The sequence below is a fragment of the Ursus americanus genome, chromosome 20 (genome assembly GCF_024610735.1).
Source record: "Ursus americanus isolate L20-20 chromosome 20, mUrsAme1.1.p, whole genome shotgun sequence".
Classification (NCBI taxonomy): domain Eukaryota; kingdom Metazoa; phylum Chordata; class Mammalia; order Carnivora; family Ursidae; genus Ursus; species Ursus americanus.
This window is the reverse complement of record NC_142146.1, coordinates 14720160-15873592: the sequence shown is the minus strand read 5'-3', so window position 1 is coordinate 15873592 and position 1153433 is coordinate 14720160. Positions and strand designations below refer to the sequence as shown.

General features: G+C 38.2%; 1 protein-coding gene, 1 long non-coding RNA gene and 1 pseudogene across 5 annotated transcripts; 1 reads left to right on the top strand and 2 right to left on the bottom strand.

The window, feature by feature from the left end:
• Positions 1-197272: 197272 nt before the first annotated feature.
• LOC123777678 (uncharacterized) lies at positions 197273-205584 on the bottom strand. Its single transcript, XR_006775706.2, has 3 exons — positions 205267-205584; positions 203833-203938; positions 197273-199829 (listed from the first exon to the last, which is right to left on the bottom strand). It is a non-coding gene; the product is annotated as an uncharacterized LOC123777678 (long non-coding RNA).
• Positions 205585-306314: 100730 nt separating this feature from the next.
• Positions 306315-984967, top strand: RBMS3 (RNA binding motif single stranded interacting protein 3). 4 transcript variants are annotated; one of them, XM_087870144.1, is made up of 15 exons: positions 306315-307148; positions 451725-451894; positions 505098-505156; positions 584152-584243; positions 732345-732502; positions 748681-748760; positions 843324-843430; positions 863023-863069; positions 874904-875000; positions 877230-877280; positions 920257-920367; positions 928225-928272; positions 967103-967183; positions 970213-970340; positions 978400-984967. In XM_087870144.1, the coding sequence occupies exons 1-15, from the start codon at positions 307074-307076 to the stop codon at positions 978404-978406; spliced, it is 1311 nt and encodes a 436-aa protein (XP_087726270.1). In that variant the 5' UTR covers positions 306315-307073; the 3' UTR covers positions 978407-984967. The 4 variants fall into 4 exon arrangements, with proteins under 4 accessions (XP_087726270.1, XP_045630429.1, XP_087726269.1 ...); XM_087870143.1 differs by having other exon boundaries at positions 306316-307148; positions 451722-451894; XM_045774473.2 differs by lacking the exon at positions 978400-984967 and having other exon boundaries at positions 451722-451894; positions 970213-970344.
• Positions 984968-997355: 12388 nt separating this feature from the next.
• On the bottom strand, positions 997356-1023890 carry LOC148108375 (bone morphogenetic protein 15 pseudogene; annotated as a pseudogene).
• Positions 1023891-1153433: the final 129543 nt, after the last annotated feature.

Below are 1153433 nucleotides of genomic sequence, written 5' to 3'. Positions count from 1 at the left end.
TGTTAAGTCCTTTAATCATAAAAAGTTCTTAGCTTTTGTCAAATGTTTTTTTTTCTTCCCCTGCATCTTTTGAGATGATTGTGGTTTCTTTTGCCATTTTTTTTCTGTTTTCATGCTGTATTACATTGATTTTCAGATATTAAACCACCCTTACATTCCTGAGATAAATCCTATTTGGTTGTGGTTTGTAATCCTTTTTATATGTTACTGAATTTGGTTTGAGTATTTTGTTCAAAATTTTTGCATCTATATTTATAACAGATATTAGTATGAAATTTTCCTTTCTTGTGATACTTTTATCTGGCTTAGATGTCAGGATGATATCTTGCCTCGTAGACTAGATTGGGTAATGTTCTTTCCTCTTCTGTTTTTTATAAAAAAATATTTTGTGGAGAATTGGCTTTATTTATTGCTTAAATGTTTAGTAGTATTTACCAGTGAAACAATCTGGAAGGATACCTTCTTGAGTTGAACAGCAGTATAGGCACCTGTGGCTGGATTCTGTCCTATCCCTCTGAAAGATAGAGTGGATTCTATTTCTGTTCCACCAAAGGGACAGAAAACAGGAGCATTTATCTACCCACCAGCTTCCATTCCCCATCAGTCAGTAGTTTCCTTGTAAAGTATTAGCTTCCTTGCACATTTCAGAATTTCCATATGAATGCTAAGTGAGTTCCTATAGATACCCCACACTGCAGAGTCAGAGGAACAGCAGTACATCTGAAGAGAAACACTATAACGTACAACTGCAGGTAGAAGATTCTAGGTAGAAACTTGTGGTAGTATCAGTGGTTGTAGTAAATGGCTTGAGTGAAGATGTGCATTAGGATACAAAAACTATTCAATGTGGTGCATCCATTGGGGCACCTCAGTCTACTTGTGCCCTCCATTATTTTTATTTTTATTTATTTTTTTAATAATATTTATTTTGTTATATTAGTCACCATACAGTACATCCCCAGTTCTTGATGCAATGTTCCATGATTCGTTACTTGCATATAACACCCAGTGCACCATGAAATATGTGCCCTCCTTAATACCCATCACCGGCCTATCCCAATCCCCCACTCCCCTCCCCTCTGAAGCCCTCAGTTTGTTTCCCAGAGTCCACAGTCTCTCATGGTTCATTCCCCCTTCTGTTTACCCCCCCTTCATTCTTCCCTTCCTTCTCCTACCGATCTTCCTATTTGTTATATTCCATAAATGAGTGAAACCATATGATAATTGTCTTCTCTGCTTGACTTATTTCACTTAGCATAATCTCCTCCAGTCCTGTCTATGTTGCTGCAAATGTTGTGTAATCGTTCTTTCTGATGGCTGAGTAATATTCCATTGTATATATGGACCACATCTTCTTAATCCAGACATCTGTTGAACGGCATCTCGGCTTCTTCCACGATTTAGCTATTGTGGACAATGCTGCTATGAACATTGGGATGCATATGGCCCTTCTCTTCCTCCATTATCTTTAATCCTTCACAGAGACTTCAAAGTTTGGTCACCTCCCAAATCTACAAAAGACTTAAATGTAAAGGTTAGTGGAACAAGCTTCAGCTACTGCCTCTGCATCTCATCTCCTTCCTCCATCTCTCATTGTATATTTCCCTCACCTTTATTGAGCACTTCAGCGCAGACAAGGTGTTGGCCTGGTAGAGTAACTTGGAATTTCATCTTTGAGGATGTGAGTCTTCAGATGTTGTACCTTTGTTGACCATGGTTTTCTATAATTCCCCATTTACAGTTATTACTGGAAGCACTAAGAGATGCCCCAGAGAATCCCATAGGTACCATATGTACTCCTTCCAGCCCTTCATTGTATAGTATCAACCATACCTTCTCATGGTAACAGGATCAATTGCAACTACCAATTTAGTAGTTCCTTTCCTTGCTTGATGTTCTCCTGTCACGAGGAGCCCAAAATGGCAAGGTGGTATCCAATCTAGCAGAGCCTTAAGTTTTAGGGACAAGAAGAACAAATTCCCCAAACAAGGAACTAGACATGAAGATCATTGTCTATTTTTACCCTTATTTTTCTAGCCAGTTGGTTCTGGCTTTTAGAGACATTGCACCATGCACACCAACCATTGCGTCAGTTCCAAGTCCCAGAGCACAGTGTCCCAAACCCAAAGGATGTTGCACCTGGAGTGAACCTTATTTGAGACTTCAGTGAGCCATTTCATCATGCCATTAGGCTGATTGCTTCTGAGTAGTGATATGGTGGGACTGTTGGGTCAAGGGATCAAATACCCATAGTTGTACCTTCATAGCCATAAAAAGGGTCCTTTGGTTGATGATGGGTAGGATATGTTTCTCTAAATTAGGTGTTCTGTAAGTCTTTGCAGGGAGATGCTGATGGAGGGACTGTAGGCCAGGGAAGCAATCCCATATCTGTAGTAGGTATCATTTCCAGCAAACAAAACTCCAGGTAGGAGTTGTCTGATAAATTAATCTGCCAGTGAGCGGCTGGCTGCTCTCCTCAGGAGAGAATGCCATAGTTAGAGTTCAGCATCAGACTCTGCTCTTGGCAGGCTGGGCATTTGGCAGTGACCTTGGTAAGAGGTGTCCCATGCTGTTTGGCCCATGTGTAACTTTCATTCTCGTCACCATAGCAACTGTGTAAGGGCCCTTTGTGCAACCTCTGGAGGCAGTGGGTACTTTATAGTGAGCTGTAATATGAAACACAAATAAGAGCATGTTTTGTATCTTCTCTAGTAGGTTCGCCCACATGCCTCTTCTTCACATTTTTTTTTCGTTTTGTTTTTTGTCTCTGACCTTATTCCTTTCAGACAGCTGACCAAGAAGATAAGCCATTCAGCAATGCCCAGAATTTGGGTTATTCTACACTCCAGGACAGGTCATTTCTTCCTCCATACAAAACGAATGACCACATGTTCTGTTCTTACCTTTGTCTGCCAGAAGGATTTCACTTCCCCCCTTTCTTTCCTTGTTTCTTTTTTTTTTTTTTTTAAGATTTTATTTATTTATTTTGAGAGAGAGAGTGAGAGTGAGTGAGCATGAGCAGAGGGAGGGACAGAAGCAGAGAGAGAGAGAGAGAGAGAATTTCAAGCAGACTCTGCAATGAACACAGAGCTGAACACGGGGCTTGATCTCACAACGCAAAATCATGACCCGAGCCAAAATCAAAAGTCAGATGCTTAATCGACTGAGCCACCCAGGCACCTCTCACTTTCCCACTTTCAATCAAGGCCTACAACTGGGACTTCCGTGTGGCATCATTCTCAGCCGACACCAACATGTAGAGTCAATCCATCAGGGAACTAGGCCCTAGGTGTTTTTCTTCTCTGGTAGTTGATCATAGGGTCTGTGTCCCCCTGTAGCTATAAGATATGAGCTGAGAGAGATGCATCAGTATGACCTAACAGTTCTAGGAGTCTGGACCACCTCTTTATGTAAGTTATGTATGCCTTCAAGACCTGCTTGTATCTGGTTCTGGATGTGCTAATTCCATCATATGATGGATTGCAGTTATAGCCACCCAACATTGTGATTTGATGGATCTTATAATATCAGTTCACAATGGGCAGTTCCAGACGTATAATTATTTGGTGTCCTCTGGTCAGGCTCTTAAGATTCCACTAGAGCTCCTTATAACAGTTTTTCAAATAGTAAGTAGTTTTCTCTTACAAAAGGCCTGGCCTGATTCTAGAACCTGAAGGATATGCACTTAACTCTTCTCTTCAGGCTTGTCAGGGAAAGTACTCTGCATTTTTATTCAATAAGAATACCTCTAGTACAGTTAAATCTGTTGGGGCATATGACCTGAGTTGTAGGACAACTTGCAGCACATCCTGGACCTGCTGCAGAATCTTCTCTTGCTCTAACACCATTGAAAAATAGTACCTTTCTGAGTCACTTGAGAGATGGCTCAGAACAATATTCCCAAGTGTGATATACGCTACCTCCAGAGTTCAAATAGACCTACCAAATGCTGTACTGTCTTTTAGAACTGTGGGGTACGAGGTGTCACAACTTGTTCTTTACCTAGGAGAGGATATCCCAACATGCCACAGACTACTAGACATCTATCCTGCTCCTAGGAATACCATGGTCTGTTAGCTGTAGTTACAGATCTTTGTGGGTCAAGATACCCTGGTTGCCACTTTGGCTTTGCTTTTCCTGACAGTAATTTCATCCATCTTGCCTCCATCTGTTAAGTAATGCCACATGGCCTCTGCTCTTGTGCAATCCCCTTGTCCTTATTGAAGCCATAAATCGCAGTTCTGTGTCAGCATCTCCTACTGTTAACTCTGTCTTGCAGAGCATAGCATTAGGGAGCTGTTCTTCTCATTACCAGCAACTTCTGGGTCACCAGCTAACTCTACCCCTGAACTTTTCGAATTTCTGCTTCAATCTTCTACCCAAACCCCTGTAAGCCATTGGCAGCCCAATGCTGGGGATGGTAGCTGCATCCCACTTCTCCAATATACCATCCCGTGTCTTCCTTGGTACTTTGGGGAGGTTTCTGCTTTCAGAAATCTGTAGAATAGAAGCTAGTCAAGCCATCTCCTCTCTGAATTACCCATAATTTCAAGAGGACTCATTTCATATACCTTCTGTCCTTTGGAGCTAAATCTAAGAGAGATGGAAATGATAGTAATTTCTTACTGGTTCTTGCTCTCCTTATTTTTCTGAAATTCCATCTGTCTTCCTCCCTGGCCCAGAGCTTGTTTAGCTCTCATGTCTTTGGGGGGAAGGTGTGTGGAGATATGGCCGTTACTAGTGCTCACTAGTCCTGAGGTCCCTTTTCCTCTTAGGGGTATGAGAAACAGAACTTTGTAGCCCCCATGCAGTCAGGCAGAGCTGTCTGCCTAGTTCTCACCAATGATCTGTGGTCGGGTATGACATATGTCACATTTGAGCAAAGGCGGTTGTATCAGTCAGCATAGGCGGTCATAACAAAATACCACCGACTTCAGTAATAGATGTGTTTTCTCGCTATTGTGATGAAAGGCACTGGCAAGCTTGGTTTCTGGTGAGAGCTCATTTCCTGGCTTGTGCACTGCTACCTGCTTGCTGTGTCCTCATGTGGCCTTTCTCTGTGTGTGCGTGGAAGGAGAGAAAGAGCATGAGCTCTGGTGTCTCTTATTATAAGGGCACCATCTCCATCAGATTAGGATCCTATCCTTATGACCTCATTTATTATTGCTTACTTCCACAAAGGTCCAAATAAAAGGTCTCCAAATGAGGTCCCATTGAGGGTAAGAGCTTCGACATGTGAATTTGGGGGAGACACAGTTCAGCCCATAACAGCAGTGAAAATCTCCTGTGCCATGCTCTAACTTTCTCTTTGCCTGCCTTGGCAACCCTGGAAGCCATGTGTTCTGGATGATATAGTAACAAGATGGAAGTAAACTGAACCTTGATTCAAAACTTAGAAGGGTCCTACTTTGGAAAGCCAATGGAACCACCAATAATTTGAACCTCCATGTATTAAGTCATGGAGATATAGGACTGGTTCATTACCGTAGTGTGACCCATTTTATCCTAATACTGGAGGAATAAAGCCCGTCATATGTATATACTACCTAATTTCTTTTTTTCTCATGACTGGTACAAGATCCTTCAACTCTAGGAAATTTTATGTACAGTTTTCTGTACAGGAATTATCATAGGGAAACAAGATACAACACTTGAAATAACTTTAAAAATTAATAGCTAATCTTTTGTGTATTACTTCCCCCCCCCATCATCAGAAGTTTCCATAAAGATCATCTTGTTGGATCCACAATATCTCTGTCCAAAGGCAGAGATACTCTAAATTTGAAAATATTCTTTTCATGTAAGTTATTATTTTGCCTGTCATTTTGTTTACTGGTGAAAAGCCTTTCTACCATTTGCGTTGAAGAGAACAGTGCCTCTCCGGGAGTGAATGATCGGTTTAAAAATACACCTTTATGTTTAATTTAAAATTAATGTGATGTTCAGATTCATCAAACGGTTCTATCTTTCATTTCTCAAAACATGACATTTTCCAGGCCCGCTCTTGCCTTGGCTCTCAGGTAGCTTCATTTATGTGCTGTGCTTGAGGTACACAGAGCTTTCTCACGGAATGAATCGTGTTGAACAAATAACAAAAAACTTCCTCCCCTAAGCAGCTTGGAGTCTGCAGGTAGGTCCCCTAATCTAGGATGCAGAACACAAGCACTGTGTGTGGGTTAGGGTGGTTGTTTCTGGAAAGATCAGCAGCGAAGGTGCGTTTTTAGCCTAGTGACACACAATTGATGCGATGGTACAATGATTTATCAGGTAAAATGAGACATTTAACAATAAAACAAGCCATTACGAAGCCACTAGTGAGTCATTACAGCAGGCATGTCCGTTTTAAGCATGGCCTCAACCTTGTAGCAGGGAGCGACAAAGAAATGGCTTACCCTTCAGGAGCTCTCGGCATGGCTATGCTATTTTTTACTGCTTTTACGTGGTACCTGAAGGGAACGCAAGAGGACAGAGAAACAAATGCAGTCAGCTTTCCATCGCCACTAGTGACAATACCATCTCCAATTATAGCCTCCAAGAGATCTCTGAAATTGTATTTCTGAAATGGCCATTTATTAAAAGCTTAAGGCTCTTCTGATAAATACACTGGGAAGTTCCGTCATACTCCTCACAGCGCCAAAGGAGACCGCGTTCGTGCTCGGGGTGAGAGCAGGGGTGGTGTGGGCCGATGGGGGAGACGAGGTGCCGCGGAGAGCTGTGATTCAGCGTCGTGAGTAATGAAGTGACAGGCTGGAAGGCAACTTCATTATCTGTGGTGCGGGCGATCCATCCATCTGCAGGAAGTGAAAGGGCATCGAGAAGGCAGGCGGCGCATGATGGGAAAGGAAGTGGCATGCGCTAGTTAAGGGGGTGGTCTTGGGAGTTAGCGACATTTCACTTTGAATCCTGGACTGAGAGATTTGATACAGGTTACGTAACCTCCCGGAGCCTCAATTTCCCCATCAGTTAAATGGGGATAAGAATAGTGCCTAACATAAATACCCTTGTACCTATTGAATAAAATAACTTGGGTGAAATACTGAGCATAGTGCCTGACAAAAATCACAATAAGAACAACCATTCACTTCTGTGGCCACCTGTTAGGTGCTTCATGTATTAAAAATATAAAATCTTCTACTTAGAGCCTAATAAATCCCCACAAGGTCGCACACTCACCTTTGTAGGAGGGAAACCCAAAGGAAAGTGAAGTTCAGTGACTTGCCCAGGGATACACAGGAAGTGAGTGGGATAGTCAGTGCTTTTGGCCACAAAACTGGCCCTCCTAGCACTACGCCACACTGTGGATGGGATGAATAAACATTCAAGACAGCCAAGCAAGATCATTAGCTCAAGAGGGATATTGAAGTACATATCTTCCTTATAATCCATGTGGTACAACTTTAGTGTCTTGGCTGCTTGAAATGATGACAGTCTAGGAGGATGGGTTGAAGGGAATAATCCACAATGGGTGTTCCAATATGGAAGTTTAGGATGCTAAAAATACGTATCATCTTCCTCAAGTATGTTGAGATCAGTGGAGAAAATATATACACACGTTATAACATACGAGGCATTATTATATGGCTAACAATCATTATTTTGTTAGAGACTTTATAGTTTCAACCAGTTTTTTCTAGAATCAGATACTCGAAGCTTCCTTACTCTCCTTCCTTAGTTCCTAGGGTCTGTTTGGTTACCTCAGGGAACTGGAAGGAGTGTTTTCTATGGGGATTTCTTCTAAGTGCAGACAGTCCAAGGTGGTGCTTCAGAGTGTGGAAGGTGGCTGGGGCAGGAGCTCGCCGGTGGACATGATTTCTACTCATGGCTCCACTATTTGTTAGCTGTGTTCACATTCAACAATAATCTCTTCATCAGGTACTGGATCTAGATTTAACTAAGACCTGGTCTTTGCACCAAAGGTAATAGCCTGGTAAAGAAGACCAACTCAGAAGCAAATCTTTCCAAGCGTAGGCATGGGAGAGTATGCGGTCATTTCAGTTTAAAAGGATGAGGTGGATTATCTATCTGGGAAACAATAAAAGGATTTTAATGGCACTCTTCACTTTCATACACATTTTGCAGTGCCTACTATATGTTAGGAACTGTGCAATAGACTAAAGTCTATTGGTGGTGGAAAAAAAACATAAAACCCCCCACAAAGTTAAGGCCTCTCCTGGAGGACTTCACAGAAGAGAATCAGGTATGTATGTAGAAAGGTGAATTGCCATAGAGTGGGTTGGACTCAGTAATAGAACCTTGGACATTAGTATCATGGGTAAGACCATTGTACTAGTGGGGTTCTTGGTGGCAAGGAATAAGAATTATTTGTGGGTATTTTAAGCAGAAAAAGGCTAAAGTTGGTAGCTCAATGAATTGGAAAACCAGGTTGGCAAACAGGCAGAAGTAAATGGAATCTAGATAACCCAATCAAGCCTTACCACTGAATCAGTCCACTGAAGACACTTTGGCTGTCACCACCGTGTCACTGCACCATCCTGAACTGTCACTGCCACTGGCGCTGGATGCTGCTGTGATCCACTCTTGACTCAATGCCTTGGACGTGTGCGTGTTTGATACAATGTAGGTCTCGTGCTTTCTCCACAATCGCAAAGGAAGCTGGGAAAGTGAGTCTTTGGCAGCTTCTGTAGTTGGAGAAATTTCTCTTGCCCTCTAGGTCTGAGAAAGTGAGAAATTCTACAAAGGTAGGAGGGGAGCAGAAGCTGGCCAGCCAAAGACACATGCTGCAAATAATGGAAGGTCATGTTTTCATCCTTGCTATCTTGTGCCTACTGGTAAAAAGCAAGTTGATTTATTATCATTTCATATTTATGGAAAAATATGTGTAAAGCTGCCTTTACATGCTATAGTAATTGACCGAAAGAAAATCCCATGTAGCTATACTTCCATAAGCTATGTGTTTCTTCCTTATTTCTTTTCAAGCCAAGCATAAGATACACACTTGCACAAGCTCCCCAACTAAAAACATGGCTCTGTACCAGACAACTAATAAGCAGGCCCAGGGTTCTTTTGTTCCTTTTTTTTTTTTTTTTTAGAATAATTACTTTTCCTATTTCTTTCTTACCAGTTCAGCCAACGTACTTTATCTCAAGGAAATTACATTTGCTCACGTAGGTGTGTGAATAAGCAGAATGACAAGAGTTTGTTTCTCCTAGAATTAGATGGATATTGCAATTACTTGGGGAAAGAACGTTTCCCTAAATTCAGCTATGAATCCTGTACAGATCAAAACAAAGATCCCTTGAAAGATGGTTCTCTTGACTTAATACGTATTGTATTTTGTGAGCATGTAACAACCTCTTATTATGTGGTAAAATACTCTTTCTGGCATTGAGGAAAACAAACATATTTTGAAGTTCACCAAGATAGGGAGAACAGATAAGCTGAATTTTTTGGTCAAACAAAAGGGGATTAAGAGCTTTTCAAGTATGTGTGATAAAGACTGGAAAGGAAGTGTTCGGGATGTTTTTGTAGCTCAAAAGAGTATTAAACGTCTAGCCTCCATTTAAGATTCTAAGGAGAGTTTTCTTCCCTGTGCTTGTTCTGCCAAGCTCTTGAGAGTGCCTTTTTTTAGGCGGGTGGGGGAGGGATTTCTGCTAACATCTTATGTCTACTGAGACCCAGGTTTTATCTCGTTTTTAGTTTATTTGTTTATTTACCTAATGGTTGGTAATCTTCTTGAGGACAAAGACCGTTCTTTCTAGAATGCTTAACTCTTAACCATGGCTCTTCTGGCATCTAGTTAAGTCAGAAATCAGAACCCCAGAAGGGATGAATGACTTGAACAGAGACAGCTTAAGAGTATTGTAGAATTTAAGTAGATATTTATTTTTTATGCAGAATCATAGTAGGTTTTGAGTCTGTGCTGTAAGCCTGGTAGCATGTTAGGTATTGGTGCTGGATACGACATGTAGCAGCCATGAATCTTCTGTCTTGGAAATTAGAATCCAGAAGAATGTGCTTTCAGGGACAGATCATGTAAAATTATACATGGTTCAAGGGGCAGAGAAGAAGTCCCATAATGCACCTCTGGCCAGATGATTGTGAATAAACTAACTGAGAAAAGGTATTAATGTGTTTTAATGGAGATACTGTTGATATACTTAGATTTAAAAATGTTTCTACAGTTTTTATTTAAAATCTTATCTAGTTAGCAGACAGGGATGGCAACTTCACACTCCTTCCCTCAACATATTTATCTATATATGAAAAATGACATATATTAAATTAGGGATACGGAGGAAAGCCTCAAACTACAGTATACTTGAACAAAGAGTAGTAAATCAAAAAGGTTGAAATGTCTCAAATGGAGAGCATAAATATTAGGAGTTTTCTTGAGGAATAATCAAGGGCTGTTGGAAACAACAGCCAAAGATATAATTATAGGAAACATTCTGGATTGGAAAAGAAAATGGTCCTGAAAATATACATGGAAAAGACTGTTGAAAAACAGAACAGGGGGTTCTAAACACATTGTCTCTTTATTTTATTTTAAATATTTTATTTATTTATTAGGAAGAGAAAGAGACAGATGAACAGGGAGAGGGAGAGAATCTCAAGCAGACTCCCCGCTGAGTGCGAGCCCTGGATCCCACAACCCTGAGATCATGACCTGAGCTGAAACCAAGAGTCAGATGCTGATTGAGCCACCAGGCACCCCTAAACACCCTGTATATTGGCAATATTTTTAAAAAGAAGAAAAATCCTCTAAAAATGTATGGTAAAAAAAATTCCCAATATATCTATGAAAGAAAAGAAATTGAGTGTCATCAGACTTTAATAGGATGTTCCTGAAACCAATGACACAGTATTTACCAATGTTGAAGTAAAAGAATTATAATCCAAGAATTTTATGAAGCCAGTTTATTTTTCATAATGGAATTAATGGAAACTCTATATTATTTCATGAGTAAGTATTCAGAAATTTGCCAACCACATGCAAACCCTTTTGGGGAAAAAACATTAAAAAAATGTTCTTCCTACAAATCAAAATTAAATCCTACAATATAGTATTTAAAAAGTGCTATTCTTGCTAGGACAATTCTATTTTAACATGGGTATAATATGAAATAAGGAAAATGATTAAAATAAATATTCTTCCTATAGCATTTATAATAGTACATCATGGCAAAAGGTTAAATGTTAAACATTAGGAGAATGTTCATATGGTAGAATGTAATGTACAAATAATTTCTATTAATATAAGAAAATCATATGATGCAGTCTTAAGTTGAAAAAAGATATATGTGTGTGTGTGTATACATATATATGGATGTGTGTGCATATAGAAATATATATTTTTTGCTTTCTTATATAATTTTCGTTCAGGAATTTCTACAGAGTATAAATCATTTTTTAAAATTAGAAATAAATGCAAAAATATAAAAATATAACTTTTTATTTTTTTTTAAAGATTTTATTTATTTATTCGACAGAGATAGAGACAGCCAGTGAGAGAGGGAACACAAGCAGGGGGAGTGGGAGAGAAAGAAGCAGGCCGGGATCACGCCCTGAGCTGAAGGCAGACGCTTAACCGCTGTGCCACCCAGGCGCCCCCCAAAATATAACTTTTTAAAAGAAAAAATACTCAAAGTTTTGAAAAAAAAATACTAAGAAGTGTATGTAAGAATTTGTTAAAAATTTACAATTCTGGGGGCGCCTGGGTGGCTCAGTCATTAAACATCTGCCTTTGGCTCAAGTCATGATCCCAGGGTCCTGGGATCGAGCCCCACATCAGGCTCCCTGCTCAGTGGGAAGCCTGCTTCTCCCTCCCCCACTCCCCCTGCTTGTGTTCCCTTTCGCTGTCTCTCTCTCTATCAAATAAATAAATAAAATCTTAAAAAAAAATTTAAAATTCTGTAAGGATTTCAGTCTTGGAAAAAGACTCTTCCCTGGCCTGCTCCTTCCCCTTTCCCAAATCATAATATAGTTGTATTCACATCAAAAGGAGGCAGAATTGGTATTTTGGGAAACACGGTATAATGCTAACAAATGGCATGAATAATACAAAATTTTAATTTATTTTGTGGGGGACTTAAAGAGGAAAATAAATTGTATTTTTTAAAAAGAATCAACATACAAGGTTTTTTTCATTTGTTCCCTTTTTTAGAACCTTCTTGAATTTTATATTTGACCTTTTTGGCAAACTAGGAAGTAGAATAAATGGTAATAAGAATATATTAGAATTGTTATTATTACAAATAACATAAATATAATGTAGTTATATAAAAATAGTATATATTTATAACATTCTATAATGTTATTCCAGAAAAGGAAAGATACCCAGATATTCCAGATAAGGATATTCCAGATATTCCAGAAAAGGAAGGTACCCAGATAAATTATTCTGTGGAGAAAGGGACAAATTTGAAGAGCAGATAAGAGGAAGTAAGCAGGATCCTTGGGGGAAAATATATACTATGTAATTTACAAAAAAAAAAAAAAAAAGGAAAGAGAAATGAGTTATGGATGTGACAGACTGGTAAATTTGACACCAATTTTTGGGTAAAACAGGCAAATCAATAACAAATGACTGGTGAATTCATAGGAAAGGGGCAGCAACTGCTAGATTTCAGATCGTGTTTCAGAAGGGCAGGCACACAAGTTACCCTTGGTTTGTTTTTTAATACATTAATTACTCGACTTCTAAATTGAATGGTATTTGAAAAATATCCAGGTCTTCATTAGTTTGAGCAAGGCATTTGACAGTTTTTACTGATTTCCCGTTGAGAAATCGGAATGCTGTCGGTAAAGAACACGGTCATCAGATTTGAGTCTGAGACGGCTGGCGTGGGAACACCCAGCCTCACTGTTCTGCCCTCGTATCTCTCCCTTTCACAGAGCGGGTCAGCAACTTGGATGTGGACTGAAAAGCTATGCAAATACCTGAAACCTGAAGATCACATAATAAATTTGGAATTCAGGATGATGTAGGCCGGTTGGAACAAATAGCCAAAAGCAACCCAACCTCATTGAACGTGATTAAATTCAAATTCAGTTGTTTAGGTTAGAAAATAAAGAACAGAGAGGGAGAACTATCTGGACTGTTGTTAAACATGAAGAGGTTTTTATACAAACCAAATCTCCTACAAGGGAACAGAATGATGTAGTTATTAAACACTCTAATTTCTTTTCGAATTGTATTAATAGCAGGTTAGTATCAGGTCCAAGGAAGCTGATTGACGTGTCCCAAATTGTGCTTTTCAGTTCACATCAGAGTGTGGTTATCTATTAGGTGCTTCATTGATAAGCCAAGAGGAGAGAGATCAGAGAATTTCCATGAAATTAAAACACAATTTTTAATTTCCATGAAATTAAAAAAACAATAGCTCTCTGACGGTACTGTGGATATTTGGCTTATGGGAGAAAGGTTTTTGGGCCACCCTGATAACAATCTTTGTTTAAAGAGCTTTTATGTAGAAGAGAAAGTAGATTAATTTTGCATTGTTCTAGCAGGTGGTAGAAATAGTTGTAAGGATGTGGAATGCAATTCAGCATGAAGAACTTTTCAAACTATTAGAACCGTGTGAAGTTGGAGTGGAAAACCTCAGGAGGCAATGAGCTCTTGTAATGGTTAGCGTTCAGATGTATAACTGACAGCTCTCCAGGTAAGGATTTTTACATGGAGTGGAAGTTGAATTGAATGGTAGTCTAAAGACTTCAACTCTTAAGGTGGTCCGAGTTTGTCGATTCTGCTTTTAAATCCAAAAGCTAAATTTTAATATCTTGAAAAATCACCCTTGTATTGTAAGATGCCTTTGCAAATATAGTAAATGGAAGCTATTGGGAGGAGAAGAAATGCGTTTAGCTTACTGTTCTTTGATAGAGGTCTTAGCTGAGAAGGACATTATCTGCGACGTATACAGTTGACCCTTGAACAACATGGGTTTGAACTGCATGGGGCCACTTATATGTGAATTTTTAAAATCGGTACGCTACTGTATATGTATGTTCTCTTCCTTATGATTTTCTTAATATGTTTCTCTAGCTTTATTGTAGGAATACAGTATATAATACATGTAACGTAAAAAACGTGTGTTAATCAACTATGTTCTTGCTAAGGTTTCTGGTCCACAATTGGCTATTAATAATTAAGTTTTGGGGGAGTCAGAATTCACGCATTGTAATTTCAACTCCGCAAGAGTCGATGTCCCAAACCCGCCACAGGGTTCAAGGGTCAACTGTACACATATAGGGCTTATCTCTACTTGTGACCTTTGCTTTGTTCTGTCATCCTTCAAACATTTTAATTTTTAACTCCCCTCAGACTTAGCTTTAACAATGCATAAAACCTTTTTAAGTCATTACATTTTAGCATGCTTTTAAATAACTAGAACGAGTTCTGTATCTGAATTAAATTCTAATTCTAGGTGGCACGCAGATTGTGTTCTCGTAAACTTTCACAGCCGAGGCACGTGGGCAATGTTTGGCAAGTTTACACTCGGCACTAGCACTATAATTATGTCCAAGTTTATCAGATATTTACCCTTTGTGAGACGTACTCATAGTCATTAGTGTGTTTTATCTCATTGGATCCTCAGGAAAATTCTGATAGAGAGCATTCTCATTTATGGGTGAGGGGAGTGATGTGTAGAGAGTTTGTTATTTGTCATGGTGATTCAGAGCGCAGATGTTTACCACTGTACCTCGTATCACTATAGAGTAGTGAGTTTTATTTTGAAGACTCAAGAATCCACAGTTCATCCCCCCCAACCACCCAGGAGCAGACACTTCGGTAATTTCCTTTTATAACTTGCTTCTTCTTCTTTTTTTTTTTTTTAAACCAGCTACGCATGAAAAGAAAATCAGGCTTTGTTTTTTTGCGAATTTCTTTTACTCAGCCTATTTACAATTTAACTTTCTAAACTTTCCGGACTACTTCCAAAAGCTAAATTTTTAAAATCATGCACTCAGGTGAGTCGCAATTTGTCATGTTCCCAACCATCATCCTTCCGGTACCCCTAAAATGTCTCTAGGTCTCACCTAAGACAATCTAACTGGGACCACTCTTTGCAGTCCACAAAAGGTAGAGTCCTGACTGTCCCCTTGGAGAATAACCAAAGAAAGAGAAGAGCCGCAGCCTAGTGAACCACAGAGTTAGATAAGAACACATTCAGAGGGATCTACGTGGAGGAGGGATGAATTAATCATTCTGTAGGGGGTCAACTAGCTAATCTGTTGTATTTCCATGGAATGTTGACTACCGTGACTGAGCGTATTATTGAAAGTTTTTTCAATGCAAATAATGTAAAAGGCATTCAGCAGTCAGATTTCCTGCCATTTTATTCATTCCAGCCAGGCAGGATTAGTCATTGATTTCAGCAACAAGGAACTCATACGGTATTGTCACCTGCCGTTGACCGCCTCTCTTGTTCACTGAGCAGGCTCCGGGAGGCAGCAAGGTTACTTAGTGGGATGTATTAATTCAACCAAGTATCTAAACACACAGCCAGGCTTATTGAGATAAGGCTGTGACATTATCTGTAACAATTTTCTTTGCTCTTCTTGTTTCTATGAGTGAATTTGCTTTCCTCATGGAAAAAACCTTTGAGAACCTCTCTCATTGGATACTCTATCGCAAAGGGAATAGAGATGGGTATCTAAACCATTCATTCTTTATTAGTTTGGGGGCTGTAGGAAAAGTACTTTGGGCAGTGAAAGTGTCTTTTTTTCCTGGCTCTTTCTGTCTCTTCCTGGTTTTCGGTCTCTCTCTCTGTCTGTCTCCTTCTGTCCCTTCCTGCCTCCCTTAGACATATGTTCACTCTTAAGGCCATTTGTCAGTTAAAATAGTTTGCTGCAAGGAACTAGCTACTAAAATCACAGAATGGGAAGAGTCCTCTCGCTGCTATAATTCTTCAGGGAGATCGATCATAAAGAAAATATTTTGGTGCATGGGTGCTCCAAATTTTCATTGAGAAGTCTCTAGCTAAAAGTCCCATGCTTATTCAGAGACGCGATTATCTGATTGGATGCAGGGTTTGGCAGAAATCACTTTTCAGCTCAGACATGGGATGGCGACAGAGTCTCATTACGTTAATTTTATTTACAGGGCAGCCCGGTTTCCTGTGCTGTGAGCTGGGTGCTTATTCAGCTGCCTTGGCTTAGGTGGGTTTGCTACACGGCATATTTTTGTTTCCGAACCATTTTGGCCCTGGAAAGATGTCTGGCCTCGTTTCACTTTCATAACTCTGATGAAAGCCACAGAAGTTTCCAGGGAGCCCGAGTAAGCTACTTGTGGGGCCCTTCCTTGAGCCATGTGCATGGCTACTGGAGGGTGGGTTCTAATCAAAAGACCCCCATCTCCTGAGGCTCGTACCTTTGCAGAGGAAAGGAATGTTGTCACTGACTGTGGCATGGACCTCCCTGGGCCACAGCTCTGAGGCAGGACTTAGAGCCCCTAGGGTCCTAGATTTGCCACTTTCCTTCTGGTACGCGTAGACGTAGGCTCTTCTACCCCCACTTGCTCTCCCCCAGGATGCTCTGTGTTAGTACTTATTACAGAGCATGTAGAAAGACTGGAAGAGTCTGGATTTACCTTTGAGGCTGCTACTATTGTTTTTGTTCCATCTGTTCATTCATGTACTAATGTTCCTACACATCACAGGGTACCTACCCCTGCTTTCTTTCGTATATGAACGAGGGGGGGGGAGACCATGATGAGATGCCCATTTCATAAAGAAAGACCAAATGCTTTATGCAGATCACACAGCTGGAATTTAAACCTAAATCTTCTTAACAAGTAATCAGTGAATTTTTTTTTCTCACTCTGGAATGGTCCTAATCAAAATTAATATGTTAATTATTATATTAATCTTCAGAAATTATTAAATTCGTCATAACATTGTATTACATTTGGAAAACAATTATGGATTAGACTGTACTCAGATCACAAAAGATGGTGATGGTTGCTGAGAAATCAAATCATAACTAAATTTAAATTTATATTCAACAAAAATTAAACATCCTTCCAAGTATTTGCAGCAGACAAAATTGTATTTTCCATTGGGTGTGGCTTCACTGAATGGTGCTATAAACGAAAGGGACAGAAGTCTCTTGATACAGGCATGCTGGGCTAACAAAGGTCTTCAGACAGTCCTGTTTCTATGATACAGGATTGGCTGGTCCCAAAAGCTGATATATTTGTACTTTAGGACTCTGAAAAAGCGCTTATTTATACATACGTATATATAGGATTTGAACTACTACTGGACCCCATTGCAAGCTAACTCTGACCAATAAATAGTTCCTGTTGACCAAGCCCATGCTATCTGCGGGTACAATACTCAGTGTTTTGCTTATGTTATTTTGTGATTTACCCTTCACTAAGAGGTAGCAGGCTAGGTATCATTAGACTGATGAAGACTTGGAGGCCCAGAGAGTAAAGCATTTGCTTAGTAACCAAGAAACAGGGGTTGGAAAGCTCAAGTTTGCACCTAAACCACCCGAAGCCACTGCCCCAGGCATGGAGCAAGATCTCCTGCCATTATAAGCTGTCTCCCTTTGTCTTGTTAGCCCAGAGCTACTCGGTACTGCAATAACTAGGAGGTAAGGGAGACCAGAACCTCCTACTCTCATTACCTGCTCCCTCCCCGCAAAAGCAGCAAAATGCAAGTTCCCTTAGACTTGAAATGTCAGGCATTTGTTTGTTTCAGCTCAGGTTTGCTGAAATAGGAACATGCCACAATTACCTCTATGTTTCATACCCGAAGAAAGAAAAAGAAAATAGGAAAAAAAAAAGAGAGAGAGAGAGAGAGAAAGAAAAGCAAGCATTTGCTTTAGTGGGTAGACATATAAAGGCTAAGATGTTTCTCCTCTCCTGCAAGTTCTGGGTAATTGCCTCAATTTTCCTCTTCTTATTTCATGTGCAGACTTGGCCTCATTTTTTTGAGAGCTTTTTCTACCAATAAGGTTCCAATATATTTGAAGTTTTCAATTGTCTCAAGTGGAATGTAATAAGATCTTTTTCTTTAGGGCCTCTCGTAAGTGTATTCTAAAAGCATCATTAAAATATGCATACTTAACTTGGCAGTGTTAGCAAATATTCACATCCCTTCAATGGCGCCAGCTTGGTGGAATGATAGAAACTGGGCAGCAAGCGAGGACGACAATAAACCATTAACACTAAACATCAAGCATGAATGCCATTCTTCTGCCTCTCTTCCACTTCTTAAAAAAATTACGCTAGATTTCGAACTGAACACTTCTCAGGTGTTATTTGAAAAAAATATATATATATAATTATCTTGAGTTTTCTTAGATACTGGAAATTAAGGTTCCATTTTTCTAGATTTTTAAGGTAGACAAATTAAAACAGGATATTTTAGAACCTATTTCTTCATCAGCTGAGATTGTTTTCTGTAACATTTTGTTCAAAAACAATTTCCATAGTAGAATCATCAACCAGAAAATCAGGACTGATACAGAGAAAGCTATAGCCAGATGGGGACCACAGTTGGGTGGCAAAGTGTTTGGAATATAAAGAAGAAATAGTCTGTAAATTTCATAATGGGGAAATTGGATGAGCAGTACAAATTTATGATCTCAACCCTGTGATTGAGCCAAAGGCAACTGTTGGCGCTTGAGTCCCAGTAACTCTTCCTTGTTCTACGAGATTTTCTGACTTCAGGGAAGCCAGCTGGTGGACAGGAAAAGTGATAGTAATAGTCACGGTTCAAATCTGCAACTACGTTCCCCTGACTTCTCATTATTACCTTAATTTACTTCAGATTGAACCTGTAGAAATTTGCTTTTCTGTGGAGATTATTTTGACATCTAGAAAATAATGTAAGCTGTGTCACTACATGTTCTTATCTGCCTGCTGTATTGAAATATTCCACCTACTCTCAGTGCTCATAGATCTTAGCTGATAGAGTTCTAATATATGGCCAAGAAAAGAAGCCTTTACTTATGGGTTAGGAGTAGTTGAAGGACTTTTGGAAAATTAGCAAAAAGTACTACCATGTCTTTTTCTTCTTATTGTTCAAAATGGCCCGAACAAGACAAGGATATGTGATGCAGAAAGATCAGAAGAGTTTGGGTTCTGCCTTCACAGGTAGTGACTGATATTCAGGGAGGCCTGAAGCTCAGTGAGAAGATGATAGTAAAATAACTACTTCCTACCTCCTAAATACAAAATGGAGGCCTGACTCAGAAAAGCAGGTGAAGAAATGGCGGGTCTGCCTTACCCTTTCATTTCTTTGGTATTAGTTGTTTGTTCGTTCATTCATTCAGTCATTCATTCCATCATTCAGTCATCTGACAGTTGAGTACCTATTTTCTGCCAGGCATTGTGCCAATTGCCGGGGATAAAACAATGAACAAGATTGAAATCATTCCATTCTCCATGGGATGAAGTGGAGGTTACGGGTAAGTGGCAGTGCCAAGCCCATGATACAGTCGTGTAGAGTGATGTGGGTGCATTTAGCAGGACATCTAACCCAGACTGTGGAGGGGGAGAGGCAGGGAGTCGTGAGGCTTCCCTGAGCAAGTGAAGTTTCTCCTGAAACCTGAAGAATTGATCAGGAAAAGGAAGACATGCTTCATAAGTGGGATATTGTCTCCCCTCAAACTTTTATCTAAAAGATGAGATACAGGGAGTAGAAGAATGCTAGAATCAACCGTGAGTGCTACCTTGTCTCTACCAGGAGATAAACTGCCACCTCAGGGCATTTGCTTTCATGTTTTTATATTTTGAGACCTATCGGTTGAATTCACAGAATGTGACTGGTATATTTAGAGCTACTTTAATTGTAGCTATTTCTACTTGGGGAGAGTCAACGAATCCATCTTTGTCTGAATTGACTCATTAAGCATTGAACTGACAGTCCTGTGGACAAGGGCTGATGAAACCTTGATCTCTGGTCTTGTGCTTAGGATGGTAAGAATTATTCATTCTAGTCTCTGTGATCATCTTAAAATCACTGAAAAATCAGGTCATCTAAAAGCTTAATGGAATCCCCAGAGAAGAATTTAACCTGTCATTGGTTGACATATTTAAAATATATTTTAGTGTTTAGGCTTAGTTGGGTTGGGAAGTTTAGAGAGAAACATAAATTCTAAAAATGTCTACTATTTCCTATCCTTTTCCTATATTTGAAATAACTAAAAAAAAAAAAAACTCAATAGAAAAATATAGCATACTGGTAAAGAAATCAGCATGAAAAAGCAGATTGTCCTATGTTTTTGAATTTGTAATTCTGTATCACCTGCGAAATTGTGTGAATTGCTGTTTTACATTTGTATTCACTTGTTCAGCTTTCTGTGATGCCATTTCAGGGGCTACATTCAATAATTTTCAGTCTTCTGCCCAAGCAAGCTGAATGACTCACAGCACTTTTGGTGTTGAATTTCACATCAGCTTTTAAGCCACACAAAAGGATAAATAAGTACTTACTGGAATTACTTAATATGAAAAAAATTAATAGATCCATAGCAAAATGCTAGAACTGTTGCTAAATATGTTGTAAATAGTGGCAAATTTTAAAACTATAGCTAAACTTTAACCTGCTATTTTCATAAGAGTTCATTAAAATGCTACCAAATGGTCTCATGGAAAATACATTTGCTTGGGTCCAATTTAATAAACATGTATTAAGTTCCCACAATGAAGAAAGCACTTTACCTTTCAGTGTAACTGTTCCACACTTCTGGATCCACTCTTCAAACATCCAGGTATAAGCACTTCTTCATTCCATTGTAGTATTTTAATTCCTCTGTCAGAAATTTAATTTTTTTAACATTTCCCCCAGTTTTATTATATTCTATCAAAAGAATACAAAGTCATCATGGCAAATTCGGAAAATAAATGATCTGTAGTCCCAAAAATCTAGTTAGATTTTTGAATTTGGATATTAATATATTTATTATATATATATAATTTATATTATATTAATAATATAATATAAATATATAATTAGTAAATATAAGTTTTACTAATCAGCTTTTTCCAGATTAGTAAATAATCTCCGCACCATGAGCATTTTCCATTTCTTACATTTGTTTTTCAGCAATATGATTTTCAGTAGCTGATTAGTGTTCTATGAGAAAATAAAGTTATTTAGATAATCCTATATTGTCGGACATTGTATTAATTAGGGTAGAGACTAAGCAGCTGGAACAAAGAGACCTTTAGTCACTCAAATACAATAGAAGTTTATTTCTCTCTCTTGACAGAGCACAGAGATAAGCAGGTGGCCTGGCTGTGATGAGTGGCTTTGCTCTGTGAGGTCCCCTAGAAATCCAGATTCCTTCTGTATTATTTCTCTTCCATCTTCAAGGGTTTTGCCCTTTTTTTGTGGTTGGAATTATTTCACGAGCACCGTGTCCTTGCCCTTTATGTGAAGGGCAAGTTACTTCCTTATAAAAATGTCATCTGATAAAACCTGGGGAGGAGAGTGGTGGTGTTATTACAAAATGAAGAAGGGGAGAATAGAATGTGGGGAACAATTAATTATATCTGCTATAGGCATCTAGATTTTTCTATTGTAAATATTATATAGAGCTATCTTGTGTATCGGTATTAATGTGTACACTGGTAATTGATTTGAAATAAATATGGAAAAATAGGTAAAAGTATAGTACACTTGTTCAGCTCTTGATCTGTGCTTTCTGATTGCCTCTTGCAAAGATTCCATCTTCGTTATTATCTTTCATTTTAGTTTTTGGCAATTCTTTGGTTTAAAATGGCATTTCAGGGGTGCCTGGGTGGCTCAGTGAGTTAAGCGCCTGCCTTCCGATCAGGTCATGATCCAGGGTCCTGGGATCCAGCCCCATGTTGGGCTCTCTGCTCAGCGGGGGAGTCTGCCTCTCCCTCTCCCTCTCCCTCTCCCTCTGCCTCTGCCTGCCGCTCTACCTGCTTGCCTTCTCTCTGTGTGTCAAATAAATAAATAAAATCTTTAAAAAAATAAAATGGCATTTCGGGGCTACTGGGTGGCTCAGTGGGTTAAGCTTATGCCTTTGACTCAGGTCGTGATCCCAGGGTCCTGGTATAGATCCCTGCATTGGGCTCCTTGTCCTTTGGCCCTCTCCCTGCTCGTGCTCTCTCTTTTGCTCTCTCTCTCTCTCACTCACTTTCTCTCTCAAATAAATAAAATCTTTAAAAAATGGCATTTCATTATGGTGTTCATTTGCATTTATTTCATTACTAGGAGGCTTGTTTTTCAGAATTATTGACCATTTATATGTGTTTTGTGATTTACCTATTGATATCCCTGGCTAATTTATCTTAGAATTTTTTTTTTCTGATTTGTCAAATTCTAGCTGACTTTTGTCATAATATATGTCATATATTTTCCTATTTTATCATTTTTCTTTTAATTGTATTTTTTCTATCTTACAGACTTTTTCATTTTTATGTATTTGGATCTACCCAAATTTTCCATGATATCTTGTTGTTGTTGTTGCTTCTTCTTCTTCTTCTTCTTGTTCTTCTTTTTTTTTTTTTTTTTGTTTTTTGTTTTTTGTTCTGCTTAATAAAGCTTACCCAAAGCCGAATCGGGTATAACAGTTGGCATTTTAAAAATTTGTTATTTTGATTTTTTCTTTATAGTCTTAAATTTCTATGTGGTTGAAAACTAACAAATATTTTTCTTGAACTTTTTTTCTTCACTGAGTTACTCAATAATGTTTTTTACTGGTTGTTGAGTATGTGCCAGGCGCTCTGCTAAATAAGGTACCATAGACCGAAGATAGAGCTTGTGCACTGAGCATAGTACCGATGTTCCTGTTTTTCCTTGAGAGTTTGAAATGCCATTTTTCTGCATATAAATCCTTTTATGTTTTGGATCTCTCTTGGCTTAGATTCTGTTACTTTTTACTACGGTAACAATCCTCATTACATTTAGGGGAAATATGTTCTAATTAATACAAAAAGTCAAGCAAAAGTCAAGACTCAATGAAACAAATCTCACCTAAATTCCTTGTTTGGTGGTAATAATGTTAATCTGAGGGAGCCACTAAGAAAGGAAACGAAACAAAATAAGAAAATGTGTATTATCTTTTTGTGTTAAATACATTTTAATTCTCAATTATTGGGATGGCCATTTTTTATTGAAAGAATCAGGTATAATAATGAAGTCATCAAACTGTCATCAAAATATGATAGGACCCCAGATAACTGGGTATAATAAAAGTGTAATAATAGTTTATGAGCAGAAATTGCAGTAATTGGACAATTGCTGTTACCTAGATATTTTCTTCTGCATTCATCTTTAATCATTTTTGTACTGTGTAAAATTGCTACATGACTAAACTCTGATGCATTATGCATATGGATGATTAAGTATTTGCCCTCATTAATTGGTAACTATCTGTGTTTAATTCTAGTTCCTTATGTAGCTCTTAGAATTCTTTAATGTTCTTAGACTTCTGTATATGCATATTACATAGCCTTCCTATTTACAAATACATACTTGCCCTTTAAGAATTAGTTTGATCCATAATTTTATCATCATAATTATATCTGTTGCCAAGGTATTTGAGTGTTTCTCTGTTATTTGTCCAAGTATTTCAATTTGTTGTCAGATTTCATGTACTATCATCAGTGACTATATTCTGTTATTATACTTACTACATTGCAATCATCTTATTTTCAATCAAAGACTATTTACAAAATTTAAAGTCTCATAAAAATGAACTACCATCAATTACAATTTGAGCTACATATTCTTGGCTGGATAGATACTGTGTGACTCTTTTTACAGCCACATTTGAATCTGCATCTTAGTGATAGATTTTCTGATGATTAATTCTTTGACTTTCAAAATATTAATGATTTAACGGCAAGCAGTTTTTCATGATCTAACGTATATTGGTCATGATCTGAACTATAAACTTATGCACGAAGCTCATTTCTCCGTTTGGTGGTATGTGAATAATGCAGCTGAATCATGTTTATCTTTCACTTTGTGCCCTTTTTGTTCATTTCTTCGGGATTTTGGGGTGATATACCAGGAAATGTTTTCTATTCCTTTGTCAAATTTAAAGCTTTTTTAAAAATAATTTTTTTACTGTGGTTTGTTGTTAGCAATTACAGGTGCCTGTGCCAAAACCAAAGATTCCAGATCATCAAACTAATACAGGTCTCTTTATACAATTTTCTACAAAGTTCCCAAATTACGTCAGCTCATCACAGTAATCCTGTGAAGAAGTGAGAATGTGTAACAAAGTTTTGTACTTTGTGGACACTGAGAGATTCAGAGATGTTAAGTGACAGCCAAATTTACACAGTTGGAAAATGTCAGACACATTCTTGAATTCCAGCCTCTGACCATAAGTTCAGGACTCTTTTCAGTGTATTCTGAAACAAAAACAAAAATGAAAAAAATCAAGAAATCCTTTATAGTAGGATATTGACTGATTTAACCTTACTGAGCATTGTTATTTATCAAAAATATGGACTTGAATTCAGAATATTGCACAAGTGTATAGTTAAAGCATCACGAGGTAAATGAAATCGATTACAGTAAGTACTAAAAATCTGTTCATTTTTTTATTGAACATTGGCTTGCCTTTACGTTCTGTTCTACCCTGCTTTGGAATGTATAATTCTAATCTGTTATAAGGAAAAGAACTTCGTTCATCTTGGTTGCTAATATTAAGCTTTTTAAATTTAAAATGATTACTTTTATCAGTTTAAGATGTGTTGATTATAGGAAATTTTGAACACTTGAAAGAAAATGAATTATAGGTAATTTTAGCATCTAGAGATGACAAATACTGGAGATATCTTTTTTTAACCTGTATGTATACGTATATATGTGTACATATGTCTATACGTGAACACAGGTACGCATACATACATAGAAAGATATACAAACATTTTCTTTCTTAAACAAAATTGAGAGTGTACTCTTGTTAAAAACCAAAATTCAGCCAAATAAATGTGAAGTTTTAATCAGCTTTATGAAATGACTCATGAATCAGGCAGCATCCCATTTAGCAAGTAGAGGGAAGTTCCAAGAAGTTGCACAAAATGGAGGGTTTTTGTAGGAAGGAGGGTGGGGCAAGAAAGTTATAAGCAAAAGAAAAGCAAGGATTATTCCAGACAAGGTGATTTTCCCTTGGAGGGTAGAGCAAGGGGGTCTGAGGCAGATTACGTCATCTTCCTTTGGGGAATGAAGAGGGCTCCCGTGGCAGACTCATTGGCACTCATCAGAAAAATTTCTGACTGACTTACTAAAACTCCATTTCTGGGGGAAGTTGAAATTTCAGTCAGTTTAGGTATTTAGCCCCGGTTTACTGACTCGAGGCCCTAACCAAAGTGATACCATTTTGGGCTTGTGGTTTTCTTTTTAATATTCTTTACTTAGAGTATATTAAGAGTATTGTTAGAATTTCCTACAGTCTTTGGTAACATGATTTTTAAATTTGCATTATATCAATTTATTTATTTATTTATTTTTAAATATTTTATTTATTTATTTGACAGAGATAGAGACAGCCAGCAAAGGAGGGAACACAAGCAGGGGGAGTGGGAGAGGAAGAAGCAGGCTCATAGTAGAGGAGCCTGATGTGGGGCTCGATCCCGTAACGCCGGGATCACGCCCTGAGCCGAAGGCAGACGCTTAACCTCTGTGCCACCCAGGCGCCCCAAAATTTGCATTATATCAATTTAAACAAACGATGTTCCTCCCTCCCTTTACCTCTATTTTCATTGACTTGTTCAGACTGTATTTTTATTACTACTAAATTTTATTATCATACTAATAAAATCTAGTAATTTTACTAATTACTACTATGACAGGAGAGAACAAGTAACAGCTTTTAACAAAAGAAAACTTTAGTTAATAATGTTATCCACTTTGTCTTGTTGAACAAGGTACAGTAGTGATACAAATAATAGAGGTTTTTTTTTTCAAAGATTTTATTTATTTGAGAAAGCAAGAGATAGCACAAGCTGTGGGGAGGTGCAGAGGGAGAGGGAGAAGCAAACTTCCTGTTGAGCGGGGGTTCAGTCCCAGGACCTCGAGGTCATGAGCTGAGCAGAAAGCAGATGCTTCCCTGACTGAGGCACCCAAGTGCCCCAGTAATAGAGCTTTGAAGGCAGCATAAATCAGTATGCGATACGGTGGGGGAGGACCTCAGAAGACATGGATTGCTGAGGGATGAGCATCTGCTAATGAGTAAGACTTGAGGGTCCCGTGCGAAGCTTGAGCCCCGGGCATGCAGTGGAACATCTGTGGGGTTCTGAGGATGTTTCGAGGACTGACTCGATCTTGTGGCTTTTCTGGGAATAAGCACTTTTTGGAGAGCCAAACCCCACGGTCCAAAAGGGTCACTCGTGCTCCATCTGTCACCAGCTCATCCTCATGGTAGATGTAGGTCTATGAGAATTGTTGGCTCACTGACTAGAAGTCTGAGATTAGGAGGTGCCACTTCTCTCTTCTATTTCGGCCATACACACAGTACCTAAGAACTTGTTCTTTGTCAAGGACGTGGCGTTTAATTTAATTGTCTTTCATATTTAGGTTAAAGAAGATGGTGAGAACATTTCCTTTTAGCTCTTAATTCCAAAGACTATCTTTAAATAATAATATGAGTTTGAATCAAGAATAAAAAAAAATATCTATGCCTCTCTTGTAAGGTAGTAAGTTGAGACGGATTTTTTTTTTTTTAATATCTTCCTGGAGGAGAACATAGAAGAGGACAAATTCCCAGTTTTGTTTAGAATTATCTGTGACTTTCAATCTAGATTATAACTATTTATTCATATACTTTCACAAATTATTTGGTATTTGCAAATGTTTCTTTGCCATTTTTTAAACGAATTTTTTCACCTTGGATGGGAGTCCCTTTCATTAATTTCTCAGGTGGGATTTTATATTTCTATTTCTTTTTTTTTAATGATTTTTATTATATATTTCTATTTCTTTATCTAGTCTGATTTTTACTTACTTAAAAGGTCTGCCTTGTATGGGGCACTGGGTGGCTCAGTCGGCTAAGTAAGAGTCTTGGTTCCAGCTCAGGTCATGATCTCAGGGGCCCTGAGATCGAGCCCTGCTTCAGGCTTGTGCTCAGGGGAAGTCTGCTTTAGGATTCTCTCTCTCCCTCTGTCCCTCCACCCTGCTCACTTGTGCTCTCTCTCTCTCTCAAATAAATAAATATTTTAGAACTCTAAATAAAATGTCTGGCTTATAAATAACATCTTTACCTGATGTCCAGGGTTAGGAAATAACATTTCCAGGAAATAACATTTTCCCTGTTTTCAACCTCAGCTATTCATTTCAATAGGAATTAGGGGTAGAGGGGACCTAAAAATATGGATTCCATTTACTATATTGAGCCAGATCACAGAAACATGTCTATGCAACATTTTCTGAGGTGGAGATCTTAATTTATTTAAATATTTATTTCTATTTTTGACATTTAGCTTGTTTCTAAATTTTGCCTTATCAATAATGCTGTAACTAATTTTATATTTATAATTTTACCCACGGATCTCAGAAGTTTTCTCCGTGTTATATCAATTCCTTCTTAACTCTAAAAAAACTCAGTAATACAGTATTTTAAGACAGCTTTTAAAGTGACATAGGACACAGAAAACAGAACCAGTCTGTTAAAAGGGCACTTCCTCCCTGCCCTCTCCTGCCTCTGCATAATTCAAACGGATGACTATGGAGAATATTCACTAAAAGGTGTAAATTTTAGGGAGATGTTTGTATTCCTGTTATGTATGCAGTCTCTATCCTTTTAAACATTTACAACAATTAAATCTTTAGCCTATAAAGGAGACTTAGCGTGAGTTAAATTTACCTGATATTTATCAAATATTTATTATGTACATTAACAATGAACCAGATGGTGGGAGGGCAGGAAATAAAATATGAGACAAGATTCTTGCTTTCACGTACTTACTGGCTTCCTTGGAAAGCAAAGGCATGTTGTTTTCAAACTTAAGAATAAGTGTTGGTTGTCTTAAATAGATAATAAAATCTATTGAGTGTAAGAGTAAGGAGACGTAGGGGCGCCTGGGTGGCTCAGTCAGTTGAGCATCCAACTCTTGATTTCAGCTCGGGTCATGATCTCAGGGTCCTGGGATGGAGCCCCTCATTGGGCTCCGTGCTCAGCAGGGAGTTGGCTTGAGGATTCTCTCTATCCCTTTCCTTCTTGCCCTTTCCCCGGCGCCCTCTCTCTCTCCAATAAATAAATAAATCTTTAAAAAGAAGAGTAAGGAGAAGTATTGGTGGCCAGTTTAAATGACACTGATCAATTCCTGGATGATGCGTTGTAGTCATTGCTATACCAAGAAAATTGATTCCAGAATGGCTTTGTAAAACCTGTTTAATTAATATATTTACGTTTAATTACTTAAGTAATAGCTGCATGTATTTTCACAAATTCAGATAATACAGAAGTATTTAGAATGAAATGGATAGGTCTCCATTTACTCACTTCCCTCCTTAGGAGTACCCACTTTGTATATATTTCAAAACCATATATATACATATGGTTCTTATGGTTCTATTTTGTGTTTTTGAGTTTTATAATTCTGGAAATTGGACCATAGAATATGTATTGTTTTGCAACTTCTTCATTTATTTTTATTATTTTTTATTTAACAATAAATCTAGAGGGTCTTTTCGTGTCAGTATCTATAAGTCTAAGTCAATATTTTATCTGTAATTTACAATTTCATGAGCTAAATAAATGAGTTTTGCTGCAGAAGTTTGTTACTCAGCAGTATATAATCAGACTATCCAATAAGAACTGGAATTTTGCATGGCCCTTAGCCTCAACTTGTCATCTTCAGACTTAATGTCTTACACACACACACACACCACACACCCACGTCACATATATGTTTTCTCCTTGTTTAAGAGTTTTGAATAACCGGATAATAAGACCAGCAGAAGTTAGGATTGGAAGGAAGAATAAATCATTCCTGTTCCACGTGATTCGTTTCCTCAGATGCACTAAAAAAGCATCAGATGAAAGTGAGATTGGGAACCCCCAAACTGTGATCAAGATCTCCTTCTATGCCACAAACTGTGTTTATATGATTCTGTTTGTTCCAGAGACAGGTAGGGAGAAGGACAGTGGGATACACAACACAGAGTCTGAGGAGAATACGTATCCATTTGTAGCACTCTGGCTCTCCTTTCCTTTGTCTACCTTGTAAAAGGAAGTCATGGTTTTTCCCCTCCCAACTTCATCCTTTTTCTCGCTGGTTCTCTCACTTAACCTGCGAAATAACTTGGTTCACTGTGGTCCGTTCCTGCCCAGCCCCACCCCTAATGGAACAGATGAGCCTGGCTGACAAGAGAGTTTTACTGTGACTGCAGCATCAGCTTCTAACTCTTGGAGTGTATTTGCAACCAGATTTCAGTCATGTTTATGAGCTGGAACCTAGTTCCCCCTGAAAAGAGTACCCATAAAAGAGCTGGACATGCCTGGTTACTTAGCGGATACTCAAGGGAGTACTAATTGTGGAGGGTGGTGCACTGATTCAGTAAAGAAGGAGGTTTTCTTACCAAACTTCTGGTGCCCAGAGCTTCCTTTTAAAGCCAGAGATATGCTCCATGGAGAGGCAATGAAGTCATCCCTCAAGGACAGAAATTCCTGCCACACTCCCTTCATTAGCGTGTGATAATCAAAAGAAGTGACCCTGCCTTCCCGGGAACAGCACCATCCAGCCCTTTCACAGAACATGCAGGGAGCACTTACTTGATGAGTTCATGGGCAAATCATCCTTGAGCCATGACTTGAAGAATTTGGCTAGATGAATTTTTTTAATTAATGAATATTCACCTCATTTCTTCAAGGTTTTCAAGAAGAGTGAAATTAAAAAAAAAAAATCTGAGGACTTACATCACTGTGGAGACTTCCAGATACTGGGTGGAGGGCTGGGGAAAACAGAGCCAGTGGTAGCCAGAGATCCAGGGAAGAAATGGGGGGTTCTCTATTCCTTATAATTGCATTGAGGATGGTGGCTCCATCGCTGCAGTGGTGACTCTCCTACTGCTGAATTTCTTTTCCTCCTCCTCTCAAAACTGCTCTCACCTCCACCATAATTCCAGGTTATATTTTTCTCAGAAGTTTTATTTTGCTCTTTGTAGGTTGTGGCACGCCTAAGTACTGGGAGTTAAATGCATGCCACTCTTGGCATATGAAACTAACTCTGGTAAGGGCAGCATTGAGGTGGGAGGGCTGCTCCTTCCCTGGGACCTACCCGGTTTCTGCTGCTTTGTGCAATTGTTCAACAGACCCCACCATCATCGTGGTTGATCCTGATACCGCTCCATTTCGTTGCTACATAGGCCCTTTATAAACAAAGAACAGAAATGGCTGCCAAGCATGGTTGAGAAGTTTGCCAGTCAAGAACAAACCACATCTCTCGTGAGCGTCCAGTGGTGAAAGCGGACGGTAATTCCTCTCAACTAATCATCACGAGAATCAAGGGCTGTACCAAGCGTTAGAAATTCACTGACAGGAAGTTTTAAGTATTCAGAAAGTTACTAGCAGGAAGTTGATCCTTCTCTACGTCTAAATAGGGGACGACTAAGAAATAGGAAAGGTGGTAGAAGAAAAGGACGGAAAAGCAGAAAAAAAAAGATTTCACAGAAGAGCAATCTATTTTATGCACCATTTTGGGAAAGTTTATAAACACAGCAATTTCTCCTTTGGAGTAGAAACTCTTTGCTAATGGTTCCTGAAGCTCTGCATTCATGCATTTAAGTATGTCTGAGACTCAATGATGACATTTTGTTTTTAAGGGAAGGAGGAGACAAACTGTTTATCACCTTAATTCTGAAGAAAATCAGATAAACATTTCTTGAAACAAATTTGGGTTCTTATACTTGAAGAATTGAGTGGAATGATATCTCTTTATCAGTCCCAGCTGCTTACCCCATCTCTTCATGGAATTTACTTGGATTTCTAGTTGTTGACTTAGGTCCCATCTCTAGTTTCTGAGCCAGTCCACTTTGGGGGTTGGAGTGCTACTGTTGGCCCTTCCACTCTGGTGGGAGAGGAGCATTAAGCCCCCTTTTCAAGTGTACTGCTTTGTGAATAAGGGCACCAAGGCAGAATCTCTGAATCCTATGTGTTTCTTGCTGTCCTGCAATATCCCAGTTCTGATCATAGGTTTCTGTAGCACAAAGGTACTATTTTAGCTAGGTTCCATAGAAGTGGCTGCCTTTCCTGTCCCAATCCTGAGTTCCTCTGTAAAGGCTGTGGTCCGTAGAGTCTCCTTATAACTTTAATCTGGCTTTGCTCTTAGGAGAGCCTCTCTCTGGTCAATGTTCTGCACATCGAGAGACCCCCAAATCTCAGCAGCCTGTCTAGACTTCTGAAGTTTGATCATTGCCTCTATTCCTGAGGGTTGAGCCTGGGTTCACGTTCTGGGACCCCTTGTTATATCAGCTTAGGTCACGGGTTGCAAACTCACATGACTTCTGAATGGAAGTGGCTGGGGAAGGATTGATCAGGCTGGAAAATACAGACCTCATTTAAAGGGGGTAGCCACAAGTCATATCCCACCGATCATGGCAATTTCAAGAGAAGAAAGAATCTGAATTCTGGTGTGAAACCTCCTGATTAGAAAATGTTGGCACCAATTCCTTTTTTTTTAAACAACGACATATGAACCAAATAAACTCCATCTGCATCCTGACCTGTGACACAGACCTGTATGTGTGACTTCTGTCTTATACCGTGTTCCTGAAGTGGGCAGTAACTACTGTGTCTGTGCTTTTGTCCAGGTGCCTAGGGCTGCGCTGTCAAGGCTTGGGCATCTCACCGTGTTTTCTAGTCAAGCAGACGCTCCATCTCTAGTACTGCCCTGCTGCTCATGCATTTCCCGTCTTGCTGCGTGATGAGCATAAACATATCCTCATGGAGCTTTTTTTTTTTGGAAATGCAATTTTCTAATCCAAGAAACTATGAAGCAACTCTAGTGTGCTAAGAACTATGAAAATTGTCAAGAATATAAACATCAAATGTTAATAAGACATAGACTTTGTTCTCCAGCAGTATGGAGGACCCAACCTAAGGTGAACCTCCAATGAGGACCATTCTTGTAAAATCCCCTCCCCTTGAGTTCAGGCAGAACCTGTAACTTGCCTCTACCAGTAGAGTATAGCAAAGGTGATGGGATGTCAATTCCTTGATTAGGTTGTGTTATGTGGCAGAGGTGACGGGATGTCATGCCCACGATTACATTTTGTTATATGTAAGAGTCCCTCTTAGCAGACAGGAGCAAGGAAATCTCCTTCTGGTCATGAAGAATCAAATATCCACTTTGTGAACTGCCTATAGGAAGATCATGTGACAGGGAACTGTGGGTAGCCTCCAGAAGAGGGGACCCTAGTCCTATAGCTACAACGAAATGAATTCTTCCAGTGAGTTGAGTGAACTTGAAAGTGGATTTTTCTCTAGTCAAGCCTCCAGAAGAGACAACATTTTGATTACAGCCTGTGAGATCCTGAACAGAGGAACTAGCTAAGCTCTGCCTGGATTCCTGTTTTATGAAAACTGTGAGGTAATACATATGTTCTTTTGAGCTACTAAAATATATGTTGATTTCTCATAAAGCAGTAGAAGTCTAATATAGCAATGTACAGCTTACCATGCAAAACACAATAACCCATTCAACACATAGAACAAGGTGAAGAGACATTTACTTGCTTGAATTCCTTTAGGGAGAAGGCTGTACTTGTTTGGAAGAAAAGATTTGATTGGCTAAGTGCCAAGGCTGCATCTAAGGCTACTGTGCAACCCAAAAGAAGATGGTGGTGTTTGCTTTATCAAGAGAAATGCATATGCCTATGGCTATTCTAAAGCTCATCGAGATTTTGAGTCCTTCTCTTCTGGGCATGTGCTACCATGAGGTTGATACCTCCTCCCCGCTATTCTCTGTATTCCACAGGGAGGCCAGCTCCTGGAATGTGCTTCCTACTAGCTAACACCAGTGGAGAGCACTGGGAGGAAATGGAGAGGGATGAGAGATGTCAAGGACTCACTCACTCCTGGTCCTTCTCTAGCTCCGGTGGCACCTCACACAGCAGCTACATGTCCTCCAGTGCTCCTGCTTCCAAGGGAAGGGCATACTGTGATTTTAGCTTCTGGAGAGTTAATGTGCAATATTGTGGCCACTACCTTGTATAGCTGCATACAGCTATATAAATTTAAATTAATTAAACTTAAAAGCAAAAATTCATTTCTTTAGTTGCACTCACCACCTTTCAAGTGCTAAGTAGCCACTGTTGCTAATGGCTACCATATTGGAAAATGCAGATATAGATAATTTCCACTATCTCAAAAAGTCCTGTTGGACAGTGAGTAGAGTAGTAGAGAGTAATATGGCCCACAAGCTCTGGTAACACCACCTTCTCTTTTTGCCATTCTAGTCTAAGGGTGGGCATGGCAGCTAGATGCTGCTGGTCTCTGGGTTTTCTAACTGTTCTCTAAGTTCATAACACTTCTATTACCTGTATAACCAATTCCCTGAATTGGGTCTCTCTATTGTAAATAACCAAGTTATTTCTTTCCTAATCAGACTTTGATTGAAATACCAGAAGAGGAAAGGATAGGATAGTCCACATTCCTATATTAGCTACCCATTATTATGTAACAAATTGCCCTTAAACAAGCAGCTTAAAATAATGAACATTTATTATATCCCAGTGTCTGTGAGTTAAGAATCTGGGTAGCCGGGTGCTTCTGGCTTAATCTTTCACAAAATTGCAGTCAAAATGTTAGCAGAGCTGAAGTCTCATCTGAAGGCTTAACTGGGGGAGGATTGGCTTCCAGGCTAACTTACGTAGTAATGGCAGGCCTCAGTTCCTTGCTGGCTGCTGGCTGGAACTCCTTGCCACCCGGGCTTCTCCATAGACTGTTGCATGGAATGGCGGTGGGTACTTCTGGAGCAAATGATCAGAGAGAGTATCCAAGATGGAAGATGTCATCTTTTATAACTTAAATTTGGAAGTGGCATACCATCATTTCTGCTGTATTTCACTGACCTCACAGACCAACCCTAGTTCAGTGTAGGAGGAAGTACACAAGATGGGAAAGCCAGGAGATCCTTAGAAGCCATCTTGGAAGCTGCCTACCTCAAGTGCTCCAGAGAGGTTGAGTAGATTCGATGTCTAGGAGTGTTCCTCCTCTCTGTGATTTAAATCGGAAAGGGCAGGTGTCCACACAACAAAGGGTAAAAGAATGTTTTGGCTTAGAGAACTTTGATGGGAAAAGGTCAGCCCCTCAGTGATGCTATGTCAGTTTTGAATTGTATGTGCCATTCACGTGTCACAGGCCAGTGCTCACTGTTTTAATTCAAATCTAGGAAATGATGGAGTATTTTAAAGGTAAGATAGTACTTGCTCTGGACAATGATTTGAAAGCATTTGGTTTACTTAAAATCAAGATTTGGGGCAATGTCATAACATTCAGATGTAATATTTTCTCCAAAAGGACAAAAAAAAAAAAATGCCTGGTTGGAGCAAAACTTACAAGCTTTCAGGTTGGCTGGTTCTGTTTTCACAGGAACCAGGAATCTTGCATGATGGTTTAGCAGAAAGTCTGTAAGCCTCGGGCGGCTCTTGGCTGTGTAGGGGATTTCTACAAGGAAAGATGCAGAGAACAAGATTCTTCATCGGCAGCTGGCAGATGATGGAGTCAGGGCCATTTGGTGGGGTCAGGATGAAAGGAGAGAGTAACTTCATCCTGCGCGTGAGCGTGTGTGTGTGTGTGTGTGTGTGTGTGTGTGTGTGTGTGTGCGCGCGTGTTAACAGCTGAGGCCGCCTGTTGAATGTCCTCTTATTTTTCTCACGTCAGCGAACCCAAGGAGCAGGTGGCACTGAGACCCACATGTTCAGCGGCAGCGACACAGTCCTTGTCACTTCCTGAGGAAAGAGATCCCATCTTATCCCCAGTCACTTGTGTTTACATGTAGCCGAACGCAATCTGCCTGGGAAATGGGCCAGTTAAAAGAAGTGGCCGTTTCAGAAAGATATGTACCTATCTACTCTTCAGGATAGAGGGGGGCAATTTCTAAGAAGCATTTTTCTTTTCCTGAAAAGAGAAAGAGACAAAGGGTAAGAATGAGAACGGGATGGAGGCTGAAGTAAGCCCAGGATGTAAAGTAAAATTTTTTTCCTAATGAACTTCAGTGAATAGTTTCTTTCTTTCTTTCTTTCTTTCTTTCTTTCTTTCTTTCTTTCTTTCTTTCTTTCTTTCTTTCTTTCTTTCTTTCTTTCTTTCTTAATTTAAATTGAAAGGCATTTTCACGTTTGAAAGTTCTAAGCTGTAGAAAATAAACCCTGGACGTAGATTGCCTGGGGTAAGATTTAATTAAACACTATACAGTAAATTAGCATAATTTGATGAGGATCAGCTTTAGTTCCTAGAAACTGCAACAGGCAGAAATTTTAATTTTGTAATATCTTTTAAAATTCCACTGTCTCATCTCCAAAGTGTAGTTTTGGAAAATAAAAACCAAACAAGGTATTACCAAGCAGAAGGCAATTTATTAGGGAGATGTACTGACAGTGGGATACGAGGAGGGTTTTAATGCAGATAGTGACAGTTTCTAAGAGGAATGGTCCTCCATAAAAGAAGATATGTGGAAAAGGGAGTTGAATTCCTCAGCTGGAAGCAAGAGAGGTTATCCAATAGTATCATACCTCCCTGGGCTGTGACAACTAGAATTTCAAGCTAAGGCCTTCTGCCTTCCCTCCTCCCTCCCTCAGTCCCTCTCTCCCTTCCTCCTTTCTTTTTATCATCATCTCTTTCAAAACGGAAAGACTACTATAAGAGGTAAGTTTAAGAAAGAAAGAGGGAGGGAGGGCAGGAAGGAAGAAAGAAAGGAAAGAGAGAGGAAAGAAGGAAGGAAGGAGGGAAGGGAAGGGAGAAAGAAAAGAAAGAGGGAACAAAACACATATTAAAACCAAACCAAACAAAAACCCTTCTGGGAGTACAGCTAAGTTTTTGTTGCTCTTTTGCTCCTGCCTGTAATTCATGCAACGCATGTCCTCAGTCTTACTCAGTAAACACCGTTTGTTTGATGCCTAAGGGACCATCCCTAGGTCAGTCTCAACAAGGTCCATATGCTCACTACAGAAAAAAAGGGAGGGGGGAAGGTTCTGGACAGCTGTGCTCCAGAAAACCCTCTCCCAGGGGAGTTTATAAAGGTGAAATCATTCTAAAGAGGGAGCAATGTGATAGGATTCCTGGAAAGCGAATTCTGGAGAATTATAAGTGGGGCTTTCTGGAAGGTGCATTCGCGGCACCAGGGAGGATGCAGGAAACGTAGAGGGGCCTCCTTAGGTTTGTGTTGAACGAAATTAGGGACAGTGTCTTGCCCCATGTTTGAGTGGTCCATGTGAGTAAAGGTTAGTGGGTCCTCAGGTGTCTTTACTGATCTATAGCAAGTTTTTGAAGTAGAGACTTGTCTTTCCGACTCTGAAGATTAGAGTCCTGAAAACTTCACAGGGAGAAAAGTATGGTTGAGAAACTTTAAGAGGAAGTCAGAATTTTCTTTAAAATATATTGTATTTATTGTAAATGAGTTATACTAGCCATTATCCTCTTCATTTCCATTCTTTAGCTCTTCTTTGCTAAGAAAATGTCATGATCTCCCTGGTTTATGGTTTCAATGTTTATAGGTAGGTGTGCCATGAATGGGGAGCATTGACCATTCAGAGTGGACACTGATCTGAGCTGGTCCAGGTGTTTGTTGCTGGCTCATGGCAATGCCTGTGGTTCCTGGAGTCCCTGAGGTAGGCTTGGGGAGTAGAGCTTGCTGAGGACATCACCTGGTTCACAATCAGTACAGGCTTATTCCCCATATTTTAAGAAAGAGTATGATGGAACTACAGTGTTCCAGGTGACTACTGGTTATGCTTATGGAGTTGCTTTATTTTGTTGCCAGTAGTGAGCACACGTCAAGGTGTTTTCTCCCTTCTGTGTCTAGGGTTTCTCCTAGATAGTCGATGCCTTTGAGATGTTAGAATTTTACAGCACAAAACTTGTCACCTCTGTCTTTCTATGTCCTAACTCTAGCATCTTCCTTGGCTTCTAAAATGCAGAATAACGTGAATGCTCAGATTTGTCCGATGTCAATTTATGCCGTGTAGAGACATCAGCAACTATTACACATACCATTGTTTCCCTCCTCCCAATAGGCACAAAGATTTAGCTTTAAGACATAGATTTCACTTTACCTCATACTGCTTTGTGCAAGAGTCAGTAAGCATCTTAGGGGACTGGCCAAGCAAAGGTTCCAGAAAGATAGGGGGAGTCCAGCTGCTATGGACTTCTCCAGATTTTACAATTAAAATTGAAATAAAATAAAATAAAATAAAAATAAAATACAACAAAACTAAGGAGAAACTGGTTTCATTTTGGCATATGTTATACCCAGTGTTTAAGGTATAAAGTTTTTGGTTTGAATCACATTTAGAGTGAGGAGCTTACAATGATCTTTTCACTAAGTATTGGTCCTTAAAAGTCTTAATCTGGCCCTGATTTAAACTCATCTTCCTCTCTTCTCTCTTTCCAGGTTTTATTGCCAAAATTTCTACCCTGATTCTGCCTTCTGAGTTACCTCCTTCTTCCTCTGTAAACCCTGGTTTCTATTTTTTCTAATTATCCCCAACTGGAGTAATTGGCAAATCACTTATACTGGAACCCAAATTCTTGTGGGCTTGTTGAAAAAGGTTATACAGAAGTAAAACCGCATATACTTGAGTTTTGCATAAGGCGAACTCAAGGCCAGGGAAAGGTTGTGGTTTTGTAGGAAGATCACTCTCACCCTCAAAAAAGCCAAGGGCCTCTTTTCTTTAAAGGAGTCCCCACTTTGTTTATGTGGGAAGTGGTCCAGGGCACAGCGAGTCTCTGGCAGGCCTCTGCTGGCCTTTTGCTTTCTAATTGACTGTCGTAAGCAAAAACAGCCCTCTAGATTCTCCCCGTTGAGGTGCCCTGTGCAACTGTGCTTGTAGGGAAGAGGAGAGGGAGAGGGGAGAGAAGGGGGAATATTCTAAGTCTTTCTTGGTTAACTTTTTAAAATGTGAAGTTTGGGTTCTTACAACAGGGGTCATGACCTCAAATAAACAACAGGGTGCCCGGCAACTCAGGAATATCCACGTAATTTCCCCTAAGTTAGTTTATGAAACAGAAGTACTCTAAAGTCCATCCGTGGGTTGTGACTTCCTGCAGTCCAAACTGTACTGAAGGGGCAGTGGGGGGACCCCTTCCTGTCTGTGGTGTCCCCAGCACCCTATAAATCAGCAGATGGTCTGCAATGTATTTTTGGTCGTAATTCTTCACACTTTCTTTAGGTCCCATGCCCAAATCTAGACTAGCTACTTAAAAGGATACATTCTGGGGTCCTTAAGATGAGAAACTTTACAACAAATAGATTCATTTTAAGAATTGTGTGGTTGTAAAATATATTAGGACTTGAATTGGAGTAGAGTAGAGGTTAAGAGCCCAGACTCTAGCCAGGCTGCCTGGGATTCCTGTTTTACCTCTTACAAGGTGTGTGACTTTAGGCAAGTTTCTTTTTTTTTTTTTTTTTTTAACCTCTCTATTTTCTCTTCTGAAAATGGGGATGATCATAATAGCACTACCTCATGGGTTTTTGTGAGGTTTCGGAGAGGTGATTATCTTAAAACCCTTAGAACAGTGTCTGGCAATAATAAACAATAAATGTAAGCTGTTGTGTTTGTGGTTCTTGATGGTATCACCATTATTATTATTTGAAGTTTTTATTGGTGATAACTTAGGTCAGGTTCTCTAGAAGCAGAGCCTGAGAGAGGGATTCTGGTGCAAGTGTTTATTGAGGGACCACTCTCAGGTGCGGTCTGCAAGGAAGTGAGAAAATTCAGATAGGGCAAGGAAGAATCTAGGCAAGGATGTTGTTTTAGCTGAGGTCTAACCTCAGCCTGATCCCATGGGGAGCTCTGGAGGCTAAATCCACCACCAGCTGTCCTACTCTGAGACCGGGTGACTAGCTTTTATCTCTCCGAAACAGTTGGTCATTGGCTTCAGGCTGTCATCCAGTGGGGACATCCTAACTTCTAGGAATTTCCAGGGGAAGTGGTCCTGGGATCTGGGTGACTTAGCTGGAAATTGTAATTAATTTGGAACCAGCAGCAAGATTCTCTGGGTGCATTTCACTTAGAGAAACATTCCCATTGAAATGGTTGTGTGGATCCAAGACTAGAGCATGACAGTCAGCCAGGAAAAGCAGAAGGGAGAGCCTTTTATACACTTGCTCGGGGCTTCTTGGATGGAGAGCCCGAGCACTCAGTTTGGATTTTCATTAGTATGTAGAGTTCGCAACTTCTTAAGGCTCCTGAACAGCCTCACTGAACTGGGATTGGTAAATAACTTCTAACTGGTGACCCTGGAGTGATTCATTTGCCTGTATCCCCTTGCTTCTTGCTGCTGATGCTCAGAAATCCTGCACAGTGGGTCACTGTAAGGTGCTGTATGCATCATAGCTCTGTGTTTGAGACCTGCTATTTCAGGGCCTAAGGCTGTTTTCTTTTGCTTTGTTTGCTCGCTTTAGGAATAGGAAAAATTGGATAGTGAGGCGATCTGAACCTGCCACGATTCTTAAAGCGATTGGAATATAAAGCATAATTTTCTCTGTCTCCTCCCTCCCTACCGCTGTGGCACCTCCATCCTCCTCTAACTCCTCACGCCATTCATTCAGAGAGACTCTTTCATTTTGCATCACGCTGGGTTAAGTTCTTTTATTATATTCATTCACTGTGCTGCTTGGAATTGAAGTAGAAAAAATGCTTCCCGTGCCCTGTGAATTTTTGACCAAGTTGAGAAAGCCTCTAATTAGTGCCTGAATCTGCAATTAATGTGTGCTTCATGAAAGACAACTTTAACCTTGGATTTGAATCTAGAATTAATGGAAGCTTTTGAGCATATGACTAACTCCTCCTCATCCATGTGTGGCTTGTCCACTTCACAGGCCTGTCGTCCGTCAATATTTAAATCCCAGACACTCCCGTCCATGGTGTCTTAATCACTGCTTCCCACCACCAACTGAGGACTACTCAGTGTGCCGAGTCATTTTACCATAAGGTCAAGCAAAATGTAATAAAGAAGGGAAAGCAGATAAGACAGGAGAAAGAATGCCTCAGTATCTTCCTCAACAAATATAAAGGCAATTTTAAAGATCTTATGTTTTCAAATATCCATGCCATTACTTCTTCCCTTCATTAGTACATGTTTTTAAGAGTTGGTTGTAAATGCTGTACCAGCCTTTGGTGAGTTAACGATTCACCAAATACTGTCAGAGAAACCAAGATTTATTAAAAAAAAAAAATCCATTTGGAAACTGTGTGTGGTTTTTAAAATAATTTTTAATATTAACATATTAGTACGGTACATTTTCACAGTTAATAAACCAATATTTTTACACTGTTATTAACTAGAGTCCATACTTCATTTAGACGTCCTCAATTTTTACCGAATGTCCTGTTTGTCTTTTCCCAGGATCCCGTTCAGAACACCACATTATATTTCGTTGTCATGTGTCCTTAGGCTTTAAGCTGTGGTGGTTTACCAGACGTCCCTTATTTTTGATGGCCTTGACAGTTTCAAGGAGTACTGCTAGAGATTTTGGAGAACGTTCTTCATTGGGATTTTGTCTGATTTTTTTTTCCTGATTACTGAGATGATGGGTTCCTGGGAAGAAGACCACAGAGTATTCTCAGCATATCAGAAGTACATGCTTTACTGATGATGTTAAGCTTGTTCACCTGGCTGAAATAAGTTTCTTCATTATAAAGTTACTCCTCCCTCCCTTTTCCTACCGTACTCTGGAAGAAAATCACTAAGTGTAGCCCGCACCTGGGGCCAGGGGGAAAGGGTGTTAAGCTCCACTACCTTGAAAGGGAGTATCTACATACATTATTTGGGATTCTTCTGCATAGATTTACTTATGCTTCTTTATTTAATCATTTATTTATATCAGTATGGACTCGTGGGTATTTACAAATTGGGCTATAACCCAATACTCTGTTTTTTATTCTGTTACTCCGGTTGTCCCAGCCTTGGCCATTGGGAGAACTTTCACTTGGATCTTGTGCTGCTGTGACATACCCCCATCATTTTGTTTTATGAGCACTTCCTTACTTGCTAACACTATAGGATACTCCAGGTTCATCTAGTATATTCCCTGCCCTAGCCCTAGAATCAGCCATTTCTCCAAGGAGTCCTGATTCCTTGTTTTGGAGAATGGTGTCAGGAACTAAGATCTGGGCACTAGTTGTGCTCACTGCTACTGAATGTCACTGCTTTAAGTCCCACTCAGCAAACAGAACTTGGAAATATACATATGTTTACTAACCTGTGCATACACCATTAAAAACTGTTTTTATATTTATCCGTCTGTATTAAGCTAAACAGGAGTTCATGCTGATGTCTCCACTTCTAATCCAGCATCACAGGATTCATTCTGGCCTCTTCCCCTAGCTTATCTGGAACCTTCCCCCTGTCCACCATCCACTTGTTTGTATGTTTAGCTATAGTATACATGTACGGTGGTTTCAGATTTGGTGACCCCTACTCCTGTGAAAAGAAACTTGATCAACGACAGTACTCTGCCCAGATGCAGTTCCCTTTACCTTTAACCCCACAGCCTCCACTCAGTTCCCAAATCACTTAGGTCTGCACCTGTTTTCCCTTCCCTTCAGTGCAGTTGTCAGATACTTGCCATATAGGTAGATTTTTTTTTTCTTGTTCTCAAGCATTTCTCAGAAACTCAGATTTTTCCTTTTACCTTCCTGTAAAGATCTCAAATAGCTCTGAGAGTTACCCGATGTTATCTGCATAAAATTGAATACAGAAATGGTGCAAGGAAACGAGAAAAACATAAAACAGGAAATGTTAAAGAAAAACAGTTGACTAATAGTGGGAAAAAAATGTCAAATCCCTGGCTTGCATGCCTATAAGTAGCTGTGTCACTTAGCAAGTGACAGAAATCCCATTGGCCATCGTTTTCTTATCTTTACAGTTGGGTCCAGTTCCTCTGGATTGTCATGTGAATTGAACTGGAAAAAGAACATGGGAATAGAAATGTTATAATAGGCTTCAAGTACAATTATTACATGCAAAAAGGTAAATTCAAAACTTCTGGCAAGGAAGAGTCAGGTCAAGGATGGGAGGTTATGACTGTCATAGACCTGGCTTATTTGTGGTTCTCCAAACTTTAAGCCAAAGGATAGACCTGACTCTAGTGACCAGAGTATTTTCTTTTCTCCATGGCTACCTGCATATACACACACATGATTGTGTGTGTATGTATAAACATATTAATATTTATATTTCCAAGTTAACCTAAGGGATCTCTTGAGGGTCTTGTTCTTGTTAGATTTCTTGCTGGTGTCTCTAACAAAAATTTGGAGAGACATTGTAAGTTAGGGTTTTAAGAATTTAAATATTGTGCAAGCCATTCGGACTGCTTTGATTACTTGTGTTCTACTCTTACGTACCTGTATCTACCTTATTCTTGCTCACTTGATGATGGCCTAGATCTCTTTACCATGCCCCTCTTGGCCACATGGAGCTAAAAGCCATAATGGGACTCAAAAATCAGAGAGGCTGGATTCTACATTCTGAGTGTGCCTCTCTTGGACTGGAAAGATAAGTGAACTTGAAGAATTGATTTGCTATTTAGGTGTAGCCAAGTTCAGCCACCTTGGCAGTAAGGCCCAGGACGGAAAGGGGGATGGGCAGGGCCTCTTCTTAAGGCCACATGTGTGCACGGCACATTTTCAGGGATGACATTCATCTTTCAGTGTGAATGGAACCCCCAGAACAGGACAGTGTGGTTTCTCTAGAGATGGGGCCTGTTTTGCTATAGGTAGAGGGAAGAAAACACATTTAAAACCAAAACATACTCACCTATAACCCTTTGACTACCCTGCTTCCTATAATTTGAACATTGATGATTCTGTAGTGTGTTTCACTCTGTTTCATCTAACTTTTTTTTTTTTTCTTTCCGAGTTTGTCCTTCATTTAAGAGAAAACAGTCCATGGATTGGGGGAGTACAGTGGCTCACAAGTAGCTGAGCAGTCTTCCTGAGGGATCTTGGGCCCTGATAAATGAATTAACTTTATTATGGCCTACAGTGTTCTAGGTGCTGCTATCAGCTTTTCACGTATGTTCACTCCTGTAAAACTCAGGACTCCCGTGGGGTGGGTGCTGTTGCTGCTGCTTCTTTGTACCTTTCCCAAGACCCCTTTGGCAGGAATAGTATGGCTGGGACACCAGCTTGTTCTGGAATCTTTGGGCTTAGGCTCTGGAAGTCCATCTAACATTTTTGTCTTTTTTTTTTTTTTTTAACTGTCTTAACAAGGGGCACGTGAACATTTTTGAGAAGGTGCTACTTCTGGTGAATGTGCTACTGCCCACCCCCAAGGGTACTTCTGACTTTTTATCTAAGCCCAAGTCTCTTCATCTATAAAATGAACTGGAGAGGATGAAACCAGATAAGCATTTTTGTGAAGAGCACCTCATTCTCCATTGATGGCCTGTACTGACTTCTTTCCATTCAGTGATATGCGTAAGCTTCCCAAATATAATAGTAAGGCCACAGATTCATCTTACCGACATCTCTCTTGGTTCCTTTCATGTGTTTACCTTTTCTCTGTGCAGTGTTTCATTGTAAATACCTGTTGTACTTTGATAAGTACATTAAAATGAAGGCAATGTTTGTAGCAATTTATTTATACAGCTTTTTACTTTCTTTCATCTCAGTTGAATCCATAAATAACAATGCCTTTTCCTTCAAGCAGTTGACTCTACAAACACTCATATTTAAGAAAACCTGCAACGGAATATGCTATCTTTATGATTTATTAAAAGAAGATAAATGAGGAGTTAAAGAAATACCTTTCAGCTTACTATCATGAACTAAAGAGGGAAAATATGTCATCTGGTATATATGTCAAAAATGCTGGAGAATTATAGTTTTATTACTCAAGATCTATTTCAGACAAATGGGTGGAGACAGATATTCCCTGTACTTTAACTGTGATTTATTTTACAAGTAAAGCACTATCTATGCAGCACACTTTAAAGTTAGAAATTGAATTGGATTGTCAGCTGTGGCCAAGCCAAGCAATTCAACCTGGAAAGTAAAACTTTGAGTTGAAATCTCCAGCTTTTGTTAGGATAGAAAGCTTCTATATTGAGACCTTCCTACTAAAAATAAAGGCAACCCTTAGATTCAGCTGTTTTGCATCCCGGGTTTCCTGGAGTAGACTATCTTAATTCCAGATATTCCCTCCCATTCTTCCTCCGTGTGTGTGTGTGTGTGTGTGTGTGTATGCTTCATGATTAGAATGCATATCCTTATTGGTTCAGCAAATGGAACTACCATATACATTATACAATCAAAATATTTCTACATCTTAGTTCTCTTTCAGAGGCCATGCTGTGAGCAAGATTTATCATTTCATTAGTTTTGAAGCAACAGTTCCTTCACATAACTGCCTTTGATGGAAAATAGCATAGATTTTCCTAAGCTGAGCTCCCAGGACACTTTTTCCCAAAATGTTAATGAGAATTTTATAGAAAATGGATTATGTAACCAGATACATTCAGGGAATATTGGGTTAAACAAAAATTAAACAGTTATTTTTCTGCAGACATTCCCAGAACTATTGCTATGGACTTACACATTGTGAATATCTTTTTTGTTGTTGTTTTTTTGTTTTTTTATTATGTTCTGTCAGCCAACATATAGTACATCATTAGTTTTTGATGTAGTGTTCGCTTCATTAGTTGAGTGTTTCTAAGAGAAAAATATGATTTCAGTGTTTCCAAAATTTTTATGTGGGATTTTTTTTTTAATCCCACAAGAATTCTCTTCATCTAGTTGTCTACTGCTTTATAGCTCAGAAACCCTTGCTTAAAACAATCTATGACTGTCCTTCACAGTTCAGACTTGACTGGGTTCAGTTGGTTGGTTCTTCCTTGGGGTCTCTTGAGCAGTTGTCATCAAACAGAGGCTGGGGTTGGAGTTATCTGAAGATTTCATTAGCCTGGACAATTATATGATTGGCAGTTAATCTGAGAGCTCAGCTGTGACTGTTAATAAGAGTACTTACCTTTGTCCTTTCTCCATGGCTTTGGTTTTTTCATAGGATATCTGTGAGGGGGCATTCCCAGAGGGAGCATCCAAAGAGTGAACATTCCAAGAGACCCAGGGGGAAGCTGCAAGGCTTATAATATTTTAGACCTGGAAGTTCCAGAATATTACCTCTGCCACAGTTTCTTGGTCAAACAAGGCTGAAGACCAACCCAGATTCAAGGAGAAGGAAATTGGACCTAACCTCTTGATGGAGCTGCATGAGCTTAGAAGCAGGGAAGGAATGAATGGTGGCCATTTTAGCAGATTATCCACCAGACTTTTTAATATCTCATGGGGTGTTGACATTCTATAGAACAGTTTGGGTAGTATGAATCAACCTGTGTAGGGTGAGGGTGGTAGGGAAAAAGTCCACTCATCAGAGAAGTATTCTGTCACTGATGGTGTTTTGAATTGCTGGTGTGTGGTGATAATAAAAAGCATACCAAGTTGTAGATAATTGTATTATTATTATTTTAAAAGTCTCTACAGATGGGGTTGCCAGATAAAATATAGGTTGCCCAGTTACATTTGAATTTCAGAGAAACAAATAATATTTTAGTGTAGATGTTTCCCAAATATTGCATGGGATGTACTTATTTTGCCAAAAACTTATTCAAAAAATAAATTAAAAAAGGTCATTCATCTCGAATTCGAATTTAACTGGGTGTCCTATATTTTTATTTGCCAAATCTGGCAACACTATCTACAGATAACATAGGAGGATGTTATCTCCTTTACTGTGAATATTATTGTTGAACTCCTCCTTCTTTCCTCCACCTCCCAAATTATTGCTATACCATTGAGCTTGGAAAAAAAAAATAATGTAATGAAAAGCCTTAGGGTTTTAGAATCGGAGAGATCTGATTTCAGAACCTGGCTCCACCATATACCAGCCTTGTACTTGTAGCTATTTAACCTCAATGAGCCTCAGTTCCATCTATTGGGATCAGTCATAATTACCTGGCAGAATTGCCAGATGCTTAGATAAGATGATGTGTGTACAGCCTGTAACTCTGATTGGGGCATAACAGACATGGGGCCACAAGTATTGCTGTATCCCCCAGATAAAGCAGGAGCAAGAGAGGAATCCCTTATAGTTTGTAGATGGTGTTTATTTGTTGGAGAAAGTCTATAGGTAGGAATCTAAGTGAGGTTTTTACTTGTTTTAGTTCTTGCAAAACTCTAGAGAGTTGCAAGTTTGATTCATACCGTGATGGGGAGGAAAAAAAAATTAAATGATGACACCTCTGCTGTTAACACAAAGATGGGTTCATGAAGTCTATTATGTAATTCTTCGGAATTACCTACTCAATGGTATTTTATTTTGATTTTATTTGCTTGCATATCTACATTTTTATGTAGATTGTTACCTAAAAGCTGTTGTGGTGTAATTGACTATAAGAGTAAATTTCATGGTTGTTATTCAGATTAACCTCACCAAGAAGAATTTGAGGGCAAGTTAAATCTGAATTAGAGCCGTGAAAGCAGTTTTCTCAGACGAAACTTGAACATGCAGGGAAATATTTAGTGGACATACACTCTGCTAAAGACTGTGGCATTCTCTCTGAGGTAGATGTGGTTAGCTCCCATTTTTACAGCTAGAGAAACTGAGGCTCAAATTAGTCTCAAGATTGGTTCACAGTTGCAAAGCTAATAAAGGTCAATACGCCCCTGCCCACCCCCCCACCTGTTGTTACAACCCTCATTCAGGGCCAGTGGCATCCTTGTCACAGAGTGGAACGACATCGCTCAGTGCCGGTATTGGTTGACCTGTCAACAGCATTCCTCAGTGTTAACCATGACTGCCTATTTGAAAGATCCTATTCTGCTCTCAACAATATTAATATCCTAGATCCCTCCTTCTTCTCCAGCCTTTATTTTCCTTGGAAGCTTGTGTTCCTTGATTAGGTAATTAGGGTTTGTGATTCCTCAAGTCCAAGCCTGGGTACCTTCTCTTCCATCTTCTCCCACCTGTACTTCATCACATGCACAACTTCAGTTCGCACCTGCCACAGTTCTCCTGGTCATCTTTCCACTGCCCTCATCAGAATTGCACCTTTAATTTTATTGGCGTATTTATTTTTTCATAGCTTCATATCTGCTTTTATTCACCATGAGATGCTTAGTGCCTTGTACCAAGTATGCATATAATATAGACTTGAAAATTGAAAGAAAGAGAAAGAAAGAAAAAAAGAAAGAACTCAGATCGTATGGCCTAAAACCTCTTTTTTTTCCACTCTCCATTCTTCTCCCAAATGACTTTAAAGATAAAAAAAAAAACAAAAAACTCAAAACTTAATTTTGCACATGCAAAATTGTTGTTGTTTATCTGCAATTCAGATGTAACTGGGCATCCTGTATTTTGCTGTATGTGGCTCTGATTCAGAGAGGTTAAAGAATTTCTCCCAAGTTACACAGCACTCAGAACTGGGTTTGGGACACCACTCTTTCAAAGGTTCGGGCTCTGGCCCCCCCATAGATTTAATCCCAACTCACCTACATGGTCAAACGTCCCCATATGAATGCTGGTTTTCCTTTGCTGGGAGTGAAAAGGCGGTCTCAGGGACTTGGATCACATATGTTGGTTTTACAATTCATTTCTGCCCCTTAAATTTAGCCAGCATTGGAGGTATGCATCTCTACCTCTTTTCCCTTCCATCTTCTACAATGACTCAGCATTTTTCATCACACTTGAAAAAAATTTATTTTCCTTTTCAGTGTATCTAGGAAAAATGGCCCTTTAACAATAAGATATTTCAGTGCACTGAAATTTAATAGAACTCTTAGAGATTCCATATGCCTAAGATTTGGAGTTCTGTGTTGAAATGCCAAAAATATCAGTGAAATCCTATACAGCTAATGGCTTTTTCTAAAATTCCACAAAAGGAGTCCTCTGTTTCCATGTGAGAGTCCACTCACATATGCTGTAGTTGGTGGTGTGGTGAGTGGTACCCTTTTTATTGACTGACAGAATAAATAGAGCATCAAGCCAAAATAACCCACAGCAGATGACTAAGTGCATGTTAAACTTAGCCAAGAGTAAAGGCACTTGTCATTTTAAAACTTTCCTTTTGCTTCCTCTTTTTTTAGGGGTGGTGATGATGGGGGTATGGTAGGGTGGGGTGGATCACCAAAGCAAGCAAGAAGGAAAGGAAAAACAAAGCATACATGAGATACGTCCGGGGGGATCAAACAATATTTCCTTTCTGTTACAGATTTATGGAATTCTTGAGTGATGGAACTGCAAGACCTCTTAGAAACTCATCTTTCTCATTTCACAGATGATAAAGATGAGCTGAGGTGGTGTTTCCATGTAGACTTTGTTAGGCACTCTGTACACGTTGTTCATCCGGTCCTTACAACAGCTTTATGGGTTGGGCCTTCCTATTAGTACTTTCCAGATGAGGAAACAGAGGGCCAAATCCAATTCTTTTTTGTAAGAAGGGGGAACAATATAAAAAGTTTTATAGGCACTCTTCTGTGCCTTAAAGCCGTTCTTGATTGCTTTCCTACCTAACCTCCTCTTCTCGTAAGAATGGGAACTTATGCTGCCTTAGCTGTGTAATCTTAGAGAAGGAGAACATTTGATGAAAACAAAACAAAATGGCTTCAATGTTGGCAGAGTTTGCTTTTCAATTCCACTGAAATTAAAATGGCAGCGGTGACCCTAGTTTTATTACTCTTAAGTAATGTTTAATTAAGGGTTGATTCCATGCGCAGCTGGTTGCATCATATAGATGTGTTCCATGCTCTCTTTTGGTGCTGTTTCCAAGGGTCAGTAAGCGAAGATTTCCTTGTTCAGCAGTACTACTGCAGTGGGGTAAAAGATATCTTGGTTCTTGGTTTTACTTTCTTGGCAAATTACATGTACAGCACCCCACTGAGAGGGCATTTTGCTGTCAGTTGCTAAAAAGAAACATAGGTAAGCATGTGAAACTTGTTTGACATTTATAAGCAACCTGGGCAATTTCAAGAAATGTACTAGATAGTAAATACACCTCCATAAAAGGTGGCTGACTGATGGCTTAGCCAAAATATGATACCTGGTAGTTTATGGCAATTTTCTCTAATAGGAGTAGATATTGAATTTATTGCAAAAGTGCCTCAAGAGTCCCTCTTAATGCTACTAAGGCATTGCCACTTCTTTTTTGTGCAAAGCACACGCTGGAAGAGAAAATACTTGAGGCTATAAAATAAAGACATTGTGTGAGTGCGTGTGTGCACGCATGCCTCTGTGTGTGCGTGCTGCAGGGAGGAGGGCTAAGTTTAGGGTGCTATTGACTTCACAGAGACAGATTGATAGACTGCATTTTATTACTTTGCGGAGATTGCAAAATCATTCCCAATACAGAATTTGTTAATGAAAAGAAAAAGAGAGTGATTTAAAGAAATTTATTTGATTTCAATAAGCAACTCATGGGTAATTCCCTCTACAATATTTTAAACAAATATGCCATTAAAGGCTTGGATCCCATTCTCTGCACAACTTCTTTCATTCCTCTTTCCAAATTAAGTTATAGAATAGCAAAACCCAATCACCTATTTTTAAATTCTCTCAGGCATTTTAACTACAAAGTCAGAACAATTTTCCTTGCTTCTTCAATGGGCTGCTAGCACAATGCGAGGAAAGAGGGTATGCTCTTTTCAATAAACATATGAGAGAAGCAGGATGTTTTAATACTTTCTTGGCTGCCACAAATTAACAGTGTGATCTCTGCAGATAATGTGCCCTCTTGATGTCTAAGTCTTATTATTTATTTATTTATTTTGAGAGAGAGTGAGCAGGTGCATATGCTAGCGGGGGGGGGGGACGGCTGGGGCAGGGGAGACAAAAGGAGAGGGAGAGAGAGAATCTTAAGCAGGCTCCATGCCCAGTGCAGAGCTCAATGCAGGTCTTGCTCTCAGGAACCTGAGATCATGAGCTGAGCTGAAATCAAGAATTAGCTGCTTAACTGACTGATCTACCCCAGAGCCCCTAAGTATTTATTTTTTTAAGTGGAGATTAAAATACCTGTCAAATTTACATCACAGAGTTGAAATAGTGATAAAGTGAGAAAAATAGGGCGCCTGGGTGGCACAGCGGTTAATCGTCTGCCTTCGGCTCAGGGCGTGATCCTGGCGTTACGGGATCGAGTCCCACATCAGGCTCTTCTGCTATGAGCCTGCTTCTTCCTCTCCCACTCCCCCTGCTTGTGTTCCCTCTCTCGCTGGCTGTCTCTCTCTGTCGAATAAATAAATAAAATCTTTAAAAAAAAAAAAAAGTGAGAAAAATAAATATAGTCCTTTCCGATATTGCAAGGCTCTCTGGCCCACTTCTCTCTGATGTGGCATATTTTGCAAAAGGGGCTTTTGTTTCTAAAACTTTTGGGAATTCTATGTGGATGGATGTGGGCAATTGTTGACATGACGTTAAGTTCAGTGAATACCAGGCCTTGCCTTCGTTTTTTGAGTTTCCTACATTTTAGCACATAGAACTGAGAAATAAGATACTAGAGGCGTGCACGTGCGTGCATCTTGGCAGAGGGGAGGTATGATTCAGTGTCTCCCAAAAAACACTCGTAGCTCCAAACAATAGCCCTCTAATAAAGACAGCTTAACTTGAAGAGACAATGAAGAACAAATAATACCTTAGAATATTGTGGATGTCATTCATGTAAGAATATAGTGCTGTAGGCCCACTCATGATTAGTTGAAGATGTTTCAAGTTCTTTTTAAGTTCCCAAAATGAATGGGTTAGAGTTAGGGTGGTGGTGAGGGGCGGGGTGAGTGTAATCACTGATAATAAGAAAACACAGTGGTATCACTTGTCAGGTTGAAAACACTTTTGATTATATGGACGTATGATTTAGCACAATGGTATTTTAGACCTTTGAGCAATACTGTTTTCTACATTTACTTTCTTTCTTCCCGACTGTTGAGGACAAAGTGACTTCATGCTTTATATTTTTTAATTGCTATATTATTCACATGCTATGAAATGGACCCTTTAAGGTATACAATTCAATGAATCTCAGTATATTCACATATTTGTATGACTATCAAGACGACCTAACTTCTTTTCATAATCCCCAAAGAATCCCTAAGCATTGTCAGTCACTGTCATTACTCCTCCCTCTAGTCCTTGGCAACCACTAATATCCTTTTTATCTCTATGGATTTGCCTATTCTGAAAATTTCATGTAGATGGATTGTAAAATATGTGCCCTTTTGTGTCTGGCTTCTTTCAACATGATGTTTTCCAGGTTCATTTAAGTTGTAACATATATCACTATGGCGTTCCGTCTTACGGCTGAATAATATTCTATTACGTGGATATACCACTCTTTGTTTATTCATCAGTGGATGGACATTTAGGTTGTTTTCACTTTGAGGCTGTTATGAATAATGCTGCTGTGGAAACTTATGTACAAGTTTTTGTGTGAACATTTTTAAAATTAATAGACTTTATTTCTTAGAGCAGTTTAAGATTTGCAGAAAAGTTGAGCTAAACGTACAGAGAGTTCCTACATATTCCCTCTCCCCCACCTCCACCACTTAGCACCGCTCACAGTTTTCCTTATTATCACCATTTTACATTGGTATGGTACATTGGTTACAATTGATGAACCAACATTGATGGATTATTTTTTTTAAGATTTTTATTCATTTTTAGAGAGAGAGAGAGAGAAAGCAAGGGGAGAGGCAAGAGGGGAGGAAGAGAGATGAACAACTCCTCATGAGCACAAAGCCCTACAACAGGGCTCGATCCCACAACCCTGAGATCATGACCTGAGCCGAAACCAAGAGTCGGACGCTTAACCAACTGAGCCACCCAGGTGTCCCGATAGATTATTATTATTAACTGTAGTTCCTAATTTATGTTAGGGTTTATTCTTTTTGTTGTACATTCTATAGATTTTGTTAAATGCATAAGGTCATGTATCCTCTTTTACAATATCATACAAAATAATAGTTTACTGCTCTAAAAATCTGTGCTCCATCTCCCTCCCTCCTTCTCCTTCCCCTCTTCATTCTCTTTCTCTCCATTCTGTCCCCTGAACCCCTGGCTGGTCTCTTCATGGTTTTGCCTTCTCTAGAATATCATATAGTTGGAACCATACAGTCCGTAGCATTTTCAGACTGGCTTCTTTCACTTAGCAGTATGCATTTAAGTTTCCTCCATGTCTTTTCATGGTTTGATAGCTCATTTCCTTTTATCACTGAATAATATTTCTTTGTATAGCTGTACCACGGTTTATTCACTTATTGAAGAACATCTTTGTTACTTCCAATTTTTGGCAATTAGGAGTAAGCTGCTATAACCATTCAGGTGTGGGTTTTTATGTAGACTTAGGTTTTCTTTTCTTTTTTTTTTTTTAAAGATTTTATTTATTTATTCGACAGAGATAGAGACAGCCAGTGAGAGAGGGAACACAAGCAGGGGAGTGGGAGAGGAAGAAGCAGGCTCATAGCGGAAGAACCTGATGTGGGGCTCGATCCCACAACGCTGGGATCACGCCCTGAGCCGAAGGCGGACGCTTAACCGCTGTGCCACCCAGGCGCCCCCTAGACTTAGGTTTTCAACTCATTTGGGTAAATACCTAGGAGTGTGATTGCTAGATCATTTAGTAAGACTAGATTTAGCTTTGTAAGAAACTGCCAAATGCTTTTCCAAAGTAGCTGTATCATTTTGTATTCCTGTCAGCAAAGAATGACAGTTCCTGTTGCTATATCCTCACAAGCATTGCTGCCCATCTTTTGATTTTAGCTGTTCTAATAGGTGTGGGGTAGAATCTCATTGATATTTTAGTTTGCAATTCCCTAATGCTGTGTGATGTTGAACTTCTTTCTATACGGTTATTTACCACTTATAAATCTTCTTTGATGGAGTGTCTGTTCAAATCTTTTGCCTAGTTTTTAATTGGTTTGTTTGTTTTCTTATTGTTGAGTTTTAATTGCACGTATGGTTTTAATTTTCTTGGGTACATACCTAGGAATGGAATCCTGGGTCTTAGGGTAACTCTATGTTTAACTTTTTGAGGAACTGCTAAACTGCTTTTCAAAGCAGCAATCCCACTTTAACATTACCACCAGTGTTGTATAAGGATTCCAATTTCCCCACATCATTGACAACACTTGTTATTATTAGTCTTTTTTATTATAGCCATCCAAGTGAGTGTGAAGTAGTATCTTACTGTGGTTTTTATTTGCATGTAGTCAGGTGACGTTTTTCCTTTAAAAAAAAAAAATCTATTCCATCAAGCTGTGCCTTTTAATTAGAATGTTTATTTCATTTACATTTAATGAAATTAATGAGGTAAGTTTTATAGTATCCATTTTGATATTTTACATATGTCTCATGTGTTTCTTGTTATCGCTCTGCAGCTTCTCTTTTAATGTTTTATTGTTAGATTTTTCTAGTGTACCATTTTAATTCCCTTGCCATTTATTTTATGTATTATTTTCTTAATGCTTGTCCTAGAAATTACAATTAGCATATTAATTTACAACAATCTAGTCAGATTAATACAAACTTAAGTTCAGTCATATAAAAATATTTGCTCCCATGTAGCTCCACACACTTTATGGTTCCTGGTGCTCTTACTGTCATACAAATAATATCTTTTTCCATTGTGTAGATTTATAATTATTCTATGCAGTTTTCATTATATAGGGGAAAATATTACAAATAAATACCTTTATAGCATCCTTTATCTGGTAATTACCTTTACTGTTGCTCTTTACTTCTTCATGTGGTCTTAAGTTACCATGTCATGTTCTTTAATTTCACTGAGAAGGACTCCCTTTAGTATTTATTGTGGGGCAGGTCTACTAATGACCAGTTTTCTCTATTTTTGTTTACCTTAGAATGTCTTAATTCCTCCTTTATTTTTGAAGGATAATTTTCTGGATTTAGAATTCTTGGATCTATAGAACTACTGGTTCAATTGTTGGTTGACAGTCTTTCTTTCAGCACTTTGAATAAATCATCTCACTGCCTTATGGACTCCATGATTTTTGAAAGGAAATTAGTTATTAATCTTATTGATAATCTCTTGTATGTGATGAGTTCTCTCTTGCTTTTTCAAGATTTTCTTTTTGTCTTCAGATTTGATAGTTTGATTATGATGTATTGAAAAGTTGCTTGCACTGGCTGAACTCTGAGGTAGGTCAGATGAGTGTGGCTTTCCAGGAAATGGACAGACAGATCAAATAAAGACAATTCTCTGGGATTGGGCTTTGGAGTATCTCCAACTCTGTCCTGTTGCTTCCAGGGGCTGTTAAGACACTAGTTTCACGGGGAATGTAAGGCTTTGTTGTTCAAAGCTATCGTAGAGTTGGGAGAGAGAGATAGAAAGAGACCACGTTAAAATGCTACAGCTTCTCTCTTCCTACTGAGATTCAGCCATTTTTCTTGAATTTATATTCCCTAGATTGTTGCAAGCTTTTTTTTTTTTTTTTTAAGATTTCATTTATTTATTTGACAGAGAGAGAGAGAGCACTAACAGGGGGAGAAGCAGAGGGAGAGGGTGAAGCAATGCAAGGCTCAATGCCAGGACCCTGAGGTCATGACCTGAGCCAAAGGCAGACGCTTAACTGACTGAGCCACCCAGGTGCCCCTGTTGCAAGCTTTTGTTTAATTTCCAGGGTTCTGAAAAAGGTGGTCTTTTTACAGTTTTTATAGAAGAGAGAGTTTTGGGAAATCTTTACTTCTGCATTCCTATCAACATCACCTCCTGATGCTTTAAAGAGGTCTTGCCTATCCTCCTGAAGCTTTTCCAGTTGGGATATTGTCTGAGCAAAAGAAGGGTATTAATCTGGATTATGTAATAGATCAGTTTCCCAAGAAGTAGAGCCTGAGATGAGAATCCCTATGCCAATAATTTATTAAGGAAAGGCTCCTAGGAGAAACCACTACAGAGCAAGTGAAGCAGGCCAGACAAGGGAAGAAAGCCCAAGAAAGAGTGTGATTTTAGACCAAGTTCCAGCCTCAGCCATAACCTGCAGAGGGTCTCTGAAATGTAAGTCATGTCTCATTGTTTGCATCTCCTTGGGACAAGTGAGGTCATTGTTGTGGTCTGAATCGTGTCACCCTGAAAATTTATATGTCGGAAGTCCTAACCTTTACCTCAGAAAGTGACTGTGTTTGGAGATAGTGTCTTTAAAGAGGTAATTAAGTTAAAATGAGGTCATATGGGCAGGTCCTGATCCAATATGACTGGTGTCCTTATAAAATAAGATTAGGACACAGAAACACACCCAGAAAATTATGTGAAGACGCAGGGAGGAGACAAGCCAAGGACATCAGCTTAGAAGGACAAGCCCTATGGACACCTTGATTTTAGACTCTTAGCCTCCAGAATTATGAGAAAATAAATTTTGCTATCGAAGCCATTCAGTCTGTGATACTTTGTTATGACAGCCCTCGCAAACTAAGACAGTAGTTTTCAAACTCCTACACCTGTCAGTCATTTGCCAAATATTGCCTATGGGAACATCAGTTTACAGGCACTACCAGCTCTTTGTACATGTGTACAAAGCAGCTTTATAGTCAGAGGGCAGTCTTTCCAAAGAAAGTTGCAAGAGTTGCCTTTAGAAATAAAAGTACACAGAAGCCAGGAGAAGGAATCACAGCACTGATGAATGGAATCTGAGCAGAACATGGGCAGTGTCTATCACAGGGTTTTGGTTCTAAACAAGAGAAATCAATCCTTAGTGTTTTAAGCCAAAAGTAAGTATAGTATATTAATTAGGCCATAATTTCTAGGAAGCTAGAGAAAGAGGTGCCAGGATCACATAGCAATGACCAGTGTTTCAAATCACCAATCAGAATGGGTCAAGTGGAGATACCATGGTAGACACTTTACTACTGGACATTAGGCACCAGCATAGAATTTCTGTTCACTGCTGTCCCTAGAAACTTAAACCAGAAGGAATTTGGATCAAAGTCTCCTTTGTACCTTCTAATTCAGTGTTTGGCTTTGACAGGCATGCTCTTAGCTCATCTTTGATGAGGCTGTGAAAGTGAGACTTTTATACAAAAAGGTGACCTCTGATTTGAGACCAAGTGAGGAATTTCCCAAACCAGCAAGGGTATCCAAAGCTTCTGGGTCTCCACAAGGTATGATAAATATCCACCAGAGGTTTTTTGGGGAAGAAGAGTTCTTCATCAGAATTTAAAGGAAAGATTCAAGAGGCAGTGTAGATGACTATTAACTTAAGATGATGAGTTAAAACTGATGACCAAGGACCAATAAGTTGTAAATGAAGGAGGTCATCTGCTTTGCTCTTTGCTGTTGCCGTAATGAGCCACTGCAGTTTCCTTTAGCGACCATGCTCCTTTCCATACCTAATTTTTGGGCATACTATCTGATTTTTGTGAGAATTCTTTCAGGTTTGCCTTCTCCTCTCAACTTTCTCGGGATTAAAGCTTCTAGTCCTTCAGTCAATTCTTTGCATACCATCAAAGATAATTTCTATTCTATATTTCTTATGGGAAAGCAGATGTTCTTTTCACCTTTCTCTCTCGCATTGGGCTATTTCTTGGTGCCTTCTTGCTACAAATGTTCTCACCCTTTTTTCCCGTGTAGTGACTATATCACTTTAGAATAGGAAAATATAGAGAATATAAATATTTGTCTGCAAATGTTGGGAGGTTTTATTGAGTTTGTGATTCCTGTCAGCTTCAGGGTAGCAGGCTATTCTCACTCAAATCCATCTATTCTCAATTAAGAACTCCTCCTCGATCAGCCCCTCTCCTTCCCTATCACCATTAAGAGCTCTTTCATACCACACAGCAAGGACATTGTAAATGGAATAGGAGAAATGAGTTCTTGATTCAATATACAATTCCAATTTAAGGGAATTCTCTCCTTAAAGTCTCATGAGACCTTGACATTTTCTATACACAGGAAAAAGTTTTAGGTGGATCTATTGCTTTTGACATTTTGGAATTAATGGAATCTCCCATGTCAATGAATATCACATTTATATAAAACCTACCTATCAAGGGAAAAGGTGAAGGTAAAATTCTGTTTTCCAGTGGTGCTATTTAACCAACAAACATGAAGGATATTTGTTGGCTATAATGGTGCCCACACCTGGAGAAGATGTGGAAAGATATACCAATTAAAGGATATTTGATTCTGTATCTTCATCATATATTCAGGGTTATGTATTCCAGTTCAAGTCTATGTTTATAACACATCCCGGTAAGCTAGAGTTACTTAAGTCTGTAGATGTCAAATGGATCAAGTCAGTAATGTAGACATGAGACCATTGAATAAAAGGAATCAGACACCAAAGGCATGGATCCTGTAATTGGTAGAATATTGAAATGGAGGAGAAGGATGGCCAAGTATGTAGTAGCTGGTAAACATGGTGCCGATGTCTTAGAGAGCTACAGATTGGTTGCTAGGGTAGCTGGGCAATAAGAAACATAGAAGTGAGATACCCAGAGAAAGAGAAAATAAAGCCAGTTATTTAACTCCTTGTTGAGACACTTTATTTGATATCAAAACCCTCATCACATGGAATATTACATGTGAGTGTGTTATAGGACATACAGAGTTCTTAAAGCATAGCTTTATGAATGGTGATATACAGGAAGTTGTTCTCCACATAAGGCAGGATAGGTTAGGCTATGCTATGATAACAAACCCTGAAATATCTGTGGCTTCACATAGTAAAATATGACTGCTCTCCTCAGTAGCTCTTTCAAGTGGTGGCTCAGTGACCTAAAATGTTTCCATATAGAGGCTTTGTCATGGGGCACAAAGGACTTCCAGTATAACCACTGAAGGAGAGGAGAGACTGGGGGAACATGAATCATGCTTTAAAATAATCTTTCTTTCTTCAAGTTACATGTCATGGACCAGAAGTCAGCGAGGTGGTCCCAGCCTAACTAACAGTAGCCAGTAGTCTGCCCATGTGCTCTGGAAGAAGACATGGAGTCATTATCTCTGCCTCAGTTTTTAAGATTGTGAAGGAAAAATGCTGTATTGGCATGTGGTGCATATGTGAAACACCCTGGAAAGGCTTCATTGCCAAAATGAAGAAGAATCTTATTGGTGATGGGAGGCAGATGGTTCAACTTTAAAAATATATTAGCACTCGATGTTCTTAATAGAGTTATGAACTACTTGAATTCATGAACATCTCAGACCTCACATAGAGACGGATACATGAAGAAAAAAAAGAATAATTTGGCCTACACTGTTAAAATCCTCATATTAACAACTAATGCATTTTTGTTATAGAATTTCTATCTACTATTGTTACTAACTTTAAACTCTCTGAGCTGAAGTTTTAGCCTCTCTATGAGGGTTCAACATAGTCTCTAAGGTCACTTCCACTTCTGTCGTTCAGTGATGCCACAGTTTTTCTTTCTTTCTTTCTTTTTTTTTTTTTGACATTTTAAAGGTAAATTTGATATAAACCCTGTAGTTGACAAGAGAATTTTTATTTGGGAAGAAAATTGTTGAGGGTTGAAACAAAAAAATTTTTTTCCAATCTCCTGTGTCTGGATTTTTAAAGATTCCATTTGCCATCTGTTATTTTCTTTACACCAGTGATCATATATACATATTTTTTCCTCTTATTGAAATGCTAACTTGTTTTTTGGAGTGACTTATCAAGAGATGAAATTCACATTCTGAGGGACCTACATACCCTGTTGTCTGTAGTTTTTATTGCTTTTTTCATTTTCTTGCAACACTGTTACTCTTTTGGACTTAAGAGTTTGTAAAATAAAGGCGATGTGTGGATTTTGCGTAAGTATGAATCAAAGGTATTATTCTATGAAATGGGAAGGTGGATATTTACCTGAAGTTTAACCTAGTTAGTGGATATGTGAGCGTTCTCTCTTTCTGTTGTCAGTTCCGTGAACAGACGTTTGTGGTTTCTGAACTAGATTCCACATTTTATTACTTCTGCGACCTCTTAAAAAAAGTAACTTGCCTCTCTGTGCATTAGTTTCGTCATCGGTAACGTGGGATTATTGTAGTATTTATCCGGTAGAGTAGTCATAAAGATCAAAAGAGAAAGTACTTGAGAAGTTCTTAACATAGTAATTCTGGTACACAAAAGTCAGGTATTATTATGATGATAACCATTAATAATGTCATTCGATTCAATTATAAATTAATTGCACAATACTAGCTTAGTTAATATTATTATTTGTTAAACCCAACAGAAACATCTATGTTTTTATGGAGAATATGCCAAATTCTTCCACTGCAGTATAAATCTTAGCCCAAGCTTTCAGGGGTGAGGGTGGAGACTCTTCCTTTTCCTGGCTCTACCCAGAGGGAGAAGTAAGGACACTATTGTTATTCTTTTGCCAGAGCTGGTTATAACGAGATCTCAGTTTAATTGTGTGTGTTGTGTAAGATCTTCCCATCTTATACTGTACCAGACACATAACAAGTATATAATAACTGTATGCTGAATGAACTAGCATGTTTATACCCACTTAGAAAGAAGGAACTTGCTTCTGAAATTATTTTTTCCCTGGTATACAATCATATTACCTGAACACTCATTATGTAAATTTAGAAATTCAGCATTCTTGTAACCATAGCTCATCCATCTAGGAAGCAGACCAATCAACTTCCATGTCAAACACTCCAAGAGAAGCATCATTAAAGAAAAAAAAAAGTGAAAATGATTGACCTCAAGTGAGCAGAAGAAGCCTACCCTCTGGTAGCCTCAGGTACTCCTTGGCTTGTAGACGGCCATCTTTTTCGCTGTGTTTCTTCAGATCGTCTTTTCTCAGTGCCTATCTGTATCTAAATTTCCCCTTTTTATAAGGATACTGTCATGTTGGATTAGGACCTACCTTAATGACCTCATCTCAACTTGATTTTCTCTGTGAAGACCCTATTTCCTAATAAGATCACGTTTTGAAGTGCTGGGGGTTAGGATTTCACCATATCTTTTTTGGGGGAGCATTCACCATTAAATCAAATGTAAGTTTTACGGGTGCTTATTGGATCCGAAGTGGCTTAATCCATATGGAAAGAGTTTGAAAAGCACACAAGATGTTAACACATGCAGGGTGTTATTGTTACGGTATTATTGTTAGAAGGGGGGTAGGCATTTGTTCACAAGTGAACCTGAACACTGAATAGATTATATACTACTTTAATTTAAATAAAATGCACTCAGTAAATGAATCTTTAGTCTTTAGGCTACTATTAAATCTTTGCCTCAGTTTTTCTGCTGAGGAAAAGTTTTGTAATTCTGCTTTCAATAAAGAATAATCAGTCCTGAAAACAGGATTCACTTAGAGTTAATGAAATCTAAATGGAATGAGCTCATTTTGCCACTGTTAAGTTAGGGGTATAACTACATGTTCTGCCCCAGTCCCCACTGTGAGTCATTGTATTATTTTGCCCATCTTCATTAAGAGACGGCCATTCTCTCATAAACTCCAGAAATCAGAAAAATGACAAAAATGAATATCTTTATCTTATTTTGTTATGGTAGTTTTAAATAGAACTTTGGAAAGCCTTGAAGATTATAGTTCTTGATTCTCATTCTGTAACATGGCGAGCATAAGTATTAGATCTGCAAGCATGGTTTTTCCCTAATGAAATCAATGTGGGAGGGGGAGAAGTCTCCAAATGCGAATGAAATCCCCAGCAGTGGTTACAGCTGTGGCTGCATCAGTGGGTGACTTATAATGTTAGAATAAGGCTTAAGAGCTCAGAAAACCCCATTAGAAAGCCCTTTGTGTTTGAATTAACCCACAGGACTGAGACCGTACCTCAGATAACTCATAATTCTTGAATGGTCATCTTGCAGTTAATTTTTCACCACCTTCCTACATCATATCAGTTGAACAATATTTGAAGTATGTGGCACAGAGGCAATGGTCTTTAAGCAGTTCTATGTTGGCCCTTCTTTCCAGTCTCCTGGATGCTAGAACAATTAACAAAATGGCAGCTCTGTAGAATCAGGAAGTGGTTGTATTGGTCTGGCTTATATATTAATATCATCCAAGAGGATATTGAAGCCATTTTCCACTGGGCCACTCTGCACTTGAGGGTCACTCCTACTTCTCTGCTCTCCAAGAATGAATGTAATTTGGCTCAGAGATCAGTAAAAAAGCATCAATTCAATTTCCCCTACCAACATCCTAGTCAGAGCAAGAAGTATGATGTTACTGTACTAATTTGGTGGTGTTGCTTTTTAAAGTAAACTCCTGAGAACTGTATTTTGGAAAGAATGGGAAGAGTCATCGTGGGTGGTCCTTGAGTCTCTGTGCATGGCTTTTTTGTGTTTTCTCTCTGCAAGAGCAGAGAGATTTTAATAGATAATAGGGAATTAAATAGAAACATCATCTAATAAGTATGATGTGTGCTGTCACTGTTAATTCAAACATAATGAACAATGACTGAATAATAATGGCTGCATACAGAGGTCTGCCATATGCTCATTCTGGATGATTGTTGCAGGATGCTTCCTTAAATATGGATGCCATGAGCTAGCCAACAGCACTCCAAATAATCAGATTTTCTGCTGCTCTCAGACTCTCATAGGGATTTTAGCTTTTTCAGTTAGTTGAATCATAAAAATGAAATCAGATCCTAAAGGGTTTTATAGATGGTAGGCAGTGGGAGAAGGAGGGGGGGGGGATGAGGAGAGAGGAAGGGAGGACAACAGAGGGAAGAGAATGAAACCCTAATGCTATTTTTCCCTAGACCAGAAGAAGCATCTTCCGAATTAGAAACAATCTGTTTACCACTCCTTCTTCCCCCCCATCTGAAGATAAATTAACTTCTGCTTTATAGAAAGCTGGCATGCTAATGGTACACAGTATATTTAAATGGACATTTCTTTCTGTATAACATTCTAATGTCTAATTAAAGTCCAAATTACACTGTATTCTGATATGTAAGTAAAGCTAGATTGGTCCTTCTATAGTATTCTGTGAAATTGGTTGATGTAATTAGTCTGAATGAGCAGAATTTGTTCTTATTTGTTCCAAAGGACTAGATGTCTCATCTGGAAGAGGTGGAAGGGAGAGCCCTATTTTGAAGTAGAAAGGACATTAGATTTTGCCAGATTGTATAGTTTGAAGTGCCGACTTCATTACTTAACGGTCTTGAACAAGACCGTGAAGCTCTCAGAAACTTACTTTTACTTCCTCATCGATGTGGTGGGAATGGGTGAGAATTTTATGAGATTATGTAAGCTAAGCACTTTGTGAACTGGAAGATACTGGACCCTGCTTTTCACAGAATGTTGTGTGGACCAAACAGCACTGACATCACCTGGGAGCCCATGAGAAGTACAGAATTTCAGGTCCTACCCCAGAGCAGTACACTGAATTAGAATCTGCACCTCAGTAAGATCCCTGGGTGATTTATATGCACATTATAACTTGAGAACTACTTTGTTGTGCATATATTGAGTGTGTTGTGAAAATTATTATTCCAAAGAAATAAAACTTTGAAAACCTAAACTCTTTGTTGCATATAATCTTATAATCTTTAGAGGGAAGAGATTAAAGATAAACCAGCCTCGTGCAAAGGAAAAGATAGTCTGAGCTAAAAACAGTTTTTGAAAAAATCTAAAAATCTAGGGGTGCCTGGGTGGCTCAGTCGTTAAGCGTCTGCCTTCGGCTCAGGGCATGATCCCGGCATTCTGGGATCGAGCCCCGCATCTGGCTCCTCCGCTGGGAGCCTGCTTCTTCCTCTCCCACTCCCCCTGCTTGTGTTCCCTTTTTTGCTGGCTGTCTCTCTGTCAAATAAAGAAAATCTTAAAAAAAAAAAAATCTAAAAATCTAGAAACAATATGCATATGTCTCTGCAAGGCATGTCCTAGGATCCCATAAACAGTAAGTACATACAGTCCACCTTTTATTTTAATCTTTCTGTAGCATGGGCATCATTGGTTCGTGTGCTGTCTGTGAAACTTCACCACAATCAAATGATTTTTTTATATTGCTATTATGATGGTAAAGAAGGAAATGCATTGATACATTCACAAAAGATTTTCATCCACAAGTATTGCAATATAGTCTTTCATTATACTCAATAACTAGAAGTTTTAAACCTTAATCCTTGCACATTCTGGTAGTTCATGCCTTTTACGGCTCTTTCTCTTCGTTGCAGCAATGATGGCTGCAGCACTGTCTATACTGGTAGGATATGATTGAAGTGTCATGGAAAATTTCAATTCCAAACAGAAATAGACGCCGAAATTTCCATTCCTTTTGCAAATGAGACTGTTGATTCAGAGGAAAGGAAAGAGAATGGGAGGAAATGCTCTTTGATTAAATTTTTTAATCGTGAGACGTTTTGGGAAAATATAACCTGTTTACTTCATGCATCACTTTGATATCTGCTCCCTGTATTTTAGATATCTGTATTTTAGCAGGTTTTGAGAGGTACAGTGAATGTGTAACAACAGCACACAATCTGAGATAAATAAGGTTTGAAAGTAACCTGCTTAACAAAAAAATAGCAGAGCTTGTCATTTTTAATCATTGACTTAGATAAACAATTTTTAAAATCTAAGACTAAAAGTCAAGTGTGATTCACATTCAATTATGTCTATAAAACAGAAAGTGAATTACAGACTTTCCAACTATCACGTTTACTTCCTTATGGGAGAAAAGACACACACACACACACACACACCCAAAACCTTTTGAGATTTGAAATCATTGGTTTGATCAGATCTATGACTAAAAATTTCTGAGTCCTTCTAGAGTTTTGAATACCTGATGTATGACTTTCCATATACAGAATAACTAGTTCCTTCCCTTTATCATTCTTCTTCAAACACTGCTGTGACCAGGGGCCACGGATGCACGTAATGGAACAGTGACTTAAGGATATTGAATTATCTCACAAAACACAAGCAGTCCAAAGGCGGCCAGTTTGGTTGATGCAGTGGCTCAATGATGTCAACAAGGCTCTTTCTAACTCCACTTAGCTGTTCTTAGGAAGTTGATGGTATCTTTTATTAGTCATGAAATATCCATCCCAGTTCTAAGCGTTGTATCTTCACAGTAGCAATCTTAGCTGAAGAAAGTTAGCAGGTTGCAAAAGATCTCACTTCACTATCTCTGCTTTTATCAGGTAGGAATATCTTTAACAGATATAAACATTTCATCGTGCATCATTGTCCCCCTGGTGGTCAGTGGTACTTTTTGCTGCAAGAAAGACAGGAAGGTAATCTGGCTTTTTTTAGTTTCATTAGTAGAAGGCAGTCAAGAGAGAGGAGGTTTGGGAATGGATGGTGGATGGATTGCTGACAATGTCTGTCACTATCTTACAAAGAAATAGAATTGGCTTGTTTCACAGGTTTCCTATGTATTTTCCACATGTCAAACATTAGTGTACATACGGATCATTTAGAAATCTTTCTGAAACACAAGTTATAACACAGTAGGTCCAAGGTGGGGCCTGAGACTTTGCATTCCCAGGTGACGTTAAGGCTGCCGGGCCATGGACCACACTTTGAGTAGCAGAGTTTTGTATTATGTCTGGTCTATCACACCTTTTTCTTCTCCCTAATCTCACCCCTAATTTATTTCTTCTGTCATTTCCTGTGTAACGTTCAGTTTGTTCTTTATGTCTTTTATTTTCTCAGTTGCCCTCACAGGCACTTTTAATGAGATAATGTATAAAGTGTTTAGCACAAAAAAAATGTTCGCTGCAACCCCTTTAACCTTCCCTTCTCTACCCTTGCTTATTTAATTGATGAAAGATTGTTTATCCGCCCCCTCCCCACTTCTTCCTTTTTTAAAATTTAATTTCTGAAGGCAAACTACAAATACCTAAACTAATATATGTAGGTTTAGTGGCAGTGATATTCTTGTATCAAGGAAAGGAAGCTCTCTGTTGTGATTCAAAAACAAATTGTAACATAGAATGATTTGTTAGCCACCTCTAATATTGATGGGAAGGCGAGAATATGTTTACCAAATTGTCACAGAAGTCCCTATTTAGACGGACATCACCTTGTCTAATGAAACTTGTTATCCCTTAATGATAGCATTCACAGGGAATGAAGCACTATTTCTCAGGCAATGCTGTTGTTTTCCAGTTTTGTTTACTTACAGGTTTATAATAGAATGATTTACAACTGTGTTACACTGTCAGTTTGCAGGATTTCAGTTAATTGAAAGTTAAATAGACTGTCATGAACTCACCTAGAAATCATTTGTGCTCATGATTTTATTGGAAAATACATTTTGAACTCTAGTCCATCAGCTTACATATATACTTGCAAATGTGTTATCTTTTCATCGGTAAGAGAAAACTTACATTCTACAAGTTGTACTATCCAATAGAGCTTTCTGTGGCGATAGGAGTGCTCCGTATCTGCACTGTCCAATGTGGTAGCCACCAGCCATGTACGGCTACCGAGCACTTGAAATATGGCTAGTCCAACTGAGGAACTGATTTTTCTATTTTATTTCATTTTCATTAATTTACATTTAAATTTAACTAGCATTTATGACTAGTGGCTGCCATATTGGAGACATCTTCAGAGACACTGAAAGGCTGTTGGTTTTGTTGGTCTGTTTCACCATTGTTAGTGATTAGTTCTAGAGGTTACCACCTCCTTCTTGTATACAAGCATTATCTAAAAGCCCACTTAATTTCTTAGAAATGGAATTGTGCCCTACAAATGGGCTAAACTAATTTTAAATGTATATGTAGTAAGAAAATGTATAATGAATGTTTGGTGTACAAGAGGACACAGATATTGATTAAAGTTTTCTGACAGGAAAAAGCAAAGGAATTGAGATTGTAATAATTATTTGAATAGTAATTCTCCTTTTTGGGTTGAAGACTCATTGACTTTATAGTTTTATGTCCATCTGAGTGAGAATTATTCCCATTTTACTAATACAGTCATCATATAATTATTCACGTCCTTGTCATGGATTATCGACATGACTTTTCATTGCTGTCATTAACTCACTCATTTATTATGCATACTACACCAACTTTCAAAAGGAATTGGAGATGATTCATTCATGTCATCAGTTTGCTTAATCAAGTATTTGTCTGGATATTTATAAAGCTTGAATATGGCTTCTTACACAGTTAAAATGCTCAGCTGTAAAGAATCTCACAGTATTTATATGTTAATATCCCACCTGTCCTCATCTTATTTTTCTTATTCATAGTTTCATTTGATCATATTTTTATACTCAGTTACATTTTGTATCTTGTATGTACCTTAAAAAGCTACCTGAAATTCTTTTGTAATAAGGATGGATAAAAATCCACGGTTAAAAGTAAATATTTAGATGAGTACTCATGATAGCTTATTTGAGGGGCTAGAAATGTATAGATTTATAATCTTCCAGAATGAGTTTTGGAAATATATATCAAAATACTTTTACATAATAATTTACTTTTGAGATTATATAGATGTGTGTGATAATTACTATTATAATCCCCATTTTAAATGAAGAAACTGAGGCACAGAAAGTTAAGAAACTTGCCTAAGTTTGCATAGCTCGTCATTGGCACAAGGGGAATGCAACCTCAGGTTGATCATGCCAGGGTCTTGCCTCTTAACTACTGTATTATTGGAATCAGAATTATTTTTTCCCCCAAGTGGCTCTGTTTTATGGCATTAGATAATTGTAAAAGGACTTGTTACTACTGTTTTCACTTTCTTGTATGTCAAACTAGGCCTTGGGGCAAATGTCATACTGCCCTCCAGAATAGGCCACCTTGTACAGAATCCAGGCCTTTTATGGCCCCATGTTTACATTGAATTAGAATTTTCATTAATTGATAACCTTTAAAGGACAGCATCTCTTTGAGCTAATGCAACCAGGAAATTAATTTCACATGGTTGCAGCACTGTGTCACTGAGGCCATAGAGTCCTAACAAAGGTTAGGAAATGCAAACGGTGACTCTCAGCATGAATTTTCTTGCACAGAAACATGTAAAAATTTAGAGACCCAGTGAAGCACATACTGTTTATTTTTGCTTTAATATATATTCCCCCATGAACAAGCCAGGCGCCGGGAGCATCTGCCTTATTTTACTGTTGTACATTTTTTATTTGACACTTCAATATTGCCTTTGGTATTGTTGTCTAATACACTTCATTATCTTAAAGTGCATTATTTCCTGAGTGTGACAGCATATTTGGCACTGTACAGTGTGTAAGAAGAGAAAGCTTCATTCGGAGTACACGTGGTTGTCATCCTTCAGCTCTGTTTGGGGGTGTGGAGGGCGAACGCCACCGGGCGGGAGGGCACACGCTGGGGCCAGGAACGGAGGCTGAGGGAGCCTACCTGTGTCTTATCTCAGTAACATCTTTACCAATGTTCTCTCTGACCATCTTGGAAGTCTGGTGAAGAAGATTCCCTCCTCCTCTTCATGATTATTTCTACAAGGTAAGAGTAGTCATCAAAAGAGTGGGCTCTCCGCTGACTGCTTTTGTTCAAATTCCAAGTTCTTCATGTATTTATTTATTGTACTTCTGTATTAAGGTACATGTGCGGGAACCGGCTTGTACCAACTTGTAAGAGCTGATATTGCATCTCTCTCCCAAGTTCATTATCAGTGATGTCATGTTGGAGCCTTAAAATTGGACCTGATCTGAATACGCGCACAACAGAAACTAGCAGATTCTACAAACCATGGATTCTTCCTTCTCCTCCCCTCCTCCTCGCTCCCCTCTCCTCTCCTCCCCTCCCCTTGAAGTCCAGCTAGCCAGCCCACTGCAGGATATAATATACATTACCCTGAATTGCAGATGGCGCACTCCTCTTAAATATACAAGTTTTCGACCTTTACTTATGTATGCGGCACTACCCAGATTGAGATAGAGAGTCCTACTCCAAGAATGTTGCCTCGTGCGCTTTCGTGCCAAAACCATTCCCACATAGAAGAATCACTATTTTGACTTCTAGGACCATCAGTCTTTTCTTGAGATATATAAAAGGAATCCTCAGCATGTCCTCTTTTGAATCTGATTTCTTTTTATTCAAGAATACGTCTATGAGAGCCATGCATGTTTCTGCATGTACCTGTGCTTTACTACTACTACTACTACTACTTCTTCTTCTTCTTCTTCTTTTTCTTCTTCTTCTTCTTCTTCTTCTTCTTCTTCTTCTTCTTCTTCTTCTTTTTTTCTTTTTTTTTGGCATAGAGTTGTCTGTTATATGGTAGTCCATAGCTACATGTGGTCATGGGGTAACTGAAGTATGTCTAGTGTAGTTCAAAAAAAATGGATTTTTACTTCAGTTGAGATGCGCTCTACATGTAAAATCCATTTGTGATTTTGAAGGCTTGTAATAAAAAATGCCTCCTAGCTTCTGGTGCTTGTTGGCCATCCTCAGTGTTCCTTGACTTGCAGGGGCATTGCTGTTTTATTTTCCACGTTTAGAATTTCTTTCGGTTTCTTTTTCACAGAGTCCAGCTCTCCAGGGAAATTTTTGACCTTCACATTGATTTTCTTGACAATTAGTTCGCTATTTTGGCATCCGATATGTGCCTTCTGGTGTTCATATCTGTTTCTGTGTCTGTTGTCTTTTTGCTTTTCTCCTGGTCTTATTATTTTAATAGCTGGTAATGGTTTGTTGACTATTTAGCACACATTTGAAATGCCATGGAGGCTCAGCATGCTATTTATCATCCTTTTCCTCAGGTGACACTTTGATGTGGGTGCAGGGATGTCACCTCAGCTAGGGGCTGAACGGGCTCAAAGCTGGGTTGTATGTATATGACTCAGTCTAGCTTTGCTCCACAGCCTCCCATCTTTTAGCCCTTTAGGTTTTTCACCTGAGATCCTGAGATATTAAGGGTCTTTTCCCTTTGGTAATTTGTAAAGTCAATTTTTACCTTTCTAGCATATGGTTATTAATCGATCCTCTGTGCTTTTCAGTTCTTTTCTTCCTTTCTATTTGGTTTCTTGGTGTTTTGTCCAGCACAACTTAAGAATCCATAAATACCTCCAGGGCAAACCTTGTGCTGAGAGTTGGGATCACTTCACCTTAGACTCCTGGCCTCTTAACCTCTTCTAATTTGGCAGCTCCAAATGTCACTTTTGTCTCGGAAGCACCATGAGATTGTCAAAAGCTCTGCTGGTTTCTCTGCCATTTAGTGGCTGACATCTGCCAGCCTTATTAGCTTCTCATTCTGTACCAGGAATTGGCAAATGACCCAGGGGGAAAAACAGTGTGCAGAAAGTTGGGCTCAGCTCAATGATCTTTCTTTCCATTACCTTGGCTTCTGCAGTCCTGGCTTTCCTTGGCAGGTCCTATTACCTTCAAACAGATGTTTTGGTTTGTTATCTGCCTTCCCTAGTTCTCATTGGGAGCTTTGTTCTTCACTCTACTTCATCAAAAGCAGAAGTTGCAAGTTAGCATTTTAAGCAGAACTCAGAGAGACAGTTTTATTAAAATTTAATTTCAATCACAAACTTCATATTCTATTCTTTCCTTCACTGAAACCCCTAAATTATATGCTTTGAAATATAAACAGGAAACTCCCCTCTCTCCCTAGGCCATCAGTCCAACAAAAACTATTAAAAGAGTACACTGTAATGTATAATGGAAACCAGTTTCCGATGCAAGTGTTACTAGAAGCTAACGCTGTGTTCTAGGGTAAGCCATGTCATTTGGCTTGACTCTCTGATGCCTTCTCTCATACACAGGCTTCCCTTTCCACCCGGGCCCACTAACCTGGATTAGGATTTAAAGTTCTGAGCCTGATTAACTCTAACTATTACCTCTAATCTCTGAATTGGCCTAATTCCTTGTCACTGAACTCAACTTTATTGTCTGATCCTACTCTGTTCTCCTCACCCCTCTTTGTCTCTACTTTTGCCATGCTGCCTGGCCAGGTTAGGATATTGTCTTTAACTTATCACAGGGTTCTCCCCATATGGCTCCACTAAGTTGTCTAGTCCAGTCTGGCTTTGACTAGAACTACCTTATTCTGCCATAGCCCAGCTTGAGCTTTTGAGAACTGCATTTCACAGTTTGAAGCTGGTGACATACAAGTTTCAACATGTTGCTAAGTCAGATCCACTGGAGGTGTGGCTACCTTGGTTGCTGAAAGAGGGTTAGAGGAGCTAATGGTCATATGTGACTCAAGTATGAAAGGGGCTGTACGCATTATACTCATGTGAAATTTTGGAGAAGAGATGTTGCCTTTAGATCCCACCTAAGGAAAGGAGGAAGGAAAATTTTGTGTTGCCTATCTATTAGATGCTGCATGTTTCTATATATTTTATCCCACTGCTTTCAGGAAATGGGATATCTAAGGATATTTGATATCATATCAGCAGAAAACCTAATTAACAAATATTCTTCTTGGCTTGGACCTGAAAACAGTTTAATAGCAAATGAATATTTATATTACTATAGTTGATTTACATAAATGCCTGCTGATTTTCACAGTCATGTATAAATGCTTTTTATAACCAAATGTCAAGTTTATTGAGGTATAATTTACATTTAGGATATGCACAGATATTAAGTATGCAGGCTGGTTAATTTTGACAGATGAATACACCCATGTGACCCATTCTCTGTCAAGATGGAAAACATTTACATCACCCCAGAATGTTTCTTTGTGCCCCTTGAGTTAAGTACCCTGCCAAAACAAACACACATCTTATTTCTATCATAATAAGTTAGTTTTGTCTATTCTAGAACTTTATATAAATATAATTGTATAGTATATACTATTTTGTTTCTAGAATCTTTCTCTAATAATAATGTTGAGATCATGTTGTCATAGATACCAGTAGTTTTAATTCTTCATTATTACTAAGTGGTATTCCACAATATGAATATACTGTTAATTGCCTATTCACCTGTTAATGGGTACTCGAGCTTTTCCATATTTGGGTTTTTATGAATAAATCTTTAGTAAAGGTTTCTATATGAGGCTTTTTGTGGACATAGGTTCTCATTTTTCTACGTAGGAGTAAGATCCCTGGGTTGCATTCATATTATAGGAATCCTAGAAGAAGAAGGAGAGAGAAAAGGGGACAGAAAACTTATTTCAAGAAATAATAGCAGAAAACTTCTCTAATCTGGGGAAGGAAGTAGACATCCAGATCCAGGAGGCACAGAGGACTCCCATCAAAATCAACAAAAGCAGGCCAACACCAAGAGATATTGTAATTAAATTATCAAAATATAGTGATAGAGAAAACAAATCTTAAAAGCACTAAGACAAAAGTCCTTAACTTACGAGGGAAAACCCATATGGCTAGCTGGAGACTTCTCAATAGAAACTTGGCATGATATATTCAAAGTACTGATTGGGGAAAATCTGCAGCCAAGAATACTCTATCCAGCAAGGCTATCATTCAGAATAGAAGGAGAGATGGAGTGTCCCAGACCAAACCTAGAGGAGTTCATGGCACTAAACCAGCCCTGCAAGAAATATTAAAGGGGACTCTTTGCAAAGGAGAGACCACAAATGACAAAGACAAAAAAGGACCAGAGGAAATCTCCAGAAACAATGACAAAACAAATAATAAAATGACAGTAAGGACATATATATCAATAATTTCTTTGAATGTGAATGGACTAAATGTACCAGTCAAAATACATAGGGTGTCAAATGGATTAAAAAAATAAGACCCATCTATATACTACCTACAAGAGACTCATTTTAGACCTAAAGATACCTGCAGATTGAAAGTGAGGGGGTGGAGAAACATTTATCACACTAATGGATGTCAAAAGAAAGCCAGAGTAGCAATACTTACATCAGACAAACTAGACTTTAGAACCAAAATTGTAAAAAGGGACAAAGAAGGGCATTATATAATCATAAAGGGGACAATTCAATAAGAAGTTATAAAAGAAGATATGACCATTGTAAATATTTATGCACCCAACATGGGAGCACCCAAATGTATGAATCAATTAAAAACAAGCAAAGGAACTATTTGATAATAACACAATAATAGTAGGAGACTTTAACACCCTACTTACATCAATGGATGGATCATCTAAATAGAAAATCAAAAAGGAAGCAATGGCTTTGAATGACACCCTGGACCAGATGGACTTAACAGATATATTCAGAACATTCCATCCTAAAACAGCAGAATGCACATTCTTTTCAAAGGCACATGGAATCTTCTCCAGAATAGATCACATATTAGCCCACAAAACAGGCCTCAACAAACACAAAAAAGATTGAAGTCATACCATGCACTTTTTCTGAACACAACACTATGAAACTAGAAGTCAACCACAAGAAAAAATCTGGAAAGACCACAAATACATGAGCCGTAAATAACATGCTACTAAACAATGAATGGGTAAAGCAGGAAATCAAAGGAGAAAAAAAAAAATACTTGGAAACAAATGAAAATGAAAACGCAGTGGTCCAAAATCTGTGGGATGCACCAAAAGCTGTCCTAAGAGGGAAGTATACAGCAATACAAGCCTACCTCAAGAAGCAAGAAAAATCTTAAATAAACAACCTATCCTTACTTCCAAAGGAGCTAGGAAAAGGACAACAAATGAAGCCTAAAGCCAGCAGAAGGAAGGAAATACTAAAGATTGGAGCAGAAATAAATGACATAGAAACTAAAAAAAAGCCCAATGGAACAGATCAATGAAACCAGGAGCTGGTTCTTTGAAAAAAAATTAATAAAATTGATAAACCTCTAGCCAGACTTAACAAAAAGAAAAAAGAAAGGACCCAAATAAACACAATTGTAAATGAGAGAGGAGAAATCATAACCAACATCACAGAAATACAATTATAAGATAATATTTTGAAAACTGTACGTATTATATACATCTATAGAAAAGATGTAGATTCAACGTTTTAAGAAATGCCTAAATGAGTAATTCTCTGCTTCCTGATGTCTATTTTATCTACTCTTCATCTAAACTATTATTCATATAGTCCTTGTGAAGTATATCTTTTTATTTCATTTTGAAACCTGTCTGTATCTTTATATTTAAAGGGTGTTCTAATAAACAAGATATATGTGGGTCTTGCTTTATAATCCAATATGTCAGTCTCTGCTTTACTTGGGGTGTTTATTCCACTTTAATTCAATGTAATTATTAATGTTGTGGTTTAAGTCTACCATCTTGGTATCTGAATTACACCTGTCCCATTTGCTTTTTACCACTTTCCTGCTTTTCTGGAATGAATCAAGTAGTTTTTTTGTACTCCATTTCATCTCCTTTATTGATTTTTTTAGTTATGTATCTCTTTTTTTGGGTGGGTATCCTGGAGCGAGTGTCAGCAAACCACATCTTAGAGACCAAATCTGGGATATATTTTTGTAAATAACATTTTAATGGATCACAGTCATGTTCATTCATTTACTTATTATATATGGCTGCTTTTGCAAAAGTAGAATTTAGTAGTTGTAACAGAGATCATATGGCCTGCAAAGACTAAAATATTTACTCTTTGGCCCTTGACCAGTAAAGTTTGCCAATCCCTGGTCTAGAGATGAAAAAGTATGCATCTTGAACTTATCATAGTCTAATTCAGTAAGCATTCTACTACTCCACAAATAATGTAAGAACTTACAATAGTATCTTTCCAATTACCACACTCCTATACTTTGTGTTCTTATTGTCACACATGCTCTATACCCTATAATAATTTTAATAATTTTACTTTATATAGCCCATAGTTGCTGTTGTTTTTTTTAAAGATTTAATCTTATAGTGCAGGTCTGCTGGAGGTGATTTCCTTCAGCATTTGTCTGTTAGACATATATTTCTCCTTCATTTTTTAAAGGTATTATCGATGACATGGGAAAAACTGTTATAAAATATTTAAGTTCGGACTTGGTAGGAAAGATGGTGCTTAAGTAGATGGTTTGCTTTTGTTGGTAAAAGATGACTGGTTTATTTTTTTTATTGAGATATTGTTGACATATTAGTATCAGGTGTACAATATAATGACTTGATATGTGTATATATTATGAAACAATAGCTACAATAAGTTAACATCCATCACCACACATAGTTAGAAATTTTTTTCTTGTGATAAGAACTTTTAAGATCTACTCTCTTAGCAACTTTCAAATATACGACACGGTATTATTAGCTGTAGTTATCATACTGTATATTGTATCCCCAGGACTTATTTATTTTATAACCGAAATTTTGTACCTTTGACCACCTTCACCCATTTTGCCCCTCACCCTCATCTCCCTGCCTATAGCAACTACCCATCTGTTTCCTGTATTTATGAGGGTTTTTTTTTTTTAACTCTACACATAAGTGAGATCATATGGTATTTGTCTTTCTCTGTATGACCTATTTCAGTTAATATATGCCCTTAAGGTCCACCCATGTTGTTGCACACAACAGGATTTCCTTCTTTTTATAGCTAAATAATAATCCATTTTATTTATCCATTCATCCGTTGCTGACAATTAGGTTCCCTGTCTTGGCTATTGTAAATAATGCTATAATGAACATGGGGGTACACATATCTTTTTGAGTTAGCAATTTTGTTTCCATCAGATAAATACTCAGAAATGGACTACTAGAATATATGGTATTTCTATTTTTAATTTTTTGAAGAAACTTTATACCATTTTCCATTTTGGCTGTACCAGTTTCCATTCCTGTCTCCTTCATTTTTGAGATTTTTATTTTTAATTTTTTTAGAAAGAGAGAGAATGAGTATGTGAGTGGGGACAGGGGGGCAGAGGGAGAGGGGGAGAGAGAATCTGAAGCAGGCTTCATGCCCAGTGCAGAGCCCCACATGGGACTTGATCTCACAACCCCGATATCATGACCTGAGCCGAAATCAAGAGTTGGATGCTTAACCAACTGAGCCACCTGGAACCCTGACAGATACTTTCATTGGATAAAGAATTCTGGGCTGACATTTTTTTTTTCTTTCAGTATTTAAAGATGTCTTCTCATTATCTTCTTGCCTCAGTAGTTTCTGATGAGAAATCAGCCATTACTCTTATCGTTGTTGTCTATATTTATTATGTCTTTGCTTCTTTGGCCACTTTCTAGATTTTCCTCAATGTTGACTTTCATCTGAGTTTACTTTCCCTCTGTGTGATTTACTTTGTATTTATTCTGCCTGGGATCACTGAGTTTCTTGTATCTGTGGGGTTTGATATCTTTCATTAGTTTTGGAAAATGCTTCATTATTGTATTTTAAAATATATTTTTTTTGTTTCATTCCTTGCCTTTTCTCCTTCTGAGACTCCAGTTAGACATATGTTAAATTGTTTGATATTGTCTCATAGGTCTCAAATAATCAGTTTTTAGTTTTTACTTTTTTTCTCTTTGTATTTGGCAGTTTCTCTTGGAACAGTTTTCAAATTCACAGATTTTTTTTCCTTCTACGTCTAGTTTGCTGCTAATCCCATCTAAATAATTTTTCAAATTTTGTATATTTTTCATTTCTAATATTTATATTAAGCTCATTTTTATAGTTTTTACCTTTTAATTTTGCCATCTATGCATGCATCTTGTCCTACTTTTTCCCTACATACTTCAACATTTGTATCGTAGTTCTTTTGAAGTTCCTATTTGACAATTCCAGCATCTGAGCTGTTTTCAGTCTGGTTCTATTAAATGTTTTTTCTCTTGTTGATGGTTTACAACTTCTTGCCTTTTCATGACTCTTATAACTGTTACTACATTCTGAATATTGTATATAAAAGTAGAAAAGTAGAAACTGAGGAAAATACTGAAGTTCAGAAAGAGCCCCATGCCCCATCTTCCGTCAAGCTGTGGTGTGTACATGTGCATGTGGGGGTGAGGTGATGGGGTGAGTCTGTTTTGTCATTGTTTGAGCTGCGTCTGGGCTTCGTTATTCACCACAGGTTTGTCTCAGTTCTGTTCTGTCAGAATTTAGCAGGACATGTGTATGTACACGTGTGTGTGTGTGTGTGTGTGTGTGTGTGTGTGTGTGTGTGTCTGTGTGTGAGGGTCTCTCTCACCAATTGTGTCACCCCAAATCCTTAGTAGTATATAGCTAAAACGGAGTGTAGTTGTGGGGTTTTCTTCATTTTCTCTACTACTTTCATATTTCACCAGGCCCCAGTGCATCTTTACTTCAAGGGATTCTCTTTTAGCCTCTTTCGGCAGCAGACAGCCACTGCCTGTTATTTATGGAGGATCCAGTGTCAACATGGAGTGTCTTTAAGTCCTCCTGCATTTGCCCTCATTTCTAAGCAGTCCTAGTGGATTGAAAGGCCTGGAAAGCGGCTCTCGCAGCTCCCCAGTTTCTGTTCTAGTAGTAGACAGCTGTGGCACTCAGTTGTGAGGCTCAGTTTGCCTGGAAGCTTTCCCTCCCTTCTCCTGGGCTGCCCTAAGATTACACTATCATTCTCTCAGTTCTCCTGCCTTGCCCCCAGCCTCTGTCATGAATACTCAGAAAGCCCTACGGGAAAGAATTGGCAGGGCTGTCAAGCCTCCCCTTTCTTCATCTCAGGCTCCCAGGCTAAAGAGTCATGCCAGTTGACAGATAGCCTTTAAATTTGCAGAAAGTTTAGCAGTTTTCTTTTTACCTACACTTAAGATGGCTTCTTCCTTCTTCTACAGCTCAACCATGGAAGAAAGGAGACATGATTCCCTTCTCTTCTGGGAAAGGCTTGTCACGTTTTGAACTTGCTTCAATAGAGTTTTTTTTTTTTTTTTAATCATTATTTGTGACTTCACTTCTTTTATAAGCATTGGGGGGAAAATCATTGTTTTTGTAGATTATCTGCCTCCTTGTTTTGTTAGGGTGGGAGCAAATTCATCTTGTGACTTTCTATTCTTGTCAGACATGGAAGTCCATAACTGCTTTTTAATGTCTATACCTCAGAAGGTCAGAGTAATGAACATAGGAAATGAATTGAAACTGACATTATCATCTTTATTTGGTGATGAGGTGGAATCAGTTCCAAAGGGTAGAAATAGACCAAAATCTGGGTTCCCTTAACCATGTCCTTTTACTTATCTTTACCACTTATGCTCTCTGTAGCCAATTGTAGGACATAGCTCATCTGAAACCTATCACTGTGCAGCCCTGCTGTACAGATTAAAAGTGTGAAATGTGTGACGTAGAGGAGAAGTAGGAACAAAGCTCTCTGATAGAAAAAACTACCATATTCTTGAGAAGATGAGGTCAAGAATATGCTCATAGTACCAGCTCTGGGTATGATTTTGGCTTGTGTTCATGGAGGCCCTTCCATACGCTGTCTGCCTCATCACTGTGGCATTTAGTTGGAACAACTTTACAAAGTAGAATTATGAGTTAGAGCCTCATTGGAACTTAAGCATGTGGTTCTAAGTTTGCCAAAGTTAGCTGTTGAGATCATTAAATTGTATTATTTTTTATAAGGACATCAATTCAATGGTCATGAAAGGAACTTTGTGTTTTCATTGAAAATTGACTGCAGTAATTTGTTTGCACAAAATAATATAGCTCCTCAACACCAGAATATAAATGCTGATATGAATTCCATATAATTTCAGTTTTTCTGCATCTAAATTTAGAATCACATTAAAATAGCAAATCCCTTGAAATACTCGTGTACCGAGCTTCCTGTTGTTTGTTGGACTAGTGACATATTTGTTTAATCAATTATACACACACTATTTTATAGAATTACCTTTGCCTTTAGGCTTGACTTAAAAAGACCTGGGTTGCATTAATTGAGGAATTTAGTTAGGTGCAATAATAGCTCTTGGTTAGTGTAAACCACAAATGATTAGGATTCAGATAGCTGATAAAGTTCTTTATAGTATATCAAAAGTGATATTATTAACAATCAAAACTTTATCCAGATAAGTCCCCATAGCCATGTTAATTAAGGCCATTGGTTGAAGATCTGATGATCCCCTCTATAAGATATGACCGGAACTACGTTTCAGAACAGCAAGTGAAGAATAATCCTTATGGAACTAAAAATGGGTTATGTGGTAGAGAGGTTTTGAAGCTGACTTGAATAGTAAATACCACACCTTGCTTTCCTCGTTCCCATGCTCAGTTTGTGCCTATGGATGGGAGATAGAAGCATAAATGAGTTCTGGGGTTCGGGGTTCAGTCCCTTTTCTTAAGCCCTGTGTGTCTCTCTGCACTGGTTCTTATCTGTCAATGGGAGGTTGGACACCAGAAGAATCAATAATAGATGGATCATAAAAGAGATGTGATAGAACTGAATTTTAAAGGAGTTTTATGGGAAGGGAAGAAATTTATTCAGTCCTAATGAACCATAAAATTACCCAGCCCATCCCTCAAATAAGTAAATCCTAAATAGATCAGCAGTCATCTTGTATTATTTTTGGTGACCTCGTATGACTTAGCAACTCCCGGAAAGGAGAGGACATGAGATTATTTATTTATTTTTTTGAAGATTATGTTTTAATGCTGGGTTTAAATATTAAACTGTAGCTATTTCCAGCCAACAATATAAATCCCATCTTTTTCTCCCAATACTTGATTAACAACTTATACTTTTTAGTAGATGTACCCAAAAATCGATATGTGATACAAATAAAACTAATGGAATTTCCAAGTGTGCAATATTGGTTGAGTCATAATTGCCCATAGTTTTTAGTTATTCTTGGGAGGATGCTGTTACAAGAAGAGCAGATGTGAACTTAATTTTTTTTTTTGAGGTATCTCTATCCTAATTACTTTCCATCTTAACTAAGTGAAAATCACTCATGAAGCTTTTAAAAAATCCCCAAGGCAAGCTTCACCTCAAACTCACATCAGAATCTCTGTTGTGTAACCTCTCCAGGTGATTCCAAAATACAGCCCAAGGTGGGAACAATTGCCCTCTCTTTAATGTCTGTGTCATTGTCTCTGAGTGGTGCTCAAAGTGTGGTCCTGACCAACAGCATCAGCAGCATCTGGGAAGTGGTTAGAACAGCAAATTAGCATAAATGGGCTATATACATATTCAAAGTACAAAATCTGAGACATTTGGCATATCTGCTTCCTCAAGAAATCACCATCACAGTCGAAATAATGAACATACCCATTAACCTCAAAGATTTCCTTGACCCTTTGGTAAACCCTACCTTTCTTCCTCTTCATCTCCTGGCAACCACTGCTCCACTTTCTGCCATGTACATTGTTTTTCATATTCTAGAACTTTATGTAAATGGAATCATATAATATTTACTTTTAAAAACTTAATACTTTTTGAGAAGTTTTAAGTTTAAGAAAAAAATAAGCAAAAGTACAGAGTGTTTCCATATACCCACTCAGCCCCACCCTGCCCCACCCAACTTTCCCTATTTTTGCCGTATTGCATTGGTGTGGCACATCTGTTACAATTAATGAGCCAATATTGAGACATTATTGTTAACAAAAGCCCACAGTTTACATTAGGTTTTACTCTGTGTTGTACATTACATGGATTTTGACAAATGTATAATGACATGTATCCACCATTACAATAGCATACAGAATAATAGTTTTACTGCCTTAAAAATCCCCAGCGCTCCACCTTCCACCCTCCCTCCCTTCCCATGAAAACCACTGATACTTTTACCATCTCCATGGTTTTGCCTTTCCCAGAATGTCATACAGTTGGAATTATACAGTCGGTAGCCTTTTCAGATTGCCTTGTTTCACTTAGCAATATGCACTTAAGGTTCCTCCATGTTTTTTCATGGCTTGATAGCTCACTTCTTTTTATCACTGTGTATGGATGTACCACACAGGTTTATTATTCATTTACCTACTGAAGATCATCTTGATTGCTTCCATGTTTTATTGATTGTGAGTAAAGCTGCTATAAACATTCATGTGCAGGTGTTTGTATGGACATAAGTTTTCAACTTCTTTGAGTAAATGCCAGGGAGCGTGATTGCTAGATCATATGGTTAAGAGTATGTTTAGTTTTGTAAGGAACAGCTAACCTGTCTTCCAAAGTAGCTATACCGTTTTGCTTTCCCACCAGCAATGAATAAAAGTCCCTGTTGCTGCACATCCCCTCCAGTACTTGGTGGTGCTAGTGTTTTGGATTTTGGCCATTCTAATAAGTGTAGAGTAATATCTCATTGTCATTTTAATTTGTGATTCTCTAATGACATATGACATTGAGCATATTTTCATGTGCTTATTTTCCATCTATATCTTCTTTGGTGAACTGTTTGTTCATATCTTTGCCCATTTTTAAAATCGAGTTGTATCATTTCCTTATTGTTGAATTTTAAGATTTTGGTTACAAATTCTTCATCTGAAATGCATTTTGCAAAGATTCTATCCTAGTCTCTGATTTGGCCTAATATACTATTTTTTTTTCAAGATTTTTATTTATTTATTTGACAGAGAGAGAGCACGAGGAGGGGGAGTGGCAGGCAGAGGGAGAGGGAGAAGCAGACCCCCTGCTGAGCAGGGAGCCCAACACCTGGCTCCATCCCAAGACCCTGGGATCATGACCTGAGCCAAAGGCAGACACCCAACCAACTGAGCCACCCAAGCACCTCTTAATGTGCTATTTTTGATTGGCTTTTTTCACTGAGCAATGTTATTCTGAAACTCAACCATGTAGTTGTATGTATCAATAGTTCATTTTTATTGTAGAGTAATATATCCATTGTATGGATATACCATAATTTACTTATCAATGTGTTTGTTAATGGACATTTGGTTGTTTTCAGTTTTGACTGTTACAAATAAAGGTTCTCTAATTTTCATGTACAAATTCTGTATGGACATCTTTGTCATTTTCATCTTTCTTACATAAAGACCTAGGAGGGACGACTGGGTGGCTCAGTCAGTTAAGCATCTGTCTTTGGTTCATGTCATGGACCCAGGGTCCTGGAATGGAGCCCTACACCAGGCTCCCTACTTCTCCCTCTTCCTCAATCCCTCCCCCTGCTTTTGCTCTCTCATTCTCTCTCTCAAATAAATAAATAAAATCTTAAAAAAAAAAAAAGACCTAGGAGCAGGATAGCCATATCATATGGTAGGAACATGTTTACTTTTTTTAAGAAACTACCAACTGTTTTCCTGGGGTGGTTGTATCGTTTTACATTCTTACCAACAGTGTGAGATGTTCCCGTTTCCCCACATCTTCACCAATAGCTGGCATGGTTAGTCCTCTTCTAATAAGTATACAGTACTGCATGGTCTTGAGTACTATGACATGATAATCATGACATCAAGCAGTGAAGTTCAACTTCATTTTTTTTTTCTTCTGCATTTAGAGGAAGAGTAGAAATTGACATGAAAAAGATAAAAACAAGTCTAATTTTTTGTCTTCTGTTTATTTTGAGCTGTAGTTCCTAATTTGCTATCCAGGGACTCCTGGAAGTCCCCTTTCAGGGGTCCACAGGTCAACACTCTGTTTGTGGCAACACCAGATATTTTTGGTGTTATTCACTTTCATTCTCTCACAAGTGTGCAGTGGAGCTTTCTGAGGCTATGTAATGTGTAATGGCAGTGCTCTAGCAGCCAGGAGGATGTGTGCTTGTGCATACTTGTGTTTTAAAAAAATTCTCAGTTTTAATATTGAATATGGTAAATACGGATACACGTGACCCATACGCAACCAATACGCAACAGCTCTTTGGGATCCTCAGTGATTTTTAAAACTGTAAAGTGCTTCTGAGACCCAAGATCTAACTTTAACCAAAGGTAAGAAAGAAAAATGGCGTAATAAAATATGGAGAAAAAAGTATAGGAATTAAGACAAAGGAAGCAGATGTTTTAGAGTGTAAGAAATGGAATACCTTCCAAGTTCAAAGTTTACTGTTTATTCTCCTTCAGCTGGAAAGGGAGAGAGTATAAGCACATCTCCACATCCTGTTGTTGGCCCTAGAGACCTGGCCTTAATTCTGATGTTGGCAAATTCTGGTTTCTATAGTGCTAGATTTGCTGTCTCATTGCTTTATCCCAGGGTCATATTTAACCCACAAGCTCTTTCCACTGTGCCTGGTCAAATGGAGCATTTTTCAAAATTTATGAGAAGCTGCCACTGGTTAACTTGCTTCTAGTGTGAAAATATCACTGCAGGCACAGAGAACAGCTAGGGTTTGGTGCTGAAGCCTCCTCCGTGTCTGAGAGCTCCTGTGGCTGGCTGGGATCCGGCCGCCCTGGGAGAACTTCGATATTGATAGAAGACAGAGCAGTCATGAGTGTTGGAGAGGATGCAGTGGTTTCCCCTTCTCTGTGTCTATTGGTGATACCATTAGTCATTACTTTGTAGATGGTTTAACATGAAGAGAGGGTTCTAGAATAAATAATCCGAAAAATTCACCTTTGTTTAGTATCTTGTATAGTTAAGTGGTTAGGGGATAGTGCCTCGAATTCCTACATCCCCTTTGGCTCTAATACATTCCTCTGCTAAGTTTGTCATATGACACTGAGATCTACAAAGCTATGGGGGGAGCAAATGATTTCAAAATTCTGCTAACAGAAATAATGGTAATGAATTCTTTAAATAATGCTACCTTAATGCTTTTTGTAAGTACCACCCCAGTTACTTCTGCTATTTATAAAATTACTCTTTTAATGTTAAAAGTCTCCCTGGAGCACAAGTGTAAAATATACAATATTTAGGTAAATTAAATTAAGTCATATTCTTTTGAGACCATAATTAATGGTTTCTTATACTTTCTGCAGACCTCTAACTTGCTTTTACTCTAGCAGCTACAATATTCATTCTTCTTCGTATTTATAAATAAAATATATTCTTTTCTCCTAAGGTTAATTTTAGACATTCAAATTAAACAACTTAATGAGGTTTTTAAAAAGTTCTTTCAAAATAAATTAGCCATACATAAAAATATAATTTGCTGTTGTATACATTTCTAGGTGTTTGTTTTGGGTTTTGTCCAATAACGATGTTATTAAACCTCAGTATTTTAGAATGCAAATATATTCCTCAGCTCTAAGGGCAATTATAAGCTTTGAAATTTAAGTGCCTATCTGGACCTTGCCCAAGTGTTCTTCAAAATATAGTAACTAAATACTTACAAATCTACAAATTATTTCAGTTGTATCATAGCATAATTAAAGATTCAGTAGTAAATAAGTCTAAAGGAGAGATACTGGCAACATAATAGGATATTTAAAATTCTGAGAGGTAAGATTCCAGGTGAAAATGTTGGTAGGTACTTTTCATCCCTACTTCCGCTAAGATAAATTAAAATTACTAATACAGAATAGCATACGGAGCCATGTCATTAACCTATGCTGATTGTTCATTAGTCCTCACCAGCAAAACCATGGCATTCTTATTATAAATGCAAGGTCACTGTTTGTTCATGTATATTTTTGAGCTACCTCTATGTACATGATTATGTTATTAAGATAATTATTTTTTCATGTGAGATCACAAGTACAATTGTACAATTGTAGTTTTACAGGAATTTTGAATCTGTGGGGATGTCTTGAAATTTATGCTCTCACACAGATTACTTTTTGAATATTAATATGTGCTTAGATAACTTTCCTATATGAGATTATTTGATTGGCTTCTGGGAGTTAAAAGTATATTTTATTCAGGAAAAATACAAATCTGCTAGTTGTGTGTTCTTATTCTTCCAAAATAAACAAAATTGCTGAATCTCGAAGAATCTGACATTAACATTTTCTAATTTTTTGTAAACTGATAAAGACTAAAAGCAGAAGACAACATCAATATGTAATTAAACCATGCAAATGTGTTATAGTTGGTGTATAGAATAGACTGATAGGAAAAAAAAAATTGAGGGCTACAAAGCAAATTAAAAAGTGAACTAATAGACGAACATGTTAAATTGGGGAACTCCGGAATTGAGGCAAGATCGGCTATGCGTAGGTCTCCTGTATTGTATCTAATTTCATCTTTCTCTTGTAGTCAACAGCCATTCACTGCTCATGTCTTCAGTGTGTACAGATGAATCCCATAGGTTGCTTGATGTCAGAATGTGTCACTTTTATTTTTTAATTTTATTTTACTTAAAGATTTTATTTACTGACCGAGAAAGAGGGAGAGAGAGAGCACGAGCAGGGGGAGCAGCAGGCTGAGGCAGAGGGAGAAGCAGAATCCCCGCTGAGTGGGGAGCCCAATGCGGGGCTCGATCCCAGGACCATGGGATCACGACCCGAGCCGAAGGCAGATGCTGACTGACTGAGCTACCCAGGCGCCCCAAGAATGTGTCAGTTTTAGAAAGCTTTGGTGGGAGGCAAGAGTGGTAATAAGTTTCAGGCAGCTCATGTGAGCAGTTCTGTGAGGATCCGCCCTTCCAGGCCGCATCTGCCTTCCCCTGGCCACCCTAAAAATTCATTACAAAGCCCAGGGCCCACTTGTGTTGGATTAGCTCCATCATTGGAAAGGAGGGATTCCTAAAGAAGGTAGGATTGAGGGTCTACTTTAGGTATTTTGTTGTCTGGATGAGGGACAGTAACAGATGCCTGGGCCTGAGGGAGAATACTGGGGGGAGCTTGTTTTCTTTCACATAGGAGAATGGAGAGCAGGGCACCCAGGCTGCTGAGCAGAGAGCCCTGCCGTCCTCCCTGTGCCTCACTTAATGAGTAAAACACACCGGAGCCTTCAGCATACCAACTGTTACTCAGTCTCCTTTCTCCTTTTCAAGAACGTACTACAGTGGTAGCAATAGAAAAGGTTCACTGAATATTTGTAGAATGGATTTTGAAGAGAAGTTTGAAATGCTGTAATATATACAGAGAAATCATTGATGAACTTGTATGCTTTACCATTAGTTAACAATTTACAAGCCATAATGCTTTAGATTCTGATCATGAGTAACTGGTCACACTGACACAGTTCAGAGCCACTGGGAGAGAACTGAGTACATCAGAAGGTTGCCAGTAACCAGATGGGAATCAAAGTAGAGGATTCAAGGGCAAGCCAGGTGGGGCAAGCAGACCAGGTGTTGGAACCAAGGAAAGGAATTGCAAGAATGAGCCAAAAGCTGTTTTATGCTTGGTTGCCTTGATTTTCTTTCAATTTTCTTCCTGAAGTGGTTTTCCAACTGGGTTCCGAGGGCTTGAAGTTCTAGCCAAAGCTAAGAGGCCAACTCTACGTGTAGATGTAGGAGAATGCCCGAACTGCCTCCTACTGGTTAGTAAGCGCTGCTCGTGCACATTTCTTCCCAAATCTGGGTTCTCTGACCTCGCGTTAGTGGCTTTAAATTGGCCATAGTTGGACTATTCACACCAGAAATCACCAAATGCTTCAAATCTGAGCTATCCCCTCTACTGTCAGTCATTTAGTTGTTAATCATATCCCAGCACACTGCTAGATAAAGTTTTAGGCACCCTATCAATAAAAGATGACATTTAACAGCAAAAGGTGGCAGAAGAGCCTTAGGATGTGAATTACGTATTTTCTTCTTTATTATTACAGTTTTGTAAGTATGTTAATGTCAAATGTCTGTAGTCAGTTTGTTCACATTTAATTAGCAGCCCTAAGAGACGATAAAGCAAGAGAGTTTCTAGGAGCTTATAAACTCAGGATGAATGTTTGTTAGAGAAAAAGACTCACTCTCCCTACTCAAAAGTCAGATTTTTACATATTTTTTTTCCTGTACTGATTTCGTGGGGATTGTCCTTTAGCTCAGGACTTCTCAAACATTATTGTGCATACAGATCGTCTAGGGATCTTGTTGAATGCAGATTCTGATTCTGTTAAGTATGGGATGGGCCTGATATTCTAACAAGCTCTTAGGTGATCGTGTTGGTCTATGGAATATCTTCTGATGAGCAAAGATCTAACTGTTGTGGTGATCAGATAAAAGTAATAAACAAATACCTTTTTAAATAATCTTACTTCTAAGAAAGTAAACTCTGAGTGAGTGGAAAAATTATCTGATCTTTGCATTGAGGGTCTTTGAATTTGGGCTATTGCACTTGTTTTTTTTTTTTTTTTTTTTGGCAGATGTTTGTTGACTTCACACAATACAGTAAAAGACTAAATGAGCTGGAAACATTAGAGATCCCAATTATACAACTCACTGACTACCCATAAGCCTGAACAATGAAAAGCATTCTGCGTGCTTTACTCATTTAACTTCATTTAAACCCTTCTTGGCATCTGAGTTGCATTAATGTGATAACTCTTGTGTAGCAATTAACAAACTGTGGCAATTGTGAACATTTCTGGAGTTTGTCATATTGAATGGAAGTAGGCTCCGGGCATCTAATTCTTAGCTCATTTTCTAGGGCTGATCTGGCTTTATGGTTGATTTATATACTTTTTCCATTTTCCTTTGACACAGGAACCAAACATTGAACAAATGAATTGTGGTTGTATCTTTCCACCAGACATTGTGTTTTGGAACTCATTTCTAATGAATGACTTTCAAGCAGTTTTTTTTTTTTTTTCTTTTCTTTTTTGCTCTCTTCGTTAGGAAACTCATTGAATCTTCAAGAAGACAATCACATTGTACTCACATAAATGCCCATCCAACACTTCCACAAAAGTCACAAAAGCTGAGTGTTCTCCATTGCCCTGAGCCTCATAGTCTCAAACATATTGAAAAGCAAATAGTGATCACGTTCTGCACAATACCGTATCCAGTGCTGACAATGCTGGATATTGTGTCTATTCCAGTGCCTCAGAATTAACTGTGTGGTTGGAAGAAGGCTTGAGATGAGAAAAAAAGCTTCGTTTCCAAGCTTGGACGGAAGAGAGTATATTACCCAGGGGAGGAGCAGATGGTTTTTCAGTGCTGAAATGTAGCATTGTTTTCGTAACAGCCCAACTGGTGTTTGGAAGTCTGATTTAAAGGCACTAACTTACTACCTTCAGGCATTGGAAAATGCTCATAGATTTATTATTTCCTATCTCTAGGAAGGCAGGGAATGGACTTCTTTCCTTCATACAAGTACATATGACAGTGTTCTGCACAGATTAAGGCTATCCTATTACAGAGAACCAACTGTAGGAACATTCTAATTTTCTGGCTGAATACGTTAAGTGAGCCTAGATTATGGATGCAAGAATAATTTCCTTGTAAAGTAACTTGACCTTACATTGCAAATGGGTTGGCTCTGGTGGATTCTCAAATCAAGTATCCTTCTGTTATAGAAAAATAAGAGTTTCTATTCCAAGCTCTGTGATCTGTTTATTCATTCATGGCTGAAATTTTCCTTCTTCCTATCTTACCATTTTTCATCATAATATATTAAAACCATTTAGCATGTTGTAATTTTTTAACATTATTCTTAGTAGGATAAATTCTTAGCCTCCATGTATAATCAGAAGATTCTGAGAAAAATGTACTTTCTAAAGCATAGAAAGTGAGGCAAGCCACATGAGGAAGCCACAAAAATGTTCCTTAAGATGACATAGAAAAAAGAAAAGAAAGAAGGAGATAGAAAGAAAGAGGGAGGGAAGAAACAAATAATGGAGGAGAAAGGAAGAAGAAAAGGAAGGAAGGAAGGAAGGAAGGGAAAATGGAAAGAATAAATGTGTATATTGGGTTACCTATAACGTGAAATGAATTTTTAAAGCTTTCAAGTGATATCTGGATTCCCAAATCCTTTTGTTACATTCAATATTGTCACTTCATTGATAACCTCCCAGAGATGCACTCCATCTTTATTATTTACTAAGTGACCAGCCCCCTATATCAGGCACCATTGTAAGTTGCATATTAATTATCACATTTTTATACTTCAGGTTCAGACTGGTTGGGAGAAAAAAAAAAGTATGTGAAGTTTGTAGAAACTGGGGAAATCAGTTGATTGCAGAGAAATTTCTAAAGATTGTTCAACTCTGAACCAGATTGTCATTCATAGAGCTAGGACATCATTATCCCATGAATCACTCTAAAAGTTCTCATGGTAGGTTCTAGCTCAGCAACTTCTTTTGTAATAACTTTGTGTTTCAAGAATCACCATTGCTACATTAATGGGGGAAAAAAAATCACTGTTCTTAATATAAACACAGATGAAAATAAGCAAACTTTGCCTTGGCATTCAGGAATGTTCCATAGGGAAGTTAATAGTTGGTAGATAATTCACAACAATAGGTAGGGATTTGTAGCTAAGTATAGTTGGAGCACTGACTCTTGGGAACCTGTCTAGGTTGTGGTTTGTGTCTTAAGTGTTAAGTGGCTCTTCCTGACTCCTAGGCTACCAAATAATCTAGCAGGAAGAATTTGTTCATCAGCATAGATGGCTGGTTCTGACACCATTCATTGACTCACTATGGAGAACCCTGATCTTGGATGAGTGCAAATATTGGGTCCTTGTAGCTAGTTTTCTCTGCTTGTCGTAACCTAACACCTGTCACCTGGCTACCAAGATAAGTTTTTCTTTGCTTTCTTTGTAATTTTTACTTTATGTTTTGCCTGTGAGGGAAGCAGTGGTGATAGGATTCCTTTATCATTAAGCTTACTTTAAAAAAAAGACCTTTCTTATCAGGTCTTTCCATTAAGGTAAAAATCTCAATTTCCTCTATTTCCTGGTGACATTTTTGGGTATATGCTGGGGTCATCTCTATTACAAGACTATTCAAGTCACAATTAACTCTTTAAGATTCAAGATTTCTCATATGATTTTTTTCCTGCCTTAATCCTAAAAAAAAAAAAAAAAAGTCAATTTTTAACATTATCCATATCTTCAAAAGAATACAAAGGAGGGTAAATGGCCTTTGTTTCCTTAAGAACAACAACAAAGGTGTCAAGCTTGAGTTCTCAATTCTAATTGAAAAACAATTTTACATTAGCTTGAATCCCTCTGTTGGCTCTGACCAAAGGAACAGGTAACTGTTACTCCCCTGAATCATTCAGGTTTATTCTTCTAGCCAAAGGCACATTAAAAAGAAATCTTTTATTTAAAATAGTTTTAGATATACAGAAAAATTGTAAAGCTTTTCCATGCTCTTCTATAGTCCTGAGACTGAATATTTAATCTTTTAACAAAGTAGACATCATACTGGCAATATATACTGTAAATTTAGTAGAGGCTTTCCTTTTAATTATTTGTTATGATAAATGATTGTACACACAATGAAAAGCTCTAGTGCATTAGGCTGTGATGAGCCCAGTTGGCTCCTATAGTTATTACATAAAAGGCATTGTTAACAGAATGACCTCCAGATATTAAAAAGTTTTTCATTGATTTCATCTAGGAAATTATGAGAATACCTATTTTGAAATAATGTTTTAGTAAGAAATGTTTTATAAATTTCAACCTTTATCATATCATTTTGAAATAGTTGTCATTCAAAAAATAAAATTCTCAAAACTCTTCCCTTGATAGAATGTGATAAAGACATTAGCTTTACAGTGTAAAAAGCAAACTTGACTTTCCATCTGGATTACACAGCTCCTAGTCCTCATGAAATATAACTGTCCACTCTGGAAATAATGTAAGAGGCAGCCAGAGGAGAGTCTGAAAAGTAGAAAGAAGGCAAACATTATGAACTCTAGGGTCAGAAGAATAATATAGCAGCAGGACATTTTCTTGCTGTTCACTCAACAACAGAAGACAACCCAGGTTTTATGTTTTCCCATCCCCAACCTAGCAACAGAAGGTGGTCCAGTGATCTCCGTCCTACTCTGGGTGGCAAAGGAGACTCAACGACAGCACCAGGCAAGCTCAGGGTCTATTGGGAGTCCCTCTGACAATAAACAGTCAGGGGGAAGTACTTTGTTTTCCTACTCGGCCTGAGACTTCCTTCCCCTACCTAGAGACATGGACAGCTGGCTGGTTTCAACAGAGCAGATCCTGCCATGATAAGTGTCCAGCCTAGGAATCCTCTTCTTCTTTTTTTTTTTTTTTAATTTTTTTTTAAAGATTTTATTTGTTTATTTGAAAGAAAGAGAGCAAGAGAGAGAGAGAAAGCAAAAGCAGGGGGGGAGGGGCAGAGGGAGAGGGAGGAACAGGCTCCCTGTTTAGCAAGGAGCCTGATGTGGGGCTCCATCCCAGGACCCTGGGATCGTGACCTGAGTGGAAGGCAGACACTTAACTGACTGAGCCACCAGGTGTCCCCAGGAATCATTTTCTCCATGAGCTGGAAAATGCCTTCCCCAACCTAGAGACACTGGGCAGCCAGGTTGCACTGCTGAGGGACACCTGTTACAACAAGTATCTACCTTGGGAATCATTCTCAGTCCTTTCTGGGATGGAAAATTCCTCCCTGTGCCTAGAGAGATTGGACAGACAGATGACACTGATAGGGATACCACCATGGATGTCCAGCCTAGGATAGGTTCTGTACTCTCTTTTACCACCTATAGGATTTCTATATATAGGTCTGAAGAAGCACCTTTCACCCCTCAGGTTACATCATCGGGGTCACTGAGAGCCCCAGCAGTGTCCAATCAGACTAAAAGAGAATCACAAAGCCTCAGAAGATGATATTGTCATTGGATTCACAGTCCACAAAAATAGGCCTAGACCGATATGCTAATCCTAGAGTGACTGCCTACTAAAATAAAAGATTTAAATAGGACTTAGAATCTGTCTACATTAAAGCAAAAATATTCAGGATATAATAGAAAATAACCTGGCATATAGTGATGTCAACATGAATGAGAAAAGACAAACAATTCATGCAATACCAATATGAATTAGATGTTGTAATTATCTAAGAAGGATTTGAAAGCTGTCATCACAAAAATGTTTCAACCAGGAATTACAAATGTTCTTGAAACAAATAATAGAAAAACAGAAAGAAAAAAAAAAAAGAAAAATTCCACCAAGAAATAGAGGTTGTAAAAAAAATAATGGAATTTAAAGAGCTGAACAAATATAACAGAGATTAAAAACTCAAAACATGGGCTCATTAACAGAGAGGAGATGACAAATGAGTGAGCGACCTTGAGGACAAGTTGATAAAATTTACTCAGTCTGAACAACAGAGAGAACTTGGGCTGGGGAAAAAAAAACGAACAGAGTTTCAGGAAACTGTGGAGTGATTAAAAACAGATTCAGCCTTCATGATGATGTCCCAGAAGGAGAGGAGAAAGAGGGTGATGCTGAAAGAGTATTTGAAGAAATGAGGGCTAAAAACTTTCCATATTTGCACATAAGCATATAGATTCAAGAAGTCAGAGAAATTCATGCCAAGACACATGATTATGAAACTTCTAAATACAAAGAAAAATCTTGAGCTCAGTGGGAAAACAACAACTATTACCTATAGGGAAACGCCAATTCAGACGACAGCAGGGTTTTCATTTGAAACCACGGCGATCAGAAGAACGTGACGCAATGTTTTTCAAGTGCTGAAAGTAATGAACTGTCAACTGAAAATTCTGTAGCCAGTGAAACTATCCTTTGGGAAGAAGTGTAGATAGAGACATTTTAAGATGAATGAAAAGAGGATTTTTCACTAGCAGACCTACCTTTCAAGAATGACAGGGGAGCCTGGGTGGTTCAGTTGGTTAAGCCTCTGACTCTTGATTTTGGCTCAGGTCGTGATTTCAGGTTCCTGGGATCTAGCCCTGCCTCAGGCTCTACCTTCAGCAGGGAGTCTGCTTGAAGATCCTCTTCCTCTCCCTCTGTCCCCCCCACCCAATCGCACATGCTCTCTCTCTAAAATAAATAAATAAATCTTTAAAAAAATGTTGACAGTAGCTTGTGATTTTATATGTATGCATATATGCATGCCTACATGCATGTATGTATGTATGTTCCAAGGAACCACTAAGAAACTGTACAGAGTGATGCATCATCCAACAACACAATGAATGAATGAATGAATGAATGTTCAAGAGGCCCATATGAAGGCAAGCTGACTGCAAAAAACCCCTCCAATCCCAATGTTTATATACTCTATGATTCTATTTATATGACATTCTTGAAATGATAGAGCTATAGAGATGGAAAGCAGATGAATAGTTCCAGAGTTTAGAAATTAGAATATCAGTGTGGAGATTGGGGATGTGGTTATTAAAGGGCAACACAAGGCATCCTTATGGTGATAGGACAGGGATCTCTGTGTTTTATTTGTATAAATGTAAGTAAATTTACAATTACCTCCAAGGTATAAGCTGAATTTATATATATATATATATATATATATATATATATATATATACACACACACACACATATATAAATGTATATATATATATACATGTATGTACATATATACATATATAAATATATACGTATATGTATAAGCTGAATATATATAATTATATATGTGTAAGCTGAATTTATATATATATATATACACATATATAAATGTATATATATATATACATGTATATACATATATACATATATAAATATATACATATATGTATAAGCTGAATATATATAATTATATATGTGTAAGCTGAATTTATATATATATAATAAAATATACACCTAACTCTTGAGAAAATGCTTTATACAGAATCTAATTCTTAAAATAATTCATTGATAGTCTTCAAAATTGTTTTGTTAGAAAACAAGTTTTAATGCACACCATATACATTAAGATGCCATTTATGTCATGTCCAGATACTTTTATGCATTGTTGTGGATAGAGACATGAGTGGTTAAAGTACAGAGACGTATATACTAGTAAGATATGTACCAGTTTTGGTGTATTGCTTACTTTAAGGAAAGGGGGGGATAATTGAAATAGATAGGTATGGTAAAGCCTTAGTTGTATTTGTAATTTTTTTTCCTTCACAAAAAATAAAGCTGAAACAAGAAATACTAAAATAGTATTTGTTAGCTTTCCTACATGTTCCATGTTATATATTTTTCCAGAAGAATTTCAAAATTGAAAATGCTTTCAACAGACACAAATGAATAAATTTGATAAATTATAGTGTTCTTATAATCTTGGTTAGACAGTGTACATAATTGAACCATTTGGGTTTTTAAAAGTGACTTTAGTTTAAAAACAAATTTTATTTTATTTCTACTACATGAAATAATTGCAATGAAAAAGCGTTTCAACTAGAGCTACATGAAGCACCTTGGGGGTATAACGTTTTTTTTCTATACCATAATGGGATTAGATTAGTTAGAACAAAATTAATTCTAAAGAAATGTGACACTAAGGAACTTGAATCAATCCCTCATTTAGCGTACACATTCAGCTTTTAAGCAGGATTTGAGGCAAATTATAAATTGAACAAAACAATCCACAAAACAGTACAATTCAGGATAAAAAGCAAGTAAATGTGTAATGGAAACAAAGAGATTAAGTACAAGAAGCACCACATATCTGAAGAAAGTAATTACTTTTATTGAGTACTGTATTTGAATCTAAGGCCCTAAATGGCTAAGCTAAAAATCTATTAGATTGTATAGTTTTTGTTGCCATATGAGAGTAGATTACTACATTGTTGGGTACAATTTGTCCTTGAAATTTAACTCATTTGGGGTTCAGAGTGTGCAAAGTAGTTGTTCTAGCTCCAAACGTTTCCCTCCTTTTTTTCTTTCCTAAATCATACCTGCTTTGTTCCAGGGGACCAATCCGGTAGGAAAGTCAGTCTTAGCCATTTGGGGGGACTCCCTCCCAGGCTACACACGATCTCACAAGTCTTCTGGCCTCTTGAGTGCTACAAAAGCTGGGAAAGGACGAAGTCTTTTGTCAGTGATGTTTACCAGATTTATCCTGGAAGTCTTGTCTTCTGGAGCTTGGAAGTCCCTGTCACCAGTTTCCTGAGTTCTGCCGCTCCGGCGAGCCCAGAGGTCCTCACACTGCACTCTCCACAGTCTGCAGCTCGGAGTCTGCAGCCATTTCCAGCTTCTCCGTCCTACGTTCAAGGAGACCCTTGTCCCACCTTCCCCAGACTCATGCCCCCGAGCCGAGCTGCTTCACCTGCACCATTCACTGCCTCTCTCTCCACGTCCCCCTCTTCTGCAAGTGGGGCCTCACGCGTGGGCCTTGGTGGGTCTTTCTCTGCTGGAGTGAGAATGGAGAAAGGAAATTCTAGCAACTTTTTCTTTCTTAGTATATTTACATAAAGAATTTTCCAAACCAAAGTTTAAGGGGGCAAAGAAACTATATAATATGGAAGCTGTCTGAAATCCTCCACTAACGCAACTGTTCACGGTTCTATAAAAAGAAGACGGCCCGTTTTGCCGTGATCCGTGGACAAACACATCACAAGCTTAGACCCGGAGCCTAAAATGAAGGATTATTTAAGGGCAGTTGACTGGATTGATTTTTAACTTTCTAGTTTAAAAGAAAAAAAATGTAAAAACAAATCTTTTCCTGTCAACATGTAGGAGGAAAGACAGGCAGGAGAAAGCCATACTCATTAACAAGAGCCTGAGAGACTAAATTAATTTTAATTCCGAAGTGGATATATGAGAGTACTTTATAAGAAAAATGAGGACGTTTGGTATTGACAGGTAGAAAGTGATAAAGAGCAGGCTAAAAGAAGAGAGGGAAGAGGAAAGCTAGGCATAAGATCATAAGTCTGATTTTCCACTTGAGGTAGGGAAAGTAATAAGACTTTCTTGCAATGAGAACATAGACACGACTATCAAAAGCAAGGGTGTTTCTAAGAAGGATTCTTTTGAATGGACTTGGAGACTTCTAGTAAAGTTGTACTTTCCTCTTGGTAGAGACTTACTCCTTTGTTTCAGAAGGCACCTAAGAGAATCTTCATCCAATGAAGGTGTAACTTCACACTAACCAGACAGTTTCATCAAAACTCTTTTTTCGCATGTCCGTATATAGTTAAGCAAAAACAAGTGTTTAAGCAATCATTTGGTGACTGGACTTGTCTACAAAGGGAAAAAAAGAATCAGTTCAGTGCATCTTCTGTTGTCTGTAGCAGGAGTCGCTGTCAGAGAGCCTTTTCTGCCAATGGCCAGTAGGTTAGACTGCAGGCTTTGCTGGCTACAGGGTCTCTGTCACAACGACTATGCCATTGGTAGCACAAAAGCACCCCGAAAAATCCGTAAAGAGAAAGGTGTGGCTGTTTTCCAGTCAAACTTTTTTTTTTTTTTTTAAGATTTCATTTATTTGAGGGAGAGAGAGTCTGAGACAGAGATATTATGAGCAGGGGGGAGAGGCAGAGGGAGAAGCAGACTTCCCGCTGAGCAGGGAGCCTGATGTGGGACTCGATCCCAGGACCCTGTGCTCATGACCTGAGCCGAAGGCAGACCCTTAACCGACTGAGCCACCCGGTGGCCTCCAGTCAAACTATTGACAAAAACAAGCAACTGCTGGATTTGGCCCTTGAACTGTCGTTTGCCAACATCTGGCCTAAAATGTCCTGGAGCCTGGGAGATTGCCTTGATGATTATTGCTCTGGAAACAGTTTACCAGGGATGCTATGAAAAAGACAGAGATTCAGGAGCTCCGGAAGTATACGTTGCTGGTTAATTAACATTCGTGAAAAAGGATATTCGCTGATCTATTTGCCTATATGCCTGTAAACAAGAACAGTTCTTCAGGATTGCAAACGCCTTATCTAGCCCTGTACTTTTAAAAAACTGAAGTGCTTAATGCAATGCACTTTTCCCGTGGTGTACAGACAAGTTTTTGAATTATCTCCACATTAAAAACAACCCCTTCCTCACTTGTTTCTTGTTATTTTCATTTCTCAAATACTAAAATGTGCTTTATTATTTTTCTTCTTCATAAAAAATCTTTTACATTCATTAAAAGACACAATGAAAACTGAATTGGGAAAGAGAGTAGAACTAATCAAGAAGTTCGATGCAGAAGAGGCAGAATGTGGAGCGGCCTGGGGCAAAATTGTAAGCAATATAAAATGTGTATGTGCCCATATGCGTTTATTTAAATAATTTATTAAAACCCTACTGTGTGCTAGATTATGTGATAGCTACTGGAAAGGGCTTATGAAACATTGAAATAAGTCAGGATTCTTTCCTCTGACAGGGAACACAGACACAATTGCATTGCTTGTAGTTGAAACTGATAGGTGTAAAGCAACATTTCAAAGACTTAGTTTCTCTTCATATAAATGCTGGGCATTCAGCTGTTGGCCTAGGGGAGTTTAGACTAAAATAATTTAGCCAAGCCATATTTTTCAGGAAATAGTTGAGACGAGCATCTTTTTTAATTCCAGTGAAACCTGTTGGTGAATATTGCACTAATGTCCCCAAATTCTCCTCCTCATTCTTCTTTCCTACCGTCTTTAATAGCCAATACCATTCTGAATGGTGAATATTCTAGTGAATATTGCACTAACTTTCCCAATTCTTCCCCATTCTTCTCCCCTGCCATCTTTAATAGACAACACCATTCTGAATGGTGACTATTCCAGTGAATATTGCAGTAACTTACCCAAATTCTTCCCCATTCTTCTCCCTCGCCATCTTTAATAGCCAACAGCATTCTGAATGGTGACTATTCTAGTGAATATTGCACTAACTTTCCCAAATTCTTCTCCATTCTTCTCCCCCGCCATCTTTAATAGCCAGCACCATTCTGCTACAGTTCAGCCATACACTCAGTCTTGTTCACACTATATTTTTGGGTTTTTTTTTCCCACTAAAGAGCAGTGGGAATTGAGACCAAAAGAAATTCGTTGGTCTTCCATAGCTCATTAAGTGTTTTTGGTGGGAGAAGTGGAGTAGTCAATTGATTCTATTCAACTTAAATAGACTATTTGGTGATTTTAACAGTATGCAGACTCCAAATTTACCTGTTTTTTACTTTTAAATATTCATCAGGAGTCAGAGAATGGGTATCAGGGAAGGATGATAGCCGCTGGTTGTGGGTTCTTCCTGTACAGCTTTAAAGCAATAAAAACTTCAAACATAAATTTTCTGCTTTTTTCATTATCACAGAATGTGTCAAGCTGATATCCTCACCCCACTTTTGATGTGAGTACCAGAGACGTGGTGCTAGTTAGGGTTGGATAAAAGTGAGTGATATATGTTATAGGTTAAATTGTGTCCCCTAAAAAGATGTGTTGAAGTTCTAACCCCCAGTCCTTCAGAGTGTGGCTTTATTTGGAAACAGGGTCTTTGCAGAGGTGATCAATTTAAAACAAGATCATTAAGGTGGGACCTAAATTGGACTGGTGCCTTTATAAAAAAGGAAATTTGGACAGAGGTAGACCTGCATAGAGGGAAGACTGTGTGAATAGACACAGGGTGAGCGCCATGTGAAGATGGAGACAGAGGTCAGACTGGGATGATAAATCTATAAGCCAAGGAATGCCAGTGGTTGCCAGCAAACCTAGAAGCTACTGGAGGCATGGCACAGATTCTCCCTCTCAACCCTCAGAAGGAGCACTGATCCCTACTAACACCTTGATCTGGGACTTCTAGCCAGCAGAACTGGGTGACAGTAGATTTCTGTTGTTTAAGGCCCTCAATTTGTGGTACCTTGTTACAGCAGCCTCAGGAAACTAATACAACACAGGAGTGTGGAATGAGAGACAGATCAAAGATAATGTATGAGCCAAGGGTATACGTTGTTATATGCCATTCACTACAATTTTTAAAGATTATGATTTTACATTCGGCAGGACCACTGAGGATGTTTCCCCATTTAAAGGGATCACTTAATATGTCGGAGACTTGAAGGAAGGAGTGAATCTTATTTTAGGCTAACATCTGTCCATTTTAGTCCTGGTGGAGATGAACACTATCCCATCTGGTACTTGGTCCTCAATCCCAGCAGACTATTCACAGCACTATACTCTTCTTATTCTAACAAGGCTTGTACAAGGCCAGATCCCTGCCAGCAACTTTCTCTCCCCTCTGGGTTGCAAGGAATAGTTAATATTTTTTCAATCCACTTAGGGTTATGAGCTATTGATTTGGCCTATCCAAAATCCTTCTTTACCTTTTTAAAATATGAAGATGTATGGGCATCATTTGACTGCAAAGGGGCAAATGTTGGTCACGTGGGAGCTCTGGGACACTGTTTCAGGCTGTTGCCTAGGCTCATTACCTGGACATTTTTTCTCTGCCACTTTGTCACAAGGGATGAGACTTTGTGTTTAGGGATAAGACTCTATGGTCTTACTAATTTCTTGGTTTCTTTTTGATTATAGACCTATATGAGTTTCCTAGATTCTTAATACTACCTTCTTGTTCTTGGAATTTGGGTATTTGACCAAGTCAGTGGGGAGGTTTTGCAGGTTTTTAGGGAACAGGCTCTTCTTGAGGATGCATTGACTAGTATCTCACTTTGTAACTTTCCCATTAACTCACTTCCTCAGGTCACTCGAGGGACCTTTGCCCAGATTGTGAGTGAATAATTTTGAACTTCAATGTATTATCTACCAAAACTAATGCATATTTGTCCTGATCAAGTCTATTCAAATGCAAAAGAAAATAATTGGACTTTTTTATTCTTTGCATTGTGCTGTGCATTTTTCCTCTAAGCCACAGGCATAGAACATTAAAGCAATTGTCTGTGTACAGGGAAAGTCACTGGTTAACAGGAAATATGAGCAATGAAGTACTAATATTTTAAGCTTTAGGGAAGGGTTGTCAGAGCAATTTGGACTAATCATCCCACTTAAGGACAACCAAAATGTTAGATAAAATATATTTTAAACATTCTTAAAAGCATTAAAGAATTAAGAATACAGTAAGGACATTTGAGACCAAAATCTTGGAGAGGACAAGAACCCAGGTGGATTAGCTCAACACATAAAGCTGCTTTGGCCTATGGGTTTTTTGTTTTAAATCCAAAAGGACCTGTCAAACTAAACTACTTTGGCAACCTCATGGGGCTAGGAGGGATCAAAAGTAAATGCCAATGGCCCATCAAGGGTAGAGACACCTGTAAAGCCACTTCCACTTCAAGCAGAGACCCCAAAAGCTGTATCCAAGGATCTGGGTAGACTTTGGAAGTAAACTTGCAGCCTGGGTTTACATTATCTAGGTGATCCTGGGAATCTCTGTTGATTAAAGTCGTCCCAGACTAGTGGAGCTCTTAACACCTTGCCAAAGCGAAACGAAATAGAACGTGTTTGGAGGGATTTGTCATCATCTCATGCCTCAAATTATTCCTATGAATAATTTTTACAATAAGATGTCCAAGACACAGTCAAAGGTAATGAGACACTCAAAGGAATAAGACACCATGAATAATAACCAGCAGAAACTGCAGAGAATAGAAAGATTCACAAAGGCTTGAGGTATTTGAGACTGTCAGGCTCAGACTGCTTACTGTGCTCAAAGAACAAAAGCCAAAGTTATAAATAAAACAGGAAATTGGAACTGTAGAAAATAAAGTAGAAGATTTGAATAGGTACCAAATGAAAATTTGAGGTCTGAACAGCACAATAACTAGAATAATTCAGTGTGTATATTACATTAGATAGGACATAGAAGAGAAAAGTAGTGAATGAAAAAAAAATCAGAAAAAGTTAAGCTTTTTTAAGCATAGAAAGACAAATGATAGAAAATATGGACAAGGGCATTAAAAGAATGGTCCGATATGTCATGCTTTTATTTGGAATCCCAGAAAAATGAGTAATGCTCATACAGTGTAGCTATATTATAGGGTCCCAAAATATATTAAATATATTTGACAAAAAAATAAATATAGACAATTTTATAATCATAGTGGGAGATTTTAACTACTTTCAAAAAAATCAATAGAGCTTTAAGTAATGATCAATTGACCTAATGAATATAAAAATAATATTATATCCAAGAAGTGCAGAGTACTCATTCTCTGCACACATGGAACTTTTATGAAAAGTGACCATAAATGGATCAAAAAACAAGTCTTTTCAAATATCAAATTACAACAGTCATTCAGAGTATATTCTCTAATGACAATGACATTTTGCTAGGAATCAATAGCATGGATATTACGAGAAAATCCATGTTTTAAAATTTTTTAAAAGATTCTGTTTGTATTATGACTTTTACATTTTTTTTTCCTTTTCCTTCCCATTCTTTTTTTTTTCCCCAAAAAATTTCTACTTGCCTTTGGGTTTTGTTGATGTTGATAAAAAAGAATGATGCGCCTTTAGCTTACCCTCAAGTTAATCTGGAATCTCAATCATATTTTACATTACTGAATTTCCCTTTTCTCCCCAGAGAATTGCTTTAGAAATACTGTGTCTTCCTCCTTCATTCAGGACTCTATGTTCTCTAAGCCTTTTGCATAGCTGTCATCCTGAGAATTTCCTTGATTGTCCTACTGGGTTAGACCTTTTACTTGGAATTTCTTTTTTAATATACATTTTTAGGATTTCCTTGTTACCCTTGATGTTTCAAGTTAATGAGAATTTTTCCAAGTCTAAGGTATTTTTTTATTATCCTCTTAGCAATTCTTAGACCCTTTAAATCTGAAAATACATTTCCTTCTACACTTCGAAGAAATTTTCTTTGTGATAATTTCATCTTGTTCATGTTTTGTTTTTTTATTCTTACTTGAATAACTTCCTGGTGGTTTAATATTGGGCTCCTGAATATTTGTCCGTATCTCATGTATTTCACCTTCTGAATATGATAGTTATAAGCAGGGGTCCTGGAGCAGACTCTCTATTTGAATAGGATACCTTTTTAATATCTTTTTATCCTTTTTTATCTTTATATCTTTTATACCTTTCTTATAAATTTTTTCAGATTCTATTTAAATTCTAGTTAGTTAACATACAGTGCAATATTGGTTTCAGGAGTAAAAAAATTCAGTGGTTCATCACTGACATATAACACCCAATGCTCCTCATAACAGGTGCCCTCCTTAATACCCATCACCCATCTAGTCCACCCCCATCCACCTCCCTCCATCAACCCTCAGTTTGTTCTCTATCATTAAGAGTCTATACCAAAAAAATCAGTAAACAAATCAATTAAAAAAAAAGAAAGAGTCTGTCTTGCACTGTTGGTGGGAATGCAGGCTGGTGCAGCCACTCTGGAAATCAGTATGGAGGTTCCTCAAAAAGTTAAAAATAGAATTACCCTACAGTCCAGCAATTGCACAAGTAGGTATTTACCCAAAGGATACAAAAATACAGATTTGAAGGGGTACATGCACCCCAGTGTTTATAGCAGCACTATCAGCAATAACCAAACTATGGAAGTAGTCCAAATGTCCATTGACTCATGAATAGATAAAAATGTGGTATTTATATACCTTTTTAATATCTTAAACCTATAGGTAGTTTTTTTCTTATCTGTATATTGAACATAATAGAATCTACCTTTTAGTAACGTAGAGGGTTAAGTGAGTTGATACATGCAGCCTGTTTACAATAATGCCTGGCACATGCAAGCATTTACCAATGTGTCAGCCCTTATTTCTCCCTCTCCCCTTTCTTAGAGGGAGAAAAAGTGTGTGTGCACGAGCAGGGGTGGCGTGGGCAGAGGGAGAGGGAGAGGGAGAGGAAGAGGGAGAATCTTAAGCAGGCTCCACACCCAGCGTGGAGCCTGATATAGGGCTCGATCTCACAACCCTGAAATAATGACCTGAGCTGAAATCAAGAGTTGGACACTTAACCTACTGAGCCACCCAGATGCCCCCCTTATTTCTCCTGTTTATTTTCTGATGTAGCTATTTGATGCTTTATCATTCTGCCATTCTATTCAATGTTTTAAGATTGTTTTTTTAATCCTCGAGAACTCTTTCATGCTCCCTAATTTTTGCTATCTGTTTCCTTGGATGTATGTATAATGTCTTCTCAAATTTCAAGGGGGCATATTGAATCTTTTTTTAAAACTTTTAATTAATTATTTGTTTACTTTGGGGTCAATTTGGTCTTTCTCATTTGTTCTGTTAGATTTTCTCACATCTGATGATTCCTGCTTGCTTTTTCACCTTAAACACAGTGTAGGTGTTGTGGGTTTTCAGTATTGAGTAATTTTGTCCATTTCGCAGTGGGCATCTTCCATGTGTGGGCAGTCTGATGCACAGCGTACATAAGAGGTCAGACTGGAGTTCAGGATAAGCATGATCCAAAAGCCAGAAGAAGAGGGCTTTATTTAAGGTATCAACACCGACCGATAGAAATCACACAATTTATTTAGGGAAGAACCTTCGCCTTTTTCTCCTTGGGTAGTAGAGCCAAGTTACCTACTTTTATGTGTACTGAGGATTAAAGAAGGAGTAACTGGCACCGTTAGTCCATCGTGAGGCTTTTTAAAATTTCTTCTCTTTATTTTCACATTTTACTTTGGTTTTTCTTTTACCTATAAGCTCAAAAGCTTTGGATCTTTGATCAACAGAGTGGCCAATACTGTGACTGCAGAAGTGTTTTTAATTGGAGGGGTTGGCAAACTACAGCCATGGGCCAGGTATCTGTTTTGGTGAAGTTTTACTGGAATACAACGACATTCATCCTTTTAGGTATGGTCGATCGGTGTTTTGAGCTCCAACAGCAGAATTGAGTATTTATGACAGAGAATGTATAGTCCTAACAGCCTAAAATATTTACTTTCTGATCCTTCATAGAGAAGGGTTACCAGCTGGTCCCTACTTTACTGTGTCACGTATTTTGTAATTTTCTGAAGTTTGTTAACATCTCTTGACTAATGGTGATTCCCATTCCATTCTCTTTATATTATACATTTGGTTTTTTTCTTATATATTTATACTTTTATCTCAGTGTATTTCATGAGGAGTGTGAGGTATATGTAGGTCTTCATTCTTCCATCTTGAGCTTGAGGCCTGTTTTCTTTCATTTTAAATTCATGGAGTACACTTTGAGTCCATTATTATATATATTTTTTTAAGATTTTATTTATTTATGTGACAGAGAGACAGCCAGCGAGAGAGGGAACACAGCAGGGGAGAGGGAGAGGAAGAAGCAGGCTCCCAGCCGAGGAGCCCGATGTGGGGCTCGATCCCGGAACGCCAGGATCACGCCCTGAGCCGAAGGCAGACGCTTAACGACTGCGCTACCCAGGCGCCCCTGAGTCCATTATTTTTAATCATTTCTACCTTCTGATTCTATAACTTTTAATTGAATCATATCTTATTTCTCTCTTTTTATTTCTCTGTTATTCTTCAAAGTTTTTGGTCTGATTTTCTCTCTCTCTGCTTTTACTAATACCCTGCTTTTTATCATCATTCTTTTCTTTAGAGCCATGACTTTCCCCAATTACAGATTAATTAATTAGCTTCTGGATTGCTTACATCCATTGTTTTCAGATACTGGCTATTTGAAGCATTCTAACACTTTTGCTATAAAATTTGGAGAAAAGAAATTCAGTCTGCTTGTACCTTTCTATCTGTTTTTACCTTCCGGAGGACATGGAGATTTCATCAAGTAACTTACTGTTTTTAAGATAAGTCATTTAATCCTAATAAATAATCATATAGTTAGCAGTTTAGGAAATAACCTTCTATTGGAACAAAGTCAAATTTGTGAAGTTTTCTTTTTTTGACCAAGTAGTTTTGTATGTATGAGAGTCACATATCAGTTAACTTTGTTCTCATCTCTTATGGAAAAAAATAAAAAATCTCTGTTGGAGCATTCAATGCATTGGCTAAATGAGATTTCAGGATTAGAGGTAGATTTCAGTGTAACTTCTTTGTTCTTCATTACTATCCTTGGATAATTAGGAGCCTTTGTATTCACCACCCTCCTATGGTTGGGGTACAGATGAATGAGACAGGTGTATAAAATATGCGTCTAGGAGAATGTCCTCTGTTAACATAGGCATGTTTTAAGAGAAAGCCTTTGTTCCCTGCTTCATTCAATTTGATTATGTACATGGGAGTGGGGATCCTTTTCTCACTGTTCTTTGGGTCTGTTTGGGGCTCACAATAAATCCACATTTTGTAGAGATTTAGAACTCTTGAATTCACTGGTGCTCCTAGAGCTTTGAGAATAGAACTGTTGCAATTCAGGTGACAAGCTATGAAGAATCCATGATTGACTTGGGTTGCATAAAAACCGGAAACAAGCTTGATATCATGACAGCAATCACTGAAATTTGATCTAAAATTTATAGGAATTAATCATTTCTTATAATAAGCACACACCCACACCAAAAATCGGGCCATCAATTCCTAAGAGAATGAGATGAGAATGAATGAGAAATGGAGAAACTAGTTTACCAGATCTGTCCTTGTTATAATAATTTAGGTTTGAAGTTTTTGCAATGATTGAAGTCCTAAACCATCCCGCTGCTCCTCTTGTAAGATGTACTCAGTGATATATATCTTTCAATCTTAATTTGAATAACCGTAGCTTTCTTTTCACTTGGAAGGATTTCCGTGTGAGTCTGTTCATATACTGTATATGTGGGCAGATATAATTAACTCTAGTGCTGAAAAACTGGAGGTATAAGAAAGTTTTAATCATTCGGTCACCATGTAGATATTTACATAATTTAATCACACAAACTAATTAAATGTCAGGCCATTTATAATACAGAAATCAAGCTATGACCATAGGTCATCAGATGTAGTAATTAGATATGCATGTATAATCGAGTTAGAATCATATTGAGAAAAAAAGCAACATCAAGACAGGTCATTTCTTTGTTCCTAATTACTTTTTTATAGTTTTGAGTTGATTTATTGGCACCATTAGGAGCTGCACAAATGTGTAAGTGTGTGTGTATGTATCTCTGTGTGTGAGTGTTTTTAAATTGGGTTTATTATATGTCAAGTCAGAGTTTTCAAATGGATCTTTTTGATGTTTGTGGAGAGTTAGTTAAAAAATTAATGAGAAGGGTAAACAAATAGCATATTTTAACCCTCTGCTGAGCATACTACTTTTTGATTCTGCTGCAGCTCAAGTGAGTCAGGAAATGTAATTTTCATATGTTGCCCAGAATTGAACAAAAGACAAGAAGGAAGCTTCTCAGCAAATACTAATGCAAAACGTATCCTTTGTTTCATTAGTTTACTTTTTTTTAAGTTAACCTTCAATTAAAAATACATTTGCATCCAATCCTTTTGGGGTCAAGAATAGATGTAAACATAATATTAATCGATAAGCTAATATATTTTTTGTAAGATCAGGCAAAAACAGCATAATACTTTATTAATATTAATCATTTGTTCTAAGCATATATAAGATATAACTAGTGGCAAGTTAATTTTTAGAACCCTTGTAAAATATAAGGAGATGCCACTCTTCTTATTTTTAAATCATACTTCTTTTTGACTTACTGAAGGATTTGCTTTGGTTGAATGTAGAGAATTTTGCTTTTGCTTGTTGTTGTTTAATAATGTGTGTGAATGAAAACAGCCACAGGTAATGGAACTCTCAAGAAAACAGCTGACTTCAATAAGCTGGTCGAGTTCTGTAACAGTAGGAGACCATTATTAAAGTGGTTTTGAGGGACAAGGATGACACCTTCATTTTAAGCTTTCCACATTAAGTAAGAGAGAGTGCCCTTTATCATGGGAGATGGATTTGACTGGCAGGCATTTTATAACCAAACCTACATTATAGCAACGTGCATCGTAAAGATTTTCTAAGCAATTTAGACAGATGATTTTTTTAAAAGCCTGAAAGAAAAGTCAGAGCTGGGTAATGGTTTTGAAAGCAAATATCTGATTTGAATTAATGATTAAAGAACAAAGAAATGGGGGCGCCTGGGTGGCACAGCGGTTAAGCGTCTGCCTTCGGCTCAGGGCGTGATTCCGCCGTTGTGGGATCGAGCCCCACATCAGGCTCCTCTGCTGTGAGCCTGCTTCTTCCTCTCCCACTTCCCCTGCTTGTGTTCCCTCTCTCGCTGGCTGTCTCTATCTCTGTCAAATAAATAAATAAAATCTTTAAAAAAAAAAATAAATAAAGAACAAAGAAATGCTAACATATCTGTAAATTTAGTTCCATAAAAACAGAGCAAGCATCACATATCAGAACTTCAAATAAAATAGAAGCAACCAAGAATAGCAAAGAAGAGTAAAGAAGAAAATTGTGAAGAATAAAGGGCAATGAGTGAATAATCCTAACAAACATTAAAACATACTTTAAAACTATAATATTTAAAATAATTTATACTCATGCATGGATAAATGATGCAGTGTTATGGATGGAATATAATAGAATTTCTAGGAATAGATCCAAGTATTTCTGGGAATTTAGTATACATTAAGGTTGCATTTCAGATCACTGGGAAACAAATTTTTAAATGAATTCTTTTGGTAAAATGTATTAGACACCTGGAGAGAGAATGAAACTGGACATCTATTAAAAACCTTATGCTAAAATAATTTTGGGATCAACATCTTGTGTATAAATTAAACTGTAAAATTCTAGAATAAAAAATATTATTAATGTAGGTGAGATCCTTCTAAGAAAGACACAAAATCAAGGAGCCATAAAACAAAAGAATAAATGTACTAGGATTAATATATATTTATATTTCTATATGAAATTTACATTAATGAATTGTAATGTTTGGTTAGATTCCTTGTCCCTATATCCCTGTCAGCTTTGAAATAGGCATCACGAATGTCATCTTCCTTCTTCAGTCCTGCCTTGGGTTCTGGGACAACTCCTGACTTATTTGAGGCCATATAAGTTATGACTCTACACCTTATGTCCAAGCAAGACTTTTGGTTCTGTATTGAATTCGTTTTCTGGTTCCAGGAAGAGTTGGGCTGTGCAGTTGGTGACCAACACCTGTTCTTTTATAGGTACTTTTTATTTTTTTGTGAAAGAGATGTACCTTGCATGGTGCACTGGGTGTTGTACACAAGTCATGAATCATGGAACTTTACATTAAAAACTAGGGATGTACTGTATGGGGACTAACATAATATAATAAAAAATTATAAAAAAAAAAAAAGAAAGAGATGTGCCTTGAGGTTTCTCTTCTTGTTCAGATTTGAAGAACAGCCACATGTTTCTCTTGCAAAAAATTAGAGATTTTTTTTTTTTTTTTTTGTAAATCAAATCAAATTAGTTAAGGATCCTAAAGGCTAGCAACTGGACAGAAAACAGATAACCACTAGTCATGACCAAAATAGTACTTACAGAGATGCAAAGAAGACATCTTCATTGAGAAAGACCTTGAGAAAACTGTTCTGCCTTTCTGAATCCCGATACGGAGGTGGGACTAGATTCTGTGGGGACTGCAGCTTATACCACTTGTGGGGCCCACTTTCAGAAAAAACATTTTATAATTACATGTACAGGTTAAGTTAAAAAGAGTGAATACCCTAACAAGTGAGGGATCCTAAAGTTGGAGCTTTGTTGCCTTTATGCTAAATTCACCTCCGCTCCTATGATAATTAATATCTGATTCACTGTGTGTCATTCATCTGACACTTAATCATACATGGCCTAATTTTGTTATTTTACTTTCCATGCCTAGAATTTAAATTCCTGAAGAAAGTTTTTCAAAATTCAACTTTTTTCTTTTTTTTTTTTTTTCCCATGCCTTCCCCTTCTCTGTCTCCTGCCCCTTGGTGCTCATCCTGAACCAAATATCTGATGCTTAGAGTGGGTGCTCAATAGCTATTTATGGAATGACTTTTTGAATAAACAGTGGATGATTAACAACTTCCTCTGAAATGGACATTTTTCCTTTGAAATTGGTAAATAAGATGTAACTAGGCTACATGTTTCTGTAGATGTTTTAAACCTAATTGACAAGTTGGACGTTGTTGATTCATCAGGACTGGATGGCTTCAATTCAAGAGTCTGTTAATGTAAAGAATCATTATTAATTTCAAAATGGGTTACTTCTTAATACAATCGACATCTGAAGATCTCCCAGAGAACAACTGAATTGATTCAACAAGCAACCCAACACACAAAAACACTGTCTTCCTCCTCAGTCCAACTAAATGCCAGGTTTATCTCATCACCTCTGTCCGCCCTCACTTTGACAATCACAGTGATTGTGTCATTACTGATGAATTTTCACACCATCCTTTTCATCTCAGATGTAAATGTCAATGTGGGTGCACTTCGCCAGCTTTCTTCATCTGTCCTTGCCTTCTTCCTTATTAAAAAATTACCCATGTGGAAAATTAAAAAGAAAGCAGAACTAACTCTAGAATCACAACCCACAAGCACTGCAATGATTCATAATTTGTATAGTGCACTCTTTATGGACTACAGCATAGATGAAATAGGCTTTTGGTTAAGTGGGATCTCCAATTTAATCCTTCCCTACCACTCAAGAAGTAAGTAAGGGAAAATGACACTGGAACAGCCTTAGATTATTCTTAAATCTTTTTTCAAGAAAATTATTAACAAATGTTCATCTTTTTTTTTTTTCTGATAGCAAAACAAATTGCTTTTAACACTGGGATGCATTCTTTAATGAAATCAGGAAGATACAAACTTAGAATTATGACTTCTATGCCATGAACATGTTGGCAATTACTGTCTTTTTATTATCATCGCCCAGCTAAATTCCATTAGCATTTAAGACAGCACAAATGAAGGGAACCATAATGAGAATGAAAATACTGCAAAGGGGGATAGTGACCTTATGTTGATATACATTCAGTTGTACAATTGAAACAAATATTATCAGCAAGTTTCAAGGGATAACGTTAAGGACCCCAGCTTCTGCTACCCATTTAGAAATAGTGGCCAAATTGATATTCTAAAACTGTTTCATCCAAATAAACCCCGTTTCAGTCCCAAGACTTCATTTGCCATATTTCTGATTAGAGACAAAGTGACTAAATGTTCTTTATTGACCAAGTGATGAATAAAAATTGGCTGTTATATTCCATATCAGTTTGTTTTCTGATTATAAATACGGTTATACATGGCCTGAGATCAAATGAAGATCTAAGTAAAATTTGAGTGAAGAAAAATTAGTCATTAGAGGTAGACCTAAAAGGGAGCCAGAATGAGGTTCATGTAGTGATGAGACCATGAGTTAGAATGGCATTCAGAGCATGGACTGTGAGGCCAGGCTGCCCGGGCATGAGTCCTGAGTCTACCAATCACTTTCTGTGTGACACTGGACAAGTCCCTCAATCTCTATCTCTCTCAGCCTCACTTTCCCTACTATAAAATGACAGCAAGATTGGATTTATCATAAGATTATCTTGTAGACTTACCATGAGGATTAAATGAGTTAATGACTGTACAGTGCTTAGAATAATGCCTGGTATGTAGATAATTTATATAGAAGCTCTTAAAACACTCAGCAATGCCAGAGAAATTGCATTTCTAAGACAATCCCAGGTGATATTGATGCTGGTGGTCTGGGGACCATACTTTGAAACTCACTAGATTAGAGACTAACGACACAATTACAACTGCAATATATGGACCTTATTTGAACCCTAAGCCAACAGTGAAAAACAGTTAGATAATTCAAAACATTCGACTGCTATCTGCTGATATTAAGGAATTATTGTCCTCTTTTTTTGAGGTGTGGTAATTGTATTCTGGCTGTATTTTTATTAAAAGGTATTTACATTTCAGAGATATATAGTAAACCATTACAAATGAAAGAAAAAAAACCCACTATTTTCAGATAAAAGAGATGAGGTGAATTTTAAGCTAGTTCTGAGGCACCATTTTGTTTCCATTTGTGAACTTCATTTCAGACTTCTAGAAAAAAGTGCCAATATGAACAATAGGAAAGAAAGAGAAATTTAATATATCATCGGAATAAGGGGTATGAGTTGAGCAACATATGCTAGATGCCAAACTTGTGATATTCCCATTGTGGTAGCCACCAAGATACATCTGATTAGCTAATGCTCCAGGGTTAGAAAGCTCTTGGATTCTTCTGTAGTTGACATCTGAGACAGCAACACAAATCCCTGGTGTGGGAGTATTTAAATATTCAGAGATGTGGTGCCCTTGAAAGGGCCTCTATTAATCTCCTTTTTCTAATATATAAATGGACTGTGGATATTGCCCTACTACCTTCTCTCTATCTCCACTGAGCTCCAATGCCTTTCAAAATTGGTTATATAATAAAGCTGAACTATCTCAGTGAGTTCACTTGTGCCCAAAGGAAACAAGTCTTAAAAGTCACATAGGCAGATAAGAGAGGGAGAGGAGGCCATGATGGTGGGGAATTTGTCTATTTTCCCATGGGTGTTCTCTGCTAGAACATTCCCTGGCATATACATTAATAGGCTTTCAATATGCTTTGCTTTGTTTTGAATTTGAATAAGTGTATGGAGGAAAGGATGGGTAAATGTTTCAATCAAAAGAAGAATATGTTGTATATTTCCAGATATATATAGACATGAAGACAAAAACTTGGTTTATGGTCCTCGAAATTTTACAGCTAAAAAAATCTAACTATAAAAACTCCAGCATTTCACCACATCTGTATATCAGTTTGCGGAGAATTGATACATTTACTGTGTTGAATCTTCCTGTCCATTAACATGGTGTGACTCTTTAATTACTTAGAGTTTTAAAATTTCTTTCATCAGCATTGTGTAGTTTTTAGTATACAAGCCCTGTACATATTTTGTTAGAATGCTAAGTATTTTTGAGTGATTGTAAGTGATAATATATTTTAAGTCCAATGTCTGTGTGTTCATTGCTAGCATATAGGAATACAATTGATTTGTATGTTTTTCTTATATCCTTGTTAATACACTTGTTAGTTGTAGAAGTTTTTTGTAGATTCCTTGGGATTTTCTATGTAGACAATCATGTTATAGAGAAATGAAGATGGTTTTATTATTTCATTTATTTTTTTGTAAAGATTTATTTATTTGAGAGAGAGAGAGTGAGAGTGAGAGACAGTAAGCAAGTGGGGGGAGGGACAGAGGAAGAGAATCTTCAAGCCGACTCCTGTTGAGCTCGGAGTCCCACACAGGGCTCGATCTCAAGACCCATGAGATCATGACCTGAGCTGAAACCAAGACTTGGAAGCTCAACTGACCGAGCCACCCAGTTGCCCCCTTTTCATTTCTGATCTGTATGCTTTTTATTTCCTTTTTTTGCCTTCTTGCACTGGCTAGAACTTCTAGAACTATGTTGAATAAGAATGATGAAAGTGGATAAGCTTGCCTTATATTTTTCATTGATAATATATTTATTAGCCAAGAACAGAACGTGAAGTTTTCAGTATAGAATTACCCATCCATTAGCCAGCCTTAAATGAAATAAAAATCTAGACATAAAATATAAAGTAATGAAAACATTCTTTAGGTATACAGATAGCTCCAAGTAGTTCCAAGGGTTTTCAAGAGCCATTTGTGGTTCTATGGAGGAGTCTGGATCAACAATCAAATGAAACAAGTCTGCTTTGGGATCATGCTTCTTTGGTAGGAAATCACCAGTGGGAGTTCCCTCCTAAATGCTATATAGAAGATTGCCTTATTTTTGATCTTACAGGGAACTGGATCTCTCACCATTTGAACATAATGTTAGCTGTAGGTTTTTTGTAGATGCTTTTTATCAAGTTAAGGAATTTTCCTTCTACTCTTCTTTTTCTGTGAGTTTTAATCATAAATGTATGTTGAATTTTATCAGAAGCTTTTCCTGCATTGATTGATTTGATCACATGATTTTTCTTTTTTGGCCTATTAATATGGTAGATTATATTGATTTATTTTCAAATATCAAACCAACTGCACATCCCTGGAATAAACCCCTCTTGGTAATGTTGTATAATTCTATTTACACATTGCTGAATTCGATTTGCCAACATCCTGTTCGGGATTTTTGACTCTATATTAGTGAGGGGTATTATTACATCGTTTCTCTTTTTTGTTTTGATTTCGTACTGTCTTTGTCTACTTTTTGTATCGGGGGAATACTAGCTTCATAAAATCAGTTGGGAATTGTTCCCTCCTCTTCTATCTTATGGAAGAGATTGTGAAGAAGTATTGGTTCATTCTTCTTTAAAAGCTTCGTAGAATTCTCCGGTGAAACCACCTGGGCCTCGAGATTTTGGCGAGAAAGAGTTTTTAAATTATTAATTTATTTTCCTTAACCAGATATAGGGTTATCTGAATTGTCTATTTCGTATTTGATAAGTTGTGGTAGTTTGTGTTTTTTGAGGATTTATTTCATGTTACTTAAGGTCTAAAACGTATGTGTGTAAAGTTGTTTGTAGTATTCTCTTACGATCCTTTGATATCTGTAGGATCTGTAGTGATATCCCCTAGTTCATTCCTGATGTTAGCAATTTGTGTCTTTCTCTTTTTTCCTTGTCAGTCTTGCTAGAGATTTGTCAGTTTTATATTATAATTTCAAAGAACCAAGTTTTTGTTTCACTAACTTTGTCTTTTGTTTTGTTTTGTTTTTAATTTAATTCATTTCTGCTCTTAACTTGATGATTTCCTTCCTCTGTCTGTTTTGAATTTATTTTGTCTTCTTTTTTCCAGAGTCTTGAAGTGGGAGCCTCCATTATTGATTTGAGTCACTTCCTCTTTTCTAATATATGATTTTAGTGCTATGAATTTCTTTTTTACCACTACTTCAGCTATATCCTATGAATATTGTTGTCATATTTTCATTTTCATTAAGTTCATTTTTTTTTTTTTTTAATTTCCCTTGAGGCTTGACAGATGCCTTCTTTAGAAGTGTGTTGTTTAGCGTCTAAGTATTTGGAGATTTTCCCTTTACCTTTTTGTTACTGATTTTTAGTTTGACTCAATTGGAGTCAATACTGGGCTCAATACACTGTGTATTATTTCAATTCTTTTAGATTTGATGAGGTTTGTTTTATGTCCTTAGATACAGTCTATCTTGGTATATGTTCCATAGAAACTTGAAAAGCTTCTCCATAAATGTGATTAGATCCTTTTTGTAATGCTGCTTTTGAGTTTTTCTATATTCTTGTTGATTCTCCATCTAGTTGTATCAGTCTCTGAGAGAGCAGTATTGAAGACTCTATGTATCTGGATCTGTCTTTTTGGTTTATCACTTTGTGCTTCACATATCATGTACCTCTATTGTTTGGTGAATACACATTTAGAGTTGCTATGTCTTCTTGATGGATTGATCCTTTTGTAAATTATACAGTGTCATTCTGCATCTCTTGTAATTTTCTTTGCTCTGAAGTCTAATTCATCTGATACTAAAATAGCCATTTTGCTTCCTTTTGATTACTTTTTGCATAATATATGTTTTTTCATCTTTCAACCTTTCTATACTGTTATATTTGAAATGAATTTCTTATAGACAGCCTATAGTGTATAGAATACACTTTGCCAATCTCTCTATTTGGTATACCTAGAGTACTTAGATTAAATGTAATTATAGCTATGTTAGGGCTTACATCTGCCATTTTATTTTATTTTATGTCTTCTGTTTGTTCTCTTTGCTTTTTTATTTCTCAGTTTCTTTTCCCTGCCTTCCTGTGGGCTACTTGAAAACTTTTTGGAATACAATTTTGATTTATCTGTAGTGATTGTGAGTGCATTGTTTTGTATAGCTTTTTCAGTGGTTACTCTGTGTATTACATTATATATACATAATTGGTCTACTGGTATCAATAAATCACTAGCTTGAGTGAATTATAGAAACCTTACCTACCTCTTTTTACATCCCTTTATCCTCCCCAGTTTATCATATAATTTTCCTAAATATTTTCTCTATACATGTAGAGCTACATCACAGAATGTTATAATTTTTGTTTGAACCATCAAATATAATTTACAAAGCTCAAGAGAAGAAATATGTATTTTATTTACTCGAATTTTTACTGTTCCTATTCTTTTATCCTTCTTCAAGTTCCAAGATTCTTTTATTCTTCCTTCTTTCCCCTTTTGTTTAGAGAACTTCTCTTAACCATTCTTTTAGGTTAGGTCTGCTGATTAATTTACATTTGTGAATGTCTTGATTTCCCTTGCATTCCTGAAGGATATTTTCACTGACTGTAGAATTATGGGTTGGCAGTTCTTTTCTTTAAACACTTAAAAAAATATTGTGCACTTCCTTTAGGCCTCCATGGTAACTGATAAGAAATCCACTGTCATTCTAGTTGTTTTCTGTGCTATCAGTAAGGTGTCATTTCTCTCTTGTTTCTTTTAAGATTCCTTTGTTTTCATTTCTCAGAATTTTGACTGTGATTTGTTTTGCCCTGGATTTATCCTGTTTGGGTTTTGCTCATCATCTTGAAGCTACATATTTGTGTTTTTTTATGCCAAATTTGGGAGGTTTCTAGTTGTTATTTTTTTCTACTACTTTTTAAGTTGCATCATTTTTCTCCTCTCCTTTCACGACTCCAATGGCGTGAATGTTAGCTCTTCTTTTTTACAATGCCACATTTCCTTGAGGCTTATTCATTTTGTTTTCCTCTCTATTTTCTCTCAGTATTCAAATTGAGTAATTTCTATTGTTCTATTTTTCAATTCACTGAGTTTTCTCACAGTCTCCTTCCATTCTGTCATTGAGTCTATCCATTGAGATTTTTATTTCAGTTATTGCATGTTTTGAGTCCAATATTTCCATTTGGTTCTTTTTTATATTCTCCATTTCTTAGGTGAGATTTAAAAAGTTTGTTTCAAGTGTGTTCATAATTGTTCATTAGACTCATTTTTATGATGATAGCTTTAAAATTTTTGTCAGCTAATTTAAACATTCCTTTCATCTTAGCATTGGTGTCTACTGATTGTTTTTTCATTTAAGTAGAGGTTTGAAAGGCTTTTGTTATGACAAGTGATTTTTCAGTTGAAACCTGGCCATATCTGTGGTCTTGGCAGTTACAAACACTAAATCTAGTTTCAAATTCTATTAAAGTAATGGGACAAACATTAAAAAAAATCTGTACATATCCAGGGAACAACAGAACATTAGCAATAAACAACCTGGTTTATAAAGCACAAATTGGGCTGGACAGGTTTGGTCACACTTTTCCAATTGAATCACTGACTTAGTGAATGAAGAGAAAGAAGTCGGTATACTCTATTTGGGCCATGAGTTAGGAAAAGACAGATGTGTCTCTCTGTACTTAAAGACCAACCCAAGGAGGAGGAAGTTGAGGAAAACCAGTGAAATCAGCTATGGAAATGATTAATTTGTTACTTGGACACTGAGGGGGAGCCAGAAAGCAAGGAATCAGAACTGTGTGTAACTGGAGTGGTGCAAGGTGATAGGTGTTAACTCTTTAGCTGAATGTTGTCGATGCATTTGCTAGAATTCTAGCTCTGTCCCAGTTTTTACTGAAAACTCAAAGACAAGTATAATAAGCTATCACCTTTGACACACTAAGTGGTCTTGTGGTCTAGCTGTCATCAAATCTAGGTGCCTGTTCCCTATAGCTATGCTGCTGTATCATGGTGGCTGTCATTGTTGTGACCTTCGTCTGTGCCTTTCTGGACTTCAGGACCACTTTCTCACATGCAGAGAACTTGTCTGAGCCAGGGGATTATCTAACCTTCTAATATCACCCAAGCTAAGAATGTTTCCATTGTCCTTTCTTACTCCGTAGAAGTACTGTCTCCTGGAGTTTTGAACTGTGAGGCTATATGCAAGCATGTTGGCAATTTCGTGTACTCCTTTACAGTCCTACGTAGGGGAGACTTCCAGCCCACTGGCATTCCAGATACGCATATGATCGGCACATTCTCTTTCAAGGAATTGACATTCCACTCCCTTTCTAGTTAGCCACTTTCCTACAAGTCAGAATGCTATAGTTAACCATTTTCTTTCACTCAAAAACTTTTGTTGTATGTTTAAAAAAAAAAAAAAAAAGCCAAGGATACCATACCATTTTCTAGAGCAGATTATATCAGAGTAAGATCCATCTTGGAATCCATAAATTCATTGTTGATTAACTATATGCTTTTCCAAAATGACTTTAGTGTTACAGATTTTCCTTCCTATTTTTTTTTCTTCTCAAAATTAACAGTGTGCAACAGATCTTCTCCCTGGTGATGGCTGAGAAGATTACGCTAGGGAAAATAAATTTAAGTTATTACCTGTTCTTCATTGCTATAACCTATCTTTCTCTTTCTGAATCTGATCCTACCTTTCCAACCTTTAGATTCAATTCTTTATCTTCCACATTGGTCTTTGGGCACTGTGTTTTGAATGTTGGCCATCGTTCTTTATTATCTGGTTAGGTTAAGAAACTGAGGCCAAGTTCATGCCATGTTTCTTCCCTTATTGTAGTAAAAGATCTCCTTGTTCACAGATATGGATATGAAAAAGAATATCCTATGACGTTAATAAATGGAGAAAATGAGATTTTTTTTTTTATTTTTCTATTTTCAAGCAGCCTTTCATGAGAGCTAAATGGAAAAGAGAAGGAACTCACAAAGGGACCTATATTTGTTGATTATCAACAGTATACCAAGAACTGTTCTAAGTGCTTTACTGGACATTTTTTCTCTTTCATTTAATCTTTCTAATAAAGCTACAAGATAGTCCCCTTTTATAGATGAGAAAATCAGGTATTAGAGAGTTCAAATTACTAGCCCAAGATCACATAGAAAATGGCACAGAGAGCCCAGTTAAAAACAAGGGCTGCTAATTCTTTAGTGGAAGGCGGGCTCTTGGGCCAAGCTTTGTAGAACTGGTCCAAAAAGCACCTCTGCTTTCCTGCTCAGATCCCTTCATTTATAGGCATCTCCCTCCCAGTATCTTTCATTTCAACGTCCACTTTCCTCCATCTGCCGATGACAGTTTCGATAGCTTTAAAATTTTTATTTAGTTGAAGATAGCACTGAAAAGTGTAAAAATAACTGTATAACTTGATATATTTTCACAAAGTGGACATACGCATATTAGGTCATGCCCCACATCTCGCTCTAGAGTATTATTAGCACCAGAAGCCCCCCCATATCTTCCTCATGCCCCTTTCCTGGAAGTAACCCCAAAGGTGATCACTATCCTGACTTCTAACAACAGAGATTAGTTTTATCTGTTTTTGATATTCAGCTAAATAGAGTCATAGAGAATATAATCCTCTGCGTCTGGCTTTTGTTTTCCATTTTGTTTGTGAAATTCATGCAGGTTTTCCCATTACGCATCAGCCCATTCATTTTCATTACTGTGTGATATTGCATGGTATGCAATGTTTATGTTTTTATTTTAATGGACATTTATTTTTTTCCAGTTGAAGGCTATTACCAACAATGCTGTTCTTAACATTCTTAAATAAGTCACTCTATATTCATACCTATGCATGTCTATTGGCTAAACATCTAGGACTGGAGTTGCTGGGTTATTTGGATGTATGTACTTAGATATGATGAGTTTGCCAAGTAATATTCAAACTCATTTTACACCAGCAGTATGTGAGGATTCCATTTCTTCAGCATCCTTGACAGCACTTGGTATTGTCAGTCTTTTTAATTTTAGCAACTTGGTTTATGTGTCTAAACACATATATCATTGTGGTTGTAATTTGCCTTTTCCTGATGACTCATGGGTTAATCACTTTTTCAAATGTTCATTTAATTGATAGTCTTTTGATCTCACACCTATCACATGGCTAGGAGCTCTGAACTGTCCTTCAGAATATAGGCTTTGCTATTAGCCTTTTGGACCAAAGTACTTCAGGCATGTGAAGGAACTCCTCACATTTATTCCTTCCTCTGGGCTTTTGGTCCCATGCAGTCTACCAGCCCAGAAGAGTCTATGTCAGAGGCACTTTGACAATATTTTTAATTTTTAAACTGTATTTATTTATGTATGTATGTATGTATGTATGTATGTATTTGAGAGGGAGAGATCCCGTGCACACAGATGTGGGGAGGAACAGAGGAGGAGGGAGAGGGAAGGGGAAAGAATCTCAAGCAGCTCCATACTGAGTGCAGAACCCAACATGGGGCTCGATCTCACAACCCTGAGATCATGACCTGAGCTGAAATCAAGAGTTGGATACTTAACTGACTGAGCCACCCAGGTGCCCCTGTCAGAGGCACCTTGACGATAACTTTCTGACCACCAACCCATTCCCCATTTCACTATCTCATAATGGCTGTTCCTTGTCTATTTTGTAAATAAAGATGTGAAATGTACAATATTTCTTGAGCAGACTTAAGTCAAACTTACCATGTTCTGTAATGAGGTCTAGCTCCAAGCAAAGTGCTCCAGTGACTGTTCTCCTTTTCTCTTATTCTTGTTTTGATTTGTGGTCCTTATTATTTGTTCAGGATTGTTCTGCCATCAGACTGCCTCTGAATACACACTTCATTGTGCATCCATCCACACTGAAGTGAGGGAGAATTGGCATTTTGTCCCATAGTGAGTGTGTTTTGAGAAGGATCCACAGTAGTTTTTAAAGTAATACCTACTCAGTAGAAACTGGGCTACAATCTTCACTTCTTTGCAGCCATTAACTTTTAACCCCTCCTACCTTTGTAAAAGGAAAAAGTAAAAGAGCAGCTTTCTTGCCCAAATACATCAGTTTAGGAAAAAAAAAATTAGCCCTGGGTTATGCTTAGTAATTTAACATCAAGCAAAATCATTACTTATATAATCTAAATTATAGCCTTGCTATCATGGGAGGAAATGGATTTAAAAAAGAAAGAAAGAAAGAAAGAAAGAAAGAAAGAAAGAAAGAAAGAAAGAAAGAAAGAAGGAAAGAAAGAAAGAAATTTCCTCCCTTGTGTATAAAAATACTTCTATAGTATGACAACAGATCAGATCAGATGTACAAGCTATTGTGTTTTACTTTGATAAATATAAAAGCATATTTATGTGGTATTAAGGATGTCAAACTTAAAATCAGGTTTTGCCTTCAACATTTGCTGGAATGGTCTTTATCAGTTTAATTCTTTGAGTCTCTGCTACCAGCCAGTGAGAAATACATTTTTCCCCCATATTATTCACTGAACTCTATTGGCATTATTTTTCTTTTAATTTCACTACAAAACCAACCAACCAATCAACTAAATGAACATGCAGAAGAGGACCCTTAGAAGTGTATACAGAGTAACTGAGAGCCTGTAGTTTTGTTTCATCTGGCATAGTAACTGAGGATTTCTCTTTGCTCCCAGTGCTTAATGCAATACAACAGGGGTCCTTATGACTTTGCCAGTGTTTTGGAGACTGACTGATAAGAAGCTTACACTAGGTTATGTTAACAGGATGCAAGAGCTGACTTTTAAAAATTAAAAATCTTAATTGGTTATTTAAGAAATGATTGGTTACTTTCCTTTAAAAATAAACACAACTTAAAAAATTTCTTCAAATTGAAACCTGTTCATATGGTTGGCATATCTTTAGTGCTTCACAAAATATAAAGAGAATTAAGTTAATAGTAGATGCTATTTTAGTCCAGGATGAAGACATTTATTTGGGCATTGATTAACCAATTCATTACTAAATGTTTCATATTCTCATCAAATACAGACCCAGGTCCAGCAGCTCAGAGAAGGACCATTTCTAGAAAACATGTATACTAAAATAATAACTTCAGGGATATAACATTCTACATCTTTGTACTTTAATTTCCTATTCATATAAACATAGGATTTCTAGTAGTTTTCAAATCCTATGTATAACTCATTTCCAAGGCTCCATCTTCTGATCACAGGCCAATCCCTGTTGGCAAATACTAAGTACTGACCACAAAAACATGAAGAAAAAAAAAAAAAAGCTGCACTGCAAAAAGAGGGAATATATACCCTTGTCTCAGACTACATGATACCCAACGCTCTGTTGACTGTTTTCAATCACATATTTCTATTTGGTCCCAGAAAATTAATGGGATATACATTTTCTGGAATGTCTAATTTTTTTTTATGTGATTCCCTGAATTCACTGGCCATTTCCACTGTAACAAACATTCTGTGTAGCAGCGTGATTAAAAGAACTACTTAAAAAACTCAGCCCCATGATCTCCTTTCTTTGTGAATTGGAGTTCCTTTTACATTTGGAGAAGCAGAGAAAAATAAACAAAGATAATCAATCATGGAGGCATTCTGGTCTTTGATTGCAGTGGTCTGCAAAGCCATTTGTATGTCTTCCCTCCTGGGGTTATTGAGCCTTTAGAAACCATGAGCCCATAATTCTCTTATTTTACGTAGGAAGTTGGGTTTCGGGTGCCTGCAGTGACTCATGAGTTGTGCTTATTGATGAAAGTTAAGCATTTATATTTGCCTCTGTCCCTGATTTCCCTTCGCCTTTTTATTATTATTTTGCTTTGTATTTCAGAACTGTATATCATTTGTCACATAAAGGAAAGATTGATGAGCTGAATTTCAAAATTTCTTTGGGATTCGTACATAACATGGTTTCCAAAAATATTTAAACGTGAGATCACCCTCATGCAGTCTCATTGCACACCATCCAAAAATAATAATAAAAAGTCTTATAGTAATCCTAGAATTTATACAGGTAACTATAGGAAATTGGTCATAAAGGTGCAGGGAGCCACACTACCTACTATTGGGGGAGATATTTTAAAAAGGTATATTTTCTTATAGTATGTGCAATATGGATTATGAAGATACCTAATATTGCAAAGGTGATTTATCAGCATCATTGTCATCGTGTATAAGGCGTATGTTGTAGACCTGACAGTCATCCCTCAGATTATGTAAGGATTAGAGTTTTCGGTTTGATTATTCTCAGTTTATTATTTTATTTTTATTTTTATTTATTTATTTTTTAAGATATATTTATTTGAGAGAGAGGGAAAGAGAGAGAGAGAGAGAGAGTGCCAGGGGAGCTGCAGAGGGAGAAGGAGAGAGACAATCCTCAAGCACACTCCTGCAGAGCATGGAGCCCGGTGCGGGATTCGATCCCAGGACCCTGAGATCAGGACCTGAACTGAAATCAAGAGTCGGACGCTCAACCAACTGAGCCACCTGGGTGCCCCTCAGATTGTTATAAGAAATCATCTCATAAGATCTTTGCTTCACAATGTTTTGTTTTCTTTCTGCAAGAAGGTCACATCTCATTAAAGTTGTTTAGAAAGAGTTAGAAATGGGAGCCAAAACATAGGGAAAGTAGTAAAGGAGGATTGCTAATCAATCCAGAGTATAAATCACTGGACAGCAATAGTTCCACGTTATGACTTTCATGGGCCCCTTCATCCGTGAAACCTAAAGATGATGTTTTAGGACTCTGTTGGTGGAAAGACAAATAGACTAATATCGTATGATACAATTTTTTTGTGATCTGAAAGTTGATGTTTTTCTAATTAACAACAACAACAAAAAAAAAGCATTTTTGTAGGTCTCTAAAAAGTATTCTGGACCTTTGGCAATGGTCCTGCTATGCCTGGTAAGGAGACGAGCCCCAGACAGCAAGTCACCCCCTCATTCTCAGCTATTAGAATGTGTTTAGATTATGACACAATTAGACACCATCTTAGATAACACAGGGCAAAGCTCTGGGGGATTGAAATGTAGGGCAGGTGTGTTTCAATACAAAGAGAAAGATGATAGAAAGTGGCTTAGAAAGAGAAGACTTCAGTCTGGGTTCTAGAGATGGGGATGAAAGTGACAGGAGTGGGGGTCCCAAGGATCCAGAGAAATGTTTAAAAATGGAGCAGGTGGCAGGATGAGCAAAACAATGAAACTCAAAATCAAAATCCTGATCCCAGTGATTTCCAAGGTTATCAGCAGGAACATATATGTTGGAAATGACTCCAGTCTTAATAGCCCTTCCGGAAGAAATTGCTTTTATTTGTATAAACTAGAGGATTTGTGATAAAGTGTCTATCCATTTGCTTTTTGCCTTATCTCAATGGAGGAAAATTATCCTCTATGCAATTGCAACACTGAAAGAAAATTACTCTTTTTGCCTTTCTGTATTTTTCCCAGCATACCTTTTAACTAACTTCATAAGCTTTATACTTGCAAGTCTTTTAATTGAAGGAACGTCAAAGCCTCGTGTGTCATTGGAGACTTCAAATCTCCGTGCTCACTTCATCTGTGAAAAGTTAAAAGTCAGCCCTTGTTGAACACTCTTACCTTCATTCCTGCTGAAAATAATGCCAAACATTAGCAGAGTTGAGGCCTGGGGGGAGGGGTATTTTAATTCAGCCTTAAACAGGTTTACCAAGATGCCTTTGAGCACTGTGAAAATTGAGCTGCGATGGATACACGTGTCAACATACAGTCAGAATTATTTTCTCACAGAATGAAAACTTTTTATTCTGAACCCTAGAATAAAAGCACAACTCCCCTCTATGGCAAAACATCCCCCTTTACCTGAAACATTTAAAAAAAATGATTTTAATTGTTTTTCTTTCAATAATTTGGGTCATCACTGACACGATGATAAGATTTCATGTATGCGGGCACCTGGGTGGCTCAGTCGGTTAAGCATCTGCCTTCAGCTCAGGTCATGATCCCAGGGTCCTGGGATCGAGACCTGCATCAGGCTCCCTGCTCAGCAGAAGCAGGGAGCCTGCTTCTCCCTTTGCTCCTCACTCCGCTCATGCTGTCTCTCTCTCTCTCTCTCTCAAATAAATAAATAAAATCTTAAAAAAAAAAAAAAAAGGATTTCATGTTACGGTCACATATGTGGAGGAAAACATATTGGATCTCTTTTTGTGGGTAGTAAGAGACAGTTCAGATAAATTACTTCTGTCTAGACAGACTCCTACCTTATGTTGTGTCATTCATCAGGCAAGGAGAATAGGGAATCAAATGGAGAGGAACGATTGTGATGTTGCTAGCACGTCGACGGCAAGCTGATTTGAATAGTACTGACATGGTGTGTAGCAACTGGACTAACCCTGTAATTTCTTTGCAATCTCAGCGGCTTGTGTTTATATAGCAACAGAAGGACCCTGTAAAATCCAGCTGGTCGTCAGGAGGACCATGAGACACAGGGGTTGATACCCATGCAGTGACTATGTGCAGTGTTCCCCAAACCCTGAAAACAAAGTTTTGTGAACTGCTTTGGGTCAGCTTCTCAGGGGGACACACAAGTCCAGGTAGCAATATCTCCAAGGGAGTTTGCTCTATGGGGAAAGAGGAAAAAAGACAGCATAAAGTTCATGAAGCTGACAGTCTGGGCGCCTGGGTGGCTCAGTCAGTTAAGCGTCTGCCTTCAGCTCAGGTCATGATCCCAGGGTCCTGGGATTGAGTCCCACGTCAGGCTCCCTGCTCAGCAGAGACTCTGCTTCTCCCTCTGCCCCTCACCCCTGCTCATGCTCACTCTCCTTCTCTCAAATAAATAAATAAAATCTTAAAAAAAAAAAAAAAAAGCTGAAAGTCTTTGGATAGTCAACAGTACTTTCAAAAGAAGCAGAAAGGAAAGTTTCATCATGCAAACTTTTTCTCTCATTTTCCCTTCCCATTTGAAGACTTATTTACATGGTCCTCACCCCAATAATCTAAATTACAGAGATGCTTTCCTGCATATTGTCTATGCGGGCATGAAAGCATATAGAAACTTTGATTTTTATTAAGTGCAGATTGCATACAGAGATTTACTTTCCAAATAAACACTAAGTGATTTATGCACTCATAGAATATAAGCTTCTGATGCTGTTTTGTGGAATTCTGAAGGATTTATGACTTTTCCTGCATTTCTCTCTTACCAACTTAGACATACTTCAGGATTTTATCATTCCTTTTGACAAAATACCTTGAGTTGAAGATTGTAGTAAAAAACGCCCCAAATGCCAAATATTGGATAAAATCTGAGGCTGTTCAGATTGCTAAAGAAAATCCCAATTTAGCTACCCTTCTAAAATTAAAAACCAAATCTGCAAAGCCTTATGTTATTTTTACATATTGTGTGTGCAAATAAAATAGACTGTTGGACCATTTTTCATAGTATTTAGCTAAATCACATTTGTTTTCACCAAATGAAGAATAAATCCTTCATTTACTATATCATTTTACTGTTCTCTCCATGACTCTTTTTTCCAAGCAAACAGATTTTGCAATCAGATGCCTACTAGCCGGGTGTTCATGAGCTGTGATGGATTACTTTTAATAGGTGCTATTTTCCTACTTCATTAACTGCTCTTTATCTGGTGGTGTTTCTTTGGGCAAGTTAGAAAAGAAACAATGTTTCAGCCATTTACCCAAATAGGCAATGACATTAAATGTGTTTTTAAAAAGTTGATTATGTACACACAAAGATGTGTTTATTTTGGGACTATGTGTGAATAAAAGCTTGAGAGAGAGAGAGTGTGTGTGTGTGCACGCGTGCGTGCACGCACAAGCACTTTTTCAACTTCAAACTCTCTCTGCTGGCTGACTGCCATCTGCATGCCAGTCTCCATGGCAACTTTCTTAAGGATAAGTAACAGAAATGTGAGGAGGCCGCCTGCCCACAAACAAAGCTGCCACAGCCCTGCCAGAGACCTGACTAGACAGAATCCCAGAGCACTGCACATTCCACGAGAGTTATGCAGGTTACTGCGGCTGGCTCCATTTAAAGGTGCAGCGCCTCCAGTCCCGGGAGGAAAGTTAGAGAATGTCTTCCCACATATTGATTGGAATGTAGATGCACAACCCACATGTCTCGACATTATTTTTTCCTTCCCGTCGCTTTGAATAACTGAAGTATTTTATACCAAGCACTTACTTTTGAGTGATATTTGGAACTTGGCTTCACAGAGACCATTGCCTGATACAGTGTGCTGAAAACCCCACCAGGACACGATTTATGTACCTTTAAATCACTTGCATAACGTGTCAATGAAGTAATGCTTTAAAATGTTGTCCCATCCTGCTCTTGTGAAAATAATATATTTGTTTGCTTTTTTAACAGATTATAATGCATTTATGCAAGTTTTCCCAAGAAATTAATACAATCATTTGTTAAAAGATATTGCTATGTACTGAATGTTTGCATCCTCCCAATATTCATAAATTGAAATCCTGACCTCCCCCCAAAGTAATGGTATTATTAGGAGGGGGGACCTTTGGGACGTCCTTAAGTCAGGAAGGTGAAGCCCTCAGGAATGGGATTGGTGCTCTTGTGGAAGGGGTCCCTGAAATCTTCTTAGCCCCTTCCTCCATGTAAGGACACAGTGAGAAGGTGCTGGCTATGAACCAGGAAGAGAACCCTCATTACAGAACATGATCATTCTGGCACCATGGTCTTAGACCGCAGACCTTTAGAACTGAGAGAAATACATTTTTGTTGCTTATAAGCTATTCCGTGTATGGTATTTTGTTATAGCAGGCCAAACAGATTGAGACAGATGTTTATATAGTGTATATCATTAATTCTCAAGCAGGGACGATTTTTCCCCCCTTAAGACACTTGTCAATATCTGGAAACATTTTTGGTGTAAAATGGGGGCCATACTACTGGCATCTAGTGGGTAGAGCTGGGAATACTTGTAAATATTCTACGATGCCCAGAAGCGCTCCCAAAACAATGTATTACTGGCCCCAAATGTCAATAGTGCCAAAGTTGAGAAAACCCTGTATATATACTTAGATGTAATGAGTGACTGTTGTGTGTTGTGTGCACGTGAATGTGTATGCCTACACACTGATTTTAAGATAAAACGCCTAATGTGTAGCATGTTCAGATAGCAATAAACTATGCTAAGGCACTTTTCGATCTAAGTTGTTGTTGCTCTGTCTGTTCAGAGCGGGAACTAGATCCTAATAACAATGTCAGTCTTAGGTCCACTGTTCAGATTTCTCTATATAATTCGTTTGGCGCTCCTGTAACTGCAATTGTTTTTTTAAGACCACAAAAGAAAAAAATTACCGGGGCCCACCAGACCTACCCTAGGGAGTAAAACTATGTATAGTTTATTTCGTCTCTGAGAATGATTTCTGTGCAGTGAACTATAAATAATGTACAAACTGTTTTGACATTAACTATTAATTCTTTCCCATTAGGAATTAGTAAAATGCTTAGTAAGTATGGCTAAGGGAAATATTATGATCTGCAGCATCCAGATTGCTCATTTCATCACCAAAGTTCCACTAATGCTCTCCTGAATGCTCGTCTTGTTTCTATCCAGTGCTACTCACAGTTTCCCTTATGTCGGGTTTTTTTAACCGACTGTGAAAAATTCTGAGTTTCTAGTTGCACAGATGCAAAGCTCACTTTAATGACAAACCAAGGAAGTTCCGTTGTGTTAAGAGTGCTACTCAGAGTGTGGTTAGTTGGGCTGGTGAAGGACTACAGACATTTGATCATTTGTTTTAAAGATTTTATTTGCTTATTTGAGAAAGAGAGCGAGCGAAAGAGAGCACAACCTGGGGGAGGGATGGAGGGAAAGGGAGGAGCAGACTCCCCACTGAGCAGGGAGCCTGATGGGGGACTCGATCCCAGGACCCTGGGATCATGACCGGAGCTGAAGGCAGATGCTTAACTGACTGAGCCATGCAGGCGCCCATACAACAATTTAGATATAGATATTCAAAGTAATCTTTTAGAAACTTTTATAGCAATTTAATAATGCACATTTCATCCAATAGTTGGTTTTTTTTTTAAATTATGTTCAGTTAGCCACCATGTGGTATGTCATTAGTATTTGATGTAATGTTCAATGATTCATTAGTTGTGTATAACATCTGGTGCTCATTGCAACACGTGTGCTCCTTAATACCTAGCACCTGGCTACCCAATCCCCCCATCCTCCTCCTTTCTGAAACCCTCAGTTTGTTTCCCAGAATCCATAGTCTCTTGTGGTTTGTCTCCCTCTCTGATTTCTTCCCCTTCAGTTTTCCCTCCCTTCCCCTGTGGTCCTCTGTGCTATTCTTTATCTTCCACATATGAGTGAAACCATATGATAATTGTCTTTCTCTGCTTGACCTAGTTCACTTAGCGTAATCCCTTCCAGTTCCATCCATGTCAATACAAATGGTGGATTTTCATCCTTTCTGATGGCTGAGTAATATTCCTTTGTATATATGTACCACATCTTTTCTTATCCATTTATCTGTTGAAGGGCATCTTTGCTCCTTGTACAGTTTGGCTATTGTAGACAATGCTGCTGTGAACATTGGGGTGTGCGTGCCCCTTCTTTTTACTACATCTGTATCTTTGGGGTAAATACCAAGTAGTGCAATTGCTGGGTCACAGGGTAACTCTATTTTTAACTTTTTAGGAACCTCCATACTGTTTTCCAAAGTAGCTGTCCCAGTTTCCATTCCTACCAACAGTGTAAGAGGGTTCCTCTTTCTCCACATCTTCGCCAACGTTTATTGTTTCCTGCCTTGTTAATTTTTGCCATTCTAACTGGTGTAAGGTGGTGTCTCACTGTGGTTTTGATTTGAATTTCCCTGATGGCTCATGATGTTGAACATTTTTTCATGTGTCTGTTAGCCATTTGTATGTCTCCTTTGGAGAACTGTACCAAAAACCATAAGATACCTAGGAATAAACCTAACCAAAGAGGCAAATGATCTGTATTCTAGAAACTACAGAACACTTATGACAAAAATTGAGGAAGACACAAAGAGAAGGAAAAACATCTCACGCTCATGGATTGGAAGAATAAACATTGTTAAAATGTCAATGCTGCCCAGAGCAATCTACATTTTCAATGCCATCCCTGTTGAAATACCATTGGCATTTTTCAAAGAGCTGGAACAAGCAATCCTAAATGTTGTATGGAACCGGAAAAGACCCCGAATTGCCAACAGAATATTGAAAAAGAAAAACAAAGCTAGGGATGTGCCATTACCTGACTTCAAGCTATATTACAAAGCAGGGGTATTGTTGAATTTGTATATTGAGTCATAGGGGTCGCTAACTATGAAGTAATCAGTGGATCAGATGAACTCCCATGGCCAGGTCACACATTGGTCTGTGGCAAATTGGAAATTAAAAACAAAACAAAACAAAACAAAAAAACCCAGCTAAACTCTGATAATGGAAGAAATAACATCACATTCGCTATTTTTTTAAACCTGGAAATGCCTTCTTATTTTATTCGTGCACAGGTTAGTTCTGCTTGTATCTGGGCATGTCTGGTTAAGCTACCCTTGTGTTTTATTGTAACGTTGAGGTTAGTTGGTTACTCTTCCAAGGCAGAATAGTGTTTGCATTTGGTGCAACCTAGAGAGGGTCTTGTCTTGGAGAGAAATAAATGAACATCATGTGTATAATTAAGGTTATATTATGCTGCTATAATCAGCAGCCTCCAGATCTCAGAGGCTTAGCAAAGCTTTATTTCTGGACCGCAGTACCTGCCTATCACGGAAAGCAGGTGCCTCTCATTGTCATCACACAGGAACCCAGGCTGATGAAGCAGCCCCCATGTTTAACTAAGTTCCTGATCCCTATCCAGAGACAAAGGGAGTCTTTGGTTGCTCTTTCACCAGGTATGTAAACGCTATGCCTCGGAATTGACTCACGTGTTACTTCTCTCCCCTACATGGCCAGATCTAGTCCCTTGGTCTCATCCAACTACAAGAGAAAAGGGGTGCAAATCAACATATGCCCAGGAAGTAGGGACCCAGAGAGATTTGGTGAACCCCGTTAAAACAGGCCTTGACACTGGAAACTGCCTCGGCATTACTGTTAAGCATACAGCTTTGCTTGTAACATCCCTGGGTTCCTTTCAGCATGTCCCTTCCACTTTTACTTAGGCATAGGAGGCAGTATAGGGAAGCAAAAATTATTTTCATTTCAGATAGAATCCTAACCCTCAGCGTAGTTGCAGTATAACCACGCATAAACCATTTAATCACTTTGAAATGAAACAATGATGTCCAACCTCAGGGGTTTTGATGAAGATTCAATTGGTAACTTATTAAAATGTCTTGCATATTGCTTATTAAATGCAGGCCAATGACAGTATTTATTGGTAGGCTGTAATAGTTTGCAAAAAAATCTTGTTTTCATCTAGAAAGGTCTAAAGAAAATTGAAATCAATTTAGGTGGAACTCAACTATCAAACTATGAGAGATCCTTCGGCATCTTTACAATACTGACTATTGCCGTTGATCTAGCCAATATATCTTGAATTATTCTGTATGAAATCATGGTGAGAGTGGGAAGATACAAGCGATCAAGTTTTTTCTTTGGGAAGAAATGTTTCTAGTCTTTCATAAATTTCTGTCAAAGCATTTTTGCAGTGCCACTCACGTCTTTATTTTTCTACATTACTGCATAATATAGGTTTTAGGAAATTAAACCTGCGAAGTGATGGATCTTATTTCAAATTCCTGTTCAATTTCAGTTCACTTTCAGGCTAATTACATACATCCACTTTTCTATTTAAGAGTTGATTGTGTAGGTTAATTCTTAAAAAAAACTTTTTTTTCAGTTTTTGTTTTAGTTCCAGTTGGTTAACATACAGTCTTATACCGGCTTCAGGTGTACATTATAGTGACTCAGAAATTCTGTACATCACCCAGTGCTCATCACAAGTGCCCTCCTTAATCCCCATCACCTATTTCTGCCATCTGCCCGCCTACCTCCTCTCTGGTATAGGTTAATTCTTTAAAAACAAGATTATTAAAAAGACTTGAACTAAACCTAATAATGATAATTGATATGCCAGAAGATTATTTCTGCAAATAGCAGACGCTATTGATGATTAGAGCAATTCTACATTTATGACAAGGGAAAAGCCATCTGAGCAGTAGTAAAGCGTCTGTCAGTGACTCATTCCCACTGTAGGGGTTACAGTCAAGCTCATAGCCTTCTTTTCTGGCCCTGACGCCAGCGAATAGTTTGGTCATACCACTGAATCACTCTTGCTCTCGTTCTTTCTGCCACCCCCTTCCCTCCCCCTTGAGATTCTGAACCATGCTATTAGTTGAATGCTTTTGAAAATGGATGTTTTGCAGGTGTGTATTGTTATTGTTTTTTTTCATGAACATTGTGGTGTATTGATGCAAAAATATTTCCTTTTTTTACCCCTTCCTACAACCTGTTTTAAGAGGGCTTTGCCAATGGGATGCCTGGGTGGCTCAGTCGGTTAAGTGTCTGCCTTCGGCCCAGGTCATGATCTTAGGGTCCCGAGATTGAGTCCCCTATCGGGGAGCCTGCTTCTCCCTCTGCCTGCCGCTCCCCCTGCTTGCTCTCTCTCTCTTTCTCTCTTACAAATTAATAAATAAAATCTTTTTTGAAAAAATAAGGCTTTGCTGCCTTCCCTGTAAGGAGTGGAGTATATCCTCTCCCCTTTAGTCTGGGCTGGCTGGGAGACTTGCTTCGGTTAGCAGAAATGATGGTATGTCAGTTCCCAGCCTTGGCCTCAAGAGGCCTTGCATGCTTCTGTTTTTTCTTCTGGAACCTTGCCACTACTATAAGAATAAAGCAGGCTAGCCTGCTGGGGGATGAGATACTGTGTAGAAAAGAGCCAAGTCATCCGCGCCAAGCCCATTCTAGACCAGCCAGAATTCAACGGACCTTCTAGCTGACCAGACCCAAGAGTGAGCCCATCAGAACCTCCAAGATGACCCTTAGACTTATGAGAAATAGTACACAGTGGTATTTAAGTCACCAAGTTTGGGGTGGTTTGTTGATGCTTCAGTTGTATGTGTACCCTAGACGTCTTGAAACTTTCCATGTCCGAGTGAAGGAATGGGGCCATAGTGTGTGTCAGTCTCAGGGAGATTCCTCAACCGAATCCTGTGTCACAGAGGCTCTCCTCCCCAAACGAACGTATTCTGTATTCATCTGGGACTTCTCATTTTGACCACTGTATTAGTTTCCTTTTGCTGGTGTAACAAATTAGCACAAATCTAGTGCCTTAAAACAACACAAATCTACTATCTTATAGTCCTAAAATCACACATTTCTGAAACCCAAATTCAGTTTCTAAAATCATCGAGTCATGGGGTTTTGTTTTGTTTTGTTGCTAAGAGTTCCTTAATATTTTTCTTTCCTCTTAGATTTTACTATAAACAGCAAACACAAACCAGGCCATGTCTTCACCACTTTGTGTGGAAACTTCTGCAGCTAAATTATCACTTAGAAATGATCACTTACAAGTTCTGCTCTCCATTTGCAGGACACATTTCAACTACGTTTCTGCCTCTATATAATGTGAAGCTTCTCTCCTCTGGTTTCTAATAACATATTTCTCATTTCTTTCTGAGCCCTTGCTAACCATGCCTTTAAGTGCACACTTCTATCAACACTATTTTTATGAAGATTTAAATGTTCCTCAAGAAGACATAGGATTTCTCCGCTGTGCTCCCCCTTTATCTGAGTCCTCACTAACAGAGTCATTAATATCCACGTTTCTGCGTACTGTCTGTTTAAGGCTCTTTCTGTCATGGTCATCAACATTTTTCTAGCCTCTGCCCATTGCCCAATTCCCAAGTCACTTCCACATTTTTAGTTCTTTTTCGAGCGGCAGCCCACTTTTGGTACGACGGTCTGTATTTGTTTCTGATTGCTGCTGTAACAAATTCCCACAAATGTAGTGGTTTAAAACAACAGAAGTGTATTAGCTTACATTTCTGGGGGATTGAAGTTGCAAAGTCAAAATGTTGGCAAGGCTCCATTCCTTCTGGAACCTCTTGGGGAGAATCCGTTTCCTTGCCTTTTCCAGCTTCTAGAGGCCACCTACGTTTCTTGATGTGTGACCTCCTCCTCTGTCAGCAAAGCTAGCAGCATAGATGCTTCAAATCTCATTTTCCCCTTCCCTTCTCATCTCCCCTTCTTGTAAAAAAAAATTTTTTTTAAGATTTTATTTATTTATTTGTCAGAGAGAACACAAGCAGGGGGAGCAGCACAGGGAGAGGGAGAAGCGGACTCCCCACTGAGCAAGGAGCCCGATGCGGGACTCGATCCCCGGACCCTGGGATCATGATCTGAGCCGAAGGCAGATGCCCAACTGACTGAGCCACAAAGGCGTCCCTCCACTTCTGCAGTCAGATGTTCTTCTCTGATTCTGACACTCCTGCCTCCCTCTTTTAAGGACACATGTGGTCACATAGACTCTCCTAAATTAAGATAATCTTCCTATCTCAAGATCCTATATTGTATCTGCTAAGTTTCCTTTCCCATTTCAGGTAATATATTCATAAATTTTAAGAATGAGGACATGAACATCTTTTGCGGGGGGGGGGGTGTCATTCTATCTGCCACAACCACCTTTCTAGGTAGTTTTCTTTTAATATTAAAACCCAAGTCTATAACGAATAGTACTCTTTCATGAACATTAGAAATGGGATGTACTGGAACGCCTGGGTGGCTCAGTCGGTTGGGCATCTGCCTTCGGCTCAGGTCATGATCCCAGGTCCTGGGATGGAGTCTTGCATCAGGCTCCCTGCTCAGTGGAGAGTCTGCTTCTCCCTCTTCCTCTGCCTGCTGCTCCCCCTGCTTGTGTGGTTACTCTCTCTCTCTGTCAAATAAGCAAATACAATCTTTAAAAAAATGGGATGTACATATCAAAATTATCTTTCTAAACAAGGAAAGATAAACTCTATCATATCGGAAACTGATATACAAGGAAAAAGTAAAAGAAGTCCCACCCATTTTGTTAAAAAAAATGCCTTTCACATTAAGGAGGGCACATGATATAATGCACACTGGGCATTATGAGACTGATGAATCACTGACCTGTACCTCCGAAACTAATAATACATTATATGTTAATGAATTGAATTTAAATTAAAAAAAATGGAAAAGAAATCCATCCCTTTGAATTCTAAACTACTCCTGAACATTTCATAGTTTAAATGGTTTTAACTAGTGTCACATTTTTACTAGTAAGAAAGATAAGAATACTTCATATTCACACAATTCTGTCAACAATAAATGAAGAACATCTGAATTAGTAGGAAGGTGGAAATGGCTGGTGCCTGTCACTTCTCTGATGCTGGAGGTGACAGTCTGCCTGCAAATCTGCCAACGAAGGCAGGGGAGCAGTCCTTGGCCTCTACTATCCAACAGTCCAGTCAGACTTCCAGTTGAGGGACACTGCATCAAGGCTAAATGAAACCTTTCAAGACCTCTAAGGTTATTTGTCAGTATTTTGGCTTGCGGTATGATCACTGCTCACTTAGCTACCCCATTGCCATTGTTACTGTTGGTTTTCAAATACGCAGCTTCTTTGAACTAGAGCCACAGTATTTGCCACTCTGACCTTCAGCGACATTGAATGCCACGAGCCGATTATGTCCGCAGAGAAGAAAAATTTCCTTTTATATATTTTGTTTACTTGCCATTACCTCCCTGTGACCCTAGCTCTTGCTTTGTGAAACTGCATGAGAAGACAGAAGAAAATTGCACAGAAAAGAGGACTCACCCTCTTCCTCCCGCCATCGTCCCTCCGCCCCCCCCGCCCCGTCCCAGTCCCGCCGTGGTAGTATTGAAATAGTACTTCTCAGTGTCTTCTGTTGCCAAAAATAAAAATATTGTTTTTGTCGCCTCATGCAATTTAAATGTATTACCACCTCTCTCACTGTACTTCTTTGAAGGTCCTTGGATTCTGGGGCAAATAGTGCTCTTTATATAGAAAAAAGATTATTAACTTCCAGTCGAGGACTGTTTGACTTCTGGGTCCAAGGCGCAGGCAGTGAACTCAAATGTAATTCTCCAGCACGGTGTTAGGTTCTCTCCCTTTTCACATTCTGCCCAGCATCCTGTTTGCTTTTTGAAAATTGGTTTTTCACGGTGGAGAACATCATCAAAGTAACTCCAAAATATCTCCAAACTATTTTCTCCATAGAACATTTGGTCAGTTTAGAGCCCAGCTGTTGACAGATGCAAGTTACAAGGGGAAAGTTACCGTTCCGTGATATTTACTCCCTTGCTTTCGCATGTTATGCTCTTGTGACAGTGGAATGCTGTGGACTGACTTTTTAAACTTAGGCTACAAAAAATCCACAATGCTGCACCTGAAAGTTGATTTGATGCTTTGCTGACACATATTATTTCTTCCTTTCCGGAGTTAAATTTCAAACTGCCATCAATCTGCCTCCTCACCCAAAACACTGGGGTCCATCTGGAGTTCCTTTAGATCCTCTGTGTGTGGGTTTCCCCCTCCCACCAAATCAAGGCAAGTTAGCTCATCAGAAACCTTCCCAGTTACCATCTGTCACCTTCCCGCAGATTCTGAGATGCCTACAGAACTCCCGAGTCCTGAAACTAGTCCTGAACAGGATTGCCTCTGAGGCTTTTTTATGCTGAAATCTGTAGTCCTGTCATTAGGTATTTATTTTATTTTCTAGCATTTTGTTGGCATGTATGTGTGTGTATGAGCCTGTGTAGGCATGTATTTTAATACATTCCGTGGTTGACTTTAAATAGGATTTGAATTACAAACTGGGGTATTTTATGGAAGGCAGTATGACTTAGTGGCTAAATATAGAACTATGGGGTCAGAACACGTAGCTGTAAATCATGATTCTCCCAACTAATTTTGCCTTCTTAGACAAGTTACCTGTGCTTTCCAAGGCTCAATTTCTCCTTCTTTAAAATAGTCATCATGATGGAACCTTCTCTATTGGGTTTTTTAAGGAGGAATTAATGAGATCCTTATAAATAAATTATTTAGCATGGTGCGTGGCAGGTGTTAAATGCTTAGTAGATTTCATCTTTTATTCTTTATCTTGATGAAGATGTTAGGCAAATGTTCAGTAAAGTTCCAACTTGAATACAAATGATTATATTGTTTAAAAGGACATTGACATTTATTCACTCAGTATACATTTAACACTCAGTGCATGTCTGGCACTATGGATGTAAATTGGAGGTCCCCGCCTTTCCTATAGGGAGAAAACCATGAGACAAAGGATGATAAGGCAAACAACTGTGGTGGGTATTATGATAGAGATGTGGCCAAGATGATCATGAAAAAAAAAAAAAAAGCCATGCCAACCCTGAGTGACGAAAAGAGGAGATAAGTGGGACATAAGTGGAGTTCTGAATGGTAGACAAGTAGACATTCACCAAGTGAATGGAATTATTCTCGATGCAGAAGTAAGCAGCAGCATGATAGGATCTTTAAAAAAAAATCTAAAGAAGTTAGATTATGTCAAAGGGACTGAACTTAATTTCTGGCATGGATTTATACGACAACAAAACCTGGTTAAAGAAGTAAATAACTCATTGGGGTAGGTGTCAGGCAGCTCTGTACATACCTAGTTTACTTTCTGTCCTTGTGCAAAAGTTAATAAAGTAATAGAGACTACCACTGATTTAACATCTAGCAAGAGCCAAATGCTGAAGTTGGTGACTGTATAAACCACTCTCCTCTCAAAACATATGATATTTTATTGGTTTTTAAGCTAAGTACAGTAAGGCATGCCAGCACTGTAGAAACCCTCCTGTAAAAAAATGTAAGGAATGGTAAATGGAGTTGGAATGCCAAACTGTCTTTACTCTGTCTGGGTTATCTTTATTATGAGGATTAGAGTTGCAGACCTAAGGAATTCCCTCCCTGCTGTTACCACGTCGTTTTTTGATATGATGATATTCAATGGCTTTATGATTCAAAATAAAATTATTAAGAGTCTGTAATTCTCCTGAATGTCAACAATCAAACTTACAACTTGTTGACAGCTGATGGTTTTAAAGTGTAGGGTCATCATGTTAGAAAATTTGAGATTTTTTTTATACCTTCCCCTCCTAGCTGTCCTTCACTCCCTTCCAGGATCCATTAACCTTTAAGAGTTTCTGGACATGGGTGGCTTCCAGAGGAAGTCATGAAAGATTGTCGCCCTTCTATGTGGAGGACTAAGGAGCATTAGAGAGAAGAAACAAGGTAATGGAGGGGCCCCATCCCTCCTTTTTATGCAACACAGTCTCTTGATTGCGAAAAGGCTACACTGGTGAAGTTGTGCTCTTTAATGAGACTGTGGGGTCTGTAGGGAATGTAAAGAGTTCTGCTGACCATGCCTGACCTCTTGTTAGAGTTGCTTCTTTGCGATGTTAAAATGCCTGTCAGGCTTGGAGATGGTTCCTGGATTCCTTCTCTGTAGAAAGGAACGTGTAACTTTGTGAGTATTGACCCTGTAAACAAACACTTGCCTCCAGTGATCCCAGTGGGTTTGCCAGTGCTAAATATCTGTGCCCTGTCTAAAGGGTTTAATTGAGATGAACTGAGCTACTAAATATTTAACCAAATGATGCAGCTACAGATTGGATTGTCTTAACAGGTTGTACCTGCTTTTCCACATCTCTTCGCTTCCTACCACCATATACCCAATACCCCCACAGATCCAACACCTGCCAGTTTGAGTTATTTGAGGGTTTTTCTTCTGAGGTCTGTATTGCCATGTCTCTAAAGCAAAGAACATTTAGGAGATATCATCTAAAGTGGGGTAGGTAACCCCTTGCCAAAGAGATCACGACCAGTTGATTACAACGTCCTTCTCAACTCCTTGCTCTTGACAGACACTAACAGTAAAAGAGAGTTGGCAGGTGAACCTGTTGGTCTCCTATGCCAGTGCCATGTTTTGCATGCTTAAAATAGGGGAATTGAGGGTAATTAGGCAAGAAGGCATATGTTATCTCAGGTGATAGGAAGAAATGTCTAGTGTGCGTGCGTGTGTGTGTGTGTGTGTGTGGCTATTAATATGCATTTGAGGCAGAGAGATATCTGTGGATGATATGCAGGCAAACTCAAATAACCGTGTATATAATATTCATAATCTATAACACGTTGAAGTAATAAATTGGAGAAAATAATGAGTGTGTAATATTTTCCCCATTATCCACATTTATCATTTGTAGCTATGAAACACTTTAAAATTGTCTTTCTTGTAAAGGGAAAGGACCATTTTCTGTCTTCATGGAAAAATTAGCCTGCCAGTACCTGCCCAGGTTTATGGTCAGGAGCTATAACCTTTCTTTATGGGATTTAAACACAGGGAATGGTCCACATTGATTTGGCTGTCACACCAAACCTAAGCAAAATTTTGCACTTTTCATCACTGTACGAGAAACAAAGGGATGAGTTCAGAGGAAAGTCGTTGTGTGCTCCGTAACTGAGTGGAGGCGGATGGTTCTTCCTCGCTTGCCTTTGTGTTTCATCCGATGAGTAGAGTAGACAACTTTTCCATCTCTTCGGGTGATTGCAACTTGCTGAGCATTAAAAAAAATTGTCTCTCCATAGTCCTGGGTCAACTGAGCTTATTTCTGGCAAAGGTTTTCTGTAGTCCCCGTTAGATTTATTTACCAACTACTCACTTTTCAAGCAGGGGATGTACACTCTCCGTCTGAATTTCAAGTTAGTTCAATCACGCTCTATCAGATGAAAAATGGAAAAGACTATTTGGGTTCTTTTTCCTCGTGAGAAGATAATTTTCTTGCTTTGAGAACAGCTCTGTGACATTATTTTAATGCTCCTTTTTTTTAAAAGCATGCAGCGCTTCCAGCAACATCTACTTCCCTCCTTAAATACTTGGTAAATAAAATTGAGAACCATGAAATAGGTTATTCCTATGACAGAGATTTTTTGAGTCTTTTGCTTTCTCTTTTGTTGTTCAAACTGTATCCTGTTTACATATAACATTAAACAAAAGATGATTTTTCCATAATGTTCAGTAGGTAGGTGCCTGAATTTCCATAGCTTTTTGGTCAACTATTCTGGGAGAATAGGTTGTTCTGGGAAAAAAATTTTTATTTTCCAATATCTTGTATTGGGAAGTGATTTTCCATCTGACGAGTTTCATACCCTATGATGAAAATTACAGCCATTTGAGAAACATTTTCTATTGGTTGGCTTCCTAAACATTTTTGGTTCAGTTTATTGTGATTCCATATAAATTCCTAAATATCAGTATTAGCTTAGAAGTTGTGAGGCAATCATTAATATCCCCTTGTCAGATAATGACAGGAAGTTCTGTAGAAAGTCAGTCTGAAAATTATCACATATTCAAATATGTCTTTCTAGCTAATTAAAATACGCTCAGAACAAATTTAAGGTCCCTCCTTACCCCACAATGTCCACAGAGCCAACAGTGGTATTGCTTTCAGAGAGAAAAAGAAGAAAAGGGCATTTGGAAAATTTTTTATTCTTACTCCCTGGCTATGTCTGAAAATTTAGAAGATTGGAAACTAGTGATTGGGAGGAAGACGAGCTGGGTGAAAGAAAAGGAGCTAGAAGCATCTTACAATGTCTCTGAGTGTGAAAACATGGAGCCAACAACAGACCCTGCCACAGGGACTAAAAATTAGCATTTGTGTTAGACAAATGTGGGATATCCTGTTATTTTACATGATGAAAGATTTGCATGTGATCTTTCCCTGTGTTTTCAGTTTTTAATCTAAATATGAGAAGAGGGTTAGCAGCAAGCCACTCTCTCCATGTGCATGTACATTACCTTCTTCTGACTCCTCCCCTCAAATAAATGTGTTTGGGTTGGAAAGCGAAGTTAGTGGTAGCAGTGGCATTGACAATATCCTGGCTGCTAAAATAGCCCCACAGAGAGCATCATGTGGCATATTTTGAAAAAAAAAAAAAAAAAAAAAAGATTTTTATTCTAAGTAAAGTCAAGTGGAATTTTAGAGACTTTGGTGGTGACTATATTCTGGAGCTTGTTTTCTTTCACATTGGAATTACATCTTGCACAGACAGTGCATAAGAAAAAGAAATTAAAGAGAGAAATCTCACACCAATGGATTTCCTCAAGACTTCCATGTTCTGAATGATGCACCATAGTGTGAGGTGAGCCACAGGATTCGTGCCTTTTATCTCACCCCAATTGAACGGGTGATTGACTGAACAAGTCACTGTTACTTTTAATTTTTTGTCCCAAAATATAGAATTTCTATTAGTTAAATGTACATACGATGTTCCACCCATCTCTTTTTAAGTTTGAAATTAATTCATGACACAAATTAATTCATGTCATTAATTCATGACATATAATATTATGTTTTTATTTAGGTAGCAGGAGTAATTTCTGCTAATTACCAATGTGATAGAGACCATGCCATTCAATAATTATTCACATTTCCTGATCCATTTACTTCAGTTTGTATCTGACCTCCCCATCCTTGGGAAGTTTCATCTGCCATTGTCACATTGTCATCCTGTCTCCACTATCTGTAATGAGCCATTAGCTATCTGCCGGCAGCTCAACACTGCTTATAGATTTCCTTCTTTTTTAAGGCTGAATAATAATTGTGTGTGTACCACATTTTCTTATCCATTCATCCATCAACAGACATTTAGATTGTTTCCATATCTTGGCTATTGTGAATAATGCCATAATGAACATCAGAGTATTATTCAGTCGTAAAAAAAAGAAGGAAATCCTGCCATTTCCAACAACATAGATGAACCTGGAGTACATTATGCTAAGTGAATTAAGCCAGATACAGGAAGACAAATATTGCATGATCTCACTTATATGCAAAATCTAAAATAGTCAAACTCATAGAAGCAGAGAGTGGAGTGCTAGTTGCCAGGAGCTAGGGGAAGAGAGAAACGGGGAGATGTTGGTTAAAGGGTATAAAGTTTTAGTTACACGAGATGGATAAGTTCTGGAGATCTAATGTACAACAATGTGCCTATAATTAACGATACTATATAATGTACTTGAAATTTGCTAAAAGACTAGATCTTAAATGCTGATACCACATATAAAACAATAATGACGATGTCAGGTGATATGTTACTTAGTTTAATTATAGTGATTATTTCATAATGTATACATATGTATATCAAAATACTAATTTCCTAACCTTAAATATATACTTTTTTGTCAATCATGCCTCAATCAAAGCTGAGGGAGAAAAAGTTTTCTAAGAAAAAAGTAAGCAAAGACAGCTTACAGAGCCAAAAGGTCCTTGGTGATAAGTAGCTCTGCTAATCAGTAGAGTTTGCTCTTGATTTTGCATATCTTAGCCACATTTTCTAACATTAGAAGAGACGGATAAGGATCCATTCCATAGAGATATATGCAAAACTAAAATTTGAAATACTGATGATAGTTCATATTACATAAAATTGGGTGCTTTAAGATGGTACTCACATGTCATATAGGCTATAAATCTGTTACTGCTAAGGATGCAAATAACATAAATAGAATTAGTAGATTATTAGAGTAATGGCTCCCAATGAATCACTCTTTCCTGTGTGCATACATTTGTGTAGTCAACTCCCACACTGACTCTAAGCTTAGTTTGTGACTTGCTTCGGCCAATTAGTCATTAGCAAATGTGACACAGGCAGAGGGCTCAAACAGACCTGGTACACTGAGACCAACTTCCTTAACACTGCTACCACATGAAGAAGGCTGGACTAAACTGCTGGAGACACATGACCCCAGCTGCCACCACCAACCTCCAGACAACGTAAGATCATTTCCTACCATCCAGCTCTGGTTGAGCTGCCAGTTGAGGACAGCCACATGAATGAACCAAGAGAAGATTAGCAGAACTATCAGCTGAACCAAGCCCAAATTGCTGGTCATGCATTAATAAATGGTAGCTATTTGAAACCACTAAGTTTTGGGATGACTTGTGGCATAATAGTAGATTACTGATCTAATAAATGCACATGGATTTTCTAAAGGTTCTTTCCCTCCTTCTTTCTCTCTTTCCTCTCCCTCTTTTTCTCTCTTTCTCTCTCTCTTCCTTTAAAGGAATCTGACATAGCTGTAAGTTTGAGGGTAGGTCGTCCAGAGCTGGTATAGGAGATTGATGATGTCATCGGGAGGCTTTCTATCTTTAATGCCTTGGCTTGCTGCTCGTGGCAGGATGGCTCCCCTATCTTCAGGCATCAGATCCATGCTTAGGGCAGGAGGAAGGGACAATGGCTTCACTAACTGCTCTCACTCATTAGGAAAGCAGAACTTTCTCCAACATCCCTATCAGAACTATGTGTTTCATTGGACGGGTATGTGTCATCTGGGCACAGATAGTCGCTAGGATGTTTGGGGAAGTGGATATTTAGCTTCTTAAGCCCCATTAATAGATGCAGAGAAATAGGTTTGGGAATGGCTGCTGTGTTAGCCAGCCAACAGAGTCAGATATATTTCCTTTCTCCTCACATTGCTTTTATCTTCCTTAGTATTACATCAAACCCTAGAAAAGGAGCCAGATAAATCTGGTTTGTATCTATTCAACAGTTAAATAATACTTCTTTGAACCTCAATTTCCTTATCTTTAAAATGTGAAACAATGCTGCATACATCAAAAATGTATTTTGAATATTGAATTATAATATGGATAATCATATAGAGATATGCTCATTATAAGTAGGTCTGAAATGTAGGTTAATTTTCTATTGGATGATTTTCTGATTCATAAGGCAATAGGGCTTTGGATGATCAAACAGGTACGTATTGACTTTCATTTCATCTTGCCTTCCTAGTTAATTAGAGTCAAATATCTGATAGGCAAATTTGACTCTAGATCCTGAATTTGTTCTGAGTTTCTGTAAAAAATAGTGTAGAGATGGAAAAAGTGAAAAACGGTTGTTTTATCCCAGTTGGTATGTAAATTTAGTAATTTGAGATAGGCATGAGGAGATAAGAGTTATGGTTATTAACACTTTGGAATGTTAAATTATGAGATAAGACTGTGGACATGACAGAATCAGAAACTCCTCAGATAAACAGCTGTTTTCCCTGGTAAACTTTTTTTCAACATTGCCCACACTTCGGTCAGTTGACATATCTGGACTTCTTTGACATTTGAGATGACCAGTTACCAATAAAATTCCTGAGGATTCAGAAGACAAACAGCCTCCATCTTAATTTGTACCTCAGAGTCTTAGGAATCATGATTATGAAGGGTAAAGGTGTATGAGTCAGGCTTTGCTGTAGTAACAAATAAATACAACTCTTAGTGGCTTAACCCAATACATGTTTTTTTCTTGTTCATATGTAATACTGTGCAGACCCAGTGATTTCCCCAAGTAAGCTTTCTTCCATTTAGTAACCAGCGCTCCAGGCAGCTCCCATTTTGTGGCAGAACCATTTGAACATGTGGCCTTCATCGGCTCAAGTAAATAGGTGATTGGCGATGGGCGAGGCACATCAACTTTAATGGTCTTCACCTGGAAGTGACATTTGTTGCATCTTATCTCCATCAGTTGTCTAGAATTTTCACGTGGCTCAACATACCTGCAAGGGGGACAGAAAATGTAGGAAAGTATGGATCTTTCATGAGCACCAAATTGTCTTTGTCACAGAGGAAAGACTTTCTTAGTATTCATAACTTTGAGGTTTAAACTAAGTGAGATAACATTTGGAAAATGCCCAGTAGAATATCTGGCTCCAGGAGAGCTGAGACCATTATCTGTTTTGTTTACTTCTGTACACCAATCTCTGGGCGGAGTGTTTGGCAAGTAGGAGGGACTATAGAGTGAATGAACAGAAGACTGAATGACTGCATGACTGACTGACTAAATGAAGGAATAAACAGGCAAGTGCTAACTGCATTTCTTTCAACCATATTTTATCTATCAATAATAACATTTGTCGTCATAGATTAGCATAACATACAGCTCGTAGTATATACTCAATAAATATTTGTTGGCATTGAGGTTGATGACAAGGCTAACAGTTAATGGTCTAACTATGATTGCATCGAATGACTGTTTTTTCCTTCTGCAAGGGGGGTTAAATTTTTTAAATAGAATGAGTTGTATCCTCTTCTGGCAGTTTGATTTATGTCTATTTTAGAAGTAAAATCTTGAAAAAACTTGGTTCAACTTTGAAATACCAGAACAAATGTTCACCATGTGCTGCACGAAGTTTAAGGCATTTAATATAACTGTACTGTCCATAGCACATTGCTTTTCTTTCTTAAACAACATAAATTTGCTGAGCTGGGCCTTAGAGAACTATGATTTGTTGACATGATTTCAACATGATCCCAACCTGCATAGTAAGAATGTTTTGATTCCTTTGTCAACTTGGATTCCTTTGCCAAGTTTTGTGGAGCATGCTTTTGGTCTTGGCAATCCCCTGCGTTTTAGCTATTCTATTCCTTCTAAGTTCCAGAGAGAGACATTAATTATTTTTCTCTGTACTCCTGGGAGTCATGCACATGATCTTACCAGATAACAGCAGTAAGGAGATTGTTTTGCTGAGACGTTTTAAGTTGTCTTAACCAGGGATTTCTGCAAGTTGAAGACTGGTCTAAGTGGTTAACACTCAGCTGGTATTTATCAAAGGTTGTGGTTTTACCAATCACAGCAAACAAGTAGACCAAAGTGCTTATTTTGTCCATGAAGACATGAAATATGCCTTTCCGTTTTTATTCACAAAATGTGCTTTCTTGATTGAAACTAGGTGAATGGGGTAACTTGTATTGTTGGCTTTAGGGCGAAAAATATTTGAAACACTGAGAAACATGAATTGGAGAAAATATTAGTATATAAGGATTTGGTACTGATGTCTCTAGCCATCCATGTGGCAAATGAAAAAAATGATGTGGACTGTATAAACAGAAAACTTTCAGTTTGGTTACAAAGTTGTGTGCAAAGTTTGAGTCTTGTTTGTTGGTCTAAAAAGGGCATTCATTCGTTTATACAGTAGTTATATATTAAGTTCAAACTATATGCCAGGCATTGTTCTAGGTGCTGTGGATATAGCAGTGACCAAAATGTTAAAACAAAATAAAACAAACTCTATCTTTTTTTTTTTTTAAGAGAGAAAGAGAAGGGGAGGGAGAGAATAGGGGGGGAGGGTTGGGCAGAGGGAGAGGGAGCGAGAGAATCCCAAGCAGGCTCTGTTCCCAGTGTGGAGCCTGACATGGGGCTTGATGTGGGGCTTAAACTTATGACCCTGAGATCATGACCTGAGCCAAAATCAAGAGTCGGATTCTTAACCTACTGAGCCACCCAGGTACCCCTAAAACAAACTCTCTTGAGGGAGAGTTTAAAGAACTTGCCTGAGGTTACACAGTTCCTAAATGGCAGTGCTGGGATTTGAATTAAGCAGTCTTATAGCCCATGCTATTAACTAGTAAGTTTTGACACCTTCTTGTTTTTTTAAATTACTAGAGTTAAGTTAAATTAATAGATTTAATTTTTGGAGCAGTTTTAGGTTTACAGAGAAAATTGAGTAAAAAGTATAGAGAGTTCCAACATACTCTCCCACCACCTTTGCCAAAAAATGTTTGTTGATTTTTGATGCAGAAAACAATGGAAAATGAATCGAACAGTAGTGCACCTAATGCATGTCCCTCTCCTTTCTCTGTAGTTGCGTTGCAGTAGAGGTAACTGAAAAATGTCCTAGTCCTAAATTATTCATGTATTCTTTCAAGAGATAATTATAGAAACCCTTCCATATATTATGGTGCTCAAATAGAATGGTGAATAGACTGACATGGTCCCTGCCCTTATGGTGTTTATGGTAGAGTGTGAGTCTTGACATAAATAACATCAAAGATGAATCTAGAATTATAAAAGACAGACTTTTTTTTTTTTTTAAAGACAGAGACTTAGAAAATATGGCACACAGTTTTTGATTGGGAATTTATACAAGTCCTGTGTAAGGCTGTAATGTTTAAATGACACCTGAAGGGTGAACCAAAGTTACCCTTGCAGAGAAGAAGAGAGGGTGAGGGAAGGGGATGGAAATACACAGTTACTGAGAAGGCAAAGAATTTGGAGCTTTCAAATATAAAGGAGCTGTGTCAGTAAAGGAAATGGAAAATGACTGGCCAGAGAGATAGGAGAAAAGCCAGGAGACTTTGCTGTCAAAGTAGTCAAGAGAAAGTATGGTTATGTAAGGTCAATGGAGTTTAAGATTAAAACAAAACAAAACAAAAAAACTCCATCAATTGGAGGCTGTTTGTTACCTTCCATTTTTTGAGATCAGCATTAACAAAAGGGTTGTTTTAAATGATTTTTTTTAAATTTCAAGTGCATGTTTTCTTATCAAGAGCAGTATCCTCGGGGTTGAGGTATAGTACTGTCTTTGAAGTAAGTTGCTTAATTAATGGAAGGTGAGAAATTAGTAGTAGTGTGTACAGATAATGCTGATGAGCAGCATGGATAGAGGAAGAGAGAGTGAGAACAGTAGCTGGAAAGGGAGGTGGTGTGGAGGGAGATGGGTTTTTAGTTTGACACTAATTGGAGCGAGTGAAAATGTTGATTTCAGAGAACTAGGAGAGAGGGCAGTGGGGAGGCAGAGGCTGAAAATGCAAGTAGGAGGGGAAAACAGAGGTGGCAGAAAGGTGGAATCTGGGCACCCATAGAGGGATTGGCCTTTGCTAGAGGGAGCCTCACTTCCTTCAAAGTTATCAGAAGGAAAAAGGAAAAGATGAGTAAGGATTTAGTCAATAGATTTGATAGCAATATTTTTTTAAGATTTGATAGCAATATTAATGATATTGAAGAAGCATGAAGTATGGGGCACCTGGGTGGCTCAGTCGTTATGCGTCTGCCTTCGGCCCAGGCTCAGGTCGTGATCCTGTGGCCATGGGGTTGAGCCCCACATCGGGCTTCCTGCTCAGTGGGGAGCCTGTTTCACCCTCTGCCTGCTGCTCCCCCTACTTGTGCTCTCTCCCTCTGTCAAATAAATACATAAAATCTTAAAACAAAACAAAACAAAAAGAAGTATGAAGCAAGAAATTAGTGTGGAATGTACTGTATGGTGACTAACATAATATAATAAAAAATCATTTAAAAAAAGAAGAAATTAGTGTGGAGATGGGGAAGAAGAAAGTTCAGGTATTTGAAGGTAGTGAATAGTGGTTGTGAATTGTGAGAGAGACAGCTTCTTAAAAAATGATGTTAAGAATGCCAAGCAGTACTCAGGAACCATATGATCCTCTCAATTGATGCAGAAAAAGCATTTGACAAAATACAGCATCCTTTCCTGATTAAAACCCTTCAGAGTGAAGGAATAGAGGGCACATTTCTCAATCTCATAAAAGCCATCTATGAAAAGCCTACAGCAAATATTATTCTCAATGGGGAAAAGCTGGAAGCCTTTCCCTTAAGATCAGGAACACGACAAGGATGCCCACTCTCGCCACTATTATTCAACATAGTACTAGAAGTCCTGGCAACAGCAATCAGACGACAAAAAGGGATAAAATGTATCCAAATCGGCAGAGAAGAAGTCAAAATGTCTCTCTTCGCAGATGACATGATACTCTATATGGAAAACCAAAAGAATCCACTCCCAAACTATTAGAAGTTATAGAGCAATTCAGTAATGTGGCGGGATACAAAATCAATGCTCAGAAATCAGTTGCATTTCTATACATGAATAACGAGACTGAAGAAAGAGAAATTAGGGAATCCATCCCATTTACAATAGCACCAAAAACCATACGTTACCTTGGAATTAACTTAACCAGAGACATAAAGGACCTATATTCTAGAAACTATAAATCACTCTTGAAAGACATTGAGGAAGACATAAAAAGATGGAAAAATATTCCATGCTCATGGATCGGAAGAATTACCATAGTTAAAATGTCGATGCTACCCAGAGCAATCTACACTTTCAATGCTATCCTGATCAAAATACCGAGGACATTTTTCAAAGAACTGGAACAAATAATCCTTAAATTGTATGGAAACAGAAAAGGCCCCGAATCTCCAAGGAACTGTTGAAAAGGAAAAACAAAGCTGGGGGCATCACAATGCCGGATTTTGAGCTGTACTACAAAGCTGTGATCACAAAGACAGCATGGTACTGGCACAAAAACAGACACATAGACCAATGGAACAGAATAGAGAACCCAGAAATGGACCCTCGGCTCTTTGGGCAACTAATATTTGATAAAGCAGGAAAAAACATCCGGTGGGAAAAAGACAGTCTCTTCAATAAATGGTGCTAGGAAAATTGGACAGCTACATGCAAAAGAATGAAACTTGACCACTCTCTCACACCATACACAAAAATAAACTCCAAATGGATGAAAGACCTCGATGTGAGACAGGAATCCATCAAAATTCTAGAGGAGAACATAGGCAGCAACCTCTATGACATCGGCCAAAGCAAACTTTTTCATGACACATCCCCAAAGGCAAGAGAAACAAAAGATAAAATGAATTTATGGGACTTCATCAAGATTAAAAGTTTCTGCACAGCCAAGGAAACAGTCAGAAAAACTAAGAGGCAGCCCACGGAATGGGAGAAGATATTTGCAAATGACACTACAGATAAAGGACTGGTATCCAAGATCTACAAAGAACTTCTCAAACTCAATACACGAGAATCAAATAAATCAAAAAATGGGCAGAAGATATGAACAGACACTTTTCCAATGAAGACATACAAATAGCTAACAGACACATGAAAAAATGTTCAAAATCATTAGCCATCAGGGAAATTCAAATCAAAACCACACTGAGATACCACCTTATGCCAGTTAGAATGGCAAAAATAGACAAGGCAAGAAACAACAATTGTTGGAGAGGATGTAGAGAAAGGGGATCCCTCCTACATTGTTGGTGGGAATGCAAGTTGGTACAGCCACTCTGGAAAACAGTGTGGAGGTCCCTTAAAAAGTTAAAAATTGAGCTACCCTATGATCCAGCCATTGTACTACTGGGTGTTTACCCCAAAGATACAGACGTAGTAAAGAGAAGGGCCATATGCACCCCAATGTTCATAGCAGCAATGTCCACAATAGCTAAATCGTGGAAGGAGCCGAGATGCCCTTCAACAGATGACTGGATTAAGAAGTTGTGGTCCATATATACAATGGAATATTACTCAGCTATCAGAAAGAACGAGTTCTCAACATTTGCTGCAACATGGACGGCACTGGAGGAGATAATGCTAAGTGAAATAAGTCAAGCAGAGAAAGACAACTATCATATGATTTCTCTCATCTATGGAACATAAGAACTAGGAAGATCGGTAGGGGAGGAAAGGGATAAAGAAAGGGGGGGTAATCAGAAGGGGGAATGAAGCATGAGAGACTATGGACTATGAGAAACAAACTGAGGGCCTCAGAGGGGAGGGGGGTGGGGGAATGGGATAGACCGGTGATGGGTAGTAAGGAGGGCACGTATTGCATGGTGCACTGGGTGTTATATGCAACTAATGAATCATCGAGCTTTACATCGGAAACCGGGGATGTACTGTATGGTGACTAACATAATATAATAAAAAATCATTAATTTAAAAAAAAAAAAAAAAGAACGCCAAGCAGTGTTGAGTAACCATTTGAACTGGTGACCAAGAATATATCGTGATACCAGCAAGTTAGAATCTAATTTCAGTGGGTCTAGACACAAAATTATAAAGGTTTACATAAACTTCCTCTCTCAAATTACTTGGTCTTAAGACTGATGGAGTGTTTCTACAGACCCCTTCTGTTTGGTATGCCATCTTCTCCATCATTTGACTTCCATTTCCTGGTCCAAGATGGTGTTCCATTACAACCACCAGGGAGAGGAAAAGGGACAAAAAGACTACAGCCATTCCCCCTTAAAGTTTGTTGTTAGAGAGTGGGATGATTGAACTAATGACTTTGAATACCGAGCAGTTTCAAGTGTTGGCAGTCCAGGATTCACTGGAGATAAGGAAGTCAAGGATCAAAGGAGCCATATTAGAGGGTCATGCACACGGACTCTGATATCTAGATGGATGGCAGAATTGGAGGAATAAAGAAAAAGAGAGAACCCAGGACTCAAATCTTTGAGGAATAAAGGAGAAACCATGAAGATAGTAGAAAAGCACAGAGGGATTGGGAGCAATTACAAGTTAATGAATATAACAACCATGTCTGGATTCTAAACTGAGAAAGGATGCAAGTAAAGGTAGGAATGGCCTCATAGTTGGAAAGAAGGATGTGGTATCAATGGATTAGGGATATTGATGAGGTGGGGATACTAGATCAAATGATTTAGAAAATAAATAGGAAAATAAAATGAAAATAGGAAGCTGCCACCGCTTACAAAGAAGCTTAGTTTTTATTGTGAAGAAATGGGATATGATTGTTATCCAACAAGACACCCCAATAATTATTTTCTTATTGTTAGTACAACCTGAGCTTGTAACTTTCAGAATATTTTTCTGAGAAATGAATGTATAACAAAACATTATTTTCAAGATTTTTTTTGTCATCTGTGTTAATAAGTACAGTTGATCCTTGAACAACACAGATTTGAACTGCACTGGTCCACTTATACATTAATTTTTTTTATAACTACAGTACAGTACTGTAAATGTATTTTCTCTTTCTCATAATTTTATTAATCACATTTTCCTTTCTCTAGCTTACTTTATTGTAAGAATACAGTATATAATGCTATATGCACAAAATATGTGTTAATCGACTTTCTGGTCAATGATAGGCTATTAGTAGTTAGGTTTTGGAGAAGTCGAAAGTTAGAGATAAATTTTTGACTTAAGGTAGGAGGTTGGCACTCCTAACCCCTCATTGATTAAGGGTCAGCTGTATTGTTAGCTGCCCAAACATAACAAAATTAAAATTTTTTTTACATCTTTTTGACATATATCCTAATCATGTTATTTTTTATCTTTATGATTTGGAATGTCTAAATTTTATTCTGGATATCCTCACAAATATGGCCTTTATTTTACTTCAGTGCTTTATTTAAATTATGAAATAAGGTATGTCTATAGTATAAAAATATTTCAACAACACAGAAAGTTAAAAAATTAAAAGCCAAAGTTTTCCTTTTTTGACTTTCTGCTTCTAGTGCCACTCCTTAGAGACAATTGTCTTTATTTTAATTTTATTTTTTAATTCAAATATAATTAACATACAGGGCTATATTTGTTTCAGGTGTACAATATAATGATTCAATAATTATATACATTTCTCAGTCAAGGTTACGTGTACCCTTAATCCTCTTTATCTGTTTTACCCATACCCCACCCCCCCAGCCCCCACACCTCCCCTCTGGTAACCGTCAGTTTGTTCTTTGTATTTAAGAGCTGGGTTTTGTTTTGGTTTTTTGGTCTTTTTTTTTTCTTTGTTCATTTGTTTCTTAAATTCCTCGTATGAGTGAAATCATATGGTATTTGTCTTTCTCTGACTGACTTTTTTTCACTAGCATTATACCCTCTGGGTCCAACCATATTGTAAATGGCAAGCTTTAATTTTTTGTTATGGCTGAGTAAACCACATCTTCTTTATCCATTCATCTATTGATGGACACTTACACAGCTTCCATATCTTGGCTATTGTAAAAAATGTTGCAAAACAATTGTCTTTGAATATTTCCAGAACGTTTTTGGTTAATGCGATAATTTAAAATAAATATATCAATTTGTGTTTTTGACCTTTAGTTTTTTTTAATGAAGTATAATTGATATACATTGACTTATCATCTTTATATAGTCTTATGGACTGAATGTGTTTTCCCAAAATTCCTATGTTGAAGGTAGAGGTGGGGCCTTTGGGAAGTAATTTAGTTTAGATGAAGTCGTGAGGGTAGAGTCTCCATGATGGGATTAGTGCCTTGTAGGGAGAGGAAAAGGCGCTAGAGCATCCTCTCTCTGTTATGTGAGAGGCAGCCTTCTGTGAGCCAGGAATAAAGACCAAGGACTAAATCTGCTGGCATCTTGATCTTGAATTTCCCAGCCGCCAGTATGGTGAGAAATTTCTGTTGTTTAATCCACCGGCAGATGATATTTTGCTGTAGCGTCTTGAGCTGATGAAGACATATAGTTTCTGTTGACTTCCTGATAAAAAAAATTAGGAACTTAGCAGTTATAATTCTGATATCCTCCTTTACTTCCTCTACCTCCTGTTTTTATTAACAATACTGTTTTTAAGAATTTCAAGGAACATATTTCACCCTCTATTACTTTATCCTAATCTTTGGACTGTTGTACTAAGTAATATAATTGTGTTTCTCCCTGTCCTTTCTTCTCTCCTCCTCCTCCTCTTCCTACCAATCTTAGCATGTCAAAACCTCATCTTTTATATCTTGTTCTATGATCATAATTAATTGTTCAATGTTTTACCTGTAAGTTGATATTAAACTTTGACAATTTTATAAACAGAATTTATAACATTCTGATTGTATTACTATTTATGCATTTTAGAATCAAAATGGAAAAAAGTTTGATCTCAAAGAGGATTTGTTAAATGTGTATTCTTTATTTTTATGCTCTATTGCTTACTCAAAATCATACTCCATATTTGTTTCCTTCATATATTTTTTAAAGATTTTATGTATCTATTTCAGAGAGAGAATGTGAGTGAGAGAGAGAGCATGAGCAGTGGGGAAGGGCAGAAGAAGAGGGAGAAGCAGGCTCCCCACTGAGCAGGGAGTCCAATGCAGGGCTCTATCCAGGGACCCTAGGATCATGACCTGTGTCAAAGGCAGACACTTAACCACCTGAGCCACGCAGGTGCCCTTGTTTGCTTCATATTTAAAACCTGACTTGCCTTTAAAGGTTATTTGCCTGGTTTCTGATAGTCTTGCTATTACAAATGATGGAGAACACATACCTTCATCTTACTATCACATCCACGGAATGGAGACTCTTCTTGAAGACATTCATTACACATGGCTCCACATACCACCTGACTGCCATTCTTAGATTATTTATTGTTGTTATTTTTCATTTTATTTCTAAAATTGTTCCATTGTTTCTAAGATGCCATGATTTCTCTCTCTTGGATTCCTCTCTCAGCTGGAATGGATTTTCAAGTTTGTTTTTTTTGTTTGTTTGTTTGTTTTGCTTTGTTTTTGTTTTTTGGAAGAGGAGGTGGAAAGTAAATTTTCAGAATTCTTTCATGTCACTCTTAATTGATTCTTATTATTGTTCTCTTTGCTTCCTAACATGAAATGTTGTTGATGAGAAACAATGATGATGCCATTTGGGTTCTTACTCTTTTGCAGATGACATGCTTTTCTTTGGGGGCAGATTTAAGATATTGTGTCAGTGGAGTGCTGAAATATCATCAAAATGTGTATGCCTGGAGCTTTTTCATCAGTTCTGAAGACCCGAGATAAATTTTCTTCTATTTGATTATCTTCTCCCTTCATTGTCCCTGTTCCTTTATCTTTGAATGATTTTTAGATTAGGTTTGGACATTCCGAATCTACCTTCCATGTGTCTTAACATTCCTCTAATATTTTCCATTTAATTTATCCTTCGGACCATGTTCTAGTGATTTTCCTTGAATTTATATTACTTATTATAAATACGTCCTGTCTATGCCCATTCTATTATTTAGTCTCTTTAGTCTACATTTTATTTTGCAATCATTTTATTCCTCTCCAAGATCTCTTTTTTGCCATCTAAGTGATCCTTTTTTTTACAGTTGCTTGTCTTATTATGAATGACTGTTTCAAATTTCTAAGAGGAGAATAAATAGCATTTAAAAAAAAAGTATTACAAAGCACATTATTTCTTCTGGGTCCATGTTTCTATAGTCCACTTTGATCTTTCTCTTTGAAGTTGTGAATTTTCCTCAAATAACAAATAAACCTTGGTCTACTACTCATTTTTACTGATGAAGAGCTACATTGATTGTGTGAAATGTGGCCTGCATTTCTTTAGCAGTTGTGGGCTGTTGTCCCCAAAGACTCACACTCTGAAAGAGAAGACTGATTCTGTGTAAGGATAAGGACCTGTTCCTGTACAGATTTTGCTTTAACGTATGTGGACAGAAAGTGTGTAGACAGACCCAGGGCTACCATTGTCACCAAGCTGAAGTACATTTCATTTTGAGGTTTTATTTGCTAGAATTTGTAGGTGCAGAACGCAGAATCCACTTCAATTACTTTAATCAAGAAGGAATTTATTAAGAGCTATTAAATAACTTGCCTAATTGTTGAGCGAGTTGGAAGATCAGCCTCTAGAAGAAACTACTAGAAACAAACAAACAAACAAAAAACAAGTGTGAGAACCACACTGAAGAACTGGCCTAATTGGGTTCACAGCTGCCACTTGCACCCTAGAGCCCAAGTGGCTGCCCTGTGCCCAACCTGCTTCTTTGTGTGGGTCATGCCCAAATCAGAGTCTTGCATGGACACAACTGATTGGAGAATTAGTCATATATCTACATTCTAGTTGCAATGTAGATTAGAAAATAAAGGCTTTCAAAATTGTATCTCAGGAAGCAATATTCACAATATTGGGGGCCATGAAAAGTAGAGAAGTGCTCTAAAGATTCAGAGCAGTCATAAATGCTCAATATCCCCTACATGGGGAAACGTACTCGAGTTTATTTCCATCTCTTGGTCCAGCTGCCTTTCCTTTTTTACCCCACTGGTCCAACGGCGTTGTACATTTTCTTTTTAAGATGTTATTTATTTGAAAGAAAGCACACACATGAGAGGGTAAGAGGGGCAGAGGGCGAGGGTGAGGGAGAGGGAGAAACAGACTCCTCTCTGAGCAGGGAGCCCAATGTGGGGTTCGATCCCAGGACCCTGAGATCATGACCTAAGCTGAAGGCAGATGCTTAATTGACTGAGCCACCCAGGTGCCCCAGCATTGTACTGGTTTTATACCTCTCTCTAGTCCTAAGTACACACTAATGGACCCTTGACAGATGAACCTTTCTCATCAGAAAGCCCTACTTGAGGCTTAAGATGGGATTCACTATTGCAGCTAACTGAACAGAAGAGGAAATTGAAGGGGCTGACTAGCCCCAGCTGTGCACAGTAAGTCCTGTAATTACCCTAATTCCTGCCCCAAGTTTGCTTGCACTCCCTCCATCTGCTGGGCCTCTGGGGGGCTCCACCAGGAAGCACTGTGCCCACCTCTACTGCAGCCTCTTTTGACTATTTTCTCCCATCTAACTTAGGCATCAGGAAGACCCATCTAACTACGATCTTCCAGGAATTTGTCAAAACTTCTGGTTTGCTGATTGCATGCTTCCTTTTTCTCTATTATGGATGGATTAGTTTTGCACAACTGTACTATCATTTCACTAGGACTTTGGAAGGAATTGGAGATAAATGTGGGGATTGAGACACTATTTTGTTGCAAAGTTTAGTGCATATTTTAGAAAAAGGAAAAAAAATCTCATAGCCAGTCTCCTTCTCTGCCCTCTGCCCCATGTGTCCTGCTAGATTGCCTACCAGCGATTGGTAGACTTTTTCTGTAAGGGCCAGTAGTGAATATTTCAGACATTATTGGTGTATGGTCTATGTTGCAACTTCTCGAATCTGCCATTATAGTGTGACAACAGCCAGAGACAAAACATAAGAAATAGGCACAGTAGTATGCCAACAAAACTTTATTTTCAAAAACAAATGGCAGGCTGGATTTGGCCAACAGACCATAGTTTCCCCATCCCTCTTCCACGTGAAAGGTCCTGAGGGAGACTATACTGACAGTTTCAGCATTAGACAAGAAATGAAGTATTTGAGGATGTTAATTGTTTAAAATCTCAATTTCTCATCATCCGTAGATATTAAAAGTATGTTAACTGGAAAAAAATGTAGGTTTAAGAATATACCATCCTGGGGCTCCTGGGTGGCTCATTTGGTTAAGTGTCTGCCTTCAGCTCAGGTCCTGATCCTGAGGTCCTGGGATGGAGCCCCACCTTGTTGGGCTCTTGGTTCAGCGGAGAGCCTGCTTCTCTTTCTCCTTCTGCCCCTCCCCCTTCGTCCGTGCTCTCTTTCTCTTTCTCTCAAATAAATAAAACCTACAAAAAAAAAAAAAAAGTGCCATCTTGCACACATTTTTTTTTTTTATTATTGTTTGGTTTTTTTCTTTTACTACTGTTTTCTTGTGCCAGTAAATGAAATACTTTCTAGCAGGCTTTTTTGTGACTTTGCTTTTTGCAATAGGAAAGCAGCGTTTAAAAGGCCTTTAAGACATTTCAAAAGATGTCAGAGATAGTTTCGTCAGAAATTAGCATGTTTACATGTAAAGGAGAAAGGTAAAATCCCCTAAATTAGTATTAGGCACCCAGCACTGTAATGTTGCACACGCGTGTGTGCCTGGGAAATTAGCATATGAGGGGACACACGAACCAAACAGGACTCACAATCATTTTCATCTGTGTTTTCCCTTCAACGGGAAACCTATTAAAATGTGGAGGCAAGAGAAGGGCAGAAAAACGGAGAGCAGTTATAATATAAAGTGTTTTGAAGTTTAAATGGATCAGAAAGTTGCTGAAAACCTATCTTCCCCACACTTTGACTAAGGTGGATTTGTGACAGAAGCAGATTATATTTCCCTCTTTCATTTAATCCATGCCATACTTCAACACCAATGAAAATCCCTTTAACTCGGATGTTCAGCTTGACATTTGTATATGCAGACCAGAGGGAGAAAATTCAGCTCTCAGGTTGTCTGGGAAAGAGCAGTGAACCTTCCGGGGGGGGGGGGGGGGGCTTAATCCTCCAAGTGAGGAAAACATTCCTGTTCAGCAGAACTGATTCTCTCGCTTTGTAGGCCGCTTCTACTGCCGTGGAGACCGATGGCGCTCTTTGGGGCCGCTTTTGAATGAGAAGTCTGCACTCATCACTTGCACAGCCGCGCCAGCCCCTTGCTTTCTGGAGGAGCTTTAACCTGCTCCCCTCTCTTGAACATCACTGGCTTCCTAACCAGCGACTCCATTGAACTGGACTTTATCTTTTTTTTTTTTTTTTTTTTTGGATGACTATGTGGCTTGTGCTATTTTCCTTTATAAACATACATCTTGGATTCTTAAACCCTTCTGTTTGTTGTTTCCTTCCTACATCGCTCCTTATCAGAGCATTTAAAATACGTTTCCTCCGCTGCTGTCCTTTAAATATAAGAGGCTTTCGGGACACCTGGGTGGCTCAGCTGGTTAAGCATCTCTCTTTGGCTCAGGTTGTGATCCCAGAGTCCTGGGATCGAGTCCCGCTTCGGGTGACTGGCTCAGTGGGGAGCCTGCTTCTGCCTCTGCCTGTTTCTCCCACTGCCGCCGGCTGCTCCCTCTGCTTATTCTTTCTCTCTCTCTCTCTCTCTCTGACAAATAAATAAATAACATCTAAAAATAACTAACTAAATAAATAAAAGAGGTTTTCCCCAAATTCAGTGCCCACTGAGAGACAGTATTGCATAGTGATTCTGTGCATTGATGTCTGAGAGAGAATGTGTGGCTTCAAATCCCAACTTGGGCGCTTACTAGCTAGGACCTCGGGCCAGTCCCTTAACCCTTCTATGCCTCCATTTTTTCATCTTTACAGTGGGGCTAGTGATAATACTTACCTCACTGGGCTTATAAAACTGTGTAATGCAGGGTTTCTAATAGGATACCATGCATACAACCTAATGGGAATCTTGATAAATCGGATTCAGTCATTTCAGATGGGGGCCAGCTTGAGTTTGTATTTCTGACGAACTCCCAGGTGATACGGATGTTGCTGGTTTGCAGACACATGTGAGAAGTAAGGAGAAGTGCTTAAAACCAAGTCTGGCTAGAAATGTTGACATCATCACCATTGTCTTCCACACCGCGTTCCTCTTTCTTTGAAACATTCTCTCTCTCTCTCTCTCTCTCTCGCTCTCTCTCACTCTTTCCCTCTGTCTCTCTTTTAATCTCGCGCATGTCCTTACCATCATCCTACAAGAATGAAAGTTTTGTAAGTGCAGAGGTTTGACTTGTCTTATTATATCTATGCATGCCGTAAATCTTTGTTGGAAAAAAGGAAACAAAGCAGGGAAGGAAGAAAGGCAGAATAATATTGCGTGAGAACAGCCCAGTGGTAAGCACCAGATCTGACTTCTGTCCAGAAGGCCTCTGCCTCACCCCTGACTCTGGTAGATGCCGCCATCTGGAAGTGCCCCAGGCTTCTCTAATCAGTCCTTATAAAACTTACTGAATATTGGTTCCAGTTTTCCCCTTCCATCCCTCTTTTCTCCAAATCTGTGACTCTTCTATGCTTTCTATTTCTCTTTATGGTACTCCCACATTTTGATTTAGTTCTTTTGTGATTGCCATTTTCTCTAAAAGGAAAGTCCCACGCCCATCTCTACCTGTCCCAGCAGTACATACACTTGATGGCTCATCCCACATCCCACCTCCCTCGAGGAGCTTTCCAGTGTGCCCCAATGGATGTAGATTCCCCAACACCAATGATACTGCAGATGGTACCTTTTCTACGGCCCACATCGACTTGTATAATGGCCCATACATGTTACCCCACTTTAGTCATTTATGATTCTTGACATATCCCTGTACCATCTTTATTATTATCGCCACTCTTAGTTCTCTGAATGTTCTTTTATCATCCAGTTATTGATTCATAAATGAAATATATGCTATTCTCTCTCCGAGGATATTCATGTTTGTGAAGTGTTCTTCTCCATGCATCTCTGTTTTGCCCTGATATTTTTGCTGCGTGTTTTCATTTTTGTTTTGCATATTAGTATATTTTTTTCTAAACTGTCTGACTATCCTTTTCTGTCTGTTCAAACTTAAGGGTATGGTACCAGAGGTGGTTGGAAATTCTTCTATGTAGATGATAATTTCAAATGTCAGTTGGTTGGGCTATTTTATTAGGGAATCCCAAGATTATTACCTTTAGTCCGGTTGGTCAAAATCACCACAGAAGAATTTTCCGGGCTTTGTAATCATTCATATGTAAACTTTTACTTATTCCCTGTGTTTACTAAAGTATGTCTGCTCTTAGCTCTGCCTCACTGCTCATAGACCTATTTATCTTTTCGGACATGAATCCTCCTATCTTTTGCAGAGGTGGGGCCTCAGCAATTGCCTGGCTATGCAAAACGTAAGAAAGAATCTGGACATCAAAGTTCTTCTTGAGCCAAACTAGAATGCAGTCGTCAGCTTTTTTTCCATAGTCACTCCCTCTTCTAGAAGTTTCCATATTACCAACTCCTGACCTGTATGACTTATGCGATGATGAATGAGTTGTTTCTTAGCTTCCTTGGTGCCACCTCCAAACTCAGCTTTCCCAGGGCTGTACACAAGCATTTTCCCTAGTCTTTCTGATTTCAAACCATCAGAGTTACATTGCTATTGCCCCCTCTTCCCTTCCTTTGTCTTTGTAGGTTTGTTCTTTTAAAACATCTATTTACCATCATTCTCCTGGAGTTTTAGGAAGGAGTGCATCTAAGTGAGCTTGTCTGATCCTCTCCTGATGCGTTTTTTTAAAACTTATATTCCTACTTTCACTTTATCTTAAATATTTATGAAATTATGTTTTTTCTGAGCAGTTACATTTTTCTTATGCACTGCAAATAAGCATACGCCATGTTTTTAATTGTCCACACAGTGCCCAAGATTATTTAATGAACTTTTAATTTCAAGCGTAACATATTTTGAGAAGTACCATGCAGTATTACTTGGCATGGAGTTGATACTTCTTAGACATTTGTTGACTTGAAGAATTAACCGTCCCTGGGCATTCTTTAGAATAATTGTTTTTAATAGTGTATTTTATGCAATGTGTTCTTGTGTGAGGGGTGTGTACGTGTGTGTGTGTGTGTGTGTGTGTGTGTGTGTGTGTTTAGCAGCTGATCATTCAGCCACTTAATGGAAGCAACACTGCAGATTGTCTGTGTACCCCCAGGAACAATTCCCCACTGCTGAGTTACCATATCACTCAGCAGGGTTAGGACCCTGGCAGTGGTGTAAGTATTATCATTATTTTCCAGAATATTACCATCTGCTCATTTGATCCATTAACCTCCTATTGTACCTCATAAAAGAAATGTCCAGCTATACAAGTTCTACACTGCAGAACTAAGCAAGGGAAAATATGTTCGATGCACACTTTGCTTTGGGAACAGGGGTCAATGCTTCTCTTGTTTTCTTTCTCTCCCCTAAATAGTTCATTAACTTTCCTGAAGGGAGATTGTAGGTTATCCATATAGATGAAATGACCCTGGTCTAGTTTGTTTATTTACTGCTGGTAACAGGTTAAGGCAAATCAATTAACCTTTAAAATTGTCATTTCTTTGTGTCCACCAAGGGCAGAAGAAATAACTGAGCTCATAGCTGGTTAAATTCATGTAGTTTCTCTCCTCTCCTACAACCACACAAGGTGGCTTTTTTTGGCCAATCATTGTAGTACCTTGAAATGATGTAATTTTTATACTGGTCATATTAATGTTTACATGAGGTTGCAAAGTCTGAAAAGTGATGTGATTTGGTGATTTACCTGAATTATTTATGCAGGTACTTTTCTGTATTTCCCATCATTTAATAGTAATAGTAATACTCTTATATGCTATATTGCAGATATTATTTTGAGAACTATGCATATTAACTCATTTAATCCTCACAAATACCTTTTGAAGTAGATATTATTCCACTGAACTGATAACAAAAGGAGGCACTAGAGAAGTAAATAACTTTCCTAGTCACAGAGCTAGTAAGTAGTAGGGCAAGGGTCTGAAACCATGCCCGTTGTCTCCAGAGCCAGGCTTTCAGCATCACACCCCACCAGATAATTCAGGTCCATCTTAACTACAGTAGTGAATGTCCTTGACTGAAGAGTGAAGGGAAGTATTTTTTTTCCTGACCTGAGGTTATGCTTATGATAAAGATTCTATAAGAGTTACAGGGTCTACAAAAGATATTCATTATAATTTCTTTGCTTTCCAGATTAAATTATGACTTCAGTTAGTTTATTAATTTTAATCTTGTTTAAATCTTAATCTAAAATTAAGATAATGTGAGTTTAGTAGACTTCTAAACTAATAAAGTTACTAAATTAACAAATAAAAATGGAAATGATGTGAATTCTGGACTCTTAAAGTTTTGAAAAATTTAAAAAGCCAAACAAAATAAAAACCTCTTACATATAAAGTGGACCATTATCTTACTTTTAAGGAGATTAAAAATGGAGCTTTGAACTTGATAAAGTATGTTTCCAAAAAAACTTACATCTAACATTAGACCTAATGGTGAGAAACTCAGTGTTTTCCCCCTAAGATCAAATATAAGGCAAGGATATTCTCTCACCTCTCTTTTTCAGCATTGTATTGAAAATTCTAGTTAATACAATAAGACAAGTAAAGAAAATAAAAAGAATATAGATTGAGAAGGAGAAAAAATATCTGTGTTCACAAATGGCACGGTCATCCATATAGAAAATCTGAAAGAACCAGCAACAACAAGAACTGAAGTAATAAGCAATGATAACAGGGTTATAGGATACAGGGTTAATATACAAAAATCAAACACTTTCCTTTATACCATCAATTAATAAGTGAGATTTGAAATTAAAAAAAAAAATTACCATTTACATTAGCACCTTCCAAAGTGAAATACTTAGGTATAAATCTAACAAAATATGTACAAGACCTGTATGAGGGGAACTATAAAACTCTAACCAAAGAAATCGAAGAACTAAATAAATGGAAAGATATTCCAAGTTCATGAGTAGGAAGACTCAATATCGTCACAATGTCAATTTTTCCCAACTTGTCTATGTAGTCAATACAATCTCAATCAAAATCCAGCAAGTTATTTTGTGGATATCGACAAACTGATTCTGAAGTTTGTGTGGAGAAGCAAAAGACCCAGAATAGCCAGCACAATATTGAAGGAAAAAAAAATAACTTTGGAGGACAGGTACTACCCGACTTGAAGACTTACTATGAGGCTGCGGGAATCAAGATAGTGTATTGGCAAACTAAACAAAAATAGATCAGTGGAACAGAATAGAGAGCTCAGAAATAGACTTGCATAAATATAGTCATGTGCATCTTCAACAGAGGAGGAAAGACAATGCAATGGAACAAAGATAGTGTTTTCAATAATTAGTGTTGGAACAACTGGACACTGACATGCAAAAAAAAAAAATTGCACACAGACTCTGTACCCTTCACAAAAATTAGCTCAAAGTGGATCATAGACCTACATGTAAAATGCAAGACTATAAACTTCCTAGAAACAACACAGGAGAAAAACTGAATGACCTTGGTTGTGGCCATGCCTTTTGACGTGCAAAAAGCACTGTCTATGAAATAACTGATAAAGTGAATTTTATTACAATTAAAAACTTAATGCTCTGCAAAAGATTTTGCCAAGAGAATAAGACAAGCCATAGACGGGAGGAAAATATTTGCAAAAAACACATCTGATGAAAGGACTATTATCTAAAATATACAAAAAACTCTTAAAACTAAATAGTAAGAAAAACAACCAATTCTATTAGGCCAAAGACCTTAACAGACACCTCACCAGAGAAGATATACAGATGGCAGATAAGCATTATGAACACATGTTCCACATCATATGTCATCAGGTAAGTGAAAATTAAAATAACAATGAGCTATCACTGCACACCTATTAGAATGGGAAAAATCCAGAATACTGACAACACCAAATGGTAAGGAGGGTGCAGAGCAACAAGCACTCTGATTCTGTGCTGGTGGAAGTCAAAATGGTACAACCACTTTGGAAGACAGTTCCTTATGAAACAAAACAAACTTTTACCATGAATTCAGCAACTGCATTCCTTGATACTTACCTAAGAATTTGTAAGTGAAAACCTGCACATGGGTATTTATAGAAGCTTTATTTATCATTGTCAAAACTGGGAAGCAACGAAGATGTCCTCAGTAGGTGAGTGGATAAATAAGCCGTGGTACATCCAGACGGTGGAATATTATTCAGCACTAAAAAGAAATGAGCTACCAAGTCATGGAAAGACATGGAAGAAATGGAAATGCATATTACTAAATAAAAGAAACTAGTCTGAGAAGACTACCTATTGTATGATTCCAAATATATGACCTTCTGGGAACAGAAAGACTATGGAGACATTAAAAGGATCAGTGGTTGCCAGGGCTGGGGGTAGGCGAGGAATTAATAGGCAGAACACAGAGGATTTTTAAGGCAGTAAAAATACTCTTTATGATACTATAATGATGGACACATGCCATTACATATTTGTCCAAACCCATAGAATGTACAACACCAAGAATGAGCCCTAATGTAAACTATGGACTTCGGGTGATTATGATGTGTTGCTGTGGATCCATCAATTGTAACAAATATACTATACTGGTGGGAGATGTTGATAATGAGGGAGGCTATGCATGCGTAGGGGCCAGGGGTACCTGGGAGATCTCTTACCTGCCTGGCAGTTTTGCTGTGAGCCTAGTACTGGTCTAAAAAAATTAAGTCATGGGGCTCCTGGGTGGCTCAGTCAATTAAACGTCAGACTCTTGGCTTCGGCTCAGGTCATGATCTCAGGGTCATGAGATTGAGCCTTGTGTCAGACTCTGTGCTCAGCTCGGCATCTGCTTGAGATTCTCTCCCTCTCCCTTCCCCCTGGTCGCATGTGCTCTCTTTCTCTCTCTCAAATAAATAAATAAATAATAAAATCTTTAACAATTAAGTGATATAAAAATTGAAAATTTATGTTCAGTGCTTATCATTTAGTTTTACATTGTTAAATTTATTGTCTAAGTGCTTTAAATACATAGTTGTTTCCAAATATATCTACTTAGTTGAAAATGTCACTACAGTAGCCAAAATTGAGAAAGTCACTGACCCTCACTTATACCCCTTTGGGAGGTGAAGGCTTCAGCAGAGAATAAAAAGCAATTAAAAAATAAAAATTGATGCATTTCTTTTCATCAACCTCTACTTCTGTGACAATTTTTTTAATATTATATTTTCTGTAGTTTTGTAAGTTCATTACCACCTTGTTCCAAAAACTGTCCCCATTATCTGAGTTAAATTAGTTCTGTTATTTCATAGCTAGTTGGTGAGGTAATCTTCTTTTTATTCTTGACAAAGGACTGTTTTACATCTTTATTTGGCCTCAGAGCTGAAACTATTCTCATAGAGAATTAAAAATTGGGGTTTGAATAGGAAGCTAAAATGGCTTGATGTATATATTTGAATGATTCAACATAGAAATGTCGAAATAATCTAGTCTGCCAATTTTCTAAAAAAAATCGTAACTTTTAGGCCTATTCAAGAACGAAAGAAATAAGGAAAGATAATATAGGCATTTCCCTTAGAGCCAAATAGTATTATCTTTTTTAAGGAGAGTTCATGTGAAAATTTATGTGAATATAACTTAAACTATTTAAAGAATAGGTGCTAAATATATACACATTACAGGTGACATGGATAAATGCATGCATATGAAAAATCTACATATACATATAAATACATTTAAATATATAGTTAAACATACACATTTATTACTTAGGTCCACATTGTAATAGATTTGACTTTAATAAACCTAGAATATATCTGGTGACTCTGTGTTTCTCTGGCAGTACATCACTGGTCTTTAAGTTATCTCTTTGTCTAGACCTATCTTTTTGATATAATGAAGATCAGATCAGTGTTGAATATGAGACAAATATGCTTAACACTAAAACAACTTATTCTTACACTATTTTAGGTCAAGGATAACCATGAAAGAGGCTGGCTAAAGTATACTAGAAAAACAGTGCCCTCACTGAATCAGTAAATATCTTGGTTTTCCAAGGTGTTAGGAAACTGTCAGTGTCCCCAGAAACTACTCAGGTATTTTCAAACCAAGGAGATTTAATACAGGTAATGGTTCCAAAGGAGGGGGAAGTGCTAAGGAGCAAAGACAGGAAGGGGAAATATCTTGGAGTTTACTTACTAAAGCAACTGCTAAATACCCTTATTTGTGGAAGAGCAAAAGGAAAATGGTGGTCCCTGGAATCTGCAGAGCTGACCAGAGCATCTACTGAGGCCGCCATTGCTAATGTGCAAGCCATTTCTTCTGCCAGTTTGCAGGAAGACTGCACTCCCACTGCATTGCCAGTTTATCTCTCCCCCCCCTCTCTCTCCCCCCCATAATATATATATACTTATATATATATATATATATAATTTATATATATATAATTTATATATATATATTTATATATGTATATATGTATATTTATATATATGTATATATATTATTTATCTCTATATAATCTCTCTCTATATAATATGTTTATATATATAGATATTTATATATAATTTTGTTTCCTAATTGTTTATTGCTGCTATAGAGTTTTGCAAGAAAAGTTGAGTTTTCAGTCTTTTGTTTACTTCTTAAGATAGAGGGGTGATTTCCAGTTTCCTTAAATGTGGAACTGGAAACTGGAAGTCAAAGATGCTCATTTCTCTTTAATTTTTATTATGGAATTTTTATTTTTTTTAAAGATTTTTTCTTTATTTATTTATTCGACAGAGATAGAGACAGCCAGCGAGAGAGGGAACACAAGCAGGGGGAGTGGGAGAGGAAGAAGCAGGCTCCTAGCAGAGGAGCCTGATGTGGGGCTCGATCCCATAACACCGGGATCACACCCTGAGCCGAAGGCAGACGCTTAACCACTGTGCCACCCAGGCGCCCCTGTTATGGAATTTTTAAAAAATTTCAGGATGAAAAAAAATTTTTTTTTCCAGAAAGGAATTTTATTGGTTTCTGTCATTTTCCTGGAAGCACTGACAGTTTCTGGCCAGTTAACCATTATGAACAAGGGTACACTGTTTAGGTTCCAAAGTTTATATAGTATGTCCTATTAGATGTCTCACTGGGAGAAGGCCGTGGATTCTTCTTCTATAGATGCTCAAATTCATAGTATGGAAAAATTCTCATAAGGTACAAATCAACTGCCTAGTTCGGGCTGCTACAACAAGAATACCATAGACTAGATGGCCAAAAGAACAGAACTTCATTTCTCACAGTTCTGGAGGCATGGAAGACCAGGATCAAGATCTGACCAGTCCAGTTCCAGGTGAGGGCCCCCTTTCTGATTGCAGATGGACAACTTCTTGCTATGCCACCAATGGCTAAGAGAGATCATCTCTTTTGGGTTGCTTCTTAGAAGAACACTAATCCCATTCATGAGGGCTTCCCTCTCATACCTAATAACTTCCAAAAGACTCCGTCTCCAAATACCACCTCACTGAGGATTGAGTTTCAATAGATGAGTTCTGGGGGGACACACCCATCAAGTCAGTGGCACCAGATTAAACTTCCCTTCTGGCCTCAGTGTGGTATGACTATATTGGCAGATCTTCAGTGCATTCAAGAACATATTAACTGTATTATTTGTTAGTATTTATTAAATGTATTTAATTGTTTTCACTGGGGTGTGCTTTGTGCCCCAATGTTGGGAGATGGAATGCATAACAGTAAAATAAAATGGTTCATAACAATTGGAGTTAGGAAATAATCTAAATTTCAGCCAACAGTCAATGACACAAATAAATAGGCAAACTCTAAGACATCCATTCTGGCACATAAGATACTCAACAGCTTTTCAAAGAGAATTTATTAGCATCTATGTGTGCTGAAATGGAAAATTATTTTGCATTTTGAGACAAAAGCAGAATAATATGAGTCAGCTAATATACACAGGCACAGATATATACACAATGTAAATACCTTAAATAATTCTGCAAGGATGCATTCAAATGGTTACCAGCAGCTACTTGAAGAGAGGACGGTGAGGTCATTGGTGGAACTGGGAATTAAGAAAGGAATTTTGCTTGTTAATCTATAGCCTTCTGAAATGTTTACATAAAAATATTTACATTTTTAGGAGTAAATGTTCATATATCAAATTTTTAATAAAAATTTCAGAAATCTTGTTAGAAGATAGCCTAATTGCTAATACGTTCTTTATATGAATGAATTTATTCTTCTGAATATAATAGCATTTATTTTGTGACACCTATTGGCATCTTCATGTATTTATTTATTTTAAAGATTTATTTACTAGAGAGCACATGCACATGCAAGTGGGGCAAGGGGCAGAGGGATGGGTGAGAGGGAATCTTAAGCAGTCTCCACATTCAGCACAGAGCAGACCCATGGCTCGGTCTCAGGACCCTGAGATCATGAGCTGAGCTGAAATCAAGAATCAGATGCTGGTCGTGATCCAGTGGTCCTGAGATTGAGTCCCACATCAGGCTCCCTGCTCAGCGGGCAGCCTGCTTCTCCCTCTCCCTCGGCCTGCCGCTCTGCCTACTTGTGCTCGCTCTCTCACTGTCAAATAAAGTCTTTAAAAAAAAAAAAAAAAAAAGAATCAGATGCTAACCGACTGACCCACCCAGACACCCCCAGGTATCTTTATTTATTAATTACAAAGTTTTTGCTGAAGCAAAAAGCTTTTGTTAAAAAAAAAATCTATAAAAATAATTTTATGAGTTAAAAATCAAAAAGTTAAAGGAAACTCTATTAAATCAATAATACTCCTTTGATATATATATGATGTACTCTGTTCTTCACCTTGATTTGGCATTGTTTGAATCATCAGGACATTTTGTGACTTCCATCATTTTAGCTGCTGGAATTTATGTTCTATTAGGGCTAAATCTATTAAATATTATATCCCAGATTTGTTCTTTGAATAAGTTTAAATTAATTTTAATTCAGAGCAGGAGCTTTCTTCTGTAGACACATGCAGGATTTGTTAAAAATAAATTACCAAATAACACATTTCAGAAAAAAGTTTATTTCTGTCACAGTAGTTTGCGATAACGACTTTAGCAGTCTTGAAGATAATTAGTTTTCTCAATTAAATATTTTAGTGATTTTATTTAAGGCAGAAATTGCATCAATAATGATCTGGAGGAGACTAAAATTTTTCTTTAACACCTTCTTTATTTTTCATAACATATTTTTCACTATGAATTATTGGCCTGGAAGATAAATATGAGAAGCTATTTAAGGATTTTTGCTTAATCTGTTGTCATGAGGATCCCATGCTAAAATGAAATATGCATATCAGAATGATAAATCTGTAGCTCCAGTCTTCAGAGAATACATTCAGAATTTTATTGCGTTCATGGTCAGTTTTATTTTCAAATGCAGTAACCACCTTTAATGCCTGGGACAAATATAGTTGAAAACTTTTTCTCACATTATAGCTCTCACATCACCGTGGCCCAGTATAAGGCACGGACTATAGTGGCTTCCTTTAACAACTGGTAATGTGATAAATGACGTTTGAAGCATGTTGAGGTGCTTGGCAGCTGGCAAAGAGGTTTTCAAAGACAGCGTAGCACAAATAAAGTCTTCAATGTCTGAAAGCCAATAGTTGCAAATGCTAGAAGCTAGACTGCTCTATGGCTGGAACCTAGGGTATAAGAAGCAGTAGTCATGTGTGTGTGTATATATACATATGTGTATATATACACACACCTGAAGAAGTAGGCAGGAATGAGGTCACACCATGTAGAACCATTTACACCACTTCATGCTTTACTAGATAGGTCGATAAAGACCAGGAGATGAATGGATGGATGTGGGCACGTAGATGAAAAGATATGACTGTATGTTCTATATTACATAAATAAAATTTTCTGTAGTATTACCAATATTAAGAAAATTTGACATATTTGCATATATTAAAATATATCTTCATTTCCACATGTAATCACATTTATCAACTCCTTTTACTTGTTAGATGCCTTGCATCTACATACTTGAAATCTTGCAAAATACTACAGCATTGTTTGTTGGAGCCAAATCGAAGTTCCACAAAATCCATATCAGTTCAGAAAACACTTGAATGAATTTCTAATGAGGATTTGGGTTATTAATTAGGCACGTTCACTAACATTTATTAAGGAGAACTGATAACAGGGCTCCCAATTTAAATTCATCTTTCTGACCTCATCCTTCATTTATTCTTGCACATACCCATTATGTTCCTGCAAAATTAATATGATGGACTATATCATTAAGTGTTAATTATGTGGCATGTGTTATCAGTGATGTAGAAATTTAAAGGTGGTAGAGATGCCGCCCTTGAGATAGTTTAGAGGTTTTAAACAGGTGAAAACCTCTGTATTCTATGATCTATTTAGTACATATATCAGAATGGTATTGCTAATGGGCAAATAAACTTATTAGAATACTTCTTGCCCATATCTAGTATGTGCCTTGAAATCTAAACACAGAACAAGTCCCTAATGTAAGCTCATTTTGGACAACATACCACCAATCTGTGTATCATTTAAATTGTTCCCAATGGATATTCCTCCTTTTATAAATTCCATATGGTGTTGTTCAGGAACTAGCATTTCTTTGTAGAAAGTTTAACAGGAGGGAAATATCTTTTTCGTAGGAATTTTGAAAAAAAAATGCAGCAAAACCTCTTCTCTACCCTAACGCCCTTGCTTATTCCATTTTTATTGGCTCTTCCCAATTCCACATTTTTCAATGTTTTTATAGGTCAAGGGTGGGGGAGAGAGTATTTCCTTTTTTCCTGGCTTCTATTTTATGTGCCTTTAATAATACACAATTATATTTTGTTCAAGCTAAATATTCTTTATATTGTTAGTATTTACTATTTTGATCCCTTAGAGAGGACACCATCATTGCTCTTTTTGTCCATAATAACAAAGCCTAGAGATCACAGTTTTGCCAACATTTTATGAATTGCCTGGTGCTATGATTGATATGTATTTTAATATATATATTATTATACTGTATATTATCATATATATGTTAATATGTGATTCGTAAGAATGTCAGAGCAGCTTAATTTGGGGATTGCTTTATTTCAGTGATTCTACGGTGCCTGTCTTCACATTCTAACCTTTCTGAAATTGCAATGAGCCTTACAAATCAGGACATCTCACAGTCTCTTCTGGTCAGGCCACCTCTCGGCATAATGGTCATTGCCTGCTCATAAGCAGACTCGGTTGGGACCCACACTGGCATCTCTATACTACTTCAACTCTCAGTGTTTGAGTCCATACACACTGTCTGAGGAGGACTAATTGAGTATTTGGTTTCTGCTTATTACCTTAAAACCTTCTAGTAACAACTTCTGTTAAGATTTGGAAAGAGTCAACACCAAGACTGGCAGACTCGGTGTCAGAAACTTGGACAGGAAGCTCAGAGACCCTAGTGGAACATCCTCTGAAGAAAATCCGCATCAGGAACCCCCTTGTCAGTTTCGGGAATGAAATCTGTACAGAAACATGGGGAGTGACATCTCTGAGTTGAAAAGTGATACAGAATATTCAGACTCGGAATGCGATAGAATATGACGAGTACTTTTTATTTCACTTATATTTTCCTTTTTATGATCGCACAAGAGTGATAGAGTTAAAATTATATGTCTTGGTAAATCTAACAGACCTCTTTCAACAAGTATAAAATAAAGATTCTAAGATAATAAAACCTGTGCTATTTTTAATTGGCAGCTTTTTAATTCTTTCATATAATATATAAAATAATGGTGCATGATGCAATTAATGGCACCTTAGAACTGATGGAAAACTGTAATTGACTTCTTTTCCATAGTAAGTATAGCACATATTATTAAAATTTCGGGTTTTTTTATTAGTTTTTGTGGGGTCATCTCTGTAAAGGTCAGTTCTGGCTGTGTATACTGCCTATTAAGGTATAAAAAATGCAGAACATAGGACTGTATATAAAGCAACATTAAGGCAAAAAATATTTCTTTTTACCTCCCTGAAATTAGCATTTATGTTGGGGGAGGCTGACATTTAATTGCAGGGGAAAACTCGACTAATGCAAAAATCTTCATTTATATAACTTGCATTTTAATCAGAATTGTATTATTTTTGCTAAATACTTATGTTTCATAAAGTCAGAAACCTACCATTGACTATCATATTTGACCTAATATTCTTGTGATCTGCCTTAGCAATTTACAGGAAATTCATGGGTCCTGAGAAAAACAATTTAGTGGAGATCAATAGGTGACATCTAATATCTAAGTCTTATTACCTTAACATTTCATTCCCATAAACCTTTTTGTTATTTAAACCAGCAATGGGTAATAATACTTTTTGATGAAAGCCTTGGGATGATCATTTATTACATGCATTTTAGAATGTATTCCATCAGAATGGAGAAGAGAAAATGTAGGTATTAGGCCCCACTATAATGCCATCTAATGCTTTCTCTGTTTAAAATTACTGATTTTAGCTTACCAGAGTGTCTGTTTTCCTTTCCCTAGCTCGTAAATTCAGCAGCTGACTGAGACCTACCAAATGCAGTTTTTCTTTAAGATATTAGAAATGTGGGAGGGATACTGGCACTGTTTTCATTATCTAGATAATTAGGAAGCACTTTGTACTGACAACTCCTAGCATTTATCTCACCACAGAGTTATTATTTGCATGCAAGCCTACTGACTGACTAAACCTAACCATGCACTTTTAGGCAACAGCGAGCTCTTGTTCCCTCTCTAAATCCATAGTACCTAGCGCCTTATCTCGCTCATGGCTGATTGTAAGTGCGCCATAAAGTATAGTGAATGGAATATCAGTTATATAAGGTTAAGGATCTGATCTGCCGGGGTTTGGTTTGGTTTTGTCCAGTAGGTGCCTAGCAAAAAGATGATTGAACTTTCTCCGAAATTATGAGCAATTTTGAAGCAAATGACAGCAGAGAAGAGAAACAATTTTAGCTGCGTTTGGGCACCTGACCTTTGAGAAACCGCCAAGTCACCCCTCCCTTCCCAGACCTCCCTCCCTTCAAAGCCCTCCTGTCCTGCTTAGCTGCAGACAAGAGCTGGCAGACAGGAAGGAAAGCATGCCTCCCTGACCCTGCTCCCACAGACTCCCAGCCAGCTGCAGGCCTGGGACAATCAGGTTTTCAGGAGGTCTGCCAAGCAGGTTCATTTGACTTAAATGAATATTTATATACATATCATTAAAAAGGCTCTAATTCAATGTTTAATAATATTTTCTCTCTGACCAAGTCCACTCTGAAGTTAGGGTTCCAGATGATGAAATGAAAAATACTTTTTGGGGTTGTTGCTGGGTATGCATATCCTTAAGGCTGACTACACATTTTACAGTTGCTCTTTAGAACCATGTTTCTGCCTCCAGATTAATAGAGCTGAAGTTTTACCTAGAATTATGAGGTCCAGAGCTGAATATAAATTGTGTCTCCACGATATCAATGATATCAGAGACACGGTGCTCTTCACATGAAGCAGGATGTTATTTTATAGAGGGTAAAATTTATTTTTAAAACGTCAGCCCCTGACTCTGCACTCTTGTACTTCGGTAATTTTGTCTCTTTTCGATGTGGTTCCATGACCTACCCCCTGCCTTTTGCACATGTGTTTCTCTCTTCTCAAGCCCTAAGATCTTTCTTTCATCCCGATAGCTCAACAGTGTGAATTTTAAAATGAGTTATATTCCAAAGGTTTTGGGGAGCTGCTTATTTTAAGAAAGAAGGGGCCTGGAAAATTAAGCACTTCCATGGAGCACGGCTGTGTAAAACAAAAGTTGAGGCTTCTAAAACAAATAACTCTTTGCAGTCGTCTCTGGGTGGCAATCTCCTGTCAATAACATGACTCGAGTCAGTTATTCTAACAGATGTTTCTGTAGATTACTGCCAGGGAAAATGCATTCCCTCTTTTCAATGGATACCTCAGATAGCAACATGCATTATGAGAACAGAGTAAACAGGATTTATCTTAAGCAACAATTGAAAAGAGACAGGATTGAAACAAAAGGAGAAAAATGAGAAAAACTCATTGACAGCTAAATTGCTCACTTTCATTATTTCCCTCTCTGTCCCTTTTAAAGGACCGAGAGAACTACAGAAAAACACTCAAATGTGAAATTTAGAAAGTCAAAACTGAAGAGGAGGTTTTCTGAGGTGAGAAAAAGGGCAAGTGGGGGGGAGAGGATGGTAACAGAATGGGACTACAGCAGAATGATGGCAGCCACTGAAATTCAACATGCAGGTGAAGGAAGTAGGGAAGAGTCATTTATATTTTGAACACCTGTTGTACTAGTCAATAAAGTAGATATTTTAACCTAGGTTTAAGTCCCACAACCACTTTATGAACTAGACATTATTATGTTCATTTTTCAAAGTGGGGAAACTTACGCTCAAATAGTTAAGTAGCTCATCCAGGCTGTTACAGTTTGTAAGTAGCAATCGTGAACTGGGAACTCAAGTCTATTACTCCAAACAGAGGACACGACAGAGGGTTAGACCCCAGGTGAAAGAGTTTGCGAGGCTGAAGCATCAAACAAGAAACATAAAGGTAATAATGGTAGAAGTGATGATTATGCACAGAAGTAAGAACTTGGAATAGAGAAGGGATGAACGGAACATGAGCTTGGGTTTGATTCCAAAAATGGCAAGCCAAATAAATGGTTCCTTTTATATACTTCACATTTCAAACGTTTCCCACTATGGTTCTATAGTGGGAAAATCCTGTATTAAATCAAACATTTATCTACTTTCCAACGTGCTGGCTTTGTAAGGCTCATCTGAGTAACCTACTGATTTGAAGGAAGAACTCTAGGGCCCATGAGATGGAGGGCGAGGTGGAACACTCAATTCACGGCTGTTTAGGCATATGGATTCAGTGACCTGTCACCAATCACTTTAGCTCTTGGGACCTCAGATGCCTGGCTTACAGTAGAGACAGTTGGGTGAAATGAAAGTTTCTTTCTCCAGTAGTACTCTGTGGTTCTGTGATCCTTGATCAATGGTATTCAGTTAGAAGCCTTGGATGATTATATCTGTCAGTATGATTTTTTAATTCTTTTCGTTGTTGTTCTTCTCTAACTTACTAAGCTATGAGATTTGTTGCTGGTTTTTGCTTCCTTACAGGCTTTTCTTTTTTAGTTGTTAAACAATAGCTTGTACACAAGCCGTGGATTATTGATTTGTGGCCTTAAATAATATTTAATCTCCATGTGCCTCTGTTTACTCATCTTTGAAGTGGGGGTAATGCAATGATATTATCTACAGCTTAGATTTGATAGGTAATTGGGATAATTTAATAAGGTTCTTACTATACCACTTGTCACATGGTAAATTCTCAATAAATGATAGTTCCTCTTACTTTTCCAAACTAAATATTGATCAATTGCTTTACAGAGCCTGTAGGCTATCTCCCCAGAAATTAAATGGAGCATTACTTGTTTCATTTTCTGGAGAAGCCATACTCCTTTTCATGGCTTCACAAATTGTGGCTCCAGAAATTATGCTTCAAAATATCTCATTTCCTTCATACTAATGCACAAAAACATTTTTATTTTAGTTGTTTTCTGAGTCAGCCATTGACTTAGCAAAGCTAGTGCTAGTTTAACCAAAGATCAATGATTCGTGACTTTTTGATGGACCATAGGTAACATTTTGTAGTTGTTTATCCAAAAGTACACTATCATAATAAAGGTAAATTGACAAAAGCACTAAAGTCACGGTATTAATATCCTTAACTGCTTCACTTTTGCTAACAACCATGGGTCTACTCCTTTGATATATTGTAAACTACATTTTCCCATTGTTGCTTAATATGTTTCATGCACAAATGGTGTCTGTATAAAACAAAGACTGTACTATTTTCAAAAGTAATGGTCATAAGAATCACCCGAGGAGCTTGGTAACAATTATTTTTTTGGCCCCACCCTCAGAAGTTCCGATTCCATGGGTATGTAGTGTAGTTCAACAATCTCATTTTCAAAGAGCGCCCCAGGGTTACCACCAGTCGTACATTGGTTACGATTAATTAGAGACCAATTTAGAACCTTAATTTGGATCTCACACATAGCAGCTCCTCAATAAATTCTCAAATGAATAAATGAATGCAAGAACCAAATAATCAGTGAACATGTGACTGTGTGTCATCTTCTGTGAGTGAATACCATCAATTCATGATCTATAAATGTTCCCTTTTTACTGTTTGTAGATATGGAAGTAGAGATCTATTTGTTTTTAAGGGGCTGTGCTTAGATTCATGGGGCCTATATCAGACATGGTTATTCCTGATTGATTAGACCTGAATTCCTGAGATTTAGGACTTTCTCTTTCCTGTGAACATTAAATCTTTGTATCATCACTATATGCAGCAAAGCAGATATGAAATAATTCCTTTATCATGTAAGAACAATTCTCCCCTCCCATTGTTCCTTCTATCTGGTCTTTTTGCCAGCAATTTTAAAGAATACTAACCACACCTTGATCACCATTCCACACAATTTAATCATCACATTGCATTTTACTAGAGGGAATTTGTAACAAGAAAGTGATGAGTGACACTTGCATTCATTTACGTTATGTATTCCAGGCTCATAAAATTGGCCTTGAGTGATTTAAATATATTGTACTAATTTTGCTATACCTTGGATCAGAAGCTAATAATGAACAGATACATTTGGTGTGAGTCAGTGGGGGCCAGAATTGAGATATTACAACTATATGTTAAAATGTAAGTCATCTGTTGAAAGGACTCAACCTCAAATTATGAAATGTAGAAATTGGTTGAAAATAAAAAGAGGGGGGTGCCTGGGTGGCACAGCGGTTAAGCGTCTGCCTTCGGCTCAGGGCGTGATCCCAGCGTTCTGGGATCGAGCCCCACATCAGGCTCCTCCGCTATGAGCCTGCTTCTTCCTCTCCCACTCCCCCTGCTTGTGTTCCCTCTCTCGCTGGCTGTCTCTATCTCTGCCAAATAAATAAATAAAATCTTAAAAAAAAAAAAAAAAAAAGAAAGAAAAAGAGGACCTGATCACTCCTACTTTATATAAGCAAAAAGTTTTATTTTGAGTTCTATTTTAGAAATTATTTTTCTTCTCAATAATATTTATTTGTTGGAAAATTTGAGGGAAGTTAAAAAAATGCATAACAAAGCAACAACACATTATCCACAATCCCATTGCTTAGCTCTCACAGCAATGGATCTTTTGGTGTAATATCTGGTATTTTCAGAAATTTAAATGTATTTATATCATATGTTTTGTGTCTGCTTTTCCCACTTACTATTCTATTTTTAGCAACTTTTCATTTCCTTAAGAATTATTAGAAAACATTCAAGTTACTGCATGTTACTCTTTCATATAAATGTACCAATCTTTATTTAGCTGCCCCCTATTATTATATATTTAGGTTATTTTCTTATTTTTTTTCCTCATGCAAAGACATATATCCTCATAAATTATCGGATGTGCCTCTGATTATTTAATTAAAACAAGTTCAGGGGTGCGTGGGTGGCTCAGACAGTTAAGCATCGGATTCTTGGTTTCAGCTTAGGTCATGATCTCATGGGTTGTGAGATGAGCCCCACATTGGGCTCTACACTCGGCAGGGAGTATGCTTGAAGATTCCCTCCCTCTGCCTCTCCCCCAACTCACATGTATGTGCTCTTTCTCTCAAATAAATAAGTAAATCTTAAAAAAAAAAAAATTAAAGAAGTGGAATTCCTGGGTCATATTATTTAATTGTTCTGCACAAAACTTTTATCAATTTATATCCTCCCAGTATTGTTTAGAAATACTCATCCTGCCATAGCATCAACTTAGGACAAATTGTATCTTATTGATTCATTTTCCTTCTTTCTTTTTGATTAGTAATAAGGTTGGAATAAATGCAAGCTTTAGTTTCCATATATATATATATATATATATATATATATATATATATATATTTTTTTTTTTTTTTTCATTAGTTGGGAAGGCTGGGGAGAACAAAAATAACTTTAATGGAAAAATCTATCCCAAGTAAGCTTTCCATGGGGTATAAAAATGACTAGATCAACAACAGGGTTACTGAAAAACTTGAGAGGTTCAAATGCAATTGATTACCTTACCCTCATGATATTGACCAGAGAGTACTGAGAAAAACAAACAAATTATGAAGGCAAAAATGAGTCTATCCAGTAAATATCTTAAAAGTTCAATTTATTTGAGATCACCAAAAAGCAGACCATAATGGCTAAGACCTTGGGTTTTAGAATCCTGCAGCTGTGAGTTGAAATCCCAGCTCTGCCATTTAGTTAGCTTCATGGTTTTGATCAAATTATGTTTCTTCACCATAAAGTGAGAATAACAGGGCAATTTCATAGGATTGCAGTGAAAATGAAATAAAATTTAAAAATTCATATCCCAACTCTAAGAAAAGGCACTTAATAAATAGTAGTATGAGGAATAGCAAAAATTGTTACTGATGTGCTATGACTGCTGTTATTCTTATGTAGGGCAGCCTGACATGTGACCTTTGTGAACCTACATGCCAGGGCTGAGAAAGCTCTATGAAGTTATTCCTCTAAAAACACCCCCACTCCCACCCCAACAACTCAGCACCTGCCTTTAGTACCTGAAATCTACCCGAAGACATATGTCCTCTTAACTTAAACATTTTGTATTTTGGAATAGAAAGATCTAGAAAAATCTAGAAAGAAGTATAAACTATTATACTTCTTTGTGAATTAGTCAGTCACATTCTGAGTGGAGATTTTAATAATGAGAAACTTGAGAGCTCTGCATGCCTGAGGGGGGCAGTGGAGAATTATATATTGGGGTATCCCTGGCTCCGAAAAGTGGCAAACCATTGCTAATGTGTAAGAGTAGTTTGGAATGAAACTTATTGTATTAGAATAGAGAATCTGTCAGTTAAGAGCGAAGTACAGTGAATGTATTTAGTAAGTAGTTTACAGAGGAAAATGTACATTGTGTATTCAGTGGGTAGGGATGAAATGTGTTCTTTAAATCACTGATTTTAAAATAGATATTGTGTGAAAACACAAGATAACACAAGCTCCACTGGAGCTCAAGATAATAAATCAGAGGTACTGGTAGCATCTGGACATGTTCAGTTCTTATCATTGGTCGTGGGGCTCCCTCTTGATAATGTTATTTTAATAATAAGAACCACATGGAAACACATATTGGGTGGCTGAGCAACATGTGGTCTGGGAAACACTGAAAGGCAATCGTATTTTAGGCAAAGGGTGAGACCAGCAGTATGCGAATCCAGGTTGTAATGAAATAAATTTTTATGAGACGGCAAGATCCAGAACTTCTTGGGGATGTTGCAGACAAGTTGTCCCCCGCTCCCTTTTTACTGTCAAAGTCAATGAAAATAAGTCAGACGTACTGTGTCTCCACTCTGCTTTACCTGCTCTGCTGGAGGTACTGCTCAGAATCCCTGACGAGGGAGACCCAGAGCTCCTTTTCCTAGTGGGGCTTAAGATATCAGGTTTGTGTTTTTGGCCATGTTGCATCTTGTGTCAATATCTGTTTCCCATTTCCTTGCGACCACCATGGAAGTGGTGACACACCCAATAGGGTTAGGATTTTCAGAAGTGAAGGCCACAGCAAAGATTTCTCCAGAAGGATGGTGGTAACTTTCACTTTGGCCAGCTACCCCTGGAGGGTCCGAGGGTGTCATTTTACTCTCAGGAGTACATTGCTCAACAGTTGCTGAAATTGAACTTAGAAGTTTGCATTTGGTGACTATTCAAATACCTAATTAGACTCACTGCCTGTATTTATAGTAGGAGGTTGAGGAAAATAGAAATAGCAAGTAAGAAATGGTGCTTTGAGGAATCAGGTCACAATTTGATCTTCTGTAAGGCTGATCCTAGTCTAGCTGCTTTCTTTTCCACAATGAATAATTATGACCCAATTAATCCAAATACTGCTATTTAGACTTCTTCCTCCGATGATACATTTTAGAGGTCTAAAACTAAAATCTCAGGATTTGTTCTTAGTAAGAAATCTTAGTCGTTAAACCTAGCTACCTCTTGATTATCCAAGAACTCGTTATTGTACTTTCATAGTGGCTTGGCCCAACCCTCTGTTTTTCCCCAGTCCCTCAGACTGCTTGCCTCAAGCTATTTCATTCTTGATTTGCACTTTCACTAGAAGATGGATCTGTAGAGAAATTGAATTCAAATGATTCATTTTTATTGCTTATAGAGGAGAGTTGATAGGAAGGAAGTTGAAATGACAGAAACGAGATTTTAAATCTCTTCTATAGATTTCATTTATTCTATCCATGTTTATTGATTGTCTACTGTGTAATAGGTACAGCAGGGAACAGAGAGAGCATAAAGCATGGCCCCTGCCCTCCAAGATTTTGAGATTTCAATCTCGGAAAAGAGAAGTGCTGTATACAAATTGTGCTCTCTTAAATCCCTCATTGAGTAAGGCTGGTATAAATAAATACACACACATTTAAAAAGAGCCTCACTGCCAGGAAGTTATGAGTGTTGTACGGAGAGCATAGAAAATAAATGGTGGAAAAATTCAGTTCAGAGAGTGGCAAGTTTAGAGGGTATGTGATCAGGGGAAAATTGACCGAAGAGCTGACATTTGTCATAAGTTAGATTTGTAAGAACATAATACCTGTGGTTATTTCAAATTCTGAAAGTATTATATATTGATTATATAAATTTGGAAAGTACAGAAAAGCGTAAGGAGAAAAAATCAAAATTACTCATAATACTACCACCTAGTGAGATATCCATTGTTGGTTTTTTTTGTATATTGTTGCAAGATTTCTTTCCCCTTTTATGAGTGAGTGTGTTTATATTTGTGTTGTGTTAGTCAAGGTCCTGATGGGAAACAGATGGCATAGTCAAATTATATGGGTGGGTAAACATAGGGGAAGCACAAGGGTGGTGCAGTTACCCGGGGCTAGTAATAGTAAAGGAGCTGTTACTAACCCCAGGCCTGTTAATGAAGGGATAAGGGGAGGCTGTGATTACTGGAACCTGGAAGGAGAGAGTAAAGAAAAACCTACTACCTTGAGAGAAGCACTGTCCTTCTTTGAAGAGACTTAGCCAGCTCAAGTAACTTCACAGGGAGAGAATCAAGAGAATAAATACCCTGATGTCTTTCTCTCCCCCTTGTCTCAGATATTATGCTGGGGCTTCCCATTGGCTGAACCCAACTGAAAGCAGAGATCAAAAGGGCCTACATCCAGTTTTCTGGGGCAGAGAGCAATGTAGAGAGGATCGTGAGTAAATCTGGAAGGGCCAATCAGCATATCTTCTAATATTGGATCAATCTGTACATACTGTTTTATAATCTACACATTGCGATTGTTATTGACATGTACATTAATATGTCATTAAGCACACTCCTATGACATTGAAAATTCAGATGTTTCCAATTATTTCACTGTTAAAATTAATGCAACATATGTGTATGTGTGTGTGTGTGTGTGTGCTTGTTTGTTTATTCATTTAGCTCCATGCCTACCTCTTTATTTTCTTAAGATTAATCCCAAGAAATGGAGTTGATGAGCCAAAGGATATGTTTATGTTCAAGGATCTTGATGTATATTGCAAAGTTTTCTTCCCAAAGACCATAGCAATGTGAAAAAGTTAACCTTTAATGGGTAAGATTTTTTATATATGGAGATGGATATACTGTTCATAGATGGAAAATTTGGAAAGACTTCCCAGTGAGCACTATGAAAAGGAAATGGGACTGAAAAGGCACGTGTTGCATTCAGCAATGGATAACTAATCTAACTTGACCTTAATAGCATTAGTAACAGGGTGTAATTATCCATTCGTACTCATAGTATTGGAAAGCCCCAGTATTAAGATGTATCAGAATGGTTAGAGAAGACAGCCCTGAACGCAGCAGACCTTCAGGAATAACATACTGGATATCTGCAAGTAGGTTTAAGATTGATACTACTAAAATGGGAACAACTTTAAACTCAAAGTACAAAAGAAGATGTACCTAGCAGAACCATGTTCAGTGAGTGCAAGGCAGCTTAGTATAAGAGAAAAAGCCTAGGGGGCCTTTTGACCAATTTTGGTTCAAATTGTGGTTCCACCATTTATGAGCTGTATTACTTTGGACAAGCAACATAGTCCGTTAGTTTGAGGATTAGGGACTTTGTGTTGAAAGTACTTAGCACAGATCTAGTACATGGTAGGAACTTGATAACTGGTCACTGCGAAGGAATGAGTCAAGGAGAATAAATAGCGACTGTGTGTCATACACTGTTTTATTTGATATTGGCCCAATTGGTGGGGGGGAAGGGCAGCACAATGACAAGCCAGTATTTTAGGTGTTGAACAACATTCTTAATATTTACAAATTGGGTAGAGGTATTCAGCTAGAAAAATAAAATAATAGATATTTCTCCTATTTGCCTTTTAGTACTAGGAGAGGAATACCACTCATATGTTAGCAACAAATCTCTAAAATATTCTACTATGCCTTAGTGTGTGTCTTTTGTTGTGCCTGTCCAGATTCCATACACTATTTGGGGGGTAGAATTAGCACAGTTTTCCCCTGAAAACTTCAGTTTTCAGTTTATGAGGTTTACATGGACCTCAAAGAAGGGGACTTGTAATTCAGGCCTACTGTTCAGAGCCCAGGACTACCCTAACCTCAGAGATTAGTTCAGGGGTGCTATGACCCAGGTCAGTCCAATCAGAGCAAAACATGAAATTTTATGGAGCTTTTGCTAAGAATTCACTTTTTTTTTTCCTTTGGATTTAGGCTTATACGGGTAAAATCCTGAAGCTACTGGTAGCTATCTTGCCATTATGAGGTTGCTTGATAGAGAAGCCAATATGGAGATGGGCTTCAGTGAACTGAGTTGAGAGGTGGAGAGAGATAAGCCAGCTTGTGTCACTTCCTTGATACCCTGGATCAAACTGTGCCTGAAGTTAGGACTCCTCTTGGACTCTACTTTTACAAGAGACAATAACTTCTCTTTTCAGTTTCAGTTAGCCTTGGGGTTTTCTGTCATTTGCAACTAAAATAGAGCTGGCTATTACATACACTTGGTTCAGTAGTTTTTTTTTTTTTTTTCATGGACTGTGAGGTCATGGTTAAGATCTTAATTCTTCCCAGTTCTCATGATGGACAAAAAATTAAATTTCATGCTTACCAACAGGGTTTGAGAACTAATAAGCTAAAACATGCTGGAGGTCAACGCAGCACTTCTTTGGCATTGAAAAATAATTTTATATCTTTTATGTAATAGAAACTTTAACCAAAAGTCCTCGTATTGCACTATATACATATATATGTATATATCAAACATGCGAGGAATCTGGTGGAATCTCTCCATTTCATCAAAATAGAATCTTCTGAGAGGAGGAAAACGTACACTTGTTGGGCTCTTTTCTTTTTTTTTTTTTTTTTTTTGGTCTTCAAAGTCAGGATTGTCTGGCTCAGTGTACAATAAATCATTTGTATCTTTCTCTGCAGTCTCCTCATTCAGGATAAAAGCGACACATATAACTGCCAGCCCCAGTCCACTCACTGCAGCCTGATTTCCTCGCTGCTTTCATCTCAGCACTTGCTAATGTCACAAATAGGCAGGCTTTGAAGTCAGAGCGAGGGGACAGGAGCAGCACTACTCCTCCACTGTACAGCAACCAGAAAACATCTTCAGAAACCAGTTTCGGCGTCAGATCCAGCTCGGGAGCTCTTGCTTGAGGCAGTAGGGGTAATCCCTGACGGGCACCACATAAGACCATCTCTTTCCTCTTTCCCTTAGTCCACGTGTGTGGGGGAACCTTGTCCCTGTATATTCTTGGAGCAAAGCCCAAGAGACTCTGGACCCTTGGAGAGGTGATACCCTGTGCTAGGATCATCCGTGCATTCCCTTGGTGTGGCTTTAGGTTATGAAGAGAGGTGAAAACCAAATGGTCCTGAGAATAGAGAAGCATGGATGAAGTCTTAGCTTTGGCTTTCTTCCCCTGTGTTCTTGCTTTTCCATTTATGTCCCACTTTAGACACTGGGGCAGGAGCAGATGTTTGAGTGACTTGTGGATTGGTTGATCTCTGGGAAAAGTGCGTTTTTGTTTGTTTCCTCTGCACTGGGTGCTGGGAAGAAACCCAAAAGCACTGGAGTGGGGGGAGGAGAGGGAAGCAGAGGCCCCAAGGAATGAACTACTATAGGCCATCCCTTTCCTCTCTCCCTCCCATTCTTCCTCCGTGCTTTGAAGGACTTTCCTTCTTGGAGTAGGAGGTATGGAGAATTCCCTCCCGCAAGTGCCACTGTCCGCGCACGCTGAGGACTCCCCTGCGTGACATTTCATCCCGTAGTTCGCGATCTTCCTCCTTTGCTGTCCTGTCGCAGCTGTGTGTTTAAAGTTTCCATCTTCCTCTCTTCTCTGTTTCTCTCAGTCTGCCCTCCTCGTTTTTAAGGAGGCTGCTCAAGCTTACCTCCAAACAGCTTTCTAGAATCCCTTTTCTCTCCCACCCTCTTTCTCCATGTAGTTACTTCTAGCTTCCCTCTTTAGAAGCCTTCATTTTCTGAATGTCTTCTGAGTCCTGGGGCTCCGGGTAGGGCTTGCCCAGGGTGCCCGTAAAGTTTCTTAGGGGAAAAGCCTTGGAAACTTTAATGGGACAGTAACATTCCAAGCTCGGCATGAATGGCTGACAATCCACTGTTTTCCCTGGCATGAGATTTTTCCAGAGTCTGGTCAGTCATGCATGCGTGCCAGAACTTGGGATTTCCATATGTGATATTAAGGCTATGGGCAGTCTGTTTGCCTACACAAGCAAATCTGAACCTTGGTTTCTCATGATCATTGAAAAACAAAAACAAAAACATTTCCATGGCTTTCTCTCTCTCTCTCTTTTTTTTTTTTTTTTTTTTTACTTTTATTCTAATTCATCACTTGGAGTTGTTCACATTTTGGCAAAAAATATCAAGGCATTGTGATGCCTGGGTGGCTCAGTCAGTTAAGCGTCTGTCTTTGGCTCAGGTCATGATCCCAGGGTCCTGGGATTGAGTCCTGTGCGGGGCTCCCTGTTCAGCAGGGAGCGTGCTTCTCCTTCTGCCTGCCATTCCCCCGCTTGTGCGCTCTCTCTAACAAATAGATAAAATCTTTAAAACAAATATCGAGGCACTGATAGTACGATTATTTCACAATAGGTAAGATAGGGGGGCTCCCCAGATTTCCATGCAACATCCCACGTCAAATATAGGCAAATTTGTGTTTTGTTTTAAATGTCCTGTTTTGGGGACGCCTGGGGGCTCTGTCGGTTAAGTGACTGACTCTTGGTTTCCTTCAGGTCATGATCTCAGGATCCTGAGATTGAGCCCTGCATTGGGCTCCACGCTCAACAGGGGGTCTGCTTGGGACTTTCTCTCCCTCTCCCTCTGCCCCTCCCCCCCACCCTCCTCACAGGCACGCGCACTCTCTCTCTCAAATAAATAAATCTTTTAAATGTATGAATGAATGTCCTGTTTTCCACAGCTATACTCTCAGCTGATAAATGACCTAATTTACTGTGGAATGGTCTATGGCTTGATTCTAAAGGCAGGTAACCCTACTCAGCCCTGCCTGCTGCTGGACACTAGCCTTCCTACCCTCATTCAGTTACCCCAGTGCCCATTCTGGAACACAAAATGGCAGGTAAATTCAGCTGCTAGAGTATATGTCAGATATATTTTGACAAATGGAATGAGAATCTGTCTCTCAAGGGTTAGCCAGAGTCCCCCCCCACCCCCCCACCAACACACACACTCCTTCATTCTTTACTCTCTGCCACCAGATTCTTCCTATAGGTTACCACACTGGCCCTGCAATCACCTGAGTTTATGATGAATATTTCTCCATTTGATTTCTAGGTATCCAGAGGTAATAGCGTTTCATCATTCTTTATGCCCTTGCCTCATTTCTAACTTTGCTTTTTGCCTTGCCTTACCCCTTGTTTGGACTCTACTCAATTGCTGTGATTCTAGCTCCCGAGGGACTGTGTCTCCTTTTCAGCCTCATCTGCTTTTTGTGACATTTGAATCTATCAGGATCTACACCAGCAAAACCTTCGAGAAGCCCCTACCACATGCCGCGCTGTCTTCATACTTTAGAGTACGTCATGGGCACAGCACTCGCTCTGAAGCATTAAATTAATTCCTGTTACTTCCAGCGTGTGATTTAGGGTATTTTAGCAGAAGCACCATTATTTTTTTCCTTAAGTCAGTTTACTGCATCTATGGGGAAGCTGGCCAGATGCCCCGTGCTGGGGCTTTGGCTGAGCCCTAACACATGCAACTTATATAAAAGAAGGTGCTCGCCCAGCACTAGACCCACATCTTCACATATCCTGGGGAATATATGTAAATTCCAAAAAGAACCTAGAGCCGCACACTAATGCTGTACTTTTGGCTGTGAATCCTGACCAAGAGTGGCCTGTAAGTCTTGTTAATTTTCTAGCATCTCACCTGACATATGCCATCCATTTTCAAAATAAATACATGAAGAATTACTAAGAATTACTAATACCTCCCCAATAAATACATGATGTTCTCAGTTGCCTGTACATTGTGGTTAGCAAAGATGTTTGACCCAGTGCCCCAAAGACAGGCCTTTAATGGTCACCACTTCCGTTTCAATCTGCAGACAGTAGGGGTAGATAGAAGTACACATCTGAGAGACATCTGATGGTTTTCCTCCGACACCAGACGCTTCGCTGCTGGAACAGGGCCAGATCAGAGCTGTCTGGCTTCTTTGTGAGCCTGCTCCAAACTAACATATTTATTATCAAGGAGGAAAACTTGCCTGATGTTAGATCACTGATGTTTGCCATGCGGTTTTCTTGCCTGAAAGCGATTGACATGATTTCGGTGAGGAAGCTACCTTTTTCAAGGGCAAAGTCCTGAAAATAGCCTTGCAGATTGGAAAAAGTGGCTATGTGCTTGTTACTCTATTTTCACGAGATGAATGATACATCTAAAAAGAGAAATAGTGACAACGTATGAGGGGCCAGTGGTATTTCGTTCAAGGTTGGCACAGTCTTACTGTGTGTTTTCCATTTCTGTGGTTGTAAAGATAGGGATTTATTTATAAATGATTATTTGGCCCAGTGCTTATAAAATGTCTGCATCCTGTTGGTACAACACACAAATCTTTTGTGGTGGCTTTGAGAAAACCCCAGACTTTTCAAGTCTGGGAACAGATGGAACTGTAAACTCAACTGCGTTTCACAACCGGGACATGTGTTACTATCTGCCAGTCTGTTTTCACTTGATGCGAGATGTCTACTCTCTAGTTAGCAGAGTTATTGCACTTCTGTGGGTATCCAGGCTTTTGAAATGGGTGTGCTCTATCTACAGTTAGGGGTTTAGGGAAACTCAGACCGAGTTACGCCCTTTAACAGTTCTTGATAACTCTTAATACCTTTGGAAAGTATAACCATTTAAATATGTTTTACAAAATGGGCTCGGTAGCATTTCGGTCACAAGGTATTAATATTCATAAGTCTACACAAACTTGAGGTCAAATGTTTTGAAAACATCAAGATAACCTAATTCATTTCAGTTTTAAAATTTCCCATTCCCCTATAGCTGGCAAAAATTCACTGAATGAGGACTAGTGGGTTATACATGTGGGGTAATGTAGATTTGTGCCTGTTTCTCGGTCTCAGCTGATTTTCCTGAATTTCGCAGCTTTTGGTTGTGTAGTTATTTATGCTAACATTCACAGAGCAATCTCAGAGCATGGAGTTTAAAATCGCCTCCTATTTAAGGAGAAAAACGAATAGTCTTTCTCTTCCTTTCTCCCTCTCTTCATTTCCCTGTCCCTTTCTCTTTTCCTTTCTTGTCCCCCCCCCCCAATTTTTGTTCTCCTCCCCACTACTCAAGTGACACAGTGATACAAATAAAGGGGCCAAATTTCATGAAGGTAAAGGTTGATTCCACCAAAGAGCCTAAAATTGTTGTGTCTCGGTTTCTCACATGCCGAGTTTGCTACATCAAACCTAAGGTCACCAAGGTTAAATAAAGAGGTAAATGATTTAACTGAAAAATATTTAGCTTAATTAAATGACTCATTGTATGTTTCCTTTGGCTACAACCCTTACAACATGGAAAATGATTGAACTCACCTATATATGATTAACCAAAAATGCTTTTAGGATGTATCTTTTCTATAAGACTATGCTTCTTAACTAGTCTTCAGATATTGACTGGATAAAGAAATCATCCTTAGAGATGGTACTTGGCTTAACAACACCGTAAATAATTATTAACATAAAATAAAATTAGGGCTATTTCTCACTGGGTGTGTCTGAACCCCAGGGAAAATAGTGTTTGAAAGAGTTGCATGTTGGCATAATGTTTTGGTACGTTCAGGGTCTTGATGAGCTTGTTGCACTTCACAGTCTCAAAATTATAATCTCAGAATCAAGCTTCCTAAATTGTTTGTGTCATTATATCTCTGCCTTTCTTTGCATTGCCTGTGGAAGGCCCTGAAACGCAGCTGCGATCTGAAATAGCTTTATTTGTTTGTTTTTTCATTGAATTTGTGGCACTATGAGTTGGGGGACCTAGATAGAATCTTAGCTTTTAGCCCTTGGCCAAATAAATCTTCCTCTTCCTGTAATTTTGTTTCTCAGGAGTTGGACAAACTGGGTGCTTTGTATCTTTTTTGAATAGATCAGGCCACGACAAAACTTGATTGTATAGTCAGTAGCTAATTAGGTATAAAGCTTCGTCTGATAGAAGGTGCTGATTAAGCATAACGTACAAATGTTCATGTTCAGAGATGGCAGACTAAGAGTTAGGTTAGTGAATTGGGTCTTTGGGGCTTCCCCTCTATACTGTATGAAAGGGCCAATGGGGCGCCTGGGTGGCACAGCGGTTAAGTGTCTGCCTTCGGCTCAGGGCATGATCCCGGCCTTGGGGGATCGAGCCCCACATCAGGCTCCTCTGCTATGAGCCTGCTTCCTCCTCTCCCACTCCCCCTGCTTGTGTTCCCTCTTTCGCTGGCTGTCTCTATCTCTGTCAAATAAATAAATAAAATCTTTTCTAAAAAAAGGGGGGGGTCCAATGATTCTCATAGTGCATCACCTGGGAACTTGGTAGAAATGCAAATTGGGGGGCCCTTCCCTGATTGATTTTAATGGGAGAGGATCAGGAGCTTGAGGATGCCTTCATGCGGGTTAGACCTGAGTAACCCATAGCTAGTAAAGCACAGGTAGCCGTGCGTTTCAGCTACTCAGCAGGTTGTCTGGGATTAGCAGAAATCTTAAGTAGTCTCTGTCTCTTGCCTGGTATGGAAGGGCTGTACTCCCGTGTAGCCATCTATTTGTGAAAACCCTATTTTCAAAGAGTCTGTAATGTTTGAAATAATTTACTCAAGATGTTACAGCCCTCTTCATCTGGAAATTTATCCTATGGAATAATTAAGTGAAACTATTCTCTTATCCTATTTTTAGAACATAAAAAATGGGAAATAACAGCTTAATATCCTCTTCCTTTCCTTTGGACATTTGAAAAATGTTTTTTAAAGAGGCTATTTGCCTTTTACACTTCATGCTTCTTCACGTACTCCATTTTTTCTCAGTTTATTCTTTTAGGATCTCTTTTCCAACACGTATAGCTCTATAGGCATTAACCTATTTCTCCAATTGGAGACGTGTTGAAGCAAAGTCTCCCTTTTGCACGGGGATAGAAAATGACAGTCCTTTGGGTACAAAATTAGTTTCTCTTAATCCTCCCCCAAGGTGTACCATTTTGTGCTCCAACTTGTATGGCCCGTAAACCTTGAGGAATTTTATTGTCTTTGAACATTATCCAGCAAATCTCCTCTAATTAATTTAATCCCTACAGACATATGCTTGTTGATCGGTATAAATCAAGGCCAAAAACATCAGTACTGCTTGGAAAGCTCTGCTTCTGGCAAGAAGAATCTTGATCTGAGTTGTTTAGCGCTCATGCAATGAAGTTACTAAGGGAGGTTTTACCCCATCGCACCCCCATTTTATAGGGACAACTGTCAGGCACAGTAATCGTCATGTATGTGCTCATCGCTCTGCCTTCTCCCAACTGATAATGAAAATTATTAATGTTTTTAGATTTACAGAAAGTCTTAGAATACTCAGAAGTCCAAGCATCCAAGAGATCACTTAATATAGCTTATTTACTTAATTTTTACACGTTTTTATCTATTCTTTTAAATAATCTCTACACCAAATGAGGGGCTCAAATTCAGGACCCCGAGATCAAGAGTCGCACGCTCCTCCAACTGAACCAGCCAGGTGTCCCAGGTCAATTTTTCCTAAAGGGTGGCGTGGATGAATGTCTTTTTTGTTTCTTCCAGGACTTGCAAACTTGAAGAACCAATTGTCTCTCTAGGTAACTCAGGTCCACAATGAACAACATACTTTGTCATAAAAGTCTCCTTAATGTGTAAGCTCAGTGCCTTCAACTATAATTGAAAGTTCAGTAATAAATCGCCCCTTGGCTTTCTTCTCTTTTCATTGAATTATCCTGATGTCTTTTTTTTTTCTTTTCAATTTAGTTTCTAGCTTTCTACATTTTCCTTCTTTCTCTCTTTATTCTTTCTAAACTCGGTCATGTAAACCACACTTAGTATTTTAGTAGGATCACGGCAATGCTGACCTGAGTGGATAGATGGATTATTTAATGATTCTTGGATATATTTTTATTCTTATACCCCGGAGTCATACTACAAAATCACAGGCTACTGTGATGCCTTTATTCCTTCTTCACATGCACTTGCATGAAGATTAGATACATAGCATCTCTTTTTCGGACATTTTACATGTTGGTAGACAAACGGAAGACCCATTCTTATGGGTTGTTTTTAACGGTACAGAATTTGAAGTTACAGTGTCAACACATAATGCTTTTCTCAGGCCAGTCATGTCTGAGGTTGAGAAATCTTTTCTTTAAAGGGCCCGATAGTAAAAATTTTAGTCTTTGTGGGCCATAAGGTCTCTGTTACAACTACTCAGCTCTGCTGTTATAGTGGGAAAGTAGCCATAGACAATATATAAGTGAGTGGGCATGGCAGCATTCCAATAAAACTTTAGTATGAACAGCAGTGATATTCGAATTCATGTCATTTTTATGTCACAAAATATTACCATTCTTTTTATTTTTTTTCCCAACATTAAAAAAAAATGTTTACAAAACACATTGTTAGCTTGTGGGCAGTGCAAAAACAGGCAGCAGGCTGAATTTGGTCCTCAAGCTGTGTGTAGTTTGCTGACCCCTGAGAGTTATATGAAAAGTTTTAATGAAGTACCAAAAATATTTATTAAACTGCAATATATCTCTTTGTCCTAGAGTAGTTATTTTGGTCCCTCTCCTATTTGCTGTTGCAATCTTTTATGAATCAGATTAATTTCCACTGTTTGCTCATGTTTTTTTCTGGCCTGAGTTTAATGTTACGACACTACCTTCCTTTTGGGAGGTGTTCAATGTTGAGTGAGGGAATAAATGAATGAATGAATGAATGAATGAGAAGGAAGGTGGGGGGAGAGAAAGAAAGAAAGAAACTTCCTAAAATAGAGACTATTTTGTAATTGGTAAAGAGGAAAAATAAATACAAGTAAGCTGTTTAAAAGAAAGGATCATCTATTTGCCCTCATCTCAGTACTTCTATATTTTGAAGAAAGAAAAAAATATTGAATTGAATATAATTCTGTTGCACACCTCTTTTTCCTTTGGTACTGCCTCAGATTTGTAGGTAAGTTTTAATTTTTTGGCCATATTAGAATACAAACAACTATACTATTAAAAAATATGTGTATATGTGTAAATATGTATATAAGTATATGTGTGTGTGTGTGTGTGTGTATCCAGTATAATGAGGTTATATTCTCTTATGAGCCTGATTCACTCAGTCAATAAGAATCTTATGTTAAATAAAATGAGGTTGTTGGTTCAAATTTACCATGAACCGACTGCTTCAACAGCAACAGACCTAATATCAAAATGTGAACAGCAGCCTTGCAAATGCTGACTCTTAATGAGATCTAGGGAAGAGAACATGGGTGAATCAAAATAAATCTTTCCCTAGGACTGAAAACGTGCCTCGTGGCATATATCCTTGTTTGTGGATAAGTGTTACTGTCATATAAATGAAGGACAGCCCATTTAGAAAAAATACTCATGATTTATTCAGTCTAATATGGGATATAAAATCCATCCTACTCAATAAAAAATCCCCTTTCTTATGAATTAATCTTTTTTGAACCCTGCAAATCTGTATCATCGCACCTGAATATATACTTCACTATGTGTGTAGATATTTATATAAACTTCCCTGGTCTTTTCGACTTTGGAAGAGCAATGCTGTTTTGAAAACCGTGATAACATGTACGTATCCTCGTGCTCTCTGTGGCTTCACTTCCTTTAAATACATACCGAGCAATACATTGGAAATATTTCTTTAAGCAAAAGAGAAAATAGAAAATCCACAAGTTCAGTGATGCCTAGGGTGTTTTGTATTCTCTAGAATGTGACCATTTGGCTCTTAAAGAGTGAGAGAAAAATCCAGCCCATAACCATTAGAAGAACCTAATGAACTGCATTTCCAGGGGCTTGGCTTGGTCCAGTTAAACAGGTAAGCCAGTTAAGACCACTGCCATTGGGAAGAGGCCAGGTCTACCATTCCAGAACTTTTAAAATAGGCTGTTTGGAATTCTAATTACATAAAATATAACCCAAGGGTTTTATAGTGGAAGTAGTTTAGGAAACCCTATGGGATATAGTGTACCACTGGAGATACACAGGGCCCATTAACATATTGAGGGCTCTAGCAGTCCTGCAGGATATAGATGACACTGGTAATATGTTTGCTGGTCCTTTGCTGTCCGCTGTGCTACACTTTATAAAGTATAAGAAGTAGCACTTTGTTGACCTAATATGTTATTTAACCCCGAGACTTTCAGATGTGGAAAATTCCCTGAGAAGATAAGATCAAAGTGAAAGAATTTTTTTACCTTTATAAAATACTCTTTCTCTCCTTAGAGATGAAAAACTATATTATTTCTGATTTTTAGTGATTATGATCTTGTGTATTCTAAACTTGAACTTTTTTTAAGGCTTTTGAGGAACTGGCAGTGGAATGAGAAATAAAATACTCTCGCTCCACATTTTCTGAGAAGTGCCAAAATGTCTCCCTTTAACTGGGTCAGCTCTGAGTCAGGATCGTTAATCCACGGTCTTAGTTACGCAACACCCAATGGGAACTCCAGTTATAGTAAGGGGTGTTGCAGAAATAGTAAAAAGAAAATTAATTTTTGTTTGCTTCCATTTATAAGATGAATGCATGCCACACAGGAAGAAGTGTGTTTTGCAATAATAGGGGATCGCAGCTCTCAAAAGATTATGGATCATGGGAAGCACCGGGTTTCTTAACCTCAGCCCTATTGACATTTTAGGACGGACAGTCCTTTGTTGTGGGGGGCTGTCCTGGCCATAGTAGGGTGTTTAACATCATCCCTGGCTTCAGTCTACTAAATGCCAGCAGCATTTCCCCCCTCCAGGGGTGATAGTCACAGATGTGTCTAGGCATTGCCAAACGTCCTCTTGGAGGCAAAGCCATCCCCGGTTGAGAACCGCTGGCTGGCAGCTCTGCTGTGGGCCCTTCTGTTAGGTTGCTGCCTGGCCGCATTTTTATTTCTACAGGCTTTATGAGCTGGGCCTTAACTCTTCTCAGAGCACCTGATTGATTCATCTGGAAATAAACCCCAAAGATGACTTTTTAGTTATGAGCTTTCTTTCTTTTTTTTTTTTTAAAGATTTTATTTATTTATTTGACAGAGATAGAGACAGCCAGCGAGAGAGGGAACACAAGCAGGGGGAGTGGGAGAGGAAGAAGCAGGCTCATAGTGGAAGAGCCTGATGTGGGGCTCGATCCCAGAACTCCGGGATCACGCCCTGAGCCGAAGGCAGACGCTTAACCGCTGTGCCACCCAGGCGCCCCATAGTTATGAGCTTTCTGCACATGTTATTACTACATTCTTTTAAAAATAAATTCATATTTGGTAGAGACCTTTTTCATTCTTATAAAATCCAACTTATGTATAAGGCCTCAGTTTCTGTAGTTGGGAAGAGCTTGAATAAGAACAACTTAGGTGCCATCACTTCTAATAGAGTAATTCAATTATAGGAAACTGTCTTCTAGAATTTTAGAGGGATAAGACAAATGGGATGAAATATGGAAAGCGTTTTTGAGAAGTGTCTCAATTCTTTGTTTAAATACGTGATTTTTCTAAGTGAGTGTTTATTTGGGTGAAAAGAAACATAAATAGAATTCGCTTTTTTCATAAAGCTAATTCTTGGTCAGACTAAGGAAGACGGGTCTCTAAGCACACAGAGAGCAGTGACAAATAAGATATTTTTAACACTGAACTTTTCACCCCAGATTCTTGGGCCCACATCTTTATTTTTACTGAAAGGGATTCAGATAATTTTAAAAAAATAAAAAATGTGGACTAGCAGGAACAAGTTATAAAGTTAATGTTGTGAATCTCTCAACTTGGAGAGATCACGTGTATATGCCCAAATTGCTTGCAAGGCACTCCTTCAGTGAGATTTTAAAAGGTTTATCAAACTCCTCTTAGATTCATAGCAACATATACAGTATTGAAATGAGCTTTGTTCCTATTTGGACACTTTACTTTCTTCCTCTCCTGGCTATTTCCCCCTTTCAATTTTATCTCTTTTATTCAGGTCAACACACTAAGAGAATGGAACTATTCACAAATAACTGTACTGGGCAAGCACTAATTGTTTTGTTTTGTTTTTCACACAAATGTGTGCTCCTGTACATACAAGATAAAGAAACAGAGAAAGAAGGGAAGGGAGAGAAAAAAGCGTCCTTTAAGGAATTGCTGCAAGTATTTGCAACTGCAAATCTGTCTCACAGTACAACCTTTTTACAGTGCAACCTATTAAAACATAATAAAAAAGAAAAAGAGAGCATGAGGTTTTAATGAGAGAAGTTGCAAGACACTGGAGTCCAGTGCCCTCGACAAAGCCAGACATTGGAATGACGGGCGGTGAGAAGCTCTTGGTTCTTTGTAAGCATGGGTGGTAGCAGCATGGGACCTGTTTCTTCCTCTTGCAGGGGAAGCTGGACAAAACCAAGGTTAGCTGGGCTACGGGTGTGAGCTATCCGCTGTGTGGGCACATGGCACCCATCACTTGGAATTTGATTCCTCTCAAAATCATCAGGACCGGCCCTAAGGATGATACAGTGAAAAGTCACAGGTCTTGTGAAACAGACCCGTATTTTGTCATCCGTTTACTCTGAGACCTTGGGCATCTCTTTTTGTTGACTTGATGTTGTGTAAAATGCTGTGGGAAATATAAGCATGCTGGGTCCCTGTCCTTGAGGAGCTTTAAATCCATTCATCTCTCTGGTATAGAAAGTCAAGGAAGAGTCGTCTTTTCTTGAAAGCTGTGTTCAGGAGACACCAGTGAATATTTATTTCTCTTTGCCTTTAGATCTTTTGGTCGTGCTAATGTTCAGGCGGAGAACAAGGAATGACAAAAAACATTATTTTGATGCATACCTTTAATTCATTTATTTTGTGCACCTGCTTCCTAGTAAGGGAGGAAATTATTAAAGCAGGATTACAATTTATAAACCTTTCCTTCGGTCCCAATATATCATTTTGAAATGATCTGAGAAAACTATGTTCAATATATTGAAATGATCTGTTGCCTATATATTCTGCATATTGGAATCTCTCCTCTTAACTTATCAAGGGCAGAATAGATGTCTTATCCACTTTTGGAACCATCGTGCCCTGACGTATGGTAGGAACTCAGCAAAGACCAAACTGAACCAGGCTTAGAAATGTGATGCGTGGGGTGCCTGGGTGGCACAGCGGTTAAGCGTCTGCCTTCGGCTCAGGGCGTGATCCTGGCGTTATGGGATCGAGCCCCACATCAGGCTCCTCTGCTATGAGCCTGCTTCTTCCTCTCCCACTCCTGCTTGTGTTCCCTCTCTCGCTGGCTGTCTCTATCTCTGTCAAATAAATAAATAAAATCTTTAAAAAAAAATGAAATGTGATGCGTGAGTCTAAGATCAGTGGAATGCATGATATCTGTTTGTGATTAAAGAAAGTGGGGTCAGGTTAAATAAGTTTACTGTTTATAAGAAGTCACATCCCCACTGCCCAAGAGGTGACCAGGGTGGCTCTTGTCAGATTACCTAAGAAGTTCATTTTCTAGAAGTGCAAAGGAACAAATACCATTTTATTCCCTTGAATACTTGTTTTTTTTCTTGTGCCTAGAGAGAATGTGGTTGGCTTGCCCATTCATCTTTCATTCTGGTATGCAAGAAAATATCCATATATAAAGAGAGCCCCAGTGTTCTTATTTATTTATTTATTTATTTATTTATTTATTTATTTATTTATTTATTTCTACCTGATCTTATCTCCAAAGGGATAGTAGTTGGAAAAACTCCAGAAAGAATTATGTACCTAGTCACCATGCTGGCCTGAGTCTGCTGGTCCCCTTGCTTGGTCTTTTCTTAAGAAATCATATTCTGAGCTGGTTTCCAACTCTAGTTGCTAACAACATGTCAGGTAAATAATAAATGAGGCAACATATGCATTTCTTATGTGCCATGGAAGGCTTACTCTGAGTAAATAAGAAAGCATTCAGAGGATAGCGAGAGGTTATGAAGGATTGTTTCCATCAAGTTTTCCAGCCCATCTGGTCTATAACAGATTTCACCCAAGCAATTTCTTTTGTCACCGAGAATTGTTCTTCCCCACCCCCTGTGGGTGGGAGGAATCATGAGAGTAAAATGTGATTTCTACCAGTAGGTTCAGAAAATGCTGACAAATGGCAGGAAATTCAAGGAGACAGGATCAAAAACACTATTACTCAGTAATGGTTGCATTGTAATGCTTAAAAACTTTCTTCCATTTGTGCCTTTTCAGATGAAGCCAACTGTAAAAAATTTCACTTCGCTGAGTACTGACTTTTCTTACATTTTGAATTATCCATTTCACTTCCTTAATAGTATATATGTACACGGCGTGTGTTTAATTAATATATTCAAGTACTAGTGAAGCTACGCATAGCTTAATTTGAATAAAAAATTTAACTTTGTTTATAGCACTGATATCTTTCTAAAGCTGGGGTCAGCAGTTATTTCTGCAAAGGGTCAAATGGGGAATCTTTTTGGCTGTGTGGGCCATACCATCTCTGCTGCAATTACTCCATGATGGTATGAAGACAAACAGACGTGGTGTGTTCTAATAAACCTTTATTTACAAAAACAGATGGCGGGCTGAATGTGGTCCTCAGTCTGGCCCTTTACTGATGCCTCGTCCAACAAAACGCATGGTGGATAATATGGGAAAGAAGCCACCTGTCTATACGGCAGCCAGCCATCTTTGTGTAAACACATTTATAAGAGAGTCCAGCTTAAAGAAATATTTAAATTCCTTGAGCACTAGATCTTTTTTAGTCCCCCAGGCCACATATGAATCAGTTGTCATTACCAAAAAGAAAATAATGTCTTTGTCACCATGAAACACTGCCCTCCCCCCCCTTCACATTACTCCCCTTAGCATATCCCTCTCTTTTACTTAACTGCTTGGTGATAAACCTCACTGGTGAGAAGGGCTGGAGATTTACTGCCAGAATGACTTAGCATCCTCAAGCCCCTCCTGCAGCTCTTGAGAAAGCTTCCAAGCTCAGCTGGCGGCCTGGGCTGGCACTCTGTTACTCTGGGTTACAGTGGGTATCACATTTCTAATGGATTAGCTGACTACTGGGAATGCAGAAGGGTTTTTAAAGTCTCTTAACTTCTAAATGCAGCACATAAATGGAGTTCTATGAATATTTAATTAGAGTGCAAGACCCAAAGTTCTTTGCAATTAGTTTAACTGTTGCTTTCGAGAGAGAGAGAGAGAGAGAGAGAGAGAGAGAGAGAGTATATCCTTTGAGTGTTTTAGGATTCACAGTGCCCTCTTTGTTTTCTTTAATTTGGAACTTTCCATGAGCTGGGGCGTGACCACTTTTATAAGATGTTCAGAATCCTTTCCTTTATTGGGTACATCTAGCGCATGTCTTCTCTCAGCCTTTAGGGAAGAGATGGAGTTTTCAGGTACGATATCTCTTACATCTTCCGTTAGCAGTCTTCACTGGGGATCTCGGTCTGACCCAGGGAGTCAGGCTTGCTCAATGGACTAGCAGTCTCTGCTACAGATTTTACCTGCTTACCTTTCCAACCAAATGAATGGCTTATTAGAAGGACAATCTGGGGGGCGTCTGGGTGGCTCAGTTGGTTAAGCGTCTGCCTTTGGCTCAGGTCATGGTCACAGGGTCCTGGGATTGAGCCCCACATGGGGCTCCCTGCTCAGTGGGGAGTCTCCTTCTCCCTCTCCTTCTATCCCCCAGCTTGTGTTCTCTCTCTCTCTCATTTACTCTCTTTTTCTCAAATAAACAAATAAAATCTTAAAAAAAAAAAAAAAGGACAATCTGGCTTGAAAATCCAGATGACTTCCTTTTGTCCTTTGATATAGAAATAAGAGAACAATGCCCTCATAGGTAGTAGGCTCTCAAAAAAAAAAAAAATGCTTGACCAAATCAACTCCAAGGTTTTAATCCTAGTTCTTTCTTTAACAGTAAATAAGTAACTCTTGGTCTTTCTGAGTGTTTCCTCATTTATGGCACGAGAGATTTTTCTAAGGTGATCTTTGGTCCCTTATGACTCTTAAATTTGATGCCTTTTGGGGCTCAATGCTTTGCTAGGTACTGAAATTCCTACAAATTATTAAAAGTACCTGACCTCTAGGAAGCATACCATTTTTAGGAAGCAACAGGAATACATACAATAGCTAGGAAAAATAAAATCCATCATATAATTAAGAGTGACTAATTTTTTGGGGGGAAGACACAGGTCACTGTGAATGGGGAAAGAACTGATGGAAAAAAGAGAATGTGAAGTTGGTCACTCATAGAGAAATCAGGCTGCTAAAAAAGGAGAAAGGAGATATTTCAGGAGAGTCATTAAGGAAAAGAACTATGCAAAGAACACATGGAAATCAGGAAAAAATATGGTGTGTACTGAGAAAAAAATAGGATTTTGGCAATCCTAAATTTAACCGTTTGGTGACGTTGGCATTGCTATGCCACAGACCAGTTCTTTTCTCCTTTTTTCCCCTCTTTTCTCCTTCCTGCTCTCTCTTCTTCTCTCCTTTCCTTACTTGGAAATGCATATGGTAGAAATATCCTTCAGATGACTGTATTCAGCAAATATTTCTGAGACCTAATAGGTGCACGAACTCAGGCCTTAATCTGTTGCTTGCTTTGACTACTGCAGCAGATTCTTGGCTGGGCTCTCTCAGCTTCGCTTTGCTCCTCTTCCATCCTTCCACTCCACCCAGGCCAGAGAACATTTCCAAAATGCAAGTCCCACCATGTCACAGTTGCTTCCCAGTGTCTGAGGACACAGTGCCCACAATGAAAAGTGGGCCCTTTTCATTAGCATTACCAGCCCTTCAAGCTTGGCTCCAACCACATAGAGCCTCAGGTCCCTATGGCTCCCTCCTCCTTGTGCATCAGGAAAGCCTGGTTTCTCTCAGTTTCCTACACCCCCCTGATTGCTCCCCACACATTCACCCAAGCCTATAGCACCTCCTACTTTATTTCCTACCTTCCCCGACAGAGTTAATTATTCCCAATCTAGGCCACTTTCTCGAACTTGCTTATTCGGTAATATTCTATTCATCACACACTGGTGTTATTTAGTTGCAACAACTAGATGGTAATTCCATAAGAGAGAAGAGTGTGCCTTTTCCTTTTTGAATTTCAGGTGCCCAGTACAAGCTCTGGCACATAGTAGAGGTACAATGAATGTTGCATAAATATCCAGCCTTCCACGTTGAGGTACAAAGATTGAGAAAGAACCTACATTCTTTATAAAGTTTCCTATATTTTCATAAAGCCATTCCTGGTATTGCTGATCTGTCATGCTGGTTGGCTTTCTATCTCATTTCAGTCTCCTTTCAAGCATGTATTTTTCTCTTGTCTATCCACTAATGTCTGTCTAGCTCCATTATTAATCTTATGAATAAATGTTGTAATGTATTCAACATATGATGTCTTAACAATTTTCTGCAATTTGTACCACCACCATCTGCTATCTTATGGTGGTAGATTCTGGAAAATATTGTGGGTTGCCATTTGTGAGAGAGTTTTTACAGATGAAAGCAAAGCTGTACTTCTCTTTCATAATGTACTTGCCACACAAGAGGACAACATAAGATCTTCCATGGCAACATCCGTAGAGAAAGAAATCCTTTTGTGTTGTGGAAGCATCTGTTTCACATTTATCTCTAAATGGTTAGGACATGCATTTCCCAGTATCTTTGTTTGTTTACCACAAATACATCTATTTTTCATAGGACAGTTGAAGATATATTATATATCATATATAGCCAACACTCCCCATATGCTTTAAATATGAATAGATACCAGAAACACTCTGCATCTGTGACATTTCAAGTTGATGACCATTTGCTGCACTTTGATGGGAGTTTGAGATCAATAAAATGCATATTTCACCTCTTTATTATTTTTATTTTAAAGTACTTTATTTCGTTTAACTTTTTATTTTTTTACTTTTAGTTGTTCACGAATTACAACCACTAGATCCTCACACGTACCTTCATCTCCACCTTGGTCCATTCCCCAGACACCACCGGTATCAGTGATCACTTTGGTGTGTATGCTTTCAAGACCTTTTTCTAAGCATTTATGTTGACACAGGTATATACACACACTCATAAGTGTTTTCAATATATATACATATATATGCATATATATGTGTATATATATATAATTTTATAGCTTGCTTTTAACAATTAATATATAAGTAAATACAGATTTATACGATTTCCTTTAGAAGTACTGCATAGTGTTCCATTGTATGTTTAATGGAGACCTAAGAGTGACCAGAACGCCTCTATCTGTGGCTTTGACAAGGTAGACATCTGATATTTCACTTATAAGAAAAACTGACAGTAGGTATTCCTAGGAATGGATTGAGAATTCAGCAATATTATCTAGGGACCCACATTCTTTTTATCTTTCTTAGCCATCCTTGCATGTAGCCTTTTTCCTCATGCTTTTTGTTTACTTCTGCCCTAGGCATCTGTTCATACTGCATTTAAAAGAGTAAGAGTCTTCTTTGCAGAGATGTCTGTTCATGCCTTCTGCCCATTTCTTGATTGGATTATTTGTTCTTTAGGTGTTGAGTTTGATAAGTTCTTTCTAGATTTTGGATTCTAGCCCTTTATCTGATATGTCATTTGCAAATATCTTCTCTCATTCTGTCTGTCCTCTTTTGGTTTTGTTGACTGTTTCCTTTGCTGTGCAAAAGCTTTTTATCTTGATGAAGTCCCAATAGTTCATTTTTGCCTTTGTTTCCCTTGCCTTTGGAGACGTGTCTACCAAGAAGTTGCTGTGGCTGAGGTCGAAGAAGTTAACTGCCTGTGTTCTCCTCAAGGATTTTGATGGATTCCTGTCTCATGTTTAGGTGTTTCATCCATTTTGAGCCTGTTTTTGTGTATGGTGTAAGGAAATGGTCCAGTTTCATTCTTCTGCATGTGGCTGTCCAATTTTCCCAACACCATTTGTTGAAAAGACTTTTTTCCATTGGATATTCTTTCCTGCTTTGTTGAAGATTACATGACTGTAGAGTTGAGGGTCCATTTCTGGGTTCTCTATTCTGTTCCAGCATCAATCATGTTGTTCATACATTTAGATATGGTTTACCTTCTGAATTTTCTGCATTGTACCCATCCCTGAAAATGTCTTTTATTTTGGCTCTATTAGGAGTCTTAGTACTTTGAGGAAGTGATACTTAATGTGTTAAATAGAAGTAAATCCCATTCAGAGTCTTATGTACATTGCATCCTTATAATTTATTATTTCTTTTAAAGTGGCTTACTTCAAACACTTGACAGTTACATTTTTCAGTTTTACATAAAAAAGGTGAACTGGTGTATCAGTGGAAGTCCATATATAAGCTAAGAATTTTTTTTAAATCTACATTAACCAAATATTATTATGTTTACTACTTTTATCTTAGATGTAGCAAGACATTGCTAAACATCTCTTGGGCTCTTAGGTGTGTTGAACTACTTTAGAAATTTTTACAGAAAGCCACTGCTCTTATTTATGGTTCCTTAATGGCTGCAGTTATATGTTCTAGCTTTTTCCGGAGACTACAGAAAATTCTTAAATCTTACAAAAAAAAAAAAAAAAGTAAGAGTCAGAGGACTAGGGCAAAATAGCTTCCCTTTTATCAGGAAGCCCATACCCTCAGCATAGGTCCCACTGCATCTTACTCACCAGCCCTGGGTCACTTCCATACCAGCGGCAAGGGAGGGTGAGAATATGAGTGTCCAGCAAAGGGGAGCCGGTTGGTTATCACAGCTTAGATTCATAATGATCTATCATTCAGACTTCACATATCACTGCAAATAAAGCTGTTCTGGTTATAAGGAAGAAGAAAGGGTTGGCTGATGGATGGGCAGCTAACACAGTCTGCTGTAGAATGTAATTATTTAATTTTCCATGTTCATTAACATTTAGATGATATCTAATCTTTGCCATTAAAAATAGTTCTGCAGTCAGAATTATTGTACATCTTCCTGTTCATTTGTGGGTTTGTTTCTCTCATGGAAATATAATGAAAAGGAATTGATGCCCTAGAATATGAAATATTTTAATTTTAATTTAAACTGCCAAACTGCTCTCTGAAATGGATGTAACATTTTATACTCCTCCCTGCAGTATATGGCAATATCTGCTTCACATACCAAACTAGACTTACTAAGTGCTTGTTCAAGTCCCCTTCTTTGTTCTTAGTGGCTCCCCGTAGTTGAGGGTGGGCTGAGACTCTAAGTGTAGGTATTTTCTTGTTGGTCCAATGTGTAGGAGTCACTCACTAGTTTCTATCAGGGTGAATTGCTCTGTGGGTAGCTGCAGATGTGGTGTTTCCACGGCAGGAGGTGAATTCAAGGTGGTTTCTATGTCACCATCTTAGACCAGAACTCAAAAAGAATTTTCAGAGTCATGGAGGCTGAGCGCTAGCAGGCCACATCTGAGGATTGTTCTTACCTTGGAAGGAGAGAGGACAATTCGTCAAAAAAAAAAAAATTTTTTTTTTTAGGTTTTTCTGTTTACACACAAAATTTTGTTCTTTAGTCCATCAGGTTTTAGGGGTGTCTGTGTATGTTTCAATGGTGAAGTATAATCCTATTTTAATTTTTTTCACCAAAAAGATAGAAAATTGTCTTTATACTCATTATTCAATACTAAATTATTTTCATTAGGATTTGAAAAACCATCTTTGTCAAAATCTCAGTTCTCATGCACACATAGGCTTTTTCAAATTCGTCTGTTCCTATAATCTTTTTTAGCTACTTTTGTACCTATATCACAGAAGTTTTTAAAATTGGTCACCCTTTATACTATCATGTTACATTTGGTAGAAGTGTCCACTCATTGTTTTTTTTTTTCCAATATTCGAATGTTCTTATGTTTTTTTCTCTTCCATATGACTATTATAATCAGTTTGTTAAGATCTGTTGAAAGTAAAGTATCTTAGTTTTATCTTATAAAGTCATTGCATACTTCCTCATGAATTTATTCCTTGGGATTTTCTTACTTTTTTTCTTTTTTTAGTATTGTAAATAGATTCCTTTTCTTATTAAGTTTTCTAATCAGATATGGTCAATATATATGAAAACTATTAATCTATGTAATTTGATTCTGAATCCATCCCCCTTGCTGAAATCTCTCCATATGTCTGTAATTTTATTTATTTATTTATTTATTTATTTATTTATTTATTTATTTATTTATTTATTTTCATATAATCTGTAAATTTAAAGTTAACCCTGATAGAGATAGGCATGTTATCTTGACAGACAGTTACTTATTTTTTTAACATGTGACTTTTATTTTCTTGTCTTAGTGGGTTGGTTAGCATATCCAATTCACTAATGGACAAGTAGCAGAATCCTTATCTAGTTCCTGAAGGAAAAGAGATCATTTCTAATATTTAGCCATAATATATGGCATTTCTTTTAGTTTTCTAGTCGATATCACTGTTAAGTAAAGTATGTTTCCTATGTAATTTGCCGTTTCTCACTGGTAAAAATGCCACATATTTTTCTCATTCAGCTTTTTATGAAATGCTAGTAACAAACAGAATAAAAGACTAATATTCATTGAATTCTTTACGCCAGTAGTGTTCGAGGTGCTTTAAATTATCTCATTCATTTCTCAAACAACCATTTTACTTGTGGAGAAACTGGGGCACAAAATGGGCATATGACTTGCCCAGGGTCACACAGTTGGTAAGCAGCAGTAGATAGATTGTAACAGGTAGATTCAGTTATTCTGAAACCCCTATTTTGTCTTGATGTGTTCAAGATAGAACAGAAAGAATACAGCTGGGTTAATTTGTTAGTATGTAATTTAGTAATTTTGACTTTATGTTTGTGAGTTAGATATGAGCTGCCTATCCAAGCAACCTATGTAATGTTTTGGGTGGTTTTTTTTTTTTCTTCTTCTATCTTTTGTAAGATTATGTATATCTATGAATATAATTATATGTGTATAAGATCGATGATATGTTTATTAAAAGTTTGACAAAACCCACACCTATGTCTATTTGGAACTAATGACACTTTTAAAGGTAGAGATTATGTTCCTTTCATTTTCTTTGTGAGCCAATAATAGTATACATAACATATATATATATTTCTATCTGTTTAATATATTGGCTTAAAGTGAAACATACTTTTTTCTTTTCTTCCTTTTCTTACCTTCCTTTTATCTTCTATTCAAATAATTCTCTGTATCTATAGTTATTTGCCTCCTTTTCCTAAAGATGGCTTCTTTGTGCCTTTTTTTTTTTTTTTTTTTGGTCAAGTTGATTTCTTTCCACCTTCTTTCTTTTTTTGCAAGATTTTAATTTCAAAAGTTTGTTTTTCCTTTTCTATTTTACTGAGCTTTATAGAAACTGACTTTCATTAAGCTTTACTTTTATCGGGTATGTGATTCATAGTTTTTATTTCATTAATTCTTTCATTCTGTTTTATTTAATTTAATTTCCTTGATTTTTGGAGGAGAGTGGTGAGATCTTTTGTGTTAATTTCCATTTTCTTTCCATTGTGGTCTCTGGGAATGATTTATAGGGTGTGTGTGTGTGTGTGTGTGTGTGTGTGTGTGTGGACATAGTCCATTGTAGTCAATTAATTTTATGACTTATAAGAAAATGTATATTCTAGTTTAAGAGTGCAAACTATTATAGATGGTGTGTATATATACGTTTGTTAGTCTAGTTTTTTATTATATTTAAATCGTCTATAGCATTACAATTTTTTTGACCGATTTGATCTGTCCGAGAAAGAAGCAAGTTAAATTTCCTGTGCTAACTGTACATTTGCCTACTTTTCCTTGCATCTTACTTCTTTTTGCTTTTAAAAATTCATTTTAGTTATATTGTTTGCTTCAGGTTTTTAAGGTTTCATCTTTGGGGTGGATTATTCCCTGATATATATGAAATATCTATTTTTCCTCTTTTATTGGTTTTAGCCTTGAATTCCCTATCTGCACTGGTTCCCTGGTTGTATGTTCTTTTTGTTTATGTTTTTTTGTTTTTTAATTTTAAGCACCATTTTAGCTGCTGGCTTTTCAAAAATATTCCCCTTTAAAGAGGATTTTTTTTCCTTTTTTTTAAAACTGTGGCAAAACACATGTAACATTTACCATTTTAACCATCTTTAAGTTCAGTGGTATTAAGTATATTCATATTATTGTGATTAGCTTATTTCTTTTAACATAATATCATCAAGATACATATATGCTGTAGCATATGGCAGACTTCCCTTACTTTTTAAGGCTGAATCATCTTCCATTGTATGTACAAACCACGTTTTGCTTATTCACTTATCTGTCGGTAGACACTTGGGCTGCTTCCACATTTTAGCTATTATGAATCATGCGGCTATGAACATGGATGTGCACGTATTTCTTTGAGACCCTGCTTTCAGTTATTTTGAGTATGTACCTAAATGTGGAATTGCTGGATCATATGGTGATTCTATTTCTAATTTTTTGAGGAACGACCATACTGTTTTTCATAGCACTGTACCATTTTACACTCCCACCAATCGTGTACAAGCCTTTCAATTTTTTTATGTCCTCATTAACACCTGCTATTTTCTGTTCTTTTTTTTTTTTTTTGATAGTAATCATCTTAATGGGTATGAAGTAGTATCTTCTCATAGTTTTGATTTGCATTTCAGTTGGGGGTTCCTTTTCATTCCTGAGATTTCCTAGGAGTCCTTCAGTGAATGCTGCATTTGCTTACTAGCACCTGCTTTAGAGATATAGGCGAGTCTCATTGCTGAGAAGGGTCCACTTCAGCTTATTTCCAAGGAGGGTGGGAGAGGAGGGGGGTGATGCTAAAGGGACAACAGCCAGTCTCCTGGGAAGGGACCCTTCCACTTTTTCTGAGTGTCATTAGACACTAGGTTCTACTTTGCCTTGTTTTGAAGCAAGCATCCATCCTCTTCAGATACAATGTTTATTTCATTCAGTCAATAAATATTCAGTAAGAGCCTGCTATGTTGTAGACACTGTTTTAGGAGGTAGTGATACCACAGTGAACAAAATTGATAAAGTCCATGGCGTCATGGAGACTATAGTCTGGTGAGGGAAGATGGACAATAAATAAAGAAAAAAAAGTAAATATAAAATATGTCTGTTAGAGATCAATGCTTTGGAGAAAATAAAAAGGTAGTATTTGTCCTCCATTTCTATGTAGCAAGTCACCACCAATCTAGCAGCTTGAAATAAGACAAATTCATTTCACAGTGTCCTTTGGTCAGAAGTCTACCATGGCATATCCGGCTTCTCTGCTCAGCCTCTCACGTGGCTGAAATCAAGATGTCTTCCAGGGCTGCTACCACATCTAAGTTGTAGGCTCTTCTTCCACTCCCATTCAGATTATCGAATGAATTCAGCTCCTTCCATTTATAGGACTAAGATCCCTGTTTTAATCTAGTATCTAACAGCAAGCTGTCCTCAGCTCCTAGAAGCCACCTACCATTTCTTGCCAAGTGATCCTCTTCACAACATGGCAGTTGCTTCTTCAAAGATCAGCAGGAGAATTTCTTTGCTGCTGTGAAGCTCTGACTTCCTTTATCTGGGACCTGTAGACCCAGATTTAAAAGACTTATGTGATTAGGTCAAGCCTACACAGTTAATCTTCCTTTGGTAAAATCAACTGTGCCATATAACATAACCTGATCAGAGAAGTAAAATCCATTTTCACAGTCCTAGGGCTATGTAAGGCAAGTAAACCAGGAGGTGGGGATCTTGAAGACCATCTTAGAATTCTGCTTACCACACAGAATAAGGGGATATATGTTGAGGAGTGGGATGAACTTGGTGCCATTTTATTAGGAGAGATGGAGTAGCCTCTCTGCAAGTGGCATTTAAACACAGCTACGGGATTTGGGGGCAGGGGGCAAGAGAGATTTTCCCGAATGAAGGAATAGTAAATGCCAAGTCTCCGGGGAAGGGGTATGCTGAGTGTGTGTTAAGAGACAACAGGGAGGCCAGTAAGGAACAGGGTGATTAAGGGGGGAGAGTGGGAAGGGACATCAGTGGGGGAGGTTCAGGTCCTGGTAGGACCTTAAAAGCCATCATAACAACTGTGGTGATTATTCCAAATTGTTGTTTCTTTGCGTAAAATCATAACTTAAAGTTCTAACTTTGGAAAAAAAAAATGAAGTTGAAATGCATTTAGAAAAACGTGTGAACGCCAAACCTGAGTACTGGTTGATGGATTGGAATGACTGGGCTCACAGCTGTTGGTGGGAGTATAGACGGGATGGGGGTGGGGAATAAGGAAGTTCAAAGTTTTAGAAGTATTGACAAAAAATGCGTATTTTTCTGTGTGAAGGTTGTAGAGGGAATAAAAATGTCTGGACACAGACTCACACACACACACACACACACACACACAAACTGTGATACTCACCTAGTGATATTTTCAGTTAGACTAAAAATACACCGCTTAATGTAAAGACTGTTTCATTGCCACTTACACAAATAAACGTGCATGCCTTGCTTAATCTTAACCATGATTTACTGAATATATAGTCCATAAACTAATATATATTAGTTTATGGACTTGATCCTACAAAGTTGGGACTTCCGATGTGACAGGAAATGTGAGATTAGCTTCTTTAATGGGGCCACATATGTTTCCTTTTACGACTGCCAAACCCAATCTGCTGTATCTACTTAGGCATCCCAAAGACAAAGAAAAAAAGAAAAATCAAATCTTCAAAATCAACACAGCAAATCAAGGCTTCTGCCTGAAAGGGTTACTGAGGTGTAGTGTGCAAGCCATTTTGCAATATTGGCAGTTTCTGACTACGGAGATACAGGTAATCCCCATCCATCTTCCCTACTCACCGCAGCAACTTTAAAAGTAATGCGCTGAATATCCAGGCATTTCTCAGACACTTACCTGGATGTCTCAGGGCTGCTCCACGATCTGACAATTCCTCTTTCTCTTAGAGCTTCTTTCCTGCTAAATCCCCTCCTTGCTGACGGAGACACCATCTGCTCCATGCGCAGTGACTGAGACATCGCTGAAACTCCCCTGTTGGTTTTATTCCAACATCCAAACAATAGCTAATTTATTTCTGAGGCAGCTTACTCCGTTAAAGCTCCTCATTTGAGCTCCCATCTTCCCTCCTGTTGATAGTGTTAATATCTGCAACTCGAGGCGTATATTCTAGAAGCAGCTTTTCATTGACTTGCTTTCCATTGGCCATTAGTGTGCTTGCAGAGTGAATGACCTTCAGGCCAGAGACCTTCCTCATTATGTCAGTAGAAATTATGGAGATTGGGAAGAAGAATGGATCAGTGAGAGGCCAAAAGAACTCTTACAAAATGATGGGTCCTCAACAGGCTTCTCAGTGGCGTCCCTGTTGCATCACAGACGGCAGCTTGTTCCCCGACACAGGAAATCCTCAAAGGGAAACACGACTCTCCAGGGACCTTTCCCATAAATCTGCTTTTATCTCTCACTCTCATTTATTTCAAGTATTTTGTTTGGGGGCGGACCCTTCTGATGACTTCTGCTTCTGAGATTTATCCACCGAGTAGAGGGCAATGTAGCAAAGATGATGAAGAACATGTGTTCTGGGGTTGGAGATATTTATTTTTGAAACTTACTTGCTCCAGCCCCAGGGTCCTCTGTGATGACTTCACACGTTGTGGTGGCGGTGATGAATTACATAATACGCACCAAGAGATGGGCAAGGGTAAGGCTGTTCTGAGTCTCTGTCGTTCGCTCCGTGTGTATGTATGTGGTATATGTATGTGACACACACACACATCAAGTAAACTGTGCTTCTCCGCAAGTTTACTTGACTCTTTCCCTGATGCTGTTCTCAGAGCCTATTCACTGTTCCCTCATTCTTTGGAAGCTACATAGACTACTGGGCACACGCTCACGAGATTATGTCTAAAGGAAGAGAAGAGATGAAGAAAACTGCCATTAGGCACAGCTCTGGGTGAATTATACCTATTTTATAATCACAAAAATATAAACATCTGTGTGCACATATACAGTATATTATGTATAGACACAGGATATGAATTTACATGTTTTCACTTAAACCCTTTAAAGCACATTTCCCATATTTGCCAGTGTTATTTCTAGAGTGAACTGGATTAGTGGCAGCACTGGAGAAAAAGGACAAAGAAATTTAGAAGGGTCTCGTTCTTTGTTTAGGACTGTGGAGTGAGATATGGTCGCCGAACCCTTGTAAAATGATAATTATACTCCATTAGTGATATTCTCTTAAAGAGGAATTTGCTAGTTAGTATTAACTATCCAGCTTTCTCCTTTGTTCCTGCATTAGTCTGCTCAGGCTACCATAACAAAATATCATAGTCTGGGTGACTTAAAACAACAGGAAATTTATTTCCCACAGTGTTGGAGGCTGGGAAGTCCAAGATCAAGGTGCAGGCCAATTCAGTTCCCTGGGGAGGCTTCTCTTTCTGGCTTTCAGATGGTTGCCTTGCTGTGTCCTTATATGGTGGAGAGAGAGAGAGGAAGTAAGCTCCCTAGTGTCTCTTCTTATAAGGCGCTAATACCTTCATGAGGGCCCACCTCTTGACCTCACCTACCTAATTACCTCCCAAGGACCTCATCTCCAAATATGATCACGTTGCGGATTAGGGTTTCAAAATTTCGAATTTTGGGGAGGAAATAATTAAATCCATAGCAGTCTCATACATAAAAATAGACTTTTCATATAGCTGACCCCAGGTCTTTGTTCTTAGCCTTCTGATTCTCTTTATTTATTATTTATTTATTTTTTTACTTGGGTCCTCAGAAACACCGTCTTTTATGCTTCTAGCTACAACTCTCTAACTTTATACTTAGACCTATTCATCTTTGTTTCTGTAGGATATTTCCAACTGGATATTCTGTAGGCATTTGGAAAAAAATACTGATATATTAATTTTTCTATTCAAACACATTTTTCTTCTTCCCTATCAATCTCATCAATACCACTGTTTTATACATTCACCATCTCAGTGAGCTTTTCCTTCCTTGGAATTTCAAGATTGGTTGTTTTCTACCAGCATATAAAGAAATATATAAATTGATTCAATGCCTTTCCTTTTAGTGCTTATTTTCATAGCATTATGCTAGTTGTTGGGGAAAGAACAGAGATTTAAAAAAAAAAAAAGGTAAGAGTCTAGAACAGGGTTCAGCAAACTGTATTAAGCCAACTCTAGCTCCCTGCTTATTTTCGCAAATAAAATTTTATTGTCACTCAGTCATACCCATTTTTTTTTTTTTTTGAAGATTTTATTTATTTGTCAAAGAGAGAGAGAGAAAGAGCACAAGCAGGGGAAGTGGCAGGCAGAGGGAGAAGCAGACTCCCTGCTGAGCAGGAGGCCTGATGCTGGACTCAGTCCCGGGGGTCATGACCTGAGCCAAAGGCAGATGCTTAACTGACTGAGCCACCCAGGTGTCCCAGTCATAATCATTCTTCTGCAGACTGCCTATGGCTTCTTTCACCCTACAATGCCAGAGTTTAATAATTGCTACCAAAATTTTATAGACCACAAAGACTAAAATATTTACTATCTGGCCCTTTACAGAAAAAGTTTGTCAACCCCTGATCTAAAAGACTGTGGAATGTGTGTGTGCACATGTGTGTGTGTGAGATAGTACAAGCTATAAATGTATGCATAAACACATGATCTAACACTTTTAAAGGTTTATTTATTTGGGAGAGAGAGGGAGAGAAAGCAGGGAGAGGGACAGAGCGAGAGCCAGACAGAGAATCTCAAGCAGGCTCCACCCAGGTCAGAACTCGATGTGGGGGACTCAGTCTCCCGACCCTGAGATCCTGACCTGAGCCAAAATCAAGAGTGGGACACTTAGCAGACTGAGCCACCCAGGTGCCCCCTGACACTTTTAAATTTAGATATACCTGTCACAGACACAAACATGATATAAGTTCCAAAATGACATGTGATAATAAAGATGAAGGGACAATTAATATCTGCTAAAGGACTACATTGGGTAAAACTTAACAGACTAGCTGACATTTCGGTAGAACATTTGAAAATAATTTTGATCACCAGAGGTGAGTATGGCTACTTCTTTCAATAAACATTTACTGAGTATCTATTGATACATTCAAGTGCATGGAAAGTTTGCTCAGGGTGACAATCTGTCACTTCTTTGTGCCTTCTACAGGACCTGGCACAGTGCCTTGCACATGTTGACAATAAATACCTGTTACTTAGGTAAGGAAATAGTTGTAACAAATACACCATAACAACCTACAGTATCAATTGTAACAATATTAAGGAGACAGAAGTTCTGGCAGTATTTCTTGGAGAGGATGCATTGGAGGAGTGGTGTAATCAAAGTTATGTGATGGGTAGGGCAGTTCTTGAGTAATGATTACCATTTAAAATAACAAAAACAGGGGCACCTGGGTGTCTCGGTCAGTTAGGTCAGTTAAGCGTCCCACTCTTGATTTTGGCTCAAGTCATGATCTCAGGGTTGCGGGATTGAGCGCCACCTTGGGCTCTGAGCTGGGTGTGGCGCCTGCTTAAGATTCTCTCTCTACCTCTCTCTCTGCCCCTCCCCGCCTTGTGGGCATGTGTGCGTGCGTGCGTGCAAGCTTTCTCTCTCTCAAAAAAAAAAAAAATAATAATAATAACCAAAACCAAAAAATTTAAGATTCAATTGTGACTCTGGCCTTAATTCTCTGACACTTAGTCCAGTTTTGTTTTGTTTTGTTTTGTTTTTTCAATCTGTGATGATTTTTATGGAGTGCGTTGTTTGCTTTAGAATGAAAACTCAGTAAGTGGTACTAATATTAGAATGAGCTTGATGCCAAGGGCAAACTACTCCTGGTACTTTGCCATCCTCTGCAGCATGGAAACAGTAATCTTACAGAAGTTTCCACTAATAAGCCACTCCTTACATCTTTGGCCGATGGGAATTAATTTTTTAGATAGTGGGCCTAATTGAATTAGCTCATCACCTGAAGCTTATACTAATAACCTTGGTGATAGCCTTAAGCTTCCCACCTTCTCAACTCAGTTCATTTGCATGGTTGTAGTTACTGATAGATTTCCAATTCTCCAGCACAGAGCTTTCTGGTGGACTCCAGACCCATGATTCTCTAGATTGTAGACACATAGACATCTCAATTTCAATAGGTTCAAAATCAAGTTTATTATCTTTGAGGATTAGCTGGGACATCACCCTACTTCCTGATGGTGATCACCTTTGTTTCCTCCCTAAATTAACTGACAACTGTGCTATCTATCCCCTGGGAATCACCTGTGATTCTTCACACCCTTCTGCCCATTCCTCATTTCCAAAAGTCCCAATGACAGCCTCTACTAAATGTATCTCAAATCTGTACCTTGATTCAGGTTACTATCGCTTTTATTCTGCACCTGCTGAATGCCCTTCCTAATCAAACCCCACCCTTTGGTCTGACCCTGTCCCCATCCATTTTCCAGGGACTTCCAGACAACAATTTTTGCTCTTAAATGGAAATCCAATCATTCACCCAGCTTAGTTACCCTTTGCCCTTGGGTCAAAACTTAAACTTCTAAAATCCCTCTGGACTTGTGCCCTCCCTAACTCTCCAGGCTCCCCCCCCCCCCCCCGGATTTTCAGTTCCTGGAAACTTTCAGGGGGCACTGCTCTTCCTCCTAACTCTGAACCCACTGAATTTCCCACATGCACCCTGCTCTCTCTTGCCCCCCAACTTTCACATAGTCAGGGCCATTCTTTCAGTACCTTCATCTTCTCTTCATCTGGAACACTCCTGTCTTTTAGATACTATTTTAAAGATCTCTTTATTAGAGAGAGAGTGCAAGCAAGTGTGGGCATGCAGGAGTGGGAGGAGGGGCAGAGGGAGAGAATCTCAAGCAGACTCCCTGCCGAGCACGGAGCCCCACACCCCCACACGGGGCTCCATCTCAGGACCCTGAGATCATGACCTGAGTTGAAGCCAAGAGCCAGACGCTCAATGGACGGAGCCACCTGGGCGCCCCTCTTTCAGATACTATCTTAAGCACTACTTCTTTCAGTTTATACCCAGCAGTATACAACAGTCTCCCTTTCCACTTCCCCCTCTGCTGTGACATTATGGTAGGGCCCCTGCTGTATATTCCCGTTTTACTATGTACTTCCCCATTAAAACAATTATATTGCTATTTATGTGTTTATACAAATGTTTGTCTCCCTTGCTAATTATTCATCTCTATTAATTTCTTTCTTATGGTTGTAGTCCCAGCCTTTACACAATCCTCGGCCCATTGTAGGCCTTCATTAAATAAGTGTTTAATGCGGGAGTGGATGGATGATTCATGTGGAACATCTGCAGGGTGCTAGACATGGTAGAGAGAAGAAGATTGTTAACTCCTGCCCCAGCATCACTCATGGTCTAGCATTGAAATTCCTCTTAAAACAGATGAACTAGCTTACCTCTTGACGTTAAGCTATTAAAAGACTTGTAAGAATCGTTTTCCATTTATCTTATTGTCATTTTTATAGGCTAATTTCATTTTGGGGAATCAGCCCATTCCAGTCTCAGTCACTCTGGGGCTGTGGGACTGTCCCCCAGGGATGTTCTATGTGACTTTAACTTCCAACACACTCAGGCAGAAGCAGTAGTGTGGTTGGGCTCATTGAATGTGCACTGAGCCAGGAATTAGTTGTAAAGTGACTTTTAGTGTGGAAAAGAAAAATAAGTATTAGAATCAATTACTCAGATATAAAGAAATTAGCCTTTGCTAGGTTTTTTTTTTTTTTTTTTTTTTCCAATTTAGGAGGAAAGAGAGTAAAGGAAGGGAGGGAAGGAGGAAAGAAGGGAAAGGGGAAAGGAAAAGGGGGAGAGGGAAGGAGAGAATGCTTTCATAAATTCTAGTCCCTAAACTTATGTGTTTGTATTGTGTTAAAAATAAAAAGTAAGTAGTAGCATTTTAATTTAATAATAATAAGTAGTAACATCTAATGAATATGAGATACTCCGTTGAATGTTTTATTAATGTATTTAATCCCAGTGCCAATCTTATCTATCTTATCTATCTTATGCTTTCCTGAGGTAGGTTCTATTATCAGTCCAGCATTGGTCTCAGCAAACACCTGTCTTCGCTCGTTCAGGCATCTGTTATTACTGAGCTGAGACAATAACCATCTCTTGCTCTCATCCTCTTTTAAGGTGTTACTGTAATAGTGGATTTCCCTCTTTGTGTAACCATTTATTCATTCTTTTACTGTCAGCTGCTATTCCTTCAACTGTGCATTTTTACCAAAACTCTTCCACCTTTGGGAGGCATATTAAGTTCGACCACTCTGCTGGCCTAGGTTGCAGGCAGCGATGCTGGTCCGCCAGCTTGTCTAGCAGCTGTCCACTTCCGTTCAGAGAGGTAAGGAGGCAAAGGCGCAGAACTAGAGGGCTATTGGTCACCACCAGCCAATATGGCTACCTTCACCATTAGCCCCAGGTAAGCCGGGTGGGGGAGAAAGCACATCCTGCTCCATCAGCCTCTGAGAAATTCTGACGTAAGTGTTTAAAAACATAGTAACAGTTGCTTGCTTAGGAACCAATCCTGTCTCCAGCACTTAGAGCTGCAGTCCCAGTCCTGTGACCATTCCGTCAGGTGGGGCGGGGGCCAGGGTGGAAATAAAAGGTGAGGTGATATGGAGAAGAAAGAAGAAAAAGTATAATCATTATACTAGCAATCTTTCGTCTTAGCAAGACCTAGAGAGTCGCACCAGTATCCTAAGGGTATGGGAATTTACCAAAGTTAAAAAGCTAGGAGAGAACAGCGCCTGACTTTGACTTACCTGATTCCTTTCCCGGATAAGTATGTGAGAGCAGCTGAGAGAATGTGAAATTTCCTCTCTATTTACATTCATGCCAGAAGCCCTCTTTCCGACCTCCAAAGTACTCTCAGTCATTCTTATAATTTGTACTTCATAGCAGTTAGAGCTTTTCTTCCTCTAGCTTAACAGGGGTTTACTAGTTATTACCTTGCAGTTCCCAGTGCCTCAGAGAGCATCTGATTAGTCAGGATGAGCTGGTGACTATGTGGTCCCATCAGATAGGGGTGAGTGGAGGAGTCACCTGGTATGACCTGCTGATCTAGAGACAGTCTTCAGTTGGGGCTGGACTCCCACCAGGGTGGCTGGCAAGAGCCCTCAAATGTGTCTGCAGAGCATACAGAATGTTCTATCACATTCCACCCTTTGAAGTTTTGCAGCGAGACAATAACAATAGAATGAGGTGCCAGAAAGCACCACGTTTTAGGATCATTTTATAAAAAGGGCCTCTGATAAACAAAGCAAATCACTCAACTACTTTATATTTACAAGTCGTGAAAGAAGTGATGTTGGAAAAATCAAGACAGTCCCGGGAAGCGACAAGAACAATAACAAAAAGGCCTCATTTTCCTCAGAGAAGCAAATCTGTGGAGACCAAGCAAGAGACTCATCTTTGAGGAATGTTACAAAAGATAATACGTCAGAGAAGAGAAAACTTTTTTTCTGTTCCTCCGGGGGCGATGGGGTGTGAGAAGAACTTAGAAGTCGCTCCCCATTTCCTTGTGCTGCCTCCTTCCTTTTGAGTGTCGTGATTTAGATCCGTTTAAAAGGATTTATTTGAAAGAAGCTTCTTATACCACAGGGGCAGTTTGTCTCTCTCTCCCTCTCTCTCCCAGCCTTTGTAAATGAACAAAGTAACCACTTGTCCCACACAGGGTGCAAAGAGAGGCTTGGTGTGGGTTTTACTGTCCATTCAGCCTCTGTTTTCGGCTGGTTGTAAGTGAAATCTTTAGAAACCTCACAGCGGGAATCCTTTGCTTGGGGCACGGGGTGGGGAGGGAACTTTGAAAAACCTATTGAAACTCTGAGAGCCCTTGGGTAGAAACTGTTCTTTTTAGACTTCCTCAGGGGCAGTACAGGGAAATAAACACACACGGGAAGTCATTTAGCCTCTCTGTGAACTTCGTGTTGACATTTGCTTACTAAAAAGTTCATTGTGGGTCCTTAAGAAATTTATGTATGTGTGTGGGTACATATGTGTGCATGTGTATGTATGCACACATATGTATATGTGGATGCAATTATTTACGAAATCTCCCTTATTACAATGTTGGTAATGTGATACTAAAAATAAAACGAACAGTTGGGAAAAAAGAATAACACAAAAAATATAGGTGTGGATCCCGTTTACAAGACTGTGTTTTAGGAGTCAAAGCTACATATATGTTGTATTTCCAAATTTTTAACAATCTACTGATTGCCATCTCTCACGCGTACTTTGTCATGTTTTCTGCTCACTGGTTGACCCAAAATGTCGTGTAATGTTTGGTTCACGATTTTTATCTTTACTTGATATGCTGCTTGCTTTAGAAGGGAAACAACTTTAAAATCTTCAGTGAAGGATCACCGAATCCCGAGTGTCAGCTGGAAAGCCTGATTTAAAAAGCCAAAAGAGAACAAGAAATAGACTTTACAGGTGAAAATGGGGGTACATGGTCGAAGGGAAAGAATACCAATGTCCCAAAAGCAACCATTCAGTTGTTAGGAAGGGAAATCCACTCAAATGAGTGAAGGCAAATGGGGGAATCACCAGAATGTTTCTCAGGATTCCCATGAAACACATTACAGGCCTTGTGGGAACCAGAAAGCCCTTGGTTTCTCTCTCCATCTGGGTCACGTGGTCTCAACCCTGCTTCTTTCTGCACATCTGTTCCTTTCCCTTTGCACAGTCAGTGGTCATTTAATTGCAATTTCTCCTCAAGATCTCCCAAGCAGGAAAGAAGGATTTAATATCTGGATACAGTAATATCTTATGGACCTCGGGATCAGGAGGACAGCCAAATGTTGCAAGAGACCGGAGCCAAAAACTGTAAAAGTCATCCAGAACTGAAAAGTTCCTTTCATCTCCTTTAAGCAAGAGTCTCTTACCTCTTGTGTCTGTTATTATCCATAGGTTGTTTTTCTCCCCTTCCCCCCTCACCAGCCCTCAGAAAGGCTTTGTTTGTTTCTAGATTCATACCACCAAACCCCGTTTCTACCTTTACATCACTTCCTAGTTCAAGTGCCCAGTGGAGATTTATGAGTCATCGGATGGCAATTCCCTCTTTCCAGGAGAAGTCATATGATTGGCCCAGGGTGGGTGGGGTGACTATCTGGTTCAACCAGATTCAGGCTGGGCCGGAGGGTGGGGGGTGGGGGTCACCTGCAATAACCATGTGTGTATAGGCGTATGCTGTGTTCAGGAGGAGTTGTGGGAAGACTGGCTGGGCTGGTGAACTAGTGAAACAGGTCTACTACAATAATTATTATAGGGCTGTGCACGATTAGTACATATAAGTACATTCTATACATTTCAAAAGTATTTATCATAAAGAATATCAATTCCCCTTAAGGCAACTATAGCAGGATTTTTAGGTTACCATTGGAATGTACTTAAAGAAATTTCAGTTTAAATTTATTGACTGTGTTTCTAGAGTTACCTTGTAGTTTCTTCCCGCTGAGGAGGACATTCACTTATGGAGACTAAGAAACTTTCAAAGGAGGCAGATGTGGGCAGTTTGAGTTGGCTGTTGTGTCATCCCTGATGATTGAACTTGAGTTAACTTCAGAGTATTACCATGTGATAATGACACTAGCAGCAGGGAAAGGTGATATTATTCCATGATAGTGAGTGGTGCTCGTGCCTGCGTCTCACAGCCATTGTGTGCTCTTTCAGATCATTGACTTTCTCTATATGTTTATATCAAGTGTTACCTTTCATGGTTTCTCTCTTAAACTCCACTTTAGAGTGCAGTGTGTAGTTCATTCCTAAGCCTTGGTTTTTGGAGATGACAAGTTGTTAATCGTGTAATCAGCCAGAGTTCTGCATCGTTTGAATCTTCAGTCCTTAGCTCTGTATCTTTACCAGCTGTGTGTCTTCAGGCTAGTTGCCTAAACACTGTAGCCCCTCTTTCTTCAGGCAAATGTGGATAATAACACCTAGGTCATCGAATGTTCTGAGGATTTAGAGAGACAATGTATAAAACACAGATAGCTGCAAGTGTTTGCTAAACGTAGCTGGAGTGCTCACTCTCAGAGACGTGGAGAGGTGGTTTCAGTAGCTGCCGCCAATAACCACATCACATTCTCCCAACCCCATCTCTGGTTCATCTTTGATTTCAACTCCAACCCAACTGCCATGGAGGGTTCTTATCCACTAAGCACTAATGGCATCCTACCTGAGTTTACCCGTGTGTTTTTTAACTCTCTGCCCCAGGTCCTCCTTTGAAGCCAAGAGAGTTTATTCTCCCACGTCCAAACACAGCTTGAAGTGCTGGCGGTGATTATCTCCTTGAGGGCAACCCTTACCCAGTGGGGGACAGAAGCCAGTCCACAAGGGCTCTAACCTCTCATCCTTCCATGGACAATTCTGGGTGGCATTTTGAACACTTCTCAGATGTCTCAGGAGACTTCACTGATTGTTGCTTTCTAGCATAGATCCCAATAGTTTACACTGATAGTTTATCCTCATTTTCTGAGCCAGTCTCACTGTTCCTTTCCTCTTGATTTTTTGTAATTAATCCCCCCTCCCCAAAATAAAACAAAAAACCAAACCAGTCCTTGCCTTAGAATCTGTTTTAGAGAGAATCCAAACTAAAACAGTGTAAGAGTAGGATGGGTTTATGGAGTACCCCATCTGGATTTGAATCCACTCAACTGCTTAGTAGTTCTATATCCTTACATTTTTTAATTATCTCTTTTTTTTTCTGCATCAGTTTCCTTGCCTATAAATGCAGATAATAATAGTAACTACCTTACAGTATTGTTATGAGCAATACATGAGTTATCACGGTGTACATTTAAAATGTTTAGAACAGTGTCTGAGAAGTAGTAAGTTACATGTAAATGCTACCTTTTAGTATCCCCTTGTAGAACACATGCGATTGTGTCTGGAAATCTTAGTGTTATTCCCTTCCTCCCTATTGCATTTTTTTTTTTCTTGTGCAGCTTCCTTCTGCCCCTCCCTTTGTCTTTCTTTTGTTTCTAGTGCTGACTGAGTAGAGCGAACAGCAAGTGTTCCCTGGAGCTTTGTAATTTCTGGAAGCATGTAAGAGGGCCCTTCTTTTGTGCTGTGCTCCATTTTTTCTTGCTCCAACAGCCCTGACCCCTGATCTGTTGGCAGACACCAGATGATGCTGCCAGCTCTTGGTTATTCAGAGGCTCTTTATCCAGACTCTTTGCTCTTCTCTCTGGCTGCGGGCCTTTTGGCCGTTAGATGCTCTCTGGCATTGCTCTCAGAGGGTACACCAAGAAGAGAAAAGATAGCAGAACTCAGACTAGCCAATTACGGGGTCTAGAAAATTAGGACTTTTAGATCATTGGACTTCAGTATTATGAGACATTGCTATCCTCCACATCCATGGAAAATTCAGAATCAGCCTTTTGCAGCCACAGTATATTTCACTTTGATTGAAATATAAGTAAGACATAAAATGCACAGATCTCGAGTGTTCAACTCTGATGAGTTCTGGCAAATGTATGCATTCATGCAATGACCACCCAAAATAAGATGGCTAACATTTCCATTACCCTAGAAAATTACCTCATTCTCCTTTCTAATCAATTCTCCTTCACCCCATCCCTGGCAACCACTTTTGATTTCTATTGTTCTCTGTTTTCCTCACCTTGAATTTAATATAAATGGAATCACACATATCTATTCTTCTATTCGTGGTCTTTTTTTCTTTTTTTTTTTAGGATTTTATTTACATACTTGAGAGAGAGAGGGACAGAGAACATGAGAGGGGGGAGGGTCAGAGGGAGAAGAGCCTGATGTGGGACTCGATCCTGGGACTCCAGGATCATGACCTGAGCCGAAGGCAGCCGCTCAACCAACTGAGCCACTCAGGTGCCCCCTGGTCTTTTTGTAGTTGGCATGATCTTGAGACTCATCCATGTAGTTGTGTAGATCAGAAGTTTGTTCTATTCTATTGCTGAGTAGCATCCCATTATATGAATGCACTTTTTTTTTAACCATTCTCCTCTTGATAGACATTTGAATAAGTTCCAGATTGGGTCTATTATGAATAGGGCTGCTATGCACATTCTTATACAATATTTTTGTGTAAATCTATTTTCTTCTGGGTAAATAGGGATAGAATTGCAGGGTCATAGGTAGAAATAGGCTTAATTTTATAAGAAACCACCAAGTAGAGGCTGTACCCTTACCCTGACAATGTATGAGGGTTCCAGGTCCTCAGTAACCTCACCAACATTTAGCATTGTCAGTGGTTTTAGTTTTAGCCACTTGCCTGGATATAAACTGGTACCTTACTGTAGCTTTATTTGACATTTTCCTGATGACTAGTGATTTTGAGCACCTCTTCACTGTGCTTACTGGCCACCCCAATAGTTTCTTTTGTGCATTGTCCTTTCAAGTCCTTAATAGCAGTGTAGTCAAGCCAATTTGACCAATATTTTTGAGCCCCTTGCTCGCAATCATGCAAAAGGAAAATTCAAGTATCTGAGGTTCATGGCAGATATAAAGAAGTTCAGGAAATGGTGTCTGGGTGGCTCAGTCAGTTGAGCTCAGGTCATTATCTTGGGGTCCTGGGATCAAGCCCCACATTGAGATCCCAGCGGGGAGGCTACCTGTCCCTCTCCCTGTGCCTCTGCCCTTCCACCTGTTTGTCTTCTCACACACACACTCTCTCTCTCAAATAAATAAATAAAAGCTAAAAAAAAGGGGGGAGAAGTTCGGGGAATCGTCCACCTAACATTGACGCTATCAATGCTCTGCCCATACTTTCTTGGCACTTACTTTCTCAGAGCATTTTAACAATCTCATGGGACTCTCTACATGAGAACTTTCTTTTGGCCTATATGTGCGGCAGGCCAGCTATGCCTGTGCCAGGGAATAATGCTCCCAGGAGCAGCCCTCAGCCCGTGATGAATGGGAATCAGAGGTTAAATACCGCAGCTTCCTTGCACTTCCGGTAAGGAAACTATGAAACATGTTCTCCACTGTCTCCCGAAGCCTCCCAATGGAATCGGTTCTCCATAGTAATAACTTATTCAGTGATGCACATGGATTGTCACTTCCTTTCTCTGTCGCATTTCCTAATCTCCTACTGATTTTCTCTAGAATCACTTCCAAAATGAACTACTTATACTCAAGTTCTTGCATTGTGATCTCCTGAAGAAACAGTTGAGACACCTATCCCCAAAGATGTGTGTTGAGACATATGAACTGTTGTGTGACTAATTAGGGAAATTTGATGAATTCTACTGATGAAGTCATGGTATTGATTTTCTGGGTACCACAAAAATGAAAAAGCCAGACGAATATGGCAGAAAATCTGTAATGTCAGTGCCTAGTAGAAGCAAAAGTCCCTTTGGGTGGGTGGCTGAGGGTTGAAATAGGTTTTCCAGAAAAGGGAGAGTCTGGTCGGGTCAAGTGAACTGAGAGCAGGGGAGGACATTCTAGGAAGTAGATAGGTGTGACAGATACAAATCTTGTTCAGAGTAACAATCCATCTGGAGCTTGAGATTATATAGAAAGGAATAAAAAATAAGCCTTGCATTATTGGTTAGTGTAAAATTAGAAAGAATGTTCAATGAGACTAGGAATTTTGGATTTTGTCTCAGAGGGAACGGAGATCCGCTGGATATTTTTCATTAGGGAGTAACACCATAAAAGCAGGTTTCTAGGAAAACTAATCTAATGGCATCATGGAGGGTGAATTAAGGCTTAAGGTAGAAGGTTGTTGATGTAGTTTTAGTGACTTGGAGATAAACTGATAAAATCCTAGAACTGGGTACTCGTAATGGGAATGGAAAGGACAACATCAGTTCAAGACCTACTGAAGAGAGTCAATAGAATTTGGTGGCACTAGATAACAGGTTGGAGGACAAATAAATGAGTCACAAGCATTCTAAAGGGTCAAAGCATTTGGTTTCAAAATAATGCCATAATAACAGAAATAAAGAAATTGTGGGGAGTAACTTTTACAGTAAAACAATACACTCATTTAATTTTATACACAGTTACTTAAACTTTGTTTCCATTTGTGGTGAGTGATATTATACATCCATATCCAGCAGATATTTTAAGATTTGGGACTGGAATTTAGGAGAGTACATACTGTTAAATTACAACTGAGAGTCCTCTTCTTAGAAGTAATACTTAAAGCTTTGACCATGAAGAAGATCACAAAGGAGGAAAGTTAAAAGAATGAATACCACAGAACTGAAAATTAAGCCCTGGCAAAAGACCTCATTTGGGGAGAGCAAATAGAATAGAAAGATAAGGAAGCAGGTGAGACAGGAAGGTACAGTCAGAAAGGTCACAGAGTCAGAGGGAAAGATGATTGCAGTGATAAGGAGATAAACACTTTCAGAGCCTTCCGAGGACAAGGAAGATAAAGACTCCTTGAGCTGGGAAAAAGGCAATACTCGATCTTGACCTCATTAGACTCTCAGCCAGGTCAGAGAGCTGAAATTTACATATAGCAGGAACAATACAAAACAAGCAATCACAGGCTGAAGTGTTTGAGCCACACTGGGAGGGCTGCGTGAGAGGAGGAAGGCAAGAGCAGGAAGCTAGAGGCATTGGGAATGGGGGAATGGGACGAAGTACGAAGTGTAACTCGAATGTGAGTTTTGTAAAGGAGGGACTGAAAAGAATTTGCAGGAGGAAGACCACCATGAGTAAAATCATCAGGGAGAGACTGATGCTCTGTGGAAACGTAATTAAACCAAGAGATGAGGGTATTTACAAACTTATTTGTGCATACACAATTTCCAAGAATTTTAAGGTCCCGGAGCTGATCTAAATGTACAAACAGATAGAGGAACTAACCACATTTAGTCTTGAAGGAGCTACCCATAGACTTTACTGAGCTAGTGAGAGAGTGATTAATGTTAGTGACCATAGATTCAGAGCAGAAAACCAAGATACTTTCAGGGCCAATGGTAGTTTTGTGGGCAGACTCGTTTAGTCTTTGAAGTGATAGTATATATCATACATATAACATGTTTTTTAATATAAATACAGAGCTTCCATACTTAGGACCATGCACAAAAATCCTAATTTTTTTTTTTTTTTTTAGATTTTATTTATTTATTTGAGAGAGGGAGAGAGAGAATAAGCACGAGCAGGGGAGGAGCAGAGGGAGAAGGAGACTCCCCCACCGAGCAGGGAGCCTGATGGGGGGCTGTATCCCAGAACCCCAGGATCATGACCTGAGCCGAAGGCAGACACTTAACTGACTGAGCCACCCAGATGCCCCACAAAAATTCTAATTTTATAGAAGTCCACTCTTGCTTCTCCAACACAGGTTTGTCCTAGGCAGGTATGAAGCAATGTATGCCTTTGCATTGCTAGACCTGCACATCTCACTGAACTATTAAATACTTGGATAGTACACATGGTTAGTTAGGGTGAGGGTGAGAGTGAGACAGATAGTAAAAAAACAAAAAAAACAAAAACAAAAAAACACCAAAAACCCCCCAAACTTGTCTACCTCAACAAGGCTGTGTTCTCTAGTTTGGGGTTTAAATATTTTAAATTGTTTACCAGTGAGCGACTGGTTGAAATTTTCTTTTCCCTTTCCAAATATCTTGAGGCTATTGTGAGAGAAATAGCCCTGCCTAGTACCTTCCAAGGGCTGAGGCCCTTGCTTTCTTTCAGTTACTCCAAGATGCCCAAACTTGTCTTCAGAAAAGTCATTCCTCTAAGTATCTAATGGTATCAAAATCCGGCCTAATGGGAAACACAATCTCAGATAGAAGTTTCTTCCCACTAGGTTTCCTGAATATAATGGCAATGAGATTAGCACATTTTCCCAGTGATTGAGTTGGCATGTGCCCATGGATTTATAAATAGAATTTATTGTGGAAGTTACTGTACTACTTGGGTAAGTAGCTATTGCAATTTGATGATAGAAAGTGTCCTCTGAAAAGAAACTATTATATGCCTTATATGCCGTGGCCATCTGAGGACAAAGAAAGACAGAAGATACAAGTGGGTTTTGTTTTCAGTTCATTCTACCCTATGTACAATTATGAACAACCACGTATATTTAACATTTGGCAAGTTAACAGATATGTTCCTATTTCTCTATTTTTAATGACACTGGTATGGCTGGTTGGGGGTAAATGACGATTTCAAATCCTTCATCACTTTGCTGCCTTTAGGTAGTGGAACGGTGACATGTTGGCATATGTCCAGATTTCTGCTGATGCCTCCCATAGGAGAGCAATAGATTCGTGGAATCTGAAGACCATTTAGAGTCAGGAACTAATCTGTGCTTCAGTCCAGTCCTCGTAAAACTCAGATTTTTGTTTATTGCATTCGGATGAGGCTGACGGTGAATTTCTAGGGTGAGCGCTGTGATGAAAGAACATTTATGTAATCGACAGTATCGCCACTGCTGTCACCACTAAAACATATCTCATTTCTGAAGGATGGAGTTGCATGTTGCAACTGGAAAAAAACCAAAAAACAAAACAAAACAAAGAAACTGTTTTCAGTAAGATCCATTTCAAGGAACCTTTGTGCTTTTTGATCCGGTTAAAATTCTAACAGTGAGAAAATACTTTTATCCTAGGCAGAACAATATTTAATGCCTCCTCTTAAGGAATCAGCCATTTGCCTTCACCAGCTGAGACCTGTGTCACGGTCCTACGAGAGAGCTCCTGCTGCTGTATATAGCTGACTCGGGTTTTACGCAGAGCTGTCTTTACATTGCATTTCTTTCTTCTTGATAGTCTAGCTCCACAGTGAGAGCCTATCAGACTAGTAAGTCACGAGTGACCATGAGCCCTGGCTTCAGCTCTCAGTGGAACAGCAGCCAACCAGCCTGGAACACGTACTCCTTTCCAAGAGCAAGCTTACACTATCAGTCCCATGCCAGCTACACCTACTGTACTGGACATCCTACTGTAAGTACCGCATTTTTCTGTCTTTAGTACATTGGATTCTTTATGCAGGTACATTCTGAACCCAGAGTTGGTATCTCTCAATTCATTGGGCAGTTTTTCCAGTGTCATAACTCTTCTAAGGCGAGAATATGCTGCCGTTGAGTAAAAGAGATGAGCGATAGAGAACATCTTAGGCGCTTAAATGACCTACGCTTGGATGATCTTTGCTGAAAATTGGTGTTTCATTTAAAGATATTTCTGGGTGAAATAGGTTGGTAGAATTTTTGGAATGGTGTTCATGTGGAGGCTGAATGTCTGTATGTCTATGGTTTTGTTTTCTGGCTTCCTTCTGGCTGTTGCTTATGACTTTAGTTGGTTGTTTTTGCACTGGGAGAGAGTGTTTTTCAAAATGGCACGGAGAGGCATTGGCATCTGTATGTCCCCACTGCTGTCAATGGCTTTCTTGATATAGTTTAAACAAATATGAACATACAGGTATACATTCAGCAGTAGGGTATTTGCCGGTTACTACTACAAAGAATCTGAGCTTGTTGGCATAGATGACTCAAAGGGCAAGACAAATAAGTCTTTGGTAGGGAGAAATAAACTCATGGAATTTGAGAACCTTTTAGAATACGGTAACTGTTTCTGCCATTATGGTTTTCTGTGTCTCCATCCAATCCTCATAAACTAAGATTGTTATCGTTAACTATACTTGTACACTTGGAAAAGATTATGATGCATGTTGATTATTAAACCTCTGTTTACTGCTAAAAATTCAGACGTAAGACTCTTGGGTAGTGAGAGACCTTTGAAAGGGAGTCATGCATGCTTCTCATAGTAACTCGTCTAATTGTCAGTAACTATAAATGCGGGTTCTCCAGCCATTCCAAAGGTCCACTGTGGACGTCTGCACCTGAGCTATCCTGTTTGCATTTCAAAGTTATGAAATTATAAAGTGTTCCGAGCTTCTAAATTGAGAGAATGTATCTCAAATATCATGTCATAAAGTCACTTAAAAGAAGAGTCAAGGAATCCACTCAAAATGTAAATTGGCATAACTTTGTTAAAAGGTGCTTTGAAAATAACGATCAAAATGTAAATTGCATATACCTTTGACTCAATAATTAAACTTTTGGCACTTGATTGGACATGTACAAGGATGTATGCGCTAGGACAATGTAGCCACATTTTTGAAATTACTTGGAAAAGGAACCTAAATAGCCCTCATTATTTCAGCAAAAATGTATGAAACATTATTAGACACATATTATTTTTCAGCATCCTTCTAGGCAAAGAAGTCCAGGAGTGAACAAGACTGCATCTTGCTGTCGTGGAGTTTCCATTCTAGGAAACAGAGAAGCTAACAATTACCTAACTAAACATATGAATAAATAAAAATAAGCAAACAAAAAAATATGTAGAGTAGTGTTAGATGATACACAGACTCAAAATAGGTTGAAATGATAAAGAATCACTGAGTGGCTACTTGAGCCGTATAGTCAGCCATGTCCTGAATTGGGAGGACGGGTTTTATCTGAGATCTGAATAAAAAAGAGACATAACAACGTGTGCTTCAAGATGCAGAGCGTTCCAGGTAGAGGAGACAGTGCGAAGGTCCTGAGGTGGGAATGAGCCTGGAGAGGGAAAGCCAGTGTGCCTGGAGCTTAGTGGAAAGACAACAGAGGGAGATAAGGTTAGAAAGAAAGGGAGGGACCAGAATATGTAGCACTTTGTAATCCAGAGTAAGGAGTTTATTTTATTTAAATACAATGGGCTATTGGAGTATTTTAAGCAAGGGAATTTTTTTGACATGATTTAATTGTTTTAGGATTCGCTCAGGCTGCGGGGTGAAAAAATCCTGGTAGAGGAACAAGAAGGAAATCTGGGAGTTAAATTAGGAGATTATTTTGTACACACACACACACACACACACAAATGTACATGCGTGCATATATATATGTGGTTACTTCTGTAGAATGCAACTGAAGTTCTGCAGTAAGAGGAAGATGAACTTTTTCTTGTACATCTTTGATCCATTTGATGTTCAAAATATATGCAACTTGTTTTCATAATAAAAAACAAGTTGCATGTGTTTGGCAATAAAATTTCCTTCAGTAACCAGTTCCATATTTAAAATGTCTCATTATCTTTTCCCTTCAGTCATTATTTGTCAAGCCAGATTATGACAAATTATAATTTAATGAAATATTTCAAATTGTATTCTTATTGGCCTCAAGGTCATGTAAAGGTAGCTGACATTTATTGAGCACTGAATGTTTTCTAAGCTCTGTACTGAGCACCTTTATAGGTATTATATAGGTATATATGTTCAAAATAGCCCTAGGTGGTAGCTACTATTATTATCATCATTTCAAAGATTAGTGAAGTGAAGCTCAGAAAAATTGAGAATCTTGCCCAGAGTTACACAGCTAGGAGTGGGACCTGAGAATCAAACGTTGGCTGTTTAGCCTCCAACCAGTATTCTCATCCACTGTATTATATTGTTCCTCGCCACCGAGTCCCGTGTCTTTATTTACATGCTGAGGACAGTGATTATACCCCTCATAGAACTCTTTGGAATCATTTAGTTTAAACGTACATGTTACTCTTCAGACAAGTACTAGTATGTATAAAACACTCCATTTTAGTTCTGGGGGGGATAAATGAAGAATAAGTGCGGCCCCATCTTGGAAACCTCTGGGATCATTGCAGGATATCTAGCTACTTTTTGTGCTTTAAAATCCAGAAACTGAGAAGCACCTGGGTGGCTCAGTCTGTTAAGCATCTGCCTTTATCTCAGGTCATGATCCTGGAGTCCTGGGATCGAGTCCCATGTCAGGCTCCCTGCTAGACGAGGAGTCTGCTTCTCCCTCTGCCCCTCAAATAAATAAAATCTTAAAAAAAAAAAAAAAAAAGTCCAGAAACTGATACTTTGTTTTTTCATACCACTGTGAGTAAAGTGAGTCAAGTATGGAAAGTAGAAGCAAAAGACTAGAAAATTCTTTTTAAAAAATGGTCGCGCGTCTTGTACTTCTGATTTGAAAGATACTCTAAGGATCGATGTTAAGGCCTACTTGACATTCTTCCGTTGTTCCAACATTTAAAATTTTCTTTCAGATTTTCCTCCCATGCCTGATCAGCTGGCATTAAAGTCTTGACTCCAAGACCAGAGACCATTTAGCTCTTCTACCATCTTGAAAAAGGAGTTGTATCATCTGAAAATGAACCAGAGGTTCTATACAGGGTCACTGAGAGCTGGGTTATATTGACAACATCCAGAAATGTTGACTACCTCATAATTTTTACTTAGGTCCGTATTACAAGCCAAATAACTGGAGAGATATTCTGGGCTCCAAAAAGTGAGAGTAGATTCCGTCGTCATGCAGTGTAAGATCCACCGAGGTTTTGTGGTAACAACCACAGACACATTTCTTGTCCGAATAAATTGCCAGTGATTTTCATGAGTCATATAATTTAGTAGCCTTTAACAGAGCTATAAATGCTCAGGCTGCCTGGTGAAATTCTGGCCCTTTCCTCTGAGTTACTAGTTAGATTGAAGATTTCCAGGACTCTAGCTGATCTCCTGGGGTTAAAGGGTGTCAGCCACTGTGATGTTCGTGTGGTTAGTAGGTGTGACTCAAGTAGCTCCCCTTCTCTTCCATTCCCTTACTGCTGAGGAATCCTGAATCCCTACAAGTGTCTGGTTAGTTAACTTGACATTGGCAGCTTATAGAATTTCAGAATACAGTTCGGCTTCTTCCTGACCAAGCAACAATTTTCTGAGCCCTGTTGTACATCACTGTATTAGTTTCCTAGGGCCGCTGTAACAAATGACCACAAGTTTGGGGGCTTAAAACAATACACAGTTACTCTTTTCCAGTTCTGGAGGTGGGAAGTCTGGAATGGGTTTCGCTGAGCTAAGATCAAGGCGTCGAAGGAGTGTCCGGAGGAGAATCTGTTTCTTGCCTTTTCCAGCTTCTAGAGCTACCTTCCTTGCATACTTTGGCTCATGGGCCCTTTCTTCCTCTTCACGGCCAGCAGCAAAGCATCTTCAACTCTATTTCGGCTCTGTCTTCACGCTGTCTTCTCTGTAGTCACCTCTCTCTCCGCCTTTCTCTTCTCAGCCACACTTGTGGTTACATTTAAGGGTCCATCCACAAAATCCAGGATAATTTCCACATCTGAAGAGCCTTCACTTGATGACATCTGCAAAGTTCCTTTTGCCATGTAAAGTAACACTCACAGTTTCCTGGGATTAGGTTGTGGACATCTGGGTGGATTATTTATTATTCAGCCTACCGCAATCATACTATCCAGTGACTAATGGCTACCTTCTGAGCCATTAGGTAATTATTTAGAGCTTCCTGAAATGGATGAGCCTTCTGACTGAGGGAGATAATGTGAGAGGTGTTCTTTGAGTGATAGAGGACTGAAGTGGGTACCCTATGGCAATTCAGAATTATTCACATTCCCTAACATGTTTGATTTTTCTGAAACCCACTGTTTTTCTACTTCTAAATGAGGTGATAACTATCCCCTTGATGATCACTCCAATACATATGTTAAAAGAAAATGTGAATACAAGGTTATTAAAACTCTACTAATGTTTAATCCGCTGCACTGGTAAATGAAGAAACCATGTCCAAGCATCTAGGATGGTCTTTTTAACGTGGAATATAAAATAGTAAACTGTAATGTTCATAATATTCAAGTAGTGCAGTCATATAGCTGATAATATAAGTAAAATATTGAATATACCATACTTTATTTATTGTCAGGGAAGTTAATGATATATCATGTAAATTTCTTATCTAGTCATATTATTTGTAATACTTTTCATTCATAAAAGCATTCTAATAATTTCCAAGTAGCATATTGGCTGGTGTGCTGGTTTTGATCTTTCATTCGATACCCTTGTCATCATTATTATTAAATGATAATTCTGTTTGCTTCCTGCCTTGATGTGGGGAATTACATCACATTGCCCACAACTTCCTATGGGTTAATAACCATTAAGCGATCACGTTAATCATAAAAGAAGGGGATTCATTGGGCTGCCCTTCGTATTAGCTCTCTACTCTCCCTGCATTTGCTCCTCACTTGCACATTTTTCTTCTCACCTGAAATGATGTTATCATTTGGGTGATACCAGGGAGATGCAGGCGGGGGTAGGGGGGAGTGGGAAAAGATGAAAAGTAGATGGCAATGATCTGATCTTCACTGCTGAGGCCAGAAGCCTGCGTATTGTTTTCTTTTTCTCTGATGAGGAAGCACAGTATTCTCCTGTGGCCCCATTGAGGCTAATCAGGAGACTACTTGTGCCAACCATGAGGCAATGACCAGGTAGAGCCCAGTTACTAATGGAGACAAAGCAGAAAGGGCTGAAGAAAAGAGATAAAGAGCATAACAAAGTAATAGGAGTGTACTCAGAGGTTGTTGCTGACTGGAGGTAGTGGAAACTTCTAGACCCTGTCTCTCTTTCAAGAAAAGTTTGGTGCAAGACAGGGTAGAGACACAGCGCCGTCTTGCTAGAGGACTCTCTGTGTTAGTCCTTGAATAGGTTTCCGGGAGATTCCCTCTCTGAGAACTTGTTTACAAAGAAAGCACAGGGCCAGCTGCCTTCCTTCAGTATTAAGTTGTCAAATAAAACAGAGGTCTGAAAAACCTATCAGAGGGGATGTTATCCCACAATGAAGGCATTTGCTGTCCATGGCCATGACAAGTGTGTATCCACGGCACCCAATAACATTACTATCTGCTTCCTGAACCCAAACCCTACTTCTTCCCACGGAGAAGGGCTGGCATTTCTTTCGGAAGCTTGAGAAGAAGACATTTGAAGAAGTGGCAAGTCTCATTTCTGTGATATAAGGATATTTATGCATCAATGCTACCCACCGACTTTGGAAATAAATAGCAAGTCATCTGTAACAGTTTCCCGAGCTCTGTGTCCGATACCCATTCCACAAGGATGTCTTGGAATCACAGTTTGCCTGCTTGTGGTTTCTGAAACGAAACACAAATGCTGGGATTTGGATTATTGATTATTTTGATTGGTTATTCCAATTATTGTTACTCTATTTACTAACATATATGGTGATGTTTCAATACTTTGACAACTGGTATGGCTGGACGCTAGCTTAATGATAGATCTCTACAAACTTTGGGGGCTTTGGAAAACTTTTCAAGGAGTACTGAAAGTGGGCAGTTCTCAGTGAAATAATGACCAGATCTTCAGCTTCCATGAATTCTCTTTTGTGAACTGATTGGCTGGGTAGCTTACTAGGGTTCTAATAGCTACAGTCACCATATATCCTGATTTTCTCGTTTATGCTTATTTCTTAGAGTAGTTAATAGTGTCCCTTTTTATTATAAAAAAAAATGTTCGGTATTAGAAAATATATGGTCTCCCTCCCACAGCCCCTTACAAAAGAAAGCATATTCCTTGTACATAAGTCTTACTTTGGTCTGTTGCCTCAGGGTGTAAAAACTTCCCAGGGGGGCACCAACAAAGGAGACGCCTCACATAATGATTAATCAAGCCCATAAATCATGAGGCTTCCCGGCTTTCCCAGCTGTACATAGATCTGTGTGCTAAGACAGAAGAGTAGTGTATCCTGGTCTGGAACTTACATCGTTTGCAATTATTTAAACTCATAACCAAATTTTTAGATAACCTAGAAATGGGAAAGAGGGTATGTAATTTTTCAAAATTGTTCTAGGAACATGTGAACAGAGTTTGAAGACCACTACTCGATGGTAATTTTTTCCCAAACTTTTCTTTTTTTTTTTTCATACCGTGGAGTCTGCTTACAGTGAAAGAAGTTGCTCACAGTTCAGAACTCTGGCTGCCCCAATTCTTGCCCAGACTCTCCAAAGGCTGGAGAGAGGATATATCTCTACACATTTTTATCTCTTTCTCATTACATCAGTTCTAAGGCTATCACCTCACTTCATCCCACCACACAAACACACACACACACACACACACACACACACACACACACACACAGACAATCTCTCCTACAAGACTGAATATATAAAGCAGATACTAACATTACCATGATTGAAGTTGGGGTAAGGAACATTATCACTTGGGTTTCTTTTGCTGCAGAAAATATAGTCTCTAACTACTAACAATGGCCTCAAGAAGATAGATGAATATTAAGCGTCTTATACTAAATATAAATATATACATTTATATTTGCCAATATGGCTGCCATAATACCGCCCATTTGATCCATGCTTTTCTGCAGCATGACGTTGCCATTCTTCCACCTTCCTCAGTCTGCCTACCCTTTGTGACTCACTTCGACCCCATACTATCTGGCGGAAGTGGGGAGGCATGACTTCCGGATCAAGGTCAGAAAAGGTCATGCAGCTTCCAAAGGACTCTCTTGAAAAGCTGAGTTTCTTATTGCTTGCTGGGACACTCCCTTTCTGAACCCAGCTGCGGTGTGGTGAGGAAAACCAACCACGTGGAGTGGACAGGCACGCCACTGCTCTGGTCAATAGTTTCAGCTGAGACCAGCTTTCTAGTCTTCTCAGCCCATGTGCCTGATTTGTGAGTGAAGAAGACTCCAGATGACTCCATTGTCTAGCTGCTTGAGTTACTTCAAGGTATTTGTGTCTTCCCTGCTAAAGCCTGGGATACAGGAGGGCAGGAGCAAACTGTTCCCACTGTGTTCTCTCCAAATTCCTGATGCTCAGAACTGTGAGCGTAGGAAATGATTGTGGTGGCAAGTCACTAAACCTGGGATGGTTTCTTACTCAGCAATGGTAACTAGAATATTTCCAAGTTGGGTGCTGCTGTGGATCGGCATTCTCAAGGAGATAGGCTCTTTCCATCTTTCTTCTCTGTAAAGTAGGAAAATGATAAGCTACTTCCTGAGGTCATTGTGAAAAGTGAATGAGATAATACACATAAAGCTGTTTAACACAAGTTTATCCTTTATAAATCACTTAATAGATAGAAGCTATATTAGGAAAGAAATCAATTTTAATTTGGATCATTAAAGAAGGCTTACAGACTTCCAATTTGCACTATTTAGATGGCACCTTTTTTTTTTTAAGACCTTGGGACTCAAGATTCAATTTATTGAGAGCCCCTCAGGTACATGAAGACATTTGTATCTGCCTGGAAATTTCAGCTTTTCTCCATACGGTGCTGTTGACATCCTTTCTTTAGTCGATCAAGACTAGGAAGGCATTCCTAGAGTTGGTCATTTCTAGTGAGGCCTAAGGTCACCATGTTTGTTTCACGTGGTTTTCTCCCCAAAGACAATGTTTTCCATATTAAAATGAGAGTACTCTTCTGCCTCTCTCTTCTCACCTTTATTTTTCTCACATGGTTTGAAGAGCTGGAGTTTCCTCTGGCACATTTCATGCCCTTTGTTTGGTTCCCAGCCACCATGGTCTCCTTTCCTGTTTCCTTCCTTCCTTCCTTCCTTCCTTCCTTCCTTCCTTCCTTCCTCCCTCCCTCCCTCCCTCCCTCCCTCCCTCCCTCTCTCTTTCTTTTTCTTTTTCTTTTTCTTTTTCTTTCTTTCTTTCTTTCTTTCTTTCTTTCTTTCTTTCTTTCTTTCTTTCTTCTTCTTCTTCTTCTTCTTCTTCTTCTTCTTCTTCTTCTTCTTCTTAAAGATTTTATTTATTTATCTGACAGAGAGAGGGAAAGAGCACACAAGTAGGTGGAGGGGCAGAAGGAGAGGGAGAAGCAGGCTCCCCACTGAGCAGGGAGCCCGACACTGGGCTGGATCCCAGGACCCTGGGGTCATGACCTGAGCCGAAGGCAGATGCTTAACCAACTAAGCTACCCAGGCGCTCCCATTTCCTATTTTCTGATAGTCTCTTCTCTCATCTCAGTAATGAATGGTTTGACACTACTTAATTCTGAGTACCCAAAACAGATGTTTTGGGAAATAGATCAGCCATCCATCCAGCTTTGCTCACATCTTCTGTCCTGAAGCTTGGAGGAAGAGGAAGAGAATCTCAAGCAGACTCCCCGCTGAATAAGGAGCCTGACATGGGGCTTGATCTCAGGACCCTGAGATCATAACCTGAGTCAAAACCAAGAGTCAGAGTCTTCACTGATGGAGCCACCCAGGTGCCCCAGGAAGGCAGGTTTTATCAATCAGTTTTATGAAGGAACTTTTGATGGCTGCCTCTTAAGGCCAAGCTTTGCAGGGACTTCAGGCACTGAACTTGAATGACGTCTGTGTACTTGCTAGGCTCACTGGAGGGGCTCTCTGGTCGTTCCTGTGCAAAGACCCGTTAAGGCTGGGTCTTTTCAATTAGAAAATTAGCACACCTTCTTTTGGGATTAACATTCAAACTTTTCAAATAGACATTAAAGTGAAACTTCCAGGGTCCTCCTTTCCTAGCCTCAGAGGATAGTCATTTATCCTTCCAGATGCTTTTTGGTTGTGGATGCCTGTTCTCCTTCAGTAGCTCTTCAAACTTAGATGTGTATTTAAATACAAATAATAGAGAAATACAAAAACATAACAAAATATGCACCTTTAAATCCAACAGGTGGCTTCAGAACAGAACTTTACAGGTACTTTTGCAGCTCCCACATGTCCTTCGAATGTATCTCCTTCCTAATTCCCTGAGAGAACCATAAGCCAGCCTTTCATGTTAAGCATTCCCTTGCCTTTCTTCATAGCTTTACTATATACAGGTATTTAAGCATCATCAACATGAAAAACATACTGAAATCTGTATTTTGTTTTTGTTCAACATGATGTTTCTGAGATGCATCCATGATGTGATTAGCTATAGTTCATCCAGTTTTACTGCTGTCTTATGAAATTGTTTGAATGTACCACAGCTGATTTATCCATTTTAATGCCGCTGACCGTGTGGGCTGTTTCTTGTTTGTGTTACAATGAGCAATGCTGCTGCGTTCCTGACGCCGGGTACCCATGTGGCTTATGCCCAGGAGTGGAATTGCCAGGTGGTGGGGTGTGGTGTATTCACATTGCTTAGGAGATGCCAGACTGTGGCTGTACCACAGCTGACGGGTAAGCGTAGTCTCTCTTAGTTCATCTTCTGTGAAACGCCTGCACCATCTTCTCTTCATTTCTCTGTTATTTGTCTTTTTCCTTCTTATTTGTGAAGTTGCTTTATACAACTGGATAATAATTTTTGACAGCTCTGCGTATAGCAAATATCTTCTCTCGTTTTTTTTTTTTAAGATTTTATTTGTTTATTTGAGAGAGAGAGTGTGTGCACTCTCAGGGGGCAGGGGGAGCAGGGGAGAGGGGCAGAGAGAGAGGGAGAAGCAGACTCCCTACTGAGCAGGGAGGCCGACATGGAACTCGATCCCAGGACCCTGAGATCATGAGCTGAGCCAAAGGCAGACGTTTAACCTACTGAGCCACCCAGGTGCCCCTCAGTTTTATTTCATTTTTTATGATTTCTTTTGATGAACAATAGTCTTTTTTAATTTTTTTAACTTCCAGTATAATTAATATACAGTATTATATTAGTTTGAGGTGTACAATATAGTGGTTCAACAATTCTACACATAATTCAGTGCTCATTACGATAAATCCCCCCCCCCCCCCCGCCCAATCTCCCCTATGGTAACCATTAGTTTGTTCTCTATGTTTGGTGTTCTCTACAGTCTGTTTTTTTGTCTCTTTTTTTCTTCATTTGTTTTGTTTCTTAAATTACACATAGTGAAATCATATAGTATTTGTCTTTCTCTGACTGACTTATTTCACTTAGCGTTATACCTTCTAGGTCCACCCATGTTGCTGCAAAAGGCAAGATTCCATTCTTTTTTATAGCTGAGTAAGATTCCATTGTGTGTGTGTGTGTGTGTGTGTGTGTGTGTGTGTGTGTATACACTACATCTTCTTTATTCATTTATTGATGGACACTTTGGTTGTTTCCATAGTTTGGTTATTGTAAATAATGTTGCAGTAAACATAGGGATACCTATATCTCTTCAAATTAGTGTTTTCATATTTTTTGGTAAATATGCAGTAGTGGAAAATACTGCATCATATGTTAATTCTATTTTTAATTTTTGAGGAACCTCCATACTGTTTTCCACAGTGGCTACACCAGTTTGCATTCCCATCAACAGTGCACAAGGTTTCCTTTTTCTCTACATCCTCGCCAACACTTGTTATTTCTTGTATTTTTGATTTTAGCCATTCTGACAGGTACAAGGTATACCTCTTTGTGGTTTTTATTTGCATTTCCCTGATGATTAGTGATGTTAAGCATCTTTTTATGTTTCTGTTGGCCACCTCTATGTCTTCTTTGGAGAAATGTCTGGATGAATAATATCTTAATTGGGATGTAGCAAAATTAATCAATTTTTTAAATGGGTAATGCTTTTTGTGTATTGAGAAATTCTTTTTTTTACCACAAGGCTGTGGCTTTACCAGAAGGATGATGGCTGTGTCGACTCTCTCTATGCCTCTATTAGACAACCAGAACAAAGAGGACTTTTCTTTTTTCCTTTTTATAAGAAACTTAACCCTCAATAATCCTTTTAAGATTTTCGTATTGGAAATTTGAGGAATGATCAAGAGGGGTTATACATTCAGTGCAGGGTATTGTCATATATCCTACTCTATCTCCTTGTTCCTCTCTTCTTTCTATGTATGACCTATGGAGCCACCAAGAAGTTCTCTGGGAAAGAATAATGCCACATTTACTCAGGTCCCTTTGGGACCTCGGATTCCACCCCAGACAAGTGTATCAAGGAATTTCTTTTGGAAGAAATACAATGTTACTTTGAAAGAATTCAGTCTAGGCCAAAATACGGCTTAACAGAAATGGAAGCCCATTGTGCTCACTCTTCTAGAACTTCCTTTTTTTTCACTTAGCAATGTATCCTGAACATCCTTTCCTTGCTAGAAACATAGAAATCTGTCTTCCTTTTAATTGTTGCATAAAGTATAATAATGTGGCTTTATAATGAAGAATGTAAATCTTTCCTTACTGGGGGCCATTTAGATGGTCTCCAGTTGTTCTTTATTATCACAATGATAAAGTAAATATATGTACAATGTGTATATATATGTGTGTGTGTGTGTGTGTGTGTATGTATATATTTGTGAGATTTTTTTAGTACTATTCAGAGAAACACGATTGCCTTGACAAGTGATATTTTCATTTAAAATTTTTACAGTAGTTGCAAAGTTGCCTTCCTGCCAATGTTGATAAAAATATATTTTACCATCGTCTAGTGTGTATTGGGTACTATCAGTCGATTAGACATTTGTTAACCTGGGTGACAATGGTATGCTATTGTTTTAATTTGTATTTCTCTCATCACTGCAGAAGCCAACAAGCTTTTCAAGTGTTTATCAACCATTTATATTTTTTAAAAGGATTTAGAACCTTCCTGTAATAAACGTAGAATGAAAATAAAAAGCACTGTACCTGAAGAAAGGTTTGCCATTTTATGCACTGCATTTCATCCTAAAAGCAATAGAATTATATTCATTTCACTGCAAATTGGTGTTTTTCTGTCTATTTGTATTTAACCTAAAAAAATCACAAACATAACCATGCTAAAAATGAACAGATTTGTCTGGGTTTGCTGCTTGAAATCTTTTTAGTTTTGGTGTTTTAAAGTCAGAAGAGATTTTCAAAACACTTTCCCCACTGTTCTATTTTCTGATCCATTACATGTTAGACACTTTTAAATCAACAGACGTAAACTAAGCAAAATAAAACACCAGAAAATGCTGATTAGTTTATGACTGTAAAAGCTCTCTTACCAGGTGCCATACATTCAGAATTCTTTTTTTTTTAAAATGCAGATTCTGATTCACCAGGTCTAGAATGCTGGGGTGGGTCTAGGATTCTGCATTTCTTTTTTCTTTTTTTTTTTTTTAAGATTTTATTTATTTATTCATTCGACAGAGATAGAGACAGCCAGTGAGAGAGGGAACACAAGCAGGGGGTGTGGGAGAGGAAGAAGCAGGCTCATAGCGGAAGAGCCTGATGTGGGGCTCGATCCCATAACGCTGGGATCACGCCCTGAGCTGAAGGCAGACGCTTAACCGCTGTGCCACCCAGGCACCCCTACATTCAGAATTCTAATCCCGATTCCATAGCATAAGCTTTTAGTAAAAATATTTTTAGATGTTCGTGACAGAATATAACAAAAGCGTAAGTGAAACCCAGGCAAGTTACGAGTTCAGCATAAGAGGGGACATTGGGGATGGCATGTGGATTCCGTGGATGGCTTGTAGGATTCCATTTCTGACCCTGGCTGATGTGGACACAGGCATTGGCACATACGCTTTATACTTTCTCATGATAAAATTTTCCTTAAAAATTAAAACCTCGGTACTTGCTTTTTCCCAATTCTACAGTGGCATGTAAAAAAGGATGACTGCTCTAAAGCTTCATGATGGCATCTGAGGGGTTCAAATGCCAGGATAGCTGGCAGTAATTTAGCACGGGATTGCAGAGCCAGTTTGCCAGTCGAAATGGCCTGGATGCCTGTACTCAGTCTGCAGGGCCAAACACGCCACTGATAGCAGTGCCTAGAATTGTTTTAATTCATATGGTACCACAAATAATGCAAGTTCTTAAAGGCATCTGCAGAAAAGGCTAAAAAACAGAGATGGTGCATGACTCAACAAATCAAAACCACTTCTTATAAAAAAAACACTCTTTTTTCATGGAACCAACTGTTCTCCTTGATTATTAGTTTGCATGTATGATAGTATAGACCTAAAGCTCACAACTTTCCACTTCTTCTTAAATCGAGATGTTGAGTCCCAAAGGTGGTGTTATCAAGGCCTTAAAGCCCCCAAATTTGGTGTTATCGAGGCCCAAGGGTAAGTGGGATGAACTTCATGTGGTCACATTATTTAGACATCTGGCTCAACTTGAAAGGTAATATATTGGGACGCCTGGGTGGCTCAGTGGTTTAAGCTTCTGCCTCCGGCTGGGGTCATGATCTCGGGGTCCTGGGATTGAGCCCCGCGTCAGGCTCCCTGCTCAGTGAGGAGTCTGCTTCTCCCTCTCCCTCTCCCTCTGTGCTCTCTCTCTCTCAAGTAAATAAATCTTTAAAAAAAAAAAAAAAAGGTAATATGTTGAAAGCTAATAATTGTCAATTTTGGTGTTTAATAATTAAGATGCATAGGGATATTTTGTGAAGCATTCTCTTCAGGATGGGGAACACTGTCTTGTTTAAACAAATATAACTTGTTGACAGAACTTCTTCCTGACAGACGTGCATAAAAAGGTAACCTTGTTGCGGGGGAGGGGTTCCTATTTAAGGGCACACGCTGGGACCTGACATTGGCTTTGCTTTGGCTCTCAGGTGGCAGAGCAGAGGGGTACCCTTAGCAGCACTGCACTGGCGTGGTGTTCAGCATGCTATCAGTGGCGGTTAACATTTATGGCACAATTCATTTAGGGTTTTATGAGTCCTTCATATTCCCTTTATGATCCCAAACAGGATATGTCAGTGCAGAGAATGAGTAACACGGTACACCAAAATCACTTTATTTTCTTTTATATGTTAATATTCACTAAACCCCTAAGCCCAGAGGGTGTCATTTCCCCAACCTCTAACAATGTGTACACCTCAGAGAGCTTCAAGCACCATCTGAATAGAATTGCTTCCTGCAGAGAGTGATTTCTTCTCTGACCCACTTTGAAGGAATATAGTTTAGGGACAGAGACTTGATACAGGATGGGACATAATGCTACCAATTTAATTATTTTGCTTATTTAACCAATACTTATTACGTATTTATTGAGTACCTACTGCCTTAGCTTAGGCAGCTATAATAAAACGCCTAGACTGGTTTAAACAACAGAAATTTATTTATTTCTCAGGCTGGAAGTCTGAGACTGGGGTGCCAGCGTGGTCGGATTCTAGTGAGAGCCCTCCTCCTGGCTTGCAGACAGCCAACTACCGTGTGCTCATATGGCCTTTCCTCAGTGCCTGCTCAGGGAGGGAGAGAGAGAGGCGGGGGAAAGTGACGGACACCTCTTTTCCTCTTTTTATAAGGACACGAATCCCATCATAAGGGTCTAACCTCATGACTTCATTACCTAATTATTTCCCTAACTCCTTATCTCTGAATATCATCACTTTGGGGGCTACGGATTTAACATAAGAATTTTTGAGGGGACACAGACATTCAGCTCATAACACCTACTATGTGTCAGGCAGTTAGCCAGGTCCTGGAGTATGTTTGCTCAGGTATTCATGTGGCTAGTTACTGTAACAAAGAAATACCCAAATCTCATAAACAAGAGAAACTTATTAGTCATGTGAAGAGTTTCCACGCTGATTAGGGTGTTAGTTTCGTTATACTTCCCAACTTTGCAATTCCCTAGAGTCTTGGAGTCATCTCCAGGATGCTCTTGATCCAACCTGCAAAAACAGGAGAGACTCTAGAGAATTGCAATTGGCAAGTCTTTGAAGATCCAGCCTTGAAGGGGCACACATCACTGCCACCATATTCAGCCACGTGGTCATGCTGTTTGCAAGGAATGCTGGGAAATGTGGCCATGTGACTTGGAAAAGAGAAAACATGTTCGGTGAGCATGAAGCCAGTCTCTGCCAAGTGTACTACAGTATTAGGCAAGACAGATGAGGTTGCCACTTGTACGAAGCATCCATTCTGCTATAGAATGATGGACAGTAGGCATGAAAACAGATAGATACCTAAGAATTAGAGATAGTGATGGGTGCGGTAGGGAAAACAGCAAAGGTCAATGTGATTCAGGATGAACAGCAGAGGGAAGGGAGCTCCTCTAAGGAGCAGGATGAGAGAAAGAATCTCTTTTGAGATGAAAGTCCATCTGAGACCTGAATGAAGAAAAAGAGTCAGCTATGCAAAGATCTAGAAAACAAGATGTCCAGAAAGAGGGCAAAAAGCCAGAGTCAGAAAAGAAGCTCAGAAGGAAGATGAGTCTGGGGACAACCTGGGTGGCTCAGTCGGTTAATCATCTGTCTCTGGCTCAGGTCATAATCCCAGGGTCCTGGGATCGAGTCACGTGTGGGCCTCCCTGCTCAGCGGGGAACCTGCTTCTCCCTCTGCCTGCCGCTCCCCCTGCTTGTGCTCTCTCTCTCTGACAAATAAATAAAAATAAAATCTTAAAAAAATATATATATATATATGAGTCTGGCCGAAACTTATTAACTGAGGTTGGGAGTAGGATGGGTGAAGACAAGGGAAACAGGGGAACACTTTGAGTAGATCCTGGAAGTCCTCCCTGATTCAATATACAGAGGTTTGAACTAACCATTTTGGATACATGATCTCATTTAACCTTTTAGCAAATCCGAGAAAGGGATACAGTTGTTCTCCCTAAAAGAAATGAGGAAATGAAGTCTCATGGAGTTCAACTAACTTCTGCAGGGTCATGTAACTATTGAAGAAGAGTCAGATTTACACCTACATCTGACTCCAAATCCATGCTTTTAACCAAGTTCTTAGTTGATACGGAGAACTTACTTTCTACTATGTTCATGAAATGATGCAAAAGGGTGTGCTCTGACATCTTAAAATTTCTGACAACTGGAAACCATTGAGACTGTCCCAAAGCCAATGTGTATTTCACGGAGACGTTTAAATATTTCCCATTTTTTCATGTTTTCTACAATAAACATGCTTTGCTCTTGTATTAAGAATTTGTCGTAGTTATTGTCATTTGTGAAATTATTGTGATATAAGGAAACTTGTGAAAATTAATGCAAATCATTTTCTATAGAAATACTGCTCTCCAGTACTCCACTCTCCTGAAATGTGTGGCAACCTTATTCCAAATTTAACACATGGGGTTATCCAATGCACCCATTGGTAACCAATGCCTTTCTTTCTCCTACCATCTAGATACTGCTGTTTTTAGAGTTTATATTTTTTCAAAGTGCCCCTACCTTCATTCCCATCTCTGCTTTTTTTCTTTTTTTTTTTTTTTTAGCATCTAACTTTCCTTAAGTTTAGCTATGTCGTTTGGAACTTATTCTGAAGCATAGATTAATGGGTGAAATCACTGTCAGTCTGTGTTTCCCTGAAAACCTAGACCACTGGAAATCCTCAACCAAGTAAGGATGAAAGATAGCATAGAATCCTATTCTAACCCTATCATTCAATTTTCCTTTCATTTTCTTTTTTCCTCATGACATCTTTTGTCTGTCTAAAGAGGACAGAGATAAGCTCACTCTTGAACCCTGCAGTATAAAAGTAATTCCACATGGGGCATGTACTATGGGGAAGAGTTGTGCACTGATTTATTTTCCATAAATGATGTGGGATTACCAGAGAACAGGAACCCTGCAGTGTGTTGCTGTGTGTGGAAAATTTCTACTTTGGAAACTTCGTTGGTAAAAATTTTGAAATTGTCATAAGGCGTGTACAACTCAGGATAGAAAGTCTTCCTTTTATTCCTCCTTATTCTACTAATGCATGGAAAATTCAAAAGATTAAGAAAAATGTTTATTTTTTCTTTAAGGATAAGGAAAACTATAATTATTTTCATGGGAGATTAAACAGATATGCATACTCCATATGGCCGAAAGAAGTTGAGTAGTTTTTTAAGAAGAAAACTAAAGGTGTTAAGACCAGGTAATCTCTACTGACACACCACTTTCCCCTGTGTGTTATCCTCCTTTCTTATTATCTCTTGTAAGGTTGACACTATACAACGGGCAGAAAATATAGTGTCAGAAGACCTAAATTTGTGTCTGTACCTTGTCATTTATTTGTTTGCTGACTTTGGGCAAATCATTCATAAATTTTGACTTGGTATCCCTATCTGCAATGTATAATAACGTAGGTAAAATCACTTAATGAATATTTAATATTATATCAGAGGGAAATGTTGATACCATTGGAACTGAATTTTTATGATTCAATCTAGTACTCTATTAAGTTTCTCTCATTCACTTTGTAAAATCCTTTTCTATTCTGAGCTCTCCATTATGCCTGGACCATCCTAGCTTCTAAGCTGTCTCTCATTTTGCTTTATTCAGAGTTTTCCCTGTAATTCTTCTAGAATCAAGGGAGCATCTTACAATGTAGACAGAATCATAGATACATTCATTCATGCATTCTTGTATCATGCAGCTTCTCTCATCCCTCCTTCCTCCATCTCTACCATTACTCTGTTCATCCCCTCTGTTCCCTTCTTCCAGGCAATGCATTCTTATTATTTCACATTTAGCTACGTTATAGCAAGAGCTGAGCTCAACTACTGATGTCTGTTCCGATGAGGAGAATGGAGGACAGGTGTGTGCCTCCCTTTGTTTTAGTCTTAGAGGTTACATTTGGTGATTACCCAAAACCTTATTAAAATAAAAAGTTGAAGAAATGCATTTAAAAAGGAAAATACCCCTCATATCAGAGTGCCATCTAACAGATATTCACATCATGAAGGACAAAGGCCTTAACTTTAATGGTTGGTTCTTTTAACAACTAGTTCAATATCTGTAGACAATAAAAGTAGTGTTGCATTTGGAGGACGCAAAGGGGAAGCTCAGTTTCAACTGCCTTGGATGAATTCGATGTCACGTGTTCTCCTAACAGCCTGCTGTCCATTACAACACCCCTCTGATGCGTCTCCCCGATTTGAGTATCTACCGTACGGGCGGGAACTGCAGGGTCAGTACCGTGAGCCCCGTATCCTCAGCAGCTACACAGAAGGCACTCAATATGCAGCTGCTGCCCGAGTGTTGACTGAAAAACGGAAAGTTCCCTGGGATAGTTTGTGTAACTCTTCATCCGTCAAGATGGGTAAAGAAAGTTCACATCTGCAGACCATAAACAAGATGTGAGAGAGTGTCAGACACTCAACAGAAGCCAACAGTGCATTGAGGAAGGGAATTTAGAAGTGATGTTATTTCAGAAATAAAACTTTATGAATCTTGCATAGAACCGAGTGACAAGCTGGCTTTTCATTTATACAATGGAAATGAATATTAAAGTATTCATAAAGACCAGTAGATAAATATAAAGTTATTCTGATGGAGTGAAGTTTTAAATGCAAAGAATGAGTATTTTATAGACTTATCTCAGCACGTAACAGAGTTTGATGAATACAGTGTAGACCATGGGTATAGAATTCATTTACGTAGAATCTTAGGACACAGCCCACTGAGAATTCTTGAAATACATGTAGCTCATGTTTCATAAAATCTCCAAAAATTTATAATTTCCCTTTGTGTGTATGTCTTTCCATTTTTCTCTTAGTCTATTTATACAAGACAGGCTACTCCTGGTGTTGGGTGTAACTTTGAGAGAAATTTCGTTATTCATTAAATTGTTTAGAGAAATATTTCGATTCTAGGAAGCACTTCCTTCCAGCTAAACCTCATCATCTTTTAAAGTTAGAGAACCATTTCTGCCCTTGCGAAGGCAACAAAACTCCCATTTAAGCTAACACTATAGATTAAAGTATTGATTATAAAAATTCCGGTGAATGTGAAATCTTCAATTTGAGTGCTTATTAATTATAAAGCCAGTCGCTTCGTCTACAAGCTACAGCAAATTAGTTTGAATCCTATTGCATTTGCTTTTCAGAAAATTATCTCTCATTTTTTCCCCTCTATCACAAGTCCAGTACTTCAGAGAAACACAATTTGTGACTTTGTAAGGAAGCTCTCCTTGGATGTCCCGCTATGTGATGGAGTTATAATGAGGGCCTCTTATCACTTCTAGGCATGAACACCTTTGGGTGAGTTCAAGGCCGGCCTCATTCTGAACTCAAAGATAGAAATTGTTTTTGTTATTTGAGCATCGTTCAGATACCCAAACCTATTAGAACAACATTTTACCAGTAACCTGATTAAAAAACAATGATTACATCTTCAGAATACCTTCTGCAATGTTTTGCATATTTTTCTTTAGCTAATATGGTGTTGGACCTTTGAGAGTTCAAGGCAGAATCTGTTGATGTACAAAAAGAGATCCTCCACTTATGCTGAGGTTACATCTCAATGAACACTTTGTAAGTTGAAATATTGTAGTCGAAACCGCATGGAATACATCTAACCTCCCAAACACCGTAGCTTAGCCCAGACTACCTTAAACATGCTCAAAAACACTTGCGTACAGTTGGCCAAAATCATCTCACACAAAGCCTATTTTATAATAAAGTGTTAAATATCTCATGTAATTGATAACAGAAAGTGAAAACCAGAATAACCGTATGAGTACCGAAGGGCTGTCGGTACATCAGGTTTTTACTCCCCTTATGGCACGGCTGACCGGGAGCTATGGCTAATGGTGCTGCCCAGTACCACAAGGGAGAATCCACGGCGTGGCTCCAGCCTGCGAAAGATCCGAATTCAAAATCTGATTTGCGCTTTCTACCAAATGGAATCACGTTTGAACAACATAAAATAAAAAAAAGTCATAAGTTGAACCATCATAAGAGAGGGGCCACCTGTAATGGGAAAGATTGCTAGAGAGAAAGAATTAACAAGAAAAGATGTGACTGAGTAACTCATTTTCTAATATTCCTTTCCAGAATTTATCCTGAACCTTATGGGATGGAGATAAGGAGGTTCCTGAGCTTGGCTCTATTTGAGGAGTTTAACTGATAGTGAATAGATGATATTTCTTTAAGATGAGAATTTTAAGCATTTTTTTGAGAATGTTAAAACAGTCTAGGCGTCTACTTGCCCATGAAATTCACATGATTAAATATAACGAGGATTTTTTCCTCCACAGAGTAAATAACCTCCTTCCCATGTGTATATTGATATAAACTCTCAGTGCATTTGTTTTATGATTTAGCACAGATGGTTTCTCCCTTGTTTGAGGCTGAAAAATGGATTTCCTTTTGGCTTCCCTGGAGTTCTTTTTCTTTGATGGTTAGAGAGTAGGTGTTAGCTTTTTCTAAAAATCACACTTAAAGAAAACTATTGCTATGCCTTTAAATTTTTTTTATTTGTGTATATTTCAAAAAGAAATGCACTATAGTAGTATCTGTTGTTAACACACATTAGAATTTATGTTCTCATGATAAGAACAATTCCCAAAGAACCATAGAAAGCCGGGCAATTTTAAGAAAAATCACATGAAAACCTATTATATTCAAACAGGTGCTTGGCATTTATTGTACTGTTTATTTCACATATTTTGTTAGTGTCAGTATAAGCTTCACAAGCATATTGTTTTATCTGCTTATCATGTTTAGATAGAGATAATAAAATTAATCAAAATAAGTAGGCTATAATCTGAAGATCTTTAGCAATATGGTAAAGATTTAAATAATTCTTTCCCTATTTTATCTAAGCTATTCATAATTGCTAAATATGTTTCTAGGTCAATATCATTTCCTCTGGCATAAATACTTGGTATTTCCTAAACCATTTAAAGTCATTACTTCATAATTATCAAAACAGTACCATGAAGTAGTACACAGTGTTACGTTCTTTACATGTGACAGATAAAAGATACAGGAGGCTGAAGTGGCTGACCTGAGGTGACCCAGGATTTGGGGGAAGGGAATTAAGTAAATATTAGTGCAGTGTGTGTGTGTGTGTGTGTGTGTGTGTGTGTGTGTGGGAACTGTTCTGTCTTCTGAGGTATGCACTTGAGCAGATCGCCTCTTTATTATATTGTATGTTTCCAAATGGGAACATTCTCTCCTTGGACACATTGTGTCTGATGCGAACCTGAGGACACTAGCAGGAGGACAGCTAACATTTACTGAGCCCTAATTATGTTTGGCAGTGAACAAAACTCTTTCAACATTACTTTATTTAATTCTGTTAATTAGCTATGAAACAGAGGCTGTTGTTACCATTTTGTAGAGGAGGAAACTTAGGTTTAAAGACTAGAAACTGAGCCAGTGTCAGGAAAACTGATAGATACTTACAGGCAAGATCAGATGTTAGTGCTTTTCAGAATAGTTTGGCTGAACAGGAAAACCAGAGCAAACGCCATCATTAATCAGGATATTGTAAAAGCCCTGTTCTAATTCTTTAAATTACTGTTGGACAAATATAATTAAGCTTCAAAAGTAACTCATCAGATTAAGATCCTACATTATAATTTAATCCTTTTGGGTTTTGGTATTGCTATAAGCACAGAGCTGTTAAAAAAAAAATGTGGGGCTTCACAAATCAAGCAAATTAGTAGTTCTGATTTGGTAATCGGATATCTACCAAAGTAACAAACAAACAAAAATCTGACTTTTGTATATGGATCGTGGCCTGTCTCATGTTTTCCTGGTGCCAATGGGTTTGCAGATGTCCTCTTACCATGTCACGGGCAAATTTTCCTCCATGCTTCCCCACCTTGTTCCTATCAATCCCTCCTGCCCGTACTCACCACCAGCTTTTGTTCTTCCTTTTTCCGTCTGCTCATTGTCCCTAAAAAGCCTTGCGCATCTTTAACGATTCTAAATGCAACTGATAATGTGATCACAAGGCAGAGTCTATGGAGTCAATAAGAATTTTAAAACCAACTTTAGAAATGCTGTAATTCAGTGGCAGTGGGAAGTGAGGTGTTATAAATGAAAAGATTAAAGCTAAATCAATATATGCTAAATGATCAGATGTCTGTATTCTTCACACAGCTTTGTCCACCTCTTTGTCCTTTGTGTCTGCTTACATCTCCCATACATTTGCTGGGCACACATGTAAGGCTCTCCGCCACCTTCAAATTTTGGAGTTGCAATACCTCTGCTTATTTTATTAAGGAGCAAAACAGCTTTGCAAAGAAATACCGTCCATCAATAGAAACTAATGAGATTTTTCTGTGCATAATACACTGGGGCTTTCTTTTTCCACCATAAGTTGCTCATAAGCCACACATACTGTCCTTTCCAAGTTGAGTTGAATTTTATTTGCATTTACTCTGCCACAGATGAACTCTATCGGATTTTTAAATCAAAGGCCCCAAATGGACTCCCTGTGTAAAGTATATTAAAACTCAAAAAATAAAATGCAATACTTCAAATGAGAATAATGAAAAAAATCATGTTTAATGCATTTGATAATTATTGAATTAACAGTCTCCATTGCTTTTATTTGGAGTTGGCAGGGATAGGGGCACAGCAAGTCAGAAGAAATCCAGCTTCATTCACAGAAGAGCTCCCCGCCCTGGAAATATGTTTTAGTCTTCCTATTGTTTTCTTCCTTGTGAACATTCCCACTACCCACATGTAAAGTAATGGATTAATCTGCGTGTAATTGTACATAATGGTTATAAAGATGGAAACACAAAACATTAACCAAATGCTTATTTGTCCAGATATTCTGATTCCTTGAAAAAGGGTATAGTGTCAGTATTGCTGAGAGATGGTTGTTCTCGCCATCTACCCATCCTCTAAGTGTTTCCCACAAATTTCTCAACTTCCCCACTCTCAGATGACTAGCATATTTTCCTGTATTCTTTTAAGGCAAGATTTCCATTGATCTCAAAATACTGAATAAATAAAGAGAACCTGGAAACTTATGTAGCTGCAAATGTCATGATCTATGTAGGAGATGATATAGTATTGAAATTAAAGATTTCCCGCATTTGGGGTTCTAAGATATTTAACCTGTTCTTATTGATCCATGCAATAAAAGATGCTACTGTTAACTACATAAGTAATAGATATTTTGCATAAATTCTAAGCCCTTCTCATTAAACTGAGCCTGCCTTTTAAGACGTGATTAGCCATTGGCAATTTTGATTGACAGAATGTAGGCAAACTATTATGATTATCCCATAAGAACATGATGGAATAGTTGTAGTTCTTCTGTCTTCCAAATATCATCACTCATCATAGGTGGCTATATCTACCATCTTCTCCTCTTTATTCATGAGTAGAAAAGTGGATAAGAAACCATTACTTTATTTCATTCATTCAAAAAACACTTGCATTCTTTATAAGATATTGGGTTATAGAAATCAATAAAACATAGTCTCCACTACTAGGAATTCGCATTCTAATATCGGAGCAAAGTATATTAAGAAAAAAAATAGCAACATTCAGCACACTATAATAACTAATAGAAAAGAGGTATATGTACATGGTATAATGGAAACTCCAGGGAGAATGTGGTCAACGTTTCTTGGATGGAGCTGGTGGGAAGGGGATGGACATCTCCAAGCAAAGATCTACTTGAACTTGACTCAGTTGCCCAGGTTCAAGCATTGAGAGGACCTAAAGAGTTACCCTAGATGATTTTTTTAACAAATTCCTAATATTCTGTATCCTTACACATTAACTCCCTTCTTGCACTGATTCTGTTTCATCCCACGCCATATTTTTATTTTACTCCATATCATGTTTCGCCATATGGTTTACCTCATAGGAGAACCTCAGCTCCATCATTAACTTCCTAAAAAAAATGTTTAATTGCACTATTTCTCTGACCTTGAGTAAGTTCACTGAGAATTTTGACCCTAGAGAGGGGATAACAGATTTGGCACAGTCTCCCACCATCTTCCTAGCTTGCACCATCTCTCATTCTTTCTTTCTCCCACCTCTGGCTTCAGAGAAATGTCTCTCCTGGCTCTCTTCAGAGTAATCACATTTTTTTTTTTTTTAAATCTGGAAGCAGCCTCCATTCATTCCACCTCAGCAGACTCATGCAACCCAACTGGGCTTGTCAGAAAATGTTCTTAACGAAGGCAGTTCTCCCTCAAGCAGGAATTGTCATACCACATGCTAAGAGAATGGAACATGTAGACACAACGAAAGCTTCACTGAGTTGATGAGAAGTTGGATGCATGAGTGATGACTTTGGGCCATTTCTAAATGAATAAGATTAGGTGCTGCTTATGGAGTGTCAGGTTCTGTTTTAAATGTGTTAAGGATGGTAGCTTATTGCATTTAGCCGCAAATCTGAGTGGTATCCCTAGTACTGTTCGGATTTCACTGAAAGTAGAGATAAAGTGCAGAGAGCTACAGTCCCTTGACCAGAGTTCCACAGGCAGCAAATGGTGAACTAGGACTTAAACCCACAGATTGACTCAAGCCTGTGCTCTTAAAGATTCTACTGTATCGCACAGAAGTGGGCACTGAATGACATGTTGAGTCTGTCAGAGCACTCTAGGTACATGGCATATAAGTTGTAAAGTTATAAGAGACACCCAAAATGATAGCAATTTAAGTGATTTATGAATATATTCCGTCACGTAAGAAGTCTAAGAATAACTCAGAAGTTGACCCATCCCATCTCACAGCCACTGGCTAGAATTTAGTCACATGGCAATACTTTCCTGCAAAAGAGAGACTGAAAAATCAAGTTTTTACACTGATGACCACATACCAATAAAACTCTAATACTGTGTAAAAAGAGAAGATATTAGGGGCAACCAGCAACCTGTGCCAAGTGTAGTAAGTCCTCATATTTATCCTCAAATTCTTTCAAGGTCCATTCCTTCTCTAAATTGTTTTACATGAGGCTGGAGTTACAACAGAACATCGATAGTCGTCAGATGTAACAAGTGCAGTCTTGTTATGCATCTGCCAAACATTAGGGCAGAATCTTTAGCGATGTGTGGGCATCCTTTTTATTGAAAACAATATCGTAAGACGACAGATACACTCACAATGCTTACAAGTCTAACCCCATTCTGTGACAAGGACTAGCCCGTGATTTTGTTCAAGTCAGGAGTAGAAGTGCAGGATGGCAGGTTTTCTGCGGGAGGTAAAACCATAGACCAGAGGCTTGACAACCTGATAAAACTGACAGGAAATCATTGGCCTTTCAAATACTGATGGGGCACTAATAGTTCATCACTTTCCATTGGGTTCTGATCCAAGAGTTAGTAAGTAAATAAATACTCTGAAAAGGGTTAAAAAAATCATCAAGGGTTAAATTTGGCATGGGGGAAGAGGCATCGGCTCGATAAAATTTTAAGTGTGTCACTAATTAAATGATGAACCAAAGCGGTATTGATACTGTGTTTATTTAACCAAGGTCAAATATATTGAGGAGCTGAACATATGACAACAGTGGATTCCTTGATTGCTTCAAAAATAAATATAAGACAGGTGGGTGGTAGTAGATAAGAAAGCATCTTATGATATTATATTCCAGACATTATATTAGGCAATTGGCATACAGTCGTGAACCAAAATAACATCTCTGCCCCTGTGGATCTTACCTTCTGGGTAGGGGAGAAAAAAATACATAAATGTATATATATATATATATATATATATATATATATATATATATATATATATACACACACACACACACACACACACACACATATATAAATCAATAAAATTAAATATGAATACTAAATACTATTTTAAATAAAGGTATTTTTAAAAATAATATCAACAACCAAGAGGTCGTAAAGATTTGTCACATGGTGGTGTTGTGTGCTAAGAAGAAAAATACAGTAGGGTAAGGGTTCCAGAGGAATGACCTGGAATGTTTGGAGTGAAGGGTTAAGAAAGGCCCTCTTGTGTGGGGATTTTTAAGTGGAGACTACACTGGAATGGAAGAGTGGGTCAAGCAGAGGTCACAGCAGGTGCAGTGGCCCTGCTCTGGGAAAGTGCTCAGGTTCTCTGGGAACACTGATGACGGCAGAGTGAGCATGAGGGAGAGGGGTAAGAGCTGAAGTCTGCTGTGTTTCTGGGGAGCAGATCGTATAGAAACCAGCAAGCCAAGGTAAAGATTTTGCATTTTATTTGGGGCAGGGCTGTTGTGGATATCTGTAACTTCCATCTCTAAGAATGAAGCTGGATCGGGGCAATGATGCTACAGGCGACAGCAATCTATTTCCAGTTGCTTTCAGTCTATCATGCTATAAACCAAGCCCAAATTTTCATGCTCGGTTAAACTGTTCATAAGAACTTTCCTTGAAGCTTTCCATCTAGATCGAGGGGCAGGAAGCAATGCACCAGGAGTAGGTGCTGTATGAATTACTTGATCACCCAGCTTGTTTCTTCCTTCAGGACCTGTTCCAAATCCATGTCTGGTTTCCCATTTCCACTTGGTGGACGGCTGATGCACAAGCCCGGCCTTCTGATCTGATAGGTCAGCTATTACAGGGGGCAGCTCTGGATGCCTGGTCCCTTGATGTCTCACAGTCAAGTGTACAATATCTATGAGACCCCACTGGCAATCTGGGAGTTCTTTCTCAGAAAGAGAAGAGTTATCTGTGGAATAGGATAAGCCTTTGCTCTGAAGCCTTAAAGTAAAAGTCCACCCTGTAGCTGTCCTACTGAAGGTCATTAGCAGATCTATGAAACACACATTTTTGCAACAAACACTTTAAATCCCACTGGACCTGCTGGGACATAAATCCCAAATAGCAGAGAAGCTTTCCCTGCGGCTGGATCTGCAACAGAGCTTCCCTTGCTCTGGGCCACCCTCAAAATCAGAGACCTTAAAGTTATCCTCTAAATGGTTGGGGAGCAATACACTGAAATGTGATATGTTTTGCCTAGAAAATGCAGATACCGAAGCAGCATTATGCTTCTGTCTTAATTCCAGGTAGTGCTAATTGCCATACTTCATCTTCCACTTCGGAGGAAGTATCTCAGACCACTGGAGTCCCAGAAAGCTCACAGAGGTAGTGGTCCTGACATTCATTTGTGTTCTTTTGTCTACGCTCTGACCTTATTCATGTGTCTTAGCAAGGCTTCTAAGCTTCATGCTACTTTCTGTTCTCCAGGTCCAGTTGGTACACTGCCATCAGTGTAGTGGACCCGTGAGGTGCCCTATAGACTGTCCGGACAAACTAGGTATGTCCCTATGGACGATGTCGTGACATAGGGAGGCAGAGCTGGCATAGTTCCGATGCAAGACAGTGAAGACATGCTGGGGGCCCTGCCTGTTGGGAACTTAATAACCAGTGTAGGAGTTACCACTTAATCAGGATAACAGTGGTGTTCAAAATCATGAGACTGGATGAGTTCCTGAGCAAGCGAGTGCAGAAAAAGAGAAGAGGTCTGCTGAGTGAATTTAGGGTTGCTCTAATGTTTAGAGGTCTGAGAAATGAGGCTGGACCAGGCAGACCAACCGAGAAGCAACGTCCAAGGAGCTAGGAGGAAAGCCAGGAGAGAATGGTAACCCAGAGTTCAGGTGAAGAAAATGTTATAAAGAAAGGTATTGATAGATACCCATCAATTTTGCCGAAAGGTTGAGGAAAATAAGGCTTGAGAATTGAATGTAGAATTAACAATGTGAGGGTCTTTAGTGACTTGAAAAGAGCAGTTTCAGTGGAGTGGGGAGCAGGGGCCAAAAAGCCTGATTGGAATGGATTCAAGAGGGAATGGAAGAGAGGACTTGAAGAGGGCAAACATAGAAAGATCTTTCAATGGGTGTTTTTGTAAAGATAATGAAAGAAATGAGTGTGAACCGGAGGTAGTTAATACAGCATGCTTGTGTGCTAATGGAGATGATCTAAGAGGAATGGAAACAACACATATGTTTCGGGAAAGAGGGGAAACAATGATGTGAATACAGACAGTGAGTCCCATGTAAGAATTAGAAGACGGTTCTATAGTTAGAATCCAGAGACGATCTGTAGTCAGGGCTCACAGAAGGGAAGGAAGGGGGTAAGAGTTTAGACTCCATGTATTTGGTTATTCTTTGAGAGATGGACTCAAAATGGTTCTCCGTTTTCTCAGCCTTCTTCACATTCATGCATGCGTGCACACACACACATGCAAACACACACGATGCAGACACAAATACATTAGTGCTGAAGCATGGAAAACTTGAAGGCCAGGTGGAAGTGCTCATAAATATTCATTAGAACATCATATTGGTGTTCTCTGGCATTCTGTCCTCAAATATCACTGTTGTTTTAGAACCAAATATTTTTATTGTTAGATTACAAATTATCCCAGGACCAGAGAAGCCTCTGTGCAATTTTAAAATAACGATGTACATTTCCTGATTTAGCAAAACAAATACAAAATCATTGAAAAACAGATGCCTTGGATGGCTTGTAGGGACAACTGCTGTGACATTATCAAGTCAAGAAAAAGAACGTCTTGCTTTTCTATATTAGACTATCAGACATTTTTGACCTGAGTCATATATATAGTTTACCTATATTCTTTTTTTTTTTTAAAGATTTTATTTATTTATTTGACAGAGAGAGACAGCCAGCGAGAGAGGGAACACAAGCAGGGGGAGTGGGAGAGGAAGAAGCAGGCTCCTAGCGGAGGAGCCTGATGTGGGGCTCGATCCCATAAGGCCCGGGATCACGCCCTGAGCTGAAGGCAGACGCTTAACGACTGAGCCACCCAGGTGCCCCAGTTTACCTATATTCTTGACATAAGGGATGAGTGAACCTTTTTTGTAAAGGGACAGATAGTAAATATTTTAGGCTTGTGGGGAGTATGGTCTCTGCCACATTGACTCCATTCTGCTCTTGCAGTGCAAAAACGGCCATGGGTGTGTGTTCCAGTAAAACTTCACTTACAGAAACGGGTGGAAGGCTGTATTCGACCGGCAGTCTGTCGTTTGCCAATCACTGTTTTACATAAATTTGAAAAATAAAAATATATTTATGTGCTGGTGGTTCTTAAATTCAAACCATTCCAATATTCAACAGAAAAGAGCTCCACAACATAGTTTCCTGACATGTTTTGGCATAACGTGTTTAGCCATCAAAGAACCCTACGCAGCCTCATGAATTGTTGGCTTTTTTGTGTATACTTAAGTTGCTTGGCTCATTAAAATAGGGTTAGGAAGAAGGCAGTTCCTTTAAAAAGATATCTCATTATAAAAAGGAGGAGGATTACTCTCCGATTAACTGGGGCATTGAGCTGGGAAAAAATGTCCTGTACTATACATATAAATATTCCCAAGGATTTTTATTTATTTATTTTAAAGTAGAAATAAATACTCCTAAAATGCTTAGTTTCCTTAACCTGGTCAAAATTAAGTATTCTCATATTATAAAATTACATTCCTGTAAATCATACCGTTGTTAACATTCATACTTTTGAGAAGTACATCTCAGCATTGTCTTGGCAGTATTCTAAGGTCTAACCAATGAACATAAATTCATCTTGGCAGGAAGAATTTGACTAATTCCAGAATGTCTCCCTTGTTTATTTATGAATTAGAATGTAAGAGAAATGTCCACTTTCGGTGGATATTAGGTGTTCTTTGCCAGCTGCATCCATTCCTCCCCCCTTCCTCCCACTCCTTAAACACTTTGGACAACCATCCTTCTTTACTTTCACATGGGTAATTCAGGTAGAGCTCATCCCACTCCTTGTTCTCAAGTGTGGCAGGCCATCCAGGTCCGGCCAGTCAGAGCACAGCACACTGCTGTGTCACATCCCACAAACCCAACCGGTCTTTCCTAAGCACAGGACTTTTCAGGACTTTTCCTTGAGCCCTTTGACAAAGAGACATTTCCTTTTGCTCTGGGAAGCTGATAAAGTAGAATGTGTTCCAAGAGACTTGGGCAGACATCTTGCCTTTGTGAGAGCTGAACCTGTCTCAGAGGGAGATGTTTCTGAAGGAAGCAAAGCTCAAAGATCATAAGAGATTGTGATGATTTTGTTTCAACTCCTGTTTGATGTCCAGTCATAAGAGCCAATGATCCCCTTTTGCCCAGCCAGTTGCAGTTACATGGTCTCTTACTAGCAATTTGTTCACTGCTATTTGGACTGGTCATTGTCATGATCACCTCCTCTAATACTTTGATTTCATGCCACAGGAAATCTCTGAGGAGGGCTTTACAATTACTATTTTACAAATGAAGAAACCAAAGTGAAATAATATCGTAGAGCCTCTGTTTCTTTACATATAAAACAAGTTGCCCAGCAGCACCCAGGATTCAAATTTAGGCCTCTAAGCTTTTAAAACTCTAAACATCTATCCTTTCCTCTCTCCCAAAGGGAAGGACAAAGGTCCTTGCTTTTTCCTCCATCTTGTTCAGCCTCTGCCACTCACTGCTTTGCCTTGGAAACCAAATTATTCCCTGGCAGGTTTTAGAATATCAAAGCTATAAGCAACTGTAAGTAATGGAATTGGGCAACCTATACATTATTATATCCTGTATCTGTATCTGCTTTAGAGTTGACCACATCAATGTGCCATTTTCTTGTATGAAGAAGTGAATTCCTGCAGTCACTGGTAAGACAGCATAGCCTGGGGGATAAAAACATATTTTCAGGTTAAGTCTCAGTCAGGCTTCTTAGACTTATATCCCAGCTCTGCTATTTACTAGCTGTGTGACCTTGACAAAGTTATATGCCACTCTGTCTCAGCTTTCTCATCTGTGGAAAAAAAAAAAAAAGATAATATCAGTACCTGTCTCTTAGTTGTTGTGCAAATTAAATATGCTCACATGTGCAAAATGTTTGAAACTGGATCTGGCAGAAGATACTCTCTCAGTCAGTGTTCGCTGTTTCCAGTATAATCGTTGATAACTTTAGTGGAGTCTGCCACTTTCTCTCAGAGGTTTTTGATTTAGGGTCATTTCTGTAACTGCACAATGAGAATATTCTTCAGGGTTTCTCATTCTTTAGCCTATGTGGCCTTGTTAGGTTAGGATCAAGATCTCATCTTACCAAGCAAATGGATCCAGATGGCTCCTTCCTTTCTTCCTCTTTTTTGCCCTTTTGGAAGGGTTGATGGGAGTAGGGTTGGGGGGAATATTTGGATAAGCTGGATTTTTACTATACTAACAAATATTCCTGAAATCTCAGTGGCTTAATGCAAAAAAAGTTTTATTTATTGCTAATCCTACTTTTCTTAATTGGCCGTGAACTCTGTTCTAAATAGTATCTCAGGGAATTAAGCTCATAGAGGTTCTGCCATTGGAACATGTGGCATTGGTGTTCAGGGCAACAGGAGAGAGAGCTCTTGTGATTGTTTTTCTTTCAATATTTCCTTCTTTTCCAAAATTAAACATTTAGAAAATGTTTATAAGTGAAAATAAAATAATCTTGTTTTAAAAAGAAATAAGGCCTAATTAGGGCACCAGCGTAGCTCAGTTGGTTAAGCATCTGCCTTCGGATCAGGTCATGATCCCAGGGTCCTGGGATCGAGCCCCACATGGGGCTCCCTGCTGAGTGGAGAGCCTGCTTCTCCCTCTCCCTCTGCCGCTCCACCTGCTTGTGCTCTCTCTCTCTCTGTCAAATAAAGAAAGAAAGAAGCCTCAATTATAGTAAACTGTGACCCAAACTAACCCAAGCCAAACCAAACCAAAAAAACCAAAACCAAGATCCCTCACAACATCTAAGGAAGAAAGGAAGTTGTTTAACACATGTTAACCTAGAATAAAAATGTTTTCTTTTTTACAATAACTGCAGTCCCTTTATTTCATCATTGGGCAAGACAGTCAAGAAATTTAGTAGCAGTTTTCAAAAACCTTATAGTACTGTAATATTGTAGCTAAAATGTTGAGTTTATTGATGATTTGAATAAACCTAGAGGTGGTAAATTCTCCCTGATCACTAATAGTATATAAACAGATGAAATAATGGTAGTATGCAGTACCAGTAAAACTAAAATTTAGTAGCACAGAAATGCTTGTGAACTTAAGAAATTTTTGAAAATGTCGTTTTACTTATCCAAGGTAGTAAAATGATGCAAAATAATGAGATCTTTAATGCTATTTCATTTTTAATAATGCTTTGTGGCCATTAAGAATTGTTTTTAATTCAGCGATAATCCCTTCCCACATTATTTTCACTAAGTACTTCCTGGCCTGTGGAAGAATACATTATCCTTTACTTACACTCAAATAACTACCATTAATTTTAGTGAGAGTTTCTGCTAAGAGTGGAAAATGAATGGGAAAACAGCTGTGAAGAATGAATAAACTCTTGATCTTTCCCCCTTAAGAATATTAATTGTACAACTGAGCAGATAGTTTATTAATTTTATATCATTTTTAGAATGCCAAAGACATAAGTCTTTGAATTGCTCCTTTCTCTCTCTTTAACTATGACAGAAATGTAGCTGTTGACTAATATTTTTAACTTCAAGTTTAGATGTTGAGGATATTTTTCTTCCTTCCCTTCTTTAACTTCCAATTTTTATTATAATTATTCATGTTCTTAGTTAATCTAATATTTCTAAAAGGAAAATGAGGGAAAACAGCAGTTGCCGGCTCTGCCCTTGCTTTCTGCTTTCAGAAACAACCTCTTGCAAATCTTCCTGTGGTTTCCTTGATTATGTATCTCAACAGCTCTCAATAATGTGTCTGTCCTTCCATTTCTTGATATTTTTGAATTTGGATATTATCTACGATTTTCCCATTATAGACATCGATGCTTCAAGTCTCTTTCTCACATTCCCTTTCATTTCCACGTCATACTTCTCCAATATAGCAATGTGTTAATATTTAGTTAGATGATTATTCAGTGTTCATATTATTGTTAGCACATCTGAGCAACTTTTTGTCCTAAAATTATACCTTCTTTTTTGTATGATTTTTTACGTACACTGAAGTTAATAACAAAGCTCCTGTTGCTGTTTGGGTCATTCTGTTCTGATTTGGATGATTGCTGTCTAGACAAATACAGAGCTTGCTTCCTCTGATCTTGCATACATGTCTTGCGAATCCCCTTCCTCCCTCCTCTGCATTGAGTCCACAGCCTTCTGGTTCCAGTTTTCCTTTCTGTTTGTTTAATCCCTCGTTTTGGTGGTATATATTTTTCCAATAGTTCCCCATAAAGGGCTATGTGAGAGGTTAATCTTGCTTCATTTTTGGTTCACATTTAATTGACAGTTTGCATGAATATAGAATTCTGAGTTGGAAATCATTTTTCTTAGAATGTTGAGTGCCTTTCTCCATTGTCCCTTAGCTTTGGAAGTCAATGTTCAGAAATCAGATGACATCTCATTCCTAATGCTGCAGCCACTTCGGAAATTCTATTATGATGTGGCTTGGTTGGGTGTTTTTCATCCATTTATCTAGGAACTCAGTAAGCTTTTTTTTTTAATTGAGGAAATCATTATTTTCATTCTGGGAAAGTTCTTGAATATATTTTGATACATTTCTCTCGAGGGAGAGCCTTGTAGGCCTTGATAAAGAATTTGATTGTATTTTGGTGGTAGAAAGAAGCTGTCAGAAAAGCCACAGGAAGTGATGTGATAGAGTGAGTACCTAAGTCAAACCCATCATATTAGTAATGTTCTACAGCATATCTGAATATTTTTGGATATTTTTTATTCATAAATTCTTCATAGAAAATCCATAGAGCAACAATTAAAGTTTAATTTTTAAACAGTTATCACAATATCATGGTTCAAAAATCAAAAAAGTATATAAAGGTAGATTGTAATGTCATCCTCATAGCCTTTTCTCCTATTGCCCAATTTCCAACATCCAACATGAGGTGATCATTTTTTGTTATTTGTGCGTACTTACGTCTTTTATGCAAAAATAAGCAAATAAGAATAAATATTCTCTTCTTCCCCTCATTTTTATGCAAACTAGGCATAAAATTTCACCCTTACTTTTAAAAACTTATCTTTAAAATCTTTAGGGGCACCTGGGTGGCTCAGTCAGTTACGCATCTGACTCTTGATCTTGGATCAGGTCATAATCTCAGGGTCCTGGGACTGAGTCCCACATCAGGGTTCACGCTCGGTCAGCATGGTGCCTGCTTGAGGATTCTCTCCCTCTTCCTCTGCCCCTTCCCCAATTCGTGTTTGTTTTTTTCCCCCTCTCCCTCAAATAAATAGATATTTTTTAAAAGTTTTAAAAATAAAATCTTTATATATTATCAGTTAGAGAACTTCTTCCTTCTTTTACATAACTCCATAATATTCCATTTATATAGCATAATCTATTTGCCCAGGCCTCTGTTTGTGGACGTCATATTTGTTTCAGATATTTCCTATGAATAAGGAATAACGTCATACATATGCCCTCTTGAGGTGTGTAGGTGTACCTGTAAGTTGACTGTCCAAGACTGAAATTGTTAGGTCAAACAGTTATGCTTTTGTAATTTAGATGGATGTAGGTTAATATTTTTAATTTGGTCTAATTTTTTTTCTAGAAGGTAACTGACACGGGTTCAAATCCCAGCTTCACCACTGCTACCTGTGTAAAATGAGCAGTCCATCTACCTCACAGTGCCCTAGCTGAAGCTGTTTCCATTCACACAGGGTTAAAATCCAGTATCATCAAATGGATTGAGGTATAGATATTGAAGGTGAAGCCAACTGTTTCAGCAAGTTTGTCTATTAAATGAAAGAGAGAATATAAAGAGTTTGGGATGATGAATGAAGGGAATCTTTCAAAGTGGGAGAGACATGAGCATATTTAAACTTTGATGGATATGATCTGTTGAGAAAAACTAGTTGAACCTACAGGAGACAGGAAACACAGAAGTTACTGGGAAACAAGATGAAGATAGGAATGGAAAAAGAAATAAATGGGTTCACTGGGCTTAAATGACCGGAAGGGCACCCCTCTACAGTAACATGAGGGATCTTGAAGGTCAAAGAAAAGGGAAGCTGTAGCATTTAAGATAGCTGAGGGCCCTTTCCTTTATCACTGACTTTTTCCACTAAAATAGAAGGCAAAATCATCTTCTCAGATAAAGGGGGAAAGGAAGAGTGGGAAGGTTAGAAGTTGGAATTTGAGAAGAGTAGAAAAGGTTGAAGTTATGGTTGTAGGTAATGGGAAATTGAGTTGACCAAAGAAATGGACTATGATTGCCTGCCAATGCTGGGCTTCCATTTGAGTTCAGTCATCATAAATTTATGGTGGAACCCAGCTATCTTTTTGTGGGACTTCAGCTGAGCTGAGCTACTCAGGAGAAGAAAAAAATATATGTATATATACTATATTATATTATTTATATATATTGCAGATATATAAATATATATATATATAATTTTTTCTGGCTTGGTTTTCTAAGTAAACAGCAAGCAAGGGTGGGGGTTGGGGGGTTATGGCTCACCATGCGTATTTTTAAAATAAGGAACTATGAGATAGGGCTGAATAAAAAATGAAGAAAGCAACGGATTGGGAAAAAGTATAGGGTTCGGTAGGATGTCAGTAGTTTAATAAGCAAATAGGAAAGAGAAACAGTAATAGTCATTGTTTTCAGTATTAAGTAAGATAACATATACAGATCATTTAACACCACCCCTAGCACATAGTTAGTGCCCAGTAAATGTTAGCTGCTGTCATCACCGTGAATAGAATTGTGTTCTACATTTATCCAACCTAATGCTTCTCTTTGAGTCCAAAGAGTACACGAATCTTTAAACAGAGAAAGTAGGAGAGAAAGCCTTCAAGCCAGCAGCTTATTTCAAAGGTGTAAAATCAATCCACTTTTTTAATCTGACAAGCCGACGGGGCAGTTCATTTTTGTTTTGCTTATTTCTATTGCAAACACGTTGCACCAGCTTTGAGAGTGATAAAAGTACACGACAAATGAAATTTGACCTGGTCAAATCGAGCATTTCTGTGATAGCTTTCAGAAGCTGCCACAAATTGGATGTCTGATTTAAAGAAGGCATGATTCCCTTCCTCTCACCTCCTCATCTTTGATGAGGTTGGGTTGTGGAATTGGACACAGGAAAGGTGGAGGAGGGGAAACACATCTAGGTCATTTGATGTTGCCAGAACCAGGATATATATTGATCAGTTTTGGTTACTTAATCCTCTTGTAATTCTGTTATTCTAATACAATGAGACTGTGAGTCTCCAAGAGCAAGCTGTTTAGTCAGGGGTTCTCTCTTGTTTACTGAAGAGGAGTTGGAGGGAGTGGGAGAGCAAATATACACAGCTGAATTCAAACAACGAACATAACACAATGGAAATCATCTAATTTATTATCTATATGAATGTGAAAGCATGGAAGAGAACAGAATTTTTAGTAGTCCTGGATGAAAGATTAAAATAATTCAGAGTGATTTGTTGCAAACTCTGCGACAGGTCAGCACATTTGAATCTCATTTGAATTCAACAGCAATCATAAGAAGAGGTGTAAGCAGAATATCTCCAGTTAGCTCTGCGTGCATCTTACTCGCGATGTGAAAAATAACCCTCTTGAGCTGTGCATGGGTACAGACCTTACACTGGACTGCTGTTACATGCACCAGGCTTGCCAGTGGACGGATTTCTCTTCCCTATTGATTCTTTCTTATTTTGTTTGTTTTGTGTTTCTTATTGCCCATCTGCCCCTTTAGAGATCATGGTCTGTGTTTGTTTTGCTCCAGTTCCTAGAATAATCCCTGGATTATATTGTTAGATGGTCAATGAACATTAGTCAAATGAATGAATGAATAACGATGGATTAATGTCTACATGGCACTTTTACCATGTAAATAAAGTCTATTCTTTCAGGAAAACATTTGATTGAAACTATGTGTGAAAATTTAATATTTGTAAATCAATCACCTGCACAGAGGATCTCTTTGAGGAGATCTAGGGGGGAGATCTAAGATGTGTGGTGCAGAGGACGTGAACGGCTTTTGGTTATATAAAATGTCTATATTATGAGCCGGTGCCAATGAACACAGTGGCATATCGTAAAGGAGGTTATGTTTTGCTTGATCAGAGTGTAGGTGACTTTATTGGAAATGCCTTCAAGTAAAAGAATTTGGGAGAAAAAGACTCCAACAGCTGTATAGATAATTTTTCCATTAATTAAATATGAGCTGAGAAAACACCAGAGTTTTTTCTTTAAATATAGAACTTATGGCAAATTGTCATTTTAGTCATCATGGTTACCCAATATTCAAGACTCTCTAAGAGCATTATAAATAGTGTGGCTTAGAAAGAAGAGCCTCTTGATACTTTTCCTTAGAGTTTCCTTTCTTTTTCCAGTGAGTTCTTAATATGTTAAATATTACATCCTGATTTTCTGTTATGAGAAGCAAATATATTCCTGGATCTTAGTTTTTGCTTATTTATGAGTCTAGCATTTAAATTACACGTAGAACGTAGTGTTTTTCTGTATTATTCCTTTGAAAACTCTGAATAATCCATGCTTATAAATGACTTGGAAAATCCAATAAAAATAGGAGAGGATTGCTGGATAATGGTTACCTTTCAAGCAGAGATGAAGCTTTTTGATTACACAGTGTTGCCTTTCTCTATTTAAGAATACTTTGTCCTTTATCCTTGTGCCTCATCTTCTGTTTGCAGTGATCCTGTGTATAATGAGGTCTGGCATGCACGGTGTCAGAGAAGGGTCCAGATAAGGGAAAGAGCAGGATCAGATAGCTCTTGTCTAACACACAGTATTTCTCTCCACTACCCTTATCTTCTATTCTGTACTTCCCTTCCTATACCTTCTCTGGTTTTCAAAACCAATACGTAACTATGTAGCCCTTATACAGCAATAATATATTTTAACAGCAGGATTCTCAGACATTAGTTTATTATCTGTTCATATGTAATCCATGCATTAAAGAGCAGAACAGTTTTCGTTGAATTATCAAAGTACATTTCCAAGATTTAGAATCAGTTGATTTTTAGGGACACTTGCCTTCATTACCTTCTTTTAGTTGGCGCTCAAAGTCTAGCTCTTACTATACTCTACATTGATAGTCCCTTTTTCCTTTTTTCCAAACTCCCTAGCATTTGCTTCCTCAATTTTACTCCTAGAATTGCTCAATTATTCTAATAACAGTACTTTTGTTTTTAGGAAAATAATTTTCCTAGTAGATTTGTCATGTTCCTATGTCGAACACATTCATGGAAAAACTAAGACTTAAAGGTGAATAATCCTTTTCTTTACTAAGGTAATCTACATCCGGGACGACTCATCTTTTTATTGTGCAGTTTTGTGAGTTTTGGCAGATACACACTGTCATGTAATCATCACTACCTCCAAATTCTCCATGTTTCTTTGGGCTCAAACCTTCCTCCCACTTCTAGTCCCTGGCAACAACTGATTATTTCTTTTGTCTCTATGGTTTTGTGTTTTACAGAATATTATATAAGTGAATTCATACAATATGTAGCAATTTAAATCTGACTTTTTTCATTTGCTATAATGTATTTGAAATGTATCCATGTTACTGCAGGTATCAGTACATTTCTTTTTGTGGCTGAGTAATATTCTGTTATATGGAAACAGCACCGTTTCCAAGCAGAGGGGCAATTCGGTTATTGCCAGTTTCTTACAATTATGAATAAGGCTGCCAGAAATATGTTTCTACAGGGTTTTTTTGTTTTTTTTTTTTTTTTTTTAATGTAAACCTACTGTTTTATTTTCCTTGTGTAAATGCCTAGGACTAGGATTGCTGGATTCTATGGTTAACAGTATATTTGACTTTAGGGACACCTGGGTGGTTTAGTGAGTTAAGCGTCTGCCTTCCTCTCAGGTCATGTGTCCGGAATCCTGGGATCAACCTCATCAGGCTCCCTCCCGGCCAGCGGGGAGTCTGCTTCTCCCTCTGCCCCTCCCCGCTGCTCATGCTTTCTCTCTAGCTCTGCTCTCTTTCTCTCTCTCTCAAATAAATAAATAAAATCTTTAAAAAAAAGAGTATATTTGACTTTATAAGAAACTGCCAGTTTTCCATAGTAACTACCATTCTGCGCTGTCACCAGCAATGTGCCCCCATCCTCACCAACAATTGATATTGTTGCCTGTCTTCCTTTCTTCTTTTTTCCTTCCTTCCCTTGCCTTGCCTTCCCTGCCTTCTTTTCCTTTCCTTTCCTTTCCTTTCCTTTCCTTTCCTTTCCTTTCCTTTCCTTTCCTTTCCTTTCCTTTCCTTTCCTTTCCTTTCCTCTCTGACAGATGTGTAATGGGATTATTGGGAGGCTTTTCAAATTACTGTTTCCCTGAAGACTAATGATGTTGAAATGCTATTCATGTGCTTATTTGCCATCCATATATCTTCTTTGATGAAGTGTCCAAATTGTTTTCCTATTATTTATATATTGTGAAATCTTTAGAATTCTGAATGTATTCTGAATGTAAGTCCGTTATTTAACAGATACATAATTTAAGAATATTTTCTCTTAAATAGACAAATGACTTGTCTTTTCATTCTTTTAACCATATTTTCAGAAAGTAGTTCTTAATTTTGGTGAAGATCAATTATGATTTTTTTTTCTTTTATGTGTCACGCTTTTGGTGTTGTATCTCAGAAATTTTGTCACAAGAATTTTCTCCCATGTATTTCTTTTTGTTTTTATTGTTATTTTACTGAGGTATATTTAACGATTAAAAATTGTAAATATTTAAGGTACACAATTTGACCATTTATTATACATACACTAGCTTTGTAGATTTAGGTTTCACATTTACAGTTAATTCTTGTACCGAGTCCAAGATAAAGGTCAAGGTCCATTTTCTGCTTCATTATGTATCATTTGTTGAAAAGACTATTTTTTTCTCCATTTATTTGCCTTTTTACGGTCATCAAAAATCAATTGACCATATATATGTGGGTTTATTTCAGGACTTTTTATTATGCTCTATTATCTATATGCTTTTCCTTTACGTAATACTACATTGTCTTGATTATTGTAACTGTATAGTAAGTCTTAAAATCTGGTAGCATGAGTCATCCAACTTTGTTTTTCTTTTTCAAAATCATTATTTTTTTTTACTTCTTTGCGTTTCCACATACATTTTAGATTCCACTTGTTGATGTCTACTTTAAAATCTGGCTGGAATTTTAATTAAATTTACATTGAACTATAGGTCACTGTGGAATAAAATGTCATCTTTGTAATATTGAGTCTGATAATCAACAGACATTGTCATTCCATTTATTTAGGTTATCTTTGTTTTTTTTTATTAATGTTTTGTAACTTATCATTTTTCTTGTTTCTACATTAAATTTTTAGAATACCAACATCCCAGAGAATATATATGATTTTCTAAGATTAAATAACAGTGGATAATGTGGGTTAGTTTTTTCGAATTCAGTAGATATTGAGCTTTTTGAGGCTACCGATGGTGCTTTCACCCTCTACCCTTTTCTGGTGTTTAATACGTAAAATGTTTCAGTTGTCAGAAAATTCACTGATGGATAGTATTCTCTGATATAGAAAGTGATCTGAATGAATTTCATATCATATTCCAAGTATATAGGAAGTAAGGTGTGAAACCCAGTGGATTCTTCCTCTCAGGCATTTCGTTTGGAAGAATCACAATTAGTCCTTTTATGAAAAAAGAGAAGATTCCATTATATTTCCAAGGAGCATAAGAATATATAAGTGTAAGTATATGGTCATGAATATATAGTCATATCTTCTTTAATAGCCTTTCATGTATTCCAGAGTCATGATTTAGTTATTGACATGTGGATGTTTCAAGGGAGTGCCCTTGAGGTCAAAGAAGTAAACCTTTTTGCTTTCCAAAAATTAATTTTGAAATCCACTATTCTATGCTTACTTTTCCTCATTTTATTTAGCAGTGGATTCAAAACCAGAGAATTTACATTTCTGATTATTGTCATGAAATTCATCTCAAATACCTAATTAAGCATGAGTTTGAAGAGTTACCTGAAAATGATATATTTCATTAAAAATGAATCTGATATGCTTTATTTCAAAAATTCTGAAGCATGCCCAGTGACTCATACAGTTTACTTCTTTCCTCCATCTGAATAGAGATAGTTACCTATTACCTTAACTTACCTTTATCATGCTGCAGCAACAAACCCACACTTTTCATGGCTAAACACTCAAGGCTTGACATGCCTAATCACAGCTCCTATGCAGATTCAAATTCAGGCATTCTTACACTGTTACAGCTTAACAACTGAAATCCTGTAACAAATACTTATCAAGAATCAAGTGAGAAGACATTTCAAATAATCATTGTAATCCTCTTCTACAAAAATTACTCGTGACTATTACCTCTTACCAGATTTCAATTAAAAAAAAAAAAAAGGGAGTTACAGCTAAAACCAATCTGAGACTTTTACAGCTCCCTCATTGCACAGAGGAAGAAATTAAAGCCTGGGTGAAATAACTTGCTCAAAGACCCACAACTAGTTAACAGAATCAAAGCTAAAACTCATGTCTCTTGGTCCAAAGTTCTCTCCCTTAAATAGCCCTTGAAAGTCAGTACATTATATTTGAGAATTAAACCTAATTTCCTGATTGAGAATGAATGATATGCATTATGTAATCCACATATATCAGCAATCTTTTGACTTTTCCTTGCCTACTGCTTCTTGCCAATGGTCCCTCAGTTTAACTGATTCTTTGGGGATTACTGTAAAATTTTGGTATAAAACACAGTTCACCTAGGCCATACTATTGGAATTCTTCAGAAGGGGTTACCAGCATGTCAGTAGGACATGACAGCAAATATGTGAGAAAAATCTTATTTGTTCAGGCACCTGGGTGGCTCAGATGGTTAAGCATCTGCCTTCGACTTGGGTCATGATCCCAGGGTCCTGGGATCGAGACCCACATCAGGCTCCCTGCTCAGCCAGGAGTCTGCTCCTCCCTTTCGCTCTGCCTGCTACTTCCTCTGCTTGTGCTCTCTCTCTGTCAAATAAATAAATAAAATCTTTAAAAAAAATCTTATTTGTTAGATGCCCATTTTGTAGCCTCCTGTAAGCAGTATCATAACATCAGAGATAGTTATTTGGTGGTTATATGTGCAACAGTTTAAATTCTAGTGATTTATATCCTGAGTGTTTTTGACTCCTGGAAGGGTGCCCACAAATCTTATGTATGCTCTTCCTGTACCCTCCACAACAGCCATCACCAAGCTCCTTCCCTTGAAGCACGGATGTCATGAGATTTTAATAGGATTTTTATGGAAAACATGGGTCTGTCATCAATTGAATTTGAAAAAAAATTAGATTAAGTGGAGAACACAGAGAATCTTTACAGAGGGCTTTCTCAGAGCCTTTAATTGTCTAAAGGTTTAGCAGGCTGCAAGCTTAGGAACTCGGGCTGTGGCAGTAACAGAGTGGTTTCTGACGTCATGGTGTTTATACTCTGGTTGGGGGAGACAGACTACAAAAAATAAATTAAGAAGTAAAATATATGTTGACTCAGAAAGGGATAAGTGCTTAGCAAAAAGAAAAGTAGAGTAGGGAAAGGAGATTGGGCAAGAATGGAGGATAGAGGAGGGTAGGTGTTGGCTTATATGCCCTCCGTGAGGATGGGGCTCGTTGAGAATGTGACAACTGATGAGGGTTTGGGGGAGGTCAGGACCATGAGAACAGAGGGGAAGAACATCCTGGGCAGAAACAGCCAGTGCGAAGGCACTGAGCTAGGAGTATGAGGAATATATGAAAAATAACAGGAGGACCTTGTGGCTGAAGGGAGTGTGAAGGTGTCATGAAGAGGGAGTGTGTCAGAGAGAGGTGGTAATGGTCAGAGAGGTCAGTGGTGGGACATTATATGCCATTGGGAGGACTCTTCCTTTACTTTGAATGTAATAGGAAAACAGTAGAGATTTTAGCCAAAAGTTGTTTAACTATTTTAGAAAGACCATTGTGGCTGTTCTTTGGAGAATGGATTTTAGGAAGCAGGGGTAGAAACAGGGAGGCTCTTTGAGGTTCATGTAGCAATCTAGATGGAGAGGAAGTTGGCTCAATCTAAAACAGTAACGGTATAGGTAGTGGCAGGTGGTCAGATATCGGATATTTTTGATGATAGAGGTGACGCGATTTCTTGCTAGATTGGATGTGGTAAGTGGAAGAAATTTTGAAGATCACTTCAAAGTATATGACCCAAGCAGCTGGAAAGATGGAGTCATCATTTACAGTAATGGGGAAGATTAGGCGTAGAGCAAGTTTTGGGGGAAAGGCTAGGAGTTCAGTGTTAGACATGTTAAGTTAGAGATGCCTATTAGACATCTGAGTGGAGTTACCAAAAACACAGGTGGATATGAGAGGTGGTGTGGCTAAGACTGTAAGATCTTAAACCAGCCTGGCTGGGTTCCACGCTCTGACTGGCTTTTTACTTTGACAATGCTACTCACTTTGTGCCTCTACTTCCAGTCCTTAAAATGACGATAATGGTACCTACTTCGTAGGGTTGTTAAAATTATTAGATGAATACACACACACACACACACATATCTCACATACACACACACATAAAACTAAATATATTAATCACTACATACCTTTAGCTGTTATCACCATTATCATTTAAGTCTGGAATTTGGGTGTGGTCTGGGCTGTAGATGAAAAATTTAGAAGTCATCAACTTATAGATGTTCTTTAAAGGCACAGGACCGAGTCCGATCACATGTGGATATAAACATTATGTTAGTGTATTCTTCATTTCCCCCACTTCCTTATCCAGGGTTTTTTCTCTTGAAGTATTTTTCCCATCGAGTGTTTTATGGACAAATGTATTGAAAGGCCCTGAGTGGATGCTTAGTGAAAACTTTTGGATTAAAAAATATTACCTCAAAAATGTTGGGAAAAAATATTGTAATTCTTGGGGAAAAAAAAAAGACCAGAGGTCTTTGTGTCAGGGAGCGAAGGCCGTCGATAGAAATCACGGACTCACAGTAGAAGCTGTACATAGTTGCTCAGTAGATACACCAGTTTTCTCATTATTCCTGTCTGTCACAGATGCATGCAGGATACGAAGCCGCAGTAATACTGTCTCCAACAGATGGGAAACTATGCAAATGAGCTTAGTATTATCAGCAATTACAAGCAGTTCTCTTATTGGTCACTGGCCAGATGCCTCAGTTTTGGGGAGGTAGGGGGCGGTGGGAGAGAATGAAAAGCAGCAGCTCTGTTGTACCATCCAGATAGTGTTCTGAGCCATTCCTTTCCTTATCAAAGTTTTCCCACCAGCCCTTTCTAGAGTCTCCGGAGACTTTCCTGGGCACCAGAAATTCCGTTCTTTATGAATGGCCATATAATTGACCCATGGTGAACAGGTCATAGCTTGAATCGTTTCTCTGGTCTTGATTGATAGATTTGTAGTGGTCCTTTCATGTGCCCACATCTGTTCTTACTTGTGGCCAGATACTAGAATTAACAGAGGGTTGGCTTGAGCTAAAGATTTGGCCACCGACCGTGGCCCAAATTGAAATTGACTGACTCCAGTAAGGCTCCATCAAGCCCCCGTATTCCTGGCAGAATGATGTTCTAACCAGCAGTATGCAGTGCTGGGATAGCAATGATTTTTGAATCCAGGATTTTCCATAAAGACTGGTTATCAAATCGATAAGAGATAATGAACACTACAGTTCTTTCATAGAATGTATACAGACGCAAGTTTTAAGATATTACCAATTTTTCTTCTCTACAAACATTTTACCAAGCTCCTCCTGTACGTTATTTAACTGACTTCTCAGAGAATGCTTGGACATTCTGCTGAGGTTCCCATTTTCCTGATGAGGCAACTGGACACCTCAGAGTTTAACAGCATTTCATAGGGTCAGAGCTGGGCAGAGATATGGGATTGACACACTTCCGTGGCTATCCTACCTCAAAGCCCTTGCTCTTTTTACACTGTTTTTAACAAGCCCTACAACCTGGCATTTCAGGTCAGGGGCCCAAAGATATTAACTCTGTCAAATTAGAACATTTAATTCCTGGTTTTTGATGACCGTTAAGTTACAGACAGAACACGAAGCATCTGTGGACAGCATTCTCCCATCAGATGGCTGTTCCCACCTGGAAGTGACTTGCTGGTGTTTTCCTATATCTGCTATACAACAGTCCTTATTTTTACAAGAATTTGCCGAGGCTTTTTCTTTCTATGTCTGTTCTGTTAGGAAGTCAGTCTGTTCAGTCTGTTTGGCAGATTTTTTGGTGCCTTTCATCACTGAGGGCTTTCTTTGTGAAACAGTATTTGGCTTTGATTCTTATACACACACACACACACACACACACACACACACACATCTGTGCCTATATACAGGTGTGTGTGTGTGTGTGTGTGTGTGTGTGTGTGTGTGTGTGTGTGTGTGTGAAGGCCAAAAAACTTTCCCTTTCCTTCTAGGTTCTTTGGCTGCTCTGCTAATTGAATTGACATAAGGCAGATTCATAGCAGAAAAACAAATTTAATTTCACACATATGGGGGACCCAAAAATATGAGACCCCAGGGCAAGTCAGGCAGTTAGGGCTTATATACCATGAGCTAAGGAATGGGGTAGGGGCGAGCTTCAAAAGCGAGGAGGGTAATTCACAGGACAAGAAGAAGAGCAGGTATTTGGTAACAAGAAGTTGGCCCTCCCATGCAGATAGGTCCTTCAGATAAAAAAGTGATCGCTGGTAATAGCTCTTTTTCTGGTCCAGGCCCCCCATCTAAACTCTTTAAGGGAGTTAAGGGAGAGGCAAAAGTTGTTCCTCAGTCGGCTGGGTCCTGATTGCCTTCAGCTCAAAATAAGCTACGGGCCAAAGTAGCACATTTTGGGGTGGCATCTTCTGCTCCCTTTCATATGTATTTCATTGTATGTAAATATACTCAGGACTTGATATACATATGTACACAACTTCATGAACTCTGAAATGCCTACCCGTATTACCAACTCCCGTACCAAGATATGGAACATTTCCGTCTTCCCAGAGAAGTTGCCAAAGCCCTTTTCTCGTCCAAAACAGACCCCCTCCCATATACACATGCACATTTAGGGGTAACCACGTGCCCTCCTCCTATCCACAGATTAGTTTTCTCTGTTCTTAAACTTCATGGAGTGGAGTCCCAGGGAATGCATTCTTTGGGGTCTCACTTCTTTCATGCAACATGTTTCTGGGCTTCAGCCATGTTCTTTTTTCATTTAGTATTTGTTTTTCATTTTCATACCTTTGCAGTAGTGTTCATTGCCTGGATATCTTCCAAACTGTCTATCTGTTTTCTTCTGTTGACTGATCCTGGGATTAAGGCTTCAAAGAGCGTTCTCACAATCTTTGTATGGATACAGGCGCTTATTTTTTGTTGAGTATGTACCTATGAATGGGGTTGTTGAGTCATGGGGCCAGGCTTCTGTTTTCAAAAAGCAGTTTGGAATGCTGTTCAGAGTGAAGGACGGCAAATCAAATGATTGAAACGAAGGTAAATAGTACTTCTGATTGGAGAAGGAGGAATTGGGGGTGCTCAGCCTGGAAGATTTGGCTAAGAGGTGATTTCCTAATTCTCCTAAAGTATATAAAGGGTAATTTTAAGGAAGAAAGGAACACGCTATCAATTTATACAAAGTACAAGTTGAGAGAAAATGGGATTAAATTTCAACAAAAGAGTGCTTAGGCAGAGTATTATCATAATTAACATAGAAATAGGTTACTGTCCCCGGGGTGTCTTCAAACAGAAGGTTCTCTCCTTGGGTAAAAGGTAGATAAGTATGGAAGCAAACTTTTGTCACTATCTCCAGAGTCCTTCTTTGTCTTGGTTTGTCTTCTGGAAGATGCGATGTTCTTGCTAATATGTCTTCTGTGTAGGGTGACCGCATTTTTATATTGTTGAAGCCAGAATACTTTAGTTCAGGACAAATGCTAACCTAGATGGTATGCAGGACAAAGTCGTAAACCTGGAGGAAAACTGGAGTATATGGTAGCCCAGTTTCTGATCAGCATTTCTGGGGCAAACCAGTGACATCTGGACACATTTGATAGAAGTAAAGCTAGTGCAGAGTTTTGCTTCCAGTACGACAGAGTAACTCATATTAGACCAAGCTTTCTATAGCTACCAGATATAAACTCTGGGCAAAATATAAAGAACAACTCACTGACCCCACTGAACAGAGAGACCAAGGCGGGGAGGTTTTGGAAGGAGTCCAAGAGGACAGGAATGGCTTTGGGTGAATTTTTTATTTTCACGCCTTCAAGTTGGAGCATAAGCTGTAATATGCGCCATGGTGGGTGCCTAACACTCCTCAAATTATCTTTTGTTTCTTTTCGGGACAGGGACTGAAAACCTCCATAGGTTTTTGTGAGAGTGGGACACAGACACCACTTTCAGATGCTCCTGTAATGCTTGCAAACCCAGATCTCAGCCTTTTTTTAATTTGTTTTTTAATCTGGCTACAATAATATAAAAAGTGGACACATATTCCGAGGACTGGGCTGAGCCAGAACCCCTGTCCGCACACATGAGAGCACTGTAAGAATTAGAAAGCACCACCCCTTTTGGAGGAATTCCTGGCAGGCAAACTACAAGACCATGTTCAGGGTCTGCACAGGACAACGTCGGGGGATGCCGTTCTCATGGTAGGCTTTGTGAAGGATACCTTCCAGGGTTGTGCGGGACATCATCTGTTTAGTTTTAAGGCGTTGTCCCCCAGGGGCCCTTGCTCTGAGATGTCACTGCCCCATGCCAGAACGCGTGGCTCTGTGGGCAGAGTGTGACCTGAGCGTCAGCCACAACCTGCCCACGGTGTGGTGGACAATCTACATGGATGTAAGCGACAGCCTTGTGCCAACTTGTTCTTTCTCGACTAAGGAAATTTCCTTTTCAATTTATACCCTTTGCTTCCTTACTTTCAAAAGGCCATGCTTGGACCATTGTTTGTGGTTTCTTCCTGGGGCTTCCTGGACTGGGAGGAAGACTGTCACTCAAAAACTCTCCCTGATATCAAAGATAGTTTTCAAGGGCATAAAATTTGAAGACATATTCCAAAGACTATATATGTCTAGCTTTTTCGTAGTACAGTGTGAAGTCCTGAAACTAATTCTGATGATCCAATTAGCCATCGACATTTCACAAAATGATTTTTACCTAAATTCTGCTTCTGAAAAAAATCCTTCTCTTTTATCTGGAAATGTACCCAATTTTCTTTCTATACGTGTTCTTTGTAAGAATATGTTGAGATTGTCCTGTTGTAATTTCGAGGATAATCATTTTCTTTTTGGTCACAGGAACCCATGGTGGAGGTTCACTTTGGCCAATCTTTTAAGAATATGGTTAAGTTCTGTATGAGTTTTCTATTTGCTTCCATAACAAATGGCCACAAACGTAATAGCTTAAAACAACACACATTTATTATTATCTTACAATTCTGTGAGGTCAGAAGTCTGACAAGCATCTAACCAGGTTAAAATCAATGAATTGCTTCATTCTTTCCTGGAGGCTCCATTTCATCACTTGACTTGTTGGCCGACTTTAGTTCCTTGCAATTGTCCCTCTTTTCTGGTTGACAGTCAGCTGGGACCTGTTTGGCTTCTAGAGACCTTCATGTTCCTTGGCTCTTGCTTCTCTTGCTCCATCTTCAGAGCCAGCAATGCCCAATGGAGTTGTTCTCAATGTTTTTGTCTCTGACTCTTTTATCTTCTTCTTCTTCCACTTTTAAAGGTTCATGTGATTAGATTGGGCCCACCTGGATAATCTAGTAAAATCTCCCGGTCTCCAGGGCTTTAACCTTAATCACATCTGCAAATGTGTTGCCTTTGACATGTAATGCAGTTTATTCACAGGTTCCTAGAGTGAGGATCTGGACATCTTTGGGGGGTCATTCTTCGCCTACCACAACCTTCAGACTTCTGCCCTAATTTCGTTCTTAGATTAATTTATCTAGTAAACATTAAATAAACCCTTAGTTTGCAAGAGAAAGACATAGAGATTAGTGAACTATGACTGTGCTGCCTAAGTACTAATCACTACAGAAATCAGATTCATTTTCACGGATGCACACTGACTTCATTATAAATGACAATTTACCTGGCCAGTTTGGTTAAAAATAGACATAATGATTTTCATTGCCAGATTCCCAATGTCAGGACTTTATGTTGCACATAAAATGTACTCAGCAAATATTGCTGAATTTATAATTAAAAAGAATTGTTAAGCATCTACCAAAATCCTGTTCTAGATGTTTAATAAACACTAGTGAATACAACAACAGAACCCATCCCCTGGGGAGCTTACCTTTTAGTGGGGCATCTAATACTTCAGCACGGCACTTTCATTCTAATGCTGGATGATTAAATAAACACAAATGAATGAGACTGAGTAAATAAATTGGCAACAGATTATCGGAGACTTTGAAGGCCATGTTAGGGTGTCTGAATTTTGTTTCATAGGTATTGCAGAAACAGAAAAGGTTCTTAAGCAGAGGGGATTGGCAAGATCTGTTTTTTAGAAACACCTGATAGTAGAAGTGTTGGAGGTGAAGAATGGCTTGCTAAAGGCTTGAACCAAAACAGAGACAGTTGGAATAGGGAGGAGGGTAAGAGCTCTTGTCAGGCAATATTTGAAAGACTGAAATCTGGGGAAGAGAAAAGGTTAGGAAAACTGGCCTCGCGTATGAGAGGCTGGTAAACACAAAGGACATACATTTATAATCTACTTGAATAAAGGTGTAGTTACTTTCTTTAGACACTTGTTTAATGGGAAACATTTTCTTCCTCTTAACATATTAAAGTGTACATACACAAAGACACCTTAGAGTAAAATACTCTACCTTTCCGTACCATGCTAACATAACTGATAACTGTATTGAACATCTGTCGAACATATAGCATCTATCCTTCAACATTCAAACAGGGAATTTAAACAATTATTCTTTTTGAAAGCAATAGAATTTATGTGCAGAACCATCAGGATGGAAAGCCTGACATGAGAAATTTAGCAGTTGAAATGTAACCAAGAACACATCAGAGGTGACCTACATAAAGCAACTTAGTACGAATGATTCCTCCTTTGGGGAATCTACTTTTGTTCTTTCTTGTTCAACTGGGAAGAAAAAAAAACCCTGTCTGTAAAAATGCTGAGAAAGGAACTAGGATGGAGAATTGTTTTCGAGGGCCTGTTTGCATTGTGTCTGTGAGAATTTCCAATTGGTTAGGTGTTAGAATCAACTCCTGCTCTCTGAATATGCTTTTTTCTTTAATGGCTTTTCAGGGATGGCTTTCTTGGGACTCAGGGGCCAGTGTCCTATGGGTGTGAAACCATTGATCAGGAAATATTCTGCAGTGGAACGGATGTGAAGGCATTTAGAAAGTCCAGTGGAATCATTGAAATAACAACCCGTCTCCAGTTCCTTCCACTGACAGTTCAAAATCTTTTTACACTTGGCACAGAGCACATTGTAAACCGCAAGGTACGAAACAACCCCCTTTGACTTTATATTTGCTGAGATAAATAGACACGCACAGACTTAGACATATCAGTAAAATCCCAATGCGGCACTGTAAGTGGGGACCAAAATCCAAATGCACAAAATATTTCTTCATATTATTGACAGTTTAATGAGATACTTGAGGTAAACTAGCTCAGACAGTTGACTGCGAATTTTAGGGGCTAAGAGTCATATGCCAAATAGTCTTATGTCCAAATTAACATTATTGCAGGATATGAGATTGAAGGGTTTTACTGTTTTCCATATAAAGACACACACACACACACACACACACACACACGTTAAGAAGTAAACATATAGAAAAGCAATCAAATTTTTTGAAAATGAAAGCTGTGTCAGAAAATCTTATGTTCTCTCTTAGATCACAGAGAAACACTCTACCCAGGCCCTTACGCAATGGGCTATTAGAAAAACAGTTCTATGAACTTCCAATCATGGGGATGTGAAATCTTGAGATGGGAAGGGGTTAGTTCAATCCCCTCATTTATAGAGGCATATAGGGTACCTGAGGTTTTTCCACATTCATAGGCTGGATAATTTCAGAATTAGAATCCGAATATCTTTTCTTGAGAGATGTCCACTCAATGTTCTTGTATTTATTTATTTTTATGTTTTCTGTTGGTATTAGTATTTATAAGGGGATAGGGAGAGTGGCATTCAGTAATGGAAAGTTCAGAATGAAGGGAAATTCAGGAAAGCATTCCTTTTTCTCTCAGTCTTTGTCCCTTACTCTCTCCTGCTGTCATTCCTATTATGTCACTCTGGGGAGTTTTATTCAAATGTTCTCCGTACCTGAGTTTTATCCTTCTTGAGTATCAAAACCCCTGGCCTTTTGCTTATCAAATGAGATATTGTGATAACTGGAGAGCCAATATTTTAAAGAATTCGAGATCCTTGGGGGGAAATTCCTGTATTTTAAAATTAAATACTTAATATTTTATAAACATTTCATCAATTCACCAATCTTAATGCTTTAAGGAAGATAAACAGTCAAAATAAGCAAAATCAAAGCACTGTCAAGCAGATAATTTCCTAAAATTGAAAGGTGAAGAAACTTGAAGTATGAGGGTCAATTTTTTTTTCTTTGCCTAAAGCTGGTTATTGTTGCATTAATCATGAGGTCGTAATATTCTTGACGTGTTAGAAAGTGATATGAAAAAAAAAAAACCAAACTGATTGCACCAAATATTTATTCATCTCATTTATTTATTCCAAGGCTTTTGCTTTTACCACTTGCTTAAAAATTTGTTTAAAAGGCATAGTTTCTACAGAAGTGGAGGATGATTGAAGAAATGAAGTGACATGACAAATTGAGGGAACTTTCAGGCTCAACATAATGTGCTGAAAGAAACTCGGTTGAAATATTTCCTGCTATTATTCCCAGATCAAAAAAGATAAGGGCTAAATAGATTATAGGCCACTTAAGGATAGGAGCCATATCTTATTCAATCCCGCTTCCTCTCAGTATTTTTATATTGACCACTCAACAGCTGCTGTTACCCTCCCCTGTAAGTGACCTACAGTTCTGTTGTAGTAATTGCAAAGAATGCGTATCTACTATTCCTGCCAATTTTTCCATTGCCCTCCATCATACGGACCAATTTTCTGTAGACCATATTCACCATAAATCAATCGATATCTTTGGATTTAAGTATACACTACTGAGCCTTTAAATGAGCTTAATAATACCAACCAGCCATCAAAGATTGCTTCCATGAGTTAAAAATTATATGGAAGAATTTCACAGAGAGTACTATGAAAAATTCTTTAAAAGTTAACACTTGTATTGGGGCACCTGGGTGGCTTAGTCAGTTGAGTGTCTGCCTTCAGTTCAGGTCATGATCCCAGGGTCCTGGGACCCAGCAGATATCAGACTCCCTGCTCAGTGGGGAGTCGGCTTCTCCCTCTCCCTTTCCCCCTCCCCCCTACTTGTGCACTCTCTCTCTCTCTCAAATAAATAAATAAAATCTTAAAAAAAAAGGAACACTTGCATTCATTATATAACTTCATTTTAACTTACATTGAGATTTTTTAACCACAGTGTTATATTTCCAGTTCTCACTGGAATTAATTTTTTTCTGTAAGGTATTATAGTTTATGATTTTATTCATTTTTCCCATATTTACTTTTAAGAGTTATTTGTGATTTATTTATGATTTTCCATAAGGTGTTTATTATTTATTTTTATTATCTTTTAATTATTTTTCCATAAGATATGATAGTAGAAAGGAAAAAAGGAAGAAATACCTACTTCTTTTCCTATTTTTCCTTAAAGGATGAGATGAGAACAAAGTGTTTGTGTGTTCTAATTTATTTCTTAATTTGTTTCCATTCCTTTTTATGATTATAATCAAGGAAAAGTATGATGACTAAAAGCATGAAGTATGATTTTTCAAAGTCTGGCTGGGTAGTACATATATTTTAGAGTAACATTGGTATAGACTCAAATGGTAAATTGGCACATCTTAACTTTGAGAATTGAGAATTAATTTTGAGACTTGAATTTGAGAATTTGAACTATTGAAACTCAGAGAACCTTTCTGAGTCTTCATTACATGTATTTTTTCTGAGGACTAATTGTGAGAACAAGTGAAAAAATATCCAGCATATCGTTTGGCATAAATATTCACATATGACTTTTCTTTTATGGATTTGGCTTTTGGCACTTACTGCAAGCAAATGATGGACATTATGCTGGGAGGAACCCACTTTCTGTGATCATTTGAATATAGATCTGCATATTCATACTATGTTCTAACTTTTCTCCAGAGTTATTGATAATAGAAGCTAGCCACGGCTGCTTGTTTAAGATGAGTGACACACATATGATCTTGTTTCACTATTGTTGTTACTAGTTTTGCTCTGTATTTCCAGAGAGCTATCCACCTTCAAGGGAGTGGACATTTTTATGCACATTCCATAAAGTGGCTGCTCTCACATTTTAAATAGCAAAGAGGATCTAATTTCATGAGATGCTTAAGGATTTTAACAGGTAGCAAGGGCTATTAAGATTGTATTGGTTAAAACCAAAAAGACACCATCTTAACCAGGTGATCAAACTTATCAGAGTTGTAATTGGATCCAAGTAATAATATGTGCCTCCTGGCTGATACACGAGGAAGGGCACAATATCATTTCTGTAGTAATGTTACAGGATTTTTTCTCCATCGGTGATTTTTTCTCCATTTGGTCTAAGTATCCATCGGTTTCTTGGTCACACTGCTTTGAAGAATGAAGAGGTAGACCAGACAGAGTGGTGGGCTGCAGAGCAAGGTTTATTGATAGATGACCCTTCCAGGATGGTGTAAAATCCTTTTAAGGGTGATTTCCTCTTCAGGCAGGTGCCCCTCGTCCCTGAGTGCTTGGCCTTCCAACTATCCTTCATCGGTAATCCCACCAAATAAAGTTTGTCTTCAATCTTGAGGAAACAATCAGACCAATTTCCATTGAAGAACATTTTAGCTGGCTGGACTGTTCAAAAAAAGTCAAGATCATGAAACTAAAAAAAAAAAAAAAAATGACCGGGTCTATTTTAGATTAAGGAGACAATAGTCACATGAGGAATGAATGATTCTTTATTGGATACCAGATTTTTTGGGGGGGAGGGGGTGCTATAGGGGCCATAAGAAACAATTTTGTGGGGAACAGTTGGGGAAATATGAAGAGGGCTTGTATGTTAGATAATAGTGTCATATTAAAGTAAAAATTCTTGGGAGTGAAAATAGAACAGCTCTACAGGAGAATGCCCTTGTTCTTTGAAGATATGTGCTGAATAATCAAGAGGGGAAATGTCATGTCTGCTACTTTCTTTTAAATGTTTCAGCAAAACTGTGTGTGTGGGGGGGTGTATAGAGAGAGAAAGTGATGTAAGTAGTTGTAGCAAAATATTGATACCGGTGAATATGGGTAAAGGAACCTGTAGGTGTTTACAGTACTGTCCTTGTAATATTTTCAAAGGCTTGAAAGTTTTCAAAATAAAATGTTGGGGAATGAAACAAATATCAGGTTTATACTTATGTATGAATACTTCTCAAGAGAAGACATTAACTTGAGTAAGATGATAGAAATATGATCAAGAATGATTTTTGGTCTAAGTATCCATCTAGTTGCTCAACCAAAAAAAAATCACAGTTATCCTTCATTCTCCTTTCTTATCCTTACCCTGACGTTCTGTTCATCAGCAATCCCATCCACTCTCCCTTCTGATAGCCATTACACTGCCTCCCTCTCTACTGCTACCACCCTAGCCTGACCTCCACCATCATAGGTGCCCTGGCAGTAGAGGTGACTCATCTGGAAGCTTCCACCCCTGCCATCCCATAATCCACTCCCCAAAAAGCAGTCATAGTAATTTTCTAAAACTGTAAATTAAATCATGCTCCCTAGCCCTGCTTATAACTCTCTGACGGCTTCTAAACCCACTTAGAAAAATAAAATTCAAATTCCTACCTCCATCACCAGCCTTCTATTTCCATCCCTGACCTCTGCTTATTCTCCTGAGCTTTTTCTTTCTTGCCTCTCTGTCGCTCAACTATTCTAAACTCTTTCCTCTCCAAGTTTCTCTGTTTCTACCTGGAGTGCTTTCTCTTCTTTGTGACATAGCTGGATCCTTCTTGTCCTTCACATCTCAGTTCAAATGGCACCTCCCCTGTGAGGCTTTCTGCAACTCTCCAAAGTAAAGTAGTGCTCAGTCTCTCACCCTCATATCATCTAGCCTTCCTTTTCTGCATTTCACTTGTTATCATCTGTTATTTTAGATTTTTGTTTATTGTCCATCTTTTATTTTTTAAGATTTTATTTATTTATTTGACAGAGAGAGTAAGAGAGCACAAACGGGGGATCGGCAGAGGGAGAGGGAGAAGCAGGCTCCCCATTGAGCAGGGAGCCCGATGAGGGGCTCGATCCTAGGACCCTGAGATCATGACCTGAGCCGAAGGCAAGACACTTAACCAACTGAGCCACGCAGGCGCCCCTATTGTCCATCTTGAAACTTACAGAGCTTCAGGGGAACAGACATACTGTTTGCCTTGTTTGCTGCTGTACCTTTACCAACTCAAGTGGCACCTGCTACATTTAGGTACTCTATAAATGTTGAATGAACTAAAGAAAAATTAATAGTCTATAAATTACCATGGAGCTATATCAGGGAGAGGCCAGCCAGAAATACAGAATCCGTGCTAATTATTAAAATAAAAAGGGATTTGTTGCAAGGAATCGTGTACAGGGGTGACAAAAGACCTGTGAAGTCAAAGAGGTCTCGGTGAGATTATTAGCAACCATCACCCCTAGACTGGGGATGAATGCCAAAAGTTATACAGCCAGAGCCCCAGAAAAGTGTCAACCTAAAGAAACTGAAACTACAAAGGAGCTACTTACTGATAGAGAAGCCTCCGAAGACAGAGAAGAAGGAGGGAATAACCTACGTTTTTCTTCTACTCGCTATCTGTCTCTGGCCAGATGGAGCCCAGGCAGAAGCTAGCAGAGCCAGGAACTGGGGAAAACACAGTCTGTGTCCTAGGTCCCCTTTCTCTAATGGGGGTGGGGGTCGGGCAAGGTTGGAGTGAAGGCAAACTGAGCATTGGATGAGATATATAAAAACCTATTCCAAAGCATTTATTCTTTATCAGTGAAGCTCTGGTTATATTTAGGATATCAGGAGCACCTGAGAGGATCCAAAATATCTGGTAACAGAAAAAAAAAAAAGTATTTATTGTGTTTTTTTTCTGGGTGAACAGTTGACCCCTTGTTTTTATTTTTTAGCTATTTCAACTGTCTGGAGGTTAGCAAAAATCGTGGTTACCTTATTATTAAAACATGTAAATAATATATTTTAAATCCTGTGTTTCTTGACTTAGAAGAGACCAAGTAGTGTTCTGGCCCATGTTTTTTTAAATTTTTAAGTGTGATCACTATTAGAAAGTGAAAATCACCAAATTATGCTTCATCATAAATGGCATTGACCCCAATCCACTTGGACTCTGGAATTTATAATTTGCAGAAACAGAAGTCAGCAATTGAAGGAGGCCATGTTGATCCTGTCAGTTCTATGTCCTTGAAGCCACTGGCCCAACTGGGAGATGGTGAAAGGATTCGTGAGCCAGCTTGTGGACCTCCAGCGCCTTCTAGTAGCGTCACCAGTTCTCCTCTTCCCACTCTTCCTCTGCGTGCCTATTTCTCTATTTCTCTCCCTGCTCCCTTCTGATGCCATAGGAATAGAAAGTGCAATATCTCTGTACCTCTTCATGCCATTTTTCTAGAGCCCACCCTAATCCGTCTCTAATATCATACATGAAAGAAAACAGAAAACATCCCAGATAGCAGCTGTCCGGAGGGAAGGTACCCTTCTACAAAATGAAAATAAATGAGTTTATATTTTGGTACCCTGTGATGTTACACAGAACAGGCAGAGATTCTACTTAGGGTTCTAATCCCCCTAAGCTCATTAAGTAAGGGAAGAGGGCAGTTAGAGGAGGCACCGTTAAAAGGGTATATTAATGCACTTTTAAAAGTAATGGGTTGGACATATAAATCATGGGAGGAATGTAGTACAAAATAGTGAATGAAATATTTATACATTCCATTGAAGCTTAGTGTGTGTTCCGGAGGGAGATGTCCTAGAGAGATGGGTCTTCCCCTTTGTTCTGAATCTATTTTTCCAATTGCTCCGACACAGCTGTTGGCTTCACAATCATTCTGAAGTTGATTAGATCAGAGAGCAAAGGCTTGCCTGCCCAGCATGACCAATGACAAACATCAAGGTTGTGGGTATTCCAGACTTGTAGTCTGTATATTGACGTTGTTTTTGGTGTTCTACGGGTCTCCAAGTGGTTCACTAAATGTTCATGCTGCTGTATTTATATATCATTTGTAACTGAAACAGTGCGACATAATGTGCGGTGCATACACTTGCATAAAAATCTACCAATCGAGTTTGAAAATGGCTGTCAGATTTATGGAGCACAACTATAATTACATTCATACAAATGTTCAGCTAAAAGCAGAAATGGAACGTTATTACCTTTGTTTTGCTTGTTTTAATAAAACAAAACACTTGAATTTAACTTTAAGGAAGTAAATTGTTGCCTACTGAGAAATTCTTCTGACTTGCTATTCGAATAATTTTAGTGTTTCTAAAACGTGGTGTAGGTGAGCCTCCATGCAGATTCTGTTCTGTCTGAAGGTCAGAGAGGTTTATAAAAACTGCAAAAAATAAGAAGAGATATTATGCTAAGTGATTTGCAACCACTATTTTATTTAATCTTCACAAAAACTCAAAGAGGGAAGTAGGGTTTTCACTGTCCATTTTATGGATGTGGAGATTGAGGCTTCCAGAAGCCTTCCTAAGATCCGGGCCAGCCTTTAGCACCTGTTCTGATCCCAGGTCCATCTGAGAACAAAGCCACAGGTAGGGTAGCATTTTAGTGAAGTGCTTTCCTTCTTTTTAAAGAGTTCTCCTAAGTCACATTGGTCTCCAGGGTCTCTGACTATGCGCTTGGTCTGGGATGATTTGGGGTCTCTTGGATGGAGAACCATACATCTCTCTTTGCCAACAACATTGCTTCCACTTGCCTTTCTCAAGTCTCATTGCCAGCTTGGCTCCTTGAAAGCTTGATCTTGAGAAAGGTACCCAGTCTCTAAATATGGGATCTAGAGCCAATGTCATTTTAACTATGTCATCAGGATATAGTTCTGTCAGTTGAGTTATTGAGTCATATGATTGTCGAGTTGAACATGACCTTATAGTCCATCTGATGTAACCTCTACTTCTCCAGGTGGTGAGGCTGGCCTCTCGGGAGTGGAGGAATTTGCCTAAGCCAAACAAGTAGGGAGGGACAGTCTGAATGAGAAACCACATACATTCATCCCCAGTCCTGAACTCTTTTAACCGTACGGTATTAGCACACACCATGGTCTTTACCTTGGCAGTAGATGGTTTCCTCTTGATACTATATTATACCATGTTGATACTACACTATAGAAAAAAATATTGAATAGCCAGGATTTAGTACATGATACGATTTTGTTTTTTTAATTTTTACAGAAAAGATCTGGTTTTTCATTTATTATTTTAAAATCCATACTTGAAAATTATTGATCGTCCCTCATCAAAGAGAGAAATAGAAAAGGAAATCATTGTCTTAGAATATCTGACAATAAAGATAAGCTTATAGGAGACCAAGACTACTCTTAAGCTTTTCTTTCTCTACTCTTTCAAATGTTACTTTGTAGGAATTTTGGCTAAGAATCTGGAGGCTAGATCTCGATGCACAGTTCCTTTAAGCTAATATAATTCCAACAGAAAAATGGGAAGTGGGCACTGAGGAGGAGGATATCATATCCTAGATATTGACATTTCAAATAGCAGTATTTTCTTTACAAGTGTAGCTCCTACCCCTTAATGCATTCTGAGAATCCGACATTGGATTTCTTTTATAGCACTGAAAAAAACTCAATTTAGAACCAAAAAAATGATTTCAGAAAACATACCATTCTTTTTTTTTTTTTTTTTTCCCAAGGATGCACCTACACATGTTTTGTAGTTTACGGAAGCATTCTGACTCAATATGATGATACGTGTGCCGGGAGAAATAATCGGACAATTATGTAAATGCCTGAATGTGTGTGGCTGCTGTATTATTTTCAGTTTTGAAAAACTGGCTATTCAAATTGTTTTCTACAAAGGAAAAGGTTGTTTCAGATAAGTGATATGTCTAAAACACTTTTAAAAAATGGTGCTGTTTCTGTGTTTGGAAATACTTAAAGTGGGGTTTGGGGAAAGCGATGAGTATTTCAAGGGACTGAATTTTCAAGAAGGAGCCGGAATACAGAATATCATGCAAACGAAATTCGGTCTTCCAATGCCATTCTCTGGAGATTAGGTTTGGAGAAGAGAATGGAGAGCGAGTGTGTGAAACATTTCCTCCAATTTGTAATATTGAATCAGGCCCACTTTAAACTGTGCTAATTTATTCTTCATTGAACCATGGAGATTAATTAATCCTTTGTTTTGCTGGATTAATGAGTAATCAATATGCCAAAGGGGGGAAAAAAAGAGAATGATTTCTTCTCAAGGAACAAAGCATTCAGGTAGCCAAGTCATTTTATCTTTTGTGTTTACAAAGCACACCACAAGCGAGATAAAATGTGTGGCATTCAAGAAGATTTGAGCTCTTTTTTTTAAACTAAGATATCGTGGGTATTGTGTGTTTCAGATGGATGCAGGCCAGTGGGACACATGCCTTACAATAACCAGTGCATTGTGGGTGTATTTTGGCGGCCTCTGCTCTTCTCAGAAATTTAAGTCCGTTTCTATAGTTCTTTGACACAGTCACAGGACAAGAAGGTCACCTCCCCTAAAGGCCCTTCCTAATCACCTAAACTAAATTTAACCATCCTCTGACACCACCAAATGGTCCCTGTCAATCAACTCACCTCCCTTACTTTCTTCATAGTGCTTATGGCTATCTGGAATTGTCTAGTTCACCTGCCTCTTTCCCTGCTTCTTGCCCATCCCAGTCACTCACACCCAAATATAAAAGTGGGGATTTCATCAGTTCTATTCACCGCTATTTTTTTGAGTCTAGCTGGGAGCCTTACACATGGCCACCAAGCAACAAGTGTTGTTCAACGAATGTGTAAGTCTGCAATGGCACAAACTTGACCTGAAGCAGCTTCTCTGAGAGACACAGAGAAACACAGGGATTGGGGAGGAGAACTTGGAGCTCTAAGTGGCTAAGCACCAAAGTGAGCTGTCCTGAGAACGTCACAATGCCTCAGGAACCTGCACTCTATCTCCAGAATACCATGGGCCTACATTTCCCTGGACCTGGAGGTGCCTTGCTGAAGTTCCACAGAGACCCTGGTCTCTTCTTTGCCTACCTAGTCTAAGCATACTTGGATGGAGTCTAGCGGTGGGACGGCAATATGGTGATATGTGTGGGACGGATGGAGGGTATGTCTAGAAGGGATGCTCCTCTGAATGGTGACAGTCATCCTGGTGTGACTCAGGGTCTGCTGCCACCCTATTCATTCCCATTTGGTAGATTAATAATAGATACCAGAACATACTCTATGGGAATGTGCGTTGTTAATCTTGTAGGGATTCATCTGTAATCAGAAGTTCTGGGATATTCTGTTCTATCATAGTTTAGTTATAAGTTGATAATATCATTAGTATTTATACTTTCAACTTGAAAGGAAGGGATACTAAAATCTGCTAATATATTAATTTTTAGCCTGAGAAGGGACAGGTGTTTTAAAATACATAAATATAATATGAAAGTGGCATGAAGAGTTATCTGAAATTTAGTGACATGTGTACTTTATTTCTAATGTAAAAAATATTTAAGATATATCATCTGTTGGTATCAGAACTGACAAATGATCCTATATATAAAACACATATTTTTCAGGGGCGCCTGGGTGGCTCAGTCATTAAGCGTCTGCCTTCAGCTCGGGGCGTGATCCCGGTGTTCTGGGATCGAGCCCCGCATCAGGCTCCTCCACTAGGAGCCTGCTTCTTCCTCTCCCACTCCCCCTGCTTGTGTTCCCTCTCTCTCTCGCTGGCTGTCTCTCTCTGTCAAATAAATAAATAAAATCTTTAAAAAAACACATATTTTTTCTGAATAACCATGATACTGATCCCTTCAAATAAAATCGAGAATGTTCTTTTCATTTTCCTTTACTTGAGAACATTCTACTTTAGCATGTAAAGTCTTAGGTCCATTTTTAAACATTCATTTGAAATTATTGCATTTTTTACTGAAGCACCACTGTTTATAGGGTTCTTTTGGTGGCAGGCAGCAGAGACTATCTCTGGCTAACAGCAATAAAACCAATTTATTGAAATGATAAGTAGAATGTGAAATCGAAGCCCTCTCAAAGAAGAGCTGAGTTGAGAGGTCAAGGAGCAGAAACTAATGAGGACTCCCTTTAGGGCATCACTGTGATGAGGAAGAAATGCCAACCATTTTCCATCCTGAGGTCACTCAGGACAAACAGTTTTGGGAAATGAGTCTGACTGGTTCAACTGAGTCAGATGCCCAGCCCTCCTACGGGTAGGAGACCAACTTCAATAAAAATTTAGAAATACAGAGGGACTTCCCCCAGGGAAAAATTAGCATGCCACCACCACCACATAAATAAATAAACAGAGAGAGAGAAAGATAGAGAGAGAGAGAGAGAGAGAGAGAGATGGATGCTGGGCAAGCAAAAACACTAATATCCTCTACAGTAAATCAGCTAATCCCCTCAGTTTCCCAGAAAATGTTTTCAGAAGCATGGGAAATAGTCCCTCATACTAATCACATCACCTTGAACAATGATAAAAGAATAAACTCAGATTAAATCTTAGTGTTGATTAGGGTACAATACAGCCAGTCCGTTAAAAAGAATTATTAATTGATGGTGACGCGGTAGGAAAGTGGAAGGAAATTAATATTTGGAGAGAGCCAAGTGTTATGCTAATTGCTTTGCAGGAGCCTCTCATTTAATATTCATGATGATTACAGGAGGAAGGCATTTTAAACTTATCTTGCTGATAGGGAAACTGAGGATCAGAAAGATTAAGCAACTATTTTTCAAGGTCACATACTTAATGGCATACAAATGGAACAATGCGGTACAAGTGTTGTATTACTGTCAATACAATTCCAGAGGAAAACAACATGTAATTGTTAGTCTGCCTGGCTGATGTGACGTCGCCGTTGTCACGGATAATTACTACACAACTCCTCTCTGTTGGACCATCATGTTATCTTGAGACCTAATAAAATATAAGCATCTCTTCTTTTTTGCCAGTATTGTTAGGATTACAAGTATTATCACTGGAGAGTGTTTTTCCTCTTTTTTTTTTTTTTTTTTTGGCTGAGAATCCCAGTTGCCAATTTTTAAAAATTTTAAACCAGCCATATTATTTTTAACCCTTTTATTTTAGGTCAGGTTTCCTAAAAGCAGACCTTGAGGGAGAGATTTGGGTTTAAGTGATTTACTGTGAGAGTGCTTTTCAGGAAACAAATGGGGAAATAAATAAATAAAGGAAGGAAGGAAGGGAGGGAAGCAGAATAGGAAAGGGAAAAGAGTCAAGCAAGGATGTGCTCTCAGGTGAAAACAATCAGCTCTGTCCTGATCTTTGGGGACTCTGGAACCTAAGTTATATTAGAAAATACTTCTCTCTGGAAAGTGGGGACTGTGGGTAATTATCTGGAGGTAGGGCAACTGTGAGCCTCTAGCAGGTGCTATTCACACGCACAGGAGCTGGGGGATGGGTGCGCCAGCTCTATAAAGGGGATCTGTCTACTCTCATGTCATTCGGGGTTGGAAGCATTGCTAGGCACATCCCGGCACCCAAAGGAAGGATATCTTTGCTTCCTTTTCCCTCCCTCCTTGTAAGAAAAGTTCCTGACAGCACTTCTCTAACAGGGAGATACAACTCACAGCTGAGCCTGCTAATTTTTGGCATGAGGGCATGGGTCATTGGATACCTAAGACCATGCTTAGCCATTGGCTGGGCTTGGACCTGCTTTCATAACTGCAATGGCACAGTGGCCTCTCCTAGAGAAGAGGAGGGTAGCATCAATGCCACGCAGCTATGATTCATGGCTATAGTGAGCACACCCGTAATTTAATGATGAAATCTTCTAAGGGGAAAATGGCACCTTTTTTGTTTGTTTTCTTAGCTCACAGATCTAGCTAAATGTTCATATCTTACTTTTATGGTTTAGGTAGATAGATTTTGTTTATGTCTCTATTTCCCTTTGCCTTATCTGCCTCTCTTGAATTGAGTTTTGTGAACTGATACACTTTTGTGGTTTAACAAACAACAGGCTATTTAATAGTATTTTAGTGTGCTAATACTGAGGCATTTCTAAGCATGAGGATTTTTAAGGCGGCATAAATAGGTATTTTCTACTTTAGCCTATCTTACTTCCAAAGGATAGCCAGTTTGCATTTATTTTATTTTGACCAAATAAATCTTTCGGGGCCCCACCCCCATCCTCCCATCCTTTTCTCCTTCCCTAGATCATTGTCTTAGTTTAGACCCTTATCACTTCTTCCCTGGGATATTGTAATGGATTGCTGCATGCTTGTCAAAAGCGTAATAGTGATTTACAGAGAAATCAAAGAATACAAGTCCCTTTAATATAAGGAAAAGATGCAAGATATCAACTGCATGGGAATGGTTTTACGGAGCTGGAGATTCAGAAACGTTCACCCCATTGGAGAGACAAATGTCTTTGTTTCACAGAGGGACGCTGTTGCTGGAAATAGGGCTCAACAGGTGACTGAGAATTTATCCTCATCCTTCTCACATGGAGTTCCGTACTCTCTGACCTATCCTGAGTGATATAGGGGGTCTGGCTATGTGCCTGCTTACCTACTAAGTGCAAGAAATGGAATGACCCCAACACACATCCGAGTGTATGACTCGACTTCATTACAGATCAGTTCCTCTAGAGCCTACATCCTCTCAGCCTCTCAGCCTCCACCGTTTTTGTCACCTTTTCCCTTCCCATCTTCCGAGTCTTCCTTCCTGCAGATTCACTCCATTCCCATACATTCTCCATCATGTAATTGATCACGAACTGCATGGCATTCTATGTGTGTGTATGTATATACGCACACGCACACATTCGTCTTGTGCCCCTTTGCAGCGGATTCCCTGCAGCGCACCCTACTTGCAGACTTGTGAGCACAACATGCTTTCTCAAACCTGTGTTAACACATGGCATTTTCTCTCCGGTTCAGCCTTCCCCGCCTTGTCTACCTGAGCAAATCTCAGCCACTTTCATGTCTTCGTGACATGAACCCAAATCTCACCCTATCAACACAGCTTTCAGTGAATTCCCAGGCAGCACTCTTTCTTCTGTATTTCTATAGCACCTTTCATATATGTGCAGTTACTAATTTGTGATAGTTTATTTACATATCTGTTTCCCCTCTGAGACCCTGAGGGCAGACGTGTAAATCCCCATGTACCGTTCCCCAAGGTTCAACTGGTGGTTGTCATATGATGATGCTGGCCCAACACCTTGTAGAAATCAGTAGAAATACCACACCCAGCCCAAACCTGAGGAAACATACTCTTAGGTAGGGTTTTCTACAAGAAGAACTTGTGATTCTTGTGTAAGTGATTTATTGAAGGAGTGCTCTCATGAAAAAAACTTTGCGTCAGGGAAGCAGAGCAGTGGGGGGAGGGGCAAGGGAGGAGTTAGGCAAGGGTGTGGTTTCACAAGTCCAGCTTAGCTTTATCCCAGGGGAAGCTCTGGAGCAGAAGCATTGCCTGCCTTTAGGCAAAGGAGCTGGGCTTTTTTACCTCTGGTCCTGAGCTACCCCCCACCCAGGGAGGCAGATAATTGTAACCTCCCAATGGGGTGGGTCCTTAAGGCTAAAGGCACGCCTCTGGAAAAGAGAAGGGCCTGGGAACAGGAGCTCAGTGAAACAGTTCCGTAGGGGCCGTATCAGCATCTGCTACACATAGTCAGATAGTTCATATCAAAGAAGGCAGTCGTTCTCATTTGTCGAGAGCTTGCTGCCAAGCCAAGTGCTAAGTACCTCACATGTGTAGGTGTGGGCCCTTCAGTGGTCTGTCCAGGGGTATAGCTAACCAACTTTCAGCCAGGTGTAATATCATACAACAAATCTAGTCAGTGAGCCAGGGAAACTATGTCTGTTCCTATATTTCATTGGGTTCAAGAAGCAGCGATTACAAGACACATCATCATTGTATGTCCTGTTGCTCTAACGAGGAGGGAGAACAAAATGCTTCCTATTACACTAGAAAGCAAAACCCTCATAGCATCCATTATATGACACAACCTGTTCTCCGAGATGTGGGGGAAAAAAAAAGTGTGCAGGGAATTTGCAAATTTATGAATACTGATGTCCAAATGACAAGGAGGAAGAAGTTTATATTTGGAATTTCACAACATTAGGTTATTAATACGTTTAATCTCTTGGAAATTAATTATATAATAGGTTAATTAAAATGATTATTACTAACTTTAAAATAATATAGTACATACAAGCATTTGTAAGAATTATATGTACTTGTAAATTGATCATAGGGATGGACTTTTGGCAGAATCTACAGATACTTTTTGACATCTAATCAAGGACAACTATGAGATGTTCTCATACACCACTATTATGTGTCCTAGGAAAAGATTAATTACATTTATCAATAGTTACTCAATGACTACAATGATTTGCCAGAATGGTATATGTGATATTGGAAATAGTGTTATCACCTGCACAGCTTAAAGCATCAAACTAGTGAGACTATTGATAGTTTCAAAAGATTTTTAAATAAATGGGGCCACACATGCACACTGTTATATGACACACCATCTTTCATCCCTACCCATTGCTTCCCTGGCACCTGCCACATTTCTAGAGGTAAAAAGCCAAGGACAACACCATTAATTCAAGAAAAACAAGATTTTTGGTTGGTGTAATGGCCATTCTATCACAGATTGGTGTTTTTCTAATTTTGCAATATTTGTATGAACATTATAGTATTACTTATAATATTAGTGTGAACAGTATAAATATTAACAATGAAACATTTTTTTAAGTGAACATTCTTTGAGCAGCAGCCAAATGAAATGAAGCAGTCATACTCGTTATGATTTGGTTCAGTTAGTTAATTGAAATATGAGAGATTTCTTTATTTAGTCTGTGTTAAAAAGGGCTTATTGCCTTAGCCAGCTAGTTGCTATTACCAAAATTAAAAACTAAATAAATTATATAAAGCTATCCACAGAGGCTAGGGTAAAAATGACTATCCCTACTGAGGACAGAATGATGTCTTTGGTTGGATTGCCAGATACAAAATAACAGCAAGAGATAAATTATTTTCTGGACCCTTATTAAAGGATTAAAGGTAGGCCCCAAATCTCTGTTGACCAGACTCATTTTCTCCTCTATGGTTGGTGTGTGTTTGCTCCATTCTGAATTGTTTATTCCAGAGGAAATTGCTGCAATATTAAATAAAGCAAAGAGTGGCAAAAGATGAATCTCATTTGTGGTTTTTGTTTGTTGGCCTGATTTTATCCACCACTGTCAGAGCGCCAGCTCTGATATTTCACAAATTATCAAAATTTTCAATGGGTTAATACATTAACTTATTTTAAAAATACTTAAAAGCAGATTGAAAGATAAGTTCAAATTCACTTATAGTCATGAACATTTTTAGAGCTGAAAGTCTGAGTCTCCAGAACGGTTTCTTCCACGTGTGAGCGTAGGAGGACTGGTAACAGAGAAAAAGTTTCATCGTATAGTTTGTCCTTAGATATAAGCTTCAATTTTTCTCCTAAGAAACAATATCTTAAAAGAAAGCCCAAAAGATAACCTTTTAAGAGAATGTGAGAGCATCGCTCTGCTGGACCATTTGACTTGGCCCATGATGGAATCATATCATAGAAAAATGGAATAGCTTCAGATGTTATGAAATTGGGTCATCTCCTACTATCGTGACTGATCAGAAACTACACCGAAAATCAGTGGGAGTGGGGAAAACCCATGGAAATAACTGCAGAGCTTAGACATGTTTTAGTGGGTGTTTGATTCAACAATAGTTTAAACAGATCTCCTTCTTTAGTTGTCTTTCAGTTTGAGTACAGAAGAAATTTATTTTCCAGGCGAAGAACAAGAGAAATGAAATGAGCAGTATTATACATTTTTCTTTTTAGTAATTTTTTTTCTGGTTTTAGAAATAATAGATCATTTACAGAAGAAAATAAAAATCACTTCTAGTTCTACTACCCTGTGATTCATTCATCCAGTAGTAGGTACTGCGTGCCAGCATCATTCTTAGAACCCAGGGGAGAGCCATAACTGCCCTAGACATTTCTACCCTCATGCAGCTGACAGCCTTACAGTGGGAGAGAGACAGTAAAATCAAGTGGGGTCTTCACATTGCACGCTGTGTCAGCAGGCAAGATTTGCATTCTATTTTATGAGTCTTATTCCTCGCAACTGTGCAGCGTGGCCCCAGGAAGGTGAGTTGGGGAATCTTGGTGACCACAGAGGGAAGAAGGGGGTCCTTGGGGGCAGTGGCTGGGCTGCTTGGGAAGGAGGATTTAAAAGACTTGAAGATGGTGTTATTGAAAGGAAGAGTGTTCTAGGCAGCAGGAACAGCCTGTGCAAAGAGAAGAGAATGTTTGGCAAGTCTGAGGACTGGAAAGAAGGCCAGTCTCATCTTACTGGAGTCCGTACAAGGACAATAGCAAGTGAAATCTGTGAAATAATAGAGAGGCTTATGAAATGAGCGTGGTATGTAGCCACTGGAGAGTTGTAAGCAGAGGAATCTGGCTCACAATTTTAAAAGCTTCCTCTAGCTGCTGTGTAGAGAATATACTATGAGAATGGAGGCCAGGAGGCCTATTAGGAGGCTAATGCACTGATCCGGGTGAAAAATGATGGTGCTTCTGACCAGCGTGTTAGCAGTGGTGAACAGTGTTTGGGTTCTGGATATATTTGGAAGGAAGGGCCAATTAAATTTATTTTCCCATAACATAAAATAGAAAGAAGAATAAAAGTATCTTCAGTTTTTTGTTTTTGTTGTTACCATAATGGAGTCTATCTTTCTAGTATCTTTCTAGTTATATGTATAAAATATTTTGAAGTGGTACCAATCCCACCGACTAGTGTGTGCATTTTTTCGCTTAATACAACATGTATCATGACATAAGGATATTCAACATCCTTAAATATTAGTCGAGAATATGACATTTAAAATGAAAGTTGTGTGGCCTTCCACAGATAGAATATATAACCCAATACCTAGAACTGAGAATTGGGTTGGGTGCTATCAGAGATTGGGGGATGCCTGCAGAAGGCTTTCAGAGAAGGGACCTGCTTACGTTTGCTCTGCTTTCATCTTGCCACTGTGGAGCCCCTTTGCCTGGGAGATTTGCTGAAGAGTTTATTCCCCAAGTTTGGTGAGGAAGCCGAGAGTTAGCTGGTCAGAGCTCTGTTTTTTGCCAGCCAAAGGTACCCTTGTTCTGATGTCAAAGGACCCTGGTCCCCCTCCCACACTGACTGGGCTAGGCTCACATAACACAGGCCTAGGCAGGCTGATCATGAAGGTGTTTGCTCTCTCAGTCTTCCCAGAGATGCAGCTAGGGTCCAAACCTGCACTAACTACCACTGCTGTCTCCACACAGACAGGGAGTGTTCAGTGGGTTCTGCTGGAATCTCTTTCATCTTTACCTCGGGTTGTTCTCTCACTTCCCTGTGACTGTGGTGTGGTTGCCTTCCTTACAGTCTGGCATATTTACACCACAATGACCAGAAGTCACACCCGCTGTCTGGTGCATATGTATGGTTCCTAGTGCGTCCTTTTCTGAACTCAATACAGACTTTTTGGTAGTTTCATGTGGGTGATTATGTCCACGGATTCGTATCACCATTTTTCTTGGAAGTCTCTGAAGCAATGTGTGTGTGTGTCTGTCTGTCTGTCTCAACTACAGCTTCAAATGGAAGCTCCAAGTCATATGGTAATTTACTTCTTAAGTTACTGTTGAATAATTATATTACCTTATTTCCTTGTGGCTTTGAGAGATGTTTTTATGACTATTTCTGGCATGCAAAATAAATTTTAATCAGAATTGAAACACATTTTCTTAATTAGATAGTATTGCAAGTTATACAATGTGTCTTACGTTGGGACTTGCCTCTTATTTCATATTAGAAAGACAGATACTGTTCAGATTTCAAGACATATGCAGCTCATCCTGGAAAATGAAGGCCCTGCCTAGAGGAAAGTAGGTGAAAGAAGAAAAATATGACCTTCTTAGATTTACTATGGGCATCAAGGGTTTTGACAAAGAAAGACGCTGACACAGCATTAGGTCCCTCTTGACTTCTGCTGTGATCCAGGTTAAGCAATGTTTAGCAGTGGAATGCCTATGTTTTTAAGGCACTGTTCTAGGCTCAGACGAACCAATAGTGAATAAAACATAAATTCTAGTCTCATGGAATTTATTATCTACTTAGGAGAAAGACAGTAAACATATTCATACTGTGTCAGGGTTGTTAGTGCCAAATGTGTAGAAAGTAGGGTAACAGGATAAAGAATGAAGCGAAGGTATTGTTATATCAGTGGATCAAGGAAAACCTTTTTAATAAGGTGGCGTATGTGCAAGAGAGCTGTAGGAAGCAAGGAATTAAGTCCTGCGGCTATCTAGAGAAAGCTTGTTTCAGGCAGAGGGAGGTCAAGTGCAAAGGCTCTCAGGTGTGAGTATGCTGGCCTCTTGGTGTGGGTGTAACGGTGAGCAGCGGAGCATGATGGGATGAGCAAGGTGGTAGGAGGGTCACGCTGGGTCTTGAATCCTTTCTTGCCTGCAGTGCTACCATTATTACTTTGTTCTTATAGATCTTGAAGATGTTTTATATCTTCTAGAACTCCCTTTTAGAACAGAAATGCCTCCAAGGAGAGCAAGACCTTAAGCTCATTATCAGTGTGATGTTAATTTTTTCAGCTAGCTTTTGGAGATTCATGGATAATCAGCAAAAATTTGATTAAAAAGGAGTGTCTAGGTGGTAAATTGAGGAAGGACAATGTTATCAGAGAAAAGAGTGTGATAATGTAGGTGAGAAGATAACAAAACAAGTTTAATTTATGTTGGAGACCATTGCGTCTTGCCTGCCTGAATTCAATTCCCTTTTAAGTGCCCCTTTCTTCTCAGGAGAACTCCAGGTCTGGTCTACAGTACACACTCTGCTCTCCAGCCATCTGCCACCATTTGCTTGGAGCCAGTAATCTTTCCCCTAAGCTCAGAGGGAGGTGTGTCTTACGTAGTCTGAGCCAATCATTACAGTGCCATCTCCCCCATCAGCGAATATGTTAGGAAATTGCATGTGACGCATTTTGTCCAATGAAACATGAGGAGCGGACGGTGGGGGGCTGGGGCTTCTAGTAAGGTTTCTTACGTTTTTAGAAGGTACTAGAGGAAAAAGAGGCTACTGGAGGATCCACTCTTAGGACACTGCCCATTAATGATCTACACTAAACAAGGATGGCAGAGACGGGTGCTACTGCAAATATGTTTTTCTCCAAGGGCCAAGACAGCATAAGACTTAAGCATGCAAATGGCATTGCCAAGATTGCTGCATAGTACAAATTAGGATTCAAGTCAGCTTGAGTCGTACAGCGGCTTGGGGCCTCTAAGCTAATTTATGGTGACCTGCAGAGGCTAAAATGAGGCAGAATCTGGACTGTCCTACTAATTATGAGACTCTGGGAATGACTCCTGAGTCATTGGTAAGGTAGGATATGTAAAGCTGAAATGTTTAATATGTTAGAATACACATCAAGGCACAATCTTAGTTCTCCTCCTTTTTCTTGGCATAAACATGGCGTATATTCTGTCAGCCTATGATATATATCGGGGTGGAGTTGCTGTATTGCTTATCTGTCCTATGACAGGGAAAGAAAATGACGGGTGGGGGAATAGGAATTCTATATGCTCACATGTGGATAGTCTGCTGGTGTGACTGTCAGCGTGGTGGTGGTGATGTCCTAAGTCATTAGAGTTTGGGTTCCCCCAATTCAGAGACTGAGGCAAGGGGGCAGATAGTCCATTTGAGATGTGATTCCCTGAAGCAGGAGTGAGGGAGTGGGGAGAGGGGAAGGAGAAAAGTCCAATATAATGGTGTGTTATCAAGGTCACTGCTGAAAAGATTGCAGAAAAAGAAAAAAAAGCTAAGATTGGTCAGTGGGGTTCAGTTTTATGGAGGTATCCTGAGAAGGTATGGAAGAATTTCTAGAATGGTCTGCCTGAAGGCTGGGAGGCAGGAGCATTTCTCTACTCGTTCCTCTTCTCCACTGATTTGGTGTTGGCTTGGTGCCATGCTTGCCCAGCGGCCCATCACCTCTGGCAGCCCCTCTGAGAGATGGTATTGGGCATTTGCAAGGTGAGCCTGTGCTTGCACGGAACAGTTCCCTAGAGCTCAGGTGGCCAAAGGGATGTGACTTTGGGCCACCAGCTTTCCTGGGGTTTTTGTCCAGGTATATACCTTAAAAAAATATACCTTGACTTGCAGTCCTTAAATAGCATTTGGGGGCTTAAAGCTTAAGACTCATTAGGTTTGCCCTATGTAGTCTGTATTTTAATTCATTTATTAAGTACCTATTATGTTCTAGGTGCTAGGGAAACAGAAGTGGATAGGATACCTTTTAAGATTCCAGTTTGTTACAGGAGATAAGCTCATTACAATTAAATGTATTACCTACTCAAATGAGATATGCATAGAATGCCTAACATGGTGGTTTTGCGGGAAAGCTGTTTTAATTCCCAATGAAAAAGGACTGTCCTTGGGGAGGTAAGAGTTGGGATGCACACAGACACACACGTATACATACATGTATGAATGTGTGCACATATCCATGTGCCCCCGTGTGTACGTGTATGTGTGTGTAAAATTATTTCTTTCAGAAGAGGAAGGGTTGTCTGCTTCTTGTGAATTATTTATCCTTATTGTCAACATTCAAATCTAGAAGCATTATAAGATTCATGGAGTGCAAAATGATCACACAACAGACTGGTTTTAGTGAAAGTGTATTTTCTTCTCCATTCATATTTATGCATTGGATGCTTTTATATTTTTGGTTTCTTGGAAACTATGTTCATTGAAAAAAAGAAAAAAAAAGCACCCATGAGGCTTATTCCTAGGTTAGAATTTGTATTCGGCCGAAGAAAACCTTTGCACCTGCCACTAAAATGCATCCACTTCTGGGGTGGAATGCACCAGCTGTTCCCCAGCCTCCGACGGCACGCCAGGCAGTTCAGGGCCGAGAATGAGGCATCATATCCCAGGCAGATTAAACTGGTGGGGAAATTTCAAGTCGACAGAATGCAATTACCCAAATTGAAATTAGGCCAGGGGCATATCAGGAGGCCCTTCCCATCTGTTGGGGAAAAGGATCACCAGATACTAACAAGGGCAAGTGGTCAGGATCTTAGTTCGAGGAGTCATTTAAAAGGCAGGCACTTAAAAAATGCTAAAGGAACACTGTACCTGGTATAAAAATCATATCCCTTCACTGGAAAATAAATAACATTAGGCCCTGAGAAGATCAGCCTTTTTCTTCTCCGGGAGGAAAGAAATGTTTATGGATGGGGTGGTTAAGTATTTCTACATCAGCGTCTCTTAGCAAGGACATGGTATAATGGACAATTGGTTATCCTGGATTTGACAAAAAGAGACTTCCCAAACCAAACATATTGAATCTAATACATTTATCCCTGGTCAGAATGGATAGATCCTCCCATTAAGACCTTATGGAATAACACTGTATGATTTTTCTAGGGACCTTGACACAACAGTGTTTCTTTACCAGGAAACTAATTTTTAAAGTTTGCAGCAAAAATATATAAGCTGGATCTGGACGGCAGCCTTTACCGTTGTCTGAACCACGGGATCCACAGGTCCACGTTAACATGGTGGGCCCTGCCTTGTGTCCCTGTCCCTGGTAACGTCTGTACGTTTCTCCCAAGAGGGAGGACAAGACCATCTTAATTTTCAAACCAGTGTGAACCCAGATATTGGCACAAGCTCCCCACCCACTTGTCAGAGAGAGATGGAGAATGGGCATCTGACCTCAGGTCGTGGTTGGGTGGGAGTCCATGCAAGGGACTGTTTGATGCCACGCAGCGGATCCTGACAAGCTCTCAATTCTCCTTCCCACTGAGCGGAGAGGAAGGACATGAGATGAGCTGGTAAGGGCTCTTATTCAGCATTAGTATTATTACTTTTTTTCCCTTTGTTAGAGTGGTTCACTTTTAACTCTCTTTGCTTGCTGAGAGACGACATGCTGGGGAACCTGACGATACGGCCACTGCTGGAGGGGGTAAGGCAAGGTTAACTGCCAAATTGAGCACAGCTGTCATTGTGGGGGGAGGGAGGAAGCTACAGGCAGGTTGTGTACACACTGAGTTACTTGCGGCATCTCTGCTCCCTCTCCCGCCCGTGCGCACACACACACGCACATACCTGTCATTGCAGCAGTTAAGGTAGGCTATCAGGAGTCCAAAAGTCCAGGGACTTCACACTGGTGTCTCCCGCCCTTCAATGCCAGACCTTCCTGGAAGGTCTCCTGAGTTGAACTCGGTGTGACCAATGGCCTGTCCTAGTCATAAGTGACCACTTTTCTTAACTCTGAACAGGTGTAAGCATTTGCTGGTACTTGCTAAATTCTGACCTGAGCTTTACCATTTTTTTTTTTTTAACTAATTGGCCAGAACTGATTTCTTTACTTCTTTTTTTTTCTTTCTTTCTTGATAATTTGTGAGTAACAAAGTTTATCCCTCACAGAGGAAAACAGAGAAGTTACGAGTTAATGTTGATCCAGAGCTCTGCAAATGTTAAAACTTGACATTATTATTTAGAGGTTTAGCTTGTACTAATTACCTCTTAGTTTTACTCGCCCTATATAACAAGCTACCTTCTGCACATTTTATGTGAAAGCCGGTTTTCTGAAAGGATGGAAGTTGTTGGAGCAGGGAACGAAATAGGTGCTGTTTTATTTCCCACTAAATAATTCTCCTCAAGGTGGGTAAACTTTCAGTAGTTAAATTGCTAAAAATGAAGATTCTACGCTACAAGAACAAATCTCCAAGAGACAATTATTTGTCTGTGTTCTTAGCATTTATGAGTCTCAGTAAACCGTCAGTACATTTATGTTCCCCCCATTACCTTCGGTCATAAACTTCCTTAAAGAAAAACGAATAATTATGTTTCCTGACTGCATAATGAGCATAAACATTCAGAAAGCCCCTCGGTGGGGTGGATGGTGCATCTAGACTTCCAGGGATAGAGCTGTTTTCGAGGCACTGGCAAAAATGTCAAGCTAACCGTATGGCTGTAATTTAGTGCCGTTCACAGAGATGTCATCTCTAGAAGGCAAATCATAATTCGTGGGGCTATTTTTGGCGTCAGGGCCTCCCAGCCTGCAGCTGCTGGGAATGGCTGGGAGTCACACAAAGCCCCTGGCTCAAGTGTGTCAAGCTTGTGCTCTTGGCCTGAGCCTCGCCATCCACCCCAGCGGCCAGCCAGGGGATCCCTGTAGCTACAAAGACGCGGTCTCATCTTAGTTCAACAAGTGCATCCTGGCATCATGGAATATCGGAGTCAGGAAGTGACCTCAGATGACCTCATTACAACCTGCATGTTACACATGAGGCTCCGGCTAGGGAAGCAATCTGGCCAGCGTCCGTCTCCAACCAACAAGTCTCACGTCTCCTGGCTTTGCATTTGGTACTCTTCAATATTGTCCTTGGGGTCAGGAAGGTGACATAGGTTAGAGGGTAAGGAATAGACGAAGAAAAGAGAGTGAGTTAGGAAACAAGAAAAGTAAATCTGAGGGAATTACATTTTTCCTTTGTAGTTCGTGTGAGTTTCATTATTCCTTGTATCGCAATCAGAAAACACATCAATGCAACTTCTCCACCACCAGACATGTGCAAATGGAAATGAAAGGAAAGAAGACAATTGTATATTTTCTAGATCAGCACTTTTCAAACTGTCATGAAAGACAGGTTTTTGTTTATTTCTAATTGACCTTAGCTGATATTTCTGTAATGTACGATAGCAACTACTAGAAAGATGAAGTGCAGACTTTCAAAATACAAGTCCAAACTTTTATTTCTTGGAGGCAGGAGACATAAAATTCTTCTGACAAATTACTATAAAGTTGCTAGACACGTATTCTCGATCCCTGTGCACACTGGTCACGGACACAGGAGAACTGCCTTGGTCTCCTTTTCTCTTATATTTTGCGAATTTGTCTGGTTCTCTTACTTTGGAACTTTCTGATATCAGGGATGGAATCTGGGCATCTATTATTCTTGACAGGTACTTTATTGTGTTGAATAACAACTTAAGAAAAAAATTAAATGTTCCCTCATGTAAAAAGAAAAAAAAAAAAACAAGTTTACAGTTATAACAAAACCAGAGATCCTGGAACACTATGGATTCATGTCAGAGACACACTGTGGTACAACTCTCTTAAGAAGAGACTTAATACAGGGACATTTTTGGTTTACCTGCTCTGAGTGTAAAGAGGATTGGAAATATTAAGCGTTGCCAGTTGTCATTAAATTTGAACTTTCTGTATCCTCTGTATCCTCTGAAAGGCTTCTAAACCTTCTCAGTGCATCAATTAGGATCAAGTTAGCTAGCTTTAGGAAATAAAAAATACGTAACACCCAGGTAAATTTAAATCTCAGACAAGCATCGAATACTTTTTGTAAGTATGGACCAAATATTTCATGGGATATGCCATGTGCAATATTTGGGACATAACTTGTATTAAAAATGTATTCATCATTTGTCTGAAGTTCAAGTTTAACTGGGTATCTTGTATTTTATCCAGTGATTCTTCTTTTTTCTTTTTTAAAATTTTTAATTGAAGTGTAGTTGAGATACAATGTTATATTAGTTTCAGGTGTACAGCATAGTGATTCTAGTTAGTAGTAGCCTTTTGGCTTGGGCTTCTACAGATGTTTCTAGATAGAAGAATCAGCACAGCCAATCGAATCTGGCCATATCGACCCGACTTGCTTAGCTCTTGGCAGCTGGAAGCTGAATGGTCAATACAAAGTAATGATATTCCTTTTAGAAAAATGTGTTTCTCATGTGACAAAGCAGCTACTCATCTCTCCCTACTTTGAGGCTTTTAGTTGGTGTTTTCCAAAGCTCTGGTTCACTGTTGGCACAAGTCATGGCAGAAGGTATGCTAGTAAGAAGGCCGCAAGACTCTGCCAGCTACATCAGGACAAAGTTGGCTCAATGGGCTGCAAATAGTGGAATTCTTTGCATGGAAATATACAGGAAGGCATAGTGATAGACGAAAAAAAAAATCCCTGTTCCTACAGCATATTATAAGCAAACTGACATTTACAAATAAACTTATGAGAAACTTAGAAATGCAAAAGCAGAATTAGTGGATGTTAAAAAATGAAGGTTTTGGATACTCATGTAGGTTTACTGGTATGCTTGCAAAGTTATGTCCTTTGCCATTGGTAGCTGTTTTTCTTTAATTAAATGAGGATATTTGGTTTTAGGCCATAAATCAGAGTTTTGACATTTTTTGGATATAGAATGTATGCTCCCAGACTTTTTTTCTTTTTTTAAGATTTTATTTATTTATTTGAGAGAGAATGCACAAGTTGGATGAGGGTCGGAGGGAGAAGCAAACTCCCCGCCAAGCAGGGAGCCCGATGTGGGAGCCCAATGTGGGACTTGATCCCTGGACTTCGGGATCATGACCTGAGCCGAAGGCAGACACTTAATGACTGAGCCACCCAGGCACCATATGCTTCTTGACTTTAAAGAAAGATGAACTTGTCTTAAAGTGATGTCTGTTTCAGGTAAGAAGGAAATGGCTATTTAAAATGCATATGTAATTTATTTTGATGTTGTCATATCTGGGGGTTTAAAAATTTCCTGTCAGCTAAAAACAACAACAACAAAAAACATACTTAGGAATATATTTATCTAAAAATTCTTTCAAAGATAATGTTTATTTTAAATAATGAAATATATACTCATTTTAAGACAAATTGGAAAAATGCCAAAAATTTTTTTTTGGAGGGGGGGGGAAGATGAAGGAAGTAAAGTCACCAATAATACCACCATAGAGGAAACATTTCCACTGTTGTTACCTTAATGTAGTTCTTCTATTCTCTTATCTATGTGTTTTTATTTCATAGTTGAAAACCTATTGTGCATACAAGGTTGTATTCTGATTTTTCCACTAGCTACTGGACTTAAGCATTTCCCATAGGTTAAAATGTTTCCTAAGTATCATTTTCATGGTTGAATCATACTCTATACTGTGATTTATTTAACCAAATTAGAGTTCTCCAATTACTTATTCCTAAATGGCTAGTGATGATCTGTTTTAGATTTTTAGAATGGAAATTACTGGGTGACAAGGATGAAGATTTTTGAGGCTATACTTTTTGTTAAGCTCTATTAAAAAGCGTTATAGACATTTATTAGGAATGTATAAGAGTACCCATATCACTGAACTTCATTGCTACCATTGCTTTCATTTTATTAACCTGTTGTATTTGTCAGGGTTCTCCAGAGAAACATAACCTGTAAGATGTGTCTATATGCAGAGAGAGTTTTAAGGAGTTGGCTCATGTGATTGTGGGGCCTGGCGAATCCCAAAAGTTCACGTCACGTTGTCAAGGCTGGAGACCCAGGAAGAGCTGATGTTGAGTCTAGAGTCTAAAGGCATTCTAGAGACAGAATTTCTTCCTTCTTAAAGGATCTCAGTCTTCATTCTTATAGTGGGTTCACCTCCATTATGGAGAATAATGTGCTTTATTCAGAGTCTATTGATTTAATTGTTAACCACATCGAAAAATACCTCACAGCAATATCTAGACTGGTGTTTGACCAAACAACCGGGCACTATAGCCTAGCCAAGTTGACACATACAATCAACCATCACATCTGTGGTCCAAATAGAGTTTTGCTATTTGATAGAGAGCCATATTCTTTCTTTCCAGTTTTCTGTCTGTTCGGTACCATCTGTTTCTATAAAGACACACTGACTTATTTGGGACTTTTATGTATACTGTGAGTTTTCTGTTGTAAACACAAAGATTATCTGAATCCAATTTTGGAAGAAAACATTTAAGATCTCCATCAAATGATGCTGAGAAAAAATCTGGGTTTGGGCTTTATGCAGACATGAGTTAGGAATATTCCTCTACCATGTTATAACTGGATGAACTTGACTAGGATAGCTAACCCCTTTCCTTCTTAATTTGCTCAACTGTAGTTGAACTTTCCAGGAACTTGTGAGTTTTAACTGAGGAAACATTTATGAACTTCTAGTACAGTGTCTAACATATAGCAGGCCATCTATATTTTAGTTCGTTTTCTCCTTGAGCTTTTTTTCTTTTAAGTATCTTTCTTAACCTAGGACCCACTCCTTATAGTCAGTACAGAAAAACCTTCCCCTCCTCTGAACATTTAGCAATTATACTTACAGCAGTTCTCCTCCCAGAATAATGTACATTTTGAGTATATGCCTCCCTTCTACTTCATGAAGTATTGCATTTTAACCAGTGATAGATAAATGAGATGATTTTAGATTAATATTTTACTCATTTAGCTAACAAGTGTTTATTAAATGTGTATTAAATCCCAAGGACTGTTCTGGGTGCCGGGGATATAACAGTGAAGACGACAGATACAGTCCTTGCCCTTCTGAGCTTAGACATTAGTGGGGGAGATACTCAAAGAAGGAAATTAACAAGTATAAAATCAAACTACGAGTAATGTCTTATTAGGGCAGGCTAAGTGATGCTGTGGTAAGTCACCAAATCTCATTAGCATAATTACAACAGAAGTTTATTTCTTGCTCATGACAAGTCAATGGTTGGTCTAGGTGATTATTCAAGGCCGCTGTTCTAAGCCTTCCAAGATGCTCCCTCCATATAAGCCCACGCTTCCAGCAGGGTAGAGTGGGTTGGTGAATCAGACAGCAAAAATTAAAACCTTGTACATGGGTCACTTCTGCTTCATGTTTTATTGACCATAGCAAGTCACATGGCCATGCCTAATTTCAATGAAGTGGAGAAATGGGAGTCTTGATAATCCTAGTGGTAAAGGGGAAACATATGTGACTACCACAGTATTAAGTACTATGAAAAATGTATGTAAAGAGCAAGAGGATGTTAAGTATTTTTTAAAAAGATAATAAAAGCAAAATAAACATGGGTTTTCATGTATATCATTGCTTAGATTTATAATTATGTATTTCAAAAAAATTGGGCCAACTTAAAGAAAATTATTTAATATCTATTATTAAAATTTGGTATTCAGATAAGAGGAAAGGCATTAGGTCATTTATGAATGACTGATGTTTGATAGATACCGAGATGTCAAGTCTACTTGAGGATAAGGGTGATAATTTTTATATTGGTATTCTTGGTTGTTTAGGCACATAGAAAATGCTCCGTAAAACTTTGTGGAAGTTAATAATGTTCATTGTTTTAAATTATTCTTGCTCCTCTATTTGATTGACTGTCCATTATAATTTTGCTTTGAAGCTTGAAATTTTCTTCCAAGGCCAATTTTTATTGTCTTTATATACATTAAAATTTTACATTTAATTATAGTTCAAATTTGAACCATCACTAGTGGTCTTTTTCTCCTAGTTTGTCTCAGGTATGTTCCTAAATCATGGATAAGTATCCGGTAGGAGAAAAGACATTTGTAACACTATTTTACTGTCAGAGTTTGTGATCTACCATCTTGTCTTTCTTTAAAAACTAATTTTTATCTTTAGTAGCACTTTGGCAACTGCTTTGTTGGAAAGGGATTTCAAAATTTGAATGAAGAGGGCAACAGATACCAAATTGTGGTTTTATTGGTTTGTTTTAATTTATTCAAGGTCATAAATATCTTGAAGATAGAATAGTATACTTGCTTTCAAAGATAGCACAATTCTTCTTATTATTATTCTGCTTCTCTCTCTACTGTTTTTTCTTTTGCTATCAACTACGTCTTTGTCATTTAAAAGATAAATTACCCAAAGAGAGGACCCGGTTATTCTTTGAGTGGATAGGTCAAGAGCGAACAAGAAGAGAATCTCCATCTCTACCCACTGATCCTCATTTCGGTACCATCACTTCTCTATCTCTAGCCTAGTAGCCAAGGACTTGTCTTAAATGAATGCCTCTCTTGTCCTGCTGTGAATCACGGGAATCTGCAAGAGTCCATGCTCCTTGATGCTGCTCAGTTTGCTGCTCTTGGATTTGTACAAAATTTGTTTGTTAGTTGGCAAATGGGACACAGCTGGCTTCTGATTTAGAGAGTGCCTTAAATTAGTTACCTCCTACCTTAACTTGATCATTTAAATGGAAAGCGCTACTGCTCCAACAGAGCAGACACGATATAAAAACCATTTCTGACATGAGTATCTTGCCTCCCCAATTGTGGTGGCTCCTGGTATCTCTGAAGGGAAAAATAAATAAATAAATAAATAAATAAATAAATAAATAAATAAATAAAACACAGGTTTTGTAATTCTCACAAGTGGTAAACTGTCTTTGCATTATTTAAGAAAAGCTTTAAATGTTCAACGAATGTGCTTAGGCTAATGACAGTTGATGCCAAGAATATAGTAATAATCCAATGAAATAGAATAGCATTTTGGAAAGTGGCAATTTGTGTAGAATTGCAGAAAGCATCAACACATGCTGGGACTTTACATATAAGTGAGCTATCGCTTGGGTTGAGGAGTTATTTATTTGGCCTTTCATTTGTAAATAAGACACTGTTCCTTTCCTTCCAAGGAGTAGCTAGGCCAGTCGTTAATAAAAGAATACTGGTATCCTTTGTTCATAGCGGCAAAATTGCCAGAAGCAACAGAAGGTCCTGATCTTATAAGTCTTAGTATTCGGAGGGACCTCAATAAGTCATTCTGGAGGACAGCATTCTGTAGTTGAAGATGACTAGATCTACAATCAAAATATTTGGATAGAGTCCTGGCTGTGCTATTAACTGTCATTAATTTAGCTTTCCTCACCAAATTCCCACTAAGGCTTATGTGATCCGGACCAGGGTACCTCTCCAGTCTCATTTGGTAGTCTTTCCTCTTTGCTTGCTCCATTTCAGCCCCTGTGCCATTTCTTGTACATTTCAAAGTCACGTTCTTGCTGCCAGGCCTTCTTTACTTACTGTTCTCTCTGTCTGGGATGATCTCTCCCCAGATACATTTATTGAGCAGATCCAGTATGTTCCAAGGCATTATAAATGCTTTGCATGTTAGTCTTGGTGAATTCGCATGATGATTGTATGAAGTGGGTAGTGACATTGGATGGATGACAAAAGGAGGCAGAGTGATCTGGCAGAGGCAGAACTGGGACGAAGGCAGTTTGGGTGGCAGCCAAGGCTCTCATAAGAAGTGCTCTCATAGTACACAACACCCAGGGTGTGGTTCCCACCCTTCCTTTAACCTCAGAGCTTTTTCTTGGTGAGCATTTCCTGACTATCCTATTTAAAGTGGAATCTCTGTGACTCTGTTTCTCTTCACTTAGCTTTATATTTCTAAACAGCACTACATATTACCTGATTTATATTGCCTGTTTACTTGCTTATTTCTTTGTTTATCTCCCTCACTAAAATACATATTCAGTGAGGGATGGCCCTTGTTCTGATCTGTGTTATCACTCTATCCCCTGCATCCGGAAATGTTAAATGTAGTGAGAGAAGGATATGAGTTGGGTTAGAATTCTTATTGTATGTAAGATATTTATTCATCAGACATCTACAGAGCACCCATTTTGTGCAAGATTCCATGATAGTTTTTGGAAATATGAAGGTGAATGAGAATGATGGGACCTCCTACTTTCCTGCTTTTGCTGAAGCTTTTAGGGCATCATGGAAGAAACAGACATGTAATTAACAGGCAGTTGCCCAGGATAAGAAATCGATTAGGGCAGATAAAAGGTGCAGCAGGGAAGCGAGGGTTCAGGGAAAGCTACTCCGAGGGGTGATGTCCATGTTGAGAGCCGAAGGGTGGGCTGAATGGGGATGCAAGACCACTCTGGGGCAGAGAAGATGACGCAAGGCTCTGAGGGAGCACATTCTAGTTCAAAAGCAGTTCGCTGTGACTCAGGTATAGACCGTGAGAGGCAGAGCGTACTGAGTGTAGAGGGTGAAGTTGGGTTTCCCAGTGTCTTGAAAACGATTCCAAGAAGTCAGGACTTTACTATCTGAGCAATGAGATGTGACTGAATGATTTTTAAATCAATGTCGTTTTGAGATAGTGTCTGATTGAGTTTATCACCTTCAGCCAGCTAAGTTGGAAGCATTTCCACTTTCTAGATGGGACAAGTGAGGCCCAGAAGAACACATTTCAATGTTGGTGGAGTTGACTTAATTCTCTTAATGACAGTGATATCAGGGCTCCTAACTCATACCTTCCCACCCTCTCTCCTTCTCTCTGGTTGTTATTCTTGTCAAAAGTCAAACATAAAACTATTTACCCACCATCCCTATCTTTCTCCAGGGAACATCCATGCACTCACACAGCTTCCAATAACCAGACCCCTGAGGGGAAGCCAGGGACTTCAGGGGGGGCAGGGCTTGCATGTGGATGAACACCATATTGTGCACTGGGCTGGAATTCTCTGTTCTTCTTCACTAGGAAGCTGGATTTGTACCAGGAACCTCTTATCTGAAAAGGCAACTCTGGGCTGGGGAGAACAGAGCTGGTTTGACAAAGTGGAGAGGCGCTCAATATTGGTCTGCCCACGCTTTGGGCATGCGTGAGCGCTCAGCAAAACACAGCTGGCATGTCTAATTTTAGCCTTGACTGCCTTGAAAAGGGACCCTTAAAGGAAATATATTTTCTCTGAAACAATTTGTATTATAATGTAATAGCTGATAGACATGTCAGAATATTACTTATTATTGGTGGGGAAAAACTCTGCCAAGTAATTATGATTTTTCTTTTTGGTGATGATATCAGTAAAGTGATTAAAGCATCCATGAATCAAAATAATCATAAAGAAATAGACAGTGAGAGAACCGTGATTTTATTTATAAAGACGCCTGTAAAACTAATGGGATTCCTCTTTAGATGCTTACAAAATGGATGTAAGGATAAGAATGATCCTATCTGCTATGGTAAGTTGGTCACTGTGATCTGATGATGCATGGCTTGCTAATAGTAGTCCTGGAGGAGACTCTCAAATTTCTTCAATACTTAGCATCCTCTGTGTCCTCCGAGAAGTATAAGGTTAGTTCCTGAACCAGGTCTTGGATTCATCTGGCTTTCGTATGTTAACAGGTTTTGAAAGCATCCGGGACACACTTTTTCCATTTTAACCAGCAAGGGTTGTCCCTCTGCTTGTATTTTTGTCTCTCTCTTCCTTCCTCCCTTCGTCCTCTCTTCTCTCCCATGGTCTTCTGTGTTTTGTTTAGCAGTGTGGCTTACCTTGCAACTTGGCAAGAAAAAAAAGAAGGCAGCTCTTGTGATGGGGTAGATGGAGGGAAGGATAAGAAATAATCCACCGCCCGCATCTGAGTTCCCCAGGTTCAGTTCCAGCGGCAGCAGCTTTGCTGCAAAAATTGCTTTGCTATTCGAGATAGCCAGCAGAGGGAATCGGAACTTTGCTTGCAGCAGGGGTTGAAGCAGGCTTTTTTTTTTTTTTTTTCTTGGAGGAAATACTGCAGCCTTCTGGACTGCGTACGCTGCTCCCTGGAGAGGCTCTCTCGGTTCCACCCACCGGCTGGAAGGAGGGGAGTGAATGAAAGGACAGGACGAGCCCCGAACACCATGTCACTCTGGGAGGGAGACAGCAGCAACTAAGCTGTGCAAGGTTTTTTTTTTTTTTCTTTTTCTTTTCCCCTTTCTTTTTCTTTCTTTCTTTTTTTTTCCTTTTTTTTTTCTGTTTCTTCTTTCTTTCTCTTTCTTTCTTTCTTCCTTTTTTTTTTTTCCTCCTTTTTCTTTAAGGTGGGGAAAGAGACAAACAGGAGACAGGAAGCTGATCTGCAAGGATTCGGAGTTGTGCTAAAAGGACTTTGATTTTTTTTTTTTTTTTTTCTCTCTCTCTTTACAAACGCTGGCAATTGACATCACTACAGACAGCCTGGTAGAGAACAAACTGCCTCATCCCAAGTGGACCCTAGCAGCTGGGGAAGGAAAGCACGATCTGGGAGACTGTGTTGTTGTTGGTTTTTTTTCCTACCGATACCCCTCCTCTTTTCTTTTTTCTTTTTTTCTTTTTCTTTTCTTTTCTTTTTTTTTCTTTTTTTTTTTTTTCCTTTCTTTTTTGGTATGTTTCTTTTTTAAATTCTTGCCGTGTTGGAACTAGCGAGTGGTGGAAGACGAGGGATCTCTGAAGCCTCATCAGTCATCGGGACTGTCAGGAATAGTGGTTTAAGAGGAAGCTCGGCCTGGGGCACTATACCCTGTCATCCAGTTCCCTGCCTCGGAGATAAAGATTCCAGCTACATGGGCAAACGCCTGGATCAGCCACAAATGTACCCCCAGTACACTTACTACTATCCTCACTATCTCCAAACCAAGGTATGGCTCAACCCACAGTCTGGCAAGCAGTGTGGTATCCTTCTGCACTCGGGATGGGAAACAGACAGGCATGTGAATTATTATTTACCTCCCCTTCCCCATCACCTCTTCCTGGTTCTTTGAAATTAGTAACATACCAATGGAGTTAATGAGGCAGAGGAGACTCTGAGAAGAAAGCAAGCTGGGATTGTGGTTTTCTCTTTTAGGAGAGATAATAGTTTCGCTCGTGTTCCTTTGTTGTTACTTGGCAACATAAAAATGTTCCTGAGGTCCGTAGTAAAGTGCTTTGCAGATGGACAGGGTTGTTAGAAAGGAGATCGTAACAGTGATTATCAGGGACAAGAATACAATTTCAGGGGCTTTTCTGGTGAGCTGCTCTTTGTTTGTGGCTCTAAAAGGTTTTTTCCCACTGGAGAGGACACACCAGGGTGGGAGCGACTCAAACTTTTAATCGCTGACTAGAGAATGAAAGATGGGTGTGGGAAGGTATAGTACAGCTAACTAAAGTCCCTTAGAGTTTGTTTGGGTGTGTTTTTGTGTTTTTTTTTTAATCTGCCTTTCATATTTTATTTTAATTGAGGATGATGGAGACACTAGAGACTGAATTTTAGAGCTTTACAATAGATGTTCTTTACTTTTAAAAGCTCCGTTTTTCTGTGCTGGCTGCCATCGGGAGGCCTGGGTCTTGAAACAGGATGAAATGTAACTGATGATAATTGGGCATGAATTGGTTAAATACTTGAGTCTTTCTGTGTGTGCTCAAATGATCATTACGGGGCCAGTGGCAAGCCCACGTAACTAAGCAGTGGGCAGTGCCAACCATGAACTTTATCCTGCACTTCAGACATGAAAGACTCTCAGGTGTGAAATCACTGCTCCAATTTGTCAATTAAATTGGACTTGATGGGGGGGGGTGTTGGTAGAGTTACCACTTTGAATGCATGGCTTGTATTTCTTTACAGATGATGTTATTTTGTATCACATTAGCCAGACTCCACTGTCTTCTTAATAAATAAATATGCCGAGAGTGAACAAGGCGTGCCTGAGTGATCTGTGCTGTCACAGGACTCGCCGCCGTGATTAGTGTTTGGTAATTCATGCTGTAGTTAGCTCTTATTTATTCTGTCTCATCAAACAATGCCTATTTGTAAACCAGACCAGGCAGCAGACTTTCAGAATTATATTAAAAATTGTTGCTTTTTTTTCCTTTCTTTTTCAATCGCTCTGTGACTCGCCCTGCCCCTGCAAGGTCGACTCACGTTGCTTTTTGCCTTTGTGAGCATTTAGTTTGTGCGGCTGCTTAAGTAGACCAGCCCTCCTGCTCCAGTGCCTGGGGTTTTAACTCTTTGGGGGGATTGGGTCGAGAATGCTGCCTGCCTTCCTCAAGGAAATGGCAAAGCAAGGACAAGTTAAAAAGAGGAAATTTATAGTCATTTCTCATCCCCCAAAGAAACAAAAACAACAAACCCAAGGGTTCCGTGAAAAATATCGGACATTCCAACCCTTTTACTCATTTGGCTAAATTTTTCCAAATGTTTCAAAATTCACGCTTTCTTTTTGGTTCTTGTTTTTTACTATGAAGTGTATTCAGAGAGGAAACTTTACATAAAAATGAATGAAATAATGGAAGAATTGCTTTCCTGCTTGAGATTTCTTTTAATTTATTACTAGCAGGAAATAATGTCGTGCACATTATATTAAGGACAGGATGCTGTATGAGCTACACTGATGGGAAGTGTGTTTGTGTGTGTGTGTGTGTGTGTGAGAGAGAGAGAGAGAGAGAGGGAGAGGGATTGGGGTAAAGAGAGAAAGTGGAGTGGTGAGGGAAAAGAGGAGAGCCTGAAAAATATAGAGGGAATTAAAAAAAATCTGTTTGGGGGTCCTGTGTAGTTTAGTGTTGTGTAGACAGGCAGCATCTGGATCTTGTTACTTTCAAGCTAGTCAAAGCCATCCACTTCTGGAACATTTTTAAAGAAGCTAGACCCATTAGGTGACCTAAGCTGATATTTGGGTAATCAGATCAGGGTGGAAGAGAATATAAGATCAGCTACTTTGGCTATCGTGGTAGTTCATATTGATTATTATGTTGTAAAATTTCGACAGTGCTGTGAAGTTGTCGAATACTGTTACAGTGGCTCTGAAATGACAGACATTAATAAAATTCCTGAAAGCTGAAGATGTGAAAACGTGCCCTGGTTTGAAACCTGGGCACACAGGGAATGGGAAGAAGAAGGGTCAGTCATACTTTAAAATGTACGGACTTTCTGACAGCGTGAATACTATGTAAGAAAGGACCATCATGACCCAGTGTAGCATGAAAACAACTAGGTTATTTCAGTATCATTTTTTTGCTCCTTTTCTGCTTATATCTTAAAATATAATCTATACTAATTTTTAAGGAAATACATGCTGCTCGTGTTTATTTAGTAAGCCTCGGTGGAATTCATAAAATCTACGGTCCTCCTAGCCTTGGCTTATAGTTATAGTCCTTTTTAAACTCATAGCTATTTAAAATGATGCTGATATATAAAGAATACTTATGGTTGATAAAAATAGAGTTCCTGTGGTTGACAATAAAAGTCATATTCTGGGGACATCGTAATTTAAGCTGTCCTGCAAATTCAGGTGTTTTTAACTAATCAACAAAAGCCACTTACTGACATTAGTTTGGGGTGAAAAATCTTTATGGGGTTTTTAAAGAGCTGAGAGGTTTATTATTGTGTACATTCAGAAAGGACAAAATACTGAACCTTCTCTTTCTACCTAAACATGGGTGTTAGATTCAGCTGCCATTTTCTTATGATAAAACAAAATGAAAGTAGGATTTCTAAATAAATGGAAATGTTTCCATTTCCTCAAATGCAATTAAAGTTTTAGAAAAACTTGGGACACTTCCTGCCTTCTCTGCTCCTCTTATTTCCCATTACATGAGAATCAATCCATTAATTTTGTTGCTTAAAAAGAAAAAGAAGTTAGAAATAAGTTATTTATGCTTTTCTCCCTTTGAATCATTTTCTGAATGCTTAAAATAATGTATTAGACAATTGTACCTGTAAGTAAAATGAAAACCCAGCGACCGATGGTAACTATATTGTAGTGTTCTAGTATGCTCCCTCTCCAAAACCCTGCATTAAAATTGTCATTTGTCAGTTTTCGCTCTTGGGCAATTTTTTCCACCTATTAAAAGAAGCATTTTCAAAAAGAAATGTTTGTGATTAAGCAGAAAAGAAGAAATCTTGGTGACATGTTATAATATTTACATGAGAAACATAGCCGGATTAAAAAACTCTTCAATTAAACGAATTTACTATTTGAAGGCCACCCAGAATAATCAGCAAATTTTAGAGAACAGGGACCACAAAAATAGTTATTTTGCTTAATGATAATATCCATAACGATGTTTGATTGAGTCGTAACCTAATATTTCTCAGTAATTTTGTGACAGCCCATTCAACGCAATCAACCTGTTGCTATTGCATTGTGAGACCCAGGGTGAATTTCAATCTGAACTTGAGGTACTTTGTGGAGGAGAGTTTCTTGGAAAAGCAACTGAGTCAAACTAGGAAAGCTAGAAAGAGGAAAATATGGTCATAGCCTGATGGATTGATATTTTGCTGCTGAGAAATAGATACTCTCATATGTGATATTAGGAAAACTTTAGTCTTCCCAAAAAGTTTAAAATTCATCCAAGCACACACAGCAAGCTTGTCCTTTCTTCCGTTTCCTTACCCTGACCAGGTCACGATGTTTCTACCAATCCACGGCGTGGTTTCTACTCATGCTGCTTTCCCATCAGCCTCCTGCTTTCCCTTCTTTGGCCATCCGCTTGCCCTGAAGATCTTGTAGAAAGGGATTCAGACTATGGGACCCAACAGGGTTTTTTTTTTTTTTTTTGGCTGGGGAGACTCAGATTGTGTTCAGAGCCTGGTGTGAAGTTGGGGTCAGGTGTAGGGAGAAATTCATCAACTACACACTGATTTCAGGCTGAGTTTCCAACCATCTGCAGCCTGGACTGCCGCCCATCTCTCAAAGTCTAGCTAGAGCCCAATTGATTGTGCCATAGAAAGAGCAAACACTTGAAACACAAAGGACTAAGGAGTAGGCAGAGGAAGAGAGAGGCTCCTATGGGGCAAAGGATATTCCCAAAGATGTGAATGTACAGATCCTTCAAAAACAAAACAGAACAACCCCTTAACATACTTCTTGCACATGAAAATGTAGAAAATCTTGCAGAGGGAGGGAATGAGTTTAGAGTTTCCTTAGTACTTCCTGCCTCAGATTTGCATTGATAGCCAGAGTTGGTAACTTGCCAGTTTTAAAACAGCCTTGAAAACTCCCAAGTTCTGTTTTCCTTTGAAAGGCTGAAACATACAAAACTGGTTTTCTAAAAATCTTCCAGCAACAGAACTTTTAGGTACAACTTCAACTATTTCTTTCGCTTCAGGGGGGTCATACGATAGCATGAAACCATGATAAATCTTGTTTGTCTCATTTTAGAATGCATACCATTTTAATTGATTTTAAATAAGAGAAATATTGTAACAAGGGGCCACTCTCCCTTTCTAGTGGTTTTGTTTGCTTTACTCCCCCCCAACTATTTGTTATCACTGGGATTGTCTTTTCTATAAAGCAGGCATTGTTTTCACAGCACTAGGTTTAGTGCCTACTTAAAAGGAGAAGATATGTAAAAAGTTCATGGTTTTTTTTTTTTTTTCCTCCCTCCAGAATCATTCCAAATTCAAAGGAAACCTCATGTAAATTTGTTCTCACAGTATCTTTCTAATGCAGTTTCCTTTCGCTTTCTCTCAATTTGGGAAAAGAACAATAGAATTAAAACTTGAAATTATTTCTATGAAGTCATTAAATCTATTCGAGGATTGGAGGTAGGGGTGATTTGCAGGGAGGGAAGCAAAAGAAGAGAAGGAGGATGTAAGTTCATCTCAGGTCCTTCTGGCTCCAGGAATTCTGGAAAGCTTCATTTTTGCACTAATATGATTTTACACAATCCTTTTTGACATTATCAGTCTTTTTGGCAGAGAGAGGGCTCAGTCACAATTATGCTCAGGCCAAATTCTAAGAAAACCAGTCTTTTCCTTTAAAAGAAAATCTTTTTAGTGTCGGACTGCGTATTCAGAGTAAATGGTTGATGTTTATCCAGCATTGGCTTCGAGTACTACATTAAAATTGTGTTTTGTAACAGTCTCATAAGCCACAGCTGTATGTGATTAAATAGTGTAATATCAAAAGCATGTGAGAATAGACTTCTTTATACTATAGCTGTTGCACAGCAAGAGAGCAGATGAAACTGGAGGGAGAGCGAGGGCAACGGGGTATTGATGTAATACCTGCGTTGAGGAAACGCGTTGCTATTTTTTGCAGTAGTGGGAAAGATGCTGAACTATCTTGGACGCGATTGAAAAATATGCTTTCTGAAACTGGGGATGGACATGTAAGACCAATTTTTATTTTAAATATAGAGTGCCATTTAATTAGAAAACACACATTTACGGAAAGGCCCGAAACCAATGCAAATGGAAGGATCATCATGACCCCACGCGGCACATATTCAAGTAAGAAAAGTGAATTTCTCATTTCCGCTTTGAAATCATAACTTTTTTTCTCCTGCTTTTTTTTTTTTTTTTCTACTTTGATCTGTGGAACCCTTGTAAGAAAATCTTCAGGCCATTTATCCCTCAAGAAGAGTGATAGGTCATGAGGATCAGTAACTTAGGGAGAACAAAATAGGTGGTAGTCTGATTCTTTCTGAAGATATCTGAAAATACGATATTTGGTTTTGTATGCCTATTGCGCCTTCATGGCCAGTGTTAAAAAGTACGTAGCTGTACAAAGAGACACAACTTGTGGGTCTATTTCTTTAGCAGGGTGTCGTAGTGAAGAGATTTCTGTTTTTTATGGGATGATTAAGCTACAAAGTTTTTGAAAAAAATACTCATGAAGCCTATAATCTCGAGTTTTCTTGAGATTATGAATCTATAGGATACTAATACTAATACTAATACTAATATGAGATTTATTAGGAAGTCATTGTTTTCAGGGCCTTGAAAAAGCCTAGAGAGGTGGCCATTGGTTTTCAGATTTCAGACACTGAAAAGCAATTTGGAAAAAAAAAAAAAAAAAAGAGGGGTTGACAGAGATAAGTTGGATTCAGTTGGTTTTGTTTTTCATGTTGATATAGGCAGCAAATTTGTTCACTTTTACATGGTTTTCTTCATGTAGATTTATTGGTCAGGAAGTATATGCCATGTGGAATCAGATATCTGGATAAAGTTTTGTAATTCAGAACATCGACGTCTAATAGATAACAAATTTCAAGAATATGGATAATAGGGGCGCCTGGGTGGCACAGTGGTTAAGCGTCTGCCTTCGGCTCAGGGCGTGATCCCGGCGTTATGGGATCGAGCCCCACATCAGGCTCTTCCGCTATGAGCCTGCTTCTTCCTCTCCCACTCCCCCTGCTTGTGTTCCCTGTCTCACTGGCTGTTTCTATCTCTGTCGAATAAATAAATAAAATCTTAAAAAAAAAAAAAAAGAATATGGATGAGTGCTGAGACATGGATTCTGGTTTTGTTTTGTTTTGTTTTGTTTTTTGGAGGGAGGGAATTCTCTGATTTGTGTGTCAATGGATTGATTTCTAGGTCAGGTTCTCTAAGATCTCTTCCAGGCTTTGCCTTTGTGACTCTCACTTTGAGATAAATGAGCCTGCTTTGATGTATTCGTGGGACTGGGAGATGACCTTGGTTTTGTGCCATCGATGAGTTTTTGTTCAGGTCTCCATCGCTTTCTCCAGAGCAGATCAAATGCTGCTTTGCCGACCCTGGTGATTTGATGAATTTAGCTGTCTGCTTCCTTTGCCACATCTAAACCCAGTGCACCAAGAGAAACACATCCATCACCTGGGAGTGGGTGGAGAGCAGTTCCCAGGGGTGGGAAGGAATGACAGGCATCATTTAATCATGGTCATTGCCAGCTTTGTTGTTGTGGTTAAAGTTTTCTCCTTTGGGTAAAATTAGAGCTTATCCAAAGACTTGATGGTGACAGTGTGATGCTTTACTTCTCCTCATTTAACTTCCTCTCTGCAGGTGGTATAAGAACAGAAAGGTTAGGCATATGTTTGGCCTAACCACTGGGGTGATGAAGGCAGAAGGATTGCCTCATTAAGGCCCTGGCAACACTAGTTTGGTGAATGAAACTAGGAGCCAGTGTCAGTATGGGGATGACAATTGATAGATGAAATACTATTTTGACTGGACTTTGCAAATCCTTCGAATCCCTAAATTTCTGAATAGTAGCCTTTAAAACACAGGGAAGGGATACTATAGTAATTATAGTATATGGAATAATAGGAGGAAGACAATAACTTCTCCAGGACACGTAAGCAAGACCATTATCTTTCCCTCTTTTTCTCGCTAGATACCTTTCTTATCCCCCCAAAAGCTCCTGTTAGCTGAATTAATGAAAGTATGTGGAACCTTGAATTTTGTTTTTGTGAATGTTAGCCAGATAAAAAATATAGACTTGACTACATATATAGTCAAGGCAGCCCTGATAATGTCCTGTCCTATGGTGTGGAAAGTAAGAGACAATGGAAGAAAAATAAATCTTCCTATTCTAAATATTGGTAGTAATTGTTTTAGGTACTGATTTTTAATTTGTTTCAGAATTAGCTTTCCTACCATTATGTTGTAGGGTTCAGAAATTGGTATACATCACACTCCATATGCTAGACTCTTTGGTTATTTCATTCTTAACTGAGAGTTTTCAAGCTGAATATGGATCACACGTAGAATTTCAGGAGGATTTTTGAGAAGTCTTCCTATTTTTATCTCGTGTACTGCTGTCTATTTATCTTAGTCTTATTGTTGATTGACGACAATTTAATGAAAATGAAAATGGAAAACAGAATGCTAACTATCTGGGTTTCTGGAACTGGTTAAGATACCTTAAAAGCTTTCCTTACACATGTGAGTCATATTTGAAGCTATTATAGATGTCTGTAAACTCTCATGTTGCCCCTTTTAAAACTTATCACTCACACAAATTGGATGGTGTCACCCTGACTATAACTTATGCTAAGGTAACTTAACACTCAAGCAAATATACTTTTAAGCTCCCAAGTAGTTTCGAGTAGGTGAAGTATTTGAAGGAGTGGGTACAAAGCTTGGAATAAAATTTCAGAGATCGTTTTCTAGTGTATCATACAAAAAAACCATATGACATACTTATGATGTTTAATTTCTCCTAAAGAGATTACACACACACACACACACACACACACACAATTTTTTGTTGTTTGACTTGGTGCTAGCCCCTTAGAGGGTTCTGATAGCTCCTGAATTACCCTTGGTTTTGGCTTTTTCTTGTCCTTTGTTGGCCTCTTCTTGTCCATTGTTGTGCATATCAATTCAGACTGAACCATTAGATGTAAGGATGTTGTGTTTCATTTAAGGCAGGGAATTCTGAAAAAGAATAAAATTCTGATGTTCTTTTTAAAATTCATTCTAAAAAAAATCAACCACTGCTTTAAACTTTATTATTTATCTGTTAGGACAACTAGACTTCATGTTAACAATGGCAAGTTTTCCCTTCATTGCTTATTCTTGTTCTTGTGTTTAACTTTGTTAATAAGCTGGAAAAAGATAAGGAAAAAAAATCAGAGGGCATAGGTCAATGAACATGGAAGAATTTCTCTACAAGTTTAGTGACTTCCTTTAACAATGGGAGAAGTGAAGGGTCATGTTAAAAACCTCCATGTTTTCTGGACAGTCTTGGAAGCCCCCATTCCACAAACTAACAAAGATATTAAAATGCATTCATATTGCACATCAAATTAGAATTTTTTTTGCAATATAATATCTAAAGATCTTTTATAATTTTGCTGCCAAAACTCTTTGAGTGCAAGTAAATTTATTTATCTGTGTCTATGAATTTTGGGCCATCATCTTGCATACGGGGGTGTTCTTGCAACGTGAAAAAATTCTAAGATACAGAATTTCTTGAGGTACAAAGATTACCAAGGGACTAAGTAGAACAATGAATAGAGTCGACAGTGAGTTATGTTTTGTTGATATGCAAACAAATATTTATCACTTTTGGTTTCACTGTTCTCTTTCATTTGGAGAAAATACATTTTTTTCCATCTTGTCAGTGTTTTTGTGGGTCCCTAAAGTGGTCAGAAAGCCTGATAAGCTGGCCATATCTCTACCTATTGTGGCCTTTTGGCATTTAAGATACCTCTGTATTTTAGTAATCCCAAATTTCCGGGGCGGGACACTTGGTGCAACAGCACAGCGTTTTGGAAAATGTCATTAACATTCTTTGGCTAAAATATGTCAAAAGCAGACACATTGGATTGACCTTTGGCAGCAAGAGCAACTGAGAGGTCCAGATCTGGGTGCCAGGCTCACAGAATTTTTTCATTGTGCAATTGGTGGAATTGTTTACCAATTGGAAAGAAAAAAAGAGCTTGAATGTAACAGGTGTTTTCCTGGGCTTCCAGCTTAGGGGTATAGTCGGGAGGCAAGCAATGGCATGATATGTACTTGATGGCATAATCTTTCTAACTTCTTCTGTCTGTAAATTGGGTCATGGGTTTGTTGCATGTATTAAAACTGCCACCTCTTCCTGTTCCTCAGTGTCCATGGTTGTTCACTTAGAATGACTTCTCTTGAATCCATATGCCTCTTAAAGAACACATGTATGTACACGTATGCACACTCTAACCACATCTACCATTACTTGCACAGGTATTGGGCACCCTGAAGATACTGCTTCTCTAGCCCTGAGCCTCGTGTGAGGGCTTCCTTCATATTCATTCTTGTCCCGGTGATACAAGACAATCAAGATCCCAGGCTCAGGCATCATCATTTCCTCCCAACTGAATCTTAAGAAGGAGGTTTTTGTTTTGCATTTTTTTTTTCCTTTCTCCAACTTCACGCATACACTTTACCTAAAAATTCATTCCCTCCCCCAATCTTCCAGGGAGAATTCTCATAATCACCCAATGTTTTGATTCTCTCCCTAATTACTCAATTTTTCTTCCCAGCTCTCTAGCCAGATCTCACTGAATTTCATCAGCAGATTCAATGAATCAGCTTTGATTTATCTCTCTCACACATAACACACTCACACACTTCCGGAAACTTTAAGGATTATTTTAGTGGTTATGATTTTCGCTGAGTCTAAGTGACCAAGGGGAATATGAAGAGGGCAAAGTGGTTTCAAGGTGACATATACCTGTTCTCTCCAGGTCTTTTTTTTTTTTTTTTTTTTCCTGCTAGTTGGTAAAAAAAAGGCAAGTCTCACTGAAATAGGGTAAGTAACAATTTCCCTTTCTTTCAAAAGTGTAGTATTTTCCCATGATCTGAGATATATTGATAATATATCAGGTTAGATACCTATTCTCTTTTCCCTGTTTTTGGTAGCATCTTTTAGAAAAATCTTATTGATCAATTAATTCTAATTTTTTCTCAAATAATTTCATAACAGTTGTTTATACAGCAGAAATTCTAATGATCTTCAAGTTTTTAGTGATGAGGCTGTTGATGGCATGGTAGGAAAAAAAATGGCAATTCTGCAATTGTAATTTAACAAATGATTTATGAGATGCACCAAGAAAGATGAAACAAAGAGAAGAAGAAACAGAAAATAGAAAGGCCAAGATCTTATTCCACTTTTCAGATTTCTGGAATTTGGCCATGTGTTTTCCTTTTCAAAGGCAAACAATAAGAGCTATATAGCAAGGAAAATATAATTTACAAATTGAAGAACCATATTTGGGGAAAACTTTAATGTGAATATGGAACTCGATATGGAGGAGTCATATAGTTGAGGCTTTTGGTGTCTTGTGGAAAAAAAAAATCAATGCTTGTGAGGACAAACTTAGCGCTTTGTTGGGGTTTTTCACGTGTTGAGGCACTTAGTAACCTCTAGCACTTGCTTTATTTGTTCGGACTTCCCATCAGTAGTTCTCAGGGAGAATCTGGATAAAAGCTTTATTGATGCTTTTGATTAGAAACAGGAGTGTTTTTCAGAAAGTCTTTGGAATCAAATTTTAACACATATTTTGGAATTTCTATATATAAAATGTTCATATAAAATCCATAACATGCTTAAAAATATAATCATGAGTGAAGCTATATTGTTCGATGTAGAAAGGATCTGGCTTTGAAAGGGGGAAAGCAACAGCATACCATAATAAAACCAGCAAACTTGTATTGGTATGAGAATTGTATAATGCAAAGTGCCCACCAGAAAGCTGTGCCATTTGGAAGCCATGAATGTGCCTAGGGATCCACAGAGCAGCTGAATTGAGGATGTGTGTGCAATCGTGCTTCCGTGCCCTGAACTCCCAGGACATACGTACGTTAGAGGGTGGGTCCTGGTGAAAAGAGAGTCTGGATTTCAGCATGGTCCTTGAAGAATTTAGGTCAGTAGAGGTCCAAGAAAGGTTAGCTATTATTGTTAGTCATGGTCCATCTTTTCTGCCAAGTTCATCTTCCTCACTTCCCCGTCGTTATTCCATTGAGGATGGCTGTCCGAAGTGACCTTGCATGTACATTAAATCGTTTATGTCTCCCAGCTTTTCCCACGTTGTCCTTCCTGGGGGGACTAATTCTTTTCTTTCTGTACCCCAGCTTCTACTCCACTTGCCCTTGCCTGCACACGCCCCCTGCTCCCATCCTCAAGTTTTCAGCTATGGATTTGCCTTCTTTGCCTCCTTGCTTTTAGGTCCTAAACTTCTGTATCCCCCTTCTTGTTCTCTTAGTTTCCAGCCCCCTCTTATCTTTATTGTTGTTTTCCCCCACTTGTTTCTAAGGTAGAGTGGGATTGGGTTTTGACTTTCTTCTTTTTGTGCTTTGCCATAAATATATTTTTGGCTTTTTGGGCACACCTTTACTCCTCAGCATCATATTTGTGTCCGAATTTGTCTGCGAACCCCTTGTGGACTAGGACCGTGGGGTCTTCATCTATGAGTGTCTTGCAGTATCCAATAGAGGGCCTGATGCAGACTGAGTGAGTAAGAAAGGTTTTCAGAATGCATTAATCTGTGTTGTTCTCTGTCTCATGCATTAGTCCTTTGCTGAAAGCAGTGATCTTTTATTTTATTTATTTCCTTCTTGTGTTTTTACTATATATTTTTTGGAAAGCAGTGATTTTTTTTTTTTTTTGAATCAGATTTGCTTAACGTCTTCATCTCGTGGTGCTTTATGCCAAAGGGCGTTTTGTATGCCAGAAGTAAGTCTTATTAAAGTTATCTTTCTTAATATATGCAGATTGATGCAATCTCTCCCTGCCTCACCTTTCCCCCCGAAACATGGGGGCCGCTGGGCTAGGTGGCCTAGGACTGTTGGCTGGGGTTGGTTTATATCACTATCTAATGGGATACGCTATGATGGCAGAGGTGGGCTAAGTCAGAAACAGCAACAGAAAAAGAACAGAAGAGGAGAAAAAAAAGAAGGAGAGGGGAGGGGAGAGAAGAAAAAGGGGGAAAAAAAGAAACAACCCAGCAAAGCAAAACTACCACAGCCTTGCATTCCAAGATGCTGGCAAGAGCATCAGGATATGTGCCAACTCAGGGAGGGGCAGAGTGGATTTCAAAGCCAGTCTAAGTAGCCAGTATTTGGAACTTGGGGATGAGAGTAAGCAAGTAGGTCAGGACTAAATGGTAGTGATGGTGGTTTGGAGGGAATGAGAGAGGCCATTCCTGAGCAATTGCCAAAAATATCAGCTTGTATATGCGGCTTCCTTTCTTGGGTTGGCAGGGAGTTCGACATATCAGGAGGTGAACTTCGCGTGCGGAGCTGGGAGCCGGGTTGAGCGTTAGTTCCTTCCCTTTGTCTGCTTTGCTCACCAGAGGGTCTTGAGGCTGTTAGCTGTAGAGCATCTACCCGTGCCACGTAATGGTCCACAGCAATACGGACGTGGATTTTTGTTTTTTTTTTTAACTCAAAGTTTGAAAAGACCCCTTTGAAGATCAGGCAAGAATCTTTCTATTTCGGAAAGAGAAGTCTATTCACCTTCCATATACAATTACCTAAGCAGGTATAAAGACATGTCTAAAGTTATGATAGATGGTACAAGATAGGATTCTGATGTAAACTTCAAAGCCTTTCTCACCAAGGAATGTATGAAAACAGTAACCTAGTTGTGGCTAAGGGAAGAAACTGTGTTTTTGGTTTGGACGCCTCTTGATTTTTCCAAGTTGCACTGATTCTCTTGTGTTTGTTCTGCATTTTTTCCCCCTCTATCATGTTCTTTTTTTGCATCAAGGTTCTTATTATACCATTTTCACAAAATATAGTTTCTATATATGTAAGTCCCCAACACTTAGTAAATTTTTCTATCGCAAGGTAATCGTACTCATTGCATCTAGTAAACAATTCAAGACGTATAAAGAATATTAGTAATCTCCTTCAGGATAGCACACCGTTCTGTCAGAACTCTCAGATAGAGCCAATATAAATCATAAAATCATACGTGTCCTTCTCTAGCATTCTTTATGTCTGTGCCAACATACAATCAGATCTATGGTATATGAGATCATACTGTATGGGTTATTTTACTCCTTTTCTCAATGAAAAGCATACTTTGTGACATTTTCACCAAGTCATCAGACACACATCTTTTTTATTTTCAGGATAATTGTTCCTAGTGCATCTGTACCACACATTATGCAGTGATACCCATCGATAGGCATTACTTTCTTTTTGCCACCGTTTTGCCATTATGAATAAAGCTGCAGTTTATGTACAAGGTACTCATTTAAATATAAGATAGAATCAATGATTTTCTGAGCAGGTCTTATTCCCTTTAAACACTTTCTTTAAACACTGAGAAATGCCTTGACGAGTTTCCTCTCACACAAGGATTGACCTCTATGCTTGAATTCCTAAACCCAAGACTCTACATCCTGCAGGATTGGCCTGCCCCTTTGTGTTTTGGTGATAAGGGTTGTGGTCTGCTCCTTTTGGTGAGAAGATGAACTTCCTGGCTGAGGTTTGAGCTCAAAGGGAGCATCTCACATTTGGGGGAAGCAGAAATGTCTTCTTTTCTTTGTGACACCATTACTGGGATCCCAACAGGTGCTTGGGGTCAGCAGTGCTACCATTTCCATGCTAGTCAGCCATCTTATGTGGGCTGCACTGTTTCAGGTTGATTTCCTTTGTCTGCCACCTCATATTCCAAGTGGAAGGAGCAACAGCAGGCAAGGAGAGCTTCCAGCAGCCCAGATCTTCCCAACTGATTGGAATCCCACTGAGGCATTTTTATCCTAGAGCAAATATTTTGTCCCAAGGGTTTGGGCATCAGGATTTTTCTTTTTACATTATTATCTTGGGAATGCTGCAAACTGTATTTTGTGATACCCCTTATCTGTTGGACTTGTTTGGTGTTACTTGACCATAGGGAAAATGTCATGGTATATTCATTGAGCTGGAAAAGTGACTGTGGAAAATATAATGAACCTAGGTGAAATCTGATTTTATTTTATTTTCCCCTGTACTTGTTTTTTACTTCTAATATCAATTTTAATCTAATTTTAATTTTGCCAAAATATGGCAAAATAAAGAATAAAGCAAAAGTTTACCTATAGAAGATATTATGCTGGCTTTATCTAAAACTATTTACTAAAATCTCTCTAGAAGACAGTAGAACATAAAGCTTCAATGATTTGTTCTTCCTTCAAGAAAAGTTAGACCAAGGACACGTATTTCCAATAACACTTAATTTTCTCTCACATACTCACATTTTGCAGAACTAATCACACCTTTCAAAGTTTGATGGTCAAGTTTCATATGCTACTTCGGGAACTTGGGGAGTTTTCCTAAACATGAACCTGCCAGGATGATTTTTTTTTTCTTTTACTCTGATGTATATGAGGTGGGATAGGGAGTTTAGTTCAATATACTAGGGCCAATTTAGCATTTTCCCATTTTACAACTTGAAATCTCACCATTTTTCATCCATGCTTAAAAATCAACAGTGTACCATACTTCATATAGATTTAGTGCAGTAGAAGCATTTTAACAAAGTCTGGAAAAGGAATTTAATAATCAGAAATGACAACAGCACTTCGGTTAGGTGAAAAGACTCAGTGTGCTAAGCATGGTTCTGGAAGGCCCAGTGCTTCTGTTCTAGAACTTGCTTTAACGCCATCTCCGCAGGGTTCCCTTACCTTTTTTCATGTTTCAGTTTCCTGCCATTGCTTCCTGTCACAGGAATAGTTAGTTATTTGATAAGATGTCTTGACGATCAATATAGACTAGTCGTAATGTGTTTCAGTGTTCTGTAAAGAATGCCAATATATTAACATATTACAAAGATGATAAAATATAAATAAGAGCCATGAACTCCAAGAGATTGTTATTAGTGATAATGGTAAGGAGAGGGTGACTGAAAGGCCCAGAATTGACTTGATGCATGAGTATAATGGAGTATGAATCCTTGTGATAGCTCCGATCAATGCTATTCATTGAAACATTTCTTTGCACTTCCATTATGTTCCTCTGGTATCCATCTCTGCAATCAGCTGGATTGCAATCATGTAGAGAGATCCACTTTCAATATTTCTCATACTTCTTACATGAATTTTTCTTTTTTATTGTTATTTTATTTTGGAAAGCAATGCAAGTCTGTCTCCGCGCTCCATAGAAAACTCACCCTGCAGTCTGAGATGAATCTACTGGGAAATTGTCTGGTTTTTACATTGCCGTATTTCACAATACTTGCGCTTTCCTCATTTAAGTTCCCAGGATGCCTTTTGTCCCCTAAAGTAACTAAATTAGAAGAGGGAATGGGGTGTTATTTTCTTACAGCCAACTTATAGAGTGTCAGCTCTTGCTTCCCTAGAGCTAAACCTCATGTTTAAAAATGCTTTCAGTGAGGCCAGCACTGGCTCTGGGTGTGGTATTGGGTTCTAACTAGATAATTTTCAAGACTGTTCATTGGGGGAATGAAAGGATTGAGCTTTGTTTTAGTTTCTCCAGCTGACATTGAGTTTTCAAATATCTTTCAAACTTATTCACATGTAGCATTACTAAACTTTAATCTGACCTCTTTTGTTAATCTTCTTCCAACTATAATGGCTACACTCACCAAGCTCTTCATGCTCAAAAACCCAAGGCCATCTCAAAGGTCTTCAAGCTGTGTGACCCTCAATCCTTGCCTGGCACATAGTAGGTGCTCAGTAAATATCAGTTGACTACATGGGAGTTGCCATACCATATCCTAAACTCTAATAACACTGATAAATGCTCTTTGGACACTTAACCATTTTCCCCCCTCCTTTCTGTATATCCCACTCGCTACCAGAGAAAAGAATCCTTGTCTGTGTCTTCTCTGTGTTGCCTTCTTGTCCTACAACATTGACTTGCACATAGTCAGTGCTAGTCAATATTTACTGAGTAAAGAATGGATGGCCTCACTCTCTAAATGTCCTTTAATTGACTTTATACTGTTCAGGAACGTGTAATGCAACCTCCTCCATCTTTATCTGTGTTTCTCTTCTATTTTTCTTTTTTACTTTTTAATTTCAAAATAATATTTCCCTTTCAATTCCAAAGATACTGACATGAAACTAGGAACAAATATAAAGGTGAAATTCTCCTCAAGGTGTTTGGCATTTTTTTTTTTTTCTGTGAAGTATCGGCTTGCTTCTTACTTATTCATATGGTTACTTTCATGTCAACATTGACTCAACCACAAAACCAGGTGACCGAATACATATCCACCTTCTCCTATACTTTTGTATATTTTTCATCTGAAGGAGTTTTGGAAAAGAGGGAAATATGATTTTTCAGTGTTTGTGCACCTTTGAATTACAATATCTTGCAGTCCAGCACTGTGTTCATTTATTTCATATCCTATAGCTATCAAGAGGGGATTTAGAACTTGGAATTTCAGAATGTGAAATAAAATATATCACTTAGTGCATGTTCCTGGAGTTCTTTCTTAGGTCGGCACTGTATCGGGTGGTTTGGACAAGACAGAAGGGGGTTATGGTGTTATTCTTGCTCTTCAGAAGTTGGTAATTTTAAACAAATTAGACAGGAGTCACAACACACAGAGGGAGTCCTTAAATGCTAAATTGTGTCACATTGACTTGAAGTGAAGAGAAAAGGATGAAGGCTGTTTGGTCAAGAAGAGCCACAGAGGAAGAGAGTGTTGGGTCAGTCTTGAGGTAGGCAAAGGAGTTGGACATTTGGCATAGTGGGTAAAGCTGAGGAAGGATGGGAGGGTATTCCTGCTAGAATAAGACAGAAACCTAACATAGGTGTGCTGTTGGAACTGGGGGGAGACAGGAGAAGAGAAAACAGACTAGCTGTAACAGAAAGTTAGAGAGGGAACAGTTTGGACAGCCAGAGTGTAGCAATTGCTGAACAGCTTTAAGGAGGGCAGGAAAGAAAAAAAAAAAAAAGTGAATAATTATTTAATCTTCATACAGGGAATGGTTTCATAAGCTTTATTCCAAAGGTATAAACCGTAAGTGAAAACGATGATAGATTTAAAATTCTTCATTGTTCTTAGGAAATTCCTGCATGTTGACCACAGAAATATTTATAGATTTTCAACAAGCAAAACCCTACCATAGTGTACAATAACAAGCATATAAAAACTCTTGTAAAAAAAAAAAAGGCTTTCAGCATACTATTGCAAAGGTTTAGCACTTTAGATATAAAATATGCCCCTAATACTTATTCAATAGGAACAAAAAAAGAAAAGGAAAGTACTCCAATAATAAAAGGGACAAAAATGCGTAAGAGAAGAAATAGAAGTGGCTATCAAGCAATCAAAAGCACGTCACTGATGAGCAAAGAAATGATGAGTAAAATTACAGTGAGATATTATTACCAGCTAGGCTTTTTTTTTAAAAAAGTTAAGTATTTCCTAATGACTAGGGTAGACTGAGGTATAGGGAGATAGCCACTCCCACACACTGGTCATAACCAGGGGAATATTAACAGATAAGGAGATTTTAATCCTCAATTTGAAATAATGTATCAAATGCTTTAAATATGTACATGTCCTGTTGTAGAGCAGATCCAGTTCCGGAAATATTGGCTAAGGTTAAAGTACATATGCACAAAGGTGCTTGTTGCTGCACTGCTTTTAACAGAGCAGACTGTAAGCAATGTAAATGTCCATCGGTGGGAGTGCATTCAGTAAGTGATGTTGCATCTTTCAAAAGAACCGCTAGGCAGCCATGGAATCAATAAATAGGGATATATCGACTAGAGGAAATGACATATTATTAGATTTTAAAACAAGGTATGAAACAGTATTGTAATATGGTTCCAAACCTATCTTTGAGATCACGTGTATGCTTATGTCTGTGTTTATTTGTTCCTGGAAAAACAAAGGAAAGGTTTTGTCTGGGTTTTTGGAGTTACAGTCCTTTTTAAATGCTTTTGAATCTGAACTGATGATCATTACAAGTAATTAACATTGGAAATTGTTTCCAAGAAATAATAACAAATTAAGAGGAAGCCAAGCAAACAAGTGGGAATCTTGACGCAGTTATTTGAAAAAAAGCCATTGAAAGCGGCTTAATTGAGAGAGAAGTAACATACAGGAGAAAGGAATGCTTTGAATTGATTACCGGTATTTTGCAAGATGCAGCGGAGCAGGAAGGTTACATTTAGGAAGTTGAGCTAAACCAGAGTAGGCATAGATAGGAAACACAGAACATCAAGGACCAGAGAAAGGCCAGTAAGACTGGAGAAAGATGCCTGAGAATCGTCTGATGGTAAAGATAATGAGCTTGTTTCAACCATGGTAATTTTGAGGTGATAATGGGACACCTACATGAAGATGTGCTTTAGGCAAGGAGACAGAGAACTAAAGCAAGATCTGAATCCAATGGCAAAAAGAGAGATTTAAGTTATCATCTACATGGAGGTGACATTTGGAATGGTAAGTGTGGATGAGGTCACCTAGAGTAAGGACAAGCAGAAGTGTTGGCAGGGTTGGCTGAGAGAGCTATATTCTCCCATCCTATCTGTGCCATGTATTTCTTTACTTATGGTTTAAGATTGTACTCAGTGTAATGTGGGTCTTTCAAACGTCAAGAAAAGAATTAGTTACTAGCAAGAGTATTTGAGTGACAAACCTCAGAGAGGTTAGAGAACTGGGCTTGAAGAAAGTTAACCTATCTTAAAGTCTGAACTTTTCTTTTCCAGGTGCAATTTTATCCTTACATGCAATTGTCCTGTGCTGTGTACTTCCTGTTTTGCCCCAGTGATCCTTTGGTGGACCCGTTTTTGAAGAGTTATATGGTTTTTTTTTTTTTTTAAGATTTTATTTATTTATTTGAGAGAGAGAGAGCACAAGGAGGGGGAGTGGCAGGCAGAGGGAGAAGGAGAAGCAGGCTCCCTGCTGAACAAGGAGCCCAATGCCGGGCTCGATCCCAGGACCCTGGGATCATGATCTGAGCCGAAGGTAGATGCTTAACCAACTGAGCCACCCAGGCTTCCCTGAGGAGTTTTATTTAGAAAGAATGAGGCAGGTGGATATGTTTCATTTGTTTGTGTGCTCGTTTCTGTGATGTCTTTTCTTTTTTTTATTTGTTTGACCAATTGATTATTTTATATGGGATTTCTTTCTTGAGTTGTATTTTAGGTTCTCAACTGGTTCTTGTTAAGGCACTGCTTTATGTTTTGGTTTTTGTCTTTTTGAGGTTCTGACTGAAAAGGTTTGGGGTGGAGCCCAAGAAATAACTCTTATGATTTCCAGAGGGATGCTAGTGCTGCTGCCTGTCTACAAACCACAGATTGAATCACACTGTTCTAGGAAACGTGACTTTGAAGGCCGTTTTCATTTACCATTAGCCTCTTTTCACAAAGACACATCCAACCACATCCCCAAGTACTACTGACACTTAGTGACAGAGGCTTCTTCCGATTATTGCAATCTACTGCATAGCCATTTATTCAGGATTTAATTTGCCTGTAATTTAAATAATTAAAATTGTTTTTGTGGCTTACCCCTCTTGATACAAGCGTGAGACTTTCATGATAGTGTTGTGAAGAGACCTCAAGGGCAGCAGAGTGCCTTGTCCCAGGATCTTGGCAAAAAGAAAAATTTGTTTGCTTTAGGACACTGAGAATTAACTGATTTTAATAGTATGTGCTATGAAACAATATATTCCTGGGTATATAAATATCTAGTTTAATCCGTGATTCCTCAAGTGATCTAAAGAAAGAGTGTGCAGAAAGAAAGAAAGAAAGAAAGAAAGAAAGAAAGAAAGAAAGAAAGAAAAAAAGAAAAAGAGGGAGAGAGAGAGAGAAAGAGTCAGATGTGAGCTGCTGTGTCCAAGGGAGAGGAACTTTGAAGCCTGAAAACCAAACGTTGTTGCCAGTAGAGAAGCCTTCTCTGCTATGTGATTGGGGTGCTTCGTCATGCCTCATACTGGTCTGGGGAATCCTTTTGTCTGTCTGTTTCCCGGTTTTTAAATTGTATTTCATTAGCAAACTTTTTGTGTTTTTATTTCTGTAAAATGTGAATGTGCTAATTATAAGAATATCTGTTGTCTATGGATAGCCTTCTTATTTATACATCAGCCTCATGTGAATTGATTTAGGTTGAGTCTCTCTCCAGGATTCTGATCATCTCACTGTGTGTTGAGAAAGCCCAGTTCTTGAATCTGCAGAGCCAGGGGAACAACCACGGGCCACCATAAATCTGCCACAACCGTCCGATGGTGGGTCCTCTAAACAGCCAACAGTCCTGCCTAAATGGACACTCATCTGCTTTTCTGAGCACCTTAACTGCTGTTCATTTGTTCATTCACTAGGAAACAGAAGTAGAGAATTTTATAAAACTGAAAGGAACTTTGAAGTCATCAGGGCCAGACCTTTCATTGTGAAGTGGAGGCCGTTAACCTTCCATTGGAATCAGACTGTCTCTTGAACCTGGCAATTGACATGATTCAAAAGGCTAGGTTCACTGTTCAGAAATATTTCACAGCCTGGTGGGGTATTTCTCCTTTGTGATCTTAGTCTGAAGTGTGTTGCTTGGCACTGGGTTCAGGTGCTAATGCTAGAGTGAGAATCCATCAAACCTTAACCTCTAGAACCCTTTCTTAGTTCAATTTAAGAAATGTATATCTGCATTATAAAACCTGTCTGTTTTGCTTAACTTTAAAAGTGAACTTCCCTTTCATTGAATTTCTCTTTTTAACCTTTATAGCACAGGATGACACCTTGTGATAAAAACCTCAAAGAATAAATCCTGTTGACATGAATATATTCTTAAGAGCATATCAGAAGGAAAATATGTATCAGAGTCCCAAATAAGGTTGAGTGGATTGTGGACCAATTACACAGGGTCCACACATATGAAAACATTCCTTCTGGGCGCCTGTGTGGCTCAGTCGGTTAGGCATCTGCCTTTGGCTCAGGTCATGATCCCAGGGTCCTGGGATTGAGTTCTGCATCATGCTCCTTACTCCTCAGGGAGTCTGCTTCTCCCTCTCCCTCTGCCTCTCTATCTCCCATGAATAAATAAATAAAATCTTTAAAAAAAAACCTCAAAAAATAACATACATTCAGATATTCATTAATTAAAAAAGGGGAATCTTTTTTTTTCCTTTTCATAAGGAACTCTTAGTATTTGTTTGCTTTTATGTGTTGTCTGATATAATGGGAAAAAGTGATCATGAAAACTTGATTCTAACAATTCACTATCATTTTTGGATTTCAGTTCTTTCTTCTTTAAAAGAGTTGGTTGTAAGGGTTAGGAAAATATATACAATTTGCCCAATATATGGTACTTGGTATATACTTGAGTTTTAGTAGTTATTCTTAAGGAGTATATTGTAAATTAAACTGATATTTAGAATGAGTGGGAAAACTCTAAGCAAAGATGGATTTAAAACAAACCAATGGTTAGAAGAGGGAAGGTGGACGAGGGGATGGGTGAAATGGGTGATGGGGATTAAGGAGTACACTTATCTGGATAGGCACGGAGTTATGTGTTGAATCATTGAATCACTCTATTGTACACTGAAACTAATATAATACTGTATGTTAACTGTACTGGAATTAAAATTTTAAAAAACTTTAAAAAAACTACTGGGAGAATATAACTGGACTCCACGTTTTTTAGCTCTGTCTCTGCCTTCCTCAGCTTTTTGCAGTTGGAGCCTCAGAGATCACAATCCTGCAGATAGAGGCCTACCCCAATCTTGAATAATGAAAGAGGGCTATGACAGCTCGAGCCTCACTACTTGGAAGATCCCAGAAACAAATTACTTACCAAGTACGAGTTGTGGAAATCTCCTCATGAGTACTGGCAATGCCTTGGCACTCCCCACATGGCCCTCTCTATACAGCTATGTTGCTCCCAAGTCTTTGTAGAACTCACCCTTTACCCCGGCTCACTAATGAGTCGGTTACCCTGCCCGACATTACTGGTCTCCGGGTGCTCTCTGCTGTTTCATGGTAAGGTCCTGGATCCCCAGCAATGTTCATATCCATCCTCTTCCTCCTAACTGAAATCTAATCTTTTGCTACAGCCCAGTGACCTGGACCTTCCCTTACCTTGCTCTTCAGATTCCCACATCTGCCTCTTCACTGACTTGCCTGTCTTTTTGTTTTCTCCACCATCCTAATGCACGTCCTCAGCAACTGCTTCTTGACACGTCATCTGAGCTCACCCTTTACAAACTGCCCTGATTACACACCGCCCACCTGGTCCCTGCCCAATGCTATGACCTCATCTCCTACCACTCTCCCTCTCACCTCTCCTATTCCAGCCACAATGGATTCTTTCTGTTGTTACAACTTGCCAAGACCTTGGCAAGAGCTGTTGTCTTTGCCTCGGCACCCCCCCCCCCAATCCTGTCCAATCTTAGCATGAATGGTCTCTTCTTATTTTTCAGATCCCAGCTTAAATATTTTCACTGGCCACTCAGTTTAGAAGCAGCCCCCTGTGAAGCTCCATTGCTTCACCATATTTTAATTCCCTGCAATGCACACAGCTCTTACCATTACTGGACCTTCTTTTGTTTGTTTATTTTCATCTTTGTTTACTCTGCCTTCCCTATTAAAGTGTAACTGTATAATAAAGTGATCTGGTCTATCTTGGTCTCTGCTGTATCCCCAGAGCCCAGAACAATGGTTGGCACACAGTAGGTACTCAATAAATATTTGTTGAGTGAGTGCCAAGCTGCCTCTCAGGATTATTTTTGTCTCTGGCTCTGTTCCCCAGTTCCTATGGCAGATCATATGCCGGGATCATGGTTCCTTTGTGTCGGATAACAATAATATACCATTGCCTCACATACATTGGCCAGCTTCACCCACTTTTCTTAGCCAGGAGGACGTTGGTAATTGCGAGCTGCCATCCTCATAGTTTTACAGGAGGCACTGTCGGTTTAGCTGAGCATGAGATCAAACAGTGTGTTCATAGTTGATCCTTAAAGCTGTTTCTGAATTTCCATTCCACCAAAACTGGATTGATGGTACCTGCAATGAATTACCTATATTCTCTTTAAATAAAGTGGTTTTTCAAAAGAAATTGTTTGGGGAAATGTTTGCTCTTCATTAAAAAACAAAACACAAACATCTGAAGAAATTTATCAAAATAGTAACATGTAGAGATCCAGAGTTTGGGTCCCACTAGAGCTCAGTAGTCAAGAGAGGACAGAAGGAAGCACGAACCTCTGCCAACCAGAGCGCATTCATCAGTTGTTTAAAGACACACAAAGCAGCCATGACACACACATGTGTGCATACTCTCCCATGCCCATCTATCATTTGACACTTATTTCCTGTCTCTTCCCTTAGACCTGCAGAAAGCTGTTTTGAAATTTGCACGGTGTGGGTATGTGATTTTGCCAGTCCGGCATCCATTCTCCCCTGCATTCATAATTGCACTCCAGTGTTCTTATTGGAAAACTAATCTCCTATTGGGTATGGTTTTGGTTCAGTTGCTTATTAAGAAGCAAGTTGCCTGGACACCAGGTAGATTCTTAACCCACTCTAAGAAAAATATATGATCTTTCCTAAGAAGATGGATCGTGATTTATCCATTTAGCATTTTAAAAAGACAGTCTATTAGCTCCTTCAGCTTAGATTCCCAGAGCTTCTCTGGTTCCTACCTTTTCAGATGCTTGTTTTTTCATTTGTCTTGGCTTGTATAGTCAGATGTTTTTGCTTTGGTTAAAAAGATTCAACTACTGTTACTTGCAACTGTGGGACCCTAACTCCTACAGAGTAAGTGTTTTAAAATATTGAGTAATAATAAGACAAAGAATTGATATTTAGTATTATGGGGAAATACAGCAGAAGGTCAGATTTTTCCCTCCCTTCCTTCTTCATTTCTGCCATAATCAGAGCTACGTGGTGGACATGTATAGAGAAGAAAGAAGCATTTGTTACTTCCAGAGAATGTAGAGTTTTCATTCAACTGATCCACTTGAGGCTTTCTACGCTTGACCTTGCTTGTACTGCCCCCTTCGTTTGGACTCTCTCTCAGATCTTCCTGCCCCATCTTCATCTTCCACAACCTACTCACATCCTACTTCCTAGCATTATAGTTTCAAAGATTACATTAATCTCTTTCTCCTGTCCTTTATTGAGTCTTATTCATTTTGTTGCCTGTATAATACATAGTCAAGGGGAAAAGGCAAAAAGCCATATTTTGGTTTAATTTGTTAAATGAAGGGGAAAAAAAGAACCCACACAGAACTATCAGTAAACTCACGAAAAAAGATATATTCACGGTTGCATTTGTAGACCTTGTTTAAAATGCCTGCTAGTTCTGCTGTCTCTCTTTCCATTTCATTCATCAGACAGGCAGCCTTGAAACATCTGCTCCTTTCTATCTTCACTCCCTTACCCTTACCAGATGCCCCCAGCTGCATTAGTATCTTTTCCACAGCTAGTCAGAGAACTAGTCAATGCATCGTGCTTTATCTGAGGAAATCAGAAGGGGAGGATTGGAGGAAGGTCAAGCTCTCTTCAACGTAAATAGTTTTGTATCATGTATAAGCAGTTATTATTATGTTAGTCATATTTTGACTAACTTTATAGCTGGTTTGGCAATGTGATTCTCTATTTATAAAGTAGGTCCTACATGCTTCTCATGCTAGGATGGTAGTGGTCTATATTGGGAGAGGAGTTTTCTGGAGGTCAGGATGGTGCTGGGAACGAGCAGGGAAACCCAAGAGGACTGAGGTGACTCAGTGCATTATTTGTGATTCCTTGGGACTGTGATGTTGTTCGGTGCAAGGTTGAAGCCTGAGCCGGACAGGTAAGAAAACCCATGTAGTGTGCTAAACAAGTGGCTGTCTTTGGTTTAGGGATTTCTGGAGAACAGTGGAGCACGCCATCTATGGGGTAGAAGAATATTATAATCATCTAGGAGTTTCATTCCAGCGTGTGGAGAATAAAAACTTTTATAAATTAATTGCTTATCTGTACTTTCAGGGGGTGTAGAAAAAGAGTATAAATCGCTATTGGTTGATGAACACTTTCGTTATTCGCATAATATATTTACCGTTATCGATTAAATACATTTTGTTAAATGACTAAATCAATAAGTGAATGGATAAGTCATTAAATGCATAAGTAGGTAAATTATGTGAATCAAGAAAATGACAACTCACACTTTGCCTTTGACTGAAATTTCCTCAAAATGTACCAGATCCTTTACTGTTTAAAAAACGTAAGCCTATATGCCAGAAACCCAAGGTTGTGTGTGAAAGCGCGTTTAGAAACCTGTAAAGTCATATAAAACTGTTGTTGTTATTGTCTTTTTTTTTTTTATAGTTATAAGGGATGGTATGTTCTAGCAATTGGAATGAATATTTAAAACTGATAAATGTTTAGTTCAACTCCTCATCGAGTTTTAGCTTGTCATAGAGAATCAGAGAAGTGTTTGAATTCATGGTGCCTTTATTTCACCTGTGATATTAGGGACAATTGCATTTTATACATATGTATTCTGTACTTGCCATGTACCAGGCACTCTGCTAATTTGAAAAGGCTGGCTTACTGGAGGAGACAGAGTTATTTTCACATTGTTTTTCCAGAGTCTATCATGATGTCTGGTACATAGAAAGCACTCAGTCAACACTGAATGATTAACGGAGATGAACTACTAAATTAAGGCATTAGTATACAATTTAGGAAGGGATTTAAGACAGGGACATACATGTCTAGTATGTGATTTAGGATCTATTTTGTCCTCTGGTAGGTACAGCAACCCACCAGCGCCAGAGTTGAGTGCCTTTGTCAGTCTGAAAGTATTGGTGAAAACTTCATGGAGGTCATGTTGTTGGAGCTGTATTTTAAAGAATGTATGGAATTGTTTGGCAGCGTCCAAAGGCATGGTTTGGCCTGAAGTCTGCAGTTGGAAAGTACACGCTAGAGAGAAATAGAGATAGTGGTGGGAAATAGAGAGGGGAAAAAATGGGAAAGAAGGTTTGGTTAGGAATCCAGAACACCTTGAATGGCTTGGGAAGGATGCTGATATGTTTAATGAGAACATGAGTGGTAATTTTTTTTTTTTCCTTGTAGATGATATAATTGGACAATGGTTTTGGACAGCTAACTCTTGTATTGATTAGGATGGAGATACTAAAGGCAGAGCTTGGAGGCAGGAGGTCAGGTTAGAAGTTATAGAAATGACCCAGGTAAGAGATCATGAACTCCTGGCTTTCAGAAGTTGTATTAAAAGTGAAGAGGGAGCTTTAGCAGAAATTGGGTGGTAGTTCAGTGAATGGAGCTAAGGGTTGGAGAGGTTTCAACAGCGAGTCAAATGCCTGAATGACACTGAAGATGAGACGTTCTCACCTGAGAGAGGAAGTGCCAGTCGTGGGAACATGACCATGAGTTATGTTTTTGGACATGCGAATTTGGGAGTGTTTGTGTTGCTCTGTAGCTGCCTAGAAGTCTGTTAGAAGTTTGTATGGAGGATCATAATAAAGATCTAGAATAAAGATTCAGATTTCATGATATCACAAACAAGAAAGACATCAACAACGAACCCTTTTTGGAGGGTTTTGTATTGTGTTGTATTGCCTCATTAAATCCCTGGAACAGCCTATGAGGTAGGCACTGTGGTTATCATTTTGCTGATACTTGGGGGTGATCAGCATAGCTTTTAGAAGAAACGAGATGAAAATGGAAATTGTAGAAATAGAAAAAAAAAATCAAGGACAGAATCCTAGGGAATATTAAGGAGGCAGTCAGTGAAGGAGCAAGAATTGGTCAGAGATATGGAAGAAACAGAAATGAGTATTGTGATAGCAAAGGGAATATGAAATATCATAACGAGAGAAGTGTTTAGTGATTTCATGCATTGGAAAGAGTTTAAGGTATTTGAAGACTGAGGGAAAAAAATGAATTGCTTTTAGTAACTGCAAGTCACTGTTGACCTTCAGGAAAATGGTTTCAGCTGGAGGACAGGTGAAGCAGGCTATGAAAATTTAGTGGGGTGTGAGGAACTGGAAGCATTAGCTCACTCTTTCTAGAAGTTTGAGATTGAAAATTAGGAGATGGGCAGATCCTAATGTGGGATAACATAACTAAGAGAAGGTGTTTTTGAAGTAGGGGGGTCAGGTGTGTCTGTGGTCTTAGTCCAAGGAAAAGATGGCAGTGAAGGATCGGAGTTGTTGGGTAGCGGGCAAGGGAAGCCAAAAAACATATATCCTGGATCCACATGGTGGCTGTTGAACAGATCAGGGGTACAGGTGAGACAGTTGGCCTTAGCAAACCTAATCCATAACCACTTTTTCCTACAAGAAAGGAGGAAAAAAAGGGCAGATGAGGACAAAGATAAATTTTGCATTGGGACGAAGTAGAAATGGATCATGTCTGAAAACTTTAATCTCAATAAAGTAGGTCATCTTCTGTGAGCGAGCCAGGGGGGCCTGGGAGAGGTCAAATCTGGAGAGGCAAAGGCAAATTTTTCTTCCTAGTAGAACTTCATGCTTTATAGTTCCAATGATTAAGGAATTTTGAAACCAAGGAAACTATTACTAAATGCACAGGAAACACATGCAGCAGAATTGGATGCTTTCCACTGAAATTCTCAAATGCCCTTGACCCCAAGATTTTAAGCTTCTTCATTTTTTCTTCAAAAGCTTTGATTTTTAGTGAAATTTTAAAGACAATGGTGAAGAATGAGAGGCCTATAAACTATATATTTGTGTGAACATTCTAACATTAAGATTTATTTGTTTGGTTGGTTTTATGGGAAGATTTTCTCTTCCTGGGAACATGAAACAAAGGAAAGCACAGGAGTCATTCCCAGCCCCACCTTCCCTCACTGTTATTAGGCTAAAGCTGGAAGGAAAAATCACTCAAGATGGACTCCACGGGGTAAATGGATGGAATGAAAACTTGAGGTCGTGGTTGTGTGGCACTATGGGGGCCAGCATCTGCCATACTTATTCACGCTTTTGGCTCTGTGGGTCATGTGTTATTCTGTTTTTCTTATGTAGATTAACTAGTGTTTATCGCCGTTGAGTTTTTGTTGTTAGATAAGAGTACAGCAAAGCAAAACAAAAGACAAAACCTTTCAGTTTGCACTAGGCAACTCCCAGTGAGTCCAAATCTGTGTCTGATGTCATGTATCCAGCCCTGCCACTGTGTTATCACTCCTGAGCGCTGCCTTTTCTGTGGTGCAAGATATAGTCATTCCCTTTCACATCATATCGCTGACTTGTAGGTTAATGGGGCTGCTGGGCATGGTCCTGGTTGATAAACAGAGCTAATAAGCAAAGCTAGACATTATCTTTTATGTGCAAACAGATTCAAGGTGTGTTTGTTAGCTTCTCTTATTATCTCTAGAGATCTGTGGCAGGAGAATATCATTTACCAGTTCTCTAATATGTCTCTTCTCTTAATTGAAATTGAGATATCCGATTAGTCTGGGTTTGAAGAATGTAATAACAGTTTCTGTAGACTGCTTTATGCTCCATAGCCAGGAATCAAGGAAGGAAGGACACAGGACAGAAAAATAGGCTGAGGTCTGATTGTAAGGGGCACCGACTGCCAGACTCATTGGGGAAGAAATACTTGATATTCCAAATGGGTGTCTCCTATCATGATAGAAAAACCACCAAAGGAAGCTGGTTTCGTTCCAGGAGATATGTGAAGCCAGAGAATAAATATGGCATGCGTGCCTGGGGTGGCCATTTAATCCAAATGTTTGGGGAAAGTTTGAGATTTACAGTTGTAGACAATTGGAAACCGCTATAGAGTAATAAGCATGGACACACTGCAATAAAACCTACATTTGGGGAGATTGGCTTGCTGATGGCATATACACTTGGCTAGCAGAAGGCATAAATAGGGGAAATGGGAGGGCTTGAATTGGATGCGAGATTTCTAAAGTTCCAGGATGCACTTGTGCTGAGAGGTATATTTTGAGAAGGGAGGGACTCTCTGATCAAGTCCGTTTGGGAAAAGCTGCATTCTTTATCTACACTGTAGAGAATCCAATGCCCATTGTTAAATATTTAGAGCTTTTAGGAAATCTGAAGGTAGGAAACCTGTTTAAATTTGATGAACCCATCATTTCCCAAACTTTAGGACCACATAGTTTTCTGCAAAATAATATCTCCACTGTTACATTCTTAATTATAAAGCAATTATCAAGAATTTAAAATCCCAAACAGCCGGTTATTATGATTTTTTTTTTCCCTCTCCAGGATTCTATTTCTTTGGTTGAACATTAAATAAAGTGATTAGCTTGGATTTAGGGGCCAGAGGTTTGTTTTGTTTTTTTTTTCCTAGAATATGTGCTCTATTTTTAAACACTTGAACTGCTCTCAGCTTAGCCAGAGGTTCACTGACGTAGACACATTAAATAACCAGGAATGACCAGGGGAAGGCAAATTCAGATTTCAACAATTTGAAAATCTAGAATTGACTAGAGCTTGCCCTCTGTTATAAATTCATCAGTGGAATAGTGGTGATCATAGTAAGTGACCACAAATTTAAATCACCAGGTTTTTTTTCATTTTTTTATCTCTCATTTTCTCTTACTCTCTCTGTCCGCATTTGCGTGTGTCTGTCTTTTCTATCTCTTTCCCTGCGTATCTGCATGTCTCTGTTTCTGTCCCTCTGTCTCTCTCTCTACCCCTTTCTCTCCCTCTTGTCCCTTTTCCCTTCCCTCTCCTTCTTTATCTTTCCCCCAAGCCAGAACATCTACAAACACAGAGTTGAAGTCCCATAAATTCAACGTCCATTTGCTGTGACTCCCTGTATTGACCTTTTGCCGAACTGTTCTTCCCTGGAAACCATGGACACTCCAGATAATCCCCAGATCCCTTGCTTTTGATCTGCTTACTCTCTCCTGGCTCTTGTGGGTTTGGTTCTGCTTTTCCCCTTAACCTCACTCTTCCTTCAGTGCCATTCTCAGCCACCCCGTGCTTTCAGGACGGAGGCATAGGAAGGATGAGAGAATCCGCCCTGGTTCTAAGCCTTTGGCAAATATTCTCTGCATTTCTCAGTGCCGACCTGGAAGGCATTTTCTTACCGTCTGTGGGTCGTATAATTAATTACTTTTTTGAAGGAATGTTCAACATTTCTTATCTCGCTTGTCCTGCACATCATTTTTCAAACCTTGGAATGATGAGCGGGCATTTCAAGTAAGGGTGGTCCCACAAATCAAACACAGTGTGACTTTGGTTTCATTTCTTTGTTGAAACATCTGGTCTTGTTTAGTTCACAACAAGACAGAGGTAGGAAACACGTACAAACGCTCACTGCCCTCGGCCCTGATGTCTTTCTCTTTCTGCCATTGCATGATGAAGCCACCACCTCCAGCAGGGAAATGAAGTTAATTCCACAACAGCTAGATTTGCCAAGACTATTTTCATGTCCATGGCCACGAAAGCTCTGGGTGGCCGGCTTTTCCAAATTCCAGTCTGGGACTCCTGCCTTGAACAAGAAAGGTTGAGGAACAGGTCACTGGCGTGTGGAATGACATGATTTACTTTCAACAGTGTCACGTTAAATGTCATGGCATTAATAAGGATGATCTGAACTACTGCCACCTCTCAAATTTGCTAGCCACATGCAATACTTTTCTCCCCTCAGGAATCCTAAAGCTCCTTCATAGGAATGATATTCTACGGCTTATGGTACATAAACTTCAGGTCGACGATATTTTGCTAAAACGGCATGATGCCCGCTGGAAAAATAGCTTATGCCTTTAGAGCGAGCAGTGTGTCCCAAGCAGGTGATAGATTTAGAGATGGACAGCATGCTTAATGTAAGTCCGCTCTCTTTTGAATGCCAGCCTCACGTTTTGGCCCTGTTCCCTCCCAGAGTTCATTTGTTGACAGCTCCCGGCAAAGGGAAAATTCAGATGAGTAGAGAGTAGTCAGTGCAACCTAAAGGGATTACCCTTGGACAAATATGTGGAAATCGCCTTGCTGTTACTTCTTATTATCTTCTTGCTGCTCGGTCATTGGCAAATTCTCTTCCTTTGGTTTTGTCTACGTTGTTGCGGTGCAACAGTGGCCGTTGTGGTCACAGTAGAGACAGAAGCAGTCCGAGTGATAATAGGCACCATTATATATATGGCCAACTTTATGCCAGACTCTGTTCTACATATTTTACATATTAACTCAGTCCTCATAGTAACTTTGTGGCAAAACCCCATGACCCTGTACCCTACAGATTCAGATATAGTCTAATTGGCAGCTGTCTCCAGGATCCTTGGAATTATCAGCCAGCCAGCTGACTCTGGTCATCTCATTAATCTCACAGTAATCCATTCTCATATCTTATGGGATTGGGTATTTAGATCCTATTTAAAAAGATATGACAAGGGTTTACTATCCTATTAGTATCCTCATTTTACACATGAGGAGATTGAGGTGTACATAGGGTTTAAGTAGCTTTTCCAAGATCACAGAGCCAGAAGGCAGGAGCCTTACAGAGTTAATGGGGCTCTGGAGCCCATGATTTCCAACACTACAGTACAGGATGAGGTTCGTGAAAGGTACTTACAGGAGAAAGTTGTTGTTGCTTAAGAGTCAGGAGAGCAGAGGCCGGACCCTGGTTTAGTTACAGCCGTCTTGTGTTGCAGCCCCGCGTTCTTCTTTCTCCCCGAGCTTCACAGGGGTGGGGGGGTGGGGGGGAACCAGACTTGGTATCTTCAAAGCCTGCCAGGGAGCTGCGTGTCAGGGACCTCAACTTTGAATTCACATCTCAAGCTTTATGTCAAAATGAGTGTTATGAACTGGAGGAATTATTTTAGACCTAACTTCATGTATCAAACATGAATTTTTCTGAATTAGAGCTGCTCTTTCCTAAAGTGCCACTGAAAATAAAAGGCATGTGCTTTGGGTGGTAAAGTGATGCTAGCAGCTAGCATTTGAAATCAGCAAGGAATATGCCAAAAGAGCATTCATTAGATCCTCTATAGCATTTGACTTCGGGGAATCCAGGATTGGGAAAAATTCTGAATGCATGGAATCACAAAGAGAAAGCTTGAATATTTATAGTCTGAAGCTTTTAGGCCAGGGAGCATGACCATTCCTGGTCTAATCATAGCGCTTGCTGGAATCTAACTTGAAATTTGACTTGAGCAAGAAAACATATAAATTAAACTCTGTTGATACTATTGAAAAACAATATGACATTATTTACTGATAACCTTAAAGTGTTCATAAGCTTTCATCTAATTATCCTATATCTAGAGAGGTTTGTGTTCAGAGATGTTCTTCGTGGCGTTGTTGGTCTGTCTGTCTATCTCACTAAAGAGTAATACCCTGGATGAAAAGAAATCAAACAGAAATATATAGAATAAAATGTCACAATGTTCCTCACTCCAAATCTACTACCCAAAGTTCAATCACTCTTTTCTCCCCCAGCTTGTTGAAGTATAATTGACAAAAGTATATATTTGCAGTGTACGAAATGATATTTTAATACATATATACATTATGAAATGATTACCACAATCAAGCTAATTAACATATCCACCACCTCACAAAGTTATAATTGTGTATATGTATGTGTGTGTGTGTGCGTGTGTGTGGTGAGAACACTTTAAGATTTATTCTCAGCAACTTTTAAGTATACAATATAGTATCATTGACTGTTGTCACCGTGCTGTACATGAGATCTCCAGAATTTATCCATCCTGCATAATCAAAACTTTATACTCTTTGACCAATATTCTTATTCCTTCACCCCCTTCCCAGCCTTGGAAACTACCATTCTATTTTTTACTTCTAGGAATTTGACTTTTTCAGATTCCACATAGAGATGAGATCATATAATGATTTATCTTTCAAATAAGTATTTGGCTTATTTCACTTGGCATAATGTCTTCCAGTTTCATCCATGTTGTTGCAAATGACAGAATTCCCTTCTTTTTAAAGTCTGAATAATATTTCAGTGTATATATGTATATATATGTACATATATATAAACACATGTATATACACATATGTATATATACATATACCATATTTTCTTTGTCCATTCATCTGTCTGCGGTCACTTAGACGTATCGTGGCTATTGTGAATAATTCTGCAACGGACATGGGAGTGCACATGGGAGTGGAATGAATAAGTAATGGAAATAAAAGGTACAGCATAGGGAATATAATTGATGATATTGTGATAGTAATGTATGGTAACAGATGATAGCAGCACTTGTGGTGAGCAAAGCATAGCATATATGTATAGAGATCTGAAATCACTATGTTGTACACCTGAAGCTAATGCAACATTATGTGTCAACTATACTCAAATAGAAAAATTTAAGAGGCGCCTGGGTAGCTCAATTGGTTAAGCATCTGCCTTCGGCTCAGGTCATGATCCCCGGGTCCTGGGATCGAGCCCCACATTAGGCTCCCTGCTCAGCGGGGAGTCTGCTTCTTCCTCTCCCTCTGCCATTCCCCCCCCCCCCCGCTTGTGCTCCCTGGCTCCATCTCTCTGTCAAATAAATAAATAAAATCTTTAAAAGAAAAGAAAATAAAATTTTTTTAAAAAATACCAAATTGACTGATTGGTTGATTAGATATATACCCAGAAGTGGGATTGCTGGATCATATGGGAGTTCTACTTCTAATTTTTTGAAGAACCTCTTTATTTTTTCAATAGAGGCTATACTAGTTGCCTTCAATGTACACGAATTCCCTCTTATCCACATCCTCACCAATAGTGGTTATCTTGAGGTGATATCTCACTGTGGTTTTGATTTGCCTTTCTTTGATGATTAATAACGTTGAGTATTTTTTTATATATCTGTTGGTCATATGCATGTCTTCTTCTGATAAATAGCTCTTTAGGTGCTTTGCCTATTTTTTAATAAAGTTACTCACTATTTGAGTTGCTCGAGTTTGTTACATATTTCGGATATTAACCCCTTATCAGATATGTGATTTGCAAACATCTTCTTCCATTCTGTAGGTTGTCTCGTCACTCTGCTGCTTTCTTTGCTGTACAAAAGCTAAAAGTTTGATGCAATCCACTTTTCTACTTTTGGGTTTGTGCATATGCTTTTTGGGATTATAACCCAAAAAAATCTTTCCCAGAACAATGTCAAGAAGTTTTTTTCCCCCTCTGCTTTCTAGTAGTAGCATTATAATTTTCAGATCTTCAATTCAAGTTTTCAATCCATTTTTGATTTGTGTGTCTCTTGTGAGGTGTAAGGGTCTATTTTCCATTTTCCCAGCACCATTTATTGAAGAAACTGTCCTTTCTCCATTGTGTGTTCTTGGCACTTTTTGTCCAAGATCAGTTGACCATATATTGATGAATTTGTTTCTAGGCTTTCAGTTCTGTGCCATCCATCTGTAAGTCTGCTTTTATGACAGAACAATGGTGTTTGGGTTACTATAGCTTTGTAGTATATTTTGAAATCGGTACCGTGATGCCTCCAGCTTTGTTCTTTTCACTCAAGATTGCTTTGGCTATTTTGGGTTGTCTATGGTCAACCATTCTTAACACTTTGTTATATACTTCTAAATTTCCTCATCATATTTCTTTCTCCCTTTCATATGCACACACACATTTAGTTCCACATACATACAAAAATACAATTTTTTACAGATTTTATTTATTTGAGAGAGAACGGGGGAGGGGCAGAGGAGGAGGGAGAGGGACAAGAGGACTCCACGCTGAATGGAGCTCCATATGGGGCTTGATCTCACGAACCTGAGATCATGACTTGAGCTGAAACCAACAGGGTGATGCTTAACTGATTGAGCCACCCAGGTGTCCCCAAAAGTGTGTGCATGTGTGCATGTGTGTGTGTGTATACATATATATATATATATATTATTTTTTTCTTTTTTGAGAGAGAGAGAGAGGGAGAAAGTGAGCAAGGGGTAGGAGGGGCAGAGGGAGCGAGAGAATCCCAAGCAGGCTCCACACCCAGCTCAGAGCCTGACGTGGGGCTCAATCTCAAGACCCTGAGATCATGACCTGAGCCGAAATCAAGAGTTGGACCCTTAACTAACTGAGCCACCCAGATGCCCCAAAAGTATAGTTTTTAAGAAAATTGTGGTAACTTACTTTCTTAGCCAGTAACTCACTTGACTTACTTTCTCTACTGAATTATCAGTATCCTTTTTTTGTTTTTGTTTTTTGTGGATCTACGTAATTATTTTCTCAACTTTATATTAGAATCATGATGTAATGTTAGGCATTAAACTTGGTGAACAAAAAGATTGTTTCCAGTTTTGATTATACAAGCATATTGCAGTGAATAGATGGGTCACTATATTTGCTACCTGTGTAGGAGCATGTCCATGGAATCAAATTTTAGGAGTAGAATTGCTGAGTCAAAGGGACACTTACATTTCTATAGATCAGCATAAATGTACTCCCCTCCCCCCACCTCTGCCATCATCACTGATACATTTCTATCAATTTACTTTCCTACGATGTATGAGGGTCCTTTAGGTTTGTTTTGATGTTCTTTTTTTAGCTTATTGAGCTGAACGCTGTATCTTTTATGTTATTTATGATACATTGATCTTAAACTATAAAGTTTCCTTTGAATACTCTGTTCGCTGCATCTTATAGGTTTTGATATGTACAACCAGGAGTGATATTCATACGGTTTAAGAACTGGTGACCACCCCTCACAATATGTGCCACGACCACTGACTTTTGCCATAAACACCTGGTATGTCTGTGCTGGTGTGAATGAGCTGGATACAGAAATATGACTTCCGTTAGAATTTGCTAGCTGTATCTCTTCATCTAACCAAACTGTACAACCTGATATTTTAACTCTGGCAAATATATCTTGTGTGCGTGTCTTTCACCTGATTCTTTTTAATGAATCTGCTACACGCAGTGATTCTGTTGGTCAGAATCCTCACCCCTAATTCAAGGCTCATCTCAAACGATACCTCCCTGGTAAAGAACGAAGTAATCCTTGTATGCACTGTCCCGTCATTTTGTCTGAACTTGTTATGGTCATTATTATTACCTTCACCAGGGGTCAACTATTCTGTAAAGGACTAGATAAAACTTTGGATTTGATGGATGCCGACTTTCCAGTGCACTCAGCTCTGCCCTTGTAGTGTAAAAGTAGCCATAGATAATACCCAAACAAATGGCCCCAGTTGTATCCTGATAAAATTACATTTATAAAAATAGGTAGCCAGCTTCTGGGCCGTATTTTACTGGCCGCTATATTTTGAACTACACTATTTAATAGTTATTGTGAACTTTAAAATCTATTCTGAACTATCTGCTTCTTGGAAATGAGGCTTGCATAAATGGCTATGTGGCTTAAACTTTAATTCCCATGCACTCGAGACATACATTGAATGAGTGAAAAGTAATACCATTATTACTCACTTGTAGAAATTTTAGTGATCCTAATATGAATAATAAATACTGGGTATATTGTCATACCAAAATAGTCTAAGACTAATTTGGTGTACAGTTTTATACTTTTATTATTCCCTTACTCATGCACCAGATTTAGTTTATTCTTTCACTCTTTTTTCCCCAAAATGTTTTTTAGAGGTAAAAAGGGTTTAGAAGAAACTCAGTCCAATACAAAAAAATCCTAGATCAAAATATGATAGGTCTCAAAGAAAGCCTATCCAGTCCGAGTACTGTGACATTTTATTCTTGTCTAAAAGGTTTATGCGAGTTGCTAATATGTTTTCGGCTTAACAAAACTAAGCTGTGATAGATCTGAACAATGATATATTCAGAAAGCAAGCACAATATGATGAAAGAAATTTGAAATTTTTTTTTTTACCCTTATATTTCATTATGTGCCCCAAATGGGATATTCTTTAGGAGATCTGTAGTAGCGTGATGAGTTTTATTTGGTCTCTTTCTCTGGTTTTAGTCTTTATCTGAACCTGGGCTTTAAATCATCTATAGTGAAAGTCTCACTCAATCTATCCTTAGCGTGACAGACTAAGGAATGTATAATGAATTTGCAACCGCTCAGGAGCCACAGAGGTGAAACATATATAAGCTGTTATTATTTGCAAAGAAAAGAATCAATAAATATCTAAAATACACACACAGATACATGAAAATAAAGGTAACTAGACATGATAATTAAGAAATGTATCAAATTATACAATGTGAAAGGGATTATATATTTGCAGTCTGAAGATTTGAGAAGGAATGCTTCTTCCTACTGACTATAAAAGGTCAAAGAATACAGTGGTGTCACATCACTTAAACTACATAGTTCATCTTCCAGAGGTAGCAGAAGAATGTTTTACTCGCCTTCAGTTTTCTTCTTACAAGACTACACTTGTTCCATCCACTCATGGAAAGAACAGCTTGTCTTATTACCCTCCAGTGGAAATGAGTTATGAGCCTTTTATCTGGAGTTTACAGGGCAGCTTTAACCTCTTTATAGTTGAATTTCAGTGATGAATGCAATATCTACTTTCATCTTAATTTTTTTTTCAAGAATTCCTTTTCCTGTTCTGATTTGTAGGTTCATACAAGATAATAATGGGAGAGATCAAATTACCCCATGTAGGATCCTGTTAAACCCTTTTCTATTGTCCGGCAAGTCTTTGGTATTAATTTCCTGTTTTTTCTTCTGTTCCCGTCAATCCAACTAGAAAAACCAGGCATTTGTGACATTCATAACAATTTGGTATCTTTACTATGTTTCAAAGAAAAGTTTGCATTTTATGCAGTACCCAGCTTAAAATGATCACTCACGGCTTAATTGAGCTAACTTTTCCTTAGGTTTATAAAATAGATGGTCAGGAATCTTGTGAACCAGGAATATAGGAGGTGAGCTCACTTGGGCATCAGTTGCAAGTTGAAATGACCCTGGGTACTGTAAGCATTAGTAATAGAGGGACACATGCTGCATTAAGAAAAGTGGATGGCCTTATGTATCAGCCAGCTGATATCTCAGTTTTTTTAAAGCCCTCAAACTGCAAGGTCCTCATTGTTTTAACTCATCAAATCCAAGAAGTCCTTTCCGTGAAATATGTTGTCCCCTGACACTGATTAACAATTACGTCTGAGTGATTACCTTTGGGTGATCAGAGAGAGTTTGTGATTTGCCCAAAGTCACAACCAGTGTAGGCAATCATGGGATAACTTCTGTCTTTTGGCATTTCATTAATTCATTCACACATTTATCATTTATCGAGTGTGAACTGTGGGCCAGGTAGTGTGCTACGTGCCAGGGATACAAAGTTGAGTGAGACAAGATCCCAAACCTCCAGAGGCTTATAGTAAGTAATAAATATGCAAATCAATGATTACATTACATTTTTATCAGTACTATAATAGAAGCATGAACAGAATGCTGGGAGAGCATAAGGGCATCAAAAATCAGATTCAGGGAAAATCCCCTGGAGAAACCCATATTTAGACTGAATTTTGAAGAACAAGTGGGATTGCTAGTTAAAGAAGCAGTGAGACAGCATTGTAACCTGTAAAAAGTCAAGGAGACATGAACCAGCACCAGGCATTTGAGTCATGACAAATATTACAGCATGGCTTGAAGGGAGCCGGGGGTAGGTGGTAGGTATGGAAGTTAAGGGTAAAGCCAGAGGCCAGATCCCAGAAGGTTGAGAAGCTAAGCTGAGCATGTGACGCCATAATTTGGAACGAAGGGGTGTAGGTTAAGGGAGGATTCACCCTGGCCATCCCTAGCATTCGGGCATCAAGCTGACTCCGTGACACACAGCCGCAAAACTCTTCCCTTGCTCATTGGGGGCATTCAATGGGGTTTGGGAAATGACCTTCAAAGGAAAGGCAGGCCTCTCTCCCTGAATGGAATTCATATACCAACCGCTAAGAGAGTATCTTCTTTGTCTCATTCCAATTGTATTTCCCCTCTGGAGTTCTGGGAACCTGCTTAGCCCTGCTCACTGGTTCTTATGACCAATTTTCCTTCGACTTCTACTAGTTCCAGTGTGTATGGAAAGAGACAGAGATGCTGTCAGGGGGGTAGAGGAGGTGATGACTCGGCCAGTTAATGCCCTCTGCCCATAAAACCCTGTCTGCTTAACCTTCCCACACTAATATTCTGGCAAGCACACGGTAAAAATAAAAATTAAAAAAAAAAAAATCTCTTTTGAGATTCTGGAGTCTCAGATTTCAGGTTTTCAACCTGGTAATGACCGGAACAGTCTTTGAGATTGTACTCAAGTCAGTCAACCTTTCCGAACTTTCTGTCCCTACTATGTAAAAGGAGGCAACCGACTTATTTCATCAAGACCTTTCCTGTAAGTCCACGGATTGTGCTTCCTCATGTGAAACAGCCCGTCGTCTGTCTGGATCACCTTTGCACAAGATGCTGGGTTACTTTTAGATGAGACCACAGTCGACTGGATGGGAAGGGGCAGAGGTTCTACAAAATAGGAAGATTTTATAAATTGAATTCTCTGAGAGGTTCAGAAGGCCTAGTTTTATTTTAACTCTTAAAAACCAAACTCCTTGCAAATGGTCTCAGGGAATTTCATAAAAAAAGTGTTCTCTCCAAAGGTGAAAGGAGCCATTCGTTGTTTAATAAAGTGGATAATCTTCCTTCTTAGAAACATTCTAAGGCGTATAAATGGAAGCATTTATGCTGCCACAGAGAAAAATTTGCAGATAGATCGTGCATCACTTGGAGATGCTTAATCCCTGGAAAAAATAATCAGAGGGAATTTTATTCACTTACAGAGAAATGTTTTTAAAAGAAGCATTTGCAAGCAGGTTGATTTTCTATTTTATGTCAGCTACTTATTAGCAATGTCATGGCTTTGCTATTCAGGCAACTTGGAGTTGTCGGAAATGCGTTGGAGAAAGGATATTGTTTTTAGTTATGAATTAAGAGTTTGAATAAATGCAGGGTTTGTTTGTTTGTTTGTTTTAAATGGAAAGCTACTAAGAGATACTGAAGTGTCAGATTAAAATACCCTTTCACAGGAAGGTGAGGTAAATAGAATGTGGCATTTTGAAAAGAATAGACTTTGAAACCAGAGAGGATAGAATCTGGATCTTGTCTCCAGTGCTTTTTATTTCCAAGATCTTGGGAAAGGCTTTGAGCTTTGTCTTCTGAGCTGCAGTACCCGGAAGTTTTGAGGAATAGATTAAGATTTAAAAGACTCAGCCAAATCAGGTACCAAATGATCTCCTATTCCTGTCATGGGGCAGGAATCTGAAGACAGAATTCCCTAGAGCTTTTCCTTCCTTTACAACCTAAATGGCCTCCAGATACTCCCTTTGCATTAAGCATTTTATTGTACCAGACAAATGTTCCCCAAACTTCTATGATATAGTAGCGTTTTACATTGAAATATATGATCCTAAGAACTTCCTTAGGAATTAAAAATAATTATGTTTACATTATTATCTGGTGTATAATAAAATGAAATAACAAGACAGATTTTTACTGTTTCCCTTTTAACAAATGATAAACCCTGTCATTTCCCTCAAAGTTAAATTTTTGAGAAATGTATATGGAAAAATATAAACATATAATAATAATTCGACCACAGGAAGATTTCGGATTACAGTGTGTTTTGTGTGGCTAAGTTTTGTAATTTTCAGAAGTTGTTTCTAGGTGATGAAATAAGGTCTGGATTTCAGGTTATGAGCTTTCTCTAGCTGTTACACGTTGCTGGTGCGTACAGCTTTTTATCCCTTGTAATTGAAGACCCAAATTGGAAATATCTCAACGTGCATTTTTTTTCTTCTTACAGTTGACTATGAAATTCTAGAGTCATCTTGATGTATTATGTAAGATGAGTGCAAATTTTATTTCAACATCGGTGTTCCATATGCTTCCTGGCTTTTAACTAGCGCTCCATCATGGTACAAATAATCAGTTACATGACTCAAAATGAAAGCCATTTATACATTCATGAAGGTCAAAGCCACCAAGCTGGCTGGATGTGTTCAGCTTAGGGTTATAACCCCTGGAGTCTGTCATTTGTCCCTTCTCTTCTGACTGCTATGCCCCTTTACTTAGTTACGCTTGGTGGTTCTAAGTATTTTCCTTTGAAGGAGAAAAACTGCTTAATACATTGTTTTATTTGCATTTTATTGATGTTTAGAAATTAGACGTTATGAAGGATTCCAATAGTGGCTATAATGACAAGAGTGCCCAGGAACACATGATGAAAAAGTAGAAAAATAATTAACAGTGATATCTCCAGGCACTATGGTGAGAGTTTTCTAGAATTTTCTACAGGATACTCCCTCTGTGAAAAGTTCTTTTCTCTTCTTTTCTGTTTTTCTCCCTTCCTTTCCTTTTTTCCTACCTCTTTAATTTTTTTCGATCAACCAACATTCACTGTATCTGCACCCGGAACCAGACATCATAGAAAGCACTAAGGATACGAGAAGTTAAAAGGTTTCCAATCTAGTGAAAATGTTTTCTACTTCCTTTGCTTTTAATTTACTCAAAAGTTTTTCTTTATTTACATAAAAAAATATATGAATTCTAATTAAGCTATAATCACTTTGGATGCTTTAAAAAGCACTAATATTCTGGAACCTTTATCACCTAATATAAGTCTCCACATATCATAGACATGATTAAAAAGTTCGTTCTTTAACATTCAGATAGATCTGGTGAATAGAAGGAGTTCACGTTATGAATAGAAAATCTTAGTCTTGCTATTCTTAACTACAATTCTCTTAAACTACTTAGTTTAGATCAAGTCAGTTGCCATGCTGATCATTTTTCATCTGTGGAAGACACAATGGCCACACTCCAGCTACCGGTATTTCTATTTTGGGAAATATGTCATGTAAGGAAACCCCACTATATGCAAAGGATTTGTAGATAGCTCCTTGCAGTTAATTTCTGTGAGCATTAGAAGGTACTTAAACCCCAAACCACAGAGAGGGTTTATAAATGATTGCCATAAGCTCTTTAGGTACTTACTTTAATACAGTAGCACCCCTTTGCCATTAAATGAATAGTGTAGAGAATTTGTGGGGATGCTTAGAACTCTGGAACAGCCCATTGTTTGAAGATTATGTTTTTGTCGCTTCTTGCTAGAAGTCATTTATTTGCCTAATAGGTGTTAGTTGAGTGCATACAGTGTGCCAAGAGCTGGGCTTGGCATCGCCACAGAGAACATCATATTCTAGTCTCATCCTTTGGAACTGAGCAAAAGTCGATGCTGTTAATGTCGAGAGCAAGTCAAGAAAGAACGAGGCTCAGACAGAACGTCGTTTATAAAATCTCCGTTTGTGAGGGTGCTGCCCTGATATCCGATGTCCTACATCCATCAGTGATTATCATGAGGATAGAAGTCTTGTTTATATCTAAATTATTTTTTCTAAATAAAAATGGAAATATACTTCAGTCTGTATTTTTCTTTTTTTTTATTATTATTTATTTATTCGACAGAGATAGAGACAGCCAGCGAGAGAGGGAACACAAGCAGGGGGAGTGGGAGAGGAAGAAGCAGGCTCATAGCGGAGGAGCCTGATGTGGGGCTCGATCCCACAACGCCAGGATCACGCCCTGAGCCGAAGGCAGACGCTTAACCGCTGTGCCACCCAGGCGCCCCTCAGTCTGTATTTTTCATACAAAGTTGATTTTTGTAGCAGGAGCACATAACACAATAGAATTTACAATAATTGCAGCATTATCTTCTAATTATCATAGTAAAAAAAAAAATAAAAACAAACCAAAAACCAAAGCTGTACTTTAGCTCATATTTTTCCTTTAATCTTCTGAATTTTGGGACAGAGCAGGGTTGATAACTTTCAACTTGCGACTAGGGTAAGTGGAAGGTGGGGAATGCTAAGATTTCAGTCCTCTAGATTATTTACATTATCCTGATCTCTATGTGACCTAATCGCTTCTTGGCCTTTTGGCAAAGATCAAGTGTAGGGTCTGATCTTTGCACGACCTAAAATGCATGTTTAGCTCCAGTGTGTCATGTAAAATTAACAGTCGAAAGAAACCAAAGTCAGAGGCCATATGTAACATGTCTGTTGTGTTCTTGGCTCCTTTCTTCCTCCTTTCTCTTCTGCAATGTGTGCCCCTTTGTAGGTGGATGAGTTCTAGAAGAATTTTTTAAATCACCTCTATAATGTCTCTTAGTTTCATTCACACCCTTTTTTATCATTTCCTCCATGACTTGCATTTAAGCATAGCAACAATTTCAGGCTAAAAGAAACTTTTTCAGGCATTATGCAGTGGTAGGCATTTTTGGAAAACATTAGCGAAGCCAGTAAAATGGCACACACAGTCAGCTATTACCCTTGTTCAAACAGGGCTCTGAAACGGGGCCGGTTTCCTTGGATTTGCCCACTCCGTGTGGGGATAAATTCACTGCAGGGTAAATCACTAACTTTCACAAGACTCAGAGATTTTAAAAAAAGAAAAAAATTGTTTTTATTTTTAACTCTGGACTTTACTAAGAGGACAAAGAAACTCACCGGAGTGGGGATAACATAGGTTTTACTATGTGGCGGACTTAAATGCACTTCTAAAAGTGAGTCATGAACACTGACTTCAACCTTTCATTTTCCTCAGGAGGGACCCAGTTGGAACCATCAGTCACTGTGGCGGAGCAGGGAAGCACCGCATTTTGATGTGGTCTGGATTCTTCTTTCCTTCTTGGGTCCCTTGTCTGTCCCTTTTCAATTTGCAGGGCTCTTGCGGGCTTCTTATAGTTAAGGCCTTATAACTAGTCGTAGATGATGCATGGTTTTGACTGATAAGGTTTACATTTGCCTCAAGCACCAGGTCTTTAGACGTAGTTGGTTCTTTTTCAAAACGTGTGGCTTCCCTCTGTGGCTCAATAGCTAGATAACCTGGAATGGCCACGTCCTGGGCTCTGTTCAGAGATGTCTGCCTCTATGTGCTGTATTTTTAGCCTCGGAACTTATCTCCCGTGTCGCTGTAGTGGGTAGGATTGTTTGGACAGGAAGAGTCACTTCCTTGTTATGTTCTGCCAGCATTGTAGAGCTCCTGCATTTCCCACGTGCCCTCTCCTGATGCCCCCCACCCCCGCACTACGTTAATCACTTCCCTCATACCATCTCGCAGAGGTCAGGAGCTTTTCCCTCTCTTAATTCTTTTCTCCTCTCCTTTTCCTCATTTCTCATTCCTTCCTTCTTTCCCCCATCCTAGTCTGCCTGCTCCTTCCATTATTTCCTTCTTTTTCTTTCCTTTTTTGGAAAATCTGTTATGTTTCTTCTACTTTCATTTCTTTCCTGTTATGAAAATTGGATCCCAACTTCTGAGGATTCATCCCACACATATAGATTCTTTGCACACAGGTGAAAGGATATGCGCCAGTAATTACGAATTGCAGCATTGCTTGTCATAACAGCAGTTTGTGAACAACTCAAATGTCCATCAGTAGGGACATGTTGAATAAACTATGGCATATCCATATAATGGAACACTACGCAGCTGCAGGCAATAATTGGGAAGCACTCTGTGTATTAATTTGGAAATGTCTCCAAGACATTTTGTTAAGTGGAAAAAAGCAAAGTGCAGAACAATTTGTACTTTATATTTCCTTTTGTGAAAAAAAAAAAAAAGCGGTGTGTGCATGGAGGGTGGGTGAATAAGATTCTATTTTTTTGCTTGTTTATTGTAACTAGCAAACACACTAAGAAATTTGTATAAGAAACCCGGGAAGTTGCTCATGGGTGTCAGGGGACGGGTGGGCTGAGGAATAGTGAGAAGAGATTTCATTACCATACCTTTTTGTATTTATTAAATTTAAGGATATTATTCAAAAAATTAAATATAATAGTATCATGCTCAAAAGTCAAAGTAAGATTCAGGTGAAAGAAAACTACGGACACATTAAATATTAAAAAAAAAAGTACAGGAGCTCCTGGGTGGCTCAGTCGTTAAGCGTCTGCCTTCGGCTCAGGGCATGATCCCAGAGTCCTGAGATCGAGCCCCAAGTCAGCCTCCTCCGCTGGGAGCCTGCTTCTTCCTCTTCCACTCCCCCTGCCTGTGTTCTCTCTCTCGCTGGCTGTCTCTCTCTCTGTCAAGTAAATAAATAAAATCTTAAAAAAAAAAAAAAAGTACAAAGAATTCACACAACTGGGCATATTGGTCCAAACTCATGGGTGTCCTTTTCACATATAAGTTGCTTATGGTTTGAACCATGTAAAATTATCATTTTCATGAACAACAACAACAAAACCCTTGGATAGTCACAATTTCAAAAATTTTAATAGAATGTTTACCTTAATTAAGGCATCAAAACTCCATTACCAGTTTGCCTGAACTCTTATGCCCTTAAAGTATTATTACATTTCTCTTCTGTGCTCTTGAAACCCGTGGAGTCCTCTTTTATTCATTTACCTGGGCCACCTGGGCAGTACGTGAGGTGTGATGATTCTATTCTTGAATTACCTTTCCACCCAAACTTTATTAACTTTGCATGTAGCTGTAGATTAAGCCCTCATAATCTACAACTGGGATTATAGTATTCTTCCGAGAAGGCACTCTGAATTCCAGGCTTTCCTTTTGGGTCTAACGTCCTCATTGACACCAAATTTATCTTTGTACAAGGCAGTTTGGATCATGTTACTCCTGAGTGAATTCATACTGTATTAGCCAGGGTTCTCCGGAGAAGCAGAACCAATTAGCACCAAAGAACTGTTATTCATCACTTTGGAGTGCTTTTTAGAGGGTAAGAGAACGCAGTATCAGTCCCTGCATCTTAGTTGTTGGGTGTTTTCCTTCTTCTTTTATCAATAAATGATTATTCATGACCAAAGAAGAGAAGAAAATGGCATCATTTAGCAGTGTGCTAACTTAGTGGGACCTACTCTGGTTAAGTCTATTATAACATCACTATGTCTTGCTAATGGCCCCATATAGTGCAATGCCCTTCAACTCTTTTCAAAGAGTGCCCCTCCATTCAGACAATGGAGCAGATTCAAATGGTTTAGTCATACTATAAAATCTTCGGCTATCGTCCATTAGATTTAAAAAATGAGCAAATTTTCCATTGAAACCAAGAGTATGTGACAGTGGGCATGACTGAAGGTTGAAATGAAAAGTCTTTAAGAATGATGAAGTGGTGATTATTTGTTAAGAGTGCTTGATCTCTGTTCATCATAAATGTATACAAGATGAAATGAAAAAATAAAGCTTACAAGGTTAAAATACATATAGTTAAAACTATATATAAATATACGTTTATAAATATAAATATATATACATATATAAAATATAATATATAAATATATAACTATATATAAATATATATTGTTTTAACTATATATATGTATATATATAATATTATACAATTCCTTTTAAATTTCACCATTCCCCACCACCCAATTCTTCATCCCAGAATTAGTATTGGTCTGTTGCTTTCCACAAATCACATAACAATAGTTAATGACTTAAGAACTCTGGAATATACCCTTATTTCCCCCAGCCTCTAGGTAAGTTTGTTGGCAACTAATGCCCCATGGCCTAAAAAGTATTCTCTCCTTCCTTTACTATGTTAGCCTCTGTTTATCTTTCTAATCTCAATTCACCACTACCTTCCTCATCATACAAGCCTTCCTTGACCTCCTTGGCTGGGTCAGATCCTCCTGGATAGGTGCTGAAAGCATTGCTTCCTTGTCTCAATTTCAAGTTCACATTTCTTTCCACAATCATTTGATTAGTCTTCATTCCTCACGAATACAAAAGCCCCATCAAGCTGAGGATAATCTTCAACTCACTACTGTATCATTAGTTCCTAATATGGTGTTTTCACATAATAGACACTTAATAAATGTTTTATAAAAATGTAAGACCGTTCAGATCCCCAAATACTCATTTTTGGCTAGAGTTCAGCATTCTGGGTATCTTTATTGAATGTAAATAGGTTATGATTTTATCAGTTTTCTGAAATTAAAATCAGTATTATTACATTATTCTGAAAAGTAAATTATTCAGTGCCAGTATATAGGTAACATAAGCATTTTTGGTTTCTAATTCCACAACATATTATATATGTATTTTTTCCATTTATAATTCAATTAAAATTTCTCCAGGTTTTTGAAGAGAACCCTTTCTGGTTTCAGGACATGGCCATACCCACATTTTCATGAACCATGTACAAGTGTAAGCATATGGGCTTTAAAATGTATATACAATTCTCCAGAGCTTGTGGTATAATTAAAATTTGGAAGGGCAGGTGGTTAAGAGGTCCCAGTAACTTATGGTGTTGCTCTAATATCAGAATCTAAAATTTAAAAATCATGGCAGATTCTAAAGTCAGTATGTGTCCAATGTATATACTGTGAAAGCCATGAATTAGTTCCCCAGCAAGAGGGTTTATTAAAAGACTTAGAATGAAATGAAAAGAAAAAAAAAAAAGAAACCAAAAGAAATAATGTATTAAGAGTTGATTCATAGAATAGCATCATAGGAAACCAGACAAGGGTTAGAGAAATCTCTTATCCTCTGCCCTGCATATGTCCAGAGGCCACTGCACAGTATTGACTAGGCAGATTTATCATTGTCTCAAGTCATTAATTCAAAGAAAATTAAGTGTTTTCAGTGTGCCATTCCTTGAGCAGGCATAATGTCTAATTAACCACAGATCCAGCATCTGACTGATGAACTGGTCTTCTGCTCTCTCATGGAAATTTAAAAATTTTGTTCCCGACCTCAAGAAACCACAATTGGATCTGGAAAATTTGAACCCCTTGTCACATTCACAGGATACTTTAAAAATGTATTCATTCCTCCAAGTTCTAGAACGATTCATCCTACGCACCTATCCTAATCTTTGTGAAATTCACATCATCCCCGATGACGTCTCTAGATGCTAACACTAGAACAGACTAGGCATTTGGTGCTCAAAGTCTCCACACCATAGACCTCAAGCAGTGTTTGAACAAAGCACCAACTCAACGTTTACAACTGTGCTTATTTGGGCCCCGAATACCTGAAGTTCAAGTATACCGCTGTGTGGTATTTTGGTCTCTGTTTCTCCACCGTAAAAATCTGCCTTCCTGGATTCTCATTGTCCTGTTTTCATAGTGGGCGTTTGTTTATAGGTGCCAGTGTGTTTTATAATTCCAGTTATGTTTGTCACTCAATAGTTTCTGCATTCAACCACCCCTGTACTGGATACCCTTTGGAATAAGTAATACTTAATAAGTAATATTTTAAGCTAAACTGCCTTATCTAATTTATGAAATCATTTGGGCTGGAAGAGTCCTGCAGTGAAACACAAAGTGCATCCCCTTTTCTAGAATAGTGGGATGGATTTTTATTGTCTATAAAATCCATTCTGGGTGGGTATCTATTCTCAGCCTTCATTATCTCCAGTGATAGCAATTCCACAGCCTCCCTTGGCAGCCTTCCCTATTGCTGAACTAGCCTTGCTTATTAATCCTATAATAATACCTTATGTTCTCTAAATATTGAAGCAGTGCCTAAGTTCCCCCTGCTAACTCATTCTTCCCTGCCCACCCCGTGAAATGCTTCTAGAGGAGGAATAATTATGTAAGCACACAGCACCAAATGATGTGTTGTGCAGCCTTGTCCTGAGGCATTCCGCAAGGGGCTTGTTAGGATGGACGTTGTCAGTCCATAGAAAATTAAGCTATTAAATCTGCAGCACCGGGGTGGTGATTGGATTGCTTGTGCCACTGGGATGAAATTGCTTTGCAGACATATGAATTTCACAGCCAGTAGTGTTCTTCCCTTCCTACGTGCTCTAATTGTAGCATTACATTAATGCACTGATTTGGGGGCTATCTTGGCATGTTTTTGCTAGTGCGGGGACAAGGGCATTGGCTGGACCCGTCCTAGGAAGGTGTGGTCCAAGAATTGACCCAGAAAAAAACGGGGGTATGGTGATTGGATAAGGAGCATCCTCACCCACTTTTCATCAGTCTGGGGACTACCCGTTGTTGGCACTGTTACCTCCTTGACTTTCTTTGACCATTTCTGAGCTCCCGTTACCCAGCCTCTGGATGCTTTGCTTGTGCAGGCAAAGACCTTGGGACTTGCTTGGGCTGCTGGAGAGCTGAGGTGCCTAAGAGGTCATGTCTTCTCTGGTGTGTATGAATATTCTCTAAAATATGGAAAATTTTCAGTAACAGGAAATAAATATTAAAATATTTTTGTACTAGGAGAACCTTTTTACTCAATGACCGTGTACCTTTTTTTTTTTTTTCTCCATTAGGTTGTTATCCTCTTAAATTAATATATGTGGGAGTGCCTGGGTGGCTGAGTCGTTAAACATCCAGCTCTTAATTTGGGGTTGGGCCATGATCTCAGGGTTGTGGGAGCGAAACCCATCTGGGGCTTGGCGCTCAGCCTGGAGTTTGCTTGAGATTCTCTCTCTCCTTCTCCCTCTGCCACTCCCCTAGCTCGTGTGTGCATGTTCTCTCTCTCTCTCTCTCATTCTCTCTCTCTCTTTCAAAATAAATAAATAAAATCTTTAAAAAAAATTTGTATATGTGTGTGAGAATATAATCTATGTGTATAGTAATATTTGCATATACTACTTTCGTATCTGAGAGAAAAGAAGGAAAACAGTCTTGGCAAACTCCAAAACTGTTACTTAGTGTATCTTTAAATCAGTTGTCTGCCCCTGTCATGGAATGACACTACCTGGTAGATTATTTCCTTTATTCTTATGACCAAAGGTGAGATAGTCAGTGGCCACTGGCATCGAGGACACTCTTAAGGTTTTCTGCCCAATTAGGAAGCAGAGGCAATAGAACACAGTGTCAGCACCTGTAACATTCAGTTCGGGGTAAGGGACTTAGAGCAGTCATGGGGCTCCATAGAAAATATACATTAAAAAAAAATTATGCTACATGCACTCATGCACTCATTCTTCTTTAACTCTAGACCGTATTGGAGAGAGGGCAATCAAAACAAAACAAAACTACTTTCAATCTATTGGAAAATTTAACTCTTAAATTTATAGTGATGCCACACTTAAGGCAATTTAGCAATAGTCCTTGTTCTCTGTTGGCAATTTCCCCTGCAAATGGGATGCGTGAGTCTTGAAATATTCAACAAAGAGTGATGCACGTGACTAAGTCGTGTCTCCATTGCGTAGTTGTCGAGTAGGAACAGAGAGGTGCAGTTGCCTTTGTAATTTCGGTGTAACTAGGCTATGATCTTTGACATAACTGACTGCTCTTCATAGGATAGTCTGACAACCCTATTTAGTTTTCATTTATGTGATGAAAACCACCCCCCATCCGGTGGAGCAAGGAAATATGATAAAAGGGCAGTCAAGAGCTCAGTGCTCCATCAGAAAGACTTGGATTTGTATCTAGCCCCATGACCTAGAGCAAGTTGTACACTTCTGTGTCTTATTTTCCTCATCTGTGCAATGGGACTATATTAGAGAGCTATTGTGAGAATGAAAATAAGAACAGTTATGTCAAAAATGCTGAATACAGTCCCGGACGCCTAGCATGTGCTCCTTCCCGTGTCCTCATTAATAATACTGATAGTAGAGTCCTAGTTGTTGTATATCCTTTTGTGTTTATTAGCATGATTATGATCCAAGCTTTTCACAATTCCTGCTTGCAATGCAAATATAATTCAGTGGTTCTCATTCATTCCATGATTGAAAGTAATGATGTCTTCAAGCCCATGAGAAAATTAGGAGGCTAGTCTGCTTGGAATTATTTTCTATTCCTAATTTTGATTAAATATTTTCTTAAAGTAATCTTTTGCATTATTTAGCAGTTTGTTTCTACCCATGATACAAGAAAGTTTGTAAGGATGCTCAGGTCCCTGTATTTTCAAGAAAGAAAAAGTGGTCTGTTTTTATATCCACTTTAATATTGTTTTGCTGTTGTTGTTTTCTGCAGCTGTGAGGTAGCAGATGATAAATCAAAAACTAATATTTCCAACTATCACAAAAAATAAAAGTCTGTGACAGACCAAATATGGGCTAAATGAGGCTTATGGATGATTTGTTTTAATTAGATATAAGGTAAATGTTCCTGCAATTGTGACTTTTATTAAAATCAGAACATGTGGTTGTTGAAGCTTTCCCGCTTTGCCCTTTTAAAAAATCATTTGAAAATATTTTGGGTCTGCTGTCGCTGAGACAATATGGCTTGGCAGTATATTGGTAACTTAATAAGCTCACCACATTTGTCATGCAGAAACTGTTCTTTATATGCAAAGCTGTCAGACAGATTGAGTATATAATTCTTCTCCGCATGAAATAATATGATAAAACTCCAGTATCAAATTGAATGCTGTACTAGCGTTTGGAATCTTGCATGCATAGGTTGGAATTGTTTTACAATGGAAGTATTGTTTGATGACAAATACTCTTTTTGTAGCATTCATCAGTTACGTTTTAATAGCAAGCATTATCCTCCTGACTGTAGGTCTGCCTTTTCTGCTGTTAACAAACTGGAAAACGAATCTGCTTCTCAGTTGTGTTTGACGTTTTTTTACTGGTTAACTGCTACAATTAGACTTCTTGACCAGTATTGTACATGCTTCCATTCGTCCCACAAAAGCCTAACATCCCTGATTTTGCCAGTGTTGCGATAGTACAGACACTATTTCCCCCCTCCCTGATTTCGACTTAACCTCCAATGATAATGCTAATATGATATTTTAAGACTCAGCTCACCGCCGAGGAGAACCGCATGTGGTATGGACCCATATAATGCTTACTGGCATGAGCAGGGGGAGAATCAGCAGCTACTGTGGACAGAGACCCTGTGGCAAATTCTAGAAGGTCTGGCTTTTGCATTTTGTTCCGTGGTGGACATCCTCAAAAAACTGGCCCACCCATGTCAGTTTCAAGGGGGCTAAAAGGGAAAGAAATCGCTACAAATATGCACACAGCAAATGTGCTTAAAGCAGCTCTTTGCCAAGCAAGTTCCTGTTACAGGGTGGCCCGGAGCCAAAGCTCTTCCAAGCACTCCACTGCTACTTAATGTATTTGGTATGTGGGAGAAACTCGTAACTCTGGGACTGCCCATTCATTGTACAACGTCTGTCACGTCTGAAGTGTGAGCATTCCAAAGCCAAAGCCGCGCAGCCACCCAACTCAGAGCTCCACAGGGAGACGCATTTTCACGGGGAAGAGTTTAAAGGGAGTAAAAAGAGACCAAAAAGTACGTTTGTGACATTTGTGAAGACCTCTCCCCCTCCCTCCTTCCCTTCTCCCCTTCCCCCTCTCTCTTTCTTCCTCCTTCCCCCTCCCTCCTTCCCTTCTCCCCTTCCCCCTCTCTCTTTCTTCCTCCTTCCCCCTCCCTCCTTCCCTTCTCCCCTTCCCCCTCTCTCTTTCTTCCTCTTTCCCCCTCCCTCCTTCCCTTCTCCCCTTCCCCCTCTCTCTTTCTTCCTCCTTCCCCCTCCCTCCTTCCCTTCTCCCCTTCCCCCTCTCTCTTTCTTCCTCCTTCCCCCTCCCTCCTTCCCTTCTCCCCTTCCCCCTCTCTCTTTCTTCCTCCTCCCCCCTCCCTCCTCTCCTTCCTAACCTTCCTTCTCCCCTCTCTTCCTCACCCCCCTATCCCTCCTCCTCCCTCTCCCTACCCTTCTCCCCTCCTTCCTCGCTCCTCCTCTCTCCCTTCCTCCTGGCCTCCTCCTGCCTTCTCTTTGATTTTGTTTTTTATTCTGTTTTATTTTTGAAGGGAGTTCTGTTCTAAATGTATTAAAATTATTATAAAATATTCACGGAGGTTCTTAGACCTGGGCTTGGCTCACCTTGATTTTTCAGCTGATCAGCCTTTCTGGTTTTTCTTAACAAAGGAAAACCAGATCTTTTGCATCCCATAACTTCACAGTGAAGCCTCCATCTGGAATGAATTCGGCGTCTTTAACAAATATGTGTTCTCTATTCAGAAACCATCTAAAAATAGTGCTCAAACAAGTAAGAAAAAATATTTTGACATTTTCTTCATGTTTTGTATGGTAAGCACAGTTCGAAACAGGCTTTCTGTTAATTTTCTCAGGCTTAAGAGTCGATATACTTTTGTGTGCATGTACAGTCTATCCTGCTCAAGGATGCTTTCTGATCCAAAATATAGCACGTACGCTTTTTAGCAAGTCACCACACTTATCAAAAGTCAACCTTCACATAAAACTCTAATACAAGTGTCCAAACGAAATGGGCCACCGTGGTCTGCTGACACATGCCAATACTGAGTTTTCTTAGGTAGTTTTATGTGAAGAAAGGCACAGCCAACCTGTGAGGGTGTGTTCCCAGCCCGAAGGAAAAACCATCCTGGATGGCGGGGACTTTAGTACCAGACCAGAGGACTGCCTTCTAGGAAGGCTGAGCCCGTCTAAGAAACATAACCCTTTTATAATTTATTAATCAACTGCCATGCGTTGGACATCACGGAAGTGACTTTATATAATCTTCCCATTTAATCCTATAAGGAAATTATTAGTCCCTCTACGATGGGGAAACTGGAGCTCAGAAAGTTTAGCAGATTGCCAAAGGTAAGCTCAGATCAGTATTAGCAGGCTGATAAATACTCGCAAAGATATTCAAACCCAGGCCCGACGCTGTCTACTTGGCCTTTGTGTTCATGCTTAGGAGAGGAAAAAGTGGCACGATCATGATCCTTTTGGCCAAATCCAGATTTAAGTAATTAGAAAGAAATTAATATCAGATTCCATGTACCTTCTTCCTTTTCCTAGCCTTCTGACACTATTTCATGTGGTAAAGCATAGCTTTGGAAAAATCTGAAGCTGTGTTTTTGAAAAGTGCTATCATTATAACTTTATCGTAACATGCTTACAATTCTAAAGTTGATGGACATTGACAGAGATGTTTATAACTCAATGAAAACATCACAGTACTAACTTCAAGCAGTCCAGCTTATCGTCCTAGAAATAGCTGATAAAAAAACGTGGAAAAATTTTCCCAGCCGATCAAAACTCTTTTTCCTATTAGAGAAATTGGTCACCGTGTGGCCTGAGTGATCCACAGGCTTAGGAATATGCTAGAGAAAATTATGTTGTAGATTTCTACGTGTTCTGATGTTAGATGTAGCTGCACAGAACCAAGGGCTGACGTAATGGTAAAACCACCTTATAAATCTAAGGCACAAATGCAAAGCAGCCTCACAATACCACTAACCTCTACCAGGGCTTAGTGTTCCTAAGATCATAGTTAAGGGACATATTTTGCTGATCTTTTCTAAATTGCATTTATGGTCAAAATAATATCGGATCATTGTGTTTTAGGAAAGAACTAGCTATTTGAAAAACCAACAAGTCCACTGACTACCTGATGACCTAGGTTAGAATAGTACACATGGAAGGAACTGAAATCTTTTATTTGGCCTCCCCATTTTTGAGATGAGGAAACTGAGTCCCCACACTGTTCGGTAATAGGGCCAAGAGTTAAGGACAGTTAAAGATGGAAGGAGCTGGGAACAAAACCTACCTGCTTTGGTCTGTGCTCTTACCTTCGCTTAGTGTTTGGCCCCCTTTAGGCTTTTTTGAATAAGCTTCACATCTGTTTTGTCTTTGATTTGCAATCTTTTTTATGTGCCAGATAAAATACGGAATATCAATCCAGCATCTTAAATACCATAAGTGGGTCTTAGAATATATTCTATACCTCATCTGCGAATTATATAAAAGCAAATAAAATGTTTCGTACTTTACAGGTTGATGTCAACTGAGGCACACACACAAAAAAAGAGTCACTGTCTTGCTGTCAGCCCAACACTATGTCCTCAGTACACTGCAGAACAAAGTCTCTCCCAGAAAGGTTTAGAGTAGTGGTTCTTAGAGTGTAATACCCAGACCAGTAGGTTCAGCCTTATCTGGGAACTTGTTAGAAAAGCAAATTCTCAGACTCCTCCTTGGACCTACAGAATCAGAAACTCTGTGGGCGGGTCCTGGCAACCTGTGTTTTTAAAGCTCACAAACTAATTCTGATGCACATTAATATTTAAAAGTTGCTGGTCTATTTATGTAGTTTATACTGGTCTGATATACAGCCTTCCTCCCTCCTTCCCTTCCCTCCCTTCCCTCCTTCCTTCCTCCCTTCCTCCTTCCTTCCTCCCTTCCTCCTTCCTTCCTTCCTTCCTTCCTTCCTTCCTTCCTTCCTTCCTTCCTCCCTTCCTCCTTCCTTCCTTCCTTCCTTCCTCCCTCCCTCCCTCCCTCCCTCCCTCCCTCCCTCCCTCCCTCCCTTTCTCCCTCCCTTCCCTCCTTTCTCCCTTCCTCCCTTCCTCCCTCCCTTCCTCCCTTCTTCCTTCCTTCCTTCCTCCCTCCCTTCCTCCCTTCCTCCCTCCCTTCCTCCCTTCTTCCTTCCTTCCTTCCTTCCTTCCTTCCTTCCTCCCTCCCTCCTTCCCTCCCTCCCTCCCTCCCTTCCTCCCTCCCTCCCTCCCTCCCTCCCTGTTACGTTTTGTACCTTAGATTTTTGTTTTTGCAGAGTTAATGCCTTTTAAATATATGGTTATTAAATAACCACTGTATCAGCCCTGAGTCTGCACTTGCAGTGTAGTTCAGAGCCAACTTTGTCACCCCTTTGTGGATCAGTAGACTAGCATCATCAGTTTTGATAAGACTCTCGGAGCGTGTTTTCCTTGCTAATTCCAGACGACTGCCTCCCCTGTTTGTCTCTGCCACACTTATTACTAATTGGCATCTTTGTTGGCACTCCCCACTGAGAGGTCAGCCATTGTAGGCTGGATGGCTCCTTGAGATCCTTTCACTCTCTCTGTTCTCTCCCTCCTCTGGTCCCTCCCAGGCAGGAGTGCGGAAGGGGAGGAGATAGTTGGGGAAGCCTGCTTTCTCTAGACCCCCTACCATAATTCTTCTGGAGATAAGTAGGGAGACATCGTTCCTCAAGCTCTAGACCTAAAGTCCCTTTTCACCAACACTAAATTCACGTCATTATCCTTGTCTGGCTGAAGAAAGACTAAGACAAATGGCATTTGCAAATGGAAAAATCTTGGGGGCAAGGGCTTTGGAGTGGGCCTAATAAGAGACCACTTGTTCTCTCTGTCAGTGTTTCCTATGTGATGTGAGTGCCTGGAAGTGGCTGCAGGTGTGCACAGATGCAGAATTTCTGATCTGAGTTTCTGATCTTCGGTTGTCCAAAAATGGCTGGAGAGCAGTATTTTGCAGAGTCATTAATCATGATTATTAAGCAATGGGAGAGGAGAGAGCTTCATAGCTGTTATTTAACTCCTAGCAGCCCTATGAAGGAGATAGGCCTCAAGTAAACCTTACCTTTTTTTTTTTTAAAGAATAGAGTAGTGGTAGGAAAGTCACATCTTTCTAGTGGGGGTGAGGGTGGGGGCAGTGGTATTAAATAAACAGTTGCCTCCCAACTGCAGTTCCAAGAATTCTAGCAAGAGCCTGTATCTAAAATCATATGTTCTTGACAAATCAGAGATGCCAGAAATTCCTTTTATGGGGGGGGGGGATGAATAAATTAGAGGAGGGCCTGCAGTGAAAATGCCTCGAGAAGAGATGAACTGTTGATTTAGAATCACAAAATAATAGAGAGCTCTGATTTCAGATGATGCTCTGGGAGGGGGTCAGGTTCTGTTGGTTGCAGGGAAGAAGCAAATTAGAGCACCCGAGAAGATGACCACCAAGACAAGAGATGGTGCAGAGAGGCGAGATAGAGCTGGACATAAACATTCTATCTTGCATGTTTTTGCTGAGGACCAGTCTCCTGACAGATTCCTTCTGTCAAAGCAACGTTCCCCAAGGGATGGGTCCGATCCTCGGAGGACCATCAACCACGTATAAGGACAGATTTAACCGAGTTTGTCTGTCTTCTCCTAGGACTGGTCACATAATTTGAAGGTGTAGTGCAAGATGATAATGTGAGGACTCTTGTTCAAAAATTTGAATTTCTAGATGGCAGAAGCGAACAATGAAACCAAAGGTGGCACTGTTCTAACTAAGGAGCCTCATGCCCAAGCCTCAAGCCCATGAAGAGTGTCTTCCCTTCACTAATTTTTTCCAAAATAACCCCCCCCTTTTTTTTGACTGTTGTACTTCACCACTGGAGTGCTGTCTTATGACAGAAGAGATTTTGTTAGAGTCTTTTTTCAAGATCATGTATTAAAATTCTCTCTTGACTTAAAAGGTGATTTTGAGAATGGAGGGAATACCTTCTCTCGTGGCCAAATAATTGAAAGTTGAATGTGTCTCAAAATCTGCCTCTTCCTCATATTCTTCGTAGCATTAATTCCAAGTTTGTGTCAGTGAGAATTGGTAAAATGCCAATTCTTTTCTTCTGCTTGAAAGTCAAGTGTCCTTAGAAGAGAGGAGTACATTTGCCCAAATCCATTGTATCAAAGGCAAAGTCGGTCTTATCACAAAATCTCCTAAAACCCAATCTACTTTTTTGGAGATGGTCAAATATCTCCATTTCCTCAACGTGCTCTGTTTTTTGCTTTGTTTTTTGTTTTGTTTTGTTTTGTTTTTTTGGTTTAACAAGGTAATTGTCTCAGTGTTTTAGTGCCATAATAGAAATAATAGCAAATAAAGTACATTTTGTGTTTTCGACCATCATATATATATTTTAAGAAATAGAATAAGATGAATCCTTTTTGAATAGATAAAAAGCAATCTTTCTTTGATGCTTTTTAATCATACATTTTTTAATTTAATCGTATGCTTCTATGTCTTATTAGTTTGCCACCTATGAGATAGCATTGTCATAAACACCATGCTACCCTTTCATGAATAGGAAGAGCTAACCACTGGCAATAATCCTTTTGGCTCATTAGAGGGAAATAAATAAATAAATAGTGCTTTTATACACAGGCATGTATAAAGTAAATAAGCAGTAAACTATTTCATTTATGATATTTGTAATTAAGTTTAGAGAGCTAGAAAGTTCATAAAAGTGATATTAAGAAATACCAAAGAATCAAAATGTTTCATATGTTCTCTCATTTAGTTTCCAACAGTTCTTTGAAGTAGATATTATTACCCTTTTTACAAAGAAAGAGATTCAAGGAAATTAAGTTATGTTGCCCATTTTCACTCATTGGAGTGTTTGAACACAGGTCTATATCAATTCTAAAATCCGTACTCTTTTCCATACCACTGTGTAGTCTCAAGTACAACATTTTTACTTTTCCTAAGTGTTTCTATTCTATTATCCCTCTTTATCCCCACTCTTTTATATTTAGTAAGCCATGCAATAAACACCCAGTTTGGCCAAGTTCAGGGAAGTGATGTGACTTGCCCAAGCTTGCTCAGTTCTTTAGGAATCTGTCAGAGACTAGAATGTTGCAGAAATGACCCCAGCTCTGTTATGGCCCTAGACCATGCAAGCTCAGCTTGGCTTCCCCTCCTGTTACTACCCTTAACTAACTAGCAGAATACATTCATGTTAAGTAGTTTATAATTCTGTATGGGCCCCTACCTATTTAGTGTGTATAAAATTACTGTTTTCCAACTCCCACCATCTAAAATAATTATTACCCTCAAACAAGGACGTAAACTGTAGCCATTTTCATTCTGAGAATGTAGAACTCAGCTCTACATTTTAGGGACCATGCCAAACACTGCTAATTGGATTTCATTTAATTGGATTAAAACCAAAGAGATGTGTTTGTTGTTGTTGTTGTTGTTTTTCCCTCTTGTCTGTGTAACTTCACCCTTCTTGTTTAATCTTCATGAAACATCATGTATTCGGTAAGATAGCATTTTGGGGACTATAATTGGGGTAGCTGGTGACTCTCAAGAAGTCTGAAAGTAATAACAATTTCTGGTGTAATAGGGAGATACATTCTCACAGTAATAAATTGAGAAGAGACTGTACTGAATTCTGAGTCATTTTTAAGAATGGAGGCTTCAAATGTATACAGAAAATAGATACTTGGTTTCTTCGCCAGCTGACTTAGTGGCTCATCCAAGGGGATTTGAGACTTGGTTCTCTCTACCACTCATAAGTATAATAAGAAGCTGACCATTATAAAATCAACTTTGGAAGAGATTTTCAATGGATGGAAAGTGGTGAATCTTTTGTTGGTGTTACTATGTTTTTAGATGATTTATTTTTGGACTTGAAATATGCAAAAAAATTAATTTCCTTGTGACTTACCCATTGTTGTGTGTTAATCTGTGTTTCTGTCTCATTTCTATTTGAATGTTAGGAATCATTGAAAAAAACAAAGTATCTTTTAAAGTATGTCTTCAAAGATCACAGTAAAATAATTGGCTAACTTAAGATTTATATCACAAAAAATGCAATGGATTGATTAGCTGTATGCCTGGGATATTACCAAGTGTGTGAGGAATCTATTTCCATAGTTGTCAAAAATATGATAACCTTGAACCTTATGTTTTACTCCTATTTTGACCAATTGCATAGGTAAGTGTATGTTAAAATTTGTAAATTGTGATTTAATCAGGCAGTTTTCACACATTGTAGAAATAATTCATGCATTTGTGAAGAGTTGGAGAAGGTTCCCTTAAGCCCCTTTCCGTTGTAAAATTCTAATGTAATAAGCCTAAGTTGTAAGATAAAGAAAGTGTGGAAAAGCCAGCAAAAAGTTTTTTTGGGCTAATTTACTGGTGGAAAAATTGATTTACTGGCTTGTATTAAAGTGGAGACTAAAATTTTAATCAGATGAATGTTATGTTTTGTATGTTTGAACTATTTTACAAGTTGGGCTATTAGGGAAGAATTTCAGTGCAACTGGTTTCTCATGTAGTTGCTATTCAGCAGAAGAACAGTTTCTGAAATGGTGAAAAGTTTGTATCTGTAGATGTAACTAGACTCATTAATATGCTTGCATCCTTTTTTTTATCTGATAAGACAACATGTAACAACAACTTAAGAAAGAATATGCATGGGTCCAATAGAGGTTATGATTTTTGGTCTGGGCGAACTATCTTTTGGAAATGAACATAAAAGATGTGTTTTGAGACTTGTCTCTTAAAATGTAGCCAATTACCTGCAGACACTGTGTTTTCTACTTAAGTTTAGCCATACCAACACTGATAAATGTTGCTAAGTCTAAACAAATTATTTTCATTGACAAAAAAGAACAATGCAATTTAAAATCTTATTTTTTTTTAGTCTGAGTGAGTAATTTGAGGAACTTTTAAAATAAATTTTAATACATGAAAGATTCTTTTACATAGTCTATATTTTATAGTTTCTCTTAAGTGGAGGGCTAATATTTTCCTCTTTTTATGAAAGAGTTTTTCTTTGTACACGATAAAAAAAAAATTGAGAAAAAAATTTTCCCGACTTCAGAGACAGATGCTGATGTTTTCCCTAATGGATTATCACTTAGGTCCTGGTAGGAATGTTGGTAAATTGAAAGCACCAGGGAAGGCTGATTCTAACTCATTGTTCCCCCAAAACACCTCTATTTTTAATGGTTCCTGCACAAAACAAAGAATCAGTTACAATGGTATACATTTAACTTTTCTTTCGCCTTGGATCCCAAGGTCACAGCGGGTAAGTGCCGGAGCCTAGACTGGAGGTGAGACCATCCTTCCCATTCCCTACTTTGCTATAATACCTCGTGGAATGGGCTGCAGGCAAGTCCTTTTGTCTCCAGTATTGTTGTTCTTTACTACAATGATGTGTTTACTCAGAACTGTGCTGCAGCCAAACATGAGCTGTGCGCCCATTTCACAGATAAGGTCATGGAGGAACGTGCAGTTAAGGTACTTGCCTAGGGTCATACAGTGATGGTGGCGAAGCTGGGATTTGAACCCAGGTCTCTGTCCCAAGTCTAATATTGCCAATACTGATCTCAGATGGAAGAAATCACATTTTCTTTCTCCATTCCTCCCTTTCTGTGCCTTTTCCTTCTTTCCTTCCTCTTTCCCTTCTTTCCTTCCTTCCCTCTCTTTTCTTCATTCCTTTCTGTGTCCTTCCATTAAAGCAAAGAAACCAAACGCCCTCGTGTTTGTCAACGGAAGCCTTTTCTTATCATTTTTATCCATCCATTATTTTTGAAGGCGTGCTGGAGACCAGGTACTGGGCTAGGCCCCGTGGAGTGTTAAATAGTTTTGAACACTACCACAGTACGCTTTGGTCTGTAGGGCTTTATCGCACAATAGCAATCTGATTCCTGGAAAATATAAGACACCATCTCCTAAAAACTTACATTTCCCTTAACTAAACAGGGGCAAATTAAAATTGTCCTTGGTTCTGTTTCAGTTTAGCAATTCTGAATCTCCTTTTGGGAATTGCTGGTAGAGAGCAAGTTCCCAATCATAGCTACTATTTTTAGTTTCATAAGGACTATTGTGTCTATAAATGGTATTCCCTTTGTTGAGGCTAATGTCTTAAATGCAGTCCAAAATCAATTAGCTATTATGTGCAACCAGGCTACCCATTAGAAAGGTAACATTTTCCTTTTGTATATGCTGCCAGTATTTGGCACCTAAACCACAGGGTACGGAATTGAGATGGTGATTGTTGCTTTTCTAGAAGTAGCTTAAGCCAACGATTTTCTTGTATGTGTTTCCCGTTCTCTCTTCCCAAAAAGGGTAATTTAAATTTGTCAACATTTAATCACAGAGGAAATATATAAAATAGGTTATTTTGCAATCTCCCCTTAAAGGACTTCTCCAGAAAACACAGACACGCCCGGTGGCTGTCGTCTCTTACCTCCTGGCTTGGCACCTGCAGATTTGTCTGCAGGAGTTTCAACTCCGACAAATCTTCTCTCAAAGGGCAGTACAATTGTTAATTATCAGATGTCGAATTTCAACCATCCTGCAAACACCACTTAGCCAACTGTGATGGCAGCAATATTTGTCTTGTTAAAGACCCTGAAGTTAAATTACTGCTGTACTATTTTCCTTCAAGGCCAACTTGTTAGTTATGGTGGAAGTGAGCTATTGCCCGGGGTCTCCTCATTCATCTGGACTTCCGTTATTATTTTAAATGATCTCATGAACGAAGGGGCTGCAATTTGCATGCTTTGTTCAATGAATTCTACCTGACAGTCCTGTCTATGATTTTCCTTGTAAGAGGAACAGAAAGACAGAGAACGAATAAATTGTCTCTTGAAAACTCACGGTTTTATGTACTTCCATCACAGAAATGGGATGGATTTAAATTTTCTTGAGTGAAATAAGGTTTGGTAACAGGAAGTCTTATATTCTAACATTTTTGAAGGAAGAGGGACATTTTTTTCTCCCCCTCTTTCTTGCTTTTTTTTTTTTTTTTTTTTTTGCTTTCGGTTATGCTTTTACCTAAAACGTTGATTTTTTCTCCTGAAAAGCCCCAGATTGCTTTTATGGGCATTCCTCTGAAAGACATCGAATGCCTCCCTCCATAGGAAGCCCTTTCATAGGACACAGCTCTTTTCATCTGTGTGTTTTACTTGACTTGCATGTGGTTTTCTCATCCAAATGTAAAGTTCTTCATGCTCTAATGCAACTTACTAGAGTCTCCTTGAAAATGCACGTTGTCAGACGTATGTGTGGGTCTGATGTTTTAAGGGACAGGCTGACAGTCGTGGCTAGAGGAGACCATTAAGGAAAGAGGTTTGATTGAAGTCCTGACACAGATGTTGATGGCATAGTTAAAATGATTAATTTGGAGGAAGAAAAGTGTTTCAAACTAATTAGAAAAATGGGTTGCTCATAGCCCCAGACTGTACATCGAGCCAAGGAAAGCCAGCTTTTTGAAACAGAGGCTGGAAAAGTGAAAATATGTTAAAATTATGTCATTCTTTTTTTATCGAAAGGATAGTAACCAGTTAAAAACTATGAGTTACAATTATATTGATGGTTTTTCTGTAGGTCTTTAGGCCTCTTACCTAAGTGCATTTTGCAAATTTGCTGACTGGGATTATGGGTGCGGCCATGTTTAAGAAACAGAAACATGTGCATACCTGGATTTGCCCATTTTAATATAAATGAACTCTCAGTCCAAAGGACCATGTATTTACTTGCTTGCTGCTACTTTAGAGAAACACAACATAAAAACACCAGTAGGAGACCTAGCACATAGTAGGGCTTAGTATTTGTGTGTGTGCTGAAGCGGCCAAATGATGCTTTTGAATATGGCAAGAAGGTAAGACCATGACGCTTTGTTTCCAGTTTATGCTTTGGTTTGGTTGACCGTTTCTGATGTCTTGTGAACTCTAGTGAAGGTAATTAAATCTTGTAGGGTCAGAACATCTGAATTACCTTGGATGGATCAGTTTGAGAATTATTCATGAGCATTGGCAGAGGCATATTTTCAGGTCTTTCTGTATAGACAACTTAGTTAAAATTTTCCCTAGCTTCTAGAAAAGCTAATGTTTGATACTGTAGAGATGGTGCTCTTAGTGCATAAAGAAAATATTTCATAAAAGCATTCCTTTGGCCTGCAAACATAACATCTCAAAAGCTGTTGACTGTAACTTTTTAACTAAGAGTATATGAGAAATAAGTTCTTGCCATATTTCAGGTTTTCCTTCTCCTTGTGTTCTGTAAAGCCTAATGGTGGATTTTCAGTTAATGCCTTCAGCTACACGAAAAAGGAGTTTCACCAAGAATGCTGGGAATGCCTTTGGTGCTCAAAAGGAAATTTGAGGACTCTGGAGGCTGATGAGAGAGATGGAAACTGGGGAAGCCATAAACATCATGCCAATTCCTGCACTTTACTCCATTTTCTTTTAAAAATGAGATCTGAAATTCTTTGAGAATTTTTTCTTTTTTATGAAGCATAAGTTAACTTTCTAGCACTTGCAAGTTTAATAGAAGTTAATGTCCTTCAAGTGACAGATATGGGTATGTAAGTGCACTCATTCTAGGCCTGTAATTTTTAGATTCTTAATAAATAGGTTCCATTTGTTGCATGCAGGATGCAAACTAAAATTGATAGGAGAAAGGGTAGTTTCAGAACCTGTTTGTTTAAATTTAATAGAACTAAACAGACTTGTAATTCTTTTAAATTATAGTCTATTTTGTATATTCTTGATAATTAAAGTTATTATCTATAGGGTGTGTGTGTGTGTGTGTGTGTGTGTGGTGTTTGTGTGTGTGTGTTTGTGATAGGGTAAAAGTGGCCTCTTGGGAAGAATGGCATTTTGACGAATCACAGGAAATAGTAAATTATGTGGATTCCACACAGTTCCCAAGGCTAGGACAAAGATTTTACCTCTGAAATTCATGAACCAAGTCTGAAGGGAGCATGGATGGAATTACAATTCAAATGGTTTACTTTGGGATGAGTACAGGGTGGGAACAGAATTAAATTTTCTGTTTATTTCTCCAAACAAAACCTGTCGTGATAGCCACCACAAGAAGGAGAGAATGCAAACTTTTATGATACGTTCTAGCCATGTGAGGCACGGAAGCGTTTCAGATGATACTGGCCTTAAAAAAGTTTAGGTTAGCGATCATAATAATAACTTATTCAAAACATTTCAGGAAAAAACATAACTGCACTGGATAAAGTTGACTATATACATGCAATGTAATGAAGTAAACAGTTATATGTGAATGTTCCAGATTTATTCATACTTGCAATACACTGAGTCTCTTTTATAAATACAGTTTTTTCCCTCAGTTTTCTTGTTTTCCTCTCATTTGAAGTCTTTTGGTTGCCTTGTCAATTAAGCTAATTAAGGCTGAAACTAATTCCCCAAAGGGAATATTGAACTAAAACATTTCAGGCAAAATCATTTCCAAGACTTTTATTCTAGTCAAGAAATATTAATAATATGCAAGTGGGGTTATGCATAAAAGGAATGCTATAAAATGCAACATTGTTCCTGGTGCATACAGTCCGACAAAACACTGCATTTACTGTCTCCAGAAAATGAAAGTTAATTTATGCAGTTCATCAACAGGCTTTATTATAGCACTGCATATTTGTGGTAGATCTAAGGCCGTGGGAACTTTTCACTCTTGACTCCACTCCTCTAGAAAAAAAAAATGTCAAATCAAATCACTCTTTATTTTTAAAAAGGGGTAAAATACCATAATGGACATATAGTATATAGTCTTAGCTTTTCATTAATAAGTTAAGTAGCAGCTGGCAAAAAACAAAAATCTTAAACTCTCTGAGCTCCAATGTCCTCCTAATTGAGGTCACGGGGATTCAAGGTCGACTTTAAGTAGCAAATTGCGGCTGGCTTCAGAAATGAGAATGTGTAGTTCTCATCCAATAATCAATCTTTAATGAAAATGTAGATTAACGTTCAACTGCGTCCCTTCTCCAGCTCAGGTCAACAGAAGAATGCACTCTTGACAGTAGGGAGGGAAACATGGCGGTCCATTCTGTCTTTCCCCTCCAGCAGTTTACCTCCTCCCTCAACCTGTGGACTCTCATTTCTGACCCTGCTCTCCTGTCAAAGTGAGGGATGGGGAAGAGGAGAGGTGAGAAAGGCAGGGGCGTTCTTACTTGACCTCTGTCTTGAGATGGCCTTGCCTTCTCTTACCAGCTCTCTTTGTTATGTGAGAACTTTCTCAGAGTCTTCAGAGGCCTCTACTGTGAATGTTTGAAAGCACCACTGTGGCATTGAGGATACATTTTTCTCCAGCTGTCTTCTCTTCCCTTTGCCCCCAGGAGGTGCAGTCTGTAAATTCTCTTTGTAGGAGCTCATTAGCCTCCCAGCGGTTTTTCTGGTCAGGAGACTCATAGGCTTCAGCCTGGCTCTTGTTCCATCTCCTCTGTAACCCACATCTTGTCCATGGAAGACACTCATCTTTGGCTCCAACGAAGTCAGCGTACAGGTCAATCCCAGCGCACCCACACTCTCACTCTGTGCGCAAAGCAGCTCCTCAGCCGCGCACGTGGTCCTCTACATTTCCTGAGTGGCCACCACACACGGTCCACTTGGCCCTCCTATCTCAGAGGGAGCACACGAAGCTCTTGGGGGGTGCTTCCAAAGCTCCTCTTTCTTCACTTGTGTTGAGGAGGAAGCACAGAAAAACTTTCTCGAAACCCATCTTTTCCACAGGTTCTTTTTCCATGTCTGTTTCCTTGGCCTGCACCATTTTGTAACCCTCAATGTGTAATTAAGGCCAGCTGGCCAGCCTTCCATCATCCTACTCTGACATTTTGCAAATGCTATTGCATGTTGTGCCTTACAACTTACTTACTCTCCGCTATCCATTTTATCTTGGTACTTCAGTTAAAAGAATCAAATTTAACATACTGTTACAAATGATTTAAATTCTGATAGCTTTTAGAACTTCTTACTATTCCATTTTCTTTTTGTGAATCTACCCACTGAATTCCTATTTATTTCTATGAGTCTAGCTGTTCATTTTAAACATATATTTTTTTAAGATTTTATTTATTTATTTGACAGAGAGAGAGAGAACAAGCAGGGGGAGTGGCAGGCAGAGGGAAAGGGAGAAGCAGACTCCCCGCTGAGCAGGGAGCCCAATGCAGGGGCTCAATCCGAGGACCCTGAGGTCATGACCTGAGCCGAAGGCAGATGCTTAACCCACTGAACCCAGGTGCCCCCATTTTAAACATTTTTAAAAGTAAGGGGATTTAAAAACAATTGTCACTATAAAACTGTGGCTAAGAATTAGGGATGAATAGGGCGCCTGGGTAGCGCACTCCTTAGGCGTCTGTCTGCCTTCGGCTCAGGGCGTGGTCCCAGAACGCCAGGATCAAGTCCCACATCCGGCTCCTCCTCTGGGAGCCTGCTTCTTTCCCTCCCACTCCCCTGCCGTGTTCTCTCTCTCGCTGGCTGTCTGTCACATAAATAAATAAAATCTTAAAAAAAAAAAAAAAAAAGAATTAGGGATGAATAGTCTTATCAGTTAACACAGTTGATTATTTGTTTTACTTTTGCAGGTTGAACTATCAATTGAGTAAGGATTGGTTCATTTTAGAGATGACCAATTTATTTACAAATGTTTCTGGGTCTGGATTCATGTATATGCAACAGAAAATTCTATAGGTGAATTTCAATGAATATAACCCATATAAAAGAAATGAAAGGTTAATTCAATCTTAAATGTTAAAATGTCTTCATTTGACAAAATCGTCCTGAGCATGATGCAAGGCCCTGTAGTAGATGGTACAGGGACCATAAAGACGGGTAGAGCTAAAATGCTCCCATACTGGGGCAAAGCTTATGGTTTGCTCTAGGGCGAGGTGGTTGTCTGAGATGAACCGGAATATCATACCAGTGGGGTAGTTGAGTTTCTTCAGGATGATAATTGATCATTTGGAAAAACAACTTCAAACGTCATATCGACTAGTGGGTTTCTGTTTAATATTATGAAATATAAAAAGGAACAAAAAATGGTCCATAATCCACTGTGAATATAATGCCTTTAACAAACAACAAACAGAATAAAAGAAAATAAAATCAATATATATGTGCATGTTAAGATAATTGTAATAGGATGGAAAGCTAAGAAAGGAAAGTGAACATCTTTTATCTTGCGTTCTGTTCCCTTTTCCCAAATCTGTCTACTTCTAACAGTTCTTGCCTGTTCCCCTAGGGAATATTATATATAAATCTTTATATTTGCACATATGTATATAAAGTTATCATTATACATATGCGGATACCAACTTGCTTACTTGGTTTCTTTCCTCTTTCCCCTAGTTCTCTAGTTTTCTATTTCTCTTACAGCTCTACCTCATTCTTTCTAATAGCAGTGTTTTTTATTATTGAGATATGATACCAGATTATCTTGTATCTTGCTGATTAAGTTATGACATAATGTCGTCAATCAGTGCATTCTTGCTGGATGCTTTCATTGCTAATACAAACAATGATTGATGAACATTCTTATGCATATATCTTTATGAACCTAAGGATAAATACCTAAGAGTTTTAATCCGACATCAAAGAACCCTGAGTTTTCTGTGATATTTGGAGAGAGAGCCAACTTGCCCCTAAGAAATGATGCATACAATTACACTTTAACTAGTATTTGAGTCTGTGTTTTCTCATAACCTCTTTAGAACTTTGCTGAACTTCCTGATATTTTGCAAATCTGAACTGTGACATGTGTGATCTCATTGTTATATATTTCTTTCATTATGAAGGAGGTCAAATTACAGTTATCCATCATGTGTGTATTTTTTCTAGAAACTTACTGTTCTTTGTAGATTTTTTAAAATTTTGGATTATGTGTCTTTTTACTGACCTTCTTGAGTTCTTTGTAAAGTAAGGAAATAACATCTGTGTCTGAATAACATTGTATATACTCTTCCAATTTGTTTTATACATCCTGATTGTATGACATTTTTGCCAAACAGTAGTTTAAAATATTTGTGTAGTAAAATCTAACTTTTTTTTGAGCCTTCTAAGTTTTCAGATCTACTTAAAAAAGCTCTCCCACTAAAAAATTGTGAATAAATTTAGCTAGACTTTCTTCTAGACTTTTGCATTTACTTTTATATTTAAGGGTAAGAGGTAAAATACACACGCATATATGTACACACACATCAATATGTATAATATGTATACATATACTTGTGCAAATATGTATTTTTTAAAAATATATGTAATTTAAAAAATCCAATCAGCTGGGCCTGTAGTCCCAACACTAATGATTGCATAATTCTTGTTTCTGCATTGATTTGAAATGTAGTTGTATCATAGATTTAATTTCCATATGTTTTGGTTATATTTCTGAATTTTTCTAATTTTATTCCGTATAAATCCATTTCTTATTGCTTCAGAAACAATTTTAATAATTATAATTTTGTAATTAGTTATGTACCTTTTAGGGCTGTTCTTCTGTCTTTAATCTCCATTTTCAAAAATTTTCTTCAAGGCTTTTTGTCTTTTTTTTTTTTTTAGATGCACACTTTGTTCATTTTCACAGACATATACACATTATTTTATGGATATTTTAATTGAGACAACATTGTACTTATAGTTTAAATTTGGACAATTTAACTTTTTAATACTATCATGTCTTCCTTTTATAGTGCATTGCATAGTTATTCATTCACCAAACTATGCTATGGTATGTAATAGAATTTTAAATTTTCTGCACATAAGTGATATGAATTTTATTTTAGATTTATACCAAATATTTTATATTTTTGCTTAGTTTTGGAAATTATTTTCTTTCTTAATGTATTTTCTACATTTAGGGGATGCCTGGGTGGCTCAGTCGGTGAAGCATCTGCCTTCTGCTCAGATCTTGGTCTCAGGGTCCTGGGATGGGGCCTGGAGTCAGGATCCCTGCTCAGTGGGGAGTCTGCTTCTCCCTCTTCTGCTCACCCTGCTTGTGCTATCTCTCTCTCTGTCAAATAAATAAATAAAATCTTTAAATATATATATATATTCTTTTTTCTACATTTAAATAAGAATTTTATGTTTCACCCCCTTACAGAATTATCTTAGTGTTCCTAATATATTTTAAAATTGACAGTCTTAGGTTTGCTTGAGGTATAATCACATCACCTAAGATTAATGATAAATATGTCCCCTGATATTGTTCTTATAATTTTATCTTTCTCTTGTATGATTTTACGATCTAGTACCTAAAAGCAGTATAAATTATAGCACATTCTTGTTATATTATTGATTAAAATGTGACTGATTCCTGTTTTCCTATTAACAGCGATGATGGCATCTGACTGTGTGTGTATATATATGTGTGTGTGTGAGTATTGGTATAAAAGAAGTAGGTATTTCTATTATTGAGATTTTTTTAATATCATTATTGAAATCGAACTATGTACCTTCTTATGTATTAAGGAGTATAGATACAGAGAAGCATTTATTTCTTAAATGGCCATCAGCTTCTTTCTTTGCTTGAATGCAGCTGGGCATTTCTGTTCTTGCTGCGCTTACTATAATTAGGTTTGTGGGAAGGAAGATTTTGAAATCATGCTTCATTCTGCCATCTGAAACCAGAAGTCCTGGTGGGAATGTTTTAATTATTCATCATGGAATTTCTGTATAGCAAATCAAATAGAGTTATGTATTTTTCTCTTGATGATTTTGCTAATGGGATTCTAATATGTCACAACTTAAGAAACCCAAAGCGGCCAATAGTGTTTTAAGACAACATAATTAATTATTGCTTGGAAGTTTCTGCCAAAGGGCATGTAGACTTCTGTGGGATAAAATTAAAAACCAGGAAAAAGAGAGATCAACACTTACAATTTAATACATATGCAGTTTCTTATTAGCAAAATCTCACTGATAGATGTATGTGGTATTATTTTAGGTGTGAACCAAAAATCCTTTAGAAATAGATGATTTCTTCTTCTGGACTCCGTGGCACTTGAAATCACATTACCTGACACTAGTTAATATTAGATCCAGATGCATTGCCAGCAATTCTAGTCTCCAGTAAAAGTGAGAGGAAACTTCATTTGTTTTTTGTTTGCTTCTTTGTGTTACTGATTTTTATTTAATGGTAAGTTTTCTTATGCAGTTCTTCTTAAAACTACTCTTACAATTTATTGATTAATCATTGTCATTTTCCAGTTTTCATGATTTTTTTAACCAGACTATAGAATCAGAAAAAAAAGAATTAAGAAACACCCACACATTTGAATATTTGCTTGCCCTCTTTCATTCTACATAGGTGTATAGAATGTAACACATCTATATTAATTTCCACAAGTATTTTATGCCCACAAATATTCATGTCGTAATAAAATTTTGTTCGTTTGTGGTATGAAATATGACTCTCAAGGAGACCATATCCTTGTTTTTCATGATCACACAATCTTTTCTCTGTTTGTCTTTGTCTCTCTGTGTGTTTCTCCATCTCTGCTTTGTGTCTGTCTCTGTCTCTATACCTGTGTGTATTTATGTATGAATGTATCTATCTATCTAGTTGATACATATACCAACTGCACAGAGAGTCAAGTTGTCAGAGACTTCTATAGAGTTAACACAAGAGGAGATGGATAATGCTACACTTGACAGCATCTGGCTCTGCAGTGATGACGCAGTCATTGCCAACATCAGGATGCCAACATCAGGCGGAGGGGACACTGACCAAGAGGAAGGACACTTGCCTGGATGGTGCTTATTTAGGCAATGCCAGTGTTGGCCAATTACACTTTCCTTTGGCAGCCACACATTTCCCTGTTACTTACAAAGCACTCACTCTATGTCAGACTGTGTTCTAAGAACTTTAAATATATTGCCTTACTTAACTTACAAAACTTTATGAAATAGACACTTTTTATCCATTCCAGTTTCAGATGGAAACTGGAGGTACAAGGCATTTAACAACTTGTCCAAGATTATACGATTGGTGGGTGCAAACCAGAATTTGAACCAAACAGTTTGGTTCCAGAGCCTATACTGTCATCCACAAGGGCTCTATGTCATTCTTCACCTGTGTTGTAATTATTCACTTAATGACGTGGGCTTCTGCCAGACTGCACGTTTTCTGAATGAAGAGCCATGCTGATCTTGCCTATCTTTCTATTCCCAGCGACGTAACAATGCCTGGCATGTAACAGGGGTATACATACAATTTTTAAAAATTGAATTAAAGTAAAATTTTGCCTCTATAAAACCCCTTTTCTTATGCCTCCCTAATGCACAACCTTCATAATAAACTTTGAAAAGATGAAGTTTGGTTCAGGAAAGGCAAAACAAAAAAATAACTCTCTGTTTTTCTAACACAGATTTCATTAGGCCTACTGCTTAGTTCACATTTGTCACCAATGCATTTTAGAATTTCTTAATAAGTTGGAGCTTCCTAACACCCCACTCATTCTTTTAGCCAAACAAGGTAACTCTGATGGGAAAATCTGCACAGGAAAAAAAATAAAATAAAAAAGGAAGAAGCTCTGACCATCACTGATGACCCTTGTCTAATTGGGAAGCTTGGTTGTGTATTTGTCATATCCCACAAAAAAATCATTACTCATTATAGCAACATTTGGTCTTGCTTCTGAAATCAAGGGGGAGGCTTTAGATAAATGGCAGTTCTTTTTTTTTCCCCCAAGAAAAAACTTAATGGAAATTTTATTGAAGGATAATTTACATTAAACAGAAAGCACAAATCTTAAATCTATAGTTCAGTGACTTTTGATAAATAACTACCCAAAGATACTCATAGCTACCACTCCAATCAAGACATAGAACAGTTCTAAACTTTCAGAAATTTCCCATATCCCTTCTTCCAGCTAATGATCTCCATTCTTACCCTTCAACAAGCCCTGATACAATTTCTATCATGATAAGTTAATTTTACTGTTCTCAAACTTCATGTGAACTTCATAAAGGCAGAAGTTACTAGAAAGAACTGTGATCACAATTCCGTTTTTGTAAGGTCCACTAGTTGGCTACTAGTTAGGTATATCATCCAGAGAAAAATCCCGATGAAGACCAGTACAAGTTGAATTCACAAGTGAAGGAGTGTTGAATACAGACATGTAAGGGTGTTTCAACATTATTCTTGAGAAATAGGTCTCACACTGACAGTTTCTCTCAGCTCTGTTGCATTGTCTCTTTCTTTTGAGTGACTACTGTATTCTATGGTTTCATAACCCTCTCCATTAAGTAGTGATGGGAACATACTTCTACTCCAGATTTTATTGTCCTAGTGGCAAATTCTGTGGCACCCAGCTGTCAAGCAATTAGATTGTAATAATCCTTCAAGAGAATATTTTCTTAAGGTAGTATATTGGGCCAGTGAACCCTCTGAAGAAATAATAGTATCTTTTAGTTTCAGAAAGATTGGTTAACCTTCTTCTACCTGTCGAGACTAGTCAAAATGTGACCTTTGTGACTTTGATTCTATTAAATAAGTATGCATGATTGTCCTATTGTTGCTACATATGCATGTGAAAACAACACGGTCACTGTAATTGTTAAGTGAATCAACTTTTCTCAAGGATGATGGCTCTTTAAAAACTTCGTAATCTGTATATACTCCTGAGATCTGTCCAAAGTTTACATAATGAATGATGTTTATTAGGAAAGATGTGTGTGTGTGTGTATGTGAGAGAGAGAGAGAGAGAATGTACATGTGTTTAGACACCTAAGACCTCCAATGTGATAAGAGACTTCATCTTGATCTCCTATAAATAGGGAGTTAGGGGCGCCAGGGTGGCTCAGTGGTTAAGCATCTGCCTTCAGCTCAGGGCGTGATCCCAGAGTCCTGGGATCGAGTCCCACATTGGGCTCCTCCACTGGGAGCCTGCTTCTTCCTCTCCCATTCCCCCTGCCTGTGTTCCCTCTCTCACTGGCTGTCTCTCTCTCTCTGTCAAATAAATAAACAAAATCTTTAAAAACATAAAAATAAATAAATAAATAAATAAATAAATAAATAAATAAATAGGGAGTTAATCATAGCACTTACTGCATCATGATGCTGGGAAGACCAGATGAGAAAATATTTAGGAAATGTTGAGTGTTATTTGGTTTGAAAATTTATTTTTTAAAATAAATCTTTAAAATAAGATCTTTGCAAGATCTTATACATGAGTGATTACATATAAATGCCAAGTTTCAAAAGGAGGAAAAAAACAAACAGTGTGTATAGTCATAATTTTAACCTCTATGGTTACTTCCAAAATGCTACATCTTACTTTCTATATTAAGCCATATATACTGTACTGGTCAAATGGACTAAGCTATTTTTAAATTTAATTTTGACTCTACCTGGGCTATCACAGTGACTTTAGAATCTACTCCCAGATAAGGAGCAATTCTATTATACTTCAGTTCTTTTTTTTTTATATATATATATATAAAGATTTTATTTATTTATTTGATAGAGAGAGACAGACAGGGAGAGAGGGAACACAAGCAGAGGGAGTGGGAGAGGAAGAAGCAGGCTCTCAGCGGAGCAGGGAGCCCGATGCGGGGCTCGATCCCAGAACGCCAGGATCACGTCCTGAGCCAAAGGCAGATGCTTAATGACTGAGCCACCCAGGTGCCCCTATACTTCAGTTCTTTAACCTTTTGGGTAGAGCCCCGTTTGGGATGTCAGTCCCATATCAATATTTTTTGAGATCCTACTATGTACAAAAGCATAAATAAATGGTTTCTTTGCTTTTACATTTTGAGTCACATAGAAGCTTGCCCTCTCTCTCACCTCCCCTTAAAGCTGTCCTGGCCTGGATACAAGTCTGTTCCAAACATCTGATAATGGCTTCTGCATCCAATTCTGATTTATGTCCTTACCCCGTTGGCCTTTTTGATTGAATTTGACTTGTCCTCATGGTCTGGCCTTAATCTGGGGAGTGCTTCCTTATAATCCCTGGGACAATTTACAACTTAATTCAGACGGAGTGGGATATAATACATTTACTTTTTAATGCATTGGTTTAGAAATAAGCCTAGGAAAGAACTAGAAATAGACTGTTCTTTATTTGGGTTTGCCTACTCTGTAGACCATTATCTTCATTCCAAATAATCACAAGACATTAATAAGACCTGATAACTGTGTAATATAATCTCTATAGAAGTTCTCTAACCCAGGGATTATAAAACATCCAAATGTAAGAAGAATGATGGAGGCTACTATTTAATGAAACAATTTGCATACTAGTACAAAGTTAATTTAAGTTCCAATTAAAAATGACAGTGAGAAGTCTCTTTTTTATTGTTGTTATCAAATCAAAAAATTTAACATCTAGATCACCTAATGTGGACAATGATGGATAGATATAGTTACTCTCATATGCTATTAAATCTAGATCAGAAAAGCTTTTTTGGATTATCATTTGGAAATAGCCATCAAAATTTTAAATTTACGTCTCTTAGGTCCAGCAGTTCTTCTAGAATTTATGTGCACATGCACTCAATGGTGTACATAGAGGGATTGCAGACATGCTGGAAACCACTGAGTGTCCAAAGTGGAGGGGATTGGTTAAATGTGATGCAGCTTCATATATGGCATTGAAAAGAAACCCTGAAAAACAATACATATACATTGATCACATTGTTATATAAAAAATATTGATGGGTATATGTCCATAAACATTTTCAGTCTTGTAGAAACATTGGCAATAATCTGGAGAAGTGGGATTCGGGAAAACATGATGAAATAGACAAGGGCAAACTTAGAACTATTTGTTGCAGACCTAGTTATATATTGTAACTAAGCAGCCCTTTCAGTCATTTCTAGGATTTCTCATGCTGCAAGAACAAAATACGAAGAAGCATTTAGTGAAAACAACCTAAATATTTTAAGTGGAGCTGGCTGGCCAAAATTGCCTTCATTTCTGGGGAATATATGTGAAGATAGCTAGCAGCAAAACAGCATGGATAGTATCTGTCTTGAGCCCTTTTCACATACTTTATATTTTCCCATCTCTAGAAGGATGCTTTGGAAAGAGCCATGAGAGTCCTTCAGGAGTAGCCCACTCTCTGCAGCCCTTATTAGATGCACAGACATATGTCTCCTGGTGAGAGTCTCATGCTGTGAAAGTCATTAGAATAATAAATTAAGCTTCTCTGTACGCAAGCTTTCGAAGCTTCAGGTGCATGTTCCTTTTATGCATTTTCCATTTTCCTGTAGCTTGAAGTATTGGGATTGTCGACCTATTCCTTCCTCCAAAGTTTTGCCAGCATAATGAGTTCATGGAGTCACTGATGCCTAAAATAATTTGTGGAGTTTGGATTGCAATAGCGCTACACAGTCCTACTTATTCTCAATTTCTAAGAGCTCAGTGAAAAGATAAGACCTAATTAATGAAAATAGACTTCACAAGGGCTAAAATGGAAGATCACATAAAATGCTTTTTGATATTTTGTATTAGAATCTGACTCCAGCTTCCATTAATACCAATATCAAGATCATCTAATGGGGCCTATTTATACGTATGGAAATAATTGCATTAAATTACAATTTTCAAGCAGAGAGATTTTGGAAAAGGCTTTGGCCACACCAAATGGAACAATATTTGTGAGGAAGGCTTCAGAAAACAGTGACATGTAAAACTACTATTAAGCTCTGTGGTTTTTTTTTTTTTTTAAGAGCATCAAAAAGCTTTAGGAAAGATATATATATATATTATATATAATATATTATATAATATATTATATATAATATATATATACACATATACATATATATATACACACACACGTATCTTTAAAAAATTTTAAGAAATTGGCATTCAGTTTAGAAATTTAACATAATAGAGCATTTTCTCATCATTCAAATATTATTAGAATGGGTTAATCCCCTTCTCTGTATCAAAAGAAAAAAAACTCAATACTTACAAGTGGTGATAAACATTTAGATCTTCAAAAATAATTCTGGGCTAAAATTAGAGAAAGAATATTATACGTAAAGGCAATAAATACGAAACAGAAAGTCATAGTATTTCTTTGTGTTAAGAAATACTCTTTATATGCTCTTTCCTTCTAGCCCGTACTCTTAGAAAAGATAATGTATTTCTTACCACTCTCTGCCATTCCTTCATTTCTCCATAGGATGCCGTGTCTGTTGCCATGGGCTTCCTTTCAAAACTTGCTCCTTCATGTCTGTCTTTAAATACATGGACTAACTACTGTATTTTGTCTGTTCCTGAATGAGGGGCAACTCAAAACAAACAAACAAAAAACAACCCCAAAGAGTTAGCTGCTAACTTTCCCACTCACTAGTTCCCTGCATTTTATTTCTAAACTTCTTGAACCCATCATTTCCATAGATTTTTTTCTCCAGTTCTTGAAAGTTGTCTCCTTAATTTTTGTAAGCTGTGGATGGGTTCTTATCAGATTATAATTTTAGGAAAGAGGATATGAAATAAGAGTTGAATTTGGGACCGATGAAGAACTCACTCTGTAAAAATGTAGGTGAAGGTAGATTTATTTCTTTTAATATAAAAAACCATTTAAAAATGTTACTTAGGAGACAATATTATTATCAGCACCGTGAAGAGATTACCCAACCACATAGATCTATATTGACCTATTTGAGAAACAAAACAAAACAAAACAAAACCCTTAGGGTTCTATTGAAAGATGCCTCCAAATTTTGTTTCTGAACCTAACTAGAGGAAATTTGGTATTTTGGGGGACAAAAATTTTCTAAACACGCCATAGCAAACCAAGTATTTTAACACAAATAAAATTAGACTCATCTCCCCTCATTCTTTTATCTTTTATGTAGCTGAGCTAATGTCCCTTTTTGATGATACCTTTACCATTGTTTCTTTATCTACAACTTTAAAAATAAAAATGAAACTCAGTCTTTACTAGAAAAGCAGTTTGATCCTTGGTCAAGTATCGAAACAACTATAAAGGTTAATTGGCAACCCAGATATTTAACAGCAGAGAAAATATTATACAGAAAATAAAATGGTACTTGGGAGCACATGAAAAATCTAAAGGAGAGAAAGACTATACATTTGTATATATTCTGTGGTGAAAATTGTGTAAAAATTATTCCTGAGTTGATTGTATGATCCTTATGGGGAGTCTTCAACATGCTTAAAAAATTTGATGTGGTATTTCATTTTATGAATAAACTTATAATGTAAATTTAAAGAAAAACCAATATTCATCTGACCAATAATTACAGTAGAAAAATAAATTATAATAATATGTAGGGATTTATATCTATATGGTGAAATATCTCTACTAAAATTTAGGTTCAAGAAAACCATTTAATAACTGAGAAACAATTGTGATATGTTAAGAAAGTGATATACTATGTATGTATGTATGTGTATGTGTGTGTATAGGAGAGAAAGAGAGGGATGGAGACAGAGACAAGAGAGCAACATTTAAAGTGATGTGGAAGGGCAGTGCATCAAAATATTAACACTCCTAGAATAAGATAATTAATTTTTTAAAAAAGATTTTATTTATCTATTTATTTGGAGACAGAGAAGAAACAGAGAGAGAGAGAGAGTGAGAGAGAGAGTGGAGGGAGGGCAGAAGGAGAATCTCAAGCTGACTCCACTCTTAGCACGGAGTCCAGTGTGGGGCTCAAGCCCATGACCTGGAGATCATGACCTGAGCTGAAACCAAGAGGCAGACGCTTAACTGACTGAGCCCCAAGTCACTCCAATTAATTTAAATAAAATAGAGAATCTTCTCTATTAACATTATTATCTTTATACTCAGTAAAAATGCCATTTAATTTACCAACAAACAAAGCATGGGAAAACTTAAAGTATACGCAATTTAAAAAAACTGAAAATTGCTTGATAGGAATATAATTGCCTTTTGTTCCCTTCTGACTTCCTATGTTTTTTTTTTATTTTTTTTATCTAGAAAGAACATATATTGCTCTTAGAAGAACAGATATGTTTTTTTTTGTTTTTTGTTTTTTTTAAGGCAAACAATAGTCCTCCATCCTTAATCAAATATTTTGGTGAAACGGGAGAAAGAAAAGTCATGCACTTTCTCTACAACTAGATTATTACTAATCAGGAAGGATAATAGTGTACTTTATTTTATTATGCTTTCTTTCTCTATTCTAAGTCAATAACTGAAAGGAAATATTGAAGATGATATGTTTGAAAATCCATAGAATAACGATCAAGGTGTCAACTTTGATGAAAGTAAGAGACTCAGTGTTACATCTTTCTTTTGGACACAGACACTACTTTGTGCATGGAATTCATTGAAACTATAACTAGCTCCTTAAACTGCATTAGTCAGAGGATTACAAAATGTCTGTTTTTAAAATTAATTTACTTTTTAAAAATTTTAATTCCAGTGTAATTAACTACAGTGCTCTATTCATTTCCGGTGTACAATGTCATGACCCAGCAGCTCCATACATTACTCAGTGCTCATCCAGACAGGTGCACTCCTAATCCTCTTACCTGTTTCACCTTGAAATGTTTCTTTCTATATAGATTTGGGATATTTATGTACCATCGACTTCGTTAACTTTTTATTGACAGAGAAGTTTCAGATCGAACTACCTTGCCATTTAAAGTTAGAAAGGAGTCTAACATTGTATCATTTGGTGAAAAAGACCACCAAGGTCCATGTCTGGGTGGGTGTAGTGACATTGGTTCAACTCCGTGGACTGGCAAATTGTATTATTGGTCCTTGGCCTGAACCCCCGGAAGGATGGAACTGTCATTACTGACATGTGGAAAACAAACTGTAGAGCAGGTTGATTTATCTTCTTGGGAGTCATATCTGGGGAGCAAATTTATTACCACTTTATCCTCAATGCTTAGTACATTGCCTGGCATTTCATAGGTGCTTAACAAATATTTCTGGAATGAATTCCTGAATTCTGAAAGGTTCGGTCTGAGCTTTCCTTCCACATCACTACTGAAAAATGGAAGTTTAAGAGATGCTCTTCATAAAAGCAAAAGCTTCATTTTAAGTGTAAAAATGGCAGGGAAAAGGGCAAAAACTGTTTTAAATTTCTTGAATCTGTGATATCTCCAGTTTGGATTAGTTTTTTGTTTTTTGTTTTTTCAATCTCACCAATGTTCTAAGCCACTCTCCCTAACCCGTATCATCCCTCCTTAGTACACACTCACACGCATATGCCCGTGCACACCCATGCAGACATGTATACGCACATATACACATATGGGTTGAAGGTGAGGAGGGGAGAGGGAGCAATAAAGAATATAAAGTTGGGTTAATTAAGGGAACTGTTGAAATTTCCTTGGTGATGGCTGGAGTAGCATCGAGGAAAGAGAGAATCTAGGGACACTTGGTGGAAGAGAGCCCCCAAGTCTGGAGCTCCATGGCACGAAAGAGAGACAATTATGGGGAACTAGTATGGAATGGATTAGTGGACCTGGGAATGAACTTAGCTGAGATTCCTCTTTCTGTCCAGTAAAATGATCCCCAAATGGTGACAGTGAGGATCGTAAAGGCAGTCCTTCCTATCACACTTCCCAATTTCAACCCTGATTTATAGAGATAACTTTTCTCAGTAAAAAAGCAGCTCTGTCTGAAATTTCAATTCCAAACCTCCAAGGCTCTGGCTTAATTAATCTGAAGATACAATGCAGGCACCACCTTTTCTTTCAGATGTTGTTTTCTTGAAGCCTAAAATTATGTCTCTCTAACAAATAGCCCAGAGAAATGACTTTGTGGTTTTCCTTTCATACATTCGGGGATGATGGATAGACAAGCCTCATGACATGTGGTTCTGGGAAGTCTTTTTAAAATTGACTTGTCTACAGACGTAAAGAACTTGAGAAGCCAAGTTGTCTGCTATTTCCTCTATTGCGTTCCTGATGGACTTTTCTCAAGAGAGGGCAAGTAGATGATGCCATCGCTTGTGGATTTCAGCTGGGCTTCGTTGAGCCTATGAACCCGTTTTGTGTACAGTCATAATTGACCCTGCGTCTCATGTCTTAAGTTACAGTTTACAGGAACACTTATCAAAAGTGCTGTTCAGGTAGGACATCCATTTTCAGGTTCGATAACCTGTTTTACGAGTCCTGTCTTGTGGTAGATATGTCGCTTTCAATAATCTGTTGGACTTTTAATTTCCATGTTTCAGTTCTCTTTGGACTCAACTATGCATGCCCCTTGAATTTTAGGACTTGGCTTTTAAGCATATTCAGACCAGATCCTTCCTATTGGTTAATGGTTATATAAACCTGGCTCTTCCACTCATGCGAGTCCTAGACTCAGACTGTCTAATAAATCACCAGAGGAGGAATAATTAAAAGCTTCTTTCAGTTCTATTATTAAATCACCAAGGATGCCTGGCCCCTGCTTCTAGACGTGCTATAATTTATACTATTAGTGTGGATTGTTTGGTTTTCTAAAAATAATAAATGACCCAATGAATAGTATTTGGCCAGAGGCATGCAAGAAACAATCTATAGTATATAGATTTGTTCAGTGGCATTTAAAAGACCTTGATTAGAATTCAGTCTGGGCTGGAGTGATGAGAATGCTGTTTACTGATGGCTGTTTGAAGCCGTCCTGCATGGCAGAGGCTGGAGGGATTCACAAATAGAAACATTTTTTACCTCCAGTGGCTGGATCCAGCTGTCAGGAGAAGCTGACATTTTAAAAGAGAGGTATAAAAATGTCTGAATGCCGTGATTGCTGATACCATTTTTGTGTTTTTGTTTTTCTGCTACCTTTGTTTGCTCAGAGCTCCAGCGATGAGCTAGGTCGGCATTCCCCAGATGCTGTGTCCTTACAGTTCTTTGAGAAAATGCCAGTGTTTTGTATGTGGAGTGGGAATGCTCTTCTCTGATATAATGGTTCACCTCCACCTGCGTTCCTGTCAACCAACCCAAGAATCTTTTCAACATACTTAGTATTTGAGGAGTGGGAGGCTTTCCTTGGGTGGTGCAGGGGGTGTGGGTGGGAAGGAAAGGCAGGTGCGGGTGATGAGTTTATATAGTTTGTCTTTGAAATGGAAACAGAGACATTGGATTGGTTTTTCCAATAGGCTGAGGCAATCTCTGGTGTTGAGAGAGCAGAAATGTGTATGTGATGGGCCAGGCAAGTTTATTCACCAAGATGGGATTTAAATCTCTACCTGTAAAATTATACTGGCAGCGCACACATGCTTTATTGAGTGAGCATATACGTGCTTTCAGGGAACTAAGTGATAGCATGCACAAATAACCACATTAACACACAGTAGTGATATTAGTAGCTGTTCATGTGAGTGTGCACGCAAATGTGTGTGAGTGCATCTGAGAGTGTGTGTGTGTGAGTGTGAAAGAGAGTGGCACAAATTAATTTTGTCATAGTGGATTCAAGCTAGGCATTACATTTAATCTAGTTCTTGCAGGAAAGGTCTAGAATGAAGATGAAGGTAATACTCTGGAAGGGAGAGACAGTCACACCAGCAAATTTGACTAATTCAGAGTTTGCAGAACCAGGCGATGTTTTGATCAGTTCTAAGTACAAAAAGGCCTTTTTGAATTACCTTTTCATAGCCTCATCATCTTTAAAAGATTCCTTCTTCCTCATTTATTAATCCTTTGAACTGGTTGTAAGTAACAAACATGTCAGTGTTCTTATCTGCGAAGGATTCAAAGATCACTATTCTAGATGATAAAATTAAAACCATTGCCAAAAAGCATACAGTAAGAGGTGGGGGGGCTATAGAAGCACATATAATCTTCCAGTGATTACCACTAGTATGCAAATACAAATGTATTAAACAGTTTATTGTGAAACTTTACCAAAACTTTGCTTTGATTTTGAGAGAAAAGATTAAATATATTTCTTTTTAAAGGAACTTTATTAAATCTTGGTTGTATTTGTTTGTAATACGATAAGCTAGCTAAAGTATCATTATTTCCTCCCTCTGACAAAGAAGACAATATCTAGTGGATAATCAAATAGGAACATTTCAGAAATTTAGGTTGGAAACTATTGTAAGAAAATAAAATTAAAAACGTCTTTGTTGGGAGCCCAAATTCCTGATGTCTCCATGAACTGATAAGCAATGAAATGATTCTATTTGCTTTTTTTTTCTTAATAGCCATGTTTTTCAAGTATTGGATTTCTGTGTCTCACACTCAATTTTACTGTTGTTCCTCTAATACTAAATGTTTCTGAGAGACCAAGCCCATCTTTCTTCCGGGATGGAAAAGAGAAGCCATTCATTGATGTTTACTCTGCCTAGAACTACCATTGCAAAAACAACAACAACAACAACAACAACAACAACAACCAACCAACCAAAGACAAAAAAGATTTGTCTTTGAGTTTACCCATCTATGAAACAGAAATGATTCCAGGACCTACCTCACAGCTCTATTGTGATGCTGCAATGAGAAAAAAAAAAAAAAATGCACTTGAAGCCATTAGAGCAATGTCTGGAATATAGTAGGTGCTCAATTATGGTAGCTCTTTCCATTTCATGTTTATACATTAGTAAGCCTAAATATAAATTTTAAAAATTAGGGGGAACAATACTAAGGCATTGGCATACATAACTGTCTCTGAATTTTTAACTTCATAGCACAGGATGCTTGGAATTACTTTCTGGATTGGTGCATGGGGTTTCTCATATGAGAGCTCCTATCTGGAAGCCACATGCGTGTGCTGGTGATGTCATGGCCCCCTTGTGTGTTAATCTTGAATTCCTTCTGACAGTTTGCTTCCAGAACCCATTGATCATATGCAATCCAATGAGTTCTCAGCACGATTACTCTGGGTAGAAGCAGCTTCTGAAACTGGGGGGTAAAGAGAGGGGGGGTAATATTGAGTCATGCCAAGAATAATCCTCCCCCTAAAAGAAATTCTGGCTTCCCAGTAATACCAGCTGGGTGTTCTCCCTAACCTCCTGTCTGCACATATGTGATGAATAATTGTGATTTACTAAAAGAAAGTGAATGGAAATGGAACAAATTGAAGCAATTAACTAAAAGATGTAAAAGGGAAACAAGAGTCAGACTTGGCCCCCAGACCTTGTGGGAAGGAAACCCTTGGTGTTGGTTAAAAAATGGTAATGATCACTTTCTCTGTTTGCAGACTGTTATCAGTGGTTAAGGTCCTTATGATTTGCGCTAGAGACTGGGAAGGAATGCTAACATATGAAACCAAGCAAAGAAGTGGCAAGTAATTGAGCCTTGAGGGATCCTTTTGGAAAGCGGGCTCGTCATTTAGGGGAATGCACTTTTGATATTCATCTAGCTGGTTTCTGAGTGCCTGTTTGCAGGAAATGAAATTCTAGGCTTTGCTGTTTGAAAAGGGTAGAATAGGGGTGGGCAGTGTTCTCAGAAGTAATCAAAGCCTTTTTAGCATTAAAAATGACTGTGGAATGTTTGGCGCTGGAGGCACAATGATGCAAATCAAATGGCATATTAGTTTCTTGCCTAGTGAATGTGGAAGCCTTAAAAATTCTGCAAATGGGTGGGTGGTCAGCATTAGAGCATTGGACACAAGGCACTGAGGCAAAGAAACCGAGAATGCTGTGCATATTTGCTGGGAAATGGAGTCTACTGCTGTGGCGGGATGGGACACCATGGATTTGCAGGGAAGGGAGAATATATGAGTCCCAGAACTCTTACCACTTTGACTTCCCACCGTCTGAGTGTAACAACCAACCCCAAATGGCAGAGGTTAGCAAGAACAAGATACCTACTTGTGAAGGTGGGTCATTCACAGTCTGCAAAAATAGCCCTTTGGTAAGTGTGAGTTGTTTTCTAATGAGAATACATCTGTTAAGTTGTTAAAAGGTGGTATCCTATAGATAACTCCAACCAGCTTGTGAGAAGCTGATTTTTAAAATTTTCCAGGAATTTTGCAAGCTGGTTTTTAACCACAGTCATTATTAAAAATTGTAGAAACCTGTGATTAAATGAATTATGTAAAAAAGGCAATACTCACAATTCACCACTTCATTTTATTGTTTTGCTGTTACCTATGCTCTCGAAGTTACCTATATGTATTATATCTGTATGGCAAAAATACTCTACAGTCATGTGCGAGCACACATTTCTTCCTGACTCTGCATTCTGTGATGTGATGTTGGCAGCTCGAAACTGGCTTCCCATTCACCACTTCAATGGCCCTTACTCCCACCCACATGTACAACAGCAGCAGTGTGGTAATTTTGAAGGTTTCACAGGAGCCATTAAAAAAGGCACAGTGTGTTAAATGCAGATTGACGCCCTATTGCTACACACTACACCCTATTTGCTGATATCAGTCTGTTTATCAGTTCTCCATTGGTTTGTCTCTTAGTGCCTTCCTTTCTTGGTTGGTTCATAAACAATTCCTGCTCTAGCAGCAGACTTCCACCAAAGCCGAAGGGCCTCAGGGCACCTCCATTGGTCAGATGTGCTGAACGTGGCCGTGAACGTGAACATGAATAGGACCAAAGGTTCTGATTTAATTGGTCTGGGGTGAAGCCTGGACACTGGGAGTTTTTAAGAATCTCCAGTGATACTAATATAGATGCAGAGTTGAAAACTACGTGACTAGGCAAAACTAAGATTTATTTTTGCTTTCCACCTCTCTGTGGGTATCCTCTTCCTGCCATTACTCGGCTTCCTCCATGACTCATCTGTATTTACTTTCTTAGCGATTCCTTCCTCACCTCCGTGTTGACAGCCCAGTTTCAGGATTGTATAATTGTCAGAAGTGCTCATAGCCCAACCGGAGAGGGACTCTTTCCTAATAATTCCAGCGAAGGCCCCAGGGAGAAATTTAATTGATGTGGCTTGGAGCATATGTGTTCACTTCACGACCGATCACTGTAGCCAGGGTGGTCATCCCCCTGCCCTGTACCAGAGTCAACTCCACCAAGACAGATACCCGGCAAACTGATGTACGTCCACTCCACTGGGTAAGGTGTTTGTTTTTGGAATCATATGTATTAAAGTCTTCACTCTAATCCTCAGCAAAAGAGTAGAGGTAGTCCTAAGCATGGTCCCAGATTATGTAAAGTCTGGTCTTTCAGCCAGAAACTTGCTACATTAAAAGTGACTCTTGTTCTAAGTATTTTTGATCTGTGTTTTATAGAGTAATCACATTTCAAGTATTATAACCTCAGTACACAGAAGTCCTGATTCTCCTTTTGGGGCACTGGTTGCAGAGAAAGCCGAAAGTTATAATGGAAAGACCAGTGAGATTTCAACTGGCATCTGCCTTTTCCTAGCTTTGCAGCCTCAGACAAACCCCTTAACATCTCTCCCTTAGCCGACATGTCTATGAAGTAGAGATTAAAATACCTGTCTATTTGTCTCCCAGGGGTATTGTGAGGATTAAATGAGATAATGTTGATGAGATCATTTTGAAAAGTGTATCAACCCTCAGCTGTAAAGTATTATTTATACTTTACTGGTTAGGCAAGAGGTGCTCGCCGTTACAAGTAAAGACAATAAGCATGCAAATGCGTATGTTCAGATGATTATTGTGAACATAAGTAAGTTTTCTCCCATTATATATTCTTTTTACTTGCAGCTCTGATTTGGTTGCAGATTCTGTCTTTGTAAAGACAGAATTTAATTGAAACTCTGAAAATGATTTTTTCTAATCTCATTTTTAACCCTTAAGTATGACATCAAAATTAAAACAAAAAGAGAAAATGTGCAAAATCAAAATGCATTCATGTAGAAATATGTAAAAGTTATTTTCCAAATTAGCTCAGTTGGGATTTAGAATAAGATCTCTCATTTGATTTTATAATTTCTTTATAACAGGTGTGTTGGCTCAGCTTTTTCTCCCCCCGCCCCCCCGAGTTCACCACTATCTTGTATACCTAGAGACTTCCCTTCAAGGCCAATCTCAAATTTATAGCCCTCTCTGAAGGGCTTGCTAAAATTCCTTGTGCTGTTCTGTGTTTTCCCTGAATATCACACACACACACACACACACACACACACACACACACACATACACACACCCCTGCACAGACATGGGCCCTCACAATAGCACACGGTGTATTTTATAAGGGTATGTGTTCATCATTTCTTTTTCCAGTTCTCAAAAGCTGTGGCACAGTGTCTCATTCTATCCCTTGCACCCAAGCGTACCGATAGGCACCTGTAATCCGATAGGCACCTGAATGCTCAACAAATGACTGACTCAGAGAATGACGTCGTTGAAGGCGGAGGAACGAGTAGCATGGAAAAATGATCCAAAGGACTTTATTAGATTTTATTTTGGATTATAGAGAAATATACTTCATTCAATAAGTATTTATTGAAAACAAGTTGATTCATCAAGTATTTATTGAATATTTACCACATGCCAGGTATCGTGCTGGATGTACGATTTAGTAGCAGAGACCATTGGCATTGTTTGATCTATATTGAGGTAGACAAACAACACATAAATAAATAATTTCAAAATGAGAGAGATTTACCATAGTGTAGTCGAGGGAGGATGCTCTGAAGAGATGAGCTTTCATCTGAGACCAGGAGATATAGAAGGATTTTGTTTCACAGAGACCCAGAGGAGGGTATTTCCCTTCGAGAGAAACAGTGAAAGGTCTGAGGGCCTGAAAGAAGAAGCAAGGGTTGGGACTGTATAAACTGGGAAAGAGGCCTCAAATGAGTAGTGAGTATAACACCACTCAGGGCCTTTCTTCCAGTCACAGAATGAGGAATAGTGGGAATCAACTGGGTTTTTAGTAGGGGAAAGAAACCTGTGTGTGTGTGTGTGTGTGTGTGTGTGTGTGTGTGTGTGTGTACAATTGATTTTTAACTATATCTTGTACTTACACTTTAGAAAACATGCTAGCTCGTCATAAATGTGGTTTCTTCTGACAAGTGGCAAGGGATGCTGATATTTTCTATCTGTTACTGGTTGCCCTACACATTTTGTGGTATATAGGTTGCAAAGCCAGCTGTGTTCTGGCTTAAAGTGGCATCAGAAAAATAAAATCTAATATATAGTAGTCACTCTGTGCTTGGTACTGTTCTAGTTCTGGTTGCTTTGCATATTTTAACTCATTTTAATGAGTTGGCACCATTGAATGAGTTGGCACCATTTCAGAGATGAGGAAACTGAGGCACAGAGGGCTGAAGTAAATTGCCCATGTCACACACATTAGTAAGTAAGCAATGGAGCTAAAGTTAAGTCAGGATAGTGGGATCCAAATCCCATCCTCGACACGGCGCGATGCCAGTTTGTGAACTGCTTCTCACCAGTATGCAGTAAATACAGAAATGGAGAACAAGTGGTCATGTCAGTGGTCATGTCTCATTGAACAAACTATAGGCCAGTTTGAGGGTTGTGAAAGTCGTGTGGAATTGCATGGGATATGAACCGTGGATGAGCTATGAACTGTAGGACCACACACCAGTCCATGATGGATTGGGAGGAAGATGGTCCTTCACCTCAGATCATTCAAAAAGCACAGCTCTGAACCATATGCTGGGCTGCAAGAGAAGAAATAAGGTAGTAAATCTCCTCTCCTGTGTCTCTTGATATTCTACACGATACATCATGTGCACTAAGTGTCATTTGTAATTTGCCTTGTGGAAGCTTGTTTTATTTCTTTCTTGCTTCTTGGGCCTGTAAAAAAGGAAATGTGAGAGAAAGGTCCATAAGGGGAAGAGGTCATATGACCTCCCAGTCTCTCTTGAAACTGCTAAGTAGCAGTCTGGGTTCCATGGTATGACTGTCACCTTCCTCAACCATCCTGTGACACCTCTGAACATTGTGAGCCTATGAGAGAAGCAAGTTTGTAGAAGCGTAAATACTTACCAACTTTATCTCTGGTCAAGTGGTCTAGAAGATTTGGACATGGTATTAATCAGACCAGTGGTATGTGTTGCCTTTCTCTCTATGAAAACAATAACTGAGTCTTTTAGCCACAACCTACCAGCCTGAAGAAATGGGATTGATTGCGAGGTTTGGATGGATTCCTATAAGGTCACCTCCACAGGGTGGGGGACAGGGACATGTGCTATTTTGAAAATAGTATAAAAGTAATGTTTTTCTTAACTTTATGTAGTAAATCAGTGCCAGCAGCAGCACATTGGCCAGAAATTTTCATCTTTAAAAAAAAAAAAAAAGATTTATTCATTTATTTGAGAGAGCACAAATGGGGGGGGGCACAAGGAGAGGGAGAGAGAATCTCAAGCAGACTCCATGCTGAGTGCGGGGCCCAACGTGGGGCTCAGTCCCAGGACCTTGAGATTATGAACTGAGCCAAAACCAGGGGTTGGACACTTAACCAACTGCACTACCCAGGTGCCCTGAAATCTTCATCTTTTAATCCAATATGGCAACTCTTAAATTATATCACCCCTCCTTGTTCTAACTGGAGAGACGTATCTTGCTCCTCAGCAGTTGACTGTCTTTGGGCCAAATAGCAGACATGTAGTACCTGGGTGGGAGTGATGAGTCCATTTTTGTCTTAATGGTTGTTGCTAAGTCATCTCATGTGTTTGGTATTCTGTGTTGGCTGTGAGACCAAATTCCTCTCCCTTTCTTGAAAGAAACAAAACAGTGTCCATAGCCTAATGGAGAAAAATCTTTCTTCCTCTCTTTCTTTCTTTCTTTCTTTCTTTCTTTCTTTCTTTCTTTCTTTCTTCCTTCCTTCCTTCCTTCCTTCCTTCCTTCCTTCCTTCCTTCCTTCCTTCCTTCCGGCTAGAGAATCAGAAAAAAAAAATTCTGAAAAAAACTCGTAAGTGAATATTGCTACACCATGAGCATTTCCTCGCCGTTTTGAATGAAATCAGAGCCCTGATACAAATATTCTGAAGGCTTGTGATACACACAAAGTCCAGATGCTTCCACAAACAAGTCACACACAGAAGGAAAATGTGGAATTTTTGGAAGACATTTACTTTTTGTGTTTTCTTAGTCAAAACAATGAAAATTTCTTTTCAAATAAACCAGCAACTTATTCCAATAGAAGACAGACGTTTGCTTTGAGTAGTTCGCGTCCCGGTCAGTAAATGGGGATACAGAAACAATTGCTGTGCGGCACACAATGACATGAATCGTCTCACGCATATAGTCATGTATGTGTGAAAGTGTGAATTTGTACTTTATTGATTTCTTCCTTAACACTGCTTCCTGCATCTTCAAGGTTACAAGTTGTCCTTTGCGTTTTTATAGAAGTTCGCCCACTGCATATGGCGGAAGAGAAGTTATAGGATAATGAATTCTCTGTAGTGTGAAAAGTTCTTCTATTAACTCTTGGGAGCACTAAAATTCAAACAGCTTTTATTGGATGACTATTGCATTGAGGTTCTAGAGACAATACATTGCTTTGACTTGAGAAGATAATATTTAAATTACAGTGTGATCTACTAACATACCTCTCTAATTTTACTATAGATTCTATATATGTGGTAATTTAGGATTCTTTTTTCCCATCTATACTACCACCATTTAAACAAACTATCACAAAAATATTTTTTTTACAATTTTAATATAGAGTCTAGATAGAAAGCATTCTGAATTTTGCTGTTATTTTTCTCCTATATCTTTTACTAACCCTATTTAATTAGGCTAACAAAAATCTGTGATTGATTAATGAAAAATAGAAACTATACATACACACTCATCCAAACACATTATTCGTGACCCAACTGATGAGAAAACAAAGCAAAATGAGAAAATCTGTCCTCTTATGTATATAAGAGGTGTAAGCTGTAATTGTCAAAAGCGGTGGCTTAGCGAAGCTTATCTTCACTTATACTCATGGCACTCATGAGCAGTCTCCAGGGCTGACATGTCATAAATGATATATTCTTTCAAAATAACAATGTGTTTTATTTTTAGGATGCTACTTATTATAACGGGAAGGTAACCTTTGCCAAGATAGTTGTTTCCATTTTTGTTCCAGAATAAAGTAAATTTGTGTTTTAATTTTAGTCTTCTGTGTCTCAATAAGGATTGAAAGGTGGAAGTATTCCTTTCCTGAGAAGAGCCCAAGCTCCCCTCAGCTTGTGGTTTTGTGTGGCAAGAGCAGGAAGGTGTCTACTGTCCTATTTTATTCTGCTTCTGGTTCTGGGCGCACCTTGCCTGTCAATGTTGGTGGACGCTACTTACCCCTTGAAGATGGGGAAAAAGCTGTAGAAAGTTATTTCTGTAACATAATCTTTCTTCTATGACGCTTGTGAATTGATTTGCCGAGAAGGGTTCCTCTCAGCCTACAAGCATGTTTTAAAAATCAATGCAGACGACTAGTTAAGTTTATTGGGATTCAGGCTCAAAGTGTTATGTGACCGTATGCGCTGAAAAGTCAAGGGTAGGATGATATTGTTAGGATAAAATATCTAATTCCATACTGCACTATGTGCTCCTTTAGGTTGGTTGTCTTAGTCAACTTTATTATCTAGCGCCTAATCCGATATCTACAGTGTATTGTAGTAGCTAAGAGTAGGTGTGGTCAGGAATCAAGACCACCCAGGTTCAAATCTTGGCTGTGCTGCTTGCTAACCGTATGATCCTGAGGATGTAAGTTTTCAATAGTTCATTGTCTTCCCCTGTAAATGTGGACAATATTATTCCTTACCCTTTAGACTTATTGTAAAGATTGAATAAGCTAATGCACACTATGTAGCCCACAGTGAACAACTAATACGTGTTAACTACGTAGTAAAGATTATTATACCCACCAAACTTTGAAGTAAACTGTTACCTTAAGTTGGTTGGTGACTATGAAATTATAATGGATAAGAATCTACATGTGAAGACGGCATTCTAACTTCGCTTGAGAAGCAAAAACACATCCACCAAAATAGATAAGACAAAAAACCTCCAGACCTATTAAATAAGATCCGACAGGATTTGAAAGAGGGTGGGGAAGAGAAAGAAGCTCACAGCTACTGTTTTCTGGTCCAGGACTTTTTATTGACCTACCTGTGTCATGAAACAGGGAGAGAACTTCGGCTGCCAGCGATGAGAATTTGATGCTTTCACCCTATGAATATAGCAAGTGCGAGTCTGCGTTGGTGTGTGCAGCCTAAATGAGAAAGTCCGAAGAGAGACTTGAGCATTCCAGAGGTTTAGAGCTGGAAAACCGATAGGCAGTTTCCTTCCTCCCTCGGCCACTCGGCCGAAAGCATCCTTACTCCCAGGGGCTCTGACATTCCTCCGTGTTGTGTGCAGGGAGGAGAGAAATGCTTTCTAGTTGGCTCACGTTACCTTGTTCTGGGTAAATGAAAAAGTATTAGCGTACGTTCCTTGTCACCACAATTCCAGCTGTCCAAGTCAGTGCTCTTGAAGCAGAGAAAAACGATCTTTTAACTCCTGAGGTTAAAAAAAAGAAGAAGAAGAAGAAAAAGAAAAGAAATGTGTTGCAAAACAAACCTCCCCAGCTCTGACACTCTGCTTCCTGTCTCCTGTGTGTGACAGGAAGGGAAAGCGGTAAAGGCTAAATAATAAATGCTCTTAAGTGGTTAGATCAGCATTGGCTGATGGTGTATAGTGTTTGCCATCCAGAAAGACAGCAATCGGAAGACATGCTCCTTATGGAGAAAAATAAACCGGAGTTTTTGTGGTGTGCTGTCCCTGAACACGCATTACAATGACCACAGTTGTTTGCAACGCCCAGCAGAACTTCAGGGCTGGTCCCATTTACCACAAGCCGCCGCACAAGACTGTCTGGTTAACACTCAAACTAGCTGTGTCCTCTGGAACTCACAGAGTCATATAAATATCACTTTTATCCTCGAACTTTTTTTGAACTCCTTTCACTTTCTCAAATTCAAATTTAAATATCCCAGAAGACACTGATTCCCCTAAAGCCACTTCAAATTGGGGAGCGCACACCACGGTGCCGGGGGGCCTTTCTTGCTGCCATTTTCAGACCAACTCTCTCTTCTTCTGTGGAAACCCCATCTTTGAGTCTCACAGGTCTTCAAACCATTATCCCCTCGTACCTCTCCATACTTCGGTCCCTGCCCTTCATTTCCAGGTCATTCACTGGATCCCTTATGAAAGCTGCCATAGTCTTGATGATTTTATTTTATTTTATTTTATTTTATTTTATTTTATTTTATTTTATTTTATTTTATTTTTATTTTATTTTATTTTATTTTATGATTTTATTTATTTATTTGACAGAGAGAGAGAGCGGGCACAAGAGGGGGAGCGGGAGGGGGAGAAGCAGGCTCCCCTGCTGAGCAGCGAGCCCAACGTGGAGCTCGATCCCAGCACCCTGGGATCATGACCTGAGCTGAAGGCAGATGCTTAACCAGCTGAGCCACCCAGGCGCCCATCTTGATGATTTTAGTACCCAGCCTCTCAGTCGCTTGTCCTCTTCTCCAACAATTCCCATCTTTATTCTACCTTAGCCACCCGTCCAACGGCCATATCCTGGACCTTGTCATTACCAATTACTAAAACCCTCCATAATCCCAATTTCAGGGGTCCTTCTTTTGGATCCCTGCTTCCTGTTTTCCAGTTCACAGCTTTGGGTGTTGTGATTCCAACACTTTTTTTTTTTTTAATCTCATTAGGAACTATGAGTCATTGGCATTTTTCATCTTGTCTTTTTTCATTCTCCTCATGTCCCCACATCCGTCCATGCTCTGTTTAGCTTTCATGGAAAACTATTCTTACTCTTTTACATACTTATATAAACTTCCTTGTCCCACTTTCCTTCCTTTGAACTACTCTAGGAAAATCCTAATCCTGGTTTTATCCTCCTCTCTCTGGCGCGCACACACACACGCCCTGCATGCACACTCCTGAACCTGGCTGGAGAAGAGGTACTCCACCACGCTGACTGGTCTCACTTTACATTCGTGACCACTCCCTTCAACTGAGCCTTTAGTGCTACCACGCAACCAATTTGATTTCCCTGGTCTGTTCCGTCTCCCGCTCCCCTGGAGGACCATTTGTACATTGTCTCTCCTCTCTCCTCTGCAATATTTACCCAGCTGATAACTTTGCTTGCTCTTTCACTGAAAACAGAAGCAAACAAAAGAAAATTCTAAAAAATGCTGCCACCGTAATATCTTCCAATGGAGTTAGTCTGGTCAGTGTACAAATGTGCTGTAATGTTTCTCATCCTGAGAGGGAAAAAAAGAGGGAAAGCTCTCGACTGCATTTCCTTTTCAGTGACTGCTTAATCTCATTTGAAAGCAACACTGCCTACCAGATAAGCCTCTAGTCACTGTTTCCACTCTTTCTGCTCTCTTGAAGACACCCCCATCATGTCTCCATCTCTAACACTCCAGCAAAACGCTTCTTGTCAGCGTCGCCAATGATCTCCTGTTGCTCAAACCGAAGATCATTCCCATTTCTCATTTTACTTCTAATTCTTGGCAACATTTGACACACTTGGTCAACTTTTCTTTCTTAAAATCAGGCGCAGTTCTTTCTGTGCCTCTGCTGGGTTACTAGCTGCTTCTTCTTGATGCCCTGGCTGGTTTCCCTTCTTTCAATCTTGGCAGACTCCAGAGCCCAGTTCTGGAATCTTTGGGTGTCTTTACCCCTACTCACTTCCTTATTGAAGTCATCAAAATTCACATCTTTAAATATCATCTGTGTCTTGCTCATTCCCAAATTTATATTGCTAAGCTTGACCTCTCAACTAAACTCCAGAATTTGTAAGGAAACTAAAAATCAACACTTTCATTTTAGATACTAAATAGGAGTTCTAAAGTTAAAATATCCAGAACAAGTCATTATTTCCCCCTCAAACTTCCTTTGCCTTTAGTCCTTACAATCTCACGAAGAGAAACTCTGTCATTCTAGTTGACTCAGGTAGAACTTTGATTCCTGCCTCCTCCCCCCCCCCCCCGCTCATATATCATATAGAATTCATCAGCAAATATCAATGGCTCTCCTTAACCATTTCTTACCTCACCACTTCCACCTCTATAACCCCAGTTCAAACCAACGCAATCCCTTGACTATATCATTACAATACCTTTTAAACTAATAACTCTGTTTATATCCCTGCCTCCCTATGGCCTGCTCTTTACCCTGCAACCAAAGTAAAGCTTTAAAAATATATATCAGTTCATGTCATTTTTGTGCTTTAAACTTTCTGAAAGTTTCTCACCTCTTTCAAAGTAAAAGCAGTTTTTATAAACATCTACGAGATCAGGGCGCCTGGGAGGCTCAGTCAGTTAAGCGTCTGCCTTCGGCTCAGGTCCTGATCCCAGAGTGATGAGATCGAGTCCCACATAGGGCTCCTTGTTCAGCAGGGAGTCTGCTTCTCCCTCTGATCCTCCCCCTGCTCTCTCTCTCTCTGAAATAAATAAATAAAATCTTAAAAAAAAAATAAACTTCTATGAGGTCCTCCTACTTGTCTGCCTTGCCTTCTTCTTTCTTAATTAATATACCCTGGCCACACCATCTTCTTACTTACTTCTTAGGCTAAAAGGACCCCAGCCCCACTCTCTTGCCACCACACCCCCAGTGACTTGTTTGCATATTCCTTCAGGTCTCTAATGGAATGTCACCCCATTGGAGAGGACTTCTACAGCCAAACTATAGACTATACACATACATACATACATATGCATTTATATGTGTATACATATGTATAAATATTTCAAATATATGCACATATATATGTGTATAATATATATATATATATATATATATATATATATATATATATATATATATCACCTTTCTCTCCACTCCTAGCTTTCTGTGTGCCTTATTCTGTTAGGTAGGTAGGCAGATAAATAGTTTATTACTGACTCTTGGCAGTAGAGTGTAAGCTTCAAGAAGGAACAAACTTACGTACTTTGTTCATTCCTGGATTTCGAGCACCTAGAAGAGTGCATGGCCCATAGCAGGTGCACAATAAATATTTGTCAAATAAATAGCAAGTATTTGAGCTTAGATTTGATTGTCTTTTTCATTACTGCAATATTTAACCCTGGTCTGCTTTCCAGGAAGGCCAATTAAAGAAATACTGTTACTAGAGAATTCAGCATTGAATAAACACCATTTTGTGTCCCCTGCCCCTCCCCAATCTGTGGGGTGGCAAGAATTTTCTGCTGCAACAAGATATCACTTTGTCAGAACAGAAAAAGCACGCAGACTAGATGTCTCCTTCTCTTTAATGCAGACTCGCCAGGAGGCAGTTTCCCGCTGTGCTGGTCTGAGCATTTGAGAGCTTTTGGGTAGAGGGGATAGCACTTAACTAAAAATGAAATCCTCTCTTGATTATTATTATTATTGTTAATTTAAAAGGGTCATTTAATTGAATCCTTTCGGAGAATTCTACCTCAGGAAAAACAGTGAAGTGATAACAGCAGAATCACTTTGACTCTCCCACTAGACAAGAAAAAAAAAAAAATTAAAATGTGCAAAAGAACCCAGCTCTCACTGTCTGTCATTCCCCTCTGGTTTCCCAGGTAGGTTCCCTAGCCATGGGTTCTCATTTCCCTTCCTTGTCATCAGCTTGGCTGCTTAATTTTTGTGTTTAAAAAGCCTACTTTTGAGATTGCTGTAAGCGATTCCAATGTCTGATAAGTTCACACATTTAATAAGAAACAAATAATGGGGATAAAGGTGACTCGTCAGCTGCAGAGCTGCACTTAGCTCCGCATTTGCTGCCTGTGCCCCGTGTGTAAGCCCCCGAATAAGGGCTTTGTCCTATCGACGGTACTGCTGAGGGATGTGCACAGACCTCCAAACGTCCTCAGGCATAATTTATTTATGGACTGGGCACTCGTAAGTGCGTTCTGCCTCCATGGTCAGATTACCGGGCATTGCAGGCCCCCCTCACTAACTGATTCAGCATCTTTAGTCTAGTCAATATCTGAATTTTACATCAAATGGGCGATGATAGAGAGGCCTAAAATGTGTCTTTCATGGTTCTGGAATTCTCTGCAGTGTCAGACCCTGACTAGGAAAGGAAAATTGGGCTCCAAATAAAACAATAATAGGAACGATATTCCCAGCCTTTTTGGGTGTTTGCAGCCTCTGTTCCTGTCCACTGAATGAAGGTTGGGGTTTGGTTTGGCTTCCTGTTGTTTGGGGGCCACACCAGGGGGAGGTTTGAGTCCTTACTGTGAAGGGCTCCAGAACTGCCCCATGGAGGTGGGGATGGGAGTTGGAGGCTGCTAGTCATAGAGGATCGCTATAGAAAATGCCCAGCACACTCTCTTTAATGAGGCAGTGTGTTTTTGACGGCTTTGGTAGGTCTTACTGGGCACTGGGCATGTTCTTGGAGACTGAAAGATTTTAAAGGACTCCTACAAAAAAAGATCCCTTGTTACCACCCCCGCTGAAAACTAAAGTTTGGATTGACATTTGTGTGGCTTTATGTCAGATTCTGTTCTGAATGAGTAATAAAGCTATGGAGATTTAAAAAATTCTTTTGAAAATTGAAGATTGCAAAAATCCCTCTGTCCCCACCTCCCCTGCCTTGGTTGATAGTTTGGGGATTTCCAAATTCAGGATGGAATGTCACTCTTCTAAAATAAATGGATTTGGGAAATACGGTTTTTACACAATATTTCCCAAAATATGTTCTATTGCCACATATTTAAAGAGATATTTTGTGATTAAAGAAAGTCTTATAGTCAAATAAGCTTGGCAGACACCATCTGGTAATGTATTTTACTAAATCTAAAACACTATTGATTGTAATATAGACCATTTTTAACATACCACCAAGAAAAAATTGCCGCCAGTTAAATTATGATTCAATTAATGGAAGCATCTCCATTATCAAAGATGTTTTCATAGGGAAAAAAGGCATGCCTCTGAATGTATAAAATACAATGAATGCAACCTTTTTGCAGAGTCAGAGTGCATTAGTATGCCATAGGTTCTGAAAGGTACTATAGTAAAAATCTCTGCTGAAATTTTTTAAAATCAGAATCTCCTAAACCTCCTGATTAATCAGGAGGGTGGGTGGTTTCTATCACACCACCCAACATCAAAATATTTATTAAAACTTCTATGGGGATAATTGATGGAATACTATTATCCAATACAAGCATGGCAGACAGGTGATCTATTGAAAGATTGGAAGAAATCGTGAGAAAAAGAAGAGGATAGATGAAAGATGGCCTTGAAAGAAGGGAGACATAACTACTCAGCTAGGACGACTGTAAAGAATATAGAAAAAAAAGTTAAAGAAAATATTCTGAACAAGCAAAATTTGGGCAAAACCTCTCTGTGACTTAACGAAAAGGAGTCAAACTAGAACAAGGGTGGAGAGAACGATGGTCTGAGGTTGTGATTGATGAGAGTTGATGGGGAGAGACCCAAACACAAAGGCTGCTATTGCCATTGATACCGTCTTTCCTACGACCATAGGGTTTCTCTGGGAATGCTGTTTCAATCTCATGTCTGTGGGTGGCCCAAATTGTATTTTGTGAATGTTCTACAGGAAAGGTCCTGGGAGGGTGGGTATGGTTCAGGTCCTTGGTAAAAGATGTTCACTTCAACCTTGCAGTCGGTGCCTCCTTAGCTGTAAAGAGGGATGGGCAAAATTGAGGACCCTTAGAGCAGAAATGTTCAGGGACTGATGAGTCTCAGGCCATCAGAGTCTGTCTTTTCTGGAATTGTGAAAGAGAGACCCTCCATGAATTTATCTCCTTAATGAAATTATGTTTTGTGGAAGATCTATTTGAAATAAGGGAATAATAATAAGAGTAGAAATATATATCAAGTATATAATATATTTTATATGTAATATAGTATATATAGGTATAATATATACATATCTTGAAAATTATTTTTTATAAAACTATCTACAGAAATGTAAAGGCCTGGTGCAACTCACAATTAAATGACAAGAATAGCTATGAGACTGATGTTCAGCATAATACGTGAGTGACAACTATGATAAATGGAATTTGATTAAGAAAATATAGAAAAAAATAAGGAAAAGATTAGGTGGAGTATAAAACATAATCAAATGGAAATGTATATTACCATATCTGAAATGACCTTGTTTTTGGTGAATTCTCTATTTCACATACTTGGAAGTATCAATCATGAAAGTGGATTTTGTCTCATTCATCATTGTATCCCAGCTCTTATGCTAGTGTCTGGATTGTAGGAGTCAGTCAATAAATATTTACAAAATATTTGCAAAGTAAATTTATGAATAAGTTAAATGTGATTTAATTAGTCACATTTACTATTCATGGTATTTAATAATGTGTCCTCCTTAAAGCTTTTAAATCTTGCCTAGTGATGGATATTCTTCTGAGTTATTTATTAAAATTACAGATAACAAAAGATCGTGAACAACAAACCATGACACCACATTGGGGGAAGGTTACACACGGATGTTAGTTGCCTCAAGGTGATTGATCAGTCACTACTGCACATCTGTGATGGCAAAGGTAATGGAAGAGAATGTACCTTGCCCTTTACTCAGGTGGAAAGAGGTCATGCCAGGCATCACTTGACTGCAGTTGACTGTCACACCATTGCAAGATGGCACAATGTCTGCAGAGAAACCATAAAGGAGCTTTCTCTTATTCCATATTATAATTGTTGTTCCAAAGCAAAGGGTCTAATGCACCCTGCTGACTCCCCCCTCCATCCTGCCCTTCTTTGAAGGAGCCATTATTTCCACAGATTTCTTTAACAGGGAGTAAACTTTTGCTGGTTTATGTGTGAAAATGACACCGCAAAGGTGAAGCTACATCGTTGAAAGTCAGTACTCAGATGGGCACGGAATGATGTCTCAACACCCCAAGGATATGAGCCATGTTTTTGTGTGTGTGTTTTTTTTTCATCATGAGATTTTGAATTGTAAACCTCCAATATATATTTACGTGAGAATATGTACAAGGGGATATATTAAGCTCTCTGTCACTTTGCATTCTAATGCTGCCTCAGAAGAGGTGAACTTTTCAAAATATTTCATTTGAGAAATTTCCTTCCTTTTTATAAAACCTAAAACTTGATTTAAAATTTAGCATTTTTCTGTGACAGTTCTCAAGACAATCTGGTTATATACACGTGTGTGTGTGTGTGTGTGTGTGTGTGTGTGTGTGTGTGTGTATGTTTTTTTCTTAGTAATGTTGATATATTTTTATTTAACGCTTAGCAGAACAGAATCTTTTCCATGGCTTGTAATATGATATACTGTGTGAACATAGGTGCAGGCATATCCTATGTCTATGTGTAGTCATTCACTCAACATTTTAGAGACCTAGTTTTTGACCCAGACACTACTGGATTCTGAGAATTAAAAGGTGCATAGGACTAGCCTCAAGGAACTCACGATCCAGTATATGACACCAATATGTAAATAAATATAATATAATGTATGTAAGGAATGGCCTTTTGAAATTATTATGGTTGAAGCAGCAGAGACACTTGAAGAATTGAAGAATTCAGGTAGAGATGATTTAAGAAATATGTATTTCAAATTTTACACATGCACACATGCACACACACACAATAAGAGTAATTAAATTAATTATGGAATGGAAAAGCATCAGGATAAAAAGAAAATAAGAAGGACTGATGGATGATGAGGTACCTAGATACTCAGTTAATATTATCATATTTAGCAAAACCAGGCTTATCATATAGGACAAAAACATCAATGCTACTGATTCTATTAAAGTGTAGGTCAGATCATGTGACTTCTATGCCCCAAACTGGGGCATGATTAATGATTGCCTACAGCGTTTGCATTGGCCTCCATGGCCCTCCATGATCATGTCCCCACCCCTCGTCTCTTTGACTGCATCTCCTGTTGCTTTTCTGGATGGTTCCCCTTGCTCCAGCCACAGGGGCCTCCTGCTGATCCTCAAACATGGACTTGCTTCAGTTCTTTTGCACTATCTATTCCTTCTGTCTGAAAGACTCTTTTCTTAGAGAACCACACCTCCTTCAAGGCTTCGTTCAAATGTTAGCTTTTTAATCCAGTCTACTCAGACCACCCTTTTTAAATTTACAAACTGTGCCTCCTGCCCCTTCCCTCAATCCCACCTCCCATCTTCTAATATTACTCTGTTCAGTTGTATGTTCAGCTGGAGGTCCATCTGTAAAGAAGAATGTGCAATATTTTCAAATCCTGAATGCCATTTTTAAATTCAAATGTGAAAAGCATCAGGAGCCAGTTATCATGGGACCTTACTCCTCTCTATTGCTGTCATATTCTTTCATAATTTTCCCTAGACACCCTTGGAACTGGACCAGGCCAACCTTCTGGAATTAGTTATTAGCTTACATATTGGTAATAAATACATGAATGCTCGCCTAAATGGGTGTGAGTGTGTGTGTGTGTGTGTGTGTGTGTGTGTGTGTGTGTGTGTATGTCAGAGAGAGAGAGAGAGAGAGAGATTTATATAAAGGCACAAAGGTATTGGAGAAACACTGAGTCAGAAGGAACAAGAAACACTAAGGTCAAATCCTCATCTGTAAAATGGACATCATCTGTAAAATGGGATAATGCCCATTTTACCTAATTCTCAGCATTCTCATTAGGTGAAAATAAGTAAATTTACGTTAAAGTGCTCCTAAACTTGGAAAGTGCTGTGACATTTCCCATTATTGTTGTGACAACTAAGTGCATGCTTATATTTAATAACACCTTATATTTTTATAAAACATGCTACTTTCTAATGTACATTCATGTGCTATTATCTGCATTTTCTAAAAAACTACCATTGAAAAATTATTTTAATGTTAAAACTTAGATTCAGAGATCAGTGACTTGTCTATGATCAAATTCTTGCTAAATGATTCCTTGACTGTTGTTATTGTTTTGTTTTTTTCTACATAAATAATGAGTCGAGTCATGGGGTCAATATGGAGGGAAGCTGGAATGAGAAAATCATCATATTGAGATCAAAGTAAAGAAGCATCAATCGATGCTAAATCTAGGGAGGAAATTTTGAGGAGTGATTATGATTTTTCATAGATCATTAGTTGGAAGCTAAAAAGAATAGTAACTATACAATGAAAAAATCAGCCAACACTTTGACTGGATGGTCAGTATCACCCATGAGGGGGAAGTGGACGTTAAGTACCTGTGGGTGTGGTGTCCTGAAAAGGACACTGTATCACTTACATATGTCCCAGCCAGCAGTAGCGCATAACCTGAATTTAATCACAAAGAGACATCAAATGAATCTAAGATATCTTTAAAACAAAACAACTCTCTTTTGAAATTGTCAATGTCATGAAAAAAAAAAAAAAAAGAAAAAAGACCAAACAAAGAAATGTTCCATGTTAAAAGAGACAAAAGATGACCATGAAATGCACTGTTACTGGCTCCTATTGTGGGGAAAATGCTATTAATGCTGCCCCCCCAAAAATGTTTTGAGATAGGTAAGTGGATGGACAGATAGAGACAGACAGAACGGCAAATTTAAAGCAAATAGGGAAAAAATATAACAGATAAATCTAAGGAAAGGGTAGGGGTATTTGTGGATATTCTTTGTACTATTTTTGCAATTTTTCCGTGTTTGGAATGACTGTATTTCCAAATAAGACATTAAAAAAATAAGAGAGCACTAGGTTACCATTTAGTGTAACAGTCGAGACTTCTTGACTCTTCTGAAAGAGTTTATTTTCTTTACTAAATGCCTAACTTACAATCAGGCAGGGACTTAGTCTCTTGGGAAGGTAAGATGTTTTGTGCATAAAAATAGCATTACAGAGGTGTTTGATATGTTAATATTTTACTGCATTTCATTTTTTATTATTTATTATTAATGAAATGCAGTTGTCTTTGAAGCCTGCTGAGTGTTTAATAATGAAATTGTGCAAAGTTCATTTTCAAATGTCTGTGCCCCATATGTGTCAGGAACACAAATTCAATATGCACTTCAAATCACTTTATAAGGGGAGGACTACAGAGTCAACCAACTGATGCTTTTTAACTGCATGTTTATATACACAATTGCCGGAATGACTTGGCATGTTATGAGTTTGTGTGTCGTATGCACAGTGCCCATTTACTGAGCTTTGGGTTATAGGGTCCCATACGTCTACTTAAGTGCTCATAGTATAGCACTCCTCAGCAACATTTCCCATGGTCTACAGTTGAATTTATTCATTTTAAAAGACTGGTTATATTTTTTTCTTAGTATGCCATGGTTCTTTTTGTAAATTAGAGTAAATCTCAGTTTGTGGGGATGCTACCAAAATATTGGCCTTGTTCTTAAATGGTAACTGGGTTGAATGGTTCTCCCCAACTTTTCCCATTTATACTCCCTGTGTGCAGTGCGATAGTTGACCTTGGCTAGTTTGGAATGAGGGAGTAATGCTAACCTTAGTCCTCAAGAGAAGCAAGAGATCTCACTTAACAGCCATGCTCCAAACTCTTCTTCCTCACGTGTCCCCTTTTCTTCTCTTTCTCCACACCCACTACCCTCCTTCTACCCTCAACGATCTCTTACAGATCTTTTCTTCCAAGCTTTTCTCCACTTTTGCCACAGAAGCACTGGAAGCAGGCAATCCCATAGCTACAGGGTCTTGCTATGGGATCAGTGACAGAATAAATAGTCGAAATGCTTCCATGATGACCAAGTACTCAAACTGTGGTGAGGAAGGAAGGATGTGGGAGAGACTGCTTTTAAATCTCCCCTTGGCCTTGGGGAAATTATATACATAGCTACTCTGAGTGCCGTTAGTGAGAGTGGAAAGTCTTTAGACACAAATGGACCTGAGTTTAAACCCCTTCTCCACCACTTACTAGTAGGGTAAGCATCAGTAGCCAGCCTCTCAGAACCAAAGACTCCTCATCCATCAAATGGAGGTAATGACAACACCAACTCAAGAGGATTCTTGGGCTCGAATGAGATTACATGGGAAAAATTTCCCCTACAATGACGGGCATGCTGTCCAACATGCTATTAGTGTTGTTATTTTAGTCAGAGATGTTATTTCCTTAATTTCAGTTTTTAGGGGGTTCACTCTTCAACCCCAAGATAGTCTTCTGCAAGCTCTTTTTGGTTAGGAAGCAGGATAGACGCAGTTTGTGTGCAGGAGTTCATGGACGAATGAGGCCAATCCTTCTCCTTCACCTCGCTACTCCTCGGGAAGCAGCCCAGTGAGGTCCAGTGATCACTGCTTCATCAGCTGCACTCCCTGGAACCATGTGCCAGCTATCAGGGTAAATAAAGTCCGATTTAAACCAATAATAACCAGGTCTCGGGTTGGCAAAGCCAGCATTATTATTATTATTATTATTATTATTATTACTATTATTATTTTTGATTTGAAAAGTCTTCTGAGTGAGAGATGAAAAGATCTTTCTCAGATCTTCCCCGTTGGCAGAATTCCAGCCAGAACACATGGCTATTGCCCATCGTGACAGTTTGTGACTAGGACTTCTGGAAACACTGTCTAGACGGGTAAGCGGTAAAATAGTGTTCCGAGTGCTTAAAAGACCCCTGTCTTCCAAGAATGCCATGTGCTGCAAGTGTCAAGTGACCTGAGAAATGTTTACATGGCACGAATAAAACCAAGAACTGTGAATCTTAACCAGTCTATTTTTTATGGTGTGTCAACACGCAGGAGGACACTTATAAAGGAGAGAATGTGATTTAGGCTCTTGGAACTCAGCTTTGAAGAGGAGGGTTTGGTTGTTTTTGTGACAATTTTCTGCTGTACATCTGGGGAATGTTTGTTGAGAGTGTGAATCACTTTGCAGCTCTCCTCAGAAAGGCGTTTCCATTCCCCGTGCTCCCAGGCTGCCAGTCCTAGGCAGTGTTCCTTGGCTGAACGCCAGCTTTGGAAAATCATTTCTTCCTATATCAGGCCTCCTCTCTCCTTCTAGTCTGGCCTCATCCTCTTTCCTTGTCCTCAAAAATATTAACTTCCTTTCTTAAATTACAGGGCTATAATCACTTGGAATGAATAAAGAGACAAAGCCCAAATCTCAAACAGCTGTAGTCCTACATTCTCTCCCTATATACCCACATATATATAAGTGTGTGTGTGTATATATATATATTCAAATTAGGTATATATTTAGGTATACATATAAATATGCACACACACACACATCTACATATGTTTCCATCTCACAGGCTCTGATCAGTAATAGTTTGGTGCTAAAGCACTTGATTTGAAAGTGGTTTTAACAAAAATCAATTCATTCCATTTGTGTGCTTGGGTACAATTTAACTGAGCATTTTGACTAAGAAATAAATACTCTTAGATAAAGTAAAAGAAAATATATCTATCAGAGGCTTTAGAAGTTGAGGTTTATTTATCTTTTATAAAAAGAAGGCTAAGAGAAGCACTCTAGGAGTGAGTAGCTGCTCAGAAGTTTCAGACACCCATAGTATGTTGGCCTTAGCCACATGATCTCAAAATAGCTGCAGAAACTCCAGGCATCATGCCCTGATTACATCAGTATCCTGCATCCTGCCCATGGTCAAGGCCTCACTAAAGCCAGAGGGAAAGGAACAAAATCCAAATATGTGTGCCAGCTGAGTCTATTACCTTGATTAGAAAAGTTAAATTTTTCCCAAATACTCAGACAGCCAATTTCCAATTATACTGTTTTGGCCAGAACTGTCCCAAAACCACTCCTAGCTACAAGGCGGCTAGGCAGGGAGAGAAGTAGAATGAAGGATGGTGGCTGAATCAGCTAACCAAATGTGTTTTTGTGTTTGCCACATGACCCAAGAGAAGAGTGAAGAAATTATATATATATATATATATATATATATATATATATATATATATATATATATATATAATATATATTTATATTTGGTCAGGTTGGATAGGTTATGAAAGAGTCTGTGGGATAGAACCCTATGGAGGTTGTTATATTCAAGTTGCAAAGAAATAGAGCAAAAGTATAGCAGAAGTTTTATGAATTCAGAAGCAGAAACGTTGCACCAAGCAGAATATTCAGCTACAGCAATAAATAAAATTTTTTCACGTCTATTTTCCATCCCTTCTAGGGAGAAAAGCTTGAGAAACCTACTAAGGCAATCAAATGTTGTCTTTATTTAATTCTGAGACAAATAGTTGAATTCAATTCAAGGAATACTTATGTGCTATCAACTAAGTTCAAAGCACTGTGCTTAATGCCGCAGGAATTCTGACACAAGCTACAACATGGATGGTTCTTGAAGATACTATGCTAAGTGAAATAAAACAGACATAAACAGACAAATATCATATGATTCCACTTATATAAGGTAACCACAGTAATCAAGTTTACAGAGACAAAAAGTAGAATACCGCTTCCCAGAGGCTGGCAGGAAGGGGAATGAGGATTTATTGCATGATGGGTATGAAGTGCCTACTTGCAATGATAGAAAAGTTCCAGGATGAATGGTGTTTGCTGATGGTTACATTACAGCGTGAGTGTACTTAAGGCTAATAAGTTGTACACTTAAAAAATGGTTAAAATGGCAAGTTTTATGTTACTTTTTAAAAAGATTTTATTTTTTATCCCTTTCTTCCCCTACCGATCTTCCTAGTTCTTATGTTCCATAGATGAGAGAATGAAGCATGAGAGACTATGGACTATGAGAAACAAACTGAGGGCTTCAGAGGGGAGGGGGGTGGGGGAATGGGATAGACTGGTGATGGGCAGTAAGGAGGGCACGTACTGCATGGTGCACTGGGTGTTATATGCAACTAATGAATCATCGAGCTTTACATCAGAAACCAGGGATATACTGTATGGTAACTAACATAATATAATAAAAAAACATTAAAATAAAAAAAAGATTTTATTTATTTATTTGATGGAGAGAGACAGCAAGTTTTATGCTATGTATATTTAGCCACAAAAAAAAAATTTAAGAAAAATCAGAAAAAAAAGCAACCAAAAGCAAAATATCTGCCATAAAAGAGCTTACAATTGAATGGCAAGTGGGAGAAGCATATTACTTAATTTTACACAAGGTGGAACATGATAAACAGCCCCAAATGGAATGAGTGTCTGTAGGGCTCAACAGGTTGAGAGACCATATTTTCTCAGCCAAACAAGGGAATTTTTCTCCATTCATATGGCATTTACTCATTTAAGATGGATCTTGGTGAGTATGTGCAAGTTTTACAGGGGGGGGACATGGTGGGGTTGATGATAAGAAATATGAGGACGATCATGACATTTCTAAGGGAGAATAAGTAGATTCCTTTGCATGGAGGATGGACTAGCAATAGAAGAGTGATGTACTAGAAAGTTCAGAGAGTAAGTGAATACTACGGTAAAGAAGATCTATGCAATTTATTGTGGAGTTGGAGACCATGAAGGGTTTTGGATGAGGTATTAACTTAATCAGTATTGCTCTCAAGTCAAGAAGAAGCAGTGCAGGGGCGCCTGGGTGGCACAGCAGTTAAGCGTCTGCCTTCAGCTCAGGGCATGATCCCAGAGTCCTGGGATCGAGACCCGCATCAGGCTCCATGCTCCGCTGGGAGCCTGCTTCTTCCTCTCCCACTCCCCCTGCTTGTGTTCCCTCTCTCGTTGGCTGTCTCTCCCTGTCAAATAAATAAATAAAATCTTTAAAAAAAAAAAGAGGAAGAAGAAGAAGAAGCAGTGCAAAGAAAGGGAGGGAATGAGAGCAAGATACAGTGAAGGCTCTTGATCTTAACTGCTGATGTAATGCAAGGTAGAACAGAGCAAACTCAGATTTGAGGCCAGTTGACTAGGAGTGGTCTCATTTCCCCCAGATGGGCATTCCTGAGGAAGATAATGAGTTAACTTCTGTGTATTTCAGTAGCACACCTAATAAGTAATAAGACATGTAGCTGTGCTCTGGATTCGATTTTGGGAATCATTCTCTTAAGCACAGTGGCTAAAATTTTACCAGACGGAGAGAGAGAACTATTAAAGAAAACCGAGTTTGGAGCCTTTGAGATATGCCTTCCAGATTGTATGGAGGTAGGGGAGCAGAGGAACTGGCATCCCAAAAGGGCAGGGCTGGGCAGTCAAACACATTGTGTAAGGAAGGCAGAAGAAAGGAATGCTCAAAGCCTGGAATGTAGTTCAAGAACGTCAAATGATAGAATGCAACTGCTTCTGCAATTTGGGGAAGATGGGAGTCCATTGGATTGGGTGATTAGAGACCTCAAAGGACCTGTAAGGGTCCCTAGAGTAGTTAAGGCACAACTCAGATGAGAGGAGCTTTAAGGAGGGAGAGGGAAGATGAGGGAATGGAAGAAACACACATGTGGATGACCCCTAAGCAGAGCTCAATGGCCAAGGAAAGAGAAGCTGAGAACAGAACCTTAGGAGGAAAGCTGGAACCAGTGAAGGGTGTTGCATACTGGAGAGACCCAAGCATGTTGCCAGGAGCTAATGAAGGAAAAGGGAGAGATTTAAAAATACAAGAGAGGGTAGCCCGAGCGGGCAGGAATAGATGGGGAGGATGGGAGGAGGAGCTTCTATGGCCCTACACTGGCCAATGCTGGAAGGGACCACAGAAAATTAGAGGAAGAGTTAGAAGGGAATCAATTCCAGGTGTAAGGGTTAATGCCATTCACAGCCAAATAGAGACTGTTATAGAACCTGGATGAAGACACCAGAGTAAAAACAAACAGGAAGTTATCCTAGAAGAAATAGAGGATAATACAAGGAAGGATAAATTTCATTACTCAGCCTTCCAATACTTGGGTAAATGGTTCCTGAATTCTTTCTCTCTGCCCCCCTACAAGCTTTATTGAGATACAAGTGACATTTAACATTGTGTAAGTTTAAGGTGCACGATGTGATGATTTGATACACATATATTGTGATGTGATTACCACAATAAGATTAGTTAACACATTCATCACCTCACATAATCACAGTTTGGGGGAGTATATATTGTCAGAGCATTAAAGTTCTCTCCTAGCAAGTTTTGGGCATATAGTACACTATGGTTGACTATAGTTACCGTGTTGAATATTAGATCCCCAGAACTTATTCATTTTAAGACTGGAAGTTTGTACTCTTTGACAAATATCTCCCCATTCTCCTGACCCCCTAACCACTGGCATTCTATGCAATTCCTATGAGTTTGGCCTTTTAAAGGTTCCTCGGATAAGTGACATCATATAGTGTTTGTCTTTCTCCGTCTGACTCATTTTACTTAACATGATACCTTCAAGATTCATCCATGCTGTTGCATCATATATAAGTATATCCCATCATATATAAGTATATATATTTGTGTATATATATATGTGTGTGTGTGTGCATATATACATACACACACATATATGTAAACATACAAATATATGTATTTTCTTTATACATTTGCTGATGAACACTTAGGTTGTTTCTATGTCTTTTTATTGTGAATAATATTGCAATGATTATAGGAGTGCTAATATCTCTTCGATACAGTGATTTGTGATATAGTTTGATTTAATTTCCTTCAGCTATATACTCAGAAGTGGAATTGCTGGATCATATGGTAGTTTTGCTTTCAATTTTGTGAGAAATCTTTGTACTGTTTTCCATAGTGGCTATACCAGTTTACATTCCCATGAGCAGGGCAAAGAGTTCCCTTTCTCCACATTCTCACCAACACTTGTTATTTCTTTCTTTTTTTAAAAAAAATTTATTTGAGAGAGAGAGCAGGAGTGGGGGGAGAGGTGAAGGGAGAGGGGGAGAAGCCGACTCCCTGCTAAGCATAGAGCCTGAGGTGATGTGGGGCTTGATCTCACAACCCTGAGATCATGACCTGAACCAAAATCAAGAGTCAGATGCTTAACTGACTGAATCAACCAGGCGCCCCAAGTTTCTTTTCTTTCCTTTTCTTTCTTTCTTTCTTTTTTTTTTTTTGATAATAATTATTCTAACAGGTGTGAGGTGATAGTTCATTGTAGTTTTGATTTGTAATCTTTTGATGATTAGTGATGTTGAGCACCTTTTCATGTTCTTGAGGGCCATTTGCATGTCTTATTTGGAAAAAAATAGTCAGGTCCTTTACCCATTTTTAATCAGGTTATTTATTTATTTTTTCAATTGAGTTGTAGGAGTTCCTTATGTATTTTGGATATTAACTCTTATCTGATATGTGGTATAAAAATATTTTCTCCCATTCCTTAGGTTGTCTCTTAATTTTATTGACTTGTTTCCTTTCTTTTTCTATGTAGAAGTTTCTTTGATGTAGTCCACTCGTTTATTTTTCCTTTTGTTGCTTGTCCTTATGGTGTCATATCCAAAAAATTGTTCCCAGGACCAGTATTGAGGAACTTTTTCTCCGTGTTTTCTTCTAGGAGTTTTAGGGTTTTAGGTCTTACATTTAAGTCTTTAATCCATTTTGAGTTATTTTTTTGTGAGTGGTACACGATACAGGTCTAATTTCATTCTTTTTCATGTGACTGTCTAGTTTCCCAACACCATTTCTTGAAAAGACTATCTTTTCCCCATTGAGTACTCTTGGCTCCCTTATCAAATATTAATTGACTGCACATGAATGGGTTTATTTCTGGGATCTTGATTCTATTTTGTTTCATTGTCTGTGTCTCTGTTTTGATTTCGGTATCATACGGTTTTGATTACTATAGCTTAAATTATAGTTTGAAATCAAGAAGAGTGATGCCTTCAGCTTCGTTCTTTCTCAAGATTGCTTTGGCTATTCAGGGTCTTTCATGGTTACGCACAAATTATACAATTTTTTTTATTATTATTATTCCTGTGAAACACACCTTTGTAATTGTAACAGGGATTGCAAGGAATCTGCAGATCTTTTGGGGTAGCATGGACATTTTAAGAATATTAATTCTTCCAACCCATGAACATGGGATATCTTTCCATTTTTTTTGTCTTCAATTTTTTTCATCAATGTCATAGGTTTCAGTGTACAGAACCTTCACCTCCCTGGTTAAATTTAGTGTACGTATTTTTCATGTCCCTGGTTAAATTCATCCCGAAGTGTATTATTGTTTTCAATGTGATTGTAAGTGGAACTGTTTTCTTTATTTCTCTTTCAGGTATTTCCTTGTGAGTATATAGAAATGCAACAGCTTTTTGTTAATTTGTATCCTGCAACTCTACTGAATTTGTTCATTAGTTCTCACAGTTTGCCATTTCTTTAAATGCAGTGGAAGGTAAATGTTCCCAGTGTTTTAAGCACTTCATGAATTACAGCTAAGGAAACTGAAATCTCAATAAGGCACTGCCAAGAAAAATGACAGTATCTATAACGGAAGGCTAATTAAAAAAAAATAAAGCTAAACAAACAAGCAAGTGAATAAATGAAATACACAAATGTTTGTAGCAGCTTTTTTCATAATTTCTAAAGCCCGGAAGCAATTAAGATGTCTTTTGGTAGGTGAGTGAATAAATAAACTGTGATATATCCAGACAATGGAATATTATTCAGTGTTAAGAAGAAATTAGTTATCAAGCCTTGAAAACGCGTGGAAGAGACTTCAGTGCATATTAAGAAGCAAAAGGAGCCAATCTGAAAAGCCAGTTATACTATGTGATTCCCACTACATGATATTTTGGAAAAGGAAAACTAAGAAGACAGTAAAAAGATCAGTGGTTTCCGGTAGGGAGGAAGGGGTGAGCACAGACGGAACACGGGAACATAGGTAGAATACAGATGAACGTTAGGGCAGGGAAACTGTTCTGTATGGTGCTACACTAGCAGATATACATCATTATGCATTTGTCAAAATCCAAACAGAGAACACCAGGAGGGAACTCAAATGTAGACTGCGGGCTTCAGATTACAATGACATGTCAATGTCGGCTCATTGATTGTAACAAATGTACCCCTGTGGGGCAGGATACTGATAGTGGCGGAGATTGTGGGTGTGCAGGGGCAAGAAGTATGTGGGAATTATCCCTACTTTCTGCTCAGTTTTGCTGTGAACCTAAAATGCTCTACAAATCAAGTCTATTATAAATAGTAGACTACATTGGATATAAATAAATAAAAGTTTCCAGAAACAGCTATCACTCATTGTCAAATAAAACCCATATTAATTATAATTATTAAGAATGCCATGTTCTATCATTTAACGTGATACAAATATACATTGGTAAGATTCCATCAGATCATTGATAAAATGAAGTTATAAACTGTTATGTGTATCTCTCCAAAATAAACATGCAGTCTACCTAGGGCCTCTTATTTTGATAGTCTTTGCATTTTCAGTCTAAAATTTGTCAGAAGGGTGGAGGGTGTTGGATTAATGCACCTTTTTATCCGCGAGGAGGTATTTGACGCCCTCATTGGTGCAGAGCTACAGGAAGGAATATCGCTTTTGCTTACTACTGCTTATTTAAACCCTGAGTATGTTTTAGGAGGAAAAAATATGGCAGGACTATGTGGCTTTTAATTTAAATAGTGATAAGGACTTTAGGAGCATAGATGTGTGGAATGACATCAGTGGGAAGTTCTGAATGAAGATTAGGGATAGAAGTCTGCCTTCCTTTCAAATGTTGCTTATACATCAAATGAACTTTAATTTAATTTTCCTTAAACCTTGTTAAACAGAGAAGCTACCCTCAGTGAAAAACCTCAATGCTGAGGATGTATCCATGTCAGTGTTCACGTCGCTGCTACCCCTCTTTTCTATCTCGTGGTCTTGGTATGATGGTTAATTTTTTGAAACTGGAAAAGGGAAATTGCCTCCAATTAAAGAAAGATGGCTTTGAACAAGTTGGCCCAAAGTAAAGCATTTTAAACATCAAGAATGTTAGCAAAGCTGCTGATCCTGTCATTTAGATAACAACACAGACACCACGCTGCCGTGTGTTAGGTGTTGAGACACGAGGATGATGATTCCTACTCTCGCTGTTCTACTTTATGCCGCAGTGTTGACTTTTACAATGATAATGGCAAATAGATAAATAAATAATAAAAGCCCTTAGTAATATATTGATATATGTGGATATATATGTGAAAATAAATAGTAAACACTATGGCCCTCAGGTCATAAGAGACAGGGATGTAGGAAAAATTACTCTCATGAATAAAGAGAGAGCTTATCTGGAAGAGCTAAGGGAGAATTCAAGGTCGTACTGAAGACTCCACAGAACCATGTCTTAAGCCACCTACAAAATAGCTCAATCACCCATCCTTGAAATCAGTCAGAATATTTCAAGAGATCGTATCTTACTTGTTTTTATATTCCCTGCAGAGAGTTTGTGTTCAATAAATGTTCCTTGAATGAACACATTAAGCAGTGATGTGGGTTTTTACAACACAACCAAAAATGTGAGTAACATTATATAGTGGTTTTGAGATGTGCTCCGACTATCTTTTTTTGTTGTCTAATAGTGATGGCAGCAAGTTAGCGACATCGATCTTCTCAGAGAGATCTTGTAAATGTTTTCCACTTTGATTTCAAAGTATTCTTGCACAGAATTGCAATTGGTAAAAGAGCTGAAGATTTTGGAGAGACCTCCTATATACCTTGTACTGACTCCAGCATGTAGCCTCTGTACTGATTTGGGACTGGGATTAGGTTTTTGTTTTTTGTTTTTTTGTTTTTTTCAAGAGGAGGGACAGATCTCTGTATGCAGTTTTCAGTTTCTGGCCCAGAACTTTACACCAGAGAATATACAAGCTGGGTCCCTAAAGAATTCAGACGGAGGGCTATGGTGATGAACCAGAGTTTACTGGCACAAAGTAACTCAGCAGGTCCAAACACAGGGAGACAAAAGACACTATGAGATCATACAAGAGCCAAATGCTGTTTATTTACTGAGCATTTAATTTGTACAAGGCCCTGGAGCAATGAAGAAAAGTGTAAGAGGATTCTTGAATGTTTTAAGCTAGGAGGATAAAAGGGAGGGGAGGTTGAGCTGTTTGGTCACAAGTCGTTCAGATAGGACCTGTTCTCAAGTTGAGTAAAAGATTGCAAAGTCAGAGATTAAAAGAAACATGCATACATTTCCTACTTTCCTATAGTTCTAAGAATTACAGCTGTATTTGGATATATTTCCTTATCTTGGCAGGAAAATGTCTGGCCATGCCAACTTTACCATCTTCCCAACACCTTGGTTACCTGAACTAGGATGTATGAGGACTTCACCTCCAACCTTAGGCCCAAGTCATCGTGGAGCTCACAGGGAAGGGTAGACTTGAAGAAGCAATGGGATTTCTGGAAGGACATTCGGAGTTGTTGAAAACTCTGGTTTAATGCGGTGGGAGGTTCAGCATAAATTCTCAGCAAAGGGGATGAAGTAGATGAAACAGGAATACAACTGAAGTTGAGGAAACACAATCATTTTTAGTTTTCCCCTTTTCTATTAGTGTTAAAATCTGACCCCAGATATGAAATTAGAGATCTTTATTAGTAGAGAAAAAAATTCTTATCCCTGCTTTTAATCTGGGAAAATAATAAATAATCAAAAAATGTTACGGTCTACAAATCTGTCCCAGAGATAGTGCTATGTAGTTGCCAAACTGCTCCGTGATTTTTCCCTTCCATATGAAACTTCTTGGTAATAGAAATTTGAAATAATTTTATGTCCTTTTGCTACTGACAAAAATCTGTGTCTGATATAACATTCTCCGTAACTGGATTACGCAGTAGCATTGTCGATTGGATCAGGGTGAAGGGCATGAAGGTGGAGCTGGGAAACCAGTACCATGGGGTTGGAGGGCCGATTTCTAGCAGTGCTTCTCAACCAATCCAAGACGAAGATCAACTTTTTGTTTGTTTCCAATCCATCTCAGACTGATAACTTTTGTAGAGTATAGAACCAGACAGTTGGATGTTGCGACAATGTCAGACTGGCCTGAACGTGTTTGAATTCTTATTCCCAATTTCTGCAAGTCACCTTGTTGCAGACTTGTCACATTGACACCAGGGCACAGATGGTACTTTGAGTAACACTGATTTTGAGTGCTTTGTTGTTTGTTTTAGGGATGGCAATTTTACCTCTTGGATATCCTTTTCCCCATTTATAAAATTAAGCGGGAGCATATTAGATATTTGCTGAAACTCTGTGCTTATATTGTTACTTTGATAGTATTTTCTTTTTACTAGTTAGGAGAGAGTTGTCACATGTGCAGCCTACCATTTAAAATGGACCCCTTTCGGGGCTCCTGAATGGCTCAGTCTGTTGGGCATCCAGCTCTTGGTTTCAGCTCAGGTCATGGCTCCGGGATTCAGGTATCAAGCCCTGCGTTGGGCTCCATGCTTACTTGGGAATCTGCTTGAGGATTCTCTCTCTCCCTTTAGCCCTTCCCCCCACTCGCATGCACTCTCTCTAAAAATCAATCATTCAATTGATCAATCTTTAAAATAAAATAAAATAAAATAAAATGGTCTCTTTTAGGCCCCATTTATATAAATAAGTGAAGAGCATATTTTAGCTGATGGTTTATAGGCTATATTTTTGCAGAGCTCTTACTTAATTGCAGCACCATTTTCAGAGTAGTGACTTTTTTTTTTTTTTTTTTTTTTTTTTTTTTTTTTTTTTTAATAACTACTGTAAGGAAGGACATCACTGTGTGGGTAGCTCTGGACTTTCTAGTGATCCCTCCATCCCTGTGCCCCTTGTGGTCCCAAGTGCTCTGGGGGGTATAGTGACGATGAGTTGTCAGGCCAACCCTGAGTGATAAATCTGCAATTTGCTTCGCTAACAGGGTGTGTGTATTGAGTTACAAATAGATCTGTTCTGAAGATGATAAAGTACCGGCAAACTGGATACATTAGCTTCCTCTTCTGTCCCAGTACCTGTAGTAAAATATATATATCTCTAAAAGAAGGCAACAGAAATGTAACTGTGCAAGTTGTTAAATATTGGGTCTTGGATAGGTGTTTGACTGTGGGATGATTATGATGCTAGATGGTCCGCTTACCCTCTCCAAATGTTAAGGAGTGATAATAAGAGTAGACATGGAAGAAACATTTATCTAGAGTTACAAGTCACAATAACCATGGGTAAATGATCGTGCTTAGTCATTTTGTGCCTGTGGTTTATGTTTTGAGAATGTGTTTTAAATTCTAGGACCAAAATGCAAGTTTTCATGGATTTTAGGTTATTCTCAAAAGGAAGTTAGATCTTATGGGAAAGTAAGCATTCTTCATGAATAAGTTATTTGGAAGCCTCCGTGCTGTTTCTAAGAATTAAAGATTGTCAAACCTTTCTCTGAGAAGACAGAAACTGCAGATAGCCAAACCATTGTTTATGCCCTTGGATGTTAACTTCCAGACTTTGTGCGTGGTTCTGTGCCTATGTTAAAAATAAATAAATAAATAAATAAATAAATAAATAAATAAATAAATAAATCGCAGAGAATTTATTTGCCAGGTCATGCTTTTAAGAATTCCTCATTCTTTTTTTTTTTTTTTTAAAAGATTTTATTTATTTATTTGACAGAGAGAGACAGCCAGCGAGAGAGGGAACACAAGCAGGGGGAGTGGGAGAGGAAGAAGCAGGCTTCTAGCGCAGAAGCCTGATGTGGGACTGGATCCCAGAACACCGGGATTGCACCCTGAGCCGAAGGCAGACGCTTAACGACTGCGCCGCCCAGGCGCCCCAAGAATTCCTCATTCTTAAATGACTTTAAGAAAAGAAAAATTTTCCAACCCACTTTTCTGAATGCATAAATATTCTTGTCTACTTTTTAAAATTAATCTTATGGCAAATCAAGCAGGATACATTATTTTCATAGTAAGCATCATTGTTCTATGATATATTGTAAGTACCTTTTGCCACCCATGTGGTCATAATGTTTCTTGGTAAGGTGGGAACAGAGACAATAGATACTAATTTGAGGAATGAGTCACACACACACACACACACACACACACACACTTGCTGAAACACATCTTCCTTAACTCAACCTATAAGCTGTATGGCTCTTGTTCAAGCATTTACTTCATATATCACCTATAATAATGGGGATAATTCAGCCATTTTGGCTATATTTGCAACCATTCAAGGTGTACCTGGTGACCTAGTGATTTATTTGGATAATAGACTGTTGTTTTCACTTTCTCTCTTGCCGCTGTTGGGAAAAGGTGAGTATATCGCCCAACGAAGTTTTGAACTTATTGGCCATCTTGAAAGAGTTGTATTAGATAGATTAAAATAGTCCTTGAATATCACCATGAAAACTCCAAACCAACGCACAGAAATTTCCCCCCTGCTTTATTTCCTAGTTATTGAGAAAAAATTAAAAAAAAAATAATTTCTAGACTATCTTATGCAAATAAACACCCAGACTATGTTTAACAAACCTTCAAGTTACACTGTCAGTCATTCTGATGCTTGCCTTGAGGCAAATTAAAGCAGCTCTCTCTGGTGCCTTTCTGAAGGAGACATCCGTTCAGCGTTGTGATCTGCTCTTGGTGTGTTGAACAGTTGTGGCTCCCAGTTATGCTAGCTTCAAGTTCATTCTGTTGAGCCTGACCTTAAGATAATGTAAAAAAGCAATTAGTTTTAAACAGTAGGAGTGCCATCAGTGTGAAAGAAACAAATTACACGATGGGGTGATATTTTTAGTGATTTTTAAGGAGATTATTAAAAATGAAATCTGCAGTAAAAGCTGTGATTGTAATCTTTAAAACTGACACACAGCAGTGTATTCTTTTCAAACAGCTATACTCCTTAAATGACAATCCAAGCCCCTTTCTGTGTCCTAATGAAAGGTGGCCTGGCTCATTAAGTCACATCACAATTCCCCCGGAGTAGTCAAGCCAAACATTCCTTACACATGATTTGCTAAATTCTACCCCTTTGCCTTGTCATTCAATATTTCGGCAAATATTTATAGTACACATATCATGAGCCAAACTGGGCTTGGCATCAGAAACTATTGTTTTTCGCACTTAACTGGATCCTTAACTGTGTTGAGAAAATCCTATCTGTGTGTACACACACACCCACACACACTTTTATAGTTTAATAATTTCGTTTTATTCAACAACATTATAACTTTTTGTTGACTGTCTACTTTCAGTTCGAAATAGCAAAATGTCATTCTAGTCCTTTGAAACTCCACTTCTTTTCATTTAAGTAGGGGACCTATAGCTAAAATGGGCAGGATTTTTAAATATAAGAATCAGATTTGCTGTCCGCATCACTGTCCTTTATCTGTAGCCAGGTTTCTATTGCCAAGGAAGAAAGGACTTCATGTTCTGAGTTTGATCACCATTTAAAAATCATATTGATGGGGGCGCGTGGGTGGCACAGCGGTGAAGCGTCTGCCTTCGGCTCAGGGCGTGATCCCGGCGTTATGGGATCGAGCCCCACATCAGGCTCCTCCGCTATGAGCCTGCTTCTTCCTCTCCCACTCCCCCTGCTTGTGTTCCCTCTCTCGCTGGCTGTCTCTCTCTGTCTAATAAATAAATAAATCTTTAAAAAAAATCATATTGATGAAACATAGACATGAAGAAGCTGTCGGGTACACTTTGTAGAACTAATGTAGATTTTAATACAGTTCGGTAATAAATTTATAAACACGTACAACACAAATGACAACAAAGACTGACAATACTGTCTGCTTGCTTGCTACTAGGAACCCTTGCTACTAGGAACCCTTTCAAGTGGTTTGCATCCACTTAATTCACTCAATCATCGCAACAGCCCTAGGAAGGTTGGTACAGGAGTTACCCTCAGTTTTCATGCTTAGAAACTGAGGCTCAGAGATATTAAATAACTTCTGCCCAAGTTCTTCATGTGACCTTGAGGAAGCATACATGCAAACCTCAGCAGTTTCCAGGATCCTTGTCACTGTATTCTGTGGCTGAATGTTAAGAGCAATTTTACTCATCAATATACTCATCCCAATTTGATTAAAATATGCATAGTCTTAGAATTTTAGGATAGTCAGATACAGTATCCTTATTGTAATTTGAAATATGCAGAGTTGAATAATCTTAATGTAGCTGGGTACAATATACTTATCTGAATATGATTAAGTTATGTGGAGTTAAAGAATCTAAGAAGATGTTTTTAAGGTCCAGGCACATAAACATTCCTACAACTTCTCCCTCTTCACCCTAAGAGATGCTTGAGTTAGACTTGAGCATCTCACTGGCTTTTCTGGTTGAAATGACTCATTTCAGTCCCTACTCTTAGCATAGCCTTCCTTACAGTGAATATGGATCAATGTCCCCATAGCCAATCTGGGAAATTAACATCATGAGGTTAGGTTCTTGGGAGTGTGTGTGTGTGTGTTCGTGTGTGTAAATATTCTGACTTGGGTAATAATAAGATAATTCACATTATTAATGGAAAGAAGAGACACTGCAGAACTTAGAGGAAAGCAGCCCTTTTAGGTGACTTTTTGAAAGCTGAGTAAAGGAGATGTTTCTGTTTAGTGAGTATTGCCATTACGGATTTGTTTTGACTTAAGTTAGTCTTTGATTTTTCTCTCAGTGATAACCTTCCTATCCCTACAGAGTTTCTGATGTGATTTTTCAACTCTTTTTTTTTTTTAATTTTATTTATTTATTTGAGAGAGAGAGAGAGAATGGTGGGGGAGAGTAGAGGGAGAGAGACAAGCGGACCTCATGCTGAGTGTGGAGTTTGATGCAGGGCTCAATCCCACAACCCCGAGATCATGACCTGAGCCGAAACCAAAAGTTGGACACTTTCACTGACTGAGCCACCCAGATGCCCCTTAGCTTTTTAATGTAATTATCATAGTAATTAGCTCACCCGGTCAGAATTTGGTTCAAATAACAAGAAGATCCTGGGTTTATATCCTATATCAGTTTATGATAAAGAATATAGAGTCTGGAGCCAGCTTGCCTATACTGTAAGACCAGCTCTGATATACACCAATTATGCATTTACTCTCTGTTACCTCTGTTTTCTCATCTATAAAATGTTTGGAACAGTGTGTGACATACCATAAGTACTATAAAAGTGATGGTTTAGGGAAAAAAACAAAAAAACAAAAAACCTCAGGCTTAAGAAGCAAGCATAACCTTATTCTTGGTACTTAATTTACAGAATGAACTTTTGATGATGTTTAAATTACCCTGGAACCTCAACAGTCTTATATGCATAAATAGGTACAGATCTCTGGCTCTCTGATGTCATCATAATACACTATATTTTCATTTCTTTTCTTTCTGAGTCATGGAATGAACTTATAGCAGCAGATCCTAGCTCTTTTGAAAAGCATCCTTCTCGTTATATTGTGTAATCACTATACTAAACAATTGTGGGGATTTTTTTCTTATGCTTCTTCAGAATGTACACAATACAGAGCGGAAAAAATCTCCATCAACATGCTCAGCTATGATGCGGCTGAGCTAGACGCCTTTTCTACAAAGAAAGTATTTTCTGTTTTTTTGTTTTTTTGTGTTTTAATCCAGTAGGTTTATATTTGACCATGGCTGCCAACTAAAATCCCTTTCTTTTAAGGTTGTAATGTCACATAATTAGTTTGTCGTTGCAGTCGGGTCACTACCAACCTTTATTCTAATCCCAGAAAGGGTGAAATAGTGTTGAAATTGGAAGGAACCTCGAGGTCATCTGGTTCAACTTGCTCATATTAGAAATGAGAAAATAGCCTTTGGCAGATTAAATGTCACACAGCAAGTTAGTTAGCTGTCCATCAGTATCTCAGAAAACAGTTGCATTTATTTATTTATTTATTTTATTTTTATTTTTTAGAGAGAGAGAGAGAGAATGTGGGGGTGGGGGAGGAGCACAGAGCCTGACACGGGGCTCAGTCTCACAACCCTGAGATCATGACCTGAGCCGAAATCAAAGAGTCGGACACTTAGCTGACTGAGCCACCCAGGTGCCCCCAAACAGTTGGATTTTTTACCGTGACTATTTCACTTATCTATTTCTGCATAACAAATAGCAATAGATAACATAGTGGCTAAAATAATCACAATGTATCGTTTATTTATTAAACTATTGGCTTATTGAATAATATCATGGTTCTCTGCATGGATTTTGCAGACCTTCTGCTCTGCGTGCTACTGGCTGGGGTCACTTGTCCAGCTCCACGTATCTGAGAGCTCTGTGGGGGCAGCTCAGTTCTCCTCATGGCCTCTTTCTCCCTAAGGGGGTCTCATCCACTAGAGTCTCTCCATGTAGCCTCTCTGTCCTACAGGCTAGTTCTGTGACCGAAGTAAGCACATGTTTCAGCCCTAACCCTTAGCACAGTCTTACCTACACTGGGCACAAATGATTGTCCTAAAGCTTATCTGGATAAATCAACTTCAAAAAATTATGTGGTTGGGATTATTTCCTTACAGTATGCTGCCTGCGTTGCAAAAAGAACATCTCAAGAGAATGAGCCCCAAAGTGCAAGTGCTCATCAACATCTGCTTGTTGCTTGCTTGTGTGTATCTCTCAGTCAGAGCAAGTCTTTGGGCCAAACTTAGAGCTCCTGTGGGAAGACTCTACAATAGAGTATAGATTATAGAAGCTGTGAGTCATTTGGAGCTACCAGTGTGCCTGCCTCCCCAAGGGGCAGATAATTTATGTGGTCAAGGTCGAAGGAGCAAGTTGCAAGAGCGTGATATATTCGACACATAATGCGATGCTACTTCAATGAATTAATTGACTTCAGTATTCAGTGCACAGCCATAGGGGGGTTGTAGGATTAGGGCACAGGTGAAACTTTCCAGAGTGTGATGAGTGGCAGGAATGTCTACATTGGCGTTGGCAGCCCCTGTTTCTTTATTTCAGATAGGGAAATTGGGATAGACCAGTCAGCTCTCAACATTTCAATATTTAAATCTTTCACCATAAGACCAGAAACAAGCCAATATTTTTAATGTATATGTAGTACAAATTGAATGCATGCGGAAGCTATTATGGGTGTGATTCACCAACAGAAAGAGCAAGACTTCAGTATTCATCTTTTATTGGGATGAAAATTGTTCTTAGTTTGAACTGTGCAGACTATAATTCAGAAGACGAACAGCAAGAACAGTACTGCCACCAAACTGCAGGCTTCCTGACAAATATCACCCATCAGCATGAACAAACAAATGCAAGCATGGATTGGTCATGAAGCCATATCCTCTCTAAGGTTTCTCTTGGCCTCTCTTAAGTCCTTGACACACACCTGTGTCACTGACAGCTAGTATGCAAATTGCCTAAAAGCTCCATTAGTTTGATCTAGGCAAGGGAAGCCCATCTGTCAGTTCTGTGACACTTTCCCTCTTGGAGTCTCATGTGGGAATATGTCCTTGAGACACCCAGATGGATGAATTTGTGCCAGTGTCTGGTACCACCAACCTTGGAGGAAGTTGTCACTTCTGCTTCTTCTCTTGACTTTAATATTTGATCTCTACACCCCTCTGCTCCCAAAGAATAAAATGTTAAGACTAAAAATCAAATAGATGGTAAGACTTTTATTCCCAATAAAATGATACATTATTTTTTAAGCACACAACACAGAATAGGATGAGCCCACTGTTTGGGAAATTGTGGTATTCACATTCACTGGGTGATTTTCCATACTGTGTGTGTGGTCTGGTCTTCTCAGGAGAGAACACACAATTTCAAATTCACTGGAGCTTGTCAGCTGTTGCTGATAGCTGCTGGAAGGTTTTGGAAAAGACAGTGGCATGGTGTTGTTTTAGCAGGCCTGCCTATTAAGGGCATTTATTGAAAATAGTTTCATGATTCCTATCCCATCCTTTAAAAAAAAAAAAAAAAGACAACACAACAAGTGCATGTAAGCAATTGGAAATGGAAGTCCAACCTCCATTTCTTTGATAGTTGTGGGAGTAGATTCAAGTCTCTTGCCCATCTCAGGTTAAAATCCCCAGGGGGAAGTTGGAAGTGGCAACAACAGCATCTGAAGAGCAGCTGTCCTTTGATAATGATATCTGTTCATCAAAAACAGACTTCCTTCATCCATCTGGTCTACCAGAAATATCCACTCATAGTTCTTTCTAAATGAAGGTAAGGTGGCATAAAAGTAATGATAACCTCAACATAAGTAGAAAGAAAACACTAAGGATCAGAAAGTAGTTCATAGCAATGTACAATAAATTATAATCTAGAACCAGAAGGATAGAGAATTTCTTCTTTTGAAAAATTCTCGTCTGCGGCAAGCAATGTATGCAGGTATGTGAAAGGTTTACAAGACGAGACCGATGCTTTTGATCATTTTGGCACATAAATGGTTCATCATTTTATCAGATTAGAACCTGTGTTCATTTTCAGGAAAAGGTCCAGAAGACATACTGTTGTTATTGACAGGACTTCCAAATTGGTTATTATTTGCTAATAGTGTTTTGTTAAAAGTCTGAGCAGAGCATCTTGCCAGAGACAGAGTAAAACTTTTATGCCCAACGGTGTTTGGATGAGCAAGATAATTATACCCTTGTCCGCAGCAGATGCTCTGTTCTTCGCTTTGGCAGTTTCCCTGTTCAGCGTGCAAATCATTTTCTCTACTAAAGTTGGTGGCTATTTGCTACAAATATATTTCTTTTCCAGCAAAGAATGGACCTTTTCCACCACGATTCGCAAATAGCAACTGAATTGATTGGAATTTTTATTGTTTCAAACACACACACAAATCTGATCTGAAGCAAAAAGAAATGCATGCTCCGTATCTATCAAAGAAAGTAAACAAAGAAATAAATTATGTACCAGAATAGTTGGAAAACTACATCGTAACAATTATTCAATACCCTTATCAACATCAAGATTTAAAAAAAGGAAGTCTCAAAGTTGATAGTCAAATAAAACTTTAATTTAAATATACATAAATTAAGTTCACAATAGAAAAAACCTTTATTTACATGCATTTGCAAAAATCTTATGATCAGTTTTTACTCCTGTATTTCCGTAACAGGCAAAATTCACTTTATACATATATCAGACACCTAAAATATGAAGTTCACCTGCCTTAGTGTTGATAGACATATACAACTGTCCTATGTTTGAAAAAAATGAGTGTATACTCCTTAGCCAGTGATGAGCAAATGTATTTCCGTAAGCCATTATGCGTACTTCTTTTGGGGTAGCCCAGCTGCTATGGTTGTGTCTGTAAGCATCCGGCTAGCAGGTATTTGGCAGAGAGCTAGAGGAGAAGAAGAAGAAGGGAGGAGATGTATTTTCTATAGCTCCCTTTCTCTGTTCTTACTACAGGATCTCATGAGTAGAAAGGCAAGTATAACCTCTCCTCAAGCTGCCATGTTTTCACAACCACACCATGCAACGTACATTTACCTAATAAAACTAAGAATATAATTAGGGGTTAGATTTCTGGATTATCCCTGGATCTCCCAAGAATAATCATTGTTGACAAGATGTTTATGGCGAAACTCAACATCAAGCGAATGATTAAGTACCAACTGAAAGATTTATTCTAAGTATATATGTAAGTGCAGAGGATCAGAGGGGGTGCCTCTTTGCACACCCTGTCCTCAGCTCTCCAGCATGCCCGGGGTGGAAATAGCTACTGAAGGATGAAATATTGCACACAATATTTATCATCAGCAGAGGCATGAGGAAAATGTCCCCTAGAGCCTTGAGCAGGGAGGAGATAAATCTGCCTGTGATAAAGGTTTCTCAGAGGAGGTGAAATTTGAGTCAGAATAAATAGGTTTTGCTACTGGAGAGCCAGGAGGAGGGCATACCATATAGTACAACAGCATGCATCAGGACGCAGTGGAGTCCTCTTTTGCCAAATGCCTTTATCAGAACATTCTCAAATACCACTATTAGGTTAGACTGCATGCAAAAGGATTGGTGGCCCTATCAGAACATTGACAAAATTTCTCTCCTCTTGTTGAAGAATGAGTTGCAGCTAAAAAATCAGGAGAAATCCAGTAAAGTCTTGAAAAGAGTAACAGACTAGGCAGTGTGTTCATATCTTTTTTTTAAAAGATTTTATTTATTTGAGAGAGAGAGAGAGAGAGAGAGAGAGCACAAGTGGGGGGAGGGGCAGAGGGAGAAGCAGACTCCCCACTGAGTGCAGAGCCCCACGTGGGGCATGATCCTAGGACCCCGGGATCATGACCTGAGCTGAAGGCAGACACTTAACCTACTGAGCCACCCAGGTGTCACCCCTGTGTTCATATCTTAATAAAGATTTACAAACTCACATATTTGTAAGTAGAGTTTTAGTTGTATGTAGTCATACTGGTGTCACTTGAGATATCAAAAGTGGTTGTAGGAATAGCAGTACAATGGGAGTCTAGATAAATGCAGAGTTCAATGACATCAGTGATAACTTTTATTGAGATGGTACTTAGTAGGATTCCAGGTTTTCTTTATCTTGGATCCTCAGTGTCGGATTTTCATCTCTGCTTCCAGATGAAGGAATTGAGTGTGCAAGGGCCATTCGCAGAACTAAATCACTGCTTAAAATGCTGCATCCTAAGTTATAAATAACTGTGAAGTCTGGCACTTCCTTCCCATTAAAATAATCAATGTCTGCGTCAGGGACATGGTCCTTCTCCCTTCCTTCCCTTCACCTAACTTTTCTCTTTGTAGGCTGTTGTTGTGGTCTCTCTTTTGTAATTATGCACACCTCGACACATCTACACTTCCCCGCCTTTCCCCCTTTGGGAATGTACTTATATACACTCTGTATAAAGAAACAACTTTGGATATTCTTTTCTCTTTGAGGAGAATTTCTTTTAAAATTTTAAGATAAGTTACTTTCGACTGGCAACCTGTGTCCATTCCTAATCATGGAATCATCCCTGCACGTTCTGGGTTTGTCCTGTGACTGGTCACATCCAATAATGAGGTTTTTGCAAAAATAAACAAAGATTGGACTGTAATCAAGTCAAGAGGAACTACCTGGTTAAGCAAGTTTTACAAAATATTAGAGAAAAATATATCCTTCCCGTGAGAGATAGACCACAGTCAAAGGACCACCCACTCTTTCCATTGACGTGTGAACAGCTGAATCTTCTTCTCACTGCACTTTCCACTCCCTAGGTATTACCACCAAGGTCTTTCTGTGGGAGAAAAAACGAGTTAGAACTAAAAACAAAGAAACATCATTCTTCCTCAGATAATTTAATTACTCAGAAATGCTTTTTGGCGAAACATCCTTTCTAGCATCTTCCATCTTCCTGCTATTTATCCATACTCTGGATTACCTCATTCATTAATTCTGACAAGTGACTGTATTTGTACCATTGCCTGACAGATGTGTTACATGTTTCAGCTTTAAAATATTTGACTCTGAGTTCAGTGCTGCATACTTGGGAGATGATGTTAAATCAGCCTTGGCGATGCACCACTGTCATCATGCCAAATAACTCAGGGGAGAAATGATAAGGGTATAAAGAGATCAATAAGGCAAGAGAATCCGTGCTTTCAAAAGTAAGACAAAATTTGAGAAAGATGATCAGTCAAGCATTGGGGTGTAAATAAAGCAAGAATATGCCATGTTTGGGACACCCTTCCGCTACAGAGAACCATTATCCTGTGAGTAGTAAATTTCTCTTACGTTTGCCTAACTCCTTTAATATAGGTCATTCTAAAATACAGCCATAAAACTCACTGGCACATTGACCAGTCTGCATTGCTCTTCCTTCCCTCCTAATAGAATAAAATGAGGGGATGGCTGATGAATGCTGAGAAGGACAATTCCTAGGCCATTTAGAAGTAAGCGGTCACGCCAGAGCATTCTCCTGCTTAATGAAGATGTGCATAACTTGCATCTTTTGTAAATGTAAATTATGCAAATATATTTCGGCCCTTTGAGATGATATTACTCAATAGGGCCCTCTTAAGTGCCCAGTTGTGCTGGAATTTTTGGTGAAAAGCAAGCAAACTGTAGAACTGGCAATTTGGAAATGAAATTCTTTATTGAGTAATAGGTACTCAGATGTGCACAGAGCAATAGTTTTCCTTTTCAGCAAAAAGCATTGCATGATTTTAAATTTGCAAAAATAAATTGGAATAGCTTGCAAACATAAAACAGTAAAAGTTATGAAATTTGGAAATAAGAATTTATATTTTTGTGTGCTAATGGTCAAGGAGATTTTGTGAAAATAGTCCAGAGCCCTTGCATGTCAGTCTAAGGAAGGTGATCTTTAGACTATGAAGAGCATTTCAGGATTTTCCTTTTTTTTTTTTCTTTAAACATGAGGATGAAGTGTGAAGACTAATCTTTGTTTTAGGAAGATAAAACTAAGGCTGCATGCAGGATAGATTAGAGAATCCGGAGCTTGGGAACAGGAAACACAATTTGGAGACGGTTACGTTAATCCATATGTGAAGTGAAGTGCTCCCAGACAAGAATAGAAACAACAAAATGAATGGAAAAGACAGATGTGTGAGACACTGAGAAGGAAGCATAAGCAGGACTTGGTGCCTGAATGAGACAGAGCCATGAAAATAAAAAACAGATGCATCCAGATGTTAAGTCACCAATACACAGTTGATCTGTGAATGATGACTGCTAAATTCAAGTTGAACATTCAAGGCATAATGTCCTGTGACGTGTTCACGCCATGACCTGGGGCAACACTTGATGGTGCTCTTCAGCACAGTGAGCCATCAGGAAAAGTGGCCAGGAAAGGACACCAGAGGACATGGGCTAAAAGGAGGCAGAAAGAAGAGCAAGTGGAAAGGCATAGGTGCAAATGGTCACGCAATATGGGAGATCACCTATTGGTAGAGACGGAGGTATGGCTGGAAAGGTGGGCTGAGGAGTCAGTGGCAGCAGGGTTGCCTAGAAGCTGATGAAATTTAAGCTTTAGGGCCCCTCCTTTTCCCTAGCCTTTCAGTGATTCTCTGTCTAATCTTGTATCTTAATTTTGTATCCTTCTTCTTAAAAATGGTCAGTGATGCACCGTGCAAATTGTATAACTTTACCGCCGGCCAAAGCCACATCCCTCCATTGCCTAGCAATGTGTTCACATGGCGATATGGGTTTAGACATTTTGCAAAAGAAAGATATTTTAAGACCCTGTCTTTCTCCACTTCAGCTTCCCCATTGCACTTTCCATCTTGTCAGGTGGTGATGGGAGAGCCATTTAGTCTGGATTTAATGAGATACATATTGTGTCATCACTAGCTGTTCTGTGGTCAGAATGGTTTCCAGACTGCCCACTGTACTGATGTCCTGGGCATTGCGGCAGGGTCATGCTGCCACTCGGTCCTGTTGTGACAGGTGTGTGGCCCCTGGTGCCTAACACTGGAAGTATATGGGAAGTAGAAGAAAAAAAAAAAAAAGGTTTGTAAGGTCTAAAGCCAAAAGACAGGTCTGTGCAAAATTCTTCCCAAATTTTAGTCTCCAAATTTACCATTCTAACAATTGAGAAACCATTACCATTAATGAGTTGTAAAGCTGAAAACTGTTCTAAGCGATCAGTAAAAAAAAATACATTTCTACCAAGCACTAGAGGACACACAGAATTATCTTTTTATTCTCTTTATAGAAAATATTATGAAACTACTGCCATATGATGAGACAATCAAAGAATATGCAGACAAAAAAAGAGGGAAAATTATCTTGAAGTGTGTCAAGGAGTTAATATTGTTATTTCTAGCATTTTTTGAGTTTGTGTTATCAGCTTGTAAAATTGATGACTTCTCACAACTTCTTTTTCATTCTAAATAAATATTCGCTTTCATAACTAATTTTATATTTATAAATTTTATTCTTTTTATTTGTAAAGAGTCTCTCAAACTGTGTAGGTTCTAGACACTGCAAAGCCTGGATCTGTCCCTACATTGGGGGGGGGCAGATGTTAATTTTCACAAAGTACATAATCTTAACCTTTGGCCATATATGTCTCCATGCTGATCATTTTGGACTTAAACATCTGACATACTCTGAATATTTGTGTTCCCTGAGCATGTGTTGAAATCCTAATGCCCAATGTGATAGTATTGGTTGGGGTGGGGGTGCTTTGGGAGATGGTTAGATCATGAGAGTGGAGCCCTTAGAAAGGAGATCAGTGTTATCATGAAAGAGACCTCACAGAGCCCCCTTGTCCCTTCCATCATGTGAAAATACAATGAGAAATCTAGGAGCTGGAAGAGAGGACCCTTACCTGACCATGCTGGCCCCCTAGTCCTAGACTTCCAGCCTTCAAAACTGTACAAAATAAAATTCTGTTTTTAATAAGACACCCAGTCTGTGGTATACTTTGTTACAGCAGACCCAACAGACTAAGAAAGCATCTGTTGCTTTCAACTTTCATGGTGTTCAGACTTTTTATCTTCTATCATTTAGCTCTACTTTATAATATTCTAATTCTCTAATTATTATAATCAGGGAATATTTATTAGTGGCTTATACATTAGTGGAATACATTCATATTCCCTAATATGCTACACGCAAATTCCAGCCAAAAAGAATAATTCTCATACCCGAAACTAGTGTAACATTGTATACCAACTACAATTGAAAAATATGGGGTGCCTGGGTGACTTAGTCAAGTGTCTGACTCTTGATTTCGGCTCAGGTCATGATCTCAAGGTCATGCGATTGAGCCCTGAGTCAGGCTCTGCACTGGGCGTGGAGCCTGCTTAAGATTTTCTCTCTCTCTCTGCCCCTCCCCACTCTAAAAATTAATTAATTAATTAAAAAAATAAAATGAATGTTACATTTTCTGCATAGCATAGAATTTGAGTAATATATTTAAGTAGAACTTGGAAACTGATTTAAATCGGAGATGTGTGGTTCAAATCCAAGTCACAGTAGACTATATACCAAAGTCAGGAAGATGTTGATATGTAACAGTGTTCTATTTGGACAGTTTCAAGAATTATAACTAGTTTCATTCAGAAAAGTATTTTCAGAAGTACACGAAGGATCTTGAATTGATTAGTTGATTGATTCAAGGATCTTGAATTGATTCAATTGATTAATTGAATTGATAGTCGGCTATCAATACTCCATTGCCAGCAAAACAAATGTTAAATAATTATTTTTATTCAGTTTTATAAGGGAACATATAATAAGATGAGTTCTAGTTCACAGAAAGACCACCTGCTGAAGTTAAAGTGTATATCATGAACAAACTTGGAATGTCAGTGATAATTTCCTAATTTTCCCACTTTCTGTGTACCTTCAATAACAAATAATCTGTAAGATCAGGTAGGGATAAGATACAGGGATATTGATTGGTCACAAGAATTGGCATAGCGGCTACAAACATAATCTTTATTTTCATTCAGTTCATAAACAAGTCGTATCTTTATTGGACCTGCCGGGGTGAGATGAGTGGTTAAAGGAAATGGAACACATTGACTCATGCCATTTTCATCCTTCTAATCAAGAGAAAGCAAGTGCAAAACATGTGTGCTTTATCTGGGAGGGGGGTCATTATCTCTGTCTTCACATAGGACTGAAGGTGGTGTCCACAATAGAAACAGTGACTGAGATTAGAGATGTATCTGTCTGTCTGTCTCCAATTGCTAACATATGACGTTAACTGGCTTTGCCAGAATCCTTGGTGCTGATTGGAATTTATGACTAGTGGAATCCAGTAAATAAAAGGAAACGTGCCTTTGCACATAGCTTAGCCAACCTCAGAGTGTGTGGACAGTCAGCGTTTTAGAACATGATAATACTCCAAACAGTGCTTCTGCCCAGAAGTAGCTGTGCTGGCGTCTCAGGCTTCTTTATGCCTACATTGGGATATTGGCGATTAAGGAGTTCTGCCACTGTAGAGCATAGTATAGTCTGTGCTTCGGGAAACTTTACTTTCCTTTGCTGCAATTAGAACGTTACACCAGTGGAAGCCTGTTTTCACTGGATAAATAATATCCCCATGCCGAAAAAATGTCTTAGATATGAGTTTACTGATAGACCATAATTCTTTTGAGTAAAAGTCACTACTCTGATAGAGAAAGTTCTATGTTATTAGTCTCTTTTCTCATTTTGTTTTTATCTCTATTATTCCTGATTTCTGGAAACCACAAGAAAAAGCAGTCAAATTAATTGCATGTATTACCTTTGAGAACACTGCTTATAAGATTTGACCGTTCTTCAGCTCTCTTTATTCCGATACTTAAAATAATCACCTTTGTAGTAAAAGATGTTGTTCTTTACTTATTATGAAGAGCTTAGGCTACAATAAAAGAAACAGACATTCTCTTAAGAATTAGCATTGAACAGAGACACTGTGTTCTCTTGTACTTTATTGTTTGTTTGTTGTTGTTGTTGTTTTTGAGACAGAGAGAGAAAGAGGAAACGGTGGGGAGGGGCATAGGAGAGGGTGAGAGAGAATATTAAACAGGCTCCCCACCCAGCATGAAACCTGACATGGGGCTTGATCTCACGACCTGAGCCGACATCAAGAGTCACACGCTTAACTGACTGAGCCACCCAGACACACCTGTTCTCTTATACTTTAACAGATGTAAATATAGACCACATTTTGGTGTGTATCAAATTTTTCTACTTATCTTTCCTTTGCTTTCTATCCTGCTGTTATATGTACTGAGAACTCTATGCCACTGTTACCTGCCTTAACCGTTTCTCTGTTTTGTTTCTTTAGGGCTTTAAGGAATAATTGTCCCTGGATATTTTATTTTTTAAAATATTTTCTCATAATAATATTTGGTTTTATATTACTGTTGAATTTACATGATGAATTCTGTTTTACACATGTTGTAGTATAGATTAAATTTGTATTGGTTATCTGAAAATTAGAAGGTTTTGGTCTTTCTTTGGTATACTATAACTTTTCTCTAATTAGACCCCTCCTTCAAGTAAAACTTCTGGGTAGAAATTCTTAAAGCCAGCATCTTTAGGAAGTCTATGTATAGAAACAAAAAAAAAATTTATTTACTCCATTCGCAAATCTATAAGGAGCTATAATTCTAGCCTTTGCTACACTGTACATACATATTTTGTAAACTTGAACAAGTTGTTTATCCACTATCAGCCAAAATTTTGGGTTCTGTAGGATGTTGGTTATAGGTAGAAAGAGTGATGGGATACATATGTGTTTTATCATATATATATATATATATATATATATATATATATATATATATATTTATCATATATATATTTAATACATAAAATTAGCTTGTTAAAATGTTTAACTCCACAAGTTGTTAATTAGCCCATTTCCTGAATTAAGCAATGCTCATAAAACTATTGATACTATGATTTCAAGGAGGCAGCTTTATTATTACTCTAAGTAGTTAATGCTATACTTTTTGCTTTGATGATGGATGCTGTCATAGTTTAGTTTCTTATGTTTGGTTGTCTCTGTTTTGATTCTACTTAAGAGGTGATCAAATCCATGGTGTTAATGTTCTGCCTTCAAAGAGTTTAAAGTAGACCCTGAGTGTTTGTACCTCAAGGAATGACAACATAAAGTTACTTTCTTTTTAAGAAGTTCTGTGTGGGCTAATGAACACAAAGGTTCTCTTTGAGTCCCCTCTTTCTTCAGGAAGTTCGTCTGTTTCCATCTGTTTCCTGTACTGTACCTCCATTAGATCATGGAGATTTCCTAAATCAGGTACACATTCCACCCACGTACTCTCTCATGGTGTCCTCTGGGCCTAGCACCTGAGACAGGGACACTAAGAAATTCGTATTCTGTTTTCCCAGTGTATTCCTAGCTTCCTTCCTACTCAGGCATATAAACTCTTTCCTTTGTTCATGGCCTCTAGGATGGTGGGCCATTAAATAGCATTTCAATTATGGTCACATCCATTTTTTGATGTAATGGGGTGCCCGAGGTGGCTGGTACTGCATGTGAGAGCTGGTTACTAAATTCTCAGAAATGTTGTGAGCCAGTTGTTCAACTCTTAGTAGGTTAAAACCCACCCTGTAGGAGTGTTTACAGAATTACAGTATTTCAGAAATCAGCAGTTATAGATTGGACCTTTTGTTTTTGCTTTTTCCTCACAGCACTGGAATAGTAGCAGTAATTCTGAGTTAGTTTTCTGTTTTGATCCCCCCCACTCCAGCCAATTTGCCTTCTACTGAATAGAACACACTCTGAGGCTTCTCTTGGGGAGGCAAAGGGATGGTCACTCTTGGAAAACTCTTTTAGTAATTATACCTTTGAAGAGGCTTTTATCTCTGTTTGTTGAAGTATACATAGAATTCTCCAAACTGAAACAAAAGGAAATAAAATATTTTTCTTGGAATATTGGAGATGTGTCGTAAGCACTTTGAAATGTATAAATGTATGGCTATCCCATGTTTATGCTGTAGACTATTTGTTACAGTTACCCTAGGGCACATATCATACAATTTACTAGAAATTAGGGAGATAATGAAACTGAAATAAATAGTTTAAGTAATTGTTTACCTACAAAATATCCTTTCAGGGCAACAATTTTTAAAAACCTAATTATTTTTAGAGTTAGAAGCTATGAAATTAGTAGAGCTTATTTTCTGTATATAAAAGTCCTTTCAGTTAAGTGCATGGACATTTAGTAGTTAGTGTGTTATTTAACTGATCTAAGCTTTTTCCACTGGCAATAAGATATATCTTATTTTAATGAGTACTTTCACAATTTGTAGATATTTTCCTAGACTTTGTGTATTCTAAGAATGACTTCCCTTGTGAAAGTTTGTATTTATCTTAAAAAATTCTTCTAACAGTCTTCTGATCAGTTTATCTGAAGGCAATCAGTATCAGTCGCTAAAATAGTACTAATTGAGCCTAAAGTCTCATTGTAGAATGGCATTTCTTGATTTCAGATTTAGGTAATTTCAGCTGGACAAACATGAATAGACTTTGGAGTGTAAGATTTTACACTAGGCAAACCAGAGTTCGCTGGATCATTCAATAGACCGACCAATAGTCCTCTTACTCAAAAGAGCACTATTGTTCGTGATAACAATGAGTATTGTACACTGCTTTAGGATTTATGTAAAAATAATAGCAAGCACCCACCGAGGGCTTATTGTGTTCCCGGCTTTATTCCCAGTGCTTTACACATAATCATTCATTTGAAATGTCTAACAATCTTCGAAGGTAGTTATTATCCCCAGTTTCACAGATGAGGAGACTGAGGCAGAAGAATTTAGGTAATTTGCCCAAGGCCATGCAGACATTAAGTGCTAAAGCAGGACTTGAACTTGGGTGGTGTGGCCTCAGCATTCGTGCTCTTAGTCACTATGCAATAATAATAATAATATTTCTTTCTTCTTGAGCCTTTGGAGAGTCTACCAGTCAGAGGCAAATGCCCTTTACTTACCAGTCTCTGAAGCATCAGTCAGGTGTCTAAAAAGAACAAGAGTAATTTGGGGAAAGAAAAGCAGCACTGTCTTATTAGAGATAGTTCGCTGCCTTGATTGTGGAGAATATCACTGGGCAAAAAGTATGTCCAGTATCTCCTACGACAAAGAAGATGCACTAGAAATGGGATGTGTCTATACTATTTTGAACATTCTTTAAGGTACAAGGCAGATTAACTTAAAATATACTGAAAGCGGGAGACTTCCTACAGGTTTACAAATATGAGAAATAAAAGTTTGAAGGTATAAATAGAAGTTTCTGATTTAAAAATTTCAATAAATCAGTTAATAATACAAAATGCCCAATATTCATTTTATTATCCGATTACTTTTTATTGAACTTGAACATTAATTTATGCTCATAGTTATCATCTCATGGCCCAAAACACATTAAATGTTGAAAATATATTTGCGGAAAATTATCTGCGCAGGTGCTCCTTCCAGTTTTTATAATGAAGCAGTTATTTTGCATGTATTAATTGCTGTTGCATTTTTGATCTGTGTTGCAACATTGTCTTCTTGAGGAAATTATTGTGTTTTATAGTCCAAATTTCTTAGATTTAGGACTTTTGAAGCGTAGGTTCTGTTTACATTTAATTTTGCTACATCAATAAAATATGAATGAATTGGCTAATAAAACAACATCACTATTTTATGTCATGGAATATAGGTTATTGTTAATGAATTTGCTGAATTGCCTCTGTAGTTCACTGTAAGAAAGCATTCTCCTTTTTGGCCTTGCTTCAGTTTAGAGGGAAATAAGATCGGTAGAAGAGCATATAATACGTGGGGAGTAATGGTGCTCTTCCTTTGGGCTACGCCGGTAAAGTAGACGATGTACTGAAAATGCAGAGCTTCCTCCTGAGGCAGGAACTTGCCTGCCAAAGACAGAAACATTTATTCTGCCCCAGCAGTTTATCTCTGTTGCTCTTCTTTCTTGGTATTAAGAAATTTTAAAATACAGATGAAACTTTGGTTTTAATGAAAAACAAGTAAAATCCATCTTGTGCTTCTCACAGATTATATTTCACTTTCCGGAAATAGCTTTTAATAACTTCCACTTTGGCCAAGGGAGGTATCCAATGAAAGACAGATTTTATGTGCCAAAATCTAGACCCACTCCTGAAGGAGAAAAACCTTAAATATGGTCTCTACTGGAAGGAGATTAATTGTACTTGTCAAAACCCTATGGATAACAGCACAGAGATGGTGACCGTAATTTTGCTCCGCACATTTAGGTACTGCAGTTGTGTGGAGTAGTCTGTGGAGATGATGCCTTGTATCTGTAACAATGGTCTCCATCAGTTGTGTTCAGTAGAACTTTATGTGATGGTGCTAATGTTCTATGTCTTCCCATCCAATAGAGCAGTTAGTAGCCACGTGTTTTTGAGCAATTGAAACATGGCTAGTGTGACTGAGGAACTGAGCCTTTTTATTTTAATTAATTTACATCAATTATATTTAAAGTTAAATAGCTATGTGTAACTAGTGGCCGCCATCTTGGACTGCACATATTTAGAGTTCAATCTGGAATTAACTGGAGTGAAGACTGCCTTACTGCAGGTTCTAAATTTGTCACGGAGTAGCTGAACAACCTTGAAGAGTCATTTAAACTACTCAAATCTCTGGATTCTCATCTTCGTTATGGGGGTAGTGATAATAGCTACCTCCAGAAGTTCTGAGATCATCTAAATAAAACAATATAAAATTCATAGAACAATGCCTGGCATGTAGTGTATGTTCAATGAACATTAATCATTGCTATTCTTGTTAATTATTTTATAACCTTTTGTGGATACTTAATTACTAGAAACTAAAAAGAGGGGTAAATGAAATGGGTTTAAAGTAATAAAAGGAAAATGCTATGATATGGGGTGGAACTTTAGGTGACTCCAGAGGGATTTGTGAGATTTAGATAAATAGAAAATAATCAGAGGATGGCCATATGTTCCAAGTTTCTTTGGACAGTCTCCATTTATACCTTGTATCCTGATATAATTATCAATGTCTCCCTCTTTTGCTCTTCAAAGTACTTCAGTTTGTAAGATACACTTTAGAGTCACCTAGAAAAAGACATAAGAATGCAGCCCAGGCATTCTAAGTGAAGGGAGGAAGACAAAATAAAGTATAAATTCAGATGTTACTATGGTGTGGCAACAGAGGTGAACGGGCACTGGAAATAGAGCAAAACAGGGTTAGATGGGGGCTGGAGAGCCATCATGGATGTGAGATGAAAGCCTCAATAAAGAAATCAGATTCTACTGCTCTTGTTCTTTGTGCTATTATTGCATTTCTCCTAAGTCAACATAGATTTAATTTCAGAAAAAGTAAATTCTGATCTAATTGGACAGAATCATTTAGTGGATCAAAAAAGTCTTAATACCATTTGGTGTTCTGATTGGCCTTCCATTATTGGTAGTAATTTTTGTTATACATGGTTTGAAACAAAATGCTTCACTTCTATGACCCATTAGCTACTAGTAACCAAGTCAGTAATATGATTTGTTAATATGGAAATTAATCAAATTGAGTGGAAATGGCTCATTATATCTGTTTTCATGACTGAAGAAGAAACTTTGAAAGTGTTCATTTAGTCACAGTAACGTACTAGGGCAACATATCTTATAGTCATGCCCTGTAAGCTGCATCCGCCGGTCCTCGTTCTATTTAGGATAGAGTACATAATAAAGCTAGGGCAACTAATTGTTGACAATGTTACTGATTGTAGTTTTCAGGAAACAGATTATTGGATTAGGGAACATAGGATATTAAAAAAAAATAGGAAGTGAGTCAAAATAGAGATTATGGGGAAAAAACTAACCTAAAATAATTAAGTAAACATGTCTTATAAGGTAAGAGGAGATCTTTACACTCAAATAGTTACACTCAAGTAATAGAGTCAAATAGTTACACTCAAGTAATTGACTCTTTGTAAGATCTCCTCTTTATCTCCAATTGCCTTTGGAATTGAGATGCTGACCATTGGCTCTCCCAGAGATCTGCACAAGCAGTTATGGTGACCTGTTCTGGGTTTTCAGTCTTTCCCCAGTGATTCTAGCCCACTACAAAAGCAAGTATTTGAGTTGATCTCTGAGATGCACCCAGGACAAACAGAACAGAGGTCCCATCCCAGGATTATAGTCACTTTTGATATTTCTGGGGGATTCTAACAATTACTGTCCGTAGAATAGATGACATTGTAATCTCTACCTTGGGTACCAATCATGGCTCATTTTTTTTTCTTTGCTTGAGGAATCAATCCTTATTAATATTGGAATCATGAGCTATTGGGTTATTTTCTAGTGTAGACTTGAACTTTAAATGAATGCCATGAGTTCCTCAAATTTTGAAATGTATTTTAATTTTGCTTATTTTTCCTTAAAGAGATCAAGAGTTGGCCAAATTAAAGGATGGATGGGAGCAAAGGCCAGACGTCACCAGCATTTGGAGAACTGAGCAATCTTTATAAAAGGCCATTGGCATCATTTATAGCAGCCACTCGTCTCTACCTTGTAAATTTGTTAATGAAATTGGTTTATAGGTGCTTGAAATGAACAATAACTAGTTCACTTGTGTTTCCAAGTACCATGAATTTTAAAATGTCATTTAATATCCAAACCTCTGAATGGAATTCAATGACTTTAGATTAATCCTATTTGTAAATAGCACAGAGCAATGTGTGATTATGCAATCTGCTGAGGTTTTTAAAAACTAATATTTACTGCAAAAGTGAATCTCATCCTAACAGAATTTTAATAAAACCTCAATAGTGATTTGTAAATACCTTGAAACGAATTAGTCATTCAATCCACAGTGATTGTTTCATCAGTGCTCAGTTATTACTTTTTGATTCTCGATGAAAATGACAAACCACAGTTCTACTGACAGTTTCATCTCAAGAACAGTGGCTCCCATGCTTAAAAAAATAAGCGATTGACTGTTGTAGCACCCCCTGAAAGGTACATTACTCCACCTGAGATTCAGAGAGCAGTGTTTCTTTTAAGGATCTGTGTCGTCATGATGCTGGTGAAAATACTAAGATCAACAAGTATTTATTGAGTATTGACTCTGTGCCAGGCACCGTGCTAAATATTTCATGTGTAATTTATATATTAAAGCCTCACAGCAGTCTTATGAGGTGAGATCATCACAATTCCTATTTTACTCGTGACTAGAGGTTTAAGTGCCTAGTTAGTGGTCCAGCAGGATGCCCAGAGGGCAATGTGGAGCTCTTAAACACCAGGTTGCTGCTGTTGACCGTGGCCATTACCAAGAGACAGAGAATGTGCAAGTGATTGCCTTTTGTGAGGAGTCTTGGCCTTAATTGCTCATTTCCGTATCTGATCTGTGGGCAGGAAAAGAGAAGTGGGGCAGGTTTTCACCAAACTCTATTATAAAAGGTGTAATTGAAACGATTGTTTTCTATAGTCGTATTCTAAATAATGGAGGGGCAATTGCCTGGCATAAAATTGCAAAGCTGTAATATATGTGGTTCGTGAAACCATGGCTAAAATCGCATGTCGTGCCTTAGATACTCGTTTAGCTGCGTTTATTCTTGCTCGCATGGACAATATTTGTACACACACTCATTTGAGGCTATTATAGGCACTCCAGTGACTGCTACAGTTCTCGCCATGTCTCCTCGCTCATGTTGTGTTCACACTAGAGGAGAGGTCTGCAGAAGCAAGGTTATGTGGAAATTATACCGTCTGGGAGAGGAATTCAATAGCTTGCAGCAGTGTTATCCACCGAGCAATGGATTGCATGTGTACGTGCAGGCTAAATAATGTATGATTTAAGACAGGAATGTGGTTTGTATTCATTTTTGGATAGTAAAAGACTTGGCATGTCAGTCCCATGGGAGACTTTACCCAGGGCTTTACCCTTGAGTGGATAAAAGAGTACAAATTCTATTGCACTGGAGATGAATAAAAACAAATTGGGGAGACCATCAGCAGAACAGACTGCTGTGTGATGGAGTCCAAGGCTACTCCAAAAAACCACCAGACCAACTGCTTCAGGATCCTGCCAGCAACCAGATGCTGGGAATAGAATTGACTGCAGTTTGGCATCGAGGCCCTGTGATTCCCAGCCAAGGGGAATTGCATGCAAAAAATATTTAAAATTCTTTTTGTAAAAGAGTTATGTTTTCAATAAGGGGAAGAAGTATGTTTCAGACCTGGTGTGCTGCAGATGATATTTGGCATACCAACGTCTTAGTTACGGAGGGTAGAGGCACGGGGAGGTGAACACCGTATACTTGGGGGTAAGAAGTTGAACTTGGGTGGGTGAGGAGGTTTCTCAATGAAGTGGGTTGTAGGCCATTATTACTATTATTGTTCCACGAGGGGTATTGTATTGGTATTAGTTCTTCAAGGAGAGGGGCCGGATCTATTTAAGGCATTGATTATTGACCAGGAGTGCTTTTCCCCTCCCAGGGGGCATTTGACGATATCTGGAAACATTTTTGGTGACCACAGCTTGGGGGGAGGGTCGTGCACCTGTCATTAGTAGTAAAGGACAGGGGTGCTGTTAAATATCCTACAGTGCACAGGGCAGCCCCCCACAACAAAGAATTATCTTGTCCAAAATGTCAATAGTGATGCGTTTGAGAGCTCCAGTTTAAAATGAGCTAGCTAGTGTGTGTGTATTACAGCCCTGCCTTTTATTCATCTAATATGTTTGACACGGTATGAAAGATGATCTTTAATGAGTTGCTTTACCCTATTGATATGGGAGCAGCATTTATTGGCTATATCGAATGCTTTCTGTTAAAACATCAAAAAAGGGAAAACAAACAAACAAAACCATAACTCATATTCCTCATATTCAATTAACCTCCAAAATACATAGGGGTTAAAAACACAACGAACCTCCCTCCAGACCTACACACACAAATCACACATTTTATAGGAATGTAGGAGGACCCGGTTGATTCACTTCTCAAACTTGAAAAATGAGGCATATTAACAAAGCACACAAATGAGTCAGCTCTTTAAGGTGATCTAGAAGCCCGTTCATTTTCCTGTTATCCAATCACACACCATGAATCTTGACAAATGAACCCACTGGTTTGACATTATTTGAAAACTCATAACATGCTTGCTTCTGCTGGTCACTTCCCCTTCGAAATTAAATTTTAAAATGGACTTCGTTTAAATTCCGATAGAGGAAAAGGCATATTAACCTCCATCTTGACTGTATGCTGTTTACCTTCATCCTTCTTTGCCTCTGCCTTGTACTTGGATGCACCACGGCCTCTGTCAGTGTCCTCCTCCAAAGTTCACGGTCAGAAAGCCGTTCGTGTGTACTGGTGCCTGTGCCCTTAATACGTAAAGTTCTAGAGTGTGGAGGGGAGGACTGCGTGGCTTCTGGAGTCAGACTTCCTAGGTTCAGGTTGGGGCTTGGGCTGTGTGACCTTGAGAAGGTCATCTGCCCGTCTTGCACTTCCGCTTTCCCATTTGAGAATGAGAAGAGTATTATTTGCCTCATTGGGCTGTTACTTAAAATGCTTAGGAAGCACACCGCCAGTGCTACCTGTAATTATTAGAATCATTATCTTCCAAAATGGATGTCAAGACATTTTATTTAATTTCCCAGAGAGGACACTGGTCCTGATTCATGGATGTGGCAGCCCCAACACATGGTTCAGAGGGCTTTCACCCCATCCCGTGACACCGAACGTCTAGACCCTCCCAGCTGTGCCGCTGTGAATGCACATCTGAGGGAAATCTGTGTACTTGCCAAGCATGTGCAGGTTTAAGAGAAATCCGATCTCGCTCCTTCAATCGAGTGCCATCTGAAGGCCCTCTTCTGAAAATGTGCCGTTCTGACTGGTCCTAGCCAAGCTGACACTGCAAATTCATAGCACCTCCCTGCCCTGCTACGGCGTTCGGTAACCCCAACTGTGAGTCCTCGCTGCTCCTCAACAGGATTTATAAAGTGTGACTCTGAGCAATATAGCAAAGTCAGTTTCATCTGAGGGAAAATAAATTCTTTTTTTTTACTAACATTTTAAAATTTCTTCCTCTGTGCCCCAAAATGATTTAAAAGCTAATGGATGATAAAATCCCAAATCCATCTGAAGACAAAAGAATTGAGAAAGGAATCAGAGCCACTTTTAATTAGGAAAGTGGTTGCTGTGACCCATTAACCTCTAAAGATTATTGCTCCTTTTTTTTTTTTTTTTGAGATGCTGTAGTTTGGTCATTTGTCTTTGGCACCAGAGCATACAACAATGCTTTTTGCTTTTCACAAATTAATTCATTTAGGCCTTTGCATTTGTCAGACGTTCCGGGAACCTTCTGCCAATGTTTTGTTGATTAAAGGATGTGTGTTTGGAAAGTGGGTGGAGAGGAGGGAATTTATAATTCTTAACACCAAAGAATGATTTACAATGAGGACCGCTAGCTGAATCATTCAGTATATCATCAAAGGATGAATGAAATATTAAGGATTAGCGGGAGATGGGCACTGGGTCTTAAAATCTGTGGGTTGATTGGCTCAATCACACTGGAAAAGTCTACCTCTTTCTGCAGAACTTCTAGAACTCCCAAACAAGAATAAGACGTAGAAAACCACTTTTGATTGTGTATTTTTTTCAAAGGGCTTTTGAAATACATCATTTCTCCACAACAGCCTGGTGCTACTGTCTCTATTTATAAATTACATACCTCGTTTCCATGCACACAAGTTCCCTATGGTCATCACAACTTTGATTTGGTTTTGACTGTTTTGTTTATGTATTTATTTCGTCCTACCGAATACATCGGGCACTTTGGAGGGCATATTTATTGTTTTAGGCACCATGCAATTTACTAAATGGTATTCTGGCTATGGAAAGGCTTACAAAGACCCGTGAGGGTGTGGGGGAGAAGTAAGTAAGCACCCATTGAACATCTTGTAGAGAATGCTTTCTTATTTGATCAATCAAGGACTCAGTCTGTGCAGGTCCATCAGAGCTATCATATAGATAAAGCTGATGACTTTTTCTTTTTTTCTTTTTTCTTTTTTTGTGGCTCCCCGGTAGTTTTAAAAGCTATGCAATGGGAAAAACTGCTTTAAACAAAGTCTCATTTTACAAGAAGCCTCAGTACAGAATGGAATTCAAAGAATTTGGAGAGAGGGGAGGTGAAAGTGGCAACAAACAGCTTTTAAAAAGCCCTGGGAAATTTAAGAAAATAAAGCACATAATGGAAATAAAAGATAAATCCCATCTGTCCCATTGGGAGGTACAGAGAGCAGGATGCTGCTTTAGCAAGGACTTGTTGAACACCTACTAAGTGCAGGACTTGTAAAGAGATAGAGCTTAAGTGTCAAGGGGCGTCCAAGGAGCAAAACGGAATAATAATAATAATAATAATAATAATAATAATAATAATAATAATTCTTCTTCTTCTTCTTCTTCTTCTTCTTCTTCTTCTTCTTCTTCTTCTCCTTCTCCTTCTCCTTCTTCTTCTTTTTTGAAGATTTTATTTATTTATTTGAGAGAGAGCGCGCCTGCACACGTGTGGGCAGGGGAGGGGTGAGAGGGGAAGCAAAGGGGAAGGTACAAGCAGATCTGGTATTGAGCATGGAGCCCAACCCCAGGCTCTATCCCAGGACCCTGAGATCATGACCTGAGCAGAAATCAAGAGTCAGACACTTAACCGACTGAGCCACCCACGCTCCCCAAAATGGAATTCTTAGATCAAGGAGGAATAGTTTTTCATGCCAGCCAAGAAACTTCATGCAGCTTTATGCAGATATTAAATTCCAAAAGGCAATAGATGTATTTCTTTTACTCAAACACTGGGGACAGAAAGTATTCTCCTGTGTAATTTGTTGTAAAATTCCACAGTAAAAATGTTGGTAACAAATGAGGTAATACCTAAGAAATGGTTGACAAAATGTTTATTTCAAAGAAGGAGGCTCTGGGTTTTGCTCCTGTTGTATCTGTTGTTCCCCCCCTCCCCATTCCTTAAAAGAAACTGCCCAGGACACTCTTGACCAGTTTGTGTTTGCATTAAACCATTCTGTCTTATCCTCTCCCTCACTTTCCTCCCTAAGACGAGAGCATGAGGGAGGAAGGTTCAGATGGTAGGTCTGGTGGGTCTACAAGATGGACCAGACCCTGGCCTAGGAAGCAGTGGGAATTCAGAGACAAGTATGCTTCCAGCAACCTCTCGGAGATTTTGGTAGCTGACTTTGTTTTGAGATTTACAATTAAGGAGCAGATGAAGCTAATACTGAAGCTTCTAGTAGGGGGGTTGGTGAACGTCAGCAACACCGAAAGAAGTGGGGTCATTGTGCTGGGTGGCTGGGGTGGGGAATTGGGAGATGAGAAAGCAGAGATAATGAGTTTTATTTGACATACTGCATCTAAGAGACATTGTCCTATAGCCAGTTAGAAATATGGACTGGGGCAAATCTGGTAATTCTGGAAGGTGTAAAACAGACTATTATAGCAAGAAACAAGGCTGGATACTGCTAAAACTTGGCCTCTTGTTGCTGTGGGCTAAGTGTTGTGTTCATTCACTTATTTATTGTACACGATACAGCTGAAGTATTTATTAAGCACCTACTTGCTGTTTGATAAGTACACACCTCCCACCCCTGATAAAACAGCTAATGTATCTTCAGGTTAAAACTTGGCTGAACATTTTCCCACTTGATAAATGTGTTCATTGTGCCTTTAGGTAACATTGTAGTTTATGGTTGAGAATATCTGGAATAGTTATATAGACTAATATCAGTAGCAAGACAATTAAGAACTACTATTATTATCATGATTATTATTCTTGCATTTTTGTTACTGCTAACATTTATTGTGCACTTACTAATTTCCAGGAATCATTTTGTTTACATTAGCTCATTGAGTTTTCATAGAGACTCTGTGACATACTATTGAGAGTACTATTTTTATACTCCTCATATTAATGAGAAGGTTGAGTCTCAGAGAGGTTAAGTCACCATCCAAAGGTCACACAGCCAGTAAGAGGCATAGCAGGGTGCAAACCCAGATATTCAGTGTAATTTTTGAACTTTTGCAGCTTTGCCCATTAGACAAAGAAATAAAGTATAGTGAGTAATATATCTACTAATTCTGGCATGTATAGTTATAAAGACTCTCACATTGCATACTCTAAGTTGCTGGGGGTCATTTTATCTTTTTATGTTGTTATAAAATAGTTTGACAGGTTAGAACAATAGTTCTCTACGGAGGGAGATCCCCTACTCCCCATGCCAGGGGACACTTGGCTGTGTGTGGAGACATTTTTGGTTGTCTCAACTAGAGGATGGGTGCTACTAGAATCTGGTGGGTAAAGGACAAGAATGCTGTTATGATCCTGCAATGAAAAATGGAGGACGTACAATGTAATGAACACGAAGGGCCCCACAACAGAGAATTATCCCCTCCAAGTTGGCCGTGCTACCTAGATTGAGACCCTAGAATAATTCAAAGGGAACCTTGACTGTAGTGAGAGATTGATGGCTCAGTATTGCAAACAAAGGGCATTCACCATGAAGAAACAGATTTGGGAGTGGGAGAAAGAGGTAAGATAGATTCATCCATCTGTTTGTTCATTCATAGATTCGCCATTTATAGAGAGGTTTCTATGTGTCAGGAGTTATGCTGGAGTGGGATGGTGAAGACAATAATGGAAGGAAGTGTGTCTTTTGTGTTTCATTTTGTTTTGTTTTGTTTTTTTGGAGAGGAGGAGGGAACAAGGAGTAGAGACAAAGCGAAGATGTGTGGCTGTTGAAGCGAGCTAGAAGCAGGACTTTGGTGCCAAGAGTGAAAGAACTATGTTCTTGTAACAGGGAGGGAGGTACCATGCTACTTTACAGGTCTCAGGAGAATTACAGCAGACTAGCTAGGAAGCCATATGACACTGTCAGGAGCACCTGGGAACTTCTTTTTGTCCCATTTATGGCTAACTTACACTGATCCAAAGGCAGGTCTGGGGTAGGGGTGGGGGGTGGAGCAAGCGATCTCAGGAGTACACAGGCTGGGATATAAAGATGTGTGTGCATGAGTGGATCAGAGAGGCCGAGAAGCTTGCATTGCTTTCGAGTTGCGCTGCTGGCCTGTGAATAGGTGCTGGCTTTGTTTTTCCAGTAACAGCCTTTTCTGTTTCCAGCAGTCCTATGCACCAGCTCCCCACCCCATGGCTCCTCCCAGCCCCAGCACAAACAGCAGCAGCAACAACAGCAGCAGCAACAGCAGCGGGGAACAGTTGAGTAAAACGAACCTGTACATTCGAGGCCTTCCACCAGGCACCACTGACCAGGACCTAATCAAGCTGTGCCAACCGTAAGTGCCCCTCTGCTCCCCGCACCCTTTCTCACCCCCACGCTGGCTCCTGTGCTCTCAGACCACACAGGACTCAGGTTTGCACTCGGTATTCCCCTTTACTGGTGTCTCAGTGAGGAAGACTCTGCGAAGACTTCAACTGAAGGGCTAAGTCCAGCTTATGTCAGCAAGCGGGATTTGTGTGCTTTTTGTTGGGGGAGGGGAGGTTCCTGAGCAGGCATCCCTGGGACTGCAGGCAGATACGCAGGTATTGACCAGAAAGACGATGAGCAAACATTAGTTGGGCTTTCAAACCCCACATGGCTGGTGGAATCCGAGGTGAATTTCATAAAGGTAGCTGCTGTTCTGCAGAAGCATTAGCGAAGGGAATCTCAAAAACTTGGAAGTTTTCAGGACGGTGACCTCCCCTGTTGCAAAGCTTTTCTGGCCAGTTCTTGGTAAATATAAGTTCAGCCAGGACCAGATAATTGGGGAATTATAAAACGAATACTCTGGTTTCCTTGAAAACATCTCTGTCTACCTCCAGTGAAGCTCTTTCCCACCAAGGCCAAGAACCATACTTAGCAAGAAGTTTTGGATTTGCTAGGAAATGTGGTAGTGATTAAACGCCCTTCGGAAATGTTTTTGTTAATCTCTTATCTACCAACACTTAGGTTGTTGACTCTCTTATTTCTGTGCAAATAGAATAAACATATTTAGGTTTGCCCTCTAAATGAAATTAATAATGGATAATGAATTAAGACTCATGGACCTGTATTTTTAAATTGCTGTCTGATTATTTTTAAAGGAATATCGGTACAGCTATTTGTCATTTGAATATGCCTTAGCTGGGTATTTTTAAATTTGGGGAAACTATTACTCAATTTTTCTTCTTCTCTTTTGCAATGCTTTCACAAGAAGGTTGAGGGGATATTTATATTGTAAATTTTCCAAACTCTAAAATATTGAAAGAGGAAAGCAAAGCGGACAGTATTTATTTGTCTTTGTTCTGGATTTTAAGATTGGGAACAAATATCAAAACACCAGGAAGAGACTGATAAACCAGAACACGAATACATAACTCTATAAGCAATTAACAAAGTAGTACGTGTGGGTTACAGTGGGTGGGGGAGGGGGGCTCTTGCTGTTGACGACCTTGATTTGTGAAGGAGGTAGGGCAAAACTTGGAAAAAGAAATATTTCCTTAAAAGCAGTTATTTAAACAAAAGGAATGTGCCAGGGCTAAGACATATAAATATATGTTAGGTTTTGGTCTGTGAAATGTTGGGTTTGGACTTGGAAGGTAAATAACTCAACTTTTTCCTGGTGTTGTTAGAAACACATAGACTATTTTGAAAAGTAAGAAATTTCGGAAATGTGAAAGATTGTGGACTTTATGTTAAAAGCTTCAGAAGAAGTATCTCTTAACGGATGCTGATAGGAAAAAGGGTAGCCATTATCTCTGACTCGTATTGGAATCTCATTTATAAAAAATATTGGCGGGCTTAAGGAAGATATTTTCTCTTTGTTCTATACCACTCAGAGAGCTTGTTGAAACACAGATTTCTGGGCCCAAGTGATAATGGCTCACCAGGCCTGGGATGGAGACCAAGAATATGCATTTCTAACAGGCTCTCTGGTATTGTTGCTGCTGGTTTTTGAGAAGGAGCACTTCTCTCTTCAATAATATGGAGACCACTGACTATTTCTAACATGTAACATTTATGAAATTAGTTTATGAAGGTAGTCGAGGTGGAGTCCTGTTCATTAAAACCCACTCAGCCACTGTGGGACTTTGAGGCGAATCACTTACTCTCTTTGAGCCTCAGTTTCCTCTTCTGAAAGAGTGGGTTGACTTTGATTATTTCTAGGTCCCCTGGACTACCGGTGGTGTGTTGGAGCTGCCTCTGACTGGTGCATTAGGATCAATCGTTAAATATTCAGGAATCCCATGTGTGGTGTGTTCCAGACTCAGTGGCTTGAAATCAGCCATGGTGGGAGTATTTACACCGCAGGAGCCAGCAAGCCGTAGAAACAAGGGCAATTTAAATGTTATCTTATGTTTTCGGAGAGCTGGTTTCTGAACACACCACTGATGTAGCATTAGACTACAGATTTCTGTGTCCTGTGTCCACTTTTGATAGAATGTTGCCAGAAATGTATAAATGGAAAATGTCACCTAAAAGCCTGTATTGATGTTTTTAACCCAGGAAAGAGATTTACTGACACGGAGACATTATTTTTGAGGGAAGAAGTTCTGTTAATGTTCTTCTGTGCATCGGAGAAATTGAGAGAATGCTAAGAGTGAAGAGGGGACTGGTTACTTGTTCGTATTAGATTTTGCTGGCTAATAAGATCGGACCCATGGTATTGTTATTATAAACATGTTTGTGGGTTCTCCAGTTACTGAAGTGGTCTGGACCTGGGATTTATTGCTCCGATTATTTTTCCTAGAGAATTTTGGAGAACTGATGTGATCAAGCCACATAATGTAGAGGGAATAGCTAAGAGATCTGGTTTTGGGTCCTGGCTCTGCCATCAACTGGGTGTGTGGCCTTAGACCAATGCCTTATTTTCACCCTAACTTTGGTTTCCCCCATGTATGAAATAATGGGTTTACACTTGATAATCCTTTAAGCTTCTTTTACCCTAAAATTCTAATATTTCATTGCGGCCCTCATTATTATTTAGTGGTAAAATCTGCTCTTGGATACTTTTCTATCTTTCCCCAACCCCGTTTTCCAGTGTTGGCAGGGCCACAGCCTGCGTTGGTTTAGCTATAGTGGTAAGACCTGTTATATGGGGGTGCCTGCAGTAAGAGACCGATGCAGGTCACTTGTAAAATCACGTTTCCTCTCTTGTAGAGTTGGTCTCTTGCATCGGTCATTAGTATTTTACATTCATAGTTTTCTAAAGATTCAAATCATTTTATATTCCTATTACTCATCCAACACTTTAAAAACATCTTACCTACAAACATAAGATTTGTAGGTTTCAATGAACTTGCCACCAGGATTGATTTTTCATGTTTATTTCAATGGAATTATAAGTATTTTACAGTTAGTATTTCCTTATATTATAGGAAATGCAGTATTTGCTAATAACCATAGTAATAAAATAATAGAAAAAAACAGAGATATACCAAAAATAAGCATAGATATATTGAATTATCTGGTATTACAGTACAGTAATCCATATTAATACTAATGAACGGCAAGAAAATGATATTAAAGAAAAGAAATTACATTATTTCTCAATGTATAATCTGAGAGCAAAGTCTTATTGAGGGATTCTATTCACATTCATCATCAAAGCTTCTATGTTCAGATCACAAGTAAAATCAAGGAAAAGAAAACAAGACTAAAAACTGATTTCACTCATTGGGAAACCTCTCTAGTTATGTTTCGAATGAGTACATCACATGGTGTGTCTTATAGGAGATACTATAGTTAAAGACTTTGTAATGTCTTTATCTTGAGAAAGTTCAAGGAACTTTATTGTGTTCTCAATCAAGAAATATTTACAGAGCACCTGTGCTGCATGCCAGATACAGTGCTGAAGACTCAGTGGTGAGTAAATTTAGACAAAGGCCTTGCTTTAGCAGAGCTTATATTTTATTAGGGAAAATAGACATAAGTGAAATATTCATATAATTAGATATGAAATTTCAACTAGGGGCACCTGGGTGGCTCAGTCGGTTAAGCATCTGACTCTTGATTTTGGCTCAGGCCATCATCTCAGGGTTGTGGGATAGAGAGAGTCCTGCATTGGGCTCCACACTCAGCGGGGCATCTACTTCTCTCCATCTCTGTCTCCCTCTCCCTCGGCCTCTCCCACCTTTCTAAAAAACAAAACAAAAACAACACAACTATAAATTCAAAAAAAAAAAAAAAAAAAGGAGAGGAACTTGGAACCAAGAGTCTTTATCACATGGGATCTACCTGAGTTAGGGCAACGAGCAAAGGAATCTCTGAGGAAGTGACAATTGAGGTAAGATCAGAAGGAAGAATGTGTTTTACAAGTGGGGAAGGAAGGTAAGAGCATTCCAGGCAGAGCGTCATGTGTGTAGAGCCAATGGTTGGAGGGAGCATGGCAAGATCAAGGGGCTGAAAGAAAGCCAGTGTGGTTATAGCAGAGACAGAGAGGTAGAGTATGGGGCAAAATGAGCTGGAAATATGGAAATATGGGATAAGGTGATTTCTTTGTGGATCATGTTAAAAAATGTGTTTTATGTTAAGAGCAATGGAGGAAAACATTGGCTTATCATAAACAGGAAGGTGACCCCGTCAGATTTTTGTTCAAAAAATTCCAGCTGTGAAGTGGAAAGAAGGCATCCCGTGAGATCAGGGGACAATCAGGGTAGGAATAGTTGAAAAGCAAGCTGGAAGAATAATTTAGTCAGAGAAGGTGTGAGGGTTAATAATTGTGGTGGTAGACTAGTTATGTGTGGTGAAAGATGTCTTTTTTTTAAATGCACTTATTTTTCCATGAAAAAAGAAAGACTTGAGAGACAAGTAATCAAATGAACTCCGAATGAAACCGTGAAGTGGCACGGAAGACCCAAATCAGTGATTTTTTAATCTCTTTTTCGTACCTACTCATGAATGGGCCATCAAGATATTATTAAACATTTAAGGACTGCAATATTAAGAGCAGTAAGGGCAAACATAATGAAAATCAAAAACTCCTATTAACTATACAGTTATATTCGTGGGAGGGGTTCTCTTTTGGAGATCATGGGTGGAATTCTTGGATTATATACCCTTTGTGCTTATCTCAAGAGGAGGAGATGTGGGGAAAGATAAATTTGACTTGAGAGGAGAGAGAAAGAGAAAGTATTGCAACTTCTGGACCAAAATTTGGGTGGTATAATCATTTTTTACATGTAAAACTATATTTCCTCTCTCAAAAAAAAATTGGTAACTTCTCCGATATGATTGTAAACGTGCCCTTGAAACATATTGAAATTGCTCTTAAAAAAATAAAACCACGTATTTAACATAATAGAATTTAAAATCGAAAACAAAAATCATGATGCATTTATATTTTGTACATCTACAATATCTTTTATCTAACCAACCTTAAGACTTTAACTGATTTTAACTAATACATTGCCCTGAGAAAGCTCTGGCCGTGTATTGCCTCACTTCCAGTGTTGAGGACAACACTGCGGGGGTACAGAGTGAATTGTTCTTCTGTTACAAAGTAAGCATGCGGAAAGTGCTAAGGCCACCTGAGGCAGAACGAAGGGAAAGTAGGGAGACTCTTGACTAGGTGCACACGTATTTCCAGTCATCACCAGAAGACCAGAAGTCTGCTGTCCTGCCCTTCGTTTTTCTCTGTAAATGTTCTTTGCTAAGTTATGACACCCTAGCATTGCTCCCTTTGAAATGAAGCTGTAAATGTCGCTTTAGCTTTTCACAAGAGAGGAGAAATGCCCCAGATGAAAAGCCAGACCAAAGTAAGAGGGTTTGAGCTCCAGAGCTGAGGGTCTGCCCAAGCTAATCTCCCCGACTTTCACCCAACCCTGTGGGATGTCTGCTCAGGGTGTGTGCGGGACGCTGAATAGTTACAGCAGACTCAAGTGTCATCCGGGCTCTGAGTGCAGAGTCCATTATACATGGTGTCAGACAGTTTTGACAAATGCACCGACACAATCAAACCTTTTATCAATTTAAAAGTAACCTTGTCACAGTAATCTGTCAAACTGTTCAGATACAACTAAAGGAAAACAAGTCATCATGCACTCCAGAGTAACGGAGTAAATAAGAAAAATGTGACTGGAAATTTCTTTTAGTTCTTTCCTACTGTGTCAACGAAGATTTAAAAGTTCCCTCTAATAAGACCCAAGGAAATTTATTAGTAGCTTTCTCCTGAAAGTCAGACTCAAATTACACGCGGCTGCTTTTGAGGTGTCATAAATCTGTATGGAGGCAGGTGTGAAAAGGAAGTGAATTTGAGGATCTCTGAACCCTCCTTTGTGTAATTTAAATGAGACAGTGCCTTTATGGTCCAAACTAGATGTCTAAGTCATTGAGTCAGCATAGATCTGATACTTGATTACATGTATTAATTCAGATTTATGAACAATTATATTTGCCAACTATGAATTATAAACCGGACATAGTATTTGGCTTGTAATTAATTGATAATTATCATTAATAAGGAATCATTATGTTTATATATATTAGCAGCATTTATTGTGTATTACGTAACACATATTCTAAGTTTTTATATTACCTCATTTAATGCTCAAAATGGCCTTATGGGGGCACCCATGGTGGCTCAGTCGGTTAAGCATCTGACTCTTGGTTTTGGCTCAGGTCATGATCTCATGGTTTGTGAGATTGAGCCCCACGTCTGCCATTGCACTTGCTTGAGATTCTCTCCCTTTCCCACCCCCCCCACCTCGTGCTCAGGCACATACGTGCCTATACTCTTTCTCTCTCAAATAAATAAATAGATCTTTTAAAAAAGTCTAATGAAGTGGGAACAATAATTACTGAGTAATAGTTGAATAAACTGAGGCTCAGAAAGGTTAGGGGCCTTGTTGTCCAAGTTTATGCAGCCACCCGCATTCAAAACCAGCTTGGACTTCAAAGCTCTTATTCGTAACCACTAAAACATTCATTTAATGAGAATGAGGGTGGCATAAGTTACATGAGTTCTCACATCCATGGACACCTATGACAATCCCTTGAGGAAATTTAAAAAATATTAATGTCTGAATCTCACCCCCAGGGATTCTGATTTAACGTATGAGGGGTCTGCTTAGAGACTAAGATTTGTCAAAGTCAGCTCAGGTAATTCTAATATGTAGCAAAGTTTGGGATTCCCTGGAGTGAATTATGCTCATGCTAATCGAAAAATATAATTTAATCTTCTGTTTTAACTTCTTTACTCTGACTTGCATAGAATCTAGCAACTTCTTAGGAGCTACAAATTTGTTTTCAATTAACCAGAAGACTTAAAAATAAATTTTATTAAGATAATTTTGGGGTGAATTGGATTTTCCAATTAAAAAAATGGGATTTTTAGATTTAGGCATGGAAAATCAAGCCCTGAAACAGGGCTCTAAAAGCACTTTAAAGAATGTCCTTGGAAGGATCTCACTTTCCTTCTTCACACAATTTTTATTAAGTCAAACATTTCTTTAACATTACACTTTTAATAACATTTGCATTTAATTAATGATTGAGCAAGGAACTCTTCCTATTTTGACTCATGTTATTAAACTAATATATATTTACATTTTTCTTGCTGACTATAGTCTAGTGAACATATCTAGTAAATGATAAAAAAGTAATCCTCCGGCGCTTGGGGGGCATCCTGGAAATTATTGTCCTGATTCATTGACCATTCTTTTGTTATTGTTTTTATTACTTAGGATGAAGAAGATTCTGTTGAATGTCTGTGATTTTTCCAAAATCTATTTATTTGAATTGCTGATATCTAATACTTCTTCCTAGAAACAGAGAAGAGAAAAATAAAAACAAAACCGTTGAGAGCACAAGTTAACATAGGTTACTGTGTTGGTAGACACACAAAATAGCTGGGGATGAGGAAGAGTGTGATGAACTCTCTCTGGATGTGCCAACTAATGGCCTGGAGCTCTGGGAGAAGTAGAATTCCATGCAGGTATCTTGCTGAGTTCCTGAAATTATGAGGAACTTGAGGTTCAAGGGCAGGACTCCTTGCAAGCTCAGAGGGCATCTTGGTTTTTGGTTTTCCCAGTGATATTCTAATTGCCAAATACAGTTGACTTTTTTAGTCCTTATCTTATTTGATCTCTGTGTTACTTAACCCTGTTTACCTCTCTCTTATTCTCGAAATATCCTTCCGGGGCTATCAAATTCTTTCTTGGGTCTCCTCTTACCTTTTGGAGATTCTTCTTTCCAACTTCTCTTTATCTGTCTTCCTCTTGAATATTTTGCTGTTTTCCAGAGTTTGGACCTTCTCTGTTCCTGCTTCACAAAGTCTACTTAAATAACCTCAGCTGTTCTGATGATTATTAAATCTACATCTCCAGCCCATGGAGTCTTCTCTTAGTCCTAGATCCTACCTCATTATCACTGAAAGATTCCAAATTTGTATCCCAAGAGCTATCAAACTCATTGTCCAAAGAAGGATTATTCTTAGACTTGTTCCTTCTTCAGTGTTCTCTTTCTCTGTAAATGGCACCACCATCCACCCAGTCATTCAGATTAAATACAAAAACAAACAAACAAAGAAACCCTTGGAGTCACTTCTTTCGCCAGCCAAGAAATAGTTGCCAAAGTACATAGATTTCAATAGCTTGGTATTTATGATATCCAACACCTCTTCTGCTTCACTACTGCCATTGTTTATTTACTCATTTATTCAAAGGTATTTATTGAATGTCATCTAGGTGCCAAGCACTCCAGATACCTTAAGGACTGGTTAAGTCTTGGCATAGAGCTTACATTCTCATGGAGAGACATAATACACCAATAAATGAATAGTTAAAGAAAACATCAGAATATGCCATGAAAAGAAGGTTGAAATACCATGAAAAGGAGGTTGTAAGTAATGACTGGCAGGTTATTATAGACTGGGTGACCTCTTTGAGATGAGCTCTCAATTTCAAGAAGGAGCCAGGCATATGATATTCAGAAGGAAGGGCATCACAGGCAGATGTAAGCTTGTACAAAAGTCCAAAGGTGGAAATGAGCTTGGTGTATTCAAGGAACATAAAGGACAGAATAACAAAAGAACAGTGAGTAAGGGGAGGTAGGGATAGTAAGAGATGAAGCAAAAAACGTGCACCAGGGCCAAATCAGTAAGGTTTTGTGAGCCAGAGTATGGAGATTGTATTTTATCCTAATTTATTAATTTCATTTAGCAAAATCATTCTGGCTACTCTGTAAAGAATGGATTTAGGGACATATGAGAGCAGAGGCATGCAAATGAGCAAGGAGGTCATTGTGGAAGTCCAAGCAGGAAATGGTGATGACTTGGAGTAGAATCATAGTGGTGGAAGAGATTAGATATGATGGATTTGGGATATATTTTGGAGACGGTTTTGATGGAAGTTACTAATGATAGACATTACTGATATGGCAGGGTGGTTAGAGAAAGAGAAATTAGGAATAATTCCTCAGTTTTGGCTTTAGCATCTTGAAAAAGTACAGGGCCATTTCATACAATGGGGAGAATTGTGGAAGGAACGATTTGGGGTGGATAGAAATCATGAGTTCTCCTCAGTCTTGTTATTTTTGAGATCCTATTAGACATCAAAAATGAGATACCGGTTGGCAGTTTGATATATGACTAGTTTCCAAAGCAGAGGTTAAAGTAAAAAATATAGACTGGGAGTCATAAGCCTTATAAGTGGTCTTAAAACATACACCAATGTTAACAATATAGTGCCTAATATGTGCTGAACATTATTCTAAGTAGTTTACATATTACACATGTTAACTCGTTTATACCTCGTGGGCAACCCCCATTTTATAGGTGAGAAACCAATGACATGAAGAGCTTAAGTGACTTCCCCAGTATTATACAGCTGGTAGTTGGCAAGTCCAGGGTTTAAATTAAGGAGTTTGGTTTAATAGTTCGCCTCTTAAACATGATTAATATACAGGGTATGTACACAGCAAGAGAAAAGTGGTCTCACAACTCAACGTTCTAAGATTCTGAGAAGGACAGAAGCCAAGAAGAGTTTAAAAAGGAACAAACAACAAGACTGAGGAAAACCAGGAAAGCAGGAGAGTGGGGGGAATAGGAGCCGGGGGAAGAAAGTATCTCAAGAAGGCGGAAGGATCAAGGATCTTGATTACATTCTATTGAGAAGTTAAAAAATATGCTAACAGAGAAATGACATTGGGTTTGGCAACATCAAGGTCATTGGCAAGCTTGACCAGGGCAGGCTTTGTGGGGGAGTGAAAACTGAAATCTATTTGGTGGGCCTTTCTTCAGGGTCATTACCTGACAATCCTTCCAAGTACAAATGCCTGTCTGTCTTTTGTGCCCAAACCATACCTAAATAGTCTATCTTTCCTAACACTATTTTTCACTGACCTTCTGGTTTATTTCTCTCTGTCTCTCTGTCTCTAACTCTCTCTCTCCTTCTCCCATTTTCCTTAACTACAAGCTTTTTGAGTACATTTATCTTGTTCGTTTTTGTACCCTCAGTGCCTAGCACAGTTCCAGATATTTAAGTGGAAATGATAAATATTTAGGAACAGAAGAAATCCTGAATTCGTCAGTAATATAAAAATGACTATTTTGGACTTATATCATGAAACTTGTTCTGGGGTAGACTTTAAGTTCATAGGGGGAGACATAGGAAGCAGGGTTTCCCTCAGACCATGCATTCCAAATTGTTCCACCAGAGTGAAAGAAGAAAGGTTTCGAATTACAAGCTCTTTTATTGCCTGGTTCCCAAGGAGAGTTTTGGAGGCAAGCCTCTGTATAACTTGAGTCCCATGTGTTTCAGGAACAAAATAAGGATCAATACTTTGCTTACTCAGTCAATAGTGCTACTGAGGTGGGAAATAACCATTAATTTTTGCCTCAGCCACCAGGTTTCAGCTGTCAAACAGATCACAGTGTGCCACTAACTGCTAATTCCATACCTAATGCAAAGTAATCTGGGCTCACTGAATGGTGTTTGTGGAAATTTTTTTTGGCTTTGGAGTCTTTCTCTAGATTTTTCTTTGCAACCAATGACTTTTGGGGGCACAAAATTGGAGACTCTTGAAAAAACACACAAAGCATATCTGTGTATTTGTCACATTTTAAAAATGACAGCTTGTAGTCTGAAAATTGGCAAGAGTATGATCTGTATATGTAATTTAATCATAATTTAATCAGATGATTGCAAATAAGTAATCGTTACAATTTATTCTTAGAAAGAAAATTTGGAAAAAACCTTTCTGCTCTACTTTTCAATCTGTTATCATATTCATCATATCTTTAACACCGGGTGTCTCCTGACGAACGAGTATCTCACACAGTGAACATGCCCCTAAAATTTTTCTAAGTAGATTTGTTGTTTTAGTTTTTCAATAAACATCATTGAGAAGTAATGCTAAGTACATTATGTTAAGTGTAGTATTTGATGACTTTATGTAGTAAGCATGACAATCAAAATGCAAAATCTTTTCATCATCCCAAAAGCTTTATAAAATACGATCATATCCTACGAAATTCACAATTTGAAATCACCCTACTTAAGAAGGCAAGGAGGCGGCATCACACCATGAAAGTAACAGAGAATTTTGAGTCAGTGGTGAGTTCTAGTTAATCTCTTACTAGTTGTGAAAGTGTGGGTCAAGTCATTTAGCCCATCTGAGCCTATGAGTGACTGATACATATTGAACTCTTAATAAAAGGTAGTTATTATTATTAATTTATACAATGGAAAAAAATCCTTATTGTCATTCACATATACATGTATAAGGACTAAATTTGTTTAAGGACTAAATTAAGTGGGGCTCACCCGTAATTTTAGAGTCTATGTTCAAACAAAACACATATTTTAGTTTTTATATTATTCCTGTCTTATTTGTCTCAATGTAACAGTGAATCCTTGTATTATCTTACGATAGTTTGTGTTATCATTGCTATTCATTGTTTAGTGATGCATTTATCCTATAAAAATTCACATCAGGATAAATATACACCATTTAGGCTCTATGTAAAGAGGAAAATTAAAATATAGTTCAAAACAAATTTTAAAACACATAGAGTTTTAGTGCATAAAATATGGCCTAATGATATGCTTTAAAAAATAAAATGGAAGTTCTCAAATCAAATTGATGCCAAGCATTTTAGCTCTTGAATATAATAAAGTGGTTTAAAACATATTTGACAGTTGCTATCAATGTGAATATATTAATGGTATTCTGATATCATTTAGACTTTATTGCTGAATCAACAAGTTGCATTTGGTTTAGCTTGAATCAGTTCTTATCAACTAAATTTTCTTACAAAGTATATATTTAAAAAGTATTTCCTCAGTGCTTCCATTAAACAAATTTTAGATACTCTTTTTTTGTTTACTAGAAACCTCTATTTATTTAAATATCTACACTAAATTTCGAATCAGGGAGACATATGCTTAAATAATAACAGTTACTGAAACATTATTTTCATAAATATTCTTTCCTGTCAAACTTGATGTAGGTTGACCTCTTTCTCAGAAAATACAGAAAACCTGTTATTTTCATTCTCTGTATATGTAGCCTTGTCCTCTTTATATCATAATGAGGACCACTCAGGGTTCAACTCTCAAATCTGTCATTTATTAGTTACGTGTCTTTGGACAAGTTACACTATTCCTCTGTTCCTCAGTTCCTTTCTGTAAAATGGATATAATAATGATAACCTCCCTTTCAGGGTTGCTAAGAAAATTGAGTGAGTTAATACCCAGGAAGCATTAAAATAAAGCTTGATATGGAATAAGCACCCAGTGAGTACTATGCATGTGAGAACGTTCCCCAATATAAACTGAAATTCATTTGCTCCCAATGTGGACATTCTGTGTGAAGCTGGTGGTCATTTTGCTCAAACGATTTCTAGCTCTGTACTAAAATTTTGTATATCATACTATCCCAAGTCTCCCCCCCACCCCCCCAAACATACACTCCCAGTTCTGGTGTTCTTGTGATTCCTTCTAGACTTTATCTATGTAAACATGATTGTCTGCATTACCCAGGACCCAGACCTTGGCTGTTGGTAATTGCTGCCCTCTACACAAGAGTTTTCAAAGGCATTGAACCTGACATTGATTCGTTACCTGAAGAATTGAGCCTTGCTGATTCTTGCACAGGAATCTTGGGAAAGCAACCAAGTTTAAGATGAAGAGCTGACCTGTTTCACCGATTCATGCTTCGGCATTACAGAGCGAGCCAGAGGCGTGATCTGCATGTCTCAACATAGAACCATGCCACAGACACACAGTGAACTCTGTGATCACTACAATTACCGGCATGCTTGATTGGATAAGGTGTCCTTATGATACTTTCAGGACCACAAACCAGACAAAGGCCGTAAGCAGTTCAAGTAAGAACTAGAAACGAGGTTATCAGAGAATAGTAAAAGGCTTCCCCAATTTCAAAATGTAAAAGGGGAGTCATCTTGCACTAATAATGAATGACACGTCTGAGAGAGGGAAAGGAGGCATATTTCCTGGGAATGCTTTCATGTCAGGATCGTTTTGTCTGAGTGGAAACTGATTTGCTGTGGGCCTTTACATAAACAGTCAGTTCTTGGTTCTCTGCCTCTGTATGTGACTCTGTTTTCTCTAACTCTAAAGCGAAAGGGTCATATTTATTAGGTTACAACTTCACGCTAATTCTGTGGAAAAGGAATGCGTTCACATTCATGGCATATTTGAATTCCAGTGAAAAGAGCAACAATTATAGTGAAAGTGGACATTTTCATGAGTGTTCTGTCCCAGATATTGTTGTAAGCACTCGTCAGGTAGAGTGACCAGCTGTCTGTGGCTTGTCCAGGACTTTCCCAGGTTTAGCAAGGAAGTCCCACATTCTGGGAACCCCTCCATTGCAAGCAAAACCAAATGCTCTGTATAGGTATTTCATTTAATGATCAACTCCTTCCATTTCCAATGAGCTACTGTTATTCTCTTCCGCAGCAAAGGCAACTAAAGTGCAGAGAGGTAAGGTCACTTGAAGCTTTGTGTAACTACCGACATGTCCTACAAGTGGCTGAACGGGATCTCGGATCCAGGCAGTAGAGCCTACTTGCCCCCTCTTTACTTGGTTCACTAGTGGAATAAACACACGTGTTGTAGAACCAGACCCTTCTTATCAAAACTTGGCCTAGAACTTGGGTACATCAGTCCCTATGGACGTAGAGAGTGGGGAGAAATTACTTCCACGCCATTCCTTGCTGACACCAAACCATAATGCAAACTCCAGTCTCAGAAGTGCCTGTCAGTGGGCATGATAGAATGACTTTCTGGGCCACTACAGACAAATTAATTAATGACTTAGAAACTTCTGCCAAAAAACATACCTGGAACGTTCAACTGGTGTAGCACTTTGCCTAATAGCTACCTTACTAATGTTGAGTGTCTAGTTTGGAGGGAAAGTGTTAATGACCTTCCTCCCTTTTTAAAGAAAGCATGAAAAACTCTTCAGACAAATTATGATAAAATGTCTGAGAGCATGCAATTGTGTTTTAGATGGAAGTCACCATTTCCTGATTATCGGTGTGATATAAACACCCTTTGATATAGTTTTATCCCTCCCATCGCTCTCTGTCTGTGTAAATGCCAAATGTTCCAAGTAGAATCATATAATTCCCAGACTTAGAGACGTAGAAAAGCAGTCACATAACAAAAAAGGAGGATGGTCAACAAGGTATTACCAACTTTTAATTTTATTCAGCAATGAATGATACTAAACAGAATGCCTGCTCCCTATTATTTACTAGCACATAGATCTATTAGCATAAATTTACTACCACTAGCACATTTTTTTTTTCAAAAGATCATTTTAATACTAAAAGGGCCATCATCTTAGTGTAAGGCAAGAAAGTTAAACTTTGGGGCACCTGGGTGGCTCAGTTAGTTAAGCATCTGCCTTCGTTCGGCTCAGGTCATGATCTCAGGGTCCTGGGATCAAGCCCCGCATCGGGCTCCCTGCTCTGCGGGGAGCCTGCTTCTCCCTCTCCCCCTACTGCTTCCCCGGCTTGTGCTCTCCCTTTCTATCTCTCTGTCTCTCTCTCTCATATAAATAAAATCTTAAAGAAAAAAGAAAGTAAACTTTATCTCAACACAGCTCAAAAATAGATGTTTTATGGATCACACGCTCTTGTTTTTTGGTACCAGTGTGTCAGTTTGAGATGCCGCGGTCAGTGCAAGACTATGTAGGACTCGGGTTTCCGACTCGCCCAGTTTCGTTTTTACCACAGTCATCGTAGAATTCCAGTTTCACATCCCTGTGTTGACAGAAATGCTAGGAGCATACTTCATGTTATTTCACTCACTGGAGAGTTTTCTGGGCAAAATGAGAGAAGCTGAGGAACTCCAGCCCCCAAGGTAGGACCAAGAAGGAAACCAGCTGTAGCAAGCTTAGTGTCTGCCTAGAATGCCCAAGGCAGGGGATTCTCAGCTCAGGGGTGCTTACCCCCTACTCCGAGCTCCCAGCTGGCCAGTAAGGAATGGTTGGCAGTGCATTTGAAAGGCATACATTTGGTCCAGGTAAACATTGCTAAGAATAGGGAAGTCTGTTTGTAGCTCTGTCACTAAAGAGCTCCATGGTGTGACAAGTCCCTTTATCTTCCTGAGCCTCGGTTGCCCCTCTGGCTTTATGACCTTCCAGACTCCTTCTGTTACAAAACATACAGCTGTTTGATTTTCATTTTTCTGAGAGCCCTGCTTTCTGCTAATGAACACTATGTACCAAAGCGTTTATTGGTCTTTACTGAGTAAGTAGATTTGTCTTTTCAAGTATGACATTCAATTTTACCTGGATTTTAGTGACATGGTTTCACCTAAATTCAAAATCCTACATGGCCTTTGTGCAAAGAACCACTTTGTGCTAACACGAATTATTAAAACAGTGAATTGCTGCAAATATATTACTCATCTTTTGTTCCTGATGCCTCATTCATAGAGGTATTTTAGAACCTGATGAGAGATAGACACCCTATGCCTAAACCGTGGTGACAAATAGAAAACAAACACACAAAAAAAATCTAATTAAGAAGGGATAAGGAAAACATGTACTAATATACCAAAATATACCAAAAATAGTGGGCAAATTGGAAATGTGGCTAGTTTTCCAAAGCAAGTCCTATGGCTAGTAGACATCACCATATGCCCCACACACAGACACACACACAGACACACACACACACACACACACACACACACACACACACACACACACACTGTGTCTATATGCTTATTAACACTTTAATATTGGGAGACTGTAATTTTCTTGAGAGCGTGAATGGTGTCTTCTTCACCAATGTTCCCCAACATTTAGCTCGATGCCTGATACATGTCAGGTGCTCAGTAAGAATTTGTGGCATGAACTGTTAAGTGTTGGAACAAATTTCCAGAGGTCCTATGGATACTTCTTACATCTTAAACTGTTATAATTTTCACCCCTTAAGACAGAACGGGAAGAAACTGCATCCTATAGAAATCAAACTTCAGAATAGCTAATTTGTATTAATACCCCCTTTGAATATTAAAACTGTAAGACCAACCTTTTGATAACTGCAAAATACTGAGCCAAACAGTTGGAGAGGTGTAGATGGTGAAGAGAGTGAAACAAGAAAGAAATTCTTATAGCACATTGTCTTAGGTACTTTCAAAAATCAGTGTCAGCTCTCCTCTTTGGACTTTAAAAACAAAACAAAACGAAAAGCCAAAAAACAAAAAAGCAAAGCAGTAAAGGACATCAGAGAAGAGTGAACAGACAAAAGACTAGTCGTGTCGTTGTGGCACATCCGACGTGAATGGTGTGACCAAAACCTGGTGTAACTCACAAGTGCAATAGTACAATTTGCTTGATCGTCTTCGTTTACCCTGAGAAAGGAAAAAATAAAATAAAATCCTATAACTGCATAGTGAGTGCTATGAGAGATATTTGGGGCCAACAAAAACCAATTGGACCATGAGCTTGTCAAAGGAGATATTTTCTGTATCCAGGTGTGTTTATGTTTACGGGATGTCAAATTGTACATTTATACATGGCATCAGACAGACACACGGATTTTCCTCTGTAAGGTGCTGGTAGCTGATAACTGTGATATACACAATATTTATCATTTATCTCCCTAATGGGAAGTGCCCCTCCTAGTTGAATTTCAACTTATTTCCCTCTCTGTTGTATATCTCATGGACCTCGGGGGTATGTGGATCAGTCCTAAACAGACAAAGCATAGATGTCCTTTCTTGCAATCTGGGCCAATAGAAGGAAAATAACATTAGATAGGCTAGAGGCTTATTAGCTGCCTCCTATTTTTAGAGCCCTTGACATGGCTCTAATTATGGACATCGTCATACTGTTTACTCTGGGCTCTAGAATCAACAATTTCTATAAAATCTATACCAAAGATCAGATTTCTTAAAACAACTGGAGAAAGGTAGCTCTGTGATTCCAAATGTCAACATGATGAACAATTAAGTTTTTCTGACACGGAGAGTGCCCATCAGCCAGTATTAGTAACACGATGGATGAGTAAACTTCTAGTGTTGTTGCATATATTTTGTGCAAAATTTGAAGTCAGTCCAGGAGAGCTGGAGAGAAGAAACAGTTTCAGCTATTGAGCCAAAAGAATTAGTCATCATTTATGTCTCACCAAATCACTTGACATTTGTTTGCTTGATTTTCCAATGAGGATCTAGATTATAGTTGACAAAAACAGGTAGTAAACATGCAGTGAAGTAGAGAGAAAAATATATCGGCCCTTCTTGAGTGAGTACCTCCAATCAAGTATTTTATATTAAACAGAAGATACCTAACGGTAAAGCTGGGTTCTTACAAGGTTCTAAGGACCTGCCAAAATATTTGCAAAATGTTGAAAGTATGCTTGAATGCACATTTTTTTTTTCTGGGAGAAGTTTACATGGCGTGAAAATGTTTTTAAACATTGGTACAGGCTCACCTTGTTTCATTGTGCTTCGCAGATGTCGTGTCTTTTGCGACTTACAGGTTTGTGACAATCCTGCATCAAGCAAGTCTATCAGCATCATTTTTCCAACAGCATTAGCTCGCTTTGTGTCTGTGTGTCAAATTTTGGTAATTCTTGAAATATTTCAAACTCTTTCATTATTTGTTTGGCGATCTGTGATCCTTTTCTTTAAAGATTTTATTTATTTATTTATGTATTTGTTTGTTTATTTATTTATTTGAGAGCAAGAGTGAGAGAGCGAGAGAGAGCACAAGCAGGGGGAACGGCAGGCAGAGGGAGGAGCAGACTCCCCGCTGAGCAGGGAGCCCGATGTGGGACTCGATCCCACGACCCTGGGATCATGACCTGAGCCCAAGGCAGATGCTGACTGAGTCACACAGGTGCCCCTGGCGATCTGTGATTAATAATCTTTGATGTTATCTTTGTAATTCTGTTGGGGTGCCACAAACCACCCCCATATAAGGCGGTGAATTTAGTGGGTAAATGTTGTATGTGTTCTGACTGCCTCACCCACCGGTCATTCCCGTATCTTTCCCTTTCCTTGAGCCTCTCCAATCCCTGAGACACAATGATATTGAAATTAGTGTAGTTAATAACCCTACAATGGCCTGCAAGTTTTCAGGTGAAAGGAAGACTCACTTGTCCCTCATTTTAAACCAAAGCTAGCGGTGATTCGGCTTCCGCTTAATGAGGAAAGCAGGTTGAAAGCTGAGGTAGGCCTCCTGCACCAAATCATTAGCCAAGTTGTGAATGCAAAGGAAAGCTCTTGAAGGAAATTAAAAGTGCTACTCCAGTGACCACACAAATGATAAGAAAACAAAATAGCTTTTTTGCTGATTTGGAGAAAGTCTTAGTGGTCTACACAGAAGATCAAACGAGCCGCAACATTTTCATTAGTCCTAAGTCTCGTCTAGAGCGAGGCCCTCACTCTCTTCAAGTCTGTGAAGGCTGAGAGAGGTGAGAAAGCTGCAGAAGCAAAGTCTGAAGCTAGCAGAGGGTTGTTCATGAGGTGTGAGGAAAGAAGCCGTCTCCATTACAGAAATGTGCAAGGTGAAGCAGCGAGGCCTGGTACAGAAGCCATGGCAAGCTATCCAGGAGATCTAGATAAGATCATTTGTGAAGGTGGCTACATTAGACAATAAACTTCCAGTGTAGACGACACAGCTTTCTTTCGGGAAAAGGTGCCATCTAGGACTTTTATAGCTGGAGAGGAGTAGTCAATGGCTAGCTTCAAAGTTTCAAAGGATAGACTGACTCCCTTAGGGGCTAATGGGTGACTTTAAGTTAAAACCAGTGCTCACTGACCATTGTGAAAATCCTAGTGCCTTTAAGAATGATGCTAGATCTACATTGCCTGTAAATGGAACAACAAAGCCTGGATGACAGCACACCTGTTTACAACATGGTTTGCTGAATATTTTAAGCCCACTGTTGAAACCTATTGCTCAGAAAAAAAAGAATAATAATAATAATTCCTTTCCAAATAGTACCTCTCATTGACAATTCATAGGTCGCCAAAGAGCTCTAATGAAGATGGTCAGTGAGATAATGTTTAAGTGCCATGGGATGCCTGGGTGACACAGTCCGTTGGATGTCCAACTCTTGGTTTCAGCTCAGTCATGATTTCGGGGTCGTGGGATTGAGTCCTGTGTTGGGCTCCACACTCAGCATGGAGTCTGCTTAGAATTTCTCTCTTCCCTTCCCTTTTCCCCTCTCCCCCTTCTCTCTTTTCCCCTCTAAAACAAATAAATAAATCTTAAAAAAAAATAAATGCCTGCTAACATGACATCTATTCTGCAGCTGGTGGATCAAGGAGTAATTTTGACATTCAAGTCTTATGATTTAAGAAATACATTTCCTAAGACAATAGGTGCCATAGATAGCGATTCCTCTGATGGATCTGGGCAAAGTAAATTGAAAACCTTCTGGAAAGGATTCACTGTTCTCAATGTCATTAAGAACATTTGTGTTTCACGGGAAGAGGTAAAAATATCAGTGTTAAGAGTTTGGAAGAAATTGATACTAACCCTCATGGTGATTTTGAGGGTTCAAGACTTCAGTGGAGGAAGTGCCTGCAGATGCGGTGGAAAGTCAAGAGAACTGGAATTAGAAGTAGAGCCTGATGATGGGACGAGTGGCTGCAATTCTCATGATAAAACTTGAGCGGATGAGGGGTGCTTCTTCTAAATGAACAAAGAAAGTGGTTTCTTTTTTTTTTTTAAGATTTTATTTATTTATTTGACAGAGAGAGAGAGACAGCCAGCGAGAGAGGGAACACAGGCAGGGGGAGTGGGAGAGGAAGAAGTAGGCTCCCAGTGGAGCAGGGAGCCTGATGCGGGACTCGATCCCAGGACTCCGGGATCACGCCCTGAGCCGAAGACAGACGCTTAACAACTGAGCCACCCAGGTGCCCCGAGAAAGTGGTTTCTTGAGATGGAATCTACTGATGAAGATGCTGGGAAGATTGTTGAAATGACAACAAAGGATTTAGAATAGTACGGAAATTGAGTTGACAAAGCAGCAGCATAGTTTGAGACCAATGACTCCAGTTTTGAAAGAAGTTCTACTGTGGGTGAAATGTGATCAAACAGCACCATGTGCTACAGAAAAATTGTTCATGAGAGGACGAGTCAGCTGTTGCAGCAAACTTCATTGTTGCCTTATTTTAAGAAATTGCCACAGCCACCCCAACCTTCAGCAACCGCCACCCTGCTCAGTCTGCAGCCATCAACAACCCTCCACCAGCAAAAAGATTATGACTGGCTAAAAGCTCAGTTGATGAGTAGCATTTTTTAGCAATCACGTATTTTTTGCTTAAGGTATATACGTTGTTTTTTAGACATCATGCTCTTGCACATTTAATACACTACAGTATGGTATAAACATGACTTTATATGCACGGGAAACCAAAAACTCCATTTGACTCACTTTATTATGATATTCGCTTTATTGCAGTGGTCTGGGACCAAACCTGCAATGTCTCCAAGGTATGCCTGTATACGTTTTAAAGGATTCCTGGATATACAGCAACTCAATACATATAATTCTGCTATTAATATGTTTATAAATGGGAGGAAAATCTACATATTCATGGAGTTTACACTGAAAACTCTTTGAATCCCTACTGCTTCTCTTGCTCTCTAAGACAGAAGCCTCAGGGGTGAGGGCAGCTGTTTCAGGGATACCACATTTACCTAATCGCAAATGTTTTGCTTTGAACCCATTTAGAAGAGAAGTTTTCGTATGTAGCATTTGCTTTTCAGCCATTTTCTCTGGAATGCTATCACTCCACTCCGGCAAGGAGAACTCAGACGGAAGTCTTCCACAGGAAGTAGATACCATTGGAATGGATTTTGGGCAGGGAAGTGCTCTGTATCTCTGGGTTGGCACAGCCTGGTGAAAACTGTTGAACTGTAGCATTTCCGTCTTGGTGCCAGCTCCATGGCTGGACGCCAAGATTGCTATTTGGCAACAAGCAGCCAGACAAGCAGCTGGTTATTGCAGTGAATCTGAGCAGCGTGCCCAGGGCCATGACTCTGGTGCCAAACCTGGTGCCAGATCCTCCAACCCAGTTAGCAACTGAACCCTTGAGGCTCTTCCTGGCTCTGTTCCCTTCTCGCCTCGTGATGGGCTTTGCCCTGGCAAGGGTGGTCTCCAGCAGGTTGCCCTGCCTGGGTCCTGAGCTATGGCGTCTGGCTGGAGTGGGATGCTTCTAGACCACCTAAAGCTGAAAGAACACTTGGCAGCTGTGGCTGTCTCAGTGGGGGCACTGGCCAGAGCATGCTTTCACTGGACGTTGGCTGGAAGAGAGCAGAATCAATGGGAGCTGCTGGCATTCCACTCAAGCCAGGGGCAAAGAAGTGACAGCCTCCTGGCATCTGCCTTTGGCCCTTCTGGCATCTATTTTGTGCTGTCCTTTGTGAAAACTGGTAAGACTGAGGGGCCTGGTGAGCAAACTTGTCAAGAGGAAACGGGGCGGGTGGGCATTGTGGGGAGGTGAGAGGGAAGAGAAACTGGCCCAGGAGATACAGCCAATATCAACGAGTGTAACGACATTAGCAATGGGTGAGCAGGGTCTTACTGAATATTCTCTGTGTTTCCAAAGTGGAAAAAAAATCCCTTCCTTAGGCTTTTTAACTCTCTTCTTCTGCCAGAACTTCTGGACCTTGAGAGTAGTTTGATGTTAGGCTATTGGACAGGAGAGAGCACAGCTTTTCAAGAGGCCCCATCTCCCTGTAGGTGTTCCCCTCCTGGGGTCTGGCACCATCTGCAAGTTTGCTACAGCTGCTGCTGAATTTAAACTGAGTTAGCAGGAGTTGGGCACAGCATTATTTGGAAAGCACTCATCCTTCTTCTTTTGTTGCGGTGGGAGTGGGGAGAAGGGACTCTGGCAAGACCATTTTCCCACTGTTCTCTAACACACACCAGAATGCAGTTTTCAGCACTGTGCCCTCCATGTTGATTCCCTGGAATGTGGAGAGCTATTCAGAATGGTTCAAAATGAAGTCTGACAATTTGAACATAGCCATCGGGAAATTCTCAGCATCTTCCAAAGGATGTCTGTAATTTCTCCCGGGGAAAGTTGAAGTATACTACAATGGTGGATCTATTAAAAATATTGGCACAGAGAAACAAGGACTCCATTGTGTTTAATTGCTGGGATTCCCGCCTTACCACAGAGGACAAGTACCAACAGGATACTTTCTATGAAACTTTTCTTTTATTCCTAATATTTGATCACTTTTAGGAATGAGACATATGAAGCTTATGTCTATCACTTAATGTAGATGAAGTAATTAGAATAGGACACCGTTCCAATGTTATACTGAAACTATAAAATATTTTTTTCTCTCTCTTGTTAAAATGTTTTATTTATTTGTCAGAGAGAGAGAGCACAAGAAGGAGGAGTGGCAGGCAGAAGGAGGAGCAGGCTCCCCACTGAGGAAGGAGCCCAATGTGGGACTTGATCCCAAGGACCCTGGGATCATGACCTGAGCCGAAGGCAGACACTTAACCGACTGAGCCACCCAGGCGTCCTCTGTGTTTGTTTTTGATCAGGCCCACTGACATTCTTTTACTTATTTGGTCTTTTATCCAAGAAACACATTGTTGAAATTCACCATGCACCACAGTCCTCGGAACTGTGTGGTTCACAGGCAAAGCAAGCTCGTGTATATCGTATAAAGGAGAAATCTGTTACTAGTTTAACTAATAAATATTTCACTCAAAAATAATTTCATAATAGTAGATAGAATTGCATTTCTTATTTAGAGACCCATTTCAGTTGTCAAAATAGCACATTGGCATCTGGCATTTTTGTTCACGAGGTCATAGTTGGATAACTCGCATTCGAGCTTCATTCACTCCATCGCCTTCCTAATCTACCTGCTCAGCCCCCACTCATCCCTAAGAAACTGGCTCAAATACATTGCATCATGCATTCCGTATTCTTTCTCCAATTATCACAAAATCATTTGCCGCAATATGCATCTATATTCCCACTTCACCTTATTTCTATGTTGATTATCACATTTACCACCCTGTGTTCTAGTTCACGTGTACCTATTCATCTCTCCTGCTAGATTCTAAAGGGAGCATTCTGAAGGGAGAGCTGTTTCTTTTCTATATTTATATGCATTTTTAAAAATTTCAATGACGTTAAATTATACGGTGAAATGAAATTATCACCATTTACAGCAAGATTTTTTTTTTGTTTCCAGATACAAAAGTTCTGTTGATTCTTTACAAATAACTTATAGTAGTTATTTCCATAAAGTCTGAATTAGCAAATATTGAACCATTGATCCTAATAGAGTTAGGTTTCTGTGAAACTCTGATCACATTTTCATTGACATATCAATATATAACCTTGGTTTATGTGTGTTTCTGTTTAAAGACACCTATTTAATATATAATGTAATTCATTAACATTGAACTCATGGCCAACAGCCCTCTAACTCATGCCTGAACAAAGGTTATGCAACACACATTCTCTCTATGAGACTCTGCCAAGAATCTGGAAATAGCAAATTAAACCACCAGATCAGTAAAGAGTTGATTGTGCATATAAGCACAGTTCACGAACTGGGAGCTTTCAAATTCAAAACTGACATGAAGCTCAGAAGCATGACATTATAGGATGACTTATAAAGTGAAGATGAGGAAGTTGTTTAACCTTTACAATGATTGGTTCTTACGGTGGGGGTTTCCAGATGGCAGGGGATTGGCTGAAAGTGATTATCTTACACCAGTTTTCGGAAGATGACTTAAGTTTCTTTTATGATTGTCGAAGGCATTTACAAGAAATAACCTACGTTGCACTCATTTTCATGAAATAAGCTAGTTTTAGTTTTGCTTACATGGCTCAAATGGTTTTGTCTTCTTGGGGGATTTTCAAGCCTGGATTCCAATTTTATTTTAACAGCACATTGTAGCCTTCGTCACTTAGGAACACTAGAGAGCACTTCAGCGCTATGCTTGGGGGTCATTGTAAACAGCAAAAAAAAAAAAAAAAAAAAAAAGTGAAAAATGTGATACTAAATAGACTGCCAAAAGGACACTTGTTTCTAGTATGAGAGCTGAAAGAAGAAGGCAGAACATTGCCTTTTTCAACTTCAGCTGAGAAGATGCATATCAGGTAACTCAAAATTTTCACCTCATGGCACATATCCACAAATGACCACAAAACCACTGCCAAGAATTTATGTGGAGGTCCCAAATACTGAGTATGTACATTCACAAATACAGAATTTGTGAATAATGAGGATCGGCTATATATGTTTCACTAATATTTAATATGATAGTCGCCATTTTGTTTAGTCCAAATTGGGAGTATACTGGGGTACAGAATTAGAAAAATTAGTTTCTGTAGGATATTTTAGAAGTAGTGAGTAGGGAGTTTGTATTTGAAGTAGATTTTATTTTAAAATTAAGTGACACCCAAAACACTTCTTACTCGTCTTGAGTGTTTAATTCAGAAAAGAAAAAATGAGACTATTAAAAAAAATGTGTTTTCCAGAAGATCCTCCACACCCCCTGTAATTTACTCTAGTGTAGAAGTTAATGCAATATTAACTAAAAATAAAGTATTGAATGCATAAAGGCACATCCTAAGCACAAATATCTGCACAATGGATTTTCTGTAGCAGCAATGAGCTTGACTCAGAATAGAATATAGATATGCATGTATTATTGATGCTAATTCACTCTGGGGAACTTCCCTGTGCAATTTATCCAATCCACTATGTACCACTGGATATAGTGCATGCATCTTTTTATTCATCCTATGTGGGATTACGAACAGTACCAGAAGGATGCATTCATTAAGATTCATAGGAAAGTAATGACCATTTTCACAGTAATAGATTTTTTTTCTAATAGAAAAAAATGGGTATTGTACTTCCAAGACATTATTCAAGTATGTGTGCGTGCGTAAGTATTTGAGAAAACTCAGAAAAAAATTTCAACTCTTGCATCTCTAAATGGATATTTTCAATTAAAGAACCAAGTGTTTGCGTGTGGAAAATTATCTGAGAAATACATGGCAAGGCATATGTCCTGCCATAGCCCTAAAAATATGGGGGTGAAGGGAGGCATAGCACTAGAATTAAACAAGTCTATATTGGTGAAATGGATGAAGGGGGTCAAAAGGCACCAACTTCCATCTATAAAATAAGTAAATCATAAGGATGTAATATGCAGCATGTTGACTATAGTTACTAATACTGTATTGCATATTTGAAACTTGCTAAGAGAGTAGATCTTAAAAGTTATTACAAGAAAAAAGAACACAAGTATATAAACAACTTTCATACAAGAGTGATAGACATAAAATAGGGCGATAAAGATGTAGTGAGAATGAGTAGACCTAGAAAGTATCTTAAGAGATCATAGTTTTGTAATGCATAATATCTTTGCATTATGGTGAGGCAGAAAGAAAAGAATGCACAGCATTACGAATGGTCCATCACAGGGCACACACACAGAGCCGCACTGCAGCCCAGTTTTGCTAAGTGTGTGCAGCATATGGCATGGGGTGGCATAGAAGTAGATTTGACTCACTCAAATCAGTAACCTGGGAATCATGCTTACCTCTTTGTCTTTCTTCACCTCCATATCCGATCAGTTGCCATGGCCTGTCACGTCTACCTCCTGGATTTCTCCTCCATTTGTCCATCCTCTGCCCTCCATCCTCCCTACTAATGCCGTCACCGGGTTCCTGCTGTCTCTTACTGAAGAGGCCTCTTGATCGTTCCCCGTGCCTTTAACAAAGGCTTTTCAATCTGTACTCCACATTGCAAATCCCATGACCCTGAGATCATGACCTGAGCCAAAATCAAGTGTCGGTTGCTTAACTGACTGAGCCACCCACGTGCCCCTTAAGTTGTTTCTCAAAACATATGCATTGAGTATTGCAAATTATCCTTCTTTTTTGAGTACTTGGATGGAAAGGGGTTCCCTAGGATGAATACTTGCACCATACTCTCAAGAGAAGCCTAGCATATTCTGTAACTTTTTACAAAGAGTTAGGACCATGTCTTCTTTTATTCAATTTCCCTAAAAGTTTACTCTGCAATTAATCATCCCTATGACATCAGGAAGAGAGAGAGCCTGCGTGGTGAAGTAAATGATGTGACAGCAATCAGGAGACCTTATTGTGAGCCTGTTACCTTGGCTAAGTTATTGTGACTCTGCCGAAGAGGCTGCTGGGATGTGTAGGTAGAACTCACAAGTCATATGTTCCCTCTGGTCAGTGAGTTATTCACGGCCTGTTATGTGCAGGGCATTTCCCAAGGTCCATTGATACACACACATCATCTTTTCTTCGTTATCTTTAGGAAGTAAATCGACAAGGTTGGCTTGGTTGGCTTAAACTTCACCACTATGCCTCCCCGCATACTTGTGCAGTTTCACAGCACACCGTTTCGTGCAGCACTACTGGTCAGTATAGTACTCCTCATCATGTGTGCCATCCGGCAGAGCCTGTCTAGAATTTGAAGACTTGATTTCTATTCTTTTCGTCCTACTACCAGCTAAACAATTACAGGAGCATACGACATTCATCTAAGAAAAGTAAAGAAGAGCATTATTTGTTATCTACCTGTTTAAGATGCCATAAAGGCAAATTATATTCTTCTTATAAACTGCCCACTGCTTCCTGGGCACAGGTGCTTATCATCATGAGCGATGTTCATTCATCCAGGCTTTAACGAATTCAGCAAATTTCTACTAATTGCCAGCTATGTTTAAGCTGCTATGATAGGTGCTGAGAATAAAAAGTGATTAGAGCAACGACCCAGGCCATGAGGACCATAGAGGTGAGCGGGGAGACAAAGGGAAGGAAATAATCACAGCAGTGTGCTAACTGCTAAGTGCACCATCTCTAACTTCAGACATTTCTGCCTTAGGTGCATTTCTGTCATGCAGACCCTTTGAGTAAGTGCAATAGAAAATTTAGATCAGAAATGTGCTAATGCGAAGGCAGAATCCAGAATTGAAAGAACCATGGAATCACAGGGTTCGAGTGGGCATTAAAACGCATTAAGTGAAAACAATTTTCTAAAGCTTGAGTTCCATCTGAAACCCAAGTGCCAAGTGGTCCACAGGCTTAGCTTGAGCATTTCTAATGAGATGAACTCGCTGCCTCTCGATAGATGTCATGTCACTGTTGATCAACTCTCCTTGTTTATGAGGTCTTTTCTTGTAACAAGTCAAAATACATTTTGCTATACAGAGCAAAACTAATTCTTCTTTAGGATAACAGCCCCGCAAATGTAACAAGGTAATTGTCAGTGCCCTTGGGTCTTTTCTCCAGGCAAAGTAAAATCAATACACTATTGGTAGAAGACGGTTTACTGTCCCAAAGTCTTTTCTGACTATACACAATAGAATAGGATTTTTCAATGTGCCAGTTACAATCAGGGGGTGCTGAGATCAGTCTGGTGGGTAAGAATTAGAATAGAATAAAATACAACATGTCAGGAACATTTTACACATAGTAACCATAAGTATTGTTTCATGAAAGTTTTATTTGCAAGTGTGTGTACATGTCTGTGTATCTGTGTATCTGTGTTTGTGTAAATACTGAATCCCAGATTAAAATCATTTCCTAATATGAATCATAATAAATAAAATGAAATACCACCGATATATCCCCACAGGAGACTTCGCATGCCTTAAATAATGTGTTTTGAATATGTGCTTAATAATCACCTGGATTACCTACCCCTTGTCCAGATTCTGATTCAGAGCATCTGGTGTGGGATAAACTACATCACAGTTTTAATATGAACTGCTTTTTTAATAAGCCCCTGGGTTCTGCCACTGCTGATCTGTGGAACCCACTCTGAGGTCACCACTGCCCTACGTGACACTCGACTAACTTACATAAGAGCAGAGTGAGGACCTGGGTGTCCATCTACACAGTAATTGTTTGATGATACTTAATTTAGTTAGTTATGCTTAATTTCTTTTATCGTTTTAAGTCTAATTCCATACAAATAGAAAGTTTTAATAATTTCTACTCCCACCCCACGTTGGAGACAGTTGGTGAATTGGGAATAGTGCTTGAAGGGGAGGTCAGGGTTAGAGACATAGACTCTAGAAGGACTTACAGAAGCAGTGCCTGATTCCCAGGCGTTAACTCATTTATATTGGTTGATCTCTGAGAGCACCTGACCCACCTTAGTTTCTGAACACATGGTGCCTGAACTGTCCTGTCAACCAGTGAAAGACAAAACGGCAAGCTACAAAATAAAATATGTCCATTTATTTGGGATTCTAGGGATTGAACCCCGGGAGACACAGATTTGACTAAAATCAAAAGTGTGTTCCAGAGAGACAAAGGAGGTTAGAATTTTTATAGCGGAAAGAGGATATTTGCATATGTTTCTTAAAGAAAAGGTGATTGGTGCTGATATAGCTACAGTTCCCTTAATCCGTATGTGATTGCTTGCTAGGGTATTGTTAGGCAGAAAGTCCATTAATGTCCACAGAGCAGATGCCTGACTTTTAGCTGAGTTCAGCAAAAATTCCAAGAATTTGAGATAGAAGATGTGCATAATCCCCACCTCCTCAATGTCCTTCCGGCTCCATTTTAAATCTCTCTCTTAACAGTGGTTATTCCATTTTATTCTCTGTGTTGTCAGTCCCTAACTCAGCTGGGAGAGCACTTATCCTCAGTGGTCTCGCTTTTCTTTTAGGATCTCACCATCAGTTCTAGCTAACTTCTCCAGTCTGAAGTTGACTTTCCCTAACAGAGAACCTCAATGCAAAATAGCCCAGAAATCGTGTAAAATATCAATCATTTCCAACGGACACCTGAAGTGTCAAGCAGATTTCCTGCCTTGATTTTCTCATTGTGTTGCTGTTGTTTCTCCATTAACAGTCGGTTCTCTCTTCTTCCTTTCATGGGCTGCTTATTTTATCTAGGAATTATTGGAAGGCCCCTTTTGAAAACACTTTCGTGTACAGTATGCTTGCGGTTTTCTGGGACCCCCCCCCCCCCCACCTTCAAAAGCTGTCTCTGCCATCACAACACACCCACTCCTTTCTCTTTACTGTCTTCTCATCTTCCTTCCTGGAATCTAAAGCCTCACTTGGCTTTACCTTTCCAGATCTTCAGCAGCCTTCCCAAGCCTCAGGCCCTCTCTCCAGGACCCTTCTGTTATGCAGACAGTCATAGCAGTGACGATAGCAACAAAATGGCTTTCCTAGTTTCACACAATTCCAAAAGTGTTAGCAAGCTAGAATAATTGCAAAAAGAAGATTTGATACACAAGGATTTGGAAGGCATACATCTCTGTTACATTGCAGCATTGTGCAAGAGAAGCTTTTGAGATATGTTTATAGAAGTAGGAAGTGGTGCTCTACTCTGAAACATTTGTGGATCCTTAGTATGTGGGGTTGCAACAGCAGGAAGTTTCAATATAAAACCAGAGTCTATACTCTGGAGTTCAAATCTGCCACGTATTAGCCTTGTGAAGATTGGGCAAATTAATTTTCTGAGTCTCTCTTTTTCTTGGAAATGGATAGTAATGCATGAAGAGATTGGGTAACTAAAGGGCATGATAAAATATAGAGAATTACACTCAAGGAAGATTCTGTCCTAATTACCACTGTTAATCTGATTCCTGAAGTACAGCTTCATTTGTTCAGTTAAATCCTATTTCTCTACAGATCCTTTCTCAATGGTGTTTTAACAGCAACTTCAGACTGTGTGCCTCCTTTTGGGAGGGGTTGTCTTCAAACTATGCTATTTATTCTTTTAATCTTGTTGTTAATTCCAACTAAAACTCTGGCTACCTTTGTGCATTTACGCTATCATATATCACCTCCTAATTGGATGGCATATCCTATTCACATTTATTTCTGGTGCCCATTCATTAAGCTTTCTGGGCAGTCTAGAGCCAATTGTTGGCACTTGCCTGGCTTTAGCCATCGATCTGCTTTATCTCACTTTTCTTGATTGCTTCTTAAATGTCATTGCTGGGATAATGCCTCTTGTTCTGCTTTGCCCAATGTCACCCAGCCCTTAGAATGGATACAACACCTACTTCACCCCTGCTTCTCCTATTTTAGCAGTATCAATAAAGCTGTTTTTTGATGCTGTGCCAGAATGTATAATCATAGATTACCACCACAGCTAGGTTGTTGAGAATGATAAATCCATAAGCTACAAGGTTGGATTTTTACTGGTAAGAGCTCTTGGCTTATTGCTTTTGCTTAGAAACAAACTATTTAAGAAAACTAAGACTCAAATTTCAAAATGAAACCTCTTTTTTTTTTTCAGATAGCTGCAGACTTTTAGATATAGATGCAAAAATTTTTAGTAAGTGCTTATTACATGACTGTGCTATATTAGGTGTTGGAATGTCAAAGGATGCCAGTATAGAGATGGTGGTGTCCTTATGAATCTTTAATGAAGAGAGGGGGACATGAAACTACTAGAAGCTATGGAAGAAAAGTACAGAGTATTCTGAGAGTTCATGTTAAAGGATTTGATTTAAGCTGGGGGCGGGGGGTAACCTCAGAGAAGAGCCTCCATGACAGAGTAATATTTAGATGATATGTGTCTACAGAGTGTTTATGTGGTACCATGCACACATGTGTTACTATTTAACCTGCTTTTAAGTCAATGTTTGGTCATTATCCATACTCAGATAAAGGGCAATTGAGCACATGTATCTTTATCAATATGACTTGAGACTAGCAAAGAAAACCCGTGAATATGCCACTTCTCCACAGCCCTGCCCAGCTGGGAAAGCCTTTCAAACATTTAGCTCAAATGTGCATGAATCTAGCTTTTGAGATGACTGGGGTTAATATGCTGAAATTCAGAGCCACAGGTGTGGTTCTTGAACCATTGTTCATGGACAGGTTCTGTTTCTTGCCAGGCCTAGAATCTCACTATTGCACTCTTTCCAGCAGTGCCTACTCCTGTTGGCATGATTCTCTTGGGGTTCTTTGGTTATCAAAAGATTACACATTCACTTGTCCAAATGGCAAAATTCCAAGATTATATGTTCATGATCAGTTAAACAACAGTGTGGAAGTAGAAATATTCTTCATTCATGCAGGGGCTCTAGGTCACAAGGACTGGAACCCTTAGTGGTAGTCTGGGGTAATGTGGGTGGGGTGGACACCCTCATTACTTAGATATCCTCTGTGGTTGTCACTGAGGACTCTATGTAGTTCATCCTCTTTTATTCCCTAACCTATCCCCCAAAATGGTCTTTTAATTACACACCACATTGCACCATGTTGTGGAACTTAAGACAAAGTAAATAGAGTGTTTCCTGTTGCTTATGTATTCCTAGGTGACAGAACACTGCCCCACTTTACATTCCACATGTCCAGTACCTTTCAGAATTGACAGCCAGCCTGATCTCCTCATTGACCAGTGAAAGTTTTCTACATAATGCATAATTGAGTCTTTGAGATGCTCAAAATCTATAGTGATCTTATTGCTTCTTGGACACTTACTGCCCTTAAATAACTTGTGTGAAAATGGGCCACAATTGAGGAGGAAATCAACCTACCACTACCAGGGTCCTAAGGGTTTCTAAAATAGAAAGAAATATAAAAAGAAGAAAACTGAGTAAGTCTGTGGTGATAGCCAGGGAGGATGGGAGGTAGGAGCTGAAGCCCTGATAGAGTAAAAAACAATGGATGGTCTCTAAACTCCCTTCTAAGATGGGTGAATGGCCAACTGCAGGGAGTTTGTTTGGGTTCAAGACCATCCGAAGAAGCATTTGCTCAGGATGGTAGAGTTCAGGCTGATGGTAGAGTTCAGTTCTGCATCCCAGCGCCACCAGCCTCTCCTTCAAAATATCAGAATTGAGTCTGAAGGAGACCAGATTTCAACCTGACTAGGCTTTCCAATGAATTGTTGACGCCATGGTTACCCCTCCGCAGAACTAGAAGCAATTTAAAGCCAGCGCTCTGTCATGAAACTTTATTGTGTAGCGATCTTGTACAGCACCATTCATGGGTACCAGTTCTCTATGACTGACCCACAGGCTTTTGATGAACATCACAGGTGGAATGTTGTCCATCAGGTGCAAACAATGAATGTACACACCTCAGCTTCAGCTTAAGTGCCACCTGCTCTGGAAAGCCTATGACCCTCATCTCGCTCAGTTCATCCCCAACCCACCCCTAACTCCCAGAATAGATGTACCCACACCTGCCGTGTTGCCTTCCAATTCATCATTTTGTGTATTTCAGTCTTAGCCACACGGTACCACCAACACCATACTGGCCTGATTTATTTTCATGTCTGTGATCCTGCTGTAGTCAGTAAGCATTTTGGGGGCAGAATTCACATCTGATTCATCTCTGTATTCCCGGGACAATGGTTGAAACATAGAAGAAGCCAGATATATAGTTAGAAAATACCTAGATGGGGGCGCCTGGGTGGCACAGCAGTTAAGCATCTGCCTTCGGCTCAGGGCGTGATCCCGGCGTTATGGGATCGAGCCCCACATCAGGCTCTTCCGCTGCGAGCCTGCTTCTTCCTCTCCCACTCCCCCTGCTTGTGTTCCCTCTCTCGCTGGCCGTCTCTATCTCTGTCAAGTAAATAAATAAAATCTTTGAAAAAAAAACAAAAGAAAATACCTAGACGAATAGTAAATAATAAGCGCGGCGATGACCAGCACTTTCATTGACCTATCCAGTGCAATTTCATTTCTCTACAAGGTCAATGAAGGTGACCCAAAGAGTTTTCAAGATAGGAAGTGAAAAAAACGTAAATCTGGCTATTTCTTTTTCCTACTTTCTGAAAAGCCACAGCAGAGGTCGCGTGAATAAAAGACATAAACGTCAGCAGATGGATTTGTTGGTGTTAACCACACCGGCTTCTTGGTGTAAAGCTTGAGCATTAGTAGTTAGACAATACATTTTAATGACTGTTTCTAACATACAAGTGTATACTTAGAGATGGGGAACACTCTAGCACTTAAATAATTAATAATAAATAATTAACATGTTCCACCAGAGAAATGGCTTCTTTTATCTCTGGCCTGTTGGGTGGTCTCCACTTATCTTTTTAAACGGCTTTATGATTTGGAATCAAAGTAGAGGGGAACGTGCATTTCCTCTGAAACTTTTTTTTTTCCCCCTGCATATTTAGTGAGCCCCCTGAGCCTGGAGGCCTTTCAGAAACCTACACTCTGTATATATAGGCTCAGGTATGTATATGGTAAAAAATCTCTTTAACCGAAATATTTTATGTAAGGTCCTAAAAAAATGCATTTTCAAAGACAGAAGTCATTGCTATTCAGAGTATTTCTTTTTCCAAAGCAACTAGTTCATATTACTGACTCCTTAAAGTGAAATTTCCCCAAGAATTCTTTCAACCATGCAGATTTTGAAATCACTCGAAGGGTAGTTTACGTATATGCTTTGTTATTTTATTTTTTATGTTATTTATTAAATTCCTTCCCGATTTGGGTCTGGACATATTATGGGGGAATTGCCTAGGAGACAAAGATTTGGTCATTTTGGTTTGCCCTGGGCCATCTAAACAGCTGTGTAAGCAGCAGGTCCTGGAAACACTGGGCTCACGACTTTTGGATATAATTCAAGAATCAGCGTGACTTCGCCACAGGACCTCACTCACTGCCTCTAACTGTTCCTTTGTGGTCATTCTGGAAGTCAGAATTCAATATGAATGCCTCTTGAGAAATACTTTTAATGAACTATAAAAATCAGTAGTCTGAAGAGAAGGCCATTTCTGATACAGTGATTATACTCATTTCTGCACACCAATGCCAATTAAGGACTATAGATATGTCACCAGAAGGAGACACAACACTATTATTGCAACCACAGCTGAATTATGGCAGCTGACAGAACACATACCTGCAAGTTGGTGATTTCTCTTGAAAAGCAGAGGTCAGCCTCCTACACTTCACATTCTCCTTTCAAGTGCCCCTTCCATGAACTCTCCAGAATACTTTAATTTTAGATAATTGTTTTGATTTCACTGACCTAGTCATTGTTTATCTTTTTTTTCTTTTTGGCCTCCTTTTGGAAGATTAAATATTTAAGACTATTTTTTTTTTAGATCATGCATTTGCACAGCTTTTGAATTCTATTGAAATAAAATTGCTCTTAATGAAACATCTGAAAACATGAACAAACAGTGAATAAGCAGAGTTTTCTGGAATAATGATGCTATTGTTAAGTGATTGAATACTTGGGAGATTAATATCATGGTGTACTGGCATGTTGGTTAATTCTAGCCATAATTTAACAGTAAAACCTACTTAAGAAAGCAGGGGGCTGAACGGCTTGTCAGACACAAGGCACACACATGGAGCTGAACACAATAACAAATTAAGCACTGTTTATATATAGACATGGTTGGTCTTATTTTTTTCCCTTAATCTGTGATTTAGGTAATAATTGCACTGTAATTTTAACTCTCTGTGCAGTTTGAATGTTTGCTTAATTGTTTTATTACCATTGTATTTACTGATCCTAATACAGGGTGCCAGCGAAATTTGGCTTTGTGTCCTTAAATCTTTATTTACATAAGACTGGCATTGATTTAGGCTTGATAACACATATCCCATTTCTACTCGATTACTCTGAAATTGTTTGACCAAAGGCTATGGGGACATTTTAGGCCAAGTGAAAACGTATAATTAAATTTCTGAAGAGTTCTCACATTCTCTAAGCCAGGCTTTACTTTCTCTGGCATATTTTACAGAATTCCCTAGATGAGACCAAAGTGCCTTTTACTTAAATTCTGGCATACTGTGCACTGTCTGCGTGTATTAACTGTAGACCATGAGAACATATTAGCTGAAAGCTATACAAATTCTTGCAAAAGAAAAAGAAGACAGGAGCTTCCCATAAAGTTCCAACCTATCTTTCAGCTTCTCAACTTTGGCAAATGCAGAATCTTACTAACTTGAAAGTATCTTGATTCTTAATACAGGGTTAATTTCTTCTGGCTCATAGGTTCAACAAAAATGCAGGGAATTACATGCTTTGAGTATGTGTGTGTGTATGTATGTGTGTGCGCATGTGTGTGTATGTGTGTGTGTGTGTGATAAAACAGTGGGTTTATAGCAGCAATGTGCATATGAAATCCCTGGGGATTTGCTAATATGTAGATTCTAAATCAGTAGTTCTGGGGTAAGGCCTCGGATTCTGCATTTGTAAGAAGCTCGAGGTAATGACATCGCTGTTACTCTGTAGACTGCACTTTGAATAGCAAAGTCATAAAACATGAGAATTAGACACGTAACATCTTTTGTAGGGAGAAGAATTGGGCTTCAGAAAACATGTACAGATAGGATACTATTAACTTAAGAAACTGACAGTTTATTAGGACTTTTATCAGGGTAGAGGAATAAATAATGTTTAACTTCTTTGCCTTTTAAGTAAACTTTAACCTTTCAAGAAATGCTGTTAGTCCTTTTAGCTGTTTTTTTTTTCTCTACATTAATGTGGTGTCATATACGTATAATACAGAAATATATACGACAATGGAAGTGATTTCAGGGTCATGAAAGATCCCATAAATTGGGTTGCTTTTGTTGATTTTGTGGTTTTACAATGAATTTATGAGTCTGCCAGCAGTCTACATGCTACATTGTTGATGTTCTTGAAATTTTCCATCCTTCGTCAAGGAAGGGTAAACCAGAAGATCTTCACGTCCTCTGACTTTTGTGGTGGCAGATCCCCCAGAAGGCTTGTGGCTTGATAGAACTTACGCTTGTTTAGATAACCATACACAATACCCATATGTTACCTCCATAAAGCCTCAACTTTTTATATAGACATTACACTTGGAAAAACATCATGTGATGTAACCTAATCTGGAATACGTTAAGTGGCTGATCCTGAGAACTCAGGACAATACGGTAACTTTGTAGGACTTGAGTTTTTGGGCTTCCCAGTAAAGACAGTACTATGATATTTTATGTAGTATTTCAGAAATGACTCGAATTAGGAGAAACATTTATTTTAGCTCTTAATTTTGTCTCTATGGCAACAGCAGGAAATATAGTTTTATTTTGACTGTTAAATACTGATTATTTGAATTATTTCAATAATTATTTATTTAACCAGTTTATTTTGTATGGAGTCAGTTTTCTGGGCTAGAAGAGTCTTCTCCAGACCTAATGTAAATTGCCTCAAATTGACCAAAATCTTGTGGAAACAGAACCTTCTAAGGAACAAGTATTTGGAGACATGGGTGTTCTCTAGATAATGTTTTTTTTCAGCTGCTATTCTTGCCTGTATATATTTAAAGTTATACATACATATACCCACAGTTTCAACATTCTGCTTCAAAGCACGGTAAATTATAGAGACGTAACAGGACATAATATTACCAACATTTACGTCTTCTGAAAAATCGGACTGTATATGACTAGCTTGCAAGTCAGTGAAGTTACAGTGTATTGATTCCCAGAAATAGCAGAAAGATATGCCTGGAAACTTTGCCTAATTTACATTTGCCCATCAAGTTTCATTAATGCATTGTTTACTAACCTGTAAAATTTGGAAATCTTACAAAGCATGATAACACTTTATTCTCAGTTGTTTAGGAAATATTACAGAAGTCTGCAGCATTAAATGTTAGTAAGGTTGTGAAGAACCTCGTATTCTGCTGGTGATCCCCCACTTTGGGAACCAACACGAGTTCTGCATACCTCCTCCACCCCACTCCTGAACATAGAGCCTCAAAGACTCTTGCACATTTGCACCAGTAAATAGTTATGAAACTAGTAATAATAGCAATGTTTATAATCGGAAAAATAAAGAGATGTGTATGGACCAAACTAAGTGAAAATAGGACCGCTGTAAAGAAATTATGAATTATTTATTCAAAGGAACACCATAACCCAGTGAAAATAAAAGAATCATAACCCCTTGCATCAACATGGTTGAATTCATGATTTAAAACATCAAGTGAGAAAAATAAAGTAAAATAAAATAAATATTAAGTGAAAATAAGCAAGTTGCAGTAAAATATGGAAACTATGATTCATTAAAGTTCTAACCTGAACAAACCTAAACAATATCTATCATGTATGTATGATAAGACACTAGAGAAAAGTGAGGGATATTTTATTACAGAATATAGGGTAGTGATTATCTTTGTCGGAAAGTGCAGGAAATGGGGTTAGATAGAGGCAAGCAAGATATTTCACAATTAAAACTAATAATTTCTTAAGCCCACGATGTGTGTTCATCTAAAGAAGTTTTACATCTTTTATATATGTCATAAATAATCTTTCACATATTCAATATTCATTTATATACTTATTAATATACTTACCTAAATTCATATATAATTTAATATAACAATCATATATATAATTTTATATAATATGTAATTATAATTTATTTAATTTATATAAATATATAATCATATTTATTATTTTTAATCTGAATTCTAATAAATTCAGTATCCTGAATTATAATAAATTATAATGCAAATAAAACAAGACAGGATTTGGATATAAACACTAAAAAGTTTTTAAAAAATCCATAACTAACAATAGATTTTACTTTTTGAGTACAATATGAAAAACGATAGTGATGCATATCTTAAGTTTTTAAAATGTTTGTTTTTTAAAATGCAGTTTGATAGTAAATTCCTTTAAATCCTATTTTACGGCCATATAATAGGAAATTGAAGTTCCATAGTGTCAAAGATTCCTGAGTCTTTGGAAGACATGTCACTTATGTGTAGTGAATGAATTCTTTCTGTGTCAACAACCTTAAATAGAAATACTACTTATTTCCCAAACAAGATTAAATCTTTTCTTAGTGACCCCACTCTTGAGGCAGAGACCTCTCTCTAAGCACACATACACAAAGACACACAAACACACAGATCTCCATGCTTTCTCATGTTATTTTTTGAGAAACGTGTAATTTCTTTTTTTTTTTTTTTAAGATTTTATTTATTTATTCGACAGAGATAGAGACAGCCAGTGAGAGAGGGAACACAAGCAGGGGGAGTGGGAGAGGAAGAAGCAGGCTCACAGCAGAGGAGCCTGACGTGGGGCTCGATCCCATAACGCCGGGATCACGCCCTGAGCCGAAGGCTGACGCTTAACCGCTGTGCCACCCAGGCGCCCCTGAAACGTGTAATTTCTAAGAGGAAACAATGAATGTTAGCTTTAAAGACACTTGTAGCAATATTAATTCTAAAACAGCCAACAGACACATACATTGGGAGGTGTCAGCTGCCCATACCTTTATTCTTTGGAAGTTGCTTGTTACCCTAACATGCAGTGGACTGGTGATCTATATACTTGAAACAACAAGAGAGTAGAAATGCAGTACGTAAGCTGTCAGGAATGTAAATTCCTGAGGATATTCTTTGGTACTTGGTAACTGTTCATTAAGAAATAAGCTAATGAGTTAATTAATTGCTGAGTTAGTGATAATGAAGACTCCCTTTTAAGTATGTCCATTATAAACCACCCAGTAAGGATCACTACTTTTTTCATACCTGCTTGTCTGTGTGTGGCTTACATTGTTGACATTTTCTAACAGTAGTGAAAGGATTTTTGTGTTAAATACATTGATTTTGGCAGTGCTTATTCTTACAAGTCATATAGAAAGTCCTTAAAGCTCTTAGTGCTGGATACAAGATTATGTAGGACGTATGACTATATGAAACACATAAATGAGAACAAACACATGTAGAAAAGGAAATTAACCAACATAGTAAGTGGTTGTGTGGTGATATTACGAATAATTTCACCTTCCTATTTTTTTTCCTACATTTTCCAAATCTGACTTTATGAGATATATTACCTCTGTAATGGAGAAAATAATCAACTTATTAAACTGTCAGTACTCAGGTGAGGAGTGGGCTAAAGACTATTAATAGAATTTCAATTTTATGGGCATGAAATGTAGCTTTTCATTACATTTAGTGTTAAGAAAAGCGGAACCAATTATGCTCTCATGCATATGAAAAATATATGCCATCTAAACATATCAACTTTTACTTTGGCTTACCAGTGGTTAATTTAAGACAAGTGAACAAGAGGCCACCTCCAGAGCAGAATATGTCACATCGTGTCTGTATAGTTACATGTAGGTGAATTCCTATTGTGTAACACACATCTGTAACCATAGCACATGTGGGGAACAGCTGAATTTTTCTTACATTTCCCTTTAGCCCATGACCTTCTCAAGTGTCATAGGTGTGTTCTTTTTCATGCAAAACATTTCCCCGGTGCAATGAAAGGAATGCACTCAGGAGTGTGTGTCTTTGTGCACCTGCAGTAACAGTCACAGGGTTGAGACAAGTGAACCAGAAGTGACTGAGTTAAACAAATTTTGTGATCTATGTACTTTCTTAATTATGTTTTTTGGAATCTATTTATAAAATCAGGCTGAATTTTTTGACCGTTAAGTAATTGAAAGTTTGATCATTACCCCGGCAACTACGGTTTTTGAGTATCTACTATAAGCTTTTCATTAAGCCAGAATGTTTAACATGCATTATTTTATTAAGTCTTCCCGATTACCTGGTGTGATAGTTATATGTGTTTTACATATAATTTAAAAAGTACTATGGATAATACAGAAGATCCATAAAGCAAATAATCCTCACATAGGTAATTGGACTTCACCATTGATTTATGTGGTTATGAATTACTTGAATATTCATTGGACAGTAGGCATCCTGCTATTGATCCAAGGACTGGATCCTTTGGGGTGACACAGAACAGCTTCATCCAATATACCTCTCATAATTTAACGTAGAGATCGATGTGTTGACAAAAAATGACTGTGTTCTTAACCGCTTAGGTGCTTTGTTGTATAAGTGTTTCAAATTAAGGAAAAGAGAATTATTTTACATTAAAGTTGTGCTTGATTCTCATCTTTTCTGCTTTTTCTCTGTGTGAGCTTTAAAAAAATAAATAAAAATTCCCTTCATGAGACTGCTTCTTTCTACATCCTATGGTTTAGTCTATTTTTCCCATTGTGAGTTCTGATTTTTTTTTTTAACGAAGCAGTGGTGGTCTTGTATGACTTAATCATAGAAATGCATTTTTAAACGTGATGAAGCTCAGAACCATTCCACAGACAGTTCAGGACTATCGTTCTTCTGCCGACGACCCTCCCTGGGAGACGTCATTGAGTTCCTTACATTAGGCACTTCTAATGCCAATAGTAAAAACTGCGTATCCATTCAAAAGCTTAGAGCAGCCGCTCTCCTATATGAAATTTGTTGTTCAGTATTTGATGTCGCTTTCTTCCTTGAGTCTTTTTGTAGATTTAAAATAATATAATGCCATAAAACACTTTACAGTAAAGACTTTAAAACCATGTCTTAGTTTGGCTCCTGAGCGACGTTATAACCCACTCTCTTTTTGAATGAGATGCAGTGAGTGTGCCGAACATAAGATATAAAAAGTGATGTACCATCATCAGCAGGATGTACACTTTGCTGTATACACTTTGCAAAATGGGGATATATCTCTGCCCAGATATACTGGACTCTCATTGCCATCCTCATTGTCTTGTCTGGTGTTGGGGGTAAGATATACGGTATCAGCTCATTTAGTCATCCACCTAACGAACACTTATTAAGTGAGTTCTGTATGTAAGGCCAGGGATATAAAATGAATAAGACCTATTCCCTACCCTTGAATAACTCATCCTCAATATCAGGACAGGAAAAGGTACCATACAGAATGCCTATTGCATTTTTGTCATTTTTACCGTTGATGATACCATGCCCTGGCTAATAGAGATGACCTCAGTGTCTGTTGGATTATAACCAAAATTGAAATTAGCTGCTTAGGAAAGAGAGAAAAAGCATAAGAAAGATGTCATATGAGCTAAGATGAGGAGGATGAGGGTAGTGACACAGAAAATCTAGGAGGAAATTAGAAGGAAGCTAAGACCATGGCAGGATTGGGAATTACTATTTTAAGGGTTTTATTTATTTATTTATTTATTTATTTATTTATTTATTTAGAGTGTGAGCATGAGCTGCGGGAGGGGCTGAGGGAGAGAGAGAATCTCAAGCAGACACTGTGCTGAGCGGGCAGCCCGATGTGGGGCTCAATCTCATGACCCATGAGATCATCATCTGAGCCAAAATCAAGTGTCGGATGCTTAGCTGACTGAGGTACCCGGGCGCCCTGTGAACTATTATTTTAACAGCAATCAACACCATCACAAAACTTTTTTGAGAGCCTGATTATGCACTTTGGTAACAGGGGATACAGTGGAAAGCAAAAGCGTGCTCTGCACAGCTCACCTCCCCTGCTTCTGAAATATGACCTTCAAAAAGGTTACATACGCTGTACATTTGATATAGTTTTCTCTTAATACTATTGAGGCCATAGATGATATAAGGATTTTCAGAATCTGAGGTATGATGTCTTTCCCCAAGCAGCAGATGCAAATTCTGCTGCAAAGCTGTTTTTCATTCTGCATTCAGTCGATGTTAGATTCACAGTTCTACTGGAATGTGCTACGTGTTGTGAAGTCACAAGCTTCTTTAAGAAATAGGTTTCTTTACAAGTGAGTTCTAACAGTCAAGGATGAATGTCTAGCTTTACTATTTCTAGTGAATGTTGGTCATTCCTCTGCCTTTTAGAGGACTAATCATGTCCAACATCTGCAAAAGACTTATGAATTTTTTTGCGGCCTATGGCAGGCCAGAGGACTGACTTCTACCCAGGCTTGTTCATTATGTATTGATGGCAGTGTGATATCAAGGAAAGAGTAAGGATTTTGTAGCCAAATGCACCTGAGTTTGAATGTAATCAGTATAATTCAATAGCTGTCAACTTGGGCAAGTGAGTTAATACAGGTAACTTCTTTTTTCATGATCTTTAAAAAATAAGAACAATAATATCAACTTAAAAGGTAGTTGTGATAATTTGGAATAAAATCTCTAATTTACTCTGTGTAGTGACAGGCACGTGCTCAGTTTATACCATATATATATGTGTTTGTATATAAATGTAGTCCAGTGTTTCTGATTTGGAAAACATTGGCAGGTCCATAAAAGTAACTTAAAAATCAACAGATTTTCAGTGAGGACGATTATTCATCAAGTTCTATACTGGATATTTTTTAGGATGAAGGAGCATAAAAGAGAAGCATAAAACATTATCTCTACCTCTGAAAAATCCACATCTGGTTGAAGAGATAATTTCCTAGAGAATAAGCAGATAATATCACAAAACAGTAAAATAATAACAACAACAATAATAATACCAGGCGATTTTATGCAGGCTGTGAGCACAACTATTCAGATTTGGAAGAAATAGCTGGCAGACAAGAAAGTCAGCACATGCAGTTTACCCTTGAAGGGCCTATGTTTGTTTGTTTTTTTAAAAAAGATTTTATTTATTTAATACAGCGAGAGATAGAGAATACACAAGCAGGCAGAGTGGCAGGCAGAAAAGCAGACTTCCAGATGAGCAGAGAGCCCAGCATGGGGCTCATCCTAGGACCCTGGGATCATAACTGAAGCAAAGGTGGTGCTCAATCGACTGAGCCACCCAGTGCCCCTGAAGGGCCTATGTTATTCAGAGAGAGAAGCAGAGGCTGGAACACATCAGTGCCAACATCACAAAGTGATAGCCCTCAGGTTCAGTCTATGTCCAAGAGCTGTTTTATTTAGCTTTCATGTTGTTTTATAAAAACTCTAAGCCTTAAGCTTTGAAAGATCAGGAAATTTTGCTAGAAAATCAAGATTTCTTTCAAAAAAAAAAAAAATCAGAAAGCTTAGCATCATGGGGATCATATTCCTTTACGGTAACAATAGCTACAGATGCCCCTTCAACTGGGGCTGGAGCTCTCCAGTTCACTGTAATCTCCACCCTGTGAACACTTGGCTACCCGATTTGTTTCTTCCCTAGAAATGTTTTCAGAGAAGGGAGAACACAGAATATGTGAGTCCAACTTTGCTGTGCCATTTGCGAGGACCATTCAACACTCAAGGGGAAATATCAAATAATTCTACTTGAAGATTCTGGACGGAGGTTTCAGGGTGAAGGGAGATCCAGGGAAGGAAATGTAAGAGGGACACACAAAGAAATGGGAGTTCAAAGCATGGTAAGGGACGATATTTCTAATGCAGTGGTTCTCACAATTGGACCAGCAATTCAGCCTCACCCGTGAACTCGTTAGACATTCCAATTCTTGTGCCTAATCCCAGACAATTCCAGACAAGCTGAATGGCAACTCTGAGGTTGGGGCCCAGAGTTATAAGAAGCCATACGGATGATTCTGATGCATGCTGTTTTTGATAGAGCCAGTGGAGTGGTTACTGTAGCACGCAAACACAAGTGGGTTGAGGACTAAGCTTGAGTTACACCCACTTTTAGGAACCTGGAGGAGGAGAAGGGGCAAGTGAAGGAGTTAAAGGAATAACTGTCTGCAATGAAGGAACATAACCAGGTCAGTGTAATGCATGGGACCCAAGAAAAGAATGTTTCAAGAGGAAGGTTTTTAAGAGGGCTGATAGCCCCCCCCACCAAAAAAAGAGGGTTAAATGATAGTGAGAAGTCAAGGATGATGATAACAGATTACTTTATTTATTAAGAAGTTCTAGTTAATTTTTGAAGTTCTGTTCCAATAGATAAAAGCCAGTAATTAGGAGTTAAGTAAAAAATAGATAATGAAAAGAAAAAAGCAGCCTGAGCAGAGCAATAATTTCAGAAAAGTCTGGCAGAGAATGCAAAGAGAGAAACCTGATAATAGTCAGTGTATAGAAGGAGAAGTTCTGCAAATGTGCAAGGGCAGGTGGGGAGAAGGAGCCCTGGCACCGGGAAAAAGGTTAAGTTTCAGAAAAACGTAGGTGATATATAGGGAGACAAGGGCAGAGAAAGATGTGGCAGAGATGAATGGGAATTGGAGGAGAGAAAAGGAGTGGTGGCTTTCTTTTTGAGAGAGGACCATGGCAGGAAGGACTACCCAGATCATGTGCTCTGAGGTCAGCCTGCCTGGGATTGGATTCTGCTTTTGCTACTTCCTGATCCTGTGACCTGGGGAAGTTACTAAAGTCTTTGTCTCAGTGTCCCTATTTGTAGAATATAGCTAGTGATAGAGCCTAACACACGGGGTTGTTGTGATGACTGACAAGAGTGGATATATTTAAAGAGCTGAGAACAGGGGCTGGCCCATAGAAAGTGCCATAGAGTGAGTGTCAACTAAATAACCCACATCGGAATGGAGAGTAGAGGGGTTTTAAAGGGGAGACCCATGAATTCCTGACAAGATGCCTTTGCCTCTGATAAAAGAGGTATTTAAAATCTCTTGAATCTAAAAACCACTTACAGAAGACCTTGAGACCTGGAGGTACAGGATTGGGTTCTTGAAGACAAAATGGCGCAGGAAGTGGAGTACTGCTCACAGTCAAGTATGCGTGAGTAAACTAGGAGCTGACAGCAGGGAGAACCAAGGAATGCCAGGGTTAGGGTGAGGTAGACCAAGTACAATGACTAGTTGGCTGGTGGCCCTGGAAGGAGAAACTAAAGGATGGGTAGATCTGGGGTTCTGAACTAAAGCGGTGGATGCTGGTACAAAGTTAGAAGGCAAAAGCCTTTGGGAAGGTAGTGCGGGCAGCACTGACAGGGCTGAGGCTGGAGAATAGGCTGAACAAGTCATTAGGGATTGCCAGGAGGAGACTGAGCAAATGAAGAAGAAATTGTGAATTGACTCGGAGTATAAATGAGAAGCCATATGAGTGGTAAGGCATGTACTTCCTAAGGGCGTTTTGGCAAGCATTTAAACTGGGACATGCTGGCTCTATCAAAGTCAAGGGGCAGCAGGCTGGCTTAGTAGAGCCTTTGACTCTTGATCGCAGGGTCCTGAGTTCGAGCCCCACATGTGATACAGAGTTTACTTAAAAACAAAACAAGAGAAATTTTATCCAAGTGATCATTTTTATGCCATAAAGTAAATATACAGGCAGCGAAGCATAAGGCAGGATTTAGTAAGAGAACAGAAGGAATTTCAACGTGCCACACATTGTAGTAGGAGTTTTATTTTTTTTATTTTTTAAATTTTTTATTATGTTATGTTAGTCACCATACAGTACATCCTTAGTTTTTAATGTAGTGTTCCATGTAGTAGGAGTTTTAACACACACTGTTTAATTTCATCTTTACAGCCACTTGTAAAAGCAGGTCTTAATGATTGGGTTATATAGATCAGGAAAACTGGAGTGCCGAGGCACTGAGTAACGTGTCTCACATTACAGGGTGGGTGGAGTTTGGATTCAAGTCCATATTAATTGAACAAAAACCTATTTTCTTTCCATATTAGCAGACCAAATGTTAAAGAATGTTAAACATGCTGAAGTGTCTACGATCAGTTGCAGAAAGTACACAAAAGATGTGATTTCAATCGTGTTTGCATGGAAATCCTTTCTCACAATCTTTCACTAAGAAGGCAGGGTATATACCCTAACTATGTAACCGAAATATGTAATCTAAAGTATAACCCAAGGGTTACTAACCTCTAAGAACCAGCAGCTTAATGATTTTTTTTTTGTTTTATTTTAGAATTTGAAAGTATTCATCTTTGGTCTGGTATATCTGCTGCAGGTTTATCCCCATTTCTAATTAAAGAACCAGCAAAAGCACTAACCAGTTCTAATCATCTGCTTGCCAGTTTTCTCACTATATTAGCACTCTAATTCAATCAAACTACTAATAGCCACTAGTTATTTTAAGTGAAGGAAGAGAGTTAACATAGACATTGCCCATGTGTTTTCATTGGACTTACTTTCTAAAAAGTACCTGAAAAAATTCCAAACCAGATCTATTTGGGTTTTAAGTAGTTATTATATTGGCTATATTAAGCAAAAAATTATAGTCTGCCTTTTCAACATGGAATATCATTTGGTCAAAGGCAAATATTGTTTGCAGTTTTGAAAGTAGTTTTCCATGTCTGCAGAAAGCTCGCTTAGTCTCTGGAGTCTTGCAAATAACTAACCACACGTGCTTTGCTGTTGGTGTGTTATTCTGTTGAAGTGGTGGTTCTCAAAACGCTATCTAACCGTATTGGCATCCCCTGGGATCTTGTTAGAAATGCAAATCTTCAGACCCACCTTCTACCTACTGAATCAGTATTTCTGGGAGTAGGGCTCCATGATCTCTGTGTTAATAAACCCCTCCAGGAGACTCTGGTGCACATGAGCCTTCGAGGACAGTTGTCTTAAAGTTGGTCAGATTGTATAGCCATAGAATTTTGGTGAGATGATGTGTAGTGTGAAAACAGTAATTTACTAAATAATACAGTGGTGTAAAAAATAAACTTTTTTGGAGGCATTTTTTTTTTTTATTATTCCTAAGAAGTATAAAAAACTTCTGCTTGCCAAAATGTTGCCCTTCCTTCAAACACTTCCTCTTCTGAGAAGTTTTCTTCAATTCTCCCAACTGGAATTTTATTTTGTGTTCTTTGTAATGTGTTATTCTCAATTGAAAGTTAATAAATGACATTTTGGTTTGTGCAATGGACTTGTGAAATTTACTTGGTGTGGATCCATGATTCAAGAGTTTGATTATCTCTGGGGTGGGCATGGGAGGGAAAGAATGTCCAGACTGCAAGGCCAGGAATCAGGTGCTAGATTATTAGTTGCCTGTTCTGGGTGATGCTGGGATTCTTCTTGGCCTCTGTTATCTACACAAATATTGGATGACAAAGAGTTTGGAGGTGCTAGGTTAAGGCTCGGAGCGAGCATCTGCGAAATCATTGAGCAAAGCATTAAAAGGAGGAGAGTGGTCTGGATATTCTCACTTCTGTTCCTTTTTCCAAAGGTTACCAGGGCTTGGATAGACGTTATTGTATTAGTTTGCTAGGGCTTCCATAACAAAATATTACGCACTGGGTGGCCTGAATGACCGAAATTTATTTTCTCACAGTTTTGGAGGTGAGAAGTATGAGATCCAGATGTTGGTGGGGTTGTTTCTTCTGAGGCCTCTCTCCTTGGCTCCCAAATGGCTGTCTTACCCCAGTGTCCTCACATGGTCTCTTCTTTGTGCCCATCTTTGTCCTAATCTATACGGACACCAGTCATATTAGATTTAGGCCCACCCATCTGACCTTGTTTTGCCTTAATTATCTAAAGGCTCTCTTTCCAAATATGGATTACATTCTGAGGTACTGGTGGTTAAGACTTCAACACATGAATTTTGAGGGGACATAGTTCAGCCCACCACAGTTATTGCTGGCTTTGGCCACTCAGTGGTAGATTGAACTTGTTAATGCTTCAGAATATTATTGAGCTGTGGACTTCTCTTGTAGATGAAACCTGACTGATGTGGCCCATCAAAGGAATGGCCCTGCCACACTCCTACTGGATCCCTAAAGCCATAGCTATACTCCATTATCATCCCAAAATGCCAAAGAATGAATGAGCCATCTAGAAGTAGGCAAACAACCACATTTGCTGAAAGGATAGTGTTTCATCCATTAAATAAATGCAGTACCTCTTTTGAGTCTGGTATGAATACAGAAGGCATGTGAAAAATGAGTTAGCTGGGAGTTAATTGACTGCGGAGACTCTATTTTCAGTCTTTGCCTGTATTTTTTGAATTAATATACACAGTGGGTGATTCAGCAAAAGGATTTAAAAATAAATTCTTTATAGAAAGATCCCACCAATTCGATGTCTTCATAATGCATGAAGGGTAGACCCATAATAGCTCTATTTTCTTTTTAACTTTGGAAAATAAAAGATGCCATTAGTTCAAATTAGGCTTGTATGTGGAATAATCAAGTGTATCAACAAATAGTTTGACCCACGTACTGTTTAAGAATAAGAATAAATGCCAGAGAGAATTGACAGTCCTTTAAAAAATTAAATGTAAAACTTGAGTCGACAAGCTAGGGTAGAAGTGATTTAATAGACAACACATAAATATATAAAACTCAGTTATGAAAACGTGAAATATGATAATGGGTAGTTATTACAGAATGGCTACTGTTTTACAGTACTCTTAGAACGGAAAGAAAATGCTATTAGGGACCTGGCCCCACTTGGAGAATGTATGGGCACTCTGGATAGCTGGTGAATACGCACGTATTATATGGAGTCGCATATTTTTTATATCCAAAAGCATCCTAACAGTGTGAATTAGGGGCTTCTCACATTGGCTTAGAAAAGGTGCTGAATGTAAGAATCATGTGACTAAATGTGTTCAGTTCACTTCATTTATTTGTTTCCCCCAAGAAGTTGCACCCCTTGGAGGAAGTTGACTGCGGATAATCCTGTATCTCTTCTAGGAGTACAAAATGAAAGCATGGAAAATGAATTGGATTTGTCTGAAAGCTTCTAGAGCCAGAGGCACATGGCACGAGTGCTCAGGTGTCTATTTCCAGATGTCATCCTGAAATAATCTGGTCGCATATTTTGCGACCATTATCAGATTTTGCTTTCTACTGACAGGTGTCTTAAAGAAAAAATTTATGAATACTTACAGTCTTGCTCTAACCCCAAAGAAGGGGAAGAGTAAAGAAGTGAGGTAATTTATGTTTGGAAATACCTTTTGCCTCAGAATTTTTTTTTCTTCAGAGTGTATAAAATGTTTCATTAGCTTGTACAGTAGTTTTTACTGTAGTCCATTAGCAGAATTTGACAAAACATCAGGAAGAAAGATTTGATATAATTCTTCACAGGTGTATTACATAGGTGGCTTTTCTGTTTATGGTGCTTTGGATCTTAAAACAAAGAGAATGAAAAAAACCTAACTTTATTTACCTCCATCAGACGTTGACTTTGCAGAGCATGGAGAATACAACACCAGTCATGCAGAAAGTCCCTGTTTGTCACTGGGAGAGTTCAAACATGAACTGGAACCAATGGCCCATTAAATACCTTCTCTTGTTGTTTAAAGCCTATCACAGCTTTGTGAAATAATTGTTAATGCAAAATACTGTAACTGAGCCAAAGAATCAAATTCCTTTAACTCTCGCCAGGCTAGTGGCTGAGTCAGGTACTCTCAGTTGTGTTCCATTGTTTCGTGACCAGGCACTATTGGAAAACCTTGCCTAGAGTGTAATTAGGAATAGGGAAATCAAGAAATAGCATAATTTGCTTTCTGATATGTATGTGTGTGTGTGAGTGAGTGATTTTCCACTCAGAGTAACATTATAATGCTTCCTGGGACATAAAATTTCGTTTTAGAAAAAAGTTGCTTGCCAAAATATTCACAAATGCTTTCCATAAGAAAACATTTCCTTTCTTTCCTGTTTTTTTTTTTTTTTTGGCTGTAATAAAATGACAGCTATTTTTTTTTTTTACATATACTACATTTAATGAAGGAAAAGAAAGACATCCTAGTAATATTGATACAGTAAGACAATATGCACACCATAGGCTAAAAGTCCCATTGGGAGATGTAATTCACTATGAGATACAGCAATTTTTAATTTCCTCTTTAAAAGATAGAGCTAAATTTTAATTTGGAAGGTACTTATATATAAAATTTTCAAGAGTAGCTTTAGAAACCAATTAAGAAGGATTTTTGTCTTAAGGGTGTATGTGCCTGATGTGAGATGGTTATAAATGTTCTAAATTCTTTTTCTTCTGGTTTTTACTTCTCCCATACTGTATTAATAAGTCTTTGTGTGGAAAAAAAGTTTCAGCAAATGTTCCCTTTCTTCTCCCTTTTTGTTTTCTACACTAAGATACATATAGTCTTGCAAATGTTTACTTGCCTGAATAGCCCAAATCTAGCAAAGATTACTGCCGTTAATAGGTACCCTTAGAGAGGGTCACCTGGGTGACTCAGTCGGTTGGGCGACCAACTCTTGATTTTGGCCCAGGTCATAATCTCAGGGTTGTGTGATCCAGCTCTCTGTGGGGAAATCTGCTTTCAGTGAGGAATCTTCTTGAGATTCTCTCTCTCTCCCTCTTCCTCTGCCCTCTCCCACGCTCACATTCTCTCTCTCTAAAATAAATAAATGAATCTTAAAAAAAAAAGGTACAGTTAATAGATATCTTGAACCATTGTAGACTGAAAAGACCATTTAAATATAATAGTTCTTACTGGTTCTTTTCATAAAAGAGAAACTCTTGGGATGAACTAGAGCTCGAAGAAGAGGCTGTATGTGTTTGTTGGAATGGGGATGTTGGGGAATGACAAATTTTGGTGGAAGTGAGCTTGTATAAAAATAGGCATGAGGTATGGAGCCCCTGGGTGGCTCAGTCATTAAGCATCTGCCTTCGGCTCAGGGAGTGATCCCAGAGTCCTGGGATCAAGCCCCATATCAGGATCCTCCACTGGGAGCCTGCTTCTTCCTCTCCCACTCCCCTGCCTGTGTTCCCTCTGTCACTGTCTCTCTCTCTCTCTGTCAAATAAATAAATAAAATCTTTAAAAAATAATAGGCATGAGGTAATAGACATTTCAGTAGTACTTAACAAACATACAAACAAACAAAAGCTTTGAACCGATGGGTATTTATATGATTAAGTACAGTGTCAACATACTTAACGTCATCCCTAACATTAAAATAACAATATAAATGGTAATGTAAATTATCCTTTAAGCAAATAATTTTACCTTCCAAATTTCTTAGTGGGAGATTTTGACAGTCTAAGTAGTAATGTTTTAAGCTGTCCTTTGGGACAGAACTTCTTCCACTTCTTAACCACCTCAGAGAATGCCAAGGACTAGAGATATTTTTATGCAGAAAATAGGAAGGAAATAATTACAAGAAGAGCTAACATTTAATAAGCACTTATTCTATGCCAGCCACAGTTACCATTTTAGGTAAACCCCACTAAACCCTCAAAACAACCCTATGAGGTAGAGATTATTATCACCATTTTATTTATTTGTACATAGATGTATATAATTTTAAATAAATAATAATCTAAATGAATATTTAAATTAATAGACTTATGCAACTATTGATGGTGAGATGATACAAAAGACACATAAGGCTTACTTAGCCAATCAAATATACCCAGGCCGAATGGAGATTCGAGCCACAGTAGCTTGTTGCCACAGCGTATTCTTTTCACCGCTACACTATATCGCCCTGGAGGTGAATACCTGGTTCCCAAAAATGTGAAGGTTGATTAAAATTGAAGAGTTGATATATGTAGCTTTTCTGTTTTGGAGGCAGATGGTATAACGGTTAAGCACTATATCAATCTTAAGAATCCCATATTCCGGTCCCTCCTATAACTTTCACAAATTATGTGATTTTGATCAAGTTACTAATCTTTTAGATTATACTTTCTACATTTGCAAAATGGTAGTAAACACTTTCAGCCCTAGCTCTCTTTGATTTATTTAACTATAGAGTTATAATTATAAAGGTGTAGAAAAGGCAGTGGTACCAGGGATGCAAGTAGCTGAAACATCAGGATTATGCTGGCAAAATCTATTCAATTCAGTTTTGGACAGCTTCATCCCAGGTCTGGCTGATTTTAACAAGGGACATGCAGGTGATTGGTGGGAATTATCTCAGATCCCTTCATCTAAGTATATACAAATATTCTAGTTCCTATTGTGACCTATTGATAGGTCAGCTCGTCATGATTTTCAAAGGCATTGGTACTATCATTTTCATAATGACATTAATTCCATGAATTTCTAGAGGACCCTCAGTCCATCCTTGGTCAAATTATCTGAGAGGTGCCTGGGTAGCTCAATCAGTTGAGTGTCTGACTCTTGATTTTGGCTCAAGTCATGATCTTAGGGTCATGAGATCAAGCCTGTTGTTGGGCTCTACGCTGGGCATGGAGTCTACTTGAGCTTTTCTCCCTCTTCCTCTGCCCCTTCCCCCTGGCTCAGGGGCATGCATTCTCTCTCTCTCTCAAAACAAAACAAAACAAAACAAAAACAAAAATAAAAAAGCCAAAAACATCTGGGGGAAAAGAAAAAGAAAAGAGGCAAAGGCATTTCTAGCACATTGACATTATCAATACTAGAATATTAATAAATGACCACCAAAACGCTCCAAAGAATTAATGACATAATAAGAGGGTGTTATAAATGCAAAAGAAACAGTGGTGATAGGGAACCTAGTTTATTCTGACATGGGATATTTACTATTTGTTATATATACTCACACTTGCTTAGGAACACAGAATTTAAAGAAAACTTGCCAAACATGTTGTGACTTGGCTGAAATCTTGAACATAAGTATGAGTTGTTAGTAAACTTGGCACTTAAATTTGCATTATAATTTCTCCATATTATGATGATTCAGGAGCATCCTTCATGGAAACCTCATGAAGGGCAGGGTTTTAGAAATTGTCTTCTTCAGTCCTATCACTTACACCTTAGGAAACAAGCTTAAAGAGATTGAGTTTCATTCTCCGTATTACCCATCTTTTGAAAAACAAAACCTAGACTAGGTCTTCTGCAAGAGATGATAAAATAATGAATGTACTTACATGTATTTATAGTAGAAACTTTATTGTAGATGAAGTACCATTGGATTAGTTGTATCATTCATTTATTTACAGCAAACGTTTATTGAGCTCCTATTACATATGGTGGCAGGCATTGAGAATACAAAACTCAGTCCTTATCCTCAATCAACTTGCAGTATGTATTTAATAGCAAAAAAAAAAAAAATCCTCTTTATCTTAGGAGCACTACTAGGAAATCTTAATATTTCAATTTAACCCTCTCCCAAATCCTGAAAGGGAATTATTACAATTCTCATTTTTTACAGATGAAAAAAATAGCTTTGGAGAAGTTGTGTTACACGGCTCAGCATTGCAACACCAGGTCAGCACCAGAGCTGGGTGTAAGCCCTGTTCAGCCTGGCGCCAAGGTCTGTGCTTTTCTCCAGCAATCCACAGTAGGATTGACTTTGATCACAAGCACACACAACCCCCTTTCAGCCACCTATGACAGCCTGACAGGTCTATTTTTGAAGGCTCAACCCAGTGATTATGTAGGGAAGCACATTCTCGAGTTATAAAGAAGAACTGGTGAAAAGAGATCATCCAGGTGTGAAATGGGAGTACAGAGCTTGTTTTCTTGGTTTATTCCTGCTCAATTGTGTGTACACCGATGTTCATTAAGGTATTTTAAGCGTCTTCATTGGGCTATAATAACATGGATTTTTCTCTCTCTCTGTGTCTTTCAGGTATGGAAAAATTGTATCCACAAAGGCAATTCTGGACAAAAACACAAATCAGTGCAAAGGTATGTGTAAGGGCATCTGTACCATGGATTCTTCCCTAGGCTGTTGGATTAATGGCTCCTCCAAGGCAGGGGTCCAGGCACCAGCTGCACAAAGATCACGATGTACAGTATATGGCAAACCTCTTTAATAATGCGGAGGCTTTGATGAGTTGTATTTCTAGTAACATTGTTCATTAATTTTTTTCATTAACAAACAAAATGAAAATCACAAATCAGAACAAGTATCAAATTGCTTCGGCGTAAAACTAAATTACCTCTTAACAACTTTGAGTTGTCTGATTTGAATGATATCATCAGTGATGCAAATTGATTTCCTATATAAAAATGAAGAACTCTGGGGAAAACTTCCCCATGCAAAGCACGTTTTAATTTATCTGTTCTTTAAAGCTTTCGCAACATTGGTTGACTAGGAATGAATTTACGGAAGGGCCCATTGTGCCTAAGCTTCTGCTATCAGCATCTCTCGGGATCTGAGTTGGTATCTTATTAAGGGTTTTTTGCTTGTTTGTTTCCCCCCGGAAACATTTCTGAAGTTATTTGACTATATCTGTAACTCATGTTTCTTTATGTTTGGGAATCCCATACTCTTTTAAGGGTTGCATTATGTATTATTTGTGAAATTTGTATGGTTTCTCTTGCATGACGCAGTTGTTACTAGAAAATTGGAATGCTTCTTGTAACATATGTTATTTGTTGTTCCTATAATCCAGCCTTTTTTGTAATACTGACATCAAGAAGTATGGTAGAGCCAAGATCATTCTAAATACTGCCCCTATTTCACATACAGAGATAATGTGCACATGTTTTAGGAACAGACACTCATATACTGAAAATATATCCTAGCCTACTTGGGTAATGGTGGTCAGGTTATATTCAGGGGGGAAAAAAAAAGCATTCCATGTCTCCTAAAAACTCACAAATGCACTAGGTGTTTAGGTACTATGAGACAAAAAATAATAAGACAGGTTCCTATCATCTAATAGTTCAGTTGGAAAAGGAAACAAACAAGAAAACCAAGAAACTAATCCTAACATGCTTATTAGGATCAGTGTTATTGGCCTAATACATGTGAAAGTGTAACAGAGATATCTATAATTAATAGAGATATGCACAAAATACTGTGAGAGGAGAAGATGGAGATTTCTTTTGGGGAAATGAATTTATGAAGGCAGATCAGAATGGATGAGCTTGGGAAAGGTCTGGGAGAAAGAATTTTAGGATGTAATTGAGCAAACCAACATAGCTAGAATAGAAGAAACTCTTAATACTCCAATCCATATTTTATTGTAATTGCTTATTTAATCCCCCCCCCCTCTCTAAAGAGACTTAAACTCAATGAAAACAGGACCTGTGTAACCTAGAAAGCTTGTCTTCAAAGTGAGGTGTTGCAGGGGAATGCTTGACTATCTGCTGGGGATGCTAGAAGAAAATATTAGAACATATCTCTTTTTTTTATCAACATCCTGTGTGTGGTTTAGAGCATATTAATATAATTTTACGAATGCATATGTTTACGAATATGTGTATTTTGGGTTTGCTGCTACAAAATATTTTTATTCATTGTAATATGTATTTAAAAAGTGGTTTGCAGACTATGAGTCTCATAATAAGCACTGATAAATACAAAAGAGATGAAGGAGGGAGGGAAAGATGGAGGAAAGGGAAAGAGAAAGGAAGGAAGGAAGGAAGAGAGGGGTCATGGAACCTCCTAGGGAAATCATTTAATAGAAGGGCAGCTAAAGATGACCTTATGGGAAGGCAGAGGGCTATTAGACCTTTTGCCTTGAGGGCAGTGTGAAGAAGGTGGAGCAAACATGTGATCATTATACACACACAAATAAAAGCCTCCAGTTGCCCTTTCAGCATTTGGAGCCTATGAATTAATAGTAGGGATTCTGAATCATACCTTCCTCAAGTACATGGAGGTGGGTATCCTAAAAGTAAGCACTCATGATCAAAAAGGTATTACTGTCACTTTCATGTTTAAGGGAAAATATTATTTTAATGACATTCTGAATCCTATGTAGAGTATTCCTTTCAGAAAAATGGCCCTTGAAATGGTTACCAGTACAAACGACATGCAGTTGGGAAGAGGCAGCAATTATATTTATGGAAAATTGTTTATAGTTGTCAATGATAGCCATGGGAGTCCGTTTCTAAGGTTGGAAGGAAGATGTGACATCTTTGAGGAGTTCAAGGAACTGATAAGACATTGAAACAACCATCTAAGTATTTATTGAAATAGCCAAGAACTGAAGCAGGAATACTATTGGACAAAGTAACTGATCCAGAAGGTATTTGTGGAGAGCTAAGAGTGATGAGAGTGATGATACTGCAGGGGGAGGGGGGGAGGTCTATAGACAATAGTGAATATGAAGATTCACTGGTTATAAGACTTTATGATTAAAAATTCTAAATTGGAGATTTTAGGTAGGAGCAAAACCAGATGGACTTAGGAGCAAGCAGTACTCCCCACTTACAGGTCCATTGGGAGAAGAGATGTTAGAAAGGAAAAACAAAAAACAAAAACCTGAGAGGGCTACAAAGGAGCTGTGTCTTTAGGGTGAGTCAAGAAACAATTAGGAGCATGCAAATTAAAGTAATTTGCAGTGATAGTTCATATCCACTCAGGTAGCAAACATTATTTCATGCAGGTCATCCAAGGCTAGTTCCTGTCCATCTGGTTGACCCATCTTTGTTGGTATCATCCTAAATTAGTAGAGACTTTTTACTTTGTGGAAAGAGCAATAAAGGCCATATTATTGACGTTAGTAATTACACTGAGAATGTTGTCCCAAGTATTTTATTCAAACAAATGTTTAAAGAATGTGTAAATAGGTACACGCTGGGCACTCTTTCATTCTTGGTACTGGAGCAAATATAGGCAACCTCCCAATTCTAGCTTATGGAGCATGTAGAACTGATACAGCCATTGCAGTGACAGTAAAGAAGACTACACTATGTCAGAGGATGAACATGTTTCTTATGGGAAGTTAAATGAATATAGAGGAATATAAAATCACGTGTAAAATAAATTTACGGAGCTAGGTAAATATTTGAGAGTAAATGGCTTGTAGTTATGTCTATGGTGAAGCCAGACTGCCTGATTTGAACACTGCCTCTCCACTAAGTAATCACTGTGTGATCTGTGGTAAATGACTCAACGTTCCTGGGTGCCTCAGTTTCCCCATCTATAAAATGATAATAATAATATGGTCTGATTTGATGGTTAAGTGAGTTGTACATGGATAACACTCAACAATACCGCAGCTTTCGTATAAAATACTGGAAATACAAAATAGAAAAATACATCAAGGGGGTGGGAATATGGGTGATAGATTATTATTAACTTTACATTTCTCAAATCTGTTGTCTTTTCAGACAAAACAAACAGAACAAAACAAAAACAAAAAATAGTTCTTGAAAAAATGATCTGGTTTCAATCATATTTATGTTTTGGTGGTTCTTTTTATGAAATATGAGGCGCCTATGACTATATGTTTCTTTGTTTTTTTGTAAAATAATGTCAGATGAAAATGGTAATGGATTGGGAGAGAATGTTGTGTTTTGCTTTTTTAAGTAATCAGCAGAAATTGAGTTCTTCTTGACCATGGCTTTCTTAAGGAAGGAGATGGAAAGGGTGAGGTGGCTTTTTCAAACAAAATCACTAAGAGCATTGAGCTTGTCATTAGAGAATGCAAATTGGATTTGGTCTTCTCTGTGACACTTGCTTCTGAACCATTTGCAACTTCGCCTCCAGACTCAGGCTGTGCAATTAAAACCAAATCTTAGGAAGATCGGATTTATTTATTTTTGTTTTTAAAGACATGATATGAATTCAATTTTTCATGAGCTGTTGCACATGCAGTGTATTACATGCAAGTTAGTGTTTAGTGGGGTGTGAGGAAGTACATTCACTAGTCTCCTTGGAGATGAGAAGAGAAAGCATCAAAATGAACCTTGGTGTATTAGCCCAACGTTAGACTCTTGCCCTAACTTAGCATCTGAAAGAAAGGCTTTTGTTCCTTCCCTGGATCCCACTCACACCCTGAAGTTCTGTACAGTAGGCAGGCCCAGAGAAACACACTCACTGTCTATTCTGGAAGGGTCATGGAGAACTCTTTCAGCGTAACCTCTCGTTTTCAAGATTGTTCTTTCTTGCGTGGTGGCTGTGGCAGCTTTCATTCTGTAAAATATGGCAACATAAAACAAAACAGTCACCGTCAGGCCAAAATGACCAGAAACTGCTGAACAAAGCAGGCAACAGCTCCAGATGGAGAGTAATGAAAAGCAGACCACAGTTCATTCAGATACTCAAATGCAAGGACCAAATAAGGGCTATTGTACAAGTCACAGAGATTTGCACTGCTTTGTTTTTTGTTTGTTTGTTTTTCTGCTTTTCTCCATATGTTTCCCTCTGGGTCCAGTATATTTACTAATTTAAAAAGTCAGGGAAAATGAAATGAAAGAAGCCATTGAAACATGGTGTAAATCTTCAATGAATTTACTTGTCTCTGCCTTTTCCTGCTTTTTAAGTTTGGCTTCCTCTGTACCCCTCCCCACACCATTTTTCTGACAGGCTATGTGTTTAGAGCAGAGGGAATGAGTAATGGATATTCCATAGAAAGTTTCCATGCCTAATAGCCATAGGATATAAGCGTAGTTAGCGTGTGCCAAGCATACCAACTTCTAAGGTTTGAAATACTCCCTTCTGCCTTTGTTGTCACAAGCTGGTTGAATTATATTTATGGAAGCTCATGTTGCCTTTAACATTTCATTGGGCCCTAAAAATCAAAGTTGAAGACAAGTATCTCAAAGTTCTGAAATCATCCATGGAGGATATCATTCATTCTTTATCAAATGAAATCATAAATTGTTATTTCTTCTGTAAGAAAAATAATTCTGCATGCTCTACTAGTTTTATAGAGAGGGATAGACCCCTCCCAGATTGTGTCAAGGTGGGGTGTGCATGATTCCATTTGGCAGTTCTAGATTCATGGCCATGTTACACATTGTTTTAAAGATTTATTTATTCATTTTTAGGGAGAGACAGAGTACACAGGTTGGGGTAGGGGTAGAGGGAAAGAAGAGGTAGGGGTAGAGCGAAAGAATCCCAAGCAGACTCCCTGCTGAGTGCGGAGCCCAGTGCGGGGCTCGACCCCACAACCCTGAGATCATGATCTGAGCTGAAATCAAGAATCAGACACCCAACAGACTGAGCCACCCCGGCAGCCCACACATTTTTTTTTTTTTGGAAGTGTTTTAGGTAACCGAATATGAGGCCATATACTTAGACAGATTTGGAAGTATTCAGTTTATTTATCATTTAATTTTCCTCGTTACTGACAGGGAGTATTTATATAGCAGATGAGGGACGTATGGATTTCTATATTAAATCCAATGAACATGGAGGAAGGGGTAGATATTATATGTGGTCATATTTTTATGTAAAACCATTGTAGGGTATGAGGTAGCCCCTACCTGGGTGAGTGTATGTGTAAATAGAACTATTTGGTTTCCAGAAAATAACATACCTAGCCTGGGCTTGTCCACATAGAAACAAAGTAGGTAAAGAAACTAAACACCATGGAAAACCTCATTTCTAGTACCTGTTATTTCCCCCAAATCAATGCAAACTAAAATAAATGTTCTGTGAAATTTATGAGTCTGAGGAATTACATTTTGAGGGGAATAGGCACCTCCCCCAGGTTGGCTCAGTCTATTGAGCAAGAAGCCCATGAAGCAAAATGACTTGAAAAACACATTTATTCAATTTTCAAATAATGGGATTAGGTTTAAAAAAAAAAAAGCCCAAAACATCTCTATTTAGATAACTGCATTTCCCTTTAGAAAATGAAGTGTGTGATATTTCCCTGAAATTCTTTTATGAAATTTAATCTATTCCAGAATTAATTTTACCACTAATCACAGGTAATCAATATATAAACATTGATTTGCTTCATTTGGTATTGATATTGACTTTTATTTTCATTTCAGAAAAGGTTAGTTTATGTAGGAACTTTGCTAACTTCAGTCAGTACATCAAGCTTTCTTAGAATCATCCTCTAGGTACCTTTTACAGAACATTTTCATCCTGGACATCTTTTGAAAAAAACACCAATTTTTATAGTGTTATACCCAGAGTTCAGAAAGAACAACTTCTTCAAAGGTATATGGTCTCCATTTATTGTCTCTAGCTTATGTAGACAAGTACAACTAAAGATGTTTTCTCCTGTTAAAAATAATCCTTCCAATCCTTTTATTTCCAGTTCAGCATATTAAATATTTTAGAGGGTTCTTTAAAAATAATATATTTTTTAAAGTTTTGTTTTGTTTTGTTTCCTTTTTTTTGAGAGAAAGAGAGCTCAAGCAGGTGAAGGGTAAAGGGAAAGGGAGAGAAAGAATCTCAAGCAGGCTCCATGCCCAGCACAGAGCTCAAGCTGAGGATCCTGAGATCATGACCTGAGCCGAAATCAAGAGTCAGACACTTAACTGACTGAGTCACCCAGGAGTCTTTATTATTATTATTATTATTTTATTATTATTATTATTATTCTGTGTTAACTTTGAGAATTCTTTGAAATAAATGTGAAGCAAAATATGTACTTACAACATGTTTTGGTGGTCATACCATTACACAGGTTTCTTTAAAAGTCTTTTATAGCTATATATTCACTCGACATTTGCTTGTGATCATTTTTAATATACTGACTAGGCAAAAGTAAAACTATCCACAGATATTAAATATAGTAGGTAGCACTGCTGTTTTAAGTATAAAATTATATTTGGCTTCATTTAATACTCTAACCCACCTTCCTAACTCTTTGCACATGCAGAAATTATTTTATTGAAAAAAAATTTTAAACAATTTTTGTGGAGTTTAAATGGCTTAGAAATAAAATGGTGCAGCAATATTGTTTCCTCCCATAATCGGAACATGACTTTTACTAATCCACATTTTCTAACTTAACAGAAATCCTTTTATTCAGATATTCTGTTTGCTTCCCTGCTTCTGTGTTTCAATTCTCTATTTTTAGAGTTTGACTTTTGTTAATACACATAAAATGCTCTCTCTCCTTAGCTCTACTAGTCTATGTCAATTATTTCTTCCTAAATTCACCTTCTCAAGAAGTTTTTACCAGATGCCATCCTACTGAAACACTTTACAGGGGTGCCTGGGTGACTCAGTCCTTTGAGCATCTGACTCTTGATTTCTGCTCAGGTCATGATCTCAGGGTTGTGGGATCCAGCTCCATGTTGGGTTCCACACTGGTGTGGAGCCTACTTAAGATTCTCTCTCTCCCTCTACCCCTCCCCTCTGACTCACTGTGCTCTCTCTCTCTCTTTCAAAAAAACCCCAAAAACCAAAAAAACAAACAAACAAAAAAATTTACAATACTACCACCTTTGAGCATCATCTGCAGTCAAAGATCTTATGCTACTATCACTCTTGCTTTTGTGATTATAATCCAGATTATAAAACTCCTCAGGATTCTGATGGGACTTATTTTTTATTGCTAAGGTATTGAGGAAATAGGACAGTCCAGGGTGGTTACTAAGATTCCAGAGACTTTATATTTCTCTCTGGGAGCCTTTGATGTTGCATCAATGGAAGGAAGAAATGTGGCCAGGTACGTGTTCTACAGGTCTGTAAAAACACGGGGGTACCAAAGACATATATATACACATGTTTCCCAGAGTTATTCTTTAAAAGTAAGCATTTTAACTGAGAATATTTTATGAGAGTAGAATTATCCCTTTTACTTGTTTGACGTTATCTGTTTTCACTGATCAGTAATTGTATACATATATGGAAAATCCAATACGGTAATATATTTTAAATAACATGCAAATTATAATAAGGTATAGCACAGATATGATATATATTTGTGTCTAGTTTATTAAAATAAGTGTAAACTTGTAATACCATATAAATAAATATCTTTTCAAATATAGGATTTTAAAATATGTAGATTTTTCAAAAGAAACTCCGTTTAGTTCTTGAGGGATTTTCCAAATGAAGTCTATACCATGAAAATTGCTAAGTAATAATTTTAGTTATCTTCGACAAGTTACATAGCATCTCTAAACATCCGTTTCCTCAGTTGTCAAATGAGGTTATTTATATCTACGATGAATAAAGTGTTTTCAAAATTACATGGAGCCATGTTTGTAATGTATCTGGTATATACATCAAGTAAATTTTTCTGTGGCCTTGGACTTGGATTTTTTCTCATAGGAACCAGATTGTCTAGAGCTCCTAGAAATGCATAATTTAATGTAATTCTGAGTACATTTTAAGTGTTGGAGGAATGTGTATTTTGTGAATTGATGCATATTTATTGAGCCTGACTTGTTAATAGCAAAAAGTGTGAGTACTTAGGGGATTTTTTTTTTTTTGTACATTTTGTTTTTGGCTATATGATAACCCTCAGGATTTTTCAGGGCCTATAAACCTTATGTCTTTGAGGACAAACACGTTCTGTCACAGTAGCAGGTGGTGGAATTCATTCTAATTGAGTCGAATAGGTCCTGAAAAAAATGCTTCTTTGTTCACCCTTTGTTATCCATAATGTTTAACAAGTTCAAAGGCAAAAAGGAAAGGAAGGAAAGGAAGGAAGGAAGGAAGGAAGAAAAAGAACGGCTAAAGATTCTTGGTTCTTTAGTTTTGGAAATCACAGTGAAGGTGTATTTAGTTTAAGGTATGGTTAATAGTCATTTGATTTGATACTTGTCATTGTTCTTGTTGACTCATTGGTTATTCATGTTGTTCTTAAAATAGCTATTTTCTTATTGTCCTTTAGTAAAGAAATGAGACCCCTGGAGTATGAAAGAGAAAAACTCGTGCATATGGCTAAAAGCCCCCAAAACCATAAAAACATAAATTGAATTTGAGAGATGAATGTATCATTTATTATGGTTCCGCAAGTGGCTCTAAGTCAGCTCAAATGTCTATCTATAAAATGTTGGTGATACAAGGTCTCTATTTCATATGATCATTTTAAATATTGGTGTGATTTCTTCCCCATGTTGTGGAATAAGAGAGAAATAGTAAGGTCTGCGTTCAATTTGTATTACGTCTCTTAAGAAAAGGGCAGCTCATTTTCATTAGTAGACATCCAGATAGACCTATTGGTCATTCAGCTTACAGCAGTCTTGAGTTGAAAGAGACTTGTGTTCATAAAGCATCTTTGGAACACCTTCTCTACGACACTTATACGACTTCTCTCAAGAAGAAATAGTTAAGATGCTGCAGATATCACAGCTGTTCACATTCTCAGGGCTTGTCTACTATGGGAAAAACAGGAGCTAAAACGAAAGATTTTAGGGAAGCAGTGTTCAAGAACACACTGGGCTTAGGGTATAAGGATGATGTGGAAAATAACCACACTTGAGACTGTATTGAAATCATGTAGTATAATTCCAAGAGAAGTATTCTCTAAGGTACCTTGGAATGTATGTCTTTGGGGTATTTCTATTACGATAGATAATTGAAGTGGAAGTTATACCTTATCATTGAAGGAATGAATGAAATAAAAAATATTTTTCTGATAAAGAGAAGTTAGAGCCTCATTTAAAAAAAATACTATTAAAATGCTATGGTGAAAAATTTTCTCAAGGAATTTCATGAGATATTTTTGAATAAGAAAATGTAAAGAGTTGGGAAATCTTTAATTTCATATATAAGATTTAAGGAAATTATTACTAATACTATATATTTTCATAGAGAAGCAGGTGATGAATTTGAGACTGATTTGACTTGAGGCAACCTTCTTTTTAAATTTTATTTTTTTAAATAAAACTTGTGTAAAAAAATAAAATAAAATGTGTATATATTCATTTGACATTATGATGACTTGACATACATATACAGAGTTAACAATTACCGTGTCAAGCTAATTAACATATCTCCCCACAAAGTAATTTTGTGTATGTGTGATGAGATCACCTTAAAGCTATTCTCTTAGAAAATTTCCAGTATTCAGTGTTGTATTAACAATCATCATCATTCTGTACACTAGATCTCTAGACACATTTTTTCTACATACGAACTATTTTGTACCGTTAGGTAAACATCTCCCCTTTTCCCCCAACATTTTGTCCCTGATCATCATCTTTCTACTCTCTGCTTCTAAATATCTGGCTTTTTTAGATTCTGCATATTAAGTGAGATCATACAGTCGTTTTTTTGTTGTTGTTTTGTTTTGTTTTGTGTTTTTCTTTGTGTGGCTGGCTTATTTCATTCAGAATAATGTCCTCCAGATTCATCCATGTTGTCGCAAATGGCAAGATCTTTTCTTTTTTAAAGCCGAATAATATTCCATTGTATACATATACCACAATTTATCTCCATTTGTCAACAGACACTTAAGTATTTTTCATGTTTTGGCTTTTGTGAATAATGCTGCAACAAACATGGGGGAGCGTGTGTCCCTTTGATGTATCTATCTCATTACCCTTGAATGTATACCCAGAAGAGGAATTGACAGATCATACAGTAGTTTTGTTTTTAGTTTTTGAAGAACCTCCATGCTATTTTTCATAATGTCTATACTAAATTAAATTACCACCAACAACATATAGGGGTTCCTTTTTTTTTTCCGCATCACATCAGTATTTGCTGTATCTTATCTTTTTAATATAACCATTTTGATGGGTGTGAGGTGATATCTCATTGTGGTTTTGACTTGTTTTTCTGTAATGATTGATAATGCTGAGCATATTTCATATACCTGTTGGCCATTTGTATGTCTTCTTTGGAAAAATGTCTATTCAGATCCTTTGCCCATTTTTTAAAAAGATTTTATTTATTTGACAGAGATAGATAGCGAGAGAGGGAACACAAGCAGGGGGAGTGGGAGAGGAAGAAGCAGGCTCATAACAGAGGAGCCTGATGTGGGGCTCGATCCCAGAACACTGGGATCACACCCTGAGCCAAAGGCAGACGCTCAACGACTGCGCCACCCAGGAGCCCCCCCTTTGCCCATTTTTTAATAGTGTTGTTTGTTTGTTTCTGCTATTGAATTAAATGAGTTTGTTATATATTTGGGATATTAACCTTTTATCTAATATATGGTTTGCAAACATTTTCTCCTGACTAAATAAAAACTTAAGAAGCCAAAAATTCTGGGGCACCTGGGTTGCCCCTTCGGTTAAGCACCTGACTAGTGATTTTGGCTCAGGTCATGATCTCAGGGTCATGAGATTGACCCTGGTGTTGGGCTCTGCAATAGGTGTGGAGTTGGCTTGGGATTCTCTCTCTCCCTTTGCCCTTCCTACCTCTCTTTCTCTCTCTCTCTAGATCTCTCTAACAAAAAAAAAAAAAAAAAAAGAAGTAGAAGTAGAAGCCCAAAATTCCCATATGAAAAGTAGAATTTTCCCCAGTCTATCTCAGTTTCTAACCATTGTTTTTGAACCAAATTAGAATAACTCCAGGTGAAATAGATGTACATTCATAAGTGTAATTATATATTAAATATATTAATGTATTTAATTTGTATTTATTATACAAATATAAATACAGGGGTATGTTACATATAAGTACAGGCATATGTCAGTATGCCTGTGTGTTTGTGTGTGTGAGAGAGGGAGACAGGCAAAATATATATGAAATATTTACATCCTAAGAGAATTTTAAAAATCACTGTCTAAAGATTTGCCTTAAAGTCTAAGTTTAATAAAATGTAGTTTTATTAAAAGAAGCTTGAAGTGAAATCCCTATGGTTGTGCATAACTAAGCATCTGCTGTGTTACATAAACCAAAGAAGTCCTGGGGAAGTTGTTCTGCCTTAGATAGTGGTCAGGTTCTTTGTGTCTTTTTCTCTACTGTGAGAGGATAATGTAAGACAAGTCATAATGAGTCAGTGTTGCACACGCAATTATCAAATAAAAGCTTGTCCAAGCATTGATAAAGTGTGTATATGTTTGAAATCTGTGTAAAAATTTAGCATTTCTCCTTTGTATCATTGTATTTCCACCAATTATGTCCTAATAATATGGACTATTAATACAACTAAATATCCTGTTTATATCCTATGTTGTCTAGTTCAGCCTATCTTTTCTCTCTCAATGTCTTTCCCCAGTTACTAGTCCAGAGCCGATCCTTTGACTCTGTTCTTGTTCAGGACATTTTTAAAAAAAGTGTCTAGGGTGTAACTTTCCAAATAAGAGGATTTCAGTTTACAAGGGAACTTCTGTAGATGATAAAAAGCTGGCATGGTACATGAACTGGTAGAAGCATCAGACACATGGCAAACCAGAGGATAGTTCATCTGTTTGGGGAGAAAGACTTTTAGTACCTCTGTTAAACTGCAGTCTTTCGTAGCATCAAGGGCTATCAGGTCTATCAGCATTCGCCAATATTTTATTCCTTCCCGTCTGAATTCCCTTAAGCATAGGAAGTAAACATTTCAACCTATTTTCCACCAACCTAGTGGCCAACCAGTCAACCAGTGAACCAAATAGGCACACAAAAGGGCCAGGACAAAAGAAAAAAAAGAAAAAGAACCCAAAGAAGTAAATCCCGATAGTAAGGGTCAGGAATGGTGTCTTTGGTTTGTTGGGCCAGGAGAGAAGACCTGCTTAACACAGTGAGTCGGGGAAGGAGTTGATGAAGAGCTGTAGTAACCTCAGAAACATGGTAAGCAGTGGCCATGGGGACAGGAGAAATATTTATACTAATACGCTATGCAACTCAGCCTTGGTTCAAATAGTGGTTGAGCGTACTGGAGTCTATAAGTCTCTTAGAACATTCCTGTCATTCATCAAAAGGGAAAATTTGTCTAACAAAGGAGTGTTGTTTGGCTACAACACTGCTTAAAAATATTTAGATGTGAATCCTTTTTAGTGGAGGCTTTAAATCACCGTTAATTTTCTTAAAACCAGCCCACTTTACTCACTCGCGTATCGGCTTGGCCTCTGAAGGCATGCACATCTTCAACTTTCAATAGCCTTTGCCTTATTGAATGGCTGTCAAGGAACTCCAAGAATTATTCTCTCTCCCCATGTAACTGATGAGGAAGCAAACCTGGAGAAGTTGGTCAAAGCCTAACCCTCTGTTATTTGCTCTTCCTTCCTTAAAATAATCCCCATAAGTAAGGCTAGCAGTAAATGGTCCTGGATGTTATTAATGACAGACTGACACAAGGATAATGTTTTCATTTTGTGTAAAGGCGGACGTTTTAGAAACAAAACAAAACAAAACAAAACAAAAAAACAACGTGCAGCAACTTTTATCCACCCACTTCCATCCCGCTGTAGACAGCATCGACCGGGGGTTCTCGCTCTGTCCTGTCACTCAATAACTGTGGCTCTAGAGCGTGCAGACTGTGCCTTGAAAGCATAGGCACCTTTTGAAAATATTTTGATCATTTTGTTTCATTCCATATATTTTTTTTTTTTTTGAGAATGGTTTTCTGTTCACTTCAATTTTGCACTCTTATATGGACAAATGTCGAGCCTTCTACTCATGTTAACTTTAAAGTGAGCGGCAATTGAATCAATTTTAAGTGGGAAAATATCAGGATTATGGATGGTGGTAAGAGGACAAAATGCGGTTGATAATTTCCCTTCCTCTCAGGGTTCAGAATGAGGCATGTGCTTTCTTAAAGGGCCTGTGTGGTAGAGTTTCACAGCAAATGCTCTCTTTCATCTTATTTAAGTTCTGTTTGGCTTGCCTCCCGTGTTTGCTTATGAGGATAAGGTTAAGACCTCTGAAGAGGCCACTCTATCCCAATTACTTACCCAGGCTCCCCTCTTTCCTTTAAATAGTATGCACTTAGCTGTGGACAGTGGTTTGGGGTCATTATCTCCTTGATGGATGAACCCAGGGACACACAACTAATTTCTTATTTGGATTCTAAAAGTATGATAAAGTTTGATCAAAAAGACTTTGAGTGTTTTGAATTTATCCACAAACCAGTCCTTGCCGCAAAACACACAGATGACTGTGTCAGTTTTTCCCTTTTCAATCTGGTTTTTCTCAAAAGGATCTTCCTCCAGCCACAGAATTTCCTATTGTCTCAAGTTGCCTTAAAACTTCTAACTCCAACTCAAAGGCTGCCTGGTCTCTCATTCCCTTGTGTTTTAAAGAAACTTTAAGCATCTGTGTTGAGTTTGGTGAACAACTCTATTTAGGCACATGCTTTATTCCCTTGACTTCACTCTAGAGTTCCTTGCCCAAGTTTGGAGTCTGAATTGTTAGAATGTTTGGACCACAATTCCATTTCTTCCTTGCCTGGTCCCTGAGAGTTATGTGTCTCAGGCCTGATGTTCTACGTCCACATGCTGACCTTCTAACCTGAACTTCATTACTGGGACCATTGAGAGGATTATTTTATTTCTCCAACACCATCATTTGCATGTAATCTGTTTTGGTTGATGAAATTTTTGTAGGAAGGAGTGTAACAGCAAGGTAGCCATTTTATATTTATAATCAAAATTAAGTGATTGTTGGACAGGGCCTGGGTGTGTTTTGTTGGGTTTCTTGTCAATCTGAAGATTTTTATCAATAGCCGTCTATAAATTCCTTGTGCATCGGAAACTATAACGTCCTAGATGACTTGGCTTCCATGTTCCATCACAGTAACCAGCTCTCTTTGACATTGCCAGTGCCTTGAATTTTTTGGGCAATGGGAAAGGCATGTAAATACTTTCTCATTAAGATTTAACTCAAGAGGTGAAGCATTACCTGAAGCTCCGTGTGGCAAATGGTTTCATTTGGGCTTTGTTCTCTAAACAGTTTGTAGATGGTTGTGTTCAGAATTCCCAGCCCTCATTAGCTGGCTGCACACATGTGGAAACACAGAGGCTATGACCTTCAGATCCACTCCAGAAATACAAACTTGGTCTCTAAGTTTAGAGAGGAAATGCTTCCCTCTCTTTAGCCAGAAATCAGACTGATGTTTTGTCCAGGTCACACATACGTCGGAGCTATCCCAGCCAGCAGGGAAAAAAATGACCTCCCGGGTAATGTGTGCGTCATTAAGACTTAACTGTGTCCTTGGTCCAGGGAGCAGAGGAAGCTTACTTAAAGTGCGCAGAACCTTAGGATTTTTTAATCCATAAAACATCAAGCCAAGCAAAGTGGAAATTATTGATAATTGGTGAAATTATTGATTATTTGTCCATGAGAAGTCAACCAAGAAAAAAAAATTAATTTAGAGGGGCAGTGGAGATGCCTCTTTTTTATTAAATTCGTTTAAAAGCATAAGTGTTTTTTTATGATTACGTTTCAAAAGTCGCTAAACTTCCCAACCCTTGGTAAATAAACTTAATCATATTTTTTTTCAAAGAAATAATATTTTAAGTGTGGAAAAGCTAGAGACTTTAACGCAATCTTTGCATTATATCTCTGAAACTCTGAAATAACCTAAATATGTAAAAATGGGGAATGACAGAACTCTGGTTAAAGCAATGGAGTGTTTTACAACAATTTAGAAAGATAATTATTAAGACTTTGAAAAAGCATGAAAAACTAGCTGCAGTATGATGTTAATTGGGAGAAGAAAAATAGAAAAATCTATGTATGCTCTGCTAATAACTAGGTCAAAACATGATGTATGATGATGACTGAAGATATTTTTGCTTGAGAGGTGTTATTATTGGTTGACATTTATGTCTTCTCCTCTGGACTGTGACTTTCTTGAGAGAGCAAACATATTTTACTATATCTGCAAAACCAAGACCTAGAACATAATAAGGGCCCAGTTAACCCATTAAAAGATGGAAAAAAGAAAGCAAAATACAAAATTATATTTAATCTGAACACAATTCTATAAAACCAATGCCTTCAGAAGGCTAAGGACTTGAAGGAATCGTAGAATGGTGATTATAGATTACAAGGATTCTTCATATTGTGATATATTGATTTTTGAATATCCATTATATTTAAAAAAAATAATTGTGCTGTCTGGAAAAACAATGATAATGAGCAGTGTCAGCATAATTTAACAGTATTAAAACGCTAAAGAAGAAAACACTCATTTATTCAATAATGAGAGAACTTCAAGATGTATATCTTCATTAAAATCCAATTATATGTCTAAATTTGGGGGTCTCTGTCATTTGAAATGAGATGTCAAAAATGATAAACTTCAAATTACTCATCACGGAATATAAGGCCTTTCATGATCTGGCCTGTCCTCTACTCTCTAACACAAAGGCTACTGCACATCTTGGATAATGTGAGGCCTGTGCCATTCTGGGACTGCTGGAACATTCACATTGTAGTCCCCATGACTAGCACAACTGGAATTGTACAATGAGCAACCCACGTGGACACACTGATGGCCCTAGGCAATTCTCATCTCTTACTACATGTCCAACCATACCTGTTTACATGGCACATGTAAAGGCATCGAGGTACCTATTCCCTTTGCTTGAAACATCATCCACCCTACCCCCTGCCATTTAATAACACAGTCTGGTTTCTACTGAACACGTACTATGTATAGGAATTATACCAGGAGCTTTATAAATGTTATGGCAGTGTATTTCAAGTTGTTATAATTATCTCTCCATTTTATAGATGTGAGAGACAAGGAAGTTGTCCGAGTCCCCACAACTATAAAATGGCAAATACGGAGTAGAAACTCAGGTTTGCTTTGTCCTGAAGCCTGGCCTCTTGACCTCTCGTATGTCATCCCTCTCCTGTGCTGTTTCTCAGCTCTTCCTTGACTTGCAAGACTCAGCTGATGAGCACTAAGTCTTCAGAGCCTTCCTTTTCCCTCCACCCCTGCCCAAGCTGACTCAAGGATGCTTTCTCTGTAGCCCTTAAGAAAACTCTTTGCTCTCCCAAAAGTCCAGCCAGCACTTAACAAATGGGGTATAATCAGTGATTTTTCTTTGACCATGGTCCTATCAAGGACAAGAATTATATACTTCTTCCGAAAAAAAAAAAAATAAATAAAGAGTGTATCTTGTTCATTTCTCATTCACTTGTGCTTAGCACATGCTTGAAACGTGGAAGAGTTATCTGGTGAATGTCTGGGAGAATAAAATAACAAATGGCTTAGTAGCATCTTAGGTTCTCAATACATGGATGGAGTACCAAGAAGTCATCATGCATGTGATTTTGGTGTGATTAGAAACTGGGACAAAATTGTAACCGTTTATCACATGGCTGCAGGGAGTACAAGTTCTTGTTAAGACCGTTTGGACTTGGTACTTGGGCAGATTCATTTGCCTTTTTAAACAGTGCTTTAATCATGACCCTTACCTGCTGAAAACCTGTGTCTTGTTTCATTCTTTATCGAGTCTGAATTCCTCAGTATGGTTTTAAAGGACCTGCTTAATATGCATCAACTCACAGTGCTGTTCATTCTGTTTCCACATTCACCTTTAACGCTAAGCAGGCCAGGCACTTTACTCTCCCAACACATTGTGCTTATACCACCCTTGAGTTTTTACTCAATTCATCCTCCTTTACCCCAAAATACTCTCTGTATTCTTCTTTCCTGGAAAATTATTAACAGACACCATGCATTTCTCTTGGTGTTGTTTAAAACCACAAGGCACTGAGCTCCCACTATGTGCCAGGATTTACTCAGTGTACTGTATAAACATTTTATCAGGAAAAAAAAAAAAAACCCTGAGTTTCCTTTTGGTTAATGACAAAGGAGAAAATCTTTCAATGGGGACAGAGAGCCTTGATTCAAGTCAAAAGTTGGTTTCTAAAAATAAGTTTGACTCGCAAATGTAACAATGATTCGAATAATGCATTGTGTGTGAACAGATGACAGCAGAAAACCAGTTCTGCGCTTGGGTGTTTTCTGTGACTTTAATATTAAGTACATAGCATTTGTGGAGAAGAGTTTTTGCTGAGAGCTGGTGCCTCTGTGAGTCTCTGTGTTTGGTCTACTGACTATCCCATGTCAAAAGACTTCAACCCTAAATTTAGCCCAACGCTTTGCTAATGTCTGCTGCTGGTTATAAAGGGAAACATGGAAAAAGAGTTTGAATTGGTAGGCCTAAAAAATGGAAATTATGGGCCCTCCTCATAGCACCATCATCGATAAAGAATAACACCCAGTTTGCCTTTACTTGGAGAATATTGCTCAATCGTTCAACGTTTATAAGAATAATAACAAAATGGGATTTTCATATTATGACTTAAAAGTTGAGGGGTCCCACTGTGTCTTAAGAAAGACTGAAAACACATGTGTCACAAGACTAACTGAAAACAGAAATTTCATATCTGTTCGTGTTCAGAGTCACTTTGCTGACACTGTGCTCCTGAGTCTGGAATTCCTTAGAGAGCAGAAGTTGGAAGGTAAAAGGCAAGCTTTTCCAGTAACATTTGGTTTAAATTTATGTGCAATTAAAATTCTTATGTTATGGTAGTAATATTTTTCGTTTTTTGGTTTCAGAAACATTCGTAAATGTTTCTGATACATTTAGCAAAGGCCTCCCTTTTCCTATAATTTCTAACGATTCATTCCGATTTATTAAAAGTGAAAGGCAAGAAAACGAAGAAAATGGGAAAATCCGCACCATGGAAAGGTCGTCTTCCCTGTCTCTCCCCAGATAGTCCTCAGGATTATTTAAGAAGAGGAGGATTGCTCCGCTATTATTATACTATGTGAGATAGTAAAGAAATACATCACATATTTCTAAGTTTTGGATATGAGCATTGAAAATGGTTTCGAAAAAAGAACTTCTTTAGTTGTAGCATGTGATGGGTTCGATAAGAGAATTTTGATTCACCCGACATTGCAGTGTGAATTAAATTATTATCTAGAGACTGTGAATCCTGCATAAATCCTTCTCCAATGTAATAATTGAAATCTGTGAGACTCTCCACAAATATTCCTGGGCTAAGTAACCTAAATCGTCTTGAAATTTTAAGATTTGAGCTCAAGATGTAAATATAATTCCATTTATTTACATTTTCCACTTGATATTTGATCCCTTTTCACCAAGAAACTGACCCAAAGACTTGAGAATTAATACCAAGGAACTTGCAGGGAAAATAAAAACGAGAACAAAGTAAACAAGACAAAAGCAGTGGTGGGGAGAGCTAGAATCTTTCCTGTGCCTTGTAGATCAGTCTTGGACAAAGACTGTAATATTTCAAATTCTGTGGCATGTGAACAATACTGTGTGTGCTGGGCTTCCAACGTTGGCATTTAGAATACACACGCATTTTGGCATTTGGAATACACACACACACACACACACACACACACACACACACACACGAGCAAAGGTGTATTCTGACAATCCATCTTTTCTTTATAATCTTTGCAGCAGTTCCAAAAGTCCTTAGCTGGAGGATATATTTGGAAAGTGCTGCTTTTCTGCTCTGAACACATTCAGGTAACCATTCCAAAGCTGCTAAGCTTCCACTTGAGAGGTAACTTGCTATTACCATTTGTGCTGTGTGTCATAAATGGGCCCTATTATTTTCAGCGAGACCCCTTAGCAGCAGTTCCAAAGGAGCGGCTCGAGATTTGATTATACAGGTCTCTCTCCTGAACACATCCTTTCACATTTGACATTTACACTGGTTGCGGATTTTTATGTAACTCATTAGAGAGCAGTCTGAACCTTAAAAAGGTGTTAGTCTTCCTAGAACCCTCTAGCGAAGCAAAGTCTTTTATTGGACTTAAATGTTTTGAGTTGAAACCTGTACTTGTCTGATTGGAAAGTGTTTCAGGGAACAGATTTTGTTATTTTTCTAAGCGAGGCCGCAGGAATTGAGCTGGAGATATCACTGACCGAAAGGAATTTTTTTTTTCCCTCAAAGAGCTGAGAACCAAAGGAAATGACTCCAGTGTTTAAAATCCTTTTATTTCCTCTGTGGACGATATCTGTGCAGCTGAGACGAACCATTCCAGTTGGCCCCCACCCAGACTTTATGGGAACTGAGATTAGGAAGTTGTATGGTCAAAATAGTCATTGTACAAATTGCTTCCAGTCTGAAAACCTCAAAGTTCTTGACAAAGCCATGATTTCTTGCCACATTTTATTTTTTTCACATGGGTGACTGACCTGTCATTCATTAATTACTCTGCCAGGATTTCTTCAGTTCTTTTAGTAATATATATATTTTTTTCTTTTTTTTTCTCATTGCTTTTGAGGGGAGGAGGCAGAATTTGTGAGACAAGTATGCAGGGTTTCTGTAAAACTTCTCTTTGTGAGACACCACGAATTTTGCCCTATCTGTTGGCTTCTATTTGAAATAAAAGATTGCTGGGTCACAGTCAAGCATATAAAAATGCTTTCTTCCTTTCCTAATTTCATTCCATACTTTTCTTCTTGCCTGTCTTTTCCATATCTGAGAAGAATAAAATGCTGGACATGGCCTCAAAATTCAACACCCATAACTTTCTTTGACACCATCATGCTCTTCCCTGGAGAAAGAGAATGTCCTCATCACTCTAAGATATTACATGTCCTCGGCTCTCTTCCCCAGCCTGTAGGATCTTATTCGTCTGTGTATTTCTGATGCCTGGCGTGGTGCCTGCCATGTTCGAAGATGCTAGATGAATGAATGGAGCAGGCAAGAACGGGCAGCGCATAATAGCGTTGGAATGCACACAATAGGGAGGAGAACGATTATTACGCACTTTTAAAGTCAGGGATTGTTCTCTGAATTAGAAACTGCGTTGAGAGAGTAGCAACAGACAAATTCTGTGTTCCTGTAAAGATGTTTTCCCTATATCTTATCTACTTCATGGGAAGTCACGCAAGCAGGAGACTCTCTTGCTGGGTTAGTATTATTCTATACCAACCTAAAGCCACTCAGACTTTTGTCGAGGTGTTTGCTCCACTATCTCAGGGATTTTCTTTCTAGGGTTTCGTATACGACACATTAAAATGAACTTCATTCACCTGACATTTACCATTGAATGGAATCTACCCATACTACTTGTTTAGTCTAATTTTGCTTTGATCTGACATTTGTCAAATATCTACTTTTGATAGACTCCATGCTTGGCACTGGGAAGAGAAATAGGGAATAGACACACACCAAGGATAGGTGAATTCTGAGTCTCTGAATGATGGAGTTACCATATATAATATTATATATAAATATATATTTGCTTTTATATATACTATTGCTTTTATATATAGTATTGTATAGATTTACATGTATAAGCTAAAACTATATATATATATAAACTAAAACTATATTTCACATATACAATAAAGGTAATATGAGCTTTATAGTTAATATTATTACCTAATGACCAGTGAGCACTTTATGCATGTCAGATTTTCTTCTAATGACTCGACATGCCTTAACTCATTTAATCCTTCCAGCAACTCTGTGAGATAGGTGTCAATGTCATTAGCATTTCGCAGATGAGGATACCCAGGCAGTTCTCCAGATCATTCAGTCTCTAACCCACAGAGGCTGCATCCATGTAGTTCCAAAACATATGCTCTGAACTGCTAAGTTTGGAGAAGGCACAGTGGCATGTTGCAGGGAGGAGGTGATATTTGAGCTTGACTTTAATGGATGATTGGAACTTTATGTAGCAGGGATGGCGAGACAGGTTCACTTAGAAGAGGAAAGGGCACGGCAGTGGCAGGAAGCTGCAGAAAGACTTGCGTGGCATTTTCTGATGGCTATAAAGTACAGGACTTGCGTGTATGGGAACGGTAAGTGATACAACCTGAAATGCAAGCTCAGGTCTTATTGTGAGGATTCTTGAGTAAAACCCAGAGTAAAGAGCATATTACAAAGCCAATGGGAACCAAGGAGAGATTCACAGGCAGATGAGAATAATGTGGTCAGAGCCACATTTTGAAAAGTCAGTTCTAGCAAAGGAAATTGGGAATGAGAGAGGAGGAAGAAAGCTAGATGCCGGCGAGGAGCATGGATCCTTTACCTCGCATTCCTCTGTTAGTTTCACAGCTAAAAAACCTGAACAGAGATTTAAACTATCTTTCCCTGTAGCATACAGAGACCGAAGGGAGGTGGCTAATGCAGAGCCAGTACGGCAACTCCATCACTTAGAGACTTAGAACTTACCTGTCCTTGGTGTGCGCCTTTTGTCTTCATGCCTTCATCCACCTGTGGTTGCAGGTGGCTGCCCCTCACCCCCCCAACATTACATTTGCATTTCAGGCAGGAAGAATTCAAGGAGGCTAAGGGGCAGAAGACAAGTGGCAGGTGAGTGGGTCCTTGCTCAAGAGTTTTCCACTTAAATGTCATTGGCCCTAAACTGTAACATGATCATGGGTTCATGAGACTGAGGTGAGGCTGGAAATTGCAGTGTTCACAGCTGGGCACATTGCCAACCATTAATAAAATAGAGTGCTGGTAGGAAGAGAATTCTGTCAAAGTGGATATTACAGTTGTCTGTGTGAGAGTTTAAGAGGACATAGAGGGCTTTGGAGCAGAAAAGGTAAAGTGGAGACACGTGTTAAATATGAGCTTCAGGAAGACCTGGGCTCCAATAAGATGAGGCGGGCTGGGGGAGGGGAGGGATCGAGGAAGACTGTAGTTTCTGACTTCCGCAACTGGGTCACTGATGGTGCTTCTGAGATGGGGAACAAAGCAAATCAATTTTATGGACAAAATAGTACATTTGATTCAGGGTATATTGAATTTGGTATACCACATGGACATCCTGTAAAAAAAATTGGTAAGCTGGTATAAATAGACCTAAAGGTCAGGAGGTGATGATACGAGGGTCAGGGTCATCTAAACCACAGCAACTGATTAAATTCCTGAAGGAGGGGATGTGGAGTGGCACATAGCAGGTGACTGAGGAGAGGAAGTATTTAAGGGCAAGCAGAAAAACCCAGAGGAATGGACAGGGCACAATGTCATAAAAGCTAAAGGAGTAGTATTTCTAAAAAGTAATAATCAATGATGTCAAGTGCCTTAAAGATTCAAGACTGTAGAGAAGGCATTGGGTTAGTAATTTGGTCATGTTTAGTGTTCAGTAGATGTTGGAAAAAAAACCAAATATACTGACACATGTACTTCTTAACGTTGATTTCATATTCTTGCAGAGACTAGTTGAGAAGAGGACACAGAAGTCAAGGCAGTTCTAAAATCTACTGAAAGACAAAAATGGTACTGGGGGATAAGAAATATCAAGGGGATATTGACACATACCATGAGTAAAGTTCCAAGTGAAAACATTGAATCTTATGCTATATGCCCTAGTTGTTTTTTTTGTTTTTGTTTTTTAAATAAATATCCAATCTTGTAGCTTTTGCAAAGCCGTGACTTACAGAACATCTAGGAGTAACTAAAAGGGCAGGAAAAAAGCCTGTTGTACATTAGTAAGAGTACGTTGCAGTGCCTACATTTTTTTTTTTTTTAATAGTCCTTGCCTCTTTCTCTGAGGGCAGGGCTTTCATTAACACATCCACAAGTGTATATCTGATGACCATTATTCATCTGACACCGTCCAAGGCGGCAGACCATTGAATGTAGCTAGCACCAGCATTATCAAGGACTCGGATTCATCGTGGTTCGTTTTGGAGAAATACTAAACAAATATCCAGTTTTCCTATGCGGACCCACGGCCACTTAGAAATGAGTTGTCTCTTGGATTTTGAAAATAGAACAGCTATTTTACAAGTTGTCATGATGGTATTAGGATGATGTCATAGATCTCCTAGATATCAAACTGCTGTGTCCATTTCTTGGTTTAGGCTATAAAGTAGCCAATTCCATGCATGAACACATACAAATAATGAAAATGCCTCAGGAAAAATATAGAAGGTTTCCTTTGTTAATAAATGTGTGTGCATATGTCTTCCTGACCTCTTCCATAGTAAAAGAAAGCCGTTATTAAAGATGCATCCTTTAACAGAAGGGAATATGAAAACATTTATAGTTTTCAGGGTAAATTAGCGACTCTCTTTTCACCTTGGCAGGAAATGTCTAAAGTTTAAGTGACCGTTTTCATCTTGTCAACACACTTCACCACTTTCTTTGTTCATCTTTCAAAACTGGTAAGATTTGGTAAGCTTATTCACAGTTTGTAATTTGCTGAAGGGAAGCGTCCACTTATACACTGTGTGTTACAAGGTGGGAAAGATGACATTTTAATTGTGTCTTAATGAATAAAATATTCAGTTACCCCATAAAGATTTTACGGTGGTGTTCACACACAAACATGAAACAAACAACAAACTGAAAATGATAGGGATGCCTATGGGAGCCAGGCTGCTGGGGGACCAAAGTAGAGAGATGGGTAGGGAGTAGTTACCTTACATAGGCCCTACATGTATTTCTGCGTGCCCCGCCCCCCCGGCCGCAAAAAAATAAATAAATAATAGTCTGATTGGCAGCGTTGCAGTAAAATTGTCAAACCTTCCACTGATAGTTGCAATGTAAATTGGTGCAGCTCTTCTAGAAAGCAATTTGTTCATATATTTCAAGGCCCATAGACATTTTACCTCGGCCTTTATACGACTGGGAACTACTCTTGGGTCAGAACCTAATGCAAGAGAAGAAAGTCACCTGTAGGTGACTACAGGAGAAATTATGAGGGCAGAATTGGGGAGGGGCTATGTGAATGAGGAAGATTTAAGAGATTCAAGAAGTGTGAGGTCAGTTTGACAGACAGAGTCAGGTGGTGGCGAGGATGGTGGAGGATAGGAAGGTAGAGAATAGAGAGCCTAGAATAACTTCTAGGCTTCTGGCCTGGATAACTGTCTTGGCTCATTCACTTAGAAACAGAATGCACAAAGAGAAAAACAATACTAGAAATTTCCACAGGTTTGCATTTAGAACTGTTGCACTTGAGAGTTCTGGTGATAAAGTGAACATGTCAAGTAGACAAAAATACACGTCTGGGATTAGACTATATCCAGATTTGAAAGTCAGAAGTGGATACTGGCTAGCAGCCAGCCGAAAAAGAAATTTAAAAATATTTTTATTGAATGGAATACTAGTACGTGGTAATCATGGCCAGGACTGTGTTGCATCTTGGGAAAATTCTCATGATTTAATATTAAGTAAAAAATGACAATAAATGCATCTCTGCAATGATTATACTTTCTATGCACAATGAAAAGCACTGGAAGGAGACAAGAAAAAGGAAAATATTATAACTTGAGTGGGCAGTAGGCTGATGAGGATTTTTTTCTTTAATTTGCTGTTAACGCTATTGTTACTATGTTTGTGCCACATAAATAATTTGAAAGCACGTGCTTAACTTACGTGCTGCTTTAGAACTATGAAATTGAGGAATGTTCTTAGAAGGTATTGACTTTTAAGTCTTTTCGTATAATAAAATAGCATATTAGATAAACATGTATCAGGAACAAATCACAGGTGGAGCGCCCTAATTTGAAGCGTTGGTGAAGAGTCTATATGCCTCTTGCTCCCCAGCCCCTCAAACGCTTCTGTCACCCCTTAGATGGGAGGTCACAGTTTGAATACCACCCAGGACCATGTCATTCTCCTCGGATGAGAGTGTGAATCTCAGAGGTCCACCAGAACTCAAATCTGGTTTAACTGTCAGGCTGACTGTTTCGTGGCTCTTTGATTTCTCTCTGCGAACATCCTCCTTTGCTTTCACACTTCCTGTCAACTAGATCAGCTCGGGTGGCTTTATGGGGTAGACTTTGCTGCTGAAATCTCAAACTTGCCCCTAATTCTTACCCCCAAATCTAATTCTTACCCCCAAATGATATTCCCACTGCTGTCTTGATATTCGAATGGAAGTTTTACACGGGAATTATAAGACATTGTCATTATTTGGTATTTCATGGTAACTTTTTCTGTGATTTATTGAGTGTGTGGCCAAACACTTCACCTTTTGGTTCTAATTAGCGTTGCCAGATAAAACATAGGAGCTCCAATTAAATTTGAACTTCAAATGAACCACAAACACATTTTTAGTATAAATACACTTAATATAAGAGTTTTTAGTATAAAAGTGTCCCATATGATTATTATTTATTGTTTACCTGAACTTTAAATGTAACCGGACAACCTGGTTTTTTGTGTTTTCTTTTTTGTTTTTTGGGTTTTTTTTCTACATTTGGCCACCTTAGCCCCAATATTTAGATGGTACTTTCATTCTACTGATCTAGACCTAGTGAAGTAGCCACAGGCCACGTGTAGCGACTGCTGTGCACTTGAGATACACTTAGTCCAAACTGAGATGTGAGTGTGAATGCACACCAGGTTTTGAAGACCTAGTACTAAGAAAGTGATGTAAACCATCTCGTTAACAATTTTAATATTAACTACAAGTTAAAATGATAACATTTTGGATAGGTGGGTTAGACAAAATATATTAAAACCAATTTCACCTCTTTTACAGTTCTTAATGTGGCTGCTAGAAAATTGTGTTTATTTATTTATTTATTTATTTATCTTAAGATTTTATTTATTTACTTGAGAGAGAGAGAACACGAGCGGAGGGGAGAGAGAGAAGCAGACTCCCCGCTGAGGGGAAAGCCTGACACTGGGCTGGATCCTGGGACTCTGGGATCATGACCTGAGCCAAAGGCAGACGCTTAACCAGGCGCCCCATAGAAAATTTTAAATTACGTTTGTGGCATATACTATATTTTCATTGGACAGTAGTGATTTTCTAGACCTAAGGAAATTCTGATTTTTATCTGTTTTATCTTGCAGAAAATATTTCCAAGAAGGCGAATAAATACAATCAGCACAGAAGGCTGAATACAAGTTGTACAAGATTTATACAAAACAAACTTAGCTAACCCAAACTGAGAAAAATGAGAGTTTGTGTTGGCGGAAGTAGTTTCATTTGATAAACACTTTGGGGAGGGTTAGTTCTTCCAGATCAGAGAATGCATAAGTACTATGCACAGATTCCTATAAAGGGTGTATTATGCTTTATTGGTATCTCTCAGCAAAACTTTAAAAATGCTGATTTCTTTGTGATTTCGAAGTTACATGTACCATTTTCTTATGAATTTCCATCATAACTCATTGACATTTAATTCTATTCAGTGAGGTTAAAGAATCTTATGTCATAGACACCTAAATTTGGAAGGAATCACAATGTATTACCTGCTAAGGTCAGGGTTCATATCAAAAACTCATATTAACTGTTTCATCTGCCTGTAATGTATTTTCCCCAGAGAGGCTATAGGGTCACTCCTGGCTGTGTTCAGGTCTCTGCTCAAATGTCATTTCTTCAAGAGGCCCTCCCATGACAGTGTTATCTAAAATAACATCCTGTCACTTTCTCACTCTTACTGCACTATATTATTTTTTGTAACATTGACGTTCTATTTTATTTTAGTCCGTTCTTTTTTTTTTTTTTTAAGATTTTATTTATTATTTATGTGACAGAGAGACAGCCAGTGAGAGAGGGAACACAGCAGGGGAGCGGGAAAGGAAGAAGCAAGCAGGCTCCCAGCGGAGGAGCCCGATGTGGGACTCGATCCCGAAATGCCGGGATCACGCCCTGAGCCTAAGGCAGACGCTTAACGACTGCGCTACCCAGGCGCCCCCCGTCCTTTCTTATACTAACTATTTTAAATTGTTTTAAGTAGCATATGTCACTTTTTTTTTTTTTTATCTTTGCAACTAGCATAAAGCTTCATGATGCCCAAATTGTTCACTGCAGTAACCTCAGAAACTGGAAAAAATAGTGCTTAGTTCATAGGTAGGTGTTGTGATCCTATGCCTTTCTGATATTTCTTAGTATATTTCCTTCTTATAGTTTCTTGTTATTTAACGATTTGTTTGCATCTCAAAATTCAAGTTTTAATGGGTCTTTCCTACTTTGGAAGTCAGCAAAACATAGCTCCTGGATCTCTGCTCATTTGCTTCCTCCTAGTGGGCTCCTACTCCGAGCCCTACGTAAGCTGGGTGCTGGGAATACAACCAAAATCTGTATAGCCACAGCTCCAGCCCTCAGCCAGCTTGTGTCCCTGTGAACAATCTCACTATTAATGGTTTTAAGCTTCCTTATTGAACCGAGGTGCCAGAAAATTGAGTTCGTGTTGTGTGAATTTGTGTTGACAGATTTCTTTGCTATTTTTTGATGGAATCAATAAAATGTGGAACACTTGCTTTGTGCCACACGCTATCCTCAGCTCTTGATGCATACTAACTCATTTATCATCACTGTAACATTAGCGCTATTGTCATTCCCATTTTTCAGATGAGGAAACTGAGGCAGGGAGAGGCACACAATCAGTAAAGGATGGATCCAGAATCCAGTTGAGAGAATCTACAATTGGAAGTGACAGAACCAGAATTTAAGTCCAGAGGGGTTAGCTCCAGAACCTTTTCTGCAGATAGAATGCTCATGCAGCCAACCTTATATATCTTCCAAAATATAACTACTGTTGACCTCTTTGTTGAAAGTTTAAGATCATGAGTTATTTAATCTAGTTTGGGCATGCAGTGAGTTTGGAATGTTCTTTATCTCCATCTTAGCATAACCCAGTCTTACCCATTTCACAAGACTTGACATGCTATGAAACCAAGGTCCAGTTAGGAAAATGTAAATGCCTCTAGGCAGTACCGACAGAGTGACTATTTGCATAGGGATGGAACAGCCAAGAAGCTAAACACAGCCTAGACTGGGAACCCAGAGGTTAGGACAGCAGGGAACTGCTAATATATTGAGGTCTGGAGGGATGGAGGCTGGAGGCAGGGTTATAAGAAGCTGCTAGCACCTTAGGTCTAGGGGACACTGAAGGAGTTAGGATTACCATGACCCAAAAGCTAGGGCCATCCAGTGAAGGCAGGAACCACAGACGGGCTGTCTGGTGGGAGCTGGGATCAGGAGGAGACACTGTAGGAGAAAGAAATAGATTGTCTTTTCTTCTTCAGGCCTTTAGTCTTCTTTCAGTGCCTCCCATTGGCTAAGCCTCCCGGAATCCATTTGGCACTGGAGCCTGGGAAATGCACTTTCCAAGGATATAGAGTGGATGAATGGTTCTGTAGGCCAACAGATAATCGCCCAGCAGACGTGAGGTGTCATCTGAATTCATAACTCCCATGCCCTTCCTTAGTAGCTCTCCCCTTTTGTGCATTTTAGATGTTAGGATAGTGCTAGGTACACATAGTCCCTGCTCATAACGTCTGTTATGTACCAGCACTGTTGTGTGTACTGTTCATGGAGCAATTTTTTTAATCCTCACAAGAGCTCTGAAAAGCAAGCAAAACCATTATCCCCACTTTTCTGATGAAGAAACCGAGGCACAGTAACATCACATAACAAGAAAGTGGCAGAACCTGGATTTGAATCTAAACTGTCCAGCCCCTAGAATGTCCATTCTCCTAACCACTGTGCTTCGCTGCTTCTCAAGATCCCTGCCTAGCTCCCTGGAGTAATGGGTGCCCATGAAATACTCACTTGAAGACACGGATTACCTGATTTTAATATTATCTAGCAGTCGCTTAGATTCTTCAACTTTTACAGCCACTTGGGTCTGTTGGTTTTCCAAACTGTTTTTCTTTCCCCCCTTTTTTTTCTTATGTTTCAATAGTCTCATCTCCCCCAGTCTGACTGTCCATTTCTATGCTTTTTCATTTCCATCGCTGACTGGTTTTTGGGTTTTTTGGCAAGTGATATTCATAGGGTTAAACACCCAGAGGTATCTTTTTTAGCAACTCCAGTGTTACCAAGGGAAATGACATTGTAATAAAACCATCCCACATTCTTGGGAACAGAATCAGTTTGATTCCTGGAAAGTCAACTTTAATGAGGCAGGTAATCTTACAACAGCGCCTTTCCATGATCCATCTGCCATTGGCGGCTTACTGTATTGAAGATGTTTGACTCACATGATCCCCTTTAATGCCCACAACAACCCTAAGAGTATTCTGATAAAATTCTCCAGTGCGTTTATTTTGTATCCTTTTTGGTTACCTATTCTTTTTCAACTGTTATCACATCCGGTTCCAACACCCAGGAACTCAGGCTAGTGTGCCACACCCGAGAAGTGGCAGAAGGAGGATTTGAACTTGTATCTGTCTAGCTACAAAACCTAGGAAGCAGTCCACCTGCTCTTACAATGCCTAAGGAGTGGTGACGCCCCTTTAAAATGCATGTGCTGGACGCTGATTTCACAAAACATTTGGGACCGCGAGATGTGCATGGTTCCCTTTAACTTCTTCAGGATGACCTCTTTTGACCACACAGAGTAGAAGGAAGTATCTGAAGAATGAATTCCTTTCAGTGAATGAAACAGTGATAAACATGTATTTTAAATGTAATTAACAAGTCCCTTTAATTAAGGAACTCCTATTCCTCTCTCGCATTCTGGTTTTTCCTGTAGTTGGGTTTCTGTGTATGTGTTATGGAGACTGTGACTTTAAAAAATATTTTTTAAAAGGCCCCAGTTACCCTTTGAGCACATTTTTATTCTGGCTCTGGCCACAAGAACTGAATTTGACTAGGCTCTATATCAAAATAAAATCCAGAGAGGCATTCCTAAGCTTGGACCTTTTGTCCACGTCCACTTCCTGTTGACCGAGTGACAGCCTTTCAGCTGGCTTCTGCTCAAGCTGTTCGCACAGAATAGGGAACAGTGTTCTCAAGGGCAGCAAAATCTCGCAGCTGATTAAAAGTAGCATGAGATGCAACCAAAATGCCAATTCTCTTTCCTTCTTGGGTTTGCTGGAGTCCAAAGGTCAAAAGGAAGGCAGAACAGCTCAGTGTATCGGTGTGTAATTCCACTCCTACTATGGCTCGATGATACAACATATCCTGATCCTTGTCTCATCAAGGAGTTCTTCAATCTTCAATTTTTGTCCCCTCAACACTAGCTTGTGTGAACATGCTATTAGCTGGCAGGATCCAATTTCAGTATTAGCTGCTACATTCGGTTTCAAGCTCCTCACGCTTGTCTATGCTGGGTATGAATCAGAAACTGCTGCCAATTTTCTTTGAGGGCATTTTAGTATCATTATCCCAGTGCTTATGCTATTATCTCTCAAGTGTTTTCCAGCTATTTTCTGCCTCTAAAAAGACAGGGTAGTTTAGTTATTTTATCAATGAAATTTGAACATGCAGTATAGCTAACTCTTGACTTGTGATTTTCTTTATTTCACTACCTGGCTGAGGAAATGCTCATATTTATAGTGGGAAGGCACCTCAAAGATCATCTAGTCCCTCGCTACTCAGAGAATGTTCCACAGAGGAGTGGCATGGGCATCACCTGGGAGCTTATTAGAAATACTCAATCTTAGGCTCCACCCCAGACTTTCTGGAAGGACTCTGCGTGTTTTATGCGTATTTCCTGTGCAAATTAAAGTTTGAAAGGCGGTGATCTGGTCCAGATCCACAAGTACAAACCCATCTTCTAACCAGTCTTGAGGAGGTTTTCCAGCCTCTGTTTAGAAACTTTTAGCAGTAGCAATGTCACTTCGGCAAGCCTGGTTAGAGAGCTGATATAATTTCCACACTTAGATATTTTTGTTTTTTTCCTTTGGAGCAAACAGAATACGTCTAAAATGACCTTTCTAATATGCGAAGGTAGCTAACATATTCCCCATCCCATTCCTCTCTCTCTCCTTCTCTCTCTCTCTCATTCTCTCTCTTCCATTCCCTCCTAGCTGTCTCCTCATTTTATTCCTCTCTCTTATGTCGTTTCATGCTAAGTAGGTTTTTCTATCATTCCTCCCCTTGCCTGGTTTCCAAATTTTTCAACAATAATGATTACTATTTTACTAATGGGCTCTATGTTGTCAGGTTCCTCTTAACATGTGATGTCCGACATAGAATATAGTGTGTGTGTGTGTGTGTGTCCATATATACATATATATAATATTCATTTAAATGTATCAATTAGTATATTTTAAGATACACGTCTGTAGAGAAGGGCAGGGGATTTTTTTGACCTGTAGAACAAAGGGAGAACTGTCTCTGCTGACCTGGGAGGATTAAAGGCTGGGTGATCAGTGAGTGATATCATTGTTTCTTATATGGTATTGGTAGGAGAGTAGAAAAGATGGGGAGCTGCTACCTCAGTGGGAACCCTGCTAAAAAACAACAAAGCTGCAACACTAAAAGGCACAATCACACTCTTAACTTCTGTTAACCACGCTCCCAACTTGAGTGGAAAAGAAATTCTGGAGTAAGTATAAAATGCTTATGAAAATTAAAATTGTAGGGGCGCCTGGGTGGCTCAGTCGTTAAGTGTCTGCCTTCGGCTCAGGGCATGATCCTGGGGTCCTGGGATCGAACCCCGCATCGGGCTCCCTGCTCCGCTGGGAGCCTGCTTCTTCCTCTCCCACTCCCCCTGCTTGTGTTCCCTCTCTCGCTGGCTGTCTCTCTCTCTCTATCAAAAAAAAAAAAATCATAAAAAAAGGAAAATTAAAATTGTAAAATGATCATTTTGATCATTTGATAATGTTCCTTGAAGTTAGGGATGATTTAAGCAAGCAACCTCTTCCCTCTTATTGACACTTGAATCATGTGTTACTGTGGTTGGTACAAACCTATTGAAGGTCGTTTAAACAAGTCCTAAAGTAGAATTTAGAGCACTGTTTTCAGCTCTGGTGCATTGTGCTGACATGAGTAGATTAAGTGGCAGACTCAGGGAACGCTTGGCTTGCACTCAGACATTTGCAGTGAATCTACGTCTGAAATTTTGCCCATCCCTGTTAATACCACCCAGGTAACTTGGGAACCAGTGTTCATGTGAGGAGTATCACAATTTCCAGCTAAAAGTCTGTTCCACATGTTTCATGTTTTGCATAAACTATCCATTCAGATTCCTAGGGCTTTACCACCTTTCTTAAAGATTGGTTCTTATTTGGCAAAATGTCACTCAAAGAAATAACAGTTGTTGATATTATTTCGATTTAATATAAAAACATTGCCTGATTTATAGCCAGAACTTCCACGTAAACATACCAAGTATGATCTTTCTGTTACATTATCTGTGTCTTTCTTTTACTTTTCTCCTTTCTTTCTTTCTTTCTTTCTTTCTTTCTTTCTTTCTTTCTTTCTTTCTTTCTTTCTTTCTCCTTCCTTCCTTCCTTCCTTCCTTCCTTCCTTCCTTCCTTCCTTCCTTCATTTCTCAAATTTTCAAGCACTGGTGTTTGTCTTCACCATCATTACTGCAAAGACGTATAAACAAATCAGGATAAGTAAGAAATATGAACCATTTCTGAAGCTACAAAAATACAAATAAATTTCACAGATATCTTTCTTTTAAGTGACATGTATGGTAGTCTATCTCTGAAAAATTTATACCAACAGTAACACACATTATTCAAATAGTTATGATATTGAGAGGTTGGTCACTTAGACTTCCCCTGACCTCAAGGAACATTATCAATAGCATTTTCATGAGCATCTTATACTTTTAATTTTCATAGGCATTTGCATTCACTCCAGAATTTGTTTCCCAGTTCAAGTGATTTTGTGGTTTAGAGATACAAAATCATCCTATGATAAAGTATCATACTGAAAATGTCTGACAACTTTGGAAAATTGCTCTATAGAAAGAGTTTTGGTGGTAGTCATTCGCCCTCATATGGGTTTTTCAGAAAATAAAAAAATAGAATCCGGCATTAATTTGCTACCCATATTTTAGAATTGACAATGAGAGTGGAAAAACCTAAGCTCATGAGACTTTGTTGATTGATCTAAGCCACTTCTTTAGACCAGTATGTATATGTGTGCTCTGTGATAGAAAACTCTGAAACCATATCATGACTTATCCCTTTCTCTGTAATTTTTTTATTAACTCACAAATTTTTTTTTTTTGAAAATGCCAAGAAGCCATGAAAGTGCATTTGATCATTTTAACTGCCTTATTAATGTGAATCCAAAAAAGAACTTTCTGTTAGGAAGAAAGCATAAACAGGAGTCAGGAATATATACAGAGTGTGGTATACATCCCATAGACATTTTCATTTTTTTAATTTAAAACACAGCATATACTGATCCATTTTCAAAATGTTCGTATAAGCCATTTTAATGGGAGACATTAAACATCATGATCACTATATGCGTGACTACCTCAGTGAGGTCTAAGGATGAATTCCCTAAATGCATTTCATAAAAAAAAAAAAGGAAATTTAAAGATAGATAGATTGATTGATTGATTGATTTAATTTTATGGACTAGAAGCACAATGACAAATAATGTCAGTGTGAAGTTACGAGATTTTGTGAGTAATTGGCAGTGTTTATAGGATTCCATGAACCCGTCACAAATGCAGATGGGTAATTATTGGGAAAGAGAAGGAAACATCTGAAAAGAACCAATATACTACTAGGCGGTGGAGGATTGATTTCGGTTACTGGCACTCTAGGTAGGGCAGATGGTATGTTTGTTGGAGAGTAAGTAAAATTCTCTTTCATTCCAACATATTTTATTTGCGCCTGATATTTCCTTACCCTCTGCAAAGCTTCCCTTGCCCTATACACTCTTGAAACATTCTTTTCTCTTTTTATTTACTCTCAAGATCCTCCTTTCCTCAGAGTTCATAAATTCCAAGCTAACCCAATTGTGTACCCGGATCCAGTGCCTTTCCCCTCTTAGGCCATTTGTTCTGCAAAATAAATGCAAGCTTTCTGTCTTTTATAAAACCTATAATAAATATTTGTGCAGAAATTAATCAACAGAAATGACTCTGACAAAATCTAAAACAGCACATCATAATCTTTCCAGAAGAATCAAATAATGTAGAACAAATTCAAATTATAAAAGTTTCACCCCTCAAAGTTGGAAGTGTTGGAGTAATACCACAAAAGAAAATTCACAGTAATAAAAATTTGTTATGGACTAAAAAAATGTAATTTGTAAAATTTGCATGGAAAATAACTGATCCAGAAAATAACTTCAATAAAGTTAGAATTAAAATATGTTGATGCTATGCATAGAACATTGATAATGGAAATAATTTGGCTAAACAGATGATTTGGGGAAATACTTTATGAAATTCTCTAATGATCTGATCTAAATGAGTGTGCCCATAACCCTGAAATAAAAATGTCTTGTTGGTCCAAAAATGGAGTCTAAATGGTCAGATCAGAATGTTTTTTACTCTCCGGAGCTTAATAGTTTACTTTTCCTAGGGTTACTTATATGCTTGTAGAACTCCAAGTTTAAATTTTGAGAATTAAAAAAAAAGAGAGAGAAAATGTAATCACGCCATCCCATTGAGGGTGTTGCGTGTTTTGTGGCCATCACCTTGTCCCCTCTCATGACTCAAAGCATGGTCTACAAAACAGCAACATCAGCATCACCTGGGGCTTTTCCAGAAATACGAAATCTCTGTCCCAAACCTAATCTGCAGAATCAGAATCTGCATTTTAACAAGATCCCCAGGTGATTGTATACACATTAAATTGAAGAAGCTCTCGGCTGTTCTAATCCTGCATAAGACCTGCTTGCAGCCTGAGCTTTCCCCGGATTGTTTTCATTTCAGTTTATTTCAACTCTAGAGTGCGCGGCGACACTGTCCACCTTTGTGCTTGCACAAAGGGAGACGTCTTTTGTTCCTCATTTGTTCTATTTTCCACTTCATTTATGAAGAGACATAAACAATGTAATTTGGAAAGAAAACCTTGTGATCTGGTTCAGAGCGGAATTTTGTAGCGAGGCTATTTATAGAATAAGAGACGCTGACGTTCCCCATGTCCTCGTCGCGGCTTCTGATGTGTTCTGTTGCTAATAAGCGCCCTTCCCTTGGTGTTTGGGCATCTCAAGTGTTCTTGCTGAGGCAGCGAGGAAAAGGCAATTCGGTGCCTGTGCAGGATGTAGTCCTGGTAATGAATAGGATGCTAATCCGCTCCCTCTCTCAGCATTTATCAAACGTGAACACAAACTTAAGAACAAAAATAGAATTTGGACCCCTGGAGCCTGGGCTACGCTTGGCGAGCTCGTTCAGAGAGCACTGTCAGCTGGTTTTGGTCACGTAGCAATTCCCCAGTATTTCCCCTCTTTTTCCATTACTTGGACATTCTTCTGGAAGCCTGGTCAACTAACTATTTTGGTCTTCGGTCTGTTTACTCTGTTCCTGGGAAGAATGGAAAGAGCGCCATTCTGAGTCTTACGAGGCCGGAATTAGCGCTGTACCTGCTGATACTACCGGTGCTCAATAAAACGTCCGTTCTTTCCCTCTCATTCTCTCAGTAGTGATAATTAGATATATGGCTTTGAAGTACTAACTCTTTTAGCTTTCATTTTTCTTATCTATAAAACAAGAATTAGACTGAAAGACCATATATATATATATATATATATATATATATATATATATATATATATATATATATATATATATATATGGTTCACACACACCCAGTTCCATGGATCTCTTATTATCCAGGTTCTTTTTAGGATGAAAGTCCCTTAAACTACCAGGGTCCAATAGAGAGGCCTTAGCTGCCATCCTAAGTCAGGGGAAGCTGAGGGAATGGGGGTCTAGACTTCCTGCTTCCCAGCACGGGAGCCCCTCTTCACCTCTTGTATGTACCATGGCTCTTCATCAGATTTTAATTGAGAAAAGTTCCCAAGCTCTTAGGAAATAAATGCGAGACCTGATTCTCTAAAAAATTAAAATAATTGAGAGTGCAAAGCACATCAAAATTGCTCTGGCAGGAAAAGCAATAAAACACATACATGTGCATGGCCTCTAATCCTCACTGTGCAGTGATGAAAATCAGAGAAGCCTGGATTCTATAAAATATTTTGCATGAATTAAGCCACTGGATACCTATACAAGTTTACTTTCTGGAATTTTAGGATTTCTATTTAGTTTCATTTTTTTAAAAAAATTACTACCTCAAAGGCTTCTGGTGATCACTTTCTCTCAGGTGCCTTTTTCTTATTTTGAGTTTTTAAATGGTTATGTTTTATGCCAGTCAATCACAAAGTCATCACAAGCCAGAAGCATTTCAGCCCATATGGTTGGATTAGATATCCTCATGTCAGTTTCATTTTAATGCAGTTATTTTTAACTACTATTATATATTAAATACCCCTTTTGGAGTTTATACCTCTGCTCAGTTCTTGCTATGGAGATTAAGAAAATCTGTTTCTAATCTATTCGTTCTGCCAAGCATTAAATGTCCTGTGATTAAAAAGCCTAGCAAGTGTTTACCAAGTGTTTCTTGATCAACATTATGGGTCATTCCTTAAATCACTCCGATATGCGTTATATTTCCATGTTCATTTTACTTATGAAAATGTAAATGCAATAGTAATTAAACACCAGGGCTCAAATTAAGAAATGAGTTCAGGCTGATGTTTAGAGTTTAGTTTAGAGTTTAGTTCTCTATTTATCCTACTATGTTATGCTTCATCTTCCCTGATCACCTGCCACCTGTAGATACAGCAAATCTTTCTGAAAGGCATAGTTTCTCTTCTTTTCAGTAGTGAGGACAAAGGTCATGCTCCAGCAACATCCTAAGCACACCTTCACCACCAAGTATATTTGACTTTGAAACGCAATCAGTTATCCTTAAGAAATCTGGGGCACCTGGGTGGCGGTTAAGTTTCGGCTCTTGACTTCGGCTGTGGCCATAACCTCAGGGTTCAGAGATGGGACTCTGTACTTAGCGGGGAGTCTGCTTAAGATTCTCTCCCTCGAGGCGCCTGGGTGGCTCAGTCAGTTGAGCAGCTGCCTTCGGCTCAGGTCATGATCCCTGGGTCCTGGGATCCAGCCCTGCATCAGGCTCCCTGCTCCACGAGAAGCCTGCTTCTCCCTCTCCCTCTGCCTGCTGCTCCCTGCTTGTGCTCTGTCTCTCTCTGTCAAATGAATAGATAGAATCTTAAAAAAAAAAGAGAGAGAGAGAAAAAAAGATTTTCTCCCTCTCTTTCTACCGCTCCCCCCTCTCAGATAAATAGATAGATAGATGATAGATAGATAGATAGATAGATAGATAGATAGATAGATAGATAGATCGATCTGAAGTTTCTGCAGACAGAAAGGAAAAGCAGCCTGGATACCTGTGCCTCCAAAAGTGAGCAACAAAGAAATAAGTTTTCTTTTACGTTTGCCTTGGTTGAGTGAAACAAGGTCGCAAGTTTACTTCATTCTTTAAAGAAATATTTCATTCTGTAATTATATCCAAATTCATATTCTCTAATAGGGAAAAACAAAAATGTCTTTCTTATAGACATGTCATAGATGGGAGATAATCTACACCTGTTGAATGTGGGGAAAGTTTTTCTAGAGATTCTCTGCAGCTCAAGTTAGCATTAAGAGATTTAAAATGTACAGTTTCAGATTTATAGATTTTGCTGGAATTAGTTTAACCTCCAGGGTCATGAAGATATTTAGCAGTGGGAATTGAGAAGAATTTATTTCAAATCTTCTAGATGGTGACAAATTAATTATACTTTAAACAAGCCTTGATTATCCATCAACCTTTGAGTATGGTTCCACAGCATTTAGCAGGATAGCTGATATATTTTCCACTCATAGTATATGTCATCAAGCAAACTTGGTGAAGAATTATAACTGTAATACAGTAATTAGTTAAAAGTTATCTGATGAGAGGAATTACTGATTAAATAAAAGTACTTGAAGAAAAGAAAGCCCAGCACAAATTAAGAAAATAAAACTTGTCAGTATGTTCATTTATGTTAGCAGCTGGTTTTATGGAAACCACCAAACGAAATATCAAAGATGAATTTTATGCCTATGAATGAAACTGGCTGCAAATAATGAGGTAAATTAGCATACAACTTATAATTTACCTAGTGGTTCTCTATTAAGGACATTCCATTGTCAGACAAAGGGGTTCATACGTTTTTGATAACTTCCCATAGGGGTTTTCAGGGCAATTCTGAATTCCAGTGATAAAACACATCATCTCTATATAGGAAACATATTTGTGTGTCAGAGATGGTGATGAATCTAACATGATAGATTTTACAAATGCCACTTAATGATTGTTTTGATCTTGACAATTTGTGCGAGATTTTAAGCGTATCCTTCTGTGATCTCATTTGATGAATTGTAAGGTCACTTCCATTAAAACTTGTTCATTACATGCCACTGTTAAAATTTTTGACTATGGTTAAAAAGGAGCTAATTGTCATCTCCAATGAAGTTTATTTTGCCCTTTGGGTATGCAGTTTACCTGATTAACTTTTTCTACTCTCTGGAGATCTCTGAAGGTTTAGGACTGCAGAGTTTCCTCAGATCAGGAATCCTCAGAGCTGGGGTGTGGCAAAACCTAGTCTACATCCACAGTCCCTTCCACAAACTTGCCCTTGATACTCTAGCATAAGGAATTTGTGAGACCCGTGAAATAGATGTCTGTCTAATAATGCATTTAAGTATGAGAGCAATGGTTGATCATTGTTCTCTTTTTATTGCTAATAAATACCAGTTGAATTGCAACTGATCAAGAAGTATTTCAGTACATTGGGTTTGGCCTGCATGACTCATGTTATGGGCTGATTCAAAATTCAAGCAAGGATTCTATGAGAGTTATTTCCCTCTTACCAGGGACTTGATCTACTTCTGGTCTATACCTACTCTGTTGGTTTGCTGTGAAGGTAACATTTGATTATATACACTTGAGAATAAGTAGCAAATAGGTGTCCGAATAGTCCCTGAAGTATACCAATATCTTTAACTCTCATCTGAGGCTTTGAATCTTTACAGAATTAGCTAGACATATATAACCCTGCCAAGGAATGACCTCTGAACTTGTAAATAAGGGGAAATAAAAGACCTGGAAAGTGAGCACGGTATAGGTTGTCTCAAATTTCTTTCCGATTTGTGTTACTTTCCCAAAAAGAGAATATTTGATAAAGGCAATGCCAAGAATCTCTTGGGAGACATGAATGGTCCACACATTCTCAGTAGGAGCCACTCATTTACGGTACTGCTGAATGATTCTTAGGATGGTTCCTCTTTACCTTCCTCATCACGGGCCACACTCGTTGTGTCGGTTTTGTTGTAGTTATGTGTTCTGGGCTGATAGTTACTGATTTGGAACATATGCTATTGTAACTGTGCCACGATCTCTGTCATATTTCACCACCATACCCTTGCAAGAGCTTCGGAAGACTTGGAGACATGTCAGAAGAGTTTACCAACCTCATATGTCAGCCACGCCGCACAATAGGGCTGCAGAAATGAGCTGCAGATTCCAAGCAGCGTATTGAGTGTGTGATTTATTTGTTCTTTGGGCAGGTCAATTAATTATTTCATGGTGACGCCACCCTAAATTGTAAATAGAGAGAGAAAATGAATTGTCACATTCTGTGCCTGTCTCTCTTACCACTTAGGATGACAAAAGCAGTTTCTCCCCTGAAAGCCGGTCATAACCAGAAATGGGAGGGTTGGACTGGACCTAAAAGTGTTGGTCAGTATAGCTCAGAGATGCAGTTAAAAATGACTTTCAAGATAGCGTTCTAATAGTTTCACCACCTGTAGGTTCTTGAGAGGGTATTTGTCCTTGTCGGCATGGGCTGCTATAACAAAAATACCATAGACTGGGCGGTTTAAACAACAAACATTCCTTTCTCACTTGTCTGGAAGCTGCGAAGCCCGAGATCGGGGTGCAGGCAGGTTGGGTGTCTGGGGAGGGTCCTCCTTCTGGTTTGTAGGCAGCTGTCTTCTGGTTAATCCTTACATGGCAGAAAGACTTAGCCCATTTCTTTCTCTTCTTGTAAGGACACTAACTCCCGTCATGGGACTCCACCCTCACACCCTCATATAAACCTAATTACCTCCCAAAGGCCCTACTTCCTAAAATCTTTGGGTTGGGAGTTAGGGATTTGACATATGAATTTTAGGGGGACCCAAACATGTTGTCCATAATGCTATTGTAAGGTGAGGCAAAGGAAAATAATAATTATTACTTCATACTTACTCTAATGCGTTCTTCGTGTCTTGGAAACACAAAGGAATGGTAGTTTTCCTAAATTTCCAAATACATTTTTCCACATAGATTTTGATTGGTTATTGTATTAATAAAGAAGAAGGTATTTCTAGATCTTTTGCTGAGGGGGAATGGGATAAGAGGTAAGAAAGATAAAACCAGCCCATGGGGAATGTAGCTAAAAGACAGCTTTTCTAGTAAAAAGATGAAGCACCCAAGTTATTTATCACTGAATTGCTGCTCCATTTATAACCTTGGCAAATAATCTCTCTTTTCCCAACTGAAAACATATTTGTGTTAGCGGAATGGACCACTGATATGTTCTTAGAGTGAAATTTGAAATGGTTTGTTAGGACCCTAACTTTGGCCCCAAAGTCACTTTACAAGATGAAATACTCTTTTATTTTATTTGGAAAAGAACAGTATTTTAATAGAAGGACATTCTAATTTTAAGTCTGCCCCCTTGGCAACAAGCAACGTAAGTCCATACATGCTGGCAAGTACCATGAACTCCTAAGAAGTCACCCAAACACCTTAAGTAAAGTTGCTTGGATAGAAGTTGTTTCAAGAATCTCTTGCGCCGGCTTCTCAAGAACCCCTTAGGAGCCCTCATAAAAACAAACGCTGCCACTGATACTATGAGTTTGAATCCTTTTTCCTTTCCTCCTCACATTGTAAGTCATGGCTGACTATTAACACATCGCGCGGGCAAGGTTTTCAATCTCTCTATCCGGTGTCTGTCTGTGTGTCCGTGTGCATGTGTGTGTGTGTGTGTGTGTGTGTGTACATGTGGTCCCATGTTTTACATTTGGGTATCAGAGAGCAGATAATTCTGTGATATTTAGGAAATAGTCTGCACCCATCGCGGTAACCTAGTGTAGATGTTTAGCCCTAAGTGTAATTCATGATTCATGTTGTTGGGCAGTTTATCACCTATCATAGAAAAGTACTATAAACTTACATTGGATTTTACTCGAGGAAACATGAATCAAGATAAATGTGGATGTAGAGATAATCAGCTAAATACTGAAGCATTTATGTTACTGTCACATACATAAACACATTTATACATTGTTTCGGCCTTTGTACGATTTGAATAAATCTGGATTTTCCCACAGAAGACTTGAGGTGATTTACAAAAGCATAGGCTTTACAATAAATACAATAAACCTGAACTAGAAATAGAAAACCAACAGCACTGACAGAAAGTTGAAGGAAATACATACTGTTATTGAATGCCCAGCTTCCCGGTAACCCAAACAAAAAGGGACACAAATAAGACACATCTTTATCCTTATTATACCTGAGGAAGTTCCTCGGAGAGGCCAAAGTTTTTCCTGGCAGAAAATTCTAGATGATATGTTCTTAATTTCTTTAACAAGAGTTGCTTAGAAGCTAGTGAGTTTGAATTTGCCTGGTCCTTAAAGACAGTACTATGGGTAGATTTATGTTTCCAGATTGCAGGCTTTGGATTTTTTTCAAGATTAATGTTCTAAATGCTGTCCTATTATAAAGCAGCAAGTGGTTCACTTGGGTTGACTTGGTCCTTTGTGGTCAGTGAAGGCACGTGCTGTCTGGGAGGCAGGCGACACGACATCAGGCCAACCTGGAGTCCTACCCAGCTGTGTATCCTTGGTTAGGTTCTATGACCTCTGTGATTATCAAGGTTTTGTTTGTTTGTTTGTTTTCTATAAAATAAGAATCCTAAATTGTATGATTATTGAGATTACATGAGAAAATATATTTAAAATAGCTAAGATTATCACAGTACTGTTTCAAACGTTGATGCCAAAGATGAAAATAAGGTTTTCTTCATTTTTTATGCTTACTTTCCCACTGATCACAAATTTTTGATTATAGAGTAGAGAAATAAGGTACACAAATGAATGAGGGCACCTGGGTGGCTCAGTTGGTTGGGTGTCCGACTCTTGGTTTCCACTCAGGTTATGATCTCATGGGTGATGGGATCAAGCCCTGTGTGGGGCTCCCTGCTCAGCAGGGAACACGCTTGAAGATTCTCTTCCTCTGCCCCTCCCCCCCTTGGCATGCACTCTCTGTCTCTCTCAAATAAATAAGTAAATAAATCTTAAAAAAAAAAAAAAGATACACGAATGAGTGAAATAATCACAGAAATTTTAACTGCTGTCTGGACTTCTGACTCAGGTAGTTCCACTTGGCAACCAATACCGTAGTTATTTGGGGCTTGAAGGAAATGAGTTATAATGAATATGTGGGCTTTCAAAGCTGAGGATTTACCCTTGTGAAAACAAAACATACTATTGTTTCCAAAAAATAAAGGTACCTATTCATAATGAAAATCTTTCTCAGATTGGATTGTACCCTTTCTTGCCTTTCGAAGGTGAATATGCCACATAAAAACAACTCTTTTAGCAATTTAGAATATTAGACTTTATTCTGCTTTAAAGCAATGTTAACTCTGGGGCTCCTTATGGCCCTTAGGGTGTTAGTCCGACAAAAGTAGCCTCAGCCTCCTGTGCATTTGGAATCCTGAGTCACACTGTTCCTTGTACCAGCCCTGTGGCTTCTTTTGCCCCTTTTAATTTGTTATATCTCATGTGCTCGGGAATTTGAAAATCAGATAACCAAGCTAATTTTAACTGTGAGTAAAATAAGAATAAATAGAATCTGGTCGTCTCGGTATCAAGTACCCGGGTTGGTTTTTATACGTGAACTCTGTGCCTTGTCTTTAGTTCCTCGGAGCTCCATTTGACTTAATTGCTGGTTTTCACTGTGTTCTGAAAAGGTGAAATGTTATTCTATTTTCTCCAAGAGTTGTTAAAGACTGACAAGACATTGGGAGTGCCCCATCTGCACAAAGTTCAAAGTCATTAAAATTATCAAATCCTTGAATATTCAGTGATAGTCACTAAAAGAAAATCAGAGCTTTTTTTTCCCTCCAAGTTTACTGAGGAATTATTCACAGGAAGTAATTGTTTATTCCTTAAGAGAGTTTGAGGGAAGGAAACTTTCATCATCTTCCCTGTGGGGTTGCTCATAGGCTTAACTACACTCATCATTCACGCATTGTCTGTGGCTCTCACCTAGATGCCACTTAGTGATAATCTGCCCCTTTCTTTGGGTTTCATTCACAGTGAAAATAAAAGACACTTTAAAACTGCCCCTAAAGTGGTTTAATGAACTATTAGATATCTTTAGGCTTTAGTTTTCATTTCCACTAAATCACGTTTACATCTTGCTTTGTCCACAGGCCTTGCTTCCTAGTACACTGTAAAAGGGCTGTTTTTATATCCCATCTATTCCTTAAAGATAAAGTGACTTGAAACCAGAATAAGTGGTTCCCATATACAAATTGGAAGGAAAACCTAAATCTTAGACATTCCCTGGAATCTACGACTACAGAATTTTTTTTCTTTCTTTAATTTGGTTATGCGTCACCTTTATTGAAGTTTCCATTAGGCAGTTAATTTGCTTCTTGTCATTTGACTCCACGGTATAAGACTCAGTACAACATTTGTTTGTTACCGATCAATAGTGACACCTAATCTTTCTGTTGTGTTTGTGACATATTGAGTTGTACCTAGAACGCTCCCACCGGTCCTCCTAGCTAACATTTACCCGTGCTCTTAATCTGCATTGCACTCTGGGAGCAAGGCTTTATATGCACCATCTCAGTGTAGTTCTGTCCCAGCTTTCCAACGTCGATAAAGTAATTACCCACTTTACAGATAAGAAAACCAAGGCCGGAGAAGTTAAGTTACTGGCCTTCATTAGCAAGTAGAATTGTGACCCGGAATAATACCCTGGCCGGATGGATGTACCTCTTCATGCCCATACTCTGAGTGCCGCCACTGATACGTGGCCATGAGTCTGGGCTGATGCCTGAGCAGAAAACTGTGCATGCCCATAATATTTCTTTCAGAAGGAGTAGAGAGAGATGTAGCCTTGGGCTCATCTCCATTTGACACAGGGATCAATTTCTTCACAATCTGTGATGTTTCGCAAGCGTGTTTCCCTACGCTGCCAAATTGCATTACTCTCATGCAAATGCTTGCAGCTCACCTTCACTCAATTGCCTGTGCTTGCACATGATCTCGGGGAAATGAGCTGAGAAATAGACAGAAAACTGCAGAGCCATTGTGTGGCTTCCAGGGACATGAACATGGCCTAACCAAGTTTACCCTCCGTGTCACCTCTAACTGCCTTAGGTGGAAGGGCCTAAATTGCGGGCTGTTAAGCATTAAAGGAATATAAATGAGTATAAAATATGGCTCTAAGTACCAGCTATAGGTGAAAAACTCCCGAAAATGTATTCGAAGCTCAGATCTCTATCCAAAAGTGCAGTCTCATGTACCCAACTGCCTGTCACATATTCTAACAAGTAGGTGGTATTCTTTGCCCCAAATCAGGAATTAACACCCCCAGTTTTTAAATGGCAAGAGAGATGACAGTTTCTCCCTGTTAACTACCCTGTTCCCTCTAATAAGTGTTGAGCCATTTCTAGGTTGGCTGACAGTTGTAAAGTTTGAATAATTCTCCATTCCTCTTATTTTAGCATCCCCCAGGGGCATTTATGTCAAAGACTAGCTTCTTTTCTCGCTTTTCGTAAAAAGATCAGAGAATCTCTTAAGTAATCTATAAATAACTGTTCACTATCCTTGGTAAAGGTAAAATTTAATAGTCCATTAGAGTTTTCAGAAGCAATAAAAATGTTTTAAAATGATTTAAGTTTAAGGGAAATGATAATGCCTCAGTATGTTCACTGTGTGAAAGAATGGTCTGGACAGTGTCCCCTCTTGGAATGAGGAAGAGTCTCCTGAATGTGGGCAGAGGGGAGAGCCAGCCACATGGGGGGAGGGCCATGAACAGATTGGAAATCATGTTTCTCCTTCATCTCTGAGAGACCTGTTTGTCAAGTTCTGGATTAGAGGCAAGTGTTACTATTCAAGATAAACCCAAATCCTGCTGCACAAACTGGGCAAAGGTTTACATTTTCTCAACCTAACTGGAGGTAACACCAGAAAATAAAATCTGAAGGGAAAGTGGCTAATGAAAACCACGATATTTGCATAGCTTAGATTTCTTCTTTTTTTTTTTTTTTTTCAAAAAATGTTTGGAAAAAACTCATATGTGATATGACAATTTACATTTACCAAATAAATAAAAAGACCCCAAATCACTTAGTTAATTCTCTGCCTTGTCACAGTAAATGTTACAATGCACTACTTAAGATGTGTTCTGTAATCTGATTTGTAAAGAAATTATAAGATACAATATTTGCTATTTACCAGACTCTTCTCTTTGTCCTAGAAAAGTAATAATACTCTTTTTAAAATAGAAAATGTACATAATCATTAAAACAAGCGAGTTATAATTATTGAGATAACTTTTAAATGGATTGGAAAGATATCAAATAACTTTTATAATAGTAGAAAATATCAAATAACTGTTCATCATCCTACTGATATTTAATAGCTTATTTTTGATGATCATTATGGTAACAGCAAATGCTTTTTATAAGTAATATATTTTTTATGTGCAAAGAGAATTATCAGCTAAGTTACCATTGCGGCCCTAACACATTGTACCAGGGAGGAAGAAAAAAAAAATCAATGAAATACTGTCTTACACTGTAACTTAATATTCCAACCAGATTGTAAAAGGCAAGAGGTTAAAGATCATTAATTCAGTATTATTTTTGCCAGAACTTAAAATCACATAAAGTAGTGGAAAGCAGAGAAAGTACACAAAAGAAAAGAAAATAGAGAAAAGCAGAGAAACAATAAGATCTTGGAGATCATTTATTAATTCATTGGAAATTTTTAAAAATTTCTTTCACTAGTTATAAATAGAATTGGTCCATGCACTCTTGAAACATCTGATAAATTTGGCTTTTCAGTAGAAAAACTCCCTTGGTTAGTTTTTTTTTCAGAAGGTTTTGGGTTTTTTCCCCTTTTTTCTCTTTTCTTTCTTTCTTTCTTTCTTTCTTTCTTTCTTTCTTTCTTTCTTTCTTTCTTTCTTTCTTTCTTTCTTTCTTTCCCCTTCCTTCCTTCCTCCCTTCCTCCCTTCCTTCCTTCCTTCCTTCCTTCCTTCCTTCCTTCCTTCCGTCCCTCCCTCCCTCCCTCCTTCCCTCCCTCCCTCCCTCCCTCCCTCCCTCCCTCCCTCCCTCCCTCCCTCCTTCCTTCCTTCCTTCCTTCCTTCCTTCCTTCCTTCCTTCCTTCCTTCCTTCCTTCTTGAACCATTTGGATGTAGTAGAAAGATCACTAAGTGAGACTCCAAGCACCCGATTTGATTACAGCAGTAATTATATTACATTACTTACATCACTCATACTCTCTGAATTTTAGTCACCTGTCTAGAAAACAAAGAAGGTAAGTTTTCATGATTTTGTGTAAAATTTACAGTGCTCGCCAATTACTAGAAATCCCGCTGAAGAGAATATTTTTAAATTAGAAAAAAGGAAAACTCTGTGTATATGTGTGTGTATGTGTGTCTATATGTTGTTTCACGATAGCCCATCATGACAAGACAGGGTTTATATCAGTGGTTGGCGAACGTTTTCTATAAAGGGCCCATTTTGTGGTCTATACAGTTGGGTATGACTATATTCCAATAAAATTTTATTTACAAAAACAGGCAGTGGGTGGGATTTTGACTCATGGCTATAGCTTGCTGGCCTCTGATTATACACGCTGGGAAGGTTTGTTAACTGATACGACCCTTTGGGTGGGCAATTTTGAGGCCATATCAAAAGAGTTTATGAACGTGTCTGGCCTTTGACACTGCGTTCTCACTTCTGGTAATTTATCCTAAGGAAATATTTGGAAAAATCTACAAAGATATTATCCACCAAGATATTTATTGTAACTTTTTTAATGAAAGCAACAAAGGAGCAACAAATTAAAAAGCCTTTCAGTAGGAAGTAAATGGAGAAATTTGCCCTAAAAATTCCTTTGTTATGGTTTATTCATACAATGAGATACTGCAGAATGATAAAGTGATACCATGCGTCTCTATGCACTGACATGGTATAAGATCCATAATACCTTGTTAATTGAAAAAGAAAGAAACTATACAACATTAAGTATGATATGATTCTGGATTTGATGCTATCTTTATGAGATTAGAAGTAATTTCATTTTCTTAATACTCTCTGATGTTTTTGCATATAGTGTGTTGCTTTCATGATCAGATTAAACAGCAGAAGTGTTTCAATTTGGAAAAAAATGTGTAATACTAAAAAGTTTATGCAATTACAATGGAGCAGATACTTCCAATAAAATCTTAAAATATTGGGTATCCTTGTAAATACTCTAATGCTATCAGTTTAGTTTTTATAGAAGAGATTCAAACTCTCAGAACCTCAAAGAAACAGGCATTGCAACTCTGGTTTCAAGATACCCATAACTATGCACTTATAAATGAGTATAAATGAGTAGCTTGCTATATTTCACATTATAATCTAGGCTTCTCTCAGCTTGTCTGAAAAAGTACCACCACCAACAAAAACTTCTTGTCTCTGGACACCATTTTGACCACTGCCAATGAAGATGTTTTTTGTCTTTCATTTTGTCTGATTTATTTCACAAATTTGTTAAGTACTATTGTAAGATAGCTTATGAATTAAGTTTTTCAGGAATAAAGAGCAAGCTTGGAAGGCTGCCCAGATCCCCAGATCTGTGGCCCTTCCTGGTTTTTCTATTTAAACTATAAAATTATATTCTCGTTATGAACACTTTTTATCATTCTCTTCTGTCTGTCTTGAAATGTCAGTTTTCCTAAGGAAAGCTTTGTTCCATACTTAGCAACAAATTCTACCAGAATAAAACATACGGACAAAAAAAAAAAAAAAAGTAGCAACTTTTAGAAAAGGCTTTAATATTTAGTGCCTAATATGTTTCTGGGACTCTTTGGTGATGTATACATGTTTATATAAGCTCATTTGATCTCCTGTCACTCCTGCAAGGTACTCTTGTTATTCACTATCATTCATTTTATAGAAGAAGAGGACGAGGCACAGAAAGGTCAGGTACACTGCCAGGTGCATTGCTAGGACATTGCAGAGCTAGGATTTGAACCCAGGTAGATTGTGATCTGATCCTCTCACCCCGCTGCCTCACTGCACCTGCTGTGTAGCCTTCGAAGCCGTCTGACACTAAGTTAGAAGATAAGCCTGCCCGAGAAATGGTAATGAGGCAATCAACGAAAAACAATTCATCCTGTACAACTTCTCATGTATATCTCAATCAATCAGTCACTCAAACAAATAACCTGATGTGCTTACTTTACAAGAAACTGGAGTTTTATTCCAGTACCGGAAGAAAAAGTGGTTTTTTGAGAAACTGAACTAACTTTTTAACAAAAAGTAAATGTGTATCTGGGCACAGTTGGCACAATGGCGGTGGCTTCCAGGTGGATGTTGTTTTGCTAGTCCAGAATTGTATCAGGCTGGGGTACAGGCAAGGCTCTGCTTAGGGACAGGAAATAAATGTTTCTTTCGCTGGAGTAGACTCTTTCCACCATGGAACTGAGAGTGACCTAGGACACTTTGACACCTCTTTCCTACCTGAATCAGAGATCATTGATGACAAGTTTATAATTTTAGGGGCGCCTGGGTGGCTCAGTCGGTTAAGCGTCTGCCTTTGGCTCAGGTCATGATCTCAGGGTCCTGGGATGGAGCCCCTAGTTGCGCTCCCTGCTCAGCAGGGAGCCTGCTTTTCCCTCTTCCTTCCTTCCTTCCTTCCTTCCTTCCTTCCTTCCTTCCTTCCTTCCTTCCTTCCTCCCTTCCTTCCTCCCTCCCCCCTCCTCCTCCTCCTCCTCCTCCTTCTTCTTCTTTTCTTTCTTTCTTTCTTTCTTTCTTTCTTTCTTTCTTTCTTTCTTTCTCTCTTTTTTTCTTTCTTATTTTCTTTCTTTCCTCCCCAAACTTGTGCTCTCTCTCCCTTTCTCTCTGTGTCTCAAGTAAATAAATAAAATCTTTAAAAAAGTTTATAACTTTTGACGATGCTGCCTATATCAGGAAATCTTAGAATATATATTCCAGTAAAATCAAATTGTACCTTGTTTAGATGTCAATACTTCATGAAGTTTTATTTTTATTAGTGCCCTACCCCCTTTAAATTATGCACAGAATTTCCCCTTCTTCATCTTAAATGCCATTCAGAAAACCATTCAGTTACCATGGGTGACAATTTTTATTTCACTACTGATCAGTGCAATATAGGTAATGACTTGCTGCTCATTTTCAACAAGATCCTGAGCAGTTGGTCCATCATTCCTCTCCCATCAGTCATTTGCAACAGCAATTGGAACATAAATAGTATCATCCCTTCATATTATAAATTCCATTAACAAAGAAAGAGAAAAATATAGACCTGACCAAAATTACCATTATAGCTGAGTGGTTTTTTTCTTAATTTAGAGTTTCAATGGCCACAAATGCAAAACACAAAAGGACCAAATTAAAAGCAAGAATTAAAAACTACTAGATATTTTTAAGAAACCACTTGCCGTCGATTCCAGTCTGAACCCTTGCAGAGAGCAGTTAATACAGATTGGCTAGAAATAGAACCAGGTCCCACTTTACTCATGGTTGCTAGATAAACTTGTTTGTGGATTGAATTTTTTCTCAAGAAAGAAATCCAGCCATAAAAAGTTAATGAAGGAAAAAAGGAGGGGTTCTTATAAAGTTCTTCAAAGCTTTATAAGAAAAAGGAAAATTGTATCAGACCAGAAGACCCACCAGGCATCTACAAGCTCATTGTCAAGTGTTATCTGTTGGCTTCCAAAGTAGCCATCTAGTATTGCTTACTTTGTGCTTGTCCTTGTTCTATCTTATTCATTGATGCACACACACACACACGCGCGCACACTCCACACACCCACCAGCCTCCCACACACGCAAATAGCAACCAAACACAAAATAAAATCAATCAGCTTCCCAATTGCATCAGTGTGAAGTCAACATTTACCCTCCCAATTGAGCTCTCAAATATCTAGTCTCACACCCCCTTTCAAACCTAATGTTCCTTAGTGCTGTATTATTCAGGAGAGCCTAGCCTTTATAGCAGTAACATTTAAATCCTTCATCTCAGTGAAGCTGGGCTCCGGGAACATTTATTTCTCAGCAACATGGTCTGAGGCAGATCAGCAGACCATCCCTTTCACCTAGTAAGTCAGAGATTGAGGTTCCCTCCACTTTGTGATGTTGCAGAGTTAGCATATAAAATAGAGAAGCCTAGTTAGATTTAAATTTCAAGAGCACCTGGGTGGCTCAGTCAGTTGGGCATCTGCCTTCAGCTTGCGTCATGGTCTCAGGGTCCTGGGATAGAGCCCCACACTGGGCTCCCTGCTCAGTGGGGAACCTGCGTTTCCCTCTCCCTCTGCTGCTCCCCCTGCTTGTGCTCTTTCACTCTCTCTCTCTCTCTCTCTCAAATAAATAAATAAAATCTTAAAAAAATAAAAAATAAATTTAAATTTCAGGTAGATGCTTTTTTTAGCATAAGTATGTCCATGCAATACTTGGCATATAGGTATACTAAAAAAGTATTTGGTTTCCATCTGAAGTTCAGGATTTTAGGGAAAAAATAGTATAATAATAATAATAATAATGTGTTTTCAGTATGCAAATAGCATAGTAATATAGTAATTTAGCTTATAATGTATAACACTTTTATGTAGTATTATACTATAATACTGGTATACGGCATGTATACTGTATTATAGTATAATAGCATAATAATTTTGTATAATACTAATTTTTAGTGTAAGTATATCCCATATGATAATTTGGGACATGCTTACATCGAGAGTTGTTTGCTATTTTTCTGAAATTTGAGTTTAAATGGGAGTCTTATATTTTATCTGGAAACCCTACACATTTCAGCAAATGTCTTCCAAGGTGATAGCAGCCAAGATGGGAAAGAAAAAATGGAAGGGTATCACTGGCACTTTATCTTCTTTGGCCTGGAACCAATATATTTCGCCACTGCTCATGGTCTATTGGCCAGAACAGGTCACATGGCATTAGTCTGACTACAGGGGGAACGGACTCGAGGATAGCTCATGGGTGATTGGTGACCACTAGAGGTCTTTGTTTCATTCACCCTGTGATACTTGTACATCAGTAAAGGGAGGAGAGTGATTACATCGCAGTAGAGAGGTCTGGAAGTGCTATGTGCATTTAAAGAAGGAACAAGCTCTTTTACCTGAGGGTGCTATGTTGGCGATGGAATCTAAACCACACTTTGAATGGGCAGGCATTGGGAAAGTGAAAGGGCACTTCAGGGGCAAACAGTGTAAATATTACATTGGAGACAAGGAAGCCAGAGAATGGACTTGAAACTGACATCATCCTGCTAATCACACTTTGGTTGGAATATAAATATCCCAAGGTTTGTCCATCATCTCCATTCTTACCTTATTAAAAAGAAGACTTAATTTTAGATTGATACATGATATGCTATGAAGATGACCAGAAAACTTAGAAGAATGAGGGTGGTGGTTTATAGGTAAATTTGTCAAGGGAGTGATAATATATAGCCAATAAAAGTAGATGGCAAATCCCCCATAATTATTCATTAGCTTGTACTTCCAACTATAAGAACAATGGGGGATCGTGTCAGATTAAGAAATCTGTAGCTTCTGGAAGTTGTGGATAGATACCTGAACAATCTTGAAGATATCGCTAATCATCAGGGAAATGCAAATCAAAACCACGATGGTGATATCACCTCACACCAGGCAGAATGTCTAGTATCAAAAAGATAAGAAATAACAAGTATTGGCAAGGATGTGGAGAAAAAGGGACCCCAGTATGCTGCTGGTGGGAATGGAAATCAGTGCAGCTACCGTGGAAAACAGTATGGAGAGTCCTCAAAAAATTAAAAATAGGAATACCATATGACCCTGTAATTCCACTACTGAGAATTTACCCAAACAAAATGAAACTTTAATTTGAAAAGATATATGCACCCCTATGGTGTTTATTGCATCATCATTTACAATAGCCAAGATATGGAAGCAGCCCGACTGTCCATTGGTAGATGAACATAGAAATACAGATAAAGGGAATATGACTCAACCATAAAAAAAGCGACAGCTTGCCATTTGCAACAAGGTGGATGGACCTAAAGTGTATTAAGTGAAGTAAGACAGAGAAAGGCGAATATCATATGATTTCACTTATATGTGGGATCTAAAAAAGAATTGATCAAACAAACAGACAAGACAAAAAGACTCTAAAATACAGAGAACAAACTGGTAGTTGCCAGAGGGGAAGTTGATAAAAAAAATTATAAAGATACTATACAGAGAGAGAAAATAACCAGGCTTAACTGTATTTAAGTTTTTACCTTGTATCTTTGCTGTGAATTCAGTAATTCAGAAGTGGTGAGTTTTCTGTGCAGGGGAAATATCTGGTTGTTACTGAATCACGAGAGGGATAACATGAGACAAGTTGGAAGAGAAAGAAAAACACCGTTTACTTTGTGAAAAATTAAAAAAGTAACCCAACAATTTAAATCTGAAGAAGTACACAAATCTCTTTTCTAGAAACATTCAGTAAATATGAATAGAAAATAGGGAATTCTCATCACAGACATCTTGAAAGATAATACATACTTGAAAATAAGCTCCTTGCTCCTGGAAAAGAAAGACAGCAAGCTTTTAATTCCCATTCACTACTGCAGACTTGGTACCTGCTGACCCAAACGTTATTTGTTTTCATAAGATATAGTCGCAATATCTCTAAATAAAAAAAATTGTTCAAGCCCATAAATGCTTAAAAAATGAAACACTACATGACAAATTTGCTGCTATTCTTGGATGCCAAATTGTAATTATATTTCAGGGGCTAATCGATGGCATTCTGAATATTGAAATTGAAAATGAAAATCTTGACACAGCACAGCGTGGCTTTGGGGAGTGAAAGGAATGTTTACTCTTGCTAGGGTTAGTGGACAAGTCTGGTCAGAACATCACAAGGAAAACATATTTCTGTACTTGGGACCGCGTTATCTCCATGTTTCACATTCCTGCCCTTTTTGGAAGCTGTAGTTATTATTCCGAAATCTCAAGAGGTTTGCTATAATATCTAAAGTGCTACACTCACCCTTTCTGACTAGGCTTCCATAGTCAGGGCATGCATTTACAAAAACAAAAAAAAAAGACATATTTTTAAAAATAGTCTCCAGAATAGTTCTCTAGAAAAAAAAAAGTGCTCTAGAATCTTCCCTGCAGCATGACTCTGAGAATGGCCTTGTCTTCTTTTCACCTGATTTTTGCAATCCCTAAGCATGCACAGGAGTCATTTTGTTTCTCTTTAAAGCACAATGAGAAAGAAGTTTGTTGGTGATGAGACGCAACGATTGCCATCTCGAAGCAAAACGTAAATGGCAGTAGCGTTATTCTAATGGTTTTTCTTTGATTCGTTTCTTCCTCGCCATTTCTATTGGGTCAAAGCAAAGGAAAGGAAAAAAATCGCTAATTGATCAATACCTCAGAACTGAAGAGTTTTGTTTATCCCTAGGTGGCCGTGATCCCAAATGGGAATGTGAAATCCGTGTGTTCTCTTTGCGTGTTGTTTCTTAGGGCATTCCCCTCTATGGAGAGACAGCACGGGATAGAAGCTCAATGCAGTTCCATGTGCTTGAGTTCCTAGCCTTGTTCTACCATGAACCAGCTATGTAACCTTAGGCAGGTGAACTCACTACTCTAGGGCTCAGGTTTTCTTTCTTTCTTTCTTTCTTTCTTTCTTTCTTTCTTTCTTTCTTTCTTTCTTTCTTTCTTTCTTTCTTCCTTGATTATTTATTTATTTATTTGTTTGTTTATTTATTTATTTATTTGACAGAGAAAGCCAGAGAGTACAAGCGGAGGGAATGGCAGAGGCAGAGGGAGAAGCAGGCTCCCCATTGAACAGGGAGCCCAATGGGGAACTCAATCCCAGGACCCCGAGATCATGACCTGAGCCAAAGGCAGATGCTTAACCATCTGAACCACCCAGGTGCCCCTAGGGCTCAGGTTCTCAACTGCAGATAAGGCTAATGAGGGAACAGTCTCAGCGTGGTGGGGTTATTGATAACATTGAATACATTGATATCTGTAAAATGCTTGGCACTCACTGTGCCTTCATGCATAAGTTCTTAGAAAATGTAAACAAACAAAAAACAAACAAAAAACACACAACATTGCTTTTACTTATGAATTGCCAAATAATATCTCCCAGAACACATTTTTTCCTGTATCTGATTATTTCCAATGTTTTAGGTTTTAGGCAGAATTATAAAAGCTGTCGTAGGTACAGTTTTCTGGAAAGAGGCAATTAGGTGGAGATTTGTAGGCAGAAGTTCATTGGGGAGTGCCCTTGGGATCGACAGTAGTAGGGAGTGAAGGAAGGGGAAACAAGCGGAAGGAGTAGCCAGGTGGTCCTGAGACCTTGGCAGCACCTTGATCTCATGGGAAGCTTTGCAGTTGGAATGGCTTTTCCAGATTGTCTGCGTTTAGGGAGAGGGGACCAGGCCTTAAATGCAAGCTGCTGCTCTGATGGTAGGGGGTTGGAGGTGGGGGGAGTGCATGACCTTGGGCCAGGTGATTCTTTTGGGCCTGGAGAGGGACTCATCTGGCAGCTGGCAGCCACCAACACCATCAACAGCTAGGAGAGTGAACCCCTCCGTCCTAAAGGGGGCATGTAGGGACCGGCTGCTACAAATATCATGTGTACATATATAAATTAGTATTTCATTTGTCACCAGTGCTTTAATTTGCTTTAATATAGATCTTCCATGCTCAGATGGGAAACAATGTAAAGCAATTTTCTTATAATATCAAATTAACTGGTCACAATGAAAAATAGCATTCCCTCCAGGCACTTGCCTCCTTATCGCCTGAAAAATCCACCATGTGAATTTTGATGTTTCAGCTTGTCATCCCACCACAGGGTACACACAATCTCTGAGTTTGCGAGTTAGTGATATTCGAACATTTTATAGTTATTGTAAACTTCTTCCAAGCCTAGCTCATTCTAAGGTTTTTGTTTTCCTTTCTATGACATAAATAGCATTATAGGGAAAACAAAGGGGATTTTAAATATACATGTCATTATTCCATGCTAAGATATCAACTGCATTTCTTTCTTTCTAATTCTTTATTATCATTCTTAATATGCAAATGTATTTTCCATAGGCATATTTATGGTAGGTATATGTTTTTCATTATCTCTTTCGTTTCCCTTAATGTTATATCATAAACATTTTCACGTGGCTAGTAACTTTCACAATTATCATTTTAATAGAAACACAAGCAGGGCGCCTGGGTGGCTCAGTTGGTTAAGTGTCTGCCTTAGGTTCAGGTCATGATCCTGGGGTCCTGGGATCCAGCCCCGCATCAGGCTCCCTGCTCAGCGGGGAGTCTGCTTCTCCCTCTCCCTCTGCCTGCTGCTCCCCCTGCTTGTGCTCTCAATCTCTCTCTCTGTCAAATAAATAAATAGAATCTTAAAAAAAAAAAAAATAGAAACACAAGATTCCAGTGAGTTTTCTTGTACTATAAATTACTTCACCATTCTCTTATTGTTTGGCTTTTAGCTTCTTTCCAGGTTTTCCCTATCAAATCGTAGTATAAATTTTAAAATTCTGGACTCAGTAAATCAATTCAGTAAATAGTAGCAGTCAATACTGGCTCGTATTAAAGCAAGAGGCAGGCATAACAATAGTAATACTCAGTCTGTTCCTCAGTGGATGTGAGTTACACTCATATAAATGAGTGGCCACATAATAAAACGTGGCTTTAGTGGTGTGGTAGAGCTGAGACAGGAGTCATCATTTCTATGTATGTAGGAGGGAAAGAATCATAAAGGAGGAAGATTTTAAGCTAGGCTTTTCAAGGTGAGTAGAATTTATTCAAGGGAAAAAGATGACCAGGGAATTTTGAGCCAAAAGAAAAGTAACAGCAAAGAAAAGGGGATGTAGAAGTAATTACAGATATAAGGAACCATGAGTTGTCTGGTATGGTGGCTTATAGGAGATAAAGAGGTGATGGAAAAGATAATTTAGAGTCACATATTCTGGGAACTCGGCTTCCATATTAAAGAGTTTGGATTCATCTGTAAGTAAAAAGGTAGTTTTGAACAGAAGAATACCGTGATTAGGTTAGTGCTTCAGAAAAAGTCCTTGGCATTAACATGAAGAGACTGGTTGGAGAGATAGACAGGAGACTCGCATTCTAGTTAGAAAGATACTGCACTAGGTCAAGGAAAATTTATTAAGCTATTCTTTCATTTTTTGTTCTTTCCTTCATTTCTTCATAATTTATGAATCTGTAATCACCTAGCATTTTAACACTGTTATTCCCAGTCTAGGGAGGGAATGACTCCCCCCCCCACACACACACTCCTTTCTTGCATTGCACTTAACCGTCCTCTTCATTCAGGCATATGGCAGGACACCAAGCTGTTGTTGCTGTATCGCTTAGATGTCATATTTATGGATGTGTCACTGCTCTGAAAATGTGCTTTGTTTAGAAGGACAAGACATATTTTCTGAAATCTTTCTCAGAACTAATGTAGTATACTAATTCTTACACACTAGCTCTTACAGCTAAATCATGTGCTTGGTAAAAAATAAGAACATTAAGCCAGACTACATTTGAAATAGATCATCTGTGAAAACATGTTTTAATTTGAAGACATGTTGAAAGTGATTAGCTGCGTTAGGGATTTCGAAGTGTGAGTTTCATTATTCTGCCCCAATCAGTAGTCTGTCAGCTACCATAAACTCAAATAAAGAATAAGCTTATGACCAGGTAAATATGTCTTCCGCTTTCAAAGGACAAAATTATACCTCAGAACCATTCTTCAATCAATGCACTGTTACTTGATGGATTGAGGTGGGAGTTAACTAGCTTTGCCTTGGTATAATTAGCGTTCCGTGCCCCTGGAGGTGTGGAGTGGATATGGGTAACGTAGCAAACAGTAATAAGCAAGGTGTTTAGACAGGACACTGCCAGATCCCCTTGGCTTTTTTTTTTTTTTTAAGATTTTATTTATTTATTTAAGACACACACATACACATAGAGCATGAGCAGGGGGGAGGGGCAGAAGCAGGCTCCCCGCTGAGCAGGGAACCCAATATGGAGCTCCACCCCAGGGTCCCGGGATCATGACCTGAGCCGAAGGCAGCCGTTTAACCAACTGAGCCCTCCAGGTGCCTCTCTTAGCTTTCATCTGTTCCCACATCTCTCCCCAAAGGGATGGTATTCCCAACTGCTAGTGTCTGGGACTTGTCTTCCTGGGATGGCCCTCAGGCTGCCAGGGCTACTTTGCCTATAGGTACAGAGGGCCAGAGTGCTGCTCCCCTGCAAATTTTAGGCTAAAGGTACCCTTCATGAAACTTTGTCTAAGATCATACTCTTGCTTGGGTTTTTCTCTGCTGTCCACTTCTTTAACTCCAAAACAGGCTGTTCTGGGAGCATTTCCTTAATAAATGGCTTTCATATAAATACTTGTCCTGAAGCATACTTCTAAGGAAGCCCAAAATAGTGCTGTTGCATAAAGTATCTCTCTCTTATAGCCAACCTTTTAGAGATATATTCGATATATTCTGGGTTAATAAATCTTCTATCTGTGCAAATATACACTGAGAGGGATAAGCATAATGAAACAGAACAGTCCCAGGAACCTGAAATGGCATACAGATCTCTCAAATGGGATTTATAGGAAGACCAAAACCAGGCTACCAGCATGGCTCTTGTTTCTGAAGGTACCCAAGGCACAGTGACCATTTCTGCCAACCTTATTCTTTCTCTACACAAGAAACAACCACAATTCAGAGATGTAGGAAAAGCTGCTGAGCCCGAGCTCTGGCTGGAGGTCTAGTTCCCGTAAGGAAGATGCTATCTGTGGGAAGATCGAAAGGAAGACATAGGAGAAAAGTTGTGGGAAACTGCAGATTTTACTGTGTTTGCTTGGTTCAGAGACTCCATGAACAGCAGAAAGGTAGAAGGGCTGACCTCTGCCCAGGACATCCACACAAACTGTTAGACACTGGATTGTCCAGCTGTCATCCACTTAGAGATCTGATTGGGATTTTAACCCAGTCGTTTAAAGAATAATTGTGAGCCACGGGAAATTCACTAACTCTATTTATAAATGCAAGATCTGGGTAATTTTCTCCTTGTTTTGGGTAAGCAGGGAAAAAATGTAACCTACAAAGGCCATCCCGTGGCAAAATGAGAGGGAATAATATTGTGAAGACAAGAGGAAGAGCAGACCTTTGAACACTATTTATAACAGGAACCAGAAAAAATTTAGAAGACTATTTGTCATACTTAATCTGATTTAAGAAGACATTGCCTTTGGTAAACAGGAAAAGAAAGCCACAAAATAGAATAAGCTGAGATGAAGGGACAACAGGATGAAATGGAAAGAGGACAGGATGTGAGGCCAAGGCAACAAGCTGGGATGAAATGGGAGTTTGGTGAGATAAAGGACGAATGCATGGAGGCAAGAACAATAATTTAGAAATTAAAATCACATTGAAGTCAACCCCTCCACACACACACACACACACACACACACACACACTCCACGCACACACACACACACACACTACCAGCACAAAGAACACAAGAAAGTGATATTAAAGGGAACGAAAGATATCCAGGTCAAATGAAAGAGAATCAGTTAAGAATTAGAAGTGTTCTGGAAGGAAACTAGATAATGTGGAACAAAAGTAATAATTAAAGACACAAGTAAAGAACCTTCGTCCAAATCTGGGGGTTTGAGAGAAAAGGAAGGAGGGAAACTAGAAATGCAGATGGCAGGAGTCTGCCATGATCGAGGCAAAATCATTTCAAGGAGAAGGAGACACATATCCTGATAACATATATATATTGTTTAATTATAAAGGAAAAGACTGACAAGCATCCAGGAAGAAAGATCCAGGTTATTTCTAAAGGGATTAGTATTAATTTGGCACTATAAAATTATTGGCATCTCAAAATTCCAAAGGATGGTGAAGCAAATTTAGAGAAACTGCCATTTAATTCATTTGTTTAGCAAATAAAAGCTCTTACTGTGTGTCTAACATGCTAGATTTTGAGAATACAGCAGTGTAAATTTTTACAAACTAAATTAAATTAAAAATAATTGATCATGCCAACTACATGTGAAGACTGATTATATAACCATCAAAATTATTTATTTGCTGGGCTCTTCCCATGGAGTTTCTGATTCAGTAGGTTTGGGGTAGGTCCCAATAATTCGCATGTGTAAGAAGTCCCTAACTGATGCTGATGGTATAGCTAGTCTAGGAACCACACAATCAGAACCACTGATTTATTTTTTTAATTTTTTTTTAAGATTTTATTTATTTATTTGACAGGAGAGAGACAGCCAGCAAGAGGGGGAACAGAGGCAGGGGGAGTGGGAGAGGAAGAAGCAGGCTCCCAGAGGATGAGCCTGATGAGAACCATTGATTTATATTAACTAAAATTTGGGAAGGAAAATACCAGAAATGTTCAACTGCATTGGAATGATTACATAGTTGTAGCCACTGAAATAATATTTTTGAAGATTATATAATGCTATAGAAAAATCCCAATATTGCAATACGGCAGAGATTAATCATCACATAAGACTTTATGTACCATGTTCTTTAACTATATAAAGAAATTCGGTTAAAAAGAGAGAGATAGACATCAAATAAACAAAGACAATCAGGAAATCCAAAAATAGTTACATTATCTCTAGACTCTGTCCTTAATAATTTTTTTTAAATTTTCATCTGTATAATTTTCTGTATTTTCCATATGAACATGCATTAATCTTATCTTGAAAAATAGGAAAGTGATTTCCCCAGAAGACCTTCTTCAAATGTTGTGTCCTCGGTGTAGCTCCTACCAAGTCCCCCATTCTGATGAGCCAAATGCCATCTGTGAACCCCTCTGTCATCACACCATGGAAGCTTTCATCACATTTTCTCTTGTTCATTAAAAATTGGTGATTTACATCAGCATCTTAAAGGCTCTGAAAAGTCTTAATAGTAAATATTACTTATTCCAGTACTTTCCAGACTAATTTGTCCACAGAACAGTGCAGAACATGCATCACTGTTCTACAGAAGAAATAGTCCACACAGTCGCATCTGCTACTCTTTGACATTTACTGAATGAATGAATGAAACCAATGAATCAATGATTCATACATATTGAATACTTATTTATTAATATTTTCCTGTCCGTGAACCTGAACTAAGGGTTTCCTTCACTAAAGCCATTAGCGTCTTTATTTATATGTACTTAAACACTTCCCATTCCCTAAGTATCCAACTCAACGTACTTTAAAAGTGCCTACTGGGAGCAAGGTACTTGGTGACGTATAAAGGTATTTTATTTTACATGATCAGATCTCAGCCCCGAATAATTCACCAGTTCCTCATTTACTTTAGCCTTCAAAACGATTTAAATCACTTTCCATAGATGACTGTATATGTACGTGATCATTATTCAAATTTAACCACGAGTGAGAATTTCGTTCAATGTGGGTGAAAACTGACAATAAAAGAATCCAAGCATCCTCTCACAGAAACATACAAATACCAGGTGGAGTTTCCTGCTTTCTGAAAGTTGATGACACTGTATTTCCCAACAAATATTGTATGCCAAAAATAAGAGCCCATCTGGAATTTTATAATTAATTATTTTCTCTGCCAAAGATTCTTTTTTCCTACTGTGATGGCCACCTTCCATCCCATTCCTACCTTAGATCATAGGATTTCTTATGACCACTTGTTTTACAACTATATGAGCTATATAAAAATATGCAAAAATATTTGGAAGTACTTGGTAACTTCACAAGGAAAATAGTATGGGATGTTTTCATATATAAACAGCATGTTTCCCAGCACACGTGCATACATCACCAAAGATGAAAAGTGGCAACAAAAGTCTCTGAAATAAGGGAAAAACCATTAATAGAATTGAAATTTGTTACTTGCATGTGAAGATTGCAACATTCTGCCCTCCAACACCGCATATATAGCAAGTGCCCCAAAATAGTGTGTTTAGGAACATATAATAGAAAAAGATGTCATGATTTTGAAAGAGAAGGACATCAAAGGATGACTGGAATTAAAGATGATCATTTTATTATTTTAAAATGTCTTACCGAGTGCAAACATTTCCTTTATAATGAGATGATGAAAGCCAAGTACTTTCATATGGAATGCTATGTTTTAAAAAAATTGGAACACTTTAAAAACATTACTGCTTCCTTTAATAAACATAGCCAGACCCTTTGGGGTGGGGGGTAGAGACAGGAGAAACAAGGTCAAAGGAATTATAAGGTCATTGATTTCATGGTTTGATCCAAGAGAGCTAGTGTAGGACCAGGTCTCTTGTAATCCTGACCTGTGAGATGTAGTCAGAGAAGCCTCTAGAAAAAAGCAGATCATTGTAGAGGACTGCCTTTTCTGTTCGTAATCTCTCCTTTCTCCTGTTCCCAAGAGCATTCCTGGACTGGTGACAATCCTGGGTCTGTCCTTAACCCTTTTAAAGGCCATTCATTGATCTGTTTATTCAACCAATATTTCTTGATCATCTGTAACATCCCAGCCAGTCTTGTGGGGGGTGAGAACCCAAGAGTGAACCAACACCTATCTGAACCCTCAGACAGGATAGAACAGTATAGAAATTCTTACATCTTGTCCCTCACACAGGCGGAGGCTCCAGCCCTAATTACACAGCAGAATATTTTAATATCCTATTTTCACTTGTGTATTCAATTAATATTTATTGAGGGATTAACACTGCTCCAGTTTCTCGTTTAGACCCTGGGGACCAACAGATATTTTAAAAGATCGTTTTATACATTATGTATAAATATTATAAGTGAAGCATTTTTCTTAGAAAATGTCTGAATGTGTGGTTGTTGTTTTAATATATATATAATATATATGCATATACATATGTACATACATATATATAATATAATATATATATTACACTGAAGCCCAGCTGCATAACTTCAGATTGCTTACACAATTCATGGTATGTTGCACTGAGAAAATTTCAGCTGAGACTAGGCTGCCTTATATTCAAAATCGGAGTAATAGTACCTAACTTACAAAGTTATTATAAGATCTCGATGAGATAAAATGTTAAAAAACAAACAAACAAACAAAACACAAAAAACTTAATGCATAGCACCAAATATGTTGCTTTGGTTTCTAGTGTTATGTACATTTTTATATTGATATTTTGGACAATAGAGCACTTTGTCTACTTAAAACCAGAATGTTTAAAGCACCTTGCAGAAACTTGCCGGGAAAATGCTGGAATACTACTCTCCAGCCCCGCCTTATTTTTTAGGATGGAAATCATCCTGTTGTAATGACGTGTCAGCTTAAGGCACGTCAGTTCTGGAAAGACAATGCCATCAGTCTGGGTCTAAATACAAGTCACCTTTATCATTTCCAAGTAAAGAATATATTTTTAAAAAAATCAATCTCAAAATGTCTGATGTTACTGAAACTATGCTGCTTTTCATCCTCTTCCTAGAAGAGGTTGCTTTGGATAGCAGGATTTTCCCTGAGTCATTATTATTATTATTATTATTTTTCATCCTTTCCTTCTTCATGAGGACAGAAAGCAAACTCTTGGGTCAATCTTTTTTTTTTCTTTCTTTTTTTTAAACATGTATTTAAACTCCAGAAGGAATTCCAATTTCCTGTTCATCGGCAGAAGAAACTAATGTAACGTGAAGAAGAGGGAAATTTATTCTCCCCTCACCAGCAGTTTGGAGAAGGAAACTTAAATTATGTTCCAAAACACTTATTTTCTTGTATGCGGTGTTTGTTAAATGGCTAAAGGACCCTAGGGTAAAGTCAAAGGAGAGCTTTCAGGAGTGTATAGAAAATGAGTTATTAGTGTGGTATTACTGTGTCAGAAAGAAAAAAAAAATACTGGCTTGTGCCACTGCTTGTGAATCTTTGTGTGTTTGAAAAAATTTCCAAGGTCAAGTTTCTAAAAGTGTGACTTGAGAACAGCGATTTCGCTACTTTTACAATTACCCCGTTGCAGTGCGGAGTTCTGGCATTCTCTGGAGGGCAGTTCTTTGTGAACATTGTTGATCTTGGTATTTTTCTGTCCCTTCTGGATGAACCATCAGCTCACCTATTTTTTTTTTTTTTTCTGCTGCTGAGCAATATTGTTCCTGGGCCCTTTTGTTAAGTCACAATAAACTAGACAAGCAACCAGCAGGCCCTTGACACAAAGTCACTTATTGATCTGAAAACCGTGCTGTGCTAACCTCACCTTAAAACCCTGTAGCATAAAACTCCAGTTCCTCAAAAACAGTCGAAGAGTTAACACCCAAACACTTGCCATCCTTGTTTTCGGTACACATCTGACATATTTGGAAAAGAGAATCCTGCTTTATTAAGATAATAATTACTAGTTTTTAGCTATGGTAACCTTGACATCCGGCATCTTTCTGGTCTCTCTGGAAGTTAAATACTCTGTCTTTTTGTCCCCAAAAGTGCATAAACATAGATCAGGCCAATGTCGCAATTTTATGGTTGGCGTTGCAAATTGACAAGTCTGTGTTGCTCCTTAAATTATGTAATTTTATAATAAAAGGGCATTTTAGAAGAGAGGTGAAGAATTGTTTGTCAAAAGGAGTTGTGTGACTTCTAATGCCTAAAGTTTTTCATGGGAATGGATAAAAGCACGGGTTTTTGTTTTGATATACTCATTCATTCATTCATTCATTCACTCAGTCTTTCAGTGGCTAATATGAGGCATAAAGTATCATAAGTCCTGCTGAACTGTCCAGTTATGAGCAAAACCATTCTGTTCTCTATTATCTTGGCCCTGACAGTCTGTTGGGATAAAACACAGTCATCTTACAAGCAAATGAAGTAGCCTACAGGTCATGCCCGGTACAATGAAGGACATTAACAACATGTAGTGATAGAGACTAACAGAGGGGAGAAAGAATCCAGCTTCTGTACAGTCTGGGAAATGATAGTTATTGCAGTAAGAGGGAACAGCAGGTGCAATACTCCTGAGGTAGTATAGCCAAAGTGCCGAGAGGGAGCAGGAGGGTATCCTGAGCTTTGATGTAAAATTGTTCGAAAGTTCTACGTAATGCATGGTCGGGTCATGTTATCTGTCCTGTATTATTTCACGCAACTCCTTGTAAAGTGCTCCTCTTTGGTCTCTATTAGATGTCCTTGTTAAGTTCTTGAGCTCACACTTCACTTACCTGTCCCTAAATCATTGCTGAAACTAGGGTGCCATTTCCCCCTCATCATCGTGCTAAACAAAGAACAAAAACAAAGAAAGAAGAGAAAAATAATTCCATTTGTGTGAGATTCTAGAAAAGACAGATCATCCATAAAATTCATCAGGAAGCAGATCAGTGGTTGCTGGGGCCTAGAAGCTGCAGGGAGGGGTGACTCTAAAGGGGTAATGAGAGGCTCTGGGTGGGGTTGGGGGAGGGGAGGATGAAAGTATTCCATATCTTGATTGTTATGGTGTTTCTACAGTGACTATATTTGCAAAATTCATCAAACAGTACACCGAAATGGGCATTTAGTATGTGTAAATTATATTTCAATAAAGTTGATTAAAAAATTATAAAATAAGAAAAAGAAAAGAACATTGAAAAAAAAAAAAAGCTAAAATTTTCCTTCTCCATCGTCTCTTCCCTAGTCTGACATAAGCTTTCCTTTCACCATTGTGTTATATGCTATGGGTTTTTGTACTTGTGACCAGCATACCACATACAGCCTTTAACGAGCATCTCGGTGTTAAGCTGGCTGTTTCTCCTTGGGGCTTGCATATTCCCTTAGGAGAGAATCTGCGTCTCATTTGTCTTTTTCTCCTCCGCCCAGAAGCACCTACCTCGGAACTCATAAAAGGACCTCACTGAGCACTTGTTAAATCAATAGCACTATTTTCATATTTACATCCTGCCTGGTTCCCAAAAAGGATGAACAGGAAACAACATTGATTTCCAGGGGTTGATGAATGAATAGAGCGTTCTTGGCACTGGAGCCCACATCCTGGCTCCATGTGTAAAAATTGGGGGCAAAATGGATTTTCGACCTACCTTCTTCACACCTGTACTTGCTTATTGATTGAGTGAAATGCTTGCGATGGTTTCTCTGTTCTCCAATAGGGAAATGCTGTACAGACCCTCTTCATTTTCCTTTTTAATGGTCCATTATTTCTCTGTAGAGAAGGCAGTGGTAGAATCAGTGTTGGCAAACCGCAAAGAAGTGGACACGACAGTGTAATAGGAAGGCAGCTATTATGTCCCATTATTACCTCGAGTGAAGGAAAATCGAAGGAGCATAGTGGCCTATTGCATAACTGCCACTCTCGGGTTGTTATGGGGGAAAGCTCTGTAAATCAGCCCTCCAGTGCGGTTCTTGAGAAGACTTTTCCCCCCTTCCCGCATACCCTCTCCCTATGCAATTTTTCGTGTTGTCAACTGGCCGATTCCCTGGAATATGAGCTTTTCAAAATATGACACAGAAGTTCACCAATTCCTTCCAACTCATAACACTTTAAAATTGCAACTCCAAATTATTTCTGTAAAAATAGCTGATTTTTATGACTCCTAGGGGATTTCTTATTTTAATCTGAAACCTTCAGAAATGGTTCAGGTTTGTGGAAATGATGGGGGAATGTCTGCTCTTAGCAGTTTTTGTGTTCAAGGGCAAATCAACCTCTGTGCTTGCTAACTCTAATTTTCCAAGGGTTATGAGGCTTTAATTTGATTCTTTATCCAGTGTGCATAAAACGTTCACTGGAATTTGCATAATACATTTATTGTATAATCACTCTTCACATTGGTTACCTGCTTCCTCAAATGAACATTGCTTTTTTAAGGGGATATATTAATGTAGGGCCAATTTGAACTTTGTAACTAAACAGAATTAGGTGTATCTCTGAAGGACAAACATAAAGGAGAGAGAGAAGGAGGGCATGCACTTGTTCTGAAATTGGCTATTTTATAAAAATAGCTCCGATCTTGCATTTCCAAATATTAATTTTGCAAACAGAAGCAAGGGGAAGATTGCTGTCTCTAAAAACATAGAGATTTATTATGGGGAGAAGGAATACACTTGTCTGGCTTGTCTCTTAAAATGCAGTTTAGGCAAGTGAATTCCATCAAGACGCCAGATTCTAACACAGTCTAAGAAGGTGAGGGAGCTGGAGAAAGAGGGTCCCGTAGGCACCAGGCCAGGAGCTTTGAAGGCATTTTAATTCATTCAGTGCCCAGAGCCAATATATAATTAAGGTAATATTATTCTTACTCTCAATTTTGGTTTAGTGTTCTGTGCCTTTGGACTCATTGCTATCAAACGCAGAGTGAAGATTTGAACCTAGACTGTATGATGCCAGCATCTTTGTCCTTCAACTACACGGAACAGTTTTCTGTTAAATACCCTTGTCTAGTGTAAGCCACCTTGGGGACTGTGTATTTCTTAGCATCAGCACTGTCCAGTGGAGCCTGAAGAGCTCTTGGCACAGGGACTATTCGGAGATTGAAAGACCTGATAGAAATTGGATGAGATGATGTTGAAGATCCCCATTTTCCCTGAGATTTTACAAGAATAGTAGGTGTAGTCCAGAGCTGATGAGTGGCTTGTTGCAGACCAGAGTGTCTCAGTCTTTAATGTGCGTACAGTCATCTGGAGATCTTGTCAAAATGTAGAGCCTGACCGAACAGATCCACAGTGGGCAAAAGATTCTTTTTTTTTTTTTTTTTAAGATTTATTTGTTTATTTGAGAGAAAAAGAGAGAGAGAGAAAGAAGGAGGGAGAGCACGAGCAGGGGAGGGGTAAAAGGAGAGGGAAAGAGAGAATCTCAAGCAAACTCCCCGTTGAGCATGGAGCCCGATGCGGGCCACGATCTCACCACCCTGAGATCATGGCCTGAGCCAAAATCAAGAGTCAGCTGCTCAACCCACTGAGCCACCCAGGTACCCCACAGTGGGTGAGAGATTCTGAATTTCTGCAAACTCTCAAGTGATGCCATTGCTGCTGGTCCACAGACCAGACAGAGAGTAACAAAGTAGAAAACCTCTCTGAGGAGGCCGCTCTGATCTCTGCTTACAGAGTCATTTCTCTAGTGATCCAGGTCCTGACCTTAGTGAGGGCATTGTACCTTACCATCCAGGTCACAGGTCTCTGAATGGCATCTTAACCAGCATATCCTAGGGTCATTGAAATCCCATTGTCTTTAGGCAACTAAGACTCATCAAGCATGTTCTGCCAGGATAGAGAAGACCTGAGCTGCAAGCCATGGATCAGCAGCTTTTAAAGGGATACAGAAGAGCTGGTACCATCAGCTCGCATACCAATTTCCATACTATAGTAAAATTTCCTTGGGGAAAACATATCTTTCATTGTTGAGAAAAAAAAAATCTCACTTTCAACTTCTAAATAAATGTGCAATCATGAGTATAATGACATGACTATTGAAATTCTTGGCATCCTTTCTGAATCACAGATCTGAAATTGTGTCTCAAGGTCCCAATATATTTCCAAAATTCCTTTGAGATGGGTCCAACCTAATTGCAATGGGAAGGAAAATGGGCCTCCCATCTCCTGTATTTCAGGAGGGCATTATTTGAATTTGATTTAACTGGCTTCTGAGGTCTTTGGTTTGCATGCGTTAGGGTCTTTGAAGTATCTTTCAAAGAAACAAAAAACTCAGAAAAAAATCACTCTCTAAAGTCTAGGAGGCTTTAAGAATAATGCTTATTCCTATTTTATTAATTTTAAAAATCTTTCAAAATGTTGGAATAAGTTCAGTTTTGCAAATCAGTTGGCTGGCATAATGTAGAGCTCAGAAATCCTTAAGAAAGAGCTAGGCAATTGGATGTTGAAAATAATAGGTTAACAAGATTATATCGATCCATATTTATTGATCAGGAAAGGTAGCCACACGCTTTATTAAGAGAAAGAAGGAGATTATAAAACTGCATAATCTGATACCATTTGGGTTAAAAATAAAGAAAAAAAATTAAATGAACAGTTTGTTTATTTTTGAGCCGTGGCGTCATGGTTAATTTCCCTCTGTATTGACTGAAATTTCCTCAATAAAATTGTATAATTTTTAAAATTAAAAGAAAACAACACTACTATTTATTTTTAGGGGGAAAATGGACAGTTGGGGAGCCATTTATAAAATCTTAACTACAATGTTTTTCATTTCATGTTTTTTGGTAGCAGGAATAATTTTTTTAAAGATTTTATTTATTTATTTGAGAACGAGAGAGCACAAGCAGGAGGAGGAGCAGAGGGAGAGGGAGAAGCAGATTTCCTGCTGAGCAGGGAGCCTGCCATAGGACTTGGTCCCCTAAGCCAAAGGTAGACGCTTAACCGACTGAGTCACGCAGGTGCCCCTGATAGCAGGAATAAATTTTATCACTCTGTAAGTCCCTAAGTGCTGCTAATGCATATACAACTGTAAGAGCTCAAGATTTACTTTTGGTTGCTTTTTCAAGTTAGAACATCAGAAGGAATCATAGGAGAGTTTCTTGGGAAGGAGAACCACAGCACTAAGGTCTAGGTAGAAAAGAACTCACATTTATTTCAGTGAATACTGTTTTGTTTGGCTTCATTTTTATTTTTTATTTTTATTTATTTATTTTTTTTACCCCATGCATTCTGTTACTCTCAATTACCTATATGTACACGTAAGTTTTTTTTTTTTTTATTTTTAATATTTGAATACAGAGCTAGAATCGTATTTGTTATATCAGGTGGGATGAAAAGAAGTAATTTGGGATCTAATAGGATGTAAAGGACACCATTTTTCACAGTGCCAGGGACGGTACTTTCAGATATTTATTTAAAATATTTGGAATAAGACCTATAAACACATGACTGAAGACTGCATCCAGTAAAATATGGGCTTAAAATAGAAAACACGTTAAACAGAAGCTTCCTGAGGGTTTTGAAGTGAGTTTTGTCAAAGGTTTAGAAGGAGGAAATCATGCATGGAGACTTTCCCAGGAAATTTAAAAGTTTAAAGGCATACCGAGCTTTGTGCAGAAATTTAGATGAACTGACAAGACAGTGGAGGGAATATCTAGAATGTAAAGTGTAGCAAAAACAGAGACTCCCAGATAATTCATCCTTCTTAAAAAGAGTCGACCTGTATGTAGGATTCACCTCCTCTTCCTTCCTTTTTGCACTGAGCTGCTCGATGCACCCCTCTGACTGGTTGCCTAGTTCTGCTTCAAAATCCATCCTCTAAAGATGAATGGCCACAGGTCAGGGGATGTCTCTGCTCTAGAAGGATGTGAAAGGCTACACAGTGCTTCCTAGGCCGTTAGCTGGAACCATTGAGTGTGACTGTGCGTTAAAGCACCTGGGGGCTGGGGGTTGGGGGCATGGGATTGTCCTTCCATGGATTCTCACACACTGAGACCATCATCTCTGCTCTTCTGATGGAGGAATAGTCTACGTTCTGCAAGTCTATAAGATCAGAGCAAGGAGAGGGAGGGCAGGGTGGGCACTCAGGAATGAAATCATAGCTAGTTTTGCCTACCCTACTGTGCACTGGGATTGTAGAGCTATAATTAGAGTGTTCAATTACAGCTTGCTTCCATCATAGTTACAAACTCAATGGAATTATTTTATCAGTACTCTGGCTGGCTCCTGCAGCCGCACTGCATTACACGTTTGTACCTCCCGCTGCTATTGATGGCAGAGACACATAGGACCAAAGGTTCACACAAGACATATATTTTCTTTGTGTCCTTGAACACTGCCTGTTAGCAAAGGAAAGCTTTGCAAGATGATTCACAGAGGTTAATCTGCCCGTTTACAGCCAAGCAGACTGCTCCCTTAATCTCTGCAATATTATAATAAAATAATGGTTGGTCTAGTCGAAGACCTTGGCAAATCAGTGAGTTTCTTTAATCTTAATAAAGCATAGTGATCTCTCTAAGCCCATAAATGATGATCCTGATCTTAATTTTGACTTTATTCAGTATAAAGAAGCAATTTCTCTCATTTAAAAATCAATTGAACAGGGTGAGTAGGGAAGTGAGTTTTGGGATTTGAATTTGTGTTTGGTTTAATAAGACTTCCTGTGCAACATAAATGGGATGAGATAGTGTCCCATTTTCAAGTGGCATACTACTAAGTACTTTGCTCCCTAAATTTGTCTGTCTTTGTAATTGTTCTATTCTGCCGGGAAATGCCGTATGGGACCTAATTTCTTTTCCTCGTGCTCCCTTTTGTCATTTGTGCAAAATGTATTGACTTGGCCCCCACCTGGAAGAAATACTTGCCATGTTGGAGTACTAGCATTTTCCTTTCACTTTTTATGTGGTGCTGATTCCTCTACATACTTGGTATTTAACTAAATTCATTTCTGTTGTGCACAAAAGCTGGCAAACAGAGAGATAGAATAATACATACGTACAGAAATTTAGAACGTGGATACTTTTGCCATCATGCCACACATCGAAAGGGTTTGGGCATGTTGAATCAGGCATTCAGCTCTGATGAGCTGAACTGTATACACAAAACCATGTGTACTCTACTAAAGGAAAACATCGCATTTTGCATATGCTCACCTGATGTAAACCCCTATGTGTTAGAAGACTCTCTCTTGGGCGCCTGGATGGCTCAGTTGATTCAGAGTCTGCCTTTGGCTCAGATCATGATCCCGGAGTCCTGGGATTGAGTACCCATCAGTCTCTCTGCTTGGCAGGGAGTCTGCTTCTCCCTCTTGCCCTCTTCGCTGCTTGTCCTCTCTCCCCCCCGCCCCAACACACACGCTCTGTCTCATGCTGTGTCTCTCAAATGAATAAATAAAATCTAAAAAAAAAAAAAAAAAGACTCTCTATTGTATTTAAATTTCCTTATCTACCCTACTAGGCCATTAAACTGCCTGACAGGAGGGACTATATAGTAAAGTGTCTTAGTTTTCCCTGAAGCATCTAGCGAGCTATCTTTCTTGCACATAGTAGATGTGTAATAAATGAAATAAGAGCAAGCTCACATCATGATTTAAAAGCGTTCCTCATAACAGGTGAATCCTACTCCAAAAACTGACGTCTCATTTTAGTGTTTCTGGCACTAGAATATCAGAACGTTTGGGTAATTAAGGTCAAACATCCGGGGAACTAGTGAAGTAATCTGTTTACTGTATATAGGACATTGTTAGCCTTGTTAATTTACGTCTATTTGCTAAGCATCTGAGGGCTGCAGCCTTTTGCAGAGAAAGTACACATGCTTGTTTTTTTTTTCCCTGAATAAAATAATTCCAAATTACTTTCTGAAGATGTTTCAAAGCATAGGTGATTTCAGATTTTAATGACTTAGATTTTCTTTCACTCAAAATAATCATTCTTGTTGCTGGCTTTTGCGTTCTAGCAGGATTTGTCTCTTGCCTTTATTTTTCACACATCTAAGTTAGGCCATATGGCTATTCTGGTTCCTGTGTAGTACCCTTGCTTCATTATACTAATCACCGCAAAGAAGATACTGACGTCATGACTGGGGTTTCTGGTTAGTTTGGTTTTGTAAATATACAAGTAGTGAAGAATTTATCAGTGGCTACCCTGCGACCACCTTTTTTGATCACATAATGCAGAAAATTAGGAAATGCAATAATAAGAAAAAGGCATTTGGCCATCAGTCAACATTTTCGGGTTGTGATAGAAATTAGCCAAAACGCAGAGGCAAGGAGGCAGCCTGGATTCCACCAGACCTGTAGGAAGCCTGCAAGCCACTCCTCCCTTCTGCCAGGTCACCTTCCGTCCCTGAAGCTCCGGTTTTCCTCTGTGAGCTCAGATGACAGCCACGGAATATCGTTAAGGCTAAACAGAAGAAGGGGGGAATCGATGGGAGGGCAATTCTTAAACATCTTCAACTGTTCAATTTGAGTGGAACTTCAGTTGAACGTGTAATTCCCAGACAAAGTGTTCTCTTATTCTGTTTAAAAATCGCATTTGACTCACAGCTGGATCGTCTTTGAAAGAAGTTGGGTGTTACATCAAGCCATCTGTGTTTCAAGTGGGTTTTTATGACAGCCATTCTGAAGAGGAAGAGCAATGCAAATGTTGTGAGATTTAGTGTGCAGTTCACTCTGAGAGCAGGTCTCTCTCAGCCGAGTAGATGCCACCACAAATCCGAACCAGGAGTTCTGATTTTAATGTCTCTCCCCCCCCCCCCCCCCCCCGCCGCGTAGAAACTATAATCCCAATGTTGGTAAATGGGAAAGCAGTTTAAGTAGAAAATTTAAAAAGCAAGCAGCAACAGAGAAGTACAAAACAGGCTGTTGAAGATGGCAAAGAGACTTTTTTTTTTTAATTATGATACGTTAGTCACCACACAGTACATCCTTAGTTTTTGATGCAATGTTCCATGATTCATTATTTGCATATAAAACCCAGTGAACCATGCAATATGTGCCCTCTTTAATAGCCATCGCTGGCCTATCCCAATCCCCCACCCCCCTCCCCTCTGAAGCCCTCAGTTTGTTTGCCAGAGTCCATAGTCTCTCATGGTTCTTCGCTCCCTCTGATTTCCCCCCCTTCATTTTTCCCTTCCTTCTCCTAATGTCCTCCATGCTATTCCTTATGTTCCACATGTGAGTGAAACCATACGATAATTGTCTTTCTCTGCTTGACTTATTTCACTTAGCATAATCCCCTCCAGTTCTGTCTCTGTCAATGCAAATGGTGGGTATTCATCTTTTCTGATGGCTGAGTAATATTCCATTGTGTATATGGACCACATCTTCTTTATCCATTCGTCTGTTGAAGGGCATCTGCGTTCCTTCCACAGTCTGGCTATTGTGGACAATGCTGCTATGAACATTGGGGTGCATATGGCCCTTCTCTTCACTACATATGTACCTTTGGGGTAAATATCTAGTAGTGCAATGAGATTTAACAAAATGCAAATGGATTGTCACACAGTGGTCCAGTGGCAAAGGTCGCAGAGAAGCTGCCTACAAATGCAACCCTCTGGGCCAATCCATTGTTTGTAGAACTCGGTTACAATTTTTAAGTGTGTGTATGTGTGTGTGTGTGTGTGTGTGTGTGTGTGTTTCTATAAAGTCACCAGGCTTGTAACTCAATAAAAATAGCAAACCTTTAAATTAACACACCAAGTTTCAGGCATTTCAGGAAAGCATTGATTATATCTGCCAATGGATTGAGTGCATTTGGCGAATGACCTAATTAGCGTGGAGCTGGTTCTTTCTCACTGCTCTGCTTCCCGCTAATTGCAGAACTGCTGTGGCCTTCTCCCCCTAACAAGGAAGGAAAACAAGGACAGGGGTGTGTGGAGAAAACAGTGACATTCAGGTTTAATTCATTTGAACCTACTGCCAAGCTTAATTATGTAATCGAGGGAGGGAGACTGGTGTGCGTCCAGCCACTCGGGCTGGGGTTTGCAACGGCTTCCATTCACCAGTGTCTCAGTGAGGATTTTGGCAGTTGCCATAAAGCATTCTTAGCCAGAGCTGAGCTCATGTCCCCGCCCTGCCCCTCTCCAGATGTAGGGGCAGAGGTTCCTGTTCCCAGACTTGATTCTTTGTCATTAAGGAAAGCAAATTGAAACCAAATTGAGGTCACTTTATTTGGTGGTAAATGCATCATTATTCTTTAGGAGCCGTTCGCGTTCCGTTTTGTTCTCCTGGTGGCGTGTAGCGTGTACCATCACAGAAGACTCAGGAAGGCAACGTGCATTTCTACAATCACAGTGTTTTCTGGGGTTGCTTGAGACGTTTTTACCTCTGCACTCGCATTTTAATTAGTGAAAGTGAGTATGTATGGAAAACACATAGCTCGGTGAAATATTTCATATCTGGTGGCTTATTCTTTATTTATAACTTTGTGTCAGAGGATCTGAGCACCCCTGGGGCTGTGGAGTCTTCTGTAGAAGAGATATTTTGTACAGACGCACCCCTCTCCTTGCTGCCCTGATGGCTCTAGAAATACACTCTTCTCAAAGTTTAACCATCCCCTCCCTGATTCAGAGAAAGCTCAGGTGTCTCATTCCCTCACAGAGATTTCTTCTGTTTGGACTGAAGCCTGGCCCTGGAGATCAGCACTGTGATTTTGTCATATCCTGTGTAATGTGTGGGGGTGGAAGGACAGGGAGGGAGCCAGAGAGGAAGCCATGTTGGAACAGAGGCAGTCCTGAATCTGGGGCCGCCTGGCTGGGGGGCAGCATGGCGGAGCCAGACTGGGACCCCTTGGCATTTATATTGTTCTTTATAGTCAAAATGTATTAACAAGTGTTTTAATCAGTCAATTTCCACTCTAGTCTGTGAAGTATTAGCACCTTTTAAACATCCTTTTAATTAATTTTGACAAATATTTATTAAGCACGGGCTATGTGTTAAGTACAGTCCCAGTAACCAGGTATCTACGAATAAATAACACTCATTAACTAAGAGTGATTTTTTTTCCCTGCCTTCAAGTTGTGATGAGAGAAGGGAAGGATCCCTCCTTTAGGAAGGGCAGCACTGGATATGTGCTCCAGATTCTCTGACTCCTTCACTTTTCAGGAATATTATTCTATAAGTTGTCCCCTTGCCCTCCTGAAGTTTTGACCTCTTGCTTTCTGCTTGATCATTCCTACCACTATTTGAAATTGCTAAGAATAATCCCATAGTGGGTGCAACAACTAAGCATTTGTTGAATAACTTGGATGAATCCACTGTAGTTCCCCGGCTTCCCACTGAAATCAGCTGAGGAACACACATGTACACATACACACACACAAACACACACTTGTATGTATGTGTATGTAAACACCTGGGCCACATTACCAAAGATATTGATTTACTTTCCTGGGGGTGAGAAATGGACACTGGTATTTCTTTTGTAAGCTCCCAGGGTGATTCTAGTGTACAACTAAGGTTAAAAACCATGGTATCTCCTATCTTAAAATGAACCAAAACAACTCCTTTGACCTCATATCACCCCTCTAGCTGACCTGTCTCTTAATTCTCCTTCCCAGCAAGATAACAGCAAGAAGGCCTGCGAGGACTCTCTCGACCTTCTTTTCTTTCTCTCTCTCTTCAGCTAGTCAAGCAGGCTTCAATCGCCACCACTTGCCTGAAGCAAATCATGATGATGACACCCACGTTCCTAAGCACATCGGACATTTGCAAGCTCTCATCTTGCTCGCACTGTCCATGGCCTGTGACAGTTGATTTCTCCCTCCTTCCTGGAACACCTTCTTCCTTTGGATTTGAGACATTCTCTTCCCTTTTCGGTCCCTTCTTCCTCTCTGATTCTCCTGCAGCCTCCTTTGCAATCTCCTGTTATTACCTGACACCTAAATGCTGAAGTCGTTCAAGCTCCAAACCTGGGCCCTTGGTTTCTACTTACACGAGGCGTTTTTGTCTATTTCCGTCTCTGTAAATCACTTCTTTATGCTGTTGACCTCCTAATTTATATTTCCAATCCTATCCTCTTCTCTGAGCACCAGCCGAATACATCCAACTGCGCCTTGACATTTTTACTTAGATGTCTCACAGGCATTTCTGACTCAACCGATATTTTAATTTTCCCTCTCCCCTGTTGGATCCTCCTCCGGGCTCCCCACTTCAGTAAATCACATCTCCACCCACCGGTGGCTTCTGCTGAAAAATCGGTAGTAATCCTTATCTTCTGTATCTCCCTTACTCCAGTCAATCTATCATCAAGTCTTGCTAATTCTGCCTCCAAAATATAATTCAAATCATCCACTTCATCCCCTCCATTTTATCGCCAGCCACCATTTGTCCGGACTGCTGTAACAGCCCTACATCTTCTCCTGATTCCACTCTTGCTGCCCACCTTCTCCACAACCATTCAATCTTTAGCGGAAGCCAGTTGGAGGGATATTTTAAGAAATGCAAATCATTTCATGCCACTGCTTCCTTAACTTTCCATAATGAACACTCCATTGTTAGAGTCTATATTATACGCTTTTGTTTTCTTTCAAGGACCTAATTATAGATTCATTTGTATGGCTATTTGTTTCACGTCTGTCTCTCAACTCTAAAAATGCATAAGGGTGGGAAGTGGGACTATTCTTTTCTTTTTTGAGATTTTATTTATTTGAGAGAGAGGGAAAGATAGCATGAGAGAGAACACAAGCAGGGAGGAGAGGAAGAAGCAGTTTCCCTGGGAGCAGGGAGGCCGATGTGGGGCTTAATCCCAGGACCCTGAGATCATGACCTGAGCCGAAGGCAGACACTTAACCGAACGAGGCGTCCCGGGACTATTCTTTTTAACTCCTGTCTACCATGTGCCTGGCAAAGAGCCTGAAATAGAATTTCATTACTGAATGAAAGAATGAGCATGTGAATGGATGAGGATGATTGACGAAAGCATGGGGAGGGGGCATCTTGTCAAACCTCACTTAGCCAGGTATGCTGAGAATTCAACCACCCCATTCATAAATGTCCTGACTAAGTGAACTGCATTGCATCCATTTGTGGAACTGTTTTCTTCTATGTCCTGACTTCAAAATCAAGGAATTTTCGAGAACTGTATCCTCTCCCTGGTGGGCTTCAGGACCTACTCAAAAGAGTCCGGAAAGTGGGGTTATAGAGTAGTTCGTTGTGTGGTGCATTTGGAAAGGGTTTACGAGGACTTTGCTTCAAATCCTGGACCCGTCAATTAAGCAGCTTGAGGTTCAGGGGTTAGTTGTGCCACCTTGCTTGAGCCTCTGTTTCTTCACATATCCTTGAATGGGCACGAGGCCAGTAAGACCTGACGTCATCATTTCCCCAGGGATCAACATGTCAGCCGCCCAGCACAGTCCATGTACAAAGGAGATAATGCCTACATTTTAGTTTTACCGACTCTTCCCCCTGACTCTACTTCTTGACTTATTTTGTTCTTTTTCCCCTTTCTCTTTCGGCTTTTATTTCCCCTATCGGACTCATCGTAGTGGGTGGTAATACTCCTATTCCTCACATGGTTTGAATTTTGTGGGAAGAGAAGAATTAGCGGGACTTACAGAGGAGCTTTCCCTTGGAGGAGAAACGCAAAACTCACAGCTTCTCTGCCCAGCGTTTCAAGAGCATTTTATGGTACACTGCTGTGTAACAAGTTCATTTTAGGATAACATGCTGGGAGGGAGAAAAAGAAGAAGGGATTCGAAGGGAGAAAATTAAAAAGTTAATTAAAAGAAACAACTCGGTAATTGAATTCCCTCGCGCTCTTCCTTGGTTATGGGGGGTGGGTCACAGGGCATGGTTAGTAGGTTTGCTTTGGTAGCTCACCTCCAAACTTCTGAGGAACAAGTATGAGAGTGCAGAGTAGATCCTGCCTGACAGATGAGGAGAGGATATATATGATGGGCTTTTTAGACATGCTACACAAAGCTGCCCTCGTACTCATTCTTGAGCTTTTTTTTATTTTGAAATATTTTTGGCAGCTGACATTACAGTGAGGCTAAGCCCCGGACTAAGATCAGCTAGTTTATGGGCATGCAGAATCTCCTTTCCATCAATTCTGTTTCATTGATTCTAGCTATTTCTCTAGGCTTACTCTGTATACATGCTCACACAGGCACACGGGCAGAGAACAGTATAGGGAACTCCTGTGCCTTTTTCAGATTATACTCAAGTAACAAATAAATGATATGGGTCTATTTTTTTTTAAAGAAGCTATGAATCTTTATCCATGGAATTATTCTATCACATATCACTTGAGAGTTAAAATAACTTATTTAAGACGTGACCATTGAGTGAGACAAGGTCCTGTGGTGCATTAGCATGGGCTTAGGTATCAACGAGAACTAGGTTTAGACCACAACTCTCATTCACAACATTTATTCATTCACACAGTCAACATACATTTATATAACAGATGTGTCCTGTGTTCCAGGCCCTACTGAGGTTGTTGGTGATAACTTTAAGTTGTATTAGGGCTTTTATTAACATCAACTTTTTTGGGCTTTTGAAAATTAAGTTTAGACATAGACTTTTCTATATTTTTCTGCATTTTGTGCTACTCATTCTGCAGCAAATTCACTAAAGAAAGAGGAACCTAGTTAAATAATGTATTACCTTCCTCATCACATGAGCCCAAATCAGATCATTGACTACATACCCAGTCCCCAAAGCAATCTCCAGAAAATAAGAGAATTACAATTCCATGTTTAATGATATTGTGGTATCTTTCCTGACATGGAAAGGCCAATCGGTTGAGAGCCTTCATGGTTATTCCAAGAGTTATGAATGCAAGTGTGGCCGCAAACACACTTTGAGAGATGCGGTACTAACAAGGGCTTTTGTGTTTTCACAGGTTACGGTTTTGTAGATTTTGACAGCCCTGCAGCTGCGCAAAAAGCAGTAGCATCTCTCAAGGCAAATGGCGTGCAGGCACAGATGGCCAAGGTAAGACTGGGGTTTAGATTTTTTTCTTTTGTGATCATATATTTCTCCATTATCGTGAACTGAGTCCGAATTGGAGTTTGCAACGATTTGGGATTCATTTACTTGTTAGGGAAGACACAAAACCTTAAAATAGCTTTGGCTTGGAAGAACCTGGCTGGTTTACTTCATTGTTTCTTTGTGTGTATATATTAATAAGCTCTTTTGTTATGGTGACCTCATTAGCGCTTTAACGGCACTTGTGAAGTGCTCTGTTTTGCCTGAAAAAAGTGTGTGTGTGTGTGTGTGTGTGTCTAGGGCTTTCACCAGGAAACTGTTTGGGAAGAGTATGATTCTCAGAAAGTTGTCACTGGTAAATTGTGCTAAAAAACTGTTCACTCTCATGTTGGGGAGAGCTGATGGCTGGATAATGAGGTTGTCTGATTTATGCAGGGGAAATGAGTTTACCCAAAGCATACGTTGTCTGTATTGCTAGAATTTCACTTTGGCCTTTATATATAGATTTACTAGGTGATAATCTCCTAAATATTAATAACTTTAAATACTCATTTGTTGTTATGTAGAACAAGTAGTCTGGAACTTTCTATCTGAAATCATAATGCATTTTTATATTCAAGAAAATAAGAGCATTTTAAATAGTTTTGAATTCTGATTGCAGTGGTAGTTACAAGAATCTACACATGTGATAAAATGGTTCTAGAACTATACATGCATGTCAATATCAACTTCCTGGTTTTGATATTTTACTATAGTTATGTAAGATGTAAATTTTGAGGAAACTGGGTGAAGGGTGCATGGGATCTCTCTATACTATCTTTGCAACTTGATGTAAATTCTATGATTATTTTGAAATAAAAAGTTTAAGAAAATCGTTTATAGCATATAAATGCTTGATACATATCTGCTTTAAGTTAATGATCGTTTTGCAAATATATTTTTAAATAATTTTCTGATTACTATTACTGAATTTATTTGTCTCTGGAGTCTCAAAAGTTAGGTAGAAGAGCCAACAGGTCTTGAAATTCAGACCTAATGCATTTGGGCCATCTTCACGTATCCCCTTACCCTTAACTATTCCCCTAAGAACTGAGTGATATAATTACCAAGTCATCAAATTTTCAGTCATTTGGATTTTGTCATGGTTGCAAACATTCCCTGATGATATTTTCCATTTTCCACCTGAGATAACCACAGGTAGGATATTTGGTTTTCTTCATCTTCCAATGTCTTTTAGCAAGCTGATACCACTCATATCTGTTAATCTTTTGTTGTGGTTCACTGCCCACAAAGATTACTTTGGTGAACTCATTGTCCTTTATGATACATTAGTTGTTTGTCAAGGCTATATAAATTAGAATTTGAATTCTTTCAGCTGTGTAATGTATTCCTCATCAAGACTGTGCCTGGAAGCTTCACATTTGGTCATGAAGTAAGAGGGATGAAGTTAATATTTGTAATTAATAAGGGAATTACGTACATGTCTTGGTTTAAAGGTCACTTGGCAAGAGTCAAGTCAGCTGGCAACGTAAGAAAGCACTTATACCCAGGAAACAAGTGGTAAAATACAGTTGCTTAGTACACGCAAAACATAAAACTTGAAGTTAGACTGAAAGGCAACTGACAAGAAAATCATTATAAAAATGCTTATGAGAAAGAAGTTATTATTGGAATATCTTTGCTTTATTTTACTGATGGACTAACAAGTTTTGGAAATTGCTAGGTTGTGGCAGTTTAGAAATAATGAATATAGGGGCGCCTGGGTGGCGCAGTCGTTAAGGGTCTGCCTTCAGCTCAGGGCGTGATCCCCGCGTTCCGAGATCGAGCCCCACATCAGGCTCCTCCACTGGGAGCCAGCTTCTTCCTCTCCCACTCTCCCTGCTTGTGTTCCCTCTCTCGCTGGCTGTCTCTCTCTAATAAATAATAAATAAATAAATAAATAAATAAATAAATAAATAAATAAATAAATAAATCTTTAAAAAAAATGAAATAATGAATATATGGTGTGCAATCTCCACCGTTTCAAATGTTCTGAGAAAAAAAAATTCCGCGTAGTTCTACTTGTTGGGTAAAAATCACTATCATATTGCACAACAGGCAAAGAAAGTTAGCACTGATTTTATAACTACTGAGGAGCTATTATGACTGTTTTTTCTCTGTTTCTGAGCATTCTGGTGCACAAGGAATCTCTGTCCATCTTATTCTCGCGCGCGCGGGCGCGCGCGCACACACACACACACACACACGGGTACACCAATCACTGACCTCTCACCTAAACAGGAGGTTATCAAAGGGAATGCGTTTTAAACAGCTTCTCAAAACTGTTATTCATTATAGCCAGAATTTTGATCCTTATCCCATGCCCAACGCACACGGCACAATGTACAACGTAAGGAGATTCCAAGTGAAATGTTTATTTTTTTAAAAAGATTTTATTTATTTATTTATTTATTTATTTATTTATTTATTTATTTATTTATTTACTTATTTATTTATTTGACAGAGAAAGAGAGAGACAGCGAGAGAGGAAACACAACCAGGGGCAGAGGGAGAGGGAATAGCAGACTCCCCGCTGAGCAGGGAGTCCGATGAGGGACCCGATCCCAGGACCCCGAGATCATGACCTGGGCTGAAGGCAGACGCTTAATGACTGAGCCACCCAGGCGCCCCCAATTGAAATGTTTAAAGGCACGTATTTTATTTCTAGAGTTGCTGAAGGATTTCTACCTTATCAATTACGCTGTCTGTGGAGTGAATTCTTGTTACTCTTTTTTTTTCTCACAGACTTTGAATCTAAAGCCCAGAGCTTTAGATGCACATCTTCGTACTAGAAAACTTTCAGTAGTAAATGGCTCTGTAATTTAACTACCCAGAAGCAAATAAATAGCCTCCCTTTGACAATGAAATGGAGCAAGCTTGACCACCTGTATTAGCAGATTTCTCACTGAGCTATTGGATTTCATGGCTTTTTTTCCCCTTTGTCCTGGTGATAACTATAATTTATTATCATATAAACCTGCAGTCTGCAGGGCGTGTGAAACTTGCACTATATTTTTTTGCCGTTTAAGTATCTACGGAATCGCCTCCTGCATCCTTGTTCTTATCAATATCTAGGACGCAGGTTATGGTGCTACATTTTAAAGACTCCAGGATTTTAAAGTAAAAATGCGACAAATGGTCTAGGTTCCCAATAGCAACCCAGAATGAACATGAAGGTCTCCAAGGGAATCGCTCTAGCTAACTTATTCCAATGTGTGCATATGAAAAATGCAACTGATTTGTCAACTAAGAGAAATCAAACAATAAATCATCCAGTAAGTGGTAATTGATTAATAATGTATAACCATTAACACAGACTAACATTTTCTGTATACTTGCTGTTCCGTCAAAAAGAGTTTTTAGGGATCAAAGGAAATGTTTCTTTGAGGAGAGCAGATTTAGAATGTTTTCGTAATGCATAGTGGTTAAGAGCGTAGGTTTGGAGAGAAAATTGGCCTTGAATTTTGGCTCTGATACCACCTGGATGTGTGGCCTTGGCTAAGTTATTTAAATGTCTCTTAAAGTCTCTAATAATAATAATACCCAGGTTATGGGACTAAGGACATCTGTCAGAATTAATTTAAAAAAATGCCCAAAGAATTTGGCATGGTGCTTAGATTATACTAAGAATCCAATAAATGTTAATTATTCAATGAATGTTGTTATTCATTAAACTCAAATTTGTTCCTGAACTTTCTATAAATTCTAACATTTGCTTTAAGTGGTATGTCATTACAAAACAGTCTCTTGAGAAATATAATAAATAATATCAAGAAGCATTTTTATTATCTGCCAAGTGTCAAGCACTGTGCTGGGTGTGGGAGAATCAAGTTGAATAAAACTTCTCTCTTATTCTGAATCTTTACATTTAGCCTATCTCCTGGGATTGCTACTGGATTGCTCTGGATTAAGAATATTGGCTGTTATAGTTTTTGCCAACCTCAAAGTATTTAGAAGAAAATCATTGGCTAAGGAATGTGTCTCTGTAAGCATACAAAGAAAAGAGCCGAGGAGAAACCATCTAAGAATAGCTTTACCTTGTAGGTGTTTATTTTCTTATTAATAAGAAGGCCGTAGATAGGCAGTGAAGGGCAAATGCTTTGGCGTGCCCTCAAGGATCAAGTCTTCTCTGCCATTCTTTATGGGCGGCTTTCATCTGTACATTTATCTTGTTTCTAAAGACTAGATATGATATCCACATCTTAGCCAGGAAAAACAAAAGGACAAAGGGGTCTGAAAGCTGAAGCTGAAGCTGATGGATCATTCTGGCTGATTCTGTCCTTTTAAAAGCTTTCCCAGAATTCTAACGTCGGAACTTGTGTTTACATCATCATGACCCCAGCTGAGTCATATGGTTTCCCCCTTAGCGGCAAAAGAGTCTGGGATTATGGATAATTTAGCTTCCTCACCTCTAGTAGAGAAAAGTAAGAATAGTTCATCTTTTTGGCTGTCCGACATCCATTACACCATTCCTCCCATTTATACATTTTGGGTGGCATGCGTTCATTCCTTCCGCAAAGGAGCCTACCTCAAAGCCTCATCCTATAATCACATCTGGCGATGCCATCATCCCCAACGGGCTCAGACACGCTGCTTCTCATGGCTTAGCACTCATAAGCTTAAAAGATGAGCTATCTGTCCCAATTCCCACAGTATAGAACAGTAGGGAAAAAATAGGATACATGAAAATAAAGGAAGACCACCGTTCAGGAACAGGGAGAATGAGAAACAAGCAGAAATCACCAGTACCAAATCCTGGGGGCAGGAATAGAATTCTAGTTTGTCAGTGCAGTAAGTTCATTGGTTAGCCAGTCATATAATCTCTGTCTGCCTTCCAGAGCGGCATTTCTTGCCCGTTATTCCCCATGGCCTCACTGAGACCTCACTGAAAGGTTGCACAGCTTTAGAAACTGAGTTTTCCTGAATGTAAATTTGTAGGCTCTGGAATGGCTCAATATATTGGATGTTAGCAATTATTATCAGCCAAGCCTCGAGTTATCTCAGGTTTAGCAGGCCTCTTTCTTATTTTCTGTCTGTCAATTCCAAACACACGTAAACAGAGCATATCTCTTTCTAGATGAAAAGTCCACAGAGAAGGAGTCACCCCATCCTCGGGGCCCTTCCCAAACGCTTTTTCAGGAACAGCAATGTTATTCCAATCACCACCAAAGGTGATTCACCTCGCTGTGGGATATGTAGAATAAATCGAAGTTAAGCAATTGCAAAAGAGACCAAGTGTCCAAGAGAACGTCAGGCACATCAGGGATAGTATAAAAATCCCATGTCAACTATGGCAGAGAACGAGACTGGGACCAGAGGAAAGGAATTCTCTTCCATAAATCAATGACCTGAATCGTAGTTCTCATTAAGGAAAAAAAATTAAAAATGAGTGATTTTTTTTTCACTTGAGATCAGAAGAGATAAAAAATGAAAAATCAATGAATACAGAAAAATAAATTCTGTAAATTCAAGTATGTATATGCATAAACTTAAATAAAAAATACTTTACCTCAGTGATTAGTATATAACCCTAATGGTTATATTCTAGAAGAAGAATTTTAGTTAATGAAGGAAGGCCTACATTATAGAATATTCTAGAAAATTTTTTTAAAGTTTAACCACTAGCCTCATGATGTGGCTTGTTATCAACCGAAGAGACTCTTCTGATTGCACAGGCACATGGTGGACTTCATCAGCCAGACTCCTGTCATCTAAGGCCCTATTAATAGTCTCTGCTTTTACCACCCCTAGGTATATGAGAGTAAGCAGGTTATTTGACATCCATGGGTCACTACAGTGGGGTCAGGCCTCCTGGTAATTCCACCAAACAAGGAAGCTTCTCAAAGGCTCTTATACAGGAAGGAGAGAAGCATTGTTCAAAGGCAAGTTCAGTTGTCTATAGAGTTGATACTGCTTCCTGAGACTGGGTGGGAAACTCAATCAATACTAAATAATGATGGGCATGTTCTGGGGATGCTAATATCCTAAAATACTGTCCAAGTGTTTTTGTTTTGTTTTGTTTTGTTTTTTTCAACAAAAATCAAAGGATCAGAGAAGCCTATATACTATCATTTGTCCATATTCCAAATGTTCTCAGAGGGATAAGGGCTATAGACTAATATTTAGGTAGAAATCACTTTCATTCTCTTAGTTTTTCAACACATTTATATTGAGCACCTACTATGTACCAAGATTGCTCTACATGCTAAAGACATAGCATTGAGCCAGTTTTATGAGGATTACGTTATTCTGGTGGACGGCAGAAAATAAAGAGTTACCATATATTAATAAGAAGTGGCTCTAAAAACAATTAAAAGAGGTTAAGGATACTAAATGTATGGGAGACGAGGATGGCGTTTGACGGGCTGAGATGCATTTTAGATAGAGTGGTGATGGAGAATCTCTCTGATGAGGTAATATTTGAACAGAGATCAAAAAGAAATGAGGAGAGCAAATTATAGTATAATCTCATAACAAGAGATTGTTATGAAAAAAAATTTCTATAGTAATCCAAAATAAAGCAGACTTTTCAGTGAGCTAACACGTCTGGACTTTGTTATCATCTCTATCCCATACCTTCCTCTTAATAATGGAAGAGATGGATACACCACCATCACTTCCTCCTTTCTTTTTTTGTGGGAGTTCTCTGGTTTCAATCTATCACAATGGCACATTTCTCAGAAGATATTTTTTCATATGAACCGAATTCTAATGGAGTCAGTAAATATTTTGTTCCAGTACTTAACTTCTTCAAATAGTGTTGTTCTGTTGTACTGGGGGATGTAAAGCGATGACAAGCTACCCTACACCACTGTTATGAAATGTTCTTTAAATAACTGTAATTCCAAAGAGTGGCTGTCCAATGTTGGTTTTAACACAGTTCATTACTCTTGGATGACTGATGCCATGTAATGAAAACCCTGCTCTGTGTCATTTCCTAAAATGAATCTTTGTGTCACATGCTCTTGTGAAAGACATTTCCAGCAGAAGAATCTCTCACAAACACCAAGTATTATTTTCCTCATGATGGCGATTTTTGAAGTTGTCAGTAAAAGAAATACGAGTGGTTGGTCTTTCACATGTCTGTAAAATATTTGTGAGCGTCTGCTTGGTTGGCTATGGCAACTTACCTCAGTTTTTTTTTTTTTTTTTCCCTTGAATCCTAATGCTGAATTCAGGGGTACAAAACCCAATATTGAAATTGTCAGGGTTGATCTTAATCCTATTTGTTAATTATTTAAGTTTGTGAAGCAGAATCCTCTGATGTTAAATATTTGTATTAGCTTCTACAAAATGATTTACATAATCAGGTTGTGGGTGCTACCCTATGCTTTTACAAGGACTCCACTATATTCTCTTTGGCGAAATGGTGGAAATGTGCTCTAATTGAATTTCCTGCTTTCCTAGCATTTGACAAAAATACAAATCAATGAAAAAATTTACCTTAATTTGTGTTGTACATCGAGGTCTCTTCCAGGTGTCCAGATACTTTTTTACGGCAGGATGTCTGTGGACTACAAGTTCTCTTCAATTTGCAAGAAATGCCAACTCTTTCATCCTACCTCTCTGAACAGAATGTGTCCACAGGCTGATCGCAATCAATGGCTCATCTCTTGATATACTGTTAAGAAGTAATAATGAACAATCCCCATTCATGGCTTTAATCATTTGTTCTTATAGTTGGAAGGAAAAGATCCTGTCTCTGGTCACCATTGTGGATTGAATGGACCTAATTCAAAGCATCACTTTGTCCTATGTAGATTCTGATCCCATTGAAAAAACAAAAGAACAACAAATTAAAGCAACAAAACAAAACAAAACCATTGATTCAATTGCTGGTAGTACTGGGTTAGGAAAATGTGCCTTAGGTTGATGAGGAAAATGAGTCTTTAAATATCGAATGCCAAATTTAGATTTAGCCATCTAGTCACAGCAAGTGCCAGAGAAGCATGGGGCTCCCCGGAAAGGGATAAAGGTGTGTCGTATCACTAGACCTAGAAGAAGATAGTGAATGTGTTGTCTGCTGGATCGCAAGGAGAAGAGAGGGAGCAAATGAGTCACCCTTACTGAGTTCTTGCTCTTAAACTCACCAGTCAGGTAAATCAGTACTCCTCCCATCTGGGAGTATTACGCAAGTGAACAAGTAAGAAAAAGGCCAGGAGTGTCATACCATTCTCCTACCATATGAAAATACTGTCAGAAGAGATGGAAACTTCCCTGGAGGGGCAACTCTAAATTTTTTCTGTATCTTATTTTGTAGTGTACCCTGAAGAAAATTCTTACATGAATTGTAACGTTAGAATTATATATTTATTCTTAGTAGTTTCACATCCTAGCATGGAGAAATCTATTAAGTACTGAGGCAAGTGATCTAGCTTATTGGCATATATACCCCTGGTATGCTGTGGGAATCTCTTCAAGTCCCTAAACTGTATCTATTCTAAAAGAGGCAAGGAAACAGACAACAGGATGTAGGGAGTAAAGGAAATTACATTTATTTTTCTTTTAATTAAAGTATAGTTGACATAAAACGCTATACTAGCTGCAGGTGAACAGTATAGTGATTGGGCAACTCTCTCTCTCTCTCTCTTTTTTTTTTTTTTTTTTTTTTGACAACTCTTTATGTTATGCTGTGCTCACCGTACAGGTAGCTACCCTCTATCACCATACAACACTTAGAATACTATTGACTGTATTCCCCACGCTGTACCTTTCATCCCCATGGTTTATTCTTTCCGTAACTGCAAGCCTGTACCTCCCAGTGCCCTTCCCCTATTTTGCCCAGCCTCCCAGCACCCTCCCCTCTGGCAGTCACCAGTTTGTTCTGTTTTCTTGGGTCTGCCGTTTCGTTTGTTTGTGTGTGTGTTTGATTTTACATATAAGTGAAATCATACGGTATTTGTCTTTCTCTGTCTGATTTATTTCACTTAGAATAATACCATCTACCTGCTTTATGCTAGTAAAGGAGTTAAGTGTTTTTATAGTTATTACCATTTAATCCTAACTCAGATCCTGAGGGGTAGACATTATTATTTCCATTTTACAAATGAAGAAATAAGGAATGACCTTTCACAATGGTAGCCAACGGTGATGTTAGATTTGAACCCAAGCCGATTGGGTTCCAAAGCCTTGTTCTATCCAAGAAAAAAATTGTAAAACTGCAAATGCTTCTCTCTAGTCTCTTTAGTGGTGCTTGGATATTTTATTTCTTTTTTGTCCGCCAGCTTTATTGAGATATAATTGACATAAGGCATTGTGTCAGTTTAAGGTATATAATGGGATGGTTTGGTACACTGAATATATTGCAAAATGATTATCACAGTAGGTTAGTTAACACCACGATCACCTCACATAATTGCCACTTCTATTTTTGTGGTGAGAATATTTCAGATCTACGTTCTGAGAAATTTTCAATTTTATAATGCGGTATTATTAACTATAGTCACCATGTTCTACATTAGATTCCCAGAACTTACTCATCTTGTAACTGGTATTTTGTATCCTTTGACCAACATGTCTTCATTTCCCCCAGCCTCTAGCCTCTGACAACCATTATACTATGTTTCTGTGAATTCTGCTTTTTAATATCCCACATATATATGATATCACACAGTGATTGTCTTTCTCTACCCGACTTATCTTACTTAAGAAAATACCTTCAAGGTCTATCCATGTTGTCAGAAATAGCAGGATTTCCTTTCTTCTCACAGATGAATAATATTCCATTGTATATATAAACCATATCTTCTTTATCCATTCATTCATAGATGGACATTTAGGTTGTTTTTATACCTTGACTATTGTGAATAATGCTGCAATTAACATGGAAGGGAAGATACCTCTTTGCCATCTTGTCATTTCCTTTGGATATATACCTGAAAGTGGGATTTCAGAATCATAATTCTATTTTTTTAATATATTTTTTAAAGATTTTATTTATTTATTTGACAGAGAGAGACAGCCAGCGAGAGAGGGAACACAAGCAGGGGGAGTGGGAGAGGAAGAGGCAGGCTCCCGATGGAGCAGGGAGCCCAATGCGGGGCTTGATCCCAGGACCGTGGAATCACTCCCTGAGCCGAAGGCAGATGCTTAACGACTGAGCCACCCAGGCGCCCCTATTTTTTTAATATTTTGAAGAACTTCTATACTGTTTTCTGTAGTGACTGCACCAATTTACATTCCAACCAACAGTGCACAGGAACTCCTTTTTCTCCACATCCTCACCAACACTTGTTATCATTTGTCTTTTTGAGGATAGCCATTTTAATGTGTGAGGTAAAATGTCATGGAGGTTTTGTTTACATTTCCCTGATAATTACTGACGTCAAGCATCTTTTCATGTACCTGTTGTCCATTTTAATGTTCTCTTTGGAAAAACATATTTATTCAGTTCTTCTACCCATTTATTAAATTATTTTTTTTTAATTTCTTTTGCTATTGAGTCAGAGGAGGTGCTCATATATTTTGGATATTAACCCCTTTTTAGACAGATGACATTTGCAACCAATCTATCCCATTCTATTGATTGCCTTTTCATTTTGTTTTTTGTTTTGTGGTGTGGAAGCTTTTTCAGTTTGATGTAGTCCCACCTATTTCTTTGTGCTTTTGTTCCTAGTGCTTTTGGTGTCATGTTCAAAAAATTGTTGCCAAGACCAGAGCCAAGGAGTTTTTCCTTACATTTTCTTCTAGGAGTTTTATGGTTTCTAGATTTATGTTTAAGCCTTTAATCCATTTCAAGTTAATTTTTGTGAGTGATATATTATAGGAGCCCAATTTCATTCTTCTGCATGTGATTACCCAATATTCCCAACACCATTCATTCAAGAGATGATATTTTCTCCAATGAATATTCTTGGCTCCTTGTTAAAGATTATCAGACTGTAAATGCTAGGGTTTATTTGTGGGCTCTAGATTCTCTTTCACTGATTTACGCACTTATTTTGATGCCAGTACTATACTATTTGATTACCATAACTTTGTAATATAATTAAAATCAGAAAGTGTGATTCCTACAGATTTGTGTTTCTTTCTCAAGATTATTTGACTCTTCAGTGTCTTATGTGGTTCCATATGATTCTTGGATTGTTTTTTCTATTTTTGTGAAAATTACCATTGGAATTTTGATGGCGATTGCATTGAATTTATTGATGGCTTTGGGTATTATGGATATTTTAACAACATTAATTATGTCAATTTGTGAGCATGGGAAACCTTTCTATTTATTTGTGTTTTCTTCAATTTCTTTCATCAAAGTTGTAGTTTTTAGTGTCCATAGATCTTTCATCTTTTGGGTTAAATTTATTACTATTTTATTCTTTTTTTTTTTTTAAATATTTTATTTATTTATTCGACAGAGATAGAGACAGCCAGCGAGAGAGAGAGACAAGCAGGGGGAGTGGGAGAGAAAGAAGCAGGCTCATAGCAGAAGAGCCTGATGTGGGGCTAGATCCCATAACGCCGGGATCACGCCCTGAGCCAAAGGCAGACGCTTAACCGCTGTGCCACCCAGGCGCCCCTATTTTATTCTTTTTGATACTACTCTGAATGGGATTGTTTCCCTTATTTATTTTTCAGAAAATTCATTGTTAGTGTATAGAAAAGCTAATTTCTGTATGTTGATTTGTATCCTACAACTTTACTGAAATTATTAGTTTGAATAGTTTTTCGGTGGAGTCTTTAGGATTGTCTATATATAAGATCATATTATCTGTAAACAGAGACAGTTTTACTTCTTTTCCACTTTATATGCCTTTTATTTCTTTTTCTTGCATAATTACAGTATTATTATACATTATTATTATACAGAAATTCCAGCATACAAATTTTGAATAAAATTGTGAGAATTGGCATCCTTGTCTTGTTCCTAATCTTAGGAAAAATTTTCGGCATTTCGTCATTGAGTATGATGTTAACTGTGAGCTTGTCATGTATGGCCTTAATTATGTTGAGGAATATTCCTTCTATATCCATGTTGTTTAGAGTCTACATTATGAAAAGTTGTTGTGTTTTGCCAAATGCTTTCTCTGCATCTATTGAGAGATAATGTGATTTTTATCTTTCATTCTATGAATGTGGTATATCACATTTACTGATTGTGTATGTTGAACAATTCTTACATACCAGAGATAAGTTCCACTTGATTACGGTAATCAAGTACTTGATTCTTTTAATGTACTGTTCGATTTGGTTTGCTAGTATTTTATTGAGAACCTTTGCATTAGCATTTATCAGGGTTATTGGCCAATAGTTTTGTTTTTTTTTTTTCTTATAGAATTCTTATTGGGCTTCATATCAGGGTAATGTTATCTTAGCAAAATGAGTTTGGGAGTGTCCCCTCTCTTCGAATTTTTGGAAGAGTAGAAAAGGATTGGTATTAATTCTTCTTTAAATGTTTGATAGACTTCACCAGGGGAACCATCTGGCCCTGGGGTTTTCTGTGTTGTGAGATATTTGACTACTGATTCAGTTTCCTTACTTGCTATTGGTCTGTTCATATTATCTATTTTTTTTAGGATTCAATCTTGGCAGGTTGTTTCTGGGAATTTATCTACTTATTCCAAGTTATCCAATTTATTGGCATATAATTGTTCACAGTAGTATCTTATGATCTTTTGTGTTTTTGTGGTATCAAGTGTGATGTGCCCTCTTTCATTTCTGATTTTAATTATTTGAGTCTTCTCTTTCTTTCTTAGTCTAGCTAAAGGTTTGTCAAATTTTTTTTATATTTTCAAAAAAGCTAGCTCATAGTATTGTTGATATTTTCTATTGTACTTCTGGTCTCTATTTCATCTATCTGCTCCATTCTTTTTATTTCCTTACTTGTATTGACTTTGGGCTTATTTTATTCTACTTTTTCTCGTTCACTTAGTGTAAAGTTAGGTTGTTTATTTGAGGTTTTTTTTTTTCTAACATATTCATTTATCACTATAAACTTGTCTCTTAGAACTGCTTTTGCTGCATCCAATAAGTTTTAGTATGTTGTTTAATTTCCACACATTTGTGTATTTTCCAGTTTTTCCTCCCATTACTGATTTTTATTTTCATAACACTGTGATTGGAAAAAGGTACTTGGTAGGATTTCAGTCTTCTTAAATTTGTTTTGATGTATTTTGTGACCTGTCATATGATCTATCCTGGAGAATGTTCTGTGCATACTTGAGAACAATATGTATACTGCTGCTGTTGGATAGAATATTCTGTATATGTCTGTTAGGTCCATTTGATCTAAGGTATATTTTAAATCCAAAGTTTCTTTATTGATTTTCTGTCTAGATGATCTATCCATCATTGAAAGTGGGATAATGAAGTCCTCTACTATTATTGTATTGTGTCTATTCTCCCTTCAGGTCTGTTAGTATTTGCTTAATATATTTAGGTGCTCCAACTTGAGTACATATCTATTCATGATTGTTATATCTTCTTGATAAATTGATGCCTTTAGTATTATACAATGACGACTTTGTCTTTTGTTACCATTTTTTGTTTAAACTTTATTTTGTCTTATATAAGTATGGCTCTCCCTACTCACTTTTTATTTCCACTTGCATTGAATACCTTTTTCATCATTTCATTTTGAGCTTATGTGTGTCCTTAAAACTGAAATGAATCTCTTATAGGCAGCAGATATCTAGATCTTGATTTTAATCCATTCTGCCACTCTGAGCCTTTTGTTTGGAGAATTTGATCCATTTACATTTAGAGTAATTATTGATAGTTAAGGACCTACTGAAGGCATCTTAATTGTTTCCTGGCTGTTGTGTAGTCCCCGTGTTCTTTTCTTCCTCTCTTACTGCCTTTCTTTATGAATTGATGATTATCTTTAGTACGCTTTGATTCTCTTCTCTTTATCTTTTGTTTTTCTACTATAGGTCTTTGTTTTGTGGTTATCATGAAGCTTACATAAAACATCTTATAGATATAACAGTTTATTTTATACTGATAACAACTTTGACTGCATACAAAAACTCTTTTACTTCCTTTTATGTTTTGATGTCACAATTTACCTCTTTTAATACTATGTAGTCACTAACAAATTATTATATTGATATTTTTATTATAATTCTTTTTAATTATTTTGTTCTTTAACCTTTGAACTAGAGTTAAGTAGTTCACACACCACCATATTACAGTATTAGAGTATTCTGAATTTGACTGTCTACTTAACTTTACCAGTGTCTTCTATATTTTCATATGCTTTTATGTTACTAATTAGTATCCTTTCGTTTCAGCTCGAATAACTCCTTTTAAGATTTCCTATAAGGCAGGTTTAGTGGTGATGAACTGGCTCAGCCTTATGTTGCCTGGGAAAGATTTTATAGCTCCCTAATCTCTGAAAGACAATTTTATCAGAAAAAGTATTTTTGGTTGGCATGTTTCTCTTCATTGTTTTTGTTTTTTGTCCCTGCCCCCTGCCCCCATCCCCAGCACTTTAAATATATTATCTCACTTTCTCTGGGCCTGTATGGTTTCTGCTGAGAAATCCACTGATAATCTTGTGGAGATTCCACTATAAGTTACAAGCTTCTTTTTTCCACCTGTTTTAAGATTCTCTTTGTCTTTGATTTTTGACAGTTTCATTATAATGTGTTAGAGAAATCACTTTATTTTTTTTATTTTATTTATTTATTTGATAGAGAGAGAGGGAGAGAGAGAGAGCATGCGCACAAGAGCAGGGGGAGGGGCAGAGGGAGAGAGACAATCTCAAGCACTCTGTGCTGAGTGTGGAGCCTGATGCTGGGCTCAATCTCATGACCCTAAGAACATGACCTGAGCTGAAATCAAGAGTCAGAAACTTAACCAACTAAGCCACCCAGGCAACCCTAGAGAAGATCACTTTAAATTATATTTATTTGGGGACCTATGAGCTTAATGAACTTACATATCTAAATCTTTCCTCAGATTTGGGAAGGTCTCAGTCCATATTTCTTTAAATAAGCTCTCTGCCCCTTTCTTCCACTCTTCTCCTTCTGGAACTCCAATAATTTGCAGATTGTTTATTTGATGGTCTCCTATTGTTCATCCATGCTCCCTCACCTTTATGTATGTATGTATGTATGTATGTATTCATTATTGTTGTTGCTGTTCTCTTTTGACTGGATAATTTCAAAGGTCCCATCTTCTACTTTGTATATTCTTTCTTCTACTTGATCCATTCTGCTCTTGATATTCTCTATTGCATTTTTTTTTTCATTTCATTCCTTGCATTTTTCATGTCCAGAATTTCTGTTTCATTTGTGTTTAATGACTTCTATTTCTTTGTTAAACTTCTCATTTTGCTCATGTATTGTTTTCCCGATTTTGTTGAATTGTCTTTCTGTGTTCTGTTTCAGCTCATTGAGCTTCTTTAAAGCAGCTATTGTGAATTATCAGGTAAATTGCAGATCTTTGGGGTTGAATACTGGGAGACTATTGCAATTCTTTTGTGGTGTTATGTTTCCTTTATTTTTATGTTCCTTAAATTTGAAGTAGTAATCATCTCCTCTAGTCTTTACTGACTGACTTGAGGTAGGAAATGCCTTTCATTAACCCTGCTAGGGATTCGGAGGCTTTCTTAAGCCAGTCTCCGAATATGTCTGCTCCATGCTTCTTGCTCCCTCTTGTGGTGGAATTCTTAAGCTTGTATGCCTTCTCTGGATCCTACAATGCACCAAATTAGGTACTGATAGCCTCTCTTTTGCTTTCCAAGGGTGGAGGTAAAACTCAAGTTTGTGGTATCTTCCTGGCCCACAGATTTGGGTTGGCTTTCTCTGTGTGCTCACTAGCTGTCTATCTAAACTCACTCTCACCATCATCAGGAGCACACACAGGGTATGGGGTGTGCCTGTGTGTGAATGAGGTGCTCAGAGTGCTAGGGCATGAGACTTTTCGGATAGTTGAGGGGTTAACAGATGAGGCATCCAAAGTACCTTGTAGGCTTATTTCGTGTTGGTGTCCACAATGTAATTGTAGGACCTGCATCCCTTTAATGCCCTTTGAAAATCCAATCTGCCACTCTCCAGCCTCATCTCACGCGCCAGTAATGCAGCTGTGACTTGATACTCTAGATGGGGCAAGAGAGACGTGGACGTCTTTGTAGGCATCTCACACAGCTGGAGAAGATGGATACTCACTCATGAACTCTCACTTTCTGTCTTGGGTGATATCACCAGCTAAGATGGTCTTTCTCAGCACTGAAATGTCCTACTTTGGTAGAAGGGTGACATGGGTAAAGTCAAACTGTTTCTCTTGCACTTTCTAGTGCATCCAAAACACATAATTTTTTTTTTTTTTTTTTTTTTTTTTTTTTTTTTTTGCTTCAGTGGTATGCTAGAAATTTTCACCTGGAAAACTGGACTTCCACAAAGGCTTTCTCAGCCATGGGTGATTATCTAAGACAGTGTTCTCCAGTGGCTCCCAGACGACAACTGAGGGGGGCTGGAGCTAGTTCACAAGCCACTGCAGTGTCCAAAGGTGGGACCAAGGTCTCTATGCCTATTACCTAATACATGGGTAGGGGACACCTTCTGGGTCCCTTGGTGTATGCATTTTTGTCCATGGATGGTTGCCAAATTACTATTGTTGAGGCTGTATGGATGAGGGGCATTATATTGGGCCATGTTGTGATGTCACTCCTTGATTTCAAAAATGAAAAAAGCAGATTGGCAAAATCATTAATTCAGTGGGCTTCAGAATCTGTTAGAGTTCCTGATTTACACAGTAGGAACTTAATAAATCTTTGTTGAATGAATGAATGTCCAGTATAGGTTATTGTAATAATTCAACTCTGATAAAGTGTTGTGATTGTAAACTAACTTTTGCTGAGGGATATTTCTTTAACTCACTCGTAAACCAGTTATCTGGGAGGACATAATCCCCAAGCCCACCAAAAATGGCTCAAGGTAATTGTTTCAACTATTGATGGGAGTGGTGGTGGTGGTGGTGGTGGTGGTGGTAGCAGTGGTAATGGGACAAAATGGACATCTTTGTTTCATAAGAAGACGTACATCAGGGAGTTGAAAATGAAGATCAATAACTCCTGCATTTTAGAAGCCTTAAATAAATGGTATACATTGTATATGCATATATACATCCACAAAGTGGATGTTTACTTATCACAAATAGCCATGATTTTTCAATGCAATTACTCCATAAATACAAAAATGTTTTATAGCTCCATAGCATGCCTGCATTCTATTTGAAAGTGGAGCCTAAAGTTAAACAATAATAAAATTGAATGGTAGGCCTCTGTGATCTCTGGTTTTCTGTGCATCCTGTATTTATTGCATTATGATTCATATCACTTAGACACTTACGGGAACTATTCACAAATGCATTATACTGGAGGAAAAAAATAGATATTTGAGTGCTGTGAATGAGTTAGGCATCATATTCAGCTTGATTGTCTTTTCTCACCACCTCCAGGACACACATTTTATCCACTACTTGAATTATTCAACCACACCATGAGACTCAGAGTCTCATGGCCAAATCAGTGGGAGCTGACATCCCAACCTATGCAAGCAAACCTACTCCTTCTCCATATTAAAAAGAATTCCAAAGAAAAAAATACTAAACTTCAGAAAAATGGTCAAATTCAAAACAAATATAGACTTCCTTTTCCTATTGAAATTCTTTTTTCTTCTTTTTTTTTTTTTTTTACATCTGTGGAAAAGTGACAGGCAATTTTGCATGTTTCAATAAAGGAAATAATCTTTTAGAGGAAGCTATACTAGAGACTCGTTTTCTTATATTGGTGAATAACTTTTCGCCTTTTTTCTTGCACTGATGAATGTTTTAAACTTTTAGGATCTATTTGGGAATTATATTCACATGTCAAACATAAACTGTCTTCCCTGGTATTCACATTTATGGTAACTGAACAAAACTGCTTGATAAGCTCAATGCAAAGTAAACTTTAGATTAAGATATTTTCTAATTCAGAAGTAAATTGTGGTAGACATTGCTGAAATCATTATCACTCAAAAATTAATTTACATTCCATGAAAAGAATGGCATGTTGTTAGGGATACAAACACTCACATACATATTCCTAGGGATCTGGGTTCAGAAGCAACCCTGGTCAGATGTTTATATAGGAAATATTACCACTTTTTAAGGATACAATATCAAATAAAGTAAGAGTTTATTCTGTTAGAGAAGACTTTCATTTAGATACAGCACCAAAAATCTCTATGTATTCTAAACTCCCAGAAAATAAAGTAATGATTTTCTGATTCCAACTTCCTGAATAACTTTGAAGGATTTGAGACTTCAGTGTGGGGGAGAGGGGGGGAGAATCACTGCAGATGTGTTGGAAACAGCAAGAGAAGTAGAATTAGAAGTGGAGCCTGAAGATGCGATTGCATTGCTGCAATCTCATCATAAAACTCGAAAGGATAAAGAGGTGCTTTTTATGGATGAGCAAAGAAAGTGATTTAGAATAACACATAAAGTTAATTGATAAAACAGTGGCAGGGTTCAAGAAGATTGCCTCCAATTTTTAAAGAAGTTCTACTGGGGTGAAATGCTATCAAACAGCATCACATGCTACAGAGAAATTGTTCGTGAAAGGAGGAGTCAGGGGCACCTGGGTGGCACAGCAGTTAAGCGTCTGCCTTCGGCTCAGGGCGTGATCCCGATGTTATGGGAGTTATGGGATCGAGCCCCACATCAGGCTCCTCTGCTATGAGCCTGCTTCTTCCTCTCCCACTCCCCCTGCTTGTGTTCCCTCTCTCACTGGCTGTCTCTATCTCTGTCAAATAAATAAATAAAATCTTAAAAAAAAAAAAAAAAAAAGAAAGAAAGGAGGAGTCAATTGATGCAGCAAACTATTTTTTGTTTTATTTTAAGAAATTGCCACAGCCGCCTTAACCTGTTGCAATCATCATCCTGATCACTCCACGGACATCAACATCGAGGAAAGTGAAAAGATTATGACTTGCTGAAAGCTCAGATAATGTTTGCATTTTTAGTAATAAAGTATGTTTTTAAAAAAAAAGATTTATTTCTTTATTTGGGAAAAAGAGAGAACTCATGAGCAGGGGGCGGGGCCAAGGGAGAGAGAGCATCCTGAAGCAGACGCCCTGCCGAGGGTGGAGCTGGATGTGAGGCTCAATCCCAGGACCCAGTCCCAGGACCCTGAGATGATGGCCTGAGCAGAAATCAAGAGTTGGCCACTTAAACCAACCGAGCTATCCAGGGAGCCTAGTAACAAAGTACTTTTTAACTAAGGTGTGTACATTGCTTTTTTTTAGGCTAATGCTGTTGCATGCAAAATAGATTACATAATAGTGTAATTACACCTTTTATATGCACTGGGAAACCAAGAAATTGAGTTGATTTGCTTTATTTCAATATTCACTTTGTTCCAGTTGTGGAACCAAACCTGCAAATATCTCTGAGATATGCATGTGTTTGTGATAAGCTTCTCTAGAGGGCGCAAGGATGCTGGAATAGAACTCGAATGGATGGGAAGGAACAGATTTGAACATATTCAGTAAGATACAATCCAGAAACATTAGAAGGTAAGAAGATAAGAATAAGATAAGAAGAAAAATAAGCTGAGTGAACTGAAGAAATATTACAAAGAAAAAATAATGCAGTAACAATCAAATGCCATATTGGTGGTACTTAGGGGCAGAACTGACACCAGAGAAAATCAAATCAGTGTCTTGAGAACTGATTAGTGAAGCTCTCTTAGCATGCAGGAAATTTTTTAAAAAGTGAAATTATAAAGAAGATGAGAGAGAACATGATTCACACCGAGGACAGAGTGAAGATCCAACATAACAACTGATATATCATCCAGAAGGAGAAATAAGGGTCGCTGAAATAGAAACAATAACCAAATATATAAACCAAAACCACCTTTGCAGAGCTGATATGTTCTTTATGGAAACTGGAAAGTTTGACTAAATTCCAAGCAAAAAGAAAAGACATACATTTACAGATATTTTGGCATGATTTAAACAACTAAAATTAAAAACAAAAATGTATAAACATCCATGGAACAGAAAAAAAAAACTTGGTTAACTGAAAAGGAAATAAAAATTAGCTCCCTTCATATATATATATATATATATATATATATAGAGAGAGAGAGAGAGAGAGAGATTTATTTAAGGAGAGAGGGAGAGAGAGAGAGCAGGGGGAGGGACAGAGGGAGAGGGAGTGAATCTCAAGCAGACTCCCTGCTGAGTGGGGCTCCATCTCATGACCCCGAGATTATGACCCAAACCAAAACCAATAGTCAGACCCTCAACTGATAGCCATCCAGGCACCCCAGCTCTCTTCATATATTTATGGTAGGGTTAAAAATCAGAAGGCAATGAAATAATGCTTATTGATTTTTGGAGGTATGACCATAAAATTGTATACTCAGACTTTGGAATGAAGCCCAGAAAGACTATCCAGTTGAAGTGCAAAAGGCTGATCTTCTTCATATGTGTGTGTGTGTGTGTGTGTGTGTGTGTGTGTATGGTGATTATATGGTGATTAACTCACTAAGTAAATATACTAATATACTAAAACCCAAATATAATGCATAAGAAAATACATAAGCAGACAAGTTACAGAAGAAGAAATATACATGGCCAATAACATTATAAATCATCATAAATATTGCTAGTAAGTAAAGAAATATGAGCAAAAAGATATCATTTTAACTATGAAATCTGTACTGATTAAAACAAAAATATACTATTTTGGTAAAGTTTCAAATTGTTGAAACATGAATTTGTTTGTTTTTTTCCAGAAATTACTTTGTTGAATTTAAATTATAAATTTCTTTCTAGAAACTTACCTTTAAAAAAATCCAACATGCAGACTAAGCCCAATTAAGCATTAATTTCAAATGTGAAAAATTTGAATGGTATCAAATAGGAAAGAATAATCCTGGTAGACATAGGTTTTGTAGAATAGTAGTTTGATAGCTTATGGTGAATCCATAAAATGTATCCACTAAAACAGTATTTTTTGAAGCATACTTAATCTTAAGAGAAAAATGGTTATAGTACAGTATCAATTGGAGAGCCTGGTACAAAATGATAATTAATGTCACTCTGTGTTTTCCTTTTTAAACTGTTTTTCATAGAAAAACAAACCAAAAAAAGGAAATAAACTAATAACTTTATCCATGGTTATTTCTAGATACAGAAATATAGTGATTTTAATTTTCTTCAGTAAGCACATCTGTGTTTTCCAGTTCTCTAGAATAAACACTGGTTAATTTGTAGTAAAAAATGACAACATCTAACAGAAAATTTATAACAAATGTTACGTATAAAAATTTCACCTAGCTGATTATTCAGAGAACATGTCCTGGTTAATGGATTGTCAGAGCATGAATAATGATGAGGACTCTCTTGATCAAATGTAAATGAAATTAATCTTCTTTAATTAGGGACTCATTGCGACAATTGAGCTTGCCCTAATAACATAATGTAATTAATATAACATATATATGTATTTGCCACAGTTATATATCACATAAAACAAATATGTTTAAATATGTAAATGTACATAAAATATATGAAGATTATTTTTGCACAATGCTATTGTGCAAAAATATTTTAAACTATGTATTGCCTAGAAAATGTCATTCTGATGTTTGCATGACAGAATTTAACCATGATAAGCAAACAATTTCATATAGTGATTCCACATGATAAAAGTATATATGACATGCTTGAAATTATGAAATTGGGGGCCCTCCTCCTGTAATGTAGTCAATAAACTATTAAGTTCTAAAGGAGTGATTAAATGAATGACATCATTTATCAAAGTTTGAAACTCATTGAAAAGTCTCCATTTAGAGACAGATTTTTGAGCTAGAAGGGAACATAAAGAGATTCCAGAAGTATTCAGAGTGATGAAATGATATGCCAAGGTCAAATATGTATGCTCAAAATTAAAGACCAACTCTTTACCTTAATAACGTGTTGTCAGTAATGCTCACAATATTAAAAAAAGACTATCTCCTTATTACACTGTTCAAATGTTTCACTGTGCAAATAATTTCTAATTGTAAATAAATTAGTAGTGGTATCCTGTACATTAAAGAAGTCAGTAATTCAAATACTAACAGTGAAAAGGAACGCTCTGGTCACTTGTTTAATTCAGACTGTCAGTCTTTTTTGTCTGGTGGTGCGCCTTTTAATATTTTTCTTAATGCCTTGATGTCAGCAAGATAAAATAGAGGGAGAGATGGTGGTCACATCCCTTATGGTGATCATAAGCAGGGGCTTTTTGAGCAGCGTTAAGATGTATGAGGTGTATCCCTTCCCCATCTTGGGAATTCTAGTTCATCAAAGAACAACACTTGTAGACTAGGAAGGAAGGGAAGGACAGTGGTTATGCATTTGGACACATTTTGTAAGGAAACCCCTAAATGCGGTGTGGAAGCTTCCTGGTAACTTGTTCTGTTCCATAGTACTCATGCTATAGCCAACCAAATTCCCAAAATTTTAATAGTTTCACCCACATAATTATACTAGTACTCTGTTGGCTCTTCTTTTTTGCACATTTCCCTTCCCTTGAACTTTCTGGCCTTTTCGCATATGTATTTGACAAAAGAACTACAGATAGAGTGTTGTTATATCTTAGATGGAGGAAATGGTCTATGGATTAATGTTTGAAATGTGCAATCTTGGCAATCAAGACTTACCTCAGCATTTGCTGGGACACAGGAAACCAGCTAATGGCTGATAATGTCCAGGAAATTAGTAACTCATACATATGGTAAATGCTCCATTCCCAGCCAAATGATTTGTGTAACTGATGGCTGAGTTCTCAAAGGGACTGTTAGCACAGTGGAATAGTACGGCTTTATTAACTGGACTGTGTGCTAATCCTTGCTGTTTCCTAACTGAGGAATTTAACCATACTATTCAATACAATGGGAAATTGTATACCCAGAAAGTGAAGATGTTCAAGGTACCAATATTCTATTCTTCAAAAGAACCGTTTTATTACAACAATATTAGTATCATCATAACACCGTTATCTTAGTTTAGAATTCTGTAAAATGAATTGTGAATAGCATTTGATTGTAAAAAAGATATTAAATCGGATGCCACTTTGCTTAATGTCCTGTTCCTATCTGTTAATTCTGTCAGTAATGGTGCTGATTATTTATAATCCATTGCTTGCATTCATTGATTTTCTACTAAGCATCAGGCCAGCCTTGTGCTATGTGCTTTCCCACGTTCCCCCATTTAATCTTGCCACTCTTCTCCTGCCCTCCTTGCTAGGTTACCTTCCACATATCCCTCAAGCCATGATTCAAGTGTCAGCAAGTTTTCCTCAGGGAAATCTTAAGGACATCCCCGTCTAGGTCGTCTTCTCTTTCTATATGTTCTTATAGAATCTTGTATAACTTCATAGAATCTTTGTTCACAATTTGTAATTTAAATTTTATATTGTAGGGGCACCTGGGTTGCTCAGTCAGTTAACTGTCTGCCTTCCATTCAGGTCATGGTCCCGGAGTCCTGAGATCAAGCCCCACATCAGACTCCCTGCGAGTCTGCTTCTCCCTCTGCCCCTCACCCTTCTCGTGTTCTCTCTCACTCTCTCTGTCTCTCTCTCAAATAAATAAATAAATAATCTTTAAAAAAATATAAAAACATAAATTTTATATGGTAGGCGATTGGATACTATCCCTTTCCTACTCTAGAGTAGAAAATTCGTAAGTGCAAAGACTACAATAGTTCTTGCCGCTATTGTATACCTTTTGAGCCAAGTACAGTATCTGTCTAGCAGGTAACAGGTAATAATAAATATTTTTTGGCTCAAAAACTCGATATAGTGGTTATCATTTTCCCAGGTTTGCAAATGAAAAAAACTGAAGCTCAAAAAATTTAACCTAATTAAAATCATACAGCCACTGGATGTCAGGATCCCATATATCATATCTGACTCCAAAACCATTACTGTATCTTAATTAACTTCATTGGGTAAGATAATGAAAGTATTGAAAAATTTATTTTTCTCTTTAATAAAACTGAACTTTACTAAATATTTGTCATTTCTCTGTACAATCTCTTACAGCAGTCGTTCTTAACCAGAGGCAATTTTTACCCCCTTAAGGACCACTGGGTAAACATTTTTAGTTGTCATTACTGGGCTGGGGGGGGGGGTGCAACTGGCATCTACTGGTGGCCTATGATACGTGAAAGAGCCGCTTCTCACTACGTTGGCCAGTTCAGCTACCTACCTTTTTTACTTCATTAGTTTGCTCAGCTAATATGCATAGGGTGCCTTACCTGTGGAGAATCAATAGTGAATAAAACACAAGTCCAGATGAAAGTAAACTTATAGTTTATAGGGAAGTACATATAAGTAAATAAGAACAGTTACCTAGAAGTATACATTTAGGAGCACAGAGTGGAGACAAAATATACTTTATCCGGGATGCTCCTTTCTTGGAGGAAGTGGTATCTAAACTCACATTTGAAGGATGCTTTAGAGCAGTGGTTCTCAACTGCAATTTCTAGAAACGTTGTTGGTTGTCACGACTGTGGCAAGGGCTGCTACTAGTATTTAGTGAGTAGGTATAGGCCAGGAATGCCACTAAGCATCCTACAATGCATGGAACACCCCTTCCCCGCTACACACACACATATAAAGAATTATTTGGTTCAGAATGTCAATAATGTTGAGGGTGATAAATCCTACTTTAGAATGATAACATGATAATGTCGGGTCATCATGATGTCACTGCTGCATTTTTAAAATCCCACTTAATTTTGTTGTCCTCTATTATTTTCCTGATTATAGCTGGCCTTAAAATTATATCTATCCATTTATCCATCTAACATTTATCTATCTATGATATTTCACCTTATTAAGTGGCAATAAGCTATATGATTATGTATTGGAAACAAATTAACATTTCAGTACGTTTAATGACATGTCATACTTAACAATAGTAATTTATCATACCTCCTTTCTTTTGAATGTCTATCACTGTACAGTCTTAAGCCTCTTCAGCACTTCATTTTCAGTGTAGTCCTATGATCATGCTGTCCTTGGGGCCAGAGTCCTGGCCTGATTCATGCCCATACTTACCTTAAGGTTCTGCTCATGGCGGGCTCTCGGATTTTTGTTGGATCACTCCAAGCAAGTTAATTGTCTCGCAGAAGCTGAACAATTAAGTCTGCTGAAAAGCAGAAACTGATTAAAATACTTACTGCACTGCAGTATGTACAAATGGGTACGAATAATAAATTTTGATAGCTCAAAATTCCTTCCATTAGAATCCTGAAATCATATATAATTAAGTTTCTTCTGGATAATTGTTATGAATGTTAGAATTTTCCCAGGAAATACCTCTGTTTCTTTATTTTTTAAGACTTGTCTCACTAGTTAGAGATCCTTCGTTTTCCTTGAAGGGTAGACTACTAGAGGAGTCAAAATCTGATTGTCATTTGTTTACCAGGATGTCTTTTAAAAAGGATCGAAAATTGGGGCGCCTGGGTAGCGCAGTCGTTAAGCGTCTGCCTTCGGCTCAGGGCGTGATCCCGGCGTTATGGGATCGAGTCCCACATCAGGCTCCTCCGCTGTGAGCCTGCTTCTTCCTCTCCCACTCCCCCTGCTTGTGTCCCCTCTCTCGCTGGCTATCTCTCTGTCACATAAATAAATAAAATCTTTAAAAAAATAAAAAATAAAAAGGATCGAAAATAATGATACATTAAAACTCAAGTGCTTTCAGATATCCTTTGGCATATCAACGAGGCTGGAATACTCTCCCCAAATAAGGCAAATATGAACCTTTATATAAAGACTTTCTTTCCTTTTTAGTTTCCCATTCATGACTTGATCCTGACGTCTTTTTCCTCTGTGTATACACTACAACTTTCCCGTGGCTGGTTTTTATAATTTGCATTGAAGATTATGGTTTTTTCTCTTCTCTAAATATTTTTAGCGTAACATTTATATTCTGCTTATATGTTTTTATAAATTGTTTATCCTCATTTACTTTTCCTTCTTTAAAATGCAATTTGAAAACCAAGTTGTAAATTAAGTGGAACACCTGTGCAGAGTATAAATTTTTAAGCTGAAGAAAAAAAAATGAAAAATACTACAAATGTTTAATTGTTGATGACATTAACCTGACGTGGTTGTAAAAAGGTCAGTGCACCAGCTTAAGGATGCAGTGTTTAAATATTGGCAAGACTCCATTGCTAGATGGTTGTACATTTCCATCCATGGAATAATATTGTGTAATTTTATAGGAATTCCTTTGTTTTCCAGAATTCTAAATGAAGTGAATTCATGAAAGCTCTATGTTACTCTTAAGACTGATGATTCTAGATGATAGTGTGGATTGAGGAACCACCTGTGTACTTGAATGTATGTCATGGCAGACCCTTGTAGAAGAGGAAGTTGGGTGGAGATTGGGTACAAATAACAACAAGGGTTATCCAAGAAGAATACAGAGAAAGTAGAAATGGGAGATGCTCTAACATGGATTCACCAGTTGATGAACTAGTGCGAATAACACATGAGTGTCTATGTGGCTACTTGGTCTTGGCAGTTCACATTCTATAGGGGGAAAAAAACAGTGCGGCTTTCTGAGACTTTTTCAGTATTCTCCATAATTCTATTTTAATGGGTGGGCATAATGCTCGATGTCCAGGGTGCAGGTGCTGATGATACATGTCCTTTCATGTTAAAACTCTTAACATGCTCATTACACTTCCCAAGATGTTTTAATAACTAGTTAGGATCTGGTCTGCTTTGCAGTTTAGGTGTGTTATATGGTCTTGCTGTTTGCCCCTCTCTCTGGTGTTGTTAAGATAGAAAGCGAGACAGGTTTCCTTTTTGCTGCTTGGCGGTGTGTAGGTGTCTTAGGACTTAAGACATTAGCTTTGGTGAAACGTTTATAAGGTTCAGCCTTTCTTAGGTGAGTAGAAATTTTGTTGAATCGCGCACCAATACTACAAGGTTATGAGTTATCTTTCTCTGCCATCTTTGAGTTGTATAAGGATAAAGTAGAACAAGGATGACTATATCTTCTCACTGCTAGTTTTTGTTCTAAATGAACTCGGTGGTGTTCTAGCACTTCCCTCGGGTGCTCATGTAATTGATGGCTAAAGACCATATTGTTGGGACCTGGTTCACAACAAGGTGTAGGCAAATGGGTGTGGATGAGGATGTGGCTTACAAACTGACAGATTCTGGCCAGGTCATTTGCACACCAGAGGATTTTGTTCTCAAGGGTATTTAAGTGTGTTGAACTTTTTTTGGACATCAACATAAATCTTCCTAGAGCCCAGGGGATTTCGGTAACACGTAGAATCTTGCATCAGAGTTGGAGTTGGAGATGGTTTGCTCATATCATAGGAATCTGTCCTCAGACTCTTGAAGTACAAAGCATCTATGAAAAGCTGCCACGTGTAATTTTTTATAATAACTAGGGTTGATTTTATGAGCAGAACATATGACTGTATTTTATGTATGCAATCTAAAATCACAACCAGGCATAAGTGGACATGAGAAAAACCAGCAGCCAGATTAAACATTCACATCTGTTTCTGAGTTTTTCTGTACTATTCCTTTTCTGTTTATTCATTCTTTCATCTTTTAGAGCTCACTTGCAGACAAATGTTGCTAGTGCCAATGTTTAAGAAAAATGCGTGGGGCAAAAACATTCTATCCATCAATGTACTATTTTTTCTTTAAATTGGGGAAGAAAAATCTCCACTGTATTATTAATTTAGAGCAGAACTTTTTCAAAGGAAACACAACTTTTCTATAATATGCAAGCCAAGCAAGAGACGTATTATACAAGATAAATTAATAAAATAATCTGAAAGAGAAAAAGAATTTTTCACAGCTTGAGTCAACGTAAATGAACTATTAAAGTCTGTGTGCTAAGATGTGTTAGAAAATGGCAAACATCTGTTTGGGATTCCAGAATCGCTGTATTGCCTACGTTTCCAAGATACTGTAAATTTATTTTGCCAATTTAGTACAAATTTTCTATATTTATGAGTAGAAAGATGTAAATGATAAATCATTCACTTAATTTAATTTTGAAGTCCCCTTCTATTTGCTCTACAACTGGCAAAATGGATTGCCTGTTTTTACTTTTCTGTATTTTGAAGTCTTTTTCCAAACACTAGTTAGAAAATTTAAGCGTTTTACCTTTTTTACTCCACTTTCAGAAAACCCATGTCTGACTCATATTTTCCACATTCTATCTTTGCCTGAAGTTACTGATAACATTATATGAAAACTGAAATTTGTAAGAGTTAATTGTTTCAAATATGTTACTTATAATTTTAGTTTATTATTCATTTATAATATTAATGTCTTGCTACTGATTTTATGGAAAAGATAAGCTTTACTTTTTTTTGCATTTTTTACCTTTATAATAGAATATTTTAAAAGATACACAAAAGCAGAGAAAATGGTATAACATAGCATAGGGAGCCTCCACACTTCTATCACCTAACTTCAACTTTTACTTAATGTCAGTCTCGTTTCATCCAAGCCCTTTCTCAATTTCCTTGCACCACAGAACATATCCCAGACATCATCTCATATTATCTCTAAATCATTCACCCTTTACCTCTACCAGCTGAGGATTTGTATAGACCCATGAAACCACCATCCAAACAGAGTTATTTTTTAAAAGTTGTTCTAATTTTTTGTGGGAATACTTTAATAAGTTTGCTAGAGTACTCCCAGTTAAAATCAAATTTCAGTCTTTCCAATCAAACAGTTGAAATCTATCTGGGAAAAAAATGCCTTAAAATTAAGATTAATATTTCTAATGGGATATTAAACAATAAGGCAGGATATATTTCCATTTACATTCTTTAGTTTCATTGCCTCTGAGTTATATGCTGCTTGAAGTCAGGACTGTATAATTTTGCAGAAAACTTCCCAGGCTAATCCCTTTGGGGTTGGTGTTTTGCTTCTGTTATGCTATTGTTTGAATGACAAGAATGTATCCTTCCATTTAGGCGCATTACTCACCTAAGTTGGGTACACTTTATATATATATACGGATATATATACACATATAAACTGCTTGAAGCTGCTGAGGCTAAGAGAAGAATGTGAACAAGGCAAGAACAGGCAGCTGAATACATTCACCAGAGCTGCTTAAGGAAACACTGCTCAATTGACACTTTAACCAGAAGAACTGAAAGGCAAGAGCTCCAAATGTGCCCTGAGTGAAAGCAGAAATTCAGTGTGTTACTGGCATATTTTGCGTGTATATATGTCTCTCTTCCTGGCTCTTGCTTGGGTTGGGGAGAATGTTAGAGTGCAGCAAGGAGTCTTCTCAGCTGCTAGTAGGACGCTCGCTTGGTGTATTTTTTGTAGGCTTCATTCATATTCTTTTTTTTTTTAAGCATTTTTATTTATTTATTTTTGAGAGAGAGAAAATGAGCTGGGGGTGGGGGGAGAGGTAGAGAGAGAAGCAGCCTCCTTGATGAGCAGGGAGCCTGATGCAGGACTTGATTCCAGGACCCCGGGATCATGACCTGAGCTGAAGGCAGATGCTTAACCGACTGTGCCACCCAGCCACCCTCATTCGTATTCTTTCTATGGAGCATTGACTGCAGAGTGTTGGGACAACAGAGTACTTGCATCTCAGACTGTTATGTTTCAGGACCCGTTGTCTTTATTTCCAATCCGCTTTGCACTGATGCTTCTGTAAAATATGAGAAAAATGAATTGTCCAAAATATGAAATAAAAGCAGAAACATATAAAATGTAAACCCTATTTATTATTATTATTATTATTATTATTATTATTATTAAACAGACACACAACTAGTCTGTCAAATTGCTCTAAGTTTCTACAGGCTTACTCTGCATTTTGTTTCTCATCTCTTCTCAGACAGTAGTAAAGATTTTGTGATGTAGCCCTGGTCGGCAGACTGCCCTGGATAGTTGACTAGGGTTGTATGCAAGAGTGACAGTCCCAATGTTGAATTGCCAGAATGGCATTGTCACTGAGCAAAGTCCAGACCCCAACCAAAGAGCTAGAGAGGGGCTCCCAGATGTCCTTTTATCTGTACCAGGTTTTAGGGGTCTGGGTGACACTTTGCAGTGATGAGGTATAGTGGTTTGGTCAGAAACTGTCTTCCAAGAGGTATGGGAGTGTTTCAATATGTTAACAATCATTATAACTATTCGCAAACCATACCAGTACCCATCAGCATTTCACATCTCCCTTCTTTTTTTTTTAAAGATCTTATTTATTCATCAGAGAGCAAGAGAGAGTGTGCGTGCACAGGGATGGGGGGGAGGGACAGAGGGAGAAGCTGACTTCCCGCTGAGCAAGGAGCCGATGTGGGGCTCCATCCCAGCACCCCGGGATCATGACCTGAGTCAAAGGCAGATACATAAGTGACCGAGCCACCCAGCCACCCCTCACATCTCACTTGTACAGAATCTGGAAGACAGGGAGCCTACTATTACTCCTGTGCCTAGCAAAAGCCTGGCACATAGTAGACGTTAAGTAAATATTTGTTGAGTTAATGGGTGGCCGAATGAGTGAGATTAGTAGAAGAAAGTGTTCTCTTTTAAAGTTTTTATTAAGCCTTGGTAATTCAGATACTGAAATAAGATGTGTGTATGTCACCATCAGGATGTGCAAAGCTTTTTTTCGAATCAGATATAACAGGACCTAAGCACACAAAAGATAAACAAATTATTCTCCAACCCATATATATGCCCAAGAATTATTAGTGCATAATTGCTTAGAGCTGCACTTGGGGCTTTTCTCTGTATTTGACCTCATTTCTTTGCATGTTTGCAGCTATAAAAAATTCGGCTTTTTTTTTTTTTCATAAGTAGACATGTTGATTTTAAAAATTCAAATTTGCTTTGAATCAAAGCCTATTCTAAAAGAAGTTATTTTTTAAACTTTGTTTTAAATATTTTCTAGATGATTTATTTACTTTATCTGAGGACGACCACCAAGGTGGATATGGAATATTAACTGATGAAAGCAGATACAAGACACATGTGGACCCTATCATTAATACATGTACAGTCTAGAATGAATATGACAGATTAATGCATAAACATCGGCTAGAGAACAGGGGCAGAGTAATATGAGGCTAAATGCCCGCAAGAAATAAATTTTATACAGCAGTCGCTACAATTTGTCATGTTCTTTCTGAAGTCCAGGCTTATGTATAAGATTTGTTCTCCCCACCCACCCCTACCCTCCTTGGTGAAGTAATGCACAACTGTTTTTCAGATCTCTGCGGAGATGACAACTCTTTCAGAACCACATTGAGGGACAGAGCCTCCACTCATGTTCAGTTAGATGTCCCTTCCTTGAGACTTCCCAGCCTCCTATAATTATCCTGTCAAATGACAGGTTCTTTTGGTCTGGTCTCTTCATGGCATTAGCCCCATGTCTGGCACACGAAGGCTCAAGAAATATATAGTGACTCGTAAAATAAAAAATAGATTATCAGTCTATTAATGAACTTCCAGAAAACATTTGACCTTATTTTAATTTCCTAGAAAAAGCTACTGCCCTACTCTTGCTGAGCACAGCTGTGGCTAGAGCAGGGCATCCCATTTTGGAAGGAGAAATTATTCAGTGAAAGCTTCATGCATTTTGGTGGACTTCTGCGCATATATTTTTTAAACTATACAAGAACAAATGTTTCTACACACATATTTTCTACCCCACATCCTTGACCTTTCTGCTTTTCTTGGGGAAAAAAAATCCCATCATTCTTTTGATATATGTAATGGGAGTTGTCAAGGCTTTGGTGCCAACATGTTTTATTTCCCGAGTAATGAGATACTTCCGTGTGTGGTAGGGCATCTTGTCCTGCCCCAAATGAGATATGCCAACCAAACATGAATTGGAATGCCAAACATTATGTCTTGTGTGTTTGTCAGTTTTGTGATCTATTTCCGAAAATCCAAACACAGTGCAGTGACATATTTTACTATTTGTGAACTTTACCTTCTGTTAATATGATTGAAGCAACTGGAAATGGAAATTGTCAGGGCAATTTAACAAAGAAGCCCTGTAAAACTTATTATAGTCCAGGTAGTAAAAATCAGTTTAGAAGGCATATTCTTCAAACCTGAGTTTTATTTGGTAAAACATGTTGGTGCCTGACCTTTTCAGAAACATACCAGAAAGGAGTCATTTAGAGGTCCCTGTCTTAAATTATAAACAGAAGCCTGATCAAATTCGGCTGCATTTTGCTCACAGCACAGGACAGAATGCATAAGTACACCAAACAGACAGCTAAATGACTGGCTATTTGGGTGAGTTTGTTGTGTATTTGATGAAATTGCATTCTCGACAAAGCAGTAAAAAGTCAATCTTAGGTACAAGGAGAACCCAAGTATTGAGTAAATCTAAGAATCTTTATCAGTTTGTAATTCAAGTTAATCTTTCAACAGCTAAAACTGGAGGGCAGGAACTCTCATAGGCAACTTTTAAATTTCTGCAGTTGAGGCTTCAGGGCAGAAAACCAAAGTTCTACACATATTGCACATTAAAAATATTTTTAGGGAGTGTATTTTCAATATAAAAAAATTAAAAGTCCCATCGGTTATGAAACATAAAGGAAGCCCTCATCCCTCATCCTTCCCCAGAGGTGATCGCTGTTGACAGGTCTCATGTATATATCCAGACATTTTCTGGGTATATCCAAACACAGGTGTACCTTCCCCGGTGTATGCACCTGAGACATAGTACAACTCGGGGGTTAGGAGTGCAAGGTCTGGAGTCTAATTCCTGGGCCTCACATACCAGCTGTGTGACCTTAAACATGTCACTGACCCTGTCTACCCCTTAATATCCTCATTTCCTCCTTTGTAATATGAGACTGGTTATAATACCTATGTCATAGGGTTGCTACGAGGATTAACTGGTATTTTAAGCTTAGAAGAGCACCTATCTTATTGAAGAAGCATATAAGAATAACTATCGGTTATTTTTATTATTATGAATAATAACAGAATGTCTATTTAAATAAAAAGTGTGTAATTAGATAAGTACATATTTTTTTTTTCATATGAAGTGTATACCTGTATATACTGGTCTGCAACTTTTTTGGGCATTTATCTTGGACACATTGTCATGTTAGGATGTATAAGGATTTGTTTGTAATCACTGTACAGAATCCTATATCATGGATATACCATAATTAATCTCTGAGTCATCTATTGATAGATATTCGTATTTTTTCTGATCATGTGCTATAATAATAATATTATAATAGCATCTTTGTATATGATTTTGCTCTTATAAAACTATATCTACAGAATAAATGCATAGAGGTGTGTGTGTGGGCATATGCATTAAAAATATTAGTAGTTAATGAAAAAAGTACAACAAAATTTTTGCCACATTTTTCTTTTTACCAAGATACAGAAGCTGTCATGTAAGGGGGATGTTTTGAAGAGTATTTAGGACCTAATCTTTGGGGGGGGGGGGAAACAACTATGAAAGAGACCCAAATGTCAGAAGCTTACACTGGAGTTCAAAAAATTGGTTTAATGAGTAGCATGCAATTGCTTTTAATTCTTTGACCGGTAATTACATACTATACACCAAAGCTGACATGAAGAATTACATTCCAAACATACAACTTCACTGAAATCTAAAATAAATATTGCAAACAACTTTTACAATCTTAATATATTGTTTTAAAATTGTAAGGGGCGCCTGGGTAGCTCAGTTGGCTGAGCGTCGAACTCTTGATTTTGGCAGGGGTCGTCATCTCAGGGTTTGGGGATCAGGCTCCGAGTTAGTTCCATGCTCAGCACGGAGTCTGTTTGAGATTTTCTCTCTTTCTCCCTCTCCCTCTGCTCACTCTCGCTCACTTTCTCTTTCTAAAGTAAATAAATAAGTACTTTAAAAATAAAATTGTGTGGTAAGATGATCGGGTTAGTTTTATAACATTGTTATTGCAACTGAGAGAGATTTTGAGTCAAGTCAGTTTCATGTTCTCCTCTTCGCATCTCGTTAGCACCAACACCCCCTACCTGGGTCTGAGATGTGTTTGATCACACAAGGCCCCATGCTCAGTAGCACCCCATGCATGATTACTACACTGTTTCTCCATCTTGAAAGACTTAACAATATTTGACAAACTGGCCCCTTATATTCATTTTGCACCAAGCCCCACAGTTTATACAGCAAGCTCTGGTCAGCAATAATTAAATTCTCTGTTAATTAGACTGGGTCAGTTGAAACACCATCAATATATTTGTTATTTGTTTATCTATTGGGAATTGCCCCATGGTTATGCTCATGCTTTATTTCTTAGAAGATGGCATGATTTCAATGTCTTTATACTGGATATCAGCAAAAGTATATCAGCCAAATGTTTGATAAAGAGCTCTGAGAAAATAACTATGAATAAGGCTTTGATATACATCTATTTCAAAGGGATCTTATTTTCTGAATAATAAAAATTCATTTATATGAATGAATATTCTATAAGATTGTGGCAGAATATTACTATACTCAGACAAAATTATTTCCTCACGTAAATTATTATGTCAAATAGGAAGTTGCTCATTCTGTGAGAAGGTGTGTATTTTAGGGATCTAATTGTCTGATAATCTCAATTTAAAGACAAAACTGAAGCTCAGGAGAATTTAATAATTGTACCCAATGACATTGCACATTAATAACTGACCTTGAACTTGAACTGAATCAGTTTCGCCACCTTTCCCAGTCCAGATTTTCCTTCCACTTTTTGATAAATGGTTCTAATTAGAGACAGTTGCCACCATAATATTGCATGACTGGATTGTCCTATCTGATATGGAAATCAAAAGCAATTAAAGATAGATTTTCCGAACAGCTGTGGAAGATGAGAGCTGTTCAGATCCTGGAATTAGACCACTTTGCTTCAAAGTCTGAAGCCTGTGACCTTGAGACCTTAAGAGCCTCCATGAGCTTGCCTTTCTTGACTGTGAGTGAGGATAATAATAAAACCCATGTCACAGAAATTTTGAAAGATTAAACAGACTATCTATATGAAAGACCTAGGCCATGGTGAGCAACAACAATAAAAACTACTGTTTAAAACAAACCAAAAAAATCATGAGTCACATAGATGGCTTTTCATACATATCATTGACTTATGTAGTAGGACAGGATATAGTTTAAATCAAATTCTATGTTTTTGATAATGTATCCGATATGTCTAAGGGAAGCAGAAATGAAAATATTAAGTAAATTATACATTTTTGATTTTGTCATGAAGTGTACATACTGCGTACACATTTGGATTAATAATGTCCAAATATTATAAAAATATAAAATTAAAGTAGCTTTAAATTAACATATATGATTGACATTTTTGAATAAATGTAATATATTAACTTTCCTACACCAAATATAACGTTGGAGGAACAGAATGTCATCTCAAACAACCATGAGTTGCTGGACAAACAACCTATGTTTTGGGTCACAGCATTTTTTAAAGACGCTTTTTTATCACAGTAAAAGACATTATAAATAATGTATTCCCAAATCTTCATTTATAAGTGAGAAAACTGAGCCCCAGAGTGATTGTTCAAGTGTTTAATATTGGATCACACATGAAGGTAATAACAAACTTTATCCAAAACCCAAGGCATTGGTGTAAATTGGATATATTGATGACATATGGCTCCATGCCATCTTTAGCAACATAGAGTCCAGTCATTCTGAGATCTTATTTCCTGAGTGACCCAGAGTTAGTCAACAGGAAGTGGCAAACTCATAGAACTACAATCAATTTTTATTTTCTTTTATCAATTCCTCATATAAATGAAAAGTCTGTCTCCTGTCTTTACATTGCACTTGTTTTAATGTTAAAAGCTTTAGAATGGTGGGAGGAAACAATAATTTTCAAAATGGGCCATAAAGTAGCTTCTCCATGGATTTCAGATTTAGAGCTTAGGGAACCAAAGCAACTTTGGCTGAGGACAGAGGGGTTGAGAGGTTGGAGCTGAGGTTCCTCTTGTATTAATATGACAAGGAGACAAGAGAGTGCAAAGAGAAGATGAGAGGTGGTTAAGGGGGAGATGAGGTGTAGAAAAATAGAGCCAGTTCTCTTCTCTTCCAGTTTTCTTTTTGAAAGTCAACTTTATTGAGGTATAATTTATGTACAGCAAACTGCATTCATTGAAAATATACAAATCAATCATTCTGATAGGTAAATACAGCTATGAGGCCACCACCAGAGTCAAGGTACTGGACGCCCACATGTGTCCTTGTGCTCCTCCGTAGCTGGCCCCTCCCTGATGTGCTGTAGCTGTGCATTCGTACTTGACCCTTCCACCTGATGACACCTCTCCCCCATCCCAAAATTACCTTATCTGCTGTGTTTCCTTTGAGATTTTTAAAATCAGTATATTTGCACTCTATATTCCTGGGGAAATAAACAGAATAGATTTTATAGTTAATTGGTTAAGTTTATTTAATAATTAGAATAATGAGAAACAGTTATGTAGAAGAGACAGTATTTAAAATTTAGAATGTGCAATAGTAAAGCCAAAAGACCAGACCAAATGAAACCAAACCCAAGCAAAAAAACCTACATTTACCATTCGAAATCCAAGCTGATAGATGGGGAGATTATACAGGTGGAGAGGTTTTTTAAAAAAGGAGGACCATTTTTTATTTTATTTATTTATTTATTTTAAAAAGATTTTATTTATTTATTTGACAGAAAGAGAGACAGCAAGAGAGGGAACACAAGCAGGGGGACTGGGAGAGGGAGAAGCAGGCTTCCCGCTGAGCAGAGAGTCCGATGCGGGGCTCGATCCCTGGACCCTGGGATCATGACCTGAGCCGAAGGCAGACGCTTAAGACTGAGCGACCCAGGTGCCCCTAAAAAGGAGGACCATTTTTTTTAAAAAATATTAACTCCTGGATGGATCCCTGCAGATTTGTCAAGAGTAAAAGTCATTTTCATTCTCACTGCAGTACGTGGCCAAGGGAGTGGGGTCACTAAATGGGTGGAGAGATGGGTAGATGGCTGAAAGAAGGAATATAGGAAGCCAGGGAAGACCACATCGAGGTCACTCATTGCTAATCATTCCAAAAATTGAAAGGCTAGGAGAGAAAGAATGTTCCTGCAAAACTATATTGCCCTCAAGAGCATAAGCTGAATGTTAGAGAGATCCCCAACACTAGTGATACAGTCCATCTCTGAACCTTGTTGAAATTCATTTTTGTGATTTATAGGGGCGTCTGCGTGGCTCAGTAAGTTATGCGTCCGACTCTTGCTTTCTGCTCAGGTCATGATCTCAGGGTCATGGGATGGAGCCCCTGCACCCACTCTGTGCTCAGCGAGGAGTCTGCTTGAGATTCTGTCCCCATCCCTCTCCCTCCTCCTCTGTTCTTCGTCCCACTTGCATGCATGCTCTCTCTCTCAAATAAATAAATGCTTTTTAAAAAATAAAAATAAATAAAAGCCTTAAAAAATAAAAATAAATAAAATGGCGGTGATATTGTCAATATTACAGAGTTGATGTAGTCATTAAAATGAGATCACGTATGTTAAGTTAGAAGATGTCAGACACATAAAAGAATGTGGACGATGATCTTGTATACATAAAGCGCAAAAACTGTTAAAACTAAGCTATGGCAGTGAAAGTCAGAATAGGCGCTATACCTGTAGATGGAGGGTAATAACTAGGAAAGAGTACAGAGGTTTCTGGTTTACCGATAATGGTCTATTATTGTCTTATCCCAGGTAGTGATAAGGGGGTGTGTGTATGTATATGTGTGCATATATATCCATTATTTAAATAGTGCAAGCCATTTTTTGTGTTACAAAAAGCAGGGAGAAAATATTCGGATTTTCTTGTATGATCCTGTAACCGTCTTCACAAGTTTTTGTTTTGTAATCATACTGGTCACCTGTTTGGTAATGGGAAATAGGAGACAGGGATGGGAGGCTCTCCACAGAACACTTAATACTTGTTGATGTTTTGAAACATATGAATCTATTAGCTATTTAGTAAAGTAAATATATATTTTAAAATAGCACAGAGTCAAATCCAAATTTCTACAACCTGTTATTTCTTAGTAGGCCTAGTCTTTAGTGACCAGGGATTGGATGATGGCATAATGATGAGGTGTCCAAGGTACTGTAGTCCAAAAAAGTCAACTTTTTGACAGAAAACTAAAGGCTTCTTTTCTTGCAATGCATAATGTCACCAAAAAATATTTTGATTTCTAGGGATTTCTATTAGAAATGTCAGGTAACGCAACAATCATTTTTAAATACCAATAATTTTAGCAAATACCTACCATTGCAGTCTATGGCAAGCAGCTGGATGCTGCTTTAATTTGCTTTTTTTTTTCCCTTTCTGTCCAGCAAGAACATGACAACAACAAAAAATTAACTTGAAGTAGTGTTGGCTAGAAGGAGTGATGATTACTTTCAAGCCCAAACAAAATTAGGTAGGGAAAGAATTATGAAGAGAACACATTTTTTTAAGATCTTCTTGTGAAGTGTGTGGGTAAGTATGTGAGAAGGAAAATGTACATGTAAATAATTTTTTTTCATTATACTTAAAAAAGGATAGGGAGGGCTGCCTGGCTAGCTCAGTCAGAAGGGCATGTGACTCTTGATGTCAGGTTATGAGTTTGAGCCCCACACTGGGTGCAGAGATTACTTAAAATCTTTTAAAAAAATGATAGGGAAGAGGGAGTCTGAAAACAGAAAGTTTTCAGAAAAAAAAAAAAAGGAAAGAAAACAGGAAAAAAAACAGGAAAAAATAGAGAAACTCCTTTAATAAGCTCTGATGTACTTATTAGGATTAACGACAGTTGTAGTTGCTTAAAATCACAATGACAGACGTGGTATTGTAGCTTTTTAATGGTGAGGACCACGTCACTTATTTCTCTGTGCCTTGGCTAGTTTGGTTAGAGGTATGCAGCTGGGAGATCTTTATAAAGACCAGGTGGTTCATGTGGCAGTGGAGAAAGCAGTAGATAGAGAAGGAATCTGCTTTCTGTTGACCTTGGGCCAGTCTCTTATCTCACCAGGCCTCAGTGTATTTATCCGTGCAATGGACACATTGCTTTAATTAGCCTCCACCAGTTATAAAATGCAACTCACTTGATTCCGTTGAACACTGAAAAATTTCCATGATGAAGGATATGTTAATAGGGATGTTTTGCTCCTGGACTATATTATTAATTAAGCAAAGCTGAACTTTTGATACCACCTGTAACAGATGTCTTTGGATAGGATCTATGTTACACCCAACTTACATTATATTGTTGAATGTGGTACATTCTGATACAGTGAAGTGTTTTTGCACACAAGGCTGTTTATTCTTGCCTTCCTAAGCATTAGCCATTGAATATTTCAAGCTCCCAAGAAACTGTGGAATGTTGAGTTGTATTTACTAAAAGTCTATGAACGCTTGTTGTTAGATGAAAATTGGCGCTAGGAAAATAAACTTACAAATGCTTTGAACCCTGAGAAAATTTTGCTGTAAGTAATAATAAGGGTGAATAATGGTGAGGAGAAATTTAACAGTTCCAGAAAACAAATGGAAAAATTCAAGAATACCACTGGCAAGAGTGAATTAACAACTTGTTTGGTCACCATGAGATTTTGTCTTCTGATCTGTGCCCAGTAGTCGTTAGATATGCATGCCATCGTTCTTATTTTTATTGACGCCCATGTACGTGCCCCTTACTAGTGTAGCTAGGATTTTAAAACACATTTTTTTCATACATTCTGGGTTACATATTACATGTTATTGTCTATTTTCCGATGACTTCTTTGTATGATTTTTGAAAAAGTCTTCCCTTTCTGCACTGGTGATCTCTCATCCGTGTGTTTGAATTTGCACCTTGTGTCTCACTTTTCATGGAAGCCCCTTATCACTCGCCAGTCACCTTAAATCATAACTAAAATAATTTTGGATAAAGTTCATGTGATGTAGGTCATTGTTGTTTAACTGAGGTGGCCTCTCTACAGTCTAAATGCTGAAAAAAATCAATTAACAACAAAATATTTATAAATATCTTATTTTCGCCTACTTGATTTCCATATCTGCATTTAAAACAATGTGGCTTAATTAAAATTTTATCTTTGACAAATTTCTAAGTTATCTTTGGCATTCTTTCAAGGACTTTCATTTAGGGAGGAAGAGGGTGCTTTATTAACTTTTTTCTTAGAGATGTTTGTTAACAAGTCATCCCAGGAACCAGTCCCTTGTTATTTGAATTGCCTTTCTCAGAAATTTAAAGTCACTGGCTTACTCATTTTAAAAAAGGTCATTATTTTAGGGAATTTAGTTGGGTGGCTTTACTCACACTTGAAATACTTTGATGAACCAATTATTTTATGATTTTTTAAATTGTGGTAAAACACACATATCAATTATTTTAATATCTAAATATATTAATTAGGTCTAAGAAATGTAATATTGCTTATTTTTAAGCATGCCATTCACAGAAATGCAAGGGACCCTTAGCTGTTATGCGCTGCTGGAAAATGCAGGCCCATGTGGGCATTAAGCCAATATTGCATCCCTGAAACTCTGGTCCTTATTTTGATAAGTCTTCCGGTGTTATTTATTCAAGTCTCTTTGCTCCAAATGACTGATTCTTTACGCTTCTATTGCGTGAAAAAGAACATGCTAATTCTACTTATTTAAATGTAACTGATATAATCAATAGTGGAGTAGAAATTTAAACTCCTGCCTACCCCAAAAACATTGGGAAGGTGGGATGGAAACATAAATCTGTACGTACTCATACAACAGTTATAAATGTTGAACTTTAGACAATTGTATCCATTTCGGAAGGATGCTTCAGGATCTGTGGGCAACATAGGATTGGGCCATGTGCTCTTGGCTGTCATGAACTCTGTAGATTCCATCTGATGGCTTTTATGGCATTAATAGAATGATAAACACAAAAAGTAAGTGTTGTATCTCTAATATTTTTTATTAAACTCTTCAGTAAAAGTGACTAGAGTTTTACCTGCATTAGTTCGCAAGGGCAAATTTTAACCTATCAGGAAAGTCTCCAGACAACTTAATATCAAATTCTGGATTGGAAATCATATCTGGTTTGGCCAAGATTAAGGATGCCCGGTTTGAGCATTCTGCTTTGTTGTGGCAGTAAGAAATAAGTGTGGTGCCGTTTTTAGAAGAAAGTTAAGAAAACCTCTCAGCAGAGGAAATCCTGATTGAAAAGATATCACATACCTGTGAAAAATAGAAAACGTACTTTACAGAGTCAGCTCAAATCTTGGAATTGGGATGCCTGACAGCCTCGGCTTTGCCGTAGTAAAAGCTACGTACATTTGTAGACCACCTATCTTGTGCCAGGCACCATGCAAGTTTCTAGAGCTGAAAATAATTAGTTTTGGCTTTATATTCTTCATTTATTGGACCATAGTTCTTCATTTATGATATAAAGAACTTAATGACCTCTAAACTCTTCTAGCTCTGATAGTCTATGGGAAAATCAATAAACATATTCATTAATTCTTTCTATAAATATTTATTATGATTTAGGAACCATGTAGGTATCGGTGATTGGGTGAACGAGACAGATAATGTCTCTGTTTTTATGGGGCTAATATCTGGGGAAAGAGACCCTGAAAAAAAATAATAAACAGAGGATACAATATAATTGGAGGCCATAATAATTCAGTAACTGAAGCACGTAGTATAATGTGATCATGCCTGGTAGAGCAGTGTGTATTATCCGAATAGATCTAGAAGGCAGGGTGATGTTGTTGAGAGTGTGCGTGTGCAATTAGTTTTTATAATATGATTCTAACTATGGTTCATAAAACAAATGAATCAGGGGATCTTGGGAGACAGCTTTAAATATTGGACTCACAAGTAGGATGCAACAGAACCATCTTCTACCAGAGGAAGTGTATGATGAAATTAACCTGTTAACCTCCCTGCCCCACATAATGGAATGGAAACCTCCAAGGTGTAGAAATTTAGCAAGTGCTTGGGAGGGAACCTAAAGCTTAAAAAAATAGTACGTGCTGTCAAAGTATCACCAGTCATGGAGAATCGATGGGTAGTGATGTGGAACACAGGTTAGGGAGGTAGAAGAGCCATGCTTACATTCCAGCCCTGCCACGTACTGCGGAAACTTAGACAAGTTACTTCATTTCTCTGTGCCTTGGTGTCCTCATCTTTAAAGTGGAGGTAAAAAATAGTCCATACTTGTGATGCCTGGGTATCTCAGTCGGTTGAGCGTCCGACTGTTGATTTCAGCTCAGGTCTTGACCTCGGGGCGGGGGGGGGGTGGGGTGAGTTCAGGTCCTAAGTTCAAGTCCAGCATGGAGCCTATTTAAAAAAATAATAATTAAAAAAATTTAAAAATTAAAATAAAAAATAAAATATAGTCCCAACTGTATAAAGTTGTTGTGAGGATTAATGGGATAACCTACTATTTCAGGAACTCTAAGTTATTGTTAATGTCCTATTTTAACATAACTAACTTTAATCTGGTCATAATGTAATAAAAACACCAACATTAAGTATGCACTGATTTAAAAAAAAGTATAATGAATAAACATCATAAAAGACAGTTCTCTTTCTCCCTCCTTTCACCCATGACCCTTTGTGTTACACAAGTCACTTGTTAAGGGCTGCATGGAAAGCATATGAGTTGTGCCGAAGAATACAAGGAAAACTTTAGCTAGAGGAAAAATAACCCAGATGCCCTTCATCACCATGTTGGAAAGTGGAATGCTTCCTTGATAGTAGATGTCAATGGACTAATGGACTAATGGATAGATGACAATGGACCATAAGATGTGAATGAAACTCAAGTTTTAGAGGATGTTACCACAACATTTTCTCAAATTATCTGCTAGAATGAATAGATATGTTTATATGATATGTCTGGTAAATTAATTTTGTAGAGAGTTCACTTAAATTATGAAATTTAAAAAATTATGAAACAAAACAGAAGGTCAATATGGCTATTATGTAGGCTGTTTTGTTTTATCCCTAGAGTCCCAGGAGATACATGGATGTCTAACTTCGTTCTCTATGACCCCACATTTTTTTTCTCTTCTTGAATTATGTTTTTATTATTATTTTCTATTAGCCAACATATAGTACATCATTAGTTTTTGCTGTAGTGTTCAACGATTCATTAGTTGCATATAACACCCAGTGCTCAGCACCCAGTGCTCATCACAACGCGTGCCCTCCTTAATACCCATCACCCATCTACTCCATCCCTCCACTCCCCCTCCCTTCTGTAACCCTCAGTTTGGTTCCTGGAGTCCAGAGTCTCTCATGATTTGTCTGTCTCAGAGAGAGAGACATTCAGTTTTCCCTCCCTTCCCCTGTGGTCCTCCTCGCTATTCCTTTTGTTCCACATATGAGTGAAACTGAATGACAATTGTCTTTCTCTGCTTGACCTATTTGACTTAGCATAATTCCCTCCAGTTCCATCCATGTCAATGCAAATGGTGGGGATTCATCCTTTCTGATGGCTGAGTAATATTCCATTGTATCTATGAACCACATCTTTATCCATTCATCTGTTAAAGGGCATCTTTGCTCCTTCCACAGTTTGGCTGTTGTGGACATTGCTGCTATGAACACTGAGGTGCATGTGCCCCTTCTTTTCACTACATCTGTATCTTTGGAGTGAATACCTAGTAGAGCAATTGCTGGGTCATAGGGTAGCTCTATTTTTAATATATGACCCCGCATTTTAAAAAAGCTTCCAGCGTGTACCCCAACTTACTTCAACTAAGCATGTGTGATGAGCTACAATTAAACTTCAGCCACAATGTGTATAGTAATCATTTCAGGTAATAGTTTCCAGAAAGCATTTTTAAATTCCTTTCGAATAGTACTATAAACAGAGCTTACGCCCGATTTTATTCCCTAGGTCAGTGATATAGAAATCTAGTCCCCTCCAAATTAAAAATTTTAGTGATGCGAAGTGAGGCTATACAGAGTTGAAGACCTTTGCTATTCCCTTTACGTTTGGGTTAGAAATACTGAAAACACTGAAAATTCACTTTTGGTTATCCTCCTTTTGAAATCCCGAAAATAGTAAATCCTGTAAACATCCATCAGCCTTTGATTAACTGGATCTTCTTTCCTCTGTTCTTCCTGTGGTTTAGTATTATCTTCTGAACTCTTTCTCTGATTACCGGGAAGAGGGGGGGCATAAGATTGAAGGACAGTATAAGATCCTGATAGCCCCAAAGAGATACAGTCCATTTTTGTTTCTAATTTTTCTAATTTTTGTTTCTTACCTTCATTTAAAAACTTAAAAAAATACAGAGCTCATATATAAGCATAAATACATATAAACATATTCTTTGGATTCCTGAAGAATGTTCAGTGTATGGCATTTTTTGAAGGAAAGCGATGTATTTCTTGATTCTATCAGGTTTTCCCTTGGCTTTGAATATTGACTACAAATTATTTAAAGTTCTCAGCACCTAAGGCAAACTGTGGCATTACTAAACATAGTTGGGTTTTGTTGTTGTTGTGTTTTGTTTCATTTACATTTTTCTGATGTTTGTGTAACGAGACCTCATGGAACCAACTTAAAACAAGTGTAAGCAAAACCTTTGATCCTTGGGGAAGACAATTTAATACAACAAGACCTCTTTTCTTCCCCTTCGTAGATCCACCATTCATCAGCTTTGACAGTTTTCTGTGATCTATGGCCAATAATCCCTGCTTAACTGACAAAGTATAAACTCTTCCAGGATGGCAGATATGCTGTCCAGGTGTTAAGAAGGTCATCAAACCAGTTCAGTTGTTGATAAGACAGTCATCTTGGGGATCTCTGTCTCCCCTGAAGTCATTAGGAAATGAACAGTTCCAGAATATTCACTTAATTACAGATTTGAGTGATAAACAACAGCAAAAAGTCCTTTAAAATACAATAGCATGTATGTATCAAGTGCCTACATAGGCCTTTGCTTATTCACATGGATATTTGATTATAAGAGGAAATAATGGCTCAGGAGGCAACTTTCTTGATCTGGAAACAAAGTTCAATATCTTGATGCGCTGCATTGTAAACAAGGCCAAACAGTTCTGCCCTTAGCTAGTTATTGGATCTTGGACAAGTCAGATAAGCTCTCAGAGTTTCAAGGTCATTGGTAAAATGGGAAGACTAATATTTGGTCCACCCCCTTTCCAGAAATTAGTGTGTGATTCCAATGAGAAAGAATGCAAGTGTAAAAAGCACAGAAGAATACATTAAAGTTAGAAGCTTTTGCTTAAAATTAAAAGCCTATGAATTTTAACCAAAAGTGATGAAACTCTCTTAATTCCGCACATCACTATTAGCTGTTCTAGCCCATGGGGGGTACAAATTCAGAACCAGTTGTTGCAGATGACCTATGTCTAAAACATTAGAAAATAACTATTTATCCAACGTGGTGACCAAGCAGACTTACTGTTTGAGTGCAAATGGTGTTTTGAACATTCTTCTTTGCTAATCATTGAGCAGTAAGGTGGGAATATATAAACATGGTAATAGTAACATCAGTATGAGGAGTAAAAACACGAAGCATCTACCATATCCATAGACTTGGATGTAAATGCCAATGTTTAGTAAATATCACCAAGTGTAGTACTGTAAATAGAGCAAGGGTATAGTATTGAGATTAAGGGATTGAACCTTGGAGCCAGAGAAACCATTCCGGAGCCCCCGTTGTCTCTCCTATGTGCTCATGTACAGTCACCTCCAGATATTCCTTTACCTTGTTTCCTTATTCACATGATTACCTGTTTACTTATCCATATCCCCCTGTAGACTGTAAGTTTACTCTGGTTAGGAATTGTGTCTTACTCACCATTAGTTCTCACATAGCAGAGTTCAGAAATAGGGCAGAACCTGGAACTAACCCTTGCTTCAGAAGGATGTTGAGGGAATAATGGGTATTTTATGAGAGGGAACTCCCAGCATAGCTCAACTGGAATTGGTTAATTAATACTCACCAGCAGTACTGAAATGGAGAGGCTGCCTCAGCTGTTACATGAGTCCATGTTTTTGTCAAAACAGTGATAAAAATGGGCTGAAGTCCACAGTTAATGTCAATGCAGTTGGAAAATTTTCCCCTAGAGAAAGGGAGGAATAGAGGATTTCCTCACATGGAACTGGGTATGTCAGTGATTCTCTCCTTAGACTATTTTCTCCACCCACCTTTCATAATGGACCTCAGTGGCAATGGACTTGAGAGAGGCTATGTGGTCTCTCTAGAGAGCTGGTGCTTGCCATACCCCAACCATCAGTGGGTAACCAAGAGCTTAAACAAGTGCACTACCATCTTTCCCTAAACCTTCTGTATTTAAAGGATTTGAAGGGTCTGGTTAATGTATTTAATCTAATTTAATATAAATTATTAGTGCATATATCACAAGGAAAGAAAAAGCATTACCTTTTAAGATGGCGGCAGGGTCTTATAGCATAGAATATTCTCATATAGGTCTTTTAGACTTATTTAAGCATAATGTTTAAAATCATTTGTACAATTCATAAAAAAGGAAAATATAAGTAAATTAAACTCTTTCAAGAATTCTAAATAGTTTTTCACAATCAGAATCTGATTCTTAATAACTTTATGACTGAGAATTGTCATACTCCATGTCTTATCCACATAGAAGGTTCCCGTGTGTCATCAAGAGTGTCGATCATGCAGCATTGCTTAGAGGGCTGCTCCACTGATGTCTCTGGCATTTTCTTCTACGTCACCCGCACTGGGTATTTTGAGGCTCATGTGTAGGCAATGATGACTGCACCCTGATTGTATCTCGCTGACAGCTCCTTTAAGAAGCACCTTAATTTCAGAGCCATTAAAACGTGGGGAAAATGTGCATTTTAGAATTGATGAAATAAGTAATTCACACCTTCATGATGAGAACTATGTTCTTTCTACTTTAAAGGCTTGAAAAAATTCAGAGTGGAAAGTATATAGATTACAGAGGCAGACAGAGCTCAGTTCATATTCCTCTACTGATTAGCTATTTTAATGAGGACAAATTATTTAACTCCTGTGAGACTCAGTCTCCTCATCTATAATACTTGTCTTAAAAGATTACCGGGGGTAATAAATATAAACAAAACCTCCTTGCCCTAAGTCATTGCACAAAAGTATATTTTCTTTTCGTGTGTGTGAAACAAAGCTCAATTTAAACTGGTATTTTCTCTGCATTTAAACATTTTTATATGTGACATTTCCAGATGGATCCTGCTAAAATTCGTAAAGCTGTTACATCTTAAAAATGAATGGGTTACTTTTGAATATGATGGGCACCTTCAGATAGCTTCATTTTTAATATATTTTACTTAACAGAGAAGCCATCCATGACTGTGTTGTCAACTCTTTTTTTTATTCCTTTTATCAAGAATTAGGATTTTGGCTAACGTCAAATGGTGAATCAGCACTAAGTCAAAGAATCGGTTTTATTCTTTCTTCTATACCCCTTTCAATCCAACTTTTAAACAAATGTTAATTCAAAGACTAAATCATGGCTTAAAATGCAGTTGACCTGTTAAGGCTGTTATCTATTTTAGACTAACATGTATCTTCCAGTGTAAGTACTAATAAGACTTCCACCTCCAGTACAAGTCTTGAAAATTCAAATCAAAGAATGAACATTATCATTCCTGGTGTTAATTCTGTATTAAATTCATAGTAGGTCACAGGAAGTCATCATTTTCTCATTTCATGAAACAGAAAAAGATAGGAAGACAGAAACTAAAAGCAGTATATGGTTTCTCCCAGGGGGTGACTGAAACTTGGGGGTCACCAGTGACCCTTGGTATTTTTCTTTTTCTTTTTGATTTCTGTCACCTCTTCACCTTGCACACTTCTGATGGATCTGGAAAAAGCATCTAATTTCCCAGGGAACAAGAAACCGGTTCTAGTTCCTTTTACAAAATGTAAAGTAGGGCTTCCACTGAATGCTATCTCAGATTTGTTTTCCCTTCTGTCTCTTAGGACAGACAAGCTGGTGAATGCTCTTGTTAAAGTCCTTAACAGCTACTGTTCAAATTGGGAGAGTTTTAGAGAAATTGAGTTTATCACCATTGATTTGCTTGTATTTTATGGTGTTATAAATATTTATCATTCCAATAACAGGCAGTGAGCAGTCCAGAAGGAACAGCTGGGTACAAATTTACTGCCAGTTGCCCCAGTGCCTAGTGCAGTGCGTGTCATGCATAGGGCATTCAGTAAATTCCTGTTGACTGTCATGAAAATTAGTAAGAATAGGAAGGAACCAATTAGAACAAAGCTTATGTATGTATGTATACCATCACCTACATTTATGGTTAGAAATATGATTCTTGAGCCCCACTCAGTCCCACTGAATCCAAATCCTCAAGATCTAGGCTTAGAAATCTGTACTTAAAATTATCACTCTTGATGATTCTTATGCTCAGGCAAGTTTTTTTGTTTTTGTTTTTGTTTTTAATACTGAAGGATAATAGTATGTTTACAAAAATGCTGGGCAGCAAAATGTTTGGAGAGGAAGTTTCTTTGTTTTAGGCTTCATTCCAAAAACCATCATTTTACTCTTCTTCCAGAGCTCCGTAACACTTCTCATTGGGCAGAAAAAAAAAAAAAAATCAATTTATCCTGATCTCAGGACCTAATATTCTCCAGTGCTCAGAAAACTGAGTATTTTTTAAAGTGTTAAGTTGGCATTGATTGAGAGAAGGACTGCCTCAGAAAGTCAGAAACTTTTCCTATCTATGCCAGTTACACTGTAGACCTATTACTGTAGAGATAATAAATAATACGTTATTTTAAAATAAGTATGTATGATCATGTAAAAACCAGAGCATTCCTTAAGGTCCTACTTTTTAACAGCTTTCCTTTGCAGGATGATAGAGAGATGCATAATAACCTTGCCGAGTTCTATTTGTGCACATTTTCTGTCTCCAGACGCACCGTTTTGGTCCTGCCATTTCATCTCTGTTTCTCTTTGTTATTAGTGTTGCTTCAGATAAAGCATCATAAATAGTACCATTATTGACTGACCCAATAGCTCAATCCCAAAGGAAATAAGAGACTCAAATTCCCATGTAAGATTGTGATTAACATTTGTAGAAATGCAAGTAGAGATTTTTTTCGATAGTTTTAGAATGTTACTACTTTCTGTCAGGAAGGCAAGTTGATACACCATAGGTCACACACCAGAATCTCGCTAGAACAAAAGTTGACCATAACCAGGATAATCACACACGTCTAGTCTCACTAATAGATTATTGATTCATTTATAATGAGATCTTCTGCAATGAATAGCCAGTCTAAGCATGTTTTCTCTAGTCCTTGTAAATCACTATTTGTCTATCTGAAAACCTATTTTGTTCTGTTTGCAGAGCACCTTTCACTTGCTAATGATCTGTGCAAATTAAACAGTAAAGGGGAGGAGAGGCAAGGTTAACTTTTCAAAACTTCTTTACTCTGGGCAAATTGTAAGCAAGAAGCAATTAATCCTCTGACTGGACTCCCTCTCCATAGCAACATTCCCACTGCCCCCCTCCAAAACTTCCCAGCCACAAAGAACAACAGACGCGTGCATGCGCATAACACCGGAAAGAGGAAATGGGGGGGGAAAGCGAGTTTGTTCATTACACCTCCTTGCAAAGGAATAGCAAGTAGATAAGAGGCTTTCTTAATCGTGTGTAGACTGGTGTGTGCTGGATTTCTCTGTAAAGCCACCTCTGGTTCAGAGCCTGGGCATGTGCTTCCACAAGATTGTTCCCAATGTGATTCCAGTAAAGTAGAGTGAGATTCCACCTCAACCAAATTTTGCATGAGAGTAGACGCTGAGGATCCAAAGAGGTAACAACTTTCCCAAGACTAGTGACCATTTACATAACCAGTATGAGAAAGAAAAACATTTCTGTGGAATTATTTTTGTTCTGCATTAAGTTTTTGTATCCTCGTTGGCCCACCTCTTTAATGGTCTTGGTGGAAAAAGAGACTACAAGAAATAGTAAGAGAGCGTTTCCATCTGAATATGCTTATATTATTTAAGATTTATTGGTGGATAATGACAAGGTTTTTTGTTTTGTTTTTCAGTTGACATACTAGAGAGTTTTCAAATTCTATGTTTCATTTCAAAGCTAAGAGCTGCTAAACGCTTGGGCACTTGAGTATCTTGGGATTTGGGAATTGTATTCTTCCCTTGTTTTGTGCAGCTAGTGTTTTTGGTGATAATTATGAAGAGGATTTTGTGGTGGCTTTGAAAATGCTCCATGTTGTAAATAGCATTTTTCTATCCAAAAGCCAGGGGAAATGACTAAGTGGGTCTTTGCACGTTTTAAAGACATTGTAAGGTAACTTCTCCAAAATGAGATTTATGAATGTATAAAACTTAACAAGCAAAGAATGGATTTTTATGTGCATTCTTCCCAACATTGAATTTAAGAGGTTTTTCTCTGGACAGTACAAGAGCAAGGCTGTGCATATTCCTTTTCTGCTTATTTCCCAACACCTTATACAGTTTCTAATGACACTTTTTATTTTCTTCTGAATAAATGGCATAACTGTTTTCATTTTTATTTCAATGAGATTTATTGTGTGCTAAAAGCAATTTTGTAAAGATCTCCAAACGAATTGTGTACTGTATTTCTATAAATCATATTTGAAGGCGTTCCAGGGAAATAAGTTATAGGTTTTCACCATACTCGTCCTGCTGAAGCATGATCTCTGCCTCTGCTTCCTTTTTCAAATTCATGTCCTTTTATCCATAGCTATCGTCTTCGTCCATTTGGGCTACTGTAACAAAATACCACGACTGAGTATATTATAAGCAATAGACATTTATTTCTCACAGTTCTGGAGACTGGAAATCCCAAGACCAAGGCGCCAGCATGATCCCATGCTGGAAAGGGTTCTCTTCCTGGGTCACAGATAGGACCTTCTCACACTGACCTCACATAGTGGAAGCTGCTTGGGAACTCTGTGGGGTCTTTTTTATAAAGGCACTAATCTTGTTCATGAAGACCCACCCTCATGACCGAGGTACCTTCGAAAAGCCTCATCTCCTCATACTGTCACACCAGGCATTAGAATTTGAGCATACACATTTGGCAAGGGGCCACAAACATTCAGACCATAGCAATTGCTTTTAGCCCCATGTATCAATATCCAGAAGAAAGTGAAGTTTCTGGATAGCTGTCTGAAAATTTCAGCCATTCAAGATGGAAGAAATAAAAGAATCAGCTTTCCACTTGGAACTTGTGGTCAGATTTAGAAATACACCTTGACTCTAGTTCTCTGCTTAACCTACAGATGACCTTGTCAGGGGAGTTATTTGTACAAGGGAAAAAAGCAGAATAACAGGAAAGCACGTAGAGTAAGCATAGGGCATTTTCAGTGTCTTCTCTAGATGACAGTGTTAGGGTTTGGATGGGCTTTGTTTTGGTCATTCATCCAACTTAAACTGTGTATTTCGCCATCTGCTTTTAAATTAAGAACGCTTGTACAACAAGAGCATTATGAGGTGGGAGAAGGATTGTGGCATACCACATTATTTTTATGTAATATAATATTGCTGTTTCCTTTTTGGTGTGTTGTATTTTGGAATCCAAAATCAAAATTAGTGCTAAATACAAGTTTGCTATCTTGGGCATCTGGATACCATCTTGCTATTTCTGTTCAATGTTGGAAGTGACCAAAGGACATGTGTTTTTCCCAAATTGTTTTTTCTTGAGCAATTGGTAGTTTGGCTAATGGCAGGAACCTAGTTCTGACCTGAAAACGTCCTTGAGCTATAGACCCCTGCCCAGAGTGCAAGCAGAGGAAGAATTATTTATCTTCTTGAGTTCCCAGGAGTATGGCGAGAGACACTAATCCACAGATGAACAGCCAGAATCCCTGCCTCATTGCTGTAATCAGACCCCCAAAAACAACAACAACAACAAAAAATCCAACTTGTAATTTTGGCTGGGTCAAGATTGGACAGAAGGTTTCTAAATACCACATATGCTGAATATTAATAGTTCTGGGTATGCAAGGACTTCATTAAAATACTCTCAATAATCTCACTTTTTTCTGAGAGCACTGGGAGATACGGAGACTACTAACCTGCTAGTATCTCATGAAGAAATTTTATAGCGATGTTTTAATACTTGCAGTGTTGCTTGCTGCCTCTGACAAAGGAAGATAACAGGATAAATAAAAATTAAATGATCAAATAGGTAGTTATTGGTCACCAGTAGTATTACAGCTTTGTACTAGGCGTTATGGGTATACGAAAGAGGGAGAAAGATATTTACTTTCCTTGACACTGCTTCTCTTTGAGGTGGATTTTCACTACTGGGCATTTGGACATGATGGCACTTTGTCCCACTATTGGAATTGCTTTAATATGCAGAAATATATTATGTGAAGTTGCCTGTGTTAATATGGACACATTTCTCATCTAGAAAAGAGATCATTGACTGTTTTCTTAAACCAGATGTCTCTTCTTTTTCTGCAAGTTAGTAAGCCAACAGATGCTCTTGGTGCCCTAATCATACCTCTATACACCGAAGACAGCTTTCTGCAAATACCCGGCACTCTACTTGCAGGACTTTTCTCTGGAAACAGTAGCCCTCAGCCACCTGTAAATGGGGAACAGGTAAATAAATAGGTACCCCCTTTTTGAGATGGTTCTCAGGGATGAGTTCTACACCAAGTCTCAGAGCTTCCCAGTTGCCCACACTGGTGACTCAGTTAATAACATACTCTTTATTGACTTTCTCTTCTTGCCTGACTTACTACCCCTACGTCCTCTGGGTGTTTCCTAGTGTCATCTCGCAGATAACTGACTCGTACTGAAATCCTTGTCTTAAAGTCTGTTTCTGGGGTAACCCCACCCAAGAAAATAACCTTTTCTAATACAACCTCTTCATTTAGGTTAAAAAAAAAAAAAAAAAAAAGATTCTCCCAAGACATCATCATTTCCTTCCCCTTGCTCAATATTCAGTTTGTCACTTACATTTGCACATTGAGTCCCACCTTGCTATAGCACCTTAGTTCTGGTCTTCTTCCACTCCTGCCTGGGTTACTGCAGGAGAATTATCACCAGAATTTCTACTTCTGGGTTAGAGACTCTTTAGATAATCTTATAAACCACTGCCAGACAAATGTTACTAGTCATCTGTTGGTTCAATGGTTTTAGCATTTAAGAATCTTCCAAGGTTCCTACACTCACTATTGTAGTGATATCTAACCCAAGTTCACGGTTTTAAAAAGCTATGCCGCTGACTCCCAATAATTATATTTCCATATTGATCCTTCCTCTCAAATTCTACTCTTGAAGATACCACTACCTATTTGATATCTGTACTTGGGTGCTTATTAGACATTTCAGATTCAGAATGTCAAGGCAGAACCCCTGATCTGCCCCTACCTACCTGCTCTTTCTGCAGCCTCCTCCATCCCAGCTGATAGCAGCTACATTCCTCTAGTTGCTTAGACCTAAAACTTTGGAGATAGCTTGATTCATCTTCTTCCCCCCCAGCCCCCACAATCCTCCCCAATCCATTAGGAGTCCTCATGTCCCTAACTTCAAAATACATTCAAGAATATAACTACTTCTCACCCTCCGCTCAGGGAAAATTCTAGCATGAGCCAGCATCGTAGTAGACCCGGATTGCTATGCCTCCTTGGTTGTTCCTTCTGCTTTTGTCCTGCCTTCTTCTGTCTGTTCCCCAATACGGATGACAGAGATCTCCCTGACTGTTGGGTCAGATCATGGTCCTCTCCTGGAAAAAGTCATGCAACAGATCCCTTTCTCACTCAGGGTGAAGGCTGATATCCTTACAATCTCCTCTAAGGGCTGATTTGAAGAGTTCATCATATCTCTCAAACCCTCGTCTTCTACTTTCCCTTCTCTCACTTCACTACAGCCACATTCATTAATTATTAGCTAATTAATGTATTAATTTACTCGACAAATATTTCAAAGCATTTGATTCTGTGTCAACCATATTTTAAGCATTAGGGATACATATAAAAAAAGACACATATGTTTCCTATCTTCTTAAAGCTTAGATTTAGTAGTTTTTAAAGTGCGGCTGTTTTAAGGTGTAATTCTAATCAATTATATATCTCAGGTTTCTTCTGCAAGATCTTGTGTCTGCAAGATCTTGTGTCTCAAACCCCCTGTCTGTCCTTCAGATAGTAAAAAGGAAAATGAAGAAAGCAAGGAAAAGACAATGCCTATAGCCAGAAAGAAAAACTCTCCAAAAAAAAAAAAAAAAAATCCCATAACCTGTTGGGTCCTCATTGGTCAGTGTCTTTAGCCACCCTAGCTGCAAGGGATGCTGGGAAATGCAAGTGTTTAGGAGGGTTTATTGCTTCCATGAAAAAAATCAGGTGCTCCTTACCCCCTCTCTTTGGTCAATTAAGAAAAAACGGAGAATATACCACATAGATAAATAGCAGTTTCTACCACGGCTGGTGTAAAATTACCTGTGCTTTACACTGAGTCTAGGTCCTGCCCACTTCTGAGCATTTTAATCAGAAAAGCATTACTACACTCACTTGTTTTTATATTAGAATAAGGGCTATTTATTACCATCAGCTCAGGAAATGACCCAATGTGGCCTTGTAAGACAGAATTAATTTGCAATGACTCCAGCTGAAAGTTGGCTGCCTTTTAACTTAATAACTTGAGAACTGTCAGTATCCTTTGAAGTTAATGATAGTTGTAAAGTGCAAATAAAAATTTTCCGAAAGGAAATCAAACTCACCAAGACTAGTAAATGAACGCTCTGTCACTACAACTATTAATGTGTGTGTGAGGGGGTGGGGTGTGAGGGAGTGGGACAGCGTTTAGAATTTCATTGTTATTTTGCCTTGTTTTGTTTTGGCTTTTGGATTATAGAACATCCAACAAGTTTTCCCCTCGGAAATGAAATTTGAAGCACTTAATAGGCTTCTGGTTGGCAGGTAGAGTATTAGCCGCAAAGATATTTGGTGTGAGCAGTTGTGTGGGAAATACTTAAAATGTGAGTGTCACCTCTGCTTTAAATGTATTTGCACAGCAGGACCTCAGGAGGTAAATGAATACACAGCTACTTCAGTCTTTCTGCCAGAGGAGGTGATTTTCTGAATAGGTACATGGATCTCCATTTTAATTAGCTTTTATTTTCTTTAATGAGTAAAGTAACTGGCTGACCCAAGCATAAAAGATTTATCAGTATAGAAATAGCAGACAACTGTTTGTCCACGTTATGCAAAGTAGCAAACGGGTCATTTCAAGAAATCATCAGGCAACATGTCATGTACGTGTGAAAGGCAACCCTTTCTAATTTCAGTCCCAGGCTGTTAGCTGTTTGGAAGCTCCTAATAAAGCTGGGGAAACTTTCTCCCATCGGAGCATCCTGGCCTTTCATTTCAATGATGCCACTCAAAGTTTATTTCAGGAGGAAGCAGCACTTTTGATTTTTCTTCATGTTGCTCATTTGTGGGTTTATTTCTACTTAATTTGCTGATCCGAAGAGATGCCAGATTGACATCCCCAGGGACTGCAGTTTCCTGTTGGTTCTTGTGCAAATGAAGGCCGGAGCTCTGTGCTTGCTGGGTTTCTTGGTGATTTCAGGTTGCCAGAGACAGTAACTTAAAACCCTCCTGGAACCTCAGTTGATATCCTCTGCCCCCCATCGCCCCCAAAAGACACAGCAATCAAGTTAATTTCGTGAAGGTTGGGTTAGGAGAAATGAAAGGATTCTTTGTCATGATGCCTCTCTCAAATGCAACCTTTTCAGAACTCCAGTGTTATTTCTATAACGCAGTGTTTTTCTAATGACCTGGTTGTAAGAGATGTGTGCTTAGTGAAAATGCAGATCTTTAGACTCTTCCCTTGGAGACTGTGTTCACTAAGGCCTGGGTGTTGCCCAAGGTTCTGTGCTTCTGACAAGCAACTCGGTTTGTTCCTGTCATCAGGCAATTTGGGGAAGCCCTCCCCCTGTAGAAATGCGGAGCACAAAGGATCTTAGACCAGAAGCACTAAGTTTAGTACTCTCTTTTACGTTTCTCATTTCTTCATTATGAAGTGTTTATTACTGGGACACACTTATAAAGCATTTAGTACACCCATAACAACATGGCCGTTGGAGCAGCCATTTCTCTCTTCATAAAATGTAAGTAATAGTTTTAACAGCAATAAGCAACAACAACAAAAACACTTCCCTAACAACACCACATTTATGTATTTATTTACTTTAAATGCCAGAAGTATTTAAAGGTCCCTAAGAAGCCACTGATGGGTAGAGGCTGTCTTGTTTGTGTTTGTCACTAGCAAAACAAAAACACAACACACAACTATCCCTCTTTTTTTTTTTTCTTAAAGATTTTATTTGTTTACTTGACAGAGAGAGAGAGAGAACACAAGCAGGAGTGGCAGGCAGAGGGAGAGGGAGAAGCAGACTCCCTGCTGAGGAGGGAGCCTGATGCAGGCCTAGATCCCAGGACCATGACCTGAGCTGAAGGCGGACGCTTAACTGACTGAGCCACCCACGTGCCCCTATCCATCTTTTCTTGAATGTTCATACCATTCAGAGGAAGGATACCTTTGCTAAGAGAACTAGGTTTATTTTACTGGGACATGTGGGTATGCTAAGCGTTTTGGACATGTTCTTGGAAAGCACAAGAAGATAAAGTAGCCGCCCTCAACTCCCACCAGACAAAAAGATATCAGAGTCTAAGCACAATTTTAATATAACTGCAAACAACATGCTGATGAGTTTCATAGTAGTAATTTTCTGCCTGTTGTAACTCTCTTGGAAAACTTGCCAGGACAAGATCATGAGGCATATGATTCTTCTGGAGTAAGACCAGAATTGAATTAAAATTCGATCCAACAATAGATTATGAGTCTATCTTATAGTAGGTGATGGACATATATTTAAAATCATTAATCCACCAAAGCTGTAACTCATAACTTTTGATACTCTGATATTATCCTGGAATTTCATTTAATCTCCCTGGATCATGTGGCTTACAAGATTTTCTTTCGCAGCTGCAAAATTACTTGATAGTTTATCTGTCATCATCTTCTCTTAGCCAACACATCTCAGAAAGCAGTTGATGGGTGTCTCATAGTCACTACTGGAGTATAATTCCCAATTCTTGCCTCATCCTGGATCTACTAAAAGATAGCATCAATCCTTAAATATTCAATTGCCTTTCAAGTGAATGATTCGTAAAGCATTTGAAGTCTGCAAAGATCTGCACAGAAAGAGACAGGCCAATATATTCTAGTTTCTCCTACTCTAAAATTTCTTCCTAGACAATTCTTGACTTAAAATATGGTAGGAAATGGTTAAAAATGTATTGTTGCTTAGACGTTACCAAATTAGGTTTAATTGGAGCCAAATTGGCATAGACTATTTCGTTGTTTGTGTCTCAGGTTGCAAATTAATCCAAAGTTTGTTGTTTACCAGATACTACTTCAAACTTAGAAACTTTCCTAATGTATATCAGTGTAAAACAAAAGACACCTTTTTTTTAATTTGAGAAATTTGAAAACACTTTCAGATTCCTGTGTCTGCTAAAAAAAATATGTATGAATCGCAGCAACCCCTGCTCCAAGTGTTAAAAGCTTCTCTCATTGTCTTTTATTTTGGAGCCTTGTAGATTTCAAGTTAATTACTCCAGTTAACTTATGAAGTAAAGACACAAAAATGCCACCATAAGGAATAGTCCAACTTGGGGAAAGAGGCCTGAGTGGCATTTTGGACATGCTTAAATGGTCTACCTCAGCCAAATTTCTAAGAGATTTAACTTATCTCTGCATGAGGCTACAGAATTCAATATTATTTATCTACTTTGGAAAAAGTTGGAAATGACCTCCATATAGAAGAGACAGAAAATGGCCATATACAGGAAAGATAATCTGGAGACACTTCTTAGAAAGTACAGATTCCTAGATTCTATCCCAGACCTACCCAATAAAAATATCTGTGGAGAAGTTTCTGGAAATTGTATTTTTTAAAAAATAAATACCCCTGGTGATTCTTATCATTCCTCAAACGTTGGAAACATCTCACTACTACATCTGTAAGGTCGAATTTTATTTATTATATTCTGCTTCTAAAGAATTTGTAATAAGGAAGTATTCACAATAAAAGACTTAATGACACAAAAATAGAATATAAAACTATATAGACAGTATAGTCAGAATGTATCACAGAGGAACTAAAAGTACCATTATAAAAGCTGGCCGCGGATGTCCTCTTTTCATTTAGGAAAATACCAGGATGTAATTGGCAAGGTCTAGTGTCTGCTCGAGAGGAGGATCAGCAGGAGATGAAGCAAAATCTAAAAGACTGCAACAAAGTGGCCGAAATTTTTAGTTCCCTGGGTATCCCTTAGGGCAAGGACGGGTATGTTTAAATGGAAAAGGAAGGGAGAGGGAGCAAGAAATTCATGAATGTCTATAGAGACAAGTGATTAACTCTTAATGAGGTATTCCAGATGGTGAAGATAAGCAAGACACCAGAGCCAGGGATGTCCACTATTAAATGTGAAACTTTTTGCTGTAGGGTGCTGTCCTGAACCGCCCTGTAATCCCCTCCCACGCCCTAACCTGCGCATGCTCTGAGAGGACTGATGAGAAAAGGCACTGGTACGTTCCAGGGGCACGTTGATGTGAGCAGAGAGAAAAGAACATTAGCAAATCAGAATGACACAGTGTGATAGATGCAAATATGTAGCCATTTCAGTTATCTCCCCAAATGTAAGAGTGACACCAGAAACCAGAAGATCTGGGTAGTCCCATGTAGTTGACATTTTGGCGGTGCACACGCCCACACCACGCAGCATGAGAAAGACCTAAAGAATGAATGGCAAAAGGTAGGAAGGTTCTCTCTGCACGTTGAGATTAAAAGTGACGCATATCTCGTTTTGTTGTTTTCCTCCATTGAGCATACATTACCTATAGAACGGGGGGGAAACAATGATTAACCTTTGGGAAAATAAAGATATTTTTCAGGTGTTTTTCTACAAAAAAATTCTAAATTTGATAGAAATAAGCCAAATCTAGTACTCAAGTTAACTATGTTACTAGTTAACATTTTAGAAAGACCTTTGTTGGTTAGTCAGTCATGAATACAACCAAGTCCCCGGGTTCTACACAAAATAACTTATACTGAACTATTGGATGATGCGTAGATTCCACTGGTTCAACGTTGGGAAAAACATTTTAATGATTTTATATTAATCTGTATGGTTCTTTTCACTATCACTCATACAGTGATTCGTGGCTTCTTTTCCTTCTTTTAAGGATAACTTTTTCCCTATGTAAAGAATAATAATTATAAAGCAATATTGTATTTAGCCCCAAACGTGCAGTTTCTGGCCGTCAGATAAAGTGAGTTTGAAGGCCACTTCTACCCTTTACCCCGTGTCACCTTGAGCATGTTATTTTCTCTCTCTGCAGCATGTTTATCCATCTGTAAATAGGGATAATGATGCTTTTTATTTCATAAGGCTTTTGTGAGGATTACATGAGTTAATGCATGTAAAGGGCTTAGCATAATCTGTAACCAATTTTACAAACTACATTAACTATGATTAGTATTTATTCATAATAGGAACTTCCAGAAAAATAAAAGTGTTCAGAAGGAAACAAATATCATCCGAATTCTTACATCGAAGGCTAGAGGTACTATCATTTTGGTAAATTTTCATCCTTCTTTGTTTAAACAAAAAATACTAAAATGGATGCTCTTCTATGTATGGCATTATAATCAAATTGTTAAGCTAACTAATTTTCTCTGTTATTAAATATACTTCCAAAACATTATTTCCAGTGGTCACATGCTTTTCCATTTATAAGGAAGCATCATACTTCATTGAAATAATATCGTATCGTTGGATTAGCTGTTTCCAAATCATTGATATTTTAAGAAAGCTTCACTGCCTATTCTTATAACTAAATATTTGTGCATATTCATGATTATTCCCTCAGTATCAATTTTTAGAATTGGAATTGCTGAACAAAATGGCATATTTTTACGTTTAATACACATTTATTATGTATTGCTAAAGTCCTTCCAGAAAGTTTGTGCCAATTATCACTTCTAATCATAAGTGAAACACTCTGTAAACATAGGCACAGTCTTTCTTTTTGCCAAAAATAATGGCAGTGACTTTTAAAGTTTTTGCTTATATTTTATTGAAATTGAAAAAACTGGCTATTTTTTTCTTGTATATTACATGAGTATTTCAATCTTTTAAAGGTTTCTTTTTGTTTGTTTTGTTTTTACTTCTTAAATTGTCACATTCACTGGAGTGACATTTATTGAGCACCTACTGCTGTCAGGCATGATGCCTGGGCTGAGGAGTGTAGAGAGAAGGAAAGCTAAAGTCGATGGTATCTAAGAGGGGTGAAGGCTACTGAAATTTTCATGATTCCCCTGGGGGCCTTAAAGATGCACGTTAAACTTCAGGGTCCCTCCTGGAGCTGCCCTTCCCCCCCAAGTAAAATGAACCCCCAAAACAAGGAGGTGTGACAAACCCCATGCAAAGGGAAATGATATTTCTTGAGCATATTTCAAAGAGATAAAGGAATCCAGTTTCCCTTATTAAAAACAATAACCATTTGCATTTGTCGGACCTGCAATCTGTGACAGGCTCACCCTCATTTTCACATGTGTTTCTCAACCTTCAGTCTTTTTGACATTGGCAATTTCTGCCATATCTGCATGCTATTTTTCCTTAAATTGAGCTCCTATGTTTATTTTTTCAAGTTTCATTTAAAAGGAAACTTTCTATCATAGATGGAAAATCATTAATATTTACCACATACAAATATAATGAAAATATATGCTTTCGGGGCGCCTGGGTGGCGCCGTCGGTTAAGCATCTGACTTCAGCTCAGGTCATGATCTCAGGGTCCCGGGATTGAGCCTCATGTTCTGAGACTCCCTGCTCATCTGCTTCTCTCTCTCTCTGCCCCTCCCCCCACTTGTGCTCTCTCTCTCTCAATTAGATAAATAAAATCTTAAAATATATATATGTGTATATATATATATGTGTATATATATATATACATATATATATGCTTTCATGTGTACCATCTAAAATCATCACATCTTTTCCCCCTCCTCGCATCTCCTGCCAGAGGCAGAGTATCATCTGTGTGGAAACATGGCTCCCAACCTTGCTTCCTTAACAGAAAACGCACAGTCACTGGGGACAGCAGGACAAGACTGTTAAGAACTCTCTAAGAACCTGGGACCTCTGTGCTTTCTCCTGTTGGTTTCTTCCTTCTCATTTTCTTCTGTCTGGTTCCCAGGCATGACTGTGGGAGAGAACTTTTACAGTATAAAGGGCGTGTGTGTCTGTCAGTGGAGGGGGAAGGGAAGAGCTTCGGAGGTTCAGCCACTGCTCGGAGAAGGTGCTCAACATACCTAGTTTCGCTTCATCTGAACAGTAAAGGCTGGAGACTCAGAGCATTAACACAGAACCACGGGCTTCATTCTCTGGGTGATTCAAGGCTGCTTTTCCGTCAGTAGATCCCAGGGGTGGTCGGACAAGCCTGGTGATTTCCTTTTACCAACACAGATGAAGCCTGTCTGGCCAGGCTTCGTCTGGTAGCATTCTCTTAATTAAATATAATGACAATTTGAATAAACTCTTAAGTCCATTGAACATTTCTCATGTTTTATTATTGAGAAGAAATAGGCACTTTGCATCTTTGAACGTTTAAAAAACCCTCACTGTTGTCAGCCTCTGTTTGTTATTGTGGGGCACGACAGTTATCTGAAGAGAACCAGCCAGATTTAATCTGACAGCCACAGTCAGGGAAGAGTGCTACCAATCTAATTATCCAGTAATCTAGTCAGAATGAGAGTAATTCTAGGCCTTTCTCAGGCAGCTAATCACATTTCCTGTGCAGTAGCAGCCACACATGGAGAGCTTTTAGGAACGAGGGTTTTGGTCTGCCTGGGTTTTGTGAGCCTCATAGTGGTGTGATTTCTTTGTTGACTTCCCCCAAAGTGGGTTCTTCAAGCTTTTTTTTTTTTTTTTTTTTTTCCTGTTCCTTCCTACCTGTCCCTTCGTTGCTAAGATGTTCTTAGTTCACCTTCAAGTTCTAAGTTTGACGACCTTGTGACCTTCCTTTCAGCATGCAGCAGCAGAAGACAGGTGAATGCTTGGATCGATTTGCTTATTTTCTGGTGCAGGAACAAATTAAGGAATGCTATGCAATCAGTGGGTGGGGTAAATGAAAAAGTCATTTTTCTACAAGGAAAGCACCGTTTTTTGCTGGGGTTTGTGTGTGTGTGTGTGTGTGTGTGTGAACTGTTTTGCATGTCATTTCTCTATTGTGGTAGGCAATTTTAGAAAAAGGTTTTGTAGAGAAAAAGAGCAAGGAAAAAAGACAGTTAACAGATAGTCTGTCAGTGACACCGAATGTCAAGCTCTAGGCAATATCAATCATGCATTATTTCCATAATCGCAATTTTAACAGGGAATGTAAAGATTGGGGGAAAAAAGGAGGAAAAAGAAAAGTACATCCAGTGAAGGGAGAACTTGCGCCTCCATGTTAATTAATACCCTGCCATATTCTTTCTCTGAAAACCTCCATTTAGGATAATTTCATATTATTTCTATAAATCAAAATGTTTTTCAAGTGCATTGGTTTCTGACAGGCCAAAATTGAGGTGTCTCTGAAGAATTCATTATACCAGCACCAAGTCTCTTTTCTTCTAGTCCTATATTTTGAAAATTCCTCCAACTTTTCGTAATCACTGCTTGGTCAGTTGGAATCTAAATATTTGAATCTAATAGAGGGGAGTTCCAGTCACCAGTCGGTTTATAATATAGCAATTTCCCCCAAAGTTATCCGTGATAAATAGGCTTCCCAAATAGCCTCTAGCAATCATAACATAACACATTACCTAGAAGGCTATAAAGAAGAGGAAATGTGAGCGCTGCGTTAAATTGTTGTGTTGTCATCTTGAACAGGTTTCAACCACAATTTGCACTCTCTCGGCTGAAATTTTTTTGTGAACTTAAAACTGCTTTTATTCGTGTGACTGTGGGAGTTATACACCCCTTGGGGCTACATCGTCTGGGTGTGCCTCTCTGTGCACACAGAGCCTGCTGCTGAATCACTGGTAGATTTGGGTCTAGAGTCCGTGAACCTGGGGGCTGGTGTGTCAAGGGCGAGGCATGCAGGCAGATTTCAGAGTCACTGTTGCGCTTCTAATTATGTTGTCCCCTCATTTGTTCTAGGTTCGGATTCCACAAAAACTATTGATCTGAAGTGATCTAAGGAGTTCAGTAGAACTGTAAATAGACCCTAGTGTTGGGCTGTTCCCCAATATAAGTCTCTTATTGCAAGCTCTATAGTTGTTTGACTCTCAAGTGCAGATGAAAGTAGAGGACCGCCTGAAGAGTAGTTCACGGACATTTACATCAATGCTTCCGTGAGTTAGAATGTGTATTTCAATCCAGATGAAATGTAGTCTCCAGGTCACTAATTGAAATGTTTACCAAATAGAAATTATATTTAAACATGTCAATACGACATCACCTTATTTAACAACTTTCATCTGAGAATGTGAAAACATTTATGGGAAATTAATTCCACGGCAGCTAATCCCCACAGAAATGTTGCTTAACCACAGCTCACTTCTTACAGAATCAAAATGAGAAAAAAAAAAAAAATTATGTTATAGCGATGACTTGTAATGATTCCAGCATCTCTTCGTAGATAATTGGCAGAAATAAAAAGAACATCAGTTCTTACATTTCTCAAGGCTATTTTTCAATACGAGTTAAAATGATTCAGGAACGGAGGAGATGCACAAAGGAGACTGCATATTACGAGCTTATCTGAGCGATGAAACCTCTAGGTATTTGCAAATGTGGCACTCTTTTCTCTGCTTTAAACCCTAGATCTTGAATTACGCAAGTGATTGTGACCTGCAAATCAGTATACATTCATTGTTGATTCTTCTGTTCAAATTAATACCTGCTGAATGAGTGGAGCTTTGTCAAAGTTCAGCTTTGTGTCTTATTCATTCTTTGCCAGGGTGTCTGATGCTGTCCAAGGAATGTCCCAGGACAAAAGGGTCTTTATAGAAAGAACAATAATAAATTCCATTATTGCCATATATGAATTATCAGCCTGCCCTCAATCAAGTTGGTTTCTGTACAAAGAGTGCTGTTGACTTTGAACTTTAGTTAAATCACGATGAGACAGTGATCCCAAGTTTTGATCCAGTATAGGGGATTTTCCATTTTACTGTATCAATTTTAGTATTATTTGTTTCTTATCGCCTCTGATTTGGTTTCTCTTTTTTAAAAGTCAATTGATGTAACTAACATGTTTTAGTTTGGAGGCAGTCTACTTCAGGCTTGTGATCATTTTTCTTTCTTACACAATTAAACATTTCCAAGGGGGATATTTGGTGTTTTGCAACATGGATGGCATACCTCCCATATTGGCATTGTTCAGAAGCTTTGATAATATTAAAAGAATTGGCAGTTTGGGTGAATTATTATTGGCCATTATCCAAACCTTCCTCTAAACCCAATAGAGTCTTTTAAATTTATATTGTCTGTTTACGTGATCCTTTGTCTTAGGCTAAAATTTGGAAGTTCTTGCAAAGCCCTACATTATCTCTGAGCTATTTATGCAATCTTGTTGGGCATGCACTGAGAGTTTATCCTGGCAACACGACCCTGATGCCCTGAATGATGTTTCCTTAAATCGGTGCTGTCCAATAGAGTAACCAAATTTTGCCACATGTACCCATTTAAAGTGAAATTTAAGTTAATTAATTAATTAACTAAAAATTCAGTTTCTTAGTCGTACTAATCACATTTCAGGTGCTCTATAGCTACGTGGAAAAGTAGTGGTTTCCAGATTGGACAGTGCAGGTATAGAGTATTTCTGTCATGCCAGAAAGTACTGGTAGCTAGCACTTCCTGAAATACATGATAAACTTGCAAAGGAGAGTATCTACATTGACTCAAAGGCAGAGAGCAATGATGGCCATACAGTCCCAGGCTCAGTGCCGGCAGCAGCAAAGTCAATACAAGTGGCTGAGACTCTCACAAGGTACACACTTGTAATTACACCTCATCATGAATTCTTATTGAAATTAAATGGAATCATTCAAATGTTCGTTGTATTAAATGCTTTAAAAGGAACAGGGCAACCAGCCACTTGACAGTTCTTTTTCTTTCACTGCTCTTAACATGTCACCTAATGACTCTTACAAATATGTCCGCTTCTAACTACTGGTTAAAGTTTCTTAGCAATGATTCTGTTTTCCCTTCGTACAAAACCACATCTACACCTTACCAGTCAAGGGCTCATTTCTCCTCCTTTTCCCTTCCTGATTAGAGCTTTCTCTTCCCTTCTTTTTAACTCCCTGCCCTTCCCTGCCCTTCCCTTGACCTTTCCTTGGCCTTCCCTTGACCTTTCCTTGCCCTTCCCTTGCCTTTCCCTTCCCTTCCTTTCCTCTTCCCCTGTTCCTACAAATCTGTCTTAATGATACTGTCAGAGGAAGGAAGGGAGGAGAGTTAAGTATGTCTTTTAAAGTAGATATTCTATTTTTGGAATCTCCTACTTGGTTCTGGTTAAGCGGAAGACACTTTGGGGCAAGTTAGCTATCTTTTGTACTTACCATCCTCCTTCTGAATGTGTGCATGTACTCGTGTAGGATTTGAGGGTGGGGGAAAATATCAGTTTTTAAAGCATCCTTCCATTCTTTTCTATCAAATGCTAGAAGCTGAATGTTCATGAGTCTGTTGTGGCCCTTGCCAGGTAGTATCCTAGCTCTCTGTAGATATCTATGCTTGTTCTCCTTAAAAGCGGGGACTCATCAAACTCCAAAAAAAACTTGTCTAAGGTTCAAAGTTTTCCCATGAGATAGTGACAAGGAAAAAGGCTAAATGTTCTATTGTCAGGTTTCTAAATAGAGGGGGGACTTCAGAACAATGAAATGTGGGGAATAATTTAGTGGGGAAACAAATACACAAAATAAAACAAGTTGTGTTACTCGCTAGTGTCTTTAAAAGCATAGAAGTTTCAAGAACTCCAGGTGATTAAGCGTATATTATACTTTCCTCAGGCTGTGTATTCAGAGCAGGAGGTAGCAGGTAACCTATTTCAAAAACATGCTTTGACAAACCTGAAAAGTTAAGATTTGGTGATTTCATAGCATTCTGATACAGGTAAATAATTTTTTAAACTGAGTTATTGCCGTATTTTTTAACTGATTACCCAGTTCTCTTAAAATATATGAGTTATTAAATATATTTTTAAAACCTTCCTATCTCTTGTGATGTCCTGCTGCTTTTTTTTACTGTCATATCTGCTACCACTCTCCACAAATATTGTAGATGTTAGCAACATTTAACCCACTGCAGTTCCCAGAGCACTCTGTGCACGTGCTTTCTCCATAACTAGAATGCACTCCTACCTATCAACTATTTTGAGAACTTGGACTCATCATTCAACTTTGCCCACTTGCCCCATTTGCAATGAAGGTCTCACCCCCAAATTAGCGATCTACTGCTACGTAACAAATTACCCCTGTACTTAGTAGCTTAAAGCATTTGTTCTCTCACAGCCTCATTAGGTCTGATAGTTTATCCTGGCAACACATTAGGTCTAGAATCTCTGAGTGGCTTAGGTTCCTGAAGATTCTAAACCATCTTGCAGTAAAGGAAAGCAATTTTGTGGCATTTTTAGTTTTTCCCTAAACATCTCAAAATGTCTATTTTTTTCTTGTAAAATAAGCTTGTAAGAAATAAACTTGTAAGAAAATTTACTCCTGGGGCACCTGGGTGGCGCAGTCATTAAGCGTCTGCCTTCGGCTCAGGGCGTGATCCCGGCGTTCTGGAATCAAGCCCCACATCAGGCTCCTCTGCTAGGAGCCTGCTTCTTCCTCTCCCACTCCCCCTGCTTGTATTCCCTCTCTAAAAAAAAAAAAAAAAAAGAAAGAAAGAAAGAAAGAAAAAGAAAATTTACTCCTAGTCACTGCAATACATTAACACGGTTGGAAGAACCTCAGAGAACCCCACAAGACTTCCATGTAATCCTTACATCATTCTTATTTTTCAGTTGCATTTGAGATAATTCATGCCTCTGAAATACCCAATAGAGAAGTACAAATTGTCTCATTCTTCCCAACTTTAGGAAAATTTCTTATGAACCATTGCAACTTCACCACCTGTTTTGAGATATAGAAAGTGTCCTTAGGCCTTTTTTGAACTTACATGATGACATTGTCTTCATTTCCAGCTTCAGAACTAATTATCATTTTTAATAAACACAACTTCTTTGGTCCAAGGTTCTCAAGATCTGTTAGTCCGTTACACCCATTCACTCCTTCCCTTCATATAAACACTACATGTTGCCATGTTATTTTTTTTTTGCTTTTAATTAATTTTTAATTTATATTTTATTTACCTTTTGAATAGACATTCTGTTCACATGGCAATAAATGTTAAGACATGTCTCCTTCCACCCCTGACCATTATTAAGACAATTTCCCTCCTGAAGTCCAGGAAATTTTGCTATGTGTCTTCTCCCACTCAGAGTTGTGCAAATGTTATGTGAATTTATCATTACATTTCTGACTGTGTCATCAAATTCTAATAGGTGACATTTTTAAACTCATGCAAGCACATTCTTAGCATTACTTTAGCTAGCGGGGAAGGTAAGTGAGTAAAGTAAATATATGATTTGTGGCCTGTGAAGGTGTGTATTATTTGGGTTTTTACAAGTTCTAAGAAAAAAAAATACAGTCATGAGTGATGGGTGTTTATTATAAGCATACATGGGAACTGAGGAAGCATAATGAACCTTCTTGGCAACTGCAAGTCATTCTGGACCTCAGAGGTTCCCCGTCTGAAGTGTTTTTTGTTGTTTTTTTTTTTAAATATTATTTATCTATTTATTTGAGAGAGAGAGCAGTGCGAGCAGGAACACTTTTGCTTTGAGGGGAAGAGCAGAGAGAGAGAGAGAGAGAGAGAGGCAGACTCCCTGCTGAGCAAGGAGCCTGATACGGGGCTCTATCCTAGGACCCCGAGATCATGACCTAAGCCAAAGACAGACACTTAACCAACTGAGCCACCCAGGCGCCCCCGAAGTGTTTTTATTTATTTATTTTTGGTTTGGTTTGTTTTTTGTCTGTTTGTTTATGAGTCAGAAGCTGATCGTTTTTATTTATTTTTAGTTAATTATTTTTTAAATTCAAGTATAATTAACATCCCAGTCTGAAATGTTTATGAAACAACTGGAGAGGTGGCAACAACACATTGTCATTCACGAAACGTGGGTAAGTCTACTCACCATATTTTCTTCCACCCGAAGCAAGTTTTGACTATCTTTGTGTGTGTATTCATATACTCCTAAAAGATAAATTGCTTACAAAAAAATAATTAAATAGAAGATACATTTCCGAGTGTGTCAGTCAGTATCTAATGTGGAAATCCTCTGGCCGGTCTCTCCCCAAACCCATGATTTTGTCCATGGGTGACACAGACTCCAGCTTGAAATCTAGCACAGACCTCTGTGATCAGGGTGGTAGAGTCAAGTGGTACAAGACCAACACTCCTATCCAGAAAGGCTGATTCCCCTTGGCCACTCCCCTCAGAATGAATATAAGCAAGACAGGCACATACGCATTTCCGAGATTACTCAGAGAAGGCTTTACACTGTATTTAGTTTAGCATCCTTACATACGTGCCATTTGATTTTAGTTTGAAGACGTTGTTTTGAAAGATTGAAAAAAAAAAAAAAGAACAAATATCTTCTCATTTTGCAAATAGCGAGCACCCAGAAAAGTTAGTGTATTTGAACTTTTTCTCTGAGAAGTCTAGCCAATACTTGCAACCCAAGTACATCAAACACACCCTTGCTTTTTCTACTTGAAACGAGAGTTCCATTATGGCAGACAAAGTGTCAGTTATCTGTACTGTTTGACAAGGTATTTGCCCAGGGGGACAAATGAATCGAATTAGACAAGACAATTTAATTACTGAGTAAGAAACTGCTTAAGTTATTAAAAGGCAGCACCCAAGTTGTCTTTCAGGTATGTTAGCTCAAACTGTCCATTTTATTAAAACTATACTCTTGTGAGATTTTCTAACCCTTCAATAAATCTAGTGGTCTTAACTGCATTTCAGAAATTTATTAAACATCATGTTGTGTTTAGGAATGATAGTTTATTCACCAGGGTATAAATGCAATTTCTTTTATAGAACCTGAAGTCTTGATATAGTTCTATACTCCAGGATAAATCCCAAAGACCTTAGCTGTTGATTTCTTTTGATATTACCTTTTAAAAAACCAGATCAATTTCTTACAGTATCAAACCGATAGGCTATCACATGAAAGGCTGTAAGACTCACTTAATAACAAGCTCTTTGTCCCAAAAACCAATGCTGCCCCTCCTGATCCAAGGTATGGAAATCAGAATAGGGCTCTTGCTTAGGCCTCCACTTAGCTTGAGAAGACTAATACATGTAAGGCACAATGGGTGTGCGACCATACATATTATGAACGAGTGTCTCATTTTTTGCAATTAAAAAAATGGGGAAATTCAAACTATCCTCCGAATACATTTTTAAAAGGAAACAGTTTGCTTTATTGTGGGGTGGGAACTAGGGATGTGATTATTATTCTTTAAACAAGGTGAAAAGGTAGATTTTGGCACAACGGAAGAAAACTTTAGTAAGTCATCTGTTGTGCATGATAAATGTAAAATTGAAGGTTCGCCTATGGTTTATATGTGAAAATCAGAAATTTAGCAAAAAATTCACTCTGATGTGTGTTAGCTTTCAAAATTAATACAACACACACATACAAGTGCACACATGCAAACATATATACTAATTTTGTTTGAAAGTTGCTTAGTTTTTAAGCACTGTTAGTCCTAAAGTAGTAATTGTTTGCACTATCCTAAATAGGATTTCAGCATATTTTTCACCCAGGACTGCAGTGATATAAACCTTACTGACTACTTAGCAATGGCAGGTGGGGTTGTTGGTAGTGTCACAAAATCTCATTCAACTCAGGGCTAGATACAAGTTACCATGTCTCCTATCATGATTTTGAATACATTCTAGAAGTTAACACTATAATTCCATTTAGAGTACTTATTTATTTCATATTTTTGGAAAGGAAATGATAATTTTTTAAGCCAACTTGAAAACTAACTCTAAATTCCACATATGAGTGAAATCATATGGTATTTGTCTTTCTCTGACTGACGTATTTCACTTAGCATAATCTACTTCCATTCATGTCGTAGCAAATGGCAAGACTTCACAAAACAGATGGATCTAGGAGAAGGGAAGGAAAAATAAAATGAGACAAAAACAGAGAGGGAAGCCAACATAAGAGACTCTTTTAACTCTAGGAAACAAACTGAGGCTTGCTGGAGGGGAGGCGATTGGGGCGATGGGGTAACTGGGTGATGGGCATTAAGGAGGGCACTTGATGTAATGAGCACTGGGTGTTGTATGCAATTGATGAATCACTAAACTGTACCTCTGAAGCTAATAATACAGTATATGTTATTTAAATTGAATTTAAATAAAAATATTTTTAAAAAAACTTACTCTAGCACACTCCTGCCCAAACATACACAAATAAGTAACTATATTCTCCTCCTTTATTTTAGATACTCACTGGCCATAAAATTCTGGAAACAATAGAAAATTCCCCTTTTTTATGATAACAGTGTGGTCAGAAGATGTCTTTGATCCCAAACCATTGCAAAGTGTAGAAATTTCAATGTGTTGCCAAATTCCCAACATCTTTCTAAAACGTCAGGAACACATAAAGATGATGTGGTCATAATTTCCTCCGCTGCAATGCCATCCTGTTTTTTACAAATATAAATTCTTGTGTTAATAGAAAAGTTCTACTGAAACCTTTAAATTTTTCCACAACCTCATATTCTTGTAGGGAGTTGGGAGATGAAGTAAAGAGAAAGACAAAAACCCATGTTTTTGGCAGTTATTTAAGATATCCCCAGGCTGCTCCTCAAAATGTATGGAACCCAGATAAACACTGAAGATTAGGTAAGAAAACCAACAAAATGTCAAATTTCTGTACCCACCTTCAGCCGTTTAATATTTAATCACAAGTCAGTGGTTTTAGGATCCATTACCAGTGACCTTATAATTATATGCCTGGTATGTATTTGGGGAAGAGTTCATTATAGGCTGTGGCAGAATTTTATTGCTCATATATGTAGAATAAGAGACAAATTAAAGATTTCCCAAAGAAAGTTCTTTTGGGAAGTGTCTAGATCAACTCATGAAAAAAAAAAAAAAAAAAAAAAAGAAGTGGTTCATGTTGTTTGAATAGGCATAATATTTGGAATTTTGTTTCTCAAATATTTTTCAGGTCTGTTTTAAGACAGAAACCCTCTAACTCTCAGAGGTTCCAAGGGAATCTTTTTACCAAACCACATGTTTTCTCGTGAATTTGTGAACTCTAAGGAAATGCAGACTTCAGAGTATTAATTTTCTGCTCCTAGAGGCTGACCTCTAAATTTCAGAGCCTGTTTTATTCTCTTTGGACTGAACATACATGAAAGTTAGAAGAGAGAATTTGCAGAAGCAAGGAAATGGATAGGAGCAGGATTTATGTAGGTGGACACGTGGACCGGAAATCAACTTCTAAAGTCAAATTCCAGATGAAGTAGTGGATTAAGATATCAAATACTTGGAGATACTGGTTGGAAAAGATTTAGTATTTGGAAAAAAGAAAAGTCCTCATAAAGAATTACTTTACTTGTGAATGTTTGCTTAGAAATCTTCGTGATAACGGCATTATGGCAAAGCTTTACGTCCATAAAACCCTAATGTTTAATTCCAGATATGTTGCTCATTACCTGTGAGATCTCAGATAAGCTACTTAAAGTTTTTGAGTGTCACACCCTCGTCTGAATGATTGGGATAAGTACACGTATGCCGCACGGTTATTTTGAGGGCTCCAGGTATGGAATAGCAATTTTAATGTAGAACCTGGAAAATACTAAGTTACAACTGCTATGACTTCTCCTTTTTTATCCTTCTCATCATCATTGGAGCTGCACAATTCTGTTTAAAATCTAAACGATAATATAGAGCTAAAGGCAGCCATGTCTGAAGTGTGTTTAACTACCTAAGCCAGAGATGCAATAATTTCAGGATTAATATTGTTTACTTCCAGCTAAAGTATTCTAAGCCGTGGACCAGGAGGAGGATGTGTATTTATGGGCTTCTAGGTGGTAAGAGTCTTTGTGCACAAACCTTAATTAACAGCATCATCCCTCACGCTAATAACACTTCCATTGTGGTATTGGCCCATATCAGGTAGAGGAATACTTTTTCACCAATAAGCCCCGCAGCTACTCCTTAAACCACCAATAGCAAACACCGTGATATATCTGTACTTCAGTCACAGTCCTGCTTTTCATGACTTTGCCACCAGTCAAGATTCTTGACCACAGCACCGTGCTTGGGAAGGTCTGATGTTTTCCATGGGACAGAAATTGTTCAGTCTTCAACTTCAAGGTCAGCTTTGTAAAGCCACATTTTTAGTGTCTTCATAAACCTTGTTATAATTCACTCATTCAGCACATATTGACTGTTATGTGCTCAAGAATTCATAAGGATGTAGTGTTCTGCACCCCTCCTGAGTTGCCTTCCTCCCCACATTGCCTCCCTCCAAGAAGGGAGATTGGCAATGGGTCAATCTGTAGTTGCCACTTCGCTGGTACTTCTGCCCCATCCCCCATTTTAACAGCTGCCATCGTTGAAAAGAAAGGATAGGAAAGATCGGCAGAAAAGGCATGGTGTATAATCCCAATTCTGACTGTTTTAAACCCATTTTTAAAGGGACAAAACTGGGATATAGTAAGGAAGGAATTTGGTGATGGAAGAATCTAGATTTCTAACTCTTTAGTGGTATATAGTAAATATAGAGCCACAAGCTCATATGCCTTCAGGGTCCCCCGTGATTATTGGCCATAAGGCTTTCACGTGGACACTGTAGCAAATTAGAGAGTGTATCCTGGAGGGTAGGGGAACACCCCTACTTATGTGGAGCTGTAAGGTGTCCTGAGATGTGGGAACGTGGGCTTCCTGTGACCACATCTTCTGATTTTCAAGAGAAGCCAAAACACAGATTGGGGTGTGTGTGTGTGATATATAAACATTAGCAACTATTTTTTAAGGTAGTACTTGCCAAAACCTGGCCTCATGGCCCTAGTGGCCTCAGAAGTGCTGCCTCTAGATCTATATACTTTTCTCCATGTGGCAATTAAACTGCAGCCCTCTTGTTTTATTCTGTAGCCTTTCCCTCACGCTCTTTCTCCCTCAGTGTCTTCATCTGTGAAATAGGGATAAGAGCATTTGTTTTTCCGCCTCCGAAAGATCAAGGATCATGGTGCATGTGAAGATTAATGAGGTCATTTGGTTAAGTGTTTCTTGCTGGGTGTAAGAACGATGGCTTATGAATACTAATAGCACTTGAATCATGTGAGCTTTCATGGAAAGAGAGTTGGACCATTTAGCTCCCCGTCTGCAGGGAGTTATAAAGAGGGAACCCAGGGAGGGAGGAGCTGAAAGTATTTCTTCATGACTGTCTCCTGTGGTGAACTGTGAAGGGGCATTGGGAATGCTGAGAGTTTGTCTGCGTGTTACTAGAGACTGTATGCAATGCAGTCTGGGAGAGAGCAGAACCCTCACTATGTGAGTTTGTGAAATTTTTTCTGTTGGACAAGGGTGAGCAGGTGTGGATGGAAATAATATGTTAACTATCTACTTAAGGACCTGGCTCACAGCCCATTCTTATGTTCTAATCAAACCGTCTTTTTACCACTGGACTCTCACCCTCCCTAGTATGTTAGAGTAGACTAACTACTGACGCATACCTGACATATTATTATTTTAACCCAATAGCAGTGCATTTCTTTCTCAGAGACTCTTGGTTTATGAGTGGCATTTCACATAATAATTCAGAAAACCGTGCCTCTTCCATGCTACGGCTCCCTCATACTCTGGGCCTCCCCATTAGCTGGCAAATGGGCTAAGAATGCAGTGAATTACATATGGAAGATCACTAGGAGCCAAGTGTGGAAGTGACACACGCCATTTTGGCTCTCATTCCCTTGGCTGGAACTGTGTCACACTGCCGCACAAGAGAGGCTGGGAAGTGTGGTCAAGGTTGCCCCAGGAAGAGAAAGTCATTTTGATCAGCCAGTGGTCACTGCCAAGCCTGACATGTTTCATACATTTGTCCTTTCATTTTATCATCTGCTAGGTATATGGTGGATTTGGTTAACATAAGACACTGAAGATAGACTTTGCTATTCCCTTTACTCCGTCACATCTTTGTAGGTAGCGTGCTAGTTTCTTGTTTTTCTGGTAAACACTTTGTACACTATTTTGAAGGTTTTGTTTTGTTTTGTTTTAACCTTTCTGTTCCTTCCATATACTAAATGCGTCATTCTCCATGTTACTGCTTTAAAGGGAGATTTTTTTCTCCACTGCGTGTTGAGAGTGTTTAAGTTTGAATACCTTTGTTGTATGTAGGAATTGACAGTGACTAAAATAGCCTGTCATTGTCTATGATTTCCTTAGCTATGGCTCCTGGTGGAAATTTTTGATTCCTGGGTACAAATCCAAAAATATGTTTATTTTTAGTATTTGATTCTTAAACTGTCATGGGAGCAGCGTTCCCTTTGGAGTGATGTGTAATGTAAAAATAAAATGATGAAGTATTGTGAAATTATACAGTGACTTTGATTAGTGTAGGCAGTCAGTGCTAATCAATGCACGCAAAACAATACAAATGATCTTCCTCTTTTAGCACAATATTTTATAAGTTGTGACTGTTAATGGTTGATAAATGATCATGGAAAAGATTCATACATATCCACCCAAGCTTGTGCTTGCCATGAGAATTGGCAATCTATGAAAACCATAGGCTTAACCTTTGACAGAGCTTCTGTTCAAAAATCCATAAAAATGGAAAGCTTTGAGATACTAAAATGTAAATAAGTGACCAAAAATACCCTATAACAATTATCTGTCTCTATGCAGTAGAGTATAATGGTTAAGAGCTCTGTAGCCAGACCGTCCAGACTTGAATCCTGGGCACACCAACTCTTGTCTGTGATTTTCAGCAAGTTGATTCTGAAACTCCATTTCCTCTTTTGTAAAAAGAAGACAATAACAGAAATAAAACTAATGATGTCATGAGGATCAATAAGATGATGACTGTGAAGAGTTTATGACAATTCATGGCAAGTCAAAAGCATTGATAAGCCACAGAGAAGACAAGCATCTTCTTACAAAGAAAAAATGCTTTAAAACAATCCTTACATGCTGTGGGCATAGCAGTCTCCTGAATATCATGTTAGTATGGAGAGTCTGGTCCTATAGGTCTGTCATGGAGCCTGAGATTCTGCATTTCTTAAAGTTTCTAGATTTTATTGCTTTTGCTGGTCCATGGAACACTCTTTGAATATAAAGGAGCTAAACTTTATAATCATATCCCTTTGTAAGTCTTAGGTTATCAGTTGTTTATCTATTGAATGTGGTGATTTCATTCACTGCAGGTGATGAGAAAGAGCTCTTCATTATACAAAATATCTGAAAAGCTTCCATAAGTGATGATGATCTAAGACATGTTGGACCAGAGGTCTAAGGAACAAAAGAAATCATCCAAAATTTCATTCACATCATATTTTGTGTCCTGTGTTGTGCTTTGAGTGTCCAAGGCTGGCCTGCCCAAGGATTCAAATCTGGGTCATCTGTTCATTGAGCTCTTAGCCACGACACTCTACCGCCTGTGGATAGAAAACTATTATAGAATATTTCTTGTCCCTTATTTACATTTTAGTATCTTGAAGCTTTCATAAATTATTAAGCAGAAGCTTTGTCAGAGGTTAAGTCTATGAACTGCTATGGCCCAGGAATGTGGTCTTAAGGGCCAATGACATAAGGTTGATATGCTTCAATATTAATGAGACTTTTCGATATTCTGATTTATTTGCTGTTTGGTTTTTTGGGTTTTTTAATAAATTTTTTAAATTTATTTATGTGACAGAGAGATAGCCAGCGAGAGAGGGAACACAAGCAGGGGGAGTGGGAGAAGAAGAAGCAGGCTCCTAGCCCAGGAGCCCGATGTGGGACTCGATCCGAAACACCGGGATCACGCCCTGAGCAGAAGGCAGACGCTTAATGACTGAGCTACCCAGGCGCCCCTGTTTGTTTTTAATATGATCTCTTTGAGCCACTGTCTGCCATGATTGTTCTGACATTATTATTTCTTTACTATGCTGAAAATAAAGTAGAAATTTAAATGGAGGGGCGCCTGGGTGGCACAGCGGTTAAGCGTCTGCCTTCAGCTCAGGGCGTGATCCCTGCGTTATGGGATCGAACCCCACATCAGGCTCCTCCGCTATGAGCCTGCTTCTTCCTCTCCCACTCCCCCTGCTTGTGTTCCCTCTCTCGCTGGCTGTCTCTCTCTCTGTCGAATAAATAAATAAAACCTTAAAAAAAAAGAAAAAGAAATTTAAATGGAGGACAATAATTGGCTTTTAAGTTGTCTAGCCTTTTTTGGCTTATGTTTCTGGTAAAGCTTGTTGCATCCCTTTTTCAAAGCAGTGTCTTGGGATTCCTACTAGATTATTTAATTTAGGTCACTACTGTTTCCATTAATATCATCTATATTTTCCCCTTATATACATTTCCTGCTTAATATATGTCATGGTAAGAATTCTGTATTATCCAGATTTTGAATCCTCTAATTTTTGTTGATCATCTTCTAAATATTGCTTTATTTTTCTCCTCCTTTAAAGTAAGCATACCTTTATTTTAACAGAGTTTTATGGCTGAGTTAAGATTTTGGCTGAGTTAAGATTTTGGCTATTGTTGCAAATGGCCTGCCACTGGCTTTGAAGGTGGCAGGGTTGGATTCCCACTTTTCCCTTTGTTGTCCTTGCGTTTGTCCCTCTGCTGAATGTCCATAATGAATGGTACAATGCTGGTAACGCAGAGAGGTGGTAGAGGGAGCTCCCACAGGTGAGGACCGTTGGCACCCATGTTATCAAAATCACAGCCCTTACTTCTCATCACAATATACCATAGCTTCTGTGCACTCTCAATGCACATATTTTCAGACTGGAGGAAAAAAAAGCATGTGATAACTGTGATCATAATTAGTCATATATTTATAAATATTATATATATATATATATATATGAAAATTTATGAAGTCATGACACTTTCAGAATTGAAAGCATTGAAGGAAGCTATTTTACACACTTAGACATCTCCTAGTGTTTTCAATGCAAGTGCCAATTTATATTACCTATTTCTAAGCCCTGGAAAGAAGGGAATGTGAAAATAAACTGACAACAAATAAATGTTTTATTTTTTCTAGAAAAATAGTCAATGCTGTGTACGTATTAACCAGCCCATTTCGTAGAGCATAGAGGATACCCAGATTCTTGTGGTAAAAAAAATGACAGCGAAAAACAAGCAGGCATTCCTAAAGTGATCAAAGTTAATGACAGAGCCAAGCTGGCAATGCAAACTGCAAACACACAGAATTCCAACACTATGGGGAAATGGGGATCAGAAGTGGATGCTTCCGGGGCGCCTGGGTGGCTCAGTTGTTAAGCGTCTGCCTTCGGCTCAGGGCGTGATCCCAGGGTCCTGGGATTGAGCCCTACATCCGGCTCCTCCGCTGGGAGCCTGCTTCTTCCTCTCCCACTCTCCCTGCCTGTGTTCCCTTTCTCGCTGGCTGCCTCTGTCAAATAAATAAATAAAAAATCTTAAAAAAAAAAAAAAGAAGAAGAAGTGGATGCTTCATGCCCCAAAGTTTTCTGATCATACTAATTATTTGATGGCTGTGCCCATCACCAAATAATTGTTATCTTTGAATTCTGCCCATGTGATTCTTCTCCCTTCTATTTAACTGCTCCTCTAGGGATTTCCTCTCCATGGGAACCTAGGAATAAAAGATACAGAAATAAGAGGGGGGTGTTCCACCAATGGGTTGTTCATAGAAAGCTTGTACCGCTAGGGCACCATCTTTAAATTTTATTTGTTAATATAAATGATATAAAACATCTGGCCCTTCCAAGAATATCTTTAGTTGTGAATATAAATCTGAGCTAGTTTTAATAAATGTCTAGGGTTTATATTGGTATAAGTTTGTTATCTACCAAGATGGAAGACAGTGGAGTCCTTGGAGGCAGAGGTTCCGGCCTGATGGATAGTTCTTTGGAGACAAAAGCTGTGCCTCATTTTCTTTAACAGCCTAGGTCACACAATGCCTCTCATAGAGTAGGAACTCAAAAAATGTGTATTGAATTAATGTTGTCTCTCCACCCTTTCCCCCGTGACTTATAATGTAATAAACAAAAAAAAGACTTAGTGTTTTAAATCACCCCCATGAACATTTCATGAGAGAGATATTTAATTCCTATCATATTTTCTGAAATGAACAAATGGCCAGTAACTCCTAAAAATTCCTTAGTAGCCATGCTAACATATCTAACAATTGTAATTAAGTTTTTGTGGGTTTTTTTGGGGGGGGTTATTTGCTTGTTTGCTTGTTTTTACATAATGAAGACTTCTACTCTGGATTATCAGTAATGCCATTTTGGGTCATATGAAGAAAGAACAATTTTCTATAGTTTTGGTTATTAAAGTGGCCATGAAGGCATATTTGTGGTCTTTAGTGAAGGTTTTTTCTTTTTTCTTTTTTTTTTCTTTTTCTGATTTTCCTAATAATTTGATGACTTCCTGCCTTTAAAATGGACAAAAAAGTCTTTTAGGGAGTCTGGAATAGTACAAATAGCATTGAGGAGTCAGTTAATGAGCTAAAGATTGGGGAGTCACCAGAAGCAATTTTTGGAGATAAAAGAGCTCCAATACCCTCAGGAGATCTGTACTAACAACTCAAGTGATTAGTCTGACCACACCGGGCATCAGTGGGAAGCGCCTCAAAATCTATCATGATCAGTGGTATCCATGGTTATTTCTTTTTTAAAAAAAATATTTCAGATAAAGAGATTAATAAGTTTTGGCTAGGTCATATGTTCCTTGAGAGTCTTTGTTGGTTTATGGCTGTGTTCCCAGTGCCGAATTCCCCAGTACCTGGAGGAGCAGTAGCTCAGTAAATATTTTGGATGAATGAATGAATGAATGAATTACTCAACTGTGTAATTTCTATGGCTTCAATTTCCTAATTTTGATAAAATTTTTAAAATAAAATCTGTTAAAAGTTTTCTACTCAATACTGCAGTTGGGTTGATGTATAAGTGAGAATGAACACCTTGAAAATGGTAAAATTATCTAGTACTCCCCTTGACAATGAGTTTCACTACGTTTAAGGCAGGAAGAGGATAATGTCTCTAGTTTGCATCCAGAAATGTGATATTTAACGGAATTAGATGCCAAGCACATCTGTTCATCAAGGTTACTCTAGTCTCTCTATATTTATATGACTTGTCATTGTTTTCCAAAGTTGAGACAATGGTTCTTTTTAAATGTGTTAGATCAGCCCCATGGAGTAGGGATGATAAAACATTATTCAGGCAAGTAGGACCGAGTAAAGAAAATCTCACTTAACCAAACATCAACTTGATAATAGGTTTAGATAAAAAGAAAATAGTTTGTTTCTTTGGAGTCTTAGATGATAGAAGATACTTAAATACTTTGAATATTAACCCTGTTAATGGAAGCCCAGTTGTATATGTAGATCGAAGCATAGTTTAGCACTCTTCTAGGTTAATGGGGTTTATTTCTGAACGCCACATAGGAAAGAGTTCATAGAGGCCACATTCACAGTCATCGTGGATTTCTGCACAATGCAAGAACCCACTGAGGGGAGAAAAAAAGAAAGAAGGAAAGGAAAGTGCTAATTTGAGCTGGCTAGAGGGAGAAGAAAGGAATAGTATTTAAAGCCCAAGTATGAGTAGGAGGAGTGGAAGTAATGGTGAAGAATAATGCTTCATGAAAACAGCCTGGTTCTCTAGCTGATACCAGCTAAAGAAATGCATACAGTAACTGGTGAAGACACTTATAACCAGAATAAGGTATTTCTACTCTCCTAGAAACCAGTTCTTGCCAGATTTCTGGTACGATAAATGCCAGGAGATAAATATTTACCTAGTAATTCTGCATGTGGAGGGCTGGGTAGATCGAACCTTTTCTTTGCTATTTTTATTGGGATTTTATTAACATGAGACCACTGAAGAACAAATAAATTCTACATAGCCTTGGAGGAAAATACAACCCATTATATATCAGTGACTCATGTCATAATTGAATTCTGTCATTTTTTTCTTTGTAAGACATTATTATATTTTGAAAGTAAAATAGTTTACATATTTCAGCCTTAGGTAGATTTAATGATTCTAACATTTTACACCAAAGAAATATTTCAATAATTTAGGATTCTTTTTCCTTCTTTCCTCCCCAGTTCCTGTCCCTCCCAGCTTAAAACAGTTTGTCAGGAATGATATCATGAACATAAACATTCTGATAATAGCCTCTTCTATGCAAACAGAACTGATGGCAGGATAAACAGTTACTCTAAATGAGTAAGCACTGAGTTCTCTGTTTCTCTTTGGGGTTTTATAGCTTACTCAGAACCCATTTCATTTGGAGAACAACTTGTTGGTCCCCGGTTAAAAACAGTTTGATCTTTTTCATTTCAAATATTTTATATGCTCCAAAAAGAAAAAAAATATATTACTTATTCACTCCTATCTGGTACTATGGTTGGGATTCTATATGAAAGTTTCCAACTGCGTGGTACAGATAAAGTTTCTAATCTTAATTAAATACCAGTGCCATTATCTGAAAGTACCAGTTCCTATCTAATGTTTAATAAGACTCCCTTCAATGGCTCCACTTCTCACTCAGAGTAAGAACCAGACTTTAGACTAATCAACAAGGCCTTAGAATATTTATTGCTGGGCTATAGTTCACACTTTCCTCATTTCCCTTATTCTGTTATGTTCATTCTGGGTTCTCTGCTGTTTGGGGAGCTCCAGAGGCATACTCCGGTATCAGAGCCCGCACACATGGCATTTCCTCTTCCTGGATGGTATTCTCCCAAATTTTCATTTGCTTCCTTATGTCTTCAAAGTGTTTGTTCCAATGTCACCTTCTCAAAAGGAATTTCCTGAATACCCCATTGAAAATCATATCACCCCTACTCCAGTACTTCCTATCCTCATCTCCACATTATTTTTTGTCATAATGCTTACAATATATTAAGTAATTCACTTTTTTGATTGTTTACTTTTACCCACTAGAGTGAAACTTCACTGAGGGAAGGGATCTTTGGGATTGTCACAGCTATATGCTGGGGTACAGAACCATCCCTGGCACCTAGGGGGTGTTCAACATTTGTTTACTGAATGAATAAATGCATACTTATTGCATTTTATATTTTCACAAGTCTCTTGATCATTTTCACTATGTCAGTAGAAATGTGTGTTCTGGGGTTCTAGAATCTTGCATGGAAAATAGATGGAATAGAGGAATAGGTGACTCATACTTGAATGTAGAGGAATATCACACAATTGAGTGTGATTGTGTAAAGCCAATACTATCTTTTAATCATTCTATTAGTTGAATATTAATATAATTGAACATATGTCATTTGCCTCACTGGCATTAATTTCATAACTTTTTTATTAATAGCTATATAAACCTGCCAAGAGAACATATTTTTTTTTTCAAATTGGTTACTTTGTATAGAAATAGTTTTAATATTTAGCATTATTGTACAAGTAGGAATTAGACCATCATAAATATTAATTATTAGCCCTCAAAACATTCTGTAGCTTTGCAGTTCAATCATTTACCTAAGCCCTACTGATCTGTTCAATTTAATAATCTACTAAGATAGGGATTACCCGCTGGCACTGAACAGGGCAAATAAGAATGAAAAAAGTTTTACTGCCCTATCTTTGTACTCAGTAAGTCAGTTGTTGAAATTATCCGGATGTGTAAATTAATATTTAACCAAATCTTTTTTCTCCCTCAAAAAACTTGGGGAATAATGTGCTTGTTCCCTCATTCCCAAAGAAAGTGGAAAGATAACAGGTGGAAAACATTGGTGATGAATGAATGAGAGCTGGCTTTTGGTATGTGATGGAATATACCTTTGAAAAATAGAGCTCTCTACCTGTTATCAGGTTGACACTGACATAGGCTGGAAAATACCTATTTTTTTTTGGTAAGAACCCATCATTTAGTCATATTTAACTCTCGGAGATTTTATAGTCTATCCCATAGGTTCTGAACATGTGGTCCTTAGACCAACAACATCAGTATTACTTGTGAACTTGTTTGAAATGTAAATTCAGACTTCTGAATTAGGAACTTTGAGAGTGCGGCCCAGTCACTCAAGATCATTTTTTTTAACAAGGCTTCAAGGTGATTCTGATGCAAATAGTTGAGAAATGATGATTGACGCTATTCTAGTAAATATGCATAGAGCCGATATTTTATGTGATACACTGTGTGTTATGGTGGCGGCCAAAGATGTGAAATACGCATTTTCTGTCATAGAAGAAATTATGCTGAAGATACAAACTAGCAAGACTCTGAAGAAAACTCTTCTACAGTGACACTGTACCAGCACACATTACCATTATCGATGGTATCTGCAGCCTTGACGTGGTCTTTCTCTGGTCTCTGGTTTTGTTTTTATCTGCAGAATTCTGTACACTTTTATTTGTCCATTTAAATGTGTAGGATAAAAGGTAAAAACATAGAAATTAAATATAAAAGCTTCAGCAATCACGAAGGATAGCAAATCACATTCATGAAAACCCGTAACACAAAAGTAGTGTTCTTTTTAAATCACATGTATATAAATTTCGACTCAGGAAATAGGACAAAGAGTAACCTACCAGAGTCAGGCTAGCAGATGCCCCCCAAGACACCTCCTTTATAATTTTGAGCTATGCAATTAGCCACCTATTCATTGTCTCTGATGTCATTCTCATTATAAACCATAATGTTTGATATCATATCAATCAGCATTCAGACAGGAAAAAAAAAAACAGAAATTACTCTAGTTATTTCAGATTAAGGATCTCTAATACAAGAATTCTCCACCAAAAAATTAGTTAAAAAAAAAACAAAAACAAAACAAAACAACTTAGGACTGGAGGAAGAAAGAGAGGAGGATGAAGTAACTCCAAGATTAGTAATAGCAGTTTGTTGCTGGCCGAACAAAAACGAGGAGGGGGTGTTAGCAGGTTACACTTACCTCTAGCTCTGCTGTCAACTGCTTCTGTTGAAACTACCACCAGTCCCCCTGTGAGAATGGCCCTGCCATTTCAGGCAATAGTGTGGGAGCTAGCAGCTGAATGGGAGCTGCTGAAGGTCCTTGGAAACTGTAGCTGGCCACTGGTGCTGGTGACACCTACAGAAGCTCTGAGAGAGAAAGCGCTTTTGCTTCTTCCTCTCTTCCAGCCCCCCACTAGTTTTTGGCATTGGCAGACCCAACCGGAAGTCAGCTGGGAAATCCAGGAAATGTAGTTTTCAGGGTCTCAGCACCTGGGATACAGATGAATACACAATGAGGCTGAAAGAAAGGTTGCAAATGACTTGTACAGGCATGAGGACACATCTTAAAACAATAAGTTAGAAGTCAGAATGTTAGAGCTTAAGTGATCCTTGGCATTCTACCTGTGATTTTTTTTCAAATATTCTTCAGCTATGGAACTGAAGTTTGGAAAGGAAATAAGTTCATTATAAAATAGGGGCAACATGGTGGCAGGAAGTGGTGTTGGGGGAGGGTACTACTGGGAGACTGCCATGCACCATCGACTTCCCCTCTGCCAGGTTAGTCACTCATCCCTAGCTGGGGGGAGTGTTGGTGCTGCTGGCTTACGACTGCCCTGTTCTCCTGAGAATTTCCCTGGGCTGAAAGGAGTTGTCTTACACACTCTGGGGGAGACTGCTACGGTGATCACTTGATATGGAAGTATGAAAGGCCACCTCCATTGTCTCAAGCCTATGGTGGGGAATCTGCTGCAGAACCCTCCATGGAAGAGACCAAGCCTGGACTTCACCTGAGACCACATCTTCGCTCAGTGCTTCGTGATTCCCTCCCATAATTCCCTTTCTTTGAATCACCTCTTGGTAAGCCATATGCACTTGGATCTCTGTCTTAGGCTCTGCTTCTGACAACACCAACCTAAGACACTACCCATACTCTTTTTTTTTCACCCCTTGTCTTTGAGCCTCACATGATTTGCCTCATTGTACTGTTGACAAAATTGGGTCACACAAAGCCATCTAAGTGCCTTGTCCAAGATCATTTTGCTTCTTGGAAATAAACCTAGTGTGCTCACCCTAGAGTCACTATAGTGACTGACCCTAGTAGTCAGTGTTGCCAAGCTCAGCAAAATAAAAGAAATTCAGGACCACTTTTACTGTCTTTGTAATTTCCCTTGAGACCTCCTAAAATGGGAGTCCAAAGCAGCAGGTAGATAAAAGTTAACAGTTTGAGAACAGAGATCTCACTGGAGTATTAGATTAATGACTCCCCGACCATTATGAGGGCTCTGTGGATGATTCGTTAAGCTTTGGCATGATTCTAGATTCTTCCCTCATTCCACTTTCTTTCTCCTTTATTTCCTTCCCATACTCAGCACTAGTGTCTTTGTTTTTATTTCTGAAACCACCCATCCAAAGGAAGAAGGACTAGCTTCGTATTGGAGCTGACTGAACACAACAGTATCCATCTAGCATTGTTGAACTTTGACTCCACTGGCAAGTGCCCTTTCATAGAATCATGCCTAGCTGTCTTTTTGAAGACATTCTCCCTTGGTGTTCTTTGCCAAGCTTCAAATTACAGTGTTCTATGTAAGGCTGCCATTTGGCAGGGTATTTTTGTTTTGTTTTGCCAGTTTCTGGTCTCTTTAACACAGAATGACCGTGAAGTCACACTTTGTAATTGTTGATTGGTCTCTGGTGACGATCGGAAACTTTCATACACAGTAAATAATATTTAATATATTGCCAACTGTGTAAAAGGCAGAAAGGGACCTTATTATGGTTTGAATTGTGTCCCTTTAAAATTCATTTGTTGAAATCTAAGTTCCTCAGTACTCCAGATTGTGACATTATTTGGGAATAGGGTTGTATCAGATGTAATTAGGTTAAGGTGAGATCATACTGGAATAGGAGAGACCCCCTAAACCAGTATGACTGATGTCTTTATAGAAAGGGGTGATTTGGAGACAGCCACACACATAGGGAAAATACCATGTGAAAATAAAGGCAGAAGTTTTCTCTTTCCTCTTCTGGGGACATTGTCTAGCAGCATTCAGAATGGTCCAGTGTTTGACATAAGGGCCATAGGCTGTTCTACAACATATCCTCTAATAAAACTAGGTAATCCCAAACCCTGCTGATAGAATTGTTTACCTTTAGACCAAAAAGGTTGGGGAAGCACCAAAATCCACATGTGGCATGTGCCCAGGAGTTTGTGCCATGAGACCTAAATTCCTCTGATGTTGTCTAAAATGAAAAAAACCTCGGGCGCCTGGGTGGCTCAGTCAGTTGAGTGTCCAACTCTTGGTTTTGGCTCAGGTTGTGATCTCAGGGTCCTGGGATCGAGCCCGGCGTCAGGCTCCATGCTTGGCACAGAATCTGCTTGAGATTCTCTCTCCCTTTCCCTCTGACCCTCCCGCTTGTGCACTCTCTCTAAACAAATTAATAAATCTTTAAAAAATAAAAATAAAAAATTAAAAAAACAAAACCCTGTCAACAGGGCCTTTGGTGGTTCCGTGTGTGCTAAGTGTGTCATGACTGGATCAAGCCTGCTTTCCACACTGAGGAGCATAAAATTTTTGTGAAAGTGTCGATGGTACAAGCACAGAATCAGAAAGCTAAATTTAAAAATTGAAGCTTTTTCAAGTATTAAAAAAATCAAAAGGCTAAAAAAAAAAGAAAAAAAGCAGAGATCGGGGTGATACTCTGCACACCAAGTCATGCCAAAGATGGCCTACAAGCTACTAGACCTAGGGGAGAGTCAGGGAACAGGTTCCCATTCACTGCTCCCAGAAAGAAGCAACCCTGCTGACACCTTGATCTTGCCCTTCTAGCCTCCATAACCAAGAGATGATACATTTCTATTAAGTCATACATAAGTGTGGTACTTTATTATGCTAGCCCTAAAATTCAGGCCTGAAGTCATGTCTCCTCCTGCCTATATTATAAATGGAATTCATTTTCTTGAGTACTATTTAGTGAAGTCCTACTCCAAGATGCTGTTTTTCAAGATATTGTTTTTCAATAGAACGTCTCAATTTTTACATGAATATCTTTATGCTTATGTATCCTGCTTTTAAATGCCTACTTTGTTTTATTTATTTTGTATTGTTATGTATTTTGCTGTTGTATCTGTTGTTATTCTTGCTTGTTCTGGTTATTTGAGAGGTGTTTAGTCTTTTTTTAGCTCTTCTACAGATTACTTTTAAAAACTAAATAATACAGATACATCTATAATTTAGACAGTTATTAAAAATAAAGAAAAATAAAAAATAAAAAAAGAAAAAAGAAAAATAAAAAAATAAAGAAATTAGCAAACTTACTTTTCTTCCCATTACCTCTCTTCTCCAGTTTTCTAAATTCAATTATTTATATTATTATTTATATTATTGCTTTTATACTCCAACTTCATGATATTTACCTTCTGTTATGAAGCCTTCATAACCATTATTACTCAGTTTTAGTTCTGCATTCAAATGGAATCAGTATTCATTTTTGAACGTTTTATATAATGGCTATACAGTTCTTGAATTCTCATTTTTATTTATATCACGGTTTTCTGAATTTCACAAACTAGTAGTTTATAGAGAAACCATCGTGAGTGCATATTTCAGAATCTCTTTTTCACATTATACATGATTGATAACCATACTGGGTATAAAATTTATGAGTCATTTCCCCCTCTTCAAACCCCATTGCACTGCAGTTTTTTTAAATTTTTTGTTTCGTTTTGTTTTTGCTTGCTTTGTTGTTTGTTTTGTTTGTTTGTTTGTTTTCTGGTGTTAGTGTGGCTAAAGTAATACTGATTTTCTACCTGATGCCTAAATTTCTTTTTCAGGATGAATGTCTCAAAAGTTCTTTTCCTATCCCTGAAATCCAATTGCTATCATTTCTTTTGTATCAAATTTTTACTAAAATGTGGTATTCCATTTTGATTTATGTTTTGAAGTTTATTATTATTATTATCATCATTATTTTATTATCATTATTACTATGTTAGAAATGTTCAATTACGCCTTTGAGTATTTTTGTTTGGTGTGATTTTCCTGAAGCCTGTCCACCATATCTGTGACTTGGTTTCAGGAGTATGAATTCTACTTCTCATTCCAAATTTCAATGTATTCGGCAGCTGTGCATCAACAGCTGTTGTCTGGAGTTATAGTGTTTTCCCAGTCTTTTTTTTTTTTATAATATATAGATACCCTTAGCTTCCCATTTTAAAAAATTCTTTATTTAATTGGGTTTTCCAGGACACGTGCCCTTTTTCCATAGGCGATCTGGGACAGTTTTCTTGGAAACTAGATACAACAACGGAGGATAATCTAATGAGTTGTTATACTTTGGGAGTTAGTGTGCTGTAAGAGGAAAAGCCCCAGAGTGGGGCTTGGGCCAGGTTTGAACTACTCCTCTGTCTGTCACACTGTGCCTGTTTTGTTGTTGCTGTTTGCCGTAGCATCTTTGCCACAGACATCTTTGCCACAAGCGTTTTGGCCGCGTAACTAATTGGCTGTAAGGCAATTTTGCCATCAAAGATAAAATAATAAAAAGTAAAAGACGGACATTAAAAAGGACATAATGAAACATTAAAAAAATTAATGAAACTGCCATAAGGCAATTTTGCCATCAAAGATAAAATAATGAAAAATAAAAGAGGGACATTAAAAAGGACATAATGAAACATAAAAGAAAATACTAATAAAATTAATTATTAATCCCTTCCTTCATGGAGAGAGATATCAGTTTTCCAAATACTGGGATGAGTTTTGGTAACTGAGCTTTGTATTGAATTATGAAAGCTTTCCACGCTATTCTTGGCATATCATCACGTTTCATTGATGGATGTCCCCAAAATCTATGGAAACGGTGGGAGAAATGTTAATTCTGTAATGCCTTTGTAACTGAGCTTTGTGTCATTGTAACATTTGGTCTCATGGTGATGTAATTGTGTCCCCGTTATGTCATTATCTACTACAGCATAGTATGCAATCTGGCTTTGCACTCTCTTATTTCACATATCCAGTAAGTTTTATCACAAGATTTTCTATCAAGCTGCTATACACAGTTGTTATCATCTACTATTTTGAGACCACCACACCTGCTTGTCACTGTATAGACCATCATGAGAGCTAGCTAAGATTCGTATGATATAAAAATGGGAACTTTGTCAATGGAAAAATAAAACCAAACTGACAACTAGTAGCTTCAATACCTTCACTCTTCCAAAGGTAGTTGATTTGTCAATGGAGAAATGAAACCAAACTATCAACCAGTTATCTTATCATTTACAGCAAAATTATCTTATGGCCAAGTAGTTACATGACAAAAATATCTGTGGTGAAAATGTTTACGGTAAAGGTGTATATGGTGAAGGTGTTTATGGCAAAACTACCTGGAAACCAGTCACAGACTAGCGCTGTGACCACAGTTAGAATACTAAAACCCTGAATCTCAATTTCTTTACAAAGTTGTCTCAAGGATTAAGTAAATAACCTACCCAGAGCTATGAGTAAGTTACATGTGAACCATAAATAGAAATGCTAGCTACTATCACCTTATTTATCTAAAAGCATCCATAGGGCTAAGATTAGTCTATGCAGGACCCTGACAGCAGTCCTTCCCCTATGCTCAGCTCTGGTCACGCTGGTGTTAAGGGTTTTGTTTTCGTTTTTGTTTTTCCATTCTTCAACCCCTGTCAACACATGATTCATTGCAACTTTGATTGATAGAAAATATTCTATTGGACTGGGGATGGTGGAAGAGAGGTGAAGACAGGAGGTTTAAAAATATTTCACATAGGAACTTGGCTTTCAAGTACTTACATGCACTCAATTTTGAGAGAATTTAAAGGAGATTTATAATATCATTAGGGGTTAGGAAGCACACCTTATACCAAACACTAAGGAAGCTGACAGGATTTTGCTTGGAGAAGAAAAGTCAGACGGGAGATTTATACTCTACTACTTGTGATACAGATGAGATTAATAACCAGCTGAGATTCTTTGTCTCCAGTGATTATCGGACAAATGAAAATTGGCTTGAGTTGCATCAGTAAAAATCTCCAGACAGTGAAAGCACGGCTGGGCTTCCTTGTAGGGAGGGGCCGCCCACTTGGGATATCAGGGGACTGGGAAACACTACTTGTTCCCCTACTCTGTAAGTGCTTCCCATTATCTCAGGGATTGATGCCATAATTTCCATGATTAAAATGTTATTGCTTTGATTAGGAAACAAAACATTCTGTCACCCATGAGGTAATACAACAATGAAAAGAGAATGAGTTGGCTGATAATTTCCTTTAAAAGTTTGATTGACATTGGGGAGAGGGCTACAGAATATGGGGGAAGAAGTTTCTATTACCTCAACAGGAAAAGTGTACAACATGTGGAGTCTAGGGCCTCTCTATCTCTTAATTTTATTGAGATCCAACTCTCAGTAGGAGCTGTAAACCACTGACTGATTATTGCTTCATCTGATGAGTTTCTGGATATCTTTAAAAGCTGGACAGATGATTTATGGTTATCTTCTGTTATTTCTTGAACTTTACAACAACCATTTAGTTGTGCTTGCTTGTATCTGAAAGGTTGGACAAGCATTGCTCCAAGTGGTCCTATGATCACATCACGGCATCAGAATCACCTGAAAGCTTGTTGGAAATGCAAATTTGGAGGGAGGCTAGGAATATGGCAGAGTAAGAGGACCCTAAGCTTACCCCATCCTTAGGATATATAAAAACCCCACATCAGTATAAATAATTCAAAAAATGACCCAAAGCCTGGCAGAACAAACTCCACAACTGAAGTTCGAGAAGAGACCACATTGAAAAGGGTAGGAAGGGTGGAGATGCTGTGGGGAGCTAAACAGACCTTGGGCAGTCCAACAGAGGGAGAGAGCAGAGAAGGGCAAGAAACAGACTATCACACCAGGGAGTAGGCACAGGAATCTGTCGATCCCCATAACATTTGGCTTTGAAAACTAGAGGAGCCAAATTCTGTGAATTCTTTCAAACAGTGGGACTTAAAGCCTGGAATTTTAAACACCAGTGGGCTTGGTGCTGGGAGAGCCTGGAGGGAAAGAGGAAGCTGAGTCCTCACCCTTAAAGAGACAGTACAACAAACAGCCCATGGAGATAAAGTACAGAAGCAGCAGTTTGAAAAACTCCCGAGCTATCTGAAAAGGAGAGTAGTTTATTCATCTCAGAGCTTGTCCCTGAGGGACAGATTTCACCAGAAGATTCCTCCTAGAACAAAAGAGAAGGATATATATATACCTTCTTTTCAAGTGCGCATGGAACATTCTCCAGAATCGATTACATATCAGACCACAAAACAAGTCTCAGTAAATTCAAAAAGATCGAAATCATATTATACATCCTTTCTGACCACAATGCTATGAAACTAGAAATTAACATAAGGAAAAAAATCTGAAAAGAGCACAAATGCATGGAAGTTAAATAACATGTTACTAAACAATGACTAGTTGAAAGAAGAAATCAAAGGAGAAATAAAAAATGACATGTAGAGAAAGGAAATGAAAACACAACAGTCCAAAATGTTTGAGATGCAGCAAAAGCTGTCCTAAGAGAGAAGTTTATAGCAGTACAGGCCTACCTAAAGAAGCAAAAAATCTCTAATAAACAACCTAACTTTATTCATACAGGAGCTAGAAAAAGAACAAACAAAAGCCTGGACTAGCAGAAGGAAGGAAATAATAAAGATTAGAGCAGAAATAAGTGATAGAGAAACTAAAAAAATGTAGAACAGATCAATGAAACTAGTAGCTTGTTCTTTGAAAGACCAATAAACCTGCTAAACCTCTAGCTAGACCCACCCATATTTGAGGACTCAAATAAACATAATGAGAAATGAAAGAGGAGAAATAACAGCTGACATCACAGAAATACAAAGGATTGTAAGAGAATATTATGAAAAAATATATGCCAACAAATTAGACAATTGAAATAGATAAATTCCTAGAAACATAACCTACCAAAACTGAAACAGGAAGAAATAGAAAATTTGAACAGACTGATTTTCAGCAATGAAATTGAATCAATAATCAAAAAACTCCCAACAAACAGAAGTCCAGGACCAGATGGCTTCACAGGTGACTTCTACCAAACATTTAAAGAAGAGTTAATACTATTGCTCTCAAACTATTCCAAAAAATAGAAGGAAAACTTCAAAATTCATTCTATGAAACCAGAATTATCCAGATACCAAAACCAGATAACGACACCACGAAAAAAGAGAACTACAGGCCAATATCACTGATGAATGTAGATATAAAAATCCTCAACAAAATACTAGTAAGCCAAATGCAACAATATGTTAAAAAAAATCATTCACTATGATCAAGTGGGATTTCTCCCTGGAATCAAGAGTCGTTCAATATTTGCTCATCAGTCAGTGATACATCACGTCAGTAAGAGAAAGGACAAAAACCATATGATCATCTCATAGATGCAGAAAAAGCATTTGACAAAGTACAACGTCCATTCATGATAAAAGTGCTCACCAAAGTAGTTTTAGAAGGAGCATACTTCAGCATAATAAAGAACTTATATTAAAAAAAAAAAAACCCACAGTGAATATCATACTCAATGGGAAAAACAGAACTTTTCCCCTAAGGCCAAGAACAAGACGAGGATTTCCACTCTCACCATTTTTATTCAGCATAGTAGTGGAAGTCTTAGCCACAGCAATCAGACAACAGAAAAGAATAAAAGGCATCCAAATTGGTAAGGAAGAAGTAAAAGTCTCACTATTTGCAGATGACATGATTATATATATATATATATGTATATATATATATATATACACACACAAAACCCTAAAGAATCCACCAAAAAACTGCTAAAACTGATAAATGAATTCAGTAAGGTCACAGGATTCAAAAATCAATGTACAGAAAGAGAAATTAAGAAACCAATCCTATTTATAATTGCACCAAAAATAATAAAATACCTAGGAATAATGTTAACTAAAGAGGTAAAAGACCTGTACTCTGAAAACTATAGAAATTGATGAAAGAAATTGAAGACAACTTCTTCCACTGAAGAAATGGAAAGACATCCGATGCCCTTGTATTGGAAGAGCAAATATTGTTAAAATATCTATACTACCCAAAGTAATCTACAGATTTAATTCAATCCCTCTCAAAATACCAACAGTATTTTTTCACAAAACTAGAGCAAAAAAATCCTAATTTTTTTATGGAACCACAAAAGACCCCTAATAGCCAAAGCAATCTTGAAAAAGAAAAACAAAAATAGAGGTATCATAGTTCCAATCTGCAAGTTATATTATAAGGCTCTAGTAATCAAAACAGTACGGTACTGGCAAAAAATAGACACACAGATCAAGAGAACAGAATAGAAAGCCAAGAAATAAACTGATAATATTATGGTCAATTAATCTTTGACAAAGGAAGCAAGAATGTGCAATGGGAAAAAGACAGTATCTTCAACAAATGATGTTAGGAAAACTGGACGGCCACATGCAAAAGAATGAAATTGAACCATTTTCTTGCCCATACACAAAAATAAACTCAAAATGGATTCAGAACCTAATTGTGAGACCTAAAACCACAAAAACTCTAGAAGAGAACACAGGCAATAATTTCTCTGACATTGGCCCTGACAACGTCTTTCTAAATATGTCTCCCGAAGCAAGGAAAACAAAAGCAAAAATAAACTATTGGGACTACATCAAAATAAAAAGCTTCCGCACAGCAAAGGAAACAGCCAATAAAGCTAAAAGACAACCTACTTGAATAGGGGAAGATATTTGCAAATGACATATCCAATAAAACACTGGTATCCAAAATCTTTAAGGAACTGATACAATCCAACACCAAAAAAACCCACAAATAATCCAATTAAAAATGGGTGGAATATATGAACAGACATTTCTCCAAAGAAGACATCCAGGTGGCCAACAGACACATGAAAAGATACTCATCATCACTCATCATCAGAAAAGTACAAATCAAAAGAACAATGAGATGTGACCTTGCTCCTGTCAGAGTGGCTAAAATAAAAAACGCAGGAGACAAGTGTTGGCAAGGATGTGGAGAAAAAGGAACCCTCGTGCACTGTTGGTGGGAATGCAAACTGGTGAAGCCACTATGGAAAACAGTACAGAGGTTCCTCAAAAAGTTAAAAATAGAACTACCCTAGGATCCAGTAATCACACTACTGTGTATTTACTCAAAGAATACGAAAACAGTAATTCAAAGGGATACATGCACCCCTGTGCTTATTGCAGCATTATTTACAATAGTCAAATTATGGAAGCAGCCCAAGTGCGTCCATTCATAAATGAATGGATAAAGAAGTTGTGGTATATGTAATATATATGGTGTGGTATATGTGTAATACATATATGTGATATATATTATATATATGGTGTGTGTATATATACACACAATACACACACCATGTATATAAAAGACAACATACTTGAATGGGAGACTATATTTGCAAATGACATATCCAGTAAAACATTAGCATCCAAAATATATACTGATACAATCCAACACCAAAAAAACCACAAATAATCCAATATATAATATATATAATGGAATATTACTCAACCACAAAAAAAAATAATAAAATCTTCCCATTTGCAACAGCATGGATGGAGCTAGAGAGTGAGCGAAATAAGTCAGTCAAAGACAAATACCATATGATTTCACTCATATGTGGAATTTAAGAAACAAAACAAATGAACAACAACAACAAAAAGAGACGAACCAAGGAACAGACTCTCAACTATAGAGAACAAACTGGTGGTTACTAGAGGGGAAGTGGGAAGGGGGATGGATGAAATAGGCAATGGGGTTAAAAGTACACTTATCTCGATGAGCACTGAGTAATATATGGAATTATTGAATCACTTCATTTAAACCTCAAACTAATATAACACTGTATGTTAGTTACACTGTAATGAAAAAAGAAAAGAAATGCAAATTAGTAAGTACCACCCAAACCTGCTCAGTATCTGGCCAGGTTGGGAGTAGGGGGGTTGAGAGGAGGGGGAGTCCCACGATTCCGCATTTTAACAAGGCCTCTGGGTGATTTTTGTGCATAATAAAGTTTGAGAACCGCTGATTTTCATTGCTCTTAGCCAAGAACGTACATGAGATTCTTATGCTTATTTTCTGCCTCTTAGCAACTTAAGTTCATATGCAAACAACTTAAAAGCAGGATAAAATATTTGTTCGCAGTATTCTTCAATTTTTCTATTTGCCAGCTAACCTCTTCATAATATTTATTAGAGTCCATTTTGCCATACAATAGATTGCCAAGATCATGATTCAGAAGCTTATTCAAATGTATTTAAAATGTTGAAATGGAAACAACCTGGAGATGTAATTGCCAAAATTTAATCAAGGATTTAATTTATAGCTCAGACGAGCCAAATGGATTTTCCCATTTTTCAGTTCACTGTTTGCACAAGGAAATTAAAAAGTATGGAATCACAAGCTGAGCAGCGAGCCCTTGAAGTGTGTTGCAGTGTGCTCGCTGATTCTCATTATGCCATGTTATATTATCCTGATCCTTGGTACTTGTAGTAATCCCAAAGCCAGATTAGAGCAAGTGGGGGGAAAAAAAGATAGCAGTATATATTTTTTGGTCATGTTATAAATTATTGCCAGGGCATGTTAGCTCCCTCATTGCTATGGGAATTAATAGAACAGTTTCAATATCCTGTTCTTAATTCTGTTTGTTAAAAAATGCCCTTGTTTCAACATGCTGTGTCCAGCTGCCCTCAAACCACGAAACGGGGAAGAAGTATGATTGAGAATTTCATTGCCTTCTCCATTCTACCAGTGATAATAGGTTTTCACCGAGCTCTTTGCACATGTTTTGCAAAAGCCCAAGGTTTGAATACTTTGTGCCCCGCACTATCCATTACCTAGACTCTGAAGTCCCCAGTGCACATTTGACAGACCAGTGGTTTGTCAACCGTGGTTTGCCAAGTCAGCATGAATGTCTGTGTGTTCTGAGGGGGATAAAAAATGAACAAATAAGGTCGGTGATGTTCTCATCAAGGTGGGCAAGTGTGTTGTTATATTTACGTTTAAGGGATGCTTTGCCTAACAAAAGAGCTATGTTAAGATATATCGGTGTGGACCATTTCTCTCGTTCTGGGTGTGATGAAGGTAGTGGAATCTAAGTACAATAGTCTGTCTTTTTCTCTCCTGGCTAGAGTTGCCTAGGTGCATCCCAATGCTTCTTTGTGAAGACCAAAATCAAGATATTTCAGTAACAAGTCATTTCATTTAATTGAGCTGTTTCTTGCTTCTAGTCAAAAAGAAGCAGGAGAAAGGACAAGTAGGTCTCAAGCGTTTCACAACAAGGTTAGGAGTGTATTGTAGTTTTCCTCGACACTTTATTATGAACATTTTCACACACGCAGAAAATGGAAAGAAATTTACAGTGAATTCTCTCTCTAGATTCTACAATTAATCTTTCACCAGACTTGCTTTATTACATACCCTTTGCTTTATCCATTCATCAATTCATCATATTTTTTTTAAATAAGACATCAGTTGCAGACTTCTAAACACTCCACATACATATCATTAATGAGACTTCAATACTTTTTCCCCCCTTTGGGATGAAACTTCCATGCAATGAAACACATGAATCTTAAGAATACCATTCCATGAGCTTTGCCAAACCTGTGTGACCCAGAGCCCTATCCAAAAAGCATCGCCAACACACTAAAATTAATGAATGTACATATGTCTGAATGGATGTATACATACTGCTGGACCTGATACTTTTCTTAATTTAATAATAAGATTCCCCTAGGACTTCACATGGTAACTGTGGGGGCTGACATGTTTATCTTCTCTCTGCTCTCTTACTTAATGAAAATGACATGCTACTCAGTCTAATTGCCATGGTCCCTAACCTGCACTTAGCTCATAATTTCTTAAATTTTCTAATGCTTCAGCACGATTGGTAGAAGAATGCAAGGATATATGGAGTGGAAGTTAACCAGCTTCCTTCAAGACCATGTCCAATAAAAGTAAATAGACTCATGCTGATCGATCCACAACTTCCTCCATGTTTAATGATCTTAAGGAAGGATGGCCAGATGCAAGAATACAATTAGATGCTGTTTTTTTAAAACCAGCTCTAGTTCATTGATAATGGCTGATCGTTGCTGGGAGTGCTGTGTCAAGAAGGATCCTGAGGCTATATTGGTACTGAGCGGGGAAGTACCACAATGGCTTAGTGATGTCTGCCACAGGTAGAAGCTAGAGAGAAAGAGCATGCATGTCATCCTTGGAAATACTGCATTTGAGTGAACTCCAGGACTATTCCGTGTAGTCATCCCAAACCACTTCTAGATTGAACCAGGCAACTGAAAAGGGGCAGAAGGATGCTGAGTAGCACTCTGAAATATTTCTGTCCTAGTTCATCTTTGTATCTTATTAAAATAATTAGTATTCTTTTGTAACAGCCCTGCCCACAAAAGGGATGTCTAAATGGGTTTTAAAACTCCAAGGTGGAGGGGGGGGAAGGAGAAAAAGAGGGGGACAGGAAGAGATAGAGACTGATGTATTCTATCATTCTGAGAGTGAGAACATGTCACTATTTGCCGTAAAGCTGATACACTCCAGGAATTACTCTTTGGATGCCAAGTGTAAAAGTCTAAGTAGTTGAATATTTGAATCACTGCTGCTGTGGGCTAATAACACCCAGTTCAACTTTACTGCTTTTCTCTAAGAAGCAAAGAGACACTGGGTCAGTCAAGATTATTCTTAGCATGTGGGGGCAGGACGGTGGGGTGAAGAATCAAGCTTCGCTTTCATCTTTTTACTAGCCGGCTTTATTTATAACACTTCAGTAGATGTCAAGACGATTTGTTTTGTTCCTCTAGCCTCTGTGTGATCTGACTCTTCACTGCAGTGTTCCCCAAGTGTGAGTTGCTTGGCTCAGGATCATTTTCAAAGACTCAATTTTCAAAGCAAATACACACACAAGTCACTAGTATTTTCGAAAACAAAGGTTATCACATTTTTCCAAGGGGGATCAACGAGAGAAAGGAGGATGCTGAGAATAGAGTGTGAGTTTATTTCACATGGCAGGTCTCATAAAGATGGCATCCATTAAATTGAACAGCAGCAGCAGGGAAGAAATGGTGGGGGAGGATTCCGAGGAGAGCCAAGCGAAAGGAACAACTTCAGTGAAGTGTGAAGTTTAAGGACACATGCCTGTAGGGTGTGTTTTCTTACCAAGTCTCACATTAACTCCTGACCAGAAATACACCGGGGGACACACACACACACACACACACACACACACACACACACACACACGCCCCACCTCCCTGACGGCTGAAAATTGTTATTTCATCAGGATTACTGAGGAATGTTGCTGCTCGTAAGGCTACAGCAAATATTTCTGGGAGTGCATTTTCAGAACCTGGGAACAGAGACAGTCTGTCTGAGCCCAGCTCAACTTTTCTTTCTTATCACCTTTTAAAAAGCATGTTATCTTTAAGAGCCAAATTAACATTTCATGATACGGCTTCTTGGCAGTGGATACTTGGGCATCACAGGGCTAGACAGGAGTGACGAAGCAGTTTTCTAAAATGACTGTCACCAAAGCTGCTGGCTTGACAGTTTGGGTGTCAATCGTATATTGAGGCTGTTTGTTCCTGTCTAGATTTCTGTGGCTCTCTGCGAAGAGAGCTGCTTGTTTCAGGAATGCTGTGAACAGTGTAATAAACAAAAGCATATTCTTATGAGAAGCCAATTAATTAGTCACACGATGTGTTAAAAGTAGAGTCCCTTCTATATTTTGAACATTGCATTACGTAGAATTTTCTCAGTGCGTCCGACGATACACTTATTGCCATCCTGAACAGCAATTTTAATAGTACGGGTTTGTGCTGGGGGGTCAGTCCATCAGTTAGAACTCAAAAATAAAATAAAGGCCAAACTCATTCCTAGAAGATGAGTCCTAATATTTAGATGTTGACTTTTGATGCATTGTTCTGTTACTCATGGCATCGAAGAATTTCAAATGCCATATTTATAATGCACTTTATTGTTTTAAAATAGGTGAGGATTGCAGAAGCATAGCGTTCTGTAAAGTGAAGTAAATACATGCGTTTCTCTGGGTGGCTGTATGATAAGAAGTTTTACTGTGTGGTGGTAGCATTTACAGAATCAATAAAACTAACCGTGGATGGTGAAAGATCACTTCTAGTGGATTTATTTTACTCTATATAGAATGACATCAGGAGAGTGATAGAATAACTATTTTTCATGGAATGGGTTGTATTGTCAGTTTTTTATTTGCTGGATAAAGGCACTTTGAGCAGAAGTTTTCCTCATAAGCTCTGGGATATTATATGTATATGTCACGTATGATCGCACCCTTCTATTTCTTGTATCAGAGGGTATCAATTTTTAAACATTACATGTTATCCCAAATTCAAATGTCATTATCCTGCATTGCTTCTGATATCACAGAATATATTTTTTAATTTTAAAAATTTAGATAGGTGCAGCTGTGGACCAAAATTCAAAGTTCATTTTACACACACACACACACACACACACACACACTGTCAGGTAAGGAGGCTGGTCTTGTGTAACTTTAAGGAGTAACACTTCTGTATTTTCTTACTGTCTGTGTTTCTTGATAGACCCAGATAGGATTCATTAGGTTTATTTTGCATATTTTATCTTCTTAGACATTGTTTCCTTTTATTGTGTATGTGTGTGTGTCTGTATAGCTTTTTATATCGTTCGGAGGTCACAACAGATTCTGATGAGCATTTTTATAGTAGGGGGTTTTAAATCTTCCAATACGAATTTTTGTTTTTTTCGTTTATACATTCAATAAGCTACTATTCCAAGTCCATTCCAATCCATTCAAGCAAAAAGAGAGTTTTTTGTTGGTTTGTTTAATTCTTTAAAAGAAAAAAAAAAACACATGAGTTGCAACTGCTCGTTAGCCATGACTTGACACAGGTAGGTAAGTGCTGGCTGTCACCCCTCTTAGCTGCGGAGATGCACAGGTTCATGGGTAGATATGTCAAGAGGTATATATATATATATATATATACACATATGTTAAGAAAGGAATCATTCGCAAAAACAATGGGCACGAACCACAGGACTTGGTCTTGAACAAGCAGGCATAAAGGCAAAGAACTATCTATGCTTCTTTTTTTTTTTTTAAAGATTTTATTTATTTATTCGATAGAGATAGACAGCCAGCGAGAGAGGGAACACAAGCAGGGGGAGTGGGAGAGGAAGAAGCAGGCTCACAGCGGAGGAGCCTGATGTGGGGCTCGATCCCATAACGCCAGGATCACGCCCTGAGCCGAAGGCAGACGCTTAACCTCTGTGCCACCCAGGCGCCCCAGAACTATCTATGCTTCTTTAAAAGCTTGCATGCATTCTTTCAGGACATAGCTGCGTCTTGATTGCAGCTTCACTCGATAGAACTCCAGGGACCTTTCCTGGGAGCCTTCAATGGGCACTCTGTGTCACAGCTACCCCACCTCACCCCCACTGTCTGCATCACTACCACGGCCACCATCACTTCTGCAGCGGAGTGAATCACAAAGACTTAGAATGTGGGTTTCCTCCAATGTGCGTTACCAACATTCCTTCCGAAGGGGCTTAGAGGGAGGAGTCCAGCTTGGACTAGTCCGGCGTCGCTGTCACTGCCCAGAGCTTCATTTGGAAGTGGAGGCAAGCTCATCTGACCTCAGCCAGGTGGAACTGAAAAGCGAATGCAAACTAGCACTTAGTACATATTCTGGAAGGCTCCCATCCCAAGCCTTTCTCTGCCTACTTAGGCAGACAGAAGAGATTTTTTTTTTCCCTTGAGCTCTCACTTGCTCAGTCTTGACGATATCTCTCTTCCTTGAAAGAGCACATTTTAATCTGTGAGCGTGCCTCCCAAGAGAAGAGCCCCTCTACATCAAGTACTACTTCATTCCATCTTTGCAAGTTCAGTGAGTCGGTGAAGAGGCTGATATATCCATCGTTGGACCACATATGATGAGCAGTTCTAATATTTTAAGTAAAAATGAATTTACAAGGAAGGAAAGAAAATGAAAAGAAGAACCAATGATTGTTACCTTTGTACCCACACATTCCTTTTATTTTACACAGCCTTCCTGGTACACACAAACTCCAAAATAATAGGGTGTTACTTTAAACAACTTAATTTTTAACGTTTATTGTTTACTGTTTTTCCCTTCAGTTTCTGTATGCAACAATATTTTGGGGCTTTGGGGAAACAAAATCGTTCTTTCATTTAAGGCCAGGAGGCCTGCTATCCTAAGTAAGGGCCATCATCTTTTCTTTCTCTGACATAAAATGGCAGGCACTGGTTAGGTGTCTACACAATATATACAAATATATATGTATCATTGGTTTTGTTTTGCATTCATAGTCGTGCCAGGAAAGAATGAGGTCATGCAATTTGAAAGTGCAGCATATTTTGTGAATTTTCTTTGTGCGTGGCTTCTTTTTGAGTCAGATTATTTTTTTCCTTTCCTTTTCAGGTCTCACTTACACCTTTATGCAGAATCTTATAAATTGTGTCAATTGAGAACATAGTTTCAGATAGTAGAAGTGATTTTAAAAGCCACCAAACATAAAAAGGGATTTTTCTAAGTCCCCAAAACAGCTAGCTTTCTGTTTAATCTGGTCCCTTCAGAATCTATCTTGTGACCCTGATATTTAAAGCCATCTGATCATCTGCAAATAATCAAAAGGATAGAATTTTCAAAGAGTTCAGTCATAGGCAACATGTATTATGTTATTTAGTTAGTTTTGACCAAGTCATCTAGGCATTTGAACATCGTTATCTACAGGACTTATTTTTCCTCCAACATAAAGACGTTTAGTTCAGCACCAGCAAAGAACGTCTGTTGCATTTTCGACATGAGGTATCGATTCAATATAATCCCCATTTGACTTCATTATACAGTCATGGAGCTAATTATTTTTTTTAAATTTCTTTTTTTTTTTAAGATTTTATTTATTTATTCGACAGAGATAGAGACAGCCAGCGAGAGAGGGAACACAAGCAGGGGGAGTGGGAGAGGAAGAAGCAGGCTCCTAGCGGAGGAGCCTGATGTGGGGCTCGATCCCAGAACGCCAGGATCACGCCCTGAGCCGAAGGCAGACGCTTAACCGCTGTGCCACCCAGGCGCCCCTGGAGCTAATTATTTTTGTTAAATAAATGATAAATAACAAGTGATAATTAGACACAAAGGCTTTGGAGGTATGCCGTTTTGGCGCACATGGGGAAATGTTTCTTCTTGTTAAATGTAAAACATTATATGTAAAAAGCATCAATTTGAGGAAAAAAATTCGAGCCCATTCCCAGTCTGTAGGCTGCTGGGAAAATACCAATATTTTTACAGTCGTGATTTGCTAGAAATAAGTTGTGAGAGACCATCAAAAAATATGCTGCCTATGTAATTGTGGTGACAACTAGCTTTGAAAGGATTATTAGCCCCATGAACTGAAGTCAAGTATGTGGAATGCAAGAATAATAAATGCACATATTAGAATATCTCCAGATTCCGGGTGTTTTAATCTTTTGACAGAAAAGACAACAATCACATTATTACTTAATGGTACCTGAGGAAATTTCGTGGGGTAGATAGAATGTCAGTGATATGGAACGTTCAAATGGATTTTGTTGTCACTCAGCTCCAGCGCTCCTGTATAGCGCTTTTCTCAAAGCAAGGATCATCTTTCTCTTTGATAAGACGGATTCTTCAGCCTTCACTCGTTCTCTTCTCTTCTCCCACCTCCTATTATACTAGTACCACATTCTCAATTAATGAATAGTCTTCCAATGATTTCATGTGTATTAGTTTCATTTCCCCGTTTTCTTGAGGCTAAAGGGATCGTTTGCTTCTTCGGGGGTTCCCTAAAATTCTTATTGCAAGGTGAAGGGCATAATGAATTCCTATAGGTAAAAGCTCTTGTGTCAGTTTAGAAGAGGTCAAACACGGGGATACTTTCCTGTCCACAAATGGCGATGCTTTTAAAGGCTGCATACATTCCCATCTACATCTTTCTAGAAGAGCCTAGTTTCCCACATTTTAAGTTTAACCTTTAGTTTGATATCTTAAAAATGTTCCATTTTGATGAATGGAGATGGTCAAGTCAGGAATAGGAAGTCACAGGATGTTTCTGGATAGAGATTTACAGAGATATTTGCTGTTAAAAGGGAACTCAGAGAACGGAGAATTTGTGAGGGGGAGAGAACATGATCCAGCCATTGCATGGGACAGCCTTACAGCTCTGTTATCTATGACCTCTGTACCCAAACTCACAGAGCTAATCTTTTTGTTTTAATTATCTTGGTTTCCTGTCTCCCTTACAGTTTGTGAATTTGGTCAAAGTAATGTGTTGTTTTTTTTAAAAGGAATTTTTAGGAATTTAACTTACTGATTAGAATGCCCGTTGGATATTCTTCTTGCCTGCAAATAAAACGGAATGCATAATTTTAAGCAGTTCTACATCTTGTCCCTGTCATTGCTTCTGTGTTCTCCAGGCCTATAGAGAAGGATTTCGATGGAAATGATTTAGTATTCTTTTCCTTTAAATTTTTTTTTAAAATACGCAAATTAACTTATGAGAAAATGTGGCCTTAAGCTTGATTTTGACCCGTACATTTGAAATATTAAAATGGGGCTAATAAGAAAACAAAGCAGTGGATATTCTCAGGGGGTTAATTTTACTCACATGACAAGAGTTGACAGTTTGTAAGTTTTACATTTCATTAGGGGCATTTTACCAGGGAAGCAGTGTTTTATCCTAAACTGGCAAAAGGGAGCCCTCAATGGGCTTTGTTTATATGTACTGATTAACTTGAATTCTTACCTTGTGAGGAAGCAGTAGGCAAATGATTTTATTTTCTGGGTTATAAGACCAAGAAAGAGACAGCAAATAACTTTTATTACAGAGCAATCTTTGTCTTTGCAGCCACGTTTCACATCATGAGGAGAACCTCTTGAAAGGCAAATACTAGAAAATGACTGCTTCTTTGGTAATCTAGCCACTGACCCCCCATCTGGGAGTGGGGCACATTGCTTAAGATCCCGCTATCTAGTGCATTTTCAGAAGGTGAATTTTATCCTTGATGTCTCTTACAACACGTAGGATACTGTAAATCATATTTATAAGATGCCGATAAAGATGATGGAGAGAAAGTAAATGGCATAAGTATGTTTTATTTCGTTTCAGTTTGACTTTTATAACTTATTCTAATTATTTCACTTCCTAGGAATCTTTTTGTTTTGTTTTGATTTTGCTACTTTTGAAATTGGTTATATATTGTCATGGCTCAGTGCTAAATAATGTCCGTGTTCACATCAGCAAAAGACTTTTGAAAGTAATTGCCATTAATTTGTGCTAGACTGAAAAGAATCCGGAGAAGCCCGAAGTCCTCTTTTTATTTCTGTACTTTCTATACCAGTATTTCCATGCCATACCAAACGCTCAGTACCAATTGTCTATTTTTGTTTTTCTGAACAGTTTGACCTTTGTCCCTGCTCTTAAACCTCTGCATTTACTTTTCTGCCTTTTTGCTAGTTTGTATAGTTGGACTCATTTTAACGTGTGAACACTGACTAGAAAAGAGTGTCCTTCTAGGTATTTTTTTCTGTCACTATAGCTCATTAAACTAAAAATCTCTCCCGTGCCTCAATCCAAAAGAATAGGAATTTCTTTTTATTTCATAATTAGCATTTATTTTAAAAGGTTTTTAGATTCTCCAAACTGCAACGTTTAGCAAGGTTTATATATGTGCACAGGTTTATGTACCAGAAAAGATCATTTACCAGAGGGAGTTCTATTATCTGTGGTTTGAAAGGCAAGATTCACTGTACAGAATTGCAGGCAAGAAGAGATATGACACAAATATGCCAATCATATTTTCATATCACAGTCTTGTATTGACACTTCCATCAAAACGTCGGAGAATAAAGTATTAATCTTGAGGTATAAGTTCCTGTAAGTATTTTGCAGAGCGGAAGCTTTCCCTCGTATTTATAGAGTATTCTATGCCGCGAAAGCGCCAAGAAGGAAATGGACCAAATGGTCAGGACCCTGGACCGCCTCCTAAAATACTTATCATTGATTTGAGGTGTAACTTTCTCCTCTGATAAGATTGACCCAAACTATGGCTCCGAAATGACCTCTCTGTCTGGTCTCCTATTAAGAAATAGTAGCACGTGCTCTTGTTACTTCTCTTTTCGTGACTTGTCTGTGGGTTTCTGGCAACACCAATCAAGGGGCTCTTTATGATAGCCAATCATTTGTTTAGTGGATTCTTCATTTCCACTCATCTAAAGAGGAAAAGTCAAGAAGTCCCACAGAAATACCCCAGAGGAGAAAACAAAACCAAACAAGACGGCTTAATTCTTGACACTCGTGATTTATTGAGTCTCTTTTCATCTGTCATGTAAGCAGTCAAGCGCTAGGATAAATTTTTATTTTTGCTCTGGTTTCTCTGCAGAGACTCGTACTTCTGCCCTAGAGTTAAATCTAATGGAAAAGACAGTTGTTGAAAGTAAATGCCATGTTTTTATCTAGAGAGACTGTCTTTCTGTCCTACATAAAAAGCAAGGCAGATTTTCTTCTAGCAGTTTCTGGGGATAGTCATCAAATGCTGGTAGCGATCAAACAAATTAAACAAAAACCCACAAAAAAAAAACAATGAAACATTATATCTACGTGTGGCCCTTCATTATATTCTTTAAAATGCCATATGTCGCATTTTAACTTTATCTTGCATATCTAACCATTCCGCCTCACTTGTTAAGACTTTAAAAGCCAGAGCTTCTCGTTTCTGGTACTACTTGCCAATATTCATTGTCTGAGGCCTTATTGGCAGTAAGCATTCAAAACTTTAATGAGTTGAATGTGAATACGCTTGAGTGTCCTGACTCGTTGACATTAAAAATGAAACAGTAGAACAGGAGAAATGTACCAGAATCATCTCGAGATATTCTTTTAATCTCTACTCTAAGAGAACTTATTTGGTAACCTAATCAATAACTGACTATTTATATTGCCCTCCTATCATTTCTTAGATATTTTTCAATGTGATCCACAGCGTTTCCTCAGGCCTCATGTCAATGGCAAAACAGAAGGAGAGAGGATGGTGTATGATAGTAGCATTTCTCTAATCCTCTCCATAGGCCACCTAACAATATTATCGAAAGCACATGCAAATGCCAGTAAGCTATATTGCTTCTGCATCACAGTGACTAATACACTGATGACTCCAAGAGTTTGAATGTTAGGATGGGTCCTTTACAAAAAAAGATAATATAGTAAAACAGTGAGAGTAATTATGCTCTCTCTTTTTTAGGATAAGTGATTAGTGTTCAGGTGCAGTGCTTACATTTGCTTTATGAAAAGTGTATTGTGCTCATTTGTGTTTTGACGTGGAAGGATGCTTTATAAGATCACTTCATTCAATATCGTTTAAGTCACTGACTACACATCAAGATTCACATGGGTATTTCCAAATGCATGTACTATAATTCATTCTTCTTAATGACTAAAACACTTCTGCAAATATCATCTTGAGACTAAAGTGATCTTCTGCTGAGATGCTTTCTTCTATGACAAATCAACATTCTGATGTCTGGTAAAGATACAAGGCCCTTCTTTTTTTTCTCCCCCCCCCATCCCCAATTTAGAATGAATTAAAAGCATCTGCTCACCAGAAAACATTCATTAAGAATGCATGTTTGTGACGTTTGACGTATAAGGTAAATTCAGACTAATATATAGATCTGAGATTCATGATTATAATTTTCTCTGGATATTTAGAAAGATATTTTAAGGTGATGTGAAGCCTGAGGGAATGATGACATTTACTAATTGCATGTACACATATACCTGTGAATGCGTGGATGGGTCTGCCTGTCTGCGTGTAGCTGTCTAGAAATGAGTACAAATGTTAGCTGTTTGACGTGAGATGTTGAGATTATTAGAGGTGGCCTTCACAGCACATTGAATCACATTTTGTTTCAAAAGCATTTCCTAGAATAATTAGGTCGAAAAAGAACTTGTAGCCACTTCATTCAGTACCCCAAATGGTTGAGTCCTTGGTCCTTCATCTATGATTAGGTTGCATAGAGATACCATTATAGTATATAGGCAGTTTGGGGGAGGCAAGGAAAGGGAATAATGGAAAGGGAAATCTCTGTGAACCACTGTTAATCCATGAGAAAAAAATCTGCTTTAAAAACATTTTATAGGGCTGACTTAGTTAATCTTAGTAAAAAGTTATTACTGTAGAAGTAGCTGGAAGGACTGTTCTGGGTTAATTAAATTAACGAAGGCTAAAAATTCATCTGGAAATCTGTACATAAATTCAAGTGGCCACAGTACTTCCCTGCTTGTGTTTTTAAATTCTAATTAATACGGGTGGTTTCTGAACATCTAGGTTATACAAGATTTGCTTAAGGTTAGAGTTCGGTTGTATTTCAAACTCCTTCTCTATGGAGGTTCCTTTCCTAGATGTTCTCCTCTTCAGAGGAGAAGCATTGAAGCAAACAAACAACGGAAACCACTGTTCCTGCCCACCCCACCCCCTGAATTTAAAAATCTAGCAAAGTGAAAAAGATGCATACAAAACAATGAAAAGAAAATAAGGCAGATGACTTCATAGTCACGTAACAGGTGTTAGGCACAGAGTATATGGAGAAACTTTCCTGGTGTGATTATTCATAACCCAAGCTTGCCCAGTGTTGATCACTGCTATTTCAGGCCTGCGGGAACTTCTCAGGGCCCCCTGCGATTCCCACGGCCTGGTCACACATCCTATCATTCGGAGAGCACATTTGGCAGTGGTTTATATTTGAAACAATGCCTGGGCTCAAAGGACACCGAAGATTCTAGCTTCCTTTTTGAGTTTTACTATTCCTACTACCGAAGTAAGATTTGTTCATGTTAGGATCTCATGACTTGTACAAGAAGAATGAATCCTTACTCTAGCTGTGCAAAAGTTGCGTATCAGAATGAGTAAATAATACAGACTGGTAGAAGACAAAATAACATGGCTTCAGGTCTTAGCTATGTGACCTTTACCTTATTAAAAAAAAAAAAAGTTAGTCATACCGACTTTATTGGATTCCCATCAGATTAAATGGGATAATGTGGGCAATTGGCTGAACATATAATAGGCATTTCATAAATGTAAGTTCTCTTCTAACTTCTTAGAATGCAGTGTCAGTTATGCGAATCCTAATGTTAAACAAGGAGGGGACGTTTCACTCCATATTTGAGCTTATGCGTCATTATTGTTTTGACTCAAGATGTTAGCTTCTCATTCCAAGAATGTTTAATCTGCTGGATTCCCTTTCTTGCCTTCTTCTTTCTTCCCCGCTGCAAAATTTTAAGTGGACTCTCAGGCGGTCCTCAGGTAACAATTTTATGTGAAAAAATAACAATAACAAAGTATCAGAGTCTTTCCAGGAAGTTATGAAACCACTAACTTTTACTGACAGATAATAAATTTTCTTTTTATTGTTAGGAAATTGTACGTAGGCAGCACTGGAGAACAAACTCTGCTTTGTATGTATTGCCAACTCTTGCTTAATTTAGTTTCACAAACAATCCCAAACATAATTTTACCCAAAAATATAAACCAGTTCTTGCACCAAAAGTTTTACTAATTTTCAATTTGATTTTTATCTCTTTTCCATCATCCCTCTTTTGACTGGGCTGGTCAGACTGAGCAGCAAGATGGCGGCGGGACAAATGGGAGTGCCCAGGGGTCACTGGCTGCTATGTGTTCCCTAAACCAAGACCAATCTCTAGGATTTCAATATTCTTTCCTACTACTTGCTTTAGATAAAGATCCCTTAGGCACTGACATTTAAAAAATTCTCTCTGTCCTCTGTTAAACAACTCCCTTAGGGTCTTGATGTGCAGCAATGATGGATGAGGGCACTTGGTTATGGAAGCTTACAGACATCCAACTCAAGCAGTCCTGTCTCCGCAGCCTGGCTCTGGCCCTTACTCGCTGCATGGCTTTGTGTGGGTTAGGCTCTCAGCTTTGTCATCTTAAAAATGAGGACTATTGTAGTACCTGTCTCACAGTTAAAATAAATGCACCTAGTAAACAGAGTAGAACATAGTAAGTGCTCGATGAATGATACCTTCCATTATCATGGCAAGCTGAGTAATCGGGAGCTCAACAATTAAGTTTCATTGCCAAAAAGGCTCTTAAGAAGCAACACTACACACTACATAAGAATTGGAAAGGAGAGATCTTTTGTTATATCAGCCACACTGCATCACGCATGACTGCTGGCCTCTTTCCTGAACAGAGGCCGCTAGAAGACGGAAAGGTAGGTGATTAGAAAATCACATCCTTTATAATACTTGAGGATTGACGATATTTACTGCATTAACGCGGGCTTCCCAAGAAGCAGATACTGAGATAAAGGTTCAATAACCCAGTTTATTTGGGGCATGAAGGAAACATCAGTAGTGGAGTGGGGGAGTATGACAAGGAAGAGGACCTTATTAAGCCAACTACCACTGTAGGTGATTGGAGCTCAGTCCCAGTAGGGCAACTCTATGAACCAAAGCAGGACACATACCTTGGAGTTATCACATCCATGGGGCAAAGGAAGTAGGGTATTTGTGCATTAACTCCTGCCAGTCACTAGTTAATGGTCGCTCATAGTGGTTTATTAGTTTTCCAGCCCTTTGCTAGAGGACAGGGTAGCTCAGGCCAGCCAAAGAAGTCCTTACATGAAGAAATGCAGCACCTGTGTGCCCTGTGGTGGAAAGGACAAGGGGGTATAAATGGGCACCAAAGCACGTTTCAATTACTTGTACAGTAACATCAGTATGAGTTTGGGGACGTTTTAGTGAGAATCTTCTTACGTATATAATCTTGAGGATAGAATGGATTTATATTGAAATTTGATATGGAAACATACATAGTTCGGTAAAGCAAAGCTATCACGTGCCTACAGAATTGTAGGCATCTTCTTCCCCATCAGTCCTTGCCCATTTGCTTCTTCCTGAGCCCACCACGTAGTCATCTTTATCACTTCCACCCCACATGCTTGTTGATCTCTCTGAAATTTGGGGGGGACGTGACCAGAAATTCACCCTGGCTCCCTTTCTTTGCATTCTTTTATCTACCCATCAGAACTACTTTGCATATCAATATGTTATCCATGAACTGCCGGGGCAGAGTTTATTTTTACCTATTATTCAGCTTTACAAAGAATGGAACTTATTATACAAAAACGTAGATAACTCCTCTGCTACCTGATCTGCTCAGTAGTGCATATTCACTTGCAGATTTTACCAGCTTTTGTCCTTTTGTTATATTGCTGATAATTGTTATTCCTCTGACATGTCCCATGTACACCTTGGTCTTAATAACGAAGGGGGAAAAGCAACACAGAAATCTTCATACCTGGTGCTTCATTTTATGGGGGCTCCCTGAAGGGACAGGCTTGTGGCTGTGCCTACATTCCTAGGAAATTAATGTTCCTTCTTCAGACTCCTGTTTTTCTATTTATAGCCATAGGGCTTCAGTTTTATAAGTGTCCAGAAAGTTCTGAGTAATGCATAGAATTCTACATACACAGCAAATGCAACCTTGGCAAAATGTAATCCCTGGTGAGAGGGGAAAATAGAGAATCAACAATCCATTGCTTTTATTGAAATAATAAAACCGGACCAGTTTGTGTCTGTAAGCGCCGTAAACCAGACTTTTTTTTTTTTCATGTAAATTCTATAGCCAGGATATAATGGACATTGTCATGAATTTAGTAAATGGAAAGTTATAATATTAGAGAAAACTTGACTTCTCAATACTCTTTTTTTCATCGTTTACTTCTTCGAATGTGCCTATTTTTATGGTTGGTTGGTTAAGATGTGGGCTTCAATGAAACCCTGTTCCATGTGAGCATGAAGAGAATTTGTGTATGTCTAACAAAACATGAAGGAAAAACAAGTATAATCATTTTCTATTACCATCTCTCAAGTCTTCCCATCCACTTTTTTCAAAATTTTAGGAGAACTCCATGTGGACTCTGCTATAGCTAATATTTATTAAGGAGGGGCCATTTTACCCAAAACGTAGAGCCTACTCTTAATTATTGTTTTGACAGTTTGAATGTAATTATACATTTTTGTTGCAAGAAAAATTTACAGAATTAACATCACCATATTAAGGAATATTATAAAAAGTCTATCTTCAAATGCTGCTATATTTAGCTTAGGGGTAATAAAAATGGTGGTATTGGACTTTCAAGACACAGTATATAATGGGATGGAGCCCGATACAATGTAATGAAATGACCTTGACATACCTATAAATGAACAAACTGACAGAACAACTCCATTGTTCGCAAGAATGAATGATTCTTTGAATCTCCATTGGTCCCTCCATCTGTAGCTGTGCTGTTTCTACTCTGTTGGCTCTCGGAGGAAAGATTAAGGATTCAGAATTGTTTAAACCTCTCCCTCTGTCTCTGTCTCTGTCCTCTCTCTCCCTTTCTCTGTCCATTACCATAGTATGGATGGTTCACATTTCTCTTCATTATATTATCTTATAAGGCTTCAGAATCACATCACTCCTCATGAAGCAACAAAGAGAAAAATATCTCACTTTCAACAAATTAGATTTAAAACTGGCAATTATATAAGGTAACACTTAAAAAGCAGACCCTAGAGAGGGATCTAGGTGATTATTTAAGGACTAAGGCTTGTGACAGCATGGACACTTGCTCTAAACTGTATTCAAGATACTCATTTTTCCAATACTATGAGGCCTTTACATCTTCATTCAGAAGCAGTTTGCTGAGGCAGGTGTATCATAGAAGAACCTGAGATTGGGTTTTGTTTTCATATCTTAGACTAGTAGATCAAGTAACACAGAATCTCATTTTTAAAACTTTCTCTTTTCTTTATTTATTATATTTCTCTTATACATGGAAAATAAATTCTGATTTTAATTTGCACTGTTTTGTATACTGATATTAATCTTTTAAAAATACGTCTATTAGCCATTTCAAATCTGTGAGGTATAGCTCCAGGTGCTTTGCTCACTTTTCTATTGGTTTTTAAGTGTTTTCCATTTTTATAATAAAAATGTTAAACATTGCGACGGTAGAGAACATAGTGTAATGGGAGTCCTTTGCTCCCATCACCCAATTTGTATTTACTCATGGCCAATCTTGTTTCATTTATAATTCCACTCAGTCCTTTTCCTTCCAGATCATTCTGAAACAAATTGTAAATATATTATAATGTCTGTAACTATTTCTGCATGCATCTTTAAAATATAAAAGCCCTTAAAAAATAGTCCCAATGCCAACATTAAAGCTTTAATTAATAGTCCACTAATATCATTAAATGTTCAATGTTCAGATTTTCTCTTAAATATTTCAGTCTTTTTGAATTAGGATCCAAATAGTGTCCACACATGTGATCAGATGAAATATCTCTTAAATCTCTTTTCATATATGTCTTCCTTTTATCTCTTCCCCCCACTCTGGAATATTTGGTTTTTTGGTTTGTGGTGGTGCTGTTGTTACGTATATAAGAAACCAAGTTACGCGTCCTGTAGCGTTTACTACAGTATGGATTTTGGTATAGCAACCCCATGGTGTCATCTTATATGCTCCTAAGACCCTGTGATTCTTGTGAGTTGATAAGTAGAGTTTGAGGCTTGGAAAGATTACTTCATAAATAGTGGCATGTGCTTCCATCACAAGGGATGTAATGTCTGGTTGTCTCATTGTGTGTGTGTGTGTGTGTGTGTGTGTGTGTGTGTGTGTGTGTGTGTTGCCACAGCCTTTGATGATTATTGTTGAGATCCATTAATCCATTAGGAATGGCAAAACGGTGATATTCTGTTATTCCTTTCTCATGTATTAGATGGCATAAGTGTATAAAATGACACTGCCACTTTTCAAGTAGGCTGTGACTCTGTAATATAGTCTGTGTAGGAAAGGCAGGAGGCATGCTTAATTCTCTCCTTTTGTAGTCAAATATAGTAATTTGCTTCCCTAACATTTTGGGAAGGTGACCAGTAAAGTTCTTTTTGTTATGTTTTGTTTTATCTTGTTTTGAAGATCGTTATGAATTCATGGAAATAAATATATTTGCTGTGTTTTAACCCACTGACGTTATATGTTTTATTGACACTTAAATTGTCTCACTTGAGGAGGTCATTGGAAATCTCTTCATAGTGGCTTCTGAGTTATTATCTTAGTCTGCTCAGGTACCATAATAAAATACCATAGATCAGGTGGCTTAAACAACAAATTGATTTCTCATAGTTCTGGAGGCTGGAAGTCTGAAATCTGGACACTAGCAGGTTGGTTTCTGATGAGAGCCCTCTTCCTGACTTGCAGAAGATCATCTTTCTTGCTATATTCCCATGAAAAAGAGAAAAAAGAAATGCAAGCTCTCTGGTGTCTCTTTTTATAAGGACACTGATCTCATCACTAAGGCCCCACCCTCATGACCACAGCTAAAACTGATTTTCTCCCAGTTGCCCCATCTCCAAATGCCATCACATTGAGGGTTAGGACTCTAACTTACGAATTTTGGGAAGACACAATTCAGGTCCTAGCAGTCTTTTTGACACAACCCTATTGTTCTTGGTTTCTTGGCTTTCAGGTCAGGCAAGATATGCCAAACTGAATTTACGCTTTTCCTATTTCAACACTAGACTCAGCTAATTTTTCAAGGATCTATGTTTTTTTTGTTTTTGTTTTTGTTTTTGTTTTTTTGGTCTGTTTGTTTTGTTTTGTTTTGTTTTGTTTTGTTTTAAGAGGGAAATGGTGATTTAAATCCCAAATCCAGTACAGCATGTGCTCACTGCTTTTGGTTTGATCATTGTTTCTAGGCATTTTATGGACAGAACAGGATTTTTTTCCCCCAAGGTAAAATACATTTTGATTTCATAAATACATTTCCAATTCAAATTCAGGACCATTGGTTTCTCATTTAACCTTTGAGCTTGTGTCTGTATTCCTTTTCTTTATAACAAAAATCTCGGTTTTTAAGGAGACTATCAGCTTCTTATTCATTTGTAAAATGAATCTTGGAATAACAATAAGGTCTTACCATGCACAATATGATATGAAAGTTTAAAATAATTTTGCAGTTCTTTTTTATTTCCCATAAGATATATCCCAGTTGAGATTTACAGCCAAATTATTGTCTTTCAAAATCACTTTGTATAGTTCTTCTCTGTGTGCTTATGACACTAACTGTATCCTCCTTTGTTTGTTTGTTTTACTTTACTTTCAATTCTTTGTGACTGCTTATTTAATTATTATAATTATGTAAAATATTAATATGGTTCCAAAGTAAAATTTATAAAATACAGTATATTCAAATACATCCTATTTGTATTCCTTTCTTCTCCACCCCATTCCTTCCTTCTCCACACATAAATATTTTTTTAATTACAGCTTATCCTTTAGTTTTTTTTAATATAAGCAAAAACATGTGTGTGTATTTACACTCTGTCCCCATTTTTTTTTTTTTAAGATAAATGATAGCATACTATTCGTAGCTTTCTCCATCTAGCTTTTTTCACATAACAATGTATCATGGGGGGGCGCCTGGGTAGCGCAGTCCTTAGGTGTCTGCCTTCGGCTCAAGGCGTGATCCTGGCGTTGCGGGATCGAGTCCCACATCGGGCTCCTCTGCTGGGAGCCTGCTTCTTCCCCTCCCACTCCCCCCTGCTGTGTTCCCTCTCTCGCTGGCTGTCTCTCTGTCACATAAATAAATAAAATCTTAAAAAAAAAATGTATCATGGGGCTCCCTTTGTAACAGCATATGTAAACATCCCCCATTCATTTTTGTCAAATGCATAGATTTCCATTTTGTGAATATATCACAGTTTAATAAATCCATTCCAAATAGATGGACAATTGACTTATTTCCAGCTGTTTGTTTTGAAAATACTGCCCCAATGAAGAGCCTTTAGCACATGGAAAGCATTTTTCTGTAAGTTAACTTTTGCTTCCAATGCACAGGCAGTTTCTAATACCGAACATTTAGAATGTGCAAGTATGAAAATGAAAATAACCTATAAACAACCCAACAGTAATCACTATGGACCTTGTCCTTCCAGCTTTTGTTCTGTTCGCACATACCCACAAAAAAAGCAGAGATTAAGACGTAAGGAGACTCCTGTAGTCTTTTTCCAGCTGGCATTGTGGTTTAAGTTTATATAGGTATGTATCAGTATGTATAGTATATACAGGTATATATCAGTATGTATAGTATATATGAGTATATATCAAAAAACTTCTCAATAAATGTTATCTTAACGCCTTCATTATATGGTCATATTATAATGAACAACTTCTCTATAAGGTATAGACATATTACACTTTCTGATACATATTGCTATATTGCAAATAAAGAAAGGTATGGAGATTCGTGATACAACAATGCTCCATGTCTATCTGTACTACCCGTGCATAAGACCTCCTTCTGATTATGTATGATTCTACAGATCTGAGGGAGGACCTGAGATTTTACATTCCTAACAAATGCCTAGGCGAACCATTGCTGCTGATCCTTGGATAGTACAGTACTTCAAATAGCATTTGTATAAAGAATGATCATGGCCCAGTATTTTATCTTACTTCCTGTGAGACTGAACAGGGGGGCTGGACTTAGCATGAGTACTTAGACAAAAATGAATAGGCACCCTCGTACTTATATTTATTCAGCTTTCTAAGAGACCTCCTAAGATAGAAATTCAGTCTAGGCTATTTCAGCCAAATCCTAAATAAAGTCACACTACCGGACTGTGTGGCCTCTGGATATCCTTTCTTCCCTCTGAGCCCTTTGATCCAAGGGACAGTTTTTTCTAACTTTTCAGTACCTGCCCTGAGGTCTCTTATAGATGTGTTACAGTTAAACATCAAAATGTAGAGGCTTTTGCTGTGATAAGTTAGGGAGTGATTTCTTAGTGAAGACAGCAACAGCAGGGCTGATTTCTCATCCTATCCCATGTGCTGTTGAATCAACACCAAACCGTGTTGTGTCTGAAGTCCTTTGAGGCAGGTCATGTGCAAGAGCTGATGAGGCCCCAGATTTTCCCTGGAATACATGTTGCCTGCATCCCTTGCAGGGCCCATGTTCCTAAAGTTTTTCATTGTACAGATACTCGGTTGGCTGACTTTAGGAGTATAGCTATGAATAGCAAATTATACCTGTTCTCAAGGACTTTAGAGTTTAGGAGGTTAGACAGGGGAGATAATTGGTAATTATAGAACTTTATGTATGGTAAATTCTATAGTAAATTACAAGTAGGCACAGAGGAGGGAATCATAACTCAATATTTTAGGAATTTGTTCCACGAAAAGTAAAGACAAAGGTACAATTAGCCAGGGGAAGAAAGAGAAGTAGTTCTGGAAGAAGCGAATACTCTGCAGGAAGGTTGAGAGATTCAAAAGAGAAAGAAGGGGAAAAAAAAATAACAAGGCAAACTGGGGAACTGTAAGTAATCTGGGGAGATTATGAGTGCTGTGTGTGTGTGCTGGGACTAAGGACCATTGAGCTATAGAGAAGGGTGAAGGAGTTGTAGAGCTAAGTCTAGGGCAGGCCTTGAAGGGCCTTATTAACCTACCTAAACCTTTTGCAATTAATTCTTAAGGTGATGAAGAACAGTTCAAAAGTTTTCAGTTCAAAATTAAAAGTTTTCAGTAGGGAATGTCACCCCCTTCAAAACAAACAAACAAACAAACAAACAAACAAACAAATAATATCCCACTCACTGCAACTCAGAGAATAAATTGCTGAGTGGCACACCTGAAGACTAAAAAGACTGATGAAGAGCCATGGGGAGGTTAATTATGCCCAATGTTTATGAGTATGTCAGTGCTAGATTTAAGTCTCGAAACAACCCCTTTAGGTGTCCATGTTTATTATCATCATCCTCATTCATATTTAACAACACTAAGTCAAAAACACGGTTGAACTACAGTTCTGCAACATAGAACAAGGCCGTTATAGAAACACAGCCTGAACTTGGGTAGTTTGCTTCCAGAGTTCACTTACTTCACTGGGTTGTACTGCCTTCCCCATGGAAGGCCACAATGCATCTGTATTTCTATACTAGGAACACTGATTCAATGAAAAAAGTTCTATATATATGCCAATCCTTTCCCAGGACATACACATGCATTTCATTTCATTTCATTCCATTTCATTTCATTTCTTATTTTATACATTGAAACAGAGGCAAAAATTAAGTGAACATTTAAAGGTTACACAGACCTTTCAGAATAAGACTGGGCATCTGGAATTTTGACTCTCAAACTTCCAAATCTAACCTAGTAATGTGAGTTTTTATCTATTTCATAGTGATTGACTTACTAGAAATGGAGTGATGAAGAAGAATGCTTTGCTATAACATGGCACTACGAGGGTAGAACTTTAAGCCAACCTCTTGTATGAGTCTTCTAGGTTCTGCGGAAATATTAGCACACAGCCTCCCCGTAACACTTTCCAGGTTCTATTCAAATGCCCCCCTCTTAAACAGCATCCATTAAGGCATATCTGACATCCGATCCCTTCAAAATGTTTGCTATATCCAATGTTTTTTTGCACTTTTACCCACCTTTGCATCGAGTTCCCCCCATCAAATTAAAATAATATGTACGTATACTTATAAAATAGCACTAATAATGCCTATTTTACAAGATTGTTTTGAGAAAACACATGGAAAGTGGCTGGCACCTAGTGAAGATTCAACCAATTTTAGATTGGTAAGTTTTTTTTTTTTTCTTCCTTGGTACCACAGCCACGATATCATTATTTAAAAATTCAGAGATTACTCTCCAAATTACTGTGTTGATTGCAAGCTTTCTGAATGAAATAATTAATAAGAAATGTTAGATCTCAGTGGGGACTTTAGATTTTTGACCAAAAAAAACCCAAAAAACAAAAAAACACTGACATTCCAGTATACTCTGTCTCTACCCAATAGTTAGCTGCGTTTACCCATAAAGATGAATTTTTCTGTCATAAAAGAGGCCAATATGGCATTCATTAGCTTTGGCCATTGCTTGGCAATGTTAGATCTTAATTCTAAATGTATAAAGTTCGCAAGACTCTTGTCACATGACCACTGGCTTAATTAAAAGTTCACCCCATGGCTTTCCAAGGGGATATGCTTCTTGGTGTCAGTTCCCTTGTGTTTGCCACAAGACAGTAGATTTCAGCTAGAAAGGGCATTTGACTCACCAAATGAAGAAGTAGCTTCTTCAGTCGCGTCCAGAATGAATGGCAATCCCATTACACCAAAGGGTAAGGAATTGAAAGATTTCTAGCAGTTGGATTCATGTGTATATCATTTAAATCTAGTATTTTGCATGAAGCTTAAAAAGTAATTTTCATGCAGCAAACAAGCATAAGAGCTAAGTCCCCCCACTTTTCCTTTGGATCAGGACATGGGCCTTAAAAGTGGCACATTATGCAAATGAAATTCACTTTTGTCTCCCTGTTTGCTCTTGTAACCTGAAGAATCACATCTTGTAGGAGCTCTTTGTTTTCTTTGAGGCCAGAGTCAGAGAAGTCCCTCCAGAGCCTAAGAGAGTGTTTAAGCATAGCACTTAAGCACAAAGAGTGAAACTATCAAATTGGACATGGTAATTATTAAAAAATGGGATTTATTTAATATAAAAAATTTACCAGAACTTGTTTTTTCTTGTCGTGAATGATTATAGTTCATTTGTTTTACTCTCTGCATTTTCTTCAGTCATTACCCACCTTGAATCAAGCCTGTGCAAACCTTAATTCACAGAGAAGCATTATCAGCATAATCACATCACAAGGTTGCAGTGAGGACGGACTGAGATTCAGGAAGTGGGGTTGCTATTCAGGTTTGAGAATTAGGGTGATACTAACTCTACACAGTTTATGTTACCACTCACGGAAGGAATTATGCTAATTTCAAGTTTGTTTACTGCCTGAAAATAAGAGAGTAAGGGATACTGGCTGAGATTTTCCTCATTCTTCAACAAAGCAGCAGGTGGACCAGCAAGGGCTCTACCTTCCCTTCCGCGACTGTCATTCACATCAAGCTGGTTCTAGCAATTGTCAGCCATTGAAGCTCCAAGGACATGATGTCACCTGCTGAAGGCTTCCAGTCTGTTGTGACAGAATAATTGGTCCCTGGTACAGAGGAAACATATGCCATTGATTGTGAGAATTCTGCCACTTGATGTCAGGAAGAGAAATCATAAACACTTAACAAATCCGCAGTATGCCTTAAATTGTCATGAAAATCCCTCTCACAGAAATGATCTAGTCCCAACATTTAGAATTACTTGCTTTCTATAGCATAACCCCAGTGTTGTCTTTTTGGGCATTGTTTCCCCCGCCTCTAGTAAGGTCTCTAAAAATACTGAAGTATCCGTAATCCTGATTTGCTCTGTTCTGGAAAGAACACTATGGTATTGTCATGATATTAACCAAGAGTGACACATAGTAAAGACTTCCAGGTCTGAGCAGGCTCAATTGCCACGCTTCATTGTTTATCTCACAGGCAGCACTGGGGTGAAGGAGGAGCTGTCTCCAAAAGACATCTCCAAGGATGTCTGGGTGATGCTTAGACTCAGGATTTGGCAGAACTCACACAATATGAAAACATGTACCCCACTACACCATTCTCCCACAGGAAACTCTTCATGCAGAACAACCAGTGACATCTTGAAACGCTTTCAGATCTTCAGGGATGGAGCCATGCACAGAAAGGACACTCACAAAGTCAAGCACTCCCGTTTAAATGAGCTCTATCTAACAGAGATGCCTTAGGAAAACCACAGTGGCTCGTGTATTTTTCCCTGAAACCTTTGTGTCTAGGGCGTTTTCATTAGGGCCTTTCCAAACTACCCTGTTAGGAGAACTGAGATCCTGGAGTTTACCTAGTATCAGTTTTCTTGGATCGGATGGTTTACTGTTCATCTGTTCTTGAAATAATTCCGAGACCTCACAGTGGTCACCATGGCGTCCCTGTAAGATGGCAGACAAATGGTGAGAGGTATGTTGCATACTTTTAAAACTCAAGTGGGGCAGAGTATGTGAATTGCCTCTGCCTTTATATGGTTGAAAAATCCAGGAAACATGAAGGAACTGCTTGGAACTGATGTCTTTCATGAAAGGCAGCATTTTCTCGTCTGGAATATGTTGTTCTATATTAATGTTTCTGTCCCCAAATAACCATAAAATATAAAGTTTTATCACAGATATTTTAAACAAATTATGGCAATGCCTGTATAGTTTCTCTTTTAAAGGTTATTATTGCAAGAAATGAAACAAGTTGTGTGAAATAAGCTAGAATTTACTATAGTGCCCAGGTAGATTTTGCTGATTGGGTTAATAAACACATTCATCCTCGTAGCTAAAACATTTAGATGTAACATCAGGAATTAATAATGATATTACCAGTTTTTTTTTTTTAATCAAAGAGCCATCTTCTCTGGACCTGTTTATCTTGGAAATACAGTCCAGTGTTAAAACGATTTTTCATAAGTATAGTGATGGGTTAATTATCACTGTCTTCACCATAAAAGCAAAGGAAGCATCTCACAAGGAAAGCCAATCAGTCTTTGGGGAAAAAAAGAAAAAAAAAAAAAAGCTGTCTTTTTTTCCCCTGTGTTTCCCAGATGAAAATGTATGCCTTGCTTTTTCTTTGTCTATTCTTCAAACTCACATAAGGCCAAACTAGACACAATTCATGTTTACAGAAATCAAAGACACTTTTATTTTTTGGTCCCCTGCCATTTTTCTCTGCATTGGGACAATCTCTTACTGTGTTGCTTGCCAAACAAGGGTAGCAGTGGAAAGACTGTCAAGTGCCAGTAAGCCCATTTGAGAAAAGACAGGTCAAGGTTTTTCATTTCAGAAAGCCTACAAAATACAGAACCGCTTATAGTTATATGCTGTGATGGTTCCAGTGGACACTTTTATTGTGCTGTGTTTTATTGTTAAGTTCCATTGAACATCAAGTGATTGGCCCAGCCTGTGGGATGGCCCTCTAGGTGTGACAATGTCAAATGCTCCTGGTGGCAGGCTTGACATGGGCTGATCGCTCCTTCCATTCAGAGAGCATCATGCCTTTTGCAATAAAGAGCAGAACGAAGCCCCTCCTGACTGACAGCAATGTATGCTGCTTTTGTTTTTAATTCTTTAGCACTTGACACTCTTAGATGGTACTTCATACAAGAAGGAGGTCAAGTTACAAAGCGACCTTTCTTTGGAATTCAAGAGGCCAGAGGATAGATTGAAGAAGACCTTCAGTACTGATTATCTCTGCTTTTCATTTAAATATCAAATGGAAAGTTTGGAAGCCTGCTGATTATGTTATTAAATAGTCACTGACCTACATCTTGAGAAATAAAGTAGCCATCACTTCAGAGGCATGGCTGATTCTGGTTCTAAATGGAGGCAAGAATATTAAGAATTTCCCCAAATTGCTGACTGCAACAGGTGTGCTATTAAAGAAAAATAAAATAATAAATAGTGTAATCCCTACAGAGTTGCAGTTAGATCTTGCGGGAAATGAGTAATTTTCTTTGCTAACATATCCAAAACTGTGCAAATTTAATTTCTTCCTCATTGTCATTATCTAGATTTGATATCCCACTGAGATGTTAGGATTGGGATGATTCTAGCAGTAGCCACTGTTCCATCAATGGAGGGATGGATGGATCCAAGCTGCCCACCTCTGATGGAAAGCAGAGACTTATGGATGGGGTCCTTACAGTTGTTTCTTCTAACATTATCTACAGTAATCATAATAAGAGAGTTAACTAGCCTTGGAAGTATTAGAGGGTGTGGTGACACTGGACATGTCACCCATATACTCCTTCAGTGAAGAATCACTGGGAGGGCTGTCGATAGGCAGCCTTCAGGTGTCAGCTCCTGACGGGGATCTACTTCGGTGCAGAGAACCATGTGGCCCAAGGTCATGCCTTTCTTGGGGTGGACCATATCCCAAAGCTGATCAGTGTTGTAGTATTAATGCCTGGCCATCTTGGCCCAAGTCAGACAACGAAGGGCCATTCTAGCTCCAGAGCTTCCATTGGGTCCAGCAGAGGTCAGGCCTACATCACAGTTCAATTTCTCCCTTTGTCCACTCCTCCTGCCTTGCATTCCATTTTATAGGAAACAATCCCAGAACCTCTCCTTAATATGCATGATGCTCTCTGCACTCCATCTTGGCGTTGGCTTCTCAAGGGACCCAACCTGCAGCCCACAAGCAAGCAGACACATCCAGAATTCTTTCCTGGATTATTTGCAGTTACAGTAGGCAGTGATACTATAGGACTGTAATCCTGTTCTGTATTTGGTAAGTCTTATTAGCAATGCAAGCAACTTCACAGCTAATACTAAAATGATAGGACGCTTATGTGAATGATTGAAGAAGGGCCCCAGAGCCTGAATCTTCACCTCTACAATCAGGTGTCAGTTCCTGATAGAATTGGAGAAAATCAAAAGACTATATTCTGTTTGGAGAGAGGTATATTGGCTTTACCGTATGCACAAGTTTTTGTTTGTTTTGTTTTTTATGGTTTTTGAGTTATGTGCACAGTCCTATGAATTTTTGCCTTTAAAAAATAATCTCTACCCTTTTGATTTAAGATGTTAAAGAGTTATTGCGTTCATTATCAGTACTCCCTGATGCTGCCAATTCAATTATCTGCAGTGGAGGGCAGCGGTGGCCAAGAAAAACTACAACGAGGAATTATCTAGAATCATTTATGTTTTTCCTAAGTACTTTTTTCTTACATTTGAATACAAATGCCTTATATAATGCACATTTAAAAATATAACTTTTAAATAAACGGCCTGTGGATAATTGAAAAAAAGACTATATTTACATTTGATTCTTTCTCTAAGAAAGCTATAATCATATATAATCATAAAGATAAAGTAGTACCTTGCATAAAAGTCACATTTTTGGTATTTTATCAGTCACAAAGAAGACTAAAAGGCAGTCGAGTGAATGTGGAGTCAACTGAGTGAAGGGAGACTTAAAAAACACTTGGGGAAAAACGAGTTGCCATTTCTCAGATTGCATTCATAATTGCTTTAGCAATTGCAAATAAAATGGAAGGAGAGGATTCATGTGAGAAATTGACATTACCTATTCCAACTTGTGTGTTACATGTATGAAAATTTTCAGTGAAGCATCCCTTTAAGTCATTTGGATTTTAAAAGTTCACCTATCTGCTGTTGGGAGTTTTATTTCTTTGCCTTTTCAGACTTGTGAATAAGAAGGACTCAGACCTAACAAATTTATTTGGACTTTTTTTTTTCTCTCATTGAAGGGAGATATTCATTAGGAAAGCTGAATTTAAACATTCCCTTTCTTCCCTATTCAGTAGTGAATAATGGTATGATAATAAGAGCTACACTTGACTGCATATATTTTTTGACCAGGCATTGTACTAGTACCTCGGATATATTTTCTCTTCATTTCTCCATAAGTCTTGTGAAGAAACTCACATTAAACCTTTGAAGAGCTAAGGCTCAGAAAGTCTGAGTAAGTCACTGAAGGTCACACAGTAGAAAGTAACATACATACTGCTTAGGGTCAGATAGCCTGACTGTGGCATCCATACTCTTTCCAAAATACTGAACAGTCGTGGACAACCGCTCTGTGTCATCAAAAGGAATAAAATCAGCTCCAAGTGAAAACATAGTGTGATAGCTCAGAGATGGAAACTCATAATCTGTCTCATTTCAGTGAAGTCTTTTCATCCAGTTAAACTGGATGACACTATGCATGGCACTTCTTTTTTTTTTTTTAGAACTTCAGATTGAGTTTAAGTAGTTAGTGTTCCCTTTGGAGGCTTCTAAGAAGTATCAGGCTGCCCCATTCCTATTTTTTATTACTTCGCACTGAATGCAATGATATGCCTTATGGGAATGCTTTCATTTCCCTATTTATTAATATGAACGATTGTTTATATAACCATTATAATATATGCCAAGGGACATTATTTCATCAAAAAAAAATAGTTGAGAACCTACTAGGTGTTAGACACTGTCCCAGGCATTGACTATAAAATCGTAAAGAAAGTAGACATTGTATCTATTTTCATGGTGTTTATTTTCTTGTGGGAAGGGAGTCAAGCAATATGAGTTCTAGCCGGTGATTTATTATCATTTGCTCTAATGAATTTATCTATGAGCTGCTAACATTCTTAACCTGAGGACATTCTAAAATAAAAGGGATTTACTCCTTCTAAGGAAAATATTTTGCCTTATCTCTACCTTGAAAATAATAAAATGTTATTTTTTTAAAAATGCATGGGTCAGCATAAAGTGGTATCTAAAAAAGCAGGATTTGAGGCATATATTTACCTATTAACATGGCCTAAAAGAACTTTTCACTGTTACAGTGATTATTCTATATATTTTATATAAAGTTTTTAAAGTGTTCTAAAATATACAAATGATATTTTCCCCCTTTTTATTTCCAATTCTTTTTTCCCCAAATGTTGTATTCAGTATGTTTAACCCAACTGATATAGTTAAATACACAGACCTTAAACCCTAAGCTTTTCCATGGCCGTTCCCAAATATTGGGTCATTCTTCTCAGCATATTAGCTCGGATAGCAGCCAATTCTGCAAAGAACTAATCCTCATTATAACCCTGTCCAATGCTTAGTGTCATCTTCCTATTTATTGGAGCTGGATTAGATTCATGACCTCCACCTCTACCATCGGACATGTAATTTTGGCTGATTGTCGAAGACATCCTAAGATGTCCTGGACATCCTAAGACTTTCCTGGAAATGATTTTCTCCACATTTGCTGGCTCTCAGAGCTGTCCTGACTATATTTGGGAAGAGAATTTTGACGTTTTGGGTTTGTGAATTTGGCCTGAATGTGAATAAGTGGGTTGTGTTCCTGGTTTTGAAGGAGCCTGAAGCATGGCCCAAGAGGTTGCCTGATGAATACGGTCATGGAATTTGGACTGGAAGAGGCCTTAGAGACCACCTAATCCAACCATTTCAAGCAGATGCAGAAACTTCAGAGCCAGAAGGGGTCACGTGACTAACCCAGGGACCCAGAATGAGCATGTGGCAAAAGCCAGGCCAGAATCCAGTTCTCTCCTCCAAGGGTCACCCTCTTCCCACGGCTCCATACACAGGCTCTGACCTTTGGAATGCCTTACTCTTAGTCTAACAAAAAGGTGGATGATTGTAAACTTTGGACAGGTTTAAAATAAGGATTAACTCTTGTCTTTTGTGATTGCGTGGCTCAACTCTAGTAACCAAGGAAAAGGAAAGTAATAAGGCAAACCAACTATAGCATTTACCAATGTAAAAGTAAATACTAGCATAACTCTTAGAAGGGTTAAAAATTCCTATATCTTTGGGTGGCTTGACAATAAGAGTCACTGTGTCCTTAGGTGGTAGCTTTGCTCCTCCTTTTTCCCCTCTGTATGTGCTTAAATATAACAGAACATTTTTTTCCCTCCTGGTAAAAGCCTACAGCTTAGAGGATCAGAAACTTCCCTTTTAATTTGTTTTTGTGGCTCGTTATCTAAGAGAGGGCTATGTTCTGTTTTTACAAAGGGAGATTTAAAGTCATCCCTAACTCTTCTGTGAGGATGTGATTTTGGCAACAGTAAAACTTATGACCTGCCTAGTGACAGATTGCTGTTACAAATATCTATTAGATAATATTGAGTATTGAGTTTTTATTAAATATTGTGATTCAAGCAAATTCCTTTGTGCCATCGATTACATATTTCTTGGAAAATCTTAAGAGAAAATCTTTAGAAAAGTTATCAACTGCATGGCATTTCTTCTCCTTCTCTCTCTTTTATTAATGTTCATATCCAGGCTTTGGTAGAATCTTTTCACCCTCTTCTAGTTCTGAGTGTCGATCTTCTGACCCCATATAAGGATAATTAAACCCTTAAAAGATGGCATAAGAAGGTGCTTCACAATGAAGAGAAATGTAAGGTATAATGTGCTATTCCCCTAGACTCCCCGGTATATCATTCCTAAAGTCAAAGAAGAGACTGATGGAAACCTATAGGCAGCCTAGTCCCTAGAGGAAATTATTATTATTTTTTCTCCTGATTCTATGAGTATGCCACATCCTACATTGGCTCCTTTCTACAAAAGAGACTGACTTCCAGAGACATATACCATCAGAAAAGTGAGAATATCATCATACTTGTATCTTTCTGACATAGGAAAATCCTCTAGTCCCCGCCTCTCCACGTCACATTCTCTTTAAATGTGCTAGAATAAACATGAGTAAAAAAAGGCTCCCTCCCTAATGCATACTCATACACAGTATCCTCACTTCTAAGCACGTACAATGTCTTTAGAGTAGTGAAAGCAGCTCCAAAACTTTGCTAAAAATCAGTTCTTTCTCTCAACAAATATTTATGGAGCACCTACTGTGTGCCAGGATCTTTTATAGGAGCTGGGACCACACGAATGAATAAAGCAAACGAATATCCTACTCCACGAAGCTTGTGCTCTCGTGGGAAAGAGATGTCACAAAATAAGAAAAAATATGGTAAGTCATGTTGCTCTAGAGAGAAAGAAGGCATGAAAAGGAAGTGAGGTAAGGCTACCTGTATGCAATTCTAAATAACGTAGCAAGGGGTGGCCTCTCCGAGGTGACATTTTTACAAATATCTGAGGGAGTTAAAGGAGAGAACCATGCAATATTCTGGGAAAAGATGACTCTGAGCAGAGGAAACATCGAGTATAGAAGCCCTCGGGCAGAAAAATGCCTGGGATGTTTGAGGAATAGCAGGGCAGGTTGATGGCTAAGGCAGAGTAAGAAAAATGCAGAAGAAACAGAGTAGGCTGGGCCTAAAGGTCTTTTTATGGACATTTGCTTGTATTCTAAGTGAGAAGGAAACCATTGAGATTTTGGGCAGGGAAGTGATATGACCAAATGTGCAGTTTCGCAAGGATTGCTCTATCTTCTGATCTGCTGAGTTGAGATGGGACTCTAGGTGGGCTAGGGTGGAGGCAGGGAGACCCGTTAGGAAGTTATTGTCATAACCCAGCGCAGAGACAGTGGACTGGACCAGTGGGCAGTGGAGAGGTAGGAAGAAGCCATTGAATTCTGAATAATTTTGAAAGTAGAATTAATAGGAGTCAGTGACAGAATGAAAAAGATAAAAGGAGGAAGAGTCAGGATGACTTCAAGTTTTGTGACCTGAGCCTCTGAAGAGTTACCATTTTATAAGATGGGGAGGGCCAGGAAGGAGTGAGTTGGGGTGGGAGGACAGGCCTGTGAGACATACAAGTGGAAATGTTGAGGAGGCGGTTGGGTATATGAGTCTGGAGATGAAAGGAAAGGACAGGGCTGGAGGTATGACTTACAGTTGCAATTTAAACTCATGAGATTTGGTAGGATAACCTCATAGGGATCACACGAAGGGGAGGGAACACAAGATTTAGGTGAGAGTGACTATTCGGCTCTCTTCTTCCTGGAAGCACAAAGATGAAGTATATTTAGTAAGTTACCTTATTATTTCTTTTTCCCGTTTACCATGTCAGGTAGGATTAGGTTGTAGAAAGTAAGTTTAGACATGTCAGTATGTGCTTGCACGCACGTGTGCACACAAACTCTCAAGTAATAGCGCTGAAGAAATGGGGGCAACACTGAATGGGCTCTTTTTGTAACTTAGCCTGTGATAAATATAGAAGTTATGGCCTTGAGGCAAATCTTTCTTCCTTGGCCTAAGTCCGATTATTTAGGTAGTTCTCTGTATATTTTCTGTGTTACAAAGCACAAGGGGATCTTGTGTCATTAAGTCATATAGATAATAGGGAATTGTTTTCAATTTTTTGGAAGAAAAATAAGAGTAGTAACTTCTTGAAGATTATTCCATTCTTCTATGTCTCTCAGTCCCCCGACCCCCACTACATCTGCCCAATTAGTGGTTTTGTTCGAAACTCTGGTTTTTTAAGAATATTTTCCGGAAGGTGATTTCCCTGTCCTTTGTGAATTGTAAAATAACATCCTCCAGGCAAGCATTTATTTCTTTAATGAAACTGAAATCCAGGAGCCGGGTGAGCTGCCCATATGTGTCAAACCCTGTGCTGAGCATTTCATAAATGTCCTCACCTGGCTTGCCTAGCAGTCCTGTGTTAGCGGTAGAATGAGCCTCATTTACGGCTGAGACAAATGAAATTCAGAGATTCAGCAACTGGTCAAATAGTAAGATCAGTGTTTGTAACTCAACTCCTGTGTTGTTTTCTCTGTATGCCATACTGTGTCTTTTCCCAATTCTACTTTGCCAACGTTTCTACCTACAGCTAAGCCAAGTAGGTCTTCCTAAAATTATATGCCTACCTGCTGTTCCTTTCCTGAAATCAGTGCTCATTCTCTTCCAATCATGTGACCAAGACGCATTTCAATAGTGAATTGTGTTGGCACTGTCTTCCCTTGGAGAAGTCCCTTGTATGTTCAGTGTGAAACTGCCTTAATCATCATTGCCCATTGAGTGGCTGTTTCTGTCATTGGCCTCATTTCACAGACTTGGTAACTGAGAAGTGAAAAACTAGTCTCTAGGTCAGAGGTGAAACCGTGAGCTCGGTTCTCTAATAACAAGTCATTTCTTTTGCATGTATGCTACCTGCTGGGGCACTGTAAGTATTCGATGAAGGAATTGTTCAATTTACTGCATCAGATGTCTTATCATATTTGGGCACATTTCTTCAGTGCAGGCCCTGCACAAATCCCAAAGCAGTCTGATTATCCTGTGATGCTTTTGTCATCTTTTGTTCTGGCTTATAATTCCTAGGATATAAAATAAATATGTACATACATTACATACATACATACATAAAAATAAGGATCTTGAAATATATTGTTTGAATTGCAATGATTCTAAGAACAGAAGGCATAAGTGACCCCTAAATTCAGCAAATAGGTTTGCCAACATTAAAAAGATGGGTCACGCTAATTATAGCAGATGTGTGAGGAAATGGAACTTTTATATACTGTTGACAGAGGTATAAATTGGTACAAACTTGGAGGATCACCTAAAACATGTTAAATTTGTATCCCCGTTAATATAGTTATCCTACTTCTGGAAATGTAGCCTCTAGATATAGTCACACAGCTACTAGAATGAATATATCTGGACAGAGATAACTGGGCCAATGTATTTGCTTATTGCACCATTATTGAAAAGCAGAGGGACTCCTCCATGGCTTTCTAAAAACAAACAAAACAGAGATTCAGCTCTGAATTTATATTAAGTTTGTTATTTTGGTAATGTGACAAATCATATCCTTTCTATATTAAAAAATTCTAAACCATAGATAAGTAAGAAAGAAGGAAAAAGAAAGTGTATTCTCGATGCCACCACTCAGAGATAACCATTATTAAAAACTTGATATTTCCTTCTGGTTCTTTTCTGTGCAAATATGTCCTGTGCTAACACATTTTTTTTTTTGCCTACTTTCCCCATATGACTTTATGATATTGCTGTTTTCTTTCATCAAAGCTTTCTGTGAAAATCATTTTTAATAACCACAAGATTCCCCATTTTATGGAAATATAGTAAATTAAACTTTCCCATTTTGTAGGATATTTAGTTATTTCTAGTTTTGCTCTTAAATACTACTCTCTCTGATGGTAGCAGGCCAAAAAGTAGATATGTGTTTCCTTTTTATTAGTTTCTTTGTCCCACGTGTCCTGGTAGCTTCTGATTTGTTCAAGTTTTGTTACTAGAATCTGGATCAGTACATTCTAATCTGTTTCTCTCTTGGTAAATCATGTTTATGGCTGGTATAGTAAGTTAAGCTGTGATCCATATATTTATCTTACACGTGTAATTTTTTTCTTTGAATTTCAGCCGTAGCATTTGATTTTAATGTACACATGTTTGGATATCTTGAGCTGGCACAAGTTATGTGATTGGTGGTAGTCTGGTATCTTTTTAGAGCTTTGGCTCCGGAGTCACAGGCCTGGTTTGCATCTTAACTCTGGTAGCTGTGTGATTGTAAATCAGTCCTTTATCCATTCATAGTGTCCATGTTTTCATCTGTACAATAGCGATGACAATAATACCCACTATGAAAGCTAACTCTAAGTATTAGAGATAGTGCAAGGCACAGTGCTCAACACCCAGGAACAGCTTAATAAAGTATAGTTATCCTTAGTATTGTTACTTATTGCTCATTATTCATACTGTTCTTTTGATATTATTATAGATGTAGTTTTGTTTCGTTTATCGCCATATACTTGTTCTTTGCTTCCGGTCAATATTCTTTTCCTTAGCCATGCATTGTATGAAGCTTATGAGTTCCTTTCTGTAATAATCACGTTCTCCCTTCTTTGTTTTCTGCCCTCCTCCCCACCCTAAGTATTCCTCAAGATTGAATTTTAAATTACTGGTATTAGAATGAAAATTATGACAAAGGGAGGGACACCTGGCTGGCTCTGTCAGTGGAGCAAGCAACTCCTGATCTCAGAGTTGTGAGTTTGAGCCCCACGTTCTATGTAGAGATTACTTAAAAGTAATATCCTTAAAAAAAGAAAACAAAAGAAAATTATGACAAAATCATGAGTTCCAGCTATTTGGATCTATATGGGTTGGTATCTTTTAAGTTAGAACTACTAAACCACTGATTTTTAAAAAAGATTTATTTATTTGAGCGAGGGAAGAGGAGAGGGGCAGACAGAGGGGGAGGGGGAGAGAAACAGACTCCCCCTTGAGAGCAGAGCCCGAGGTGGGGCTCCATCTCAGTTCCCTGAGCCAAAATCAAGAGTGGGATGCTCAACCGACTGAGCCACCAAGGCGCCCCTAAGTTGCTGATTTTTTAAAAAATCTTTCTTATTTCTGTAAAAGTTATCACTACTCTTGTGTGTGTATGGTAATGAGGCCATTGACCCATTAAGACTGTGCAAGAATGTGAGGCTTGAACTCAACAATTCTCTCACTCACCTCGTGAACAATAACGTTGAGACTTGGTGATTATAGTGTAGACTTCAGAATGAAGGAGGAGAGGCAAAAAACGATTTAGCTGCATGGCAAGTTGATAATCTGATTAGATCTCTTCATTACACCCTGTGGCTTTTCTGGATTCTTGATTTTGAAATTTGCCATAGAGGGCGCCTGGGTAGCGCAGTTGTTGGGGGTCTGCCTTCGGCTCACAGCGTGATCCCGGCGTTCCGGGATCGAGTCCCACATCGGGCTCCTCTGCTGGGAGCCTGCTTCTTCCTCTCCCACTCCCCTGCTGTGTTCCCTGTCTCGCTGGCTGTCTCTCTCTATCAAATAAATAAATAAAATCTTTAAAAAAAAAAAGAAAGAAAGAAATTTGCCATAGGCACTTTGTATTTTTCAAGGTAAAAGATTCATGAAAATTATGAAGAACCACTCTTTTTGAAGGAACCCATTGTCATTATCAGTCAGATTCTCTTGGGAAGGGAAAGCCAGAGAGGGACAATCAAAAATACAGCTCTTAGTATATAATTTTGTGTGCATTGAAATTTGTTACCCTGTCTTTAGTACAGAGTTTAAAAGATCCCATTCGTGATGTTTTCAGTTGTTCCCTTTTTTAAAAGTCTATAAAAATAACACCCGATGTAAAATAATAGTAATCACGATAATACAGAAATGTCTGGAGTGAAAGTCTCTTGTAAATTCGCCCATAGAGACAAGCATCATCATTTTTCTCTATAAGTCTCCCATTTCCCCATGCACGGACATGCATTTGCCTATGTACTTGTGTCTATCACATATTTAAACATAGCATTTGTTTCTTCCCCCAAAGAGGGACACACATTTGAGTGCATTTAGTTTATTCGGGAAGTGATCCAGGAAAGTAGAAGTAAAGGAGTGGGGAAGATGAGATGGGAATGGGAGAAAAGTCCAAGAAGGATGTTGTAGTAAGCAGATTTTGGCGATCGGAGCTCATTTTTGCTGGGGAACCTGTGAGGAGCCATGAAGAATGCCCATCAGATGAGGAGGCTGGAACATTTATTGTTCAACTTCCACACCCCTTTGGTTGGAATTTGTCCCTGGGGTGTTGATGATCTTGCACCTTGGGCTGTGCCTGTGTGCAGCTGAGCGACCTTCTGCAGCTTTGGAAAAAGCAGAGCAGAGAGACCCCCAGTACCTGCTTGGCATGGGTCTGGCAATGGTGCCTGTGAATATCTAGCTGGGTGTGTTGTAATCAGACAGGCCAAGGAGATGTGCCGGGGAACACTATGAGCATAGAGCATCACCTGCAATCCCACCCTGCATTACTGTTTCTTCAACTAGCTCTGTTAAAAGAAAAAAGAGAAGGGGCGCCTGGGTGGCACAGCGGTTGAGCGTCTGCCTTCAGCTCAGGGCGTGATCCCGGCATTCCGGGATCGAGTCCCACATCAGGCTCTTCCGCTGTGAGCCTGCTTCTTCCTCTCCCACTCCCCCTGCTTGTGTTCCCTCTCTCGCTGGCTGTCTCTATCTCTGTCAAATAAATAAATAAAATCTTTAAAAAAAAGAAAAAGAAAAAGAAAAAAGAGAAGAAACAGCAAAGTAGCTTGGATACATTCCCAAGTCAGTTCAGGTGCACATACTTTATTGTTTTTAATGGTGGCTCTCCTTGCTGAATATTCAAGTAGGCTAAACAATCATTTGAGCGAGAACAACGTCAGTGTTTGTCCTCATTTTACTATGTGGATCTAGAGGTTTGCTAAATAATCCTCCCTAAATCCAAGAGTGATTTAACTTCTAAAACAGTGCTTCTCAAACTCTTCTGTACACACGAATCACCTGCCGAACTTGTTAAAATGCAGATCTGATTCAGCAGGTCTGGGGTAGCACCCGAGAGTCCCCATTTCTAACTGCCAAGGGTTGCTGACCCACAAGCCATGCTTTGACAACAAAGTTCTACAGCCAAATAACCTGAAGGGAACTTGTGCCTTGTGAAAGCATTCCTTAGAAGAGTCGGGAAAATCTTCATAAAGACAGACATATTGAATTAGCAGCTGGGAGAATCTAATTTCCAGCTACAAACTTGATTTGGGACCTTGGGCAAATCTTCTCTGTCCTCTGAGAAAGTCTTGGGCATGGCTATCATTCGGATGCCTTGGATTCTAAAGTAGTATTTTACGATCCGATGTGTGCATTCCTTTGCTTGCAAAGAAAATATGTTTCCTGTCTTCTTAGTTCTATAAATGTGTTTGGCTATATACTAGTCTATAAAACTGAATTTAGGATTTTCCAGGTTTCCCCAGTGTTTATATTTATACATCATCACTACTCTTGAAACTAAGTGGATATATCAAACTTAAGGTATCCAAGAGACAGTTCTAGATTTCTCTCTTCAAATTTGGTTCTCCTTGTCTTCCAGCACAATAAACAGGACTCATACAGGTGAAGATGCAAATGTCAAAAGCCTGAGATAATCCTTGAATCTTCCTTTATCAAATTCCTCCCATCCCAGCCATCCAAAAGTATGTAGAATTGACCTGAAAAACAGATTTTTTTGGAACCACTTTTCTCTGCCATTATCTCCAGTGCTGTACCCATAATCACTCTCCTGACCTACTGGGACAGCTTCCCAGCTAATGGGACCCCTACCCCATTTCTTAACTCCCCATGCCCTTCCGGGTGTATTTTTTTCAACAAATGAGATCATGTTGTTCCCCACTTCACTTCTTCGGTGCTTTCCCACTGCAGGCAAGAACATCATCCCAGTTCCAAGCCCCCGTATACCTTTCCAATGTCATTTCATGCCACAACCTCCTCACTGTGTCCCATCCACAGCGGCCTGTTTTCTTTACGTTGTGCAGAGAAAGCTCTTTCCTGCCTGAGGAACTCAGCCATTCCACCTGCCTGGAAAATGTTTTGAAGTTTATAAATTTTGTATTGTTTTCCTTTCAGTTAATTTTTCATCAGTTCTTTCTCTGTGTAAATTTTACCATGTTTAACCATGGTAAGTCTTAATCCGGCACTTTTAAAAAGATTCACAAGAAAATGGAAATGGAGAAGAACGTAAAAGGAAGCCGCGATTTCTGTTTTCCTGGCCCTTTCTACCTGTCTTCTTTGATTTCTGACTGGCTCTATGCTAAATAAGGTAGTTGTCACAGAATAGCTGATAAATTAAATACCCTTATCTGTAAAGAGATACATTTTGATTTAGTGCTTTCCTTAACTTAAGCTTCTCAAATTGATACAGTTACGTGCTTAATTTTATTTTGTTTCTCATTTGCTTGAGAAGAAAATAAAGCCAGGCACCCAGTGAATGTGTACAGCGGTATAAGAGAAAGAGTAGATACAGATATTAACATCCATAATACTAACATCTATAGGGGCACCTGGGTGGCTCAGTCAGTTAAGCCTCTGCCTTTGGCTCAGGACATGATCCCAGGGTCCTGGGGATCCCTCATCAGGGAGTCTGCTTCTCCCCTCTGCTCCTCCTTCTCTTTCTCTCTCTCTCTCTCAAACAAATAAGTAAAATCTTTAAAAAAATATTAACATCTGTGAAGTGTCCATGTAATCCTCACTGTCACCCTTCGGTAGCAGTATCCTTCTTTTAAATGGTGAGGAGGCAAAGTCTTAAGGAAGTGAACTCAGAGTCCAGAATTACAGAGTATGTGTGTAAATGTCTCTATGTGCCTCCCTGGAGCAATACGCATGTAATGACTTCTGGATCTGAAAGGAGATCCGCCACAGAGATCCCTGGTGGTTTTTCGTTGTATTGGCGTCTTTCTCACCGGAGTCTGCGGAAGTGATTCTTGAGGATTCATGAGTTCCCTTTGAGGATTTGCAGATTTGGGGATTTCCATTCTATGACTATAAGTTTCAAAGGTTATGAAAGCATATTGGGGATAATCTGGTTGACCAGTTGATGTCACTGCCTGTGTCTGTCTTTATGTCTATAATCACATAGTGCCAAAGAGGCCCACTGCCATTGTCTGGGGCTAATGAGGAAGGAACCAGGCAGACGTAATCAGTAAATGATGCTTTCAAGCCACATGAAAGCAGTTAGCCTGGCAAGCTAAGCCCAGATGAAGGTTTTATAGGAAGTCAAATACAGAAAAGTGGTGGAAGCATCAGAATGGCACATGGTAAAGAGAATATAGCCCATGAATTTCACAAATATTTGGTGCTGCTGCAGTCAATAGCATATTCACATTGCAAGCGAGAGTTTGGATTTGCCAGAACATCATCATCCATGATATTAAATTAATGTTTTAATTAAATTGTATTGGTTATGCAACTTTGCTTTTATGCAATTTTAAAGTGTATTTGGTTTAATAATTGCATACGAGCTATAAACAGAGGCATTTTATCTCATTAATTAAGCATTTGCATATATTTGAGTTCTCTTTAATAAAAATAACCAAGTCAACACTGGAAGTCTATTATGTGTATTTATATAAAACATATAATATATAACAACATATTATAGAGTGATAGATATGTAATAACAATATGTGCGTGCGTGCATGTGTGTGTGTGTGAGAGTATTTATTTTACTTTTTTTTTTTTTTTTTTAAAGGGCTTGATACCAGGGTTCTCAACCTTGGTCTGACAGATAGTTTCTTTCACAGATAATTCTTTCTTGTAGGGGGCTTTTCTGTACTTTGTGGGATACCAAGAGTAGTCCCCTCACTACAGTTGTGACAAACAAAAATGTTTCCAGATATTGCCAAGTGTCCCCTGGGAGCAAAATTTCCCATAAGCCTCACTAAGCCTTACTAATCATTGCATTATTCAAATATAGTGACTACTGCCTTATCCCATATTGTGTACGAAGTTACCAGTTACCCTCAAAAGCATAGGCTGTGTGTATATAAAGGAGGAAGTGATCCCGATAGCGCATATACAGGCTACGTATTGAGGAGAAAATCTGTCAGGGTGTTGGGAAGCATGGTAGTGTTGGAAAAGAATCCTGTCTACATTTAGAGTGAATTTATCTCACTGTCCTTTTATGTACTATTGTTTCTAGATTCCTGGGATCCAGTCTAAATCTCCGTCTTTATTCTCTCTGTTCAAACACCTGAGCAGAAATATCACTAAAACTCTTAGCAGAGACCATGAGCTAAGAGTATACAAATGAGTCAAACAAATGGACACTGTCCAAGGTGGTGTCAAGTGTGGGACTCAGATTGTATTAAGGGACACAGATGCTGAAATCCATGGTTTTTGGTCTTTCTTTCTTGAGGGAGTAAAGTTTGAGCAAGGATGTACTCTGCCTTATGTTTCTTTTATAAAGTGAAGTAGGATGAATATTTATTGGGGGGGGCAATTTTAGTCATCAAGAGTAATAGATTGTTTATTTTTTCACTTGTTTTAACTTCTATTTGCAAGTTATTTCAAGCTTACAAACAGTTGCAGAAATAGTGTAAGTCCTCTCATTCAGATTTTTCCACATATTAAACATCTCTCACATTTCCTTTATCATTTTCTCTGTAAGTATGTACATATTATTCTTATTAATCAAAAATATTCAAAAATTAAGACATGATGCCCCATCACCTATAAATACTTGAGTTGTATTTCCTAATAACAAGGACATTTATACACAGTAAAATGATCAAAATCTGGAAATTAACATTGATACATTAGAAATGTCTCATTAACAGATGTTAATCAATTCTCACTAATGTCCTTTATAATAAACACACATTTTACAGGGGTGGGATCGAGGATCCATTGTTACATTTACTTGCCCTGTCTCTTTAGTGTCTTTAATGTACAGTAAGTAGTTCCTCAGTCTTTCTTCATCTTCACATCTTGAAGATTACAGGCCATTTATTATATAGAATGTCCGTCAACTTGGATCTATCTGGTGTTTTCCAATGGGTAGATTCAGGGTATGCGTTGTTGGAAGGAGTGTCGCAGTGCTATGGGGTCCTCCTAGTGCATCAGATGGGGGGGGCACATGGTGTTCACTTGTCTCATTCCGATGATGATACTTTGATCATTGAAGCGAATGGCTGCTAGGTATCTCCATGGAAAAGTTACTGTTTCCCCCTCGTAATTAATAAATATTTGCGAGGGGGTGGGGAAGTCTTTGAGGTTAGGGGGGAACTCTCTGAGATTATGTGCATTTCTTATTTCTCATCAAACTTTCACTCACGTCTTTTGACACACACTGGTCATTCTTACATAAGTCAGTTATCATTACTGTGGTTGCCAAGAGGTGTTTTTGCAATTCCAACATTCCTTCTAGGCTTATTAGTTTCCATTCTACTTAAGGGAGCCCTCATTTATTTAGTCATTCACTTACATAAGCATTGATTCTTATTTTATTTTATGACTTTAATCATTACGTAATCATTACGTATATTTAGGCTCAGATGTTTTGAATGGAGCTCTAACAAGGTAAAGTTAAATGACGGGTATAAGCTAACCACTCTTTTCTCTCCTCTTAATGTAGCATGTTGGCTACTTTGGCGGGCCTATTCAGGTATTAGGGTAATCCAGTAGAAGCTTCTGTTGTCTCAGAGGTTGGGCACCGGTTCTGCCTCAGTGATTCATTGAAGTGGAGCTGAAGGAGTGCAAGCCACTCTTTTCTTGGAAGCCGGGAGCGTTTTATTGTTCTTCACTGTGCTGAGCATGCCAACGACTCTAAAGCTGGGGGAAAAAAAGACTCTTAATGAGTTTCAGTATTTTAATGTACTGCAGGTTCCCAATTGTATGAATTTAAGAAGCTTAGCAATTTGGTATCTTCTGAATAATAGCATTTATTTTATACTCTAAATACTCCCAGGGAAGTCTGAATAACATTGCAGCTTCTTTGGTGTAATAGCTTTGGTGGGCTAATTGACTTGAACAGTGGAACTGCTCCTTAAAAAAAAAAAAAAAAAAAGCCGTACTGGTTTGATTAATGAACCCAGTAATAAATCATTAATCTTTTGAGCTCATAAATGATAGGAACATTGTTCTGTTCTCCCTCCCCCCACCGTGATATATTTCTAGATTCTCTTGCGGATACAGTAGCCACAATTTTAAGGAACTAATCATCAGTTGAATATACCCACCTCCACATAATTTAATGTAAAGTCTAGTAAGTTTGCCCCTGTGAGGAATGCAGAGGGACAGATTCTAAATAGCAATAATTGTTCTTTTATAAACATGATTTACATTTAGTTAGTAACTGTCCTCCTGCAGTGTCCTAAAGTTCTTTATTTTTTAATTGAATAATAATTATAGAAAGAATAATGAGTTACTGAGTTTCCCCTATGTGCCTGGCACTGTACTAAATTTTTAGTGGAATGTATCATTAAATTATCACAAGAACCCTCTGAGGTCACTCATATTATTATTTTCATGGTACAGTACAGGAAATTGGCTGAGAAATGTCAATTACTAGATACTGTCATAGAACTAGTTAATGTCGGAGCCACTACGTTACTCTCTGCCCACAGATTATTTCTACCCAGTTTTCTGGAGGTTTATGACTAAAGTGTGGATATGTGTGTGTGTGAATGTGTGTGTATAGTTCTTATATTTCAAGAATTTCCATGTTTATCATGTAGTTGAGACACCATTTAAAAATAATTCAGGTTGTCTATTACCATTTTGAGGAAGATAGAATTTCAAGTTATAAGCTCTAAGAGTATAGGGGACAGATGTTTACATTCTTGGCTAGACTAATGTGTTAGTTAATGAGAAATAGCTTTTTATTATTGAAATTTAGTTGTAAGCTATTCACCGGGCTGCACTCTCTAAGGCAGACAAGGATCGTGGCCTCTCATGTCTGTGTCCTCAGGATTTAACTCAGTCGGTGGCATATACTAGAAGATTAAATGTTTAATGAGTGAGTGAGTGAATGGTCAATAGCAATGATGTCAAAAATAAGTGGATAATCCATTTAATAAAGTTCCCGGAATCATGATAAGTGAGTCAACAAAGTGACTTTGAGTCAAGTGAGTGTTGTGACCCTCAGTGCCTCCGTTCCTCAGGCGGGCTGGTCTACTGGGTGATAGGTCTCTTGTAGATAGAACTAAGCAGAAACCTGAGATCTATTCATTCCATTTTCATTGATCTTCCAGGCAGTCTTGTGAAATCGCTTAATCCATTGTTGAGCCAGATTAAGAATAGACTTACTCTTTCCTGCTGATGAGTTTTAAGAGAATTCTACTTGACAGAGGGGCCAAAGAAATGCTGGCAATGATGATGGAAGTTACTCTTTTTGAAGGCAATGTGGTTTGTCTCATTTGAACGCCTTCAAAGCAGTGTTGTGCCTCCTCTTTGCTACCAAGGTCACAATGTTAACATAAGGAATGGAAGCAAGACAGCAGCACCTTATCCCCACCTTGCCCCTCCCCACCCTCCCCTGTTTCTGCATTGATAAGTTGGTTTTTATTGTGAAATACACACATACACACCTTTTCTCCCAGCTGATGATGTTAAGGATCATAGGCCACCAAATGTTCAGGCTCTCTTTGGGAAAGACTAGGGCTAAATAAGCCTAGGATGTGCCAGCCTTCACTTAGACTGACAAGATTTAAATGTATAGCTGAATTTGCTTAAAAAAAAAGAGAGAAGTACCCATGTAGAGCTGACTGCTTCCTCTTCCTCTACAACATGTGAATTGTGCATGGTTTTACAAAGCCAGTTTTCTTCGAAATTGACATTGGACAATTTAAGAATAAAAGTAGATTCCAGAAAAACAACAACACAACAGCAACATTTTGTATACAGAACTGTAGTATTTCACTTTCTATATATTAAAAATATATATGTATTTAATTTATCCTTGTGTAATAGAGGTAAGAGGGAAACTAGCCAGTTAATTAGTTTTTCTTAGTAATTTGCCAGCAAGACTTAACTTTGGGTCTTCTCTTGCTTACTCATTTCCTAAGTATGACTAAGTGATTTCCATCCTTAGTCAGAAAGGTAAATTGAGCTGCTAAATAGGTTTACACATTGAACAGCTGTAGGAATCCATCCAAAGTGACTCCTTCACCTTGATCTCTCAGAGAAAGGTGTGAGTCAGCCATTAAATACACCACTTTTAAGTTGAAATCTCATGCTTCTGTTCAAATGGTTTGGGATTTAATTTCTAGTTGGTTTTTCTAATAGCTGTGTGATCTTGGACGATTGCATAGCTTCTTATAACCTCAGCTTTCTCACATGTAAAAGGAGGATATGAGCCATATCTACCCCAAGGGCTGCTTCAAGAAATAAAACCACAATGAATTGAACTAAATTTAAAGCACAGTGCTTGGCACATAGTAGGCTTAAAATAAATATTAGCTAATATCGTACCTTAAAATAGTAAGAATATGAATCCTATCTGACAGCGAATAAATTATATGAGTGATGTTAATCCCTTGTAGCAATGGATATTTTATTTTATTCTTTTTTAAAGATTTTATTTATTTATTCGACAGAGATAGAGACAGCCAGCGAGAGAGGGAACACAAGCAGGGGGAGTGGGAGAGGAAGAAGCAGGCTCCCAGCAGAGGAGCCTGATGTGGGGCTCGATCCCATAACGCCGGGATCACGCCCTGAGCCGAAGGCAGACGCTTAACCGCTGTGCCACCCAGGCGCCCCAGCAATGAATATTTTAGTATAAGTGTGACCCGTGCAATATGTGGGAATACTGACACTAAAAAAAAGTTACTTGTTGTTTATCAGAAATTCATATTCAACAGGGTGTCCTTATTTTATCAGGCTTCCTTAATTTCGTAAGACACAGCGTTAGCCGCATGAGCTCAGTTGCGCAATTCCTGGAGGTACCACTTGTGTTGCGCTCTGGGGGTGTCCTCTGTGTAGAGTACAATGAGAATGGTTGCCCTGGAGTGGAACTCTGCATCCCTAGCATCTTTACATCTCCGAGCTACATTTGTGTGTATACCGCATATGCGTGTGAGCCTCCGCAAGTTTCTGAGCCGACATATCCTAGGCAAAAGCTACAAAATGCTTTGCACTGCTCTCTATTTCTATGTGCTATGGTGGATATCCTAGAAGAAATTAATAGGGTAACATAGTAAACTTACGGCGATATTCACGCCATTTCCATATTTCCACTTGTTTGAAAGAGGATCGTAGACATTATCAACAAATCCGGTGACAACTCTCTACCCCAGAGTTCACAACAGGCTGGTAAAATAGACATCCCTGGAGAGCCCCTTCCGAGAGGCGGATTAGACTCTGAGAAAATGTGGAGCAATTTGTTTACAATATTGAGTAGTTCTCTATAGTTTGGTTTCCTGTTCTCATTTTCGACTGTCAGGACCCAGAGTACAAAACCATACATATTTGTGATATAATACTATATTACAATAAAACTATAGAGAGATCTCAATATTGTAAAATGTTAATGTAGCATTTTCTCACAGGAGAAACCATCACATCAGGGCTGATAACGGGCGATACTGAGCTCGAGTTCATGAGGTGCATGTGGAGGGAGAAGTCAAGGAAAGCCAGGAATCCAATCTGGCCACCTGTTCCAGAACCACAGGTAATTCAAATTCAGTCATCAAGACTCGAAAGGCTCATTGAATCATTCACTGCTCACCTCAACTTCCAGGCTGCTCGATTGATCTAGAAATCAAAGCCTTAAAGAATCTCGCGAATGACCAGTGACGCAGGTTGTCCTGAGCACTGGGCAGGATTTCACAGTCAGGCCTCTGCCAAGTTTCTTCTCCAGAATTAAACCCTCTGATTGACCTTGAGCAATGAACTCCTGTTGCCAGCACTTTGCTTGCATTAAATCTGAAATAATTAGATGTTTTTTAAAAAATATTTGTTCCTTATAGAAAGTGTTCTTATTGGTGCCTTGCGAGAAAAAACTGATACGTGTCACCCTCCTCTCACTCCATCACCATGTGAAACTAGGGGAAGAGAAATCACTCTTTTTCTTTTAGTGGAGGGAAAAGCAATTAAAAACAGCACAGCCCCTTTCACCACTCCAAACAGGACAGACGACACGTTTCTTAGGCATCATGCAGGGCTGAAAGCCTCCTTGGCCGTCCTTCTTCACTTTTCCCTTTGCTCTTTAATCGTTACCTCGGACGTATGATTCTAGAGCGGTGCCTCTCTCTTTCCCCGGCCAAAGGCCATGCCTCTGTGGCTAAGGAATGCAGACGTCCTAGTGTGAGGATCAGAACTAACCGTGTGTCCTGAGATTTTTCATAGCAATACAGATTTGGCAAAATTTACACATTGTATGAGTTAGAGTTCTCCAGAATAATAGAACCAATAGGAGATTTTCTTTCTTTCTTTCTTTCTTTCTTTCTTTCTTTCTTTCTTTCTTTCTTTCTTTCTTTCTTTCTTTCTCTCTTTTTCTTTCTTTCTTTCTTTCTCTTTTTCTTCTTTCCTTCTTTTTATTTATTTTATGGAATCTGTCCCATGATTATGGAGACTGACAAGCCCCAAGGTCTGTTCATCAAGCTGGAGAGCTGATGGTGTAGTTCCAGGGTAAAGGCCACCAGGCCTGAGACCCAGGAAGAACCAAAGTGTCCATTTGAGCCTGAAGGTAGAGAAAAAAGAAAAAGAAAAAAAATTATATACATACATATATGTATGTGTGTGTGTGTGTGTAGGTGTGTGTGTGTATACACATACATATATCCCAGCTTGAAGGCTAGCAGGTGGAAGGAATTCTCTCTTAACTCAGGATATCAGTCTTTTCGTCTTATTCAGGTCTTCAACTGAGTGGATGAGACCCGCCCACATTAGCAGGGCAATCTGCTTTACTCCATCAACAGATTCAGATCTGTTGCAGCCTCTCAGATATATCCAGAATAACGAGGGACCCACCATCTGTGCCCCACGTGGCACAGTGTAGTTGGCATAGAAAATGACCGTCGGCCACATGTATGATACTGAAGCAAATCCGGCCAGAACTAGAGGCTTCCTCCAGGCATCATGTATCTAGAGGTGCCATAACTCGGATAGCCATGCCCTGAACATGCTGAGAATATCACCAGAACAGGGAGGACAACTTTATACCAAGTCAGTGGCAAGCTAGTTCCAAATCCTCTGCTGTCTCCAGGCCAATTGTTTACGCGGGAGGCTCTGAGTCCTTGCTTCCGTTTTCAGGGTGAGAGCAAACAGTTTTTATTATTATTAACTTTTAAATTGCTACAACATTTAAAATGGACTATTCCATTAAAAAACAATTGCTCCTTTGTCTCCGCATTGATTTTCCTTTTTACAGGTGAGACCTATTGAATTGCAATATTTATAGGCAATCCCCAGAGTTGGTGTAGTGTAGGAGAAAAGGGGCCAGATTGAGAGTCAAAAAATATCACTTATGCTGTGGTTTATTTGCTTACTGGTCATGTGACCCTTTCAACATATCAGAACCAGTTTTCTTATTTGTAGAGTGAAGGTAATAACTCTTGCCTCCCCACCACGTAGGGTTATTATAAAGGGCCACCTGAAATAAAATGGCACTGAAGCACTGGGAAAACTGTAAAACTCTGCTCTATGGAAGGTAATAATAATATTATCTTCAGTCTGTGTGAACAGCCCTCTCGATGTGTTTTGCAAATGTCATAGTCACATGCTTGCTTTAGAATGATTTCACACTTCCTCGGGAGATTGCTGGATGTTTTGTCACCCCTGCTTGAGATGATTCATCTCGAGACAGTTTTGTCTACTAGTTCAAAAATGACTATAAATTGGTTATATACAATTTTGTGATTTAAAAAAGGACTTGATAGTATGTAAAGTAAGCAAAAATTAATAACTATAAGGTATTATGGTGAAAATAAAAAAAGGACTATAGTCCCCTAAAACGGTGTTACGTAAAGTTAGGTTCACCGAATGGTACTGCTTAATGAAATAAGTAACAGAAATTGAGAGCAAGCATTTAAAACTTTGTATAACAATTTTACATCAACATAACATTTCATCCAAACATAATTTTGGTCTGTGAAATGTAATAATAATAAAAAAAATCGCAACTTTATTTTGCATATCTTTTAACTTCATTTTATTTTCCACCAACTTATTTTTATTGTATTTTACAAATATTGGTCCATGACAGATTGAAAATAAAAACGATCTCCCCCCAGGTAGCTTGATAAACATTGCTCTAAAGTCTCTAATGCTAATAACTCTTTCTTGAATATTCAAATGTCGTTTTGGCAAGACTGAGTGTTATCAAATCAAGTTTTGAAGTCTTCCACTAACTACCTTTTTCAGAGTCATGTATATGCAAGAGCCATAATGCATATTCAAAAAACAGCCCCAGACAGTGTTGGTTTGCAAACTCCTCTGGAGCTTCCCAGGCTTAATCTGAAACTGACTCCAGTACTCAGAGGGCAGCAAAAGATGGAAGAAAGAGGCTGGCCACTCCGGGTGGGTAGGTGGCAGGTTTAAGGAGTTAAAGGAACTTACATACAAGGCTTGTCTTAGGTAGCAGTGAAATGAGTAGATCCCTATACCTGCTTGCCAAATCTTAAAAGGTTTCTTTAGAAGCCTTAACTGGGTTCAGCATGTATACCATCCATATAGTCTCAACACCACATCACTATCTCAAGGCTGTGTCCTTGGAGCCGCCTCTGGGAATGGGGAAAGCAAAGGGAGCCCACATTCTAATTGCCCAGGTGCACCTAATGGATCAACCAGTGATCACATCTTCTCTTCTCCGTGACTTTCCCCAACAGATGTAACCTTTGCTCTAGATGCCTGCAGCCATTATTGTGCTCCATTGGTATTCACTTGCTTAGCCACCTTGAAATGCTCTGAAACGCTGAAGTTGTCTTAAACTGTCAAGAGGCAAATGAGCACCAATAAATCTTATTTTGGCAATTTGCATATACAAAAAAAATCTAAGAAAATGGAAGTTATTTCAGAAAAAAATAAATTATTTACATATTCTTGAGTGAAATGACGGGTCTCTGCTTTCGTTAATAATGGAGAGGATATTTTACTGTTTCCCAATCTTGTGACAGCATTAAATAGTAGATCAAGAAATCCCTGTGGGGGAAGATGTAGAAACAGACCAACATTGGGGAGTTACTTAGAGTGTCCTGGCCAATTCAATGTAATACGTGTATGAATTGTAGTCATATACTTTTACGAATGAGTATACTGTTCAAAGTATTCATTCGGTGAGTGTGTGAAATGCTGACCAAGGCTAGGGAATTTTTTTTCCTTTTTCTTTTTTCATAGCATTAACTTGGTAGCTAAAGCTAATTGATGAATAAGCAAAACCGAATAAAGCAAGGAAATCAGAGATACTTATTGTCATCTGTGCTAATATTCCTCTGAACTACAACGTGCTGTCTGCCATTCATTGTTTCTTAAGAGAAAAGGCAGTGTCATGAATTGGTAAGAACATCGGACCACGTGAAAAGGACATGGGTTCTATTTCAAGCCTGTTGCTAGCTGGGTGGACTTGAGCAAGCCATAACTACTCCTTTCACTCCCCCTGCCCCCATTTATTAAATTATCAGATTGAAGACGATGTCCCCTGAGGTCCATTCTGAAGCTAAGTCATCATGAAAATTTAAATTAAAAGAGTTTTCTTAAAGTTCTTTTAGATTGCAATTCTCACATGAGAATTTTTTTTTCTGAAAAGTTAAAAGGAAAATGCTCTTTGGTTCATGGTGCCAAAGAACCTTTTGAAGGTGGCCATCAATTTACATAAACCTAATACATAGACAACATTAAAAGTAAAAACATAAATGTATAATTGTATAAAATATAAACGTATGTATTCTTTTAAAGTTCATTCTATGTCAAGTCAACAAATATAGTCAAGACTAATACTGCATTTCCTTAATAAACTTATCCAACTTAATAACACTATCCAACGCTATACTTTTTCTGTGAATATAAATTAAGGAATCACACCATCCAGTGCTATCATGTGTCTGTGAATACAGATTAAGCAGTTGGCCTTGCTGTTTGAATTTGGATTCAGAAAATAACTTCCTGGCCACTCCTTATGTACGAAGCTCTGTGTGTTGATCACACATCATTTTGAGAAGCTGCAATGAATTCTACACTTGGAGAATTTAGAAATGGATTTGAACCAGGATACACTAATTCATTTCTACCTAGAAAAAATGAAAAGATCTGTACAGTACGGTGGGATAGTGGGTTGGCTGGTTGTGGTCAGTTAGTCTGATCAAGGGCAAAGGGGTGCAGAACGCTGGGGTCCGTTCAGGGGACTGCTGTCTGCAGCTCCTCTCTCGCAAGTTCAGGGTTAATGCAGGAACTCCCAATCTGTGGGACATGTCTCTCTCATGGAACGTAAGTAGATCAGGTGTGTAGGAACCAGAAATTGCATCGTAAGTAAATGATTCTTTTCCTAATTCTGTCTCAATTCTGATTCTTCCCAGAAAAGAAAAAAAAAAAAAAAAGCCTCCATCTGGTGCTAGCGAGCTTCTCACACCTCTCTTAATTACGAATCTCGTTTGTAACTGAGAAAAAGTCAACCATGAGATTCAATGCCTTTTGCAAACAAACAGTACCTAGCAACAAATTAATAACACTGATTTGTTGTTTCCTGTTCTTACAGTAACCTATTTATGCCAAGTAATACCAGCTTTTTAGTTTGGCAGCAACATCAAGTTACTTTTTAAATGAAGTTATTTAAGAAGGCCAAAGGTATATTGATTTAAAGAAAGTTTTTCAGTAAATAAAATAGTTTTACATGGCTGGCAGAAATTTCTCGGGTGATATGCAGGTGATTGAAGCTTGAGAAACACTGGGCTAGTGAGAAACACACTGAGCTAGAAGATAGGAAACTGGGTCACCAAATCTAATTCCACTCCTGTCACTAATTATCAGGTTGTCCTTGGGCAAGGTGATCCATTTCATGGCTCCATTTCCTCATTATCCAATGAATATATTGGTATTTGCCAACCTGCCTTTGGAGTGATATAAAGATTAAAATTAAATGATGGGTAGAAATAGTGTAAAAGTTGTACAGGGGCGCCTGGGTGGTACAGTGGGTTAAGTGTCTGACTCTCGGTTTTGGCTCAGGTCCTGATCTCAGTAGTATGAGATCAAGCCCCACGTCCAGCTCATGCGCAGCATGGAGTCTGCCTCAAATTCTCTCTACCTCTCTCACAGCCCCTCCCACTCATGTTCTCTCTGTCTCTCCCTAAAATAAATAGAAAAAATTTTAAATGTTTTATGTATATAAAGTTCTTTATTATGTATCTGAAACACCACTTTTTCTATTCTTTTTTTCTTCCCATTACCCCAGCAAAACAAAACAAAAACATGATCATGACCATTTAGGAAAGGATAGTAGATGATATTATCTCTGTTTTCGCTCTAGGATCATGCCATTTTTTTAGTAGTAGTAGTAGTAGTAGTAGTAGTAGTAGTGTGTGTGTGTGTGTGTGTGGTAGAGAGAAAGAGAGGGGGAGAGAGAGTGACTACAGTTGTACAATTTCTACATTTACAGTATTCCTAAATACTAAAGCTGTGTTCTCTTTTTCTGATTGATTATATCGTTATTTTTACTATTTTCTTTGGTGATAAAAAAGCTTGAAAACTAAACTGTTAAAAAATTTAACCTAATAATAGATCTTATTAATCTCAAAGCTTAATAAAAATATTATGACCTATCTGAATATTTAGAACTGTTAAAAACAATAGTTTCATACCAAATTTTTTTTGTCTTGAAATAATATTTGGAATCGTGCTTAATGATTTCTTTCATTGTGCCTAAAACCTCAAATTTTCTACAGGATATGATATCTCTTTACAAAAGATGTTTCACTGTTGCATAATGTCATTTCCTATAGATTTCAGAATTTCTTTTTCCAATCTAATCTCGCTTATCCTTGAAGTTAAGGTTGTTGTTCTGGTTACTAGATAAAGGTGCAGTTAAATATATGATATATTTTGATCTTAATGGCTAACATGCCAGGTTTATGGCTGTTTTATCTTGCTACGTGTATACGACTAAGTCCCAACACTAATTCATTGTGTGAAAGAGAGACCATTCATGGACATAGAGATAATGCTAGCAATTGTTTGGGTTCCCATTCAATTAAGGAAATGTATTTAGCACGATTGCTCTCGGATTAGAAAATGATAGAAATCATAATCTCATTCAAACATTAACACGTATGGTGTAGGATAGCAATTCCCAAACTTTTGCAGTCATCAGAATCACCTGGAAGGCTTGTCAAAACACAGATTGCTTGTCCCACCCCCAAGTTTCTAATTCAGTGGCTCTGGGGTAAGGTCTGAGAATTTGCATTTTTAGCAAATTCCACAGTGATGCCGAGGCTGATGTGGTTCCCGCCACCCCCAGCCTTTGGTCTAGTGGAAGGCAGTAGAGCAGGACAGTGAAGCCTATGGATTTCGGCAATAACAAGCAGACTTCGGCGATAGCTCCAGATTTGAACCTGGGCTCTGATACTTATGAGCTCTACAACTTGGACAAGTTAAGGATCAGTTTTGTCTCCTGTAAAATAGTAACAATTGTATTTGTGGTGAATATTGAATAAAATAATGCATATTAATTGTGTAGAATAATGCTTACCCCTGTAATGAGCACTCGCTAAATGCAACATTTGTAACTAGTGGTGATGGTAATTGGAGCAGTGAGAGTAGAAGCAGTAGTCAGGGGTAATAGAAAAGAATACGCATGTTTCCTTAGTTCAGCTGCAATAAAAGTTTATTTTTCTTTCCTAAGGAGGCTGGGCAGAAAGCTTGCTTTTCATTTACGGCATTGTTTCTATGAGAAACACTCCAGCAAGAAGGAAATTCATTGAAAAGAAGTAGTCCCCCTAGTAAAAGAATGTTCAGGAGTGTGTTGGAGATGGGAATCTCCGTTGCAGTTCAAGCAAAAGTTTATCCATTTGTGCAGCGGGCTTTTCAATATTCAGAACATAATGCATTTGTTTCTTTCCTTCCCTTAGCAACAAGAGCAAGACCCAACAAACTTATACATCTCAAATCTCCCCATTTCTATGGATGAGCAGGAACTTGAGAATATGCTGAAACCCTTCGGACACGTCATTTCCACAAGAATACTAAGAGATGCTAATGGAGTTAGCAGGGGCGTTGGCTTTGCCAGGTAAACACTTGCTGTGTTCATGTGTTGCTTGTCTTTCCTCCTTATTGCCTTTTAATTCCACTCCTTTCTAGCACTAGGGCCCAAAGCAATAGACTGTTTTATCCTCTCCTTGCCAAACAGTAGCTTTTCAAGCCGACTCTGTATCTTTGCTTCAATCCAAGAAATTCCGATGTAATTATAAATATGTTGTGCTTGCTAAAATCTGTACATAAGAATGGCTATATGTGTCTCGGGTCATAATGATATGCATACCCAGTTCCCAATTCTCTCTATGCCTGTAGATTAGCAAAATCAGATGCTGCCAATTTCTGCTAGCGGTAATGAATGCCCAGTACCCAAAGCTAAAGAGCCCATGTGGTGAACAAAGCATCCAAATGTGTTTGCATTGATTTCCAAAGAATGAGATGATAGAATTTCTCAGTCAAGAAAAGGAGGAGAAGAAAGATTTCGAGAAACAGGCATCATTGGGAAGTCCCAAGGAACCCAGAAATATAATGCGGGGGGGGGGGGGGTTAGGAGGGCATTTGTATTTAAGAGGCCCTGGCTGTGTGGTTTTGATGTTTTACGCAGAACAGAAAAAAGCAAATTGCCCTTTTCTCATTGTCAGAAAAGGAAAAGTAGTTTTCATCTTAACTTTAAGGGGTGTTTACAAAAGAAGATCTCAGCCAGGAACAGAGTTAAAATGGTTGTACCTGCTGTGCGTTCGTGAAAAACAAAGCAAAAGAAACCACAGAGAAAAAGGAACTGCTCAGCAACAAAGAGCAAGAGTAAAAGCCGTGTCTCCATGGCTTGGTGTGTTTATGTGTCTCCAGCTGACTTCACATGGTTGAGTGAATGGATGCTGGTATCATCGGGAAGTCAGCCCTTTGCAGGCAGGTGTGTCCATCGATAATAAACCCTGCCATTACCTGGCAACCATTCCAAACCAACTTTTAGGAACCCACTTTGAAAGATAACAAATTGTAGGGGCGGCCTGGGTGGCTCATGCAGTTAGGCATCTGACTCTTGACTTTGGGTTGGGTCATGATCTCAGGGTCTTGAGATCAAGCCCCGTGTCGGGCTCTGTGCTGAGCGTGGAACCTGCTTGGGATTCTCCCTCTCCCTCTGCCCCTCCTGGGCTCACTTTCTCTCTCTCTCTCTCTCTTTCTCTCAAAAAAAAAAAAAAAAAAAAGATAAATTATAAATTAAATATAAACTGATCTCTAACCTGACTTCCTACAAGTCATGGACCATATCTGAAAATTCATATCCCCACCATTTTCTAGTAGACTGGTAGCCATATACGAGATGCATGATGTTGAAGAAAAATAAGCAGAATGAAAAAAACTCCCCCTGACTTGAATGTGTGCTTGAAGCATTCATTTTTCCAGATCATTGGTAACTGCTCATTTGCATGGTCAAGGCAGAGCTAATGATATCACCTGGGGCTCTGAATTTTGCCAGTATAGTCATTGTTGGATGGTGTCTACGCTGCTGTGGGAAGGCTGGCCAGTGTGGGAGTTCACTGAAATGACTGCTGGGCTTCACGTTACACACCGTGCACATCCTTCTGGTCCTTCTCCCACTTCTCGTCCCCCTCAAAACTCTGACAAATTAGTTTCTACTTCATTTGTACTCCTGCTGAGAAATGAACATATTTCAACTTTATCAAGAGAAAACATTTTCTAAGGTGTATGGTGATTTTTTTTTTCTTTTTTTTTTCTTTTTTTTTTTGCAAAGGACTTTTGATACAGAGTATAGTAATTAGCTAGGGCTGCCGTAACAGAATACAACAGACTGGGTGGGTTAAATGATGAAAATTTATTTTCTCACAGTTCTGGAAGCTGGAAGTCCAAGATCAAGGTGCCAGTAGGTTTGGTTTCCTCTGAGGCCTCTCTCCTTGTCTTGTAGATGACCTTGTTTTCCCTATCTTCACATGGTCTTCCCGCTCTGTCTGTGTCTTACTCTCTTCTCTTTAAAAGCACCTGGCTGGCTCAGTCAGAAGAGCATGTGACTCTTGATCTTGGGGTCATGAGTTCAAGCCCTATATTGGGTATAGAGATTATTTAAATAAATAAACTTAATTTTTTTAAAAAAAATTAAAGAACATCATGGGAGCCTGGATGGCTCAGTCAGTTAAGCATCTGCCTTCTGCTCAGGTCATGATCCCAGGATCCTCGGATCGAGCCCCATGTTGTCAGGCTCACTGCTCAGCAGGGAGTCTGCTTCTCTCTTTCCCTCTGCTTCACCCCACCCTCGTGCTCTCTCTGTCTCAAATAAATCAATAAAATATCTTTAAAAAAAAAAGCCTGAAGGGGATCCCTCCTACATTGTTGGTGGGAATGCAAGTTGGTACAGCCACTCTGGAAAACAGTGTGGAGGTCCCTTAAAAAGTTAAAAATTGAGCTACCCTATGATCCAGTCATTGCACTACTGGGTGTTTACCCCAAAGATACAGATGTAGTAAAGAGAAGAGCCATATGCACCCCAATGTTCATAGCAGCAATGTCCACAATAGCTAAATCGTGGAAGGAGCCGAGATGCCCTTCAACAGATGACTGGATTAAGAAATTGTGGTCCATATATAGAACGGAATATTACTCAGCTATCAGAAAGAACGAGTTCTCAACATTTGCTACAACATGGATGGCACTGGAGGAGATAATGCTAAGTGAAATAAGTCAAGCAGAGAAAGACAACTATCATATGATTTCTCTCATCTATGGAACATAAGAAATAGGATGATCAGTAGGGGAAGAAAGGGATAAAGAAAGGGGGGTAATCAGAAGGGGGAATGAAGCATGAGAGACTATGGACTATGAGAAACAAACTGAGGGCTACAGAGGGGAGGGGGGTGGGGGAATGGGATAGGCCGGTGATGGGTAGTAAGGAGGGCACGTATTGCATGGTGCACTGGGTGTTATACACAACTAATGAATCATCGAGCCTTACATCGGAAACCGGGGATGTACTGTATGATGACTAACATAATATAATAAAAAATCATTATAAAAAAAAAAAAAAACCTAAAGGACATCAGTCAGATTGGATGAGGACCTACCTATACGAGGCCCTATCTCCGTATACAGTCACATCACGAAGGACTTCAACATAGGGATTTGTTGTGGTGTAGGCACAATTCAGCTTATAGCACAGAGATTGGACTGTTCATTTCTCTCACTTTTGTCTTCTCTATACATTTTCAGTTTGCTTAAAATGAAGAATATTCTTCTAGGTGCAGAACCAAGTAATGCATACTGTGAGAGGCAACACTATCGTTATGGTCTATGATGTCATGAAAGAGTAAATCCTATATTCCTTTTTTTTTCTTTAGGAACAGAGGAAGAGTGGGAATTTTAAATTCTTGTTTTATACCTGCTGTGAATGCAGCCTCCCTCTTTTAGTGCATTTTGCATATAGAAGCTACCAATGATTCTTTAAACACAAGTCTGGATGGCTCAGTCAGTTAAGTGTCTGCCTTAAGCTCAGGTCATGATTCCAGGGTCCTGGGATCGAGGCCCATGTATCCTCCCTGCTCAGTGGGGGGTCTACTTCTCTCTCTGCCTCTGCCCCTGCTCATGCTCTCTCTCACTATCTCTGCCTCTCTCTCTCAAATAAATAAAGTCTTTAAAAAATAAAAAATGAAAAAAAAAATACAAATCTGATCATGCCAGGGGACTGTTTATATCCCTCCACATGCCCTGAAGGATTGAATTTACCAACCTTATCAACATCATCCCTGACGTCATTATCCCTGACATCACTCACCTTCCGGGCCTTCTGTCTTCCTCTGTCTTATCCTGGGTACAAGAAGCCCTTCTTGACTGTTATATTTTCCATGACTCTTACCTTGGCTTCTGCCTATTTATCCTTCAGGTATTAGCTTAAATGTCTTTTCTGCAAAGAACCCTTTTCTGACCTCTGACTCCAGCCTTCAAAGTTAAGTGGTCTTGTTATAGCTCGTCTCAAAGTTTTTTGTTTGTTTGTTTTTCCCCAAATAAGATTTATCAAAATCATAATGAATTCACTATTTAGTGTGTGTCTTCACGTTGGATTGTCCATTTTCTTAAGTCCTATTTCCTTTTCACTGCTGGAAGGATGGATGGGTGGATGGTAGTTAGCATAATTACTTTGCGATGAAGTTCCTGAATAACTAAACCCCAAGCAATGGACTTTTAAAACTCTGAGCTTAGAATAGGAATTACCAGTCACATTCCAATACTGAAACATAGGTCTCCATACACTAAATCATGTTATTTTCCAATTTCAGAAAGTAGCATGTGGATTAAAAAGGAAAACATAGGTTCAGGTCAATTTCTTAGGCATAAGAAATCAAAAGAAAATATGAATGTGCCTCTTTTTTAAGAAGCCAGGAAACTGATGAAGAATCAGTATTTCAGTCTCCATGTGACTTAGACCTGAAATTCCAAGGAGCAGGATCCCACATGACTTACCTAATTTGATGATGTGAAAAAATAATTTTAGCTCTCTCGTGTGTCAGTGGGTCTCCCCAAATTCCTCTTTCCTCACACTTGGACATTTTGCTCTGCATTTCCTCAAACCACTGCAGTTCCAGCCTTCACAAACTCGATCATGCACAAATTCACTGTTACACGGTTTTCCTTCTTTTTAAAAATCACCCTTTTCCCGTTGTTCAGCCTTTCTCATTTGGAGCTCTTCTTTTGAACCACAAAACAGATGGACCTGAGCAACAAGCTTCTCGCTTCTTTCCAGGATAGCTTGTAGCTAGTGAGAAAGTTCATGGATTACGTACAATGGATGACTTGGGACAGTGGTTCTCAAAGTGTAGTGTCCAAGACAGAAACCTCAGCGTTGCTTGGGAAATTGTTAGAAATGCAATCTTGGAGCCCTATCTCAGACTTACTGAATCATCAATGGTGGGGGGTGGATGGGGTGTAGGCAGCAGTCTGTGTTTAGCAAGCACTTTCTATGACTCTCATGCTCTCTAAACCTTGAAAAGCATTGCCTTAGGGCATTAGGACTGGTTCTCGAATCATCTGGAAGGCCTGTAAAATTTCAAATTGCTGGGCTTCATTCTTAGAAGTTTTTCCTGAGGGAGTTGATTCCTGTTGACATGTCAACCACACTCTACCACTTTGTCAAATGTACTGGTCATGAATCTATCTCCCGTCCTGTTCTTCAAGTGTAGGGACCGTGTCTTGTTCTTCTTCATGTCTGTCCCAGCACTTAGAATGTTGTCTGACACATGATTGATCTTCAGTAAATTTTTGATGAGGAACAAATGATATCACTTCAAGTCTTTTGTTTTTGTTTATTTTTGACTATAACTGTGCAGGGTGGTAGCATTTGATGATAATGACAAGCCACTTCCGAGATGGGGGTCCTGAGGTTTTAGAGGAAACCATAGTCTCATCAGCTCAGCTCTTATTGATCTACAAATTATTTCTTCCTCTAAAAGTTCACAGTGCCACAGGCGTTATTAAAAGAAAACGCTTATTTGATTGGGAGAACAGTCGGCCTGTAATTGTGCCTGTCAATCGTATGTATCTCTTGAATTTATGACTCTCTCAAGTCATGTAACCTGAATAAATTTTTTATCAGGCTTCATTTTAAAGATTTTATTTATTTATTTTATTTTACTTAGAGCATGAGCAGGGTGAGGGGCAGGGGGAGAAGGAGAGCATCTCAAGCAGACTCCTCACTCAGCATGGGGCTCGATCTCAAGACCCTGAGATCATGACCTGAGCTGAAACCAAGAATCAGTCACTTAATTGACTGAGCCACCCAGATGCCCCAGCAGGCTTCATTTTAAATATTACCATTGGTCACTTCTAACCTCTAGATGTGGTCCTTGATTCATATGCAAGATATCCTAAAATTCTTTAACCAGAAAGAAACCCCCCATTGCAAGTTATACATTAATCTTCTTTGATAATCATCTCTTCAAAGTAAAGGTAGTATCTTCATTTTATATTTAAAACACTGAACTTCAAAGCATAGATATGAATGCCAGTAGGGTGCACAGACAGCACAATTACCAGCTTTTCAAATTCCAGAAGCACCAGTTATATGTCTGAAGGTACAGACATTTTATTTTATTTTTTATGTGGTTTTTTTTGTTTTTTGTTTTTTACTCTCTTGAAACTTAAAACAATTTGTAAGATCCACCTCCCTCTAAGCAGCATTTTATAGCCAAGTCATAAACGTCCAAAAACAGGAGTCTCTGGTGGGAATGCTGACAGTCAGACAAGTCAGACCCACTACTGCAGAGCTAGTGGGTGCCAACAGGCTACCTCGCCTTCCAGGGTGAGGATCGGAGCATAAATCAGCCTGAGGCTGGACAGACATGACTGTGCGTTCATGTTACCCGTTTCCCATTCCCAGAAACATGAGACCGTCTGTCTAACAAAAATCACATTGAAAGAGTGTTATGTGAGGCCGGTAAAGAATGACCCAAAGTGCAGAAGGGATGGGGGGTAAACATTCACAATTAATCCAGCTTCAACATCTGGAAACATAGAACCTCTTTAAGAAATGCATTTACTGTCCCCTGGTGAGCTAAAGAGCGTGAGAGACCGCTGAGCACAGAGACCTTTGTATTTTGTAGTATTTTTCACCCCTCTTCGGTACTCTTAATTTGATTCAAATGGAATTTTGTTTGAATGACTTTTAACATATGGGCAGCCCTGTGTTCTATCTCTCCCTACTGAATGAACACGTTTTCCAATTAAAGAGTTTCTGTTCTTTCTTTTTACTAAGTAAATAATAATAATAATAATAATAATAATAATAATAATAATTGTGGTTATAGGCAGACAAGTATCAGCCTGATTATTAAAAATCAGTATAAAGAGTAGGTGAAAAATACTCTTTTTGTATTTTCTTTTGTTAGTGTTGAATATCTTTAAAATTTTATTGATTTACCTTCTGCCTGATACTTCTCGCTGCCTATCTTCTCCCCTCCTGAAGTAGAATGAAACTTTGACTCAGGATCGGCATAATGAAAATATAGGAATTAAAAAAATTATAAGGCAAATACCAATGCTTCCTTTGCAGGCAAATATATGACCCTTTAAAATGACTATCACGCTTACCTAATTGTCATTGTTTGGAATGTGTTTTCATCTTATCTGTTGATCTGATGGAGTCTATCTCTGTGTTAAAAATCACCCCCCCTTGCTGTTTTGGCAATTGTTTTGCCATTTCACCTCCAACCTACATGGAAGTAGGAAATCAAACGTGAACAAAGAAAATCTCCAAAGTGTAAAGTTAGGGATTAGTCATCTCCAAATTGCAGCTGTGTTTGCACAGAGAGAGGTTACAGTGTTTGCTGAGACTGAAGAGAATAAGGGCAGTTACTCCATTTGGTAATCTTAATTCCACAGCCAATTGCCCGCAAATGCAATCCACGGGAGACTAAACTCTTGGTCCATCCTTCAGCTTCTGGATCTTGGTTCTTGTTTTATATTTCTTCATTTATCTCGATCAATATCTGCACATTGCTTCTTCCTTTCTTTCACCATCAGCAAGTCACGATCATGACTAGAGATGTGGCTGAACGTTCTGCTTTCTTTTGAATATATTTGGAGCCCTGGGTTTCAAGACTCAAACCAACCAACCAAGCAATGAACCAACCAATCAACCAATCAAACAAATGGATTAAATTGCATCAAATACTCTATAATTTTGAAATGTTCTGGACTCAATTCTTGCTCTATACATGCCTTTATAAAAACTTAGAGAAAGAGGGAAACATATGCTTTCTTGTTTTATCATTGTAACATTGAAATAACTGGATCCCAAAGATCAACCTCTGTGGGTGAGAGGAGAGTTCTGAATATTATTTACTCGTGTAAAGCTGAAATTGGAGAACTTTGTTACCTCGAGGTTGGAAAGAGTAACCATTAAGTGTGCTCAGGGCCTATACGGTTTCTTTGCCCTGTCCTGGCTGTAAGCACACACTCTGATGGGGACTCTTGTGCCATCTGATGGCTGTGGGGATGAGAGGTAGGTTGTCCGCTTCCCACCAATAAAGGAGAAAGACTGGGAAATGTCACTTGAACTTACTAGTGTGAGTCTTTTTATTTAGTATCTTTCCTATATTCTCAGCTTTCTATGAGTTGGATCATCCCATCCACTCTTTGTGTTATGAAAATGGCTTTCTGGGTCAGAAATAACTGAGCTCACATCTTACTTCTGTATCTCCTATCTATCTGTGTTCTTAGACAACCTACATAAACTCTCTGAGCCTCCTTTTCTGATGTGAACAATGTATTTATCCACTGTCATTCATTTCACCCACTAAGTATGTCTTGGGCTCTATAATATGCCAGTAACTGTTCTAGATACGGTAATTCAGAGGGGTACACAAGAGAAGAATATCTGACATTCTATTAGACTGGGGAGACAAAAAAATGTAACCGAAAAAATAAGAAAATAGAAAATAATGTCAAATAATCCATATGAAATGATTAGAGTGCTAGAAAGGCAAAATGAAACATAGGGATTCAATAGAGAGTATGGCAGAATGAGAGACTGGAAGTCTGGGACAGGAAAGTTCTCTGAAGAGAGAGCGTTTAGGCTGAGATACAGATGGTAAGAGAGCATGAGAGTCTCTTGGTGGGGGTTGGATAGGGAATCCTGGCAAAGGGAAATGGCAGGCAGAGAGCTAAGATGGGACCAAGTTTGGCATGTTTGGGAACCAGAAAAAAGGTGAAGTTGCTATTTCATAAAGGAAAGAAAAAAGCTATAACAGATAATAATACCTAGGAATCAAATGTGCCTGTAGCTCAAAGAGATTGATTAAAAGTGATAATGAATTCCAGTGGCATTTAACGGTAAGCTTTTTCTAGATCTGAACATACTATACTTATCGATTCCTCCTTTATCTCAGTTTCAATTTTTTCAATTTAATTTCCTTCCATTTCTTCACCAAAACTCCTTTTGAAACCTTTAACCTATGGTTAAAGGACAGATTTCGGTAATGATGTCAACAGGAAGTAGGCCGATAATCTAAGTAACAAGCAGTTCCCAGGCTGGTGTAAAAGAAACCTCTTTTATTTTCCCCCTTGCCTTTTTCTTCGAACGCACAGCCTCCAGGATAATTTTGTTCCTCCAGTGTTGATAGTTTTATGGCAGAGCCATCCGCATGCTGGCTGCAAACAGAATTTCACCCCACATGATTCAGCTGAAGAGACTAGAGTGAAGCAGCGTTTACAGAAAGCGTGGGTAGAGTGAAGGGAACTGACCGAGGATGTTGAGATGCCCAGAGATGACCAGCAGAAGGAAGCTTTTACCACCCTGAGACAGCTGAAGGCAGGTGGAAGAGTGCTCCCAGAGCCAGTGAGACCCAGAGCCGTGGAAGAGGGTGCTGCCTGGAGCAGCTGGAGACAGGGAGGGATACAATCCCAGCCAGAGAGGCGGTGCCAAAGCCAAGAGAGAAGGAGGAGGAACTGGTCAGACTTCTCTGTCCTCCTACCAGGCTCCCAATGACTGAACCCAATGAAAAGCCATCAGATAAAAGAGCTAAGAGGACACAGTTCATAGATGGATCACTTCTTTGAAGCACAGAGCAGAGAAGATATATAGAGGGGTAAACAGAAAACACATGGGTAAATTGACTTATTTTTCTTTGCCCTTAACTTCACTGATTTAAAAAAAAAAAAAAGGAAAGAAAAAGTAGTGCAAGGTTAATGATAATTAAGCGTCTGCTACTTTACCTTAGCATTGGCAATTGATACAGGATGGTAGGAATGATGACGAACTGGTTCTGCCTGGTTCTGTTGAAAGAAAGCAACTGTTCAGCTTCCACTCATGGCTGCTATGATGACCTCACTTCTAAAACCAAATGTGTGGGGTTTTCTAACAATAAATACATGTTGTTTTTCCACATCAGTTCTCCAGTTATGACACCAACTGGGTGTCCAACTATTCAATTCAATTCTGACACTATGTAGAGTTATCGCCAGACCTCACAGGTTTAAGGGCTCAGTCCCACAAGACTGTTCCCACTTCAGACACCAATCCCAAATGGTGGGAGCCGCCCAGCATTCCTTGACCGAATCAGATTTGCTGATTCACTAAAACAATCCACAGAACTCATGAAAACAATTTACTTATGTTTACTAGTATGTTACGAAGGATACAACTCCGGAATGGCCAAAAGAGATGTAAAGAGCAAGATATAGGGTATAAGAAGTGGCTCAGAGCTTCTCTGTCCTCCCTGGGGACACCACCCTCCCAGCAAATCAGTGTGTTCACCAACCTGGAAGCTCTCTGGAGTGGTTATTATGGAGGTTTTATTGCATAGGCATGGATGATTCATTTACTGCCCATTGGTGATTGAGCTCAATCTTGAACCCCTCTCCCATCACCAGAAGGGGTAGGTGGGGCTGTAGCCTCCAACCTTCCAATCATTTGGTCTTTGTGGTGATTGGCCCCATCCTGAATCTATCTAGGGGTCCCTTCTTGAGTCACTTCATTAAGATAAACTCAGGTCTGGCCAAAAAGGCCTTATTATAAGTAATGAAGGACACTTCTTTCACTCAGGAAATATCACCAATTTTAGGGGTTCTGTGTCAGAAACCAGGGACAAAGACTAAATTTATTTTTATTGTACCATAGTTGCCATGTGGCAAATGTGGATCAGACCATATCATCTTTCAAGAGGAATCAGGAATCCAAATTTTCATGTGAAGTCTCCCAGTCTTTAAATGTTGACAACCATTTCAGATTCTCCAAAAGCTCTTTATAGTCCAACAAAACTTTCTACCTGAAGACTGGATTCAGACCATGATTTCTAGTTTGGGACATGTGACAAAGAACTCCAGAACAGTGGTTTTCAACCCTGGCTTCACACTGGCATGACCTGGGTAGCTTTGAAAACTATGTGCCTGGACTTCATGCCAAAGCCGTTAAATTAGAGTCTTCTGGGCTGGGGCCCAGACATCGGTATTTTTGAAAATAGTTCTTGATCATTTTAATATACAGTCATTTTAAAGGAAACATTTTGGAATAAGTTCAATTTAGCAGAAAAGTTACAAAGGTAATAAAGAGTTCCCATATACACCACGCCATTTGTTAACATTTTACACCACCATGGTATATATGTCAAAATTAAGAAACTGACATTGATACATTACTATTAACTAAACTACAGACTTTGTTTGGATTTCACCAATTTTTCCATTGATATGCTTTTTCTGTTCCAGAATCCAATCCAGGGTACCATTTTTATATTTAGTGGTCATGTCTCATCAGTCTGCTATGGTTTGTGACAATTTCTCAGACTTTCCTTGTTTTTCCTGAGTAGCACTAGCCAGGTATCCTGGGGATGTCTCCAGAGCTGGGTTTGTCTGATGTTTTTCTCATGATTGGATCCATATGATGTATAGGCTTTTGGAAAGAATACCATGGAGATGAAGTGCCCTTCTAGTCACATTACATGAAGGTATATCTCCATTTTTGAGAACAACTGCTCCAGTTAATAGAGATTGAACAGACTGGAGGTAGCAGGATCTATCCAGCATCAGAACACATTAAAGTAGACGAGGACAGGAATTCAGGAGGGATGATGGGAGGCCAGCAACGGAGCTCTGTCTCTTCCAGATAAGCCACCTGAACTGAGAGTCAAGAGACAAAGTTCTATTCCAGATTCATATTCCAGTCTCTAGGGAAGGCAACTAGTGTTCGGTTTTTCATCTGTACGATTTAGAAGTTGATATCTGGGGCTATTTCTAGTCCTGAAATGATATGATTCTAAAACTCTGGAATGGGTTTTAGTTAGTTAAATAAATATTGTCCACAGTTTTGTTTCCTAAAGAGGAATGTTGTAATGCCAAGTAAGATGCTACCCAAATGCCTGGGTTTTGGCAAAGGAAGAAGGCTGAGACGCAGCTCTGCTTCATTATTTGGAGTTTATGACACTTGTATCCTCAGAATGTCAAGCACCTGGCAGGTAGAAAACAAATTGTAAAGACTAAAAAGAAAATTCAACTCCTTCACTCGTCTTTGTTCCTGGGACTCGACTGTTGTTCTTTCCATTACGATAGATTAAGAAGTAAATGATGGAATTTATTTTTGAAATCTCAGAAGGAGTGCACATTTTAGGACTTTTAAAAATCTCTTAATGTTGACCCTTTACGTAACTCTAACCGGATTTAGATGGAAGACTGGCTTGCAACGTGGGATATTCTAAGTTGCAATAATTTGTACAGAGCCCGTGATTGCAAAACCACAAAAATTTCACAATAGCGGAAACCTCTAATTAACCAAAATAAATGGCAGGGTGGGTTTGTTTTAAATATACGGTTAATAATGCTTATTCCTTTAAGATCATAAACCGAGAGATTCTCTACTGAGCTAAGAGAGGTAGGCTGCAGATGGTTTTGCAAAATTCTTTTCCACGTCTGTGTGTTAAGTCTGACCCAGAACATTCTACTAATATTGGATCAAACTCTCCTCTGATGTAAGTTGCCTGTGGGAATTGTATTGGCTGTGAAACTGGCTCCCCTTAGTAACTGGTGTAAAAAAAAAAAAAAAATTAAAAAAAAAATTTTTTTTTTAATCACAATTCTGTGGTTTGTTTTGAATGACTGAAGCCAGGTTCCTAGGCACTGAGACAAGAAAGAATGTCAAACGGGACCTTTAATATGTATTTATATTTAAACATCAGACCTAACAGAAAACCCTGAAGCTTTATACAATGATTGGAGCCTTGTAAGAACCTAATTAATGTATCTTCGGGTGAATGGTTGGCCTGGCACGCGAGCTGTCCCGAGGTACTCGAGGGGGTTCAGGTACCGCCTGGGAAGAATAGAAGCGGTTGTAGTGATTCAGTGGCCCGTCTGAAAGGGACATGTAAAGGCAGCTTTGTCTGGCGTGCCGCCTTTTCAGACTCACTTGATAATGCTGGTGTCAGTTTCAACTGAAGCGTGGGCCAGATTGCAGATAGCTTGCGCTGGCGTTTCAAAGCAGTTAATTGTGAAACTTGAGAAGAGAATGGGCACATTCTTCCTAAGGTGGCTATTCAAATGCAGTCTCTTCCCCCCAGAGCTCCAGTCTCACTTTTGTTTGGTTTCCACATAACATGCATGAGGAACCCGGAGCCTTTCCCTTGGTAGCTCCTGTACCACTGCCTTGGCTGGGACTGCTTTGCCTTGTTAAAATGTGCCCCGTGCATTAAAATGAAATTGTCACTGCCGGGTGGTGCAGCCTAACATGGTTTGACACTAAGTGCCGGCAGCTACAGAAAACAGACTTTTATTGCATTTATTCTTTCAGAGACGAGAGTCTCTAAAGGCTCGCCGCAGACATTCACTTAGTTAAATCTGAATGAAGCCAAAGTGAACAATCTATGCCGCTGTCTTTGTGTTACTAGAAACAGCCCCCATCTGGCTTGATAGGGCTGTAAAATAGTCTTAAGAAAAGATGATCATACTTGGGATCCAAAAGGGAAGACTTGGGGCTTTCAATCTGGAGCAAAAATATTTTAGGTGCGTAGAGTGGGTGAGCCATCTGATTTTCTACTTTAGCTTCCTCTGTATTTCCTAAAACACATTATACAGAATCCACAAGCACGTGTGCACCCCACCCCCACCCCCACCCCCCAATCTAGTTTTAGTCTTCATTTAGAATTCCATGTCACTTTAAGACAAAGAGAAAGGATTTGATTTGTAGGGCTCTTGCAAGCAAGCTTTAGATTCTTAACTGCCTTTTATCTAGATGAGTATCCAGAGAGAGATTGAACAAGGAGGGGGCTCTGGGGCATAAGCTTTTCATTCTGTAGCTCTCCTGGAATAAAAATTCCATAAAGTAACATCTGTAGTAATTAAGGGCTTACATTTCCTCTCCCATTCATGTCTCTGGTAGGAGAGAAGGTTATGGTCCCTCAGAGACGACGGATAGTAGATCCTGTGGGGAGACAGAAAGAACAGAATTAGAATTCTTTTGTTCCTAGAAACGCAAGTTTCCTACTTCAAAATAATAATAATAATAACAGGTTGGAAGATTTGCTGTAAAAGATTCCACAGAAAGAAAAACTTGAAGGAGTTAGGGAAACTGGACTTAGCTATTCCTAAATGTTTGGAATGGAGAAAGATTCACCTTGCCTTTCTAACCCAAATGTCTTCTGACTTGGAGGAACTTGTGATTCAGCAGTGAACAAAATGCTCTCTTTGTTTTTATTTTTATTTATTAAAATCGTATGTTATTAAGCTTAAAGAGGTTTGGTTGTTGTTTTTTCCCTCACATTTAGACATAAAATTGATTCATTCTTTACGCATTCTTCAAAATAGCACCTATGTGGATCCATTGGGCCATTTGATAAATGAAAAATAACCTATTGGTTTCCTGCACTTCCTTGCCATAGTAGGACCAGCAACATAATTTGTGGGACCCAGTGAAAGAAGTCCTTTTTGGCAGGACCCCTTGTTAGAAAATCATGAAGAATTTCAAGATGGTACTAGCAGAGTTTTAAACCAAGTACAGGCTTATTCGAAGTCCGTGGCTCTGTCGTTCTGCCCTGGTCTCATGCCAGGGAAGTCACTTTTGCTTGGTGGGTAGAGATTTGCCATGTATATGTGTCTCTATACAGAATAATGTGCCTCTACCCCTTGCCTCATAGGAATGTATATCAGAATCGACTTTTTTTTTTTTTAATTGAGTCAGAAAATAATGACAGCCCCCCATTGGAACATACCCCTGATGCCCTCTAGAATTCCTTAACCTGATAATTCAGGTGCCCTTGTCTGCATCTCTCAACGTATCTTCAAGAGTACCCACAACCCCTGTGAACCTTCCACGCAGAGGCAGTATTCTGCTCACCTCACTCCCTCTCAAAAGACACAGGGCCAGTTCAGCCCCCTGCCCTCATGACTTCTCTAAAGGCCCTTCTGGCCTCCTGTACCCAGTTCTTGGCGTTTTCCTGGTTTCTGGAATTCTTCTCACCCTCGAATTCCTGTAGCTGTAATAAATGTGTAACTTACTTGGCATTTGTTTACATATTTGCCCTTATCTCATTTCCTGTGTATGTGATAGGCTCCTGAAAACACACTTAAAATTTAGGTGTAGGGAAGTTTTATAACTTGAGTTAAAAGGCTCCATTCCAAGAAAGCTCACATTAATAACACAGCAGAAAATCCAAAATGATACTTTGCTTTTTAGACAAATTTCGCACATTTCATACACAGTCTTTCATATGTGTGTGAGCTGTTTTCTTAAATTTGTATTTGCCTCTAGTGTACTGTTTGGGGGACTTAATTTCCTTTGATCAGAATCAGCCCTTTAATTTTTATCTTTCCCATCCAATGTTATAAAATAATAAAACTCTGCTATAGTTAATTATTTAGAAAATGTTGCCAATACTAGTCTACTCAGAATAGGGCAACACTGCCAATGTTGACATTATGATGGTATAGTTCAAAATGTTCATTCATTAGCTTGCAAGTGAGATGCCAAAATTTGGCCCAAGAAACCTAGTCTAGGACTAATATGGATATCTAGTATGTAAAAATAGAGGATTTCCAAAATTCAAAGTGAAGAAAGTTCAGGACTTGGGGTTTAGGTATTTATGTTCTCCTCTCCCATTTGGGACCCCAAATAATTCTCTTTTGTACCTTCACCCAGTGGGTTTTCAATAAAAATGTCAAGGTGTTGATGACCACATTACTACGTTAATCATGGCGTTAGACTGCACGCACAGGAGACACAGTCCATCTCCTCAGTCCCTCAACACAACAGCTTAGTAGTTACAGTTCGGCTTTGGTGTTAGACAAGCCTCAGTTAAAATCTCAACTCTGCCACTCATTGCCAAGGTCACTCCTGTGTAAGCCTCAGAGCCCTCGATGTGAAGAGCAACCAGACCTTCCTTTCAGGTTTGCTAATTCAGACATTCAGCAGATATTTATCGAGCACTTTTAAATGCCAGACATTGTTTTGTGGATTAAATAAAATAATGCCTCAGTATTTCTTCTGGGAGAGGAGTCAGCATAGCGCCATCCACAGAGGCAACCTTCAGTGCGGTAAATAATACCTACTCTCAGCAATGGCGAGTTTGTGAAATTCTGATCATGGTGGTCATGGCAACAGTTGACAAGTCTCATAGAATTCTCAAATCAAGCTTTTCCGTGGCTTTCCTATTTTCCCTTTCCTTTTTATTTACTTTTCCTGAATATGCACGACCTTATGAAAGTATATGATCCCGTTTACCTCTTTTGCAGAATGGAGTCTACTGAAAAATGTGAAGTGGTAATTCAACATTTTAATGGAAAATATCTGAAAACACCACCAGGCATCCCAGGTAAGAAATACCATTAAGTAATCATTCATTTGTGTCTAGGCTTATTGCTGTTATTAAAATGAGTACGTGGTAAAGCTCTTGGTTGTCACTGGGAACAAAAAGGTTGCTTTTGTAATTGTGTATTTTTAAATGGTGTATAGGAACTCATCTTTCTCAAAACTACCAAAATCTTCTTGGTGCTTCTTTGGCCTTTCTTTTGACTCTCTGGTTGCTGATTGCCTGAAGTATATTGGAAGAGAAACAGCAAAGAATAGTTTAAAATGTGCTTCAAGTGAAGGAAGTTTATGACTCCTGTCATTAATGTTGGTGTCTTGGTTTCTGTTTTATAATGTATCTATCTAAACAGTGATACTCACAGTGAAGTACACTGATTGAGGCGTTTCCAGACATTTCTTACCAGTCCACACAAGAAGGGTACAGAGAGTGAGAGGAAGCATTTAGAAATGTTTTTTTTGTTTTTTTGGGTTTTTTTGCATTTAGAAACTTTTATAGCAATTTGATATTACCATGAAATCTGAAGGCATAATCTCATATTTTTTTTAAAAAATATCAGTTACTGGGGCGCCTGGGTAGCGCAGTCGTTAAAGCGTCTGCCTTCGGCTCAGGGCGTGATCCCGGCGTTCTTGGATCGAGCCCCACATCGGGCTCCTCTGCTATGAGCCTGCTTCTTCCTCTCCCACTCCCCCTGCTCGTGTTCCCTCTCTCGCTGGCTGTCTCTCTCTCTGTATCAAATAAATAAATAAAATCTTTAAAAAATAATAATAAAATAAAAAAATAAATAAAAATAAAAATATCAGTTACCGACATACTGATTTTTTTTTTTTTTTTTGTAAACTCTCCACTCATCAGAGATAGTTTTGAGAAGCACCAATCTTGACTGTCCCAGGGCATTTCACATTTCCCAAGACAAATTCCTTAAGCTTTTATACACCTCATATGATGATATGTTTCTGCTATTAAAAATTGCATTCAACATAAAGAATTGAATATATCACATGTGTCTGGACTTAGGCTCACAATGCCTCAACTTGCTATTAATCCGGTAGTAGTATATATGGCAAGTGTTTAATATTAAGTGAGTAGACTTAAAAATATATCTTATGCGTAAAAATACTGGAGATCGAATGAAGTGCTAAAAAGGAAGAATTATGAGTGGTTAAAGAAATGTCTGACTAATCCACATTGGTTTATTGGTTGCTCTTTCATTTTTGGTGATTCTCAGGGATAAGATGTGATTTCTTCAGTCTTATATTTTCCTTTTGACTTTTTAAGCTGGACCTCTAGAGTGTTTGCTATATAATGCATCTGCTATTTAAAACACATGGTTTGAGAGTTCAGGGGTTGAATAAAATGTGTTCCTTAAAACATGTTGAGGCTACATTGAAGAGGAAATCTGAACAAAAGGAGAAATATTACTGTAGAGGAGTCAGGGTCCTCTTAGGACTCGGTTCATTTGGGTGTCGGGGAAGGAGAAAGGCCCTTCAGACGCTCACTTAGGTGAACTGGAAACTCCACAGTAGCATCTCCTGGTTAATCGGAGAGCACACACACACTGATGGCTGTGCCTCGATCTGCTTAGCTTCCATGCGTCACGTTCCCTGGAGAACCGACTGCATTATGATCCAATTGGAGACATATGGTGTTGTTAAGAAAAGAGTTAGCAGTTTTCATCTCAGCGTGTAAGCTGCCCTTGAATTTTAGGAGAAATACTTATTTTTTTTTCTTTTAGCCTAAAAGATACTTTAAGACACTCTGCCCAGACCTATCATTGAATAAAGGGGTTTCATTGTTAGAGGATTCTCCCCTTATTTATCCCATTTTATCCAACGGATACCTGTCTATATATAAAGAATTCGAATTGGTGTGAATTAGATGGTTATATAAAAAAAATTAACAATGAGCAACTTATGTAGAAATCATTGTTGATTCAAGTTGTAATACATTTCAGGGTTTTTTTTTTTTTTAGGTTTCTTCATTTTCAGAAAAAGACAGTGAAATCCTTCTTGACTTGATTGATTTGAAACTGTACTGTTTGGCTTTCCCCACAGAACATAGCTGACTAATACAATTTAATGCTAAAGACAAAGAAAGTCACTACAAATCCCAAATGTCTGGGCATTCTTCCTCAATACACAGGCTGTGATATCAACCTGTCTAATATCATAGCTACACCCAATGGAAACATTGTGAATAGCAAGAACCTGGTTATGAGTTTCTCACTCAGTTTTATCCCAGGGGAACACAAGAGGCAACATAATTATGCTCAGTTATAAAACTCTTAAGAGATATAAGTTTATAGCTTCTGAGATTTGCACTCAATGTAATAGAATTAAATATACGATATTGATCATCATTATTACTTGAATTTGCTTATTTATGCAGTGGAAGTCAAACAGAGTTTATTAAATGTTTCAAATGTTAACAGAAGATATTTCATCTTTAATATTTAAGTTTGCTATGGAATAAAATAGGATATAATGCAAAATGTGGGTATTTTGGTAAGTCCAGTAGTAAAATGCCCTCATTGGGTTGATTAACGAAGTCAGAATGGGTATGATCAAATATGAGTGTATGCTGTTTGCCCTTACTGTCCCTCACTGCTTATTTGTTGTAGACGATTGAAATGTTATTGTCAAAAACTCATATCTTAATCCAATTCTCTATTCCAACTTGAAGACTGCAAGTGGGATGTCACTACAGGCCCTGCTATCAGATTGGAAGTGATTCCTTTGATATTTTCAAAAGAAATGATCAATTTCCTAACTTTTTCAATCCTACTGTAGCTTTAGAGAGACTGTCCTTGCTTGTGGGTATACTAATTAAAACCAACTATAATTGATCTGACTTCCCTACAACTAAAATGGAATTCAAAAAATTATAAAAATCTCAGTGTTCTACATTATCAAGATTTGGCACCTTTGAATTCAGAAGTTTGCAGTTCTCTGGAACTCACATTGATGGTTTCAATATAATGCTTTAAGGTCATGCTATTGATGGCCCCACAGTGATCCAATAGCAACCTGAGATTCTCAGGTGCTAAGAAAGCTGTAGAAAAGATGGCATGTTAAGTCAATCATCTTCTTATACTAGACCCCTGCTTTTATCTTACTTTAAGCAAGTAGAGAACAATCGGTACCAAATTTGCATTCTTTACTTCCTTATTTAGGGATGACTTGGAGGAAATGTGCACGTGTCACTGGGCAAACACAGTGCCATTTTGGTTTCTGTCACTTTTGACAAATGATTTCTCTTAAAGGAGGTGCAAAGTTAATTATTTCCCTAAGATGATCATCCAGTTTCCAAATCCCCTACTGTGTCATTTCTATACAAGAATAAGAAAGAAATCTAATTCAGCCAAAACTTCGGCATTGCTCTGAATTTCAAATTCGAAAAACATTATAGTTAAGGATATGTGCAAGGACGTGTAACACTGACCACATTTATGTTGCTGCTTCCATTTTGATTTGCGAGTCTAGCAACAATTTATTTGTTAAATATGATTCATGATGGTATTTAATCTTGATTCCTGCTGACAGATTATGTGAGTTGGAAGGAAATTTTGTAGATCTCTTCTTTTGGTTCATGCTTTCTCTCTTGGGGCTCCTCCTTTTTGTCCGTAGAAGATCTAACTTTAATGAACACATCATGGATCGTTAATGTGTATTAGAGCCTCCAGAACTAGTTCTGTTCACTTTGGATTGTAACATTGTCCCCAGATTTTGGTTACCTGGATCAATGAAGCTAAATGCACATGCCCAAAAAATCAAGTTATTTGAATTCTGATATATACAGTATGGGATCAGGCAACTATGTTGCTACTAGCAGGTGGGAAGGAGAGACCCACTTCAATCATGTAGCCATCTGCAGAAAGAGATCATCTAGTATTTTCTCCCTCCCCTAGAGGGAAAAGAAAACACAGTGTTCCATAAATGTTGCATGTCCTACATATCGATCTTGATGTTTTCTGGACAAAATGAGGGATCATTAGTTGCTTGCCTGCCTAACCCCAGACATTTCTTTGTCCCATAATGAATTGCACAGCAACGTTGTGCAGCCCCAAAGCATTTCATTTTCAAACCTCTGGTAAAAGCAAAGGGTAAGTTCCCAGACGCTTAAGGGATCTGTAGGGCATGAACTTGAAAGGTTCACTTCCAAAGAGCCCCGGAGCAGAGTGATGCACCATGTGGAAAAGGCTTCCACATGTAAGGACATGTATTGATGAACGGATCATGTAGGCTAGTTTGTAGAAAAATAAATCACATTTTGCTCTCAAACTAGACTGCCTGCAAGCGCATTTTCCTATCAATGGAGCAGTCTTTCCAGAAGAAAATGGAATAACCCACTTTTAGTATGATTTTCTTACTCTTTAGGTAATTATATCTAACCCCAGTTGAACTTCAAAAAAGTAGGGAAGGGTAGGGAAAGAGCTCACCATCTTTTAAGATGTTTTTAATTTAAACAAATCTGTGATCAACAGAAATTTAGACAACTAAGTGAATGATAGAGGAAGCATATTTTTCTAATAAATAAAATTGTGTGCCTTATTGATGCTTTGACATACAATCTTTCTATTGTGTGTTTAAGTAAAAATGTGTATGATTGTGGATGGATATATATTTATTTGTTTGTTTGTTTATTTATTTATTTCATGGGACTATGTGAGGAAAAATATTTAAAGTCTGGTAATTCTTTAAAGGACATGAAAAGAAATGTTGTTTGTTACATTTAAAACTTTTCCCAGAGTAAAATATCAGCAATGTACTTAAACGCCATTTATATTCAGTTAAAGGCACAGTACACAATTCCGAATGTTTGGCAATAGTATACAAATTCTTAGCAGTGGACTGTGTTGTAGTCCCTCACAGTGTTTCCTCAGTGATACCTGTCAATTAAGTCCACAAATGTAACAGTAGTAGTTGAGTAAAAGGCAACAAGCAGAAACGATGATGGTATACAGCATAGCAAAAAAATATATATTTTTTTATGGTTTTACTTGGTTGAAGCATTGCCTAGCTCTGATCTTTTCATCTTTGGGAAACTAAAACATCATTTGCATAAGAAACTTTATAAACACTGCAATCCCCAATGGAGTGTCAGTTGAGGTTTCTCATTAGTTAAGAGGATTTTTGCAATATTTAGGAACTACTTTCTGTGAAGCCTCTCATTTTTAATGTTAGTGATCCTTCTTGATTATTTCGAGGTACCAAATACATACTTGCTTCATGATGAAACACTGTTGGAATATTATTAGTGAACTTCACAGAGTAGCCTGGCAATTTCGTTGTCAATAGTCTTAGAATCTGTATGAATTCTATGGACGTGGGCTAGGTCAATCATTTCTCAGCCTTCCTATGGAGACACAGTTGATACTGTGAAAGTATGAGTTGGTTACTGATTAGAGAGGGGAGAAAGGAGACAAAGATGATTAAATTTCTAAATCTGGAAAATGAGAAGCCTGACAAGGAGGGTGCAGGGGATCATCTTCAGGAGGTTAGAAATGGTTGGAGTGGGTTGTGTGCCGCATGCTCCCTCCCCTCCTCCTACCTGATTATAGCTGCAGATGAAGTGGGCAACCTCTGTTCATCCTGGAAGCATCCATCTGGAGCATATACTGAACCTCTCCACTTTTCTACCTCAGGGCAAAATATATGAAAGCTCACCCAAGCCAGTATAGGTTTTCTGCAAACATTGGGAGAGTTATCACTTCTTGGGACAACCCTCCATTAACGGGATATTGAAGTCAAAGGATAAAATTGAGCCTCTCATTCTTTGGAGAGATAATTCCAGTTACATTCTACAAGATTCCTCAGGGGATTGTCCACAGTGGTGAAACAAGCTCAGTGAGGCACGTTTTATTGGCTTTTCGTTTTCCTTGCCTTTTCCCTTTCTATAATATCTGCTTCCTGGCATTAGCTCCCGATTAAACTACCTTGTCCCAAGCTCTGATTTGGGGAAACTCAAATTTAGGTGGGTGTTACCAGAATTATAATGGGAACTATGTTTTGATTTAAAACTTCTGACCATGGAGGAAAACAGACCCAGCTAAAATGGTGAAGTGACTTTCATAGACCAAATATATTGCTTTTATGACCTTTTTATTTTTAACAGCAGCACTTATGAACCACATATTTGGGACGATAAAGATTAATATTAGTGGTAGTAGACACATGGTAATCAGGGTTTAAATTTAGCAAGAGCAGTATGGAAGAAGATAAAGACAAAAATGCCACCAGTGACATGGCTGATCTTAGAACAGCCGAGGACGTGAAAGAGGTGCATGGTTGTTGCAACTGGGGAGGGAAAGGAAAACCAGGGGATAGTCATAATGATAGCAGCAAAGTGAAGGTGGGATGCAAGCACAGAAAATTAGGGAGGTTTTGGTCTTGGATGAACGTGGAGATAATGAGGTTCAAAGTGCGAATGGCTGTAGTTGGCTTAAGAGAAATGGAAATGATCTTTAGCTGGACAATTGGAGGCTTCGGATTAGAGTGTTGGAAGTTTGCAGCAACCCTGGAGATCTCCTTACTTAATCCTATACTTCCCTTGATTTTCTCTGAAGTTCTAACCTTTGCAGGAGCAGGTGGGAAAGTGTAAGCAGTGCTGAGGTAATTTTTTGTTTATCTATTCGATTCTGAGTTTTCTAAACCAGGCTTTGTTTTTGTTTTTGTTTTTCCATTTTTCCTGCTTCAAGAGCTATTGCTCAACTCAATATAGCTTCTTAGCAACTGTTCTTTGGAGTCGATGTGCACTTCCATGGATTGAATAACCCTTCTACTTGTATTTGCTTTAATGAACTTCCTGAGGGTACACAGTTGACACACAACTCCTGTGCATCAACAAACTTGGAAGAAAACGTTGAGATAAATCTTCACATCTTTTCTTAATAGTTAGCAAAGATTCTTTGCAACACATGTGTATAGCTAAATATACAGAGAGAACTCTAAATATTTACAAGAAAAGGAAACTTACTTTGAGAAAGATTCTAGTAATTTTTTGAAAAGCCTGCACCCCTACCCCAAGACTGCTTTTCAAGGTGTTATCCTGGCACTCTAAATGTTATTTCTTTAAAGAACTCATTTTTGGACAGTGCAATGAGGAATTCTGTATTCTGACATAGCAAATAGTCCTGCCTAACTTATATTGAAATCAAGTCTTGATCTGAACTTTCTGCTGTTGAATCTAGTTAAGCACTGTTACCATGCTGTCCTTTTCCCCTTTTTTCTTTTTGCTCTTCTTCACATTAAAAAAAAAAAGAAAAGAAAAAGAAAGAAAAAGTGAAATATCTTGAGAATAAACAGGGAAAAAAGAGCTCTTATTCTGTGCTTTTGTCCCTTTGGCATAATGTTGTTTCTCCCTCCCCAGAAGAAGTACTACACTGGCTTATTATTTCTACTATAATATAGTATTCAGAAAATCTGTAGCATTTGATCAATATGATATGGTCAATATGCTTTACTGGCCATGTATTTTCTGTAATTATGTGTGAGGACCAATGAATAGTAGCAGAATTTGTCTGGCATTGCCACCTGGCTCCAGAATCTGATTATTTTATTTGTTTTTTTAAGATTTTATTTGTTTATTTATTTGACAGAGATAGAGACAGCCGGCGAGAGAGGGAACTCAAGCAGGGAGAGTGGGAGAGGAAGAAGCAGTCTCCTAGCGGAAGAGCCTGATGTGGGGCTCGATCCCAGAATGCTGAGCTGAAGGCAGACTCTTAACGACTGAGCCACCCAGGCGCCCCTGGAATCTGATTTTTTTTAAAGCAATTGTAATTTCATGGAATGGAGAGGAAGGATAAAGAGGTTTTCTATCTATCTCCAAAATCACAAACCATCTCCATCTATTCTTTCTAAAATAATCCATTCAGGTCTTCAGAAATTTCTGCATTGAAGATTTCACAGTAAAAACTTACAAAACAAATTATAAAACCTTAATTTTATTTCTAAAATGATGTTGGGCTTTGCCTTCTGTCAGCACCACTAATGTAGTTAAACCATTTAGTGTCTGTCCGAATGAGTTCTATTAAGAACACAAGCCATAGAAACCAGCTCTGAATAATTAAGTGCATTTCTAAATCTAGAATCTCATTTAATAGGATTGATTTAAAAAACGTGTTTTAACCAAATTTTGGATAAATGGACGGTATACTGAATTAAATACTTGCCACTCTGTTACAGTAACCATCAAGAAGCTTACCATGCACATAACTCATAAATCATGATCTGATTTTCAGAATGAAAAGTTTGCAAAATTTAAAGAAAATATTTTAAGAGGAATATAAATGAAAACATTCATTAGGCAAGCTCTGAACAAGTCATCATTTGTTTATCTTAATACTGTTTCTTCTGATTTCTTACTTCTTTAAGCCTTTGAATGATGAATCAATTCGTTTACTATTATTTTAGCTATTTGTCAGTACAGGAAAAAAAATCCTTCATAAGAAATTGGTAGGCTTATGATCTTCTTTTTATATGTATTTCAAAGGCACGTTCATCCCATTGGATTACACATTTTTCTAAAAAAGGACTTCGATATTTATCTTTCCCTTTACCCTTAAACAATTAGCCTATAAACTCTCTCAATGCAAGGATTTCATCTTGCTGTTTATGTTTCAAGTGTCGGGGCGCCTGGGTGACACAGCGGTTAAGCGTCTGCCTTCAGCTCAGGGCGTGATCCCGGCATTCTGGGATCGAGCCCCACATCAGGCTCCTCCGCCATGAGCCTGCTTCTTTCTCTCCCATTCCCCCTGCTTGTGTTCCCTCTCTCACTGGCTGTCTCTATTTCTGTCGAATAAATAAATAAAATCTTAAAAAAAAAAAGTGTCTAACCAATTGACTCTCACAGATAATTATTTGTTAAATGAGTAAACAACTGCTTGTGGGATACAGAATAATGCTCCCTCTCCTCAAATATCTCTATTTACTCCCCACTACCTGTTAATGTGTTAGTTTCTGTGGCAAAGAAGAAGTAAGGCTGCATTTGGAATTAAGCTTGCTGATAAACTGACCTTAAAGCAGGGAAATTATTCTGGATTATCTCGGTGAGCCCCATGTAATCACAAGGGTCCTTAAAAGCAGAAGCGAGCGGGGCATCTGGGTGACTCAGTCCACTAAGCGTCTACCTTCTGCCAGGGTCCTGGGATCCAGTCCTGCATCAGGCTCCCTGCTCACTGGGGAGTCTGCTTCTCCCTCTGCCCCTCACCCTGCTTATACTCTCTCTCTCTTCCTCTCTCACATAAATAAATAAAGTCTTTAAAAAAAAAAAAAGTAGAAGCCAGGGGCAGAAGAGGTTAGAGTGATGCAATAGGAGAAGGACTTGGCCCACCATTGTTGGCCTTGAAAATGGAGGAATGTGGGCAGCCTCTGGAAGCTGAAAAAGGCAAGGAAATGGATTCTCCCCTAAAGGTTCTGTAAAGGAACTCAGCCCTGTTGACATCGTGATTTTAGCTCAGTGGGACCTGTGTAGTACTTCTGACCTACAGAACTGTAAGATCGTCAGTTTGTGTTGTTTTATGCCCCTAAATTTTTTGTTAACTTGTTAGCAACAAGAGAAAACTATCACACTAATACAAACCTGTGTAAACCAAATATCATCCACACCATTTCTAGATTACATCACTGACAGCCTCTGGAGGACTTTCTTAGTTTCTCCTATTTTTAATCTTCTTTGTATCTTTTGGGTTGCTTGTTAAACAGGAAAAAAAAAAACAGGAAACAAAACTATCTTGTTAATTATTTTGAATTTACAGATTCTTTGTACCTTCTCATAAGGATATATTAGAATGGAAGACTGTTGGACATCTTAAAAGAGAGTCTTTGGGGGTGGGTGCTTAGATCTCAGAGCACATTACTTTTGACGTAAAGAAATCAAATATTAATTCAAGCCATCTGGTTCCATAAAATATGCCACAAAAAAATATATACCAATTGTAAACCTAAATTCATGCAAATGTGTATCTCTTAGGTCTCAACCTTAATACTTGCCTTCGAATGTTCCTGTTATTGAAAGATTATCACGGCTTAGAAGAGATCATAGAGGTTATAGAGCTGATATCAGCCGTAAGTTTTAGATGATTCTTTCTAAAGCATAGATGGTGCTTCTACTCCAACTCATTACCCCCCAAAATAAAGAGTTAAGCTGTTAATGGTTGAGTCCCATATGAAAATTTAGTTGTGAGATACAAGTAAAAACCCAGGGAAGTAACTGGATTCTTATTAGGGTTAACAAACATACATAGATAATTCTTATTATTTAAACCATTAAAAAAACTTTCCATGAATTTACAAAAATATATTTTTCAGCCAAAGGTGTATTGCAAACCTGCAGTAAGATTAGGAAGCTGTAAATGTGAAAACATAGACTTTTTCTCTTGAACTGAGAGGGGGACTTATTTTGGACCAGAAGTTTTATTAAACAGTTGCACTAATTGAGTCACTGAAATGACTTAAAGTAAATGGAGTCAACAATTCAAGTTGATTTCTAGTTATTTGTTATTAGAGCAGGTGTTAGCACGCCCAGGCTGAATGTCCTTCAGCCAACACCTCGTACTCTCTCTAGGTGGCCTGCCGTCTGGTTGCAGGAGCCTATCTCCTATGTACAGTGAGAATCAGAAGTGCCTAGGAATTTACAGTCTTCTGGTTAGATAGCCTTTAAACAATGCTAGACTGGTATTGGAGTATCTATACCCCACTTCTTTTGCTCCTGGTGAGAACACCAAACTGTGACCTACACTATCTCCAAAGCTTCCCGGACTTTCTGGAAGATAGACACACTCTAAGTAAGGTAGCACTTACTGATAAGTAACGGGCTTCTCTGAAAAAAGCATGGACAGTTTGCCTACTGATAAGACATTTGCAAGGGTATACAGAATTGCAATCATATGTCCTGAGTAAGTAGACCACCGTTTGTTAGCGTGTTTTTACTAACCATAATATGTCTTGATAAAGGTCCATTCAGAAGAATCAAAATTGTATCAGTGTATAAGCTAATGGGGTTTTAATGCAATAGTTCTTAAAATATAAAAGCATTAAAGCCAAATATTGAAACTAACCTATTTTATGTGCAATCACTTTAAGATGGCATGGTTTGTTTGAGCCAGATGGTGGTCCAGAGACCTACGGGTTTCCTGAGATCCTTTCTGGTGGTCTACAAGATCAAAATATTTTCATAATACTGACACATTATTTGCCTTTTCACTCTGATTCTCTCATGAGTGTAGAGTAGAGTTTTCCAGAAGCTACATGATGTGTGATATGGCAGCAGATTGAATGCAGAAGCAGATATGAGGGTCCAGCTGTCTTCTCTTAAACCTGAAATAAAAAGGATTTACAAAAATATGAAACAAGGCCATTCTTGTCTTTATTTTGTTTTTGAATTTTTTAAAATAAAAATGTGTCACTTATCATATGATGGGTTTATTATTGCTATTTTAAAATAAATTTTAAAAATGGTAAATATCATTAGCTATAACCTATGTAAACAGAAGCTCTTTGGGGTCTTCAATAATTATTAAGAGTGTAAAGAGTTTCTGAGACAAAAACAGTCAAATCAACAAACACAATAACTTTGTTTGCCACTGATACAGAGCAGAATTTCAGAATCAAGCCCTTTTATCTTCTCAGAATTAGAAGAATTAAGGAAGATAGCCAGGGTAAAGAGGAAGTTTAAAATATCCTCTCATCTTTCTGATCTTATTTTGAAAACCTAGACATGTTCTAGAAAGTTATTTTAAGTGGAGGAATTTTAAAAAATTACTATCATATGAGTTACACTACTGTTTTTTGAAAACAAGCATGCAGATACCTTAAACTATAATGAATGTTTTGTTTTTTCAAATACAAAAACAGTGATTATTCTTCTGAACATTTACATTATCATTTTATTAGTGAGTACTATATAGAATACAGTTTGACAGAATATGTGAATGTTTCATTGGAACAGGAAATACAGACAGCATGTGTGTTATGCCGAGATTGTGGGAATAGGGCTGTAATTTGAGTGGCATGTGAGTCTGCTAGAATTTAGGAAAAGTTAGGAAGACTAATATCTATGAGCCACAGGGCTAAACACAGATATGACATGGGAGTTCTTATAAGAGCCATTCTGGGGGCACCTGGGTGGCTCAGTCGGTTAAGTGCCTGACTCTTGATTTTGGCTCAGGTCATGATTTCAAGGTCATGAGATCAAGCCAGACATGGGCTCAGCACTGGGCATGGAGCCTGCTTAAGATTCTCTCTCTCCCTCTCCCTTTGCCCCTCCTTATCCTGCTGGCACATGTGTGCGTGCACTCTCTCTCCAAGAAAAAAAAAGTAGAAATAAGAGCTATTCTGTGTCACTTCTTTGGTCACTGCTAATTTCCTACAGCACTCATCTTACAGCTGGACTGCCCCATAGAGTTCTAGTCACCGTGCGGGATGCATCTCAAATAGAGGCTTCCAGGTTTGCTAGGTGTAGTAAATAATAATACTAATATAATAAGAGTTATTATAATATTGTAAATACTAACATGTAACTAACTGAACACGTTATAATTAGCGTTCACATAAAATCTTTATTTTTTTTTGTGTTAGAAATGGTAAAGTCTCCATCGTGCAGTCCAAAAATCATGATTTCCGTAAGCTTATTGCCTCTCTTTACCTAATATGAAAGATTTCAGGAAAGCATTCTCTAGGGGCACCTGGTGGCTCAGTCTGTCTTTGGCACAGGTAATGATCCATGGGTCCTGGGATTGAGCTTGAAATCGGGTTCCCCGCTCAATGGGGAGCCTGCTTCTCCCTCTCCCTCCTCCCCTGCCTGTGCTCACTTGCTCTCGCTCTCTCTCTCTCTTAAATAAACAAACGAATAAATACATAAATAAATAAACAAATAAATAAAATCTTTTAAAAATAAAATTAAAAAAAACATTCTCTAGTCATTCTTCATAACTCATTATGATTTTTTAACCCACCAAATCCATGTAGTAGATCAAAAGAATTAAGACGAAATTTCTCCTGTGATTTGTTTTGAAAAGACATAATTTATGTATTTATTTACATCCCTTGACAATCTCTTCATTTCTGTCATCTCAAGGGAAGTGCTGCATTTCATCTTTGCTGCATTTGTATAATGTTAAAGAGCAACACCCTCCCAGCTTATGCTGTGCTTTCTATGAGAACCTTCTGGCTGGGGTACTCTTCTTCCTTCGAATTGAACTGGTGAGAGAACACATACCATCGAGAATACCATCTTTTCCTTTGGAGGCAGATAGATCTTTTTTTTTTTTTTTTTAAGATTTTATTTATTTATGTGACAGAGAGACAGCCAGCGAGAGAGGGAACACAAGCAGGGGGAGTGGGAGAGGAAGAAGCAGGCTCCCATCGGGCTGATGTGGGACTCGATCCCGAAACGCCGGGATCACGCGGTGAGCCGAAGGCAGACGCTTAACGACTGTGCTACCCAGGCGCCCCAGAGGCAGATAGATCTTGGTTTGAGTTTGTCTCTGTCTCTTTACCTGTTGAACTTAGGCAAGTTATTTAGCCTCTTGTCAGGTTCCTCAGGGAACCCAGTGTTTCTATTTGATGTTTATAGTGCCTCCTTTACAAAAGTGTTACCAGAATTAACTTTTGTACAGCTCTACAGAAGTTCTGGCAGGAAGTGGTAGATATCCCCACTATTAGTAGCAACTATTAGCCTCATGAGAAGTAATTCATCAACCCTCTAGGTGGGAAATATAATTTAACGGTAGAAGTCTGTGAACTACAATCATCAATGGGCATTATCTGGTACGTGGACCATATTGGGTAAACCCCTGTTTTTACTAGGTAAAGACCACCCTCCAGTCTCACACCAGTCACTGACAGCTGCCATATTTTGATCTAGAATGGTGTCCAATTAACAAAAAATATCCAGGTTGGAGCTCAACAGTTTTCTGGGATGACTGGAAAGAGTATAGTGTAGCAACAGAAATATTTACCTGAAATTGGTTCTGGTGACTAACAGAATCATAAACACTTGTCACACTTCTGGTAGGACCAGATGGCCATGTGGACGCAGAGGGTCTTTACTTTAGGTAAAACAACTGTAAAAACACGTATATTCACAGACTTCTTACAATGATTTCTTGGTATATCTTTATACCTCTAGTTTACAGGGCCTAGAATTCCCCCTTTTCTACCCTAATTTCCCCCAAGAAATCCTGCTCAGAAATAAATACATTTTTCATGCAGCTTTTTCTAATTTCTAATCTCCCTACCCCCCCCCCCCCCCAACACACACACAGACTCCTGCTCTTAACTCTCAGGGCATCACATTAAATCGTTTTCTCCTACAGTGGGTGTCCACTTGTGATACATAGTTTCCTATGGCAATTGCTGTATACTTACCTTATCCCACTGGATGGCAGAATTATGCTTTTTTAAATCCCTGTGTCCCTTCTAATGCACTTGAACATAGGAGATGCTTAATATAGACACACCAAACTGAATTAAAAAAAAAAAAGTGGAGCTCATTATTCCAGTGTGATTTCTTAATACTGTCCTAATTCTCTCTTAATAAGGCATTCGATTAGTAAATGCTTGTAAAGTGAATGCAGAAACCGTCAACTACGATGATTCCATATAGAAATATTTTTTAGTATCTTCCCCTCTGTAAATTTTAAAATATTTAAATCTCAAAAGCTTTCTTGAGGATGGAAGACAGTGTTCAAAAGCATAAGAAGCCTTTACTTTCTCATAAGGATTAAATTCTCTTTCCATTCCACCTCCTATTTTTCATTGCTCCTTCCCCAGAATTAAAAACAAAGAAACAAACAAACAAACAAAAAACCCAAAAAACAAAACAAACAAAAAAAGTAATGGCCTATGGAAATTAAAAGAAATAAAAAGAATATAAAATAAATGTGTTGGAACACCAAGCATCCTGTTGGTTGTTACAATTAATTCTACAGCGAGCAATGAGACATACTTTTTTTTTCTACTTCAGATCATTTGAGAAAACAGTTCTAGTTTTTTAAAAATTTCTCTTTCTCTAAAGCTTTCTGCAGGTTGTGTCCTTGTAGTGCTTGGGGGCTGGGTGCCAGTGCCATCAACAGAATGGATTCATTAACCTTTACATTGATTTGAATTGTCGTTCGAATAAATATTTATACCCGTTTTCCCTGAGGGCTTAATGAAGTCCTTTATCAATAGCACCAAGAGCTTCTCCCCTTGACCTTTGTCATCCATTCTTTCAGAAAATTTTCATCAAGCTATTTTGTTTGCATTGTTAATCTCTCGCTGCCTTAGTCAGGTTTGGCACAGAAAAGTATTCATCCTGGATTCAGTAGAATTATTTTACACTATTTGGCTTTTGCAGAGAAGATAATTCTGTCTTTGAGTTTCCTGTTTTAACTTCAGGATTTAAGCATTTCCAGTTTCCTGCGTATTTGTCTTTCTGCTTTTTGTCTGCCTGTAGAATATTTCTCTTGTTATTCTTTATATGTGATGACTTCAGTTTCACTTTTGACACCAAAATCTCCTAAAAGATACAGTTAAAGAGGGGTTAGCTAATGCTATGATGGTAATCATTTTGCAATATACATGTATCAAATTTCACAATATGTGTATCAAATCAATACCTTGTATACCTTAAACTTATACAACATTTTGTATCAAATATATCTCTATAAAGCTGGAGGGAACAAAAGATAGAGCCAGAAAATGTCTTTGCTCCTCGTCCCCACATTTTATCAATGAACATTTTTAGTATGGGGAGAAAAGGGGGGATTATTATATGCCAAACATGGTGCTTAACACATTATGTATTTTTCTACTTCACCCTCAAAGTGCCCTTAGGGAAAACACTGCTCCATTTTACAGATGAGGAGGCTGAGACTTACAGAATTCAAGTAAGTTGCTCAGACTCAGACATAGTAAATGGAAGAATTGATTCCAACTGATTGCCACTTACTAGATGTTTGACTTCCGGTGAATTACTTAACCCCTCTGTGGTTCAAATTCCTTATTGGTAAAATGGAGATAATCATAGTTCCTTTCTGTACTATAGTTGTGAAGAGGCTGTGGATTAAATTAATTACACTATGTAATATAGAGCTCTTGGAATGTTCCTAGTAAATCCTAAAGGCTATTTATTTAGGTTATACTTATTTACTTATTTAATTATATTAAATCATAATGTCTTTCTAGTTTTCTTGGATGGAGGGGGGAAATACTACAGGAGAAGAGACCAAGAAATTCAGTAGCTGTTCCCCTAGCTAGGCATGTTTTTCCTTCCATTCCCAAACTTGGAGGAGCAAGTTTCTTCCTTATTTGCAAAATAGAATGAGTGTTAATATTCTGTACTGGGTTAAATGTTTTCATTCCTTTAGTCTGTTCAAAGGCTTCTTCCTTGAGATTCAGTCACTTACTTTAATACTGAGTCTAGTTGTTAGAAGAGTGAAAATATTTGGCCATCAATTTCAGGAACTCATCCACTTGGTTTTTTATATTATGTTCCATAAGTGGTTCTTTTGTTATTTAAAAAAAAGGTAACCTATTTATAGAAACTTCCTTTAGAGAAGCAATCTTTCTTCAAAAACTAAGCTGTAGAATTTTTTTTTTTTTCTGTTTTGAGTTGTATATAGATTTTGAGAATGGGGTCCAGAAGAAAAGGCACATTACTAAAAAGCCTTAATGAGAATTACAGACTCCTTTTTTTTTTTTCCTTCCTTCTATATGATATCTTTTCATTGGGTGGACCAAAAGAGCCATGGAAACTAAGTGGAACCTGATCATGTTTTTTATTCCTGGCATTCCTGAGATACTGAAGAGAAAATGTGTTGCTGTCACTACTGTTTTTTAGGCTGAAAAGTACCACTTAAAAAAACAATTATCACAGGTATCTAATTCAAACAACTGAACAGAGTTCCTCTTGTGGTTACAAAGGGGCTGCAAATCTCAGTCGTGAAAGAAAGTAATACCTACTGGTGTGAAAACAATTTCAGCAATCCTAGATTAAGACTAAAAAAATAAAAATAAAAAAATAAAATCTTAATGGCATGGTAGAAAATCTATATAGTTCAATGATTGAAGACACAAAAAAAGATCATATACTTTAGAGCCTAGTTTACCTTGTGGCAATTCAATATCCTTTACACTAGTAGACATTTGATTTTTTTTTTTCATTCATTAAGCAAGTATTTTTAATCTGAGTGTAAAGTAAACATAGAAGCATGTTTTCAGGGATAAACACAAAGTGGAAGAGGTGTCATAAAGAGACCAGGAACTGGGGTAAAAGAGGGAATAATCAATAATAATAATAATAGTAATGATAATAATAATAATAATTCCAGAGGAGTGCCAGCTTTATTGAGATCAAAGATAAGATTGGAAGATCGGCTCTAAGCAAAACCATGTTGATGATTATGGAAATCCCTTGACACTATAAAAATGCCGACTAATATGCTTGAGTTTAAATTCATCAGAGCGAAGTTGTACTGGTTAATATCAGGTGGAGATGACCAGACCAGATCCCAGTGAGCCCTTTGAATAGAATAGAACTGGGTGGAGCTGATTTAGTCTGGTTGGGTTTGATTTTAAACTACTTGGTGTAAGTTCTATCCAGTTAGATTAAAAAAAAAAAAATGAATTTGATGTCATCCTGTGGTTGTAATGAAGTGCTTTCTATATTAAGAATATTAAGCATTTGTCTATAACATTTCTCCCACAAGTTTTTCCTAGTTTACTGCTTAACTTTTACTTCCATTTTTAAAAATAATAGTTTATTTTTTATGAAATAGTCTTTTCCATTGTGTCTTTTTAAAAATATCTTTAAATGTAAGAGATTTCATTAATATTCACTAATGTATCTTTTACTTTTTCCCTACATTTAACTCATTAGCATATTTGATGTCAAATAAGGATCTAAGTTGATCTTAATCAGGTATCTCAACAGCCTTTAGAAATTAATCCGTTTCTTTCACACGGTTTAATATCACCTTTTTTCTAAACTAACCAGTTTAATTACCTGTGATATGAGTGCTTGCTTTACAGAAGGGTCACACCATTTATCCCCTCATTATAAAATATTTTATCTTGCAGTACTAGTCCCTGCTCTAGATATTACTTTCAAGTTATTATTATTTTATTTTTAGCTATTGCCTTTCTGTTTTCCAGATCTACTTTAAAATTATTTTGCCACCTTTCTACGAAATGTAAATGCTATATTATTAGGTACTCTATCCATATCTAGAATAGATCCTAAAACTCTCCTGGGCTGCCTCTTTGCTGTGGAATCCTCCCTTCTGCCCTCCATCATTGGAAACCACAACTCTGTTTTCTCTTCCCGTAGTTCTGCCTTTTGCAGAATGCTCTCGAAGTGGAATCATAGAGTGTACAGTCATTGGGTTCGGCCTTCCTTCTCTGAGCATAAGGCGTTGAAAATGTGTGCATGTTGCTGATTGGTATCATCAGGTCATTGTTTTTTGTTGCTGAGTAGTGTTTCATTGAATTGTTGTACTTCATTTCGTTTATTCTCCAGTTGAAAAGCATTGGGTTATGATGAGTTTCTGGAAATGGAATATGACAGAGTACCAATTTTTAATGCCAGATCAGTGCCTTTTTTCAAAATGGTGGTGCCATTAATTGGCAGTGGATCCTGAATTTTATCTAATACTTCAAGTAATCATCATCTGATCCTTGACTTGCTTGCTGTCTTATATGTAACAATATTTTAAAATATTAAGCCATTTATTTTCCTGAGAAATTTAAAACTTAATTGTGACAAATTCTTCTTCTAATGTACACTTGGTTTATTTTATACTTCGAATTGGTAATATGTAACAATAGTTACAAAATGCAAAAGCTTCATAGTGAAAAGTAGTTTCTGTCCTTTATCTGTGGTGAAGATTTCCCACGTTTTAATCATTATAGTGATAAGAAAAATGTGAACTAAAGTTGAACCTGTCTTCATGTCTTTAGAGCTTTGGTATTTCCTTTTTTTGAACTCTGTTCATATCATTTGCCCATTTTTCAACTGCAGTGGTGGTCTTTTTCTTGACTTGTACGTACTTTTTTTGCATTAAAGAAAGTTGGTGTTTGTCAATCATTTATCTTTTGCCTTCATTCATTTTTTTGGGGGGGGCATATCAGGTTTTTTAAAAAAGATATTTATAGTTTTTTTAAATAATGCTCACTCTGAAAAATATTAAAATGTTATTAATTTTTTCTCTACTAATTGTAAAACTCTAACCTTGAAATCATCTAGAACTTATTTTAATATAAATTGTTAAGATGGAGAAACCAGCTTATTTTTCTTTACTTCCTTATGGCTAGGCAGCTGTTCCAACACCATGTATTGAATAATACATTTTTTTCTCATTGAATTCAAATGCTACATTTTTCATCTACTAAATTACCATGTGATATTTTTAAATTTCCTTGCTACTTCAATTGTTTTCATTCATCTACCTGTCAAATCATATGTTAACTTACAATGTTAATAATGAGTATTTTATATGATGTTTTACTATGGAAGCACTATGGCCACCACCACCCTGACATTTCTTTTCTTTTTAATGATACACCTGGGTGTGTGTGTGTGTGTGTGTTGTTTTTGCTTATCTATTTTTTCACACTAACTTTAAAATTTCTTTTTTACATACTCCTCAAAAATATGTGGTCATTTTATGATTTGTTCATTTATAATTTTAATGAGACAAACCCACTGTGAATTTTCAAGAGGAGACTTTCAACTTTGAGAGCTTGTTATCAAAAGAAAACGATGACATCATCTGGCATCCACTTCAAATTATAGTCACAGGTTCCAGAACGAATTCTTGTTACCCTAGAAAGACTTAAGTCACTTCCACTTGGTAACCAAAGCTATCCGTTTCCTGTCTCTCCCAACACAAAAATCTTAAAGGCAAAAGGCATTACAATATCTTATAACTCTGAATATTTACAGGTGATCTAGCTAAGAAAAAAACTATGTCAAGATCATTTTCTGTTTTCTTTGTGAACACATTTTTAGTGAAATGAATAGCTCTCTTTTACATTGTTATAGAGAAAATATTTCTCGCCCAGTATTTCAAGTACAATTTAAAGAATTCATTATGAAAACAAAATGGTTGAAGAAGAGCCATATATGCAAGTTGAAACATTGTATCAAAACAAAACATAATTGTGGTATAAAGGTTAAATCTCATATTTAAAGAATGAAAACACATGCATTATACTACTGAATTTTACGAAGTTTTGTAAAGTAGGGTAGGCCATCATGAGGACTCCATTATATAGTTTACCTTAGTGTACATGGGAAGTATTAATGTATTTTTTGTGGATTTTGGCTCTATGACTTTCCAAAGAGCATGATTCATTCATGAGTAATCAGTAACCCATGCTCCTTGTATAGTCATTAGAAAATCTTGCTTGATGATTTTCCATTGAATATCAAAGCTCTCAGAAGTGTGCTATTGGGAATGAGCCTACACAGACTTAGGAGATTCTCCAAAATGACCCAGGCTTGATATTCCCTCCTCCCCTGTTTCTCTGGTATTGTGATTTACCACATGTTCTACAGGAAGAGATTAAGCATTCAGGATAATTACTTAATTTTCAAAAGGACTGCTTTTTTTTTATGCCTACCCCCATTTTCTTACTTTTTCAGTTAGTTATAGAGATTTTGAAGTTGAAAATACTGAGATATTTTATAGCCTAAATAGTAAAACATTTTTACTTTGATATTGAGTGAAATTCCCCAAATTGCATGATCTTTGAAATACAAATTTGATTCCATTTACTTTTCAAAGCTTTTGATTCTTTTCGGTAATGTCCCCTGAAACCTTGCCCTCGCAGACTCTTTCTGTGTGTTTTGCTTTGGCTCCTCCCATGCCCTGAGTCTTAGACCTGGTTGGAGACAGGCGAGGAAATCAGAGCAAACCCTCACACCCCAGCCCCTGACAGAATGTGCACAGTATTCCTCTGTACCAGCGTGTTTGTGAAATCTCGTAAGAAATCCTGCTTTAGAAGTCCTTTTATTTATTTATTTTTTAAAAAGCCTCTCATACACAAGTGGGGTGAATAGGTGAATAACATTGATTTCTTTCAAAGAAGGCTGTTATGTAAATGCCACCCTAGTAGAATTTCATTTCCATTTCCTGCATTGATCTCATCTTAAAGCCTTGAAGTCAATCCTGTTTTTTATGTATTGCTGTTTTAACAGAAATTCCATGTTACAAAATGAAAGTGACTGACCAAAGATGTTGGAATGATGCTTAAAAGCCTCTTATCTATCATCTTTGGAGTTTCAGAATGCCATTAAAAAAACCCCAAACAAACAAATGATAAAAAGAACCAATGGAGGGGCGCCTGGGTGGCACAGCGGTTAAGCGGCTGCCTTCGGCTCAGGGCGTGATCCCGGCGTTCTGGGATCAAGCCCCACATCAGGCTCCTCTGCTGGGAGCCTGCTTCTTCCTCTCCCACTTCCCCTGCTGTGTTCCCTCTCTAAAAAAAAAAAAAAAAAAAAAAAAGAACAAATGGCTGTGTACTTTAGCTGACATAGTTATCTAAATAGATGCTCAGTAGTTTTGTTTTGTTTTGTTTTTTCCTCCTAGAAAACCCAATATTTGGGAGATGGCTTTGAGCTAGGCCCAGTGTATAAGGAATAAATTTTACTGTTTATCATTAAGAGTGGAGAATTTTCTTACCTTAGAGATTACACAGTTGAACCCATCATGCAGTGGCTGGAACTCTACTCTTGTCTGAAACTCCATCTGTTCAGCTAGCAGAACCAAAATAGAACCTCTTCCTCTCCTAAGATATCATGGTGGTGCCCACTAAAAGCTTATTTGTGGGTATCCCAGTGAAGATTTCCACTAACAAAGCAGTGACAGATACGACAATGCATTTTGCATTTTTATCATAATATCTTGGGCACATGACTAGGAAACTTGAATTGCCACTAGCATATAGTGGTTATGCCTACACTTAATCATTACCAATTTATTTATTTTTTCTCTAAAATGACCAGATGTTCTTTTTTAAAGATAATGATAAATCTTAATCCCAAATATGTCCTAAATCTTATTGTAGTTTATTAAATGTCTTCAGTCGACCAGAAGCATCAATGAGCTCTACCTTTTAATCAAAGAGTTGTTGATCATCTATGCTCTGACTTCTCTTTTGTGCCTCTGGTATTCTCAGTTTCAAAATGGCAGAGGATTAAAGAAAAAAGAAAAGTGATGGAATATTGAAACCTGAGTTCCTAGCTTCAGTCCATGATTATCATTTATTTTTCTCAGTCTCAATTCCAGTTATCAAAAAATAAGTACCCCAAACTATGGTTCAGTTTCTAGGAAAGCAGTTCATAGATGACTTATTGTTCCTTATACTCCATATGAAGTCCTTCACTTGAAATGTAGGGTCCTACATGCTTTCGTTTCACCTCCTGACACAAACCAGCCTTGCCTTCTACTACCACACGCGCATATTTTTGGCTGTTCTGGAAAAAAGGCAACATGAACTAAACTCTGGAACCAGACTGCCTTGATCAGAATCCCAGCTCTCCTACCTACTACCATGTGACCTCGGTAAACATAACCTCTTCATGACTCAGGTTCCTCATCCATATAACGAGGGCAATAATCGTACCTACCTCGGAGGATTCTTAAGTTAAATGAGGATATATATCTGAAGACCTTACTAAAGAGTCATATTTCTTAAGTAAGCACTTAATAAATATTTGGTATCCTAATGATATTTATCCTCCTCTTCCTCACAAATAGATGGCACTATTATTTATTTACTTCCTCCTTACTTCAGCATGTCCTAAATTCTGCCATTAAGACTTTTGGAGTGGCAACTAGCTATCCTTCTTAGCAGCCCAAATTACTTTCTAAAATAGGCAAGACAATTAAAAAAGAAAGAAAGAAAAGAAAAAGGAAGGTAGTATTTAGGGAAATCCCTTGGGTGAAACTCTCTGTCTATGCTAGACTTTATTCCTTTACTCAGTAAGTATTTGCTGAGTCTCTCCCATTAATCAGGTGCAGTGCAGAGCCCTAGAAACATGGTGGCAAACAAAATAGTTATGCTCCCCAAACTCATGAAGGTTAATGTCTGAATGGGAGATAGCCAATAATCAAATAACTCCCCAATGTATAATTATTCATTTAAATAATTCTATAAAGGAAAAGAACAGAACACAATGAGAGAGAATAAGATAGAAGCGATTTTAGTTATCAAAAAGGCTTTCTAGAGTTGCCTATTTAATTTAAGACCTGAAATGGACATGGACAGGCCAAGAGTGGGAGGGAGAGAGAGGGCATTACAGGCATAAAGAACTCAGGTGCAAAGTCCCTGAGGCAGGAGATGGGAGGTATTTGAGCAGTTGAATGGCATTGGTCCACTGGCACACGGGGAACAAGGGAGCAGGCCTAAGTCATAGAGGCTGGGTCAGAGATTTGGGCCTCAGGACCTTGTTAATGGTCAGGACTGGATTCTAAGTGCGCTGGGAAGTTTAAGCAGGGGAGTGACATAGTACAATATATATCTTTAAAAGATTGCACTGGTTCATGTGTTGTAACTGGATTCTAAACAAATGAGTGGAAACAGGGTGACCATTAGAAGCTGCTGCTGTGCACAGGAAAGAGCTAATGGTGGCCTGGGGGGCAGTGGATACAGACATATCCCAAATTATATTTACATATTGTTAATTACATTTACAATTACATTTTGGAGGTAGAAGAGGCGGGACCTGGTGAGGGATTACATATTAGTTTTTGGGGAAATGAAGGTGTTCAGAATGAATCTCAGGTGACTCTCTGATTAATGAGGTAAGCAATATTCCAGATTTTACTGAACATTATAGATGCAAATAGATGGCATTATCATCTATTAAGGTAGAAAAAAATGGAAAATGTTTTCAAAGTAGCCAAAGAGTCTCATGTATATTTCTGATTGGGAAGTAGTATGGACACCTGCTGAAGATTAAATGAAAAAATCATAGAAAGAACCAGTAAAATACCTGCATATGGCAACTGCTCAGTAAAAACTTAAATCTCCTGATACGATTGAGACTTGGAGCTCACGTCTTTGATACGATACAAAGAAGGGCCTGTTAGTATCAGAGACCCCCTCGTTCACAGTTTTTGTTTCCTTGTTTGTTTTGTGGTTGTTTTTTTTTTTTAAAGATTTTATTTATTTATTCGACAGAGAGAGAGACAGCCAGTGAGAGAGGGAACACAGGCAGGGGGAGCAGGAGAGGAAGAAGCAGGCTCCCAGCGGAGGAGCCTGATGTGGGGCTCGATCCCAGGACTCTGGGGTCACGCCCCGAGCCAAAGGCAGATGCTTAACGACTGCGCCACCCAGGCGCCCCTGTTTTGTGGTTTGATGGAGGCACTTTAGTTCCCTGGCAGAGATGAAAGTGCCTCATTTGTTGAGAACTCAGTTAATAAAAGTGACTACGCCTCTGCGTTGGCGTCATTGCTCTGCGGATTTATAACACATGTAGATCAGAAGTAAGGGAGGAAAACATCAGCCTGCAAGTTGATGTTTGAGGACTGACTTTTTTCTTCCCCTTTCTCCAGACACGATGTACGTACTTCCCTCACTGGTCCAGCAAATGCTCTCTGGAGTCCCTTGTCTGCACCAGGCACTGCGCTAAGCCCAGTGCTGATGCCAGGTGCTCACTTGAACCGTCTCTCTCTATGACATTCTCCAAGGGAATCTCATGCTACCTGCAAAATTTTCTCTGAGAAAAGCTTCTCTGTCATATGGAAGGCAAATTATTTCTTACATCCCTTCAAGATGCTCTTTTAAAACATTGAAAAGGAATTACCTGGAGGAAACTTTTTCATTTTTAAATGGTGGGGAAATATATGAAAGGACTAAAGAAACTAATTATTTTGTCTTATTTTGGATGAGTGGAGGGTGACCAAGAGGAAAACACATGGCCTCTCAATATTTTTTCATCTCCGAGGGTGATGATAAAGTGCCGTGTGTGGAAGAACTCTCTAGAAACTGGTAATAAATGAATAGTACATACACTCCCCCAAACACTCCTTAGGGTGGTAAGACCAGAGTTATGGGTGTTCTGTCAATGGGTGTGTATCAAACATTTATCTGAAACAGGATCCATTTTACCAAAATGTTTCTGGCAACCCGAATGGAGCTCATCTGTGGGCTTTTGGTCTGTAACTCTGGCACCGACTCTTAAGCAAGGATTCTCTGACAAGGGACAAAATGGACCTCTATGGGAAGTTTACGCTCACTTCCAAAGGAAGGGCTGGTTCTAGCTCTGAGGAAGGCCTGCATGAATTTGAACATGGCTGCGTCTGTGCTTGTGTTTCTCCTGCTTCAATTGGAAACCAACCCAAACAGGCAACATATTGTCCAGAGTTTGAACAAACATGGTCTCAATAATGTTGCCTCGGTTTTATGTGGTACTAGTTAGTGACTAAGTTAGTGACTAGTTAGTGACTTTCAACCACAGATTCAGACTATGGTGCCACCCTGCATCCAGCTGTGTGACCATGGGCAAAGTAGCTTCTTTGCGTCATGGGAATAATAATGCCTACTCCAGAGGTTTCTCCTGAGAATCCGATGAGCTATGTAAAACTCGTGGTCAATTGTAAGTGGTCAATGAATACAATATTATTAACAATATATGCTTAGTTTAAGACTAATTAAATACTGTCTTCATAACTATGGAATAGCAAAAGTGAGCTACTGCTTTAAATGGTGGGTGTAGGGACTCAATATATTGTAATTTATTTTATCTTATCCTCATATATTATCTTCAGCATACCCGAAGGCTGTAATGGGTCTCTTGTGGCAGGAAACCCACTTTGGCTTGGCTACTTGTGCGCATCATTGCATGTTTCCCATCCCCCTTTGGTAGGAACTATTGCTTACTAAAATAAAATAGAGAAAGGTGGAAGGAAACAGAACTAATGTCTATAAAACACTAATTACGCCAAGCACTTTTCTAAGTGCTTATGGAACATTCCATTTTGTCCCTGCAAAAATCTGCACCTTAATTTCTGTCATTTCTTATTAAAAGCTGAATTTCAGAGAATCTGCAGCATTTGCCTCAAACACATAATGAGTGGCCAGGCCGGGATTTGATACCAGCTAAAATTTGACATCAGAGTCAGTCTGGCCAAATGAAACAGGAAAAGAGGAAGCAAAAATACATTTTTTTTTCCTTGATCCTTTGCTCTTTAAATTACCATTATACACCATCAACTTCTAAATTTAACAAAAACATATTTGACTTTACTTAGAATACAGGCAATAGAATATATGGATAAATGACACCAAAGAAAAGCATATTAAAGAGTCATAATAGCAAGGAGGGATATTAAGCTTTCTTTAAAGCATGGAGATGATATTTAAGTCAAGATCTGAAATGAACTATGACTGAGCTTCCTGGAAGCAAAAGCAAAAAAATCATAAACACCATGAGTTATTTTATTTAGCCTAGAATGTCAGTTTTTGCTAGGAGGGGGGAAGGGGAGGGCAAGACTCTGTCAGTTTGGTTTTTTTTTTTCACTGCTGCATACTGGTAATCTGAATGATTATTGGCAAATAATTGGTGTTCATTAATATGTGTTGAATTAATCATTAGCGACTGAATAATAAAAGAGCATGTCACATTTTCAGTTTCTACGAAGGTAATTGTATATGGCATTCATTTCTCCAAGCTGCATCTTCTCTCGTTTAAGATGGATAATGATGCCTTATCTTACTTTAGAAATGTATTCTATTTTTAAGTACAAAATAAAAATAATTTTGGCTCATTAAAAAGGCAATCAACTCCACTGTCTTTAGCCAATTTGTAAAGAAGGAGTCAACTCTCTTCAATCGAACACATAATCAGTTGAGAACCATGAGCTCGTTGAATTCTCTGAGCTTGACTAATGTGACTTGCAAGCTGGGTCAAAGATGTGTGGTCATTCTTCGGTCCTTCGCAGTGACTGTAGAATCCCATTAAACCCTCGGCTGTTGTTGATAGACTGCTCTCACCGAGGTAACTCCTCTCAGCTGTCCCTTGGCCCTTTCCATCGAAGAGCATCTTAAAACCACATGATCTGGGCCTTGAGTCATCGATGCAAATGGATTTGCAGGCACAGGACTTTGTAGCAATTTGAGACCACAAATGAATCATGAGCCTAGGGAGCACTGCCTGTTCCTAAAGAGATTCCTTGACTGCCCCGAAACCCTTTAGTTTAGAAGATTCATTATGTGTGTGTGCACATGGCCGTGTGCCTGGTATGGAGCCATCCACATGTGATAATGAGCAAGGCGTAGAGCAAAACAACTTTGCTAAAGGGGTGGAAGAAAAAAGAATCTATTAAATTCATGTGCTTTCTCAAAGGGCTCCCTTTAAAAAGCATACATGCTATGCCAGCATAACTCTATGTTTCTCATTCTCAATTCGTGAATACTATTCATTTGAGGCTGTACGTTGTTTGTTGACATTTTTAATTCTGTTATTATTGGACCCCATCGGATACTCCAGGCTGCATGTGTGTTAACATAGAGAATATTTCTCTTCTTGCCTCTTCCATCATTTGAGCTATTGTTTGGTGGGGATGAGAAAAGGGCAGAAGAAGGAGAGAGAACAAAGTAGCATTTGCTGGTATTCTCTCTGTCTTTTGCCAGGATTGTAAGTGCTTGTCAACAATCCAGGATTTCCTGGGAGGAGAAAAAAAAAAAAGAAGATAAATGAGTATGTGAGCTCTCACAGAAGGTGGGAGCTTGGATCCCCGTGAAATTCATACTCTATCTTGGAAACACATCAGAGGCATGCTCCGTTTCTGAAAACCTTAAGGCCGAGCACTCATTTAAAGTATATTGTTGTATTTTTCTGGCTAACTGCATACTTGACAGGCGAGATAAAATAGTGCATCTTATTTTTTCCTTGTATCATTGTCATCATATAATTGCATCTCTGGTTGATTTGCTACTAATTATTTCCCATCTCCCTGCACTAGAGCATCAACTCTAGGAGATCAAGAAACTTTTCAGTTTATTTGCTGTTATAGCTCTAACCTAAAACAGTATAACTAGTGTAAGCTTAACGAATGTTTGTTGAATTAATTAATAGATAAATGGTAGGGGAATTAGGTTCTAACCCATAATTAGAATCATCATTAGGAAGTTATATAATCTTTGTTACATTTCTTAAAGTCTCTTGGACTCATCTTTCTCCTTCGTAAACTGGGAGGGAGGGGGCAGTAAGGGAGACAAGGAGGTGACCTGTGAAGGTTCATTATAATTCTGCATTCTATGTGATATTAGCAGGAAAGGATATTGGGCTGATCCACTGCTTCACCAACTAATTAATTCAATAGAAATTAATAGAGTTCTATAGAAAATAATTAAATTACATTTAGTACCTACTATATGCCAGGTTCATTTGAATAAAACACAGACCCTGTACTAGTCAATTGCACAGGGGTGGGAAACTTATGTGAACAAATAGACCATGATAATAAAAGAGAGAAAGATGACCAACGTACTATGGAAAGCTTAGGAAGTCTTCACATATAACTAGCTCTAAAATGGAAGCAAAACTTTTCTAACTTAAGAAAGGGGATAGGTTGGAGAAGATGATCCCATTAGGAGGGAACAAGAAATTATGAAATGGTATGTGACATTGGCAAGTGGGGGAAATTTTAACAAGGCTGGAGCATTGAATATCGGTGGTGGGAAAATTGGAGATGAAATTGGAGAGGCAGCATGGGGGTCAGGAATGATGTAGTGTGCACATTAAAGAGTTTGGATTTTATTCTCGAGGGACAGTCATCTAGTATAATACCACCAAACACCTTACTGTTGATAGAAGAAAATCAACAGAAGTTATGGTGACTTGGCTAAGGCCATACAGCTCGAATATGAGTAAAATCTTTTGACCCTAAAGTAAATGTTTCTATTGTGCCATGCTTTATCGGCATCCAATTTGACTGGTTGCCTAAATGGATTGTTGAAAATGTGAAAAAAGTCCAAAATACCAGGGCTAAATAGTGCATGCCACTTAAATCTTCTTTAGGCAAGGTCTTAGGCAGAATATTTGCTTCTAAAAAGAGAGGTGTCAAACAGGGTGTTTATTGCTGGGAGAGAAGCAACATTTGGTGCAAATGAAAAATTTCAAAATAAATCTGGTTATTTGTCCAGATAGGTGGATGAGGAATCTAAGTACAATTTTAGATTTTGCATCTCATTTGGAGGTACAACAAGAAAAAAAGAAAGAGAGAGAAGAAGAGAGAGGAGGGAGGGAGGAAGGGAGGGAGGAAGGAAGGAAGGAAGGAAGGAAGGAAGGAAGGAAGGAAGGAAGAAAGAGGAGGAAGGAAGGAAGGAAGGAAGGAAGGAAGGAAGGAAGGAAGGAAGGAAGAGGAAGGAAGAAGGAGGAGGAAGGAAGGAAGGAAGGAAGGAAGGAAGGAAGGAAGGAAGGAAGGAAGAGGAAGGAAGAAGGAGGAGGAAGGAAGGAAGGAAGGAAGGAAGGAAGGAAGGAAGGAAGGAAGGAAGAAGGGAAGAAGGAGGGAGGGAAGGAGGAAGAGAGGGATGGAGGAGTGTTAAGATTGTCCAGAAATTAATATTGTCTCTTATCACATTGTCAACAAAAATCCCATAACATATACAGACATGGAACATGAAGTATTCCCTGAAATTTGAGATATGCTGACATTTGCTTGCTGCCTTAATGGTTTTATTATTTATTAAACCATTAAGAGAAACTTAAAAGCCTTAGTTTTATAGAATTCTCACCTTAGCTTATTTAAAATTAAGCAGAACAAGTGGCATAGAGATGCAAACTGGTGTCTGTGCTATACGAACCGTGTGCTGTCAAGTAAGTGCTGTCAAATACTGTTGCAACAGTGGAATTCTTTATGCCTCTGTGCGGTTGAGTAGTTCATCATCTGGTCTTTGAAACCATAATTTGTTAAACACAGGTTTTTGTTAAGACATCAGTTGTAATGATGTGTGTCCTCTGTTTTGTTTTCTTTTTCTTTTTCTAATCACATTGGATGGTATGATCCTTAATGCTGGGGACCCTATTATTATCTTTCTCTGTAGCTTCTTTAAGTCTTTTGCAATTATTTCACAGGCATTTTTTTTTTCTTAAGAAATGCCATTGATTTACCAATGAGAGCAGCCAGTCCCCATTAAGGAAATAATGGTGAATGCCTTTCAACTATCTATAAATGGAGTTGACTTAATGGTAAACTATGTTCCAAGATTAGAAGATCACTGAAGAAATTTCAAGCACAGACGGTTGAAGCCATTCAAATATCCTATAATCCTCTATCTTTCTCACCTGAATAACCAGTTTCCAAACTGTCAAGACTTACTTTTTTAGTTATTTGAGGGACAGGATATGCTTGAATTTTCCACATTTCAAAATCTGTTTTGAAATGCATAACGGGTACTCATACATCTATACTTAATAAATATTCCCTGCAACTTTCCTAGCACATGAAAACAAACTATGTTAATACTATCCTACTTAATGCCGATGGCACATCAAAAAAAAAAAAAAATCGAAAGGAAAGAACTCTTTTTCTCCAAGTCAATTTAAAACCTCCTTATTCATTTTAAATATTTCATTGCATTAATTTTTCAAAGCAACAAAACAAACATTCATCAAGTGAAACTAAGCATGACCCCCCTCAGATGGGTACATCTGTTGCTTTCCTGCTGTGTCCTTGAATAATTCATTTTAATACATTTAAAGTATACACTTCATTAAAATGAGCTACACTCGTTTACATAGGAAATTTACATTGATGGAAACCAAAATAAAAGCTGTTAGAAAGCTGACGCTAGAGTTTTGTTACTGTCTGTGGTTTATAAATAGCTGCTTCTTCCCTTTACCTCTACAAAGAAGGTGGAACAGGATCGCCACACCAATGGACCCATTGAGAGCTCTAGTTATATCACCGAATATGTGGACAGTATTACCCAGGATAGTTTAATACCTTTTTCCCACAGCCTATGTTCCTCATGAACAGTTTTAACAAGATTTGTAGTCACTGCATGTCCCTCTTAGCTCCCTCTGCTCACATCACATAATAGATGCATCAGGTATACTGAATGACATCTAGGAATCAAAGCCAACACAGAGAATACTAATGAGTTTTAACTTCTCAAAAATTAATCAATGTGAGTTCATCCCATGCAGTGCAGGAAAAAAATCTCTCCAGTTTTATTCGCTGCCTATCCTTTGGACTCTGTTAACTGATGATCTCAATGGTTTTGGAGGAAGGGATAATATTTTTTGCCATTATAGAATTTTTTCCCTCCCCATCCATCTGGGTATGTGTTAAGCCTAGAAATGTTAAGAAAAGGAAAGAAAGGGACAGGATCAGAGTTTAGCAGTTAAAGACACCGTGTTGAGGCCTCCCTTTCAAGAAACTTGCTTTTGAGAGGGAGCAAAATACACAATGTCCAAATATGGCACTTTGGCGTGGGAATTATTTTCAACTAAAGGCAGTCAAGACCCAGCAGATTCAAGAAAAACTTATTTCTCCCTTAATATCTAAAAGAACCTAGATAAGGAGGTTGCCTGGGTGGCTCGTTCCAAAAAGCAACCAACTCTGGATTTCAGCTCGGGTCATGATCTCAGGGTTGTGAGATCTAGCCTTGAGTTGAGCTCTGTGCTCAGTGGGGAGTCTGCTTGAGATTCTTTCTCTCCTTCTCTCTCTGCCCCCTCTTCAAATAAATAAATAAGTCTTTAAAAAATAATAATAATAAATAAATAAAAGAACTTAGATAAGGGGCCTGGCTCAGGAGAGGGCTATTATTAGTGATAACTTTTACCTGAATGACCTACCTGTATGGCAAGGCAAACATCTAATCACCAAACATCTGCTCTTCTTACTGTCCTATGAATTACCCTCATCCCCTTTGAAGCCCCAGGCCCCTCCCCTATTCCTTAGCTCAGGATGACATAGAATCCTCAATGCCAGAATTGTCTTTGGGTTTCATATTCTTAAGGGGCCCGTGCATACATAATTTGTTTTTCTCTAGTTAAATTGTCCTATGTTGATTTGATTATTAGACCAGCCAAAGAATCAAGAAGGGTAGAAAGAGAACTTTTCTTCCCCAACACCTTCTATAATATATTTTATTAAAAACAAAACAAAACAAAATACAAAAACCTATGTCCCTCTAAGAGTGACAGATAGAGTTTCATAAAATAAAATAAGTTATGAGGTATTTTCTACCCAAGACTTTATCTCAATATTTGATAATCATCACTATTCCTATTTATTTGGAAAATAAGTCTCTGTAGCGTGAGATCATCAGATCTGAAGGGTTATAAACCACAAGTATACTACAATACATATTTTTATATTAGTAAGTCATCATAATAATACAATTTTAAAACTCTGCAACATTATTTTCTAAGAAGCCAGAACAATTTGTGTGTATTCAATATTGCCTATTCTTTAGTAAAACTGAAGTTAGATTTAAAAAATGTTTAAAATAAAATTAAAAAAAATAAAAAATGTTTTAATAATTATCTAGTTGACACTTACTTTATAGAAATTGCACTTGGGGAACATACATATTTTCCACATCACAATATTTTAATTTATTATAGGATTTGTCAAGCTTTCCCAGTCCCTGGGACCCTTTTTCAGGGGAAAAATGCTCTGGAGCTATCCACTTAACAAATCTCCATATTTATTTGCTCACCTGTTCAATCCTTTTCCCCCACCTCACCTATAGTCGAAATAAATAAATGAGGTGTTATTGTCTTACTATTGAAAAAATGGCATAAACTAATAAGTACGCTAATAGAGGAGAACATTATTTATTTAAAGCCAAATCAAAAACCAAAACTTCAGCATATCTTACATTAACACAACAATGGAGCTCCATGCCCAGATAATTTTGAGAACCCACTGTGGTTCATTTGCGTTGTACATACCATACTTGAAGGACTGAGGCTTGTAATCTCAACTTCCCGGGTGTTTGCTTGATTTTTCTTTTAAGATTGAAATCACATAATGGCTGTGAAGGTGCTTCACAAAAAATTCAAAAGTATTGGATAAATAGAAAATATTATCTTTAATGGCAGCATAGAGTAAGTACCCTGCCTCCACCCACTCCTCATCATGGTAGTATGTGAATAGTTTCTATTGAGAGGATGTCTGTAGGCAAAAGAATGTTAAAGATGAAACCTACAACTGATAGGAACATCCATCACCTTAATGTAGTCTTTACAGTTTGCAAATTGATTGGCTGTAGTGTTCTTAGAATAGATCCAGAATATATATATATATGACAATCTCAAACTACAGAGAAATTGCAAGTAAAGAACAAAGAACATATTTTTAAGCCATTGGAGAGTCAGTTGCTGCCATAGCATATTTTCAAGAAATGGTAATTATTATAATATTATCAATTGAGTAATATTAAAAGTGGAATCACATTTAATTTGTCAATATTTTTACACATAAAGAATGAACAGTAAGTTATTTTACCTTTATGTGCACTTTTTCCTAAGCTCTGTCTGATTTTTTTAGAAAAACATATAAGAATCATTAGGGACCAAGTAACCCAAATCTATCATCACTGATAAGGAAATTCATGGCTGGTTAATTCATTTGTCCTGGACCACCAGGTTGCATGTAAATTACTTTATGTTAGATTTGAGAAACCTTCGTCTTTTTATCCCTGCTCTCAAAGAAAAGCAAGACTACATTTTCTTTAGAAAGATTTTATTTCTTTCTTTCTTTTACAGAGAGAGCTCAAGTGCATGAGTAGGGGGAGGGGCAGACGGAGAGGGAGAGAGAATCTCAAAGACTCTACTCAGCACAGACTCTACCCCCCATGTGGGGCTCAATCTCACTACCCCGAGATCATGATCTGAGCTGAAATTAAGAGTCAGATGCTTAACTGACTGAACCACCCAGGCGCCCAAGACAACAATTTTTTATGTGTCTGTTCTTTTCAAAAAGATTAAGTGGTGTTCATGTTTGATGTAAAACTGATTAGGAAGAAAATTCTGACAGAAAAGATACATACATAGATAGCAATCTGGAAGCCATTGGTTTAGAATCTGTTTTTGACTCGATCAGGGAAATTAGCAGAGGAAAAACAGGGTCACAAAACAGGCCCAAATGATTTATAATTAGTTTTGCAGCATATAGACTTATATTCTGTTTGGGTTAATGTTTTTTGAATACATGCCAAGTAATTCAAAGATAACCCAGAGCTTAGTTAATGGTAAAATAGAAGGCTATATGTGTTTTAAGATCGATCACAGAAACTCTCCAAATTAGATAAACCATATGCCAATAACTGAGATTCAATTCTGCTATTTTATTACTCTTAAGAAACAGTAAAACTTCGGATACAAAGTCTGTACTTCTAACACTCTAAGCTTTATGTTTTTAATAATGATTGTTTTTCTTAATAGTTAGTTCTAGGAACTAGAGATAGGCCATTTTTTTCATGGAAGGTCTCTATTTCTGATTTATTCCCTGTCAAAAAGCAAGTTTGTTCTATTTCAGAGCATGGAATGAAAATCAGGTTTCTTTAAGCCTTAAAGAAATGACAAAATGAATCTGTGATGGTCTTCTAATATACAAATGAATATGCTAGTTGCTTTATCTAGTCTAATTAATAACATACCTTCCTACAGTGTACAATGCTCTCTTGGCATAGACCACTGTGTGTGTATGTGTGTGTGTATGTGTAGTGTGAGTGGTGTTCGTGTGGGGGTGGGTGGTGTGTGTGGTGTTTGTGTGTGTGGTTTGGTGTGTGTGTGTGTGGTGTTTGTGTGTGGTGTGTGTGTAATATATGTGTGATGTGTATGTGGAGTGTGTGTGTGTGTGGTGTTTGTATGGTATTTGGGGGGGTAGATGTGTACTGTTCATGTGTGTGTGTGTGTGTGTGTGTGTGTGTGTGTGTGTGTGTGTGGTGTTTGTGGCAGATTCTGCTGAAATTCCCGGGGATATACACTGAATCAGTTTAATCCTCTATTCTGAAGCTGCTAGTAGTGTTAAATCCTTTTTGTGTACTATCTGTCCTGTGACTGGATTGGTGGATTTCTAAGTACATTAACAATGGGCAAATACAAAGAGATTATTATTCCCTCACATGTATTCAAAGTTGGATGAAAGTTCTCTCCCTCTCTCTTTAACTGCCCTCCAATACCTGTTTTCAGCACTAATTTGTCCTCTAAATGTATGAGGAGTAGGCATGACTTTGAGAAGTAGCCTGTTCTTTTTTATTCCAGAGTAGACTATATTTTTAAAAACCAGAGCTTTGATCCATGTGCCATATATCTGTTCTCAGACAGAGAATTGGAAACCACAGACAGAATCAGAACCCTCTCGCAAGAACCCAAGGAAAGAAATAACGCCGTATTTTCAACGAGCAGAATTCATTTTTTCATTTATTTCCTGTCACTCTGATATCACCTTGTCCCTGTACAAGTGTTTCAAACCAGGCAGATGACGAAACACTCCGTCCACGTGCCCTCTTCTTGATAATCTAAGGCAGTGAAAAAGGGGATAGACACAGGCTAATGTGAAAGACAATCCAAAAGTCACACACGCGAGTCTGTTTTAGAATGTATGATGTTTTACGGGCGAGATATCTGGCAAAGTTAGGATTATTTTGCATTTCCCATGGACCATACCAGCTGGCAGAGCTTTCGTGGATAATGAAAGAAGACAGCCCGATTTTTAAACCTGCTTCGGTAATTCTCACCCTCAGTGAGGACTTAACACAGACTCCACAAATAAATGTGACATTTTAGGGAGCAAGAAAGACTAGAGAAATCATGATAGCTTCAGTTTCTTCCCTGGGTCTGCTTATGGAATCCAGCCTGGTCTATCATGGATCGTTAATAATTATTACAGGGTAATGTCAGATTTCCGGACCGTGGTGGATTCTCTTTCACTTTATTCGGGTACATCGTGGATTCTGTTTCTTTTAGCCCTTACTAATCATTCTACGACGAGTCCTGAATGTTGATCAAGGACCTACGCTTTTTAATCTTATGCTTTTTTCAAGTTAAGTATTTGCAGTTGATTTTGCATAAAACATTTGGATTCTTTTGCAATGCAATTAAAGTGAGGTTTTTTTTCAATTTTGTACATATCTGAGTCTTGAACATCTGTATTAACTTTCAAATGTCAAAATTCATCAATTTTGACTATATGCATTATTAAGCTGTAAATTGGGTGTGTGTGAAAATATATGCTTTAATTTGCAGATGGACAATTAAGCAAGAAAACCTTTAGAGACAGAGAAATAAATGGCATGTTTTACTTCCTCAGGAGGGTAGTGTTATGGAGTGTCCAAAGGGTGTGTGTGTGGGAGGGGGACCTACAAGCACCTGTAATAAAATGGTAAAAACATAAAACTGTCAGCATCAAGATTGCTTGTTCATAACACAATATGACAAAAATGTCACTGCCTCACTAACTAAGCCACTGTCTTTTTCTACTCTGCATAAATCTAGCTTCTAAGCTTTCCCGAATCCTTTCCAGAATGAAACAGGGATTCTACTACATTAATAAACAAAATTAAATGAAATAAAATATTTTATATGAGCTCTGCTGACATAAAATCTTATTGGAGGGTGATTTTGCACCGTGTCTTAAAAGTTAAAACACATGCAACCTATTGACCCTACAATCTTATATATAGGACTCTGTCCCACAGAAATAATAGCATAGATACATATAGATATTTGTACAAAGACACTCACTGCAACACTGGTAGCAATATAAAAGCCTGGTATGGGAACTCAGATGTCCCTCAATACAAAGAGTGATTTTTAAATTTTTTTTTTTAATTTATGATGTATAATGAAGTACTCTGCCCACAAGTAGAGGTAAAAAAGCAGAGTGAAATGGTAATGTGACGACTTGGAAAGATGGTCCACAACATGTTGATGTGAGGCAAGCAGTCGTAGATCACCAGCCGTAGCTCAGTGTCACTGCAGAAATAAAATACTGTGTGAATCGACGCGCACGTGTGTGTGCGCATGCGTGCGCGTGAACTGTCTAAATACGTTCGTTTTGGCAATGGGAAAAATAATAGTTTCCCATTTGCAGATTCTATTCCTTTTTTTTTTCTCTCCCCTACAGTTTAATTCTAATATTCGGTTTTTGTTTATATAAAAACAAATGCAGTTTTTCTAAATTAGCGCCACTAAAATTTGAGTCAAAGCTGTTATAACCCACATACCCCATTGATTTTATTTTACGGTTGGATGGTTTCGATGTTCCAATACTGCTTTGCCATAGAGCATAGGAATGCATGGTTTGTGAGACTTAAGTTTTCTTCCCCTTTCAAACACAATTAACAGGTCACCACGTGGTTATCACCACGCTCCAGGACCTTCAGAGCCGAGTCGGGCCATTTTTGTTGTCCATTCCTTTTGCTAGCTTTGTCAGCCGATAATATTCATATTTTAATACCTCTGTGACTGAGCATCAAAGCCCCATAACTTCCTCAGCCTTCCTCCTTCCTGCTACTTGCTCACTGACCTTTTACAAATTTAATTATTTATACCCAATTTGGTTTCTTCTCTCTTTCTCTTTGCCTGCGAATGTCTCTAATGTAGAATTGATACTGTCAACCGTGCAGTGGAATGTGCTCCAGGAAATCTCTTGCCTTCTAAAGCCAAGTGACAAATGAAAAGGAAAATGCCAAAGGATTTTGCAATTTGAAACAGAGAGGGTAAAATAGAATGCGTTGCTGAAGTTATGGTGTAACACATTCATTTCTCTCCTGCAGGGAGGAATTTTTCACAATATCCGGAGCAGGTCTCCTGACCTGCTTTTCAATAAAGCACCCAAGCATAATTGCACATCACTGTAAGAATGGGTTAAATAAGTTAATATCTGATCGACCCCACTTCTTATAATAAGACATCACAGTGTGGCTTCTCCCATTACTTGTTTGACTGTCACTTAGACCTGTTCTGCCATTTTGAGAAGAATTAAATCATAAAGACCAAAAAGAATATAAAAAGTCTGAGAAATAGGAAGGATTGGCAAATAATGATAGCAATTCTGGTATTTTAATGAAGTTAGGACACTATTTTAAAAGGTATATTAGGAATTCCTGCTGAATTCTGTTCAATTAAGGACATTAATTAAATGGTCATGAGGAAATGTTGATCTCAATTGTGATTTGTTACAGTGAGAGAAAAGAACCTAAATTGGATTCCTCTTAGTTTTTCTTAACTGTGGAGTGATTCAAAGACTTAATTAGCGATTTACTTTTATTTACTGATTTACTTTAATTGATTGTTTTACTTTTATTTCCTAATAGTCAATGGAGAAAATAAAATAAAACTTAAGGGTCAGAAAATAGTTATTTGTCACTACCTCAGACTTCAAAAGTTGAGAATAAGAAAGAAAGAAAGAAAGAAAGAAAGAAAGAAAGAAAGAAAGAAAGAAAGAAAGAAAGAAAGAAAAAGAGGAAGGGAAGGAGGAAGGGAAGGAGGAAGGGAAGGGAAGAAGGAAGGAAAGGGAAGGAGGAAGGGAAGGGAAGGGAAGGGAAGGGAAGGGAAGGGAAGGGAAGGGAAGGGAAGGGAAAGAGGAAGAGAAGGAAGGAAGGAAGGAAGGAAGGAAGGAAGGAAGGAAGGAAGGAAGGAAGGAAGGAAGGGAGGAAGGAAAAGAATGAAAAGAAAAGCCAAAACTTTGATGGTGAACCAATGAAAGAAATGAAAATTTACTTAAAAATCCATATATATATATATATATATATAAGATTTATTTATTTTAGAGAGAGAAAGAATACAGGAGCTCAGGAGTGGGGGAGGGAGGGAGACAGGGAGGGAATCTCAAGCAGATTCCCCGCTGAGCCTGGAGTTTGAAGTGGGGGTGTGGATGTGGGTGGGGCTGGGGGGGCGGGACTCAATCTCAAGACCCTAAAATCATGACCCTGAGATGCTGACCTGAGCCAAACTGCGAGTCAGATGCTCAACTGCCTGCACCACCTGGGTGCCCCTAAAAATCTTTTTTAAAAAAATTCAGTTACTGTTCAGATACTAACTTTATTTTACCATTATATTTTTGGGTCATGGGGGGTATAAGTTAAGCTACTTTTTTCACATGATAATTTTCTTGTTTTCACCACAAAAAAGATAAGCATATGATGATGGTGCTGATGTGTCAGAAATCTTCAAATTTCCATTTCTACACACTAACTTTAATGAGTTTTCTTCTTTCCCCCACATTGGAAATGGGCAGAGGAATCAGTGTTTGAAGGGTCAATAAAACAGTATTAAATGTACAGCTTTAGAAAGTATTGAACTACATATTTAAATTCTTTTTTAAATATAGATTTGGTTCTTTGGCATTATAGAATTTTATTCTCATTATTTTAGTGTTATTATTATTGTATCAATAATAATAAGAAGAATCAATAGTAAGAATAACTTTTTAAAATACCCAGATGTTAGATTTGTTTCATTTATCTACATAGACTTGCTGTGTGTGTGTGTGTGTGTGTGTGTGTGTGTGTGTGTGTGTGTGTGTGTTTTAGGCACTTAACATTTGTATGAGCACCTGTGTGCATAACTTTTTCTTTTAGGATAAGACAATAAATCATTGATTTACTACTAGTAATGCGTCTTTCACTATGTCAATACTTATGGGCAATTTTCACTTCTCAAGTTAAAAGTTTATCTCATATGTGATTGGTTAAGGTTTTGTTTTGTATTGTTTTTAATAAAAGGCAATGGGAAGCAGCTTATTTCAGAGCTCACATGTTTTGTTTTTCCCAGAGTGTTCCTAACTTGTCACATATTTTTTAGGGGTTGGGCCAGTGTCCACTTTCTGGACAGTCCTCTTTCAGGTTTAATGATTGTGATGATTACTACAATGGACTGCTATTTCCTGTGAGAACAGCAATGCTAAGCTGAAATGCTTTCTAGTAAATGAAGAAAAGAACATTCATCTCAGGAATTTTGGAGGGAGAAAAAAGTGCATAGGCAACATCTGTTTAATATAATGATTCCATCCCTGTTACCACCCCGATGTTGGTTCTTAAGTGTTTCTTCCATTGATTAGACATTTTCAGAATTTATTTCATTTTACATAAACATAATGTATTAAGGGATTTGCTTGTGTTCTTATCCAGGAAATATCATTTTAAATTTCTTTAAAAGAGTCAATAAGCCATTATGGTTAAAGAAGTAAAGAAATAGCATAGTTCCTGGATTATAGTGTACACTTAGTTAAGAGAAATGATTCTTTTCATCCTTATGATAATTAATTCAATGTTTCCTTATAAAGATAGGAATCTTGGCAAGGTGATATGGATGGATAAGTCAAGAGGTGTGGTAAGTAAGGTCTAATTAGGCATAGGTGATCTTTTTTGCTCTAATGTTCTCTGTATCTCAGTTACAATTCTTTTATTCCTAACTTGATATTAAGCTTATTCTAGACTTTGTGTTGTCCAGGAAGCATTACATATTTACATGTCATAGCAGATTGTTTCTGTTTAAGTAAATGGTTGAAGTATTCAAAATATTTTGCAACTGTTTTGCACTTCACAAGTCTTTCAGGTGAAATTTCAGATAAACATACAAACACACGTTTATTTATGTACGTGTGTGTGTGTTTATAACTTTTTATTCTCAGATAAGACAATAATAAGGAGTAAAGTAAGCAAATTAATATTTCTCTTACCATTCTTGAAAGCTTTTTTTCCTCCCAAATAACAGATTCATGGTGTACTGAGACTTATTTTTGATTACTTTTGATTTTTATAGCATGTTAATTATTTATTTTAGAAACCAGGAGAAATATACCTAAGTAATAAAACAAATTCTCCCTATTGAAACATATTACTTATTTTTTGTTTGTGTATATTTTTCTAAGTTCCTTTATTTGATAATGAATATTTTCCCATATATAGAGACATATGCATATATATAGATATATAAATGGTTTTATGTGCTATATATTGTAGCACCTGCTATTTTCTTGAGGTAGTATTTCATGAACTCCTTTACATATTAATATGTCACTTAATGGTTTCATTTGCCATAATATCTAACTAACCCCCTCTTATTGGACATTAGTAGTTTTTCTAGTTTTCAATATTCTGAATAATGCTATTATTTGCTTAGGATAAATTTATCAAAGTCATTCTTTAATCCTGATATATATTTATATTATGATCAAGAACTAGATGCCTAATGTAAAATGTAGTGAATATGTTACAACCGACTCTGAAAAACTTTATTCATGTTATTAAAAATTATATTTTTATAAGATTCTTGGCACAACAGCCCAAAAAACGCATGAGTTAGGATGTCTTTCTAGAAAGTGTTGGTCCCTCCAAAAACCGTGTTGTGCTATAGAGAGATTCAGAATTGATATCTTATTTTCCATATTTTGTGGAGCAGTTTTTAGTGAACTATAAGAATGTAGAAATAACTAGTGTTAGTTTAGGAAGACAGATATTTAATACGCAGTTCTTTGTTATGTGCTCCTTCCTGCAGAAGATAAAGCCTCAGAGTGAGTATTTCTTGAAAAAACCCAAGTGGCTGTTTGGAAATTAGATATGCCTTAGTTAAAGAAAGATGAGCTTAGGACCTTGGAAATAAGGTGGTTCTAATATTATAGTTTAAAAATGTTTTAACATTATAGTTTTAAAAATTATCTTTCATTTATATAATTCTCGCTGTAAGAAATTAAAATGCTCAAAAGTGTATGGAGTAACCTGTATGCCCAACCATTTTTCTATGCCAAATTAAGCACTATAAATGGAAATTCATTATAAATACTTTTGGCAACTTGATTTTTGACTGACAATATGTAATATAGATCTAACTCATTGTTTTCAATGGTTTCATAGTGTTCAGATGCATGGGTAAACTATAATTTACCTGACCATCTCCTTATTTTTACTATAATGAAAACAATAAAAAATTATATTTTAAAAACTTCCATTTATTGAAAGCCTAAGTTATTTATTTGTAGTGTATCATTTAAACCCTATAACACCCCTAAAAGTGAAAGCAATACTTCAAAGAATATCTTTACAGAAACATGACGATATATATTTTTTTTTATTTTGATGACTGGAATTACAGGGTCATAGAGTAAATGCATTTCACATATAGATAAATCCTGCTCATTTGTCTCTCCAGTTGATAGGAAATTTTAAACTGGAATATTTAGTTTCAGAGATGTTCATTATTTTACAGAAGAACATAGAGTGAACTTTTCGGGATCTTTCTGTCATTAGAAATTCCTTCCAAAAGAGCCCTTAAGCTTTGATGCTTCCCAAATGAACCAGATTAAAATAACTTCTTGGGACTTGGTGCACTTGAGAGTTTGGTCCAGTGTTATTCATGACCCTAGAAGCTCTTTGTCTTATTCATTGCTCTTACTATTCACATGCTCCCAGATAATATATTTTTTTTAAAGATTTTAAAAGCACTGGTTGACTCTCTGTGAGAACTGATGTTTGGAAAAAGACATCGTGAGCAGTAGAATAGCAATCAACTCTCTCATTGACGTAAAACATCATCCAGGTCCAGCTGGTGAGAAGCCTGTTCATGTCCATTTCCTATCTCCCTAGCTGTTTGTTTGGGGGGGTTGGTGCATGCTGTCCCCTCCCCGACTGCAGCACAAGCTTAGGGCAGATTTAATTATCACATCACTTTACTTTAGATGCAGGAACAAGCATCCTTCAGGTCACATGGGGTAATTCTCTGTTCCAAAGCCTCCTACCTGCGTTCTCTTTCCCACACACACCCAAACTCTGAAATCGCCTGCTTCAGCTATCCTGCAACTACTATTATTTGTAGGCTCTTTGCAGTGTTAAACACTCCAAACCAGAGGCATATCTTCTTTTTCTCCCCCTTTTCCCTCCACGTTTCTCCTTAGGAAACAATGCACTGTTATGTTTACGAGTACAGACTTAAGTGCCATCTGGCGAGAACCTGAAGGCAATTAATTTAATCCCTCAAAGCCTGAATTTGTTCTTGGTTATAATAGGGTTAGAATGAAAATTAAAGACAGAGTGTCACGAGCATTAAATGAGATATCATGCATTAGCTATTACTGCGGCTATTGTTGGTTTCCTGCCATGACTCAGTAAAAGTGAATTTTTAACCGTGTCATAGTCCATATGGTCAGGGTATGGGGTACATGCCCACATTCAGGAATCCAGGCCTTTCCATTGTATGGCTTGGTCATTTTTAGGGCCTCTGAGTCCTCCACTGGATCCTCTTCTTTCCAGTTAGCAGGCAAAGGAAAAAAGAGAGCATGGAAGATTGTCTGAGTAGCGGACCCAAAGGTCATGTACATCCTCCCTCACACATTTCGTTGGACAGAAATCCATCATATGACCCAAACTTCTAAACACAGAAGAGCAGGGGAATGTAATCTGTTTGTATGCGCAGGAGAAAGAGAACACAGATGTTGGTGGACATTTCGGCAAGCCTCCGCTGTGGTTATCGCTTGGATATAAAATCTACATAGTTTTGTTAATTGGCACAACCTCTAAGCATTCCTTTGACGGTTGTTTGCTTTGTTGAAGTTAACACAGCCAAACCCAGAAATCAAAGGTTCTTGCAGTGATTGGAAACAATTTCATACAAAGATATTATTACAAATGCTCGTAATTTACAGTGTTTTTTCTTTTTACCAAAAGATGAACCTTTGAAGAATAGTCTTTTTTAAACCCAAAAAACTTTTATGAATCATAATACTTGACATAGAGTATAGAAGTCATGTTTGGCCCCAGCTGACACCTAAATAGATATACAGATTAAAAAACTGACAAAGGGAAAATAAAGCAGATATCAAATATCTCTGTTTTGTTAGTTATCTCTTTTATTACTCCTTATTTTGTAATTAAAACGTATCGTATTTCTAAATTTCTAAAAAGCATATTTTGAAAGAAACGAATTTAGCAATTGCGTGTTCTCTTAAATATTTATTACTTCTGATTGAATCTGAAAGTAGAAGTCACCACGCATTTGGGGAAGAAAACATCAGGAACAAGAAATGCTTTTGGTCAGCATACTTAATATAGGAAAATAGGTTTATTAATACAATGTCGTCTTCCATTTTAGAAGATAATATTCCTGGTGAGAAATATGTCTGTATGGGTCAATGGGGAAAGAGTATAAACGAATTGAAATAATTTTTGAAAAGAAATAGAATATGGAAATTAATGGAATCATTGTAAATTCAGTAATCTACTTCAGTGCTGCTCTTCGAGCCAGTATGTTATTGAACGACCCACACACCTATCCGCCCATTCCTCCATTCATCCATGTGGTGAGGATTTATTGCACACCTGACGTATGTCATACTCGGTGTCAGGTTAGACCTTTTTACAGAAAGTTTTCCTTAATACTAGGTTCAGGCAACCTTCTGATTTAGGTTTACCTATATAGAGATATGGAAATGGATATGAAGAGTGAGAAAGGTATATAGTTCATCACTGGCACATTAGACGTTGTGCTGTCTTAAAACGAAAAACTCACTTAAAATTCAAGTTCTGTTATTTTTCAGGAAAAAACTTAACTTCAGTCAGTAACTACTAAATTACCTCGGAGAGAAGTTATATGAATCTTCTCCTCCACCAAGTATACACAGTGGGAGTTTTCTATCCGTTCCTTAAGTTACCAACTTAAAAGTTTTGCTCACTTAATAGGTAAAATAGAATCCTTATTTTAATTTTTTCCTAACAACTGTGAGTTTGTGTTTGTTTTCATATCTTTTGTTCACACGTGCCTTTTTTCTGTGAGTTTTCACTTACTAAGTTTTTGATTTTTCCAGTTGAGTTTTGATACCACTTAAACCTGCTGATAGAATTTCTCAGTGGTCCAGACTTACATTTTGATATCAACCATGCACTTATAAAAGTTTTGTTGTTGATGATGACAATCTGTAAACATAGATGCTTTGAAAAGTGTGAATAAAATTCAACTTATTTGATTTTCTTCGCAAAGATTGTGTTGGAATAAGCAAAACACTACTTATTATGCTGCAATCAATCAGCCATTCCATAAATATTGATTAATTTCATCAGACATCCAGATATGATTAGTAAAATAATTATCAGTATGCGTTTTATTTACTTGACATCCTCTGAAAACATGATAGGCTCCCTTCTTTGGCCTTATGCTGAGTAAGCCTAAATTAGTTATTTTTAATTTAGCAGTTCAAAAAATCATATTTTCTCCATAGTAGCTACCTTTGCCTTTCTCAAAGCATGAGTGTTGAATTTTACTATCGAAAACCTATATAACGAGAATGTGACATAGAGGGGTTTAAGGTAACATTGTTTTAAATAATCTGAAAAATAATTTTCCAAAAGCAGGAAATTTTAGTAAAATAAAAAAGGAAATGCATTCCATTGTCACCCAACAAGAAAAAAAAAGATATCAGAGATTTGTACTCTCTTCCTGGACTGACAGTGTTAAGTCAAACATCAGGGAGACTAGTCCTGTCTCCTCCAGGGGCAGCTGTCTTCTCTCCTGAAGGAGTGAGCATCTTGCCCTCACAGATTGTTTCCCTTCACCATATCCCTAGAATCTTGGAGAACAGGAGTCAGCAAACTCTTATTTAAAGGCTCAAGAGTAAGTACTTTAGATTTTGGGGGTCAAACATTATCTGTTGAACCTTCTCACTTCTTCCCATAGACAAAAGTGTAAATGAATGGAGGTAACCCTGTTCCAATAAAACTTTGTCTCATGAAGAGATGTTAGCCCGGATTTTGCCCACAGGCCAGAACTGGGCAACTCTTGATATGTAGTATTAGCCAGTGTGTTTTTTAAATTTTTGGATGGCATCAAAATATATTTTGGCTTTTTTTTTTTACATTGAACATCAAGGTTTTGAGTTTTGTATTTGTACACATGGATCTCATTCGTTCATTTAACATGCAATGTAAAATTGTTCATCTTGTCTTTTATTGATGGGTATTTGTTTGCAATTTTCCACTGTTGTCAGCAATGCTGCTATGATCATTCTTCAGCTTCTTTCCTGTGTATATGTGCAAAAGATTCTCAGTGGTACTGCATTAGTATTCAGAATACTTATCAGACTCTGTGTGTCCAAGTTAGCAGCTCAAAAGACATGTGCTAGTAGATGAAAATCAGGGACAGCTGAGATCAGTGAACTTCTCTGGGTGAATCTGGACAAATTCAAAGAATCAGATTCTCCCCCCCTCCTCGTATTAAGTATTAGGTAATGAAAATGGCGAATTTAAACACTATGATTTGTATATTTAATCGTTATCAGAACACAAAAGCTTTATTTTTAAGCATAGAAATTTGAATCCTTTCTGGCTGGAAAAACACAGACCTTTCCTGCAATAGAACTTTGATAATTTCCATGATAATTTTTGCAGTAGTTCAATCAAGTACCATTTTATTTTTGCCTAACTAATTTTGTTTCAAACCAGCTAATTGAAAAGATAACATTTATTCAAGATTTCGTTATTCATAAAAACAGAATACAAGTTTTCTGTTTTGACCTAAGACACTTTCTATCACCAATTAGGCTTTGATCAGCAAGATTATATCATCCTGGATTCTTTGCCTATAATTCAGATCAAGTACCACTGGATAGACAGTGGAAGGTGACTTTCTAAAATGATCAATGCACGTGATACTACAAAATTCCAAGAGTATAAGAGAATATGCAATAAAGAGTAACTCTCCATTCAACTAATTCTGTTAAGAGATTCTTCAGTCCTCTTCCAGGGACATCCAGTGCCTAAACTCGTGGTGCTCTATGTATGATTAGCATAGATCAGCTTCCTGTAGAAATACAAATGCAAAATGTATGTTCATCTATTCCCTTATGGTTTTTCTACCAAAATAAAATCCATTATCTGAACAGCAAGTATATTGCTACTTTCGATAGACAAACGGATAGGTATTTTCAGAGAAAGCTTTCATGAAATACAAGCATCTAGGCACAACTTGATTTTTCTCTTTTCTAAAATTTTGCTTAGATTATGAAAACTTATTGATTCATTTCTATAACTTTTACTATTTTCAATTGTCCTACAATGTTCTCTTTGTATTTTTAGTTCATATCCATGAATTCTTGTGTAAGCTCTGGTTATTTCATTCTGTTTCTTGGGTTTGTTTCTATACCTGGAAATGGTCTACAGAGCTATTGGAAAGTAATCAGTGTTATTTACATGACCAGGACATGCCCGGACAACTGTTACTCAATGCCCAAGTACATAAAGCAAAGCTAACAAACAGAGACTTATAAACAAGGCACATAAACTGAAGCACAATTTCTGCTTTTAACGAGGTCATGTTTTCATTATTACATGATAAGCAATCTACCTATTAGAGACTACAACTTATATATATATATATTGTAAAGCTGGAATATCAGGACAGCTTCCTACAGAATTATTCCCTGGAAAATAGAGAACGATTTCAAGAGAAAGTCTGAACAATAAGAACATTCTGTATCTTAGAGACATTGAAAAGTAGGCTAACAACTAAGTCTCATTCTGAGATTTTGATATCAGAGCCCGAGAATCAAAAACAACTAGGGATGTTAGCATTTATCATGAAGTTCTTGCTTTTTTCTCCCTTTCTCATTGCTTCGGGGCACATCAGATTTTTGGTGGAAAGTGTATTCCTTTTTATTGTCCTTGCGAAATAGAAACCTGAAATAAGTAATCAAGAGTGGACTATGCCTGGCTGTTCTTCTCAAAACCCAACTGTTACTTGGCTTCTAGGGAACATTATTTCCCCATTACATGTTCATTCATGAGTCATTAATTCAAACCCAAATATATGACTGTCATTTTACAAACTACACATGGGAGATAATCCTTACATCACTGGGCTTAAGGCTTTCTTGTGTGCATTTTATCAGGGCAAAAGTTGCTCTTCTCTTCGACACATTTGCTCAGACACACGTCATTCTTCAGAGCACTCTGTGCCCTTTGCCACTTCCTAAGTCTGAGTATGTGACTGCAAGTATTGAGAGTTTAGTCCTCCCTTCCTTCAGACTAGTGAATGCCTAATTTTAAACAAACTATTTCTGCCAGTTTCTCGGTTTAATCCCTGTTGCCATGATTAAGTAGCCCAAAACATTCTTCAATGACGTCTGAGGCTTTGGAATTTAAAAGTAAATTGCTTCTGGGAAAAACAAATCAAACTTGCATTGCAGACCTACAGAAAGTGCATTAAAACATATCACGCTGCAGTTTCTTGGTGGAATAAATTGAGAGTCACAGTAATGTTTCTTCTAGCAACGTCAGGTTCTGAGACACTTCGATTAATTTTGGCTTTAGATTGAGTTTCTCTCCAATACTCCACTCTCTATTTGATGTGTCTACATTTTTCATTGTATCCAATGGCAATTTATGCCATAAATTATTGGCTTTGGGGCCAAAAACTCAGAGTAGAAAGGTGAGGCAATATACAGGAGAGAGTGCATGGAGAAGATACGGAGTGGATTTGATTTCCTATTACTGATTTGTTGTGTGACGGTGGGCAAACTCTGCTCCCTTAGTGGGCCTCCATTTATACCACCCTTCCTGTCTATCTGTGATGGTGTCATGGCTGCTGTATGTCACTCAAGATGTCTTCTGGTGCGGGATGGTGCGGTTGGTAGTAAGAAATATTCTCAAATCCTCCAGTGCGTGCCTTATTTGAAAAAGTGAATAAGAACAGCTTAGTAAAGTGTGGTACCTGGAGGAATCCATTGTGTTTTCTTGCTTAAGTCAAGAAATTAAATATCTTACCCTTTCTAGTGATAAAGAAGAAATTAATATTTACGTTTGTAATTCACATTAAAAGTTATGTTAGGGTTAACTTTTTAAAAATTACTTTATTGAAGCATAATGTATCTACAGAAAACTGCACATATTATAAATAAATAGCTTGATAAATTTTCACAGACTGAATATGGCACTGCAAGCAAAACCCACAAGAAGCAACATGTTACCAATCCCCCAAATGACCCCTCATGAGCTCTTGTAGTCACGACCTTTGCACCCACCAATGATAACCACTGTCCTAAATTTAATACAATAGATAAGCTTTATCTGTTTTTGTGCATTATATAAGTGGGATCATATAGTCCGTACTCTTTTTTGTCTGACATTTTGCATAAAAATGTTTGTAAGAGTCACCCATGCTATTTCCTATTGATATAGATTATTCATGATCATCGTTGCATAGTATCCTTTTGTGTGAACATGTCACAATTTATTTTTCCATTCTAATGTTGACACCCATGTAGATAGTTTCCAACTTTTGCCCATTACTAACAATGCCACTGTGAACATTCTAGCGTACCACAGTCTAGTAGAACTTCCTTTGGTGATAGAAATGTTCTATATCTGCACTAATTTGGTAGCCACTAGCTACATTTGGCTATTGAATGCTTGAAATGTGGCTAGTGGGACTGAGGAAATAAACTTTTAATTTTAACTCGTTTTAATGAATTTAAACTTAAATTGTCCCATAGTGGCTACCATATTGGATAGCACAGTTCGAGAACATATCTTTAGGTGAACACATGTATTCATTTCTATTGGGAATCATTTCTGTTATACCTCGGAAGAGAATTGCTTGCTCATAGTATATGCACGTGCTCAGCTTTACTAGATACTACCAAGCAGTCTTCCACCAGTAATGTTCAATTGACCTAGTTACATTCCTAGTAGTGTATGAGGGTTCTAGTTCCCCCACATTCTTGATAATACTTGGTATTTTCTACTTAAAAAAAAAAAGTTAACCATTAATGGCTTGACTTTTATAGGTGTCTCCATCATCATTCCACTCCCTTCTTGGCTCTTTCCAATCTACTCTTCACAAAAGAGTCAGATCTTTTTAAAAGTACAAAATAGATAACAATAACTTTTGTTTTAAATCTGTTACCAACTTCCCATGGCCTTTCCAATGAAAGCCAGGTTCTTATCTAAGTGATATGACCTTGGTCACTATTCCGAGATTATCACTTTCTACCCTCTCTCAAGCTCATTATACTATAGCTCTGCGTGCTCTCTGTGGTTCATCGAATAAGAGAACTTCTCTTCTTGCCTTTTGAACTTTGTAGTGTAGTGCCTAGTCTGGAAAGCTATTCTTCATTCCTATATCTCAGCCTTTAATGGTTTTACCTAGTGTGCTATTCACCTGAGCACCAATCATCTCTTTTGTATCTCATTTTTTAATGTCACCTCTTTAGTGATATCTACCCTACCCATCTATACACCCTCATCTTTAATGTCCTAACAGTTTATCTGGTTTATCTCTTTTTCAAGTATCATCATTACTAACAGTCATTCTTTTGACTTAGTTGTTTACTTGCCTTACCTGTATCTCTCTCTCTCTCACCCAACTAGATTATAAATTTAATAATTATAAGGACATATCTCTTCTGTTTATGACTCCGGTAGGCCCCCAAAGATGTCCCCAGAAGCTACAAAGATATTATGTTAAGTGACAAAGGAAAGTTAAAATTGCTAATCAGCTGACCTTAAACCTGACCTTATCCTGGATTATCTGTATTGGTTCAATGCCATTACAAGAGTTCTTAAAGGTGGAAAGGGAAGTCAAAAGAAAAGATCAGAGTGAAGTGCTATGAGAACGATTTCACCCACTGTTGCTGGTTTTGACAATGAAGGAATGGGGACATAAGACAAAGAACGTGAGGGGCATCTAGAAAGCAAAATAGACAAGGAGTCGTGTTCTCTCTTAGAGCCTCCAGAAAAGAATGTAGCCCTGCTGATGACCTGATTTTAGCCCAATGAGACCTATGTCAGACTTCTAACCTATAGAACTAAGATAATAAATTTGTGTTGTTTTAACTACCACATTTGTGGGGATTTGTTACACCAAGAGAAAACTAATACTGTACCTAACTAGAATGTATAAAGTTAAAAGTAAAAGAATGACATGAGAGTTGTATATGAAAGGAGAGAGCCTATTGGAATGAGCAGAGAAGTTTTCATGAAAGAGTTATATTTGATGTGGCATATTTAGTCTTGTAGAGATTCATAGCGAGAACCTTTGAAGCCAAAGATATAGTGTATATAGTAATTGGACAGGAAAACCAATGAAATGTTAAGAGGAACAATGGTTATAGGAGACTCCTGACTTATGATGATTAAAATTACAACCATCATTTTAATTAATATTGCAAATTTAAATATCTATAGTAATAACTAAAATTCATTATAGCCATCTAATCTTTGAGGTTGACACCATCAATATATAGTACTTAGAAGCCAGTTGAGGTCTTAATGACCAAACTGACTGATAACAGGATGCAAGAAAAGCATTTTGATTTAAAAATTCCAAGAGCATCATAATAACGGGTATAAGAGTAAGAACATGCAAAAGAAAAGAAAAAAATATTTCATGTTTACTGTGTGCAAGAGGCATAGCACTTCTAAGCATTCTGTTATTTAATCCTCAGAATTCCTTGAAATGGGTACTATTCTTAATTTTATCTATAAACTAATAATAGTGCTTAATCCTGGAAGAGTTAAGTAAATGGCCTAATATCTTCCAGACAGTAGGTGGTGGAGCTGAGATTTGAACTAATACTATATGATTTTGGAAGGCAAGTTCTTAACTAGTTAATATCTATATAAAACAAGCAAAAATGAGTGATGATGCAGCTTATCTTAATTTAAAAAGCACTTTGAAAAAGAAATAGAAATACCATACAATCTATTAATTCCATTACTGGGTATTTAGCAAAAAAAAAAAAAAAAAAAAAACAACCAAAAAAACAAAAAAAACCCAAAACACTAAGTCAAAAAGATATATGCATCTCTATATTTATTGCAGCATTATTCACAATAGCCAAGATATGGAACAACCCAATGTCCATTGGTAGATGAATGGGTAAAGAATATATATATATATATATATATATATATATATATATATACACACACACACACACACATAATAAAAATAAACAAACAAATAATAATAAAGTAATTTGAAGATTGGAGCAATGAAGAATGTCTTAGTTTACTATCTTCCAATTGGCTAAAAATTAATAAAGTGTTACATTTCTATTTATTTGGATTGTATTTTAAGAGAAAAGTTAGTAATGGAAATAGACAGCTCATTTAACTCAGGAAGAAAGAGAAAACAGAGAAAATGGATTATGCTTCCAGTACCTTCACATCATCTTGCCAAAGGAGCCTTTCTCAAGCTTGCTATTTGTACTTCCAAATTTTACATTAGATTTACAACCCAATAAGTTCATTTTGTGTTTTCAAACTTGATCAAAATTTTCATCCTCAGAGGCCAATTTAAGATCTTAAGACAACTTGCTTTAATGGATAACTTAGAGGGAGCTTAGGAAGAGTTCTACATTTTGCAGAGGAGAAACGGTATCTGGAGGGGTAAAATCATTTGCCAGGTTGCCCACTTACCGTCACACTCCGCTATATGCTGGACTTACTGTGCAAATTAGGCACAGGATTGTCCTCAAGAGTTTTACATTGATGTTGATGCTGAGAGGTCATCCTTTTCAGAGCACAATGGAGAACTCATGTATCAGCCAGGAATAATTTTTTTATATAATATTTTTTATTACTCCTATGATGGACTGTTAGAGGACCTAATGAAATCCTTAATAGAGCCTGTTGGTTACCCTAGAATTACTATTATCATTATTATTAAAATATTTATGATATTTTAATAATTACGTTATTTAGAATCAACATGAAAATAAAACATGGCAATTACATTTTCAAAAATGATTCAAATGACTTCTGCTATCAACAAAAAGTAGTAAAAGCATTATCCAAAATAACTATTAAGTCAGTAGTAATTTGACTATTTCTTTTAAAATGGAATTTAAGTTTGGGGCACCTGGTTGGCTCCGTTGGTTAAGCGTTGGTTAAGCGTCCTACTCTTGGTCTCAGCACAGGCCATGATATCAGGGTCCTGAGATCTAGCCCCTTGTCAGTCTCCCCGCTCAGCAGGGAATCTGCTTGGGATTCTTTCCCTCTGCCCCTCTGCCACTCATGTTCTCTCTCTCTCTAAAAAATAAATAAATAAATCTTAAAAAATAAAATGAAAATTAAGTTTAACATTGTATTAATAATTAACTGAATATTAGGTATTATAAATCATAATTGTATAGTTCTAAGTAAAGATTACTATCATACCCCATCAATAAAGACATTAACAAACTCTGTGCTAAAATAAGGACCAGTATTCTTAAAAGTAATGAAATCAATTAGCACAAAACATCAAAAAGTGGGGCGCCTGGGTAGCACAGTCGTTAAGCCTTCGGCTCAGGGTGTGATCCCGGAGTTCTGGAATGGAGTCTCACATCCGGCTCCTCCGCTGGGAGCCTGCTTCTTCCTCTCCCACTCCCCCTGCTGTGTTCCCTCTCTCGCTGGCTGTCTCTCTGTCACATAAATAAATAAAATCTTTAAAAAAAAACATCAAAAAGTGACATCATAATCCATTCTTCCTACTTTAACTTACTGAATAAAGACTTCATGAATTAAAGGAATAGTCAATTTGTTAATATATTTTACCTTGAAGATATTCATTATTTCAACTAATATTTACTCCTACCTTAATCACTAAATGAACCTTTTTTTTCTTTTCTAAGAGACTACATATGGCATGGGTGAAAGTATCTGTCATTGTTTGCCATATAGAATTTGAATTTGTGAGAGTTCAGAGAGTTACTTAAAAAGTAAGTTTTAAAGTATGATGTTAAAACATTGCTTTCATTTCTGTAGTTTTAGATATGCCAGAAATGGAAAAAGAAGGGAAGCTTACATTTTATGTCCAAAATCAAGGTTTTTCAAATTTAAAAACATTTCTTTAATGATTTTATTTAAAAAGAAGCAACTTTAGAATGCCCCAGGATTACTTTTAACAGCAGGGAACTAGTTTGCCTAGAAATTCCTTGGAGATTATTCCCTTCTCCTAGGGGCAGTCAACAGCAAATGAATGACTGACATAAGGTACAAAAGACCAGCCCCCTTACTATAAAGAGGGATGACCTGATGGTACCATATCTGCTTCTTAGCTCCCCAAGGGATAAGGCTGAGGCTAGACGTACACCTGGGAGAGCATCCTTGCTTAGCTTCTCCCCCTGCTGTATCCTGCTTCCTTCATTTCCTTACAGGTTTCACTTGAGAGCACCCACTTACTCTGCTCTTGGGAAACCCACCTAACTCAATGTCACGTTTCTATAATACTCCCATATGACTTCCAGATAAAACATTTTTGAGAAGGACCTCATTTCTTTCACTTGTTCGGGAGAAAGTGTGCTGCTACCTCTCTACATGTCACTATCCTTTAGATATTGCTCATTCCAAAAGAAGACACTACTTTGGGGAAGAGAAAAAAAAGAGGGGGGTTCTAGAAGAAACCATTATGGATTCTACTTTGGCATCTGAGTATCTGAAGAGTTTGAATTAATGGAGAGGAACTGAACCAAAGGTCTCTTGACCTCTGGGCCAACCCTTTTTCCTCAGCTTACTCATTGCCTTTCTGTGCCTTGTTATTAGTATTTACTGTGATGTTCTGAGTAAAACTGTTTATGGAAACAAAAAAGAAAAAGTATTGCTGAACTGTCCCCACGCTACTGGAACAGGGTTACAGGAAGCAGAGAAATCTGCTCATGAAGCACTGGCCCCAATCAGAGATTGAAATTGTTTGCAATCAAAACTCTGCTGTAATAGCATGACTTTTTCTTCAAGAGAAAAGATACAGCCTCCTCTCCTGAAAGAATGGATACAAGAATAAGGGAGTGAGTGACTAGCGGGCAGGATGAATGATGCATCATGGCACAACGGATGATTGAACAGACTTGCTGCAGTGTCCTTGAGAAGGAAGCTCTTTGCTCTTGTCTGTTCTTCAGTTATGAAAAGGTGTTACTTAAAATCTACCTAAAAACACAGGGGAAAAAGGCAAACTCATACTTCTTTCTCTTTACCCTCTTTTCTCTTTCTCACCCTTTTATGATAATACCAGAATGTGTGACTTATTTGGGGGTGTTCATTAAGGAATATATGATGCTGGGACTCATTCTCTTTCCAAGATCCTTACTAACTTCTAGTAAAGTGATTTACACCCGTTCCTTCAGAGGCAAGATTTCTATTCCATGAGAAACACCGTATCTTGAAAATTAAGCAAGTATGAGAAGGAAGCTTTTTCAAATTCCAAAAAATATGTTTGAGATATGTATTTTGTTTAAAAAATGGTATGATTTAAGAGTGTTTCTTTTTATGTATGCTTATAGCCAGAACGATGAAAAAAATGTGTATATGAGGTTTTACCACTCTATTTAAAGTAGTTCACTAACATACCTAAGAAATCAGAAGTTTAAATAGTTTATTACTTTTGAATGAGATATTATGAAACAAATCAAAAATTAAACTAAGTAAAAGTATATACATGGAAGAAGCTCAGGGTGAATCCAGTGTAGTCTTACGTTAACAGAATGCTCATTACGTTATCATTTGTCTAAACCTTATACCAGTGAAGATTCATGAAAAATGTCCTTTGAAAACCTCAAGTGGAGGGAAATGCTGAACATAGACTCTGTTTTTTTTTTTTTACCCCCACAATCTATCCCTATCATTACATTTAGAAGACAGGTCTATGCCACTGCTGTTTTATTCTTAAAATTGCCCAGTGCTTTGTCATATTGTCTCTGGTATGCCGTGGGCTTTTACCCTGTAATTTCTGAATTGCTGCCTTCAAGAGGTGGGCGAATAAATGTTAAGATCAACTGACTCTGAAATATCACTAAGGTAAATTGACTTAAAAAGAAAATAATTAAAATATTTTACAATTTTAGAACATAAGAGAAAATGACTTCAGTTAAAAGATGCAGGGTATTATGGGTACTTCTTTATAAACACATTTCCTTTGATTACTTTTGGCAAGATAACTAAATGTGATTGAAATATATATATGTATACAAACACACAAATATATGTATATATATATAAAATACATATAAACCTCTCAGTTTTAATTAATGTGGACTGTCTTGTAGAAAAAAGATATGCATATGGAGTTATTTTGAAGTGCCAATGACAAGATAAGTCAGAACAAAAATGGCAAGGGTGAGTACGTGTAGCATTGTTACATACAATAGCATAGCTCCCGAGAGTTTTAATGGCAAGCAAGGTCTGAGGAAACACAGCCAGACTTTCTCATGTGAGCCCTCAAAGGGGCCTCCAATTCATTTAATCCGTCATTTTGTTCCTTGTCATTAGGATGAAACAACCAGATTTCAATGGCCTACTTCCTTGGCAAATAATAATACAAATAAACAAACTATCTCATTCTGACCTTTCTATTTATCTCTCATTTGAATCACTGCTTGAGGAGTTCTACCAATTACATCTCTGACAAACAATAAGAATGGATCAAAATGGATAGCCATTCCAAAAAAGAATGTTTAGAGATATATAAAGATATATGTATAAAGATGTATAAAAAATATATAAAGATTAAAATATATTACTGATACCTTATTCTCAGAATAGATTATAAGAATAGCAGGTGCTGTGGAAATGTATTAATATGGGATCGAACAGAGTAAGGAAATGGAAAATAATGCAGGTGTGTTCGGTGCACAGCCATAATTGAATTTCAGAAAAGCCTAAGTGATAATAAAATATGTTCTGTATAGAATTAATCACACATTCTTTGATGTGAATTTTTACTTTCTTGGTTCATCAGGAATCAGTAGATATATCTATAAAAACAAACAGCATTCTCTTCTTTAAACCAGGGTGCTTTTGTCCTGTTTGGTTTCTGAGCTGGGGTTTTAGGAATTTGTTATATAGACCTACAAAATTGTAAACTAATTTCCAAGTTTGCCGGCATCATGAGCTTTCACCATCAGTAATAGATACACAGGCATCAACTTCAACCAGGGGTAGATTTTCTGATGCTGGCATTGGTGTGAAGTTATTATAATAGAACAGGAAGAAGTTGGTATTCCTCCTTGGGACATTTCCATGTTGCCCATCGTGTGGTTCTCTTGCACTTACTTTGATATTTTTCTGAATGTGTAATGACTTCACTTCACCGAGATTCCTTTTTCTCCACAGTGCCATAGAGACAGTTACAAGGGTTAGAAGTTGGGGGAAGAAAAGTGGTAGATGATAACGTGTAATGAAACAACATGTTCTTCAGGCATGCCAAACCAACCCACTCATCTTTACCATGTCGCTTGGTTGTAACAAAGCTGGAAGGAGAAGCAAGGGGGAAATTGAGCGATCTAAGAATCAGAGTTTGGAATTAGAATAGACCTCTAGTATAGCCAGCTGTATTCCAACAAGTAAAGAATTGTGTTTCTTCATGATAGGTTAAGTGCCTGACCTCAACTCATACTTTCATTATGTGGTCATGAGGGCTAGAACCTAGTTCCCCTTTCTTGAGTGCTAGAGAATCTTCCATAATGTCACAAATATTGGAGGTCTCCTGGGCTTCCCTTTGAAGATTCTTGTTCGTGCACTTTAATTCGAACTGCCATTAGTCAAGGTCAGCAGAACAATTTGTAGGGAAAACAACAGAGCTAATGTAATCTGTGGAATCAGTGATTCTTTCAAGCCTACAAGACTGTTAGGATACTTCTCAGTCTATAGTCAATAGCCTTTCTTGTGATACTGAATGTCTTGCTTTCTCTTGCAAATATATTACTTGAATAAATACCCTGGACTCATAGAAGTTTCGAATCTTCAGGTTTCTTACATTTTCATCTCATTTTTAAATTTGCATGTGGACACACTTCAGGGTTGGAAGGTTCTCCAGATCACATATCTCCTGTGCGACTGAGTCCAGGCTGGGACTTTTGATTCTGACGTACATTCAGAGGCTTTTTCTCAATGCCATACTATGTTACTTCTTTTAGAATAACTGGTGTGAATTTTTTATAACCAGAGTCACAGGTGATACCTTATTTGGATGTCAAGCTGCACCTTGCACATGGTTGGAACAAAATGTGTTACCTGAGAAAAATAATGAATGAACCCACACTCAGCCTGTTCACCAGCTAAGCTACAAGTTCATCAGCAACCTGGCAGGCTGGAAGAAAGAGACAAAAAGATGATAGGAAAAGACATATGGAAACAGAATAACCAGGTTGTGTCTCTCTTAAGTCTTGTGGATCATCGTAAATGCTTTGCCTGATGGTAACCTCACAGCATCCAGAAACTGTGAGTCATTTCTTTCCTTTTCCCTTGCTTCTACCCTTGATTTTTTAGGATTAGTTCAATTCTGAATAGTTCTGAACAGTTCAGCTGCCAACCCAAATCCAAGAGCCATTTTTCTTCCAGAAATCACTTTCCAGTCATGTGAAATGTCACTGCCCTCATACCCCAAGGAGCTTTGACTTGCTGCTATCCTATAGAGCCCTTTCTCCTGAAGCCTCTTTCCTTGCTCCTTTCGAGTTGTATTATCATTATAATTTTTTTTGTTTTAACGTAGTAACATCATTTGACATCATTACATGGTGAGGGCTCTTATATGTGGTGCTAGGTCAATATGCATGCTTACTCTTCTCAAAGGTGTTTAGCACTAAGTTACTCGTAACAGAAAAACATACATTAAGCACGTTGCCTTCTAATATTCTTTCCCAAGCCTATGTGATACAAGGGGACAGGATTACATCTTTCCTTCAAATAGATTGCCAGCATTGTCCCTAACATGACCTCGTTCCTTAAATAAGAAATACAGACTTAAAAATTGTAGAACATTCAAAGAGTTAAAGTTATAAATTTCACATTTCTCTAGACAGGCCTTAGAAAAAGAACAATCTCTGGCAGATCACAGACTAACAAAGGTAACAGATGTTGGACTGGAAACTGCACAGTCTAGAGGAGAAAAATTAATTTGTGAAAAAGTAGCTTTTTTTTTTCCTTGTGTGTGTTTTTAATGGCCTTAGCAAAGCAGAATAGAAATATTTGCATTCTCTGCCATCAATTTACATGCTTAAGCATTTGTTTTTCTTCCCCTCCTAAACATAATTGTCTGTTCAGTAATAACCCACATAGTGGAAAGAAGGGGCAGGAGACGCTGTGTGTCTCTGGCATCAGCCTGCTGTGAGCAACCAAGTTTCTTAGTCCACAATGCTCATTTGAGTTTCTTTTCACATTTCTTAATGCACAACTTGCTGAACATCCTGCTAAGAGAAAATTGATATGTTTCCCATCTCTCGGGTGGAATTTCTTCTCCCCGTGCCATCTGACTCAAATCTGCCATCTCACTTCTCCAGAGCTGCCAACCCAACCGTCTCCTTTTAATCTTCACTATATTTTGGAACATTGTGAAGATCACCAAAGCAGAGTGGGAGTGGAGGCAGTAGGGAATAAAAAGGAGCCGTGTTAAGCAAGTATTATTGAGCCTGTTTCTTTCTTTCTTTTTTTTTTTTTTTAATATTTATCATCTGCTTAGAGTTGATGCTGTTGAAACCGCGTAGTTTGGCAAAGCAGCTGTGTTTAAAGCAATTTACAAGAGATTTCAAAAAAAAAAAATTCTCATCGTGTCCCCCGTTTCCATATCAGCCTTTAAGATTTCAATGATATTGTAATAGTGATGTATCAGGACAGATGGCAGCTACACTTGTGGTGAACACGGCATAATGTGTAAACTTATCAAATCACTAAGTTGTACACCTGAAATTAATGGAACATTGTGTGTCAGCTATACTAAAAAGAAGGAAGGAAGGAAAGAAGGAAGGAAGGAAGGGAGAGAGAAAGAAAGTTGGAATTTGAGTGTGAGAATTGTTTCCAAAGGACTCATAGCAGAGGACAAACTGGAAAGAATCACCAAGGAGACTCTGCAAAGAGAGATTTGCGATTCACACAGCATTCCAGCCACATTTCTCATGCTCAGATCATTAGTGTATCTGGTTAGAACTCACGGAATTAACATGGGGCTTCCTGTCTCTCTCTTTGTCCCTCTTCGCTGTTTTAGTCAAGGGAATTAAAAAAAAAAAATGTTGCTTCATCTTTGAACTGCTTGTGAAAGCCTCCTTATTTCAGCTGAGTAAGAAGTCTATTTTGTTAGCAAGCCCATGCTCTTCCTTTGGGCTACATTTATATATGCAGATCAACTAATTATATACTGCAGATATTTTTAGTGGGTGACGATCTTTTTTCTCTCCTTGTTTCTTCTCTCTTGAGGGATTTTTGAGAAAGTTTTGCTGGGGGCAAGTTAAAAAGGATTATTTTTCTGTATTAAAATCTTCGCGTTTAAACAATTTGACTAAACGAAGTGGTGCTCATGAAACGAAAGGCAAAGGTTTAATTCAAGAATGGAGCATTTTAGTTTTTGCATAGAAAAACTTTTTTTCTAGGGCAGATAATCAAGCAGACAACCCCTTTAATTCCATCTTCAGCTCTTTGATCATGCGCGATGCTTTTAACACGTATCCCACAAATAAACTCAACAAAGTACAAGTAATGGCCGTGAAGGTAACAGGGCAGGCTGTTACCAGCCCTGAAAAACAAAAGAAAGCTATTTCAAAACACAATTCCCTTTGATTGTGGTCAATAGACCACTTCGTTCATAAGGCTTTGACAAAATATAATACCTAGAGTAGTTGTGTGTAATATACGCACAGGTCCCAAAAGCCCCTTGGAGAATTTCTCTTGATGAGAATTTTAGTACTTAACTGAAAATTATGGCTTTTGGACTCTTTCATTTTTATTTCTAGTGAACACATCAAATACAAAAGCAACTTGTTTAGCTAACACATTGCATTTCAGTCTCTTTGCCACTTGTGTATTCATTTCCAGCAATGTTTGCAACACCATTTGATCTTAAACACCCAACATAAAATAGAGGCACAGGGAGCTGGAATATTGCCTCAATAAGTGTAGACAAGCAAGAATTAAATTGACCTTCAACTTCAGATTTCTCTGTCCTTCCTTAGAGTAGGGATATACAGAGGGTGCTAAGTTGATTTATGTTAACTTAAAGCTATTTCGCTAAAACAATGACCTTGTACCAATAAATGTTTAAGTATCTAGTTCTTCAGGGATGGTTGAAAAAAACACCATTCTTAAAATAACACAGATCTTCTGTGAAAGCTTTTGACTGCCAGAGAATTTACTCAGAGTGCATTTTAAACAACCTTCACGTAGAAGAAAACTAAAGCATGGCTACCATAGGCTTTCTCCTTTAATCTTTATTTACAGGTTGAATGGAGCCAAAGATGAATGAAAAATGAAATGCTAGAGAGCAAGATACATCTGTTTGTTCACAATATGCTGATGAAATCCTCCATATGGGGACTGAGTAGAAATTAAGGGCGTGTTGTCTTTTTTTTTTTTTTTTAAGGTGTGGATTTCAATCCCACTTTCCTTCTTCTTAAAGTTACTTGGACACCATCCCCTGTGGAGGAACCTCTCTGTACCTCAGTTTTCTTGGATACAAAGGGAAAGTAGAGGAAAAAATAATGTGCAAATTCTTTTCAAGCTCTGACAATTCTGGATTTATATCTCTAAGTATTTTTACATAATCCATAATTCAAGATATGTGTACAATAAGATCTTTAATACAGGCAATTTCAAACCATAGGAAAGGAATATAAATTAAATATATGAATAATTTTAGGTTCATACAGTTGATAACTAATAATTATAATTGACTAAACACTTGCTGAAATGGAACATAGACTAAATCCTTCAAACGCTTTTACTGAGAAACAACAAAATGTGTAGTAAATCTATTAGAGGAATTACTTCCCGTCAAAATTTTATATAAGTTCCTGATTTACCAAAGGATGCTTGATTATTATATCTTGCTTTTCTAGGGGGTAGATCGATATAGAGTTTTTAAAGAGCATTAATAATTTTTTTCTTTTACCTTGAGAGTAAACATTCACCTTAATTAACAAATTAACAAATTAAGGTGGGAGAATCGGTACGGTAGGAGGTAGTATTTTGTGTACGATAAAGGTTATCCCAAATCAGCTCTGGTGGGGATGGTGAGCCCCTAGCTCAGTAGCTAAGATTCTGTTGTTCCAGAATTCCAGGACTGGACTTTTCGGTGCCACTCAAAAGCTCAGTAGGTCAGGAATTTCAGATTTTAAGCCAAGTGCTACCATTTTCCTTCCCTGAAGTCTTGTTCTTGAAGTGGTCAATACCTGAAATGTAGCATTTATTTCCTGCCCCCCTTCCCTTGTCATTCACCCTCTCTTACCTATTATTCTCTAGGACCGTGTTCCGCATCTTACATCTATCCCTGCATCCGCCGCTTCACAATCACCAAAGACTTTATATCCTCAGCTCTCACTCAGTTTCTGCTGCCACCCTACCAGTATTATGAAAATTCAGCCTCTCCCCCCAAGATACTACTTTATGTCCAACCAGCCTGAGTTCAGTTTGTTCTCACTGAGACAGTGGCTTCCATGCTTTTTTTTTGGGCTTCAGTATTATTGCTCCGTCTCCAATTTGTAAGCACTGCTTCTTTTTTGAGGTTCATGAACGCTGTCAAGACAACTCTCTCTTCTTATCATCTACTGGCCTCCAGATAATTTGCTCTGTCACTGAAGATTTTTGGCATCTGGATAACTTTTCATTTCTAACCCAGTTTCTGCCATCACCTTAGGTGTTTTCAATAACCATTTATTATATTGAACCATACTGTATTGGATTGATGTGATGACTGCTTCAGAGCATGGCCTTTCAATTTTTTCCTTTTGGCCTCTCAAATCTTTATCGCATTATCTGCAATAACATCCTTTTCAATTTCTCTTCAGCCATTTACTCTCAGAGTTAAACTCTAAGACCATACAACCTCATGAAAGTGTTCTTCCAAAATCAAGAAATCAACATCCTACTCTTACCCCATAACCTTCTACTTTCCAAGCATGGTTGTTTAGTTAATGACCTTTCTCCAACCTCTTGGGCATGTCCAGTCCATTGACCATCTTTCCTTTTCTTTGTCTCATCCACTAGCTTTGATTTGTCATCTGATTAAATCATGACCTCAGGGGCGCCTGGGTGGCACAGCAGTTGGGTGTCTGCCTTAGACTCAGGGCGTGGTCCCGGCGTTGTGGGATCGAGCCCCACATCAGGCTCCTCTGCTGTGGGCCTGCTTCTTCCTCTCCCACTTCCCCTGCTTGTGTTCCCTCTCTCACTGGCTGTCTCTATCTCTGTCAAATAAAAAAATAAAATCTTAAAAAAAAAATTCATGACCTCAGATATACTCAACTGCCTGCTTTCTTTGTGTCTCCTCCACATGAACCATAGACAAAGAAAATCACAAGAGAAAAATGAATTGCTACACTATGATCACCAATGTCAGCTGTGTCTCTGGATTTCCTCGAAAATCTTACTAGGTTCACTGGTCAACCCATTCTCCAATTCTCAATGGCTGTTGTAAGTTACCTTCACCCTTCTAAAACTGCTGCCACCATACTTCTCCAGACACTCAGCAGATGACATTTGCTTTTACTTAATTTAGCATGTGACAGTCATTCAATGGGAACTCCCTCAAACTGCCACTATCAAAGTTAAAAATCTATCTTCATAACACAGCATTGTCTCCTTCCCTCCTTTAAAATTAAAGAGGGGTCTCTCCTCTTTTTGATTCTGTTTCCCTTGTGCCTTGGAATCCACTTTCCCCTATTCTTTATAAATTTCATTAATGAATATCCTTTTTATCACCTGTAACTTTATCCTTTCTATATATTTGGATCTTTCTGATCAACATCCATATAGGACCAATTTTCTCCAATTAAAAACAAAGCGGGGGCACCTGGGTGGTTCAGTCAGTTAAGTGTCTGACTCTTGATTTCGGCTGGGGTCATAATCTCAAGGTTGTGGGATCGAGCCCCATGTAGGGGCTCTAAGGTGAGTGTGGAGACTGCTTAAGATTCTCTCTCTCTCCCTCTGCTTCCCACCCCCACCCCTGTTTACATTCTTACTCTGTCTCACAAAAAAAAAAAAAAAAAAAAAGAGAGAGAGAGAGAGAGAGATTAAAAAAAAAAAGCAGAACAATACAAAAGAAACAAACACATCCCTCAATCTTTCTTCCCTTTATCTACTTACAGCATACCTTCTTGAGAGTGGTTAAGAAACTGCTATGCATGTGTCAGCCATCTTGTCTGTCTTCCCACCACCACCAGTTCACTATGATACCTCCTGTCAATGTCACCAACAATCTTATGCCACGAAATTTATTGCCCATTTTCTGGTTTTCATTTTACTTAACCTCTCACAGGCATCCAAACCTATTTTCCATTTCCTCCTTCATTCCTAGGTTTCTGTAACCACACTATGTGGCTTTTCTTATTTTATTAATCCTATAAATAATGGCACCCTTCAAAGTAAACCTTAAAACCTTGTTTTTTTGTTTTTTTGGTTTTTTTTCTTATCATATACTCTGTCTCTGAACAGCTGAATCTACAGTAAGGCTTGAATATTTACATATGACTCTCACATTTTTTATCTCCAATCCAGCTGTGAGTTCCAAATGTGTATTGCTTACTTCATATCTCTTCTTAGATATTTCAGAAGGACTTCCAAGCTCAAATTAAAATAGAAATAACTATTCTCCTTCCTCTCCAACATTTTCTCTAGTTGCCCTTAATTTGTTTTCCCCACTGGAGCGAAACAAATGTTTTAAAAGCAAATATCATTCTGATTCCTCAATACTTAAATACTTAAAAATCCTTAAAGGGTTTCCAAATATTTGGTTTTAACACCAAAATCCTTACCAGAGTCTAGACGTCTCTATAAAATCTAGCTCCTTCTCGCTTACCACTTTCTATCTCACTTTCCATCATTCAGTCACGTTGGTCATTTTCCTTCCCTTCTAATGTCTTTCCTCATCACAGGTTTCCATGTGCTGATCCGTTTGTCTAAAACCCTCTTTCCCTTTTCTTTGTCCTCTTAATTTCTGCTCAGACTTCAGAGCTCAGCTCGAACTCCCCATCCCCATGGAAGCCTTTCTGAGGGTTCTCAGACCGCATGATTTCATTAGCATTGTGGAACTCTTTTTGACACATATCACAATTTCAACAAAATGAAAATTTGTGTAATTAATTATTCTATATGTTTCTTACCATTTAGAATGTAATCCCCACTAGGCCAGGGACCGTGTCTGTCATGATCGTCTTTGTATTCCTAACTCCCAAAAGGCTTTTTTTTTTTTTTAATTCTTAATGGATACTCAACAAATATATTTTTAACATAGTGAGTGGTTTGGTATCTAAATCTCTAGATTTTATTAACAGTTATCTTTTAATATCCTTTGGTTGAAGTGTAAAATACCTTGATAGGAAAAAAATCTATTTTTAAGATCAAACTTTGGTATTTAATCAAGTGATCATAAATTTAATATGATTTTAAATGGTTTATTTTATGTATGGCCCACTTTTCCTTTTTGTTTTCTATAATATTCTCATGTGTTTTTCTGTCACTTTCTACACCAGAAATTATGGGGTAGAAATTAATATCATGGCTTCTTAGAACTATTTTCAAGGAACATAGATTTATTGAAGGAGTTGTTGTTTCTCTTTTTAGTACCATGTTAAATACCTAAAAATGAAAATGTCATCTTTTTTTTTTTTCTTGTAGACTCACAGACTCACTATTTAATCTGTTTTGTGGAGCATAGCAAGCATTAATAGATTTGAAATAAGCTTAGGATCTTTACTTCTGTATTTACCAATAAGTGCAGGCAGATTACTTATTATCTCCCATCCTCAGTTTCCCTATCTGTAAAATGGGGCAAACAACACTTAGGATAATTAAGTGATTGCCCCAACATATCTTCTACTTCCATCACTCACCCATATTTTTTTCCCTTTATTAATACTCATACTAATAATCTTACGAGACCTGGCTTTAAAATAATTCAGTGAATATAGTTTTTCAAAGTGGTGAAGCAGGAACTAATAGAAGAATGGAGGAATACAATGATGAAATATTTATCTTTACTCATTAAAATAATGTTAAAACTGAAACTGGTGACAACAACCAAAGTAGTATCTTAGATACAAAATCTATTGATAGGCTCCACTATAAAGAAATTTAGCAGATTGATAACAAGCTCAGGCTCTTGAGGCAGCCAGATCTGGGTTATAAACATGACCCTGCTCCTACTAAATACAAGAGCTTATGTAACCTAAGTCTTTAAAAGTTTGAATCTCAGCTGTACAATGGGGTAATGATAAAATATTCCTCATAAAATGTTGGTAAAGACAACATGAGATAAGCCACATAATGCCTTTAACACCATGCTTGGCATATAGAAGTGTCCAGTAAGTGCTGCCAATAGGTTGAGAGAGAGAGAGAGAGAGAGAGAGAGAGGACGTGTGACATATTTTTACCTAATGCAGATTCTTTTATACCAAGCTGATGGCCAGGTAGTAAATCTGTTAAACTCTTATTTTATTAACTTATATATAAGATGAAGAACTAGCCTACACGTTCTGATCTCAAAAAGTTGCCTGGTCTTTGTCCTCCCACTAACTTCAGATGTCTTTGCCATTGAGTGAGTGCAGAAGCGAGAGAAACGAACTTTCAAGTCTAGTCTTTGCCTTGATGCCTAACCCTTGAACAACGCTGTCCTCAAATGATGGTTTCCATTACACTGGAAGATTGAGCCAATCATCATTAATGTAAAAAGCTTTACTAAGTTTTTGAAAAATGAAGGAATGCAAGAGAACATCATTTAAAGGAAAATGGCCAAAAACAAACAAACAAAAAGAACAACAACAAAAAAAAAAAAAAAAAGAAGAAGAAAAATTTAAAAACTAAAGAAAACAAAAAAAAAAAGGAAAATGACTTACCAGATACAGCCAACAGGAACATACACTCTAATGAAAGTTCTAATGCAGGTGATTCTTCTCCACAATCAGAGTGATTATGAATCTATTGGATGGATGCTATAGTCTAGTGAGCATAGAGTAGTATTTTTGTTAACTTTTTCTGTAGTTGTTTATTAATATATCTTAATCCCTTATAGTTACTGTGGTTTCTATGTATTATGTCTTGGGTGTTTGTGTTTAATTTCCTTGCTTTCTTTTTCATGCTTTAATTGTAATTGGTATACATTTGGAACATTAAACCCTGATTGTTATTATATTCACCGGAGCTTGTCAAACTTTCCAACCTTTTACCCCTGGGTCCTTCTTACATACAGTTATGAATCAATATCTGAATGAACGTTGGATGAAATGTTGTACCCCCTCCCCTGGTCTGGTAGTAGCTGCTCTTGCATTTAATTAATCCCACTAATGAATGGTATCTTTGTTGCAAGAAAAAAAAATAAAATTTCTATAATGGAGATTTCTGCTTCCACACTTTATGAGGTCATGATAGAGGTCAAGACAGAAATAGCTATTTAATTTCTTTGTCATCAGAATTGTCTCTGGATCTCCTGTCAACAAAACAATGAACATTTACTTTCAAGAAAATATGAAATCTAAAGCCATGATGATAGTGACCTGAGACACCATAGAGCAAATTAGTATTTTTGTGACTGAGGAATGTGATGTGACTCATTGCTTTGTGTCTCAATGGCCATATGTTCCTGCTGGCTGTATCTGGTGAGCCACTTTCCTTTTTTTTGTTTTCTTTAGTTTTCAAATTTTTCTTTTTCTTTTCCGTTTTGTTGTTGTTGTTCTTTTTGTTTGTTTGTTTTTGCCATTTTCCTTTAAATGATGTTCTCTTGCATTCCTTCATTTTTCAAGAGGTCTTTCCAGTTATAGACACAGGAAAATACTAAAGAGCATTGCTCCCATGGATGAGTGAGAGGTGCCAAATTATTATTTTCTAAGCTTATGTAAGTAGGCATTTGATAGCCCTCAGTCTAATCCTTCATTCTAAATACTTGAATATTGAAATGGCCACTCTGTAAAAAGAGAACTAATACTTTCTACTACGAATTTATCCATTATCCATTAATAGCGTTTTGATTAGGCTGAGCCCACTTGACTCTTAAGTAATAACACGTTCTTCAATATTTTATTGATTTTGGTCCCACCTGAATAGGATATTTCAAACCTAAGTATTAAAATGGGAAATTGTAAAAGAAGTCTAATTAATAAGAATAAGAAACATTACATTGTAAATTTCTCGCTTAACTTTTTTGAAGCATTTTAATTTATTTTATGCCATAAACCCATAATTTTATCTAACTAAGCCATTTTAATGCACCTTAACATTAGAGGATTTTAAATGCTGAATATCTGCTGCATCTGGTATAGTCAATTATTTCTTAGTTCAAATTGATGATTATTATTCTTGGTCTTACGCAGTAATTAAATCAATTAAGCAGAAGGACTGAATACAGATACAATTATCTATTAGTCTCAAGTTTGTATTTCTATTGTCAACTAGAATGTTTTTGATTGGTATAACATTCTAGAGAAACCAGGTTCGTAAATTCTGTGAGATTGTGTTCCCACTAGGTAGCTCTCAGAATATAGGTGTAATCAAAGATGAGAAGAGTGTTTGAAATTCACTAGTTTATGTTAATGAACATTCTTATAATGGCTGCCAGGAGACAGCTTTTATTGGAATTATCTTTTGTGAGTCCTCTTCATTAAAGGGTAAGGTCTTACTAAAGTGAATAATTATCCTTCATTCCAGGACTACAATGTCAACTGTAATGAGTAGATTTGTTAATACCTCCTTCCAGGTAGCCCAAGTTCTTCATCTGTAGCCATTAATTTGGTGACAGCCAATAATTATTTTAACTGGCCCCTGATGCTGAAATGCACAGATGGCTTTCTTCCTGTGTGGTGCAGGGAACATTTCTAAATTTCTGAGAGGTTTCTGTCACTCCCCAAAGAATTTCCTGACAGCAGTGACATTTGGCCTAATCATTTATTCTCTGTTACATGGCCTCCCTGCAGTGGCTCTCAGAGTCAGGAAAGCTTCTGTGGTCTTAGAGCCAAGGCCACCAACACCTGCTGCCAATATTCTGCTTGAAGTGTCCCAGCTTCTCTTAAAAAAATAGAACCCCCTTCATTCATAGAACCCCTTTTAGGTCATTATCCTGGAAATAATGTCAAACTCAAAAAGTTTCATAGGGGCACACTTCTCCAAATTATTAATGAGGAGACATTTTAAGATATAATTGGAATAACATTGAACATTTTAATACAGTGTAACCTAAAAAGTAATAAAAATAAACTCATTATTATTTCATAAATAATGCTATTATAATTGGATCATTCTCAGGTGGAATATAACAAAATGATAACAATAATAGGTCTTGGCAGGGGAGTTACAGATTTCTTCTTAGTGTCCTGTATTTTGCAAACACTAGAAAATAATCAATAATTACCAAAAATTATTTAAAATGCTAAAATAATTGTTACATAGATGAACACAAAGAAAAGTAATATAAAAAGAATACCTTCAAAGATGTTACCGTATAATATTACTGTAATAATTTCTATCTATGGCATTAACACCAGTTATCAGTTACTATTCCATGTACTTTAAATACTATGTGGGAATACTTTCACTTCTTCATAATAACTTCCATTCTTGTGCGTGCATGCATGTGTTTTTCTTATTTATATCCTTCTCCCTTTCTCTTCCTCCTGTATGACGGTACTTCTATATATGAAGCTGTAAGAGAAAAAATGGATGCGAGGTCTCTGTTGGGAAATAGTGTATTAGCCTAGGTTTGTGGTTCAAACAAAAACATCAGTAAGGATGGAATTGTTTTACATCTTTGAAAATCTCTTTAATGTTTGATCTAATAAAGCACAGCTGAATTTTTATATCTGCTTCTGCTTCTGCCATATCACACAGCACATAGCCCCTAAAACATCTACACTGTGCTGTTGAGAATGAAAATTAAGAAAAAGCGGGAAAATACTAATGACATCTTAGTTTTATTATGAGATAGTTTTGACCTTGTGAACTCTATGAGAGATCTCTAAAATACAGACCACACTTTGAGAACTGCTAAGGGCAGATAGACATATTTTATTTTTGTACCTGTATAGTGTTCCATTTTACTGAATGTGCTTTATTGATAAAATTGCTCTGCAAATGAATATTTGTATTGCTTTGAGGTTTCCTTTTCTTATAAGAAAGCTCTCTGCATGTTGACCAGAGTTAGCCTTAATTTGTTGTATGCTTCATATTTTTCCCAATCAATGCAGTCACAATTTTTGATAGACCTTTCTTAATCAGATGATTTGAAATTTCAGTACTGTCCAAATTTTATAGTCTCTGCCCCTCCTCCTGGTTTTTAATATTTGGGGAGCTTCTAGTAGTAACATGAATTAAGCACTCCTTTTCTCTGTCTCCAGTTACCGGAAATCCCCAATATAATGCATTTCAATATAGACATCTTTTAAGACTACTCTGTGGTTTTGAAAAGATCATCAAGAAATTATGGTTTTTGTAATTGGAGTAATGTGTCAAAATAGATGAATTCCAAAATTATAATAATTCTGGAAATTGCTCTGAGGCAAAATTTGTTCTACTGTCTTAAGTGTGTCCATTTTCTTGTTAGGAAAAAGAGACACAATCTGAAATCCAACTCTAATTTTCCCTGAGGCATAGAAGAGAAGACCTTAGTAATTACTTGTCTTTTTCATCCAACCACTTAGTGTCTTCTTTTCTTATTTTGCCAATGAATGCAGAAAGTGAAGATCCCCATAAGGAGAAAATGTTCTCTTAGAATAGCTGTTCTTAGACCTTCAGTCATACTTTTACCTTTGACTCATTCTTTGCAATATTTTGCATCTTTTTACAGTAACAAAATGTCCCTTAGTTAAAACTTTTTAAACGTATTATTTTGAATTAGTCTTTTTCTGTGCACTGTCCATGTGATGTCATTATTGAGCACATCCTGGGACCAAATCTAATTAAAAAAAAAAAAAAATATATATATATATATATATATATATATATACATTTTGAAGGAACTGAATAAACAACACCTCCTTTAAGACTTGGCATTGAAACTTTGTTCAGAATATGACTTATTTCTTAATATTAACTCTGAACATCCAAATATAGACAAGCCATAAGCATTTGGTTATATGACCAGTATAGCTAATTTAAGTTCGCTATTTTAGAGTATGTCTACCATGTACCAGAACTTCTTTGATATGATTTAATGGCTCAAGTAGATACTTGCTGAATGAGTAAGTAACAACAATTGCTACTATCATCATTATTATTAATCATTATTATATCAATACTTGCAAGCCCTTCATCTTTTTTCCCTTTAATTTCATTTCTTTCCTTCTGTGATAGGCTGAATAACAGCACCCCAGAATATCCATCCCAATCCATAGAACCTATAAATATATTACCTTCCATGGTAAAGGGACTTTGCAGATGTCATTAAATTAAACATCTGAAATGGGCAGATTATCCTGGATTTTTCTCTCAGGCTCAATGTAATCATGAGAGTCCTTAGAAGAGGGAGGCAGAAGGTTCCGAGTTGGGGTCAGGAAATATGACGATAGAAGCAAGAGACTGGAGTGATGTAAGGGAGGGACTATAAGCTAAGGAATACAGACAGCTTCTAAAAGCTGAAAAGACAAGGAAACATGCTTCCACGAAGCCTCCAGAAAGAACACAGCTCTGTGAACACCTTGATTTTAGAGGTCTGACCTCCAGAATGGAAGAGAATAATTTTGTATGTTTTAAGCTGCTGAGTTTGTGGGAATTTTTTTTACAGCAGCAACAGGAATCTAAGACGCCCTTCTTACTCCCATTTCTTTCTGTATCCTGTGCCATTAGATGTTGCCTCTAGAACCAAGCACCTACAGTAGTGCGTAGCGCTTAGATTGAATGGTATGTGGAATTCACATTTAAGTTCAACCCTTTTACCAGAGCAGACAGGCTTCTACAATATGTACACTGAACGACCTGTGACTTCTGTCAACCCAAAGTCATCCCTGTCTTTGTTACATGAATGTAAATACATTCAAAGCAAAGTACGCTGCCCGTTTCAGAACAAGTTGTTCTTGAACTTTGTATTTATAGAACTTAACTCCATCTCTTTATTGGAAAGTAATATTAAATTTAGCTTAAAATTTAAAAACAGAGGGTCATGAAAGTGAACAATTCAGGCTTCCGGTGACTTTTATGTTACCAGGATAGCTATGATCTTAAAACATTGAAATTATTGAAATACCATTCATAGGTATATATTTAGCTTATATGTGTTTATTCCAATAGCTACTGGGGTATATTTCATTGTTTGCAATCTATAACTAAAATCCTTTTGCTATAACACACAAATAATTTAGCAAACCCATGGACATTGACTAGGGTTTTATTTTATTCCTTCATTAATGGAAAACAAATTGCATCTGCTGTTGTTTATCTTCTGCATCTTAGAGTAGAAAGAACCAACTGTTAAAGATTGGTCTCAATTAGCCTGTCCATAGAAAGTTAATTTATACCTCTGGGGGGGAGGGAAATATTGACTAAAATACTTGGCTTCATTCTTCCTTTTGGTTCATTCTACCAAGAGCAGAAAATGTAGTGCTTGGTAGAATTCTGTCTATATCAGGAAGAAGGCAAATAGATGTGGTACAAATTCCTTGCTTATGTAAATATTATCCTAACTATAAAATAACTGACCATTTTTGCTGAGATAGGCTGAGAAGGCTCTTTGCATTGCTTTGCCTATAATTGGTTCTCAAGGGGACTTGCACAATCCATGAGTTCAGATAAAATGGAGAGCAATGAAGGAGTTACAAATTATAAAGCAATTACAACTGGACTAGTCAATAAAATCTCCCAATCAGTTATTAGAGTGTTGTGTGTAAGAAGTTAGGGGGCATAGGGTACAGAAATGTTGCCATTAACTAATGAGTAATTTGGTCGTATTTCTTGGTAAGACAGTAAGACTTTTAGTTATTTTTTAACCTAAACTTTCTCTAGGAGGTTATGTAGTATAAGGTGATATGATTAATATTACCATTAAATAATTTTAAGTCATTTCCTCTGAAGAAACAAATTCCACTAATGGGTCTGAGTACAGTCCTCACTGGAAGGTTCAGACTTGGGATATCCTGGCATTTCTATCCACTTACTAATTATGTGATTTTGAGTGACTTATTTGTCACTGAGACTTGTTTAAAAACTCTGTAAAATTAAGATAAATCATTGTACTTCAGTGAATTGTTTTGGAATGAATGAGATATTGTATCTGAACTGGTCCAAATAAGATGTATTATATAGTGTTACTAATTACATTTTCAAATACCAGTGGCTTAACTTCCAAAAAGTGTTATGCCCTATTCACATTATAAACTTAGATTGTTGAGTGCTCTGTAGCACACAGTCACTCAGAGAGCGTGAGTGACTCTAGGACACGTGACATCCAAAGATGTGTTGACATGGGATCAGAGATGAGAAAGGCGTACCATCCCTGGAGGTTTGGTTCAGAAGTGACACATGTCATGTTTCTTAGCTTATAGGCCAGAGAGACTTGGAAACGTTGGAATCCTGGGAATATGGATATTTGTAGTTACGGTCTTTCTCACAGCATCCAAAATGTTTAGTAAAATGCCTGTTACATAATTAGAAAAGCTCAACAAATGTTAGTGATTGCCTTTGATTTCATCATTGTATGATTATGTTAGAGTTAGTACAGTTTATAGTTAAGGATCCATTACTAACTCTTTTAAAAGTCTCTAAACCTCTGTTTCTTCTACTGTAAAATGGGTTCATCTCATGAGTCTGTTGGAAGGACTAAATGAGATGTTATAAGGACCACCGTGTAATACACCCTGACTTTGTTTTTACTATACATTTTTCCCTCTTTATTTTACCTATCAATTGATTTAAACCAATTAAATGCCTATATATGTGTGCTTTTAATGTAATGGTATTAAGATTTCTTGATTCATTCTAACATTTGTAAGCTAATAAAATATTGATTTTTTTCCGTTTGTGGCAGATACATACAATCATTAATCATTCACTCAGCAGGTATTTATTAAGAGTCCACGGTATTCTCAAGGCTGTAGTTAAACAACTAACAAATTAGGCAAGTTCTTTGTTTTGGTAGAGTTTGGATTCTGGGACAGGAAAGAGGGAAAGAGGCAATAAACAAGCAAATATAAATGAACTATCTAATTCAGATATAATTCCTATGGATATACTAAAATAGGAAGATATGGTAAAGACTGGTGAATATTTCATATTTTATGGTCAGGAGTGGCCTCTCTGAAAAAGCAGCATTTCAGCTGAGATTTCAATGACACAGACATTATTTGGGGGAAAGACCCTTCCTGGCAGAACTGCTAGTACAAAGCCCCTAAGGGAGAGCTACCTGGACTCTTTCCCATGTAATTAGAGCAGGGTGAACAATAGGCAGAGTGGTTAGAAATGAGCAAGTAGGGACCTTTGCCTGTGAAAAGAATTGGATTTTTTTTCCCCTGGGTTTGATGAGAAACTATTGGAGGTTTTCAAGCAGGAGAGGGGCACAACCTGATTTTTGCTTTAGAAAGATCTTTGACTAGTTCATGGAAAATCAACCATAGGGACCTTTGCAGAATCCCAGAGAGACGTGTAATAATTTCGAACAAATTAGCTGGTGGAGAGATGGACAAAAATGGAAAGATTGGGATATATTTTGAAAGTGAAATCAAAAGGTAGGTAAGGATGTGGAGAAAGGAAGGAAGCCTCTTAGATATAGGGCTTGAACGGTTGGGTGGGGTGGATGGTACAGTACTTAAAGTGAAGGTGGCTGAGAAAAAAATGTGTTGTTTATGGGAGATAGAGGGTTACACTCTGGACCTGTAACGTTTGGTATGCCTCTTAGATGTCTGACTGGCTGTCATTTATATGCAAATCTTTTGGCCTTTCAAATAACATAACAATATTAATTTAGGATCGTATTTATTTCCGAATTTGTTTTGAATGCAATTCAGTAATAGAAAGAATGAGTATCTTTCCCTTCCTGTGCCCTGTTCCAAGAAAGTTTAGAGCTTACTTCAGAAGTTCTTAAATGCCCCCTAAGGAAACATTTGATAGGATTTATAAAAAATAGGCTTATCAATACAGGCAAATAAATTTTACCATAGAATCAGAAACGGAAAATTTATTTTCAATTGAGGATTCTTCCAGGGTCCAAATCAATCAATTAGTCAGGAAGAAGGAGTAGCCTTTATTTACAATAGGCTCACATAGCTTTCTTATTTTAAAAAGAACTATGTCTTTTTTGTTTTTTTTTTCCCCCAGGTTGGAATTTTGAGTCATTAAGTAGTGTATTGTAGTCTACCACTTCCATGCCCATCTGATGTAGTACTCAGGAAAAAAATGAGAGATACAAGAGGCCATATTGTATGGCATACATGATAACAAGCAGCATAGGGTAGATACATTTGTCATTTCAGGGAAGTTCTTACCTGACACAATCTTGGGGAAAGCCTGTTTTGGAGAGATAAATGGATGAAGCCATTTAAGATGATGAATTAAACCTGCCTTTTATCTTTTCAATCATGTCTACTAAAATAGTTTACATTGAGCAGGGGGTCTTACCTTCGCTGATCTAAGATATAATGTTGGACAAGGTACACATTGTGTGGAAGAATAGTCTGATTCGTGTTTATTGATATGTAACTCCTGCAAGTTCAGATTCTTTCTTTGTGCTTACTTGTTATGACTTTGTATCTCAGGGTCAGAGTTCCAATTTCAGCACACAAAGCCCTTGCTTTTGGCAGCTGATGGCCTGTTATTATGGGCAGAGATTAAAATTACCCAGGGCCAGGATCTGTAATTTTCTATATTAAGTCTTGGACCAGTGCCATAATGCTAGTAAAGTGAGGTATCAGTGACTCATTTAAAATTCTTTTTCTCATGAAGCAGTCAGACTAGTAATTCTGTTAAGTCCAGTAAATGAGATAAATCTGGATCACTTGCGTTTTGTGTTTTAAATAAAACACTGTAAATCCACACAGTGGGATGTGGCTTTCCCCCTCATGTTTTGTAGAGCACCATGACACCTGTTCTCAATACAGAACAGAGCCAACTGTTTGTTCCCCTCTTTTCTTAATGCCTCACTATGTCTGTGATGAAAAGGCACAAGTATTGTTTCTCAGTTGCTGATGATCATTCAAGAAGAGAGAGAAGGACAGCTCACAGAAGCCCTTCCCTCCAAAGACAGCCATGTGAGGTCTACACATAGCCAGATAGCCAGGGCACATGGACAGGCCATCAGGAATGCATTTGCAGCATTTTTCTCCAATATGCCATAGTCACTTTGTTCAAATGTTGTATTTTATGAACTGTGCCATTTAGCATTGCTCTAATGCTTGCTTGCTTACTTACTCTGTTATAACTCATATTTAATAGCAGCTCAGAGGTATCTATTTTGTCTTTTCTCTTATTTGAAGCTTATGCATATAGTTGTAATGGGCTTTAGATTTGATCAGGGATAGGTTCCAGAACAGCTGTTGGACTTAGAAAGTCTAACAAGGAGGTCCAAGGAAAGTTCAAGGATTTAAATTATTAACTTGGGTTTTTATGTAAAAGCCTTCATATATTCTGTGAATTGCCTAAAAACACTTCGCCCCATACACACAAAAAGAAAAAGGGGGCAGGAATGTTAGATAAAACCATATTGGCACATTATGAATAATTGTTATAATTATTGACACTGGGTGAAGGGAATACAGATATTCATAATACTATTCTCTACTTCTGAAGGTGTTTGAAAATTTTTATAGAGAGAAGTTATTTTTTAAATAAATAAATAAATAAATGAAAATAGGCATATAGGGATGATTGAGCAGTTTGGGTGTTTTGTTTTGTTTTGTTTTGTTTTGTTTTAGACAAACGTTTGAGGATTTTATGTCATTGATAAGTCAGGCTCAGAAATGTATGAGGACAGCCTAAAACTTAAGTGGTGATTAAGGGAAAGAAATACTACAATTCTACGACATTTTTCAATTTCAAATTGTGAGTGATGGAATGTATTCCTGGGAGTGTAATTGGAACCATTTTTGTTTGATCAAAAAATCCCAAAAGATATTTTTGCAACGATTAATATACTTGCAGCCTTTTAGAGATATTCAATATTCTTTTCTCTAATAATACAGATCTAAACAGATGAGAAATATACTCCAATCTCTTCTTTTTAAAAATAATCTTTTACATATAAGCATGTGCACACACACAGACACACACATAGACACACACACACACAAAAGTCCTAGAATCACTTTACCCTTGCCACTAAAGGAACATGTGTATGTGTGTGTTTCACATCGAAAAAGAGGCCAGTTAAGGAATTGTTTTATCAGAGCATTTGGGTTCATCAGGTGATGCTGCTGTGAATTCTCTTTCAAATTCATATGTGTATATATGTAACTGTGCCATTATTGAAGCAGTTGGGAAGGTCCAATAATATTAAAAGAACAAACCCAACAAAGATCCTGTGCGCATATACATATGAAATTTTAAGCAGGAAACAATGTATACTGCATTTCCATTTTGATGACCATTGTCATAGCAATGCTAACTTACAGTGAATTCCACCTATTTAATAATAAAAAAAATTCTTGATTTCATTTAATTTAAGGATCTAGAGGTAGCAGCTCACACATTGGAAGGATTGTCAGTTAACATACCAGTTATGTTGGGGAGAAAAAATATGAGTTCCTGAATATTTGCAGCCTTTATTCCTCCTGTGCTTCCCCGAGAATATTTTATTTATCTGTTTTTTGTTGTTCTGATAAAGGTAATGCATAGGCAGAGCTGCAAATTTGGTAGGACCTGGGACAGACTAGCAACATTCTCTTTCAGGAAAGTACTAACAAGAAATAAGATTGGATCCTAAGTGATCTGGGAAGGGGTGGAGGGCAAAGACAGGCATCTGTGAAGACTGAGAAAGTCTTGGGGCAGAGGGGATATCCATAGAAACTGAAAAAAAAAGAGAGAGAGAGAGAGAGAAACACTTATTAATGGGATATTTTTGCTATTTTCTTAAGATAGTAAAGTAGACTTGAATTGCTTTTTAATATTTCTTAATTATTTGTCTTTGCACTTGATTCCATGCTGAGACTGGACCATGAAGGAGGCCAGCTTTATCCCTGCTACATAATCGTTCATAAATTAAATGTTTGAACTACTTTTCTTGGTTAATGTTCATGGAAGGTACAAGAATGAATGCCCACAAAGGAACTATCTTCTTAGCTTTCCACTTCCATCCTCTCTGCCATTGTAACTCTGGTTCCTTTGAGATTATATTATTGCTACTTTTCTAGACTCCTTTGGAGCTAACTGAAGGACATTTCTATCCTGCTCCCCATTGTCTCTAGAGAACTGGGAGCCAGAAGGAATGAGGGTGATTTTCATTGATTTCTTTGAATGAAGGATCTTAGATAGCCTGTCCTTCGGCACTCTCATTTAAAAATGAAAACATTTATTCCATCGTGGGATTTACAAAGAAATAGAACCAAATATTTGACAGTGGAAGCATCTCCACATAACTAGGGACAGCTAGACCTTGAAACTTGATTTTCATCTCATGAGATGTATCTTCCTCCTGAGGCTCCCTTGCTGTCACCCTGCTGACCTCTAAAGATGGCAGATCCTCTTTTACTCTGGCACAAAAGGTGTCAATATTGGAACCCAAGTAGCTTTCAGATCTCCTCTCCTACTGCCCTTCCCCTTCTTCATTTGGATCCCCCACTTCATTGTCATTCTTCCAAAGAGTCAGGTGCACACACTAACCTCAGGCTATTTGTACTTCTGCCCCCTTTCCTGGAACACTTTTCTTCCACATGTCTCCACACCTCATTCTTTCCTTTCTTTGAGGTCTTGGACTAGATCTTTACAGACTACTGTATCGAAAAACCACTCCCTTTCCTGTCACTTGCTGCCCCTTACATCACCTTGACTATTTTTTCTCAGCACTTAGCACCAATGATATCATATTTATAAATTTACGTATTTATTGGCTGTCTCTCTTTACTACAATATAATGTCGGTGACAGTAGGGACTTCATTTTGTTCACTCGTCTAGTTCTGCAGGATCTAGAATAATGCCTGGTGCATTGCAAGTGCTCGATCCATGATTATTGAATGAATGAATGTTGTTAATGTTCTTCCCTAACTTGAGAAAAAAACTGTAAGTCATTAAGATTGTGCTAATTGTGATAAGAAATAAAGAAGAGGGAATAATATGATACAAGAAGCAATGTGCAATGAACTATAGAATATCAAAGACCTGGGATTAAGTCCTGATTCTGACATTTATTAGTTATGTATGGTTGCCTAATTCACCTAAACTCTCTGATCTTTAGTTTTTCCTCTCAAAGTGGTTTCAACTCAAAAACAGGTTAGTTGAGGGAATAAAGGTGACAACACCCTAAAGCATTTAGCGCGATGGGAGGGACAGAAAAAGCTTCATTTCAAAATTGGTAACTCTATCATTCACTTTACCAAAGTTCATCTGTTCTTTAGAACCTACGGTTTGCATCACATCTTAAATTGCCATTAACTTTCTTTTTACTTTTATATCTACCAATTAGGAGGATATTCTGATGTATCTGTTCTCATAATTTGAAAAAAAAAGGAGGGTTCTTCCTCCTGGCCACCTAAAACCAGGCCTCTCACCACCAGCTTCCCATTTGAGGAACCAGGTGATTGGTTTTAGAGGTGGCTCTTCTGCTTTCGAACCAACTTCCCAAGGGAACAACCACGTGGTTGGTTCTAAATAGGAGCCGCCTTCAGAAGACCTCTCTATCCTCCGAAGGCCTCAGAGTATCAGCCAAACAACACTACAGTGCGATACACCCAATAGCAAGTCAGAGACAGTTCACCAAATCTAGTAATAGGATTATTTCATGTCCTTCATTTCATTCTCCAAGAAAGACAGATGTTGGCTTTGTGTTAGCTAACTTTCTTTAAGAGCATCCGAAATGGAAAAAGTAAAGAATGGTAGTACTTTGTCCTTTATATCTTCTGGCAAATTTGACAGGTTCTCTCTCATGGGCTTTGTCTACAAGAGTGAAACAAAGCAGAGTGTTTTCTAGTAATGCAGTATATTGAAGTCCTTCCGCAAAGTCGACCCTGGTAAAACAGATCATAATCCATATAAAAAGAACACTCTCCTTCTTACCACTTTAGGTTTTATAAAGTCTAAAATAGAACCTTTGAACTCTCATCACTTCTGAAATTCATCACTGTGGTGCCTGCAGAGTTTCAAGTCTATTTTCAATTGACTGTACTATTTCTACGGGGGGAACAAAAGGAAGGCTCGTCTCCAGGATAATGGCTCTAAAAGTAACACTTTTTATATGTGTTCCACCAACGTTAATAATATCTACCATTTATTTTGTGTGCTTCGTAGTTAATAAAAGCGATTCCTCTGCCTCTCTGACATAATGGTCACATAATTACTCCCGGTCTGTTATTCATTTAATAAATATTTACTATATGCTACTATATACCAGGTTTGGGGCTAAGTGCTGATCGTGAAGTCATGCAATCCCATGATTTAGGTGCAGCCACGATTGATAAGTAAGTTCCAGAGATTTTAAGGGGCTGATCCAAGATTTTACAAGGAATGAATGGCAAAATTGAGAGATGCAAATAAAAGCCATTATCAGCAAAAGGATCCGGTAAATAATCCCTTCCACTATCCTCGGTTTGTGAGAACTATATCACACATGACTTTTTCTTTTCAGGAAATACCTGGTTGATGACTCCTACCTGTTTTGTGTCTAATCAGCATGCCCAGCAAATACACACTGTGTTCAGTGCAAAATATTTACTTCTTTGATTATGATTATTTTTAAGTAATAATGAACGTATTATCAAACTGCGGTTACTTAGAGTATGTCCAAGAAGTGATTAGCCAAATTTGCAGTGATCTTTAGCCAACAGGGAAAGGTTTTCCAGTGCATACTTCAGCTAAGAAAGCCTTTACAGACTTATTAAACATTAAATGCATTATGAAGAGGGGCGTCTGGGTGGCCCAGTTGGTGAAGCATCTGACTTTGGCTCCGGTCATGATCTCAGGGACCTGGGATTAAACCCTGCATCAAGCCCTGCTTGGAGCCCTGCATCAGGCTCCCGCTCAGTGGGGAGTCTGTTTGTCTCTCTGCTCCCCGCCCCCACTGTGATGCTCTCTCTCTCTCTCACTCTCACACACACACACATTCTCAAATAAATAAATAAAAACTTAAAAAAATAAATGCATTATCAAAAAATTCAGAGACTCTATGTAGAAATATTTTAAAAATTTGACAGATATATCTCCTGCCTAACTGGATTAAAGTGCAGTCTTGGTGTATTGAGCTGAGAAGATGCAGAAGGGACAATCACGATGTGCTGTGACGTTGTTAAGCCATAGGACAGTTTCCAGGGTGTCTTCTGCCCTAAGAAAAAGCAAAACAGACAAGCTTACTAAAATTGTGTGTGTGTGTGTTCGAGTGTGTGTGAGTGTGTGTGTGCAAGTGTTTCTGTGTGTGTAATCTGCTGTGTTCCAGGAACTATATTGTGATTTTGGAATATAAAGATGAATGATGTGGAAACCCCACTCTCAAGAGGCCTTAGAATTAGTAGAGAAAGACATATAAACATGAGTGAGCTGAAGTGTCTTACGCATGCCAAATTAGAGGTCTGTATGGTAAATGCATAAAGGAAGAGATTGGAATTGACTTGTGATTTGTTTATTACTTGTTTAACGTCTGCTTTGACATCAGAATGAATTCTTTAAGGGCTAGAACTGTGTCCATTTTAGTCCCGCTTGAATAGCATGGATTGCACAAGACCTGGTATGTAGCACTATGTTTCAAGTTAATTTTGAATGAATTTCGGGCAAGGGTGAATGACTAAATTGAATGAGTGTATTAAGCAATTAATTAATGGTGACTTTTCTCTATGAGAACTTGGGGGATGGGAAAAGAGGTCAGGAAAGCATCTATGAAAGTGATTAAGTGGGAAAGAGGGAAGCGCGTCCAGACAGAGGGAAACAGTATAAGCAAATCTGGGAATAGGTGAAAGGTCTCAACCTTTTTTGGAGCAGTCCTGTGAGTGGAAATGGAGATGTGTATATTTAGGTCATGAAGTTAGATGGTGTTTTGTGCTGCAGAGCTTGGACTTTATCGATAGGCGGACATGTGGGGAATGGACATGATAAAGATTGCATTTTAGAAAGATCTATAAGCAATTCATATAAAGTACCTTCAATGTTCAATCCCAGTAGAAGAATTGGTACCATCGAAGAAAAATGAATTTAGGACAGTTACTCCCACCTTCCCCAGGGGGTAGTCTCATCTTAAGCAGTTTTATCCCTTTGTTTCTTTAACAAGGACAAACGGATATTCTACTTTTGAGCCATTTGTAGGCATTGTCTTTGCACTAATCTCCTCCAGAGGTGGGGCTGACACATTATGTATTTCTTTTTTAATGACTCCTTAGACTGACTTATCCATGGATGTTTACAGCACGTGTGGTCCTTAACACCTTTTGGGAAAGTTCAGCTTCTCATATCTGGATTAAATTTACTTAATATTGATTAGTAAGTGATTCAGTCTACATGAAAGCACTCTTGAAATTACCACAATTTCAGCACCTTGCCTGACTCCTTAGAAAAAGCTCAGTCCCAAGCCATTTCCCCTGTAAATCCTTCACCTACTGAAGGTGAGGTTTTCGTCCCAGCTGATGCCTCTAGCTTGTTAACTGATACCTACAGTGTAATATACAGCTTTCACTTTGAAACTGGATTATATTTATTTCTGCTAACGCACTTCATTGCCTCTGGGAAGTCTCTCCGCCGCTAGCACAGGAAATATATGCTTAGGAACAGCATGTGGGAAATTGAGATATGTTTTCTTGACCGGAATTTGAGTTCAGTTTGGGGGTGCATAAGTGTTTCCTTCCTTGGTGGGGGATCGTAAGTGGATACCAGGAAGAATCCTGATGTTTTTCATTATCAGATTCCTTCCTACCTTTTTCCTTCCATTTGTTTTTTCCTAGGGCAGTTGACCTGAGATCCACATGAAACTGGTATTACACCTGGGATTAAGCCTTGGAATTCTTTCTTGTTTTTGTTTTTTTTCTTTTTCCAGTAGGTTGGCTGGTTATATTTAAATATGGAAAGGATGGGACTCTATGCTCTCTTAGAAGAGGAAAAGGTTGTGTCCTCCCTCTTCAATCCTTTAGAATTTTATTAATGTAAGGAATTTTAAGAAGTTATTTTGTCTATCTGTCTGCATTTATTTAATAATTTGATCAACAGATAATGAAATGTGTGTTATCCTCAGACTCTTTGTGAGGCCACTGGGGTGGATGCTAGGCAAAGGTGAATAGACCCAGCTCCTGACTTCAATCAAATTAAATTCTCATAATGGTAGAAAGAACATGGAAATGCATTATGGAAATTTAATGAGATTTAGCTGGTCCCCTATTGATGGACATTTATAAATTATAGTGCATGATAATTATGTTACAATACAGAGCAGCATTTCAGAAGGGTGATATGTGCTAAAATGGAAAGCTCTTCATGCATAATTAAGGTACACAAACAACAAAACCAACATGCTGAGCAATAGTGCCCCCTTCGGAATGGAAAACAAAACAAAACAAAACAACCCGAAACAGCTAGAACAAGTGGATTAGTAGGTATACATTTATGCACTTTTCTGGAAGGAATTATTTCAAAAAAAAAAAAAAAGGAGTGGGGGAGTTGAGAAGAGATCTTGTGCTTTTTTATTTTTAACCTTTGTATAGTTTGAATTTACTACTTTATAATGTTTCTTCTATTAATGCGTTTATTCATTTTAAATATCAAAGGGTGTCTGCACTATGAGATTATAGCTCTATTTTTTCTTCTTTGTACCTCTTTCTAAAAGTGCATTGTTACATTGAGTATATAATAATATTACATACAGCATGCAGAGAGCTCTACCAGAGTCAAGTACAGTGCCGTGGAAATATGAGGCAAGACCAGATATGGCCCATCTTGGTCAATAAATAAGATTCTCTTATTTTTAAAGACTCTTTATCTTGGAAACATTTTTCTTAATGGTTTGTCTTCCAGTTCGTCGTTGGGTATGTAAGTCGGTGGTAGGTAAACAAGTTGATGCTTTTTGGAAGTGCTGATATATTCCACTTTTTTGGTGTCAAAACATTGTGTTCATTCAGCACAGATAATGTTTTAGTCATATTCCTTATAAAATGAACCAAATTTAACCTTCAAATGGATACTCTGTGTCCCATCTACATGAAACATTAACTTTCTCATCTAATTTATTCCCCTTATGGGGCTTGATTTTTCTTCCAAAAATAATCTCTTCCTATATGAAAAGAGTTAGCAGAGAATTGTTACAAAACTGAAAAAGATGGTGTTTTAATACATAACACAGAGAGGTGAACTTGAGATAATTACTTAGGACATCATATAACTTACCAAAAATTATTTTCTCTGTTTTATTTCTAGGCAAACAGCTATTCTCTGCTTTTATTATCACTGTGGGGCATTTTCCTCTTCTGTAAAGCTGTTCTGCATCGTAGAGAATTATATTTGAAACTAAATATAAGCATTAATCCATTACTGAGGGATAACATTGGGAAGGTACCTGCAAATTACACTTCATTTAAGTTTTATTAACCTTTTATTTATTTCTACCTTTTTGGTTTATATTTCTGTGCTCATTTGGGCCTAAGTGATAGGAATAAAGATGTGTCTGACACTTGTAAATATAACCCATGTGATTTGTTTATTCTATTAAAACAGGCTGCTATTAGAATGGCAGTGTAAATCATCTTAGGAGATCTTATTGGTTGCCTAGTGTTCAGTTGTAACTCTAGCCTGTGGGTAGAGAACCCCTGTAATCATATCTTAATGAATATTCAGTGTTTTTGCTCCATCCCCAAATTATGAAGTCAATCATAAGAACTGCTTAAAACTCATTTCCTTTTGCCTCCAATGGTAAGAAAGGTAGAAAGTAAGCAGTCAGAGAATGTTTGATTAGAAATCCAGAGAACACCATTCTGGGTGTGACTTTGCCACCAGCTACCACAAATTAGCTGACAATTCATTAAACCTTTCTTTTCCTTATTGGCAAAATAAAAGGTTTGAATTAAATAAATTTTAGGATCAGATGACAGGCTATATGCCTTCCAGGATAAAAGCTTATTGCAGCTAAGAACTATCCAAATAACAACAATTAACTTATTATGGTCCACAAAACGTAATTAAATGGTAAACAAGATGCTAGAAGTCAAAAGAAAATGTAACCAAATAGCCTACTTTCTTATAGGTAAGAGGCTTTCTAACTCCAAAATATAATAATACTGTGTGGTAAACTGAAAGTAATGTTTGCCATGTAAATTGCAGTTTAAATTTGGGACTTGCTCGCTCTACATCTAGAAAGATGATTTAGATAGAAGTATATAAATATGTACAGAGTTAGAAATACACATGTACATATATGCACATGAAATCTATCATGTGTAGAACATATGTGGGAGAGCAAAAGTACCCAATCTTCTGCAGACAAATCAGAGGACACTGTGAAACTTTCCTGGATGTAACAGCAAGTATTTTGGAATTAATCATGAAAATTAAGGACATGGCTTTTGACACAGAGTTATTTATTTATGAATTTATTTATTTGAGAGAGAGAGAGATTGAACATGTGTGCACAGGGAGGGACAGAGGGAGAGGGAGAGAAGGAATCTTAAACTCCAGTGTGGAGCTTACACGGGGCTCAATCTCATGACCCTAAGACCATAACCTGAGCCAAAATCAAGAGTTCGATGCTTAACCAGGTGCCCCAACACAGAGTTATTTACAAAGACACATCTATCATTTTTACATCATTATTCTTTATTCCAAATCATTACAGACTAATGACGCTGTTTGCATCTGGAAGGAAATGAGGGTTGCCGGTCAGGTATAAGACAGCAGGAAGCTTAAGGATTGTGGAGAATTAAGGCAAATTCTGTAAGTTCATATTTATTGTTGGAAGGCTGTCAGTTTTCAGCTTAAGATCTATATGGCCTCAGGAGTTCTAAAAGTATTTCAACTAAATCCTGTCATTATGTCCATCTCATTCATTCATATTTCCATGTGCTAAACGTTTAATAAAAGCCTGTTTTTAGCCAGACTAGCTAACACTTGGTATTAGTCCTTCATGAGCTCATTCATGATCTGGCAGTCATCATGGGGGAGTCAAGCCTGTGACATGTGACTTCCTAAAACTCTATGGTATTGGATATGATTCTGAGCAAGAGGACACTGCGTCTGTAGTACTGGAGATTGACATCTATTTTATGCTTTCAAATTACCTCTCCATATTTCTATTATAGTATCCACCACAAGCTGCTAGAAGTTTCTTTTGCTTGTCTTTCTCCTCCTCTAGGCTGTGACCACTTCCCTCTCTGAGCAGGGAGCCTGACACGGGGCTTGATCCCAAGACACTGGGATCATGATCTGAGCCGAAGGCAGACACTTAACCGACTGAGCCACCCAGGCGCCCTTTAGTATCATTTTTTAATTCTCTAGTATGAAATGCTTTTTAATGTACAAGACACCCTGAATAGCACAGGAATAGTCTCATTTTGTTGTTGTTGTTTTTTAATAAAAAATGGATCCATGTCCTCACATTAACAAAAAAAAAAAAGATAGTCTCTAGATTAAAATTTTATATTTTAACTTAGTTCTTGGAATTCTTTCTTTTTAATTCTTTTATCTCATTCTTCCACTCAATCCCAGATTTTAAAAGCTCATCTCCAATATACTGCTTCTCTTGTCATTAGCTTATCTTTTCCCCTCTTCTTCTCTCACCCTTCCTTTTCTGTTTCCTGAAGTAAAATTTGTAATCTCTTTGAGGTGAGGAATTTTTAAATTTAAATTTAAATTTTTAAACCACCAGACCTGTATGTTATGGTAACAAGAAGTATTTTAGAAGACCATCACCACAATTCAATATACACATCTGAAGAATTTAAATAAATGCTAAAAATTGAAAATGTTCACTTCTCTAAGGGACCGCAAGGAATTCTGCTATTAATAAATAGAAGCTAAAAGGTATGTCAATACCTACTTGTAGAATATGATGTGAGCAAACATTTTTAGTGAATCCTAAGACTGGAGGCATGTTAAGTTTCTATTGTTTGTGTTTTCCCAGCTCTGGGTTTCACTGATCTGTTCTATTGGTTTTTTAGCTTCTATATCATTTATTTCTGCTCTCATCTTTATTGTCCCCTTCCTTCTATTGGCTTTGTGCTTTGTTTGTTCTTTTTCTAGCTCCTTTAGGTATAAAGTTAGGTTGTTTGAGATTTTTCTTGCTTCTTGATGGAGGCCTGTATTGCTAAATACTCCCGTCTTAGAACCAATTTTGCCGAGTCCCAAAGATCTCTGACCATTGTGTTTTCATTTTCATCTGTTGCCATGTATTTTTTCAATTTCCTCTTTGATTTCTTTGTTGACCATTCATCGTTTTGTAACATGTTATTTAACTTCCATGTATTCGTGTTCTTCCAGATTTGTTCTTGTGGTTGATTTCTGGTTTCACACTGTTGTGGCAGGAAAGGATGCATGATATGATTTCAGTCTTTTTGAATTTACTGAGACTTGTTTTGTGGCCTAACGTGTTATCTGTTCTGGAGAATGTTTCATGTGCCCTTCACCACTAAACCAGACTTGTATGAAACCTTAAAGGGAAAGTAGTGGAAAGAAAAGACCGTAATCAGGAATAAGAAAATTATGAATAGAACGAACTTCACAGGTACAGGCAAACATATAATAAAAGCAGTAGATTAATCACTTATAAAACCAGTATGGTGAAAACACAAAAGCAGTAAAATCAATTATATCTACAAAAATCAGTCAAGGGATTCACAAAATAAAAGGATGTAAAGTATGGCATCATATACCTAAAACATGGGTATGGGGAGTAAAATTTAATGCTTTTAGTACGGGTGCAAACTTGAGTGACCATCAAGTTAATATAGACTGCTACATGCATAAGATGTTATATATGAACCTCATAGTAGCCACAGTCAAAAACCTGTAAATAGATAACAAACAAAAAAAAAAAAAGAGAGAGAAAGGAATCCAAGCACAACTTTCAAGGAAGCCATCAAACCACAAGGGAAGAGAAGAAGAAAGTATGTTAAGTTTCAAATAAAAATCAAAAACATTTTCCATTAATTTTGCTAGGTAAAATATGTGGTGTTGTTTTGTTTGTTTAAAACAGCAAATTCTGGGGCGCCTGGGTGGCACAGCGGTTAAGCGTCTGCCTTCGGCTCAGGGCATGATCCTGGCGTTATGGGATCGAGCCCCACATCAGGCTCCTCCGCTATGAGCCTGCTTCTTCCTCTCCCACTCCCCCTGCTTGTGTTCCCTCTCTCGCTGGCTGTCTCTATCTCTGTCGAATAAATAAATAAAATCTTTAAAAAAAATTTTAAAAAATAAATAAAACAGCAAATTCTGTAAGCCACAAGATTATCTTATCGGTTTATGCCTTGGTTGTTTCATGTTTAATACAAAGTTTGGAAGACTAGAAATACTCCGCTAAGCAAACAAACAGTAATTACTCCTTCATAATTACCATGTAACTTTATCGCCATGCATTGTTATAATTATATTTTAAATACTCCCCATTTTCATGATAGACCATAATGTCTTCTAGCACATTACAATCTGTGGCTTATAACTGCATCTCACTTCCACAAAGGCCTCTTCTTCATTTAGTCTGTATTTTAACTACTGTGAAAAGAGACTAAACAAAATTAATTGGTAGCATAATACTGCAATAAGGAAATTGTAGACAATATAATATTTCTGTGCTACTGAAATCATCTCATTATTCAGAGGATTCATGTTTAACATTTAAGAGGCATTCCTTCTTCCTCTGTTAAAGAGGCAGTCACAATCAAATCAATGCTTCTCAAACTGATGTGTGCAGAGGAATCGCCTGGGGATCTGGTTCAAATGCAGGTTTTGATTGGGTAGGTCTGGGGAGGGGCCCAAATTCTGCATTTCTAACAGGCTCCCAAGTACTGATCCCAATGCTGCTGGTCCTTGGACCACACTTTGAGTGTGGTCCACAACTCACCTTGGATGGTCCTTGGACCATCACTTTCAAGTATTATGTAGACCTATGTGCCAAATGCTGTTAACAATACCCTGACCTTTGCTGTAATCACTTTCAAACTCGAGCCTGGAAAGTAATTGCTGCTGTTGAAAGACTTAACACAAACAGAAACAGCACTCAACCTAGCAAAGTCTGCCAAGTAAGCACTAGGTAATTTCTCTCTGAAGTGAGATTAAGTAGAGTCAGGGAAGGCTTTCCGAAGAACATGGCATTTGAGCTGTATTCTGAAGGCTGATTAGTAGTTTGCCAGATGGAAGGTGTGTATGCGGGGGGAAGCTGGGAAAGGAAATTCCAGGCATGGGGAAAGGCATTTAGAGGTGAGGGGACTGTAGGCCACAGGAGTGGGAGGAGTCTGGCAAAAAATAAGATCAAGGGAACAAATTCTTCTCTTCTAATAGCAGAGTTTGGATTTTATCTTGTAGGTATTGAGAAATCACCTGAGAACTAGAAGATTATATAAACCTTAATTTATCTAGTTGGCTGTTTTCTCTTACACACTCAATGAAATCCATCCCGCAACCTCCCAGGAAACTAACAATCAGAATTACATGCCTAAATTCAAGGACAATATTACGGATATTCCATCCTTTTTTAATGACACATTTGAAAATTTGCTTCTGGGATTTTATATTTTTACTTCATTTAATAAAACATTTGTGGCCCTATCTGCTTTCCCATCATAACCATCTTCAAATCAATAAGGTGACAGCAGATGTTTCAACATAGTGATGTCAGTAAATATAAACATGTCATTACCAACATCCATGGTCTAACAGCTTATGAGGATCCTTGAATACCAGGGTGGCTAAGATTTGAAGTCTCTAAGACACTGTAAAACACAACTCACAAAGACATCTCAGTTGAAAGTTAAAAAAGTCTTACCCTTTGGCTTTTAAGTTTCCCTAAGTGTTAAAAATATTGTCTTGAAAGTTCTCTTTTCAATAATGAAAAACTTCAAGGTAGGTTTACAACCCAGAATCTCATAGTTCATGTATAATCGATACTTGGCAAGCTAGAACATTGTTATTTGGTAATATTTGTTTCAACAAGTCTTCTATAAAATTTCTTTATGCCAGGAGGTAGAAGAAATCCTAAGGTTAATAATTCGTTCAGAGCTTTTTCTTTTCCTGCCAGTGCTGTCCCCCTAATTCCACAGTTTCCAAGGGTTCACTAAAAAGGTCTTCAAATATATATGTGTGTGTGCGTGTGTGTGTGTGTGTGTGTGTGTGTGTGTGTGTGTGTGTGTATACATGTCAAAGAGACACAATTTGGGGCAGTGCATTTTGCTGGCTTACAATATATAGACAGCACAGTACTTATCCTAGTAGTAAAATACAGATTTGATGGATTTAAACAGCCAATAGATCTCTTGCAATTGAGTAACAAAAAATAGTAGTAAGAGTAATTTTTTTTTAAACAGCAGAAAAAGGAACAGGGAGCATTCAGTGTAGTCAGTGGAGTGTTAACATACATAAGAGAATTGACTTGTATCATGCTTAGGGGATATTGGAAGTGGAATTCTGGTGAGGCCTCAGGAGGGGAACTTGGAGGGATGGTCCAATGACAAGCTGCAGTCAGGAAGAACCATTTTGGAAACAGAGCCTCTCAATGAGCAAATCTTTTCTCTGTTGTTGGAGGGCAGTCATTTGCAAATTCTGTGGCCAAACCACCATGGAGTTAGAGTGGGACAGAGCTGAGGAACAATAATCCCAGTTGATTTAACACTCTGAACTCTGACTCTGCCACGTAAGTAGGTTTCATAGCTGATACACGGGCGGTGGCTAATAACGCTGGGAAGCAATAGTGATAGTTGTAGCTAATGTGGATTTAATAATCATTTATGTACCATACACTGTTTTAAACCCTATTCACACCTGAATTATTTAATCTTCACAACAGCTGTCTGAGGCAGGTAACGTTATTATTCTTATCTCATATGTGAGGAAAATGAGTCACAGAAATATTAAAAAAATTTAAAAGGTGCCTGGTGTCTTGTAGTCCGTGAGTCAGGGAGCCAGGAGGCAGACTGCAGAACACTGAAATGCACCCAGACTAAGTGTCAGAGCCTACAGAAACACGAACGACCTCAAGAGAAGTCATTATCGTATTCTAGACTATTAGAATCACTATATTATGTACTCTGAAAGAATCTGTTTTGGGAGACAATAAAGAGAATCCTGCCTCAGACAGTAGAAAGTATGACTCATGATAGTTATTATCCCAAGAAGCATAAAAGGTAGAATCTACATTTTTTTTTACAGCAGGAAATTTAAGGTATTTCTAGATTTATTTCCCTTTCATGAGAAATTTGTACTATTGGCAGTTATAAACTCACATGTCAGCATGACCATCCCATTTGAATGGGTGAATATACCTTGAATTTTTAAAATATCTAGAGAGAAAATATCCTATAGTGAGGAACGATTATATATGTATAATGATATATATATATATATATATATATATATATATCCGTTCCTCACTATAGGCACATGTTTATATATGCTTTTGGAGTCTCACAGGCACTTTTCTTTAGCGTAGAGTTTCAGGATCCCTCATTGCATTTACCCTTTCGGTTCTTCATCTGGAGAAAGAATTTAGAGTACTTCAGTGTGATGGCAGCAACTGTCTGCAGACACTTCATGATTCAGCCTTTCCTTTGTGTGATTTCTGTGGCTTCACCAAAGTCACTGAAGTTGGAGGCTCCCAAAAGCAGACAGTTGGGAAGCACTTGTGCTCTGTGAGGAATGACATTGGTTCTGTGCCAAGACAAGTTACATATTTCCACATGCCTGCTCCATAGGCAGGCAAGGCATTTTATTTTTCGTTTTGCCTAGCCAGTTCTGACCTTCTGTCTGTCTGAGTCAGTATTTCCTTCAATATTGTTTAATAGAATTCAGTTGCTAATGAAGAGTAAACTAAAAGGGTTGAGTAAATACTACTGCCACTTAAAGCCAAATGATTTTCAAATATTTATTTGTGGATATCCACTCATTTCTTTTTCCACTATTGATTTTGGAGACAATTGGAAGTCTCATGAATTCCATAATCTTTGTTATTTTTATTTTTGCTTTATCCAGATTAGTAAATGCAAGCAACCTAGCTGGAGTGGAAATGGGGGAGGAATGCGTGTTGGGGAAAACGATATCAGTGATTTATTAAGATTATAATGTTGCATGTCAATTGCAAAATTTTAGTGATATGAAACAATAAAGGTTTATTTAGCTTACATATTTGTGGGATCGTCTTTACTGACCTGTGGTCAACTGCGTGTTATCTGTGATCTCTGCTGACTTTGGTTGAGCTCACCCACATGTCCGGGTGATGGTCATTGAATGATCTACTTTAGCCTTGGCTCTGAGGGTAGGGATGACTCATCTACACTTGTATCTCATCCTTCAGCAGGCCAGGCTGAGTGTATTCATGTGGCTATGCAGAGAAGCAAAAGAAGCAAAACTCAATGCTTAAAAACATTTCGGTCTTCTGCTTGTCTCTCATTTGCTAACATTTCATTGGCTAGAGCAATTCACATGGGATCAGACCAAGATTCAGAGAGCTCAGTGATACTACATGGCAAAAGACAAGGATCCAAGGAGGAATAAAGGAATTAGGATCATGCAGGGGAGGAAAAGTAACTTTCCTTCTACCTTTCCAGGTTCTTGAGTGGGACTTACTCCCCCCCCTTCCCCCCCCCCATAGAGACATATTAACAGAAGACAAAACAAACAGAAGTTTAATAACATATATGCCTCTTGTATGGAGATATCCAGGAAGACCTAGTAACTCCCTGAAATGGCCCAAGTCACCATCTTAAATACCATCTTCAGCCAAAGACAAAAGAAGATGTTGGGGAGGGGCAGGGAGGCCAGTTATGGGAGGTGACCAGGAAAATCACAGTAAACAAGGGTAAGGTTGTTGCACAGATTTAAGTCCTTGCTTCTCCACTGATAAGAGTTTCCTGAGATTTAGAATATTCTTTTCTTCCAGATACAAAGAGGGAGATACTGTTACAAATGGAGATTTCCCTTATAAATGTAAATGTCTCTTACAAAAGGGTAACTTCCAGCCAGTTCTTAGAGCTTTTCCTCTACTTGCTGTTTCTTAAAAATTATCAGCCTAAATTAATCCTTATGCCAAAGAGGCATATTCCTTGGGGGTATATTACTCTCCCCTTCAACCATTAATACAATTAATCTTCAGAAGAACACATTTTCCCAGGGGGCTGGTGGAGGAAGGGGTTCATTTTAGTTTTCAGATTATGAACTTACAAATTAATATGTGTTTTATCCAAGCAAATAAACTAGCAAAAAAATCCTCCCAGCCATGTTAATGCATTGACCGGTTTTTTAAACCACTATGGCTTTCTTTTTATTCATTCATTTTAAAATATATTTGTGATAATAACAAGCAGCAAATTTTCTAGTCAAGTAGGGATGTGGAGGGGGCATCAATTCTCAAAGAATAAGTTTCTCCCTGTTGTGTTTTAAAAGATTATCAGATAAGTTAACTTAATTCACCCAGGACCACCACATTTCCCCCCAGTCCAGGATTCATTTGTTAAAGCCATATCCCTTGGCTGTATTTTATCATGTGGGCCCATTTGATATTTAAATAGTTGTTCTCTCTGGGGTACTGACTAGATTTCACTGGGAAATTGGAGTGAAAGAGGTCCAATGGACAATCAACTTCTAGCCATTTTGAAACTGCAGAGATTAATGAGGAAAAAAATGATTTGGTTGTAATTAGCAAATTAGCTCCCTTTTTAGAAGGCAGCTCCTAAGGATCTCTTTCCAAAATAGAATCCTACAGTTTCTACTGTGAAAACATAGTTACTTTGAGGGGAAATATTTATCTACACACAAATACTGGTTATGAATATGTTTCCGATGTGAGAAAGCAAAATTCAACTGAGTGCATTTTAAAGATCTTATTGGCTTTACTTAAGGATTCATGATCAGGCAGCATCTCCTCAAGCAGGTAGAGACGAGCTCTGAGGACCTGTGCAAATGGGAGGCCTCTATAGCAGAAAGGAGCAGGGACAAGAAAGTTATAGTGGCAAGAAGTGGATTGGTTGTGGCAAGGTCACTTTTGTTTAGGGGGTGGCAGGAGTCTCTCAGGTAAATTTCCTCACTAGTGTTGATCAGGTGACTCCTGATTGACTGGTTTAAAATTCCATTTCTGGGAGAGCCAAAACTGTAATTAAGTTAGGTCTTGGTTTGGTGACATGAAGCTTAGCATAAGTGACTCCATTTTGGACCCGTTGTCTGGTTTTTAGCATTACTATAACTGGAAGGAGTCGACATTCCCCTCTTTACTTTTAAGGCAAGTTCACATTCTGCTTCGACCGATTATTTTTTCAACAATATTTTTTGTATTCTTTTATGGTCTGCCAGTACTTTTTTGAAGCCCAGTTAGATAGAATTGCAGCCAACATAATTGAGACTAAAAGGGGGCCAAATAGCTCTCCAGAAGCAAGACAACTTCAAAAGATAGGCATTACAAAGCACTACTGTGATTCAAATAATCACTTGTTTTTAAGGGGGATTTGCTAATGTAGAATTGGTTTCTTATCTTCCCAGCCCCTAGTGAGCCTTTACTGTGCAAATTCGCTGATGGAGGACAAAAGAAGCGACAGAATCAAAGCAAATACACCCAGAATGGAAGGCCTTGGCCCAGGGAAGGAGAGGTGAGTCCTGACTGACTTTTGCTCAGAAATATAGCAGCGGACATCCCTCGGAATGGTGGGAAGACAGATATTTGGGACCCTGATGAAATCGGGTCCTGTAGAAAATCACATGGCTTCAAAGTGGGCAAATGAGTAGGCCTATATCAATGTGCTCAGGATAAAATGACTTGAGGAGTGTAGGACTTCAAAATTGACCTCAGTTCTGTACTACAATAAGTCCTCTCTCTTTAACCAAACCTTGACCCTATACACACTCACTGAAAGAATTATCCACAAGGAATTGATCCATAATTGCATAGTAGCTAAAAAATATTTTCAGTGAAATCAATAGTGAGAGTTGAATGTTTGTGCTTGGGAAAAAAATACAGATTTAGATTTATTTTATTCTACCATTGAGATACTCTACTTGTGTATATATGTGTATTTACACATTTTCCCATTTTTTCAAAAATGTGTTGATATGTATTTTATATATGTATATATCAATATAAAATATGACATTTTCTGTTGGTCAAGAAAGAGGGAGAAAAGTTCACATACGCAGGGTTTCATTTTTCACAACAAAAAGAAAAGCATTGAGCAGTTAATTATCCATTTACCCTCTTCACACGAAAGAGTGGAAAAACAAGCTTATGCATCCAGTGACACTTGGGAATGAATTCCTTTTCGTTCTTTTTGTCCTAAGAAGACAAGGAAAAGGTATCTCGGCTTCTAAGAGGTCTTTGTATTCTTTGTGAAATGGAATGGAGCTGCTTGAATGACTTGAATAAACGCTGTTTTGTACCAAGGCCATAATTTCAACAGAAGAGCTTTATTTCATATTTCTATTCAAAGCATCTACTTCATCCATTTCTCATTTAAGAGGCATCCCACTTGATGCACCATTAACAGTTGTAAGGAAGGAAAAGAGGGTGGGCTTTTTCTCAGCAAAACCTTTAGCCATTTTTTAGTTTCTAACACTGTTGTCTGTTTTGAGTATTTCCACGCAGGTCTCAAAACGCCTCTTAAAGGATATAGTTATGTTCGAGTGTTGTATAATCTATAACTCATTATTTTAAGACATGATAAAGAGAATCACCACTGAACACTTGAAACTAATGAAAAGGAAAGTTTGAAAACTTCAACTTTAGAAAGGCTATCTGTGTTATGTTCAATAAAGGCAGAAGAAAGGGAATGATCCTTGTGTTGTTAGGTAGGGGTTAGCGATCAGCGGTTAGCCCCATTGCCCTGAGAAGACAGCTGATTTCTGAGAGCACTCATTATGACATGCATCCCATACCAAACCTCTGTAGTCTAGAAAGACTCATTTGGTCTTTTAAAATTCTTTTGGGCCAAATGCTCGCGGATGAGAGAGATTTCTGGATCAGAGACCATCAACAAGAAGCCTTGATGGACAATTAGGTGAGTTGGCAGTGATGACCAAAACCTCCGTTCCTGTCCCCATAAGAACCTGAATTATCACACCCACAAGAGGGATGCCAGCTTCAGCAAGACACTGCCCTTGAATCTACACTTCTTAGGAACCAAACCAATAAATATAAGAGAAGCGTAGGCTTACAGCTGCCACTTCGCTACCGCATAAAAATCTAGGGCTTTATGTCGAGATCATGGTAAAGACCATGTGTTCTATTGCCACGGAAGCATTGTGGAGTCAAGTTTAGCACCCAGAGCATCTTGTAGTTTATATATAGGTTTTCAACATATATTCCTAATCTGTGTTTTCAAAAGTTGCTTTTTAAGATTTCTGTATTCTCCTGTTGAATTGTGAAAATCAAGGAACCTTCATAAATTTATCTGTGACCCATAAAAATGTATTCCAAGTGTGTAGACACATTCAAAGGAAAGAAATTAGGAAAAGAAGTGGCATGCACTAAAAATGTGCTTGCCAGATAGCTTGGTTTTGAGATAAGCATGTCAATTTTTACACCTTGACTGTGATCTTAAATGTAGACACTCTGAATGTTGCATAACTTTGTGTGCCCATCATAATATGTATTTTTGCTTCTATTTCCCCCTGCATTGTGCTTGCTAGAGTAAATTATGTTAACATGGTTGATAAAGTATGGCATAATGCAAATTATTCCTATGTAAGCAATATTAATTTTTATATAGCAGGATATGCTAATTACTGTATTTCATTGTTTCTAAAACACATGTTTTTGTTGTTTTTCCACATTTTAACACTTCTGAAATTGGCTCTTCTCTTATAAACAATGGCTTTATTACAAGATAATTTGCATTTGTTCCTATTAGTCACCTGGGGGCACTAGCTACCTTCTCTGTTTAAGGTCTTTGACCTAACTGACTGCATGAATTGAAACTCTAACCAAAGCAAGGACTATGGGTCAGATTCCTAGGAGAGATTTTCTTTGTGCCTTTCCTTCATCCAGTGTTAAGACTGAGACATGCATCTTCCCTTGACGTCCATTTCTGATGGATGGTCTTGTTTTCCATTTTCTTTGTAGCCCTTTGGCATCCCAACTTTATAAGATCATTTTGGGTGTTTTTACTTGTGTGCTTGCTTGTTGGTTTTTGTTTTGTTTTGTTTTTTTGCTTTTTGGGGTTTTTTTGTTGTGTAAAATAATGGTAAACCTTTAAATCACTGTTGCCTTAGATAAAATGTAAGATGATAATTTCAATTCTGGTGCTTCAGCATTTGGGATAATAGCACAGAATGAGACTCAATTTTTCTCTGCCTCTCTCTTGAAAGTCAGATTAAAAAAAAAAAAAAAAAGATAGCGTCAAAAGGATTTCTCCTGAAATGTTTAAGTACCTTAGAAGTACCTAAAGCATGACAATTGATAAGCTAATTAAAATTTTAGTTTTTTATGTAAAGCTATTTTCTTCTGAGTGGCATTTTGATAACAGTTCTTTTAGCATAGTTAGTGAAATGTACTTCTTTACAAAAAAAAAATCTAGTACTGAAAACTTTATACACATAAATTAGTGTAAATTAGCAAGGTTTTGAAGTACAAATATATGCCGCTGGATGTGTTTTTGCATAAGTGAAATACACAGAGATATTTTAAGTTATTAACTAATCTCTCAAGTGACAACCAAAACTCTAAGCAGAACTATCAGGGATTGGGGCTACTAGGCCTCCCTTCCCCAGTGCTCTACAGTTCTCATCATCTTATTCCTTAATGTAGCAATTCACAAACTCTTTGGTCTCAGTATCCCTTTTATACTCTTAAAAATTATTGTTTATTAGTTCATCAAAAAACAATAAACCCGTCCCATGTTAACAAAAATACTATATTTTTATAGAAAATACTGTATCTTTCAAAGACTTTTCCTTTTTTTGAGAATAGTACTCTTCTACATTTTTGCAAATCACTTGAATGTCTAACTTATAAAAGATGACCAGATTTGCATATCTGCATCAGCGTTCAACCTGTTGCAATATTCTGTTTGGTTTAATCATATGAAGAAAATCTAACTTCACATAGACGTGTCATTGGAAAAGGGAGGACCCTATGGATCTCCTAAAAGTATCTCAGGAACCCTCAGGTGTCCTTAGACCACACTTTGAGAACCACTGTCCTAGAGATGCTTGAGCCAAGCATAGGGCTCATATTCAACTTCCATATACCAGAAAAGCCATTCTGCTTGTTAAAATAGTAAAGCATGTTTGTTTCATTACGTAACTGCTGGCACTAGTCCATCAGTGCAACCCCTCCACCCCTTCCGCTATGATTCCTCCTTTAGGACCTCTTATGATCTCATAAGAATGGGTGCTGGCTGGCTGGCATAGCGGAAGTTTCTCAGGATCCTACTCCAGCATTTACATTCTGATTGGCCAATGCTTCTGCCCTAATGGTGATGCAATGTTTCTAATGTCACCCTTAGCTCAGAAATGGTCTCACTTTATCATCATATGACTTTCAAGAAATGTATTGGCTAGATATCCCATTACAGCTGAGGCCATATTCTTTACTTCAGGCAAAATGTTTTCCAAATTGATCTTGTTAGTGCTCTCCCAAATGTCTGGTCTGGAATCAAGAATAGCATCGGGAATCAGGAATAAAAAATATATCAGGAGTCACAGGAATAAAAGACATGGCATAAAGAATGTAGTCAATGGTACTGTAATAGGGTTGTATGATGATGGATGGAGGCTACATGTGTGGTGAGCACAGCATAATGTATAGACTTGTCAAATCACTATGTTGTACACCTGAAACTAATACAACATGAACTGTCAACTCTACTTAAATAAAAAAATTAAAAAAAACAAGCAAATGAACAAATATATATAATTTCAATAATATGTGTAATTATACACACATGCATACATACATACATAATATCAGGAACATGAAGAAGAACTCCTGTTGCTTCTTCCTATATTTCCAAAGAATGCTTTTCAAGTGACTACCAAAAAGCCACCGAATTTGTTTGGTACCCAAATAATTTGCACAGCTGATCAAAAACATTCAACTATGTTATAAAGATGAATGGCTTAAATCAAAAATGGATGTTTCTACTACAATGACTAGAGTCACTCAAGCCTTGAAATTGCTTTATGTTGACATTTGTTGTGACTAGTCTCTGAATTTCCTTCAGAATTTTCAAATATAAGTAAATGCTGAGTGTCAAATCATGGAAGATGGTGATATTTCACCAAGTTTTCATGCTGGGACATTATCCTTAAATAGTGCAAATATCATTAAAAAACTCTTTCTTACTGCTTTGAAACTCTAGTCTAGCTTTCCTAGGCTCTTCCCAAGCCGTATAGTAATTGAGTCAGTAAATATCATTGATAACAATTGCTTCGGGAATTGTACTTCCAAGAAATAGTATTTTGGCTATGGACACAAGAGACAAGGCAATTGAACAACAAGTAGCCCAACAAATATTCAAATGTCTAGTGAAGAAATGCCAAGATTTTATTATAAAAACTAAAAGCAATAAAATGGTGTTTCTTGCTTTTATCTGATTTACAGTTCTCTGCTAGAGTGAATTTCAAAACAGTGAGCAATAACGAATATGTTCTCTCCATATGATGCTCTGAAGATACTTTCCTTACTGTGGAAACAAAACATTTAATGAGATTGTCTTCACAGTCTAGATGCGGAGATGAACTAAGGGAGCTAAAATTGTATTGTTAACAATCAGCATTCAGGTTCCCAGGAAGAGTTTACAAGGTTACATTGGAGAGAAAATCAAGTAAGCTTTTTTTGGGATGCATTCTAGGAATACTAAGGTTTGGAATCTCTTACCTATTCCCAAGTAAGGAACAAGTTTTAGATGAGACATGATGATATATTAGATCTCGAAGACATTTTATTTGAGTGCATTTCTATTTGCCCAAGACATAAGCCTTTGGGTATAAGATACAGTACATGCACTTCGTAACACCAGGGGGTATCATTCACACAAACCAGATGTGAATTGTGTTCCTTACTGTAGTGAAATCCTGTGATTCCTGTGGACATACTCCTTTGAAAACCTTTAAGAAGTGAAATAAACTGAAGAATATAATTTCCTTAAATTAGGTCTCATTAAGACACCCACAAAATCTACTATTAGTGAACTGAGAGCTAAGGTTATCAGTTTTATCACAACAAACTTAAGCTAAGTGATCTGTTCCAACCTATAACCCAGATAATACGTTGTCTATTTTCAGACCTGAAATCAACTTGTTTTCAGTGATGGATGAAAACTTCCCTTGTGCTGTAAACTTTTATAACTCTTGTCCATTCACATGTACTATTAATAAAAATTCTCTTTGGTGCCAGTAAGTGAATGAAACCCTGCAAAGGTCATGTGGGAGAATGGGATTTCTCATACTGTTACGAAGTCCATAGCCAAGTGCAGGCAAAGTTGATAAACCTGATTCCAAACATCCAGCCTCCTCCTCCTAGTGCCTCAAGGTATTAGGAGTAATTATTCATTTTGACTAAATCCATTTATGATTGAGACAAAGATGCCTTTTTAGATTTCTGAGTAGAGAGATAGCCATACTCAATAACAAAATAGTTACTTCCTATATTCACACTCAAGATGAATGTTTCCTTTGAGGGCTATGTCTTAATCTTTATGTTTGCTCTTGTTTTAATTTTCTGAAATAAAGTGAGTACACACGGAATTGGCATCATAATTCTGAATTTCAACCGTGTCTCCATCACCATAATCACCAGTACTTTTGTTGTCATAAAGCATTTGCTCCTTCCATGACCGATACTTTATGCGGGGTCCCCAGGGCATGATGAGGTGTAAGGAATGCCCCTTGCCCTGAATGTGTATTAGAAATGTACAGACACAGTGAGAACCCCTCTATCTCCTCGTGTTTCCTATTTGCTTTCTCACTTTCTCGATATATGACTACTTTTTGCAGAAATGATCTTTTTAAGAGAAGAATTCTGTTTGGAATAGATTTTTGAAATAGAAGAAGCAGTTTAAACAGAAAGCATTCAGTCGGTCAATGAGCACTTACTGAGTGTACCCTATGTGAGAGTCACCAGACTGGGCATAATGGACATGACAGAAACATACAGACAGATTCCCCCACCCCTTTGCAACCTAAAATGGCAAAGATCTTTTCTGTCTGTAAAGTCGGCAATTAAACATTGGGTAGAATATAATTTAGTATCACGGAAGTACAATCACTGACTGTAACTAGCTCCATATCCCTACACGACAGTGAAAGAAAACCAAAGCCAAAATAAAAATAATAAAAATAACAAAAGTAGCAGCCCCAAGAATGTCAGTGCACAGCGCTACTAACCATTAACTACACAGTCTTGTTACCAACCATTAACTGTTTGATTGCTCGTGTGTTTGTTTTTCAGGGTAGGTAACTGAGAAACTGATTTATATGCATTTACAAACCAGAATATCACCCCAGAGGTGAAAAGCTCCACCTCGTTACTTGTCCAGTAGAGGCCCCTGTGCCCTTGGGTATGAAGTGGCACAGAGAGAATAACATTTAGAGGAGCAACTGGAGCTTGGGTGTGATACAGTAAACCTTGCGTCCTTCTCTAATGCACCTTGAGAACAATAATTCTCTCTGAATTTTAAGGAATTGCGTGTGTGTCAACATCTGTGATGTGCTCAGTATTGTTCGCTGTTCTTCATATTTTATCAGACAGTCTACTTTTGTGATTAGCGGGCAAATTCGAGCATTTCATTGACAAATCCACAGATTTTGAGCTAAGTGACAAATTTGGGCAAGTTTTTCAGTTTCCTCCTCGGCAGAATGAGAAGGGTTAAAAATGCATAGTCAGTGATTGGAAGGATTAAGTGAGGGGGTGAGGGTAAAGCACTGAGCACAGTTTCTGGAAAACTATAATCACTCCAGTATTAGCTATTATTATAACTCTCATAATATCATCAACACAACTCAGGGCTTCTTAATCTGAAAGCCAGCTTTGCTATGTGTTTCTTATGACTCAAATGCTTAAGTCCTTGGTTTCCAGTTTCATGTCATGTCTATTTATTTTCCAAATGGGGATTATTTTTAATGATACAACATTTATTTGAGAGGAAATCTGCTACCAATATCATTTTTCCAGCTGAATTTTTGACTTATTTAATAAAATATATTATAAAACAAGTCGAAATTAATTTATTTTCACTTTGACCCACATTTTATTAAGATTTTTAAATGATCACATTCCAAATCATCGTCTGCATTCCAAGCATTATTTAGCACTGAAACGTTAGGTGGTGTTCAAATTTCTAGCCCCTTTTCTCTTGAAGATCATGTAATCATAAAAGCCAAGAGCTGGCAAGGAGAGAGGGACTTGGCTGGAGAAAAAAAGAAAGAAAAGTAGAAGAAAACGTGGACTATTGCTAGATACTAAGGAAAAGATTGAGCCACTATTGAGAACCGATGAATTACATAGTTGGTGTTTTTAAAAGAGAAGGAGAATGAATTATTAACCTACCTCTTCTGGCAAATAATGGCAATTAATTTTGGATATAGAAGGTGCTTGTACACGTCTGTGGCCATGAAAAATACTCCTTATGCTCAAGTGCTTTCTAGTATCCTTCAAAGCAATTATCTCTGACAGAAGAAACATCCTAATGCCACAACTGGTGACTTAATGGATTTAACAAAGAATTGGGAAATAGGAATTTTCTTGTATATTCTATGGCTCCATAGTGCTGAATGTCAGTAATCATTAACCTTCCATATTCTAATCTATTTCAAGAGTGATGTTACCAAATTCTTTTATGTAAGGAATTTTTAGAATCCTTATAAATAGTAGTACTGACGCCATTTACAAAATTTCCTTTTGTTTACTAAAAGACTCAGACTCATGAAATTATTATTTGAAAAAAGCTACAGTTGAGGGGCGCCTGGGTGTCTCAGTCAGTTGAGCATCCAACACTTGGTTTCAGCTCAGGTTATGATCCTAGGTGTGAGATTGAACCCCCTGTTGGTCTCTGCACTGGGCATGGAGCCTTCTTAAGAGGCTCTCTCTCCCTCTCCTCCTCCCCTTACTCTCCCTCCCTCTCTCTCTCTCTCTCAGATAAATAAATAAATATTTTTAAAAGATACAATTTATTATCATTGTTCGTGGGCTCCATATTTGCAAATTTACCTACTTACTAAAATTTATTTATAATCCAGAATTAATACTCATGGTGCTTTCATGGTCATTTGTGCAGAGCAGTAAGTGTGAGTCAGCGGGGGATTAAAGAGTACACTTACTGTGATGATCGCTGAGTAATGTATAGAATTGTTGAATCACTCTATTGTACACCTGAAACTAATGTAAGACTGTGTGCTGACTACACTGAAATTCAAATAATAAACTTATAAAAAAAGTTTGAGTCACCAAGCATGCACAGTCCCAGATGAAGCTGAACAAGAGATGCTCTGCCTTCTTGTGTCAATTCTTACCCTGTAAACATATGTCCTTTTCTTGCTCTATTTAGGGCCACATTTTTGTCATGTTTGTGCTTTTCATTGGTGATTTCATTGTTTGAAATGGCCCCCAAATGTAGTGCTGAAGTGATGGCTAGTTTTTCAAAGTGCAAGAAATCTATGTGCCTAGTAGAGACAATATGAAAAAAAAAAAAAGGAGATTAGCTTTGTTCAAGCATGACTTATAGCGCTGTTGGTTTTGAGTTCATTGTTGATGAATCAAAAATATATATTAAATAAGGTGTCTTTAGACAGAAACACAACTAAAACAAGGTTGTATATTAGTTGGTGAAAATGTTGTAAACAGAGGCTTGTAGGAGTCTAACCCTGTATTTCCTCCAGAGTCAATGAGTTGTGTTCATAATTCAGTGTTCATGGTGATTTTATAGAATATAATTGCTGCTGATAACAAGACTCAATTGTATCTTGTTTTATGATTATCGCTATTGAGTGACAGCCAGTTACTGGTTAAGTCTATGTCTCTTCCACTGATGTAAAAAGCAATGTGCTTGGGTGTCAGAAGTAACTGTACCAATGCATGCAGCCGACTATCTTTATTTAACAGTCTTTATTTGAAGAGTTGTGTTAAAGTCAGTTGTCAATTGTTATGGATTTAAAGATAACAGTTTTTTGGTTTTTTTTCATATTTTCATTTTTTATTAACATATAATGTATTATTTGTTTTGGGGGTACAGTTCTGTGATTCATCAGTCTTACACAATTCACAGCACTCACCATAGTACATACCTTCCCCAATGTCCATCACCCAGCCACCCTATCCCTCCCACTCCCCTCCACTCCAGCAATAGTTTTTACTCTACTCAATAAAAAACTGGAAAATTTCAAGGAATTTGGAAAAGGCTCTGATCCTATTTTCATGAATTTAATGAGTCCTTGAGTGACCAGTGGCTTGTAATCACTTTGTAAAGATCATTGAACATCTGACCCAATGTAAAGATTTGTATGTCTTCCTTAGCCTAGTCATCAGCCTAACACATTGAATTATTCTTACTATCACTTAAAACATTCATATTTACCTACCTATCTGTATATGAGGAGAAAGCTATATTGGCTCTTTACTTTAGGAATCTAAGGGGTCACATTGATATGGTAAATATTTGATGTTAAAAGGCACATGGATGGCTATGAAAGTAATAGCAAACAAGCTGCATAAAATCTGGAGAGAAGAGGTTATCCCTGTGGTCACCATTTATAAAGAATACTCTGAACAGAATATTTTGTTGAGTTTATGAAAACATTTGTCTATCAGTGGCTGTTACCAATGCTACTATACAGCACATCTTTTGAGACATTCTTAGCAGTGAGGAAGACAAGATGCAACTTAACCACGTGGCCTTCTTACCTTCAGTTGGCTCTGTTTGGAATAGTACACCCAGCTCACAAACTCTTTGATCAGTCACCAGTCAACATCCTTCTTATTAAGTATAAGAAGAACCTGACAAGGCCCAGAAATACATCATTTCTATTAGCTTTGGAGCCATATTGACTGCAATTTAATTTTACAATACTGAACATTAGAAAATTTATGTTTCAGAGATATGGAATTGAAGTATTGCCCCAATGAACCATTAGAAATAAAAAAATACTTTAAGGAAAATAATACATCTAAAGAATTATTTCAAAACTTAGCAGTAAAAGGATGTAGATTCACGTTATCTTTGACCATATTCCAAGAAGGTAGAAAAATCATCTCTATAGTTCACAATTTCCTTTGGGTATATCACAATGCTTGGCATTTAATTGTCCAATTATTTTCCTTAATGGGACCTTGGAAAAAATTAAGATGTATCTAACAACATTGCCAGGTTCGGCAAATAGTTCTTTTAACCTTGAACCAAAGAAGAGTCTTTACATACGTGGTCTTTAAAAGAGCTGTTATGATGCATTACAACAGTTGCAATTGAATTTGTTAGCCAGCCCACCAAATGTACTCTTATTTATTTCATGTGTTTTACTGGCAATTTAGAGAGCAGGCTCAAGCTGAATGACACTTGTAATCTCAAAAAGATCTTCCCATTGGCATAAGAACTTGAATGCTCAGTAGTTTAAAATGGAAACTTTCTCACTCAGTTAAGTATTTTTATTTTCTTAAAGCTGCTGGGTCCATATTTTCTAACCTATGATCACTAAAGATAAAAAGCAAATCTTGTAAATTCCTGTAATAGTGTAATTTTGGATATGATGTGTCTGATGATGAGCTCCAGTCATCTGCCTAGTCTCCACTCTCAAAAAAGAGGATGGGAAAACATACTTATGTTCTTGGGGAGGAGGCTGGGGTATGAGGTTTAGGAGGTGCTGAAGGACGGGAAGATTATATCAAGAATTATAAGGAGAAAGGCTGATAGTTGATCCCCATGTTCTCCGAGTCCCTTGGCCCAGTCTCCATGGCAATTAAGTGGGGTACCAACCAACTGGGAGATTTCTGGAGTTGTTGGCACTGTCCTGGCAATCCCACCCTTCCACGAGACTTAGAATTGTCCCCGTCAATATTTAAACCACAGCTCACAACCTCCACATAGCATCAAACTGTAGCTGGGACCTGGGAGACTATGAATCAATTAGTCAGATACCTGGAACTCCCACCTATCCAGCTGCACAGGCTCACCCTGGTAGCAACCTCAGCATTTTATATTTTCACCTTACTTACTGTGTTACGGTGGGGTTTAACAGTATATACATTACATCATTGACTCTATGACACCATCCATGAAAGATGAAATATTATTCTAAATATCACTAAAAAGAGGAGAAAGTTTCCAAACTCTAATGCCATTAATTATCATGCAAGCCCCAATGTCACAGACAGTAAAATGTGAAACACACACACACACACACACACACACACACACACACACACACACACTATGTCTTGGAGTCTATGAAGTTCAGTCATTCAGACTGAGATAAAAACAGAAGTGCCTACATAAAATATGGTAATGTTTTCTTGTCTCTTTTATGATTATCCATCAAGGCTTAATTTAACTTTGGTTTTAATGAGAAACTCAGACTGGAGCTTTGAAAATTTTAGCCAGCTGCATCACACCTTTCCTTCTGTTTCCCTTTTGAAGATGATTTCTTTGTGCAGCCATTGGCTTTCTCAGCCATCCAGCCTTAATTTCGTCTGCATCTTTTTTGTCTTGTCCTTCTTTATTGCTATATAAGGGAGAAATTCTCTGCCTGACTAGAATGCTTTAGTAAAAGCCAAGAAGGACAAATACTATGATGACATAGTGTATAAACAACAGCATGATTCCCCTTGATGTTCTTTCCCCAAACATAGAGAGGTGAATTTTCTCTATTCGCTGCCTCTTTGCTATTTTTTTAAAGTGATAAATCCCCTGCATTTCATTTGCCTGATTTCTGACACACCCCTGAAGATGTCAAGATGACCTTTCACGCTCTTCTCTGCACTCTAAGTCGGTAACTTGGATAAGAGGGGCCTCCAGGTTCTCTGGCTGCCTCTAATTTCTCCTAGGCTCATGATTTGGTTCAGATATACTGGCTTCCCTGCTTCATTGGGAAGGTCTCTTAGCAATCCCAACCCCTCCCCCATTTCTACTCACCTGGCAAGGACTGGGATATTTTCTTTATCACAAGAGCCATCCTCACCGCACGATGGTGTGGCTGATGGGTTGGAATGGATGCCAAGGGATATTCGTAAACACACAAACCAGAAATGATAACTTGAAAAAAGACACTGACCATACATTCAATTTACTAATTTAACTTCGCAATGGAGTGTGGAATTGAGTTTGAGACCAAGATTCAGGAATCACTGAAATGTAAGTAATAGTTGGGATCAGAAAGTGACTGTCATCACAGTACAGAAGGAGAGAAGAGGAAGGCAAACCCGGGCTCTGAGCACCAGCAGGCATCTCAAAGGCTGGGGTTGGGGGGCGGGCAAGTGATATCAAAGGAGAAATTGCTCTCTGAGGTCAGAAGAAAACTAGGCTCACAGAATCCAAGGGAAAGGAATGTTGAAAAAAGAAGAAAATCACTGGTCAAATGATGCAAACTAATCAAATATGATTTGAAATAAATGTCTTCCTTAGATTTAGAAGTTAGGAAAATTAGGTCGTGTGGTATGAGCCATTGCACAGTTTGGGGGCATATTTTACAGAATAATTAACAGGTCATTTCTGTTTTATCCCAGGACCAGGCAGTCTAATCTCTCTTTGGTAGACTTTGGCAATGTCCTCATCTGCAGTCTCATTTGTCCCTCATCGCAGTCTCATTTGTCCCTCATCTTCTCTTTAGAAGAGGGACTGGCTGCCCATAGCCCAGCTGCACGTAGCCCTTGTGCAGGTGAGAGCAGACACGTACTTATATGGTTGACTGCCTCTGCCTGGGGAAACACACCATTCACTAATCACCTGACCATGGCAGAGCCATTGCTGGCAAAACCCTACCACTAGCCACATTTTCTCACATCCCCTTTCAGCAAGTGCTACAATACCCTGCCTGCAAATTTGCCCTGAGCATATTGTTTCCTAGAATTAGTCCTTTTTTTTTTTTTTCAAGAAAGAGATTTAAAATCCTTTCTTAGGCCAAAACACCTTACTTGGTTTTGAACATTTTGTGGTTTTCTGGCAATTTCTATTTGTTCCTCTGAATATCTTGGTTATTCACACTTCTGCTATCACCTATGAAATCCTGAGTTTTTCAGCCAGTATGGCCGTTTGGACTTATGAATTCTTCCTAGCTTCCATCACTAGAATCCGTGTATCATTAACCCCGAATTTGCAGGATTTATTCTTAACCTCCTGCCCATTCTCACGTTGATCCTTCTGGCTGTAGCAATTCCCGTTCCATCCCAGATCTTCTGTACTCTACTGACCTAGAGAAGCTAAATGCTTCCTGACATTTTCAAGCTTACTCCTGAATCAGGCCTCTCTTCTATAGTACTTTTACAAATGATATGCTTTTTGTTTTTCCTCCTGAATTTAAAAATTAAAAACAATTCCTTGAAGATATAAGGTACTGCTTTAAATTAAAGGGATTTACCCTGTTATAAAAGTAATTCTAATTACACACAACTTAAGAAAGTTTGGAAAAATATATGAAAGCAAAAAATAATGTATAGTTATAATGTGCTAATATTTTGACATTTAACATTGTTGAAATTATTTTCTTATTCTATTTTTAGAGATTTTTTTTAACTTTTCACAATTTGTATTTTTTGACCCATATCCTACACATAATTTTGTATCAGGATTTCTTCACTAAAGGACATGTTTTCTAAAGAGAAATACTGGGAAATAAATATAAACAAAGTTAAGTGAGGTTTCGCTACAGTAGCAGGACATAAACATTTATAAAACATTATAATTTTCCAGCCCTCTTACCCATATCACCTCTAAAGTCATCTTATTTTATTTATGGAGTTTTTAACTATAACCTGCTAACAGTTATAAATATTGTTAAAATTGGCTGCAAGAAATAAACTCTTTCAAGATAATATCCAGAAAATTACATTATCCTTTTCGTCTTTAGTTTCCTGAGCTCATCTTGTACTAATTCAGTACATAATATTTCCTGAAATATATAATATTTGTTCTGTATGTGCTAAAGTGTTGCCTTAAATGACTGTATAAAATTGGAAATTCTTCTGATTATTCATTTTTACTCATAGAATTATGATGCATCATCCGTCAGGGCAGAATTTAGAAAAACGAGAAATGTTACACTAAAACATCGATATGTCTCAATTTCCCAGGAATTACAGTGTAGATCTGTCTGTGTAAAGTTTATTGCCTCAAACTCTATGGTCCCCGTTTACATGACAGTATAAAAACAGTTTCAAAAATGATAAATCAATTCTATCAGCCTATCTTCTCTTTGGCTTTTTATAGTCAGTGATGCTCGCTCCTCCAATAAGACCAAGCATTTCAGTCCAGAAGATCTTTCTTTTTTTTTTTTTTAAAGATTTTATTTATTTGACAGAGATAGAGACAGCCAGCGGGAGAGGGAACACAAACAGGGGGAGTGGGAGAGGAAGAAGCAGGCTCCCAGCGGAGGAGCCTGATGTGGGGCTTGATCCCATAACGACGGGATCACGCCCTGAGCCGAAGGCAGACGCTTAACCGCTTTGCCACCCAGGCGCCCCCAGAAGATCTTTCTGAAGTGTAAATGCCTACCCCCCACCTAGCACATTTTAAGCAGTGTTTTCATGATCACTACCTCTTCATTTAACCTATTAATCATTTAATATTATGAATATCAAATATCTAGGTCCTAAGACAAACAGATGTGTCTCAGTGAAAATCCTGTATCTATCGAAAATAGATACCTTAATTACTCCAGTAAATTGTGTTTTAAAATTTCTTCTAAAATATTTAGCTCTTATAGTATAGATTCTGTCTGGGAGGACTAGAAATACCCTATTATAGCTGAAAAACTAAGCAAAAACTCAGCTGCTGCTGGAAAATGGCAAAAATGCCCCCTTTTGTTTTAAGTAAATTGCAAATGCTTCCAATACTCAAATAATGTAAACTTGAAAAATGGAAAATATTTGTGAATCTAATAAGCTCCTTTGAAAGAGAGAGACAGGATTAAACATCACTTTCCTACATATGTGGTGTGACATTTTTGTTTTGTTCCAAGTTATTTTACTTTTTGTGTGACTCTGGAGTTTGTAAACATGCCATAAAATTTGGTAATTACATAATGATGATTTCACGGTTCTCATTTAGTATAAAGGTGGCTAGACAGGGCAGCAAAATTGATTTTCTTTTTTACCTTTGCAGAAAGAAACAAAAGGAAATTGAATGCAAAATCTGCATTAAGACTATATTAGAATTATAACTCAACAATCTGTTACACATGGAATGAAAACCAGGTGCAGCCAAGTATTAGTTATTGTGCTACAATATTCAGCCAGTGGGTTAAGTTCAAACAACCCTTTGTTTAACCCATGCCTTGTTTTGTTACCCATAATGCTCCAAACGCGTATGACCTGAAACTATCTCTTGTCTCCTCTTGCCAAAGGTACTCAGAGGCAGGACTCTCCCTAGGCAAAATCATGAAGTAGGTGCATCTTGTGTTAATCCCCTACCCTTTCGCAATGATAATCTCACCTTAGATTCTCTCCACCTTCGTGTCCCCAAGTGCCTACTCCAGTTGCGTATTGCTCTGGATTTACCCTGTTTTCCAGAGGGTTCATGTTGTTTCTTGCTGCCTAATCCCTCTTTGACTGTATAATTTTCCTGCTCAAAAAATGCTCAGTGGCTTCCCCAGAGGAGCCAGGCAATCAAGGTTCTCCCTCCTTTTCTTTTGAGTCTTAACTCCCACTGCCCCTGCCCCACAATATTCTACTGCAAGTGAATCACTCACCTTGCCCTTTTTATGTCTATGTCTTTTCCATGCTCTTCCTTTTGTCTGGGCTGGCCTCCATCTCTCATCTCCATCTATGGAAATTCTAATCATCTTTCAAGGTTCCACTCATCTCTATGTCCCCACGTGGCTTCCCTGATCATCCCCAGCCTCTCTCCTCTACACCTCATCTATACCACTCATATGGCACTTACCACATGCTGCTTTGTATTATAATATTTATGTATGTGTCTTGTCTCCAGGCACTGTGCTGGGCGCTTTATAAACGTAATCTCATTTAAATTTCACAACAATCCGATGAGGTAGGTATTGCTTAATCATTTAGCAGTTGAAGAACCAAGGTTCAAACAGGTTAAACAATTTGCCCAAGGTCACACTGCTAGAATGGAACAGAGCTAAGACTTGAACCCAGGTCCAAAACATATATTCCTTCCACAAAACCATATTGCCATCTATTTAGTTCTTTACATCTTCTGAAAGATGGAATAGAAGTTTAAGATGAAGGAAGAAGCCAACTTAGGCTTTCTGATTATCACATGCATATTCAACAAAAAGGTAGAGTTTATTGATAGTTACTATGTTCCTAGCTAGGGCTGATTTGTTAACCATAATCCAGAAGGAATTCAAGTAAAATGTGAAAGAAAAAAATCCTTACCTAAAGTTGTCAGAACAAATAAACATGGCATAAGAAGAGAATGTTCAAGATAATTGATAATTCGAGAAAGGCTAACTAGCATATGTCTCTGGGCACTATTGGAAAATAAGTGCAAAGAAAAGAAGAAAACATGAGGTTGACGAGGAAAGGCTTCCTGTAAGTCCCCTAGGATTTAAACAATCTGTGGTGGTTAGGAGGCTGAAGGTATGATTTCATCCTAAACCTCTCACCAACAAACAATATCTCTGTTGAGTATAAAGCCCATTTTTTCCTTCCACCTCTGTTGTGACATCTTGAATAAGTTAGGAGAAAGAAGATGAGCATTTCTAAGACAGAAGTCTCATCCCCAATGGACAAATTTTACAACTGCCGTCTCCAGTAGCCAGCCATAACCATGGATTATGAGCTGTACCCTGGACAGTTCCATTCTGGGGAGTTTTCAGCCTAGAGCCAGCCTTGCATCAGTCACATGACAGAGGACTCATCTTGGGAAGATTTTAGACTTAGACTCTCTTTGTGTGTGTGTGTGTGTGAGTGTATGCATGTGTCTGTATTTTAAAGATTTATTTATTTATTTGAAAGAGAGAGAGAGGGGCAGAGGGAGAGGGAGAGAGTCTCAAGCAGACTCCACACTGAGCATAAGCCCCATGCAGAGCTCAGTGTCATGACACTGAGATCATGACCTGAGCTGAAACCAAGAGTTGGACCCTTAACCGAGTGGGACAACCAGGCACCCCAGGATCTCTTTGTGTTTTCGCACCACTACCGTTGCTTCTCATTTTCCAATCCCCCAGCTTGTCATATTATCAGTTGCATATTTCTTTAACATGAGTGAGATGCAGTTATCATTAATGTGTTTTCAGTACACCTCTATTACCTTCTGACAGTCATCTCAACTTTGCTTGCAAACTCCCTTCCAATTTATGTATGCTCCCAGTATGCCAATTCCATTCATATATGGCTCTATACTCTTGCTCTTTATACCAATCTTAATAACAATTTTAAAACTGTTCAGGAAAAATAATGCATGTAATCTAAGCTTCAATATAGCAGGGCATACTGGACTTCAAGCCCTATCTTGGAAAGCCTGAAAATTTCCATTTCAGTCATGTGTGAAATCTGAGGAATTCAATGAGCCCAACAGGAAAACTGCCTTCCCCTACACTCAAACTCAAAGCACAAAAGCTCCTTTTTCTTTTCTATAAAGTTTTAATGATTTTTCTTGTCTTCTACAAAAGTCCTCAAAGCTAATTCTTTTTTTTTCTTTTGAAATAATTATAGATTCATGGGAAATTGCAAGAGAAATGTACAAGGAGGCCCTGTGTACCCTTCACCCCATTTCTCCCAATTATTATATATATTTTTTAAAGATTTTATTTATTTATTTGACAGAGAGAGAGACAGCCAGAGAGAGAGGGAACACAAGCAGGGGGAGTAGGAGAGGAAGAAGTAGGCTCCCAGCAGAGGAGCCTGACGCAGGGCTTGATCCCATAACGCTGGGATCACGCACTGAGCCGAAGGCAGACGCTTAACGACTGAGCCACCCAGGCGCTCCCCAATTATTATATCTTAATATAATTATAGTGCACTATCACGGCCAGGAAATCGACATTGGTCTAATTCACTTTTGAATTTCAAAAAAGAAAGAAAAATGACAACCTAGTGAGTTTTGAATTTCATTCTAAATTCTGTTTCTATTTACAAGCAGTAACCAGACCGACACTGTTGGAAACAAAAGGTGGTATGCCCATATGCCCACAGAGAACTTTCTCCCGCATTGCTGATGATCAAGTCTCATGCAGACCCTAGGTCAGTGTCATAGGTGGTGGAAAGGAGCCACAGAAAACGTGAGCTGGGATCTGATTCCGCCTCCAAATGTGTGACCTTGAGCAAGTCACTTGACCTCTCCATCTTCAGTGTCTTCATCTATAAAATGGAGAAACTATTTCTCCTGCCTACTTCAAAGGGTTGTTGTGAGGATCAAATGGGATGATGTGTATGAAGGAGGAGGTAGGCTGTGAATTAACAGTCATGAAGTTTATTGTTCTTTTCTGAAACTACTGCCTGTTACAGAAGTTTAGTTTTTCAAAGGTGATTTTATTCTTAGAAACAGAACAAACCCACCTACTTGTTAGCTACAAGGCCTAGAATTTCCATTATGTGTAAATGACCCTGCCTTTCTACCACTCTTAGTAGGACAGGTACCGGCAATATATGGGACAAGTGCTCTGTGAATCATTATCTGCACACCCCGAGGCATACGATCTATTTTAAAATAAATATTTCTCAACATTTTCTTCTGAAAGGTCGAATGCATTTTAAGTAGTTTTTATTTTTATCCTGACCACAGGATTTATTCTTGCTTTTTTTTTTTCAGCTGTGAGACGTATAATAGGTGCTCTTGACAATAGTGAGAAATTATAAGGATACCAGATTAGACAGCGGATGGTTTATGAAGTAGAAATGGAAATCATCCAAACTGCATTGTTCCTTGGTTTGTCTGGATATATAATATAAACTCTTAACTCACTGGTGGGTTCTGATGTGTGGGTAGTAAAAATGCTAGTCTTGGCAGTAAGGGTGGAAAAATGTATAGGATAAAATAAACTTAAATCAAAGATAAAAGTATTTGTGTGAAGTGAATGTTTTGGACACCAAAATAAAAGTGTTAAGATTTGTTTTCTCCTCTTTCCTCCCTGTATACAGGCTGGCATGGCTCTGACCTATGACCCCACAGCCGCCATACAGAATGGGTAAGTAGACCACATTTTCTCTATTTTAATTGCTAAGGTATCTTTGATCTCTGGCATCAGTGCTGAAGGAAAATGTTCAAAAATGTCTTTTGTTTTAAATCCTTAAACAGAAACTTTAAACCAAACATTTCCTGCCATTGTACTTTTCTTCTTCCCATGTGTGACTCTGACTTCACAGCATCTTCCATGTCCTCTATTCCCACATGATCTCTACCCACATTATGTCTCCCTCCCTCATGCTCCCTTTCTCCTTCCCTTAGAAAAAGTAAGGAGTAGGACGTAAAGAGGGAGCATAGATAGAGCTAGGCTGGAAGACGTATCTGTGTGTCTCTGGGATAAGAGTGTTGCCCTGCTGGTAATTCTGGACTTTAGCTTTCAATTATTTTAGTGTTTTCCCAGTTCATTTAAACACCAATAATGCTTTTGCTGTTTTCTTCTGGCTATCAGGGAAGGGCATTGGACAGAGTCAAGTTAGAAACTTTGTGATTGTGTCTTCTCTCTTTATTTTATTTATTTATTTATTTGTTTGTTTGTTTGTTTGTTTATTTATTTATTTTTCTGGAGTGGAGGAGCAAAGAGAGGCAGGGGAGAGAATCTTAAGCAGGCTCCATGCCCGGCACAGAGCCCAATGTAGGGCTCAATCTCACAATGCTGACATCAGGACCTGAGCCCAAATCAAGAGTCAGACGCTTGACCAACTGAACCACTCAGACACCCATCGCTCTTTGTTTTAATAAGCATCTGGAAATTTATAGTCTCTTACTTAGAATAAGTCACACAGCTTAGGATTCTTCCTTTGAGAAACAAGACTTATACTACATGACCTGACTTCTCAAAAATTCTGTGATTCTGAGTATCTTTGGTTGAAACTCTTTTCTCAGTTTCCAGTCCCTTCTCTTTGCTGTGACTGTCCTGCAATTGACAATAATTATTCTTTGGTTGGTTGGTTATTTTATTTTCACAGCCTTCCATCTTGGATTTCTCCATGGCTTTCAGTTTTCTATTTACAGTCTCATTAAAGAATCAATCAGAATGAAGACCTCATTTAAGATCAATGTAGAGGGATAAAAAGATGCAAACTCTCTTTTCTATTTGTTCAGCTGCCTCTAAAGAAAATCTGTGGGATAGTGGAAATATTTAAATATCTCCTATTCTTAGAGTTATTCATTAAGGCAATGATTTATTCATTCGTTCAAAAAACATCCAATGAGTCTGCCAAGCACTTTGCTATGCTCTACAGATTTAAAAAACATTATATGAGACAGGATCTTTGCCTTCAAGGAACTCATAGTCTACCCTTCCATAAAAGAGTAAACGTGGATGGTAGCCTAGAGAAGGAGTCTAGTCCTTTCTCCCTTGTTGATTAAAACTTCTCTCCAGGACAAAAATTAAGGATTTATCCAGTAAGTGTGTTCTTATTTCCAATAAGGCACTATAAACTTGGTGGGTAACAAGAAGGAAAGAAATGGAGAATAAAGTCCTCAAGAATCACACTGTATAGTTGGGGAAATATATAATTAACTCAAAAGGTATGGAACAAGGCATTATATGCTAAGTGACAGTGACAGAAAATAGGTGTTATGATGGAAGGGAATAGCATGTATTGAACACATGCTATGTACCGAGGATTTTATATTTGTAACTTAAGGTGCTTGGGAGCAGAGCCAAATACATGTAAAAACACGTGTAGTTACAACTGGAAATGTATATACATAAATGGAAAATAGAAATAACAATTGAACGAATACCTATATGTTCACTAACAGGATTCAGTAAGTGCTAATGTTTTACATACTGTATGTGTGTATATGTATTCATCTGTTAATATTCATCTATATTATCTATTATAAATTCCTTCTAACCCAAGCCTCTATGTGAAAGATTAGAAATGCAGCAGTGACCTGGGCCTGGACTGCAGTGAGAGAATGATCCCTTCTGATGGATTGCTTTAGGCAGTCATCTTTCCAATGCATAATTTAAAATCTGAATGTCTTCTCTAAAGACATAATTTTCCAAGTATTCTTCTTGATTTATCACAAACCTAAAGAGAAAGTAAAAAGAGATTTTAGTTCCTAATCTGAGCCACCAAAGGGAGCTTTGGGTTAATGCCATGTTAGAGGCTGTGAGGACAGCATGGAACACAGTGAACATTTCTCCCTTCTACAGGCCCTAACCTCACATTTCAGCTCACTGCCCATACGCCACATTGAGAATGGCTGCGGATCCGTCTGTGCACCTTTAATCACCCTCTCTATCACATGTCTTTATCTGTACCTTAGATTAACAATGTTATGCTCTATCCTTGGAACTATTTGAGGAGTTGCAACAATGCTTCATCCTTTTCCACTGCCTACTTAAACATTTACGGCAATGGATAGTTCCCTCTTGAAACACATTTTCGTTCAGATGCTGAGGATACCCACAATTTTCTTGATCTTATTATCTGATCTACTCTCACTGATAAAGAACTGTATGCCATTGACCAGCCCCTCTCTTCAATACCTTCTTATCCACTGAATATTCCTTTCAGCCTATAGAAATGCTCAAGTCTCTTCCAACTGTCAGGAGGGTAGAAGCAAAACAGTCTTCATGCCAATGATATCACTTCTAGTGAACACACTATTCTGGCCTTCTCTTCACTGCTCAACAACTTCAGTTGTCTGTACACAGTCTTCCAATATTCTTACCTAATGAAACCTATTAAATTATGAAGTCTGTTTTCAAACTTGACTGGAATTTCTTTTGCTGATGTGCCCCATGATCTCCAAATGTATCCATTATAACGGACACCCTTTTAGTTCTTACACCATCTGACATCTTGCCTCATTTGAGTTGCTGTTGTTACCATTTATACCTTTTTGGAAATTTCTTATCTCTCGGATCCCGCAACTCCATTCCCTGCTGATCTTCCTTGCTTTGTACTCTTCCTACTCACTTGGTCTCTTCATTCCTCCTCTTTTGCCTGTTTATACTAATCTTTCTCAGGGTTTTGTCTTTTTCCTGGTTGATCTCATCTATTCCTCTTGCTTTTGGAACCTGAGGACTTCCAAGCTGACACTTGAAGTTCATAAATACATACAGGGCACAGTAATTATTCTTTGGCTGGCTGGTTTTTTTTATTACCTGAGTTTCTAACTGCTTATTAGGTATTGCTCTTAGATATCTTTGTCTATCCCAAACTGAGATCATTAATTGAATCAATGTTTTCCTAATACAAACCAAACAAATTAAAATGAAAACCAAATATGAAATTTGCTTCTTCTTTTTTTTTTCTTAATATTTCAGTCTAAAGCCATTTAGGCCATAAACTCCAGCTCTCTGTGTTCTCTCTTTGACAACATTCTTAATGATAAAATTGGTCATTAAGACATATTCCCTCTATTTTTGAACTATATCTTCACCTCAGCTCTTGCTCCTTGCCACTGGTTGAGTTTATTCAGTCACCTTTCCTACCTGTACTGACCTTTTACCTGTCTCTAATATAGCTTTCCTCCAAAACAGTTTTACATTGTTTTTTGAATATAGGTAGTTAGATAGATAGATAGATGTAATCATAGTAATCATCTCCCTCTCTGTCTGGTTTAAAGTATTAGGTAGACTTTCCCAACTACAGAACAAAACTCAGACTTTCCAAGAATGGCACACACACACACACACACACACACACACACACACACACACAATAATAATAATAACACTCCATGACTTGGTTCCTGAAAATCATATGAACCTTCAGTGAACCTTCTCAGAACATCCCATGACACTTTACACTTCTGTGTCTTGTGTCTCATGGAATTCTCTCTGCCTAGAGAGAATGGTGATTTTTTTCCCCTTCCTTCTTTCCTCTCTCTCTTTCCTTCTTTATGTCATTTTTTTAAAATACTGCTCTCCTTTAAAGGACACAGTCAAGTGATTCCAGGCAGAGGTAGTTACCCAATCAGTCATAAGAGAAACAGTATAAGCAGTGGCTAAGAGTGCATACTCCAGAATCAGCCTGCCAATATGCACATCCAAATTCTGTTATTCACCAGACATGGGCAAGTTGTTCGTGCTTTAGTTTGCTCCTCTGTGAAATGGAGATGACAGCAAGACTTTGCAAGGATTAAAGGAACTCTGTATGGTACAATGTAATCGTCAGTGTAGTATTGATGTTATTGTTGCACTGTATCTCTAGGTACCATGATACGTTTGACAGTCCATTTATCATGTAGCTATTAACACCATATTTATTTCCCTGCTGGGCTATTAACAGTGAAGGCAAGTTCCGTGCTTTATTCATCTTTATAGACTGTTTAACCCAGTATTGTAAATGCTAAATCAGATATAGGAAATGTAACCAATGATATCTTCTTGGCCCCAACAAATTGCCATTAGAGAAACCATTCCTCTTCTCAGCATCAATTTACTCTGTCCCCATGTAACACTTTAATCTGCTTCTCTTTAAGTATATAGCCTTCAGTTTCACCCAAAGTATCCAAACTGCCCATGAATTTATTACATCTTGAGTTAAGAATGGAGTTTTAGAAAGCTCAGACTGTCCATTGTGTTGTTGGTAACAAGAAGACAGAAATTTTATATATTGAAATGGAAAGAATAGGAAGATTGTAATGAATTAAACTTACTCATTTGATACCTCTTCATAGAGATGATTTTAAATATGTGTTGTTCATCTTTGGTTTTCATGTCTTGTACGGTAACATTTTAATAATAGGAAATACTAGAACAATAATTTCTAAGCCTGTAAAATGTCAAGATAACCACAAATATTTTCTCAACATACTGTCCCTTGGGTTAACATTAACATGTGCATCTTGGAGGTGTGGAAGCTGATTTAGAAAACTTACTCAGCATATTAAGGGATCTAACATGAATGTCCAGAATAGAGTATGCTACTCCCTATTCACATTGCTGTATTCGATCTAGCAAGCACCGTAATGCAGGCAGCAATAACCTAACAGAGTGAGAAATGTTTATTGATCTAGGAAAGTAACTGGTCTCATTTTACATAGACCAATCAGTATCCGAAGATACCGTTATAACTCACTCTAATCCAGTTAATATTCTTAAACATTGCTTAATGCTCACTGAATTCAATTCAACATTTTTTTTCTTTTGAATATCTATCTATTCCACTGTTTAAAATCATTTTGGTGATGCAAATTTAAAAAGGAAAAATTTGGTATCATATCAGAGACAATGAACATGCACACGATTCTAATATGAGATACAGTGCAAATAATATTGCGGAGGAAGCACGAAGTACTATGAGATCTATGTATATATTAACTTTTATTTGTGTAAAATCTTCCTGAAAGAATACAAAAGAAATGATACAGTAGTTCTCTGAGGAGGGCCAACCAAGTACTGCAAAGTAGGGGAGAGAGGGAGACTTATTTTTCACTGTTTATATTTTTATATTCTTTTCAAAAAGAAAAGTAAAGAAAATTCATATCATAGGACCACAAAGAAAAATCATCTGTGTTCTAATGAAGGGTTAGAAAGGCTTATTGATGGAGCACTGACATGAACATTTCCTCTTGGAGATGCCCCACATCATAGCTAAAGAACACATTTTATGACCCCGTGGTTTCCCGTAAGTGTACTAAGCTCCAGGGTTTTCTGAGTATGTGGCTAGGTTGTAGCTAGTAGCTTAAATTGTGTCAAGAGTTAAATATGTTCTGAATCCCATAGCCTCTTCATTAATACAGCAACATGAAATTGAAATAAATACTCCCAAATTGAGCTCAACTTTAACTAATGAAGAACAAACATTTATAAATACCAACCGTGGTGAATCTATCCTGTTTGAACTTGGACAGTAGAAAATGTCAGTTCTGTCATCTGCTTGAATCTATCCAAATTATTGCTCTCGAAAAAATTAGTTCATTGTTGCATCTATCTAAGGCTTTGAAGTTTATAGTGAAGAAGTGTCTGGATCACAATGGAAAAATGAAACCTTAGTACTTTTTACTCTAGGCTAACTTACAAGAATAAAAATGCCTATTCTTCTTTCAGAACTGTCTGCCATAAGTCTACAAGTTGTTATTACTACTGCCCTATTGCTTTTTTAGCAGTCCAATATGAAATTCTATCCCTTTCAAATCTGAGTGTGGGAGGTGGGAAATAATCACTCCCCATGTTCAAAATCTCATCTTTCCGGTGCCCTTTTCAGTAAGAGCTGCTGTGTAAAAGCCTATTGGATTGTTTTATTTGAATAAAATGTATTCTTGGGAGGGACGTGGAAAAAAAATGTTTTCTATAGCACTGGTTTGCCAGCTGTTATATATGGGTATTTGATATTAAGTGATACAGAAACCTTATCTTATTACACTAGGAGAGGAATCTAACGTGAAGGATACGGTGGTATTACAATAAAAATGACCAATAACTTATTAATCTTGTGCTATAGTGTTACCCTGAGGATAGCGTTCGTGGTTCTGACTCTAACAATTTGCCTGTGGACGTGAAAGACGAGCCGGTCCTGTTGATTTCAGTGTGCAAATAGGATTTTGTGTGGTTTTCTTCAGTAAAAAACATTCTACCCTGGGGTTATTGATATATTCATGTTATTTTTATTGTCAGTGAAATAAGATTTCACCATATTACTCCTGACTGCCAAATCCCCTGAAGATGACTTTCCTGCAGACAAAATCACGTCCTATTAGTGACCCAGACTTGCATATTCTGAATTTCTGGAGCCCACTTGCTTTAAGGGCCAGAGAGCCAAGTAACTCTTTGCATTCCTTAAAAATATTAAGGTTTTCAAAGGCCAGCTTAGAGTTCTATAGATAGATTATACTTAGTTAACTCTCTTAACCAGTGTGGCCTTTGGTATTTTGTTCAAATGAAATCTCTCCAGAAGCAGCTAGTTCATATTCCTAAGACAAAGTTTCTCATCCTCAACACTTTGACATTTTGGACCAGATCAGTCTTCATGTGGGAGCTGCCCTGTGCATTGTAGAATGTTTAGCAAAATCCCAGACCTCTATCCACTAGATGCCATTAACAGCCCCCACACACACTTGTGACAACCAAAAATATCTCCAGATCCTGCCACAAAATATTCCCTGAGGAACAAAATCACTTCTAGTTCAGGACCACTGGACAGAGTATAAAAGGAACACTTATCATACACATAATGTTATGTGAATTTTAGCAAAAAAAATGTGTGTGTGTGTGTGTGTGTGTGTGTGTGTGTGTGTGTGTGTGTGTGCATCTTAAAAGAATAAACTATTCCCAGGAAAATGGTTTAAGAATTCATTCCCAGTTTTCTATAATAGCATTTTCAAGGCGTAATGCATATATTATGAGATATAAAAACATAAAGTCACATATTTAGAATTACCTTAGCTTTGTTATTATGGCTAAAATGTTCTGTCAATTTTCACTTTCCTGTTTCCCAATAATACTTATTCCTAAAGCATCTATTTGGATGTTTGTTTGTTTTTTAACGTCATTGCCATGTGGTAATGTTTTTAAACCCTAACAGATACATGGTAGGGACTGAGAAGGAGTGGAGAGATTGGGAAACTCACCCTACCGTTCTCTCTCATAGAGCCTGGCCTGGTACATTTTCTTTAGATATGGTTACCTCTAAGCCTCAGATGCAACAAGCAGTGTTTCTTGTCATGGTTTAAGCAAGGGTTTCCCTGTAAATTCACCCAGTTTAAGTTTGGGCTTGGGAAGAGCTTATTTCAGAATACCAGAATTAGGGGATCAAGATGGTGTGCTGAGTCTCTTCTTGCCAGTACATTTTCCATTCTAAATAATTCTCTGACTTGAGTGGCAGTATTGGAACTTGCCGGCAAAGATGAAATATCATTCTTGTGTGATATATAGGATTAGAGCAGATAGAAAAAAATGCATTAAAATTTCTCCCAAGGGTTCCCTTTGTATCAGTTTAGTTGGCTAGTTTCTTTATGTTTCTTCTCCCTGTTTTCCCCATAAAATTCCCTGTAAACTCTGCCTGTCAATCCAATCCTTGGTGCCTTCACTTTTAATACTTCCGTTTGTACATTTTACAAAGTACACCAGCCACGCTCAAGTGAGATGCATGATTCACTCTATTGGTGGGAGAGGCTGAAACTGGATTTCTAACAGAAGTTAAACCACCGCATGGTGAATGAAAAAGACTGTGGAGTGATCGTGGAATAGCCGTGGGTGGAATGGGGTCATTATGAGCCCCAAATTAGTCTTTTTGTTCACTTCCTCATAAATAAGATCTGTCAAGGATAAGACCTAAAGGGAATTTTTAAAAGCAAATCATGATTTTTATAGAAAAGGACTCTTTTCCCTAGTTGCTAGTACTATCACATGCTTAGAAATCAAGTATTGATTAAGCTTCCACTGAACATTTACTAACATGTAATGTTGGCCTCTCTTTGGGTTCTTGCCTGTCAGCTTTCTACTGATTCAGGAACCCATCTTCTATGCTCCCACCATCTTGGCATTGGCCATCTTATGCTGAAATCACTACTTATTTCCCTAAGCTTCTTTGCATTCATTCATTCATTCATTCAACCTATGGTTCTTAAGTATCTGTTATTTCCTAGTCTCTATTCTAGGCAACAAAGCCAGTGTGTCCTCAACATTGTCAAAGCTGACATCCAGAGGGGTCAATAAGTACCTAGTATTAGTCAGCTCCACCACCATAATAAAATACCATTGTTTCGGTGGTTTTAAACAACAAAAATTATTTTTCTCACTGTTCTGGAGCCTAGAAAGTCTAAGATCACACACTGGCTGATTTAGTTTCTGGTGAGGTCTCTCTTCCTGGCTGGTAGATGATTGCCTTCTCACTATGTCCTCACCCAGGCTTTCCTCCATGAGTGCTTATTGAAGGGAGAGCAAGTTCTCTAGTGTCCTTTCTTATAAGGACACTGATCCTATCAGATTAGGGCCCCACCCTGTTGACTTCATTTAACCTTAATTGCTTCCAGAGATGTTCCATCTCCAAATACAGACACATTGAAGGGACTTCAACATATGCATTTTGGAGCGACATGAACATTCGGTCTATAACATACATAAAGAAAATTTTAAAAATCACTACTTTAGATGGTGATAAGAGTGATGAAAAAAAAATAAATCACAGGAGAGGAATAGAGAGAAAACGGGGTGGAGATGGTGGTTGCTACTTTAGCTACAGACCTCTCTCAAGAAAGGAAAGGTGAGTGAGACCAATAATGAGAAAGAGGTAGCCTTAGGGAGATTTGTGGAAATAAGCATTGCAGGTAGAGAGAATTACAAGTTTAGTGGCCCAAGACAGAAGTGAGAATGACGGAATCATGCGACAGAAGAAGGTCAGTGTGGCTGAAAACTCCCTGGCTGATTCAGAGGGGTAGGAGAAAATACTAGAGAGGTAGGCAGTAGCCTGTTTGTGCTAGCCAATACCAGGAATGCAAATTTTGTTTTCATTGCAATGAAAAGCCATTGGAAGATTTTAGGCTGATTAATGTACAGATAAGATACCATTTAAGTGGCTCAAAAGACACACTCTACGTAATGTTTTAAAATCTTACCCATCTTTGGTACATGTAGTAAATGATGGATAATTTTTTTGAAGTGAAAGGATGGATGTTTGCTTACGCAGTAATCGATTTTGTTTAGAAGTCAGGTTTATTAGATATCATCTACAGAGTATATATTCACTCTTTATAGTGTACAAGTCTGTGAGTTCTGACAAGCACACAGTCATAGAACCACCAGACAATTAAGACAGAACAGTTACATCACTTTCCAAAATTCTCTCATGCATCTTTATAGTCGGTTCCCTCCCCCAAGCTCAGATTTTGATCTCCGCTGATCTATATAGGTTCTTTCTTTATAGTTTTGCATTTTTCATGTTGTGATAAAAGTGAAATTATAATATATGGAGTCTTTTGAGCCTGCCTTCTTTCATTTAGCATAATTCACTTAAGTTTCATCATGTTGAATGCATTGGCTGTTCTTATCTTACTGCTTAGTAGTGTTCTACTGCTTAGTAGTGTTCTACTGTTCACAGTTTATCAATTTAGTTGAAGGGTGTTCGGCTTGTTTCCCATTTTTGGCAAGTCCAATCAATAAAGCTGCTATAAACATTTGCTTTAAGGTTTTTGTGTAAACATAAGGTTTCATTTATCTTGAGTTCATATCTACCACTGGGATTGTTGAGTTATAAGATATGTGTGTGTTTAACTTCATAAGGAATTGGCAATCTGTTTTCCAAAATGACTGTACCATTCTGCATTTCCATCCGCAACAAATGAGAAGCCCACATTCTCTGAATCCTTGCCAGTGCTAAGATTCTCTTCTTGTTTTCTTTTTCTTTTCTTTTTTATGCCACTCTAATATGTATGCAGTCAGTATCATTTTTTTTTTTAAACTGCACGACTATAAACTTAAGAGGTCTGATGGGTATGGATAGTAAGGATGTAATGTGCAAGAGAGTAACTTTTTCAGCTGCAATTTTTTAACCAAAAGAATATGGCTTTATAATCCTTGTTGAGAGCTAGATAAAATAAATTTAAGACTATACTCCCCCAATCCTTGCTTGAAGACTTTCACAGACTCTAAGATTAAAGAATTTTCTCATTGAATCAGGAAACCTTGAAATCTAGCTCTCCTATATTCAGGCGGAGTCTTGTAAAATGCTTTTTTAGAATGGTAACCCATGAGAGTCTCTACTCAAAATATCAGTGACTTCTGAGGGTAAAGTTTTTGACCCCAAAACTCCAACCTCGGTGATGCTATTAAAAAACAAAAATTGAAAGTTGTAGTTGATTTTTGTTAAGAGTACAGCAAAGTGAAATAATGATTTTGTTACCACTGAAACCCATTTTCCCAGTCTATCCTCACATCAGTAAAGTAATCCATCAAAGGCAACCTGATTTTTTCCATTCTGTGGCTGGCCACTCTGGCCTTGCACTTACAGTGAGACAGGAAGGAAGAAACAGAATTTGAAAATCTGACAAATTTGAACATTAGGTAACTTGTGACCTCTGTAAGGTGTAGCGTGAGCAGAGAAGGCTGTGTCACTGATTTAAGGACCTAGAAGCTGCCCTTTGAAAGATCTGTAGAAAGATCTGATTTGTGAAGCCCTATTCTTGCCCAGTATCATTTTATAATTGTTCGACAAAGAGCCCTGACTCAAAAACTCAGTGCTTTTCAGAGTCGACAGGAGTGTATCACAGAGCTCCAGAATCTCCTGGATTGAATCCAGAAAATTTTCCTATCCCCAGCTAGACACAAATCACAAATGGTCCACTTTCTTCTCTTTTCAGGCAGAAAATATTTAGCTTAGTTTCCACATGAGTCCATGGACTTCTGCCTAGCACAAATCATATGGAACGCTCCAGGAGCTGACCCTCTTCTCTTGAATGAAGAGACACATGCAATTTACGTACACCTAACATTGGCCACCTTTGTGAAGCTTGGTGTTACCATTTTGCCTTTCCCTCAAAGACCTTTAGCATTGCCTTTAAAAAAAAAACAAAACAAAAACAAAACAAAACAAAAAACAACAAAAAGAAGAAGAAGAAAAGAAAAGAAAAACAAACAAAAAAAGAATGCCCATGACTTTTCTCCGCCTGTTGGTTAAACATACTATTACACTCACCTGGCATAAGAGATTTTGTGCAGCCAATTTTATAAGATGACTCAAAGTTGTCATTTTGTTCAGAACGATTTATTTCTCTTAGTGGCATCAAACGCTATAAATCTCCCGGATGCTCCTGTTCACAGTTGGTGGAAAACATGAGGGTGGAACTCTTTCCCAGAAGTGCCTCGTAGCATTTGATAAGCAGCCAGGCATGCAGCAGCTTCATGAATCTTCTTTTTTTGTTTTCTGTTTGCAGATTTTATTCTTCACCGTACAGTATTGCAACCAACCGCATGATTCCACAGACATCTATCACGCCATTCATTGCTGCTTCCCCTGTCTCCACATACCAGGTATGTCCGATTTACCTGCACCTGAGGAGAGGTCTTTCTGGCCAATAATAGACTATATCAAGGCAAAAGGGACACAGTAGAATTTTTTTTAAATTGTCCTCAAACACATTAGTCACGTGTTAATGTATTATTACAAGTGTTAGCCCACACTTGGAAGGGCTTGCTTGCCTCTATTTCACTGAATAGTAAAGTCCACTGTGCTCTTCATTCTTCCTGCTGAGTTTTTATGATGATGCTCCTTTCCAGCCAACATTAGCGCAGCCTTCTTGCCACTCAGAACTTAACTTTGTTGGTCGGCGGTAATTTCGGTTGTCACGTTCCCTGTTGTGTCTTCTCTGCAAGCACACGTCTGGCATTCCCCTCACTCACTCCAGGATATTTTATCGTTGTCATCTCATTTTGTCACAGTTGTCCTGTGTGTCCATGCAAGGCTACATGGACAGATGCTAAATCATTTTGCCCAAGAAATAGGGAGGACTCTTAAAGTGGTAAAACGTTATTCCTACTTCCTGCTCTTCCTTCATTCTCAGTCCCGAAGAGGTCAAAAGAGACCTCACGGGTTCCACATAAAAAAAGCCAAGATTTAACGTGTGTCCTAAAGCAGATGTTGTAGCCAGTTAATTCTAAGCACACAGGTGGATTAACATAGTCCTACTTCTCCCTCCAAAAATACTCCTTGTCTTATTCCTTTGAGTTATCGAATGTGCTATTGCTCCCTGCTTCTCTTTACCTCATATTGTTCTTCAGACAATTCTTCTAACTCTACTTAGACAGTGCCTGTGGACGCTGCATATAGAGGGTGCCTAGTGTCACTTTTCAAAACTTTGGAGAGAGAGCGAGAGAGAGTGTACGTGCGTGCATGCCTGTGTTTCTCTGTATTTTGCAGATGGTGGGGGTGGATGGGTAAAACTGTAATGTCGCTGACTGCTACTAATTCAGTGAAGTTTCACCTTATTCAACCATTACATACTTCATTTCAGGATGTCCCAGCTGTCAGAGCATCAAACTTGAGACTATATACATTTTTCCTTAACTGATTCCCCCTGAAGCAGATCATTTTCATTCTTTTTCTGCACTTAGATTCTTGATACATGTCGGTGGGTGAACGGAATAGACTTTCATGTGAATTGCATTTGAGGGTCTCAGAATGGATGATTTCTTAATTGCCTTTTCTTGGGACCCATGAGGCTACGTGCAGGTGCTGTTCTGTTTTTGTTCTTCCTGCAGGCCTGCCTGGTTGTAATGTGTGTTTTTGGTTTTTTTGTGTTTTTTTTTCTTTTTTTTTTTTACCCATTTAAAAAAAAAAATCGTGGCCTGTGTTTCAGCCAAGACCACCCAATGAGCCCCAGTGTAGAGCACTTTGGTGACATGAACAAAATATCCACAGAAAAAGTGATTTCACTTGGGAGGGCTCATAAGTGGAACTTAACCCTAGCTCCTTTTTCTCAAAAAAGGAATCAGAGCAATTTCCTCTGTTGTTGATTCTCGCCTTACACCACTTTTTTTTTTTTTTAACCTAAAGTGCATTGGCGATTTTGTTAGTGTGAGCATATTGAAAACAAAGTATTCAGGGTTTTCTATGTGACAATCAGCCCTTACAGGCTGACTTTCTCATTTGGCTGACAAGGCACATTTCTGAACAGTTGGTTGGCTTAAATTCTCATTTTTATTTGCCATACCAATTACCATGAAAGAAAAAAAATCACAAACTTCCTTAACTTGGGTTTAACCCAAATCATTCCCCCAAATTTCTGATTTATCTCTTTAATTCTTCCCCCAACTTTTACCACTTGGACTTATTTCCAAGATGGGATCACTTGAGAATTTGAAATTAGAACCAATGACAGAAAAACAAGAAGTCTTAGCTGTCAACTCTTCGTTACTTACTTCTACCCCTGGAAGTTGACCTCTAAGGAGGAGGTCCCTGAGGCTTCCTAAGACTTTAGCCTCCGACACCAACCTCAAATTATGCTCCGAGGCCCAGCCTGGTCCATGTGGGCACTGCAGCCAGCCCCAGTGAAGTAGGAATTTGCTTTACATTTTACCATGTTTCGGGGACCAAATTAATCAGGTCCAAGAATTTCCTTTCTATCCTTAGTTCTGAGCACTAATTAGTTGTAAAGTCAGATGGACTCCACTTTCGTTATGACCTAGTGTGACTCCACTGAACGCAAGAACCAAGTTCTCTCTGTGATTGCTTTGTGCTAATAAATGCTGTTTGATGCATAGGTCCAGAGTACTTCATGGATGCCTCATCCGCCATACGTTATGCAACCAACAGTAAGTGTTCTCAGTCACCTGAGGCTAAATATTTCTATTATCCAAGTGCAAGCTTTTGTAATGCATAGAAGCTTTGGGGTAAAGCTTTTGTTATATTCCATACCTCTTTCAGGCAGCCATATTTTCCAGATGAAAAGCTGTTCCTGAAATTCTACAAAAGCATGTACAATAGATAGATGGTAGAGTTAGAAAGAGAGAAAGAGAGAGAAGTGAAAGAAAGAGAGAGGGATGAGACAGAGAGAGAACAAACTTAGAGGAAATAACAGTCAACCTCCTAAAGTGATGTCTACCATTTGTTATGAATGGGAAATTTCTACTTCATGCAGGAATTCTGAACTCTGGACAATTAAATCCATTTATAGGGGAAAACCTTTCTGTTTTACTTCTCCTGTTATGCTCTGTTCTCTTTGGATGCAGTGTGATGTGCTTTGGGGGCCATTTTTAGTATCATGCCCAAGCGTTGACTCAAAGCAATATATTTGAAACATGAACACAATAGTATACTAATTGATGAAGATATATAGAGATAGAAAGCAAGATTGCTAGATACCTTTTTTTAGGTTAACTAACTAGAGCCATTCTCTTTTTCTTTAGTAGAAAAATCTCTTCTAAAAATATTCAAACTCTATTTTCTACTTGCTATATTTCCCATTTAGTGGCACAATATTATATAAATTCCAAGGGAAAATATTACATATTTCATTAGAATCTAGACTGAAGGCTAATGATTCCATTTATCTTTGTCTAGGTCTTTCAGGTTTTCTAGCTCTGTAGAAGTATAAGATACAGTGATTTCAGTAGCAATATATTCATGAGAATGGGAATTAGGGGGTGGAGCGCTAGACAGAAAGTCATGTGACAAGGTCTGTGGTATACTCTCCTGGGCATGCTCACATCTGGGCTTTTTTTCCCCTCTTCTGTCACTGTATTAATGGAACCATTGGAAGGAACAAATGAGAGCATATGTGAAAATAGTTTTTAAAGTATGAAATGCTATACATTATTACTGACATTATCCTTCTTACTATAGAACATATTAGTTGTATAAAGAAAAAGCAGTGCTACATTTTAACCCATTTAAAAGCTAAACATCAATAAGTTAGCACACATTAAAGACCAGGAAACTAAATTCAGAGGCATCCATTTCTTGGGGTCAAAGGATCATAGCACCTGGTTTTCATATTTGAGCTTTGTCCATTTTTAAAAAAAAATAAGGAACATTCCACATTGCTGTTAACATTTTGATAGTTTGTTTTTTATTTAAAGAATAAAATATATATAGCTTAGCACAGCAGAACTTTAGACTGTGTTTTTCAAATTCCTCTATTTGCACTTTTTTATACACCTTGGGGGCTTCCTGGGTTGTAAAGTCAGATGGACTCCTGGGTTCATCTGGTCTATGTTCTGTAAATCATACGAACATACAATGAATCCAGGCTACACTTTCATATCTAAGTCATGAGATAAAATACAATAGACACTGCCAAACTAATATATAGCACAGGCTGAGCCAACACAGGGAAAGAGAAGTTCAGCCAAGTTCTAAAGTAGATACTTTCTAGAAGGAAACAACTACCTTATAAAAAATAATATCTTCATCTACAGGGCACTAATGCTAGCTTAGTCCTCACACTGAGGTGATGGACCGTCTCATTGTGGCCAAAGGGAATGCACATCTGGCAAAATCCAAATATTTTTCCAGATGTCAAAATATGTAAGATTCTACCAGTACTTCTAGAACTGTGAGCAGAAAGGAAGATGTTTGCATCTTTATTTCAACTGTCACTCAGGACATTAGCAAAATTTTTCTTCCTCTCCTCCTCCATCCCAGCATGGCTTCAGCCCCATTTTTGGATGTATTATTTCTCATACATCTTCCTCCAGCAATAGCTGTGTGTGTGTGTGTGTGTGTGTGTGTGTGTGTGTGTGTGTGTGTGTGTGAATTTATCCCTTTGGATACTCCTTGCTATGGCTACTGCTCACTGGTACCTTATCACTTCCCGTGACTAGACAGTGCATCATGTTTGAGTTTAGGTTACTTGGTTTAAAACACAATATTTGTGGCTGGGGCAGATTCCTGGAAGAAGGAGTGCCTGGGCCACCCACCACTTTGTTGTCTTTAACATGGAATAATTGGCTAAACAGTGTCATAGAAACAGAGTTTGTGCCATCAATCTTTTCCCTGTAACAGTCTTGCTAGTTGTCTATATTGCATAAATAACCTTACCCAACCAGTCTTAATTTCATCATCAAACTAGGGGTTAAATTAATCACTGGATGATACTAAAATACGAAAATACTTAAGCAATCTCAGGCAGATAAAACAAATACCTGGATCTAAGAAGAATGAATGAATGAATGATGTGATGACTAATAGCGTGAGTTGTTGGTTAAGCTCTTTGAGATAGGAACCCTTTCTCTTTTATGGAACTCTGGGCAATTAAGCTTTCTGAGTCACAGTTTCCTCATCTGTATTATAAACATACTAATGCCTAAATAATTATGCACTTTGTTCATTAAAAGAAATAAGGTATTAAAGCTCCTAAAATTGAGCCTGGCAAATAACAAACACTCAGCAAATTACTATTATTATTATTTAGTTATATGAATACACTGAACATTATACTTGAGATTAGCCCAATTATATAAAATGAGAGTTGGTATAGAAGAAAGTTGAGAATAAGCAATAATCACCTATTTCTACCACATTCATACTATTTATTTAACTTACTTTGCTAATGAGTTTTTGGAGATAGCCATATGGCTATAAATAAGACAAATTGCTTAGATCGGTACTTTTTTCATTTACTTACTCTACCATTCAATACCTAAGCCAAGCAAAAAAGGTCTTCTGGGTACCTCCTTTATTGTCAGTAACTGGAACCTGCTTTACAAATAAATTCAAGGTGTCGTTATCTACATATCTCAAATACATTGCCCGAAATTCTGATCTGCTTACAACTGTTCTCCTCGCTCATGTTTTCTCTCCCGCATTTTTGAGAAAATCTCACGTATAAGCTCGAAGTGTAAACATATTTCTCCCCCATCACTGTGGACGCACACTGACTCCTACGTTGGAGCCAGAGCCCTTAGGGTTCTCTTTCAGGCTTGACTCAAAGGACTGCAAGATTTCAACCAGGCCTGTATCCAAAGAGACTTCAGGAAAGTCTTAAAGTAGAACACTGTGCCGTTGGTCTTTACCAAGGTAGATGAAGGGTTAAAATGGGGGCGGGGGGAGGAGACGGGTAATGATTAGCAAGAGAGAATTGAAATGATGGGAAGAAGGAAAAAGAGTAGGCAAGAGACAAGAGAACAAGAGGGAGAGAGGGTAGGGAGGGGCAGAGGGAGAGGAAAAGAGAGAGAATCTTAAGCAGGCGCCACACCCAGTGCTAAGCCCCACATGACACTCCGTCTCAGGACTCTGAGATCATGACCCGAGCAGAAATCAAGAGTCCCATGCTTAACTGACTGAGCCACCCAGGCACCCGGAGGCCTTTCACTCTTAAGGAAGAGGGGATAAAATTTCCTTGACTGCGTTGTAATGATCATCCTGGTGTCCGTGCAAGAAAACAGTTCTCTGTCAGTTAGTGGACTCTGGGACCTTATCGGGTCCCCTGGAAAGTTGTCAAACCCCACTTAGGACGGCAAGAGCATTTCTGTTCACACTTTGTCATTGTTCCCCTGAACAGACACGGAGGAGCGAGCACTGTTGGACGACTTTAGGAACTCACTTTTTGCTGTGAGGAAGTAAAGATGCTGACTTTGTCAGTGCAATCGGTTATTCATTGCAGCTTCTCCGTGCAGACCTCTGTACTGTACTTTGAAATTCCCCATCACACTGACAGAATTTTAACAGATGATGGATTGCACCAAATATCTACTCTGCATAGCATCGTGTTACATTGGAATCTTATATGAATGCACAATTGAAATTCCTGTGTTGCAATACATTGGATATTTTGTTAAATCTGTGCTGACAAGGCGAAAAGATGATAGTTCCCAAGAAGAAGCATAGTCCTATTCCCTTAAATTGTATTTAGCCTCATTTGAATCATAAATCTTCTGTTCTTCATATGGTTAGCATTATATTATCTCAAGGAGAAAGGTCAGCTTTCATTTTTACTTAATTACAAATTGGGGATCTAATTACAGTAGTGTAAGAAATGCAAGATGCCCTATTGTATCATTGGACGGTTTGTTGCCGTGCATGGCTAAATTACGACTTTTATGATTAATAAACCTTAACTTTATAGCTAAAGAGTAAATATAAACTCCCCCTCTACAACAAGGCTGTTCAAGAAAGCTCCAGAACATTTGATTTGGTCATTCCTTATCAGCAAACAAGCAAGGCCTAAAGGCTTAGTTTTGGAGGTTGTATCCCACAAATTTGTAGGTGTGTTTTCTGTAAAAGCACATCACCTAATGTGGAAAGAATATTGCAATCATTTGAATTCTGTTCAGAAAGCAAGGTTTTCAGATATTATCCTTTTACTCCAACACTTGAGCTGAGCAAAAATCTTAAATCTCATAGTTTCATTACCAAAGTAATAAAGTCAAAATGCTTTGGCAGTCAAAGCAGTTAACTTGGTAAATATGTATCTACAAGCCAAATCTTTTTTTAAGTGCATAGCCAAAACAAAACGACAGTGACTCTAACCCATTTATACTATTTCTACTGGAAGAGAATTCAAATGAGTGAGAATAACCTTAGGAAAAACATCTTTAGATCATCACCTCCTTTTAAATATACTGCTGGGGTAGAGTGAATATGAACAAAACCATTTCCACAGAAAGTCTCTTAGACCTTAACTACTATAAAAAAAAAAAGTAGTACTGGCTTTCCATTGTTAAATGTAACTTCAAAATTCTGCAATAAGTTTTCAATAATAATCTAAAAGAACCCATTAAACCATGAAACTCAAGACTCATAATTCATACATGCCTAGAGCATAAAGTCCTTTCACTTAGGACCCCTTCACTGACCAATTCTGCTCTCCAGAAATAAACCTAGGAAATAAATTTTTATGCCACCATCCAGTGAATTTTTTATGCATACAAAAGTCCGAATGTACTTGTGTGTAAATGTGTAAAAAATATGTATTTTTAACATCTATACAAGATCACTCTACAAAAGTTGTGTTGCAAGTTGCTTTACTTTTTCCCAATGATAGAATATACTCGATGTCATTGCATGAGTCACACATAGATATATGTCAATTTTTAACACTTCATAATATGCCATTATATAAATGCACCAAAAGGCATTTAAACAATTTCTTGGTCACAGTTCTTTAAGTTGCTTCTAGCACTTCCTCATAAACTCAAGCCTGTAATACTGAGCACTTAGGAGAAAATATCTGTAGAATAAACTGCTGGTACAAAAAGCATGTGTGTTTTAAGATTTGATATACATTATGGTCAAATTGCACTTCAAGTGAGAGTGTCTGCTTCTCCATGGCCTCAATTAACCCTGGGCATTCTCAAGTTTCAAATATTTTGTTAATGTGATAAATAGTGAATAGTACCTTGCTGATGTTTTACTATTATTTCTCTGGGTCCTAGAGGAGTTGAGTTGCTTTTCATGTTTATTGACTATTTTTTTCCCCTTGGAGCTCCAAGTTCATGTGCTTTGCTCATTTCTCTTTTGGGGTATTGATCTTCTATTTTTAAAAGATGCTATTACAATTAGTTAACATGGTCATAGACAGTTTAGATATTTTCTGCTTACTTTTAATTTAATGTTTTGGTGTTCATCATGCGGAACTTTAGTATTTAGTATTATGTGTTTAGTATTTAGCAGTTCTTCCCCTTTAGAGCAAGGGTCAGTGAACTTTTTCTTTAAAGACCCAAACATAAGTATTGTCAGTTTTGTGAGCTGTATGGTCTCTTTCACACCTAGGCCGTGCTGTGGTTGTAGTGTGAGAGCAGCCATAGACAATACAGAAATGAACTGGCATGGCTGAGTTTCGAGAAACTTTATTTCCAGAAGCAGGTGAGGCCCACATTGGTTTCTAGGCTGTGTTTTGCCAGCCCCTGCTTTAGAGCATCTGGAATAAATAATAAAACACCCGATGTCTTTGCTTATTCGTTTAGTGTTTTTTGTTGTTACTTTTGGTTTTTCGAGTTTAATAACTTTTTTTAATTGAGATATAATTGACATAAAACATTGTATCAGCATATGTTTTATTATTGTGTTTATAGTAAGTTTTATTTTCAAGTTTTGTTACTTTTGGAGTTTATTTTGCAATATAGTATGAGATTATGGTCCAACTTTTTTCCTCAATGGGTAATCAATTGTTGTAACAACTTCTGCCATATAAATCATCTATATTTTCTCCACTGATATAAAATTTTATTCCAATTTTTAATCATACAATAACTCCCTTTATATCTTTGATATCTTTCTGGAATCAATTCTGTTCTGTTGATCTACATTTTGACCATTACTCTAGTATTTTAATTATCACTTTGTAATACCATATATATGACAGGACTTAGTCCGCAACATTATTTTTTGTTGTTGTTTGTCAAGAATTTTTCTAGCTATTTTATATTTCCAAATTAACTTTAGCAGCAGTTTGTCAAGTTAAAAATGTCCACTAAAATTTTGATCGAGATCATTTTGAATTTATATATTAACTAATGGGAAATATAAAAATATGACATATGTATAATGAATTTTTCTATCTAAGAAAAAGAATAAGTCTTTCCATTTACTCAAGATTTTTTACTTTCTCCCCTAGCTTTATTGACAAATAAAATTTTGAAACACTTGAAGTGAGTGTTGTTGTAATTTGATACATACAGACATTATGGAAGGACTCCCACCATCTAGGTAATTAACATATCCATGATCTCACATATTTAATTTACCTTTGTGTGTGTATGTTAGAGAGAAAACATTTTAGTTCATTCTCTTAGCAAATTTCAATTATATCATACAGTGTTATTAACTATATGTCATCATGATTTACTTAGATCCTTAGACCTTACTCATCTTAGAGCTGAAAGTTTGTACTCTTTTACCAACCTCTCCCAATTCCACTCCCCGGCCCCCCGCCAAAACCTTGGCAAACATTATTCTTCTATTCTATGTTTCTGAGTTTGGATTGATTGATTGATTGATTGACTGACTCATGTATTTATTCATTTTAGATTTCACATATATGTGATACCGTGCAATATCTGTCTTTCTCTGCCAGGCTTATATCACTTAGTATAATACCCTCAAGGTCCATCCATGTTGTCACAAATGGCAGGATTTCCTTCCTTCTTATGGATGAATAATATTCCTTTGTATGTATATACAACATCTTTACCCATTCATCCATAGACAGACACTTGGATTGTTTCCATATCTTGGCTATTGTGATGTGCAATCCTGCAATGAACATGGGAGTGCAGCTATCTCTTTGGGATCCTGCTTTCATTTTTTTGAATATGTACCCAGAAGTGGGATTCCTGGATCATATCCAGTTCTACTTTTTTTTTTTATTTTTTGAGGAAACTTCATACTGTTTTCCATCAATGTACTTTCCCATCAACAGGGCACCAGGGTTTCTTCTCTACATTCTCGCTAACACTTGTGATCTCTTGTCTTTTTCATAATAGTCATTCTGATAGGAATGAGGTGATATCTTACTGTGGTTTTGATTTGCATTTTGCTGATGGTTAGAGATGTCAAGCACCTTTTCATGTGCCTGCTGGGCATTTGTATTCTTCCTTGGAAAAAGTCCATTCAGTTGTTCTGCCCATTTTAAAAATCAGATTGTTTGGTTTTTTTATTATTGAGTTGTATGAGTTTATTTTATATTTTTTGGATATTAATCTCTTATCAGATATACGATTTGTAAATATTTGCCCCATTCTATAAGTTGCCTTTTCATTTTGTTGATTGTTTCCTTTTTTGTACAGAAGCTTTTTAGTTTGATGGAATCCTACTTGTTTATTTTTGCTTTTGTGCCTCTATTTTGGTGTCAAATCCAAAAAGTCATTTCCAAGACCAAGGTCAGGGAGCTGACCCCTTATGTTTTCTTCTAAGAGTTTTACAGTTTCAGGTCTTCTGTTTAAGTCTTAATCCAATTTGGGTTGATTTTTGTGTATGGTGTAAGATAGGGATGCAGTTTCTTTCTTTCTTTCCTCCTTTCTTTTTCTTTCTTTCTTTCTTTCTTTCTTTCTTTCTTTCTTTCTTTCTTTCTTTTTTTTTTTTGCATGTGGCTGTCTAGTTTTTGCAACATTATTTACTGAAGACTATTCCCCATTGTATATTCTTGGCAACTTTGTTGTAAATTAATTGACCATATAATGATGGGTTTATTTCTGGGTTCTCTATTCTGTTCTATTGGTCTGTGTGTCTCTTTTTATGCCAATCCCATGCTGTCTTAATTACTATAGCTTTGAAATATAGTTTGAAATAAGGACGTATATGTCTACAGCTTTATCCTTTTTGGTCAAGATTGCTTTGGCTATTTAGGATCCTTTGTGGTTCTGTACAAATTTTAGGATTATTCCCTCTATTACTATAAAAAAATGCTGTTGGAATTTTGATAGGGATTGCATTGAATCTGTAGATTGCTTTTAGTAGTACGGGCATTTTAACAATATTAATTCTCCCAAATCATGATCATGAAATATCATGCCATTTATTTGTGTCTTCTTTAATTTATTTTATCCCTGTTTAAATTTATTCCTAGATGAAATTATTTTTGATGAAGTTGTAAATGGAATTGTTTTCTCAATTTCTCTTTCTGATAGTTTGTTGTTAATGTATAGAAATGCAACTGATTTTTGCATATTGCTTTTGTATACTGCAACTTTACTGAATTTATTAGTCCTAACAGTTTTTGGTAGAGTCTTTAGAGTTTTATATATAAACTATCAAGCCATCAGCAAATAGTTTTACATCTTCCTTTCCAATTTGGATGACTTCTATTTCTTTTTCTTGCCTAATTGCTCTAGCTAGAAATTTCAGTATATGTTGAATGAAAGTGATGAGAGTGAGCATTCTTTTCTAATTCCTGATGTTAGTAGATCAGGAAGGCTTTTAGTTTTTAGCTTTTCACTGGTAAGTATCATGTTAGCTATGGCTTTCTTATGTATGGCCTTTATTATGTTGAGGTGCATTTCCTCTATACCTAGTTTGTTGAGAGTTTTTATCATGAGTCGATGTTAAATTTTATCAAATACTTTTTCTGCATTTGTCGAGATGATCATCTGATTTTGCTCCTTATTTTGTTAATGTGATGTATCACATCAATTAATTTGCAAATGTTGAACCATCTTTGTGTTTGCATCCCTGAAATAAATCCCACTTGATTTGATCATGGTGTATGATCCCTTTAATATATTGTTGGATTTGGCTAATACTTGGTTAAGAATTTTTTAATCTGTGTTCATGAGGCATATGGTCTATACTTTCTTTTCTTGTGGTGTCCTTGTCTGCTGTGGCATCAGGGTAATGCCGGCCTTGTAAAGTGAGTTTGGAAGTACTCCTTCATCTCTTTTTTGGAAAAGTTTGGGAAAGCCTGGTATTAAATCTTCTTTAAATGTGTGGTAGAATTCACCAGTGAAGTCATATGGTCCTGGACTTTTGTTTGTTGGGAGGATTTTGATTACTGATTCAATCCTTACTAGTAACTGGTCATTCAGATTTTCTATTTCTTCATAAATCAATCTTCATAGGTTGAATATTTCTAGGAATTTATCATTTCTTTTAGGTTTTCCAATTTTTTTAGCGTGCAATTGATCGTAGTAGTGTCTTATGATCTTTTGTATTTATGTGGTATCAATTGTAATGTCTTTCCCTTTCATTTCTAATTTTGTTTGAGTTCTCTCCCTTTTTTTCTTGATAAGTCTAGCTAAAGGTTTGTCTATTTTGCTTATCTTTTCATAAAACCAGCTCTTAGTTTCATTGATCTTTTCTGTTGCCTTTTTAGTCTCTATTTCATTAATTTCTTCTCTGATTTTCTTATTATTTTTTTCCTTCTACAAACTTTGGGCTTTGTTTGTTTTTTTCTGCTTCCTTAAGGTGCAAGTTTAGGTTCTTTATTTGAGCTCTTTTTTTTTGTTTTGTTTTGTTTTGTTTTTTTGTTAGTGTAGGCATTTATCTCTGACTTCCCTCTTGGAATTACTTTTGTTTCAATCTCATAAATTTTGGCATGCTATATTTCCATTTTCATTGGTCTCAAGATTTTTGTATTTCTCCTTCAGTTTCTTCTGTGACTCATTTTTGTTTAGTAACATATTGTTTACTTTTTTAATTTTTTTGAAGATTATTTATTTGTTAGAGAGAGAGAGGGAGGGAGCACAAGCAGGGGGAGCAGCAAGCAGAGGGAGAAGCAGGCTCCCCACTGAGCAAGGACCCTGAGGCAGGAATCCATCCCAGGACCCTGGGATCATAATCTCAGTACTCAAGGATCATCCCTGAGCCCAAGGCAGACACTTAACCGACTGAGCCACCTAGGCATCCCTAGTAACATATTGTTTAATCAAGAATTATTTTATGTCTTTTGAGTCCCTTAATAGAGTAGTAAATTTTCCTCCATATATGTCCTTTACCTTTCTCAAATGTTTTATTTGGCATTTTAATATTTTTGTTACTATACTTATGAAAATTTTAAATAATATTTTCTCATTGGTCACTTTGGTGTATAGAAAAATAATCCATTTTTGCACACTAATGTTACAAATTGAAATTAAAAACATCTTTTAGTTATTCAAAAGCATTGTTGAAATTTAGAACATATGAATGAATGAAATATTCTATTTTATAGAATATCAAAACACCAATTTTCTCTTACCCAGAGATTGTTCCGATTAATATTTAATGATATATCTTTCCAGACCTCTGTCTGTATCAATATTTGTATCTCCTTACTTATCTAGTCTATACACACACACACACACACTTATGTATGTGTTAGCATTCACTTAATACATGCTATTCTTAAAGTACAATTTTCAACTAATAATCTCCATTTGCCCATGTCAATGAATTTTTTATCTTCCCTAATTAAATTTTCTCAACAATCCAAAAATGCCTTTTATAAAGCTGGATTACCCAAATAAGGAAACAATTAGTGATCACACATTTTATCTGGTTATTGTGTCCTTTAAGTCTCTCTTAATCTAGCAGGTTTTTTTTTTTTTCTCTTGTGTTTCTGGTTAGCTGCTTTGCAGAGTGTCCCAACTTTAAGAAATGTCTGGTTGAGTCTTCATGGTGCTGTTTATCCCGTTCATCTGCCCCATACATGAAGTGATTTTATAGCCAGCTATTTTTCTGAATTTTTCTATTATTTCCAGTAGACAATTTCAATGATTCTTGGGTTTCCCAGGCTATCAAAATAATTTCATTTTCCACCTCATTTCAGTTATTTATATTTCACAATCCTTTTTCTTACCCAATTGTATTGCAGTATATTCTTTGATTGATTCTTTATCTTAATGAGAATGCCACTATGTAGTGTTTGTTTTTTAATGTAAATATTGAATTTAATCATAGTTCTTTTGAGAAAATATTGAGTTTTTAAAATTATTTTATCAATGTCACTTTATTAATGTTTTTGTAATTAATTATATTTAACTAATTTCGGTAAATATTTCTTAAGGTGAAACCATTCTACAATAAACTCCTTTTGGTCACGATGAAGCCATCTTAGAACCATACTTCTCAATTATATTTGTTAATGTTTTATTTATTATTTGGGCATCAGCCTTTATTAATGAAATTATTAAGTGTTATTATCTTTTAGGTGTACTATTTTTGTTAGATTTGTATCAAAATTATAAGGGCTTTATAAAAATAATTTGGAAGGATTCCATTTCTCTAAATTCTGGAACAATTTTAAATATCAATCTATATGGCTACTTTTAAAGATTTAAAAGAAGTCAAATGTGAAACTATCTTGTATTTTGGGAAGAGACACATTTATTCCACCAAACCAATTAAAAAATAATTTATTGCTCCTATCGGATATGTTCTCAGGAGACTAAAACTATAATGCATTTAGGGCTTATGAACATCATGAATAATCATGAAGTGCTCTATCAGATTGTTACATAGTTGAAAATTTAGTTGTTAAATGATCAAAACAATTGTATTTTGAAATGGCATGGTCTTAATCAAATTGATATTGTTAGTTATTCCATGACAAGTTGTTGATCTTTTAGGACATACATATCTTAAATTAAATATTGTGCAAATTAAAATAATCAATCACCAATGGTGTAAAAACAATGTTTCAGACATTAACATGTTGCAGATCAATAACTTGCAATGTTTAAGAATATACAAGAGTTTTTATATGACCCTCATTGTGGTGAAATTTGAGGAATACTTCCCTGAATGCTCACTTGGTTAAGCTTTTCTTTTGCTTTAGGGCCCTAGCTGTACCATTCATTGACTCTGTGTTTTAGGAGATTGAGAACCTTGAATTCAATGAGAAAAAAAATCAACAAATAGTAACAAATATTCTTAAGCATCAAATATGCACAGCATATTCTTTTAGGTATTTTTGAAAATGAGGGAGGAGAAGAAATAATCCATCTTAACGCATACAATCTAATTGTGGATAGAAGTTTCATATACTTAGGATGATGTAATTAAAAATCTGCAGCAGAGTCTTGGGGTAGCTCTATTTTTAACTTTTTGAGGAACCTCCATACTGTTTTCCAGAGTGGCTATACCAGCTTGCATTCCCATGAACAGTGTAAGAGGGTTCTGGGTGTTATACACAACTGATGTACCATTGAACCTTATATCAAAACCAGTGATGTACTCTATGTTGGCTAATTGAATTTAAATTTTAAAAAAATCTGCAGCAGAAAAAGTATTAAGGTTAGCAATTATGTAACACTAAAAATGACAGTTAAGGACAGGGAGGAACAAAGACATAAACATGAATTTAAAGGACGTGTGATGTTTATAGGGTTAAAGGAAAAGAGGTCGTTTCAGGTGAAAATAACACACAAAAATATTGGGGGGGGGTGAGTTTCAAGTTATTCCAAAGGGCCAAGAGGCAGATAGCCTGCATTAAGTGAAGGGTTTGTATTAGGAACTAAGGGAAAGATTTGATTGGAAAAGTGAACTGTGGTCTATTGAAGAACAACTTTCTATTTGTCAGTCTCGCACATTCTACTACACATTTTTTATTAGCTTGTTGGCCCCAGTGCTATTGTCTAGAGGTTAGGTTTACATTGGAGAAAGGCTAAATTATGTCACTGAGGTATGTTAAAAAGTCATAATTTCCAGTGAAGTAATGGATGAATCAATCATGAATGGAAAAAAATTTTTAGTTTTTTTTTTTTTTGCATTATGAAAATGTCATTATACAAAGCCTCTGTACATAAAGTCATTTTCTATCCATAGAAATAATTTTGAGGTGATGGTCATCTTTCAAGTAGAGCTTCTGAAAGCTTCTTGGAGAGAACATTGCCTGATACCCAATATCCCTGCCTCCTATGCACAGGAGTGGCTAGAATAACTGATGAATCCAGAATCTTTTGAAATCCAAATGTGTGCTTGTGACCTGTCTTTTGGCATGTGGTTTTTCTATTATTTTACTATAGGCTTTTAAAAGGAAAGAATGGTTTGTGGAATAATGTATTACTTTTTTAGAACTGCAGGCACAGCCTTCTGAACGTGAGACTGACACAGTTGCTAAGAGAAAAAGTTTCAATCGTGCATGACCCCAATGTGTCCTTAGATAGTACTTAGAATTTCTTCATCACTGCATCATCAGGAGACCAGACTTTGCCAGTTCCTTTCTAAGAATACTGACAACATTACATCCTTAATAGCTATTTAGCATATTAAATATAATTAAATGGAAACACAATGTTAAGTATCTAATCTGGTCAAGGCTTATTTTCTATGGATTATTTCTAGAGAAAGCAAGCACACAGCTAAAATAAAATCCATGTCAGACTAGATAACAGCAAGTTACCAGGGCAACACAATTATATAGAGATAGGGTAAATCATTTATTTTATAAATGTTGCCAGGGCAACAGAAACTACTTATGAAATCACTGAAGGATTGAGAAAAAGGGCCAGATAGTCTATGGAACTATTTGTTCTTTCTTAATACATTGGAATAAAATGTCCATTCATACCTAAAACCTTAGCAATTATGTAAAATACGTAGATATTCATTTAAAAAAAGGTCATGAATGGGTTTAAATACTGAGAGTATTTTTAAATATCAAAAGATATTATTAATTATTTCTTTCCTCTCAGAATTTTTTGGGACACTATTTTGCTTTAAAGGTTAACCTTAGCTGAGACCTAAGAATCTAGTTATTTCTACCTCAGTGCTATGTTTATAATCTAGGATCATAGTTAATAGTGTTGATGAGCTTGGATTTTGTTAGACAATCCATTAGAATTTGCCAGAGTTGGGGGTGGGAATCTATATATCATATATGTCTATGATCTATTCAGGTATACTTTGGGAAAATTACTTTAGCTTTGGTAACAAATGTCAAAACTTATACAATTTAGAGTAATATTTTTCAAAATACTAGCACAAATACCAGTAAAGTGCCCTCAAACTTTTTTTTCTTCTACAGCTTAAGAGGAATATTTACCAAAAGTAGGGCTTCAATTTACATTTTACATCCCCGTTTTAATAAAATTTGCCTCCCCCTTGATCAAAGTCCTGTCAGAAAACAAATATTTATAATATATTCAGCTATGGGTAGCAATGAAAGTATGTGCAAAGTATAGAAATAGTAAAAAGGAGGGAGTTATTCATTGTGTCAGGGAGTAGAGAACAAGGACAGGCTTCTTAGAGGAGGTAACTTCCAAACTCGGTTTTGGAGAATAAAGGAGTTTTTCAGGCAGACAAGTGTTGGACGTCAGGCAGGATGGGTGTTCAAAGCAAAGCAAACACTAGCTTTCAGCCAGGTCTTTGGTCTGTATATAATGCGTTACGTCTGGTGAGCAACTGAGAGGGCAAGGTATGTTATAGGTTACCCGCTGCCTCTAATGCTGCTCCTGTCACAAGCATGGCATCTGTGTGCCCTTCAATAGTCTGCCATAGAAGGTGTCACTTAATGATGAATTAGAGCTGTTGCCCACCCTCCCCCCCCATTCAACATGGCATCTTCTAGAGAACTGCCCACATCTAATACCCAGCGTGCCCCTTCATAAGCTCTTCATTCAGAATTGAGTGAAATATTCAGGGCATGTTTTTTTTTTCCTTTTTTAATGTTTTTATTTAAGTTCCAGCTAATCAACATACCGTGTAATATTAGTTTCAGGTGATTCAACACTTCCATACATCACCCTGTGCTCATCACAACAAATGCACCCCTGAATCCCCATCACCTATTTCACCCATCCCCCACCCACCTCCCCTCTGGTAACCAGCAGTTTGTTCTCTAGAGTTAAGAGTCTGTTTCTGGGTTGGCCTCTCTCTCTCTTTTTTCCCTTTGCTTGTTTGTTTTGATTCTTAAATTCCACATATGAGTGAAATCATATGGCATTTCTTTCTCTGACTTATTTTGCTTAGTGTTATATTCTCTAGCTCCATCTATGTTGTTGCAAATACAAGAATTCATTCCTTTTTTACAGCTGAGCTGTATTCCATTGTGTATATGTACATATATATATATATATACACACACACACACAATATATATATACTATAGTATTTAGTATTAGTATTTAATAATACTAAAGTATTTAGTATTTTCTAAATACTATAGTATTTAGGAATTAGTATTAATTAGTATTTTTGTATTCTTTGGGTAAATAGCAGTAGTGCCATTGCTGGATCATAGGGTAGTTCTCTTTTTAACTTTTTTTTTAAATTTTTTTAAATTAAATTGTTAGTCACCATACAGTACATCCCTGGTTTTTGATGTAAAGTTCGATGATCCTTTTAACTTTTTAAGGAACATCCATAGTATTTTCCAAAGTGGCTGCACCAGTTTGCATCCCCGTCAGCAATGCAAGAGGGTTCCTCTTTCTCCACATCCTCACCAACACTTGTTCTTTCTTGTGGTTTTGATTTGAGCCATTCGGACAGGTGTTAAGTGATATCTTACTATCCTTTGATTTGCATTTCTCTGATGATAAGTGATGTTGAGCATCTTTTCATGTGTCTGTTGGCCATCTGTATGTCTTTTTCAGAGAAATGTGTTTTCATGTCTTCTGTCCATTTTTAATTGGAATATTCATCTTGGGGGTGTTGAGTTTTATAAGTTCTTTATATATTTTGGGTACTAACCCTTTATCAGATAAATCATTTGCAAATATCTTCTCCCCTTCTGTAGACTGACTTTTAGTTTTGTGGTTTGTTTCCCTCGCTGGGCAGAAACTTTTTATTTTGATGAAGGCCCAATAGCTTATTTTTGCTTTTGTTTCCCTTGCCTCAGGAAACATATCAGAAAGAAGTTGCCATGGCCACTGTGAAAGAAGTTACTGTCTATGTTCTTTTCTAGGATTTTTATGGTTTCAGATCTCAAATTTAGGTCTTTAATCCATTTTGAATTTATTTTTGTGTTTGGTGTAAGAAAGTGGTCAAGCTTCATTCTTCTGCATGTTGCTGTCCAGTTTTCCCAACACCATTTGTTGAAGAGACTGTCTTTTTCCACTGGATATTCTTTCTTGCTTTGCCAAAGATTAATTGACCATATAGTTGTGATTTCATTTCTTGGTTTTTAACATCACTTGGGTGTCATAAAATACTCATTACAATTGCTGCACTGGGTTGACTTCAGCCCAGTTCTCTGAGCACCCCAGCTGGAAATGGGATCCCCACCCTCCAAGAGCCCCAAGAATGCTTAGTGTCTCATCACTTGACTGTTATCAAATGCTTCACTGTTAATCTATTCAAACAATAAAGTTAGAGAGCTGACACTTTAGAAAATACCAGAACTCTCTTATATGTCTATGTGACTTTTTTTTTTTTTTTTCTGCACTGAAATCACTTTGGAAGGCATTTTCCAAAGATATCATCTTAGAATAAGAAATTTGAAAATTTCCTCTTTGGGAATAACTTTAGGAGATAATTTATTAATCATACAAAAACCCCACAAGTTGATCAGGTTATATTCACATAAGCAGATAAATAGATGTATGGGTGGGTTGATAGATGGAAAGATGATCAATAGATAGATAGATAGATAGATAGATAGATGATAGATAATAGATGTCTTATCCTGGGGCATAGGACTAATTCTTCCTTCCCAACAATTATTTGAGATTGTATCACATATAATTCACAATATCTCTCCCTTTTCACTTTGTCCCTTACATAGAATAGGTACTAAATAAATGTTTGTCTATAAGCTATTCTTCATAGGCTGTTTCTTCATTGGCAAACCTTGAGACACTACAAGCACGGAGGTGCTGCTAGACAAGGATGCCGACAAAGGTTTCTGAGGAAGGCAAAAGTGTTCATCTTCATTGAACGCAGTCCCAACATTTAAGGGGAAGTGAGGCTGAGATCAAATTTGGCTTTGTATTTTTGATCATTAAATCTTGTCATTGACAATCAATAAGATTGTTAAAAACAACTTAAGAAAATTTCTTTTGCATGCATAATGTAGAATTCTAATTGCTTTTTAGTTGCCGATTTGCTTATAAAAGCTGAAGCAACTGTTTTTTACCAGGTACATGTGTTTCCTCATCTCTGCTCTCACTCACTTTTTGGGAAGTCTGAAAAGGGTTGGCAAGCTCTTGAACATCCCTTATGAAGCTCCAGAATGCAGTGCTTGTACTATCTTTCTGATGTTATTGTCCGTGGTTGATCAGTACAGACAAAGTAGTGAACTTTATTCTTGCCTGTCTCTTCTCTATCTTCTTTGCCTTGTTTAAAATATGAAAAATCAGGTCTACTTGTTAGGATAAGCAATAACCCTTGTTTTATGATGATGTAGGAAAACACTTTTCATGGATCGAATAAAAGAACAAATTTAGAAACTTGCACAGTTTGAGATCTGAACAAGTTCAGTTCTTCTATTTCCTGTGTGACCTAATTTTCTACCAGTGATTCTCTTTTTTTAATATTGATATTCATATGAATAAAAAAGCGATATACACCCCCTTCAGGCCCTAGGAGAATGCGTAATAAGGATTTGTACCTTGCCCACTCTTAGAAAGAAGCTGAGATTCCTTACAACTAAAGGCACACTCAGAAAGACAGTTAAATTAAGGAAGAAGGAACAAATGTCACAGAGCAGAGGAAATAAATTTATTAAAAGCTTAGACTGTCTATGGGTAGTTTACCACAATGGAATAGTGAAATTTTGCCTTGAGGTTTCAGAAGCCAAGGCCAAGATGGTTTAAAAGAAAAAAAAAAGTATTATATCTTTCATTCTCTGATAAAAGGAAGCATCAGATGGTCCGGAGAGTATTTTTTTTTTTTTTTTTTTTTTGCTGCTGTATCCTAGGGGAAAAAATTTCCATTCCTAATGTCATAGATAGCAGGTATACCTTCAGAGAGAGACATTTTTTTCTCTTGTGATCATTTCTTTTCTTAACTCTCAGTAACAAACAAGCAAATGTTAACTTTCAATTTTGTGATGAAATGTCTGGAGCGGCTGAGTTAACCTTCTTCAGATCCATACGTTTCTCAGGACCTAGCTTGATCTAACAATGCCGCTTAGTAAATCCAATGGTTAGCAGTAAGCTTGTTTGGCCTTTTAAATTTCCTAGGCCCAGCCAAGGTTTTATGAAAATGATCCATCTGACCCACAGTGTCATCCAGATAAAGGCTATCATACCTCCTTATTGAAGGGGGCTGCAAGATTGCCTGCCGTTTGTGCCGGAAGACTCAAGGATGTCTTTCAGAAGAGCCCGAACATGTACCCGATGGAGAGCCTGTCATTCTGTGCCTTGCGACTGTCTGGGGGCAAATTCCATCTGAAATCTTCGTGATAGGTGCGAGACTAACTGGCCATCATCACTCAATGGCTCCCGAAGTGTTCACGATGGTTAGCAGGGCTAGAGCTCATCTGTTGCCAAGATGCGTCCGGTGTAAAATGTACTCAGGGATAGTAAACTGAACCAATAAAATAGGATCATTTGGTATGGACTCTGAGAATTTTAAATAATATCTGCATAAATTGGTGATTTGGTTTCAGATATAGCAAATATCAAGCCGTTATAGCTTACAGTAATTACTCAACACATTCAGCTGGCAGAACCATATCACCAGCAGAGAAGAGAAATTTTACTTTCCTGCCGAATTTGGCAGTGAGGACATGCAAGGATCTCAGTGGACATCACACTGCTTATGTATAATTTCAAAAAAAAAATGCACATGGTGCTTGTCCCTTTTTACATCACTTTTTGTAGGTAGAATTTCATTGCACAAAATAACCTAGGAACAAGATGGGAAACCTGAAAGCATTTTTCAAGAAAGAGGATTAATCCTTAACCATGTTAAAAAGAATGTTGTGTTCTTGTTTTTTTTTCAATTCTCATTTATTTATTTTTTTGACTGTAGCCAAGTTTTATTTATTTTTTTATAATAATATTTTTTATTATATTAGTCACCATACAGTACATCCCCGGTTTCTGATGTACAGTTCGATGATTCATTAGTTGCGTATAACTCCCACTGCACCATGCAATACGTGCCCTCCTTACTACCCATCACCAGCCTATCCCATTCCCCCACCCCCCTCCCCTCTGAAGCCCTCAGTTTGTTTCTCAGAGTCCATAGTCTCTCATGCTTCATTCCCCCTTCTGATTACTCCCTCTCTCTTTATCCCTTTCTTCTTCTACCGATCTTCCTAGTTCTTATGTTCCATTCTCATTTAGCACAGAGGGAATCAGCCTAATGATCAACTTGAGTTCTGAACAATAATCTTAAAACTTCTATACAGAAGAGAGACCTTTTATCAAAGAGTTATTCTTAAAGAGTTTTTATCAATACACATTAGAACCAGTCCTGCATAACAATGGTGTGTATTAAAAATCGATTCTTATTTTCCTATAAAGCTTTTTATGTCTTTAGCCTTGTATCTCAAGTATTTTTAATCAATACTGAAAAGCCATCGTGATGCTAAGTTTATGTTACATGGTACATATGAAAGTCCTTAGATTCTAATGTCACACTCCAAAATTATTTTTAACTTTTTGAAATACATATATGGAATTTATTTCAAGGAATAGTTTATATTTTACATTGCATGGACCAATGCCTGTATATATGTATGTATGCAGGGATGGGTACCATGTACATATTTCTGTCCACAAGTGCTGATCTCCACTGTAGATATTATTTAGCCAAAACACTGACCTATACATATAATACAAATATATGTTTATATGAGGATGTTCAAAGTTGCATTTATATGATACTAAAAAAAAAAGGCTGAACACTGTTGAGATACATGGTATAAGTTAGAATAAGAGGAGAAAGAATGAAAGGTATGAAAGAGATGAAATAGAAAAATTGAGGAAGAGGAAGAGAAAGGATATAGAGGATGCATGGGCCAAATCTGACTCTAGCAGATTGTAGCCTCGAAGGCTAGGTAGAAGGTGATATACTTAAACTGAATTAGTATGTGTAAGAGAAGGAATAAGTTCAATATCAGGTGCATGGAATTTCTTCTGGGCATGTTGAATTTGTGGAACCAGATAGAGATTTTCAATATGTAGCTTGAAATACAGTTTTGGCATATAGCAGTGGCAGTGATGGACTTCAGAGTCATTCATTCCCATTGGAGAGAATAAATAGGCTTCTAGCAATCCATTTACTTTTAACTAGTAATTACCATGCTTGATCTATGCAATAGCTCTTAAACTTAGGAATAAGAAATAATATGCATATGATGACATTATATTAAGTGTACTAATCTTATGTACAATATATCAAGTGCTTGCTTATGGCACTTGCAAGCAAGATTATTTAGCAACCTAATTATACTTTTGCTTACACCTATAATTTTAAGCCTAATTATGTATTATATTACATATGCCTTTCTGAATCAACCAAAGCATATGCACCTGATGTTTCCACTTAGGGAACTGACTGTAGTAATAAATTGGAAAATAGAGATAGATACTTTAAATTCAAAGAAATCATAGAGGTCATTTAATCTAATTCCCACTAAAGTTTAGAGGTTGATATAAAGGTTTGTAAAATTGTCCATATATATTCATGCAAAACTGTTTCATTTCAATTCTGCATAACATTTAGGGAAGATAGTTTTCACGAAATCACCTTTCCTCTCTAGCCACCAATCCAGTGAGAGCAAGGGTGACAAAATTTGAAAAGCACAGCAGCAACCCCTCTACCTGGTACAAACCAAGGAAGCAACCAGCAACTTTGTCAAGCCCATAAGAACATTCAAAGAGGCCTGTGTATATTTAGATGGATTCATCTCATTGTTAGTCATTGTGAATATAGGAAGTGTTTAAACTATTACCACTGGATGGTTCCCACCACTTGTAGAATAGGGTGGGCTTTTCGTGGTCCTGCAATGCCTTTTATTTCTTTTGCTTTATTGACAGAAATAGATTATTTCGGGCTTTGCTGGATTATCCCATCCTTTTTTTTTTAAAGATTTTATTTATTTATTTGACAGAGATAGAGACAGCCAGCGAGAGAGGGAACGCAAGCAGGGGGAGTGGGAGAGGAAGAAGCAGGCTCATAGCAGAGGAGCCTGATGTGGGGCTCGATCCTGGAACTCCAGGATCACGCCCTGAGCCGAAGGCAGACGCTTTAACTGCTGTGCCACCCAGGCGCCCCTGGATTATCCCATCCTTGGCACTGGAAGCTTTCCACTGTATTTTTCTCTAGTGTTATGGTTGATGTTGGTAATAAGAACCACTTTTACTGATCATAAAAGTATGAGTTCAGAGTGACTCCAGTGTCTCAAATGGCCCCCTTGAGAAGGTTACATGGAGGGAACATGAGAGTTAAATTAGTGAAGAACACATTATTTTCTGTGGGGTTTTCCCATGCCCTGAGGATTTTATACATGCTGTTCCTTGGGGGTTTCTCCCTTTCATTTTTGATGTTTGAAAAGAACAGAAATTTTAAAATCAGTTTCTTAGGAGACCCTACTAGTATGTCCATATTCTGGACAAGTGTTAACAGATAGGATTGCAGCTCAAAGATTTAACTTTCCTTCATATCTTTTTCTAAAAATAAGGTTCATTGAAATTGAGGAGGGTGCTGATGCATTGACAGCCTATCTGCAAGAGGGCTCTTTAGTGGAATAGTACCTGTAATACAACTGGATCGACGTTTCAAATATAAACTGTTAATCTGCACCATCTAATTACTGACATCTGAACCAGTACCTAAGAATTTGTCAAGTATTTCTTTTGTGATTCTGACAACAACAACAACAACAACAACAAAGCAAAAGACTCTCTTAAATCTGTTCCTGGAACAAACTTTTAATGCAGGAGCACAAGGCACTAGAATGTGTTCCCTGTATATTATGATTCTGATTTGCCATGGTTCAGCAAGGCTGCTCTGTTAGCAACAATCACCCCTGCTTGTGAAGTTATGTAGACAATCCCACGTAAATCAGAACGGTCCAATCATTCGATCATGTCCATTTCTATTAACGTGGCCAGGCATATGATGAGAAATGTTCTGGCCAGAAAAATTTCTTCTTACAACTGTCCTAGAAAATGAAATAAATTGTTACAGTATTGATTTCCTAGCGGAGTCAAAATTATGCAAGAAGAAAAGTCCTTCTTTTCTTCCTTATATTCCTCTACTCTCTGACAGATCTTTCTTTCCTTCCTTCTCTCTCCATTTACTTTTTGGTCTTATACAGATTTAATTCGTCTGACGATTACTAAATCTCACCATACTTTTGTTTAAGGTGTATCTTCTCTTCTTGATTTTGTTGAGCTTAATAAACTCCAGTGAATATCCATTAGAGAACACATACTGGTTTCTTTTTTTCATTTTGAATAATCAAACTTCCCCAAAAATCATGATTTTGAACTGTCTGAAAGTCATTGGATATTCCTTATAAAAAAAAACTTACTTATTCGTTGTTTAAGAGAAGCATGTTTGTCCTAAAGAAGGCTTCTCTTTATCACAGAAGTCTAACCAAAATTGTGATAGGACACTACAAGTATGAATGAATCAGAAACATGTAGTTATATTTACATAAAAATATACATGCATTTGAATATTAAGGAGATTCCTTGGGGAAACAGGTGTTTTAAATTTTATTAATCTTAAGAGATTTGAGAATCCTCCAAAGAGAAGCTCAAGAGTTTTAAATTATAATTATTGTGTAAGTAATTAACTTCTGGAATATTTTCAGCAGCCTCAAGAGTATTTCTATTGCCTGTACTTCAGAAGAATGATAGCAATGAAAGAGTAGATATTCTTTATCCAGTCTTTCCTTTCTGTAAATATTCTGTAAATACTAAAAATATTATGTTGCTTTTAAGGCAGTAAACTTATTGCAAAAATGAAACCAGAGTCACTTATTAATTCATTTATTCATTCATTCAACAAACATTTATCAGATGTTTGCCATCTGACCTGCTATGTTCCAGGTACCATTCTGGGAACACAAAACTGAACATGGAATAGGTTCCTTCATTTATGGAACTTACATTCCAGCAGGGCGGAAAATTAATAAAATAATAAAGAAGATTTAAAAAAAAATTTTAAATATTCAAGGCCAGATTTTGATAAAATTGCCAGGAAGGTATAATTTGTTTTTGGGAATTTCAGCTTTTATTTTCAACATCCTCCCCCACCTTTCTTTAATGCTCTTTACTCCAAAAACTCATTCTTCCCCCTTTTGTTTTTTATTTAAACAATATTTATAGAGAACCCCCTATGTGGCAGAGACGGTATGCTGTGTTCCACATTCAGGCATACAGTACGGAGTAAATAGGTGTAGTCCGTGCCCCCATGGAACTTACAGTATATTGGGGAAGAAAGAGCTAAACCAATTAAGAACATTAAAGAATATACAAATAAACTGGTCAAAAATTCTACTAAAGAAAGGTTCACAGGAATCTGGTTGCATATATCAATGGACCCTGACTTAGAATGAGGGTACGTATGTGTGTATGTGTGCGTGTGTGTGTGTGTGTGTGTGTGTGTGTTTGGTGGAAGCCTGGAGAAGGACTTTGGGAAATAGAAAAGAACTTTCCATTCCAACTGAACGAAAAGAATGTGTGCTTCTCTCCAAACCTCTTCTGAAGTCTGTCTAGTCATTAGACATTCATGAAGTTGTCAATGAGCTTGAGTATGTGCATTTTTTCTATTACTACGTAATGAAAAGTTTGTTAACTTTCTAGAGAATTCCAGGCATCAGTAAGCAGGTGCATTGGTCTTTGGAGTTACAGTTTTCTATCTCTGCAATAATGCCCTGCTCATTCAGGGCACATAGACATCCTCCTTTGCTCTGTCTTCTTATGAGGCTCTCTGTAATGTTACATATGCTCTCACAAAAGATAAACCTGAATATTACAGAGTAATGTTCTTATGGATGAGGGCAGTGGGGCTCAGAGAGGTTAATTGACTTTTCTAGTATCACACAAGTTGGTGGCAGAGTTGGGACAGGTATGTTTTAATCCAGTTAACACCAATTCCATTTCATTATATCTGGCTTGATTCTTCATTAAATTTTTATATTTCAGGTTACATAATTTAACCCAGAGTAAATCAAGTTGACAGATTAATACAAAAAATAGGATTGTGTCCTTGTGTACATAGAATACAAATATTAGCAAGTTATCTATAGCTATTAATGCCGATTAGATTATTGTAAGAAGTAAGATATTTTTAATCTTTTAGCAACCCCATCATTATATTTTAAGCAGAAAGGAGTTTGTATGATTTAGTTAAAAGCTTTGATTTTGACAGGCCCATTCATCCAAATAGTATCATAATTTAATTCTTTTTGGCTCAAAATTATATAATGCTGGCTGATATGTCTGAGGTAAATATACCTTCTTTTTAATCTGCATAATCATTAGAAATGGCCCATAATAATATTATAAGTATTGTAGAGATATTTCAGGTTACTAATTTAATGACTCTTTTTGCATTTCAAAACAGGTAGCTTAGATAATGCACGTAATGACTAAGTATGAGAATATTCCACGAAAGCAAAATACAAAAAAAATGTGTCATTGTATTTTTTTAAGCCTATGGTAACTAGAACATTGTCTGAAACTATATGCTACAATCCTTTATAAATTTTCCACACATAAGATAGTTTATTATTGAGGCATGCAAGTAATTTGAGTATTGTATAATAATTTTGATTTAATTTTGTTTTGAAGACCAGACTTTTACTTTATTCAAAACTCCATATATTAATTCAAAAAGATCAAGGAGTTCTGTATTAAACACAAATTGAATAGGTTCTTCTAATGTTTTGTCATTTACTTATATTAGATAGTATCTAATTAGTAAAGATAATAATAGTCTTTACAAAATAAGACCAAAAAAAGATTATCCCTATTTCCTCTTTCATATAGGCTCATGTTTTAAAAAATAAGAAAAAAATAATTATTAATAAAGATGGACTATTTCCTGTTTTTAAAGGTTTTTTTTTTTTAAGACTTTATTTTTATTTATTTGAGAGAGAGAAAGAGACAGAGAGCACAAGCAGGGGCAGGGGCAGAGGGAGAAGCAGGCTCCCTGCTGAGCAGGGAGCCCATGTGGAACTTGATCCCAGGACCCTGGGATCATGACTTGAGTGCAAGGTGGATGTTTAACCGACTGAGCCACCCAGGCACCCCTTAAAGTGTTTTTAAATTAAGTTGTTAAACCACCTAGGAGGTTTTGCTTAAAATCCTACATGAATGTAATAGCATTGAGAATAATTTGCCAAACACAGATATTTTAATATTTTACAAACAAATTCAGTGGGTTTCATTGACCTTCTGACTCACTAAAGGTGAAAGACAAAGATGGTACTAGTCCACTCCTAGTGGGAGATACAATCAGTATCGGATTTGCATGGGGGATTGCAGCCTCCCTTCCAAGAAATCAGGGGTAGGTCAAACAAAGGATCATAGGAAGACAGAACTTGTCAGAGAAGAAAAAGGAGGAATGAAACTTTCAGGTGGGGAAAATGCGACTGTCAGAACTGCAGGATCTCTGATTTCGTTCCTGCAAACTACCGTAGCTACTTCCTGCAGAGGGGAATGGAACACCTGCTTAATGCAGCTTGTGGAATTAATTGCCACAGGTGCTCATCCCAGTGAATAATTTTTCAACTGTCCCTTTACATCGTTATTGTAGTTCCCTGTCTCTTAGTAGTTATAATCAAAATAAGCAGATTTTTGATGCAATTTTATTTTAATATATTGGATGCCTCCAGGAAGCAGGCGTGGGGAATTGCTTTCAGAATAGACTCAGGTGCCAGGAACTCTAGGTAGCCGTGGGCTACATCTCTCTGAAATAGGGCCCCTGGCTGCATAATGCTCGAGTCATTGCTTGAGACAGCTGCACCTGCCTCTTTAAGCTCTGTACGTCATCAACTCTTCTGCTGCCACATTCACAAATTTTGTTTCCACATTTTCCACTCAGTGGTCTCCCTGCTTCCCCCCACTCCCAGATTCTAAGGATAAAATCATGGACAAATTTGGTTGATTTGTTATGATTGTAGAGTGTTAGCCCCAGAATTCCTCAGAAAGCCTGGTTGTGGTTGTTCCATTATTGACCTCTCTAATTTTTCTTTCCTTTTTTTTTTTTGACATACCTATATGAAAAATACCCACCACCTCGGAAGGTCTGATTCATGAGTTAGGTCATGCATGGGAATAATAAGAAGCAAGATCCCCATTGACTTGTCAAAAATAAACCACCACATGGGTTAAACTCAAACCAAATCAATAGATAAAGGAGACAAAGAAAAGTTTTTTGGACTGTCATTCACCTTTGCTGATAAGTTTTGGCATTTGAAATGGACTTGTTTATTTCTTACTCCTCTGTCTGAGGAAATTCATTTATACATTGGCTTTTGAAAATTTTGTGGTGACTAAGTTGACAAATATGATTACTGTTCTTCACAATTTAAGGATTAAAAGAATGCCAGATTCATCACTGTGTATTCTTGTTGTTTTCAAAAAACATGGTAAATCAAAAACAGTTCTCTATCCTTTCTGGAATTCTTTTTTGAAATTCTTGCCCACTAAATATCCACTATAGTCAGAATAGGTAGCCACTGAAAATGTGTGGTTTAGCTGTTTGGTATCCTATTGCCATGCAAATATTAAAAGCTATCAATGGAATGGTTGTTTCAGGGGTGCAGGTAAAATTCTTTGGAGGATGATACCAAATACCACCAGTCAGTTAACAGATGGGTTGACAACTGGCTTTAATGAAAGTGCTAGGGATAGCAGAAGCTCTCTCCATCACTGAACTGGGATTGGCAACAGAAATGAACACAACTATGGGGCACCTGGGTGCCTCAGCCATTAAGCGTCTGCCTTCGGCTCAGGTCATGATCTCAGGGTCCTGGGATCGAGCCCCACATCAGGCTCCCTGCTTGGCGGGAAGCCTGCTTCTCCCTCTCCCACTCCCCTTGCTTGTGTTCCCTCTCTCGCAGTCTCACTCTGTCAAATTAATAAATAAAATCTTAAAAAAAAAAAAAGAAATGAAATGAACACATCTGTAACTACCGCCAGCCCTTCTTCAGACATGAGCCCTCCGTCCCTTGAGACTTCAGGACCTTGGGCCTATATAGGGATTTCTGATCCTGATAACTAAGGTAACAACTGAATCATTTTTAGACACAATCTAATGTGTGTCTAATCTTCAATTCGCTCTCATGTTTCAGAACTATTTCCTTCTTAAACTCTGTTCTTCAACCTACTGCTTGATCTCAGGCCTTGCCCTGGGGGCCCCGGGCCTTCCTGCTACAGCGAAACATCCAGGCTTGTTCAATCTAGATAATTCCTTCATTTATTACAAGTCATGGACCCCACCTAAGACCCCAGGAGTTGAGTGTTAGCAGTCTGCCAGGCAAAATTTTACACTAAATGAAAACAGAAATTGACATGTTATCACCAATGATGTTTACTGCTGTGGGAAATTTTAACGTATTTGATCACTTTGTCCACATTATGTTTTTGAAACCAAATTTTTAAAAAATATATCTCATTAAAGTTATTCAATTATTGAACTCTAAGTTCTTTCAGGGTAAAGCATAATAGGTGCTTAGTAAGTATTAGTGAATGAGTGAATGAATGAATGAATGAATGAATGAATGAATGAATATTCCTTATCCTAAACTCAAAATATACCAAATATCTCTTAGGAAGTTATGAAGGCTCTCCCATTGCAGACACTTTGACATATATACTGTAATTTAAGTGGCCTCCTCAATATTAGAAAGTGATATAATTCTTAGTATTAAAAGTTTTACTTTTTCAGTTTCAAGCAAACCAAGATAGTCTTCTTAATTTCTGTTCCTAAAATATATTCTATTATCAGGGTGTAATTTCACCACAGAGCAGTTCAAGTTAATTGTCTCTGCATTTGAGAAATGTGTTAGAGTCCCTTCACAGTGTTTCAAAGAGCTGGATGAGTTGGCGGTGTAAACATTTCCTCGTGGGAACTTTATACAATCAAAAGAAACAAAATGATTGACAAACGCGTACCCCAGCTAATTGAAGTGGTTCTGAGTTAACCAGATGTTTTCAGCTGAATCATGCCGGCAGATGCTATTGCTTCATGATTCCTTAATCTGGGGATTACCCCGATGGGCCAGCTTGGTGACATTTGAGTGTCTCAAATAAGCTTGCCTCTCTTTTGTTACATACTTCGTAAAGAGCTCTTGTCTGAAGCAATTTGCCCTGGAAATGTTTGCAAGGAAGTTATCAGGGTTGTTTGTTTTTCCTGCTCTTGGATGTGGTCTTCGGTGAGGTCAGGAGAATGGAATGAGTGTTGCCGCAGATGACACTGGAGCTATTTCCACAGCTGGCTGCAGAGAGTGGGCAGTCCCTTACAGATGAGCTAACATGTGGAGGTAGATGATATAAAACATCTGTCACCACGGGAAGGAGCAAAAACAATGTCCCTTTGAAGATTGCCTTTTAATGATGAGGTGGGGGTTCTGTCTCCACAATGGGAATGAAGGACGGACGTAGTTGTTGGCAGGCAGATGGCTTCAGGCTTGCTCTTGCGTGAAATAAAGCAAAAAGTATATGTTGAAAACCTCTGACGCTAGTCAAATCGGCTGATTTTGCTGAACATTCATTTCCCCGCCTATTGCACATATAATCAATGAGAAAAGGAAGGGAGGGCTAGGAGAAAAGCGCGGGAGGAAAACTAAGAGATTCTGAATATTTTTCTCTTGAATAACTTGAATGCAATCGTATAATGTCAGCTGGTCTCTGAAAGTTCAGAAAAAGCGTTTTGCTCCAAGTTTACTTTAATGTGTTTGCAGCCCCACGTTCTTTCTTACAGAAGTTTTGAAAGCAAATATAACAATGGTATATCATTAAGGCCATAGGATGACAAACACTTCAAAATTTGAATACCACTTAGTAGACATAAAGTCGTATTTGTTTCCCTTCCAGGAGCAGACGTAAAATCATCTTAGTGAACTATTTTCAATAGAATGATATTTCAATAGAACTATTTTCAGTAGAATGATATTAGCTTCTCACCTCATCTACCTGTAAAAATAAATGTAAAACAATGAAATTAGCATATATGTTTATCTCCTAAAATTGCTATAGAAAGAGAAATCTTGGGCACCTGGGTGGCTCAGTCAGCTCAGGTCATGATCCCAGGGTCTTGGGATCAAGCCCGGCATCAGACTCCTTGCTCAGTGGGGAGCCTGCTTCTCCCTCTGCCTGCTGCTTCCCCTACTTGTTCTTGCTCTCTCTCTGTCTCTCTGACAAATAAATAAATAAAATCTTTAAAAAAAAGAAATCTAGACAATAGATTAATCTGATAAATAAATGCAGACTATTGGCAGACAATAAATTTCTAGGTCTCCTGTTCTATGAGCAAAGGGGGTGCTGCTACCTCTGTTAACTCCCCAACCACACTGCTCTTCTCTGGTGAAGAAATGGCCAACATTCGTATGAACCGTGGAATCATGCTACTCCTGCCACCACCTGGCCAGCAAAATGGGTGCCACATGCCCTCTGCCCCCTTCTTATTCCAGACTGTCTTACAAATCGAAGTCCTGTAAAGGTGCTTCTAATGAGCCGAAGTCATAAATCTATATGTAACAGCAAGGGAGTCTGAGAAATGTAGGTGGGTTTTTTTCCCCCAATTCTGGTTTGAAAATGCAGGATTCACTTTGTGGGGAGCTGAGAACATGTGGAGAGAGTGTTAAAAAATAAATGTCTTTAGCGTGCCGTGAGGGAGGGAGGTACACACAGGAAGTCATTGGATTAATCTTAATGAGACATGGTTGAAGTATTCGACCCAGCCAGTAAGCGCTTGAAAAGAAGAAGCAGAAAACTTGAAGACGTTTATGATCTAGCAGTGATACGACTTGACTACTGGTTGGTTATGCATGATGAGGGAAGAAAAGGCAAGGAAGACCTAGAGTTTTCTGGATTATTTCAAGAATCAAATAGAGGAGAAAGAACATTTCTTCTAGAAAAAAGAGAAAATATTCAGAATGGGACATGGTTGTGGTGAGATGTCTGAGATTCTAGATTTAGTGAGCTGTTGGAAATTGGGTTCAGGGATTTAGGAAAAGGGGCAAGACAACAAAGAGCATTTAAAAGCTTTAATTTTTAAGTAATTTGAAAAACTTTGATTTTAAACTAACCTGCATTTTTTGTCAATTCTATTGGGGCCTGGCAAGTAACAATATTTTGGAATTTGACTTCTAACACTTGATTAACACCTTATATTTATGGCATGTATATAGAGTTAACTAAAATATATAGATGTTGATTATACTTCACAAGGCATATAGCATCTCTTTTAACACTTGACTGTAGTAACCACTCGAAACTCATTGGTGAAGCAGAAGATATCATTTAGAAAGAATGGAAGTTTCAATTTGAGGGTTGCCATGAAAATATGTCATAGGAAACGAAAAGAAATTTTTTTTGTATGAGAGATTTTATGGGTAAAAGGAGAAGCCCTATGGAGACTATTGAGGAACTGAAGTAAATATTACCGGCTGTTTGTGGTTAGAACAAGGAGGCATATTAATGTTGCTAAGATTATTTGAAGCTACTTGACCCTCAAATAGGAACTGAAAAAAGGATTCAATGAAATGATTAAGAAACAAACCAAGAGTCTCTTCAGAAGCAATGCAATAGAAAATTCACTCTAATGGGCATGAGAGAAATTAAAAAAAAAAAAAATAGAGCAAAGCTTCTCAAACTTGCCCATGACTATGACTCACCTGGGGCTCTTACTGAAATGCAGACTCTGATTCAGTGGGGCTGGGGCCAGACCTGAGAGTGTGCATGAGACTCCCAGATGATACTATCTGGTCCCAGACTACGCTTTGGGGAAAAAGGTACTAGAAAGTTTAAGACCAGTATTTTGCAGGTGCTTTTAATTAGCAAAAGTCATCCAGCAGAAAAATCCAAAATTACTAATATGGTATTACTATTTAGGAGAAGTGGTAATAAAATCTAAGTGGAATAAAAGATGTAACTACGTTTCTGGCACAGATTCTAGAAGAAATAGGACACCGAAGAATACAAACAAAGGTGTCTTTCATCTCATCTACTGGACAACTTTATGTATATTCGCTAACATCTTGCAAGCCTTAGACTGTATCTCGGTCGGATGCTAATATGTGACTTTTTACCTTAGGATATGGCCATTCCAGTAGGACATATTTTATCTCAGCACTGTATTATGAAACATAGGACGTATTCTGAGTTGGAGACACATCAGTGACGATAGTAGTAATAGCAAGTGTACTTTAAAGGGAGTCAATTAGTTTCTTAACAGGGTTGTGACTTTATACCCATATCCTTAGGTCTGGTTGTGTTGCCAGCTCTAACCAGGCAAATTCCTAAAAATGTCTTAAAGGAGAAAACAAATGGCCCAGAAACGTTCTCGGAGGGACCACAAAATAAAGTACATTTTGTAGCAAATTGCAGGACAAGGAATAGCTATTCTCCTAGTAACAGCCAGAATCAAGGTGCCTTGCAACATTTTTAGGCAATTTGCACTATAAACAATGGCCATAAGTAGGATACCAGGCAGCTTTTCTTCTTGATCACTCTTGTGGCTTGAGAAAGGATTTCCCGGGTGCACTCACCAATAGGATCCTACAAGGCCTTGAAAATGATTTGCAATCAACCTTTTTCTTTTTTTATTATTGTTTTTTGGCCCATTTGTCAGTAAGGAGAAGATTTTAATGAGAAGCTTTATGACAGCTCACAGTCCTGAGTGCTAGTTAAAGCAAGATAAACATTTTACCAGACTAAAGATCCTGCCCATAAATATTCAGACATCCACTGGGACCCCTATTTGCTTTATCGTTTGGAAGAACACTGGCCTGGTATACTGCTTCTGACGTGCATTTTAAACTCTCTGTATGTTGAAAATGTACTTGGAGGTATACAAAGTGATTGGTGTGCAAGTGAATAAAGCATTTTTTCTCTTATCACATGACAAGGTCTGACAAGGTACTTGGGCAGATATATGGCTATTAAAACTGTCCGTGGCACAGGAAAGCCCTAATGAAAAAGCTTGCACTGCATTTGTGGCAATGTGCCTTGGCTGTGATAGATAAAAAAAAACTTTGCAGCATCGAATCAGGTACATAGAATTCTTTCATAGGATGGAAATCATGTGGTGAACTCCAACATTAAAGTTCCCTAGGTAGGGGCGCCTGGGTGGCTCAGTCCTTAAGTGTCTGCCTTTGGCTCAGGGCTTGATCCCAGCGTCCTGGGATCGAGCCCCGCATCAGACTCCCTGCTCAGTGGGAAGCCTGCTTCTCCCTCTCCCACTCCCCCTGCTTGTGTTCCCTCTCTCTCGCTGGCTGTCTCTCTCTCTCTGTCAAATAAATAAATAAAATATAAAAAAAAAGAATAAAAATAAAATTAAAAAAAAATAAAGTTCCCTAGGTAGTGTGTGGCTCTTAGAACCTGGAAATTCTTATACTAAATGACAAGAACATCTAGCTGGCCGTGATCAGGGGCACTTTTAAAGGAAAGCAGAGCAATTGAATGGATAGATTTTGAAGACCATCCAGTTGTCCAAGCAAGAAAGTGCTTCCATTATTTCAACTAAATCCTCTAGTCCAGTTTGAGCATGGGGTAACTGTTACTGTGATCCCTTTAAAGTCATGGGAGCCCTGGCTGATACGCAAGTGCCATTCACTCTTTTAGTCGTTTGGCACCATTACAACCTGTTTTATGATATACACTGTGCTAGGCTTTGGCATCACTAGAAAACAAATAAAGCATCGTGAATAGCACAGCAAAAAGAATCCAGGGGAGAAAGAAAGTATGATCATGATCCAGGCATGTGCCAGATGTTGAGAGAAGGGAGGAATGAATGGCCAACAAGCTGGGTCGGACACAGGAGATGTTCCCTAGAAGGCAGCACTTGATAAAACTCTTAGAGTGTAACTGCCATCCTGCTGTCAGTGCCCAGAACTCCTGGCAAAGACACCAAGCGTCAACAAGCAAGATGGGTCAGAGAAGGGTGAGTGGTTCAGTGTGGTGGGAGGAGAGGCTTCATGTTTGACAGGAAATGGAAATTGGAAACCCTGTGATCTTTACAGAGTGTGTGTACTATGGCAAAAAGGTTGTCTGGGACGTAACTGTACGAGCCTTCATTTGGGCTGAGATAATGTGGAAACAGAGTGGCAGGCACATTCTCATGGGTGACCCCACTGTTCATTCAGTCTCAATGGTTTCTGTATAGGACAACAAGGAATGGAAAAGATTTTGGCTTATCACTGAATTGTCCTGTTTACCCTTTCACTCCTCTTACCCATTAAATTACAATAACCTTTGGCTTAACAGTACCAATGTCCTAAACATGTGACATTTCTACTATGAAATAATATTTTTTGAGATGCTAACTCAGGTATGAAAATGTGATGTAAGCTGTACTTTGGTAGAAAAGGTAGTTTAACATGATTTCCCCTGTAGCACCCGTGGAACAAAACATAAGGAAAATGGCTTCTCATCTTTAAAGGGATATGCATGTGTTTTTGGTTATCATTGTTAAGATAGGAAAATGGTTAAGAGCTGTTCTCCATATCTGTGATACAATTTTCTATTATGTAATATATTTGGTGAGTAGACATTGGGGGGTTTCTTGTATCTTAAAAAGTAGTCGGGATGGTGAAATACATCATGATGAACTCATTCATTGGTAAATATGATTGCTTCATCGTCTTTAATCTTTTTTCCCCCAAATCTCTTTTTTTTTTAAGATTTATTTATTTATTTTGAGAAAGAGGGAGAGGGTATGGGGGGAGGGGCAGAGGGAGAGAGAGTCTTAAGCCGACTGTGTGCTGAGCACAGAGCCCTACGTGGGGCTCAATTTCACGACCCTGAGATCACAACTTGAGCTGAAACCAAGAGTCAGCCACTTAACCCACTCTGTCACCCAGGTGCCCCTTCTCAAATCTCTTTAAACTGACTGTGGAATGCATGTACCACAGGAGCCCTGACTAGTGAAGACAAGAGACCTGGGCTGTGCCATTATTTTTTCACACAGATAGTGTGATTCTGTCATATCATCTATTGCACGTCACAGATTTGTGTGGCATACATGTTTGTTGTGCGGTAGATGCCCCTTCGCTGAGAGCCCCACGTTGATCACGTGACTGGAACGGAAGGTTGATGAATGCCAGTTCACACTTTGTTGCTGAAACCATAAGCAACGCAACTAAGAAACCCTGGGATCCTTCGAAGCACATTTAAAGTTTCCATTGGCTCAGCAACTATGATCTCTTTAAGTAGACATCAAAAAGAAAAAGAATATGATAACCCATCTGCATTATGAAATTCCTTTTATAAATTTAACCAGGTGCAAATCTTCAATAATTAAGGAACTAGTTGTTCTACTTTGTATTCAGCCAACAAAACCACCTGACACGGGGGCCCAAAGTCTTCAAATTTTCAACTTTCTCTCAATAATGTAGCATATTTGAAAGCCATCTTGCTCTATTAGAATTCTAAAGAAGCTTGTTGAAAACATCAAAAGTCACTGCTGAACAAATTTCTTTAGTTTTAAGCACAAAACTCTAAAGGATTCAATAAAGGATTGTTGAGAATTTTAATTATCTATATACCTGCTTTGGTAAGAAATACTTCAATGTGACATATTTATATTCTCATTCAGAATGACACTATTGTATAAATAGGTGCTTAACCAATAATTGAAACTATTATTCACAGTTGAATAGGCATGGTATATAATTAGGATTCTTTTAAAGGGGACTCAATTGTTAAAACTAATTTGGTTTTTGGTGTCTTTTAATACTACATATTAAAAAAAAAACCACTTCCAATTAAGGGTAACTGAATCAAAAAGCAACACAAAATTAAGAATATTTAAGTGTAGAAAAAAACCTCTATTTTACAGCTAACAGACATTCTCTCATTAGGAAAAACTATGCACACACCTCTCTTAAATTGACCATAAAGCAATGCAAAATGCCCTACTTCCAAACACCATACCTCAAGCCCACAGCTACACATTTCTAGGTAGCAGTCCAAATATTATGCCAATTGAACTGAATCTGTCTAACGTAGGAAAGAGAAATTCTGCTCTTGTTAACCATATTTCCAAAGTAAATAGTAACATAAATTTGAACTCAAAAATAATCATATAACCATTGAAAGTCACATAAAAGTCTTGCCTCCTTTCATTGATAATTTATAAGATTTGGGCAATCCATTTAGATGTCTGATGCTTAAGAACTAGGTTTATGGGGCACCTGGGTGGCTCAGTCCTTAAGCGTCCGTGTTGGGCTCAGGGCATGATCCCAGGGTCCTGGGATTGAGCCCCATATCGGGCTCCCTGCTCTGCTGGGAGCCTGCTTCTTCCTCTCCCACTCCCCGTGCTTGTGTTCTCTCTCTCACTGGCTGTCTCTCTCTCTGTCAAATAAATAAATAAAATCTTAAAAAAAAAAAAAGAACTAGAATTATATCATGAATAAAGTCTCAGCATAAAATCTAAAATTTGCTGTTAGCTGTAGAAAGCAGAGAGTGGATGAATACTCCGCCATTTTCTAATTATTGCAGTTTCAATAAGTATATATATACATACATACATACATACATACATACCAGCATTTCTGAACATCAACACTAACGATGTTTTTGGCTGGATAATTCTTTGCTGTGGGGAACTGTCCTGTGTGTTTTAAGATGTTCTGTAAGGTCAATGGCCTCTCTACCCCTATCAGTAGCACCCCTTCCCCAAGGTAACAATCAAAAATGTCTCTGGACATTGCCAAATGTCCCTTCCAGACAATACAAAGCTGCCCTTGGTTGAGAATCACTGGCATATTCATATACACAAATATTTTTATTTTAATAATTACCATAAATATGCTTGGGTGGCATTAGTAGAAATTTCTGTATCAAGTGAATTTCAGATCTCATCTTTAAGGCTATGGTGGTTGATGACATTAACACATGCACATATCTGTGAGGTAAGCCATGGTTTTAAAACTGAGCCGCCCCAACTGCGCCCCAATGTTTATAGCAGCAATGTCCACAGTAGCGAAACTATGGAAAGAGCCCAGATGTCCACCGACAGAGGAATAGATAAAGATGTGATATATACACACAATGGAAACTACTCAGCTATCAAAAAAATGAAATCTTGCCATTTGCCACAATGTGGATGGAACTAGAGGGTATTATGCTAAGCAAAATAAGTCAGTCAGAGAAAGACAATTATCATATGATTTCACTCATATGTAGAGTTTAAGAAATAAAACAGAGGAGCATAGGGGAAGGGAGGGAAAAATAAAACAAAACAAAATCAGAGAAGGAAACAAACCATAAGAGACTCTTAATCATGGGAAAAAAACTGAGGGTTGCTGGAGGAGAGGGGAGTAGGGGGATGGAATAACTGGGTGATGGACATTGAAGAGGGCACATGTTGTCATGAGCACTGAGTATTATATAAGACTGATGAATCATTGAACTCTACCTCTGAAACTAAAAATACACTATATGTTAATTAATTGAATTTAATTTTTTTTTTAAATATCACTTCCACAAGAAAAAAATAAATAAAACTGAGCCATCCCCTGTGAGAACAAGTTTTCTCAAAATCTTTGGAGTGCTCCATTTTAACTAGAAATCTCGCGGTAGTGTTTCTAAGTACCTTTTGATTTAGAGTTTTGCTCTTTTATCATTCTTCTAACCAATATTTATGAAGCATGTATTATATGCCTCATACTGTAGAGAGCACTAAGATAGTGGTGAACCAGCAGGCATAATGTAGGCCCTTTAGTATGAATAATCTAAATTAAAAAAAATTAGTAAATGTTAGCCATTTTTAATTCAACTGAATAATTAGTGGTGCTGATATATAAAATTAATTCACAAAAACTATTTTAAGTACCTCCTGTATGCAATTCCTATTTATAGGGATTGTGAAACATGACCCTTGCTCTCATGGATGGAAAATCTTGAAAAAGAATAATTACAAAACGGAAGGGATTCAGTGCTAAAATGGTGTCCCCGGGGCAGTGTGGCTTCTGGCTTAACTGTGGTTATTCATCATCCTTCCCTCCCTCCAATGTTTGTCAGAGGTCACCCGCCAATGCTTTCACCGTTGAAGTCTTATCTACCAGTTTCGCCACAGCTTTTTGGGTTTCAAACATAATTGATTAAAAAGCCAGACTGCCCCCTCTAAGTTGGTTGACAATTTATCAAGATAGTTGAGGATTAATGAGTGTCTGGAAGGGTGGAGGCCTGTCCCGCCCCCTTTGGTTCTCTCCCCATGGCAGCCTTTCTTACACCAGGCCTGAAAGAAAGAAAGAAAGAAAGAAAGAAAGAAAGAAAGAAAGAAAGAAAGAAAGAAAGAGAAAGAAAGAAAGAAAGAAGAAGGAAAGAAGAAAGAAAGAAAGAGAAAGAAAGAAAGAAAGAAAGAAAGAAAGAAAGAAAGAAAGAAAGGAGGGAGGGAGGGAGGGAGGGAGGGAGGGAGGAAGGAAGGAAGGAAGGAAGGAAAAAGAAAGAAAGGAAGAACAATAAAAACATGCCAACATCAAGAAATGAAAAAAATTAAACATCAGAAAAAAATTAAAGAACAGAAATGTTGCACACTAATGTTGCCGGACGTTGAATTTGGATAGTGTTTCCCCAAGTTAAACGATACACTTTTATGCCATTTCTATTACTAAATCATTGTTGCTATGGGAAAAATCGCTGACACTAACTAGCTTCCTTGTGGGCTCCCATCATTCTCCGCACCCTATTTTACATGTGCTAAAAATAGTCTGTTGTGCACAAACTCAACTAGATGTTTGTTCTAGAAATATTAAAAACTGACAGAGAAGCAGGAAACATACAGATGAGAACAAAGATGAATGATCTGAAAGCATGGTTTTTTTAAGTCATGGTGAACGATTACTTTGAAAAAAATCCCGTGGTTTTACATAGGTCACTGTAGGAAAAGAGTGTAGTACGGGCCACAAACATTTTGACCTGAAGCATCTAGATATGAGAAAAGGAAAAAAAGAGAGTAATATTTCTTTTTTTTTTTTTTTTCATTTACATTATCCAGATTCTTTTCTTACCTTTTACATTCTTATCTGACATTTAAGGCTTACTAAGGTTCCAACTAGGAGAGATTCTCAAATATGTTACAACACAAGCCACACTGGTCAAATGGAAGCATGGCAGGTCATCAGACTTAGGCTTGAATTATTCAGACAATCGCCCCATTTCAGCCGATCAAAAATGCAGGCTTGACCTTTTTGCATTTTTAAACAAGATTTAATGTGATTATTGCTCTAATCATGCCGTGTGACCAACCTGGTTTAAAACAAATAATCGAGTCACAGTATAAGTAAAATAAAATCAAGTGTTTGTACCTAAGACATTGTATCTGTGACATTGGTCTATACAACAGCAGTTTATAGGCAAGAGCACTCTTCTCGTGCTTCGGGGGACACCAGAACCAACTGGAGAGCTTGCAGAAACACAGATTTCAAGACTCCAAGCTCAGGGATTCCAATTCCAGTTCTTGGTCCCCCATGGCTGCTGGTGCACAGATTGTACCTGAGGGGACACTGGTCTAGAATACTCACAGGCACAGGAATATTCGCACAGGCAATCCTTCTCCTTGTAGTCCGTGTCCTGGCCTGAATATAGGTTTTCAGCCCACCGTGTGTGCTCTTGATAGGAGAGAACTTCTGCACGCTTTCCTTGATTTGCCAACGATCTCCTATCTCAGTTGGGAAATTAAAATACTGACGAACTCTCCAAGACTTAAAATTTCTTTAAAATACTGGCAGGAGGTTAACAACACAGATGCTTTTTTGGCCTCGGTTCAGACATGTTTACTCTACATCAATGATCTTTGGAAACTTTGTCCAAATTACTGTTGAAATTGTTTATTTCAGAACTAGGGCGACCAGATCCGCCCCACATCTCTTGAGTATGAACAGCTTTGTTTTTGCAGAGGCAGTGGCTAAAATAGACCAGACATTCCCATCAGCTGTTTGGTCATTGTGCTTTTTAGTGGAATTACAGCACGTTACAGTATTTTTCTCTGCAGCTTAAACATTGAACAAATCCAGACATCCGGAGATGCTAAAATGAAAAATCTGTTTCCTCTTGCTTTGCCATTTGCCAAGTGAACTCTGTCAGACAGCACATCCTATACATTTGGAGTAAAAGAAATTACCCTTAATGTGTTGGCAACATCTGTCACAAAACACTCTTCAATCTATGGCTTAAATGCATATTGGATAGGAATGGATGTGACAGTATATTTAATTAGGTTGGGGGCACTAGTTTTGCCTTAAGAACCACAGGATTTTCTTTTCCTTTTTTGTTCTTTTTTCTTTCTTTTCTCTCTTCCTTTTTTTTTTTTTTAATGTCCTACACAACACAGAAGAGATTCTGTAATCTTTGATGAGCAAAGTGGCTGACAAACACCAGTCTTTGTTGTAGATAACCTGCACTTCAAACTCTCTAAGTTGTCTGTCCCCGATCAAGTATCATCAAGAAGATGTGCCTCTCCAGGGGGTTTCTGTCTACAGCTTCCAATTTACTCACTGATTGTAAATTTCTTTCATCCCTTGAAACTATTAAGGAATTTATGTTCATAATAATTTGCGGGAATTCTTTCTTCATTGAACATGAAGAGGCAGAGACAGTGGCTCTGTCCTCCCCCAAGAATCCTTATTTTATTGTTCATTTATTTGCAGTCAGTGGCCTGGTGAACAGAAAGGAATGTTTCCCTTCATTGTTTTCCACTTTCAGCCTACTGCTGCTATTTACAATTCCAAATTATGACAACCCCCTTCCTACTCTCCCCTTTGATTGTCAGTTTCTGGTTTAGCCACAGAAGCAGCACTCCCTCTGTGTCATCTGTAATCAAATGAGTCCCCAAACACTTTGTGAGAAAGGATTCTGTAAAGAGACCAAACAATCCTTCCTAAATTAATTCCAAAAGCAGGCATTCAATCCTTCTATTCTTATCATGCGTGGATTTTGATTCATCTGTCATATGCTCACATATCTCATTTGCATATTGCCTCCCAAACAAAGACTAAAGTCTACCTCTTGCACCGCTGGAGAATGAGGTCACCCCTAGGGCACTGAGAAGGTTTTTTTTTTTTTCCTACCTAACATAATTTGGTCTTTATCTCTGATTTATGATGAGCAATCCTTTACGTAGCCAAAGCAGGTTGATAACAATAGGGGGTTTCCGGGATTGTGACGGTTTAGCTGTTGGAATTTCTAGGGGCAGTATTCTAAGAAGATAGTCTAAGTTTCAAGTTCAAGAACAATATTGAAGTCTTGCACCTGCTAAGGATTAGAATATTGTGAAAGTGCCGTTTCTTGGCTGAAAAAAGAAATGCTTCAGGACTTCCATCTTAATTCTGAGGTTTTTCTATAGTTTATCCCAAAGTGCTTTAAGAAAGACCCAGTTCTTTTTAAAGTGTTTACTGTTGGTCTGGCACAACAAATACCAGAAATAATGGAGAGAAGCTGTGTTTTGTTTTGTTTTGTTTTTAAGGAACAAGTTAAGGTGGTTTTGTTTAAAGAAATTCAGGCACCAGGAAGACAAAGTGATATGTCTCTGAATTATAATTAAGTAAAAGTTTATCTTATCATGTCTGATTCAAGAAGTATACTGATGAATGACAGTTCATGGATGCATCAAGAAATTAAAACAACACAAATGCACAGCTATATATATTTATCAGCTACGGACCTTTAAAATAACATATATATGTGTGTGTGTGTATATATATATATTCTGATTGATTCTAACTCAGAAGCATAAATATCCTTGCAAACAACGTTGGCTCTGAAAATGAAGCATTTCCAAATATTTGGCTCAATTTCTATTCTCCCTCCATATTAATGGGGAGGAACCCACAAGGAAGGATGAATGAAAGTTTGATGTTTTTTTTAACAGATACAGTCAGGAAACTCGATTTGGGTAATACCAGGAGGCATTGATCATCCTGAGCAAAACATTCTAAGAAATATTTGCCTCTGGGTAGTTTGGGTCCTGAGATCCTCCCATCTACATGAATCTGTCCTAGTTTAATTTCTTCAAAACGTTCACTTATATGAGAAAAAAAGTCACACCGTGAGAAAAAAATGTTTACAGAAAAAAATAGCATTCAGGTGCGTCATCACTTTACTACCAGTGGGGACTTAAATGAGTTGTGACATCATGAGTTTCTATGTGTATGATTATCTTTACAACAAAGCATTGGAATTTCGATAATCTCAAAGATTCTATCCAACCCTAGCTTCTCAAAGAAAAAAAAAATTGTTCCATTCTCTTAGCTAGGCAATTAAGGCAAAATAAGTAGGAGAGGGGGAAAGGAAATGCTTGCCCTTTACTTCACTAGCTATGTGAAACTTTATATATGAACAGAAGGTTTTTTTTAAAGTCTATTACTTTTTGCATTCCCAGCAGTTATAATAAATCAAAGAGCATATTCTAGAAGTAGGCCTTTTGTTTTTTAAAAGATTTTATTTATTTATGTGACAGAGAGACAGCCAGTGAGAGAGGGAACATGAGTAGGGGGAGTGGGAGAGGAAGAAGCAGGCTCCCAGCAGAGCAGGGAGCCCGATGCGGGGCTCGATCCCGGAACGCCAGGATCACGCCCTGAGCCCTGAGCCGAAGGCAGAAGCTTAAGGACTGCGCTACCCAGGTGCCCCCTAGAAGCAGGCCTTTCTTAACACCTGATGAAAAATTTGACTTTTTTTTTCCCTTTGGTAATATCTTAGCAGTGTTACATTTGACCAGCATTTAACAGAGTTCAGTATTCTGTCTTGTTTCAAAAGCACAGATAGAAAGAAAGTCAGTCAAAAGATTAGGAGGAAAAAACACGGAAAATAGTAAGCCCGATTTTTATATCATTTATATTAGATTTTGATCTGTCCTTCAAAGAGATCCAGTCAAGACACTCATCTGGACCAGCATTATTCCTCTGGTGGTAGATTGTATTGAGATGATCAATAATTATCCATATGAATCATGGATAAAGGCATAAGCCAAAAAAGACTTACTCAAAATTAAGAAAAACTAGATAATTTCCATAGTATTAGTATTTTTCAGTCAGAGAAGTTTGTATTTAGAACAGTGGAAGAGGATGTATATGCTTTCTTGGAATACATTCTATATTGAATATTGAAATTATAAATGATGAGCATTTTAGACACATCGTAGATAAATCCCATCAGAGGAAAAGGGAGTCACTAATGCTATCTATTTAGATAAGCACAAAATGGCATGGGTTGATGTAAAAAATCATACATGGCTGAACTGAGCCTTTTCATTAAAAAATAAACACATTTGATGTTACGATAGTTCACTGTGTTTATTGTTTTTAAAAAGTTTCCTTCCTTGTGGAACCTGTTTTCAGATGGACATTGTGTGTGCTTGTAGGGTGCTGTGATTACGCCGACAATGGACCATCCTATGTCAATGCAGCCAGCAAACATGATGGGCCCCCTGACACAACAGATGAATCATCTTTCATTGGGCACAACAGGAACGGTGAGTTGAAGAGTTGGTTTTGTTTTGTTTTCTTGGACTTCTTCGATAAGATGCAACGCTCTCTGTTTTTACTGGCATTATCAGCAAAACTGGCCCTGTGACGTTGACTAACACACCTTTCAGGTTCCAGTGTGCATTGTGCATACATATTCAAAATTGGGGTACATTTACTCATATTAACAAGGCTGAAGCTTCCACTGTGTTGCATTTAAATTTGAGTTACTTCTTGTTCAAATGACGCAATGTACCAGGTATAATATCTGTTTATGGAAAGGTGTCTTTATGTATGCACCTGCAAATCTAGAACTTGTAACATAATACGTCTGAGCCTGGTTTTCTTTTCCCACATGCTTACCCACTTCAGCTAATATATCATTCCCAGGTCATTCACAAGTCAGGGGCCAACCTTCACGATGACTAATACATAGAGCTTATATTTAGTTTCAGTATTTAAATCAATAAAAAGTAATTGAGAACCTGACATAATCCAGTTCTTTTCATCTTTGTTTTGAATATGTAGACAGATGATGTTGAAAAAAGGAAAGGAATCTAGTATACTTGATGTTTTTTGAAAGGTTGGGATATTTTTGACGAGCCATTATTTTTCCTTAGGGAACAAAAGTATATAAACATGCTTATTACAACATTGATTTATAAAAACCATTTGACATCATTAACACGATTTTGTTTTATTTTTAAAAATCTACTCAAAGACAAGTCCCCAAATGGTTGAGGGCAAATGTCTGATAAAACCTGGAATACTACAGTTTCGTTCATTGTCAGTATAGAAAACAATGAAAAACATAAAAGCCAATCTTTCGTGTGACATGATGGTAATAGGTTTTATTTTTTACAAATGTTAGTGCAGATAATTTTGTCATTTTTAAAGATGTAGAGTTTTTTTAAAAAAAATCAGTTTTCTGAGTGAGGCAGCTTAATTATTATAGAAAGAGGACTGGACTAGGAATTGGGAGTACTAAATTCAAATCTTGATTGAGCACTGTTGTTTCACTCTGTCTTTGGGAAAATAATCTCTTCCAGTCTCAGTTTGCCTCTCTATCTGGTTGAGTATTGAGCGTGATACTATATGGGGGCCCTTTGACTATCCGCCTCCATGAATTTAAGCCTATATGTCTCATAGTCGCCACTTCTAGAACTCTTCACAGTTATGCTGGCGTCATCTCCAAATATCTATGTACACTGTGTACACTAGCTCTGTATCGGAAATTTTACCTTAAAGCAATGGCTTGCTTGCCACATAAATGTATTGACTCATAGGCTTTTTGGAATATAAGAAGTCTCTGACATGCCCACTAAGGCCACAAAAATCTGCTTGAAATAGGAAGAAAGTCCATATGCCTAATGGAAAGAGTCACATTGTTTCAATAAAGAGATGTAGTTTTACTAACACAAACCAAGTACCTACCTAAAGACCTCAGTTGCTGAACTTATAAAAAGCAGTTGATGGTACCTTACCTGTCTAAAGGCAGGGGCTGAATCAAATTTCTTAGGTCTCCGACCTAGACTTTCAAGTCATATGTAAGACTACATTTAACTCTACACTGTGACACAGCTAATTTTCATCAGGGAGAGTTTTTAGGAATGTGTATGGAAAGGTGTCTTTATGTATGCACCTGCAATTCTAGAACTTGTAACATAATACATCTGAGCCTGGTTTTCTTTTCCCAGATGCTCACCCATTTCAGCTAATATGTCATTCCCAGGTCATTCACAAGTCAGGGGCCAACCTTGACTATGACTAATAAACCCTGGAAATATATCATCAAATCTGGTCTATATTTTTTCATGTCACAAACATAGTCATGTAATTTCCATAAACATTTAGTCACTTCGCTCATTTACTAACAAAGCGATTCCCAAGTTCATTGGGAGAAACTGAAGTTTCTCGTGTCCGCGCTCTTGGTTTCCCTTCATATCAGCCTTTCTCTCCTTAAAAGAAGATAAATTCTGAACAAGTGAAGTAATGCAATCTTACTGTATTGAACGACAATCTAGAATCCGAGGAATGAGTGAGTTATAATACAAAATATAGAAAGAAACACTTTATAAATCCTCCTTAGTTGAATCAAAAGCAAAACCAGCTGACTTGCTGAAATTCAAATTTGCCAACTAGAAAAAAATACAAGAGCTAAGTTAATGAAGAATATGACTGAATCCTTTAGAGAATTGAAAAATAAGCTAAAATATATAGAACAGATTCAGAATTACAATAGTTGCTGATTCAATAACATATATTATGATTAGTATTTGAGCATTTTCAACAAGAACACATTTATATGAGATCATAATTTTTACCCAGCTAGTAATAGCCAAATTACTCAATAATGATATGTACTCCCTGCCTTTCTTAGAGAGTTTTAAGCAGGTGGCTTATTTTTAACACCAAATTTCTTCTAATTTTTTTTCATTCTTTTCCTGCTTCACATTTATACTAAATAATGCTTAGGTACACCATAAGCTTTGTGTAAGGTGATGTTTTGCTAAAGGTTAAAATTCCATAAGGTTCTGGAAAGCCAGAGAGAGAACACTATTACTTTGTTGATGTTTAGCGGTGTCCAGAATATGGCTATACTTTTTTCTCAAACTGTCACTCTTACACTTTGATATGCCATCACAGGTTTCTTTTATTTACATTTTTGATTGGCATGTGTAGTGGCTACTTTGCAATTGAAATGGATTCTTTTAATCAAATTTCTCCACCTTACTGCATCTTTTCCATTGCTTTATCTATTGCCGGGAAGGTGGCTTGGTATCATGGAAAGAACAGTGGGCATTAGCATTAAACTTGAGTTCAAAGCCAGGCTCTGCCCCTTATTAGCTATGTGTGTTAGGTTACTTAACCTCTCTGAACTTCAATCTCCTCTTTTACCAAGGGGGAAAATAATATGTATATGTATATTTGTATACATATGTATATATGTATATCCCAGTGGTGTTGTGTTAAATGGAATGATATATGTAACATACCTAAAACAGTGTGTGACACCTGCTAGATGCTTATCAAATGAGCTGCCTTTATCCCTCTACCTCAAGTGGTTTCATAGTGTGGCCATTCAGTCCAGGTCTCCAAAAGGATGTAGAACATCGTCAAGGCCATAGTACAAGTCTCCAGCCCGCTCTGTTTCATTTGGAATAACTTATCTCTTTCAAGTTTCTACTTCCTTAGCTTCTAACTCTTTCAGGATTTTAAACCCAAAAGTCCAGAAAAGCCAGCTAAGTCACAGTAATGAATAAAACTAGGGTCAAGCAAGACACCCTGGAAATATATCATCAAATTTGGTCTGTATTTATTCATGTCACATAGTCATGTAATATAAATACACATGAAACTGGAGATTATATTTTAAAAGAGAGATATTTTCATGCAATAATAGTAACAGCTCTGCCTGAGTGTTGGATGAATCCATCATAGGGAGAGGGGGCGTCTTGGCAGCCTTGTCTAAGGAGGGCAGCTGCTGCTCGACTCCAGACAGCTATTGCTACGTGGGCATACTGACCTAAGGTGGCTTCACCTTCCAGTTTTTTTAAGCTAAGGTAAATATTTGCATTTTAACGGGCAATCTCCCTGTATTTGAATATCAGACCCAGTTTGTCCTAAGCGCTCTCAGTTTGTGACTCCTGCCCAAGGTTTTCCTGGTTCTCCTCTGATGTCTCTGGCCCTTGCTTCTTTGCTTCCCGCAGGTGCTGAGCCAGGGTTTCATTTTAACTTCTCATTCATACATGATTTCCTGAAGCAAGCTCATCCGCTTTCATGGTTTTGAACTCTGCCTTCTACGCTGAAGACCCCTAAATCTGAATCCTCAATGCTAACCTCATCTTAGACTTTTAAAATCACTTAACCAACAACTTGCTCAATAGCTCCATGTAAATCTCCTTCTGACATCTCAAAGTCAGTACAACCCAAACTAACCTCATGAGTTTCCCCGAACTTCCTTTCCACTGACCCTCTTCCTCTTATGTGTTTCTGCTCCTTATTTCTTCTCCAGCTAATCCCATGACCATTTGCCCTGGCAGTCAAATGTTACACTTAGGACTCAATCTCGACTCTTTCCTTTTCCCTCACCACCAGATACAGCTATTCAAGATCCACCAGTTCTGTCCCATAGACATTTGTCAAATGCATCCCTTCCTCCACATTTCTGGAATCTCTGCCCCGGGCCTCATTTGATTAATCGTGATAGTCTCCTAACTGCCCTTAGCTTGCTCCAATCCATTTTCTGCCATGTTGCCACAGCCAGTCAATCTAAAATTATCTGACCATGTTTCTCTCCTCCCTGTAACTTCTCAGAGACTTTCAGATATCCGAGCTCACAGAAACTCTGCAAGACAAGGTATGAGCAGTGACAACTCTAGATTAAGACAGGAACCTCAATGCCAGAAACAGATAGGTCCCAAGGGCAGGGCAGAGAGAGAGATCCAGTGAATAATCCAAAGCAGGCAGGGATCAGGATTGATGTGGGTTGGAGCCAGATTAGAATTCTCCATTTGTAGAAAGAGTGCCTTAGACCACAGGTCATGTCCCACTTTTCTTTCTGAGATCCCGGGATCAAGAAGTATATTAAGCCAAAGCCTCTTTTTTGTCATCATAAAATTAGATATATTTGATCCCCCATAACTCCAAATTTTGAAATGGGTACCATGTAGTTTGATGAACCTTTGTCTACCATTTACCACCTCAAATGTTTATTGTTGAATTCTTTGCTCATTTTTAAGCGGGACAGAATCCGCAGGCCTTAGGAGGAATGAATTGTACACAAGCAGTATAAATTTTATCCCAGGATTCTGCTGACCTTGAGGAATTTTCTAGCTTTTCCGCTTTTGTTTATTTTATTTTATTTTTTATTTTTGTCACAGGATGCCCTCTATAGAACCGAAGCACTGTTATCCATAATTTCTTATCTCTCCATTGTAAGCTTTAGCAGAAACCACTGGGGATTTTCCTGTGTTATGAGAACCTCCAAATTGCATGACAATCTTGTTTTACAAGTTTCTTATCTCCTTTTCATTTGTTCAGTTGGTGGTCACCAGTGGCTTACAGTGTCACCAGAATCTGTTCAAAGAAATAAAAAGTTTTTGTTCTTCAGGCTCCTTATCTGCAGTTCTGTTTGTGCTCTCGAATCCACTGGTGATTTGTGACATCACTGGAGTCCCAATGGTGCACCCATAGCCACGCACAAAGATAATCTTCTAATTGTAGTCCATTTGTTCACCATGGTTCTCTACATTTTTCAGTCACATCAGTCCATTTTTATCGCTGTTAAATTCTGACGGTATCAGGTGAAAATCCTGGACTATTCATTTTGCCTAGAGATTGTCTTTCCTCACGTATTAGTAAGATTGACAGTGATAAAAAGCAACATAGGACATTAAGTGGACTCAGGATTAGGAACTAGTATTATAAATTCATAAATGGTAATGAGTAAGCTTTCAGGAAAATGTATTAATCAATTAAAAATGGCCAAGTACAAGAAAGAGAAAATAGATAAAAAGGAAATAGTTTTTAAAAATTTGTTTAGTCTTAGTGTAAGATAAATGAACTTTGATGGTAGTTTCATAAACAATAAATGAGTAGGCATTAAGTGAAAGTCTAGTATTATAAAAGTTTATTTGCAAATATTCAGCTTTTGCTGTTTGAAAAGTGGATTCTGAATTAAAATATGTTAGCAACAGAATACAAAAACCCAATAAATAAAATGCCAAAGAGCATGAACAGAATAAAGGAGGAACAGGATACCGAAAAACACTAAAAATAGTAATTAAAGAACCAGTCATTTAATCACATACTTATATGGACATACACACATAACCCATTAAATGAAGTTATCAAAATAGAACACATTGCTGATGAAGGTGTGAGGAAATAAACATTCTCAATCACTGATAGTGTGATGATAGAAATCTAATTTTGTAAAAATGTCAGTTGAATAGCAAGGTGGGCAGTCAAGGCACTTCAAAACAGCTCTGCCAACTCGCCACCAGTTACAGTTTTGAGAAGCTATTCTATGGAAATATTCTAAAATAACAGAAAAGCCTGTAGACCTCAGAAATATCTGGCCCTGTGTTCTTTATAATGTCTAATAAAGAAGAATGATTAAATAAATCATAATCCATTCATAAACCAGAATGTGAGGCAGCACGATGCTATGAGAGTTTAAAGTCGGAGAAGGATTATTTATGATATTAAATCAAAAGAGCAGGATGTAAACTTGTACATGTGGAAATATAGTATCAACTATGAAAAAATATTTATGAAATAAGGCTGTAAGAAATACAAAATAAGTATGGTTATTTCCAGATGATGGGATTAGAGATAATTTCTATTTTAATCATTATACTCTTCTGCATTCTCCAAGTATTCAACAACGAACATGATTTACTTTTATGATTTATTTTTAAATGTTATAAATATATTCTTGGGAAATAACTAGTGACATGGTCATAAAATCAACTTTTTTTTTATTTGTAATAATAATGTGTGATTGAAGTTTTGTAAAAGGTACTAGGAGATACTACCACTATTAATAAAATATTTGAAGACCCTTTAAAAGTGATTTTACTTATTCCAGATTTGGGGATTATAATCAACTCACATTCACATACCTGTTTTGAGACACAAAATAACTCCTGTCTAAGGTTTATTTGCATTTGAATCTTTGATCCATATTGGGTTTCGCTGGTCAAAGTGCCTTGCAATGTTCAAGTTTTAATCTGTCTTCTCACATGCCATTTGCTCATGAGAGAGGGATTAACATCGTCCTTTGGGGGTAAGGGGATTAAATGGAGAAATTTGTGATAGTCCAAATTCAGTTATCAAGGAGGTGGGAAAACAAAGTTTGAGGTTTTCGTTTATAAAATGGAATGAATAATGGTCATGTGACTAGAATAAGGATCACAGAAGAACATCTATTTAATCATGTTTTGGCAGTGTATTTGAATGTGAGCAATATCTGGTCCCTTTTACATAGTTTGCCCCTCTAAGGGGAGTTGGGGCTAGATGAGAACTTTCCATTTTTAGAAGGGGGGCCTTGGGCCATAGGCCATGTCCCACTTTCTTTTTTAAAATCCTTGACTAACGGAATTGTATTAAGTCAATGTTTCATCTTTAACAAAAGCAGATATATTTGGTTTCACATAACCTGAAATTTGGAAATGGATGTCGTGTAGTTTAAATTAACCTTTCCCTACTATTTGCCACTTCCAAGGCTATGACACTTTGGAAAAAGGCAGCAATCATCTGTTGAATAGATTCTGTTCTGTTTATCTCTGCTCTCACCATTCCAGCCCACAAAGCTCCTTGGCCTTGTCCAACAGCCACTGGGAACAGAGCCAGGGCTGAGTGATTATTAACAAAATTCTGGTTTCAATGTATCAATCTCCATAGAGTGTGGGAATATAAAAATTTTTCATTTATCTCTTTTAAAATTTTAGTTCTTTCTTTTGTTCTCCAGAATTTCGTTTCTCATTGTGCTCTGGGCCCCTTCCAGAAGGGCTGCCTTTTAGAAAATGTGCGTCAGCCAGAGAGGGTAAAAATTTCACAGTGATTCCCCAATGGAGGGGCCAAAATGATGACAGATTGAGGAAGATGACAGCATGCTAGGATAGAATGTACTGCCCTAGCAGGTCACATAGGAGCCTCACAACATCTACCACGTGGCAGTACTGGGGACCATTGTATCAACTGTCAACTAGGGGTCGTAGTGCCTTGAGTGTTTGAAGGCAGGGGGCTCAGGCAACCATGTGACATACAGTGGGCACTCCCACGTTTTAGAGCTAAGATTCTATTTTATTTTCTTTTGTACTTCATTGCATTCTTTCTCATGCTCTTTTCATTCAAAGATTCAGTCCCAAGACAGGATTATGATACTCCACCAGCTGTTGTGTCAGGTAGGAAAATTCTAATTCCTTTAAGATTTGATTGGAGGGGAGAGATGGAGGTTGCCTGGTTTTCTCCAAAACTCTTTAAAGCAGTGATTCTCAATAGGGCTGGGTACAGGAATTTGAATTTCAGTTCTGGGATTGACAGCGGGGTAGCATATATGGTTCAAAAAAGTATCTTCAATATTCCAACCCAGTTTGTGTATGGAAAATAAGTATGTTGCTTTTGAAATAAAAAGTGAAAGCTCAAAGATATTTGGTCTGTGAAGAATACACAGAAAATAGAGTCTATGTTCTGTGTATCAGTGATTCTCAGGGTGAGAAGGATTTATCAGAATTTCTGGGAAGTGGGAGAAGGAATTTCTATTTATCAAAAGAGGGCACAGATTAATAAAAAATAGTTTGAGAAGCACTGCTTTAGAGACCAGAATTCTGAAATCAGAAAGTCATTCCATTTTGCTTGCTCAGCACCCAGCATAGTGTCTGACACATAGTAAGTGCTTGATATAATTGTTTGTTGAATGAATCAAAAGTTCAAATTTGTTCCACAAATGGTATTTTGGATACTGAAAGAGAAGCTGCCAATGTTCCATTTGTACAACAAGTGGCAGAGATTGATTTGAGAATGCATTAACATCTTGAGGATTTTAATTAGCAATATTTAAATTGTTTCATAAAATTCGGTGGTGCACTTTGAAAGGGGTATATGTATACGAAGAGGTTGGTTTTTATTTTGAGCTGCACAGATCCTCTGCGCTTTCGCCTTAATTTTGAATTTTGGTTTCTTGCAAAGAGGAAAATGGGCACGATTTTTCATTCTTGTTGACTTCTTTAACTAAATAAAATACTGGCAGCCTGAGGAGCTTTGAACTCTTTGATCCTTTGATGTGTTAGATCATGAGGACATAAAATCTAAACCAAGAAGGGCATTGGTGTGACAGAGCAAGAGACAAAGGCCAGAAATAGAATGAAAGAGCCCAAGGGGCAGTAAAGTCTGGCAACTGAACGGTGGTTTTCAAGCAGAGAACACTGTGTTCTTGACCACCTGGTTTGCCTGACCCAGCATCTGAAGGGTAATCCGTTTCTCATGTCTTGTGGACTTGTTTAATTATGCTCACGGCTGAATACTCATCTTAAAAGTTCAGTTGAGAAACAATCAGTTAGCTTTCAGCTGTGAAGTCATTCTGGTCCTCTTGAAGATCTCTACAAATAGTCATTAATTACAATATCACTTATCTTTCCCAAACTGTATTACCAGTCATATCTTAGTGTGCCTATTTTATTTAGTATATGGGATGCCCGGGAAGGGAAGATACTTTGTTCAATGCATACAGCCTTGACTTAGTTTAACATGTGGCTTCTGCTCTTGATAATTCACCAATATTAATCATAGTGAAAGACACAAACTGCAACTTGCCTTCAACTAGGTTGTATGATTTTAAGAACCAAATGAACAGTAGCAACAAGGAAGCATCAAAGCATTTGCTAGATATCAGCCATAGGTCGGGCTCTTACACAAATCAATTGAGGCAAGACATCTGGCTGCTTAGAGCTCCCACATAATCCCATAGACAGGTAGCACTGAAAGTTCTTCAGCAGAGAAATGGCTTGATCAAAGTAGTACTTGAAGAAACTTCAGCCAGCAATTTTGTGTGCTTAAGGAACAAAAACAATAATCACATACTGTGGTTAAAAAAGCCAGGTATAGCACTAGAATTTAAAAATAAAAGTACTAATATCCCACCTGTAGAGTGCAAAAGAAGGGACTAATATAGAAGTAACCGAAAAAATAAGATGGGGACATGATGGGAGTGTCACAGTCCCTTCCCCCATATAAGTTTGGTTTGGCGGTTTGACATATTATCAATTTGCATAGACGTCATTGGCATCTTTGGTCTACAGCTAAATGAAAATAGACTTACATTCCAAAAGTGTGTTAAATGTCCTGGTAGGCACAACTTGAGTGACTTCTGAAAAATAATGTATCTTTGCCCCGCCCTTGACCAAATCAGGAAAGTAAAATGGGCAAAGGCATTATGAACAGTTTCTTCTCATATCTCCCAATATACCCATATTGGACAAGTCAAATAATAATCAGTTCTTTGCCAGTGTTGGAGCTGACTGAACTGCCATAATGTACCTGAGTTCAAGATGTCAGCTTGGTAATCTACAGAGACATAACCCAACCTAATATCATGAAATCAACCCATCAAACATTTATTGAACACCTTCTGAGTGCTAGGCACTACATGCAAGTACTTGGGATACAAAGATGAATAGAAAATAGGCCAATGGTAAAAAAAATATCATAGTCTAGCTTAATGTTGTTGTTATTGTTGTTGTCATTGTTTGTGATGTTGAAATGAATAAAGTATGAAGGAGCTAAAATCTAGAATCTGAAAAGAAGATCAGGAATAAAGTGAATTCTGAGCTGGATTTGGAAGGATGAATAGGACTTTAGCAGTTGGACAAGAATGGGTAAGGTACATGAGGGGAATGGGACAGGATATATAAACTCTTGGAGATAAAGATGTATGGGGTGATTAGATGGTAGCAAGTCACTTGGCATTCTTAGGATGAAATGTCACAATATAGACCCTGAGGCTAGGTCAGGGTAAATCTGATTTTAGGTAAAGACACTTGCCTCTTTGAGCCACAGGTCACTTTGTTCTTTTATTTATTCAAATAATATTTACTGGAAGCATACTATGTGGCCATCATCATTGTGTTGGGTGCTAGGAATCCAACTTCCTTCTAAGAACATAGGGTTGAATTAGGAATTCAGGTACAAAGAGGTGATTATGACACAGTATCAAAAGTGTTTCTATGTAGACTAATATGTGATGTTTAAGTCTGTAAATTCTTCAATAAGGTGCTTAAATTCAGAATCTACTTATGTCACTAGTTGTAGAAACTTGGGAAAATTACTTAATTTCTCTGTAACTTATATTACTTTTCTGAGGAAATAATAATAATTACCTCATAAGGTTGTTACGAGTATTAGAGGTGTTAAGATATATGGCCCGTGGGGCACCTGGGTGACCCAGTTGGTTAAGCATCTGACCCTTGGTTTTGGCTCAGGTCGAAATTCTCGGGGTTATGAGATCATGCCCTGAGTTGGGCTCTGCACTGGGTGTGGAGCCTGCTTTAGACTCTCTCTCGTCCTCTCCTCCTGCCCCATCCCCAACTCACGTGCATGTGCACACACTGTCTCTCTAAAATAAAATAAATAAATAATGTCTTCTAAAAGAAGATATATAGCCCACTTAGAACAGATCCTGGCATAAAATAAATGCTCAAGTGTTATTAGCAACAGCTATACTAGTCATTCTTGTTACAAGGGGCTATGGTGGCACAAAGAGAAAAAAATCAACTTACAGTAGAAAAGTCAGAAAAAGTGGAAGAAACTTCTAAATGGAGACATAAGGAGACATGGGGATTAGCCAAGTAAAACAATAAGTTGGAGAAGGAAAGTTTCAGGCCAAGGCAGCAACATATACAAAGGCTCATGGGTAGCAGGACAAAGCAAATTCAGGTATAAATGGTCCAAGGGCACAGAGACACTTAAAGAGAAATGAGGAGTGGAGAAAATGATCCTGGAGAAATAAGCTGGGGCAAAATCAACAGATATGATTACTTGAGGTCTATCCTGATAGCAGTAAACTCTAAAAGGTTTTAGGATGGAGACTGACATGACCGACTACCCCGGATACCATGTGGTAAATGCATTGAGGAGATGTAAAAGTAGGAAAGGGGGACCAGAACTCAAGAACTCGGGCACAAAATGAAGTTGGCATTTGCTCAAGCTGTGGAAATGAGAATGCAATGTTGACAAACTTATGACATATTAACTGACTGGCTGTCAGAGTAGAAGGATAGAGAAGAGTTAAAGGCAGTTCTTTAAGTTCCTGGCAACTCAGTGGCCTAAGGTGTCATTTGCTGAGATCTGAACCAGAGGACAGAGGATCAAGTTTGGCAGGAAAGAGACAAGTACCAAGTACGGTACTGCCTTACATGTTGAGCTTCGGCTATCTATGAGCATCCAAGCGGAAATACTAAATACTTGGATCTGTGTGTCTGGAACTTAGAAGACAGCTTTTAGCTAGAGATGAATTTTAGAGTTATTATCATGGAATCAAGTCATGTCACCCAGAGAATGTTCTTAGAATGAAGAGATGTAGGTGGATCCTTGTAAATATAAAATGGGCAGAAAAAAGAACCCAATATAAAGATTGGGAAAGACAACTGTAGACAAAGAAGGAAAACCAAGATTATGAGGTTTCAAATGAAACCAAAGCAAGAAAGTATTTCAAGAGCAGACTCTCCAGTAAGATGAGTCCTTAAAAGAAAGTCATTGGATTTAGTTACATCGAGGTCACTAGTCAATTTGATGGGAAGGGTAGAGACAATGAATGTCCTACACGGAAATAGATGCAGCAAGTGCCAGAAACTTGACAGATTTGGTTTCGAAGAAGAGTAGACGAGATAAAACTAAAAACAAATGGAGAATGGAATTGATGGATGTTCTGATTTTTTAAAGATGTTTTTAGATGGGGAATATTTGGTCATGACAGAAAGAAGCCAGGAATGTATTCTAAAGTTTGAAGATGTAACCCATGAAGGGCATGAGTGATAGAACTAGGTCATGGAGGAAGGCAGATATCTCTTGTGGGAACATGGGGAATAGGAAGAAGGCTTGATATATGTGCATACAGGTCTCTAAATGTAGGAATAGGATATCAGAGGATTTTTATGAGATGAACACTGTTTTTATTAGAAGAATTAAGTGACAGTGACCTGAGAGCGGGTGGGAAATGGCATGGGAAAGGATTTAAGGAGAACAAAGATTTGGAAAACTGTGGAGTAAGAAAGCCAACTACCAGTACATCGAATGTTTGAGGGGCAGTACTGGAGGTCCGTTAGAAGCTAAAGATTATGAATTTTTGTGATTATGCCCATCTGTGAGGATGTTTGATTTTCTGCTGTAGTGATCAGTAGCCAAGAAGGCAGACAGGTGGATTAATGCAGGGCTAAGGTTTTACTGACTAGAGTGAGAAAAAGGCCAATATGTGCTGACAGTATTGGCAAGAGAGTAATTGAGTGACAAACCATAGTTTCCAGATCAATAGAAAGAGAAAAGAGGGCCATAGGGATGGAAGAGAGGGAGAAACAGGGAATATAGAGAACAGAGGTCTCGATGAGGTATACGAAGTGATCAGAATAGAAGACTTGGGTGTAAGATTATGGGTAATGAACTGTTTCTTGGCAAAGTCAAGGTCATGAGAGCAGGGCTAAAAGGTGGACTTGAGGTGAAGGTGACAGAGATTAAAGAAATCAAGCAATATGAATGTAAGAGGCCGCTGTTTAAGTGGGTATTTTTGTAAGTCTGGATTTTTGTTGTTGTTGTTGTTTTTTTTTTTTTTTTTGACATTGATAAGATGTCAGTCAATCACTGATAGAACTAATAAAGAACATATTTCTGGAACATGTTACAAAGACACTAAAGACTTTTCTTCTCAAAATTTTTAAGAATGTTCTTTCCAGAACACTTGGAATATAGAGCTGATTAAAAGCAGAAACGTATATCAGATCAGTGTTTTTCGGGGCATGATTTGTGTATCACCATGATACTTCCAATGATTTTAGGAGGGATTCAAACTTGTCATTTTTACTCTAGCAGCTGTATATTACTTCAGTTATGAATCTGAATAAAGTAGAATAAGTTTATCAAACACATAGCTTAAGGGATACTTTGCTTAGGAAAGTTTGAGGTAAATAGTTAAAATGTGAATCCATTTTTTTAAAAAAAAATAATAATTCAGAAAGAATATGGGTAAGGCAAGAGTGGTGATGTCCAAAGAAAGTGGTAACAGTTTGGGAAGTGGAGTCCTAGAATTATTTCACAGGACTCACCTCTCCTTGTCAAAGTCTCTGCTACACCTTATCCAGTTTATTTCAAGGACAGAGGACAGAAGGCTGGAACTACCCTGTATATTTTCATGCAAAATCACAGACGCCTATTCTCTTTTTAGTGTTTTTTTTCCCTCACAATTATAACTTTTTAAAAGATCCTCCCATCTTAGACAAATTTGAATGAAAAAAATGACAAATAAAACATCATTTTTTTTTTCTATTCAGAGTTGGATTTTACGAGAAACAAAGGAAAACTATTGATAATTTGTTGTCAGATTTTTTTTTAAGATTTTATTTATTTATTCGACAGAGGTAGAGACAGCCAGCGAGAGAGGGAACACAGCAGGGAGAGTGGGAGAGGAAGAAGCAGGCTCATAGCGGAGGAGCCTGATGTGGGGCTCGATCCTATAACGCCGGGATCACGCCCTGAGCCGAAGGCAGACGCCCAACCGCTGTGCCACCCAGGCACCCCCCAGATTTTTATCTCAGTTGCTCTGAGCTGAATTTTCCTGAAGGGTATCATCAAGAAATCAGGCAAAAGGCTACTCTGGACAGGAGAACAAATTAGAACCAAAATTCATTCTTCTTTTCTAAAAACCTTAGAGTTTAAAACTTGAACCTGTGTTTGGGAAAAATGAAAAAAATAAAAAGGAGCCCAAAACTGCATTGATAGGAATCTGTAGAACTTCTGGAACCTATATGCATTTTCTGTCATATCTTTTCTACACACCAGCTAAAAGAGGTTGAGAATCATCAACGTTATCAGGACAACTTCACAATGAGGTTTCACAGAAAACGCATATGTAAATCACAATGGAGTTACACTCAGTGTGGTCAAATATGAACTTAAGTGTCAGATTTCTAGCCAGGGAGTCATGCTATAAGAATGAAGTCCTTCACAGGGGTACTTGCCTGGATTAAGACCAAAGTCCCTGTTGAAATAGTGTGCAGTTTTTGCTGCACATTGTCTTGGCTACTCAGTCAAAATCAGTTTGCGTTAGAAATCAATGCATTGCATTAATTTGGAATTGGCGATGCTTACCAAAGATTTGGTTGAAGCCTACCTGTATACTGCCTGTTCTTGGAAGGGAATCACTTTATAAAACTAGCCCGTAATTGGAGGGTTGGGGGCGTGCTTGAGCTATTTCAAAGAACAAAACCATTTTTCAAGTTCTAAATAAAATTTGTTTTCATGGATACCATGAGCTAATTACAAATGATTTGCATCTCTTAATTAAAAATTAGGTCCATTAGTACCTCCAATTAGCAACAATTAGCCATTAAATTGCATTTACTGTAAAAGGCCTGACACAGAGTTATGTGTTCCCACAAGCCACGCGTGGAAATCGGTTTCATTTCTTTGCTCAAATATTGTGCATCTATTTTCATTACAAAATTGCATTTGTTTAAATGTACTAATTGATTGTTTCTTTTCAATAAATTCTAATAAGGGAGACTTTGTTCTACTTATTATTCACTCATTCAACTAATATTTATGAGCTCCTAGAGGGCTACAAGGAACCAAGACTAGATGGTATAAAATAGAGATGGACCCATTTCCTTCAAAGAAGATAGAATCTCACAACAGAGCCCAGGACTGTAATGACTTGTCATATAACACAGCATGCGACAGATATCATAAAGGCAGTGTGCAGAACGGGCTTGGTATGAGTATTTGACAAATAGGCATGTGCATGCTGTTATTGTGTTCCCACTAGCACATTTATACTGTTCACTACATTACAAAAACAAAGCCTTAAAGACTTTTCCTGTTGGGCCACAATATTTTATTGCTTTATTCACGTAACCGATAACTAGAGGGAGCTTAAGTCAATCGACTGTTCTGATATATAAACATCACTAATTTAGCCCAATTGGGGGAGGGGTGGGTGTGGAGGGAGTTGGGATAGAAGAATACAAAATTTTATGGCTTATCTTCTAATCCAGCAAGTTTTTTCTGTAAAGGTCCATACTATAAATATTTTAGGCTTTGACGGCCATACAGTGTATCGTAACGACTCAACTCTGTCTTAGGGGTGAAAACAGCCACAGACTGTGTATAAATGGATGAGCATGGCTATGTCCCAATAAAGGTTTATTTATACAAATGGCAACAAGCTGGATTTGGCCTATGGGTTATATAGTTTGCCCTCCCCTGCTCCAATCAATTCATTTTGCAAGTATTCCAAATTAAAAACTATACTGACATCATAATAAGCATGAAGTACATTTCATTTTAAAGTTGGTATTTTTGTGTTTTTTTATTTCGTGCAAGGCATATGAAATATCAGAAAGGCAGAAGTGGGAGAGGTTGAGATAAAGCCTGAGAGAGACATTTCTGAATAATTTAGTATGTACAGCATAATTGTTGGTGGTACCGAAGTATTAAAACAATGAGTACATTATTTTTATTTTTCACATACTCATCATCTCTGGGTTTCCTGGGACTTATTTGTATGTACCAGCAATGGGGGATTATCAACCAGGAAAATTAAATATATATTCTGTTTAATATCCTCTTGACGGCTTTTAGAATTCTGCACTTCTAGAAATTTACAGAAAAGGTAAGAGATCTGTCATCCAAACGGAGGTGCAGTAAAAAATATATTTTACATCTTTATCACACCACCTCGGCTGGTACTCTCATGGGCCGTTGTGGTTGACTGACGTCCACTGAAGTCATTCTTGATCTGTCAGTACTAGCCAGCTCTTCTGTTTCCCCCTGGGTAACCACGTGTCTGAGTACTGTATTGTGCTTTTATACTCAAGGTGAAGGGAAGCTTTCCCGGTTTGGTCTAAAGACTCAACACTGCATGGGGCAGGCCTGGGAGGGCTGGAGATTGGACTGTCCGTCTGTGGCAGGGTCAGAGCAAATTTCCCTAGGTGATGCGGCACACACAAGACGTGGAGACGCAGCGTCCAAAATGCTCTCTTTGCGGTGGGCAGAATTCACAGCAAGTGGGGGCGATGGGCCTAGGGCATTCCGCAGCAGCAGATACATAGGGTCACTTCGTACCCCAGCCATCCCCAAGGGCAGTGACGTCTGTGATGGCAGCCGAGGAAGAGAGTCTTTTCAAGATATTAAAGGAAGCTAATTGCATGTGCGGGAATCAGCGCATCTGGCCCTGAGAGCACGTGGTTCCCTTTTTAATCAACGGCACCAAGTGGGCACGGGAGGTTCCTGCCAGAGAATCCAACCCTGAATTGTCTGCCATGCAGCACTTGCCAGAGGCGGGCTTGAGACATCTGATCCTGGAGAGACACGGCCTGACAGACATGCCAACATTTCTCTAGACTCTGTGTTAAATTAGTTTATCAGAAAGCAAAATACCTGAACCATATGATAGCACATCCCCACAGAAATGCTTTCTCAGAGTTAAAATGTAATGTTTTAACCTCTTCTTTCTTAGAGGGGTGACACATGACACAGACACTTAAACCACATCACTAGCTTTCTGGAGACACGGCAGTGGAAGTAATTGTCCATTATTTTACCCAATGTTCCCTATATAAAGAAGCCGATGATGAATTGCTGCTTGAGTTCAGTGCCTTGGCAAGTATCTCTCTCCAGATGAGCAGATATCCTTCTTTTGAACTGACATTCTAAAGTACATAACTTAATCTATTTCCCTTTTGGCCCTGGCTATCAGGATGGTTCAAGTCAGACGCAGTACATTGCAAGCCTTCCCAGTGGCATGTTCTTTTGATTGCTCTCGACTCTTCATTGATTTGCTGGTGTGTTTAATTGTGCTTTTTAATATAGTGCTTAATTATCTAAACCCTTCACAGATTTGACTTGGAAATACAAAAGCTCTCATTTTTATGGTAAAAAGCATAAATGAAAAAAATGCTAATGGGCTCAGGGAAGTTTGTGTGCTATAAAGTCTCAGTGGCAAGATAAAATGAAAGATGATTATGATGATGTGTTGATCCGATCTAAAAATTGGCTAGCAGGCAGTTTTCATTTATCCTCACACATGCAACTCGGAATAGGGAAAAGGATGGTATAATAATTAAAAATGGCTTTCAGAGTCAAGAAGGTGTATTTGATTCCCGGGCCAACTTTTTACTAATTATTTCACAATAAATTTTACTTAAATTTTCCGAAGCTTACTTTTCCCCTCCTTAAGTACAGATAGTACATGAGCACTTCTCTGTGTGCACTTACGTGAGGACTGAGATGACTTATCTAAAGAACTTAGTACATGCCTGAGTTGTACTAGATATTACATAACTGAGGCTTCCTTTTCTTCTCCTTTCCCTGCATTCAGGGAAGTACGTTGGAGTTTTTGAAGCATCAGTAACCTTATATTTGCTATAAGAGATTGACTGAACCAATGCTGTTTTAAAATAGTTTCCAAACCCAGTATCTAATAAAAGAAATATTAAAGGAGTTGACTATATACCTTCCCTATTGTCTGCACTATGATCGTATTATTAGTTGAATTAATATAATAAATAAAATTTAAAGCTTTTTTAACCACATGAAAAGATAATTCTCGTAATGTAAAGTGGAAAAGGTGACAAAATTGAACCACCGTTATGATTTTGAGTCCTAAACACGCACGTGAAGCTAAACAGGAGTGCATCACGTAATTATCATAGGTGTTTTTAATTTTTTTCTAAGCTTTTTGAAATGTTGCTTTGCAACTTGTATCATTTGCTAAAATGTTCACAACACAGTCTTTCAATATATCTAATATTGGGGAGATGTTTATAGACCAAGGAAACATGAGGGTATTAGTATAAAGGTGGTGATAATGATTGTCATGATTAGATTGGTTGCAGTGGTAGCATTGGTGCCCTCTAAAACTTTCCCCACCTCCATTCTTATATCTCAACACTGTGGCATTTACGGCAGAATTACAAGAAACTTATTTCTCTGATAAAAGTTGCATAGAATTTTTGAGCAATTCTGTAGCCTCAAGTCAGTCTTAATTTTTTATGTGAATTCATTATCCACCAACCAGATGGTGCATCTCCACACCCAGCTGACCACTGCTTTTAACATTGCCCATATTGAAGTCACGTTTCAAATGATATATCGTGTCCCTGGCATGCAGCACTTGGAACGACCTAAAATCTTCTCAGTTTATTTCATGGGAGACTTCCAGTCTCTTGTGGTTTATGGAATTGATAAAATATGTTTGAAATTGGGATTATATATAATATACTTTAATTACATGTGGGTATTAAGTCTAACTTCCATGAGTTTTATATTATATACATATATATACAATTATATATGTATATATATGTGCATAATTATACACCTTTAAAATGTATATTTAAAATAAAATCTCCTGCTTTGGGAGATAATTTGTTTTCCCAAGTTGCAGATCACAAAATATTTATTCCTAACAAACTCATGCTGATAACTTTTCAAGGTCCACTTGTCACCCAAGATGCTGCTTATACACTCTTCTTTTCTACCACTAACTTTTATTCATTTTGATAATGTGGAATATATCGCAAACAGTATATTACTTCTTATCAGGCCAATCCTTCTTTTTTACTTGTCTGAACTGTGCACTTTGGTGCACTCACTGTGATTTAGCTTTGATACAATATTGATTGCAAAGCCATCAGCTATCTGACCTAGATACTACATATCAAAAACAATAATCAAGTTTCCCATCAAGTTTCCTTAAAAATGAAAAACAAAAAGTTGAAAAGATTTTAAGCCAATGGTGCCCTTTAATTTACATGCAATGGACATATTTCAGCTGGCAGCAGAATCATGTTGGAATCAGGGTAATGGATTGCAGGCCCCTATAAGGCATAAATTTAATTACTTTATGTGCCTGCTCTGCATCCAGCAGTCTGCCCAAGAGACTCAGATCTGGGAAAGCACAGGACTCCAGATTCAGGAAATGGGAATTTCATTCATAATTGAACAGTTACTTTAACAAATCAAATATGTGGAGTTGTTTTAAAAAAAAATCATTGAGGTTTTTGAGATATTTGTTCTGGAAGATTAAAGCCTACTAGCCAAAGAAGACCAGAGACCAACTATAGTCAAACAAAATTAGATTTACTAGCTTGAAAAATGAGGGAGAAGTTGCAGGTAAACCATAGCGCATCTTAGAAGAGGGAATTCAGAAGGACTTATAGGATTTGAACTTGTACAGTATGACTTTGGGAAGGGCTTCAGGAAGTAATAGTTTACTCTGCATTGGTTGCTGTTGGGAAGTGGTGGGGGGCAACTGAATGATTGGGTGTCTTAGTAAGTATTGTCTAGTAAGTGAGAGGAACAAGGTAAAGCTAGAGTTGCCATTGTAATGATGCAGCAGTCACTCACATTGGACAGAAAAGGGAGGTGTTTAATTGTTTTTAGGTTTGCAAAATGCCCTTGCCTCCTCTGTCCTTTATCCCCCAGTCATTAACTGTTCTTGTCTGATAATTGTTGATAATTCTTAAAAATTGTTTAATTGGGAATACTATGACCTTGCTAATAGCTACCAGCTAATTAAAGATCATCTGAAAGATTTCCATAAATTCTTTCCTTATCTAAAGAGCAATTATAATGTTGCCTGATAAAAATATAACAGAACATTCAATGGCCTTGATAAAAGGTCAATACAAACATGAGATAGGGCAAAATGTGTTTTATTTATCATAAGCATTGAGTGTATATGGAAAGTACTGCTAATGCAAAAATGACTCGGTGTACACAAAGAATACCTTGTGTTCAAGGTGCTGTGCTAAGTACGTTATGTGAATTGATTGGTTGCATTTGATTTTCACAAACGTCCACTAAGGAAGTTTCCATGCCCTCTACAAAATGATTCTTTACAAGCTCAGCTGGACCTCCCACTCATATTTTTCCTCCTTCAGCTGTTGTAAACTTTTTGACTTTCTCAAGTTCCAAACACAAATCTTGCCATTTATGCTCAGAAGATGGCTACCTCCTCCTTTATGAGAAGACATATTTGATCTGATCTCCCACAAATGTTTTCCCTTTACTTCAAATGTCTGTTTTTTTCATTCTTCCTCTCTTCCTATCCTCTTGTATTTTGTCAAGTCACGTCCTTCTCTTTGTCAATATTAACCCTTCCTTCTATGTTCTTGTTTTCATGTCTTAACCTCTGATGTTCTTACAGCTGTGATCCCACACACACCTTTATCAACATATACTTACCTATTGATGACATTCCCTCTGCTCAAACAAAAACAAAAACAAAGGTGTAGGTCAAGTCTATCTTGTTTTCCAGGGTACTGGTCTTAGGGCATTTTGCTTTTCTTTGTTCTCTTCCTCAGAGAAGTCATCTGCTTCCTCAGCTTTAACCATCATGTAGATGGCCTCCAAATCTCTACTGCTTATCCCATCCCTTGAGTTCCCTGCCCCCATTTCTAGATACCTCTGAAATGCCCCCCTTCCGCTTCTACCACCTTTGGCTGGCCTGCCAAAGCCCAGACTTCATATTCACAATTCAAGACTCATAATCTTTCCTCCCTGTCTACTTTATCCCACAGACTTCCCTAGGGTTCAAAATAATACTTTCAGTATTATTTCTCTAAGACGAAATTTTCAACGTTAAGTGTATCTATGAGTTTAGGATTGTTATGTTCTTTAATAGTATCTTGGAGTATATAGAGCTCTTCCTTTTGGGTGAGAACCATATGATTTAATACTCAACTAAGCTTGGAGTAGAAAAGAAAATCTCTTATAAATTGACAAGTCATTTTTCTTCCAAAATATTGTGCTTCAAACCTCAAAGACATTTTGGCTCACTCTTCCCCACATGCAGCTTTCTTTCTTTTTTTTTTTTTTTTTACTTCCACAATATACTCTGAATCTGCTCTCCATTTGAATCCCATTCCATTCTATTACCCCAGTCCAGGTTGGGTCCTTATTATCTTCTAATTTTATTATTGCAGTATCAATACCTGGCCTTTCCATTTCAGCCTTCACACAAATGCCTGAATAAACTTTGAGATTAACATTTTTACTTTAACTTGATCTGCAAGGATATGATCTTAATATAACAATTGCGAGTTACCTTAGTAAATAACTGTTCCGTACTCTATTCTTTCAGTGCCAGAGAGAGGGTACAGATTAGATCTCTGAATCTAAAGTCAACTTTTCTAATAGCAACACTCAAACTTGCAAACCAGTACATGGCAGAAATGTTACAGTACTCAAAGCTACGGATGGTTTACAGAGATTATTCTACAGGGACGTGGGTGTTAAAACTGCGTCATACTGTAGAATCACAGTGCTGATTGCTCATTGTGCTCTGTGTGAGTGCAGACCTAAATTTTCTGTTCTGAGAAGAATATTATCTTTCCTGCAGCTAGCCTCCAAATAATGGGAGGTTTATTTTGGGTGGAGTGAGTGGGTTTTCTTAAAATCTTCTTAGCTTCTTCAATTTGACACTATCTATCCAATGCCAAGTTCAGCATTGGGACTTATGTGTTACCAACAGCAAAGAAAGCTACATTCCAAGTTCTTGTCAAGAAGTACAATTCCAGAGTCACTAACACTCATACCTTTCAGAACCTTGGCTAAAAGAAAATAGTATTTTTGGAGGAATATTTGGATAATATGCAGTATATCCATTCTTCTTAGTTATTCTAAATTATAACCTTGGATTAAGCTGAAGAAGCTGTCTTACGTGGAATTCTGTGTCCCACTGACCCCCTGAAAAATAGCTTTTTCTCAAGTATGCATTGGCACAATGCCATTCACTTCCATTTGAAGGACACTGTAATACTAGTCCTTGGAAACTTACTTTGCTTACTTTAAAGGTTTTGCTCCTTAGACTACACAGTATCTGCTCTTTTCTGATCCATGGGAGAAATGTCTCTCTTGCCTCCATATTGGGAATTATTCTTCTATGCATCTGATTTATTTTCTTACCTACTAGACACAGCGAATCGTGTAATTCATTGCTAACTAACTGACAAATTTTAATGGTGTATATTTTATTAACCTTGCTGACTTCATCTTACTTTTTTCCCCTCATCTCATTTTTCTCACTTATTTGATACTACAACATTTGTACAATTTTGGAAGCTGCCTTAAATCCTTTTTGGGAGCAAGCTGAGCTATAATTACAAAAATGAGTGAAGACTCCTAATGTATGATATGCTTAGTCATGAGCCACAGCTCAAAGGGTGCAAGAGTTAAGAAGGACTCATTAGCCTTGTGTTCGAGACCTCCCACGGTATAATCCTCAAGCTACTCTTCCAACTGCTTTTCCTACCGTGTCCTTCCATAATTCTGCTCTTTCACTTATCACAGTTATTTATAGGATGTGTTTGGCTGTGAGCACTTTCTTGCTTGCTTGCCCTGTGCTGACTTTCTACCTGGAACTTCTTCTCTGCCACACCTGCAGTTTGTGTTGGTCAATTCTTCCTCGTCTTTAACAGTGTCTCTGCCATGAATTTCTTCCCAATTTCCACAGCCAGATGTGATGTCACTTTAGTTTGGAAATTCAAAGTCCTCTGTTAACCCCTGGTGTACTTCACCTGACAGTATAGTATATTCCTCGCCACCTCTCCACCCCAGCTTGAGACCGCAGGTCCCTGGGGTTTTGGAGTTCAAGAACTGTGCCTTTATGCCTAGTTGTACTAAAGCTCAAATTTTTGATGAAAATAAAAGTCTTTAGATAAAGTCTCACCCTCAAGGACAGACATCAGTGTTGATTTTTACTCCAAATATAAATTTAGAAAACCAAATGTGAAAGCAATACTAAGCTAGTCAGAGGCCTGAATTATCTCTAATAGGCCTAAAATTTAGGACATCCCCCCCCCCCAAAGTTACTCTAATTAACTGTCATCCCTTGACGGGATTAGCATAGCATCCATCTTAATGGTCTTGCTGATTCAAGCCTTAACCCACCCAACCCCTTCTCTCGACAGCCACCAGTGTCATCTTTCTAAAACTCTTTCAAGCCCTTTCACAACCTTCAAAACTCCCTCCTTAGTACACAGCCCCTGTTACAAGGTCCTTCATGATCCCCATGTCTCTTCTCCACCCTCATCTCTCACTACTTCTGTGCTCCAGGCATAATTGCTTTCAATTTGCAGGATGGGCCATGCTTCTAGGGTCTTTGCCTAAGTGCAAATATTACTATGAGCCGTCCCTCTGTCTAGATGTCTAATGCTTTTCCCTCTACTCTTCAATTTGCTAATTTGAGATTGTTTTCCAGGGATTGTCTCAGATTTTTTTTTCCCCCTGGGAAGTGTCCTTCATCTTTCTATCTTGGCATAGAGATGGCATTTTTCTTATTCTTTTAGGTTTCCCAGAGTATCTTCATCAAAACATTTAGTACACTGAAGCATCATTTTCTGTTTAATTATCTTTCTTTCCCTCTGGAGTCAAGACTATAAACTCCTTTAGAGCAGGGACTACTTATATTTACCTTATTTCCCTGTTACCCAGAACCATCTGAGTAGGTGCTTAATAAATATTTGTAGGTGAATAAATGATGCCCACATGTAAGAATGCTGATTTGGTAGACACACCTATATAATCCTAACCTTACTTAACTTAAAAAAAATTAAAATAGTAAAAGGAAAACAGAATTCCCAAGAATTTTGGAAATTTGAATGAACAACTAAATGCAAAGAGCTTTCTGAATGGGATAGGAAAATCTCATGAGCAAGAAAGTGGAAGAAAAAGTGAAACAATTTGGAAGAAACGGAATTATTAGGAAAAGAGTCTTAATGAAATAATTTAAAATGTTGGTGGAAACCCACAAAGTGTCGGTTAGAAATATGACTGCCCTTCAGCAATGCTGCTTATCTGGAAGATTTCATTTTGTTAATTGTCTTCCCTAGATAACCATCATATTCATTTATCTTACTAACATCATTATAATTGATTCCCCGGAGTCACCTTCTGGAAGTACTTTCATACCCTTTTTGTTGCCCAGGTCCCTCACATATACACCATTGCAAACACACTAGTCCCAATGACAGAGCATCTTTGCCTCGTTTGTGTGTGTGTGTGTATGTGTGTTAATTCTTCAGTGACCTGTGTCATACCTTTTGCTTATTGTCTAAAAGACATGCATCCAGGTGCCCCATACTCATTGTGACTGGTAATCAGGGCAAGTAATGGCCTTTAGCTCTTTTTCATTAATGCAATGGAAAAGCACCATGCCCAATCCATTAGTGATGCACTATTATATTAAAAGCTTACTTAAGAAAGGCAGCCAGCCAGTGGACATAGGGCTGGTTTCTCTTAAATAGGATTTTCAGCCATGATAAAACAAGGCACCGTTTCATTCAGCAGGAAAGTTTCTGCTCTCTCCCTGTCTCTCTTTCTCATTGTGTTTTGTCCTAATTTATCCTGGCAGTCTGTAAGGAACTTAACTAATGTTTCCTAATGACATTGAAAATTCTTGAAGATTAACAGTGTTCATAGGGATAAAATATCAATTTGTCTTTTAAAAACTTCTCTCTTTGATTGTTCCTATCTGTGGATTTTAGTTTCTTGAATTCCTTACCCTCAAAGAGATGTTTTTCCTCTTGATTTTTCTTGCTATAAAACCGGCTATAAATATAAAATAAGCAGCCATTCTGTTTGGGTTTATTTTTTATTATTATTCTTTTAGCATTCATGCAGATAAAACTCCCCTGTTATTTTCATTCCTTTAGGAAATTATGTTTGATTGATGGCCTTGAACTTGGCTAGTTTAGGCAAGATTTGAGGATTTTTTTAATCCCCTAAACGCAATTGAATTATTTTGCCCCTAGCTGATAGTATAAGGTGTCTGTTTGCATTAAAACTTCCACCACTGGCGTTTGTACTTATCACCCAAGCCATTTAAGGCTTCAAGTTCATTTGAAGAATTAATTCCATGTGATATTAAAGCACATACGTGTGTATAAGGCCTAGTTTCTAAAATACCTTTCCTTGGGAAGTTCCTCAAGAGTGGAATGCAACCACTCAACCACAGTAAAGCACATCAACCTCATAGGACTTCTTCTGTAATCACTAATTTATATATTTAAAACAATGAGTATTAACATAAATAATACAACCAAAGAGTTCTTGTTAAGCACGGAAAGTGCAGTTTTTGTGTTCTCTTCTGCAGTGACCTCCTGTCACCACTTTTTCTCACCATAGTCCACTCTCAGTGACCACACAGGAGGAGAAGACACGAGAACATGACAGCACAGCACAAGTAGCCCATCCCATGCCAGCGCTGGGCAGGCAACACACAGTGAAGGGAGGAATATAGCTTTGAGGAATATCAGCATTTAGATCCCAGCCGCTCAGTGCTTTCTCTGGGCCTCTCTGGAGCGGAAAAGGCAGTTGATACTCTTTGAGCTTGATGAGAAATTAGAAGAGTCACAATAGAGACTTCATTCTACTCATTTTCTAGGATTCCAGGTTTACGACTTCACATTTTCCGTTCTCTGCCATTGGTTCTCAAGATGTGGTCCTAGACCAGTAGCATCAGCACCTCCCCAAAACTTGTTAGAAACACAACACTTAGGCCCAATATCATTGTCTCTTATAAGTCGTCCGGGTGATTATGATGCTCACTCAAGATTGGGAACCTCTTCAAGCCAGTCAGCCAATCACAGGCAGATGAAGGGGGTATAAAGTTGGACTAACTAAGACAATGGAAGGAGCAAAACTGATGGTGGAATAAAAGAAGAATGTTCATTGTCCTCCATTATTCAAACTCTTTTCTTCCTCCCAGAATTCTATTGTACATCGTTGCTGTCTTGTTTGATTTCCTTCTTTCAGTGTGATTTTTTTTTTTTAAACCATCAACATTTGACTTGGAATATGAGTCTAGTGGCTCCTTTGGGGAGAACCTGAGAAATCCCTGTGTGAATTTATGCAGTCTACTCAAACTATCAGGATTCATGGCCTATAATGATAGATTTAGGAAATCCTTGGAAATGAAATCAAATGAATGGGCATATTTCCATGGTGTGCACATTCACTACGGCATGGTTAGTTACTCAAGTTAGTTACGTGGTTACTTCAGGGAGGTCTTAGTAATGTTAAAGCTCTATTCTAAAAGGACCAAGACTCATATGCAATATATATAAATATATAGAAGCAATCATACCATATCAACAACCATCTGCCTCTCCAGCACATTCCTTTGAGCCTCTAGTAATTAGAAAAGTGACTAAATTGGCCCTTTTTATTTTCCACTGGTGTCAAATACAGCTAAAAGGATTACACTGTACTTGGATACTAAGGCTCTTTTTGTAACTGGCAGCATCTAATCCTGATTATTTACTGTTTATATTAATAAAATATGAAAAAGTAGAAACAGAGCTTTCAACTGAGTTCCCAATTTCACACCCAGGATGACCTTCATTGTCCACAGACTCACTGTGACTCATTGCTAATGAGGACAGTTGTACTTTTCTCTCCTCCTGTCCATGAGCCCCACCCCCTCTTTTTGCCAGTGCTGCAGAAAGAATCCTGTGTACAACTGGGAAGGGTGGTTTTTACCTACATCCCATGCCTTTACAATTGTTTACAATTCCTTTGGGGATACACACACACACACACACACACACACACACACACACACGTATACATATATATACATACACATATACACGCTCACACACATATATATGTCTCTGTTTTACTTTCCTGTTGTTAATGCAAGATTAAACTCCAAGGAAGAATGATAGAAATACCAAGTACAGAATTTGAATGTATCACTTAAACTTGATTAATCTTTTAGTCATTATGTGAAATATAGATTTCCTAATGGAACGTATTTAAGCATAACTTCCCAAACAACTCCTAGGGTAGCAGATCTAAAATTTTGTGGCGTATTAGAATCACTGGGGGAGCTTTAAATATCCAACCACCCAGCCTATGCTCCAGGCTCATTAGATCAGGTTATCTGTAGGCGGGATCCAGGCACCAGTATTTGGTTAGAGCTGTCCAGGTGATTCCAATGTGAAGTCAAGCTTAAAAACCAGCGTCCTTGAGAATGCACCTCAGTCTCCTGAAATGTTGATGTACCTAAAAAAAAAAAAAAAAAGAAAAGAAAAGGTCTAAGGTCCACCACATTTGGGAAATGTAGCAAACTGCATTTGTCTTCCTAGAGATGCTTACACATTCACAATAAATATTTGCCCGTTAAACACTGAGAAGTCCTGAAGGGGAAGAAATGGTGGATGTAAAGAAGGAAGGAGGAAAAGAGAGAAAGGGGCCCTCACCCCCATGATAAACAAAAATATCTACATAGCTTGGTTTATCCCCTCCTTTTTCAAACTTGTTTACTCAGAGATAACTTTGTATGTGGAACACCTGTCAAAAAACCCTTGGAACACTCCTTTTAGGGAAGAGAATTTGGAAGATCCTGAATCAAAGGAATCTACAGTGAAGGCTTTTCTTACAATGCCTATTAGAGAAGACCTGGCTACATCCAGCTTTGCTTCACTCCTATGTAACATTTGATATTTAAAATAACTTATTGAGATGGCCAACATATCCATGAAAAGATGTTCAACACCACTCATCATCAAAGAAACGTAAATCAAAAATGAGCTATCTCCTCACACCTGTCAGAATGGCTAAAGTCAACAACACAAGAAACAACAGGTGTTGGTGAGGATGTAGAGAAAGGGGAACCCTATTGCACAGTTGGTAGGAATGCAAACTGCTGCAGCCATTGTGGAAAACTGTATGGAAGTGCCTCAAAAATCTGTATGGAAGTACCCTATGATCCAGTAATTGCACTCCTGGGTATTTATCCAAAGAATACAAAAGTGCTCATTCAGAGGGATACATGCACCCCTATGTTTATAGCAGCATTATTTACAAAATCCAAGGTATGGAAGCAGCCCAAGTATCCACCAATTGATGAATGGATAAAGAAGATGTGGTATACATCTACAATGGAATATTATTCAGCCATAAAAAAGAATGAAATCCTGCCATTTCCAATGACATGGATAGAGCTATAAAGTATAATGCTAAGGGAAGTCTCAGAAAAAAAAACAAATACCATATGATTTCACTAATGTGGAATTTAAGAAACAAACAAACAAACAAACAAAAAAGCAAGGGGGAAAAAAGAGAGAAAAAGTCACCCCAAGAAACATACTCTTAACTATAGAGAACAAACTGATGGTTATGAAAGGGGGCAGGGAGGCAGGGTTGTTGGTGAAATACGTGATGGGGATGACGGAGTGTAGTTGTCCTGATGAGCACTGGGTGATGTATGGAAATGTACACCTGAAGCTAATATAACACTCTGTTAACTAACTGGAATTAAAATAAAACTTTAAAAACAGAAGAAAGATAAAGTAATGTATTGAGTTTAATATTGGAGTTCAGAAATTATACAAGATATCTGATAGAAATAGGATACATGGGTCACAAGCGCTACATACAATTTAGATGAGAAAAGTCAGTGTCCCAAGATTAACCTAACAAATAAGTTGAATGAGTGGTATCCAGAGAAATCCAACCTTTAGTTACACTGGGAAGGTGTGGGGAATCCAGTCAGGTAGGAAAGCCGAGTGATAGGATAGCAGAAATGGTACCAGGATATAATAGCTCTAGTATTTAGTGGTATTTGCAGAGTTGGTACAAATAAAGTGATAGTTTGGGACCAATCATACTCCATTATATATTCTCTGCTCCTAGGCTTTTCTAAGAACTGTTTCAGAACTTTTCTTATCTCTGGGGCCTATCCAATCAACTAGAGTAATCTTACAGTTCTTTCTTTTGTCAAAACTGACCTGAGCCTGTTTCTCAGGATTTCTTCACCTCCTTCCTGAGGGCCTATTATACGGTATAAACTACTAATTTCTCAATGTGTTAACATTTAACCCTGGTACTGGAATGTCAGGCACTGTGGCAGATTTTTCCACATTAAGCTGCAAGGCAGATGTGGAATAGCGGCGGCCATTTTCCGTAAGTTCCCTCAGAGATCTCAGAAAACTCTGCTAACTAGAATCTCCTATTTAGGAAATGGTCTTGAGATACTGTAAATAGTAATGAAAAGTATTCGAAGTAATTAGGCTAACTGAATTTGGGTAAATGTTTAAAAGAGACGGCCAACTATCAATGTCAGAGCAGTTTCCATCAGCAACTTTTATTGACGGGATGAGAGAGGATAAAATGCCTAACAGGCAGAGTAACACAGCAGCCTCTGTTACCCTGGCCTGCTGTGGTTTTGGCCACTTCTATCCAAGCTGATAATGTTGTGGGTTTTTTTTTTTTAACTCTTTTTCTCTTTTGCCTAACTTCTTCTTTTAAATTCATATGACCTCCCCAACCACAGGAATATTTAAACATCCGGCTCACAATGGTTTAATTTAACGGCTCAAATGATGTCACTAAAGACCTGTTTTCTTTCTGCATAGCTGATGTCATCTACATTCCACAGCCTCGCATCTGACATACCCTATCCCGCTCCCCTGTCCTGGTGGCAGAGTGGCTGTCCCAGCGATGACCCCATATACTCACACTATCCTCTGCCAGCAAAGGGCAAAAGTCATTTCTAGAAATCTCCACAAAAAAAAAAAAAAAAAAAATTCTTTCCCGGAAGCTTCAGTAAACATCTTCTGTAGTCTCGCTGATTCTGAAAGTTTACTCTCATCCACTCCACTACTGTGGAGTTAACTGCATTTTAGCTACATGGTTGGCAAAGGGCAACATAAGGGTTCTCAAAGGAAATCCAGGTTCCTATTGAGAAGGGGGAATGGCTGCTGAGTGGGTAAGAAAAAATGAGGCCTACACCTTCCTTCTTGTCATTGTTCGTTTCTCTAGAATGTGTGTTTATTATAACTTGTGATCTTGAGTCACAGTTTAGTCATTGATCCCTCTTTTTAAGTTTCTCTTCTTGTTTTGTAAATATCCTTCAGATAAGAATTAAGGGTCATTTTTAAGAAATTCCAACACATATATTTTTATTTTCTGTAAGTGGGCATGAAATTCATGAAAGAGGACATTGGTTAAACATAGTTGCATCTCATAAATATTTTTGAACGGTGTGTGGGAAACACAATTCCTTTGGTCAAAGGAAAGAGAAAAACAGGCCCAAAACTGTTGAAACATCTGTAGTTAATGTTCTAGGAAAATAGTGTCCATAGTAGCCTTTCAGTTAGTGAAGGAATGTCCCCAGGCTCTGAATAGAAACTAAAGTCTTCTAGGATAAAGATGTCAAGAACAGATGAACTAAGTGGGACCAAGCCAAGGAAAATCAGGACATAAAAATTAAAAATAGTGTTATATCTACATTGATTTTTCTCTCTATGTGTCTTTGGTTGCCTTACTTCCTCTGTTGTCTTACTTCTGGTCCTTTTGTTTATTTAGTTTTTATATCCATTAGTTTTATTTCCTGTTGGAACTGCTTTTTACATGCTTATGTCCGTGATCAAACCCTTTATTTCTTATTTTTCCAGTGGATGAGAAAATATTAAGATTTAGGGTAACTTTTCAGCCCTTCCGAGTTGACCATACTCAATTTTACCTTCTTTGTTTAAGAATGTTTACCCAAATGTTACTGGGTCCCCCAATATTTTTAAACCAGATAGGATTGGCTGGAAACCCCAATTCCATACCCATTGGAAGTCCACATCTTTCCAAAATAGGTAAACATTTCTAGGGTATTATAGGCACCTCTGTCTGCTCTCTGTATTCTGCATTGTGTTAATTCAGATGTGAGTTTACCACCTTTCCAGTTTTCACAAAAAATCCTATTCAGAATAACATTCATGAACTCTTGGGCATGCTCAGTAATGGACACACAATGGGCATTTAAACAATCTCAAATTGATTATGAAGTTGCATCCCTGTGCATGAAAAGTCCTTTCGCCACTTCCCCATGGTGGGATTTTGCCCACTCTTCTTCCCTTCTACATCCTTAGGCTCATTCTGCTCATGGGCATCTCTCCCCATCCCCACTGCCACCCTCATGGTGTTTCCTCTGGCTCTCCCTTTTTCTCCCACTTCATCTCTTTAGAACTCTCTTTTCATGTTGGGTGAGTGTCTGCCATCCATGCCTTTAGGGCCCTATGTCCACCCCAGGTGTCTCAATGTAATTTCTATGAGAAAATAAATAAGCATTTCCTGCCTAAGCTGATTTCTGATCCTAAATATTAAGATAATGAAAGTTTTGTCTTATCATAATAACACCAACAAAAATAAAACCAATAATAGTGACAGTTCTTATCTCTTGGGTTCTTAATAGGTACCCAGCCCTGTGCTAAGAGCCTTGTGTGCATTATTTCGTTAATATTTCCAAGAAACCTTTAAAGAATTTTACAAGAAAACTGAGATTTATAGATACAAACCTAGGTCTTTCTCAACCATCATGCTAAACACTGTAGACATATTTTCCTAGTTTTATGGGTTGTTATTATTATAAGAGACTTTAGATTTCTTTCATATTGCCCTGAAAATCAAATGGAAAATTATTTCTAAATCCCTATTGTTAAATAGGTAATGATTATTTTTAAAAAACAATCTTTATGTAGTCTTACACTCATGCTCAAATTGAGAAAACCCTTTGCAATGTGTATCAACAACTGTCCCAAAAAAATGAGGTTTCCACTTTTTAAATTTGTGAATACATACATATTTACTGTAAACATCATTATCTTTATCATTCATTTGCTAAATTTGAAGCCTAGTGTTAGAGTCGTTTATTTTTTAGATGCTCTTCAAACTGATATGGTAAACTATGAATCAACCCCCAAATCATCTTATTGTCAAACATCTAGATGCCAGGAAGTAAAACAAACAGAATGCATTCATTAAATAAGGATATTTCTTATGTGTTAAAGAGCACCAAAAATACTGTATTAATGTTAATGTACTCAAAATAATAGCAACAGCAAAAACAAAGAACAGGAAACAAAACCAGAAGAAAAGTATTTTAGTTTTGCTACTAGATTATTTTATGGGTGGAAGGTTTGGCTGTCTTTCAGAGAAGCTTTTCTGATCAACACTAATGATAAGGAGAGTTATGATAGGCATCCTTTCTCCTGTCCATTAAGAAATTGTGAAAGCACTTGTGATTCGGAGTAATAATACCAATGGTGGTTTCTGAAAAGCATTTTCAAGATTCATTCATTTTGTACAGTTCCGTACAGGGAACATTTGCTTAGGCTTAGACTGAACTTGAATTCAAACTTTCAACTCTCTAGAATGAATGGCCTCTAGTATTGAACAGGTGGGAAAAAAAGAAGAAAGTCTATTTAGATATCCAACAAGTAATAGTTTTAGCATGACTTACAGGCATTCATTCATCAGGCTGTGAAACCATCTGAGATCTCACCTGGCCTGGCTGGAACCTGGAGGTGAGCAAATGCCAACAGGCTTCTCTCTCTGGTCTCTGGAATCACCATTCTAATTCAGTTGGCTGGGGCTTCCACCTTCATCTAGTCTTTATCATCAAGATACTCCATACTGCTTGCCCAATGGATCACCCATTTACTGCTGACCTCCTATGCTATCTTTTTCTCTGTGTCTTTCTGAAAGCACTTTGTAAAACACAAAGATAAATTCCCCTACATCCTCATGAAAAATTATTTCTTCTTCATGTCTCACCTAAAATCTGTTTTCCTCAACCACCTTCTTGGATACAGACTTTACTTTCTCCTGTGACCAATGGAGCTGGAAGGAGGGGTTAGCAGTCTTTTACATCACTATTGCCTCTTGTATACAGCGTGCAAATTCCTTCTTTTAATGACATTGCCACGGGATGTTATCCTTTTCCTCTTCTTTTTGCTATCATTCATTGATCTCCTTGCCAACCCCCACATTCAGTATGGCCTTTTGTCACTAGTCTCCTCTTGCTTCCAACTCCTGCCTCATTATTACCGTGGTGTCAACATCCCTTCACCTTCTTGATAATTCAATGACCTTTACCTTATGTAACTCCAGCCCCCCATGTCAAAGGCCACATTATAGATCTAACCATAGTGGCTGCCTCTTTAAAATCTTAAAGCCCTCATAGTTGTTAATCAGCATTTCATTCTTGCATCTCTCCTTTTCTGCTGCATCCATCAACTTTCCCTATTCCATTTCTTTCCCTGTCCAGCCAAGAAAGCATTGTGTGTTGCTTCACCTGTTCTCTTGCCAGGACCCTCACTACCACCATTAATAATAATGATGGGACTTGAATTTTTTCTTTTATCCTGGGTCATCTCTCTCTCTAATGCTCCGATGAAACAATTCCAAATATTTACCTTTCAGCGTATCCCAGTGAAAAGATTTCACTCATTTTCCTTTCTGTTCACAAGCATGCTGACCTTATTCTCCCTGAGTTTCTAGTGCTCTCCCTGAAAAATCCAATGGTCACTTAATGCAGGTGAGATGTTCTCACTCAGGCTTGAAGCAGTCTTTGGAATATGGATTCCTGAGCGAATCTGGCGTTTTCTTACAATTTGGGGTTTCCAGTATCTGAAGGCCTGAATCAAGAGTCTCCACCAATATTGGGTATTTTCTATTAAAGAACTTTGGTGGGTCTTAGGAAAGTCTCATCTCTACTCTTTATAATAATTTTCATTAGTATTCTTTCATGCCATAATGTGCTTCCAAACTTGAAGACACACTATAAGCACATTTTGTCTACTAATTCATTTATGGCATAGGCATTGTATTAGGGTTCTGTACAGAAACAGAACTAGTAGGAGATAGATAGATGATGATGATAGATAGATAGATAGATAGATAGATAGATAGATAGATAGATAGATAATAGATAGATAGATAGATAGATAGGTAGATAGATAGATAGATAGATGATAGAATACATAGAGAGATAGATAGACAAAAAGGTAACTTATTATAGGAATTGACTTACATGGTTTTAGAGGCCAAGAAACCCTACAGTCTGTGATCTGCAAGCTGAAGAACCAGGTAAGCTGGTATAATTCAGTCCAAATCTGAATCAGGGAGCCAGTGCTGTAAACTCCCAGTCTGAGGCCTGAGAATCAGGGGACCACTGGTGTAAGTCCCTGAGTCGAAAAAGCATAGAAGCAAGAGCTCCCGTGTCTGAAGGCAGGAGAATGGATGTCTCAGGTCAAGAAAAGTAAGAGAACATTTGCCCTTCCTCTACTTTTTTTTTAAGTCTACTCAAGCCCTCAGGGAGTTGGCTGATGCCCACCCACATTGGTGAAGATGATCTTCCTTACTTAGACTACCAATTCAAATGTTAAATTTTCTGCAGAAGATCCTCCCAGACACACTCAGAAATACAATTTTCCGAGCTATCTGGGCATCCCTTAGCCCAGTCAAGTTGACACATAAAACAAATCATCACAGGCGTCAAGACGAAAACAAAAGATTAGGATTTCTGTGCTCTTCCCTGAACAACTGTATGGCTCCTGTGGGTTATACAGCTTGAGCACCCAGAGTGCTGAATTATGCATCCATTTTTGCAGTCATTCATTCATTCATTCAATAATTGCATTTTCGGTGCCAACCATGATGAATCAGCCATAGTGCCTCTAGAAGCTTTCACGGTTTGAGTGATAAGAGCTGTAGCGGAAGTACAGATAAAGAGCTGTCAGATGTCAGAGGAGAGAGATCACTTCCAAATTAGGGATGGAAATGAGGCTTCAATAGGAATTTAGCATCTAGACTCAGTTTGAGAAACAGGTATTCGATGGGGGTCATGAGTGGATAGAAAGAGGTTAGAACACGGTGGAAAGCAAAAGGCACAGAGGAAGGAAGTTACAAAAGGAGTACTTATCACTGTGGGCAGGCAGATTTGGGTAAAGCCAAGTGTAAGTCAGATGTTATAGGTCACAACGATGCTATGAACTCAGTGCAAGTAGGTTGAAATTTACCGCAAGATAACATTCTTCATCTCTCCACTGTTTGACAGCTGTCATCAAACAAACTATTCTCCAATTCTTGTGGCGAGGAGTGGAATCTGGACTCTGGCACCAGAAGGTCTATTTCCCTCCAATCCTCTCATCTTTTTGCATTTGGCTCTTTTCTTTGAATGCTTCATATCCTTGGAGGAAAGAATGATAACATCTATAGCCAGGCAGAAACTCCTCCATTATGTTTTTGTATTACCAACGTTACATATGCTCATAGAGGTACAGCAGTGCCATGTAAATCTTTGGTTTTTCCTAAATATGAACACTTCCTAGAAGTATTTTTCTCAAATAGCTTCATGCCCAGTTCCTGTCAATTGCTCTTCTTTCCTCCTTATTTGGAATGTTGATCCTTCTTTTCCTTTCTTTCCCCTTCCACCCTGTTCTCCTTCATTTGCTCCCCATCCGTATGGCTCAATCTCTAATATGAATATTCTAACGAGTCGAATAGGTCAAGCTTCTTCTCTGAAGGTTTCTTCACTGAAAAACAAACACATCAAAAAAGAACGTGTTTGTTGACTCTTGTAGAGACTGGATTCTTTCAAAGGATATTGTAGGGTACCCTCAACATTTCCTCTTGTTGTGTCTACTGCAGTCCACTGGGATGACTGGCATTCACAGTGTGTGGGCCTGAGATGGTTGAGAGGAAATGTTTTGGGTGCAAATGGAATTTACAGTGTGTGTGGCACCCTGGATCAGTTCCCTTCCTTCAGCCGAAGTGTCTTTACTTAGCTCAAATTACTGCGTTAGTCACAGACTTAAACAGAAAACAACAGAGTTTCCATTGAGGACTTCTTAGTTCACTTATCTATCTTCTTGACAAAGTCCTTCAGTTCTTTTATTTCAAAAATAAATAAATAAATAAATATTTAAAAAATTTAAAAACCTGGTTTCCTCGAGAAAAGATTAAATGAGTTTGAAGAAGCTGAGGATATTTGTTGTTGGGCTGTGTGTTCCTATAAGTTTATGAAAGAACCATCTAGATAATAGGTCCGTCAGATCATTTGTTAAGTGAATTCTTCTTGATACTTTCAAATTTAGAGATTGATTTAAATAAATGATTTGACCTCAGTAGCCTCTCTCATTTGAAAAGGTCACCACTTTACAGAGACTTTTAATTCTTTACCATCAGTAAATCATTCTAATATGCAAGAACAGTAGAGAATGTTAAACAAAAAAGAAGCCATAAATCGGAAATTCAAATGCAATAATGGAAAGACTAACAGAGGAAAAGTAATAGCAATGCAAAGATCAACTTGCAAAGATTTCATTTGCCTCTCTGTTCCCAGGTATTGCGGTGAATGTAAGATTGGCAACAATGAACAATACATAAAATAAAATAGCTTCATATACCTAAGATCAGAAAATAGGAATAAACTATCCAGAACTCCCAGTGGGTTAGTAGCAAAATCTATTTCTCCTAGGTTCTGTCACATCGTATTGCCCAATCCATGTTTCAACACTATCATATATGCTCACTTAAAACCTGGCACATAAAAGGGGCTCAGTAAAATTGTATTGGATGTTGCTAATAAGTGAATTAAGAATATATATCTATCATTGGAATTTCATAATGGCGCACCTTGGTCTCTCATTTCCCGACTTCCTTGCTTCTGCTCATCTTTTTTCTACCCTACCCTAGAATTTGTTATTAGCAATCACTAGGCCAACTCCAAATCTCAATTTTGAAAATAACTCAATTTCAAACTGACCATTCTCTGACTACCACCTCCTTCCCTCTACAACCACTTTAAAATAACAACCCTCATTGCAATAATTCTTTGACACCATTAAGCCTGCCTACCTGCTTATTACCTGCCACTTTGTCAGGATAGGTTTTCTCATTCATTTGCTCACTTCCATGCCTAGTTTAGATCTTATACCAGAACACTGCAATCACTTCCTTTCCTGTGTCCTCACCTCCCCTGCTCACTTTTCCTCCTGGTAAAACTTTGATCCTGCTTGCATCTAATTCTCCGTCTGCCCCATTCCTTTGAACAGCTAAATGTGGCAAGAACAAAGCCTGCCACCAATGCTGCCAAGTTTCACAGTACTTTTATGAGCACACAACTTAAATGGGACCTCAGCACTGCCCAGAAATCTTATTGCATATCCCTGGTCCATTTGCTCTCACTCTCCAAGACAACCATGTCATACCTTCTCCCAAACCTACCACCTCTCACTTGCACCTCACATCTTGCCTCAAAAAATAGAAACAATGACAAAATAGCTTAGATACCTTACAAACCTCCCAAACTTGTGTCTGAATCCACTCAATCTAGCCTGTTTACATGGATAAGTTGGCCCTGCTGTCCCCTAAGGTCAATCTTTCCTTTTCTCTGTTGGTCCTTTTTTCTTTCCTGTAAACTCCTTTAGAGAATATAAACTAGGTACAAAAGAATGCACAATTCGTAAGTTTACAGCTCAGTAAGTTTTAGAAAGTGTAAAGTGGTGGATACTCATCTATGTACCACCTATATCAAGATACAAAACATCCTGTTATTACAGAAGCCTCTTTTGCGTCCCTGCCCCTTTATTATCCCCATAAAAATACCTACAACCCTGATCTCTATCAACGCAGATTTGTTTTGATTGTTTTTGAACTTTAAGTAAATAGAATCCTACAATACAAAGCTTTTTATGTTTACCTTTTTTAAAATCAAAATTAATCTGTGAGATTCATCCATATTTGTAGAGCAAGGGGTCTTTTATCATTGCTTGTATCATACAATATAAATATATTACAATTTATTAATTCTACTGTTGAGAGACGTTTAGGTTATTTCTAGCTTGGAGCCATTATAAATAATGCTGCTCTAAATATCTGGCACCTATCTCTTGGTGTACATTTGAAATAATTTCTATTGTGCATATACCTAGGAGTGGGATTGCTCGTTCATAGATTCTGTAAATCTTCTGCCCAACAGTTTTACAGAGTGGATGTACCAATTTATGCTCCTACTAATGGTGTATGAGAGTTCCAGTTGTCTGCATTCTCTCCAACACTTGGTATTGTCAGTCTTTTTCATTTTTGTCCTGCTGGTCAGAGTATAGTGTTATATCATAATATTTTTAACTTGCATTTTCCTGATGACCAGTGAGTGAGGTTATGTATTCTTATGCATACTGGCCATTTGGAATTTAGATATTCTCTTTCCTGAAGTGTCTGAGTGTACAAGATTTTTGTTTTGTTTTTTAATTGAACTTTTTATTGAGATTTTGTAGATTCACACGCAGTTGTAAGAAATCATGTATAGAGAGATCCCTTGTACAATTGCCTCAATTTCCCCCAATTGTCATATTTTACAAAATTATAGTATAATATCACAAGCAGGATATTGACATTGATACAATCTATAAATTTCATTCAGATGTCCCCAGTTTTACTTATACTCACTTGTGTGCACTTTCTATACAATTTTTACCTATATAACTTTTTTAGCCACCACCACAGTCAAGATATTGAACAGTTTCAGTATCACAAGAATCCTTCTGTTGCACTTTTATACCTATACATGCCTCCCTATTAGTCCCCTATGCCCATGTCTAATCCTTGGCAACCACTAACTTGTTCTCCATTTCTAAAATGTTATCATATAAAAAATGTTATATACATAGACTCACACTATATTATCTTTTAGGATTCTTTTTCTTGCTAACCATAATTCCTGGGAGATTCATGTAAGTTGTTGTGTGTATTAATAGTTCATTCAAACTCATTTTTAAAAATTCAGTGTTCAGTCTTCTTACTGATTGTGGATCTTTTTTAAAAAATATACATTTATAAGCTTTGTCAGATATATGTACTGTAAATATCTTTTCCTTGTTTTCTGATAATTAGCAGTTCTTAGTTTTAATGAAGCCCAACTATCAATATTTTCTTTTATTATTAGTTCTTTTTCAGTCATGTTTAAGAAATCTTTGCTATTCTCAATTTCATGAATGCTTTCTCCTAATTTCTTTAGAAAACTATATTGAAATACCTTCCAAATTTATACCTATGATCAATCTCAAAGAAATGTTATATATAGTATGAGGCAAGAATCAAGGATCATTTTTCCTATAGAGAGATATCTAGCTGATACAGTATCATTTATTAAAAAGATCATTCTTGCCTACATTGAATTATGGTGATACTCTTTCTCTCCTTGCAACAATACCACAATATCTTAATTGCCATGATTTTTTAGTAAATCTTGATATCTACTAGTATGCATCCTTCAACTTTTTCTTTCCCCAAATTTTCTTGGATATTCTGGGTCTCTTGCCTTTCTGTATAAATTCTAAAGTGAATTTGTTGACTTCTACCAAGAAACGTGCTTGGATCTCAACTGGAATTACATTGAATTTATCAATTCTTTTCAGAAGAATTAACATTTTAACAAGATTGAGTCTTCTGATCCATGTATGTGATATATCTCCTCATTTATTTAGGTCTTGTTTAATTCTTGTCATCAATGCTTTCTAATTTTCAGTATAGAAGTTTTCATGCCTTTTCTCAAAGTTATTTCTAGGTATTTGATTTTCTTGATGCTACAAATATAGTATCATTTTAAATTTCATTTTTAATTGTCTGAGGCTAATATATAGAACTAGTTTTTTTTATTAACATATCCAGCAACCTTGCTAACTTCCCTTGTTAATTCTAATAATTGTTTTTTAAATCGATCAATCAATAAAGCAAATATTTTTTTTAAAAATTGAGAGGGTAGAAGGAATTCATGATGCCTATATAGAGTTATATGAAGTTCAAATTTTAGACAGAGTTTCTCAATTGGCTACATTTCCACAGTATTATATCTTATTTTTATTACTACCACAGTGATCTGTGCACAAGCTCGAGCCTAACAGACTTTGGATTTTTCCAATACATTCACGAAAATTCCTTTCTCTGCAAAACTGAAAGCCTCCTTAGCCTGTGATTATATGGGAATGACTACTTCTCCCTGTTGTGCAGGGGATGAGATTTTGTAAATTTCCAAGCTGAGAACAACTTCCAAGACTCTTTCCTTGTTACTCTTCTTGCTATGTGTTGCCAAAAAATGGTGCCACCCCAGAATACAATGTTGACAATGTTTATTTTTTTTAATAATTTAATGCACACCACTCTGTGGATTATGTTTAGTACTATTCTAGGGAACTGCATGAATAGTATAGATTACATACTCCTAAGAATTCTGGGCTTCCATTTTTATCAAGCCATCCAGTGGCCATCTTTCCTTCTTGAGGTTTTTACTCCTAATAAGTGAAGTATATGCTGCTATCTGTATTCACCTCCACCTACTCTTCAGGCATAATTATTTCGTTTTTCACAACTGTCTACTTTGTTATTTCTGTTAGTATGTACCTACTTTATAAATTCATACTAGCACAAAACATCATGAAAGCATTCATTACTATTATTCTGGATGAGGATCCACTTCATTCTCCAACGTTTTATTGACAGAAGTAGAAAGAATATAGGAAGAATGTACAGTGGGGGCCCATATAGGGATCCAGCCTAGTGGACACTCTTTCCTTTCAAGAAGAATCTCTCTGGCTTTCCTCCTATGGATGGTCTGTCATTCACTGAGTGGCATGGAGACTTAGAGACCTTCTTAGAATTTCACTCCAGGCAGCTATTACTGCTTAGTCAAAGCAAGCATGTAAAATGATACCAACTTGCCATCCTGGGTCCAGGTATTGCTCCCCAGCTCTGAGATGACAGAATTTTACAAATCTACACACCACAAAATACCTCTACCTGAGGTAACACCATGCCTCTCCCTCGGCCACTTACCCAACCCAGGCTGTTCTCTATATCCTTAAGCTTGCTTTGTTAGAAAAAACTTTACAGTGGATGACCTTGAAAGTAATTCGCACTGCATTCTGTTGGCATCATCTTCCATGATGCTGCTTTCTTCTGCTCAACTTCCTTTCTGAGGTGCATTTTTGCAACTTTCCTGTATCTTTATTGACTTTCCAGGTTTGATAGTATCTGGACAACTCCTCTTTCTGGAATTTGTTAAGCAGCTTGAAGAATTTTATAGCAAGGACCAGAAGCACCAATTTCAAATCTAAGCAGTATAGTGACAACTCCAAATGAGCAAGTTTGATAAATTATTTGGGGAAATTTCAAAAATTCAAATGTAGGAAATTCCTTGCTACTCCCTTGCTCTACATATTATTAAATGAAAATTTCCTCACAGGAAATATATAAAACATATTTGTTTTGCTTTGGTGGGGGAAGAGAACGTAAATCCAGAACTAGAAATGTGAAGTTTTGTTTCCTCAGAAATAATCAATGATTTCACAGTAATAGAAACAGTTTGTCCTGACTTAAATAGGCAAAAACACAATTCCTCTCCAATTTCACCATTTTTTTCTTCTGTCTTTGTGTAACTATCTTGGTGATGCAGCGTCTAGACTTCTTGGAACAAGTGATGGAGTCTGGAATTTATTCTGTGGGTTTGAAAATGGCTATTCAGGTCTCCTTCAAACTTACATGTGAAAATCCAGTGCTTTGAGAATATGTAGAAATAATCAAGCTGTTTACCAAAATCATAAAATTTCTCCGTTCATCCCTAAACCTTGGGTTGCTACCAACAAGGAAATAACGTATGGACGTACTCCTTTTATCCGTATCATCTCATTGCAATGTGGTTCTCATCAGCCATTGTATCCAAAAAAAAAAAAAAGCAAAATAATTTGTACTCATGAAAGAATGGTGGCAGATATTTTCTAGCCTTTGAGACATACCAATAAAAGAAATTAGCTTAAAGGATATACATCCATTCTTAGTATGGTTTTAATAAGTAATCCACTGGAATTTATCAAGCTGAAAGGGCAGATTTCTTATATTACAGGGCATTCTCTTAGTCTTTTGTCATTTGTTAGCTGGATAAAATAAAAGAAGTCTCTGAGGCATCCAGATGTAAACAGTGTTTGTGCAGCCTGGATTATTAAGTCTGACTGTAGTTTATCTGTGCTCTTAAGGAAATCAAACTGTGCTTGCCGAGAAAGTTCAGAGTTATTTGTCACCAATTACCTAAAGCTGGGAGTTGATCTTACACATAGCTGGAGCCGTTTCCTGTAAGCATTTGCTCCGAATTTTACAGAGCTGTCACTTCTTGAGGCTTCACCCTAGAATGTATGTGCCTACTACTGCAGAGTTTTATTGCAAAAGTTTATCCAGAAATAATAGTCTTATGGGGCATAAAGCTCCACAGTATTGACTTGTTTAAAATAAGCCTATCTCTAATTTTCAATGTTCTCAAGCTCTGTCTATTATCTTTTCTGTGAGAACAAAACAAAACAAAAGATTTTTTTTTTCATTAAAAGATACAGCACACTGAACTGAGCTGATGTCATTCCTACTATAAAATCTCTCGGTTCTGTTCAAAGGAGTAGCTGAAGAGTAAGTTAAATTGTAAAATAAGTTAAACCCATAGGGTAGTCCTCCTGGAAGAAAGTTAGGTATTATGAGTATAAAGTAAAATAAAAAATGAATGGAGATAAAAATATTAACCAAAGACCTATCATTCCATGTTTCTTTAATGGATCTCCAGTTTCTCCAGCCCATTAACAACGACAAACCAATTTGACGTCTATATTAGATGGGAACAATCAAAAGGAAAGCCCTAAGACCTTATTTCAAAGATAAAGAAGTAGACTGAAACGTGTCCTCAGTCATGGGTCAGAAGAACTGAAATTTATTCCTATTACACGGCATCTTATCTCAATCTGTGAAATGGGTGAGCCATCCTTCCTAGCTCACAGCATTGTTCTAAAAAGGAGTATGAATTTGTGCCATAAGCAGTTCAGTTTGGGCCACGTTAACAACTTCACTGAATGTAATAGGAGTTGTGAAAATATACTGATTCATGTCTACTGGACAAAATACAGATGAGGTTTTGAATTAACTCAGAGTTATCTGAAGAAGCTTAGCTAAGAATCACATAAAACGCTTTTCATTAACTGCACTGCCTGAGAACTCTAGTTCGGCAAGGGAGGTCTAACAGCGAGGTTGGTGAACTACTGAACTAGAGAGATAGTCAGTGTTGCTCTGAGTGACCCAGGCCATGCCCTACTTATAGTTCACAGAAATGGCTCCTGAGGGATGCAGACAGTGAAGCAGGGACAGGTCAAAGTAGTGTCCTATAGGTGAGTGCCAGTGATACAATCTTCTCATGCAAAGGATACACTCTCACTTACTGGGCCCAGTTGCAACATTTGGAATTACTAACTTTGGAATAGAAAATGCCCAAATCAATGAGGTATTCTTTTACTAGTATATTATAAATCTTGGAAAACCATGACCAGAAGGTAGAACATGAGCCCCAATAGAACCAGCTCTGGGCTCACATAAATTCACAGTTGGCAAAAATATAGTCTCCTTTTGAGATTCAATTAGAGAAGCATTTTCCAAAGTATGTTCCCTAGGGCACTAGTTTTTTTTTTTTTTTAATTAACATATAATGTGTTATTTGTTTCAGGACTACGGGTCTGTGATTCATCAGTCTTACTCAACACCCAGCACTCACCACAACACATACCTTCCCCAAAGTCCATCACCCCCCAACCCCCTCCCCTCCAGCAACGAATTCTAAGCAAAATTAGTAGGTGCTACAGGAAGGAAGGAAGGAAGGAAGGAAGGAAGGAAGGAAGGAAGGAAGGAAAGAAGGAAGGAAGGAAGGAAGGAAGGAAGGAAGGAAGGAAGGAAGGAAGGAAGGAAGGAAGGAAGGAAGGGTGGTTTAATCATCTTTAGATAGGCTGCTATAAAACTTGATTTCTCAGTTTTTATTGTATGTCAATATCACGAAAGAAGATACATTCTGCAGCATTTGCCAGAATGCACTAGAACACAGCTCTTTTCTCAGCTGAGCTACCATTCAAAAATAATCTATTATAGAGAATGTTCAGTTAAAGAATTTTAATAACCTGTATAAGAAAACCACCTATCTGAAATGGCCAATGAACTGTTATCCCCAAAATACTTCGTAGAGCAGTTTGTTAGCACCTGCCATAGAGCTCTAGATGTGGAATACTATTTGCTGAAAGGTGACCCCCGAGTTCTATACTTCTCTGAAAAATTGATAGTGATCAGATACCTGAGTACCTAGGTCTGCTTAAAGACACTAGGACAATAATGAGCAGAGTTGGCTAAAGTATATGTTTAAAGGTTATATAAACAAACTATGAGGCTGGTGAAATTAATATCTACAGTGAGCTCAGAATTATTAACGGCTAAGGGCATGCGAGATTTGTAACTGGAAATGGAAGGCTTTCTTCTTGTAAATTTTTCTTCAGTCCTTGGACAATTATTTATTGAGTATCAGGCATGGCATGGTGGGTTGGAAGATACAGAGACGTGAAAAGGTTGGCCCGTGCCTTTAAGGAGATGACAGTCTGGACAATTTCAGTAGAAATCTCTGGTGATTTTCAAGTGGAAACCAAAATTAATCATATCTCCAGGCCATTCAATAGTTGCTCTTGGTCCAAGTGACACGGTTGTTTTTATATAGATAGGAATTGAACTTAGTTGTCATTAGTGTTACCCAATTATTACTTGCTACATGTGGATTATAGACAAGTTTGGTTTGTTTGACTTAGGGTTGTTTCATTAAGGCTGTCTCTATTTTTAGCAAGTAGATGCAGTAAGACAGTTTTTAGTTTAGAATGGAGATACACTTATTCCAGAGTTGCTTAATTGCGATCATTCTCCATGAATACTAAACACCACCACCAACAAATGACGCTCATCTCCATTCAGATATTTCCTTTGATTCAGAACCATTACGTCGCTTGCACACTGAAAGTACCAAGATACGTAAAACATAGTAATTTAGGTTTTGCATAGCTATGCGTGGCATTTGTATTTGAACCCAGCAAATTTAGAAGAATAAAGGAGCAGAGGCTTGCAGTTTTCCATCAAAATCATATCTCTAACCCTTGTGAGTGGAGAAAACTTGTCTTCAGTAGATGATGCGGGTTCTGACGTTTTGTGATGTTGGTCAAGTTCAGGAGCTCAGGAATACAGCTGATTCCATAGAAAATTCTTTTTTTTTTTTTAAGGATTTTATTTATTTATTTGACGGAGAGACACAGCCAGCAAGAGAGGGAACACAAGTAGGGGGAGTGGGAGAGGAAGAAGCAGACTCCCAGTGGAGGAGCCTGATGTGGGGCTCGATCCCAGAAAGCTGGGATCACGCCCTGAGCAGAAAGCAGACGCTTAACGACTGCACCACCCAGGCGCCCCTGATTCCATAGAAAATTCTGTTCTCAAAGAGTAGAATGTTGAATTTGCAGGGGAAATGTGCATTAGACATGGGAATGTGAAATTTGGCTTATGTGGATGAGCAAGTAATTTTCCTGGGGGTCCCTTTCTGCAATGTGAAAATGCAGGTTATTCCCAATGCATGGTTTACTGAATACTCCAGCTTAGTGAAAAATGCTTTGACGGTTTCATTGTCCATCCAGATGAAGAACATTTGGAGAATTAAAGGAGTTGAAAAGAAAATACTGCCCGAGATATGAGCATGGAAGGGGGAAGGGCACAAAGGTGAAATTAATATCTACAGTGAGCTCAGAGTTATTAACAGCTATAATACTATTTCTTTGCACCTAAAAAAGTGATAGGAAAATGACAAAATCAGAACATGTGCCAATTCTGAATATTGCTCCATGTGTATCTCTTGCATTATTCCTCTATTTTTTTTTTTTTTAGTTAGAAAAGAAATGATCGCTAACAATCTGATGATTCATTCATTCAACAAATGATTCTTTGAGAGCCTACTGTGTGATAGGTGATAGCAATAAAATGACAAGAAAAAAAAAAAAGACATCATCCCTGCCCTTATGGGATGCATGTTTTAGACGTGAAACTGCCATGTTGGGATCTCAGATAAAACAGTTACAAAGACAAAGTAAGGGAAGGGGGATGATACCACACTGATACCATGGAGGCGGGCTGCTGTTCATACTGACTCAGTATGCAGAGGTCATTCTCTGCTGATAGGAACCGCCTCGTTGTTGGTTGGAATAGACTATAATAGCGCACTGGCTGCGGGCTGCACATGTCAGTTTCATGTGATATCTACTTTTCTTGCTGGTTGCAATCTCAAGTTCACGTGCGTTTTTCTTTGATTCTCTCTAGTATATGACTGCTGCCGCTCCTATGCAAGGGACCTACATTCCCCAGTACACGCCTGTGCCTCCGACAGCTGTTTCTATTGAAGTAAGTCTGTCTCTGTCTTATAGAAAGACGTAGGGATGACAAATCTCAGCCTCCGGTACCGTGGTCCCCCATAACGCAAGCAATCCTGATGTGTGGTTTTGTGCTGCTCTAAAATTTGACGTTGCAAGCTCACTTTTTGAAAGAACTCCAACATGCCTATGTTGTGCTTTGCACACGAAATAAACCAACTTGCTATAGAGGTAAGAGGGAAGTATTGGTTTTATACTTAAAGATCAGAGACCAAATCACTACCCCACTACCCCATCAAATGTTAACCACAAATACTCATAACTAGGGCAGGACAAAAAAGTTTGCAACTATGTGACTGAGTTGGCTAGTGCCTTGTTACCCAAGAGAGTGGTCCCTGGACCAGAGTCATCTTCAGCATTGCTGGGAAGCTTGTTAGAAATGCAAAGTCTGAGACACCACCTAGAATTACTGAATCAGAATTTGCATTTTAACAAGATCCCTTGGGAATCTATAGTCACATAAGTGCACCGGTTCTCACACTTTTCTGTATAGTCTTTTCTGCAATTATTTAGAGAGCTTTAAAAAATATTTATGCCTGGGTCCTATCCCCAGAGTCTGATTTATTTGTCTGCGGTATTGACTGGACATCAGGATTTTTAAAAGATCTCGGGTGGAAAAAAAAAAAAACCCAGGTGATTCTAATATGTATCAAAGATTAATAACTACTGCTTTAGTGAATCAACCTTGGAAAGTTTGTGGCTTCCTATAGATGAAAAAAAAAAAAGGTTGTACCCTCTTATTGCTGTGGATACTCAAATGATGAAGTCATCTTGTCTTTAATGGAAGCTTTTTTCCTTCCTTCTCCTTTTCCATTGGGCTGAATCCATCCCCTGTACACGTTATTTTACTGGATAGAGCCAGCAAGCTACATAGAAAAGAAGGGAGCATAGAGCTATGTAGATGGTGGTAAAACACTTAGACATGTGTATTCCTGTCTAGTCCTAGCCGTTATTGTCTCTTGCCCCTCTTCCCCTTCTCCTGATGGCATTTGCCATTACGATCACAGTGCATTTCTTCCCATCAGCGGGGACTCCTCTGGAGTACATGTTATTGCTAGTCCATGAGTTGGCCAGCAACTAGGGTGCTGGCAGCACTCCACATGGAAGGCTACCACGACTTGCTCAATCTCTACAACTACGGAGATTGGGAAAATCTTCACAGAATAATTTGGATCTTACACAATGTTTGTTTTGGTATATGCTAGCTGTTTGGGAAACACGGAAGTTTAAGAGGACACCATCCTGTAATTTAGGAAACCAAAGAGGTCCAGTTTTAAATCTTTTATGTGCTCTAGACCTATGGGCCCCAAAAAGTGTGTCAGTATTAAACATGTTTTAATTGGCTTTTCAGAATTTCAGAATTTCAAAATTTCAACACTATGTGATTAAAATACATGTGGACTTTTTTTGTTTTTTTTGTTGCTATAGTAAGCATAGCTCTCCACTACACATTTGCATTTTTCCTTGTCTATACTGACATATGTATATGCTAGCCTACAGAATCTGAGCACTTTGATGACTATAAAATAATGGGACACATTTGACAGTGTGATTTATTAGAAACAGTCCAACTATAGTTAAAGAAGAAGTCTATAGTTAAAAAGAAGTCTTTCGGGTCGGGGTGCCTGGCTGGCTCAGTAGATGGAGCATGCAACTCTTCATCTCAGGGTCATGAGTTCGAGCCCCACATTGGGCATAAGGATTACAAAAAAAAAAAAAGAAGAAGAAGAAGAAGTCTTTCACTAAGAAAAATGGAGGTACACTTTGATGTACTGCTTTGAATTTGTGCTTATAGAGATAGCACCAATCTATTTTTTATGTAAAATACTCATTGAAAATTCACTAATATTTGCGCAAATAATTGCTGGTGGGACGTTCAGAAAAATGCATAATACCAAACAGTTTTTAGGGAATAAAAGATTGAAGTAATATAGGGAGAATTTGTGGATTCTAAGGAACAATTTAAGAGACTTTTAGTTAGGGACAGAGAGTTGACCAAAAACATTTGAAACCTGACATCACTGCAGATATCCAAAACCAAGAGAATGTATTCAGAGAGATGCCCTCTCTAGGCCTCCCACCTGCCAAATAAAGCCACCTGTGCCTTGCTCGGAAGCAAACATCTATCCCTAATGATGATCAACTCCTTGTTGGCATCTGTGAGAAATGAGAGGGTGAGGGAAGTAGCAAATCAAGATTAAGGATGTTTGTTTTCTGAAACCTTGAAATAATTCTGGTTCATGTTGTAGAAAACAAAACTAAACAAAACAAATTGCTGAAGGGAAAACCTACCTAACAGTATCCTTTTAAAAGAATTCCAAGCTTTTATGTATTCTTTTCTTTTTTCTTGTCTTTCCTTTTCTTTCCCCTCCTTTTCTTTTCTCCTTTTCTTCCCTTCCCTTCCCTTCCCTTCCCTTCCCTTCCCTTCCCTTCCCTTCCCTTCCCCTCCCCTCCCCTCCCCTCCCCTTCCCCTCCCCTCCCCTCCCTCCCTCCCTCCCTCCTTCCCTCGCTTCCTTTCCTTTCCTTTCCTTTCCTTTCCTTTCCTTCCCTTTCCTTTCCTTTCCTTTTCCTTTTAGGTCAGAGTCCATTGCTTGCCAAGTCAAAGAGACATGACACAGTGCACTACCCCAGGGAAATGTTTGAATATACAAGTTTTTATAGGAATCCTGCATGGGTTTTTGATTAATAAATTATTATTTAGTGTGGTTGTCTGCAACCATGGTTTCAAAGTTCTAAGAAAGGTGAAAATTATTTTCTGACCATTCGACTGCAGTAGGGGTTTCTGAAGGCAAGGCCTCTTGGTGACACATTGAAGTGAATTCCTCAGCCTTTATCCAAATGCGCTCTGTGGTTTTCCTTTGGGTACTTATCTGTGGCTTCATTTGGCCGAGTGCAACTCTACTCAAGCCAAATAGAAGAGGGGTATTCCCTATAGTCCTTCTGGAAGAAGCCCTTTGCTAAAGCCAGTAAAGCTTTTGTGTGCTTATTTTGCCTCCTTAGGGTGTTGTTGCTGATACCTCTCCCCAGACAGTGGCACCTTCATCCCAGGACACCAGTGGTCAGCAGCAACAGATAGCAGTGGACACATCCAATGAACACGCACCTGCATATTCTTACCAACAGTCTAAGTAAGTTCGGGCTACGCTAAGCTCTTTTCCTCAAGGTCAACCATCTGGTCACCATTGTCTCATGTTGTATCTGTGAGCTTTGGCGACAAAACGGACCATCCCAAACTTAGTGACAAGCTTTTATTTAGTTCATGATTATGTGGGTCGGTGATCTGAGCTGACCTCAGGTGGACGATCCTTCTGGTCTTGACTAGAATTGCTCAAGCACCTGGGGTCAGCTGATGGTCATTTTCGCGGCTCTGCTTCTGGGTGTTAGTCGTCTGTTGGTTGAATATGATGGAAACGATTGGATTATATGTTTCTGATCCTCCATCAGCTTATTCATATGGAAGTCCCAGAATTCAGAGAGCAGCAAGAGAGGAAGCCCAAATGAAGAAGGTTTCAATCCGTTGGGACGCATTTCCTGCTGCCCCTTAGGCCAAAGCAAGTCACATGGCCAAACCCAAGGTTAATGTAAGAGTTCACCTAAGCCTTAAATACACAAAGGGGCGTTAAAAAAAAAAAAATCTACCATCCATATATTTGGGGAAAACTCCAATATTCCTACTTAAAACTGGATAATGAGCCTGTATGCATTCTTAAAGGAAGACAGTAACACCACTTTTGCAGGGCTGCCTTGAACACCAGTAAAGTAGTGCATGAAAAAGGGTACTATAAAATCGAAAGCAATGTGGAGTCTTATTTAGAAGTTAAATGACAAAGCAACAATCATGTATCAGAATTTCACTTGCGCACTTCCAAAGTACAGTTGGCTTTGTGTTGAGTAATTACGTAGACTAAAATTTGAGAGATTTTGAAACCAAAGTAATTAACAAAAATTCAGTCTACATACAGATGTCTTGTTGTGCAAGCTATTCTAATCTGTAAGTAGCAATCAAAACCCCAGTGAACAGAAAATTCCCAAGAGATCCTTCCTGTCTGCAGAGTGTTACTCCCATTTCTTAATCATTCCTCTTTAACCTCAATACGTGTTTAGAGATTTATTTGCTGTTGAAAGATTAATCAGGGTAATGGAGTATAGTTTAGCTTCTAAAGGCAGTCTTCCAAATTAAATGTGCTCCACACGATTTAACCTTTATTACTATTATTATTATTATTATTATTATTATTATTTTCCCATAATAACTGTCAGGAAAGTTCCATAAGAATAAAGCATTTTGTGTTTTGGGTTTCATTTCTTGTACAAACAAGAATACAAATACAAATTTTTAATTCGCCTATAGCCTATGTGAATCCCTTTTACACACACTGAACAATATGGTAGTCTCTGGTACTCTGTTCCCAGCAAGTTGGAATTTTTTGTCTGTTCAGAGGGTGATGTGTGAGAAGGGAGCAGAGACTGGATGTGGGGAAGCACAGTGAGAGACACATGGGAAATGAGAGCTCCTGTATTTGCCAGAAACACTTGGTGAGTAGCCAAGGCTGGCTTTTGCTGTTTCAGAGCATAATGAGGAAACGAGTGATCCTAGATCCTTCTTGCTAACAGTTCAACGATGTCTGGATAAATAAAAGAGATGCTTTCATCCCCCCAGTCAACGGTTATTGATACTGTGCCTACTATGTGACCCCCAGAATTCCAGGTGCCAGGAGAAGAGCAATGAAGGAGGCAGGTGCCTTTCCTACTCTCTTGGAGTTTACTTCCTGCTACGAGTAGACTCACAGTCAGTGGACCAATCAGCAAACAATCAAAAAAAAAAAAAAAAACCCAAAAAACAAAAAACCCCCACACACAGAATTGCAAAGCCAATATTTTTAAAAGATTCTTGTGATAGAAAGTGACAGGATAAATACCTAAGATTTAGTATCAGGCAAGGCCTTTCACAGAAGCCTGGATCTGAAAGATAATTACAAGCTAATCTTGGAGAGATTTGGAGAAAAAAACATTCTAGGCCAAAAGAAAAAAACAGGAAGTCCAAAGGTCTAGAATGGGGACCTGCGGCTAGAGTGTGGTGAAGGGGTGCGGGGAACGGGTGTAGGAGACAGTCAAACAGGCAGTTTTTATAGAGGCTTTGGTCCTTGGATACTTGGCTTTGTATACAGGAATCATTCTCAGTTTTATTTGAAGAGAGCCACCAAAGCTCTGGAAGGCGTTAAGGGAAGGAATGCCAGCAGTTGAATTATATTTCAAGGACTCCACTAACCAGTGGAGGCTGAGTATGGAAGGATGTGTTTCAAGGATGGCTTTCAGGATACAAATTTCCCCCTTCTTGCGACTGTCTGTAACATCCTCTTTTCCCTGCCTGACTCAATCAGCTTCAGCTGCCCCCACTTAGAGCCCACGATGGGATGCTCTCTTCTTTCTCAGGCTGTCCCTACCTTTCATGACCACTGTATGATGTGGTGGGGAAGGGGATGCCCTCTCTGACCCAGAGAGGACATCCCTGCCTCCCCCAGATTCCAGATAAAAACCAAGGAAAGCCTGATCTCTAGAGAAAGACAAGGGATTTAATTATCCTTCTAATAAGTCAATTCAAAGAAGCTTTATTCCTTGAACTATCCAAGGAAGTCTGAGTCTGACCACAGAAAGCTTTAAGTGTTGAAACATTTTAAAACTCCCCCAGACCATGGTCATATGGTTACGTGCCTTGAACCTCGGATTCCTATGGCTGATAACGCGGGCCTTTCCACGGATGATAGGTATCAAAGAAAGAAACCCTCCACACGTGTCCTCACAGTGGGGATCATTATGGCGAGGGGTTTCCTCATTTGGAGGAATTTTCCTTTGCACTTATGCTGGAATATATGTGACAAGATGTTCCACGGGGAGAGTTTGTGGCAACATAGCAGATATGAAAGCGTGCTGGAACGTGGGACACTTCAAACATGTGCCATGTGAAAACCACTTGCATGGCCTCCTGTACATTTCTTTAAACCTGGAGAAAATTATGAACAGGTCCTGTTTATATGCTCAACTTCCTCTCTCTGACATGCTACCTAAGTGCCGGGAGCTTTTTTGACTTGAAACGACAACAACAACACACTGAATGAAAACAAGATAATATTCTAGGTCAAATAATTTGATGGATAACAATCTATTCTGGAATTTTCTAAAAGGAAGCAATGAATGGGGCTCTATCCAAGGTTTTGTCAGTGTCAGCCAAGGGAAGCTGACCTGGGTCACGGTAAGGCATGAGATTCTGCAGAACCATTTTTTTTTTAAAGATTTTATTTATTTATTCGACAGAGATAGAGACAGCCAGCGAGAGAGGGAACACAAGCAGGGGGAGTGGGAGAGGAAGAAACAGGCTCATAGCAGAGGAGCCCGATGTGGAGCTCGATCCCAGAACGCCGGGATCACGCCCTGAGCCGAAGGCAGACGCTTAACCGCTGTGCCACCCAGGCACCCCTGCAGAACCATTTTAAGAAGACCTTGGGAATTGAACTAAGCATGTGGATCACGTAGACACCTGGATTCCTTTTCTTATATAAGCATCCCTGGGAAAAGTTTGAGGGATGCAGGAGTTCCCATGGAGATATGTATCAGGAAAGCATTCATAAGAAAGCAAGCACAAATAAATTAATAATTTGAGATCAAGTAGGCACAAATAAATTAATAAATTGTTTTGAGATCAAGCCACAAGCAGTATCCCTACAGTTACAAGGCTACAAATGTCCGTACATTCTTTTTTTTTTTTTTTAAGATTTTATTCATTTATTCGACAGAGATAGAGACAGCCAGCGAGAGAGGGAACACAAGCAGGGGGAGTGGGAGAGGAAGAAGCAGGCTCAAAGCAGAAGAGCCTGATGTGGGGCTCGATCCCATCACGCCAGGATCACGCCCTGAGCCGAAGGCAGACGCTTAACCGCTGTGCCACCCAGGCGCCCCTGTCCGTACATTCTAACCGTACTTCACCTACAGTAGAGAGGGTCTCTAAAATATTTTAGCCCATGCAAGTGATCTGGAATACTCCAGATTTCACAAATGGCAGCTTATTTCCAGCATCATTATACTAATTAACGTGCCACTACTTTCTTCAGGCAACCCATTTCTGACCATCATTATGCTAATTGAGATACGGACAGTTTAAAGTCCTTGTGCAAACCTCTGGCCTTTCTCATTAAATGGTAGCTGACCTCCTGTGGGGTGTGAAATTCGAACTAGAGTAGCTGAGTGCCCTGGAAAAGTAGCTTAACCCATCACACATAGATTTAGCACCATAATGTCTATACTAAACATATCTTGAAGAAAATTACAGACATCACAACAGAAGGCTGCAGGATCAAAGTCTGAGAAGTAGAAATGTTGTGCATATGAATAGAAAGGTTATATTTGGGGTCTATAGAAACACTTTACTCTTCCAGAATCCGCTTTCCAAGCTAAAACACAGGTCTTCACATTTTGTAGTCATGCATTTTGTTTTTTTTGTTTTTCTCCCTTTGTTAAAAGGGGCTATTCATGCAAAAGGGACTTTCAGGGCTTCTATCTGCAAAGGCAGATAGGATACCTGTGGTTTGTTTTGGACGTTCTGTAGAAATTCCAGTTCCTGTCCCAGTTAGCAGGTTTTCTTTGTGCTATTTAAGAAATCTTAAAAATTTAAAAAAATCTTAAAAATGACGAGGGCTTGAAAAACATGAGTCATCAAACAAAGTTAAATTCTAAGGGCCACCTACGAGTTGTCACTCACCCTTTTGAAGCCTCCTTTTCCTCTTCTTTAGAGCAAGAGATTAGATCAGTGTTCTCCGAAGAGTGTAAATTAGGTTTTGGTGCTGAGGGAGGACTTACCACCATTCCCCAGAGTTGAGGTGGGGGTTGGGGGTCCCAAGGAGTGTGGGGAAACACCCTCTAACCTAAGTAAAATGCTTTCTTAATTGCGGTTCTCTTCAAAGCGATTAAAATGCTAATGGCCGGGCCTCCTAGAGGGCCAGATAAATCAAACGTTTCCCTTCCTGAAAGATTAGCGTGTAGGCTGGGCTTCCTACTTGGGAATTCTTGAGAGTTTTTTCAAACAGATTAAATTACTAAAGAACTGTAACAACACGTTCACTGTCAACAGGATGATTATTTTGATATGAGCTGAAAAGATTACGTTCTTTAAACAAGTTTGTTTTTATATCGATACCCTTCTTGGTTGACGCCCCTAGCTATATGTTTGGTTTACCTGCGGGTAGTGCAGGGGTGGGAGCGTAATATGCAGTTTCCTTCTTTTCATGCGGCAATGCATGAAGCTAACCTGTCAGGAGTGACACCGGGGGACTCTGCATCCTTTGATGATCCCGAAGACATCTTTCCATCTCTCAAAGTCTAGAATTCTAAGCCTGTGGTTTGCTACTTCCTAATCTATTCGCTCTGCTTTCTTTGGGGGGTTGGGGAGGAGGATGAGAAGTTTCAAAATGATTCCGTGATCTTCAATTCAGCCAAACTCTAGTCTTGCAGCATTCACACGGAGCTTCGAAGGTCTTCATCTCCACCGCAGTAGGGCCAGTTCCTTTTATTCTTCACGTTTTCTCGGGGTTAATTGAACTGTCATGAACGCCAATTCCCTATACATCGTCAGAATATTAATAGTGTGCAAGTTATGTCCTGGAGTACCCCCCTTACATGTCTTTTAAGCTCGTGAATAGTAATACATTGTTAGCACAGTATTTTGCAGCTTACCAATGATCTTCATACTCATTGTCATGTACCTGAATGCCTCTGTTTAAACCGCAATCGGGTTGTTTCTAAAAGAATCTCACTGTCCAACTTAAAATGTTATTGTTGCTAATGACCACAGTCTTGGATAGGTAGAAGCCTTCTCCTTTTGTGGGTATCAGTGCAATACATATGCATTCTGTCGCACTGCACTTTCACACCTTATCTAGGACGGAGAGGGTGGACAGGAGTGAATACAGTCCTATTAAGTAGCAACAACTTGTCCCTTCCAACTTCTGCCAGCAACCAAGAAGATGCAAAAGACAACCATTCATTGCTCCCCATTTGTTGTCATGTAACAACGAGACCACTTGATGGGAGAGGGCCATGGGAAGCATTTCGGTAAGGTTACAGCTTGAAAGGAGCTGTAGCCTAGCTCATAAATACGGATGCTTCAAGCCCATGGCGGGTGACATACCCGAACAGTGTGGGTGTTCCATGTCAGGGTAGCCCTTTGACTAAGCCACTGTTCATGGAGCAGCTGTTCCAAGAGATTAATGGTGTATTAGGCATTTTCTGCTAAATGAATAACAATTCCAGGTGGAAGATGGGAGTGGGAGCAAAGAGCTGACCCCCCCCCCAAAAAAAAAACCCACAAAACCGAACAAAGAAAAAGGTTTTGTTCCCACAACAGGGTAGATTTTTTAGAAATAAATGGAGTGAGTCTATACTTTGCAAAGGAGTAGAGATCAAATATATACCGTGGTTCCCATGACTACTGTTCCCCTTATTGCTGCTGATAGGATGATGTTTTTAATTGCATTTTTTTCTTAAAAGAAGCCCCACTCTTTCACATAACACACACAAAATATGTATTCCTAGAAACTCAAACCATTGATTAAGAATGGAAATATCAGCTATCAACTAGTTGCTTTTCTTACATGATTCTAAGAACAAGTTTATCAGGCTTTTAAGAGACGGAGCTGACTCCAATGAGTGCTCTTCACAAATTCGGAAAAAGAACCTCTCTGGATCATGCCAGCCTACCTGTCATATACCTTAAAACAGCCTGAAGGGTATTTTGTGAATTTGAATAAAGCCCATTTGCTCAGAGCAAATGCAGCCCGGCCCCAGAGGACACAGTTTGGGGACATTGGGTGCGAATTTAGCCCCCACAGACTCTTTCAGCCATGCGTCTTGTGCAGTGAACAACCTGTACAACATCAGCAACCCTGAGGCTTCTTTACTAAATTAAGCAACAGGGAGTCAGAAGAACCTGCAAAGCCCTGAGAGAAGTGGACTTCATCTAAATTGACCTATAGGGATGCCTGGGTGGCTCAGTCGCTTAAGCATCTGCCTTCAGCTCTGCCTTCAGCTTAGGTCATGATTCCAGGGTCCTGGGATTGAGCCCCGCTCTGGCTCCTTGCTCAGTAGGGAGCCTGCTTCTCCCTTGGCCTGCTGCTCCCCCTGATTGTACTCTCTCTGATAAATAAACAAATAAAATCTTTATAAATAAATCAAAAAAATAAATTGACCCGTAGCTAGTTTCAAAAATCATTTTTTTTATAGCACACCCCTGAAATTGTTTAACAGAATTCTAATCTGTGGATGGAAGAGCTAAGCACGGAAGTCAACCCACTAAAAGCTCAGCCCAGCAATTGTAGATGGGGCAGAAGGAGAAGACATCCTTTGGGCTAGGCTAGGCAAAGTGGCATAAGTAAAAATGGCATTTGTCTAGTTAAACACCTATTACGTGCATACCATCTGCCAGATTCCTGGAGAGTGAGAAGTAGTAGAATATAGGGCCCGTTCTCAAGAATTAAAAATCTTGGTGAGATGGGTGAATAAGGAAGAAGAGGGGATGAGGGAAAGTGAACAAAACCCATTGCCTCTTAACTGTCTTACTAGTTGATTGGGCCAAATAAGGCTTATGCCAGTATACTCGGCGAATACCACAGGGTAACATGCAACCATTGCTCGATCTTGGGTACATAGTAGGGACACACACATTTGTTGAGTGAGTTAGTGATAAGTCCCACAGGAGTTTTGAAGGGACAGAATTACTCAAAGACTTTCTGGGATACCTACAACATAAGCCAGACATTGAAAAATGGGTTCCGTGAACAAAGGGAGTATTGCTTGTCTGGGTATATTTGTCATATTTACTACTTTAAATTGAAAGATATTCTTGATCTATTAGCCTTGATATTTAATGTGAATAAACTCTCTGGCTCAGATATATTGTACCATTTATTACTTTAGAACTGAAAATTATTCTTGTTCTATTAGCCTTGATACTTAATGTGAACAAACTCTCAGGCTTAAATATATATTTGTATGAAAGTGGCAGGATTTAAAACTGGTACAATTTTCTAGATACTGAAAGAGCTTGGTATCTTTTAAAGAGATCTCACTGGAAAAGAGCACATGAGGTGATTTCAAAGTTGCTTTGATGTAATGACCACTCATACTCAGTTGTTTCCACAGACCATAAACAAGACTGAAGAATGTTCGTCTGAAACTTTGCCTTGAACGAAGAAACTTCATTGAACAGGAAGTTGGCTTCCAGTTTGCACAGGCGTCGATGGAATGCTTTTTTTTTTTTTTCATTTTCTACTTTACCCAGTGAAAACAAAGTGTTTTTATGTGCTGTGCAAATGGTTCCTTCATGTGGTCTGACAGTTTATTTTCGCCATCTTTTTTTTTTTTAAAGAAAAAAATCCCAGAAGAGGAAACAAACAAACAAAAACCAACAACAAAACAAAACACAGAAGGTTGACATTATATCTGGAAGAACATTTGAATTGAGAATTTACCAGAAGATGTAGACAGATTTTTTTTTTTTAACAGAAAATCAGATGCCAAGAGGTGGGCAAAGCAGAAATGGAAACAAATCGTCTTCCTCAGTAATTAAGCTACTCTTTCTTTTCCCCTTTTTGTTTAAATCTAGTAGGTTCGTTTTTTATTTTATTTTTTTCTTAGAAATATTTAGGTAAGGTTTATCTTGAATCTTAATTGCCTTAATTTTAAGGACGTCAAAGGCTCTCGAGGCAAGCTGTCAACGTCTTGTTAAAAAAAATTCAAGAAAGAATTGAAATATTGTGCCGGCTTTAACTGGTACAGAAGTTTAAGACTATGAGTTTTTAGGGTGAACAAAAAACTGTACAGTTTAAAAGAAAATGTTTTTCTTCATTTGAAGAAAATTTGTTGATAAAAGAAACCATGGCAACTGCAAGAATTGGGAAAATGCTGGGACTTTTCATGAACTTTGTCTTAAGTGTTGAATCATTCTAGAAGGCTAAAACATTTTACGGTAAAGTTATTAATGTTGGTTTAAAAACAACTGCATTAGAAATAATGCGTGTTTGGGGGGCAGAATGCAGATTTTTTTTATTTACGAAGCGTGATCGCTAGCAAAAGCATTAGTGCTTTTTATCTGCAGTCTTTTTTATGAGCTTTACAAAGTTTTTAGTCAGCTTTGCTTGTCACATTGCAAAACCTAGCTTAAGAGCATTAAAAAAAAAAACTTAAGTAGATAGGAGCTTATGGTCAAAAAGTGCAAAAAAAAAAAAAAACAAAAAAAGCAATAGATAGAGAAATTGTTGACAATTTCTGTAGTCTTTCCTAGTTGTGATCAAATTCAGCCTATGGATGGCCTATTTTATACCAAAGATGAAGTGGCACCCTATTGCAGTCCAGAAGATAGAGGTTGTTTTCCTTTTCTTCTCTTTTCTTTTTAAAAATTTTATTTGACCTACATGGCCGGACCAGTTCTTACTTTGTCGTTTGTTTAAACTACCTTCCACTGGTGTTTTATATACTGCAACACAGAACAAAACAAAAGGGTTTTTTTGTTTGTTCGTTTCTGTTTTTATTTTTGTTTTTGTTGTTTCGTTAATGTGCATTTGTTGATCCTAGTAGAAAGCTTGCACCTGCTGTGCTCAGCAGTTTGAGCATGAAGAGTTCTGGATACCAACTGATAGAGCCAAACGGCTTTATACTCATTCCGTGAGCTTTTCTGGTTCCTTAGTAGCTCTCTTGAATAGTGACACCTTTATTGATGGCCACCGATAATTGGAGACACTTGTTTAACAGGTTGAAATTCCTTTCTGTGAACTTTGAACTAAAGGTCCTTCCTGAACTGGTCTGAAAGGTCACTTGTCAAAAAAGCTTAGTGATACTCTGTTAGTGATGAGTGGTCTCCTGAAAAGGTCTCATTGTATTTGTAACAATAGTCTTCCTTCTCTAGGTTTTGTCTTCTCACCTCAGCCTTTGTTCATCTGCCATGGACTGCCATCTTGGTTCTGCAAGCGGGGAGGGGAGATCTTCTTTTTGCCTCCTGTCATTGTATTCTCATACCCTGGTGTTGTCAGCAGAAGGACAGAAACAGACCTTTTTGTTTCACTTTAACTCTCTGAGACAAGTAGGGCCAATCAGATTGACGATTCTGTTAGTGGAATTTAGGTAAGCTTTTTAAAATGCTATTTGACAATCAAGAAATTGTATGATTTATATCGATAAGAACCAAAAGAATTAGGTTTGCTCAATCTTTAAAGCCAAAGGAGATATATTTGCATTGAGAATGATGCAAAACTTTGTCTAAAATGAATTAGATTGACTTAACAAACATCTCTGCATATTGGACTCATGGAATCCATGTTCAACCTGTGTAGTTTTACCTGAAATTAAGACCGATGGAACTTTGTGAGTTGAACCGCACACCAGAGTCGCTTTCTGAAGGGATCATTGGAATCAGATAGCTGAAAGTCTTTTCACAAACTGAGTCGGGGAAAACTGTCTTAGTCTAGACGGAAGATAGAAATGCGTCAAGTGCACTGTAAAACAAAACAGGGTAGGCTTTTAAAAACTAAAAAAAAAACTTAAAAGGCAAATCATATTCCCATTAGGTCAGTATCAGTAATGAGTTTGGCTGTTCCAAAATTGTCAATATCCAATTTTTTGTGACCTGTTAACAGAGGCCTCAGGTGGAAATGGGCCCGGTTCTCTTCTTTGAAACCCCATGGATTGGAAGCTCAAGTCTTGAAAGTGGCTCCCTATCTTTGCAGCTAAATCAGAGGCACAGATGGATCCAAGAAAATGTAGCATGTGCTGCTACGGAGAAATTCCATCCGGTGACACCCATCCTTAATGGTTTTCCATGCTCTAGAGAGAATCCTAGATGTGTACTTTCTTCTGTTCTTCAAGCTTCTCATGTATTTCAAGGATGGCACTTAAGTTTTATCTTTGAGAAGCGGGCCCCTGAGTTACAGGGGGTATAAGGAACATGTATAGGAACTGTGCTTTTCGTTTCTTTTTTTCAGTCTCTGAACTCTTTGTATAAATAAGGATTATCCTGGGCATAATTCATTTGAATATGAAACCAACATGCTTTCTTTTGTTTCTGTAAACACACACACACACACACACACACACAGACACACAGACACACACACACACACACACAAAAAAAACCTTAATGTGATACAAAGAAAGTCTCATTTACGCAATCAGCAATGAGGCTAAGAGGTAGCTACCATGTGGCTGATGAATGTGCCTAGGTAACTTCCTGTTTCTATTCAAAACTACTGCTTTATTTATACATTCAGAAACATTTTTTTCAACTATGAAATTTCAATGATCTCAATTTTTTTAAGCCACTTCAGGCACAAGGAAATTACCTGTCATTTTATGTGTCCATGTGTGTTTTGTGTTTGGATTTTTTTATATCATGCCATTCTAGAACATATCTTATTTCAAACCAAAAAGAAAAAAAAAAAAGAAGGAAAAATGGCACATGTTCAAATTTGCATCTGTCATCTTACCTAATGATTGTTTTTAAGAGTCATGTCTGGGGGGGAAAAAAAAGCATCGACAGGTAAGCAGCATAAAGTAACCCAAAATATGAGTTCAGGATACACAGACGTCAGAATCCTGATTTAATCAGCAATTGATATCATGGTGATTCTAATCCTTTTTAGGGCTTTTTTTTTTTTTTTAAGTATTCTGGTTCATCAGATTTCCAAACATGTATTCAGATATTTCCATTTTTCCTTTCAACTTTAATTGCCAAGGCTTCTAAACATCAGGAAACAAACCAAAGCCACAGTCCAAATGGAATAAATGTTACCTTATCCAAACTCTAGTTACATGGTCAGTGGAGGAGCGGGTTTTCTTTTAACAATGGTAAGGTTTTGTCAGGGGAGACAAATTATGCATAGTGACTCAGTGCATGGCCATGTGTTCTGAAGATGTCTCGGACCCTAGGTAAGCGAAAGGTAATGCTAGCAGGTGCTGGTGACTGTCCTTGAAGACTGGCACACCTCGATTGTTGCAAGTGACATAATATTCTTAAAACAACAAACAAACAAAAAATCCTCTACCTGACTTCAGTTTGGCTGTCTCCTTGGTAAATTTCAATCACTCAGATGTTGTCTCCATGCTTCACTTCAATCGATTCTTCCTGTGACTTTAACAGATCTGCCACATTTGACAGCATAGAAGACTCACTTCCACCCATTCTAGTGAAAAAGTACATGGTATTAAAAGCACTCATGTTAGAGATGGAAGGCTGAGAGCAGAAAAAGGCTGGATGGAGCAGGAAGGTCACTGTCCCTGCAGAATACATCGACCCCTTGCAAAACTGTGTGAAAATCATTTCAATTCATGTGTGACAAAAAAAAAAAAGAATAGCTTTTTTTTTTTTTTCTAAAAAATGTATTTGAATATTTGGGAGGCCTATTATATACCTATGTATCTTTTACGCTGGCCTAAAATCCCCATTAACGAAGAGTTAGGTTTGATTTGAGTAGCACTTTTGCAGTCTTCATCATTCCAAAGTTTCAATGGACTGTCTGGACCGAGTACAATGTTAGCAGGAAACTAAAAATACATCTGACAATTCAGTCTCATTCTTAATTTGCGTGCACGAACCTGCAGATAAGCTGATAAGCAGAGAGAAATTCATAAGTGGGTTTCAGTGATAAATGTTTTTAGATGATATAAAATCAAATGAAGGGGAATATTTATGTATATGTATAAACAACCTTCAGCCCATTTGAGGAATCAGACTTCATAACAAAGTTTAAACATGTCCTACAGCCTTGATCTATGTTATCTTGTCCACAGTAGGGAGTGAAGGATGAGATTTTGGGTTTTTTTTGTGTTATTGTGCCTGGCATCCTTCAAAATTTTGAGCTCGCTGAGACTGACAGCATCTCACTCCAATCTGAGGGACTGACGGAATTTAAACAGGCTCATTGATTCTGTACACTATCCTCTCCCTGTGACAGAGTGATAATGGGATTTCATTAATGGATCAATTTGTTACAAATGACATCCACTGTGGCATTGGAAGACAGTTGAGTCTAACCCAAATTTAACATTTCTTACCCAGTATTCTCAAATATGCAATCAGTCCCTTAATCTAAGAGCTCTCGATCATGGCTGTCCTTTGTGGACTGCACAGAGCTCAGGAAAATACAAAGCTAAATACAAGATCCCTGAGTGGCCCCAAAGATCTTTTCTCATTTGGGCCAGGAGAGCTCACCCCAGACTGGTGGTTTCTTTTCTCTTTCATTTTATACCCTAATACATATGCTCCCTGTCGCACAAAAAAGGGATGAATAGCTTCTTGATACTTCTTTGTATTTCTGGGAGGGAAAATGATATTTTAAGAAATGCTTCTTCCACTCAGGAAGGTTTAAAGCTGGAGCAGAGGTGAGCTCAAGCTTGGAGTCTGCAGGAGGAACCTCGAGGCCACAGAGTCACACTCTTCTTCCATTTTATTCACCCCACTTAGTAACTTCCCCAGTGACTGAGTCTGGCAGAAATACAATCACTCTCAATTTTTGAAGGGCTAACTATCTCCTTGGTAGATTTGTTTTGTCTTCTTTTTTCAACTGTTAGGCTTTATTTCCTTTTATTAGCATTTCACCCTAAGGGTGGAAAAGAAACATTGGAAAAACAGATTCAAATCAGTCTGTTTCTTTGTTAAGTCTCCATTTAGCAAAGGAGTTGAAAATCATTGGTAAAACAGTCAGTGCATTATATGCCATGGATATTTACTATCCATAATATCCCTTTCCCATTCACCGCAAATAATTGAGAGTTGGCTGTATTCTTGCAAATACAAAGGAAAACAAAACAAAACAAAACAAAACAAAACTGTAGCGAAGTATTTGGCTTCCATCAAAAGAAAGCTGTTTTGGTTTCTTTCACTATTGAAATTTTAACCAGAAGAAAAGGTCAACTCAAAATTGAGTTATGAGAATATAATAACATCTCTTGGTTAAAAATACACTCTTATCCCTATCTTAAATCTTTGGGGGAAAAATGCATCTTTTTGTTAATTTTTTTTTTTTTTTTTTTTTTTTTTTGCATCACAGTGATAAGGGTGAAGGACCTACATACCCCAGTGGATTTTTTCTGATCATTTCAAGTTTAAGTAGCGTCCAAAGTGTAACTTTAGTGTTATGCTTTGTATTTTAAACCCTCTGGTCTTAGATTCTTAAGAAAGATGCTCTGTCCTCCTCCCCAAAATATGTCATTTCCTCATATATGAAAAAATGAGTTATTTCATACTTTTCAGTAACTATAAAAACTATTTCAAAGAGACACTTGAAAATTTTTCTCCATTCTAGAAATTAATGTTTCCATTTCTTTAAAAAGAAGAGGAATATAATTGGAATCTTAATTTTTCAAAAAATAAAAGTAAAAATGTGCTTGCTATGAAATACCCAGTTTCTTAAAAAAAAAAAAAAAGGGACACAGCTTCTTTTAAAACCCTTATTTTAGGCCATATTTGACTTCATGGAACTTCTGAAACATCACTCAAATTTGAACTTTATTTAAGAGCATTTTGTGCTGCTGTCTCTGTCATGGAAAGTTCTGTAACTCTATGGTGTTTCCGGTTTTATTTTTACTTTTTCATCTGTACCACAGTCAAATTAGCTACCATTTCCCCCATTCCTTGGGCTTTCTGTAGATCAGTGGATGTTAGGTTTAAACTTCTGTTTTCTTTGATGAAGCTTTCAATAAAAAATGAAAATAAAATCAATCAAGTAGGCTGTTGTGTTTTTCTTCACTGCTCCAGAGATGGGTGGAGGGAGGGACCTGTGGGAGGGAGCAGTCTCCATATTTATTTATTTTTTTTTTTTTTTAATTTTATTAATAATGATTTTTTATTATATTATGTTAGTCACCATACAGTACATCCCCGGTTTTCGATGTAAGGCTCGATGATTCATTAGTTGTGTATAACACCCAGTGCACCATGCAATATGTGCCCTCCTTACTACCCATCACCGGTCTATCCCATTCCCCCACCCCCCTCCCCTCTGTAGCCCTCAGTTTGTTTCTCATAGTCCATAGTCTCTCATGTTTCATTCCCCCTTCTGATTACCCCCCCTTTCTTTATCCCTTTCTTCCCCTACTGATCATTCTAGTTCTTATGTTCCATAGATGAGAGAAATCATATGATAGTTGTCTTTCTCTGCTTGACTTATTTCACTAAGCATTATCTCCTCCAGTGCCGTCCATGTTGTAGCAAATGTTGAGAACTCATTCTTTCTGATTGCTGAGTAATATTCCATTGTATATATGGACCACAACTTCTTAATCCAGTCATCTGTTGAAGGGCATCTCGGCTCCTTCCACGATTTAGCTATTGTGGACATTGCTGCTATGAACATTGGGGTGCATATGGCCCTTCTCTTCACTACGTCTGTATCTTTGGGGTATACACCCAGTAGTGCAATGGCTGGATCATAGGGTAGCTCAATTTTTAACTTTTTAAGGGACCTCCACACGGTTTTCCAGAGTGGCTGTACCAACTTGCATTCCCACCAACAATGTAGGAGGGATCCCCTTTCTCCACATCCTCTCCAACAATTGTTGTTTCTTGCCTTGTCTATTTTTGCCATTCTAACTGGCGTAAGGTGGTATCTCAGTGTGGTTTTGATTTGAATTTCCTTGATGGCTAATGATTTTGAACATTTTTTCATGTGTCTGTTAGCCATTTGTATGTCTTCATTGGAAAAGTGTCTGTTCATATCTTCTGCCCATTTTTTGATTTGTTTATTTGTTTCTCGTGTATTGAGTTTGAGAAGTTCTTTGTAGATCTTGGATACCAGTCCTTTATCTGTAGTGTCATTTGCAAATATATTCTCCCATTCCGTGGGCTGCCTCTTAGTTTTTCTGACTGTTTCCTTGGATGTGCAGAAACTTTTAATCTTGATGAAGTCCCATAAATTCATTTTATCTTTTGTTTCTTTTGCCTTTGGGGATGTGTCATGAAAAAGGTTGCTTAGGCTGATGTCGTAGAGGTTGCTGCCTATGTTCTCCTCTAGAATTTTGATGGATTCCTGTCTCACATCGAGGTCTTTCATCCATTTGGAGTTTATTTTTGTGTATGGTGTGAGATAGTGGTCAAGTTTCATTCTTTTGCACGTAGCTGTCCAATTTTCCCAGCACCATTTATTGAAGAGACTGTCTTTTTCCCACCGGATGTTTTTTCCTGCTTTATCAAATATTAGTTGCCCAAAGAGCTGAGGGTCCATTTCTGGGCTCTCTATTCTGTTCCATTGGTCTATGTGTCTGTTTTTGTGCCAGTACCATGCTGTCTTTGTGATCACAGCTTTGTAGTACAGCTCGAAATCCGGCATTGTGATGCCCCCAGCTTTGTTTTTCCTTTTCAACAGTTCCTTGGAGATTCGGGGTCTTTTCTGGTTCCATACAAATTTAAGGACTATTTGTTCCAGTTCTTTGAAAAACGTTCTCGGTATTTTGATCGGGATAGCATTGAAAGTGTAGATTGCTCTGGGTAGCATGGACATTTTAACTATGTTAATTCTTCCGATCCATGAGCATGGAATATCTTTCCATCTTTTTATGTCTTCCTCAATGTCTTTTAAGAGTGATTTATAGTTTCTAGAATAAAGGTCCTTTACATCTCTGGTTAAGTTAATTCCAAGGTAACGTATGGTTTTTGGTGCTATTGTAAATGGGATGGATTCCCTGATTTCTCTTTCTTCGTTCTCGTTATTCGTGTACAGAAATGCAACTGATTTCTGAGCATTGATTTTGTATCCCGCCACGTTACTGAATTGCTCTATAACTTCTAATAGTTTGGGAGTGGCTTCTTTTGGGTTTTCCATATAGAGTATCATGTCGTCTGCGAAGAGAGACATTTTGACTTCTTCTTTGCCGATTCGAATACCTTTGATCCCTTTTTGTTGTCTGATTGCTGTTGCAAGGACTTCTAGTACTATGTTGAATAATAGTGGCGAGAGTGGGCATCCTTGTCGTGTTCCTGATCTTAAGGGAAAGGCTTCCAGCTTTTCCCCATTGAGAATAATATTTGCAGTAGGCTTTTCATAGATGGCTTTTATGAGATTGAGAAATGTACCTTCTATTCCTACACTCTGAAGGGTTTTAATCAGGAAAGGATGCTGTATTTTGTCAAATGCTTTTTCGGCATCGATTGAGAGGATCATATGGTTCTTGAGTCTTTTCTTGTTGATATGATGTCTCACGCTGATTGATTTGCGAATATTGAACCACGCTTGCATCCCAGGTATGAATCCCACTTGATCGTGGTGGATAATCCTTTTAATGAACTGTTGGATTCTATTAGCAAGTATCTTGTTGAGGATTTTGGCGTCCATATTCATTAGGGAAATCGGTCTGTAATTCTCCTTTTTGAGGGGGTCTTTGCCTGGTTTGGGGATCAATGTAATATTGGCCTCATAGAATGAGTTTGGTAGCTTTCCTTCTGTTTCTATTTTTTGAAAAAGCTTTAGGAGAATAGGTATTATTTCTTCTTTGAATGTTTGGTAGAATTCCCCAGGAAAACCGTCCGGGCCTGGAGTTTTGTTATTTGGAAGGTTGTTTATCACTGACTCAATTTCTTCATAATTAATTGGCCTGTTTAAGAAATCAATTTCTTCCGGTTTCAATCTTGGTAGTTTATAGGTTTCCAGGAAGGATTCCATCTCTTCCAGATTGCTTAGTTTATTGGCATATAGCTGTTGATAAAAATTTCTAATAATCCTTCCAATTTCAATGGTGTTCGTCGTGACCTCTCCTTTTTCATTCATAATTTTAATAATCTGGGTCCTTTCTCTTTTCTTTTGGATAAGTCTTGCCAGTGGTCTGTCAATTTTATTGATTCTCTCCAAGAACCAGCTTCTAGTCCTGTTGATCTGCTCTACTGTACTTCTGGTTTCTGCTTGATTGATTTCAGCTTTAATTTTGGTCAACTGCTTCCTTGTGCGTGGATTAGGCCTGTCCCTCTGTTGCTGTTCCAGCTTCTTGAGGTGAGAATATAAAAACTGCATTTTAGATTTTTCTATTCTTTTGAGTGAGGCTTGGATGGCTATGTATTTCCCCCTTAGGACTGCCTTTGCAGTATCCCATAGGTTTTGGACTGTTGTATTTTCATTCTCATTGGTCTCCATAAATTGTGTAATTTGATTTTTGATTTCCTGGTTTATCGAGTCATTCCTGAGCAGGATGGTTCTTAGTCTCCAAGTGTTTGAGTTTCTTCCAAATTTTTCCTTGTGGTTGAGTTCCAATTTCAGAGCGTTGTGGTCTGAGAATATGCAGGGGATAATTTCAATCTTTTGGTATCGGCTGAGACCTGTTTTGTGTCCCAGAACATGGTCTATTCTTGAAAATGTTCCATGGGCATTAGAATAGAATGAGTATTCTTTGGTTCTGGGGTGTAGTGTTCTATATATATCTAAGAGGTCCAACTCGTCGAGTATGGCATTCAAAGCCTTTGATTCTTTGCTTAGTTTTTGCCAGGGTGTTCTGTCTATTTCTGAGAGTGGAGTGTTGAGGTCCCCTACTATTAATGTATTTTTATCTATATGTCTCTTTATTCTGGTTAAGAGTTGCCTTGTGTATCTTGCTGCTCCCCTGTTGGGGGCATATATATTTATAATTGTCATATCCACTTGTTGAATACTTCCTTTAAGAATAATATAGTGCCCTTCTGCATCTCTAACTATAGTCTGTAGTTTAAAATCCAATTTATCTGATATGAGAATTGCTACCCCAGCTTTCTTTTGAGGTCCATTTGCGTGAAAGATGGTACTCCATCCCCTTACTCTCAGTCTGAATGCATCTTTGGGTTCGAAATGAGTCTCTTGTAGACAGCAAATGGATGGGTCATTTCTTTTTATCCAATCTGCAACCCTGTGGCGTTTGAAACCAGAATTTAAACCATTAATGTTCAGGCTGAGTACTGAGAGATATGCTTTTAATTCTGCCATGTTGTCAGTAAAGTCTTTGTTTGTATTGGCTGTGACTTTCTGTTTTGTATCACTCTTGGGGCCTTTTTACTTTTATAGAACCCCCCGTAATACCTCCTGTAGGGCTGGTTTCGTGGTTACGAAATTGGCTAGTGACTGTCGATTCTGAAATGTCTTTATTTCTCCATCAATTCTGAATGACAGCCTTGCTGGATAAAGGATCCTTGGCTGCATGTTTTTCTCTGAAAGAGCTTTAAAAATGCTCCCCCAACCCTTTCTCTCATTCCAGGTCTGTGTAGACAGGTCTGATGTAATTCTGATGCCTTTGCCTTGGTACGTGAGAAATTTCTTTGCCCTGGCCGCTTTCAATACTGTATCCTTGGATCTCATATTTGCGAGTTGCACTATGACGTGACGTGGTGTAGGTCTGTCATGGTTGAGCTTGGGAGGGGTCCTCTCTGCCTCTTGGACACGAATGTTTGTTTCCCTTGCTAGATTAGGGAAGTTTTCAGCTACAATTTGTTCAAATATCTCTTCTAGACCTCTGTTTTTCTCCACCCCCTCGGGGATGCCGATGATTCTAACATTGGATCGTTTCGTTGAGTCAGTAATCTCCCGTAGCCAACATTCGTGGGCGTGGATTTTTTTAAGACCATCTTCTATTTTTAATTTTTCCTCTATTAACCCATCCTCCAATTCACTAACCCTTTCCTCCGCTTCCGTGACCCTGGCCGTCAGAGCCTCTAGTTTTGCCTGCATTTGGCTCATAGAATTTTTAATTTCTGTCAAATTCGCTCTCATTTCCGCCCTTAGGGATTGTATATTCTCAGTAATATTTTCCTGAATACTTTTTTCAAGTCTACTCATTATCTTGACCATTGTTACTCTGAATTCCATTTCTGATAATTTGGTTACATCCATATCCGTTACTTCTGTGGCAGAGGCCACTGATTCACTGTCCTTTCTTTGCTGGGGGGGGCTTCTCCTTCTTGTCATTCTGATGAAGAGAGGTTGCGGGGTTTCCAGAGCCCAAAATTATTGACTGGGTCCCAGGCCGTGCCCCTTGTTTTATAGGGATCTTAGAGATGTGGGCTTCTTCTTTAAAGATTTTATTTATTTACTTATCTGAGAGAGGGAGACAGACAGTCAGCAAGAACGAAACAGAAGCAGGGGAGTGAGAGAGGAAGAAGCAGGCTCCCAGCGGAGGAGCCCGATGAGGGACTCCTTTCCGGAACGCCGGGATCACGCCCTAAGCCGAAGACAGGCGCTCAATGACGGCGCCACCCAGGCGTCCGGGTTGTGGGCTTCTTGATTTTTCAGCCTGCCTTCTGTGTTCTGGGGGAGGGGCCTGCCGCACCGATACTCAGGCAACCCTGTTTGGGTAGAGTCTCCGTGCCCCTGCGAGGGAGGATGGGGATGGGCACTCTCTGAGCCGGTATTTCCAGGCTTTTGTTCTCTGGCGGCTTTCCCTGGCGGCCGGCTATGCCTCTTCTGAGGGTCAGAGCAGCAGAGGCTGCATTGTCACAGAACAGAGGGATTGCGGCCCGTTCTCCACTGATGTTCTGGCCACTTTAACTCTGTTACTGTTGGTGCTGCTCAACCCTGCAGCGTCCGGGATGTGCGCCCCACACCCGGCGTCCCTGCCCTCACTTCCAGGGCCGGCGTGTCTCTGTCCTTTGTGTTTCTAATGCCGCCAGCCACCGGCCGCCCCGTCTCTGTCCTTTGTGTTTCTAATGCCGCCAGCCACCGGCTGCCCTGCGCGCTCCCGGGTCTCCCGGTCTCAGTCTATGCCCGGTGAGCACACCTCGATTCCGGAGTTTCGTGAGAAGCCTGGTGGCGCGCGCACCCGGTTCAGGGTCTCAGTCTGCTGTTTCGCGGGTGCCGACCGCGAGTCCGCCCGCTCCCCCGTGCAGGTGGCCCGCCAGCCGCCAGCCGCCCCGCGCGCGCTCCGGGAGTTCCCGGTCTCAGTCTGGATCCCGTGAGCACACCGGGATTCCGGTGTTCCGGGAGATGCCTGGTGGCGCGCGCGTTCACGGCTCACCGGTCTCAGTCCGCTCTCTCGCGGGTACCCTCTGTGTGTCTTCCCGCTCCCCCGTGCAGGTGGCTGCCGCTTCCCGGCGCCCAAACACGGCGGCTCCCTCCCCCTTCCGTTTATCTTCCGATATCCGTGCACGGTTTACAGCTCCCCTCTTGGTACCTCAATACTCAGCGCTGGAGATGTTCATTTGTAGAGATCCAGATGCATCATCCTGCGTCTCAGGCTGATTCCGTGGTTATTTAGGCTGGTCTGGTACCTATCCAGCTCGACTCAGGGGACCGGCTGAAAAAGGGGTCCCCTACTCCTCCCAGTCTCCATATTTAATTGGGTATACTGCTGGCTTCCTGCAGAAGGCCTCCGAAAAAAAAAAAAAAAAAGAAAAAGTAAGAAGAAGAACCACACGATCCCTGGTAACAAAAACCAGGAGAGGAGGAAGCATTTTATTCTTGCAAGGGGCTGAGAAAACCCTTAATTAGGGACTTTGCGGGGGCGGGAGAGACCCTTTAGGTCTTCCTAACTTCGCACATGCTTCTTACTCTTTGTGCTTCAGAGATAGTCCAGTTCCTATCTCCAAACATGCTTAACATCTACTGACAACTTGGTATATCTTTTGTAAAGGCCAGGAGATAGAGTTAGATGTAAAAAAGTTCTTTTGACACCTTGACCTTGCAAGGATTAAAATCCAGGTCAACCAAAATCAGAAGTGTCCATTTCTCAAGCTATGGAGAACTGTGGTAAGCAAACAGCAGAAACTATATTTCTGTGGTGCAGGGTCATCTGAGCTAACTGGGAGCTCCTATTCGAGGGTCACAAATATTCTGTGCTATAATACGTATTTGCTGTTGTTTGTCAATATTTACTTCTATTATAGAAGACAAGAAAACGAGAAAAATGAAATTCATATAATGTGTTAAACACAGCAAAGAAAGTAAACTTTAAGACATAAAATAAGTAGAGCGTGTGAGTCTGAACAAAAATAGAAATGGAAAGATGGAGAAAAACACTATATATTTATGATGCACTAAATATACATGAAGCACCATGTATTCATGATACGCTAAATATGCACAAGAAATATGAGACACTCAATATTTTGGGGGACTTAATTTGGTCACCCTTTGGCTCACATAGCAACTTATCAGACTAATGGGTGAACTTCAAGTAACTCGTCCTTGCTTCTCTCAGAAGGAGCATGTTTTCCTAGCTCCTTCCTTCTGTGGCCTATCTTGGTCCCATTTCAGCTCTGATCTCTGCAACACACAATCAGTGGAGAAGGATGATGTAGCAGAGGGAGAGGCAAGATATGTGAACATTGCAGAGCTTTTTAGCTGTGTGGTCCTTCAATTCCTCTTGAACACTACCCTGAATGAGTTAACCTATCGCGTGGCTTTCATCTTGCTTCTTGCCATGGGTTTTTAACAGATTAATAAGTCCTTGCTTTCAGCCTCTTTACTTGACTTGTGAACCCTTCTGTCCCATGACCTGTAGTATAACTTGCATAACATATATGAAGGCTACTATTGTATCGAGGTCATTTCCCACACAACACCTTCATGCTTTATACTACAAGCACCTAAGAGAGGATATATAGGAAAAGCTAACCAATCAGTGTCAGGCTCTGAGAATGTTTGTATGTATCCCTTTTCCCCATATGAGTAGCAGTTCACGTTGTACTTCTTGGAAGAAGAAGCTGGAAGAGAAACCTAGAAAAATGGAAATATTAGAGAGTATAAGAAAATAAGAATGGAATGAAGAACTTGAAATTAATTTTACTCACATTCCATCAGAGTTCCTTTTAGAGCAATGTTTCTTTTTTGCTGTTTGTTTTTCAGGAATTATAGACTTTTAAAAAGATAATACGAGCACCCTTACCCATATGCATAAAATTTTCACTTCAAATTGCAAGATGCTTGGGAACTGCCTGAAATATATCCATAGGCTTCTGCTGAAGAATCCTTGGTTTCAAAGCATAAAGATAAGAGAAAAAAAATACCAGAGAGTGAAGAAAGAAGCTACATTTATAATGGTGTCCTTTATATATAAAATAACCATGATTTCTTGACCCCATAGCTATGTATTTTTTACTGTTTTATAATTTATTCTCTCTGAGAAGAAATGAGTGCTTCTCCAACTCTCAACAGTCCCAGTAAATTTCACAATCGATAATGCTTTTATTTTTAAGGGATACTGAGAAAGGTAACTCTTTTTGTTGCTTTCCAAAGTTAATAAAGTGAAAAGTAATATAGCTCAAACATAATCTCAGAAGATTTGGTTATTTTTTGAATTTCAGTAAATGAGTGTCATTTACAATAATGATGAAAAAGTTTCCCATCTGTCAAAGGCTGTCTTTTCATTTAAATACTGAACAACAGAAGGAGTAGCTACTGTCAGGAGCTTTCTCCAGCCCTTAAGAGGTTGCAGGTTACTATCCTGATAAAGCAGTCACCAGGTGGCGCTGTGGAATCAGTCTCCAGTGGGTTCCAAACCCAGATCCCAGATTCCGCCTTCCTGAATAGAACCCGTGATACCAGGTATGGCTCTAAGAGCAAGAGTTGCCGTCACTGAGCCTTCACTATGTGCCAGGAACTGTGCCAGGTGCCCCACATACTTGGGCCATACAACCTTCCCAAGACTGCTCTGAGGTAGGTGCTACCACTACTTCCATTTTCCAGATGAGGCTTGGAAAGTTAGAGACCTAACCCTGGACCTACATCCAGGAAGGGTTAGAGTGTTCTTTTAAAAACAGATCCAGGGTCGCCTGGGTGGCTCATTCAGTTGAACATGCGACTGCTGATTTTGGTGCAGGTCATGATCTCACAGTTGTGGGATCAAGCCCCACTTGGGGCTCTGCCCTCAGCACAGAGTCTGCTTGAGATTTCTCTCTACCTCTCCCTCTGCCCCCCTCCCCCACCACTCACACACTCTCTATAAGTAAATAAATAAATAAATAATTTAAAAAAGAGATCCAAAACCTCAACCCCCAAGTTCTGAGGTTTCCTCTTCTGCAATGACTTTGGGAAATGCCAATGTGGGAGATCATTTTGTTTTCAATGTTTTTTTCAAATGTTTATCTCACTTGGCCTGAGATTTTTGTTGGTTCCGTAGAGGGCATTCGATGTTCGTTCTAATCACTTTGGTCACAGAAACCCAACACAATTCACATTTTCCATCCCAGAAATAACTTACTGTTTCAATCATCTCCGTGATTTGTTCTGGAAAGAAAGGATGTATCTACCAAATAGATAGGCATGACTTTTCATTGACTCATTCATTTAACAGTGCCCGGTACACGGACATTCCATAAATATTTTAATGATAAATAAAGTAGACATGGTTCTTGTCTACGGGGATGTCATATTCTAGTAGGCTCTGGTTTATGACATTTTAGCATGAAATAAGATCAGGGAAGTTTGTGAGCAATATGTTTAACCTTCCCATGGCTTAATGCAAAGTAGGTGGAAAACTTCTTAATCTGAATGCGATCATGTCTTCTCACATTCACATGTGTGGTGGGTCTTCCAACTCCCTGGCTGTTGCCTCTCCCCTAATCTGGCCCCTCAGCAAAGTGGCTGGACATTTCACTGTTACCCTTTCCCCAAATCATCTGGGGCTTTTAACACTTTTGACATCAGGAATCTGCCATCCTGAGCTGCCTATAACTCTAGTAGTGTTGAAGGATTTCTTTACCTTCGCTGCCTGTGGTTCTTGGTCACGCTACTTGGAAGAATGAAGAGGTAGACCAGAGGAAGAGTGGTGGGCAGCAAAGCAAAAGCAAAGTTTATTGAGCAATAGTACAAAGCTCCCGAACGAACAGGAAGGGGACCTGAGACGGTTGCCACCGGAGTTTCTAAGTCTAGGGGGTTTTTTGGGCTTTTTGGTGGGCTGTTTTAATCTGATTAATCCTCCCTGAGGCTGTCATCCAATTAGGTTTTCGGCACTTACCTATCATGTGGGAAAGGATGGAGGGCTCCTTCCAGGGTGGCATAAAATCCTTTTAAGGGTGGTTTCCTCTTAGGGCGGGGGCCCCTTGTCCCTGCCTGCCTTCTTCCAACGATCCTTCATTAGGAGCGTCTATTATTTATTACCACTGATCTTTTCACAACCATAGGTGCTGCCACATTTTAAACAAGAGGGAACCGGGGCTTCAGAATGTTATAAGACTTGGCCATGTTTTCATGATGCAGATGGGATCCAAGCTCAGAATCTGCTAGATACAAAGCCAAAGATTTGCCTTTTATGTAGTGCTGGATACACTGATGTGACTTGAAAAGATAAATTATTGATCCAAAATAATTTTTCTATTATCTGACCTTTGACCAATATAATTTTATTCTTATAGATAGATCACAAAATATTGGAGAAAGTGCTGGACGAGCAGTGAAAAGATCTTGGGTTCTCACTTCAGGCATACTCTTTGCTAAACATGTTTCCCCCCCCTCTCTAAAATTCAACTTCTTTATCTATCAAAATGTATACCTTTGCTCTGGGTGTTTTGTTTGTGTTTTAACAGCAACGACAAAATGATTTATTTGCAGCACAGCCCAGTCTCTATCACTTCACAATAGGACAGGAGTAGAGACAAGTCACCATGTAAGTGTCATTCAGTCCAAGGCGGAACTCCATGCCTCCCAAGACAGCGGGACCTATCGTCCATGCCCAGAGCCAAGCTGAACACACAAACAGGTCAGCCACAGACTTCAAGTTTCCCATTTTCAGCCTTCCACCCTCTCCATCCTCAGTAAGACCACCCCCCAGCCTCTGAGCCACCAGGGAGCTTTCCATTGTGAGGCACTTAAAATGGGTTTATGTGTCACATAAAACAAGAGATTACTCTGTGGAATCTATTGTTCTGTAGAAGGTTTTAAATGACTCCCCAACCCACACAGGTGATTCTGATCAGCAGTGACCACTCTTCCTCTGTTCACCAGAGATGTCGCTGTTAGAAGTGATTACCACCTCAGCTCCATTCTCGCCTCTCTGTTGGCCTTACTGAAGGCTCCTGTCCTCACCTAAGATGAGAAGGAATCCAGGTACTTTCCCAGGTTCAGAGGCTGAGAGGAAGAGCCCTGAGAGCTTAGAAAAAAAATTTCCTTCCTTCTGTTCCCCTCAAAAGATTTTTGTGGAGATCTTTGTCAAAAAGTTTTCTGGTCCATTCCCAAAAAGTTAGTTTTAGATTTGGAGGCCAACCAAGCAAAGAGGCGGTCAGCCTTCCCTATTGGGTACTACGTTTGAGGATATGGTATGGGAGGAAGAGAAGTATAAAATCCCAAGTTACTTTCTTCATCAGCTCTTCTAGAAAGACTCAGAAGATGGACACTAGGAAAATCCCACCTTCCCCAAGCCTTGGTGGGACAATTCCTAAAGTTCCACTATCATGGACTGGTTACTTTTGACCAAGTCACGATGAAAGAGACAAGAAAATAGAAAGGGCATCTCTAAAGGAATATTTTTTAAAAGATTTATTTATTTATTTTGAGAGAGAGAGAGAGATAGCACAAGCAGGAGGGATAGAGGGAGAAGGAGAGAGAATCTCAAGCGGACTCCATGCTGAGCACAGAGCCCAATGCTGGGTGTGATCTCACGACCCTGATGATACCATAACCTGAGCTGAAACCAAGAGTTGGACCAACTTCCACCCTAGTGCTGCTTTAAAGGAGCAACTTACTCAAGCATCAAGGGCTCTGAGTAGAGTCCAAAGGTACTGATGTTTGGTATCAGAACTGTTTTTATAAATGAAGAGCTCGGGGTGCCTGGCTGGCACAGTAGGCTGAGTGTCTGACTCTTGGTTTCAGCTCAGGCTCTGAGCTCAGGGTCAGGAGTTCGAGCCCCCCACTGAATCCCCCATCAGGCCCTCCATAGAGTCCCACATCAGGCTCCACACTTGACATGGAATCTGCCTGAGATGCTCTCTCTCCCTTTGCCTCTGCCTTTCTCCCCACTTGCACTCTTTCTCCCTTTCAAAATAAATTTTAAAAATCTTAAAAAAAATTAAATTAAATAAAGCGAGGAGCTCATTAATGGAGGGAGAGACTTAAGACAAAGAACAGAACGCATAGACTGGGTAGAGGATCACTGTGATCTGACGTTGACATTTGTTTCTGCTAAACCATTCTCCAGTCTCTCAGGAAACCCGAGTTAGATGTGCTGAGCTGTCAGCTGCATGTGCAGGACTGGGCAGTCCCTTCCTCATACTCCTTCTATAAGATACTCCCATTTGCCTCAGTCAGAAGGATGCTAACGGGAATATACTTACAAGGGACACAGGAGGGCTGAGGGACGCTCTGGTCCACCTGCTCAGTGACACAGTCCTGGATGGTGGCATGATTGGGACAAGGGAGACCACAGTGTAGTACCTGAGGGTAGGCTCCCCTATAGTAGTTTGGGGTGTAGAGATGCAGAACGACAATCCAGGGACAGCAGCCCAGCTGGGGAAGGCTGACTTGGAAAGGATGGGGTGGACACTGATTAGTTTCAGGTGCTTCATGTCTAGGGAAGGACCAAGAACCTCAGACATGACACTACCTGCTTTCCAGATCCTGTGAGAGAGGAATGTCCCTTTCCATGAACTCCTCCAGGCCTCTGGGGAAAGTCTGGCCTTCTAGACACTTTTGTGAGTAGACTAATAAGACCAATGGACTAATTAGAAGGCACAGTCCAAGGATGAGCGGCCATGACACTGAAGCTCGAGCACGTCACTGCCTTCTGGAGGCTAACACATGAAGTGGAGAGGAGAGTCCTAGAACTTAGCCTGACTTAGGATTCCAGAGCCTTGGCCGCACGTGTTGTGTGATATCCATCTTTGTGAGCTTTGGTGATCAGGGAAGGCTCTGAGGAACTTCTTCTTGAAGAAGGAAAGTGGGCTGTCCTGGAGCCAGGGTTCCACAGGGTAGCCAAGGTGAAAGTCAGCTAAGTGGGGTTGATGGTGGCAGGCTGTGGTGGCTCTGACTAGTTGGTATAGTTGAGTCTCAGGAACGTCTAGGGTAGTGCATGCCAGAGGTCTCGGAAACACCGTACTGCGTGGCAGAGGGCCTCGCCAGGCTCACTATGATGGCGCCATCATCCAGTTCTCCAGGGTGCCCACTGCATGTCAGCCAAATGCCCGTACAACTCCAGCATGTACCACAAGTGACATCCTAGGACCCATGGTTTCCTCTGCTGTTTGCCAGAGGCTTGTTCTAACAGCTTGCCAACCAGGACAAGGGAGGGCTTCAGCCAGGAGGGCAAGAGCGGGCTTTCTTACTTATACCATTTGGATCCTCTGTTCCATAAAAAGCACCAGTCGCCAAAGAAGAAAGAGTCAAAAGATGCTGAGGATCATCTTGAAAAAGCTTTGATGTTCAGCCACACGCTGTAGCCCCAGCCCAGAGAATATCACTCGGACCCTTTCCTTCACACAGGTAACCACATCCTGGTTCTGCCACCACGAAGGATAGGGCAAAGAAGGAAGAAAGGTGAGCAAGCAGACTTCATGTCACTTCTCCTGGGAGGATCTCCTGGGCCAACAGAAGTGTCCTAATTTGGCCTCTTTGCATCAAAACAAACACAAACAGCAGGCAAGACAAGGCTAGCATGCCCCTCCCGCTCTACAAGGCTGGGAACTCAGAGGCTGAGGTCATTGAAATGGAGGAGCCATTCTAGGAGCTTCTCCCTTGCTTTACCCACCAGGATGAAAAAAAAAAAGGCTTTTGTTTGTTTGTTTGTTTGTTCTTTATTGTTTTCTCCTGTGGGGAAATGGGTCCGGCGGAATTTTTGGCAGAGGCTTTAGTTTCTGTCCCCTGAGCGACCACCATGAAGGACAAAGGGCACTTTATCAAGATTCTCCTCCATCTTCCCTGGTGGGGTTCTGGGAGGAAAAGCGTTCAGGAAGATGCAAATCCCATTATATCTGCATCTCTAGGGGGACCACATTCTCACACTAGCCCACGTGGTTTTTAGTAATGCATTTTGAATGTTTAACTGAATCTTATTAGAGGGTTTCTGTGGTACACTGGGTTGAACGGTGCCCCACTCCATCCCCAAAAAGATTTGTTCAAGTCCTCTCCCCCAGAACTTGTGAATGAGACCTTATTGGGAAACAGCATTTTTGATGTAATCAAGTTAAAACGATGCTGTGCTGGGTTATGGTAAATTTTAAGTCCAATATGACTGGTGTCTTTATAAGAAGAGGGGCATTTTAAAAAAAAATTTTATTATTTTTTAAAGATTGTATTTATTTATTTGACAGAGAAGAGAGAGAGAGAAAGCCCAAGGAGGTGGAACGGGAAACAGAAGGAGAGGGAGAAGCAGGCTCCTTGCTGAGCAAGGAGCCCTATGTGGGGCTCGATCCCAGGACCCTGGGATCATGACCTGAGCCCAAGGCAGATGCTTAACTGACTAAGCCCCCCAGGTACCCTAAGAAGAGGGGCATTTAGACACGGACATACACACAGAGGGAAGACAGTCATGTGAGGATAGAAGCAGCAATTGAAAAGATGAAGCTACAAGCCGAGGGATGCCGAGAATTGCCAGAAGCCACCAGATGTTGAGAGGGAGAGGCATGAAACAGATCCTTCTGTAGCACCTCAGAGCAGCGTGGTCCTGCCGACAACTTCATTTCAGACTTCCAGCCTCCAGAACCATGAGAAAATAAATTTCTCTTGTTTTAAGTCCCTGAGTTTGTGGTACCTGGTTATGGCAGCCCTAGAAAATAAAACATTCAGAGAGTCGGCTCCAAGCACCCAGATGGTCCTGTCCTGGTTTCCCCAGTAGGTACCTGTTCTCCCAGACGTTACTTTAATGGGTGGTCCTGTGACTTCAGTTTGCTAAGGGGTTCAACAAGACTGGTGACTTCTCAGCCTAGCCCACATTTTCAATGTTATCAGTGTGGGAGCTTTCCAGCTCCCTACATGTCAGAGCTGAAACTGAAATCCTCGATTATGTTCATTCCTAATTCTTAAATGAGACATTGTACTCCAAGTCTAATTAGGAACAGACAAAGAAGAGGAGACTTTTGGCTTCTCCAAGTGGCAATTTCTCTGTTTCTCCACTGTCTTCCCTTCTTTCCCAGCCTAAAACAAAACAAAACAAAACAAAACAAAACAAAACAAAACAAAACAAAACAAAAAAACAAAAAAAGGGAAGACGGCACAGGACAATGAGCTCCATCCTGTCCGGCTCCCCATTGTCTTGCGTGGGGGTTGAGGCAGTCAGCCGACTCCTGTGGGCAGGACTGGTGGGGGAAGACCTGTGCCAATATTTCTGGTGAGTATGGCCCATCTTGAGATGATTTTCTTGCTACAGCTGACTACTGCATTGGGAGTCATCACAACAGGGAAAGTCGAGTAAAAACCGGAAATCTATCGACCACTGAAGGTACTTTCCAACTATAATTGGGGCACTTGAGTCCCTGCTATAACCAAGGACTCATACCTAACACTTCAGAAATATTTCCCCCTCCAAGACTTGACGTTTTTAGGCGTTCTCTTTTCTGATATTCAGTTAGACTATTGCCAGAGGGCATGTGTCCTATAGAGTCTGACCAATTAAAATACACTTCAGCTTAATCGTCTTCGCACGCAGCCATCCGTATTCGTAAACAAGATGTCTACTACCCTTCTAACTAGGAAATGGACCTAAAAACGTGGAGTAATAAAAACAGGCTGTCGTCTAGTGAGTGAGAATCGACCCACTGTCCTTCTCCAGCCACAGACATAGAGCCAGCCGTCGAAAAGCACAGGCTTTCAGGTCACATGACCTGTCTTTGCCCCTCGGACCTCCATGATGAAGTTTGGAAAACCTGGCTTTTCTCATCTGTAAGGTGAGTAAAAGAATAGTACCCATCTCATATGGGTTTTATGAAGGGCAAATGAATTCATAGACAGCATTTAAAAGTATGACTGGTCCATGGTAAGTACTCAGCGAGCATTGGATACTGTTACTTCATTGAAGCTTGGCCGTCGGTATACCTTACTCACTTAAAAATCTGTCTGCGGCAGTCCTGAGTTCTGTTCCCTGCGGTCCTCACACCTGGCCGTGTGTTAGAGCCTGGTCTCGAGGGCTGCCTGCCGACTGCCACACGCAGCTGAAACACCGTGTCTTCTCTGTTGGTACTTCTCGCTGTCTCGCTTAGGGAGCTGGATCCCGTCTCAGCTGCTATAAACACGTCTGCCTTTTGAATGAGTTTCCTATTTGCTTCCTTTCACTTCTGCCTGTATTTAGTTATTTCATAAAACTCCTATTTATATTTTCTCTGGTTTATTGCCTTTCTGTCTTTGCATCTTTGGCACTCTCAATTTGGGTTTTTGTTGATTCGTTTAGGTGTGTTTTTTTTTTTTCTAAGTATTCTGATTGTTCGTAATTATTATAGAGAATTTGGAAAAATGCAAACCGATTTATGGAAGAAAATAAATACCTACCATACATTTCACAGCAGAGAAATTTATTTTCTCTGACTCTTTACTTTTTTATATGACATTAAAAAAATACAAATTTAGGATTATACCAGGCAATGCCATATAATTTCTTTCACTTATATTATGAGTACTCTCACTATGTTATTTTTTTCAATTGCACCATTTTAAACATTGAATTAAATTCCCTTGAATAGTCATACTATCATCCACTGATGGTTTTCATTAATAAAACCAGAAAAATATGATAAACCATGGTATTGAACCATGATGAGCAATTTACTTTCGAGAAGCTGATTTTTAAACTCCTTAGGTAAAAAAAAAGTCAGCTTACCTTAGCAGTACCCAGAACATTGCCTCCTGTTATTTACTTTAAGCTGCTTACATTTATTGGCATTGCACTGAGACTGCAGCAGATTTCAGACTCAAAAAGGAAAAAATAAGACTTGAGAGGGCGTATGATGGGCTCTACTTAGTTTTTTTGCTTTATTTCATTTGGACGACAATTGTATTTTCTCTAAAACAGGTAAAATTGAATGTCAAGGAGTTCATATTTTGATCTTACTTAGGACAGTAATTTTAAACTAATGAGAGATGGTTATTATGTAGTAAGTAAAAGAAGATACGGTGCAATGTGTGGCATGCCACAAGGTGAGTGGAAAAGAGGAAAATCTGTGTGTGTCCATAGGTGTGTTTTGATATATGTTTATTATTTTCCTTTTGCGTTCACACACACCCACACCCACAGCCACACCCCCAACCACAGGGATAGAATGCCTCTGAAAGTATTGACAAGAATCTCAGCCCCGCTTTATTCTACAGAAGAAAACTAGTTTTCTAAGGAGAGTTTTCACTCTGTACCCTTATATCTTCTGCATTTTTATTTTGTGAATATGTTACCTCTTTAAAAAATCCCTAAATGAAATAAACACTAATGAAAAATTTAAAGAGTAAGGAAGAGCTGAATATTTGTGACAAAAATATACATCTAGATTTTGAATTCTCTAGTCCTCGGCAACGAAATGGTCAAACTGCCAAGAAAAAATCATTATTTAGGGTTTTTAATTTTATGAGTATCAGGGACCTCTTTAGCATTACTGGCCTTTCAGAAAATGTTTTCTTTTTTTTTTTTTTTTTTTTTATTAATAATGATTTTTTATTATATTATGTTAGTCACCATACAGTACATCCCCGGTTTTCGATGTAAGGCTCGATGATTCATTAGTTGTGTATAACACCCAGTGCACCATGCAATATGTGCCCTCCTTACTACCCATCACCGGTCTATCCCATTCCCCCACCCCCCTCCCCTCTGTAGCCCTCAGTTTGTTTCTCATAGTCCATAGTCTCTCATGTTTCATTCCCCCTTCTGATTACCCCCCCTTTCTTTATCCCTTTCTTCCCCTACTGATCATTCTAGTTCTTATGTTCCATAGATGAGAGAAATCATATGATAGTTGTCTTTCTCTGCTTGACTTATTTCACTAAGCATTATCTCCTCCAGTGCTGTCCATGTTGTAGCAAATGTTGAGAACTCATTCTTTCTGATTGCTGAGTAATATTCCATTGTATATATGGACCACAACTTCTTAATCCAGTCATCTGTTGCAGGGCATCTCGGCTCCTTCCACGATTTAGCTATTGTGGACATTGCTGCTATGAACATTGGGGTGCATATGGCCCTTCTCTTCACTACGTCTGTATCTTTGGGGTAAACACCCAGTAGTGCAATGGCTGGATCATAGGGTAGCTCAATTTTTAACTTTTTAAGGGACCTCCACACGGTCTTCCAGAGTGGCTGTACCAACTTGCATTCCCACCAACAATGTAGGAGGGATCCCCTTTCTCCACATCCTCTCCAACAATTGTTGTTTCTTGCCTTGTCTATTTTTGCCATTCTAACTGGCGTAAGGTGGTATCTCAGTGTGGTTTTGATTTGAATTTCCTTGATGGCTAATGATTTTGAACATTTTTTCATGTGTCTGTTAGCCATTTGTATGTCTTCATTGGAAAAGTGTCTGTTCATATCTTCTGCCCATTTTTTGATTTGTTTATTTGTTTCTCGTGTATTGAGTTTGAGAAGTTCTTTGTAGATCTTGGATACCAGTCCTTTATCTGTAGTGTCATTTGCAAATATATTCTCCCATTCCGTGGGCTGCCTCTTAGTTTTTCTGACTGTTTCCTTGGATGTGCAGAAACTTTTAATCTTGATGAAGTCCCATAAATTCATTTTATCTTTTGTTTCTCTTGCCTTTGGGGATGTGTCATGAAAAAGGTTGCTTTGGCCGATGTCGTAGAGGTTGCTGCCTATGTTCTCCTCTAGAATTTTGATGGATTCCTGTCTCACATCGAGGTCTTTCATCCATTTGGAGTTTATTTTTGTGTATGGTGTGAGATAGTGATCAAGTTTCATTCTTTTGCATGTAGCTGTCCAATTTTCCCAGCACCATTTATTGAAGAGACTGTCTTTTTCCCACCGGATGTTTTTTCCTGCTTTATCAAATATTAGTTGCCCAAAGAGCTGAGGGTCCATTTCTGGGCTCTCTATTCTGTTCCATTGGTCTATGTGTCTGTTTTTGTGCCAGTACCATGCTGTCTTTGTGATCACAGCTTTGTAGTACAGCTCGAAATCCGGCATTGTGATGCCCCCAGCTTTGTTTTTCCTTTTCAACATTTCCTTGGAGATTCGGGGTCTTTTCTGGTTCCATACAAATTTAAGGACTATTTGTTCCAGTTCTTTGAAAAACGTTCTCGGTATTTTGATCGGGATAGCATTGAAAGTGTAGATTGCTCTGGGTAGCATGGACATTTTAACTATGTTAATTCTTCCGATCCATGAGCATGGAATATCTTTCCATCTTTTTATGTCTTCCTCAATGTCTTTTAAGAGTGATTTATAGTTTCTAGAATAAAGGTCCTTTACGTCTCTGGTTAAGTTAATTCCAAGGTAACGTATGGTTTTTGGTGCTATTGTAAATGGGATGGATTCCCTGATTTCTCTTTCTTCGTTCTCGTTATTCGTGTACAGAAATGCAACTGATTTCTGAGCATTGATTTTGTATCCCGCCACGTTACTGAATTGCTCTATAACTTCTAATAGTTTGGGAGTGGCTTCTTTTGGGTTTTCCATATAGAGTATCATGTCGTCTGCGAAGAGAGACATTTTGACTTCTTCTTTGCCGATTTGAATACCTTTGATCCCTTTTTGTCGTCTGATTGCTGTTGCAAGGACTTCTAGTACTATGTTGAATAATAGTGGCGAGAGTGGGCATCCTTGTCGTGTTCCTGATCTTAAGGGAAAGGCTTCCAGCTTTTCCCCATTGAGAATAATATTTGCAGTAGGCTTTTCATAGATGGCTTTTATGAGATTGAGAAATGTACCTTCTATTCCTACACTCTGAAGGGTTTTAATCAGGAAAGGATGCTGTATTTTGTCAAATGCTTTTTCGGCATCGATTGAGAGGATCATATGGTTCTTGAGTCTTTTCTTGTTGATATGATGTATCACGCTGATTGATTTGCGAATATTGAACCACGCTTGCATCCCAGGTATGAATCCCACTTGATCGTGGTGGATAATCCTTTTAATGAACTGTTGGATTCTATTAGCAAGTATCTTGTTGAGGATTTTGGCGTCCATATTCATTAGGGAAATCGGTCTGTAATTCTCCTTTTTGAGGGGGTCTTTGCCTGGTTTGGGGATCAAGGTAATATTGGCCTCATAGAATGAGTTTGGTAGCTTTCCTTCTGTTTCTATTTTTTGAAATAGCTTTAGGAGAATAGGTATTATTTCTTCTTTGAATGTTTGGTAGAATTCCCCAGGAAAACCGTCCGGGCCTGGAGTTTTGTTATTTGGAAGGTTGTTTATCACTGACTCAATTTCTTCATAATTAATTGGCCTGTTTAAGAAATCAATTTCTTCCTTTTTCAATCTTGGTAGTTTATAGGTTTCCAGGAAGGATTCCATCTCTTCCAGATTGCTTAGTTTATTGGCATATAGCTGTTGATAAATATTTCTAATAATCCTTCCAATTTCAATGGTGTTCGTCGTGACCTCTCCTTTTTCATTCATAATTTTAATAATCTGGGTCCTTTCTCTTTTCTTTTGGATAAGTCTTGCCAGTGGTCTGTCAATTTTATTGATTCTCTCCAAGAACCAGCTTCTAGTCCTGTTGATCTGCTCTACTGTACTTCTGGTTTCTGCTTGATTGATTTCAGCTTTAATTTTGGTCAACTGCTTCCTTGTGCGTGGATTAGGCCTGTCCCTCTGTTGCTGTTCCAGCTTCTTGAGGTGAGAATATAAAAACTGCATTTTAGATTTTTCTATTCTTTTGAGTGAGGCTTGGATGGCTATGTATTTCCCCCTTAGGACTGCCTTTGCAGTATCCCATAGGTTTTGGACTGTTGTATTTTCATTCTCATTGGTCTCCATAAATTGTTTAATTTGATTTTTGATTTCCTGGTTTATCGAGTCATTCCTGAGCAGGATGGTTCTTAGTCTCCAAGTGTTTGAGTTTCTTCCAAATTTTTCCTTGTGGTTGAGTTCCAATTTCAGAGCGTTGTGGTCTGAGAATATGCAGGGGATAATTTCAATCTTTTGGTATCGGCTGAGACCTGTTTTGTGTCCCAGAACATGGTCTATTCTTGAAAATGTTCCATGGGCATTAGAATAGAATGAGTATTCTTTGGTTCTGGGGTGCAGTGTTCTATATATATCTAAGAGGTCCAACTCGTCGAGTATGGCATTCAAAGCCTTTGATTCTTTGCTTAGTTTTTGCCAGGGTGTTCTGTCTATTTCTGAGAGTGGAGTGTTGAGGTCCCCTACTATTAATGTATTTTTATCTATATGTCTCTTTATTCTGGTTAAGAGTTGGCTTGTGTATCTTGCTGCTCCCCTGTTGGGGGCATATATATTTATAATTGTCATATCCACTTGTTGAATACTTCCTTAAAGAATAATATAGTGCCCTTCTGCATCTCTAACTATAGTCTGTAGTTTAAAATCCAATTTATCTGATATGAGAATTGCTACCCCAGCTTTCTTTTGAGGTCCATTTGCGTGAAAGATGGTACTCCATCCCCTTACTCTCAGTCTGAATGCATCTTTGGGTTCGAAATGAGTCTCTTGTAGACAGCAAATGGATGGGTCATTTCTTTTTATCCAATCTGCAACCCTGTGGCGTTTGAAACCAGAATTTAAACCATTAATGTTCAGGCTGAGTACTGAGAGATATGCTTTTAATTCTGCCATGTTGTCAGTAAAGTCTTTGTTTGTATTGGCTGTGACTTTCTGTTTTGTATCACTCTTGGGGCCTTTTTACTTTTATAGAACCCCCCGTAATACCTCCTGTAGGGCTGGTTTCATGGTTACGAAATTGGCTAGTGACTGTCGATTCTGAAATGTCTTTATTTCTCCATCAATTCTGAATGACAGCCTTGCTGGATAAAGGATCCTTGGCTGCATGTTTTTCTCTGAAAGAGCTTTAAAAATGCTCCCCCAACCCTTTCTCTCATTCCAGGTCTGTGTAGACAGGTCTGATGTAATTCTGATGCCTTTGCCTTGGTACGTGAGAAATTTCTTTGCCCTGGCCGCTTTCAATACTGTTTCCTTGGATCTCATATTTGCGAATTGCACTATGACGTGACGTGGTGTAGGTCTGTCATGGTTGAGCTTGGGAGGGGTCCTCTCTGCCTCTTGGACACGAATTTTTGTTTCCCTTGCTAGATTAGGGAAGTTTTCAGCTACAATTTGTTCAAATATCTCTTCTAGACCTCTGTTTTTCTCCACCCCCTCGGGGATGCCGATGATTCTAACATTGGATCGTTTCGTTGAGTCAGTAATCTCCCGTAGCCAACATTCGTGGGCGTGGATTTTTTTAAGACCATCTTCTATTTTTATTTTTTCCTCTATTAACCCATCCTCCAATTCACTAACCCTTTCCTCCGCTTCCGTGACCCTGGCCGTCAGAGCCTCTAGTTTTGCCTGCATTTGGCTCATAGAATTTTTAATTTCTGTCAAATTCGCTCTCATTTCCGCCCTTAGGGATTGTATATTCTCAGTAATATTTTCCTGAATACTTTTTTCAAGTCTACTCATTATCTTGACCATTGTTACTCTGAATTCCATTTCTGATAATTTGGTTACATCCATATCCGTTACTTCTGTGGCAGAGGCCACTGATTCACTGTCTTTTCTTTGCTGGGGGGGGCTTCTCCTTCTTGTCATTCTGATGAAGAGAGGTTGCGGGCTTTCCAGAGCCCAAAATTATTGACTGGGTCCCAGGCCGTGCCCCTTGTTTTATAGGGATCTTACAGATGTGGGCTTCTTCTTTAAAGATTTTATTTATTTACTTATCTGAGAGAGGGAAACAGTCAGCAAGAACGAAACAGAAGCAGGGGAGTGAGAGAGGAAGAAGCAGGCTCCCAGCGGAGGAGCCCGATGAGGGACTCCTTTCCGGAACGCTGGGATCACGCCCTAAGCCGAAGGCAGGCGCTCAATGACTGCGCCACCCAGGCGCCTCCGGTTGTGGGCTTCTTGATTTTTCAGCCTGCCTTCTGTGTTCTGGGGGAGGGGCCTGCCGCGCCGATACTCAGGCAACCCTGTTTGGTTAGAGTCTCCGTGTCCCCTGCGAGGGAGGATGGGGATGGGCACTCTCTGAGCCGGTGTTTCCAGGCTTTTGTTCTCTGGCGGCTTTCCCTGGCGGCCGGCTATGCCTCTTCTGAGGGTCAGAGCAGCAGAGGCTGCATTGTCGCAGAACAGAGGGATTGCGGCCCGTTCTCCACTGATGTTCTGGCCACTTTAACTCTGTTACTGTTGGTGCTGCTCAACCCTGCGGCCGTCCCGGGATGTGCGCACCAACTCGGCGACCCTGCCCTCACTTCCAGGGCCGGCGCGTCTCTGTCCTTTGTGTTTCTAATGCCGCCAGCCACCCTGCGCGGGCTCCCGGGTCTCCCGGTCTCAGTCTATGCCCGGTGAGCGCACCTCGATTCCGGAGTTTCGTGAGAAGCCTGGTGGCGCGCGCACCCGGTTCAGGGTCTCAGTCAGAAAATGTTTTCAGAGGCAAATGAAATTCCGAAGGAAAAAAAAAAGCATATTTGAAAAAATTATCAAATTTTTAAATTAAAAAATTGCTGCAATGTGTAAGAGCGCTTTTATTAAGTGACATAAATAAGATTTAGTGACATGTCTAATGACTCCTGGAATTTTGAATTGTCTGCAACAATTGTTGTGTGGGAGTATGAAATTATTTATAACTTCTTTTGGTGACACAGTACTCCTAATAGTATTGTGGGTTGTTACTTATAATCATAATTGAAGGAAATGTTAAATTTCTCCTGGATATTAGTAAAAATAAATATAGTTTTTCCCACTCACATTCAGACTCCCAAAAGAGTATCCCTAGACTTTCTTGGGGAGTATGATGGAATCCTTGTTGGTGGAAAGAAGTAATAACTTTGGATCAACCCATTGAACTAAAACATGGCGTAAAGGCTATGATGGAACACTAAGCCAGTCTGAGGGAACCCAAAGACTTGCTACAGAAGTGATGTCTGAGGTAGATCTTAAAGGACAAGCAAGAATTTGCCAGGTGAGGGAGGGCCTGGGTGGCTCAGTCAGTTAAGCATCTGCCTTCAGCTCAGGTCATGATCTCAGGGTCTTCAGATCAAGCCCCAGGTCAGGTTCTGCACTCATCGGGGAGCCTGCTTCTTCCTCTCCTTCTGCCCCTCCACCCCTGTACCCCTCCTCCCTTTCCCCACTCATGCTCACACTCTCCCTCTCAAATAAGTAAACAAAATCTTTTTTAAAAATGAAATTTACTAGGTAAGGAAAGAAAAGAACATTTGAGGAGATGAATTATGTGAGCCATTGCAGAAGAACGTGGAAACCTGTGGAATGGTAGCACACAAGGAGCTATCCCTCAAGTGTAGAGTCAAGAGCGGGTGGGGGGAAATGAGAGTGAAGAGGAAGGCAGGGCTATGCACTGGAGAACCTCACCGTGAGCATTGCTGAAGGGCTTAGATTTTATCTGGTAAGCAATGCGAAGCTGCTGAAGTGTTGAGGGTATGTTACGTGGTCTGATTTGTGTTTTCTATTGAGTACTCTGGCTGCATTGTAGACGATGGGTTCGAGTTGCTGGGAGACCAGAGAAGAGGTTGTCTGAGCAGGCATGACTGGTAATGAAATAAGGATGCTCCTTAGGATGAGGACAAAGACTAGAGGTGAGAAATACTTAACATGTGTGGTAGATTGGGTCGTTGCTTCCCAACTTTGTGCTCCCTCTGTTTGGGAATTACACATGTGACATTGTGCTTTGCGCTAGAAGGAAAGTATATTCCCCACCCTTCGACGTTGGTCTTGGCCATGTAATTTCCTTTGGCCAATGGGATATTAGTGAACTTGTTATCAACAGAGGTTTGAAATGTGTTTGTGCAGGTCACCTTCTTGAGCTTCTGTCATCACGACAAAATATACCTTTGGCAGCTTCTAGGTCCAGGTGGATGAGAAACATGTGGAGCATGCCTGACTCTCACTCTCGGTCTGCAGCCAGGCCCAGCTGCCTTGCAGTCAGAAGGAGAGCCTCCCCGCTAAGTCCAGCCTTAATCGGTAGAGCCACAGTCACTCTGCACACCCAGAGGAATGACAATAAATGCTTGTTGTGGGAGACAACAGCTGTGTTTTTGTTGTTGTTGTTACTGTTGTACAATATAGTGATGAATAAAGTTACAAAGTTAGAAGGATTCAGTGACTCAATGGATGAGAATTGGGTAAGATTGTCCTGGTTCTGATTAGGGAAACTGAGGTATAATGGCTCAAAACTGAGATTAGGGAATCAGTGGAAGAGAAACAACTTTGGGGGCAAAGGTTTTTTGAGTTGGAACTCTTGTCAGGGCATCTAGGTAAGCAAATTAGTGGACTGTTGCATACATCGCCCAAAACTTGAGAAGATATTGAAGACAGAAAAGAGTAAGTCATTAGGTTATAGTTGGTAGCTAATAACATGAGATTGAACAAGGCTCAGGGAGAGAATGAATAATGAACCCACGATTGGGTCACGGAAAGAAAAGCCACTCAACAATTCAATCTAAGTATAGTGAAAGGAACCAATGAAAGAGGCTGAGAAGAAATTGTTTGTAGTTAGATGGAAAACACAAAAAATTACGGGAAATAAGAAAGAAATGAGTCTCAAGAGATAGAACAATACTAGGGAACACTGTTGTGTGGGTTGGTGTAGAAGCCAGATTGCAAGTGGGCTGACTGGTAACTTTGAGAGGGGAAATCTTACTTTTGTCAGAAATTCATCCTTAAACTAGGAACACTACCTATGCATCTCAGCCACAAGCAGGTCCTAATGCAATGGAGTAGTGTATTTAATGGAGAATAGTTTCCTAATTAATGGAGTAGCATATATAATGAAGATTCGTTTCCTCCATTAATGTCCATTTATAATTTTTAAACAAAATTTTATGGATTATTTTAAAACCCTATACACGAAATAAAATAGGTCTTACATACCTAATATCTAATTCTTAAAACAATCACGAAGGTAGGAGCAGCAGATGAATTCACATTCAAACTCAGACTTCAGATATGGCACCAAGTTCCATCATTCCTTCAGCTACGTTACATCATGTTGGTAATGGCTACAGAGTGGAATATCAATTATGCGTGAGTATGTTACTATGTCTGAGTACCTCATGAGCCCATTTGATCTATGAGAATCACTTTGGAGATTATTGAAAGCAGACAAGAGCCTCTTGGCAGTAACTATCTTTTATTGCATCTGGTAAGCAGAAATTTAGGTAATCTAGTATCAAAGCGTGGCAAAATGTGTTTCTAGCTCTGTTTTAAGCCTTATTATGCTTTGCCTAAAGGTTTAAAAATATTGTGTCCCAGCAACACTGGATTTAATTGAAAGCTCCCTAATAAAATGAATTCAGTCAGAAGCAATTTGTAAAAGTTGTTGAGAGACTGTGGTGTTTGCATTTATAAGTGCCGAAATTCTGACAGAGGTTTGAGTAGAGAGCAGAGAGGAGGAGAGTCAAGAATAAGAAAAAGAATATTTCCACTTGCTTTCATAATAACTTTGTGGCTATGATATGCATTTTTTGGTCATGACCCAATACACAATGACAACCAATGCTAGAATATAGATATATAATGGTGTATATCCTTCTTTGCACTTTTTAAATAATACCCATACATTATATTATTTTTTAAAAATCCATTACAATTTTCTGAGTTCTACTTAAAAGAACATTTCCTATTCTATTTAGTTTTTCATCCAAGCATTCCTTAGAGTATGTGTGGTAAAGAACCAGTTTTTTGGTTTAAAAAAAAAATTGTAGAGGCACCTGGGAGGCTCAGTCATTCAAGCATTCGATGATTTCTGTTCAGGTCATGATTACAGGGGTGTGAAATCAAGCCCCACAGCAGACTTCATGCTGGGCGTGGAGCCTGCTTGAGATTCTCTCTCTCTCTCTCTGCCCTTTCCCCACACCTCCTTCTCTCTCTCTGTCTCTCTAAAGAAAAAAACAATTCTAGTCTGTTGCAAACCAGTACTTTTATAAAACACAAGAAAGATATAACTTGAAAAATAAAATAAAAACAACATGCAAAATGCAAATTCTAAACTTTTAATTATTACTAAATTCAGCTAATATTAAAATACTGTCAAATTACTATAAAAGTTTTAACTGATTCTCAGGTTTTGTATTTATCTCATGGTCTTAATAAACAGCTCGTCCCCTGATACATGTCCCCAGACCACACTGTGAGTAGCCCTACACTGCAACATAATTTTTTATATTTTTGACATGTTATATAACTCATTCCATTGTTTCTATATATAGAAATGAGTTCTACTTGTCACTTCTGCCTTATTTCCTTCTTCTTGGGTTTAGGCAGGGAAGAGTTTTGTAAAAACAAGAGTCCAGGGAGCAGTCAGTGGGCTCTCAGATTAGAGGTGGACAAAGTATAGAATTTAGCCAGTAGAAATAAAATGAGTAAAATACAGAAATTTGGACAAAGTGTAAAAGTCAACAAGTGCTTTTTGAGAGATGGCCAAAAGAAAAAGAAGAAACTGGCAAAACAGTGGAATCATTTGAGCTCAGAAGTGAGAAGTGCCATAGACTACGACCAGAGGGAGTTGTCTGTCCCATAGAAGGTTTCTATCAGACCATTATTTTCCAAACTGGGACACATGGAACACTGGTAGTAAGCAACATGTTACCTGGTGATACACAGATAGGTATATTTTTATTTTTATATTTGTGAATATTTGTAATATTAGAAAAAGCAAAGTAAGTATCAAACTTCTGATATCATGGCTAGTATCACTTAGGATAAGTCTAAGTAGTAAAAAGAATTGAAAGAAAATAATTAAGAATAGTTATCGATGTTATGCAAAGATAACCCTATGGAAATCAGTCTACTGGGGGAACTTCGGACTCAATGCAATTTAAGCTCTGACTCAGTATCAAAATTCCGTGTATTTTCAGCAATTACTTTGGAGCATAGTATACTTCATAGAACTCTGGGTTCTCAAAAAAATGGGTAGAAACACAGATGACAGAAAGTGGTTTGATTATACTGCTGTGAAAGAAACCACCTTAAAAGTAGTGACCTAAAACAGCCATTTGATTATACTCATTGATCACAATCCTGTGAGTCAGGAATTCCACCTGTGAGTAACCAGAATGGCTTGTCTCTGCTTTTCCCATTGACTGGGTACCAGCCGGGGAAGCGCCCAGACTGAGAGAATCTGAAGACCAGGAATCACCAGGAGATCTTGATAAGTGTGCCATATACCCATTATGATTCAGTACATGCAGATGGGGTGAGGGGTGGCCCATTGACTCATGTCAATGCCGCTGACCTCAGGACTCCACCTTGGGGTGGCAGGGCAGGAAGACACAATGTATTTTGGGTTCTCCTTCATGAGAAGAATTTCACATTAACCCTAATTATAATCAGCTTTATCTATAATGTTTCTCTACACACAAACTGCTTCTAATAATTGCTATCCGTCAGTTCAAATCAAATACGTTTATGATCAAATAGAAATTACCTCCAGCTTTTTACTACAGACACGAAGACTGGCAATATTTGAGAGGGAGTGTAAGGAGACGTGAGATAAGTGAAATTAATGAGAAATGGCAAAATTATTATAGCGTTTACCGAATATTTGATGAGTTCATTTGAATTTTTAGTTTTGAGTTTGCAAGTCTAAGATTCTTGAGCTATGTCTTTTCCTTACACTCTGGCCGGCATGTTCTTAATCTCGAATCAGAGACAAACTGAACATTCAGAGCAGCCAACCACACACAAACACACCCACGTTGAAGTTAAATTTACTCTGTGCCAGTAGCATCCCCAAGTGTGTGTGAAGAAACCATTCTAGACATTTCTATCAGAGTTCCAGCCCTTTACTAATTTTCGAGCTCTGGGCAGAAAGGAAAAGGCACCAGTATGTAATTAGAGAAATCTATGATTTACACATTAACGAGCAAGGAAATACAGCCCACAGAGGGGAGAATGAAATTGTGGCCAGCTAATAAGTGTCTGTACTTATTAAGGCTAAAGAAACAACCTATGAAACAAATCTAAGCCTTTCCCAAACAGTGCAGGGCAATTATATTTGGCATAAGTTCCACAGGGAAAATGCAGCTTTAGAAACCTAAAGCACTGAGAAATGGGAGGAAGAGAGCCAGCTAAAGATACAAGTAAAACATTTTTCAGATAGATCACACACAAGGGGAAGGATAATGGCGAGAAAAGGGAGACACTGAAGGCCGTGGGGAAAAGGAGAAAAACGAAATATGCCTTTTTAACCTCAGCCTTCATTCTGGAAGATGATGGGAAAATTTAAATTTCAAAGTCATCCACAAGAACTTGGAGAATAACCTTGATGGAAAATTTCTAGCAGGACTACAGAGACCTTTAATGCCAAAAATCAAAAGAAGGAGATGAACAGTCCCTTGAAGAATTTATTCCTCTCCTGATGGTAACTTTGTTAAACACTGACTCTTTTACTGAAGTGATGAAACAAATATTATTTCTGCCTTTGAGAAGTTTCTGTGGAGTGGGAAGTCTACACACACATACATGCACACACTCCGGCAGTCAGGGACGCGGGTTCAGAAAAACTCTGGGTCTTTTTCTCATTGAGAGCTTTGGGTTCAGATCCCAGATACTCTACTTACTAGATGTGTGACCTTGAGCAAAATATTTCACCGATTTGAACACTGGTTATTTATCTTTAAAATGGAAACGATCATGTGTGTAAGTCAAGACTGTTGGGAGAATTAAATATGAGAGTGCCCAACGTATATAATTTCCACCTGAATTAAAGCATGTTGCAGGAGGCCACGGTGAAGGATGATGTCTGAGACGTTCATGATGGTCTGTCTGCTTTCCTCTCCAGCTCCCTTTCTCCCTTACTATCCTTCTTTTGTTTGCAACATGACTGAGCATACACAATAATGAATACAGTTCCTGGCCTCGGTCAGCTCATAGTGGCGTGGAAGAAACAAAATTGTAAACCATTTCAGTACAACGGGATAAGTTGCGCATCAAGTTGAGTCCAAGTTATTGGAGGAGAATCAAAGATGATTTTCTTAATTATGGGTATGGAAGTACAACGTTAAAACTGACGCTGGTAGAAGTAGTCAGAAAGGGGTTCTTGGAAGCAGTTGCAATCAAGGTAAGTTTAGGACCACCAAATGGACCTATTCCTATTCATTGTCTCATCCCCAGTTTCTAGCACAATGCCTAGTGTGTAGTTCAAGGTAAATTATTTTAAGAATGAATGGAGGAGGTGGAGGGCAAAGATAGAAAAGTAGATTGAGCTGTCAAGACCAATGGTTATTGATCATGGATGAGCATTACGATGACCATAGGAAATTCTAACACCATACTTTCAGGATGGGGTCTAGGACAACACATTTCTTATAAACCTCCACAAACAATTCTGTTATGCATACTTGTGTAAGAGTTACTACTCAACAAGGGGAATTGCACGTGTTGAGTCTCAGCGACACAAGATGGCTTGTCACAGGCAGATAATTAAGAAAAAAACAAAACGTAGCGTAAGAAGTTTTAGGTAGATCTACCACCAGACCAAAGCAAAAGTTCTTCACCACTTACAAGGAAGGGTGGGACTTTTTTATTTAAGTTCCAATTTGTTAACATACAGTGTAATATTAGTTTACGTGTACAATATAGCGATTCACCACTTTCAACAACATCCAGTGCTCAACACAATGAGTGCACTCCTTAATCCCCATCATCTATTTAACCCATTCCCCTAAGCCCCACCCCTCTGGTAACCATCAGTTTGTTCTTGAGTTAAGAGTCTGTTTCTTGATTTGCCTCTCTCTCTCTTTTTCCCCTTTGTTCATTTGCTTTGTTTTTTACATTTCACATAGGAATGAAATCATACGGTATTTATCTCTCTCACTTATTTCATGTAGCATAATACTTCCTAGCTTCCATCCATGTCATTGCAAATGGCAAGATTTCATTCTTTTTTTATGGCTGAGTAATAGCCCAGTGTGTGTGTGTGTGTGTGTGTGTGTGTGTGTGTGTGTGTGTGTGTATCACATCTTCTTTATCCATTCATCAGTTGATGGACACTTGGGCTGTTTCCATAATTTGGCTAGTGTAGGTAATGCTGTTATAAACATCAGGGTGCCTGTATCCCTTTGAATTAGTATTTTTGTATTCTTTGGGCAAATATCTAGTAGTGCAATTACTGGATAGAGGGTAGTTCTATTTAGAAATTTTCGAGGAACTTCCGTACTGTTTTCCAGAGTGGCTGCGCCAGTTTGCATTCCCGCCAGCAACATACAAATGTTCCTTTTACTCCACATTCTTGCCAACACCTGTTATTTCCTATGTTATTGATTGTAGCCATTCCGACAGGTGTGAGGTGGTATCTCATTGAAGTTTTGATTTGCATTTCCCTGATGATAAGTGATGTTGAGCATCTTTTCATGTCTTTTGGCCATCCATATGTCTTCTTTGGGAAAATGTCTATTCATACCTTCTGCCCATTTTTAATGAATTTTATATGTTCTTTATATATTTTGGATACTAATGAAGGGTGGGACTTTTTGAAAGATGTTGTCCTAGTCTAGGTCCCCTGCCCTGATCCCAAAACTGAGTCTGTAGCAAAATCTTACAGGTAGTTTATTTGAAGCCGATTCTAGGAATCAGGAGCTAGGGACCAGTAAAAGTACAATAAAGAAGGAAATAAAGAGTGTGCTATTAGGTTGATAACTTCCATGGGCAACTCCATCTAACCAGACATTCTGAGGAGCATTTAAAATAATCTTTTATAATTCTCTAGCAGAAGACCTCCAAGGAGAAACATTTCTCAGCTCCTGTATCCCATTGGTTGAAGTTTGTTCTAGGGTGTTGTTAACTCCTCTTACCTCCACACATACCAGCCAGAGAAATCTTGGGCAGACAGCAAAATACTTGCAATACATAGTTGGGATGAGTTGCTAGCAGAGCAAGGGAGTTGAATTTCATTTGGAAACATGCTAAAGACACAGCTGGAGTCAGACGTGAGGTCGAGAGGATGGGGTTAGGAGGTATACCAGAGGAATCTGATACATTGAACTTCAAGCTTCCTTTCAATGAACTATTTAAACTTATTCTACATATTTGCAGCTACATTTAAAATTATCACCCTCCAATCAGAGCATCTCACTTATTCCTCTGGTTTGTGCATGTTCCATTTAACATATTAAAGAGTCTGATGCAATCACTGGTTGGGTCCTTTTTGAGTGTATAGATTTTAGCATAATTTCCTTCTTTACATGGTAGGTAAGTTTGCTTAAAATAGTCTTTATCAAGATTTTGTTACTCTCTTTCACTATCACATGGGCAATAAAAGAGAAAAAAGATAAATTTGACACTGTAAAAATTTTAAAATTTTGTGCAAAGACACTATCAACAGAGTAAGAAGGCGATCCACAGAAAGGGAGAAAATATTGCAAATTATTTATCTGGTGAGGGATAAATATCTAACATACAGAGAACTTCTAAAACTCAACAACAAAACAAACATGTGATTAAAAATGGAAAGGACACAAACGGACATTTCTTCAAAGAAGATATACGAATGGCCAATAAACAGGTGAAAACATACTCAACATCATTAATTAGGGAAATGTAAATCAAAATTATAATGAGATATAACCTCACACCCATTAGGATGACTAATATAAAAACAACAACAACAGAAAGTAACAACGTTGGCAGAGAAGTAAGGAAAGTGGAACCCTATGCCCTGTTGGTGGGAGTGTAAAATGGTATGGCTACTATGAAGACAGTATGGTGTTTCCTCAAAAAATTGAAGTAAAGTTGTCATCTGATCCAGAAATCCATTTCTGAGTATATGCACAAAATAATTGAGAGTGGAGTCTCAAAGGTGTATACCCACATTCGTGGCGGTATTATTCACAAGAGCTAAAACATGGAAGCAAGCCAAGTGTCCATCAACAAATGAGTGGATAAACAAAATGTGGTCTGTACACGCAATGGAATATTATTCAGAAGAGGAAGGAAATTCTACCACATGTTATCACATGGATAAAACTTGAAGGCATTATGCTAAGTGAAATAAGCCAGTCACACAAAAGACAAATACTATATGATTTCACTTACATAAGGTACTTAGAATAGTCAAAATCATAGAGACAGAAAGTAGATCTGTGGTTTCCAGGGGCTGGGAGAGGGAAATGGAGGATTATTGCTTAATGGATCTAGATTTCAGTTTTACATGATGAAAAGAGTATGGATATGAATGGTGGTGATGGTTGCACAACATTATAAATGTATTTAATATTACTGAACTTTACACTTAAAAATGGTGAAGAGGGTAAATTTTATGTTATGCATGTTTTACCACAATAAAATTCTCTTAAAAAATTAAAACACAGTGGGAACAAGGATGGAAGAATAGCACATAACTGTTATTTGTTCCGATGAAGTTGATCTAACACAAAAAAAATAGAAGGAAGGGAAAATGTAATGTCTTGCTTGCTGACTCTTCACTCTGGCATGGGCTCCTGAGTTTCTTATACGTGAATTGAAGATTCTAATTTTCTTTTACCTCCTATGATGTTGTAGGCATGGGATATGTATATATAGATATTCTTTTCTTTTTCTTTTCTTTTCTTTTCTTTTCTTTTCTTTTCTTTTCTTTTCTTTTCTCTTCTCTTCTCTTCTCTTCTCTTCTTTTCTTTTCTTTTCTTTTCTTTTCTACCTTTTCTTTTCTGGATGATCTCTACGGATTTTAGAGGTAAGGTAGAAAAAGTCGTATTAGCATCATCCTAAGGGAAACTGGAAGTCTCCCAGTACATAATTTTTGAATGTGCAAATGAATGGATAAATTGATTCAAAACCAAAGGCTAACTTATTGAATGAAGTTACACTGATCATCTATTATGGAGTCTGGATTTTCATGGCCATATGATAAGACTGTTTTGTTTCTGGAGAAAATTGGGACCAATAATATAATCAAAGTGTTCCTGGGTGAGACTAGAGTGCATAAAAGTGGAACCAGTTGTAAAATTTGGAAGTTTAGTGGCATAAGATCTTCTTGTATGACCATTGGCATGATGGTTACCTGGAAGGGTGGGTTTATAAACAGGTAAAATCAATACCTCGTTCAGTGGTGAGCCCATAGCCTCAGACTTCTCAGTATCATGTTATACTATTTCAAAACACTCTCATACTGCTTGGAAATAGGATTGTCTTTTCATGCACGCACACTGTGATTTGAACAATGGAGATGGAGAGGCATGTCTGTGGGCATGCATATCACTTGAGGCGGAGGTCCATGCCCACCTGCCTATTCAGAGATAAGCCAGCCTATGGTCTTATTGACAGAAATAGCAGCAGTTTGAGGAGTGCTCAACCTTTATTATCAGAACTGAGTGCTGTATCCCGCAGTGAACTATCAAGAGACCTTGCCCAAGATACTTTCCTTCTCTGAGACTCAAGTTATTTGTCCAGAGCTTTATGACAAATTCTAAGTTTTCCCTCAATCAGGGCATTTTTCTTATTAACACTTTTGACTTTGGAGGTAATAATTTTTTGTGCTATTGACTTCAAGTATTTCCAATTGTGTTTGGCCAAACTCCTTTATTATTGTCACACCCTCAAAGGCATACTTTGCCTTTCTGAGGTAATTCAGGATGTCATATTCTGTTGAATCCCTTCTGATCAGGTTCAAAGATTTTGGAAAGTAGATAATTTTCTCTTAAGCTAGGAAGCATAAAGGAGTATGGTTTTTTCAGTTGTGTCTCAGAGGTGTCATTCTATAAAGAGGAATGGCTGGCTTTTGGAGAAGAAATTAGTATTCTATTTTTTCTGAAGTATGCCTTTGCTCCAGAAAGAAAGAAAGAAAGAAAGAACCATTTATTAACCCTGCCTTAACTTACAATCATTGTGAAAGTGAGCAAATGTGTCGTAAATCAAGCTTGCAAACCTTGATAGATCATTCTTTTTTTTTGTCATTGTTTTATTTGCTTGATTGTACATTGTCATTTCCTATGGTTCCATTTAAGTAGGCATTGCTTTTATTAGTAGAAAATTTTAGATTATTTGGTAAAACCACCAAACAAGTCATAAGACTAAATTGTCAAAGATTATTTTTCAAATTATAGTGTTAGGAATTATGGGAATTCATTTAATGAAATAAAAAAAGGGAAAACATCTCAAAAATCTATGAAAGTCTCAAATTCTAGACAAATAAGATAGAAAAGGAAAAGACTATTTAAAAGTTAGAGATTTTTCTGACCATTTAGAAAAAAACAAAAAAAATGAAAAACTGTTGGCTTTCCACCTCCTGGCAGTCTTTCAAGTTATAGGACAGGGTTGCTTAAACTGAATGTAGACTTTTAAAACACTTTTAAGAATTAGGGGACATGCAATGATGACATACAAATGGCTAACAGACACATGAAAAAATGTCCAAAATCATTAGCCACCAGGGAAATTCAAATCAAAACCACACTGAGATACCACCTTATGCCAGTTAGAATGGCAAAAATTGACAAGGCAAGAAACAACAATTGCTGGAGAGGATGTGGAGAAAGGGGATCCCTCCTACATTGTTGGTGGGAATGCAAGTTGGTACAGCCACTCTGGAAAACAGTGTGGAGGTCCCTTAAAAAGTTAAAAATTGAGCTACCCTATGACCCAGCCATTGCACTACTGGGTATTTGCCCCAAAGATACAGACGTAGTGAAGGGAAGGGCCATATGCACCCCAATGTTCATAGCAGCATTGTCCACAATAGCCAAATCATGGAAAGAACCGAGATGCCCTTCAACAGATGACTGGATTAAGAAGTTGTGGTCCATATATACAATGGAAAATTACTCAGCCATCAGAAAGAACGAGTTCTCAACATTTGCTGCCACATGGACGGCACTGGAGGAGATAATGCTAAGTGAAGTAAATCAAGCAGAGAAAGACAATTATCATATGATTTCTCTCATCTATGGAACATAAAAACTAGGAAGATCGGTAGGGGAAGAAAGTGATAAAGAAAGGGGGGTAATCAGAAGGGGGAATGAAGCATGAGAGACTATGGACTCTGAGAAACAAACTGAGGGCTTCAGAGGGGAGGGAAGTGGGGAAATGGGATAGACTGGTGATGGGTAGTAAGGAGGGCACGTATTGCATGGTGCACTGGGTGTTATATGCAACTAATGAATCATCGAACTTTACATAAAAAACCAGGGATGTACTGTATGGTGACTAACATAATATAATAATAAAAAAAAAATCTAAAAAAAAAGAATTAGGGGGCATGATATCGATTTCTTTCCACCGGAGGGCACCATAGACTACAATGCCGCAACCGTGCTTGAGGGCCTGGGTACAGAGAATTACCTAAAGCAGCGACTTGTAGGTTTTATATGTTTGTACCAAGGCTAGACTTTTAAGATCAGCAAATGGGCATTATCGATTTTTCAATAAGGAAGGATTTATAGTAGAGACACTAATATGACTCTATACCTTCCTGACATTTTACCCTCCAGATGGGGGAGAAATATGAAAACAGGAGCAATCTTCCATTTCCATCTGTATTTCCATAGGGTTATTTATTTAGAAATTGGCTGATGGAAAACTGTTTGCTACAGGAACCCCATGACAGAGCCCACCTACAATTCTGCCTGTTCGGATTCATCTGGGACAAGTATTTGGAATTGTGGGTTCTGTGAAATTGTCATAGGTACTAATTTCCAAAGGAAGCTACGAGGAAGCAAGGCCCTGTGTCTCCAGAAGTTTCTCTAGTTCTTAGCAGTTATGCATATCCATTCACTTCCTGCCCGGCGAGAAATCTCTGCCTTGTTCAGTGAGGAGGATGCCCCCTCTTACTGTCTATTGAAAATCCAGGCTTTACCCTGAGTCTCCGACAATCAATGCTTGCAAGCCGCCCTTTAGTTTCCTCCAAATGCTGGGCCTGGAAAGACAGATTTACTTGTACTCCTTTTGTACTTTGAGGGGCAAATTTTATGAGCTGAAAGCTTGCTTGCAGGCTCCTGCGAGTGTTCAATAAGCCAAAGTGCGTGTGAAGTATAACCCCCACGGCTGCTTTCTACTGGCTGATGAGGGCTGAAAGAGTGCATTTGAAAATGGAGCGCCATTTGAAATTCATGGGCTGGCTGGGATCACAGCTGATCATAATTTCTCATGTGAAAATGTGATTTCCCTCCCTCTGTTTCTTCTTGTTAGGCTACTGAGGAGTATTAAGTGTGCCTCCCAGCCTGTGACAAAGGACTTCAGCCGTGGTGATGCTGGGAGAAAAAATTAAAAGTAACAAAGGCTTCAGGTTTCCAGACTCTGAGTTCTTAGACTTAGCAAGGGAAGGCTTTCAGGCGTTCAGAATGATGAATTCTACATGGGGGAAAAAGCCAATGCCTCTGCACTGTTTAAGCCATGCCCCAATTTTGGTAATTGTTGCCACAGTCACTTGGGATAATAATGTGAGCTTGTACCTAACAATTGTCTCGTAGAGTTAATGTAGCTTTTCAGCTGGGTGGGCATCTGAGGCCTAAACTACGCCCCCACCTCGGGGCGCCTGGGTGGCTCAGTCGTTAAGCGTCTGCCTTCGGCTCAGGGCCTGATCCCAGGGTCCTGGGATCGAGCCCCGCATCGGGCTCCTCCGCTGGGAGGCTGCTTTTTCCTCTCCCACTCCCCCTGCTTGTGTTCCCTCTCTTGCTGGCTGTCTCTCTCTGTCGAATAAATAAATAAAATCTTTAAACTACACACCCACCTTGCCTGGGATTCTGGATAGTGATTGTGATTATTTCTATTCTCGTATAGCAATTAAGGAATTGCTAAGTCCTTCACATATGTAACCAAATAGACATTCCACACGGCATGAATTATTTGTTAGCAAAGGTAGCTTTTGTTGTGGGTCCCTTAGCCACAATATCATGGCTTCCTTATTCTAATCTTACCCAATCCTGGACTATTTTAGGTCCTCTACAAAGCCCAAATCCTCCCCCTACAGAATTTAATTATGAGAATTCATGACTGCCACATGTCAGAGCAATTTAATAGGAAACATGGGCTCTCAAACTGAGGGCTCCAGTTCAACATAAATAGTAAGGAGGATTGATAAGTTGCAATTGATGATTCAAAGCTCTTGACGTGGACCTTCAGTCTGAGGAAAGCAGTGGCTTCTTTTGCATTGGAATTATAGCAACAGGGTGGTTGCATCGATCAGAATTGATTTGACAAGTAAGTATTTCTGACTAGTAAGAATAGGAAATGAAATAGTTACTAACTAAAAATACGGTGTTCTCCACCACTTCCGCATCCCTTCTCCCATCGCTCTCTCTCCCCTTCCCTTCAAAGCATTTAAGAATCAAAAGAGGGGGCGCCTGGCTGGCACAGCGGTTAAGCGTCTGCCTTCGGCTCAGGGCGTGATCCCTGCGTTCTGGGATCGAGCCCCACATCAGGCTCCTCCGCTATGAGCCTGCGTCTTCCTCTCCCACTCCCCCTGCTTGTGTTCCCTCTTTCGCTGGCTATCTCTATCTCTGTCAAATAAATAAATAAAATCTTAAAAAAAAAAAAAAAGAATCGAAAGAGGTATTTGTTATGTGTACATCCTTACTTCCCATTTCTTCCAGACCCCCAATTATTGTGTTTTGCCTATCAGCTTTTTTGAAGCTGCTTGTGGCCAAGTCATCAATGAGCTCCTGATTGCCAAGGTCAAAAGAAGCCGTCCTGTCCTTGCTGGAATTGCCGGCTGCAACATCTGGCATCGTAGACTTCCTTTCCTCCCTCCCGTGGTTCTCTCTTGTTTAATTCCATCTCTCTGACGATTTTTGCTCCTCTTCCTTGTCCTATACTTACATGTTCTCTTGAGTTTCATTCTTAGTGCTTCTTTCTCAATCTATATGTCCCCTAAATCCCCTGCTCTGACTCCAACTACTACTTATATAATGATAATTTTGTAGTTTTTTCTCTGGTTCAGACCTCTGACATTCAGCGTCATCTTTCTGTCTGCTGAATTTTCCCACCCAGATGTCCAGAGTGGAGACAATGCTATGTGTCCCCCCAGACTGTTGCTTTCTTGGGACACCTGCGTGACTCAGTCAGTAAAGCACCTGCCTTGGGCTCAGGTCATGATTCTGGGGTCCTGGGATCAGTGCCACAGCGGGCTCCCTGCTCAGCGGGGAGTCTGCCTCTCCTTGTCCCTCTGCTTCTCCTCTCTGCTTGTGCTCTCTGTGTCAAATAAATAAAAATCTTTAAAAAAAAATCCTGTTGCTTTCTTTTTTGTATTTTAGCGGGCACATATCTGCGAGCCTTCCCTGTAGTTATGTGGGACCATGTGGAGTATGGGTAGAATTGACACAGGTCCCTTCCATTTCTGGTCCCACTGATGCCCTGAACGATCTCCTGAGCTCTTGCTCTTCTCTGACATTGGAAGATGGTAGTGGCACCAGGTCCACCAGCCCGGAACATTCACACCACATTTTGCTGGAAAGAGGAACAAGGTTGTGTTAGACCACTGAGAACTGCGCTGTTGGTTACGGTGGTCAGATTATCGGGATTGTCACAGTGTAATGAAGGATTCAGACATCTCCAAAATGACACTCCTCTTGTTCTACCCACGCTTCCTTATCTCAGTGAATGGGACCCAGCTCCCCCAAACCAGAAACTTTATCTTTTATTTAAATTCAATTAATCAACATATAATGTATTATTGGTTTCAGAAGTAGAGGTCAGTGATTCATCAGTCTTACATAACACCCAGTGCTCATTACATCACGTGCCCTTCTTACTGCCCAGCCCCCAGCCATTCCATACCCCCATCCCCAAACCTTCCAGCAACCCTCAGTTTGTTTAAAGACTCTCAAAGCTTACCCTCCAACCTTGTTTCCACATCCAGTTTCTCACCAAGCCATGTTAATTTGACCTTTTTAACATTTCCATGGAGACTCTCTAGTTCAGACCCTTGTGGCTTCTGGCATGCACGATTCCAATGGCCTCCTGAATGTTCTCTGCATGTAATCTACTCTCCTTTCCTTCCAGTCTGTTGGGAAGTCCTTTGCAGGGTGAGCTTGTTCTCCAGTTGACCCTTGAATAACACAGGTTTGAATGGGGCAGGTCCACTTATACATGGATTTTTTATAGTCCAGTGCTATAAATGTATTTTCTCTTCCTTACAATTTTAATACATTTTCTTTTTCCCTATCTTACTTCATTGGTAAGAACACAGTATATAATCCATATAACATACTAAATATGTGTTTATCAGCTGTTTATGACTTAGGCTTTCAGTCACCAGTAGGCTATTCAATTCAGTTTTGGGGGAGTCAAAAGTTCTATGAAGATACTTGACTGTGCAGAGGTCGGTGCCCCTAATCCCTGTGCTGTTCAATCCCTGTGTTAATTTTTAGTCCTAAAAATTAATTGCACCAATTTTCCACTAAGAAAGGAATATATGTGTATTTTAGAAACTTTGAAAAACTCAGAAAAGTATTAAACAGAATATAAATACTATTTCTAATTTCATTGCCCTAATACAAACACCGTTTCCATGGCTTCCTATGTTATTTTTATGTGTTTATTATATATAATATTTTAAGTTTAATTTTAATTTCTATCAAAATAATAAAAAAATAAATGCTTTTCAAGTAGTTTGGGATTTATTCAATTGTTTTTCTTCATATTTCTAAATGACATGCTTAGGGGCTCCTTAGAGCTCAGTGGGTTAAAAGCCTGACTTCACCTCGGGTCATGATCTCAGGGTCCTGAGATTGGCACAAGCTCCACGTTCAGCAGGGAGTCTGCTCTTCCCTCTCCTCTGCCCCACCCCTGCTCCTGTGCCTGCCGTTCTCTCTCTCTCTCTCTCTCTCTCGCAAATAAATAAATAAAATCTTAAAAAATATAAATGACATGCTTGTACTGTTATTTTTTATTTTTAAATTTTTTTTCTTGATTTTTAAAATTTTATGTTATCTGCTCACTCCATACTGTGGAATAGGAAGATTAAGTTCTGTTATATTTCACACAAACTTTCTACTTGACATAAAAATTTTGCCATTCTTTTTGGTTAAATCAATAATGGTATTTACATTATTATTACTCTGTAAATATTATTCAAAATTGATCTTCAAAAGGTACACAAATTATATTTCTCTTCTTGTTCAAGCTTTTCCTTTTTCTTTTTTTAAGATTTTATTTATTGGTTAGAGAGAGAGAGAGAACGAGAAAGGTGGAGGGGCAGAGAGGGAGAGAGAGAGAGAGAGAGAGAAGCAGACTCCCCACTGAGCAGGGAGCCCAACGAGAGGCTTGGTCCCAGGACCCAGAAATCATGACCTGAGCCGAAGGCAGATGCTTAACTGACTGAGTCACCCAGGCACCCCTCAAGCTTTTCCTGTTTCTGAAATTTAATAAAAGTGTCTATTTATTGGCTTTTCATTTTTCTATATACGTATCACAAATTTATCTCTACATCCTCAAAGAACCAAATATTCTTTTCACTGCATAAAAACACATTAGACATTCAGTTAAGTACATTGGGGGGGGGCACTTTCCTTATTAAAGCCCTCCATATTCCAATTTGGACTATATTGTTTTAGTATCCAAAATATTTAAATAATGCTTAAAATCAATAAAAAGAAGAGAAACAGGGAAAATATGTGAAAAGGCTATTCATAAAAGAGGAAGACAATGGCCATTAAACCTGTGAAAGTTTGCTCCATTTCATAGGTACTGGCAAAATTAAAAAGCTTGATGATTCTAAGTTTATTAAAAAGTTGCACTGGTATAAACTTTCGGGGGAGTGTATCAGGATCTAATGAAGTTGCAGACATGTGTGACCTACAAGACAACAATCCATTAGAAGTTACATACCCTAGAGTAACTCTTACTGTTATGTATGAGCAGACGGGTACACTTATGCATTTGGCCGCATTGTTCTTAATGACTCTTAATGAGAATAGTGGTGATGTCCATCAACAGGACAATGGATACATAAATTATGGTGTGGAATTCCATTCCATGCAGGGGAATGCAGTACCGCAGTGAAATTAATGAAGTACGTATCTATACGGATGAATCTCATATAACAAATGCCAAGAAATGATGAAATGCCAATTTCAATACAGTAATTATTGCTATGAGAAAAGTGCTGGGGAGGTGATGCAGCAGGAACACATGGAGAACTTGAACCACATTTGTATTTTCTTTTGGATTAACATAGTGGCTGCATTATATTATTTATTCCTCTTCATCTGAAATATTCTATAATACACAGAAAAAAAACTGAAGTCAAATAAATCATTGGGGAGCATATATGGTGTGATTTTTCAGTATGTAGAAATTGACTGATTTTACTGGTTGTAGGATCCCCACTGAAAGATTCTCCAGGAAAAGGATCAAAAAAAAATTAATTGACAGAACATAAAGAAAAGGGCTAACTACTTGATTTTCCCCCTTCTTTCTAAACTTGTCTTCAAGACTCGAGGTGCTATATTTGGATGGTGTTTGGGGCTAAGTCTCCCGGCTTGGTCTGTGGCGACCACTCAGTTTCATTTTGCCACGAGGGAACTTTATACCTGAAAGCTCATGAAACTGCAATTAAATTTCTGACTAGAAAGGTGAGCTCTGAACATGTCAGTCTGTCATTATAATGGGGAAACACCTTCAGAAAGATTCAGCCTTCTGTACCCCCAAATCTTGCCGCCCTGTGTGGAAATGTTGAAAGCTTTCCCAGATTTGCACCCACTTTAAAGTGGTAGAAGTGTTTGGTTTGCTAATTAGGCTAAGGTACTCTGCCAGTGATGTTTCTTAACAGAATTTCTTTTTTTTTTTTAAAGATTTATTTATTTATTTATTTGACAGAGAGAGAGAGGCAGCTAGAGAGGGAACACAAGCAGGGGGAGTGGGAGAGGGAAAAGCAGGCTTCCCGCTGAGCAGGGAGCCTGATGTGGGGCTCAATCCCAGGACGCTGGGATCATGACCTGAGCCGAAGGCAGATGCTTAAGGACTGAGCCATCCAGGCGCCCCAACTTAACAGAAATTCTAAAAAAAGAATTTCTTAATCAGTCCTGGTGCTTTCACATGTGTTTCATTTTTTATTAGACACATCTTTGCCTTGGACTGTCAATATTTTCCATTGTAATGATTAGGGAACTGCGACAGGCACACGAGATAAAAGGTAGGCGTCAAGCACCTGATCCCATCACCACCTAGGAATTGTGTCCTGTTACTCTGTCCACCATTAAAAGGAATTCTATGGACTTCTGCAGTGAAGGCGATGGACTGAACATGAGGGTTCTTGAAATCACTCCCAGCTTTACTAACTTACTGTCTAATGGTGCGGTAAGTAACTCCAGATCTCTCTGCTACACGTTGTAAAATGTTAAAATGTTTACAGCACCCACAAGGGTATAGTAAGGCTTACTAAATGTTTAGAAATTCCGACTAATAAGCTGCCTTTCTTCTAAAGCATTCAAGATACTAAAACTAATTAGGTGCTATCTACTTATTAAGTGCTAGATGATGAATGTTTTTCCTAAGTTTTGAAATTCTGGGGAAGAAATTGTGAGGCCTAATTATTGTCGGCAGTGAATACTATACATGATAAATAGCATGAAAAAAAACTTCAAGCTATTACTGTAGCAGATTTTAGTTATTTCACTGGTGGGGCTGGAAAAAGACACTGTCTAAATTGAAAGGTACAACAAACATAAAGACACATTGAGATATCTGAACTTTCAGGATGGCTCCTCAGGATGTCATGTAAGTTGAGACTAAGGAGAATGATAGCTTCTTTATGAGCTAATTTGTATCTAGAAAAGCCAGTTTCCAGAACTATAGTCAATCTGCCCTAGAATTGTCTCTAGTGTCAGGACAACATAAAATCTGCCCTTTGGTAGAGAAAAGAATGGCTTTGGATTTGGAAGAGAAAGAAACACTTCATCCATGATTTCAAAACATGACTCTCCCAAATTTCTAGAACTATTACCTAAAGTCTGAGGGGAGGCTCAGGCATTCAAGCAACAGTCTGGAGTGCTTTCTTCACAAAAAATTCATTGGTATTGTGTCTCAGCTCTCAGCCTGATCATGTCAGCACCCATCGTCCCTCCCAGAAGCCAAGATTTGTTTTAGGGAGAAAGTTTTCCCTTTCTTATGTCCAGGCGGACATAAGCCTGTTCACAGTGTGCTTTATCAATTATAGGGAATAACTTAATAGCATTAGGGAAAAAATGGATTTTAATGATTGGCTATAAATGCTTATAGCCAAAGAATGATTATCCTTTAAAGTATAAAGTACTTTAGAGTTTAGAAACTGTTTTCATTCTCTGCTGGTTCCAGTCAGAGACCAAAGATCCATTTTTTTGATAGTAATTTTACCAGACATAGGCATATTTTGTCCCTTTCAAAATGTCTTGTGTATGCTGAGAACTGTCTATGGCTCTTCAAGTCTTCAGTTCCTTTCATAAATGTTTTAAGTGTGGAGAATCTAGAAACCTTGAAGTCTTGTTTGAGACTTGTATTATTTTGATTCCAAGTGAATGAAAGTCAATTTTATATGGCTTAAGCTCAAAGGGAGGGATGTATTTGGTTTAAAAACCAGGCTTTGATACAGTTGGGGGTGGAAGGTGAGAGGAGTAAGAATACCTGACTTTCCTATGAGAATCAGATGATTGTAGCACAGTGAAGAGCTCACTGAATAAGACGGGTGTTATTCTCAGAAGGAATTGTGTTTGGGGCAGACAAAACAAGGGATGCCCCTGGAGAAATGCCATTGAATCCTTCAACATTTGTAATTTACAGTTGAGAAAACAGATGTAGAGTGGAGTAGTGATTTGTTCAAGATCATGCAGCTCCTAAGTGAAAGAACTTTGAACTTGAGCTTGGACTTCTGTCTCTGGGCCCATGTCTTCTCTGAGGTATCACCATGTGATTTAATCTATGGGTAGGCAGCATGAAGTTTGGTGTATGTCAGAGGACACTGTAATACCTATAAGATTAAGATTCCTTGGGAAGACACATGGAAGTGCTATATGGTCACAGGTTTGGGGATGGCCTCAAAGAACCTGTGAACAATGCTAGGGAGTCATCCCAGAGTCAACTTTATTTATCGAGCACCTTCTCTAAGACATGGACTGCGTTAGGCTTTTGAATTACAGAGGGGGAAAAGAAAAGAAATTGTATAACTACTTAAATAATTATAAAACATTAAATATGCAAAAAGGAAAACTTTATGACACTAAGAGAATATACAAAATAATATAGTATAAGATTGTGCAGTTATGAAGGTTTCCCTTGTGGAAGACCCCAAGATATTTAACCATGCGAGAAATAAATTAATTCTAAGAGTTGATTCCTAAATGTGGGTAAACACTCTTGGTTTTCTTTCTGAAAGGTATCCAGTTTGGGGACTCATACTCTGAATTGAAGGGCGAAAGACCTGAACTCAAATCAGAAGAAATACAATATCATCATTAAGCGCCAATTAATGTCAGTTTCTGTATCAGTTTCTTATTGCCATGTAACAAACTCATTCAATGGCTTAAAACAACACATGCATCTGCTAGTTGGTGGGAGTTTTGCTGATTTACACTGGGCTTGACTGCGCAGGTCTATTTCAAGCTAAAGATGCAGCTGGGCTTGGCTCCTTCCTGCCACCTGCTTCAGTAGGCTCCATTTGGATTCATTTTGGGGCCCAACTGAGAGGACAGCAGCCACACAGGGGAACCACCTCTCATGATAAATGTGGAGATATGAGAGAACAAGTCCAATCATGCAAGCAAGTTTTATGCTTTTGATTGTGTCATGTTTGCTGGCGTCCTACTGGCTGAAAAAAGTTACATGGCTAAGTCCAAAGTCAAAAGGTGGAGAACATTCTTCTGGTGGAAATGGTGGTGATGGGTGGAGGGTGGGGGACAGGGAGTGAATAGCTCTAAACAATCCCATCTTCCAGAGTCCATAGACAAAAGTATCTTTAGAAAGTGTATTGAAAAAGTGCATTCCAGGGTGATTCTAGAGCAGAAGCATAAAATATTGTGAGAAAGTGCTGACTTTTAAGAATGGTGAATATATATTTTTGCCACGAAAGGGAATCAATGGCTCTCTTTTTAAAAATTTATTTTCCTATATACTGAACTTCTACTCCATCTACTATTATTAATTTCATGTTAGCCAAGTACATTAGTCAGGGCTTTCTGGGGAAATAGAACCAATAGGATATATACAGATACATAGAAAGAGATTTATTACAAGAAATTTGGCTCATGCAATTACAGAGGATTTGGCTTATGCAATTACAGAGGTGTGGGTGCTGGGGGAGCCAATGGTGTAATTCCCAGTCAGAGTCTGAAGGTCCAAGAACCGTGAGTTCTAAGGTCCCAAACCAGGAGAAGAGAGAGTCAATTTGCCCTTCTTTTGCCTTTTTGTTCCATCTGGGTTCTCAATGGATTGGATGATGCTCGTGCACACAGGTGAGGGTGATTTTACTCAGTCCAGAAAGATCCTTGCAGATATACCCAGAAATAATGTTTTACCAGCTATGTGGGCTTCCTGAGCCCAGTCAAGTTAATACCTGAGATTAATCATCACGCCAAGTGATCATCTGATTTTATGATTTGTCTTTCATTGTATTTGGGGGCTGGGTGGGTAAAGACGTAAGAATGTGACTTCTCACAGTGTTTTCCTTTTTCAAATCCTGGGTTCAGAGTTGAGATAGTGATTATCCTCAGTTTGGGTCACATTGTTACCATTAGTCCATGGTAGTACCCTTTCTTGTATTTTTTTTTTAACTTTTTCTCTCTAATCCTCATAACCTAGTCTCATTCTCTTTCCCTTCTCCCCCTTTATTAATTATTCTGAATCTTTACTATTTTTTTAAAGATTTTATTTATTTGAGAAAGAGAGAGTGAGAGAGAGAGAGAGCATGAGAGGGGGAGGGTCAGAGGGAGAAGCAGACTCCCTGCTGAGCAGGGAGCCCGATGCTGGACTTGATCCTGGGAATCCAGGATCATGACCTGATCCGAAGGCAGTCGCTTAACCAGCTGAGCCACCCAGGTGCCCAATTCTGAATCTTTAAATGTCTATCTTTCTGTTTGTATGTGTTCTTCCAAGTTGTGTATTAATAGTTTTGTTACTGTATTTTTAAGTTATGCAAAATGTGTATTGTTTTATAGATCTCATTTTATTTTTTCTTTTTGAACTCAGCACTTCTCTAATAACATATATTCATGTTTCTGTGCATATCTACTATTCATTATTTTTCATTGTTATTTAGTGCGTGGGGGGGGATGCGATTGTATCTACCACATTTTCCCATTGTCCCAAAGATGGGGACTCAGATTGCTTCTAGCTCCCCATGACTATCAATAACCCTAAAAGGAAAACTCTTATGCACATCCCCTTATGTACTTATATGAAAAATTCCTTGGGATATGATAGACCAGCTTATGCTGCAGTAGCAGAAAATCTCACAATTTCAGTGGCTTAATATAGCAAAAGTTTGTTTCTCACACGTGCTAAAGATACAACCCAGGTCTCAGCATACGGGATATGCTCAGAGTAGTCACTCAAGGGTTCTGGTTGATAGAGACTCGGTGTTGGCATATGGGTTCCGTTATCACCGCAGCATCAAGAAGAGAGCATTCATCAGAAGTGAAATGCCTCGTATCTACTCACGTTCATTAACCAAAGCAAATCTCATGGCCACACTAATCTTCAAAGGTGGAGGAGAAAATCTTACCATGCCCCGAAGGTTGAAAGCCAGGAATATTTGATGAGTAGCATGAAGTTTCACAAATATATGCCCAGGATTGGAATTTCTAGATGAGAGGATATATAGGCATGTTTGCCTTACTGATGCCAGCCTGCATTCCACAATGGCTGCATCCATCCACATTCCACCAGCAGCGTGGGACAGGTCCATATTCTCACCAATGCACAGCACCATTCAGCTTTCTAATTCTTCAGGCTAATCAGTGTAAAGCAACAGCTCATTGTTTGATTTTCATTTATCCGGTTATAAATTTTTTTTAAGCTTTTGTTTATTTGTTCAAGAAACAGAGAGAGAACACGCGCACAAGCAGGGGGAGTGGCAGGCAGAGGGAGAAGCAGGCACCCTGCTGTGCAAAGAGTCCAATGTGGGACTCGATCCCAGGACCCTAGGATATAACCTGAGCTGAAGGCAGATGCTTAACTGACTGAGCCACCCAGGCATCCCTATAAATTATTTTGAATATGACTTCATATGCTTAATTTTGGATGTCCTTTCTGCTAAACTACATATTTATCTGATAAGCTGCCTTTTGCCTATTTTCCCCTTGCTTTTCTTTCTTATAAATTTGTAAGAGTTTCTTTTCTATTCTAGATGTCAATATTTTGGTGGTTTAAAAATTGCGAATTATTTTTTCCATTCCGTCACTTATCTATTAACTTTATCCATGATCTCATGTTTTGAACAGACACTCTTAACTTTGATATGCTTCAGGATTATCTCCATATAGTTTACAATAATATTTTTCTAAATTTTCTTTTATAGAATGTCTAGATTTGTTTTTCACTTTTAGGACTTTAATATACTTAAAACCAATTTTATATGTAGTGGTATGTGGGGAAAAGTTTCATTTTATTCTAACTTTGAGAGAGTTTTCCCAAGTAATCTATACTTTCTTGTTTGGTGGTGCCGTCTTTATTATATATTAAATTTCCTTTCTATTTACTTCTCTCTTCTTTTTAGATTTAAGATTAACTTAGTGATTAGTGGATATCTATTCTCCCATGTAAATTTTAGAATGAATTTATTAAGTTTCTGAAAAATAGAAATAAATGTTGAATGTTATTGAATTGAATTTGTAGATTAATATAAGTATAATTGACATTCTTACAAGATTAAGCTGTCTTATCTAAGGCTAAGGACCGTCCCCCTAAGTGACTCCAATTGTGTTCTGTGTGCTTTATTAGATGTTTAAATTTTTCTCTATGTAGGTATTGTTTACTTAGTTTTTATTTAAATTTTGTGAAAACATGGCAACTTGCTAAACCTTATTAGATTTAGTAACAGAGGGGCGCCCGGGTGGCACAGCTGTTAAGCGTCTGCCTTCGGCTCAGGGCGTGATCCCGGCGTTATGGGATCGAGCCCCACATCAGGCTCCTCCGCTATGAGCCTGCTTCTTCCTCTCCCACTCCCCCTGCTTGTGTTCCCTCTCTCGCTGGCTGTCTCTATCTCTGTCGAATAAATAAATAAAATCTTTTTAAAAAAAAGATTTAGTAATAGAATAATTCCTATTTTTTGTATTTTAAGGCAGATAATATTTTTATAAATAATGACTTTATTTCTTTTGTGCCAAATCTTACCACTCTTGTTTCTTTTTCCTCTCCTTGTACTATTGGCCAGAACTTTCAGAACCGTGTCAAGCATTAATAGGTTTGGTGGGTATACTGATCTCATTCCGAATGTTAAAGGGAATGTATTTAAGGTCCTCTGCTAAGAGTAGCGTATGCTATAAAAATCTTTGATCTTTGTGAAGTAAAGGGATTCCCTTCTAATCTTAAACACATTAAGATTTTTTTAAAGTGTCCGGATACCTGGTTGGCTTAATTGGTTGAGCATTTGACTATGAGCTTCAGCTCAGGCCGTGATCTCATGGGTCCTGGGATTAAGCATTGCATGGGGCTCTCAGCCCAGCAGGGAGTCTGCTTGAAGGTTCTTTCCTTCTGCTCTTCCCGCCACTCACATGTACTCTTTCAATCTTGCAAATAAATAAATAAATAAATAAATAAATAAATCTTAAAAAACCGTTTTTTTAAAAAAAACTTAAGTATTAACATTTATCAAGTGCTTTTTCTGAATCAAATGAGTCTCATTTAAAAAGTTTTTTAGTCTATTATATGGTAAATTAGGTAATATATTTTCTAATTTTAACCCATCTTGTATTCTTGGAATGAGCCATACCTGGCCACTATTTATTACGTATAAGTACATTGTTGGATTCCGTTAGCTATAAGTCAAATTCCTTACGATTCTACAAGGGACTATACAACAGCTCATCCCCTCCCCTCTGTGTCTCACCCCAAGTATCTCTGACTTGATTTTCTTCTACTGTGCTCTTGTACTTTATTCATTCCAGTCATTCTGGCCTCCCTACTAGTCCTAGACCCATCAGCCACATTCTCACCCAAGCGCCTTTGCATTTGCAGTCCTTTCTGCCTAGAAGGGTCTTTCTTAAGACACACACTCCTTCTTCACCAACTTCACCTTTACTCATGCTCCATCTTCTCAGGGACACCCACCTGCCATTCCTATCTAAAATTGCAACGCACCCATTCAACATTCTCTGTTCCCTGTCTTTGCTATATTTTACTGTATTAACAATGTTTTTCTGTTTGTTTTTTTAAACTTTCGGTATTCTTGATGCTGTGGCATTTGTGATATTACTAACTAGGGGTGAAACTGCCTCTCCTGGATCCAGACGATTCTGAGAGAAAACAAAGCGCTCACGTAAACATGTCTTCCATGCACAAACTAACTGATCCAGAACCCACACCTCCAAACGATCACCTTCATCAAACTTTTGCATATCAAGCCAGTATTTCTCCTGCCCTGGATCAACCTGGATCAGGTACCAGACAACCAGAGAAAGCACCCATGCCCCAAGCCCACAGGAATTATTCAGACTAGCCAATCTTACACTGTCTACCTTGCCCTGCCTTGCTTGTCCCACAGACACCCCTATAAAGGCTGTGGCCTTTGATGCTCCCCCATGTGGCCCAGAATGACATGCTGTGCCTCCTTTTTCCAGGGATCTGTGAGTATAAACTTAGTTCTTCATGACAATCATTCTCACGTCTGCATGTTTTACCATACCTGATGAAAGCAAATCTTGCATACAAATTTTAGGAAACTTATTTCCTATTTCTTATCACTTGGCATATAATATACTATACAGTTTACTTATTTATGTTGTTTATTACAAGTCTGTCCCAACTAGAATGCAGGTTCCATGAAACAGGAATTTATTTTGGTTGCGTTTTTTTTTTCCCCCACTTCTGTATCTCCATTATCTAAAATGGTTCCTAGCAAATACTGGACCGTTAATAAATATTTATGAAATAAATGAATGAAACATTAATGAAGAGAATGAATCTGTACTTTTCCTTTCTTGTAATGGCTCCAAAACCAGATAAGGAAAATGAGAAGCAGTCAAAGTTGGCATATTGATATATATTCTATCACTCATTTTATACATTTTTTTAATTTACAGTTGACTTCATGTTCTCATTTGACAGCAACCATTTGAATGTTTGTTTAGCAGCTGCCTGGTTTGTATCAGACACTATGCTAGGTGCTGGGCAGGCAAGATGGACACAAATAAATACTATGCATTCTTGTCTACATGTAGCTTTCAGTCTCTTCCATTATTGACCTCCTGTTTAATATGATATTATAGGCATTTCCTCTTATTATGAAAACAACTGTCTCATGAAAATTAATTTTAATGACGATGGAACAGAGGACTGAAAACGATTTTCCACTTATTACGTTGAATCAGCAGACTTGCTTTGTTTATAGACACATATTTAAATGAGTTGCTGATAATTTAAAAGTGAGTGGTCTAACACTACATAATCTAGTTTTCCAGTTGTTCTAGAAAAATAGGACATTCTAGAAAAAAAAATTCTAAAAAAATTCTTACATCCTCCATTTGATACTTGCAGCCAAGTGACAGTATCTGATTGAGGCTGGGTATTGGCTTGTCAGTAGAGTTTTCTTTCAACTGCCTGCTTCACTCACGTACGTGACTGGCCTTGGCTTATTTTGAATTTGTGACCTCTTCATAGCATATTACATTATATGGATGTACCATAATTTTCTTAGCTGTTTCCCTACAATCTTTGCTAAATGTCCACTGTTGTAAGCAATGAACAAATCTCTGTCTATATGTCAGTTTTTTTCCTCAAGGGTAAATTTCTAATAAGAAAATTACTAAGTCAGAGGGTAGGGATATTTTAATTGATTTTCAAAAAAAAAAGTATACAATTTTCTACTCCTAGTTAGGTACAAGGATGCATATCTCAATAATGGTGTCCTGAAGCTGCATTTTAGAATGGCTTAATCTTTACTAATTTAATAAGCAGACATTGTATTTTAATTTAGATTTCTTTGACAACCACTGAGATTAAACAGTTTCTGTATTTTATTGACAGTTTGCTATTTGCAAATTGCTTTTATTTTAATTTGCCATATATTCATGTTTGGTATGAGCTGTTCCTATGTTAATTATATTAATGATTTCTTTGACATAGTTGCTGTAAATATTTTCTCTTTGGGGCACCTGGGTGGCACAGCGGTTAAGCGTCTGCCTTCGGCTCAGGGCGTGATCCCGGCGTTATGGGATCGAGCCCCACATCAGGCTCCTCCTCTATGAGCCTGCTTCTTCCTCTCCCACTCCCCCTGCTTGTGTTCCCTCTCTCACTGGCTGTCTCTATCTCTGTCGAATAAATAAATAAAATCTTTAAAAAAATATATTTTCTCTTTGTTTTTTTAACTTCCTCTATGTTTTCTTAGATAAGTAGAGGTTATTTACTTTTAATATTCAAATCAAAAGATATTTTCATTTTTTATTTCTTACATTGTCTTAAGTTGACTGTATTTTTTCTCCTATGGAGATCAATTAAATAACACATGTACATTATATGTTTTATGATTGAATTTAAGCACTTCACTCTTTTTCACCGAGGAGTTAACTTTGATGCAAGGTGAGAACTTAAATTTTGTTGTTATTGTCAACTTCTACTATTGTGTTTTTTAAATTAACATCAGGGCAATATTCTGAAAAATATTAAGTAATTCTCCTCTTTTCCACTGATATGTGTACCTCACTACTGTGTATTAAATTCTAATATGCATTAGAATCTTTATCTAAGTGATATGCTTTGTTTCATGGATCTGCCTCTAAATGCTTAAGGCATTTCATTATTAGAACTTCATAGTAAAACTATGGAGACAGCGAAAAGATCATTGGTTGCTAAGGGTTGGGGAAAGAGGAAGGGATGAATGGTTAAAGCACGGAAGGCAGTGAAAACACTCTACGAAGCTATAATGGCGGACATATGTCATCATACATTTGTCCAAACACATAGAATGTACAACACCAAGAGTGAACGCTAATGGAAACTGTGAACTTTGGGTGATGGTGATGTGTCAATGGAGGTTCATCACTCTGTGGGGATGCTGATAATGGGGGAGGCTGTATGTGGGTGGGGGCAGGGAGCATATGGGAAATCTCTGTACCTTCCCTTCATTGTTGTTGTGAACCTAAAAGTGCCTTCACAAATAAAGTCTTAAAAAAAACAACAACTGTATACTATACTTTAGCAGCCAAATCCTGCTTAACACCAATCCTTATGATTTTATTTTTTAAACATAGCCATTCCTATTAAAAATTTTTTTTCTGGAGGAAATTTAGAATTTATGATAGAAAATATTGATAAAACTAAAATTTGGTCTTTTGAAAAGATGAACAGAAGCAATGAACTCGTAGCTAGAATAACTAAAAACAAAAGCAAACAACAACAAAGAGAGAAAGAAAGAGAAAAGATAAATAAAATCAGGAATAGAAGAGGAGACATTATAGCAGACACCTCAGAAATAAAAAAAGATTATAAGAGAATATTTTGAACAATTATATGCCAAGAAACTGGAAAACCTAAAGAAAATGGATAAAATCCTCAAAACATGCATCTTACCAACACTGCATCAAAGAGAAATAGAAAGTTGGATAGACCAACGATACGGTTTTGGTTACAATTGCCAGAAAAACATTGAAGATATTAATGATATTACATATCTCTTCCCTGATTATGGTTTTAATGTAAATATCTCCAGTTTTTACCTTCAGGTATATTGCCCATTGATTTGTCAATATCTTCATCAAGTTAATAAATATCCTTCTCTTCCTAGTTTGTTAATTATCTTCGTATGGAACTGGAGCTAAATTTGAACGGTTGTCTCTTTTAACATCCACAAAGAATTATATTTTTAAAATTTTACTATTTGGTTATACATTAGATTATTAATTTTTAAATAATAAATACATCTTGCATTTCTGAGTTCAGACTGAATTGTTCTTTTCTGTGTTGTTGAATTTTGTTTACTCCTTTTAATGATATTTATATTTATAAATGAGATTACATAATAGTCTTCTTTTTGCCTTATATTTTTCAGTTTTATGGTTAAATTATAACTATGTTTATAGTCTCCTTCTTTCTTTCCTGTGTCAGGGTTAGCCTCATTGAGGAGATAACATTTAAGCAAAGATATGCAGGAAGTGAGTGAATTAGCCATTGTGGTCATTTGGGGAAAGTGTTGAAGGCAGAGGGACCAGTGGGTACAAAGCCCTAAGTTAATAATGTCTTTCAGTGTGCCAGGCAGGCATTGGATCCAGGAGTCTGAAGAGGAACAAAACATTAGTCTTGTTCTTGAGTGTAGCAATGAAAATACATAGATTGTTCTGTTGTAATAAGAAAACTACTACGAGAGAGATAAGCACATAGTGTTCTTGAAAAACATAGAAATTTGAAAGGCTTCTAGCCCAGTCAGGAGACAACATCTGAGAAGAACTTCTGCTGAAGACATTACTTCACATTGTAGGCTGGGTTGGACTTAAACTTAAGATCTTAGCAAGATCCATGTGAGAATAAAATGCATAAAGATAATTTAACATTGAGCATAACATAAGTAGTAGAAGAATATGGTAATACAAATTGAGATGAGAAGGCCAGGAGGGGCTATATTGAGTTATGCCAACCTGGGCAGTTTGTTATCTCTGTTTGCCATCAGGAAGCTATGCTTAAGGCTGAGGAAAGGCTTGACCACATTTTGTTTTAGCGAAGTGTCTGATTGTCATGTGTAAGTAATGTGGAGCTTGGAGGAAACAAAACTGACAGCAAGGTGGTCAGTTAGGGTTCTGTTGGTCATTCAAGCAAAGGCTGAGACAGACTGAACAATGTCAGAGAGAGGACAGGGTGAGTGAATCTGGAATCTGTTCAGGAGCTAAAATGAGCAGGCTCTGATGACTGACTGGTTGGAGGAGGCAGTGATGGCTTGGACTCTGGACCCATTTCCTACCTTTCTGGATTCTATGATTAGGTATAAGGTGATTGCATTCTACCAGGGTGGTTTCCACCCCAGATAAAGAATGCTGGGAAAAGAGCAGTTTGAGGGTATGATAAAGAAAAGAAGCACATCCGTTAAAGATTTAATGTCAAATGAAAGGTACTGGATTCAAATTCCCAAATGGGTTGTGTGTGTGTGTATGTGTGTGTGTGTGTGTGTGCGCATGTGTGTGTAGGTGAGTTTTAATTCCTCTTCTCCAAAAGTAGTGTACATTTTCATAATACGTTAGATCCAAGAGCTTGTTTTATTTTGTATTTGACACTTGATATATGTATATGTGTTTGTAATAAATTCTAAATATAACCAGAAGGCTTGTCTCTTAATTGAATTTCCTGAGGCATAACTCACTCCCAAAAGGTGCTAATAATCTGATAATTTCAGAACTTTAATGCTAGAATTATTGGTGAGAGCAGTTGAATAACTTAAAGACTCTATTAGTCATATTTCTCTTTTAACTTTTACTGGAATAGAAATTTCTTTCATTATCCTTCTGTCACCCACACACAAACCTTCCTGTTTTAGGAAGCCTTCAACAATGACCTTTTGATGTGTTATCATTCAAAAGACAAACTTATCATATCTAAAAGTATCACCTCAATCACGTTGCTTCTAGTAGGAAGAAACTTGCCCCTGATTTTTGAAAGAAGGTTAAATGAAGCCAGAAGGCTCCTGTGTTCTATCTCATTGACCTCCCCCTCAGGCTGTTCTTTGAATCCTCCCACTGGGTTGAATCAGTGCTTCTCATTATGTGAGCCCTCAGATATGAAAGAAGCAGCAGTCTCTTTCAAGCAGGGAAGTAGGCAGGGTGAAGCTGCCATTCAGCACCATGGGGGACAGGCTGCCTAGGAAGGGGTGGTGAGGCTGAGCCTGCTGGGTCTCAGGGCACCCAACTCAGAGCACGGACCCCCGGGGAGAAGAGATGATCCTGAGGAAAATGGCGGATAGGGTCAACATGAGAGAAGAATGGCAGGAATTTAAAGTCCAGATCTAATCGTGGAGGAAGCTATTCTGAGTGCAGTTCTGAGAACTAACAGCTCTGATAAAAATTCAAACTGAGTGACTCTTAGGTATCTGCAAATCTCTAGGAGAATTTGAACATGGTTTGGTTTATTTGACTTGAAAATTGGTTAAATGCTGTAAGGGGCTTCCTGATGAAAAATCTCCAGCATTTGTATTAATCATGTCACTGTCACTGATCCATTCTGATGGATTTTTGTGTTGTTGTCACCATTGTTACATAGCATTAGTTCCTTCTTGGTGAATTTTTGTGTACCCGATGATGTAAAAACTGACCGAAATCATACCATCACATGAAAATTCTGATAAGAATGATAGTTTCCACTTCTAGAGGGTGACTGTGTGTCAGGCACTGAATAATCCTCATAAGAACGCTAAAAGATAGGTATGGTTATGACAATTTTGCAGCCTAGAAATTTGAGCTGATAAAGAATGAGGGAGTTATCCAAGTATTATACGTACTACCATACAATAAAATACTGGTGCTAGAATTCATTGTCCAGCTACGCTTATTCTTTGATTTGTCTCCCTACACCTTACATTTCTAAAGGACAAGTTCAGGTGATTTTAAACCTTTGTGGTGAAGCACAAAAAACCTGGGAACATCAAAGTCAAGCCATGCTCAGAACTTCTGCCTACAATGCTGACAACCTGTATGAAACTTTTCAGATATATCAACATGCCATAAAAAATATATATAGCTTAAACAACTTGGCAGACAAATTCATTTTGGGGTCAGAAATGCATGTCAAGGTTTATATATGAAAGCCAAGATTTTTAAAGCTTGTGGATAGATAGATCCAAATAGTACGGCAACCTGAAAAATCATTTGATTAAATCTCTAGATCTACACTGGAAAGTTCAAGTGAATATAAAAATGGAAGAGAGGAGGTATTCTATCAGCCCTGAAATGTAGAAAAATGGTCCCAGCACAAGGCACAAACCTCAAGGAATTTCTATGATAAAAAACACAGATCAGGACCAGACCAACACCCATGATAACACTTTGACAGGCTGGTAATTTGGTGCCCCTTTAAACCCTTGTTCTTTAATATCTGATAAGTATTTACTAATCTGAGGGGTTGCCTTGGCAGGGGAGGGCTAATCAGGACCAAAGTGGCATCTTGGTCTCCTCCAACTTCCAATGTGCACATTCCCCTCAGTAATTAATAGCACCCAGCCTCCTCCCTACCGGAAACTGCTCAATAATAAATCTATTATATTAGCAGGTTCCTTTTGGGCTTAACACTTCAAGCAGTTTATCAAAGTGTTCCTCCTGACCATATATAGTTTTCCTTTCCTGCTGTATCCATCTGTCTCTGTGTAGCTATCTTAGTATTTTTACCACATTTCTGGTGACCAATATTCTCTCCCCAAGGGAAGTATTGATAAATACGGTTTTCTTCCTTCTCATGTGTAGGGGAGGAGAAAATTCCCTTTCATCCCTTCTAGGTTCTTTGGCTGGTCTAATCAGACTGATATAAAACAGATTAACCAGGAAAATGGAACAAACAGGGCCTGCTAGCAAACCCCAGTTTAGCATACCTAGAAGATATTCTCTGTAGTTATCTCCAGTGATAGTTCTCTGCCTGGACTAGGCTATCTACATTTTAGTCAGTTAAAGGAAAGGCAAAAACCTCCTTGGGTCTGATCATCTTCAGCTCAAACTAATCCACACATCAAAGTGGAACACTCTGGGGCAGCCTGCCCTGAGCCTCATTACTTGTTTCCAGTTAGATCTGTGTTTAGCAATGATGCATCTCTGGTGAACGATGGAGACTGGCGATCCCTCCATCCACTTCTGATCCAAAGGACACTAATTTGAAAGAAAAAGCTATGGTTGTCCCACCATGCTGCTTGCATATTCCAAAGAATATTCAGCCAAAGGCAATCATCCTCTTCCTTAATTTAAAGCAAGTGTGCTTAGAAGTGCATGGAGTGTGAGGAGGAGGAGGAGTGAGGTGCATTTCAATCTCATTAACTTCTGGGTTGCAAGTGCCCCAAGGCTCAAGAAAAGTGGGACCTGGAATGGCACACACTCTGTATTTGCATAGGATGCCAACGGATGTGCCAAGGCTGCCTCCAGGAAAAAGCATCAGGCCAGGAAAAGGGGGTTGCCCTACCTGCCCGCCTCTGGGCTGCCAACACACAAAGAAAAGTTTCCTGCAGAGATATCATATTCTCCACTCTAAGCCAAAACAAGTCGAACAAACAAATGAAAGCAAAAATACCTCTCCACTCCCTTCCTCGGCATTCTGGCTGCTGAACCAAAGCAAAGTCCAGCAAAAATAAATTTCCCTTCTTCCTCCAACTTTACTGAAAGATTGAACAAATGGCCCACGTCAGCTATCACCTTTTATAAAACTCATCCCTAATCCAGTGCTGGGAAAAAAACCTCTTTCTATAAAAATGAACAAACAGAAGAAAAGGTCAAACATTAAAAAAAAAAACCACCTCTGTTTAAATAAATACATAATGTAATTAATTATAATTAATTAATGAAGATGAGGAGCCAAAGCAAATTTATTACTATTATAAAGAAGTGCTGTAAGAAAAATGAGAAAAACTTGAGAAAAATCTCCAATTGGTATGTTCATCAGAAGTCAGTATATATTATATTAATGAAACCTAACACAAAAAGGAAAATATTGGAGTTAAAAAAGGTTCATGGTTATAATTGTTACAAGAATATGACTGACAAATTTAAAAATATGATGATAGCAATCCAAAGCATATTGGGATGCTTAGAAACTTGAATCAGAGAAGGAGAAAAGAAGCACAATACCACATCTCTAACTTCTGGCGAGAAAGGGAGGCTATTGTCATTAGTGCTCTTCACTAAATGTTTCTAATTCTCTACTAGGGTTTCCAGATAAAACCAAGAAAATCCAGTTAAACTTGAATTTCAGTTAAAACAGTGAATGAAAAAATATATGTATGCCTGAAATATTGCATGGAGACATACTTAAACTAAAAATTATTGATTTGTATGAAAATCATATTTAACTGGGCATCCTGTATTTTTGTTTGTTAATTTCTGGCAACTCTACTCCATCTTTAGGGTATGCTAGAACTATGTTTCCCTTCCTCCTGAAGACGATAAGTACGGCCATGTTACTTGCTGTGGTGTGTGAAATGACCATGGAAGGTCTTTGAGTGACTGAAAACTGAAGGGACTGAGCCAGTGAACAATCTGATGGTGTAGAAGCCCCAATCAACCCACCTTAAAAATTTATTCTGAGGGAGAATAAAACTTTGTGAATTTAAACCACTATAGCTGGGGATTATTGGTTATTGTCACACAATCTAGCTATCATAACTAGATGGATCATGACTGAAGACATAAGTAAAGATTACAGTCCGGGAAATAGATACGCATATATTTGATATTCAAACACACCTCCCCACAACTTATTAACCGGAAGTAGTCCCAGGCACCACTCAAGAGTAACAGGAGGCACAATCTTTCTTGGAGGTGGGGAAACCCAGTAATGTGGTGAACAATAGGGATATATCTACACAGAGGAAGACACAGCAGGAAAGGGAAAAAAAATCTCTAAAGGAAAAGATTTAAAAATTTGATAGCAATAGTAAAAGTAAACGAGAAGCAAATGCCTAAATATTAACAAATATATATCGATAAAACAATAAATAACATTTAAAAACAAAAGATAAAAGTTAACTATCTTTGATATGCAAAAATATTTTGAAAATGCTGCCAGTATTACCGGTGACTATCCAATATCCGTTGTTCTCTCCTTCATTTTGAGAAACTTGATCTTATTGATTTATTTTGGGGGTTTTACTTCCTAGCCTCCTTTTCAGACAAGGGTTGTCAAGTGCCATAGCTCTGACCGATAGGAAGTGAATGGAGGTCAGGGGGCTGTTGAGGGGAGGCTGAAGGGGTGCGCGGGGTGGGGGGAAGCTAGAGGGGTGTGGTGGGGGGAGGCTGGAGGGGTGTGTAGGGGGGAGGTTGGAGGAGTGGGTTCAAGGAAAATGGAACAAACTCAGCAGGCACAGCTTTTTGCTTTTGCACTTTCCCCTCTTCATACCTGGAGCACTTTCCTAATGCTGGAGATGGCACCGACGTTTGTGACAATAGGGAAGTAAGCAAGAGATCAAAAGCCCTGAGCTAAGGATAGATGAATGGAAAGAAAGGAGCCTGGATGTGGACTTCTTTTTATATGAGAAAAATAAAAGATTTTTTTTTACTAAAGGCACTGTATGATGGATAGTCTTTTAAATGAAGCCAAATATAATCCTTAACAGATACACAGATCAAAAAGAAATACTTTTTAAAAAAGATTTTATTTTTAAGTAATCTCTATACCCAACGTGAGGCTCGTGGGACTCGAACTTACAACCCTGAGATAAAGAGTCACATACTCTACCAACAGAGCCAGCCAGGCGCCCCAAAAAGAAATACATTTAAAACACCAAATTAAAATTGGGCATCTTTGCCTTCACAAAGGAAAACTAAAATTTATCATAAAATGAGAAAATATCTTGTATTGATAATGGCAGACTCTTGGGGAATTACAGCTTGTAATTGGGAGTATAATCCAGTTCAGTGCTGCTGGAGATGGTTTTAGGGAGTACACAGGAAGCTTTTTACAATGTGCTTAATATTATGACAAGCAATTCCATTTCTAGACATTTATCCTATGGAAGTGCTCAGGAGAGGTATGAAGAGAAAGTTCTGAAGAACTTCACTCTGGTAATGAAAATCGGAAAACACATTGGCCAAATTAAAGGTTTGTTAAATCAATTAAAATCGTTTAATCAGTTTCAATTTATTATAGAATCTTATATATGAATATATAAATCAGATAAATTTGCAATGACCGTGACCAAATGAACATACAAAAGTCCATGATATAGATGGTTTATATCACCAGTAACACACACGTGCACATATATGCAATTTTTACATAACACAATGATACTATATGCAACTTGCTATTTAAAATTAAACATGATACCCTGCCATTTTAGTACAGTCTTCCTTTATCATATTCTTTCTTACCAGCTTCCTATAATTCCTTGCAGTCTTCTAGGCAAAGAAGTTTTTACAGGGGTTCATAGTCTTACCTAACTGCCTTATTCTTTGTGCTTATTTCCTTTGCTTTTAGTTTTACTTCCTCCTCTCCACCCTGAGGTCAGCTATAAACCTATATTTTATTATTGTCAAATTAGTGTAGGTGTTTGACCCCTAATTCTTTTACACTTCTAGACTATAAAGTATGGTATAAGTTAAAAATTAAGCTTTCTTTTTTTTTTCCTATTAACATATTAACCAATTTTCCTTGCAGTCCACTAAATGAAATCTTTTTGTATAAATCTTTGTAAGGACATATGTTAAATTGGCCATACATCTGGAAATCCCGAAATCTGAGTAGAGTAATATAACTGCCCAGTGTTTGTCCCAGGGGACTTCAGACAGTTATATCCATGGTTAGGATCCTCCATCTTCATTTGTAAGATAAAAGCATCCCTTGTTTTTTTACGCATCAATGTCACATGTGCTAGAATGCTAAATAGCTTTATTTGACTGGGACTGTCAAAACAAGGTAAAAGATGGCTCATTTGAACAGATCACACTGTGGTAAGACTTTTGTCTCCCCAGTAACTACCTTTCCTAAGTCTATGCTAAAGCCAAAGTGATGCAGTAGAGGGTGAACGGAAAATAATCAAAGAAGAAAGAACAAGGCAAGGTAAACTGAGGGAAAACAATAGAGACCTGGGGAGCCTGGGTGACCCAGTCAGTTAAGCATCCCACTCTTGATTTCCGCTCAGGTCACGATCTCAGGTTGTGAGATCGAGCCCTGCGTGGGGCTCCCCACTGGGAGTGGAGTTGACTTGAGATTCTCTCTCTCCCTCTCCCTCTGCTCCCGCCCACCTCATACACACACATGCGCCTTCACTCTCTTTCTCTCTTAAAATATAAATAAATAAATACATACATAAATACATAAATAAATAAATAAAAAGAAAGACCTATTCCTAAGTATGCCTTTGATCTTTGAGAAGCTTGAGTGCCCTTTGGATCAGAGAACTATAAGGCAAGGCTTGAGAAACAGCCCAGACCAGCCAGCTGCCACTTGAGTGACACCAACTGGACTCTTCCAGGTATATTCAGAGCTCTCTGCTTCTTATTCAGAAAACACTCTCCACTAAAACATGGTGGTATTTTCATTTTCATTTTTCTGTTCATTTCCAGCGTCCTGACTCAACTCTTGACTCTCGTTAGCCACAATTCTCCCTCTGGGCACACAGGTCACCCACACAAGCCTGAGGTGACACCATGAGATACCATTTAGAAGTCCTTTTTCTAAATGAGAGCACTGCCATAGTCCCAGTGAGCCCTGACAGCCCAGGCGAGAGGGAGGAGCTGCTTTTGAAGTGGCTGAAAGGTCGTATCTTCCCAGACAAGGCTTTCTGAAATCATAGCCTGGGAGGAAAATGGCTGCGTGCCAATTCTAATACATGTTCCTACTCAAGATGCGGCCTCAGAGGTCCAGAAGATAGAAAGAAAAAAAATAATAAATGTACCTTTGATGACTTCTCTTCTTTTTCCCTTTTGCCTTGTTATTTTATTCTACTTGGAAACTAAAAAGACTTCTTAGAGCCAACCAGGGAGAAAGTGGTGGATACATAGCAGTGCCATTTTTCACGTGGGTTTATGGATTTTGCCAACTTCAAGTTTAAATTATTAAATTTTAGATAACAAAAGGAATAACTAAAGTAACTATATCTGTAGTGTTCGGCAGTATTCAGTTCATTTAAAACCACTAAATTTTAGTTCAATTGATATTTTCTATGGCACTACCATATGACCAGACACTGTACCTGGAGGAACAAAGAATAAATAAGACGTGCTTCTTGCCCTTTCAAACATTTCAGTCTGGTAGTTTAAGGGCAAAATGTTAAATTGAGTATTTTATATGTTAGTTAAATATGAATGTTCCTGTTTCACAGTATCCACTAAGGGCCCCAGACTACGAATAATAGGAGCTCAGCAACCCTACATTATCAAGTAAAGTACAAGATCGTTATCTGTAGAATTTGTAAATTGGGGAAGTCAGAAGTCAGTTATGCCAGTATTTGGAAAATCGGCTATTTATTTAAAGTTAAACATACATTTACCCTATGACCCGGTAATTCCTCTTCTAGTTATTTATCCAAAAGAAAAACAACAACAACAACATATGTCCATACAAAGTCATATACAAATGTCAGTAGTAGTTTTATTCATAATAGCTAAAAACTGAAAATAACTCAAATATCCATCAACATGTGAGTGGATAAACAATGGCAGTATATCCATAAATGGATCACTACTCAATAATAAAAAGTGAGCTAATTCCTGAAAAATGCAAGAAAACACAAAAGGCTCATGGAAACATTGTGTTAAGGGAAAGAAAACAGACACAAAAGAATACATATCCAATGATTCCAGGCATATGGTTCTAGAATGGTAAAAACTAATCAATAACAACCCAAAAGCAGATCAGTGGTTTCCTGGGGCTAGGGGATGGGGATAAATGTGTTGCAGATTAACTGCCAAGAGGCAGGAAGGAACTTTTTCTTTCTTTCTTTCTTTCCCTTTCTTTCTTTCTTTCTTTCTTTCTTTCTTTCTTTCTTTCTTTCTTTCTTTCTTTCTTTCTCCTTCCTTCCTTCCTTCCTTCCTTCCTTCCTTCCTTCCTTCCTTCCTTCCTTCCTTCCTTCCTTCCTTCCTTCCTTCCTTCTTTCTAAAGATTTTATTTATTTGAGAGAGAAAGAGAGAGAGAGTGAGCACCAGCAGGGGGAGGGGGAGAGGGAGAAGCAGACTCCCCACTGAGTGGGAAGCTCAATGTGGACTCGATCCTAGGACCCTGGGATCCTGACCTGAGCTGAAGGCAGGTGCTTAATCAACTAAGCCACCCAGGCGCCCCGCGAAGAAACTTTTTCAAGTGTGAAAATATTCTACGCATCTGAGTATGGTGGTGACTACAAGGTTGGTACATTTTATTGCACATAAAATACACCTTGATAAAACTGTATTTTTAAAGAGCCAGTTATGCCAATATTAGTTCTCCAAATAAGTATGAAAAAGACTAAGAATTCAATAGAGATTTGAGAAAAGTAGAAGAGTTCTTTAGAGAGAGAGAATGTTGTAGAGAGAAGGGAGGAGAGGTGTTCCCTCACCATAAATGATCAGGGACTTTGAAAGAACGGCTCAGATAACCTGACATATATTTCCTAGAAATTGTGAAATAAAACTGCTGGTACCTTATGGCTAAAATATATCAATCTGAAAGGACACATAGAGTGTTCTCCTGAGCTGTGGAATGAAGAGGCAGGAGTGCCTGGGAAGGGCTTGCACTTCCAAAGTTTGATGGGTCATGGAGGGGTATTTGCTTCCTGAAGGCCAGATGTGGGCCACAGAAAGTCAGTGGCTGGGATGAGGGACAGTGTTAAGTAGTATCTTGAAAAGGCCACTGTAAATGGAAGGTTCTGCAAGTTATAAGAGCTTATAAGTACCCACAAAAGTGCCTTCCAAAAGAAACAGGGTTTGTTTTAGGACATTGACTTTTCTCAGAAGGCACTAGATCGTAAAGTGTGCTTCACGAGTAAGATGCATCTGTCCCTTATCTCTCCTTCCACCAACCTGCCAACCACTGAAGGATCCAGAAGTGGCATAATATGGGAAAGAAGAACAGAGGAGCAAGCTAGGAAGTTGAGACCCACTCTTTAGTCTGAGGCTTGGACTAGACTAGGATGGAGAAGTTTTAAATTGAGTAAGAAATTGTAACTTTGACATGAGGGGGAATTGGAATTTTTAATGCCTTAACAATGAAATTGATATGAGAGGATCAGTGGAAGAGCTCATGAAATTCAGCCGGGCCCCTACTATTGTGTTTGGAAAACATGACATCCCAGAGTAGCTTGAAAGGGTCAGCGGTGAAAAAACTAAAACAAAACAAAAATAATTGCTTCCCAGTTGTATCCTCAGGGTCCTGATCACCAACTAAACCAGTTAAAATGTAACTTCAATATAACATTAAAAACAATTACTTCTGGGACAAAATGACATCCAAATAGTTTTCTCGATGCTCTCTCTCTCCCAAGTGTTATTTGGGTTACGTGGTCCACACAGACTCAGCTCATTCTCAGATTGACTTCTAATACAGACAGTCACACCAAACAGATAAACGGCCACTGCAGGAACTTTCTCCTGATCTTTCATTATTCAGATATTGGGCAGTCCCATAAAGGCCATTGGCCATGTACATAAAAATGGTTTTGAACTATGAAGTACTGTAGTTTGATCTGGTAAATAATCATTGCTTTGAATGATGTTTTGCTGCCAAGAATAAAAATGAAATCCTGATCCTTCTTATATTTTTATTTTCGTTGGTTTATTTTTGTTCTACCAAGATTACCTCACTCAATCCCTCCCCACCCCCCAAAAGAGGAAAGCTTTTTGTCCAAAATTGGAAAATGAGCCAAAACTGCAGGACCTCCCTCTGCCCTTTCAAAATGGGAACTGTTGGCTGAATGTGACCCTCACCATTCTCTCGCTCCCACCCTGAGCAGGCCCCAGGACACATTGGAGCCGAGCAATGTTTCCTGAGGCTCCTCAATGGTCCGGCCAACCCCGGATTCCAGCGGAAGTGAATACTGGAACAGTCAGCCTGTACGTATGACATTTCATCCTGCCAGTGGTAAACAGCTTGTCAAGGCTGAGTGGGACAGGATGGCTTTAGGATAGACAATGACATCAATATGCCAATGGTCCCCACCCTCCCTCCTTCTCTCTCTCTGTTTCTTTTTTCTTTCTTTCTTGGTTCAAATGTGTGTGTGAAAAATAGAGAGCCAACAGCAGCTATGTGAGCTGGGACAATGACTCTGGCAGAGAAAAAGGAAACTAGGCAAGGGGTCTCTGTTTCATATAAATATGAGATATATTAGTTTGGTATGGGTATAGTATGTGTGTAATGTATATTGTATTTTAATAAGTAGTACATTTTTATAATTAATTTTGTTATCTATATAGTAATATGATTTGCCTATTAGGGTTGTTAAATTGTGTAAATATATAAATTTATACATAAAATTTGTAATTTATATTCAGATTTATATAACATATAAAATGACCATATGGTATTAAATAAATGCATATTTATTAAAATACACTAGATAGTAAAAATAGGGACGATTATAGCAATGACACCATCTGGACCAATAGTAGTGGTGCTAGTAATCAATAAATAACAGCTATTTTGACTTCAACTAATCTTCCAGCTAAGAGATTTACATACATTATCTCATGTAATCCTTACAACAATCCTATGAAGGAGTAGCATTTTCCTCATTTATGTAATTGAAGAAACAAATGTTTAGAGATATGAAATAACTCAGCCAAGGTCACCCGATGTGTAAGTGGTAAATGTTGGATTAAAACATAAATCTTCTTAACTCCAAAAGTCCTCTGCTCTTATCACCAAAGTAGGTCAACCCCTTCAGTGGAACCATCTCTTATTACTTGTTTGCCATTTTCTTCTCATGTTGCGAAGGGCAAGTTTATTTTTGGTCACTTGATTAGACGTATTTTCTACAGTCACAAGAAGGAAAACCATACTTGCTAGAATAGATAGAGATCAAGAAACCCCAAAACTTCTTTCTTCTCCATGAAATTAAGTTCACTTGGAGCAAAGTAGCCAAATATTTTTGGCCAATACAATCATTTCGGGTATCAATGGCAAGAAGGCATTTTGAAGGGCAGGAAGTGTGGTAGACCATTCACAAAGACTCTTGGGCTCTTGGCACATTTACCTTTCCAAGAAATACTGATATGTCCAGAGCATCTTGGTGATTTAACCACCCCAAGGCCATCAGAGTCCAGGAACCATAACCACACATGATTCAAATGGCCAATTAAGGATAAAAAGAGACAAATACTTGTTTTATTAAAGTGCCAATTACCTTCTTTTACTTACTTTGAGAAATAAAATGAAATCATAGGTGATATTTTAATGGATGCTGCCACACTTTTGCCTATTCTTTTATTGGGTCATTTGACTCTTGTCCATTTTAAAGAGGCATTCATTTATATGTTCTTCTGTATAGCATGTTTGTCCCAAATTTATTATTTGTTTACTGACTTTTAAAAATAGTATCTCCCTCAATGTACAAAAGACTTTAATATTTTATGCCTATAACATGTATTATATACTTTAATATCATTTCTGGTGTTTCTTGTCTTGTTTAAAATGATCTCCTCTGTGTGATTGTTGCTACATTGATTTTCTTCTAAAAATTGATTACGTGGTTTTTTTTTTAAGATTTTATTTATTTATTTGACAGAGAGAGAGACAGCCAGAGATAGAGACAGCCAGCGAGAAAGGGAACACAAGCAGGGGGAGTGGGAGAGGAAGAAGCAGGCTCATAGCGGAGCAGGGAGCCCGATGTGGGGCTCGATCCCAGGACCCTGGGATCATGCCCTGGGCTGAAGGCAGACGCCTAATGACTGAGACACCCAGGGGCCCCTGATTACATGATTTTTTATATATTCAATTATTTCATTCATCTGAGATTTATTTTGTATACTGGATACAATAGAGGACAAACTAATATTGCCCTAGACGCATTGCCAGTTATGTCAGCACTAATTATTAAACATTAATTTCCCAATGAATTGGAATACCACTTTTAGTATATATTAAATGACTAGAATCCCTTTTTGATCTTTTCTATTACTTTATATTTTCCAGTTTTTTTCAATTTTATCTTAATAATAGGTTACTTTGATTACAGTAGTTTTGTCCTACATTCTGACAGTCGACATAGCAAATTTCCTATCACAACTATTTTGAATTCTTTCCTTAGATATTCCTGGGCCTTCATTCTATATAAATTTTAAAATTATTTTTCTAATTAACAATAACCTGCTGGGATTCTAATTGTAATTTTATTATACTTATATATTAATTATGAAAGTTTGACACTTTTAGGACATATTTTTGACATTTTTTGCCCTTCAAAAATCTGAAATATATTCCCATTTTTCAGAACCTCTATGTCCTTTAATAATATTTTATATTTTTCATTACAAATGTTCTGTTCCATCCTTGTTACATTTGTTCCTAAATGTTTTGCTTTTAGGAAAATATTTATAATATATAAAATTTAATTAAAATACAATATATTAAATTTATAATTAATTTATAGCTAAATATATTTATTTATTGAAACAAATTAAGATTATTTTATATTTTTCATTACATATGTCCTGTTCCAGTTTTATTAAATTTATTCCTACATGTTTTGCTTTTCTCGTGATGACATATTTTCCATTTTAATTTCTAGATACTTGTTAGTTGGTTTTTGAATATTTATCTTATATTAAGCATTCTCTTATTGATTCTAATTCATTTCTTTTACTGGAGTCTTTTGAGGTTTTCAGATTATATTGGTGTCTTCAGCAAAAAATATAATTTTTCCAATGTTAATACTAGCTACTTAATATTCTTCTCTTCTTAGATCTTCTAAGACAATGATGAATATTAATGGAGACAAGAACATACCTATCTAGTTCCTGATCCTAATTTAAATAATTTTACTTTTTGTTTTGTCTTTTTGCTTTTACCTAAATAGCTTTTATAAAATGCAGTTTTCTTCCTACCTTATCTTTTTGTTTTTTAAAAATTGGCTGTTAAATTTAACTAAAAGTATTTTAATTTATTTTTATTTGATCATATGGGTTTCTCATTTAATTTATGGATTTGGGGGTATTGAATTATTTTTGCATTCCTGCCAAAAATTCCTCTTCACTAAAGGATATTATATATTTTATATATTTATGAATTCTATGTGTTAAAATTTTATTTAGAATTTTTAATTCATTAGGTGGAATCATATGAAATTCCTATTTTTGTAGTAAAAACAGTGAGATATCAGCAACTGCAAATAGTAAAATCTAATATATTCATGCATGAGATTTGTCTATAATTTTCTTTTTTTGTACACATGGGGCTAAAATTATTCAGAATCAGAAAACAAATAAGGAGTTATCTTTTCTATAGTAATTTTAAAGTAATATTATAATTATTTTACTTTGTTTTATGTTTTATTATTTTTTTTAAAGATTTTATTTATTTATTTGACAGAGAGAGACAACCAGCAAGAGGGGGAACACAAGCAGGGGGAGTGGGAGAGGAAGAAGCAGGCTCCTAGCAGAGGAGCCTGATGTGGGGCTCGATCCCGGAACTCCGGGATCACGCCCTGAGCCGAAGGCAGGCGCTTAACGACTGCGCCACCCAGGCGCCCCAGTTTTATTATATTTTTGAATAGGTAATGAATAATATGGAATCTTCAAAATATACCAAGTCTGAAACATAAAAATTAACCTTTATTACCCCTGAGCAAGCACCATTGTAAGTTTCTTATGCTTTTTTTTTTTTTCTCTAGGAGATAATTACATGAACATAAATGTAAGGGACTCTAACATATTTGCTCTTCGACACTTTAGTTTTCCTACTTAACAATATTTCTTGTATATAGAATGACTTTATTCTTTTAGTGCCTGCAAAATATTTCAATATATGGGTATACCAAAATTATTTTGCCTAGTCCCATGTTGTCAGAAATTTGCATTATTTCAAAACTCTTGCTGTTGCTACAGTGCAGCCTTTAATATCTTTGCCCAAATGGCATTTTGTCCATGTGAGAAAATATTTGAGGGATACCTTCCTAGAAGTAGAATTGTCAGATCATAGTACATAGGCACTTTAAATGTGGAATAGCTAGTTATTAGGAGATCTTGGGTCAGGAACTAGGGCTCCAGATTCCTCTACAGTGGTATTTCAGACTTGAAAAAATAGATTCTTCCCTAATAAAATGAGAATCTTGCCTGGGACAAGAAATCAAAGCTAGGATTTTTGGGAGATTGGAGAAAGATCCCTCTTAAGGCAAACTCTCCTCCCCTTGGCCCTCTAAATATACCAGTGAGGTGAGGAGAGGGGTGGAGATCCTGTTTAGTGGCCAGTAGATTAAGACTGGGGAGTTTGGAGGTGCACAGAAGAAGGTCTAGCTGTCTTTGGGTATCAAAACTTAGAAACTTGTGAAAAGTGGTTGGCTTTTCTGCTCAGTGGAGTGGTTGGTGCCTTATAGAACGATCACTTTTGGAGGATTCAAGTCAGGATGGTGGACCACAGAATCAAAGTTGGTATTTGAAGTTTTTCCTGAAATCAGATCTAATAATAGAAGAAGCAAGAGAGAGTTTTGTTTTGTTTGTTTGTCTTATTTTTACTTTTCTCTAATGTCTTCTTTCCCTCTAAGCAGCTCTTGGTATTTCAGTTCTAAGTGTGAATATTTAGTTGGAATTTATCTGTTGGAACTAGAGCTCTCTGTTCCTTGATGTTTGCTTTAGGAGACCACCCTTTTCACATGCTATTCCTAAATGTAAGCAAAGATATTTTGCTTTTGTTCTGTCATGGTTTCCGTCACTAGGTTGACCTACTTTGTGCCAATGGCCAGAAGATGTTTTTCTTTTTCCTCCTTCTTCTTTGTTTTTCCCCAGCAGTACAGCAATGATCTTAATGTGCTATTGTGTTTTAATAGTCAATTTTGGCTGACTATTAAAATAAAATAGTGCACTATAAAACTCCTGCATAGAATAGCACCCTCCAAATGGCAGATCCCAGGGAAATGGTGCTCTTTTTATTTTTATTTTTAAAAGATTATTTATTTATTTATTTGACAGAGAGAGACAGCCAGTGAGAGAGGGAACACAAGCAGGGGGAGTGGGAGAGGAAGAAGCAGGCTCCCAGCGAAGGAGCCTGATGTGGGGCTTGATCCGAGGACCCCGGGATCACACCCTGAGCTGAAAGCAGACACTTAATGACTGAGCCACCCAGGTGCCCCAATGGTGTTCTTTTTAAAGAATGACAGGGGACACAGAGTTTGATAGGGGTACTTTGACATTCCTATGTCATCACCCTAAATTTTAGTTTATTTAATTTTCATGCTGATTTCTGTTATTTGCTGAAATACTTGATTCAAGTGTTACAGACAAATCACTGACACTTGTTAAAATGTAAGGTAGATTTTATTCAAGACCATTGTGTTGGGGTATGGCAATAGGGGAGAAAGAGGAGTCAAGTCTCAATGCAACAAAGACAGCTGGGTATTTATAGCCAAGAAGTAGGGTAAGGAATCAAGGGATTGAAAACTACTAAGAGAAGATGTCAAGGATTAGGAGGATTCTTGCTAAACTGACCTAACATGATTTTTTAAAAAAGATTTTATCTATTTATTTGAGAAAGAGAGAGAATGAAAGAGAGAGAGAGAGAGAGCATGAGTCGGGGTAGGGGCAGAGGGAGAAGCAGACTCCTCGCTGAGCTGGGAGCCGGACATGGGGCTCAGTCCTGGGACTTTGCTGGGACTCGGGGATCATGACCTGAGCCAAAGGCAGATGCCCAACCAACTGAGCCACCCAGGTGCTCGTTACCTAACATGATTCTTGTGAAAGACAGGCCAAGGATTTGGAAATCAATGGTTTAAGCTGGGGATGTGATAAAGAAGGGTGATCAGATATCAAAGATAGGGCATGTCTAGTAGGATTCTTTGTGCTGGACAGGTCAAGGACAGGATGAAACTTAGTTGAAAAGAGTCAGAAGAACCTGACAGAAGTTTGGTCAAGGAGATTCTCTGTCACAGGGTGGCCACTAAATGAGACATTGTAAGCCTATTATCTGATACCAGGACCCCAGCTCTGTCTTTCCCAGAAGGAACTGGGAAAACAATTCCATAGAGAATTTCCAAGTTGTGTATGCTCCTAGGTAGGGCATCAGAACTATCTCTTTGTTAGTGTAGACCCTGGAGAAATAGCAACATTATCCCCTTGCTGGCTCTAATTAAGAATCCAAGTAAGAAAGAATCTTAAGCAAAATTGGAAATAGATGATGTTTTTAGCACCTCTGAATCATTTTTAAATTCTATTTTGACCTAAACTATGACCAAATCTCTCTTTGACCTCAGGTTGTTTCCTGACTGCTCTCCAAATTTCAGATTTTTTCTTTACATCTCTTTCATATATATATATAAATTCTTTCACATCTCTCCTTTCTCCCAAGTGATAATTTCTTATATATAAGACCTCCCAGGGTAAAAGGCTCGAAAAAAAACATGTCCAAAGTAATAATGTGGCAATATTGTTAGGGAAACAGCTTACATCCCGAGAAGAGGGAGGGCTTTTCGTTTCCTATAAATCATATCATATAGGCTGTGGCCTACTATGTGAATTTACAAAACTTGACCTTGACCCTGGGTTCTTGAAAGCTTTATCTCGGGCTGTTGAAAACCACCAAGAAAGATCATTTTTTACCTTCATCCTTGTTTTTTTTTTCTTTAAATCCTGGCCCAGGTAATACCATATCAAGAATTAATGAAAATAGACCAGATCTGGGAAATACTGGACAAGTTCACACTTGCCAAGTCTGAAATTAACTGGCTAGGCCTTTTTTTATTAGAAAGAGTATATTTCTGAGTTTTAATCACAGTCTCTCAATTCTGAATTTCATCAGAATGCAAGGTTTTGCATTGAATAAATCTCTAAACCAGGCTTTAAAAGAGAAGCTCTGATAGAGCTTATGTATGTGAACGCATGTCGATTTACATAGAGCTATGTGTATTTATGATAATGAGTAAATGCTAACTATACATCTTAAAATAGGCCCTCACCATGAGGAGCAGATTTAGATGTGTTCGCAGTTTACATCTTGAGAATATGCCCTTCTTTTAGAGATCGAAAATGATCTAATGTAATGTGATTGTGTCTCTGGCACAACCCACTTGCTATGAGTCGTTCTCGGTCAACTATGGTTCCTTTGAGAGCAGAGGACACGAAAGTTCAACAGAAAGGGAACAAAAGCTGGAAATGTCAGTCATAGAGTTGGAGTGGGGAAGAGAACCTCAAAGCAACCCTGGAGGCTTCCACCAGTGAATGGGGACACCTCCAAGGCCCCTGTGGGCTGGAGATAATTGCCATTGCATGAGGCACGTGGTTGCTTCACCCCACCACAGTAAGATTTAATTCTGCATGGAGTGACTAACTGCTAACAACCTCATGGGATCTGTAAACTGAAGAGACAGGCTATGGCTTCTCCTGTATGAACTGTTATCCATGTTCTCCTGAGAGATTTAGCGGTTAGCAGTTGCCAGATACGATGCTTCCAGACTGTGTTTTGTTTCCTTTAATCACAGTGAAATGGAACTTGTGGGAAGACAAAGAGCAGAGGGCAGTCCAAGACTTTCCCTTGACTTTTATTTCTCATGAAGTATCCATGTATTTGTGGCTCTGCCTCCAACTTGGCTTTAAGAAGGAAACTCTGCAATTCTCTATGTGATCCTAAAGCCCAGGGCTGGCACTTCCCACTCAGTTGATCAGAAACAGATACCATGCAAAGGTGCCCAAAGCAGACTACAGAACCCCTACACTCATCCATTCCAGCAAAGTGAGAGCCTGTTTCTAGTAGAAATTACAGAGACTGCAGTGAAGTAGAATTAAAACTTCCTTTTCTGTATTTAAATATTCTTCTTTGATTTATCAAAAAGTTCAAACAAATAGTACTATACAAACAGACTTTCAGCAGGATATTTGCTGATCTTATGCAACTTCCTTCAGGAAATAATGCAGCCTCTATTTCAAAAAATGGCACAATGACAATGGCATAATTCTTGAGGATAAGGAAGAAAACTCTTAAACTCATCTACTCCCTTGAGGAAAAAAAAAAAATCACCTGAGGGTCCCAGATGCTTTAAGTGCCTCCTATGGGAAGCCCCTCAAATCTTCCAGAAAAAAAATGTTACCAACTCTATTAGGAGAAAATATGGAAAGCAGTAACCTAACAGATTCATGGAATAAGTTTACGACCTATGAGGAATGCTAAAGGTTATGATTTTATAATTTTTTAGGAATTCACTCTTCCTTCTCATATCTGAAATTTCCTTAGGAAGAGGTCTAGATATATAGAACAGTGCTTTTGGAACTGAAGGAAATCAGCTCAAAAAAGAGGAGGAAACTTTGAGGAGAAGACGTCTGGGGACACTTCAGACTTACTTCTAATGAAATGGGTGTTTAAGAAGTACTATATGTAGACACAACAAGGGATTGGATTCAGTTACTTCTAATGGAAGTTACTTTATAAATAGTTTTTAGCTTTTACTTTTTACTTTCCTTCTGCAACAAATAGAGCTACTCTCTTCTATTCCTAGCACAATGGACCCAGATGTGCCCTTCTCCTTCTCCAGGGACTGGCGTGTAAATGGTGATGACTTAAAGTTTGAAGCAACACCTTCCTGTGGTCATCTGATTGGACATAAAATTGAATAAGAGAGTGAATTAGGTATGTCCTCTCTAGGGTATATAGTTGTTGAGGTAGGGCATCTCCAAGGGCTCAAGGGCATGAAAGACCAGCACTGCTGTGGATGCCATTCTCCATGTGGCTATTTCCCCTATTTCTGGGTCTCAGAAACTACTTGGGGAAATGATAGGATATGCTTGGCTCTGCCCACTGGCTTTGGTGCTTCGGCGCCATTAGGAAAAAATATGTCAACATGACGCGCTCAGGATTTGGTTTCTTTATTCTGGTACAGAACTCACTTCTGTCCCTGCCTGCTGTTTTGATTCAGGCTCCAAACTCTCATTCTTTGATGTTTTTACACCCACAAATCCTGCTCCTTTCTTTCTCAAGCAATTGAATTAGATTGCCACTAACTGAAGACTTCCCCTTTGACATATTACCTTGCTTATAGGTTGTCTTGAGATGGAGGTTGGGAGCTCTTACCATTGTAACTTCCCTGTTGCTGACCCTTAAACTGTCCTAGGAAATGTCCTGGGCCTATCTCTAGATAAATATCATCATGGGGTTTTAACACTTCTGAGAGGCTTAGATATCTTCTTGCAAGGGGAAAAGATCCCATGCCTTAACATGGGGTGATTTTTCTGACACTTTTCTCAGTAATAGAAAAGATGTCTTTTTTTTCCTCCCAAATTTACTAATTTAATTAACATATCAGTCATTGTTCAAACATCAACCAAATGGTTCAAATAAAAAACATTAATGAAAGGACTACTTTCAAAAGTGTGGGCTGCGGTATAAAATGCAATGATGTGACTCTGGTAATAAAGGCTATTGCCACCACTAGGACTGAAGGAAAAAGGGTAAAAGACAGTATTACTAGAACCAGTGAGGGTGGACACCGTGGATGAGCCACGGGGCAAGGCCGAGAAGGATGGACAGTGGACGTGGCTAGGCATCAGGGGAATGATTAGAAAGTAACCAGCCCAACCTGCTAGTTCAACTATAGCAAAAAACCTAACTGGCGAGTGATAATCTGCTACAGCTCTTTTCCTTCTTACCTAAAGCATATCTTTGTTTTTGTCTTTAAATTTCAATGAACTTACATCAGCAAAGTCCATCAATTACATATTTGTTGAGTACTCTTTTTTTTTCAATTAAGCTCCACTTCAGTGTAGAACCCAATGTAGGGTGACTTGAACTCACAACCCTGAGATCCAGACCTGAGCTGAGACCAAGAGTCAGACACTCAACGGACTGAGTCACCCAGGCTCCCCCTGGCGAGTACTCTTTTACATGCAAGACTCCGTGTCAAGCATTGCGAGATAGTGTTTCTATTGTTAGAGTCTGTTGTCAGTGAATATAAGTGAAGAACACATACTTGTTTAAAAAAATGTTGATCGTTTTATGTTCCTTAAAATGAATACAAATTACATGGACGTTTAAACAGAGGAAAAATCACATTCACTTGATGGGACACAGATAATCTTAATGGATAAATACAGGTTTTAAAAGACTTTTTGATTTGTGGGCATGATTCTGACAGACAGGGTATGGAATAATAGAAAGGACATTTCTAGCAGAGGTAAGAGAAAGGCAGAAATATATAAGCCATGTTTGGGAAATAGTGAATGACCTCAAGTATTGGTCAAAAGGTAAAGGTAGGAGGTAAGCCTGGGAGGTTGGCTTTGACTAGATCATGGAAAGTAGAGAAACCAAGACAGTGATTTTGGAAAGAAAGATAATAGTAGAAAAAATTAATGAAATTTGTTTTGTCTGAGTCTTGATTTGTTCTTACATTTCTATTTTATGCTATAAAAGAAATCAGGCAGATATCAGTCTAGGCTAATTCAGAAAGCATGAACCATGAGAAAAAAAAAATACAGAAGGCACATTCAGACTGATATGAAGAAACATTTTCTAAGCAATCTTCCAAATGCAATAGATACCTTGAAAATAGTACTTGGAGTACTCAAAGCAGAAGGAGCCAACCCCTTATAGAGAGTGATGCAGAGCTCCTTTCTTACATCAAAGAAATTGAAGAGATGGTCTTTAGGATTCCTTCCAACTTTGCATTTCTATGTCAGAGAACAAGATACAAATTATGGTAGTGAAATTTTAATATCTGAACATTTTATAGTCCTAATAGAAGGATAATAAATCAGAAAAAGGAAGCATAAAGAATATTTATTTATTTGCCTCTTACTGAAGAAAGTTCAGGACCAAATGTAAGCTGAAAGGCACTGAGTCCTGAGAAAAGAAAGTAGCATCTTAAGCAAGAAAACCTAAGTAAGAATCCTTTTCTTTCTTCACTTGTAAGTTTGATGAGGCTGGAACAGATAATGTCTGTGAGCCTCCTTTATCTCCTATGTAAGGCAAGATTATGATCACATTCTTATAGGATTTGGGAAAGAATGAAAAGAAGTGATATATGTACATTTCCTGATGCATAATAGTTACACAATAAATGTTAGTTTCCATGTGTTACATTTTAGCGTTGTTTGGAAACAACTTTTCTATTTTAAATAATACAGCAAAACTGCAAATTTAATAAGAAAGTGTGTAGCACTATTTATTTTATGAATGATAGGAATATTTATAAAAATAAAATTAAACATTTAGGAATATTTTCAGTTAAAGAAGTAATGCTGTGCAATAGGCATTGAGAATATGCCACATCAAAAATATGTGACTATTTTCAACAGCTTGCAAAATACAGCTGGCTCAGTCTATCACACCTTTTTAGTGTCTCAGTGATGAAAAACCCACTTAGCTTCTTCACCTGGTTTAGAGTTGAAGTCTGCTAATTAACTCAGGTAATTAAGACTTCCAATGTTTGCTAAGAAAGAGGATCTATTTATTGTTCATGTGCTCTTGACATTTCAAATGGTAAGGGTTTGACTCTTTTTAGGTTTCAAGAAAAACAATTTTTATTTTAATGAGTAGATTTTGAAAACTCAGAAAAATATGCCCAAGCTAATACAGAAGTATAGCAGAATGTAATGAATTTTTGTTTTGTAATTTTCCCCAAAGTACGAGACAAAAATGAACCAATTAACCAATCAATCAAACACACAAACAAAAAACAAGTAATACAGTTGGAGAAAACAAAATTCAAATTTTTCCAATGTTCAATTCTAAGTTTTTATTGCCAATATTATTTCTGGAATTTTAATATTACAATTTTTACTGTTTTGGGTGATCCTGAAATAAACAAGGAAAAGCTGATATTCCATTTGCTACTGATGCATAAAAAAAGTCACCCCAAAACTTAATGGCTTAAAACTATGTAGATCATTTGTTCTGATTATGAAACCACAATTTTGGCAGGGCTTTCTGGGGATGACATGCTCTATTTGGCTAGGATAGCTTGAGTGGAGGTTGGGGTATGGAAGCTTGGCTATGGAGATTGCTCAGGGACTGGTAGGTAGACTGCAGATATGTTACTGAACCTTACATAAAAGGCAAAGCCAGCAGTTATTCACAGGGAGAAGGAGGATGGAATAGTGATTGGGAACACAGGCTTCAGAGTCAGAGAGACCTAGGTTCAAGTTCCAGCCCTCATAGTGACATCGTGATGTGATATTGACTTTAACTCGCTGAGCCTCAATTTCCTCATCTATAAAATGGGATAGCAACAGTTCTTCTATCAAGAAAGTAGGCATGGGCACACACATACCATTAACACCGTGCCATTTGTTGCAGCAGTGGACTACCAGAGCACAGATTTCTTTGTGCATGGGCCCTGGGTTGGACGATCCATAGTGAGTGTTCCACTGCAAGGACTCTGCCCCCACAGTGCTCCACATATCAACAGAGAAGGGGCGTGCATGACATGGAGACTCTTGGTCAGGAAGGTGACCTTGTTAGAAAAGAGAAGCCTGCCCAACTCACCCTCTGTTCTTTATGATAAGCCAGCTCTTTGTTTAGCTGTTGAAAGCAGATAGAAACATGAATCCCATATCCCCTTTATTTGTTTCTATTCATCTGCTTCATAAGATTGCTGTAATGGCTCATGTAAAATGCTCAGCAAAGCAGCTGACATAGGATAAACTTTCAATAAATATTAACTATTTTTGCATTTTTATTGGGTTCTTTCTAATTTCTTAGGTATTCTTTTTCAAATATAAATCGATGGCATTCATAGAAGAAATAGATTGTGTAAACATATTTTATTGTTATGGCTATTGTATCAGCTAGTGATTGCTGCAAACAACAACCATTTTTATCTACGGGTCTGTGGATCATTTGGGGTCAGCTGTGGATGGGCAGATCTAGGTGGAACTTGGTTGGGCTCATCTCAGCTCTGTACTGCATGCTTCTAATCCCTTTCTAGAAGCAATAATAAGACTTGGCATGCTCTTATCATGATGGCAGAATCAACAGGGAACAAGCAGAAATGTATAAGAACTCCTAGGCTCAAAACTTAGACACTGTCACTTCCACAATATTCTACCAGACAAAACAAATACTCTGGCCATTTCCAAAGTTATGGGGAGAAAAACTAAACTTCACCTCTTTAGTGGGAAGAACTACAAAGTTACGGAGGAAATAAGTGAGGCCATTAATGCAATCTACTACAATGATAGACTTGGAAACTTTCATTTGTCGGCACCAGAGGGATAAATGGGTCGCAAAAGATCTTTGCACAGCTTCTGCAGAGACAAAACATCTTGATACCTAAACACTTTTTCTTGCCTGGACTGGGTTGAATAGTGTACCCTCCAAACAACTCATCTCCACCAGAAACCTATGATTATGATCTTATTTGGAAATAGGATCTTTGCAGATGAAATCAGGTTGAGATGAAATCATGCTGCATTAGGGTGTCTAATGACTGGTGTCCTTTTACGAGGGAAATTTGGACACTGAGGCACACAGAAAGGAGGATGCCATGTGAACACAGAAAAGACATAGGGGAAGAACACCCTGGGAGACAGAGGCAAATGTAAATGATGTGTTTATAAGCTTAGAAACACCAAGGCTGGCAACCACCAGAAGCTAGAAGAGAGACCTGTAACGGATTCTCCCTCAGACTCTCCAGAAGAAACCAACCCTTCAGACATTATGATTTCACTTGGACTTCTAGCTTCCAGAACTGTGAGAGAATAAGTTTCTGTTGTGTAAATGCAGTTTGCGGTACTTTGTTACGCAGCTCTGGGGAACTTATACACTGGCTGTAGCTAGCCAGGTGACAAAAAAAGCAACATTCTTAAAATATTCCAACCTTTGTGTTACTTTAGGCTATAGTTTTCTACAGAGTGTTTTAAAACTCCAGTTATGATCTCAGATACAGTAGTATTTTGTCCACAATGAACTTCCAGCCTACTTTTGTTTGAGGCAACGTATGTAGGTAAATAGAACATGGGACTAAAATTTGCAAATCTTTGTCACTCTTTTTTATTCTCCACATCATACACCAAGATTGGTCATCTCTTTCCCATAAATAACACTGAACTGGCCACTACTGCTACTGCCTTACTACAGGCTCTCATTTCTGACCATTGCTACTCATTGGCCCAGTGCTGCCACAAATTTAGATATGGCCATATCATTATAAGACTACTTAAAAAGATAGTTTTCATGATTCCAATGTTTTAAAGTTTTGAGCATGGCAAATGAGACCCTTCATGATTGGACATTATCAGTTTCATCAGTTGTCACAGCCTTGCATGGGTCCCACATCATCGGCACATAACCAGAGCTAATTCACACTACTTACGTCCTCTTTATTGTTGCGCAGTCTCTTTTGTCTCTTGCCTTTGTGCTTGCTATTCTCTGTGTATCATTCTCCTGTCCATCCCTGGCTAGCTCCCATTCTCCCAGGACTCAATTTAAACATCACTTCCTGTGGGAAAACTTCCTAGCTTCCTTTGGACTTGATTTCATATTTTTTACATCACTCTCTGTTTTAATAGTTTTCCACATTGCTTTGTAATTGTTTTCCACTTGCCTCTTTTACTCTTGGACTGCGCTCATTGGAGGCTCATCTTGTCCTCTGTGTTTCTGCCCCTAGCACTCATTACAAAGCAGTCATACAATAAATGGTTGTTGGATGAATTATTTCTTCCTCCATGAAATAATCTCCCTTGCCTACAGGATAATATATTTAAAGATGCTCATACCCCCAGTACTATTTGTTGTTTATATTGTTGTTTATGACAGATTTTATTTCCTGCAAATTAGTAGAATATTTATTTCTCTGTGCTTAAACCTTTTTTTTCAAGTGCAAGATTGACTTCCATAAGCAATTTCTATTTCTGTGGAAAAGCTAGAAATAAGATATCCAATACTATAAAATACACCTCTGACTTTTAAAGTTTTGCTGAAGAATGCATCTATGATTAGGATAACATAAGCATTAAACTTTTGTTTATAGTTGTGCATGTTTTAAATCCATGTTTTAAAGTTTAGATCTTTTGCTTCCACACTGGATTAAGAGATAGTTAACATTTCTTCCACTTTATTATATTTATTTTATGCATTTTTGGCTGTTTTCTCTTTTGTTTATGCTATGCCACCATAAGATTTTGTTAAAATATTTAAATGAAACATTTGTTCAAGTTCTAATAAAATTAATGTTTTCCCTTTAGAAAATATTTCTGTAATGTTTCTGATCCTATCCACACTTCCATAATTTTGCCATTTCACCAAAAAAAGTTAGCGTCTATATTCCCTTCTCTTGAATTAGGTGGGTCTTTGTGTCAGTCTCAATGAATAGAATGAGGCAGAGATGATAGCTTATAGAATGTGATATAGCCTTCATCGGTCTCATTTTCTTGGAGTGAGATTTAGAACTCAGTCACCATAGTACGAGGAAGCGCAGGCCATGTGGAGAGGCCAATTTAGAGAAGTGCTAACACCCCATCCCTTAGCTTGACAGCTAGCATCAACTTGTCAGCTATCTTGGGAATGAGTTCCCCACTTTCTAGACAAAACCCTTCACCTAATGCCACATAGACCAGAGATGAGCCTTCTTCATACTGCCCGACCCACATTAAAGATTTGTGGGCAAAATAGCGATTGCTACTGTTTTGAATCATTAAGTTCAGAGTGGTTTGTTACAAAGCAATGGATAGCCAGAAAATTGTTATAAAACAAAATAATAAGCAGTCTTGAAGAACAATCTGGTCAATATAGGATAAACATTAAATAAAGATAGTACCTGAAAGCTGTAGAAAAGTCAGTGTCTAGGCAATATTTTCAAAGGCCCATGCTGGGAAATAGTCTTTTTTGTCACTTAAATGTACATAAAAACATATTTCTTACATAAACTTGGATAAAAGTCCTCACATTCTAAGATTTTTTTTTTTATTCGACAGAGATAGAGACAGGCGAGAGAGGGAACACAAGCAGGGGGAGTGGGAGAGGAAGAAGCAGGCTCATAGCGGAGGAGTCTGATGTGGGGCTCGATCCCACAACGCCGGGATCACGCCCTGAGCCGAAGGCAGACGCTTAACCGCTGTGCCACCCAGGCGCCCCAAAAGTCCTCACATTCTAAAAGCAAAAACCAAGAAGATACATAAATTGGCCTATCTGGGGCTGTGCTTATCTCTGCACATGGCCCAGGAGATAAACTGAAAAATCTAAAACTCTCACTTGTCTCAGAAGTGGCTGAGTGATTACAATGGGAATTTTTTGATCATCTGAGGATACCTATCTGATATTTGACACTGCTCTTAGTCAGGGGTCAGCAAAACATGGCTTACTGCCTGTTTTAGTAAATAAACTTGTATTGGAACACTCATTGTCTCTGGATGCTTTCACACTACGGTAATGGTGTTGATTTATCATGACATAGATTGTACAGCCTACAAAGCTGAGAATATTTACTATCTGGCCCTTTACAGAAAAGTTTGTTGACCTCTGTCTTAGGTGAATAATTTGGGAACCATATGGAGGCCAGGCAGCTAGTTTGGTTTGAGGAGAGCTCATTTCTATCATATCCAAAATTCAGCCTCAGAAAAGCTCACACTTCTGGGGAATCCTGTTCTGAGTAGTTTACTGTCCCCAGGACTGAGGGATGGAGGTGAAGGTCAGGAGAAGGCAGGAAAGGCTGCATGTATAAGCCTGAATGTCAGGAAGGTCTGATTTAATGGCAACCTAGGAAGGGACTGATATATCTCAGGATGTGAACCAGAAATCTTATGGCGGTGGGGCACCTGGGTGGTTCAGTTGATTAAGTGTGGAACTCTTGATTTTGGCTCAGGTCTTAATCTCAGGGCCATGAGTTTGAGCCCCAAAATGGGCTCTGCACTCAGCAGGCGGTCTGTTTGAAAACTCTCTCCCTCTCCCTCTGACCCACTCCTCCCCCCCAACCCCTGCTCAAGATCTCTCTCTCTCTTTCTAAAATAAATCAATCTAGAAGAAAGAAAGAAAGAAAAAAAGAAAGAAGAAAGAAAGAAAGAAAGAAAGAAAGAAAGAAAGAAAGAAAGAAAGAAAGAAAGAAAGAAAGAAAGAAAGATCTTGTGGTTTCAAGTGACAAAATCCCAACTTAAACACCTAGGAGGTGTACTTGGGTTTAAGTCTAGTTGGAACCAGAGGCTCAAATAATTTCACAAGCACACTGTTTTTCTGCTATATCTCCTTTTCTCTGAACTAGCTTTATCTTCAGAATCCCCCAAAGCAGTTCTAAATTTATGTTGTCCTTTCCTCCGACCCATATCCCCTCTGGCAATCACTAATTTGTTCTCTATTTGGGAGTCTGTTTTTTGGCTTGTTTGCTTGCTCACTTGTTTTGTTATTTAGATCCCACATATCCGTGAAATCATATGATATTTGTCTTTCTCTGTCTGACTTATTTCAATCAGCATAATACCTTCTAGATCCACCCATGTTGTTGCAAATGGCGAAGTCTCATTCTTTTTTATGACTAATATTCCACTTATACATACCATATCTTTATCCGTTTACCTATCAAAGGACTCTTGGATTGATTCTATTAATTATACATCAATTAGAAACAAACAAATCTCGCATTATTCCGACATTTAGCAATCCAATGAGAGACAAAGAAAAGTTCATCTCTCGAATTTCATCAAAAGTCTTAGGAGTAAAGGGGATTCTCCATTTGGTCCAACTTGGGTCACATATTTATCACTAGTAATCACTCAGGCCAGGATGATGAAACCCTCTGATTGGTTGGGTCCTGACCATGTCCGGGTTTTGATCTTAATCACACTACATAGGCATGAAGAAGGGACATTCTACTAAAGGCATACTGGGCAAATATTTTCTTTTTAAAATATATTTATCACATTTGTTCATTGGTTGTAGCTTAAGACTACCAGATCAATAGAGAGCCTGGTTAAAATTGAATTTTGGTAACAAATACAAAACATTTTTACTATAGATATGTCCCCAATATTACATGAGACATTCTTGTAAAAAAAAAAGTACTTATTAGTTAACCACAAATTCAAATTTAAGTGAGTATCTTTTATTTCCTATATTTCATTAGCAATGCTATAACCAGTTCAAAGTTTTCTTCATTGATACTGACTTAATTTAGGGTTGTTCTAGATTGAGTTCACAAGATTCTTTTGATGATTAATCAAGGTAATAGTGACAAAACACTTGGCAAATTTTAAAGTGCTACAGAAACATAAGAAATTATTAGTTTTTCTGGGTTGAACCCCTAAGGTTTTATTTCAACCTTGGTACTGTTGGGAGGCAATCATATACCATGTCCTTCTAGACTAGAAGGTGCTTCCTCTCCTGGACAATTAAGGTGATGAAGAGAATTGAGCTTACATATATGATTTAAAATTATTGTAACTGAAATGATTGTTCCTTAGGTTCAATAGAACAATCAACATTTCTTGAAGACAAACATAGATCTTTTTTCAATAATTCCAGGGAGATTCAAGTGCAGTATTGACTGCTACAACTTAGGTGAATCTTAACCTCTGTCTCGAGTTATATTCAAAAGATTTGGCCCATAATTCTGGTTTAGAGTTTAAAAAGTCTGCCAAATCTCTACTGCCAAGTTTTAATTACTTCCTGCAGGGGGATCCTTCTTTTCTTGGTCCGTGAGATTATTCAGAAGAGAGACATCTGCTTGCTGCTGAACTAAAATGCTACTTCCAGCCACAAAGATTTTTTCCCCCTTTTTATTTTTTTCCCATCAACCAGTGAAGAACAAGATCTATTTTCTTTGTTGGGGGGAGAAGTCACTTGCTTTGCCACTGGAGCAATTAAAGCCCTTTACCTAGCTTCACTAAGCCCCAAGAGAACACTTTTTGCTATTCTCTTAGAAAAGCGGAAGGTTTAATCTGCATATAATGGCCAAGGTTAATTAAGTAAAACCTCATGGCCAGATTTCCCTGGAAAGCTGAGAAAATGGTATCTTTTCCAGCCTGGATCAGTTAAAGAAGTAAAGTGATGTAAGTTATTCTATTGCAATAGAATAACTAATTAAACTCTAACTACACTCTTGAACCCCAACATTGTATGCAGACATGACCAAAAACTGAGTTGTTCTGCACAGGCAATTAAGAAACAGGACACTACATAATGTGTTAATTATTTCAAAAATATAATCACTGCAAGAAAATTAGGAAGGGGAAGATGGACATGAGATAGAGTCATAAAGCAAAATTCACAGAGCATTGGGGGAAAGGACTGTAAGTCCCCTCTCTAATGACCTTGGCTGGTTGACTGTGAGCAAGTAATTTAAAACTCTACACCTCAGTGTCCTTCTTGCTAGATGGGGTTGAGATGATGGCCGCTTTTAAGTTCATTGCAAAAATAAGAGTTACACAGCCTTGATAGTACTTTGAAAACTGCCTAATACATAGCAGATCTGAGCTCTGGATTATCTATAGTTCTCCATTTCTGTTTGCTTGGGATTCTTTCTCCTCTGTCGAAGACTTTCTTCAAATGGTTGACAGTCATTCTTACTTAAGAGCCAGGCACTAAAAAGCTATTTGGAAGCACTCTGTGCAGACATGGTCTTTAAAACAAGGTAATTGCTTTGGACCAGCGTTTGACTGAGAGACACTCAAAGGTCAGTCTGAAGGTCTTTACTCAGGGGCCTTTCTCTTTTTCCAGAAGTTACTACCAACTCCTGCCTGAGTGCTATTGGAGTGGAGTATGCCTAGCAAATAGACATTTACTCCTCATGTGGTTAGTCTTATGTTCCATGTCTATTCTCTGTTTTCCCACATGTCTCAACTCCAGTACATCTCTAGTTCAACTGCTCCAAAGAATAAATGTGGAGTCTTTTTGGGGGAAGGAGAAGGGTAATAACCTGATTGATTTGGGTCAGAGAAGGATCTCAATTTATAAATGATTTATATAATGTCTTAACCAATGATTTCATGCAGTATGGATTTATTCAGAGCTTACTTTCACACATGGGAAATATTATAATTGCTCTTCCCCCATAGTTACCATTTTAAGGAAATCTTGGTCTAGATTCTCATAATTGTGTCATTTATATAATTGTGGTCTAGGGGAGGAAGAGGAAGAGGGATTTCCAATATCTGTGGAAAAATGAAAAGAATAAACATAAATTAGCTCAAAACACTTGTAGAAATTGGGAGAACATTTTTACTTTAGGCTACGATCCAAGTAGATATACTCTCAACTTCCTTTTTCTTTATTTTTTTTAAATGAAGAGAAACATCTTTATAGTTGTCTTTTACTTGGCCCAATTACATGTTATGATGCTCTTATTTATCTGTTAAATATTTGACATTCTTTCCATCAAGAAGTGGAGTGAAATTCTCCTCCCCTTGAATAGGAGCTGGCATTATCGACATGGCTCTCACAAACACAAGATGGAGGAAATGACACTTGGTGACTTCAGAGGTTAGGTTACAAAAGGTGATCTCTCTGAGATATGCACATTTGGAGCATGGAACAATTCTGGAAGAAATCTGGCTACTGAAGCCACATGTGTGACAGACCACATGGGAAGACCATAGAGAGAGAGATAGAAATAAAGAGAAATGTCTGGGAAGCCCCAGCTATTCTGACCTCCATCTATTTATATCTTCTCAACTGAAGGGCCAGACATGTAAATGAAGAAGCTCTGAAGATGACTCCAACACCAGTTATTGTGTGACAAACAAGAGACCATATGTAAGAACCTTCTATCTGAGCCCAATCAACTTATAGAAACATGAGAACTGATACTAATAAGTAATGGTGGTTGTTTTACCTCACTAGGTTTGGGTGGCTTATTATGCAGGAGCAGGTAACTGGAACACATAGGATGTTAGTCTGAGCACTCAACCTGTGAAGAATAGGACATAGTCAAGGAAACCAGGTTTCGGTAAGGAGGGCTTGCTTGGCTCTGCCCCATTAACTCTTCAATCTTAGAGAAGACTCTTTAACAAATTCTTCAAATCACGGATTTCTCATTTGTAAAATGTGAATGATGATACCCTATGAGCAGGGCTTTGGTGTGATTAACCGAGAAAAAAAAAATAGGGGGAAACTAGGTATTGTGAAACACAACATAAAATTGTGACTTGTTATTGTAACTTTCATTATGAGAAGCATTTCCTATAAGTGAGTTGCTTGGGAGTTTTCAAAACATTGGCCAAGGCTATATCTTTGGATGGTTGAGGTTTGGGGGAAGGGAGGTTATTTCTGTCCCTGTCATCAAATTAATATCTTAATATTTTATTGCATTTTTCTAAATGCATTGGCATGTAAAAATCACAAAGGGAAATGATGGTATCTTCTCCACACTAAGGAAAATGTCAGTAAGACCTAGGATTGGGAAGAGGGGACGTGTTGTTACATTTAAAATGAAAGCCCAGTAAAGATTTGTGGTTTAAGATTGGATGTGTTTTTAATGAAATATCAGCATTTATGTCACCATGATATGCATTCCTAATGATCCGGTCACTTATTCACCATCAGATTCATACATTGTTTTGTTGTTTTGTTTTGCAGTAGCAAGATGGGATTTGCAATGATTTAATGACAAGTTACAGGGCTCAGCAGATTTAATGACCAATAAATAGGAGTGACAATACAGTGTGGCAGGTACAATCTCAATCTACAAAATTAGATGTGCAGAAGCAATATTTTATTTTTCTCCCACTCAATTTAATTTTCATTTGCGCACCTATTCTACCCTGCACATAGTGGTGGAAAGTTAATCACAGTCCATTTGTGGTTTCCCCTATCCAGGATTGCATCTGATGTCTGGATTACTTAAAATATTGGGAGAGTAATGCACTCTTTTATGTCATCTGTGGTTGATAGACTTGTCCCTCACATTTGGAAGATGACATCACTACCTAAAATGCAGTGATTCTTAAACTTTAGCAGGAATCAGAATCATCTGGAAGCTTGTTAAAACACGGATTGCTGGGCTTCACCTCCAGAGTTTCTGATTTGATAGATCTGGTGGGGCAAAGTGGTTGAGAAATTTGCCCATCTAACAGGATTCCAGAAGATGCTGATGTTGATCATCCACTACACTTTGAAAACCATTGACCTTAAGATAAAAAAAGTCAGATCTGCCTAATTTATAAAAAGCCTAACTTATTTGAGGAAAAGTCTTCACCACAAGAAATCCCATTGCTCTGTGTCAAACACCAGCCAAATGAGAAAGGTGATTCCAGGAGGATTTCCAGGAAAGGAGTATTTCAGGATTTTATCTTTAATGTACCTTAGGTCATTCATTCATTCATTCATCCATTCATTTGTTTCAGAACCTATCAAACAAATCAATAAAATGTTACCCGAATCAAGAGAAAAGTTTTGTTTTCCCTTTATCTCCCTACTTTCTCACAGAATGGATCACATGCCCCATACTGCATTAAGAAAAAAGAGAAGTTTTTGCCCATGATTTGAACAAATGAAATCTACTTCAACTTTCTCTCCTGAATTTGAAGCAACCACCACCAAATGCATCTTATTGTAATGTATTTGCTTTGTATCTGCAAAACTGATATGAATCTCCAACGGTCTAGGTACAAAACATGATGATAGATAGATAGATAGATACAGAGAGACAGAGAGATAGATCAGATATACAGATAGATTAGATATGAATATAGATATATAGATTTTTTTTAACTCTTCTTCTTTTGAGGTGGGGAACACTGGCCACCCATCTGTCTGTAAGTGCTTTCTCTCTCTTTCATTCTCTTCATTCTATGAGCTGCGTATTTTGTAATTCCATTCTGCACACCCATCCCCCTTATTTGTTGAGGTTTCTATGGAATCTGTGAGGCCTACATTGTGTGCTTTACTGATTTGAAATGTACTCTATTTTAAGGTGTTCTGTTTGGGAGACAAAAGAAAGAGGTACAAATACTATAATTGATCATGGAAATTGACAAAGTGTACTTCTGAAATAAAGAACAACACCCCCCACTTAGATAAACACACACACACACACACACACACACACACACACACACACACAGAGGTCAGAATTCCTCGGTGCTCAGTTTATGTCCTCTTCATACTCTATTTGGCCTTATTGCTAAGATTGATGATGACATATGTCGAATGACTTGATTACAAAAAAAATATCACAGAATATCTAGTATCCATGTGTTCTAGAGGCAAATGCATTAATGAAGTAGAGCTCTGGCTTTGGAGTCACACACTTGGGTTAAAATTCTGGCTACTCCAAGAGCAAACTATGTGAACTTGGGCAAGTTAAATAGTTTAGCCATGTGACTTCTCTTTGCTTCAGTAGGATGGGATGATGGGGATGACAATTTTTGTCTCCCAGATATGGACATTGGTAATGTATATAAAATACTCAGCACAGTATCTGCACAAATATTTAACAAATCATAGCTGCTATTACTCCGTGTTCTGTTGCCCTTTCTTTCCTGCCATCTTTCAATCTCCATAGAGATTAAAATCTTCTTTTCCTGGCCACTAGGTGGAGAAAGCAAGCCTTCTATAGTAATTGAATTAAAAACAAAGCCAAATCATCCTGACCTAGATACGACAGACATTTAAGGGGGAGAACATTTTTTTCCCTCCTCCCCCCCCCCTCCTCCTCCTCCTCCTCCTCCTCCTCCTCCTCCTCCTCCTCCTCCTCCTCCTCCTCCTCCTTCTCCTTCTTCTTCTTCTTCTTCTTCTTCTTCTTCAGAACTTCAGACCGCATGAATAGGGAATCTGGAGAGATGTTTGGGGAATTCTTGAGCAGTTCACAATGAAAGTGTTGGAGTTTTGAGCATGGTTCTGCCTTCAGGCCCTAGATTTCACTCAAAGATGGTCCTAAGCAAATTACGAAGTTCACAGTCAGGTTCCCAGCACCTTCCTATCCTCCATGCCCTAATCTCTTTGCACTTCAAGTAAGCACCTGTCCAGTATTCTTTTCTTTCTGAAGTATTATACAGCTACTGATTTCTAGGGGCATCTGCATTTTAAAATGAATTTCCTTGATGGCTTACCTTTCTTTAACCTGTTTTATAGTACTAACGAGAATCCATTGTACTTACTTCATAGAGCTGTAGTGAGGATCACTTAGTTAATACATTTGAAATCACTTGTGAACTTTAAGTTCTCTACAAATATAAAATTCAACTTATACTGAAGATATAAAGTCTGCCTTGATGGAAAAGAAAAAAAAAAGCCAGAAGGTTCTTGAGAAAAAAGTGCAAGTTGCAAGGGGATGGAGTGATCTGAAAGCATACAGTTGAAGCTTTGCTGTTAATCAGCTGTGGGTCGGGTGGTAAGTGGAAAGGGGTCTATATTTATGGAACTTTTCATGCATTTTAAAGTGTTCTGGAAGTTCACCGACATTCACTACTACATCCCCACCCAATAGCAAGTCTAAAGGCATTTCCATGTAAAGTTATTATAGCCTCTTGCAGCATAGACTCAGGCACTGCTCCAAGCTCCATATTTCTTTGGCTTATGCTTCTTCTCATCTTCTCAACTTGTTCCTAAAGTCTCTTTACATTTGCTTTCATTCTTATTTTTGTCCTCTCAGCATTGACCCTTCAGATGATCAGCTATTTGCAATCTTAACCCACTCTAGTCATTGGCATCTCCACAAGAATGATCTCATTAGCTCCAAAAACTGCAGCTACCACCCACCTCCTTGACCCAACTTTTTATAATCTACACTGTTCCAGCAAGAACCTCATGATTGCCTTGTATATAATGATGCTCAGGCAGGAAGCACCCAAAGATTTTTCCTTTTTTTCCATATTTTTACCTATGGTACAGAATTTTCTGTTTTCCATAATGGAAAATAACCAAGTTGCATACCAAATTTCCAACCTGTAATTCATGTAACTGTATTGCAAAAACAAAAACAAAACCAAAAAACATCTCATACTTTTTGAACAGTAGTCCCATTTGCCTTTCCACTAGTGCTCTTTATTGGTACTTCTGTTGTTCTTTTGGTTTTCCTGTGTGATTTAAAGAGTGAAAAGACTAGGGAGAAATTTTAGTTTAATGTTCAGTAAATTTCCATTCTAGGACCTGCACAAAAGTTCCCACAGGCAGCCAAGAGCATAGTTGGAGCCCTGGAATGCTATTCCATTTAAATGTGGTTTGAAATAGCACAGTATTTCCACTAAATTTACTTTTAATGCATCTCATATAATGATCATTTTTGCATAATACACACACACACACACACACACACACACACACACACAAGCATCTAGGGCCTAAATATAAGATATAAATGTAAATTCCATAGTTTTTCCCTATAAGATTTTCTGGTTCTCAATTTATAGTGTTAATTTGCAATCATCATGTTCTATATGTGTAAGACATTCATATATGATATTTTAATATCTTATGACGGGCTTCCCCTGAAACAGACTCTGGGGCAAAGATCTGAGCATAAGCATTTCATCAGGATTACAAGTAATATGGGTAGGAGAGGGAAAAAGAAATACAGAGAAGGGAAGCAGACAAAAAAGGGTATGTTATAAAGCTGGCTCCCACATGGACAACTGGAGCTGAATATTGTGGAGAAACTCTGGAAATGATGCAAAATGCAATCTTCAGTTTTATCTGGTGAATTTTTATCCCTAGACCAGTCAATCATTGGTCAAGGACTTCTGGAGGAGAAGAGATGTAAATTCTTAGCCCTTCCTATCAGCCTTGCATGTGAACCAAGTGGATTTTCATCAGTTCTCCAACAAAAATGCAGGTGTTGGCCATTGAAGACACACAGCCAAGCAGAAATGGTAAGGTGGTCCAAAATAAAAGGGGTGGAGCACTGACGTGTCTGTTATTCCAGCCTACTGGCAAAAATTGCTAATCATGTATCACACTCCATATCCATGTCTACTTTTATATCAAATCCCTCAATTAAAAATCCAGACATAGTCAATTCTATCTCAATAAAGGGAAAAATTAATGCAGAATCTCTTCTCTCCAAAAATTTCCAGACCCACACAGATGGTTTCATTGGAGAATTCTACAAAACATTTTAAAAAGCACTAATAACAATTTTACAAAATCTTCTTCAGAAATTAGGAGGAAACACTTCTCAATGCATTTTATGAGGCCATTATTATGCTAATACCAAAACCAAAGAAAGTACAGAGAAAACTGCAGACCAATGTATCTCAAGAACTTAGATGTTAAAAATTCTCAACAAAAAATTAACAAACTGAATCCAGTCAAATACTCTTTCCCCGAGCTATACCCCCTTAATTCAATAATGAATAAGAATTGTACACCATTCTCAAGTGGGATTTATTCCAGGCATGCAAAACTGGCTCAACATTTGAAAATCAATCAATGTACAGGCGAAGAAGAAGAATCATATAATCATATCCATTGGAGCATAAAAAGCACTTGACAAAATCTAACATCCATTCATGATAAAAACTCTCAGCAAGTTAGGAAGGAAGGAAATTACCTCTACTTGACAGGAAGTATCAACAAAACCCCCATAGTTTACATCATTTTTAATAGTGAAAGACTGAATGCTTTCTCCTAAGCACAGGAACCAGGTAATGATATCTGCTCTCAGCATTTATTAAATATAGTATTGGAAGTTCTTTCCACTGCAATAAGGAAAGAAAAAATTAAAAAAGCATAAAGATTGAAAAGGAAGAAGCAAATCTGTCTCTATTTGCAGATGATTTGATCTACACAGAAAATTCCAAGAAATCTACAACCCCCCAAACATGAGAACTAATAAGTAAGTTCAGCAAACTTGCCAGATAGATCAACACACAAAAATTAATCATTCCATATACTAAGAACGAAATGCAGAAGTTGAAATTAAAACATGATATGATTACAATCATTCTAATACTTAGGTATACACTTAAAGTCCAGATTGGGTATGCTGAAAACAACAAAATGCTGTTAAATTAAGGAAGAGAACAAACTGTGTTCATGGATTGTAAGATTCGACATATTAAAGATGTCAATTCTCCAAACTGACCTGTAGGCTTAGTGTTAATTCCTTCCAAACCCTAGCAAGGTTTGGTTAAGATTATTGTCAAATTTATATGGAAAGGCATAGGCCCTAGAATAGCTGAAATAACCTTGACAAAGAGGAATGAAGTGGGAGAAATCCCTCTACCTCATGATAAGACTTACTGTACAGTTATCATAATCAAGAGCTTATAGTATTGGTAGAGGAATAGACACATAGATCAATAGGACAGAATAGAAAACCCATAAACAGGCTTAAACAAAAAAGTACAACTGATTTTTAAGTGAAAGTGAAAAAAATTGGAGGAAGAAGATCATTTTCAAAAAATGGTGCAGAAACAATCAATCAGACATTCATAGGCAAAAAATTTTAAAAAATACATTAAGAAAATCATGAACCTAAAGGCAAAATGTAAAACTCTAAGTAGTTGAGAAAGTTAAAATAATTCCTCTATTTTATGTTGTGTAACTAAAGTACATCATTTTCCTGTCTCTTGACATTTGATTTCATTTCATTTCTTTTGAGAATCACAATAGAGTCATGGGTGACAATGCAGTCCGTGAAATTCAAATACTTGGGTGTGCATCATGGCTCTTCTACACACCACCTCTGTAACTCTGAGCATGTAAGTCTTCTGTCCTTCAGTTTTCTAATCTGTGAATGGGAATAATAATAACAGCCCTGATCGCAAAAGGAGTTCAAAGGGGTTATGTCAGTCAACATGAAGGCTGATATAATACTCCTCAATAGTTGGAAAGAATTCTGAAAGTTTTAGCTGTTTTCTGGTATCTAATTTTGAATATTTTCTTACATTATTTATTAGGAGGATGTTTCCGAAACCCATATGTTAAAGAGCTATTGATTGAAAGACATAAGAATACTTCTTTTTGATCACTTGCATACACAAGGAGGTGAGGCAATATAGTTGGATGCTTTTGGTATTTTTTTCCCCAAGGGAAGTGGTTTCCAAAGCTATTTTGCCCATGAAATAACATATTTGGCTTATTAGAAGAAAATAATAGACATCCATCTGAGATCTCAGCTTGGTACAGAGGGCAGAATTGTTTTGCAACAGAAATCAAAGTGGAGATATAAAGTGAGAAAAGATTAAATATAGATAATATGATTATGCACTGTGATGAGAACAATACCAACAATAATAGTGCTTTAGAATATGGATTTTTCCCCACTCATATTGGAATTCATTTCTAAAGCTTATAATTCAAGACATATAGCCCCCAAATTAAATATTTCTTTCCTGGTTCTGAGAAATAGTGTTTTTAAACCAGGAGTCTGTTTCCTGAAATAACCTGCTCTTTACAGTATCCAGCCAAAACTAGGAGAAAATGTAATTTATTCTCATCACATGGTGACTTTCAAATGATTGTTCAGTCAATGCATTTAAGAGTTTGTTTTTTACTTCCTCTGGTATCTATTCAGCCAAACTATATGCTCTGATTTCATGCACACTCTAAAAGTTAAAGTCAAATTTCGATTTGTATTTTGCATAATCAACCTAATGCCTAGTCCTTGGTGATCTTTTTGGCATTTTCATGGTGTTTCTTTCTGTAAAATGCTGATCAACTTCAAAATTATCTTTGTTCTCCTACTTATAAACCTTTTACTCTATTCACCTATACTGTTATCATTGCTAGGTAAGGACAAGACCAGTTAGTCTTTTTTCTTTTTAAGTTTGTTCTTTGATATATGCAATCTTTGGCTTTTTCCAGATATTTTAGAACTGACATTATATCAACAGTAATTAATTAGTTTGTTAAGTCTTGTTGCTATTGCAATTCCAAGACAAAATAAGTTTTATCTCTTGTTAATTTGGTACCATTACCACTACTCTCTAAGGGTAGGACCTGTATTTCCCAGAATCTTCTTAACTTATGGTTCCAGGTTGGTGTTTACCAATGAAAGGAACACTTGCCTGATTTGGAAAGTGGAAGCAAAGTGGAAGGCATTATTTTCTGGAAGCGGGTACAGCCAGATGTGTAGGGAGATGTGTTGCACAGCAGCTTCCTGGTGAGCTCCAGAAGGACCCACTTTTAAGCTAAAGCAAATGGTGGGATTCTCAAGAGTTATAGCAGCATCCAGAAAAATGTTGAAGAATCACCAGATGTGGTGCTTCAGCCTGAGGTTTTCAGTACCGACTTCTCTGATATCTCCCCTTTGCTTTCATAATAGCTTTGCTGACTGTCACTCTCCTAACTACCACCGGAATCCCTGATTCTATATTAAATCTGTTATGTCTGGAATGCGTAAAGTCACTCTGTTTTCTTGACTGAATCCTTACTGACACTTGAAAGTAGTATCTCAAATATATCCACGAGTCCTCATCAAGTATCCCAACGAGTCCATTATGGGATACCTGTCATATTGCTCTCCACTTAAGGTTACCATATCACTTCCAAGATTTCCAGTGTCCACTAGGATGCCCTTGGACCCCAGCAATGCCCATGCAAAGTTTGCCATCTCCAGATTGCTCCAAACTGCCGAGGATGACATCTTAAAAACTCTAAAGTGCCAAGGCTGAGTAGTAATACATGTAGAAGCAGGACAGTCCCACTGTTCCTCTGTTTGATGTCAAATGCCAGCACTTAAACATCAGATTGAACATCAAACATCAGCACATAAGCTTCATCGATGGCCAGTGTTTCACAGTGTCACTCATGATAATATCACCTTTGACATCTGTCTGCTGCTCATCACTTTTTTTGGACTCAACATGTACGGAAACACCACATTGTATTCTCAGCCCTCTCTCCTTAGTGGACTTCCCACCTTGACTCTTTTATTCTTGAAAGCTGCCATGCATAGTGACTTTTGTCAGATTAGCCATATAAGTTGCTTTGTTCTGCCCAGCATTGGGCAGAACTTCAGCTAAAGTGGTGACTTCACCAAGTGAATATAGATTTTTAATTATTTTGACATCAGTGGTTAGAAAATTCAGGAGCAATAGTGAAAAGAAAGCTGGAACCTGTCTCTTGGGAAGAGCATAATGGTTAAGGCTAGAAACTTAGACTTCCAGGGCTTATATGTCACCTAAACCACTTACTCACATTGTGTATTGGTTAAGTTACTTAACCTCTTTGTGTTTATCTGTAAAACGCACAGAATAATAGTATTCATATAATAGGGTTGTTATGAGGACTATCTAAATTATGATGACACTGTTTTGTGTTTACACTAAGTAATTTTAACAAAATCCCTTTGCATGACTATGTTTCAGAATCCTCAATGGAAGTTCTATTAGCCCTTGTAACTCTAATAGTCTATGGATCTTTGTATACTCTCTTTGTCTATTAGGGCTATGACCAAATTGGAAAACAACAACAACAAGAAGCAGCCAGACTGATTTCATCCATGGCCAGGGCAAGCTGTATTGAAACGACTGATCTCATCACTGAACTGCATGCTGGGCAGTAAATTTTGAGAGTAGATCTTAAATAGTCGGGAAAGAAAGAAAAGAAAATAGCTTTTCAACTGAAAATGTCCTCTAGAACTAAGTGGGGTGAAAACTGATCACTGTAAATCATCATCAAACCTTTCCTACAGTCACTGCAAGTAGAACCTACGAATTTGCTCTCTAACCAACTCCCAGCTGATACAGATGCTACGGGTCACTGTATCACAAGTTCAGTATCACTGCCTTAGACTATTTGCTTGGATTCTTAGTTGGCAAGGAGAACTACACCAAACAATGCTTTACATATGTAAATGCAGGATCTTGGTCTTCCTTGGCTGATCATAAACAAAATTCATAGCATTGTCATTGTGAAAATACATGGGAGAAGTTTGTTCTGAATCTTGAATAGGAAGTAGAACTTCAAGGAAAGAGAAGTGGTGGAAAAAAGAGTAACTCATACTTACTGAAGGAGAAAAATCAGGCAGGGAAGCATGGCAGAAACCAGATATTGGTCCAGTTGACAGAATGGAACATACTTGTATTCAGCACAGCGTGTGGCTGCTTATTTTCCACACTAATTGTGTGCTAGTCAGAGAATCACTTCCATGGCCATGTTTCATATTTATAAACAGAAAGACGATTTCCATTATTTAAAGATGCAGATCTTATTTTTAGCCTTAATTTTAAACATGGTTTATCATACTGGGAGTTCCAAAGGGAAAATAAAATATTCCGGGCTTCTTATTTTCATACAGAGTTGCTAATAAACATGAGGCACAAGGACCATTGTTTAACATTACATTTCAAAAGCATTCCCCACCTTGACACTTGCCCAAGGAGGCTGACCTGAACGGCGTATGCACAGTGACTTCCTTGACATCTGTCTCCTCATTGGGTATGCAGACAACAGCCAGAAAATCAGAGAGTGTTGGGGTGTATATTCCTCCGTGTTGTAGTAGAGTGACTGGGGCTTTCTACTAAAGGTCACAGCCTGTCTTAGTCCATCAGGGCTACTATAACAATATACCATAGACTGAGTGGCCTATAAACAACAGAAATTTATTTCTTACAGCTCTGGAAGCTGGGGATTCCAAGATCAAGGCACTGGCAGATTCCACGTCTGATGAGATCCTGTTTCCTGGTTCATAGACAACCACTTTTCCATTGTGTCCTCACATGGTTGAAGGGGGTAGGGAACTCTCTAGAGTCTCTTTTAAAGGACACCAATCCCATTCATGAGATCTCTTACCTCATGACTTAATCACCTTCCAAAGGCTCCACCTCAAAACACCATCACATTAAGGACATGATTTCAACATACATAGTTGAGGGGATCCACACACTCACTCCATACTCTCTGTGTGGTCTCCCTTTCCTTTTTGATAATGGTTTTCCACTGTCACTAGGTTTGGGGAAACTGTAAGATTCCCTATGAGTTTGTTTACCCTGTATATACTAATTAGGGGCTAGGATACTATTAGGGGCTTTGACTAATACTATTGAGGGCTTTGGATTCTTTAAAGGTGATGGTAGTATGAAGAGATAGTGTCTCCCATGATCAAGGTAGACGTAGTCCCTTGCAGTTCGGTAACCCCAAGCCAGTGGAAACCATAGTTGGGCAAAAGCCCTTGATTTATTTATAGTTCATTAGACGGATACATTTCTTCAGAATAAAATATATGCAAAGCATTATCTAGGGAGTATTGAGGGTGGATGGAATCCTAAAATCCATATGTGTTTCTAAAGGGCTTGCAATTTAGAGGAAGATAATTTTGCACACACAGAATGATGTCTGTACAGCACTAGTAAGGAGTGAATGTAGCACAAAGGGCCTGTTACATTGGAGAAGGACAGGGACACCGCCACACATGCACCAAGTTTAAGTTACCAATCAAGACAACAGTTGCACATTAAGTTCTATTTAAAAATCCCAATCTCCAGGTGCTATTAGTGGTGTTTAATGGGTCTTTCCATAGTCAGTGAGCTGTGGAACAGACCAATAAGCAAAGATATTTCTTAATTCCATCCCAGGAGGGTGGCTGGTGAGTGCACTTTTACAAAGCTTGGGCCAAAGACAGCAATCAGGTTTCTGGGCTACTTGGACATAGAGGAGAGAGGAAAAGAGAGAGTGGACCCAAGAGCATTTGCTAGTTTTATTTATGAAAATCAATGCCAATTGCTACAGAGCTTCTTTCCTAAGGGAAGGAAATAAAAACTAGAAAAGGAAAGGTGTTACAGCGAAAATATTTTTTGAAATGTTCAACTTCCCTCTTTCTTACAACTTCTCCAGTATGTCACTCCCTCCATCTCAGACTTCATCTAATCTTTACTTTCACCCTCTTTCCCATCAGTTCTTCTCGCTGAATAAGTTTATTTCCTTCTTCTAAAGCTAACCCAGCACTCTTGTCCTTACATATCAGTTATCAGGCAACTATGGTTTCTTTCTTTCATCCTCAGTGTGTTGTTTTTCATCCATAACATATCCCATTCTCTTCCACAATAGGAAGACTATTTCCTTAACTCACTCCAGCATAATCTCATAGTCCAAACTCATTTAACATTTACTGACTGCATATTATGTTCCAGACACTGTCAGAGACACTGGAAACTCAGAGAGAAAGACAATATTTAATTAATTATTTTTTAAAAGTAGGCTCCACATCCAGTGTGGAGCCCATCTCAGGTCTTGAACTCACGACCCTGAGGTCAAGACCTGAGCTGAGATCAAGAATCGGTCTCTCAACACACTGAGCCACCCAGGTGCCCCAGAAAGACACTTTAAATAAAAAAGAATGAAGGGGCGCCTGGATGGTTCAGTCGGTTAAGCATCATGATTCCAGGGTTCTGGGATTGAGCACCACATCAGACTCCCTGCTTAGTGGGAATCTGCTTCTCCCTCTCCCTTTGCCCCCGACTTGTGCTTGCTCTCTCTAGTACTCTCTCTCAAATACATAAATAAAATCTTTTTAAAAAAATAAATAAATAAGAATGAATAAGAAAATTTCAGATATGATAAATGCTCTGAGGAGGTGACATTTGGGCTGATGCCCAAGTAGTGAGAAGGGTTTAGTCTTGCGGAGATCCAGAGCAAGACTCTTCTAAGCTGAACATGTCCACATATGTGTACAGAGACACAGACACCTGCTTACACACATACATCGTACACGCATAAGTACACATACATTTTTGTTTTGATCCTCACTTCCCAACATTACCTATTAAAGGACTTCCTCTTCAGTACCCATTGCCCAGGTACTGTGTTTCCCTGGTAATCCAACATAAGACAGAGACAAGCCTGGCTTGTATCATCTGAGAATAGTCTGATTTTATGTTGCCCAGAGGGAGCTTGTGGGAGCTGTAATAATGTATGTCCTTGGCCAGCCTCCAAATGGGCACTCTGGACAAGGTTATAAGGGAAATTAAAGTCTTCCCTGACCCCAAATTTACAGTCTCTTGCCAACTCCATCTCCCTAATTCCTCACTACCACAAAAACTTATGTTATTGGATGGGGAAATAGAAGGCTTTATGAGAAAAATCAACCTGACACTCTAAACTTGCTCTTAACTCTGCTGTTCCTGGAAGGTACCCCCTGTTCTTCACAGTTGGGCTCTTGTATCCTGTGACTTGTGCCCTAGAAGCACTGAAAGATCCCAGCTATTTCATCACCTTGGCAGGAATGGTATTCCTTGCGTCTTCCACCTCCTTCCATGTCCAGGTTCAATAGATCAGATGTTATTTTAAAATGCATTGGTTTTACCTTTCAACCAAGAGAAAGGTGAAATCAATTATTCTAAGACCAAAAAAAAAAAAAAAAGTGTTGCAGGGAAAGGAAGGAGTCCAGGGCATCAGTTGCCAAGAAATATGAACTAGAATAGCTTGGACTTTTGATCTCTGCCTGCTGATTAAGCTGGAAGCCCAAAATAGACTCTCTTAATACCATCTGTGACCTCCTCAATCTCTTAGCTTTATTCTTCTATGCAAGCCATGTTACTCAAATTTTCTCTTTGAAAGTCTCTGGTGGCCAATGACCTTTCAGTTAACAATGCCTAAGCATCATTTGACAGTCTCATCTTCAACCTTCCAACAGTATTTGATGCTGCGAAGGACCCTCTACCACTTGTCGTTCTACCTCACTTTATGCAGTCAATAGTGTTTTTCTGTTTGTCGTTTTATCTCCCGGAATCCTCCTGTTAAGTCTCACTCACTGATTTTTCTATTATACCCCATTAAATGGAAGGTGCATCTTTCTTTTTCTGCATCTTACCATCAGTGATGTCAAATATCGCCTCAATGAGAATGACCCCAAAGGTTAAATTTGTAACCTTTTTTTTTTTAAGATTTTATTTTTTATTTATTTGAAGAGATAGAGACAGCCAGCGAGAGAGGGAACACAAGCAGGGGGAGTGGGAGAGGAAGAAGCAGGCTCATAGCGGAGGAGCCTGATGTGGGGCTCGATCCCAGAACGCAGGGATCACGCCCTGAGCCGAAGGCAGACGCTTAACGACTACGCCACCCAGGTGCCCCTGAATCTGTAACCTTAACCACTAATGAGCCAGCCCAACATTGTCAATAGTTTGCCTGTATTTCCTCCAAGATATTTCTACTAGCACCTTGTCCCTTTCTAGCCTCCTTAAGGCCTTCAGCCTGGACAAAACCACCAGCATCTTTGTACAAAAAAGGGATCACCCCCCTTGCTACCTCACTTGCTTGCCCTCTCTTTGATCTCCTCCATGCTTTAGCATATGCTTCTGTTTGATGTGCTGTTCTGTGACTTCTTCCCCTCCTTTGCTTTCCTAGAATTCTGGTTATTGGTCTCATCTCTTTTTTTTCTTTCTTTCTTTCTTTCTTTCTTTCTTTCTTTCTTTCTTTCTTTCTTCTTTCTTTCTTTTTCTTTCTTTTTTCTTTTAAAGATTTTTTATTTATTTATTTGACAGAGATAGACAGCCAGTGAGAGAGGGAATACAAGCAGGGGGAGTGGGAGAGGAAGAAGCAGGCTCATAGCAGAGGAGCCTGATGTGGGGCTCGATCCCAGAACGCCGGGATTATGCCCTAAGCCGAAGGCAGATGCTTAACGACTGAGCCACCCAGGCACCCCTCATCTCTTTTCTTTAAGTGAGAAGTTGCATGGTAAGTTCTTTCTTTCTTTCTTTCTTTCTTTCTTTCTTTCTTTCTTTCTTTCTCTTTCTTTCTTTCTTTCTTTCTTTCTTTCTTTCTTTTTTTAAGATTTTATTTTTAAGTCATCCCTACACCCAATGTGAGGCTCTAACTCTCGACCCTGAGATCAAGAGTCACACATTCCACTGATGGAGCCAGCCAGGCACCCCACAGGGTAAGTCTTTTAGTGATATTTCCAGTTGGCCCAACTCCTCTTACCACCCTAATGAAAAAATCTGTCCTCTTTAACAAAACTTGGACTTTAATTAATATGTTAAACGTAGGCTTATTATCTTCCTCTCAAACCCAGATGCATTTCTTTCAAGTGCAAAATTCATCTTTGCTCCCTTAACTCTCTACTGCTTAGAGGCATTCAATCAGCCAAATTCTGTTATTTTCCTTTCTAACTTCTGATCCCTATGTCACTTCCAACCATGAAAATATTTAGGGAAATATTGGTCTTCCATACCATTTCTGCTAGTGTGGACTTCTTGATAACTGTGGTCAAAATTTGGGTTATTCTAATTGCAGATATATATCATTATTTGCACTTTGGCTACTTAGAAAGTCAGATTATTAGCTTTTTAAGGTAAAAAAGAATTAGGAACTTAATATGTATTTTTTCTCTCTTCAGTATAGTTTACTTACGAAATAGCAACCCAATAAGAAGTTATAAACTGGTTGTTTTAAGTGATATTTTACCACTTTGGATATGTTGGGCTTCACTTGCACAAAACATAGGCCTCTCTAGCGAAGTTAAGCAGAAAGTGGTTAATAAAGAGAATTAGGTGAATAAAAATTGGTAGAAGGGCTTGGGTCTTGCGCTGTGCCATGGATACCTTTCAGTGCAACACTGTGGAATTATTTCACTAGAGGAACTGTAACCTCCATCAAGAAGTCACTAATAGAAATGGGAGCTCCAAAGACAAACCAATTTGATCAGATTCCATGGACCAGGAAACCCCTGCCATGTCTCTAGAGCTATGTCATGCCTACTAGATATCTACTGGGAAAAAAACATACTTTGCCTCTTGGCACCCATGAAGACATTGAATCTTAATGTTGCTACGGAAAAATAAATAAATAATTATATATATATATATATATATATATATATATATATATATATAAAATTTCAGCTCTGTATCTGCTTTACTTTTGTGTTCCAAATCCCACAAAAGGGAGTCTGATTGGTTGAACCTAAAGATTTGGAATTCTAGCTAGAAGAAAACAGAGAAATGTAATTATTGGCTAGTCACGCTCTGGAGTATACTGGGGCATACTTTAAGAAGAATAATGTTCTTGTTAAAAGCCAATCCATCATAAAAATAGTGTGGAGGTTCTTCAAAAAATTAAAAATAGATTTGCCATATTATCCAGTAATTCCACTACTAGGCATTTAGAAATGAAAATGAAAACACAAATTCAAAAGGATAGATGCACCCCTACATTTATTGAAACATTATTTACAATAGGCAAGATGTGGAAGCAACCTGTGTCCATTCTTGGATAAACGAATAAAGAAGATCTGTTATACAAATACAATGGCATATTATTCACTCATAAAATAAAATCTTGCCATTTGCAATGACATAGATGGACCTAGAGGATATAATGCCAAGTTACAGACAGAGAAAGACAAATATTGTATGATTTCACTCATACAAGGAATTTAAGAAACAAAACAAAACAAAAAAAGAAAAAAATAGATATAAAAAAAGAATCTCTTAACTATAAAGTACAAACTGGTGGTTGCCAGGGGAGAAATGGGTGAGGGATGGGTAAAATAGATGAAGGGGGTTAAGAGTACACTGATTGTGATGAGAACTGGGTGATATATAGAACTGTTGAATCATTTTATTGTACACGTGAAATTGATATTACACTGTATGTTAATTATACTTTTATAAATAAATAAGTAAATAACAAGCCAATCCACCATGGCTATGACAAGCATTTTGGAGGATAATTTTTTTCCTGATTTCAAAATTAATATAGTCTTATTATTGAAAATGGTAAACTGAGAAGAGCATAAAGAAGAAAAAAATTAAATCTCTGACTAGTATAATTACAGAAAATTATTAGGAAATTATATAATTAATTATAATTCTGTAATTATTAGAAAATTGTAATATATATTTTTCCACGTATAAGTTTTTTAAAAATTTGTCTGTCATTAAGGGATCTTACATTTATTTGTTGTTTTTAAGGCCTTTGCCATTTCGAGATTTCTGTTAAGATGGGAAAATGATTTTGGTACCCCTTTGCAATCAATCTATATTGTATTTCAAAATGTTACTTAAAAAAGAAAAAAAACTTCAATTTTCAATTCACCTGGAGCCTCCAGATAGATATCAGAACAACAGTAACCAAATGGTGATCAACTTTTTAAAATTTCCACAACAGATTGAATTCATAACCTAACACTTTACATTTAACTTTGTTTTGCAAAGTGCTACAAAACACAGAAAAATATTAAATGATCTAAAAAGCATTCATTATACATTTTTAATTAACATATGTAATAAATAGGTAATATGTGATCTATTGAAAAATTAATATAATAAAGTCTCTTGCCTAGAAGAGAGGTGTTTTTTTAAAAAAAATTCTGGAAGTAAAATTCAAGAATTTCATCAAAATCAAACCCAACCTCCTGATATTTTGATTGATATTCCAAAATTGCTATAAATATTTGTGAAAATGAATGTCCTATTTCACCTGTATGAACTGCAAGCAAAAGAATATATTTGAAGAATTTAGCATGAGTAAATATCTCTGGATAATCAAGTCTCATACTGATTCTGCCACAATCGATGTGAAAAATCTGATCTATAATTAAAATGAGGTGAAAGAATGAAACATTCATTAGTTGAATGTACCACAGAGGTAGAGGGGTTGAAGGTGGGCTGAGAAAGCAAAGCATATGACACTAGCTTTCTCAAACTATTTTCTCAAGTATTCTTCTTCTGAAATTGAATTGCTTGCCACTGGCATACTCAAACAATACTTGATTGCTCAGGGTAGGGGTGTGATATGGACTGAAATGTGCCCCCAACTCCCCAAATTCATATGTTGGAAATTGAACTCTCAGGATCTCAGAATGTGACTATACTTGGAGGTAGGACCTTTAAAGAGATAATTTAGTTAAAATGAGGTGGTTAGCATGGGCCCTAATCCAATCTAACTGGTGTCTTTATAAGAATAGGAGATTAGGACACAAAGAGAAACACCAGGGATACTAGTGCACAGACAAAGGCCAAGTGAGGCCACGGCAAACGTGTGTCTATCTTCAAACCAAGGAGAGAGACTTTAGAAGAAATTAAGCCTGCCAACGCCTTCCCTTCAGTCTTTTAACCTCTGCGGCTATGAGAAATAAATGTTTTTTGTTGAAGCCACCTATTCTGTTGTATTTTGTTACGGCAGCCCTAGCAGACTAATACGGGGAGGAAAAAAGTAAAAACTCATAATTTAAACCCATAAATTTGATTTACCTCTTGGTATAGAAATGTTCTTTCCAAATGGAGGCAATTTTGCTCCCCCTGGGCGACAGAGGGCAATTTCTGGAGACATTTTGATTGTCACATTTAAAGGGGGTGGGTTTCTACTGACACAGTGGGTGGAGACTACAGATGCTGTTACACATTCTACCATGCACGGAATAGTCCCCTTCCTCCACGACAAAGACTTATCCTGCTAGAAGTGTCAATTGTGCTGAGGGTGAGAAGCCTTTTTATAATGGTGCAAATTTCTGACAGGTTTGTGATTTGGGAATGAGGAGTTTAACTATTTTCTTGCTTGTTGAGCTTGCAAAGTAAGTTCTGCAGCAGTTAGTTATCTTGTGCCAGATACTTTGAACAGTTAGCTTGAGGATGCTTTCCCTAATGATCTCCATCAGGCCAGTTGGCCCTACCTGTGATGAACATACTAGACTGGGGAACTTTCCACTTTACAGTTAGCAGGATGGAAACATTTCTGCTATTTCTGTTCTCACAAACATAGAAGGCAGAAACTAATTCCATATATCTGATGTATTCCCCTTTAAAGATGAAGGACAAATAGACCCATTCTTTTTGCCCATTATTTACTGGACATAAATTTATTAAACCAATTAAACATGGAAGCAAATAAAAAAATGTTTTAGTTAGTGGCAGGGAATATTAAAACTGAGTTAGAACAGGTTTTTTTAAGACAGTGATTATGCAGTTGCTTGAAGCTTAATTTCTGTCACTTATGTGTTTTGATGTTATTTTCCTTTTCTCTTCCTCCTTCACCCGTATCTGTATCTAGTCACCAAGGAAGAGCAAGAAAGGAAATGATATTCAAACCTAAAAAGTTTGAACACGGATGCTCTATTCCTTCCCTAGGTGAAGTTGGACCTTTGCTTCTCAGACAGGCAGGGAACCAACAGATGGAAACGAGCTTTTTCTCTAATTGAAGCTAGAAGATAGATGCAGCCAGCACTGAAATTGCCATGTCTCATCTGCTTCCAATTTACCAAATTGGGTCTTAACTGGAGACATGGCATCATTTGGCCAACCTCTCTCTGAGATTGAGCAGAACAGAGTATAAGCCCTGAAACTTTTGAGGTTTGGAATGACCACTGACTTGATTTAGTAGTGCAAATGGGGGCTATCACAGCTGTTTGCCTCAGGCTCTATTTTCTTTCCCATGGTTACAACACCGGTTTTAAGGAGGTGAGGATTAAATGTAAAGAAATTAAGAAAGAAAAATCGAAGTAGGTAGAAGTATGTGAACTAATATGATTTACTATCTTCCTCTGGGAAATAATTAGTTAGAGTTAGTTAATAATTATTTAGATAGAGTTTAATGAGATCAAGATTTCTTCTGGGGAGTTAGTTACTGATCTGCACAGCAAACTATTAGTCAGAAGTTTTAAAATGTTTAACTAGACATTTTTTTTACTCTTTCGCATTCCATACAAATAAGAAATTTTACTTTATATGTTTAGAATCTATTCTTCTGCAGCAAATTTGAAATGAAATTTTAAGACTTGCTTATTATTAATTTTCTTAGAATTTTTTATTAAGTATCCCACCCCAGCAGAAGGAGACCATCCTCCTATAAGTTGGAAAGAAAGGGCCATGAGCTTTAATGACTTAGCAAGCATGAGACAGTAGTCCAAAAGAGACTCAGAATTCCACTTTTAGCCATGGTAAACTAACTGATACCAAACTTGGTCTGTCACCATAAATAACTAGAAAATTCAGGGGTGGGGGAAGAAAGCGAATCATTGTTTTTCAGATATTGGCAAACAGGCAATACAGACTGTGATTCCTTTATAAAGTAAAGAAACAACATGAAACCAATGATTGTCTTGGCTCTGGGATTAGAGATACTTTCTGGAAAATGGTGCAGGAAACAGTAAACCCAAATACAGCACACAAGTCTCACTGAATTGAAGAGGCAGAAATCAGAATTAGCAGAAACCAAGGCAATTAGAATTTGGGGGACATAATGCATAGGAGAGTGAATTATGGAGAAAGAGAACTGCAGAAGTTGGCAATAGTGGTCTCCTTATGTCTGTGGCTGTATACCTAAATGTGTATGTATGATGCAAAACTCCACAAAGTTGGACTAGAAAAAAGGATCTGCAAGATAAATAATATCCAGCCAGAGCTCATTTAAGAACTTAAGGAAAAAAGAATAAAAATGAACAGAGCCTAAGAGACCTGTAGGACATCAACATGTGTACCAACATGTGCAAAATATGAATCTTATAAGATGAAGAGAGAAAGAAATGAACAGAAAGAATATTTGGAGACGGAATGACTGAAAATCCCCAAATTTGATGAGAAACATTCATCTGTATAAGCAAGACACCCAACGAATGTGTAGTAAGATAAATTCAAAGAGACTGACATCTAGAAGCATTATAATAAACTATTGTAAGCCAAGAAGAGAGACTCTCAAAAGCAGCAGGGGAGAAACAATGCATTGCATACAAGGGATCTTCAGTAAGATTAACAATTGACTTCTCATCAGAAATCGAGGATACAGAAATGCAATGGGATGCATATTCAAAGTATTGAAAGAAAAAGACTGTCAACCAAGGATTCTATATACAGCAAAACTATCCCTCAAATAAACAAAGGAGAAATTAACACATTCTCAAATCAATAAAAACAAAATATTCATTACAGTAGACCTGCCCTATAAAAAATATTAAGGGAAGTTTTTCAGGTTTAGATAAAAAGACACTAGATAGTGATTTGAATCAACACCAGTGAAAAAAGAACACAAGTAAAGGTAAATATATTGGTAGATATAAGAGACAACATGGTAACTTTTTGATTCTCCTATTGTATTTTAAAAAACAACTGAATAAAGCAATAATTATAAAACTGTATTAATGGGCCTAAAATGTATTATTTGTATGGCAATAACAGCACAAAAAACATAAAGAAATGAAAATATATTTGAGCAAAATTTTTGTATACTATTGAAATTAAGTTACTATTAATTCAAACTAAATTTTTATAAGGAGCTCATTGTGATCTCCAGGGTAACTATGAAGCTATTTAATTGAAAAGAAGGCAGAAAGTAGAAAAAAAAAAGGAACAAAAAGGATATAAAGCATTCAGAAAATAAATAGCAAATGGCAAATGTAAATCTTAAATACTCCTCCAATCAAAAGGCACAGATTGGCAGAATGGATTAAAAAAAAAACAAAACAACAACAAAAAAACATGACTGGAAACAGGAAACACACTTTGGATTTAAAGACACAAATAAGTTAAAAATAAAAGAATGAAAAAATGATGTATCATGCAAACAATATCCAAAAGAGAGTTGGAGTAGTTATAATAAAGTCAGGCAAATCAACTTTAAGGCAAAAATTATTACTGGACACAAAGAACATTTAATAATGCTAAAAGGGTCATTCTGTTAGAAAGACATAATAATTATAAGCACATATGAATCTAATAAGGGAGCCCCAAAATACATCAAGGAAAAACTGATAGAATTGAAGGGAGATCAATAAGGAAATAAAAGACTTGCAACACTAGAACCCAATAGATGTGTGTAGAGCACTCTACCCACAATAGCAGAATACTACTTCTTTTCCCATGCATATGAACATACTCCTGTATAGACTATATCATTGGTCATAATAGAAGTCTCAATAATTTTACAAGGTTTGAAATTATGCATTTATTTTCCACCCATAGCAGATTGAAATTAAAAATCGGTAACAAAAATAATTGGGGAAATTTATGAATATGTGGAAATTAAACCATACTGTTTTGGTTGGTTTTTTTTTTTTTTGGACCATACTGAAGTAATTAATGGGTCAAAAAATATTACAAAGAAAACTAGAAAATACTTGGAGGTGAATGAAAATTAAATATAACATACCAAACATATAAGATGCAGCTAAAGCAGTGCTTAGAAGGATAATTATATGTGCAAATGCCTACATTAAAAATGAAGAAGAAGAAGAAGGAGGAGGAAGAGGAGAAGGATGGGGAGGAGGATTGTGAGAAGAGGAGGAAGGAGGAGAAGGAGGAGGAGAAGGAAAGCAAAGAGAAGGAGAAGAGGAAGAAGGGGAAGGAGAAGGAGAAGAGGAAGAAAGGGAAGGGGAGGGGGGAGGGCAAGGGTAAGGACAAGGAGAAGAGGAGGAGGAGGAGGAGGAAGTTGGGGGGGAGGAGCTGTCCAGTCTTCTCAAATCAGTAACCTAAATTTTCACCTTAACATAAAAACAGAACAAAGGAAACCCAAACAAACAGGAAGAAGGAAATAGTAAGGATTACAGTGGAATTTAATGAAATAGAGAATAGGATATCAATGATCAAATTCAATGAAACCAAAAGTTGTTTTTTTGAAGATTAACAAAATTGATAAACCTTCAGCTACATTGACAAAAAAAGAGAGAGAGAGAGAGAGAGAGAGACTCATACTACGAACAATTACAGGCTAACAAATTAAATAGCCTAGGTGAATGGCCATATTCAGAGAAAAAAGCACAAACTACCGAAACTGACTCAAGAAGAAAGAGAATATCTGAATAGACCACAAAACATAAAGACACTGAATTAGTAATTGAAAAATACATAGCTAACCAACATAATGGTGAAAAACTGAATGTTTTTCACCTAATATCAAAAACAAAATTAAATGTCCCCCGAGAGCCAATTTGTTTTCTCCCCTGGTGACAATATCTTTCCTGTTGAGAATGCAGGCCTTAAAGTTTCTAATTCACAACTTTCATTTTGATAGTTACAGTATCTCTAATTGAGACACCGTGCTAGATGCTTTGCATTAATTATCTCACTTAATCCTCACTATCAATTTTGTTTTACAGATAAGGCAACTAGATTTAGAGACCTATAATTGATTGCAAGCTATAAAGTAAATTAGATGAATTTGGAATCTGGTTCTGCCATTTTCTATGTGACCTCGTGGCAAGTGACTTAACTCCTCTGTGCTTCAGTTTCCTCTTGTAAAATAGGAATAGTGATAGGACCTACCTCCCAGGGTTGTGAATGTAAGAGATATAAAAACACTTGGAAATAGTGCCTGGAACACAGTAAAGCTTACCAGAAACTGGCTATTATTATTATCACTGTAAGTTACATAAGTAGTAAGTAGTAAAGGCATGATTTGAAACCACAGGTGGTGGATGTGGAGATGCATGGACCATGTCTCACTTCAAGGAAGGTTGCTTTCCAACTGAAGAGAACACACTAAGCAGAAGCCTCTAGCTGACTTCAAACTATAGGGCCTAGCTCTGTTGCAGAAAGCTGTCTTACCGAAGGTCACACAATTTCTAGGACATTCCCAGATTCAGTGACTTAGTGATATTGGGGTGTAAAGATCTAGCCATTTTGACCACAGGACAACTCTGGTGGGTAATATTTATTGTTGAGTTCCTTGCCAGGTTATCCAAATCTCCACCCCACCTTCATTACAGTTCAATTTCATCCTCTTCCCTGTCCTCCTTCTGCCCTCGGCCATTCATAGGTGTTGATCTCTAGTAAATATCCTGCTCCCCAACCTCTGCCTTACTTCTGCTCTTGGGCGATCCTACCTGTGACACCACACTAACACAACATTAAGGAGCCATTCATGGAAGGAAATATAGTACCATGTGATTTAGGGTCATTTTTAAATGAATAATGGGGGAGAACTACTATTTATTGAACTATCATTATATGCTATGCTAAGTGCTTATTTCACAATTAAAAAAACTACAACAATTGCTGTCATCACATTCACAATTGGAAGCATAAAGTTGTCAAGTAGTTTGCCCAAAGTTCCCCAAATAACATATACATTATCTGCAATATGAACCCATCTATTTACCTTCAAAGCTCATGACCATGTCCTATATTATGCTGCATTTGAAATAGCTCTTAAACTAATGCATATTGAAGACATTTTAATGCAATACGTTCAATCAATAACATTTGTGTTATTTCAGGTGAGGACATGTTCATAATAGTCCTGATGATTGTTTTAAGACACTTTTCCAAAGACATTTTTTCTTAATAAAATCTTTCAGTTAAATACTATAGATTTCCCTGATTTTGGTATAATAATGAGGTGTCAGGTGGGGACAGTCTTTGGCTTTTTTTACCCTCCTACAGGAATTTTTTTGGGGGTGGATTCTTTACTATTAAAAAAAAACTGAATGAAAGCATTCTTTGATCAATTTTAAGGTTTTGCCATATTCTCAACCTAAAACAAAGACAATTATGTTGGTAAAAAAGGACATTCACCTGAAATCTAAAAACACCACTCTTGCCACACTCCAGTGACTTCAGTACTACACATAATTAACTGAAAGCCTTGTCAAACTACCAGTTAACCAGGGACCCACCCTTAGAGAACCACTCCCTCTCCAGTCTTTTCTCAATAACCCATGTAATTATGCCATCATTTCACACTCCTTGCAACCATCCCTACTTCAGACCCTGTAACAGATTTCCATTATCCTTTGGCTAAAGAAAAACTTAATATGAACCACAAGCCTGAATATAGTCAGGTATAAAAATAAATATTTGTTGAATAAATAAATAAATAAACAAACAAATAACCAACCAGATGAGCATGGATCTAGAGCTTTAGGAATATTTTTGCAGTTATAATTCTGTGTTAGTATTTTTGTGAGTACCAATACCCAACTCTGGGACCATCGTAGTTAAGTGATTTTATGGGCTATGGTGATGCTTTTTGGCTAGAATGAAGCATGGGATTTTCTTATGCTTGGAAACAAACAAGGAAGATGGGGAGCCCCTGGCTGAATTGACTCCTCAACATTCTGCCGTGTAGGATTAAAAAAAGTTCCTTTGATATTATAGGATCACGTAGCAATGGGAGGCTCAGTGAGTACAATAGACACAGTAATTGTAGCTGGCTTCATATCTCTGCCTTTGACTTGGTAAGTTTTGTTTAGGTGATTTCAGTGATGAGGGAACCTAACTCTGCTTGTCCTCTGCCTCTTCCCCTCATCACGTGCTTGCCTAAATCAAAGCTGTAAGATTTGCCATTCATCACGATGACTCCGTGAGTGCATCAGAAATTGGGCAGATTCGATTTTGTATATCTTTAGCTCCACAAATCATCATTTATGAGTCTCCCTGTTGGGTGCAGAGTGATAAGAGAAATATGGGGAAATATGGGGACCAGGGTGAGATCATCTCATTTGAATTAGACAAATGAGGCCCTGCTGGAAAGAAACACCCAGTGTCTCTGGACGAATTTATGAAGTCAAAACAAAAAATAATTACAGCACAGAAATGGCTGGTGCTGGATGAATCTGCTTCATTCCTAATGTTGGCTGGCAGCTCTTCATCTTCATTATTCCATCTGGAGATAATTGTGTGATATCATCCATAAAATTAAATCATAAATCAACCCAACTAGTGAATAGGCCAGCAAGCTGCTGAGAAAGCCACACGTCGGGAGGTGAGACTTCTCATCTTAATGAGAGGGATGGGAGCGAAATTAAGAGAAGAAGACCTGTAGAGGGTGACCCTCAGCATGGCCACAGCCTCGCTTGCTGACAGCTGCCGCCAAAGTCCCTGCCTCAATGGTGTCAGAGCCGCCAACACATTGCCTGCATTACCCACTTGCTGATGAGGAAAAAATGTTCTGTTCATGAAAGGAAACATGTATTACTTCTAAGGATTTTTGGTTTGAGTTGTAGCTGCCCCAAGTGAAAGCACTTTATTTCCTTTCTTGATGAAATGTTAGCAATGATAGAAAGTTTTAAATGCAATCAAGGTCCTATACAGGAGCATTTGGTCCAACATCTTCTCTCAGCTTAGTGTTTTGGAGATTTGAAGAGTACACACCATGGTCTTTGTTAGTAAGTGAGCTGTGGTCAATTCGCAGGTTATATTTGGAAAGCATCTTTCAGAGGACAAGGTATAGTTTTAAAACAATTCGTTCTGAGGCATAAAAGAGTAAAATAATTAAGATAAAGAGAAATGTATTGTTTAAATGGCTACTTTGATTTCCACAAGTGCATTTGCTGTGGCCAGCAAGTGTGAGGAGTCAAAAGGCAAAGGTCATCCCGGACTCCCCTATAGTTCAGGCTGGAGCAAATGGCCTAAGGTCATGTATTTCTTTCAGTTGAGTCATTTGAGATGATAAATCCCATTGGCTTTGGAGATTCCATTTGTGACCGTAATAAATGCAAAGTCCAGCTGTACGTTGAGTTTCTGAATTTTCAAAGTGGTACCAGTAACAGATGTTGCGAGTCTGGCGGCTTGTGAGCATCTGTGGGAGGAAGGTCACAGTGCCACTCAGCAGAGATGCAAGTAGAAAAACAATAATGAAGATAAATTCTTTCTTGTCTTTTTCTTTTTTCCCTCCTGAATAATATTGGGACCAGTAGAGCAAGAAGAGTCACCAGCTCTGAAAAATGCATATTCTTTTGTTTCATTCTCAATTGTGCTGAGTATACATAACACACATATGTTGGATGCTATATATTTGTAAGTATAGGAATCTAGTTGGTTTTAGACAGTTCTAAAGAGTCGGCAAATCAGAATATGAAAAATCTTCATAGGAATAAATACTATTTACCTATCTGTAGTTATTTTGTTCTCCTGCCTCCCAAGAATGTTTGTTGTCTGCTCTTTATTTTGATAAAACTCAACCAGAAACCAGAAAAACCACATATATGAATTTTATGGTAATGAACAACACTAGAATTCCATTTTATCACGTTTATTGTACTGGCCAGGGGTCTTTTTAGTTGCAAACCTCAGAAGCCCAACTCAAACTAGTCTAAAGAGAAGGAATTTACTGTCTTATGTAAAGATATCAAGATATATATCTAGAGGTGGACTAGTTCAGGCATGTCTCCAAGTCTCAAATACTCCTCTCCTTTACCTCCCCCTGTCACTTTTTCTCTCTCTCCTCTCTTCTACCTATCTCCATTTTCATTTTCAACTATTGGTCCACCTTTTTTTCCTCTGGTTTTATTCCAAGTTAGGCTGCCTTTACATAAAAACAAAACGCACTAAACGGCTCCAGGCCTATATATTCCTTAAGATCCATGATTCCCAGAGGAAAAGAGTATATATTTCTCAATTATCTCAGCAGACATAGTATAAAGTGGCTGTGGTTCATGTGTGGAAAATCATCTAAGATCAGACTAACCAGACTGAATGCCTTGCAATTTGCCCATAGCAGGAAGCTGTCTGAAATTTAAAAAGCTGTAAAATGAAATGACTAGATCTTCATTTTAGAAGGTTTACTTGGTGGCAATGTGGAGAATGAGTTGGGATTGGAGGAACCTAGATTTTGGAAGAAGAGAAGAGAAGTGCAGGCAGCAGAAGATGAGGGATGAGAGGCAGAAGGACTGGACAGGATAAAAAGCAGAGCCAACAGGCCATGGAGGAATAGAGCAGAAACAACTTAGCAACCAACTAAATGTAGACAAATGAAGAAAAAGGAAAATCAAAGACAGCATCGAAGTTTCCAGTATAGAAGATCGAGTGGATTTTATGGTCATTCACTTATAGTTGGAGATATCTCAAAACACTGAAGTTGAAGGCGTTCTTTCTTTGTAGGTATTTAAGAATAATTTTCCCCCTTAGGTATAAATACCAACAAATCTGGTACCTCTTGCATTCCACTCATAGCAGAGAAATTATGGAATAGATTTTAGGCAACATTCAAGATTGGAACTAGGGTAATGTTTTTATCAATGGAGCCTTTATTCAATCCTTCATGCTAATTCCATTAAAAGACATCAAATGTTTAAATATTCCTCACCTTTTAATAACTCAGAGTATTGATGTTATAAATATTTGATTTTTCTCCAAATATTGTGTACTGTGATTTAATTTTTTAATTGTTCATTTATTGAAGGCTGCTTTTAACAATTACCTAGAAGAAGACATTTAGGAAGTATCTGATAGAGCCCACAGGTCCTGCCATGTGCAGTGCCTAACGGTAGGCAAGGAAGAATATTGGGACCAGGGAAACTTTATTGACCGAAAAAAATGGTCAGCCTTAGTTTGCCAATTTAATATTTAAATGTTGATTTATAATATTATCTATTTTGATTACTGAGTTCTTTGATACCTCCTTTATGTATGTATATATGTATGTTACATGTTTGTTTATTTATTTAGCCCAAGGACCTCACCGTAGTCCCAGTTTTGTTGGTACTAAGTCAACAGGAGTTTGTTACCAAACACGAGCTCGAGGCACTGTATGCAGGAGGGAAACTATGGGCAGAAAGAACAGAGCCAAAAGAGTTTATCCAACAGGACATCAGTCTAAAACACCCAGATTTTGTGGGGAGACAGATTTACTTCCAGAGGGTTGGAAGAAGAACAGGCCTATTTGAGGACATCATCTTTCAAACAAAGCCAGAGGTATGATTATGAGTTCTTTGGTAGGTTTCATAGGCCAAGAATGTGCTCTTAAATTTTCTGAAATGCACTGAACAGGAAAAAATAATTTATGAAATGTGGTATTTGATTCTGCCTCTTGCTACTAAAAATGTGGTCTATGGATCAACAGCATCGACATCACCTGCTTGCTTATTAAATAAAAGTTCTCAGACCACTTCCTTGGCGTACTGGATAAAACCTGCATTTTAACAATATCCCAAGTGATTTGCATACACATTAAAGTATAAGAAATGACCTCTAAAGTGGAGTACAAAATGAAAATAATAGAACTTTTATTTATTGTTTTTGTCTCGTGTGTTTACCATTTTAGTATTCTGTCTATATTTTAAGATATATTTATTGTATTACTACGGTACTGCATAACTATTATTATTGGGGATATATTGACAAACCTGATTTTTTTATCAACAGAAATATATGACCAAACATTTTTGAAGACCACTGCCTGGCAGATTGCAACTCTGAGATGCCAATCCTTGGAGAGAGAAATAAAAAAGGAAAGAACAAAGCTTAGGGTATTCTAATCTTCCGGAGTGACTTCAGGGTTAGTCTGTTATCCCAAGGTCATGATGACTAATTACTGCATCTATGAATTAATTAAAATACTCATAAAGCCATCCTGGAAACTTCTTTACCTAAGTCATCCCCAAGGGGTTTGTTATTTTCCTTTAATACCTGATCCTAGAACTGAAAAGCAAGTTGGATTCACAAATCAAGGCTTAGAAAAGTTTCAAGTGATAAAGAACAAAGCAAATTCAGAATTTTACATAATCCTTTCTTAGACTGATAAAAGGAATCTTGGTTATTCACTTTAAATTGCTTTCATTGCGCTCCCCCCCCCCATAAACAATGAAAGGAAAATGCCATGGTCATTAATGACCTGTTAGGGGTTCCATCTTCTTGGAACAGCAAAATTCATGCTGAGGTATAGCCCATTTCTGAGATGCATTCTCCTCTGTAACAAGTAATGCTTCGACAACCACCTAGGCCCAAGGTCTGTTTCTTAGTTTTTCTTGCCTGCTGTATCTCTTTTTCTCCCTTTCTTTCTCTTCTCTGTTCTATTTGCCATGCATTTCAGGTTATAGGTGACTCACATTACTAGAAGAAATAAAGAAAAAAAAGCAGTCGCTGGCTCTTGGAAAGATATTAATAATAACATTTAACTTGAGAACTACTGAGGATTACATAAGTAGACATTTTCAAGTAATATTTAAATTTATTACTTTCATATATCTGGATGTGACTTAAGGGAAAAATTCAAATGCCAAGTCCTAGGCCAAACGATTTTCTTTTCAGCCTTTGTACTCAAGCTGCTCAAGGATGCATGTTTATAGTGCAAAGAAACCACATTTAGAAGATTGCCTCTGTTTTTCCTTCCAATTTACCATATTGTGCTTTACTCTTGCAGGAGTCCATCTGGGTCTGCACATGAATCTTGTTTATGAATGCTTCCCTTTGGCTTCTCAATCACTGTTACTGGGTCCCTTTGGCAGGCATCCAGAATTGCCCTGACTCATATTAAATTCCAGTTTTTAGTGAATTATATTTCTGTGATTGTTGTTAGCATTCAAATGTTACAATTATGGAACTTTCTCCAAGAAAATATAAAAATGAGAAAAAAAGTAATTGGCTTTTGAAACTTAAAATACGAGAGGCAGAGGGAACATAGGATTTGGTGGTCAAAATGGGTTGTTCAATAACCTGGGACAAGTTGCTCAATCTCTTTCAACCTCATCAGCAAATTGGGAACACATTTACTTACTTTATAGGGCTGTAGTGATCTGAAATTAGGTAAATATAAAAAAATGCTTCTTACATGCTAGGAACATAGAAGCTGCCCACGTGGTAACTGTTGATACACAACTCCACACATTGTTTCTGAGCCAGATATGTGAAGTCTTTCTGAATATAGCCTGACCGAATGGATCAGCGATACCTAAGAAAAAGGTTATATTAGGTAAGGGGTGGTCATCAGATAAGGAAGTCTAGAAGAATGAGATTATCAGAAAAAAAGCTCTAGCAGTGAATTTCCTGGCATGGTGGAAAAGAAAAGGAGCCTTAGCTAAATTCAGGTATTTCAGATTCCCCCAAATGAGCTGATGCATTGAAGTATCATAAACTGATGCTAATTAGTAGTTCAACATTTGAGACGTTTATCTCAATAGTTTGTAGCCTTGCCCGCTCATTATGATCACCTAGGAAGTTAAAAAAAAAATGTATTCCTCCCTCCCCCCACCCCCCACACCCCCTGAGATTTTGAGTTGATGGCTCTGGGGCAGGCCTAGGCATCAGTATTCCCAGGGCAGCCAGGGTTGAGAGCCACTAATTTAATCTCTCTTGTTCTAACGTGAAGCTCACCAATCACCTCTTTGATTCCTGCGTACGGCTTTGTCCACATCAACAGAGTGGGATGACCAAAGAATTTTAAGTATTTCCAAGCCTGTGGCTGATATTTCCCATGATGAATCACTAATGTGATGTCTGATTATGATTTGGTTTCCTGTGAAGTTTGACAACAAGAATAGTATGTGCCAATCATGCCAGAATACATGTCACTGGTCCCCCGGGATAGTTATAATTCTTACAGTAAGCTTATAAATCAACATTTCATGGGTCATAGTTTTCTATCTCTTATTTCACATGAGTCAATTCCTTGAGGTTTTATCACTTCCAATAATAAAGACTCTTTTCCTCTTTGTTCTTTCCAGTCCCTTTCGTTTTTGTTCCTTCTTGAATAATTTAGTCTGAAAGCCATTAAAAGCAAAAAGTTGGCATCTTTGTGTCAGTGGAGCCATAGCTGCCCAGACCAGGATGTCAAAACCTAACCATGGTGAGAAGAACATTCACACAGGGTGAGGAGTGAAGTGGAGGTGATGGAGCCTACACAGAGTGATGAGGAAGTCCATATGGGCAGGGAGGGTGGTGATGGTTGGGTTGGAATAAGATGGTAAAGAGTAGGAGTCAAATTATATGGACCCATTATGATCCTACTTCCCAAACCCTGATAGATGCTTCAATGATGCTCAGAGAACTTAGCAACTTTGGGCTTGTGGACGGAAGAAAATCGTGTCAATATGAGCGATATTTTTAGCTCTAAAAATAGCTGCTCTGCCAATGTTTTCCTTAGAGCTCTATCTCAGTCCATGAAGTGAGCATATTTATTCATCTAGTTTGCTTTTATTAAGCACTATGTCGTAGCCACTGTGTTAGACTCCAGCTTTACAGAATAAAATGATTCGATTTCTCTTATTTCAGTTTTCCCAGAAACAGTCCATTGACAAAGACTTGGATGCAAGCAATAATTGGCAGGTGACCCAAGGAAGTACAAGTGGAGGAACAGGGAAAGTGAGACAAGAACACTGGAAAAGCCAGCCATGTGTGTATTTATGAACGGGTCACTGCTATGAGAAGCTGAGAGTCAGTCTAGTGGGGACACTTGAAAGAATCATGGAGAACATAACTTGGAATTGTCCCAGTGAGGGACAAAGACACTGGGTGTGGCATATTCTTCTTCCAAATATACCCACGACAAGACCTTCCTTTTCTGTGTGCTTTTCTTGTAATGTGACCTTGAGGCTCTTTCATTTAAGAGCTTGGGTTTATGTTTCCTCTCCTCAAATGTGGGTGGACCTGTGACTTTGGTGGAAGTGGTGCTATATGACTTCAGAGGCTGGGACATAAAGAGCAATACAGCTTCTCCTGTTTCCCTCAGGATGCTTGTGCTTAGAACGCAGCCTCCATGTTGTGAGGAAGCCCAAACTAGCCCTCATAGAGAAACTACATGGGGCAACACATACCAGCCAGAGCCAGCTGAGGACAAAGGCACAGCCAGTACTAACAGCCAGGAAAGTGAGTGTGCAAGCCTTCCGATGATTCTCACCCCAGTCATTATTGCTTGAGCTTTTGCATCTTCCCAAATGGGGCCCAAATGTCATGAAGCAGAGACAAGATACCCTCACTCTGCTTCTTCCAAATCCCCGACTCCCAGAATTGGTGAGCCCCCAGTTAAGATCAACATTGTTATATGTCTCTAAAGTTTGAGGTGGTTGTTATGCAGAAGTAGATAACCAGACACTGGGGCATTTATCCATCAATATCCAGCCTCTGCTGGTTGGGAAGCATTAAGTCCTCAGCATATTGAATCTGCCCCATGTGGCTGAGCAAATGCCTTCAACCTTGGAGAAAACCCTCAGACAGAAACATGCAACATTTAGGCATTCAAAGAGGGAAACTGTCAGGGTGTACGGTCCCTGTTCCCTGTAGCTACAGGTGGGTGTTGAGGTGGACTGAGGGTCACAGGGGCAGAGCAATACCACATCGACCTCAGCTTTGGTGATATTGCACACATGACCCGGTGCAAGATAAATATGTAAACAGACAAGCTGAAATATGCTAAATCCAATGACAGAGTTAGCTTAGGGCACCCTGGAAGCTGAAAGGAAAGCCTCCTGCGTCCGACCTCAAGGTAGGAGAAGGTTTCCCAGAGGAACAATTCAAGGGAGCTCTTTATGATGTGGGAAGGGAAAATTGGTATCCTCTCCAATATGCCAAACTCCTTTGGAGAAAAACATGTACAAAGGCATCTGCTTTTAGGATAACATATGTGGGCCTAAAAATGAAATCCTGGTAGGTTACAACTAAACATACAATCACTCCCGCTTCCTTTTCTAAGAGAAAGATGTGTCAGCCTTACAAAATTGATTTTATGACCTGGCTTATCTTTAAGATGGGGATGGATACTTATGGTGTTTTGGTGAGTAGTGAGTGAAGAGTATATGCTTTTTCATATTGAAATTCTGTAAATTCCTGCTTAGTTCAAAAAGGTATCATTTTCCAAAAATTGAAGACAGAGAAGGGGAAATAGAAAAATGTCATTTTCCTCTGGCTCTCCATCTGAATATGATGGCTTTGCTTTCCTTAGCTAAAATTCTGACCCCTTATCATACCTAATTTTTCTGGAAATTTCCACAATATTTAACAAACTCTTCTGTTTGCATAACTTTGTGTGAGTAAATTTCTAGTGTTTTTGATTTCTTGACTTTAAGTAAACTTTTCACTAAAGCCTAACATACAGGGAAGTGCACAGATCATTTTAGCTTAATAACTTCTCATATTGTACACACTCATGTAACCAATTCCCTGAGCAATAAACAGAATGTAACCAGCATCCCAGAAACTCTTGCGCTCTCTTCTAGGCACTATCTCCCCAAAGGTAACTACTACCCTGATTTCTAACCATAGATCAGCATCCTCTGTTTTAAGCACTGTACAGATGAACTCATACCATGGCTATTTGTTTGGGTCTTCTTTTGCTCAACAGTAATTTACTGAGATTTATACATCGTATATGTAGTTGTTTATATTGATTGATTTTAACTGCCGTTTATTAAAATGTTCTTCACTGGAAAAAACCAAGAGGTTCACAGTGATCATCTCACTTCCTGACATTTTGCTTCCAACTGAGGAAAGCCTTTATTAAGAAGAAAAAGGAAAAGAAAAAAAAAAGAGAAAAAAACAAACTTTCTGAAACTCATTGCATTACAGTTAGTGTTTCCTCCGGAAGTCTGGCAAGGACATAGGAAAGGGAGTGTATTAGTCATTCAGAGGATTTTGTCCTCAGATGTCCTAATTTTGTAGTTGAACAATTCCCATTGTAAGGTAGGAGTAATGCTATTGTGCAGTCTCTGTGTATGACTCTATATTAGAAATGTAAAGCTGAAGTTTGACTTCAAAGTGCTGCCAATGATACCTATTGGCTTGCATTATCATAGTTTGGGTTCATCATCTCTATTAGGGCTGGGAATTTGGGGCCAAGGATGATGAAGGAAGATCCTTTCCCAAAATGAAACATGTCAGTGCCTTAAAAAAATGATGGAGAAAGATAACTTTAACTTAATGTTTTTTACTAATACATTCTACCCTACTGTGGTAAAACTGCAGAGCCTTCATCATCCTTGCTCACAAAGTAGCAACGTGCTGGGTTGAACCTGCCCTTACAGGAGAAATAAACAATTAAAAAATGTGCAGACACTTGAAGTTGCAAAGGCAGTCCCTCCAGGAGTGGACTTCCTCAGGGGAAGTGGGCAACCATCTGCCAAAGAGGTGTAAGCAAGACCTTAGTTTACTCACAAACTGGGTAAGGGCACAAACCTAGGAGCTCTGGCCACGTTTCATTGGCTCCCTGTATTCCTAAATTTTTCACGAGGAAGCCCCAGCTAACTGTGACTTCTATATGTTTCTAAAGTATAATTGCATGTTCTGAAAACCTAGAATAGCTCCTTTTTTATATTGGTCAAATTGCTTCTGTTATACTGTATTTAATTTTTGGTGTCTTATTGTAAAATAGTTGTTAACAAAATTGAGTAGCTTTATGAGTTATCAGCCGTGGTGGGGAGAGATCTTGAGACGCTCAATAAGAGTCACTAACATTTATTATGATATACCAGACATTCTCCAGGGATGATGGCATCTAAACCTCCCAATAACCCCAAAGGTGGTTACTGTTATTATGCTTACACTTTCCCACACAAGAAACCAAAGCTTAGAGAAACTAACTCTCCCAAGGCTATAGCTGAAAAAGCTGAGTTTGATCAGCTCGTGAGTTAGCTCGGTTGGTTAGAGAGTAATGTTATTAACACCAAGGTTGTGGGTTTGATCCCTATATGAACCAGAAATGGGTGTATATATATATATAAAACTTTGCACTGGAAGAGCTGACTTTGAATCTTCAGTGGTCTGACTCCAGATCCAGTGCTCATAAACACCAAACCATATGCCCTCATCCACATAGTGGTAAAGGACCATAGGACTGTAAAGTAGGTGCCTGTCCCATAGCCTTCTTGAGCTATTTAAATGAGATGACCCATGTAAAGTACTGACCAGGGATCTTGACCATAATAAGGCTATCAATAAATGGTGCCTGCTGCTATTGTTAACAGAACAATGGTGAAAGAACAATTAACCTGGATTAGTGGGGACTAATAGTTTAGTGGGGACATGGCAGTGATCTTAGAAATAACATTCTTGTGGGTGGCTATGTGTAAAATGGCAGTCAACATGGTGTGGTGGGAAGGCCATTGCTTTAGAACCAGATCACTGCTGTTTCCTTCAATAGCTGACTTTTGGCAAATTACTCCACCACCTTGAATCCCTTTCTGTGTTTCTATGATGGAGACAATAATTGCTACCTTTCAGAATTTGTACAAAACAGATATAAAAAGAGCCCTAAAAATGTCTGGCACATAATGGAAAACTTGCAGAGGTTAATTTCCTTCTCAACAACTTGTATGACCCTGGACTAGAGGATGGAATTGTGATCAACCAGAGGAAGCTTAGACTCGGTCCCAAAACCATTATCTGAATGAGTTTCCGCAAGAGAAAGTTCTGGTTCATGGTGGAAGTTGACTAAGTATTTCAGATGAGGGATGGGCTGGTTTAACTATATGACCCCTAAATCTTTAACTAGCATAGAACCAAGGAAATATTTACACAGTCTTTCAGAAAGTTCCCCTGAAAACACTCAAGCCACAAGCAGTTTTTAGTAAATCACAGGATGTATCGACCTTGTTTACACCAAACAACAGTTAGAAGAAGATGCATCACAGATTCGTAGGTCTTATTCATGGTCTACTTCTGGCCATCTTCTTGGCTGAGCTTTGTTTCCTTTCTAATTTGACAGGCTGGTGGCTTTGGTTTTCTTAGTGACAACATCTAGGATGATGCTTTGTTGTATTTTATTTTATTTTATTTCATTTTATTTTATTTTTACAGAGAGAGAGAAAGCCCATGTGCATGTGCCTGGGTGGGGAAGGGGCAGAGGGAGAGGGAGAGAGGGGCTCTTAAGCAGGCTCCACACCCAGCATGGAGCCCGATGTGGGGCTCAATTGCACAACCCTGAGATCATGAGCTGAGCTGAAATCAAGAGTTGGCCACTTAACCCACTGAGGCACCCAGGATGATGCTTTATTAAAATAATTTTAAGACATTCTACCATTTTCATTTCTCCTTTCCAAACCAGGAGCTGGGGACTTTTCATTTCCTTTCCTTAGAATTTGCTGAGCAAGAGATAATGAAATGTGAAGGAGGAAGGGAAATTATGGAATGGCTTCGAAGATAATAAAGGAAAGAAGAAAGATTTTTTCCAGGCTGGGAAGGGGTTAGAAGGTATGACTACTGTAAGCAGAGAAGACATACCACCCCCTCTGCAGGGAGCAGTCCTGGGGAGACAGTGAGGCCTCAGAGGGCACTGCCTGATGGGCTTAGAGAACCCGCAGAAGTGAGGTGTCTGAAATCAGCCAATATCACCGTGAATAGAAGCAGCAGTCAGCAGTCCTGGAGGAACCGAGTAAACTCTGTCAATGTGCATCTCACTGTGAATCAGCAAGTACCAGGAGATGAAGGCCGAAGACTGATTTAAGTTGATTGCTAAGAAATTACGATGATGCCTACCATGCCTAATTTTGTAGCTACAAATTTCTACCTTCCACAAACATAAACCCGTTTGTCCAGTCCGAGATCAGAGTATCTGGGTTTCTCATAATGATTAGAAAATGTTGCCACATTAAGCCAGTAAAAAATGAAGGCAAAGAGACCCAAGAGATACTAAGCATTTGATCCAGCCAAGGCACCACCACCAGAGGGGTCCAGGTGCGTGAAATTTGTAATTCTAGATTTCCTAGCTCATGATTGCTCCCTCTCCAGGTCTGAAAAACACTGTCTCAATTTGATACCCATTGTTTCATGTTTTAGTCCTGCTCATGATATTTATGGAAACCTGGTGGAAGATGGAAATGCAGTGGAGCTCCCTGGCGCCTTTGAGAGCCCTGCCCACCCCCCACCTCCCATCCACCCCCGCTCCAGTGCACAGCCTCCACATGGCTTCTGCCTGGCTCTGAGAGCAGGGGGCTTAGAGAAAGCGATTCATGATTGAAAAGGACTTTAGAATCCTGAGATGAAAGCGCTTGGTGAGCCTGAAGTGCCGCTCCTTGAAGGATTACCTCTGTTTATGCTTTGGCTGCCACTTGGTCGTGTTTAAGGGAAAGGCTGATTTCAGAAATTGATCCCTTTACCCTTTGAGCGAGCCAAAGTGGGCAGAATTGAAAAGGGATTTGAGGCTGCTGCTGGCAGCTTTGTTGCAGAGGCCTGTTATCACCCTGCATGGGGACAGTCTCCCAGGCTTGGCTGGCCTAGAGCAGCTAATGAAGTCTCCTGTAGCGTCGCCTTAATCTCTCTCCCGTTACAGCTCGCACACTTGAAGGTGGGCGTGAGAGATGAGTTCCTGAGAAGAGAGGGTGTCCAGCTGCACACTGTCAGCCCCTGGTCTGGCCCTGCCTCTGGTCCGGCTGCTTTCAAACCTGTGACAGTGAGGCAGTGGGAGCTCATACCAGGGGGCTCTGACAGGACAGCAACCAGCTTGGGGTGGTAGGAGAGATGCAATGGGGAGCAAAAATGGACTCCAGAAAGGTGCTCATGATCTCAGGTCACTGCAGGCTGACAGGCCTGTCTGCAGTCTTCATAGGCCGCGACGTCCATAAGGCTCCCCTACCTCGTTCTCCTGCTTTATGCCACCCCTCACCTCACACTGACTTGCTTGTCTTTGACAGTCTTGCTTTTCTCGGAAGTGTTCTTTCTTCTTTGTAATGTCTCGATAGAAGTAGAGTTTGTTGGTGCTTGAAGGACTTGAACAATCATCTGTTCAAATTGCTCACTTTGTAGCAGGGGAAATCAAGGAGTAAGTGACTACCCAGCCTGATGACAGAGCCAGGAACAAGGATTTAGATGTTCAAGTCCTGTCTAGCGCTCTTTGTGAACTGTCTCCCTCCCTCTTTCTTCTTCTCCATCCTTTCTCGCTCCACTCTCTCTCCCAAACAATGATGTCAGAGACCAGGAAATTAGAGTTCTCTTCCAGATTGTCTCCAAACCGCCATGTGACTTGCTGAACATCACCCAGTCTCAGACCTTCAGTTTCCCCATCTGCAAAATGAAGGATCAAAGAGTCTCAGGGACTGTGACAATTCCGTGCATTCACCAAATCCCACTCATTTTCCCTCTGGGCATAAGGAAGACTAGATTTTCCAGCTTCTGCTCTATTGCTTCAGACCAGACGACTGAGTTTGGGCCAGTCCAAGGTTGGCAGTGAGGCGGCTCACCCAAGGCTTGGTTGGAGTCCATCCTCTTCGCTCTTCTTCTCCTTTTGTGGTGAATTTGGAGGCCACATGTGGAAGTCCATAGTTTAACAAGATGGAGAATAACAGCGTGCAGCATTTTGCACTTTCCCCCACCAGGTGGCGCTTCTCCACATTACGATGTTGGAACAAGACAAGAAAGCACTAAACCTTTATTAAGTTACTGAGAATTAGGGATTGTTAATTAGAGTAGTTAGTGTACTCTGACTAACAAAATCTCTCAGATCCCTTACAGCATAATGTGCTAAGATTTTACTTTTTGTTGTTAGTTTACCTTCTTCTTCGTTCAACATTTATTAAACACTTGCAATGTACCGGAAACCGTGGTCAAGATACAGTGCCTCATCTCTGTCAGAAGACTTATTGCCCCAAATCTGATTTAAACACGATTGGGGGAAATTTAATGTATAAAGCAAAACCTGCCTGTGATTTCTCAGTCTTTCTTCCCATCACCATAGTAAAGAGGACACTAATGGCTTTCAATTGCCATTATGCAGCACCATTTAAGAAAGTCTCAAAGCAATTATTAAGTACCAGTGGGCAAAGTTACAAAGGAATGAGAGGTAGATGTGTTTCAAATTATGGGGCTGGTGGGGCCTAGCTGAAATGATTCAACACTATCCACTCCAGGGGACCGGACTATGTGACCCCATGTAGAAATACCTGTATTGGGCCTTTTGAGTTCTTTTGAAAACATCTTTAAATCAGGCCCATGGACAAGTACTATCTATCCTCATTAGAACTGTCAGTTCCCTACCGGCTGTGGTGTCCACTCCCACTCTCAAATTCTTTAGGTACATTTTTCTTCTCAGCATTGCAGCTGAGCACACCCATCTGGCCAGTGAAAGAATATAATAGGGCATATTTTCAGCATGACCAATTAGATGTGCAACTCCCATTAACAATAACAGGACTTACGCTCCAGATTCTTCCTCAATAAATCCGGCCTTTCCCCTTATGAGCAACAGATGGGTTTTCCACAATGGCTCATTACCTTCTGGCTCAGCTCAGCTGCCAGAAGTGAAATATAAAGTTATTTATGGATGGAGAAAGATGCATAAGTCACTGTGGATTATTTTCTGCCATCTTTTTTCGTTTATTTAGTTAGAGTTTTTTATCGCTCAAGATGAACACGTTAAAGAAAATGGTGGTGTCCCCACTGGGAATGAAGATGGATGTCCCTTCAGCTTGGTTACTGTTGCTGATAGCCACAGATCTCTGGGGTGATGCTGGGTTTCCCATAGGAAATGGTAATTGGGATATTTCCATAGAGAAGATACCCATTTCTCAAAAGGTTCCCTAGCCTCTGACAGGCATCTCTGTGAAATTTGGTCAGTGAGGGCACAAGTCAGTGCCACTTAACTGCATGTGGTACATTTGAGAAAAGAAAACGGATTGCTTCTTTAAGGAATCCCAATATATTTAGCACTTGACATCGCAGCCAGATAGAGATTATTCTTCTGTCAATTGGGGAAGAAAAACAGCGAAATGGGCAAAAAGACTGCCATGCTGGGTGTTATAGGGGAAAGTACACAGTAAGAGGGTAAAAATTCATGAAGAAAAAGGAAGGAGAGATGGGAAAAAGAGTGAGAAAGTAGGTCTGGGTGCCATGTCCTCTGCGAGTACCGAGCAAGCTGTGCTATTTCTCAAAAATGAAAATAATAATAGGATATTGTAGGATTGGTATGAGGAGTAAATGAATTAATATTTGCAAAGCACTTACAACAGTCCCTTCCATATAAGAAGTGCTCTAACTGTTTTTTATATAAAGAAACTCAAGCCTGCAGTGGGCATTAAATGCTCTATCTTCCCTTATGGTTCAGCGGGGTTGCCAAGTATGGGAACTCTCTTGTCCCTCAGGCCACAGGAGATACATTATCAATACAAGTTCTTCCTTTGAATTTTGTGAATGGGTACAAAGGAAAGATGGTCAGTCTCTCTCTTAAGGGTAGGGCTATGAGTTATAAATCCAGATGCTTTCAGAAGCCATGTGACCTACTCTGTGGAGAAAGCTGATTATCAATAGGAGAGATGAACCCAGCACAGACAGAAGCAAAGACAAGAGATGGAGAGTGCTAAGTGGTGTTTCTGTTCTGAGTTTTATTGGTCACTAAGCCAGCCATTTCCACGCCCTTTCCGCAGTTTGTTTACAAGAATTAAGAAGTTCCCTTTCTAGGACAGGAGGAAGGGCATAACCAGTTCAAATTGGGTTTCTGTCACTCACAATAACAACCAAAAAAACAGAAACAAAAACAAAATATACTGGAAAAAGACCAACATTTACTGGATAATACAACACTCTGTGCTCCTATCCTCTCCCTCTCCAACTTGTGCCAAACAGAGGGCAAGAAAGAGGGAGACAAAGAGAGACAGGAGACAGAAAGATTGATCATGGGGTGTAAGGAAGGTGGAGTCATTTTAAAAAGACAACTGAGGACACATAATCTTAGGTTGCTTCTATAGCCCAAACATACAACTCACAGAACCATAGGGCCGAGAGCTAAGAATTACCTCCTGGATCTCATTCACATGATATGATTTCAGACTTTGCCTAGACATTACTGAACCCAGGGAAGCCATTTCTTCTGAGGTGATCAGTAGCTGTAATGATGAAGGCAGTTCTGTCTCATGAAGCAAATCTGACTTAACAGTGTCCCCTTGTCATTCCTAGTCCTTCCTTCTAGAAAATTATCAGTTTCCTTCCTATTCATCAAAGGGATTACAATATTTGAACACAGTTTTTGTTTCTCGTAAGTCTTTTCTTCCTTGGGATAGCCCTACCGGAAGCATTCCATTAAACGTTCCCGAGAGATAAACTTTAGGATATGAAAGAGTCATCAAGACTGGTGGAAAGAAAGTTTGCTTAAGGTCAGACCAATACTATATTAAAGTATGGCGAGGCTGATTGGAGTCTATCATGTGAAAAAGGAGAGAGAAAAAGAGCGAGCGAGCAAAAGGGAAATGATTGTAGGTCTGTGGCAGCCTTTTCGCAGAAAGAAGAAGTCACTGCACAGTTGTGATTCCAGGTACTGGCGACCTGACTTTTGCACCTACTAAACCAGAAACTAATTGGTAATATGTATATCCCACTTAATTTTTTCCTAGGTTGATTTCCTTTAAAATTGACAATAATTAAAACAGATATGCTAAATGGTACCTTATGGTGGGTAATTAGAGTTTTCATTTAAAATACTGAGTGCTGAAGGGAGTTTATTGAAACGCTATCTACCTTCCCTTTACAACAGTTTTAAATGAAAAGACAACCTTTCTGAAACCTCATTTTCCTGGAACTGTGAAGGAGAAATTAAACACTAGAACATAAAAGACTTCCCCTCCCCCCACCTCGGGTTTTATACCTCCGGTCCTAGAGGTTTGATTCTTGCTGGGATTTTATTCCTATTTAGAAGGGAAAAGTGGTGAAAAAACTATAGTTTGTTTTAAGAAAGAAAAAAAAAAAAGGACAATCAGTGAAACAGACAGGAGTGAGTTACAACTAGAAAAACAAAACAAGTGGAAAAAGAGAAAGAACAATTATATTATCTACAGTACTTGCTGCATTTCAAAGGGCTGATGCATTGTCAGGCTATAGGAAGTACCACTGGACATTCTGGAAGTCCTAACAGGTTTTCAAATGTTTCTGACAGACTGAATCAGAAATAATTATGGCATAGAGTCACTTTGCTAGTTTTACTTAAATAGCAGTAGTAACTGTGAAGTCCGGAGCACCAGGAAACATTGTACCTGGATCATATTGGTTTAATTCTTTTGCATCACTTAAACATTGGGACAAAAAATGTTGCTCAAATTATAATTAGATGCCACAGCACATTAATTTAAATGACTAAAAATTATAAAATCTGACAACATCAAGTCCTGGTGAGAATGTGGAGCACCTGGAACTCTCATGCAATCCTGGAGATGATACAAAATGGGATAGCCATTTGGGGAAACAGTTTGGCATTTCTTGTAATGTATACTTTCATATAACTCAGTGGTCTACCCCTTGGTATTTACTTGAAGTTAAATAAAAGTATATGTCTATATCAAAACTTCTATATGAATGTTTGTAGCGCTTTTATTCATAAACACCAAAATCAGAAATAATTCAATGTCCATCAGCTGTGAATGGATGAACTGGTACAGCCATATATTGGCATACTACTCAGTAATAAGAAGGACAAATTACTGATCCATGCAACAGTGTGGACTAACCTCAAATTCTTTATGCTAAGAAGAGAAGGACACAAAATGCTACATACTCCACGATTCTATTTATATGAAATCTGGAAAAGGCAAAACTATAGAGACAGAACAGATCAGTGATCCACATGGGCTGGGAGTGGTGGAGGGGAAGGACTACCAAGAGTAATGAAGGAATTTTTGGGGTGATGAAAACGTTTTGTCTTGATTGTGGTGGTGGTTTCATGCCAGTATGCATTTTTCAGAATTCATAGAATGGTATACCTAAAAAGGGCAAATTGTATTGCCCAGAAATTGTATCTTCAGCAAAGAGCACTATATATAACAAACCACTCTAAAACTCAGTGGCTTGAAAAGGACCCCTTATTGTCAAGGCCCTGTGGGTTAGCAGTGTGGTGGTGGACAGTTGACTTGGCTGGACATCGCTGTGGCAGCTTTTCTTGCTGGAAGTTTGGTCTGAATGAGTTTCTCATCCTCCTAGAACCTTCAGAATGGCCAGGGCATGTTGTCTTCATGCTGATAATAGAGACACAACAGAGCAACTACAGAAGTTCCAACTATAGAAGAGTATTTCAAGTTATTGGCTTTTATTCCACTTATTAAAATCCCTTTGGCAAAAGAAAGTCCATGACCTAGCCCAGATTCAAGGGGTCAAGAAGGAAACACCTCTCGTGGGCAGAGCTGCATAGCAAATGTGGGAATTAAGTGTTAGAACAATAATCCAATCTTATAGAAGGCTCTTTATTGAACTGCAACTTAATAATATGCCCCATATTTCTATAAGGATGGTATGAAAACATGGTCATATGATCATTTTTGCTTTTTCTGCATTATCACTAGTGAAGATATATTTTTTTAAATTTTACTTTATTTTTATTTTACTGAGGACCCTCATTATCAATTCATCTTAGAATTTAGACAATACGTTTATACTGTTTTCTGAAAAACAATATAGCTGATTTTATCAGACAATTAGACATCTGTAATTCATCTTGGTTCCTTTTCATGTTGATAATGTGAATCTTAAAAATAAAAGTCAATTATTTTACTAGCAAGATGAGTTTATTAGGAATAGCAGAGGAATTGCAATAGGGGACAAGCATATTACGGCAAACCATAGGTGAGTCCAAAAGACAAAGGGAAAGTGATCTTTATTAGGTTTCAGGAGGAAATTAAAAAGTGTTGTTTCGTACAAAAATTCACTGGAGAAGAACAGAAGTTTGAGGTTATGACGATTTCTGTTGGCTGCAAGCAGTGGTTTGCAGTTGCTATTGGGGCTGGGAGAGATCTTTCTTTTTCTTAAAAGCAGGAGATAAAATTCCTATGAGAAAAGTGTCTTTCTGCCCTTGTCAAGATAAGAATGATCTTCTTCCTGTTGGTTATGCAGTCTGCCTTGAGCACAAGAGCTCCCCCTTCAGGGCTTCCTGTCTCCATTTTTACGAGGGCTCCTTGACCTAAACTTCACCATAACCAGGAAGCCCAAAGCCAATGGTATCGCTCAGTTGAGACAACCATGGTGTTGCAAGTTCTTTGCATGTTTCTCCTCTCTCCACAGGATTGTAAGCTCTTTAAAAATCTGCCTTATTCTCTTTGTGTTTTTACTGCAAAATTCACAAACATTTTTTGAAAATAGGCAGAGATATAGAAGAAGAAAGATCACAAATAATGCAAAGAATAGTGGATAGGGAGGTAGAATATTCACAGTCTAATCATTGTCTTGGAATATACTAAGTAACATTTGCAAATCTCTTGATCTCTTTATGCCTTGCGTTGTTACTTATCTTATAAGGCTAATTATGTCCCTCTTTACTTACTTTTCAACATGATGGAGAAAACATGTGAAATTACAATGCATTTTGGGGGCACAATTGACTCTTTGGTCATAAGCCATTTTTATTAAGTGAAGAGACAGGTGTGACTTTGGCCCTAGAGGAAGCCCATATTGTTCTATAAATGGAACAAAAGCCTCTCCTTGCTTCTTCCCCATGGCTTTGCCTGCCGAGTGATTCAAGAGATTTGTAATAAGCAAGAGAAGGTGCAGCTTTAGCTCACGTGTGCTTTCAAACCTGGGCAGAAGGATGGCAATTCTTCAGTTTCTGACAGTCAAGAAACGAGCTGGTGGTCTCAGGATGATTTTAAGTAGAAATCTTGCCACAATCCCAATAAGACCCTATGGGATTTACTGGGTCAAAACCAAGGTTGAATGACATGCAGGGGATAAAGGAGCTTGACTGGCCACAGAAGGGTAGCTTCTAGGTCAGTGAGTCATTGAAATGGTATACATGCCAATCCTTAGGTGAGAATGTGAGGAGGGGACTCCCAGATGAATAAGATTAGTTCTCTGTCCTGTGTGTACTGTACCCCCAGACCCAGAGTGCAACACTGGGCAAATGATACAACTTCTTGGAGTCTTTTTTCCATCATAAAAAGCAAAAAGAAAGTAACTTAAGTGGACAATTATTTAACAGTTCTAGAGAAATTTGAGCCATACGATTTGTAATCTACATGAGCCGAGTAAGTGTTTTATTTTATCTAAGTTTTAAGACCCATGTGTTTCCAAGAAACCTGAGTCAGTACATCAGTACAAAATTATTTAAAGCTCAGAGCAAAATTACACCGTAGGGCTCTGTTTTTCAAAGTAGGAAAGTATCAATCTCTCTATGTCTGGTAATTTGAGTGTTAATTGACTGGAAGTCTCCCTTTGCGGAGAGACTTATGTAAAAACATAAACGATCAGAATCACTTAAATTATGTACCAGAAGTGCTAATTGGGGCCTCCTTGGGACATCCTGAATTAGAATTTCAAAGGCCCAGCCTGGAACTTTAATTTTAAATTGTTCCTCAACTGATATTAAAAGATGATGTCAGAAGAACCATGATATTTAAACAGGGACCACCTCAACTCATGTTTCACAAACCCGGTTCTTGTTTCCCCAGGCGTATGCAACTACAGAATAAACATGGAGTATCACCCCGTTTTTCTTCTCTTTTAATGTAGTCTAACTTGGTGCCATTAAGAATTTTTATTTCAAAATATTAAAGAGAATGCAAAACTAGCATGACTCTTTTCAGAGAAAAGATGCAAAAATCATCTTTGCTTGTGTGAAGCTATTTTCAAGCATGCGTCCAAGTTTCTTTTGCACTCCTCTCTTCCCTTAAAAGGATTTGGTTGGAAAGTTTGAAAGACACAGGGAAAGATGCTGAAGGAGAAGAAGCTGTCAGGGTTAAAATCATTCCTTGTACATCTATTTATTTACTCTACAGACATCTGTAGAGTACCCAGTACAGGGAAGGTATCTGGAAAATATGACATTAGGTCCTTATCTGAAAAGGGCCTGACCAACACCTCTGATATGAAGTGTGCATGCACTGTGGGCCCACAGTAGAGGAGGGGTCACTTCTGGCTCTGGTAGAGAAGCGGGGAGGTAGGGATTGAGGTAGCTGAGCTGATGGGCATCATAGGGCCTCAGCTGAAGGAATGACATCTGTGCTGGACTGTCAGAGATGGATAGGATTTAGAACAGTAGGAATGGGAAGGATGTGTTGGACTGAAAGAACAGACATGAGCAAAGAAGAAATTCAGGGAAAGCAACATTTATTAAATGCCCTCCGCAAAGTTCTAGTCACTACAGCAGGTATTTCCAAGTGATTTTTTTGGCACTTAAAACTCATTTGAGTGAAGCCCCCTCTTAAAATGCTGCCCACTACTTTTTCTGTCTTCCAACTTTGTTATATTGTCCATATTTTATTTTAAATACTTAATCACAATTGGCGCCATATTAATTTGTTAGCTTCATCTAACTAGGCATGGTTATTTATCAATTGAAGTGCTTTCATTAGAAGAACAGACTCTCAAGGGGTGGGTGGTTAGCATTTAAAGGCTCTATTCAGAAACCCACATTTTAGGGACTGCTGTTATCAACTACTTATCTCAGATCAATACCATGGAGGTTGGGGATTGTTAATTTGCTTAAAGGATGTTAAAAATTATTTTTCATCAGTGAAAAAATATGGTGTTCTAAATATGCAGACTGATTAGAAATATTACACAGACACCTCTGACCTTGCAAATTATACTCTATGAGGCCTTACAGGCATTATCATATATGTCACCATTTTTCAGGGAATTCTGTTGCCTGAACAGATCAAGGTTGGCCAAATTCCAGTATTGAAATGTCATTGACTGACTCCTTCCCATGAAGGAGATTGTCAGAAAACCTGAAAGGATGGAGAACTGGGACTTCATAGAACTTGCAAAACATCTGTGTGACCGGTTTTTCTGCTGCCTTTTTATTTAATGGTCAAATGTTTGGCAGAGTTGAGTTTCAGACTTGCTATCTTTTTAATATGACAATTGGTAATGAAATTGTACACACACAAAAAAACCCTATAGCCTTCTCCTGCTTTGCCTATTGGAGGCTACAAATATTTACTAAAGAAGAACTTAATAATTATGAATAACCAAACAGGGTTGCATTGATTCATAACAAGACCCTTCCTTCTCTGATTCAAATATTCCTTACCTATGCTCTCATGTCTCCCTGTAATACTTCACTGTGATTACTGGCTTATTTATGTCTCCTCCTCTTGACCATGAGTATACTGATGATACAAAATGATCCAGCCTATTTCTAAAGTGCACATGTTTTGGGTGCTTTTTGGCAAATAAACGTGAACATCTAAAAGTTTGAAATGGGTGAGATTTAGCTACATGATTTCCCCATCTTCACTCACAATATTGTAATAGGCAGATGGTTATTAACTAGATGTCTATTGATAAATTATTGATAAATAAGTAATCATAAAAATAATCCACATAAACCATTCTAAAGGCTCACCTTTTAGTCATTTTAGGTGTTCTCACCTTGTTTGGGGAAGATTCAACTGAGGAGCCCTGCCAACGTGCCAGACTCAGGATGATGCTACCTTATCAGTGGGCATCTGGCAACTAGAATCCTCCAATTTCACAGAACCATTGAACTTTTGATATCATTCCTCAGTATCAAGGATACACACATTACTGTATTCCCATATCCTCTTCACGCAAGCCTGGGGAATAGTTCTGCTAAATAGCCAATCCATAGATCCCCAATACCTTTAATTTCATCAATGCAAACCAATTCCCAACGCACTAATTTCATACATAGAAACTCATTACTGATAGTCACCATGGTAATTGAAAAAACTTTTGGTGTTGGTTGAGGTAAAGATAACAGATGAACTTTAATAATAATGGCTTCTGGTAATAGGCTAGCAGATTAGCCCATTAGCTGAGCAACCTTGGCGTAAGCATTCTTGAGTAGAATGCAATTTGCACCTGGGTTGGAACTTTTTCCAACTAACATTCATAGGATATTATTCTTCCCATGCTAAACTATTTTAAAGATAATTATACATATCTTGAACCTAACTACAGGGACTTTGGTTCATTGGACTTTGTAACTCTAGGGCTTTGTACATTACAACACAGCGGGTTGCCCATTCTCTATTTGTTGAATTAACTAACCAATAACTACATGAAAAAATGCATGAATGAAACAGTGACACATTTTAATCCTCACCACAATCTGGGGGATATTATATCCAGATTATGGATTAGAAAACTGACATCTAGAGAAGTTAAGCAAATTTCTCAAGGTCTGTCCACTTAGAGGAGCTAGTGTTCTAACCAAAGCCTGTCTGATGCCAAAGCCCTTGTTCTTCCCACAGCACAGGTGTACATCCCATGTGGGCAGAGTTATGGAAGTCCATGCTATATTTGAGAAAAGTAAGAAGTTTGATTTGGTACAACATTCAACCATGAGAATGATGAAGAAGATAATTTGGAAAGATGGATGTGATTTATCTGAGAACTGTATGCTTTATTTTATACATAGTGGGTGATTCATCAACGATTTTTTTCTATTTTTGGTAGAATAGTGACCTAATTCCAGCTATGCTTTCAAAAGATGGATCTGGGAGTAGTTTTGGAAAGAATTTGAAGTTGGATAAAGGGAAAGAGAAGGAAGCCTAAGCAGAAAGCAAATGGCAGGGAGCATGAAAACAGAATACATGGGAGAGAAATAAGTAAACCTAAAAAGAGAGGATAACAGGGAGATGGAGGAGATAAAAATAACTCACAATTAGGTGTCTGGGGTACTGAAAAAATTGAAAATGTAATAATGGTTCATATGGGTGCAAGCTGTCCTCTGGAAAAATAGCTCCAAGTTCAATGCCAAGATGATTTTTTAAAAATTAATTTATGTCATCCTGCTCAGATCAAGTCATTTTTTCCTGTGTTGAGTGCTTGTGGCCCCAACCTCCTTCATAGCTCCAGGTTGAATTGTCATCAAGAGAGGTACACACCTATTGTGACTCTCAAAAATATAATTTTCAGAATGTTTTTAAAAACCCACACAATTATACAAATAGATAAAGAACATGTGTCAAAGTTTTAATGAGGGAACCAGCAGGATGACAAAGCCAGTTCAAAAGCAAATGAAAGGAAATGAATTCATGTGTTACTTCAAAAGAGAAAATAAATGTATAGTCATTGAATGAAAAAAAAATGTTCAAGAAATATTTATATGTTAAATACTAAGCTGATTAATGTCACACAACACAATAAACAGCTTCTGTGGTTATCTTCTCTAATAGACAGAGTCATTTGCATTGCTATCAGGAAAAAAACTCTTTTGCATACCTATGAGATAGAAATAATTTGCTTTCGTTTTCTAAAATTAACATTTTTTACAGAACTGTAATTTTACAGTTATAATATGTATATGCCCTAATTAATAGTAGTGGTAAGCTACATTCCTCTGGAGAATCGAATGATCCTTAGGCAGGTTTAATGTTCTAGCATGACATTACAAGTCACAATAATCTTTTTGTTTTATTTCCAAACTTTGGATAATTTTTCTTCATGGAACATATGTTGTCTTCCCTCCCTACCATTCCCATATCTGGGAAATCTCCCTTCCTCTGATTCTATACTTAGGATTTCAGCACAGGTCACCTTGTTAGTGAGAGGTAGCCCTGCCCCCACAGTGGCCTCAGTCCAAGGCTGTGAAAATGGCTCAGGAAGGAGCTAGAAGGTTGGGGATCACTATTTTTCAACTTTTCTCATTTCATCCAAATTTACCAAATTGAGTGAATTCATATTAGGTGTGTTGATTTCAACTTGTCAACTTATAATTTGTGAGGTGGGATTTTTAGCAGTGATTGTAATAAAGACAAATTACATGAATAGACTGGATAGTCAAACTCCACTTTATTTTATATGGTCAAATACGAACATACAAATCAACATCTTTGTTTTAAAAAAGATTTCTATAAAATAATATATGTAATAAGGGGCTAATACCCAAACTATATTAAGAACTTCTATAACTAAACACAAAAAAACAAACAACTCAATTTAAAAATGGGTAGAGTACCTGAATAGACATTTTTCCACAGAAGACACACAGATGGCCAAGAGACACATGAAAAAATGTTCAACATCACTAATCATCAGGAAAATGCAAGTCAAAAACCACAATGAAATGTCACCTTACACCTGTCAGAATGGACAAAAAAAAAAAAAAAAAGACAAGAAACCATAAGTGTTGGTGAGGATATGGAGAAAAATGGAACCCTTACAAACTGTTGGCGGGAATGTAAATTGGTGCAGCCACTGTGGAAAACAGTACAGAGGTTTCTCAGAAAAACAAAAATAGAACTACCATATGATCCAATAATTCTACTACTAGGTATTTAACCAAAGAAAATGAAGATGCTAATTCAAAATGATATATGCATTTCTTGGCTATACAACAGCCAAGATATGGAGGCAACCTAAGTGTCCATCAATAGATAAATGAATAAGGAAGATGTGGTATGTGTATACACATTGGAATGCATATAAATATAAACACACACACACACACACACACACACACACACACACACACACACAGAGGAATATTATGCAGCCACAAAAAAGATGATATGGTGCCATTTGTGACAACATGGATGGACCTAGAAGGTATTATGCTAAGTGAAATATGTCAAAATAAAAAAAGACAAATACCATATAATTTCACTCATTTATGGAATCTAAAAAAACAAAACAAAACAAAGAATAAACAAACAAAGAGTGGAATCAGACCTATAAACCCAGAGAACAAACTGATGGTTGCCAAAGGGGAGTATGGTGGTGGGGTTGGCAAAATGAGTGAAGGGAAGTGGGAGACACTGGCTTCCAGTTATAGAAGGATTAAGCCAAGGGAATAAAAGACACACATAGGGGATGTAGTTAATGGTATTGTGATAGCATTGTATGATGACAGATGGTACCTACAGTTGTGGGAGCACAGCATAATGTATGAACTTGTCAAATCACTGTGTCATACACCTGAAACTAATGTAACATTGTGTGTTAACTATATTCGAACAAAAGAAAAAAGCTTCTATGTAATGCCATATCATAAAATATATTTTTATGTTGAAATTGTTCTATCTTTGATTTTTATGAATATACCTTGGTTTCTGTTTTTTAGATGAAGGTGTAAGGTAGTCAGTAGTATTTTCTTGAGACTCTCCTTGGTTCCAAGATGATGTCCTACTTTCTTTCATGTTAACATGCATTGTTGTGTGTGTGCGATGTAGATGTTTTTGTATCTTTTATTTTGTATCTTTTATTTTGCTCATAATGTTTTTACCAAGAAAAATAAAAGTGGGCAACTCTATGTCTGTTTCATATTTGCTTGCTTGTTTGTTTGCTTGGCTTAAAGATTAGTTTTCTTAGAAAAGCCAAGCCTGAAATCGTTCTAGAAAACTTCAGAGAGTAAAGCCATGTTAATGTTCCCATAGTTCAGAGTCTAGCTTCAAACTGAGGGCTTCAGAGGGGAGGGGGTGGGGGAATGGGATAGACTGGTGATGGGTAGTAAGGAGGGCACATATTGCATGGTGCACTGGGTGTTATACGCAACTAATGAATCATCGAACCTTGCATCAGAAACCAGGGATGTACTGTATGGTGACTAACATAATGTAATAAAAAACATTAAAAAAAAAGACTTATAATTTTAGAAGTTACGCCAACTATGGGTTGGTTCACTTGGGGTAGACTCGCATTAACCAAAATGAACATATAAAACATAACAGTACACATAGAACAAAAATATCGATAGATTAAATTAAAATTTGGATTCTAATTGCAGAAGGGATGGGATAGTCAAGTTCAGAAATTCTTCTCCCTAAACTTACACCATCCCTAGTGCCAAATTACGATCAGGAAATGGCCAGTGAGCAAGTAATTTGTACAGCTTGAGGTTGGCTCCAGGATTCGAAGCTTTGGATGGTTGATATCTTTAGGCAGCTTGCCACTGGGAAGAAGGTTGATATTTCAAGGAATCCTTTCTCTTGGGCGATGCTTAAGTGGACAGCAAACATTTATATCTATGCATCTTGTATCGGCCACCAGAGTGAAAAAAAACAAAACAAAACAAAAGAACCTCTTTTTTAACTGCACATCTTTCTTTTCCGATGGATATAAGACCTTCTGTCAGAGTTCTCCAGGGCTGAAAACCATTCTCTTTTTTAAAGAAATCTTACCCACTTCTATTCTGACCCATAAGGATTGATGTTAATGTTTTATTCTAAGATGATTACTTTTCTTTGATATCTCTGCTTTTTTTAGGAAGCAGTACCACTCCTGTCCACCCCTCCCCACTGCATGCAAAAGTTACAGAGATTGACTGCGGCCTTATCTGATATATAAAGATAATCATTCCACTATGAGCCTTCAGTCTCCCTATACATGAAACCAAAGACACTCACTGACGTTATGTGGTATGGATGGTGGGCCTTGGAGAAATAATTAGGTTTAGATAAGGTCATGTGGGTGGAGCTTCCTTGATGGGATTAGTGCCCTAATAAAGGGATGAAGAGGCCAGAGCTCCTTCTCTTGACCATAGGAGGACTCAGCAAAGAGGAGGCCCTTTGTAAACCAAAAAGTGGGCTCTCAGTAGAACCTCATCATCCCCACATCCAATCTGAGACTTCTGGAAGCCTCCAGAACTGTGAGAAATAAATTTTCTTGCTTAAGCCACCCATTGTATGCTACTTGTTATAGCAGCCCAAATGACTAAGACACTTCACTGATACGCTTTTCAGAGCCCTGCTACCTTGAAACTACATTTTTCCCCCTTGGCTCTGAGTCCATGTGGAAGTGATATGTCCAGATTTTAACAGTAATATTTTGCATTACACCATCGTTTGTTTATCTCACATCACTTGTAAGAATTGTCTTTATCCCTAATATATTCCTTGCCTTTGGATTGATATTGAATCTTAAAAATCTTACTTGAGTTCATCCAATTTTTCTTTCCCAATGGTTATTTTTGCTCTGTGGCTACTTAAAAGCACTCAGAGAAAGAAATGTAAAGTTCTGGGCTCTCCACGTTGCAAATACATATTTTTCCCCCTTAGGAACAAGCTCAGTCTCCAAATTAAAGCTAACATGTATTAGCTAACACCCTTACCTGTCACTATCTTAGATAGTCCGAGTTGTAAACTTATGTGAATTCTGAATAATAAAAATAATTCCCTAACTTACAGTAAGTAAGACCATGTGAAATTGCCAAATTTCCACTAAAAATGTTTGGGCCTATAAAAAAGAAAATTTCACGTGGTTCAATATAGTAGTTTTCACATATAACAATTCATTCTTATAAGCAGTATTTCCCCAGAACTCCTGAATTATTTATGAAGCCAATAAAAATGTTATGTGTTGGAGAAAAGGCGAAGTGAGGCCAGGTTGCGGGGGCGGTGCTATGCTGAGTTGGAGGATTGTCCCCATACCCCAAACTCCTCTTCGTCATTGCCACAAAGATGAGACAGCCATATTTCTCAGAAGCAGCTTCATTTCGTGTTTCAGTATCTTTGAAAAATCCTAGATCAAAGCACACAAACCTCTTAGATTACCTGCCTTTTAAGAAACAAATGCTCTGATTTCTGTCTGACTTTATACACTTTACAGAGTTATTAAGTCTGTTCCCCAACTTCCTCTAAGTCCCTTTTCCACAATTCCTAAGGTTTCTGCTTCACTTTTTAAAGTGATCTTTCTGAATACCCACAATGCTTTGTTTCTCGGAAGGCCCCAGGGGTTCTGGGGTTTTGATTGCTCCCTTCTACCCAGAATCTCTATTATTCGTCAATAATGTGAATGAGTTTTTTTGCCAAATTGAATAATAGATTTCACATACTGGAAGAATATTTACTCAGTTTTTTGTGTTATTGATAATGAAATAGCTACAGACACATTAGGTTTCATCTGCAATATTAGCAATTTCTTCATTAAATTCTTAAATTTAGAAAAGGGATTGAAAACTCTGGCCCTTTAGCCAAATCTCCCTCTACTCCTTTTTTGTAAACAAGGGTTTATTGGAACACAGTCATACTTGTTCACTTATATATCTATGTCCACATTTCTGCTACAACATCAGCGTTAACTGTGAATCAGGACGTACGATTCACAAACTGGGAAATATTTACTTTCTGGCCACTCAGAGAAAAAGTTTGCCAACTCCTGGCCCAAAAGGACAGAGAGTGAAAAATAAATGGAAGACTGGGGCCCATATTTTCAGTCAAAGAGAACAGCTCGTTCACATAGATGAGAAGCTGTTTTGAGAAAGATCTTAGAAGACTTTCAGAGCAACTACAAAGATGGATAAAACACTTTTGGTTGATCTATGTATCCTAGAATGCCAAGAAATGTGGTAGATCATTTATCCCAGCAGAAGATATTCAATATACTTTCTCTAGGTGCTGATTAAAAAGAAATTACCAATAGAAAGAGATGCTAAAAAGGAATCAAGCTAACCTTGATGGTTTCACTGCCTACAATTTCATTAAATTAGCTTTTGAGCCCCATAGCATTCAAAGAATTGAGCAACTCTCAGAAACAGGAGCACAAAACAACAGCCAGATAACTGTTCTTTCTAAAATTTCACCTTTCTTTTCTGAAGCACAGAGGTTTCAAAGGGCTGCAAGTCTATCACATGTCCACGGTTCTTGTTCAATGTTTATAATGCCCAGAAAAGAAAAAAAGAAAAGAAGATTGCGAGAGCAAATGAAGGCATGTGTGAGCTATAGAAATAACAGAGATCTTAAGAAGATAAATGATATTATAAGAGAAAATTGACAAGGTAATTCCCAAAATGCAAGGCCTTAACTACTTAGCTCTTTCCTGGGTATCCAATCCAATTATGGCTAAAAATGGGAACAGAAAATTCCTCTTGGCGTATTTAATACTATTGCTCTGTGGCATATGGAATATTAAGAAGTCCATATTTACATTGCTAATAAACCAATCAAACATGGCAAACTAAAATGAGGAGCTGCCACCAAATCTCTCAGGGTGAGTATGGTACACTTTGCTGCAGGCAGATTCATCTGAGGTAGCGTCACCTGCTATCATGTGTCTTGTAATGTCTCAGTTCTCTGACCATTGTCCTGTTATGGAAATGCTGTTAAATGTGATTTGTTTTTGTTTGTTTGTTTGTTTGTTTGTTTGTTTTAAAGATTTTATTTATTTGACAGAGAGAGAGACAGCCAGCAAGAGAGGGAACACAAGCAGGGGGAGTGGGAGAGGAAGAAGCAGGCTCATAGTGGAGGAGCCTGATGTGGGGCTCGATCCCATAACGCCGGGATCACGCCCTGAGCCGAAGGCAGACGCCCAACCACTGTGCCACCCAGGCGCCCCAAATGTGATTTGTTTTGATCCCAGCGTATCCTGCAACCCTGGCAAAGGCCTGAATTAATAAACACGAATGGAAACATTGGCCCTGAAATCTTGTGACAAAGTTTCTATAAGGAGGTCATGGACATAATCTAGAAAATGTGAATTTGTTGATGTTTATTAAAATAAAAATATAAAAATATGAAGTTAAAAAAATTGTATGGAGAACTCCCAGACCCCTGTAATTATGTCCAAAGATCCTGAGGAATCCATTTGTAAATAATTAATAGACAATATTTTTCAAATGCATTTGACCTTAAAACCATGTATTTTTGGAGCAGCCAGTGGAAACAGACTTTGGAACATACTGGATTCATTCAAGAGTTAAATTCTGTTCATTGTGTCTCTTCTCCAGGATAAAATAGCCAACTGGAGAAATAGCGTCGCCTAGGGTTTATGTTCTCAGGATACTAGGGGAAAGCCCTTCAGTATGAAGTTGAACCATCACCTTCGCACAGCCCAAACATTTTTAAACTTGAAAAATAAGAAGTAAATCACTGTACTCTGAGTCCCGAAAGGACCAATGGCTGAAGTGCCAACCCATTGTAAAAGGAATAGCTCTTTTGGTGATCTGTGCCCTGCCTGGGGATTGACAGTTCAGAATGCTCTCAGGAGAGAGCCTGTTCTTAAGAAACTTTGAGACCAGTTTTGCAATCTTGGTAAGTGTGGGTAAAGTGAAGTCCCTTACAGACTCTTTAGGGCTTTAGCGTGATTGTATCTTCACATTTGCAGAGCATTTTTTCTCAAAAGGCCTTCAGGCATTTTATCAACTGTGTGTGTGTGTGTGTGTGTGTGTACGTGAAAGAGAGGGAGAGAGAGAGAGACAGTTACAGAGACAGAGACAGAGGCAGAGAGACAGATATAGAGAGAGACACACAGAGAGAGAGAGAGAGAGAGAGAAGGAGCTTTTGTAAAATGAGCTTTTTGTATTAGTCCTTTTGGGCAGCCATAACAAAGTACCACCCATTGGGTGACTTAAACAACAGAAATGTATTTTCCCACAGTTCTAGAATCTGGAAGTACATGATCAAGGTACCGGCAAGGTTGGTTTCTTCTGAAGTCTCCCCTTGACTTGCCCATGGCTGCCTTCTTGCTTCCTTGTATGATCTTTCCCCTGTGAGCACACGCTCCTTGGGTCTCTTCCTCTTCTTATAGGATGCCAATCCTATTGGATTGGAGTCCATTCTTATTACTTCATTGAACCTTAATTGATTTTTAAAGGTCTATCTTCAAATACAGCCACATTGGGGGTTAGGGTTTCAACATATAAATTTGTAGGGGGGGACACAGTTCACGTCATGACAATGCATGGTCGTCATAGAACATTCCAACAAAAAAGAGAGTAAAATTTTTTAAAAATCATCTCACTTTATACCACTCAGAAATAACAACTTTAGCCTTGAGGCGAGGGTCATTCTACCCATTTCTCCAACTATTTGGATGAATCCCTAGCTTGATAGATTGCAAACAAGGTGAACAGATTCCAATCTATGTAAATGGATTAATAGTATATAAATTACATTTTAATTAATGATTTGAATTTTTAGTGATACTATATTTTACCTTGCAACTGATTCTAAAACCAGTGCATCGAGCAATCGTTTTTCCTAAAGATTTTGAAATCACTCACACAGGATACTTGTTTTCATGTATAAATCCTGCTTCACTAATTCTTATGAACATTTTACTTGAGACTTTCTAAACTAGACTAAAGGAAAGAAAAAAAAGGAAAATCTGTGTGCGTATGTCAAGCCATTGAAACCATCCAATAGATGTAAAAGAAAGGATGAAAAATTATGAAGTGCTCCTAGCTACTTACAAGAGTTATTTCTGTTTTAATATAGTCTCTATAACTTTGTAAGTGGTTTGTTGTTTTATTAAACCGAACACTATAGATGACAGCATCTAGCATAGAACTGTAATAGCTGATCATAGTGGATGTTCCATAAATATCTTTTGGATTAGAATCTACATTTTACTTAATCAGGGGCGCCTGGGTGGCACAGCAGTTGAGCGTCTGCCTTCGGCTCAGGGCGTTAAGGGATCGAGCCCCACGTCAGGCTCCTCCGCTATGAGCCTGCTTCTTCCTCTCCCACTCCCCCTGCTGTGTTCCCTCTCTCGCTGGCTGTCTCTATCTCTGTTAAATAAATAAATAAAATCTTGAAAAAAAAAAAGAATCTACATTTTACTTAATCAGAGCCGCAGGTATTCTATTTTTTGAAAACTTGTAGGAAAGAATGGTCACCTGACTTCCCAATTTGGCATTTTGTGTTGAAGTCCTATTGGCTAACTTTCGCTCCTACAACCCCTAGGCAGTGGTCTAACGGAGTGCGTTCTTACAAAGATGTTAATTTCTATAGTCATCTATAAATTAAATGATGCAATCACACTGTAGCTAATGTAGCAGAAGATTATAAAAAAGATTATAAGGACAATTAAGACTTTGATGTCACTTTTGTATTTTTAAAATGTGTTTCTATTTTAAAATTCCTCGCTACAAATGATGATGTGACTAGGCTCCTCTAATTACTCCTGATTCCTCTTCCGAGCACTTAGATTTTGCTATGTGCATGTGTGCACATATGTAGTCTGTTCTCTGATAATAATTTCCACTGTTTCTTAGATCCATTCTTTATGTATTTACTGTTCACCAACAGTCTTCTTGTTTCATCTTCTGCATTTCCAACTCGTTATAAAAAAAAATCCTCTTAGCTATTGAAAACTCACAAAGTACTTGTATTTCATGAAGAATTTGTGAGTACTGCATGGATATAGTTCTTCCTTTTTTTTTAAGATTTTACTTATTTATTTATGTGTGAGAGAAAGAGAGACAGAGTGCATGAGTGGGGAAATGGGTAGAGGAAGGAAACAGACTCCCTGCTGAGCAGGGAGCCCCATGTGGGACTCGATCTGAGGACCATGACCTGAGCTGAAGGCAGACGGTTAACTGACTGAGCCACCCAGGTGCCCTAATTCCTACATATTTGAAAATATATATGACCTTTATCCTATAATGACAACTTGATTGGGCATAGTATTTGTGGGTCACATTTTTTTCTCTAGGAATTGTATAGACCTCACTCCTGTATTCTAGCTTTGAACGCTGATGTGGAAAACTTAAAGCCAGGCTAACATCTCCCCCTTTCGCTATCCGTATGCCTGAAGAATTTCTCATTTTCAATAAATTTTAAAAACTTAGCCAGGTTTGCTTGAATGTCAATTGCTGTGAATCTGGTTTTTTCTTCTGAAACCATTTTTTTTTCTCAACTTGCAGGGCAAGTTCTCCTTTTCAAGGCATTTCTTCGTACACCTTTCTGTTTCATTTATCATGTTTCTTACCTTATCAGGAACATTCAGGGGTAGCCATTTTCCTTGTGCTCAATCAGGTTCTCCATATTCCACAATATTTTCTTTCTAGAATTGGTTTGATCATTCTGACATTTCCTTTTTGATTATCTCAAGACTTTAAGTTTATTATTCTATGGTTAATCATGTTTGTTGTATTTCATTATGTTCAATTAATTTATTGTGTCTACAATGGAATCCTTCTTCTTCTCAATTTGTTGCCTCAGTTTCACAATCTCCATTCTTATATCATTCCACTGTTTTGTTAACTGGGTCTTTGTGGAATTCATGTTATTAATTCCAAACCATAAAATATTGATGAAAACTTATTTCAGTTTTTTGGATCTTTTTCCTTCTAGAAAGGTTTCTTCATCTATCTATTCCTTCTTTTCCTGTTTTCCCCTTCCTTCCATTTTTCTGCTAAATACATCTACAGTTGCTCTAAGATGACTCTTAATCTCATTCCTGCTTAATGCAGGCTCTACTCTCCAGCTGTCTTATTTTTTTATGTAGTGTGCTTGGGTTTTCTTGGATCTCCCTTACTCCCGCCTTATCCAAGACATGTCTGTCTTCCCTTTAATCTACAGTTTGAGGATGAGGTTTTAGGTTCGATTCATTTTTCCTATCTTGAAATACGGGGCAAGGTAAGATCCGCTGGAATCAATCTCCTTTAATGAAAGTTACTTTCTGCCTTGTAGTAGTGGTGCTGGAAGTAAAAAAGTCTCTTGTTTCCATGGTTGGCAGTTATCTTAAGATTCAGATTATTCTACCAGCTGATCAGGGAATTGCAGAGTCTGCACTTACGTCAGAGTTCACTGTGATTATCTGTTTTCTCATTTTATCCTATCTCTATCCAGTAGGTATTTCCACTTCCTTTGCCATTCCTCAGATCACAATAGGGAAAATATATGGATATTGCCTCATATCCTCTTTATTTCCAACTTTGGGGCAATCATGACATTTCCAAGGTTTGTTTGGCTCACTAGTACGGTTTTGAGTGGAGGTTAGGAACAATGCTGAATCAATTCAGAGTCTTCTCTTTCTTTCCTTGGCCAAACTTTATGATATTTACAACATTGGGTTATGACCGTAGTTGAATGTTGGCCTTCTTTTTGTTTATTAAAAATTTATTTTTACTTTTGTTTATTTCATTAGGTGATTTCAGGTGAGGGGAACTCAATGACATAATTACCTATAAGCCCTCATCGGAAGTTTTAATTCTCTAATGCTACTGAGTGATAGTTTTGTTGTCTTCATCACGCTTTCCAGAGATACTGGGTTTCACCAACAAATCATGAAACTTATTTTTTTAAAAAAACTATCTACCTATGCAGGTAGAAACTAGCTATGAAAACCAATTCTTGGTTAATATTTGTTGCTATAACACCTGACACAGGATTTTGAGACTCTAAGATGATTCTATTTATTGTTATAGCAACAAAAATACTGGCAATTTAACTGTAAGCATATCAAAGGGCTCCAGAGGCCCTGTCGGTGGGCATTTCCCTTTTCTGCAAATAGGAAAGCAGATGCACAATTGCAGTATCTTGCTCAAGGTCAGAGAGTTATAGAGGCAGCATTTGAGCTCCTGTTAGCACTAAGACTGAATCTTTTCAATGTTCCTTAGGCAAAATATATTAAACAAACAATCATCACACTTACCTCCTGACTGTGCAGATCCTGGGGCAGGAAACCATGGTGAGGCACTGTAGAGGCCCACCACGGACCCAGGCTGTGAATTTCCAACATCAAGTAGTCAGTCTCCCATGGATGATCAAACACCAGTGTGCACAGAGGTGTGGGCATTTTTGTTCCCATTTCTGTTAGTTAATACATTCCCTTCTTTCACTGTGGAATTATACTGGCTTACAGACTGCCAAGTTTGTGTCTCTTAAAAAATTCAGCACATACTTTTAGTCATAAAAGTAGAAACCCAACTGATTCCTGCCCTTGTGAATTTTAAGAGCTGATTGAAAATGTCCAAAGAAATAGCTCTAAATGTACAGCTGTGTTGCATAGGGATGGAGAAAAGCAAGGGGGATGTTGGGGACCTTCCAAGGAAGGAAGAAGACAAAGGAGTCTCTTTCTTATTCCTTCTCAGCTAGGAAAACACAGCATAACAGAACTGACGCCTCCAAACACCCTCCTCCCTCTCCACTCTCTCTTTGAAGTCATGACCCCAAAACAACAGCTCATGGGTGTGCTTCACCCTCTGAATACCACGATATTTTTTAAATCACATGGCTTGTTTTAAATCACAAATATGAGAATTTATCTACTCTTTAGCCAGTATCCCTTCACTGGGATAAGTAGATTTCGCAGATGTGATTAAGGATCTTGAGATGGGGTGATTATCCTGGATCATTGCTGGCCGCAATGTAACCACTACGGTCCCTATAAGGGAAAGAGGCAGCAGAGTCAGTCAAAGAGCATCAGAGTCAGAGAAAGAGATAGAACAACAGAAGCAGGGGTCAGAGGGAGAGATTTTAAGATGCTACTCTGCTGGCTTTGAAAACAGAGGAAAAGGCCATGAACCAACGCATATAGACATTCTCTAGAAACTGGAAATGAGAAGGAATTGGACCCTCCCCCAGTGCCTCCAGGAGTGTAGCCCTGCAGACACACTTCAGAATTCTGACCTCCTGAACTATAAGGTAATAAATCGGTATTGTTTTAAGTAATTACTTTTACAGTAATTTGTTACAACAGCAGTAGGAAATTCATACAAATGCACAAATTCAAGATTCAATTATTGACATGCTGATTTCAGAATAATAAAGCATGGTTACTGTAGGAACTCTGAGGTAAACAGATCTGGGGCCTTGCAATAAAATCCAGTGCCCTTTAGAAGTTATAGGAAAGAGACCCTTATCCATAATTAATTAGGAAAGAAACATTTCTGAAGGGATAAGGACCTCTCTTGCTTCAGGTGCCTCCATTATTCTTCAAGAACTGGTAGGAAATAATTTTAAGGGATACAAGAATTATCAATAACCATTTCCTGCAGGATTGTACTAAGCAGATAGGCTTCATCTCAAACTGCCACTGTTTCTACTTCTGCATGCACAAACGTCCGCTGAGATTTTAAAGCTTTTGACTGAAGCCTGACCCCAACAGAAAGCTTGTTTATGCTTGTGTTTTTCCCCGCTCAAGGGGAAGGCTATCTGTTTTCAAGTACAGACTTACTATCCATAAGCTAGAGAACATGACTTTATCATGCCACAGAGAAATAAAGGGTCTTTGTTTCCTCAAAGAGACCTCTGATGGCCTTTGTGAAGAATCCTAGGAAGTTCCTGTACATTTATCTCCCTCCCCCTAAAAGAAGCTGTATGACTAACGGCCACTGCTTGGGTGCTGCGGATTCTGACACCAGCTTCTCCAGACAGCTGTCTCGGTGACTTGCTCTGTTTCAGGGACACATACTACTGATCTCGTTCTGTCATATCTGCCAGTGAACCCTCCTTTTCCCCTGCATCAAACCCTTCTGCCTGAGCCAGAGGCTCCTTCATCAACAGCCCCCTTTTGGCAACCTCATCATCTACTACAGGCAGCCCCCTACTTTGGGAATTGTAGTTCAGCTAATAGGCAACTCAAATTTCATTTTCTCATAGAAGCAGTATTTTACAAAGTGCTGAGATGCCAAAACCAGCCTGCAAGATGCCATTTAACCTATAATGTATTAATGGCACTCATACTACTTCCACAACATATTCCCTTCCTCCCTGCCCCCGACGGTAAGCAAATGTCAACAAGCGTTCTCACTTGGCTTCCTAAATGGATTTCTTACTCACTAGGATTACTTCTTGGGAACTGAGGGTTAGACTCAAAACAAGGCTGTGCATGAATTCCAAATTTTCAAACTAAAAATGAAACATAAAGAATACAACCCTCGCTCCTTGCCGACACCATCGAGGTGGCCATGATGTTCCTGGTAGCTGGGAGATTAAAAACTGGGCTTGGCTTGAGTTTAGGTGGGGAAAGGCAAAAATCTTTCCTAGGCAAAAGTAACTTAATATCTCCCAAAGTACAGAAATAAAACAATATTCTATAACTTTATGGCTGTGAAAGGTAAATGCCATTTCAATCTATTCATTTGCTGTGTGGTTCAGACATGAAGAACTGTTGACTTGAACTCAACAGCATGTGTGGTCGTTCTTCCATGGGGGAGTTAGTAACAGCCGGCACTTCTCTATAGGAAACTTTTGCTTCCCACAAGGCTCTCTCTCCAGGTTCCATCCTTCCTTTCCCTTTGGTTATGATTCTGTATTTTTCTAGACCACAGAACATTGATTGTAAAGCTACCAGCTAGTCCCCCCCACTTTTTTTTTTTTTAACATATCCAAATTCTCTCCCTCCTTTAACACCTGTCTTGGTCCTCTCCAAGGCATTCCCTCTCTTCTCTTCTATAAACCCACCACTCTTCCCTTTTTGGGAAGTCCTTGTTTTCCCAACTTCTGCGCCCCATCACTCTGTTGTCAGTGGGAACTAATAATATCCAGCTCCATGAACACAGTGAATAACACTTGACTCAGCTGGAAACATACATACTTGCACATGCCCCTCATCGCAATGATTAGCCCACCAACAATCTCTTCCCTAGGAATTGTAAACTACAATGATGGGCCTTTTCTTTCTTGGTCACAAGCTGTGCAGATAAACCCCTTCTCGTTGCCAGAGACTAGCTGGAAAAAGTCACTCTGCTTTGCAGAGAAAGGCAATCTGCAGTAGAAGAGACTAGAACTAGAAGCAAAGAGAAGAGATAACTGAGATTAAGACACAGAGTCATTCTGGAGGCTAGCTTGACTCCCACCCTGCCGGGAGTATAATGGAAGCAACTCTTTTCTTTATGCTAATTAGGGTTGAGTGTTTGTCGCTTACAAACAAGAGTCCTGGCATACACCAGCCCCTTCCCACAAATCTCATTTTTGAAATGGTCTACACCATCCTTGAGCACTTATCCTTGTACTGTCCCATTGCAGACTAATGGCTTCTTTGGCATAGGCTTTATTCCTAATTGGATTGTGTGATATGAGAGCAGGTAGCCTAACTTAAATTTAGCAAAAATGCTTATCAGCACGGGAGGAAGCTCAGGAAATACTTGGTGGCTGATTAATGGGAGAACTTCCTGAACAGATGTGTTACATCTTTATCGGACGGTATCCGATATTATTAGCTCCATTCCATCCATGTAAAAAGAGAAAAAAAAAAAACCAACAACACAAGAATCGGTAGATTCAAGTCTTGTCCCTTCCTCTGTCTTTATGGCACTGTTTAAATTACTCACCTTTCTGACTTTGTTTTCTTTTTATATTTGAAGTAGGGATAATGATGTATTAGTCATGATACTTTGGGTTGCAAGACACAGAAATCCAATGTAACTTGGATTCAGCAGAAGAGGACTTTACAGTCTCATCTAATTTAAAGAGTATCCAAGTAAGCAGCCCTTCAGGCACCACTGGATATGGGTAAACAAACCATATCAGTCTCTCCATCTCTTGGCTTCGATTTTCCCCTGTGATGCCTTCCTTATTCTGGGGTAAAGGGCTCCCAAGCGGCAAAAGCCACAGATGTCACTTATCATGATATCTATCCCTGCTCCCTCACATGTGACTACAAGGATCAGATATCTCTAAAAATACTTTGTATCCAGAAATGACCATAGGAATATTAGTAATGATAATTATATTAAAATGCCCGATTAGAAATGACACTGATTGCCCTCTAAAGCATATTTTAACGTTATGACTAGGACAGTGGAACCACACGCTGTAACAAAAATTCCTTGGAACACATTTACTGTAATCAGGAGTTTAAACTCTCAGTATACCTGGATGCATAGCCCTTCGAATTTAAAGATACTCCTTTCAGGCCTAGGAACACAATACCCTTAGAAACAACACATCGGTGAGGGTCCTGCTAATCCCACTTTAGTGACTTATGATCACCCAGATGAAGCTAATTATATAATAGCACTTGGACAACCAGAGCCAAGGCAGGAGAAAGATAATGGGTATTTTGCTTCCCAGACCACAGTGTGGAAGGATCACACACTTTTCTCCATCTCAGGTCAGTGAGAAGAGCAATGTAGCAAAAACAATTTGATGCAGAGTAGAGAACCTCCCCCTCAGAGACAAGAGGATCAGATGTGAAGGATTTCTTTCCTCAGTAGATAGAGGATCCCTTGAGCCTTGAGTTTGATACAAAATATTGTAAGATTGCTCAAGTTTCTGGAGGAGAAACTTGAACCCAATACAACTTTTATCTCCATTCTTTCATGTCACTAAATCTTTGATAACTACCGGATAGTAATTTAAGTATACTATTTATGATAATGGAAATGATTTTAGATTCCTGACTTCAGGGATCATTTTCTTGTGACTTGTGTCTTCCCCACTGGAACACACACACAGACGCTGATTTTTCTTGTGAGGGAAGATGGCGGTGTGTGAGTCATGTTTAACCTTCGGGAAGTGTGGAAAAGGGTGAGGTGTTTTTGCTTACTTGTTATCACACAAATTTTCTGTTTCTTTGAGGAATTTGTGAATTTCAGGCTTTTCTGAAAAAATCTGATGCTGCCGTTACTGTGGTGGGGACCAGTGCCATGAGAGGATGGGCAGAGTATTGGGGAAAATATGGAATAACCTGCTTAGCTTTATCCCCTTGAACTTCAGACAACCTAAACGTAAATATGAACCAACTTATTATTCTCAAGAAATAATGCTGAAATGCTGCTGTTCCTGCCACTGTGATCCACTTACTTCCATAATTTTTGTTCAACATTCCTCTTCTTGGCCAAAAGATTTCTGGAATTCTAAATGTCAAAATTTCCCCCTACTTAGTGGCCTCTGGGAGTCAGAATCCAGCCAGTTCTTAGAGATTTCCACTTGGTTGGAGAACTCGCATCAGGTAAGCTTTTATCATGGTAAAAATAACATGTCCTTTTGCTGATGTGCACTTGAAAAATCAGTACAAGTATCTATGGCAAATAAAACCCTTGTTTTGAAAGTTTAAACACTGGGAAACCTGGGAGGTTTTCCCAGGCCACTTCTTATCAAATCCATCTTAGTCTTACATAATAATAATGGGCATACAAATTCACAGTGTTATTAATAGCCCCATTGAAAGTAATCCCTGTTACTAAGCACACATCACATCTGCCTTTATAACTTTGCCTATAACAGTAGATATCAATATCACTGTCAGTAATAACATCTTCTCACACAAAGAACAACCATCATCAGAATTTATCTTTATCATTTATTTGTTATGCATTTCAATTCCTCCATTGGTTTTTTTTTTTTAAAGATTTTATTTATTTATTTGACAGAGATAGAGACAGCCAGCGAGAGAGGGGACACAAGCAGGGGGAGTGGGAGAGGAAGAAGCAGGCTCATAGCGGAGGAGCCTGATGTGGGGCTCGATCCCATAACGCCGGGATCACGCCCTGAGCCGAAGGCAGACGCTTAACCGCTGTGCCACCCAGGCGCCCCTCCATTGGTTCTTTTTATCAGATTAAATATAAAGTTCTCTTTCCAGTTTTCGCCCCAGGTCTAGGATTGATCTCTGAATTCATAGAGAAGTCTTTCTAATTGCACCCTTTCCTGATGGGAACAGAGGCAGATGACTCCTAAGACTGGCCAGCAATGACTTTTGCTCATGTGAAAAGAATTGGAATTCTGTCGAAGCTTGCCCTTGCTCAGTACTTTGATGGCAGGCGTATGCCCACAAACCTAGGTGGGCTTAAAGTAAGATGCTTGCTTTTTTCTAAACCAGTGTTTCTTATCCATGGTGGAATATTAGAACCACCTTGGGAGCTAAAAACAAGTCAACAAACAAGAATAACAATAAGAACAACAAAACCCTGCCTAGGAAACATCCCGCACCAGTTAAGTCAGAATGTTGAGGACTGAGCCCATGACTAAGGAAAACCACTGTTCTACAGTGTTAAAAAGTCACAATGCACAGGACTCACCACATTTGCAAAAGCTACATTACCTATTAAAATGAATAAGCAGAGCAAATCTGTGAAGTCTCAGCATGACATACTAAAGCAGTGATTTTCCACGAGGGATGCTTTTGTGGCAGACATTTGGTAACACCTGAAGACATTTTTGGTTGTCACAAGATGGGAAGAGGATGCAACTGGCACCTAGTGGGTACAGGGCGGAAATATTAAGGAGCTTACAATACGCAGAACAGCCTCTTGCAACAAAGAATCATCTGGCCCAAATTGCCAATAATCCTGAGATTGAGAAAACCTGCCCTAAAAGTAAGTGACCTTCTCCTTTTACCAGGACCCTGTCTATAAGATCTATTGAACCGAAATTCAAAGTTCCCCAAAGGCCAAGGAGACTCTATGAAGACATTTCTTTTTAGAATAATTCATAAGAGAACCTGCTGATTTCTTTAAATTATCTTCATGTTCTCATTCACTCTAAGAGGAGATGTTTTTAGTAAACATGGGTATGATCCAGATCTCTTTCAATCTGTTCTTCAGCTGGCTAACAGGGAATCAGTTTATTCTCCAAATGCTAATACAAGGACACTGAAACACCGTTTGAGGGTTTTCAGATCTGCAACGGATCACAGATTTTAAAATTTACATCTCCCGGCAGTTCTGACACCATCCTTCTTACTAGCCTTCCCCTAAGTAAATATTTCCTTAAAAGAAAGTAGAAAGGAACTGTATCAAATGAACAAGCTACCCAATCATCAACATGTATATGTAAGTCATTTGATTTTAGAGGAAGAGAAATGGTATTTTGACAACTGTGATTCAGAAGTTAACATTGTCGAAGGACTCACAGATAATGGCAGAGTTGGGACGGATACATGTACCCACTGCCCCTTTACATTAGTCAGTCTATTTTTTCAAATGTGAGTAACATCCAAAGATCCAATTCAGTAATGTCAAGTTTAGCCATTAAAAATTAATGACTCTTTTGGGGTTTTCCCCAAATGGGACAAAGAATGTCATCTGTTTACCCATGTAGCAGTTATATATCAATGTGGAGAGAGGGATGCATTAGATTCTAACAGACTGATGTAGCAAATTGTATTTTACAAAGAGGACTGCTACCAATATTCCATCTTACATGTTCTTTTTACATCCCAAAGAGTGATGAGGTCTATATTCCCTCCCCTTGAACGTGGGAAGACCTTCTCAAGCGCTTTGCCCAATAGAGCATGGTGCAAGGGATGTGTGTGACTTTCAAGGTTACTGCATAAAAAAGACATGCATTTCTGCCTTTTTCTCTTGGATAATTCTTCTTTCTTGGAACAGAGCCATCATACTATGAGAAAGCCAAACAACCACGTGAAGGGACCACCTACAGGTGTCTCGGCCAAAAACCGCAGCTGCTGTCACGATAGAAAGCCAGCATCAGCTGTCAGACATGTGGGTGAATGAACCTGCAGATGAGTCCAGCCTCCAGGCATCAAATCTCTTCCAGCATTCAGGCTGTTCCAGCTGAGCTGATACCATGCAGAACATAGACATACAGTCCCTGCTGAGTCCTTCCCAAATTACAAATTTGTGAACAAAATAAATGGTCATGAATGTTTTAAACCACTAAGTTTGGGGTGCTTTGTTACTTAGTAGTAGATGACTGTTACACCTGGCATCATTAAGCTTTTGAATTATCAGCTAAATTCTTACAATCATACTTGGTTCATACTAGATTTTCAATCATTCTTATTTAATAATTGATTGAATGTATTCCATGCTCACAGAGAACTTCCAGACCTGGTTTGGCAAATATTATAAACCCTGTGACAATGTCAATTAATAGATTGGCATTCTGTATTGATACATCAGTCTTTGTGAATAAGTTAAATGCGTATCAGTTCCTCAAAGAGAAATCTATTGTCTATTGCTGAACAGATGAGCCTTTCAAGTCTGAAAGCACCAGAAACTGAAGAATAGTTAAATTCATCACTGTAATGGATCCAAGCCTTTCAGTGCTTGGTAGCGAAATAAGTCTCTCTTTTGATACCTGAACCCGACTGGATGACTTCAATCTCAACTTCAATTTTCTCCTTTTCTTCACATAATTTCATATGGAATGAATCACTACGTAAGGATGAAGAAGTGAAAAAACAAATAACTTGACATGTCCTTAAAGACCATCCTGGGAGGCAGAGTCACAAACACTATTTTCCAGACCCAATTCGTGTTCGTGAACCAGCCCAATCTCTTCATAATCAGGCATATGTTTTTGTAGGAAGAAGCACCATTCTTTGTTGGCTGTCCGCCATTAAAGCAGAATATGTGTCATATAAACTCACCAAGGAATTCTAGGCCAAATGTTCTTGATTTATGAAGTCTTAGACGTGGTCTACAATGAGTTAATTACTCTTGGGAGCATAATGCTATCTTATAGATGAAAGTGGTTCTTAAGATTTATTGGTGCTAGTGAAATAACTCACAATAATGTAAGATAATTTCTTCTAAGGCTGTGGTCTCTCAGAGTTGAGAAATAATCCCTTTTCTTGGGAAATGGGGATATATATTGGTAATGGCTTCCTCAAGAAATAAAGTTTCTTAAAGCAAGAATTATTTTGAAGTGTAGAAATAGGATGAATGGAGAATAGGAAGGTGGGAGAAAAAATGTGGGATGACAAGACTGACCAGAAATAAAAACTCACTATTAATCTAAATTAAGATAACTTGATATCAGTGCAAGGATGGGCAAATAATAAACTAAAGAAACAGAGAGCACCCAAACGTACTAATACATATAAGTTAACTAAATATATGGTAGATCTAAGATTGTGGATGACTTGGGAAAGGATAAAATGTTAATTAATTATGTTGAGACAATGGGTTTTCCAAAACAAACAAATAAAAAAGAAATTGGGTTTATGTCTCATATAATTAATAAATTAATACTCAAAAATTAATTCCAAATGAGTTAACTACTTAAACATGAAAGGCAAACTTTAAATTTACAGACAGAAACATAGACGAAAAATTTATGACCTTAGGGGAGAGAAGGTTTTATCAAAGGATGCAAAAAGCAAAAAAGTTAAGGAAGATTGATCAATTCAACTACATTAAAATTGACAGCTTAATAAAAAACAAAAACAACAACCAAAAAGCTAAAAACAAACCCACAAGCCACAAGGTATAAGAAGATATTTGCAAAGAAATAGAATTGGCAAAGCTTTATAATTAAAAATATATGATGGGCCCTTAAAATCAATAAAAGACAGTTACTACAAAATGGGCAAAAGATAGAAACAAACATTTCACAGAAAAGATAACACATAAGACCAATGTTTAAAAAGGTGCTAAATTTTATTTGTAATTGGAAAATGCAAAATTAAAACCAGAACAATACACCAAAGTAAATCACTGGATTGGCAAGGAGTAAAGTCTAATTATACGAAGTGTTGACAAGATAGTGACCCAATACGAAATATTGTACATTGGTGATAGGAACATAAATGAGAAAATCTCTTTGGAAAAGCTTGTAACATAATCTGGTACATTTGAACATATGCAGATCCTATAACCCCAGCAATTCTCCCTCTCGACATAACCTTGGCATGCTTTACAAAAAGACATGTAAAACTATGCCTAATAGCATTTTCTATGACCAAAAAACAAAACAAAACGATGGAACCAGCCTAAATCTCTATAGACTTAATATGAATAAATAGGCTGTAGTTTATGAACTATTTAAAGCAGTGAAAGCTATAGTTATACTTATCAGTAAAAATGAATCTCAAATACATAATACCGTATGAAAAAGGATAGAAAAAATATAATCACTATGATTTACTACTTTTAGAAATGTTTTTAAAAAGGTTGAAATGAAATGATATATTGTGTACAGGAACCTGCATAAATAAAAAGCTATGAGGAAAAACATGAGAATGATTAATGACATTCAGGATATTAATTATCACCAAAAGGAGAGAGTAGGAGGAACCAATCAAGTACAGATACCCAAAGATCTGTAAGGCTGTGTTTTCTTAAGCTGGGGGATTGGTTCACAGTGTTCATTTTACCATTACTGTTTAAGTTAAACATATATGGTATATGTAACCTTACCTAAGTGATACATTTCAAAATACAAACAACAAAGAAAGTAGATAATTACTCTATCTGATGGCAGGCTTCACATACGATCTTTCTGCTATGTTCATAAACTAGGAAACCGGACTGGGTTGATTAAGTTTCATTTCCATGTGACATTCAGATTAACTGCCCTGTGCTAAGGCATGAGGAGCTTGGTTCCTGTTACCGAGTTATAAATAGATAAGCAAAGGTTATTTTGAGAGAACAACAATGCCCGAGATTTGGGATATTTATTTTCAAAGGTGTTCCCTTGACATTTGTCCTTTCAGCATAACCTGGTCCTACACATTCCCCAGAAGAGAAGGTCCCCACTGAAGCCTTTCCTGATATTCTCCGTGATGGCCCGCCCAGCCTCTCACCTCGCTGGACATGATTGACCATCCTGGTTACTCAGGCCAGGACTTCCACTTATCATTTAATTGTTATTAGTGCTATCCCTTTCTTTTCCTTTATTAGAATCAAAATTGGAAGACTATTTCCAGTTTTCCTTTCTTTCTTTTTTTTTAAGATTTTATTTATTTATTTGACAGGGAGAGACAGCCAGCGAGAGAGGGAACACAAGCAGGGGGAGTGGGAGAGGAAGAAGCAGGCTCCCAGCGGAGGAGCCTGATGTGGGGCTCGATCCCAGAACGCCGGGATCACGCCCTGAGCCAAAGGCAGACGCTTAGTGAATGCGCCACCCAGGCACCCCTATTTCCGGTTTTCCAATAAATAAATAAAGACCTCCGGAAGCAACACGGACATCAAATCTTGGTCTCAGGGGTCACATTCGATGGGACTACATAAAGCAGTCAGAAATAGGCAGAGGGTACTGAACCGTAAGGACAACCGAAGTGCAAAAAAAAGAAATTTTAAAGAACTTTATTGATGATGATTGGTGCGCAATAAATCAGAAATGTCTCACGTGTCAAATCTGACGCCTTTTGTCACATGTCTGCGTCTATGGAACCAATGGCACAATCCCACACCTGCGTCAGCCCTGAAGCTTTCCTCGCCCGCTTTGGCATCTATGCCTCCCTTCCTTCCCCGTGAAGCACTCATGAATCTACTTCGTTTGCTTTTTCTGGAATTTATATAGATTAGTTGACATTTTTAAGGATTTTATATAGACTCATACAGCCTTCTCTTTTTTAGGGGGAGGGAGGAGAGAGTCGAGCCTCTTTGACTCAGCATAAATATTTCAAAATCCAGCTGGTATGTTTCCCATATCAATATTTTTTTTCCTTTTCTATTCCCGAGGGGAACTCCACTGTATGGCTATCACGACTTACTTATCTTTGCAAAGAAGACATACTATTCACCCAGATTCCCCAGGCCTCACATTTTTAGAACAGACAAGGGTCACGTTTATAGGAATTATGCAGCTCAATCTGACTTGTGCCTTCCTTGACTCATAAAGTGACTCCAAATTCCACCTCTCCCCTTTTCTATCCACTCTGAGTGTCTTCAGAGGCTGCCTTCTAGTGTCTTCCATGAGCTCACACACATTTCCACATCTGTGAGACATCTTGCATCCACTCTCAGATACGGGGAGCCGTCCACAGGCTCCTGCCTGGTACAGTTGCGCCAGCGACGGCTGCCGGTGTCCCAGCCGGATGACATTTCCCTGTAGCCGGGCAAGTACTGCAGTCGGCTTGAGAAGTCCTCAAACTAACCTGCTGACCGAGCTTTTCAGGAGAAGCCCTTCAGCTTTTTTTTTCCTTCCTTCTATTGTAGGTATTAAATGCAAGGACATTCATTTAAGTTTACAAGAAATGCAAAATTATTTTTCTGTAGTTTTCATATTCTACAGAGGAAATCAACATCTCATTGACCCACATTGCCCTTAGTGACCCAAACTTAAATTTAGTTAATTCAGGGGCGCCTGGGTGTCTCAGTTGGTGAAGTGCCTGCCTTTGGCTCAGGTCATGATCTGAGGGTCCTGGGATCGAGCCTCGTGTGGTGCTCTCTGCTCAGTGGGGAGCCTGCTTCTCCCTCTCCCCCTGCCACTCCCCTGCTTGTGCTCTCTCTCACACACAAAAATAAATAAATAAAATCTTTAAAAAAATTTGGTCAATTCTGTCCATTCACAGTTAAATGTTCTGTTCCATTCCCCTTCCCCACTTTTTTTTTTTTTTTAATTAGGTTTGCATCTCCTTTCCATAGGGCACAGTTGTGCCCAGCAGTAACAGTTTCGAGATGGGGCGTCCGGCCTGTGGTTGTCATCTATGCTGATGCCCACAGAGGTGGCAGGTCTTCGCATCTGATCTCCAGCTGCCAGCGCCCGCAGCTCACCCTGCCCCTCTTTGCACTGACCACGAGGCCTCCTCAGGTCCCCCACTCTCAGGGCCAGGGGAAACATCGTTTTTCTCTCTTCTCTTCCGAGGCCAGCTGCCTCAGTAGGTTTTAGTAAGTCTGTCCCAGACCCATCCGAGATGCAGCAAGAAAATATTTCTTGTCTTGGGACACCTGTGTTGTACAGTTGTTTAAGCGTCTGCCTTTGGCTCAGGCTCCTGGGATCGAGTCCCGCCTCTGGCTCTTTGCTCAGCGGGGAGCCTGCTTCTCTCCCTGCCTGCTGCTCCCCTGCTTGTGCACTCTCTCTCTCTCTGACAAATAAATAAATAAAATCTTCTTTAAAAATGTTTAAAAAAATATTTCTCGTCTTGAATTTCTGAACTATGAGGGGATATGTATGGATCTCTGAAACAGTGTTATTTTCTAGTTTCCTCTGTTCTGCTTGCAAGTCTCATGTTATCTTAAAGTATTGCTCTTTCCTGGGACAAAGGCTAAGGAGGGGTTGACATAGGCTTGGGGAGTCTTTTCAGAAATTAGAATTATTCTTCTCCTCTGCTGATAAAGGCTTCATTACTGTGAACTGCATGTCATGAGAAAATCCTTCTTCCCTTACTACAAATTCTAAGGAAAAGCTTGGTCCTCATTCACGTGGGCTTCTGATATATAGCCCTTCCCAGTCGGTCATATAGACTCCAATGCATACAATTGTGGTGTTGTCTTCCTCAAAATATCATCAGAAATCTGCTAGTAAAGTAAAACTAAACTTATTTGAATCTATTGTTGTTGGAGAGGAGCTCACCTTTGTAGGATTTCAAAAGCAGCTCAGAAGGGAAAGTCAGTAGCAGGATATTTGCAGCACTCTGGGGTCTGGACTTAAGTGGTCTAAGGTGGGCCTTTCAAGGTGGGTAACTGACTAGAACTGGGGACCATTTATGCTACTATTTCGTAACTGGTTGTCAGTCAGGCAATACCCTTGAAGAATGTGTTGATAGGCACAGTTTTGTTTGCTAAGCAAGTTGTTTGCCTGGGTGAGAAGACTGTTGTCTCCGATAAATTGATCTGTAGGAATTTCCTCAAGCAAACAGTGAAGTTATTTATTAGTTTACAGTTTTATCTTTCCTGGGCAAAATTTTCCTGGAAAAAACCTCTAAGTCCTGTTGACACAGGTGATCTAAAAGTCTTACGCAAGTGATACTGACACAGACGTTCTCAGGCCTCACCACTTAGACCCAAACTTGGACTCACAGTAAATTTTGTTTTTTCGATTTTGTTATTTATTTGATAGAAAGCGAAAGAGAGCACGAGAGGGGAGAGGGGCAGAGTAGAGAAATAAGCAGACTCCCCGCTGAGCAGGGACCCTGACGTGGGGCTTGAACCCAGGATCCTGAGATCATGACCTGAACTGAAGGCAGACTTTTATCTGACTGAGCCACCCAGGTGCCCCTGGACTCACAGTAAATTAAAAAATTATTTTTGCAAAGTTATACCCCATAAAATCCTCAGAAATTCCAGGAAATATTTCTGGGTAATGGAGTATCAGAGAATGGTTTTCAGAGATGGTATCTTAAAGCAAGCTTTGAAAACTGAGCAGGATATTAAAAAAATAGGCAAAAGCAGCAAGGCAATTAGAAAGGAATAAGAGTGTAACTGGGGGGCATCTATGGTGACATTTGTGAAGAACAATGAGGGGAAGAAGGTCTAGATTTGACAGTGCAGGATTTTTAGTTTTGGTGAACAAATGAAAGCCAGACTGTGATGAGCTTTGAAGGCACAATTCAGGAGTCATTATACACCTATTTGCATATCTGTCCCTGGGCCTTCCCAGGAACCCCAAGTTCACCGAATTCCTTTCACTTGTGTGCTGTCAAACACCCCTCAAACCACAAGAAGAGAATGCCGTGTTGTGGGATGGGGGCGGGGGGGGGGATGATTCTTGCCATGTAATCAAGAAAAACAGTAAGTCACTTAACACAGTTTTTTGCCCACAAAAGGAATTCGGTAAATAGTAGTTGATGTTATTATCACCATATTGTAGTCAGAGTGACGAGATTTTCGTGGAACTGTAATCAGGCATGAGGGACAGTTGAATCTTGTGAACACAAGGAACAGAAGTGAAATGAGAAACACAATTTTATTAATAGCTGCCTACGCCCTTGATGGACCAGTGCTGGGCTCCACGTCTAATGTCATGCTTAGAGCATGAAGCTTAAGCCATTCTGGAAAGAAAAGAAAGAAAAGAAAAAAAGAAAAGAAAAGAAAAGAAAAGAAAAGAAAAGAAAAGAAAAGAAAAGAAAAGAGAAGAGAAAAGGAAAGGAAAGAAAGAAAGAAAGAAAGAAAGAAAGAAAGAAAGAAAGAAAGAAAGAAAGAAAAAGAAAGAAGAAAGAAAGAAAGAAAGAAAGAAAGAAAGAAAGAAAGAAAGAAAGAAAGAAAGAAAGAAAAAGAAAAAGGAAAGAAAAAGAAAGGCAGGCAGGAAAACAGTAAGAATTAAGTTCATTTATCCACTCAGATACATAGTATCGGAGGAGAGAATTGGAGTTTGCAAACCCTCCTAAGGAGAACCCTCACTGACATTTGTATCTTTTCTACTTGAGGAGGAAATTAGGCAGAAGCAGCCTGGACCCTGAGTTTTTTGTGTTTTGTTTTGCTTGTTTTGTTTGAGAGCACAGAGACTGCCCGTCGGCAGTTGTGATCTAATCAAGGTGTTGAAATTCTGACCGGTCAGAGTCACTACTCCCATCCTCTGGAGAGAAGCAAAGAAAGTGGTGGGCAGAGGCATGATGGGGGGACAGGACACTGCCAAGTTCTCCGATCTCAACATTCTCCTATTTCTGTCCTCTGTACAAATTTACTTTGGATGAGAATGTGGGCTTGGGGCTATATTGACATTTTCTAAGAGACCCAGGAATCCCTAATCCTGCTTCTGTATCAACTTCCTCCTTATGGGATTCCCAAAGGAGCTATGTCCATATGAATGATACAAGAAAGAGACCCAAGCTCCTTTATTGAGAGTTGTGCAAGAATCTAACACCCATAGTGGACAGCTCCATGTTAAAAGCTGGGTTGGTACCTACAATTTAGGTTGAAGGTCTGTCTCTTTCTAAATCGACATCCTGAGCTTCTATACTATTTGGATGGTCATACAGAGAAAGGAAATTAAATACACAGGAGAACAATCTGGTCATGTCTACACTAAATATCTTGCTGAAAGTTCCGCACACAGCCTTCTACACCAGGGGGTAAAGAGGCACCTGCACTTCCTTCGCAGGACCCCATTAAGGTATATTTTCCTTCCCTGCTAGAAATCATGGCCCCTTAATATTCCACGTTCTGAACAATTATGCTAGTTAATTGCAAGGAACTAGGAAAGAGGTGAGCAGTGGAGCCGGAGAAGAGGTTGAAATGTCTTTTCTCTCTACCAGAGTTTAGGGCATTTGCTGCGAAAGGCAGAAGGAGTCCCATGATTGAGAAGGGTATTGAGCAGGCTCCTGTCTTCACTACACACATGCACCTTCCTTCCCTGTCCTCTTGACTTGTCCAGCTCCAGGCTACTGATGTCATCAACAAGGCGGTCAAGGAGTGCAGGTCTGGGTGGAGGGACATTACTAAGTAGCAGAGTTTAACCTCTGTGTCAGGAGACTGTATGCCTAGTGTCTAACAAGTATTTGTTGCCTAACATGCATGAATGCTAACTTGCCCATATCGCACATTCTTTAAGAGCTCCTGAATCCAGAACTGCGAGTAATCTGTTTGTATTTGCAGGCACGCACCGCCAGGGTCATCGCCCACATGGTGGGGAGTGCGGCAGATTTTCTCACAATGCCCCCTTTCACCTAAATGCCACAAAAGCTAAAATCTCACTTTCCCAGCCTACCTTGCACCTGAGGGTAGCCATGTGACTCAGTTACGGCCCAAGAGAGATAAGCAGAGGTCAGCTGTCACATTTTTTGAAAAGGTTTTCCTCCACGAATACAAAGGACACACATAAGTCACGCCTCCCCTCCGTCTTCTTCCTGCCTTGAATGCAGAACTTTGTCTAATGCTTGGGCAGCCATCTTCCACTCAAATCTGCAGCCAAGGCTGAGAGAGTCCCGAATGTCAGCACTGACACCTTTAAGCCACTAAACCAATACCAGCAACTGCTTATATCTATCCCTATGGCCACATGAGAAAAATAAACCCCTCACAGCTTAAGCTAATAGGAGTTTTCAATTACATGGAGCCATTAACATTCTTGACTGTTACAGAATTTATCTCGTAAGGAAACAGAGAACTATCCTGAAACTACATCACCCCAGTGGAAATTCACATCTGAGTTGGAAAATAATCACCATTTTTCTTTTTGCAATATAAACATTTATAATTCACATCTGCATGATACTTTCCCCAGGTGCTCAAGACGGGGATGATGAAGAGTAGGGCTGCTCTGGATTCTTACTTGTGATTTCAGGAACAAATATAGAAAAATGATTCTCCGTAGAGAAGAAAAAGCTGGGATTCCAATTTCAAGTGTCTGACTTCGCACCGTGCCCAGTGCCCCAAGCCATGAAGCTGGCTCACCACTCAGATTTCATAGGCCCAGATGTCTGATTTTGAAAAGCTTCTCTGCTGCAACAATGGGGCTGTGCACTGTATTTCTTTTACATATTTAAATTGTTATAGATGTCTTTCCTAAGAACACAGCAGATTTACCGAAAGAGAAAGTTATTAATGAAATAATACATCTTAAAGAGTTCTGGGTTAGCCTAAGACAGCTGGGCTTAACATTAAAACACTTCCTATTCATCTAGACCACTATGCTTCCAGGCTACGGTTCTATATTTGTGTCAGCTCACGAGCAAAGAGTACCAGCTTTAGAGTCAAACAAACTTGAGATTGAATCCTAGGCCTGCTATTGTCGTTGTACGAGGCACCAACAGCTAGCATGCTGACTACTCGGTAAGATGATAACTTCCTGAGTTCAGTTAACTTAAGTGAGTCTATTCAGATCTCCGAAATTCTCAGCTGGAAAAAAAAATAATAATGCCTGTCATCAAGGTTGCAGTAAGAAGTGGAGAAATACACCTGATATGTAATATCAGCTATTATCGTTATGAATTAGCACTTAGCAGAACAATATTCTCTCTTTCTAAATGACATCTTGCAGGAATGTTCACTCGGTCACTTTTTCTGGGATGGATGGGAGAAGGAGGAGAAATAAACCACTACTCCAGAGCTTCAGTCCATGCTCCTAACATCCCTGGGCAGCTGCTTAAGCCATTTTGACCGAGAACAATGTAGAAAACAGACATATTCATCGGAGTAAAGATAATCTTTGCTACCCTCTCTCCACGGACAAAGGCGCTGGCAAGGCTGAACGTCAGAGGTGGGCGGGCGGTCAGAACCAGTCTCTTTTGGAAGTCAGGGCTACAGATCCAAGGTAGTAAGGAAAAGCCCAGCAGTTCCCTCAAGAGGCCCTATTCTTAATGACACAGAGACGAAAAGCAGATGTGTGCTCACCCTCCTCCCGCACCACTCTCGGCTCCTCCGTGGATGAAAGGCAGAAACAGCTGCACTCTTTGTTAGTTTATTGATCTTGAATAAAGGAATTCTAGGCAAGTTCTTTATTTGGTACAAGTTGTCCAAGAGGTCCAGAGTATGTCATAAGAGGATGTCTGCCAGGTTGTTTCACCAAATTATAAACCAAGCTGACTTCTTATTCTGGCAACCACAGAGAAAGAGTTTCCAATGCTCATAAACTATCCTAGTAAACATGAAATGCACGAGACAGGTACATTACAAAGATGGATGGATGGATAGATACATAGATAGATAGATAGATAGATAGATAGATAGATAGATAGATAGATAGATAATAGATAGACAGATGGATAGCAGATAGACAGATTTCAGTGAATGGGGAAATTGAGGCTTGAGGATATGCCTGAGTCCAGAAATTACCCTGAACCAGCTGATGTTCTCCAGAGACTGTGTGGACTTGAGCCAAACCTCAGTTATAATTTGGGATCTGCTATTAAATAGTCGTGGTTTCCTGGAGGTCACACAACATTTCTAGGTCTCTGCTTCCCCATCTGTAACACGAGTTTGTTTGGATTCAGTTGTCACCGAGGACACTACTGGATCAAAATATTAGGATTCTTTGATTAAAAATGGTAGCCTCGCAAATTCAGCTGAAAGGTGATACCTACATAGTTGTAACACCTTTCCTGGTTGCCATCATGACACCCATGGAATCATGCTGTACATTCCTGGGCTGAACTGCTGCCTTTTCATGCTCACAGATTTCTCCCTTTTGATATACACCAGCACTGTAGGGCTCAAACTTTTCTGGTAGTGTATTCCTGTGGGAATGTCTTGCCTACCACAGTCAGATTCATTTGCAAGCAGCTACCATATATTATTGATCCTTGGGTTTATACAAATTGGGGAACTATTAGGCTATTTCACTGGACCCTTTGTATTTTGAATTGAAAAATACAGAGGAGCGTATATTCTATTGCCAGAAACAAGCAGAGAAGTCCAGGCACATCGAGTTAAGTTGCACGGGCCTGCAGCGCCACCTGTTGGCTGCTGTATAAATAATCACCACAGAGCCCTAAACTTCCAGAAGAGAAACAGAGCTCATCTCTAAAATTAAAAACAAGGGAGCGGGGTATGTGGAGATCAAATTGAAGTTCAAATTAGAGCTGAAAAGGAAAAAGGGTATCCCTAGAAAATGTGTGGTGCAACTTAATTCCGATGGCCATGCAGTAGCTACTAATTTCTATCACTTTAGTTTTTAATGAAGCACAAGAGGAAAATGAAAAGATAGAATTTCAGAACTGGGCAAGTGTTTAACTAACAGCAAAACCTCTCATAGTCAGATTAAGAAACCAAGATGCTAGGGCTGTACCTCCCGTCTTCAGATGTTTGGTTCAGGTTTTTTCTGGATGACTTTCTTTAAGAAAATGCATTTTAAGAGAGCCTTATATTTCCCATTCTTGATAGAACGCTTCTGAGAATCAGAGGCAGTTCTCACAATATTACTTATTTAAATTCACACCATCACGGAAGCAATTGCAGTAATAACCCCTATTTCTAGCTGCCTATCAAAAACATTCGCTAATTGTTATGACGCTTATGGAATAAAAAATTGCCAAAGAACAACTTTTCTTCTCCTCCCTCCTCCTTCTCAGCAATTCATTCATTTTTTCCCACCGTACCCATGAAAAGCTGTGGTTCCCGGGGCCTAGGACTCCTAGGTTGTGGTTGCCTGAGATGCTAATTGGTCACTGGAGACAACCAGGAGCAAATGCAGAGGCAATCCCCATCTTCTCCTCTATTCCATCACATTAATGAGGCTGGTCAGACGGGGATGGAAACTGAAGTGAGAAATGGGTCATCACAACCCAGACAAGTTGTGTCAGGGAAAAAACTTAGCGAATGGCACCCTCATGATAAGGGAAGACTGCAAGAGTTCAGCAGGACTCATAAACACCATCAGGGACAGAAGTCATGAAATATCTACCAGGAACAAGAATTTTTAGAACTTTGTGGTTTTCCAAAATGAGAGAAACTTAGCTCCACTTTTTATTTATTTATTTTTTAACCAGTGGTTAGCAGTACATTCCTTAAAGAGAAATAATGCTTACTCTCCTCTCCTGAGTGTAGTGAAGAGAAAGAGAATGTGGGAAACTAGGTCTTGCTTCCTAGTCAGTTTTGAGGGTATGTGGTGGTGAATAGTAGATGTTTAAGGGAGGAAAGGAAAGCAGATTGCATCAAATGGGGTCAGTCGAATGCTGTCTTAGTGTTGGCAAAGAGGTCTTAAGGACTTGATGTTGGAAATGTGTCTGGATCCCCAACCTAATTCCCCATTCAGTCCATTGCCCAAACTAGAAGGCTGAGGGTTGTCAATAATCCCCCCTCTCCTTTAACCTCTGTCAATTGCACCAATTCCAAAATCTCTCCGAATCTGCCTTTCCCTCTCCATCCCCACTATCACTCCTTAGCACAAGTGACATATTGCATTGCGACTGCCTCCTAACTAATCGTTTTCCCTTCACATCCATTTTCCACACTGTCACCAGCTTTATCTATCTGAAATGCAAATTGAATCATGCCATGTCTCTGCTTGCAACCACTGA

Bases quoted from the DNA above. Each gene is read 5' to 3' on its own strand.
- RBMS3 (XM_087870143.1), top strand. From the start codon at position 307,074: ATGGGCAAACGCCTGGATCAGCCACAAATGTACCCCCAGTACACTTAC. The intron at 505,157-584,151 runs GTATGTGTAAGG...GTGTTTTCACAG, and splicing joins AAACACAAATCAGTGCAAAG to GTTACGGTTTTGTAGATTTT. The intron at 928,273-967,102 runs GTAGGAAAATTC...GATTCTCTCTAG, and splicing joins TCCACCAGCTGTTGTGTCAG to TATATGACTGCTGCCGCTCC.